The 1,153,433-nt window shown below is 37.4% G+C and overlaps 7 protein-coding genes and 2 long non-coding RNA genes across 23 annotated transcripts; 2 read left to right on the forward strand and 7 right to left on the reverse strand.

Annotated features, from left to right (window-relative positions):
* Positions 1-224: 224 nt before the first annotated feature.
* LOC124170771 (kinesin-II 95 kDa subunit-like) lies at positions 225-49,085 on the forward strand. 2 transcript variants are annotated; one of them, XM_046549718.1, is made up of 15 exons: positions 225-510; positions 751-854; positions 5,403-5,504; positions 7,696-7,820; positions 8,058-8,193; positions 12,236-12,382; positions 21,334-21,484; positions 26,183-26,315; positions 34,828-35,018; positions 36,045-36,326; positions 36,554-36,751; positions 37,772-37,995; positions 38,402-38,630; positions 39,493-39,689; positions 47,725-49,085. In XM_046549718.1, the coding sequence occupies exons 1-15, from the start codon at positions 484-486 to the stop codon at positions 47,891-47,893; spliced, it is 2,415 nt and encodes an 804-aa protein (XP_046405674.1). In that variant the 5' UTR covers positions 225-483; the 3' UTR covers positions 47,894-49,085. The 2 variants fall into 2 exon arrangements, with proteins under 2 accessions (XP_046405674.1, XP_046405675.1); XM_046549719.1 differs by lacking the exon at positions 47,725-49,085 and adding an exon at positions 47,005-47,258.
* Positions 49,086-69,463: 20,378 nt separating this feature from the next.
* Positions 69,464-802,597, forward strand: LOC124170977 (ELAV-like protein 1). 14 transcript variants are annotated; one of them, XM_046550072.1, is made up of 12 exons: positions 69,464-69,562; positions 152,243-152,397; positions 247,929-248,080; positions 531,403-531,552; positions 700,537-700,804; positions 749,701-749,804; positions 782,650-782,803; positions 785,508-785,546; positions 789,795-790,050; positions 790,625-790,663; positions 791,533-791,574; positions 792,138-802,597. In XM_046550072.1, the coding sequence occupies exons 4-12, from the start codon at positions 531,436-531,438 to the stop codon at positions 792,460-792,462; spliced, it is 1,344 nt and encodes a 447-aa protein (XP_046406028.1). In that variant the 5' UTR covers positions 69,464-69,562; positions 152,243-152,397; positions 247,929-248,080; positions 531,403-531,435; the 3' UTR covers positions 792,463-802,597. The 14 variants fall into 14 exon arrangements, with proteins under 14 accessions (XP_046406028.1, XP_046406026.1, XP_046406029.1 ...); XM_046550080.1 differs by lacking the exons at positions 69,464-69,562; positions 152,243-152,397; positions 247,929-248,080; positions 531,403-531,552 and adding exons at positions 685,775-685,912; positions 686,116-686,200; positions 729,097-729,159; XM_046550078.1 differs by lacking the exons at positions 69,464-69,562; positions 152,243-152,397; positions 247,929-248,080; positions 531,403-531,552 and adding exons at positions 697,451-697,717; positions 699,364-699,496; positions 729,097-729,159.
* On the reverse strand, positions 94,501-391,945 carry LOC124171152 (cytosolic carboxypeptidase 6). Its single transcript, XM_046550289.1, has 12 exons — positions 391,936-391,945; positions 391,657-391,776; positions 380,665-380,789; positions 291,422-291,516; positions 230,611-230,827; positions 215,427-215,556; positions 186,548-186,662; positions 168,770-168,881; positions 149,519-149,610; positions 147,745-147,855; positions 103,198-103,310; positions 94,501-96,312 (listed from the first exon to the last, which is right to left on the reverse strand). The coding sequence occupies exons 1-12, from the start codon at positions 391,943-391,945 to the stop codon at positions 95,687-95,689; spliced, it is 1,866 nt and encodes a 621-aa protein (XP_046406245.1). The 3' UTR covers positions 94,501-95,686.
* A 200,283-nt stretch (positions 802,598-1,002,880) lies between the features above and the next one.
* LOC124171370 lies at positions 1,002,881-1,005,793 on the reverse strand. The gene is made up of 3 exons (XR_006867695.1): positions 1,005,597-1,005,793; positions 1,005,418-1,005,516; positions 1,002,881-1,003,476 (listed from the first exon to the last, which is right to left on the reverse strand). It is a non-coding gene; the product is annotated as an uncharacterized LOC124171370 (long non-coding RNA).
* A 14,716-nt stretch (positions 1,005,794-1,020,509) lies between these two features.
* LOC124170905 (testis-expressed protein 264 homolog) lies at positions 1,020,510-1,025,755 on the reverse strand. Its single transcript, XM_046549951.1, has 4 exons — positions 1,025,211-1,025,755; positions 1,024,873-1,025,094; positions 1,023,071-1,023,267; positions 1,020,510-1,021,655 (listed from the first exon to the last, which is right to left on the reverse strand). Exons 1-4 carry the CDS (start codon positions 1,025,481-1,025,483, stop codon positions 1,021,589-1,021,591), a joined length of 759 nt encoding a protein of 252 aa, XP_046405907.1. The 5' UTR covers positions 1,025,484-1,025,755; the 3' UTR covers positions 1,020,510-1,021,588.
* A 1,067-nt stretch (positions 1,025,756-1,026,822) lies between these two features.
* LOC124171408 lies at positions 1,026,823-1,030,516 on the reverse strand. Its single transcript, XR_006867705.1, has 3 exons — positions 1,030,450-1,030,516; positions 1,029,646-1,029,779; positions 1,026,823-1,026,882 (listed from the first exon to the last, which is right to left on the reverse strand). It is a non-coding gene; the product is annotated as an uncharacterized LOC124171408 (long non-coding RNA).
* A 14,187-nt stretch (positions 1,030,517-1,044,703) lies between these two features.
* LOC124171608 (extensin-like) lies at positions 1,044,704-1,049,010 on the reverse strand. The gene is made up of 2 exons (XM_046550816.1): positions 1,048,928-1,049,010; positions 1,044,704-1,045,455 (listed from the first exon to the last, which is right to left on the reverse strand). The coding sequence occupies exons 1-2, from the start codon at positions 1,048,937-1,048,939 to the stop codon at positions 1,044,787-1,044,789; spliced, it is 681 nt and encodes a 226-aa protein (XP_046406772.1). The 5' UTR covers positions 1,048,940-1,049,010; the 3' UTR covers positions 1,044,704-1,044,786.
* Positions 1,049,011-1,102,760: 53,750 nt separating this feature from the next.
* On the reverse strand, positions 1,102,761-1,117,333 carry LOC124170733 (ubiquitin-conjugating enzyme E2 J1-like). Its single transcript, XM_046549632.1, has 5 exons — positions 1,117,142-1,117,333; positions 1,116,829-1,117,034; positions 1,115,577-1,115,767; positions 1,114,122-1,114,230; positions 1,102,761-1,105,485 (listed from the first exon to the last, which is right to left on the reverse strand). Exons 1-5 carry the CDS (start codon positions 1,117,176-1,117,178, stop codon positions 1,105,219-1,105,221), a joined length of 810 nt encoding a protein of 269 aa, XP_046405588.1. The 5' UTR covers positions 1,117,179-1,117,333; the 3' UTR covers positions 1,102,761-1,105,218.
* Positions 1,117,334-1,125,707: 8,374 nt separating this feature from the next.
* On the reverse strand, positions 1,125,708-1,142,265 carry LOC124171832. Its single transcript, XM_046551184.1, has 3 exons — positions 1,139,952-1,142,265; positions 1,137,015-1,137,178; positions 1,125,708-1,125,997 (listed from the first exon to the last, which is right to left on the reverse strand). The coding sequence occupies exons 1-2, from the start codon at positions 1,141,980-1,141,982 to the stop codon at positions 1,137,038-1,137,040; spliced, it is 2,172 nt and encodes a 723-aa protein (XP_046407140.1). The 5' UTR covers positions 1,141,983-1,142,265; the 3' UTR covers positions 1,125,708-1,125,997; positions 1,137,015-1,137,037.
* Positions 1,142,266-1,153,433: the final 11,168 nt, after the last annotated feature.

The following is a 1,153,433-nucleotide window of genomic DNA, read 5'->3' on the forward strand; positions in this document are numbered from 1 at the left end:
AGTGCGTTAGCAGAATAAGAAAAAAATGCGAATGGGATTTGATTTTGGCGCGTCATAGGTGGTATCCTAGGAGATGTAAACACAAAATTAGTAAAACTATAGATAGTTGATTTGAATATGTCATTATTCTAATTTTTTTTTTAAATTATTGCCACATATATCCTTTCTTTAAATTGAAAAGAAACTAAACATCAATAAGTGATGCTCAGCTGTTATCAACAAAAAATTACAACAATATGCAAGGGCACGTTCCGTCCGTCAGGAACGTTTGTGGTCGTAGGTAAAGTGGACAATGCGTTTCCTCACCGTTATATTTTAATACCCATGACTTGGAATTAGTTAAATATTTACTTGTGTTCGTGTGTACTTGCGGTTGCATCGAGATCGCTTACATACTCATGTAATTGCTTAACAAAAGCGTGTTGCTCTGGTGTTGGCAGCTCACGAATTAGTTTTCATTCAACATAAGTATCGCGTAGCAGTATGAATCGCCCCAAGAAAAGGCCCTTGGTAAGTATTGATATGCTCTAAATTGAAATTTATTCATGGAATTTTTCTCGTACCTACTCATTTCGTTTGCTTTAACTATTCAGCTGATAGATTCTATAGAATTTCTATTAAATATGTGTTGCTGCCTGCCTATTTCAGAATTGTAAATAATATAAGCAACTTCAGGGTAATGCTAGTAGTCGTTGTGTACCTGTATTTTGCCTTGGGTGCCCTTTTATGTGATGTTGTTTTCCTTCCTAGATACAGCGGCAGGGGTCTAAGGAAGGAGAAAATAACGTAACTATAACGGTTGTCGTTAGATGCAGGCCCATGAGTGAAGATGAGATTAAGGAAGGTAGTACAGCGTAAGTAACCACTTGATTCCATTCAAGAAAGGAAAATTTTCTTTGCTTTTACATATTTCGAGTGAGATAGGCACCGCATCTCATTTAGAGTTAATGGTTTTCTTCTGGAAGCTTTGTGGTCAGTATGATCCATAAATAATCATGTTCATGTTTTTGTGCGGCACACATACCCGTCGTCATTTTCCATGATAACTTATCTGTTGTATTAAAATTAAAATTATTGTATTAGATATCATGTTTGTTGTAGTTATTTACCTAATATTGCCCTCAGTGTGTGATATGTTGACAATGTGTGATTATGTCGTTGTATTACATTTGAAATTAATATAATTATGAGGTAAGATACCATTAAGAGCCGCGGTAATATACGTTTTTCTCTAGTGTATTTTCTTTCTCTAACTTCTCTTGGATTTTTATTTTTATAAAGAATGGAGTTATTACTCACTATATAGCTCTTTCAAGTGAGTGGAATGCTGTACTGTGGGCTGCTTGTTTTTTGTAGCTATTCTATCATAATTTCTGTTCCGTTTTCACTAATGTCAATATCCATATATTAAAGAAAAGTGCACAATTAGTCAATTCTGTGTATACATTATTGTGTTGTTTAAAATGATGTAAAAATTGATGTATGGTGATTCAATGCCTTTTATGAACTCTAAAAATGAGGTTTTGCACCAACGTACTCCTAGCATAATGAAACTTGGTACATTACATCCTTTCGCCCTAGTATGAAAAAGCCCGAATATTTTTGAGCTAGATTATATGATTCCAGTTCCAGTTACAGCCTCTAAAAATTCATGAGCTTCTTAATTTTTATGAGTCTTCGTTCACACTTCTTAAGCTGCACTTTTGGCTCCAAAAATTCTTTCGTACTTGTTTGTGCATTGCTTCCTTTGAATATTTTCAACACGGGAAATAATTGAGGAAGAATGTTTGAGTCAAACAGTGCTCCTTTGGAAGCATGAACTAAGATTTGAATATGTTGAGAAGCCTCCTAAATGTACCAAATTTTGTCGAAGTTCAAACTTGTGGGTGTCGTGGTGCAGTTTACTTGCTATGGATACTTGTTGTGGTTGACTTGTATACCTGGGTCTTATCATAGTAGAATGTCATTTAAGTTTGTCTTTAGCATTTGTCAAAGGGACTAGAATTTCTAAAGTTTATATACAGGCATTTTTATTGAGATGACATCAAACAAAATTTAATGGAAATTCAAAAATCAGGCGAGGATATTTATGGAAAGAATTCTTTGCTTTTGTGCGGTGCAAAATTGTAGTGTAGATAATTTACAATTTGAGAAGTACTGTCAGGAGATTTTATGTGTTGGTTTGTAATGTTGATGCTAGAATGAATGGCTTAGTAGGTTGCAAGGTATGATTTTACACATGTTGACTTATAAACTTTTACTATTGCCTTTATGCTCTTAAGTATCAATAAGATACAAGCAGCTGCATTTGCAACATCTTGAGAGACAGCTCTTGATAATTATGTGTTATGATTTCATACGATTAGCTTAAAATTATCCATAATCTATAAAGTATTTCCAATGATATTCTCCCTCATTCATCTCTGAATGTCACATTATCTTCAAAACCTGACAATAAGGGTCTCAAGGTGAACCAGAAGTTTCTAGTTAGTTAATTAGACTCTTGAGAAGTACCTAATTTGGTGTGCCATGTGGAATTCCAAAGTATGGTTTGGTGTAATAATGCATATTTAAGAATAAAAAAGGGGGCAAATAGTTTCCTATTATTTTGAATCTAGAGAGAAACTGCTGTGAATAGCCCCAGATGTAAATGCAGGCAACTCTTTAAGTGGCTGATTTGTTTAGGGGTGTAAAAAGTTAGTGGCTAGAACATCTTATGTCTTTGCCCCATTTATTGAGAACTCCAATTGTTAATGCTTTTTTACGTTGAGTGTTTTTTTCACAATAGAAATTAGTAGAATTTTTCGAATTTTTATATTTTTTTAATGCCAATGCCCTGGAAATGTTTGTGTGTTTCTGGATCTGCTCACTATAAGGCTACTGAATCTGATTTAAGATAATTGCTCTGTGGGGGTATTTTTTGTTTTCATATATGTATGCCTTATTTGGCCAAAGCACTACATACTAAACTGCATCCATCAGTATTCAATTGATTGCATATTATGTGGGACTATCAATAAAAAATGCAAATATGGGCATGCAAATACAGTAAAACCTCTTTACATCGTAATGGAGGGGACCAAAATTTGGGCAATTTGATATATGGAGGTTCACTATTTAGAGGTTTCAGTGATTTTTCACCATTTTCTCATATCCTTCGGAAATGAAAGGCACTACTCTTTTAAACCATTATATTTATGTGTTTAAGCAAACATGCATGCATTAGTGAACATATATTTATTACATATTAATAACAGAAAGTGAGTGCTATCATGTAATTTTTACCATGATTTGAGGGGAAATGATGTGATCTCTCTTAAATCAACAGCCACTTAAAAAGATTTGAATAGTTAGATACCTTTTTTCTTATTTACTGTTAGGTATGCTCTCATATGGAACAAAATGGTGGTAGCTAATGATAAATGTGAAAATTACAGCTCATTAAAGGTGTATAAGAAAAAAAAAGTGTGAAACATTTATCGCTGAAAATGAAAATGTCATTCCATGTACATAATTGCGGCTGCATTTATGATCTCTAGTTGTCTCGGTACAATTTGCAGAGGTAGTTAGGCCATCTTGGGGGTGTCTCCTTGGTATGATAAGTGGAGGTTTTATGAGATAAAGAGGTTCCCTACATAAAGGTTTGCCTATAAATATACATGTAAATCTGATGACTGTAGAGGTGGTATGAAGTGTGGAGGTTGATGATGTAAAGAGGTTCACTGCGTAGAGGTTTTACTGTATAATTTGTGGGTAGAGGAAGACTTAGGCAGAAAAAAATATGGTTTTCAAAAGCCATCATATTAGATTAAACCATTGCCTCTACACATTTTTGTTGCTATCACTATTTTTCTAAGTAACATAGCTAATGGAAATGTCCCTACCTAAATCTATACCTTTTAAACAAAACAAACTCTCTTTCTTTTTCTCCCATCCCATATGTCTTTGATGACATTGGTATTTAGTAATGCACACTTTTTAATGTATCAATGGTTTGTGAAGGGGTTTGGGTGTTTATGTACATTGCCTAACTTCACTTCAATAAAGTACACAAAGGTAAATGTGACCGTATTTGTTTGGTTGTCAAGCAATACAGATATGTCTCTCAGATGTCAGATATGGGTAAATGGCTTTGCTATTTGTACTTAGTTCCTCTACCTTATGAAATATCCCATCATTTTTTTACTTACGTATGCTGCATCATACTGCTTAGTTTGTACTCATGTATGAAATTTTTAAAATTCTGATCTTGAGTACTGTGACGAACGGGTTTGCGTCCGTTATAAAATAGAGCAAGAAACACCTCAGAGCGGGGGCGACGTAAAAAACGAGTAATTTTGAGGATGCGAAACGTACGGGATAATTGGAAGGGGAGGTTGAGGGTGAAAGACCACACGTATTCCTGGGTTGCGAACACAAGAAATGCATTTATTGACAAAGATCGCAATAATTAAATTTAACATACAAAAATATGGGGAGTAGCACTTGAAAAAATGTTAGTAGGGCCGGATTGTCAAGGATCAAATACAAAATACAAAGAAACCAAAAATCAACTTGATAACATAAAAGTAAACTTGAAATGAACTGCATTTAAATCTTTTCGCAAGGTTTAAAAAGTCCTCTGCTGCACTTTTGAGATTGAAGATTCACTAATCGTTCCAGCGCTTTCTTGCAATGGGAAAAGAGGGGGGTAGGAGGGAGAAACGTTCTCGACGCTGCTTCGACCCGGGACAGTGGTGGGGACACGGTTGATTACTGCACCTTATTCGGGAACACGAGGTGATGACGTGGCCGAGTAGACTTCTCATGCGCTCGTGATGGTTCCTCGTTGCATTTTCCAAGCCGACGACTGGGGAGTTGCCAAGGTGCTTTCTCTCTATCTCCAGTAGCCTGTGGCTCCAATGCTCCACCGTCTATCTCCGATGTTGAGTGGTTCAATGAATGCTCGACCGACTCCTCTCCACCGTCTCTCTCCGGTGTTGAGTGGTTCAATGCCTGGCTGTCTCTCTCCGATGTTGAGTGTCCCATCACTGACTGTCTCGTGAGAGGGGAAGGGAGGGGAGGGCAGTGGTTCCACTAGCGCGCTCTATCGGGTCGTGATTCACCTTGTTTGCGCGGTATTTAAAAAAAAATGCTATTCACACGCACACATGAAACACTTACATTCATACCAAATACACTCAAATAGTAACAAAAAGGAAAGGGTAGGAATTGTGACATGTGCTACTCTTAAATGATAATTAGCGCTGCCGTTACAGTACATAAAGATGCATAAATTATGATACTCCTTACTCCTCTGCCTGATACTACTACTTGTTCATCGTGTTCCTGTATTATGTGAAATGCCTCTCTGTGGTTTTTACTGGCTTTATCTAATGTTTATCACATTTTTTCCATTTTAGGGTTGTGGAGCTAGTTCCTAAAAGGGGAGTTATCTACATAGAAAATCCCAGAACAGAAAGTGGCAAAATGCAATTTACCTTTGATGCTGTGTATGATGAAAAGCAAGTATCAATAATTTGGAGAAATCTTTTTAATTTATCTGGTTGTAAATATGATAAGAAATTGGAATAACTCCTGGTATTTTACCATTGTTTGAAGTTTTAATAAGTCGGGAAATGAGGGAAAATGAGAGTGTTTGCCAGTGCCATTGTAACTATGTATCTCTACTTGAGCTTATTCTGTACTTGAATTAAAAAAAGTCCTCTGGAACTCTTTCTTCTTTGCTCTCAAGGTCTATTGTATGCTAAGTTTCTTTAAGAGGGGAAATGAACTTTAAGGATTGTGAATGTACGGAGGAGGTAGTTGGTGAAAGTATGAGTAGTGGATGGGGTTGATTAGTGACTGATAAGAGTTTTGTTGTTAAATTTTGTGGAATACAGCTGAAAGTGAGGGTAAGAGAGATCCTTAACCTTTTCCCTGCTATACACGTATATATACGTGTGGACGTTTCGTGACCCGGGAGACGACGGCCGTACATGTACGTGTGACATTTTCCTAGCCAGGAAAAGGAAAGCTGTATATATACGTTTTCTAGCCCTCCCCCTTTTAGGATGGTCGTGGGTTTACGTCGTCTTTGTCTGGGGACCCAACCTTGCAGGGTTTAGGATTTACCCTCGGAATCCGGGAGCAGGTACCTCACCCCTCCTCTTTTATAACCCCTCTTAGCGGTAAGGGACAGCGGTCATACAATGGTTTTCAAGTCAGGTGTCGAAATAAATATTTGTTCATTTCTCAAGAAAAATAAACTAAGAATTGACTGATTTGTCTTTTGAGCAGCGTTTACAATTTTTAAACGAAATTCTACGATAAATATTAACTTATATCTCGAGTTAAGTATAAAAATCAGCATGGAAATTGTTGCTGCATTAAATGTGTTAATAATGGCCTAAGAACTTCGATTAAAATTTGACAATGCTCAGAAAAAAATGAGGAATTCAATTCAAAGTCTGCAATTTACGTGCTGGCAACGATTATCCATTTGCTAAATACATATAAGCAATACATAAGTTGACCGCGAACCAATGCCGCAGGTATGGTCGTAAACCCGGAAAGGAGGGAGCACAACTACTCTCGGAGTCCGAGATAATGCGAAGTCCCAGCGTGGAGGGGTTGAAAAAGGTTCAGCGAGACCCTTCTTAACGAATGCCCTCCAAAAATGCTCTGTATCACGAGAAAGAAGAGTCTCTTGGGGCTCAGTACAGCAGTTGTGCTAAGACGAAAACCCCGCCGTCTCGAAAGGGTTAATAATTCATGCCCTTGGGAACTCCAGCCTCTCATACCCTTGTAACTTGTACTGTGAAGAGAATCTTTTTCCTATTTTGTGTTTAGTTCCCAAATACTTTTTCCTCTCCTCCTCCAGCAGGTGGTGATATGGTATTGTCTCCATCTCACACATTACTGTCAAGCTCCTGGACTAGCCATACTACCTTGAAATATGTAATCTCCTTGTGTGCTACAGCCATCATTTTTGTGTACTTCCAGCAAAATCCTCACTATTGTGTTGAAGATATAGGGATCTGCTGGTTTCCCTATCTCTGGTTTATTCTCCATGTTCCACACACAGCGACATGCCAATGCTGTAGATTATAATCAGTGACCCTATTCATCGGTACCTGCTCTTCATTTCATAACCTATTCCCAGACTTAACTGTACATTGAGCTACAAGAATTCCTTAACACTCCTACTTCATGTGCTCAAGATCTTTACCTCAAATATTCTTTTGATTTTGAACAAAATTTCCCTGCCTGATATTTTTCAAAGACTAATGTTATGACTGCAAACTTCTGTACTCTTACGAAGTGTGTGTAATATGATGTAAACCTGTGACCGGATATGGGCTTATCCTCATCTACCATCCATTTATAGGTTTATAGAGATAAAATGCCATTATTAATGCAGCATTTTTAGTTGTTGAAGAAGGTATTTGAATACAGATATGCTTGGAAAGATATTTTTAATGTTTAAAAATATAAACGGAGCAGGAGCATTTATAAGTCAGGCATTTATAAGTCAGTCCATTACTTAGGAAATCTCTCCCAGTTTTGCATGTTTGCATCATTGTGTTGATTCTAATTTTATTTCTGCTCTAATTTAATAATGGTGTTAACTCTGTAGAGTGAGAATGTTGAACATTAGAATTGCCACTGTTATTATCATCCAAGGAATCATGTGTGAATTATGTGATTTCTCAGTTCAAAGCAGGAAGCCATCTATGATGAGACATGCCGACCTGTGACCGATGCGGTCCTTAGCGGGTTTAATGGGACCATTTTTGCATATGGCCAAACTGGCACAGGAAAGACATACACAATGGAAGGCAAGTTTTAAAATGCCAAGGTATTATGTCAATTAATTTCCTTTTCCTTTCTGAATTAGAGCAGGAAAGCATGTAGTCATACTTAAGTGGAAGTGTCACTTTCATGTTCTAGGTATTATTGAAGTTGATAAAATTTTGTGTATCATTACCATTCTTCTAGCATTATCACTATTGTGCTCATTCTTAATTATTTTTGTGTGCCTAAATCCTAATTATTATCATTTCATATTTGTTCAGGCTTACGGAAGAGTAATGAAAAGCGAGGTGTTATCCCAAACACCTTTGAACATTTATTCAATGATATTGCTCGCTCATCTAATCAGCAGTTCTTGATTAGTGCTTCATATATTGAAATCTATCAGGAAAATATGAGGTTAGTGGAATCTTAAAGTTGATTTTTTATTCACCCATGAATATGCCAACTGTTACGTTCTTCTAACTTATTAATTTATTATAATTCATTATATTTTATTAATAAGGTCACTTGTCTATTTTTAAAGTCGGGTACACGAAGTGGTATTGATGGTAGTGTAATTTTTCCTTTGCCTCTTTTGCAGTACTAGTGGTGTATTGAAAAGTAAGGGGTATAATGTTAGTCTTATTCTCCTCTATTAATGAAAATTTTCTTACAGGCTTAATTTTTAATAATACAGCAGACTCCCGATTATCCGGCTGCGGGTTATCGGTGTTGCAGAGTATCCATGCACGAGTTCACATTACTTTGACTTTCTCCATGATCTTTATAAAAAAATAAAATCGGACGAAAAAGCACCAGGATTTTAATGCAAGGCTACACTGGGGATATTATTTCCGTTAGAATCTTCTTTGTAAAATGGAATTATTTTATATACTTCCTGATTAGGATTTTTTCAAGTTTACCTGGACGTCTGCTCTGGAATTGCAGACATCGATCAACGGCTGTAAAGAAACTCTTGATTAATTTTAGAAGATTCTTCAATGATAATCTAGTCGTAAAGTAAGAGAAATGTTATCTACGATCTCTCATTGAATATTTTATATCACAAATTCAGAAGTAATTCCGTGGCCTCACATGTGGTTGATCCAGAGGGAACGGCCTTAGGGAACCGGAGAATTCGTCACATTCGGGTATGTTTACACCGTGAGTAGTCAAGGTCAAACTGGAGGGGAAGGGAATAGTAGAAGTGAGGGAAGTGGAAGTAGAGATAACAATAGTCATAAAATTTGCCATGAGTCCTGGTTTCTTATAGCTGCTGCTGAACAATGGCGTGGTCGTGCACCCTTTACCTTCGCAGGAGTTGCCTGCTCCTTTTTTCAAGCATCAAGGTGCACGATCATGCTCAGAGATAACGGATCAGCAGTTGCATCTCGGGCAACTTGTGCGAGACGGGACTATGCGGCATGTTGCCTGATGTCTATAGTTTCTGACGTCGTGGAGTGATGTGGAAGCATTCGTGCTACCCACTTTTCTGAACCTGCGATTTTGCAGCCGCAGATGCATGGTCTTCTGAAACTAGGTATTACATGGAGCAGTAGAAGTACGAGTACAATCACGTTATTGCCGCTAAAAAGATGGGGGTCGGGAAAAAGAAGCTCATTATGATTCAGGAAAGCAATCTAAAATAACGGACAATGTGCGTGAATAATAATAAACGAGCGTGCTGCGCCCGCTCCCGGTGGGCTACCCCCGCTCTTTTCAATGCAGGTCCACAGAGGGATAGGCGCGTTTCTAATTTTAAAATGTAGAAAAAAAGGCAGGGTCTTATGTACAAATTAAATTGGAATGTTCATGTGCAAATTGAGGTCAGAGGACCTCTTTGAACACAAAATTGGAAGTAATTACACTATCCTCTGTTAAACGCACATGATGACTCATACTTACGTATCAACAGGAGACTTGAATGTGGAATCAGCCGCATTTTGATAAAAGTTATTTTAAGAATGCGAGATATTGTTGCAAATGAACAAATGTATCAGTTTGTGCGCCGTTAACGTCAGGAATATTTACCGGTTTTTGTTTTTTTTTTAAATTATTTAAAACCTAATTTTAGGAAACAATAGCAATATTTAAGAAGTAAGATATGCTGTTGCATGTTCTCTGATAAATTCTGTGCATTTTGGTACCTCATTTGTAGAGTTTGGTTGCGTATAAGTTGAGAAAAAGGTATCTATACAGTAGAAATAATATAGAAGATTGTTTGATTTATGTAAATTTTGAAAATGACAAGAAATTAAAGGGAATGTTTGGGTTATTCATGTTTTCCGATTATTCGTGCCTCCTCTCCTCATCATTAGCCTAGATAATCGGGAGTATGCTGTATTCTTAAAATGTTTTGTAAACATGGTAGTTAATATTTATAGTAGACATTAAAAAAATAATACATACGAGCTTTCATTGTGCCATCATTATCTTGCAAAATATCTCTTATTTCTTTCGGATTGGTGCTTTCTGTTACTTGATGGCATCTACAATTGAAGACATCATGTCATTAGCATAGCTAAAAGAATGATAGGGTAGTTTCCTTCATTAAAGAAAATGAAAGGCATTGATTGCGATTCGTTACCCACCATTAGTGTATTCATAATATGCAAATTGTTTGGTTTTAGAAATTCCAGTTTAGATGAGTGTCAATGGTCAATTTTAACCTCATTTGAAAAAGGCCAGATTGGCACCCATGTGATGCCACTCCACGTGTCGTCACAAGGGCTAGATGCTATAGGAGTAGATAGGAGATTTACATGGTCTGAGATTACCAATGCATGCATGAGGCACAGAGCTCAGGGAAGCATCTCTTAATAATCACCTATTAAAATTGACTTTGGTTGGAAAGTTTCCTTTGTTTGATAGGGGTATAATAATCCTTATTTAAGCCAAGTGCTATCTGCTAGCAGGGTACTATACGCTACCACCTTGCTCGGCAGCAAGCCTGCATCATAGCGGCGTTCATAGCCTTGCACCCAGGTGGCCTCAGACAGCAGCAGCCAGACATCTCATGGGCTTTTCCCAGCATTCATACTTAGCCGACTCGATTTTGCATGCTTGAAAATTTTCACTTTTCATTTAATCGCGAAAAATAGATATGGTCATTTAAAAATCTAAAAGCGTGAAATTCGTACTCCAGGAGTAGTAATCTTTCAATGTAGGCAATAAAAAAGAAGTAGGAAACCATCCTATTATTGACAGCTCACTCTCTAATAGCTGTTTGGTAAGACTTTCAACTATAGCACTCATCTCTTTACTGTGGAAGGGTGGTAAAATTGTTGCTCTAATTCCATGAAGGTAGCCTGGGGGCTCTCACGTTGTTTTATTCAAAATTATATATTATATTATTTCCGATTATTCGTGCCACTTCTCCCCATCATTAACCCCAATAATCAGTAATGAACTTGTACATTTAAATAATTTCTGTGAATATTGTGTTATATGTTTAGAATGTTGATACTTTTTCTTGATGAGGCATTAAAATTAAATTACATTCAGAACACTTTTTTCCATAAAATCAGTTTCTCTCTTTGATCGATTTCTACGTCCAGGTTCATACGTAGCCAAATCATATTTACATATTGATTTGGCTAATGAGGGAAGCTGAGGAATTATGGAAAAGTGTATCAGTTCTGATGTATGCTAATAAATCAGAGAGTGCTGTATCTTTCTTCCAGGGTTGATTGATTTAAATCACTTTGATTTAAATCATGATTTAAATCACTTGATTTTTATTTAAAAAAATCAGGTGATTTAAATCATAATGTGATCTATACGTTTGATTTTAAAGAGTCAAGAAAAGGAAGCTGTAAGTGTATAATTTTGATTTTTATTTCTTAATTAATACAATGAATCGACAGTTATCAGCACAATGGTGGCTCTTAAATAGAAATGATACTGTAGGAATGCATGTAACATGAAAATAAAAAAAAATGGCTTTGGTTGGAATACTAGTGTATCCGTTGAAAAAAAATTGTTTTCTGATTTAACTTCTAAGCGTAGGCACCATACAAAGTTGCAATTATAGAATTGTTCTAAACTTCATATGCTTTAGAACCGCATAATATAGCACATTTGATACTTCCAATGGCAATTTTATATTATGCCGGTGTAATTTTTAATTTGATACCATTGGCATTTCAATAGTTCTCTCCCCTGATTGACTAAATGTTGTATTAAGTTTAGAGTATGTTGCCTCTTATTGTTTCTGCAAACGATCATTCTCCAATATGCTGCCCAAATAGTTAGTATTGCAAATAACTGAATTTTTGATGAATGGAGAATCATAAAAATCTCATTTAAATCAATAAAATCCGATTTAAATCAATAAAAGCCGATTTAAATAAAAAAAATCAACAAAAATGATTTTTTTGAAAAAAATCATGATTTTTATCAACCCTGACTTTCTTCCTATTTTTGTATGTTGGGGTTATAAGTGTTTCATTTTTTTCAGGGATCTTCTTGCTTCGAAAAAGGAGAAGCTGGTTATCAGGGAAACTGTGAATGGCGTTCGTCTCACAGGAATGACTACTTGTGTGTGCAAAGGGATAAGTGATATTGAAAAGTATTATAAAGCAGGGAAAAAGAACCGAACAACATCGTAAGTTAATATTTTTTAATTATATCGTGCTGGGGAAAACTTTTTGAGGCTAAAATCCACCTACACTTCCTGCCATTTTTAAAAGAAATAAATATCAAGATGTGTAGAATTTTTATCATGTACAGGTATATCCCACAAAACATGATACATACAGTGTGGAAGAGTTACATGTTGAGTGAATTCATGTTAAACTAATATTTAAAAGTCATTAGGATGCATGTTTTCGACTGCCTAATACAAATGAATCGTAATAAAATCTAGACCATGAGAAGATCTTTTGAAAATTTAAATGGCATTGGATGAAAAACTAGCTAAGTAGTACTATATCTATATTATATACAACCCGATGTGTGACAGATACCTCACGTACCACTCACTCACTCACTGATTCACGTATACAAATTCCCGACCACTTCCGGACGTGCTGGGAAGACGAAATTTTTGCAGGTCGTGGAGAAAAAATATTCATCGGGGGGAAAAGTCCGAAAACTCGAAAAAGTCGAACGGTTTTCGAGATATATCGATCCGAATTATCATTGGAGCCTTATGGGACTAAAACTTTTTCCGTTCCTTGCCTACTTTCGAATGTAACGGGAACGTGAAATTTCACTGACGGAAACTAGATTTTTCGGTTGATTTTTTGATGTGAAACATTTTGCCATATTTTGTTTGTAAGTATTTTTTATATTTTTTTAAAATTTCCAATGCTTTTCTTATGGGCCTATCTTTGGATTTTTTAAAAAAAAACTTTAAATCGTTGTAGGAATAAGTCCTTAACGTATGAGATACTAGATTTTTTGGTTGATTTTTTGGTGTGGTTTTCTTGGCAATATTTTGATTTAAAGTATTTCTTTTTACTTTTTAAAATTTCCAATGCTTTTCTTATGGGCTCACTTTGGGAATTTTTTTGACCAATTTGCAATAATCGTAGGACCAATTCAATTTAATGCATGATACTAGATTTTTTTCTTAATTTTTTGGCTATCTTTATGTATCTATAAGACGAACGAATTTGGAGTAATTAACGATTATGTATTTCCATTGAAATTGCGACTCCTACAACGTTTGGTAACTTACAACACATCCGCCGTGAAGTTTGCATTCCCTCAACACACGATTTCAAATTTTTCGGAATTTTTTTTTGTCTCTTCCCGACGACGTACGGCAACCAAATTAACGTGATGGACGTCTCTCTCGTGCCCCTACGGGCCGCTACCCGATGAACGTAGAATATTTAATTTTAACGGGTGACACCGTCGAAAAACCATGCTTGCACTACAGCTAGAGAGCCGAGCGAGCACTTCTTATAATAAGATTGTCATTGGGTCATTTCACAAAATTCCACATGGTTACTTTTCCTCCATCTTACCTTGGGTCAATGATTTTGACCAAATTTGCCAAACGGTCCTAATTTGATTATAAAATGAAAACTCCAGTCTTTATGTAATATATATGTACTCAATTTACGAGGTAGTTCAATGTTATAAAACTGAACGTTAATGAAAGTATCTTCCCATTAGACATCACATATCTATGTATAAAGAAGATAGAAAAGTATGCAGTGGCTCATTTTTAAGGTATTGATGTAAAAAAGGTAATTGTAAATTTAGTGAAATTTTAACTTTTAATTCAAGCTCTAAATTACAAATATTTTTCCTTTGACCTGGTATTCTGTCCTAGTTTTTGTGGATGCAAAATTCGACTCTTATCCTCACAGGGCCTTGAAAAACAGGTTTAGTGTCTCCCAATCAGATAACAAATCACTGCCAAAGAAGTGGAATGCAATTCCTTGGGATGCTATTATGGATTTCTGTCTAATGTAAAAATAATTATCCATCAAACGCCATTTCAAGTACATGTATTCATGAGAGCAATTCATGTTATGCCGAAAACAACTGCTTTCGCTGGCACAGTGATTGGTTGTGACATGGATCACAAAGGCCAAAAATAGTCTATTGGGTGGAATCTTTCTTTCGAATAAATATATTTTTCATATAATTGAGGCAGTGTGTCAAGCGTGAACAACATTGCGTTAATTGTCAGCGGTGCACCCACCTGATCCTTGGCTTCATCCCACCTCTTGTTTTCACCAGGTAGCTCGCTCTACCCCCACCCTTATTGTCATGTGCTAGCGGACAACTGGAGGCACTCTGCAATATTCACGCATTTCTAGCCGGGATTCTTTTCTTCATCTTCAATTATTTTCAGTCCATCTTTTAAAGTTCTCACTTGCTTCTGCGGAAGGGCCATGGTCCGAGGAAGAATAAAATTAAAACTAATAAAAATGAATCCTGACTTTATTAAACCCACATGTAAAACACTCGCTAGTTTAAAGCTGACCCACTCTGGAAAGTATGGAACCACTCTTAGAAGGTGAAGTTCGGAACTGATGCTATTGCGTATGGCCTACGCAGAGCATATGTAGGCAGGGTGAAGCATGACCACATGACTGTGCCATGAAATGTTTTGTCCTAAAGAGAAGGCCACAAACCCACTCATTTCTAAGTAGTGTAGCGCCAGATGAGGAGATGAATTTGGATTGCTAGTAGGGAGAAACAAAATATCCTGAGAAGATATCCCGTCATCAGTAACTCTGACAAGTGAGACTTACAGTATAATGCGTAAATTGATAACTGATTATAACCTGGTATCCTGTGTTTGGAAAAAAATGCCGCATCAACTGCCGAGAAGCTCAGCAGTGAGGATATCGAGTTTTGCCAGAAATCACCATCGTATATTTCTAACTATTATTTCCTTGCTTAAAATGCTTAAACAACGTAAATTGTAACCAGATGCCCTGTTTTCGAAAAAAAATCCCGCATCAACTGCTGAGAAGCTCAGCTGTGAGGATATACAGGTTCATTAGAAATCACCATCATGTTATTCCAACTATTTCCTTGCTAAAAATGCTTAAATAGCGGTAGAAATATGTTGTGTTTGGTCTCATTCTGTTTTTGAATTACGTGCATGTTGCTAATACATATTTCAATCTAATAGAAGTATAATGGCAATTGCTGAAATTCATAGTTAGACACCTATTGGGCTAATAAGTGATTCATGCAGCAGTTGACCTCCAGAAACTGGGAACTTTGAAGCAGGTAGGCTTAAAAAGTTCAGTGGGTGAGAGTGGGAGAGGTGTAAAACACATTTCTATTGTTCTCGTGTAACTTGTTATTTTCTTTTGAAACTAAGGTCTTCGTAATACAATTCCTGTGGAAGCTGGGACTTTTTGTTTCACTTTGGAGAAGAGGAAAGCGTCAGAGGGTGGGAGGCAAGTGCTGAATGGGGGGATAATGGATCTTTGGAAATGCGCTAATGTGACTATGCCACGCCACTGAGCTTCTCACGATTGTAGTTCCATCTCCCGGGGAAGATTCAAACTATGCAGTGGCGGATACATATCGGGGCACAGGGGCTGCGCGTCCCCCTTATGGGTCCACCCGCGTTGCCTAACATTGCAGAACCACAATTGTAACAATTTTATATCATAAGATCTGATTGCCTTGCATATGAAAATCAGTTCAAGTAATACTTTCTTAAAATTTGCATGTGACTTAATTATTTGTCATTTTGATATAAGTAGGGATGGTCAGATTGGATACTTGGATCCAAACATCGGTGGATATTGCCCTTCATTGGGTACCGAAATTTTAAATTATAGCTTCAGTGAATGCAATTCCATAAGAGTGGAAAGAGTTCCGATTCTCTCTTCAAATGCGCCGTCACTCTGTGTTGCTTGTCCTACTCATGAATCATTTTGTTTAAAAGATCTTGCAGGGGTTGTGTAGCAGAATTTCAGGAAAGTAAAAAAGGCAAAATACGCCTGTCACATAGTGTGACTCTTCCCTAGAGATTGAACCAACATCGGGGGTATCTCAGCATCGTCGTATAATAACCATGTCATAAGTACCGTATTTCTCCAAGATCAAGTCCCCCCCCCCCATAATTTTTTGACTTCAGTGTCTGGAAAAATATAAAAAATGTGTTTGAATATAGTCCCCCCTTTACTTTCCCCACGGGCATTTTTGGAAAAAAAGGGGGGGACTTTATTCAGATAAATACAGTAACTATATCACAGATTTCAGAAAACCACATGCACAGCGTGAATCTTCCCAAGAGATTGAACAGCAATCAGGGAAATCTCAACGCCGTAAGATAATGACCACAGCATATATTTCCCAAAACCACCCTCGCACTCCATCAGCCCACACCTCTGATGTTTTTTTTTGCTTCCAAGATCAAACAGGCCATAAATCATTGTTTTTGAAGGGAAATATTGAGTTATGCAAGAATAATATATGCGAGTTTCATTCCTACCCCATCTCGGCAACTGACGTCTTTTGGCATACCGGCTTCAATTCTCTATTTCTGAAGGACAAATGCTAGGTGAGTGACTTTCTGGGCCGGAAGATATCTCAATAGCCTCGGCAATTGGATGTCATGCACGAGATTTAAAAAAGAATGAGACCAAACGCAATGCATTTCTGACAATATTTTAGTTTTTAAGTTCTAATTGATTGCCACTAAGTTTTCTAGTTACAACTAGACTATACTTATATTCAACATTGTCCAAACAGCAAAATTTTCAAAGAAGCAAGCGTAGCATTGGTCCCCTCAAACAAGTGGAGACAGACTGTCGCCTGGCTTCGCTTTGAAGGCAACAACGTTACAAAATTGCTCCCGCTCCCCGACTCCCGCATTAATGGTCTTGTTGATTGGAAGAGGGAGGGATTGCACTCCTTCCCCTTCACCTCTCCTTTTCGCGCCTCTCGTCAATTATCTCGCAGATAATGCAGTTGTAATTTAATTAAATGATAAATTAATAGATAATTTCATCATTTGGAAACATTTTTATCGAGATAAGGATAGCTCAATGTATGCCATGTGCGTGCACTGTGGCGTGAAACTATAGCGAGGAAGTGCAAAATCCACCTCACCACAATTGAAGCATTTGCGGGTCAGCGTGCGATGAGAAAGAGGCATAATTCAGGGGTAACATGCAAGAGGAAAATTTCAATTATTTCAAATATCTCGAAAGCTTATAAAAATTATTTTTAATCAGTTGAAATATTAAAATGTGTATGAAAATCTAAATAGCATTCCTTTGATCACATGTACCCAGAAAAAACTTGAATAATTACTTTGTTTTATAATGGGCAGTAAAAATGCATTTGTATCCGAAAATATATGAAGATCTGACTCTTGAAATCAAATATCTGATCCATATCCAGATGCGAAAAAATTCCTGGATCAGTCCATCCATTGTAGTAATATTTACTAGGGATGAGTCGATTCCAAATGTCGATTCTCGATTCCACCGATTCTCGGGAACGGAATCGGAATCGAGAATCGATCGCCTAAAGTCGATTCCGATTCCATCGATTCCAGGAAGATAAATGTTTTGAGCATAGACTATAAGTTTGGGGCATAAAGGCTGCCACACACCTAAGCGGCCGCGATGTCAGCCTTCCCGCGCGGAGGATACGCCCGGCACGCGGGTGCTGCGACGAACATGCCTAAGAGGCCTCGGAAACATGAAAATGTCGGCAAGAGTGGCATTATGAATCACATTCGGAGAATTCATCTGGACCACCAATTTTAAAGTATAATAGATCGAAATGTATTTTTTTAAATTTTGAATGGTATTGGAAGTCTGATGATAATAAAAACGTGCAGAGAGCGAGTTCTCCTGTGAAAAAAGTTTCTTATAAATACGCGCTGAGACCGGGTTTTTTATATATGTAACTTTTTTTAGACTAACACGCGTCTGCGTCAATAATAAAAAATTTAGACACATTCGCGTTTGTATAGCCCAGTTTCATCAATGCAACCCTTGAGAAAGTTGATACTTGCTTCGCATAAGCCGCCGCGGCCTCCGGGCGGACTCGACAGGTTGCCTTCGGCCGCCACCGCGCACCCGCCAGGCTGCTCTGGTATGTATGGACGCAATGAACGCTACATTATTGTTTAGCCACCGCGGCTATTGTTATTTTTAGGGATGGTCGGATAGGATACCTCGGACCCAAATATCTGCGGATATTGCCCTTCATCGGATACATCGGATCCAAAGTCGCGGAAGACATCGGATCTGGATCCGAAATTTTAAATAATAGCTTCAGTGAATGCAATCAGGGTGGATAGAGTTCCGATTCCCTCTTCGAATGCGCCGTCGCATGCGATTCTTGTCCTACTCATGAACCGTTTTGTTTGAAAGCTCTCGCAGAGGTTACGAGTAGAATTTCAGCCGTGGCCAGGATTTTCAGCCAGAAAATTAAAAAGGCAAAATACGACTGGCACATAGTGTGACTCTTCCCAAGAGATTGAACAATCATCGGGGGAATCTCAGCGCCGTAGGATAATAACGTAATAACCACGTCAAAAGTAACTACGTCGCGGATTTCTGAAAACCACCTTTGGCCGTCCATCAGCCCGTGCCTCTATTGTTGTTATTTCGTGTCCGAAATCAAACGGATCATAAATCATTGTCTTCTAAGGAAAATATCAAATCACACGAAAACAATTGAAGCGTGTTTCATCCCTACCTCGTCGCACCAACTGACCTTTTTTGGCCTACCTGCTTCAATTCTCCGTTTCTAGACGAAAAATGCTAGGAGAGTGACTTCTGGGCCCGAAGATATCTTGATAGCTTCGACAATAAGATGACATGCACGAGATTTAAAAAAGAATCAGACCAAATGAGACGCATTCCTGACGATATTTCTGTTTATTTTTCAGCTCTAATTGAATGCCGCTCAGTTTTCTTTCTACAATTCTACAATTAGACTTTACTGATATGCAACATTGTACAAACAGCACAATTTTCAAAGAAACATGCGCAACATTAACCCCTCAAACAATTAGAGACGGATTGGAAACGCCAACTACATATATCATATAGTGCGCCCGGCTTCGCTTTGAAGGCAACGACGTCACTGAAGCAAAATCTGACTCCGAACCGAAGCGTGTGTGTGCACTGTGGCGTAAATTATCGCGAAGATGTGCGAAATCCACCTCACCATACTGAAGCATTTTCGGGTGAAACACTTAAGTCCGTATGCGATGAGAAAGTAAAATTCGGGGGAAACGTGCGTGAGGAAAAATTTGAATTCAGTCGATGGCAGGGGTAGCCGGGAATTTTGTTAAGGGGGGGTCCAAAACCAGGGGGGAAAATTTTTAAACAACAGGGTACAAAGGAGAGGGTTTCAAACTAATTTTAACACCCTTCATAAAAGAAAAAAAAATCATTTTGCAAAGATACATTTTTCTTTCATTTTTCATTTTTGTAAATACATGATTTTAAAATATTTTGTTTCCTTTTATGAAGGAAAGCAATTGTGTTTTTATATTTTAGGGGGTCCTCTTGCTACGCCACTGGTCAGTGGTTCCTCCTAAGATTTTTCCTATATTCATTTCCAAACCCAAGCGTAACAGAGTAGGCCCTGAGTATGTAAAGATGTTTTTAAAAAACAACTTGAAAGCCCATAAAATTATTTTTAATTTATAAAAATATTAAAATGTGTATGAAAATCTAAAAATCATTCCATTGATTGTATGTATCCAGAATTAACTTGAATAATGACTTTGTTTAATGACAGGAATTTGAAAATGCCTTTGGATTCAAAAATATCCGATTCGAAAGATCTGGCTCCAAAAATCCTGGATCCGTCCATCCCTAGTTATTTTATTCCATTCAATTCTTAAATTTTAATGATAGCAATGCTACAGATAAATTAAAATCCCACCTGTTAGAAGGAATAAGAATCGATGGAATCGGAAATCGAGAATCGGGAATCGATTTGAAGGAATCGGAATTGGAATCGGAATCGAAAAAAAGTGGAATCGACTCATCCCTAATATTTACTTTAGTAAAACGTTTAAAATTGTATCCAAATGCATCATTTCCAGATTAAAAAATAAATTCTTGCTGCATAACTATTTCCCTTTTTAAGTTTTTTAACGAGTTTTCCAAAAAATAATTAGGTCTTAATGGGATTGCGCTGCAGTACTGACGAAGAGTGATGGAATATCGTTTTTTGCAGGAAGGTATCACAAGATTTTCAGGATACTTAGAATATTTTAATTTTAAATATTTAAACAATGAAGGGTTACTTTTCAATTACAAATTTTTGCCAAAATGTCAGTCACCAATCATTTTCTCTAAAAAACAGGGAGCATGGAATGTGTTAATGCACGATTGTGATGCAGTGTTACATTCTGCAGGATAACTGCTCTCCACGATGTCTTGGTTGAGGTTTATAAATTTCTGAGCAAGGTCTCGGAATGCATCTTCTTTGTTAATCAAGGGCTTCATATAGGAAGATATCAACCCTCAATTGTGTCATGCCACATTATATTGAGGAAATGAAAGTAATGTGCTTGTTTTTATATGCTTGTGTGCAATTTAATCGCATAAACTATACGCTTGACTCTGAAGCTATTTCACAGTGGGATTATAAGTACTGGAGGTTGAAGAGACTAGACATTTTGACAGTGTTTTTTTTGATAATTCCTTTAAGAAAAATTCATACGAACTTTGTTATTACAAACCTCCGGTTTTTCGGTCCCGTGAACTTCATGATAACAAGAGTCATCTGTATTTGGTTTAAAAAAACATTGGTATTGCTCTAAGTTGACCATAGATTCATGTTAAGATGGGGTCAAGTCCATTGGCCGGGGTAATGGGTGGGCACCTGCTTGAGTTGGGTCCCAAATCGGAGGGACGAGAATACCAGGGCAACTCCTCTCCAAAAAAAGAGCTCAGTATATAGTTTTAAAATATTCTTATGCCACTCGTAGCATGGAAAACATTTTCCTCTCTTAGGTGCAGGCAGGAAAGGGTTAATACTTACAATTAGACTTCTGTGGACAGTGTGTCAATTCAAGACTGGCATTGCAAAATGTTTATCTCTGAAGTATTATTTGTTTTCTTACCTCAATCCTTTTCATTACAGAGCCACTAGGATGAATGATCACAGCTCCAGATCGCATGCAATATTCATGATCACTGTGGAATGTAGTGACTCCTGTGGGAGGATTAAGGTTGGCCGGCTGAATCTGGTGGACTTAGCTGGGAGTGAGAGACAGTCAAAATCTGGAACTACGGTGAGAAAGATTCAATGTCTTGTCATATCTATGCATTAAAATATTTTATAATGTGATTTTCATTTTGAGACTACGTCACATGTCATATTTAAATTTCTCTTCTGTTTGTACTTTTGGGCCCCAAACAAGGGCCCATTAATGTGAGAAGAATTATTTATTCCTGCATTCATATTCTGCCAAGTATCATTTTGCAGCATTGATCACAATAATGCCAGACGCAGACCTGATATATTAGTGTAGTAGTGTTGATGACAATAATAACCACCATAAATTCGTAGGTAAATTGTCTTGCTATTTGCTTACCATGTTAAACAATTTAATAGAGCAAGCAATAAATCTTCCCTTTTCCATTTATTTTGACAGTTTGTTTATTATCTTTCCTCTTATAAGTTAATTCAAATCTCAAGGATATGAGGGTATTTGAACAGTTAGGAGAAGAAGATTACCGAACGGTATCCCATTGATAAAAAAACAGCTAGCCAAGCAGCTCCGCTGCTTTCATGCTTTCGCACGTCAGAACAACAAGGATGATGTTGTTGTTAGATGGAATGACTATTTGGTGGTGACTGTCAAGTCATCTTGCCATGGTGTACACCCGCTCACAAAGGTTATGAGATTCGCTCATGTTACCTCAAAAATGGTGCAAGGCAGGCAGCCAGCAGTGTTCTCCAATTACAATACATATACAGTAAACTCTTGATTTTACGAAGTCAGTGGGACCGGAAAATTGGCACTTCGTAAAATCGAGTTTCGTAAATTCAAACCTTTTTCATAAGTCACGAAAAAAATGTTCGCTTTTGTTTCTTCCGCCGTTTTTTGTCTTTAGTGGTCTTATTTAAATGTTTTCGGTGGTTATTCTCGGTATAATTCATAGAAAAGGCTTTTTGCTATCGATTTATGATGTGAAAAATCGTTAAATAATTATACCACCATAAAATTTCCATTTCTTGTTCATACTTCAACATCAACGATCGCTAAAGAAATTCCCGACCAGTTTAGAAAATGTAATCAAGTAATGAATTGCAATGTTTATTATAAGAATTTACAGTAATAAATTTGTGGTTAGGAGCCAATAGCTACTATTAAGTATGCAAAAGATAGATATTTGTTTCTGACACCCACGGAATTTTAGCGGCAGCCGGCCTAACCGCCATTTATGTCGCCCTCTATCGCTCAGTGACGAGAAAAAAAGAAAAACAAGGGTCTTAGCCCGTTTCCAAAATAACCTTCGTAAGTTAATATTTCGAGTTACTTCGTATTTTCAGCAGAATGTGCTCTATTTTCACTGAGATTCAATTACGATCATAAACAACGTAGGATGTGATTATCTTCTGGCGAATATTTGAGGTAAATTCTGTTTGAGTTCTCCGTCCGACTACTGTGTTCCATCATCTTCGCAGACGTTGCCATAAAAGACTTAATTCTTCATCAGGACTGTATTCTTCATACCGGGTGTGAGGTGACCTGTTCATATAGTATGTTTCTCTCCTTTTATGCCGACAGGAGCAAGGTTCCAACCGGAAAACGACAGGAGAAACATCTTATAGTATCGGAGAAATATAAATAGAAACGTTACTATCCACATTGATTGTTTTCCTACAAGAGACGTTTTATCATTTCTCAACGTGGTTAAGTATTGGTTCGCTAGCGTGAATTCCCAAAAAATGACACGCAAAAACCTGTACCGTCACCTCATTTAGTTTTCGTGTTCCTTTCTCCGCCGTATTGAAAGTTAGGCAAAGGATCATTGACATAGAGAAAAGATTTTCTTAGTTTTAGCACTAAAAAATAGTCGCGCCATAATCGTAAATAAATATAGTGTGGAAAGACCAAAGAAATTAATTTCAATTGAAAAGTCAGCTGAGAAGAAGGGAGACAATTATAAGCGCGGCACCATTTTCCCGATAGTGGAAGATACTTCTTCCGCCTCTCTCCGGTTGATAACTTCCCCCCGTTGCAGGTAAAGATGAACCATGCCCTTCTCCACAATCGGGGAACGTTCCCAGTGGGTGGGGTGAATAAGAGTGGGATGGGGATTGCCTGAGGGAAGAAGTGTGGTCATCACAAGGACTGGTGAAGGGGGCAGGACAAAGAAGGGTGGGGAAATGGCCTTCAGCTCTGCCTCAGTCTACTTTTGGGGGCCGTATGTATTTTTTTGCGACGCACACAAGCTCAGTCACCTTAGGGAGAGAGTGAATGGGAAATGCTGGGGAAGGAGGGGTTTGGGATGCGTAAGGTGTAAGGTGGGTGTCAGCAAGATCAGTCAAAGGCGGCAGGAGGGAAGGGACAAAGGCTTTTGAAAGACAGAACCCCAGCATGGGAGAACGGGGAAGCGCGTGAGAAGAAAGTTCATGGTTAGACTTGGAAGTGCGTCTTCATTACGAGAAGCCTGAAATATAAATTGGCGGTAAATAGAGCCCAATACTTAAGATATTTAAGTTGTTCATTCACAAAGGCCAATATATACACGAAAAGATATTATGGCGCGGATTGCATTAATCAACGTCCATTTCGGGATGTTATTATTTTCTGTTCCCATTTATAAAAGTAGCAAATAGATTTGAAAGAATGATAATCATGAATAAAAATATCTAAATCGATATCCAAACGCACATGAGCAAAATAGATGAATGTATACATACCGATCCATCGCAAGTAATACCGCTCAAGCTTCTTCCGGTACAGGACTTTAAAATCTTGGATAATGCCTTGGTCCAAGGGCTGGGACTTGCTAGTCAAGTTCGGGGGTAAAAAGAGGACTCGAACATTAGCCAATTTTAGATCTTCCACGTATTTATGAACGGTGGCATTATCCATTATTAAAACAATTTTGCTGTTCTCTCCAGCAATTTTTCTCTGTAGACGTATAACCGTTTGCTGGAAAATTTCTCGGGTCATCCAGCTGTTTTTATTTGCATGGTAAAAAACGGGGAGGGCTTCCAATTTTACATGTTTTAAGCACCGTGGCCTTTCAAATTTCCCAATGACATCGGGCTTATTTTGTCCGTGCCCGTTTGGTTGACGCACAGCCCCACAGTAACACGCACTTTACTCTTTTCCCCCCCATGGCACCTTTGCCCTTTGAAACCCAGGGTTGCGTCAGGTAATGCATTAAAAAATAGCCCAGTTTCAGGGGCCAGCGAGGGTGAGCTCGTCGAGGAAAGGGTCCCGGATTAGGGACCCTTCGAAGTGCTTCGGCGAAAAGTAGTCAAGTAGTCTTCGTTGTACGTTCACAGCAGTGCAAAGGGTTAATTAGGGGTGTACGAAATACTCCGCGCGACCTTCCTGGCATGTTAAACTACGAATTATTGTCGATGCTATGTTTACGAGCAGGCACGTAAATAGTGGTATAATGTCAGCCGCGATATTTTAACTGTACTCCTACTCCCCCTAAATTCCCACAGTGAGGTTTTTGGCGACCCATTTCTCTCCAAAGTTGCATTATCATTTACGATTTCGCACTTTTGATGGACCACAGTTGGAAGCGCTGATTTTTTAGCTACTTACGCCGGCATAACTAGTTTTGTTGACAAATTTTTCGCCGTAGTTCGTATAAACGAATGCCATTTGTTCCTAGGGACCGAGCCGAGGTTCGTAAATTCAAAAAATTTCGTATAATCGAAACTTCGTATAATCGAATAGCGCCATGTATTTAGCATAGGCTTTTCACCGGGACCGCAATATCACTTCGTATAATCGAAAACTTCGTAAAATCCTGCTTCGTAAAATCAAGAGTTTACTGTATGTGTACATGGGTGTAACTGATATCATGGATCAAAATATCAACAGGTACCGGAATGTTATCAGAGGAAAAAAATGGTGATGTTCTACATGAAGCTATCTCCTTGATGCTGTTTTTGTAAATGCCTGCATCTATATGGAAAATTCTGGCTCAAATATACAGCGGTAAGCCTTATGGCAAGAGATTGCACAAGTGTTTTTGTTACGAAGATGTACTTATCCCAAACCTGGTGGTCGTGTTATACATTCGCTATCAAGTGCAACCAATCATAGAGTGTCTGATGACATATGGTGTTATGGCAGGGATCACCAATTTGTCCCGTGTGATAGATGCTGATGTGCTTACGAAGAACGCTATTCCCATGCACGCTCAAAATGTGTTCAGTGCGACGTAGCTCTTTGCCTTCAATGAAATTCTGAGTATCATACTTGGCAATTGAAAACCCAATTTATAGTATTCAAAGACATTACCAGCAATAAGGGGCTAATTTTGGTAATAAATTCATTGGTAGTGTGTGCTTTCAAAACTGAGTTTTATACTGTTAAGTTCCTTGGTCAGCTAAAAAAAATGTTGAAACCGAAAAAAGAATGTATAATGATTTGAACTTACTTCAAATTGACAAATAAAAGAAGTACTATGGTTAAATGCAAAAAAATGTCATATTACACAATAGAAATGAGAATTATGAAGGTACAAGCGATTTTTTTCCTGCAGAATGCAGAGCGGTGGCCAGAATGGCACACCCCCTAAAGCAAGAACAAATCTACAGGATTTTAAAACTAAGTGTTTATCTGAATGCTTGGGCAGTAATTCAGCAGTTTTTAATGGATAAATAAATAAATAAATAAATAAATAAAATAAATTCTGCCGTGAAAGGGTTTATCTTCTCTATGTGAATGGAATGGTGCTACTTTTTGTGTAATCTTTTATTCAATAAATGATTTTTTTAATTTCAGGGAGACAGACTTAAAGAAGCAGCAAAAATTAACCTTTCGCTCTCTGCTTTGGGGAATGTCATATCTGCCCTCTCACATGGAAAGAGCCAGCATGTGCCATACAGAGATTCGAAACTCACTCGACTCTTACAAGGTATACTGTCATAAAATCCTAGTTTTTAGGTTTTATATTCTGTAAATAACTGTGGGCTTGTGATAGACATCTTGTCTTGCTGGTTATTGTTTGTAAAGATAAATGCCTTTTTCTGGATTTTATAAATTTGAGTGTTCTTTAGATGAAAGCAAAACAAAAATAATAGTGGGGATGTGCGAGTACCTTCTTAAAAATTCAAGTCGAGTAGGTGGTACTCGATTCATAATGCTACTTGAGTTTTTCAAGTGGCATTATGAATGCCGAGTCCAGGCAAGTAGTTTCTGTTATGGAGCTGTTGAGGCCAGTAAGATCGGAAATCTGCTGACAGGAAACTCTATCATGAAACTCAGGAAATAACATCATTTTTAAAGGTGATATGTTGTTCTAATGCAGTGGCCTGGGAGTTTCAGCTTGTCGTTTACATAGTAGTCAACTACTATAGTCGTCGACATGGGCGCCTAATACCTTTTTGTCAGCTATGGTGGCCTATTGTCTTCCGACCCGGCAGCATATTCGGAGTAATCGAAGTGGACTGCAGCATCATTCATACTTACTGATACGATAATTTTGGACCCTACTCTACATTCTTTATTCAAGTGCGGAGAGAATATGTAACAATTGTTAGGATTTCTGAAAGAAAGAAAAATATACTGTGCGACCTTGATAAAACGAGACCCCATGGTGCTCTAATAAACACTCACTATAGCAAAATGTCATTTTACTGGAGGTGGAGCAAATAATAGCCAATAAACCTATTGTCTACGCTTGTATAGGAACAGGATTGGTGTGGCAATGGAGACATTTTTATTAGGGATGGGTCGAATAGTAGATTTCTCGAATTCGAATATCGAATTCGAATATTAAATCATAGCTCGAATATTCGAATACCTCGAATTTCGAATACCTCGAATACTAAACGATGAATGTGAAAATGTTTGACTAGGTCGCCTATGCAGCAGGAAACCCAAGATTTTGGCGAGTAATTGTGATTGCCTTTAAAGGATTCAAACAGGAATTTAGCTGATTAATGGAATATTTTAATTTTATGTAAACAATAGGGTAGTTTCCTTCATTAAAGAAAACGAAAGGTATTGATTGTGATTCGTTACCCACCATTAGTGTATTCATAATATACAAATTATTTTGTTCTAGAAATACCGGTTTAGACTAATGGCAATGTTCAATTTTACCTCATTTGAAAAAGGCCAGATTGGCGCCTATGCGATGCCATTCCACGTGACATCACAGGGACCTAGTTTCTACACGAGAGGATCGGAGGTTTACATCGTCTGAGGTTACCAATGCATGCATGAGGCACAGAGCTCAGGGAAACATGTCTTAATAATCACACAGTCTGTTTGATAAGGTATTAATAATCCTTATTTAAGCCAAGCGCTACCAGCTAGCATGGTACTCGGCTACCTGCTAGCATCCTGCGTCGTAATAGCGCTCAGAGCCTCGCCCCAAGGTCACCTCACTTGCGGCAGCGGGAACCAGAACGACGTCACGCGGAGTTTTTCCCGGCATTCATACTTACCCGTCGCGTTTTCGCGCGCTTGATAATTTTCACTTTTAATTCAATCGCGAAAAATAGATATCGTATTATAAAACTCTAAAAGCGTTAAATACGTACTTCAGGAGTATTAATATTTCGATTTAGGCAATAAAAAAACCCACCCTATTTGAGCATTACGCCTCCGTCGTATTTCTTCTTCTTCCCGGTATTTATTTTCCTGCGCAAAATGCTTAAATAAAGTCAGAAATATGTCGTGTTTGGTCTTATTCTTTTTTAAATTACGCGCACATTACTAATATTTCATTGCAATAAAGGTGTAATAACAATTGCCTAAAGTCATTGTTAGACACCTTTCGGGCTAGTAGATGACTCATGCAGCAGTTGACCTCCAGAAAGGGGGGAATTCGAAGCAGGTAGGTAGAAAAAGGTCAGTGGGTGAGAAAAGGGGGTGGGCGCGAGACACGTTTTTATTTTTCTCGCGTAACTTGATATTTTTTGAAGATAAGGTCTTTGTAATACAATCCCTGCACGAGCTGGGATCTTTTGTTTGATTTCGGAGAAGAGGAAATCGTCAAGAGTGGGTGAGGCGAATGCTGAATGGAGGGGGATAGCAGATCGTGGGAAATGCGCCAATGTCACTATCCCACGACACTGAGTTCCTCCCTATGGTAGTTTCATCTCCTGGGGAAGATTCAAAATAAGTGCCTGTCATTATTAGCCACAAAGGACACACGGCAAACACCTCCTCTCATTTTATCAAAAGATGGATGCGGGAAAATGGTCAGTGGGGAGAAAGAGGGAATTGTGAAACACGATTCTATTATTTTCCGGTAACTTGATATTTTTTTCAAAGCTGAGGTCTTCGTAATACGATCCCTGCACGAGCCGGGACCTTTTTTTTGTTTTCGGGGAAGAGGAAATCGTCGGAGGGGGTGGGGCGAACGCTGAATGGATGGGGATAGCGCATCGTGGGAAATGCGCCAATGTTGCTATCCCACGGAACTGAGGTTCTCCTGATAGGGGACACCTGGGATTTTCGGATTTTTTTCATCCGATCAATTTCGGTTCCCCACGTCGAACTCTTTTCACCGCTCGAACCCGCGAATTTGATGTATTTCGTCAGCTTGCCTAAAACGGCGCTGCATGCACTAGACGACTAGAGTTCTCATTTTTCCGAGTCAACTACCAACGACGTGCGAGCGTCAGTGTATGACGCGAAATTCAAAGTATTCGAGGTATTCGAGACGGTACCTTTGGCATAACTATTCGAGATCTCGAATATCGAATACTTTCTATTATTCGAGGTATTCGAGTATTCGCGGATACTATTCGCACATCTCTAATTTTTATCCAATAAACTTGAGCATAAATCCAGACAAAAGGCGATGTTTTTTTTGCATCACTAAATTCCCTTGCTGTAATAACAAACTAGCAATGCAATATAAGTGCCGTACTGAATAAAAATCATGCAAAGCACTGCTTTGCCAATCATTATCCCAATGCACAACCGAGGAAGCCGCTTTTTTATGTACTTACAAGGGGAGACCACGAAACTTGCTCCGTCTTTTTCAATGCCGTATTTTTTATGGCCTTCGGAATTGTGAACACATCCCCAAACTAGTAGTGGTGCCGTTGAATGGGCTTTAGTTTGGCTGTAATTAATTAATTTTCATGCGGTACTTTTCACAAGCCGCGTATAGTTCCATGATATCGCACTACTCTACAGGCGGGTTGGGTGGGGTAGTGGTTAGCGTTTACGGCTACCACCCGGGGGACCAGAGTTCGAGGCTTCGTAAGGGCTGTATATTTTGCTGTCTTCATTGTGATTATACGGCATCAACTTTTTCATTAGTTTTAATTGCGACAAGCATAGACATGAAACTATTTTTTTATCATCATAATGGCGTTTAGGTATTTAAGCAGTGTCATTTCAAGCACGGAGATACGACGACTACATTAGCAAGGGTTGGTGTGCGCCAAAATGTTAATTTTTCATTGTTTGTACTAATCAACTTCCACATTAAAAATGAAAACCACTCTTGTGAGAGCACATGCCATTAAAGGCTCGCGGCGATCAACAACATGCGTACAGACATAATTAATAAGAACACAAAACGATTATAAAATGCCATATTTCCCGAACACTTGTAATTCACTTTACTCCAAAGAGAGTTTACTTACACAGTACCTATGTGCTAAAAGAACAATACTATAATTTCCATTAACAAATAGGATGAAATAAAAGTTGATGATTATGGACCGGGCGTGGTGGCGTATAAAATACAGTGCAACCTCGATATAACGACACCCCACGGTGTACTAATAAACACTCGTTATAGCGAATTGTCGCTTTACCGGAGGTGGAGCAAATAATAGCCAATATACCTGTTGCGAACAGATATACAGGAACAGGAGTGGTGCGGCGACAGAGAAACATCTATCCGATAAACGTAAGCATAAATCCAGACGAAAGGCGATGTTTTTTTGCATCACTAAATTTCCTTACTCAAACAACGACTAACTATTCGAACAATTTATAAGCGCCGCACTGAATAAAAATCATGCAAAGCATTGTTTCGTCAATCATTATATTTATCGAAAGACAGTTTACCACATAAATTTGAGACTGAGCACTCCATTAACTTCATTTCTAACAGATCGCTAGCAATTACAGAGGTTAAGGAGTCTTGATGAAAGTCTTCCGGCGGTGAAACCCTCGCTATGGCGAGAGCCAACACCGAAAGGGTCTCGTTAAAACGAATTTTTTAACACGCTTATTATAGGGTCAATTGACGGTGCATCGGCTATCTCTCGTTATAGCGGGGGTGTCGCTATAGCCCGTACTCGCTTTAACGAGGTTCCACTGTACGTCAATCTTCGAAAACCAAGGATTTCAACGTCGTACGTACATTCTGGGCTAGAATGGTGTCGTGTATTCCTACAATGTACTTTGACTGTCTATGTTGCGAGTTGTCAAAGTTCGAGGTATTGTAGCTAATTTTTATAGATCAGCAAGAGGAACCCGTCACACGTGGCATATAAATTACGCCGCGCGACCGGCCGTGTACCACCTGTGTACCTTCATACCTATAAATTTACAAGATTTTACTAATTTATACAAATGAAGATTAATTTTTTAAAAAATCGCGTGTTATCATATATGCAAATAACATCGGCAAAGTACGCCATTCGCCCGGTTGTGTAGAAATAACAGTCGCGCCCGCTAGAGGGTTAAAAGCAACAATTACACCAAATGTGTCTTGTGCTCGCCGCTTCCCAAAATCTTCCGTAGCCCATCCAATATAATAACAAGATGCCCACCAGCAAATGTCATTTCTTTGAAAAAAAGCCACTGTTTTAGCCTCCCGTTAACCTTTCGGTACGCTTTTGAGCAGAGTAGAAAGTGGAGCCTTAACTTATCCGCGTTGAAAATGACACTGCTTAAATACCTAAACGCCGTTATGATGATAAAAAAATAATCTCATGTCTTTGCTTGTCGCAATTAAAACTAATGAAAAAGTTGACGCCGTATGATCACAATGAAGACAACAAAATATACAGCCCTTAAGAAGCCTCGAACTCTGGTCCCCCGGGTGGTAGCCGTAAACGCTAACCACTACCCCACCCGACCCGCCTGTTGAGTGGTGTGATATCATGGAACTATACTCGGCTTGTGAAAAGTACCGCATGAAAATCAATTAATTACAGCCAAACTAAGGCCCATTCAACGGAACCACTACTAGTGCGGGGATGTGTTCACCATTCCGAAGGCCATAAAAAATACGGCATTGAAAAAGGCGGAGCAAGTTTCGTGGTCTCCCCTTGTTAGTGCTTTTATGTGATCATTCTATTATTTTGGTTTTTTCCAGTGAAAATTCAAACATACTGATAAAACTGTATCGAGGTAGTTTAATACCTCAAATGCTTCCATTGATGTATGTTTATTGTTCCTGTACATTTCGCGGAAGTTATGCGAAATAACATATTGCATTTGTTTCTGCAGACGAAAACACCGAAAGGTGGTTGAACGATCCTGCCTCGGAAGACTTTTTCTATCATCCGATGAGATATCTTCATAATCTGCTCTAAAAAATCTGCTTAGCATGCATAGTGATGTCATAAACATTTCTGTTGTTTCAAAAAAAAGCCCTATTTTGAGTGTTATGCCTGCTACGTCATTGAAATAATATGCTGAGGTTATCCACGGCCCTGCAATTAAAATGATTCGCATTAAAATTGGTAACAGAGGAAAAGAAATTAACTTGATATTATTTCACGAGAAATATAATGCAGATATTATGCTGATATACTATAAGTAAAACAAAAGCAAGCTGCAAGAAACTGATTAAAATAACATGCATGGGTAATGTATGCAGCAAAAAAATGTAAAAGCATATGCATCTGATATAGTAAGGTCAATATAAACATACCACAATGAATTTATTGATTTAATATTTTCAATAATGACTGCGAAATATGAAAAAGAATGCAGAATTTTTTAAATTAAATAAACTAAAAGTACAGCATCAGATTTTCGAAATTTAGGTTCTGAGCCTTAAACTATCATAATTGTCTTTCAGGGAAGAAAGGGTTAAAAAACCAACTCCTTTAATTTTTGATAATTTTACGCATAGAAAATACCCAAAGCTGAGTTTATTATGAGCTTACCCCTTATACCACTCATGATATAGCTTTTGGTTTCATCTTATAGAATCCAGTTAAATAATTTCCAAAGAATATATTAGGCTCACCGAAGTTTCTCAAGGTAATCTCCTTGTCCTTAAAAATACATAGGTAGAGTAATGGATAAAAGAAGAAAACCCACACATCCCTAATATTTCATAATGTGTGCCAATTTTTTTATCTGAATTTACTGTTAATAATGATTGTTCTCTCAGGTAAAATTTGTAATACAGTGGAACCCCGATCTATCGTTCCCACATTGATCATTTTCCGTTCCTGGTCCCAAATAAAGTTCCATAGAGACAATGTAATTTTTTCCCGCATCCATCGTTCCCCGAAGTATCGTTTTCCTGCATTGATCGTTTGAAGATCGCAGTCCCGTCGTATAATTTTCCCGCATCCATCGTTTGACGAAAATGAGACGAAGTGTTTTCAACGTGTTATTTTTAGCTAATAACGACAGACACATAGTTTGAATCTTCCCCAGGAGATTGAAATACGATAGGGAGAAGCTGAGTGCCGTGGGATAGTTACATTAGCGCATTTCCCAAGATCCACTATCCCCCTCCATTCAGCACTCACCCCCCCCTCTTAAGCTTACCTATTCTCCGAAATAAAAAAAAAAAACAGTCCCAGCTCGCACTGTGATCGCATTACGAAGACCTTAACTTCGAAAGAAAATATCAAGTTACACGAGAACAATAGAAACGTGTTTCACGCCTCTCCGATTCTTGCCCCCTGAATTTTTTCGGCCTATCTCCTTCATAGTTCCCAGTTTCTGGAGATCAACTGCTGCATGAATCACCTATTAGCCCAAAAGGTGTCTAACAATGAATTTCCGCAATTGGCATTATACTTTTATTAGATTTAAATATTAGTAATGTGCACGTAATTCAAAAAAGAATGATACCAAACACGACGTATTTCTAATGCTATTTAAGCATTTTAAGCAAGGAAATAGTTGGAATAATACGATGGTGGTTTCTAATGAATCTGTATATCCTCACAGCTGAGCTTCTCGGCAGTTGATGCGGGATTTTTTTTCTAAAACAGGGCATCTGGTTACAATTTACGTGTTATGCTACAAGTCTCACTTGTCTGAGTTGCTAACGAAGCGATGTCTTCTCAGGATATTTTGTTTCTCCCTACTAGCAATCTGAATTCATCTGCTCATCTAGAGCTGCGCTACTTACTGTTAGAAATGAGTGGGTAAGTTGCCTTCTCTATAGGATAAAAAATTTCATTGCGCAGTCATATGGTCATGCTTCACCCTCTGCAATAAGTTCTGCTTATGCCGTATGCGATAGCATTATTGCCGAACTTCACCTCGTATGAGTGGTTCCGTACTTTCCAGGGTGGATTGACTTAAAACCAGCGAGTGATTTCCGTGTGAGCTCAATAGTCCGGTTTCATTTTTATTAGTTTTATTTTTATTCGTCTTCGGACCAAGGCCCTTCCGAAGAAACAAGTGAGAACTTTAAAAGATGGACTGAAAATAATTGAAGATGAAGGAAAGATTCTGGGCTAGAAGCGCGTGAAACGCCTCGGTATGTCCGCTAGCACATGACGGCAGGGGTGGGGGTAGAGCGAGATCCCTGGTGAAAACAAGAAGTGGGATGAAGCCGAGGAACAGGTGGGCATGCCACTAACGATTAACGCAACATTGTTAACGCTTTACACATTGCCTCAATGATATTAAAAATTTAATTGCTAGAAAGGAACATTTCAAATAATAAACTATTTTTGGCTTTTTTGATCCATCTCACAACCAATCACTGCATCAGTGAAAGCGGTCGTTTAGGAATAATACGCACAGTTCTCTCGTAAATACGTGTACTTGAAATGGCATTTGATGGATAAGAAGTTTTACATCAGACAGAAATGCATAATAGCAGTGAAAATTCCGAGTGGAGTGCAAACATTTTTTAGCAAGGCCTTTAGGATATTTGAAAGAGATATAAGTCGAATCATCAATATGACCTAAGTGTTTCGATAAAGTAATAATATTCCTGTAATCAGCTAAAATCTTGTTTGAATCCGTCAATGAATAACATAATTCGCAAAACTCCAGCGTTTCCTGGGGCATAGGCAACCTGGCCAAACATTCCCGCATCGATCATTTTCCCGCATTCATCGTTTTTTCCATCCATCCCCCTGAAAAACGATAGATCGAGGTTCCACTGTACTTAATAATGCAGAAAGAGTGGTATATATTTGGTATACTATTGAAATGAGTGAAAGTATTAAAGTTGAATTGGGCCTTTAGCTAATTATCAGCTATAATAATTCACTTCTTGTTTTTATTTTTTTAAGATTCTCTTGGAGGTAATTCCGTTACTGTTATGATTGCCAACATTGGCCCAGCCAGCAGCAATCATGAGGAAACACTTACTACCCTTAGATATGCAAACAGGGCGAAAAACATTAAAAATGTGCCTCAAGTCAATGAGGATCCTAAAGATGCCATGCTGAGGGAATTTCAGGCTGAGATAACCCGGCTGAGGGTAAGTTTCTGTCGCATTAACTTTGCATGTATTCCATTCAGAGAATAACTCTAATGTGAAATTCATGGGACCAGAAGATAGACAAGTCATTATTGTGGAATATGCAGTTGTGAGGCCAAATATTTTCACAAAATTTTTGGTATCATAGCTTGTAAATTGAACTTCAAATTTGCAAGTGATGAATTCCAATGGTTCCTAAAGCATTAATTTTGAATCCATTTTGTATATTGGGTTATCAACTTTTTTAATATCTCATGAAGTAGAGCTGTAAGAATCATTTGCAGGTACCGTATTTATCTGAATATAGTGCCCCTTTTTTCCAAAAATGCCTGTGGTGAAAGTAGAGGCCGGATTATATTTCTTGTCATTTTTTAAAAAAGTATTTTCCGAAGCTGAAGCCTCAGAATTAGGGGGAGACTGTATTCAGAGAAATACGGTAATTCACTGCAATCAGACATCAGCTACAAAATTCATTTTAAATGCCGTCAAATTGATTTGTTCGCACTTGCATGATCTGATTCCTGGTTGAATTATTGGGCATCAGAGGGGGTCAGGAGGGGAAAAGAAAGTGTGATCATGTTCAACTTAATTATAGTCATCACAATTCTGGATGTCTGCTCAAGATTAATAAATTATTCTGCAATCATCCTGTTATTTTTACTTTCCAATGGGAACTTAATGTCTCGTAGACTGCAAAAATTGGCATCAATACTACTTTCAAAGCCTTCAAGAGTTCCCTGTGTTCATAGCAACAGGACTACCAAGATTTAATCCAATTGGCCACATCTGATTTCTTAATTTAAAGGTGCTTGATTCGTTCCCTGATCTTATGGGCACCTGTGTTTATCCCAGTATTTAACTCTGCTGTTGTAGCCTGCAAATTTGCCTTTTCAACTAATGTGCCACCCCTTCTGTGCTACAAACTTAATTGTGCTGGTAGCTTTGTTGCCATAGTTGATGGAATTATTTTGTGCACGTTAATATTTATTACTTGAATTTTGTTCATGTGCTTCCTTTCTCTTTCAGTCCTTGTTAATTCAGAGGCAGGAAGAAGTTGCTAGGCGACAAACTCTTTCAACCAGTCAGCCAATCCCCCAACTGCCTCAACCATCTACCTCCTCTGCAACAAAGAAAAAATCTAAAAAGAAGACGTTAATGGGTGACAAGGTTATAAGTGAGCCTGCTTCAATGACTGAGAGTACTGAAAGTACCGAGGACAAAATGATGAATGAATTTCTGGTTTCTGAACTAGAAATGTTGGAGCAAGAGAGACAGAAAGTAGCCAATGATTCGCAGCTTATTTCTGCGGTAAGTTTATTTTCCATTTTTTCAATATTATTGATTAATTCACTATTAGTTAGCTCTCCGTGAATGGTGGGCCTACATAAAATGTAGAAAGTGATACACAGTCCGTGGCACTGCAGATAAATGCATACTTTAATTTTATTGGTTCGTTAGGAACTTCATGTATTATTATTTTTGAATCTATTTGTGCATCGATGAGGTAGAGTTACTTGAATATTTTTTATTTATAGGAAAAGCAAAGGCTCTTGGCTGAATTGGAGGAAAAGTCAAAGCAGCTCAAACAGGAACAAGCATTGAGAGAGAATCTATTGACCAAGATTAATAGTCTTGAAAGTCAATTGCTTCGGGGTGGGAAAAATATCATTGATCACACCAATGAGCAAGAGCGTGCCCTGGAGCTTCAGAGGCAAGAAATTGCTGAACAAAAGGTAAGAAATGGAAGACTAGTTTTTACAGCTAGATCTATAATTTTTTATCTAGTTGTTGGGGTGAACACTTTTTAATTGAACTTGTTTGTATGTGGTACAGTCCCAGGCAGATAAATCTTACCACCCGAGAGTCAAAAATTTTCAAAGTCTAGAAGCCAAATTTGCATTGCCACTGAGACCCCCCCACCCCACCTGCTGTCACAAAGTTTACTGTAGCTGTCCTTACGTATGCAAAAAGCATTATTGTGCGTATACCTTGGCAGGATATGTTGGAATACAAAAGCCCCTTTAGTGAAACTATTAGATGCGTCTCTCTACGCTATATCTCGATTTCAGTATGAACATCAATATGGAAATTGTTGCTGCATTAAATGTGTTAATATTGACGGTAGAGCTTCGTTCAAAATTTGACAATTCTCGGAATCAATGAGGAATTTAATTCAAAGCTTGCAATTCATGTTCAAGCAGCAATTATCCATATAGCTAATTTATATAAACAAAGCGTGATTGACCGCGAACCAATGCCGCTGGTAGGGTTATAAACCCTGATAGGAGGGAGCCCAACTACCCTCGGAATCCGAGATAATGCAGAGTCACCACCAGGAAGGGTCGAAAAAGGTTGGAGCTGAGAGTGCGTGATTATCAGTAAGACCCATCTTAATGAATGTCCTGAAAAATGCTGCATGCAGAGGGGACGGAAGAGTTTATTGGGGCTCAGTACAGCAGTCATGCTAAGGCGAGAACTCCACCGTCTTGAAAGGGTTAATTGAGCCAAGAGATACAATTTTCTGTAATGATTGCAAGAAAAAATAATTTTACTTGCATTGCTATTGCAGTATGAACTCAGTAGATGTGTTAATGTTTTCCCTGTATTTTAGCTGTAAATTAGGGTTTACCCTAAACACATTACCATGCATATAACGTATGCTCCATGCACTGAACAGTAGATATGACTCACATAGATATATGTATAGTAGTCAGTCATCACTTTTTTATATGTTGTCATGGTGTTCTTTGCAGAGGAGAGAAGTTGAAATGCTCCAGAAACTGGAGGAGCAGGAAGAATCTACATTGGATCTGAAAGAGACTTTCTCATCGTTACAACAAGAGAATGAATCTAAGACAAAAAAATTAAGGAAAATGTTTTCTAAATTAGAATCAATTCAACAGGAAATCAGGGATGTTTACGATGAAGCCAGTGAAGACCGAAGGGAAATGGAGGCTAATCAAAAGAACATGCTGAAGTAAGTGTACATCTTATATCCAGTATCATTTTTATTGCATATCTTAAAAATTTTAATACCATTATTCTGCCCTGTAATTCTTCAAATTTGCTATCCATTCAATCACTGCTTTCTCACATTTAATGCTATGTAATGCCTGTAGAATTTCTCACACTAATAAATGGTGTCATTTTTCTTCCTCCTCCTGTACCGCCTTTGGTTGAAAAGGGAGAATAGAATATTTGCATGAAGTTATGGATAGGTATCTTTATGGATATGATTAGATCTTTTTATTACAAAATTTGTAAATTGAGCATCTCCAACTTTATTTTTGGAGTTGACTAAGCTGATATAGATATTGACCGTCAGTAAATTGTGTTGTCACATATTCTAGGCAGCTTTTAAGCATATTAATTTCTACTTGCAGGGAACTGAAACTGTTATATGTGATTATTGATAACTTCATACCGACAGAAGAAAAGAACAAATTATTATCTCGAACGCGGTATAATAACGAAGATGATTCATGGTACATAATACCATTGGAGAAGATGCCAGTCAATCTTCCACGTCTGAAATCCACAACAGCAGACCGAAGGCCCACTTCAGATTATGCTAGAGCACTGGCCAAAACAACTGATGATCCACGATATAAGGTATGCTTTTAGTGTACTTATGTTAGAATTACACCAGATTAAGGCGTAAACTACATCTAAAATTTGTTGATGCTAGCATGGTAATCTATGCAGAATTTATCCTCAAATGGAAATGAAATGTCTTGAGAAGACATCGCCTGGAGGTGAAATTAAAGCATACCCATCCCCAGATTCGCATACCTTATATATGTATTCCATGAAAAGCAAGTGCTAATTGAAACAGCTATTCGAGTCACCAAATTCCATTAAGTGTAATGTTATTGGTCTTAATTAGTCCATGAGGCATCACTTTTAGAAGTTTCATACTGATTAATTTGGGTAATTTGTTTTTGAAAATACATTCTGGGAACATTTTAAGTGCATTAATTACAAATTTGCACTTTAATGAGCCACCTTTCCGGTTACTAAGAGGAATTACATGCTGTTCAGGTAAGCTGTGGATGTAACATCTCTAACCTCTATGATGAAAAGAGGAAGGTGATGAGTTATTTGAATTTCATATGTAGGAATTGCTCAAGAGAATTGCATGATCTAAGGGAAGAAATCTGATTCTCTTGCCAACCAACAGTGTGTGGGTACCAACTTCATCAGGAAAATTTTTCCCCAATTGTACAGTAGGATGCATAGAAAGGAAAGAAATCACAGGTTGAGAGGTTGGGAGGTAATTGTGGAATTTTTCTGAGGGTAATTTTTCTAGTTGATCTATCTCATCCAAAGTGTTACAATTATTAACATATTAAATTGTTAACTTCATGTGCACCAATTTAGTAACCATGTCGTACTTCACATGCTTAATTCTGGTTTTTCAGAGATAGAAGAATTCCTTCAAAGATTTATTATACATAAATTCTTATGTTTGCAGGCCGAAAATGTGATAAGCCTTTCAATTGAAATGCCGCTGAGGACCACTCAGGATTACGAAATTGACGAGCAGGCTCAAGCTATTCGTGCGGTTTTGCAAGAAGCCTTGGAGCATGAAGAGACTGTCCTCGAGATAAATTGTAATTCTGTACATTTGTCAAGGAGGAAATTTCTTGGTATGCTGAGAGCACGAGCAAGGTAAATTTTGCCTACCTCTCTGGAGTGTAGTGGTTTATGTCTTTAAAGCTAACCTCTTTGAATTGAGTCCTTTTTGTAACTCTTATTGGTTACTTTCGGCCGTATTTATAGATTTCCATTAAAACATGCTAGTAGGGCGACTAACTTAGTCGGCTATTAAGACCTTTTTGTCGTCTACTAAGATATGGTATTCATGGTTTCTATTGAGTGAGCTTCTAAGAGCTACTAACTTACTGCTGCTAGCTCGGCAGCTGATACTCGGTAGCGATTTGTGTTCTACTGGTTAGGCTACTCTTGGCAACACTGGATCTGACTCCTCTGCAGCACGGGAAATTTGTAAAACTATCGAACCAAAGAAATTGATGCATCAAAATGCATCGAAATTTTTTACTTGGTAATGGATAAATTGATGTTAATCCATTGAAGATATATTTATTGATTATTGTACACTAACAATTATGTTACACCATTGAAAAAGGAAAGATTTATGTATACTACCGAAGCATTTGTATGTTTGAGATGCAGTAATTCTTGTACAAACGGCAGTGTATTCATTGATGATATGTATTTCATATTTTATGCTCTTCGGATATTTATTTTCATGGGTGCATTGGTGCATGCGTGATGAGTATAAAAAACGTAATTAGCAACGTCAGTGTTATATACATTTATACTCGAAAAGCAGAAATACACCACAATGTTGGAGTGTAAACGAAAAGTTATAAAAATTTTACAATGCAGAAAAGAATCTTAAAGAAAATAACGTTAAGGTAAATGTGTGAATGATACACATTTATTGAGTTACAAATACCTACAAGCGAGAAATTAGTAACATATGTTTGCTGCTCCTAAAATGTTATAAGTAATGAAATAACAACAATCTGCCTCGCCACATTAAAATTTTTCAAATATTGACAATGTAGAAGTGGAGAAACATAGGGCATATAGTTAATAAAAGGTGGTTAATATAAAAAAATAACAAAATAATAGTCAAGCTAACTTGTTGTACTTCTTTATTGCTGATCGTAACACAAATAGCCCTACAACTCACACTACATTTCACTGCACATTTTACGAGCTGTCTTTATGATACTTAATAATCAGTACATTGCAAATCAACTGATTTAATGAAATAATGGATCATTCTAATTTTTAAAAACTATAATGTAACACTAATAAAGCATTATAATCAGTTTTCCAATCACTCTGCACACACTAAAAGCATTTGCGCTCCTTGAAGGTTGGAAAGGATTCTTCACATCTCACTTCCCACTCATCACTTACGATTAAGAATCACTTCATGTTATTTAACATTACCATTATGTAGACAAAGAAATGAAGAAGCTGAAACAAATTGCTAAACCAGTTATTGTAACATCAACAAACTTCCAATCTCACTATTACTCATACTGTAACAAAAAAAAACAACAGCGCAACGAAATGTGTGAAATGTAAACACTGGTGATAGTTCACGATGAAGTGTCCAGAATAAGTAATAAAATCAAACAGAACTTGTAAGCGTACAAACAAATGAAAATTAATGCTCGTTTGCTGTATTCCTAAAGAATAACAACTTCAAATATGAAACATATTCCCTTCGCAACAATTAGATACGGCAGACTCCCGATTATCCAGCTGCGGTTTATGCGGGTTGCGGATTATCCGTGCATGATTTTCACTCTCGTTCAATTTTTTCCGCAATCTTTATAAAGAAATCGGACCCAAAATCATCGGAGTTACGGCATCAATGCTAGGATACACCAGGCTTATTATATCCGTTAGAATCCTCTTCGTAAAATGGAAGCGATCACGCGCTAGCTGCATTCATGGGAGCACCCTGTTCCTGTTTTCCAAGCCTCGCAGTGCGCGACCACGCTCCTTGATCACGGATACACGTCGTGCAGAAGTTGCAACCCGGGCAACTTGTGCGAGATGTGACTACGTGGCATGGTGCCTGACAGTGTAGTTTCCGACGTCGAGCAGTGGTTTTGAAGCATTCGTGCAAACCACTTTTCTGTATCCATGATCACCCAGCCGCAGATGCGTGGTTTACGTAACCAGTTCTTATATGGAGCCATAATAATACAAGTAAAACCTTGTTATCGCTGCTAAAAAGATCATGGTCTGGTAAAGAAAGCTCTCGATGACTCCGGGAAGCATTCTAAAATAACATTATAAGTGCATACACAATAACACATTTTTTGTTTTACATAAATTATGAACATTACAAGACATTTAATTGAAAGTTTGAATTATCCGTGTTTTTCGATTATTCGTGCCCTCTCTCCCCATCATTAGCCCGCATAATCGGGAGTGTTCTCTACCTTTGATGGAAATGTATACCGTTGATTAAACCACTACGGAAGAAATAAATATTTATGCCAAAGCTCATACACTAACAATCACTTCAGTTGCTGCTTCACTCTTTACTTCATCGTCCATATGCAATCAATTCACTTAGGGGTACACTAAAAGCACAAATTGTGTTCACTTACTTTAGAGGTACAAGTTCACTGCACGTTGTAGTTTTCTTACAGCTAAAGTAAATTCAATTCCTGTCAGCAATCACACTACATACATTGCCTGCCTTACTTTAAGAATGGATTTTCGTGTTCCATTGTGGCACAAATGCGTAAAAAATCCATAACAGTATGCAAATAAAACCGGAGTTCGATCATCCACAACGGTCCGCCATATTTAGTAGCTCCCTTAGACAAGGCAGGTGGGCGACTAAGAGCCGGCTACTAAGGTAGTAGCATACTAAGTTTTGTAGCCCTTACTAATGATTTATGAATACCATTGTGCTAGTATGCTACTACTTAGAATGCTACTACTTAGAATGCTACTTAGGCATTACTATCTTACTAAGGAAACTATGAATACGGCCGTTTGAGTTTATGGTGTATGTAATTTATTTCCAATGCAATTTGTAATGGTTAATTTAAAATTTTAAACTTGTATTGTTCCATTTGTGCGTTGGTAATGCCCAAGTTTTTAAAAGCATATGGTGTGGGAAAACTAATTTTAATGAAATTAATTATGCTAGGTTATTATTGTGCACAGTATTCTTTAAATTATGAACTAATACTTTCATCTTGTGTTATTTTGAATATTTTTGGATCATTTATCGCATAATATACTAGCATAATGAGTCATAGCCTGCTAATTAGGGTTGATGACTAAGGAGTGCTATTGTTATTATTAATGTGTTCTGTAGGGATGTGCGAGTGGTACTTAGTAATCTGGTATTGGGTTGTAGCTATTTGCAAGTATTGAGCCCAGTATGGTAGTTTCTGGACCAGGCAATACTTATAGCGATACATGCACCACTATATTCTCATTTATCCAATCCCCTAGTGAATTTTCTTTTCTGAACACTTTGCGTGATTTAAAAAGGAAAAGATGATGAGAAACCTTTATGGCAGTGGTGTAACTATGGGGGGGGGGTGAGGGGGTAGATCCCCCCCAAAGCCTCTGAGTAATAAAAAAGTTATTTAAAACTATTGTCTAGTTTTGAACTTTAATAAATGCATCTGCATAAAGTTAAATTTTTAGTGCCAAAATGTTGTAAAATTTATATCCAGGTATGTCATTTTTCAAAAATTTTCCAGAAAAAGTTGCTTGGTGGGTGTGGGGGTCCACCTGAGGCCATCCCATCCCCCAAAGCATATTTCTTGTTACGTCACTGCTTTATGGCAATTATGTCAGAATTAGTGAAAGATGAATAAAAATTAATGTTTCTTAAACAGTTCCATAACCACAACTGAAATGAATTAACCTCAAGTAACATGCCAAAAATTTAATTAGTATACATTACATACAGGTGGTCCCTGACTTTTGCAGACAATGCATTCCTGAAAACGTGAACGAAAGTCGAATGTACGAAAGTCAAACTATTGAGTTCCATATTAATTAGGAGGTACATTCCAAAAGAGCGAAATATGCATACTAAAGCCTTATTTTTTACACGATTTTATTTTGTACTAACTAATGTTTAATAATATGTTAATAAAGTTCCTCACATCATATAATTTCTTTTGAAAATACGCAGCAAATGTAAATGAAAAACAAGATCCCGATGTACCCCACTGGCCTTGGTGGCGGCAGGGCACAGTCCTCGCCTGCCACACTAAAGGTGGTGGGTTCGAATCCCGCCTGGATGGTTAATCCCTAACCAAGGCATGGTTGTTTGTGATTGTCCTATGTTAATCGTTGAAAACCCTCCGATATAAAGGCCAAATAGTGCTGTTTTCGGGGTGATGGAAATAAATAAATAAAAAAGAACTCTGTTGGGTACTACTGAGTGAAACTTCCTCTTGGCATTTAAGTGGACATTCCACTTATTATGTCCACTATAGATAAAAAGACATATCAAGTAGCATAACAAAATGTAATTGTTGAACCCTCACTCTGGATACCTTTTAATTTTTACATCAAAATTCCTCGGTGGGTGATATTCGTGATCGCGTATATTTCGCATATTATTCAAAAAAGACAAAAGACTAATGGAATTCTGATGACATTTCATGCAATATCATTGCTGAGGTTGTACATGAATTGAAGAACACTCAAACGGAAAAACACAATTAGAAAGAAGAACTTAACAAGTTTTATTGAAAGCTGTTTGATGATGTCTAGTCAAATTTTTTTAGAAATCTCTCCAATGAAGGCTGAACTGCAGCTTTTTTCTTGAAAAGCGAATCTTGAAAACGAAGACAAAAGGAAGGTTACGGAACCTTAGCATTTGTCACATAGTCAGGACCCTCCGGCGCCCCCCTGCCGCCCCCTTGGCACTTTTCGCCCCCATAGACTACAGCAACGCCCCCCAGGGGGCGGTAGCGCCCACTTTGGGAACCACTGACCTAGATTAAAGTCAACAACCAACAATTCCATTGATTGTGTACGTTCGTAATGTTCGCATATACTGCCATTTGAAACAGTTGAATGTTGGGATGCACAGTAAAAATTGCGTGAATTAAAAAAAATTACAAATCAACAGATCGAAAGTCTGAATTAAGCATGTAAAAGTCAAATAAAAGGTGTCAATTTGTATTGTATGAATGTACGAAAGTGCAAATTGTACGAAAGTCAAATACATATACATTCGAAAGTCGAGGACCACCTGTATATCCAAACTGCTAGGAAGAGCCCTGAGCAAAGGCATTTGCACAATTGTGATTAAGATTGTGTGTATCTATGTAAATGAATCATATCAGATTTGATACTTTCAAATTTTCATACAGAAAAACCAATTGTTCCACATGTTCAGGTAGCAGGTTTTGATGTCTCCATGTTACCGTATTACTGCCTGCAGAAAATTGTCTTTTGCTACGCGCTTGTGTGGCTAGAAAATCTCTTTCATGCCAAAATTGTAAGATTTAGGATCCTTGGGACTTTTAATTAAGAATAACATATCAATATTTTTATGGATCTTAAATGATTGTGGAATTAAAGTGGACTAGGGTGAACAAACAATAGAACTCAGCTTTAGTTTTGTATACCAAAGTAAACCATTCTTTATTTCTCACTTAATTTAATCAACCTAGGCAACTCTTTGTTTTGTAAATTCAAGGAGGTAGCAAAATGTCATCAAAGGAATAAACAACAATTAACATTGGATATATGGAGTACTGAAATAGGCTAAAAGATACCTCCACTTGTGCTGTCAAACATGGGAAAAATCGGCTTTGCCCTATAAAACCTAAGAGTTACATATTTTTTTCATAGAAATCTTAACAATTTTTACGTATACTCATGACATTTGAGTAGAGAAAGTAGGTAGGATAGGGTATAAAAGTATCACTTAAAAAAGAATGAGCATTGCAAATTCCTATCTGATTTCTCTGAAGACGCAGCAAGGTAATAAGAGGGTTGGCTGCCACGTAATAAGAGGGTTGGCTGCCACCGCTGAAGAAAAGGTATTCAACACACACCTCATGTGTTATATTAGTTGACTGCTACGTATGAAGCAAACTGAAACTCCCTGATCAAGGCAATAGAATGATTTATCAACTTTCCAAACAACATGCGCATATGAGTTTGATGATAGCGCTTCCAGTTGGCATATCTAAACCTACTCGCCTTGGCACTTTTCGCCCCCATAGACTACAGCAATGCCGCCCAGGGGGCAGTAGCGCCCACTTTGGGAACCACTGACCTAGATTATAGTCATATACGCCTCTCCTACTCTGTATCTGAAACTGCTTGACTCAACTTGACATTCGTTATGGTACTCGAAGCACTTGAGATGAGCAGCAACTACTCAATTCCACTTAAATTTTCGGGTACTCGCACATCCCTACTCACACAGTCGCACATCCCTACTCACACACTCGCACATCCCTTTATCAATGATACCTATTAAATTCCACCTCTTTCTATTGTGTCAGTATTGGTCATGAAGGAAATTTCAATTAGTGAAAGGTGTCTGTAAGTTGGAGATACCTGTAGAACACTTAAAATGATGAGGATGGAATTCCTATCGTTCATTTATGAGTTATATGTAAACAGCTATCAATATGTAGGCATGGATTTACATTGAAGGTACATACTTGCCTTACTGTGATGCAGTGGTGAAAATGTTGAGATTATTGGCACAGGTTATGCAACTCAGTCATCTGTCTGATTTTTAGTTTGAGTTCACAAGAAATAATGAGCAATTTGTGGGATGCAAATTTCATTGTGAAAAAATGTTTGCTGAAGCACTGTCACCATTACTTTATTTTTGTTAAGTTTTGTTTAAAAATTACACCTCGGAAGCGGAAAATTCACCCAATTTGCAGTAAATTCGTAAATATCTTTTTCACATATCTATTCAAGTAAAATCTAGTACTTATTACACTATTAAATATTTTTATTTCTGCCATTTAAGGCCTATTATGTACACAGTTTGTTCAAAGCTCTTGTGGTTTTGCTTGCATTTAACTTAAGAAATTCATGCTAAACATGAATCTGCTTTCAATCAATGCTTGGAGCATTATGATGATTTTTTTGTGTAAGCGTAACAATATTTCTGGAGTGAAAATGAAGCAAAAGAAATTCACTCTCAATTAAAAGATGCGTCATTCTCTAAGCCACCAGTGGTTTTGTGGGAAGACCCATTGCCCATGCAGGAGTTATTTAGATTGCATTAACTTAGATTGTGAGAATTTTGAAGGAATTGCTTTGAGGTTAATAAAGAGTGTGTTAAGGATGATCTTTGTAAAATTGGGCCTAACATGTTTTATGTTATTTTGGGGAAAAATGTTTTTCTTATAAATGGTTGCCTTTTGCATGGTTTGTTATTTTTTTCTAAATGTGCTGTTTTTATTTGCAGATCTGCTAATGCTCCACCTCTTAGAGGCCCCACTCCACCTGCGATACCTCCTGTTTACCCAGTTTCACGTGGATTAGTTCCAAAGTAGTGGAAATGGGGGTTACACTCTGCCTTATGTACTGAATAACATCTGTAGAATTTATTAACATTTTCCCATGTTTCCTATTTGTGAAAATTTAACATGTAACTTGACTCGGCAGATACTATTACTGTTGTTATAGTTTGATTTTACATTACATAATATTTTTAGTTAACTTATGAAAAACCATTACTTCATGGGAGTATTTTGTTATTTGTGTTAAATGGAAAACTGTGTTAAGGATTTACATAATTTTATTTTGAAATTATTCAGTATAATTCTTCAGTAGAAATTCTTCAGTTGTAGGTTCTTAAATTTTTCCAGAATTTTATTCATTAGACTTAAATGAGTATTTAAAATAACTCATATTTATTTATTTATGGTGTCTTTTAATTTACCTTTTCAGTAAAAATTCTTTTGGTATTGAATTTTATCACTATAGTCATTGCCTGTTCATTATATTAGTTCGGTTTGAAAATTATTTTGCCAGCTTGGGGTATGATGCATGGTTGTGATTTTATGCGAAGCAGCTAGGTTATGATGGTTGGAGGGTCTCTGTGTCAAAGTTGCAGATCGCCTTGTCATGTGTGACCCAACGCTGTGTAACTACTTGATCTCACCAATCTCTGTATGAATTCCAGTCCCGGTGTTTTGTTGGTGCTGGAGAGACTTAGGCAACTGGAGCCACTGAGAAGATACATAAGCATCACACTTGACAAAAGATTAAAGTATTTGCTCACAGGAATTACCCTTACGTTACCTCTAGTTTTTGCAATCTTCCCTGTGAATTTATCTGTGAGATATTTTTGATCCACTTCAGTGATTGAATCAAGTTGAAGAATACCAAGACATTCATGCCCATGTGCAGAAATTTTTTCTTTCCATGCATGGGCATTTGTTTGCCTTTTGAAAAATATTCCTTTTGTAACAGAGATCTAACATTTCATAAGCATATAAACTTTTTATGCCAAGGTCACAAAAATTTTCCGCCGTTTCAAGTCAAAATGTTCAGTTTTGCAAGTGATGAGTGTGAATCCTAGTCTTGTTGCTGTTTGCTGAAAGCAAAAGAATTATTTGCCTAGAATTAATTATTCCCCAGTATTCTAGAAAGTTATTTGAATTTGTGTTTATGAATTGCGTGTTCTTTCTTTCATTAACGCACATCAAAGTTGATGCAGCTTCTATGTTTTTCCTCTTGTCAAAGATTTTATCTTTGAAGGTGACATCCATTCACCACAAGTATAGAGGACTAATTCGTTAAGTTTGTTAGGGTGAATTTCTGTAAAAATTCCTCTATTGTAAAGCATGCAGTGCTGCAAATTTTTTTATCCATTGCACCCTGTCCATTTGAGTGCAATCACATAAAAATATGTGATTTTAGTGTTTAGAATTGGGTGTCAATGATTGACTTCATGCATAAAAATTTGTTTAGTGAAATCATTCCAAGTGAATATTCCATTAAAATTTGCTATTTCAGAAAATTTGATGCCCGGCAATCAAGTTTTGCTACTAGCTACTTTAAAATATTCAGCTCTTGTGTTAACCTCATTTTGATAGCTTGTGTATACAATGTCCATAGCAGCTTCCTACTTCGGCCATTTATTAAAATTTTGCATTGTAAGTTTGAATGAGCTCAAACGAATCGCCACAGCAGCATTATCTTATGAACACTTGTATATTTTCTGGAATAGCAAAAATTATTTTGTGATATGTATGTTGCTAGTCTGTTTTACTGGAATATCTTTTGGTCTATAATGTTAGACATTCCTAATTTTTGCTAGATCTGCTACATTTATGCCAAAGAAATGAGATGTTAAAATTATGAGCACAGCAAATATCTGAAGTGCCTGTTAAAATATCACTAAACTGAAGGCTGTGCTGTCAAAAAAGACTGTTTGGTTCTCCATTTGTTAATGTGTTTGTTCAACGGTATTTATTTATGTTTTTGTGTTCAATTTGTCATGATCTATGCAAGTTTTCAAATTAAAATTTCTTGAGCTTAGTATGTGTTGTCATATTTTTTCATTTTTTCCCTAAATTCATAGATTTGAGCACATGATGAATACACACATTTTAATGCTCCATGTGTATACCATTGCATAAATTCCCTTTTCCCTGCAATTGAGCTGTAAAATTGGTGTTTTGGATCTTTTTCAAAATTATATATTCAAATTTCAGGATGAGAATTGACAAACACAGTTATGATGCTAGTGCTGGTGTGCTACACAGTGAAAATTGTGCAAATGTTCACCCACATATGATGGCAACTTCCCCAAAGAACCTCTTTTCTCTGGAACTGAATGTTCCTCTCATAAAAAAAATGTTATTTCATCTCTTTTCATGGGCTACCTCCCTAGCCCTTGGTTGGTTGATGATTGCCTGAGAAAATTGAAAAACTGGTTTCAATGATATTTTTACCTCCAACTTAAATTGGCATTTCATCATCCTATCTTCAAACATATTCACTTAAGCCAATTAGTTGCTGAACTTAATTATTCTTACCGAGTAGTGCAGAAATTATTGTGAGCATTGGTCTCTTCTGATAAACCATGTTATAAAGAGTATTAAGTGAGTGTGCACACACAGAAAATAAACATCTATTAGATATCTACAGATAGATAAATAGTTATCTAATAGACATCTATCATAGATATCGATTAGATATATTATTGTCAAAACAGCAGCATGTCTAATAGATATATACGGTAGATGTCTATTAGATAACTACTTATCTATATGTTTTATGTTTATCTTATCTATACATATCTTTAAAAAAATTTTCTCATGCATATGCTTGCTGCAATTGACGTTAATGAAAAACTTGTTGCTGTATGATAAAAATGAAAGCTACAACATATACTGCCGGGACAGAGTATCCATCCCGTGCCAACCCGTGTGAGAGCCTGACGTGCCTATCACTAGACCAACGGATCCTGTTGGGGAGATGGCGCTAATTTGGGGTTATATAGCACTTTTTAAAAATACCGCTCGGAGATTAATTAATTACAGCCAAACTAAGGCCCATTCAATGGAACCACTATCAGTTCAGAGATGTGTTTGCCATTCCGAATGCCATAAAAAATACGGCATAGAAAAAGGCGGAGCAAGGTACGTGGTCTCCCCTTGCCAGTTAAGGGAGGAACAATCTTATGTAATTATAATAATTATGGTTATTTGTCCTAATCACCTTAATTCTAATAGGGGGAATGGCAGCTAGGGGGAACGGATGATTGCTGACGTCATGCAGTTGGTATCGTTCGATGGGTGGCAGCATTTTTTGAGTCCGCCATCGCTCGAGTAAGGAACCAAAAAAACTGTCCCTTGATCAAATGTTAATTCGCTTCCATAGCTCATGAATTGCGATTTAAAAGACACTTTCGGAGATGCATCCAAAACCGCCCCTTGTCAACTGCACATCTAATAGATGTCTTAAAGACATCTATTAGATATACATCTATTCATAGGTGAAAATATACAATATACAGACGAAGTCGCCAGGCAGTGGCGTAGCCATGGGGCATGAGGGTCCGGACGCCCCTCCCAAAATATAAAAACACAATTATTGTCCTTCATAAAAGAAAACAAAATATTGAGAAATCAGGAATTTACAAAATGTTTCTTAAACAAATTAAGTTTTTTCGATTAAGAAAAGTGTTGAAATTAGTTTAAAACCCATAACTTGGTGCCCGGCTTTTCAAAAATTTCCCCCCCTGGTTTTGGAGCCCCCCCCCCCCCCCGAACGAAATTCCTGTCTTCGCCACTGTCGCCAGGCATCGTTCGACGCGTCGCAAAATTTTTCAAGTCCGCCATCGCTCGAGTAAGGAACCAAAAAATTTGTCCCTTAATCAAATGTTAAATCGCTTCCATGGCTCATGAATCGCGTCTTAAAAGACACTTTCGGAGATGCATCCAAAACCGCCCCTCGTCACCTGTGCACCTGTGCATCAGAGAGAGATATATCTAATAGATGTCTAATAGGCATCTATTAGATATACATCTATTCATAGATGAAAATAGACAATATATAGATATCTAAAGATATATATTTTCCGTGTGGGCTATGTACTATATATCTGTGGATGAACCCTGCGGGAAGGACCGATTCACAAATATTACCAAAGAGGATCCTTAAGTCAGCCTCTAAATGTGTTGTCACCCACCTCGCATTGATGTGGGTTTACAAAAATTGCCACCGACGTCGCTCACGGACAAAGTGATCCCTAGTTTCACGGAGAAATAAAGCATGATCAGTATTGTTACCCAAAGTTTATTTACATGATGATGTGATTGATCAAATTCATAACTTTTCAGCTCCATTCCATGTAATTGCAAACATTTTACTGCGAAATATTGGAAAAATGCAGTCATGACCGTGCCGCGGACATTTGAAATCATTCTCCTATGAGACGGAATCGGGCCTCCGCCATGCAGTCCCTATGGTCCGATTTATATAACCAGCCTTGGGGGAAGGGGGCTAGAAATGTTTTTTCTTATGCGGGGAATACCTGCGGTACATCAGCTAAGACCACTAGCCCTGGGGTACAGTGGCGCAGCGAGGGGGGGGGGGGGTTTGGGGGATAAAACCCCCCCCCCCCAGAGCTCATAGAAATTTTTAAGTTTAATCCGTTTTACTTAATTGGATTAGTATTACTTATAGAATTATTCTATAGTTAAACTTATAGAAATTTAGATTAGTATATACTTCCATAGTGTTAGGATCAATCAAATATCCCTCTTAAAGCCTTAAAACTCGCCATTTTGAACCATTAATCATAAAATTTTCTGAAGGAGGGCCCCCGCAACGCCCGCTTACCCTGGAAGGTATGCAATACTCCACACCCTTAAGTGTTATTTGCGCCTAAAATCCCCCCCTCGGCGTAATTCTTAGCTGCGCCCCTGCTGGGGTATGTATCCATCGATATCCCAGTTTCCGAAATCAGTTTGTTTCATAATTTCTGCCAGTAAAAGACGATGACTTCTTTATCTTAAAACATTGTACAAAGGAAAAATATTGCACTTTTAGAGATGCGTGTTTCCCGACGCGTAAGAGATGAAATGAAAATAGTGCAGGAAACTCTCATACCTCCCTCCAAATCTCTGGTCAGGTACCAGCATCGAGTTGACAGCAATCTGACGATTATTTTTTCCTAAAGGGAAGCAAGCACTCCTCGACGTAACTCTCCCGAGTGGAAAATTTATGGATGTATGGACATAATGTTATGGTCAAATATAAGTCCATGCTTAGAAATTTGATAAAGTTTTATGGTTTTAATTCCACTTCTCGTCAACTATGCCTACATAAGGTACCGAAAGAGCTTAATTCCCATTGAGTCTCTAAATAACGAAAGTAGTCTTCCACCATCAATACAATTTGAAATTTCTTAATTAATTTCTAAGGGAAAATGTAATGTAAATCCTCAAATGCATCACTTTCACTCTGATGTTTTTAAGTAGCTAGTCACTATCGCGTGTTTTTACATTGATATGTAGTTGGTATGTTAACATAACTATTAATGGATGGAGTTATGCTAGTGAGTATTTAAATCATGCTATAGTTGCTTTGCAATCAAGGATGTTGTAAATGAATGCATTTGAAAATATCAGCCCTTTTTCTTACATGAAATATAGATTTCTTAGAGGCCTCTCAAATACTTACCATTGCGGTGCAAACTGAATGCCGCATCCGAAGACCACCGATGTGAGAAACGCCGAAAATCGCCAGAAGAAATACTTCATGGGCCGTGAGTTTGAATTTTCGCATAGGCCATTTGCTTATGAGAGTTATTTCATTTTTAGGCAATACCTGGTGTTGACGTGGAGCCAATAAATGAAAAGGCCAATTTAATTAATATTTTTTGCACATTTGACGAAAAAATGGGCAACTCTGCACATTGGCGCAGCGAGGGGGGGGGGGGGGGTTTGGGCGATAAACCCCCCCCCAGAGCTCATCGAAATTTATAAGTTAAATCTATTTTACTTAATTGGATTAATATTGCTTATAGAATAGTGTGAGGATTAGTAAAAGATCCCTCAGAAGGCCGTAAAAATCACCATTTTGAACCGTTTATCTTAATTTTTCCGGCGGAGGGCCTCCTCCCGCTTACCCTGGCGGGTATGCAATACCCCAAGCCCTCCAGTATTAGTTGCGCCTAAAATCCCCCCAACCTTAATTCCTAGCTGCGCCCCTGACTCTGCAAGTGAAAATATCACCGTCTTGTTTACCGCCAGCTTCAAACGACTAGAAGATTTGCGACAAGATTTACGAGTCAACATTCGCGGTTTTTTAGTACGTTCCTTTTATTACTGCTGCATGCTATTCCCTCAGCATCAAGAGCGTTACTTCTATTGGCTTAAGGGTTGTGAGGAGGTGCATGGCGTGCGTGTGAAGTAATCATAAATATTCGTGTTTTCACTCCAGAAGTATCGGGATATTTTCCAAGGCAATCATTAGCCCTGTTTGAGTGCTGCACTGAATGAGAATGAAGGCTGTAGTCTTTACGCTGGATAGTTCGTTAAACAGAGAATATAGGTCCATGGTCATGATCACGATGCTTCAAACGTTAGTTTCGCTCCACCCGTTCCGTCTCCATCAACAATACCCAATTATCTCTCGCGTATGGCCTCAATTGTTCCATTTCCTGGGCAACCAACGAACCTCGTCATTTTATCGTCCCTTACACGACTACCGTAATTAAGCACCCCATCTACTACGTATCATGCTCTTCTTAATGCTGGCAATGCATGGAAATTTTACATTTAGCACTGGTAGGAGTGTATGAAGGAATAATAACTTTAATGCTTCGTTCAAAGGTGCATGATATGTATGGAAACGTAGAATTTAAGCGCGATAATGTCATCCTTTCTTATATTTACTCCCAGATTTTTTCATAGAAATTAATTCTGGAAATTTTCCAGATTGCGGTATGCTGGTCTTTCCCAAAAATGTCTTATTGGAACTTGATGGGTAACGGTCCGTAGTCGACGTCGCTGATCAGTTTATTTACCACGTTATACTTTAAATGCGTTATAAATGCTGCCTTCGCTAAGGTGTCACGTTGTGACTCACTGCATATTTTTTATTTCCATGGCCTGTACTTCAGTATTGATTTCATTCTTGTTACTTCGGATCGGGGCGGTCTGGCCCGGTAGGCTGGTTGGCGATCGCCGCGGGCCCCGCAAAGCTTTTTTGAACCAAAGTTTTTTTTGCAATTACAAAATTCTACGTTATCATTTTTTACTTTACACTGTATGCATACTTAGTCTAAAAATATTATATAAAAAATTAATGAAATAAAGGTGTCAGAAGGTAAAAGAGAACCTGATGCTTTCTTGAAAGGGATATTCGAAGTTTTTTTTTCGATTTTTTTTAGATTTTAGCCCAGTTACCAGGAACAGATTCACTAAATAATAGTAACATACTAAATTATTAAATTTTATAAGATGTGAAATTCTCGCTATTTTTTTCTTGCGAAAATGCTATTTTTTCTTGCGAAATTGCTATTTTTTGTTAAATTTTATCTGGTTTCTAAGAGCCAGAATAGCGTCAAAATCCATTTCCGGGCATTCAATTTCCTAAAAATTTCCGGAAGGGAATCCTCGAATAAGGCGGGCTTAATCATGAGCCCTAGCCGAGGGCTCCCAATCACCCGAGACCGCCCCTGCTTCGCACTCTCGATTTCGGCTATAGCTTTATAGTCTTGAAGATTGGAGTGAAATTATTTATAAATCCACTTTAGGAATATTAAATAATTGAATCGAATCAAATGCGTAGATAAAATCACAGAATAATTCAACAATTGCCGAAAATGAATGATGGGTTTTTTCAATAGCGGACAGCTTTTTATGTAGCACCGCGCAACATGATATTGTTGACTCATAATGAGTGGCATGGTGATGGAATGCTTACTACGTCGTCAGGGATCATATACAGCGGTGACAGGGCGACGTGAGTTGACCCACTGGGACTCTAAGCAGAGTCGCCCAAACGAAATAAGCATGCCGCATGTACACCTCCATGCAAATTGCGAGAACTTACGCGAACATGCTGGCGTGAAGTTGGGCTACAACCAGGGGACTGCATAGATGAGGCCCAATTCCATCCCACAGAAGGTTGATTTCTGTTGCCAGTTCGGTCTTATTTTAATCGGCTTTCAAAAATATCCGTGGCGCGGTGATGAGTGCAATGCGATATATATTTTAAAAATATTTTGCAGTATGATGTTTGTAATTGCGAGTAACAGTGGCGCAGCGAGGGGGGGGGGGGTTGTGGGGGATAAAACCCCCCCAGAGCACAGGGAAATTTTTAAGTTTAATCCATTTTACTTATTTGGATCAGTAGGTATTACTCAAAGAATAGTGCTAGGATTTATCAAATATCCCTCGGAAAGCCGTAAAACTCGCCATTTTGAACCATTATTCTTAAAATTTTTCTGAAGGCGGGCACCCGCAACTCCTGCTTACCCTGGTGGGTATGCAATACCCCCACACCCATTAGTATTATTTGCGCCTAAACCCCCCCTTAGACTTAATTCCTAGCTGCGCCCCTGGCGAGGAATATCATTGAAGAGTTATGAATTTCATAGAGTACATCATCTTGTATAAATATTTCGGTTCAAACCCCTAATTACACCTATTTCTCTGTGAAACTCGGATCAATTTGCTCGTCAGCGACGCGAGTGGCGACCTTGGAAATCCATAGAAATGCGTGGTGAGCGGCAAAACATTATGAGGCTTGAAGTTCCTCCTTTGCAATATACATGGGCTACAAGCTACCGAACAAATCATTGGCAGCCATTTTTCCTGCAGGCGGAATTTAGGAATATTCCCGTTAAAAAGGGTTGAAATAAATATATGTATGATATAGCGAGTTTGGTACTCTGGAATTCGATCTAAAATGCAATCTTGATTAATGCATCTAGATTAATAGATCTTTATCAGGAATCACAGTTTTCATTTTTATAGTTTATCTCCTTTTTCAACAATTTAGGAATACTTAAATTTTATTCAGGATCTGCTCTGTCGATGATTTTATCCGTCGTTGTCCTTATTTTTGCGGATCATTTGTAAATGTTAATTGATATTGTCTTATATTTTTATGAGGAAAATCTGTATCTTAGTTCGTATTGCATACGTTTTTTGATTACTTGCTGCAAACCGATTGCGATTGCAATTTGTAACGAACGAGGCCGGCATTGATACAAGTATAGCTCCAGATATTGAAGAAGTTATTTTATGTCGTGGCTGATGTACTGCTATAATGAGTTAAGGCTACTCGTCATTATTTACGCCCATTTTTTTGAGATACGCATCTTTTTACAAAGTTACTGCTTTAATTTGGTGTCCCATGGCATAATAGGGTGGTTTCCTATTATATTTTTAATTGCCTAAATCGAAAGATTATTACTCCTGGAGTACGTATTTCACGCTTTTAGATTTTTTAATGACGATATCTATTTTTCGCGATTAAATGAAAAGTGAAAAATTTCAAGCGCGCGAAAACGCGACGGCTAAGTATGAATGCTGGGAAAACTCCTTGTGACGTCATTCGGGTTCCCGCTGTCGCCGTGTGAGGTGACCTTGGGGCGAGGCTTTGAGCGCTGATACGATGCAGACTGCTAGCAGGTAGCAGAGTACCCTGCTAGCAGGTAGCGCTTGGCTTTAATAAGGATTATTAAAGCCAAGCGCTATTATTTGGCTAGCAAACGAAGAAAATTTTCCCACATTTGGCAGTTTTTTTTTGCAGTTTTTTTTTTGGCAGCAAAATTTTCCATGTACATCAAGATGTATTAATATTTTTAAACCTATATTTGACAATATAACGAAGTTATAAATCTTTATTAGGTGAATGAGTACTTAAAATATTGAAAAAATAAAAAGGTGGACATTTTTTAGCCCTCCCTTGGTCCTCTAAGGGTTAATAGGTGATTATTAAGACATGTTTCCCTGAGCTCTGTGCCTCACGCATGTATTGGTAATCTCAGACATTGTAAAACTCCTATCTACTCGTATAGAAACTAGGTCCTTGTGACGTCACGTGGAGTGCAATCGCGTGGGCGCCAATCTGGACTTTTTCAAATGCGGTTAAAATTGACCATTGCCATTCGTTTAAACTAGGATTTCTAAAACCAAATAATTGTATATTATGAATACACTAATGGTGGGTAACGAATCGCAATAAATGCCTTTCGTTTTCTTTGATGAAGTAAACAGCACTATTTCCGTTTTTTACTCAGATGAAGACATCGTTGTGAAATAATTATATGCATTCTCATTGACACCTAGTTACATCTAGTTTGTCTTGACCTAATTCATTTTACTGAGTTATGTTATGTTCCCTCAGTTTATGGATGTATACCTACCTCGTAGGGTACGTTGCCGGAAATTTGCTTCAGTGGGGCTAATGTGGCATGGGGTTTGCCTACGCTGGTAATTCTCATTTCGCACGCAACGGAAAGCCATACATGCCATTAAATAAGCTGTAAATTTCGTTTAATTCATGTTGAAATTAATAGTCATAGCTGTTTTTTCACCGAAATGGGCGTGCTTATAACGAAAGGCATGAGATTTGAAAATTTTGTGATAATCTTCCTCGGGAAAATTTTCTGAAGACGGAGTTAATCCAGTGGTAACTTGGCTAACCGCATTCACACGCCAGTGAGATGTGTGTTGAATTTTTTACGCCCATACTATACACACCCACAGGCCAGGCAGTCAGTCTAATCATGCATCCGACTCTTTTATTTGCCACAAGGATGATAACCTGGCCAATTGCAGATCTCGCCCGCCCGGGACGCCGCATCACTAGACGCGTCGGATTACCGCAAGACCGGGAATTGTTCTGCAATCATGGGCGTACCCAGCGAGGGCTTGGAGGGCATGGGCGTACCCAGCTGCCCCCCCCCCAAAAAGCAAAAATCACGAATTTCTTTAAGGAAAATAATATTTTTTCAAGCAAATAATTTTAAAAACTAATAAAGATCTGTTACAGTTTCCTTAAAATGTTGGTTTCATTCACCTTTTCCATGCCTAAATCTTACCTATAACTTGAACAACCATGTCATGCCCCCCCCTTAGTTTTGATCCTGGGTAGGCTCATGTCTGCAATGAAAATAGGGTAGTTTCCTTCATCAAAGAAAATAATCGAAATAATAAACGAAAGGGCTCAAAGCCTCGCCCCAAGGTCACCTCACACGGCGACAGCGGGAACCAGAATGACGTCACACGGGGTTTTCCCAGCATTCATACTTAACCGTCGCGTTTTCGCGCGCTTGAAAATTTTCACTTTTCATTTAATCGCGAAAAAAAAGTATCGTCATTTGAAAATCTAAACGCGTGAAATACGTACTCCAGAAGTAATAATCTTTCGATTTAGGCAATAAAAAATAATAGGAAAACACCCCATTAATGTGAGAAACTAGCAGTACCCACCTGCGTGCTCTGCACCCAGGATGACCTTGATGAGCTACCGCTCGTTACCTTGTTGCTTACCATGGTCCAATCATGAGAATCATGGGCCTGTTGCGAGTAATGGTCTCAGGGGATTTGGGGGTCAAGGAATTGATTGTGGCATCCCAGTGCCTGGCTCTCCTGTGCTGTTTTGCAAAGGAGAACCACTGCAATGGGGAGGTAGGAATTAATTGCGGATTGCCGCAGTTTGTCTCCCGTTTTGTGGGTAGGCTGTATTTGGCCCGTTTTTGAACGTTTTATGTATGCGTAGTGTCGAGTTATAGCGCTGGGACCAAGCCTTAAATGTGCATACAGAGGTTCTGCATCGGACGCAAACCATGCGATCGTCGTTATTATTCTTAAAAATTTTCTGGAGGAGGGCCCCCGCAACTCCTGCTTACCCTGGTGGTTATGCAATACCCACACACCCGTAATTCTTAGTTGCGCCTAAACCCCCCACCCCCTAGCCTTAATTCTTAGCGGCGCCCCTGGTCAGAAATGACTTGAATGTGTGGTGCTGAGGACGCGCAGTTGCCCTATCCGCGCAGCACCCGCCTGTCGCTTATATGGTGTTTTTGCCAAGCGATCAGAGGTTAAAAAAACCGCCCCGTAATTTCCGAAGCATGGATCGTGTCATGCGAGCAAAAAATTAACGACGCGCACCTACGGGCGAGAATTTTTTGTTTGCATTCAATGCCACCAGAATACTTCGTCTCAAGGCACGAAATACCTTCCTGTTGCAGTGATGTGGTCAAGGGGACTGCATAGAGGAGGCCCAATTTCATCCCACAGAAGGCTAATTTCTGTTGCCGCTTCGGTCGCATTTTAATCTGTTTTCAAAAATGTCCGCAGCGCGATAATGTGTGCAATGTTATCCACTTTTTTCCAATATTTTTCACTGTCATGTTTTTAATTGCGATGAATAGCATTAAAGAGTTGTGAGTATGATAAATTACATCATCATGTATATTTATTTCGGTTAAAACCGCTGATTATACCCTATTTCCCCATGAAACTCGGATCAATTTGCCGTCAGCGACGCGAGTGGCGACTTCTGTAAACCCATTTAAATGCGCGGTGGTTGGCAACATTTGCAGAGGCCGACTTGAGGATCCTCTTTTGTAATATTCGTGGGTGTGGTGAACGTCCGTCGCCCATGCGTCGCTCTATCTTCCGTCGGCGGACTGCATTCATTTTTTTTCATTCAGTGCCATCGAACCACTTCGACTCCAATCCACGAATTCACTTCCTCTCTGCCGCTCTCGACACTCTCCATCGCGGGTGCGAGGTAGAAGGCAACGAAGTTTACCTTCCACTCAGGCATACTCACACGCTATACTACCTCCGGCTAAAATCAAAGGTGAACCCCCAAGCACCTGACGAGAAGGTGTGTTCAGTGGCGCAGCGAGGAGGGGTTCTGGGGCATGAAACCCCCCTCAGAGCAGTGGCGCCGACTCCATGGGGCCTAAGGGGGCCAGAGCTCCCTCAAAAATTCGTTATGGGTGTGAGGAAAAAATGTGTCAGGCTTGTAGATTTTCCCCGGAGTGTTCAGATATCGAGTTTCGAGGTATCAGGGTTCTAATGCTGATCATATGAATCTTCTAATATGCTTAAAAAACTTAAAACTCATACTTATAAAATTCCCCGGGGCAAGATCCCCGGCTTGGGCCCCCCCAATATTTTTTGCAAGTCGGCGTCCCTGCCTCAGAGCTCAGAGAAAATCTGTATACCGATGTATTTAGAAATCTTAAATATATACAGATATAATCCTTTTGGTGCTACTAGGGAGAGCTCAGAGAAATTTTTAAGTTTAATCCATTTTACTTAATTGGATTGATATTACTAATAGAATAGTGTAAGGATTAATAAAATATCCCTCAGAAAGTCGTAAAACTCATCGTTTTGAACCGTATATCTTAAAATTGCGCAATTTACCGCATATCCTGGTGGGTATTCAATACCCCCACACACCCCGGTATTAGTTGCACCTAAACCCCCCTAGCCTTAATTCCTAGCTCCGACCCTGCTCCACACATATGCTTTCATATACTGTTTGCTTGTCCGTGGTCCGATCTTCTTTGAGCACAGCAGTTGTCTTTTACTTTGCTTTCTTAGCTGGGGCTTTTCTTCGCTTGATGTCCATAGCACTCTTTCCGTCCCACGTGATGATACTTTCTAGAAAGGTGAATAAATCCACTTGTTCTAGTTTCTTGCATCTCAATATGACGACTACATTCAGCTTTTTCTCCGCAAACTATTACTTTCGTCTTTGCTTTTTATATGTTCATACTGCACTCCTGGAGAAATTAGTAAATTCCGTTTGGTGACACTTGAAAATCATCCCAATTTCCATCAACGAAGGCGATATCGTTTGCGAAGCGGTGCATGTTTCTTTCTTCCCCATTGATCTTAATTCCTTCCCATCAGTTTCTTACGCTTCTCTGAGTCCCTCTTCAATGTATATGTTGAACCGTGCTGGTGAGATGGTAGTGTTTCAATGGCCGGCCTCAATTCCTAGCTGCGCCCCTGGGTGTGTTCAAATACTCGAAGGCTGACCGTCTTGGACTCGGAAAGAGTGAGCGCACGGTTGACTGAACACAACTGCAGACTTGGTTGACTCTAGTGGCATTCGATTCGAATGCAGGTGGGCGAGCGTGGAGTCGTTGCTCGCGGGGCTCTTACGCAATAAGGCAGTTGACGGTTAGTGGTAGTTTTCTGGGGCCAAGAAATGGTCAGGTATACTGGACGGAAGGGCGAACCTTTTTCGAACCCTTTCTCGGGGTCTCAGAGATAATCCGGGTGCTCAGGAGGCGGGCGTCACAGTATGATGCCCCGTTCACACTACGTCCTTTTTACGCCGGTTAGCCCCGACCATGGTTACAAAACGAGGTGTGAACGCAAGTTCCCGTTAACCGTGGTTGGGATTCTGACCACCGTTTTCCGACCATGGTTGGCGGTAGTTCATGCGTGTGTGAACGCAAGTTGGTTAAAAGCTGGTTAGAAAAAGAAGAAGGCGAAGCAGCAACGAAGTGGGATAGGAGGAAAGAAAACAGAAAATAAAGTTTCGAAGAGGAGACGGCCGTTATTGTTGAATTATATTCGTCAGAATTAATTCAAAGGAAAGTGCTATTGATTCATTCCGTAATGTGTTGTATAGTATGAGATTTTAAACCTGATTTAAGTTATGCGATATACTTTATAGTTCGTAGTGGATTAGCTATTAGCTCGTATTGTATTGTTACGGACAGATTGAATAATCTATATTAATATTTTGCTAGAATTAAGTAAAATGTGCGAAACTACCATAATAGAAATCCGAAGGTCACATTGATTTTAATGTTTTGGTAAGAGTTCTTTGTTCCAGTTTGAAAAAGATCACTTATGTTCATCCTTGAACAAAAGTTCTTCCCATATCAACATAAAGTATCAGGCTAACGGCTAGTCAGATGTAACGATAGAAAATAAATTTAGAAACGTCGGGTGATACCACATATCGCAAAAATTACCACGTTCTCTCTCTTATTTCATAAGTTAAAGTTCAACAATCGTCACATTTCTGCAAGTTATTCGTCCACATTTGAAGAAGAGGTAATAGAGTTTTAATTTACGGTATAGCATCAGATTGGATCATGTCCTTTGTCAAAGTCAGAAAACAATAATAGCTAAGAATGTAATGCAGCGAAAAGTGTATCTCCATCCCAAATCACAAGTGTCTCAAATTGAGGCTCAATCTCAAGATTAGGTCCTCGATTTTCTTCGCCTACATCAATGATTTGTCGACACATCCGAATCAAGGGCAAGTAGTAGTATATGTTGTTGATATCAACCTAATTATCAGTAATATTCGCTTTCATTCGTATTAAATAGAGCAGTAGAAGAATGCAAGCCACACTATGGATGAAATGATTAGCTGGACGAACACATTTGAATTACCTTCTACGTAGCAAGGAACAATGATTGTCGACGCTGGAATGCAATTTTTAATTCATAAGCCGCTCATAATATGCACATATGTTTAAATTCATCATCAATATCATTGCAATTAACACAAGAACTTTTCCCTGCACATTCTATATTTCCTTCCAACAGGTTATTCGCTCTTGTCAATTCATTTTTCACTTGGAATTACTCTACCACTCATCAGATGTCGCCAGGGTCTAACCATGGTTGAGTGTGAACGCGCGTTGGTTCTGACGTCATCTTACGCTGGTTAAGAAAGATGGTAATGTGAACGGGGCATGAGGTAACCGCTGCCGATATGACCTGTCGTAGTACATTTTTTACTTTACTAATGTCAATACTTGGAGGTAAAGAAATACACCCATCATACTCATTGTCGTTGGGAGATTAAATGCGTCTTTTGATCGAGGTTCTACGATGAGAAATAAGGATTTTACGAAAAGGCATCAAATTTACGCCCATTGCCTCCGCTGAATTGGCAACGCCGAAATTTTGTGAGTGGAGGGGGAACGCGAAAAGCTCCTTTTTCTCCCCCCACTCCAACTTTAAGCTTGTCCACGTGTATGAGTGTATCCCGAATTCTTGCGACTAAGTTTCGCAAAGGTGTTTGGCAGGGTGTGAGCTTTCGCTGACCCTCACTACTTCATTTATTCTTCTATATCTACATAGCTCCATGCGAGCCAAGGGTGCCTGGCAGGGGGTGACAAATCACCAAGATCACCACAACCGCATGGAAAAATAAAAGCATGTAATCGCCATCTAAATAATACCCTTAGAGCCACTTCTAGGGTGTTTGGCAGGGGGTGACAAATCACCAACATGCAGCATGCAACAGGACCGCCACATGCACACCGCACGGTCATAGAAATATTACGCATACTAGCAAAATATGAGTGCTTATTCATTAAAAAAACTTGCTAATGGTTAGTAATTCCTAGAGCAAATACATGCAAGGTTAGAACTATGAAGAAAAAAACGCAATGAGTGACCCTAGCGAGCGACGCCATTAATCCTATCAATTGAGACAACCTTTGATCAATTGAGATATCCTCAATAGTTACGAGGGAAGAATGGCATTTTAAATCTCTCTGTTTTGCAATCTATTTCTTTTATTTTATTCTATGATTGCGTCTACTATAGTACGATGGTAAACGAATGATATGATTCACGTCGTTTTACAAAATATCTTCTTCGAATTTCCTAAGTAAGTTAAGCCTATACTTCGATCTACGCTCCTGTAAAGATTCCCATCCTAACTCGTGTAACATACTGGGAACGCTGCACTTTTTGTCGTAACAACTCATCACAAATATGGCTGCCTTGCGCTGTACTCGATTGATTTCAGCTATTATTCCTACTTCGTAAGGGTCCCGTACGCTAGCATCATAATCTAAGTGAGGCCTCACTACATCTGCTCAGAGCTGAACATTCAACCACTTTTGGTAATAACAATCATAATTTCACGGATGACATTAGCATTCGAAAGGATCCAATAAGCCTGAAAAAATACTTTTAAAAATCTTAAATAGTGAATAACCTCTTTTCCTTTGCTGTGGAGGAAACTCTATGCCAATGATAATTCATGTCATATTTCAACATTTATGTAATGATGAAAACGATGGGAAAATCGCATCACATTTTCTAATTCTCTATACATTATTTTAATGCACACATTGAACTATTTTACACATTTTGTACCGCGACTCGAATACCGAACGATTCTGATCTGATTATGTACTGTAATAACTTAATTGTGCATTGCCTTTTTTCTTTGGGTTTATTCAATTTTTTTATAAAATAAGTAGTTCCGACGGGTCGATTGCATGCTGTAGCGCGTGGAGTAATTTACGGTATGGCCTTAAAGTTTGTATTCATCTAATAAGATTCCAATTTTGAGCGTTCAGCCGTATACTTCGTCTCCATTCACAATACAAATGTGAATATTTGTAAAGATAAATGTGATGATAAGCCTTACTGCCCCGTCATTCTTCCCAAGTACCTTCATTTTACAGCATGTCTTGCAGTTATTCTGTCGTTCACATCCCATTCACCCAATTAAAAAACGTAGCGCTCGAAATAAATTGACTGATGTAATGCGATGTTCAGCGTATCCACTTAAATTTCATTTTGTACTTAGGACTTCATAGGGTAGTCATTGCATTTTGTTGAATCTTAAATAAATACTCCGTTCAAAAATACTATAATTAGGGACCTTTGTTTATTAAATTGAGCGTAAAAACAAGTTATTATCTTCGGAAGGTCGCAGCCGTCCTACACGCGGTTCAGCTAACCCTCCGCGGTTGCAGTGAGTCCTTCAGTACTTGTTCGTTCTACATCATAGAAAGTTTCATTATGCTTTTACAAGTACGTGTTTGGGTAACAAATTCATATGTTTTCCTTGAATAAATCTGATATTACTTGAAAACCGCCGTCTAATACTACTTTTTGGACGCGGTTACTCAAAACTCACTTTACACGGCCGAGTCAGCGAGGTGTGTAGCGAGTAGAATCTTCGAGCATTGCAGGCCTTTTTTAGGTTAGTGAGTAGGGCAGAGTGTAGGGTAGATATGGGTATAGTAAATCTTGGGGTAAAAGGTTCCGTCCAAACGGCAATAAAGCGTTCAAAACGTCAAAATAGCCCTAGTGAAAATAGTGATAGAGCATCACAAAAATCAAATATAGCATGCAATGAGAAACTTAAATTATCAGGAAAGTCCACAAAACCGTGTATAAAAGAAGCTTTATCGATCGTAGTTGTAAATTGCCGTAGTATTAAGAACAAAGTTGCTGATATCCACCATTTAATTCTAAATACAGAAGCTGATGTAATCATAGGAACTGAAAGTTGGCTATCGGATGAAATACACGACCGAGAGATCTTCCCGAAATCATATTACATATACAGAAAGGACCGTAAAACAAGAACAGGAGGAGGAGTATTCATTGCCGTGAAGGATGAGATCAAAATCAGAGCCGAGGAGAATTTTGGAGATAGTGAATTTGAAAGTGTTTGGTGCTCAATCGAATGCTCAGCTAAGAGATACTTTATATGCGCATATTATAGACCACCAGATTCAAGCATAGATTCAGTTTTAGAGTTAGATAACCAGATAAGACGTTTTACTTCTCAGAAAAATTGTAGTAGTGTCATAATTGGCGGCGATTTTAATGTTCCATCAATCGATTGGGAAAAATACTGTTTTAAAAATGGAGGGTAAGACAAGGACCTCTGCGAAACTTTGCTTTACTCATTCTATTCCAATTCCTTGACTGAGCTAGTAGATACACCAACCAGGGGTAACAACATACTAGACCTCTTAGCTACGAATATTCCAGAGTGCGTTATCAGAACTGAGGCTGTGGCTGGTATAAGTGACCACAAGGCAGTGCATGGAAAGTTTCGTATCGTCTCCGATAGAAAACCTGTGTCAAAAAGAAGGGTCTATTTATACCATAAAGCGAATTTTGAAGGGTTAAAGCAGTACTTGACGAACTCATTCACTGTTTTCAAAGACGCCACTCTCAATCTTGGGGTAAACGAAGCATGGAAGAATTTCATTAGTATTATGCAGAAAGCCGTGGATAAAACGATTCCCAGTAAGTTAAAACGTTTTCATACTGAACCGAGATGGTACAATGCTGAAGTCCGTAAAGCTCTTAAGCGACAGAGAGCAATTCACGCTAAAATGAAAAAGATACATGCGGGACTTACCTGTGAGAAAATACAAGAAATGCGTGAAGATTATAAAAAATTGAAAAAAGAGACGAAAAAACACTTAGGGAGGCGTTGAGTGAATTCAAAAAAAAAATATTGGGCATATATTTAGATGGCAACTCTAAGGCTTTCTGGTCATATGTGAGGGAGGTACAGGGAAATAGCGCTACAGTCTCTTCACTCATTAATGAACGTGGCGATAGAGTGACGAACAATCGAGATAAAGCTAATCTCTTAAATAACTTTTTCCATAGTGTCTTCTCTAATTTCACGACCAATATATCAACACCTCTACCTCGACTCTACCAAGAGCAGATGCCGTCTATCTGTATTTCAAGCAGTGGTTTAGAAAAACAACTCAGCTCTATTGATCCAAAGAAATCGACAGGCACTGATCTCATTCCAGCTCGAGTGTATAAGGAATCAGCGTCAGAGACAGCGCCTTACTTGAAGATAGTGTTCGAAAAATCCCTAGCAGAACACACAGTCCCTAAAGATTGGAAAACAGCGAACGTCACGCCTATATTTAAAGGTGGGGATAGGGAAAAGCCTAGTAACTACCGTCCAATTTCACTTACTTCCATTTCTTGCATAATATTGGAACATATTATTTTCAGTTCGATAATGGCTACCTTGATAGCCAAAATCTGTTAGCAAAAGAGCAGCACGGGTTTAGAAAAGGGAGGTCTTGTGAAACTTAACTTGCTCTCTTCGTTCACGATATCTTATCCGCGGGTGACAGATATGTTCAAGTCGACGCCATATTTTTAGACTTCAGAAAAGCATTCGATAAGGTTCCGCATTTAAAGCTGATTCAAAAGTTGGTAGCATACGGCATAGATACACACGTTATTGGTTGGATCAAAAATTTCCTAAAGGATCGCGAACAGAGAGTTGTTTTGGATGGAGTTAGCTCGGATACAATTCAAGTTACCTCAGGTGTACCCCAAGGAAGTGTTATCGGCCCTCTTTTGTTCCTTCTTTACATTAATGATGTAACCACCGTGGTCACGAGCAAAATCCGCCTCTTCGCAGATGATGTAGTGCTATACCGTGAAATTTACGACCTTAGCGATAGATTAGCATTACAAAAGCACCTCGTTGCCGTAAATGACTGGTGCAGTCCTTGGGAGTTAGAATTGAATCTTGAAAAGAGTATGGTGATGAATTTTTGGGAAAAGAATATATCTTCAAGAAGGAGCTACACCGCTAACGGGATTCCACTACCAAATACCGAATTCGTTAAATACTTGGGGGTCACCATTACCCGGAATCTTTCGTGGGGTAAGCACATACGTGAAGTATGCGGGAAAGCTAACCGTAAACTTGGATTTGTAAAAAGAATTCTCGGTAAATGCCCAAAAAAGGTGAAAGAAATAAGCTACCTGACTCTAGTGAGACCTCACTTGGAATATGCTGCTAGCGTGTGGGACCCTTACGAGGTAGGACTAATAGGTGAAATTAATCGAGTACAGCGCAGGGCGGCCAGATTTGTGATGAGCTGTTACGACAAAAAGTGCAGCGTTTCAAGTATGTTCAACGAGTTAAATTGGGATTCTTTACAGGAGCGTAGATCGAAGTATAGGCTTAACTTACTTAGGAAACTCGAAGATAATATTTTCTCAGACGACGTGAAGCATATACTTGTTATATATTCTATTTATTTGGATAAAAGTATGTCAACGTTCTAAAAAAACCAGCGTACAATTCCCCCTTTGCATGGTGCCTACTTCTCCACACATATTCCACTAAATGTGTCTCAAAGGACTCCACGCATGTTTTACTGATTCTTCTCCACACATCCCTCTTTATTGTACACCACAAATTTTCTGCGCTGGCGTATGCTGCTAGAGTATGGAACCCTTATGAAGTAGGAATAATAGCTGAAATCAATCGAGTACAGCGCAAGGCAGCCATATTTGTGATGAGTTGTTACGACAAAAAGTGCAGCGTTCCCAGTATGTTACACGAGTTAGGATGGGAATCTTTACAGGAGCGTAGATCGAAGTATAGGCTTAACTTACTTAGGAAATTCGAAGAAGATATTTTGTAAAACGACGTGAATCATATCATTCGTTTACCATCGTACTATAGTAGACGCAATCATAGAATAAAATAAAAGAAATAGATTGCAAAACAGAGAGATTTAAAATGCCATTCTTCCCTCGTAACTATTGAGGATATCTCAATTGATCAAAGGTTGTCTCAATTGATAGGATTAATGGCGTCGCTCGCTAGGGTCACTCATTGCGTGTTTTTCTTCATAGTTCTAACCTTGCATGTATTTGCTCTAGGAATTACTAACCATTAGCAAGTTTTTTTAATGAATAAGCACTCATATTTTGCTAGTATGCGTAATATTTCTATGACCGTGCGGTGTGCATGTGGCGGTCCTGTTGCATGCTGCATGTTGGTGATTTGTCACCCCCTGCCAAACACCCTAGAGGTGGCTCTAAGGGTATTATTTAGATGGCGATTACATGCTTTTATTTTTCCATGCGGTTGTGGTGATCTTGGTGATTTGTCACCCCCTGCCAGGCACCCTTGGCTCGCATGGAGCTATGTAGATATAGAAGAATAAATGAAGTAGTGAGGGTCAGCGAAAGCTCACACCCTGCCAAACACCTTTGCGAAACTTAGTCGCAAGAATTCGGGATACACTCATACACGTGGACAAGCTTAAAGTTGGAGTGGGGGGAGAAAAAGGAGCTTTTCGCGTTCCCCCTCCACTCACAAAATTTCGGCGTTGCCAATTCAGCGGAGGCAATGGGCGTAAATTTGATGCCTTTTCGTAAAATCCTTATTTCTCATCGTAGAACCTCGATCAAAAGACGCATTTAATCTCCCAACGACAATGAGTATGATGGGTGTATTTCTTTACCTCCAAGTATTGACATTAGTAAAGTAAAAAATGTACTACGACAGGTCATATCGGCAGCGGTTACCTCATACTGTGACGCCCGCCTCCTGAGCACCCGGATTATCTCTGAGACCCCGAGAAAGGGTTCGAAAAAGGTTCGCCCTTCCGTCCAGTATACCTGACCATTTCTTGGCCCCAGAAAACTACCACTAACCCAGTTGACTCTTGCTGAGGTATGACCGTTCGTTTTGAAAACAAGATCGTCAAGCTGAATACAATGAGACCATCGTCGAGGCAGATATACCGCTTCGGGTAGCAGTGTGAGCGATTGGTCATTATAAGCGAGTCGGTTGGATGGAAACGTTGTGCTTCACAATTTGGTGGTGGGCTGCGTATTGATGGTGATCGCAAGCGAATTTGCTGGGCGTCTCGTGGCCGCTAGAGCTTCTCAGGACATCACGGCCTTCCTACTTCGTTACTACGTCATGATCCGGCAGTGGTGAGCGCTTAATATTTAGTCTTCCCATTTATTGGCACAGGCCTTCTAACCACCCCCCAATCAAATATTTTTTCCCTTCTGGTCACCTTCACTCAAAATGGCGGAGAATTACGGGAGTATTCGAGAACTTGACTCGATCTTGAAAATTGTTGAAACATATTGGATGAAGCGCTGTCATCATAACCATATTTTTATTAACTTTTGTTTACAGATTACATCTCCGAAGTTGCCAACCATGTTATCGCAATCTTGATGATGGCTTACATGGTTGTGTGCTTGCTTGAAGTGGTTCCATTGCAACATGTGGGGATTGCATTTTCTCAGGAGTGACCTTTCTTTTAAAAAATAGCGAATAGAATATTTTTTGGGACTGTTTTTAAAAAATCCTCTTTGTCCCAATCCCTTTAAAATATGCTAACATTATTCCTAAAGTGTAAAAATATGTTTTCTGGCTATTGCGTATTATTAAAGATGCTAGCTTTGTGTTACACATTTTAAAACAAAGAACACTGTGGAAACAATCACCATCATAAATAGTCAGTAGCCTTGGGGTAGGGCTTTCATGAATTGATGAAATTTTTTCAAATGAATGGATTCAAGATTTGACTGAATATTTTAATTGAAGATAGGACGCATATCTATTCTTTCAGTTTTCCAGAAGTTAAGAGCTAGCTTAGCCGGGGGGTAGAGGTCTTGTAACGAACCCCCAATACAAATTTTTTTCCCTTGAGGTAACCTTCTCTCACAATGACGGAGAATTAGGGCCATATTCCAGAACTTGGCTCAGCCTTGACTCCTCACTCAACCTCAGTGGTCCAGATCTGAGACTCATGTTGAGTTTGAATTGAAGTTAATATAATAGAAATTGACTTCAACTTAACTCACTTGAGCTAGAGTAATTGTGGTAAAATTTACTGAATAATGCATCTACCTTCTTTATCATCACTGGTCAACGATCTTAAGATTAGTTTTACGCAGCTCTCTACCCAAATATCCTATCAGCTAATCTTTTCACACCTACGTATTTCTTCTCTTTCACATCCTTTATATGTCCCCTATATTTTGCACGACGTCATCCTTTACCGTTCGTTCCATCTACTTGTCTCTCGACGATTGCCTTCATCAGGCCATCATGTCTCAAGACGTGACCTATAAGGTTGTTCCTATATATTGTATAAATTGTTTATTTACTTCCATGTTTGAGTTTCCCGCTTTAAGCAGGTCACTCTTTTGGTAGAATGCTCTCTTCGTTTGGGCTATTCTGCTGATAATTTCTTTCTTGCTTCTCCCATTGCTAGTTATCCTGCTTTCTAAATTACAAACTTCGTCCACATCTTCCAGTTTTTGTTTCCCGATTTTAATGTTAGTCTTAACTTCTTTTGTTCAGCAAAGTTTTTCTCCTTGGGTTAACGTGTGCTTAAGATGACTGATTACTCGGGGAAACGCATTTATGAGAATTAATGGTTTCGGGCGTGACTGGGTGAAATTGCTTCATGTTAAATGAAAAAATTTGTAAATTTCACGAATGATTTTAGTTATTTTTATAACGTGGCTGATGTGTTGCTATGAGTAAAGCCTACTCGTCATTATTTACGCCCATTTTGTTGAGAAACGCATCTTTTTACGACGTTACTTCTTTTATTTGGAGTCTCATAGCATAATTCCGTAAACATTTTGGCATGGTCTCCGCATTGGCATAATTTCCGCAAAAATTTTGCTCCTGACGAAGTCTTATAACGACGAAACCGGTGAGAGACGTAACTACCGTAAATAAGTAACGTTGTAAAAAGATGCGTGTCTCAACAAAACGGGCATAAATAATGACGAGTAGACTTTACTCATAGCAACACATCAGCTACGTTATAAAATAACTAAAATCATTCGTGAAATTTACAAATATTTTCATTTAACATGAAGCAATTTCACCAAGTCACGCCTGAAACCATCAATTCAGGTAAATGATAAATTTTACCTTAAAAAAATTATCACATATTATTATTTTTGCGTTTGATATAAGGGAGATGTCACAGGTACTAACAACTCGTACACGGTGATAGCAATAAAGAGAATTGGTGACTTCCACAGTTTCTTTGATACAGAACGATCGGAACAGGAACGCACTTGAAAATGACTTGACCCGCGAAACCGGTCGTTCTATATGAAATAAACTGTGGAAGTGTCAAAGTCTCTTAATTGCTATTATGGATCCCTCCCACTACATCATAGCTTTCAATTTCAGCTAAACGTGCAAGGTACTGCTACGGGCGTGCAGACAGCGTTACCCAGATATTTAGCGCATTAGACTGGGAGCTGCTGGAGACCCGGAGGGTGCGCGCTAGGTTTAGATTGCTTGAACAATTGAGAATAGATATCTTTAAGAGCGACACAAAGAAAATAATATTAGATCCTCACTATATTTTCAGGTCGGACAGAAGCGATAAAATAAGAGAGATATTCAGTCGAACGGATAGATATGGGAATTCGTTTTTCCCCCGTACCATAAAGGACTTAAATAAATGCGAATCGTAATTTCGCATTTACTTTTTACGCGTAAACGGCTGGAGTCCTAACACCCCCTGCCACCCGCCTTTTAGGCGGCTTACGGGTTTGTATGTAGATGTAAGTGTATATGACGGTGGTTCATAATCACTCCTAATCTGGTTAACTTTAGAGGACGAATACCACCCTGTGGACTGGTATTTTATGTTGACGGATTACTTGATTAAATCAGAGATTTTTTACTTCAAAGTGACTCAATGTGAGATATTATGCAACATGCATACATGCAACTTTACAAAAAATGAAGTGTAAAAGGATAGGTGCCCCTTGGCTGAGTCTGTATGTATGGCATGCATCGTGGGCAGTAGGGTGGGCCGAAAAATGACTTTTTTTCGGGATCAAATTTGCTTTCTGCGAGAAAGTTACGAACCTGTATCAGGGTTTCAGGAAGGAATTTTTTTCAAAATCGGATAATATGAACCACAGCCGCCTGAGTCATCATCATCATTGCTAGTTAACAACCCTAATATTGGTTTGAAGAAGCTCTCCACTCAATTCTCATATCAGCTAATCTTTACACACCTACGTATTTCATCTCTTTCACATCCTTCTTTACCTGTTCCATGTATTTTTTTCGAGGTCATCCTTTTCCGTTCTTGCTACCCACCTGTCCCTCGACATTTGTCTTCATCAGGCCATCATCTCTCAAGATGTGGCCTATAAGGTTGTTAAGTATTCTTATTAAGGTTTTCATGAGGCTTCTCTTCTCTGCTACTCTTCTTAGGATTTCCTCATTACTAACTCGGCCGATCCATTTGATCGTCATCATTTTTCTGTTTCACCACATTTCGAAGGCCTTTAGAATCCCTAAAGTTTAAAATTTTTCTAAAATTAAGGCTGATTTTGAAGACAAGAATAGATTGAGAAGAAATTAATACAACTAAACTATTTCCTTAAAAATGATGATTATTATAACTTTAAGCATTATATATAAGTAGTTAAAAGTTTTTGTAAGGAATTCTATGATTTTGCGACGGGTAAGAGTGGACAACAACTTTCGAGTGTAGGCAACCTGCATCCCAACCAAATTGCCTGGGTGCGTGAGGTATCGCTTCACATTTTGACTTCTAGAAGCCGAGCTGGCGGGGAATAACCTAATTTACCAAACATATTCCCTTTTTAATGCCTCGATAATCCTTCAGAGAGAAATAATACTCATAATGATGCCTAAACAACAGTCAATTTGGAAATAATTGTAGGTATATTTTGGCGTAGAAATTGATATTTAAATTTTTATATGCGGAAAAATGTGTTCAGATGTTTCTGGGATTGAAATTCGGCCCACTCTAGTGGGCAGTCGTCGCAAAGGAAGCAATTCCGATGTGTTCGTGTCCCCCCTGGCTAATTGGTTGTGCCTCGTTACTGAGCGCTTTTGCGCGTCGTTTCATTTAGTGATGTGTGCTGACCTCTATGGGTCAGCCATTTTCATTCTTTCCGAGACTTTGCCTTGTTCCGAAATGGTCTCAGAAAGACTCGTTGGTACACGCACGCTTATATCACTCCTGAGGTTTATAGCTCATTTAGCCTAGAGCACAGAAGTCCATAAAAAACCGCTTTACCAAGTGAGGAAATCGTATGCGAAAAAGTGACGCTGTCGACTCCAGAGAAATTCAAACGTTATGCTAATCATGCTATCTCTTGTTTGCGCCCACTTTATGCCACCTGAGATAATTCTAAACGACTCTCTCGCAATTCACGAGGCAATTAACTTTGAAATATCTCACACTACCTCTTTAGGTTTAACAAGGAGATCTCAATTTAATGCTAGACCTTGTTTCCTCGTATGAATGACTGATCCCTTGGTTAAATTTAAGGATAGTATGCACTTGATTCATACTTGTTATCATCAATGATTAAATCAATTATACTTGTTATTATCTTTTAATATTATTGGTCTGAAATGGATAGAGATTAATATATAGGTAGACATTTTCCTTTGAATTAATGAGATTTTCGCAGAAGCAGTTTTAGGAAAAGTTCAAAACAGTGATGAAGTCAATAGATATCGTCCAACTCTCTTCAGTATTTCAAGCAGCGAAAGAAGCAGTGCAACTAATGCATGATTATGTGAAATATTGAATTATCCTTTATTTAATTTTCAGGATATGTGATAAAATAATCCATTAGTTTGTTTATATAGTTTTATTTGACTAAGTTTCACCCACATTGGTAAAAGTTAGGGAAGAGGAACAATTAAAAAGAAAAGTTTGGAAGATATCGTGATATCAGTCCATCCACAGGGGTGGGTGAATGACATAAATTTCCACCTATAAAAAAAATTACGGGAGAAAAAAAAAGCATACTATATAAAGAGATGGGGGGAATCGCTGCCCTTTGGGGTATGATCCATTAGACTTTGAAAGGGATGGGCAACACTGCATTAAATATAGGTCGATTTTTCAAATCCATTAACGTAGGTTATTCAAAGTTAATGGTGGGTAATAATCTGTTTTACTCTTTTTGGCCATTTATTCACTCTGTAATATTTATTCCGCTTTCTGAATTATTCCATGTCGTGATATTTTGATTCACCATTTTCCTTTCCTTCACCGTTTACCGTTCTCTTTTCTAGCACGTTCCCTACAATTTTTGCACGAATATTACAAATAAGGATCCTCAAGTCGGCCTCTAATTTTAATTCCAACACACCGCGCATTTAAATGGGTTTACAAAAGTAGCCACTCGTGTCACTGACGGACAACGTGATCCGAGTTTCACGGGGAATTAAGGTATAATGAGGGGTGTTTAACGAAATTGATATACATGATGATTGTGATCTATCAAATTCATATTTCTCTCATGCTATTCCTCACATTTGCAAACACCATGCTGCAAAATATTCGAAAAAAAGTGGATCGCATTGCAGTTATCATAGCGGCGCGGACATTTTAGAAAACCGATTAAAATACAACCGAAGTGGCAACGTAAATCAGCCTTCTATGGGAATGGAATTGGGCCTCCTCTATGCAGTATCATTGAGTTTTTGCCTCAGGGTGTGGCCATTTCGTATTTACTCATCCCCAGCGTGTCTGATGCAATTTTCTCGTCCTCATTTCTCCTTTTGATCTTCTGTGCCACCCTCGAAAACCGGATTTTGATTCTGGAATGCCTCCATTCTATTCTCATCCGTCCTCATATTGGTTAATTCTGATCTGTAAGGCATATATCTCCACCCCAATGTAATTTTTGGTAATCATATTTATGACTTCGAACCAAATGTCATTTTTAGTAATCACATTTATTACGGGGAATAGATGTTGCTGATTTTCCCCTCAAGAGCTTTTTTGGATTGAGTTATTCTGTTCTTCCTCCCATCAAATTCCTCTAATTTAATGAAGTTGTGGTGTAATGTTAATATTTAATATTCATCTTGATAAAAGGCTTTGCTTTTCTTCTTCCCCTCATACTAGCCATTTGAGTGCTATCGCTTTTACGTAAGTCTCAAATTTCTCTTTAAAGGGGTCAGCATCCATTGTTACATTTATGAGGTTAAGGATTTGTAAATGTTGGGTAGCAGTTAATTTTTATTGAATCAATAAAATTGAAACTACTGTAAAATGTTAAAAGTTATAATATCTACTTACAGTCAACATTCGCACATATTTCTACGACATTATTATCATAGATGTCACTTGAACGAAGCTCTGCGATCAAAAAGGAATCCACCAGTAGCACTGTAAAATTTCGACTGCCACTCTGTAGGTTTACCAAATCCGCAATTTGGAAAATTCGTTTGAGTGATAAATATGTAGGGCAGGATCATGGCAGATATTACACATCAGCCTTGAATTAACAGTGATGTATGAACTTAAACACTTTTCGTCTTGGTTTATTTGACCACCATTTCATCTTCCTTTTCCCACACTACCATAGTACAATCACAATCAATGCTCTGGATCTGGATTCTCCGTTCCGTTTCGATTTAATAATAAATTGGTAAAATATATGCATTCATTACCCATAGTAGATGAGCTTCAAACAAAGGTATTGTGTGATTTTATTCCTAATGGTGAAAAGTGAAGGTGATGTTAGAGAGAGAAATTGAGCTGGTAGATTTTGAATATGTACATGAAATTTTGTCTAACATATGACTCCAAGGTACAGAAGTTTTCCTTGAAAATGTGGATCTTAAAATAAAATACTTACCTCATTTCCGAATAGAATATTTAAAATATAATATTTACCTCACTGTTTTAAGAATTTACGAATGTCCAAAAAATTGACCAGTGGATACCTCATTTTCCTTTTGGAAAATTTGTTTAAAGCGCTTCAAGCTGCATCCGTTACAAATACAGCGGGATAATTCGAAAAATCATCCAGGTAAATGAGCTCAGTGTCAAAGGAGAAAATTATTAAATAGAAGTGCTGTAAAGCTTGTATTTTAAGACAAGAGAGGAAAGGTTTTGCACACGTTGGACAGGTGGGTATCTATTCAAGAGGATAACTACGCTTCGATAATGAGAAAGACGAATGGAATAGATGGGAGAAAATTCAAGATTTTTGAATGAAATGACGAAGATTCAAAATCCTGGGGAGAAATATGTAACTGGGAGCTAAGTAGTGAAAATGCTTTAGTTAGAAAGAAATGATCAGTAAGGAGGTGATGGAGAAAGGGTGAACAGGGTGCTTTGTACAATTTTTCCTTATGATGAGTTAATATCTGACGAGGAGAAGAATTGAGGGAGAGAATGGAAAGGACAGTGACATGCAGAATATTTTTACCTCCTATTGTGGACAATTAGTGGTGGACTAATAGCGTTTTGTCGAGAAAAGTTGTAAATAGTAGAAATACTCTTGTAGTTGGTGAAGGGGCTTATTGCCAGAGGTATTAGATTCATTAATGAGGAAGGATGGAGATCATATCGAGGAATCGGAAAAAGAACATGGGGAATATTGGTATGCAAAATATTTCGGAGTGCTAGAATGCGGATGCATGAGGACAATTTGCCAGTGAGAATGGGTAAAAAGGAAATGGTAGTTCATGTAGATAGTGATTTATTTAAACCCGTCGTATTTCTCGATCACGAATGTCCAATTGACTGAAATAGCCTGTCAATTTTGTAACGACGAGTCGCACGCTGACATATCACTGTTCGACTTCAATTGGCATCTTTCCGATTTCCACGGAGGCAGATGTCTGTCTGAGTTGTTGTCAATCCCTAGATTGGCTGCAGCTTGACATGCGCTTCTCATTTCCAACTTCCTTTACAATGATATGCCCCACATGGACAGAATGCTACTATTAATTCATCATTCTCTGAAATTGTTACATCCCTCACCACCCTAGTGGATGTTACCTTCATTGAAAAAGTTTGTTTAGTGGTTCACTATTTCTTCCTTAAGTTTTAGCATTCGATCCGTACACCATTACAGTGCAAATAAAAACAAATAATATCAAATAGAATAATCAAATATCACATAAGTCTCTGAAAAATGAAGGAACAATATCGTTTTTCAACGGCTAAAAAAGATTTAATTCGGACGTAGGTTTTAGATAGAGAAGTGTGAGTGATAAAGATTCAGGAGGGTTACTTTGGTACAAATGGAAAATGGAGGATATAAAAACCATTGCTTGAAGGGGTGCATGAATTTTCCTAAAATATTCATCAGTATTTAATTTCTTAAAGGAGATTAAAACGATCAGCCGTCAAGGTAAACCAGAAAAAATGGGGGCATGGGACAAATTTGTTTTTATCGCACCCCTATTACTCTTTTAAATGCGCTTAAGAGTACCCTTTGTAGACCTCTGGAAGTGGAAGCCCATGGCACACTCTTCCCTTGGGCGGCCCTGCTAATTATAGGGTCTTCGATAATTGAGTTTGCTTCTGTCGTCCATGTATCGAAAGTAAATGAAGCCCAATATAGATTCCTTACAGTGTTCATTAAAAATTTGAAGCACACTAGTATGGAATGTGATTGGAAGTAAATGCGAATAAATAATGCGACAAATCCACAGAGAAGAAAATAATTCACTTTGACCGGGATTCGAACCCTAATCCTCCAATTATCCGATCGAGTGCTTTAGCCAATTAAGCTACCGAGGCATCAGATGTAGAACATACCGAGGTGTCATTCCCGTTTGTGGATATTTGTGGACACTACAGGACAAAGTGGTATGGACTGCTGAGCATATGATGCCAGAAGTAGTCTAATTCGTGCGCACAGAGAGCAATGCTCGGACTTAGAACACATAGAGGTGTTCCCTCTCGACTAATTTAAGTATACCGGGAATATTCACGTGATTACTATAGGGGAGTCACCCGCAATACACAAATTGTGCGAAATATCCACAGAGAAAAAAAATTATTCGCCTTGACCGCGATTAGAACCCGGATACCCCGATTTCCGGTCGAGTGCTTTAGCCATTTTAACGAACGAGGCGTCATTCCTCTCTCTCTCTGGGTTCGAATTCCGGTCGAGGCGAATGATTTTTTCTCTGTGGATTTTTCACACAATTTGTGCATTGCGGGTGATTCTCGTAAAGTTATCACCGCGGCTAATCCCGGTATACTTGAAACTAAGCAAATAAATGCATTTCATAGCGCTCACAATCGGTAGAAAAAAAGACATTGACGGTGATTCTTTTCAATCTCAGAAATTGCAGTTTTCTGGTAATTTACATGGATAAATGATTCACTCTAGAGAAATTCGGAATGGAATATATCTATCCAGGAATTCAATAGATTCAGTATGTCAGATTTCATTCCTTATTTTTTCTCTTCTAATCTCAGCTGGGGCAGGTAGATATGGGATGTTACTTACCTTGGTTAATACATACTAGCCTTTGCAAGCATCCAGTTATCCTCTAATACTTATCTAGGTCATGCAGTCATTCGAGCGAAGTTCTATGATGTTTAAAATAATCTTATACAATACGAAAAAAGCAAATCGTGATTCATAGGGCTGATTTTAAGATGTGCATACTCTTTAAGTGTAAATCGTTATGGGTCTGCATGAGTGATATATTCGTGATGGCTCCATTTAACTCGAGAGGTTTCCATCTATGTGCAGAACGTTCAAATATGTTCTACATATTATGCATGTGAAATTGAAACAGTTCCAGTTCGTTATTCATCATATAAAAAACCCAATAAGACATACTCCAAATTCCTCGCGTATTGTAACACTAACTTAACCATTTAATAGAATAATGACATACATATAAAATGTATCTATGTTATTTAAGGGTAAAATAACATAGAAACACTTTAAATGTATAGAATTCTGAAATAAAACTGATGATTTTGAGTGCAATATGCATTAGTATGGGATGAAGGCGAGGAAACGATAGGGGTGGTATAGTTTCGTGAAAATGTGGGAACACCTATGGAGTTGCCCGTGTAGCATCACTTTCTCCCTCGAAGAAAAATGATGCTTGCGGGAAAAAGCTTACTCGTCAAGACAGCGGCGCACGGGAGCATCTGGTCGGAGAGGAATAGTGAAAGGGAAGATATCAAAGCTGCTTACTTCGCATGCAGCGAGGCGGGAATATATATCGCTCCAACTTTCCAACAGCCTGCTGCTTTCCCTGAGAGTGCAGAGGTCGTCGGCCAAGTCACTGCGAACGAGACATGGCATTCGGATTGAATATTTTCACGACGTACCCGTTTGGATACATCCGCATACAATATTCGTATATTTTCGTTTTATTGCTCGGCTATCTGGCAAGATCGCCCTACAATAGGGTGGTTTCCTATTATTTTTTATTGACTAAATCGAAAGATTATTATTACTCCTGGAGAACGTATTTCATGCTTTTAGATATTTAAATGACGATATCTATTTTTCGCGATTAAATGAAAAGTGAAAATTTTCAAGCGCGCGAAAACGCGACGGCTAAGTATGAATGCTGGGAGAAGCCCGTGTGACGTCATTCTGGTTCCAGCTGTCGGCGTGTGAGATGACCTTGTGGCGAGGCTTTGAGCGCTGATACGATGCAGTCTGCTAGCAGGTAGCAGAGTGCCCTGCTAGCAGGTAGCACTTGGCTTTAATAAGGATTATTAATACCCTATCAAACGAAGGAAACTTTCCGACCTTAGGCAGTTTTATTAGGTGATTATTAAGACATGTTTCCCTGAGCTGTGTGCCTCATGCATATACATTGGTAATCTCAGACGATGTAAAACTCCTATCTACTCGTATAGAAACTAGGTCCTTGTGACGTCACGTGGAGTGGCATCGCGTGGGCGCCAATCTGGACTTTTTCAAATGCGGTTAAAATTGACCATTGTCATTCGTCTGAACTGGGATTTCTAAAACCAAATAATAAGTATATTATGAATACACTAATGGTGGGTAACGAATCGCAATCAATGCCTTTCGTTTTCTTTGATGAAGGCAACTACCCTATTGTGGTATATCTATACGTGGGTATCGGTAACGTAGTTGGGAGATTACTCAGGGCAGTGGCGTAGCTAGGGGGGAGGTCTGGGGGGTCCGCCCCCTCCCGAAAGATAGAAACACAATTACTTTCCTTCATAAAAGAAAACAAATTATTAAAAAATCATGAATTAACAAATTATTTCCTTGACCAATTAAGTTTTTTCGTTTGTGAAAAGTGTTAAAATTAGTTTAAAACCCTCTACTTAGTACCTTGTTCTTAAAAAATTTCCTCCCCTGGTTTTGGACCCCCCCAATGAAATTCCTAGCTACCCCACTGACTCAGGGTATGCAGGACTTGTATGAAGAAATGTTTAGCATGCTTATGCCTATGCATGCAGTAAAAAGGAGTCTATTTGAAATACTCACTTTAGCACTTATCGATAAATATGAGTGCTCTTCAGTCTTATCGTGACAAGGGCGCGGTAGACCAGTGAGTTGAAAGTTGGAATACTCGCTGAAGCATCCCAGAATCTAATCCTGGGAGAAGCTTTTGGGCAAGGGCATTCAACCCGCGCTCCGCGGGCCACATGCGGCCCGCTGGTTAATTTATTGCGGCCCCTAAAGGCTAATTTCTCTAGGCTAAAGAAAATATTGTATCGTATCTACTAAAATAAAACCAAATAACGGCACACTCGTCAAAAACAAAAAATGTCAAAAATCGCATTGATTGTTTGAAGTGAAGAAAAAATAAAGATTATTGCACAATGAAATCAAATGCTTTGTTTCTTTTATTGATGTGGTGGTAGAGTGACGTGGAGCATTGTGGACCTCCGGACGATCCGAAATCGATTTTTGGCCCTTGCATCAAAAAAGGTCGAAGACCCCTGTCTAAAGGCAGCCCCCTGTCAAAATTCACAAAGTGCGAGGTGGCTTAGGAAAAGAAGCTGCCCCCCTGAAATCAATACTATCTCCATGCATTTTTGGCATGTTATAAAGTGAATTGAAGTTCTAAGTCTTCCTATTTTTTCCCCAGACTGGAAAGAAATAGAAACATAAGTATTGTATTAAAATTAAAGCGCACTCATTGTCAATACATGACAGAAATGGCTTCATTGCAGGTCGGAAATAAGTCTTTCGAACGAACTTTTTCGGTAGTGTCGAGAATGAGGAGTGTTTCAGATATTTTACATGACGACGTTTTTCTTACACGCATAGCATTTAATCATTCGTTTTCTGCATTCGCGTGGTGTGACACCAAATTAAAGTTCATCGGCAGTTGAAGGAGACATGTACTAATAGAGTTATCCTAGTTTACTGTCTCCAACAATACAATACACTCTCATTGCACCAGTGGCGTAGCCAGGAATTTTGTTCGGGGGGTGTCCAAAACCAGGGGGGAAAATTTTTGAAAAAGAGAGTACTAAGTAGAGGGTTTGAAACTAATTTTTACACTTTTCACAATCGAAAAAATTTCATTTTTCAAAGAATTCTTTAGTAAATTCACGATTTTTCAATATTTGGTTTCCTTTTGTGTTGCAAAGTAATTTGCTTTTATATTTCGGGTGGGTTGGGTGTGGGTCCGGACCCCCGGACCCCCCTCGCTACGCCACTGCACCGAAAATTCACCAACCGTGCTCCTCTTCGTTCAGCGATTTTCTAGTTGTCAAAACAAACATTCAAAGAAGCCTTCGCCGCATCCATAGAATCATGGCGTCAATGTTGTGAAAAATGTGTGCGTGTTTAGCGAAATTCCGACGAGAAGTAACACCTGTTTCATAGTTTTCGGGTGGAATGTTACTTTGAAAAAGAAAAAAATCGGAGGTTTTAGACCTTGAATATACCTCGTATAACTCATTCATGGAAACTTTTAGTTTATCACTAACTAATAGTTTTATTTGCCTGGTAGAATGTTCTTCTCCTTAGCAATTTCCTAGTTTCTGGTGTGACCGCATCTCACTGCTTCGTCTTTGTCCGGTAAGCGAGCGCGTGCCTGATTAAGGCTAGCATGAGTACTGCATGCATCCTTGGTGTGGAAACACCCCTTGCCACACACCCTGGTGGTGGCTTGTACGGTACCTCGTCAAGGCCGGATCCAGGATTTTTTCTAGGGGGCACAAAGACTTGACGCGCAAACGGTCTTTATTCATCTCAGTTACCCCCGAAAACAGCACATTTAGGCCTTTACATCGGGAGTTTAAACAATCAACAACAGACGATCACACACACCCATATCCTGGAAGGGGCAACCTATCCAGGCGGGACTCGAACCCGCGACCTTCGGTATGGTATGCGAGGACTTATCCCCGCCGCCACCGAGGCCGACGGTCTTCTCGTATTTGGGATTAAAACTACATACAATAATTACTGTACGAAATATTCTCTTCATTTTAATATGAAACTTATTAATATGGAATTAAATGATTGACGCTTTGTAATACACAAAAGAAAACAAACGTAATGGCAACCGTATTAAAAATCTTGTCTATTTTTTAAGCGTCTGGGGTGGCATGTGCCCCTGTCCCCCCCTAAATCCACCCATGTACCTCGTAGATGTTGATGTTGATGAATGTGTGATTTTCACGCTCCTGTTACTTAATATGAGATTAGCTCTACCCTCACCTATCCATACCAACTTTCGGGTTGAATCATCGAATCTTCGTAAAAATCAATAGAATCCACGCGTCTAAAGCCTTCATCATGCAATCACTTCTCTTATTTGGCTAAGGGATTTGTTCAAGGAAAGCTCATGGGGTACGGCGGCGAAAATGATAGTATGATATAGCATAATATGGATCAGGTAGCTATTTTTACCGATCATATTTCCACCATTTTTGCTGCTGCCTGATTATTTTTACATCGAAACTTACATTAAATATGTATGTGAAATTACAAAGTTTACTTTACTTATCACTATGTTAAGTAGATTTCATAAAGTCACGCCTGAAAAAAACTAATTATTTTATACTCTCCTTCCATGAGAAGACGAACGTGGCATTACTCTTTGCAATATTTGCGTTATTTGGGTTATAACTACCAAAATCCCAAGTGCTTAGACAAAAAGGTGCGTCATCAATAATGAAAAAGAGAAACTTAATGGGCGAATAAAAGGACAGGTAAGAGTAGAGCTCACCCTAGGCTACAGTTAAGCCGTCCAGAGTGGCCCCATGACAGAAGATGGGGGCTGGGAATTCTGGTGACTTCACGTGTTTCTCTGCCAATTGTTGTCTCCGGTTTACAGCCCACATTATCGCTCTCCTATTCAAAGTTGTCACTTGCGAGTGAATCGCCAAGGTAACTGGGAAATATTCTTTCTTTCGTCATCACTTCAAAGGATTTACCGAACCCTTTCTTAGTTGAGCCTTTTGCCATCATTGACCGTAGATGCTTACATTTCTGACCTGGTAACCTTGGCCTTACCCTTCATTAAAGCCCTAAACGTGTCTTAGGAAATCTATCGACTCGACTGTAAGCCGGAGGCAAGGGGATTGCATAGACGAGGCCCAATTCCATCCCATTGAAGGCTGGTTTTTATTACCTTTTCGGTTGCATTTTCATCGGTTTTCAATCGATTCAAACTGATTGTGGACGAGTTGACTTTGTGAAAGCCCATGGATAGTGATAATTGAAGCAGCAGCTGTATTTTTCCACAGTTTTTTATTCTTCCTCGACCGGTTTCAATGCTTCGCATCATTCTTAGCATCATGCGCATCAGATATCTCTTGATAATGATGTGTAAGCATCGAAACCGGCCGAGGAAGAATAAAAAGTGTAGAAAAATAATACTGCTGTTTCAATTACCCCTATTCAATCGATTTATTTTCCCAAAAAGTGTCATTCACGATGGCCCAATTTCGATCTTCTAAGTAGTCATCTGCATTGAGAGATGTTCGTTCATTCACCGAAAATTTGTACTATCGAATTGAGTCGTTCCGTTTTTGGAGCATTTGCCTATTTTTCATGCTGTCGGACCTGCAGCTTTGAATTTATTTTTCCCCACACTTAGAGAGGGGTAGTAAGTCATTGTCGTCAATTGCCATGAGAAAGGGGACTGCATAGAAAAGGCCCAATTCCATCCCATTCCAGCTGCAACGGATACAGAAAAAACTCGAGCCAAAATATACTTTGAGCTACCTATACTTTTATCGTAATAAAAAATAATCAAGTTATATGTAAAGTTTAAGATTTACCGCCGATTATACGCATGTACAAGACAATGATATCTTATGATATAAAAAAGTTACAACTGTGGTTCTGCAATGTTTGGCAATGCGGGCAGCCCTGGGCCCCCCATATGTATCCGCCACTGGATTGAAGGCTGATTCCTCTTGCCACTTCGTCCGCATTTTAATCGGTTTAAAAAAATGTCCACGGCGCGGTGATGAGTGCAATGTGATCTACTTTTTTCCAATATTTTGCGGTATAATGTTTGCAGTTGCGAGGAATAGCATTGAAACGTTATAAATTTGATAGATCACGCCATTAAATCATTAAATTTCGGTGAACATCAATAATTATGCCTTATTTCTCCGTGAAACTCGGATCACTTTATCCGTCAGCGACGCGAGTGGCGACTTCTGAAACCCATGTAAATGCGTGTTGGTTGACAACACATTTAGATGCTGACTCGAGGATCCACTTTCGTAATATTCGTTACCAGAGATGTGTGAATAATACCCATTCAAAGGAGGGGGCATTTTATTTTTCTGGGACACCTCGAGCTTCGAATATTTTTGATAGAAGATGCCAAAAGACTTCATCCAGATTTGAACCATTTTTGGGATCATACGGTCAGAATCGTAACGCTATAATCCACACCATATTAGAAAATAGATGAATTCTTCTCAGGCTTTTAACCGGTTTAGGCTGTGGCTGTTGTAAGGTGACGTTTCGTTGGGAGACTTTCCCAATATCATCAGTACTGAAGACGTTCGGGAAGTCTCCAAACGAAACGTCGACCTTCGTAGAAATCAATAGAATCATATGCGTATAAAGCTCATATCACGCAATCACTTTTCTTATCTGGCTAAGGGATTTCTATAGGAAGACTTATCGGATTGAGAAAAACTGAGATTCTTCACGTTGGAAAAAGACTGGGGGATGCAAATACCTGAAAAGTTCCATGAGCAAGTAAACCTCGAAAGGTGATTTTTCAGCGATTCTTGCAGCTCGTGGAAAAGCGATTAGTCTGGTTATTCTTTTCCATTTTCATGAAACTCTAGACCAACAGCGGATGGATATGCTGCTGCATGCCATTTCTTTTGGCTCTATTGATCAGGGGCGCTGTGCTTCCGCCAAGCCAATTATTCAAATGAGCCTTGGGAGTTATGGTGAAAAATTTCTATTACCCTGTAGGAAATAAAAGCACGGTTAATGCGAGTACACTCACTAAAAGCACGTTTTGAGCTCATTACTTCTGGGGACTATTAAAATGAATCCTGAAGTTTAAAAACAAGTGTTTCGTCCGTCAGATGAGTCGTAAAACAGCAGGTCCCGAGGCAAGAGGCGGAGGGCACGTTTACGACCTTGTTTTTCTCCTCTGCATTTCCTCCACGTGCACAAACCATCTCCACTAAAACTAACGGAGCAAGGCCTACGGAGAAAAAAGATCTCACCTTCCGGTTAATGAAGCAATGATTATGTGAGCGGATAAGCGTTATTGAACGAAAGTGCATTGAAAGGAGTGCCGGAATGAGTTGAACATAAAAAACCAAATGGTTGTTTTATGTTCAGGAGCTCATAAAAAGTCTTGAATATTGAAGATTACCTGTAGAGAATTATGCTCAGCATCCGAGTTACATTAATATAGCATAGTAATTGGAGGAGAGAGTAAGATCCTATGTGCCATGAGGGAAGGGTAGGAAAAGAAGATTAGATAAATACCCGGCGTCTGCATTAGCCTGCTCTTAACGAAAGGGTACTTCGGCTTAACGTCCCATCCGACGAACGGAGTAGTGTGCATGAAGTGTCCTTTACAAAGTACTCAAGTAGGGATCGGGTAGCCCGCAAAAATTAGTCACCATCGGATGTGAACCAGGATCCTCAGCGTGGGAAGCCGGTACTCGGGCCAACAGCAGACGGATGGCGTAATATTACGCACGTAGCTTGCAAAGTGATAACACTGATATTTTCATTCTCGATTAAGATAGAGTTTTAAAATTTGAGAGACCCAATATTTTCCGTTTTTCGATATCTTGAAAGCTTCTAGAGCTATTCGAGGAAAAGAACCCAGAACCTATAGCAGATAAGTTGATGGCGTCACGCAATCCTACAGAGTGGGTCACCGCTTCTCAGCTACTCCTCTCCTACTCACCTCTACCTCGCAGGTTTAGTTGTTCTTTACACTCTTGTGAGCGATTGTTGCCCACAATGAGTTGTTTCACCTGAACGAGTTACTGAATCTCAACTAATGACGTCACCAACTCAGGAAAATGGGCGTCAACTTTGGATTTTTTATTTTCAATTTAAAGTCTGTATACCGTAGGGTGGCGCATTGGCCCGCCAGCTACCGGTGTCTGGCCGGTAGCTGGCGGGCCCTGGCTACGGTATACAGGCTATGTGTGACTGGTCATTGAGGAACATTGATTGTTCGTCGTAACGTATCTTTTCCTTCCATCGATCGGATTCTTTTAGTGACTTGCTTTTTCTGGTCTGATTGAACGACCGGATTGTACAAAGAAGTACGACAACGTGGGAGAAATACATCTGTATGCTTCAAATATATTCACCGTATAAAATTTCCGATAGCGTCTTTAGCTTCGCCCTCCACACAAATTAATTCTTTCAGCGTAATTAAACGTCGGTCAAATTAAATCAGCCAATTTTGACGAATCGAAATTGGTTGCTTGATTAATGGTATCTGGAAGAGGCGACCTACAAAGCTAATAGCGCAATAGGAAAGTGTAGAGACGGAAGCTTCGATAGAAACTCAACGTTGGAACTAACCTCCTCGAAACCCTTTATAACCCAGAGCTGCTTCTGAAAGAAATTAAACTTTAAGACTTCTCATTTAAAAAATGTTCAATTTTTCTCCTCAATCGTAATTATTTTGACTGCTACATATTTCGCCGTTAAACTTAACAGCACAAAAGAACACGTTGTTTAAATATTTTCTGAATAGAGCTGAAAACGTATTTATTTTTTATATTAATGAGAAGCAAAATTGTGTTATAATGGATTAACGAAAGGTGATAGGGAGACCACAGCTTTAAGTCCCATCCAACCGACGAAGTGCTGTATTTGAAGTTCCCGCCATAAAGTATTCAACGAAGGATCAGGCAGAATCTAAAGTATCTAACCCGGGCTCACGGGTAGGAAGTTAACAATTTTCATGTTTCGTGCACATGCGAGTGACTTCGGTAGGTACATAGGTAGCCATTTTATTTTAAACAAGTCGATTCTTCATTTTAGAATATACTTTGTGGTATTCTACTGTATTTTTTATTATTTGTCTAACGCGTTACATCGCCTTCAGCATCCCTAGGAATTTTTAATCTATTGTTTGCATCAACAGTAAGTAATTGTTTTAGTTGAGTTTATAGGAGTTTAACATAAAATATTAATGAGTAAAAAAATTCAGTCGTAGCAGAACCCTATGAACCCTTGTAGTGTGGACCCGGTCTGGAAACCATGCAATATGCTCCGCCAAAGTACTGCCGCAAAGAGTGCAAGGTAGATTCTAAAATGAATGTTGCGTACTTCTACGAAGTGAAGGCAGAGGCTGTTAGCTATAAGTTGATCCTTGTTCATTAATACGAAAGAATACAGTGGGGGGAATCCTACCCACTGCCATATAATCTTCGTGCTTTGGGTGCGCGCCCAAGATTCAGTACGTGTTTGCAGTGTTTAAGAGACTCTTTAGCTCCGAGAAATTTGTCCCCCTAGGGAGATCAAGATCACGTGACCCCGCTGGAGCCACGAATTAAAGGAAGCTCGCTAGTCAGCGCTCGTACTTCCATCCCTTGTTGCAAGCAATCACCTGATGGAAGAGCTTGAGTGCAACTCCCGACTCAGCGATATAGTCTTAATGCGTCCATTTGATTTTGAGGCCCGCATCAAGTAATGACTCGGGCTTGTTTACTGCTAGCTTTTTAGAGATTGGGTATACTTTTATATCCCATGCATTTATGGATCATTTGGTTTTCCTTGCGCAATGCCATAGCTTTTCTTTCGTGCAATTTTATTTTGAGGTACAAAATTGATAAAAACCGAACTGTAAGTCGCAAATGAAATGCCTCATAAGGAATTAGATGTAATGCTCTAGCATCTACCGCAAATGCTTCAGAGACTTAATTACAGTTTATTTCCTGCACGAAATAATCGCGGCATTAAAATTGAAAACGATTCCTTCTGGAGCTTATAAATATCACCAATGCTTGTAAATATCAGCACTTTCCGACGAGATGTTTAAACCTAGAGTACAGACTGTCTTACTAACGCCCTCTTCTAAGGTATCAACAAGGATATTTATCATCTCTCGAACCCTGAGATTCCTCTGGTCACTTTCATGTGTCCTTCCTCCTTTACTCTTTTGAATTTTTTCTTAAAATTCCCTGATATCCTCTCCTCAACAACAATTCCGTACATTTCACCCTCCTGCAGCTATCTTAGACGTTTACACTCTCTTTCCTGATCTGTTTCCCATATTTTTTCCACTCCACGTCTAAAAAAAGAACGCCCTGTGAATTGAAATAGTTTTCTACCTAACCTAACTAAAGTCTCCTCGTTCTGGTTCATAGACAATGAACTTTACAAAAATACTAACATCTCGAATCTCCCCGATAGGACTACGTAATAATTTACTTTCTTCAAAGGAACAAGAAGTCCTTTTTTACTCATCGATAATTAATTTTATATAATTCCATATAAAAATATTACTATCTCGTTTTAATGATTAATAACATCTTGGAGTATAGGTCTGGGAAAGAAAGGCAAAAAATGTTTGCCGAGATTTCGATATATTTCTTTCAGCTTCATAAGGGCAATGAATCGTAATGGTTACAATAAATGAATATATGAAGGCATGACCGATATTTTGCAATAATAAAATAAAAAAATAAAAAATAATTCGATTGCACTAAAATGAAAAAGAAGGGACCAGAATTTTGACGTACCTTATTTTCAATTTGTTTACCGATTGTAACTAAGCTATTAAAATATCATAGTTATCATCAATTTAGATTTATCAAGTAAATTAATTGGAAAAAAGTGAAAATAAGGTATGCCAACAATCTTGACCCTCTTTTTCATTTATTTTCAGTTGATTTACATTTATATTTTATTATTGTAAAAAAACATTGTAAAAATCGTTTTTGCCTTCATGTATTAATTCAATGTAACCAATATGTTTCTTTGCCTTGCTGAAGATGTAAGAATTAAACATTTTTGCATTTCATTCCCAGACCTATACTCCATGACGTTATTAATTATTTTATAACTGAGATTTATTTTGTTTTTAATCGCAATTCCTAATCTCCTTGGAAACCACCACCAGAAAATTTTTAATCGTTTTCGATAGTCTTGGTGCCTTAAAATTTTATCGCAAGCCCCTCATCTAAAAAAAGTCCTCGTGTTCAGTTTCTCTCAACTGCCCCATCTCCATCCAGATCGCACCATACACTCATAATATCTTCCTCCTGCTGTTATCGCGCGAGTTGTTAAATTTCCCTCATCCTTATTTCCAGCTCTTTTCTCATAAACTCCTCGCCATCTCCCATCGGAATGTGTCTTGCCACACCTGCGCTACCAAAATATGTACCATCTTACAGTCCTCGAAGTGTTCACCTACAAAATTGTAGCCGATTACGAGCCATTTAGTTCCTTTATCTCCGGACATGTAACTATTTTTATTCCAAGAACCTAAAAATCAGAATTGACCACTGAATTCTTAACCGGAATGGATCAATCCTGCGACTGAACGCGGGTATGGCTTGTGATGAGTGGGAACAGCAATTTAGAGATAGATTGTAGAACAGACAGGTACAGAATGTCATTTTTTCCACGATCAATTAGAGATTATAACGGCAGCGATAGAACTCATAAATAGATTGCATGACTTGCAGTGTAGCCAGCTAACCTATGTAAAACTTAATGCATGTTTCTTAATTTTATTATCATTTATAACAGCATATAGTAGTATAATTTATTAGTATACGTGACGTTTTTGGACGGTGTGGTGTGCATGCGGGAATCCAATGAATGCTGGTGATTGATTACCCCCTGCAAACACCCTAGAGGTGGCTCGCAGGGTATTACGTAGATGTAGATGAAATGGAGCCAATGGGAGTAAACGCAACCTTTGGCGACTTAAATATGTGGAAATCAATATCGTATCGAATAAAAGAAAAGTCGTATTTTTTGCACTAAAAATGTTCCTCTACCGATCTCAACGCCTTTGATGCACGCTCAAGAGGACTCGCCCTTCTCTCGAGACTATCGCAGATGCGTTTAAACGATTTGATTTCATTCAGAAGTGTGGAAAAAAATCATGCTGGCGTTTTATTTAATAATTTGCGTGAATTCTGTTCCAACTATGGGCTCTAAAGTTGTGTTTGTCCAAAAAGAACCGAACCCTTCGTTCTGATACGCAGCGAAACCTTTTTCCAGAACCCATTGTATCATTTCTAGTCCGTATGCTAGCATATATGGGATCATTCGGTTATACTGCTACTAGTAGCTGGAATGTACTTGTAAGTAAATGCGGCTGATGGCGGGATATTGACTTTCTAGGACAATGTCACAGGTAAAAGGCATCAAAGACTTACCCTCATGTCCTGGAAACTGTCTTGGGGAACACACTGATTCAGAGCAATGACAGGCTATTTCAGAACTGCCGTGTGTCTCAGTCATCAAAATTTTCTCTTCCTTCAGTTGGTGATCTATTCACCGTATAATTATATTTTTTTTTAATCCGAACAATCAACATTGCAAGTATTTTTTATATTTAAAATAGAAATGGATGAACAGGGAATCCATTTTAGGCATTTCCCGCATTGGGATACCTCAAAATGATTTACAATATGAATTAAAATTAACTGTGGCAGTGAAACGAACTAGAAATAAATACACGAAAGAGAAATTATTATAGTTAATTCTAAACTTATTGTGCCAACAAAAATACGATTAATGTTAATTGTAATGTGAACAAAAAATCAATCTGGATTTTCTACATTGAATATTTTTCAAACTCTTATCATAAAAGGTATTTATGTATTATAACCTCTTATACTATCCAACAATGTAGGGAATACCTTTGGCCAAACAGATAAATGAGCATTTGAACAGGGTCAAATTCAGCCCGGACAAAATATTCATGTTTGTATATCTTTAGTTGCATTAATTGGTTTTTGCTCCTTCTTAAGGGTTATTTCCAATTCTAAGATAGAAAAATTTCAATACTTTGTAATCGTAAATATAGCGTAAAGGTAGAAACTGTATATCAACAAATATGGAGACGCCAACCTCCTATTTATTGAAATTATCTACGGAAAGAGACAATGCAAGAGGAAGACTAAACTCAACAGAAGTAAACAAACGAGCATATCAATGATAATTATATTTGCACTTCCCTTTTTAATTTCAAAATTAATTTTTTCATAAACCGAAATTCCAAAAAAATATTCCTCCTTTATTTACCATTCATCACCAGCTCCCTGCAGTTAACCGATTTAATATTGTAGGGTTGCTTTTTTCGACTTAATTACATCCAAGTTCTCCCTCTTTGAATAAATTGATGGTCGGTTGACGATTCGTATAAAAACTGAAGTATAAACATGTTGTGCGGCCTTGATGAAGTTCTTGATCACTTTGTTGCTGGACGAAAACTAGTGTTTCTTTGATCTCGACCAATCAACATATCAATGGGTAATATACAGAGCAAGTTAGTAAGTATAAATGTGTAGGAAGCGTGCTGACTGACAACTGGAGGAGTAAAACAGAGATGAAGACAAGAATAGCTATGGGAAAGGTAGCATTTAATGAGGGGAGAGAGGTATTCTGTAGCAGCGTGAACTTAGGGCTGAGGAATAGAATGGTAAAATAATATGTGTGGAGTGTTGTGTTATATGGATGTGAAACATGGAAATTGGGATGAAGAGATCTGGAAAGGATAAATGCTTCTGAGATATGGGTGTAAAAAAGGTTGGAGAGAGTGAAGTGGGTGGATAAAGCGAGGAATGAGGAGGTGCTGGATAAAGAGATGGGGAGGAAAGAACATTACTGAGAACTGTAGTAAAGAGAAAAGGGATTGGATGGGGCATTTTTTAGAGGGAAGGGGATTTCGAATGCTACAGTTGAGGTAACAGTGGAAGGAGAAAAGAGGAGAGGAAGAAAAAGGCTGAAGACGACAGGCGCAGTGAGGTTAGAAAGAAGGTACAGGGAAACTAAACTTCGTTAGAACACCTTACAAATACGCTTCACGCTAGGCGAAAATGTTGTGGGGGCCCCATTAGCTTGGGGCCAATGGCGATCGCCTACCAGCCTACCTGGCCAGAGAGCCCCGGGTGCAAATTCCTTTCTCATTTCAAGTAAGGTCTATAATAAAGAATATGAGATATCGTTCAAGGCTTCCTCAGATTAATGAGAGGGTTGATGGTCAGGAATGAAGAATGTGTGTGGCAATGATAATCGAAGAGTAAAGTGAAAGATAGGATGAAGGTTATTTGATGATAATCGAAGAGAAAAGTGGTAGAAAAAGGATAAAATGATATTTAGCATTTAATCCTACATATCTTACATAGCTCATTCAGGGCATAGGGCTTCAGTCCAGCTATCTAAACCGTCAGCGGTAAGCAGTCAACAGGAGGTATGCCAAATACTGGGTTAAGAATTGGGAAGAAAAGAACATTACTGAGAACTGTAGTAAAGAGAAAAGGGATTGGATAGGGCATTTTTGAGAGGGGAGGGGATTTGAATCCAACAGTCGAGGGAACCGTAGAAGGAGAAAAGAGAAGAGGAAGAAAAAGGCTCAAGATGATAGACGCGGTGAGGTTAGTGAGAAGGAACAGGGAAACTAAAGGGGAGGCCTTGGACAGAGTGAGGTGGAGACGACTATTGTGTTTGGGACCTTCCGGTGGGTAGAGAACCAGTTGATGATGAAGATCTCGACCCTTATAAATGACTTCATATTACAGACTTTAGCCTCCCTTGGAAAGTAGTTCGGCCCAATGAAGTTCCAGTAAATTGTAAACAAGTCCTGGACAAGAGTTGATTTGAAGTTTTCAAGCTATCAATCGTTCGGGATTGAGGAAGGCTAAATAGAAGGATTTAAACATTTCCATATCCTTACCATCTCCTTCCTCACTCTTATTTCCAGCATCCCCTCAATCTTATTTACATTGATATTTAATCTTTCCATTATTTGCTCTCATTTTCAAGAAGGCGACCTTGGTTCTAGGTAGAATATTTGTGGCACAGGCCCGAAGAATTTAGAATTCGATAAGGGTATGTGGGATGAGTTTCGGATGAGAAAGTAAAAGAAAGGTGCTGATCCACACTAGTCCTACCACACCTTGAATATACAGTGAGCATATGGTATCTAGTGCAGAAGGACTTAGTCCTGAAATGAATAAAAGACAATGGAAAGCTGCGCGATTTGTCAAAAACTGCTGCGGACGTGCAGAGAGCTTTACCCAGATGTTAAGCGAATTAGGAAGGGAACCGCTAGAGACTCGGAGGCTGCGCGCTAGTCTTAGATTGCTTGAACAATTGAGAATAGATATCTTTCAGGGCAACACGGGGAATATTGTCTTAGAACCCCGCTATATTTCCAGGTCCGACAAAAGCGATAAAGTAAGAGATATATTTTTCCGAATGGATGAATATAGGAATTCGTTTTTCGCCCAGACTATGAAGGACTTAAATGAATGGTAGTCGTAATTTTATCTTTAATATTTAATTTTCATAAGTAAACGGCTGGTGTCCTAGCACTCCCTTCCACACGCCTTTTTAGACGGCTTTCGGGGTAGAATGTAGATGTAGGTACATCTGGCGCACAACAATGACACTGATATGAGTACCATTTTTACCTTAGCAATGGGGAAAATTAGAAAACAAAATCATTATAATAATATTTATTATACAATATTACATTGTAAATTAGGCCACATATCCCACAGCCATCACGAAAAATGATTATAATGTATTCTCAGCTTATGTCATATCATACTCCTCAGAACATCCTGCAAATTTTAAATTAGACAGTTGTTTCTAAATATGCAACTTGCTAGCCATTTACTCAAGTTTTGTCTAGTCGAAACACACAAATTCATACAAACGAAATATTGGAATTCTACCAGAAACACAATTTTGGTATTTTAAGGTCTCTTATTGAATACAAATGAACAGCTGCAGGCAACTCATCTTTTTTTAATGATCAATTCTTTCCGGGTATTCATTGTTACGAGACTGTGGTAAGGTGAATTATTCAGTCTTTTAACACGGGGAAGATATCTATATTGTCAGAAAAATTATGCGAGAAGATGTAATATAAGAGGCTATTAACATGATAAGGTAATTATAACGGAATATTTCGTTTTTAATTACATTAACATATGAAAGGGCATAGGATATAATACACTTTTTTAAACGATAGACGAATAGAGTTCGCATGCAAGTGAATGGAGTATGGAAACAGCAAGAATATGGTAAAAATAAACAGGGAAATACTTTATTACGATTTTAAAGCAAGCATATTGTAGGAATATCAGACGACACTAGGTAAGATAGCTTATTTTATTAACAAATGCAAACTTTTTCGTGCAGCAATGTCCGTTTTACATTCAATATAAAAAAAGTGTTGTCTTTAAGTGAATTATGAAGTGGACGGTACAGGAACAAATGAGTGCCCATTTATTGATGAAGCCTGTTGAGATAAGGCTTTGTAAGATCAAAATTTAGCCATTCGCACGATTTGTTTGGCCAGTCGAGTCACTACCGCCTCACTGGTGAAATCTTCTCGAGTCTTCCACCGGGGGAGTTACTTATAGGCCGAAGTTTCGATGACTGCCCCTGCCATCGCCCTCAGGGCATGATAATTCGATAATTGATGTTAGAGGCGGCCATCGAAAAGCCAAATCTGAATTGCTTGTTGGCCAATGTTACGATGGATGCCTCAGCAATCATCTTTAGGGCATGGCTATCCGACGATGGCAGAAGCAGCCATCGAAACGTCGGCCTACAAGCAACTCACCCGGCGGAAAACCCGAGAAGATATAACCACATCATTCGCCGTGAAAGAATAAAGCCATTCTACCGCTTCTCTTTTTCGCTCTTGAAATGCCCGAGGGCCGCAACCCCGCGGGCCGCCCCACCTTTCTCGCGGCCCCGGGCGGCCGCCACCTCCAACCCGCCCCGGGCCAGTTGGTTGAAGTCGATGATGGAGAGCGACGGTGGCGGAGCGGGTCTGGGCGCGGGGGCGGGCCGCACCGCCTCCGGGCACACCACGCCGCCCCCACCAACCTTGCGCCCCGCCAGCCTTCTCACACCCCCGAGACCGTTGAGCGCGGGTGCGGCCACCTGCCGCACCGGCACCGCCAACTGCCGCTCCCGGGACGACCTCGGCGGAGGCGGCGGGAGCCGCAGCACGAGCTGCCCCACGCCGCGTGCCGTGGTCCGCGGCGAGCTGTCACCCGACGCCGCGCCGTCGCCGCTCGCCGCCTCGTCGCTGCTCCCGGACGAACTGCCGCGCTGCGAGCGGGTGAGCTGCCGCAGGCTGAGCACGGCGTGGGTGCGGGACGGGGCGCTGCGGCCCGGCCGATGGCGCGGCCGCGGGCGACGGTCCGCCGACAAAGATGCGGGCAGGCTAGTGGGCACAACGCCCACGAACTTGTAGTAGTCTAGGTAGGTTCGCGCCACGTTGCGGCCCAGCCGATAATCTGCATAGGCTAAGGAGTCCTCGGAACTGTCACAGTAAAAACTTGGTAGGACTGGCTCAGAAATTTTTTATAATCTACAGTTTGTTTTTGATTTTAAGCCACCATTAGGCACAAGAATAGGGAGGTTTCCTATAATTTTTTAATTGCCTAAATCGAAAGATTATTACTCCTGGAGTACGCATTTCACGCTTTAAGATTTTTAAATGCCGATATCTATTTTTCACGATTAAACGGAAAGTTAACATTTTCAAGCACGCGAAAACGCGACGACTAAGTATGAATGCTGGGAAAACCCCGTGTGACGTCATTCTGGTTTCCGCCCCCACCGTGTGAGGTGACCTTGGAGCGAGGATATTGTACGCCCCTGCGGTGCTGGCTGCTAGCAGGTAGCAGAGTACCCTGCTAGCAGGTAGCGATTAGCTTAAATATGGATTATTAATACCTTATCAAACGAAGGAAACTTTCCGACCATAGCTAGTTTTAATAAGTGATTATTAAGAGATGTTTCCCTGAGCTCTGTGCCTCATGCATGCATTGGTAATCTCAGACGATGTAAAAATCCTATCTACTCTTATAGAAACTAGGTCCCTATGACGTCACGTGGAGTGGCATCGCATGGGCGCCAATCTGGCCTTTTTCAAATATAGTTAAAATTGACCATTGCCATTCGTCTAAACTGGGAATTCTAAAACCAAATAATTTGTATATTATGAATACACTAATGATGGGTAATGAATCGCAATCAATGCCTTTCTTTTTCTTTGATGAAGGAAACTACCCTATTGCCCATAACTCAATCACAATTTCCTTCCAATACATCTCACTAAATAAAATGAACCGGTGGACTGTCCTCTGAACTGCAACAGTTTAATCTAAATAGGACTAGTTTAGATATTTATTGTAATCTACAGAATATTTAAGATTTTAAGCCATCTCCAGGCACAAGCACTGTCTATAATTCAATCATGATTGCCTTCCACCACAACTCTCTAATAAAATTAACTAATGGATTGTCATCGGTGGCAATCTGGAGCTTAAATTATGAATTAAGGATTACCGGATGGTATTTTGCTATAATATGGTAGGTCTGGAATTTAAAAGACCTTTAAATATTAATTTAAATTAATTTCTGAAATATAAAAAAAAAAAATTCTCTATCATTGGCGTAAGGTCGGGGCTTAGGCATAGATGTTGAGGAAGGAACAACCGCTCCACCATCGATTTTCCAAAAGTCCGTCAATTGCAATATTTTCAACGCCGGGCATTGTTTCGCAGTGACCGAGATTATAAAACTATATAGTATTTCCTCGGTCGAGCTGTCATTCTTTGTGGATGCTTTGGAATGCATAGATCCTGGTTCATTTCTGGATAATGTCGACTTATTATTTTTGATTTATATACCAACATCCGCTAACTTAAAATTTATAAAATATGCATCTATATAATAGGCTGGGAGCCACCTCCACCAAAGGGAGTTTGGCAGGGGGTGATCAATCACCAATATGCAGCATGCATGACAATTCCCACATAGACACCACACGGGCATAAAAATATTATGCATAATAACAAAACGATGCGTGTTCATCCATGCAAATGCAAAAGTTACCAATGGTTAGTAATTCCGACTGTAAATCTATGAAATGCTTAAAAAATGAAAAAAATAAACATGAAATGTGTCGTCCAAGGCAGTGACGCCATTAATCTTATTGATGGAGACATCGTTATTATCCCTGAAAGTACTAGGAAAGAGTAACATTTTCAAATCTCTGTTTTGCGGTCTATTTCCCTGTCATGATCATGTATACTAATGTACGACGGAAAATGAAGGATATTTTTCATTTTGTCTTAGAAAAAACTCTTCTCCGAATTTACTTAATAAATTTAGCCTACGACTTGCTCTAAGCTCCTGCAAAGATTTACAACCTAACTCGCCTAACATATTGCAAAAGCTGCAAATCCATCGCAAAGGACGCATAAGCAAAACAATCACCTCACACCCATGGAATCTGTCTTTGTGAGCATTTCCCGGCACCAATATACCTATCCTACAGGTACAACTACTATGAAGAAGGATATGGTACTTTCTCGGCGAATTTTGTTGATGAAGTCTTCACGGGAAATCAGCCGAGTCAGGATTGACATTGGTGCCAACGTTTCAATGGACTTCTGTGCCATCGTCTTCAGTCTTCAGAGGACGATGGCTGATTTCCCGTGAAGACTTCATCTACAACTACTATGAAGTTTGATAACTACCAAATTGAAGGAATGCAGAACCGTTCATAAATGAAGCGGTGTGTAAATAGTGTTCGCTCATGGTGTATATTTTATTGTCTTATGCGTTATATTTTTGGTGATTGTTATAACTCTCCTGAAAACTATTGCTGTCAGTTTCTGGCATCTCTAGGGCCAGCGTGAAAAGGCCGTATGGACAGAGAGCAGGAATGTGTTAGGGTGCAAAAAGAGGCGGTCTGAGGTGAATGGGGGCCCTTGGCTGGAGCTCATGATGGGGCCCTCCCCCGGAAAAGTTTAGGAAAGTTCATGCCCGGAAATGGATTTTGACGCTATTCTGTTACTTTAAAACTAGATGAAAGTTAATAAATATAGCAATTTTGTTCGAAAATGAGTATAACGTGGGAATTTACCAGCTGATAAAATTTAATAATACGGTTCAAAATAAGCTTTGCGAATAGCCCTTAAAGAAATCAGGTTCTTTTTATTCTTCTGATTCCTTTATCTATTTATGTTTATTGGGCCTTTTTACACTTAGTATGTTGTAAATAAAGCAACCAAATGGCAACTTAGAATTTTTATAGCTGTAAGAATAAACTTTGGCTCAAATAATCTGATTCTTTCTTTATAACACCTATCAAATACGCTTCACGCTACACGCAAACGTTGCTGGGGCCCATTAGCTTGGGGCCAATGGCAATCGCCTACCAGCCTACCTGGCCAGAGAGCCCCGGGTGCAAATTCCTTTCTCATTTCAAGTAACGTCTATATTGTTGTCTATAATAAAGAATATGAGATATCGTTCAAGGCTTCCTCAGATTAATGAGAGGGTTGATGGTCAGGAATGAAGAATGTGTGTGGCAATGATAATCGAAAAGTAAAGTGAAAGATAGGATGAAGGTTATTTGATGATAATCGAAGAGAAAAGTGCTATAAAAAGGATAAAATGATATTTAGAATTTAATCTTGCATATCTTGCATAGCTCATTTAATATTCAGGGCATAGCGCTTCAGTCCAGCTATCTAAACCGTCAACGTTAAGCAATCGACAGGGGGTATGCCAAATACTTAACTACGATAAAAAAAATCATCATTCCTCATCCCAAAAACAAAAGAGCAGGGAAACATGAAGATTTTTGGACCATAAACCTGACAACGCATTCGTAGGCATTTCGAATCCTGGAGAATCAAGGGCACAAGAGTAGCAATATTGACCTTTAGTTGCTCAGAGAGAGGAAAATGAAGAAGAGCAAACCCACTTTCTGAGAATATATAGACTTGGAAGATGATTTCGCCTGCGTGGATAGGAGTTGAGGAATTGGAATGCTTTCATTCTGAAAAATGAAATGCTCTATAAATACCGAAAAATTATAAATATTCACTAAGATAGACTTGTATTGGCGTGATTATCTGATGACATACCTTCCATGCTAGCCAAAAAAGAGATGAATTTGTTGAATACTAATAAGTATGGATAGTGAAATGGCCGGATATTAGCTAAAAATAAATAGAAAGAAAACTAAGGTGTAAGCATACAGCCTAAGAGTTTAGGCCAAGGCCAACGTTAAACTAGGGCAACTCTAGCTTGATGATGTGGAAGAGATCTGCTGCGGAGGTAGCCGAGTTAATAGTGGTGGACAAGGTAAGAAAGAAATTCTCGGTAGAATGTTAGAGGCGAAGAGGAAATTCTACACTAAGAAGAATCCACCTATAGCTGAGAACAAAAGCACGGAAGCAAGGAAAAAAATCATCAAATGCCGCATCTGGATAATGTCTCTTTATGGCACGGAGGCATGTACATTGTCATCTGCAGAGAATTCAAGAGTGGAAGCGTTCGAAAGGAGGTGTTCAAAGGGAATGATGTGAATTAAATGGATCTATCGATTGGGTACTGTGGGATTCCCTAGAAAGAATGATTGGTTTTATTGATTCTTAGGGAAACTTATGAGAGCTAAAATATAATTGCCGATAACATTTTCCTCAAAGTACCATAATTATAAAATAGGTCTAACACACACAAGAGTAATTGCATGCAAAGGTCCAAACAAAAATCAAATAAATGAACACAAAGATTCCTACATTTCAAAACAACATGGACCATTGTACGGTAGGATTTATTAAAGTAGGCCCCAAATAAGTTATATAGGACAAGTTATTAAGTATTTTAAGAGAATAAATACATCAGTGTGAGAAGGATAACTAGGAGGAGAGCTGCCAATCAATCCTTGGATCTTTTAGTCATAATGATGATGGTCTCTTTGATGAATTGACTCCTTCGTCCTTATCAACTTTCTATTGCATTCAGAAGTCATTACTGAAGAAGTCATTCTTGAACACTAGGGGAATCAATGGTATAATTTTTTGCAGCATGAGTCAGGTTTTTCGTTAAGGGTTTTTGTTTTGAAATAAATAGTGAAGGATAACAGAAGTCATTCGCATTGCAAAACTCTCGAAAAATATTCCATGCAATATTTCTTAACTATGGATCTTCGCGTTCAATAACTTTTAGTCTCCAATCCAAAATGTCTTTTTCCATTTCAATGAACGAGGGACAAATTCGAACACTAATGCTTAATCATGTATAAAGGGGTCCTTTCAAAAGCAAACGGGTGGAAAAAGGTGCGCAACCATCTCGCCATTGTAGGTGGAAATTAACACCAGTCACTGCCCTCAAACTGTCCCAATAGAAAGCTGAATAAAAATAGGTGGATTAAACATGTGCCGAGTTTCGCTACTTCTTAAAAAACTGAAATAAGCTTTATTTAAAACTAGCAGGCCACCTCGAGCTGCTCAGGAAGTACCCAGAGAAGTGAGAAACTTGGAACTCAGATTTCATCATATATGGTTTTTATGTTCTCTCTTTGAGCGTATCAAGAGGTGTGACGAATTTTATTTTCTAGTACAAGCATGCTATTTGGCGTGTTTATTTGCCTCACTGCTTGATTGAAGGCTTTTTTTAATGTCAATTTGAATATTTTTATTGCAATTATGTGGAAATCCATGGTTTTATATATTCCTGCGAAACCGAATTGCGTCATTAGTCTCAAATACTATTGCGCAGCGTAGCAATTTTTCCTTTCTAATTTTCAGATAATTATGCGATTTGCCCTTACGATGCAAATTACACAGAAGTGGAACTTCAATAGCTGTAAATGCTCTCCAAGTTACAAGTTTCCTACTTCTCTGGGTACTATATGAGCAACTCCGGGTGGCATGCTAGTTTTAAATAATGCTTATTCCAGTTTTTTTAAGAAGCAGCGAAACTTGGCACATGTTAACTCATATCCGCTCACCGTAGCCATTTTGCTACATCCTACCATTCTGGCCCTTGAAGAAATCTTCCACACTCTCTTTATGCATATAATGTGTACCTTCTCAACTCATTATTTAGTTTTGCAACAAAGGTGTCTTCCAGTTCAGATCAATAAGAATATTAGGTTATTAAGGTAAAGGGCGAAATGGATCACTGGGGAGAGAAAATATTGCTTTTATGCAGTGGAAAATACACATAATACTTCGTAGGTTATTCTTTCATCTTAAAAAGCTTAAAATCTGAGTAAGCTAGAGTGGTTTGAATAAAACGTAGTTGCACTTCTCCAAAATTATTTTTAAATCTGGAAAACTTTAAAATAATTGTGGAAAAGTCCAACTACGCCTTCATTTTAATATGTCGAACTTCCACAATATCACGCCTGAATTTGTTGAACTTAATTTATCTGTCATTTAGAGGTAGCGACAGTGTTTCGGCGAGTTATAACACCACCAGGGTCAGTGCATGTCCACACGTACATTATATTAATGAAAGGGTATGGAGGGGAGGATGAGGGAGTGTGATACCAGTCGTTGACAGCTAATGTAAAGTAATACGACTCGATGGTGTTAGAAAGTTAGATGTAACATGAATGTTTTGTATAAAACTTGAATATCTGTAGAAAATCAAATTTTGTCAACCTTTATTCGGCAACGTGACATAGAGAAATAGACGATATTTTAACTGTTCAAAAGATACGACAACAAATTCATTATATCTCGCCTGAATCGTTTGAATTTCAAATAGAGTGAAGAGGTTCTTCAGTTCAGTCTAAGCGGTGAATAAGGCGAGAAGGGTCAGAAGGGTTCAGAGAACATGTTCAGACGGAAACGTATGGGTCACCTTTGTAAACTTATGTCCTCTAGTGAATATTAATATCAATGCATTTTTGACCTTACTATTCTCGTCCTTTCGACCTTACGAACTTACTTTTCTTACTTCGTAAAAGTACACAGTCACAAAATATATGCTTAATTGACGATAGTAAAGACTGTATATTCATCCTTTTCCCACAGTTTTCACTGATAAGATAATTTTTTATGTTCCAAATGAAAGAAACGAGCCCTAGATTAAACGGTTTAAATAAAAATGTTATTTTAATGAATTTGAATCTTATAATAAATTCTATATTATTGGAATTGACAAATTTCATACCATTTTAGCTTTTTTCTCTTCGAGCAGTGCAATTCCTAATTTAATCTGTGAATAATATTGTAATGACTGCAGAAAGATTGAAAAATATTCGATTTTTAGAGGAAAGGTAGGCCGCTGGAAATCTAAATTAAAATATTAACATGGGTTTAATTCACGTGCAAGGTGGATTTTCATGGTAGTGTAAAGGATACAGCTCTCTTCAGTGTAGTGCATGACTCCTGGCGAGTTAGGCCGCTGATAACCGTAAAAAGACACCTCCAATGTGTAGCAATTGACCGAGTCCTTCAAGTTGTCACAGAAATACCTGAAAAGGCAGAAGAAAAAAATTGTTACCAAAATGGTGAAATAATTATGGCATTTTACTCTGAAAATAACGGGTTTATTAAAAAATTAATTTTTCACCTGCATCCTTAAATTTTTCGACGAAAACCTTTTCGAAATAAAAAGTAAAATATAGACCACAGGAAATCAATGAACATAACTCCACGTCGCTAAAAATGCAACCGTGAAGAAGCTTTTTTGGTATAACTATGAAGGTGGGAAAGACCACAGGAAAATGAGCCGGTTTCTCAATTAATGTAAGATACCCAAATAGCAGGCCAATGAAATTAAACTTACTGACCATGAAATTAACATATTAAGCGTTCAAAAAAGGAGTTATTGAAGGTCTCAAAGCGTAAGAGCATACCGAATTAATCAATGCAAATAAAATGTCATTATGGTCCCATGTGAGATATCTCGAGGTAAAATTATCAAAAATTAAATTTTTACTTTGCAAAAATTGGACAATTAGACTAGAGTACTTAGATGATCAAATTATACGTTAAGCTGTCACTTTAAATGGCAACGACAAATATTCTATAACTGATTTGGAAATTCAATTCGTTAATAAATTCATGAAAGACATCATCTTTAAGCTGAAATACTGTATTGCATTATATGTATTAAGTCCCTATGACTACAGGAATTACTTTATTCCCGGTGCGTTCCTTGGTTAGCTTTTATTACAGTTTTTACTATTATTACATTATCTTTCTCACATTACTTCTTCCTTCTATTATTTACCTTGTTTCTACGTGATGGAAAGGAGATGAAGAATTGATCGTCATTTTAAATTTTGTTTTCATTTTTCTCGGGTGCTTCTTTATTTGAGCCATAGAAAACTTAGAATGGCAGTTAATCGCGTGAGTCTTAGTTTTCAAAAGAACCGAATTTCACGAGCGAGGCAGAAAAATCTCATTACAATTTAATGATCAGTGTCAAAGGGTTTCCCGAAGGCTTAATTTACGTGACTTCTCTCTGACAATCACTAAAGTCGACGATTTGCACTAATTAACCCATTATTACCCAATTTTGCTTCCAAGTAACATCAAAAATATTTTCAAATTAACATTCCCAGCTCTATTTAGGAAAGATTTAAACTACGTTTCTTTTGTGCTATGAAGTTTGATGGTGAAGTATGTACTTACCGCAATAATTATGACTGAGTAGAAAATTTTCACATTATTAAAATGAGAAATATTGAAATTGAATTTCTCCCAGAAGCAACTCTGAGTTAGAAAGGGTTGAAGCGCGGTATGAGAATAGTCATTGCTGATCCGTTAATTTCAGGTAGACAAACCATTTGGGATAGGTACTGTCCATTTTGATCAATCTTTCCACAAGTTGGATTCTATAAGATATTTTTGGAGACATTTTTTTAACATATTATATGAAATTGGTTGCTTGTAAACTCTACCTATTTTGTCAATTTAATAATTTCAAAAGGAAAATAGCACTAGTTGACAATTTTAGGAGGAAAATTTCCGAGCTATAAGGGGACGCTATGTAAGTGTGGCCATCAGTTTGTGCCGCTGAATTATGGGCCTTTAAAGTACTTCGATTGCGCCGTAATTCGATACGCTCGGAGGCAGAGACTTGAGCAGTAATTGTTTTTTAGTCTGGCCTCGCGTCCTCTAGAAAATCGATATGAACGCCAAGACCATAAGGTTACGGCTGGCTTTTAGATTTTCTAGCTTCCTCTGGTCTACTGAATGAAATTTATTTCTGAGCTTTTGAAATAGAATTGTTGCTCACGTATAATCCCGATAAATGAGCACCAGTCGAGGAAAATAAATGCTCTTCGGAAAGATTCGTGACATTATTCTATAGAGATACTGCAGCAGTATATTTTCCTCTATTATTTAGTCCTTTATCATAAAAGGGGAAGCTTTTATGTACGTATCATTCTCTAAAGATATTTAAATGAAATGTAAATCGGAGTATAGGCCTTGAAGAAGTTTAAATTCAAAAGTTTTCAAACATTTTGGTGTATAACCTATGCACCTTTATCAAGGCTATGAATGAATATGGGCACATAAATTTGATACGTAAAGGGTATAAAAGGTTATAACAATGTTTTTTAAAATAATAATATTAAAAAATACTTTCATGCAATAATAAAATATATTTTCGCCTTCTAAAATAGCAAAATTTTAGATGCTGAAAAGAATTTAACTAAAAGACCATTTAATGATATTATTCATATTTCCAAAAATAAAAAAATAGCGGTAACAAAGGATCACACATCTGCAATTCACGAAACATTTGTAATTGTTACTTTGAACTGTACTGGCTTACTTACCATGAATTAACAAATCCAATTCATTGCAAAAATGCATGTCAAAATTCTAGTCTCTTCTTTTTAATTTATTTACAGCTGAATTACTGTTTCTTTTTTCCCTTAATAATTTTAAAAACATGTAGTTATAACATTTATGCTATATAGTTACGACATTTATGCCAAAATGAAGGCGTATAAATATACCAAAGATTTGGAAAAAATTGCATTTAAAATTCTCCACGACCTATACTCCGAGACACTGAATCATCAATAAACATGGAAGTCAAGAGAAAGGAAAAAAATCAATTACTGACATGTTATCCGAGGCTATCAAGTCGAAATGTAAGAATAAAGCTGAATCTGCTAAAACGTTGGTACTTCAGAATGATTGAAGTCTTCGCACTGAAATGTGATTTAGGACTATGAAGCTCCTTGTAAGATAACTGGAAGTTAAAATTACGTTTTTTAAATTGTGTGCGTGTTAGTTAACTCTCCTGGGGAGCGGGAAAGGAAAAGCCATCAGAAGTCTGAAGATAAGAGAAGGCGTCTACGCAAATTTATGGTAAACACTCAATTTTTACGAGGCTGCTGCTTCTGAAGCTGCTTTATACCAGCGTGAGGAAGCCCGTAATCAAGTAAAAAAATCGAGTGTGTGGTGCTAAAGTTTTGTCGACTTGAATGTGGCAATATACCTAATCCGGAAATTATTCATGCGAAGATAAGAAGGATTTTTAAAATACGTACTTAGGGCTTTATTTTACAACTTTAACACGTGATAATCAAACGAATACAAAATTTGATCGAAAAGAAACGATTGCGATATTTGATATGCTTTACTTAACTGAATTAAAACATGTATCGACCATAAGCTTATACTATGCCCGGCTAAACTGGAGAAAAACTTTCCATTCATTGAGATTTCCCAATGAAAGGTCCTTTTAGTCCTAATGCGATACATTAGGCAAGATATGATTTTATTGAGGTGAAAGCTATTTAAATTGACGCCCAGCATCCTAATCGCTCTAGAAGTATTAGTTCTCTTGCAGAAATCCGTGGGTATTCTTTCCCAAAGAAGGTTCTTTAAGAAAGAAATTCATCATTCAAGATGATCCATCCTTTTCCAAATAGAATGCATCAATAGCTTACCAATTGTTTTCAGCAAAATTAAGGCAGACTCTAATTTTACTCCAATCGCACTTCATTTTTCCGCTTCAGCTAACATTGATGGTGTCAGCGGTGGGGACGCCACAAAAGGAGAAAAATTCCTGTACGTATCATTCTCTAAAAAAATATAATTGAAATGTTGATCCAGTGTCTTGGAGTATAGGTCTTGAATAATTTTATATTAAACATTTTTTCCAGCTTTCCGGTATATAACGCACCTTCATCAAGGCTCTAAATGAACATGAGTGCATAATTTAGATTCGTAAAGGGCATAAAAGGTTATAACAATGTATTTTATGATTATGAAATAAAAAACTACTTTCATAGAGTAATAAAATGTAATATATGAATAAATACTCCCTGTCAAAATACGTTATCGACCAGACAGGTACGTTACTTTCCATTGTACTCAGTGGCACCAAATAAGGATCTAGATATATTTACCCCATATTTTCTTAGTATGTATGCCGGATATTCGATGCAAGAGAGTTGTAGGTCAACATGAAATGTAAAACTCAAGGCACACCGATGCTATTAGCAAAAAAGACATAAAAAGGAAGCTATGAAGCTAGGCTGATTTGTAAATTAATATTTTATAGTCTTGCCCAATTTTTGTATGCACGTACTTATGCCAACTTGCTAAAATAAGTAAAAAATGATTCCAAGGTAAAAGAGAAAATCATTTTTAGTCAAAGCTTTTCAGGTAAACCCCGTGATCATATACATATCATGCATCTTACGCTGAAAATGCCTAAAACTAGCTCAGCGATATTCTTCAAATCTTTCTCATGGGCCCGATTCCTAATCTTGAGGAAAATATTTTCTACAGGCAGACAATGACAAGTGCGCGTATGCATTTTGCCTTGTCCTACATTCAAAGTTACGAGGACAGCATATTGAAAGAAGCTCTGCGATACTAGTAATTTGACCAAAAAGGGAAAAAAATTCAATTCCATATTATCACTATTTAATTCTTGGGGAAATATATATGTATACACACATATTCTCATTCCTTTCTATTTCCCATCATTTTCCGGCAGTGTTTTTATGAGCGCAAGAATAGGTAGGATATTTCAAAACGATAAGAATGGGCACCTTTAAGTATATTTTGAGCTAAAATAGAGCCAGGATTAAAGCAATAAAGGTGAAAGACACGAAGGATGAAGATAGCGATGATATTTTTTACCCATTTTGCCGAAGAGACCCTTGAAACGGAAAGGTGTATCGGGCAAATTATCCACTCTTTGGGTCGAAATAGGGACGATTAAGGCTCCTTAGATTACCATGGTGAGGGGAGAAGTTAATAATTAGTGGAGAAAAATTTCTAAATAGGCTTCCGCGGAGATTATGATGATATCAGGTGATTTTTCCGGGTATTCTTCCGCGTTTATCCATTTTGTAGGACAATATTTCGCCAACGTTCCAGTTGGCTTCATCAGGTCCACTGAAGTAAAATTCTATAGAAGAAAACTTCAGTGGACCTGAGGAAACCAACTGGAACGTTGGCGAAATTTGTCCTACAAAATGGATAAACGCGGAAGAATACCCGGAAAAATCACCAGATATCAGTGGAGAAAAATGCCTTATGTTGTACTTCAACTTTTGATGGCCTAATTAGGTTATGCATGACCGCAATGAAGACGCTTAAGAGCAATATAAAGGACAAGAAAGTCTTCAAAAGATGTATAGACTTGATGCATGGCTAAATGATTGAATAATTTTTGGATGGGCACATAACAAGATGCGGCATAAAAATACACGTTTACCTAACATTTGGCGATTTATGGCGATTTATGTGCTTTTTGAAATTATATGATACTATATGTTATCATTGATCGAAATGACATTATCGTTATATACATAACTGCAATGAAGACACTAAAGAGCAATTAAAAAGACAAGAAAGCCTTCAGAAGATATGGAGATTGATATGTATGAGTAAATGATTAAATATTTTTTGGATGGGTACATAACAAAATTCGATATAAAAAATACACATTAGGCATCTTACCTAACATGATAAATGACGATTTATGTGGTTCTTGAAATAATATGGTTCGATATGTTATTATTCATCGAAATGACTGGGGCAAGTCGCGGTCTCTGTTTGAATAAATGTATTTATTCCGGTAAGTGTGTAAGTTGAATCTTTTCTAGTAATTATCTATCTCGAGTTGTGGTCCGTTTTTTTTCGAGTTTTTGCTTGAGGATCTCTGTGTTCTCATTCACTGTTTATTATAACAATGCTATGAGTGGCGTTTACAAACAACCGATTTGGTATCTAAGATTTTAATACGAAACCCGTAGTTTGTGACCAAATGTGATACGCAATCTTGTCACGTTGCTCTTTCAATACCAATCAAATGAAATATTTAGCTCAGAAACCGTTACCTTGGCGCATATAGATGGCATTATTAAGAAGCAAAGTCATTGTTTCACATGATTGCATTTACGGTAGAGTACTTGAATCACACGAGAATTGGAGCCGAATGTATTAGGATTTCAAATACCATTCGTAGTTTATTACGCTACCCTAGGTCATACTCACAAAGATACAGTAGTAAAAACGAAAAAAGTTTGAGTTTATCCTTGATGTATCTGGAATGAACAGCTAACCTTGTCATCACCGTCATACAATTTGCCCATAAATATCGGTAGAATACTTGTTTTTTGGCAACATAAAATTGAATTTATCAATAAAATGGTCAATGTTAACTTTTGAGTTGGCAAATTAAAAAAAATGGATTGTTATTATGAATTGCTAAATATCGTGGGATGAGTAGGCGTTTAACACTAGAATGCCGGGAAATTTGTATCCCCCCAGAATTCCGGGAGGGTGTCATTTCTACACCATGTTCTTATAGCCGAATTACGTTGCAGATTATTTTTTCATTGTCACTAGTGTTAATGTGCCAGCATTATTACAATATTTGTTTTTGTTTCTTTAATATTTAAGAAAAATAAGTTTTTAAAGACATTACTTTTGAATTAAAAACCATGATGCAAAAATGTCCTCTCATGGTAGTCCGACTCAATCGTTGTCCGACTAAATATCTTCATCGGACCGTTTCTCCGACACACCCTTAGGAATATCGTTTATTATTGCAATAATTTTTTCCGGCGTAACACGTCTATGCAGTGCCATTATTAACACCGAACTGTCGTCGTAAGTCGTGCCGCACGTTTCGACAGGCCACGACACGCAAGCGAGCTAATCCGCCAAACTCCGCGCCAAACAGCGACCCAGGCAGCCGAACACAGAGGCTCGGCAGAGGCTGAGTGCATTGTCGCGCGCATCACTGCACTATAGTTTTTTACGGCAGATAACTGTCACCACGGTAAAAATCGCCTAGTTTCAATTATTAAGTTGAGGTTAACCCTAATACACACAACATATTTTTCTGACGTAATAGGACAAGGTGAGTCTTTTGGACTCTTTTTAACTTATACTTTTAATTATAACTATTTAGCAATGAAAATATTAATTTTCATCACTTTGTATTTATTGTACGCTAAAGAATCATTTGACGTAAAATGCATTATTTTTTGTTAAATAAAAGTTTTAAATTACTTTTCACATACAGTCAAACAGCGATTCCAGTAGGCTCTTTTGACCAATTCTTTCGGTTTTCACAAAATAAAATGACAAAATATTTATCGTCACATGTACACTGTGATTATTTGACAATAAATTGACAATTCAATATGTAAGCTTAGAAGAAAGTAAGAAACATCGTAAGTCCCACGGACACACCTTGCCCGGATTTGTAGGAATTCAGAGAAAATTATTTTTCGACGTTACTTTAATTTTGAAAGAAGTTAGAATTACTCTAATTTATAGGAAATATACTATTAGAAGAAGTCAAAAATTTACGCAACGCTGACATTTCAATAACATAATAAAAGTCTAAAAATTTTAATGCGATGAGTCCGTGGGACTCACCATGTCTGTATTTGGGTTGAGTGAGTGATTTAGTGCCATAAGTAATCCATCCCCTTTCAGACTTTCAATTGCCTATATTCAGTGAGTCCCCTTATTACCTCGGTGATTTCGTCGAATGCGTTATGGTTCTTAAAAATAACTTTTTGCTCCTTGTCTCCAAGACTCTCGCATTCTATTGCATTCCCTCTAGGTTTGTTTACTATTTTGATTCTCAAACGTTTTCTCAAGGAGTCTCCATAAAAGGAGGCCCAAGAGTATGGGGTAAGTGTTATATCTGTTGCCGTTTCGCAAGCATTTTATTAGGCGGCGCCACTAGGCATCTGCATCTCGTTCACTCTGACTTTCGCCGTTAACTGTAGTGAAAGTGTTATTTTTTAGTTGACAGTCGTTTCGCATGCATTGAATATGTGGTTTCTATGACTTATTGGCTCATTTACATGTTACTTCCGTATATTTCATGGTGAAAAGTGGAAATTGATGACTGGTAGAGCCGAGAGTGCTGATTTTGAAATCTGATTTTAATGCACGTTGAGCGACAACAATTCTAGCGGCGGAATCAAAACTCTCTAATGTAATGTTCGTGCTTTTCTTAGTCTTCCGTCTGTATGAAGTTGGCTGTCACATCTTTTCTGAAACAAAAAATGGGTGTAGCTAACAGAGCAAACAAACGAGAATGAATGGACGGAACCGATACTACATTCGCTGCGGATATTTTTCGGAAGCGAATCCCAATGTTGCGTTCGTATCGTGAGGTGATCAAAGGGTATGAAAATACTTGAGGCAAAATGAACAACTGCACATAAGACTATGATTAAAATGACGAAATCGGACATCACGTTATGGGTCTCATTGACTGACTATAACGATTGCGTTTATTATCATTTAGCTTACATCAATTTGAAATTTTATCTCCATCAAATTGAACTCTTTCAAAAAAAGAGAAGTATTTGATTTGTCACGAAATCTATTTATATTTATTTCATCAGCCATCTGTATCCATTTCCCATAATAATTTGGGAAATTCGTAATTTGCTGGCCTCGACGGGGTAAAGTTCTCGCCTTCCAAACCGAAGGTCGTGGGTTTGAGTCTAGCCTAGGTAGGATGTCCCTGTCCAAAGTGCGAATGTTTGTAATTGTCCCTAGTTATCAGTCACCTACCCAATCGATGTAACGACCTAATTTCGTTGTTTTCTGGGCGATGAGAATGAATAAAAAGGTAAATAATAAAAACTAGCAGGCCACCCGGCATTTCTCGGAAGAATAATACCCTGAGATGTGAAAAGCTTGTAACTTGGAGTTCATGGTCACATGGCAAGATTTTTTGGCAATGATGTAGGCAGGAGGATTGATAGCTAAATGTAGAATCCTATTAGTTACGGTTCCCTTTGAGTGTGTCAATAAGTTTGCCAATATGGCAGGATGTCCTACCGTAGAAGTTGTATGACGTCACGTAACAAACAGTAAAAATGACGCAAAATACGCGTGGGACACAACCAAGAGTAGCACTACGGGCTTTAGTTGCATGGAATACATCTACATACAACCTTTGATTGTAATCCGTGTAGCCGTATGAAAAAGCGTAGCGGACAAACAAACCGATATCCTATTTCATACATAAATAGATGAATAAAATTGAAGCTGGGTTTTTGATGTCGGAATTGTATTTTTGTTAATGCGCAGCCACATAGAGCGCTCTTGTGGTTAAGTATTTACTCTGCAGGTTGTACTGCTCGCGCTGACTCCCATCGCACTCCCCTCGAAAATGAAATAAATGTCGGTCATGATCCGAGGAGACAAAGGGGAATAGAATGTGGAGTCATGGTGCGCAAGCAATCGTTATGCGGTCCCCTCAGACGGCTCGGGGACGCTTTCCTTACGGGTCAATAGATCCCCTTTCGCTGGGGGGGAATATCGGGTGCGGGGGTCGGGGGGTGACGTGGGAGTCTGGGGGCGGAATTCCCCTTCTTCCTCCGACGGGGGAGGCACGGCTCTTCCTCCTAGCGCACGTGGCGTCGCAAGCTCGGCAAGGCCTCGATGGGAGCCCCCAAGAGGACAGCATCCGCACCATAATAATAATAAAGCATATTTACTCCATCACTGTGAGGACCAGTTCTAGACATTTTTCTAGCGAACAATATTACACACCCTTCAAAACTAACCTGAAAGGTAATAGGGATTTTCCTTGGATAAATTTTAAAATAAATTCAAATAATTTAGGAATAAAGGTAGAGACTTTAATATCAGCGTCAACCACTTATGTACACATATTCATTGAATTATGAATTATTTATAGATATTGATACAGATTGAGCGCTTAGGCGCCCCTTTTTCTTGGCACCCTACGCGGCCGCGTACTTAGATTAGCACTGTACCCGGCCCTGATCACTTTTTACATTATTTAACCCTTTCTGACCCAGAGCTGCTTCTGGGAAAAATCAAATTTTAAGATTTTTCATTTTGACAATTTTACCCCAATTATAATTATCGTGGAAGCTAAATATTTCGTCATTAAAATGTGCACTACTAAATAATGTGTATTTTAGATATTTCCTAAATAGAGGTGAAAGTTTAAACATGTTTGATGTTGTTTAGAAGTAACAACGGGTTACAAAGGGTTAAGTACAAATCACGCGGAGATTTAGGGAGCCTCAAAGGTACATACATTTGTAATAAAATTTGAGATACAATCTAGTACAAAAATCAGCTTATATTAATAGACAGTTTCCATTGATTTAGCTGCTTTGGATTTTTTCTTCTATTTCATTTAAAGTTTTAATACTCTTGTACATCATTAACCCATTCCAACCCAGAGCTGCTCCTGGGAGAAATTTAATTTCAAGACTTCTCATTTTAAAAATGTTAAAATTTGCTACTCATTCGTAATTATTGTGGCAGCTTCATATTTCAGCATTTAACTTCTCACCACAAAATAACACGCAGTTTAAATATTTCCTGAATAGGGCTGAAAATTTATACATTTTTGATGCTCATTAGAAGACACATTGGGTTATAATTGGGTTAATTTATGCAAATCGTCGGCTTCAATGATTGTCAGAGAGGAGCCACTTAAATTAAGCCCTTGTCAACCCTTCGACACTGATCATAAAAATTTAATGAAATTTTTCTGTCTCAGTTGTGAAATTTGGTTCTTTTGAAAATTTAGACTAACGCGATTAACGACCATTCTAAGTTTTCTAGGGCTTCAATAATGAGGCACCATTGGGGCATAAAGGGTTTAGTATTTTAGGTCCTTAGTAAATCGGCCAGATCATAGCCTCGCCTACGCAAGTCGCGCCTACCTCTCCATCGCCCCTTTTAGTTTCTTATTGTGGAAAATTTGTCAGAAAATGCCATCCCCTAGTTTCCCCATCGCGTCACGACGGTGCTAAGTCCAAATTCATGCTCGCCGATTCTAAAGCGCGGCGCTCGCTCGGATGTAGTCATCGAGTGCTCTGCTCCAGGGGATGTGCTGCGGCTGGGTCGCTCAGAAATTCGCTCATTAGGTTTCTTTTGCGAGGAGGAGGGGCGAGAGAGAGAGAAAGAGAGTCGACATGTTAGAGATAAAGCCAGTGAATACCAAAGGATATTCGTATCTGGTAATAAAAGGAATTCCATTCGTATAATTAAGAATCGCATCATCATCTTTGGGTAAAAATATCTTTGCTTTTGTAAGGGTTACGAAATTCTGCGTGAATTTTTCGTGCCCAAGGTCGTTTTACATGCCAAACGTCAATGCTCCATCTGACGTATGTACTAACGTACTACTAATGTACGTGTGCAGTTAAAATTGCGTCATGCTGCGAATTGCGAAACCATACATTCTCGCATGTGTTATAGCAATTGGGAATTGCAAGAACGCACGCGAGAATGTATGGTTGCGAGATGGGGAAATAGCCCTTGCACTAATTCCGCGATCGCAATTTCAGAAATGTTTTCAGGGCTAATATGAGCAATGGCATGCCCCGTGTAAAGTGGCCTGCATATACTGTGATGTTGGATAATAAAACGTGCTTTATTTCATTTATGCTTTCGATGGTGTGGTATTTGGAGGAGGCGATTGGCAGCCGAGGTCATTTTCGCTATTAGGGAAAGGCATGGAAGGAAGGGTGTAGAGAATTCCGGCGTCGGCTTTATCCTGCTCATAACGAAAGGCGCGGAGGGGACAGCGGCTTAACGTCCCATCCGACGGATGGACTGTTGCGCTTGAAAAATCCTCCACATAACATCAAGCATAACATCATAACATAAAGCAGGGATCGGGCAGTCAGACGGGGTGGGGAGCTAACCCTACCCATCGCACCAACCCGATCTATTTCGTTTTGATCATTTGGTAAAAAGATGTTCTTAAAAAAACTCTATTTTTAGTGAGCGGCAATAACTGTTGTAGCGAAATATTCCATTGCCGGGAGCAGAAAATTTTTATCGGGTATGATAGTATCGATGATTCTACTTGTTTATGCTATTTCACCTGCTTATTTACTTCTGGTATGCATGAAGTGAGGCATGGACAATGACCGCAGAGGAGAAAGCAAGGATAGAGGCCTTCGAAATGTTGTGCTACAGAAGAATGTTGAAGATCAAATGGATCGACCGAGTTAGTAACGAGGAAGTCCTAAGAAGAGTAGGAGAGAAGAGAAGCCTCATGAAAGCCTTAACAAGAAGACGGAACAACCTTACTGACCACATCTTGAGACATGATGGCCTGATGATGACAATCGTCGAGCGACAAGTGGAAGGCAAGAACGGAAAAGGAAGACCTCGAGCAAAATATATGGAGCAAGTAAAGAAGGATGTGAAAGAGAAGAAATACGTAGGTGTGAAAAGATTAGCTGATAGGAGAAGTAAGTGGAGAGCTGCGTCAAACCAATCCTAGGATTGTTGACCAGTGATAATGATGCATGTAATAGGCTCAGTAACAAATGAGATCATTTGTGGGGCGTGGTAGTGGTCCTCTTGCAATGAATTTTCGAACACAGCCCATGAATAGCGTCCATAATAGCTTTCTTGAATATTTAATGCCAAATGAAACAGGATTTTGCACACAATAGGCTCTTAGATATATATGAAGTCGAATGCTAGAGATAATTAGTAGGAATTTTATAACTAACCCTGTTAATATGAATAGCATTCTTGAAGAATGGAGATGGACAGCAAAAATTATGCTTAAGTACAGAATAACTCGAAAATATATTATTCCTGACATTAAATGTTAATAATTTGGTTTGAATAGTGATAATAAGGTACGCTTTGCGTTCTTTTTCATGTTTTAGTTGGAGCCCAATAGAAAGAGTCGCTTTGGAAATACAATTTTCAACAAACCGTGCTTCCAACTTTTCGTAAACATAGTTTTGCAAATACTATTTTCTCTTTTATCATCATTCGAGTTAAAGAATGTAATGGAAATTCATTGTGATACAGGGTAGATAATGAACATTTGTGCACATCAACTTTATTCCCATTGAAGTCATTTGGTGCAATATATCAATTGCTACGATTTACGAAGTTTGTGCGCTAACATTAGCTTCACAATGTTGGCAAACCTCTTTCTTTTTTTCTCCTGTAAAATTCACATTTAGTGACTTACTACCTTTCCCATGTCAACGTTTCAACTATATTATTTTTTACCAATACGAAATATATATATTCTCTGTGTAGTCTACATTTTTCATCGCTGTAATAACAATTTCCTAAAGAAAATGCGCATGAATGAGGAGTTCAAATCGCAAATTCTTTAAAGTAAACGTTAAAAAGCCCTCATGAATGATGATACATTTTTTCAAGGGGCAGCTTCCTTAGCCATAGTTATCCGAAATTTGTGTTTGTCTGTTACTGCAAGCTGGTCTGGTTCTCTGTAACACGCGGTCATTTGGAAGCGCATGTAGTAGCCTGTACAGTATTTCTGCTTTGCTCGACCTATCTCCAAATTACGTTGAAGTTGAGGTGCGGAATAAGCTCGAGGCCATCTCGTCTCGTCTCGAGTGGCGTCTAGCAAGCGATATGCGCCTGGAGACGAGACCACTCGACGATGAGAAGAGGCAACGCCATTACCAAAGCTCTCAGAAATCCCAGGGAATTTCATAAAATAGGCATGCTTTCAAGCATTCTTATTTTTTGAAGTTTTAAGCATTGTTCATGACACTCCCAGCCTAATGCGTGCCATGATTTCTCTTAGGATCTCAATTTTCAATGATACCTTGGGTAGGCTGAATAAAATGGAGACGGTAGTATCGTTACAACTTATAACTTCTAGGAACACTTTGCTGAAGTTTTGCTTCACATTTTTAGTTCCATAATTATTGTATCCCTCTACTAAATATCGTTTATTTATCGGCACATTTAGTTCTTCAGTCCCCAGACCATCATATAATTGTCCATGACACTCCCAGCTTAATGCGTACCATAATTTTTCTTAAATTTTCAAGATATAAGATTGAAATGAAATGGAGATGGTAATGCCGTTACAGCTTATACTTTTAAGAAACACTTAGCTAAAGTTTTCACTTGTAGTTTCATAGCTGTTGCATTCCTTTTCTAAATATCGTTTATCTATCGCAGCATTTCATTGTTCAGCCCTCAGACCATTCAATGATAACAAGATGGCTGAATGCGTCGCCCAATGGTCTGAGAAGCCACTTTCGCGGCCAAAAATCTATTCTATCACATTGAGCTCAACCGATTCAGGCGTGATATAGTGGAAGCTCGACGCATCGAAATGAAAGTTAGCGGACTTTTCCACAATCATTTAATTCGTAGGGTAGACTGGGCATGGTTGCGTGCACTGCGGAGCGACAGCCAAAAAACTCACCGAATGGCTTCAGTATTGACCTGTCTTGACCTTTATGCCGATAAAAGAGAATTTTTTAATGCATTGTGGCTAGAATGTGACACAGAGTGAAGCATTACGTCCACTCACATTCAAAACAAAAGAAGAGAGATGCTGACTTCTGGAAGTGTTCTGATCCATGACAACGCCCGTCATCTCTGTGCTGATGCAGCCCAACTGCTCTTTGAGCAATTTCAATGGAACATTTTCGATCACCCGCCGTGCAATGTCAATCTAGTGCCGGGAACTTCAAGTTTTAGACTGAAATGAATGCGGCTAGATGGCAAGCGTTTTCAAACGGCCGACGAGCTTCAGGACAAGGGCATAATTCATTGGAAGTAATTGACGGTAATGTTCCATGAAGAAGGTACCGTAAACACGAGCTACTTAAGCCCAGATTTTGAAACCTTTAAGGTTATTTTCAAAAATAGGCAAAAAATATTGTTTTCTTTTACACAATAGTTCTATTTATTTAAATTATTTTGCATACACCAATGTATAGAGTCCAATAAAATAAAATAAACTTATTTTTATTGATTTCGGGGGTTCAATTTTCATAACCACATCTTCAAAATAAAAGGACAAGACATCCTTGTTTTTGGGCCACATCCAAGCTTAGATCGTGGGCTCCATGCAGTCGACTATGCTTCTATAGCAAGGATGATTCTTGAATATTCTTTCTCGTTCTATTTTGCCAGAACAAAATGGCCTATTTCTAGGTCATATTTCGTTACAGCCTCCGGTGATGATGATGATTTGGCTTTATAGAGAACACATAGACACATGTCCTATATGCTCCTCATCACTATTTTATAGGCTTATGTAGTGATTTGGCAAGTGGCTTGTAATCTGATTTTCGTCTAAAGGCACAACTTCAGCTTTCTTTAAGCCTGCCTATAGGTTGCTTAGTATGTTTGGACCAATTTCTTCTAAAATAATTCGCAACATCGCACAATAAATTTTGCATAACTTGCAAGATTATTTCTGTTATGTGCCTTCACGTTAACAATATATTTGAGGTCAAAGTTGAACAAATTTAGCGAAAAACGAGCACCCTCGATTTTTATGAATTTTGCCAAATTTATCGTCGTGCAGTAGTTTCATGAATGGATTTGAATTAACACTTCTTTTTCTTTCATTAGGAGGGTTTTCAAAGCTATTTTTTCATAATGAACCATAGATATATGACAAAATAGCGTAGCCTGTTTTCAGCCCATTTAAATAAATATAGAGAAAAAGTAGATACTGCCGCCGACTTCCGCCAAGTGACTTATACCACGTCATTCTATAAAGGTTTTTAATTGTGAAACTAAAGTAAAATCTTGCACCAACATGCAACCCCGAATTTCATATCGTTTTTTCGAGCGTGCGGTCGACTCCGGTTCTGGCCGCTGGCGGCGGAGGGTACGGCGATGCAGCAAGCGTGTGGATGCTATATGGCATATTCACTTTTATATCTGGAAAGTAGATATAATGTTGATGAAAAATAATCACTAGAAAGTAAAATTAAAAAATATTGCTACGAATTACTCTTATTATGCAATCGCTGGGCACTGCAAAAGGTACCGTAAACGCGGGCTACTTGAGCCCAAATTTCGAAAAATTTAACACTATTTTCAAAAATGGGCACAACATATTGTTTTCTTTAGCATGCTCATTTTATATTTTTGAAGTATCGTTAATTATGAATACTTAAGCTTACAAAATGCATTATTTGTGACATAGTAAATGCTTTTTTTAAATTTTATTTGCGCTCAAGTTAACCTTAAGATTAGGTTACTTGACCCCAGACCATAATTCCCATAGAAAAACCATTTGAAGACTTTTTGGGTTCAAATAGAGCAACAGTTATAAAAACAAATAATTTATTTTCATTCCTTAAGCTTCGAAACGTAAATTTAAAGATAAATTATTATTAGTAACATGATTTAAAATATTAATTTCAAAAATCCACTTGAAATATTAGTTATAGCAATACTGTAAAGACATTGTACAAACAAAAGTAGATTAGTGCATGGCAATGTTTAGAATCCAGTAAAAGAGAATAAACTTCTTTTTATTGATTTTGGGGATTCAATTTTCATGACCACATCTTCAAATTTGTACGACAAGACACCTTGTTTTAGGACATCTTCCAAGCTTAGATCGTGGGCTCCATGATGTCGACTCTCACGCATTCTGCTCCCATAGCAAGGATGATTCTAGGATATTCTTTCTCGTTCTATATTTGACCAGAGCTAAATTGCCTATTGCTAGGTCATCTTTCCTTTCAGATTCCGGTGTTGATGATGATTTGGCTCTGAAAGAACACATAGGCACGTGTCCTTTTTGCTCCTCATGGCTATTTTAGAGGCTGATTTCGCTGTCGCCTCCTGATCTTAAACTGAATACGTCATCTTCTTCTGTTGCAGAATCTTCCAATGTTTTTGTTTCTTAGTGGAATGTTGGTCCTGGTTTTTTATGGCGCCTTCACTTTAGGACCTTTTTCCTGATGGGTGCTGTTTTCCACAGAGGCAGTGGTAGAGAAGAAGTCAGGCACTCTTACACTTGGTCAGGCACTCTCTAGGTGACACTTGGAGTTCTTTTCTTCTAAGTAGTGTGAAGTGTAACAAACTCTCTACTCTTGCAGTCATTGAAGAAATGCATTCTCAATCATAGACAAGTCTGCATTTGATTTGGATTTTTATTGATATGGCAAATGGCTTGTAATCTGATTTTCGTCTATAGGTACTACTCCAGCTTTCTTTAAGCCTGCCTATAGGTTGCTTTCTATGTTTGCACCAATTTCTGCTAAAACAGTGCGCAACAGACAGCGTTTGGAACTGATTCTTTGGAAGCACTGGTCCTTTTACCAGCATCTCATTCTTTCCATCGGTCAGGAACACCCTTCCACTTCATTTTGAGTGGCGAAAAATACACCACATCCAGTAGTTGAGTGAGGTAGGATGACTTATGGGGGAGACAAACAAAGTATGCATCACAAAAATGAATAAAATTGATACTGAGGTGTGAAGTAAGATTGTATCCTGTTACCACCTTCTTCCCTTCCTGTTTCTTTGGTAATTGGTGGCACAGTCCTTAAACATTTAAAGAGCGACTAAATTGTTGTGGGGAACTTGAGCCCATACTCTGTATACACTGAAGAGCAAGAAAGGTAGCAGTGGGTTAGCATGGGCTCGAGTAGCCCGAATTTTTCTAAAATGTGTACTAGTTGTACTTAACAACATACTGTACAGTTAATGAACTATTTAGGACATAAAAAGGTCTCCATTTGCTTTGACAATAAACCTAGTATCCTAAACCTAGCAGATATAAATACACCACATCAAGTGTTTGTGTGAGGTGGGATGAAGTAGGAGGAAGATTCACAAAGGTGCATAACAGAGATTAATAACATTGATGTAAAATTGTCTCCAATTGCCACCTTCTTGTTTCTTAAGAGTTAGTAGCAGGTAATTCGTGACCCAGTCATTAAACATTAAAACTATGACATAATCGTTGTGGGGAACTTGAGCCCAATCTCTTTATGCACTGAATAGCAAGAAAAGTGGCAGTATGTTACTTGAGCCCAAGGGGTCAAGTAGCCCGAGATTTTTGAAAATGTGTACTAGTTGTACTTAACAACGTACTGTACAGCGAATGAGTTATTTAGAATATGAAAAGGCCTCAATTTGCTTTGAAAACAAATCAAGTATGAAATATATGCACTTGTCTCCAGTTTTAGGCTATTCCTGATGTCAACACAGACGAACGTTTGCCGAGTGAAGTAAACAACAAACACGTGTGTAAGTAATATAACCAGTACTTCTCATGGTGCTGACTTCCCAAATCTCCTAGACTCGATGCATTGTCTACCTACTGCCTAAGCCTACCAGAAAAGCAATGAATTACGTTGCTATACTGATGTTGAGAGCATGCAGAGAACCAAACTTCATTTTTCAGTTTTTGGGCTCAAGTTAGACCACAGGGCTCAAGTAACCCGCGTTTACGGCATGTTAAAGCTCGTCCACATGCCCGACCAATTCCTCAATCACTGAGGCGTTTATGTCGGACACTACATAGGACACCACAAGTGTGCTCAACATTTAGCAATGAAATAATTTTTAATCAATCACTTCGTCTTCTGATCATGATCCATCGGAGGTTGAAAAAACGGCCCTTATACTTAAAACGAAGCGCGGACATTTATTTTGGACTATCTCCTTGCAGACTTCATATTTAGATAAATTCCTTTAAAGCATTGCTAGATATTTTTACTGAACTACTCAACTTATTGTTAATGAAGACTGATGCACAAACTATAGAGTATATGTGAAGACTGACATAATCATTTTAAATATAATACTGCCTTATTAGTTGTAAACGATTGAAGTGTTTCCAGATTATATTTTTTGTTATTAAGTTGGAATATTTTCAGAAAGAAGATTATGTTGTATAATGTTAAATATTTCTTCCGATTAAAATGATATCAGACCATTTTAGAGTATTTAGGAAACCTGTTACTATCGACCCGAAGTACTGTCACAACCGCCCTTGGGGTGTGGTCGGTTGTGACACGTATAGTTTTTTTTATAACTTGCTCCTATGAGCTAAAAATTCTGTCCATGGATAAAAATTCAATATTTAAACGTGTCGCAATGTACAAATTACAATAAGAAACTCTCCTGCTTCAGCTTGGTACCCTACTTACAGAACTAAGGGCATTTAAGTTAAAATTGTCACAACCGCACCCAGTCTTCCCTACGACATGTCGCGACACGTTTCGACTCACAGAGCTAACATCTGGTACACGACGTCTTATACCAGCTCATGGGAACTTCATAGAGGAGGCCCAATCCCATTTTATAAAAGGTTTATTTCTGTTGCTACTTCGGTCGCATTTTAGTCGATTTTGTAAAAGTGTGCGCGGCACGGGGATGAGTCCAAGACGATCCACTTTTTTTTTTTCAATATTATGCATTGTAATGTTTACAATTATATTTTGCATTGAGATTTCGTGAATTTGATAGGTTAGATTATCATGTATATAAATTTAGGTTAAAGTCCTTAATGAGACCTCATTTTCCCGGTGAATCTCGGATCACTTTGTCCGTCAGCGACGCGACTGGTGAATTCTGAAACCCATTTACATGCGCGATGGTTGACAACACATTTAGAGCCAGACTTGAGGATCCCCTTTTGTTAATCATGTACCAGATGATTGTTCTGTGAACCGAAACGCGTCGTAAGCATTAAATAATTCTGGGAAAGTGCAATTACCTTTCATTTCAATCGATAGAATTGTTTAGTTTAGGTCTTACTAGTTCTCACCATAAAGGAAAAAGTTTGACTCAATGTGAACGTGATGAATTTGTGCCGTTTTTTGACTACTTCTCCAGTAATATAGACGGACATTAAGGGCAATAGCGCAACCTCTCGAAAATGTTTTATTTCCACGCTCGAGAACAGGATTATAAATTTGAGTCATATTGCTAATATACATTTCATTTGTTTATCGATTTAGCTATTTTAGAGAGTGTTAAATAATTATAATTACTTCAAGTGTCTCTAAGTCTACGTATTTTTACCCGTCTGTATCAATGGAGAAGTAACCAATAAACGGAGCAAATTCTTTACATTTACATTGAATTGATAATTTTTCTTGAAGCTAAGAACAAGTAAGGCCTATTTAAACAATGTGACAAATCGATATTTGGCCACAAAAGCGGAAACTCAGACTACTGTGGGTCGTGGTTATGAGGAATAAGTCGATGAGTAGAAGCATTTTTCAACCACGAATTAAATTCCATCATTGATAGAACTATTGATATTGAATGAAGGAGAAGGCAAATTTTAGAGGCAGTCTTGGTCTCATATTATTTTTACAAGGCTAAACTCTAAATTTCGGGCCTTTCTCGATCATGGCCTTAAGTAGGTCTCAGAACATAAATAAATTTTCAAAATGAACGTTTGGAAAGACTTTCACTTTGAAAGGTTGCGAAGTGATTTTGGCCTTGTGAATGATGTGATTGCATTTCTCGGAGTATAAATTATATGTACTCAATGTGTAATATTAATGAACTTGCTTACTTCCTTCATAACGCTTCTTGATACGTTAGTGACTTTATAGTATTTTTGGGAATTTTGCGAAACTTTCCAATCGAGAAAAAAAAGGAGATTTGTCGAGCGCTGAAACATGTCTAAATATTTGATAGGAGCCCATGTACCTAAAACCCTAATTAAATATTTCAGTTCGAAAATTAATTTCATTATTAGACTTAGGCGATTATCTATAAATGTTAAAGCGTCTGACTCAATCCTCTCTTAAAATTGACCGACGAATCTATTTCAACCCCATTTTACTACGATGCAAACGTTAGAGGCCTTGGAGCTGACATCTTCCATGTATTCCATGATCAACATCACCCAACTGATTCTAAATTGAGAGAGAAAAATCTTTTCAAATCCTAAAGATACTTCTAAAGGGAATTCTTTTCAGGAAGTCTTATTTGCTCTGGAGTCATCCATCAAATTTCACCCAAGTGCATTAGAAGAGCTGTTTACGGTGACACGGTGATGAAATCCAATATCAGTTTGCTGTCGCACATTCGGCGTGAAAAAGAAGCCTTCAACCTCTTTATCTCTTGCCATTATCGAAATGGAGACGGAAATCCTCGACTGAAATGCTGGTGATCGCGTGGAGCTATCATCTTAACCACTATGCTACGCTGGATGGCAGGCAAACTAGTAATCAAGAATAGCTACGTTGACGAATACAGGCACTCAGAGCATAAACTGTAAGGGGGAACTTAAGAGTTTTCCTTCTTCTCTTAGGAGAGGAGAACGAAAAAGAAGATCCTATGGAGGAAAGAACGTTGAAGTAGAATTATTTGCTGAGCAGGAGTCTTTAATAGAGGAGATCTAGCACTCGAATCATCCGCCCCAAGGAATTCCTGAAATCTACTCAATTTTTTCGCAGGAGTTGAAGGGATAAAAAATATTTTCCTCATGGTGATTTATTTTGTCCTACCATGGTTACGTTACCGCGTAACATTTTCAAGGTGAGATGTACAGGTAAATTGGGCAGTATTGTATATATTGCGTTAAAAATAGAGTATTGAAGAAGATATTCAATAACGCATTCAATGCCGAAGTTTTTATTCGTTCACCTCCTACGGTAAAGGGTTTCCACCAAGTTACGCCTGCTTCTATTTACTATATTTATTGCGCCAGCAAAGCTGCTAGAGAAAGTCTCTTCAGGATATTGACAATTAATTTCCATATTGAGTCATTGAACATCTTCTTCCATACTCAATTTTTAACGAAATATACTGTTGAGTATATAAGATGCCGCGTAATATAATACTGCTCAATTTACCTGTATTTCTCATCCTGAAAATATTACATGTTAACTAAACCATGGTTGGACAAAATAAATCATTATGTGGAAAAAGCAAAGTTTTAATTCTTTCAATTCCTACGATAAAGGATTTCAACCAAGTTACGCCCGAAATTATTAATTATATTTTATCCTATTTTACATATCGCAAGCCTTTCATATGTGGGTATTTAAAAAAAGTATACGTCAACCCTTGCCCAATTGCTAACTTATATATGACTTTTTACCGTTGAAAAAGTATATGAATCAATATTAGCGAATTTTACGCCGAGTAGAAAAATGTAAACATATTAAATACGATTGAACGAGCAGAATAGTTTTTTTAGTTAATTTTGTGTTTTAAGATACGTAAAATACAAAAAAAGCAGTGAAAATCGGGGAAAGTAGGCATACATGCACTCGGAATAATCATTAAATCCAACAGAAATCGAAAAAGAATTAAGCATTTGGCAAAATAAAGTAACTTCTCCCTTTGAGCGCACATGTATTCACGTGCACTCCTGCTCATTTGTTACTCGCTGTTCTTCATTTACTAGGCATAGGGTAGAGTGGGGCAAGAGTCCGCATGGGAAAAGATTCCTTTTCCGAAATATTTATCTGAAAGCCTGGATGATGCCACTTGTAGTAAATCATTTTCGTTAACGTGACCGAATGTAGCACAGGGGTGTTTTCAGGGGAAGACAACGAACGGCAGAACGTGAATTTTTCTTATTTTTCGTTTCTGCGCGGCGTTAATCTAATTTGTATGACTGCGTAATTTTAATTTGTGCTTTGGGCGTTTATTTAACTGCAATATTTGTTTATTGCTCCTTAATATGCATTCTTGTCCTCAGAAATTCATGCAGTTAGCAGGTTCGCAGATCAACATGTAGTTGTGTTATGGCGTATTAGGCGTAGGAGGTACAGTTGGGGCAAGTGTCCTGGGGCAAGTGTCCGCATGAGGACTCTTGCCTCACGGGCGCTGACTCCTGCCCCACTTTATAGCATTGCTTTTTCTATGACCTCATAATGTCTACCATAAACATCACATGTACCTTGTTGATAACCGTTCTAAGTGTTTTATTCGTGGATATCATACTGTCTGTTGACGTCCAAACTACTCCCGTGCGGGCATGAGTGTACACTCCCCCTGGCCTAATTGGCCCGAGAAAGAGTTTGGAAAATTTGCAGTCGGAGAACCTCCAGAAACTCTTTTGCTAACGACTGATTCGGGATTAATCAATTCAAACATTTATATTGACTGGTTGAAACATTTAAGGAAAAATGCAAAACTCCCTGCTGATTATCCGGTCTTGCTCATTTTAGGCAACCATACCTCCCATGTTTACCTTTCTTGCAATAGAATATTGTAAGAATAACTTCATCCAAATAATGTCCTTACCTTCACATAGCTCCCATAAAGCTCGGCCAGAAGATTAAACTTTTTTGGCCCTTTGAGAAGTTTTAACATGTCTGTGAGTGATAATTGAACGACGTTTAACCGTGGAAGAGGAATCACTCGGTTCCAAGTGGCAATGCAATTTAGGAGGGCCTATGAGAAAGCAGCTATAATCGGGAATGCGAAAAAGGGATTATGGACTTGCGGTATTTCACTTGGTTCATCCGTGTTTAGTGACGTTGATTTCCTACCTTCAATGACCCAGACACGTTGGATCCGAAACAAGGTGGAGATGGAATGGAAATAAATAGGGAACTCCGGGAGAGAAAATGAACAAAGAAGGCGGAGAAACTTTTGTACCGTTAAATATTCCTCCCAATACTCCTTTCCCACATTCATGTCCATTTAATCCTCTTCAACCTTCCACCTCTGAGAATACTTTGCCTTGCAGACATCTTGAGGCACGTGTCTCTCTTGAGAACATTAGTCTTAATCCAAAAGCATTGCTAGCACAAAAGCGGCGTAAAAACTCAAAGTGAGGCTAAAAATCTTAGGAGTTCGCCCTACACTCAGAAACTGAACGTGAATATATCTAAAAACAAGGTAAAGGGTTTCAGCACTGAGTGGCATTCTTTTGACGGAAATCGGGATTCACTTCATCAAAAAAACTGATTGTCTGTGGAGGTTGTGGAAAATTGTACTCAGATCCACCGATTGTTAATTAGATAGTGTGTTTTGAATGTAAAAATGTGGAGGAAAGAACCTTGCACCACATATTCTGGAAAGAAAAGGTTTACATGGGAAAACTGTGAGTAGGACTCTTGCCCCATAATGGGAGGACTCTTGACCCACGTGAGGGGCAAGTTTCCTATTTGTTTTTCCCTTGCATTTCGATGAATAACGGCAGCATTTAATATTTTTTAGCAGCATTGGAAAACATGTAGATATAGTTGAGCATGTAACAGTGAACAAATTGCGTAAAAATAAAAATGATTGCTTATACCTAAAAGCATTATTTTTATGATTGTTTGTTAGATGCGTACTCTTGCCCCTCATTCCCCTACCTAAATAAATGAAATTTAGTATAAACATAATATTTTTCATGTTGCCCAGAGTATGGTTTGATTAATAATGAAGGAAAATATCTGAATCTTTTTCGCCGTTCTTAATCCTTTCAGTAACACATTTTTTCTCCATTTTTTGTAGACATTGTTTTTTTTGCAATTTAACCTCGTTTAACCTGGTAAACCCTTTTGCCAAAGGCTTTGGTAAAGGTCATATGACCGAAAGGGTTAAACCAGTGCATTCACGCGATATGATATGGTATTTAGAGGAAGTGATCAATAACTGAGGTCATTTTAATCTCGAGGGAAGGGTATGGAATGTATGGTGGAGAGATGCCCGGCGTCGGCAATCGCCTGCTCTAAACAAAGGGAACCAAGGGGACGTAGTTTCCAAGTAGGCTTCCGCGGAGATTATGACGGTAGAGACACGATGAGGTAGACATTCGATGCGTAAGGGGACAGAGGCTTAACGTTCCATCCGACGGACGGTGTGCTGCATTTGAAATGTCCTCCACACAATATTCCTGCAACGATCGGGAAATCTCTGAAAATTCTCTGCCACCGCCGGGATTTAAACCGGAGCCCTGAGGGTGGGAGGCCAATACTCTAGCCACCATACCAACCCGATACACGTGTTAACCCCGACGCCAGGTTTTATCCACCCGTTACTACCTGATAACCCTTGGTCGGGTGAAGATAAGTGGGGAAAAGGCTTTTAATTTGTATCCATGGTAAAAACTATAAAAGGTAATTTCCACACTTAAATAAAAAACTCAACTACAAACCATGGTTTCGACATTCTATGTCATTATAAGGTCTTGAAAATTTTAGTTTGGGTGAAAGAGTTTTAACATGAATACATCGCAATTCCACCAAATGAATCCTGAAACGATATTCTACGACCTTTTTTAGTACTTCAAACTTAGTTATGACCTAAAGAGTTAACGCATGGCTGCAATGTAGGTGCTAAAGAGCAATGTAAAATTGCAAGAACGCGTTCAGAAGAACTGGGGATAGAGGTGCAAGGATAAATGATTGAATAATATTAGGATGCGTAATTATCAAGTTTCGGCAAAAAATACACTTTGGGGATCTTACTTAACATGATAAATGACAATTTATGTGCTCCTTGAAATAATATGATTGAAATAATAATCGATTGAAGCAACAATATGATGTCTGATTCCTCGATCTGGTAATTGATTTAAACAATGTTGAATTTTCAGTCGAAATAAGTGTAGCCTGGGGTCAAAGTAATTTCAATTCCAAGTCACAAACTCATCCGCAATGTGTGATCTGGGAAAGAAATTTCAAAGTTGCGCGATTTCTCATGTATTTAATGGAGCGCAACTCTGGGGATTCTTCTCAAAATGGCCAGATGTGCAATTTTATGGCTTTCCTAGGGAGGGAAGTACCAGCGCGCCATTGTTTATCGTTCAAAGCTCGGAAGAGTGAGATAGAAGGCAGTACGAAGCGAATGTCAGAGCGAAAAAAAATCGCAGCTTTTGAGATCTCGACAAATGGTTGACATTCGCGTCAATTGTACTACTACATTAAAGCCAGTATATTTATGTTCTGTGATTAAAGTTAGTTATTCCTATTAAGAAAATAATAATGTATAAGGAGGACGAAACAAGTCTATAGTTTTATGTTTCTATTAGAAAAATATCGCAAGTAATACTTGAGCTAAATATTATCACCTAGATAAAGAAATTAAAATATTGAAGCCAGACATTCAAGCGAAATCACAATTTATGCATAATTTTTTTATCGTTATGTGACATAGTGAAAGTATCGAAGAATGAACATGGCCGTCTCTTCTCATTGTTCAGTGATTCAGTTTGATGGTAAAGTGAGGGTAGAGGTAAATAATGCTCCTTCGGTGTAAGCATTTCACATACTTAAATAGTGGAGGAGGGAAATCCCTTCGCTGATGTTTTTGGGATGTATGGAAGTTTCATCCGAGGTTCGAACCCGGTACTCTAGCATCATCCCTATCCATTGGGTCATCTTAAACCCATATAATAGCTTAACCCTCTCAATCTGGTATTTTTACACCTTTTTGGTGAACATTATTTTTGCTGCTTAACATCAATGACGGTCTCATGAATACTAATAGTAAAAGGTTTGGTTATTTTTCACATAATAAATTTTGTGATCTGTTTCCGTTTTTATGGACGGGCACGCATATTGGAAGGTTAAAGTACCCCAAAGTTCATGTCCATTTTAATGGACTTTAAGAATGAAAGCGTGGAAAAATAATCGTTTTATATCGACAACCGGAATTCATAGTCATTGCCTTCAACACAGTAAATACAATGGGGAACTTGCATGAATTTTTTTTATTTCATAGGCGGACAGAAAATTATTTTCTGAATACAACAGAGAAAACCGCATGTAAATCTGAGTTTTCCTTCGCGAGATATTTAATGATAAATATAACGAATTTTAAAGCGCGGGAAAAACTCCCTCACCCCCCAAGCCACTGCCGACGAAGCCTCGATGACGTCAAAGGTGCCTAAATATCACGCGAAGCTATTGTTGTGATTGTTTGTAATAGTTGCCAGCAGTTGTGAGAGCTTCGTTTGTTAGACGTGTTGATTATTTTATATTTAAAGATAAATATCCGACGATAGAGGCTTGGAAGCCCTCGTATTTTGCATTATTTATAATATTAATATCTGAGTAAGGGCATAAAATATAAAACTGGAGCAGTTAAACCAAAAATTTGATAATACCTAAATAACATCGTTGTAGGAGTCTGAGCCACGGCCATTGGAAGGGGGATACGTTAATTGTAAGTTGATGTTATCGACGGCATATCATTCATTTAAGTATGTAATTAGAACGATTTTGATGTTTACTAATGTCCGCTTAGCTTTTATATACAATAACTTCATCCGTTTATTCGTAGGTACCGGAGAATTCGTCGTTTAGGACTGTCTGTGCTTGTATTATGGGGTGAATTCCAGTTAATGCAACTTTTGCTCGCTGATTGGAGACATCTAGGAACATTTTTGTGCCAAAATAGTGTTATTTTCAACTTGACATCTCCCGTTAAGCTACTGCTAATAATCACAGTGCCAGTGGTTGTAATGCACAAAGTTTGACAAGGTTGAAAAATATCGGCCAAGAGTTATCAGTGTTCCATCGTGAGTGATTTGTAAAAAGTGCTATTACGCTATCGATAAATGTCTAACAGTAGTGTAAAAATTGTCAGTGGCGTGCTAATCTCCGTTGTTCACCGTAGATATGACATTTCACGATCACGCTATTGAAATAAAAACTGTGTGTGAAGTTTGTTATTCCATTATTTCAACGAATGGTAGTGAGAAATGTCACCTGTGTCACTTGTGTGGGCCAATTTAAGGGTTTAAATCAGTGAATAAATAGTTGTATTCATCATAACGAGTTCTGTTATTGTAAGTTGTACGTGATTAATATAAGAATGTGATAGTGACATCCAGTTTTTGATAAGAGTATTTGCCTATTTCCCACTATATTTTTATGGTATATGCTAGTATATTGTTTATGGATTTACCTATATTAATGAAATAGGTTGTAGCTTGTGTGTGTGTTGGCAGCGGAACCGATTCGCGATCTCACATGTGGATTGTGTGCAGACTGTTTTGCTGTGAATTCGTACCGTAAGACGGATAGGACTACCTCCTCCGTTAATCCGGCGTTGCCAAATTCAACAGCACAGCTTACTCTAATGTCAACAGCACAGCTTACGATCGTTATCCTCCAGTATTACAAGTTTCTTTTACAACTCGATTTGCCGCCAACGTATAGCAACAATTTGTCTTAACAAATTCCATGAGGGTCGTGGCATCAATTTTTGGTGTCCTAAAAAAAGGCTGGTGTCCTAACACCCCATGCCACACGCCGTTTAGGCGGCTTGCGGGGTATTATGTAGACGTAGATGAATTTCAAGTGTACTATTCGAACGAGTGGCAACGTTATCCATTTTTCTGATAACCAAAACACACGAAGTGAAACGCTTGTACTTCATCATCCCGATGCCGCATTATTAATATCCCAAGTAATAATCTAGGCACAATATCAATAGGAAAACTTGCCCAAGAATAACAGAACAAAATAAAGTGACGATGAGCGGCTAAATACTCCCTCAAAACAAATGTTACACCATCCGCTCAGCGTATTTCCCTACTCCCTACGGTTGTTTAGGCACCTATGACGTCACGCCTGGCCTCGGCAACGCTCGGGTGTCTTCGCGCAGTGGTCGGCTCAGAGAAATTTTTCTCGATTTTAAATGCAATTTTTTTATTTCTTTTGATGTTGAATGGAGAAACTGAAGGTATTTTTGCGAGCTAATGTATTCATTTGACTTATTCAAAATAGTTTTTAGAGCAATCTACGACCCATGCAAGTTCCTCATTCAATAAGGCTTAAGAATTAAAATTTTAATTTACGACGTAAAATAACTGAATTGAGGACATATAAAAAGCAATGTAATAAAGATATTGGATCGCGAAGAATGACAATGATTATGTGTCAATATGTTCAAATACCGAGAATTTTCCAACAGCAAGAGAGTAATTGCCATCATTGTGATAACCGCAACAGCTTCCTCATTATAGGGACATGCTTCAGTTCCATGCTTCAGTGCTCACCATATTCCCCAAGGAAAAATTGCTCTCCATTCTTAACCTTGGCAACTTTAGAAGTCTGCTGGAAACTGACCGCTTCGCTTCCTTTTAGAGGCCCTAAGGGAGAAAGGCTCTCCGTTTATCTTCCAATTCCATCGCTCCTAGTCCCTGTAGAGCTGAGTTGAGCTTAGTAATGGTGTTCTCTGTGTACTCAATTTAAATTTCGTAAAACATAAAAAAGGGAGACCACGAGTCATTAAAAGTAGCTACGAATGCTTGCTGAATACAAGTTTACTAATTAGAATTACTAAATATTCCCTCATGGAATTTTGTAGATACTTCACTATGCTTTAAAAATATCTTTTTCATACATTTGAGTAGATTGTTTTCTTTAATGCGATGATACTAATGTTTTTTGGGGGAAATTTCACATTTAATTCCTTTGTGGCTTCGTGCAACAAATTTATGGGAGCCGTTGAATTGCGTCACGGGAACAGGGAGAATATACACCCTTAATTCCAATCGAATTGGCGTAATTTTTCGGTGGTGGAAAGTAGCGTGATTAAGGACTTTATAGTCATAGTTAAAAGTATAAATATCCATCTATAGTGGTGGGAAACACAAATAAAATGTTCAATGAATGGTTAAAATCAAAAACAAAATAATTCAGCGTCAGAGAAACCCAAATTTGCTTTTTTTCCAAAATGGTACAATAAAGCCATGCAACACATACACATAAGCACACTGAATATTGCGCTAATAAATCTTCCTCTTTGGCAAAGGACATTAATTGATTAGGGGACTTGTCCATATTCCAATACTTCTCATTTGTCGCATGGCTACATCGATGGAATCTTTCGATTACTTAAGCATCATGTTATGGAATATAGGTTTTTTCAAAACCAATGATAATCCGCAATCGAGAATTGTTTTACGATTTTCATCACTCAGTGCGGCAACTTGTCGATAAAATTGGTGGTTATTTTGAAAATTCTTTTTATGCATTTATACTTGTTTCGAGTATACTAAAAGTTTGATTGTCGAACGAGACGTTGTGTACTAGCAGAAATTGGGGTGGCGGAAAATCGTCGATTTCAATCCATTTCGCTTTGAGCAGTATTATAATATTATAAGCACTGGTAGAATGAAGTGGCAATAGACATAGGGGTAGCATGCCTCACTGAAATTCTCTTTCTCTGCAATCTGATTTATCTACAGCTTTATATTTAAAATCAAATGGTATCCTTTGATAACTGTGACAAGAAATCAGCAATCGACTGGTGGAAGGGAAGATCCTTACATCTTTAGGTGGTCATTGTACTAAAGGGAACTTAAAGGGGCGTTTTAGCCGAATAAATCTTGTTATTTCAAAGATGCCAGTATTTTCGAAACTAAGTGCAGATTTATGAAAAATATGGAAATGCAATGGGCAAGGATAAAGGCAAAAAAGAGTACATTAGAAGTTTTCATGCTTGCAATAATATATACGAGTCATTTTAATTGTTGATTACTCTAGTATTTGATTCTTCAATAAAATTTTCAATAAGAAAATTATACTTAGATCATAATCAAACTTTTGTATTTACTACAGGACGTTATAAAAGAAATAGCTATTTGAAGTTTTTTTTATCCGTGTTAGGAAGGAAATATCATGCAATAAAGAAGATCTCACGAAAATTAACAAGAACGATTAGATCATTCGGAATTTAAAGAAAATGTTTGAGATCTACGGAAAGCATAACTTGAAGTAGGTCATCGGCTATGAAAGTTGAGGCTTGATTTAATGAACATCTTGGGAATCAGATATTTGCGATAGTTTCAGGAAAGGCATTTCACTGATGATAAATCCAGAATGATAGGAATTTCCTTTGTGGCGAGGAGCCTTTCAATGTTCTGGAAAATGCCCTCATGGAGAAATCGAATATGAAGGGAGCTAATTTCAGAGAAATAATGCGAGGAGGCGAAGAAAATGTATTCCAGTCCAAAATTGTGAAAATTATTGATACCAGCAAAGATTATTTTACAAGAAATGTGAAAGACTGGAAAGAAAAGAGTCTTACTGGAAAAGAAATTTCTATGGCGCAGTCTCCCGTGGATAAGGAGGTCAGTGGTAAAATGATACCAAAAAGGACCGCAGATAGTGCGTATGAATCAAGCGATGAAAGGTGTAAGACGCCTAAGAAGGGAAAAAACCTGCTTGCAGGAAAGCATTTGGCCATAGTGAGGCCAAATATAGACAGTTATAGCAAAGGGCTATCTTGTATAAAAATGGGGATTAAAGGCTTCCGGTTCAATACATAGAGGTTATTATCCTCTTGTTGCGTGCAATGTTTCGGTTGGAAGGAAGGTGTAAAGGAAGACTTTCTCAGTTTCTAATTTATTATTCCATACTATCTGAAAAAGTCTTATTTCATGCTTGCAATAATGTATTTGCTTGCATGCTTGCACTAATGTATGCTTGCAAATCAGGGAGAGGAAGGAAAAGAATAGGACCTTTAGATACACAGAAAGGGAGTAGGTCGTATTGTGAATTGAAGAGGAAAGTGCATACTGGAAGGGGAGGCTCACGGAATTCTTCTCAAGCTCTCCATGGAAACCTACCTTAATCGGCAGAATACTTTAATAATAATACTATCGGAAGTGCTGAGAATTGAAAATTAAAAATATATTTACGCACTTGTTGTGATATATCTTCAACAGAAAGGAGAAAATAGGGTTTGTGAAAACAATTTGATAAAATTTAGTAAAATCAAACTTCATCAGCACACTTGAAATATTTATTTTCGATGCATGTATTTTAATGTGTACACTAGTTTTGTGTATTACCTTGTACCCAAACCATGCAATTCATGTCCATGCTTCCTCAACTCGTTCGAGGAGATTAATGTGTTGGACATAAGCTAAGCGTGAAAACCTCCACCACCCCAATGTAACCAAAATTACGTGTGTTGCCCAAGGAACTCTGTCATTTGTACCTAATAATGGCATTACCGCTTTAAATAAGGGGTAATGATGATTAAATGACATCTATGGACTCAGCAAATTTATATATTTTTTCTCCCTCGAACAGGCTTCTAGTAGTAACCCTAAATTCAGTAAGTATTCAAAACAAGTATTTATAGTTAAAGTCGATTTTTACTCCACGTTTTGCATTTACACGATGCTCCTCACCTAATTGGCATCATTGGGCAAGGGTTATCGCTTTTTTTGTTCAAAATGTCACTCTCTGACGGAATTAAGCGTGTAAATGACCCGTATTTTTTTAACAATAAAAAACTACAATAAGCTTATGATGGTACCCTCAGGCCTTGAAACCTGTACTTGAAATGTAAATGGTGTAGAAGAATACGACGTAGGTTATTTTATCTATCCTGCGTCCACGAATGAGGCACCTGAATCTTTAGCTTGCCCTGAAAATATAGGTATGGAAGTTATAGTCATTGGCAACATTTTTATAGCGTCTGCTCAATTAGACGATAACAGAAACAAAAATGTCTAAGTTTCAAGATAAGATGTGAATTGAAAATGCAGATGGAGGCTTCCGCGCGGTGGTGCAGTAGGCGTAGCTATGCTTCCGGGTTGTCCTCCGCGTCGACTCATCTTCGTTACGACAGTTTCGCCGGCGTTGCAGTAGACATTCTCAGCTTTGAAGAGGCCCGAAGCCTGAAAATGCCTGCTACAACGCAGGCAGAACTATGATCACGAAGATGAATCGACGCGGAGGACAACCCGGACGCCTAGCTATGAATTAGAAATATAATTATACAGAATTAGATGAAGGTGTCATGAATCCCTAGGGCGAGTGATGAAGAATTCCTGAGGCAGTTAGAAAAAGGAGGAGTCTCCTGTAAATCTTAAGCAAAGGATGGAATAATTGAATTAGTCTTGTTATGAGACATGGTGGCCTAATAGAGAAATACCTCTAGATAAGTGGACAGAGAGAACGGCAAAAGAAGGCCTTGAATGAGATGATGATGATGATAATAATAATAATAATAAATATATTTATTCCACTGCCCAAATATTACTCCGAGATACATAGATAATCAGTGAAATTAGGCACCCCAGGAGATACAATCTTTTGTGGGGGTTGCCATTCAATGAAAAAAGACATCGCTCGTCAGCACATTTTACAAAATAGTTTTAAACAAAAGCAGCTCATCCATGATTCACCATAGCTACATGTGCCTTTATACAATGAATAAAATGAATAAAAATATGTGAACAAAAATACATTGCGAAATGCAATCACAATGCAACAATAAGAAATTGTTATTACACAAAAGTTGTAATCCTATCACACTTGTAGAAAATTAAAAGAGTAAACGCAATTGACAAAAGCCGTGGACACTTATTAACGAAAATAAGTAAATGTCTCAAATAGAAATTCAACATCCACAGATCCATGGATTGAAGAGCTACGTGAAACTAATCTTGCGATTTTTGACACTCAAGTGAATGAAAATTGATTATCAAAAGCGGAGTTTCTTACCGTCTGCTGCTGCGGATGAGGCTAGAGGCTCGCGGAGGGAATGAAGCCGATGCTTGGGCGATCGCTGCGCCTCTATCGGCCGATGCGCATACGATGGCCGGGGGCGGCCGAGATTGGCTTCGGAGCTAAGTGGCTGTACCAGGTGGAGACGGTATGGAATCCCAATGCCATTGAAAAGACATGGAATTAAGGGGAATAATGGGAGGGGAAGGGGGGAGGAACGACCGTTGAAAGAACTTTCGATCGAACTGCTTTCTCATCGGGAGCCAAGTTACCCCCCGCCCGGGATATCCACCAAGATGGAGGATGACGTGTCAAAAGATACCCATCGAGGATTAACTGGCAGTGACGCTAGAAATCAAGGGTAGCGTAATTTATACGATTGGTATCCTCACGTAAGGTATCAGCAGAAGGTGATGATGGTATTGAAAAATAAATGCTAATACTCTGAACTAGATGAAATGTTTCAATATTCGAAGTTTCATTGTCGAATTGAAGAGGCTATGCACTAATGAAGGATGAATAACTACAACTAGTCCAGATTGGTTTTGCTTAACTTATAATCAACACCCATCTGGACTAGGTATATGAATTGGATGGATGAGGCAGATACTTTGTGGAGGTCCATTATGAGATATGAAGTGAAACACTTTGCTCTTTCCACATGAAAATTTATTAAACTACAGTCGACATGTTACGCTGCTCTGCAGCATCATCAAGACTAAACCAAGAAATTAACCATATCGATATAAATACAAAAATGCAGTGAGTTTGCGAGTGTGCATTTTTGTTTTTATATTGGTATGGTTAATTTCTTGGTTTAGTGTTCATAATGCTGCAGTGCAGCAAAATATGTCGACTGTAGTTTAATTAATTTTCATGTGGAAAGTGCAAAGTGTTTCACTTCATATCTCACTAATGAAGGATGTTATGAAAATAATAAAAACGCTGCAGATTGTATAAAACTGATTTGTTGTTGATAGGAACGTCAATTTTTGAAACGAGCTCAATTTCAATTATCTGTAGCCAATAAAATGATGAAAGTATGATTCTACTGGCCTAAGAAAATGGAACTATATCGTAAGCAATTCAGTGAACGAAAGTTAACTCACATAATGTCCTTTCCGGTATCACGTTTACGCTACTCATGCAAATCAATGTATTCATATTTTGTCAAAATAGTTTAGGCGAAGATTAGTATGTCCGATTGAAATCGTCAAATGTAGAGTATTTGTAATATACATGAGAGTCAAGTTCGTAATTACATGAGGATTGTTTAAGAGGTGATTCGAATCGATTTTGATGCTGCTGTTTGGAGCACCTGAGGCGGATGCGTGCTATGAGAGCCAAAGATCAATGCGATAGGGATGGTAGTGTTTACGTTTCGGGGCTCAAAATTCACGAGATGACCTTTCTGCAACGCCTCGGGCAATGCGGAAGAGCTGGTCGCGAAACTGTGCAAATATAACTCTACAGAGCAGATTGTCTGGTCACGGGAAAAAAACCAATGGCGATATTTTTACACAATTTGTGCCTTACACTCATCGTAAGAAGAGTGTTCATGTGTTTTGCGTCCCGTTATTATTTTGTACATCAATTATGTCCAAAAGCAATGATTAGATGCGTTTTTTAATTCAAGAGGAAAAGTTCTGGGCAAACGGCATGCCTAACCAATTTATGAGAATCTTAATGATAAAATACAGTGTTTTCCACAGAGTGCTCTTCCTTAATAAAATATATATGGCTTTTCTACAGCCAAAATATTTTTAGCTTAGTGGTAGTTCATGACAAAAAAATAAAAATCTACATTTCAGTTGATGAAAAATAATTCATTGTACTTCCTCAGGAAATGCGCTGGATTCGATAAAAAGTTCGTTTTGAAGTTTCTTTTTCAAATTCCCTAATTATAACAGTTTGAAAATTTTCAAATTAGATGGATTAAAGAATTGTGTTTCCAAGAGCGGTGGCAGCATGGGTGCAGAAACTGTTCGGGGATTACAAAATATTTTTTTGCGAAATAAACAGTTTCTATCCATTAAATTTGCCGTGCAAAAGTATTATTTCCTTGGCCGACACCAAGTTGAATGTATCAATAGAGATCCGAGAAAATCTATTAACTCCTTCGAGTGAATTTGTGCTTTAATAAAATCTTATGACTGAAGGTCTGATAGTAAAACTCTCCTGGCAATATTAAACATTCTCACGAATGTCGTAATTGTAGAATTAACCACTGACTTTTAATGTAGGATGGCAGTATGGTTAATATTAATATTTACCGCTTAGTTTTAAATATCGTTTTCTGAAAACTCTTTCGATCTCGTTAAAAATCTAAACCTTCCCTCAAGTTTGATGTAAAGAGGAGGTGGAGGAATGTGAGAAAACCATATTATTTTGGTCATTTATTTCGAAAGATACATTCTTCGTGATAGCGGTAGTAATTATTTCTTAAGTATATTATGCTTCATTCAGTTTTATGTTTTAATGAACGGTAATGTAGCAAATAATATCCTCATATTTGGCTATGAAGGTATTGAGGCATTTCATATATATTTTTTAAACTTACGATTGATGAATTTTCAAACGTAAACCTGGGTTATTTTTATGATAGCAATTTTTTTAATCCCAACATACATATTGCTCTCACGATGCAATGAATTTGATACTTTTGTGGCCGTTATTCATAAAAGTTTGGACTCTTTAAGGCTCCATATTCTGAGCGCAGCTGAGTTTCACAATTCGACCTTATTATAATAGAACACAAAGGAATCTCTCGAATTTCTTCTTCAGATAATTTTCGAGATATCTTTGCATATGTCCATTGGTGAAGTTAAATGAAACCCAAATTAAAAAAAGTAACTTTTTGTGACCTTTTTAGCGCTCGAATACTTTTCGAAGAATTTGGCCTTTCCAAGACTTTTTAATGGAACTGGCAGAACTTTGAGAAGTAATTTTTTTAATTTTTAATTTTCTGCTATTCTTCTTGAATTATCATTAGAAGGTTTCCAAATTCGATAAAATCTTTAACTGAGTCATATAAGGCACTCTTTGTGCTGGATTTTTCAAAATAGTCGTTTATATGGCGAAAAAGACAAATTATAATGGAGTCAATGTATATTTTGTCTTGAAGAAATTTTTTTTCCTCAGGCGTTGCTTAAATTATGGAATAGCACCTGATATTTTTTTAAGGGCATAAAATTGATTTAGGCTTGCTTATTGGTTCACGTTTCCAAATAATTTATGTTTCAATGATTACATCAAAATTCATGAATGAATGAATACAAAAAAATTGAGTTATAAAAATAAATTACCAATTAAGAGCCAGATAACTTCTTTCAGTAAAAAAGTAGACTAATGAGATATAACAATAATTTAATTATATGGGAATATAATTAATAAGCCGCTCCTTTCTGTACATACTTTTAATGTTAGGATGAAGTTAAGTTTGTCTTACATGCGACTTAATAACCACACTATCGTTTGATACACGAATGGGAAATCTATTATAGCTGCAAAAAGTATTCAGAGAATGTGTCTTATATTTCAACTTCAGAGAAGGTTCTTCTTATTTCAATTATATGATTGGACAATTCATAACAAAAGTACTGTTTTTTATTCGAACACCATCTCTTTCACGTTGATAACATCACAAATTTTTCGTTGCAAATATAATAACTGCACACAATAGATGCTACCAGTCTCTTCGTAAAATTATGGATAAAAATAGTCAGTGATATTTAATCCTGCTAATGCAATACATTTTGAATGTAAGATGTAACAAATCACAAGCATGCAATGAGAACAATTTTGTGCCTCATCTCTTCACATTTTTCAATCATAGTGTGTTTATGTCTCAATAACACACGCCCGAGTATATTAAAAATCTGGTGTGTGGGAGACGGAGTGTTGCGCTTGAAACGTCCTCCACACATCTTTCAAGCATGGATCGGAAAATTCTCTGCCACCTTCTGGATTTGAACCCGAGCCCACGGGGTGGGAAGCCAACAGAATAGCCACCACACTAACCGAACCCCCATAAGAGCTACACAGAGAACATCTTAGAGCCCCACTGTAATTCCAGCTCCGACAGAAGCGGTACGACATATTTTGCCAAACGGATATGGGAATTCGTTTTTTCCACGAGCCATAAAAACTTTAATAAATGCTAGTCGTTATTTGGCTCTAGCATTTGCTTTTTATATGTAAACGGCTGGCGTCTTAACACCCCCTTCCGCACGCCTTTTTAAGCGGCCTGCGAGGTAGCATTCAGGTGTAAATGTAACCTACTTATGGTGAATCCAAAGAATACCAAACAGTTATTGTCTTCCCGGTTTTCTGACTGTTACAAGTAGTGGGCTAATGGCTCTGAAATGACTTTGGTGCCATTAACAAGTTTCTCCTCAAGATTTTGACGAAAAACGTATTTTGCATAAAGCTTTTTTTCGAGCCTATTTCAAAAGTTATCAGAATAATAAAAAAACCAGTGTGTTTAGCATGAAGAGAACCATTAGGAAACAATTTTTTAAATATTTCTATCATGACAGAGTCAGTCAAAATCTTTCCGTAAAAATTGGGAAAAATTTGTCAATACTAACCTTTTAACGTCATAAATCTTAGGAAGGAAACGGGACTCACTAATAACATTTTAATTTTGAGTTGAATAAAAAAAAAACTACTTGCAGTTTAAGGCTAGTACTGAGAATACATTCCTTTTTTTAGCTTGTCAAACAATGCCGAAAGTCTTTTAACGTCGATTTTGGCAGGTCAATATTTAAAAATTATGAATGAAAACAAGTGAAAATTTTACGGAATGTTTTTTATACACAAAAAAATATCTCACAAAAAATTATGACTGAGAGACTACTGCATTTAGAGTAGTGGAGCAGTGAATTTCAGTAAAAACACAACCATTCTACACGCTCTTGCAGTGCATACAAGGACTCGTGAAGTGCAAGTAGGCACTCAAGGGCTTGATTAAATAATTACATAAACAATGAGTGCTATCCAAAGCATTAAAATTACATTTAAAATTGTACTTTTTTATTTTACGCCTGCCTTACATTTGCTGCCTTATTTTGAACCACAGCTTACTCTAGCAAGTACGTTGTGGTTACAACAGATGGCGGTTGCGATGCAGACCGTGCAAATTATTTCTATTTTTAAATTAATTTGTATCGTAAATCAAAGATAAATATAAATTTAAAAAAATATAATTTAGAACGTAATTTAATGTTTTGGATAAACTTATTGTGATTCGATATGGAGTGATTTTTTGAAAAACAATTATGATTTATAACGCTGTCATATACATGCTTACATCTAAGCATTGCTAATTTCCTCATTATGTGTTAAATTGGGTAGCATGGTAGCCTATTGGGTAGAACGCTTGGTTGCTGATCGTGAGGTCCCGGGTTTTTATCCCGGGTGAAGTGACAAACTCCCAAATAAAAATCCTCAGAATGCGATATGGCCCAGGGAAAGGAACTGGCGCTTCTACCTTAAATATCCCACTACGCTAGATGTACCACTGCCCCTAACGCCCTCAAAATGAAAATTTTGAAGTATCTGCCAAGTTGAAATCGCCAAAAGGTTTACGTGAAATTGAATGAAGGGCAACTGAATTAAAATCAAGGCATCATAAAAATTCCTGAACTATGCATTATACAAAAACATAACCAAAGAACAATAAAATTTTACATTGATATAATTTTTCTGAAGTAGCATATGCAGCAATTTGAATTAATTATTGAAATATATGTTAATGATTTTTATGAATAAAAAGGATCAAATTTATCAATCTTGGCCTGTGGTTTGTTGTTCTGTAAATGTCAGGGAAAGGTCTGATAAAATATCAGTAATTCAGCACCTGTGATCTAGTCCGGCGTGAGCTCAACCATCACCTATCCAAACCAACCCTCGCGTTGAATCACTGAGTGAGTGAGTAATACATGCGTTTTGCACTTACCGATTAGTTTGTACATTTAGGACTAGTTCACTGAGAAATCTAAAAAAACTAATTACCATTTTTTAATATTTAAAGCATGTTCTCTGAGAATTTTAACTAATTAACCATGTCGAGATATTGCCATGTCATCTCTAGAATTCTACATGATTGTCACTGAAATGCTAAATACAAAGAAATTCTTTTCCCAGTTTATGCCTATTAGCTATGGTTCTTCATTATAAAAGTTTCAACAGCATGTCCTTGGAAAAAATTTGGAATAAAAAACCTGAAAACGTTAGAAAAAAATCAGTTGATGATATAATTAACATTCTTGCCAGAGAAATAGGTAAATCAAATTAAACCTGGTGTAATTACTTTTACAGAGACATTACATTCTCGTTGGAGGGAGTGGCGGGAGAAAAAATGTAATTAAGGGCGATGTAAATAACCTGACACGTATTTCTTAGTTACATTCTCATAAAAATATCTCATAAAAGAGAGCGTATGAATTACAAAGTCATAGTGTTCTATAGTCTAGGTTAAGTTAGGATGTATAAAATTTGATGATTTTTGCTCATTTAGGAAAAAAATCCATTTTCTAAGATTGCTATTTTTCTAGTGAGAATTTTGCATGCAAAATACTTATTCCGTGATATTTTTTCGCCTTTCTACAAAAAAGTGACTACTCGGGCGTTATCCAGGAAAACATTAGTCCAATTCAGAAAGTGCAGCGTAAAGGGTTGAAAGATTTTTCTCTCGTTTTTTAGTGGTCGTCCGCTGTTTATGACAGTGATGAAAGAGATTGTTGATGCGGAGTTTTAAGGTGCGTTCTCATAAAAATATCTTATAAACGAGTATTTAAATTTCAAAGTTAAATAATTCTATAGTCTAGCGTCCGGTACGGTGAATAAAAATTTGATGATTTTTGCTCATTTAGGAGAAAAACGCCGTTTTATAACATAGCTATTTTCCTAGTGAGAATTTTGCATACAAAAATACTGTATTTATGGAATTAAGGATCCTGTTAATAGCCTGAATCACATTTCTTAGCTGCTTTCTCATAAAATTTATCTAAATTTTATTTGATTACATTTTGATTTTATAATACTTTCCTATTATTTCATTCTGATTGTAATCCGTAACCATTTCTTATTCACATACTTTTTATCCATTGTTTAAGAAGACTAGTTTATGTTATGAATCATAGATGAGCTTCTTTTGCTTAAAAATATTTTGTAAAATGTACTTCCGAGCATTGTCTATTTTCATGGAATGGCAATCTCTACAAATGATTGCTATTTCTGGGGTGCCTAATTTCACTGATGTATACGGGTGTAATTTTTTTGCATTGAAATAAATGTCTTTATTTTAATTCCCTTTCATTTTTACGCCTTGCTAGAAAAAAAGAGAGAGACTACTCGGGTGTTATCCTGGGAAAAATTAGTCCGATACTGAAAGTGCAGCGTTGAAAGTTTTTTCCCTCGTTTTTTAGCGGTCGTCCGCTGTTTATGACAATGATGAAAGAGATTGTTGTCGCGGGGCACCATCCTCTTTAACGCTAAACCGCGTCTCTCCGACCCATCGACTTATCATAGTGGGGAGGCGAGCGTTTTCAACGCCCACTCGGGCCTCGAGTCCCAAAAGGCCTCGGCCTCGGCAATTCGCAGCCCATCGACCCAACCGCCAGCGACAAAGCCCATCCCAGCGGCGTAATCCAGCGTTTTTCCTCTGGCCGTTTGAAGCGACAGCGGTAAAGAACAGCGGGCTGGAGTGATGCGCAAAAGGTGCTTCACGGCTGCGTGTGTCGCTCGCAGTCGGCTCGAATCTTTCAAAAGGCTGCCCGCAACGGATATTTCCAGGTACCCCGGGGCGCATTGAGGATAAATGCTCACTGAGGGCCGTCAGCGGTAATGGTAACAGAGGAGCGGTGAGATATAAAGGAAATAGTTGGGACGGACAAGGCTGTGTCGCGGACTGGAAGCATCCTACTGAAGTGTAGAAGTAATCCTAGAAGGGTCCGTTCTATCCACTGGGGGGGCCTCAGTACAGGCTTACGTTAGAGGAAATTCAGATCCCTACTGCCTCTATTATTTTAGTGCACGTGCGGAGCTTAGACCACTTTTTGTATGCCACGTGCAAAAGGATGCGTGTCGTTTATTGCAAAAAGCACAAAGGAGTGGCGTACAAATCCTGTGCTTGGCTTTCAAAACTAGTGCAGGAAAACTTCATGCTCAGGTACAGATAAAGTTTTCCTCCATACGGAATTGAGTTTTCCTGGACAATGGTTGTTGATGACAAAAGTTGTACTGACCGAGCGAAAATTATCGGGAATGTTTACGTGGAATAGTACACAGGTTCGTAAAAAAATAATTTATGATCCCAGTAGTTGACGAATATAGTTGGTAACTATAGCGGTGATTGTAGAGCTATTCACAGGCAAGGTCACACCTATGAGTTGTTGGCACGCGTTTACTTTCTTTCACATGACCACCTCGCGCTAGGAGGATTATTGATTGGGGTTATCCGATGACTTCGCTCTAGCATTGAACCCAGAAGCCTCCGATAAGTATTCCAACTTCATGCTCCTTATACGATAGCCAATAAGTATTGACAATAAAAAATATCTGACTCCCAATAATTGGTAGGGAAATATGACAGCTAAGTTCTAGTCATAATAGATTGAATCGAAACTGGCTCCGTATTAGCAATGAAAAACACTTCGTTACTTCCACATTTTATTCAAAAATTGACTCCTGGTTTCGGCTGTCAGGCCATTATCATATACATAGAAAAAATTTATATTGATATTTTTTATGTAGGTATTTTTAACCCGTAATAGATTTCTATAAAATGGAGCGCGCATAGAAATATAAGGGAAAAATATGCGGCACATTTACCGGCGATAGAAAATCTTTGTGGCGGAGGTCCGGAGAATGGCTGTGTATGGATGATTGCCAGGGGAGTAGTTGCCAAGCAAGGCCCGAAAGGGAAGATAAATGGTCGCCTTGGGGACGGACATACATTGCCCTGAGCAGAACCTCGAACGTGCGCCTGCGTTAGCCTCGTGATCGGACACACCTCGAGAATTACGTGGAACTCGCGTGATTGCTCAAGTTTATTGGAAGAAGGACTATAGCCAATTATCAAACGAGAGGTCTCCAGGGACACCGATACCGAAAGGAGCATTTTACTTCTCTCTTAAGTCGCATTTACCCTACGTAACAAAACACTAAGAAGATGTCTCTATCTTTCGGGTTTTCGCCCCGTTGTTTGTCTTAGGGTGACAACAGTTTCACCTTCATTCCGCCAGGCGTCTTCAGGTCGAAGTTGTTGAAGAACGCCGCGGAGGACTACGAGATAACATCGTAAAAAAAAAAGTTCTTGTATAACAATGTTAAGGAAATTTTTCAATGAATGCAATTTTTCTATATCAAGTTGTTATAAGTACAACATATTTTAAAGTATATACTCTGGCAAACCGAAAAAGTTATATATTAAATTTCTTAAATACAATCAAAAATGTGTTACATAGGCAACAGTGCTACATGTTTCCATCCAGTGTTGGTAGAGATCAAAAGAAGGTATATGATTTTGTATAAATCTAGTTTGGGCATACGAAAATGTTATATAAAATTTTTATTTAACTTTTTTTACTAAACATTCTTTTATTAAAATGTCCCAAAGGGTCAATACGGCTTTATGTTTTCGAAACCTTAGTTTTGGCTATCTAAGGTATCTACTAGGCGAGAAATCCTAGATTTTATCATTGCTCGTGGGTACAGGATCTTATAACGCTCGTTAGAAAGTACTTAGAACACAGAATCTAAAATTGAAGAAATGATAATGGCTGCGTTTCCTCCTTAAAAACCCCTCCTTAGATAATTCGTCTTTCCTACTGAATCTCTTTTATAAATTGGTGACTGGAGATTTTATTCATCATTCTTCTTTAGTGTACTTGCCAGGTATGTGGCTATGAATAATTAGGATCTGTTAGCTTTTTACGAAGTATACTCTTTGTGTCTCAACCTCTCCCATCTTTGTACCATTTTCATTAATTTGAGGGTTCTTGGCATCAATGGGAAAAGGAAACCGGGGAAACTGATTTTAAATGTGGATTAATTAAAAGCTTTTTTTAACAATTATAATTTCAATGTTCTACGGAAAAGACTCGATATCTCTGTTATAATACAAAGACTCAAAAGAAAATTGGCGATCGTAACAGGTAAAAACTTTATTTGAATACCGTCCTTGGATTTTAGAAATATTACTTTTTAATATTATTATTATTGAAAATACTATTCCCAAGCAGCAGACGATACCCTTTGGACATTTAAGTCAGATTGATGTATCCAAAATATGTTGTTATTTCATGATGATATTTTTACAGCGTTACATATTTGTAACATCCTCGTTGTGGCGGGTACAGATGAGGGCGCGCCCCCCCTTGTGGGTCCGCCCGCACTGCCAATCATTGCAGAACCACAATTGTAACTTTTTTATATCATAATAGGGCATTGTCTTGTATTTTTACATAGTCACTTTAATTGAAAACTTCTTAAACTTAGAATTTGACTTGATTATATTTTATTAGGATAAAAGTAAAGGTAACTCAGGGTATCTTTTGCGCCCCCCTTGAGTTTTTCTTTATCCGCTACTGCATCCTCGACAAGCTGTAAATATAGCGTTGAATAGATATTCATCTTGTTATATCCATGATATTAAGAAATTATTTTTCGAAGCAGTATCCATAGGTAGCATATGCTCTGTATAGAATGCTGTATAATAGCACAAATGTTTTGTTTGTATGTCTTAGGATTACCAAAAATCATATTATGTTCACCCATAATCTACTCATTAGATGTTGTGAAGATATATAAGAGATGTTGTAATATGGACATGTCCACTGTTAGACATCTCCACAACGTTATTTGGCGGATATTTGACAGATATTTATACAATTTTTATTGGATTAATATGCACATTACACGGATGTCATATGTTAACGCCGGCAATGTTGTCTGAATGGTATTGGGATATTTATTGCTACTCGACTCTGTTTTAATGTAAAGACTAAAAAATTCGCCATCGAGGCAGGTAACAACTTTATTGTAATGATCTCATTGCAATTTAGAAATATTACCTCTTAAAATTTTATTGAAAATACCATAACGTCAAGGAACTATGTACATTTCAAAGTTAGTCCCTTTTTTCTATTATATACGTTGAGTACTATTTACATCATCTTTTGTCTAAGTCTACCCAAAAGGCATTAGGAGCTGGAGTTGTGATGGTACCGTAAGTATGAAATTTTCATAGACCTCCAACATCCTTCTTACATACCTTCTTGTCGTCCCAGCTTTGATGGTATCTCTGTTGTACATGGTATTTGCCGGATTGTAGTCTTCAGCGTTATGGGCAAGTATCTTGGGAAACACGATGTGTCGTTCATACCTGTTGGAATACATATCTTGTTTCATTTGTAGTGTGGATGGCGTTGAATACATCAGATACTCTACAAGAGATAAGCCAAATTCCATTGCATAAAAATTATCGTAGCATCATTATTTATTACTAGCGGACGAACTATGATTGCCACAATGAGTATTAGAAAATTGGGAACTCTGAAGCCGAAATTCGGTATTATCTATCGGTTGGAGTTCAATTAAATTATTGCTATTCGTGAAATATCAAGAATATTTTTAACGACACAATTAAGTCTTTAATGTATCGCAACCGTCCTACCTAACTCATTCTTGGCTTCTTTTGTACGTATTTTGAATCAGCGATGGTTTCATTTATCACTCATACTCTGATTAACAATTTTAGAGACGATTAATGCATTTTTCGCGTTTAATTAGTCATTAAAATGCTGTAATTGAGATCTTGAGCCTATCATGCTATTTAAACAGATTTTAGAGTATCAATGTCAACTATTCGCTGAAAGTAAGACGTATTTCAGCAAATTTATTGCTCATGCAAGCAGTAATTCAATCTTTCTCTCAAAATTGAAGCCTCGAGGGCTCATAATCAACAGTTTAGGAAAAGTTTCTGGCACTAAATAAAAAATGGTTTATTTGTCGTCTCTCGTAAACGCTGAACCAATGCTCCAAATCAATACGATACATAAAGTAAGGTTTGAAAAAAAAAGTTCAGCAATATATCTTGCAGCATATTGAGCGACTTTTCTATCCTGGGAAGGCATATAATTTGGCTTTGTATTGCTGATTTGTAGCCTGTTCATGAGATGCTATTTACAATTTTCCCTTGTTATTCATCTTAAAAGAATGACGAAACGATGAAGGAGAAAAATCAACCAAAAATCGAATTCAAATATTGCAAATTGACGAACGAAGAAGTTATAATTTTATTAGTGTAATGCTTATCCTTCAGTTCGATAATTTGCTCTGATATGCATTTAAGTTAGTTCCTGATATCAGTGACAGTGACATGATATGACTTCTGCTGGTCAACCATCAACCATGTATGGAAAGAGATGGGCCAAAAACAGTTTTAAGAATTTGTTTTTTCCGCACGCCATCAAAGGCCTGAAACTCGATCAAAGGAATGCTAGACCAAATCCCTTCTTTCCTCTTCTATGGTCTTTCCCGTTTCCCTCAGTAATCGCCTTATCGAAATCTTTTTGCTTCTCAGATACGCCAGACTGGTTTGACAGGACAATAAAGACTGCTCCTAAGTCGCCATAGGATTTATTTTTGTCATATAGTGTGTGCTTTTGAGGAATTTGGGAAACAGTATTTCGAGATAATTAGTCTGAGATGAGATATATATTTGAATCGCTGACTGCAGGAAGGCAAAATATCCAAGTTGGAAGGTTTTTATTATCTTATTTCAGTTGTTAATAATAAGATAAATTTACTCATGCCATTGAGTAAAAGTATTATTCTTCGTTCCCGATTATTCTGTCTTCCAGATGTTAATATCCTTTCCAATCTCTGCACATATAGATTCAGAAATTCTATGAGCGATATAACCATATCCTTAAGTTCATAGAAGAATGAAAATGCATTAATTTAGGTGCATGGAGCAAAGGCATGAGCATTAATGTCATTGCAAACTTCCAGAGAAAATATCAATTAAAATATTATTTAGGTACCTGTAAACGTCATCATAAGTATTCCCGTATATGAAGACTCCTTGAAGGTTTGAATGTGCATGAATATCGAGAATGAAGTCCAGTTCGACGTCCTGAAAAAGGAATATTTGTATATTAATTTACCATCAATTCTTATCCCAATAATATCATTCCAATTTATTGGCGAAAATTGTTTCAATCTCAAAGCTATGTGTTACTTAGTTGCGTTTTGACCGACTAATTTATAATTTCCCATGTAATTCATCCTGTCTTTTGGTATTACCTTTGAGTCCAAATTGGTTATTATTAAATTTTTGCCAAAAAAAAACTCAGGCGTAGACATAAAAAAGGAATTGAAATAAACACAGGAGTGATGAGGAAATGAGATATTTATTTGAATCCCTGACTGCAGAATGTCATCATTGGCAAGTTGGACGGTGATTATTTTTTTCTTTAACACTAGAATGCCGAAGGGTGTCATTTTGACACCCTACGCGAATATTTTTTTTTCAAAGCTGACCTTTAATGATTGTTGTAGAATAAAATATTTCGTGACTTTTAATCATTTTTAAGGCTCAATAAGACGACAGTGTTAAGGATACCCCCTCTCTTTTTCCCGTCCTAAAAAATCAAATTTACCTTGAATGTTGGAGGGTGTCACTTTGACAACCAGTATATTTTATCATTTCTTCGTTCGGTTTAGGTGCTTCGTGGGATGCAGTTTGATTATTAATAGCCAAATTAGTGTTTTAGAATAGTATATTACCTTCATGATTGTTTAAGTTTTACATAATTTCAATAAATATCAGCTGTTTATAATTTTTTCGAAAATTTATTATCTCGTGAGATAATTATATTCCGCTCTATTTGCGAATGATTTTCCTTGAAGCCAGACAAATTTTACCGCGGCGACACTTATTGTTTTACGCACTACACACTTTTATATGCACAACACACGACATAGAAAATGCATTATGTTTTTGAAAATATTAAGGAACCAAAAACAAATATTACAATGAATATGACGCTTTAACACTAGCGGCTAAGAAAAAAATAATCTGCAACATAACACGGCTTTAAAAACATGGGTGTCATAATGACAGCCATGTTTTTAAATTTCTGAAAGTATGAGAAGAAAAGTCTTGGTAACGATTTATCCATCATGTTCACGCGGTCTGGTTGATATAAAAACCTTTGATACTTGAAGAATGGGGTAAGGATGTCAAGTATTTCAGCATTGAAATTAAGAATTAATAACCTTTCCGCAGTTAAACGCTCACCCGAAGCCGAGAGCCCTTAAAGTCCTTTCCTCGTCAAAGCGAGTCCATGAACTGAATTCATTTAATTGAATTATTTCTCTTTAACTACGGCTCAGTTTGTTATAAAACTTTTTGATAATTCAAAATTCGATGAATTAAAAACGTTAATATCGTTGCAGGTCCATTTCATAACGTGCATGAATAGTGGTATTTGGATAGTAAAAAAGCCTCCTGAGATTAAGAAGTAAACTTGTGTACCTGCGATATTTTTAAACTTTTAGTTAGGCACTCGAAGTCATTAAAATACAATGAAGAAGGTATGCACGACCAGAAAGCGATTCAACTGAAAAATAAATTTCTTTTAAAGACATTATACTGTCATAATTTCAGAATTAATACAGTTTTTGATAAAATAATCTAGAGCAAGTAACAAAAAAACGGCAAAAACAACATGGAATATATTTGTAACACAATAAGTGTAGTGAAAGAAGGAAAATAATAGAATATTGATGAACCCTCAGGCCAACTCAAGATAACTGAAGAGATAAGTATCTAAATTATTAAAAGTGATTGATTGATGTAGTTTCTCAGTAATGGCAGCAAATAAAAAATGAATGTAGAACTGTTGGAGGTAAATTAAAGCGCAAATTTTCCGGCAGTGTACCTCTTACAAGGGTATTTTAAACAAAGGTTTCCATGGATATTGTTTTGTGATTGAAGGCTTTCCAGTGTATCAGTCAAGGCTATGTTTTTCATGCTTACAAAAGTTGGGCTTCTCCGTGTTAGGGATTGGAGTTCATTTTCCCAGAGTGAGCAGTGAAGTTGCTTCATGGAAAGCCGAATGTCTGCCACAATAGCGGAAGAGTGAAAGTTCCATACATTCATTTAATGACTACCATCTTCCGCCACAAATGAGAGAAATGTTTTCTATATGAGATGTTTTTGGATACGTTTCAGTTTGATTAGTATCTCAACGATTTCATTAAAAAATAAAATGAAATCTGTTGTAAAAACCTATGCCATTTCTTCATTGTGAGATGTAGCTTCAAATGAATGGATTTCAAATGGAAAATATTTTTCATTGCCACAATAATCCAGCGAGACGAGCTCTAGCGCGTCTTCACTTCTTTCAAAACGAATGTATTTATTACACAGCTTTTGAAGTATTAGGTGCGATTCTCATTGGTCATCATCATCGATTGGTTTTCTGCTTGCTAGGTCCTAAATACCAAAGTCGTTACACTTCACATTGATTTATTCACTTTTAAACATTTTATGATATCCACAATAATTGAAACTCACTGCTAATTTCGACTTTTTTTTCGAGGAAACGTGGACTGAATCCACTACGGCTAGATTTAATTTATGATCTAACACTCGAGCTCCTGTTGAGTTCATGTATGTATTAATCCGTCATCTAATTTTATTTATTTAACGGATCTTGAATCTTTTCACTTGCTTAATTTTATGAATTTTCCATTTACAGGTGCCTCAGAAATACCGAATGACTGCAATTTTTGGTGCTTAAGAAGTCCGGAGTGAACAAATGTAGCAGTCTCTTATCTTACCAGGCCTAAACCCAATGCAGATACGGCAATCCAAAATATGACCTATTAATGTACCAGAATTTGTGACTGTCAGGTAAGTAACTTCCTGTCATTTCAGAAAACGTGAGTGAAGTACAATATTGCCAAACTAACTACGTCTAATGTAATAAACTCTCCGTCTAATAATGTAGGGGAGGGTGTTGCACCTAGGGCACAGTGTACCTAGGAACACCAGGAACTATCAGCAAGTGCTTCGACCTAAGGACTTTAAAGTAACCTATTACGTGAAAGATGCGCTAGACAGTAGCATAGGTCAATTTGAGTTCATTTGGGTTATGTTTACAAAGCAGGCATTTATATAGTTACACTATTATAAGTTTTTTTTTATATTTTGAAAATTTTGACGCTGAAAAGTAAATATTTTTAGTTGCATATCAAAGTGTTTTACCAAAAATCTATAACACCAGCAGTGGTTATCGCAGCACAGGTGAAATTGACTTATAATGAGTAGTATTAGCTACTTATTTGGAATTTTAGATGTAATATTAGCCTGAAAAATCAGCCAGAATTCAAAATGACTACCTCTTTTACCAAGGGAAACAACCACATGACGTACCTAGGAACATGTTTTCATGGGGGATATCTGTTAAATATACAATAAAATACATTATCAATGCATTTAAGACTCCTGAAATTATCCCTCTGGATCGTGGTGTATTCAAAGACGACGAATTTATGCCACCATATGTTTGCAATCGGCCCCTTCAACGGAAGATATCTGCTCTTGTTCTTGAAAGGAGTTATATTTTAAAGTTGAGTTTTAACCAACCACATTTATTTTCTTTATGCAGGATTTTAATTTAATTACAAATTTAATAAACATGATACAAATTGATTTCATTTTCACGAGTTTCGTTGCTGTTTCCTCCAATCTAAATTGTGTTCCGTGGTGCTATAGGTATTTTTCTGAGGAACATGAACGTGATGTAAATATAATGGAACAATTGCTAACACTTTTAGAAGTTCTAATTAGATCCATTAATAGTAAAGGTACAAGTATAAAACTGAAAACTTATGTGAAGCAATCCTTATGGATTGAATTGCTACTATTACACTGAATCTTCGGTAAATATATTGTTATTTATATGAAAAAGTTGAAAAAGTGTTCTATGACACAACACTCTCCCCTACCCTCGTACGAGAGCAGGAATTAATCCCTAAACTTACCGATTGAATAATTGAAACTTCAAAGGGAAGCCGAAGGCTGCAAATTGCGATTCTGACCAAATAAATTTCAGAGAATGCGTTCGAACGCCGTAGGCAACCAATCCGTGCATTAATTAATTATTTATCGATTTGTGATGGCAATGTAAATATTATAAATTTTGGAGATAATTAAAAATTGTCTAATATTAGCTGGCAAAGTGAGTAGATGGCAACTTATCACACAATGACATACACCTCAGTGGATACAGTAATGATTAAAACCATCTGTCACACCACCACAAAATTTTTTATTGCCGTACAGCACTTTTACAACTGATATTTATCTAAATGTTTATTGGCTAGTGATGATTTATTTATATTGGAAATGAGGAATTGGCTTTTATACCTTTGAACTATAACCTCAAATATTTGTATCACCCTTTTTGCGACGATGTTCGTAAATTTAATCATTATTTTTGCATGGCATGTCAAATAATCAACCTTGCTTGCTGCAATGATTATTTTCTCGATAAAATTAAACTGAATAGGTGGTTAGGATTGTAACCGACTACTAATACCAAGTGCCAAAATTTTGAATCATACTAATATTTGATAAGAACATGCATTGCAGAACAACAATTATAGAATGGAGAGGTAATAAGGCAGGGGCGCATCGACTATTAAAATTCATTTGTTATTGCTGGTACCTAATGTTACAGTATCAAAACATTTGGAGTAATATTGACCCATTTTCACCCATCACTCCTTTTTGTTGTCAAACTCCATGTGTTGTTTGGGCTTGGGCTGCTCCCTAACGGCTGCGGACTGTGCACGTGTTAAAACATGGATTTTATTTTGTTTGATACTAACGGCCGTAGTTGATTTCTTTGACGGACACGCTGAAATGTTTGATGTAATTTTAAGGTAGATATCTCGAGGTAACTGGATGATCATCTTTTTTTATAATCCCACAAACACATAATTTTGGCGAAAAACAGGATCCACCATTTTGTATCGTCCTGACAATAAATATCGCAGAGAGTGAAGAAGTTAGGTTGTATGCAATGGAAAATAAATATGAGACATTGTAGCTTTAAACAATCAATCTGCTTTAAAAGATTCAATTTCCAGGATCCGTTGAGCAAGATATTCCCCGTGGCCAACTGCGAGCTTGCATTTGCAGTTCCTCTGCAGCTCCTCTGCAGTTGGTGTTAAATAACCTTTAAATATTTTGTTGATCTTTGGTTGGAGTTTTATTTTTAGGAAGTAATAGGGTAGTTTCCTTCATCAAAGAAAACGAAAGGCATTGATTGCGATTCGTTACCCACCATTAGTGTATTCATAATATACAAATTATTTGGTTTTACAAATCACAGTTTTAACGAATCGCAATGGTCTATATTATCCTCATTTGAAAAAGACCAGATTGGCGCCCATGCGATGCCACTCCACGTGACGTCATAGGGACCTAGTTTCTATACGAGTAGATAGGATTATTACATCGTCTGAGATTACCAATGCATGCATGAGGCACAGAGGTCAGGGAAACGTCTCTTAATAATCACCTATTAAATCTGGCTAAGTTCGGAAAGTTTACCGCGTTTGATAAGGTATTAATTACCCTTATTTAAGCCAAGCACTACCTGCTAGCAGGGTACTCTGCTACCTGATAGCATCCTGCGTCGTATCAGCGCTCAGAGCCTCGCCCCAAGTTCACCTCACTTGCATCATCGGGAACCAGAACGACGTCACACGGGTTTTTCCTAGCATTCACACTTAGCCGTCGCGTTTTCGCGCGTTTGAAAATTTTCACTTTTCATTTAATCGAGAAAAATAGATATCGTCATTTAAAAATCTAAAAGCGTGAAATACGTACTCCAGGAGTAATAATCTTTCTATTTAGGCAATAAAAAAATAATGGGAAACCACCCTATTGGTTGGCTGACGAATTTCAATGACCATGAAGGGCTCCATTTCAAAACTGTAGGGAATTATAGGAATAGGATAAGAAATTACGTTGAATTGCTTCATTTTACCGGATCTTGCAGGGAGTGGCTAATCGACTCATCTTTCATTCATGAATATCGATTGATGTTCATTTTTGGGTAAAAATCGGTAGATGACGAATCCGTATAAACGAGATAGAGACTGATTGATAGGCTTATGAATCAGTTTCGGTACTGATCATCAAACGAGTGTTTACACTTATCTCGTAGCATCTGAATGAATGGGTGAAACGCATCCAAAGCCTGGAGGTTGAAAGCAGCAGGGGTGTTATTTCCCAATTCAAAGCTTCCTCTCCCTTAATTTGGTAATAAACGGGGTAGCACGGTTTATGTAGAGTGCATCATTTGCCACGCTTGAGAGAACGTTACACTAATTTGGGCAAATATATGCGTCTCCCTTTAAACTTCCCATGACTGATGTGTCGCTGTGGACGCTATTCATCAGTGGATTTATTTCAGCGTAAGTACTCAGATTCATGGTGCCATTTATAGTACAATCACTAGATCCCATTGGTTAGTGTACTTTCTCGACCATCAGGTCTATGTTAGCTGTATTGAAAGCATTATGGGTATTCTTCGGGCCATATTTCAGGATAATCCGAAGATCAAAGTGTGATGGGGTGGAAATTATCCATATTCATATAAATACTTGGAATTATCCGCGATCATAAAATTTATTGCGAATTAGGTTTCGATATTACCACATCATTGTAGTAACATTTCAAATTAGATCGTAATACATTTTGAAACAGTGGAAAATTGGAAGAATTTGTTACAACATATTTCAGAACCTGACTTATTATAGAGTCCTCACTCTACTTCGGTAGTTCAAATCTCAGACTCGAGTTTAGTTTCAGGTAATACTTCATATTTAAGAAACTGTGCAGGACTTCGCTTTTCACAGCGAATGGTGGCCGTAAATTCTTCTCAGATTTCATCCGGGTAATCTCCTCAATCTTCATCGTTGCGGACGTTTTGATGAAATCCTTTTCCGTCATCATCAGGGCGATGATCTCAAGGGTTACTGGGATGGATTAACCTAGGAGGGAATCGATATTGGGCTATCCGAGAAAACTTCTGTAGAGACGAGGGGTTCAGCTCAAGTATGGCATGGAACCCGATCTTGGAAATGGCGGGGAAACGAACTCAGTCTCGGCCAATCAGCATTGGCCCAGCATGACCACCAAGGATACATGACGCTGGTATCCAAGATTGGTATAATCGGCCCTGATGACGATGGAGAAGCATTTCATCGAAACGTCGACAGCAATAGACATTGAGGAGATTACCCGGAAATAATCCCAAAAATATTGGCTTTTATAATCCAACTTCAAGTCATTTAAGATTAACTGCAGGAAATTAAAAAAATAAAGCATTTACATAAACCTTTTCTATTATAGTTTCCTACTTTTAAAAAAACTAGCAGTACTTGTGTACAACATTACATTCGTACAAGTTGTTTTACGAGAGGTACCCCGTTTTAAAAACATGAAGCGTTGTTGGCGGACAATTTGGTACTTTGCCACTCAATTTATGTTGGGATTCGAATGAGGCTTCGTAATACCAACATGGGAATTGAGATAAGTTTGAGTTGCGGTGAAGAATTGAAAAACGTTCTGGATTACGGCCCTATAAGGGGGCGTCCATTATTTACGCGAGGTGATTTAGGCAATTTTTGGATTCTACCTCTCACCTTAGGGAGATACCGTGAGATTTGGCTCGACCCCCTCCCCCTCCCTCTAATCGCACGTGAGATTGATCAAAATGCGTATTTAAAGTGTAGTAATTACAATAAAAAGTTATGGTACTTTTTCACACAATTTATTCAATACGACCGGTTTCGTCGCAGAGGCGACATCATCAGGTACAGAAATCGTTATATTAACGCCTGCCTACAATACATGATGATGCTCTGTACCTGATGATGTCGCCTCTGCGACGAAACCGGTCGTATTGAATACATCATGTGAAAAAGTACCATAACTTTTTATTGTTCAGAATGGATTTTCACAAAGTAAAGCGAGAAACAATCGAGTTTATTGTAGTAAATACGTTTATCTATGCTTCATTGCGTTATATGTATAAAAAACTATTTTTATTTTTTATTTAAGATTAGTTTAAGAATACAAAGATCGTATTCTACAATCACATTTAACACTGTTTCTGGCGTGAAAAAATTTCGTGACCCCCAGGACCCCTCTCTCCCCCATGAGAGATTTGGTGAGGATCGGCTGGAACTCTCTCCCCCCAAAAAACGCCACACGCAATTAACGAATAACCTCGGAACCAGAATTTTAGTTTTTCTTTCTGTGGTTTGGCACTTTTTAGGTAACATCAAGGCGTGGCGACAGAAGAGCTTCAGATTCCAGGTAGTCCCACGGAATGTATTGCCTTACCCTTTTAGTCAAATGTATTGAATATACACCATTTTGGATGAGTAAAATGAAACGTCTTGAAGAAATATCAACCCTTTTTAATCCAGAGTTGCTTCTGGGAGAACTTAAATTTCAAGACTTCTCATTTTAAAAATTTTAAAATTTTCTACTCTATCTTAATTATATGGCAACGACATATTTAACCATTAAACTTTACACCACAAAATAGCATGTAGTTTAAATCTTTCCTGAATAGAGCTAGAAATGTGTTCATTATTGATGTTACTTAAAACCAAAATTGGATTTTAATGGGCTAATAATGATAAAATATTATGATGAGGAGGGATAGCTATGTGTGGGAATTAAAAGACTTAAATATTGTATCTAGTAAATACTGTTGGAACTAATTTAGTGGTGCATCGTACTAATCTACGTCGGCCTGCAACTCTGGTTCGATATGCGCTTGCAGCAATGGGCGATAAGCTAGAGTATAAGAGCTCACAGAAGGGCAACGTAATGTCAGGCGGTTATAGCATTGCTGTTATGTTGACAAGTAATCTTCCATCAAGCATAGACAGAGATAACAGCACAGATTAGAAGGGATAATTATGTGAGCGGGAGACTAAAGCCTGTAATACCAAGAGTGAGTGAAACTACGTTGCGTTTCAGCACTGAAATTTTTGTAATGGTATTTCAATTGCGTGTAGGTGCTAATGACAATAAGGCATTCTATTTGAATAAATAAACAAGAGATTTAGATTTTTTGAATTTGCACCGTTTTTTTATTTTTTATTGTTGATATGAAGCAATATTATTGCTGGCTTCAGATATTTTTCATGTGTTTTATTCTCTTCTGTTTATTCAGCCTTTATCACTGCATTGCAAGTGGTCGATGTTCTTTGGTGGCTCTGGTGACTACATTCCTCTTGAAAGAGTCCACAAAATGAGTACAGCTCAGAGGCTCAGAGTAAACGCACAAGGGAAAAAATTGGCTCATATCTTTGAGATAAATCTTTCTATCCACCATTCATGCTATACTTCTGGATGGAGATGGGAAAAGGTACCATTATACCCTATACTTCAATGCCTTACCAAGATAAAGAGCTCTGTCTTTGTCTCGGAAGAGATTGCATTAAATAAATAAATAAATTTATTGTTCTAGGAGTCCCCTTTAGAACGTAGTAATAAATTAAAATGTGTGAGTTGACAACAGACATAGGGGTAACAAAGGAATCATTCAACGATATAAAAAAACTGAATTTCTTCTTCTGAAGTTAAAGGAGCATAATCTGTATCCATAAATAAGGAAATAATTGATTGAAGTTGACAATAGACATAGAGTTAATAAAAGAATCATACAGCAACATAAAAAAACTGAATTTATTTTTCTTACACTACATGAAGATTAACGTAACTTAACTGGATTAACGCATTTGAATATAAAAAAGGGCTGAAATATCTGGGACTGAATATAAATTATTCATTGGTTTTGTGATTTTTATGCAAAAATAATGGGATAAAATTCAAGTATGGAATCTAGTCTTATGAGAAAGAAACTAATTCAGTGAGGGTATTGAGTAAAATGAATGGTAGTAAAGCCATGATGGAGAGCTTTAAAACTCTCGATTCATCGAAAATCGCGTTGTCCAAATGAGTTTGTGAAATATCAAATGCACTGTGTTTTCCTTATTTAAAACGCTGTTTTAAAATAAGAATCAGTAGATTTGTCCTTTGATAATTCCCGTCACTCCTCTCGTTGTTTCTAAATAGCGTTAAAACATCTCCTTCCTCTGAGATTCGGACCTCTAATTATTTATCAGGAGTTAACATCAAATGTGAGGCAAAAGAAATAGGTCTAAAACTAATGCTAAATAAAGTTTGAAAATGACAGTAAATTCAGAATTCAATCAAATGATAGTATTATTATCATTACTTGGCCAAAATTATTTTTCCTATTCTCTATATTTAAAAAATTCTAGCAAACCTTCTAGAGAAATAATGTCCCTGCCAATTAATTATCTTGGTAAAACATCTTTAAATCACTGAGTGATGGGGTGGCTCTTGATAAATTGATGGCTGATCCCAATATGGTCTCGGTTTGAGCGGTCATACATCACTTACGCATGGCAGGACAGATAATTTGCTCATTTGAATTTTGCAGAATATTGCTTATTTGCGAAAATCGGGATATGGAATCACGTGAATTGTAATTTCGGCAGTCTCAGGGCAGCACATACAGTGAAATCTAGGATTTTGCACAATGTAATTTTGATGTATAAAGCTGAATTATTAGAAAGAAAAGTATTATTATAAAGATTCACTGAGATGGCATTATTTTAACTTTTATTACCACTCAAAAATGTATGCCTTTTAAGCAATATGTTAAAAATGGTTACAGCAGATATTACTTAAATTAACACCATTATCATGTAATTAGCTGGAGACAGTTCATAAAGCAAAAAGCGTTGAGGTTGGCTTCGAAGGTAGTCTTTCTGCTGCCATAGGAAGTGTTTCAGCCGTGAAAAAGTTAAATTTAATTTATAAACTCCCTCATTTATTTTACAATTATCCTTGGTACACGCACCTACACATGTGTTTAGGTTCCCGAATACCTTTAATTTTCATGTACATATGTCTTTGGAGGTTGTCGTCAGTCGGTTGGTCAGCCCAATCGCTGGCGTTCTCATATCTCTCTATCTCGTGAATCTGTTGGGAAAGGCCCCACTCAGCTATGAGGTCGAGTTCAGGTGGAGGTGGGTGGCTAATAATCTGAGCAAGGCTGGCCACTGGCCAGTCGGTCCGTGCTTCGGTGCTGCACAGCGAAGAGTAGGACATAAAGTGGAAGCTTCGTAAAGTCTGTGGGCATTAGGAAGCATGATTCTTCGTCCTCAGGGCGGTGCTATATTCGTGTAGCTTTCTAAAGAATGGGATGTTGGCTGTACCTACGAGGTGTCGCAGAGGGTAGGATATTAGGCTCTTAAGTTAGCACAGATGGCGGGAAAACGGCTAGGCCAGTTGGTCGGCTGGTCGGCCAAAAAAATATGCTGAGCTAGAATCAGGGTTCAGTGTCCCACTTTTGAGGTGAGAATTGAATAATTTTTGGTAATTGATGAGGAAGAAATACCCTGTGATTTAAAAACGCCGAAATGCCAGAAAATGAACGGTATTTTCTTATTGCAGCATATGAAAAAAGATTGCCAAATCCATCGAATACTAATGCTGAGGTATAGATGATGAATGTAAATCGGCCACCTGATAAAATTTACTCGATCAAGCCATTGTCTAATTTATGGAAAAGTTGGAATCGATAAATTCATGGTTCTCACAATTATCATTAATCAGTTTTCCCCCCTGGATTGCGTTGGCTGAAGTTCTATTTCCCAAAACTAAAAGGAGTTTTTTAGAAATAATTATATAAAAGTATTACCGATATCTATACATCACCAGCAGGGAATACCTGAGAATAAACTATTGTAATTCATATCTATCTAATACTCTAAACCCCGCGTGAAAAGTTCATGGCAAGGCCTGAATTCTCCAGTACGCTCTCAACTTTATATATATATATATGTTGGAGGCTTTGCGAGTATTTTTGTGAGACCCAAAGTTGTGCAAAACCGGGTACCGAATTGTATATAAGAAAAAGGATTTAACCTCAGCCAGTTCCTGGGCCCTACTTAAAGCTAAAATATTAGGAGGTACCCTCAATCCAAGGCATGGCTTGAGTATCACAGGTCATCAAGCGGAGGATTCACACAACTTCCCACTCTTCTCCCATCGGATGATCTCCTCTCATCTTCGTATTTATCTTTTTATGTACGATATTTTTTATGCCACATGCCGCATGCAAGGGTTTCCCAAGTATCTTTCGTGGACAGTTGTATTTTTTAGGGCAATGCGTCGAGAAATATGCCCAATTTGTGTTTCCCTCCTTTATTCGAAGTTTTCTCTTCATTTTGCATAATTTCTTCATCAGCACCTTTCCATTGTTTTCACAACCTATGCAGGTCATATTCAATATTGTTCTGGTACATCTTCTTTCTTGACTTGCTATCTTTATATTTCTGTCATATATTTTGTTATATTATCACTAATACCGTGCAAAATCGAGGCATTTGTAACATAACTCGAAATTTCTTCAAAGCATTGTTTCTAAATTTGGTGAAAAACTAGGGTTGCCGCGAGACGAGACGAGACCATTGGGTAGAATTCGAGACAAGACTCGAGACGAGACCATTTTTTGACGGGACGAGACGATATCACTTCCACGAGACTCTCGAAAGTCCCGAAATACATATTTGTATTGGTATTTTTTATAGCTTCATCTCTAAAACTATGTCCTTCTGTTGAGATGAAGTAAATATTACGTTTGTATTAAGTGATACATTTTAAATTTAATTCAGAAACAACTTCTACATAAATTATCTACCTATAAACAAGAATTTTTGCTAAAAAGTCAATTTCTGAATGCAAGAGCGTGGCATCTGCAGCCAAGTAAGGGAGTGTTAACCCCTCAACGCGGTCATACTTACCCAGTACGTTTCCTGATCTTCTTTCTCTAAAAAAATTAGATATTGTTGATATTGTATTTTTCGTCAGATATTGTACTTTAAATGAAAAGGAATCACTCTATTTTTGACGGTATGTTTTTTTCATTCCAATAAAATATTCATAGTGAATTTATGTCTTCTCGGTCTTTTATCGATGAAATTCTGTTTTAAACCGGAGATTTAATGAATTTTACATAAAAAAGTAACGCCTTTCTTCAACTGTATTATCTTGAAAACTGCTTTCTACTCTGCTTGTGAGACGTCAAGAAGGTTCAGCTCCTTTAGCATGAGATACGATATCTTCCTTATTAGCTCTCTGTCTTCCCTCTAATTTTTCCTTGTGTTTCCTCACCTAGAGCTCCAAGTGTGTTTGATTCGCCTCGTTAGTCCTAAGCGTTCCAAGCGAAGGGGCCATGTACTTCGCTCTGCATTTCTTTATTTCTTCTTTCGTGGACAGTAATCAACGAATATAAGAGTCCCTCTAAACAGTCAGCGTATACTAGGGCCCCTTCGAGATATTCTCTTGATAGAACTTCGAAACCATGCGTTTCAGTCCACTCTATCTATTCATTCTGTGTGATGTTCTTTCAGGCAGTGTGTTGTAATTCTCGTTGGGTGTACCTCCTGTGTGTGCTTATTTTATAATTAGGGATCCGTGCTATGGCTTCAACGAATAGAAAAAGATTACAAATTCCACTTGACGAAATATTGAAGAATAACTAGCAAGTGATTGTAACGAGAACGAGTGAACGAGAGTGTAAGTTCGGAATGATAGAGAAAATTTTATCGACGAACACTCTAAAATTGAAGCAATACGGCAGAAAAACTGCGCTACCAAGGACGCTGTATTTGAATGGACAATTTTTATAGATTATGCAAGACTACTGAAAAGAAAATACAAGACTGACTGTGTTGAGAGGTTGAGGTTGAACCGAAAGGATGTCCCAAAGTATGTGAAAAAGATGAATCTGCAGAGCGACGAAATATGTGGAAAACATTCTGGGCCTGTTTTCGTTCTCAAATAGAGGGAAAAAATCGTGTTCATGACCTCCTCATTCCACAATGACGAAATGGGAATAGCATTGACAGACAAAATAAGAGACTAGGAAGTCTGTCTGTGTGTTAGATCATAATAAATTCATGGATGAGGTATAGCCCAAGGACCTTTGATTGAATTCGTTCCTAATGGAAAGAAAACGCCATAAAAAGTGGTCTAAGAAGTTATTTAGGAGACAATTGAATGCCGCAGTCCTAAATTTATATGTTGTTCACAGGGGAAATGCATAAAAAGTTGGCCCTTGTATCATTTCGCGTACCGCTGGTCAAGCGAATATTTTTGAAATATGCAGCTCCATACGGAAAATTTGTGCAAGGCCGTCACTCCATTGACAATTAAGAACCAATACTCACGGAAAGACATTTCCTGGAGAATTCCTGCCGCTGGGAAGAAATAAAAGCTCCAGAGTAGGAGTGCAGTTTGTGCCAAGCATGAAGTTGGATTATGCTTGCATTGAATAATCTTAGGTTTTCCCGGCATATTATGCGCAGAAAAGTTTTTCGGGTTTTCTACCGGTTAAGGATCTCCATATCTCCCAACGTTTCGTACAACGTCGTAATGTTCATCCTCAGGGGATCTTCTGAATGGCTCATTGCTTTTAAACAAGTCACACCAAGCAGAATTTCTAAGGTCAAATTATTTGAATATCCCCATATTGACGTTTGAATCATCAGATCGTAAGTACCTACATCATATGATTCGGTAATGATAAAACGAAGTCAAGGAAATGGGTGAAGTCATGAATTTTCATCTGGGCTAAACGGGTAAGCCTATCAAAAATATCCCATCGGTTATGAAATTTTTAATCGTATATGGCTAAACTATATCATATAATTTAATTAAACATAAAATAATTAAATTAAATAAACTATATAATGTAATTATTTTAAATTAATGCATGGCATGCTGAAGATCTTGCTGGTTGATGGAAACAAAATTTAAAAATTTGAAAAACTGAAAATTGATCCATTGTGTTCCGAAAACGAGATACGTAAAAAAATAAATATTTATCCAAATTGTTTGAAAAATTATCATGTTGTAACAAATTATTTTACGCCAGTTTATAGAAAGTTAGCATGCCGAGTCATTTAAATGTCATCCGGCCGATGGAATGGGATTTAGTTAATGTTTGTCTCTCTAGAGAGGTTAAACGCTGACTATGTTTCCTTGTTTCTTGCGATAATAACCTTTGAAAATTTATCCAGCAGAAATTGGACTATTTTATAAAGTAGCAGTTTTCATTACTTATTAATACGACAAAAATATTTTGAATTATACTTGCGTATGTGTAAAGTATCAGCAAGCAGCATTTGCAATCCTGCTTATACTTTGCACGCTATGAGAAAATGATGACGCTATTTCGAATTTCGCGGAGCACATCACCTCGGTAGAAAGACGAATGATAATTGAAATAACTATTACCTCTTCCTGCATGATATATCTTTTGAGGTTAGTAAGGGTATTTAGTATCATCTCGCTAAATTGTGTTGTGGATGTTACAATATCAAATTATTTAAAATTCTTTTATTTGCCCTTATTTTGCTAAACAAAAATCTATTTAATCAAAAAGTCTATTACTGGTCCCTCTCACTGGCATTTAATCATCAGCCACTCATTCAAACTCCATTCATCACATTTTCTCCAGAATCAAATGCTAGCGGCAGGTAACCTTATTTAAGAAGAATGCAGTCAAGTATTAGGGGCCAGAAACCCCTCGGAAAATCTATTTGCAGACTAGTGAAAAATTCCCGAGAGGAAAAATCATTCACCCTAGCCGGTATTCCAATCCGGATGCCTCAATTTGCGTCCTATTTCTTTAGCTTAAATGGCTAAAGTCAAATAATAAACTTATGTGAATTAAACTTTTTAAATCTGAAAATTATTTCAACTACGTTATTAAAGCGAAAATTATCTCTAATACCAATTACATTATCTTTGCGATTATCTTCTTAAACCTTCTGCGGATTTCTCTGCAGTAAATTTGTGTCTACATTCCATTCTTAGACATTTTTTGTTTCATATTACTAGTTTATTCATTGCGTATAAATAAAATCAATGATTTTAACATAAGTTTGATTTTATTGGTGTCCAGATAAATATATGTTTACAATTTATATTAATGGCTTTCCTATTTCAAGCGTACCGATTCAGCGATTAAGCACGCAAAGGAAACGGTAATAAATTTATTTCGGGGAAAACGAGGTGAGACTCGAGACGATAACCGAGATCAGAAAACGAGACTGAGACGAGACTGGTTGAAGTATCGTCTCGTCTCGCGGCAACACTACAAAAACGACCAGCCTCGATTTTTTCTGAAATGTGCCAACTTTATCCTCGTTCAGTGGTTTTACGGATTGCTTTATCAACAAAAATGTTATATCATGTTAATGTAAACTTAGTTTTCTTAGATTTGGAGGGTTTGCAAAGATATTATGTCATTATTTATCTTAGATACATAACAAAATGGCGGAGCCTATTTTTAGCCAATTCTTTACATAAACCTAGAGAAAAATTGAAAAAGTAGATACTTAGGTCGAGTTCCATCAAGTGACTTATACCACATTACTCTACAAAGCTTCTACACTGTGAATCTAAAGTAAAATCTTGCTCCAACTTGCAACCTCGAATTTTGCATCGTTTTTTCGAGCGTGCCGGTTCTGGCCGCTGGGGGCGGAGGGTACGGCGATGCAGAAAGCGTGTGGCCACAATCATTTTTCTATCTGGATAATCGATACAAGTGTGATTGAAGATAGTCACCAGAAAGTAAAAATTATAAATATTACTAAGAATTACGCGACGTTACATTACACTTACAATGTAAGCGTAATATAGCGTCGCGGGGCACTTTAATAGGTATATTGAGAGGCTTCTTTCTTTGAGCGCATTCCATATGCTGCTACTGAGAGTGGAGCGAAATCGTGCCTTTAACGTAGGGAAACGTTCTCTTTTGCAGAAAAAAGAACTCTGTATAGGCGAGAACCATCCATATTCCATGGCCTCCACTTCCCAGCATATTTAAAGGTATTCCGACAAGGGTCGTTTCATAGCAGTGTTTAAGTGTAGGGTCTTTCAACATTGTTTTTGGTATGCTCACCTGCTAGTTGTAGAGGTTTCAGAAGGTATATTACTTACATCGGATAGTGCCTGTTTGCATGGAATAGTAATTAATTTTTATTTTATGAATTAGGCTCATTTTAAATCATCGTTTTAAATCTCCTAAGTATATATCACAGTCATTATTATAAATTCACAGTGCTTCTAACAAAAGCTGGACTGGACTGATAAGTCTCTTTATAATCTACCCCAGTTACCTACTTGTTTAAATCCTTGAGCAACAAGCCTAGCCTTTGATTGGTATTACGTGCAGCACAGTCCAAGATCCAAATAGCCACATCCTCCTCAATTACCTTCTTCATACACAGGGAAATGAGGTCTTTCTTCACCACAGATATACCTCTGCTTTTCTCCTCCCTTTCCTTTGGAAAATACCTAGCATTACGGTCATTCTGCTAGCCACAAGGAAAACACCTGTCAACTCAAGCTTCACCCTCTTTTCTCATTTCCTGCTTTTTTATCCCATGATCTTCGCTTTTACACCCTTTTTTTTAGAGCTACCGCTGTTCCAAGGCTCTCATAACATTTTCTTCTGCACCGTTAATACGTCGTGCGAGCCTTAATATTTCATTTTTTTATTCCTCTTCCATTTGGTACTTCACTTGCTTAACTGTGGATATGGTTAGGTTTTCTCTCCGGGCTATTAATGTTTTTACCGTTATTTCATAGTCTTTCGCTAATCCTCTAAAGCCTTTTTTAATTAATGGGCCAATAACCGATTCGGCATGGTATGAAAGGCCACAATGCTCCACGTCACTTTACCACCACATGAATAAAATAAAGAAACTATATAATTTTATAGTGCAATAATCTTTATTGGTTAAAAATGCAATCAATCAATGTGGTTTTTGAAGTTGTTTATTTTTTACGTGTGCGTCGATACATGGATATATTATATTGTGTGACGCGATATAACATTTTCTTTGACCTCTAGGAGCGGCGCGGCGCGGGCGGGTGGAACACCCTTGCTCTGAGACAAAATGTTGCCAATTTTAGATCTTTGAGACCCAATTCTTTTTTCGTAATAATCATCGGATCATGTCCATCATACCTAATCAATCATCTGGAATGGACAGACCTAGTACTTCCATGAAGCTTACGATCTTTCTAAACTTCACCGTTGCTTCGTATTCAGTGTTTTGGCCTTTCAGGATGGTTCTAAGCCTCCCCCGCTACTTCATATTCGAGAATTCTTGCTCACCGGGAAAAAACAGGCAGTACATCATTCAAACTACTGATGCACCGAATTAAAGTTTCTGCTTGTCCTTAGAGAAAGACTAATGAAAATAGATTTATCATGGTTTAAACACTCTACATATGAGCATTCATCGAAACTTTCTTTGTTATCTTGAATTTTAGGTAAAGAAGGCAAAGGTAATTTTTCGATAGCCCATTCGCCTTTACCAATTTGTATCACATTATTTTTATGTTTTCTAATGTTCACAATTGGTAATCCCGTAATTTTCGCCATAAGTCTATCCTTCGCTTGCACTACATGATCTTTACGCACATTTATGGATTGCAGCGTTTCAACCAGAAGATCGGTTTGCATAACTTAGGGTTGAGCTTAGAATAGACTAAGCTGCTGTCTGAATATAACATAATTAAGGTAGGAGGCAGTCTTTCTTTTCCTTACCCTCTGTTTCAGTGATAGCAAATCCTACGAAATGAGACCTGATTAATTTTTATGCTGAAATATTTGCATAGCTTTACGGACTCGATCATTAATGTGTCAGCTTCATCAGGATATAGACCAATTTTGTGCTAATGATTTTGGGTGAAAGAATTTTCTGGAATTGAGTCACCCCGTGTCACATACTCTGATTGGAGTTGTACAGATATCTGTCTAAGTCATTAGGAAGAATTTATGTTTGACAAGAAAGAAATTGCTCTGAGATACATTTCCAAACGTTTACTGCTCTTGATCTCTTTTAGCCGATATTTTTCTGCTTCTCAAAGCTACTTTTCAAAGTGATTCACTTTCAGAGATCAGACCTATATTGGATCCCACCCTTTAACAGCGTCTGAAATGGAGAAATATGACCAGGAGAAAAGGAAAAATACTACCCTATCTTGGGTAGAGTCAAACTGGCTCGTTTTATGCGTATTTATTGCTGCTGGGGATGAATAGATTAAGGTGGATTTTCAAGATACGTACGGAATCGTTGTCCAGTGCCATAATTTGCGAATGAATTGCATTGAGTGTTGGATGAGCCCACTGAGATATCTGGTTCCAGGTTCGGTTGAGGTCGAATCCCATAAGACTGGACCTGAAAACGAGAAAATAGAACATGGGCATAAATGTAATACTAGATAATATTTAAAGTCCCAAGCAGCAATTAATGGCTCTTTCTTTCTCTCTCTGCAACACCCACACAACATTGTCAGCATTAAAAAATGACATCCGTGCAATATCCATTTTGATCCAGTTAACGTTGCGTGGATACATGTCAAATATCCAAGGAACCCGCCAAACAACGCTGCAGCGATGACCAGCACTAGACTTGGAAGTCCATATTACAACACATCTTAGATATCTTCACAGCATCTAATGAGTAGATAATGGTTGCACTTATTATGGTTTTTAGTAATCCCTTCCCATATGAATAAAAAATTGGTGCCACTCAACTCTCTACAGAATATATGCTACCTATGGATAATGTTTGGAACAACAGTTTTTTTTAATATCATTAGGCTAAAGTGATCAGAGTTCTCATAGAATTTAGTGTGATGAGCAATTGATTGCTTATAAATTTTTCATCCAGCCACGAACAAGCTTTTGTATCTGCACCTCATTAGTTCTTTGCCCTAGTTATTTCTAATTGAAACTTCCCTTTCGTGTTGTTTTACTGAACCCAAAATTTTTTCCACTTGCTTTCTCGCCTAAGGGCAATCATTAAAGTTTCATAACTCCTTCTGCGTTATGAAATTGCCCAAACATCCTGATCTATTTCTTTCAAGCATAGCCTCATATACAGGGTGGCTGGTATATAATTAGGTATTGAAAAAGACGAGTTATTCACATATGAACAGCTTTTTCTCATTGAAGTTTATATCTTGCATGCATTATTATGTAAGAATCTTGATGAATACTTTAAAATTCAATATACGGGCCCATGCATCGGCCAATCGTCTTAAGCGGCCAGGTATGTAGTCCACGATCTTTTGGAAGAAGTTGTGTCGGATATTTTTGATAACTCAATGAATCCTTGCTCCCAATTGTTCCAGTGTGCGTGGTTTTTTCCGGTACACCTTTTCCTTTGCCCAGATCCATAAAAAAGTCTCATGGTGTCAGGTCTGGACTTCTTGCTGGCCACTCATCAGGTTTGCGTCTCCCAAGTCAGCGTCCTGGAAACTTCTCATCCAACCGCGCAATTTGCAAAATGAGGTGGTGGCCTTGCATAAAAGTAATAGGCTGAATTGAAGCGCTGAAATCTAAGCCATATTTAATATCCTATATGTAAATGCTTTTTAAATTATGAGTACTTCAATATTAAAAATTCTGTTAGATTAGCAACTAGATATTTTATAATATAATTTTAGCATAAGTCAAATTATTTTTCTTATTAGTTTAGTATATCCGAGGAAATATAGCCGTGTATGGAAATATCTAGATAGAACTGCAGTTTGCATCTGGTAACCCGGGCTTAAAAAATGTAAAAAATTAATTAATAAGCTTCCTTCACATAACCCAGGTCACAGTTCACGGTGTCATTCTTCTTAAGTGCTACTATTTGGCATCTGGCTTATTTGGGGGTTTCTTAATGATAAATTAACCCGATTAACCGTATCGCTATAAATTCAAATACGGGTACAAATACTTAAATATCGACGCAACATTTCAAAAACGAGAAAAATATCGTTCAGTTAAAGAGGTATTAATTCGTAGACGTTAACTCCTCTTTGGCATTCCTCACCATTTCCATCTCCAGTGGTAGCATTCAAGCTCTATATTCTTACCGATTGTTCAATTTCCTGAGGTTGATAGTAGTATATTCCACTTTTTTCTGCACCCAATGTCAATTCTTAACCATTTTATGAACAACTATGCTCTCCAATAGATTTTTTGAGCTTCTTTCCGCGGAATATTCTATTGTAAAAAGGATTCCAGGACCGCTAAAAGCTACGAGGGCTCGTATCATAAGGGCGTTATATTTATATCAGAACACTCTCATTCAATTCCAGGATAAAAGAAAATTAATATCGTCTTAGAAATTATTTTTTTTATTTTACGTGAAGTGCATTCTACTGGATCTACAAATTTTGATACAGAATTTACACCAAAACGTCTTATTTTAATTAATAATTCATTGGCTAGTTCCCAAAATGAAAATTATTCAAATAGAAATCAGTTTGATATTGGTTCTATTTTCTCTCACATACTTAAACAACGTGTGCTGAGTGACTGATTTTCACAGCCTTCAATACACATCATCACATACAATCAAAGGTACTATCATAAAACTTCGCGGATAAATTTCTCCTATCATGCATAGCCGCGTACTAGCAAAAATTTTTATGAAGGAATAATTTTTTGAGGAAATGTCACCCCATTATGCTAAATTTCTACTCCCATAAATTTAAAAACCTGTGAAGAATTTGTTCCAAGAAACGCTTGCCTAAGATATAGGTTAGAAATTTGTAGAAAAAAAGATGGTATGGTATTTGCGAGTAATATTTCGAAGTCTGATGCGTGAACGGCGGTGAAATATACATTAATTTCCATGAGAAAATCTCTCCTGGACCAGGAATGGAACCACGGACCATTGGCTTCCCGGGCCACTGCGCATATCACTTATTATTGCCATGGGAATTCAGGAACCTGGATCGCGTAGTGGTCTGAGCAGAGGCCCAGAAAATCGTACGTCCATGGCACGAATATTAAAAACGTCGTCCTCTGAATGTGATATCAGCCAACGCGCACTTAAATAGGTTTACAAAAGTCGCCACTCGCGTCACTAACGGGCAAGTTGATACGAGGTTTCTGGGGAAATAAGGTATAATTAGCAGTTTTAACCAAAATTTATGTACCTATATGATGACGTAATCTACCAAATCCATAAAAGCCCAATGCTTTTCCTCGCAATTACCAACATGGTGCTGCAAATGTTGGAAAAAAGTGGATCGTATTGCACTCATCACCGCTCTGCGGGCATATTTGAAAACGAATTAAAATGCGACTGAAGTGGCCAAGTGACCACATGGAGGAGGACCAATTCCATCCCTCAGAAGGTTGATTTCTGTTTCCACATCGGTCGCATTTTAATCGAATTTCAAAATTGTCCGCAGCGCGATTATTAGTGCAGTGCGATCCACTTTTTCCCAATATTTTGCAGTACATATAGTGTTTGTGATTGCGAGGAATAGAATTCAAAAGCAATGAATTTGATAGAACACATCACGATGAATGCATATGTCGTTCAAAAGTCCTAATTATACCTAATATCCCCGTGAAACTCGGATCAATTTGTCCGTCAGCGACGCGAGTGGCGAATTCTGTAAACCCATTTAAATGCGCGGTGAATGACAACAAATTTAGAGACAAACTTGACGATCCTCTATTGCAACATTTGTACTTCTACCCAACGTTTTTGGCAAGTCCCATTGAAATTTGACTGGCCAAAAGCACAGTGAATAGAAATTCCGGATAGGCATTGAGCAACACTTGGAAACCTGTGCTGCTCAAAACAACAAAAATGACTAGGCAAAATCATCGCCAACACGCCAGCCAATCAGAGCGCGCCACAGATGATAGCCAATCCGCAGTCACCTGACCACGAGAGTAACTGTATAGAAGCAGGGAAAAATCTCACTCGACACTCACAGCCCTGAGGACGATGACCGAGTCGGACATCGAAACGTCGGCAGTTATGCAGTTCCTTATCCGGTAGCAATCCCGAAAACATGTTACGGACCCCTGGTCCTTAGTTCGATTTCTGGTCCCGGAAATTTTTTTCTCATGGCAATTCATGTATACATTATTTTTCAATTTTATCCTTCGTTTTCTTCTCATTTTATACTTTCAAATGAAAATTTGGCCATTTTTCTTCCATTTCAATGTCTATTTTCCTTCCACATTAAAATTAGAATCAATCGTAAAAATTAGACGTGAACATGCATTTAAATGATACTGGGTATGATGATGAGGTATGGTACTGGGAGCACGCGACCGATAGCTTAGGTCATTTACGCCATGAGAGAGGGTAGGAAAGGAAGGGTAGAGAGAAATTCGGCGTCTGCATTAGCCTGCTCTCAATGAAAGGCGCCTGGGGGATCACGGCTTGACATCCCATCCGGCGGACGGAGTGTTGCGCTTAAAATGTCCTCCACATAGCATTCAAGCAGGGATCTGATAGTCTCTGAAAATTCTCTGCCACTGCCGGGATTTGAACCCGAGCCCACGGGTGGGAAGCAAACACTCTAGCCACTACACCTACCCGATCCCCGCCACTATTAAAATACGATTTTTAACAAAAAATGCCATATTTAGGTCTTCGATAGCCATTGAAATTCAACGGGCACCTTTCGCTTGATTCATGTAAAAATGAATTCACTAAGCTGGCATCATAGTTTTTATTATTGTTTACTTAATATATCTTTGACACACCGCACTGTGGGCTGAAATCGAAGAAAACTGGAAAGATTATAAAATAACGTTTAACGAAGTAGGAAGCTCAAACTTATGAAAAATATTCCGAAATAGTAGTCAATTTATTAACGGGATGCCAATGGCCATGTAAATGGGCAATTTTCGTGATACAGACGTGCAAACATGACATAGCTATTGAGATTTTAATCCCATTTTCATTTAAAATAGTTGTTCGTTGGATTATAAGATGTGGATTCCACTGCACGATAGTTGTCTCCGGTTGCTTGTACATCAGGCGCGAATCGTTCTGAAGAGGACCATGCTGCCTTACTCGTTTCTAAATAAAAGTTTCCATGAAATTGAGTTTTTCAGTTTTCCTGAAAAATATTGCAGAGTAAGTACCTGTTGACGCTTTTGGAATATTTAAATTGGATCAAAAATGGTATCATCTGTTGACATGATACTTAGCTTTTAGTTTAACTTAGTATCAGAAATTTTCATATGAGTGTGGGTGCGTTTTGTCTTTACTTAGCGGAAACTAACTCTACCCATGTTTTGGAATTAAATATGTGTATACTAAAAATATGCGTGTTGAATAACACGAAACGCTTGTTTTGATGAAGTGAGGTTGGGACATACTTTAGTAAAATTATGAATCCTCTTCCGATGCCAAAAGTTACGCTAATTTTTTCTAATGCGTGGCAGTGGCTGGGATCATTGAATTTTTGCCATCTAAGAAGTCGTTTTTTATAAAAATCTTCAATGATGTGAGCCTTATTTTTAGTTTTTTTATGATCAGTAATTGTATTTATTTATAGGTCCTAAATTTATGTAATGTGCAGTAAATTTTACCAAATCAACGGAAAAATCATGCATTTTGTGTTTTTCTGTGCAAATTCCTCTGAAACTCCTCACAGTCTCCACTTTTAACGCGGCATACTCTACATATTTAAACAGAGAACTATTATGAAATATAGAAAGACCTTGAAGAAGATTATTTTGTATTTTATGTACCTTAATGGTAGTTTTTCACGCTTAGTGTTGTAAAATGGGCCCGCGCTAAGGTACGGCCTCTTTCGGAGTAATGAGCGGAAAAATTCCATTGATATAATTTTTCTTTCGATTTTTCCAAGTTTACGCCCGTTTCTCTTTCTCCACATGATTATCTGTTTTTTAGAATCGTAACGAATGCATGAAATGAATAAAAAGGCAGATAAAAACTGAAACATTGACTATTCCTCTAGTAGCGATCTCAACCACCAAATCTTCTTATGTATCGCTGTTTTTCACCTCAACAGTGTAAATTTAATCGGGAATGGTTAAAATTCTCGGTGAGTGGGTAGTGTTTGTACAAAAAGTATTGTTCTGTGCATTAATTGCGTATGGAATTGACTTATTTACCTACCTTGTTAAAGAACACAGCGAGTGCGCCTCTAATGAAAATCCTTATTCTGAATTACTGTATATATTTCCTTATCTCTATGTTAATAATTTGGGTGGTAAATATTCAATTTTGGTTTTTAATTTCGATGGATGGGTATAAAGATAAGTTACATCTGCATAAGCCTAAAATATCATAATTGTCATTAGAATCCAAGAAACCAAACAATTGTTGCTCAAGTCAGTAGTAACGAACGTGAAATTTATACTGAAAGCAGTTTTGCATATATATTTTGGTTTGAAATTCTCCTAAAATGCTTTTTACGGCTGTAGCATCAGATATACCCATCTTGGAAAGGAAAATCTCTTTTTTAGGCAAAAAAACCATCGATCTCTGATTATTCAGGCCATACACATGGTGCACTATCCACATTTTATCATCGCCCTGTATTTATCCTAGCAATTTAAATTATTGTTATTACTTATACGATATAAATGTGAAAAATTCTCCTGGAATTTCTTCTAATCTATGTCTGGAATTTTAAAGAAATTCGCATCAGAGGAAAAATGCTTATAACTAATGGATTCTGGTTTACATTTTCACATCAGAGCCGTTGCAGATTTACCCATCTTGGAAAGGGAATTTTTTTCGAGCAAAAATAACAGCGATCATTCTCCATTCTCCAGCGATCATAACAGGCCATACTCATGCTGATTTTTTCATGTTTAATCATAGGTATGTATTCATCCTAGAAATCTTACATATTATTATTACTTGTACGATGTGAATGCAAAGCTTTATACTAGAATTTTTTCAATTATATGTACATACATATGCTGTCCTCGGCGATCTTTCTCAGACATTTTAAGAAATTTCAAATCATAGGACTTTTATGGGATTGGCATAAGATATAGGACCATATTAGAATTGGAAATATCTTACCAAGCAAAATTACAGGCGATTTTATTTGAGTGAATAACTTAAACTTTGTTTTTCCACAGAATTATTTATTAAATCACGATCTTGGTTTCGACGCTTGACGTTATCTTTGGGTGACGGCACCGTTTTGTCAGTTAACGTAACCAGAAGATCACGTTAACCAACGAATAAAAAATTTTAAGTCATTCATTCGAAGTATTCTGCAAATTCCGCAAAATATCGCCGAATACCACCAGATTTACCAGCGATCTATGTTTATTCAGGCCATGCACATGCTGCACTATCAATGTTTAATCATCGCTATGTATTTATCGTAGAAACGTTTAATAATATTATTACTTATGCGATATAAAAGGAAAGCATTCTATAAATCCTTCAAATACAAGTATATATGCTGATCTCGGTATTATCCCTTAGGCATTTGAAAGAATTTTCACATCAGAGGGCACATGCTAACATCTATAGGATTCTCGGCCATATTTTCGAGCAATATACCATTAATAATGTAACGCCGTCTATAGCTGTGCGGATTTTCCATTATTTCACATGGATGGAAATAAATTTGCGAGGGCAGCGAGATTAATCCGGTTGGGGCACGACTTTCGCCCACCCTCCCAGCCCACGGCGATTCAACCTCGGTTCAAAGGACTAATGCCCGCCAACAGCAAACGTTGCAGCCACATAATTACAGGCCGTGGCCATAAAGCCACCTGGATGTGTGCGGTTGGGCATTGTTCCGGCGATAGGTTGGTTCTGCTCGCTAATTTGCTCCGAAACGACCCAAAATTGGGTTATCCAAAGGCAGGGGGGACGACTCCAATGCATCCAAAGCACTATTTTTCGCCCTCCACCTAATCCTCCACTCTGGCCCTCCCAAGTATCCACAATTTCCTGATGATCTCATTAACTTGCTGGAATTCGATGCAAATGGGTGTGGGTATTTTAATGTGAAAGAATTTGCTTAATTTGAGACAAAATTAGAGCAGAGTGAACTAACGTTTGTTCACCCTGGTTGGTGGCGAAAATGTTCGGTTCGCCGTGGGGTCTTTTAGCTTTGTAAAGTCGTGCATTGGAAGAATTGAGAGTTTAATGTGAAGTTAAAAGGATCACTGACTTATCCTTCGAATGAAAATTAAAGGAATAATGTTGTGGCAGATGTAGCTATGAAAAAATACATGAACGACTTTTTTTTAGCTAGTATTCTCTCTGTTTTAACAGGATTGTGAGTTTGAATGAGTGAAGCTAATTACGGAATTAACCACCTCGCTCTTCGAGGACTTTTTGGGGGCGTTTGAAGGCCTCATCCGGTAGTTTTTGACACCCTTAATTTGTACTGTGGACCCTTCGGTCAGTAGCGATAAGCTCTACCCACTAGAATACCACGCATCCCTCCTTTTCAACTAACGATGATCTGATTGTTCCTCAAATGTGGTTTACAGAAACAAAACGTTTCCTAACAGAGTTATTTTTCAATAAGTTAATAAAATAGTATTCATTATAAAAAAAAAAAAACGTGCTTGGGAATCTTCGCCTTCAAGAATCTCATATTTATTTTATTTCCGATAGCTCTTACTTCCTATGTGCTTATTTTGAATGTTACATTCTCATCTGAGGCAGGAATGGAACTATCCTTTGTTAGACGACCAACATAAAGGCTATATAGCCAAGGATAAATTTAATCTACTTTTCTCTAAATTTTATCTAACTCAAAAAGCTATTTTAACTAACTTTTAATTAAAAAACTTTAATTCATTTTTACCTAAATTTTATTGAACGTACTTACGGAGAAAATTGCTTGGGATAGTGCTTGGCACGCCAAATTTCACGCTAATTCTATGTGGTAATGGCACTATCTTCATAGCCGGAGGTACGCATACTTGTGATTAGGATTGGCCTCTAATACTTGGTTATTCGAGAGACAGCAGTGTTGAAGTATGGCTTTAAATTCGGGAATGAATCTCTTCTCAAGAGGAATGAGTGCACCGCGCTGAGAAGCAGAAACCCATAACATAGGTTTATGAGGCGTAATTTATGAAAGACGTAAACTGTTTTATCACCCGAGCGAATTTTGACGCATGACTCGGTCCTTATGAGGTCCATATCATTCGTTTAACGCAAACAAAGTTTCTAATGGGGTGAATAATTTTTATCCTGCAAGAGTAATTCAAGTTAGAGATTATTTGAATTATTTAAGTACTGAAGTACATTTATTCATTATACGATTCATTCCATTGTGGTTTGCCAAGCAAAAATTCTGTGGTCCATTACATGTATTAAATTCTACAATTCAAGTCTGGTTTGCGGGAAAATTGAATCACGTAATAGCATTTTGACATAAGCATTCGATAGTAATTAAATAACACTAAATTATGGCAAATAATAGATACAATTTTTATGAAATTCAATTCATAATTTTAATAAAATTGGTTATTAAATTATATTTTATATAATTTTCCGATAAAATGAACTCTTTAAAATAAAAAAAAAATATTTTTAGCTGTAGTCTTTCAAATTTCATCATCCATCGCCCCCTGCTATTGATGAGATAGTTTTGTAATAATTGAGTGGTAAAGACATGTCTGCCCATCGAAATGCTGAAATTACTTTCGGTGGAATTATCGCATGTATAAGTTCAATGAATACGTTTTAAACGATACCAGTGATCCAGGTTCCTATCAATTATGTCGGATTCTATCTGGCCGTAGCCACATCCATCGCTCTGAAAGCATGCCACAAATTTATTTGTCAATAAGCGGAATGAAGTATACTAATCCCTATTTACGTCCCTCGCTTAATTTTCGAAATTTGTTTAATCAAGTCCGCAATTAAGAACAAATGAATTCACACTTACAATACTAATTCAGCTCACGTTGTAGATATGAGCATTTCACGATGACTTCTGGGAAAGTCATCTGTATCAATTGAAATCTAGTGAATGCACATTTAATTGTGAAAATATTGCAAGTTTTTCCCTATAGCCTTCACGAAATTGTTTCTTTGTTGGTATATTTTTATCGTGTGTCAAGTAATGGCATTATTTTTATATGCACCCTTGGTCGTGATTACGAATGCTGTGAATGGTTTTTAAATGATTAGTAGCACACATTCCCCGGAATATGCGTACTCATTAGGATCAAGCTAAGTATGTTATGGTAGTTAGATGGCAAAGAACTCATATTATTTATGTTATCCAGTTGAGGATGAAAATATTTAAATATTGAACACAGACAAAATATTTTTCCAATATCAAATCAACCTTTGAGTTGGATCACTTAATTCATATGACACCAACGTTGAATTGACGCATGCAAAAATACAAAATTATCAGTATAACATTGACGCGTAGCTGTTAGTTCATTTTCCTTGGCTCCAAAGATAGTGTGCGTGCATTAAAAAAAAAGAGGGTAGTGTTTTCATATTTAATCATTTCATTCATGACCACGCAAATTTAGTTGAGACATTTTCTTCACAACCAAGAGGCTGCATCTGGTGTTTTCTCGTAATGTCAGCAGCCACAGGCTTCAGATAGAGATTCCGTGCTGATAGAATATTTTATCAAATGCTGCCACATCGTGTTATGATTCTGCTCGATACATACAGAAGAACGTGGTTAAATGCTATAGTTTGGCGTTTTGACTTGTCAATGGAAGTCTCAACTACTAAAAGCGAGAGAGGAGGAAATCGATATTCAATATGCAAATGAATTTGGATTTGGTAGAATCAAATGGTGAGTAAGTCAGTTTTGGAATTCGATTTTAAAGTACCTTTTCTATCTTATTTTTTTAATCGGTAAAATGTTACTTGATGAAATTAGTGAAATAATATAGGCGTATTTGGTAGACAAATCATGCAATTTGATCCCGTTACGCTTAAGGAGGATTCATAAAATATTCATATGATAACGGCAATCGAATGAGATTTGAACTGGGTATACTTGGTCGTCCTCATTTTCGAACCTTAAAAATATCGTCTCTTTCCCTAAATCACGTGGAACAATAAAAGTAAAGTAATTTGAATTTCTACATATATCAGTTTTTATACAAAACTTAGACGTTACATCTAACTTTATAACATCATAGAGTCGTATAAGTTTATAATCCTGCCAACGGCTGCTATTATACTCCCTTATTACTCCCCGCCATACTTTTTCATGTATTGAACGTAGATGCCGACATAGACTGGCCCTGGTAGAGTTCTAACTCGCCAAAACCTTGTTGCTTACTCTAAATGGCTGAAATCCCGTCAGCGCCCAAAGATTTTTTAAAATCACACACATTTCACTTTTATAAAATATGATACATATGAGCTCAACACAATGAACGCAATTCAAACTGAGTGAATAATAGAGAAAACCTTATACAAAGCATGTGCCCAGAAATGTACGCTAAAATTCACCTATTCAATTCAATGCATTGCAGGAGAATTGGCTCGGCACTGCACTGGGTGCCATATGGCACCCCTGGGCGTTGACGGGTTTAGTTCAACCGATTCAGGGGTGACGAAGTGGAAGCTCGACATATTGAAATGAAAGGTTGTTGAACATTTCCACTACTATTTAATGCGTACAAAGCGATTCACTCCTTGCACTTGTGTCTTGTACCAGATGATGGCCGATACTCGTCGCACGCCTGAAATAATTGTGGAAAAATGCAACTACCTTTCAATTCAACTACCGGACAGAAATACTGTGATATTCTTCTTTATTATATGATGTGCAATGAATGTGTGCGAGGTTATTACATGTTTTGAAGAATTTATTTGACCACTGGCATTTTTAGCTAAGTCAAAACGTTTCGCAAATGTATTTTTTAAACCTCACGACGATATCTCCTTCCGCACATCTTGGGCCAGAAAGAAATCAGTAGCGGAGTGCATTGCTGTTGATGGGCCATCTTCCCTACCTTTTTGCTGCTCGCCGTTCAAGCCTCCTGAATTTTTTCGTGTCTCTTCCATCTTTGATGAGACGGCCGGCGCCCTTCCTCCGCGATTTCCTCGCCTCCCCTCCCCTTCCCTCCGAATCGGGCCATCGCGGCTTTTGTCCTGCGAAACATCTCGATCTCTATGCGGTAATTCAGAAATAAAACGACTCCTTCTGCGGAGAAAAGTTTCCTCTTTCATTAAGGGGACGGCTTCAAAAGATGAGTGGAGTCAATTTGCAGAGAAAAACGTCGACGAGGAGAGCTTCATAAATGTGTGAATTTATATTGTCAGCGAAAACTTTTTCGCTCTCGCAAAAAATATATTAAGCGGTACTGCGTCTGAGAAAGAACTGGAAGTATAACTTCCGCCATAGGTATAATATATAACCGAAGCTACTCTTTTTGTGCACATAGTTTGAAATTGAAGCAGTGGAGTGTCCGCTTTGGAAAAATGGAACAAGAAATGACCGAAGAAGTATAATTTTTCAAAACCGAAGGACTATTTGCGGAAATATTCCATATGGATTGAAAAGAATAATTATGAAAATGTAGGATTTTAGCCTGGAATGCGCGAAAATTGATGTACAGTTTCCACGTATTTCGTTTACGCTCACAATAACAATTGAATTTTGAATTATACGGCTTGAACGTTTATTTTTATTTTTTATTTTATTTTAAAGAAAGAGAACCACATACAGCATACAGTTGTATACAGCATAAAGTTTAGTTTCTCTCAATCAAAAATCGAAGGAGGAGAATACTGAAGAATCGTTCGAAAATTAGTTTATAATTTGCGAGAGAGAGAAATAGTGATTGCGAATTTTATATTCTGTTAGCAATTTTAAATCGCAATTATTTCCTTATTGTGCCTTATCAATAAATGGAAAATAATAATATATGCAGTTTAGCATTCTTGGGATGACATATATCATTCGGCATATATCGACTAGTTGCGTGGGGTAATATGCTATGGCATTAAATGAAACTATATATCATACATTTATTTTGATATAACGTTATTGATTCTCGATTGAGTGAATAACTTTTAACTCAATCATTAAAATTAAATTTGCAAATTTAACCGTTTCAATCATAGAAGAGGAGTCCCACGTAAAAGCTTATAAAGGGAGTGTAGTAAAGAGAGTAATGGAACACTTCGCTGGGGTAAAAAATTCCCAATTTATTAGGTAAAAGCTACCCTTGTTGCCGCTATTCATCGTAGATCCTAGCTGGACTTGAAAATAAAACCAACATATAATATCTATCTCAATGTGTGACGAATTGACCGTATCCGCAAGTATTAGCAGGCGGTTAGAAATTGACGTACGCTCGTTGACGGCCGGATGCACGGCTCGTCCAAGTACGTGACAGTTAAGCTCTTAAATTTAGCTCATAAAGCCATTGTGAGTGGCTATTTGAGAGCGCCAAGTGAATTTCCCATGGATACTTCTTCAAAGAAGCATAGGTCGTCAGCATTGTACTGTAATTAGGGTAAAAATTCAAAGAAAATTCTCGCCACAAGTTTAACATAAATAATTATTATTTTAAATAACAGCTGAATAGCATAGATATTTTAGCTTTCCTTCTTTTCGGCAATTACGCCAAGAAAATCGGGAATATAACCAGTTTTCTGATGAGAAAATAAAAATTTAGTATTTTATTGCGCGGTAAGTAACAGAATTCAATATAACGTGAAAGCATTATAAAATAATTTTAAAAATATCCTTAGCCAAAGGAGTATGTGGCAATGAAATTTTTATGCGTATTTGTGCTAGAGCTAAGAGGCACTGGGGGGAGGGGTACTCAGCATAGCACGGAAGCTTCGAAGGGTATTAAAAACATTTGATGCATGAGGCACATACTAAGGTATCAAAGGTGAAAAATAGGAGAAAAAAATATAATACATAAAATATGTGACGCGTACTGAATACTGGGTTCGTTAAGAGTATTAACGATACAAAAGAGTATTGAGTATAAATAGTATTAAATACTATAAAGATATGAAGGGTACAAAGTATATTTAGTTAATTACGTCAGCATTGTAGGGCTGCGTTCATGTATCTTGTTGCCATTTCATTCATCGCTGCGGAAACCTGCGATCGTATATTCAGTTGAATAAAATTTTGTACCTTTGTGGCCAGGATATTTCGGAGCATTTTATAATGCAACAGAACGTTTTTAAATATACTAAGTGCAAAGTTTTATATTTATTTATTGCTATACCACGGAAATAGCAAATATTGGCCTTTTAAATCGAGGGGTTTCGACAAAAAGTTTGCAATTACACTTGCACGATATGGAATCTCTGGTGGACCTCGAACTCGCGATTAATTTAGATGACGAACTTATTTAGATGTCATAACCACAAAAGAATTTCAGCTCATATGATATATAAATCGCAGGATTGAAGAATAATTTAAGGGCCGGGGATAAGATTAGAATATTTAATTTACTTTTAATACGATCTACAACGATATGACTAGAAATATTGCGTAAATCCAAGAATAGCACCTAGGGTCAATGGAAAACTCAATTTTATCTCTAACCCTGGATAACAAAGGATTTAGTGAAATTAGATTTGAAATTCCTCTCTCCTATATTCTTTTGCATAATCGGAAGACACAGTGCTGGCGAACGTATTCTATGGATTTTCCTTCAGTGAGAGTAGGATAGAATAACTTAAGAGAAACTTGGAATCTCTGCCTGGAATATTGCCCCATTTTGCATGTGCTTTGAACACAGTCCTCCACTCATTCAATCGAGATTATTTTTTGTGGAGTGTACAAATATTACAAAAAAGTATCCTCAAGTCTTCCTCTAAATGTGTTGTCAGCCACCGCGCATTTAAATGGGTTCACAAAAGTCGCCACTTCCAGTCGCTAATGGACAAATTGATCCGAGTTTCACGAGGAAATAAGGAATAGTTAAAGGCGATAGCCGAAATTAATATTGATGATTATGTGTTCTATCAATTTCATAACCTTTCCTGACATTCCTCGCAATTAAAAACATTATAATGCAATTTATTGGAAATGAGTGGATCGCGTTGCACTCATTACCGCGGCGCGGACATTTGTGAAAACCGATTAAAATGTGACAGAAGTGGTAACAGAAGCCTTCTATGAGATGGAGTTGGGCCTGTGCAGTCCCCTTAAAAATAAAAATGCTTTTTACCCTCCCACTTCTGACCAGGGATAACCAAGGATATTGCAGAAATAGAATCGAAATTCCTCTCTCCTATAAACTTTTCATCATCGGAAATTTTGGTGCTGGCGACTATCCCTAAGGAATTTTCCTTCAGTGAGAGTGAAAGAGGATAATAAAAAACGCGGAATCAGAGTCAGAGATCAACGATCAACGCCCATTATATTGCCCCATTTTGCATGTGCTTAGAATAAAGTCCTCCACTTATTGAATAGGGACTCTTATGCGTTGATGGATTCCCTTGAAAAATATCAGCCATTATCGAAGATTAGGAGTCCCATCTTTTTGGAATAAGTAGCATACTAGAGCGCGCCTGCCATTTTGTCGTGAAGATTGCATGTTAACCTTTAACTGGGGGGTATGCTACGATTAACAGCCGCGAAGCCTATTGGAATGTCTTCCGATTTGGTCCCTTTGCGGCTTACACTGCATATTTAGAGAAAAAATTGCATAGGGTAAGTGCAGCAATACTGAGGATGACTGATGCATCTTCAAATGCCGAAACGTTAAAAAGTGTACAAAAAAGCGTAAAAATAGTTATTGATCCGTGGAGTACTTAAATAGCCTACTAAAGTATCGTAATGAAAGCGAGTTAGATATTCCAACACTAATTTTGGCTTACATTCATATTTTTAAGTTACCAGTTAGTGTGACTTCCTTGCTAACATCGTTTTGATAGCGATTTCCAATGAAGTTGTGCGCCGCTTTTTCAAAACTTGTGTTACGCTATCAAATACAGTTTTTAATAACACGTAAAAAGCTTTTAAAATTCGATATTTTTAAGGTTGTCATAACAAAATCTCGATTTTTGGGCCTCATAGCAAATTTATCTCACTGCCTTTCAATCATTATGTATACATATCTCAAAACAAAAAAATTAATACGATCATCATTTGTCAACAATGTGAAAAAATAGTTATTGAGCCGTGGAGTACTTAAATAGCCCACTAAAGTATCGTAATGAAAGCGAGTTAGAAATTCCAACACTAGCTAGACGCTTCCGTCCGTATTACTTTCTTCATCTACCACCGATGAAAATTTTAATCTATTTTATCTTTTATCCGCAGGTACCCAGAGAAGTGGGAAACTTGGATTTCATGATTATATAGGATTTTTGTTTTCTGTTTTAGCGTGTCAAAAGGAGTTCCTATAAGGCAGGACGTCCTACCGCAGAAGTTGTATCATGTGACGTGACAAACGGTAATGGAAAACGACCAAAAGAAAGCGTCGGACGCAACCAAAAGTAGTACTACGAGGATTGGGAGCATGAGATGCACTTATGTGCTAACTTTGGTCACAATCCGTGCGGCTGTATGGAAACGCATAACGGACAGACAAAAAGACATCCTTTTTTACATGTATATAGATATCCTTCGTCAGATATTCCTAGTATATTATCCGAATCCTCCCTCTTCCGTTAGACTGGTTCACTTATCTTTCGATGATCTTCTTCATCAGGCCATCATGTACCATGTCGTTGCCGATTACATCGTTCCGTCTTCTTTTCACAAGACAATTTTTCTCATACTTTTCTTCCTTACTCCCTCGGTCGATCCATTAGGTCTCCATCCTTCTTTTTTAGTACCACAGCTCGGATGTATCCAACCTTCCAATACCATATGGATTTGAATCTGAATCCTTCAGATTGAAAGCCAACGCTCCAGTCTCTCCATCAATCCGATCCCTTCCCCAGTGAACACTGCACCCCCTGCCTCTCGCCTCAGCGCTGGATGGGCGTGTCCCCGTCGCCACCACTGCTGGCGGCAGCTGAGCCCCCTCCCGCCGCCTCCAGCCGGATAGCGACACATGCCGCTCCCCACCCTCAGACCCCCTCCCCCAGCACATGGCTGGCTCATCCGCAAACATGAGCGCATTTGAATGAGGAGTACGTCGCCCAGACTCGCTCCCGCTCCAGGATTTACGCCAAAGGGGGAGGGGAGAGAGAGAGAGAGAGGATCTTTCTCCCGAGTTTTCAGGAAAAGGGGATTTGGAGGAGAGAAGGCGGGGAGGTCGTAAAGGAGGCAACGGATGTGTAAGATGGGCAGGTTGCGGGAGAAAAAGGAGGTAGAATCGTACGCAAGGCTCGAGAGAGAGTGTGTCTCTTCAGGAATGCCTACATCTCGTCGAGGAGGAAATAGGTGGGTTCGCGTCTGCTTCCATGGGAGCGTGGCTTTGGTCAAATCTCAATCTCTGCGTCCACAATGGGCTCAGACGGCGCGAGTGGGATACACTTAAAGGCTGGGGGGAAGCGAAGGGGCTTGAATCTGTTGAATATCGCCCACTCGCCGTTATGATGGTCATACGTCAGTGGCCAGACCCCTCACATGACCACCGCTCTGCACTCAACGATGAAGGTCTCATGGTCAAAATATATCGGCACTGTGTGCCACAACTTCTGAGGACAGCCGTATTCACTTTGAGCATTCATATTTGAGGCTCAAAAGGTATTTTAAAATTTTTATTCTAATAAGTCGACAATATATAATGCTAAACAATTTTAGGTAAAACTGGCGTACGGATTAAAGCTTATTAGCACAGCGTAGGACATTAATTCATGGCTAATTATTATACATATTCAGCATCACCATTTTTTATGTACATTTAAAATCACACAAGAAAAAATATGTTAGTGAAAACATTCTTAAATACTTTAGAGTTTCTTGTGAAAAGGACCACATTAACAAATATACCATTGGAAAAGCAAGCAAGTAAGTGAGCACCCATTGTTGTACCCATTTCCGATTTTTATTTCTCTGCACATTGAGAGCAAGATTAAATCGTAACCAATTAAAGTCACACGTAATCTAGTTTATAGACAAATACAAAGGCACTGAACTTGTATTCTAGTTCATAGGCAAAATTGATCCGTTTTGCTGACGAATATCGCCGTATTAGTATTCTTACCTGTAATTTCCTAGAAATACGCCATCTGGATTCATCATTGGAACTATTTTGAACACCACATATTGTCGAAGTGCTAAAGCGATTGGATGATTGCTCACTAAGAAGTCAATGAGACCTATGAGAGTAAAAAAATACACAATGTCAATATATTTTACCATTAAAATAATTAATAAAGTTATGGCTATACGATTCCATGGGAATATACATGAATTTTGCTAAATATGAATCCGAGTCTAGTGTGAGTATCGAAAATTATGTGTATTTAATGTAGCAGTGATGAAGTGTTGCTAAGTCGGTTGAGATCATAGCTTTTTAAAATGGTTTTATAGCTGCTGTGATCAAATTCTTATGAATCAATGCCTAACTTTCGAGCATGTTTGCAAGCGTATCAGTGAAATATTTCATTGTAGTCCAACATATCGACTAATCAGCATGCATTCATCTGGTCGTCGAATTATCAGAAATAAAGCATAAAGCATCTCATTTCGATATTCTTCTTATAGCATAGAATGAAAGATAACTTTTTTTCCACTCTCGGAAGTTGCAAGAGAGCTCACAAGCAGTTGTAGTTCTCTTCATGCAATGCCTCATTTACTTATTTTGCAGATCCTATTTTTTACTCTGGCATTGAATTTTTTTTTAAATTTTCGTATGAAACTCGTTTCGTTTCAGTGAAATTGCATACCATGTCATTTACTCGGAATTCAGTAAGGGGAGACTTGCCCAATACCGGACACTACTCAGGGCCGGAGATTGTGTGTTTCAGAAAAAAATAAGCTAAATAGCAGGGTCACGCACCCTGGCCCTGAGCGTGCTATGCCACCCAACGTCATCACGCAGTAGACAGCCATTTTCTACCAGTCTTGTAGTAACAGTGAGTGAGGTAGGTGTTTTTGTCCCGTTGACTGCTACCCGACCTAATTTTTAAGCTTCAAAATTTTGAAAGCTGGTCAGAAGATTTTTTTAACTTATAGTTTGTGTCAATACTACTTAAATATAAACGCAATGAAGTAATTGGTATTTAATTATAAACATTAGTCTGAAAAGGTAATGTTAAATCATCTCCACACCACGATTCCCAGTACCGGACAGTCTTGAATTGGCCACTACCGGACACTACCACTATAATGCGTTAGTTCATGAAACCTTATATTCTTCTTTCCAAGCACATCGCATACGATGACGAAGGAGAATAAAAGGGTACTTGGGCAGAGGGCTCTATGAAAATGGCAGTAAAGCAAGTGCTGGAAAATAAAATGACTTTTAGACAAGCTTCACTCCATTTCTCTGTCTCAAAGAGTACGCTGGCAGACAGAATCAAGCAGCTTAGAGGAGGTGGGAACGTGGATATGAAGCCACATAAGGGTCACTTTATGAAGGCATTCTCTGAAGAGCTAAAAACCAAATTAGCCGAGCATTTAATCTAGACAAGAAGATGATGCCATGAACAAGGGAGAGTTTCTAAGATTAGCATTTGAGTTAGCGGAACACCTGAACATTCCACACCAATTAAATGAAGAAAAGAAGACTGCAGGAGATGAGTTTTATTATGAATTTTTAAGCCGCCATCCCCAACTTTCGTTGCGAAAACCACATTCAACCAGTATTTAACGAGCTCTCAGTTTAAGCAAATCACAAGAAGACCTCTTTTTCAACAAGCATGAAGAAATGGTAACAAAATTTAACTTTATTTACTTACTAATTAAGAAATTTATATACTTCTGTTAAATGATTATTTTCATCATGTTAGCCAATGTAATCAACGTGTTCTTTAAGTTTCCGGTACTGGGCAAGCGTTTCTGGGCCACTATTAAAAATAAACCTTTTTATTTGTTTATTTTATATATTTAACCACTTAATTTTGCAAAGTTGATTTTTTCTCTAAACAATATACATTTTAACTTTCATGTCATTTTTGTTTCCTACACGAATCACAAAAAATGTCATTTTAAAAATACCTAAGGTGTCCATTACTGGGCAAGTCTCCCCTACAACTCTTTTGCCACATGATATGTACTTGCGTTTGACTCTAAAAAGTAATTAACTACTTTGACATTTATTACACGGAGGACCAAATATGTTTACATGGCCATCGGTAGTTGATGCAACAAAGATGCACGGCGCATTTTGCAATCTGTATCGACCATTACTATAATTTTTTAATGAATCACAATTGACTGTTTCCACATTTCACAAAGTAAGGTTAATCTAACCACATTTTTGTGAGATGGCGAAATGAGTCACATTGGAGACCGATACTGCTTGTAACTCCTCAGACATCGTCTACTTAAAATATTTAAAAATAATTTGAATTCAGAGGAATTATTCATTCCATTTGGAAACTGAATAATCCTACCGAATTTAAACGTGTAGGGTCCAATTTCTTGTGCCAAAGTGTAAAAGAAATTGATCTCTCTCGTTTCTGAAACTTACTCATCACGTAGACTGCTAAAACAGTACTAGCAGCAATTCACGTAATACGACATCTACTGCATCTGCTTGACTACTTATATGATCGCGAAATCTTTTGAATGATTCGCATTATGATTTGAAGACGCTGAGGAACATTGTGATAGTAAATTGCTGACACATGGTTGCAGCAGTAATGAAAACTGAGTGAAAAAAAGATTTTAAAAATTATAATTAGTTATCAATTATTAATTTAATATTTATTGACTAATAGTATTGATAAATAACTAAATTAACTGGTAATAATTAATTAAATAATTATTCCCCTTCATTCGCCGTCGTGGGATAATTTAACCGTGTGTCAAATCATATTTTATAATCTGTCGAATGAATGGGAACGATTGAGTGTGATGTATGAGTATATTTTCCTCAGAATGTATTGAAGGTATATTAAAAAAATCAAGCTGGATGAGCAACCGTAAAGAAGAACTCAGAGAAGATCATTTAATAAATTGCTGGTGTATTAACTGGCCCCGTCGTCTTCTTCGGCTATAGTTATACAATTTTTTTATAACAAACATCTATATTTGCTTGGTCTAAGAAATTATTTCCTTCACTATTCGATGGGGAACATGTGATAAATGCATCAAATCATTTGAAGGAATGCAGTGGGTGTAGTTTGAGTACCGCTATAGATATCGGATATTTAGGCGAAATGATTTGCTCGTACCTGTTAGTGATAAAAAACTAAAGATCTTAATTTTTTGTGGAAATTAGAATTCCTTGAATCCTCCGCTGAAAACTTTTCCCGAGTTTGAAACCTAGCGCAGCGACTCAGAGGCAGCTAGAGGAGATAAAAATTGCACGAGGCACATTTCGGGAAAGTATTCCCACGGGATGTTTTATTATTTATCGAAACAGAGGGCGGGAGAAACTTAGCAAACCCTCAAGGTAGCACCTACACATGCACCAATTAGGCAATGTCAGTAAGGTTAAATAAGTAAATAAAAAATAGATTAATTTATTGTTCTAGGAGTCTGAAATTCTTTAAAACATATTATTAAATTACAAGGTGAGTATTGACAATGGAAATAGGGCTAACAAAGGAATCGTACAACAATATGAAAAGAAAAAAGCGAATTTATTCTTCTAACACAGAATGAACATTAATGTATCCATAAAAAATCAAATCAATGAATTCAGTTGCAAATAGACTTAGGAGAAACAAAGTATTCATACAAAAATAAAAAGTAATAACTTTCTTTTTCTGACATTAAATGAACATAAAGCATATCAATAAACAAATAAATCAATCAAATTCAGTAACAATTAACTAAGTCAGCATTTATAGGTCACTGGAAAGTAAGTTCTCGATGGTCTGCCTTTTAAATATTTCAGTGGAAACACTGTCTTTTGCGTGTTTAGGCAAATTGTTCCATAGTTTTAGGCAACAGCTGTAAAAGGTTGGAATAGCTTTCTGCGCCATGACATTAAGTAGACATAAAGTATCCAAATTATTCTTTATTTACGCTAATGACGTCCTTCCTCGTGCATTCTAATAGTGTTACAGGGAGCCCTCATGAATAATTTCCTTTTTGTGCCGCAAATAGCAATTCCCCTTCCTTCACTATCGTGGGATAATTTAACCGTGTGCCTAACAATATTTTAAAATCCGTCGAATGAATGGGAATTATTGGTTGTAAGCGTATCTGTTTCGTTCTGGTCTACTTTATTGTTAATTTTCGAGTGCAAACATAAACCTATATTTCCATGTAAAAGATAGTAACATTAAGGTGTCAGGTGTCGTCCCCATTTTATTTAGTAGCTAATTAGTAGTTGTCTGCTTTGAACTCAGTACATTAATATATCGATTGCAGAAATTTTCAAGCCCCGGGAAAATGAACTCGGACGAAATCAGGGATATTTAAATAAATACATTTACTTAAGTGGCACATTATATCTTTGAAAGAGTATCGTTTGTGGATAAAAATCATAAATTAAGCTTGAAATAAATGACATAGGCACGAAAGAGAGAATTTCCAACTTAAGTAGGACCACGATAGAAGGATGCAAATAACAGAGAATGCATTAACTTTAATCACAGTGAACTGGAAACATGATTAATATACATGGTAATTACTAGTGTAATAATCTGTAAAAGAATTGATATTCTGCATCCCCTCGGGAAACACGCTAGCGTTACAATAAAAAACCAATGTATAGAAAAATCAATTTTTTATCTAAGTATAAAATGCAGATTTAATCAATAGCGTGAAAATTGGTTGGAAAAAAATATTGGTCGTACAAATTATGTGCAAATATTTGAAAAATAAGTAAAAATATATGTGAGGAGTAAATGCATGTAAACAGTTCAGAATAGGTGCCTCACAATAGGGATTAAAGTGTCATTTCTGCTCTCTAATATCCTGAGAAAAAAAGAGATTGCAGTATTTAAAGCAGAATTAACTGCTATTTTGTCTCACCCAATTTTATCCATCTATGAATGCCTGTATTAATGTGAATTAGGGTGAATAACTTAAAATAGCACGAGAGAAATTATTTTAGGATGCCATTTTGGTGTATTCACATAATGAGTCATTTCAAAAGCATTCATTAATTAACTCCCGCAATAAACGGAGGCTTCCCTATAATTCCTTTAGGACTCGCGGGAAAATTATCACTGCGGTTACTGGAATGTAATGTAGTGCTTAAATATGGCTTGGTTATATTGTTCTGGACTGACGTTGTTCATATATCCATTAGATATTTTCATCCAAATACGTGTTTATGGTTTATAAAAATTGTATAGTTTTCAGAAAACGATATTGAATTTTTTATTCCAATATTTCATATCCCTGCCACATTTTGCACACCTTAAGGTAAAATATCATCATTAAATAGACAAAATTTTAATGGGAAACAATTTCTTTCAATTAAATGACCATGCAAATCAGAATACAAAATATCATTCGTACTTTCGGATTTTGACAAGAGGTAACCAAACAGATATAATAGAAATGAGATATGACCAAATCTGGTCCCTCATTTTTTTCCAATACATATTACTGATGTAAGGTTCTTGATTGCCTCTCAGTGACAACAGAATAATTAACCTCAGGCCAATCTGAAAATTTTCATTTACTCTCAAGTCGCTGGCGAGAAATGTGTGACTCATGTGCCTTTTAATTGCAGTCCCGGGTGACTGTAACGGCGCGAGGTCTACGGAGCGAAAAATACCTTGCTCGAGAAAGGTAATAACCTCACAGATGTTACATTACCTTACACCAACATTAACTGCTCGCAAAAGTCCGTGCCCCGCCCACCGCCTCTCCGATTTCTCTCAGCCTTCAATCTTGTCGGCCTATCCATCTCTTGCGCCGCACCCATTAGAAGCTGTTTCATTCCGAGATATTTTCTCTTCCCCGGCAAAAAGGCTGTGAAATGGTAATTAGATCCAATCCCTCAAGCGTCAACTCTGTCGTCGTTTTTTCGATACATTTCCCATGTTGGCACTTTTAAATTTCCTCGAAAATCTCTGCTTCCTCTCAGATAATTTCTCTTTTTTCATCCAGACATATTCTTCTCATATATTTTTATCTAGAATTTAAGACAAATTAGCCTTTTTCAACATAGACTTAACAAATGTAGTACCATATGAACACATTCAGTGCAGCTCTCTTGAATTCAAGAACACATTTCAAGATATTTCTTGACTCAAACCCGCGACCTCTTGTTTGCCAAGGGAGGACTTTATCCCGCCTTCTGTTAATACGGGTAGCATATGAAATGGTAGTAAATATTGGACGAACAATAGGCTCATTGTGAATCCACATAATTGGATTTGTAGAATTCTAAATTGGAATATACCCCGGCATGATGTCCAACTAGGGAACATGAATGAATTTCTAAAATGAATTTACTAAAGTAGCCTTTATTTCAAGACACCATGCATATTGAGGAAAAAATACTTGAGTTCAATGGAAAATATGAATGCGATATCATGGTATATGTATCATTTAATCAATTAATGAAGATTATGATAGAAGTTGTTGGCAGGGAAAGTCATCACAAATCTTTTTCTCTGGCTTTTCCAATTTACTTTAGTTTGCTATTTTGCAGAGCGTTGTTTTTTCAATTTACGCGTTTGCAGAGCGAAAGGAAGTGTGATAAACAAAGATTATATACTCGGTGATAAAGGAAGAGCGCCTTCTTCCATCCCGACATATCATTTTCAATATTTTCAGCTAAAATTTTAGACAAGCCTTTAGTTAGCCTTTAGCCTCTTTCGCCATATTTTAGCCTTTTTCACCATAGAATTAACAAAAGTAGTACCAATTTAACATATTCAGTGCTGCTGTCTTGAATTCAAGAAAACATTTCCAGATATTTCTTGGCCAACAATCTGTCTCAGTATTCGCTGATAGATCTGGTAATTGTAGTTGCTGTTCAAATATACCTTCAGCAGGAAGAATAGAAGGTTATAATTTCAATTCGGCAAACATTTACTTATCTCGATGTCCTGACATACCCTCCTCAATATTTCCAGCTAAAATTGAAGGCAAGGTAGCCTTTTTCACCATAAAATAAACAAATATCGTACCATATTAACACATTTGGTGCTGCTGTCTCGAATTCAAGGAAAAATGTCCAGAAGTTTCTTAGCCAACGATCTGTCAAAGTATTCGCTGATGTGCTTGCTATCCAAATATGTCTTCCGCAGAAAGAGTGGAAAGTTTTAATTTACATGAGGCAAACTTGTACTGATCTCACCTATTTCCTCCTGATCTCATCTATTCACTGTTCCTATAATAACAAAAATTTTGCCATGTAGATTAGATTGCTTTTATGCACATTTCAGCGTTGAGTGTGTTAAGTTCTATTGCAAGCGGAAGCCGAGTCTCTGCGACATGCTTCTATTGACGGCTCAATAAATTGTGATGGCAAATAGCCTGCGTTGGCAATAAATAAATAAACCCAAGAAGCATTCCAAATTGGTTTATTTATTTATTCCCATGTCATCGAAAGTAGTGCATTGGACTTTTACATCGGAGTTTTTAAACAATTAAACGTTCAAACGAGCACGAATAACCATGTCCTGGATAGGGGCAACCTATCCAGGTGGGAATGGAACCCGCAAACTCGTGTTTGCCAGGGGAGGACTATATATCGCCGTTTGTGAATACGGGTAGCAAATTAAAATGTAAGAAATACTGGACGAACAATAGGCTTCTTGTTAATCAAGGTTTCAATAGATTGCTGGAATTCTAAATTGGAATCTATCCCGGCATGATATCCAAGTAGGTATCAGGATTTCTAAAATAATTTTAGGTGTAGTTTTGAGTGATTAAAAAATTCTTTCAACTTGCCCTTTCATATGGGTGTGAAACAATCAATACTCTTTATCCAACAAGAGAAATTTGTACCTGAGAAAGCAATTTTTATTCTGATGAGTATTGCTATAGAAAAAATACTAATTTTCCTAAAATGGGTGGCTGTTTATAGTTGATCACGTAAATCTCATTATTTCATAGTCCATTGGCAGCCTCTCACTAATTATATCCCAGTAATTATGAATCTAGAATCAATTTTTGCCACCATTCATTTCTCTTACATTTTCATTGATCTTCTTCATTTGTGCACCCACCAATAGTAAAATGGTGGCACACTTTGTTGTTGGTGTTGTATTTTATAGCTTGAAGTAAAGATATGTTGTACGAAAGATATATGAAAATAGTGTCGAAGATACGGAAGGCAATATCATATCGGGCTCAGGATAAATGGCCCGAATGGGAGAAAAACGTAGAACTTCGGAAGTAAATTTAGTTAAGAAAAGCAGTTCATTTTAGCGAAGCGAAATAATGCTTTCCTAGCCTCATTTCATAGATTTTTTAATACTCCCATTGTACATATTTGGTGCATCAAACTGCGTCCGACATGATGTCCTACGAATAGAAAGTAATACGTCGCGAAGGAGGCCAACATGGGGGTGCTAAGAGGGTATTTAAGGTTTAGAGTTGAGCGCTATATGATTGGAGTCCTCCCTCTTTATTGCCCTTCGGTAAGGATCCGATGCTAAGCCCTCTTCATTAAAGTGGAATTAGTTTCCCCAAATGTAAGCCTCTTTGAAAAAGGTCTTATATGGTATCTCTTGAATTTTAGTGAATACTTATTAGCAACCCGTCATTCACGTCATGAGATTTCATTTGGCATCAATAAACTGGGAAAATTCGTGAATTCTATGTAATAGAAACATATGAAAAGCTCTGTTCAAACTTTATAGTAGCAAATGGAACCATATTTTCAGACATGAGCATAAGTACTCTCAGAGAAATATCATTCTTTGCGCTACATGAATTGTAAGAATGTATTATCATCATGAAGGCACACGTCATAACCTAGGAATAATGTTCGATTTGTAAAATAATCGCCTCCATTTGAATCTTGTGACAAAATGAATACTCTGTTTAGATTTTTTTGGAAAAATTTGTGATAATTGGCTGGTTAAGGCCTAAGAATAACATATACACGGCAACTTCAGCAATCGAGTGCACAATTAGATATTTCATATGGAGTAAGTAGAACTATCTACTAATAGGGAATTAATGCTGTTAAATACTTTGCTTGAACTGCTGAAAATGAAAAAGTCTTTCAACGTCATTCCTAATATTATTATTCACAAATGTTATGTATAATTAACTATAAGCTTTCATGTTGGAAATTTTAGTGGGAAAGGGATATCTATGGCTTTCCCATTTGAGCTAAATTTAACAATTTCTGATAGGCTTTTTCAGTTTACTACTCGAATTACAATTCAAGTCACTAATCAAATTTAATTCACTATGCATTGGAAACAATTGGTGATGATTAAAACTTGAAGGTGGTCCCTGAAACTGACCAGGATTTACAAAATAGATTAGATTATTTATTTTTAAGGGCAATAGGGACAATGACGTAGGTTCGACTCTTTCAGATAGCCTTTTATGGTTAATATGTTGAATTTTAATTCAGGTCAGCTATCAAATTTAATTAATTAGGCATTGGAAAATATTCATGTTAACTAAAACTTAAAAAAGTATCACTAAAACTTCCCAAAACTTTTAAAATATAAGTGGATAATTTATTTATAAGGGCAATAAAGCTAGTCGTTTTTTAAAAAACGGGTGTACCGCAACTGATGCCCAAGGGTGTTGAGTGTATGCGTGAGAATCTTCATTTCCAGCCCCCTAATCGCTCCAAGGTGCCAACTTTGAAATTGAGTGGCATTCGCATATGTGCCAGCAAAACGGTACACTGGGAAGAACCGCATATGCATTCGGCCCACAGTATCTCACATCGCCCGCCCTCCTCGGCGATCAACACTGCCCTCGCCCGCGGTTGCATAATTCATGGCTCCCGTGAGAGGCGAGCGGTTGAGGCGAATTTAGGGCGGGCCAAAAGGGTCGAGGCAAGTCGAGTTGAAGGGCCGACGAAGGGACGAGAGTGAAGGTCTTTCGCTCTCCTGCCGAAATTGTGGCCATGAATTACTTAGCCCATCGCGGCCAGTGATGGCATAGGATTTAACCTCACGGGCTAGGATGCCTTTTGAATCTCTCTTCAACCCTTTTACATTGCCACCGTTGAAGCGCACTTTAGGCGTTATGTCAACCCTCCCTGTTGGTTTCTAGCAAAAGTACCCGAGTCATTGAGGTTCCGTGGTTTATCCGAATTTCTACCATTCGAGCTCAATCCAAAGAAAGCTTACTTTTGGATTTAGATATTTTATAAGTGACTTCGAAGAAAATAATACCATTTTCTTTCCTCAGGAAATAAGTCTTTTTAGTGAAATTGAAGCATACCTGCATATCCTCTGTAGTTAAAATGTACAATACCTATTTTATGCGTCTATTACTTTTGTATTTTTTGAATTAAATGATTGTGTAGTGTTGCTAAATGACATAGCCGTCGAAGTACCCTAATTATAAATTCTACTACGGTTTTGAAGGTTATCATAAGATGCAACTGTGCATAGCTTTTTTTTTGTCTTCACACTTGAATTTGATGCAAGTTTGGTTATTTATGTTGGTTATTGGTTGGTTATTTATTTTGGTTAATCATATTGTACTTTTGTTATATCTAATCGCAAACGATATCAATTTCCAAATATTTATGTAGATTCATTTATTTTTGTATAATAATTGTCCAATAAGAAGAAGAATAGAGGCTCCAGAAGAAGTATGTCCTTACATATTGGGTGGGGGTGTAAATATCTCCATGGCTGTGAAAATATATCACTTTAATACTTTCCTCGTAACTTACTCTAGTCACGATGAACGAAAATGTGCATCCACATTGTGGCAGGATGTTTAAGTTTTGTCAACGATCATAGTCCATACAATCATCTCTAATAAAAATGCAAGAATGAAAGTGCTTGCATTCAGCTGTGTTGAATTTGTACCTATCCAAGAGTCGCTATCCTTTTCTGTTCTCATTATTTACCATTTGAAACGTTAAATTTCATTTGTAACGAGAAATTATAAATCATTAAAAATATAAATATTCTTTTGAGAATGCTGAAATTTCCAAAACTATTTCTCCATTAATCTATTAACAATTAGTCGGCTCATGTAAAACTTTGAAATATAAATTTGATTTTTTTTAGGATACAAGTGAGTCAAGTAATTCATGCGTTTCTAATTTGTATCTTAACGACTTAAATACTGTAATTTGTGACTTCCGCCATTGAATTTTTGCATTAACGTGAAAGAATTTGAAGTTAATATTTAATTTTATGACTTGGAGTACTGCGTGTATACATATATGTATAATCTCACAGCGTGGATATGAGCCAAATGTTCTATTGAAAAATGATTCTGTATTTGAATAATTGCCTTAAAGTATGCCAACGACGTTTGCCCTACGCTGGATGTTCCTAGTTGTACTATCAATAAACGTATACTTACACTATTCCATTTCAATTTAACTTTGTATCCCATAAACGCTTCGAGTAGTTGATTATTAAAACCACAAGGAATTTTATTGTTTCCTTTTTATTGGTCTGGTTGGAAATAATGTTGTGATAAATTGTTTGAAACTGGGCTCATGCAGAAAGATTGCCTCGAAAGGCACAATTCCTTTAAAAAATTACGGTTCTATAAGCTAGTACTTGTATCTATAAATAGTTTTTTTCGATATCTTTTTATATTCGATATCTTCTTGCAATCACCGGTAATGCCAAATATCTACATTGGTAGTCCAAGTCATATAATACTAAGAAATACATAAATACTAAGAATATCATTATTATATTATAATAATGATATTCTTAGTGTAGGAGAACTTAATGAACCAATTTGGCGCAGAACGATGAATTACCGTTTATAACCGTCCAAGAATAGCCATCTTCACTTATATTAGAGATAGCCTAGATTAGATTCTTCGCTAGTTTAATAATGCCAGGTATTAGTGACTCTAATATTAAAATGAGACTTTTTATTCTCATGAGAGATAAATACCTCTTTTAAATGCGGGGAAACCAATAGAATGGAGCAGGAATATATTTTAGTATCATTTCCTTCCAAGAGTTGATCGTTTATTGGAATTGGGTTGCTTGGTTGAGGTTTTGAAGTTCAGGAAATGCATATTCATGTAAAAGAGTAAAACTATAAAGAAAGATGTATGATCATCGTGTTGTGGATGAAAGACTGTTTATCAATAAAAAATTCTCGACCACAGTTTCAGTGACATTTCACACGGCCTGGTTTATTTTCCCAAATAGTCTATGAGTGTTAATGATTCATCGAATCTAACTTTTATCAAAAAGAAGGGTAATACATACTATCAATACAAGTCAATTCGTTTTACTACAATAGCCCTATTTCGATATTCTAAGTAGCTAGCTGCATTAAGAGATGTTCCTCCATTCAGCGAAAATTTTTACTATAGAAATGAGTCGTTCCGTCTTTGGAGCAGTTGGCTATTTTTCTTAGTGTCGGGCCTGTAACTTTGAGCTTCTTTTTCCTCCCACTTAGAGAGGCGTGGTAAGTCATTCGCGTCGATTGCCGTGAGCAAGGGTAATGTATCGACGAGGTACAATTCCATGCCATAGAAGGCTGATTTCTTACGCCATTGTGGTCGCATCTTAACCGGTTTTCAAAAATGTCCGCGGCGCGGTATTGAGTGCAATGCGATCCTTTTTTCTCTAATATTTTGCAGTATGGTCTTTGCAAATGCAAGAGATTGCAGTGAAGATTTGTGAATTTGAAGAATCACATCATCACGAATGTTCATTACGTTTGACTCCCCTAATTGTACCTTATTTTCCCGTGAAACTCGGATCAATTTATCCGTCAGCGTCACGAGTGGCAACTTCTGTAAACCCATTTAAATGCACGGTGGGTGGCAGCACATTCAGAGGCCGACTTGAGGATCCTCTTTAGTAATATTTGTGGCCATGACTGATACGGTATCCTTGAGTATAATTAAAGACTGGTTTAATATTTTGCCCGCTTCGGTATTGTTGGTGTTGCTTTCCGAGTCAAAGGTCGCTGGTTCGAATTTGACATGGGTGTTTTGCCCTAATTCGGGGTGTGGTTGCTCTTTAACGTTTATTGTTAGTTTTTTCTAGACTTCAATTTTATAGGCCAATATAGCACTTTTGTCGTTTGAATAGAAAAAAGTAAATTATGGAACTCTTTGAAGTGTCATTTCTCATTTATAGCGTATTTCCATTCACTGTCTTTCAAGAATACCCAGTACCCAGTAAAGTAAATGAATTCAGTCTGCTATACCACTTTTCATGGGTTAATTTCAAGTTACCCATAAATGCTGATTATGTAATTTATTTATCAGTCTATTGATATGATTAATGTTAATTGTTGTGGTAGAAGAAGCATTTAAGTTCTTTTTCATATTTTTGGGTGACAACGTTGTTACGTCATTACTGAGTTTTGTTATTGTGACTTAGTTACTGACTTTTGTTACAGTTTTACTGACTGAGTTAATTGATTAACATGTTTATTGATATGTTTAATGTTACTTTTTGTATTAGAAGAAGCAAATTAGTAGTTTTTAACGATGAATTCGCTAAATGTATGTCTTTTGTTAACTATTCTTATGAAAATTTCCCTTTTTGGTTTCCTAATTGTCTGATTGACTTATTTCCGTATCAATTGCCTTGCACGTCATTGTCAATCGATGCTGTGTTTCGAAGGAGGACACTCCTAGAAAAATATATGCAATTATTATTATAATTATTATTGTTATAATAATATCATTACGAATATATTTATTGAACTGGCGAAATCTTCTAGAGTTTTCCACCGGGTTAGCTGCTAGTAGGCCAAAGTTTGGATTGCTACTCAGCCGCCGTTCTCAGGGCATGCTTTGCAATTCTCTGACGTCGACGGCCGAGGTAGCTTTCGAAAAGCCGGCCTAAAACAAACTCACCCGGTGGAAAACCCGAGAGCATTTCTTTAGTTCAATAAAAATTTTCGTAGTAGTATAATAATAGTAGTAATAATGATATTAATAAAATCATTTATTGTTCTAGGAGTAAACTCATTTGTGACATAGTATTGATTCACAGTTCAAAAATGTCGGGAAAGAAAAAAAAAATAATATTTTTATTGAAATTTACTTCCTTTGATGCAGTGGTCAACTGCGTGTCTTACGAATCACTAAGCCTTATTTTTCCCTTCGCTACGCGCCCGGTGTTGCAGCTGCTGATCTCGATGCACTCCCTCCTCGCATCCGTCAATTTCACTCCAAAAGCGGACCTTTGAGTGGTTTGTGGCCGTATTTGCATGCCGCAGGCGGAGGATATTAATGCATCGCGGTAACTGAGTGATGCCGGGACTCCAAGTGATCTATTTTCGCCGCCTCGTGTTTTCCCTTCGCCAGGCCACGGGCAGGAGAGCATGGCCCGTGTTGACACATGCTGGAGCCGAAGAGCCACGTGAAATGGGATGTATCGCTACATGGCTTAACTCATAGGCGATGAAAGCCGGCACAAATCCGACTCCATTAGGTCTCTTTTGAATACGCATGGTGTCATAATATATACGTTAAAGGTTCATTTTTATTCAGAATTATTTATCATTTAAAAATTGTTCCAAAAAATAAGTGTGCTTACTCATATAAAAGTTTACACCATGTATATCATTGTAATATATAATTATTTTTCTTAGGAATATTTGCATGGTATTCGTTTTCCCTCACACGGTTTCGATGTTAAAGGGTAAGCTAGAGCTTCTCTATTCATGTGTTGTCCAAATAATGGTGCACGTTTGGAAGTATTAAAATTATTATTATTACTATTTTTACTGTTGTTATAATAATAATAATGATAATAATAATTATTATTACAGTATCGTTTGTTTTTCTTAAATTTTCTTCAGTTTTCACTGAGTCGTTTTAGTGTAAAGAGAACGGGCTCTCACCAAGGTAACTAATTACTTTTCCATTGCGCTGAGAAATTTTCTTATGATATGGCAGTTAAGATTATTACAGCCTGTAGCAATTCGATGAATGTATTTGGATGGAGATTGAGTATTTTGAAGCTATTTTGTTAATATTTTGGGATGATACCGGTAGCAGAGATGACAATTGGAGCCATAAAAACCTGTTCCATATTCCATATACTTTTCATTTCTATTTTAAACTCTTGGTACTTATTTATTTTCCGGCTATTGTCTTTTCGATGTTATGCGATAGTGGTACAGCAATATACTATGTAACAAGTTCTATATTTATTGTCAATCAACATTATATCTGGTCTATTATTAACTATAGTTTTATCTGTTTGCATCGGAAAATCGTAGTAAATTTTAAATGCGCTGTTTTCAAGCACTGTTTCGGGGTGGCATTCATAGTATGGGGTCTTGGTATCTATTAACTTGTGCTGGTAGGCCATTTTTTGGTGGATCATTTTTGAAACTTGATTATGTCTACTTAAATATTCTGTATTAGCTAACATCTTACAGCCAGATATAATGTGTTGGATTGTTTCAGGCACTTGAAAACATCTTCTACATTTGTCATCTGTGTTGATTTTATCACCCAAGATATACTTTGCATAATTTTTACTGCGGAAAACCTGGTCTTATATTATAAACATGAATCCTTTGGTTTCTCCATAAAGTTCCTCCATTGACAACTATTTGTTTGATCAGATTTTACCAAAATTTGGTTGATTGAGGACATTGATGTGTCGTCCATGTTATTCCTTCTGGGCCCATATTTCTGCCTTTCTATTTAATAGAACGGTTCTTGTGTAGGTTGTTCCATAGGTCGTGCCATTTTTGTTTATAAGTTTAATGGTGTTAAGTTATTGTGGGAATATAATATTTATTTATGCAGAATCGAACTGTTTGATCTGTTGCAAAATAAATGTTTTAGTCCATGAATTTGATTTTTGAGGAGCTGCAATATATCAATTATCCCCCTACCTCTCATATATCGGGGTAGCGATAGTCTCTCTATTGAAGCCTCTGCGGGTTGTAAATTAAATTTTGTGCATGATGTACGTGTTGATCTTTCCATGCCCGCTATTTCGGTTTTCGTCCAGTTAATCTCTCCGAATCAAAACAGGTACCGAAAAAGTGTTGATGGCTTTGATTACATTTCGTACATTCAATTCTGTTTTAAGGATGGATCTTAGTCTTTTATTGAATTCAGTCGTTAATTCCTTCTTGATCTGTTTATGCTGTTTTGATTTTGCTTGCAGGTTTCCAAGGTATTTGTAGTTCTCATTTGCTTCCACAGATATTATTGACTCATCGTCCGTCATTTTGAAGTTTCCATGCCTGATTTCTCCTTTTTCTATGTGAAGCAATCTACATCTATGCAATCAGAATCGCATGTTTATATCAGTGAAGAACCTACTTGTGACATCCAGAAGGTACTTGAGCTGTATTTCATTCGAGGAATAGATTTTAGTATCGTCCACGGGTAGAAGGTGAGACAAAGTAAAGCTGTTATTTGCTCTATTTTTTATTTTACATCCATATTTAGTGCTATTGAGGGCATTTGGTAATGCGTGTAATGCAAGGCAAAACCAGAGCTGACTCAAGGAGTCTCCTTGGAATAGGCCCCGTTTTATGTCAATGGCTGGTGTTGAAAGACTTTACCCGATATATTGACCATTAGTGCTGTTTTCCATTTTGCTATTGTTGCTCATAAAAATTAATGATGGTGCCGTGGATTTTGTAAGTAGTCAGAACTTTTCACAACCAATTATTTGCGACACTGTCAAACGCCTTACGGTTGTCTATATAAGCAACATAAATATTTGTGTTATTTTTAAAAAGCACCTTCAATAAAAGTAGCTTCCGACTAGTTTCCCAATTATTAAGGCTACGATATAAAATTAACTACCGAAATACAATAGCCAAACTCATATTATGTATTAAGGTGAAGGAGACTTATTCGTTCGTGAAAGGTTATTCGGTATTTCCACAGGGTCAGGTTCTCCATCACGGCCGACGTTTCGACGAACGATTCGTTGATCGTCAACGGGGCATGACGTATAGATTACTGACGACATAGAAGGATATGTATGATGCCATGATGACGATGAATGACCACTTCATAGAAACGTCGGTCTTGATGGAGAACCTGACCCGGTGGAAATCTCGGATAACATTCCACGATACAATACGCCGGTAAAGCCTACTATCATCCGAGACTTACTCGGATTCAAATGTATATTATTTCAATACCTGTTTTAATTGTTTAATTGTATTCAGTCTATCTTCTCATCAAAATGTTTAAAATTGGTACTTTCTAGCCCTTCCGACCCAGATAGTGACTCTCTTGAGAAGCAACGCTTCCTTATCTTCTTTCCTGTCTCCTCATGGTCGGTATCTTATGCCTCAATTCCCTGCAGTGCCTCGTATAATAGCATGCTGCTATGGATTCTGCGCAGCCTCGTCTCTGCTTTGTTATCGTCAGAGCTCCGTTGTAAGCTGGTCCGCTTTCATAGATAATATGAAATTGCTTTTTTTTGCGCACGGTAAATACTTCTATTTTTATCTTTACGGATTATGGCCCGCTCAATGTGACCATCTAGCGCAATCTGCCCAGTAGCTCAGCGCTGAAGGCTATGCTTTTCGTTGATCATTTTTTAATTCCCGTACAGTAAGGAAAATCGTTTCTCTTATCTCCCCAGCTCCTCATGTAAAAACTGAACTCGGCATTTTCGCCGCATAACTGATCCACTCAATACGGCCCGCTGCGCATTTTTAATGGCACCACTACTCTTCAACTCTATCGTATGCCTCAATCTATTCTCTTATTTAATCTAAGCTCGGACCCGAATCGCTGCTTGTAGAGCTTAGCACGAGGAAATTACGTAGTTATTCGAGTTACTTATTATCAACGGATCCGAATGCCTCCGGTATTAATGGCAAAGGCCACTTCAAAAGCGCTTGGCAGGCCGTATTAGTGAGAGAGGAGATTACCGCTATTCAGAAAATAAAATCCCGGAGCAGCGCCGATAAACAGGGGTCTGTCCCCTCAGACCACCCTCACCTGTCACACAAGACCTGCCCCCACCGCCCCCGCCGCCCCCTTTTCGGCGCGTTCCCGCCTCCCCACACCCCGCGACAGTGGCGCCCGTCGGCGGTGGACGCTTCAAATGCTGAGCAGGGAAAAGGCCGTAGTGGAGTGGAGATCTCCTTAGTTTATGCCCGGAAGACCTGGGAGGTGACGCTCACGTCTGGGTTGATACTCGTCCGAAAATGCAGGGGCGGGTCAGAGGGCAGGGATTGAGAATACAGGTGGACCGGCACATCTACCTACTACCTCGCAAGCCGCCTAAAAAGGCGTGCGGCAGGGGGTGTTAGCACACCAGCCGTAGGCATATACAAAGGAAATGCATGAAAAGAATGGGATTGGCGTGGTGGCGATAGTGTTGGCTTTCCACCCCATGAACTCGGGTTTGAATCCCGGTGGTAGCAGACAATTTTCAAAGATTGCCCTACCCCTGCTTGGATGCTGTGCGGAGAATATTTCAAGACCAACTCTCCGTCCGTCGGGTGGGACTTAAAGACGTGGGCCATTAGGCGCCTTCGTTAAGAACAGGCTAATGCCGACGCCGGGTTTCTCTCCACCCTTCCTTCCATACCTTACCTCTTGGCGCAAATCACCATAGCTGTCGGCTGCCTCCTCCAAATACAGTACCAATCAATATGAATCAACAAAATTACCACTAGCATTTATTGAAGTACTTTACGGTTCGGGGGAAACACGAATTCCCGTATCTATCCGTTCGGCAAAATATCACTCTTAATTAATTGCTTCTGTTGGACCAGGAAATTTAGTGGGGCTTTAAGATGATGTTCTCCCTGTCGCTCTTAAAGATATCTATACTCTATAATTATTCAAGCAATATTGGTAGTGCCGCACTGGGATTCGATGTGCTCTCTTCTCGACAAGGTGCCTTGTTCACCGCGGATTACCTATGAAATGAATCGTCGAAAGGAGATGCGTGAATGAATCGGTCACGAATATTGAAATCATGAAGAGATGCAGGAGTGGTAAACGGCATCAGCATAAGCATTGGTCAACAATCCTAAGATATGTTTGACGCAGCACTTCACTCAATTCTACCATCAGCTTATCTTTTGGCTCCTACGTATTTATTCTTTTTCACATCTTTCTTCACCTGTTCCATATATTTTGTTCGAAACTTCTCCGCTCTTGCCATCCACTTACACCGTGATGGTTGTCTTCATTAAGCCATCATGTCTTAAGATGTGGCCTAAATGGTTGTTACGTCTTCTGAGTAAGGTTTTCATGAGGCTTCTCTTCTCTCCTACTCTCTTTAGGACTTCCTAAATACTAAATCGGTCGATCTATTTTGTCCTCATTATTCTTCTGTAACACCACTTTCGAAGGCCTCTAACCTTGCTTTCTACGCTGCTGTCATTGTCCATGCCCCACCTCCGTATAGAAGCATATTCCAAACGTAGGTTCTTATAAATTATTTCCTTGCTTTCGGTCGGTAAGCTAAAGTTCGGAGGAGTTGAAAGAATAAAAACTTTGCTTTTTTCACTTGATGTTCATTTTTTCCGACCACGGTTTCGTGTCAGTGTAATATTTTACGCTGAAACGAAAAATACGGCTTTGGTTTCGTTAAAACGAAAAATACGACGTCGCAAAAATAAACCACCATGTGGAAAAAGCAAAGTTTTATTTTTTCAACTCCTACGATAAAGGATTTTCACCAAATCACGCCATCTACCATCGCTTGTATGAAAATTTTTAATTGATATATTCTAAAATAATCAAATATAAAAATTTAAAATTCCATACCAAATTAAAAACTAACTTTGATAGTTAACTTTATGATAAATGGAAGAATCCATCCTAAGTACATTGTCCTCGCCTGTTGACGAGAAAAAATTCCAATGCTTTTGTTACAGATTTGGACGTGTAAATTAGTAGCGACATAAAACGATGTTATATTAACTAATTCTTTTAATTTATCTTCAATTAAATATACAAACCATCGAGCATATAAGGTATTAATTTTATTTGGCTCGATGCTTATTTTGGCTGTTCATGAATGTGCACTTACGGATGTTGTTACTCCCCATAAATTGATAATTTAGTTGAGGTTTAATTTGATTGCACACTTGAAGAGACTGCGCATTCCGCTATAACTCATCGCCATGTTCACTATTTCTCCAGCTTATTACGAGATGAGAGTATTTTTCAGCGAAATCTGAACTAAGCTTAACAATTGTTGTTCAAAAAATCACAAAGATGAGGAAACCACTTTGCTGCCCAAACTACCTCTAAAAATAATTATTAAAGGGTAAAATGAAAAATTTCTTCCAAAATAAATAAACCGATGTTTTTAACAGTTTTATGGATTATGATCACCCTTTTTTGAATAAATACACTATCTGTAAACTTAACACGTCTATTGTCTTCGTGAATCACGTTTAAAAAGCTGAAATCGATGTGCGACAAAGGTTTACCTTGCTCGTAAAAATTAATGTAGGCTCGGAAGTTATTTTAATACGAATTTATATTTATTAATTGAGGCCAAATACCATATCCTTTTGTGTAAAATCCCGCCCTATTTTACTTAAAATGAAAATAAATCTGGGCTTATTGAACTTATCCAAGAAAAAATTGAAAGATTTTTCCTTGATAGGAAGTAAGGTAACTAAGAGAATGGGTTACGCTTGAAAAAGTGTAAATGACTTGTTGAGGATACTTGCCTCCTCTCTTTTGAACGAACTCCGTATTGGTTCATTACTTATGCCCTGTAAGCCATAATTTAGTCCTTTACTAACAATAAAGTGTGACTTTTATGGAGGGGCGCTAAAAAAATCAAAAAAGTCTCGAATTTGATTTCATACTTCTTAACATGTCATCTAGAATTTCCATAATGCAGCTGCTCACAAAAGGTAACAGTCGGATGTTATAAAGATTTTTAAGCCTCAGTGCCTCTTTTGAAAACCTTGAGTAGGAGCACCAATATTACATAAAAGGATTCTCAAGTCGTCCTCTAAATGTGTTTTCACTCACCGCGCATTTAAATGGGTTTACAAAAGTCGCCACTCTCGTTGCTAATGAACGATAATATCCGAGTTTCATGAGGCAATAAGGTATAATTATAGGAGTCAAGCGAAATGTAAATTAGTGGTGATGGGATTTACCAAATTAATAACTTTTCAATGCTATTCATTGCAATTACTAACATTAAACTGCAAAGTATTGGAAAAAAAGTGGATCGCATTGCACTCTTCAGCGCGCCGCGGTTATTTTTGATAATCGATGTAAAGGCGACCGCAGTGGCAACATAAATCAGCCTTCTATTCGAGACTCAAATCACCGATGGCGGCGCTGAAGGCGCTGGCGTAATTTGCCAATATGGCCGACACATTGAGGATATTGTTGTGATGATAATATAGGTGCAATAGGATGAATCGTGAAGCCTCTGCGAATATTAAAGTAGAAAATATCAAGGAAGATTTTTCGAAGTTTTGAGGAGGTATTTCGATTTCTAGGAGCAACCACAAATCGCATTAAGTATTCAGGAATTGATAAATACAGCCAAAATGGCATATAATTGCTCGCAGCGATTACTGAAAGACTTTTGTAATGATCATAATTGCGTGACACCGATAAAAAGCACTATTCTTATTAGGGTACAAAATAAAACTCTAATATGTTGGCTACCTTAAACACCATAAACCTTCAAACCACTGTTAAAGTAAATTATGAATTTTTGCAATGAATGGCAACTGAAATGCATTATACATTACATATTATGAATGCATTTAACATTTTAATTACGACGTTTTGATTGCCTACTACCACAAATATAATTAGAAAAATCAGTAAATACCCAACAGTCGCAATGATTTGTCAACGTGATTTCCTTGGGTAACTGCTTGGTATCCTCAGAGCTCTACTTCCGAATTCGGCCGATAGCTGGCGTATTGCTTGTCCGGATTCTCGATTAGGGTGGAATTGGGCCTCCTTAATGCAGTCCCAATGGGTAGACGGCTGGACAGTTTGATCGGCCACGAAATGAGACGCGAGGATCTAATGAAAATTATCGGAGAATGACAGGTGCAAGGGAAGAACGGCTGATGAACACCACGGATGAGATAATAATATAATTATTTTCTTGGATAATATCCTCTAAAAGATATGAAGTCTAAATTTACATAATTGGACTCCGTAATATAAAAATATAGGGTAATGGTAATAACAGAATGTGAAAAAATGCCTCATAGAATAATTTAAGCAGTAAAATAGTTGGTAAAATATAAAACTAAAGTCACCAAGACGAAACTAAATTAAAAAACCTTCATCGCCTGTTCTACATTGCTAGTACAAATCGCATAGTAAGTTACATTCATTATACAATATCGGGATAAGATTAATTTTCTATCCAATTATCTATATACCCGTAACCCCCTATTATGTGAAGCAAGAGTGCAATATACTTATCAAAACGATATAAAGTAATCTTAAGGATATGTAAAGTTGATTTTTAGCCTGGCATACACAACAGTAATGCTGCTCCATTAATGACTGCACATAGCATAAACATCATCAATCGATGTATCCAGGTGCATTTAAAGGAAATATACAATTCATACACCAAATTCATAATTATTGAGAGAATATTTGCGGAAATGTAACTTGGTGAAATTTATTTACATTAACGCAATAAGCGGATAATACACAAATCCCAAAATTTCGAAATAATTTTAAGAATACTTAACGCAAATGTTCAACTTAATGCAAAAAAGTAACTGTTCAATTATAATGTAAACAATGTGAATACTCAGAAGGCTGAATACATGAACTGATATTAAAATGGTACATGCGAAAAAAATATAATCCAGGACCTCGTTCACACGTGGCAGCCGGAACATTTTTTCGTATTAAAAGATAACATTTTCCGTTTTTAAATGATGTATATTAGTAGAGCTGAAAATTTCGTCATGAATGCTATTCCATATCCTAAGCCCTGAGTTTATAGTTGACGAGTGATAAATAATAGAACTGCAATGAGTGCTTTATATCTTCTGCTGGCTCTTTCTGCTGTGTTGGAATCCTAACAAAGATTTCATTCGATAATCAGGGGTTTTCGATGACTAAATATTGGATAAAAAAATGTTTACATGTATGACGTGTATATAGACATTTGTATCGAAAATTAATCTTATCCCGGAATTGTATAATGTATGTAACTTTTTATGCGATTCCTACCAGTAACATAGAACAGGCGATGAAGGACCTTAATCAGAGGAATTATGTAGGTGTTAAAAGAGTTGCCGATAGAACTGAGTGGAGAGCTGCGTAGAACCAATCTTAGGATAAGTGACTGCAGACCTCCAGATATTATGATGAGCCTTATTGGAGCCAATAATAATAAATAATAAATACATTCATTCATTGTTATGGGAGTCTGACCTCCTTTAGAATATTGTATTAAATTACAAGGTGTGCGTTAACAATGGACACAGAGGTAACAAAGAAATCATACAACAATATGAAAAAAACTGAATGTCTTCTTCTAGCACTAAATGAACATTAATGTATCCATGAATAAATAAATAATTTAACTTGGTTGACAGTAAACATAGGGGTGACGAAAGAATCATAGAGAAATATGAAAAAAAAACTAAATTCCTTCTTCTGACACGAAATGAACACAGAAAATATCATTAAAAAAGTCAATAAATCAACTCCATTGACAATAAAAGAGGCTGCTAACAATTGAGTGACAGAGTATTAGGAATAGGGTCTTTAATATGAATTGGGAGTTGTTTTAAATGCAATATGAAAGTATTTTCGCAGATAAATTCATCGAGTCTTAGATTTTTTCGCAGAAGTGTATATAATTGACTGATAGGCATTTAAATATACTTTTGAAGATGGATATTAATTTCATCGTCAAAACTACAGAAATTCTCACTCTTTTTTACGGTTGACTATGACTTTGGCCCTAATAAGATGCTTTATGCTCATAGTAAAATGAGGAATTTATGTTTTTTCTCTAATATGTCGTTTTTCTGTAAAAGACATTATTTTCTCCTAAAAGTAGGGATTTTGAGGAACATTGGTGCATCTTTCCTGAAGCCCATCATATGAGGAGTCGATTGAAATAGTTTTAAGTATTCTCTGAAAAGAGTCACAAGTGAAATAACTGAGCGAGATCCTGGCGAAAAGCATGATTGTTAACGACGGCCAATACGCGTCCGCCTGCAAATGAGGAACTTCAACAAATAACAGCATAAAACCCTTGCGACATCTACAACAGACAAATGATATGATTTCTCTAACCAAAGTAGCTTCTACACATATGAGGCAGCCATTGCCGAGGACTAAGTGTACTCCTAATGAGAAGGGTATATGTGTGTAGTAAAAAGTGCAATCAAGGCAATAAGAATTCATCCGCTACTCAAAAGTCACAAACATTGTTGACACTTATCATCACTGGCCATCAATCCTAAGATTAATTCTACGCAGCTCTCCACTCAAGTTTTCTATCCGTTAATCTTTTCACACCTACTTACCTTTCATTTTTACTTATTTATTCTCTTTTACACATTTCTTTATTCTTCGCATCTATTATAAATTTGATTCCTTTTCCATTCTTTTCATCTACTGGTCCCTCGACGATTGTCCTCATCAAGCCAACATGTCTCAAGATATGGCCTCAAGTTTGTTCCATCTTCTTCTAAAAAAAATTGAGTCTTATCAAAGAAGGCATGTGCGAGGATAGATGGGGACCAAATTTGCGTCGCCTTTCAAGATAGATGGAGACGAGAAATTATATAAGCAGGGTGAAACTTGGTCGTACGTTGTTTTGAGTTCGCCGATGTTATTGAAGGAGAAGGAAGGGTTATTGAAATTTAATGAAAATGTATAGCAATCAAAAATGTAGGCGTGCAAAAGAAGGATTCTCTAAATCGATTCCAATATGGATAACATAGGTTCCAGTATGAGTTCGTAATTTTAGGGGCAATTTTTACTTTGTAATTAATTGGCGTTTCAAGAGCAATTGTAAGCTAACAAAGTGGCCTCCTCATCCTTGTGCTTTACTTAAATATGTTAGAGGTGAGCAGTACGGGCTTAGCCGAAAAAATTCTGTCATGCCAGTAAAGGCTGGAGAAATAATGTAAATTATGATGCGTTGCGGGTTGAATTGCATAGTCACTTTTAAGCTACAAAGAAGCTGCATTTATGTTTACTTGGTACCACTGGCTAACTTTTGTGATAGGTGGAACTTAGAGTTCCGAAAATAAATTTCCTGCTTGACGGTCCCGACTATTAAGTACTCATGTTTTTCCTTAGTAAACTGCCATATTTAAAGACATCCAAGACTTCCAGCGTCAACTGCGTGTGGATCTGTGACATGAGGCTCGTTTTATTCTCTAGATAATAGTCCATGCATGAAAGAATTTACCAATCATTTATTTTCTTTGATTAAAATTGCCACGAATTTGTGAAAGAAAGAACAATTTTGTCAGAAAGGCCAATGTGGTGGATAATTACAGGCTAAAGTTTTTTGTTTAGTAATTAAACGTCAAAATTGAATTTGGCAACATTGGAGACTTGCTAAAGTAGTCGTTGTATAAAGACACCATTTATATTGCGGAAAACCAAACTTAAATTGAGGACCCTAGAAGCCAAGGGGGATAATTACAATTATTTTGGGAGAAAATTGCGGATTACATGCAAATCACTGAATCCATATATTTATGCTTACCAGTGATTCACTTGTACCCCTTTGCCACAACAGTATTGTGCACCTCTTCAACCATTTTCTTTACTCGTCTCCAAAAATAAAAAAATGCACTCATCCCCCTTGACTTGTAGGGTCCACAGTTTGATTAAAAATTATGAATGTGAAATTATGATCAATGTATAATTTAATTAATTAAATCCTATTATGAAGGAAGGAAAATAATGAACTGTTGAAAGGAACAGTCATCACAGAGATTTTTCTCCGGCTGTTCCAATTTTCTTTAGTTTCTTCCTTGGTGGAGGGTTGGCGAAAGGAAGTGTGATAAAGGAAGAGCGTCTCATAGATCTCTGTCATTCGAGCTAGCTGAAGAGTTGATCTTGGGGAGGCGGGCGACAAGATCTCAGGAGGCGAGTGGGCGACTTCCTGCCACCAGACCTCCCAATCCCCTTGGCCTCCCCTATCCGGCGTGTTTGCTTTGCTCTTCGCCACAGCTTTCCGCAGGTATCCCTTTGCAAATATTAAAAGCCTGAAAGGCATTCATTGTGAAATTAAAATAAACTACGCAGCCTTCAGAGAATTTTTTAGAACAATACAAAATAAATGCTGCGGAAACTACGAATCAAAAACATTTAAGGTAAATGTTTCAGCTTTCATAATATTTCCGTTTTCAACTCGAATACATTTCGTATGGCAGTCAAAGTCCGACAGACTTATACTTACGACTTTACATTTTCCCTAAATATTAGCATATTAAGTAGCAACTCAGTTGAATGAGTTGGCAGTGCATTTTATAACAATGTTTATGCTGGCGACTTCTTTCGGTTTTTCACATCCACGTTTATTTTTACATTCTTATCACGATTATATTTTATGTTTTTCATTCGGAAAATTTCATTCTTTTTTTCATATTTTTTTGAGGTCGTTCATAAAATTCCACTTTTGCTGTTGCATGAGCTCGGATTATTTGAATGAAAATAAAATTTTAATCATCCCAATAATTTACATAAATTTGTTTTCGCGGAAAAGATATCGAAATTCTGGACTTTATTTTTTTAAAGCAGTGAAGGTGCCTGACGATGTCTCACAGCGACGTAACTGGTCGAGATTAAATTTATCTAAGTGAAAATTACAAGGCTTTTTCGAATCAAAATCAAGCAAATTCACAATGCTACGCCTCAAACGATCCAGTTTATTACTGTAAAGGTATGCTAAGTGATTAACGCAGGAATATATATATATATGAGCTTTGTGGAAGATTTTGACTATTGCTGCAGTCACCCTCTTCAGAGATGATGTATATCTATAGAGTGGTCGCAATAAATTGGCTGTCAGTGACTCATTGCCTATTTTTTAAATTATCCATCTTGGTAAATTGGAGAAGTAAACCAATATTTAGGAATCATGTGCGAGAATAAATCCTTAAATTGCTCGTTGCACGTGCTGAATGGAAATCCTCCTCGCTTAACCCTTATAGTGCCAGCGGGCCGATATATTGACCAGTTTTATGTACATTCGCGCCTTTCATTTTTTTGCGCTTCTTGTAGCTTGTGTAACTGATTTTTTTACGGCAATTTCACCGAGGCTCATGGTACTAGATGTTACTAGATGGTTTTTGTTCGTAATTGGTATTTGGAAGAGGCGACCGATAGCTGAGGTAATTTGCACCATGAGGAAAGACTACCTATTGGAGGAAGGGTGGAGAGAATCCCAGCGTCGGCATTAGCCTGCTCTTGACGAAAGGCTTCAAGGGGATTTACGGATTTACGTCCCGTCCGACGAACGACGTGTTGCGCTTGAAATGTCCTCAACACAAGCAGGGATCCCAGAAAACTCTCTGCCGCTGCCGGGATTTAAACTCGACCCCGCCAGGTGGAAAGCCAACACTCTAGCCACCACACCAACCTGATCCCCGATTGCTTTCAATATCTGCTATTTGCTATTTTCATTTACTTACCCATAAGTTTGAATGGAACTTAAAAAAATATTTGCTTCATATAATGCATGTTAAGCTTTATATAATTTTTTAAGTGCATACCTACTAATTCATCCAAAATGCCCTCAAAGTCTTCAGTATACCAGGCAGCATAAGCTGGCACTAAAGAGCGTTAAGCCTTCCCCGCTTTCGTCCGCTCCAGCCCAGCCACGGGAGTACCATTGGCGAAGTCCGCGCGGGCAATATACGGAAGGCCCAATCGATTTAAGCGGGCGGTAGGCGATAGATGCATGTAATGTACAGAGCCCGAGGGGGAAGGGACGATTCAAAAACCATATTCATGCTCGCTCCAGTGTCGCAGTTTCACTGGTCCACTTGCTCCTCTTGCTCTGCCAGGAACATCGTCTATCCCATAAAGTACGAACCTCGCCCCAGCAGCGCTCGTATCCTACGCCACGTTTTCATGAGTTACCACTGCCCGACATGAAATCTATCTCCTCTGTCTGGTACTCTGCCTTTCCCTGATCCCCAGAGCAAGGCAGCAAATGCAGTTAAATCAAATGGTGTACAGAGGACTTACATGGTAGAAAAAAGCTGGCCAAGCTATAGTGAATAATTTTTTTGAGTCTGCACACCTAAGAACACAGTGGGATTTTTTATGTGTTAATTTAGGTAATATTGCAGTACAGCAAATTCCGTGGAAAAAAATAAATTAATTTTTTTATCGGTCTCTAAATTCTGGTTTCCGCATAAAAAAATCTGGATTGGCGTAAAGACAAAAAATTATGATTTTTTAGGTGTTTTTTTACATGCTTGTTGGGACTAAAAAGGTTTTTAATCCACTTTTTCTCATTGCTGTGTTTAAAAGTGTCCGGAATTATGCAAAAAAATGCATTCAGCATTGCATATTTATATTCCAACTTTGGTAGGAGATCTTCACAACTTCAATTCTTAAATTCAAGAATCCATGGATATCGTTTCATTATGAATATTTTTGTTATGTATATCGCTTACTCATTTATTTGATCAGATCGAAAGGTTGTTTATGAATGATAATGAAGTCTCTGCAGAAATTTAAAATATCACTAATGGAAAATAATCTCATGTGTAAGATGTTTTAAGTGGTTATTGTGAAAAGTATACAGCAATACAGTACAGTATCCATCCAAACTAAAACGAAAATGTGCAAATCATTACATTTGTATGGATAGAATATATATCATTCTAGGCGCAAGATAGCAAGAAAAAGTAAAAATAGATAATTCCACCAACATTTAGGAAGTGAGACTAAGAGGCAACAAGGCTTAAGAAGAAGTATGAAAGTCCCTTACCTTGGCAGACGTAGGACGTTGGCGACTCTCCAGGATGAATACGACTTAGGATAAACACAACTCGTCTTTTCTTCCCAATCTTCATATTTTGCGGGTGAGTTATTGTCAATAAATCTAGGCGGCGTTGTTGCTGAAAATAGACAAAATCGTTACCCCGAAAACCATAATTTTTGATGCTTGAAATAACACTTAAATAAATATATACCATGTAAAGTGCGCCATTTCTTTTAATTAGGTAGGTTTTTGCTATTTATGCTACTTATGGCGGCAGTTCATTGTTTTGGCGTATTCAGCATAAAAATAATAGAAATTTACTTTAAACGGAAAAAATAAAAGTTTTTCATTCCAATAATGAGTAAAATTCGATAAATTTATTATTGAAACCAGCTTACGCCATTGAATTTCACCAAGTAGTGTCTGCAAGTGAGACATTTTCCTCAGGAACACAAGATTTTCTGATACTTCCCAGCCAAGTGTATTGTGCTATTCAAGAATACTACGGTAGTGAAGTTTAAACATACACTTACAATATCTTTTAAATCAAAGAAATACAATTTATGGTTTTATAGAGACAAAGAAGTTGTTTGATAGCAATATATATCGTAATATTGTTACGAGCATTCACGCTACCTCTCTCCGCTTCAATACAAGAAGTCTTTTCCTTTTCCTCCCTCTGTTCAATTATTTATTCTGTCATGGCTTTGCTGTCTACCTAACGCTCTCCATCCAGTCTTAGCTTTAGGGTTTTTCACGTCACCTCCTACATCCTTTCTTTCCGCCACAGTCGCGTTTCCCACGAGATGTTCTTGCTTCAGTCAGACTTATTTGTTCATTCCTTGGCGCCTTTCTCTATCCGTCAGCACTCACCCTTTAAGGAAGCCACTGGGGAATTTTCATTTTATTTTCTTCAAGTCAGCATTCTTGCCCAATGCCAAACTATGTTCCTATCGAACTATTTTATTACAAAATAATTGTCCATTATCAATTGTGTTTTTGGTATATCAAGCTTCTAGATCTTCCAGACATTTTCTTATGACTGTTTTTATCACCGCATTACTAACTTTACATTTTAAACATATGCCCTGAAAATTTTTAATACCCATCACTTTAGTTTCTTGGTATAATTTACTAAATACCTCAGCCAAGATTAGGTCACAAATAAACACCCATTTGCATTTGTTATCTACCTTCAAGAATTAAATATTAGACTCCTATTTTTCATAATCGTCAAAATTATAGTGCGGTATCTTGAACATCACCAATTTTTCTAAAATTGACTTTGCAGCCAAATTTCCTCGGAAATGTCCGGAAAAATTGCATCAGTGACTTTTGCCGCTTCAATACCCTCTTCTAACTACTGTACTCAATCCATGTCGGTGATTTAAAAAAAATTATTTATTTTAACATAATTACGCCTAAAACCATACATTTTTAGTGTCTCATTTTCATTGGATTCTTTTGGCACGTGTTGCGAGGTATTTTATTTAATATTTGGAGAATGAAGCACTACTAATTTCCTCCTATTTAATTAATTGAACCTATCAATTACAACGTCCTTGCTTCATTAATAAGGGTGCTTTGAAATGTCTGAAATGCTTTTAAGGATCGAGCATTTATGAAAATGCTCGAGGGGATGGAGGCACGGTAAAAAGTGGAGTCCCAACTGCTGAATCACCAGAAGATCGAAGTTTGCTTTTTAATATCTCATGTTCGAATGATCGAAGCAAAAAAGACAAAAATTACCTGATATTAATGTGAGAAAAAATTATGTTTTGAATTAAATTGCCATAAGAAATTTTCAAGAAAAATTGCGGGTAAATTCTTGAGAATGATTAGGAAGTACTTTTGCAAATTAATAAATTTAGAATAATTTTTCTCATGGAAATTAATAACTCTCTAAGAATGGTGATTGATGTTTATCAAATAAGCAGATTGAGGATAAAATTCACCGCTGAATACATTCGGGTTAGATGATCACCAGAGCTATGAATTTTCCCATAATCTACCAGCTCTTACGATTTCTGCGCCTGTAGCTACGCAATGTAATACAGCAGAATGTAACTTATGTAGCCTACGTTTCAGGATAATCAAACGACTCAGCGCTGATGGTAACAATAGTGATGATACCAGCTCTAGCGATTCCTGCGCCTGTACTAACGCAACATATGATAACTGTAGGCAACCCGGGTTATCTACGCTTAAGGATAACAAAACAACTCCGAACGGATGGTAGCAACGATGATGACACCAGATCTTTCGATTTCTGCCCCCATAGACACGCAACATAACATAACTCTAGGTACGCATGTATTCTATGTTTCATTATAACGAAAGGAAAAACTGTAGGTATGAATAATGACAAGACTCGCAACGGATAGTAGCACGGCCTTTCCTGGAGTGTTTGACGACTTTTTTTTATCCGTCCTCCGTGGAAACCTTGAAACGATATATAGAACCTTAGAGTACTTGCACGTAGAGTGATGATCGATGCCAACATATTCAGCAACGCAGATTGCAGGGACGCTTAGTGCTAGCATAAGATAGACTCTAGGCTGTGTGCCGCCATTTGCATATGGCCAGCTTAGTGAAACCTTTCATCTTCTGCGCCCACGTTATTCCTTTAACTGATCTCAATAGAATGATAGCCAATTGATAGATAAGACATGATTTTCAAGTTTAACTTATTTTGCAAGTCCGATAAAAACAGTAAAAGTAGCTTTTAATTATATTTCCTCGAGAGGCTTTCAGGTTAGATGTTTAAGATTTCAGATCTTAAGCATCTAACCTGAATTTAAAAAATAAATGTATTAACTGAATGGCTAGGAATATTATCTGTGCTTTTTTCTTCAGCCCTCTCTTTGAATCGTCGGCAAGAGAGATTTCGTCTCCATATCAAAAAAAGGGAATAGTTTTTCTTACTTGAAACCACTTTTTTCATGCCCATGATATAAGTATTATTACATGGTTATTCTTTATTTTCTACCAGCTAACCATTAACACTTATTTCTCCATACCGGTACAGATCTGAAGATAACTAAGCAAGCATTGAAAATAGTACTTCTAATAAAGCTAATTTAGGTCGAAATCTTGGAGAGCATTTTATTACGTCTTATAATAATCATCAGCATCATTTATCACAGCATTTGGTTCAAGACTCAGACTGGCCTCCATGGCAATAGAGATAAGTTTACCTTACAGTCTGTTTTCACTCTTTTACAATATTTTTAAAGTCGATCTTGCTGAGTGAAATGACTCAGTGCAGTTCTTGCGGAAAAGCCATTCAATTCTTATGACTTCATAAAGAACATAAAAAAGAAATATAAACAAATAAAATATTTTAGGAAGTATGGTTTAACCTTTCACCATGCCAAGAACAATAATGTGATAGTAGAAGTTGATAAAAGTATTAATAGTAGGTTTAACTCATATTTAGAGACATTAGAAAATACATATAAGTAGTGGAAATTATGATAATATTTTGGGAGTTTGCTTAAGATAAAATATCTATCTCTGTTAAATGCATACCTAAGGTCATGGTATTATGTATGCGTGAAATGAATTCTTCGAGAGAAATAGTAATTATGCGTGGAGAATATTTTGTGTCAGTATACGAAAATTAAAATTAAGTATATGTAACAGAATAAGTCTCAGATGAAGTTTTTCACTATACAAGCAATATATTATTGAAGTGTATTGGTATGGATTGCGCATTAAATAATTTCAAAAGTATAAATACAAAAAAGTCTTTTTTCCCGGGTTCTATTCCTGCATATATTGTGCAAATATTAATGCTTCAATACACCAATGCCATTTCTTTAACTTTTCCTAAAATATGGTATTTTTCCAAATAAATGGGACCAGGATGAAAATAAATGAGACCAATTTTAATTGAGGATGATTGTAATGGAGGCGCATACAGTTACCGTCCCTTGAGAATTATATATGTTTTTCAATTACATTTGATTGAATAATATGCAAAAATGTTAAATTACAAATAAAAAGGCACATGGCTGAATGTCGCATGGACAAATGACTGACGGATCTATTGCCATAAATTTAGCAACTATCTCTGGATATGATCAATCACTTGTGCACAGTGACTATCAAGATGCCATTTATCTTTAATTCAAGTGACTTCCAAGATGCTATTTATCTTTAATTCAAAAAGTATTTCATACAGTAAATCATAACGAAAAAAAAATCAGAATGCTAGGATTACAGGTTCACTTTTAAGCTTATAATGTTCTCTCTTATGAGAAATTAAGTAACATATTAAACAGAAATTTAAGATCAAGAGAATACATTGAATTATCAGGAGTACCTCAAGGCTCACTTTATGGTCCCCTTTTATTTCTGGTATTTATTAATGATCTGCCGCAGTACCTTCATTATACTAATGATGTTAAGTGATTAATGAAGTTAAAGGCTAATGTTCACTAGTGATGTTGAGATATGTAGTAGAGCTGACGATTTGATTGACAGCTCAGATGTACAGAATGATTTAAATAATTCGGTGGTATTAATTATTTTGTCAAAGAGAAACCTTTGTATTTTCATATTGATAAAAGCTCAGTGATTACCTATGAAAGGAAAAAGAATGTGTTAATAAAAAAGTACTCGATGTATGAACAGGGTACTAGATATAATGAATAATTAAATCTGCATATAAATTAATCGGTGTTTTATGGCGTATTTCTAAGTACTGCAAGACTACTAAAACATTTTGTCAATGGCAAGGAGCAAATAAAATCTCTTTTCTCTGTCTGGAAACCCATTTACAAAACAAATATATTGATGTGAATGAGAGATCAAGGTGTTTAATATGCATGTACCTACGAAGTACCCAAAGCAATCAATTTTAATTTTTTGCAGTTTTTGTCCTCTACAGATTTTTCAGGTTTCAAAGTTTCAGGTTTAGGCGAATTTTTAAACGTTTTAATAATGTTGATATTTATTTAAAGCGAGCTATTTGTTTTAATGAATCTATCTCGCATCGTTAAAGTCACGAACGGCACATAAGAAGGTTAGTCAAGTGGGGAATTCGGTTAGGAAAACGGATTGATGGTGATTAGCGTGCGTGCTCTTTACGGTAGATGGACGTAGAACTAGGGTTTTATTTTTTACCTTACACGCAATGCATAAAGATTGGAATGCTGTTTGAATGGCACCTAAGTAGGGATGGGCTTTTCCTGAATGATCTCAGGTGCCGCCGTGATTCGAATCCATGATATCGATGCTAGAGAACCGGTATTCCGTCCTCCATAGTCTTGGGCTGGTTACAGTATACCTCCTCCCCCGTCTTCATGCGTTTCATTGTAACCACCCATAATCGGCTTATCTGAGATTTCACTTTAATTTCGTTACTGAATCCCACATTTTTACGCAATAAATTAAGGCAATAACTTTACAGAGGAGATTCACTTATACCAAAAAGTAAAATTACAGCCTAATTAATGTCAATTTTTCAATAGTTACACGATTTTTCAAAAAGTTTTTTTTTTTAATGTAAAACTATATTGTCAGCAATAAAAATTTAGATTTTCATAGAAATATTCTTTGCTCGAAAAAATATAAAAGGTCACCCATGTGCTAATTTTTCGGTTAACAAAGGCTTTAATTTTATGATGCCCTTTTTTTCGGTTTGTTGAAAATTGGTAATTATATCGTATTATGCCTTCATATTTGTGAAATATGATAAAATACGCCTGATATTTAGATTAATTATTAATCTTTTGTGTTGAAAAGTATTGAATCAGCGTCAATGGGCATATGCAGATCCAAGAGATAGGAAGAAAATAAAGAAGACAGAGACTTTGTTAGCTAATGGTAATGATAATGGAGTGTTAAATGGTGAAGAATATTTCGAAAAAGTACTACTTCACTGAGCAACTGATGCAATCTATGAATGTGAATATATTCCCCTGTTTGGACGAAGAATATATACTGTTGTCCATAAAACAAAGGTATCCTTAATCCAAGTAATACCATATTCGTTGATACGCTTTGGCATCGCCGGGTTTAATTCTCTTTCTATCTGATGTATGAGTTGCGAACTATAAGTTTAATTTTCATAACTTTCCCTGCGTGCCATTGGCAATACTTTGACTGAACCGTCTTGAAGAGATATTGTGGAATCCCTGAAAATACTTTCATAGGGCTCGTATAACTGCTTTGGCTAGCAGGGTAGTGGGAACGTATTTTCGGACAAAATCGCCGTTGAATTGTGCCACGCAAAGTTCGAAAAAATTCTGGGAGAGTTCTGTGAAGGAAGTATCATGGCTATTGAGAAGGTGGGAGAGTCATTCATGTCTTATATGCCTTACGGTTAAAAATTGGTATTTATATCGTATTAAGGGAAAGAAATGTGTGCACTCATATTTAAACATTTCATTCATTGCAATTAAAATAATATCTATATTTTTTGTGTTTTTTTAATATTCGTCTTCGGTGTAGATGCGTTAAATTATCATTAAAAATAACGTGTATACTTTTTATAATTTATGTCATTGAAAACGAAAACTAGGAAAATAAAATACTATTCTTATTTTTTGAGTCGATTGAATCTATTATGCACATGTTTTCGAAAAAAAACATTCCCTCAAAATCGACGTGGTAACGTAACAGACAATATTTATTATCAAAAATTAGAGTTCCGGGGTTGCATCCCGTTCGTTGGATTTTTCAAATCATTTACTCGCTCAATTGCGTCAGGGTAACCGCTTGTATGGGCTTATCTGAAATTTGGCCGCAACTACGCAACCAATTATAAATTTTTACGCAGTTTATGGAAGCAATAGTTTTACAGAGAAGATCCATTAATGCCAAAAAATGAAATTTGCGTTATGCGTAAATGCGTAACCAAAAATGCGTAATTTATGTTGTTAATTGCTTTCATGAGGAAATAAAGTAAATTAATTGCTTTGGTTTTCATATTGTTTCCCTGTGAGATTTCTTCAGCGTCAAATTGTAAAAGTTTGAAATGGGAGTTCAGGGGCTCCTTAACGTTGAGTTGTGAACGTATGGAATTTTGATTAGGGAATTGATGGAATGAATTCCGTTCATTAAATTTTCCTGATTTTAATTCTTTGCTGTTTATATTTTTAAGCATATTTTGGTGTTTACATTTTTTCTCATTGGCACCTCCTTAACGCCGAGTTGTAAACGTTCTGAATCAGCTTTATGAAGGGATTAACGACAAAGGGGCATGGGATGGGATTATCACGAGGGTCAAGCGTTCCAGATGAGACTTGGGTGGCCCGGAATCGGCGATGATGCGGGTCGCAGGAAACGGGGTGATGGAATAGGGAATGAGTTGAGGGGCGGAGATATCACGTCCCGGGGCCCTGTGCCTTATTGAAAGTGGTGTTTCCTGTCGCCGGGGCCGCTCCGTGGCGCTTGCGACGGAGGAATTGGCTTGAGGAGGCGTGAAGAGAATTATCAGGGAATCGAGAACGCAAAAATCCTTGGGTTGACTCCCAGAGCACGTCCGTTGCTGTGAGTGCTTTGGACTCCATCGTTTGGTGAGCGTGGGAGGACTGGGGGATGTTGGGTAGGGGGGCGTGGTCCGTAGCCCGGGGGCGGGCGGAGGCACTGGACTCAAGCGCGGGCTTAACAGCACACAGCTTCCATGGTGAGTCGCGTCCTCATTAAGAGATTGGCGTGGCCGTGTGCCAGACGGAAACGCTGGGAAATATTCCCCAGTACTCCCGCGACAAAATTAGTATTTTATTGCGATTTGCATCTAGAAATAGTGCACGTTATTCATGGGTCTAGGATGGACTGCACAGCCTCTTTGATGGTCGGGTAAAGCGAGGTGGATTCTTTCCCGTTTCGCTGCGTTTGCTGAAAATTGAAAATAATATTCCCCCTTTCAGAAAACACTGTAACGATACCAGTTATTTTGCTCGTAAATTTGATCTTCTCCGACTAATGTTAACTATAGAGTGGCACTCCTTCACATTGGCAAATGGTAATTGTGAAAAATTACTTTGCTATAAATTTTTGCGGTATCCACTGCTTGTAGATGAGAAATATTTTCATGTGTGTAACAGTTAAGGTGAAATCATTTGTGGCAGTGAATCGTGATTAAATAACTCAGTGATACTCAGCTAAGGTCTTTGCTAATGAAAGATTCTTTACCCTATAGTGGTGCACCAGCGTTACACTTACTACTTCTTTGAGATGTTGTTCTCCTATACAAATGCTATTTTATATCACTTTATACCTTTCTCTGGCCAAAGTCTCAGCTAAAATATGTGGTATCAACCGGTTATACCCATAATGATAAAGTGGTAAATATAGATGTTATTCTGTATCAAGAAAAAGCACAGATCTCTAGTTAACGTTTTTAAGACAGCTTTAAAAAAATTAAATCGTTTTACGATACATTTTTATCACACACTTTGCCAAAAATATATCTTATGATTTTAAGCTGTCAAAATGCACGAGGAGCAAAGGGTCTCAAAATGCTAGCTTATGGGTGGACGTTCGTAAGGGTTACGAATGACCAAAGACAACCGGTAAAAGAAATCAGCCTTTTAGGGAATTGATCCGTGAATTACCACTTTCTTGAAGGATTTTAACAACTCGGAATTTTTCGTTACTACTAGCGAATGCAACTGATATCAATATTACGCCAATAATGAAAGTTACCTTAAAACTATTGCCCTATTGTGCATCCTATTGCATCCGATTCCTTGGCCATAGCAGAACTTAATGTCAGTGTTTGAATATGTAAACAAATTAAATGGGAAACATACTGCCGTCAAGCATGAATTATACCAGCGGTAGTACCATTTCATTTGAATTAGTTTCCCAAAAGAAGTATTGATATAATGAGCTACAGTAATAATAGTTTTAAAAGTAAGAAAATAGAAGAGTTTAATGGATAAATAACATAAAAAAGAGGCAATAATAGAGTTTTAATATATAAAAGAATTGTTATTAAAATTTATGTTGTATTGTTTTATACTTATTTTTAAATACAACTGAATGATTAAAAAATTGTATTACTACAGCAACAGTAAAAGTAATTTGGTTTAATTCCATGTAAATTACTTCAAGGAGATCTAGGTGTCTAAGTAATTGAATTATTGGACTTATCCAAAGATACTATTCAAGAAAATATGAATCGTACTATGATGCGCTATAAATATATTTTGACACCATACACGCCAATTTAAAATCTGGTTTAGGTAGCTTAATTAATAAATGCATAGTAGGAAGAGCCGAGCCGTACTTTGCAAGAGGTTGTCCCGATTAAGTTGTAAGGAAGAAATTGTATCGCGGTACTTCTTAAATAACTCTGAATCACTCAAAGAGGCAAACCAAAGGTTGTTTAGGATAGTTGAGGATAAAGCTCACCCCAGACTAAGCCATAGGCTCATGTGAAATCAGTTCTCTTAAATATCTCAAAAGCTAAGTAAACAATTCAGTAATCAATATAACTTTACCGATTATTCAGCTCGATTTATCCAATAAATCACCGTTAACCCCCTGAGTAGACGAATTTGCTGTGATTTCCAAGTCTGATCGCGGATGTATCCTTTTTAACGCGGTAGTCGTGAAAATTAGAGACATCCCTTTGGAAGACATGTCAGATCAACCTTCTACATGAATCAAGGATCAAATTTGCCGTGAAAAAATCGTTTGGCTTAGCCGTGTTTTACCACCATCATTAAGGATACAATTCTTCTATGATGGCATTCACAATGGCTATGAAACTGCAGATCTAAGGTGACCCACTGACGAAATAATAATACTGTCTCGTCGACGGTTGGAAATTGTGTGATTCTTTTAATGCGGGTACTTAACCTTAAGGCAACTGCTTTTAAGATGCACCCCGAAATAACGACTGTTGTCTCGGTATCTCCATTAAACGTCATACAGTATTATTATTTCATCAGTGGGTCACCCAATTATGTTTTTGCATACGCATTGTGAATGCCAGGATAAAAAATGGTAGCTTTGATAATGGTTGTGTAACACGGCTAAGCCAAATGTTCAGCACGGCTCACAAAATTGTTACAAAAAGTGTCATTTTTATCCTATAAAGCAAGGGTGAAACATTATAGAATAATGACACACAATCTATCATTTTCACTCCAATATTGATGCCCTGTTAATATATTTTGACGCTGTTAGCGGCCACACGGGTGTTTGCCGAACTTTTAAGGGATGTATGTCTTTTGAATTTAAATATTTACATAAAAAGCAGCATGGGTGTCTCTGAGCAATGGCCCAGAATATATCGATGCTAAATAAAGAAGACAGAATTTTTAATATTATGCTAATGAGTTATAACTTGCTGTTTCAATGGTAACATTTTTGGCCTTCGATTGTAATTGAGAATAATTACTCCTTTCTGCATAAGAATTCGAAAAAAATCGTGTCTTTAAAAATATGAAAATTTTAATGCGCATAAACAATAATTGCTATCAATTTAGTTTATGAACGCCATGAATACAGTTGGTATGGAATGCCTCTTGTACATAAAATCAATGATGTTTTAATTAATTATTAGGTTAATAATTAACTAAATTATAAACATGCAAAATTAAATTTAGTGGAAAATGATAATCTATATCCACATATTGTACCGTGGAACACTAAATTCGCTTCTTTAATACTTTATTTATGTCTAAAATTACGTATTATTTGACTTCTGAGAAATCTTGTCTTAAAAAAAGATAAAACTTTTTGTATTGCATTTCCCTAGGCATTTCCAGTGTGTGACAATTAACTCGTCTTATATAGTAACTCGGTAATATGATAATACTTAAATAATCCAAAAGTTCTTCGTATTCATTGAGATACCTCACTGGGAAGCTGTCCAGAAAATATACCCTATGGCCTTGAGTAGATCACCTTGGTCGAGTTGGCCAGAGCTCGCATTAAATTTTCTCCATCATATTACAGACGTTCCGCATAGTTAATCCCTCTCTGACCTTGTTCGTCTCAATTGTGGTGGTAAATACATATTTGTCTTGGAGGAACTTCGCAGCCTAAAATTTTATCTTTGGATTCATTCACGTCGTAAAAAAAAACCAATAAAGCCACAGACCCTGTGCAAGGTGTGGTGGAATGCTGAGTGGAGAAGCCGCTCATTAAATTTCCCGATGCTCTTGTATTCTGGGCTTGTGAACGCGGGTGGAAGAGCAATATACTGGGCTTGAGCAAAATTAATCTGCAGAATGGAGGGAGTATTAGTTGGTTGGAGTCGTTGCGTGAGGTGTAGAGGAGGCAGAGTCTGCGACGGAGCTGAAGTGTGTTGCACGTGAAATTGGGGCGCGGTGGGGCGAATGATGACGCGTTATTGTACCGGCTTCTCCGTGATAAGTGAGCACCGAAGAGTGGTGGAAAGGGAAGCTCAAACTCATTGACCACCGGAGTTACTGAGTGTCATGAGTTCCCTTTTATTAGTTTGGCTCCCTGCCACAAATATGACCGGAAAAACTCCTTCGTCGCAGCTGCCAACAACTCAATACAAAAGTTCTTCGAAACTATTGTGTATCTCTTGAGTTACGATTCTTTCCCTTAGGGAGAGTTATATCTGACCGTTCATTTCCCTTCCCTCAGATCTCTGAGAGCCAGCCATGTACCAGACGTTCTTATTTTACTCCAGATAGTCCCCATGCTGTTTGCCTCATGTCTGTCATTTAATCCTTTTCTAATACTGTTTTTTTAGAAAAACTCTTAGTGAAGCAAGTCTCTAAACTAATATTAAATGTTTATTCATTATGCCTCGGTAAATATGCTCTAAAAGTTCCAATTGCTAAAAATCGAGCCATAGTTTATAACCCGTAGATCTGCTGTTAAGTTACGAACAGGTAATTTACTTTCCTTTGTAAGTAAACGTGCCTCAAGATTTATGGAGTTGGTGCTAGAAGAAGCAGCAGATGCTTGTGGAGTCCCTTTTTGTAAAAGATTAAAAAATAAACTTTTTAACATTCAACATAGTATTTATCAAAAACTACCGGTTTCGATCTTTTCTGGTATAATCAAGACGCAACAAAACAGTTCTATTATCTGTTGATAATGCCCTTGAAATATCGGAACCGGAATAGTTTTTAATAAATAATGTGTGCAATATAACAAATCTTAATTTTGAATTTATCATGTCACCATTCCACAAAGTAAATTCGCGGAGTATTTATTTAATCCTACTGTCTAATCTTTAAGTATCTCTCGAAATTGATTGGGAAAGAACTTGGCGAATAATTTCAACAACTTCAATGCTGTTTCGAAGAAAATATCCAATTATGTTTTACCCCGTTACAATCAATTCAAAAAAGACTGTTTTTCCCTCGTGTTTGACCTACATACTTTTGCCAGTCAAAGATAAAGCCCAGAAGGAACTGGTATAAGGCAAGTGCCAAGCCTCTTACCTCCCAAAATCCTCTTATAGACACGCTTAAATATTTGTTTGAAGGATTTTTAGCTCCTTCTTCAAACTTGTACAAAAAATGAATTGATTTGGAAAAGGGCATGAAAAAGCCACAGGATATATTAGTTTTTTTTTAGTGGACGACTTTGAATCAGTGGGAAAAAATGTATTTTCCGGGTATAAACTTGAATTTATTTCGCACCAATAAACCTACTATACCTACTACCTCTCCAATCCTTAAAAACTTGCTGAAGGAGCTTGTTATTTCTGGCTTTATACCTTTTTCGCCTTTTCCACGGAACTGAATTCTTGAAATTATCCCGGGGACTTCGTTAGTTTACGGCCTTTTCCATCATTTCTATTTTCTCACAATAGCAATGACCCCTTCACCGTATCCATCACCTTGTACTGCTCTTGTACTTTCCACCAATGGTAAGAGATTTGTTGAATACATCTTAGAATGATTCTCGGTAGACACCCTATTCATAATATATAGATATGTGCGCTGAATTAAGCCAATAATAAATTCGAAAAATTGTGAACCCGGTATCATGCGCAGGAAGATGCAAACTTTGCAATAAAATAAATATAATGTAAGAATACTAATTTGTTCAACATTTTTCACCCACTGAAAAAATGTATCGTTTTTGGTGCATGCCAAGATGCTAGGTGTATTCCAAGATGCTGTAGGTTTAGCCGTATTTGTTATCACGTAATTTATTACAACTAAAATTATTTAAATCATAAAATTGATCATGCATATGATCATAGTTTTTATCTGAACGTCGTGCCGTATAAATTTTCAATTAATTCAGGTTCACACAGCTCATTCACTCGCTACCAGAAAGTGCTGATACAAGTGGTGATGTAGTTTTGATTATAAATCCTCAAGCTCAGAAAACTGGAATATTTACTCCTGTGCCAGGATTTCTGTTATAGAGAAGCAATAATTCCAGAAGGGTTGTAAATATATTTAAGAGCTCGCGGGCGAGAACACGCGTCCCGAAAAGCTATCCCTAATTCAGTGCCACCAAACAAATATTTTGGCACTTCCTAATAAGTGACTCATTATATGAGTACTGTTTAATTTTTTAAGTATATTTTTGGCAATTTATTGACGGTTAAATTTCATAGTTCTGAAAAATTGTACGGAAGTCCCCGGTGAAAAATTATTGAAGTATAAAGGTACTGATGCTAAACAATAAAATAACTTTGTATTCATAGCTATCCTTTTCTCCATGGAAGGTGAAATAAAAAGTCGAATAATTTTTCTTGCAATAATCATCTTTTTCAGTCATCCACCTTATATATTTATTGCTCAAGATCATTGAGCAAACAATTTCAAAATATTGGCTCACCTCAAGACATATGATGAAACTACGATTCGTTCGGAATAAAGTAAAACACGGTTTATGGTATCATATGAATTCCGATTTTATGCATGAATATCTACAGCAGAATTCGGTGAAAAATAAATCGGACGAATAAAATGACCTGAGTGGAGTGGATTGGAAATCTGGCTGTATTTGGGGCGGATTTCTCTTGCTGACTGATCGAGATACTCCCACAATGTGTGTTCCAGCCCGCGTATAATACCACGCATCGATATTTCATCAAGTTCAGCCGCTGGAAATGGAATGCCGCTCGGATTCGGCGGCTGGGACGATGGGCGTGAGGAAGCGAGATGGAGCCACCGAGCGTGCCCTGGGTGCCGAGCAGGCAGAGCGAATGGGGCAGTGGCGTCGATCAAATGTTCCCGGAAAAAATGGCGCCAAAAAGATGGATGGCGCGGGCGGATAGGAAGAAGACTCGCGCGCTGGAGGCCATCCGCAATGCTGGCAGGCAATCTGAGCGATAGTGTGGTCGATATGGATATGGTTTGTCATTGGTTTGATGTGAATTTTTGGCTCACTCAATCACTCACTCACAGCAGGGGCAGTATAGGGTGATTGAGGGCCCTCGGCTGGGGCTCATAATAAGGCCCCTCATACCGGGGGATCCATGGGACCACCTATGGAAAATTTGAGGGAATTGTATGCCAGGAAATGGATTTTTACGCAATTCTGGGTCTTAAAAACTAAATAAAAATAGCAACGTGGTAAGAAAAATTAGTATGAAAAGTGAGGATTACACAAATTATAAAACTTAATAATAAAATACGGTTCTTTTAACTATTTAGCGATTTTGCATGTTGATACGGCACTGAAATCTAAAAAAACCTCTAAAATAAACTTTCCGAATAACCCTTTAAAAAAAGCATCAGGTTCGATTTTATCTTCTGATAAATTTATTTTATTTTTCTAGCTCTCTTTGTGCAGTTAGTATGTTGTAAGCAAAGCGTGAAATGCAAAACGTAGAATTTTAGAATTGCAAAAAACTATTGTTCGATTAATTTGAGTCTTTTTATTATGCCTTTCACACACACTTTACGATAGACGAGAGCCCTTGTGAGACCTTGAGATTGTGGGGGGGCCTCTAAGCTCGGGGCCCTCCACGGTCGCCGAACATTCGACCTGTCCAGACCGTCCCTGCTTCGTAGAGCAGAATCTAACGTAGCTGATACGCACAATGTGAAATGTAAGGGAGAGTGGGTTTGAATGCAAATATTACTTCAAAATGCTGTTTCATATAGCGAGAAATTCTATGAAATGTGCGATAAATATGAAAGAATTTTATTCAACCTCAGTGCTAAGTGGATTTGTAGTCTTATGTTTGTAGGAATTGTCTTATGGAATTGTTTTGAAAATCTCGATTCATTTTTCAGCAAAAGAAAGATTAGGATTTTATAGGTATGCATACCACAGACTGGCCAATGATTTCCCTCTTGAAGTACGACATCTGCCTCCTCTCCAACTGCTCTAGATGGGCCTGGCATCGGGAGTAAGAGTACGGGTAGCTGAAGGCGAACTGATATACGTCTTCCTCCCTATCAAATCCAAATGCGAAGGATAGGACGTAGTGGTTCTGGTGCTCGGGTGACCGGTAGTAATATACGTGCTTGTTGGGTATCCGTTGCCTGGAAAGAAAGCAAAAATATTACAGATATGACAATTATTTAGTATGTTTTAAGTTTGTACATGAGTTCAGTGCATAATTAGGTTGAAATTTATACTCTAATAAGCTATATGGTTATGAAAGTTTATAATCATTTACTCATAAGATATGTATGTATGTAAGATGGTGCATGGTTACAGAAGCATTGGAATACTTGTAGTAGACGCGTACTGAACTTTTTCATCGTCATTTTGAGAGTCAAGATAATATTGCATAAAATTCCTGGTACTCAAATAAATGAAAATGGCAACTTTCTGTGACGCTGTAATCGTTATGGCTAGAAACCATTATTTGCCTTTTTAACTAACGGCTAATTTAATTAACATGGCCTTGGCTGTTAAAACACATTAAAATGGTGAATTACTAAAACAGTAGTAGAAATAGACTAGTAGTAAAGTTTTTAAAATTCCTTGAGTTGTTTAAATAGTGTATGCTTTAATAATTAAGCATTTATTCGTACAGCTAATGTATAAACTCTTTTAACTCGAGAAGTGGGCTGTTAAATAATGGAGTTTTTATTGGAATTAAATTAGAGGAACAATATTGGAGTTAAATAATGGATAAATGTTACATCCACCTCCTCTTTTCATCCATTCCTTCCAATATTCTCTTTTGTGTACTCAAAGAGATGAGTTTAAGCCGCTAACCCGATTAAATGGGAAGCGGCGACATAAAGGTTTGCTGGAAGGCGTTTGAGGGGCTCATTGAAAGGATGAGTTTGGGGTAGGTTTCAGTTTTAGAGGCATATTCAAGAAAAATGTTATTTTACGTTCTATCGCCGCAGATCGTATTTTTTGGGGCAGGTTGAGTTACTTTGCCCATAATGCTGGCCACATGAGTGCGGTTAAGTGAACGCTTTGCTTCCTTGAGCTATCTTTTCATATGCTTGGGGTAGGCTAATTTTTCCGTGTCAGTGCGTTAAATTGAAGTACTTCTAGGAAAGGTTTTGTCATCTAGTCAGTTCTCTTATTTTGTATCAAATATCAAAGAAACTTTTAATTAAGATCTGATTATATATGTATATATTCCAGTGTCAATTAAACAGAAAATAAAAAAAATGCGTAAAGGTGAGTGGCGGCTCTTGAGCGTAATGCATATTGAGATAAATCCCAGGAACAATTACGGACATGGCAAAGTATGTTTAAATGAGAAAAATCGATGGAGTATGTGCCCTAATTGCGGATCATATTGGAATTTTCTCCTCCAAATATTCCAGTACTTTTTGAAAGATCATATGCGATCTAGACTTATGCGTCATGTTCATTTATTAAAACTCTAAATCATGAGAAATATGTGCCAGAGTATCTTTTGGTCTGAAATGTAAACTACGATTGAACGAATGCTCTCTTCAACTTCTTCATTAAATTCATTTTAATGTTTTGGGGAAGAGAGGATGACCAGGGTGATGATACTTTCTTGAGGACTCATCGGAAACACCAGAATAATATGAGACGTCGTAAAAATCTCGCATTAACAAATATGTCAAATTAAGGTTTCTCATAGTAAAAATATCTTCATATTTGACAAGCAAAGGCTTATTTTCATATCACGTAAGTAATTCCTTTATAATAGCAAAAATTGTCATTAAAATATGCGTTCAGAATATGATTTCACTTCGTTATCTACCAATTTTTGTTTCCCTTATTGAACGCATTTTATTTCAATTTCATTTAACTCCTAAGAACTCAAAACTCTCTCATGAAATTAATTATTTCACCAATTCTACTTAAGAATTAAATAAAACACCTTTTTGAAGTTCCGTGAGGGATAAAATATTGTATATTACCATAATATTTATATCACCTTATTTATATGTGGGAGTTAGATCCTAGTATATTATTAGTCATATCAGTCGCCTTCTGAATACTCCTGCGACTATGATATTGTACTCCATACCCTAAATATTTACTGTGAGAACGAATATATTGTGTGGCGTAGGTTCGAAGAGAAAATTAAACAGGGCAAATTAAGTTTTTTTGCCTTTTTTCATCCATGTCTTTTTTCACTTCATTTTCCTTGTGATTCGTGTAAGTATCAACGTTGCTAATGTAACGCCAAAATTTTCAAAGGTTTCTCATTATTATTTTCAAAATCAGAGTTGGCTTTGTCCATATTTTTTCAAAATCATTTTGGCTTTGCTTTGAATTCTCTTTATAATGCATAAAATATCGTTTCTTTGCCTGCTATCCATCGTTCCTTTTATCCTACCTCACGCATAAGCTTAAATATTTTGAAATTTTCTGACGATTATATGTGCGATTAATATATTTGCTGTGAAGTATTTCAAATTTCTTCCTTTACTTGCTTATCATGTGGATATTTAATGGCTTTGAACAGAGCCTGGAGTATGCATAATCTCTGCCCTAAGTATGTGACATCCGCCTCTGGCAGGGCCTGAGGCGAGTTTTACCTGCACCTATCTTCACCCTTCGGATTGACACACAGTGAGAGTAAGTCTAAACAGTACTTAACAATTTTCATTTCCTCCCTTTCAACTAAAAGAATTTTTCTTTCTTATGAAGAGATTGACCAAGTAAGTAACGAGGAAGTAGAATCAATCGGAGTGGGAGAGAGGAGAAGCATTGTGAAAACCTTGAGTAGCCTATCTTTATACACCATATCTTAAGACATAATGGACCGAGGAAGACAGTCGTGGAGGGTCAAGTGGATGGAGAGAACGGAGTAGGAACACCTCGAATGAAATATCTTGAACAGTTGAAGAAGAATGTGAAAGAGAAGAAATACGCAGATGTTAAAAAATTAGCTGATATGAGAATTGAGTAGAGAGCTGCGTCACACCAGTCTTAGGATTGTTGACTAGTGATGATGAAGACGAGATTGAAACAATTTTTCCAGGACAATAAATTTTCACTCTACAATTCAATTCTTCACTCAATTCGCTCCTATGCCAGTCCGTGTTAGGGTATTTAAGTGACAATCTCTCTTGCAGGTCCAAAAAAATCTTGATGAAACCCGTACGATAAGTGAGATGCTTAAGAAAATTGAGATGATTAAGAAAATTGAGATGCTTAAAAAGGAGGCATATAGAGTTCAATTTTAATTGGTCGAATTAAATTTACGGACAAGTTATTAATAGTTTGGCAATTTCAAATTCGTAATCTCATAGATTAAATTCAAATATTGTTTCGGAATTGTGGCATACGAAGTTTCCTTTGTTAATTTATTATTTATTGTATAATTTCATCGCAAGGTCAATGAAATGAAACAAGAGTTCTTTGTATAAAACTAAAGCCGATAAATAATCTAGTAGCCACCCGCTACAAACTCTGTGATAGGAAGTATTTACTCAACTAATGTCCTATCTGCATCGTTCTCCCTTAGAATAAGGGAAAGTACAATTTTTTCGTATGCTCAGCCACCGAGGTATTACTTCTGAATGGGAAATATATTTTCCACGCGTGCTAGTTTCACCTATTTCATCACAGAATGCTATTGCGTTTCAAAAGACGCCTTTATATTGGAGATGCGGTAGGGAAAGTCAAATTCCCTGCGTGGGAATTATATTCAACTATAGTTTAATTGATTTATGTTGTCTACTTAAGACAGAGTAGGAAGATATAGCTCAAGTGGATTAAATTCAATAGGTAAGAACTCAAAAGGGAGTCGGGCGAAGTAAGGAATTTAATGCCATCTACAGAAATAGCACTCTGTTCATAATTTTCTGTATTAAATGCGTAAATATTTACCGGTGGAGCTAATTTTTGTTTGATTAGTTTTACATTTTATTCTTCATCCTTTGGCAGCCGTTTACTCCATGTATTTGAATACCATTCTCAGACGAAAATTGCTGATTACAAAAAATGAATACATGAGCACCGATTGAATATCTGTAAATATTCCCTATTGTGATTGCGGTATCATTGGTAATAATGATATAAGCATTTTTGCAAATATTCTTTTACTCGGCACTTAAACTAATTAAATAAATGGCTCCCTTCACAAAAACGCATGTGACCAGAAAAAGATGATGAATCAACCTTCCAGGAATTTCTTTTCTCTTTTACCATGCAAATCGAGTTACTACGCTGTAATCCTTATGGAAGTTTAATGAATTTATTAAGGAAGGGCAAACTCCGTTTGGCGATGCAAAGTAGGAAGACGACTGTCATGAGAAAAATTAGTTTAATAATATAGAGCCGGGAATTCTGGATGCAATTCAGACCGAGGGTCCATTTCTACATCACCATCTACATACCACCCTGCAAGCTGCCCAAAAACGTGTGTGGCAGGTGTGCGTGCGTTAGGACACCAGCCGTTTACATATAAAAAGTAAAATGCTCAAACAAAATTACATTAGCATTTATTGGAGTCCTTAATGGTACGAGTGAGAAACGAATTCCCGTTCGGCAAATTATCTCTTAATTTATCGCTTCTGTCCGCCCTGGAAAATCGTGGGGGTCTAAGTTGATATCCTCCTTGTCGCTCTTAAAGATATATATTCTCAATAGATCAAGCAATCTAATGCTAACGCGCAGCCTCCGAGTCCACAGCCGCTTCCACACTAATTTTCTTTACATCTGGGTAACGCTGTCTGTGCGCCCGTAGCAATTTTTGACGAATCGCACAGCTTTCCTTTGTATTTCATTTAGTTCACGGATTAAGCCTTTTTGATACCATCATTAGCATCAGGATCCCCTTTCCGCCACGCGCATCGGGGGAGCAGTGACCGCAGATGCCTCCCACGGGGAGATGGCAAGTGCATCGCAGCCAGCCATCGATTACGGTCCGAAGTCGCGAGGAGCAACAGCCGCCGCCGCCGGGCCCGCGGATCGTGGGACAGGCCTCCGAGTCAAAGACGCTCCCGTGCCACGGATCCCTGCAGGCGGAGGCGTCGCCGACGATGGTCGATATCCGAGGGAGGCAACAGGGCTCTCTGCGGGGAGTGGGAGGTGCAGTCCTCGCTCTGCTCCCCACGCCGCGCCATTCATGATGCTCGCTCCGGCCGCGAGTGCGGAGTTGCCCTGGCGGAAGCTTATGGCATTCGTATGCGCAGAATGAATCGAATTTGTAAAATGAGAGCTCACAATGATAATCAGAGAAAATTATTGCATTAAAGTGATCACATAAACCAACTTGTCGATAACCGTGTTACCTGTCATTAGTGCGAAGCAGCCCTCGCGGAAGCTTATGGAACTCATATGCGCAGAATGATTCGTATTTGTTACTGAGTGTTCATAATGATAACAGCGAGAAGTATTGCATTAAGGTGTTCATATTTAATATCTTGTCGATATCCGTGCTTTTCGTCTATAGTGCGAAGCAATCCTCACGGAAGCTTATGGCACTGGCATGCGCAAAATGATGAGATTTCATAATGATAACCAGTGAGGATATACCATTAAAGTGATCATATTTAACATCTCGTCGATAACTGTGTTATCCATTCATAGTGCGGAGCAGCTCTCGCGGAAAATTATTGCACTGATTTTTGCGGAATGCTTCGCATTTGTACTTGAGTGATCAGAAAGATGACCAGTGTGAAGTATTGCGTGGTGCGGTACTTGAAAAATATCTGAGTAAGGTTTCAAGGTGCATTTAAGTGATTATAGTTAATATCTCGTCGATACCCCGGGGATGCAACAGGGATCTCTGCGGGGAGTGGGTAGCCCCTGCTCTGCTCCCCATGCCGCGCCTTTCGTGATGATCGCTCCAGCTGCGACCATGAAGCAGCCCTCGCGGAAGCTTATGGCACTCGCATGCGCAGAATGATTTAGCAGCGTTTGTAATTGAAATTATTCGCGTTCAAAATTATAACCAGTGTGAAATATTGCGTGGTGCCTCCCAAGATGCTCTGAACGTTTATAAGAAAGGCTTCAGCCTGCGTTACAGAGATGATATTATACATCTCCTGCGGAACCTGATCACCGAAGCTTTCGGCCCTTGAATACGGATAAGTCATAAAGTTGATTATTGAGTCTTCAAAACAATACATTATCTCAGCCATTGTAGAAATATACTTTCATTCGCGCTAAAAATAATGCATTGACTCCATGCTTCATTTGCATAGCTTATCTACGGAGGTAGGCTAGCGATGCAAATTTCATTACACATTATTTTCGGTCTTTTTTCCCAGCACAAAGCAGCCTTTAATAGCCTGCGCTTCAATGGCGATGCTAAATAATATATAACTTAAAATTTAGGATTAAATTTTGAAAATAAATTATTTACTACCTTAATAACGTTTTTCATACCGAATACAAAGTTGGTTAAACGATAAATGCGTTCAAATTCAAAGCATAAAAAATGAAATTCCCTCTTTCTTCTTCCATCTAAATCGTAAGTGATAACCAACATCTTTGTAAGTCATTTTTAATGTGAAATTCGACCGCTAATAATGCGGCTCTCTGACCATATAACAGGATTAGTAGAGTGAGAACGCGTGTGGTTAAGAACTGCCAGATCCTGATAAGTCGTTATGATGGTCTTGTTAGTTTTTACTCACGTGTTAGAACAACTCGGATGAGAATCTCTGTCAGATCGTACCATGAAAACTAAGCAAAACCTGTTGTGTCAATACATTATCAGTTTATATTGTAGCTTCATAGGAAGATTGTCTTCATCATTAGTTATCAAAGTTTACCTTTGAATGTGGAAGTAAACTTTGTTAATATGCGTAATTTTTTAATGACCGTATGGTGTGTATATGGGAATCCTCTTGCATGCTGGTAATCGATCACCCCCTGTCTAACAATCTAGAGGTGGCTCGCCAAAAGTAAAAAAAAAACGTATAAATCATCGTTGAAATGTCAAGAGTAGTACGGTTATAGGTGTTTCCCTAATTATGTCCTTATTTCCTCAAGGGCAGCAAAAATGGTGAATTTAGTGAGACAGTTATGTAGATCTTTCCATTCTTGTCTTTTCCTTCGCCTGGTTGGACGTTACAATTGCGAAACATGATGTATTCAGCTCAAAACAGTTATTACATTTTAAGTTTACTGACCCATGAATGAACCTGCACAATAAAATAACCTGTACACTGCAAATATTGCCCCTCCTCAATAGGGAAACGAGCTGAACGTTTGAAATTCTTCATTTACTCACTCGAATTTATCACCAACGTTCGCTTGCAACTCATTTCGCTTTGTTAGTGTGCCCATTTAATTGATATTCTAGGGTGCTTCTAATCTAGTTTCAAGTGATATTTGATTCGCTCATCTTTTCATTTACTAATATTTTACTGCATATCGTCCTTTGCGCTTTGGTTTTTCGTAATTTTTTTTCAGTCATAAGCATGTTTGTTTCGAAGTTCTACCTGGTGTAAACGTTTGCCCAATTTTTAATAAAAACCCAAACGAATTTGATGAAACTAAACTCCCGACAAAGAAGGATGTTCTACTTTGCCAAGAATTTCCGTGGCAAATTGTAATTGAGTCGCGGAATAACAAGGAGCTGCCCTTGTCTTCCATTGCCCGATAAGTTTCTGTCATAGTATGTGTAATTTGGAAAAAGCGTCTATTTCAGCAGATTCGCAAACCAGAGTAATTCAACTCATTTCACGCTGCCATGATGAATGGTTTAGGACAAAGTAAATCCTGAAGAGGAAACCGGGGGTTCAGAAAACACAGAATTACCTCCTGAAGTCTTTTACTAACGACTTAAATTAAGTCTTTTATGAAGACTTTTATTTGTTACAGCCTTCTACAAATGTGCCAACTTTACCAAATGTCTGCCCCAAGGAAAAACAGGTTCCAGTTCTAGAGCATCAGTTACTTAAGGATCGAAGAGGTACGAGATTTGGCAGAATTGGATCTATTTACTTGCCTGTATCAAAAAAGTTGCGAGAAAGAACTGAACGTAATCACATAAAGAAGAGACTTAAACTTGACACATCTGACTCAAGTTTATACATTGTCGTTTCAAATAACAGTCAACGCTTCGGCGGTAGTTAAGTTGATGCGGAAAATCATGAGGAATGTTGCGCTAAGGATTTGAATTCACCAAACCAAGAGGAATCCAGCGAAAATTATGAGAAATGTTGGAAAAATCTATGTAATAGGCTATATGCATTTTGCATTCCATCAGGTTGCCGTTTCAAGGTCCCTTCACACACATTGACGGCGCTTGTTCAAGTCCGTACCCATACACTGGTGACATAGGTTCAAAACTCCCAGAATATGAAAAGCTCAGTGGTATGATTTCATCCCATAAATTATGACTTACCAAACATGATGAAATCTCTAACATTAATAAGGACCTGAATTACTTGTCAAGATATCCCACCCCATTGCGTCTAGAGCATGTCCAGAAGAGCTCATTTCTATGATACCTGAAATAGTAAATGAAGCCCGTTCGTTGACCACATCTCACAGAATACTTAGGTTATATATTTCGACTGAGAAACTTACTAAGAAACTCGTCAAAATAGTGACATTCATGCTAAGTTTATGTAGTGTTGCAATGCAGGATCAGGGCTCATTTTTCCATCGTCTTTGGCGCTTGTCACATCTTTGAGACCATTCTCAGATGTAGATACTTGCAAAGGAAATACCAAGCTGTAGTCTATCCATCCATCCAAAGAAATGCGTTTTTCAAACTCAGAAAATATTCTTCTTGCAAGGATGACTGATCGTCGGCTTACTGTCTATAGGGAGGTACCAAATGAAATTATTAGTGCTAGAGAAGACTAAGCTCATAATTTACATCATTGTATTAGATAGAAAATAGTTCCCCATACGAATTTTTGGGTCTGGGTTGCTTGGTTAGCTACGCTACCTGGGCGAGGGAAGAGCCGCACATATGCTTGATCATACTAAAATATACTCCTTTTCTGACCGCAGGGGGTAAATTTGACCCGTAAGGGACATATAATCGTCATACTGAACCCCAAATGCTAGTATCCATCCTTGGTGATTTCTTCTCACCCGAAAATGAAGTCAGTATTGTCGGCTATGGCATAAAAGAGCTTTCTCCCGCTTTAATGACTACCCTTAATATTTTTAGCCATGATTTATGCGGTATTGACTGAAAATATCTCTTTTTGGCGTCATTTATTGCATGCATAGCGTAATATAAGACTACGTTCTGCGAGTTGTATAACCAACAAAAGCGCTTTCGGGGACGCGACAAAACGCAATTTTCTAGATAATTTACAGCAATATAGCTCACGAATTTGTTTTAAAATATCAATTAGAGTTCAAAATTATACTTCATCGCAGAAAAGAGTGCTCGTTTAAAACAAATTTAAATTATTTACATTTCTTACACTGTTCGTTAAAAATTTCGAAACAGAAGATATTAACCAATTTGAAAAAAATCATATTTGTAATACCCATCCGAGTACACAACTTTTTCCGAGCATTAAGATTCGCTCCTAAATAAAGTGGTAAAACGAGGCACTCTAGGGTCCTAACCAGTGGGCCCGGATTTAAGTCTTGCCTGTGGCGGAGCTCTTTCAGCGACAGGCCGATCCCAGCTTGAGTGGAGGGCGTTTGAGATGTAGCACTCCATTTGTCGGATGTACGGCACCTCAGGCAGAATACTAGTTCTTCAAGTAGTGATGTTATTGCATTTTTGGACTATTTATGCCATGTTATGTGGGATTCCTTTGGCAGACTTTTATTTTATGAGAGCCCGACTCTAAGAACTCTAGTGCATTGATATTTCAAAGAATTCAAAATATCAATATGCACAACTATGTTGCATCACATGCCTCAATACTCACAGAGCAAAGGACGAAGGGGGTAGGGTTGGAAATGAAAGTTTGTCCATGGATCTCAGAATGAAGCCAATAGCGTAGCAGAAAGAAAAAGGAGACATTTCTGACGTAGCGAAACCCTCAAGCGGCATATGAGCAGGAAGTTCGCACTAATCCTCTCTTTCACCATTGCAGTTATAAAATAGAGGTGTAGCTCGATGGTTTGCTACTATATGTTAAAAATTATTCACGGCGCATTCATTTTTCAACACGAATATTGATATTATTAAGGTAGAGCTCACTTGAAAATGCCATTAGGGCGTGCAATTCACACATTCGAGTATGGGATTTCGCTCCTATCCTGGGTCCACAGGGTACTGCGAAGAGTTTTGCTAGGGGTTTCTTAAGGATTCGCCTAGGATTTTACTCTTCAACTCTTCAGATATAAGCCAGTGTATTATCCGCGTGGTAGCTGAAGCCACCACCTTCCTCCTCTATCTTATGCTGCCTGAATGTCAATAAATCAATTGAAAATATTTTAAAAATGAAATAAAATCATGATGCCGATAAATCCTAGTTTGAAATGAGACGTTATTGATGCAAGCCCATCGCTCGCTTGGATAACCGACGAAATTCTACTCTATTTTTGATCGATATGGTAAATAATTCGTTCCGGGCCACCCGATGTTGCTCTTGACCTTCGGTCTGTAGAAATTAGACTCTCACTGTCCAAAAAATTCTATATTTCTAAACTATTAGGTTTCATGGGAGCTACCATGCACATTACAATAATTTTTCTATGCTCAAAGTAATTCGAAGTGCGAGAAGTCTGCCGAGTAATGCTTGGCTGTTGACGCTTATTAATTGGTTTCCCATCGGCCTGCATGCAGGGACATTCTGTTTGGATTCCAAGGCATGGAGAATGATATTTTCGTTGAGAAATATACAAATTTTAGAAGAGTTTGGAAAGAAAGAGTTAAGTTTTATCTTTCACGGTAGTTGGTAAATGTTTTTGAAAATATTCACGATTCGTACTAATCCTTAGTAATAAAAAATGTTCCACCTTATACGGCAAAAATTCAGTAATATCGAAATATTCTTGTACTCTGTACGACTGTTGTGCCGCTGAGCAGGCCAACAGTTATATCTGAAATCTAATCCAACTACAAAATCTATATAATAATCAGTCATGCTCTCTACGTTGGCTCTTTCCGCCTATTCGAAACCTCTCCTTCATTTTAAATATTTTATTTTGATGATTGAAACATGGATATAATTATAAGAAAATTCAAAGGTAGCCCAAAGAGTCCTTTGTCCAAGAAATTTATTGGGATCAAGGTGAAAACTTGAAGATCGTTACAAAAAGAACTCATGAAGTCTTAGGAATTAAGGTAACCACACATTAGAAAAAAACATTAATTACTAAAACGTGGTTATGATTTGTAAAAGCAGTGCAATTTTTCTGATTAGTTTATTAAGTTCATCTTAGGAGCCCTGGCAGAGTAAATAAAATGAAGATCAGTGAAGTTGGCCTGTTACCTCTAAAAAAGAAAATTCGTTGGAGAAGTGGGTCTGATGATTGCTCTTGGAATAAAAACCCGCTGAAGGGTTTGACTGTAAAGTTATTGGGCGAAAATGCCGGCACAATTTATAAGAAAACGCATGGCGAGTGTGGGTTGAATATGGGGGCAGGGATACGTAGACCGCCAAGTAGTGAGGGAGGCGTAAAATTGGATGGAGACGGTAATGACGCCAGAGGATTTTCCTGTTGCGGCGAAGTAGAAAGATGCAATTTGGGTTTGACGGGGAGACGTTGAGTGTGAAGATGAGATGAGTTGAATGTTGCATGAAAACAGCATGCATCTAGAGTCTGCGTAAGTAAGTAGCAGTGATCTTTCTTAATTTTACCCAAGGGGACTCAAAATGCTCGCGGTACGGTGATGACTGCAATGTGGTCCAATGTTTTCCAATATTTTGTGGTATAATGTTTTTAACTTCGTGGCACAGCATTAAAAAGTTATGAATTTAACGCGTTGCAACGCGAGTGGCGACTTTGGTAAATCCATTTAAATGCGCGCTAGGTGACAACACATTTAGAGGCCGACTTGAGGATCCTTTTTTATAATATTCGTCATTTTACTCTTTAATCGATTACCTATTGTTTATTCTGTAAAGCCGTCAACGACTTTGGGCTACAATAGGGTGGTTTCCTATTATTTTTTATTGCCTAAATCGAAAGATTATTACTCCTGGAGTACGTATTTCACGCTTTTAGATTTTTAAATGACGATATCTATTTTTCGCGATTAAATGAAAAGTGAAAATTTTCAAGCGCGCGAAAACGCGACGCGCAAGTATGAATGCCGGGAAACTCTCCCTGCGACGTATTTCTGGTTCCCGCTGCCGCCCTGTGAAGTGACCTTGAGGCGAAGCTGAGCGCTAATACGATGCAGGCTGCTAGCGGGTAGCTGAGTGCCCTGCTGACTGGTAGCGCTAGGCTTAAATAAGGTTTATTAATACCTTATCAAACGAGGAAAACTTTTCGACCTTAGCCAGTTTTAATAGGTGATTATTAAGACATGTTTCCCTGAGCTCTGTGCCTCATGCATGCATTGGTAACCTCAGACGATGCCAAACTCCTATCTACTCGTATAGAAACTAGGTCCCTGTGACGTCACGTGGAGTGGCATCGCATGGGCGCCAATATGGCCTTTTTCAAATGAGGATAAAATTGACCCTTGCCATTCGTCTAAACCGGTATTTCTAAAACCAAATAATTTGTATATTATGAATACACTAATGGTGGGTAACGAATCGCAATCAATGCCTTCCGTTTTCTTTGATGAAGGAAACTACCCTTTTGTGTACTTGAGAACGGATTTAATGCTGAAAATGGTTGTGTATACCACAGGTCTGGCCGTTTTGCGCAAGTCTATCCATAAATGAGAAAGCCGGTATTTACAATTTCCAAATAGTGAAGCCGGGCGTCATAATATATACTCTTGAATATACTTTCAAGTGTATTCACTTATTTACCCAGTTCAACGTACATGAATAAATAAAGAAAAATACATGTTTCCGCATTTAATCAATGGATTTATAAACTCTTCTTGCTATGTGTCACTTTACTAGATGCAATAGACTCACTCTTAGTATGCTATTGCATCAAAGTGTCCCGAAAAATGCCACGCGTAGAAGTGTTTATGGTAATTATGAAAAGTAGAGTTAACATATCGTATTAATGTTATCCATCCAATGCTCATAGACTACTGACACCTTTTTTTACTCTTTCCAGCTACTGAACAGAAAATACATTTTTGCCGCAGGATATTTTCAACATCCTGCCCCAAAGTCTACCATTACCAGATGTTAGTGCTTTTCTCGTGATTGTAATGAAGCTTCAGTTATGACCTGCGCAGTGGAAAAAACGCCTTAAGTAATGAACTAATTCGTGATCGCAAGCACTGAACCTTTTGGTTGCTAGTCGCTCATAACTATGGAAGGATATCCGTCTCGAATTTTCGAATATTCCTTGAATATCATATGCATATATTCTGTAGGATGCGAGGAATGAATTGATGTGATAGAAATGTCAGAGGTTAAACTTTGAAGTTGAGATCTCCTTTTTATATAAAGCGTATAACCTTTCAATTTCTTGGAATGTGTGTTTAGTGGCATGAGAACCGAAAAACAGTAGAACGGATATTTAATAAATGTCAATTTATTATAACGTCAAGATCGAGATTCCAAAAATTGGTCGTCTGAATTTTTAATGCGATCCTCGATTCCATGGTCATCATCCAAAGAAATAGAGTTCACAAGGCAATCGCCGTTTCGATACTTTCCCTTTAGACAGATCATTTTGGATACATTCCTATTGATTTATTGCTTCTTATATCTGCTTCTCTGTGGACTCCACCCATCATTGTAATTATTTGGACTATTTTATTTGATTTCAATTAAGTACTTAAGCGTTTGAATCGGCTTTTTCATACAATGATTGTAAGCGCTATTTGATTGGATTAACTTAACTACTCGGACCTTCTCTCTCCATTTCAGTTTCCATCGTTTATTTTTAAGGATATTTAAATACAATTGAATAAAAATAAAATTTCAAAACTATTAATTTTTAGTACAGTTCACCAGATCATGATATAGTATTTCGGAAAATTCTTTCTATTTTCTTAATCTTTAAAACTTTTTACCAAATATTTTCTTGGTTCTTCAATCTGGAAGAGCAAAAGACTACATTAAGCTTATAAAATTATCTGATTAACTTTGTTTGCCAGTTACATAATGATCTGCTGGCCACGCTATGTGACCCTAAAGGGTCAAATTAATCTTTGCCATTATGAAAACCCATAAGCATAGATAGCTTCTTTTTACATCACTTTTCCGAAGCATTCAATCAAAGACGTTACAAGGCACGATATAAACTCTAAGGAAACATTTTTAGTGAACATCAGATATAAGGAAAAAGAATCTTCCCCTCCATGGACTTTGAGATCAGGTTTCCTCCGACATATTTCCTTTTGCGATTCATTTTCAGCGTGATCGACCGTTTTTTGGCAACGAAAGCCGCTTTCAATTAAAATCAAAATTTGATTTTAGCATTTAATAAAATTTTTATATGGCCGCGGGCGTGAGGACAGAAGCTTTCTCCCAAGTCACCTCGTATCTCACGTTCCCTGAAAATTTCTAGTTATCCCACCCTTGCGTATAACCCTTGAGTTTGTAGCAGTTCTCAGCCAAGTGCTTCAGACGGCTTCATCACTCCTCCTATTCGCTCGCAGCAGTTTTTAACGAAAGGCTTCGCTCTTCTTTGTGCTTTTTTGGTTCCTCTCATAAAACTTTCTCCAAAATGATCACTGTGTACTCAAGATGAGAGCTTATTCAGCTGGAGTAGCTTTTCCCACTCGCTTATGACCCGGAGGGCCTTCCTATTATTCGCTTGGAGGACTGAAGGTTCTTTAATGAGACCTCGTCGAATACCCTGAACGTATCTTCCCAAGAAAGGGCCACAACTAGGATACCACTTATGTATTTATGATTAAGTTCCAATGTTAACGATGAACTGCTTTTGCTATTAGTGTCACTTTGAAAACTCTGAATATGAATGCATGGGCAAATTTAGTCAGCATGACGTTGTAAATTTCTTTGGCTCATAGATGTAGTTTGATAATTATGTATGCATTGAATGGCATGCTTCCTCATCAGTTCTGAATGTATCATGGCATTTTAAGATTCATAAAAGAATATGAAGTTTAAATTCCGTTTTCCGTAAGTCTGTATAGAGATTATGAGCGAGATAGTATTTCTCTTTTCGTATTCTATTCTTTTTAATTAATTGGGGAGTGAAAGTTCACTTGAAAAGTAAACTAAATACTTGCTTCTTGCTCTAAATATTTATTTTAATTCCTAACACGAAACTTCTCTTTTCTCCCAGGTCTGACAAATTTTCGTTTTTAATCCTTCCTACACTATTTCGCCCAAATGCCTCTCCAAACTCACATTTAGAAGCTGCATATATACGTTGGTACTGTTTCCTCAAAGGACAAGTTTAGGAGCAGTTAGATGTTATGTTGCTTCTTAAACCCTTGAGTGGGATTGGTGGGCTAGAGGGTTTCCTTAATCCTTGAATCCAAGAAATATTTTGTCTTCTCCAGAATTTCACAATCTAGGAATCCTTCTAATGTCCCTTCGCTTACGAGTCCTTGAAACTATATGATGAAGAGTCTCACTTCGTTAATTTCAAAATCCCAGCATGACCTCATTCGGCGCAATAGATAAACGGTAAGAGCATTAAAGCAAGCCCCATTGAGAGGGATTATTATGTTAAGGTCAAATTAAGAAAGTATTACCCCTTCCCACGTAAGTAGATTAGCGAAGTGATTGGGGCGTGCTTGTGTTTCCTACTCGCTTAATCGGCGGCGCATATTCTGAGAAATTTGATTATGATGCCTACAGCGCTAAACTTCATGCGTAAATTAATTTACATAATGCGAGTTTAAATCCCCTGAGAGACATGGTCGAATGAAATACATTTTGTTCCAATTTTTCATGCCAATTTTTACGATTTCTTTTTTTTTCGTTCAAAATATTTAGCAAAAGAAGGAGGGAATACCCAATGTATTAAATATAAATAACTGTTGCTATTCTCTCATTTAGTTACTTGTAATGCTAAGATAAAAAGAGACAGTGGTTAAGGAATCCACTTAAGAAGCTTAATTTAATCATGCCCTCGAGTTTCCATAAGAAATGAAAGTAAATCGGAATATTTTAAAACCCCTACCTCTTCAAAGTCTTATAAAAATATTTTTGCCTAATTCTAATAATATTTCCTGCAGAAATTTATGAATGTCCATTGCTTTGCTTATACAACCCGTCTGTAGAACCTGGTTTATTGCACAATTATTGAGAGGCTACAAAAAATATTTATTTTCTCGTATTGGTTTTAATATGGCTGGATTTAGGCTTGAGGGTGATGAGGAATTAAAAATTCCACCTAGTTAAGGTCATCAGTAAGTCACGTGATTGTAGGAATGAATATGATTTCAACGTGATATTTTATGACATTTTCGTGACTCTAATGCAGATGAAAAATTTCTTTTCAAATCCCCTCTGCTCTAAGCTTATCCTCTACTTTACATGTTGTATGTGAACAGCGAGAAACTGTCAAAATATACTGGGATGAGAGATTTGGAATTATCAATCCCTAATAAAATATAATTTGTAAAGAGCATGTTTTTTTTACCATTATTTTTATGAGACGTGATTCAAGATTGTCATTAGATAAAAATGGCTATGGAGTGTCCTAAACGATTCCGTTTTATTTGTTTCATGATGAGAGGATCATTATACTCACTCGTGATTTTTTCCATTGAAGTATAAAAGTATTTATACTATTTTACTGCACAACATTGGATATCTCGACTTGGCAGGTAATTATATTTTAAACCTATGAATAAAATTCATTGCACAATATTATGTTATGACGTATTCATAATTGGAGAGCACGTACTTTTACTAAAATTCTGTTATTGGTTATTCAGGTTCTGCCAGTACACTGTGATGCGTACTCGCAGTGCCTAAGAAAGGAAGGACACTGGAAATAATTTTCCAAAAACCTATACCTGCCATGATCAACTGAACTGTCCTAAATATTAATTTACTTATAAGTAAAAATGTATTGCAATGAAACACACTTAAAAATCAATGATATAAACTGAAATGGGGAACGAAGTAGACATTTCACGGTTTTGACGTAGCCTTTGAAAAGTCATTTTTTAAGAAGTACATTTTATTTTGATAAAATTTTTCATTATTTTAATGTAATATGTATTGAAAATTTTAAATATTAACTTCTTTCTCAAAAAATTGAATACTTCTTTTCTTATGTTATATCAAGGACAGAGTCTTCACCACACCAGTTCCTGCCGTCAACGAACTGAAGCCCAGGATACAAGCTGCTCTGGGTACTGTGACAGATCTGGCGGGAACTGAAAAACTGCCTTGACATTCTCCGAGCTACCAAGGGGGTACACGTTGACGTTTACTAACGTAAGTTGTCTTTAAAAAAAAGTAGTTACACACACCTATGGAAAAGAATCAAATTTAAAATAGCATGTCAAAATGTTTTTCTGTAACAAATTTTTATAATCAGGGAAACTCTGTACCCTGTACTTTAAACATTTAAGCTTGAAAATCCAGAAAATCGCTCACTCATCGGTAAATTACAAGTGTATATGGCGTCCTCAAGTAGTTGTGCCGAAAATTTGGGGATCGTGTTGGTGTTATGGCTAAAGTGGCTTCACACCGGGACCGGGTTCAAATCCTGGCGGCGGTGGAGATTTTTCTGATACTGCCCGATCCCTGGTCAGGATTCGTTTGGCACCTTTCGACAAGAATATGAGATGAGCGATGAAGAGAAGTGCGACGCTGGATTCCTCTCCATCATTCCTCCAGCCGGCCTCGGTGGCGGTGGGGTAAAGTCCTCGCCTGCCAAACCGTAGGTCGTGGGTTCGAATCCCGCCTGGGTAGGTGATCCCTATCCAGGGCATTGATGTTAGTGTTGTACTTTGTTAATATTGGAAACCCTCGTTGTAAAAGGCCGTTATGTGCTGTTTACGGGGGATGTGATAAATAAATGTGATAAATAAATTAAAATTGTCTACCCTTTCCTATGGCGCAAGTGGCCTTAGCTACCGGTCGCCTCCTCCAAATACCATACGATACCGTAGAATAAAGCAACGGGATTAGGTAAGACACTGTGTGGAATCCAATGCTTTCCGACGTTAAGCTCTTGAATATTTGCAGCTAAACAACAGGTATAGGGATACAAAGGGTATGTGGAAGGGAAGGAACATTGTCCCTCGATAAGTAGGAATTTCTGTTCATGCAGCGAAACTGAATTCGTGAAAGATATCATTCTTCGACCACTCCATGACCATTACAATATTGACTATGTTGCAAACGGTGGTAATGGAGGAACAAGATACATTTTATCTTGAAATATTTCGTATGTAGTAGTCATTCAATAATAATTGTCTGCTCCAATTCAGAAGACTGGAGACTTTCCTCTCGAGAGGAAAGGGCAAAGGGAAAAATTGATAACATAGAAAAGTTATTTATTAAAATTTGACTGGTCCGCGGTCGTCTCCAACGTAACTATTAATAATGACTGATGAGGAGTTGTTATCTGGGTCGATGGAGTGTATACTGAATAAAAGATACAGTGTCGGGTGTGATACGGTGGAAATCTTTGATATTCAGCTTATTAAAAACACTTGTCTGTTTCCACTCTTTTATTGTCAACGAACATGGTTTCGGAAACTTGTGCCTTGATAATGGCACAAGTTGCCGAAACCATGGTCGGTGAAAATAAAAGAGTGTGGAAACAGACAAGTGTTTTTAATAAGCTGAGTATATATTGGTGTGGATTTTGCCAAGTTTAATCTTATGAGCCGGATTATAAAAAATGCTAAAATAAAGCTCTTAGAAAAAAAAACCAAATTATATCATCGGGAAGTGAACTGAGAGCACTGAATGGTATAGGTTTTGATACGCTATAGGTTTTGACTGGATGAGTGTGGCTATAACGTCTCCTTCTTATGGAAGCAGACTGTTAATTTTACCGAGTAACCAATATGTTCATTATGTGTGCAATTACTTGCATTCACATCAACTGAAATGACATTAGCTTTCGTTCTTCTTCTTGGAATTTGTATTGATGAAAACCATTAGATTTAGTTTTTTTCATCTAATCGTTGACATTATGTTGAAGTTTCACAATAAATTGCTACTCAAAGCTAGGATTGTTACACATTCGAGAGTCAACACTGTAAGTTAGACAGGAGCACTAGTCATAATGAATTTGTCAAGTAGTGGCGACTATGACCAACTTTAGACTATCCTTTAGCTTGAGGTCTATCCTATATTAAAGTTCATTTCCGGTTAATGCTGAGTCGGTTGCTACAGCCTTTACAAAAATTTCGCTAGAACTACTGCTGGCGTTTTCAGGTCGAAGATGATTTGAGGTACTTTAAAGTCCAAGTGGTAGGCAAAGTCATTACTTTTATTTAGCCAATGTCAACATTAGATCTTAAACATATAGAGATTAAACAACTGCTGGATGCAATTTTACACATTGAGTGCATTAATAACCCGAATGGGAATAATAAGCTCTAAGTAAGAAAATAATAATAAAATAGCAAGGCGGAATAATAATAATTTGGCTTTATTGGGCGAGATTGGGACTAGAAAGTTCCATATTCCATCTAACCCTCGTCATTTACTAAACATTTTCGGAGGAATACATTTTCACGTTACTCTTAAAATTAGATGAAGTCAAATTATTACAGTAGAGATGTATAAGTATGATGTAAAAATAATGAAAACATTGGAAAGTGTACAAATTTGCATTTAACAAGGCTAGAAACATGTAAAGAAACGTTGGAAAAAAACCTAAGGACATTTACTTTCGTCCTTAATGGAAAAATAACCATATAAGCAGGAAAACGCCACACAGGAAGGTGGGAATGAAAAACCTGCGAAAGCCTACTGAGAAAGAGCTAATGTGAACTTGTAATAAGAAGAAGGCGTAGAATGATTATTAGAACTGAAGACGGTAGTGTCAGCGAAACCTTTGTCGTCGCCACAGCAACCGACGCGGTAGTACGAGAGGCACTCCAGAACTAATGCACACATTTATAGACACCACAGTTGTTAATCTAGGCAGTTCCTATTAATAGGGTACATAGAAACATCCTTCACGCTTCCATTCAACTTTATTTAAACGCAATACCGATCATACCGTGGTAGCAGCAGGACAGTAAGATGGCGGATCTCTTGAGTTTCGTCAAAAGCATCGCGCTGCAATTGAGTTTCTTTGTTGTGAGAATGAGACGGTTGGAAACATTCATGAAATGTTGAAGTCGGTGCATAGATATGATGATGTCGATCGTAGTACAGTTAGTCAGTGGACACCACAAGCATTTGTTGAGAACGGGCCCGCCAATATTGAAGATCGTGGACGCAGCGGTAGTCTCCATACTGCACAAACACCTCTGTTCAGCGCGCCGAGTCAGAGATTTACCGGACAGGAATGCACGCCATAGTTCCTAAGTGTCGTAAGGCTATTGAAAAGGATGGAGATTATGTTGTAAAGAAACATGGGCGGTAAATCTCGTCCTCCTTTCACCCGGGTCTTCGTTTCCCAACGGCAAATCGAAGCGAAGAGAACATTTTCTTCCCGATTATTATCGTTCTTTTCGCACCGCCTATCGCTTCAATTCGGGTATCATCGTTCTCTTGGCGAAATAATGTGACGAAAGCAATGACGAATTACCCATAAGTCAATGGGCACAAGATAATTTCAGCGATCAACTCACTTCCTCCGCAGTCCGAAACAATTGAAGAGCACGAAGCACGTTGGTAAGTTCAAATCATATTTCTAAAATATATTAAGCCATGTTTTGTTTATTACGTGAGACTATCAAATTGCTACATTAAGTATTGTTGCACAATATTGCTAATGCAATAGTCGTTTTCCGCAGTTGAACATTAAACTGTTCTCCTTGTTTTTACATCTTTTTTCGTAGATGTAACAAGTAGTCCAAAAGTCACTCTGGTGAAGCCTTAGGGGTTAATACTTTCAATTTTAGCCTAACCTATATGGCAAAAATAAGAGAGTTATCTGTTTCTTATGTTTTCTTACAAGGACAAGGGGACTGCATAGATGGGAGTCCCATCCCATAGGAGATTAATTTTTTGTGGCCTTTTCGGTCGCTTTTTAATCCGTTTAAAAAAAGCTCACATTGCGGGGATGGGTGCAGAACTTTTTTTTAAATACAAGTATTTTGCAGTTCAGCATTTGCGATGGCAAGGGATAGAAAATATGAAATTTTATGGCTTCGATAAATGGCATTATCAGGAATATAAATTTTAGATTGCAAACTTAATAACCAGCAGGCCACCCAGCGTTCCACGGGACGGGTAGTATTCAGAGAAGTGGGAAACTTGGAACTTGTAATTCATTGTCACATGGTAGGATTTTATAGGTTAAGGAACAAAACAGGCATAATGATGGTATGTATATAAATGTAACAGTAGAAAATTGAATATAGTTTCCCATAGCACTTCGTACGGGATCATCTCATACCCCGAGCCACAACATTGATCATTATGTGTGTCCGTATGTGCGTTGACCTAAACCTTCGTGTGAACACATACCTCAGCAAAAAAGTTTGCACCAAGAGGATTTATAGTTAGGAATAGAATCGTTGGGAATTGCTTTTCCAGTGGGCATGTCCAGAGGTGTGCCTACCCGGCAGGGTGTCCAACCACAGAAGTTGTGTGACGTGACGTAACAATCGGTAATGAGAAAACGACGCGAAGGACGTGTCGGACACAACCAGATGTACCACTACGGGCTTTGATAGCATAAGATGCAACTACAAACTAACTTTGGTTGTAATCCGTGTCGCCGTATGGAAACGCAGAGTGGACAGACAAACAGACATCCTCTTTTATTTATATAGTTTTTTCCGTGAAATTCGGATCTCTTTTTTTCTTCAGCTACGCGAGTGACGACTTTTTTATTCTCATTTAAATGCGCAGTGGGTGGACAAGCATCCATCCGAAGGGCAACTTGGGAATCCACTACTGCAGTATTCATGGATGGAGACATAGCGAACTTCCTGTTCATCAGCTGTCTCTTACTGAATGTTGATTGAAGAGAAGATTTTAACCGCTGATAGAAATGGATTATGCAGGGTAATGAAGTGGAGTATATTTCAGGGTATTAGTTAAGGAATAACTTGTTGTAGGAGGAACTATTAGGTAAAATGACATAAAAAAGAAATTATAAATGAGCATAAAGACGAATTTTTTATATAAAAGATTTATGATGCCTTTATGGATACTCCAATTTAATTAAAATTTTTCTGCCATCAGCTTACATGAAAGAGAAAAAAGTGTTAATTAAAAATATATGCGCCCACTAGTCCCAGCGTTTAATGCCGCTCTTTTGTTTTAATTGAACGGCTCAAGCATGCCATCAGCAAGAAGACCGTGTTTTTGAAAAAAATTATGAGAAGTTGGATGAATTCATTGTTTTAACTTGCCGAGTCGATGGAGAAACTTCCTAGGCCTCCAATTCTGTTCAAAGCTAATTATCAGAAAACTCTTTTTTGGTTGCAGATTAAACTTCATGCCCTTGTTTAGCTACTCTTTTATCCCTGAGCAGCTCATAGTCCCGGACACTCGTGACTCTGCCGCCCAAGCTTTTATCCCGCTGACTAATCGACGACCTGAGCCTAAACTAAAAGCATGGCCCTTATCTGAGGTTGAAAATGAGTCTGTACACTCAAATAATCAAGCATTCCACATAAGCAGGCAGAATTTTGGTATTGAAAAACCTTCGCTTTTGAATATAAGCATTTTCATTTGCAACCATTTTTGAATGCATGCATATCATTTGCATCAACCACAATAGGGTGGTTTCCTATTATTTTTTTATTGCCTAAATCGAAAGATTATTGCTCCCTGGAGTACGTATTTCATGCTTTTAGATTTTTAAATGACGATATCTAATTTTCGCGATTAAATGAAAAGTGAAAAATTTCAAGCACGCGAAAAGAAGGACGGTTAAGTATGAATGCGATCCACTAGTTTTCACGGTAGATGACAACGTCGTCAGCAAATGAACACATTTTTACCGCTAATTTGGGAGCAAAGGTCATTAATATTACATCTTCATACTACCCCGCAAGCCGCCCAAAAAGGTCGTGGGCAGGGGGTGTTAGGATATTAGCCGTTTTTTACATAAAAAAGAAATGCGATATTGCGATTAGAATTTTAAAAAAGTCCTTTATGGTTAGGGGGAAAAATGAGTTCCCATATATATATATGTTCGGCTTAATATCTCTTTTAATTTATCTCAATTTATCTATGTGTAGGTACTTCATCTGTTGTCTTTATGGTAATAACATGCACAGCATAGTTTTCAGTTTTGTAGATGAAGGAGATGATTGCGACAAAGTAGGGTTTGGCTACCACCGCGCTCGGCTCCTACCACCAAAATTCGCCCACCTGGGCGTTCCATCCCTTTGGACATGCGTTGGTCAAATGCCGCTTAGCAGATCGATACGGCTGCCCCATCCCACGGCCGCTAAAATGAGTCGGCCGTGTCCCGGTCCATCCACTTCTTCTTCTGCCGCATTCAGGCCGCGTCCCTAGCAGTGCCGCACCCACACGCACCACCCTCCCTGCACCCCGCCCACATCCGGCGGCCGCTTTGTGAGGGCCGCTGTTTGCCCAGAAGTCCACCTCGTCCCGCACGTCCTGAGACGCAGCAAATATTGAGCGACGCCTGAGGGTAGGACCGGTTGATTGAACTGGGACGACTCAGGCCTTTCTTTCTTTTGGGACAATTTTGCCTCAAGGCTGCATGCAAGCCCTTTGCTCGAATCACGATCACCGATGGCTCCCTGAGCGCGAAGGCGTAGAAATCTCTGTACGGAAGTCCGGTCCCTCCGTGCACTAATTTGGTCTGGAATCGGAGAGCGGAGACCCTTGATTGAAAGTTAGGAAATGCTCAATCGCGATCTTTCTTATTTTCACAACCGGAGCGTCAACAAAGTTCCAATAATGCACTAATGCACCATGTGGTAACTCATCATTTTCAACTGTCAGAACTATTTTCCTGACTGATTTTGTTCACACAGTCAGTGGCGCAGCGAGGTTTGGGGGTTAAAAACCCCCCCCAGAGCTCAGATAAATTTTTAAGTTTAATCCATTTTACTTATTTGTATCAGTATTACTTATAGCATAGTGTAAGCATTAATCAAATATCCATCAGAAGGCAGTAAAACTCGCCATTTTGAACCATTATTCTTAAAAAAAATTTCTAAAGGAGGGCACTCGCAACTCCTGCTAACCCTGGCGGGTATACAATACCCCCACATCCCCAAGTATTATTTGTGCCTAAACCCCCCCCCCCCCCCCTAGCCTTAATTCTTCGCTGCGCCCTTGCACACAGTATATCATTCCAATGCTTTTTGAGTGGCACTCGAGAAACAGTGAGGTATGTGTAAGGCATGGAAAATTATCTATAACTGAGAATCATACATTGCGTCAATGGAGGGTGTAACTTAAAGATCATTCTTGAACTGCCAGCACCAATAAATGATGACTGCCGCTTATAGCTCAATGCAACACATAACATAAGAGTGGAGAAAAGACATAAGTACCGAGAATATCATTAGGGGCGATTTTATCATAAATACCTTTCCATAATATGCCTCTTAGTTTATGCTGTAATTGTGTAGCAAGGTAATAAAGAATTTTTTAAACTTTGACTCGGCGTGTCCAAGTAGGATTCAGCAGAATGTGTAGAAATAGAAACACGTGTTATGATAAAATAAGTGGGCTACACGATACCAATTTTATCATTCGATATGTAAAACATGACATCTCTCCACTTTTAATTTGAAAAGTTGACTTGATTCCAAGGTGTAACGAATTAGTTAAGGTCCTTCACTTCCGTTATTGCAAATGCGTATCGTGAACGTTCTCACCATTTTTCTTTGCTCATTTCCTCGATGTCTTGCATAGCAGTAGTAATATCCCGCATGTTTTTCTTTGCTCTAACCTGAAACGAGCTATTTATTTATAGCTTTTGCTCTTTACATTTGCACAATTTTTTGGGATATGAATTCAAGTCTAATCAAATCAAATCTAATAAGCCACCATAATATGCAATCAATCTTTCTCCAATGTAAAGACAGGCTTATTATAGAGTGGAATAAAATTTCTGGAACGGATCAGAATAAAATAATAACTCGTTGCATCACTACGACTTTATTTTATTTTTTGTAGGAGTTTTACCCTTTTTGTTATCTTCTGGCCTTATATTTAGTTATTGAGAAAAATACTCTTAGTAATAGATAACGACCTCAGGCGGCAATTACTCTCAGTGACTCTAAGTCATGCCATAGCCAGAAATCTCTCTTATGAGTGGATTGTGTTATGTGCTGCCGTGAATTTTTCAAGTTAATATTTAACTACCTTAATCTTCACAAACATTTTATTACACCACGATGGATACTAGAGTCTAATTCACATCTGTTTCTTTTCAAAACAACCTGCACAAAATGTATCAATAATTATTAAAATAAAACATTCTATTAAAAAATAGTAGCAAGACTCAGAAAATAGAAAAAAACAGCCAGAAACATTTAATTAATAAAAAACCGAATAACCTCTGGTACAGCGTTACAGAGGACGTAAGAATTATGTAGCACGTAAGAATTGTCTACGTTTGTCGCCAGGTGAGCATTTCAGCTAGCATTAAGTATCGGATTCGGAATCAGTCTCATAGTGGCTATTATTTCATACTCCTGCTTAGAGCATTCGCATTAGCATGTAATGGACTTCCGGTGTTCCATAAAACTCTGATGGTGTAGTGTAAGTTGCCACCTCATTAATCTGAGATTTGATAATGCTGCAGTTTTTAGTCATACTAAAGGGGGATGATCCGCCTGAATACGGAAACTCCTCTAACAATCCAAGTGGCAGTATAATTTTCTTATCCCGTTTACCAGGGGTCTCCAAGCTATGGCCCGTGGTTCAAATCCGGCCGGCCAAACCAACCTCTGTGTGTTTTCTTACAATTGATTCTTCTAATCAAAATTCATCAATGAAATTTTGAAGTCAAAACGATAGTATCATTCGTCACACTAAATTGGCTGCATAAAACTAAAGGATGGAATCCATTTAGCTTACTCTGATCTTTTCCAACAAGATATTTGTTAATAGTTTCATGTTTTTCTATGATTTTTGAGGAAATTAAATTACTGGCACTGATTTAATTTTTTTATTTTATATTCCTTCGGCCCGGATAAATTTGGGAAATATGTAACTTGGCCCTTACATAGAAAAGTTTTGTGACCCCTTACCAACACCAACGCTAAAAATTCCATTGCCTTGGTCCCATATCAGTTCTGAATGTCGTTAAACTTTAAGGAATATGGGTTTGAACGGCAAGGAATAACACTGGGAGCTTCTCTCCAGTTTTATCATGTGTTAAGGTTAAAGTCCCACGCCATTCTCTGATGCATCTGTCTGCGTAAGGAATTAATGTTCATAATCAGAGGCTTTAAGACTATTTGATCCTTTTAATGAAGGCCCTTTCATTTTCTCAAATATCTCACTTCCTTTGTCAGTCCACAAGATATTATCCTTCCACATTCAGCCATTTGTGGGATTTGCGATGGGTATGGCAAAATCTGAGAACATTATGTAATTCCTGTATTAAATTTAGAGTCCTATATACGCTTGCACTCATGTTTTGGTAGTCGGATTATTATAATCCTTAAAGTCAATAATCTTCATTTCGTCGAGTATTAATTTCCCTCTACCATTTCATGTCCAAGGTAACTAATTAAACCTAGTGCGACCTTGCACTTCACTTGTTTCAATGTCAATTCTGCTGCTTAAATCTTAGGGAAAATCAAACGCAAGCGATGCAAATGATAGGGATTCGATAAGAAGGCAACGTTGCGCAGTGGCCCGTAATCGAGAAAAGCTGGCCAAATTAATAACGCTATTACTATTAAGTATATATTTCATGCAAAGATTAATTTCCATAGTTTTTGATCCACTCATTCTGAACGTTTAACTATTTTTTATGCATTTTCAATGCTTTTACTGTTATTTCACAATAAAAAAAATTAATTAAAGAAAGCTAATGGAATTTGAGATTATTTCCACGATAATAAATACAAATGATGCATCTTATAAAACTGAATTAGATATTTAACAGAATGCATAGTTTGAATGTTATTGTTTACTTTTGGACAATCTTTGAATCATTAATTGTGAATGAACCAAGGGAACATTTTCAAATTCCTCATATATTTGATTGCATTCAATACGAAGTAAATGGTACTTGGAAGTTTATATTATAAGTCTCTGATGAATATTATTGTATAGCAGTAATTATTTTAAAAATATAATAACTAATTCTAATAAAGTAGACGCAGTCAATTTTATAGTTCCTTGAAACGGGCCAATGGATTTCGAAGAACTTTTGAACTGGGTGCTTTCTTTCACCATTTTCAATGAAGATACTCATACAAGCATTGAAATATCGTAAACAATAATTCATAAATCCTATGAACTCAAGTTAAACGGAAAATACTTGCAATGCTTCTTGTTCCACTTGCAATAAGCTCTTTTCACGGGGGGGGGGGGGGGGGGGGGGGGGTCAAATTACCGGGCACATAATTTGGTACGATAATTTCAATGAGATTATCCATTCACTTTGGTGTATTTAAAAGTGAAAGAAATAAACCAAAAATTTTCCTTATCTTTCACAGTCGTTGCTAAGAAATAATTCTAATATACAAATAATCATTATCTGATAAACTCTCGCCTTTATTGCCTCCTTGGACAAGTGGCCAAAAGGAAGGGCAGCTTCTTTATTGATGGCTGATCCACGTATCATTTTTCCTTCAATGCAGTCCTCAAATAGTATTTTTGATCAACCAGTTTCATCGCTCTGTGTTTAACCACCAAAATTACCGTTTTTATTCACACATTGAAGTAAGGAATATGGATATCACTCTAAACATATGACAAATCCAGCATCATATACTAACTGCTTGCATTGGGACAACATTTAAACACTTTTCCACAAAGCTTCACAGAACGTCACACACCAGTAAAGGGGTATTGAACTACGCTACGCCAAAAATCTATGGCCTCCCTTCTCCAATCCTGCACTCTTCTTCTTAAAACGTCGAGAATACTCGACTTCTTCCATGCTTTAAGTAACTCACTGTCACGTCTTTCTTGGGGCCAACTCTGAGTACAACTGAAGTTAAGCGCAAAGTTTACGGACAAGCTATGTCTAAATGTTATTTAGGTATTCCACAAGGTGAGATTCGTAATACTTTTATTTTCATTTTTCCAAGAAAACTCGCATGTGTGGGGTTAAAAGGCTTACTCCGTTCATCCTCGGTGGCCAAAGTGCAATTTATTACTAGTGTACAGATAGCTGTGATTTTGTTTTCCCGGTGGGATCAATAAATCAGATCAATAAAATTTAGCCTTTTCGGCAGCCGTTTGCCCTGTTGGTTGAGGGGGCAACTACGGAGGTGACAGAGGATCAATGTGCCGCGTGAGGACGAAAACTAATCGGTCTAATTATAGGAAAGTGTGGAGATTTTAAGGGAATTTTTTGTTCTTAATGCATTAAAGTTTTTGTAGATTACTATATACCTAATTCCGTACCTTCGTTCCGCAATTATTACTATCCGATGGAGTTCTTAGAAGACTATTTTTAGAAGATCATCGGCACACGTAGATACTAAGTAACGTCTACTGGAAACCATTTATAGACACAAAAATGTGCTACTTATGAGAAGAGGTGTTATATATATATATTTGTTATAGAAAATAAAATACGCAAAAAATATATAATAATACCCATAAATATTGGATTTCCTCCAGCCCTACCACGCGCCAGCCCGGTCGCCGCCTGCGTCATTGCATTGCATTGCATCATTGTATTTAAATCAATGCTGAGGTCAGGATAGCAAATAGTGGCAAATATTTTCTCCACAAATGCGTTGCAAATAATATATTCCCTTTGTATTCATGCGAAAGACACCGCGACAGAAAGTGATGCTCTAAACGATATTGTTCATATTACATGAAGTTTTGGGTAAAAAATGCTAAAAGTTTAAAAATATATATAAAATAGTAAATATGGTAAAACTCGAATGAAATATATTTTTTACTATGTGCTAATGTAAGTATTTATAGTTAAAATGTTTTTGGCTAAATATGTTGTGTTAAATTAGTCCTCTACAGAGATGAACATCTTCGAAATTATTCAGTTTCACGCAACTACTGTTTTTCCGCTGAATGCTCAATGTTTGACAGCTCCCTGTAGCCGCTCTGATCGACAACAATTTCAAATAAATCGCGCAATTTGTAGACAATACCCTATAAAATCAAAATTAAAAATTAAAAAATTCTTTGCGAAAACGGGAAACAATGACTTTTGGCCAGCTTTTTGTCGATTTGATACCACTGCGCGTCGTCCAAATATTCTAGCGTGAATTTATTTTACCCTCTCAGGAGTAACTCACTCAATAAGCTGAAAGAATAAGTCGTATTCTAAAGTTCCAGAGGTATCCGTAGAGGACGAAAGGTTAAAAATAGATATAGGTAAAAGCTACATACGTATCTCTAGGTATTTCTGGTTATTTCAATGTTGGGAATTTCGACGTTGGGAAGGGGATAGTACTCATTCATTACGTTTTTTAAGGCGTCGATAATCTACGCAGAGAAGTGGATCTCATCCCGGTGATTCTACAAAAATCATGGGCGTAGCATTATAGGTCTCCTTTTCCACGATACGAAACGTAATCATTTTCCGGACCTCTTCCTAAAGAAATTTGATTTTACGAGGGCACGTGCGATTAGGTCTTTGTCTCACTAGCTCATTGCCCTCTCATTATGTATCAAGAAATACAGCATGAGTTACCGTTAGCTTGGTGGAGCAAATGACGGAAAAATCTTGCACCAAGCCATGGAGCTTTCCCAATTGTTGGCAGTAAATTCTTCTCGGGATTTCATCCGGGCTTCTCGATCTCCATCGCAGCCGACGTTTCAATAGAATTCTTTTTTAATTGTCATCAGAGCCAATGATGCCAGTCTTGGGTACCACCTTGTATATCTTCGGTGATCATGTTGGGTCTAAATCTCGAGAAGAATTTACTGCCACTATTCGCCGACAAAAAGTGAAGTCCTGCATATCCCTATTGTTCTTCCGTTAGATGTTATGTTATCTTTTTTTCCTTAACCCTTTTCCTGCCAGCCCATTTCGGGTGGGATGTGCAAAGACTGCCAAGGCTATTTTCCGGAATTTGCAAAATTTCAGATTTTAAAATTTTTTAGCTACTTAATTTTATTTAATGCGTCTAGATTTTTCCCAATTACTAAGATATGTTTATATATTATAACCTTTCATAGATTATGGGGGTTTACCTAAATTACAGCCGTTGAACGGCTATAAGGCATTGGCAGTTTTCGCTCAACCAGCGAGGGCCGATATATCGGCCCGATGGCAGTAGAATTTTTCACCCTCTGAGCCGATGTCGTGTACTTTCATTTGCCTCCTCTGGTTTTTATTTAATTTTATCTTCGACATTATTAACCTGTTTCTGCCGTTGGCAATATAATTTCAGCAGACTAATATGGAACTCTTGCTTCCGATTTACTTTCTCCGGTAATTTTGTGATATAATTTGTAAAAAAATCCACTATCCTATGCTGACTACCAGTGTAAAGCTAATTTATTGGCCTTAGGCGGCGACAGTATCAAAATTCGGTCTCCTGGTTAAAAAATTAGCTGTACAGCATGCTTGTCATACTACTTCTTCCTTTTCTCTCCCGTAACCTCTTTGTGATCCAAAAGCATCTTCATGCTCTTATGGATACAATTTATAATCCTTAATAAGTGTTCCTCCGCTGGTGATCGAGTCTCACACTTTTCACCTTTCATGTAATGGAGCCGAAGGGGCCCGTAAATTCCTTCCATCCACTATCTCAGCTGGAGATATCACTAAACTTTCGCTCACCGATATCCTGATGGTGAAAAGTATCGCTAGGATCGCCTTTTCCGATTGTGTCTTTTCAATGCAGCTATTACACTATAGTCTTGCTCGTGGTACGATCCATCCTTTTAACCGGGTTTGATTGTGGGTGGTACTCACAACTATGACCTATTTGTATCCAAACTCTCTGCAAGAATTCGTTTGTTGACGTAAGACGTTGACTTTAAAAGTAAGAACCGTTATCGCATAGGATCTCTTAAGGATATCCAATACGACTTAACAAGTATAAAAAGCGCCAACGATTTTTGATGATGACTCACTTTATATAGGTTCGACCTGCGGGTGTTGACTAGGAATAAAAATGCCGTAAAAATGTATCAATGTCCATTTTCAGACAGTGGATACGGACCAAATATATCCTCATTTGCTCTATAAAACGCTTTTGGTAGTAGGTACCGGTACTATTCTCAGCAGACTGATCTTCATATCTTAACCATTCAAAGCTCTTTGACATGGATTACAGGTTATTGTAGTGTTATCTACATTTTTTAACATCCAGGCCAGCAGAAATATCGTGACAATTGCTCTTTGGTCTTTGAGAAACCCAAGTAGGAAACCTTTTCCTCGTGGCAAGTTGCCAGCAATTCCTGTCTTTATTTTCTGGGCTCCACAATCAATTCCTTTTGCTTTTTATTAGATCGTTCTTGCTGATCAATGACACTGCATTCCTTTCCTCGTACTCTCTCTCTTCTCCTCCACCCAAAGTCTGCAGATCAGTTCTCTCATTTAGCTGTTGCATTTCCTGATCCCGTCTCATGTCTATACGAGACTATCTGCTTCTGCACTAATCAATATTATTATTTCAGGCTCTTCAGTATCCTTTCATTCAATATTTTCATCCTCCTTTCCCAGTTTCTCACTCCGTGGTAATACCCTCTGCCTGTCCAGTCTCTTGGTGCGTGGGTTTTCGAGGTACGAAGGTAATGAAGGCTGCATTTTTCCGGGTTTCACCGCGTCGTCGTTGTGATGGAGAAATATGAGTTGTGTAGTAAAAATAATCATGGTATGCCCATTCACTCTTTGACATAGGTGATGCAATTTTACAATAAATATCCTCATTTCCTATCCTCCTTCCTCCTCAACTCTGTCACGTTTCTCAACTCGGCAGATAACGGGGTATGAAGAAAAACACTTTGCACTTTCCACATAAAAATTTATTAAACTACAGTCGACATGTTTCGCTGCACTGCAGCAATATCAAGACTAAACCAAGAAATTAACCATGCCAATATATATACAAAAATGCACATCCATTGTACATCGTTTCTGCATCATCTATTGTACATCGTTTCTGCCATTTGTGGGAAAGGTGTTATTACTAATGACCACGTTTTTCCCTTCCATTTTCCGACCCTTGACCTCCCTCAGCTAGTGGGAAAAAAAACCCTCCGAGCACCTGAAAATAGTCACCATCCCCCCTCCCCTACCTCACCCCAGACCAACGGTTAGTTTTAAATTTCCCAACCCTCCTTTCACCCCACCGTCCACTCCCAATTTCTCAAATGTTTGCGAGTGTGTATTTTTTGTATATATGTTGGAATGGTTAATTTCTTTGTTTAGTCTTGGTAATGCTGCAGTGCAGCGAAACATGTCGACTATAGTTTAATAAATTTTTATGTGGAAAGTGCAAAATGTTTTTCTTCATCTGCCGAGTTGAGAAACTTGACAGAGTTGAGGAGGAAGGAGGATAGGAAATGAGGATATTTATTGTAAAATTGCATCACCTATGTCAAAGAGTGAATGGGCATACCATGATTATTTTTTCTACACAACTCATATTTCTCCATCACAACGACGACGCGGTGAAACCCGGAAAAATGCAGCCTTCATTACCTTCGCACCTCAAAAACCCACGCACCAAGAGACTGGACAGGCAGAGGGTATTACCACGGAGTGAGAAACTGGGAGAGGAGGATGAAAATATTGAATGAAAGGATACTGAAGAGCCTGAAATAATAATATTGATTAGTGCAGAAGCAGATAGTCTCGTATAGACATGAGACAAATGAGAGAGTGCAAAGTGTTTTACTTCATATCTCATAATGGATCTCCACAAAGTATCTACCTCATCCATCCAATTCATCGGCAGATAACTCCAAGCTCATCATTTCTTTTCTTTGCATTTTAATCCGCTCCGTTTTCTTCTTTTTTTCTATGTTTTTTGAACAATTGGGTCTATTTGATTTATGGATGCATGAGTCATGCAAAAAGAAACATTTAGTAACGTCGTATCCTCGTATTGCCTCAAATCGTATCAAAATTATTTGAAAGCGTTCAAGATTAAATCGCTCTAATCAAAGATATTATTATAAATAGGTGTTGAAGACGTGAATTAATAAAGAAAATTGAATAAGTAAGTATAAATTGAATGTAAGCAACGAGACCAGTAATTTCGCGTTCTAGTCTTCACTATGGCTAGGTGCAAAAAGTATTCTTAATGACATGCAATTAAAACGGGATCAAGGAATTTTTAACGACTTTTTGTGTCAATAACCTCAGGAAAACATGGCTAATATATACGATGAGTTAAATTCAATACTTATATCTGTTTCCATGATAAAAAGAAGAACACAATGGTAATTCCCACACTTTTAATGTCACAACTCAGCAACCGACCATGGTTTCAACACGTAAGTGTCATTTTCTTCTTTTTATCGTGGATATAAAGAACTTCCACAAAATCGACCCCGATACGATTTTATACGTTATATCTGTTTATTATTTTCATTTTCCTGCAGAATCTACCAAAAAGCGACAGCGGCTTTGAGGTACAGAGCAGTTAAAAACGGAAATGCAAATCTAAATGAAGGTACCTTTCAGGCATTCTCTAGCGAGACCAGTTATGCGTCTCATTTAGGCTTACTTAAGCATAGAAATGCTGCATACACTTCTCTCCGCAGATGATCAGTCAAAATGTCTGCGTAGTTGAGATCTCTTATCCCTCTGTGCACATTTGTATAGCTAAGACTGACGGAACTTTGCTAATTGAGTATTATGCACACAGGCCCCTTGGGGAACTAGTTATCGATGAAAAATAATGGCTAAACTTAGGTAGGGTGATTTAAACGTCTCATAAATCAACGAGAAAGGCCAAGGAGATTTATTTTGCGATGAAAAAAACCGTCATTTTGCCTTCTACCTTCTGTATCAGGCCCCGTGGTAATGAGTTACCACTCAGGGATTTTATGCACTTCATGTATACGTATCTGATCGTATATGCACTTCTGATCGTATTTCTCACCAATTCCGCTTTGCATTTCCAACACCAATTGTATAAATTGAAAAGGCACCAGCCCCTGGGACACCAATTTTCAGTGTCAAGTCGGTGCCAAAGCAGAAAATAACAATAACATTTATTCTGTATATAATTCTGCATATTCTTGCAGTTTGATTAACAGCAAATATCCATTGATTTTTTTCCTTAATGGCCCACATTCTAAATTCTCGCTGAAACGATTTCTAGATTTTCTTTTATTCTGCAAATGTGCAATAAGGATGCATGTAAACTACGAATGTAAAATATTACGAATTGATATATCGGAGGATAAATTCGTAAAAATAACCGCGCTTGAACAATTTACCCTGTATGAAACCGATCATTTTGAAATTGATAAATGAGTTTAACGCCAGGACACTCGGCTATATGGAGCTCAATTTCACTGCATTTTATGTTGGTTGGAATGTTGTGCTTGAACAGCTACAATTTTCATGGAATTTATATTTTATTTGTTAGGTAAAATAGTTTTATTGCTGCTTGATAGTCATGGTGGTGCGAGTCAAGTTCCGAGAACGATATAATGGGATCTGAAAATTTGTTTTTTGAAGTGGAATTCAATTTTCTATTCTGCTGTTATGACAAACACGGTATATTTTTATTTACTGTTGGTTTCGAGTGTTTAAAAAGTTGAAATACCGACTTTGGTGTAATTGAAAAAAAAATAATTTAATTTTCAATTGAACGCCTTGACAATGTTACAAAGGCGTTGAAGCTATTTGAAGTGCACTGAACGTTTGTAAAATACGAAGCATTAGATTTATTCAATATGATGTGGATTGCCACAAAGTAAACTTTTTGGCGATTCAATTTTGACCATCAGAGTTTTAACGATGCATGTAAACTAAGAATGTAAAATATCACGAATTGATATGTCGGAGGACAAATTCGAAAAAATAACAGCGCTTGAACAATTTACTCTATATGAAACCGATCATTTTGAAGTTTTATTATTATTATACATTGCTGCAAGTAGGCTATTGCCTGGTGGCAGCATTAGATGTACATGAATAACAATTGTGCACATACCAAGTTTCTATCTATCTATTACAAAGTTTAGAAACAGAATAGATATCCATGGTATGCGAACTTATCTTCTCTTCCTCGTTTACTGTGCACAGCGATTCCCTCCAAATTCGTTGAATTCACTGTCAGCCTCGCATTATTTCTTATAGTTGCGAAATATGGGGCCTCATATTTTTCCTCAACTTAGAAGTTAAAGTCATTATGGAGGAAATAAAATCGCAAGCCAGTTTGCATAAAAACGGCTAGCAGGAAATATCGGCTATCCCGAAGTATATAGTTTCCACTTCCATGATTTTCCGTGAATATTTATTAGTTTGGCCCAAATAGATGAACATAAAGCAACGGTTAGAACAAAGATATTTTGTAGTCCGTGATAGAGATATCCCCACAGTAATTCCAGAAACCCGGAACGCCATTCCCCAGGGTACCTTTCAAACTATGGACAAGGAAGTTTTCTCAATCCAGGCGGGATGCAAAGCTTTATTTATCCGTAATATCAGTCATATATATCGGAATAATCTATTATATTAATCAAGCATCATATGCCTCGCATAAATAATATACTGCCACCAAAGATGAAAAAGTGACTTTTAAAATCGTCGGTCATTGGCAATAGTTACAACGCTGGAATTAAAGGAAAAAGTAACGGAAACGGGGATAAGTACAATTCCACAACTGCCCGAAACATATTAGTGAGTTTTAACCTTGATATTGCTGGAGGAACTGCCATCTCAATTAAACAGGTGGGAATGGATGTTACTCTGATTGCTGGTAACTCATTCATTTCTATATTTATTTATATTTATTATATTTAATTGAGTTTTATGCACGCAAGTCCTCGGAGATCGAGTAATCGATGAAGGATAATGGCCAAACTTAGGTAGGGTAATTAATGTGTCTCATAGATCAATGAGGAAGGCCAAGGTGATTTTATACTTATATTCCTTTAAAAAAAATATATGTACTTGTTTCCAAGAATCCCGAATATAAAGCGTCAGCAAAACGAAGGGTTTGAGCGGGAGTAATGTATTCCCTTACGTGCGCTGTTCGCTCCATGGGAATTATTCGAGAAGGTTACTTGCACATACCGTATACTGATGCCCATTCTATGTGTTAAAATGAATTTATAATATTGTCAACTCGACTATAGATTCTCTTGAATTACATTTCTTTGTTAATGTCCGTGTCCCAAGCCGTTGCACTCGTTCCCAATCTTTTCTCCACTTACCTAACCCCAAATTTTCTCTTATTGAACGTTCCCTGTACTACTGACTCTCCTCACGTCTTAACGCCCTATCTGATAATGCCGATCATTTCCTGCCCTCATCTGACTATTTCATCAGCATTCCTGTCTGATGTAAAACAGAACTAAGCTCGAACTTCTTCCTTTTTCATATTTGAGCTGAATAAAAAAAATCATTTAATGTAATCTTTTCTTTTATGTTCTTGTTGTTGTTTATATTTTAAACTTCTTCCTTATATCCATTGTTATCATGTTACTAATTCACCTTAAATTGGGGGAAATGCAGTATTTGAACAACTTAAATAAATAAATAAATGTGCACGTCCACGACAGCAATATTAGCGGCCCTGTCAAAAATTGTGTGACCCGAGGGCGTTCTTCACAATGCCGTGAAATAAGAAGCGGGCAGGCCAAACCCACTTTTGCATGCTTCTTCGAAACCACTTCCGGAACTACCTCCCCACACTCCCCCCCCCCCCCACCCATCCCCGCTGGCGACTCTCCCGAAAATCCATTTCCTCGGAATTGTCCCAGGGTCGGCGGAGAGGGAATTTTACGGCGGAATTCTCCTCGCCCGCCACCCACGGGGGGCTGGAGGGCTTCTTTGCAGGTGCCTGAGGTGTTGCCAAATATGAATGCCCCTCTCAGCGGAAGAGTAAACTCTTGTCGTCAACAAGTTCTCCCAGAGTGCGCGATCCAGAAAGGACGCTCGCTTCAAGAAAGGCTTGCGGATTTTTAAGCGAATTTTAGGCCCTTAATTTCTAGCAAAATAATACAAAGAGCTGTAGTAATTTTCCACACTTTTTTACAGTGTGTGAAATTACTAAAGCTGTTTGAATTAATAATTGATACGATAATGATAGAAATAATTTTTATTCCACTTATTCATGTATTAAAAAGTACATGTATAAAATAAATGAAAAGGTAAAGTGGAATATAGGTACCCTGTAGGTAAACCTGAATTGGGGTTACCATCATCTCTCAAAGCTGCGGATAGTGCTGATTTATGAACATTAAAAAAATGCAATAGCACAAAGACAATTTTGGTATTAAAATATGTGTAATGTATAAGAGCGGAACAAAGAAAAGAAAATTCAAGAATTATAAATTATAACGATCCAAAAACAAAATAAATTATGAATTTAAAGAAGAATAGAGAAAAATGTACTCGAAATTTAAATCTTTTTATTCTTACTATTATCGATGATTTTCCACAAAGTGAACTCGACAACCAATCAGATGATTTTAGACGTTATGTACCAGAGCACTGCATGAAACAAATGACATTGTACATTGTCATTCGCATGGGTGCAAATTTTAATACTACAGGGAAGAAGTTAGCGGTGAAAATGTATTTGCTTTAGCCGGAATTCAATCCCGGATTATTTGATTGACGGCCAGGCGTATCAGTCAGTTACACCATCAAGCCGTCTTATCGGAGAGAAATTCAGTATGGTGTTTACTTCAGGATGTATTTGCAAGGTGCTCATATTACAGATCCGCTCTGTGGCACATGCAACGATGGTAGTGCTTACCACGAATATTACAAAAGAGGGTCCGCAAGTTGACCTCTAAATGTGTTGTCACCCACCGCGCATTAAAAAAAAATAATTTAACATTTAGAAAGGTCACCACTCGCGTCACTGATGGACAAAGTTCCACGGGGAAATGAGGTATTATTAGGGGTTTCAAGCAAAATTTATAAACATAACGATGTGATTTATCAAATTCATTGCTTTTAAATTCTCTAACTCGTAAGTAAAAATGTTATAAGGTAAAATATTGGATAAAAGTGGATCGCATTGCACTTATCACCGCGCCGGGGAAATTTTTGAAAATCGATTAAAATGCAACCGAAGTTTCAAGAGAAATCAGTCTTCTATAGGATGGAGTTGGGCCCCCTATACGCATTGCACTTGGTTCTTACTTAGCCCCTATCAGAAAAGAAACCCTTTTTTCTTGCTAACCGGCGACGACGAATTTTAAAGCACTGCTTGAAACATGTGACTTTGCATGCAGTCGCGCCCACTAGTGCATATTTTTACACACCAAAGATGTATTGCACCACGGGAAAATATTTGGCTTAACCGAAATTTGAACCCAGATTTCCCGAATGGCGAGCTTCATCCTTGTTGCATATAAATTTGCGCCCGTTCCCGTGACCGTGTGCAAAGTCATTTGTTTCATTCTGTGTTTTGAAATCCGTTCTCACCAAATACAACGACAAAGTAGGGTTTCTTTCTTCGAGCGTGGCATAGTAAGCGCGACCTCCGTCGGATGTGTCAGTGAGTGGACCTGTGACGTCAACACCTTGTTCGTTAAAACCCATGCCAAAGTTCGAATTGAGAAGATAGCTTGGCGTTGTAAATGGCTACCATGCCTATTGGAGATGCCTACCTCAATTGGAGAATTGCGTTCGAGTCCCGGCGAAGCAAAATAATTCTTCATGGCAAACTTCATGGTTTTAGTAAAGTCAGCACTCGTGTCACTGATAGACAAATTGATTGATCACATTCATTGATTTCAAATTCTGTTACTCTCAATAAAAAACGTTATAAGGTTAAATATTGGATTGAGGTGGACCGCATTGCACTCATCACCGCGCCGGGGACATGGTATTTGGAGGAGGCGACCGATAGCATAGGTCATTTGTGCCATGAGGCTAGGGTAGATAAAGAAGGATAAGGAGAAACCCGGCGTCGGCGTTAGTCTGCTCTTAACGAAAGACGCCAAGAGGACCACGGCTTAATGTCCCATCCGACGGACGAAGTGTTACGCTTGAAATGTCCTCCGCACAGCATTCAAGCAGGGATCGGACAGTCTCTGAAAATTGTGTGCTACAGCAGGGCTTTAAACTCGAGCCCATGGGGTGGGAAGCTAACACTCTACGCAACACACCAACCCGATCCCCTCGAAATTCATCCTTGGCGTATATAAGTAACTAGCAGGCCACTCACCGTTGCTCGGGAAGGATAGTACCCGGATAATGGAGGAAACGATTTCAGTATACCGTGTACGGGTCAGCCTATACCCCTGACAGCTTAATTTATATGACTTGACGTAACAAACTGTAATGAGAGAACTATGCAAAGAGCGCGTCGGAGGCAACCAGAAGTAGCACTATGGGGTTTGGAAGTATGGGATGCTTCTATGTACTAACTATGGCTGTAATCTATGCAGCCATATGGAAACGAACAGATAGTTTAGATAGTGCTACTTCTGGTTAAGAAAGTATTGAGGTTATACCATACAAAAAGATTAAAATAGACAAATTACAAAATTTATGATGAGAAAGTATAGGTACAGGTGGATGTATTACAGTGAGAATGACATAAGAAAATAAAAGAAAAGAAGTTATTCAATTTCAAGGGATTTTTATCTTCGCTTGAAAAAATCTTTACTTGAAAACAGACGAAGAGACAGTATCTTTCGCATCCTTTGGAACACTATTCCATAATCATGCTCCGACAACAAGAATATTTTTCATATATGGAGGTTATGTGATAAGGGGTGATGAGGAAATCAGGAGCCATCCTAGTCTATAATGTTGAGCACATTATTTCTGGGAGAAAAAAAATTCTTCAGATAACTATGCAGTTCATTTTTAAAAAGAGAGTAGAGGTATATACCAAGGAAGTATTTCCTCTTTTTTTTGGCTACAACCATACAATACGGGAGAGATAGGGGGATATATATAGTCCCAGTCAGGCCGCATTTTTACCCTCTGATTTCTGGCTTTTTCCATCTACCACAGCACCGTTGTCCTCGTCCTTTTTCTATTACATGTTCCTATCCCTTTCTTTCCTTACCTGTGAATTAATTGGTATGTTTGCGATTAAGGCGTCGTGTGAATGAATGAAGTAGTATATATATATACTACTTCATTAATTCTACTTTCTACATACTTCATACATTCTACTACATTATACACTACTTTCATTCACTATATATATATATTGATGGATATATAGATGTTCAGCTTACTCAATACTTAATCAATATGCAACCCACCACACATATTCGCATCTCTCTCCTCCCCTGCTGTAAATGGCCTGCTGAAGGCATTCCTACCTCTCTCTCTCTGGGGGAGAAGTTGCACTCGGTAAGTGCCCAGAGACAAACGTCGGATGGGGCCGCAGCTTAGACTCGAGTGGCATCCGTAAGCCAACGTCTGGGCGTCATTACTTATTCGCCAGTTTTTCTCCTATTTTCTCACATTTGTCATCCGTCAGTTTCCGAGTGCTTCCTTCCTTCCCCGGTCGCAGCGATCAATCCTTGGGGTGCGCGTATAACGCGGTCAAGACTTCATCCGAAATGCTCTGTCGAAATTCTCCTACCCACGGGAATTCAGCTACTCACGTTTTTGGTCGCTTTTTTGTGCCAAACGTTAAGGCTTATTTGAGAAGGGATCGAAAAATATTTTTTAGACGCTGTAATAGAGTAGAGGGCTTGCTGTGTGAGGGAAAAATTCTGGTTAATATAATGGAACAATTTAAGGAGAGATCAAGGAAGTTTTAGTTCCCGTGTATTGTATGTCTACTACTATTCCATGCATTCGTACTACTCAAAGTCGGTTAAAATTTAATGCCTCAAATCCTATTTTTCCCTTTCCCTTGACATGTTCAAATTATTATTAAATTCAGCATGTAAAACTCTAAGCAAGAGTAGTACGCCCACAATTTTTCTACATTTATATTTCTTCGATAATTACGTAGACATAATAGTGATCCTTGATTTCACAGACAGTCTGGAGAGCATTGCTATATGTTGCAGCGGGGGTATACCTGTGATTTTAATTTGTAGGTTTAACAATACAACTATATTGTATACAAATACTTCATGTGTAAATGCTTCAGTTTATTTGTGGATGAAATCTGTCTTTGGTACATGAGATATGCCTAAAAGTGGTCACAGCATTTTAAACTTCATTCATCGTAAAAGTAATTCACTAAGTTTCGCATCTCTTGCCACTTAAGTTCCCGCATAAGTAAGTCATTGTTGAATTGATATATTTAAGGGCAAATCTATAAGATCCAATAAAAACTTAGTAAGCCAGTACATTTGGAATTGATTTCAAAATACGGCGTAGATACATGCGTAGTATTATGTGATTTTCTTTACCCTCTATGAGTTTGGTTCGCATATAAGTGGCCCTTTAAGAAAAACTATTCCTCTAAAATATCTTTAAGGTGTAACCATATAAACTGAAGGTTCGAGAGAAATTCCCTGTTACCCTTGGTTCTCGAAAGATAAATTCCAAGAGATGTAATTAAAATGGAATGAAACATTTCCTCTACTTTATATTACTCAAGAATAGAGTTATTTTCGGGAGCCATATTGGCGATGAGGAAGGAACAGCTATTGCCATTACTTTTCCATCTTAAATAACATGTCGCGCATTGTATAAGAAGTCTAGGCTTAGAAAACGAATAGTGGAGAAGTTTATCAAGCTAACTGTGAATTTCACGAGGGAATATACTAATTTACTCATTCCTTTCTTGAAAACTCTGCACGCAAAGCCGTATGAGATCGCTTTATCACTGCTGGCATTTAAAATGTGGCGACGGCTGTCACTAAGTGTCGACTCTCTACGCGACTATCAATATTCCAGAATTCTCAGGTGTTTCCACAGAGTGGGAATCGTCTCGCCTCCATTTCCCAAGCGGCTGCTCTTGAGTCAGATGATTTACTGACGATGAAAAATTTACCGTTCGCCATTTTCATCCGCAGCATGCACCTTGGCAGCACTTCCTCATCCTCTCTATTTTCTCCCTTCATTTTTATCAAGCTTTAATGCGTATAGCCACCCCATGAATGATCCACAGATGCAGTAAACGTATTGTCTCCTCCCATGAATTGATGCAAATATTTTCATCATGCATGTTGGATACATATTATGTCATTACTGTCAAAAACCCGCGATTTTCAATGGTTACATCGAGAAAGCCATTGATGAAACCAAAGAAAAGTCCTAAGAACTAAATAGCCATTGGCAAGAAATTAACATTTTAAGATTATCCGAGGACATAGCCGTCATGACACAGACAGAGAAGGGTTTGAAAATATTTTGGTTTATATGGGTTGGGTAACGGGTAATTGCTGAATGGCTTATTTATGGTGTTGAGTCTATTTATTTCGGGTCGAAACTTCATTTCCATTCATAAAGCACAGGTAAGTAATTCCATGCATTACAATAAGGACCCAACTGTGAAGAAGAAAGAATCAAGAAACGAGTTAGACAAGGATGCGCGTTGTGAAGTGTAATTTTCAACGATTACTTTGAAAAATCCATTCATGAAACCAAAGGAAAGGCTTCGGGTGTCAATATCCATGGAGAAAAAACAAGCATGCTAAGATTTATCGATGACATAGCCGTCATAGCAGTGACAGAGAAGGATTTGAAGAATGTTCTGGTTAATATGGGTTGGGTTATGAGTTTATATCACCTGGAAGTAAACTGAAAGAAAAGTAAGATATTTGTAAGCAGCAGAAGAAAAGAAGTCAAGACTAACATTCAAATAAGGAAGTAAAAACCAGTAGAGGTGGATATATTCTGTTTTTTAAGGAAGCAGGATATCTAGCAACGGGAGAAGTAAGAAATATTATCAACAAAACACCCCAAGCAAAGAGAGCTTTACACCAAAAGAGAGACCTACTTACAGCGGGGAACAAGCATGGAATTAAAGCAAAAAAGGTTTAGGAACCTACATTTGGAGTATGCTTCTATTCGGGAGTGAAGCATTAGCAATTACAGTAGCGGAGAAATAAAGGTTAGAGGCCTTCAAAATGTGGTGTTACAGAAGAATGATGATGATCAAGTCTATCGATCGAGTTGGTAATGAGTAAATCCTGAGAAGAGTAGGAGAGAAGAGGAGCCTCATGAAAACCGTAATCAGAAGACAGAACAACTTTATAGGCCACATTTAAAAACGCGATGGCCTGGTGAAGACAATCGTCGAGAGACATATACAGGTCAAAAAGTAAATGGGAGACCTCGAATGAATTATGTGGAGCAGGTAAAGAAGGATGCGAAAGAGAAAATTACTTAAGTTAAGCAAGAATAGCTGATAGGAGAATTGAGTGGAGATCTGCGTGAAACCATCATAGGATTGTTGACCAGCAATGAGAAGCGTAAATTTGTTTACCAAGAGTTACTAATGTTATTAGATAGTTTTTTTTACGTTTCCGCCTTGAGTGAAAATCCTACTACAACTCTTATATTCGCTGATTAATTATTTCGAACTCTAAATTAGTAGAAGATTTTTTAGAACGTTGAGCAGTAAAAGTCATTGTTTTCTAAGTATCACTCAATTAGCCTTCGTAGTAAACATGAATATCTTTTTGATGATATAGATCGAAATCGAAATTAACCAAAATCAACTCACCTTTCATGATATGTGTCACGATGTAGTGGATGTTATTAACATTTCTTAAGTGAAAGAATTGATTTCATGCACTGGATACTTTGAAATGTTTACAGTGAACTTAAAAAAATAACTTCATCAAATTTGAGATTCCGCCGATTTCTTCTCAAGTACAAGAATTTTTTAGGGCTATTAATAATTAAATATGGGTTAATGGTTGACTTATTTGTAAACTTCAGTTCGAGCGTAAAGCAGTGAAGTAAAGTTTGTCGAAAAGCACCACACACCCAACGATGAAAAGCATTGTTAAATTCAAGGGGACTACATAGAGGTAACTCAATCCCATCACATAAAAGGCTGATTTCTGGTAACACTTCAGTCGCATTTTAATCGGTTTTCAAAAAATGTCCGCGGCGCGGTGATGAGTGCAGTGCGATCTACTTCTTTCCAATATTTTGCATTATTATGTTTGTAATTGCGAGGAAGAGCATTGAATTTGATGAATCTCATCATCATGAATATGAATTTTGGTTGAAACCCCTAATTATACCTTATTTTCCCTTGAAACTCGGATCACTTTGTCCGTCAGCGACGCGAGTGGCGACTTTTGTAAACCCATTTAAATGCGCGGTGGGTGACAACATATTTAGAGGTGGATTTGAGGATCCTCTTTTGTAGTATTGTGATTCAGATAACGATTTAATAGTCCATTTCGAGAAGTGCTCTATTGTAAGCTTGCTCACCTGCACATTATGTCATCGCTAAACTTATCCAATGACCTTCGTAAGGATTGAATTTGCAAATCGACGACGCTTCAACGAAATGATTCGTTACCCAAAATTTCCTCTGTAGCTGTTCTGAAGGAGACCATCCGTCAAATGCGTTCCTTTTCTCGTATATTAGCCATGGATTTTGGAAGTGAATACGCAATGTCACTCTCCCATGACTCATAGCGGTCCAGGAAGCCACATTGTTTACTATACGTAGTGACTCGCCTTGCATGTGGGATATAAGCCTGTGAAAGATTACGCGCAGAATCTGGTGGTGATGAATTTATAAAGGGTAATGAAATCTGTTCGTGGGAAAGTAAGTTCATGGCAGGCAGAATGTTTAAATTAGAAATGGAATAACCAGTTCAGGTAGATTCATGTATATTACAAAAGGGGATACTTAAGTCGGCCTTTAAATGTGTTGTCATTCTCCGAGCACTTAAATGGGTTTGTGAAAGTCACGGTTGCGTCACTGACGAATGATTGGATTTTCATGGTGAATTTAGGTATAACAACGGGGTGTTAACCGAAATTTATATACTTGATGACGTGACATATCCCATTAATAACTCCTCAATGCTATTCCTTGAAATGACAAACATTATTCTGCAAAATATTGGAAAAAAGTGCATCACATTGTATCACTGAAATTCTTGAAATTCGATTAAAATGTGACCTAAGTGGTAACAGATATCAACCATTCATCGGATGGAATGGGGCCTCCTTAATGTAGTCCCCTTGATTGGACTTCACAATTCGTCGTGAAGTATAGAGCAGACACATGGCCAACCCTGCCCCTCCGCTTCATTCCTATGTTTATAGTCCAAGGGGAATGAATAGAGGAAGCACACATCCATCCCATATAAGACTGATTTCTGCTGCCACTCAGGTCGCATGTTAATCGGTTTTCAAATATGTCCGCGGCAGGATGATGAGTGCAACGCGATCCACTTTTTCCCATTATTTTGCAGTAACAAGTTTTTTAACTGCAAGGAATATCATTAATAAGCTATGAATTTGATTAAACATATTATCATGTATGTAAATTTATGTTGAAATCCCTAATTTCAACCTTATTTCCCAGTGAAATTCGGACCAATTTGAGTGGCGCCTTCTGAAACCCCATTTAAATTCGCGATTGGTGACAACACATTAGTACAACTTGAGGATCCTCTTTCGTAATATTGGTGGTAACCTCGTCGGCCATCTTCGGTGAACGGCTGATAACATTTTCAGTGGGTAATGTTAATTCATGTCTATCTACAAATGTTAGAGTTATCGGAGCATCGGATGGGCGGGGGTTCAAATGCTAGGGGTTGCTGAGATTTTTCAGAGGTTTTCCAAATTCCGTTTGAGTGTTCTGTGGAGGGCACTTAAAGTGCAACACTACGTCTTGCGGATTGGTTGCTAAGTCGTGGTCCCTTGGGCGCATTTCCTTACGAGAAAGCTAATTCCGACGGTGCATTTCTCTCCGGCGTATCTTTACCACTCTACTCTTATTTCACAGATACATTAGCTGCATATTCCCACTTCCAATACCATACTCTAGCGTATGTTCAATACTCTACTTTAGTTGGCCTCGTTACTTTTCCGCCCGCAGTATTTTGTTATTGCCCGCTTTTTCTTTTCTTGCTTTGTCTGTCTGTTTAATTGAATTTACGTTGATATTGATTTTAACCCACTTTCCACCGTCGGATTGGCTTGAAAATGTGCACACCTGCTTGCTTCTGATGGCAATACAATACTCAATAATCAGACGTTTGAAACTTTTTTTTGGAGACTTTAATGGTGCTTCAATCAGGGGTTAGGGGCTCGGGCCCGCCGGGGTATCTGTATGCCTAACTGATATCTGTTATACCAGTGATATGAAATAAATGCATCCTAGTATGAAGACACGTAAAAAGTTCAAAAAAGAATTTTACCTCTACTTCATTTATATACGTTTTTCCCTCGTTTCAACCGGAATGCGTTTTATAGTTGTTAATATGTATTTGTGGCCGAAGCATTTGGCATGGAAACAGTCTGAGCTCGAAGTTGTTGGCGTATTGTGTAAAGCGTCAAGCTTTCAATTTAATGATCTGCACACGGATATTACAAAAGAGGATCCTCAAGTCGGCCGTCTAATATGTTGTCATTCACGGTGCATTTAAATGGGTTTTCAAAAGTGGCCACTCGCATCGCTGAGTGACAGCTGAGTGACAAAGTGATCCGCGTTTTACGGGGAAATAAGGTATAAGAAACCAACATTTATATGCATGATTTACATACGTGATCTAACAAATATAACTTTTGAATTTTATTCCTCCCAATTCCAAGAATTATAGTGCAAAATATTGAACAAAAGTTGATCACATCGTGCTCATTACAGCGCCGCGGACATTTTTGAAAACTGATTAAAATGCGACCAATGTGGTTACTGAAATCAGCCATCTATGTGATGGAATTGGGCCTCCTCTATGCAGTTTCCTTGGGTCTGCTGGTCTTATCATATCGACGGCAAATAGATTCTGCGGATATTACGTGAACGGGTTTTAAGATATTTAAATGTTTAAATAGCAGAGCAGAAAATTTATAAGAAGATATATGACCATTTAAATCGTAAGCGATTATTTAATGGCTATAATTCTGCCTCACACATTCGTTTAGACAGTTGACAGAGCTAGTGTATTTCACTATTTTGGCTTTCGTTGAACACTCCAATTCTTTGCCCTTAGCCATAGGATGCTCGTGCGTTGTGTTACCACCTATGCTTCCTTTCTTCCCCTTCTCACGGGAAAATCACTTAAGGTTCGTCAGTGCTGAGCAAAATCATAAAACCGAACCACCTAAATCCTGGAAGATTGCAGGCTTGAATGGTAAATTTATTGGTCGTCCGTGTGTAATCAGTTCAACGATTCATTTCGTTCATTGGATAAACGCGTTCTTTGTCACTGGGTGACAAACGTTTTCCTAGACATTATCCCAGGCTGATAAGGGAGTTAATCGAAATCACAAGAACGAAAACAAAATCAGCAGTAAAGATGGATACTATTTTATTAATGCTCGGATGAGAGTTTTTCAGAAAGCGGCCAATCTCAGCACAGCAGCGAGAGAATCCGGCGAATCACAACGCAGCAGCGCGGAACGAGGACTATATAAACGCAGCGAAAATAACGATATCGGCACTTCGACCTGAAAACGCTTGGTGGAATCCTGTCGAGGCTATTGCCACCCTGTGACAATCAACGCGGCAAAAACCCGAAAGATTGAGAGATTCTTAGTGAAAAATCCTAAGATTGGTTCCACGCCGCTCTTAATTCTTCTCTCCTGTCCACTAGTCTTTACATAGCGACGTATTTCATCTCCTTTACATCCTTTAATACCTGTCGTATGTAACTCATTTGGGGCCGTCCCTTACCCCTCTTCCCTTCCATCTGTACTTCTACGGTTGTTTTCATTATGTGTCTTAATGTGGCCAGCAAAGTTGTCCCGGGAAGTGTTCTCGGAATCGGAGCTGGGCTAGGAACTGCATTACTGCTGATGCTTCGATGACCGGTTCGGCCATCGAAACGTCGGCAGTAATGCAGTTCCTGACCCGAAGGCAATCCCAAGAACTCTTCACGACGTCTATTCGCCGGAAAAGCAGTAAATCCTGACTACGCCACTTGCTTATACTCTTGGTGTTGCACTTTCCATGGCACGAGTTACATGCATTTCAGCAGTTTTTTTTAATTTCTCGACACTGTTTCAACGGTTTGGAAACGGTTGAGTTTTTTCAATATGTGTTAACATAAAGGCGGAATCGTCACAATTTTTCGAGATAATGAATTGAGATAGCGCAATCCTTGCTCTGAATTCTGAATCAACGTTAACTTTAGCTCTTTCTTTCGTTACCTAAATTGTCCCTACTTCTCCTTGAGATTTTAGGAAGAATTTTTTTCTTCTCTTACTCCTCTTAGGGCTTCTTCATTACTTACTCGATCGATCCATCTTATATCCGCCGTTCTTTGGTAGCGGCTCATGTCAAATGCTTCCTCTCTTGTCTTCACTGCTGCAGTCAACGTCCGTTAAAATCACATTTCCCCATGTCTCACAGGACAAAGTTAGGTACGCATCTAAAATATAAACTTTCCACTGAGCAAAATGCAAAATACGGGATTACAGTGAGCTACATGAAATTAGCAAGCCTCTTCGAAAATCGCCGGATTTATGCGTAAATTCCGTTTAAGCGTTTTACTGTGAGTAAGTGATAGTGATCGTACCTTTCAACACTGCACAGATATGGTACATCTCATCAGAGTCATGAGAGTTCCAGGAGAAGAGGAGCCAGTAAACGGTTCCAGCATTTGAAATACTTTCCTACTCTAGTATAAATTATTATGGCTCTGGTTCATCATGGGTGAGTGTTCAAATGATAAAAATAATCACTAAAAATATGAAATTGTCATTTCTCTTGCTAGAATTGACAGAAGTTAATAACTTTATCTTGCAGCTACTGCAAACGCAGATGAGTTATTTATGTATTCCACTGCTTATATTTCGATTGTTTTACGACGTATAAGTGTAAGCACTGATGGGTAAATATGATTTTGTATGACGCAGTAGGGTATAGTGTGAATCTTATTCATTCATCAAGACCATTGGCATTCACGTAATTAGCCGTCTTAGATAGTTTCACACGAGTGTAAGTAAAAGGAAGATATTTTTCACCTTTCTATTAAATTCCATTTATTCCATTCATCAAAGTATCGCCCCTGATAAATAATATCACGAAAATATATCTTGTGAAAGCCGATAAAACATTCCCGCCCGATGAAATGTCGCGATATATCATCCAAACATAAGCGATGAAATTATATTTATTGGAGGCTATTTTTTAGTATTATATCACGATATTTCGTCGTTATATTTTCACCAGAACTCAATTATAATCGTCCGGATATTAGTTATCACAATCGCCAATCATCAATAAGCGAAAATAATTGTATTTCAAAAGAGCAAGTTTTATGTCACCCAAGTCTGCTACCGAGGACCGTCTGTCCCAACCCTTAGAGAAATGGCGGGCTGTGAAAACGTGAGGCGCCTGCTTATACCAGCGACGTAGCCACAGGGGGGTATCCGGGCTATAACACCGCTTGAGCTTTTAAAAGATGCACCAAAAACGAGTAAGATAACCTCAATGAATGAAAAATACTATTCTTTAATAAATGCTTGTGCAAAGTTACTGTTTGCGAGTCCTAAAAATTACGTTTTCAGCATCAAATATCCCTGGACACCCTTTTAGCCTGGGGTGTTTCCGTTACACCCTGGAAGGGCCACGAAATCTCTGGCAAACTTCCCCCATTTCAAAATCCTGATTACGCCACTTGCTTATACTCTTGGTGTTGCACTTTCCATGGCACGAGTTAAGTGCATTTCTGCAGTTTTTTTTTAAACTTCTCGAAACTGTTTCAACGGTTTGGAAACAGTTGAGTATTTTCAATATGTGTAATCAAAAAGTCGGATTCATCACAATTTTCCGAGATAATTATTTGAGGTAGCGCAATCCTTGCTCTGAATTCTGAATCATTACTACCTTTATTTCTTCATTTTGTTCCTTGAATCGTTAAAAAATCCGCCTATTTTTAGTTTGCACTGGCGTAGCACGGGTTTTTCATTCCTTCGTATTGAACTGATGTTGATTGTCTCTTTTCCGCTTTCTACTGCACGCTTGAGTGAAAAAATACTATCGAGTTCCTTTTATTTTAATCCTTTATTGTTTCATCAGTATTTATTGATAAAATTTCTCACAATATTAGTGATCTTAGATGGCAATTAAATGCCATCTTTCAAAGAACCGACGCATGGATTTTTTGGGCAGTTATTGCACCTGGGTAGATTTTCATTTACTATATCCTGTCCCGAGCATCAGGAGATATCCATCTAAATATGGTTGATATCCAAAACACGTTGTTAGTACACGATAAAAATTTGACAACGCTATTAGGTATCCTATTTGTAACATCCATAAGGAGAAGAAGAAAAATATGTTACATAGATATCCATGTTCTACTATCCATGATATTAAAAAAATATTATTCCAAAGTAGTATAGAGTATCCATAGGTAGCATATGTTATGTATAGAATTCAAGAGCACACATGTTTAGTCTATGTGTCTGGGGATGACCAAAAATCGTTCATTATAAGCTCTCTCATTATGTACTCATTAGGTATTTTGAAGATATCTAAGAGGTGTTGTAATATGGAACTCGATGCCCACTGTTGGACATCACTGAAACGCTGTTTGGCGGATCCTTTTGATATTTGACAGGTATCCATACAACGTTAATTGGATGAATATTGAACAGATGTCATATTTTAATGCGCAAAATGTTGTCTGGATGGTGTTGGTATATTTGTTTCTACTATCAGTACGGCTTACTGACCATCATCAGCAGAGTGGTATGAGTGGAGAATTAAGTGTATTGGTTTTAGTAGTCGGGCAAAGTCACCTTTTGAAGAGAAATATTGGGAAATGTTTTGAAAGTAAATACCTGGCGTCTTCCAAAGCTCTAATGTTTGCTTCTAAGAAAAGCCACATTTTCTGGTGTTTTTCGATATTGTCACTACTTTTTAAGATGGAATATATTATGTATGCGTAGCTTTTGACCGCGCTTTTTAGAAGTCAGTTCAACGATAGGTCACATAAGCAAGCAGTAAATTCATAAGTAGTAAGGAAACGACATAGAGTGTTATTGGATTGTCATAATTAGTAGGTGAAGTTAACGTTCAGATGTAGGTGGAAGCACAGAGCGGACGGACGTAGCCTTTTCAGGGACAAAGATTGAAATTTTACCTTCTAAGATATGTTATAGGCTATATTCAAAGGAGGAGATGGCCACGATAGACTCATCCGCGAGTCTATAGGCTTTATGTAATTCCCTTTCATGCATAACCGTGATTATTGAGTGACATTACGGGCCGGTGTTTGGATTCTTACCTCCTATGACTCAGAGATTGGATATACGAGGGTGATTTGATAAGTCCGTTACTTTTTGAAGAAAAAATATTTTCTCTGTATAAAAGTGTTTTATTTCTCTATATGGTCTTCTTTTAGCTAGATTTATTTCATCCAATGCTTTTTCCATTTTTTTATTCCATCTAAATAAAAGTTTTTTTCTAAATAATCATTTTTATCAACATAGGCGTTCGTTTTGGTGATAATCTCTTGTTTCGACCCGAATATTTTTCTGTTCAGCTTTTTCTTCAGATTTGGGAATAGAATATAGTCATAGGGTGCTCAATCTGAAGAATATGATAGGTAGGGTAGCATTTCTTAACCTTAGTTACGAATTTTTGCCTTGTTGACTATATATGTATGCACCCTTGCATTGCCTTTTAGGAACAGAATTTTCTTCTTCTTCGAATACAGTCATTTTTCCTTCAAATCTATATCGAATCTGTCTATAACCTCCAAATAGGTGCTCAAATCAAAGGTGGTAGCCACGGAGCTGAGATTAACACATTCTTTCTCCAAAAACAAGGCTGACGGAGCGGGCATTGACGTAAAAGTCTTTCATTAAGAATTAGGGGAATTGAAAATAGAAATATAGTGACTAAGTCCTAAAAATTAGTATCAGGTAATACATCCTCTTCAATGGTTATACCACGAAAATGAACAAAACGCCGCTGTGCAGAGCTGGCTACGCCTCAGAGTAACTGCAGACTAGGGCTATTTTCTGCTTCTGCGGATGTGATAAAGATTGAAATAGCCATTGAACCGAGGCCAAATCGAGGTTGCGTGATGAATGTGATTGGCTGACTCTGACGATAAAGTTTATTGACAGATTTTTTATATCAACTAAATATTTTATTTGTCTTGAATTTAATGCTCATATAAAATGATCTCAAATTAAATTTTTCCATGTTGATAGCAACCTATTTTAATCTCAACCGCAGCCACCTGTATGCGTTTACTCTGAGGACTACACCTGTAAACCATCTATAAACGCTGCGTTGCCAATACCTAACTTTCCACCTTATTAAATTGTATTCATTGCTAAGGTTATCTTAATTCCTTAGTGATGAATAAACATAATCAAAATATCCTTTTATGTCTGGTATTTTATCTTAAAAAGACCTAAAAACCTGTATGTACCCCTAAAGTAACTTTAGTTGTGGATACTGCATCATCAACAGCCTTCGTTTAAAAACATTTTCATGCTAAGGTGGTAGGGTAAAGTTATTCTATGATTAGGTATCAATTTTTCTTTCACTGAAAATTTTATGAATATTATTTTTAAATACCACTTCAGCTATTATTACAATGATGACCAAAATGGTGCATTGCCTGAGGCACAATGTGAAAGAGCTTGTATACGCTCAAAGGATTCCAAATTATTCTATTGACTTTCCAGATTTCGCTTCGCTACAAATATAGCTGTTTGAATTATCCAAATACTATATACGGTAAAAAGAATTGCATTATCATCATTGAAACCATGGAGTCTAATTCACTGAGATTTTTAGGTGACTTTGAATTTATCTTTCACTCTGTTCTGCCTAAGGTAACTAACCTATGCCGGATGTTTATGGAACTGGATTGTAATGGTTATATGTGCAAGGTATTTCATTGCTAAGTATATCGCTTGCGTTCACAAATACTCCAAAAACAGTAAACCTCATACAAACAAAGTGGTGAGTCGTGGACAATACGTGCTAGGATTGATTGGAGGAAAATCCCGTAGTTGAACCTTTTACGCGTTGTCGCATTGTAATGCCTCGACTTAATATCAAAAATTGTGTAGTTAGAAATCTTCATATCATTCAAAAACTTTTCGTGGGTAAATTTTTGGATGACGCAGTTCTTCAATTAGCTGATGAATTCAGACGCCAACGGGGTTTGCATTACTTTTTCCGCAACTGTAAACTGGGCACTTCCTCAGGAACGGCTCAAGGTAAAACCCGGGAAAACTACTGCTGTGTCGTCCCCTACCGGGGGTTTTCATTTGGAATGCCCAGCAGTTAAACGGGGATCCTCCCTTGAGCATTAAAAAAACTTTAAAATAGTGACTTTTAAGTTTATTCAAAGGTTTCTATACCGTCATCGTTTTTTGCATACTTTACAGTTTATGGCTTCTGTTATAAAGAGTCAAGGATGTATTTTTTGGAGTGAAATCAAGGTTTTAATCCATTTAGTTTAACATAGACTTATTTTTCGTTTGTTGTATACAAAATATGAAATTTATAAAATCGAAAACATTTTTTGCTGTTGGGGCATTTTGTCACCTCCCTCGCTACGTCGCCCTGGGCAGTCACCCGGATTGCCTGCCTCTTAAGCCGGCCCCGGCTTAAAATCATTGTATAATAAACCATTTACCTTTTAAAGGTGGCTTTGAGTTGGAAAAACGTGTCAATAGTTAAGTTAATCCGAATTTAAGCATAGGATGTGAGAAAGGAGCGTAAGTGCTAGCTTTTGAATACATTTTGAGTTTTCTGTTCTAATGGTCTATCATGGAAAGGTTTAGGCTGATAAGGACACAGAAAGTTTTAATATTTGCAATTGTTGATCGTAACTCCGTGGTGTTGGCAACAGCTTATTCCAGCCATCACCGATTCATCTATTTTTTTCCGAAACATATCTGAACGACCTATGTTAAACAGGCTCTCTGACGGAGACTTTAATTGTTACACAAGCTATGGTGCACGTGTTCCCTGCTTCCACAACTTTCACCGATGGTTCTTTGAAGTACTCAATCCCTCGTGAAGTTTTTTAATGGTACTTATAGCCCTTTTACTAAATTTTTGTCCTTTTTTCGATAAATGCGATTGTATCGTATGGAATAAAATAAAATAAAATTTACAGCGAATAAATACCCCAGTGAAATTTTATTTAAAATAAATTAGTCCAACATGGCTGTCTTTTACATAAAGTTACATTTCCTTGAATAATATTGGCTGAACAAAGTTTAATGCACTCAGCCTATGATATTTTTTGGCCGAAGTGAAATTTTCTAGCCATGTCTATGCCAGAAAAACCATCTGAAAGGATAACATATGATATCTTGAAGTTGTATCACTCTTAGTCTCCTTTTTGTCTTTATGGCAAAAAAACCTTCATTTTTAGAGGTGTACTTGCCTTACGTCAATTCATTGCGAGCGAGAGATGTCTGAGGAAGTTTCCATTTTAATCACCTATTCTAAAAGCTAGTATCAACTAAAGTATTCATCCGTCATCATAGTTAATCTTAATACTCTCTCATATGCCGAAATACCTTTCGGGTCGACGCATCATCAACTTTTAATTTTGCTAAATGACTTACACACTTCATCATTGCTTAGAAAGAGTAGAATAGTAGTGAAGAAGTGAAGCATCTTGAAAACCTTAACTATAAGGCGGAACAACCTTGTGGACAAAATATCCTGGGTCATTATGGCCTGATGAATACAATCGTCGATCGACACGTAGATGTCATGAACGGTAAAGGAAGTCCTCGAATAAAATATGTGGAACAGGTAAAGCGGAATGTGAAATAGAGAAATACTTAAATGTGAAAACATCAACTGACAGGAGAAGTAAGTGGAGAGCTGCGTAAAACCAAGCCTAGGATTTTGACTAGCGGCGGTGATCATTGCATAGTGTTTAAAATATTTCGATTAAGGAACTTGTGGCTTGAAAGGTGCCTCCAATCTCTTGTAATATAGTTATAGAAAATGAAAGTCATTAGTCTATCACAGATAAATGACAACCTTATAAGCTAAGGGGGATAAGTGCACTTTTTTAATATAGTTTGTGGGGTAAAAAATATTGTTATAACAAAGATATGTATGTAAATGAGTGAATCTATATGTATTTGTTTATCAGTGATTAACTTATATCCATTTGCCTCAACAGCATTGTGTACCCAACAAACCATTTTCTGGTCTAATGTCCTCAAATGAATTATTTTTTCCCGCAAGCCTGTTCCATATTAGGTGGAATAGAATTTAATTTTGATAAAACACACGGTGACTCACGAAGAGAGTGGTTTTGAATTTCAAAATACATCTTTGGTGTTCTTTTCTTTCTACTCGAATTTTCCCCACCCTATCTATCCATTTATGTTTGAAATTTATTTCGGGGTCACAGAGCTCGCCAGTTGGCATGCAGTTTTCTCACCTGTGGAATTACATTCCCAAAGTCCCTCCATCGGCCGCAATTCTTATCTTTGCCTTTTTAAATTCTTGAGCGCTCAGCATGCCTCAAATACGTGGAGAAAAAAATGCAAGGCGTTGACGCTAATTCAGCCGTCATTTAAAATTCGTTTTCATCACATGCATTCTCTGCTATTTCTGCTACTTCTTTTTACATCTCGATTGGCTTATATGAAGTTCTGTATTTTTTTATTTCCCTTGGGCAATGAATTCAAAGCGTTGAAGCTAATTTCGCCGGCATTTAAAATTCCTTTTCATCAAATGTATTGTCTGCTATAATATAGTTCTTTTTACATATTGTGGGCTTTTTACATCATATTTTTACATGTTGTGGGCAATAAAAACTAAAGCTGCTATTGAAATTGATAAACAGCCTGATACACTTCAATTTTTATTTAACTTTCTGCATAAAATAAGTTTTTGAATCTCTGTTTCGTAATTGTCAACCGATTGGTGATGATTCATTTTTGAGTATCATTGTATTCTGCTATATAACAGGGAAGTTCACAGGAAAGATCTAAACCAATATGCAATCTAATGGAATGAGCATGAAATATCAAGTGTAAATCTTATATTTATTCTTGTAATATCTTTAATATATGCTAATGGATATAGTAATTTTAACTAAACGACCTTAAAAGAAATGCTTCTTGCTGCTTGCACTGTGACTCAATGATAAACGCCGCCTTCTCCAAATTTTATGTTGCGGTGGCGTGCTCGAAATGGAGCCTTGAAAAAGATGGAAGCAACTTAATAACCTGCATGTACATTTACTCTAGTCCGAATTGTTTTACCTTTCCTGATATTTCCTTATGAAATCTTTCCTCTCCGTAGCGTATTTAAATAAGAATACATATATCAAGAGTTAGACCACCTAGAATGTTAACGTTAGGAACTCAGCAATAATAGTCCTGCCGGGAAAATTAGGTCAATTGGCCGTTAAAAGTCAGGCAATCAGTTAAAATCTTAAATTCATGTTGAACTCGTTGGAGTGGGGGCATGAGAATTTCTGTCCATCACCTCGAATGCCCGAGGACCTTCACCCACAGTATTCATATGACCTTTTCTGGTTCTTTTGTTTCCACTGCACACTTCCAGTCCCATTATTCGTTACTAGGTTAATAGGTTACATACTACTTTCTTATGACGATAGTGGAGGATTAACACCAATACATGAATTCAATGATCAAAGGTAAAACTGTATTTGCATTTATTAGTGCTACCTCGAAAAACTTACATTTTTAAGGTGTCAACTCTTTTCCCAATGGCTTATTTCGACACAGGTCCAAAAACACTTGGCTATGAAATGATAAGTTTTTCTATCAAGCTCCTACACTATGAATCTAAAGTAAAATCCTGCTGCAACTTGCAACCCCGACTTTTACATCGTTTTTTCGAGCGTGCTGTCGACTTCGGTTCTGGCCGGCGGCGGTGAAGAGTACGGCGACGCGGCATTCGTGTGGATGCGATATAGTCACAATCACTTTTCTACCTGGATGATAGATATAATAACGATAAGGCGTGAAAACCAAAGCGTGAAATTTATGATTATGGCTACGACTGATTATTATTATGTAATCGCGGAGCAAAATATGAGGTATAATGAAAGACTTGTTTCTTTGAGTGGATTTCATAAACTTTTACGAAGAATGGACTTAGTGCTCAAATTGAGAGCCTAACCCGAAAAAATCATGGCAGCAGTTCACTGTTCTTGCATCAAATCGTTGATTTGAGCAGTGATATGCTTCTGCTTATGCTTCTGAGAATGAATGCCCGCGTCACCGCATCCCTCCTCGGTTCCATGATTGAGAAGATCGCTGGTTAGCTTATCAATAGTATTAAGTCTGCTTATTGACCGAAACTTCATTTCCATTAATACAGCATGGGTTATTAATTCCACACATAAAAATAAGTACCTTACTGTGAAGAAGAAAGAATAAAAAAAGGAATGGAATAAAACAGTGCTTTGTCAGCCGTAATTTTCCACGTTAACATTGAGAAAGCCATTCATGAAACCAAAGGAAAGGCCTCGGGTGTGAATCCATGGAGAAAAAATTAGCATGCTAAGATTTGTCGATGACTAAGCCGTCATAGAAGAGACAGAGAAGGATTTAAAAAATGTTCTAGTAAATATGGGGATAGTAACGGATACATATCAGCTGGAAAAAGTGTAAACGAAATCAAAGTATTAGTATACTTACATCAGAAGAGAAGAAGGCAGCACTGATATTAAAATAGGGAAGCAAAAGGTGGAAGAGGTGGACGAATTCGATTATTTGGTCAGCAGAAAAACTAGTGATGGGAGAAGGAAGAAAAAAATTAACCGCAGAATAGCCAAGGGGAAGAGAGCATACCACCAAAAAAGGTATGCTTATAGTGGGAAAGTTAAATATAGACGTAAAGAAACATTGCATCAGAACTTACACTTTGAATATGCTTCTCTTAAGAAGGGAGATATGGACAATGACTGCAGAGGAGAAATCAAGGATAGAGGCCTTAGAATTGTTGTGCTACGGAAGAATGATGCGGATCCAATGAATCGACCAAGTTAGTAATGAGGAAGTTCAAAGCAGAGTAGGTAAGAAAGAAAGCCGTATGAAAACCTTAATAAGAAGACGGAACAACCTTATTGGCCATATTTTGAGACATGATGGTCCGATGCAGATAATTGTCGAGGGACAAGTGGATGGCAAGAACGGAAATTGAGGACCTTCAATGAAAGATATGGAACAGTTAAAGAAGTCTACGAAAGAGAAGAAATACGTAGTCAAAATATGAGCTGATAGAAGTATTGAGTAGAGAGCTACGTCGGACCAAGCTTAGGATTGTTGATCAGTGGTGATGATAATAGCACAGGCACATGAAGAAGTACTAGGCCCTTATTAGAGAGTACTTTTAAGTCTTTACTTTTCATTATCCATAAAAATATCCAAATTTCGAGATTAAGTTTAATAATGTGGGCCTCAGAATTTGGTAACTGCGCAGCAACTTATGTTTGAAATGATCTTGTATTCATTGTTTGTTGTCAGAAATATATATGATGTAATGAACATTAAGAACCACATATTAAGATAAACAAATGCATACACACCATGTTTTATCTCATGATATTAGCTTGATCACAAAAGCTACTCATTTACAGAAATATGAGGTGTCGCCACATTGACAACAGCAATTCCTCCGAAATGAATGTGGTTTTCTTTACAGTTAGAGGAGAACACGGGATTTCGCATCCGCTCGGCTGCATATTCTTTATTTTAATTTTGGAGTATTTGCAGCTGTCGTTAAACGGAGCCATAAACCAGTGGGTCATGCTCAAAATCCTCTGGAAAAGCGTCCAACCGGAGTTTATTTAATACGCTCAACCAATATTTGGAATTTCGATCTAGTAGATATAAACTCCATAACTCATTTAAAAGTTTGATATGCTGCAGCTCTGTATTTCGTCGTCTGCCTTTTATGATTCTAGCTATAATCCAACGTGCAACCCTTATTCCTGATATCAGCCAAGTTTATAAGGTTTGAGCACGCCAGAGGCATGCCCTTTTTATAGCTTATTGCATTTCTCCATAATTCTCCCTATAATGACTCATACACGTTGTCAACCCCTTGCAGAGCCCAATATGCGTTTTTCCTTTCCGCATATTATTCCCATTTCCGCAAAGGATAGTTATGAGTGGCTACATGTTACTACTCAATTTTTGCATTCATACTTTTTAATTTCACATACATTCTTCCTAACCTCGCATTTTACAGAAAAACGGAATCCAAGCAAAATTGATCCTTTGTTGTGATTTTTCGAACACACAAAACATCTTACCTTAAATATTTTCATCCTTTTCCTCTTCCTCTTTTTCTTTGATTGACTATTTAATATCCGATAGCTAGAGATTTTGCAGAGAACGTTTATGACCACTAACGAAACTAATGCATTTCCAGAAACCTGGCTGCTAAATTTTTGAATTATTGCTTGCCCTGATTGGTTTAAGAGGTAGTCAATACAAAATGTGTTATTGTTATGCATAGAAGAACGCTTCACCCTTTACTTTGCCATGAACTTGATTTTTGAAATATTTAGTTTTGTATGGCGAATTCACATCAAAATCTAACAGAAAAGTGAAGCCATTTCTGTATTATGAAAATTAAAAGATGAGCAAGTTTAAATAAATCGTATCCAATGATATTTTCTTGACTGCAAAACTTATATATGAAGAAAATTGACTTTTCTGACTTGATTTGTTCACAAATATCTTCCTTAAACGTTTTTGTTATCTTTGAAAACTTGTTAGTGACTTGGAATGCTCAGTGCCTTTTCTACGCACCAACACCGACCTTACTGTGGTGTATTAAAGTTAAAGATGTAACACGAAATAATTCACTTAGAAATGTTTCTCAAAAAAAACTTTTTACTGGGTTTCAACTTCTATATAGCCATAATCAAGAAGAGTCATTACCTAAGCCTTGATAATGACTATACAGTAGTTGAATCCAAAGGTCAGAACAATAAAAGTGTTTGTGGAACATTACTAAGTGATTTATTTCGCATTAAAGATATGCGGTTCCAACAATTGAAGCATGAGCACTTGGTATAAATAAAGAAAAAGAGTTCAGCTTAGTTTGCAAATAATCAATGAAGTGTAGGGTATCAACAAGTAGTGATCAATTTGAAGTTATTTTTTCTTCGAAACGGGACCAAATTAATTTAAAGTAAAAAAAGAGGAGTAAAAAATGACAGGATACAGAAAATTTTAGAATAGCAGGATGGACTTTTGTAGCAACACAAGTTACATACTCTCTGAATTCTAACTAAAATATATGAGCACGTATATAAAATTCATTCAGAGATAAAGGATTTTAGGAGACGTGCATAAATATTGTGACTTACCACTTGGGCCTGCTTGTTGACTTCACAATTGGTGTCATTCCTTCCCTGTAGAGATTTCTATTTTTGCTAAAGTTCACTATGTTGAATATCACCCTCTGCAAGAAAAAGGATCATGATTTAATTTTATTGGATGCATAAAACTACACCGGGGAACAATTTATAACACATTTTCTGTTTACCTCGAGTTTTAAGCTGCATCATGCTAAAATAGGCATACTGATTTCAAAACTATAGTTAGTTTTCTTCTACCACGTCAGGCTTATTCACTAATCATAGTGTGATTGTGATCACTCTTCTGCTAGAATGAGAGTCGACAACAGGAGGCTTTACTGCTCTCCAATTGGCTGACATAAGCCTTATCAGACTCGCACCGTGTGGCTGACGCAGTATGGGACCAGCGACAGAGGTATCAGAGTCTAGTAATGCAGGAAATATGATAGTGAGATATGCTTCTGGGGGGAGCTTTGGTGTTGTGCGGGTTGCACAGACGGATATTTTTGTCAATTCACCCGTATCGGTAAGCCATACCTTTTTCTAGATTATCTACAAATTTCCTTAATGAACAGTATATAAGGTAAGAATGTCCTTTTTTATTCCTTCATTTGCATATTTTTATGACGTATGAGACAAAGAGAGGGAATATCCAGTGGCTTAAAAATTGGCCTAATAGACAAAAACTGAAGTAATTTTTTTATTAGGTGACCAAAAGTTAGTGAAAAACAAGTCACGGATCTAAGGCAAAGAAATGGCTATTTCCAGTGTTATGCGCAGATAGCAAATTTCAGTAATGAATTCAAATTTTATTTGCAATAATAATTAGTGTGGTCCTTACATTCAAATGCTGTTACTGTGACTGTGTGTGTATGGCTGCGTTTACACAGCATTAATGAATAACTGAAATGTAATGGAATTGAATTTAGGGGAAAAACATGGTATTTGAGGATGAGGGAAGTTAATTTTAGGGTTTCCCCCCAAATACCAACCTTATGACGTGGCTATGCAAGCAACTTGAATTGCAAAAGTTCTCCTACTAGATGCAATCACGAAACAAGTCCAAACTCCATAATCTGGAGCACCTCGAAAAACTCTTTAAGATAATGAAGACTAATTTTAATGGAAATGAGAGAGGCGGTGAGACTCGTGGTGAGAAAGAATATCCAAAGTTCCAAGAAGCTCAAAGAATTTTAATGGAATGCACTTACGTCGCTAGCAATTGAGAACTGCCAAGATAGGCCAAGGTGTTGAAAGTCAAAAAAGTAACTAAACTTTCGTAGAATTACTAAAAAATAGCCTTGAACTTAAAGGTACATAAATACTTTGGCCAATAGTATATAAATGGAATTCCTTAAAAAAATTGGGTAATTTTTAATTACGATGCATTTACATAGTCTGTTTAATCTTGAGTTGAGTCATACAATCTTCAATCTTAAGGATAGATTTGTGTAAAATTATATGTCGTGTTTACAAATGTGACTTAAAATCATTCTCTTCGTATCTCTACAATTTTTAGCTCCAATTTAACAGCACTTATGGTTAAAAACTGATTTGTCGACATTTGAGGATAAGTTTAAATTTGAATATACTTTTCATTAGCCATTGCCTGCGCAGCTGTTAAATTATAAAGTACATACGTAATTTAAAGTCTGCGCCTCTTCTCGATTCCAAATGTGTATTGTATAGTGTGTAAAATTTAAGTAATAAGTTGATGATTAACTCTATTTTTCAATAATACTCATATCATTATTAAAAACTAGCATTTGTGCTTGCAATGTTATTCATGAAATGCCTGTCAATACGTCTTAATTCTCTTGGGAATGAATATCGATTTTAATTTGAATCATTGGCTCACCTCTATTACGGGTTTTTGAGAGAGAAGTTATCGATTGTGGTAATATATTATTTGAAGCTAAAGCTATTTATTTATTGCCACGTAAATTTAATCAGTAGGGTGTAATTCACATTTTAAATTTTTACGCAAAAATTACGTTTACTTGTATTAGATGAAAATTGGCGGAGAAAAGTGATCCTTTCGAAAATTAGGGAGATGTTTGGCATACCAAAATGCCTTTACCACGCATACTTTAATCTTTTCTCTGTTAAGGCCTTAGATGAATATAATCTTTCATCAGAAAAAATTTATTGGACACATTTTAGTTAGAAGATTATAATGGTTTCCTCTACTTTTTATATTGATTGAAAGGTGTTCACCCTAGCCCTCTCATAATATTTGAAAGGTGACAAATTGAGGATATATTTAAGAATTTCATTGTTTTAGGTAACCAATACGGACCATTTTCTCCCAAAAACCCGTAAAAAAGATGAGCCAAAGATTCAAAATAAAAAAGATTTTGATTCTCAATTTAATTAAGGCGTATTGCCAGGAATTCTACAAATGGCTTTGCAAACACACTTGTTAGCTTTAAAACATGGTTATTATTGTAAAATAGAGTTTATCACCAGCTCACTCCTTGAATTTTTAAACATTATTCAACACTCATTTGTAATCGAGAAAAGGAAAATATCGAATTCAGAATATATTTAAGAATCGCATTGCTTTAGGTAACCAATCTGGACATGCACTTTGCAAAATCCACATTATGATGTTCCTTTAATCATTCCTCATCCCACGATTGAGAAAACAAATGAAAGCTTTGCTGCGGAAAATAATAGCCTCGGTCAAATGCGGACCCTTTTCCGAGCCTGCAGCGACCCCGCCTCCGCGCCTTTATCCTCTGCCGTCCTTCCCGTGATCCCCTGCGCGCCCGTCTCTTCCCGCCCACGCCATTGTCGCAGCGGGCCTCGTGCATCCCAGCTCTCTCATTACCCGTGGAAGACCAGAGTTCTTCGCAAGACAAAAGAGATTCAGGGATCGGTCGCCAAATGCTCTTTTTCTTCCTCTCACGAGAGTTTTTCGCTGCTCAAAGAGTTGGTATTTTCAAAAAAGTTAAAGTATGTGAGCCCTAATTCTGTTCGTATTTTCTCTTCATATTCATTCTCCACCAACAATATTTAATCAAATAAATGGGCAACTTTCAAATTCAATACTGCCATACTTCACGATTCAATGGATTATTGTGCATTTTTATATTGTATAGAAAATTATAGGCTCATTATTATGGAGAACTATTTAAAATAGAGCACAAAGTTCAATGTAATAATACACATTCATTGGATAAACGTAACAATCCTTTGTTGAAAACGTATCTCTACAATAATATGAATGTTAAAAGATTCCTGAGTTAGTTGTATCTCATACCTTTAAATGTATTACAAAGGCTCTTTGTAATATAAAATATTTGGCCGAAATTGAAAGAAAAGTGATAAGATGGCTAATTAGTGAAACTATGACCTTGCATCTTCATTAATTGCCTTGAATTGTACAAATTATATTAAGCTCTCCCATTTTCGTTTCAAAGTTCCAAAATCTTTTTGTCATGTAGTTGTTGTTTTTTTGCTTATAAAATTGAACTTGAAATGTAATATATTTGTATGCTTTCGACGTGCGACTAAGTAGGACAAATGGAACCATCTGATAAGCCTTATCACTAAGAGGGTCAAAGTTGTATATGTAAGTAAAGGCAATTATTGTTATTTTTAATAATTCATACCACTTTTCTCCCTGTAAACGGTTGCGTAGATCATGTGTATGCTTAGATTTACGAAGAAGTCACAGAATGCAAGCCAAAATTCTGTTGGTAGTTTCTCTTCACATTCATTCTTAGCCAAGAATATGAAATCAAATGAGTGGGCAGCTTTCATATTCGATAATGCCTTCCTTTAGAATTTTATGGAATATTTAAGGATACTACGCTCGGTTATTCATTCTCTCGATGCAAATGTTTTTGCTGTAGTGTGCGTTCACACGACGTTTTCGGTATGCGCACGTACGGACTCAAATACCGATCAATGTCGTGGAGCAGGGTATAAGCTAATCCCGTGGGCGTTATACAGAAACACTTTAATGTTTAGCGCGCCTTACAATCCTGCAATGTGACCGTGAATTCCAAATTACAAGTTTGCCGCTTCTCTCGGTACTTTTCTTTCCCGAATCAGCACCCACACTCTCCGAGTTCATAAAAAGCTTACGGTGCAGTCAATACTGCTTTTGGAGAAAAAAGGCTTTATAGATCTTATTTTATTTTTATTATACTTTTACTGAAAAACTAGACCTGTGCATTTTTTCAAGATGAAATAGACTCAATAATGGAATAAAGGGACAGGATTTTGAAGGCAGCAGAATTACGTTACACCCAAAGCTACGAAATGTTTTACTTAGTAAAAATCATGAGCAAATCGCAGGAATAATGATTTGATGTTTTTTGCATTAAGCCAATATTTGAGGCGAGAGACAATTTACCCTCCCTGTCATGTGCATCGCTGAATAGTTAAAAATGCTAGATTTTTTACACATAGCCGGAAATTTGCAATTCCGTCACTTTTATTTATCATTATCACAATTTCTTTGCACCTCCTAATGAAGCCCGAACACAAAAATTGGAATTTGAAATGGTTTTTTTGGAAAACTTTGATATGTTTCATTAAGTTTAGCACTTTACCAATTACTATTCAAGTGGTCGAATTAATGACTCGTCGAAGGCCCAGGAGGTAACATTTTAAATTCATATAAAGAAGTGATCGGTGCTGCATTTTGCGCCATTGTTATTTTTTAATGTCATGATTGGAGTCATAAAACAAAAATCTCCGTCCAGACGTAAAATGGCTCTAACCATACTCTTTCTTAGTTATCGGACATGTTTTCATATAAATCGCAATGTGGACTTTGTAGAGAAACAAATATTTTTCAGTATAATTTTTTAAAGACAGTTTTTCTGCTTTTAATTCAGGGACATTAGCCCCAGGGAATCAGCTCAAAGTTGGAGGAGGAAGATTGCTAACTAGTTTACTGGAGAAAGTATGAGGTCACAACATATTTTATTCCTCCGAAATGAACACACGTTTAAGATTTCCCTGATTAAAGACGCAAGAGCAAGAAATGTTATCTTTGAAACCGATTGAACTGAGAGCAAAACATGAGCAAGAATTTTCTGAGTGATTGCTGTTCCGGTACCCCTCTATTCCTTAGGAAATTTTCTTAAATTGTGATTGGCACTACTTTTTATAAAAATCACCCAGCAAGACGCAAAGTGCGTTCGAAGAAGGTACTGAAAAAGACTCCATTAAGGCGTTAGGAGAAGATTGAACCTCTCTCCCTCAGTCTTCGGTGACTGCTTTTGTGACCTCTCTAAGATCTTATGGCTGATTGAGGAGATACCATGGAGTTCGCCTTTGACGGAGGAAAAAAGTCACCCAGGCTGTGAAGCCCTTTGGCGTTTCGGATCACCCAGGCCGCGCTGATCTTGATGCGAGGGTGGGGATGTGGCAGCCACGAGGAAGGTAACGGCCGCACGTGCTCAGCATTCTAACTCGCCTCACCACCGCCTGTGGAGCTGCGTGAGAGAAGGCCTCAGTGGGCGGCGCAAGTCCCTTTCCCTTCCTTAAAGTTGCCCTCGTGGAGATACTTGGGTGAGATCCTAGACAGAAATACGATCCTATGTTCGTCCCCGCAATTTTCACTCGCAAACTCGCTATATTGATTAAAACTCAACGACAAGGGATGAATTGTCGGAACCGTGAGGGTTGGAATGGGCAAGGGAAGTTCGTATTTCAGGTCTGCCATGTATTACTGTTAATTTTATATTTTCTAAGGTGACATTGTGAGGCATCCTGGGGATTTCGGCCTTTATTGCTACCTTCTCATCGTGTTAGAAAGGTTAATTTTCTCGTTTGAGTGGCCTTCTTTCACCGATGATGTAATGCTCTCTGGAATGCCATGTGCCCATGCTTAAAGTCACAGTATCGACAGTAAAAATTGAGAAATAAAAAGAAGTTTAATTAAAGTAATTTATATGTGACTATGTTTTTACATTTTCTCATTTCACGCACCATTCCACGAATTATTATGTTTATATCTCAATGGTGGCAAGTAATTGCACCTACTATCGCGGTAATTCAATTGGTTAGGAATTAAGTAATTTTTACATTGTGACTCATTCTTCCATTATACGATACACTATGCATCGAGCTGTTGAACTGCAATCAAGGTTGGAATTTTTTTAAATTGCATGAGAATTATTAATCCTTGGCATTTTAACTAAGAAATTTGGCACAGTAATCAGTTAACAGGAAATTAGGACACATACTTTAAGGTATCATTCACATCGAGTAATTTGTTTATTTCCTTCACTATACCTTAAATTCGTACAACTATTAAATTTCGATCTCTCAAGCGATTTTTAGTGTATTGAGGTCACTGTAACCGTCGATGTTTTATGCCAAAATGTCATATGATGTAAGTACTTCTGTTGAAATTGCAGGGTAGATTATGGCATACTTGTCTCATGTTTATCGGGTTGTAGTTCAGGAATTGGAAATTCAGGAGCTGCCGTCGTGGAATGAAGTATCAGAAGAATTCATGATAATTTAATAGTATATGTAATCATCTTCCTATGATCTTCAAACGTTCAAGCAGAATATCTAATTTTTCATGCTTTATTTTCTAAAAATTTAACCAAGCACCAAACTCCACGCCATTAATATTTACATTGCACCTGGTATGACATTGGCTGAATAAATTTGTTGTCTTGCAGTGCATGGTAAGAAACATTATATTAACGCAACAAATACTATCTTATTGCTAATTAATGATTTTTCCTCATTGTTTTTCTAACCATCACTGGACTTCCAAAAAAATTTCGCATAGCCAAAAGAAAAAAATAAATGCAAATTTTTCCAAATGTAAATGTTCACCCATTATTCTCTCACTTCGCTTAAAACTTGGGGCACGGTTTTACCGGTTCCAAAATGGATAAATTTAAGTTGCATTCATTATGAGGAAGAATGGCTTTAATGGGCTTTCATGTATACTGTTATGGGTAATGGAGAATGCGGACGTGCCGTGCAATATCAGGGTTGCCATTTAATTTGTCGAGGACTCGTATTGCTGATGGATCATGAATAAGAAAATGCTTCCTGTCGGCAAAGGTAGGCCTTAATACTCTGTTTGCCTTCGACCAATGTTATTAAAAATTTAGCAAACACATAAAATCCATTTATCTGATGCGTCAGTAGCAAAAGGGCACTAAATATTTGCCTCACCTTTGACCTCACTGAATCGATAATAACAGGACGAGGAAAACACGTAAATGCCAAAGGTGGATATTCATTCATTATCCTAACGCATCAATTATCTTCAACCATCAATCATTTTATTGGATGCTCTATTAATACCATTAAATATCTCTTTTCCAGTTCATCTGTTTGTGATGAAAGAAAATTAAATTGCATAAAATGAATGCAAAATATTTTTTTTCTTATACTTCGAAAAGAGCTGCAGTAGGGACATCTTTTTGTTGTGTCCACTATTTTTCTATTTTACTGCCTTTTCAAAATTTGGCAAATCAATTCAAGTTCGTCAATAGCATTCATTAAATAACTCTTGGGTTTTTTAATATTATATTCAATGAGAAGTGAACCATTTTATTTATTTTTCCATCTTCAATTTAGTTACAGCTGGTGTTTAAGTTGGTCTTTTGAAGTGAACTAAGTTACGGTTATGAATTTAAATTGAACTAGATGTAATGTGAGACCAATTTTTCAACCGGATCACCCAGCGATTACCTGAAACACCTGCTACTTTCATGGCATGTGATATACGTAACTTTTTTGACTGAGGTAACACCAAGAGATAATGCGGTGATTTTTTTTAGCACGCGGGTTTTTTATTGCCTTTTCCGCGGAAAGAAAATAGCGTCTGGCTGGAAAATTGATGTGGTGGAAAAACAGATCAAAATTCACCTACGTACTCGATATCAACCTATCGTTACTTTTATTCAAACATTATAGAGAAGTAAAGTAGAGTAGTATATAGCAAACATTATTATAAAGTCTAGTTTTAGTGCCGTTGTTCTTTTTTAAGTCTTTGACATTACCTTCTCCCTGAAATTATCTAATGAAATAAAGTTAACTGAAACGTGATTCTTTTCATGTTTGATACGTGAATGTTTTTAATTATGCTGCAGCACAAATATTTGTTGAATTCACAATAAATCAATAAAATTTAGGACAAGAGTGAATTAGTTCGTATGCCTTTTTTATGCCTCCGTTAAATGAATGTGCATGAATTCAGTCAGACGGCAATATAAATTCAAGAGAATTATCTACTGACACCACATAACATTCATTAGACAAGTGTGAATCACCTAATCATAGACGCAGATTTCTATGATTATTTATGGGCAATTTATCTAAGTCATTCAGACGTCAATATTTTATTGACGTTTTTGTAGTTCATTTCAGCTAATATGCCATCTCCGAAATTTTATGTTATATGCAGCAATGTGTTTAATCTTGAAAAGTCTATAAATGGTCAATTTTTTTCTCTTCAGGGGATCCCTTTCTTGATTTTTACATTTTTTCACAAATATATTTAAAGATCAAGTTTCTTGGGAGCCCATTATCCTCAAATCGGTACAAGGTCCTGAGGCGGTCACTTTGAGGGGGCTAGTTATCGAACGTGACTCACTAGTTTGTTAAAACCGAGGATATTTGAATTGTGTCTCGGGGCAAATCCTAAAAGGGGGCGTTTTGCATTGATAATAGCCAACGAAATGGACAAGAGCTTAAAAATCTGACAGCCATCGAAACCAAGAGGACTGCTTTGAGGAGACCCAATTCCATACTTTAGAAGGTTGATTTCTGTTTCCACTCAGTCGCATTTTTTTCAGCCTTCATAAATGTTCGCGGCGCGGTTATGAGTGCAAAGTGATCTACTTATTTTCTAATATTTTGTAGTATAATGATTTTAATGGCGAATAATAGCATTGTAAAGTTATTAATTTGATAAAACACATAATCACGAATATAAATGTTGATTGACACCCCAAATTATGACTTATTTTCCCGTGAAACTCGGATCAATTTGTCCGTCAGCGACGCGAGTGGCGACTTCTGTAAACCCATTTAAATGCGCGTTGAGCGATAACATATTATAGGCTGACTTGAGGATCCTCTATTGTAATATTCGTGATCGAACCAATCGGCTGCGAGCCTAAAACTTCCGCCGAGAAACAAGCTAGCTTATAGCTTGCGATCAACATACTCACGAATATTGCAAAAGTGGATTCTCAAGTCGGCCCCCAAATGTGTTTTCACTCACCACGCATTTAAGGATGTTTACAAAAGTCGCCACTCGCGATGCTGACGAAGAAAGTTATCCGAGTTTTACGGGGAAATTAGGTATAGCTAGTGGTGTTCGTCGAAATTTTTAAGCATGATTATTTGATCTATGCATTTCATAACTTTCTAATGCTAGTTCTCATAAGTACAAGTATTTACTGCAAAATATTGGAAAATAGAGGATCGCATTGCACTCATTACCGCGCCGCGGACATTTTTGAAAGACTATTAAAATGGCGACCGAAGTGGCAAAAGATATCCGCCTTCTATGGGATGGGATTGGGCCTCCTATATGTAGTCCCCTTGAACATACTGATCCGCGGAATAAAGCAAAAATAAGAAAGTGAATGTTTCTGTCACCCTTTTTCCATCCATTAGAAGAATGTGCCTGAAGTTAAGATAAGAGGGGTGAATTGTATTGCTCAAAATGTTTTACAATTCATCAGGTTGTAATGTCTGCCTCATTGCTTAACTCTTTGAATCTCTTGTTATCCAGAAATAAAAACGCACACGGAGTCACTCGTTGTGTTTGTATACATTTTGTTACCAATATTAGCAAAACACAGAAATTATTTTTGATTTGCATATTTCGGGATAGCTAGCAATACAACTAAGTGGTTTGAATTATCAAATTCAATGTGATTAATTATAAAATACACGTCGTTATATTCCACACAGTATTTATTTAAGAAACCTTAGTTTAAGTTATACCTTGATAATGACCCGAAAACAAAAAAAATCGGTTGACTTTTCAATAAATAGTCTGTGGAATATAAGAAATTTATTTTGGATATGACATGAATCAGGACCCAATCATGACATGAATTATCCTCGCAACTAAGGCGTTTCCTCTTTGTGAATCTTCCTTCTTCATATAGCGGCGCATGGTCGACGGTGCCCCGGACAATGCTTTATAAATTGTGAATTTCTTGGGATGGCTCAGTCCAACCAGACGAAATGATCGTCCGATACCCTGTCCACGAATATATTGGATAAGAGGATTCGCAGGTCAGCCACCAGAATTATTATCGCTCCGTGCGCAAAACATTCAGATTTTGAAATCGCCGCTCGCGGCGCTACCAGTAATCGATTTCCACTTTTCACGAGGATATACACGGCAGTAATACGTAACTGAGCCAGTAAATCATATAAAACGCAAACTTGGATAAATTTTGACCCAGAACTCAACGCCCTGAGGACGATTGCAGAGTTAGTCATTGAAACGTCGCATTTAAGACATATTTTTATTTTAAAAATACCTCTTCCGCTAAGGTTTTTGACGAAAGCCGCACTGAACCAGATACCGCTGCCTATCGGCGCCGCCGAATAAAATGCGAAATGGCAACAGATATAACACTTAACCATCATTTTCTTTGGCCTCCTTTAATGGAGTCTCCTGGACCCTGCTCATGTCCGCAGGCGTAAAGAAAGCTTGGGAGGTGACAAACGTTTGATCCGCCGTTTGCTCAGTACATTTGCTGTAGCCGGGCATGAACGAGCAACCACCGATATTGACTTTCCTTCGTTTCCCTCAAGCCCAACCCACACAAGCCCCCTTCAATCCACTCCGTTAAGTCTGCCACCCCTTGTCCAAAGTTCCTCGTCGGATGTAGGCGTTGGCCAGTTTCCCCTCCTGCCCGAGGAATCACTTATTCATAGTCATTGTCGTCTCCGGTCTCCGAATCGGAAGCCGAGTTCTCGCCGGCGTTCGGGCCAAGATAGTACCGAAATTTGTGGACGGACCAGGCGGAAGCGTCGCTACTTCTTAATTATATCCCCTTCCTCCAATGCCGTCCCATCCCAATCGCTGTCTCCTTGAGCCACGATAAGGGAAGGCCATGCATTCTGATTGCTTCTACTATTACGGTGTCCTCGGCAAGGTGAACCCAAGTGATTACGGTGTTTGCCGAGTTGGAGACAAGGCTGGAAAGTGCTCGTCCGAGAAGAGGATTGAGAATGGCTTGACAAAAGGACAAGGGGTCGAGTGACATGTTGCGCCTGGCTCACGAAGAAGCTAAAGTAGCGGTGGGTCGATGATGAGCGAAAACTTCTTGCGCTGAAATACCATCCTCCTCTGTGAGGTTGCGTCCATATCAATCCTGTGTGGCGCGCCGAACATGCCAGAAAAGCGTCTTGGAATTCCGTAAACCGTGATCTTTTCGATAGGTTTCTGCTTACATCAGATCCTTTTATTTCTTATTGAGCGGGAGTTACCCTCAAAGTAAAAAAAAGGTGTCGAAAAATCTTCGGATGTAAGATAATAATATTTTGGAATATGATAAGTCTTCATCTTCTGACTCAGAATAGAAATTAAAGCGGTACGCCTATGGTTTTGAGTAATTAGCAGTAAAAATATTTGTTAATGGTATGTTTATATTAGTACACTTCAATGACCAAATTTTGAATTTTAAAGACCTAATGCCACTATATAATCATCAATAACCTTATTCCCAAATATTTCATAGCCTTAATATTGTTAAAAATAGAAGAAATTGTATCTTTCCTCAGACGCTCCTCTAGCAAACTTTAGAATTTCCACTGGCAAATATGAATTACTTTTACCAATTTTATTTCTTGTTGGCTATCCTTAGCAATATTGTTGACTGTATCATACTAAATTAGCTTCCTTCCATCTTTACAATACACTACTTACAAAGAAATTTCATTTATTTATCAATACTTAAGACTACAGCGATTTATGTCCAACTTTTTTTCCATTTCAGCCCACTGTGCGGCGAAAGTAAACGCACATCTCATGTTTTTACTCTCCTTTGAAACACTAGAAACACTCTTTATGCATAAAATGTGGCACGGTGGGGTGGGAGATCTTAATATTAGTCAAATGAAACATTCCAATATTTCCACATGATTTTTTACATCGCGACGCATTCCTTAGCTACATCAAAGCACTTGATAACGTTATTGGTGGGTGTCATGTTGCGCCGGGCTTACGAAGAAACTAAAGTAGAGGTGGGTCTATGATGAGCGAAAACTTCTTGCACCAAAGTAGCATTCACCTCTGTATGTTTACCATGTCAAAACTGTGTGGTTGGAGTAAATGCACATTTCATGTTTCCTTTCACCTTTGAAGTACTGGAAATACTTAAAAAAATAATATGTGACAATGTGTGCTGGAAGATCTTAGAATTAGTTGAATGAAACTTTGCAATATTTCCACAGAATTTTTTCGAATACGACTGTATACAGAAGTTATTCGAATAATGATAGTGTTTCCAGGCGCTTGATAATGTTGTTGCTGCAACGAAACGTGTCGTGTTCGAATAAAGTTTCTAGAAATGTTGCAATCTCTCATTTTGCTGATATTTTGAAATGCTCATTGAAAAAATATTACAGTTTTTAAGTTTTTAACTCCTGATGTCAGAAATTGGAGAAAAATGCGTTTGAGTGGCGATTTGGTGAAATTGGAGAAAGTTTCTAAGTTTACTTCGAATTTATCATTTTGGATCCAGCATCCTCATTTATAATTTTGAAAATAATAAGGTTGTAGGATGATTTTCAATATAAGGGAGGACTTAATTGGTAATAGTCCCTAATTACTAACTTAAGTGCCTTTTTAAATAGGGTTTCTTATCATAAATCAAGTTCATTATGGTGAAATGCACTTTTAATTAAGGCTACGCTGCAAACGTTGAGCAGTAAAAGCAGGCCTGTTAAGAATGGAATATTTTACCATTTGGTAATTAAAAAAAATGAGAATGAATACATCTACTGTATGATCCCATTTATCTAGAAATGAGAGGTAAAGAGGAGAAATAGTGGCCGTTTGGTTTTTCTTGTGCCCTCCTGGCCACCATCTTGGGCCTTATTTTACCCCCTTACGATCATCCAATTGGGTTAGACGACATCTTCCAAACGTGTTCAGAGGCTCTCTCCCCAAGGAAGGTTTTTTGCCACCTTATCGACTCAGGAGACTTTGGAGTTTCTTTTGAAAGGTTCCACAGACGCTCCAATATTTTCTGAGACAACTCACAAACTCCCTCTTCAGTACCCTTACTTTCATGCATTTCAGGCTCCTCGGGCGTATCATGCCATTATTTCAACAGTAATGTCTTGTACACGCAAAGATCTTTTTTACTCCCGCTAGTTTTCATCGGGAAGAGGAAAATTCAACGCCATTGGGGACAAAAAACATCTAAAAGACCCATGTTTTCATAACTAAGTTGCCCGACCTAACACCTTATGGGACACAGAAGAACTCATAACTACATTAATTCCACGCGCTTTCCTCCCTCTCCTTTAGGAACTATATTGCATCCTTTCACAGCTCTGGATCGATACGTACCTTTACGGGTTTGAGATAAGAGCAAAGCATTTAGATGTGAGTAGGAATGCCATAACACCAAGGGCTCTCCTAATCTTTGTGGACCTCCCACGCCCCGTCATCTTGTCGTGAAACACTTTCCGAGTTCCCCATTGTCCGCCAAGAGATGGTCCTCCTCCCCCAATACACACTATTATCCATCAGGGAAACAGGCTGCGCGGAGGGGAGTAGTCGAAAAACCTGGCCAACAATTGAGTTTTCCGTAATGGCGGTGGACCTTTTCCTCACAATGGTGGTTGAACCTTTTTCCCTTTGACTGGGTATGTTTTTATACAGGGACGGGCGTTGGCTTTGTGAAAGTCTTTTTATATTACTTTAAAAGCAGAAAGTTGGTATTTCATTGCAAAAGTGACCCATATTGGAAGGCTTTGTATACCCCTATTCATAGTGAGCGGATAACAGAAAGGAAAAATAATATATGTACCAGATATGAATACCTTTACCTTACCAGATACCTTTTTTCCTAAACCTTGAAAACACTAGATAGATTTTTAACTATTGCTGGACTTTCTCTGAAAAAAGTAGAGTAAATATTTTTCCATGCATACTTTAAATGAGAATTTAATGATTATTTATTGTTGTTAGCTGCTGGAATGTAGTCCATATATTAATATTCTGATCAACCATGAAGTATCATTGCATATTTTTAGAATATTTTATAAATAGTCATCGACTTAACCCATCTTATTGATGAGCAGACAAATTCGGAAGAAAAATTCTTCATGGTGTGGCTTTCACTTAATTTAATTTAATATTCCCCATTTATATATTCGCGTTTTCTCATTAAAACGTTCAAGGAATAGAAGTAATGTAACCTTGTGGAAATAGCCAAGTTATTATTCCCTCTATTCCTAAGATAAAGGATTTCCAAAAAGTTACGACTGCTACTGTTAATTATATTAAGTGCACCAGCAACGCAACAAGGGGGAGTCTCTACAGGAAATTGACAATTAAGTTCCGTATTGATTACCATGTGGAAATAGCAAAAAGTTATTATTCCTTCTTTTCCAACGATAAAGGATTTCCACAAAGTTACGCCCGCTATTGTTAATTATAAAACGTTCAAATTAAAAACCTTTGCTTACTTAATAACGTTTGAGGAACGTGATTCTCTCCAATGGTACACACGAATACCCATTGATAAAAAATACGAAATTAAAAATTCTTTATTTTTAAGCATTCATTTCGGAATAAGCCATTTAGCTTGCTGACAGGGAAAGAGGAAGTAGCGTAATTGAAAATGGCCTACAATATCTAACTCTTCAACGGAAACACCACAGCTGGATACTTAAATTTTATAAACAATATTTCAACCTTTTCGAAAGTGATACTTAGGCCTATTTTAGACAGGATTTTTTTTTTGTCATTTAAAAAAGTTTTTTTGGTGCAAATAGTGTGAATTTTCTACTTGATTCATTTTAATTCTTTTGAGATTGCGGTAATGGTGTGAAAAACCTAATTTAGATGAGCAAAAACTAAATTTTATAAATTTAAATAGCGGTTATGAAATTCTTCCCTTCTTGAACCTGTTGTGTCGCTTTCTTTTGGGCAAGAAAGGCGAGAGTGGTATAATATTTTTACGGGGAATGCAAGATGACCTTTGGGCTCAACTCAGCCGCATTCCACCCCGCCCACAGGGTCGACCCTTCGCCCCACCTCTCAAATCTGCGTGACCCATTCCCCCCGACCTCCTCATAGCAATCCCATCGCCTTTTTATCGCGCCACTCCCCCTCTCATGACCCACTCACGCATATCTGGCCGATCTTCCGCAAACAGTGGTGTGCCGCACAGCGTCAACCCTCGGGGGCCCCCTCTTCCGGGAGCCGTGCAAGTTATAGCGGTTCACGTTGGCGGGAGAATGGCCGAGGAGGGTGCTTTCCACGAGGGCGGGTGAGATAAGGGCCGATGGAGTCGAAATGGGCCGAGTAAAATGCCCCGCGCGGAGGAAAGGCGTCCCCTGTTTACTCAGGGTCGCTGAATAAGGGCACGCTCGCCCCGTCAACTTTATACGCACTCCCAAACATCTCGGCCAGAACTTGTTTTCGCCGGCCGTGAAATTTAACGAAGCAGCCCGTCCACGCGTTTTGAACTCGACGATTTGGTTACTTCGAATATAACCTTGGACACCTAATTCACTTTGCCATGGACTGGTTCTGAGATGCTAGAAAATTTCATCAGCAGATTGTGGTCCATTTCATGGCAGTTGCTTGGGGACTTATATGCCTACATTTTCATCCTAGGAAAGTAATTGATAATCATTAATTTATGCTGTCATTACCAGTAATTTAGATCCAGCGCTGAGATGAATCTAATTCATGAATAACCCATATTAAGTTTTATCCAGAAAAAACACCTTATTTTCTTCAGGTGTTTACGTTGTTATTCATTCTAACATTATGGACTTTTAACAAAGTAGAGCTCAATTGAATAGATATTATCGCATGTAACATTTATAATTTACACGAGAAGTTGAATATTTCCGAATGTAAGGGAAAATTTGTCTTTCGGGAAGGATACTTTTCTTAAACTCAAGTTAATTGTTTGTTCGCCGAAGAGTTCGGAAAAGAAATACAATTTGCAGTACTTCCGATTGATGTGGCCACGTGAATAACAGTTTAAACAAAGGTTAAGAAATATTCCGAAATTTCATCAGGAATGATTAGCAATGTCCCTTAATGGAATTCTTAGATTTTTTCCTGGAAAAATAACACGAAAGAGCACTTCTCTTACGCCATTAGCAGTGCCAAATTAAATGCCGTTGACAAAATACCGTTCATTAGAAAAACGGTGCACTAATGAAACACTGTGCCGCCCATGTGGTCCACACGCCTAGTGAAGGGTTAAGAAAATCCTTAATACAATAAGACGTTTCTTTATCAAATAAAAATACTGGGTCAAGGATATTTGTGGTACATAACATTCTCTGGGATAACACGTGTAGATAGAGCCTCATTCTTTGGTAACCAATTTGGCAGTAATTAGAGGTTCGTAAAAGTGTTCCTTTCTCATACAGTGTTCCTTTATCTACATCCCTCGATGAGCTATACTCAAGTTAAACACTGTTATTCTTTGTTCCTTTATTTCATAAATTTCTGGATATCAACTAAGCTTATTGCTAAAAGTGATGTAATATTGATAAAAACATCCGCCGAAAATCATTGGTTAAAACAGAATTGTTCATTTGTTTTAATGGTTTTAATAACACTCAATTTCATACCAAAAATGTGGAGTTCTAGGTGAGAAAACTAATCACAAAGTCATCTTGTGTCTATTTTTTCTTCAATTCACTAATTCAAACTCTTTCTGCACATCAATCATATAGTATTCAATCATAGATTTTATATCTGTTCACATATCATGTCAGCCATGTCAACACCGTCTATAAAATGATTTTACTCACACATGACTGTCGGACAACAGATTTCAATACATTTATTTTCGAATGCACTCCTCCTTTTGTATTTACATTCCGGGTCAAACGTCACATCTTTAGAGATGAAATTCATAATCTATTCTATCAAACCATGGAGCTAAGGTAACATTATTTTCAATTCTCTAGTCTGAGCTTCTTCTCCCAGATGACTAGAGGATAGGCTCTGATGACAGAGGACATTAACAAATTCTATGACTGTGCATTGCGGCCACGCGTAGAGAACTATTTCCTTAAGAGCAATTAATTGTTGAAGGAAAAAAAAACTAAATATCCTAATATACTTCGACATTTTGATACTCCGAAAACTCACCAAGGAGAGCCATTAAAATGACACCCAAAAACTCCAATCCTACATCTTCACAGGTACCCTTCATCATCGCTCAGGAAATGACAGTAATCTGATGTGCTACTATCACTGAGTTCATCCATTATGTCAGCAATTTCTGCCTCCTTTTCTGGACGTCTGCACTTCCGTATAACGTTGACTGACTAATCGTCATGAATATGCCAACAGAAAGACCATGTTGTGAAACAGGATTTCCTACATGTACCAGACTCACCCATCGTTCCTTGGTGACCCGTTGTTGCTTTGAAGCAACATAAATTTCGGATCAGATTAAATGATAGTTGACGCCGTTTCATTCGCTTGTATCTTTCATAATAATTATATGCGAGCTTTTATTTTAATTATGTATTTAATAAAATATGATTAAACGATAGTCCATGAAAAAAATCCTCCTAACTAACAGGATGTTTTTAATTTATATTCAAGAAAATTTTTAATCATTCTGCATACCTCATTTCGTTCCCCCCCATCAAAGTGAGATTTGCACCACGCATCATCTTGTGTGGTAAATATCATCTCCAAAGCTACAGCTTTTTAAGTAAAATTAACGTCGCCTAAATAACATTAATTTCTAATGAATTTCAGGTGCTTGAAATAGATGCTGCTTATAAGCGTCGTTGGGAGATAAAAGGTTAATTCGGTAAAAATAAAAGTTAAAGGGGAATAAGTAATGCTGGAAAATTATAACAAATGTTGCAAATCATGGGACATTGACACTCACAGTGACACCAGTGATGATTGCTAAAAGATTGAAATCGGTAGGTGACAAAATGTCTCTCCTTGAAAATTTCAATCAGGTTTTATAACGGAATTATAGTCAAATATGCCACAGTCGGTTTACTTGAAATGTCCTTGAGTCCAGGGTTTACCTTTTTTGACCTAATGATAGCAATATTTATTGTAACCTAACACGGCTAGCAGTAAAATAACTAGGGAATTTATAACGGAAATGTTTTTACATAGTTGGTCAGCATTGTTATCCCATATTTTTACCGAAGAAAGTATTTAAAAGTTTGTGGTTGGATATTTATGCATACTTTAAAAAATGTACATTTTTCAGCGTGGCAACTCTTGAGCTTATTATCATTCCCGGGCTTGATAATACGATATAGCGACTAAATGGGACTTCTTACCTCCTTGCGAGGGCGTGAAATTGCTTTTGAAATGATTTTTATGGTAGCGCTCATGAAAAAATGTGTTCATTTGATCAGAGGAAGCTAGTTAGTGTTTAAGCTTTATGTAATTGCAGTGCCTAAGCAATGCTATTAATATTTAACCGAATTTTTATTTCTGGAAAAATTAATGCTTTCACTGTGCGACGAAAAATATACTAAGGAAATCAAAACACGGCGTTATATTTACTGCTGTGACTTGGTAGTACTTACAGAATGATAGTGCTTAAAAAAATTCATTATTCTATGTCTCTCTTATGGTTGAATGGTGAAATACTGATGGATCGCTGATTTATTATTCATTGACTTAAAAATTGGTTACGTTGTGTAATGATTATAAAACTTTCATCACAAAAGGTGGTGAGATTGAGTTTTTAAGGATTCCGTCCCATTTTAATGTGTAAATACGATTTAAATAGTTTTCATTTCATCATTACATTTGCATTCTCAACCAGGATAAATAAAATACAATTTGTATTCTGGCAAATGTGGCATATTGTTTTTTATTTGACGCTTTAGTCCTTTAAAATATTACCTAATTATCTGCTGTAGCAATAAAAAACTTATCTTCTAAATTAATACAAGTTTTTATTTTGGCTGAAATGCAACCGAGAAAATCGGAAAATTTCGTCAGCTTCTACGCTTTCAGGAAATGAAAAATAGAGACATACATGAGGGCATTGTTTTGGTGAGTAGGCATTTAATTTCTTTGAAACATGTCATTAAGTCCTCATCCAACGGGACAGTTTCTGAGGACCATGAGATTAACTTGAGGTAAGTGATTTTCCGGATACCAAACCTTTCCAGAGGAACCACGGGAGGCTTAAGAGCCAGGGTCCGGTCCCCCTTTCAGCTAAATTTGACAACCCCTGCGGAACTCTTGATTGCTGGCGATCTCGATGACTAAAGAGCCCTTTTAAAAGCTTGTTTGGTTTTCAAGGAGAGAACTCTCACAATTAAGTGTAAAGACCTCATTAATATCATTAAAATTATTATTTATGCCGTTGAAAGAAAGAAAATGTACGATACGTCTGAAAAGTAAAAAGGAAAGTCACAACTGGTCCGTGAGGTTTATACGTGAAGGAGGTTGCCAGCATGCAGTATGCAAGAAGTATTTGATGCTTTATAAGATGAGTCTTCGGAAGATGAAATAATTTTGTATTTCCGGAAATGATAGGTTGATGAGAAAGTGAGTGGAATAATAATTACTTTGGCTCAGTATCCTCGAATTTCTGTTGCTTGCGGGAACTTATCAATTGCAGCAACAAATGCGTCCGATTGTCGAGGACAGTATGAGGAATGAAATATTTAAATAAATAAAAGATCGTGGTACTTTTCGAAAGAAACACAATAATTTTGTGGAAAAGTGCTACGATATTTTATTTTATTAAATATGTCTAACTTCCCCCAATTGAAGCCTGAATCTGTTGAACTTATTCGGAAATGAAATTATTTTATGGAAAACACAATGAAGACGGAATGGATGAAATCTAGTGTAAGACCCTAACGTTAATGTTTTTACTTTGTTTTTAGGCTTAAGGTTTGTACCGTTTGATAGAAGCAGGGTCAATTTTTCTTTGAGTATACATGAGCATCGGTTTGAGATCATTTAAATTTGCTCACAGAAATTTCTCAGAAAAAGCTTTGTGCGGGAGAATTTCTAGGCGAAATTTTCTGTACAAAAAAATGAGGAAACACCCTGAAAATGAAAAGCTAAATAGGTACTATGTATCGTACACGCAAAGATTAGAATATGATATTAAAAAGCGCAAAGAAAAGTATTACAGGGACCTATTTGATTGTAATGTCAATAATACCGCTGCTCAATGGCGCATTTTAGATTCACTCACGGGAGGAAAGCAAGGAAATGAGAATTGTGTAAAAATTAGAACTAGTAATGGTATCGTTGTCACTAAGTGCCAGGACATTGTAAACGAATTTAGTTCACATTATGGTAAAGTAATTCAAGCATTGACCCAGAACATTTATTTTGAAAGTAATACGAATAAATACAAAGAAATATTCCCAACCTCCAATTCAATTGACTCACTGTTTTTTGTTCCTACTGATGCGAAAGAAATAAGCAGCATTATTAAGGAATTAAAGTCTAAAAAATCTAAAGGTGTTGATAATATTTCTACACAAGTTATAAAAGAAGTAAATGCAAATATTTCGGAGGTCCTTGCCCATATTGCTAATCTAAGTATGTATACTGGAATATATCCTAAACAATTAAAAACTGCAATAGTGATACCAATTTTTAAAAAAGGTGATAAAATGAACGTAAATAATTACAGACCAATATCCCTATTATCTGTATTTGCTAAAATAATAGAAAAAGTTGTTAAAGTCAGACTTCTTAAATTTCTAAATCAGCATAGTTTTTTCAATAAAAACCAATTTGAATTTATGAGTGGTAAGAGTACAGAGGATGCATTATTAAAATTCTGTTCAGAGCTGAACGACGGACTGAATAAGAACTGTAGAGTTGCTGGCTTATTTGTAGACATTACCAAAGCCTTCGACTCCATTAATCATAACATACTAATGAATCGATTATGGGAAGCGGGTATACGTGGAACCGCATATGATTGGTTTCAAAGTTATCTTTGTGATCGAGATCAATGTGTGCGTCTCAAAAATTGCTACAGTGAAAAGATTTGACTCACCTGTGGTGTGCCACAGGGTTCTGTGTTAGGACCCATACTGTTTTTAATATATGTAAACAATTTATGTGCTGGCAGGTTTAAAGGTCAATTAACGTCATTCGCAGATGACACTGCACTAAGTTACTCTGTTAATAGTGTTGATGATCTATATGAACACATACAAAGTGATCTATTAACACTCAATATGTGGTTTTCGGCTAATTATATGTTGTTAAGTGAAAAAACGAAATATATTATGTTTAGCATGAGTAAATCTACCTCAAACAAAAGTAAACTATACTATCAATGTGCAAATTGTATAAAAGATAATGTTACTTCCTGTGATAAATGTATTTTGATCGAACAGGCTAGTCACATAAAATATTTAGGTATATATTTTGACCAAAATTGTAAATGGAAGTCTCACATAAATAAATTAAAATCAGAAATGATTTCTATTGTAAGAAAATTCTACTTCCTCAGATACATATGCCCTGAATCAGTGTTAAAAATGGTATATTATGCTCTCGTTAATTCAAGATTGCAATACGGAATAGCCTGCTGGGGTGGAGCATATTTTATCAACATTAAACCATTGATAGTGGCGCAAAAAAGGGTTATCAGGGTTATAACACGATCGTATAGGAAAAGCCACTCATTTCCTCTATTCAAAAAATTAGATGTCCTCCCACTAAGGCATTTATTCATTTATAAAGTCCTTAGAATATTCTATAACCGTAGTGGTGAAAAGGCTCGACCACAAAACTATGACATTAGAGCTTGGAGAAACTTCCATATACCTAGGCCGACGACCGAAATTTATCGACAGTCATACAATTACTTAGGGCCTAAATTGTTTAGCATGTTGCCGAGTAATGTAGCAAACTCGGAAAAAAGATGGGGATTTGCATCCGCAGTAAAAAAATGGCTTATGAGGTGTGAGGAAGTAGAGTTTCTACTAAGAAAGGTGGGTTAAAAAGTTTACAATAAAAGGTATATTGTATATTCTATGTATGTAATTATGCGTTTATATAAGAAAAATAAGAAAAATAGTTATCCTTGTCCAAATATTTGAAATACGTTTTGTAATAATGAATGCAATCGGCAATAGAACAAATAACTGAATACAAAGAAATTTTACTTCTCATGTGTCCTAGCACCAGACCTATGTAAAAAGTTTAAGATGGTAGCCCCAAAACTACTCAAAGGGGTACCTATATATTCCAAAATTATTTAAGCATGTTCTAAAATGTAATATTTGATTGTAAATGGAATAAATTATATATTATTATTATTATTATTATTAAATAGTAGTATAAGACGAAATTGAGGCGAAAATAAAAAAAATCAAATTCTGGTTTCCTAGTGGGCAGTATATTTCAATCCGCAACGTTAACCTGGATCCGCCCAATGTAACAAAAATGTCACACCCTGTATCGCTCCACTGTAATGGCTCTTGCATCGCTCGGGCACGGTATATCGTTAAGTTTTATACCTTATTAGAAAGAGAAAGCTAATTGCTTCAATTCAAGGTAAGAATTGTCAAGTGAGAGTGAAGACCTATCCTTTAAGTACCCCTGGTACTCATGCGCCTTCCCTAGACACTAAAAATGGACGTTCGCTTTGCGTAAGTACTTAATTTTTTCATTAACTATATGCGCTACAGCAACAATTTTTGGTATATACCAACATAATGACGCAACATTATTAATAATACATTAACATGTTTGGTATTGCTTACCATTTTTGTAATATTCTCTGATAAATGTCACATTGGGTGGATCCCTATACAAATCTTCAAAGTTTCGAATTTTATGCTCTAGTAAGAATTTATTGCATTTCAACGTTTTTTCCTTCTCATTATCGCCAAAAGATTTATAATTTATCAATTAATGGATAGTTTGCGTTAATTAACTTCTATTGCGGTTATTACTTTTGAATTAAAATTTTTAATATTACTGATATCGACAGCACAGAGATATTTCACTGTGAAGCTTCCGGAAAACGAAGACTTTGACGAAGTATAATCAATATAATCAATATACCTTGAGCCACCAAAAGCAATAATTGTCACTGATGAGTACATTGCAGATGACCAGGCTGGAAGACTTGTGGAAAATTGAACGGGAAGACAACTTCGGGCAAGAGTGGAGCTTGTTTTGCAGCTTGATAATGATAATACTAATGAATTTCAAGGGAAGTCTGGAAGAATTTCGGTACCAGTTACACATAAGGAAAAGGATTCGAAGTCAGCGATGCTTACATTACTTCTTCAACAGAAAAAAGTATTAATAGAAGCAGCCAATTGGCGACGGGAAGTTCTTTTTGTAAGGTATAGGTTATTCCTGAATTGGGGGAAAAATCATGTGTACACATTTTTGAAATGGTTTTTTTCGGATGACATTTTTTTCTCACAGCAGAATAAAATAGTTATACTACGTTTATTGTTTTTTCATCTCCTAGTATCAGTATAGAGGAGATGAAAATTTTCATTGGAAGTTTACTGTTATGGGGTTGTTACAAGGTTCCATCCAAGCGATGCTCCTGGGAAGATTCTGGGGATGTTTACAACTCAATGCCTGCCGTAGCCAAGCAAAGGAATAGATTCCTTGTGATAAGTAAATAACTTCACTGTGCAGACAATACGATGCCTGGCATGAAAGACAAAAAAATGTGGGAGCCCGTAGATCACTAAATTGAAAAAACGTTTCAGGGAGATTTTTTCCCATTGAGAAAACTCCCTTTTGGCAGGGGTATGATAACGTATTTTGGTATCCATCCTTGCATGCAATTCAATCGGCGGAAGACAATCAGTTTTGGTGGTGGTGGTGAAATATTTTTCCTTGGCTTTTGGATGTAGCTGTTTACAATCTGAAGCTGTTCACAAGCGAAATCTGGTCCTTACATGTCACAATTAGAGATCAGGCGTGTAATAGTGCAAACATAACTGACCATGCATGGATGCGAAGCCAAGTGTAGCCGCCGCACTACTTCATTTTCAACAGAGGCAGACAGTGAGATATGTTATGATGCTAATGATCAATTAGTCCCTGTTTTACTAAATGAAAGATGGCGTCGCCATGCTGGAGAATATTTTGCTTCCGTCAACTGCACTGCATGCGATGCATGTAGTATGGACAAATGTTGCTTTACTACTTACCACACAAAATGGTATGTACACGCTGGCATTGAACTCTAAATCAATCTATAGTTTATTTGAAACAAATTGATTCAAATTTCATTCAATTTTATACTGTATTACACTCTTATGTGTTGTAGGAATATTTTTCAAATATGTATATTTTTTCTATATGTTTTTCAGAATTGGGAAATGCATTTTCAACTGTTATACTTATTATCTATGTAAAAATATTATCTTAATGTACCTTCAAAAAATCCAATGATTGTGTCAATTCGAGGTTCTGTAATTTCATAACACCCCTGACGAAAACTTTACATAAATTTAAAATATTTTTTCTTGATGTGCATTTGACAAGTTTATAATATAAACATTATAAATTTAAATATTCCACATTTGTGAGATAACATTGAAAAATCCAGAAAATTTGTAAATCTTAAAACATCACACTTTACGTTGAAAAATTTATGAATCGCGGGCAATGGAACACTGAAAATTATTGCTAAATTTTTAAACAATTTACTTTAAATTTAAACAAAATCTTGAAAATAGTGAACGTAAATAATAATATGTTTTTTCTAGTGTTTTTATCATTTACATGAACTGTGCAGCTCAAATGCGAAAAATATTTGCTGTTTCTGGGGAAATATTACCTTGCACCAAAAGACAACAGATCCGCCGAATGTGACATTTATGTCACAGTCTGTATCTCGGAAACTACACAACCGATCAATGTAATATTTTCAGAATGTAGTAAATATGAGACCCTTAGAATTACCCTAGAATATCAATTGTTAATCTCAAAAAAAAATATTTTGGGCGGATCCAGGTTAAAATGCATTCGGGAGACATTTATTTATTTTATTTATTTATTTTTATCTTCATCGCTCCGAAAACAGCTCATTGGAGGCCTTTTACATCGGGAGAAATAACGTTTGACAGTGACTATTACACACAACCATGCCCTGGATAGGGACAAGTTACCCAGGCTGGACTCGAACCCGCGACCTTCGGTCCGGCAGGCGAGGACTTTTCACCGCCACCACCGATATTTTGATCATCATTAAAACCATACCTACCTCCATACAAACCTTTTACCCGGCCTCAAAACTACCTCACAAGGGTCGATTAAGTTGAAAGATGGAAGAGGAGACGTAAAAGGAAGGGATTTATTTCCCAAAAACGAGATATCAAAGTTACTACTGTCCGTCTGCCAGCAGCAGTACAATTTTACGCCGGCTTATTCCACTCCTTTAATGCGAAGAACCTTCGAACCTCGTTTATTCACGTTAAAGTCACCCAAACCCTAGCACAAATTAAGAGGAGCTCTGGCGGAGAAAAATACTTCATTGGCCTTGAATGTGGTCCTGATCGGTGGCAGCCAGGCTATTGAGGGTGTAATGGGAAGCCTTTTGAGGCTGGGAAAATGTGGTGTAGTCATAGGGATGAGCTTATCTATTGGAACCCACGATGGCAAGGAATTTTATTTACGGCCACACGCTCTCGTTGAGACCCGAAGGCTTGCCGTGTTTATTTTCTTTATGGCGTGTGGGCGCAACCGCTCTCGTGAGAGAACAGATATCGGAGGCGTTCCTCAAGGAAGGCTTTTGCAGCAGGTCCAGTGGGCTTTGACTGGAGTCGTAAAAGTCTAGGTTTTAGCGATGAGTGGATTTTTTCAATTCGCACCGATATGCTTTGGTTGAAAATAAAACCGAATGGTCAAACTATAGCATTAACTTGAAAAAATGCCTTTTTGTTATGAAATGGATGGATTCCAAAACCTAACCAGACTAACCTTTAATTTTCACTTCCGAGAGAGATGTGGGGTGGACGTATAGCGAGGAATTTTCGTTAGGGATGAAAATTGAAACAAGAGACGATCGGAATATATATCCTCTTTCGGGTGAGATATTGAATACGTGGTACAATTTATATGTTTCATCATGGATTAGTAATTTAGTACTTTTAATTTATTTTATTGCCTAGCAACGGAATTGTCGTTGCTGGTGTAATTCCCATACAATTGCGTATCAATCTGCTATTAATTTGGTGTTCTACCTTAGGAGTTTATTTTTGTAGCGGCTAAGTTTTAACTTCGGAACTAGTTTGTCCGGCGGTTTGCGATAAAAAAGATAAATTTCACTTTTTCTGCCAACTTTAAAAGAAAAATCCTACCCATATGTAAATGAGATGTTACTTATTTGATATGAGAAAGAAATGTATGAGGTCTCTTTTAATTCCTTTATGTCAATCAATGATTGAGTTGGGCGTTGCAGTGCTACTACCTTTTGTGGCTATATCGCGTCAGAGCATTTTAAAAATGCTTGTTATTCTAGTACACTAGATATGGCTGATAGTGATCGTTGACTCAGAATATTAAAACAGATGGACTTCCCAATACGGCCATTTTTATCTCCATTATAACTTCATTTGGAATACCTTTTTTCATAAAATTAATCGTGTCAAACTACAATTGCTTACATCACCATTAAAAAATTACTGCACGAACATAATTGAATTTAATGTTTTTATGCTGCGAGACATTCATGCTCATTGTGCATTACTCAACCACTGGTGAAATACAGAATTGATGGGATAAAGTTCAGCACTTGGTGGTAGAAATTATAAAAAATGAATTTGGGATTCTTTGCTGGTGGTTTCTATTTTGGTTGTCGTCTAAGGTGTTTGTATAATTAGAATCACGTATTAGCTGCCTATGGTTAATAGAACCCAATTTGGAATAAAACATTCGAATATGATACTCGCTTACGTGTCTTTCGTTACTGCATATCCATGCAAATGTAACCATCCCATATTTTGAGGTGTAGATACCGTTGAATCTTTCATTTATTCATAATTTTGTAATAATTTCTCTATTTGTATATGCAGTGAAACCCCAAAAAAATCTTTCACACACATTGAAATCTATCAAGCTTCAGTAATATCGCCAAGGTTTATCCTCTAACATTCATTTGCCGACCTGACGACTCCTAAATTTAGCATTCATATCGTCTCCAAAATAATATTGCCCTATTACTGTGAGCATTATTTTGCATAATATTTCCTGCAGTTGTGAACTATATACGTCCTGTTCATTTCCACTCCGATCATTGGCATGGATATCAAATTCAAAACCATCCCGAGCGTATATTGATTGAAAAATATCATCGATGACGCCTCAATAATAATTCCATTCAAGTGAATTCCATCGGAGCGGGAGAGGATTCTTGGAAATGCTGAATGATCCCAGTACTCTGGCCACAAATTCCCCCTTCGTTATGACTCCAAGCGTCTTTCATCCTTCCCGGCCTTCATTTCTTCATCCCCATCGTCCGATGCCCCTTCTTCTCATCTGCCAAGACTTCCCGGCCACGCCCCACGCGGCCCCTTCCCCGCATTCCTTGCCCCTCACCGCCCCCAACCCACCACCACCCCACCCGCCCCCACCGACCCCAGGCGGAGGCGTGGGCGGGCGACCAATTTCCAAATTCCGATCCGATTCCTATTCTGTCTTCTTTTTCCTCCGGCCCCTTCCAAATCGTCCCTCCGTGCCACGTCGGACGGAAAATGAGAGTATTCAAAATCGTCCCTTTCGTATCCTTGTGCTGGGCGTCAAGGCTCTCCTGATGACCTCCTCCCCGCTTGGAGAGCGAGCCGCGCCGGGGGTTGACGAAACGATGATCCTGGGACGTCCCGAAGACTCCGCCGGGAGGATCGAGGACACTGTGCCACAGCCCTTTCTCCAACCATCCCTCGGCTGTTGTATTCCCAATCCCATTCGGGGATCCGTGTTGAATGTAGTAGTGACGGTCGAGGTGTCCGCGCAACAGCCATCCAACTCCGAGTCGCTTGTATCGCCCAAAAATTCTGACTTCCTGATACGCAATGAAACTTGGGATGCCCACTTGGGACTTTAACCCTTTCAGTAAGAATTTTTTAAAGTACTGTTGGTATAAATAATATCTTTTTATTTGAATTGACTTTAATTTGGCCCTATGAAGACCTATGCTAAAAAGTTTCGCTATTCTTTAGAGTAACTTTTATGGCCAACGTTCGTTACTACGGGCACATGAGGGAGTAAGATTCCCCTACAGACCATATCCATGTTTAACGACATTGTGAGTTAATACGAGGATAATGACGGGGATTAATAATTTTTGATCAATGCACATATGGATTCATGCACCATTCCTGTAGATGATTCTCAGCAGTAATATGCGTGCAAATAAATATATTCACCCACCCCACATTCATATTGTTTTTCGCCATGCAGCACGTTGCTGAAGATTGAGCATTTGAAATTCCACGGTGAAATAATTAATAACTAGGGACGTTAAATAAAATTTATGTCCATGATGATAAAATAAATAAAATTCATAATATTTCGATGTAACTATATTCAAAACTTGTGGAATAAAAGGATTGCTTCGCATATAACCTGTTTAAAGTTTTTCATAAAGTTTTTCACCTTCGCTGTAAACTCAGACTCTGCATTGCTGCATTTATGAAAAGTTTTTGTTTTATACGTGGATGCCGACACTAAAAATTCGATGGCGGAGGCTTGCGGGTGGATTTATAGCGACGTTCGGTCTCCATGCCGATTGTCGCCTTGAGTAATACGAGGGGAGTTAAATAAGTAATGCAACAATTTTTTTTATGAAAGGGGTTATTTTATTTAGATTTCCAATAAAACATATTATTTCCCAATATTTTAGCTACTCAATGCTATTTTTCAATGTAATCTACATTCAATGCTACGGCTTTACGCCACCTTAAAGCGATGGCCTGTATGCCTGCATGCAGTGATGGAAAGTGAAACAAAACGAAAGTTAAAACCAGTAAAATTTCAATAGTTTCGTTCCCGGGAGCGAAATGTGGAAACGAAACGAAAGGGGTTAAAACCCGTGGAGCTAAACTCAGGGTCCAAACGAAACCGGAGTTAAAACTATTTCGGGTCGAAACTAGATATAAACTTGGCGGCGAAACAAAGCACATATAATGTTTCGTACCGAAGAGACCGCGTGCTTCACCTTCGAACAGTTTAGTTTCGACCCACAAACCGAGTACGAAGTATGGTTGAATGAAGTAGTGGTTTGGCCTACCGCAATTAGATGCATTCGGCACTCATATTTTCATCATTAACAGGAGAACGGTATATGCAAACTGGACATTCGATTTTAAAGCTCAATGCTTTAACATCTCCACACGTATGTCAAAATTAATCGGTCAAAACTATTCCCTCTTATCCTCCACTCAACTTCTGGGATCGAAACACGAGCTATAACTATGAGCAGCGGAGTTTCGATTGATTTAGTTTCGTTCCCAGGAGTAAAGTTTCGTCCCGGGTCGAAACTAATCTCTATGGTGATTTTAATTTCGTGCGGTAACGAAACTGAACTCAGTCCTCGTATTTTCGTTTCGCTCCGGGTCGAAAAGAAACATTTTCGTTTCATTTCACTTGTCATCCCTGCCTTTATGTACCATTCCACTGATCTATGTTGGAGCGAACGTCGTGCCGCATTAATAAGTAACTTCTTCATCATCTCCTTAGAGAGGGTGATGAAAAATGCGTTGTCCAACGACCCACCGTAATTTTTCTCCTGCTAAACGACCCTAAGCATGCTTCAAGGGCCTATGAATGTCTGAGATACCCTGTTTTGTCGCCAAAAGAATTCATTCACTGCCCGTTGTTAGTAACGCACCTCCGTTACAAACGCCATTTTTAACAGCTCCGTATAGCTCGGTCACCCATTACAAGTCAATGCAACTATACAAGATGAAGCGGTAATGTTTGAAAATGTTCCACGAGTAATACCGAGCTTTTTCCTTCAAAATTGGATGTTTTGTTTTGCATAACTTATTGAACTGACCTAGTATTTGGATATTAGATTTTGATATATTTTATCGTGCCAAATTAAAAATTTTGGTTTAAAATAATAATGGTAAAATTAATCTCCACTGCTTGGACTAGTTGACCACATGCAATTCTATTGCGGTAAAGTACTTAAGTACTATTCCATGAATTGATCTTTAAGTGCCTGCAAAAAAATTCTACTCCGTTTCAGAGATAAAAAAATGTTAATTTCCTCATTTCTCAACGTCTTCCTTTATAAAATGCCTAGTCAGTCTAACAAATCTACTATAGATTTTCATTCAGCATAGCTTTCAAAGCATTCCAAAAGTAGAAAACCTCGGTTTCATTGAAAGAATGTATTTTTCTGAAAAATGTAGATTCTTGAGTATTGTAATCAATTTAGCTTATCCTACAGCTAGGTAACCAATTCATGAAAGTATGAAAGGCATTAATTGATCTTGATTGAGATTATCAGACTCTACTGGTTCTATACATAGGTATCTGATATCGAATGAAACTACGCAACCTTACAGGATGCTGGAAAGAGAATTCGGATAAAGCTTCGTACAGGCTATAGAAGAATTCGTCTAAATATAAAAAATGTGGCACTGAGCTTTTGATACTGAAGAAATGTGAACGCAGGATTTCCCGTTCTCGTTGTTATGTTATTAGGTTTCTCATTTCGGTGAAACGGGCTCAAGTTTTTTCGTATTTGGGCGAATAGGATCCAGCGTTGTCGGATCCGATTGATTGAATTGGATTCCCGGTTTCCAAGAGTTTACGCCTTGTGCCAATATGTTCCGTTCACGAGACATTCAGAAGGCCGCCCAACGAATGGCAGGCAGTTCATTTTCCCCGTCGACAGAAACGACTACGAAGAAGGAACATGGTGGAAAAGGAAGAACAGACGACTGACTTCGATTAATGCTACACTCATCCACGTGTGACGTATATCTGTGAAAGCTAAAACCAAGGATAAAGATGAAGTACTAAAACGTCAAGCGGAGTATCCGAGAAAACCATAGAATCTTTGATTGGATCATCATTTCTGAGCTGCAGACGATTACCCATGACATTCTACTCGTGACGAATATTAATATAGGAAAAAGAACACTTTCCATGATGTATTTGATTCTTAGATGCTAAATAGCATAACTATACGGTGCCTAAATAAGTATTTGTAACTTCAGCCTTTTGCAGATTCTTCGAACTCATTCTCCTTTGACACTTAAAGGTGACCGTGTCAATCACCTACATGCAACTAAGAATATCCATTAGAAGGATGAAAACTTTTCTTTGTAAGATATAAATATGAAGACTCAGCTGGATTATGATGTAGCGATTTGAAAACTAATGGTTTTTGAATATGTGGTTTTGTTTTATACCATCCATTTAGTTAATTGGGATAAGAGAATTCAAGTATTGTAGAAGTAATCCTTAAAACAGTTTTTGAAAAATAATTACCATCTACAGCTGGGAGTTAGAATAAGCTTGTCTCTAAGCTTGTACATTGTGATGGGATTGGGAAATATTTTTGTGAACTCACTTTTAATTTTCGTATGTAAGCATTGCTGGGGATAAAATACTTGTGTCAGTCCTTCTCTACCTAGAGAACGGGCATCTTTGGATTATTTGGAATCAATCCGCAGTAAGGTCATGACAGGAAAGATTTTCGGGGGGATTACTATAGGATGAATACATTTTGGGGGATTCCTTTAAAAGTGGTATGCATAAGTAAGCATCTTATATAGCATATCTTCCCAATATTTCAGGGGCGCATGCTGTATTATTTATTATTTAAACGTTTTCATGTTTGACGGTATTTGAATAAAACTGGGTTAAGCTATTTGTAGGAATATGCTACATTGTACCAGTAAACACTCCTGTGCAAAATATTGTTGCCCATGTAAGTTGAAAAATTATAGAGATCTTTAAAATTATTCTAGTCAAACTTCTTTGGCCTCAGTTGTGAGAATTCACTCCTGGATTGAAACATTTTGAAGAATTTGTTTTGCTTGAGCTCATTAAACCATTATAACAAAATGTTACTAAGTGATATCAATAATGTCTAAATTTTCAGATATATTCAGAAAAGATTGAAAGTGCGTGTTTTTTGTGCTATAAAGTTTAATGACGAAACATGTAGCTACCACAATAGTTATTATTGAGTAGAATATTTTCCCATTATTGGAAATGAGGAGTCTTGTAATTTAATTTTCCCCAAAAATACCTCTGGGTTAGAAAGAGTTAATGATCTTCTGTACAATAGGAGGTCAGATTTTTCTGTAAATGTAGCATAATTATTTAAATATGACGCAAAATATTAAGTGGAGGTAGTCGCTTAATCTTATGATGGCTGACAGTACACTCGGGAATGAAGCTGCTGTTATAATATAGAAACAGTACTCTTGGATTACTATATATTTTCATAGTAAGCGAGAGAAAGGAAACGTAGGAATCAAAACTGGCAGAAGCACATGTTATGCAAAAGTTCAAGGTTAAGTATTGTTGAAATCCATTATGGGAGTATTTGAAGAGTTTTGAATGTATTAAAATGAAAATTAAATTGTATTCATGATGAAAATGATTAATAGAGCTGAGATATCAACGGTCCAACATTTACCTACAAATAAGGATGAAAATATAATAAGAAATACTTTTGGGGTCAATAGTACTTTTATTTAGCCATTAATCCGAAATTTTTCAGCATGGTAATTTAGTTATTTGTAGCTTCCATGAATTACTAAACTGCTATATTCTGAATTTTTTGTTTCGGCTGCTTGCAGCATAATTTAAATTTCGATTGAAATGGTATACAAGGTATTCTCTGCTTTTCATAATATCATCTGATTTGCTTAGAAGATTCTGAGGAACACGTTTTCATAAATTGCAATTTTTTTTCACTCTTCATTTTCCAGCGGGCTGATTTCGCCCATTACTCACGCACATTCATCTAATCAATATAAAATGTGGACGGTTTGTCGCTTTTATAGTATGAGGGCATATGTACTGTAGTTTTGTTTAATAATTGCTTTTCCTACATTCGATAGTGTAAAGACTCTCGGTAGGAACCTCAGTTTTTATGCCCGCTTAAAAATTACAAGTTTTAAAAAAAGCACCGTGACTTTCCGAGCCAGAATTTATGTATGGTATTACAGAAAGGTATTTTTCTATCGTTCCGTATATGCATGGTTAATACTGCAACTACAGTGATAAATGAGTTATCATTTTAAACGTTGAATCACCGGCTTGAAAAATAAAATCTTAATCTCAAATTTCACTATTCACCCATTAATTTGACTTAAAAGTTTAGTTACGAATTTAACGGGTTTTACACCTTTTTCATGGTCTAGAGCAACAATTATGTGTGGAGTTAATATTCCTTGAGCGAGTTATCGACATCGAAAAATCTAAACTTTTAAGTCAAATTAATGGATGAATAGTTGATTAATTTGACTTAAAAGTTTAGATTTTTCAATGTCGATAACTCGCTCAAGGAATATTAACTTCACACATAATTGTTGCTCTAGACTATGCAAAAGGTGTAAAACCCGTTAAATTCGTAACAAAACCAAGTGAAATTAAATTAAGCAAGAAAAAAAATTAAAAATAAAATGTAAGAAGCATCAAGAATGTTTAACTCGTTTCTAAAAGACACATTGTGTGTAAGGAACTTAAAAGATTACAAGTATCACAAATAAATAAAAATATGATGCTGAAAGTATTTATGAATCATTGTGAACGGGATTTTCTCAACAGAAAATGAAAATAGTACGAAATGTACGTAGCGATTGTGCATGGGTTAAAGGTATAAGTTGTGATGCATCAATGTGAGAGTTTATCATGGAATTCGTTTTAAGAATTGGAGAATATAATGAATATCTATATATGTAAAAAGGGGCCTTTGCAATGACTATTAATAAAGCACAGCGTCATACTCCTCAGAATGCCGGATTTCACCTGCCAGAATATTATTTTTGCATGTAAATTTGTGCGTATTAGTTTTCATATCAATGTTTGTGTTAACGAAACCCAAAATCATAAAGTTACAGACGACTAAAAAGTAACTTCTAATATTGTCTTCAAGGAAGTTTTGGGAATTGCGTAATATTCAGTAACAAACATCATGATTGTTCCTACTGGTATCAAAAACTCTTGCCCGTATTGTATTCATATGTTTTATATACTTTTGAAATAAAACACGTATAAAGAAAGTACTTTAGGATACACCTTCTACTCTATTTAAAACCCAATAGCACCCTTTTCTTAACATACCTATTCCTTGATAGTTGGAAATTGCAAAATTTTCGCACGGGTTAAATTATAACTTATAGGATCTCGTTAATTATGTCATCATGTTCCGGCGATCATGCTATTAATTTGGAGAAATGCTAATCTAGTATAAATTTTTTTGTTTAAATTTATCAGCAATCACACTTTTATTATATCTCCTGAAGCACCGTATTTGAGCTGGCAGAGTAATGTAATATTTTCGTTTATTAATCTCGGTGACTTTCACTATATGCACCATCTCTGGAAGACCTATAGGCCTCTTATACAAAGTGTTATGCAACTACGTTTCACGGCAGACCGTGTGGATTCTAGTGAAGAGATTGCTTGCCGTATGTGGGAGTACGTACGTGTTGAAGTCCCGGCAAGCTTGAGCGAATTTCCGCGAACTACCTTCTAGGTAACCACAGTTGGTACAAAGCAGCAAAGCAGCCTCCTCCCCTGCCACCCTATTGTATGAGTTTAGCGCGCTGCCAGGCTCACTCACAGCAAAGCTCCGTCTTGCGCCAGCATTACTTTCCTGCAGCTGTTTCATTGCCGCAGACGAGGGTTCCCTCCCAGCTTCTTCTTCTGATCTTAGCTGGGATATAATCCCCAGGAAAAAGATTTTTCTCCAGATATGTCCCTGAACTACGCCCTACCGTTCATTTATTTCCAATATCACATTTATTCAGCTCAAGACAAATACGTTTGGGAAAGTATAGTCATTCTATAATGAGAAAAAATTATGATGCTGGTAATTTACAATCCTAAAAATCAAAATCTTTATTCTGGCAACTTTTTGAATGGTAGAACTTTTTTATTTTGCATAGAAATTTTGGCGTAATAATTATTTATAATGCATGTTATTTAAGCCAATTCCATAATTTTTTGTCACGTAAAAGTCGTAATTTATTTCGTCATGTGCCAAATAGTTATTATTATTTCACCCAAGGATTGAGTAATTATTTCCTGTCAAAATTGTTGTAGCTTTGTCTCAAATCCCGAAACCCTATAGAATTTCTGTTATCATTAAAAGTCACAATCACTTGTCACGGATAAAGCGGTTATGTGAGACTGTGGCCTTGAGAACTTGGATCGCGCATGGATATGGAGTGCAGGTAGCAGGATTACTTGTGAATCAATGCAGTTTTGGTGATCAATGAAGCGTCATTACAGTCGTCATTGGGTTATCAAGTACTGAAATCTCAATTTCTTGACCTTCAACAATTTTGTCAACATTTAGTAGCAATGCTTGATTATTAAACGCAAGAACATTGACCTTTTGGGAGCGCCATAAAAGAAAAATATTTACACTGAAAGAGAAAAATAAGATTTCCGCAAGTTTTTAAAAACACTTTTCCATATGATAAAGTAGATAATAATTATGTTAAACGATGATTGACTGGAAGACAAAATTGTGATATTTACAAATAAGGAAAAGGTGGAGCTATTTATTGCGTGCACAATAAAAAATATTCGACGCATTTGCAATTGAAATGGAATGGTTTCTTTTTATGGAGATATGCACTCAAAATGCTCTCCGGTTGAACCACCCTATCTGCTACAAATTCACCAATATTCAGCAGCAATGCTTGATTAGTTACCGTTAGAACATTGAACATTGGGAGCGCATCGGATAGATTTCATGATTATCACACGACAAATGATCACAAGAGAAAATTGTGTCAAGCAGGAATAAGGAAAAACCAGAGTAATTGATAGCCAATATGATCTTGCGCCGTCTCCATCGTAATTTTCCTCATTATCATCGCACCACCTAATCAATACTACCATTCTTATTTGTTATTTGATAATGCTGCTAAATATTGTTTTGTTCATTACTTTTTCCTTTTCTGCCTTTCTGTTTCTTAAATGTTTAACTTGTAATGGCGAGTCCTTTTTAATTGGCCTTTTAGTGTCATTTTACTGGATTAAAGAAATAAATAAATCAATAAAGATAAATAATACTCTATATATTTGCGATTGAAAAAGAATGTTTTTCTTGCCTGAAAGTATCCACGCAAAAATACTCCTTGGTTGAAAAATTCTTTCCGCTATAAAAGATTTCGTCTAAGGTAGTCTAAATTTATAGTTAAATAATTCTAAATAAATAAATAAAGGTGAATAATATTCGATTAATTTGCGAGTGAAATATATTTTTTTATTGCCGGAAGGTATCCACCAATAATACTCATTAGTTGAATAACCCTATCCGCTACTATAGATGTGGTCCGTGCTGACGATTAACGTTTCTGACATAAAAACCGTCCTCGTAAAATTGGTGCCCGGGATTTACGCGGCTAAACCGCGCACATTTACTCGTTCCCCCGCAGCGGGGATACCCCAATAATTCGCTACCCCTTTCCCTTAGTCTCTCTCTCTCGCACGGACGCCCCTTCCTCCTCGCTCCGTGAAAAATCAATGGGGAACGATAGTTGAGCCGAGGTTGGTGCCGGGGACGGACGCCGTCTGAGATATCACGCTCGCCCGTTGCTCGGTGGCCTCTGAGGTTGTTGAGTAAATAATAATTGGACTTTATTTGTCGAGATTGGACTGCAAAGTCCCATCTTCCATCTAACCTTCGTCTTACATTGAATATTTGCAGAGGAATAGATTTTCAACGTACTATTAACATTAAATGCAGTCAAATTATAATAATAGAGACGCATACGTATATTTCCATAAAATATTATATAAATGTGATCAAACTAACCAAAAATACAAACTGAACTAGTTACATTTACCGATGTGTAAAAAGATAAGAATGAACGTGGAAAACACCTAAGGGTATCGGCTTTCGTCCTTATTAAAAGGAATAGGAGTATAAAATATCGATTTGATTAAATAGCGCTTATGTAATATGGTTTTTGATTAAAAATAAACGAGACACCGAAATTGAGAAAATAACGGAGTACCGGTAATCCGTGTTAACCACAACTAGCCTGCTAACAGTAGAAAAATCAATTTTGTTGTTGTAGGAGAAGCGTGTTTGAATTAAAAGGGACTCTAATATTTAAGGCGTTATAGCAAATATTTAATGTTTTGCTTATATTTAATCTTACCTCTCTCCTTTTTTGATACAATTCATTAAACAATTCAATTACGCAACATTTGAAAGCATAATGCAGATATAACAGCAGCAGGTAGTTAATACAACTGGAAAAAGGAAAGAGATACGAAAGGCTCATGCAATAATAATGATAATAAATTGACTTTACTGTACGAGATTGGGACGAGAAAGGTATTCCATCTAATTCCTCGCCATACATTAAATTTATGCAGTTAATTTATTTATTGCCAAGTTGCTCTTGAAATTACAGGCAGTCAACTGTGTCGAAAGAGACGTAGTAGTACGCTTTTCAATCCAGAAACAAAATTATAAGTTTATAAAGTTACCATTTAACAAGTGTAAAAAGATGTAAATAAACGTAGGAAAAACCCAAGGATATTCAATTTCGTCTTTATTGGAGTAAAACCACACAGAAGGGAGGCAGTAAAACACCCACAGAAGAAGAGAAACGTGAAACACCGGCGATTAACCTGAAAGAGCTACTGTAGACATGGGTGTCGATGAATGCAAGAAATTACGAAGTTACTTGATGTTGTTGGAATCAATGGATCATAATTCCAAATGTCTATAATTTAAGAGCTATTTATAGCCTGATCTTAAAATTATTAACTAACTAGGAGGTGAACTGGTGGACGCTAGGGAGTCTAAAAATGAGACGGCCGCCTGAGGGTGCAGAGGAAATAACCGCTTCCTCGGCATGGCAGTGTGACATTCAGAAGTAGACACTGCAGAACAGTCATAATTAGAGGCGTCTGCAGAATGCATGGCTTTTTGTTGAAAATAAAACTAATTGTCCTGTCTCCTGCATACATTATCGGCACGCTAGGGATGATAGTAAAAATTTCACAAATATTTTTTACTTAAAGCAAAACTTTATGATATTATTTCACAATATTGGCAGTGGAATATTTATCAAAATAATGTAGCAAAAATTTGAAGTATGTACCTGAAGATCGAGTGTATATTTGTTGAATGTGGACAAATGAAATTCCTCCTTTATTCTGCATATTTTATCGGCCGTGGAATGCTAGGAATGCTTGTAAATATTTCATAGAAGTATTTTATTTAGAATCCAGGTCTATGATATTAATAAATTTTATCATCAATGTTATAGTTCATAAGAATAAATATCCTTTTTAAGCACAATTTATGTTTCTGATGCTATAACGCAGTAAAGCTAGGGTGAAATAGTTTTGCATGCTTATGAATCCAAAGTAACTTCAGGAAGAAATATTTGCCGTAATTTGTTTATTTTTCAATTTAAAGGTCAGTGGTTTCTTCCCACTGATGGTTTTAGAGTATGTTTTGCCGCAAAGTTTCATCTGTATTTTGTTATGCTATGTAGCTTTGTGAAAAAACTATTACGTTTATGAAATTTGACAACTTCACTTATCATTATGTATTATCATGATAATTACAGCTGGTTGGTACATTTGGAAGTGTCCTGGGGGTATGGCGAGACTACATTATGGTAAGACTGAATAGAATGTAGAAGCACTGAAGGGGAATATAAGGAGAGAACAGCAGGCACTATTGAGAAAAAGTATTTGAGACATTGAAGGTATCAAGACTGAAAAGGAAGGTGGGATAAAATTAAAAATAGTTAAAAGGGCTAATGAAAGCGGCCGAGAAGCCAATTGGCTACGTTGACAGTAGAAGGATAAAGAAGCTGTGGATAACGGAGGAGATTATGAAAAATGAAGGAGAGAAGGAAAAGGAAGAACGTAGACACGGTGCACGGAAAAGAGATTTATATGCAAATAAATAATCGATTACGAAGTGAAGAGGACATAGGGGTTTGGTCGAAAAGAAAGTGTGAGGAAGTGGAAAAGTTTCAGAACGGAGGAGAGGTAGGCTCGTAGTACGCCACGGTAAAGTCGCTATCGGGTGGCGAAAGATGGCAGTTTATGAAAAAAATTAAGGGCAATGATGGAAGGAAGCTAATGAAGCGAGGGGGTGAGAAGAGATTCAGAGTAGATGGGAGGGATACGAGGAGTATATGTATGGCAATAAGAAAAGACCGGAAGCAGAAGAAAACAGAAAAGAAAGACAGAAGAATGAGCATTTAGAAGCAGATGGTGAAGTTGGGGAGAATAGTCCTGAGCCGGGGATAATATTTGCGTTTGGGAATCGAGGTAGCCCTTGGTGCTATGAAAAACACATAAAATCATTAATTAAAAAATGCATAAAATATTTTGGAAGTTGTCTTTAAGTATCTTTGTTGTATAGTTGTTTGTTACTCGTAGAAAATGAAATTACATTTTACAGTCCATAAATATAAGCATTATCTGGAAATAAACAGCAACAAATTCCTCGTGGCAACTTATCTGGAAGTCAATGAAAATTACTTTGCATTACTATATCTCAAGTAGTTTACTTAACTTTACTTACAGCCAATTGACAAAGTAATAATTTTTTCCAAATTGTTTATCCTTGCCCTAGTTCAAACTCTTTTTTAAATATATTTTTACCTAAACAGACCTACTGCTGAAATGTCGCTGTTCAAAATGGTGCCTACTCTATGCAGCTCTGTAGTTTTTCTGTTCTTTTTCAATGAATATAGTATGAAATGTATTGATACTGATAAAGTTTTTTATTTCTCCTGTTACGGCATATTTTAACAACTTTTAAATGGAATCTGATACCGGAAAATTTTATTGCATGTCCCCTATACTAATTCTGATTTAAAAGGCATTAATCAAATTGATCAAGGCTAAATGTTTACACTCCACAATTCATGTTTTGGGTTATCATAAAAACTTGGGTATGTAATTTTGATTCATAACTCTTAAAATGAGGCCAAATATCCATATTTAGCTATTTAATGGAATCAAAAGCTGGTAAAGTCAAATTTATCTTGAGTAGATATAATTTCTTTTAACGTTTTTCCCTAATCGATTTTGAAGGGCTATTACTTTGATGTAACAGTTTTTAACCCATTATAATCCAATGTTGATTCTAAGTAGCAACTAAAATGTATGCATTCTCAACTCTATTCAAGAAGGATTTAAACTATGTGTTCTTTTGTACTGTAAAGTTTAATGGCAAAATATGTAGCTGCCACAAGAATTATGAGCGAATAGAAATTTTTCACAGTTTTAAGATGAGAAGTCTTCAGATTAAATTTCTTCAATAAGCAGCTGTGGGTTAGAAAGGGTAAAAACCTTCAAGCCATTTGTTCTTTAGCGAATTAGACGATTCAGCGTATTTATAATGATCAGGATTCCCATTGTGTGATAATTTACATTCAACCATTAACTGGTAAGGATGTCAATGTTATTCGCTCAAAATCGTCCTCCTGTATTCCAAGTCCACATTTCACCCAATGCAATTCCCTAGTCTTCTCTGAGCCATCGTTCCTGGAATTGAGTGATAGATCAATTTGGCTTAACCATGTTAAACGATGCCGAGTGCTGGACGCTATTAGCTTTCTCTTTTGTGTGACTGGAAAAAGTGCTTGAATTTTATCTTTGAATCACACAGACGTGAATTGCAAATATAGCATGCCTTAGAATCAGTTTATTCCACAAAACTTATGCTAAACATTCATTTGGAAAATTTAGCGTAAATCCGCTGTTTTTACTTGCTTAAACTCCATTTTAAGGTAAAATTATTGTTATAAGATAAATAAAAACCAGCTTAGAATTCTATGTATGTGAACATTCCTGATATTTAGAATATTCTTACTGATTTCATCGGAGAAAAAAGGTTTCAAAGCTTCTAAAACGTTTTTAAAGGTAATTAAAATCGTTTGTTCCTTCAGATAGCATAACTTAGGATAGCTGGAAATCCACATAATTCAGATAGTGAAATATCAAAAACAGGAAATATTCTTGATTCCTATGTATGTATCCTCAATCACTAATTTTCACAATTGGATTGTTTTGAGCCAACAATTAGTCAAATTATCTATGCTGAAATGTCAGCTTGATTTTTGAGAATGTCGCAGAATAGTAAAACGGAAGGCATTATTACTGAATAATGAAAATTGAAAGATTGGGAAGGAATTTAACTCTACTACGAAGACGGAAGAAAACTTAGTTTAAATATATATATTCCTAGGTAAAATGATTAATAAATCCTAAATACCGCACATATTTTTTCTCTTAAAATGAGTTGAACATATTATTTTATCAAATTTTGGGTGTTGCATTGGAGTACTTAATTTCTAAATCAACTAATTTATTTGATTTTGACACTATTTCAGCTAAACGGTGTTGCTTTCTGGCGAATCCCACTAGAATATTTTGCACATACTAATTTGACCTTATTCCTGTGTACTAGGATTTGAGTGGCAATGCATTCATTATATAGCCTCAAGTATTGCCTTATAGCACGAATAGTGCGGTGAGTATATACAATGAGTTTTATCAACTCCACAGCCAATATATTGGCTTACAGTATTTTACTGTGAACCGAGCCATCAAAATCAATCTCCGTTGTCTATATTGAATCCCAAATTATTTTTTTGCTTCTTACGTGTAGCTGAACTTTAGCATGATGGATTTGGAATAATATTGTTTGTAGTTACCCTATTCCTTTTATAAAAATGTCCAGATAAAGACAAAGCAGTGACGTTTCGTTCCTTCAACAAAAGGCTTTCTTTACCGCAATGGCCAATAAGAGATGGAAATGATGAAATTTCTGCTGAGTGAAAACAATCTCGAGTCAAACATTAGTCATAACGTTCAAATTCTTTCCTCATGATTGTGATGTCATTCAGGGGCGTAGCTAGGAATTAAGGCTAGGGAGAGTTTTAGGCGCAACTAATACTTACGGGTGTGGAGGTATTGCATACCCACCAGGGTAAGCAGGAGTTGCGGGGGGCCTCCTCCCGAAATTTTTTAAGAATAATGGTTCAAAATGGCTAGTTTTACGGCTTTCTGAGGGATATTTGATATATCATAACACTATTCTATAAGTAATACTTATCCAAATAAGTAAAATGGATTAAACTTAAAAATACTCTGAGTTCTGGGGGGGGGTTTATCCCCCAAAAACCCCCCTCGCTGCGCCACTGATGTCATTCCTGTTATAGCATGTGTTGTAGGAGTATATAATGTGTCATTCCAGTCTTTCAGTATGAATTAATTGGGAAACTATGTAGACCGTCTGTTTGAGTAAACTATTGCTAATTAATAAAAGAAAATAATTTTTCGGCGCCGAAATACGTCATGAGATTGCATTTGAAAGTCAGTTTCATTTTCATCAGTTCCTTGCACGATAATTAACTCCGGAGCAAACCGCTCTTTAGTCATGTCGGGGATCATATCTTGTCACATGTAGCTGACGAGACTGCCACGACCAGTGCAAAGGAGTAGGGGGGGGTGGGTGGTGCGGGCTCCCTCCCCATTCATCCTTCCCCGATCTCTTCTCTTATTGGCTCCTTTCCCCTACACTGACTCTTTTATCGCTAAGTCTTCCTATTCCAATCTCCCTCAATTTCTTATTCTCATTTCGATCTGTCCCATTCTTTACCATCCCCCGTCCCAAACCATTCTTTCTCCGCACACCCTCCTTCCCGTTCCTTTTTACGTCGCTTCCTCCGAATTGCGGCCATCATTTCAGGGGGGTGGGAAGGCACCGGGGCGAAACACAACCCCACCCATTCCACCCCCGACCCTATTCCTCCTACTCCCACACACTTGTGCCACCGGGGGTCTGTGTGTGGGGGGGGGGGGGGGTGTCGTTTGACTCGCCCTGTAGACGGTGTGAGTTCTGCTCTGCGCCCAACCCATCGATTTTGCCACGAGGCGAGGGCAGAAATTTCCTCTTTCCGAGAGTCTCTCGCCTGTGTTCGCAGCCGCCGCTGTCGCTGATGCTGCTCCGTTGAGTGGTGGAGTCGCCTCGTGTTGCCGTGTTCTCTGTGCCGTTTGCTATGATTCTACGCGAGACACTCCGGGAAAGGGGAGGTAGAGGTAGTTTGAGCTGAATGTCACTTGTCGCGGAACGGGAGAATCTAAAGGAATTGCATCGGGCAGGTCCAATTCCATCCCATAGAAGGCTGATTTCTGTTGCCACTTCTGTTGCATTTAAATCGGTTTTCAAAAATGTCCTCGGCCCAGTGATGAGTGCAAAAAGATCCACTTATTTTCCAATGTTTTGCAATATAACATTTGTAAAAGAGAGGAATAGCATTGAAAAGTTGTGAATTTAATAAATCATATGTATGTTAAGGTGATTAAAACCCTAAGTTATACCTTATTTCTCCGCCTAACTCGGTTCATTTTGCCCGTCAGTGACGCGAGTGGAAACTATTGTAAGTCCATTTAAATGCGTGGTTGGTGAATAACACATTTAGTAGCCGACTTGACGATCTTTTTTGTAGTATTCGTTGGGACTGCATAGAGGAGGCTCAATTCCACCCCACAAAAGGTTTACTTCTGTAATTAAAGGAATAAAACTAAGCTTATGAAGTTGATGGATGATGATGTTCATACATTACGGTTAACAGCCTTAATTTTACCTTATTTCCCCCTTCAACCTCGGACCGCTTTGTCTGTCAGCGACGCGAGTGGAGACTTTTGAAACCCATTTAAATGCACCGTGGTTGATAACGCCTCTAGAAGCCAACTAGAGGATCGTCTTATGTAACATTCGTGGGAGAAACAACCCATTTGGAATCCTCGTTTCACTCCATGTAAATGCTGATTTAAATGGGAGAAAGTTTTGATTGGTAGGAATATAGAGAATATATAAAATAGCTTGGCACGGTGATGAGTGCAATGCGATCCATTTTTATCCAACATTTATGCAGTGTGATGATTGTCATTGCGAGGAATATTTTGATTGATCACATCATCATTTCTACAAATTTCGGATTATACCCCTTATTATAATTTATTTTCCCGTGAAACTAGGATAAATTTGACCATCAGCGACACTTGTGGCGACTATTGTGAACCCATTAAATGCGCGGGGGTGACAACACATTTACTGGCAGACTTGAGGATCTTCGATATTATAGTTCAAGTCTAAACCTTATTTACGCATAATATTACTCCGAAAAATTAACCATTACGCATTATTTTCTAAATTTGGGTATTCTTCCCAATCGTGCGAGGCACCCTTTCATTCTCTCCATTAATTTTTAAGTAATCGCCAAGTATCTCTAAAGGGTAAACTTTCTGGTTAGATAATTAGCATTCGATCACATTCTGATAACACATTTTGTAATGAGAATTGATAACCGTTTCAGCCACCAATAAAAGGATAAATAGAAACTCATAGCTGTTTTTAGGAAGGATGTGGAAGTTGTACCTATAGTAATGGCTATTTTCCCAGAGAAATTCATAGGTTTCCTTAGCCGCCATTTTTTGTAATAAAGCAGCGTATATTACGCAGTGTATCACAACATTATCTTACAGGCTTTTTCTGATCTCTCATTTCCCTTTATTTCTATCCCAAGTTAAATCTTTACGACCGACTATCAAATCCCTCAAGTCTGTTTGAAATTACCATGACTGCCAGGGGAGATTTTGTAAGCAGAGCTGACTCTGATATTTCCTGGTCCCTTGATCCTCGGATCTTTTACTGCGAGGAATACTCCTTTCGTAGTTCGAATTTGCATCTATCGGAAGAAAAAGAAGGTTTTGGATGATGCTACTGAGAGTGAGATGGCTATGTAACTTCATATTGAAACTCATGGGCAAACGGTAATTCTGATTTGGCTGTTGGTCTTAGTAATTTGATTATTTGAAGATGCACTGTGAACATATGAACGTATGATACTAGGTTTACCTTACAAATTCATAAGAAAACATACCTTTTATCTATTAACCCATTCAACAGCAATTCAGCAGAAACAATTCAGCATTTACACTCCTATAGAAATCGACATTTTAGATGGAAATGGGTCGGAGAGGATGCATCGAGCTGGTCTGAAAATTATAGCAACCAATGAATCTCCATGTGAGCAATTCTTCACGAATAAAGAAGTTAGCTTAGATATATTTTGATCAAACAGCTTTAAAAATATCTTTATGAGATCCAGTGCGCTGGTGGGGCAATGAAAACTAGTAAATGAAAACAATTTATTTCCCTAATAAAAGAAAAGAAAATATTGAAAAAGCATGAAGTTACTGCAGATTTCTTTGACAAATGAAGTTTTTTTTTCGATTATGAAAAGTGTTAATATAAGTTTAAAAGCCTCTTCTTAGTACCCTGTTAAAAAACAAATTTACCTTAGTTCTGAATCCCCCCGAACGAATTTCTTGGCTACCCCACTGCTTTGAGCCATAAGGGTACTCATGAACCATATGCGCTTTTGGTGTATCTAGCAGAAGCATGTACTTGTTTTTCATGTGTTCTAATTTATTTATCGTTTCAACCCGAAGGTTATGGTTTGGTGAGGATAGAGCTCACCTAGGACTAGTTAACAGGATGTGAACTTCATACATTCAGGGTAGGGAGACCAGTTCTTTCTCCTGAGCCACCTCGCATTTCGAGGATTTTGTTTTTGGGAGTCCGAAGGATTAACCGGGGATTTGAAGCCGATACCTTTTGATCAGTTGCCAAGTGCTCTACCCGCTAGGATACCACGCTCCCTTTATGTTCTATTAAGAATGAGAAAAATGCTTCATCTGAGAATGTCTTAGTAGCCATGAGAAAAACTTCGTGATTTCCACAATTTATTTTTTTTAAATACTACCGCCTTTTGGCTGTCACGTCACTGTCAAGTAAATAAATTAAAATTATAAAAATATATGATACAGAAAATGCATAAAATTTAATTGTTAAAATATAAATAAAAGTTATTAATGTACTTGATAATGGCGTGACAGCGGAAACTGGTAGTAAAGTTTTAGGGAAATTATTGAAGTAACCAAGTGCTTTTCATTGGTAACTAGTTGACCCGGCGAACGTCGCGTCGTATCGCCTAATTCTTAATGAACAATTAAGTTGCACTATTTATAAATCAAAGGAGGCGTATTTATTTTAATAATTTTTCACTTATTATAATAAATTAAGAAAGATATTCAGTGAAACTACAAAAAATATGCATTTTAATGGCTTTGTAGAAACATATTTTCTTTATTCAATCTAAATAGGGTAGACCGGGTCACGCATACGCGGATTTATTTCAATGGACTTTATTATTTTTTGTCTTAATTTAGGAAATTTTAGACGTTGTAGTTTTATAAAGCAGTTAATAATGTCAATCTTTATGTATTCATTTATTGGCCTATTTGCTTCGGGCAAGTTTACGCAACGCTAGCGCGATGCTTGACTGCCGCTCAATATCTCGAGAAAATAGCCCCTAGAAGCAGAACTAATATGTGGCGCGCTATATATAACTCGGTTCGGAAAAGTGCACTGCATAAACCTGACCCAGTGCCCGATGCGTAAACGTGCCGCGGTCTACAATACATATTCGGCTTTATTTACTTGAGTCAAGTACCTTCTAATATACAATATTTTTTTTCTGGCGTAAGAACGAATAAAGCGGATGGTTTACCAAATATGAGCATGCAACATATATGAGAAAAATATGGTGTTTCTAGAGTCAGAGTACAAACACTCACCTTGTGATTTGATAATCGTCATCGCGAATGCAACACGACTTGAAAATTGAATTCGTTTTAACTCAAGGGGCATATCGGTTGGGATCATGGGATTCCTCGGAATGAGAGCTATATTATCTCTGAATTTTCCATAGAATATAGTCACGTGAATCTCATCGATTATCTGTTTTTCAAATCACCAAACGCGTTCCATTGCATAGTTTTTGTTGGTTTACGTTTCGAAGCATCGTGAAAACCCAACCTACCTTCAGCTGTAAAATGTGCTTTGATAAGCCACGCGCAACTTTAAAAATTCAAATGGCTAGTTGTTGACTTCGTCTTTGGTTGTTACAAAATCAATAGATTTGAATTAATGAAGAGTACTATTTGATCCTGATTCACCAGGTTTCAGTCATCCACTTCTTCTTTCGTATCAGCCAAAATTACTCGCTCAATCAATCACTTGTGCTTTATGTGGTAATAAATGATGTTCGTGAACACTTTGTTGACAAGCTCATCTTTCGATGATACGAAATAGCAAAACTTCCGAGGAAATAAAACCAATCCGCTCAATTCGTCGAAAGTCACACGGCCATTCCTGTTGGTCAACAATTGCTTGAATATTTGTTTGCTCACACGGTAGAGATGTGTTTGTTCACATTTCAATTCGAGCTGGGCTTAGCTTGAATTTAATATTGTTTTAATATTTTAAATGTGTTATAACTATTGAAAATTTCCAATATTGCTAAGAAGCTAAGTAATTAAATTTGTTTTAACAAAAAAAATCGTCTAGTTTTGACCAACTTGATATCTTTTGCAGTTTTACTAGCTCCTAAAAAATAACAAAAAGATCAAGATCAGTGTTTTCGTTAACTTTTACATTTTTTAAAATGTTTATTCTGTTATCCGGGGCTTAGACAAATAAAAAAAAGTACCATTAAAATCGGTACCGATGTTCTCGAGTTATAAATGGTGTAACTAACACGATTTTCGACTTTATTTTATATGTATAGATATGGAGACCTTCCACTACGTACATGCTTCAAGTTTCGATTTGATTGAAAATATCCTGGTACAAGATGTGAATCCGTTATTTTTAGCGGAAAATCATGGACTTGTTGATGGAAGAGTTTATTTCACTCGAGTAATCATATTTGGCAATGACTCAAGTACCTGCAAAGAGGCCTCTCACTCCAAAGGATAGGGGTCTGGTCCACGGGACTAAATCTCCCCCCCTGCCGGTCGTCTGAGGGTCCATTTGAACTGAACGCTATGTCCCGGGAGAGTCACGAGCAAAGAGTGGGAGGGAATGGTAAGAGGTCAAGAGGGGAAGGGTGCAAATAGGACAGCCCTAGGAAGAGCGAAGCTAGCCTCGTTGTTGGGAGCGCAAGCAAACTGAACGCTGGGAACTTAGGCCCGTATTCTTAGTCGACCCTGTAGGGCCAACCGACCCTAGATACGTCATCAACCCCTACATAAACCGATCTCGCCCTACATACGCCACATCAAGCCTTACATATGGCCATTTTTGGAACTAAACGGTCCCTACTTGATGTAGGGTACCCGAACCAGCCCTACACCCTACAAAACATGGAGGCCAAATATCGTCTGCTGATCACTTCAATTGAAGAACCTACGTTACAATAGATATTAAGGCATACGAGCTAAAACAAACCATTGTAAAATGTACACTAATATAGCACGAAAGTTAATAATACTACCACATTATTCACATCAAGTAAAATAAATAATAAAATTGACTGAACTAATAATAACAATATAGCGGTATCAATGCACCTTGTTTCTACGAATATACAGTAATATTTTTCACGTTTGGCACTTGGTATTCTTTTGGGAAACCAATACTTCATTTACCATAGCAAACCCTATAACCATATAACCATAACCGTACAACCATATAACCGTATAACCATAGAAAACGTATTTTCATGCCACTATTTGCCATATAATAAGCTTAACTACGGAAGTTGATAGCAAATGACGAACCTTGATGATGCAACGTAAGTTCTCACGTCAATGATCACATTTGCCCCGTACTTATCACTATCTGGTACATACTGCTTTTGAAGTAATTTAAAGACAATAAGGTTCTACTTTTGGCTCGATATGAGAGTATTTGTAGCGATAATTAATGTACCGACACCGATTGTTTGTTTACCTTGAGCCGTTGCCCTAACAATACGCCCGAAAATTATCGGACGTCTTTTCATAGTTTCATAGTTCGGTCCCATTACGCCACCAAGGTGGAAAATTTGCGCTGCGCCATCATCTACGTCATCTCAGTGAACTTGACGACGGAATCACCTCCCCACCACTTACGTAGGGTCGACTGAGAAACGCATGTAGGGGCCTTTCGTTATGTAGTGACGGATATGTAGGGTCGACTAAGAAAACGGCCCTTAGAGTCATAAGGAAACCTACGTGTCAGATGCGCTTTTAGTACGTCTAAGAGAAGCATATATTCGTTTTTTTCTTATGTTATAAATTGACTTAGTGTTTCAACCCGAAGGTTAGTTTTGGTAAGATGAGGGCAGGACTTATTTTTTCACCCAGAGCTTATTGTTTGAGCCATTTAGCATTATCATATTTTACCAATAAATAATATTTTGATCTATGCTTTCTCGTAAAATGAGATATCCATCATTCAAACAATATATTCTAAATTATTTTCGAATCATTTTATGCCACTTTTGCTATGAGATAGGGAGTTGGCACAAGAGAATAGCAAATAGGCCTGGAGTTTATGGAAATATAAATTTTATTCATTTTTGGTGATAACACGAGAAAAATTTCAAAGTTATATTTTCCAAAACTTTGATAGGTGGTTCTTCGTTAGGAGTGCTTCTTAACTTTAGATTAATACCGTAAGAAACATGATGGTTATCCCAATAAACGTGTCTTAACTGGAAGATGCTTCTCAGAGATTCCTAAGTAGTTGTTAAAGTACTCGTGCGTTCGTCTCGGGACAAATTATTCCATTATTCTACTGCTGCATGAGCTATCATAAGATACGTTCCAAATGGTTTCATAAGGTCTGATGTTGCTCGAAATATGCATCAGGGGAACATGGACATCAACAGAGGAAATGGCTCATGACAATCCTGGAAGAAATGACAAGAGTCCACATTGTCGGTGAAAACATTTAAGTGCATTTATTCCATGCATAGTATACTAGCTCATGGTTTAAAATCGTACCGAATACTAAGATATTGTGTGAGCTACTCATTCAACGATGCTTACGTGCCTCATTTTTGTGACGCTTCTTCGTGTATCATTTCATTTAAGTCCTCGTGGTGCAGTAGGGGTAGTTTTAGTAGTAGCACAATACAAGTGAAGATTTTCTCTTCTATTTTTCCTGATTTCATTCAAATTTTTATGCCTGAAAAAGAAGTTATTCGTAAACAATAGAGATAATACCTCAGACCAATATTTATCTTTGTAATGGGCGGTGAATCATTTTGACGACTGGTAATTTTTTCTACGCCAATGTTAAGTGTGAAAATAGTACAGGATAAAGAAAAGTGATATAAACCCTCAATAAATAGCTGTAATTGGGTATGGTAGAATATGAATTTGCTCATTTCTGAAAGAGTTTGAAGCATGATAATTTGCGGAGCAACGGAGTCGGCCTACTTCGCGAGCAGATCCGACTGAATGTTCTGCTGAGAGCGTGGGCTAGTCCGGTTTTCATTCCTTCCTCATCTGCTGACTTCCATACGATGGATAAAAGCATAAATCGCTACGAACATTCATATGCGCTGCCTTGAAAAGGAAAATTTGGAAAATATCACCGGTTTTCATACCGAGGCGTTGAAACAAACGATTCACCCTTATTATACTTATTATTTCTACTGGCCGTAAAGCTCTATTCGGTATTTTCACCAATGTATGGCTAAAAATCTTTAAGCGTTTATTTTTCAGTTTATGTAGATTGAATAAAGTTATAGAAGTAAAAATATCTGCCTCTCAAAAAAACAAAAAAAAACAAAAAGGTATGCTTTTAGTGCTATGCTAGGTTATATGAGCAATCAATTTTTCTGACTAAATTTAATTGAATAGGGAAATAGCGGCATATGAGGAGAAATAGCTCGTGAATGTGCTTTTTGTCCAATTAAATGATTGCAACGAAAGTAAAAGTAGTATTTTTTGAATCCAGTCACTTAGAAAAGTCTTAAGTTCAAGTTGAGTTCTCAGCTTCTCCCATGAGAAAACAAAATGCTTTTGAAGTGCACAAATGACCTTTCCATCGGACGGTAAAATCATTTGTGGAACCCAGTATTCCATCAGTGTATTACTTTCCGTGTCTGTTATGAAAAAAAATCCCAACGAGTTAGCAATTTTCCTTATAATCCAAATTTAGTGCAACAATTAGAGTAATATCTCAATTAATGCTCTACTCTATTGATTTAATACTATATCATGACGTTAAATCTTGATTTTCAACAAAAAGTATCTATAATTGGAGGGAAAACACTACTTAACTCCCAAATATATAACGGCTCCTCTGTATACATTTTGGATCTCTCTTCTGTATCTGCGTCAGTTCATTACCCATATCCTTCATCGTGCGGTGTCATTTTTACTATTCTTTACCCTCTGACCTAGGATAATCCTTCAAAGTTGTTAGAATAGCAATGCCTGATGCCTGGTTTCGCTGATGGTAGGACCCGCCCGCCTTTGTGACGGTGCGGGATTCCTCGTCCCTTTCCCTCCTTCCCTATCCCGCCCGGGAGTGTATCCTTCTTCAAGGTGCTAGACGTACGAGCAGAAATTATTATCCTCATATCTTTGCATTACGACTGGCTCTTCTATGCTCCTGTGCGCTTTGTTTTTTTTTTACCATGAATCAGTTTCAGTCTTTATCTCAATCCATACCTCTAGTTCTAAATTGTTACTGGGGACCCTCTTCTCTGCAGCGAAAGGTGGAGAAGACAACTTTAAAATCACCCCTTGATGAAATATCATCATTTGTAGACGTTGCACCTGTCAAGCACCCTCATCTAACGATTTGATCGTTGGATTATTCTTCCTCATAGGATAATCCTCCAAATTTGTTGGAATAGCAATGGCTGATGCCTGGTTTCGCTGATGGTAGGACCCGCCCGCCTTTGTGACGGTGCGGGATTCCTCGTCCCTTTCCCTCCTTCCCTATCCCGCCCGAGGAGGCGTCTTCGGGCTCCTATCGCGGCGGCGCCTCCTTCCTTTCTCCTTCCTGTCCTCCCCCTTCTGGGTGCGGAGGTGAAAAGATCGCACTTACAGACCCTGTCCCCGGGAGTGTATCCTCGCCAGCCCGGCCTACGAGTCTAGACTGTCAATCACCCTTGCCGAATGACTCACCTAATGCCAATATTTAGTAACAACCTTTTTGCCTTAAATTTAAAAGGAGAACAAATGGGAATGTCTCGATGAGCATAACGTAAAAAAATTGTAAAGGATGGGAAACATTTTTACACATCACGGAATTTAAATCTTGCCTGTTAAGTCATTTGTCACATACTTTATCGCTGCAAATGTGCCTGTTGCTGTAGTCCGGAATTAGGAGAGTAAAATGCTGTGACACAAAGCAAGCGGAAATAACGAACTGACGAATTCTAATGACGCAATGTAAATATATCGACACAACTTTATAGTAACCTACATATATTCATGCAATTCTTGGATTCGTTCGTGATTTTAGTAATCGGTAACAGTATTTCATATAAGTGATGAAATAACTGAACTGTTATTAATTTCCTTGTAGCAATGAATAATGGTGTTAATTTCGGTCATAATTAATTTAATCAATAAATTATTACAATGAGGATGTAATGAAATTAGAAGTGACGTTAATATTGCTATAGATTGTTATCATAGCTGTGAAACAATCATTATAGGCAAGGTTCGTTAATATATAAAAAAAAAAATGGAATTTATTTCATGGATTTTTTTTTCATGCATTTTTCAATCTACATTTTGGGCAGTTAGTCATCCTGGATACAAACAAATGAAAATCGTATGAATACGCCGATTATTTTTGTATCCTTATCACTTGAAAGAAACCTTAGATTGAGAATATCAGTTTTACTGACTTTAAAGATGGAATAAATCATAATTGTTATGGATCTTTCTTTAGCAGTTACCATGTCAATCACGTCAATTGATGGAATGATCTTTTCAACAACATTTAAATGAGTTTTTCCGTCGATAGACATAATCTGTTTGTCTCTGTCCAATCCTTGGCATAGATAGTACCATATTAAGCTGACAGATGGCAGTTATTTATTAAATTATCAAGATGTGAGTGGTTGTTTTGTTATGAATTTTTGAAAATTAGCAAAAACGTACGGCATGCAGCTAATGACCAACGGTTTTTCGGCCGGTATTGTAAGTTTAAAAAAAATGAAAGCAGCAGCTCCAATTTCAGAAGGCATCAAGTTTACTTGAAACTAAAGCGGCATTTTACTACCATAACTCTATCAAAATTGCCCTATTTGCGCTATATTCCTAACATGGCGTAAAATTTTGGGTTTTGTTTACTATTCTACGGGGTGACTGCCTTTCTTTGCCCTAAAAGCATTTTGATTACACCGTAAGGGCATTCAAACTCATTGGCTATATTTTAATTCCACGCGTAAGAAATTTGAGGAAAATACAATGAATATGGAAGCACTATTAAAATTATTTGAGACAACTGGGGGTTGAAAATTACCCTACGAGTGATTTTGGAATTAAAATATCCTCTTATGAATCCAATCACATTACCTTAAGGGCTGGTTAATAAACTTTTTTTTAGTTCTCTCCATTTTAAATGTATAAAATATTTCTTATCTAAGGACCATAATTCTGTTGCCACTGCTAATATAGATGCTACTGTTGGATAGAATATTTTTTTACATGGAAAGATAAAGAGTCTGTTCAGTGTAACTTAGTGCAGTTGTTCATTCGTAGAAAAGTTGCCGTAAGCAAAGTATGTATTGAACGAGAGATTTATTGCTGAAAAAATCTCTTTACATTTGACAAATTCAAAGAGTTTTATGCTTCAAAAATAGGTGAGACTCTACAGTCTGACAGTGGCAGAAAATGGGATGGGACTCAATAATTACAGGAGAAGGAGACTCAATGCATTCAGATTCTCAGTGTGCAATGTTCATTAAAACTTCAATTACATCCCAACTGCGCCAGTATTACGCGATACGCGACCCAATTCTACGATGGTAATCCATAGTAATTAAGGCAAGGCTTTTACATTTAGCATTAGTCTCTCACTTTGTGATACGCAGCGATACAGAGTCATTTTTCTTCCCAATTATTTGGTTCTATCATTTGCCTTGGAAATAAAAACTTGTTCATCCTCGCATTGTGCTAAAATTTTGTTCATATACGTGTTAAAAAATGAAGAATGGAGTTGCCCTGAAGCATAGCCAGTAAAATTTTAGTCTGAAGTGATGATTCATTTTATAATGTAATTTTTTAACTAACTTATAAAAAGCTGAAAAGCTAAAAAGGACCCTTGAACATAGGCAGGAGTGTGACTTTAATGTTGTTTTTTTGCAAGTATTATTTTTATATCTATGAATATAAAACCAAGCCAACATCACAAGTAAAAATGATTCTTACTCTTGCATGAAATCTATATTTTGTGAGAAAGAAATATTTTTCTTTAATAGTGTTCATTTTTTGCAATTATAAATTATCCATTTATTTTTGGTAAAATAAATAAAATGGGAAGTTGTGGATACGACTTGAGACAAGAAACAAACAAAGGGGTTACTTGAAGAAAATTGCACACTACAATGACCTATGTAAGAATGTAATGGAAAATTAATAGAAAAAAATCGCTGCCATAATTGCCATTTTTCAGGATTCATTTGCCATTGGCGCGTGCTCCAGCTAATAAAAATCAAAGTCATATAGATTAAAATTTTACCGTAAGAATAATATAATAAGTAGATTTTTTAGCTAAAACATATTTAAAAGACATGTTAAAAATACATCTGCCCTCCAGCAGCAATGTTAATATATATCGTAAAGAGTTATCCATATATCTTTGTGGCGTCTGGAGTCGTACCTAGGCCTTGAGGCTACGAGGAGGCTAGAAGAGGGTTTAGCTGGTTGAACTGCAGAACCTATGAGACATTAGCTGAAGTAATTATAGGAACAATAATTCATATCTGTGCTCATGTTTTAACAGCCGTTAGATGACGCTATGAACACTATAGGCTGCCGAAATCCACGAAAAGACGCAAAGATGTGTGTATAAATTTAAAAAAAGCGTTGAAACAAATTAATATTTCCACGTTCTGAATATATCTGCCATATATTTTGAGCTGATTACCATAATGCTTTTATATGCGTTTGATTTATCATCTAGGGCAATAATAATCGCAAAAGGCATAATAATTCTAATATGTGACAATGTGATGAGAATTTTTGTTTCAACACCCCGCTTATTTATGTGTTATTAAGATGGAATTTTGATGGATTGATGCAGTATGAAGTACTCTCAAGGTTTTAGCTAAATAAATAGTTCATTATTACAGCGGAACTAGATAAGCGTTGCTTGTAAAATATTCAAGAAAAGTATTGAGGATAATGGCTCCAAAAGGGTATCATTTCTGACTGTGCCTTAAAATAACGTGGGAAATTATACTACTTCTGCTGCATATGCTTTAGAAGAAACTTATTTTCTAATGAAATATGCATCAAAACAGCATTCCGGTCTCTCATACTTTCCCGCGAGAAGTCTAAGTGGGAAGTGATTACGAAGACTTCCTGAAAGATTTTTAAAATCTGGTTGTAAGCGCTTTTAAACTCGCACATAAGAAGAAACTTGCTCTGCTCTTTCGTAAGTAAATCGACTGTTATATATACAGAATAATTTATATTCGTGCTCGATTAACGTGTGAAGTTATAGAAAACCTGAGCACATTATAAATAATTCAGCAAAACATTTCTTCGATTTTTTCACCGTAGCATTTCTATGTAACAAACATATAGCTGTAAGAACAAGTGAAACCAGATTCAGTATTATTCCAAATGAGGGGAAGAAGTTATCTATTGATGGCGGTTTCTCTTAAAAATTTGAGCTAACTCTAATGATAAACTCCAAAAAATGAAGAACAATTAACTTTACAAAATTCACTAACTCTTGGTTAACTATGTGGTATTCCATTATTTCCTGGATATAGACAGTTACTTATACCACTTATTTTATAAGAGCGCGACCCGGGTTTCAATGAGTAATCATCATCATCAGGCGCTAATTATTTAATTTAATTTAATAAGTTTAATTAGCGCCTGATGATGATGATTGAAACCCGGGTCGCGCTCTTATAAAATAAGTGGTATAAGTAACTGTCTATATCCAGGAAATTAACTTTACCTAAAAGTAACAGAACAATTTTCACCTACTATTTTTAAGTTATTATATATATGTATTTTATGTATATATAATTTTATTAACATATTTTTTGGTTTTATTCTATAAGGATTGTTAAAGAATGGTACTTTCACCGAATGTCAGAATGCGTCATTGGTATAAAAAGAGGGGTAGGCTGTTTTCCTTTGCATTAAAATGAGCCTTTGAAAAATGGAATAAGTTTCATCCAAGCTCAATTTCAATGTAAACGACCATCTGGGATATACTTTCCCTACTCAGGAGCCCGGACTCCAAACTTTCCTTCTCTCAAACTCATCCCGCATAATCATGTCCGTCGCTAAACTCATCGCTTGGGTACGACTTCAGTGATGTTACGAGAAAAGTTATCTAATTGGTCTATGAGGCAGCCCAAAGCTGTCATATCAAACGCAGTGAAAGCAGTTTTTTTACCACGCGGGGTAAAATTAACATTAGTGCAAAAAGTAGCAAGGTCATCGACTTTAATTAGGTGGAGTGAAAATTTGGTGAAAGCACTGGAACTGTGGATTTCAATATTGCATACTTACTTACTTACTTACTCCCAGGGCCATACATATCTAAGTAGATATTTGGCCGCACCAACAATCCTCTTCCATCTATCTCTATTTCCTGCGTCCTCCTCGGTCGCTCCTAATCGCTCCAGGTCTACCTTCACTTGGTCCCACCACCTTCGCCTTGGTCTTCCTCTTGGCCTTCTTCCTTCAGGATTCCTCATTATAACTTGTTTTAAATGATTAGTGTCCTCTCTTCTCAAAATGTGCCCAGCCCATCTAATTCTTCTACATTTAAACTCGCACACTACATCTGGATCCTTGTATAGCTCTCTTAATTCTCTATTGTGTTTTCTCCTCCACTCTCCTCCTTCAGAGATTGGTCCATATATTTTCCTAAGGATCTTATTTTCAAAAACAATTAATTTTCTTTCTTCCTTTTTATCCAGTTTCCAAGTTTCACTTCCATATAACAGTACGGGTCTTATGATTGTTTTATATATTCTGATTTTAGTAGTGTGTGATAGTAATTTTGAGGACATGAGTTTGTTGCAGGCGTAGAAGCATCTGTTAGCCAGATTTAGCCTGTTTTGTATTTCTATTGCTTCTTTGTTTTCTCTTGAAATAAAAACGCCTAAATACTTAAAGGAGTCCCCTTTTTCAAATTTGTGGTTGTCTATGTAGAGAGGATTTTGATTTCTGTTCATTTCATTTCTTGTAAAGTGTATATATTTAGTTTTTCCATCATTTACTTTTAGTCCTAGATTAACTGTTTCTTCCATGAAAAGTTTTGTAAGCCGGCGTATGTCGTCTAAATTTTCTGCTAAAATTACCACATCGTCTGCAAAAGCAAGTATATTTATTCTGGAGCCAATTGTTACGCCTTCGTTCATTTTTGCTACTTTTTGAAGAGCTTCTTCTATTGCTAAGTTGAATAGGATTGGGGATAGTCCATCACCCTGTCTTACGCCTGCCTTTATCCTGAAAGGTTCCGACACCCGTGCATTTATACGTACTGAGCATGTGGAGTCTGTCATACTTGTTTTAGCGAGGTTTATTAGCTTTTTTGGAATTCCGAACTTGTCCAACTTTTCCCACAGTCTCTCTCTATTAATACTGTCATATGCTTTTTGGAAATCGATAAATATTGCAAAAAAATCTTTATTAAACTCCCAGTACTTCGATATAATTTCTTTGAGAATAAATATTTGATTTGTTGTGGACCTGCCTTTTACAAACCCTGCCTGGTGATCTAGAATTATTTCACATGTATATTCTTCAATACGATTTAATATTATCTTAGATAGGACTTTATAAGGAATGCTAAGGAGTGAGATTCCTCTAAAATTACTGCACTCTACTTTCTCTCCTTTCTTGTGTATGGGGACAACTATTGCTTCCCTCCAGTCTTTTGGCATTTCTTCTCTTTCCCATATTATTTTCATTAATTCACATAGCTTATCTATGACTATATCTCCTCCCGTCTTCAATAGCTCTGCAGATATTTCATCCTTACCAGGAGCTCTATGGTTTTTTAGGGCTTTAACTGCTGCTTTGACTTCTTCTCTAGTTGGTATTTCTACTTTGGGTTGTACATGATAGTAGATATCTTCGTTATCGTAGTCAGGTGTGATGTCCACTCCTTCTTCATTTAATAGTTCATAGAAATATTCTCTCCATCTTTCTACAACTTTCTGCGTCTCCGTTACCATAATTCCCTCTTTGTTCTTCACACCGTATGACTTCGGGGTGAATCCTTTTTTAAAGAATCTTACTTTTTTATAAAACTCTCTAGCATTATTTGCTGTCCGCTCTTGTTCTGCTTTTTCAATCAAACTGTTTATGTATATTCGTTTTTTCTTTCTTAATATCTTGTTTGTTTCTCGATTTATCTCATTGTATCGTATTTTATCCTCTAAGGAATTGCTGTTCATCCAGGTTCTCTTCTTCTCCCTCCGTTCTGTTACCTTCAGCTCACATTCTTCATCAAACCAGGGTTTTTTGTTGTTTTTTTTATTTTTCCCACACACTTCTCTTGCTGTTTCCAGAATATTTTCCTTAAAATCGTTCCATTTTTTATCCACATCTTCTTCTTCTTCCATTGGCAGTTCTTGTAGAGCTTGAAACCTATTTTCCACTTTCATCTCGAATTCCTTTGCTACCCGTATATCTTTTAGTTTTCCTGTATCTATATTTGCATTACACTTTTCTTCTTTCCTTTTCTGAATCGCTATTCTTTGGGCTATTTTGACTAGAACTAGTACGTGGTCCGTCCCGCATTCTGCTCCCCTAACACTTCTTATATCTGTTATGCTACTTTTGTGGCATTGATCAACTAGGACATGATCAATCTGGTTTCTTGTAGCCCCGTTTGGAGATGTCCATGTGTATTTATGTATATCTTTTCTTGGGAACATTGTGCTGGAAATTTTGAAGCTGTTTGCTAGGGCGAAGCTTGCGAGACGAGTCCCGTTGTCATTTGAGTCCTGGTGAAGACTCTCCTTCCCTATGGCTGGTTGAAAAATGTCTTCTCTACCCACTTTAGCATTAGCATCTCCTAAAACAATTTTCATATCATAACTTGGTAACTTATCCACTTGTTCTTCTAGAAGTTCATAAAAACTATCTTTTTCTTCATCTTCTGCGTCTTCTGTGGGAGCATAAAAGCTGACTAGAGATATGTTTTTAAACTTTCCCCTTAGCCTAATACTGCACATTCTATCGTCTTTGGCTTCAAAATGTATCACAGATTCAGCAATTCTATTATTTACAGCAAAACCTACCCCCCCATAGTATCTATTATCTTTCCGGCCACTATAATAGGTAATATATTTTTTTGTGCTAATCGTTCCTGCTAAAGGCCACCTTGTTTCTTGTAGGGCTACAACATCCATGTTGTATCTTTCTAACTCCTGTCCTAGAATGTCACTAGCTCCTGGAGTTGCCAAGCTTCTTATGTTCCATGTACCAAATCGTAATATTTTTGGGCATTTCCGAGTCGTTATCCTTTTATTCCGTCCAGTTTCCGAGGCTTTTTGTTGGTGATACGTAACATTTGTGTTTTACAGGGCGGGTTGTTGGCCCAGCGCCCAACCCCCAACCTGGAGGACCAGGGGTTTGCTTTCGGAGTCACCTCCTCCTAGGTTAGCCTTTCACCACAGCTCTGAGATCCTAACCTGACCTCGGTTTTATATCAGAGTTTCCTTCTCCTAGCCTTTGAGTACCCAAACCCTATCGTACAAGGCTGTACGGGCAGTGCTTATTTAATGGCGGCACTTCCTCGCCATGACACAGCACTGTCATCGGGCTCTTGTGGAACTTAATTGAGTGTGATTCCGCCACAAATCACCCTCCCACGCCCTCTAGATGCTGCCGCCTCGGTCCGGGGCTGCTTGTTCGGGTTACCTCTTATTCACAGCTGTCCACCATATCTGATGGAGTGTTCGCTATCCGCCACCTGCGACCCGCCCAATACCTGAGGCTCGGTTCCCATAACAGGGTGGGTTCAATATTGCATGTTGGAAATATTAGATGAAAGAATAAGTGTGGACGGATTTTAGTCAAGGTGTTTGAGTCCGATCTTTCAAATCTGTTATAGGTTTTTAAATTTCCTTGCTTGCTCCCTTGTTGACTTTTTAACTTCAGTTATTTCCCACAAGGGCCAGTTTTCAACCGTCTTCCAATGAAAAAGTATATGGCTTAGCGATTAGCGAATACAGTTGGATTCAAACTTGGATACCCCGATGGTCGGTAACACGTACCAGTTATTTGCACCGCTAAGCACGAATATTGCATACGAGGATCGCCAAGTTGGCCCCTAAATGTGTTGTCACCCACCGCGCATTTCAATGTCTTTACATAAGTCGCCACTCGTGTCGCTAACGGATGAATTCGAGTTTAACGGGTAAAATAAGGTAAAATTTGGATTATTGACATAAATTTATACACATGATGATGTGATCTATCAATGTTATAACTTTTTAATGCTATTCTTCACAATCACAAACATTATTCTGCAAGATATAGGAAAAAAGTGGATCGCATTGCACTCATCACCATTCTGTGGATATTTTTGAAAACCGATTAAAATGCAACCGAAGTGGTAACAGAAATCAGCCTTCTATGGGGTGGAATTTGGCCTTTTCTGTGATGTCCCCTTGCCATTAATCCGTCTTCCGAAAGCGAACTACGGGATGAATGTTAAGGAACAAGGTTTTGACGCCACAAGTCCACTCCATAGCAAATGCAACGGGGATTGGGCTTATTGAGCCGTTTCAAGCGGTGCTCCATTGCAATAGTCGGGTGGACTACAATCATTCATTTCCAAACAGTCCCATTCATTCTTGATTTGTGTTGCCATGATGGGCGCATTTGAATTAGTTTTGAAGAATGTCCGCTTCACGGCGATAAGTACAGGTCGATCCATTAATTATAAAAATTTACTTAAAGTATTTAAAATTGTAAGAAATAGTATTGAAAAGTTCGGAAATTTGGAAAATCGCATAATCTTGTGTGAATAGTTGGGTCCACTATTCTTGCTAAAGGCAATTGATTCATAAATTTCGGTTTTTTGTCCACGTCAGCGACGCGTGTGGTGGCTTTTTGAAACCAATTCTAATGCTTATTGGGTGACGACACGTTGGGAAGACGACTCGAGAATTCTCTATTGTAATATTAGTGGCCTAACTTTCCAGTGGTAAGATCAGTTCGTACAATGATACAACAGTTTTAAACGTAAACATTTTTGTACATGCTTGCCGAATTTTTTCAAAAAACACGCCACCAAGTGATCGCGTATTTCGACCTTATTATGAGCTCCATCTGCCTATCAAAAAAATGTCTCTCTCGAGATGTGGCTAAGCAATTCAAAACAAATAAATTCTTCACTATTTTAGAAAGTATTATTAAAGTAATACGAATTTTTCTAGGTACTTTCTCCGATGCTTCATGTTTATTGATGGGAAGAAAAATATTGATTAGTGACGTTATCACACTATAATCTATGTTTTGTACTTTATTCCATGAGCAGTTATGATATTAGGCTCAGAATTGGATAGCACAGCTGTAGCGAAGGAATTGCGAAGTATCCTTCAATTTCATAAAGATTAAAATTTTTGAATAGCGACCCATGTGTCGCTTTTCACTGAATATTCTCCGTAAGAAGAAAAACCCGGGGTCTGCTATGAAGTGGATACAAACACAACCGATGGCCGACTAGAGAGTCCTCTATTGTAATATTTCTGATAATGATAAAACTTTTTCTCCTGTGATGAATTGATTCAAGGCTAGTAAGGCTAGTTATGAATTGGAGGCGTGCCTTTTTCCAAATAGTCCCGTCACTTCAGAATCTGCATGCATTTTTTAAGGTAAATGTTAAGTATGAACTACATTGCTATAAAAATAATTTTTCAAAAGCGCCTTGTCTTGATTATCCGAACCCGTGGGTGGATCCACGGCAAGTATTATAAGGAAGGAGAATTTAGTAAATTTGATCCAAATTCAAGATGAGCCAATCGTGTTAAATGCTGGCCGAATTTAATGTCTTCGGGAGTGGGTACGAATCTTGAATAAAAATTTTCGTCAACTACCCCAATTAATGCTTACAACCCCATGAAATCCAGATTGATGTGCACGTAGCGACGTAAGTGGCGACTTTTGTAAACCCATTTAAATGCGCGGTGGGACACAAGATGTCTGGAGACTTAAGAATCCTCTATTATAATATTCCTAATAATAATGACAACTATTTTTATCCACTGACGCATTGTTCCAAGGCTAAAATGCATATAAATGATAACCAATGGAAGCGTACCATTTTTTTCAGGCAGTCCCGCTTCCCTTTTTGAGGCAAATGCTGACTATGGACTCCATTATTAGAAAAATAAGTTTTCAAACGCGCCTCGTCTTGAATATCCAACCCCTTGGGTGGATCCGCGGTGAGTATTATAAGGGAGGAGAATGCAGTAAATTTGGTCCAAATTCACGATGAGCCAATCCTGTCAAATGCTGGCTCAATCTAAGGTCTTCGGGAGTGGTTGGTTGAAAGGAGCCCCTGGCTTGGACGGAGAGCCGAGATGGATTCCATTGTGGAGGCGGTCTATTCAAAGGGATGGCGCAGATAATGGAAAGTGAGTGATAGCGAGATGGCGGACAAAAGCTGCGAGACCACGCCGCGAAAACCGTTGACCTTCTTCCAACCATAGCTGTATTTCCCTCTTAGGGGCGCCTCCCTTCAAAGATATTTTTTTTCGATTTCCCGAGCTTTAATTATGCGGAAAACAATAAGACATAAAGGAAGTCACGGTGCCAAAAGCAGTTAGGCACTCCTTCTATGTGGGACAGAATTCAAACCCTTCCATCAAAAACAAGCGAATAGCACTCCATCCACATATATTTTTTAGATTTCCTCATTCCTGCCATATCTTGAATACAACGTAGCTTTGCTCAGTTGGAAAACAGGTCATGCTGCGATATCGATTCAATGTGGTTTCATTATTTATCAAAGTCCCGAGGATTAATTTTGCGCTACTCGTGGTGTGTTTGCATGGCGTATTGCCTAGTTATGCTCAATATCAATTAAGTATGGGTTAACACCATTTAGAGCTGGTGAATTTCGTATTGAGAAATATTATGATGAAATAAAATTTAAGTCAACACCTTTGCCATGAACAAAGTAATGGTTGAAATAATAAAATAATTCTCAAAATTGCGTGTATTGACGATAAAATTGCATTATAAGGAAAAAGTATTTGAATAACATTTTAAAAAATCAAAGGCTGTAATGATGGTACCATTTGATCCCATTCACATCTTTTCAAAACGATACTTATATCGATATAATAGAATCCTGTTACAATAGAGAAGGATACGTAGGATAAAATTCCAAAGTTATAGCTTTATGCTAACGTCAATGTCACAGTGAGGTTGAATACCTATGGCCATCAGCATGGGTCGATATTCTCCGCCAAAACTCCTCGACATAATCCGGATGAACGGAGTTCTTTTTGGCGTAATATAGTCTAAGATATTTTCAAATCTCATTTGACCGAAGTACTGCTCATGATACTTGGGGGCCCTAGTTCATTTCCAGGTGAAAGAGTATTTTTCATGGAAAAGTTTTTCATTTTGATAAACCGCAAATAAAACAAAATTGATCGGAGCCGCTGGCTGGCTGTCTGACATGAAATTTTTGAGAGTATTTCCAAAATTTTAAGCTATCAGCTGAATTATACTAGTTCACCGTTGTCTCCTAAACTTAATGAGATAGTTTAGTTTGAATGTGCGCTGCATCATCAATGAGTGGTACAATTGGCACCTTTTCTCAGCAAGAAGTTAAGTCCGGTATTCGGTGTCTCTGCATTATGCCATTTATCATGGTGCCGTTATCTTTAGATAACGCTCGCCCTCTTCCAATACCTTAAAAAGGCTATAAAACCGTGGCGACGTGTTAAAACCCTCGCCTACTAACATAAGCAATAGGTCTCGGGTTCGAGTCCTTCCTGGGTAGGTTTCCTTATCCAGGGCATGGTTGTTCGCGTACGTAAAATTGTTAAATGTTTTTAATACCCCGTTTAAAATGGCCAATATGAGCTGTATTCGGTGGTTCTAGAATAAAATCAATGAAAAATAATAAAATCTATCAGGTTTTCTGAAGTGTCATTATTTTTAGCTCAGCAAATTCATCTTTAAAAATGTAATATGCTTCACCAAGAGTCACCCAGTGCTTTAACTTGAAGGTTTACCTGGATATGTAAGGATAGATCTCACTTCAGGTTAAACGACAGTAGTATCTACCCGAATAACAAGGGAATGTAACTCCAATACCCCAGTTATTCGGTCTTCTCTTTTTTATTCTTTTCCTTTTAGATTCATCGTCTGATATTAAAATGCGTCCATGAATTCGATTTAGAAAACTTTTCTATTTCATTCGTGGTAAATTCTTCATTGGTCGCGTTATTTTTATTATATTTTTATGAAAAAGTGGTTGGGGTATTCAGGTTACCCCTTTTGGGATAATTTGCCTTTGTGTCACCACGTAGCTTTCAGATGCATTTCTGTGTGCCTTTTGCAGTAGGGTTCTATGAGTAGACTGATTAGACTAATTAATAAAAGTCCATGAATGCCTTTATTCGCATTGAACTATGCCACGGACAGCTGTCGACTTCATTATGATTCCTATTTCAATACAACGTACTTTGCCGTCCATGTGGTGGAATATTTTCGGCGAATGATGAATTTAATAGGTGCTCTGACTTCTGCCCCTTTTAGGAAAGAGAAAATAAACGATAAATGCTGTGAATTAGCAGTAGATATCAGGATTGTCATGGATATTCGAAGTTAAGCCGATTATTTTACGAGTAACGACTTGCAACTGGCAGCCCAGCCTTCATTGTTCACAGCGCTACCATGGTCTGAAATGCATATTGTCTCTAAGCTAATGAGATAAGCTTTCTTGTAATGGATTATATATTTTCCTAATGTATCGATTTGTGAAAATTTTACATTTAATACCTCCGAAGCAGTCTTCAAAGGACGCGGAAGTCTTTTTTCCAGTTGAATATAAACATTTCTACCTGGTGATACTTCCTCTAAACACTTTGAATAAAAAGGTAGCGAATTTTGAGGCCATACTCACACTGTCATTCCATGTAAGGAATATCTCGTAAAATTGTGTGCTTAAACTGGCTAGTTGAGCTGTGCTCTCGGTAGGGCAGTGATCGGACTGGACAGTAATGGCATATAATATATTGCCATTTATCCTTTTCTGACGTATATAACCGCAAATGTTTGTGTTGAAATATTAATTCCAAGTTTACCACAAATATTTTGAGAAATGTTTACTTTAATAAGCATTTTTATCAATTTTCATCGTGAAAAAATAATGCCTAGAACATAATATGTTATATTGCATGGTTCTGATTTTAAGATTTTGGTGTAAGAAGTAATCAGTGCAAAGGCATCAATATAAGTAATCAAGGTAATCAAATGCAAACATTTGAATTCATTTACTTTTATGTTATAATTGATGCCAATGAATGTAAGAGAATAACTCTGATATCACTAGGAAACAAACCTGACTTCACTCTTTGCAGATAGATGGTATCCACTAACATCCGTGTTCCCTCGTGTAAAATCTAAATAATTTCATATATGTAGTTTTTTATGTGTTTATATGCTTTAAAAATGTCTTATTTCATCTAAAATGTTTTTCGATGTTTTACGTAAATTGTGTAAAAGTAATATTCATATGAAATGGATATAGCCTACCCCTTACAAGATTTGGACAGAATATTAATGCAGAAAATACAAGTGATTTTCCAGAGGAAGAGGACTAAAGGAAACTGGCTTAGCTAACTGGCTAAGGGATTCTTGTTGCAGATGATAGGACTGGAGGAGATTCAGAGATTCGAGAGGAAATTAGCATGCAATAGCTCTCCAGATGAGGAAGTTTGTGAAAGGAGTCAAGGAATGGTCAGTTTCATGGGAAAAAGTGGCATAGTTTGGAATCAAAATCGTCCATCACATGGTATCACAATTACCATGCCAATCACGTCAATTGACGGAATGATCTTTTCAACGATATTTAAATGAGTTATTCCGTCACTAGACATAATCTATTTGTCTCTGTTCATTCCTTGGCATTGATAGTTCCACCTTAAGCTGATAGATGGCAGTTTTTTCAATTATCAAGAGTTAAGTGGTTATTTTGTTATGGGTTTAAAAAGATGGATAAATTTGAGAAATTTTGAATTTAATAAGAATTTTATTAATTTTCATCGTGGCAAACTTATGCCTAAAACATAATATGTTATTTTGCAAATTTCAATATATGCAATGAGGACGGACGGATTTGGATGGAAGGTATCACAAAATTTTCCACTTCAAACTTGAGCTTATTAAGGCGAGGAAAAAAGTTTCTACAATTTTAGCTGCATTGAAATTGTTCATGGCTCCTGAAATTCTTGATAAAATTTGTAAATTCACTAACCGGAAGGAAACCTTGGAAAGTATAATAGCTACTTCATTCATTGTAGACAGTGAGTTATAATTGTTTTGCACTCTTTAAAACCTGGAAAATTTTTACTTTCATGATACAACTGAAATGTTTGATGATATATTTATATGCAAGCTTACTGTATATTTCTCGTCGAGAGTTTAAAAATTAAAAATCTGTCAACGAAAGATTTAATGAATTGCTTATTCATGCACTATATGATATATAAAAAAATGAGTTTATATTATTACTTAGTGACTCTAATTATAAGATCAACAAAATATTTCATTGTGCGCTACGATTATTTGATAATTTACTGTTTTTATAGATTTAGTTTAAAAAATTCATTGAAACAGTTTGAAAATATGCAACAATTGCTCATGCTCACAAATTTCAAAGCCACCTTATTTTGATTTCATTATTTTGTACGCACATAGCGCTTACAGTAGCCAGTACGTGTCTATAGTGCTGCGACGAGCTTTTGCCTTGTTAAAATGCATACCTTTTTCCGTTTTGACCGGAACTCCATGCAGAGAGGCATTTTTTCTCCGGATAATGAAGTCGTTCTCATTCTTTGCCAGCCTCAACACAACAGAGAGGAAGCCTAATGCATCAAAAACACATTATCTTTTTCATTCCTCTTGCTTCCCGGCAAATATTTCCCATTCCAATTTCGTGGCTGGTGAAATAACAGTCCTCACCACACAGGCGCTCGGCAGGTTGCGAGGTAAAATGTAAATGAAGGCGTGGGAGGTCTGGATTATTGCTCCTTTATGCGTCATTTGATTAAGGGCACCATCCCATTTCGAGGCGCTTGAGTAGGGGCTCAACTCTAACGCCCGCTGGAGGATTTGCAGCATCCCGAAAAGTAACCGTATATATCTCCTCGCCACCCGTGGAGCCAGTAGTACGCTGGGCGTGTGTCGCGCGGTGTTAGGACACCCGAAATAGGGCAGGAAGACAATTGGGGAATTGAATTGTTTTAGGGGTGAAGGAATTCTCAGGACTGTTTTGATGTTCTTTCTTGCTCTTAATGTTTTTACTCGAAGTGGGAGCATGAGAATAAAGGTCGTTTTCTACGAGGAATACCATCGCGTAGGTTAGCACCGTATTCATTTCTCAATCGCAATAAGTTACTAAATGTGAGTTTTACTGGATACGAAAGAGAGGTTTGCGAACATTGTGAAACTAATATCAGTGTACAAACTTCGTCAATCGTAGCCATTAATATTTTGTACCAAATGACTTTCTACCTTGTCAATGCCATTGGCATGAGGATATACTACCTTATTCATGAAAAAACGAGATTTCGAATTTTTCTGACTTACTACCTTTCCCATGGCACGCTTCAATTATTGCGCAGACGAATGCGTTATCGCTTTACACGGTATTCACAATCAAGCATTTATTCATGAAATTTCATCCTCTGCTGAGTTCGCGAGCAGCAACTTACTTGCTAGAACAAAGAACAAACGAATTTCAGTCCACATCATTGTTGATATGTTGGTCTGTTTCGTGTAAACAGCTGTTCCTGCGACGTTATGAATTCGAGTAATACCATGAAAGTAACACATATCGTTACTCAGCTTCTTCTGATTGTTACTACTGCGACATGTATCGGAAATAATTGTTGGATTTGTGAGAATGCGAGCTCAAAATTAGAGCAGGGGATATTTTGCCGTCTCGCATCCACGCATGTATTCTAGCGATTCACCGCTTTACGCGACGCAATTTTGAATGCACCTTCGTACATAGTCAGATTCCGCAATGGTGTTCCCCATGTAAAACGGCCTGAAAACAAGGTCGATGTATCTAACTACGGTAATACTGCTGTAATTGATGGTTTCCGGGTGTGCCCCGCGTATTTTTTCGTTTTTTTTTCCGACGTTTCGTGGCCGTTGCTGTTCACATATTTTTATAGAGAATGAGGATATCCTTTATGTGGAGGGTATTTATATGCAAGGAAGTTTACAGGGGAGAGGTTGAGGATCTGTCATTTTATTTTGCATAATCTCTTCCAACCTGAAAGTGCATTTTCCGAAGAAAATTTCGTTTGCTTCCAACCATCTATTCGTGGATCCTGACCATGAAAATGTACAAGAAGCTGTACAGGAATCCATTCAGAAAAACGTTCAGAACCTTGCAAATTCTAATGTTCCGTGTAATCAGGCCTTAAGATAGTCTTCCTCGTTCAATAATTTTTGAGCATCGAATGAGAGCGATGCATGAAACAAGTGATGCAGTCACGCGAATGGTTGCAAAATTATGTAAAACAATGGTCAGATCTGCCATGAAAAAATGTTTATAACCAAAACTGAGGCTTGTTCTGTGAAGATGACTGGCTGGTTTAGAATTCCGGTTAAGCCAAATATTATTCCATGCATACCCTTGGTATGTATAACTGTAATAATAGAGTATTGAAATTCAATAAAAAAAGTTTTATGTTCCGACGTATGGCAAGCTCTAGGCTTAGTTAATAATTGCCCTCGGACTTATTCATCGGCATGCGTCATGAAAATATGGGTATGGCAAAATACGCAAAAGCTAAGTGGATTAAAAAGGCTGTTCTTAATGCAGGAATTGCATGAATCGGCATAAAAATGCACCATTGCTTGCTTAATTTTATCCTTTTACTTTTTTTGCCAAATCAATAATAAGATAGATGTGTATAAAAGTTTTTGCCTAAATTTTAACGTAGAGAGTTGATTCTATATTTTTGTGCAAAAAGGTGTCAAGTTTATCAGTAAATCACGGGAAAGGTTATGATAGGTTATTGCACTCATCGCATCCGAATGTTTCGAAAATAATGTAAATTGCTTCATGAAAATATTTTTTTCGTGAAAACCACGCAAAATTCAGAATTTTCGCGTCCTTCATGCGGTTACAATGCCGATGATTCATGAAAAATACTTGATTATGCGGTGGTTGCAGTTTTAGGAGGATTTTTAATAAAAATCTAAAAAATTTGAAACCATTGAGAAAAATTTGAATATGCACTAAATCCTATAGATATAATTCACGACATTTACCCTAATTTCACGTATTCACATCTGAGGGTATCATCCATGAGAGCAGTATTAAAAAAATATATCTCGTCGATGATAAAGTGTTCCTTTCCAACTGCCATTTCAATTTCAGCACAAATTACCAGAGAATACAACTTATTTTGCCCCTTTACGGCATCATCAGTTATATAGCGATTGTGATGCCACCATTATGGTACTAATAACACAGGTCAACAGTGGTTTTGGTGCCGGAGGTTTTAAAGCTGATTCCAAGTATAATTGGGGTGCTGAATCCAAATATGATATTAGTTTTTTCCTATCAGCTCTAGTTTTCAAGATACATATGTGTTGTTACTTAGGTAAAAAAATGTTCAATATGATGATATTACATAAATGACAAAATCTACAAAATATAAAGACTTGATTTATTTATAGGAATGTTAAATCACCTACAATTACAATAGTTTTACAATATCATTGAATACAAATAGTAACATTTTTACTGATATAAAACAATTTAAAGAAAAAAAAGACGTAAAAACGTCACTCAAGACTACGGAAGCTCCTTTTGCGCGATTTTCTTGCGTGCACTTTGTTAAAACAGTCTCGTTTTAAGCACCAGCAGTAATCTGCCATCATATGTTTATCCCATCTTCTTTGGTAGCGATCTTACATTGTTTTGATTTCCTGGTGAAATCATTCGCCTTGTTTCTCACTTGTGTCGCCTAAATTTTCAGGAAAACAGTCTAAGTGACTATGTATAGTGAACTTTTATGCTAATATTACATCCAAGTGGTTTAAAGTTAGTGAGCATATTGTTTACCCGCTCAATATAATTTATCTCGCTTGTGATTTCCAAGAAAAAATTTTATTACCCAAACAAATGAAAGCCAACTGTTTTTTTCAATCTCATTCAATTGCTTGACAAAAGCAGGATCCTTTGTAAGTTGTCTGATTTGTGGCCCATCAAAACTACCAGCTTGAAGTTTTTCTATACTTATCTGCGGCATTTTTATTCTTATGTAGCCGAAGCATGGTCCATCCTTGTCAAGAACCTTTATAAATTGCTTCATTAAGCCTAGTTTAACATGAAGGGGCGGTAAGGTGATTTTCTTCCGATCAACTAAAGACTCAGCATTAATGTTTTTACTCAATGATTAAGTTTTCTATCTTTGACCACTCCTTCTTAACCCAGTGGTTTGTCTGTCTCTGATAGCACAGAGGCACCAGAAACAAGGATATTTTGTGTTGCTAAATTGCTGCCCAAGAAGAAAGTTCACCATTTTTAAATCTACAAAAATTACCTAGTGATGTCCCTAGTATTTTATCTTCTGTAAGGCCAATACTATTATATCATATTCTTCTTTCATTTCAGTTGAATGAGCGATTGGTATTGAGCCAAACTTGTTAACATTGTGAAGAACACATTTTAAACTACGCTTGGAGCTATCAATGAACAAACGCCAATCACTAGCTTCATATTGCGGTAGTCCCATTCCTTTCAGAAGACCTCTAACGTCTAAACAAAACGTAAGATTGTCTTCTTGAGTAAATAGGGGTAGCAAATCCTTTTCAACTGTGGGATAAAAATTAATTTTTGTACCTTGTTCCATTAAATTCTTTTCATGCATCCTTGAAGCTAGTAGATCAGATGCTTCCTTCGGTACGCTCAATTCTCTAACAAGGTCGCTTAGTTCATCTTGATTAAATAGTTCAGGATTTGTTGATACTGCCTCGTAGTCACTGTCACTATCGTCAACAGAATCAGGAATGTGTTCGCATGGCTCATATTTATCCTCACATACATCTCGTAATGTCTGAAATATTAGGATCGGGATTTCTTCTGAATGGGGTACCGGGTGTCCAGCTGAAGGCAAATCTGTATATTTCCATTTGTGGCGATTGTTTCGATTAAATCCCGAAACATTTACCATGCAAAAATAACAGTCCTCAATATGGTTTGTAGGTTCTCTCCAAACCATTGTCACACCAAACTTAAAACTTTTCCTTTTTCCTGTAGTTCAATACCGCTGATGTTCTGTGCATGTTTTACACACAACATGCGGTGCCTACTTTTTACCTTGGTCACCAAGCTGAACACCAAAATATCCTAGGTATGCACGTTTCACAAAGCCTGTAATGTTTTTCCTATTTTCTTTTAAAGTATATTCACCACAAATGTAACAAAACACATCACAATGATTTGCACAGCTTCTTCGAATTGAGCTCATTTTTAGAGGCTGCTTTACAAAAACTTTGAAAATTTGACCATTTGTTTTCGGAAATCCCCTTGCTGCTTACTTACTCCCGCCTCTCCATTTTCAAAGACACACTCTCTCTTTACCCTATCCCCCCTTTTTTACTCTTCTCCACTTATCTGTGATTCTTCCCACGTGTCGTTATTCTACAGTAATGACTAGGGCCCTTTTCCACCGTGGGTTTCCCACTTCCCTTAGTTGTATCTTTTCCCTCTGTCTCCGCTCTGTACGCCTGTCTACCCCTTCTTCAAACACGCCAAATCCTCCCCAACCCCTCTCTCAAAGGTATAAAGGTGATTTTCAAAGTAAATACGGCAGAGTGGTTATGAATTAGTTTATTTATAGATTGATTTAAATTTTAAAAATATTTTCTGAAATGTATCAAATATTTGAAAGAGTCTAATCATAAAATGCGCCGTATCTAAAAAAGTAGAGCTGTTACATAAAAACGGATATCATATTTGGATTCAGCACCACCAATATTGTTAATATCAGCTCAAAAACTCCCGGCACCAAAAAAAAAGTTTTTTTTTGTTGGCCTGTGTAATGCATGGTAAGGGTAATAATGCATCCAACAATTTCACACAGGTATTTAACCCGAAGGCTGGTGCAGATAGTTAATACTTAAATTCTTCCTAGAATAAGTAACGGAAGTATTATCTCGCACATCCAGGGTAATGGAGCGAGCTACTTTCCTCGGGTCGGGTCCATTCGAGGATTTCTGTGTGAGGGTGTCCGAAGTCTTCGCCCGGAGCTGGAACTGGGGACTCTTCGATCACTCGTCACGCTCTATCCATTAAACCATTACATTTCCCCTATGATTACATAGAAAACAACTATTTGTGTTCCATCATCATCATCATCACTGGTCAACAACCTTAAGATTGGTTTGACGTAGGTATCCACTCAATGATCGCATCAGCTAATCTTTTCATACCTACTTATTTCTCCCCTTTCACACCCTTCTTTACCTGTTCCATTTATTTTGTTCGAGGTCTTCCTTTCCCGTTCTTGCTACCCAATCTACGGAATTGAGACATGGGCAATGACAACAGCGGAGGAATCAGGGATAAAGGCCTTCGAAATGCGGCGCTACAGAAGAATGATGAGGATCAAATGAATCGTCCGAGTTAGTAATGAGGAAGTCCTGAAAAGAGTAGGAGAGAAAGGTAGCCTTACGAAAACCATAATGAGAAGACGGAAACACCTTATAGGCTACATTTTAAGACATGGTGGCCAGATAAAGACAATTGTCAAGGAATAAGTAGATGGTAAGAACGGAAAAGAAAAACCTTGAATGAAATATATGGAAACGGTACAGAAGGATGTGAAAGAGAAAAATTTTGTAGGTGTGAAAATATTAGCTGATAAGAGGATTGATTGCAGAGCTGCGTCAAACCAATCTTAGGATTGTTGACCAGTGATGATGAATACGTATATTACTAAACTAGCATGCTACCTGGCATAGCTCGGGAAGGATAGTAGCCAGAGAAGTGGGAAACTTGAAACTTGAATTTCATGATCATGTGGGATTTTTTTCCTCTTTAAATGTATAAAGATGTGCGCCTATCTATCAGGATGTCCAAACGCAGAGGTTGTATGACGTGACGCATGAAACGGTAGTGAGAAAACGACGGAAAGGACGCGTCAGAGACGCAATCAAAAGTAGTATTACAGGGTTTGGAAGTATGAAATGCACCTATGAACAAAATTTGGTAGCAATCTGTTCAGTCGTATGGAATTGCATAGCGCCCAGATAAAGGGACATCCTCTTTTACATGTTTAGATAGATAGAAGGCCGGGCACGGTAAGGAGAAGATTGAATACATCTACCAGAGGTTGGAAATTAGGCACACATTTTCTACAAAGACCCGGTACTTACATTCACGGAACCTACCTAAATTGTTCCATGCATTAAGCCACTACATATCTCCTATTATTTCATTGAAAACGACTTTTTCTATCTGTATCACGATTATTTCTTTTCTCTCTGATAAGTTCCATAATCCCTTCAACTACTAAACGAAGCTTATTTGAACGATTGGCATTTAGATTCGGAAATACTGAGTGCTTAGGAATAGTTTTCTCTGAGGCTTCAACCAATACGTATATTAGTAAATGGCCTGCACGATAAGAAGGAGATTGAGAACATCTACTAGAGATTGGAAATCAGGCACACACTTGCAACCGCCCTTTTTCCACGAAGATTGGGTATTTTTATGCGCGGAAAACCCCTCAATTGTTCCATTCCAAGCCATGAAATTTCCCGGATGATTATCATAGACAGTAAATATCTGCATCTATATCACGATTATTTATTTTCTCTATTAAAAGATCTTTTTTCCTCTCCAAATGCTTAAAAAACCATACTTGAACCACTGAAGTTTATGAATCCACAGCATTCAAGGATTATTATTTCTGCCTGATATGTATATTACTCAATGGCCTGGCACGTTAAAGCGGAGATTGAGACCTTCCACTCAAGGTTGGAAATCAGGCACACATTTGACGCACCATGTTCCTACCAAGATCCGGTGTTTATGTTCCTGGAACCCACCTCAATTGTTCTCGTCCCTTTTCCTCTCCAGTTTCCCCGAACAGTGAAGCACATAGTGTGGCGTAGCAGTAAGGAACAACTAAGTAAGCTTGGATCTCTGCCCTTGGAGGATGTGCTCAACTCCTCTCCCACGGGCGCTCGGAATGGTGGCATCGGTTAAAAAGGAGAAGTGGATGGGGTGGAGTGGTGTGGGACCTCCGATGGACGGGCGGCGGTAGGCGTGGAGCAGAGGAAAAAGGAGGCGGCAAAGTTAGATTGAAACGCGTCGCCCGCCGACTGCGAAGCGTGGGGGAGGCTGACGAGGATCCCCGAGGGAAATTAATATTCGGACCGCGAAGCTGACGGGATTCCATGCGAAATCCTGGGCACGCCCCGACAGAGACCTCGCTCCCTATGTCCCCTCAACCACCACAGCCCTCTTTCCTCATTCCGTGCGAAACCATTCTTCAACGCTCTCTCCATTTACAACTTCCCAGCGTCCCATCCAAAGCCCTTATCCAACCAGCCATCTGAAAACCCCTTGATTCCCTCCGATCGCTTGGTTTGCCGTGGATGGATTCCGTTCCGTGCACTTCTTCTTCCAAAGATGACTCTCCGTGATAACCGTTGGAGTTCTCTTGAATTTGAAAGAAAACACCAAGAAATGTCCCCAGACGTATAGATATCTATTCGAGTTTCCATAGTTCTCTCGGCACTGAAGTGTTCAGTGGTTATATAGGTTATATCCGCTATTATTATGGCCTTCCTTTACGATGACGAGTATGACCGACCCAATGGCTACCACAATGGTCTACTATAGCCAGCTATTATGATAGCTTTGCCTCGTGAATTCGTAATTATGAAGGCTTAGGTGTTAGACACCAAATGGATCGAATCGTTTAAAAAATAAGGGTGATATTACATTAGTCCTGGTATTCTTGATGTATGGTAAATAAATCATTTTTGTAATGTTCCACAAAATTATGTAATTCCAACCCTGGATTTCAACTACTAGATCGTCATTATCAAGGACTAAAGGACAAGCTGAAACCCAAGGTTGGCATAATGAAGTTTTGTGGAACACTAAAAAGTTAGTTATTTCGCGCTATATATATGTGGTTCCACCAAGTTAAGCTTGATGACATGATATACACTGGTATCCTTGACTTTGAGCTACATAGGACATATTATAAAGGATGTAAAAGAGAAGTACGTCGAAGTAAAAGAGAAGTACGTCGTAGAAATACGTCGCTATGAAAAGGCTAGTGGATACGAGAGCGGAATGGACAGCTGCGACAAACCAATTACTGGATGTCTAGTTGTTAACTAATGATGATGATCCTTGACTTATGAATATGAAATTATGTTTTAATTTTCAATAGTTTAGTGTAACAGATCTATATAGACGTCAATCGACATAGTATTTATTTTTGAAAATAAATTTTTTGAAGCATTTCTCTAAAAAGATTAAAATGAATTAACCCCCAATCAAGAGAAAAAAACGCTGTGGTATAACATAACCAAGGAAATATCACCTGATCACGTAATTTTTCCCTAACTTTACAATCCACAAAAACACGAAAAGGCCGTTGAATAAAATAGGGAAAATATCATAGCATATGTAGAATCAAAAATTATATTCAACTGGGCAGAATTGTCTTCAGATGTGATCTTTATCATCCTTAGCAAAATATAGGTAGCCTTTAATGTTCTGCATCAACAGGATAAAGCGAATAAATACACTTTTCTTGGGTAAAGAAGAAAGAATAGGTAAGAAATATTTGAAAGGCAATAGATTTCGTAAAAATGTTATTTACGAGCAACTACATGTTAGGTAATTCTTCATTCCAATTATTTTGAGTCAAAAACATGATTACACATAATGGTGTTTCTTCTTTTACCATTTCCATCGTACTAACCCATTAATGGCCAAGGCTATCATTCGGAGGAAAATTTTAAATTTACCATCATTCTAAGTCGTTGTAGGCAATAGAAAAGAAATTTTGAAAAATTTGAGGCCCTAAAAATTTATCTATACCAGAACGTTAATGGTGCGTTTTCGCACCTTTGGCGGAATGTGGATACTTCGGTTAACAAACGCTGAAAAACTAAAATATTTTTCTTTTCCAATGTATTTTATAACCACATAGGCATAAATTAGTATTTAAAACCATTAAATAACCATTCGTACAATGAGAAAACCCTTTATTTATGAAAATTGTGGAAAATATTTGGACAATACGGCACATTAAATTTCGCACAAAAATATACAATGTGCGTACTACATTACCTGCACCTTTTTCTTGGTACATTTTTCTCGATAATATGACCTGCATTATCTTTCTTAATGTCTGCTGGTAAAGGATTTCAGGGTTTGTATTTTTTCGGATTTGATGGTTCTTCTGTATTTTTTCTTCGTGATTGTCATTACTACATCAGTCACAGTTGATTGTCTTTAGCGCGACATGTGATCTGAAATCAATTTGAGACGTTTTGTGCCCAGTATCCTTCCTATAGATTTTCCATTAATAAGTCAAAACACTAACCAGTAAATTTGTAAACAATGGGAACTAACACTTTTTCCCTTTGATTATGATTCTATAATTTGCGTTTGTATTATCGTGAAGATCTACTCCACCTATGGGCTTATTGAAATCCCCAATGACGAGAGGCAGGGAAATTGTTACCTATTTTCTCTCTAAACAGCTATACTATTCGCGCTTTCTAAATATTAAATTGGCAATGTGTTTCTGGCCACTATCACAACAGAGTTTTCATTCCATTTGGCCAAGGACAATTCAGATACCTCGTCAAAGGCATAATCAATTGAGCCTCAGGTTTTTTCTAAGAGCCTTAGAGTATTCAAGTGGACCCTTGCCAGTTCTATTTTCCCGAATGGTTCCAATTGCAAATGATTGCCTTTAATTCAGTGTTTGGAACAAGAAACAGGAAGAAAAGAAGTTGTCAAAAATACCATATGCTGAATAATATCGGGAATTATTTTGAAGAAATTTGAAGTAACTATAACTCCAAATTCTATCTTCTCTCCATCAAGTCTTGATTGATGTAGCCCCTCCATATAGAAATAATTGGATGAGGTAACCATCTGAAGAGCAAAGGCACCATAATTTAAACCCAAATCGAACAAGTTTATTATTTATAAACGATTTAGCTGAGAGGCGTCCAAATTTACGGAGTCATTTCCTCATCCATAGAGAGGTCATGAGAAAACGAGAAAGAATTCCAAACTGCATAAACTTAGCACTAAACATAGCTTTGCAAATTTGTCCGTTTTGTCGAGAAAAAAGGTGAATATTTTCCGTTTGCTCGTATACCTTTTTCTACTCATAGTTTGACGAACTAATTCAACCCATTTTCCCTCATATTTAGACAGTATTTGTTTTCTGCTGCGGGAGCACGATACCGAGAGAGAATAAAAATCTCAAGAAACTTTTTTAGTATACAATACTAATTTAAACTCATGCCTACGATTATCAGTAGCATACTTTTTAAAAATATACTATTTCCTCCAAAACCTCATCATCAAGAAACAGGAGAAAAATGCTTCACGTTTTATTCTAACGTCAAATTCCTTTCTTTTTGATATTGGACGACACGAAAACTTAGCATAAATACCTTTTTTCCATTTTGGAAAATTAGTCCCTTTTATAAGAGGATTGGATAAATTTTTGCTGTAGGTACAATGATGGCTTTCCTTCTTCTTCTTGCGCACACAGCCGGTGCTCCACTACGGCATCGCCTCGCTGTGTTTCAAATGTTCCCGCGATGTCATTGCTAATCGGCTTCGCAGTTCAAATGTTATCATCGATGTCCTCTTTATCAACCAAGTTGTTAACGTCTGGTGGTACATATACATCAGCCGTCGCTTCGTCCACAGAATTCAGGGTTTCCGCTAAAGTGGTCAAGATTTCCTGGGTGGACATACACCTTTTATAATAAAATTATTATTTATAACATACACCTTTTTTAATAAAATTATTATAAAAGGTGTATGATTAAAATAATTGTGCGAAATAAAAAAGATATTTTTTTCACTCTTGATGTGCCTGAAACGTTGATCGTGAAGCTGTAGGATCACCCATTTACACTCGTCATACCTTAAGAATGATTATAGACATATATACATAACTTCTTGAAGCCATCTTCTTGAGTAAGAAGGTGAATTCCACTGATGTCTACACAGCAGCGATTCTAAATGGTCGTCGTTGATAGAGAAACTGTATATTACACACAGTTAAAAACCGATTGGTCTCACGGCAGGAATCGACTTGCTCATTTGTTCACAATGTATCTAATGACTAAATGAAACCACATTTATGAAGACGCCAGCTTTGAGGCCAATACGATAAGAAAATGTATTTGATGGTATTTAAAAAGCAATGGTGCTTAACTTAATTCACCGAATAATTTTAGGGAGACGTACACTGTTAGGGACCTAGGTTTGCTATATTTGTCCCTCGGCACGGTGCCTCAGGCCTAATCTGCCACACCTTCAAACGCCTAAGGTGCAAAAACGCACCATTAAATACAAATGTTAAAATTTTGCATCTCTAAATACATAATTTGATTTTAAAAATGTGAGTAATTAAGCATTCAAAGTACATTTGTAATATTAATATTAGGATTCATAAATATTCTTCGTGCACTCGTAAAAAATATTCAGTTTATAGCCCTCGATGAGCAAGAAATTTAGCAAACAGGAAAAATTATACTTAAGTAACCACATGAAAATTTTAAAAGGAAATGGATTGAAAAATAAATTTTATCTAATGAATAATTTGCTATGGAAAAACTATTAAATAACGGGGTAGATATTTTTTCACGGAATAATTAAAAAAATGCGCGTTTTTGCATCTTTGTCCATAAATGGGGTAATATGAGATAAGTTTCGATGGTGGAAGAATAGTCTTCTTACAGACTTGTAAATAATGTATTTCCTTACTGATAGTTTCTTAAGGGATGTTTGGTTTTACTTTATAATTTATCTGATATCTTTAATGATCATACTGCTTGGACCAATATGTTTTTGGTCTAAGATCAAAACCTTTGTGGATCAAAACCAAATATTTTTAAGAATAAGAAAGAAATATTACAGTTACATGAATGGTGCAGATTTTTACAAGTTTACCTCACAAAGTTATGCTGTGAAACAATTCATGTACATAAAAATGTTTCAATATCATCATATTCAAATAACCACTTCTTAACGTATTTTGGGAATAACATATTTTTTTCCTTTTTATATTCATTCGGTAGTAGGTTAAGTATTTTTTGAACTAAATAAAGTAAATACCTCTGGAGTAGAGTTAGACGAAGCTTTGGGGGTAAAATATCTGAAGGCATGCGTAGCCTCCACTTATACTGCCTAGGCATTTCAACGTATTTCTCCTAGGACAGATAAAAGAAACTGAGAAATTTGGTGCCAACGCGAATGCACATCTATTTGCTTCCATGTGATATAATCATCGTTAACCTTATTGGACTCATTCCCTTCTCGCATCCTAAGGCTGCATGAACACACGAGCCGTCTGGGTAGAGGAGCGCAAGTACTCATAAAGAACAGAAGATGCGAAAAGTAAATAGAACTCATAATAGACTCCGCTTCGAGACACAGTCTGCAAGCGGGTGGAGCTGTGCAGCAAATTGCCGCCTAGGACGAGCAGAAGGTTGGCGGTCGGGGTCATTGGAGCGTTGCGGTGCACGGGCCAGCTGTCGCCAGGGGCGGAACACATTGTGCGGCGTCTAGCTACGATGGCTGCTCGCAGTCGGGATCGCCTATCTTCCCGCCGTTGTGCTAGCCTGGTCACCACTTCTTTCCTGCCCCCACTAATACATTTTACTTGACGTTCAGTACGTTCCAGTGGTGTGCTGCCGGGAAGGGTTTTTCAGAAAAGCGCTAGAAAAGCGGCGGTATAAAGGAGCTAGACTAACGAATTGCGAAGTGCTCTAGTTTCCATTGCTTGTTTTAATCCGTGAAGATATTTCTGTTTGGAATCGATTCGAGACACGTGAAAGGATGAATATAATAGCCATTTTTGGCTCAGATGTTAATTCTTTTAAGCTTTGTTTTTGAAAGCCATATGCAATTGCATTTTTTCCATTCAATATCAAGTCTCCTTTTGGAAAAAATATTAATGGCGATATATGTAGCTGCACAGTAATCATGACTGAGTAGAAAAGTTTCACATTATTGAAATGAGAATTCTTGAAATTTAATTTCTTTCAGAAGCAGCTCTGGGTAAGAAAGGGTTAAGACTGTATTGCAAGAATAAAATATGATGCAAAAATACAAAAGCAGTAAATCCCTTATTTGTGGGAGCATTACTTTTTGGAGTATAATTTGTGTTGATAATGCCTAATATGAAAATGTTAGCCTATCAATAATGACTAATTCATAATAAAGGATCATGAATACATATTATGATTGTTACATTGTACTTAGAGATGTATGTTAGTTCCCCAGAAAAAGTGTGGTTAAATCATAATAAAATGAGATTTACCAACTTTCCTTTTAATAACTTGAAAGTGAGCGTTGTATGTGCATGCCCATGAGAATAATAGATTTAATGAATAGATTTAAAAAATTATCTTTGAAAGTGTCATTGCTATCTTTGGTTGTAAAAGAAATTTCAAATTTATCGGTGTCGTAGCGAATGATTGCAAGTTAGGCTAGGTTATAGGAACTTATAATATACAATTTACTTGCTGGCCTAAGCTTGGTGACTGAATGGAGAGAGTTTTAACGTGTGTCAGTGACAAGATAAACAAGAACTGAATAGCAAATTTCACCAAAATTTATGTGAAAATAGTAAGGCGTGGAGAATTTGATTCGTAAAATGAATGACTATGTTCATCATATTCGATTTGATTAGGTAAAAATTGTATTAGTTGATTCATATATGTCAGCAAAGGTTATAATTATTTAAATCTTTGAAGGCTCTCTGATTCATATCCAGATTTCCCTCCATTGCAGAAGGCATAAAGAGGAGATGAGGCTGATGACTACAGACCCAATTCTATCAAGTGTGGTATATTTTTTTTGGTGGCATCTTGAGTCCCTCTATGAGAAACGTAATACTTAGAACCTGTTGAAAAGACATTCACCGCTAAGAAAGTCCGCAATTTTTTCAACTGCCCTCATTTAATTCTTTGCATCCTCCGAAATTGTAATAAATTATATTTATAGCAACATGTAAATTTTGCATCATTCGTATTACGAATGTGCAAATCAAAATAGGTATATTTTTGGTAAATATCATTAGCAAATTCAATAGGTAGCGCTAATATTAAAAAAATAATCTTTATATACAACTTGGGTACAATGTGCGAAGAAACCAATTAAATCCAATAATATTCAGCTTTATATTAATATGTAAAACATTTTCCTTGAAACGTACGGCGCCAATCAGGTACATTTTACGATTAATTCCTCTCATAAAAAGTAAGAGAACAACGTATCTTAAAAGAGACTGCACCACTAGCGAGTAGTGTTTGCAATTCTCCTCATCAATATGTTAGCTAGGGAAATTGATTGAACTCAAGTGCGCTTCCTTGGGCTTGATTCTCGGGAAGAACCAACTGAAAGGACTTGCACCCCCATTTTCAGGGTGCCAGAATGTCTTACAAAATCTCGACTGGTTCAATTGAAAGATTTCTCCGAGTGCTATTCAGAGCACATGAATATCGAATGCTTTTCTCGCCATTGCACTTGCTAACGTCTTTCCTTTGAAGGGGATTCCGACGAGGAAATGTGGTTCTGGAATTTCAGTTGATGGGAATGGAATTCCACTTTGCAGAAAATATCTTTGAACTTGAAAACAAACGATCACTAGATGGTAAGTAGTCTTTCAGTTGGAGGCGCTACGCTTCGTATTGAAGGCAATACAGATCATTAGCATTTTTTCTGTGGGTTCAGTTTGTATTCAATGATTTACCAACAGATTTTCCCAAACGTCTCACAATATATGGTTTCATGAATATTAAAATTTCATTCCTAACGGTAATATGGGTAGTAGTTGATTATATATAGTAAAGCTTTAGAAATGAACATAATTATGCGGTGTTTGAGATAAATTGTAAGGTAAACTTTTTGTGAACATGAGGCAGCTATAGTGAAGTTTGAACAAAAGTTTCTTAGAGGAGCAAATCAGTGTACCTGAGCCTCTCAATATTTTCTTCTATATTGTATAATATGTGGCACGGTGTGATGGAAATTAATCGTATAATTTAAATAAGTCATTGCAATCTTTCTACTAAATTTACTTGAGAATATTGCAATAACAACGGAACGTGTCGTGCTTAAATAAACTCAGTGGTAAGACTGCAATGTTTCTTCAAATAATTTTTTTCTATGCTTTAAAAAGAAATCAGCTAATACCCTAACCCTTTCCCTTGGGGTTACATCTTCATCACAGTGGAAAGGTGTGCGCGTTCCTATGGCCACTAGAGATGCAATGGTTGGAATTCTCAATTAATCCTGAGAGTCCAGCCATGCCAGATAGGACAAAGGGTAGGAGCTAGACGAAATGTAGCCAATGCAATGGTGTCACATAAAAAAAAACAGTGAATGGAAGTGAAAAATTCTCTTCCCTGAAAATTAAATGGGCCTCGGAAACTCATCAAAAGGGACCCATCCCCAGAGTCTTGCTCACAGCAGAGAGGTCGACAAGGTCCTCGAGATCGTCAACATGCGAAACCCTTTCAGACTTAATATTGGTAGCTGAATCCAAGAACGAATGAAAGAATAACGAGCTTATAGAGAAGAAAAAAACAGCAATTAACGCAGATAAATAGAATGTTGGGACAACGACAAGGGTGGTTAAGCTAGGGAAATATTTAAAAGGAAAAAGAGAAAGGGAGAAGCGATATCATACGATCTTGCGAACTGAGATCGAATGACAGCGGGGATTATTGGAGTCATAAATACAGTAGTGTGATATCATGGAAAGTCAATAAGGGGTAGCTTTGTTGTCAATTGGGAAGCTTGGCAAGAGAGTGGTAAGCATACATTTATTTATTTTATTTATTTCACCACCAAACAAGGCGCAAAGGCTTTTTAATGGCTGTTCCCAATAAATAACAGCTTTATAATAAAAAAATTAATAAAAAACAAGAAAAAACAAAATCGAAATTAGTTAAGCGACAGGATTATGGTGGAAGAAATTGAGACGCGAATCGCGAACCTTGTGATGGTTGCAGTTTACATGCCTATTTGCAATTGTAAGGAGAAATAAGTAGATAAGATTTTGGAACAGGTCAAATAAATTATCAGGGTAATCTCGGGCAATATTGCACGCGGCAGAAGTGGTACTTAAGGTTTTAAAAATAAGGAAGGAGTCAAGGTAAAACGAGTTTTTGGGCGAAGATTACTCTATTACAGGAAAAGAAAGTCAATTCGAGATAAAATTGCTGTAAATGAGGTCCCTAGTCAACATTAACTGAAAATGTTACGAGGTCTTTATGCCTGCTTCGTCGATTTTGAGAAAGCATTTGATAGAGTGGAATAGGTAAAGGCAATGGCTGATCTCAAGAAAATAGGTGTAGATTGGAGGGATAGGCTACTCATTCGTAATCATAATAAGAGCCAGACTGCGCAAGTGGGGGTAACGGTCGGAGAGTCTGGGTGAGCAAGCATTGGCCAAGGATTGAAGCAAAGCTGCCAACTTCAGCCATAACTTTTTAACCTGTTCGCTGAGGAGAAGGCAAGATAGTCGTGGTATGAGTTGGAAGATGGAGTTAAAGTAGAGGGAATGATGTTTCAATCAGTGACGTTAGCGGGTGATCAGGCTACTCAGGCTGGTTGATAAGCTACTCAGTAAGATGGTGGCAGGCTTTAATGGATGCGTTAGACAGGCGATTCGAGGAATACAGAGACATAAGGAACACAGTTATGCGGTTCTGTAAAGGATCACGAGATTAGAGCCCGAGACTCAAGATGTGTGTGGGCAGAAACTTGAGCAGGTGGAGAAATTCATCTATTCTGGCCGTAGGGGAGGCCTGACCAAGACAAATATGTTACGGGAAAGTGTAGAGAAAACTGTACAGATATGTGATACACAGAACCTTCTTTGTTAATTATCAGTACTTTGCTTCACAGAATTCGTTCTCAGCTATTAAAAAAATAAGAACATAAATAATAACTTCTTCTAAAATAAAAACGCATCAATTATCCGTTTTGCCTGAAGTACTCGTTGAAAAGGACAAGGGCGCCTTAAGGGCGAAAAGGGTAACTTGAAAAAAAATAGCCTTGAAGTCATTTCAGAAGTAGCTGCCTACTCCGGCATCTGATGTGCAATTCTCGTGCGCCCATTCGTGGCTCTGGTTGCACTATATCTAGTCTTCCATAATTGGCTCACTATATCTTTTAGTACACATTAAGCAAAATTAATCTGATTTTGCTTTTTTATTATAGAATTCTCTGACTTCCTGCTTATGCTGAGTCCTACTAATCCAGAATATTTTATCTTTTTGTTCTTAAAATTTTCATATTTCATAACCAGCGCACTCGTCATGGTAACGGACGTTAATATTTTTCATATATGCCTCATGCCCCTACGGTTCGTTTTGGGGGTGGCTGTAGCTGGTTTGGAATTACAGTGTTGTGGTTGTCGGCACGGAATTTGAAGGGTTTAGACGTAAAAAATGCATGCCATCGAACAAATAGAACGCTTAATTGATCACTAAACAGCTGGCGAAAAAATTCTAGAACCTTTGCCATTATTATTCCAGCGGGAAATGACAGGGGTTAGTGGAACCTTTCTGCACTGCTCATTGCTCCGACTTATCTTTTGCTATTGATAGGTAAAACTTTTGGTGGTGGTTGTGACCCCTCTTCACACGTGTTTGTCCATGTTATATGTATTTGTAAAATCAAAGTTGTGTGTCTCCTTCATAACGAATACCTATCCGTTTTTCCCACATCTTTATAAAACTTTCAATTTATTTAGCGGCTAGTAGAAGGCTACGGTTACAAATTAAACTTAAAGAAACGTGTCATTTAGCTTTAAGAACGTATTGTGAATGACTTGAAAATTTATGCAAAAAACATATGCACGAATCTCTGCATAAATCGTAAGAAAACAGCATAAATCGTTCTTATTCTCTTTAAGGACAAATGCGTACATGTATATTTTTTCACTGTTATGCCATCGCCCGGCCGATCAGCTGCCCGGTCTACGCATATCGTGACGCCATCTACTAGCGCTTTGTAGAAAAACAGGTTGTTCTTCTCGCCCGCTCTATGCTTCTTGACAGGGCCTCCCCTACGTTAGAGGAAAATGGAAGCAGCAGGAAGAGAATGGCGCAAGCAAAGAAAGCGTTCATGAATAGGAAAGAGATGATGGGAGGATCACTATGTAAAAATTTTAAGGAAATGGATGCTGAAGTTCGGAGTCTCTTCTGAGTAGAGCGCTTTACGTTACATAAATACGGACACTTCGGAAGGAGGACGAGAAATGACTGGAGGCATTCGAGTTGTTGATGTGAAGAAGAATGGAAAGTAGAAGTGGACATAGTGGAGGAGGAACGGCGAAGTGCTGGATATGGTGGGTGAGGAGAGGTGATCATCTAGATGAGATGCGGAGGAGACATAAAGTTTAGTTGGAGAAAGTACTGAGCAGAAAGGGGAAGCTGATAACAGAATTGGAGGGAAAAATATTGGGTGATTAAGGAAATGGAAGGAAGAGAATGAGGTTTAGAGATAATAAATATGGCAAACCTTATTGAAGAGGGAAGTCTATGAAGAGAGAGGATACTGTCAGGATATTTCGTAAATACTCCATGTAAATCTTAATAGGTGGAATACTTAGATAATAAATGCTACTATAGAGGAGACTTACTTTTTTCTCGATGCTGCTTGTTATCAGTTGTAATAAATCAAAGATAAAGGGTCAAATTCGAACTCTTATAAAAAAATATTTTGTATAACCGATATTTTCCTTGCATAAAATCAAGGCGGCAAAGGTTTTTGCAGTTGGTCGGTTTACTTAAGGGTAAAAGAGTTAGAGAGTTTTTGCGCTCATACAGAGCACAAAAACTGGAGTGTTAGACGGTGTATTAAAAATTTTATTTTAAATCAGCTTCTAGCACTCCACTAACACATTTAATATTTTTATTGGAACCAGATGTTATGTAGGTTAATATTTGTTTCTCTAAAGGGATAACGTAAATACGTTGTCTTTAAGGAGGTAAAAACTATATTTTACACATTTCAAAGTAGTTCGCCGGCAGCATGATGAAAAGTACTCTTACTTTATAATTTTCTTTGCTTCCAGAAGACTGAAATGTACACGTCACTATCAATCTATTTTGGCTGGCAGAATGAGGTGGAAATTACCCTATAAATGGTTATTTAATGTACGTGACCATAAATGTGCTATAAACAGATTCACTCATGCACTTGAGAACAATTATCCGATTATTACCATATTTGATGCCTTAGTCCTTATCATGTGGAATATCAAATGCACTTATCCATTTTTCGTATGCAAGGAAGAGCAGTTTCAATATTCATAGGAGGAGAATATTTAACCTATTTCATAAAAAAAACAGTAACGATCAACGAAGTCGATAGGCATTTAGTTCGCACAACGCTGATTCCACTCTACGCTGATTGATTAACCGTTGGGCCGTATCAATTTATGCAATTAATCTGTGCCGCGTATTGAGAGGGAATGGTGTAATACCCGATTAACCAACCCTTGATTAATGTGTGGATATTGGCTGGGAGTAAGCCGAATGACGAGCAAATATTATGGTCCTTTACTCAATCAGCGCCTATATTTGTATACTTCCAATTTTCATCGGAATTATTTCACAATTAAAATTATAACCTTATCTTATTTCTAATAATTTCAAATTATTAAGCCCTAAATTGCTTTTTTGTGTTTTTCGGCACCGCAATTTTTGTGCCTCTAGATTTTATTTACATACGTTTGCCATGAAATGGTATTTATTTATTTTTTTTAATTCTTGGCTGCAAAATGAATAAGCAAGGTAATTACAAATTCATGATAATGAACGGTCAAATGTTTTACAAAAATACAGCAACATAACTAAGGGATACGTTCAGGACTTCAGTGTGCTTAAAATTTATCTCTTCATCCGGAAATTATAGAAAAACCGTCATCGCTATGATTATCCGCATAGAGGTAAGGAGCAAAAATTTCTCCTCTTCGAAATGCTGTTTCTCTAGTTTTCCAGAATCCTTTCCGAATGTCTTCAGCAGTCTACAATTACCACTGAATATTTAAATTGGTTACTTAATGCTTTTTTTAATTTTGATAACGCCCTCAGTATTATCATTAGGGATATTTAATATGCTAACACAGCACTCTGTCATAACGTCCATTAAAATGGACATGACCATTAAGGAAATTTAACCTTCCAATATGGGTGCCCGTCCATAATCATAGACGTAGACCAACAAATTATTTACGCGGAAAATATCCAAGCCTTTTAGCATAAGTGTTCATGAGACCGGCATTAAAGTTAAATCACAGTTAATAACATCCACCAAAAAGGCAAAACATTTTATGACCCTAAGAGCTAGGCTACTTGTTTTGGCAGCAATGAACTGTTGTTCAAAATGTTGCAGATGTATTTCCTCATAACAAAGAAAAATATATTTTCATGTGAGTGGATATAGCAACGGATTACCTGCTATGCACATAATTATAACAAAACATCTAACGCATTACTGCCTTGCTGCATTCATAGAATTATTTTAACTAAATTTTCCTTTTTGCATTAGTATTTTCGTGTTATTATTCTGCACTTAGCTTATTATTTGTGTCTTTCATAGTTTTGTGCATTCTTCAATGAACTATTTAAGATAATTTCAGAGTAAAACATAATTCAGGTGTCATTCTACTATTTAGGGGATGTGCATGGAACATAAAGTATCAATCTTCTTTTTTCTTCAGTTTTTCTAAAAATATTTTTTAAGCAATGGGCCACTAATTTTAAAAGCTAAAATATCGTCATGTGTTATGTAATATTATAAAATTGTCTTTGATAACTATCGTGTGAAAAGGATATTACTATCTCAAATTCACCAATCATTACTTTAGAGTTTAGTTTAATCACACATTTACTTAACTTTGCATTGGTCCGGTGTGCTTTTGCTACACTGTTGGAATGGTGGTGTGCATGGACACCCAAAGAGACTTGGTGACTTAACAGTCAGTGCTTGACCTCTCAGAGCTTGGACCTTTGCTTCGGTTAGCTCTACAGATACTGCCAAATAATAGTAATCAATTTGTTTTGCAAAATCTTGTCAAAAATCAGAACAACATCGATAGCGTTATTAGAATCACCCGAAGTTTATTAATTTTCACAGCTCAAGCATAAAATCTTCGAAATATATGCCATGGTTCAACTCATATCTAAGTACACACAAAAAATCAATATAAGAAACACTTTTCACTCTTTCGGTCTTCATACAATAAACTTATAGCATAGCTACAATTTTCCTAATTACAATGCGATATATACATTCAAAACATACCTGATCAGTTCTTATGTTGTCCACAATGAAATTGAACCACAAGCGGAATCTTGGATTGCATGTGTCCGGCCGTACAAATAGGTCATATTCGTATTCAGAAATGAGATCCACGCGGCCAAGGTTTCCTGCAAAAATAAATGTGTCATCAGAATACAAATTATATTTTAAATATCAAATTTTGTACTCACTCATTATTCAAAATTATTACTTTTCAATAAACGGAAATGAGACAATTCAGGTGAAATTACGTTCATGATTTGCGCTCCTCTTCAAAATTATTAAAAATTATTTTCAGAAGTTGTTAAGTACGCTGTTAGCCTAATAATTGAAATATACCTTAGTAGACTGAATTTAACAGTCATCCCTCGGAACATTTGAGGCTATTTTTCAATATTCGTTTTACCATCTTGAGAAATATACCTTTCATAGACTTGTTTTAAAGTTAATGATTTTCATCTTTAAAATATCCTTTTTTCTCTCTGAGGTTCATCTTACCCATCGTTTTATTAATTTTTTTAAAATTAACTTGAATGGGAACGGAAATAAGGCATACTCTGCTACCATCATGGTCATGCAATACACATGTAGTCATTATAAGAGAGTAAAATTGCCTTATTTTCAGCACAATCGACGCATTTATGGATGCTTGGTTGCTGAAGTAGATCTTCTCATGCCTCTTCTCAATGTTTCACTTTGGGAAACACTGCTTCATTCTTGTAATACACGGATGCTGTTTTGACCTCGGCGGCTGCTTACACGTGTAACTACCCGTATTTTCTGGATAGGCCTGTTTCAACGATGCAAACGGATGATGACTTGCAGCATTAGGGAAGTTCACTTCCTCTCTCATCATTTCTAGCGTAATTTGACCAATCAATTGAAGGTGCTATCTTGGTAAGGGGCCTTTAAAATTTTCGGATGATAGCGGTCAATACTTCCCTGGCAACAGACGAGGTGAAGTACCTGGGAGTAACGATAATCTCGAACCTCTCGTGGGGAACACTTATCAGGAATATTTACGGCATAGCTCTGAAGAAATTAGGATTCGTCAAGCGTATGGTGGGAAGATTTTCGGATGAGAAAGTAAAAGAAAGGTGCTATATCGCACTTGTCCGACCGTTCCACGTAGATTCCAGACCTTGGGTCAGCCCATAGCTGAAGTTAGCACTCTGTTGTCATATATTTCTCTGATGCTAAAGCAGATTAAAAATATGAGTTACTTTGTGAGATCCACCTCATTGCGGTTCCTTCTTACCCGTGCACGTATTCTTAAAAAGCTTCTCAAGTGATCGTTTCCCCATTAAATTGGTTCGATTCATCTAAAAACTTCATCAACATAATCATCGACAAGGTGGAGGCTGCGTAAGCTCTGTAGCACCCCCTTAGTACCAATGTTCCCTTCAGGCCCTGGGCATTTTCCCAGGGCTCGAAGAACATATGCCGATGGAATCGTATGACGCAGATGGTGGCTAGATTCAGACTACATCAAGTTGAAGTATTCAGGCGCTTCTCCGTGAAACGCATTATATTATTAAACGTATTATTATTAGGTGTATTAAACATTACTAAAACAGTTCTTACAATTCCTCGAAACTCTTCTTATGATTTATTGATTTTGACGGCTAAAAAAGGTTTGTTGAGCTTCTCATTAGCATTTATTAGTCACGGAAGTAGAAAAAAGCACAACAATTCCACATGAAATTTAATTGTTTACAAATTTTGATGCATGCCAAAGTGCCAATTACCTTACTCAGTGGCGTAATATGGATCGTGCATTATATTTACTTCATGGAAACTTAAATGAAAAGGAGGCATACATCATAATGAATGCTACTGACAACTTTGACGTCCTGATTCGTAAACCGTGAAAATTTTGGGAGGGCTATTAATACCGCAGTAAATATTACAATCGTGTTTTGTGGATGCAGAATAACTAATAAGTAATTTATAAGCATCGTAAAGCTGGTTAAAATGCTTGATGGGTTGTGCACTTAGGGTTATTTGAAATGAAGTAAGGACATGGCGTGGTAGTTATTCGTGCTGTGGATACACTCAGTAAAAGTAAAAAAATTCTGTGAGTAAAAAGAATATACCGAAACATACTATAATTCTTCTCTCGCTGATAAATGCTTTACTCTATTGATAAATGAATTCTTTAATGTTTATTTATTTTTATGCTATAAATTCTAGTGGATATTTGCCAGGTTTAAAAAAATGAAGAGGGAGAAATATGAGGATGAGAAGATGAAAAACACTCTACACGGTGCTTCTCTATAGATCAAGTTTTTCAATTTTGACCTTTCAAGAGATACTTCGTTCAGTTTTTAATACGAGGAACCCCATGCAGAGAAAAACGAATTTCTGCTGAATATATGATTTTTTGTTGATTAGAGCTCTTCACTTTTTTCCTTTTACCAATGATAATTCGCATCATTCTGAATATATGATGGATATCCTTTCAATTATTTCGCAAACATACAACTAATGGAATTATTTAGTCCTGAATATAACTCCACTCATTACCGATATTGTTGGTTGAATGCTACTATGATGAGAACTCACCTATTCAATATAAAACCCTGCTAAAATGCTTCTTACCAACTAAAATTTTACTAAAGCTGCATATATTTGACCTTCCCGGGAAGGAGACGAGAAAATATTAGGAATTAGCTCCCCGAATCTATCATTGCATTTTATTAAATGCTCATGATAGTGGAGAAACATGGATTAATTTTACAATTTCTTTGCTGAATGATTTTTTTATTTCAAAAGCAATCGATCAAACAGTAGTTGGCTTCTTCTGAAGCATTGCGTTAACACTTTTGTGATTACCCAATTATTTTTACTAGCAAATGAATATCCACATACTTCATGGTGAGTGAAAGACCAAGTACCGTTCCACAAACTTTAATTTGCTGTCGACTAGTTTCAACGGCTATGGCGTCTTTTTCAAGACAAACAGTTTGTGAACATCAACATGAAATAGCGAGATATTTCTTGAATAAACTCATTAGCTTGATAAAAAAGTCTGATAAGATTAAGTATGGATTAGCCCGCCTTTGAGTAAAAATTCCTACATGTTATGGTTTCCTTGTCAGTTTTCATCATGATGTTTATTTTAATAAGGATACACATATTTTCATGAAATGGATCCTAAGGCAAATTATTTCTGTAAAATTTAAAATTGTTCTCCAACTTATGAGTTTCTGCTTTCCAGCCATTCACAGAAGGGTTAAATGAAGTATGCATGGCGGAAAAATAATTGTTTGCAATGAAAAGTATCATTTATTGGTTGCGCATTAATATTTTTACTTTTTTCTGAGAATAGAAGTTTCTATAACTATTGAAAATGGAAGATTTTAAAAATGATCATTTAATGATCTACATTTTGACCAATTTTAAACAGATTAGTACAATCAGAATGACTTTTATGGCTAATACAGGGCCGCCTAAGAGAAATTTTCAATCGCTTTTTTGCTTTAATCCAGCGGATGGCAGGCATGAAATATCGTATGGCTACCAAATTTTGCGCAATATATGCAATTTAAAAATGACAGCCCATGAGCAATTTTATTTCTATTTACAAAAAGCCAAATTTTTTTACAGCAATGTAAATATTTCAATACCTGGTTTTCAATGTTATGTTTTGGTTATCTGGTTAAAATTAATCCAAGGGTTTTCATGTACCTTACATTACCAATATGCATTAATTAATAAAGACATTTAAAATGTAAACGGCTTCCTATTTAGCAGTGTAGACTTCATTGAGCTAGCATAGAACCATTGATCTGGTGGAAATTCTGCATGCATTGGTCTTAAAAGCCATCCAAAATCATGGCCTCTCTATCAGCAATTGACATAGTGGACATTTTAATGCCGAAAGTGCGCACAAAGTTTGGGAGAGCCAGAAAACTCGTTATGAATGCGAAAATCGAAACAGAATTTGTGTGAAGCAGATGATGAGAAAACTAGGTTTATGACCGCTTGGGATTCGAAGCCCCAGAGATTGGCATTCTTTATTGGGAAATTCAGGTCACACGAGTTTCATGGCTACCCAGGGATAATTTTGATCCCGAACTCAATAACGAGAGATAGCAGATGGGAAAATGTATGGGAAGGATACTTTGAAAACCGATTAGGATTAACATTCCATCGTACTGATTATCTATTCTTGCAGCCAACGCACCAATTTCATACACTCAGGTTAAACGAATTGAATTTCCGTGATTATATTGATCAATTCTTTTTTAAAAGTTCGTGAAATTCGATCTTTGTTTTTCATTATTTTTCACCACTTATGAATATGACATAACCAGTATGCATTAATAAATAAAGTAATATAAAATACAAACAACTTCCTACTTAGCAGTGTAGACTTTATTGAACGAGAATTGAACCATTGATCTGGTTAAAATGTTACATGCATTGAACTAAAAAGCTATCCAAAATCATGGCATATCTATCAGCACAATAACTAGAAGGAGTAGAAATTTATTTAATCCTCAATTATTTTCAAAATTTTCGCTTCAAAATCGGAATTAAGTAATTCTTTACTTACAATTTAGGGGATGCAAAGGAGGCCAGCCTTTTCCTGATACTTGGTTGCAAGGAGACTGAATAGAGGACCAATATCACCCAATAGTAGTTCTGTTCCCGCTTCGGTCGCATTTAATCGGTTTTCAAAAATGTCCGCGGCGCGGTGTATTTGCAATACGATCCACTTTTTTCCAATATCTTGCATTATAATTCATGTAATTGCGATAAAAAGCATTTAGAATTTATGAATTTTAAAGATCACATCATATCGCGTATACATTTTGGTTGTCAACCCTAATTTCACCTTTTTTCCCAGTGAAACTCGACTTTGTCCGTTAGTGACGCCTGTGGTGACTTTTGTAAGCCCATTTAAATGCGCGGTGGGTGAAAACACTTTTAGAAGCCGACTTGAAAATCCTCTTTTGTAATATTCGAGGTTGGATGCATTACGATGAAGAATTTTTATAACATATTAAGTACGTATAGTGGTAGAAAATCTATATCTCTGTGTGCAATTGAAAATGAGATATGGTCACTCCGTGTAAGCTTAGGTTTCATTATTTTACTTGAAAAACCTCACAAGTTTGATGCATTGAAATATAAAAATTCCGACATAAAGTGGGACATAAAGAAGCTCCATGGTGAATTCAGGGGCTAGCGTGGCCATCCGTTTGTATAAAATATTTATCACCTCTGTTTTACTTTGTTAGCCTTTTGCTACCAGAAAAAGTAGGATTCGTCCTTTTCATTATCATTCGTTCTCATCCTCTAAGTCACTCGCGTATTCCCAGACTTTCACATGCTAGTCGTTTGTTTTTCTACCGCATTTCTTCTCTGTTGAACACATTCCCTCCACACATTAATCCTTTTGCACTTCCATTGAAATCCTCTGTAAGCCTCTCCCTATCTTATCTGTCATCGAACTAGGTTATTCCTACATATTCATCTTGTTTTTCTTTGTAAATTTAATATTTTATCTGCTAGTTATGTTGCTTGTCTGTCCTCCATTTTACATTTTTTTACCTGGCTACTGTAAAATGACAACACTGCTGCATGTGGTACCATGTCTCCAAAAATATTACCCAAAGTAGTTTTAGTTGAATTTTCGCTACGACTGCTACTCAAGGCATAAGCCACCAGACAATGGATGCGCTGATGGCAAAATCGTCACTCAAGTCATCCCGAACACCAAGGGTTTGCACGCTCACATGGTTCCGCTGCGCAAATTAATCCACGGGGCCGTAATAGGCCGTCATCAGTGGACTCAACCTTGATGAAGCCAGTCCCAAGAAGTTCGGTGCCTGCACTAGCGCACCTTCGCCATGGCGAGGGTGGTGGTGATATGGGAAGGTGTTTTGGAGTGCGCTTAGGTCCTATTCATGTGCTCCGCCTCCAAAGCCAATCTTCCACCGCCTCCGGCCCCCCAGTGGGGCCTCCATTCGCATTCACCGGTCGATCGACTCGTTCAACCGCCACCCCTGCTACCTCCGCTGCTCCCCCACCAAATAGTCTCCCCTGCTCCTAATTCACCCGGCCGGGCAAATCTAAAGAGAACACCCCTGCTTGCTCTCGGTTAGCAACCAGGCCTTTCACTTCAAAACTCTGTACAATCCACATTAAAAAGACGAATCACAACCGCTTGACCCAAACTATTTTACTCTTTCTTGTGGCGGATTACTTATAGAAAATCTAAACTCGTCATCATCATCAACAGTACTAAGGTACTGTTGACCAGTGATGATGATGTACACTAGTGCAACAATACAATAGTATTTTGACGCAGCTCTGAACTCAATTCTCTTATCAGCTAATCTTTTCACACCTACGGAATTTTTCTCTTCCACATCCTTTCTTACCTGTTTCATATATATTGTTTGAGGTCTTCTTTTTCGGTTCTTGCCATCCACTTGTCCCTCGACGATTGCCTTCATCAGGCCATCAAGTCTCGAAATGTGGCCTATAAGTTTGCTCCGTCTTCTTATTAAGTTTTTAATGTGGCTTCTATTCCCTCGTACTCTTTTAAGGACCTCCTCTTTCAAAATAATACAAAAACCTCAAATGCTCTTCCATAGTGTAGACAGATATCATGAGGAGGGGCACATGTTGTCTTTGCATGTCTTTTAAATAATTTTAGAATGGAACCGAATCACATTTCTCTGGTCATATGAGCTGCCAGCTATCCCATTTACTCTGAAATATGTTTAACACTTATTAATTGGTAGTGTATTGGTTTTTTAATGAAAAAGACTTGATTTAAAGCACTAAATGAAAAGGTGAAAGAGCTGGGACACTTAATGACTTCGTATGGAATCAAAAAATTGTTCGAGCTTTTTTTATAGAATGATTGCCCTCGCTAACGAAACTGATACTGAATGAATATTTTGCTTTGATAAATAATTAATCTATCAATGCTTGGTAGAATTAGCTGCCTTTTTTAATTAGTCATTCATTCAATTGCTGTTTATTTCATCCTTCAGTTTCTCTCTTGCTCATGATGAATATAAGTACCTGTTTGGATTGGATTTGTTATTTGGAAGAACTCCTCCGCTCAAGTTTTTTGAATTGTATTTGGTAAAAATCTCGAGGAATTAGTTTTTCATAGTTAAAACAATTTTGGAATATTATCTCTATTTGAATGTCTCAATTAACCTCGTGGTTTTCCTCATGGTTTTCCAGAAGTTCCATGATGCCTGATAAAATTTGCAATTAGTTTTGCAGACATTTGTTATGAAAACTAAAGATGATTAATATCTTTAATAGTTAAAAATTTCACATTCAAAGTAGAATGTTTTCATAGTACTATTGTAGTCCAAGCTGATGAATGATACGTACTATTTGAATTTTTGAACTTTGAATGGAATCAAATTTTCCCCATTTTATTTGGCTCCATGTAACGCGTACGCATATATTCCCATTATAGGTTGAATATCTGCACTGTTACTGCTTAAGGTCACAATTATTGGAGTAAAGATGAAATATATTCCAAATTGGATCACTTGTGAAAGTAGCGTCCATTCCTGATGTTTCCTTAGGAGAATATGCTTTTTAAACTCCAAAAATGAAAGAATATGATTATTAAAATTATGCCTTTATCTTGTCGATGACAGCTACTTTCTGGCGAAAAGCTGGAATGCAGAACGAGTGGAGAATCTTATTTCACTTCACAAGGCGTGTTTTACCCATGCTTGATAAAAAATAAGGGAAACGCCATTTTCATGGAAGGGTTTGGCCTGTCCATTTCATATTTATGAAGGTGTAGGCACAATCCATAAAAAAGGCCTGACATATATAGCGCTGACATTCACATATTTTTAGCGATAATATTATGCCAAACAGTTTTTAAAAGACCACAAAAAGGGAATGAGGAATGACCAATTTTTATCGCTGAATATCATTAACTTACGAGAGGTTTGTCCATAAATAATGAGAATTTTACTTTAAAAAATATATTCATCCATATCCATTTATGCTCTTCCCCAATATTTATTATGCTCTTGTCCCGGCGCTTCTTTCAATATTCCAAATACTTTCCTACTCGATCATTGGGATAGCCGATAGCTCCGTCAACAATTTTTTTTTAACGTCATACGACCTCGTAAAGCGACAGTCTTTTATGGTTCCCTTTATTTTAGGAAATAGGAAAAACTCATTCAGGTTTTAGAAATGACCACATAATATTTGAAATGGACTCTTGTTTGAAATTTCAATTAACTTGGTAACAATTTGTGAATAAAAGCTTGTTGACCTTTCATTGAACTCAAGAAATATCTAATTTCTTTTATGTGTGAAAAATCTGTGCTTGAGCTCTACATGTGTTTCATTTGAATGATTTCGTTTTATTGAAGCCGATGATTTGGATCTGACTACAATCTTGCGCCTGCAAGTTAAAGCTTCTCATTGTATCTGCAATAATCGGTCGTTTTTCATTCCCGTTTTGCGTTTTGTAAAAACCTTTTGCGGTAATGTTATCACTTATGATATGGGTACGTAAGCGCTTTACGAAGACCTTTTTTATGGATTTTGCCGTTCAGCAGGGAACAAGAGTGTAAAATTTTTTCAACCAAGGATGCTGCTCAAGTATCGGTTCAATGTCTCAAGATACACACCACCGTGCATGCCACTTGCAGTATTCCAGCTGCGAAATCAATCTGGAGTTCACCTAAGTGAGGCAAAAGAGGCAATAATCATGGAAATTTCCACGCATCTGCGATTGATCTTAACATGGTAATCATAAATGCACCCTTGAGATGGTACCTCGCCCTTGACCCGCAAGCGCAGCTCATGTGGAGGCCAAGGGAATGATGCTCCGTGGAAACCACGAGCCTGACCTATGACCCCTGCCTCGGTTTTGCAGTTGGCGATGTGGCACTCGATTGAGCGGTGAGCTGCCCCGGGAAGGTGTCGCGAGGTCAGTCGACCCACGCCGGCGTAGGTGGCACCTCAGAGGTCACAGTATGAACGCCGGGAGAGTATTTTTCAATAGAGCCCCATGTTTAATCCTGAAACTGGGTACACACTCAGAGGAAATGCAAACAAGATGGTAGAGCAGTAACCCAGCTTCAGTCTCATTGAACATCTAACTTAAAAATTACGACAAAAACTTTAAATAATTGGTAATTTAATTCATTCAAGTAGATTTTTTTCAAATCCCTGTGCTTCTACAATTCAAATGGACATCCATAAGATGATAACTATCCGAAATAATTAAATTCAAAAGCATTCGTGAAATTTTAAACTAATGAAGGATTAACTTGAAATACTGAATTGCAACGAATAATAATCTATAAGATATAAGATTTATTTTTTTAAGATCACGAGATCTCATATACTTATTTATCTGCTGATTACGTCTAGAAATTTAGTCAAAAGGCAAAGTTTAATTAATTACTGTAATTTTATTTTCATACCTGATCTTAACTAGAATCATTTTCTTCATTTAGATGTCAAGAGTAGATGAAACGATATTGTATTAGCAGTTCAGTTTTATTTCGTGGAGCAGCGTACCGATCGCCAGTTTCTCACTGCCTTGGCTGACTGTGAGATTTGCCTTTGCATGAATTTGGAAGTATATTTTGTTTGCATGGGTAACATCTTTATGTCCGTGTGGTGTGCATGTGGGAATTCTATTGTATCCTGCATGCTGGTGATTGATCACCCCATGCCAAACACCCTATCATTTGGTTGTAGATGTAGACACTCATTAATATTTGGCGATGGCTATGATGAAAATCTTGATCGAACTAGACCCTAAAAATATTAACAAAAGAAACTTTTTTTTGGGAAATGAAGGGAATGGTATGTCGTTAGGTCTCCAGTCAAACTACAATAAGGAAGAGGTCAGTAGACATGCATGTCTTGTTTGAAATGAAGAGTTTCATTGCACACCGCGGAAATCTCCGTTCTCATATGCCTTGTTTGTCACAACCTCTCAGTTACAAGTGTTGCCCTTTTCTCCAGTATCTTTAGTAGGTATTACTTACTACCGCCATATTTTACTATATTAAGTTATTCGGTAATTCATCTAACGGATAAAAAATGCTTGTAGAAGTTGCACTTGCATTTCCGAAGAAAATACATTTAGTTAGTTAAATAAACTTTCATAGCCGTGAAAACCTTAGCTTTAGTTTAATGATAAAACAATCTGAATCCATGCCAAAGCAAAAAACTAACAAAGTAGGAGACCGATAAAGCAATGGTACTTGGAGAAAAGTCAGAAAGCTTATTCAAGAAACTTATTCTTGAATATTTTTCCTCTGCGTTACCGATGGTACTATTAATTCATAAGTTACGGTCACTTCGATCCTATCGCGTAAAACGCATATAAAGATTTTTTTGGCAAACCCTGAAGAAGTAAGAATTCGTCAAGTGTATTGTGGGAAACTTTTCGGATGAGAAAGGTGTTATTTTGCACTTATTTGCACACACCTTGCATATGCGGCGAGCATATGGGATCCGGTGAAAAAAGATTTAATCCGTGAACTGAATAAAATGCAAATGAAAAGCTGCGCGATTTGTCAAGTACACCTGCGGGTTTACAAAGAGCGTTACACAGATACTAAGAAAAATAGGTAAAAAGCCCATTTAGGCGCTAAGGCTGCGCGCTAGGCATAGATTTCTAGCGCAATCGAGTAAAGATATCTTTAATAGCGACACGGATAACATAATCTAAGAGCCACACTGTATTTCCAGGTCCGACGGAAGCGATAAATTAAAAGACATGTTTTGCCAAAAGGATGCATATGTGAATTCGTTTTCCCCCCGTGCAATAAAGGATTTTAATGAATTCTAGTCGTAATTTTGTTTGAGCATTTGATTTTTATATTAAACGGCTGGAGTAATAACACCCTCTGCCACACGCCTTTTAAGGCGGCTTTAGGGATAGAATGTAGACATAGATGAAGAGTTTTATCCCAAAAAAGCGAGCATTCTGCTTAACTTCTTGTGACGGCATCTCACCTGTTTCGAAGGAGGCATCGAAGCAGAGGTGTCCGCGCTTCGCCTTGCCGCTGTGTCCCGGTGGGCGCATCACGACCCTTGTCACATTCCCCTGGCCACCTTCATTCTCGCTGTCACTGTCTGCAAAAAGAAAACGGAAAGCGCTCTCATGAATCCGAACGAGTCATTTCTCGAAAATAACTTGATGTAGCACGAGGGACTCTCGTGAGGTTGTCGGGAAAGCATGGAGACCCAATTGGCTCTGACAAGAGGAAAATTATTAATTTAACGACAAATTGCAAGTGGCCATTGGGCAAGCAATAAGCACCTAAAATGTAGAGTACACAAAAGTTAAACCCAATCGAGTGATTTCTCGAAAAAGTCATGATGAATCATGAAGATTCTTGAAGGGCCTTCATGATAACGGAAGCATTGAGACCCAATTTGCTCTATCGGGAGGAAAATTATTTATTTTTTCATTGTCACATTGCAAACGGACCAACGGCCAGGTGGCAAGTAATTAGTAACTAAAATCAATAGTGATCAAAATGTGAATCCGACCGAGTGATTTCTACAAAATGACTCGATGTAGCGCGTGGGCAAAATCGATACTATTACTGCAGCCATTTGTGCTATTAGAATATAATTATTAATTATAAAACACACTTCAAGGCTACATACTAATTTAATTTTATAGCAACCCGAGTTTAGGCATGTCAGTGTCATTTTCTTGCATGAAAATCTGTCAAAATCCTGGTTATTTGGCATTAAGATATTATAGCAGTTTAAATTGGTGCTTCATTATGAAGATCAACATTTCACAAAGTATTGCCTAAGACGATTTTTAAACACAATTTTCAGCAATTTAATCAATGAACGCAATTTTTATTTACCATAGTTTCTATTTGACCCGTGGAAATACAAGCGCAACAGCAAAAATTATATCGTCGACCGTATATAGATCGACTAGAGGGAAATTTGTGGCGCGGGTGTGATAATTTGAGACTCTCGTCCAATATTTTATAATTTCTGAATTTGCCCAAGATTAATGACTGTGAAATTCTGTATTTGCAAACAGATTAAAAACTGCGTAATAAATGATATTACATGACTTTTGACTTTGTGGAATTCTACTGAAAATGTGATATGTCAATCAAACCCATCGGCAATGAACTCTTCCGCTCTTTCATGTTGTATTTATTTGCTAAAGCACATCCATGCCTCACTTAGCGCAATTTCGATATCGCGTAGCTTAGCCTAATCAAATAGCCTTAACACACTCGTGATAAAACGTGAACTTGCGTTAAGTGCACAAGAAATTACTCTCATTTTACGCACATTAATAGTATTTCTTGGCTAAAATCCTCTTCTTTGTTAATATTTTCGTCGAAATCCATTGCTGCGTGATGCGCAAAAACATTACCTGCTCCTCATACCTTACGGATAGGCAACCTACTAAATTATCTCGCCTCCTTAACTGAATGACATTAATTAATTCAAATCATTAATTAAGTTTGGAGTTATTGGAAATACAGCTTTTTTTAAATGAAATACGGTTTTAGATGCCATTTTTGACGCCTTAGGTTATTGGGCGAACCGACTTCTACGTAAAAGGTCTATCCTTCCAACCGTCCTACCTTCAAGGTCATCGGAAGCCGCGGAAAGAAATGGAGCGGTGGGGCGGTGGCCGAGTTGCGTGTGAACAGCATCAACACAATAAAGACGTAAAAGGGTCCGAGGGGTCGAGTCTCAAACACATTGGATTCGTTCCATCCTATCAGTCCTAGGCCTAACCTTAGCCTAATCAAATAACCTTAACACACTCTTGATGAAACGTGGACTTGCGCTAACTACACACAAAATTACTCTCATTTTACGCGTATAAATAGTATTGCTTGGCTCGATCCTAATTTTTTTTATACGGGAATTTATTCTCAGGAATATAGTGCGACAGTTGTTCAGTTGTAGAAGGTGATTGTGATGGAGCCATGCGGAGTAAAAACTATGTGACAAATGGCAAAATACAAGAATGCGGATGGAAAAATAACGAGGTTTTCAAGAGAAAGCACAATCTTAGAAGAAAAGTTCAAAGTGATCAGTTATATGAAAATATCGTCAAAGCAATATTGCGGGTAAGTTTAAGCTCATGACGTCGACACTCCGCACTACTATTATGAATAAAGGCGAAGTTAAAACGTCTGTGACATCAGAAAAGCGCTCAACACGTACGCGAAGTTCGTTGCTGGAGAGAAACAGAAATACTTCTGATTACCCGGATTTATCATATAGGGTCAAATCATAGGCAGTTATTTGTGCAAAAGCTGTGGCTTCATTTGAATCTATAAAAGTAGGTGAAGGTGGTAATAGCTCCGATACATTTAGTAGAAGCTCCGGTTGGTAACAGAATTTTAAACGACGAGCTGGTGTTTTAGTGCAGCGATATCAGATAAATCTGCAAGTGCTGAGAGCATAGTCGCCGCATATTTTCTGATCAAATCATAGCTGTGATTGAGAGTGGTTCCTTTCCCCCCAGACTAGTTTTTAATGTTAACGAAAGGGATTGTGTTGGAAGATAATGCAATTTCGGTCATTCATTTTCAAGGTAAGAAAATCCTGGATCAAGTTTCTAGGCACGTAAAGACCGTTTCACGATGCTGGTTGTTGCTAATGCCTCGGGGGATTTCAAATTAAAGTCAGTTATTATTTATCCTTCACGAACTCCGCGAGCAATGAAATGATATTCAAAGTAGCATTTGCCTGTCATTAGGAGAGCAAGGGCCTGGGAGACACAACAATTGCTTTAAACTGGTTTGACAATTCGTCAACTGCATGCAAAAATGCATTATGAACACTACATTTTTTCCTACATGTTTCCTCACCCGCACAAATGGAGGGAATTTCAAAAGCACGAACGATTTTTTAACGAGAAAACGTCTTTAAATATGCCTACTATCTTTAAAGATATTTTAAAAATAAATGCTATAGGTTTTCTAAGGTTATTAATAGGAATATGTATATTTTACTTTTAGGAAATTTGATACACAGCAACTATGCCGCCGGGAACACATCCCTATCTTCTCCATGTTGAAATACTCTCAGATAATGCCCACTCAATTAGCGCAAAGACCCCAAGTAACGCATCCCTTGCACTAAGCGAGGCATGGGTGTATATATAGATGAAAACATTTTTCAATCAATATCAACTTATTTCTTTTTGTCCTTTTGAACTTTAAGTTGAATGAAGAATGGGCTCTGATTTTACAACAAAGTTTCAATTTCTTTCTATTCAAAAGGTCGCAGTTGTATTTTTATGTTTTGCCATATTTCCTGAAGTAGTTAATGCAGTGATCTTATGCTATTGTTATGAAGTGCAAAAACACTCACACGAAACAATATCGACTGTTTCACGAAATCCGCTTGCAAATTATTGCGCATTTTTGAATGCCTCAGACATTTCTTTCTGTCCCCAGTTTATTTGTAATTTACATATAAGCGACAGTCTTTTTAACAAATTTAAAAAACAGTACACCCATATCAAACCATTGAGAAAGTTGTTTTTTGTTCCAAATCCGAGGAATCTATGCATGGAGTATTTGTCAACCAAAATAAACCAAAGAAATTTTCACAAATAGGGAGCGAAAATTCTGCTTGTACTTTCAAAAAACTTTTATGTTGCTCAAAACAAATCGAAACTCTTCGTAAGCTCCATGCACAAGGAGACTGGAGCCCTACAAATCTTATTTTTCTAATCATTTAATATTTATACTTGAGTCAAATTTTATTCCCCTTGTGTGCTTGAGTAATATCCTGCATTGAATTTTATTATTTTATATGGAGACTTAAATAAAAGCGGCATTAATAATGTTTATTGGAGTGGTGTTATCATTAGAAGTTAGATTGCTAGGTATTACTATTTGTTCTTCATTAACATCGATTTCCTCATTTATGCTCATTATAATGTACCCTTGATGGGCGTTTTATCCCGTTGGTAAACTACGCTAAAACTAAGGCAAATCTCTTGGTTATCTACGCAAATATAAAGAGCAGAGAGCTGTAGAGTGAACAAATATGAGAGTACTTCTATGATATTAACCAGAGATTGCCTCGCCCAACTCAAAATAACCCAGCACGTTTCAAAATATTTGGAAAGCTGGTTGCCTAGGAAATTAATAGTCACCATCGGAACGAGTATGGACAAGCGTAATCAAAGTCATGCAATAACATTTTTACCCAAATAGTTTACAAATTATATGTTTACTTAATTAAAAATATTTGGAAATAATTGAAAGTAGAGAGCAGTGTAGTGACATATTTTTTAATATTAACGGGGAGAAGACATAATTTTTACTGAAAAAATAATATAAGTTTTGAATTGCAAAAACGTAATCGAGTGCTGGAGCGCTTCGAGTCTTTCAATACTGCAGTGCACGGGGGCGTTTGGATGCACAGGAATTCAGACCTCTCGAGAAGAAAAAGCAAACAGGATGCAGAAACATAGGTATTTACCGATTTCACTATAAACTGTGATTGAAAATGGCTCACTTTCTGTGATATTCCAATGAATAACTTGACTTTTGTTATAGAATTAAGCAAGTTGAAATTGCAAACTTTAGATACTGACAGAATAATGTATTAAAAATATCATACATTGACATAATTTTCCGAAAGTTCTCTCAAACCATATATCATATTACTTTGCCTTTCCAGGCCAATACGTACACTGATACGAAACACAGGTCATTTATTCTTAAAGATTTTTTTGTAAGGACACAAGATAGCAAAAAAGTTTCGTTATTTTAAAAATTTAGGTCCGATAGTAGAACGAAATTTTTTTCGGAGCATTCTACAGCCTTGCTGAAGCCATTTTTCAGTAAATAAATATTGCAACGCACTTAAAATTCCTTTAGCTAACTTCAAAGGACTAGCTTTTGGTTTGTCTAGGGCTATCCATCATAATCTAACTGTAATATTGCTATTTATGAGGAGATTCACACCTCATAAAATTACTTTTCAAGTAAAGTCTTTTAGGAGCATTTTCAAGTGAGACTTCTACTTTTTTTTAAAGACTTCTACGTAAGGCATGGTCTTAGCATAACTATTATCCTAGTAATGGCTTAATATGCGTAATTCGTTATTGTGGATACATTTTTGATATTTTTTACCCATTAAAACGATTCATAAGTAGGCTGGCTTAGCGAGACTTATTTCCTAATGTTATCCTATAAAGGTTTTAACAATAAAATTTGTTGAATATTTTGATCTGTAAGTAAAGAAAGTGTTGATTTTCTCCCGTGTGTCATAAAGGTTTTGCTTACTTCTGCAATAGTTCAGAGATGGCTGAAGAACAGTTTTTTTTTTAAATAATCGAAAGAATACTTCTAAGGGCAATCTCTCTGCGTCCATTTATATGTTATTCAGGATACGTAGATTATGGGCTTAAATTGCAGCATCGGGTTGCATATTTTTAAGACGTGAGTGCATGGCCATTTTATTCATGGGTGGAACCCAGAAGAGAAACCCTACCTTAAATGATGAAAAGTGCAAATAATAATTGAGTGGGGAATAGACTTTAGCAACATGCATTTCCAATATTGAAATATAGGCAGTGTATGTTGTTTAACTCTATTCCTTAATCTAAACCCTTGTGATTTGAAAAAAGGGAAAGATAACTGCATTGAAGATCTAATTAATCACACACCGCTTCAACTCGAGGGTTGTTGGATGAACCTATGAGTAAGATGGCTGCAAGTGAATTTCTCATATTCTGAGTACCTAAGAATGCAGTTTAGGATTTATACTCGGGCTCCTCAATTGACGTATTGCGTGCCTTATTCCCACATTTACTGCCAAATTCAGGTACTAAGCACATGGAAATGAGAGTGTGACAGAGCTTGGCTTCTGATCGAAGGGTCCCAGGTACATATATAGCTATACATATATCTAGCCATATACATACCTAGAAAAGTATACGGATGCCCCGTATAAAAATCCCCAAAGTGCGAGGTGATCCAGGGAAAGGAACTGCCCTCCCTGCCCTGAATATTTTTATTTCACCCACCCGTGCCTTAGTCCTGGGTGAGCTCTACCATATACCCTAATTAACCTTCAGGGTCAATCACTAAGTGTGCGAGTGTACTTGGAAGGTGAATGCACCAAAGGATGAAGTTCGCCATGAAAAAATTTTGACTTTTGACTCATCTCGGTTAAGCCATGAAAAAATATTTGACTTTTGACTCATCCCGGTTAAGTCAAATATTTTTTCATGGCAAACTTCATCCGTTGGTGTATTTAGCTTTGCACCCGTGCGCGTGACTGCGTACTTAGTCACTTGTTCCTGCAGTTATTTGAAATTCGTCGTCGTAGACCAGCGACAAAATAAGGGTTTTTCACCCCGACAGTGGCTTAGTAAGCACAACCCTTCGCCACATATGCCACAATGTGGACTTGTGACGTCAACATCTTGTTCGGTAAAACCCATCCCGAAGTTCGCTCTGAGAAAATGGCTTGGTGGTGGAACTGGTTAACACGCCTGACCGGCAATCGGGAGATCCGGGTTCGTGTACCGGCTAAGTCAAATATATTTTCATGGCGAACTTCATCCTCTGGTGTATTTAACTTTGCACCCATGCGCGTGACTGCGTATTAAGTCACTTGTTCCTGCAGTGCTTGGAAGGTGAACTTTGTTTCCAATTTTATCCCACTAATATTTCACAGTTTCTTTTAACAGCCTGTTCTCGTCATTGGAATGGGAATAAATCGATAGGAAAAGTAAAATCAGTTTCGCAATGGCAATTGCGGCACCTGTAAATCTCTTGGAAACATTCTGATAACCTGTGGATCGAAGGACTGTCGAAGATGTTCCCGGCGTAGTGTTTATATCGTATACATGTACTATCTCAATGTTTTGCGTTGAGGTGATAACCTTATTGTTTACCTACCTTGCCTGCATTTTAACCATTGTGATTGAAAAAAAGAGATAACTGTTTTGAAGGCTTGAATAATAAAACACCACTTCAACTCTTTGAATGTGGCAGGAACATTGCAAAAGAGGATTCTAAAGACTGTTTCCAAACGTGTTGTTGCCTACCGCGCAATGTACTGTGAACAATAGGCCAACGTAATTTCTTCCAATACAAGAACTATGCTCTGAATAATAAATATTGAGTAAAGACGCGTAGTAAATTCCCTTCTATCCCATTTTTGTCCCAAAACCAATTGCAATAAACATATGACAACCAATATTTGACGTAACGGCCACGAATATTACAAGGGCCACCAATATTACAGGAGCATTGTCATCCACCGCGCATTTAAACGGGTTTACAAAAGTCGCCACTCGTATCACTGACGGAAAAATTGATCCGATTCTCACGGGGAAATAAGGTATATAGGGGTATAGGGGTATTAAGTAAAATGTATAACACATGGCGATGTGATGTAACACATCCATTCCTTTTCAATGCTGTTCCTTGCAATTAAAAACGTTATAACGTAAAATATAGGAGCAAAGTGGATCGCATGGCACTCATCACCGCGTCACGGACATTTCATATAAACCATTAGAAAGCGACCAAAGTGGTAACAAAAATGAGACTTTCATGGGATGGAATTGGGCCTCCTTTATACAGACTCCTTGGGTTGTAGGTTGACACTTTGACTCAGTCGGCGGCGGGTGAATATCACACCCTCTGGGTAGAGACACTTTTCGCTGGATCTTTTCGTAACCCGAGGCTTTTTCGAGGTTGTCTAATGCAATGTGGTCACAATCAGATCTGAACCGAAAACCCTCCCATCAGCAGCCAAACACTGTATCTATGATGCCACCGAGTTCATTGCAATAATAGGAATGAGTTTGCTAACCGTGCCCATTCAAGGGTAATCAAACCGATTTTTAAAACAAACTCATTAAACGTATTTACATTTTCAGGCAACTTATACACGGGAATGTTCACCTTCCGTGCATAAAATCAGAAAAGCCATGGAGTATATACAATTGTAGGTGGCAGAAGGAACGAGTCCTCACAAACGGAAGGTCCTCCAGTTGTTCTTGTTGTTTCAGGAATATACTTATCGTCTGAGAATAATAGGCATGAGTTTGCTTTTCAATATATATCCAAGGTATAGTTCATATTAACCTAGATCATTAAGTATTCATCATCATAATCAGTCAATAATCCTAAGTTTGGTTTGACGCAGCTCTACATTCCTGTCTCCTATTTGCAAGCCATTTCATAGCGACGTAATGCCTCTTTAATACACCCTTTATTATCTGTCCTCCGCAACTCATTCATACCTTCCACCTGTCCTGCCACGATTTATTTCGTCAAGCCATCATGTCTCATAATGTGTCCAACCAAGTTATCCCGTAATTTGCTTAAGGGTATTATAAAACTCCTCTTTTCTCTCGCCATTCAAAGCACTTCCTCGCTACTTAAGTTTATTGCATTGTTACTTTAGTTTATATAATTCTTCATATAATTAAGTACTATTAAGTATTACTCCAAGATATGCAGTTACCCAGGATCCATCGCGACCATCACCAGGTAAAGCATTCAAAGTCATGAGTTGTCCAGAGCATCCGGCAGCTGGGCAAACTCACAACCAATTGGAGCGGTTGGTTCAAAGTTTCTGTAGTTTAAAAAATGTGCGATTTCGACCCAAGCATCATTGGTAATTTTCGTTCCTGTTGGTTAGGGCGGATCGCAAAAATCGATTTTTTTCAAATCCATCTGGCCCAACGAAAAAAAGTTGTGGGACCGATCAAAAATAAGGCCTGAAAAATTTGAGACCTCTAGGTGAACCCCTGACCCTCGCTCAAATGCAATTTAGGGGGGGAGGGTCCAAATTCGAAAAATATAATATTTTATGGTCATTCCCTATAGATTTTGCCGAGTTACTGCTCTTCTAGGACAAAAATTTCGTGCATTTTGACGTATCTACCACCGTTTAGTCACAAAATGCCTAATTTGAGTCCGCGCCCGCGAAGAAAATATTCCAACGCTCACGCAGCGTCGCGGATACCTGAGCCGCAGGCCGATCCCTTCCCCTCCACGCTCGCTCCTCCCCCTCCCACGCCTCTAACACAGCAAAATTCATCCCGCGCATGCTGCTAGGAGGCCGTTTATCTTTGATCATATAATCAGAATATGGTAGAAGGTAAAAAACGATGCGTAGTGAGACGACTTGTCCCTTATTTGGCGCCTCGTCGGCGTTAAAGAAATAGATGTTACCAACTTTTAGAGAAGTGATGAAATAATTTTAGACCTGCGCACGCAGGAAAGGAGACTACGGTCTTGAAAACGCCTCTCGAGTGGCTATGAAGGTGTGCGAACTATGGTAACGCGCTTCTCTTCCATTATGAATGTGACTAAATGGATTTAGCGGTACCACAGGAAGTACTAAAACTTACGGGAAATCTAATACTACTAATAGGCCAAAAGTGGGGTTTTATTGAAGGATAAGACTCAAACAATTTTAAAGGAACATTTTAAATTATGCGATATTTTTGCGTGTAAGTGCATGGAGGAATGACCATAAAATATTATATTTTTCGAATTTGGACCCTCCCCCCCTAAATTGCATTTGAGCGAGGGTTCACGTACAGGTCTCAAATTTTTCAGGCCTTATTTTTGACCGGTCCCACAAATTTTTTTCATTGGGCCAGAAGGATTTGAAAAAATCGATTTTTGCGATCCGCCCTACTGCTGGTATCAGCTATCCGATATAAAAAAATTGTGACTCAATTTTTCTCCGCCCTATACTCATCATCTAAAAATAATGAGAATGAGTTTGCTTTTCCGCATCGAATAATATTACAAAGGCAACTATGAACTTGGCACCAGCGAGGTTCTTCATCATCCTCAATCCATGCCCAAGTTTAGGTCATAGTGAATGTGTGTTATAATTCGATGCGGAAAACAACAAATTATTCTTGCCCTTTAAATATGTGGAAGACATTTCAACTTGATTGATAAACGCGTTGATTATAAGGAGGTTAAGTGCCACTGTAGTGAAAAGTTATCCATTTCCTCGAAAGAGGTGAAAATAAGTGCTCTAGGAGAGGAAAGAGTAAATAAACGAGTAAAATTTGCGAATTCTCTGTGATAGTGGAGGTATGATCTTCCTGGTAAATTAAGGAGCTATGGGTAAAATTCAATATCTGCTGAATACGATTCGTAATATTCATAAAAAACGTTTTCTCATCATTTCTCAATAAAATTTTAAATGCTAAATGCTTGGGAATTCCTCATCGTTTCTCCGAATGATACCATGTGCGATAGAAGATGTGAGCATGGCATGAACTAAATTCCCTTTGGATTGATTCTTGAGGAAAAACGGCTGACAGAAATATGCATCTCTACTTTGAAGATAGGAACGGCGCATTATCAAGGAATCTCAAATAATTTACTTCAGCGAAGCAGTTGCAAAGAGATTCAGTGCGTCTGTAACTAAGCATCACTCTCTACACGGTCCAAATGTTTGGGATCAAACGCTTGCAGATGCCATATACTAATTAAATTAGCTGTACCGGCTGGGCTCATGTATCGCAGAAATTCTTGCAATCAAGCAGAAAACAATACCTGGTGAAATTAAAACCCAAAGTAGAACCCACTACATACTGGAAGGTAATGCGTATCCAGTCAGTGTACAGAGGAATTCTGATTGAGAGTTATTTGGAATGCCGGTGATTAGTTTCTAATTGCAATGCATTTGAGTAAGGTCGCCAATCATGTTGTTATCTTTGCAAGTTTCACATGCATTAACCATAATATTGAGTTTTGGCTCCGCAGTATCATAAATAGAAGCAGCAACACAAAGAAAAAGTTGCTATCACTTTCAAAAATCTTCATGCAGCATCATATTATTTGCTGTGACTATTATACCAGACTAAATGACGTAATTATTAAATACTGTGGAAGCCTGATATAAATTGCCTAAATTTATGAAACTCATATAAAATGTAAATGCTAAGAATGCAATGTCCACATTAATTTACACAGCATAAAACATCGTTTGTGAAGTCGAAGAATATTTGGCTAGCGGAATAGGTGATTTAGCTCTCTAAAGTAAGTGCATGCGACTAATTAGTCAGGAAACAAATCGCGATCCACTATGCTGAAATTACTCACCATTTGTACTTCTCCATTATTAAATTATTCCGACTTTTTAGCTGGAATAATTTCATATAAGGACTCCTGGTAATATTAAGTGTAAAACACAAGAAACTATGTTCGAATCACAATTCAGTTAAAGCAGTTAATTTCATCAAGCGATAATTAAGTATAAAAATGGTGTCCCAAGCATTTGATTGAATTGAATTTTATTGAAAGTGATATAATTTCACTCTACCAATATTTTTCCACGACGTAATTATTGATTACGAAAGCATAATTAATATATTCTATTATTAATGGTTCTTAATTCATTTAGTTCAATCGATTCTCAGTGATTAAATCGCGGCCTAAAAATCAAAGTAGGTATCGCAACTTTCTTAACTAGTTTATTTATGATCATTTATAGACTCGGCAGAAATTAAATCATTCGATATTTTATCGCTCATCAGCTTTTAATATTTAGCTGGGTAAAGGCTTCATAAAACATTTTAAGTGATACACACCTACTTTCTGTGGCCCATTTTTCATGACACTTTCCTCGCTTTCAACTGAATGTTAGACAGTGATACATGGTTTATGCCTTATTTTTTATACCTTAGGTAAATGTCATTTACGTTTTGCTTCGTGTATCATATCATTTGTATGCATGATATTGCGAGTTTATCTTTTTCAAGAAAGGAATGAGATCTCTTTCATTCATAAAACCTTCATACTCTACCGAGAAAACATTTTCAGAAGTTACGTTAGCTCCCTCGGTTGTGAGTAAGAATGGGAGAATGGTGGGGAGTCGTTTCAGAAAATGTCAGTTCCTAGAAACGGGTTCACGACGGACAAGTTCTGGCTCTGCTCCTGCAGAAGGAAGTCGTGAAGGACCGACGAAAATTCTTCGCTCAGCCATCTCACTGAGATTGCGACTTGGCTCCGAGGTCTCACTGCGGGTTTCGTACGATATTGCCAGAACAGGGAGCCGGGCCGCATGAAGCCTCTTCTGAGGCTACCATTCCGTGGGATTGAGTCGGGTCTCATGCCGATTTCAGACTCCCTCAATGGACTCGTGCATTGCAATGCGTGCCCCTGGAGTTTGGAGCATGTCATGCCTCCTGTGCATCTCTTCGGTTGGCCCAACGACGCTTCCATTGCCGCACTCTCACATAATGAGTTCCAGCTCATGAAATCTACGTCGACAGGAAGGCCCCGCTGGATGGCTTCATCGTCACATTTCCTCAGCCACAAGGTGCGCTTGCTCGCACGGGAAGAGAGACGATATATATTTGAAATTTAATCCCAGTAAATGCGCTTGCAGAGAACCTGTTGGTGCAAAAATACCTTGAGCATAGCTGTCCTCCTTGCCACGTCTAGATTTTTGTGTGACTCTAGTCCGGCAGAGATGGTAAAAAATAGCATATTTCCTCTTTAGCTGCCCGTGCATTTAAAATTTCTTCTTTTTCTCTTGCTTGTGAATGCTAATAACTTTTTAAAGTGCAATAAAATAAAATATTGCATTTATGAATATGATCGTATGAAGCTCATCGTGATTTTTATTAGCAATTTCATCCCAGGAAATGTGCTTGCAGAGAAGCTTTAGGTGCAGAAATGTCTTTTATATAGCTGTTTTTTTTGCCTCGTCAACTTTATAGATTATAGTGTTACTCTAAACTGGCAGAAAAGGTAAAAATAGTGAATAGGAACATCTTGGATTATAGGTCTGGAAATGAAATGCAGAAATGTTTGCCGACGTTTCGATACATTCCTTATATCTCCATCTTTATTGGATAATTCTGAAGTTTTAGATTATGAAAAAAAAGATTTTTAAAAGAAATAATTCATATCTCTATGGATAAAAATAACTGCATTGAAAGATCCTAATGAGCATTCTCAGTAAAATGTATTTTTATATTACAAATCCAATATGATGGTGACTACTATTATTTTACTAGCTTAGTAACAATCGGTAAACAAATTCAAGTAATGCATGTCAAAATTATTTTCTCTTCTTTTTCAATTATGTGCAATTGAAATCTTTTTATTTTTTTATTTTATTATTGTAAAAAACATTCTAAAAATCTTTAATGCCTTTATGTATTGATTTACTGCAACCATTATGATTGATAGCGCTGATGAAGATACAAAAAATATACTTATCGAGAAATATTAGTTTTGGCAAATTTTTGCATTTCATTCCTGTACCTATATTCCAAGATTCTAATTATTATTCTTTAATTGAGGTCATAAAAAGAAATCTATTTAAGAAAAACAGTATCTTTAGCTGCACTTGGTCATGATATATATAATCATGAAAATGATCGCTTACAGTTCGTCGTGGTTATTTGCTTTACATGAGCTTGACAAGGAGTAAAGCAAACGTATTACAGGAATCACTACTTTTTACTTATTTCATTATTATTTATTGCTACCTTTTCCCGATTCGTAGATACTTTTCAAAGAATACTCTTCCATCAGAGATTTATATACAGTTCATGATTTATCAAAAAAATTTGCGATTTCATTTCTTTACATGAAATAAACAATATTTGTGCTGGCCAATTCAGGTTTAAATTGAGTAGCACCACTGCAAATAAGCTACCGTATTTTCACCTTAGCAGGAGTAGCATTGTACTACGATTCTTAAGGCAATTGAATTCTCAACGCAAACATGTGACGGAGAGAGTTATTTAATTTTAATATATCTTCGGAAAATCAGGTACTTTAAGCATCTGCTCCTTTCGATGATGAATTTCTATGGCGTCAGAATTCAGTTTCTTGCCATCCTCTTCAATTTGGCACGACTGTCCCTCAAATATTGAAAAAACCAGAGAACTGTTTTGGCGTCCTCCGCAGTGCTAAATGAACAATAAGCTGTAACTTTTCTGTGATGAATTAATGTTTCCTCTGCGGTTTGTAGCTTGTCAGAGGATGTGGGAGTCTGGTTATGGGGGCCGCTAACCCACGGCCCACTCTCTCATTGGCGGAGAGTGGCAGTGCGGTCGGCCGCCATGTTGTGCCCCATTCGCCGCCTCCCACTCGACGCCACTCGCGAATGATGCACGCCGTTTTTTAACGATGCAACACCGAGCAACGTCACGAACTCCTCGAGCAAGAGCTTCAAATGTTTCCGAGTTCCCAGCCCGGCTGCTCTCCAAACCTTTTCCACCCCTTCGAGCGCCATCCATTCAAGGGGCCATTAATATTAACCTCGGTTTTGAATGAGCGCGTATTCCGACTCTGAAGCAAAAAGGCATTCGCCGCACTCCGAATTTAGGGGTGGCTCTCTGGCCCAACGGTTCGCCTCTCTTGCTTTGTGCACGTTCCTGCCCAAACTAAGTGACGGAATTTTACTGCAAAAGGTCCTCGAGCTTGATTGAAACATTCACCATGCCTTCCCTATCTGATTCCTGGTTTCTCAGAACCAGTTTTTGTCAATATTTAAGCCGTCGTCAGTCGATGGACAGCCAAATAATCCTACATTTCGATTAGTTTTTGTGATTATGATTGATATGGCGTAATGAGAATGTTTATTACTCTATTATTTACTGATTGAGGGAGTATAGAGTAGAAGATCAAATAAATGAGAGAAAAACTGATTCCACAGCGTAATATCAGCATTATCTTCGTGGATGGAAACCATTCATTTTTCGCGTATATATATTCTAACCCTCTTTGAACTCTTTCGATCATTCTGCTTCCCTTCTGGTTTGGCCAGTGGTTCCTGTACCAATGGACTGTCAGTTTGAGCCTCAGTCACTTCGTATGTTAACCTCCTTCGATTGTTTTCCTTGTTGCTATCGTTCAACTCCCTCTCCACATCGGAGAAGTTGCGTTCTTCGCAAGAACTTTCTTCAGGAGAGGAAACAAGATGCAAAGATTTGACCTCCGCCTCCTGCAAAGGTAAACAGTCACCATTCTCATTAGATGCTTCAGCAACAGAGTCCAGAAGAATAGACAACAGCACTTTCTTGGTGATCCCTTTACCGGATTGACGAAGTTTTCTCTTTTTTGCAATTTTCTGCACCTCACAGAAGGTTAAAGAATAAATTATACTGAATCTGACCTCAGCTTTTTCCAGTACCAATGAGGATTTCTTAATCAAATATTTCCGATTATACTTCAAGCCATATATTATACGTTAATCAGTTTCCGTTATCTCCAGTCGTTACCACTTCAAAACCTATATTGTTAGTATAAAAGTGTAGTTACATTTACCAGTCATTTTTCTAATTTTAATATGCGTAAATGAAACCTTTATATTTGTTACGCAAGAAATATAGCTCTAAGGAATTTGCATGCACAATAGGTTAAATATAGGTTGTTTTTAAATGGAATTCATAATTATATTTTTATTTAACATTGAGAACAACTTTAATCCATCGGGAAGAATAAATTTTAATAAATAGTTAGGGAAGAATAAATGTAATAACTTTAAGCTATAAAGAAACCCGGAAATGCCATAAGAAATATCATATCTTACATCCAGGCTTTGTAAATGAGCATATGTTCTCATGTCTGCAGTTTACCATGAGTAAGTTTCCTTTGACCGAGAATTTTTCGTTAAAAATCGTTCCCATAGGATTTGCATGCAATGTTGAATCTTTTTTTTTATACCGGATTGTAGGCTTGAAGTGGCAAAAACATCAGCAGAGAGTAAGTGTATTCGAAAAATAGGAAAGGAAGTCTTAATTAACGACCAATGAGAGAGAAGAGTGCTTTATGGATAGTAACCACGCGATTAACTGGCGGAAAACGGGCAAAGAGAGTGCAAAATTTCTGACGCAGATGAGTGGAAGGAACTTTGATGATAATGGACTCTTGTGTTCTTGGATAAAGAGAAAGGGCAATGGAAATAATCAATATTATCAACTTATTACTATACAATAGTAGTTCCTATTTATAGACGTTTCTGTGCTAGTTTTTCTTGCTCCTTCGTCGGGTTACAGTTAGTACCATTGCTCTTTTATGCAGCGTCCACGCTTTGTGTTCGTTGTCACATAGAAAAAGTAAATTAGAATGAGGTAAATTTTAACAGATCCACTCATTAGATCCATTTCATCGTCATAAGTTTTCAGTAGCTTATTCAATTTTTACACCCTTCGTATTCTCCATACATTTTAATTGTTTTACTCTTCGTTATAATCAACCTTGTATCGATCTTGTATCGCAAAACTTGTTGCATGGATATGGATGCGCACTAACGGAGTGAGATCGTGTATCCATCTCCTCCACCCACTGAGCCACGACTCTGAAATCTTCAATTCGCGTGTTAATGTTTTCATGCCATCACTTCCGATATCTCGGGTAGATATTGATCCTCTTTTTTGGAGGCTATTTTGCAGTTACCCGGGGAGTATGTGTCACATGCAATGAGGGTAGCCCATGAAGGGAGATCCTATTGTCGCAACTATAAGTGGCGTTGATTGACACTCTTAAGTTTCTCGGGAAACTGGTGCTCTCCTGTGTGGTGCAAATGGAGCCTTTAACTCATTGAATCAAAACCTTTGCTGTTTTATGTGCATAAGCATGAAAAGTATCAAAGACATTCCTTATTTTCCTATATGAACTGACTGATAGTGTTTGCAATAGAATATTCTTGGGCTACAGCTCGATGCTTCGCTGACTTGGGAATCTTATAATAATAATCTGACCAACAAGTTAAGTGCCAAATGTTTTTAATACGTTACATAAGATCCACTGTATCTCAATTAACTTAATTAATTAATTAATAAGACTTGCTGATGGCATTGTACTATAGGCAGATTTACTTCCACTTAACATACGGCATTTTATTCTGGGTTTCCTCACCCCATGCATCCAGAATCTTTAAAATGCAAAAAAGAGCTGTTAGACTAATAGCGAATTTCTCATCATCTTGCCCCTTGGAAACCAATTTTTAAAAAGCTGGGCCTTCTATCTTTTCCTTGTGTTTATGTTTTACAAGTGTTGTTGTATAGTCACAATAATATTAACCAATTTAATAAAAACAGTGTTGTACACAATCACTTAACTAGAAGCTCCAACGACCTATATGTACCATATGTACGGACTACAACTGCATTTTTTGGTCCTAACACAATGGGTCTTAAACTGTACAATGCGTTACCCGATGAATTGAAATGTATTAATAATTTTTTTTATATTTAAGTCCAAAATCAAGGAATCCATAAAATGTACTGCAAAGGTGCTGATCTCATTAATGACCGAACTTAATATTGTTTTAGCGTATTTTCATTCTTATAATTTGTTAATAAAACTGTAACATGTCTGACCTGTCCTATATCATGTACTTGATCGTTGGACCAATCAAATATTATTATTGCTATTATTAATATTATTATTATTATCACTATCATTATTATTATTAATACATACAGATCACATATTTGTATTTTTACGGATCTTGTCTTCCATAGGGTAGTGCTTGGCTTTACAGTACCCTTTCAGATAGTAAACAGGGTGTATCAAAAAGTATAGCACAACTATAAAAATCTATAACTGTGCGGAGAAGAAAAGGAGAGCAAATCACGATCAGCCGTCGATTTTAGGAACCTCTAAAGTTCTAATGCTCTTGTTCTAAATTTTTATAGTTTCATTTAGTTGCTCATTTGTTCGCTTGAGGCGCCGTTGGCGTCAGTCTATGATAACGTACTTCATCACTGGCCTCCAAGAGGCCCTGGTCTCATCCCCTGTGATTTTTTTCTTATGGAGTTATGTTAAGGGTATCTATGGCTAAGTTCTAACAACACGAATCTCAAAAATAGCAACTTTTCAGGAGAGCAAAAAAAAGCGATAACTTTTTATTACTTGTTCACCAAAAGTTCATAAAATTGAAAAAGAAATATTTATATACAAACAAAGAGTTGTTTTTTGCTTGTATTTTATTTTTCATGTTATTGCACTCTGTTAAAGATGCCTGTCTCAAACCGGCAGAAATTGAAATACGTGTTGTTAGAACTTAGCCATCGATATGGTGTTTTTACCACCTCTATCTTTAAGTAGTGATGGTCTGGAATAAGAAATAACAGCCAATATCCAAGCGGTTTCGCTCGATGTGCTATTGAGAGTGTGGAAGAAGTTTGAGTATCAGGTTAATATCGCTCGAGTGTCTGGATGGGATCATATTGAACATTTGTGAACTTGTTTTCAAGTGAAAATATTTCTTAAAATACTCTTAATAATGATTAACAACACGAGTTTCTATTGTATATCTTTGATAGAGTACAGAGTTTTGAATTTTCGGTATTTTTTAATTACTCAGCACTTTAAACCTTATTTAATCTTACACAAAGCCTAGAGCCAAGGAAGTAAATGTGTGCTACATAACCGCTGAGTTTAGTTTCAGGTGTATACAGTCGCATTTTAAGTCACCAGTAAATGAACACCGAAATGACAGATATTTCTTGTAGCAAGGTGAATAATTGCTAATGAGGCTCCCAGACACTAAATCAATTGAGATAAAATCCAAAGGAGTTGATAAACAATTCATTGTCTCTAAACGCCTTATTAGATGTTCTTGCTGCAGATCAACCAGAGAAAAAACTTAAGAACATTAAAATAATTTGATATCAAGCAATATAAAAGTAAACCGTTTACATCAGTATAAGCAAAACAGCTCAGTCAAGCTAAACGAAATTTCCTGCTTAATACCATTCCTTGAAACCAAGGGTTGTTATAACAGCATATTTAGAAGTCAATGTGTAAGCCAATGTGTATTCTCTATTCGCAGGAGTAAGTAAGAAGGTTTGTTATTTCAGTGAAATGGGAGATAACAACGGGAAATACGCACCCAAGAAATATAGCATAAAGGATCGTAATCATTATGCTGAAATAAATATTAATATGCTATCATATTGTCTTAGTGAAATTTCATAGCATGTTTTGTTTGAGTTATGTATCAGTGATAGTAATTACTTACATAATCCATTCGATGAGTGTAAGTTTTCTGGAAATAACTGTCAAAATTTGGGGTCATACTGGATATTTTTTATTTTCCCTGTCAAAGATATCAAATTCCCTAAATTAAAGCAAAGAAAAAATTATTCAACCGGCAACAGTCTCTGAGGGAGTTTTGGGATCAAATTTTGAGGGAAAAGGGCAATATAAGTAGTGTTTTCTTTATATTTTTCTTTTAAATGCGTTTAGACAAATTCAGAATACATCGTTCATATTATTGATCAATTCATCATATCATCCAATCTGATCAGATCAACTTCCGGAAATTTTCTTTCAAGTCCCGAAAAAACGTGGATATGGCGTTTCGGCACGCAATAAAATAGCTGCAAGTGTTTTATGACAAATTGATCAAAAGTCACGAACATGGTATGTATGTTAAATATAGCACATTATTAAATTACTTATTTGATACATAAGAATTGTCTGATAATGCTACAAATAATGATAATAATAATACAAAAGAGTTGTCTGTTTACCAAAATTTGAGAGTAAGTTTTGATCTAATTTGATATTATACAGGAAAACTGATATCGGTTTTCAACACTTAATAGCAGATGATGAGGTGTTGTCAATTGCCAATATGCTTCCGCTCCAGGCTTGAAATATTCTGGATGATTCTCTTGAGTTAATCTTTTCATGGACAATCAAAGGCTTGCGGTTAGGGATAATTTAGGGTTAACTTACTTTTAAAGCGTTCGATAACATGTGCTCAGGAATAATTGAATACATCTAGAACTGCTGTTATAATTTCGCCGATGGCATTGTAGTTTAAAAAAATGTGATTGGAAAGAACGCGAAGGATCTTACAGAGAGATCGAGAGTTTGAAAAAGTTGTATATTTAGTAAATATTACATTGCAAATTCAAAAGCATAATTCCACTCGTAGAATAACTCTCAGTAATCCCCAGAGTAATTTCTTGCAAATGCAAAGGCTTTGAATCTTGCATATTTAAAAACCGGTGAGTTCTCATTCAGATTTTCAAAAATCACATTTTTTATTGAAATTAAATATGTACATTAAAGAATAGCAATTCATTTATAGATATCATTTTGCATTTAGAGGGAAAAAGTAAGGGAAGGAGTTTATTCCAGCTGAAGTCGTAAATTATGCTTAACAACTTAAATTTTGAAACGAACTAAGGCATAATTTAATTTGCGTATTTTTAGAAATTACCTTATTCTTTGATTTAGGGCGAAAACATCGCATTTATCAAGTAACTAATGAGGTCAAGTTTAGAGGATAAAATTAATTTGTAAATAACTGAAGAAGGAACAGTGACTTACCACGTATATGCATACAATCATTTTTCTCATCGTTGAGCATTAAAAGTAAAGGAATAAAGAGTAATTTTTTGCATAAAAAACCTTTCCCATTAGTTTGAGGTAACTGTAATGCCATTCTCAGGTAACTGAGTGGTTCTGTTATGACGGATTAAATTTATTTGTTAATACTCGGAAAAGTGCTACGGTGGCGTATATCGCAAATATACTACCATGAACTATGTACGTCACGGTTATTCATAGAGAAAAGCTGTTTTTTTTTAAATGACTACGTTTTTTAATTCTGATTTACTATTTTTGATAGATGACGGCACAAATGATTCATATAGAAAACTCAAGAAAAAGAACATTTTGCACCGAAAGCCAAAAGTTTAAACAAAACAGCTTATATACCTACATTATCGTGATAGCTTGCTACCGTTTCAGGCTATTTTCATAGCTTTTCTCAGTTTAAATTTTAAATTTTATGTTCCAAAGTGCAATGATATTACGCATTCGTTAGAAATTTATGTGTGCGTCACTAATCTGAAAATCCAATATTAGGCTTTACAGAAATTGATTACATGCTGAAAAATCCGGGGTTTTCAGTGAAGTGACTTGTCCTTCGTTTTATCCAAATATATCAGCACACGAAGAATGTGTTTCAGATGTTAATATTCTTCCATTGTTACATTTATTATTTCACAAGTAAACTTCTGAGACTGAATGAAAATCATTAATCGACGGAAATTAGTAAGGCTGTTATTAGTAAATTAATCGCATTCACGTTGTGAACCTCAGATAAAGGTCATTTTTAGCAATGCCTAAACATGAAGAGTAGTAGAAAACATTTTTTACCAGTTTAATTTGGTTTGTGATAATATGCCGTCTTCAAATGCGTACAAGTTTTTACGACATTAACCCCATGAGAGCGACAATGAAACTGATATCGCGGTTATAATTTTGTAATGAAAGTCTGGTATCCAAAGAGCATTGAGCTAGTTAAGAGGTAGTATAAAGTCTCAGTTAGATTTCACCGCTGACTCTTTTAACGGCACATTTTGATTTGAAACGGCTTTTCCCAAGAGATATCTTGGATCACGCTGATGTGCCTGCGAAGTATACCGTTACCTCATTTCAGCACCTCTGCTCTTCGCTTAATCTGCAGGATCGTCATCTGGTCCCCCTGGTCCTCATTTGCTTTTTCCTTCCCGCAATAAAGCATTCCTGGACCTAAGCCATCCTCAACCACGCCGCATTTCCTTTCTATGCCCAATCGTTATGGGCAATTTTGTTCGCTAATTAGGCACACAATTTTTTTTAACATGCATTGGATCTATTTAAATTCCAACTGCGCATATTAATCCAATGAGAGAATCAGTATTTTGCATGATAAAGGATTTAAGAAGGCTCATAAAAAACCATTAACCTGGCTGAGAACCCGAGAAGTATTCATCAATAGTATTTTGCATGGTTTGTATGCAAGATATTCTTTTCGGACAGGTGAAGAAAGCAGTGCTTTCTCATTAAAATTCTATATCTTGCCACTTCCTACCTGACACTTTATTAACTGCGGTCGTGTGAAAGAGTTGAGTATCTTAACACTTATGTTAATCACTTTGTATTGATATGTATCAAGAAGGCATTAATTGCCTGCAAGCGTGTAGCGGAAGGATCACATGTCCAACAAAGAATGGGATATTACTGCATAATAGTAGGAAATATTTATTCCTGGAAACTCAATAGTGAATGGCTTGTATTTGAGATTCCAATCCCGTCATATTTGATTTGAATACCAGCAATATGAGCATCCTACTTAATAACATTCCTAGTTACTCATAGGATAAGATCTGAAAAATTCAATGCTGGTGCTCTCGTTTCCTAGTGTAATACAAGGGGGGTTTCAGTAGATCAAAGCGAAAGTCCAGTATTTTCCCATTCTCCAATTATCCTTCCTTCAATATAATCCATTTGCCAAGCATAGAGCAACTATTTGACTCTTGTGAGATTAGCCACCTTATCCGCTAAGGAAAAGATTGACACATGCCTGTGTTTAGGGAAAAATGTCATGCGGAAAACGAGGAGCCAATTTATTCAGCCGGTGGGTGACACGAGGCACTTCTGATTCTATCAATGATATTATCCCATAAATGATATGGAGAATGGAAAAGGCTATCTTTGGGCTCTTTGTTGCATGAAAATATTGAATTAATCGAATTTGGTCGTAAATCATGTCTTCTGCGTGATTTCAGGGACGCACGCGTTTTGTATCTTAAACGCTGAATCGATGGTTTTTAATCATTTCCAAGCCCTTAACAATTTAATATAAAATCCTTTGAGTCCATATTCGAGAAATAAAAACATCAAAGGTTAAGGCAAAGATTATGTAGACGTATAGATCTGTATTGAATGAATAGTTTTGAGAATTTACTTTCTGAATTAGTGAAAGTTAAGGTAATAAATCCATAACCTCGTTATTGAATGGACACATGTGCTTTTATTTTAATGTAGAAGAGACATCAAAGTGTAGCAACTACAAAGCCGAATTTTTTCCGAGCAATGATTTTCATGTGGTAGCTTTAAAAATTAATTCGCTGGATCTACTCATTTTTGCACTATTTGAAATGGATGGCTGTCGACTCATGACCAGAGAATGGTAATGGCCTCTTGCTGATTGAAAACCTGTTGAATACCATTACTTCTCTTGTGCAATATTTCGCGTATACTAAAGCTTTTATAATATTTCCTTAAATTACCCTGTCTTGATACTGATAGGTTTTTTTCTGTTACAAGTTAAACCCAACGGTTTTATTAAAAGCTAATCATAATTTCTTTCTGAATAAATTTTTTCAGTGAATGGCTATGTGATGAATTCCTTGTCCAAATCTTCCGATCAACGCATATCTATTCTGTGTTATTAATTAAGTCGATTTTTCCTGTGTTGTGTATAGCAATAAAAAATTTGCCAGTGCTTTTTTGCATGAATCAATTAAAAACACTACTTATTTACTAAATTATGAACATATCATTGAATCGGATGTCCACCTATCATCTCAAGATAGAAATTTTGGGCACTAACGAAATTGGTTCAAAAATAGTATGCTTCAGTTTCATTCGCGTTGTCACCCTGTTATTTCATATCAGATTATACTCCCGGTTTTCACGAAATTTCAGGATATAAGAAGTTTGAGCATCGTTCAAATTGCTAACATTTTGAAAAGTGTTTGCCTGTTCGTCTTCAAGTTGAGTTCAAAGCATTCAATCTAGCGTTTGGCCTTATAAGAAATAGAAAAGGGTATTTCAGCCCACAAAGGGAAGTAAAATTATACGCACATAGCATCTTGGATCTCGCCTGCAGTCATTGACGCAAGTGGTGACTTTTGTAAACCCATTAAAATTCTCAGTGGTGCTAACACAATTAGAGGCCATCAGTAGGATCCTCTTTTATGCTATTCGTGGCACATCCACTGAGGCAGTTGACAGAATAGCTAAACTTAATGTCCGATATTGCATTTTCCACCCTGTCTATTCTTTCTTCCCACCTCCTCAAGGGAATTCCCTAAGGTTTGTCAGAGCTGGGCGGATATGGAACTACCAGGATCCTTGGTGATTACCATTCACAGTCGTCCATTTCCTGTACTTACTTACGTGTGTAATCAGAGCAGCAAACCATATGGTTAATTGAGTAGAATTGGCACCGTGGATAGGAGGTAATTCGGTGCAAGATTTTGCTCGAATGAGAGAATGTTAATCAAAGATGCAGGAGACACCTTAACTGGTTTTAGAGTAAAATCTAATATTCCATGGCATAGATTAAATCCAAGGTGGAGAAAATAGTGTTATTCTGATAAAGATGCCAAAGATAACAAAGAAATAGAAGATGTTCAGCTCCGTGGAGGACAAAATTTACACAGCATATTTCGCCAAAAACATTTTTATCTCTAAACATAAACAATAGCACATAGTTTAAAATATATTTCATTCGAGTTTTGCCATGTTTTACATTTAAAAATATTTTAAAACTTTTAGCGTTTTTTACTCGAATTTTCAAATAAAATGTACAATATCGTTTAGAGCGTCACTTTCCGTCGCGGTGTTTTTGGCGAGAAAACAAAGGGAATAATATATGTAACGTAGTGCTAAAGAATTTTTTTTCTAGCATTTGCTATCCTGACCTTAGCATTGCAGTAACTTCAATGATGCAATGAACTGGCGCGGATGGAGGCCGGGCTGGCGCGTGGTCGAACCTGATGAAATCCAATATTAATGAGTATTATTCCATGTTTTAGTATATTTTATTCTCCATACCAAATATATACCTCATAAATAAATGTCTCTTCTGTTACTTTAGTAGTAAGTTTTTGTGTCTATAAATGGTTTCCAGTAGTCGTTACTTATTATTTACGTGTACTAATGCTCTCCTAAAAATAGTCTCCTGAGAGCTCCAGCGGAAGAAAATAATTGCGTCACGTAAGTAACCAGCTAAGTTTATAGTAATCTACAAACCCTTGAATGCATTTACAACAAAGAAAGTACATCAAAAGGCTACTCCACCCTGTCCTATCGTTAGACAGATTATTTTTCGTCTTCACGCAGCACATTGGTACTTTGTCCTGCGGCCTCCTCAACCGCATGCTGGACAAACAACTGCCGAAAGGGCTTTTTATTGTGCCCACAGGGAAAACACAAGGACAGCTTTCTGCACACTATAAATTGAGCTTTGGTGACCGGGGATGAACGGAGTAAGCCTTTTCACCCTTCTTGGAAAATGAAGATAAAAGCGTTACTAACCTCATCATGTCGAAAACCCAAAATACATATATTTATTTAGACATCGGTTGTCCTAAAATTTCGCGCGGAACTTCAGTTTTATTCAGAGTGTGCCCAAAGAAAGACGTAAAAGTGAGCTACTAGCATAGTATAGATCGAGTATTCTCGACGTTTTTAGAAGAAGACAGCAGGATTGAAGAAGAAAGACCATAGAGTTTTGGCGTAGTGACGACCCTTTTATACTTTTGTGATTATTTTTGGTGGAATTATGGCATTCGATTTAGTTATCGTTGTTTTTTTTAGCTTAAAACCACTCGGCTAAGTGTTCAGTTGATATGAGGAATTTCATGCGTATTCAGAAAACGTTCTTGGAGGTGGAAAAGGATCCATGTCACATTGGACTGGTTAAGAAACAAGTTAAAGTTAGATGTGGACGTTAATGCAAAAATTATCTTAAAAAGCCTTCTGGACAAGTGTTTAAATGTCTACCCAGTACATGTGGCTGGTATACGATGTAATATGCAAATAAAAATGTACTATGCATACATATAAGCTACTTTTGAATGTTAAACAGAGTTAGCCGAAATTAGCCGATCAAAAACCTATTTCAGGAGTGCATTGAAAGGACAAAAAGAAGGAAAAATGATACATGGATCAGCCATAGCCATAAAAGCTCTTCCTTCAGATCATTCTCCGAGGAAGGAATGAACTTGAGAGTTCGCTAGATAATGGTTTTGAATGTTTGTAAATTTATTTCCAAACAATAATTGTGAAAGATGAGGAATATTGTTGATTTATTTTAGTGACGGTAAAATAAACCCAAATGAATGAAAAAACTTATTAAAATTGTTGTGCTAAATGATGTGCCTGGTAATTTGATCCCACCGGGTAAAAAGATTATTGCAATGGAGCATTACATTTGGCGTTCAATTTGAAATCACAGGAGTTATGAAATATTGTAAACGACACTTAAATGCTAGCATTAATGCCTTCATTGAAAATTGTGAAAGACCGGACCCAGTTTAAAAGTGCTCCCAAATCCATTGTCCCGTTTCAAGGAGCTATAAAATTGACTGCGTCTACTTGATTAGAATTAGTAATTATATTTTTTAGCAATTAATGATGTAAAAAAAAACTGGTTATAGACTAATAATATGAACTTCCAAATACGGTTAACTTAGCATTAAATAAATATTATAAAAATAAATATTTTTTTTCTTGAAGTATATGCGTAATGATTAAGGCGTTATTAATTTTGACCAGCTCTCTTCAATTGATCGGGATTTCGATCGAGACGTCTGTGCGGCGCATTGCTTGGCTGGCAGCAGCTACGCACAAACGCAACAATGAATTGCAGCTGAACGAATTTTCATCACTGCATAAAGAATACTTAGTAGGCTAAGTAGCTACTCTTTCCGACGCAACATACCAATGTTTTGCTTACGTGTGTCTCCTTCACATATTCTGTCAAATCTTACTTAAAACTGATTTTACGACATGATAGTCAAACGTGAGCAGTGCTAGGGGGTGGTGAAATGCACTCTATGATATTTGGTGAAATTGACACCAATATTCGAAAAAAGGAGCTAAATTATGGTATTAACCCATGGATTCTAAAGAATGTTAACAAGTTAAAAATTCCCAATATTTTGACGATTTAGCAATGAAACATACTCAAATAAGTAAAATCACCCATTCCTATATTTTTATTGCTTTTAGTTTGCCGTTTGTGAAAAGTTGCGTATACGCAAAATCGGGAGTTCCCCGGATCAAATGAGGTGATATGTCTTTTTTCGGAACTTTTTAGTTTTGCAAATAGTTTTTATGATAACCCAAATATATAATTTACACAAAATATTGATTGAGCTTTGTTTTATTCATGGAATTTGGAAGAGCAATCAGCATGTAAATGAATATTGCACTTTTGGCACAGTACAATCCTCTGGCTAGTAAAACCTCGGCATACTCGTCGTGCATTTTTCCCTCACGAACAATACTGTGGCCTTGTCTTTCTTCACTGCATTTCGTAAGCTATTTATTCCATTATGTCCTATATGATGGCAATTTTTAGAGACTATAAGGGTAGTTGTAGTAGTAGGGCAACTTGCGATTCTGTTTTCTCTCACAGTACGCGGGATTTTTTTTTGTTAGAAATGGGAAATATCCCATTTCTGACATAAGACTCAGTTGAGAATAACTTGAAATTTTTTAGAAATAAATTGTGTAATTACTTGGACTTTCAGTAAATTTTGCCAGGTCAACTTCTACCTTTTCCCCTAAACTCAAAGAGGTATCACATTTTTCGGATGATCCCCCTTAAGCAGAAAATTCTTCCTGAGGAAAATGCTATACACCACAACTTAAAACCAAATCTTACTGGTTTTCCTGTTATAAACATTTTAACGTAACGGCGGCCAAAATATAGCACCATCAACTTATGAATAAATAATTTTTGAGACAAATGCGTCAAACCATAGAAATATTCGGTTTAGCTAGTCAAAGTATGGATGTATCTTCAGACAGATCGGAAACATCTGAACGGAATAAAAACCACGCTACTGCAATATTTTCTGAGAATTTCACGCACTCTGATTACTGACGATAGTGAACAGCTTAGACTGCAAATGTGGGTTCAGGACATTTGGAGGGAGCAATTGTTCAACAGACAACATTAGATATAATAAAGGCAGATAAAACAGAACATCGCCCCTTATTATACCTTAATACACAGTGTTCGAGTTTTTTTTAGCCATTACCAGAGTCAATATAACAAGAATATTTTTCTTGGAATCCTTGTGCATTCATCGTCACTCATAGTTCTCAAAACATTTCTCTCCAAATGACCAGTTGGAGCCTCACCATCCCATTACCGTCCGCAGCCAGTGTGCATGGATTTCTCATAAAATACTATGATAATGTGATCCCTCCTATTTCTGCATTCTTATTTCTCACTCACGGAGACCCATCGGTGGCGGGTTATCCCCACCCTGCAAAACTATGTTATTTCCCTCCCACTCCCGTCCCTTTTGAATCCTAGTAAACAACACCACGTAACAACGACTCTACGATCTTTTTCCTTAACCTTACATACTCTCTTGCTTTTAGCATACCAGTCAACTGTTATAAACAGATCGTTCTCAGCTTAGGATGCCGGTATATCTTGGAATTGCAGAAGTTTACAGAAATCAGTGTATTTTCTGAACAACTTTAAGGCAAAGTCTTTATATATATGTTTTATGTTTAAATCACAATAAATTCCCACTATGGCATTTGTAACCGCTGATTTAATCTTGCTCGATGCGTGGAGCTGAATATATCTAATATAATCGCAACGGTGCAACCTCACTCGCTGCCAAAAATCCTTGTACAGACACTCCATCACTTATATAGATGTAAATGTAGGAATAAAATATGGCATAATTGCCTGAAATTAAATTTTAGCCATAAAAATGTAACATATTTTTGAACAGCTTTTTATTGTTCAGTTTCAAAAGAAATACTCTTAACGACTACCGCCGCGGCACACCGTTTCTCTGGTTTAATAGAGTCCTCCTTTGCGTGAGCGCAACACTGCATTTATCCTTAAATAATTTGAAAACCACTTCGTCATGTTCGCCAGCTTTGTTGCATTGTCTTAGAATACAAATGCTTCATTGCATGTGTAGATAGATATAATTATCAGGTGCCTCAGACTTTGCATACCACGTAAACTTAGAAGATAACCTAAAATAATAACTTACCATTTAATGATAAGGTCATTGTAAAAGCAAAAGTTATTAAATGTATTCAATAGAAAAATTCGTAACATTTTAAAAATCATTGAACTCCCTATGTTAAAAATATGAACTACTTATTAACAACAAATACGGAGAAAAAAAATGCAAAAATTGCGCTGCGTTTACGCGACGTTGGGATGAAATGGGTTGAATACAAAAAAGATCAATTTACCGCTCTCGACCATTGTAGGTAAAAGCGGACATTTCTCTTTAAATGAATTTTTACTCCTAAAATATCTTCATTTTCACTTTTTTGGATCAAAAATATTAGAAGTAAAAAAATCTTAACGTTATGGATGGGAAAATTACGAAACGGTGCGCGAAAGAAAAAAGCGACCGGTCGATTGACCGCCCTTGTTTATTCAAGTGTTAATCGGTTAAAATGTCCTCGGCGCGGGGATTAGTGTAACGCGATCAAGTTTTTTCCTATATTTAGCAGATAAATGTTGGTAATTGCGATGAATAGCATTGAATTTTCAAGAATTTGAAAGTTCACATCACCATTTGTATACAACCGCTTATTTTGCCTTATTTTCCCGTGAAACTTGCATCAAATTGTCCGTCAGCGACGCAAGTGGCGGCTCTGTAAACCTGATTAAATATACGGTGGTTGACAGCACATTTAGAGGCCGACTTAAGGATCCTCTTTTGTAACATTCGTGGAATGTAGTTAGGGGAGAAAAAGAACTGAGAAAATTAGGCGGGGATGGTACATTGGAAGAAGAACGAGGGATCGGTAGCTTAAGAAAATTCGGAGTCGCGCTATTTAATCTTTTAAGGCAAGCACGGTTACGAAGAAGTCAAGCGTGCCGTCCAAGAAATTACGCCTCCCTGGCCGCTCGAGGTCTTCCCCTCGCCTCGTGCTCCGTAATTCTTTCCTTTGCGTGGGGGAAGATGAACGCAGTGGCGAGCCCAAAATAACTGATTATTCGGAGCATCTCATTCAGATTTTTCTCGGCAGGACCCTTCTTCAGTCCCACGTATTTTTTTCAGTCCTTCCCCCGTGGCAACTCCCGGCATCCAATTACCCTCCTTACCCATAAGTTTCCCACTCAAAAACTTATGAGCCCATGCCAAATCCAATTACGCTTTGATTTTATTACGTTAATTAATTAAGGTGGTGGGATCATGCATGGAAATGGGATCAAAATAAACTCAAAGTTAAGAAAATTGTGAAACTCGGAAAAGAGTTGGTATTTGCTCGAGGTATTGCCTAAAAAAAGCGATCCTTGAAATTTCATGAAAATAGTTGCGAAGTTGTTGACTGAATTATTGGTCCTATAGCGTTTTACAAGAAATAAAAATATTTAAAGCTAAATACATGTATGCCAGCGGAACATCTCTCCCCAAAAGAAAATCTGATCGGAAAGATACCAAACTTGGGGTAGTTTCCTTAAGTTTTTTCCAGTAAGCATAAGTTTACAAAAGTCAATTATAAGAGCGTGTGAGAAATTCAATTTTTCTATGAATAATTTAGTGAATAAAAAAATATTTTAAGCAAACAGCCACATTTATTAGATATTTTTTTCTCATTCAAACTAAAACTTTTTTAAACATCGATGTACATTCTGATAACCTATGCCTTCCATGCCACTACTTTCTTTTTTTGATATCACGCTGAACAAATCATCAAATTACAGAATGAAGAACAGGAATGATAGACGAGGAATTACAGACGCGCATTCAGTAGTAGTTTATTTTCATTCAAAATAAGTGCCCAATGTAATGGAAAACTATGGTATTAAAGTGTTTTAAAATTTAAAAAGAAACCGAAGATGCCAAGGAACATTTTAAATCCGTGTTGCTCCATTTAATCTGACAAGAAATTAATGTTATGTTTGATTTTTTGTCTGAGAAGCTTTTCCCCATGGCTAGATGACATATTACCTAATTTATCTCACCTTTTTTTAGGCAGATGAATTAATTTCTGCTTCTGTCCCACTGCTAGGGCTCCCTTTCTGTTGAAATTTACTATGAGATGGAACTTTAACTACTAGACACACAAATATTCATTTCAATGAATATTTCCTGATCCTCAGCACATGCTTTTCCATTTTTATATGTGAAAATAAAACAGGTAATAGCGGCATATTTTCAATATGCATCTATTCTGGTGATGGCTAGGGATTTAAGATAAAAATATCTGGCAGTTGAAAACGTTTATACCTAGTTGAATAAATGGTTAACGTGGATACATTTGATAAAGGGCTGTAGTGGATATGTTAAAATGATGAGAGCTCTTTTAAGAAATAGATAGATACTTCAGTATTCTGCTTTACTGTCGATAGGATAAGAATTTTAATTCCCAATGCATTATAAGGAAATTTTGCTTGCTTGGATGTGTTCTACACTTTGAAATGTTTGTAATAATTTTCCTCGGAAATTTTTCATAGATCTTAAGATTGTTTCCATTAGAAATATGACCTTCCTATGCAAGATAAACAGTGTTTATTTATGATGCTAAATAGTGTATGTATTCTCTCGAGAACACCTTAAATATGAGTCTTGCAAATCAAAAAATAGCATTTCACAAGGGTGACTGATTGGAATATTTGTTTAATTGATGCATTGTGTAGACCATTAAAAAAAAGACAGTATGCATGCATACTAACTAACTAACCAACATGGCTCACATAACTCATATATGAAGGTGAATTTTAGTACATCGATTAAAAAAAATATTTTTATTGTATCCTACAATTTTAGTTTGCTTGACATCCGTATTATATAAACATTTGCTTTAATGTGCACTGAGAGGGCATACCGCATTATTTTTCTGTTCCTATACGTGTATCTGGTGAGTAATCATTTGGGAGACATTTTAAGTAAAATAACAGAATAATTGATCGATATCGATAAGATAGCATACATAATATTTTCTAAATACTTTGATGATCGCCAAATTTGATAACGATTTTTATATTCGAAGGCAGTCTTTCCCAATAGACGCCGGAGATAATTCTAACTTATCTTTTAAAATAAAATTATTGAATCCTTAATTCAATCACATTTATTTTACCATTATTACTCCAACCCAAACTTGTACTTGAGTACTTGAAAATAACCTCTATGGATCGAAATATGTCGTACAAAGAAAATAAATCATTGGAAGTCAACGAAGTCGTCTTTTTATTTGTGAATATAAACTTCCACATAGTTGAGCCTGATGCCATTGAACCTACTCCGACCCTTTTGTGATGAATAATACTAAACAAGATTTTGGTGGCCTCATTTAACATTAGTTTATATTTTTATTCTCTGGATATATCTCTCTTTTTATCACTATCATTGATATAGAAGACATAATCTCAATCTAACTAAACCAATAAGTACCCAGAAATGGTTTACCTTCCATTGCGAAAAAATGTAAATTCACACTTAAATTCCTGCAGCTATAGATAGTATCATTCTTTCAGTTTACGTCGATCAATTCCTCTCTATGATCTGCTCGTCTGGAGCTAAAATTACCTTTTTTGTTTGTTCGCCTGGGTAAAAATCTTATTGGAAACTCGAACAGGTGAACTTCTGACCTTCTGACTCGTGGGAAGCCTATGGACACCAAGGAAATAATTTTATGGAATAACATCCTCAATGTTCAGTCGTTATTTCCCTCTCATTGAAAGATAAATGATTTTTTGCAATTTATACAAGTAGCCGGTGCTTGTGAAAGTAGCAGAAATCATTGGAATGTAATAAACTAAGAAATACGGAATATTCATAGCCTTTCAGTCTAGTCCAGTCATAGTTATTGCCTACTGTCCATTCGATAGCAAAACCATGTACCATGGTCTCTCTCAGTAGAATTTGAATACCTGCCGAATAACTGAAAAGTTACTTTGCATAGGTTTGAACGGTTAAGAGTCTAAATTTCAAATAATTTGCTCTGTGTAACTATGCACACATATTAGATATTATGACCACAATGATTAAAGGGAAAAAGTTTTTAATGCCGTTATCTTCGAAAATAAACTCTTTGGCTGATCAATGTAATATCTAATAATTATTTTGACACAATAGTGGATCTGTGGGGGTAAAGGGTGCTAAAGGGAATATTGGATCCCGCATGATTAAATTGGAGCCCCTCTCATTCTATCGAAACATGCACAAGACAAAATCGAAATTTTCGGAGGTTATTACTTTGAACAAAATTATTATGTTATATTTTATGCAAAAATTATCTACATCAACGAATTAAAATACAAATTATTTTTAAATTTAGGGGCCATTTAACACGCTTTTGGCATGTTCCGATCGGAAGAGATACTTGTAAAACGTGACGCATAACCACGAATTCACGCTATAGCGTAGCGGCAGCCTTAGTATTAATTTGGCTGTACACGTCGGCATCATGAAAACTCTCGACAGAGAAAATCATAATAACAAAGACAGTTAGCCAGAAGTGTCGTCTGAAGAGTACGTGTTTTCTGGCGCCATCAGAAAAAGTGAATTTTTGTTGGCCTTGCAGCCTATGGCCCTGGTTTACCTATAAGTCTGATTCAACCGCTGCAAATCCCAAAGAATATATCGTCCGATTTACCTAACGTGACTGGTACTTTCTAGAACTTCAAACATCTTCGGCACGAAGTCAAACTTGGGTTCAACTGTCTGTACAATAACAGCATTCAAGCTGCACATGATCTGGGGTTTGAACTATCAACTCCGGGAATATGCATGCGTCGAAGAAACAGGAGCATCGCACCCGTAGAAAATCCTTAAAAAAATATTTTAGGAGATCAGTCTTCCAGCCCATTTTGGATCATTTTATTTCAGAGAAAGGTAGATGCGCAATTTATCAGAGATTTCCGTGGAGCCCTTCTTCTTGAAGGCCTCATTCCCTCTAACCTATCAAACCTCACAGACAGATGCTGCTAAAAATACCAAACCTATACTGAAGAGATTGAAAGCACCACCTTCGTGGTGGTAGAAATTCTGATGCGGTGAAACAAATAGACCAGCGTATGCAATCCGTCTGAAACAGTTTTTGGTACGGTAAAAGACTTGGACATTTCTTTCCCAATGATCCGCATTCTCCTTCAAGTTTTGGGAACAATCATGTTACAATTGCAACAGTGGTTAGGACGCTTTTTCGTTGCGAACGTTTCTTTACGGTAGGTGAGGGGGTGTAGAGGCGGGCCCAGTCTATGAAAGTACTATAAAACCGCCTTTCGACCACTGCCTGACTGGTTCATACAATTGTTTGGGGTGAACGGGACGAGATCCAAAACAAGAGTCATGGAATCGATGCCATATAAAAGCTAAAGCCTTAGTAATGAAAAATATAAGTGTTAAACATTAGTAAAAAATGTCAAAATAATAATTTTTCTCATAAACTTCCATGAGAAAAATTTCCATTGAGCTAAACGGAGCCATGGTCCTTTCGCTTTTCAAGCCACCCCACAAACCATGCTGTCCAGGTTCACCTTGCAATTGTAGCTAGGGTTATGGTACTTGATGATGTTTGGCTCATGGTACTTAGATGGGAAATCAGTACCCTGAGTAGCGCAGTAACACTGAAAGCTTAAGGTCTGTGATTCTATTCCCAGTCCAGGGGAAATTTCACTCATGGCAATTTATGTGAATTCTATCACAGTTCATGCGGCGGGATCGAAATATAGCAATATATTTTCCGTCTATTTTTATGTTGCCAATTGTCTATGTGACTCTACTTTTTGGGTTAATTCTGGGGTAAAAGAATCGATTTTTAAAAATATCGTTTCTTGAATCTAAACCACGTGATACGTCGAGGAACCAAATTCCAGACGGATCGGAGTACATATAATATTTTGTCAAATGGTGCCATTTTGCCATTTCTATGTTCTGTGAATTACTATCTCAAAAACGGAGGAAGATTCGATTTTGCGTCATAAGATTCAACAAAAATTGTAAGAACTGATACAGTAACCAGGAAAGTCCGTCAAGCGAGTCAAAGGGCATTAAATAAAATAAATGTGTGACATTTGGGTCTCCCCTGTCTCGTCAGCAGGACGTTGAGGTGAGTGAAGAGTAGTCTCGCTGACATCATTTTTTTCATTTTCTGTAACAAGGGAGATTTGAAAATTACTTCTATCTCGCTCGTATACCAGAGAGCAGTCTTCATTATATTCATACGTAATAAGCAAGGCAGTGAGAATCCAAAGACCATGTAAATATTTAATCCGTCCCTGGAGGTTTTTCTGTATTCCCTGATTTGGGATCAAACTAGAATCACATCACAGATATAGCTAAATAATGGCATTGTTTTAAAAACCAATTATTGCATGTCTAAGATACACGTTCAATTTATGGTCTCAATACCACGGGAAAGGCTCATTTCCATTATATCATCGCCTGACTCGCGCAATGAACGATTGATGGATTCTTTTGACACTCCAACGGCTCTACGAGATTGGTCATTTTTATTCAGAAATGCAGGATAACCTCACTTAAGGTTTTGCTAGAATGGAATATTTTTAAGTAAAAATTGTGTCATTTCCCACTCAGTTTTCATTATTTTTTACTTATTGCCATGACACCGAAAATAGCTCACATTGGTTTTTCCATCGGGGGTTTTTCAACAATTTTACGGGTACACGTGTACAAACAACCATTCCCCGTGGATGGGCAACCTACCTAGGCTACTCATGTTTTGCAGGCGAGGACTTTACCCCACCGCCTCCGAGGCATATGACATCGCAATAATTTACTGTCATCGCACTTATTGCAAATAGAGATTGTGACTGGCGATTCACATGTGGATGTATTATATCAGGTTGATGGAATCTTTGTTCATTTGTTTCTTGGCGAGTGAAAGAACCTCCCTGAGGCATGTATTCCAGCGTGGAGTCAACTAAGACAGCATTTCAATCGGAGCTGTTTGCTGGCATCAGCGCGTCCCCGGGGGCTCAGAGAAGTTGGAGTGGGGTTACGCTACGGTGCCGCGAGTCGGAAATACGATTTGGACGAGGCACGTCATCTGAGTAAACCACTCTTTTAAATTGAGTGGTAATCTGTTTTCCTCCAAGAGCTGAGATGGGAAAAAAACACACACACCAAAGGATTAAGGCATAGAATTGAATGCGTTTGCATATCTTACACATTCCTCGCCGCAAGCTGTTGCAAAGTAATCCTAGACTTCGATAGAGCGACTTTGATCTCATTCCAACGTCAACAAAAAGGTATTAAATGGTTTCGAGTGGAATACAGACGCTTGGCGTTCTCTCGCGTAAGCATTGCCAGGCGACTAGGCTTTTATCATTAAGTTCATCCAAAGCCTTTGCCAAACACCCAGCGTGTTTGTACCTCACACGCAATATCTTGTAGCTTGGGTGAGGAATATAACGCTGCAGAATATGCGATCCAGAAATTAAAAATTTCTGAATTCTAATGCACATTTTGTTGTTAAAAAGTATTTATGCATTGTTTTACGATAAATAATAACCATCTAAGAACACGGAAAAGATACCATTTCTGTAAGACAGTGGTAATGGTCACGGATTTTTGTTTCATCAACATCCGAACAAAATTACCATTCTATCTAGATTAAATGAGACTCAAGGGTGGGCTATCCTCTCTGGATCTGCCACTGGATTATAGAATACCAAATGCGTTTAAATTAGGCCCTAAGTTTAGAGCTAACTTGTATTTCAATTTGTTAAAATAAACAAATATTTCGGAAAATGTAGAAAAAATACTTTTGTAAAAAGTGATAGCCTCCAAAAATTTCGATTTTATTTAGCTTTTGTTGTGTGATTCAACCCAATGGAGGTAGGGCTATAGCCCTCTAAGCCCCCCCTAATATCCGCCACTCCTTACGGGTGACGAAGCAGTGGTGCACTAAGTAGGGTAGGCTGCCACCCCCCGTAATTTCTGGAATAACTGAAAAATGGTAATATTAAAGGTGGCACCCCAAAGAAAGTTTTACTTCACCAGCTTAACAAATAATATTTCATAATGATTGATGAATATTAAAAAAAACCCTTAGCTACAAATATCATTCCACAGATGTATTTTCGTCTAGAGGTAATGCATGCCAAGATGGTGCCTCGCAAAATATCTCACTCCCCTCCCCCCACACGATGTGATAAAGCTATGGGCTACAAACGTTGCGAAAAAACATGTCATCGGAAATTTTGCTCCAGAACACCTTGTGAGGTCGCGTTTCGATTAGTTTTATTTCTAACGCTTAATTCATTAAAACATAGGCTATCATGTTATAATTTTTATAGTTCTACTAACTAACGCTATGCTCAAACTCTGTCAACGTTGACATTTACCTGGATTTTGAAAATTATTCATTAGTATTTTATCTAATGCGAGGCTTTATATTTGAGACATTTTGAATGCTCTTTACGCTCATTTAGATTCTAGATTTAAGCGAGTTTATTCTTGATTGCAGACTCAAAAATTACAGAATATGACCGGTTCGTGGTGATATTGAGTCGTTGTAATGGGATAGAATTTCATTAAGAGGTCGTGTATAGTGTCCGAAAGACCAATTCATACACAACATTGTGAGCAATATGAGGACTATGCGAGCTCAGACATTTCAATTCAAAATTTCCGTCCTCAGTGTAAAGCCAGGTTATTGGTGATCGAATCTCTTCTTTCCTAGCTTAAAAATAACGCATTTTACGTTTATCTACCCCAATGAGGCATTTTCAGGAATAAAGTAAGCCCTTCATAAGTGGTCTAATTCTTTTATCATAACAGAGTAACTCGGGGCAATTTCCAACGGCACAACACATAATGTCAGGACCTTGCGGCCGAGCTTTTCAGCCGCTGTCCTGATGAAATTATTCCACCCCTTCAGTGGCGATGAATGTCCATGAGTGAAGTACGGAGGGGAAGGGCCACATAAAATTTTTTAAATGCGTTTCTAAAACTCTATGTAAAGTTCCACATTTTATTTTGCGCTTCATTGCGTATCGGGTCAAATCGGCTAGCCGTATCTTTTTTTGGTGCAATCCAGATAGAGCAGGTTCACTGTTGGAAACACAAATATGAAAAAAAGAGGATCTTTAAGTCGTCATCTAAATGTGTTGTCACCCACCACCCATTTAAATGGGTTTTATAAAAGTCGCCACTCACGTCGACAACGAACAAATTGATCCGAGTTTAACGGGGAAATAAGACAGAGGAGTTAAACAAAATTTACATTCATGATAATGTGATTTATCAATTTCATAACTCTTCAATTGAATTCCTTGCATTCGCCATTACCATTCTGCAAATTATATCGAAAAAGGTGGATCCCATTTCACTCATAATTGCACCGTGGAGAATATTGAAAACCGATTAAATAGCGACCGAAGTGGCAACAAAAATGGCCCTTCTATGGGATGGAATAAGGCCTCCTCTATCCATTCCTCTTGGTAGAAACAATATTACTCGGTGAATTTGTTTGAAACATAATTTCAAGGATCCGTCACTACTGTTCCACAAAATAGCGGCCTATATTACCACAGAATTTCATGTGGTTTTGGGTCATATCCGGTGGTCGGAATTTCGGACGACCAACAGTACTTGGATTGTCGGCATTTCGGAACTTCGCACAGTGCCACAGGTTCCATAGATCACCTCTTTAAAATTTCTTGGCCTTGTTTAGCATCGTCACCGTTTCTCGTTCCTTCGATAGAATGGATATCATAAGAATGCATGAAGTAAGTGATGAAAATATGATGGCTGCAAACTTGACGAGAATGTTTCTTTTCAGCTACCTCCATTTAAAAGATTGCATCGTGTCTTTTCTTCAAGCGAATTAGTTCTTTAAAACATTTTCTGCAATCTTAAAAATTTCTAAATATGTAAAAAGGTTCCAATTCGATATTTAACTATAGTTGAAATTCCAAAACTTTTTCAAGGTATTTTAAGGGTAGAATTTCTTTATCGAGATAGTGGCAAGTGAACGATGGCAATAAATGTTTCCATATACCATGAAAATAAGGAAAATATTATAGTTTCTTAACACTTTACGTGAGGAGAAAAGAAAAAAAGCGATCGGTCGACCGAAAAGGATACACCACATAAGCTTACATTTTATAGTAATAATCAATAGAAAAAAAAACATTAAAAACATTGTGTATTAATGGGTGGTGTGAGCTTTCAACCACCAGTCTATACAACCATGAATTTCTGAGGCAATTTTGGCGACTTTTGGACCCCTCCTCCCTCTGTGAGGTATTGTGAGATTTGGCGCGACAGCCTTCCCCCTACCTCTGTTCTCATGTAAGGTTGATCAGAATGCGTATTTTAAGTGAAAAATAGGTTATTTTATGCTACATTGCACTGGATTTATTAAAACAAACAATTTCTTTTATTATTTTCATATTAGACGAGCGATTTTTTTTTGTTTACATTCAATGCCACTGGACTGCTTCCACTCGAACCACGAATTCCCTTCCCTTCCTGCCTCTGTGATGAGGTGAAAACTCCGTCGTATAAGCGTCGTTCTATCTTCGGTCGGCGGACTTTTATTTTCATATGCAATGCGAGCGGACTGCTTTGACTGCAATCCACAAATTCACTACCAGCCGCTCTTGACACTCGCCATCGCGGGTACGAGGCAGAGGATCACGAAGTTTAGGTTCGACGAGGGCAGACTGACTCTCTACAAACTTAATGAATAGAGATTAGTTAAGAATGGTTCTTAAGATTACTAATTGTAAGACTGAAATATTACATTTTTTCCAATGGGAAAAAAATTACGTGATACTAGCCAAGACTATCCCCCTTTCCCCAACGCGAGATAGGGTGTGAATCGGCTTGAATCCCCCATCAAATCCCTAATCGCCTCACGTAACTAATGGATGCCCCCTTATCGTTGAATTGATGGACGGTGTTGCCTCGGCGAAGTGTTTCATGGTCTTGATTTGCCTCGGCGGTGGAAACATCTCCAGCGCCTCCTCTGAGGCGAAAGGGGGAGGCATGAAGATGAAGTCTCGGGTGCAGGGATACGGCTCGGGGTGGGTGCGGAGGTGAGTCCGAATGTGACGCCGTCACGCCCGTGTGGCGACTCCGACGCGTTCCGTGCGCGTTGGCATGGCGCTCGAGATGACTTTAGCACCTCGGCAGGTGGCGGGAATAACTCGTGTCGCGGACACCCCATCCCACCCCTGTGTTTATAGCGGACGCGGGTGACGTGGCCCGTTGGCCATTTCCCCCGGCTTCTTGGGCGACGCGGCACTCAAGCGCCATCTCCTCGTCGCCGCCCACGCATCAGGCGCGGTCACGGCCGCACCATGCAGACACAACCGCTCTCAGAGTTAGAAAAAAAGCGCTCATCCAATATACTTTAGGTCTATCTCACTGATAATTAGACTAGGTGGGACTTGTATCGGTAACTAGCCATTGGTGGATCATAATAATAACAATAGGAATATGTAACTATTGTCTATCTATATATATAAAAGAGGATGTCTGTTTGTCTGTACCGTATGCGTTTCCATACGGCTGCATGGATTGCAGCCAAATTTAGCACATAGGTGCATCCAATGCTCCCAAACCCCATAGTGCTAATTTCGGTTGTGTCCGACACGTCCATTACGTCGTTTTCTCATAACCATTTGTTACGTCACCTCGTACAATTTCTGTGGTCTACACACGTACAGACAGGCATAGCGATGAATGTTGTGGAGCGGGACATAAGGTGGTGCTGTTCGCGTATTACGAAAATCGTTTTCTCCATTGTTTGCTGTTCAGCGTGCCTAAAAATCTTCTTGCTATGTGACCTTGAATTCCAAGTTCCAAGTTTACCAATTCTCTGGTTACTATCGTTCCCGAGCAACGCTGGGTGGCCTGCTAGTACAAAATAAATGCATAACTCCATAGCTGTTTACATTATTTGAGAACAAACATTTGTGAGCTTTAGGCAGCCTCAAATGTACGTACAATCACCTGTATCGAGACTGGCATTGTAACGTAAGACGATTAATTTTCATAACCTTTTTTATTTACTTCAATTCTCTCCACAATACTCCACAAAAACCCTCCTTTTTCACATCTCTCTCAACAATCCCCTCTCCCAAACAAACCCTTCACAACCAAAATAACAACTTCAAAAAAATCAGACGTTACAGCATCCGTATATAAATATGTGTCATTGTTGGTGTTGTTATACAAAAGTTGAAATTTCCCAACATATATGTGTACACAAAAAAGGACGAGAACATTCATGCCAGTTTGTGAACAAAGGCAAAATGCACATTTTATTACAATACGTCAAGCTATGTTATAGAAACACGTAACATGGTTAGTTAAAGTTTGAAATATAAAATGATTTACAAATATAATAGACAACTTCAATTTTATTTATGGATAGTATTCATTCATTTAGCAGCTTTAGAGTTTTTATTTTGTTTTCTGAAAGTTTTAAGTACCCTGTTATACCATTTAATAGTTTAAGCCCTATGCAAACAAAGGAGGTCTAAAATAATATTAGGGTCGTTGTGGTTGGAGGGGATGGAAGATATACCATTTACCGCGACGCCTTGGTGGCATCCAATACCTGTTATCGAAAATGCGCCTGCTTGCTCAAGTGGCTTTTAGTCTTCCTCCATCTAAATATTCTTCGTGCACGTTTAAAGATTGTTCTTGAGCTGGAAGAATTAAAAGCAGATTGCTCAATGATTTCTATCTTTCCGATGTATCCAGGATTTCCTGAGGAGCTACCCTCCCCGCCCCTGTACCTCCGCATCTGGCCCCATTACCCTGAAAGCGTGAAATACACATGGCTGTGTCCTCGCTGATGGTTAATTTTATCCTCTTCTGTGCAAAGCAAACGGTATGAGCTAGGGAGTTAGTAGTGTATTAACTCGACAATTTTTAGCGATGCGTGGAACATACCAGCCAACAGGAATTCAACTGGTTTTTTCAACAGGAGAAACCAGTTACAATCCGTAAACGTCATGTTGCTCATAGGTTGGTATGTTCTAATAATACGCATTTCTTCGTATTTGAAGCATTTGGAATAGTATTCAAAAGTTTTAAACCATCGGGAATAAAATATTCGAGTCTTTAAATACGTTTTTTTATTTCTCCACCACGTGCTCCACCGGTACGCTGTCATCATTACGTAGTTTTACAAATTTGAAGCGTAATACTAATGATTGAAAACAATGAATGATCGAAATATATATTTGAATGAGAAACTGGACCATAGATACGTTCATTATTACACTAATTTCCTTAAACTCAGGGTTAGGCCAGGGAAGGGAGAAGCTCAGGCGTCACCTTTCCATACCAACCTCTGGGCTGAATCATGGAATGTGAGAAGTTAATACAGGTGTCATAGTGGGGATTTTGACTCCCATTGTGAGATCCAGCGTACCTTCATAAATTTCAGGCCAAGTCATGCAAGGAAATCAAAGAGATAGCGGATCACTGTTCGTAATAATCTTTCCCTACTTCCCTTCCTTACTGTATCTTCCCTTCCTTACTGTATCGATATCAGAGTTGTTTCGTAATGTGAGAAATAGTTTCAATGAATGACGGATATTCTGACGAAAGCACCCGCAATTATGAGGAAAATAAAAAAATGCATACCTTATTGAATGCTAAAGAGGCAATGCATGAAAGAGAAGGAAATAATGAGTAAAACAAAGAAAAAACGCGGAAAAAGCTGTTTATCATTCAATGAAGAATTATTAAAAATTTAGTGACATTCAAAATTGAGTTAAAATATGCCTTTCTTTTATGTTTTAAAACCACAGATGATTTTGATAATAATTTTTTTTTCATATGTTATAAACAATTCGTGTATTATATGAAAAATCAAAATACAATTCTCCTGACTAAATACATAGATAAATGACATGAGGCATCACTGTTATAATGCAAATAATATCAACCCCTTGCGAACACTTACAGCTAAGGAAGAATGATAATGATATGCGGAATGATAATAATTTGTATTCAAGAACCACTCATGGCTATCTGCTGCAGTGAAATGAACTTTAACTGCATTAAAACCTTTGAGAAAACGAAATGGCCGACCCAATATTTCTTATTCCACTCACTAGTAAAGTAAAGTTTAATTCCTATCCATCTTAAAAACTTCATTCCTAACATTCCGAGATGGAAGAACTTTTAGGTTTCTTTTCCGCTGTGCCACTGGCAGCTGAACTCATTGGCATAATTTAAAGTAAGCAGAATGATAGCTAAGTGTGAGATACATGATGTCGGTGTCAGTCGCTGGATATCTCGTTGAAGGGATTGGACGCCACTTCGGAGTACTTTTCACGAGAAAACACAAAGGAGATAGGGATTCTGTTCGAGTACTCGAACGGGACCGGAATATCAAATGGGTACTTTGTATGTAAATTACTCACTCAAGGAAACACCTACCACATACCTTAGTTCCATTCCGCTAATGAGAGAAACAACTGCCTTGATTCTACAGCCTTAAGTTTTAACCTCTTCTCTCTCTTGACTCGGCGTAAGTTGGGGATAGAACCATATCTGAACTGAAAAGAATTTTTTTCTTGGAATTGCTTGCGAATAGGGCTCTTGAAGCGCTGAAAAAGGGATGAACTAGCTCAGGTATGAATACGATTGATAGCTGTTGGGCTAATTTTGCGGGCAGACATTGGTGACTTTAAATTTCTGAGGTTGTTAAGGCGTTCAGGAGGCTATGTTAGTTAATATTATAAAGTAGCACCTTTTGGTGTGTCATGGTCTGATTTTATTCAAATTCACCACTATTTTTTGTTTTATATGCCGGATAAAAGTACTGTAACTGTTCATAGATTGAATTTGTGGAAAAAAACTGCCAGGGAAAAGCAATCTGTACGAAGTATTTTGGGCAAACATAATGGTTTATTTAAAAAACTATGAATAGGTGCACTTTCAGATCATAATTAAAGATTAGAGGAACTCACATGCCATATTCTGGGATGCAGGCATTCTAGAAGATAATGCTGAACTCTCTTTGAAATTCAAACTTTCAGATTTTAGAATAACATCTATGGCTATGTTTTCAACTAAGTTATAGTAAATACTCGTTTTCAAGCAACATATGTCATAAAAAAAATTTCGTATTACTTCTCTGTAGCATATACGTTAGAGCGGATCGAAAAAATCGATTTTTTTCATATCTATGGCAGCACCTGTGGAAGTTTGTATAGGAATCCCATAATTGATAACAGGTTATCAAGTAATAATACATCAAGCTTTGTTATAAATGCGTCGGCCCTTATTTCCATCGTTGTCAAATGCAACATATATTTTCATCGCTGAATAACAGCATTAGTTCAGCTACTAAGAAACGCGCTCGCTCCTCATACCAAAGCAATTACGATATTTGGTCATATATATCTTTGCCGAACCACGCCACAGCACATCAAAGGTGAGAAGGAAGCATGCCATTCATTACCTGCCTTCTAGATGGAGACCACTGCCACAACCTCGGGGGTCTCTACCCCCTCGAATGAAAAATTTGTTAAAATAATATTTGCCTTTATTTGCATATACAAACTTGGTTCTTCTAACCCATATGGCATATCAGAAGGTTCCAGTTATTCAGTACAACATGTGGCACATTGATAGCATAGCATTTATATTACAGGTTTCAACTTCAACGTTATAACAAAACGATGATAATTTAATATATTTTGTACATTTCAGATTAAAATAAAGAAATAACAAGTTTACAATATCACTTATTAACCAATCTTTCACGTTTCTCTTAATGTCGGCCAAAGATTTGAGATTACACAAAGCCTTTGGCATACAATTAAAGGTATGAGGTACAACATACTTCAGCAACCTTTTACCGTACATGTTATTGTAAAGATAAGTTTTCAGCAAAGGACTGTTGCGTTTGTCCATAGAATGTGTATTATTACATTTAGTTTTGTGCTCATTTTTGAAATAGTTCTCTATAATAATGAGCCAAATATTTATATAGGGATGTTTTAGAAAAGCTAGCAGTTTTGATGAACTGGTCACTCTTATCGCTCAACAAAGTGAATTTACACGAAACAAATGGGAGCATCTTTCCAAACTCCTCCCGGAGAGATTAGCGTGAATTTGGCGAATAATTTAATGGTGAGTTATCATGCGGTTCCGAGTTTTAGGGACTATTGGTCCTCTGATCCTGACATGCAAGTGCCGTATATTGCCAATAAATTACAATATAATGTCTCAAAGGAGTTTTAAGATCATCAGGAACGCTTTGCGTTTTGAAAATAATAAAGAAATACTTGTCGGGCTGGAGTGTTGCAGAAGGGTTGTACCGCGCAGGATAGCTGGGCTCAGCGGCGTCCAGTCAGATTAGCATATGTAAATTTTCACAAGGGCAGTGTGTAGTAAATCTATCTGCACCAAGAGATTACACATGGTACACAAACGTAAAGGCAGTTTCCCTTCTGTCAGAGAACGTGATGCCGAGAGCTGGTTATAATACTGCATGAAAGCGTCAGCCGAAATAATGGAAACAATACCTCTTATTTGGGACACAGCAAGCAACATTTAACTTCCAGCCTGCCATTCTCAGAATGGTCACAAATCAATAGTTAAAACCCATCTCCACGTGGGGTAGGTATTGCATTCAACCTCAGTTACCGTTTCCGTGATGCTACTATTGGTTGCCATTCAATCACGAGTCAATTTACGTGAGAGAATACCAATTCTCGCTCCCTCATGGTCCATAGGGACATATCTGTCCCATGGCATAAAAACACTAATTTTGTGAAAATATAAAGTACAACTGCGAAGTGTTTGCACTAACTCCATAGGCTAGCTACAAATAAAGCATAAACCGAAAGCTCCGTTATAATTGATCTTATCATTGATTTGTGATAAAATATCAAATTCTGGCTTCGTAAACAGCATTTCAGGTGAAAGTTCTTAACAATGTGGAAACAAAAATATCAAAAGGATATCACAAAAATAATTTAAAAGTAGAAGCCAATAGCCTATTATTCAATAAAACCAATTCTTACAGTCATAGACCCTCTCATTTAATTTTGAGAAATTTTCAAAAATAACGAGAAATGGTGTTATTGGAAATACGATGGAGGTTAAGAGTTTTAGGTTAGTTTTATTTAGCCGGCCAGAGATGAAGAAATGACCGCTAGGAAAATGATAGCTGTGACCACAGGGACTGCATGAAGTAGGTACAATGCCATCCCGTAGAAGGCTGGTTACTGTTCCCTATTTGGTCGCATTTTTATCGGTTTTCAAAAACGTCCACAGTGCACCGACGAATGCAATGCGATCATTTTTTCCAATATTTTGCAGTACAGTGTTGGTAACTGCGAGGAATAGCATAAAGTTCTTATGCCATTGATAGATTACATCATCATGCATTTAAATTACGGTTAAAACCGCTAATTATAGTTTATTTCCAGGTGAAACTCTGATCCATTTGTCCGTCAGCGACGCGAGTGGTGACTTTTGTAAAACCATTTAAATGCGCGGTGGGTGAAAGCGCATCTAGAGGCCTACTCGAGGATCCTCTTTTGCATTATTCGTGGTTGTGACTCAATGAGTTTCGCTTTTCTTTATGCTTCCTATTTCAGCCGCGTTAGGTCGGGGAGAGTCTGTCCGTCAGTCAGAGTTAGACGTAGCCAGGCCGTCACATTGGTGGAGCGGTCCTTCCTCTGAAAGCGTCTGAAGGACATCGAAGCTGACTCGAGTCCAGGACAAGGGAGGCGTGTATAGGTGAGTAGTGCAGACGCTATTTTGCGCCTTGGCCACCGTAAAAATAAACTACGCACAAAATAAAAAATGAGCTCTTTTTTTATTGATCAATGATCAAGTTTGTAGATGCAGTATTATATGGAATTCTCTTTCATGTCAGATACTCGTCGTCGTCATTCGTTGTAAGTTCATTTCACGTAATGGGAATTGCGTTGTTTTGTGTTCCATTTATCGCAGTAAAATGCATTTCTCTGCAAATGGAACTTTTAAATAAATTATTTATTTCGAAGGTCTCGTTTCCTTAGCCAAAATCCTTTGAGGTTTATCTGAAAAATCCGCATTAGAAAAACTGAACACGTAATTAAATAATTATTGTTGATTGAGTTTCGTTATGCGCGAACCACTTGTTTTATAACATTTGAAAGTACTGACTTAATTCCACGGACATATAATGACCTATATCTACGACTTATAATTATAGTAATATAACTTTATTCCACCTACGCACATTTAGAGTATGCCCTTTACAAAAGCAGTGGAATGTAAAGGCATCACAATTAACCTATTCTAGGGCTACTTTTAGACGTTCCATCAGAATATGATACAAATTTTATTTAATTAAATTCAGTGAATATTTTAATTTTTTTATCGTTCGTGCATTCGGTTATAAGAATTCTGTTATAATACATGTATATAAAACTAACTTGCTTTCAGAAGCACGCAACAATCACACACACAATACCCAGAATCGGGAATATTTTACCTCTAAACATATCAACTCGATGATGCAGTTAATTCCTTGATAAATGATTGTATAATGTCTGATAGTCATTATCAGTGCTTATGACAGGTTTCATTGAAAATCCGATAAATTATATTAGTTTTATTTTGATTACCTATGCCTAAGTTTAAGCTACTCTTCACGACGGGCATACTTTTTCTAAGTATTACATCGCGGGTTATTCTCAACGCCATTTAAGACCGCTGAAGAAACTTCGTTCTTAACCTATGCTGCCATAAAATTAATTTTGTCTCCATTTTTACTTTGAATCCTCAATTTGGCTTGCTGCAAGTAATTGAGGAATTATTCAGTGACGTAGTTATTACACTAAAAATTTGGCATTTAACTATAAGTACTGTTGCACTCATTGTTCGAATTTCAGTTTGCACTGACAAAACAAATTCATATTATTTATAATTACGCTAAACTCTTAATCACACTGTTTTCAAATCATAATGTCGCTTTGAACTGTCAGGAATCAAATGTTTTGGTAAACATTTACGCCTTTCAATCTACATGAAACGCTGTTTATATAAAAATACGACATCCTAACATCAGTTTAGTTTCGATCCACACACCGAGTACGAAGTATGGTTGAATGAAGTAGTGGCTCCGACTAATGGCATTAGTTGCATGGAGCACTCATATTTTTAGCATTAACGGGAGAACGGTGAACGCAAACTGGGCATTCGATTTCTAAGCTCAATGTTTTAACCTCTACATTCTGTCATGCAATGGGTCGATACTATTCAACTTCTAGGATCGAAACTTAACTAAGAGTAGCGGAGTTTAGATTAATTTCGTTTCATTTCCGGGTGTTATGTTTCGTCCGGGGTCGAAACTAAACTTTTAGGTGGTTTTTATTTCACACGGAACGATACCAAAACTAGTCCTCTTATTTTAATTTCCCTCCGGGTCAAAACGAAACATTTTCTTTTCGCTTGAATTGATAACAAGGGTGTCGTTTGAGTGATAAATGTTCTTTGGTAACTCTTCAAAATGCGCGCTGCAATTGAAAAAACCGCCTATTGTGAAGTGAATACTGTAACTCGATTGTTAAAATAATATTCGGAAGTATCAATTCATTGGGAACTTTGTGCTGTTTAAGGCCCAAAAATCATGGGTGAAGGAGTTGTTCTGGAATTTAAATTTACTCACTTTTGTGTTTTAAGAGGGAAGAAAAATTATGGTATCCATAACAAAGAGCGCATTCTACTTATTACCGTGTTCTACGAGGTGGTCAGTTTTAGATGTAATCTTTCATTCACCATCACCGACATGTTGGAGCTGTTTTATTTGAGAATGGATTCATGCGTGACGTTTCGCCAGAATACTCAATTCTTATGTCGTCGTAAGTCTTAAAGGATATTAGTGAAGATAGCTGCACACATAAATTAATGAATCAGAGAAAATATGCTCACTCATTCATGTTTCTCAAAACAGTCATTCTTAAGTCAAATACCGTAGTCACCTTTAAGAATCATCGTGAAAAAATGAACAAAATGGAACACTTATCTATCCATAATGTTGAAAAAGTATCCAGTGTACAATTTATATATTTCTCATGTGAGTGGTCACTTGAAATTGCATACTTTCTGAAAATTATGTATTTAAGTCCATTGAATTCCAAGCGAGTATCACGTTTTCGCCTCGCAGATGAAATTTTTTATTGCTTTCAGCAACGACTAGGAGCAAAAAATGAGGTGCACATTGTTTTTGTAACACAACATTTTAAAATGTAGTAAAAATGGTACTATCTAGCGCTAACATAATCAACGCTGTGAATGAAGTTCCGTAGCTTTAATCACACGATTTTTCTTGAAAAGTCATGAACTAACTGTTCAATTTTTTTAATTACTTGTTTGGCTGCCCTGAAGAGACCAGGTATATTTAATCGGAAAATTTTAATAACACTGGAAATGAAATACGTAAAATTTCACGGATAAACTACAAAAATATAAATTTTGCCTCATTGACTAATTTGTGAGACCGAATCGGAGACAAACCAATGGGAGACTAAAAACTAATTGAAACGTAATAGCATGTAAGAAAATGGGATCGATCTAGACGTACGGAAACAGCCTTTTCGTCCATTTTATGGAGATTTTTGAAACAAGGGTACTTATCTTCATCCGTGAAAATTCAGCTGGTCAGTCTCATCCATCCTATCAAAAGGGCCAATTAGTTACAACTAAGCTCGTAGAACATGCCATGCACGGATACGCTCGGAAACAATTATCTAACCTCTATGATGTAGCCCAGAGCACATGGCCCTCAGGCTATCGCGTGAAGATCGATAGTATCCCTTCCAATTTATCACCAATTTGTCAACTCTGAGCCTATGTCGTGGATAGGCTTATCGATTGGCTTTGGGAGGCAGCTCGGGTAAACGCTCTGTAGAATTGATTCAATCACTTTGGAAGATAATCCATCGCGTTTCAGTTTGGATGCACGTTGCTTTTGAAGCTAACGGATTGATAATAAGTAAAACATAGGTTTTTAAATTTAGATCCATCGTACCACACTGAAGTGACACTTAGACTTTGTTTTTATTACATGATATTATGTATCGGTTTTCAAACGCAATGAATTGGCAAGCATTAAACAAGGAAATTTTGACTACAAAAAGCAAAATGGCCCTAATACTTGCCTTAAAAAAGCTCAATGACTGTAATTTTTAGAAATTTTGCTACTTTGGAGTTATAGAATGTAAAATTTCAAAAAATATCATTTTTGCAAGTTATCGTAAATTTCTCTATACATATCCATTAGTGAAAATTTATGAAACTCATATATGAATCTATGAAAATGTATGATATACATGCTAATTGGGAAGAAAAGCTAATTGAGGTAGAACAATCACGCCTTCATCGCTATGCTCTCACACGCATTTTATGGAGGATGTTTCATGGAGTAAAAAGCTATCAACCTTTACCTTAATTAGAATTCACACTTTCCTAGCAGCCTGAGAGCTCAGGGGATCCCAATTACATACTAAAAAGGTGAATCCATTTCAAATTGAGGTTGGTGAATCTCCCTTATATATCATTTACTCAGTCGAATCCACTCATAGCAAAGATGCTGGACTTAAATGAACATAACTAATAATATTCTACTAATAATTTACTGAACAGAAATAATGAAAAATCCAAAAACACCATGCACATAATTAAGTTTTTGGAGGTGAATTTCGCCTTATCCTGTTTTCGTGTGTCATCTAAAAGGAGAATGCTTCCCTTATCGACGAAAATAATATTTATGTGAAAAAAACGCTCCCACGTTCTCGGGCGCGTAATTCCAAATCCGTATTATTGGAAGAGGCGCCCGTTGCATTTCCCGCAGCAGTTTTTTTTTATGGATTCGCAGCGTCTTCTCTCTCAATTACTGCTACGCCAGATGCCTCGGGGAATATCTAGATGACATGCTGCGTTCTTCAATGGCGTCATCCGAGGAATCCAAATTGAAAATATGTGACTGCAATTGATCCCTGCGTTCTAATGCCGGAATTTGTATTTCTCCTGCATTAAACTTTGATATTCTTCCTCTGAGCCTTGCAGGGATTAACTCAGCAATTCCATCATACCCAGCGCATATTCATCGATAAGGCAATGTGCTGAAGTTTCAATTCTGGGATAATCTTGCATCAATTTTTAGGGTGCCTCGTAAGGATTTTTAGTATCCTGGTTTGAATGTAGTTTTATCCTGAAACTGGAACCAAATTGTTATCGTTCTTGCCATCTTAAATAAAACTGTGAAATATATATTCTTGAGTTTATATTCAATTATTCATTGGCGAGTATTCACACATGCAATATGTTTTTAAAACTGTAGATTTCATCAACTAAGAATTTAAGAAAAGCAGAAACCACTTATCATGAATTAATAATTTTGAATTTAAGCAAATAAATTACATTTGAAGGCTTCATAAGGAGTACTGTATAAGTCTGAGGGATGAATTAGGGATAAAGGAACGTAAAAGTAGTGTTTTGAAAAATTAGATCATTTCATATAAGCCCTTAATTTATAATCTTTCTGTCTCCATAATTAAACATTTGATGCCTTTCACCTGATAAATGATATTTATGTAGTCTGCCTAGGCTTTAGGCCTTCTGAGAAATCGCCCTTTTGTGTCTTCGATCTTGATTTCAATATGCAGAACGGACAGTGGATTACCATAGTGCTCTGTTATATTGATTTTTCTAACGCTTTTTGGGAAGGATTACAATACAAAATGTCGAATAATATTTAATACTGGTCAGTTTTATCTTTCAAATCAGATGGGAAACAGACAAAGTTTACTTGGCTGCATTCTTAGGACGTCGCTCGTTTCCTTACTTAAAGCTTGCTTCGACAGCCAAGATAATGAGTCATCGCAGTGGCAATGGAAACGACATTGTGAAAAATGTGAACGCCTGCAGAGAGATTACGTAAAGAAGTTAAACTAGTTTCAAAGTTTTCAGGGTAGTAGCCGGTTAGAAAAAAATCGAAGGCCTTGGAATTTCAATGCATCTCGTCTTCAAGGCCAGCCTTGGTGGCAGCAAGGTAACTTATTGAAGACCTGATTGCAAGAATGACCAACATTTACGGAAACTAGGTTTCCATAAACACGCGAAGCCCCTCCTTCTCTTTACCAGAAGGTAGTTATTTTCAACAATAAACTACTGATAAGTTCAGTAGACTTCGTTGGAAACTTAGGTAATGTTCTCTGAGTTTAAGATCCATTTATCCTTATTTTTCTATAAACTTCACCTCTGATTGTTATCCTGCTCTTGCACTTGGCTTCAGGTATTCCAAAACTCATAACTTCTTCATCTCACTTGATTGTGGAGCTCTTTGTTTTTTGAACTTAGGGTTGTGGCCGCCCTCTGTAATATTTTTGACCACCGTGGATGTTGAACACCCTTGGGCGATACAAATTTTATATTCATTGAATCCAGTGTTGACATCTCTTCCAGTCTGTCTTATTGATACTTGTTAACTTTATTCAACAAAGCAGCGTATTGATCGCCGGTTCATAGATAGATTAACTTTGCCCCGAAGTATTGGCAGTGCAACAGCTGATAGTCTAATTTATTTGTCTCCTCAATAGTTCAAGGGTTGCATATAATGCTTGGATTAACATACAGAAAAATCCAGAGTAAAAAAATCCCAAAAAACAAAATTTGCCCTCGTGTGCGGTGATTCCGAAAGAGCCTCCGTATAGGGGGCGTGTATTGAAGCCACAAAATTTATACAATTAAAGCGATATCGGCTTTACAAGAGTTACGCAACGTTGAGATGATAACGTGTGAGTAGCTCCTTCGAAAGTTTAAAGCAATTTCTTGTAGTAACGTATTCTAATACTAATCTAGCAAATGTAAGCAAGAGCGTTTATGGTGCTTCCTCCGTGATCTAAACCTAAGACTAACATTGAAACCCCTTACGAAAAGCGACGGCAATAATATTCAATATAGAAAAAGTTAGCAATCCGAAGACTATTAAGATTTTATTTCATTCCTGATAACTCTCTCATTTGGTAATTATGACTATTTGGGCATAAAACAGAAATCACGTAATGGAATACTACGGACGGAGTTATTATCTTGAATCTTACACCTGCACTGACGCAATTCTCTGACTAGAGTGTTCGAGATCAGTATGTTTAGTAAACCCGCAGAAAGAATGAGGCATTTTTTCTTAATATCAAGAGCTGCCTGCCTGCGTAACTTACCACCTTAACGTAATGTTGAATTACAGCACTCGGTCCAAGCCTAAAATATGAATGCAGAAGTTCTGTGTGCGGGCTGTAAGCAGCTTGCAAAGCAAGCAACCGGGAAGGACAGTTATTCTTTGCCCATTAAAAAAAGCACCTCTGTCGGCTGAAAGCTGCAATCAAAACGATGACGGCTTTCAGTCGACTTACTTACTTTTTCGCAAGCCTTAATGACGTGTGACGAGAGATGTTACGATTTAAGCCGTCAATCTGAAAGAGAATACCAGCAGGCGATCTTATAAATATAGCCTTACTGTATTTACGTTTTTCGCGAAAAAGCAAATATTTCGGTTAAGGATCTCTTATATAACATTATCAGTTGCACAGGAAATATAATTTGATTTCACTTAATACCCTCCTATGTTTGAAGAAAGTAATGCTACCAGTGCGCACCTGCATGCTCTGCTCCTACGTTGACCTCGCTGGGCTACCGGTCGTTACCTTGTTGCTTCCCATAGCCCAATCATGAGAATCACGGTGGCATTGCGAGAAATGGCCACATGGGTTGTAAGGGGGACGCGGTATTAATAGTGAATTGCCACTTTTTGTCTCCCGTTTTGTGGGCAGGCTGTCTTTGCTTCATTTTTGAACATTTTTTTGCCCCCGCACCTTACCGTAATGTCAAATTACAGCACTCGGTCCAAGCCTAAAATATGAATGCAGAAGTTCTGTGTCGAACGCAAACTACTCGATATATTTTCGAAAGCATGCATTGCGCCATGTGAGCACAAATATACTCATCTCACGACGCGCACATGTGGATGAGAATTTTTTGTTTGAATTCAACGCCACCGGACCATTTCGACTCCACCAACGGATCACCTACCTGCCGCTGTGATGTGGTGAACGTCCGTCGCTCAAATGTCGCTCCATCTTCCGCCGGCGGACTGCATTTTATTTTCGAATTCAATGCGAGGGGACCACTTCGACTCCAGTCCACGAATTCACTTCCCGCCGCTCTCGACACTCTCCATCGCGGCTACGTGGCAGGGGCCACGAAGTTAACTTTCAACTGACAGGCAGACTGACTCGCTAAAAACTTAATACATATGGATGTTCCCATTCGTTCCAAGATTCTTTCTCTAGCTATTGTAGCGTCTAGTCTTCAGTGTTTCCTAGCCAAATCCATAAAAACACGTATGCCCCTGTCTGTTTGCTCGTAATTTTCGACAAATCATGCAATTTTATTTTGATTTGATAAAATATCCGGATTTGATTTGTATTCGCTATTTTTCCAAATACCCGACTCATTTTCGCGTTACGTTTTCAACAGTACGAAATACTAATTGTTTATATTTTTGACATTTCACAAATAGTGTATATTGTATATCCTATGTATTGTAAATGTTTGTCTACCATTTTTTCATATGTTTGCATTGACACTATCAAGGGGTTAGGTGGAAGAGGGGACTTCATAGTCTCAACCTCGCCCGAATAAAGGCATTTTATTATGATTAAATACTTTTCTCACTTATTCGTCCGAGGACCTTGCAATGCTGCGTTTGATGAATCTGATTATTTCCAAGCTATAGAATATATTTTCTACTCGTATTCCCCTAGGGTACTGCGTAGAGAAGGCCACATTCCATTCCATAGAATAAATATTTCTGTTGCTACTTCGGTCGCATTTTAATCGGTTTTCAAAAATGCCCTTGGGGCAGTGACAGAAGCAACGCGGTCCACTTTTTTTCGATATATGCAGTATAGTATTTGTAATTGCGATGAATAGCAAATAAAAGTCATGAATTTGATAGATCAAAATCATTATGCATACGAATTTTGGTCAAAATCCCTAATTTTACCTAATTTACCCGTGAAACTCGGATCAATTCGTCTGTCAGCGACACGAATGGCGTCTTTTGTAAACCCCTTTAAATGCGCGGTAGGTGTAAACACATTTAGGGTCCGACTTGAGGATCCTTATTTGTAATATTAGTGGTATTCCCAATGATTCAAGAAGACTCCACAAAAATATAAATGTGAGCGTAACTTCAGTCTTTTACTGGAAAAAAATAATTAAGTTCATATTCTTACTTGTTTTCCCTCCTATTCAATGTACCTTTTTATTTAACTATTCATATCATTATCTCGTTTTCGTTTTCCTCTATCATAGTTCTCTTATCATTTACCTAGCCTCTTTCCACTTCTTCCTATTTCCATTAGGTTCACATCGACCCTGCATACAGCATCATTTCTCTTGATGATAGTAAAGTCTCGCAAATTCATAATTGTTGGAGCATTAAAGAATTCTATGGGAAAGGACCCATGAAAATTGATGATTTATCTTGCATTGGGCCCCTGAAGGAAATATACGATGGTCTTGAATTGTGGCTGAATGGATTACAACGCCAATCTTAATTTTTGCTCATGTAATTGAGAACCCTGTATTTAGCTCGGAGTGAAAAATATGTCCCATCATGACATTCATGCTTGCACTTGGGGAAAGCTCCAAAATATGCTTTTCTATTCTCTACGAGGAGGCTTTATAAGACTATGATATGATATCTATGATAGAGTGAATGGATGACAAGTATTGATGAAAACGTTGAGCACATTAATTAAGGTATAGTTGTGGAACACTGGTACTTCAAAGCCAATACTAGTCGTTAATGATAGATTGCGATATATGTAACGTCTCTGCTTGTGGGAAGGTATATAATGTGTGTAAAATAAATTTTGCACCCTAAATCATTGAGCAATTGGAGCCATGAACTTTTACTTGGCAGTGTAAGTATATAGTAGAAATTACCTTTGTCATAAAAAGTCGCACTTTTGAAGTGCAGACGATAAAATTTTTTCTAATGTAAGCGTAAAAGAAATAATAAACTTCGGTTGGATTATCCATTTTTCGAGTGTTTGGTTTTTTGGCATAGGTTACAGTTAAAGAGAGAATCTATTGTTATCATGATTGTTCTGTACAATGTTGGAATTACATTTTTTAACTTTTCCTCGACGTAACTCCAAAGCGTAGTTGTTCGTTGCACTGTTATGACACAAAATAACGTGATGTTGGAGGGCTTAAGGCAAGTGTTACAGCCACTAAGCCTCTCACGATCAAATACAACCCCTCTGAGCTTCCAGGGAAGGGACATTCACATCACAGTGGCTCCTGATTGCTCCGGCAAAATAGCGTTCGCAGTCATTCCCATCTTTCTCCGGAGCAACTATCGCTAATCCTGAATTTCCCAGCTTTTCATCTCATCCCCAGTAGCTTCTCTGCGCTGCAGTTATGGAAACATGGGAATTAGCCGGCAAAACTCACCTTATCTACTGGATTACTTCTCTACGTACGCGAAGAACGTAAAATACGAGAAAAAGAACACCTTCATAGGCTTTTTAGAATTTCATTCCGCAGTGAAAACAGCACCTCATCTCCTGATGGAAAAAGAGGGCTTAAATTTTACCCTCGAGGAACACTTCTGGTACACTGCAGCCAATTACAAAATCGCGTTATAGTCGTGATGAAATGTGCCAAGGCTCTGATGGTGCAATCTAGCAAGTTACACCACACAGTATCATTCTCCGACTATATTTATGCCCACAGCGTTGAAAATGCCTAACATTACTACTCTGGAAAAAAGTCGGACAATGAAAAATAATGTGCACTATTCTTTCCTTGGCTTAAGCTATAAAAAATATCATAAACACGGCTTATAAAATGTATATCATGGAAATTTTCATGCTTCATCCTCTCATTTGCAGGGAAAACATCTATGCCATTGGCATGTATATACTGTGATATACTTTACTCCAAGAGGCAAAAGGTAGAACGCGTTAAGTAATATCATTAATTTTAAGTAATGTGATATTGATTAAAACGGACAAACCTCTCATATGCCTTCAAATTTCGTTCTCCATAGCAAATGATTAAATTTTCTTGAGTAAACGTTGAGGAAGCATTAAAACTTTATCAGTTTGCCACATTATCAAAATATGTAAAACATTTCAGTTTTGATGATATATTCTTTTGAATACATTCCGAAGTAGAACCAATCACACCATGTCTTCCTCTATCCTATTGTACGAAGATAGGGCCAGGTTGAGGGACAGTTTGAGGAAGTTTGGTATATTTCTGAATCTTTATAAGCCGAATTCACTGTAAATTAATTTAGAAATGATAGTAGTATCGATAGCATCAAGAATAGAGTGGTTTACCCTAATTTTTTTACTGCCTAAATCGAAAGATTATTACTCCTGGAGTACGTATTTCAAGCTTTTAGATTTTTAAGTGACGATATCTATTTTTCATGATTAAATGAAAAGTGAATATTTCAAGAAGCGCGCGAAAACGCGACGACTAAGTATGAATGACGGGAATTCTCCGTGTGACGTCATTCTGGTTCCCGCTGCCGCAGGTGAGGTGACTTTGGGGGGAGGCTTTGAGCGCTGATACGACGCAGGATGCTAGCAGGTAGCCGAGTACCCTGCTAGCTGGTAGCGCATGGCTTAACCCTTAACCAGTGACGTGCAATTCTTGTTACACTACCAGTCTGGGAGACCGCAATAAATCAAAAATTCATAGAATATTGCTACGCCATTTTTATTGTTTTGTTTAATTTTTCTTTGAATGATTAACTATTTTAAAACTTATATTAAAATTTTTACACTCCCAATACGAACCAATTTGTCATAATACATTGTGATTTGAAGCAGGATCAAAAACCTGATGCCAAAAACACTTGAGTTATACTTATTTTATTTATGTATCAATATTTCGCCAGATGCAAAAGAGGCCTTAAATGTTACAGTTGGAAGGCAAAGTAGTGAGTAGCTATGAAATTTATCCCGCTTATTCCTTTTCTTGATGCATTCTTAGTGAGTGACGTGCGGTCTCACAGACCGCTAATCGAGTTCAATTGCAAATTTACAGAAATTCTTAAAAGGAACGTTAAATTTTAAGAGTGGGATGTCTTTGTTATGCAAAAATATGAAGCTAACGAGAATTATAGATATTTTGAAATCTTAACTTTGAAAATATTCATAATTTTAGAAACGCAGCGGTCTCTCAGACCGCACGTCACCGGTTAAGGGTTAAATAAGTATTGATACCTGATCAAACGAGGAAAACCTTTCGACCTTAGCCATTTTTTTAGGTGATTATTGAGACATGTTTCCCTGAGCTCTGTGCCTCATGAATGCATTGGTAATCTCAGACGATGTAAAACTCCTATCTACTCGTATAGAAACTAGGTCCCTGTGGCGTCACGTCGAGTGGCATCGCATGGGCGCCAATCTGGTCTTTTTTCAAATCAGAATAAAATTGACCCTTGCCATTTGTCTAAACCGGTATTTCTAAAACCAAATAATTTGTATATTATGAATACACTAATGGTGGGTAACGAATCGCAATCAATGCCTTTCGTTTTCTTTGATGAAGGAAACTACCCTATTAAGAAAATACAATGTAGAAAATTTTCATGATTGCATACACATGCAAATTAGTAAAATCCAGCTATGATAATTAGAAAATAATAGTAATAATGATCCATGATAAGTAAAAATAATTAATTTTTTATTGAAAATAGTAATATTTAATATAATTATTTATAAATGAGTTGATTGCACCTGCGCTCCTTATTTAAACAGGCAGTAAAGCAGTCTGGGACGCAGCTACTTCGTGAAGTCCTTCGAAGACCCCATTTGTATACAGAATCTAAAGAAAGAAAGTATTTTTGTAGCTTTGGAATTTTAAAGGGAAATAAATTTGTTCACATAACTTGAGACATGTCAGTGTTAGAGATAGCTTAATGCATCTCAGGGTGTTACCCTAAAGTCATCTAAAATAAACTTGCTTTCAAGATGCTGTCCCTGTTTTTATAATGTTAGGTGTGTATCACCTCAATAAAAGGTGAGTTAGTTTACAACAAATATGTACATCCGTTTTAAGCTTCTGTGGCCACTATGGATAATGTTGAAAGATTAAACCATATTGCTCCTTCTACGAATGAATGAAACTTAAATGTTGTTGTTTGAACAAAATTAATGCCTGAATTCTAGGCAACGTTTCCAAATTTTTCTTGTCCAACCACCTCCCTCAGTATTCACTGCCAGATCTGTTGATTTTTTACAATGAGTGTCACCGATAAATTATAAAAGCAGATCTTATTCCTTTTACATTTTTACCCCTTTATGAGTAATATCTGGCTCATCAGAAGGTTCTCTGCCTTTACTGCCTAAATATGTCTTCAGCAGGAATAGTGGAAAGTTTTAATTGCCATATGGCATATTATTAATGATGTTAACCATAACCTCTTTTGATATTCTTGCTGATCTCATTTATTTACCGCTACTATCATCCAAAATATGTTGCCTTCTCTAGTGAATTACTTTTACACATATTTTCGGGATCAAATATGTTCACACTAGTAGCTCCGTCTTTCCTCACTCTTAACCCTTAGGTGCACGCTAAGCAGGTATTTTGCAGCATTTTTCAAAAATTCGAAATAGCGCGTTTATTGCGCATGGATCACTGGTGGTACATTTTGGTATTCCATTTCTGTACTTTTCCCTCCACCAAGAACATATGTTTGCGTCAATGTGACGACCAACTATTGCGTTAGAATCTTACAAAGTGAGAACGACGACAGCTTTGGGTGATTTGCCGTTAGATGGCGTTCACACGATTTAAGGAAATTCTTATAATCTGTCGCTACCGTGGAAACTTGGAAGCATAATTCTTTTTTCAATAATACGTCAATATGTTGTTTCGTATTTATTATACTTTTTGTAAGCAAATGCAGTATTATTTTGTTGTTATTATTATTTATATAATTTGTGCAACCTCAAACCACATGTCGTAATTTAAAAATGTCATCTTCATACTCAAATATGAATTACATTGGTGTAAAAATGCGTAATTTACACTTTACTAGTGACCGAAAAATAAGTTATGCACGTTTTTTATAATGTATTATGCATAGGAGTTTGAAGGCGAAGAGTCGGCACTTGGCACTTTCTACCTACGGGAAAAGAACATAATGCAGCAAAGGCATCATAAAAAGATTTAGGAATCGTAACCTCCTTATGGGCGTTAATTGTATTATGATTTTATCGAATTGTGAACAAATTGAGTCGGTGGTGACTAATGTAGAGTATATGATGTTCCAAGGTCAGAAAGTAATTATTACCCTAATGAGTTCTAACGAGTGCTTCAAAAGCTTGATAATGAAGATGAGAGGGAAGGGCAGGTCAACCACGATATGGAGAATATTTTTTTGTTTTCTCACATGAAAGCGAAAGGGAGGAAGAATTATTTTGAAGATGCATTACATTCCAGTGATAGTTAGCAGTCTTATGATAATAATGTTGTTAGCCACCCACATAATTTCAACGTTTATCTAGTTCTACGGAAACGGTTAAACGTTTTGGCTGAACTTTTAGATACAATTTGCTAACACCAAAACAAAAGCTGAAGACATTGTTCGTGTTTCGCCAAGGTCAACATCATTTCCTAAGAATGCCGCAACTGAACTCGAATTGTTGCCGAAAACGATTTCATTGAACGTGATTGAAAAAATTGTCGAGAATACCAAATTGCATATCGAAGGAAAACTGGCATCTCATGTGTACTCGAGAATCAGATATTGCATCACTACTTCCCGTGCAGAAATAGTATCTTTATTTGGAATTAACGCTCTCTCTGTAAATAAAAGTTGCTCGACAGATGCTAGAGAAGAGCTTGTAAAACAGATGGAACAGGCCTAATGATTTTCAGAACAGCGATCGGGAAAGCAACGGGAATACAGGAATTCGAATGGGAAAATAACAGCAAAACATTACTATTCAAGCCTTCATTTAGCCATGTATTTGCTATAAAATGGTCTAACTGTCTTAGGTACCGTGAAAAAAACCTTAAATCCGCAGAGAGTTTCTACCCTGCAAAATTCGATAGGCTGGAACTTTATTTCTTGGTTTCCAGGATACATGCACTCTTGTGTCGTACTTCTCTAAACCAAACAAATGTGAAATTCTGCTTACTATATTGCACTGCTATGTGGACATCGATCTAGAAACTGCGAAACCTTAAATGATCCTGAACTACAACTCAACCAAGGGAGGTGTCGATTCCGTGGACCCGAGGTGTGTAAATTACTCCCCTTTAATACGAACACGAAGGTGGACTCTCACAATTTCTCCGGTTTTTTATATGGCTACTCTTAGCGACCACATGATTTTTTTAGCTAATAATATTGAAAAAATCCATCGAAGAACAAGAATGGAGTTCATGGAAGCTCTCGCGTTAAGCTTTGTAGATGAACATCTGAAGTCCAGGGTAAAAAGGTAATCTTCCAGTAGACACAGAGGCTTTACTAGCAGTGAGACTTGGGAAAATTCGTGAAGTATCTGCTTCTACGTGTGAACCTCAATTAAGGGCGGGTGATTGTTTTAAACGTGGAAAATATAAAATTTATAAAACGGCATATATACGAATGTTTTCGATTTATATGCAATAATCATTCCACCTGCGTCAAAAAATGTCACGAATGTCATTACAGAGACAGTGATGGTCAATAAGGTTGAAAAAATTAATTTTATTTATCAAGTTTGTTATTTTTATAATTTTAATTATTGCATTGACGATTTGGCATATCCATTTCCTTTTTTTGTGTTTTTTGACTTGATAGTGTCTGGATTGTCGTCTGCAATTCCTTTAGAAAAATTAGTCTAAGTATTTATCAAGAAATTTGCATATAATTATGCCATACTTTTGTTTTATAAATGAATGTAAAAAATACTAAAACTGCTTTTATTTATTAAAAGTTACCCAAATACGTTAAAACACCCTAAAATTTGAATGTATATTTGGGAAAATCAAAAATGTAAAAGTGCGGCAAAAAAAGCCGCTAGCGTGCACTGGCGCTATACTTGCAGGTGCGTGCATCTAAGGGTTAAAAGCGCAGGTGGTGGTCTTTTTTACCGGTAGGTGTTTTCTGTTGATGTGGGTTGCACGTAAATAATCCGCATCGTTAATGTATTTTAAAGTACGATTATTTTATTTTAAAATAAAATTTGAAATATTTTCGAATAATAAAAAAATTAAATTATTTAATTATCCAACTGGAACACGAACTTTGATAGGTAAACTCTGAGGTAGTTCATGCAATAATACTGTAATTAAAATTCATAGCATAAAAATCATATAGAAGAATGCAGAAATTCAGTTGCGAATGCAATCTGATCACGTAATTGCTATTCATAATACCTGAAGAAATTTGATTTTTAAGCACAGAACTATTAGGAAGAGCATTAATAATACCGATGTAAATGATCGCTCTGGCGCTTCTAGGTATGTAATAGCATATATTTTATTGGTTGGAAGGAAATTACTTTGCTTTTCTACAAAACACACACTTTATTGCCGACTAGTTTCGGTTACGCTGTACCATTTTCAAGTCTTGAAAGTCTTCAAGTCTTGAAAATGGTACAGTGTAACCGAAACTAGTCGGCAATAAAGTGTGTGTTTTGTAGAAAAGCAAAGTAATTTCCTTCCAACCATATAATGGAATTCTACAAAGTAAAGGCCTCAACAATTCAGTGCATATATTTTATTATTTATAAAGCTGAAAATATACATTTCTGACGTAGGATCGGAGGACAAAAATTCATCTATAGCCACAAAATATCAATAATTTGAAACCATCGTGAAGGATTAGTAGACCATTCAAAAATCAAATAGGTTTAAAATAATTATAATGATAAAAGATGCCTTTTGTTCGGGCGAGATTTTTTACTAAAAAGCCTCCTCTTTCACACAAACCCTCGTTAGCGTTTAAACCTTCATATACATTAAACATAGCGTTTAAACCTTCACATGTATATATTTTCTCGATGAGGTATTTAGCTTAGGGAGAAGAGATTGAGGGGGTAGGGTTGAGGGGAAAAGGGTGCGCTGAGGCAATTAACATTTACAACAGAAAAATATAAAATTTTCAATAGAATTATATAGAATTTCAGTACACACTATTAGAGAAATTTAAAACAAAATATACAAGTATATGTGGAAAGTTTATGTAAAAAATGTTTCCATTTGTGGAGAAATAATCATGAGGATAAGGGAGCAATATGACCACTCCGGCGCTTTAAGTGTTAAATCGCGATGTGCTTTCCCACCGACGGCACGGCCACTGTCCGCGTGTTGCGAGAGCCAGCGGAGCGGTCTTCCCGGGACAGAGCTGCAACTTGCCACTCGGCGGCGTGACATTAATTAGCGCTTCACATGGCGCCGACCGAAGCCACTCTGGATCCCACGGGGGGCAGGGCGGGGGCTGCCTACGCACAGCCCCCGCCCCCGCCGAGAGCGCCGAAGAGGGGAAGGACGGAACTAAAAATACAGCCGGGGAAGAAATGCGTCCGAGATGATGATGCGAGCATCTGCTGTCCCTCGCCCACATGCTCGACTGTTTTCCCACCACTCCGATCACATATCTGCCCAACTGATACCACATGTCTGACCGCTACCTGGCCACACCTCCGACCCCTTAAACGGCTCTGTCACCGCTGCACACCTCTCATATTATGGGGGTTGTTTTGCATTTCAGAGTAAAAATGACCAGAGTCGGTGAGTTATTGGACCTTGAAAGGAATCATTCAGGGAGTTCATTAAATCTCGAGGCTACAACTATGGCACTACTAAAATCAGCCGTTTTGGCGCATCCCGGTCAGACAACTGTGCTATTCTGTATTTTGGAATGAGAATGGCCAGATTCGGAGAGATATTGGACCTTAAAGGACTCGTTCAGGGAGTTCAGTAATTGCTCGGGGCTACAAATATGGCACAGTTGAAATCAGCCGTTTTGGCGCACCCGGGCCAGACCACTGTGTTATTCTGTATTTCGGAATATGAATGAGCAGATTCGGAGAGACATTGGACCTTGAAAGGAATCGTTCTGGGAGTTCATTAAATGCTCAAGGCTACAACTATGGAACTGTTAAAATCTGCCGTTCTGGCGCACCCCTCTCAGACCACTGTCGTTCTTTTGTATTTCGGAATGAGAATGACCTGAGGCCGTATTCTGTAACTCCAAACCGATCGGTGCGGCACCGATTCGTTGGGTGCGACGTCACACCGACTCCCGGCAAGAAGTGGTACGATTCTGTACGAACCCGATCGGTGCGGTGTTTTATTTTGTTTTCACCTCATCACCGAGTAAATAATGAGGTTTGCTGCAATGTTATCTTTTTCTGCCCCTTCGAATACGCCTCTATAATTCACTGTGTCATCATCTATATTGATTACCTTGACAGAAATATAAGATAATGGTTAATAAACATGAGGGTTGCTAACATATAATGACTTTCTCTCATTTATGTTACCACTTTCACTCGCTTGTGATAGGCTTCATTTCTCTCTATCATCATTTATTTGCTCCTTTGACATAAAAAAGGTATTTTTGATTAAATATGAGTTTTTCCGCAATGTTATCACTGTATCTCACTCTGAATAGGCAACTATTATTTCACTCAATCATCATTTGGCGTTTCTCTCGGCATAGAAATCAGATATTTTTATTCAAGTATGAAGTTTGCCACAGCGGTATCAGTTTCTTTCATTTGTAACAGGCAACTATATTTCATTTTATCGTCAGCCATTGATTCCCTTGACGATAAAAGAAGATATTTGTGAATAAGTATGAGGTTTGCCGCAATACTATCATTTTCTCTCACTTGGAATGCGCAACTTAAACATATGTATTTCACCCAATCACAATTTCTTTACTTCCTCGTCATTACACTTCTTTTAATTACACCCAGCTCCATATTTTTATAACAATTTCCTAACTTGTTCCTCTAATATGACATTTACATTTGCTTTTGAATCCTACGTTCACGTTCCATGGTATGTTATTTTCGTCTGCTACGGTGCCAATGGCATAACCTTCCGTTGATAACATTTAGACGGAACTTACTTAATGACAACTATATTACCAAATCATGAATAAATAGCAATGTACGGAACTAATATTTAAAAAAAGAAACTACGATCTCAAGGATAGTTTCAATAATTCATTCCAGCAACAACAATCTCCATCACATACAAACTATATTGTGATGTTGTAATATTGTTTCCTTCGATTCTGTAGGTACAGCATTACTACCACACATTATATAGGCATTGTTAACAACTTATCCAATATCGATTATCTTAATCTAGCAATAAGTCGTAATTTCCGCAAATAAAAAGATTGAGAATGACGATAACAAATTGTGCCAATGAGTCTTCACTTGTTTTTACCCTTCTTTCATTGGTGGAGACACGTTAGATGACTTCTAACTTCGGATACATGGTCCTTATATATTAGGGCCATGTTTGGATATATTCGGATTTTCCCTGTTTGAGAAGGAGGGGGAACCGTACCGACTGGTTTGATACCGACGACCATACTGAATCGCTGAATTAGCCGTCATCGGTATGGAAACCGTCGTCGGTACGGAATGATGTGCTGTCGGTGGGCTGGGAAGGGAAACCGACCGGTGCGGTACCGACGAAATACAGAATACGTCCCCAGATTTTGAGACCTGATTTTGAGATTCTTTTGGACCTTCACATGAATCAGTCAATGAGGTCATGAAATACCTGAGGCTACAACTATGACACTTCAGACATGAGCCGTTCCGGCGCACCCCGCAAAGATAACTGGGGTTATTCTGTATTTCGGAATGAAAATTACCAGATTCGGAGAGCTGTTGGACCTAATAACTCATTGAGGCGGTAATTCCGTATAGAAGCCAATATTTTCGGAATCAGTTATGTGCAACAGCTTATATGCCTTCACGTACGTTGCTCAGTAGCCAGCACTCTACTCTTTTTGTTAAGTATGCCATAGTTTTTTATGGGAAAGGAGGATGGGGGAGGGATGTAGAGGTGAAAGGTGGTGGTAGAATGGGCAGGGGGTGCAGAATTAGAAGAAAATAAGGAAGGATGGACAGTTATCAGGGCGCTAGGTTTGTGAAAATTTAAATAAAGTTTAAATTTACCATAAACAATGAAAAATATTTTTAAAAATAAAAGAAGGTTTCTTATGCTGTTCGTTCTTATCAAAAAATCCATAGAATTTCACTGCAGAGCAATATTTTTATCCTCATGATATAACCTGAAATAAATGCTATTGGGCCCGTTGGACTCACCTTGTCCAGATAAGGATTACATCCGGGAAGCTAAACTCAGGATCGAAACGAAATCGGAGTCAAAACTACTTAGGGTCGAAACTAAACTAAAACTCTGGGAAGAAACGAAACGCAGACTATGTTTCGCACCGAGGGACCTCGTGATTCACCTTCAGTTTAGTTTCGATCCACACACCGAGTGAGAAGTATTGGTTCGGCCTACTGGCATTAGAGGCTTAGGGAACTTATATTTTTACTACTAACAGGAGAACTGTGAACATCAACTGGCCGTTTGATTTCTAAGCTCAATGTTTTTACCTCTCCAGGGGCGCCGACTTATAAAAAATATTGGGGGCCCATATCTGAGGTCTTGCCCCGGGAAGAGGTTAAATTCAAAGTGTGTCGCAGCACAGAAACACTACCATGATTCACACCACTTGATTCAGTTAACCTGCTTAACCTTATAATTATTTGTTTCAACACACATTGTTGAATTTATTTTAAAAGGTAACTATCGTCAAACATGGGAAATAAAAATAACAAATATATTTATGTGATTTCACAAAGCATAATATAACTTAATTATTTTCTTGAATTATTGAGGGGGCTCCGCCCCCCCAAATGAATCTTTGAGGGGGCTCGGGCCCCCTCAGGCCCCATGGAGTCGGCGCCACTGTACCTCTCTAAACGTATTTCAAACGAAATGGGTCGTAACTATTCCCTCTACCCCTCCACTCAACTTTTGGGGTCGAAATTTAGCTATGAGCAGAGGAGTTACGATTCATTTAGTTTCGTTTCCGGGAGTCATTTTCGTTTTGTTTCACTTGCCATCCCTGGTTTAAACATTTAGCATCGTCAAAATACGACTGAATACTGTGTTACGCATTATGAGTTGGAAAAGTGCCCCATGCATCTAGAAGCGCTGGGGCGAACCTCTACTTCATTCAACCATACTTTGTACTCGAGGTGTGGGTCGAAACTAAACTATTCTAAGGTGTAGCACGCAGTAACTCCGGTGAGGAAAATAATTCGTATTCCGTTTCGTCCCAGAGGTCGTTAAGTTAAGTGTGTACCCGGAGTAGTATTGAATCCGATTTCGTTTCGGCCCTGAGTTAAGCTCCCCGGACTAAATTCTGTTCTGTTTCTTCATTTCGCTCCTGGGAACGAAACTAGTGAAATTTTACTGGTCTTGACTTTCGTTTAATTTCCATTGCCATCCCTGGTTTTCCTTTACAACTTCGTCCACACGCTCTCCCCAATTGTGCCTCAGGCTTTTGCAGCCCACATTTTAGCCCCCGCACACATTACAACCCCTCATGAACCCTACTAGTGTTCGTTCCATATGGATCACACCTAACCTGAGCACATCTTAATCCATCATTTTTATTACCAATAGTGACCAAACCAATTGGTTTGATACTCTCAACTCCATCCTCTGTCATCTTGTTTGCATTTATAAACAATAATCCGCTAAATACAAGAATATTTACACAATTCGGAGCATTATTCTCTTGTAAATATTTAAAATTTAGTCAGTTTCGGTGGCGTTGGGTAAAGTCCTCGACTGCCAAACGGATGGTTGCAATTTTGAATCCAGTCTGAGTAGGCTGGGTTTATGAGGGTATGGATGTGTATGCACGTTTAGTTGTAAAATGTGAAGAAAACTCCGAGAAAACGCCAAACAACGCTGTTTTCCGTGGAATGGGAATAAATAAAATAAATAAGAACGTATAAGAGCTTATATGGGGCTGAGAACACTCCGCGTATGTTTCAAGTATTCATTTAAAAATTCTTTATAGAGATTTCGAAGTAAAATATTTTCTCTATTTCATCTATATTTGTCATATCTATGTATTTCATCGCTTTCCCATCCTGCTTCATCATTTTATCCGAGGTTTTTCATTTCCGTTTTTGCCACCCACTTTTTTCTCGACCATTATCATCATTATATCTCAAGATATGGCCAACGAATATTACAAAAGAGGGTCCTCAAGTCGGCGCGTAAATGTGTCGTCACTCACCGCGCATTTAAATCTGTTTACAAAAGTCGCCACTCGTGTCGCTGATAGGAAAATTAATCCGAGTTTCACGGAAAAATAAGGTATACTCAGGGGTATTTAACAAAATTTAAACACCTGATGGTAATATCTGTGAAATTTATTATTTATTCCTTGCAATTTCAAGCATAATACTGCAAAGCCTTGGAAATAAGTGAATCGCATTGCACCCATCACCGCGCCGCGGACATTTTTGAAAACTGATTAAAATGCGAAGTGGCAACAGATATCAGCCTTATATGGGATGGAATTGGGCCTCCTGTTCGGTCCCCTTGATACGGACAATGAAATTTTTGACCTTCTTGTTAAGGTTTTCATTAGGCTTCTCTTCTCTCCTCTATGTTGTATTTTCTCTTTGCTCACTCGGTCGATCTATTTGATATGTATCATTCTTCCGTTGCACCACATTTCTATTCACTCCTGTTTTCCCTGCTACTTTCATCGGCCATGTCTCGATGCCCAAGAGTATAAATTCTAGATATGAGGTCTGATGAATACTAACCAAAAAATGCGGAATCTCTATTGGATCAGGGTGATACTTGCTCATTCCCATTCATTCATACATTGAGCCATTCACTTCAGGTGGCGAGGAAATGTTCTAATAGCAAATCCTGGTCTCATCAATTTATAGAAAAAGTTCTTTTTAGCAAGTGGACTCGAAGTGTAGTTCAGTATTTGTAGGAGGTGACCGACAGCTGAGGTAATTTTCGTCATGAGGGAAGGGTAAGGAAGGAATGCTGGAGATAAACCCGAGGTAGGCGTTAACGAAATGCGCTAAGTGGAGCGCAGCTAAACGTCCTATTCGACAGACGAGGTTCTGTTCTGGAAGTTTCCTCCACCGAACATTCAAGCAGGAATCAGGCAGTCTCTGAAAATTCTTTGCCATCACCGGAATTTGAACCCGGGCCCACAATAGACTCGAAAAATAAGAAATTGATTTGATGAGATAAAAGAGTTACTTCGGGGTATTGAAGATAATTACCGTTTTCTGTGGATGCTAATACTTTTGTAAGCTATAAGTACGAAGTCACGAAGTTCATAGCAGCACTGGGTACGGAGCGGAAGTTTTCGGAGCGCTTGTTTCCCGCGCTCTCCATTGAAGCTACGGATTAGAGTCCCTTCTTCAGTTCTGCGTTGCGTCGACGATAAGAGAGCTTCCGCGCCGCCGGCAAATTGTGCTCTTTTTGGCTCTGCGCTGCAAAAAAATGTAATGTGTGAAGCGTCGGTTCCTAAAAATCGACCCGGGAGATTAACAACTTGTAATTTCTAGGTAATCGCACAATATGCATGTTTTTTGTGCATTTTCGCGTAACAATATTTACCAAAATGTTTTCTTAACTATTAGTTGCATTGGAAGTAAATGTGGCAGCATATTGAGTCGTTAATCATGTGTAATGTATTTGCTCTTTCCAATCCCTTATTAGAGCCTTTAAGTTTTATTTACTAACCCGGAATGTACGAAAAATAACAAATTACATGTACTAAGTGAACAAGAGTAATATGAAAAGTTATCGTGAACATTTATTTATTATAAACATTGTTCAAACAGTTTGGCCTTGGTATGATATCTAAATAACTTCAACTGAGCAGATGATGAGGTCAAATTCATATATTATGTATTGGTATTTAACCACAGACAACACCAATCAGCTCCACCGCTGTATTTAGGTTACGATACTGACGAAGGGCATCTATTATGCTAATGTTCCCTCCTTCGTGACTGTAATCTACTGCAAGGCTATTCTATGTCTTATTTCTACTAAAATATCAAAGTATCGAAGCTTATATCTTCACAATAATAGTAAATTATGAAATAAATAGCATTCTTTACTGTCCTTTGAGCCATTCCTGCATACTTGCATACCTAAGCTTCCCGTACACAAATTCCATTCGAAATTCCCTGCGTATTGCTGCCTCCACGCAGATAAAATCCATCACAAACAGATTTTTCTGCAACGACGCAGCGAGATGGCAACTTGAAGTCATTAATTCTCCAGTACGAGATCTGATTGGCTCGCAAGCCGCGGTGTCAACGTAACGTCGAACTGTGTAAGCGCCCTCATTCTTGATCGACACGGGATTTTCAAAGCGCCCTTTTCTCATAGGGCTTAGCCGTATCATTTAATTACAAGTACAAATCTTTTGGATAAAGTTAACGTATCGAAAAAAGGGATATGTCAGAAATAGTAATATATTACTATGAATCTTTCCTTTTGGTGGTGGTTTTTATGCGTCTGTTATTTTTGCTTGTTGTGGTTACGGTTGTTGCCCAATCCTTGTGTAGACTGCTGTAGACTGAGATAGACTAAGAATGATTGTATTATATTGAAAGATTTAATAAGTGGAAAATATGAAAGACGAAAAAATGAGAGTAAAATTTAATAGAAGTTTTTTCATGCATTCAAAACAATTTTGAAAATGTCTTTTTTACATATATTCTAACATTTAAATTATTAATTTAATGCTTTTCTGAGCATGTACCGAGATATGCGCATTAATGTATGTGATGAAACATTTTATGTATCGTCGACAACACACCGCAGCAGTATAATAAATGTATTATTATCTAGGGACTCAGCGCAGGCAGTCACAACACCTAAAACTACAAAAAAAACTTATAGAACTAGCAAAAACCTACAGTCCCTGCGATATCCTCTGTTCCCATGCCTCACCTTCGAAAGATGCCTGAAAACCCTCGATAGTACCGGAGGCATCCCGAGAACTCGTCGTGATGGCATTCAATGTTTCATTACTGTAGGACTCCCTCCAGTTCGCAGCACTAGTTTTTGGCACAGAATTGGCGGCGTAGTGATTATTTTGAGTTCGCGTCAAAAATCCATCGCCAACATTCCTGGTCAAGGGGACTGCATAGAGGAGGCCTAATTCCATCCCATACGAGGCTGATTTCCGTTGCCTTGTCGGTCGCATTTTAAGCGGTTATCAAAAATATCCGTAGTGCGGTGACGGGTGCAATGCGATCCACTTTTTTCCAATCATTTGCAGTATAGTGTTTGTAATTGCGGGAAATTGCATTTTAAATCATGAAATTCATAGGTTACATACTCTTGTGCATACATTTTTGGTTGACAACCTTAATTATAGTTTATTTCCCGGTGGACCTCGGATCACTTAGTCTGTTAGCGACGCGAGTGGTGACTTTTGCAAAACAACTATGTGAGCGGTGCGTTACAAATGTAGAGGCCGTCTTGTGGATCCTCTTTTGTCATATTCGGGGTCCTGGTGTTGGTATTCACAGAATAGGATCTAGAGCATGGATTTCTTGTTCTTAAAATAAGCGGTAAGGAAAGTCAGTGAGAACCCGGTGTCGGGAATAGCTTGCTGTAAATATGTGGCACCAAAGGGACCACCGATGATATTGTACCCGTCATAGAAAGTACTGAATATGGATATATTTAGCTTACTTCCCGTAGTTTTTGGAGAAATTGTGAAGATGGTGATTTTAAGTAGGAATTCCAATGTATGTTCATGTTTCACTAGTTTTACTGGGAAATTTTAAAATACTTCATGAATATCTTAAAGCCACTTTTTACGAATATGAGGCCTTAGATGTATTATCGCTGTAATGTACTGCATACCCACAAGGCAAGAACTGAACCATTTCTTCCCCTTAAGAAACGGCATTAATTCACCCAGTGACTGGATATAACAGTGAAGTAATGATGATCTTCATCCTTACTCTACTTGCTATTTTGATTCAGCATTTCTCGCACTAATGCCCTGTTGTGGCAGTACAGGGTGCGGCAACATAACTTCATTTTTTTAAATGGGCACCATTCAGTCGGTTGTTGTAACGGAGTGCTTGAGTTCTCGTCCAATAGGCGTTACTTTAAAGTTTTGTTTCGGCAAAATTCAATCGCCATCATATGTCGCGTCGTTCCGTTGGCTCACATTTCAAGAGAATTGATGGCTGTTTTGAAGGGACCCTGAGCGCTTCATCTCAACTAGGGGCGATTTGAAGTGGCCGCCCCTCTTTCCTGATTTGGCGCCTTGTGATTTTTCTATGGAGTTTTTGATATTTCGTGCTTATGTGCACAGTCCAAGGACCCTGCAAGCCTTGAACATTCGGGATGAATTTGCCAGCGTATCCTCTGATATGCTAGTAAAATTCATGACAAACACCAGAAAACGGTTTACTAAGTGTCTGGAGAATTGGGAACGTCACCTACATGGCTTGGTCTTCAAAATTGTATGAAACAGAACTTTAGATACGTGCCTACATTATGAAAAACAAGTAAATAAAATCTGATCGATACAATGGGATTTAATAAGTTTTGAAAAAATGAAATTCTGTTGCTGCACCCTGTATAATGAGTGATTAGGAACATGGCTACAGAGGATTCATCCGTCGGCCACTGATTGTATTGGCATTAACCGCGCCTTTAAAACACTGTAAGCGTCTAAGTTTAAGTATCATTCACATAGCAGAGATTTGGACGTTAGCAATGTCATTGATCTTCCTAGAAACTTTTTTACAGATACTGACCTCGCATCCTAAGACTATCTTCGCATTATTTTCCCTTTGATTTGTATGGAATGACTCCCACCTTCTATTTCTTTGAAACATTGTATACTAGGAGGCTACCCGGCGTTGTTCAAGAAGGATAGTAGGTAGGAACTGGAGAAGTAGGGAACTTGTTACTTGAAATTCATGGTCACATGGTTGGAATTTTAGGTAAAGGAAAAAAGCAGAAATGATGATGGTGTGCATATGTAACAGCAAATAATGGGGGAAAAACGATTTTCGTACAATATGGGATTAGCTTATTCCCTGCTCCACAAAATTGATCATTATGTGCATCCGTACTGGTGCACATCAAAAATGTCGTATGAACGCAAACCCCAGAAAAAAGGTTTACACCAAGAATAAGAATGAGGAACAAAGGTGTTTGACCTCAGAGGAGCCACCTCTGAGGTCAAACACCTCAGAGGTGGCTCGCAGATTATTATGTGGTTGTAGATGTAGATTAACAGTTATGTGTAGAATCCTTTTGAAATATGTTTTCCTTTTGAGTGCATCAAGACCTATGTTTACCGTGTACTGTGCCGGAAGGATATCTAACCACAGACGTTGTATGCATGACGTGACGTAACCAACGTCAATGAGGAAACGACGCAAAGAACGCGTTGAACACAACCAGAAGAAGCACTACAGGGTTTGGGAACAAGGGATGCACCTACATACTTACTTTGGTTGTAATCCGTGAAGTCGTATGGAAATGTATAGCAGACAGGAAAACAGGCATCCTATTTTGTACTTACAACAAGATTACGATGCATGAGATAGTCGGGGCTCGCAGATGAGTTTCAGGCTACATAGTGTGTCCACGGGGTTTTGGATAATCGGTCGACCTCTATATCCTCTTCAGACCTTAAGGTGTTCTTACCGCAGAAAATTTGCGTTCTCCTCATTTTTCTTCAGAAACTGTTCCGAAAAATATTCATCAGGATTTAAAAAAATATTAAATATTTTAGCGAAAATCATTTAGAAATAATTTACGCATCACCTGTAATACGTATAAATAATTCAACACTAACATTAAAAGGGTTGTATGCATAAATAAGTTATTTACATATATGCATCGTATTGATGTTGCATAAGGCCACGTTATTGAAATGAAGTAAAATAGTATCAATTAAGAGTATTCACCTTTCTAAATGCCACTCACTGTAGAGTAACACCAAAACTGGAGTCTTTCGTCATCATTCACGCTTGATATTCAAGGGAGAGATCGAAAAGAGCTGAGTATTTTCAAGCGAAGAGTGTATAGATGCGATACTAGCGGCGATTAGCACTTTGATACACAATTCGATCGGGAAATGATAATTAAACAGATGTATCATATATGATACACTGGGACTAAAGAGGATACAGAGGCTACCTATGAGATAAACAAGTTGATAATCACTTGAATGGAAAAGAAAAAGTCAGAACTCGTCGCATTCATGGACTCAGTGGAGATGTTTGACGTGGATTGGAACACAATGCTTGGAATCCTGAAAGAAATTTAAGTTTTTCTCAATGGCAGGAGAATCATACACACTTTCTACAAAAACTGAGTAGCGGCGATAAAATTGGGACCCAAAAGTGATGAAGCAAGGATTAGAACTGGAGTGTGACAAGTCATGACTAAAATTAAAATTAAGAATTAAATCTCGTAGAGCAGGATGAATTATCCTATATGGGAAGCTGGATAACTAATGATGGTATGTGTAAGAAAGAATTTATAGCCCAGGCAAAGAGAGCATGCCGCCGAAAGAAAAATATACTTACAGCGGAAAATGTAAATATAGAAGTAAGGAAAATTTATCAGACCTCACATTTGAAGTATGCTTCTCTACGGAAGTGAGGCATGGGCATGACAACAGCGGAAAAAATCAAGGGCAGAGGCTTTCGATACGTGGTAGTGCGGAAGATTGAGGAGGATCAAATTGATCGACCGAGATACAAATGAGGAAGCACTAATAAGGGCAAGAGAAACCTCATGAAAGCCTTGATAAGAAGACGGAAAAACCTTATAGGCTATATCTTGAGAAATGATGGCCTGAAAAAGACAATTGTGGAGGGACAATTATATGGCAAGGACGGAAAAGGAAGTCCTCAAGAAAATAAAGAGAAAAAAAATACGAGGTGTGAAAAGTATAGCTAATTAGATTATTGAGTGGAAATGTGCGTCAAATCAATCTTAGGGTTGTTGACTAGCAATGATTATGATGGAGATGTCCAACACAGAAGTTTAAAAACCGGCTCTGTGAGACCAGACTTGGCGTGTAAGACAATTCAAAGAAGATTTTTCTTAGTTAACACGTCATCTTATGCGCCGGAAAAATACGGTATATGAGGCAATGACTTAAGGCTTCATTTTAGAAGCCATCTAAATATGAAGTTGTATACGTTCGACACTGGTCGAGGGGAATAAAATTCTGATGGAAGATTTCAATGTCTTTAATTAATTGAGGTACCACTCCACATCTCCTTGCAACGCACATTTATCACGCCTCTAAATTTTCTGTCTCACAGTCAGTCTAAGAAATGGATGAGGAAAGAAATATATTTTTGATGATTTAATCTATGGAATTCATAACTTTAAAGTGGGTTTCCCTGCAACAAAAATACTATATATACAGATATAAAAGAGGATACCTGTTTGTACGGCTTCATAGATTGCAACCAAGTTAGAACATAGGTGCATTTCGCGCTCGCGAGCCCCGCTGCGCTACCACTGGTTGCATCCGATGTATCTGCGCCGTTTTCTCAATGTCGTAAACTACATGTGCGCTCAGCGCCACCTAGCGACCATTCCCTACCCTCTGCTTACTCTCCCGCCTTCCGATAACATCCCCATCCACTCTGCCATGTTGGTACAGCTTTGTGCGCGCTGTGTGCGAGGTGAAGGCCGATTTGGGGATTTCAAGTTCCAATGCTGTCTTTTGTCGCAGCTTCACCTTTCACAGGCAAATGACCCACGAATAAGTAGGCTTTTAAACCGTGAATGGCAACTAATCGTGTTTCTTCTTACGTTACTTCATATTTTTCTCACTGAGAGGCCAATGTGACTATGAATTTTAAGTTATAAGCTTCCCCTTCTCTTGATACACTCCTTTCCGAGCAATGCCAGGCGGCCGCCTAGTCTAAAATAATGAGAACAAATGGTTCGCTCTGCAATCATCGCTGTGTTGCGGATATTTTTGAAAACTGATCAAAATACACTGAAAGTGGCAAAAAAATGAAGCCTCAACGAGACTCACTGGGGCCTCCCATATGTTGTCTTCTTGCCAAGTGGCCTGCGCCTTCCTTTCTTCCATGAATTCTACAAAAGGTGAAAAATTTGTCCGCTAGCGACGCGAGTGGCGACTTCTATAAACCCATTTAAAAGCGCGGGTGGTCGACAACACATTGATTAGCTGACTTGAGGATCCTCTGTTGTAATATTATTGACTAGTACAAAGGCTAAATTGAAGAAGTGGGTCTAGTCTTTACTTTTGAACGTTATCGAGTGAAATGGAATTTGTTGATGCGCTTATTTATCGCCTCGGGACCGAAGGGTGGTGACGTGAATATTACGATAAAGGTTCCTTAAGTCGGCCTCTAAATGTGTTGTCAACCACCCGCGCATTTAAATGGGTTTACAAAAGTTGCCAATTGATCGGACGCTGAATGACAAAGTGATCCGATTGTTACAGGGAAATATGGTATAATTAGGTACATTAATTGAAATTTATGAGCATTATGCAGTGATCTATGAATTTCATTATTTTTCAATGGCATTCCTCACATTACAAAATATTGGAAAAAAGTGTATCACATTGCTGTCATCACCACACCGCGGACATTTCTGAGAACCGATTCAAATGCGACCGATACGGTAACAGAAATAAGCTTTCTATTGGATGAAATTGGGCCTACTCTACGCAGACCCCGTGGGTGGCCATGTGCAGAATTTGACTGCTAGCCAAAGAATTCCAGCGCCATGGGAAGGTACCTAGGGATATGCAATGAATGGAGATCTATCTCACATTCATTGATACGTTCCCATGTTCTCATCCTCGGATTCATTAAATCCTCGTAAAGGACCGCGTATTGACCGTGACGCTTGGGCGCAATCAATAGAGCTTGACCTTCACTCGTATCCATGAGAGGCGCAAAGAGGAGTTTTTGAATGCAAAATCGATTTGGGGTCCATTGCAATAATTCCTCGTTTATTCTCCGCTTTAGCGTTACAATTTGCGTTTTCCCCAAGAGTTGTATCACAAAATAACGACCAACTGTGATAGTGGTCGAGCATTGGGCAAATGCCTTTTTTTCGATGGATATGGCGCTGTCACCCATGGGGTAATCACACGCGTCTCCATTATCCGCCCACCACTGCAGTGCCGAAGAGCAAAAAAATCGCCACACCTGGCTCCAGCAGACGGCTTACGCATCAGTTCACCGCGCCAATTTGTTCGGCTTTCATCCTCGCGCGTATTTTCGAATCCAAAATGGAGCAGGGAAGCGTATTCACTCTCCGAGACAAATCGCTTCACTCTCACTCTGAGAATTGGCAGGAACAACAGAGCTTACACGCAAGGGTGTGGGGAAGCTGCTGGCCGCAAAGAGAGTAACGGACACAAAGAAAATGCGTAGCTAATATCTCTCGTAGCGAAGAGTTACTCTGTCATCAGTGAGCATTTAATTTTCTATCGTAATACGTTATATCATAGTATCGTAATGAAAGAGTTATTTAGATGCATAAAACTCTTTAGGTCAATTTTAAGTATCATCATTCTGTGAATAATTACTAAAAATTTATTGTTACAATCGCTCAATAATCCTAATATGGACATAAATAGTTATTGAGTTTCCATCAGGATTGCATCCTCCATCTACATCCTTTCCAACGTTTAGATGAATGACTTATTCATCTTTATCGGGGCCGTCGATGACGACGAATAAGTCATTCATCGAAACGTTGACAAAGGTGGAGATGAAGAATCTAACCGGGGTGGCAACCGTAGAAATGTTTACGTCAGCCATTCATCGGCAGAAAGTTAAATCTTTCAATCCTAACATAGACCTCAAACAGCTATCCATGTAATCCTCCTATTAGTCTATATAATTCCGTGTAGTTAATTATTCTTGTTTGATATCCTTATCATATTATCAATACATCTCATCAATAATAGGCCATTATTTCAGTTCACTAGCACTACCTACTATTTTAGTGCCCTCAAGACTAGTCTGACTATGATGCCGGCGATTATATTGTCACCTCTTCTTGGATTATATCAAGCATTCTCTCTCTACATATCACGGTAGGGATAATTATGTTTCAATCAGATCAAGGTTTACCTAGAATTTATCTATGGCTGTATCCAACGAATTACTTTTACACTCATACGATAAACTATCTTATCGGTACCGCATTGATTTATAGTGTACTTCACATTTTTTCATTGATAACATTTCCCGCACACAAACCTCTTTCATTCGCTGAGACTGTCGGCAGGCAAAGGCACTGTTGGCTAAAGGCGCGTGATTCTCCTCAGAGCTGCTCTTCGCCTATCCTGTTGAAATTCGGGAGACTTTTTCCGGTCTCAAAATACGTCTTTTCCCCCCAAAAAAATATAAACTTCCTCCCCCCTCTTCGTCCTCTCACCCACCCCTCGGAGGCAGCTCTGGAAAGAGTCCTCCTCGGCTACCGCAGTACTGCCCCCGCTCCCCCCTCCGCCTCCCCCTTAACGTCGGGACTGATTAGCCATGTGGACTTGTCAAGACCACAGGCGTCACCAGCTGCCTTCGCACACCCACTCCCGGCTGGAGTTGTAATTGACGCGGTCCCTGTCTCGGATAAATTATTCACCAAAAATTACCGCACAGTACCGCGTTGTGGAGGATTAACTACGCATACTTTTCACACGCGCGGAGTCATGGGTGTGGAATGTGAGAGGTTGGACATGTATTACCGTTTTAAGGGGCGTCAAATTCCCTCCAACGGTTTAAAAGTCCACCCTTCTGATTATCCTGAGGGAACGGTTTTGTATCTCTCCTACCCCCTGACGGAAGTCACAGTGTCCAGAGAAGACTAGAGAGGGTAGCTTCTCTCTTGAGAGCTTGAAATAAACACCTGTCCGATATTTTTATGCAGCATCTCATTTTTATATAAACTGCTGACTGAGTCGAATAATACTGGCAGAGTTAGTGCATTTATTTGCTTATTGCTAAATCTAATGCTCATTTAGTGTTAAAAGTAAAATGCAGTTCATTTTTTATATAGTTGAATGATTCTTCTGTCACTTCTATTTGTCTTTTAAACGCACACCTTTAGTATTTTTTCTATTCTATAAAGGTTTTCAGACTCCTAGAACAATACATGAATTTAATATTATTGTTACTTGTCTTGGTTGAAGCTGCATTGTTAGTCTTTAGATCGAATAATCTTACGTGTATCTGTGATAATCCGTTGTTTGTTGACACCCTCATTTAAATAGTAGAACTTAATTGTGAATGATTACGGAACTATGAAGCAAAAAATATCAATTCACACAACTGATCTTATAGCTTTGTCCTCTTTTAATTGCAGGAAAATGTCCTTTCGTATTTTATCACTGTAACTACACTCCGCAAAGCGCTGAGAAGGAAGAATAATTGGTCAACAAATTTATGAGGTTCCTATCGGTGTTTATAGATGGCAGGATTCTGAATTTCAATGATTTTGCTCGTGTTTATGCGTAATAAGATTCCAATATTTTCGTCAGTTATATTTAAAAATGAAATAACTATTGGAAACAGTCCATCTTCGTAAGTAGAATTAAACATCCTTTACCATGTCAGACCGTATCGGGTTTCTTGAGTTTGGCCTATGGTCTGATAATATTTTTTTCTGCGAAAGATATCCGCCAGGAAAAGGACAAATTTAGGATTGTATTGTATTGTATTTTCTACGAACACCATGTGAGTGTAGCAGTAATTATTATTAAAGCATGATAATGCTCTTGCTGCATAGATAATCATGTAAAATGCAATCAAGTCTTTCTTTTTATTCTGAAGTCTTCGTCAGAAATGCATTTAGATATTGCCTGAAATAAATTTATTTTGATATTTACAATTTTTAATTCGACTGTGGAAAAATTCCTAAAGTAACTGTAGTCATGCTTTACAAATTTTGCCGTTCCGTTGTCAGAGTTTTAAGTTAAAGTAAATTTGAGAAAAGGAAATTACGATTGGGATTCCTAGTTCAAATGAGACAGATACTGATTTAATTATGGTATTGCGAATATGATTTCAGTAAATTTCGCAAATTTTCTCTTCTTGTTCAGGGAAAGAGAGTAAAATATCACTGTAATTAAAAAAATTAGCCCCTCATTTCTGTGGCAGAGATTAATTACTGCTTGTGTACGGAAGAAGTTGCTTCTGGGAGTGTGTTCCTCAGCCATGGAATATATCCTCTTTGGCCATCTTACAGGTATACACAAGCTAAGTATGGTAGTGTTTCCTCATATTGCACGGTTAGAGAGAAAAAACTGGGAGATCCCGGGGAAGGGCATCGTTTTATTGTGCGAAGTACTATAGGACAAACAAAATCACAAGAGCTCTTGCAAAATTTGCAGTGCTGAATAAATACATTTACTAACGGCGTGTAATGTAGGTCAAATATTTCCTGAACTTTTTTTGTGAAACGTACTTTTTAGTTTCATCGACTAAAAATACAGGTACTATAATTTTTATATATTCAATAAACAATATAAATAAGCTACCCTACAGGTAAATATTATGATACGAATATTATATTTTAATAAATAATTCTGTTTGGGATTCAAAAGCATTTTGAATTTAGGAGGAATAATGGAAAAAAAATCAGGAAGGAATATGAAAAACTGGGAAACAATAGTTGAATGAAAATATTTCAACTCTATTTTTTGTATTAAAATTATTTAATATATGTGATATTAAATGCACTAGAGAAACCAAGCAAACGAAATCAACTTCATTGATATGAATGCAAATATTTGCTCTCATAAAATGGCTTTATAGTTGTTTGTTTCTTTAAAATGCAGCACTCAGTACCATAACCTAGGAGTCATTAAGTTAGAGCAGAAAAAGAAAAGATAATTAATTGGATGATAACAATAATAAAATATGCTCAATTACGGACACGAAAAACGCTGGGTATATTTTCGAGTGACTCACAATTTCTTAAAAAAACTAGATTTCCGGCAATAATAAGGTAAACACGACAGAATTTACCTGGAGCCTTCATTTTATGTGGGTTTGTAAGTCAAATTAATATACACATATATGTATTTAAAAATATTAAATCATAATATTCAAGTTAATCGCGGAGGAAAAAATTTGTATGGATTATAGAAGCCAATAGTTCTTTGGATAAACGCACCACTCGTCTAAATAAGTGCGTATCAATCATAAAAATGGGAGCGCAAAGTATTGATAGAATTGAAATTTGAAAGAAAAACCAACAGTATTGCTAAATGATTCAAAGTTTGAATAAAATATTCAAAAAGTAGTAGGAATAGATAAAGGTAAAGAGGATGTTTAACTTCCTGAATAAATGCAATAAATAATTATGACATGTTGGATTATTGGCTACCACTGCTTTTAATTTGAAGCCATTGTAATTTTCTTATTAATGTAAATTGGAATAATGCATAGGTGCAGAAAAATATCAACTTGCTTTGAAAATAATGAAACATCAGTTTAAAATATCAATAATTTATTTTATCCCGATTTGCCTAACGTTCGATTAGAGGAAACGAGGTAAAATTGTTTCAAACTTAAGGAATGATGGTGACAGAATTGATGTTGATTAACGTGTTGCAACTGCCACGCATACGTTTTCCGGGTTGAAAGACGCTGAAGTCATTAGATACGAAATTTATTTTTTAAAGCCACATTTTTTGTCGGTATGAAATAAGGCCTTATTATGAAGCGTCAATATTTTTCACGCCCATGCTAAACTAAAAATAAACGCCCATGCCTTTGCCCTTCTCCCAGCCAATAATTATTAGTGATAAGTGGGGTTGAAGAGTAAGAAAAACACCAGCACCAGTCAAGCGGGTTTTAAAAATGTTACGCCCACCAGAAGCGAAACAAGCATACATTTTTCTATTTTTTTCCATTGTTATAATTTTCATCTATTTTGGAGCACACATTTCAAGCTTATGAGGGAGCGACCCACTTCGATGAAATAACAACGTATTGGGGAGCTTTTATTAACTGAATATTCGAAAACGGATATTTAATCAATTAATTCCAGTTTTTGCTTCATTAATGAAGCATTTTCTCCTTTGCACCTCATTAAACAATCTTTTTTGACGAAATAAAAGTTGAGCTGGGGAAATAGAGTTGAAAATAATCATGCATACTTTTATTCTGCTTCAAACTTCTTTTAGATCCACGCAAGCATGAAAAAGTGCAGTCGAATGAGCCATATGAAACTAATTTAAAGCTCTATATCAACGAATTTCCGCAGCTAAATCAGTATAAATAGAGCAGCGGAAGTATAGAATTTCCATTCTATTGCTAAAGTAACAATCTCTTTTCAGTAAGCATGTGCCACTTAGAATGAACTAATAATTCTGATCGTGAGCAAATCTAGGCGTGGCTTGTGGCTGTATCCCGTACATCACTGAAAAGTTCCGTATGTCGTGAAGAAAACTTTAGAACCTGAGGTTGGTCAAGACGCAATGGGTAGTACAATAGCTTTAATTTCAGAGAGAAATTATTTTATTTTGTAATCCTGGTCATATTTATTTTGCCTTTATGGAAACTTCTAAACGTGATAAATTTTACTGTTACATGGCAGCAACAGTTAGCGCTAAGCAATCGAACTTCGATATAATATTTGTAAGGGTTTTTCACCCCGACAGTGGCTTAGTAAGCACGACCCTAGTCACATGTGCCACAGTGTGGACTTGTGACGTCAACATCTTGTTTGGTAAAACCCATCCCGAAGTACGCTCTGAGAAAATGGCTTGGTGGTTTAATTGGCTAACACACCTGACCGTCAATCGGGAGATCCGGGTTCGAATCCCGGCTAATTCAAATATTTTTCATGGCGAACTTCATCCGTTGGTGTATCTTGTATTTATATTATAGACCAGTGAAGCACGGGCACCCAAAATTAAATCGCCAAAGTACGAGGTGGCCCAGGGAAAGGAAAGTCCCCCCCCCTAACTTGAATGTGAACAATGCACCCGCCCTTGGATTATTTCGGGGTGAGCCCTAACCTTACCTATCTATATCAGTGAATGGGTTGGATCATTGAGTGAGTTAGTGGTATCAACTCCTTATACTGGAAAAATATTAATCTGATCCTCGTGAATAAGTCGATGCATGACTTTGTGCTCAAATTAATTATTTTATTTGTATTACAAAGCTCAGCATGCTACAAGTGACTTTGCACATAGTCACGCGCACTGCTGATGGAAACTACCCTATTGTATCTTTATATACAATAGGGTAGTTTCCATCATCAAGGAAAACGAAAGGCATTGATTGCGATTCGTTGCCCACCATTAGCGCGTTCATAATATACAAATTATTTGGTTTTAGAAATCCCTGTTTAGACGAACGGCAATGGTCAATTTTAACCGCATTTGAAAAGGCCAGATTGGCGCCCATGCGATGCCACTCCACGTGACGTCACAGGGACCAAGGTGTCATACGAGTAGTCAGGAGTTTTACATCGTCTGAGATTACCAATGCATGCACGAGGCACAGAGCTCAGGGAAACATTTCTTAATAAACACCTATTAAAATTGCCTAAGGTCGGAAAGTTTCTTTCGTTTGATAGGGTTATAATAATCCTTATTTAAGCCACGCGCTACCTGCTAGCGGGTTACTCTGCTACCTGCTAGCAGCCTGCATCACAGCGGCGCTCACATCCTCGCCCCAAGGTCACCTCCCACGGCTACAGCGGGAACTAGAATGGACGTCACACGGGGTTTTCCCAGCATTCATACTTAGCCGTCACGTTTTCGCGCGCATGAAAATTTTCACTTTTCACTTAATCGCGAAAAATAGATATCGTCATTTAAAAATATTAAAGTCTGAAATGCTACTCCAGGAGTAATAATTAATCTTCCGATTTAGCCAATAAAAAATAATAGGAAACCACCCTATTCGCACTGTGAAGATGGCTTGATGGTGTAATTGGCTTCAACGGCCGACCGGTAATCGGGAGAACCGAGTTTCCATTCCCGGGCAAGCCTCCATATTTTTTCTCGATGAACTCCATCCTTGGTGTATTTACCAGAATTAATTTGAGAACAATTTCTTTTAGCATCTTACCTTTGACTTACGCATGCTATAACGGAACATGATACCTATCTGTGTCTTACTCATAAACTGAAGTATAAATGATTTTATAAGAACGCATTTATACTTTTTTCCCGACATGAAAAAAGTATGAATACCGGTGGAAAATACAATTTTAATTTCTTCTTGTATCAAATACTTACATTACCATGAAATATTTTGAAAGTATGTGACTTGAATGTCAGTGGGTGCTCGTCCTCAAAATACTTGCTTGGAAAGTTCATCATTCTTATACGAAGCTGCTATATTTTTAGTAGTCTTTTTAAACATTCATTTTGAATATAGTCATCTTAATTTTGAATGATAGCCAAGGTAATGTCAAGGTTATAGCAATATGTATAGGTATATAATGTAGTGCTATGAATAGCTCTTTTCTTGCTGTTAAATAACCAGGGATTATCCACGACGACACTATGTTTGAGCTACTAGAGTTGTTAAATGGATTGGTTTATGGTTTTTATTGCAAATGTTTTCAATATTGCACATAGTTGAGGGAAAACATGAAACAGAATTAAAAAACTACCTTAGTATGATTTGTCTTAGGAAATGATAAGATTTTGGTGCGCGTTTGGGGCAAAGAAAAATTATTTTTTACTCAAAAATGAATAAGGGAATACGTTAAGCATCGATATGAATGCAAAGTATATTTAATTATTATGAATTATGCAATTTTATACTTGATAAATGCAATATTGCATTATGTTGAGACCTATCAAGAGAAACATATGAGAAAATACCGAGTGAACAAAAGTTTAGGAGACCTTCGAAGGCAGTTTACTGCGTTAGAATATAAAGGGAAAAGAAATTGAGCAAGCTTTGTCTAAGAAAGGCAATAAAAGTGTCTTGTGTGGTGTAAATACGTAATAAGAGGAGAACAATAAGGAAAACATGTTGCCGTCTCCCTCAATAAGGAGAGAAACCCTACCTAAATTTTTAATTTATGGAAAATGTTCATGAACATTTCTTATTTATATATTTGCTTGGTTTTTGTGGCAACGCAAAGCGTACAGTTAATTTGTTTGATGTGTAAATTTGCAACGAGCTCAATGATATTCTATATGAACACCACAAATTTATTTTATATATTATCGTGCATTGAGGCCACAGCATTTCTCTTGTTACTGAATTCTTCTCGTGTTTATTTATATATTATAATAATCCATTAAATAAATTTTCAATACCTAAGAATGAATAATGAAGTATTAATTTTTCATGACCTCGTTTAACATAAGAATGCATGAAAACATTTTGAGACCCTGATTTGAAACTCAAATAATTAACTTACTTGGTTAATTTATAACTTTCTGCTATAGGCACGTAGTTCATTTCCCGTTTAATACATTCAGTTTGGATAACTTCAGAGAAAACTCCTCGGCTATAAAAAAGCTTTAATTTCGTTTCCATTGCCCTGTTCTCAGTTTTTTGTGGTAGTCTAAAGATTTACGGCATGACCAAGACCGGGAAAGGAGAAAGGGAGAGGGCGTTGAAATATATTCCCTGCCTTCAAGCGATGCGATCGGGAAGCAGCCAACGTGGCGGAGCAGGTTTTCGGGCATTGTGTGGACGAGTCAAGCGTTGCCTTTCTTATGCTTCGAGAATGGTGTCGAATGCCAAAGAGGCATATCTTCCCGAGGGATTCTTTCAAAACAAATTAACCTGTCGCCGGCCGTGGGCCAACCTTCGCATTGCCTTGCATAGTAAAATGCCATCCGAATCGGGTGGTAGTGTTGATGTAAGGCCGGCGAATCATTGTGCCTTTAAAAGTTTTGCATTGAGGGTCCAAAAACTGAAGATTTACCGCCACCATTTGAAAAGCTTCGCTCTCTGTGTCGGACATGTGAAAATTGTTGCGCTGGAATTCTAAAGAGATTTATTGCCGTATTTTGACTTTTTTCCGTGGCTAATGTGGTGAGAGGGACTTGATAGTGCGAAAAGTCGTGGAATATTTGAAAGCTTGTTGTTATAAAAACTTAAGAGACCATTAAGAGTTTTTCTTCCCTGTTGTATGGCTGATGTACAGAGCTTAATTGCTTAATCTGACTAAGTCAGAGGGAATAGTTTTTGATGCTCAGTGCTGAGGTCATTTGCTACTCTAAATAGTATTCACCCATTCAATCCCCATCCTTAGAATGAAAATTCGAAGTAATTAGAATATCAGCGTTCATTTTTTTACGATTCCGAATATTTTTCACAATATGCTTAAATAATTAATTCCTTTTATTAATTTTCACTTGGGTATTTTTACAACAGATGAAATACTGATAGTATATATTACTATTCGACTGGATCAACATATAAATACTAATCCGTATGATCTTAGGTTTTCCCGGCGTATCAGTTGCAGAAAAGTTTCTCGGGTTTTCCACCGGTTGATGTCGTCCATGTCTCCCGACGTTTCGATCCCGAATGAAGATCCCCTGAGGATGATCAGCAAGTCGCGGATCGAAACGTCGGGAGACATGGACGACATCAACCGGTGGAAAACCCGAGAAACTTTTCTGCAAAATACTAATCCGCTTGCCACTTCAATAGGCGTGGGACGAAACAGCCCGTCACAAGGTGACACAAGCCCTCAACAAATCTAAAAGGGAATAGTCTAGCGAAGTTCCTCCTTGCCTTAATTGAAGTCCTTAATTATTTGAGGTAAAAATGTGTTTCCCATAAAACAAGTATACCGGGAATAGCCACGGTGATAACTTTACGGAGTCACCCGCAATGCACTACTTGTGCGAAAAATCCACTGTAAAAAATGATTTGTGGTATTTTTCATACCTATCCGTTCTTCCAAATGTCTCTCTCGATTTATCATTTCTATCGGACCTGGAAATACAGCCGGGTTCTTGTATGATATTGTCCGTGTCGCTCTAAATGATATTTATTGGTGGGATCTGGTCAGTGTGGCGGCTAGAGCATTGGCTTTCCACCCCGTGGGCTCGGGTTTAAATTCCGGCAGTGGCAGCGAATTTTCAAAGACTGCCGGATCCTTGCTTGAATGTATTATGGAGGACATTTCAAGCGTAGCACTCCGTTCGTCAGATGGGACGTTAAGCCCGTGGTCCCCTTGGCGACTTTCGTTAAGAGCAGGCTAAGCTGACGTTGGGTTTCTCACCAACTTTCATATCTTTTCCACATGGCACAAACGACTTCAGCTGTCAGTATCCTCCTTCAAATATCATACCATACATGAGTGCTTCCCTAAAACCGAAAATCTGGGTGGAATAAATTGGAATTCTTCACTCAACCTGACGAACTAGAATCAAGTACGGACCAATGAAAAATCTCCGGCCCCCTGATCTGACCGATGAGAAGACGCCTGCCTCCCATGATATTTATAGAAAACGGTCGATACCGCCATTCTGCACGTATGCGACCTGAAGAGGATAGATGAATTGCTGACAAAACTGTGATCTACACAGATGGACACATGCGGTGGAAATCCCGAAAAGTTCTCCAATGAATCGTTTGGTATGGATTTAAAACCAAATTTAGAGCGATGGTACACTGTTCACCTAGGCTTCATAACCCTCAATCGAACCACAAGTTTTTCGTTCGAATGAGAGATCTATTGCGATAAATTCCGCTCACCTTCCCATATTTTATCGTCGGAAGTGACCCTGGTTTTCCCAATATTTGTTGATGATTATAGCATCAAAGTGCGACAATGATGTTAAGCTTTCCCAGCGCCTGGGATATTTTTGCGTTGATTTTTATCACGCGCAGCGTAAAATGCTCCTTGCTTAAAACGAGGTCTTTAATAATGAATGAATGAATATTTATTATGCTCTAGGAAAAACCTATGAACGGAAATAAAAGAATAATTATTTCATTTTCTTCGCTAAAAAATTTCATTTTGAAAAAATATAACAATATAAATATGATGAAAAAATTAATACTCGGCTTTGAAGAAACCTTAGTAATGCATTACAAGTAAATGATGTTTGGATAGCAGCATAATAAAATGTTAAACATCAATAACTCAAAGATATGAGTTTTCACCCAAATCATAATGAACACGTATATGCACAGAAAGTATTGGCAGCAACAAAAAATAAAAATGATAAACGAACTTCAATTCTGGTATTCAAATAAGAGTACAATCTTTCTTAAAATGAGTGAGGTGATTGAGATGTTTTCATATCTAGTGGTAGGGAATTCCAGAGTATATATATATATATGTATGTATGCGGTAAATGTTGAGAAGATTTGAAACATATATTGGTGCGAACTTGAGGAATTTGAAGGTCAGAACTGTAAGGGGTGGACATCTCAGTGGGGGATCACAAAAATTCTCTCGCATCTCTAGCGGAGGATGAATAGTTTATGGGTAGTCTTTCCTACTCACCAGCTACCTTTTTGGACCATAGTTAATCCATAATCACTCATAAACTAGAAATATTTCTAAAATTATTTTGTGGAACACCGCCAATAATCAATATACTTGTATAAAATCACTCTTTCCATCATCTTTTAAATGCTTATTTACTAATAGTATTTTGAAAATTTCTTGATATAAAACATGTATAAAAATAGGCAAAAAATTCTTTTAAATTAACTTTATGTATATATTCTCAGTCCTCTAAAAATAGTGAGCGCAATGGTTTTCAACCCTTTCTAACGCAGAGCTGCTTCTGGGGGAAATCAAATCTCAAGATTTTCCATTTTGATTACTTGAAAATTTTGCTCACAATCATAATTATCGTGACCGCTAAATATTTCAACATCAAAATTTACACCTCAAAATTATGCGCATTTAAGATATTTCCTCAATAGAGCAAATATTTATAAATTTCTGATGCTTCTTAAAAGCAACATTGGATTGTAATGGGTTTGTTTGGGTTAAAACATCCATTATTTATCCTTTGCATCATAATAAAAATTGAGTGCTATGTTATTTCTTAACCACTAATAATAATTTACACACATTACAATATAATTTTAGTTTATGATATATTTAAGCGCATTACATTGTCAATGTGTTTTTGAGGTTAAAAAAGTAAAAATTGTTACTGAATAAAACGTAATAATGGCTATTTTAGCCAACTGTTAGGTGTTTCCGAAATGAAACATTTTAAATATATGGGTTCTAGCGGAAAAAGAGGTAATGGCATAAACCTTCTCGCTGTGATCCAGAATGTGTGCAGCAGTTGAGTTATTCCATTGAAATCGTTTCATTCTTCATATCCTCTTGCTCTGCCACTCTACCGGAAATTTTATTTCAGCATACGAATCACAGGAACTGCGAATACTGGTATTGTGTTAATATCTCCCGACCTCCCATCCCAACTGCGTGTGTATTCATAAATTCATTCTTGAATTTTTTAAATTGAAGCTTCATGAGAGTTTTTTGGTTGAAAAAGCTACTAAAAATCCCTGCGGTAATTATATCTATTGTCAAATTTTTCTCTTTTAATTTTCATTATTCTGAGCACCGTTTTTACTTCAATTCTATTATACCTCAAGGACTGCTTGTTTTATTCACGCAATAAGTAACTCATTTCCAGGGTGTAAACTTCAATTACATTATAATTAACAGTATGCCGTAAGTTTCAAGTGACTCTCTAATTTAGTATCAATGAAAGTGAACAAAACATTACTATAAGCAAAACTTACTTGTATTATCAGTTACATTTTTGCTTACCTCACCAGAGCTTGGGTACAAAATGATACTTTTTACTTTAAATAAATTCTGAGGCGAATAATGCCAATTCTATGACCAGGATCTCTCATTGATGACTCATTTGACTCTGGAAATGGCAATTACATTTTCATGCGAGCAATATCTTACGCACCGCATTCAACTTTTTTTTTACCAACCTCTTTGGCAAAGGTTTATTCTCACATGTACCTTGTGTAATACTCGCTCGTATATCTGACGATATTTTCGCTAATATCATCAGCGTCAGGGTGCAAAATGGTAATCCCCATATTTCATGTCGGAGGGCAAAAAATGCCAAGTCACCTTGCTTAACGCCAAATGGCTGGAGTGGCGCACACAAGTTATGTAATAGCGAGAGGCGGCGCTGCGATACGATTTTTCCCGGCAGCTCCGAAACTCTCTCGGAGGCGGAACTTTCGGGACATAATTCATGCGCGCCCACGTGTTTTCATCGAAATTCCACCGTTTCCTCCTCTGTATAAGAACGCCCCCACTCAAAAATAGTCGCGTGGATGGGGGAGTGGGTGAGATAGGGGTAAGGGGCTAGAGGGGAGGGTGGGGCACAGCACCCAGTATATGCCAGGCAGCCAATGTGCACGTTAAGGTTCGTGGGAGAAACGGCGGGGGCGACTGGCGAAGGGAAGAATTGGTTCACGGAACTCCGAAAACAGCGATATCCTCTTATTGATCCCGGGCAAAGTGCTTGCCCCTTGCCCATTGTACTTACACCCTCACGGACAAGTCAAAGTGCAGGTTTCTTGGAGAATTTAACTCTATTTCTCTTCCCATAGCAACCAAACATAACTTGCTCATATTGTCTGGGAGCTGAATCCGACGTGGTTTTCTTTGACTTCATGGTTGATCGCACATTGGTTCGTTTCTGTTTTTTTGACAAAGTTGTCATTACTCGCACGGCTGAAAATTGAAGCAGAATCTCTTCACAGTAGTTAGATGAAAATGCAATGGCTTTTGATATTTAATATGCCAAAGCTACCGCGGAAAATTTTTGTTGCCAGCAGATTACTTCATTGACCAGCTTCTCAGGCTCATGTAAATGTATACGATTGGTCATATCATTTCTTTGGGTGGTATTTTATATATTATTAAATTAACAGATTCAAGCTAAGTGCTTACTAGTTTGTTGTCTTTGCACTTGAAGTAGACGCTATTTCTTTAACAACTGTATATATTGCAACGGAATCGCTAATTGTGCTATTCCAAAATATTATAGGAAATTAGATTACAGGAAGGTAAGTATGTGAATAAATTGTGAAATTCAACAGTGAAAAATATCTACAACTTCATATTTTTCTTCATACATAATTGCAAAGGTTATACCCAATGCAAAAACTAAATAGTTTATGATGCGGAATTAAAAAGGTATCTAGCCCATTTTTCGTCCCCGGTGCTTTCCCAACCTGCATTCGAGCATGTCACAGTGCAATTCTTTAGGTGAGAATTCTTGAAGAAGAATAGCTTTTTTATGTATCCGTCATCCCAGTCGCCGTGATAGGTAAATAATGGCTGATATAAAACATTTCACCTCCGACTGCGAGCAACATGATCCTGTCTATTGGAGTTTTAGTTGCGCACATGAAAATTTTACACCTATAAAACCGGTAAATTTTTCCACCGATTATTTTAAAACTTGTATATTATAATATATGCGTAAATCGGGAGCTGTATGATCTCATATACTTCATATGTATTGTTGAGGAGTAGAAAACCAGGCAAGAACAACGCATGTAGGAAGGAAAGCGTGATGTAAACAAAGGTGATCTCTGGGGCTGTGTAGGTGACGAGGCTCCCCTCAATGGGATCCGACGGCTGACTGGCGCTGGGCCAACCCGCCAACCACACCACTGAGACCGTAGAGTGGGGAATTTTAGAAACAAAAACACAGTCTCCTGTATGGGACTAATAGCTGTAACTCAACGTAAGTAGCTCACTTCCAACGCGATAGTGATTTGCAATCAATTGATGGCAATGAATCGTCTTAATGAAATGACAAACAGTTTAGTTTTATGGATATAAACGGTATGTGTAGAATTATGAAGCTATTTGAAATGATAAAAAATGCCCCCTTTTTAGAGACAAAATAATCACGCAGCAAACCTTGAGTCTTAAGCTATATATACATATAAAGCAATTTCATTCATAATATAAGTTACAAGGATTTTAGTAAGAATTTATGTAAAATAAACTGTATATATGTTACACAATGTTGGAATTTAGATGTAATTTTAAGGCATTGAAATTTGATCATTTAATTCATTGTGTTGATACTGTGAGGAAAAATCGTGCCCGTTTACTTCGACTCATAATAGTAATTTAATGACATATTTGGCTGGTTTATGGGAAAGATAAGTCATAACGAAAACAATATTCTTTCTGCGGCCATTTTTTATAACTTCTAAAAAATCTTCAATTTGTCACCCAATTTGGATGAATTAATGACGTAATTAAATTATTAGCGTGTTTATGACAGCGAACCGCGAGAGACGGATGCGAGAAGTCAAGAAGATGCGAGGATGCGGCTCGGCAAGAGTAAGTGACGTCATGAACTTTTCAGCGAAATGGGTAAATCGCTCGTCGCAAATAGTTTGGGAAGCAGGCAAAAAATCTAATCCCAGAAAAAATGTGTTTTTTTTTATTATTCATACCATCGAAAACGTCAACGATAAAGAAATGCTGAAATAGTGAAATAGAAATGTAATTGCGAGAGGTGGGTGCGTTTTTGGCTTTCAGAGCGTTTGTAAAACTTAACTATGTATTGGTTTTTTAAACTAAACTATATCGACATAGTTTAAACAAAGAAAATAAAATTTAATAATTAACCCATCTATTACATAAGGTTCATTTAAGAGTAATTTATGTCAAAGTCAAATGCGTTACGTGTAATATTGCTTGCGTAAAAATAAAACCCATTTCACCAAACGAAGTCACGAACAAGCCCTTTGCAGTTGAAGTATTAATATTTCCTAAAACAGGGAGTTTAATAGGCTTAAGTATCTTAGCTTTTATAGCCTACTTATTGTCTACAGCTACGCCTATGAGACATCATGCCTAAGCTTCGTCATATCGTCTAGTCGTTAAGTATCGTCATAGCTTATTTTATGTTAATGCATGTAGTAATATTATAATATAATGAATGATAAATATGAACGATATTTAATTGTTTTATTTGTATATTTATGATGCATTAATAATTTTTTGCTAAGTCATGATTTTTTCTCAGTGCGCCAAGATAGAGTTTTAATGATAAATTTTTAATAGCTTAAAATTACACCTAAATGCCATAAATTTCATTATGAAACATGCAGGTATTCTGTTTTATGTAAGTTCTTACTAAAATACTTTTCGCTTACTTTATGAATGTAATTGCTTTGCATAGAAATTTTATGGTACACATTTTATGGTATAATTATTATTTTTTCAGAAATTCATAAATATACACTGTAAGAAGGATAAGTTTACTCACGAAAACGGTTCAGGGCTGAGTATCTGCTGCATCAATATTGCCATATTTGCCAAATTCAAATTGGATTGTGAAATTTTATTCCAATTTTCATATTTCAATTGTCAAGTAGGAAATTCCAACGCTTTTATACATTTAATACATTCAGTTCATGTAATTTACATGCAGTATTATATGGGATATAATTAGCTGAGTCAAAATTAACTCATTTCAAAGTACTGAATCTATTTTGGTCGCTTGATTACAGATAAATAATAATTATTTTATGTGCTCGAGAACGGATCAGTTTTCGATCCCGTTTTTTACTTTTTTAAAGGAATTTTTGATTGAAATAAGCCCACAAAATTTATAAAAGAAAACGCAATGGTGTTTTAGTAGTGAAGAAATTACCTATGGTGTGTTGGAGTGAATAATAAAATGCCTTGCTTATTTCGTAAAGCAGTTGCTACTACTCTTTGGGACGTTTCTCGTGTTTTAAGTTTACTCTCTCTCAGATATCGGCGTGAATAGGATTTCCTTCCGTGCCTAGAATGTTGAATGAAAATGTACGTGCTGAAAAATATATACAGCATCGTCTGAGTTGGTGAACAAGACCTCTATTCCCGTGATAATCGATTTTGACTCTGGTAGAGTCAGAAGAATTTTCTTGGAACTCTTTGTAACTCAATGGGCTTTATCGGAGAGCACTTCAAGTATGGTTATTAGAAAGAACAGACATACCATCAGTGTCAAGATTGAGAAGAATTTAAAGTAATTCCGAGCTTCTATCTTTTTTTGCAACAGTATATGTACTTCCATTCAAAATATCGTACTATTGTTGCTGTCATAGCTTGCGTAGTTAGAATCTAGAATAAAAAGAAGTATTCCTTCCTAATTTTCTATTTTAATTGCGATAGTTTAATTTAGTAAAGATATATGTAGGAAGCTATTATCAATTTTTTGGAGGATTCTCTAGCCTTTCTTTTGACATAAAATACTTCCGTGTAGATGGAATCGTACGGCGTTTTATTGAACCAACGAAACAAAAAAAAACGCATTTAATCGCGTTATGAATGTATAAAATATAAAAATAAATTTTCTTTAATCCAAATAAAAACTCAAGATACGCATTCGAGATGCATAGAAATCCCAAAAAAAAAAAAACTACTTACGATACACGCGTAAATTATTAGTACTAAAAATTTACAAATGCAAGCACATTAAAGTTTTGGGAACGTCGCGTGGAATTATTTGGCTTCACTAATTTTTTTTAGAAAGTTCAACTGATTGCGGTGCATGATCGAGAGCGTGTTTTTCAATTTTACCGGCCTTTCATAAGTTTTTCACTCGGGTTGGATTGCGTCATCATTGGCCGAAGGAGACGCTGCTGAGATCCAACATTTTGGTCTAGATAGAAGTCGAAAAATCGAATATTGATCGAAACTCAAGCTTGAAGATCAAGGATCGATGTCCATTTCCTCTATCTTTGGCAATTAAAAGTTGATATCCGATTTTAAAGGAAATAAATTTTTCCAACAATATTTCCAAACAATGTCTGCATAAATTATTAATATTTTTTGTAGGTAAAAGTTTCTCATAGAGGAAACCCATATCTATTTTTAGTCGTGGAGACTGGATTCTCTTTCGTCTATTTCAAAAGGGTGGTGTAATCAGGTGCTTTTTGAGCGCTCCAATAAATTTTCGTTGCCATTTATATTCAAGGAGGCTTTCTCAATGCTTCTAGCTTGATCTTTTCGTGGCTGAGTTGACTCCATTGAGCTGCCTCGCTTAATTTCATCGTTCTGTGAGAGACATTTGATGAAGTGGGCGTACTTAGAAGCTTCATGTTCATCGTAATTGCGCTTTCTTTAATGAACCGTGCACATCATCCATGTAGAGCGTTTCTGAAACAGAACGAATGCCATTAATTCGTTGATTGGTAATACCTTGGGATTCGTAGGAATTCAAATACGTTTATGCCGAGTATTCTAATCGGCAGAGTTTTCCATGTGGTCAACCCTCAATAAATACAAATACATGGTCTACTAATATATTACCACAGAATAGGCTGTATTTGATGTTAATTATTCCGCCAAACACTAAATATCCTCGGTAACGAAAAAAATATTATGATTAAAAACTTTTTTTTTTTAAGTTTTTAATCATAATGACGAGCACCCGCGAAATTTTTAACGAAGAAAAAAATATTTTTGATTACAAATGTATCAATTGAGAAAACTAAGGGCACAAAATATTATAACAAAAGAAATGAGTGTTTTTCGGTAAGCGCTGCTATTTGTCTATTTCACCGTTGAGTGTGTGAATTTAAAATCGTCTCTCATTACATGCGAGCACGAGTGTCACCTGGGTAGATTAACTCTATCGATGGGCCGGTTAGAAAGAATAGAATAGAAAATTAAAATTATTATTCCGGGAAAAGCGTGTCCCTTAGGAACTTACACCATTATAAATATATTATTCTAAAATATTGCGTAAAATATGAAGGCTAACATAAAGCATCAAAGTCATAGAATTCGACTTCTAGACGAAATTCAGACATAGACTTCTGTGAAAAAAATTTAGAAAAAAAAATTTATCCGCATGACATGGTGTGGATACACATGAAAAAGATCTGATTTTGTTAACTGTACCACAATATTCAGTTAATTTACAATACTCATTTCACATGTAGCAATATTTCATTGTTTTTCTTTTTGAATTGATTTGCATTTTTTAATTTACTTTACAACATCTGACAATTCATTCCATACTTCACAAGAGATGACAGGCATAGACAGGTGTTCGATAGTGTGGTATGTAAATTTCTTCCATGTGGCATGTTATACGCTAATTTATTCTAGTGGTATATTTTACATTTCGGTGATCATATGTGGGAAGTTCTCCCGTTATTAACTTGTGTAAGATTGTTTCCTTATATGTGTGAGAGCCTTTTTTGTTTTTTAACCATATTAGTTTTTTAAATTATGGTTTTATTTTCCGCCATGTACTTAAAATTCTCAGTAACGAAAAAAATGGTTTTTGATTTCAAATATATGAGTTGAGGAAACTAAGGCCACACAATTTTAGGACAGAAGAATTGTGTGTTTTTCGGTAAGGGTAGGTAAACTCTATTGATGAGCATGGGTTTTTTTTAATCATAAATTGTAAATTAATAAAGTCTACAAACTAGAGGCCAAATCTTGAAGTCAAAGGAGATTGAAATATTAATAACCATAATACTTACCGCGTTAACAAAGTACACTAGGGCAGTATACATATCCATGATCTTTCCTAATTGGCACGTAAAAATAGCAATCATTGGTAATGAGTGCCTTACCTTTTTTTTAAATTCATAAATTTTAAATAAAACCAATTTTTTTATTTGTGAATGATTTTGATACCAGGATTTACCAAGATTTTGATACCAGGTGCATGTAGTAAAGCAAAAAAATCAAGATAACAGGATACTGTGTGCTTTCTTTAGGTAGTTGGAATTAAATAAATAAATTTATTCACCTCAGTTTCTGTGGTAGGGATGAAGCGAGCGAGTCAAATTTGTTATCGTGGATACATGTATAGCTGATTTTAGTCCATGTTTACTCAAACTCTTGACATTAAAAGATATGTATAGAACTTTAATGTGTTGTCGGGAAAATTCGAAAAAACTAAAGAATTTGAAAATATTTGGCGACACCAAGGCTCTTCGCTATTACGCAAGCTAATCACCTTAACATTCAGAAAACTGTCTATAGTCGCTAACTTGGAGTGCAGATATGAAATGCATTTAGTATAGTTCTTGAAAACCCCGTCATGTTGCTGTAAGGTGTCCATAATTAGCATCTTGCACGGTTTATAGGTTGGGGCGCTGACGATGCAAATATGCATAACGATGGGAGCTATAAAAATGTATTTTCGAAAATATACGCTATTTCATTGCACGTTTTGCTAATATTTAAGTATCTTTTTTATCACCGTTGTCGTAAGTATAGAAATTAATGAAAATAAAAACCCCGTAGGCCACCATCAGCTGCTAAAATTGCCGTTTTGCTCACAGCTACAGTAAAAAATGGAAAGGATAACAAGTGGCCACATTAGATAAATTATGGGTTATACATGCAGAAAATCTGTGGAGAAGATGGCTCTAATCCACCAAATCAAGCTTTTTATGGAACCAAAAGTAAAAAATGGCTCAGGATATTTGCCTAGGAAGAGATTCATTTGATAAATGTTACATAAATTGAGAGCATAGATAAATAAATGGAGGAACCCAAAAATGCCTGGGGTGAATGAAGGTTGGCAATGAGACAATGCAGAATAATGAAATGTCCATGCTTTACCGATTAGCCATCGCTATCCATAACAAATATCTCCATTTGCCACTAAAATACCGCAAAATTGCGCTCCTTGGTTATTAATTTAATTTAATTCCAAGAAATCATTCCGGTATCCATTGTGTAAATCCTTCATATTTACACGAGGGTTTAAACAATACGTCGCAGTTTCCTCAAAAGTTTGGGAAGTTTTTAATTGATCCTAGTTTAGTCATCTTAGATTTCAGAATTACAATCACTATAAAAATAAGATGTATGACTTATGTTCTTCAATGCTAGTCTCAAATTATAAAATTCAGATTTTCCATCACGGCCCCATGAAATAAATAATAAATCCATCTATCGTCGATAATTTCAAGTCCATGCCTTTAGAGATGACTGCATCGATAGGGATGAATTAAGCTTACTGTAGGTGATAATATTGCCTGAAATGAGTTTCCGGGTGGCATCGATTCACTCACAGAAATTAAGTGATAATGGTTTCCTAAAACTGGATATTTCAGTATTTCTATAAAACTGTTACGTAAACTTCAATATCGCATTTGATCGTTGGAGGCTTATTGTTTATGTAGAAAATTTATTATTCATTTATTACCGCACCACCGAAAACAGCACTGTTTGGCTTTTCCGTCGGGATTTTTTTATAAAATTTAACAATTTAAAGTTGAGAAATGGACTCATAATGGCGCATGTATTCTAGAATGATGTTGAAAGTAACTAATAACTAAGAGTAACTTCATGGAAATACTTTATCGTAGAATTTTACAGAATAAAGGCTTTGCTTTTTCCACGTGGTGAATTATTTTGTCCGACAAAGGCTTCGTTACCTTGATACGACGTTACCTCGCTACCTGGTAGAATTTGGGAAGTTTTTAATTGTTCCTATTTTAGTCATCTTAGATTTCAGCATTACAATCACTATAAAAATAACATGTATGACTTATGTTCTTCAATATTAGTCTCAAATTATAAAAATATAAAATAATAATAATAATGTCACACGGTAACGAAACCATGATCGGATAAAAATCACCAAGTACAAAAAGCAAAGTTTTTGTGCCTTCAACTCACGTAATGTTGAAAATGCTTTAATATATGATAACATGAGCGCAAAAGGATATTTGGGGTTTTATTCTATGGCCATTGCAAATAACGGGAACTTGGGAGGACACATTTCATATACTAAGAGGTGTGACTTCTCTTGAAAGAGCAGCGAAAATGCTAGTTCAGGAGGTTCCACCGGCTCTTCATCATATCATTTTCCTTCAACGCAGCTGACACTTAAAAGAGGCAGCCTTTCTCAATGGTCTGGCCCTACGATGAACAAGTACACGTCCTTTGAAACGCCGGCAGCAGTGCGTGGGGTGACCGTGTGGTTTGCACGAGTAGCTTTCACTTCAAAGCAGACTCTTTCTTCTAGCGGTAGCAGCGCGGCCCACGGACGCTAATTTTATATCTCCGTGGCCACAGGAGGGCACGCAATTGCGTTGGCTAATTATTTCTTTCACAACCGAGCACACGCCTCTTTCATGCCGTTGGAATTCTCACCTTGGTGAAGCCAAATGACCTGGGGCTCGACTTCAGCGCTGCGACAGCTGCCGCGGCAATGCGCGAGGATCCGGCAAGCATTGGAAGGCTTATGTTGAGAGTAGGAGATGGAGAAGTTTCCTCAGGGAAATAAGTAAACAATATAAATACCATTTGCAAGTAATTTTACGAAAATTTTCCACTCATTCTCAATAAGATATTTTTCCTACGTATTGTAAAACATCAATAATACCAATCGATTTTAATCGTAAATCCCGAATAATTAAAAAGACTATACACTTGAAATATACATGTGCGAAATTTCACAGATTTATTCCCGGATCCCTCTATTTCCGGCTAAAAGCTTTAGCCAGTTAAGATGCCAAAAAGTCAATCCTTACTGTGGAAATTTGTGGACTTATCCGGAAAAATTGGTTGAAACAAAAAGCCTTTTTGATACACTGGAAATGAATAAATGTATTGAGAACCGAAAAAAATAGGTTAGATAGGTAGTTTAATGAGTAGCAAAGGTAAATAGAACATTTATGTAAATAATTGATTTGTGTAGTTGTCAACCCTTTCGCGCCAAAGTCAGTCAAGGGTAAATCCTTTCCCACGCATGACCGTATCGCATTAACGATGGTGCGAATTTAGGACGCCGTGATTATTAGACTTTTAGCGAAATGAGATTTCGAACTACATACTTCGAATATCGGATTCTAAATCCAAAATACAGTCGCACCACGATGTTTTTGGAATTATTGAATCTGTAAGCCTCACGCCTAATAATCATGCCAAAGCGAATCATCTCAAAAAAAATTTGGTGCTCATATATAATCGGAAAAAGGGCTAATCAAAACTGGATTCATATTGTTGTCCATAGTCTATAAGATGAAGTTGTCCTATTGATAGTTATTATTCGCTGAAACCTAGGCCAGCTGACGCTGTCAAATTAAGTAGGCGCCAAAGTTTTTTTTCCGCTAAGTATTGAGAATATTTGGGTGATATAGCACAAAATAAACGTATTTCCTTTATTTCGTTACCCTCATTTAACATAATATCATGGGAGGATTCCATAAATATATATGAGTTATGTTAAAACCTATTTTGAAAATTATAAAAACCTCATGTATGTTAAAGTATATTCCTCGTTTTTGCAGGTTTGGCACCATTTCCATTTGATAGTGGCCCTAAAATACCAAAACCCGGGTCCTGCTTTTATATATATTTCCTATTAAGTTCTTTTTCTCTTTGCCTCAACAGCCAACTGCAAAGTATTTCATTCTGATAACCTCCTTTTGTGTACATATTGATTTCTTAACCACTATTGCTATTTTTGACATTGTTCTCTACTTTTATTTTTAAAATACACATACTTAATTATTTATTTGCTTCCTTGTAACCCAATGAACAGGCATCAGTGTGGTTTTTGGTGTTAAATAAAAAAAGTATAAAAAAATAAGTGGATGTAAGTTGTAGGAGGTATTATCTTGTGTTCTTCCGGGCCAGATTGGCCGGTATGGCCTTTTACAATTCTTATTTTTCACTCATTAGTCATCGAATTTATTTCTCCAGCTACGCGCATTACTCTTCATTCTATACACGAACCCGGTATCTTTCCTCTGTCATCCTCAATAATCCGTTTTGCCGATCCAATGGCTACTGGGACCGAATAACGAAGGAGGCGATCGAGATCGGAACGGAGAGGAAAAACTTAACCGTGAGTCAGGTTACGCTTTAGAGCGGCAGTTAGAGCGACATCAACTGAAGTCAAGTGATGTACTCGGTCTCCGTATTATTAACGCGAAAGAGTCACTAAAACAATTATTCAAAAAAACATAATTAAGGCGGAAGTGTGCCTATAATTTTGCACCTTCACCAAATTCTGCGTATAAAATCGCGTTAGCGGTAGTATTTGTTTTTAGGGTGCCTCGACAACTAAGGTCATTTGCACCAGTATAAAATCGTTACAGGCTTGATTTTGTGGAATACCCATGATAAAAACACAAATAGTAATTTCCACACTATTTAATTTAACACTCAACGACCGACCATGGTTTCAACACTTTGTGTCATTTTCAAGGTGTCACTGCAGATCACCAATTAACATTTCTTTACAAAAAATTGGCGAAGACGAAGAAAGAATATTTGGGTTTTACACCGGGTAATTAGCTCCATAGCTTCCAACGTTTGGAAGAACAGCTTGCTCTTCATCCTCAAGGGATCTCCAAAATCATCATTCAGATGATCCCTTGAGGATGTAGAACGTCGGAAGACATGGAGCAAATAGGGTAGTTTTCTTTATCAAATAAAACGAAAGGCATTGATTGCGATTCATTATTCACCATTAATCTATTCATAATATGCTCATTATTAGGTTTGAAAATCCCAGTTTAGACGAATATCAATGGTCAAAATTAACCCTATTTGAAAAAGGCCTGATTGGTGCCCATGCGATGCCACTCAACGTGATGTCACAGGGACCTAGTTTTTATACGAGTAGATAGGAGTATTACATCGTCTGAGATTACCAATGCATGCATGGGGCACAGAGCTCAGGGACACATCTCTTAATAATCACTTATTAAAACTGACTTCCAGCTGTCCTTCAACGATTACTTTTTATTATTCCACCTTGTATAATGATGTGTCCAATTAAATTGTCCCCTTTTCAATCCATAGCTTTCAGATGTCTTTTCTCGTGCTCTTCTTAGTACTTGCTCACACGATCCCTTTTTCGATCGTTCGATCATTTTTCTATAACACCATATTTCGGAATCTCCCAAAATCAATATATCTGCAGCTGTCATCGTCTATACCTTTCTATCATAAAGAAGCATAAAACTGGTTATGATGCAGTAAATATTTCTTTAGATTATTAAATTATCAATTTATGACTGACAATGTCACTACGAGGCATTGTTCATCTCATCGTTGGCTTTGAGGAATAACAGTATGTTTTGAAATTTTTCACTGACATTTGCACGGTGATATGGAAATAACTCAAAATTTCCTACGATGTACTCTATATTGTACAGTAGTACTATACATAAATGCGGTATTGTATGGATTATGCATACAATAGTAGGCTAAAAACCACTTTTAACTCTTTTATAGCACTACTCCTAGTATATCCTCCGAGATTGTGTGCCTTATCGTGTTATTCTCTAATCAACTAGCATTTTAAATATATTTTTAATTTATTTGAAAAAAAAAACGATCTTCAAAGAGCCTCTATAGACTCACGTCGTGGATGGAGAGGCCCATATTTTGTTCAGCAACAGCTCCAAAGGGTGGAGGTGACTACTCGATTTGAATTGCGGGGCGGAAATCTCCTTGGAGTCGTGCTCGGAAGCGAGTGTGGAGCGAGAGGTGTCTGGCAGGGGTTGGGGCGGGGACGGGGGGGGGGGAGGCTGAGGGGAGGAGGAGGCCAGCGCCCCCGCTCTGCCCCCGCGCCGACGCATCACATCATACCCTCATGCCCCCCTTTCCCCACCGGCCCTTGTCACACCGCGTTCCAGAATATTCGCGGATGTCGAGGGAGGGAGGGTGCGGGGGTGCGGCACGTGGTGGGGGTCCTTCCTTCCCGCCCGCATCGCTCCCTTTTCCGCAAGAACCTCTGGAATCCCTTGCTCACACCCCCATGGCATCCCCGCTTCCCTCCGCGTCCCATTCAACTGCGCTCTGCATGAGGCTTGCCTGCGAAAGAGACGCTCACTAGGTGATGCTGATGACAGAGAAGCCGAGCCCCCATCTCGGAGTACAGCCTTCTTCCATTGCTAATAAAAGAGCTTCCTGAACTTAGACTTGGTGTTGCGACCCAAAAAGCTGTGTTTTTAGGGACATGGGCAAGATGGATGTTAAGTTAACTAATTCCTAATAAGTACTCTCGTTTCCAAAAGTATGTAGACACCCACGAGCCTCACCTAACTGACGCGGGGGCGACCGAGCTAGCGAGACTCACGTCCACGCACAGGTTGGGCCGTCGGAGTGTTTTCTTGCGAACTCCGTCGCAAGGATTTCATCTTTTCAGATTCATACTTCAACTCACCGTGAACATGGAAAGTCTATGTGGCTCCGTGGCTAAGTAGGATTACTTCACGCGCATTTGTTGCACTGAAGTTATGGGGGAGATTCTGAGCAAAATGTAAAGCTTTTTTCCATTTTATTATGTTAAGAGAATTCCATAAAGCCACGCCTGAGACAATAAATCAAATTAAAAATACCTAGGGGTATACTTATTAAAATTAATTGACATTTCTTACGTTTTGCCCCTCTCCCTAAAAATACAATTATTTACCTTGCTTACACCATGTATAACTTCATAAAGCTCTTTTACTAGGGGTGTACCTATAAAAAATTAGTTTACCTTACCTTTATCTTGCCACTCCCTCTAAAAATACAACTATTTACGTCGCTAACACCAAGTCTAACTTCTGGGAGCCTCTTCACTATGCAATATCGTTTCCAAAAGTATGTAGACACCCACAAGCCCCGCTTAAGTGATGTGGTAGGGTCGATAAAAACTTGGAAGGTTGGCACACAAGATAGCCTGCATCTCGAACCAGTACGCCAGCAATAGATGACGAGGACGGACGCGGGGGCGACCGAGCTAGCGAGACAGAAGTCAAACTAAAGGCTCAAGTGCCCTAGCAGATAGAATGCACTGAGGAAACTTACGTCCACGCACAGTTTGGGCCGTCGGAGTGTTTTTTTGGAAGCTCCGTCGCGAGGATTTCCTCTCTTAAGATTCATATTTGGACTCACCGTGAACACAAAGAGTCTATTTGGCTCTGTAGCTGAATAAGATTACTTCACGCGCATTTGTTGCACTGAAGTTATGAGGGAGATTCGAATCGGAGCAGTGTAATTTTTTTTCATTTTGTGAAAGATTAATTGATAAAATTGGCCTATTAGACACAGTGGACTCAAGAAAAAATTATCACCGAATTTTTTATCGACTAATTTTTAAAAATTATTGACTCAATCTGCTTTAACACATTTATTTCCAAGCAGGTTTATTCAAAGAGTGGAAATAAGCAGGGGAAGTGGCAGAGGTTGCTCTTTCTCCTTACGGCTATCAAATCTCCGTTGATAAAAATCTCTAGGCACTCATAATATGGACAATACTAAATAAAGAGCCAGATACACTCGTTGTTGAAATCAGAACGAGAGTCCTAGATCATGAGAAATGTTTGAAACTCAATCTATAACACTGATCATCCAAAAAATAATTTTTTCCGTTCTAGTCATGTTTTTGGGTGATCCTCTGGTATTTTTTGGGGTTGATTCGGAATCTGGGCCCAGATTTTTTCTATCATGTTAAGTTTTTTTTAGGACAATCGGATTAAAGGGAATTTCATTAAATAAATTTTGAACTAAAATAATGTGAAAAATGGGTACCTACTCTGAATTTTCTCGCATATGTAGATTCTGACGAATTCTTTCCTTTTCCTTCCCTTTTCAGTGTCCAGCAGTAATATAATAGAATGTTACTGAACTTTTCTTGGTGCCGTTTGTACATTTGTAAAATATTCTGGTGGAAACACTTATCGTGTTGATCACTAACGGCGCCAAGGTTTGTAGGAAAAAAGTCCAGGTGTGTGCCGATGAAGTGATTTTTTTAATATGTGGAACAGCCCATTTTCTGTGCAATTTAATTATATTAACTTTTAGTTAACTTATACAGCACATACAGTTCATATAAAATTATCGGAGCATTTTAAATATAATTCTCTAATAATTTTTTTCCACATTGTCTGGTGAAAGATATGTAAATATATACGCGAATGTTAATATCGTCGTTTGCGTCACGGTTACCATCCGTACTCACATTCACCCGTGTCAGCTTCGAAGGGTTTTTAGTCATTTTTCTATGTTTACAAGTGAAATAGTAGTTACTTCCCTAGTTTTACTTTATTCGGACCACAAGTAGTGCCCGCAATTTGGCTTATTTTAATGCAGTAATTTTAAACATGAGAAGAAGTATTTTAATATTTTACCTGGTAAAGAAATACCCGTAAGGAATTTTTTAATGAAAGAATACAATTATTGCATTTTATTTTTCAGATGAGCATTCGGATTGCCATGAATTTCTTTAAATACAAATATAATTTTTTCACTGATAGAAATAGCGAGATATTCATGGGTATTGAGTAAAATGACAGGCTTTTTGACCCCAATGTGTCGTTGGAAGTGTTGTCCTTTTCATTCTGGAGAATACTCCTACCTTAGTATCGTTAGTGTTTTTTGTCAATGGAAAAACATTGTTTACTTGCCCTTCTGGAATGAAAAAAAGGGAGTGTATTTGATTATTATTAAAGATACCCTGTTAATGCTGTATTGTATGGAAGATTTTACGAATCAATCCGCCTGCGCGCCTCCCAGCTTGAACTTACCACTTTGATTAACAGTAACGCCCATTTGCATTAGGCCCTTTCATTCTATCCATATCATTACTTTCATCCTTCCCCTCCCCCCTTACCTCAAACCCTTCAGTATCGATAGCACTTCTTTATTTCTTTTTCTCTCCGTCGATCTCACCTTTTCCGTTCTTTTTTCATAGTCTTTAGTCATATCTCGGATATCTTCATTCTTTTCTTGTCCCTCTTTCGTCGTCGTCTAAGTTTCCACACTGTCAAACGCTACATCCGAAGCCGTATGTTTGGTAGTTAATAAATATCCTTTGTATTAATTGTTGAAAACTTGTCACCAGTACCCGACTCGGTATATTAATCGGATGGAAATTATGCATGTGTATTTTTATATTTGAATATGATCAGTGTTTGTTCACCCGTAAGACTGACTCAGGTATTCATTAGGAGAAAATTCTATTATTGCTATGAAACCACTTACGGATAATTATGTGGAGGGCATTAACATTCATGATATCACCAGGCGCCAATTACGACTGATTCTAGCGGAAAATAAGAAACGAAAAAGAGGAAAGATTTAGTTTGACCTCTCAATGGAAGGGGGAAAGATAAAAGATAAAGAACTAAATGTGCATCAAAATGGTAAGAGCTGGGCAAACAAGTCATGTAATTAATGATTACGATGGTTTCTTAATTATTGAGAACATATTTATGATAACTATTAAGACATTCGAACTTTCGATGGACATGAAGAAATGATTTAATTAATTACAGATACCTGGAATATTTTAAGCAGCATTTAAATATTTGCTTAGGAAAATGTAAGTGACGACTGGAATACATATAATACCGAAGAAAGCATAATAATTTAGCACACATTAATATTTTCGATATCTCGTGTGATGAGACTCGTAGAAAACTGTAGGACAATACATATTCCAAGAAAATGCGTAGGAAAATGAATGCGTCTACCAGAGCGTCTAAAATACTTAAACATAGAGCAATATGCATTGGTGATGTTTGTTAATAATGTGTTAAAGGCATAATCTAGAAGGGTCATTTTGTAAGCAGCTTTTAGAATACTTTTTCAGACGGAAATTCCAAATTTTTCGTGTCTCCCACTATATGTGCGTTGCGACGCAGATACGTCTTGGTATTTTTTTAGTACTAACTAGAGTTCTTAGACGTTCTCTGGCTACCATCAGGGTGAAACATAATTGGGAACTTACACTTCGCCCTGTGTTCTTGCATCGGGAGACGGGGAAGTCGCAAAGTATTTAGGAATACGAAAGAATGCCTCGGTAAGACTTTCGCGGACGCGACGGTGAGAAGTTCAGTTGGCCCTTTCAAGGCTCAGAAGGCATAGGCAATACCCGAAGTTCGAACTCAGCGGAATACGTAGTTGCTCGTGACCATCTGGGGACCAACTTTTGAAAGTGGCTGTACATAAATACATAGGTGATACTAGACTTTGAGAAGCGCGTGTATAAAAACCCGTGACATTTTTGCCACATCAGGATCCATCTCTGCTTGCACTTGCATATTGAGAAACTCAAGCAGAAAGGTATTTTATTTGTTATTCACTCCCTGAAACCCACAACGGGTTGAAACAGAATATGTTGGATAATGCAAATATTTTAGCCTATCATAGAGACATGAGGATAGTAAAATTTATTTTTATATTTTTTCATCCCTCAATATCATCAGTTTGGTCACCTAATCTCCGTGTCTTTTTTCACAGCTCCTTTTTCAGGACCTTCTACGAAGTGGGCCCTTTGTATGATATCATTCTCTCTCAATATGCTTCCCATCTTGGGCCTTTGTCGTCCTGTTCCAAATGCCTATGGCATAATTCATTATAATATTATTTGTCATCCTCTGCATGAAATGTAAGAACTGCATTCTTCCTCACTGATTTGTTTCTCAACCCCACATTCCTACTGATTCTGTCTTATGGTCTTTTTTCTGAACACTAATATTTCCTTTAACATTACCGTCTTCGCCATTTTGTACTTAATATTCTATGTCACTTGGAAGTTACCTCCTCCTTAAGCCAAAAAAGTCGTACCATTTCCTTACTTTCCATCCACAGCTTACCTAGATGTTGCATACCACTTTGCATTTCCGCAAAAAAAAGTGCGTATTGCTTTGTTTCAGCTATTGAGAGGAGAATGATAGATTTTTGAACGTGTGGAGCCAATTGTTACTCCTATCTCAATTCGTACAGTTCCATCAACTGCGCGGGTCATTTGACAAATCCAGCATGCATTGCATTGTTTCCTGAGGTGAATAGCCAATTTTTGAAGGCGTGTATGCCTCAAGTTGTTTGCAGAAGTTTAGTAACCGTTGGGAGAATGTGTGTAATTGTCTTATAATGTCGTCAATGTGTCTAGTGAACCCTTGCATAAAGGCGAAGTTCACTGCATTTAAAAACCTCGCGATACGACTTGATGCCATGTGTTGCGAGGCGAGCAGGAATTTCTGAGGATGTGGTCAAATGTAATTGACTCTGGAAATTAGAGAAGTTTGCTCGTTACCACTCAATTTTCTGTGTCTTGAATTCATCCAAGTTACAGTAGTTCCAAGTGCAAACATGGTAGCTATAGTTCACTCTCAAAAGGCACCGAGCTCTGGGGTATAACCATTTCATAAAAAAATATTTTTGATTTTGGTAGAATTTTAATGCAAAAATGCATCATAGCTTTTACTTTGACACAAGTTAATACAAAATTTTGCATGATAATTTTAGAATTACGTCCAGAAAAATGGCATATGTCAGTATATTTTTACAAACTTCTCATTTACACGTCGAGAAATTTGAGCTTTATATATCACCCGTTAAGATGAAAATATTTCATTTCACTACGGCACGTAAATGGGCTCTAACGAATTTATTAGGTATCATTAATCTACCGTTGTTCAATTTAAATGTGTCCTTAATATTAGGGTAAATGCCTACATTATAATCATCTATACTTCATTAAGGGAAGGCTAAGAGGATAATGAACCAAACTGTTAACTTATTTATTTTTTAATCATATAAGTGTTCAACGCTGTTTATTTTGTTTTATTCATGACATCGGTATATTTTTCAGTTGATTTCGCAAACTGAAAATGCGTTATAATTGGTAATGAAATTGATGGAAGTTGAGCCACCATAAATGCCGAGTTAAACCGTAATAATTGGAGATATTCCATATTATCACAAGGCAGTGCCCAAAAAAACCATGGCATTTGAGGTGTAATGCATTGATTGTATGAGTCATAAACAATATGGTCGGCTACATGCTGGAATAAATCACCGAAAAGGTCTAGATTTCCTAACTACTCAATGTATCGTCCTCATTTGTGTCCTCACCGCGTTATCTTCAGTGAGAAGGCCTCCCCAGCTTCCAAAATAATTTGCCCAGTGGAAGCTTCATCAGCCTCGAATGATAGATTTGCCTCGCGTCGTCATAAGTGGGCTCGGAGAAGCCTCCCTCCTTGTCTGCGGAGTTAGAGGAGCTACAGCACAACTCCCATGGCCCTAATTACTCTCGGCAACGAGCTCACTTCACGGCACTAAGCCTTAAATTGTCTTATGAGTCTAAGAAACAGTTTGCCAGGTTATCTAAACAAGTAAAGGGCCCCCACGTCACGGAATTCTCTCGTCGGTGGTAATACTTTTGAAGAATCTCGGTCCAAAATTAATCGCTCATTTACAGCCCTCGGAAGAGAGGTGACAATCAAAAGAAGAAAACTATCGCCCAAAATTTATCTGGCAGAGACGTATCTCAACATTGGCATGAATTATATCGAAACCTTTTCTAATCGAAGTATGTTTGAATTACAGGTTTATAAGCGTCAGACTTATTGAGAGGTGCGCTATTATATGCCGTGCCATAAAATTTTGATTATCCATTAAAAAGACATATTACCGCTACTCTCGCGCTAAAATTTCATATCTTTAAAAAAATAATATTTACATTTGTGCATCATTCTCATTTTTGTGTTTTTACGGTAGTGCGTAAATGGAAATTAAGGACACATAATATCCAATGCTTGCTCAATAATTGCTCTCCAAATTCTTCTCCATGCAACTGTTGTAACGATCAATTTTGTAGAATGACATTATTCTTACTGCCTTATGTTATCCAGGTAACTCTACTCCTCGTAGAATCGAAGTAATCTTTTGTGTAAGTCAAGTTAAGTTACACAGGTAGAGCTTATTGGCACAGACGTTTTCATGTTGCTATCACTCGAGTTTGAGGTTGCATAATTTTTTTATAGCTGTGATTTTCTTCTGTGACTGACAATGTGACCCTATGTAGAATCAAAACTTCTATATAAATCGGTGTCGCATTAGACAAGCAATTCAGTAATTACCGATAAAGAGTCAACACCTCGCTGAACATGTAGAAGGGATAATTATCCCTCCATTAGTTGCGTCACATATCGGAACGCTATTTGTCGCACGGCGTCACACAGGAAACATTTAGCAATGTTTAAGAAAAATGCATGCAAGTAGAATGTTTTAAATGAAAAATTGTACCACAGAATATTTTATTTTATCTATAGCTAACAAATTCATGCATTAAAATTTTGGGGATATTTTTCTTATTAAAACACTAAATACTACTTATTTTGATGCATGCATCATTTTTTATTGCATCGAAATTATATCAAGATGTTTTATATTACCAATTACTTTAAAAGATTTCAAACTTCAAGAAAATTAAATTTTTACAATTATAACACTAGTATTTAGTCATTTTATGATTTTCCTCCCATTTACTTAACACCTCTTTCGGGCTTCGGAACTTTCTTTTGTTCCACTTTCTTCAATCTCTTTTCGGAAACGTATGCACGTATCCTTACACAATTCATTCTCTTCAGTGTTATAATTAATTATTACACTGACTTTTAATGTTCATTCTTTCGAATCAATTGGTAAAAAAGAGATTTCAGATATCTTTTTAATGTCTTCCGCCACTAATTCTTTTTAACGATTTTTTTAATGAAATATATTCTTTCCCGAAGTTCCTTGGAAATACAATTATTCTCTGGATAAATTATCTGAGCATTTATTGCTCCTACATTGAGCATTATGTAGAATACCACCATTGGGCAGCAATTAATGTTTTTCGAAATAGAGTATGTCGCGCATAACTTATCCACTACGTCCACTCCGGATTACATGGCAACAATTTCAGGTTTTTTGGCTGTACCTTTTGTTTCATCAATATATAATAGTGATGTATTGGTGATAATGATTGCTTTAAATATCAGTTTTTTTTAAATTGTGAAGTTTTTCAAAAACTTTGCAACGAATATCGCGAAAGTGCTACAATACAGGGTGTCCCATTTATCTTGACCAACCGAAACAACTTTTTGTCCTGATGAAAATTCAAAAATGTGTCAAGCAATTGTTCATTATCCGTCAGGGGGACATAAATCAGCATGATTGCCTTCCTTGTAGCTTTGTTAATGACAAAGATATGATCAGCGGTATGTATTTTTTAAATAGCACTGTATATTTTTTGTTCGGCAATTCATTTCCTCTCATAAAGACGTATTCAAAAATGTAGCACAGTGAACTATTTACATAAACACAGTGTTATGAAAAATGACTGACTCTCTAGCGCTTAGTGCAGGTACGCGGGTTTTGGAACCACTCCACTTGCTGACGTTGACAGTGAACAAATGAAAACATAGTAAAATGCATAAGAAACTCTTATGTTTTCATAACGTTGTGTTTATGTTAATGGTGCACTGTGCTACATTTTTGAATAAGTCCTTAGAAGAGGAAATGAATTGCCGAATAAAAAATATAGGTTGCTCTTTAGAAAAGACATACCACTATTCATATATTTGTGAATAACAATGCTACAAGGAAGGCAATCATGCTGATTAATGTCCCCCTGACGGCTAATGAACATTTGCTTGACACATTTTTGAATTTGCATCTGGACAAAAAGTTATTTCGGGTGGTCAAGATAAATGGGACACCCTGTATAACGTATTGTAGCTAAAGTTGTTGCGTGGCGTCTCCCAGACTCCAAAAGTAACAAAATATGAATATTTTTTCCAGAAATGAGACAAAACATAAAATCACATTGTTGACTAATTAAGAAGACTGGCATAAAATAATGAGATACTATGAAGGTGAGTTACTAGGAACGTGGCGTCTGGTAGACGCTGTGTGAGCAGCTAAGGGTTAAATTAGTTCTTTCACGACTGCTCTCTTGGCATTAATTACTAATGTCAGAGCTCTGCATCGTTGTTTACACGATTCCTTTAACTGTCACCTTCCGCAATTAATTTTTAAATATTCGTTTCTTTAATTTGATGCAGCAAATCAGTGATTTGAAAAAAACATGTATCATTGAAATACATTGCACAGTCAAAAACAATTTTTTATTATATGGCTGTTTATCATAAAACGCGCACCATTAAAAAAAACTAGCAGTTTACGCACACACACAAACAAAGTAGGTGCTTTCTAGAAGGCGCTACATAATCGAATATGTTTCATTTGAGATTTTAAATAATCATATCCATCTTCATGAATGTGACCAGTTGTTAACATGGAGTAGAAGAGGTCATATGACTAGTTGAATCAATCGACGAACTAACGCTGAAAAAGTGTCAGCTTTTCTTTCATTATTCTGTAAAGTCAGGACAATTGCAAATTAAACTCGTCACTATGGCGTCAGTGAGGAAATTTAGAAAGCATTAATCCGAGCTTCGTAGGTAAAAAAGCAAGATAAAGTCCTTTGAAGCACAATGATAGTTGCCTATCAATTCTCGGTTGAAGCTGAGGTAAGTTTGAGGGAATCAATGGCTTAAAACCCCTCTAACTTTGCTTGACTTAGCAGCCCTCTCACAGAAGCGACCGAATACTAAGATTGTTTCCAAAAATATTACAAAAAAGATCCTTTGGGCTTTAAGGTGTTTTCGCCCACCGCTCATATAAATAGGTTTAAAAAAGTAACCATTCTCGTCTCTGACGGATAAATTGATCCGAGTTTCACCAGAAAATAATGTAAAGTTAAGGGTTTCAACCGAAAATTAATATGCAAGAGTATGTGATCTAAGAAATTCATGCCTTTTCAAAGTAACCCCTCGCAATTAAAAAGATTTTACTGCAGAATATTGGAAAAAATTGGATCACATTGCACGTATCACCGTGCCGCTACATTTTTGAAATCCGATTGAAATGCAACCGAAGATGCAACGGAAATCAGCCTCTTATGGAATGGAATTAGGCCCAACCTGTGTATTCCCCTTGACCAGGAATGTTGACGATGCATTTTTGACGTGAACTCAAAGCGATGACTACGCCGCCTATTCTGTGGTAAAAATGAGTGCTGCGAGCTGGAGGCAGTTCTCCAGTGACTGAAACGATGAATGCTATCGTGGCGATTTCTCAGGATGCCTCCGGTACTATTGAGGGTTGTAAGGTGTCACTCGAAGGTGAGGCATGGGGTCAGAAGAGATCGCAGGAAATGCAGAATCTTGGTGGTTTTTGGAGGTTTTTTCGGAGTTTTCGGAGTGATGACTGTCTCCGCTGAGGGCGGCGCCTCCTTCCTTTTTCCTACATTGTCCTCCCCCTTCTGTGGTGGAGGGGTGAGAAGCTAGCGCTTGCAGACCCCGGCCCAGAACTATAACCCCGCAAGCCCACCCTATAGTCTCGTTTTCACTGCCTCTGCTGAGTTCCTAGATCGCGCTGTTATTCTGGTTCGCCGTGTCGTAACGAAATATAAATGTACATAGCCCTTTCCACCCTGAACATTTCTTTTTTGCTCTGCGAAATACTGATGTTAACATGATCGTACTACCATCTGTAGGTCACTGAGCGAAGGAAAATGAAGAGAGAAGCGTGGATCGGAACTTTACTTTCACGAATTTGACACGGTCATTGCAGTCCAGTTTGACGCACAGAAGTAATCTGAATTGATCAGGGGAAATTTTTAAACGAACCCGCACGATTGTGTGGGGTCGGGTGGAAAGGGATAAAATACTATAATGCACACATCTCCGTGTATATTCAGCAAAGCATTAAAATAATAACTTTAATTCAAGAATTCATTAAAATATATATTAATGCATATAAAAATTACTGCAAAATTTGACTCCCATTTTTTCGTGTTTCATATTTCCAAGCATTAAATCTTTGCTTATATTATCATTATTTTTATTCTATCTCAGTCTACAACAGCCAACACTGGCATTTGGCTTCTTTTCGTCAGTAACCTTGGTCATTTCGCAGTGCCTTCGTCGTAACAGACGATGAACACTATTGCAGTCTCCACCCGCAAGCTGTTTGCACTTCCTCCTTCGCTCTTTTCCAGTCGTATCTTTCCGGGAACTCCAGCTTCACAGGCAGCTGTATCGGCCGCCTCATTCCTCACCTGGCGGCAGACTTCTCTGGTCTACACTGAGACATTTACGACATCCGGACGAGATCCCATATGGCGCTCGTGAATTACTTGAACTGCCTTCTTTTGTAAAAAACGAAATCGGCGATTTGTGAATGAGGAAGCACTAATGACGCAATGGTTCGTTGATGACTCAGTGGATAGCAAGACATCTAAAGCCCATGCTAAAGGATTGCGTTATTTTCTAGAAGACTTCAGTTTTGAATATCTTCCTTCAGTTTTTTTCAGAAATGAATGCCTTCTCTTCCGGTATTTCACGAGAAAAACTTATTTGATATATTGAGATCTTCAAAAAATCTCTTAGTCATTTCTTATTCTTGAATAATCGTCCCAATTCCCAAGGAATACAAGGAAATTTAGGGAAGCACATGATAAAGCATGATCTTCTTTTTTAAGTTTTCTCTTTCGTACATAAAACGAAAATTTTCAAGACCCGAGGAAAAGAAACATATCGTTTATTGATGGAGCTTATCTCATAGCCTTTCTCGCCAGCTCTTCAATGCACGTCCTTTCCATATTCACTATTTAAAGATTCCTCTAGTAATTCAAGGGCATAAAAAAATTCTAGCTCTCACCAACTTCGTAGCGTATGAATATTGAAGCATATAGATGAAGGCGCTTCACGCTCAACTCTCCTTCTGTCGAATGGGACGTTATCCCCTAGGTGGCTTTTCATAAAGGCAAGCTAATTCCGACGCTGGGTTTCTCTCCACCCTTCCATACAGCGGCGCCGACTCCATGGGGCCTGAGGGTGCCCGAGCCTCCTCAATAATTCTTTATGGGTGTGAGGAAAAAATGTGTCAAGCTTGTCGATTTTCCCCAGTGTCCAGATATCGAGATTCGAGTAATCAGGGTTCTAATGTTGATCATATGACTCTTCTAAAATGCTCAAAAAACTTAAAACTCACCACGTATAAAATTTCCTGGGGCAGGTTCCCCGGTTTGGGCCCCCCCAATATTTTTTGTAAGTCGGCACCCCTACTTCCATACCCACCCTTCCAGTGCAAGTGACCTTAGCTCTCGGTCGCTTTCTTCAAATACCATAGCAGCTGCAACGAATGATTTGAACGTATTTTTCCCCGGGTGGTATATGCAATACTTATTTTTTTGTTTTTGATTTTCCGGAAACGTTTTAACTCTTCTGTTATACTTTTAAAGAAGAGAACGTATCCGTATTGAGTGTAGAATAGCGCTGCACAAATAGCACTGACAAATATGCTCACGCGACCGCTGGCCGAGGCACGGATTCTTTTTCGTGAAATTGGCATGACCAGGTGCTTGGGGGAGGGAATGAAAATCTCTCGTATTCGGAATAATGATTCAGCGCGTGACAGAGTCTATGTCGGTCCGTGCGTGACCCGAATGGGTATTTTGACCGCGCGATCCTTCCGGCCTTGCCGCAGTTGCGTCGGCAGTGAGCGGGGACTGGGCCGGAACGATCCCCGCTGCCAGGCAATCTGGCGGCGATACAGGGGCCGACTCCTAACTGCATTATGCGCAACCCAAAACACGTGAGCCATGCGAATACGTCTTCTGAATGCTTAGCATATAACCATGCTATGCGCTCATTGATTCAATAGAGAGTTTTTTTAGGGTAGGTGAGAATGAAGCTGAGTCCGTATATATTTGAATTTCTCCAATTCATAGCATGGGTCCTGCTTATATTTCAGTGCCGCCAGGCACTTCCAGCATTTATCCGATTACTAATGATCCATTCATCACCTGCCAAGCGTTCTACACACCAACTTACAACGCTCCTCCAGCCATATTATTTGCAGCACAATTTATTTTTCAACTGCCTTTTCTGGTTAAAATAATATAATGATAACTTTGCCCATTCCACACATTTATTCAGTACAAGCTCAACTGGTTTATAAAATCTCGTGTCATAATCAAAAGGATTTTCCCGGATTGGTCGAGCTTGAACCGTTCAAAGATTTGTGGAGATCTTAACATCATTTAGCACCCATGTAAAAATGATGAACCAGTATGAGGAGGGAGGGTTCATTAAAAGATACAAAATATGCTTATCCTATTGATAAGAAATAATTATACAGAGCAATAACATGCTAAAGAGTGATAGTCTTTCCTAAGAAGATAAAATGCATCGATTACTACTTCTACTAAAAGGTTGACGGCTAGTTTTCAAAACCTCCAAATAAATGCTGATGAGCATGATATCGAGGTAGTATTTTGAGGAATGTGATTCTAAAGAGATAACTTTTTGCGGTTTATACCAAGAAAAAGAGCTTAAAAGGTTTCAGCTGAGTCCGTATATATTTGAATTTCTCCAATTCAGAGAATGGGTCCAGCTTATTTTTTAGTGCCGCCAGGCACTTCCAGCATTTATCCCAAAATTGCAAGAAATTTGCAATTTCTTGAAAATTTTGCGATAAATGCTGAAAATTGCAAAATTTGCAAGAAATATATCACAAAACTGCTCCTTAAATCTAATGTTGATAACGCTACCAGCGAAAAAAACCCTCGAATAATAGGCGAGCACGGAGTGGCTGTCCACAGTACGCACGTGAATTGGACATAAGGTTAGGGTGTGAATGCGTTGCGCAGTAGGCTGATATCGAAAAAAATCTGGCCAAATATTATATTTTCACTTTGAATTTAGAATAGAACGATTTTATTTTCTAATTACAGGGTAATTAGTGAACACATTACTGAAAATTTTTATTTCTAGGTAATTTTTTTAGTGAAGGAGACCTCTGTTAAGTTAATATAAAATAATCTTCAGAACTATTTGCCAATTTTTTATAAAATTGACTGAAGTATTTTGCTGCTGTTGCGTCATGTTTTAAAATGCTATAATATAAACCTCGGGACACGAAGCCAACGCGTTGAAGCAGTGGCAGGATTTTTCAATAGGTTGATCCTTACTTAAGGTTTGTGTCGGGAGTACTTTCAGTACAGCACTCCGTCCTTTGTGTAGGAAGTTACATCATGCTCCCCTGGGATTTTGATTAAGAGTAGTCCTACGTTTCCCTTGGACTTCGCTCTCTCTTTCTGTTCCTTCCATTTGAGCGCAAATGACCTTTGGTCCCGGTCACTTCCTTTGAAAAAATCATACAAAATGTTAGCACATTAAATCCCAAGCATGTTAATAACTTAAAAAATTCCAAATTTTTTGATGAATTAGCAATTAAACAGACTCAAATAAGGTAAATTATCGATTTCTATATTTTTATTGCTTTTAGTTTGCCACTGGTGAAACATTGCATGTACGCAAAATTGGGAGTTCCCCGGATCAAATGAGCCGTTATGTCTTTTTTCGGAACTCTTATTTTTGCAAATAATTCTTTTTTATTATAACCCAAATATATAATTTACCCCAATTGTAGATTAAAATTTGTATTTTGCATGAAATTTAGAAGGGCTATCAGTATCTAAATGAATATTGCTCTTTTGGCTCACACTAATCGTCCCGCTGCTACAAACTCAGCATCTTTGCCGTGCATTTTTTCGTCAACAATATTGTGGCAAACCTTGTTTTTCCCAACTGCATTTTGCAAATTATTTATTCCGTTATGTCCTATATTTTGAAAGTTTTAGTGACTATAAGGATAGTTCCTGAAATGGAAACTTGAAGCTTTTACCTCGTGGAAGGGCCCCAAATTATCAATAACAAACACTTTGTCATTTCCACAAAGTATTTATAAAAATTTCTATTATTTGACCGGTTTTGACTGTTGCGCCAATATCAAGTACAAAAAATGTAAAAAAAACGGTCAAATAATAGAATTTAAAAAATGTATTGCGAAAGTAACAAAGTGTCTGTTATTGATAATGGATAGTTGCTCCTCCACTTTTTTTCTTTTTTCTTGAGGAAAAATAACGCTATTTTTGAACGAAAATATGTCTGACTGATAGTGATCCAATTTCAACCTCAAATTTACACATGGGTCCAATGTATTGAAAATTTTTCATACAGTTATATATGAATTATCATGCCAAATAAAAGAATAATGCATTCCTTTAGTCTATCATATAATCAAAAGAACCTTACATCCTTTGGACAGTTCCTTTAGCGTGCGAAGAGGGCAACTTGCGATTCTGTTTTTTCTCACGTTACGAGTGATTCTTTAATTAATCCAGCATTTATCCCAAAATTGCAAGAAATTTGCAATTTCTTGAAAATTTTGCGATAAATGCTGAAAATTGCAAAATTTGCAAGAAATATATCACAAAACTGCTCCTTAAATCTAATGTTGATAACGCTACCAGCGAAAAAAACCCTCGAATAATAGGCGAGCACGGAGTGGCTGTCCACAGTACGCACGTGAATTGGACATAAGGTTAGGGTGTGAATGCGTTGCGCAGTAGGCTGATATCGAAAAAAATCTGGCCAAATATTATATTTTCACTTTGAATTTAGAATAGAACGATTTTATTTTCTAATTACAGGGTAATTAGTGAACACATTACTGAAAATTTTTATTTCTAGGTAATTTTTTTAGTGAAGGAGACCTCTGTTAAGTTAATATAAAATAATCTTCAGAACTATTTGCCAATTTTTTATAAAATTGACTGAAGTATTTTGCTGCTGTTGCGTCATGTTTTAAAATGCTATAATATAAACCTCGGGACACGAAGCCAACGCGTTGAAGCAGTGGCAGGATTTTTCAATAGGTTGATCCTTACTTAAGGTTTGTGTCGGGAGTACTTTCAGTACAGCACTCCGTCCTTTGTGTAGGAAGTTACATCATGCTCCCCTGGGATTTTGATTAAGAGTAGTCCTACGTTTCCCTTGGACTTCGCTCTCTCTTTCTGTTCCTTCCATTTGAGCGCAAATGACCTTTGGTCCCGGTCACTTCCTTTGAAAAAATCATACAAAATGTTAGCACATTAAATCCCAAGCATGTTAATAACTTAAAAAATTCCAAATTTTTTGATGAATTAGCAATTAAACAGACTCAAATAAGGTAAATTATCGATTTCTATATTTTTATTGCTTTTAGTTTGCCACTGGTGAAACATTGCATGTACGCAAAATTGGGAGTTCCCCGGATCAAATGAGCCGTTATGTCTTTTTTCGGAACTCTTATTTTTGCAAATAATTCTTTTTTATTATAACCCAAATATATAATTTACCCCAATTGTAGATTAAAATTTGTATTTTGCATGAAATTTAGAAGGGCTATCAGTATCTAAATGAATATTGCTCTTTTGGCTCACACTAATCGTCCCGCTGCTACAAACTCAGCATCTTTGCCGTGCATTTTTTCGTCAACAATATTGTGGCAAACCTTGTTTTTCCCAACTGCATTTTGCAAATTATTTATTCCGTTATGTCCTATATTTTGAAAGTTTTAGTGACTATAAGGATAGTTCCTGAAATGGAAACTTGAAGCTTTTACCTCGTGGAAGGGCCCCAAATTATCAATAACAAACACTTTGTCATTTCCACAAAGTATTTATAAAAATTTCTATTATTTGACCGGTTTTGACTGTTGCGCCAATATCAAGTACAAAAAATGTAAAAAAAACGGTCAAATAATAGAATTTAAAAAATGTATTGCGAAAGTAACAAAGTGTCTGTTATTGATAATGGATAGTTGCTCCTCCACTTTTTTTCTTTTTTCTTGAGGAAAAATAACGCTATTTTTGAACGAAAATATGTCTGACTGATAGTGATCCAATTTCAACCTCAAATTTACACATGGGTCCAATGTATTGAAAATTTTTCATACAGTTATATATGAATTATCATGCCAAATAAAAGAATAATGCATTCCTTTAGTCTATCATATAATCAAAAGAACCTTACATCCTTTGGACAGTTCCTTTAGCGTGCGAAGAGGGCAACTTGCGATTCTGTTTTTTCTCACGTTACGAGTGATTCTTTAATCATAATAGGAAAAATCCCATTTAAGACCAAATAATCAGTAGAAAATAACTAGAAAATTTTTTTCAAAATACAATAAGCGATTTTTTGGAACTGCTATAACTTTTGGAGGGCCAACTCTACACTTTCCCCTAAAATCAAAGAGGTATCATTTTTTTTCAGATGCTCCTTCATGAGCAGAAAATTCTTCCTTAGGAAGATACTTTGCACCACAACTTCAAAACAAATCTTACTGGTTTTCCTCTCATAAACTTTTTGACGGAATGGCGGCCAAAATATGTTAAGATGGGGACTCAGATTCGGTGATCATACCACCAATTTTTGGACACTGCTCTCAAGTAACTTTGATGTGGAAATGGTTTCATAACTGAATTGAATTTGAAACTAGAGAAGGCACATCTTCTATTGTTCAAAACTTACTTTGTAGAGCTAGATCATGGTTAAATATACATAATATATGACATAACTGCTAACATTCCATTTTTTTACCCATTCTGTAGTACCATTTTAAAAGTATATTTTAAATAGTTGTGATGAAAATTTCTATCCTTGCCTTACTCATTAACTTCGGCTGAACAATTTTTAATTTCCATTATTACGTTCTATGTGGGGCAATTCAGTTCCTCAAGAGTTCAGGGAGAATTTTTTTTACCGTTGTTGGCAATGCTTTCCTCGTCCTTTTGTCTATTTCATCACTAAATACAGTTAAAATTTCTTAACAAGCACTATTTTTATGATTTTATTTTTAAATGAATTATAAATTATAATAACTTTCACTGAGTCATTAGAAATTTAAAATAAATATTATTTTCCATCAGCATATTATTTCCCACTATTTTCAAGCTTTTTTGTTTTCATTTCTTCAAAGTACCTATACTTCATGAGGTTTCGATTTATGTATCAATATAAATGTAGCAATGCCAATGTTGAACTTCAAAGAGAAACTGTCAAAATGCTAGTGGTGTATCTCCAAGGGGATCTAAAACGAGCTCTGCTCTTGGAGAGGCAACGACTAAAAATATGCCAATTATGCTTTATGAGCTTGAGTGTGATTAGCATATTCATAGAGCGGCAGTTGGCTCCGCTCAGTGAGGGAAGAGATTTCATGGCGATAAGCGGGTCAGCTTAGGGGTTTGGACACAGAGGAGAGCCTAAGGCTGCACGTTGCGTAAAACCACCTGCGAGCACATGAAAGCCTCTTGAAGCGCCGCTCCACTCACCTCGGAAAGCTTTGTAGGATTTTCATCTCGGCCAGAATTTCAACAGAGCTTGAGTTTCTACTTCCGATTTTAGTACATTAGCCTTGATCCACTGTCACTGTAAAAGCAAACTGTACACTGCTAATTAGCATTTGCAGTCCATCCCCTCTAATCATGCAATTAGCTTGAAATAAATAGTTTCCTTCTTCCATTGGGACAGCTTTTCAATCCTTGCCTGTTCATTAAATTTTGTTTCAAAAATGGAAAAGGGGTTTCATAAGTTTTTTTTACTCGCGGCTGAGTTTTAAGCCACCGAGTGCGTCCACTGGGTTGCGGATGGTGGGTCAACCTCTAGATATAGAGGTTGGCTGCAATATAAGCGACTCTACTAGTCGAATATCGAGTATTTTTAAAACAGTCATGTATTTTTTACTGCATTATTATTTTCTTTTATTGGCATACATTTTTGTTATTTGATGGTGGCTCAATTCTGGTCCTATGACCTTGGAGGCCACCTTATGCTCCTGCTCTTTTTTATCTTGCATTCAGCTGTAAAATCAAAATGTAGGAGCGAATAAATTATTATTTATTATTTAAAAATATAAAAAAGCAGTCGTTGACAAAAAGCAGCGGCATTACGAGGTGGTATGGGTTTATCTCTAGGTAAGATAGGCAATTTGAATGATACATTAAACCGGTGAAGATGCCGTACTTGGCGAGGGGAGGCCGCCATAAAGTATGCCTCACTTCACCCGAGGAAGAGGGCAGCAGCTCTTCTTCATATGAGTGACGGTGGAGACCACGGTGGTCAGTACAGCGACACTCATTTCAATTCAGGCATGGTAACAATAATTTTACCGGCTGCTGTACTGCGATGTGGAAGACAAAGGGAAAACACCACATTACTGTCCTGACGACTCGCAACTACTCCAACTTTAAATTATCTTACATATGGAATTCTTTCAGGTAAAAAATTCCGCAGGTAAACTAGTCTCTTATTCGTATCTCCGGCCGGAGACTACCCAGGAGGGTACATCGGTCAATTGTGATGAAGTTATGAGCCTAGGTACATGGAACTTGAAATCAATTAGGAGTTGCGGTGAGCTAGAAAATCTTCAGGTGGAAATTGAAAGATTGAATATCGACGTTCTAGGAAACAGCGAAATGTAGTGGCTTCAGGTGGGAGACTTTTGGAGTGGAAGCTATAGGATTATGCACTCAGGATATCTAAACGGTAATGCTGGGGTTGGGGTAATGCTCAGAAAGAGCGCCGGAATGCGTGTGAAAAACTTCCTACACTACAATGAGAGGACAGTTACGGTAAAGTTAGAGACTAAGCCGGTAGATGCCGTAGTGGTACAGATCTACATGCCTACGACAGACTGAGAGCATGAAGAAGTAGAAGAATCCTACGATGATCTTAGGGAAGAAAATTAAACCCGTAAGGGATGAAGAAAACTTTATTATTTTGGGTGATTGGAACGCTGTAGTCGGCGAAGGTCAGGATGGAAGAAAAACCGGAAAATATGGATTAGGAAATCGAAATGAAAGAGGAAAAAGGCTCTTAAAATTCTGCACGGAACACAAATTAGTGGTTGCCAACACGGTATTTAAAAATCACATGCGAGGAAGATATACATAGTAATCGCCAGGAGACAAAAGAAGATTTCAAATATACTATATTTCAGTGGAGCAGAGGTTTAGGAACCTGATAATGGACTGTAAAAGCTACCCGGGGGTAGATATTGACAGTGATCATAATCTAGTGATGATGAAATGCCATCTCAAATTCAACAAATTGAAGAAATCAGGGGAGAATGCATGGCAAGTAGAGAAAAAAGGAGCCAAAAAATCAAAAGACCCTTCAAGAAATAGTGGAGAGCATGATAGGGTTACATCAGACTGAAAAATTAGTGGAGAATAGCTGGGCAAATATCAAAAGTAATCTTCGGTAGTCCGCTAGAGAAGTTCTAGGGAGAATAAAATGTGTAAAGAAAAATACATGGATCACGGATGAAGTCCTAGACCTCATTTAAAAACAGAGAAAGTATGAGAATGCGAATACTGAGGAAAGAAAGGCTCTCTACAAGAGAATACACAACGAGATTTGCCGCAAAGCCTGGAAAGCCAGAGAAGCGTGGATGAGGAACATACGCGAGGACTTCCAGAATAACCTCGTACTAGGGAAAGTGGACGCGGCCTATAGAATAGTAAGGAATTATTTCAGGGAACGTAGCACAAGATTTAATATCATAAGGGACAATAATGGAAATATTCTTATTTAAAACGAAAACAAAGCCAAGAGATGGAAGGAATACCTGGAGGAATTGTACATCGGAAGCTAACTCAGATAAAAAATATCTAAGAGAAAAGTGAAGTTGAAAAGGATGACATTGGAGCAAGCATCTTAAGATCGGAATTTGTCGCTGCAATAAGAGACCTGCAAAAAAATAAGGCCCCAGGAATAGATGACATTCAATCAAAAATGCAGGAGAAAACGTCTTAACTCAACTGTATAAAACTGCGATATGTACTCAACAGGAGATTTACGTAGTGACTTCGAGAAGAACATCATCATTCCTATACCCAAAAAGAAGAGAGTAGAGAAGTGCGAAAACTTTAGTACAATAAGCCGGACGACACATGCGTCGATGATTCTGACAAGAATTATTTACCGGTGAATAGAAGGAGGAGCAGACGAATTTCTGGAAGAGGACCAATTCGTATTTAGGAAAAGACAAGACAACCATTTTGAGACGCAGTTTTGGCACTTAGGCTGCTCATAGAGAAGAAAGTAGAGAAAAAAAACCCGCCTTTCATAGCATTTTGTCGATTTATATAAGGAATTTGATAACGTGGAATGGAATTCAACACCAAGAATTCGGAAAGAAATTGGAGTGCTCTACAATGATCGTAGAATTTTTATAGTTTGTATAAAAACCAAGTAGCTGTGATAAAATGTTGACCTAACAGTGCAGAAGGAAAAATAAGAAAAGGGATGAGACGAGGGTGTGCACTTTCCCCCTTAATTTTTAATGTTCACATAGAGAAAGCAATCAACGAAATCAAGGAGAAAGCTTCAGGTGTCAATATCCACGAAGAAAAAATTGGAATGCTGTGATTTGCTAACGAAATATCTCTCATAGCCGAGAGAGAGAATAATGTGAAGAAGACTTTGACAATTATGGAAACAACAATGGCCAGATATCAGCTAAAAATCTACAAAAAAATCGTAAGGTTTTAGTTTGCAGCAAAAGAGAGGAGGCAAAGGCAAACATTAACCCAGGGAAGCATAAGCTTGAAGAGGTGAAAGAGTTTTCATACCTGAGTTGCCGAATTACCAAAGATGGACGAAGCAAGAAAGAAATACACAGTAGAATAGCGCTGGCAAAGAGGGCTTTCTACAAAAAGAAGAATCTTTTTACAGCTCAGAATACAAGCATAGAAATAAGGAAACAATTCATCAGATGCTACACATGGAGTATGTTTCTCTGGAAGCGAGGCTTGGACGTTGACAGAAGCAGAGAGGTCAAGAGTGGAAGCATTGGAAATATGGCGCTACCAAAGAATGATGGAGAAAAAATGGATTGACCGTGTAAGTAACGAGGAAGCGCTGAGAAGAGTGGGAGAAAAGCTAACCTTAAGTAGAAGACGGGACAACTTAGTTGGCCATATTTTGAGGCATGATGGCCTGATGAAGACTATCGTAGAAGGACAGGTGGAAGGGAAGAAGGGCAAGGGACGGCCCCGAATGAGTTACATAGGACAAGGATATAAAATATGTAAAAGAGAAGAAATACGTCGCTATGAAAGGTTAACGGATAGGAGAGGGGAATGGAGACCAATCTTAGGATTGTTGACTAATAATGATGATGTGTTTTTAATTAATATATTACCTTAAGGCAAACGCTAAGAATAGCTACCAAATTGAATTACATAGCTCGAAGTCTTTCAATTTTTTAAAAGTCCAATCTAAACGATAAAATATTTGGAATTTTAATAAGAAATATAAGCAAAATAGGGAATTTTAAGTTTTAATACTGGAAACAAGGGAGAATTAAATAGTAAAAGAAAAATGCCACGCATAAGCGCTACTATTCGGATATTTTTTCTGGGAACGGTAAAGAGGCGATGGGTTAAGCAGCCACTTGAATATGATATTCTTGCAGGTGAATAGGATATCTTGGGCAAAGGGATGGAAGGAATAAGGCTGTGTGGAGTAAACATAGCTAATGGTGCGTTTTAGGATGTAGGATCAAATACAAGGGCATTACATTCTTCGGAAGGGTCAACTCATAAGGCTTGATAGAAATTTCCGGTTAAGGATTGAACGGCGATTAATAATTATTATGCCAGCTTCTGAAATCATTCTTGACAAACCTTTTTCCTCTCAATATTGGTTCTTTTATCATATGACAGTGTTGATATCCTTTCTTTTCATGCGAGGTATATTCAAGGTCTAAAGCTTCCGATTTTTTCCCCAGACTGGAAAGAAATAGAAACATATGTATTCTTTTGAAATGAAAGTGTACTCTCTGTTAAATATGTGACAGAGATGGCTTCATGTATGGCAGATAGAACTATTTCGGTAACGTTGAGAATGAGAACTGCGCTAGATACTTGAAATGATGACGTTTTCCTAGCACGAACACCGTCCAATTATTCTTTTTTTGCATTTTCGTGGAGCGACACTTAAGGAAATTCATCAATAGTTGAAAGAAACATGTGGTGATGCAGTAATCCTCGTGATTTTTATTGTTGAACCTTAAGCAACCCATTACTTGGTCGATTTATTTTCGTATCGGCAGCTGTGCATGTGTAGAAATAGTAGCTGTAAATCCACTTAAGGATCGCAGAGTTCGAAGGAATTCTGGGTGAATTAACCAATACTTTTCAACCAAAATAAAGTGATGGCAATGAAAATAACCTTAAGTATTCAGGAATGCCAACATTCCCTTTCTGAGAAACCACAGGTGGCAGAGCAAGTTGAACTAGCCTCCATACACTTGAATGCAAATTTCGGCCATCGCAGCATCTTTTACTGGGTGAGGTGCCAGCAATCGATACAGATGACCTACTCACTGACGACTGTGACCATATGACGGAGAGGAGGCGCTATTGCAATTATCTTCCTTCTCATCGAGTCGTGTACATGAAATAGCGTGTTTTACGAAACCCGCACTTTGCTCTCATTGTGTTGACTGAGCACAATTATTCACTACGAAAAAATTATGTGTAACTAATTTTGTTGTTTTTTATTGAATAAAGCACCATATTTCTAAGTGAAAAGCGGGATGTGACTGAATGCAAATTAAAGCATGATCGAAATTTTTTGATGGGAGTATAAAATGGTGACTTCTTAAGAACAGGACACAGTATGGTAAATATCAAGTATATATTAACACTAGGAGGACGGGAGTTTCGCGCTACCTAGAAGGACAGCTAGGGGTCATTTGACCCCTAAAATGTATTTTGGAATAAAACGCCTAATTTTCAACCAATATTCAGTTAAATCGTATTAATTATTGAATCAGTTCATTAAAAACACTATTTAACATTATTAAATATTATTTTCATCGTCAAAAGTTAATAATAATTATTTTAAAGAATCATGAATTAAACCGTATGTACTAGTCGATTGCAAATCAAATAATGAAAATTCATACACTCAAAACAAAACTTGTGTTACATGTTTTGAAAAAAGGGGGACTGGGTTTACAAAATTTGAAATAAAATTTTAAAAACTTAATCACTTTGTTGTAAATCTCAGACAGACAGTAATTTTTCAGCGCTGTTTCCACAAAATATTTTTTTGCGCTGAATGCGTTTATTGGACGATTTATTCATCTACATCTAAATCTACACACTAACTCACAAGCCGCTTAAAAGCATGTGGCAGGGGGTGTTAGGACACCAGCCATTTGCACATGAAAAGGAATTTGGAAAATGGAAAGGAAATTGGTGCAATGATTCAATTTGATGGTATTTGGCACCTTTTTCTTTTTGGTGCCCGTGCAGATATGACTGTTGGATTTGGAGACGTGTAAATAAATTGATACATGCTATCCATCATATCTACTCCCGCTTTGTTTTTATTATGAAATAGGATGGTCTCTGGTATTCTTTTATTCGTTTCGGAAATAGTGTCGTCTGAGATCATGCTGCTGAGTGAAAGTATATTATTGTTTTAGTTTGCCTGATTCTACGAAAGAGTATGGCCTAAGGTACTTTTGAACACTCGCGTTGAATGGATTACATGGCTATTTTAGGGGTCATGGATATTTGTGCGTCACGCCTGTTTTTTTTCAGATCGTCCATGCAAGAGAAGTTTTCCATTTTTTATGATTTCTGCCAGCAGGATGGATGGAAAATAATTGTTACAAGTTACATTTATTCCTGAATTCTTGTATGTTACGGTCACTTTAGTAACAATTTATTTCCCCAACGCTTGATTTGATGGCCAATCATCATCTTTGCCACAATATGGAAATTCATTTAGGCTGTATTTTCATTTCACAGCTGTCAAAACCCAGTACTCGATTCCAAATTTGTCTGGTTTATTTGGAATTTACCTCATAAAAGGACAGCTGCATTTTGTTGGATAGAGCTGTGCATTTGCTATCACGCCAAAGTCGCCATCGCATTCACTATCTTGGACTTCATCGCATCCATCATACGCAGATGTTGATGGATTGGTCAGAATGTCTTGGAACTGATGCTTACTATTCACTTCCAGACTGATCTTCAATATTCCCTACAGCTATTTGATTCGCGACGATTCTCTTCTCTTGATATATTTCTCGACTTCTTACTTTCTTCCTCAACTCGCTACTGATATGCATGCGACAAAATCTACAAACGAAAGCGCATTATGGTAGAATCTTCTCTAGTTGCATTGGAAGTATAGAGAGCTGGAGAGCATTAGAAATTCATACAAAAGGACAAAATTTTCAGAAGTAACGCTAATTGCCGTTCGAAAGGCAGGGACTCAACCGCCAACCGTATCCTGATTCGTATCTTCCAGGAACTTGCAGTAATGCTTCTTCTTCGACCTACGTGCGGATTCCAAGGGTAGGATTTACGGTATAATTTTACAGTCCACCCAATTCCTCCGCTCTCTCAAAAAGAGACAGGATTTTTCCCCAGGACGCAGCGTGCAGTCAACCCGCCCCAAACCCCGACGGAGTCAGGCGGCAGTAATGCTGGACACACGGCAAAGGGGCTAGGTCAAGTGACGGTGCCGTCAGGCCAGAAAAATGAAAGTTATTCGTAAACCTGATAAGTCGATATTGAAAATAATGTCTCTAAGAGCTCTGAATCTTGGACGACGGAAAACAATGCTTGGGATACGTGACGATTTTCCGGTGTGGGTAATACAATAATCATTGAACAATAAATAAAACAAAATTAAAATATCATAATTACATGAATTTACGCAAATCAAGGATTGAAAAGGTTTTATTTCCCTTTGCTGCCCAAAAAATATCGGAAGATTGTGCACAACAAGTCGCTATGCTTAGGTTTTCGAATACAGATAGGAACCCTTGGGACGAAACTGGCATTGAACCGGGTACTTCCAGATTCAAAATGAAGCAAATCATCTACCAAACTAGCCTCTTGCTGATAATATGATATACATGGCACTAAAGTGCCCACGGGCATGAAAATAGCGCGAAAACCAGTTGTGGGTCAAATGACCCCTTGCCGTCCTTCTAGGTATAACACGTCATAAAAATTTAAAACAAAACATTATTGTTGAATTTTCACTAATTTATCAAAATATAGACCAAAATGACCAAAGTCAAAAAGTTTCAAAATTAAAAAAATATTTTAATAAGAGAAAAATAAATTTGAATTCTGAAAATGGGTCAAATGACCCCTGCCGTCCTTCTAGTGTTAAAGTACAAGTATATAGACTTCATTGGTTTCCCATTATGACTCTTAAATGCATGAAAACTGTTTTTCGTTGAGTGATAGCAATATTGCAAATATCCGCGACAGGCGATAGGTGGTTGAAGATTTCATCGAGCAGTGTCAATTATAAACCAACACTTGAAAAATGTATTCTTGTCATCATATATAGGATAATTTTTATTTTATTTGAGCGCTATACCATTTTCAATCATGTATTCAGGGCTCTTATTCAGTCCTTTGACTCTTGCAGCATTTGTCTTCAGAAAGAATCCCAGTGAAATCCAAATAATCTGATGCTTTTCCTTGTCGTTTCAAAGGAGTCCTTTCTGACAAATTTTTGTCAACGCCATGGGCTTGCTAGTCCCCTTTTGTACAGTGATAGAGTTTTCTCAAGTTTCCTAGTCTTCTGTTTGCCTATCACGTATCTTGCCACCTTCCTTTGTACTCCTTCAAACTTTATTATAGCTACTATCTGGTAAGGGTCCAACATCGAGGTAGCACACTCGACAATAGGTTTCACAATGGCTGTGTGAGCCGTTCTTTTGTGTGCCTGTTGCTTTGAGATTTCTCGTGACCTAGTGGCGCCACGAATATATTTACCGACAAAGAAGTTAAAGCGCAATACCCATTTCATTCTAATGTATTGATCTACGCACCTCAATTTCCTCTGGTGAAGGCTGCCAACCTTGATTTCTCCTATGCTGTCATCGTCCATGCCTCACCACAATAAATATCTTCTAAATGTTGTAAAAAAGTGAATAAAGTCCTAATAAATGGCTTCTAGTATTCCACTCTTATATTTTCAGTAGCAAGTGAAATCTTCTTTTGGAGGAAAACCCTCTTAGTTCCGGCCATTCTAATGACTATTTTCATCTTACTTCGTTCATCTTTGTTCCCTGTACCTCCTTAAGTTTATGGTTTCCTAGTTTGATTGATCTTCAACTTTTCTCTTCTACTGAAGACAAATACTTTTATAATAAAGGAAGGGAAAAAACTTTTGTTATTTTCCACTCTTCCATTAAACTTTCTCCAACCTAGGTTTTAGCGGATAACCGTCATTATCAAGGTTTCGAAGCTAAATACCGAAATAAAAGTTTTTCTGTTCAGAAGCTAAAGTTCACAGGATGGGAGCAATGAGAATGATGAAAATACACTGTATATGACACATAAACTTGCTAACCAAATACCAATTAATCCTCGTACAGCAAATTCCAGAACATTGTAAAAGTCACCGAAAAAACCGAGTCATAGAAGGGAATGTGAGACAAACGAAGAAGCAAAGAAGGCTCAGCAATGATTCATTTGAGGAAGACAAAAGTAAAAAACATGGACATTCATCATCATCATCACTGGTCAACAATCCTAGGATTGGTTTGGCGCAGTTCTTCACTCAGTTCTCCTATCAGCTAATCTCTTCACACCTACGTATTTCTTCTCTTTCACGTCCTTCTTTACTTGTTCCATATATTTTGTCCTAGGTCTTTCTTTTCCGTTCTTGCCTTCCACCTTTCCCTCGACGATTGTCTTCAGTAGGCCATCACCTCTTAAGATGCGGCCTATAAGGTTGTTTCGTCTTCTTGATAACGTTTTCATGAGGCTTCTTTTCTCTCCTACTCTTCTTAGGACTTCCTCGTTACTAACTCGGTCGATCCATTTGATCTTCATCATTCTTCTGTAGCACCGCTTTTCGAAGGCCTCTATCCTTACTCTCCGCTGCGGTCATTGTCCATGCCTCACTTCCGTATGGGAGCACACTCCAAATGTAGGTTCTTATAAATTGTTTCTTTACTTCCATATTTAATTTTCCCGCTGTGAGCAGGTCTTTCTCTTGGTGGAATGCTCACTTTACTTAGGCTATTCTGCTGATAATTTCTTTCTTGCTTCTCCCGTCACTAGTTATCTTGCTTCCCAAATAACCGAGTTCATTCAACTCCATCAGTTTTGCTTCCCTAATTTAATGCTAGTCTTGACTTCTTCTCTTCTACTCCATGCTAATATCTGGCTGCATAGGAATAGCCTGCTAAATTTTTCTACATGGATATTCACTTCCAATGCCTTTTCTTTGACTTCATTAATGTCTTTATCAAAGTAAACTGTGAAAATTACGTTTGACAATGCACAGCCTTGTCTCACTCCTTTCCTAATTCTTGTTTCTTCACACCTAGGCCTTGATTTGATCACCGCTGCTTGGCTTTTGCATCAACTATTGATGATTCTTCTGTCATGGTAAAGAACCCCAATTTATTTTAGGATTCCAAGCATTGTGCTCCAATCCACGTTGTCAAATGCCTTCTTTAAGTCCACGGGCGCAACGAACGTTGGCCTGTTCTTTTCCATTCTCTTCTCTATGAGCAATATTGCTTCCCTGGTGCCTTTGTTTTTCTGAATCCAAATTGGTCCTCATTCAAATGCTCTTCTGCTCTTCGTTCTATTCTTCTATAGATGATCCTTGCCAGTATCTTCGACGCATAAGTAGTTAGGCTTATGGTCTTAAAATCTTCGCAGTTCTCCGCTCTTTTCTTCTTCTGCTGCTGCCTGCTTCCTTTGTACAAATCTTCCAGATATTTCTTCCATCACTTCCCTTTGTCTTCGTTTTCAATCATTAGTTATCAGTTTTTGTCCCAAAGGGTATTATATCTTTCCTTGAAGTGGTTCCTCACTAGGCTGCCTCTATTTTTCCATATTTTAGATTGTTTTGTACGTCTTCACAAATACTTTTCATCCACGTTTCTCTAGCCTTCCGCGCTTTACGACATATTTCGTTCCTTATTTTCATGTAACAATTCTGTCCTTCCTCTGTTTTCGCAGCCTTGTATTTTCTCCTTTCTTCAATGAGATCTAATACTTCCTGCGTGATCCATGGTTTTTTCATAACGACTCTTCTTTTACCATGAATTTCCTCAGCTGCTGCCTGCAGACCACTTCTAATGGTTTTCCAACTCTCTTCCACTGGCCTATAGGTCGTATCCTATCCTTTTCTCTTTACAACAGCATCTTTAAAAGCCAGTTGATGCTGAACCTCCTTCAATTTTTCAACCTGCCATATGTTTTTCACGGCTTTCTTCAATTTTTAAAATTAAAGGTGGCATTTCATCATAACTAAGTTATGGTCACTATCAATATCTGCTCCTGGATAACTTTTGCAGTCCTTCTCTTGGTTCCTGAATTTTTGTTTCACTAAAATGTATTCCATTTTGAATCTTCTAAGGTCACCTGGCATCTTCCACGTGTATTTTCTTCGCCGGGGATTTTTGAATAAAGTGTTGGCAACCACTAGCCTGTGCTCAATGCAGACTACAAGTAGCCTTTCTCCTCTTTCATAGCGGTTATTTAACCCATATTTCCCAGTTATTATTCCGTCTTGATAAAGTCACCTAAAATAATAAGACTTTCTTCCACTCTTTTCTACTTGATAACTTCCGCTATATCTTGGTAGATATCTTCTACTTCTTCATCTTCATACTCTGACGTAGGCATGTACACCTTCACCATTACTATCCTTACATTAAACTGCAGGTAGCATTTAACACGCATCACGGCGCTCTTTTTAAGCATTATACCTACTCCAGCATTATCATTTAGCGATCCTATGTGTATCATTCTCTGGCTTCCACTGCAAAAGTCTCCTTACTGGGGCCACTTCATTTCGCTGATGCCTAATACGTCGAGGTTCATTCTTCGCATTTGGAGTAACTGCGACTCCTCGGGATGATAGTGTGGTGGTTTCCCCTTGCCTTTCACATCGCAGTACTACCACCGTTAAAGTAAATGTTACCACGCCCTCAGTGAAATGTGTGTCGCTGTACCGACCAGTATGGTCTACACCATCGCACATATGAAGAAGAGCTGCTGCCCTCTCCCCCGGGTGATGAGAGGCATAATTGTTAGCGGCCCCCAGTCGCTAAGTCACGGTATCTTCACAGGTTTTGGTATCATTTAAATGGTCTACCTTACCCAAGGGTAGCCTAATAGCCTCAAAATACCGCCGCTTTTTGTCCATGATTGCTTATTCGACGAGAGAACTCGCTTTTCTCGCAGCTAATCTCTTCATCTAAAGGTCGACCCACCATCCGCAACCCGGTGAACGAACTCGGTGGCTTTAAGCTCACAATCAGCCGCGAGACGGACATTCAACATTGGACTTTACACTAGGGGAATTAACACTTTCAAACATTTCATGGAAATAATATTTCAGCCCATTACTTCAAAATAAAATGCAACGTACACGGCTTTTTATCGTCTCTTTCTATGTAATGTTTCATAAAGTTGAATGTGCATGCCCTTTTTCCATATCATACAATGTTTTTCAACATGAGTTTCGAAATTCCGGTCCATCTGCTCTATCTACCTTGTTTCAAAATCTCCGCAAAATTGGGCATACCTACACTTCAACTCTCCGAAATTTATCATACTTTTCTTTGGTATTGTATACTTTTTTACCCGTAGTTCACGACATAGGCGGATTGAGGGATAGGCACGGCTGCCCCTCCCCCCAGACGCCTAAAATATAGGCAGTATTTTTTTATACTGTTATGATTAAGTTCGTTTTGTTTTGTGTATTAGGGTGCCTCAATCATTTAATCTCATTTTAATAGGTATCATATCAAAATAAATGGAACATTCCGTATAGTAATTCTTGCTTCCAATCTCAAATATGAGAAGACCGTTTGCCAGTCAGGGCCTTGTCCCCCCCCCCCCTAGAAGAAATCCTGGATCGGCCCTTGGGGCATGTGGTACAAGGATAATACGTAAATTCATCCATATGTAACATCCGATATCATGTATCCGTATGTAATTGTAGGTTGCCTTCCTCGTGAAAGTAATTTCACATCAATTAGGTAGCTCAGGTAGATGCGGTGATAAGGAGCAGATTCAATGTGATGCCTAATTTTTTCGTTTCGTTTCCGGTAGAGACGCAATCACATTTTCGTCGTACAAATTATTTATATTCATTCTCACTGATATAGAACTCAATATTAAAGTAACTTGGTGATATTGGAATGTTCAGGAGTTGATGAATCGTTGAATAATAAGCGGAAAATTTATGGGATCAGAGGTAAAAAGAGGATGCGGAAATTAATAAAACTGCAAGCATGCATTTTATAGAAATTGACAAGTCACGCATGGGCGTTTACAGCGAGGGGGGGGGTAGGAGGGGGTAGTCCCCCCCAGAAGCAAAAGTAAATTTATGTCAAAACGAAATTTTTTAACAAAATTTCTTTGAGCCCAAGAAAAGTAAAATTAGTATAAAACATGTTATCAAAATTAATATATATTTATTCCTAGAAATTGAAGAAAATAATAGGAAACCAGTATAGTGAGGTTGTTAATTTCTTGAAATTATGGTTTCATAAACTTTTCTGTGTTAAAAATTGATTGACCACCGCTTGCCACTCTCTAGTTTAGATCCTGGCTACGCCGTTGAAGTCATTCCTATTTCGAACAATGGTTACATTCTAATCTAAAGATTAAATTATTTTACTACCTTTTTTCATTGTGACCTTCGATCCCAAAAACCTTTCTGGCTGGCCAACCTTAAGCCTCGGATAAATCAATGCCCCATCCCAACGCTTTTGCTTTTTGTCAATGACTGCTTAATCGGCGATTAAACTCGCTTATATTGCAAGTAGCGTGTATATACGGTGTGGAAAAAAACTATGCCACGAAATATTAACCCTGTATATCTAACGGCAGAAGCGCTAGGCTCAATGTTTCTGTAGTTTAAAAATGGTAAGTTTTCGACCCATACATGATCAGCCTTTTTACCGCTAGACTGGAAAGTTGCAAGTGTTACACCGATATTTAAAAAGGGAAACAGACATGACCCAGGCAACTACCGTCCACTTTCATTAACAACGATTATAGGCAAGATACTTGAGCATATCGTCGTAAGAAATTTCTTGACTTTCTTGGACAGAAGTAGCTTACTCCATGACTGTTAGCACGGATTAGAAAAAGTAGATAATGCGAAACACAGCTCGCTCTCTTCCTTCACGATGTTCTAAAATCTGGTGAATTGAAAAGACAAGTTGACGCATTATTTCTAGATTTTAAGAAAGCTTTCGACACGGAACCTCACAACAAACTATACAAATTATAGTCATGCGGATTGAACGAAACAATGGTAAACTATATACGCGACTTTCTCAGTGATCTTAAACAAAAAGTAGTTCTTCACGGAATTAGCTCTGATATAGTAAAAGTTACATCAGTTGTCCCAGCAGGAAGCGTAATCGGCCTTTTTTTCATTATATACATTATCTCTGCTCCGCATTAGCAGTAAAATACGTTTACTTGCTGACGACCATGTCATCTATCGTGAAATAAGTGATCACTCTGACTATGAAATGCCATCATCGGACTTAAACAACGCACATTAATGGAACCAAGAGTGGAGACTCGAACTTAATCCGAGCAGATGCATGTCGGTACATTTCTTGCTGAATTTGTCCAACTATAACCATGATTATACTGTAGATGGTGTTAACAAAAAGGCAACACGAATTGAAGTACCTAGGAGTTACGATAACCTCGAACCTCTCGTGGGGAACACATATAAGGAATATTTACGGCAGAGCCCTAAAAAAATTAGGATTTGTGAAGCGCATTGTGGAAAGATTTTCGGATGAGAAAGTAAAAGAAATGTGGTCCACATTTCGCACTTGCCCGACCGCACCTTGAATATGCAGCGAGCGTATAGGATCCGGTGCAGAAAGACTTAATCCGTGAACTGAATAAAATACAAAGGAAGGCTGCGCGTTTCGTCAAAAATTCCACGGGCGCACAGATAGCGTTACCCAGATGTTGAGCGAATTGGGCTGGGAGCCGCTATAGACTCGGAGGCTGGGCGCTAGGCTTAGATTGCTTGAACAATTGAGAATCGATATCATTCAGAGCGACAAGCAGAACATAATATTAGAGCCACACTATACTTCCAGGTCCGATAGAGGTGATCAATTAGGAGAGATTTTCTGCGGAACGGATAGATATGGGAATTCCTTTTTCCCCCGAAACATATAGAATTTAAATAAACGCAAGTCGTTGTAATATTTGTGACTATCATTCCGTATTACCAACTGTAATTCCATAAAAAGCCATGCGTGGCGTCGCAATCAATGTTAGCGGCCGTGCGTTCTGATAGGCTGAAAGACGCTGCCAGCTATGGTTTCAGCCAAGGGGACTGCATTGCAGGGTGGTACGAAAAAATTAAGTTACAAATTAGTAATAAAATGAAAATTAAATGCATATTTTTTAACGCTTTAACGAAAAAATATTTCAAATACTATAGATTATTATTAATATATTTATATTCATGATTTATGACAGTTAGTTCCGATCGCGCAATACCATTACAAATGTATATAGTTTGCAATTTATCCGATTTTTCAAGTTGTGTAACATTTTTTAAGTTACTATTTTAGTCTAAAATACGACGTATTTGATTTTGCAGGTCTTCTATAGTTTATATATCATTTAGTAATATCTAAACAACATAGAACACACCGCGGGGAGGTGGCTGCACTTCGAGTTCCACCCACACCCTTCCCTCCATCCAACCAATGAGGGTTAGTGCTATTTAAAATATTTAAATTGTTATCGTTTTAAATTTTAGTTTTGGAACGCTACTTTGTACAGATTTCGTGGTGAAGTCTGGCATAATGGACCTTGATTTCAGTATAGCCCTAATAAATCCATCTCTGGATCGATGACCACAAACCTTAAGGGATGACTTCGGTACCAATTTCACACACCGCTCCACTGCTTGAGTGTGACATGGGAAGTTTTTTATTTTATCACATCTCGTTTATCACCTGATTTAATGAAAAAGGCTATTTATTTATTTGTAATTCTCCGAAGAAGAGTCGGAGTAGATAGTTTGACTACATTTCAGTCAATCAATTCCACATAGCAAGTTTCTTCAAAGTTGATGGTAGGAGTATTAAGGTTTCTGATAGTTTTGTCTCTTGGTTTAGTCTCTCTGGCTTTTAATGCTCTTCATAGTCCTAGCTCTCCAATTTGCCTTTTTTATCAAAAACCATCGCCACCAATACGTTCTCTTGGTGAGCAAAGTAAGAGTTCTGTTCAATAACAGAGAATACTACTTTCTTCAATACTTCAGTCAAGTATCGAGATATTCCTATTACGCTGTACACAGAACTGGCCCCGTTGTTGTATACTTACAACATTTTATTTCAAAACAAACGGGCATGTAAGAGTAAAAATAAAATTCACTTTGTCTATTAAAGCATCTGATATGTTTTCGGCACGCACGTAAAGTCGGAGAGCTGGATTTGCAAAGGCTAGCCGTCTGTCATGAGAAATAGGTCGAGGATCATGGTTTGCAAAGTCATTTGGAAAGTCACCACTTGTGATTGCTTGCCTTATGTCAATTTAGTATCTTTGGTCCTTGCTAAAAATTTATCTATCAACTTGTGAAATTCCACATTCGATTGTTTGGAAATGCATTATTGGAAGCTTTCCACAACATTTCAGATTATGTCCGATTGGCCCACTAAAAAATTTGGGTCCACTTGTTTCACCATCAAAATCAGAAAAAGACGGCGGAAAGGTAATTCAATAAAATGAAATAAACATACTGCCCACTGCAGAGGACGTCCAATATGATCTACGAGCTCTCTATTGGGCCATTTTTCCATCCAATTTTGGTGTTCGTGTCATCTCAGCAAACTACATCAAACAACTCTAATGATACCACTTGATCAGAGAGATAAGATGATATGGAGGCAGCAATGTCTTTGACAGACCCGGAGCTTGAAGAAAAATTACTTACACATACAGAACCTTGTTCTTATATTAGAGAATGGTGTTCCTCTTTAACTGTCCGACGGCACTCCTTCGATTCAATCATTTCCATCACTAGGGTGTCGTCTATCCTTCCGTCAATCTATAACCAGTTAGTTCACCTAAATCAAGATGATTTCGAAGTAAACTGATAAGAGTAATTCTCTTTGCCCTTTAAAATTTATATCGGTCAATGACCTTCATAGTCATTAAATCGCCCTTTGATAGTTTAACTTTGCGTTGCTGTACTTAAAGCCTCAGCATCTTCACTTTAGGTTTCAACTGGGTTAACTTGCTGCCGTTTGAAAGTGCAATTTTTTCCTTTCAATTTTAGTAGTCAGTTTTCTTGTCCTTTCTGATCTACTGGGCCAACTTCACAAATATTAACTCAAGTAATTACCCTACTCTGAAAAATTGGCTGAATTGTAAATTTTATGCATTTGTAATGATCTTGAGCGATCGGAAATAAATGTTTTAAACCATGCATATGAATTTATTAATAATAATCTATACTATTTGTAATAATTGTTGCTATAGCGTTAAATAATACACTTTTAATTTTCTTTTGTTTTACTACGAAAAAAAAATATTTTCATTATCGTCATTTTTCAAAGTGCTTTGCGGGGTCGGAAGATGACGTCCAATTCTGGCAATTCCTTTTTTTTGTTTTTTTTTTGTACCAACGTAGCTCAACTTTTCCGCGCTATAGCGACCCGAAATGTTACACCTCCATACTGCATAGAGGGGGCTTTATTCCATCCCTTAGAAGGTTGATTTCTGTTGCCACTTCGGTCGCATTTTAATCGATTTTCAAATAAGTCCGCGGCGCGGTGATGAGTGAAATGCTATTCACTTTTTTCCAATGTTTTCCAGTATTATGTTTGTTATTACGTGGTATAGCATTGAAAAGTAATCAAGTTGATAGATTACATCATCATGTACAAAAGTTTCAGTTAACACCCTTAATTATATATTATTTTCCCGTGAAACTCGGATGTCTTTGCCTGCCAGAGACGCGAGTGGCGACTGTTGTAAACTCATTTAAATACGCGGTGGGTGACAATAAATTTGGATGCCGGATTGACGATCCTGCCTTTCAATATTCGTGGTTTCAGCGTAGGAAAATAAGATGTCCAGAGTAATGGGTTAGAGGATGGCATTTTCATCCCTTGAGCTATCGTTGAGAATGATCGCATGAAACTTTCAGTTTTTGATCATTATAGGTGCAATAACTGGAAATTTAACACGAAAGGGACGCAAAAAATCGTGTGATTCAGTCATAATAAAAAATATAGAACACCATAAAATACACCACTTACTGAAAAACTAGCATTTATTTCATCGGTCTATAATGCACGCATTATTATTTATCCTCCTAAAATCTCTAATCGAAAGCTATTTATCCCCTATATGAGTTCATCAAATTTGTGTACTAGTCCTCATTAAGCCACATTAGCCTTGAAATAGCCTATAAGCACTTCACTTTATTTTCCATGATCAAGCAAATAGCCTTACCAATTTTTGTAACAATCGATATGGTGAAAATTTATCTTTTGAAATGATTTAACAATTTTAAGTAACTTTGTTGCAATGATTTGGGCCTTCGATCTTTAATGGCATTTTTTGCGATTATTTGGCTTGTGCTTTTAACTTTTTTCTTGTCCCATTTGATCACTGCTTTTTTTAACATCTGTTGTGGTACAACAGCACGCTAAACATCCAGGGAAGGCTATGCTACTTAGATAAGATCTTCAGTACTTCATATTTCAAATACATCTCCCGCCTCATCAAGTTCTCAAAATACTTTAAATACCCTATTAAGATGAGAAATACTATAGATCTATCAGTCTTACATAAAATCAGAGGATCATATTTACATGCTCGGGTATTTAGTTTGGCTAATTGAATGCATGCTTAATAAAATAAAAAAGACAATTAACTTAGGATACACATTAAAATAATTTTTCAACCACAAAATTTCTCCTCTTTTCACAGAGTTTCTTTTTAAGCAACCGGTTTCGCAGGAATTTATAGTTTCTACAGAGCACACAATGTCAGTGAAAATTCTTGACTGCTATTTTCTGACTCTAATTCTTTCTAGTAAAACCCATTTTCCTTCTACGATTTTCCTTCTGCCATTTAATTTACTGTCTCGTAATTGGGCTATACCGTTGTCAGAGGAACAAAGCACCGGAGTCGGGAATGTATGCTCTCCAATTTTTTACAGGGAGAGACGGAGCCCCGTGGGAACCCGTTGGCCATGGCACAGAGGATCCAAGCCATTCCTGTGGGAGTGTTACAGATGCTTCCCGGATGCTTCCTCCATTCAACTTGTGAATCTCAGTGCAGTGCCTTACACTTCGCGCAAAATGAAATGGTAACGTTTATGTCCCCATAGAGTTGCTCCAACCTCCCTAATTCTTTTCACCGCTCTACTTTTGACACCTTTATGGACCTTAAACAACTCACCTCCATGTATTCAGCGCACTTTTCAAATTTATGAAAGCTTTCTGGCTTATTCACAGAAAATTGCAACGCCAGCTACTTGTATGTTGCGTATTGCTTGCCATTTATACCTGCTTTTGTACAATTTGCACGTTGGCAATATTTGAGTCACTGATGTGTAAGAATATGAAATATTATCTGTAAAAAATTTAATTATTAATAATACAATGTAATTTATGAAATCCGCGATTATTATTGGCTAAAATCATTTCCTTTCTGCTGGTCATTTAAGGTTTCGTGCACATTAATGTAGGAAATTCAATTCATCAGGGACATGAGATCTAAGTTGGTCATGATTGTACTATCCTGATACCTATCGACGTTTTCAATATATTGGAGGAGGTGAAAAATTACATATGGTTTATTTTAAACCAATTGAATTCAAATGTATTTTTGGCGCATCTGAGATACTCTTCACAGCCTGCTGTAAAATAATCGAAGAAAATATATTAGCAAGTTCTAAGAGGCAGATTGCAACACTTGCATTACCGCGAGTGAACTCATTCGTGGTCGTTTTTCATCTTACAGCTCAAGATATAAATATTGATTAGTTATCCATATCATTAATAACCACAGGGTTATGTACGACCCTCACACCTTCCACAGTGCTATCGTAGTTTATGCAGGACCTAAGACACATCATTTTCCACCGCTAGAAGAGCGTGCCATCGAAATGAAATCATACTTATGTAAAAAATCAATACTTGAGTTCTTTTGAAGCATCGAAGCCATAACCAAGCATCCGGGTAGCCAAGCTAATAATATGGCAAATAATTTTTTCTCCATGTTTTGTGCATTGAGCATTACCGCCTTCATTCATAACTTGTCTTATCCTTCTCATTCTTTTCTTTTGCCCATATAAATATCAGATACTTTATCATTACAGTTACACATTATCAACTTCGACAATAAAACTCCAGATCTCTGGGGTACCATTGGTAGAAAATATGGCTTAACATAATGAGGGATAAAGGCTTCTTTCTGATGAGGTTCAATGATTCAATTCACTTTGAATGAGATTCGATGGATTCGGTTTGATTAAATCATTCAGTGAACCGAATATGGAATGATTGTTGAAAGAGTATTACCTTCAATCATGATGCGTAGTTCATGCGTTCAATCATGTTGTATTAACAGTGACTCTTTGAAAGGCTCATCTTCTTTGGGTTTAGGTGGAAAAGACAATAATCAGACGTTGTAGCCATTCTGAGTTTAAATTCCGGAAAGGAGCATTGATTCTAGTTATTTGGGGTTGCAAAATTGAGCTAGTTTCCCGAGGGCTAAAACTGAAGAACTATCCATGAAACTTATCAAGCTAACTTTTGACAAGACTATGCTTATTGTTACCGAAAGTACAAAAAATGATAAACTAAAACGCATTCCTCATTAATTATTAACAAGACACACAATTTAGCGGTGGAGAGTCTTTTCTTTGTCACTTTCATTGTCATTTAAATTTGTCAGTTTTGTCCGATCTTTTTGTCAGTTTTTTCTGCCAGGTCTTCTTGTCAAGTGATGCTTAGAATATTTTTTTATTTCTAGTCCCGCCTTCGTTTCGACGTTGCAAAAGACGGACCTTAATGGCGCGAGCTCTGCAGATTCGGAGGATACTAGTCAGAAATATTTAATTCAAACTGAAATATATTTAGGTTTGGTTGATTACGACTTCATAAGGACTGGTGAGCAATTTTATATTTTCAAGCGCACAGTTAAAAGAATGCCTTATATGCTACTGAAGGAATAATACGAGCATAATGTGACATATTTTTGGGGGTAAAATAATATAGTTGTGCATAGAATGGCGTATTTGTATTCAGAAAATGCCTTTTCAATACTACTTATTCACTAACATAATACGATAATTATTAAAATTTATGAATAATTTATATTAATATAATATTAAATATTTGCTATGGGGTTTAAAAATCCCCATGCATCTACTTTCGTGGCAGTGAAACATGACGTATATATTTAAGAGTATATGCGTAATGTCGCATTTTACCTGCTTTCTGTAGTTGCTACAGTTCTACTAAAAATTATCTTGGTCCAGCATGTTTCTTGCGAAATACGCTAGGAAAAATAAACATTTTAAATGAAGATTTTTCGTGTACACCATTGAAATTATTTCATAGTGCCCTTTACCAAAATTTAGATGAACACATTGACAAAGACGTTTGAAAAAATAAAATGATAATTATATATTTTGTATTAATTAACCCAATCGATGCTGACACTCCAATTTGTGATCGAATAAGAGGCCTTTTTTCAAGCTTCCGACTTTGAGATGGAATATTTTCCTTCAAGTGGCTTTATGGATAGAAAATATGCAAGAGAATATCTAACTAAAAGGTTTTATCTAATAGTTGAAAATATTTTAGTATAATAAATAATGATTATTTTTAAATAAACATTTATCAAATCCGATTGTATCAATCTTGAAACATTGTTTCGAATTCTATTAGACAGCTAACTTGTATGATCTTAGGCTTTTCCGGCTTATCAGTCACAGAAAAGGTTTCGGGTTTTCCGCCGGTTGATGTCGTCCATGTCTCCCGACGTTTCGATCAGCAAGTCGCTGATCGAAACGTCGGGAGACATGTACGAAATGAACCGGTGGAAAACCTGAGAAACTTTTCTGCACACAGCTAACTTGTTTTATTATATCTTCTAAATTTGAAATAAATGCGGAATAAGATTGCTGAACCGTAAGGTTTTTCTCATGCATGATGCAATGTCGCCTCTTGGTAAAATACTCTCGTACAGAGTTGATAAATGATCAAGATCCAAAGTTGATAACAATCAATATCGCTGAGTGGCGATGTTTGGAGGCAGTCCTTGTGCCCCGAAATGATCGCTGCCGAAGGAGCGACGGGAGTGGAAAAGCGGCAAAGAAGGATCGATGCTGGTGCCAGGCACGCCTTCTCCGCCAGCTATTCACGCGCCTGCCCCCATTGGAATCTAATCTCCGTTAATTGAAATTCGCGCCCTGACGAGGTGCGCGATGGAACGGGGGCGCGCGCGGCAGACGGAACGGCGGCCCGCGCGCCAAGTGGTGCTTTGCATGTGTCGGAATGGGGCGAGAATGCACACTGGTCCGCCCCCCGCGGGCCGCGCTCTTAATTGGCGCGGCGGTGATAAACATTTGAACGCGAAGTGGCGCACTGCGCCTCAATAATAGTTGATAGTCTACCAAGGGATGTTAAAAGACGGCGGAAAGTGTTTGAAGATTCCCTTCTCGAGGTAAAGACTTCCGTGTTTCATTCAAAGGGAGATTGGGGCTTACAAATGTGCTTTAGGGTTGTTATTCTACTCTTGTGTGCTTGTGATGGCTATAGTGCCACTTAAAACTTCTAGTATTACGCTCTTGGATGCATTTACACTGTTTTATGGCTGTGGAGAGTTTATGCTATGATACATGCTATTGTTGAAGGTACAGAATGCGTAGCAAACTTTGTCTAAATATATTAGCGTTTACTCTCCTGTTGCTTGCTAAGTTAAATTGTTTGATGCATACGAGGGGTATTTTATATTTTACCAAATCACGCACAATATTTCGTTACAAAACATTCTAGGGTTATTCATAAAGCATTTGCATTAGATAAGTATAGTTATTTATTTAAATAAATTACACGTGGGTATTCTTAGTTATCTTTTCATATTATAAAATGAACTTTCGCAAGTCTTCTTTTCTTCGGATGAACATGATTGATAAAAATTTTTAATTCCATAGTCAACATTTGATATCTCCTCAATGTGGCTAAATATCGTGCTCGCTACCATTATACCCTAAAACCGGGAGTCTACGGTAACGCAGTTTTAGCATTATAGCATAGTTCCAGCATAGAAAAATTAAATACGCACCGGTCCTTTTGTGATAGGTACTATGTAGGTTAATTTTATTTATTATGGCCTACAATGGTCCAAAGCCAATTCAGTTACTCTACCATGTACAAATTTACTCCCGCATCTTACTTGAACGCGTGAGTGAGAGGTTACGTGATTCCATTATCCCCTTGTCCACTTCTTTAGCCGTTCCCTGTTGAGCTAGAAATATAGAACTAGTTTCCTGAATTCTAATTTTATTTTCAATTAGTAAATTGATTACAATGTTTCAATATTACGACAGGAGTAGACGCATACTCGTACCTGAGGTTCATCAGCAAATGAAAGCAACAAGTAAAAATATATTAGACGTGTTTAGTAGCAAGAAATTGATCAAATATTTGTAAATTTATGATTATGCTAAATTGTCATTAGCAGCGATGCCTAAGGCGGTGTCGAGTTTATTTTTTAAAAATTATTCCTTTAAAAATAGCCAAAGAGTCTGTTTGGGGCAAATGTCACACATTTTTTCAACAAACTTCTGTCTTCTATTTCCACATGTTTTTACTTGATATCAATCACCGTTCGGTCCAATTCGCAGGCACGACTTCTTGAAATTTTCTGAATCTCTTCTCATCTGGTAGCTGCATAAGTGTACATTCCCAATGTAACTACGTTCTGATATTGAAATTTTATTTTTTTGCACAGTTTTATTCATGGAATATTATCTATAATATATAATGTATGCTTTGTATTTTAAAGCAAATTTATATTTTTCATATTGTTCAGTCAGTTATGATTGAATTTTCACACTAATGAATGCCGCCAAAATATTAATTTAAGTTCAGTTCAGTTCATTCGTAATATTCTCACATGCCTTCGACAAATTCTTAAATTTGAAATGTTTCGTTTAAAATTATTCATTTTTGCAAGAAGGTTGTATTTTTAAAAAAAATATCATTTCGTTCCCGTTTGAATGATTTGTTGTAGGAGACATGTTACGCTTATTTTCACTTTCTTATCGGAGCATACCTGAGATTTTCTTAATTTTATTTTAATACCTTGTAAGAGGGAACATTTCATACAATATTGGGTTTACTGGGGTGAACTACTTTTTGATTTCGCATATTCGTATCCTGCGTACTAATCTAACCGCGTATTTTGCTAACCTATCCATGTGTGTTTTCTAAATAATGACCTTTAACGGATAGATAGTAATTTTGTTATCGAGACAGCCTATTTTTCTCCATTTTTTGTACATTCCATTCCAATATACATCGTTTAATGCTACTCTGAACCTGTAAGGAATTTTTTTAATCCGTAATTCTTTCCCCTCAGATATTGAGACCAGTGAATATTTTATTGTGCTCTTCTTAACTCTCAGAAATTGATACCAGTGAATATTTTATTGCGCCCCCAATTTTCCAAAGGATAATAACGTCTTTCTTTCACATGTCCTTAACTGGTATGAGGACTAAAAACTACTAAAACGATTACCTAAAATTGAAATAAATTACCCTAAAATAGAAGAAAATTAAAGAGAAGATAATTATGCATGTTTTTCGTTAACTTTCATACATTTTTCGAAATACAAGTTGTTAGTAGCATTTCCCTTCCAATAATTTTAATTCAGTGCTAATTCTAAGATCTCTTACCGTTATTTATTTTAAACAGTAATACATTTTTTCAGTATGCAGCCTAAACGAATAAAATGAACTCATCCTACTTAATTTTAGCAGTTAGTAATTTCCGGCCGGTCTGGAAGAATCTTTAGCTGCAGCAAAAGGCATATCTTCATTTACATTACCTATTTGCTTTATCTTCTTTGTAATGGAATTAATTATCAAGTTACTATGCGGTTTTGTAATATGCAATTTAATTAGTGCACTACTGAATTCAACTCCAATTGCGCACCCCATTCAAAAACAGTTTGTGGCTAGTGAAGATGTCTTGTTCCCGGCTTTCTTTTAATTTACTGCTGTTTTACCTCTAAATTTGCAACAAATATTAAGGGAAATTAAAGATGTACCTAGCTCTACTCCCAGCACAATTATTCTTTAGAAAAAATGTAGATGTGGTGGTGGCTTACCTCACGTTTTTCAGAATCATTGTCTTCCTTACTTTTTATTTCTGCAACTAAAAAAATCAATGTCACCACGCAGAGCTTTAAAAGTTTCATTTTGGTTCATTGCTCGCTTTGTTTCCTAAAGAAAGTATGTTGGAGATACTGTTTCTTTCCGTTATGTTTTCTTTCGAATGCTAATATATGTTATTTTGTATTCAATGGAAAAAAAGAGGAGCATATACGCAATTTTCATGAAATCAGGTGGTTAAAGAGCGATAGTAACGACTGAAAGTCAATTTGAAGGGCATTTTATTAGTATTGCGTTTAGTATTGTTAAGTAGCTGATACTTGCTTATTTGTCTCGTTTACTTGTTATCTCAATATTTTCAAATGAATAATCAGCCATAAATGTAAACCTTATTTGCCTTCTTTAATTTGAGCATATTAAATCCTTATAGTCTGAAATTGCAAATTGAACTGGTTCAATGCTACACCTTTATGTGTTGAACGCATTGAATACCCTTTTCTCGGCGTGGAACGAGTTGGCATTTTCCTCGAAAATGCGATTTGAGGGCCAGTTAAATCCTTTTAGGGGTTGTAACCAGTTTGTACATGATTTCCTATGCCTCCTTAAATAATGTGCGGCGGAGACATTATGTAAAGCACTTTGTCCAGCGGAGAAAAAGTTTACTCAGTGATCCCTTTTGCCCCTTATGAATCTGCAACGTCGGCGCTGGGTTTAACCTAACATCTTCTTCCCTCACCCGCATACATTACGCTTTCTGTCACTTTCGTACATTGAATAGTCGAGTAGTAATCAATCCGTGCACGGCTGATACAAATTGACTTAATTTACGGATTTTTCCCCAAATGTATAGATTAAATCAATTTGTAATAAATTAATGTACTACGCAATTATTAATTTATTTAAAAGATTCATGAATCACGAAAACGATAACAAAATAGCTGGATGGCTGGTTCTGAATACAAACTAATTTGGAAGGAATCCTTTCAAATTCTAGTAGTAACCAATATGGAGTTACGATATTTTAAATATCACATTCTATGCCGATAACAGGGCTGATGTATGAGAGTGAATTGGATTTAGTATTGGTGCATGAGATATTGCACTAGTCGTAACTCTATGGTTTAATCCATTTCATAATAGCCCCTTTTTGTACAGGGATATTAATACGTTCCCAAACTAAAATTATGCGCACCGGTTGGAGAAGAAAATTAATATTTAAGTCTCGGATTATATCTCCAATACATTTAGTTCGTTGCATTAAACGGTAATAATGACTTTGTTTGGATAGGTCACAAATTTCATTAAGTAATAACGTTGAGGCAGTAAAACACCGTACATAAACGACATTTAGGAACTGCTGGAGTAAAATAAACTGCTTTTAACAGAATGGTATAAAGGCATCCAGGCATAAATGATTCGAAATTATCTGAAAATGGAATGCATCATTTGCGAATTTCTTTGGCCATTTGGAGTGCCTCGTTGATGAGTACAAAATAAAAATACTGAATACTTAAAAACCTGTTATAAATGAGAATTATTAATCTTCATTTATGAAATAATAAATAATTCTAAATTAGTGAAAAAGCTTTTATGCGCAGTTTATCTCATCTGTACCTTTTTAAGAATGGCCATGGAGTTTGAAGAGCTGAAGATTTATTAGTAATATTTTCAATATATTTATGTTTTATGCGAATTATATTTTTCATCGTAGAAACATTTTTCGATAGGTTATTGGGTATGACATGGTTCGTATTAACTATGAAAACATTGAATTCCATTCTTGAAATGAGGCAATACAACTTTTTCCTCATCGAGCAGCACTCTAGCAGAAATTTTATTCAGTTTTGGGAAAATCGTGCATTGTTTGCAATAAGTTAAAATTGATATCTCAAAAGTTAAGTATCCCCGTGAAGGATGATAATTCATATTATTTCATTTACCTTTCAATGTCACCAAGCTATGCATAGTCATCATGCTATGATACATTAATTTTCCTGTGTGAGCGATATTTTCTGCGAATATAAATATAATTTGTTACTCCTCCATTTTCTTAAGGCCGCTATACACGATGAATGATCATGCGAATGACCAAGCTGAATGATCATGCAAATGAAATCATTATCCGTGTATAACGGAAAAATTCGCGAATCAACCGTCATGCGCGTGAAAATTAGAACATGTTGAAAATTAGAACACCCCTCCGCATGATCCTGTGAATGCTCACGTAATTATTCAGCATGATTATTTGCATATACCGTGTATAGCGGCCTTTAGTCTTTGCAGAAAGTGGCATGCATCCACGTTTTGAGACGGAAAGAAAATACCGGAGTTCCTGAACGACGAAATGATTATAAGTAAAAGGAAAAGCATACAGGGTAAAAGGCTTTGACCCTGGCATGACTGAAGTTAAGTAATCAGTAATGAGTACTAAATTTTCATGTTGTCAATTACAAACTCTTTCTTACTTCCAAAAAGTAGTAATAAAAATTTCTATGACCGGTTTCGGCTATTGCACCATTATAAAGACAAAGATAAAGGAATACAAGGCATGCTGGAAGAACAAGGATGACACGTCAGCTTTCGCCCGGTACCTATTGGAAATGGGGCACCAAAGCACTTTCGATCAGGATATACTTCATTTTACCTGTACAGAAGGAGGATAGATGCCTTGGAAATTCGGAAGAAAGCAACAAATGGAAACTTTGTTAACGACCTAACCTTTACCAATTCATCCCCCTTATTACTTATCACCCTCTCAAATCCCCTACCCCCATAAACCGAATGACAATGTTTCCCCTCTTCCCTTCCAGGAATTTTCCAATCCCAGCTCGGAACCAACCCCACACCTTTAACAAACACAGTATATATAAATCTGTCCGCTCCATATTTTTATATTTTCTGTATTTGATAATGATTTAATAGCCATAGAATTTTTTATAAATATTCTGTGGAAGTAAGAAAGTGTCTGTTATTGATAATATGGAGCCCTTCAACCCGGCCTAATCTTAGACTAGATTATTCCAAGTTTTAGTTCGAGGTTTAGTACTAGTGGGGTTTCTGTTGTTTTTAGGAAGAACTTGTCCCCATGTATCAGCTTGAAAGTAATGCAAGAAACATATTATAATAGTTAATGAGGGTAAAATAATGATTCTATTTTGTTAAGATAAATATAGAGAGCAGGTGATTACGGATGACTAGGACAAAAATTGTGAAATTTTTGAAATTTCAAAAACCGAACAATAAAAGACATGTGGAGTGGATAAAAAAATCCCTGAGGATGAAAAATCTTGATGAGATTAACATTAGAACGGCCGGGGTAAGCCGCATAACTATAATGGCCGCCAGCGGTCAATCGGCGAAAATTTCATCTGCTATAATATTTGAAAATTGTTTATGCTTTGTTGCATTTGAAATTAATTTCATTCTTCCAATCAACTGAGCACCAAAATATTTTCACCGAATTTGTTCAAAATATATACCGTAAACACGGGCTACTTGAGCCCAAAATTTAAAACCTTCAGCATTATTTTCAAAAATGGGCACAACATACGGTTTTCTTTGGCATACTCATTCTTTATGTTTAAAGTATAGTTAATAATGAATACTCTAACATACAAGATGCATTGTTTGTGACATAGTAAATACTTTTACTTTTTAAATTTTATTTGGGCTCAAGTTAACCTTAAGATTGGGTTACTTGACCACAGACTATAATTCCCATAGAAACAACCATTTGAAGGCAGTTTGGATTCAAATAGACCAACGATTATTAAATAAATAATTTATAATCATCCTGTAAGCTTCGAAACGTATGTTTAAGGATAAATTTTTATTAAAAAACATGATTTAAAAAACATTATTTTCAAAAATGCTTTTGAAATATTAGTTTGAGCAGCATTGTAAATATATTGTGCAAGCAAAAGTAGATTTCCACTTAGCAATGTTTAGAATCCAGTAAAAGGAAATAAACTTCTTTTTATTGATTCTGGGGGTTCAATTTTCACGTCCACATCTTCAAATTTGTACTACAAGACACCTTGTTTTTGGGCAACTTCCTGGCTTAGCTCGTGGGCTCCAAGCAGTCAACTCTCACTCCTTCTGCTGTTATAGCAAGAATGCTTCTTAGATATTCTTTCTCGTTCCATATTTTACAAGAAATAAATTGCCTATTTCTAGGTCATCTTTCGTTTCAGATGCCGGTGTTGATGATGATTTGGCTTTGAGAGAACACATAGGCACGTTTCCCTTATGCTCCTCATCGCTATTTTAGAGGCTGATTTCGCTATCGCCTCCTGATCTTAAACTGACAGCTTCTTGCTTCAAACGTCTTCTTCTGATGCAGAGTCTTCCAATGTTTTCGTTTCTTTGTCGAATGATGATCTTGGTTTTTTCATTGTGCCTTCACTTTAGGACCTTTTTCCTGATGGTGCTGTTTTCCACAAAGGCAGTGGTAGAGTAGAAGTAAGGCACTCTTACACTTCATCCAGGTGGCACTTGGAGTTCTTATCTTCTAAGTTGTGTGAGTTGTAACGAACTCACCTCTCTTCCCTTGCAGTCATTGAAGAAATGCATTCTCAATCATGGAAAAGTCTGCATTTGACTTGGATTTTTATTGATATGACAAATGCCTTTTAATCTGATTTTTGTCTGCAAACACTAATCCTGCTTTCCTCAAGCCTGCCTTTAGGTTACTTTCGATGTTTGCATCAATTCTTCTAGAACAGTGCGCAACAGCGTTTGAAACTGATGCTTTGGAAGCACCGATTCTTTTTCTGATTCTAAGGTGTAAAGTAAGATTGTGTCCAATTGCCACCTTCTTCCCTTCTTGTATCTTAAAAATAATAAGCAGGTAATAGGTGGCTCATTTTTCAGTTTTGGGCTCAAGTTACCCCACAGGGCTCAAATAGCCCGTGTTTACGGTAGTTTATATTGGAGGATCTAGGGGAGTATCACCAGTTCTGGTGAACCAGTTGACCACCGAGTGGACTAAATTACTGGGATGGGTGACTGCAGCGTCTATGACGAGACAGTGACCGGAATGCAAGTTGTTAAGCGTCGCCGAAAGGGTATTCCCCGGGCGCTCACGGGCAGCCCTTCAGGCAACGCGGCGCGAGGGAGAAGCGGGGGTGTGGCGGCCCCTGGCTTGGATGGCAGCAGCTACGAACAAACGCAACAATAAATTTCAGCGAAATGAATGATAATCACTGCCCATAGAATGCTTTGTGGGCTTAGTAGCGACTCTTCACGACCTTTATACCTTGATTTTTTCTTATGTGCCTCTCCTTCACAAAAACTGTAAAATCGCACCTAGAGCCTGTTTGAAAGACACGAGAGTCAAACTTGAGTGCTATTCGTGTGTAATTCCGTGCATGCTATGAAATTTGACGAAATTTTCACCAAGGAGAGCTAAATTACGGTATAAAATTCGAAAACGGTAAATTGACCGCTCGCGGTCATTCTATGATAAAGCGGACCTTTCTCTAGGCAAGAAGTTTTCCCCCCAAAAAAACTTAATTTGTATGTCATTTGTTCGAAAATATTAAAAGTAAAAATATCTCAGCGGTAGTGATCGGAAAATAGTGAAATGGTACGCGAAAGAGAAACCCGAACGGTCAATTGACCGCCCCCGGTCATTCTAGTGTTAAGTAGTGTGCCATTAGCTCAATGAACTTAGGGAAGGATAAGGTATTGGAAGTAAAATAATAATAAAAAATTCATTGCTCCAATAAGTCTCAAATTCACGCCTATAATAACAAAAAATAAAAGAATTTAAATATGATTAATTTAATTTAAGGAATCCCATTGGTCCTGGAACCCTAATAGATTCCGAAAGTCAGATTGCCTGAGATTCCATCAAACAGGACTTACAGTTTCGCTTCGTGTAGTGATTTCTCAAAGCGAACAAAATTTACAACCCCAACCTTGATTAGCCAATTAACAGCTTAAATTCAAGATAAAGTGCTTTTCCCTCATCTCTTGGTATAAAAATGCTCCCCTTTAAATTAATATATTTTCAAATTAATAACATTTTCCCCATAATGTAACGAGGAGTTCATGTTATTTAGCGTTGACAATATTTATGACAAATTTGGTAAACTTTGAGTCCTCAGTATTATTCAAGTACGACGCGTTTCAGCTATTCATCGTTATCATCAGGTTTTCTACCTCCACGCGTCGTACTAGAATAATACTGTGGACATTCACAAAGTTTTTTCACTTTCATTTATACCTGCAATATGTTCCACAACATCTCGCCAAACACCGTTGAATACATCGTTGAGTCCTCGTTGACGTTGAGACTCAACTCTCTGAGTTCAATCAGGAAAAAATTATGAGCTATTTAGCAATGATCCCCAGATTTTCAATACTCGCTGTAGAGTAACTCAGGACTGTCCTGTTTTTAAGCCTGGAAAAACTGATTGGTGCTTTAATTTTTATTTCAATTGTAAATGTCCATTTGAACACATCAAGTGGAATTACCATAGTTTTTTTTGTATTCTCATTATGCAATAATGCTCTAAATGATTTCACGCTATGCATGATCGATGAAATTTTTTCAAAGTTTATAGGGAAATATATCAGATATGAGAAGAAGGATGTGAAAGGGAAGAAAAGTAGTTGTGAAAATATTAGATGATAGGAGAAAAGAGTGGAGAGCTGCAATGAAGCAATGTTAGGTTCTTTGGCCAGTGATGGTGATGATTACTCTATACCATCTTCCTCACCATGGAGTGTTCCATGTTATACATTAGCGCTGGAGATTTTTATTGTAAAGAACACCTGGGCTTTGCTATTCCGAAATTCAACAAATGGCAAATAATTACGCACTGCAAAGTCCAATATATTTCGTCTCATTAATATGAGTTTACTTTATATCTTCTTTGGTGTTCAAATTATGGTCTTCAGAAGATATTAGCTTATATTTTAATGAAACTAATAACTTATTTTACTGAAGGCCTCATTCTTCCATCGTTACCCACAAAATGGATTCATTAATTTAAATTATTTGATGACTTATCTTAATACTTTTGTTCGGTTTACGGAGATAAATAAAAATATCTTGCTTACTGCTTATATTCTCCTTCACTACTCAGGTATTTGACAAACAATAATCTATATACATCAATAAAAGAGAATGTCCGATTGTCTGTCTCCATATGGCAGAACGGATTGCGACCTTAGTTTGTAAATAGATGTATATCATGTACCCCGTAGCTCTGAACCCCGCAGTGATGATTTCAATAGCATCCGACGCGTCATTTACGTTGTTTTTCTCATTACCGTTTAATACGTTACGTCACGCTACTTCTGCGGTTGGACATCCTGCCGGATAGGCACACCTTTTTACATGCTCACGAGAAAACATAAAAATCATATATAATCATGAAATCAAAGTTCCAAGTTTCCCACTTCTCAGGTATTATCCATGCCGAGCAACGTCTGATGGCCTGCTAGTTATATTTAAATGTAATCATGATAATGACGAAGTAACATAATGTTTCACTGCCTAAAAACGAAAACAACCCCTATATTGGTCAGAGAGTAAATATCTAATGTATTGAAACTGTGATTCGTAGTTAGGCTATCAGAAAGATCTCCTTCAACGGTTATATTATTATAAAGGTGCATCCATTCTCATCGGTAAGGCTAATTCATGCAGTTACGACATCCATTTTTATGAAATCTTACGACTAAATATAAAAATAAACCTTCACTCCGAAAATAGAACTCTATTTATTTAGTCCAGTTAATTCGACGATAGGGACAAATATATTTAGTATCAATAATTAAAATTTAGTAAAAACCTATGTAGATGAAAAACGTAGTCTAAGAATAAGCAAATAACTGATTATTTTCTTAATGAATAGTAAAAGATGTTCAGTCATTGAAATCAAATTTTTACTTCTTCATTGATTTCCTTATCTGTTATTATTGTTGCTTTGCATTGGAAATTTACTTTCACAAGCGGAAAACTGGCGTGAGCCTCCCTTGCATTTATTGAAATCAATAAGAACATAATTGCGAGTAAACCTATGAACCTTTACGCGTTTTACGCAGACCTTCGGGTAAAAATTGGAAAACCTCATCTAAAAATTTTGAAAATTATGAAATAGCTCAACAGTCGTAAAGCAATGGCTAAATATTTTATAGGCGACGGTAGCAATATGGTTTAGCATCCCTTTTTAACTTTGAGTTATGACACAAAAATACATCGAAAGAGTAACCAGTTCGGCCATTTATGAATCCTCGGTCAATATAATCTAATTAATGAAACAGGAAAATCATTAAAAATGAAAAAAACGGATAAAAAAAACCGCTGATCGATTTTGATTACACTGTCGCATTGGTCACCGTCGATATGACAAAGTCTCATTTATATTTTAATTTATAAATAGAGAACTTGTTCATGCGAATTGTAAGCTAAAACTTTTTTTGTTGAGCAATATTCCGAATTCATTTATATATATTATACTTCTGGTGAGTTATCAGAGTTCTTTCTATGGCATTAATAAAGACCAGTTAGCTGAATTGGATCCACATAATACCTGGTAATCGAGGGTCTTACTTTGATATGTACGGTTTAAATAAAGCGATGAAAAATCATCCGTCATTGTGCCATTGCCTGCTGTCGCTAGGTTTTCTAAAATATGCGTTTCCGGATACGTCATAGGAATGAAAGATGGAGCAAGAGGTGAATTTACTAGGTCAAATGATTCTTTTCCTGGAAGCCATTTTTATGGATTCGAGAGTCGAGACCGAGCAAATATTTTTTACCTGTTATCTGCATTTTGAAGAGTCCGAGGTGGACTCGGCGCAAGAAGGAGGCGTCGTGTTGAAACGGGTAAGCTGAATTTGATTTCTTGAAGTCATGCAATATCCGTTCACAGAAGAGGCGAGGAAAAATAAGCGCGATGTTGGACAGTATTTCCTCTCCGACGAGTTTCCTCCAGGGCTTAATGTGATTTGACTTCTACCTCCTATCATATATCTCTTGTTACCTTCCGTAATGTCACCGTTTATTGCAAACTTTAAGCTTACTTTTCAGTATTAACCCTCTGATAGACGCAACTAATCTATGAGATGATGTAACAGACAGCAGAAGTCTGAGAATATTTTTTCTAACGGAGGTATATCTTTGTAAATGGTGTCACTAAGATGAGTATCAAAGAAGCACCCTGATAATGTTTTCAAGAAGTTACAAATTTATATAAATGTTGTGTGTACCAATTTTGGTATACATGGAATGATATATGGAATTTTTGTCTAAAAACAAAATTATACACTAGTATAAATGGAAAGTTTAGTTTTATATGTTATCTCCTAAGCCTACAAAAAAATTGCTAACTCTGGCAGATGAATTGCGTCCGAACGTGGTAGGATTTTTATTGCATCTATCAGACGGTTAATAAAAGTGTTTTTCATACGAGGGCGTCCATTAATTACTGGAGGTTATTTTGACGATATTTGGACTCTCCCTCTCCCTAGGTGAGATTTGGCTCGACCCCCATATTTCAAAATGCGTATTTTTAGTGTAAATACGTTAAAGTATGATTCATTGCGATACATTTATTAAAAAAACAATTTATTTAAATGTTTTTGTTTATTATTAGTTAAGACTAGTATTTAAAACTACTAAGATCGTAGTCCAGAATCACATTTTACACTGTTTCTTGGTGGAAACAATTACGTGATTCTTGCCAGGACCCCTCCTTTCCACTACCTTATATTAGGAGAGAATCAGCTTGAACATCTGCTCCCCCCCTAAACGCCTCACGTGATTAATTTCCCCACAAGCACTTAAATTGGGATGAAAAATAGTGTTATTTTCAGTGCAAAGATATGCTTAAATATTTACTAAGTTAAATGATAAATGTAGATGAAGTGAATTATTTACTAGGTTTGTATGCATCGAGGAATTCCATTCACCCAAGTGATATAGATAAATTACATTTGAGAGAAAATAGTGCATTACTTTGTGAAACTAGAAGTTTGATAATTGACTAGTTGGTTCGCTACTTATAGACACACGAGATCGAAATTTTCAATGACCCAATGAGATCAATTTCGAAAACTCGCGTCATCTGCGTCCCTAGTGCTTTCTTCCTTGGCCGTCATGATGAAAATACATGTATTCGAAGACTTCTCAACATAAGCATTTAATTCTAGAGTGATCGCATGCATATGACCAAGGTGGGATGGTGCAGATACAATTGCTGGATTTCTTGTGAAGAGTGACATGGGGATTCAAGGATGCTATCGTACATCACCAGTTGCTCGCAGCTGTGGTGGCTTTGGGAGCCCATTTGGATCCACCTACCTCCAACTGTACGAGGGGTTAGAAGAAAGATAAGCACTTGAATTATATGACAACTTTTGAACACGAGAGACACTCAGGATGGTATCGGAGGTCACGCTCACGACTGATCCAAAGGCCCACGAGGGCTCTGCCAGCTCACCTTGTTGCGTGAATCTTGAGTACACGTTGCTCTGTTCCAGAGGGTCAACCGGTTGCAGGTCCATGGTGAAGCACTGGCCTACTCAGAGGCCGGCCGGCAAATCCCCTGGAGGCGGCCGAGGTGGCCCTGCCCCTCCATCGCGCCTCTCGCCCCTCAGGCCGCAGGCGCGCCGCCCCAAACACCTCTCCACCTCCAGACACCTCTCCGCCCCACCGACACGTCCGCAGGGGGCACTTGGCCCGAAATCCGTTGGCGTCACAAGGCGCCCGAAGTACCCGTCTATGGCCGGAGGGCCGCTTTTCATCTCTCGGCCGGGACGTCACGCTGAAAGGGCCGCACGCGATGAGGTGATGCGCGATCGATCCGTGACGCATCTCGCAAGTGGCTACCTCGCGGACCACGGCCCTTGCTCTCTTTGTACTTTTCCCACAAACATTACAAAAGTGGGTGCTCTTGTCGGCCTCTAAATGCGTTGCCACCTACCGTACATTTAAATGGGTTTACAAAAGTTGACACTCGTGTCGCTGCCGGGCATAGCGATCCGAGTTTCAAGGGAAAATAAGGTATAATTAGGAGTTTTAGCCGGAATGTTTGCACATTAAGGCGCACCCTATCAAATTCATAACTTTTAAATGCTATTCCTATCAGTAATTATCATTATACTGCAAAATTTTGGAAAAAGGGATCGTACCGCACCCATTGCCGATTGCGTTGCTGATATTATTTAAAACCGGTTTAATCGCGACCGATGATATAGCAGACGAAATCAGCTCTTTATGGGATGGAATTGAGCCTCCCCTATGCAGGTATGGGATGAAATTGATCCTCCCTCTTGGTATTGGCTGTTATGGTTGGGCCGAGAAATTGACTTTTTTCATGATTAAATTTTCCCAATGCGGGAAATTTGCCAACTTATATCACGGTCTCAGATCCGAAACTCGTTGAATGATATATTCATCATAACTTATTGGTAAAAGGAGTTGTAGTTTTTTATTCTCCACTGCCGTTTTTCTTAATATTCAGCCTGAATTTTTGCAAAACGTTTAACTTTAGGGATTGGGGGTAGCGGTTAATATCCTATTTTGAAAAAAATTGAATCTGAGACCCGCATAGAAATCGATAACTTTTCAGCAATAACAATGCATGTTGCATCCTGAAAAAAATAATTTTTCGGCCTACCTTATTGCCTATTGCTTTTCCTAATGCTCAACAATACTCTATGCTATTGTCGTAGCTTGAGAAACTTTTGGACTTCGCATTGACCCCTAGGACGATCCGTTTGTACTGTTTGTATTTACGATGAGGGCGACCTATGTCTGTGGACGATTGGCTTGCGTCCCTCCCTATCTCAAATGCCCCCTGGCGGACTCGTATTTTGCGTTCAGTTCTGCTCTGAACCGAACGACGAAGGGCTAAATGTAAACAATGACGCTCAAGGTGAATGTATACTTACCAAATGCTTCAGTTAACATTTGTAATCCACAACTTTAGTATCGTTACAGTAGACATTTTTAATGTGAAATACTTGTAAATTGGTCCTTATAATTGTCTTCCTTCTTCAGAATTTACATTCATGCAAGTAACATTCCCATTCAAACTACACTATATAAGAAGAAATTTGATGTCATATAGAGTGTTTTCCACGATGCTTGATCACTGCGGTAGTTCATTTCTCGCGTAGGCGGTAAACCATATGCATACCTATATTGTAAACCAACCTCTTTTTCAGCGCAGTGACTTAAAAATATCGCGATTATTATCAGTGTTCTTTCACCGCTCACCGATAACAAAATTTTAACTAAGGCAAGCATGAAATAATATAATATAAATGTTCGTAGTTTCTTGAAAAATTGGAACACTTAAGTCGATCATAATACTGAAAGGCTAACAATTCTAGTTATTTTCATTTTATGTTTAATTTTGTATTTATGATTGATGAGTGTTTATAAATCCATGCCGAGAATGTTATTGTTGCTGATTTAACATAATCGATCTCCACTTCGGATATTGATTTCAAATAATTCTAGTCAGGATTCATTAGCAATACTTTATTTTAAAATCATTAAGTTTCGGCGTATGGTAAAATTTAAATGCAAAAATATAAATGCCAATTTTTTTCTAAGTAGAATATCACTGAGAGTGATGTGTAGTTAAGAACAAATGTGCCGAGAAAATGGAAAAAATATGAAGCCATGAGTAAAGTGATGCCAACTTGGTCTTCCGTTGTAATAGGGGAGAGATATTTGAGGACAATTATTTATCACGGTTGTCGGGTAGACGTTTGGCATCACTTATCTTTTTCATATTTTATCCAAAATACGTGGAACCATGATAGTTTAAAAGCATTGCACCGTTGCGCACTTCGACAAGGCAAATAAAATGCGTGCGTGTGCAGGGGCTGGTTGCGATGTAGCATCTCGTGTATATTTCGTTCGTGACGCGGGAGCAATATTTCGAGTGGCGGCTTCCTGTCGTTGAAGTAATTCGTGCTCAACGTGTTCCCGCAAACTCGGGCCATCTCACGGGACCCGTTTTCATGGCGCGCGGTGATAGAAATTCCACGGCTGTCAAGGGGTTATATTGTTTTCAAGTCAGAACGTAAAAAAAAATACGTTCCACCCGCCAAACATTCAAATTGACGGATCACGCAAGTCCTCGTTCCACCACGCTGGTAAATATGTACACGTATATATACACACAAACAAACACATACATAAGAAGTGCTTCGATCGACACTCGTTGGCCGTACCGCGTTCCGCAGCCCTTGTTGGAAAAGTATAAATGGATCCCGTCAACGGTGGTTAGACACCTAGGAGCGAAAGGAGGCAATAAAAATCCAAGGCGCGCTTGTTTATTGGTTTCAGCCGACCTCAAAAGCCCCTCCCATCCTACCCGTCCCTTTTAATGGAAGAAGCGTGGTGAAGATTAGGGTGCTTCTCACACATTATTATCCTCCTTACCTTATTGTCCTTAATGGGGCCGTAAAGGTCCAAGAGACAAGAGACGACCGGCCGTCGTGCTCTCTTTTTTTCGCTCAAGCCACTTGGCGGCTTTTGCTCAGTGCGGGGCTAACATGCTGCCGCCTTCACTTGTTGGCCTGCGTTCCATGGCTTGTTGCAGATTGGAGTAACGGAGTGCTACTTTACGGTATTGGAGCTACAATATTATTCCTCTACTCTCACATTCAGGGTGTGGAATAATTTTATTATAATCACGAAACTATATCAGATGCCAGTAGGAACCAAAATTACCAAATATTATTGTCGAAAACGCCCCCATTATGAACTGCAGGAGCTTTGAGCAAGCATTCGGATTCATCATTTGTCCAAAGAAAAAGGGCAAACTCGCCGCCAATCGAAGTGCTTCGCTCAAAGTTAATGTAATTTAAAAATGGTGCGTTTTCGTCCCCAACATTATCATAACTTTTGAATCCTACTTGCATCAGTTACCCATGGTACAAATTTCATCACATCATTTTTCTTCAGCCCGCCTGCATTAAAAATTAGTAATGAAAATGTACCAAAATATGCATAGAATTTCAGCGATTGCTTATGGCATTGGTTAGCAGACGTTTTTTGTACTGTCAGAGCCTATATACCTTTATTGTGCAGGAAGATCGCCTCAGAAGGAAGGCTACCTCCAAAGGGCTAATGTTTACAATTGCCAATGTCAGCTTCAAAATTTGTGTTTCGTATTCGATAAATTAGGGTGCTCCCAGCCATAATTCTTATTGAGGTATGGCTTTTAACTCTTGAATTGAGCCTTTCATCTTCGTTATCTACCAGGTAAGCTTAAATTAACACACAATAACTCAAATTAAAAAATGGACAACACCTGAATAGCTCCACTCCATACATTGGTGCACACTAAAATTTCGGGTGCATCATTCTTAATCCTCTGTAGTTAAAAAACTGGCTATCAAAGTATTTTTTAAATACTATTTCTCTGAGGAAATGCTTAGCTAATCAATTACTCCCATTATATTCAACTTCTTTTTTCTCTGCATTAGTGCTCTCATGAAGTACGGGTTTGAAGTTTCTCTGTATCTTCCCCTTACAATTATTGTTTTATTCCAATAGATAAGATTAGATATGTATCCCCACCTATTCAAACCAACCCCAGAGTTAAAGTATTTTGTGCGTGTTAGTGAAGAGCAGGTTGCATCAAGAAAGGACTGTATTAATTAATGGTTGGGTCAAGTAAGATTTTTAATTGCTTCGGAAGCATTTCCAGAGAAATATTGCCATGGGCTTAAGGAAGGTAATGACATTTCTGGAAGATCTATCGAGTTTCTATCCAGGCACGATTATAACCGGTTACTAACGTTTTGCAGACCGAATATGCCATCGTCCTTTGGATAGTTTCTACCCTTATGGCTACGGAAGAGGTAGTTGAAATAATTCACAAGGACTCATTTTCGAGAATGTGAAACACCTGCATAGCTCCACTTCATGTATTGGTTCAAACAAAAACAATGAGGTACATGCATCTTAATCCTCCGTAATTTAAAAAATTAGCCGTATAAACATTTAGCTTGGCCCTTTGAATCAAGAGTGAACTTTTTTTTGTAATTTTTCCCCCTGGAAAACCCAAAGAAATCTACCTGCAGTCAGCATTAATGGAAAACCTAAAATATTTCATATTATCAGGCCACCCAGCGTTGCTCGGGAAGGATGGTACCCAGAGAAGTGGAAATATTGGAATTCGGGGTCGTATAGGATTTTTATGTTTTCTCTTCAGGCGAGTTAATAGGCATGCCTAACCGGCAGGATGTTCAACCGCAGAAATTGTGTGATGTGACGTGAACAATAATGAGAAAACGACGCAAAGGCCGCAACGGAAAGTAGAACTGCGGGGTTTGTTAGCATGAGATGCACCTATTTAATATTTTTGGTCGCAATCCATGCAGCGGCATGGAAACGCATAGGCATATATAGGAAAGACGTATACACATTCATGTAGGTATAATGAGGTTTTTGACGGCGAAAAAACTAAATCCAACTCTAGCCCCACCATTCCAAACCCATGCCTGGTTAGAATCATTGTGCAACTAGAGAGAAGATTAGGTTGTGAAGGGAGGCGTGGGCTGTCGTGGGAATCACTGACTGAGGCGCCGCCCAAGCGCTTTGGTCACGCACCGCTCATTTATAGACGCCGTGCCCCTCGATGCGTGGCACCAGGGCCGACCGCACTCCCGCCCCCACCACCACTAGTGGCCTCTTTACGCCCCGAATACTTCTCGCCCCTCCCATTGGCTATCGGTGCATCCACGTCTAGTGACATTTTGCGGACACCAAGCTAAATTGCTCCTCTGAGTAAATACGGATTTTTTACTCCCACACTTGCAGCCCAGATTTAAATACGGAAAGTTGCGGGATCACGTGGTCCCTTTTGGGATACATTGGCTCATTCCAAATATATCATTTGATGCATACTGTTCATTTTTTTCGGAAATCTTATTAAGATTAAATCTAATACCAGTGATGTAGGAGAAACATCGTGTTTTTATTATCATCATAGTCTAAAAGTGCCGGTTTTTAAACTCCCCTAATGGACTACAGAATCTACGGTCACAGAATATGGTGCGCGAAGCTGCACCATATTCTGTGACCGTAGATCTCCGCTGTATGTACTGACCGTATGAAGGAGGGAATGATATTGTTATGCATGAATTACCATGAGAAAACATTCCCCTGGACCAGGAATGGAACCACGAACCTCTGGCTTTCAGGGCTACTGCGCAGACCACTACGCTATCCAGGTTCTTTATTCTTTAAGGCAATTATACCGATGCTCATGGTACTAGATGATGGGCCCTCACAGTACATCAGGGATGGCAACAGGAGGGAGAAACCACTTCCAAGAAGCCACAACCGGTTGAGAGCCTCACACCTGAATGAATATTTCACCGCCATGAACGCGGTAGGATTTATATTACGCATGCCACTTTGCGCGGCTTAAGCGCAGGTTTGAGGCTCTCAACCGGTTGGGGCTTTTTGGAAGTCCTATCTGCCTCGCGTTGCCATCCTTGATGGACCACGAGGGCCTATCATCTAGTACCATGGGCCTCCGTGCAACTGCCATGGGAATTAAGGAACTTGGATAGCGTAGTGGTCTGTGCAGTGGCCCGGAAATACAAAGGTCCGTGGTTCGATTCCCGGTCCAAGGGAATTTTTTCTCATGGAAATTCATGTCTGTTTCACCGCCGTTCTAGCGGCAGGATTAGAAATATTACATGATATTGCTAGTTAAGTTAAAATAATTAAGTGGTCCTACACTGAGAATAGCCAAAAGTTTATATTTAAAGTGGAAAAATTGTGGGTTGTCATCTACGCCCAATCATCTCCATCATCATCATTGCTTGTCAAAATTCACGATTTCTTTGATGTACATCTCCCCTCAATTTTCCTATCAGCTTATCTGTTCACACCATAATATTTCTTCTCTTTTACCTGTTTATCTGTTCCATGTACATCGTTCGAGGTTCTCCTTTTCCGTTCTTGGCTTACACCTGTCACTCGACGATTGTCTTCATCAGGCCATCATGTCTCAAGATTTGGCCTATAAGGTCGTTAATGGGTTTATTCATAGAATCTTTTTATAAGTATTTAGTTTGTTCACGTCCTAAAATAAATATTCATTCCCCCTCTCAACGTTTGTTTACTGCGCATCCACTCTGAGTGCACTTGTCAAAAAGAATAACTCCACTCATGAATGAATATATCGTGCTGTAAGTAATTGACAATTTTACGGACAACACGAAAGTATTGAGGTTCTTGAAAATCTTTGGAAGAATATGACAGAACTCAATACCCTCATATCCAAGGGGACTGCGTAGAGGAGGTCTACTTCCATCCCATAGAAGGCTGATTTCTGTTGCCACTTCGGTTGCATGCCAATTGGTTTTTAATAATGTTCGCGTCGCGGTGTGGAGTGCATTTTGCACCAATATTTTTTCCAACATTTTGCAGTATCATTTTTTTAGCTGCGAGGAATAGCATTGAACAGTTATTAATTTGATACATAACACCATAATGTGTACATGTCTTTGTTAACGCCCTTAATTTTTACTTATTTCCCCGTGAAAATCGGATCTTTTAGTCATTTAGCGACGCGAGTGGCGACTTTTTAAAACACATTTAAATGCGCGGTGGGTGACAACACAGTAGAGGCCGACTTGAGGATCCTCTTTTGTTATATTCGTGGCTATGTCATTGGATACGATGTTTTGATGAGATTCATCGTTTAACGACAAGTGGAAGGGAAGAACGTCGAAGATGGGCTTTTTTTACCTAGAGGAAGGTTGTAAACAGAAGAGTGATGGAAGTGTTCACAGATGAGTTGATCAAAAAGCTGTGCGGAAAGCTACGTCAAACCAATCTTTGGATATTTATTCGCGGTGATGATGATAATGATCGAGAATATTACAAATGAAGATCCTTTAATCGGTCTCTAAATGCGTTGTGAACCTAAAGGATAATTGTATTAAGTGTATTAAGTATAATTGGCTATTTAAACTGAAATATATATACATGATGATTTGGTTTATAAAATTCATAACTCTGCAATGCTATTCCTTGGAATCAAAAACATCATACTTTAAAATATTGGAAAGAAGTGGATTGCATTGCACTCATCACTGCGCCGTGGCCATTTTTAAAAACCGATTAAAATACACCGAAACGACAACAGAAATCAGCCTTCTATAGGATGGAACTGTGTCTAATGGGTGCATCCAATAAATGTTTACATTACCATAGCTCAGTAACTATGGATTTGCAACCCAATGATAATGGTCAAAAATGATGTGGCGGCCTGCGGAGTAGCACTTGAAATGAAAATGGCATCATATTATCGTAATGCGGAACTAAGCTATTTTTCGTGTATTTTCACCACACTTAAAACATATGGATAGTTCCATTAAGCCGCATCTATTTTCAACGAACAAAGAGTTCCCATTATATTTTGAACAAAATATTTTATTTTATGTATATATTTTCATAATAATGCATTTATCAATTTATTACGATACAATCAAAATTTGTAAAAGTTATGGAATGAAAAAATTCCCTATCAAAAGAGAAACTTTTAAGAGCTAGGGTGAAGACCCTAGTCAGACTTTATATCCTGATTTTGTGCATTTTATTACCAGCAGATAACTAAGCACGCCCAAAAATGTGGCAGTCAATAGTAAAATATCAGATTTCACTTTAAAACGTTGCATGTACTGCTAAACACCACTGATTTTGTTCGTATTTATCAACCTCATTGATATATTTGATTATCCGACTGGTAATACAAAGTATCTCTATTCAAACTCGTTCTTCTCAATGAAAAATATTCGCCTCATTCTTAGTACGGCACTTCAATGAGAAAATTTATGGACATCATTCTATATCCCTTTCCAACCAGAGCTGCTTCTGGAAGTAATTAGAGTTAAACACCCGTCATTTGAAAAAGGTGATTATTTTCTACTCATAGTTATTGTGGGAGCTACATATTTCGTCATTACATTTTAGAGCACAAAAGAACACCTAATATTAGTTCAATTTTTTCATGAATAGAGTTGAAGGTGCATGCATTTTTTATGTCATTTAGAAGAAAAATTGGGTTACGATGGGTTAAAGTTTTCTCCCATTCACCTCCTGAAGTATTGCAAATTCCTCCTGAAGCACCGTTTACCTCTTTTTGAAAGGCTGATCTTCCCATTCCCGGAAGGTTCTCAGTAACGGCGTAAGTTCCCAATTCGAGGCCTTTTCAATGCGGGGCAGATGCTTAAGTGATGTATTCCGCGTTATCACAAACTGTATAGATAGCCAGGAGCGTGGTCGCCAATTGATGCCACATCGCCCACGGGACTGACCATATCACAGCTCTCGACGTTGGCAGCGTTTCGGAAAGGCACGCTCTCTATCTGTCGCCTGCTCACCACGATCTGAAATCCAAGAGCTCGGATTACCGTCGCCTCTTGTTTTGATTTGGCGCCGCATCATGTCTTTGGGGGCGCGTGGCGCAGTGTGAACGCCACGCAAATCGGATGCATGAAATTGTGGATCAAGGCTTGCGCCATTTGCATATTGATCACCTGGAAACGTGATTGACGGCGCTTCCTCCACCCGGATATCATTTGCTTCAGCTAGTTTTTAATGGGAGTGCTCTGACGATTAAAAAAGGCTGTCGTTAAATGCCTGGAATGTAGGAGCTATATCTAATGGACAGCCATCACTAGTTATTTCAGGCGATGAAATCCCCGGGTCTTGTATTAATTTTTGTTGAAGCTTGGCGGCTTGAAGAATTAAAATAAAAATGAAAGCGATAATAATATAATTTTTTGTTCACAGATTGTTGAGTTCGATTTAAACAGTTTTTATAATTATTTTCCAGGCCAGCAATAATTTAAATATTTTAATATTTAAATAAATTGAAATCGATAAACAAATGAAAATATGCAACAAATGTAGGATGATTAAGATTATGATTATGAATTTACTGGGATTAAGATGTTATTATTAAGATTAAGATGATACATAAGGTAGGATAACTGTTGATGAATTGGGCACTCTTTAGCAAATGTTGATAAATGAAGGTTATTTATTTTAGAATTCAAACAATTTTAAAGATTTAGGAAAAATGGTCATTCGCTTCCAATCCTTTATTTATCCTTTATCAGGATCTCGTTCATCATTTTCATACGATGTTCTCTTTGGTTATTATTTTGCGTCAAATGGTAGTCATGAATTATTGGGAAGGCGTATACTGTTAAAAATTATGCGTCCCATCTATTCATGCATGCATGAGTTTAATTAATTTTCTTCTCAACCCAAGTGTCACATTTTTTGGATTTAAACATTCCTTCGTTTTCATGTTGGTTGTACAAAGTTTTGCTCCAAAATTTCTAGACTTATATTTTCAAGCTGTTCGTTCTCACTCGATGATATAACATGACAAAAGTTTTTCATAAGCGCATTTTCATTTATGTATTTAGTTTAAATAAACTTAAGGGTCACCCTTTAAAATTGCTACCATCAAGATTAACTTATAGTTATTAAAACAAATGCATTTGGAATATTTCCTGCATGAATTTAATATAAGGAATTCTATTTTATTTACTCTGAACTTTCCATTTTTATTTGTGCTACATTTTTCCAATTCTAGCCATGAAATTCCTAAGAAGAAAGAAAAAATTATATGAACTCTATATTTTTCCGTCTAAAAATTGCAATAGATTAAGAAAGATCTAATGTGGTATCTAATTGAAATTTTGCCGAACGGATAGGTGTGGGAATTCGTTTTTCCCTCGAACCATGACTGACATTATTAAATGCTAGTCGTAATTTTGTTTGAGCATTTGATTTTTAATAGTATTCCAATAGGGTGGTTTCCTATTACTTTTTATTGCCTAAATCGAAAGATTATTACTCCTGGAGTACGTATTTCACGCTTTTAGATTTTTAAATGACGATATCTATTTTTCGCGATTAAATGAAAAGTGAAAAATTTCAACCGCGCGAACACGCGACGCGTAAGTATGAAAGCCGGGAAATTTCCCCGTGTGACGTATTTCTGGTTCCCGCTGCCACCCTGTGAGGTAACCTTGAGGTGAGGCTTAGCGCTGATACGACGCAGGCTGCTAGCGGGTAGCTGAGTACCCTGCTGGCTGGTAGCGCTTGGCTTAAATAAGGATTATTAATACCTTATCAAACGAAGAAAACTTTCCGACCTTAGCCAGTTTTAATAAGTGATTATTAAGACATGTTTCCCTGAACTCTGCGCCTCATGCATGCATTGGTAACCTCAGACGATGTATAACTCCTATCTTCTCGTATAGAAACTAGGTCCCTGTGACGTCACGTGGAGTAGCATCGCATGGGCGCAAATCTGGCCCTTTTCAAATGAGGATAAAAATGGACCATTGCCATTCGTCTAAACCGGTATTTCTAAAACGAAATAATTTGTATATTATGAATACAGTAATGGTGGGTAACGAATCGCAATCAGTGCCTTTCATTTTCTTTGATGAAGGAAACTACCCTATTCCAACACTCCCTGGTATTCCAACACTCCCTGCCGCACGCTTTTTAGGCGGCTTGCGGGGTAGTACGTATATTTAGAATTAGAGAATTATAATGCAATGATTTAAATTGGTTGTCAACCGCTGAACCGTTAATGTTTGAAAAAATAATTTATCTATTAACCCTTAATCTGCTCCCATCGTCTATTAGCGATCGCCTTAGCAGACTGCTCTCATCGTCAATTGGCGATTTTCATATATTAGTATATTTTGAAATTATTTTTCGCACAATTGTAATACGTGTCCTAAAGTCCATCATTTGAAGTAAAATCAGAAGAAAATTAGTCAATAAAATATTTTTGAAATATTTTTTCCTTATGTAAAAAGTTATAATTTATAAAATTATGCAAAAAAATTATTTTCATTTTTTGCACCTGTGGGGAGCTCTTTTTCAGCTTATTTGCGCAGTTAAAGGGTTAACAAAGGATTAAGCTGAGTACGATTTACTCATTACATTTTTGTATAGATTGGATCATTTTGCAGTTTTAGAAAACTCACGTGGGATTGCTTAGCTTTTATATTTAGGTTCGGGTGAAATTCCGCGGGCGCGTCTACGCTGAGCGCGTTATCTCCGCCGGAGTGTGAGAGCTCGCCTAGCGTGGCTTATCTGGAAAGATAGAGGCAAGGTGGGAGGGGGACTTATCCAGGATTTCCGAAAAGCTTCTCCCAAAAACGAGACGGGAGCAATAAAGCATTCAGACCTGATACTGCGACTCGGATAAAAAAGAGGATTAAAAAAGGGGACGCCTGGGTAAATTCCGGTGAGTCGTATTTAGAATTCTAGTCGTGCAATCCTTAAGAGGAAATTTTTTTTTCGCAGAACGGTATCAGAATTTTAAAGCAAAATATAAAAAACTTCCTTTGGGAGCGCTGGGTGCCACGTGCAAGGTTTGCCAAAAAATTTCCGTTCGGTACAGCTAACGTATTTGATGTGGTACCTAATTGAAAATTTCCTTCGCTACCTTATACCGATACTATTTCATCACCTAGTTATCTTAAAATAATTAGATTTTATCTTACAGAAAAATTTAACTTTTGAAACTCAATCAGGGCCAACATATGTGCTCACAGTTATTATTCTTCTTTTGAAGGTATTGTAATGCTAATACCTTTATTTCGGTTCGTGTTCGCATAAAACGATAGTTGGGGCTCTGGCACTTTGAAGTCAAAGCAGCTGGAAATGCAACTACGAATATTTTCATTTGTTAAAGTATTGGGTGTAACGGAATGTGGCAGTATTTTCCGTTTTCAAAGCGTTGGAACCTCATAACTAACAAACTACGTAATATCAAAGAGAATTATTATGCAACGAAGTATTCTGCTATTAATTTTCATCTTCAAACTTATAAAAATTGCAACTCCCTTTAGAGTATTTAAATACCTCTCATATTTTTCCCCATATATTTATTAGTTTCCCCAACTTTTAAAATACAATATTACTGGTATAAATTGGAGGTAAATTACGCAAACGGAGAACTTGCGCAATCAAAACGTAGGTTTTATTGTTTACAAAGGTCATATAATTTAAAATACCTTGTACATTTTCTTACAAATGTGATTGAATTTCGTTAAGGTTGCCTAATATAAATCAAAGAAAAGGGAGTTTTGTTTATTTTTTGGGATAAATATTTATTTCCTTTTGCAAGCACTCCATTTACCTATGTTTCAGTCAGACTCTTACATAATTCGCTAATTTTATTTCAATTAATAAAGAATAATTTAGTTAAGTAGAATAAGCCGCTGTTACCGTTTCATTTATTACCTACATTACCTTACTACATTCGATATTTTTAAAAAACCACCTTTCACAGTGAAGTGAAATAGGTTTCAGCTATGGAGCTCGAGAATAACATGCGCTTCCTCAAATCGAGAGAAGTGTCAGTCCGTATAAGTAAAGCATGAAATATTTGATACGCGCGTAATAGACCACTAGCTTGAAATACCAGTTGCGTAAGCTATTAAAAAGCTTTGTGGAGGTTGCACTGGGTAATTATTCTGGGTAGTAGTCTATTTCTTGGTGAAATTACTGTATTCATGGGAGTAAAAGACTACTAAATGTTTCGACCAGTCGTTCCAAACACCTGAATTCAGACAGTCTCATTATTTGCCTCTACATAAGAGCTCGTTCTCAAAACTCAATTTGTTCATTCAGTAATACATTGCTATCAACAATAATCGATGTATTTTATGATCAGTATAATTTTTCAGAGTCTCTTATAAAGATGAATATTCATTGCAGTGATATTAGTTAATAAGGCTGGTCATACATTTGGAAAACTGTGATTTGTTTGTAGTTTTCCTCTTAATCAAGGAAAAATTCAGATCTTTGCAGACAATATTTAAATCTCTTAGAATATTTACATTTCACATTGTCTCATTCATGGACCCAAAAATTTTGGCAGTTATATATTTCGTAACTATTTACCCGTTTTTCGTGTGTGTTTACATTTCTCTCGGTTTACACTATTCATGTCTAACATAGAGAGGCATATTGATATATAGCAGATTATCCTGATTGTGTGAGAGTATTACAGACATTTTACGTGCGTGACCATTGGATTGCGTGAATTATCGCATCTAGCATCTATAGCAGAACGAGGAAAATGTTTTAACACGTCACTTTTTGGGAAGGAAGTTCTGAAAATTATCATTATTATCCACTGAAAATGCTCTGCATTAGAAATTGAGGTAATCTGATTTGGAAAACGACGGTTCCCAAATCTCGTAGCCGATCAATGTTGAACCATTTGCCGAAAGGGCTCTCTCGTTCCTTATGATTCAACGGATAGGTAAATGCCTTTTTAGGTGCTGTGAATACTTCCGGTGTATTTTTATTAAGATTTGATCTAATTAAATATTTTTCTCCGTTACGGGTTGCTTATTTTTTTATGCTCTCTCTAAAAACTTGTAATGATAAGTTATCGTGTACTGTTCATATCCAACCTTAACCTCATTTTTCCTCAAACATCCTCCGTTTCTTTGAGTATTTTTATTCTAAGTACTAAGTTTTAACATAAATTCATGGTACTAATAATCGATTTTGCGCAAAGATTTTCTCCCGTGAAAAGCGGAAATTCTTTAAAAGTAGGTATATCGCGTAAGCGTGACAAATTTCATGAAACATAGGCACTGTCAATACATCGAAGAGCTTGCTAAATATATATCTCATAAGTGAAAATTAGGTCGAATATTGAATATTCATGGACTCATTCTTTTGGAAACTAACCTTTTAAATTTCATGCGACTGCCTCTAGTTTTTATAGAACTAGGGCTGGGTGACAATACGCATGTAAACTTACAGTCTAACGGCCAGCTGCCTATTTTTCTCCCAAACTTCTCAGAATTTCGAAACCTAAATGAATATATGATCTTTTTCCGAGTAAGCGCATTATGTTGCATGAAATTTTGCACCCAGGCGGCTTGGTCCAAATTCCGGAGGCTCTTCATTGGAAACCGAACCACAGTGCCACTCACCAGACCTGCCCCGGCCGAAAGAATGAAAATTCTCTCGAATTGGGCGACCATGTTGTGCTCACGCTTGGCTAATCCGTGGATACTCTACTCGATTCATAACAGGCCACTAGCAGCCGAGCACGGCGTCCGTTTCGTATGAATCTAATTGGCAACCGATTGCTGCTCACTTGACACGCCGCCTCGCTACTGAGACTAATGGTTCTGGGTATCGCCGCTACGGTTGAGTGTGCTTTGCGGCCGAAGGCACGGAGACCGCAGCATCCTCCGAAGCGGACTGATAGAAAGGGATGCTGGGCTTCAGTCACCCTCGGAGCTGGAACTAGGAGTTACAAAGGGAGCAAAGATCACCTTGCCACCCCACCTCACCTAATCCTTCCTAGCTTTTTCCCTCCTTTACCCCATACCACTGCAGTATATTTCATCCATAAAATGAGAAATCAATGGTTTGCGGGGTTAATTTTTGGAATCTTGACATGATAGATTTAAAAAATTAAAATTTGTTGTATTTCAAAAGGGTTGAATGAAATACTATTCAGACCGACTGGTTTCGATCTTTCCCGGTCATTATCAAGAGGGGAAATTTTGCAGATCAATATCAATATTTAATTCTCTCCGCACATTTATTTTTCATAATGCCTCATTGGTAGACCATGAAAATTTGGCAGTTACATATTTCGTGATTCTTTATCCGTTTTTCTTGTGTGTACACTTTCACGCTATTCGTCTTTACCATAGCACGGCATATAGATATATGGCAGAATATACAATGTAAAACTTTGTTGTATTCCACAGAGATTTGTTAAAAGACTCACCAGACCGACTGGTTTAAACCTTTCCAGGTGTTATAAAGATGTTTCCTGATAATTACCTGGAAAGGTTGAGATCGGTTGGTCTGTCGAGTCTTTCAATAAATCAATGTGGAAATCAAAAAGTTTAATCATTCAATCTATCATCCGCAAGCTATATTCTGATATTTCGTACTTGAAATTACACACCATATGCTCGATAATTAGAAGTTTTATTCATATTAGTATTTAATTATTTATAATATAGTAACTATAATAAGTATTGTTGAATAATTTAACTTTAAAAATTAAGCGGCTTAAAAAAGTCATAAATTAAAGAATTATTCAAGTTTTGTCGTCCCCTGATACCTGCTGCTTGAGGCACATGCCCACCTGCCCCGCCCTAGTTCCGGACCTGGTAAGATTTTTGTTCTACTAGGAGGAATCGAACGTTGAAGAGTCCTTGTTTCAGCTAATCAGATCTAAGCTTTCAAAGGGTTGAGCGAATCGCTCATTCCCTGCCAAAAACGGCCATAATCGCGTCAGAGGTTATTATGGCCATTCATTTTAAGTATCCTCATCGTTAACGGAATCTGTAGATGGAATGTATTCATGTAAAAATAAGACCAAAGGAGTATATTGATGTAGGGGAGAGTTAACCCGGCAGTGGTCGCGTGGGGTGTCCCAGACACCCCAGCCTTATAAAAGCGCGATTTTTTCTTGCCGTTTTGACTGCTTTGATCTGTACCTTCCTCTAGCTGAGTTTTTAAGCTTTCTGAAGACACCTGTGAAATATGATTATAATATCACCACAAGTTTTTAAACAAAATTACTTTCGTCAAAGCTCTGCAGAGTGGGGTGCGTTAGACACCCCACGCGACCTTTCTCGTTACGATTTTCCTCATAAGTTTTTTTGTCACCTAAATGTTTTCAGCCATTTGAATTTCATTTGATTATTACTATTTCTGAAACTCACAATGAAAGTTGTCTTTCTATGTTTACATGAATAAATATTTACGCATGGGTAGATTTTAGTGGCTATATTCGCATAAACAAATTCAATGTTAGTTACATCCAGTTTCTCAATTTCTATTTATATGTAGTTAGTATAGTATGTCGGTAAGGATGGGGTAACTAAATGGAATACGCAGGCACCAAGACCAAATGTCAGAACATCAAGAAGTAACATTGTTACTCAGAGGAGTGGGATTATTGGCAACAAAAATGGGTTCAGAACACCAATAGACTGTTTTCGTGCAATGTTTGATGAACGAATGATAGAGCGTATTGTAAGTTGCACCAATATTCAGATACAAAAAGTAGCTAAAATTTATTCTCGTGAAAGAGATGCTAGCAAAACAGACATGGAAGAAATTGAATGCCTGATTGGCATTTTACTTTTCGCCGGGGCAAATAAATCTGGGAGACAGAATTTATTGGATTTGTGGGATCGCAGTGGACTAGGGGTGGAACTATGCTATTCTTCAATGAGCCATCACAGATTTCTCTTTCTCCTTCGGTGTCTTCGTTTTGACGACCTCAATACTAGAATGGAGAGAATAAAGGCAGACAAATTAGCACCAATTAGGGATATATTTCAGATATTTGTTGCTAATATACAACAGCATTACAGAATTGGACTATTTGCCACAGTTGATGAGCAATTGGTTCCTTTTCGGGGAAGGTGTTCATTTAGACAATATTTACCCTCCAAGCCCGCAAAATACTGCATCAAAATTTTTGCCCTGGTAGATTCGAGTGTATTCTACACTTTGAACTTAGAGATTTACGCAGGACGGCAACCAGAGGGTCCGTTTTTTGTCGATAACAGTCCGAAAGAGGTGGTAAAGCGAATGGTTTCTCCTATAATCGGAAGTGGGAGAAACATCACAGTAGATAATTGGTTCACTAGTATTCCGTTAGCAGAGGAAATGAGAAGCAATAATTTGACGCTTGTGGGAACAGTGCGCAAGAATAAAAGGGAATTACCACCGGATATAGTGAATGTAAGAGAGAGAGAAGAAAATAGCAGCTTATTCTGCTTTAGGAAGAATATAGCTTTGGTTTCGTACGTCCCAAAAAAATCAAAAAATGTCATTTTATTATCAACAATGCACAGCAGAATTTCTATCGACGAAGCCACGGGAAATAAAAGGAAGCCGGAAATATTGACCTTTTACAATTCAACTAAAGGAGGGGTAGACACAGTAGATGAAATGTGCAGCACCTATTGTACCAACAGAAACACCAGGAGATGGCCAATGACTGTTTTCTTTCATTTGCTAAACACTGCTGGCATCAATGCATTCATTATGTTTAGGGATACCAATCCTAATTCAAAATTGCGGAGGAGAAGTTTTCTTCGTGAGAGAGCTCGATCCTTAACTTTACCATACATAAAAAGGAGATCAAAAATAAGCACGATTCCCAGAGGGCTGAGAAGAAAAGTAGAGAAATATGCGCAAAACGAGTCTGATTGTGAGGAAAAGAAAGAGGAGGAAGTGAAGAAAAAAGTTGGAAGATGCGTTCTTTGCCCTAGAAGTAAAGATATAAAAACAAAAATTTGTTGTGAATTATGTAAGAAATTAATGTGTGGTAAGCATTTGTTGAAAATTTGCAGTGACTGCTTAAAGTAAATAAATAGTGAACATGAATAATTTCCAACTATGTATCTTTCAATTCAATAAAACTTTTCAGTAGCATGAAATTTGACTGTTGTTGAAGATTGTAGAATAATTTAGTTAACCCTTCCAATGTTGCATGGCAATTCTGAAAGGAGTAATTTAATAGCTAAAAGCAATCGTATACTCATTGTAAATTTTTGGCCTCTAGAATACATGTAGGGAAATCGATTAATTATTGGTAAGTAGTGTTTACCCATGGCAAATAGAAGTCAATGATAAATTTTTGTTAATAAAAGAATAATGCCATTTATAATGAAAAACAGTGATAGATTTTATAAAATCACATGCCATTTCTGCTAATCTCAATATATTTCGATTGTATTCCTAGGCCAACGACGAAAAACTAAATTTTGGTTATTTCATGGAGGAATTCGAACAGCCAACTTCGGGTGTTCAGAATTATTGACATAAAAAAATTAAAAGTTAAGTTATTGATTTTAAATACTGATTATATCAATTATCATATACGCAAAATAAATGTTAACTTATGAAAAATATGCATTTTTACGAAAAAAATAGACAAAAATCATTTGGGGTGTCAGGGACACCCCACGCGACCACTCACGTTGGGAAAATGGGCGCGACTACCGCCGGGTTAATGAGAACCATGGATTTTGAAAATATCCCACGAAAATGAGGAACGAGAAGGAATATTTGAAGGAGGAAAACCGCGAGAGAGAGAGAGAATTTTGACGTGAGAAAGACATTATAAGAAAATCTCTAACGGCGTTGAGAAAAGATTATTTTAGACTTAAAAAGGGGCTTGGGGATATAGCATTTCAAAACTTTCACCAGTGGGTTGGGTACGAAAAGATTCAAGAGGCGTTCAAGATTTGAGTGACGGTGAGGTTGAAGAAAGTTTGACTATTAAGTCAAGTAGCATTCAGCCCGAAAAGGCATGTAGGAGTGCCCTTGAAGTGGTGAGTATAGGAAGAATACTGATTGAGGAAACAAGGCGGCGGCAAAAGGGGAAAGCATGTAGTAGGGATAACAACTTGAAGATTAGTTTGAACGGGAGGAAGTTCTGAGAGATGGCGTGTAAATATATAGTTTTAAAGGCACGCAGGGATGTCGTAAGCATTTATAGTCAATTTCGGGACTTTATGCAAGGATCGTATGCAAGGCAATGGAAATGTGGAAGTTGACATGAAGTAATAAATGCTTCACCTAAGTCAAAGTATAGCTTTCAACATTAAAAAAAGCTTAGTTATTCAATAAAAAGGGCTATAAAGGACTCAATTAAAATAATTTTAGCTAGGAATTGGGATCTCGGATGCAGTGGAAAAACATTTCCTTCGACTTCACGTGAAATATTATAGGCAAAAGTTGTAAGAAATGGAAAGGATACTCTTTTTTATCTTTTGGTCTGGAAGATTTCTATGTATTTAGTCGTCTCATCCCTAAATTCGTTATTTCAGAAAAATTCTGAAATAAAGAGCTAGGATACGGGGTTCAAATCACAGACTGTAAAGGCTTAGCCTGTGTCTACTAACATACATTTTGAATTCCTGGTATATTTGGGTGGTCCTTATTTTTCGATTTTGCGAATTTCTTCGGGGACACCCCCTCATTTTATGCCAACTGTTGTGAAAACATAAAATTTAACAGGATATGTTTTTACACCAGTTGGCGAGAAAGAAGGAGGTATCCCGAAAGAAATTTAAAAAATCGAAATATGAGGACCACCCTACTGGTACGTAAATCAGTACGAGCTGATGTCTAATTGTAATTACGCTTGAGCGAACGAAGTAATAAACCAAATAACCACCAAACTTGTGTGAATGCATGTACAGAAAATTGAGGCTTTTCAAATTTGGTTCATGCTATTTTACATTCTCCTTTCTGGTCCTCCAAAATCATTCGTGAATTTAGACATTAATTTGTATGAGTTAATGTAGTACCATGTAACCAGGTTATTACAATGCATTTTAATTAAAACAATTGATTTTAACTTATGATTTTCTTTTCCAATATTATGATGCACGGGTTAATAATAAACTACTAAACTGCCACGAGAGAATAACAAACTGCTAAATTAAAATACATTAAGTCGATGGAAAACTCTCGCTATCTCTACTTTTAGAAGAGTATTCATTATCAATGGATTCATGAAGGTGAGTTACACCAGTAACTCATGTATTTTTCAAGGTGTGATATACGATTTGCCATAGGTTTCAAAATGACGCGGAAGGTAAGCTGACAAATGAGGTGATGAGGAGGAGGACACTAAGCATTTAGACATAAACTCTAGGTAGCCACTTGGATTAGAGGAATCCTGGTGTGTACTTACATCGTAGGTGATCCGACTTCGCTTGAGAATTGATACGGCTGGAGACGGTTAAACAGAAAATAAAGTACGAAAACCCTCATGTTTCTCTCGTATTTGGGCATAGAGCCTCGTTTGACGCACATTAGACACAATAATAGACATGAACGTAGGCCTGACTGCCGTAATACTATGAAGAGGGATCATGATCATAAACTACATATTGTAATCTCCAGATATATTGGAATGACGCGCTATGACGTGACATACAGTCCTACTTCCACATGAATGAGATCATAGGTGAGAGATGAGAGCATAGAGTGATTAGTGTAATGAAACTCCACTGATAGACGTGGCATAGATCGCAGTTAAATAATAATGACAATAATTAATTTGTTGCCCTAGGATAATATCCTCTGGAACATATAAAGTATACATTTACATTTTACTACGTAATATGGAAATTTAGAGTAATTTAAATAATTAATTTAGAAAAAATGCCTTGTAGAATAATTAAAATTACAAAAGGGTAGGTAGGTAGGCTATAAAACCAAAGTGATCAAAACGAAACAAAACTTGTCATGACGTTCTTTGAATGAATTATCTTAGGGATGTGTAAAGTAAATTTTTATTGTAGCCAACACAACACCAAAGGAGAATGTAGATAACATAAACGTCATCGATTGGTATATCCGGGGACATATAACGAACTTACACAATTCATACACCAAGTAATAAGAAGCCCACAGCTTAGAGTATAGTATATTTATGTATTGAGCATAGAATATAGAGTAGAAGTAGAGAAGTAGAGTATATTTATGGTAATTTATCATGGTGAAATTTATTTGCTTGCACAAAATAATCGGGTAATTCGCTAATCTGAACATTTCGAATTCAAAGTTTAAGGACAGAAAGATCAAGTTTAATAATAATACCTGCCGATTTCGAAGATCGGTGTAATTTATTATCACAAAAAGATCGCAGAAAGCTGTTATAACTTCACTTAATTAAGACCAATGCTTAAACTTTCTTTGCTGTAATTCTGTACAGATTTTAGCTAATGAACGTTTCCCCACAATGTAAACCTCGGAGTTCTTAGCTGGAAGGCTCAAATTTTGCGGCTAAGCGCAGAAAAAAATATTTGTCGAGGATTTCACGTTTAATAAGCGTTCGCTTCGGGGATTTTGCGAAAAAAATGGACCTAGTCTGTTGACTATTCATCAGCAACGACAAACATCCTTTGATCATTGCTTTCATATTATTTTGATAGCTTTGTATATAACTATGTATTTATATACAGAGAAAAAGATGATTGAATTTAGACTCGCCAAGTAAACATTATTTAAGGGCTGTATAAGGATTAAAACTCAATTAGTTTGCAGGTTGGACCAGGAAGATCGTATTATGAATTTGAGGAAAACATTCTACCTCTTCAAAGGCGATGAAAGCCTGGAAAATTAGGATCAGAGGGAATCGGCTTAACGAACTGAAACTTTTTGTAAGTGAAAATGATGTTGAAGGAACTTTAGTGGGGATTCTACGAATCTCGGATTCAGCAAGAGAGTTTATAACTTCGGAGAGGAGCTGTAGATGATGGTTTATTTCTAATCCCAGAAATATTTTTAGACGTCGTTATAGATTGGAGAGAATGAACTACGTCACTGACATCTACATCCCGTTTGCGGTAAAATTTATGGTTTCTAGGAGAATTGAACGCTTTCAAAGAGCATTCTGACCATGGTTTCCCTGAATCCTCCTCTCGATCCTAAATATATTGACAGTGTAGGTGGAGGATCCAAAACGAACCTCCAGGAGTAAGAATGAAGACCTTTGCCCTTATTTCACCGGAGGAGCAACACAATTAATAACGTCATAATGTGAGTTACATCATAAACCACGCAAAATTTGCAAACATAAGCGATTATTTCCATCTCGCCATTGGCCTACCAAAGCGCTTATTTTAATAATAAAAAATTATAACATTTAATATGAATTCATTACTAACACAAGGAGCTTACGATATCCATCGGATATCTAGATAGGGTTGATATACTAAAAACGCGTTGTTATCACACGATGCTTATTTTGACAGCCTTACATAGATATGCTATAGTTAACATCCAGGACGAGTTGTAAAAATAACGTTACATAGATATCCAAGTTTTAATATCCGTGACATTAAAAAATTGTAGTTCCAAAAAGTATCCATGCGTAGTATATGTTTTATATCGAATTGAAGAGCAAAAATGTTTTGTTTGAATGTCTGGGGATTACCAAAAACCATATTAAGTACACCCATTATACACTCATTAGATGTTTTGAAGACATCTAAGGTATTGTAAAATGAACCTCCATGTCCACCTGCAACGTTGTTTGGCGGGTCCTTCGGATATTTGTCGGATATCCATACGCGTTAATAGGATAAATAAAGATATTGAACGGATATTATTGTTTAACGCTGAAAATGTTTTCTGGATGTTGTTGGGATATAGATAGCTGCTTGGGAAGTTATTGATCATTCGATCGTATGATTTTCCCGACCATAAGAACTTGCTGCCTGCCGCTGAGTTAGTGAAGAATGTATGCTTTGACTGAAGCGCTTAGAGATGTTAGTATGGTTATCGAGACAGTTTTAGAGGGTCACGTACTCCACTGAGGTCGCTGTATTTCTTCTCGTGATCAAATTGAGCGAACTTTTGTATGAAGATTTTAACAGCTTCTTTTATCAATGTTGGTGGTTGCTTTCGGGAAATGCTGCGTGGGTAACGTTAATCTCTCGACGTTTCACTCCTCCTACAGGGAGCGTTTTCAAGAGGATTTCAAATTGAGCGAAATGGAGAGCAACGCGGAATTGTTAAACACAATGAAAAATTCTAAATTTATTCTTGTAGACCGATATAAAATTCGTCATCTTCCTTTCCGGCCAATCTTTTTGGTATCATTTCCTTCAGACGTTTCTTCTCTTCGTCAATCACTCAATAATTCTTCCGACCTTTCCTTAGACCCCCGACTCTGTTCCACCTGGTTTTCCCATAGGTGCTACAAGCAAAATTTCATTTTCCCCTTTGATAATAAGAATGAATTAAAGAATAGATTATAAACTTTTTTCGTCTGTCATTCTTCCAATTCTAACCTATCCTTGTCCCATCTGGTCTTCTCAAAATCTCTCATCTCTGTACTCTTTCCGCAATTTCTTTGCCAAAATAGGAATAAATAGATTACCGCATTTTTGTAACATCTAATGCCATTCTCTTCTACCTTTCCATCCCGAATTTCACCACCCATAGACTCACAGCTCATTCAAAACTTTTTTATAATATTCTCAATTCCATCATCGACTGCCCTGAATTGCTCTTTTTTATCAATTTTGACGTTACACCCCGCCCCACCCGTTCTCACCCCCCTAATCCACTTGCCCATTCACAGACTTTCACATGGCAAACGTTCGTTTTTCCACCACATTGCTTCTCTGTTGAACTCAATCCCTCTACACATTGATCACTTTGTACTTCCACTGAAATCCTTTATAAGCCTTTTCCTATCTTAACTGTCACCGAATTACCTTGTTCCGATCGATTCTTGTTGTCTTTTTTTGTTAATTCAATTACTGTTACTGCTTGTTATATTGCTTATTTGTTTTCTAATTTACGTATTGTTACCTGGCCACTATAAAATGGTAACACTGCTGCATATGGTTCTCTATCTTTAACCCATATCCACCCACCGTAGTTGTAAGGATGCATCTTACCATGCTGAGCATATAAGGCTTTTGAAGAAAGTCCGCATCCTTTTCACTGCCGAGTTTTCACAAATATTTTGTTCAATCTAGCGATAGCTTAAAAGCGGTACTTATTGTGAATTCCACTTAAAACACCCTTAACCCTAAGATGTACGCTAGGCGGGGATTTTGCCATTTTTTGAAAATTCGAAATAGTGCGTTTACTGTGTATGGATTATTGGTGGCACACTTTGTTATTCTATTTCTGTACTTTTCTCTCTACCAAGAACAAATTTTTGCGTCAATGTGACGACCAACTATTGCGTTAGAATCTTACAAAGTAAGAACAACGTAATTTCGGGTAATTTGCCTCTAGATGGCGTTCAAACGATTCTAAGGAACTTCTGACAATCTGTCGCTTCCGTGGAAACTTGGAAGCATAATTCTTTTTCCAATAATATGTTAATATTCTGTCTCGGATTTACTATATCTTTTGTAAGCATTTGCATTATTATTATTAGTATAGTTTATTTCAACCTCAAACCACATGTCGTAATAAAAAATTTCAACTTCATGCTCAAATATGCAATACATTGGTGTAAAAATGTGTCATTTATTCTTTACTAGTGACCGAAAAATAAGTTATATATGTTTATTATAATGCATTATGCATTTGAGTTTGAAGGCGAAGAGTCGGCACTTGGTGTATCTACATGCGGGAAAAGATCATACTGTTGCAAATGCATTAAAACAAGATTCAGGAATCGTAACCTCCTTATGGACGTAAATGGTGTTATAATTTTATTGAATTGTGAAAAAATGAGTAGTTGGTGACTAATGAAGAGTATATGATATTACAAGGTCAGAACGCATTTATCACCCTGATGAGCTCTAACGAGTGCTTCAAAAGCTTGATAATGACGATGGGTGGGAAGGGCTGGTCAACCACGATATGGAGAATATATTTTTTTTTCTCACATGAAGGTGAAGGGGATACAGAATGGTTTTGGAAACGCATTGCATTCCAGCGATAGTTAGCACTCTGATGATAGTAATATTGTTATCCGCCCACATAATTTCAACATTTATCTAGATCAACGGAAACGGCTATACGTTTTGGCTGAACTCTTAGATACAATTTGCTGACAACATAACAAAAGCTAAAGACATTGTTCGTGTTTCACCAGGGCCAACATCATTTCCCAAGAATGCCGTACCGGAATTGTTGCCGAAAATGATTTCACTGAACGCGATTGAAAAAAAATGTCGAGAATACCAACTTGTATATTGAAGGAAAACTGACATCTCATGTGTACTCGAGAATCAGGTTTTCAGGATACTTGCACTCTTGTTTCGTACTGCACTTAAGGAAACAAATGTGAAAATCTGCTTTCTACGTTGCACTGCAAAGAGGACATCGATCTAGAAACTGCGAAACTTAAAATGATCCTGAACTACAACTCAACCAAGGGAGGTGTTGATTCTGTGGACCAGAAGTGTGTAAATTACTCACCTTCAAGATGAACACGAAGGTGGCCTCTATCACAATTTTTCCGTTTTTTTTTATATGGCTACCCTTAGCGACCACGTGATTTTTGTAGCAAATAATATTTAAACAAATCCATCGAAGACCAACAATGAAGTTCATGGAAGCTCTCAAGTTTTGTCTTGTAGATGAAAATCTGAAGTCCAGGGTGAAAAAAGGTACAGCAGACACTAAGGCTTTTCTAGCAATGAGACTTGGGAACATCCTTGAAGTATCTGCTTCTACGTATGAACCTCAATGTAGGACAGGTCATTGTTTTACCCGTGGAAAATATAAAAATTATAAGACGGCATATATACGAACGTTTTCGATTAATATGCAATAATGAATCCACCTGCGTCAAAAAATGTCACGGATGTCATTGCAGAGAGAGCAATGGTCAATAAGGATAAAAAAATTGAAAAAATAATTTTATTTATCAAGTTTATTATTTTTATAATTTTAATGATTGCATTAACAATTTGGCATATCCATTTCCTTTTTGTGTGTGTTTTTGATTTGATAGTGTCTATATTATCGTCTGCAATTCCTTTAGAAAAATTAGTCTGAGTATTTATCAAGAAATTTGCATATAATTATGCGATATATTTGTTTATTAACGAATGGGAAAAATATTTAAAGTGCTTCTATACATTAGAAGTTACCAAAATACGTCAAAACACCCTCAAACTTTTATGTATATTTGGAAAATCAAAAATGTAAAAGTGCGACAAAAAAGCCTCAAGCGTGCACTGCCGCTATAATTGCAGGTACGTGCAACTAAGGGTTAAACTCTCTCTTCAGTCTATTGTCAAGAGCATTGCCTCATGGGGGCGTTGCACATTCATGCATTGGAGAGCCATCAACTAGAAAAGAAACGAAAAGTGAAAACTTCCTCAAATCTGCACAATGGACACCGTTGAAAGGCTTTATTCCTCTAAGCTGTGCGTGTAACATTCCTTATCCCCCAGGATAAACTCTGCTCATTTACCATCTGTCACATAACTTATGTCGCTCGTTCCACCTGCGCAGGCCAGCTGCTATGCTGATATTGCGATGGCACGCAATTGTGTTGGATCGGATAACGTAGGATTTTATTTTCAGTTCGCCATGGTTTTAAAACTAATTAATTGGTTAAAATTCAAAACTAACACGATATAAATATGTATCTGTACGCTAGCCCACACTGACTCAACTAACATCATTGGTGATAAAGAGGTGTTACATTATCTTTGGAATTATAATTTAAGTTTTTGCATAATTTTTGGAGTGTAAATCGATCCTTGAAAACTTATTATTGATTATCCACTTTTTCATTCGTTTATGTTTTAGTTTCAATTAATTTATGCGTTCAAATTTTTATCAAGTTGGATTTTTAAATTGTTTTCCTTATACTTTTAATGCTTCCTTACTCATAAAGAAAAATATAGATTTAGCTTGATTGTCAAAAATACATTTACCACTTCTTCATTTGAAATTTTGAGAGCTAGGCCAAATAATGGATGCTCTTGTGCATGATGGGAAAATAAATTCTTACTCTATGGCAAAACTAATGACCCATTAGGGTATGATTTATTCATAAATACCAATGCGTTCAAATATTGGGGTGACCTTAAAATCTTAATACCTATAAAAATGCGTACTATTTTATAGAAGCTGATTTTGAATATTATTCAGGTCGCCACGGAAGTGCTCTCTTCTCGGGGAAGTGTTTCATCTTCATCTACATCTACATAATACCCTAAGACCTTAAGAAGAGGTAGCTCTAGGATGTTTAGCAGGGGGTGTTCAATCCCCAGTATGCATCATGCAAGTGAATTCCCATATGGACACAACATGAACATAAAAATGTTTCGCATGCTAACAAGTTTTTCTCACGCATTCATGCAAAGGCTAAACTTGCCAACTATGCATTTTGAGAATCTTCCAATAAAGCTAAGACAAACGAAACATGATGTTAGAAATATTAAGAAAATTCAGAAACATGCATCAAGGAATACAAAAGTTAGTAGGCAAAACTACAAGTCAACTTACCTATTTGTAAGTTCTAACGTTGTAATATATAATCCCTTATTGTTCGTGGGAAAAGTGGCATTTAAATCTATATTTTCTGCGGCCTGCCTATCTTAATTTATTCATATGATTTCTGCAATTAATTCTTGTAGACCGGTATATAAAATCCGTCATCTTCCTGCCGGGCTCATCATTTTGATATCATCGCCTCCAGACTTCCGTTTCTCCACTGCCTCAATCACTCCATCTTTCATCCCAACCATTTCTTGGACCTTCGATTCCGCTCCTTCTACTTCTGATCTACCGATCTACTCTGTGCGTGGTTGAGACCGAAATAACACGAGGCGTGAGCGTAAAAAATCCAGAAATTAAGAGTGTCGTCGTAGAAAAGACATAAAGGCTGGCACATCCGACTGATTCAACCGTATAATCCTGCTCGTTAGCTTCGGGGGCGAACGGTTCCTCGCCGTAGCATCGGTCGTGACTCCTTTCCCAGTTGCTGCAGATGCTCCTCCGGCCGGACATAATAGCTTCGCCGATCGCGTGGCTCTTGTGCCTCATCCATTGGCCCACTTCCCTTGCCGACCAGACCCTCACAGAGGATGTCTACCCCTTGACTGCCCCTATAGGACCCCTGCCGCCCCTTTCCGGTTGCCACCCCTGGCTTCCCATCCCGCCCTCTTCAGAGCCCCTATACTCCCTCGTCAAACTTCCACTGCAGGCCTTTTGATTGCCGTAGCCCTTTTTGCCGACGCATAACGTTCAGCTCGCTCCCACGAACACGTTTCGTTTGAGATTTAACTTTTCACGCACTAGCGCTTCTCTCACTGCTTTTTCAAGTGGGAAAGTGGAAGTATTACCAACAGGAAGTGCGCGAGAATAAGGCGCAATGCATCGCTCTGCGCACGCATATAGGCCACCCGGCGTTGCTCGGGAAGGATAATAAACATAAAGGAGCAGTGGAAACCTTGGACCTCGGAATTCATGATAGCATAGCAGGATATTTAGGGAAAACAGGTATGGTGATGGTATGCATATGTAACAACAAATAATGGAAAAAAAGGTTTACGTTTACCACACACGGGATCAGAATTTACCCCGCTCCACAACATTGGTCATTATGTGTGCCCGTCGGTGCATAGACCAAAAATGGCGAGTGAACGCATACCCCAGCAAAAAGGTTTGAACCTCGACTCTTAGTAGTTAAGTGTAAAATAATTTGAGCTGTTATTTTGCTTTGCGTGTTTCATGAGGTGTGCCTACTTGGCAAGATGTCCAATCGCAGAAGTTGTATGACGTGTCGTAACAAACGATAATTGGAAAGCTACGTAAAGGACGCGTCGGACGCAACCAGGAGTAACACTGCGGACTTTGAGAGCGCTGCGTGGCTGCGCAGTATCCTAAGTCCAAGGCCAACATTGCAAACAGCTACTTCAGCATTGTTATGGGAAGTGGAATTGGCTAGCAGCGGAAATACTGAAAATTATAGATTTTATTAAAAAAAGAGAGATTTTATTACCCGTATTCGTATTCAGTTCCATGAATACGAGTTTCCAATCAAAGCAGTCGGCTTGAAAATGTATTTATGTTGCAGCGAGCAAATATGACTGCTATGAAAAAATTAAATACAGCAGAACAGAGAGATTGAAGAAGTCATTCTTTCCCAGGTCTAGGGTGGGATAGAAACAGATGTGCCATTAATGTAAATAATCACCGCACTATAAATGTTAGATCGACCAAATGCATGTATTTTTCTTTTTTTTCCCCTCTTCTGGTTCGGGTTTATGGGTGCTTGTTTTCCTTTTCGGCATTTAACTAGTTTTCTGCAGCTCTGCATACTCACTCGTATTTGTAGTTATTTTTATTCATTTTTATTTTTACACGGTTCTAGTGAACTTGCATGGTAAAATATTTGATACGCGAGAACTTACACCTCCTGCTGGCATGTGCTATGACCTATTTTTTTTCGAAGACTGCGAGTACTGCATGCTGCATGTTCGTGTATACTCAATTTCAACGCCTATTAAATATGTGCGTTAGGCTTATTTTCAACATAAATAAGGATGATCATATGTCCCTGTATTTCATCCATCTCGAAGGAAAAGGCCAAAAGGAAATGAATGCTTGTTATATGCGTAAAAAGACTTATTTTGGAGGTAAACGTTTGATCCGCTTCGTTGAACTAATACTATCCGCATTAGAACGGGGGAAAATTGGGGCAGGATTTTATTTTTCGAAAAAGTAGTGCTGACATTATAATTTATGAGTATATTCATTTCTTCCATTCTTTTACCCCCTTCTTTACTTTTTTTCCAACTTAAAGTGAAATTTGGAAGTAACAGGGTTCTTCTTATTCATATTGAGTACCAAAAAATCAAGGTTAGCGAAATAGATGCATCGATAATTTCCTTCCATACATGTGTTTTTAAAATTTTCTTTAACGCATACCGGTGTTCATGTTTTTCCGTATCCACGAGGGTTTTAAGCACAAAAATCTTAATAATGAGTACGCTTACCATCCAGGGACGGATTAAACCTTGCATAGCGGCATAAGCAGAAACTGGCTGCATTATTTATATGCTCTAGATGCCCTTTACTGCAACCAAGGGCCATTCTAGCAAGTTTGATGGTCAGCGGAAGCTACGCAATTTTCGCTTGTGCGCCCTTTATCATGAAGGACGGCGAGGTGTTCAGTATTTTCGGAGAAACATCATCAAACAATTTTTCGAAACGTGGAATCGTCGGTATTATCCTAGGGACATCATTTATACACAGTTTACGTTATTCAATACGCTTATTCTGTGACTTAACGCTTCGTTTATCATTCGGCGTCCGAAGTGTCGGCGGCACATTAGAATTCGCGTGACTAGGTCATCCGTCGCGTCTTTTAACGCTTAAGGTGACCTGGGTAATAGCCCATATATGCTCGTGCAGTAATCTAGCTCTGCCCTTTCAGTATATCTAGCAACGTATTTCAGCCCATTAAGTTCAGAGACGGTTGTAAGAATATTCTTATGGTATATGTGATTTGGATATAAAATATGGCTATGAATGAAAATTGCTGGACAACGCATAAATATGGTCGTATCGAGGCGTTATGGAGTCAGTACTTTATTCAAGCACATCTATTTATGTTAGCGATTTCGTAATGCCAAACTACGCTTTATTGTGTGATTTCCCCTAAAGTACTGCAGTCGCGTCTGGTGATATTGTATCTGAATATATTTGAAAGGGATTTATTTTATGGAAAGGAGCGTTTGTTTCTAGCCCTGAAATTATAATTTACATAATTAATTTTAAATAAAATAATGATTAAACATTAAAGAGGGATTGGTGTGCTTATGAGTTAATCCGATAATACTGGGCGATCTTTGTGCATTTGTGAAATAGGTATTACTTAGTATGTATCAGTGAAAATGAGTCACTGTGTTTATTTAATAATAAAGATAAATTCTTTAAAGCATTTTTGTTTACTCGTATCTTGAAAATTTTCAAATTGAGTACTAAAATAAGCACATCAATAGCTTTAGTTTAATGCGAAAACAGTTTCCAGGCTGAGTCTTGCAGCTTGGCTTGCGTCTTGGGCAATTTACACTGCTTTGCGAGTTGTTGTCCATTGTTTAGTAGTTGAAATAGCTATGTAGCGCTACTTAACGGGAAACTTAAGTGCTTTTGTTTCCTTTCTATGTTATGGAAAGGGTGTACCTAGTTTCAGCTTTAGCCTAAGTTAACTTTATTTAATTTTTTCTTAACTTCGCTGAAGAAAGCCGTGCCCAAAACTCATTAGCAAGTCAGCTTGACGGTAAAATGCGGCTGCTGATATTCACATTTTGTGATGTGACTAACTGCTACCAATTAAAACTCATCGTAGAGATATCTGGATGAAGATTATGCAAAGTCGCTCCGCCGGGTTGGTGAGCATCTGTTACAGTAAAATTTATAGCGCGAAAGGGTTATTGGAGAAACTTGAATAGAATTTCCTCCACTTTCAAAGAGATTACGTTATGAGCTGAGTCAAAATTCATCGGCTTCGGACATCAGCGTATTCCATTATCCATCAAAGAAATTTGGGATTCTTAACGGTTGAAATTAATTCAACGTGGCATCTGGAGCAATGAGTACACGCCAATTTAAAACTAAGAACAACATTCACGCCTATCCCTTTGCAAAAGTCGATTTGTTGCACAATCCATTCGAATTCACAATAAACCGTAACTAATAACCAGATTTATTTTTAATGCAAGTGGTGTTACATGTTTGTCATTAATTTGCAACATATTACAGAGGAAGAATCATTTCCGTTGAAAATTTATGCGGGAGGCAAGAAAAATGATATGAAAATCTTTTTAAACAATGGTTTACGTTGAAAGTGTATTTGTGTAAGTATTTAGCTCCAACTGACATATTGTACCATAGTAGGATCTACTCAGGTGAAGTTCTTTCATCGTTATGGGGTGAAATGAGTAGACTTTTGTTAAAAATAAATTACTTTCTCATTACGCTCATAAGGTGCTTCTGCGTTTTAATGTGAATGTGGGAGGTTGGTATTTGCGTAATAAGTCTAGAGGCAGTAATTTTTCTTCTTTTTTTCCTTCCTCACACGCATTGTGTCCTTTTCTTGCTAAATCCTTTAGTTCCTCATTATGAACCTAACTTATCTGCACGATGGAAATCATTCGACTGCTTTAAGCGAATACCCGGGTGATAATATTTTTTAAATTACTTCAGACTTTAAAAAAAATATCAGACCGACTTGATTGAAAGGAACGGAAATTATTCATTTTTAGGGATTATTTTTATCACGACAGATCTCCAATAAAAGTTACCGAAGGAATTCCTATTTGGGAATTTTGTCGATATGGAAACCCTTTGAAATTATACATGATAGGAATCTGTTACAAGCATAGATCCACGAATCTCCGCGTAGTTGGGTCCTTTTGGTCGGGTCGGGAACTAGTCCCTCAAACCCCGGCTCAACCTTATCTTCGCCACTCATCCCACTTTCCCCTCCCACTCAACCTCCTCCCTCCTCCCCCCACACCCGTACCACCCGGCCTCTACTTCCTTTCGCCGCCGCTGGAGAGCGCTAATGTCTCGTCCTGCTTCCTCCATGCGTCCAAATCCCACCCACCAGCCCTTTCGTGGACCGTGAATAATGAAGGCAGGCTTTTTAAATTTTGCAAATCTCCCAGAATTTTTTCTTGCCCCTGCCTTTCCTACGGATGCAATCCTCCTAAAACCAACCCTTCTCCAACTTCATCCCTTCCGAAACTTTGCCCCCGAGCTGGGTCATCCATTATTTTCGCCAACATTTCGATGACTCGAATATCGCATTGAATCAAATCCGCACGTGAACACCGCTCTGAAATCACCGCATAGGTGAGTGGCAGCAAGAAATTCTTCCGCTGAATACGTTGCTTGGTGATAAACCAGAATCTTTGACACTTTGCTGAGATAAATCGGTGGATCTGCGATGTTTGGTTTTCGTTCCAAGAGGACCTCTTTATGAATTTAGATTCAATATATGAGAATGGTTTCCACTGGTTAACAATGGTTAACACTGCAGTGGTTGCATCCTCATATATAAGTAACTAAAATTATCGCGCTGGATAGCATTAAAATACAGTTTTTTTACGGTCTTAAAAGTATCATATAATAGAATAGAAAATATGCCACTTAAAGGTATTAAGTTTTTTTATTGCATAATCGTTATTCATGATTCCAATTGTATTTATTCTGTCTCAAAAAAAGAAAGAAATGATTTAAATAAGTCTAATAATATCCACACACATTTAAACGAATTATTTACATAATTTATGACCATTCAAAATTTTTTATCGCTTTTTAAAAAATATCCTTGAGTGTGCAACAATGCATACATACACAGAGTAAAAGGAGAAAAAAATGTTCATATTGCATGGATATTGCCTGAACGCCACTACAGTGGACACGCGGAATACCTGGGTAACTCGCGTTACTATAGTATGAAGGATAAACGAGTACCTTTATATGCATCAAAGCTTTTACTAGCTCAGGTGAAATAAGTGAGATATTTGTCTCGAAGATCCTGTTGTAATGAACACCTTATCTGGAATCATGTTTCCAAATATTGTTGTACTGTAAGCTATGGATTCCACGGCATTTCGCGCTATTGCAGGAGTTCTATACGAATATATAATATTTAAAACAAGTAAAGCTATCCTAAGAGTAACATCGCCTGAAAGACGGTGGGAATTGAAGCGAAGTGTTTTTCAGTTAAAAACCAATATTGGCTTGCGCTTTAACTTTAATTTTTCTTCGGAATATCGCAATAATGGCATTTGCCTTTTCATTGCTTAAAGTGCTCTTGTCGCATTTTTATTGACTTTTCTAGTTATTCCTATTTCACATAAGATTTTTCCCGTTTATTTATAGAATATTCTAGTGAGGAAAATTCATTTATGTTGATTATTTTAGGTTTCCCATATAATTCCAATTTTTCTGATGTCACATGTACTGCATAAAGCGCTGTACGCTTTGTGGTAGCTCGTATGTATTCGGAATAACGAATTGAATAGATAATTGAATACTGGCAACAAAACCGTCATTTATCAAACTCTCATCATTAGGCTAGCTTATATAATATTGATGTGATGTTACTGCAAGATGCATCATATGTTCTTATTTGTGTTGAACAAATTTAGCGCCCCTATTTAAGCCCTATTTTATCTTCATCTATATCTACGTACTACTCTACAAGCCGCCTAAAAGGCGTGTGGCAGGACGAGTTATTACACTAGCCGTTCACATATGAAAAGCAAATACTCAAACAATATTAGCACTACCATTTATTCAAGTTCTATTTGGGTCGGAGGAAAAACGAATTCTCATATCTATCCGTTCGGCAAAATATCTCTCATAATGTATCGCTTCAGTCGAACGTGGGAATATAGTGGGGCTCTAAGATGATGTTCTCCGTGTCGCTCCTAAAGATAGCGATTCTAAATTGTTCAAGCAATCTAAGCCTCCGAGTCTCTAGCGGTTCCCAGCCTAATTTGCTTAACATCTGAGTAACGCTGCCTGTACGCCCGTTGCAGTTTTTGACGATTCGCGCAGCTTTCCTTTGTATTTTATTCAGTTCGCGAAATAAGTCTTTCTTCACCGCATCCCATACGCTCGCTGCATATTCAAGGTGCGGTCGTACGAGAGCGAAATGTGGACCTCCTTTCTTTTACTTCCTCATCAGCTTGACGAATCCTAATTTCTTCAGGGCTGCGCCGCAAATATTCCTTACATGTAATTCCTTAGAGCCACGACTAATATTCGTCTGATGCATTTCCTGAAACATATCATTCATTCCATAATTAAGTCTCATTTAGGAGGCTAGGTTTGCAACCGTGTATTTAAAAAAAAAATTCTTTCCTTATGATTGGTTTCCGGGTTGATTCCACGTCGACTCATTTTTGGTGGATGCGGAGTAAGCTAATCTTCTAGCAGTAAAAAATCGTTGTCTTCATTGACAAAATCCATCTGGGTTAGAGAAAAGTAAAATTGCACAGAATTTTGATAATGAAATCATTTTTTTTTTGTTTTGATGCTTTTCCAATCTATTGTAGCCTTCGATTGCATTGTTTTTTTACTCACTATAGGTGGCTTGTAGAGCAGTATGTAGATGTAGATGAAGATATGATAGGGCCTAAATGAATCGACGCGAAATTGACCTGGAAACCTATCCTCGATTTAATCACCGCGGAAGCCTCCTAAATAAATTCTTCCTCTTTTGTAAATAAAAAAAGTATTTCTTTCATTGATGAAATCCATCGGGGTAAGAGAAAAGTAAAATTGTATAGAAAGTGGATAAGTCAATCAAAAAATTTTTTTGATATTTTTCTCATCTTTTGTAGCCAACAAAAGCGCCATTTTTATGTAACTAACGTGATCTGACGTCAATTTCAGCATTCTTTTCCTAATAGGTCAGTGAGTAATGCGGTGACGTTTCTACATTACTTTTTATCGCGATTATTATGCTCTAAGTATCATATTGACGGTTATTTTGTCAAAACGAACAATATTTTCCGGTAACATTGAATATTTTTCCTATGCTTAGAGAAGTACCGGTATGGGAAACTGTGCATAAAAACATATTTGCAATTGATTTTCCAGAAATAATGGCTCGTTAAGTTTATATTATGTGTTAGTTGGAAAATTACATACTGCTAGAGGACTATCTTAGAAAATTTCAGGTAAATGTCGTGTGCTTCGTTTCTCTCACTAACCATCTTAAATTGGCGGTAAAACTCCTGATGATACATATGGTGGACCCATACTGACTATAAATTATTTGGTAATATGAATTTTATCTCCACAAATCGTCAACTAATTCGCTCCTATATTCTTGAAAAACATAAAAACGGTTTAATTTTTATGTAGCTAAGTGTAATCGAGTATTTATATTTCATCAATATTATTTTAATTATTATTATTAATTTATACAAATAAAGCTAAATCTTCATTGTATCATCTTTCAACAGGATCGTTGATGCTAAATGGTGCATTGATGATAGAACCCTTCTTTTGAAATTTTTGTTATTCAGGACTTGGTGGCATACTGCAAGAGGCCTTTGAAAATTGCCATGCCCGCTAAACTGGGGGAGATTTTCTGTATTCTATTACTTTGCTTTACCGAAGCATTTTATTCCTCCCAAATTCAGTTGGTTAGGCTAGAGATATAAATGCATTTAAAGCCCGTCTTAATATCTAAGATAGTAGAAACGTAACAAAGGAGACTATTCTGATTTCAATCTCAGGCAGATACATGAAGCAATATGTATTCTTTCCATCAACCATAATCTGGATTCCGTGGTCAGATGAGCCATATGGGCATTGAAATTTCTGTCTGACATTTTTGGATCTCTTTCTCATTTGTAACCCAGATTATATCGTGCTTAATGAGCAGAGGCACCGAATTTTCGCCAATGGCAATTTTAAATACAGTTTTTTCAATACTATTCGTATCCATAATTGTTAGAAAAGGTAAAAACTATATCTGCATTGGATTCATAACATTACCATGTTATCTAAATCACAATCATTTTAATAAAATCTATTAACAGAACTCAGAGATTTCGTAATTCGGCACCTTCATAAATTTGGTGATAAAGGCTTCACATCGACACGGAATTAGTTTCTCATTCTTCTAGGTAATTACGTACAGTATTATCTACAATATCTTATTGTTACTATCCAACGCTATTATTGCATGCGAATAAAATTTCTTTTCGTTAATCGAGATGGTCGAAGGGGGTCGTTAGGACATTGCTTGGTAAAATATGGTCTGCGACTGCTTGAAAAAAAAAACGGGTGCCACTTTCAACAAGGCAGATAAAACCTAGTGCGATATATCTTAGCTACTGAGTTAGCACTTCAGAGGACACATGTAAAATGTTGGTTTAAATATTAATCCTGAAATTTCTTTAAGACTGGTCAATAATATCAGTTTAAGGTCGTAATCATGCTAAAAAGCTAAAAATAGATTTCTTTCTGATTTACTGCATAGGTTGAAGTAATAGGTAATGCAGAATGGTCCTATTAAAATGTATAGAGACTATTTCATATTTCGTAAAGCTTTTGCCCGAATGCGCTGAACAGAGGTGATGAAATGTATGGGAATGGTGAAAGAAAGAAAAGTATGGCGAAGCGAGTTAATGGCAGCCTGAAGTGTCTCAGCGAATAATTGGAATTCCGACCAATGGATGGCAGTTTAACTCAACGTACACCAGATATATAGCTGACCCTTCTCCGACGTTCCTCTTTGAACTCTATCTTGAATGGAACAGCGACCTCTTCATAACCATCAGGTCCATGGGTCAGGGGTTATCTGATTGGCTCTGGCGCATTCTGCTTCTCCCGCCATTTTTGTTGTTTATAAAGGTAGTCACAATCGAAATCCAAGCATTGCTGATGTGGAACCCGGAGTCTCAGCCCATATCATTGGGATTTATTTGAATCTGAATGACTTCCTTTGTAAGGCAGTCCCAGTATCCATGTGCACGGCAGAGCAGTTTTTCCTCCTTCCATTTCATAGCATGTTCCTCATTGAAGCTGTGCTTCACTACTGCAAACTTTTCCGGTTGTGCCAGCCGGAAATGCCTCCGATGTTCTTTTAGCCGAATTTCGATTGCCCAGCTAGTCTCTCCGAAGTTTCTTCCCGCACTCACGTGGAATTTCATTAACACCTGGAATCATCAATTTGAAGGGATCCTTCACCTTCACTAAAATTAACCGGTACCAATTACTCGGTGGATAACCTGAGAATCCTTTCTGTACTTGATGCGCCGGGAGAATATAAGAACTAAACTTCATCCTGGCCCCTACACGTTCCTTCTCTTTGGTCAGCCACATAGCCAGAGGTGCGGGTATCATCTGGGATTTGAGGGTATCATCCATCCGCCTCCCCCAATTTTTTTGCCTTGTGGTGGCCAACCCCGCGATATATCTGCTGAGGAGACCACAAGGCCAAGGGTAACTCATATTGTTAACTTGTTGTTGGGCCACTATAAATTGGCAATATTGCTGTATGTGGACTTTTGAAATAAATAAATAACACCCAGGGTTGGAGGAACCTCCAGTTCTTTACCCTGTGCTACCTCTAACTTCCAGGGATTTTGTTTTTGGGTGATCGAAGGCCCCACCAAAATTTGAACCCAGGAGGCTCGGATGAAATAGCCCAACACGCCTCCCAATGAACAAGCACGCTCTCCTACCCAAACAGAAATAAATATCCCAACAAAATCCAGGCAACATTTTCGGCGTTAACATATAATATCCTAGCAATATCCATATTTATCCAATTAACGAATTAACGAAGTGGACCAGCTGGTTTAGATTAAAACATCTCTAAGATATCTTCATAACATGCAATGAGTAGATATTGGGTGTTCATATGGTGGTTTCTAGTTATCCCCAGACAAACAGACAAATCGTCTGTGCTCTTCATTTCTATACAGAACATATGCTACCAATACATGCTGTTTGGAACAACAATTCTTTTATATTTCGGATATTATAATTCGGATATCTATGTAACGTTACTTTTGCAACTCGTCGTGGATACTAAAATTAGGATATCTATGTTAAGTTGTCAAAATATCCATCGGGTAATAACAACGTGTTTTGGGTATATCAACCTTATTTGGATATCCAATGGATATCGTCTGCTTCTTAGGCAGTTTCTCCGACCAAATGTGGACTTTTTTACTTGTAGTGGAGCAGATGCATAAGAGACACTACGTCGTCGTTCCTCATCTGACTGTATCTTGAAGGGGACAGCAATCCCTCCACAACGCATTACGGTGAAAATTTCTCCTCTGGTTTCATGTTTGCTACCTCAGCACTGTCCTTGTTCTGGTTTGACCGCATCTAGCTGTCCTATGTGCTTGGCTCGTGTCCATTAGGCGAGCGTGTCTCTGATTAAGGCTAGGGTGAGTGTTGTATACCTGGTGTGGAATCGTCCCGTGCCACACACCCTGGTGGTATGTTGTACGGTAACTCGTAGATGCAGTCCTCGTTAAAGACGGCTCAATACGTCAGTATTGAATGTTTGGGAAGGCAACGATGGTAGCAATTCGTGTTTGTGTGGACCATCTCTCAATGAAATCCACATATAGGGAGCAATCGCCATTTCGTCTAACGAAGGTATTGATTTTAAAATGTTTAAAAAAAATCGGAAGTTTTATGGTAGCATGTATTTGAAAATCGTTTGGATTAAATGTGTTAGTATGTGTTGCGGTAGTTAAAAGTGTTGAAATTAAGCTCTGCATACTTGGCAGAATCGACACTGATACTTTATTTATGTCCATGGTTCCAACTAAAGTATGTCATTATATATGTGAAGCCACAGAACTTAAGCATATAGGCATCTATGTACAATAATGCAAAGAAATTTGAATATTTCACCTAAGTTTCAAAAGTCTGTAAATTTGACTACTGACGTCGCCGCTCTTATGACTTTCCTACCCAATCTCGATAAACCAGTTTGATTTGTTATCCTTCTAGAAAAGTATGACTATTCCTTTTTACAATCTCCCCAATGTAATGGTTTGCGATAAAATTTTTAGCCGCTTGATAAGATTCCCAAAGTTTCGTGCAATCGCTGGTGAAAAACCATCCCGGAGAATGCTAGTAAGTATTCATTAAACTTTGGCCCTGAGTGGAATACTTATGTCTTTCGCGATTATTATTTTACGCTTGAAGCAATTGATGAATTCCCGCTTTTTCTTGCTATAAAATATTCTCTTGATCCGGTTCAAGAGGCCATCATTAATTTGCTACACATATGAAAAGGGGGCTTTTGCGCATCTAATTATGTAATTTTAGTTCATTATCAAGAGAACTAATTATATATAGTATCCGTTGCGATTTTAATGAGTGTTTTACATCAAAATGGGTAAAAAACATGACCATTATAAAGTTTAATATTATCCTCAAGTAGACAGTGCCCATCAACGAGCGCGTTTAATGATAATACAGCCGAATCCACCCAGTGAAATAAAATATAATATAAATTATTTCATTATTCTTTTGTAATTCATTCATATTTAATCAATTTATGTAAAATTTTCTAATTTTCAAAAATGTTGAGGGATCATCCCTTTTTTCCTCTAGTAGGGATAGCCAATAAGGGAGGCGCGCTGCCTCTGCACGCATTCACTGTGCAAATGCATAGACGGAATAATTGTGGATCGATAGCGCTTTCACGCGGATACCCGCGGCGGAATTAAATTCATTTGAGCGGACAACGCCATTCAAGCCTCTTTAACCGATAATTTCCACATTTTATACGGAAAATGGAGAGAATTACTTTTATTAGTCTTCTCCTTTTACCCATTACAGCATGGCAGGTTCACAATTTTAATAAAACTATAATCATCCCTTTTCTACATATGCAGACTGAAACGAATTCCTAGATGCTTTTGAAGCAGTTGAAATTGAATATTGCATTCAGATTGATGATACGATTTATCTATCCTTTGGCAAAAGTCTATACTTATCACCAATACCAGAAAAAAATTAGGTCTCATCAAAATATTTAACCACCATCAGTGATTAGAATGTATCTTAATGTTATTAATTCCATATTTATAGCAAAAAAATGTTTTTAAAATCGTCCTATATCTTATTTTACTTTTCATTATAGATTATACCTCACACTTTAATTGGAAATTGGTCATCCTAGAATAATATAGGCTTCCATTTAATTGCTGAATTTAGAAAAATGTAGCGAAATTAAATACGTATACCTTTATATGGTGTAGTTTCAAGTTTTCCAAGATCAGCTCGTAGAAATTATCAGCGAGTACTGCTACCTAGAAGAAGCTTTGCAATTACGACCGAGGCGTACATGTTAGGGGTTAATGATAAGGCCACCGCCTCTATCCTCTCCCATTAGCTATACTGACAACGCAGTGTTGGAGTCGCGACAGCTAAAAAGCAACTCGGATCTCAATGAGGGACACGTGCTGCTTTTTAAGTGATTCCGAAAGTTTTGAGAGCGTAACGAGAATGCTAGCAACGCTGAGTTTTGGGATAGTTAGTGCGAAGTTCTTGGCCAGCAGACTATCGGGACTGTTTTTGTCGTATGAAGTTTTTCGTGACTCACATTTTTTATGCTATAAATTAATGAGCTTGTTACTATAGTGAAGCAATAAATTTTGGTTAATTTAAGGCGCTCAAGCTTTGCTCGAGTTTTCCATGCAGAAAGCAATGGGTTATACACTCCTTTCTGGCGGCTGTGTTTCTAAAATAACCATTTATGAATACTTATAAATAAGAGCATTTAATATTGATACTTATAGCGAGATATTTATAATGATAAATGTCTAGCAAATTATTTAAAGCAGATGTTTTTCAAGAAAAAAATACTTATGTTTAATGGATCGTTTTAAAGGATAATTTAAAAATAAGAAGTGAAAGATTGCCGCTCACTACCAAGATTTGCAATGCAATACATTCTACATGGAAAAGTAAAAATCCCATGCACGTTCAAAGCTTGCAGGAACTATGATGTGTTTTAAACTCATTTGCGTTATTTGTACTTCTTCATTTCCTGTGGCAAGAGTTTCCAACATCTCAATTAGTCAGTGGATTAATGAAGTTTTAACACAAATGCTTGGAAAGAATTCTGTAAAAGTTGTCTTCGTTAAAAGTATTAATTTTAGAAGATAATATTTTTTAAACTCCAATATTACATCCAGCATGCACAAAAACCCCTGAAACTACTTATTATATTTTGTGGTATTTATATTAATACCAACGAGGCTATCGAACTTCATCATGGTATTGAAATTGGCACGCAGAGAGAGAAAATACAACCTTTGTTGCAAAAAAGAACGGAAAGTATTTTTCACAGCATCCTTTCGATAAAATTGCCTCAATGGTGTGAAATGCGTTCAAACACATAGAGGGTACAAATATTCTGGGAACTGGTGGTGTCGAAGCACTCACTGGCTTCCCGCTGTTCGTTGAATGGTCTCAGCGACCCGATCCACAGAGCCAGAGGAGGATGTCTGGATAAAGGGGGGCTGGTCTCTCTGGTCCTTGAGTAGGTTTTCTATTTATGCGCCCCCCTCCGATATACTCCAGACAAGGAGCGAATTTGCATATAAACGCCTTCTGGTGTTTGACGTACTTCCAGCTGAGAATGCATGGGAATGACAAAAACGAGGGACACTGAAACGGGTCATGATTCAATGCAAATTAAACACTCTGAATAAAATTTCGAAAAATGATATTATTTTTTAGGTTTTAAACGTAGACTAGGCAGTTATAAACCTTTACCTAGGCTACTGCAAGCTCATGTATAGTGCGAATATTTTGTCAGAGGAAAATTCCTTTGCCGGCAATTGTTTGAAATCTAATCTTTTTTTTTAATTTCAATAGAAATTTCGCGCTTCATATCCTTTACCTATATCCATTATTGATTTCATTTAAACTGGGGTAGGTGAGCTTCATAAATACCTCTATTGTGAGTGATTGATTAGAGCAATCTGTTGCCGAAATACCAAAAGGCCTTTTCAGAACAGAGAATTATTTAGCTTTTAAAAATCCTTTTCTTGAGCAGGGACGAATGCTTGAGATGAAAAATGGGGCAGGGAGTGAGCTGTGGGAATGTTACAAGTCATTTCAGTGCTTGCCAAAATAATTTTATTATATTTGGTAATATTTTCGGCCTTTTTATGAGAGGGTCTAAAGTAGGTGTTTTCTCAAACTCACAGAATAAGTTTTTCCGTTTAAGAAGTCCTGGAAACTTCTTATTTTGCTCATTTTTTCTTAAAGCTCAAAATAAAAAAAGCATTAAGAGTATCATGAAAATCGGTAGGAATTTTCGTCAGATAACTTTTATGTACAAGAAAACCTCGAAATTCAGTCTGGTGGAATTTGCGATGAAAAAAAATTCTCTTGAATGGGAAATATTTTACTCTTAATAATTTTCACCAAAGAAGTATTTCATGCAAATTGCGCATTAAAAAACTTGAGCTAGTAGCTTGTGTTACTTTTTAAGATCGAATACATGAATTTAAAAATCAATAGAATTTGGAGTGCCTCCCAGCAGTTATTTCAAGTGAAATTCATTTACGAGAAGAACTGAACGAGAAACGACGTATACAGTATGGCCAATTTTTTTACATTCCCATTTTTTATCATTTTTATTCGAAGAGGATACGAAGCTTGGCAGCAATGTGCATTTATGGCCGTATAAAATCTGCTCTTAATCCGTATCCCCTTGCATGATAACTATTGGAATTCAAATAGCCCTCAAACAAAGTGGCTCTCTGGCTATTATTCCCTTTAGTATGCCGAGGAATGAGGCACGAATATGCCCATTCTGCGAAGCAAAATGAGACCATGATGCCCTGAAAGTGTTACGTGTAGCTGCTCCTGCTCTTCAACAATTTTACCATGATGACATAAATCTTTGCGGGAATATGTTTGATGGCCAAGTTTCACTCGCATCGCTGGATATCATTACGATGAGGACAATTTAAGTCAGCGCAGTGCGATAGTCGGCGAATTAATAGCGGGTCTGTGTCATTACTACTGAGCCTGATGATGACTAACTATAAGACAGCCATGTACCCTCCTCTATCGGTTAAAATATCAGGATACCGAAACATGATGAGTCTTTTGTTTTGCCATTTTTATTGATAGCCCATTGCAAAAAGTTATTTCATGGCATTGACGTTGATGTCTCAGTCATTTGACCTATTTTCTGCAGATGATGGGTATGTTATTGTTGTGAATTATTCATATCGCTGAAACATAATACTTAAATTAAGGTGATGTATTTCACTATTTCTTGTGTTTACAATTCAGAAGTAAACGACTGGCATTATTCATTTGCCAGTTTGTGCATTAATACTGGAATTTAAAAACCTTACTCATTTAAATACTTTAATAGTTTTCATTTTAATGCCTAGGTATTGAATCCCTAATATGTCATTTTAAGATAAAAGATGAGTATCTAAAGAGGAACCATGGAAAAACCCCTTTTCGTTTTTACCCCTCAATCACAGCACAAAAAACGTCTTTCACTATTGCTGAAAGTTATTTATCCAACTTTGCTGTTTGCTAGCCATCGCATCGATTTGATAGCAAGTTGTCTCAAGAAAAGGATACAAGTACAATAGACTTCCTCAGACGAGCCATCTGCAGATGAGCCGTAATGCCTGTTTAAGCGTCACCTAGTTCATTTAACTCAATCCAGTCATTTGCCACTGGTTTTGCATTTCAAGCAATTACTATAATAAATATTGCGAGTTAGTTACTCCTCTTCCTTTATTAAGTAGTTCTACTATTTTCTCAATAGAGAGCAGTATTCACAATCTTTAGAAATTAGGTTAAAATTTTTCAAAATAATTCGAGCATAAATTTCATGCATGTTGGCTTTACGTTTAGCATTTATGTTAGGCTGACCAATTATTCTAAATACATTGCATTCTAGTTATTTCAGTATAACCAGTTTTTGAAGGCCTGATACGCTCTTTGCCAAGGTCGGATCCAGGATTTTTCTGAGGGGGCACAAGGGTCTGACAGGCAAACGATTTTCTCATTTTGGGATTAAAAAATACATGAAACATATACTGCACGAAACATACTCCTTATTTGGACATAAAAGCAATTAATTTGTACGTATTAATAACTATTATATTTAAATATATGTAATTTATTGTTATTTTTATTTAAAATCTCGTTTATTTTAAAACTCATTTTAAACTTTTTTTATCTCGTTCTCGTTCCTGGGGGGGGGGAGGAGAACGTGCCCCCGTTCTACTTATGCTCTTTCCCATTGTGAAATGATGCAGGTTAAATGTTATTATCGATTCCCATTATCGTTTACGTTATTATCAATTCCCATTTATCGTTTACTTTAGCATCGGTCGCATGCCACTGCTTTCTACTTCTCGACAACCGAATGCTTTTCAGCATTGGCCTCGGAGGCAGCACAGCCTCTTAGAACATGTCGGAACTTGATACGCCGAGTGTCAAGACACCGGAGGAAATTTTTCATCCGATTGATTCGCCGAGCGAGAGCGTAAGATCTTTCTTCAATGATTAAAGTAGTGTTCGAGGCCTTTAACCGCTCCTGAGAGTGCAACGGTCTCGGAGAGGATGAGCTCACGCCGCGTGGGAGATTTGTCCTTCCGTCACCCCAATAATATATATTCGATCGCGGCGCGTCGCTCGGGGCGAAGATGTGACTGGTGTGAGTTCGCACCTAGGGGAGGGGAAGGGGTGGTCTGTCTGAACAGGGGGGAACGTACCCCTACTTTACCGTAGCGACACCGTTGACAGTGGCGACACTTCGACTTTGTCCTGGCGACAGAAGTCCAAGTTACTCGAATCCCTCGGCTAAATTACTCATTGGTGGGCCTAGGTCAGGGCTAGCAAGAAGACTTCGTCTTATGAGCAGAAGTCAACTTAGGACCAGGGACGGAGTTAGAGCAGAGCAGAGGGGGCACCTGCCCCATGCGGCAGATTTCAGGGGGAGAATTAATTTGAAGAGTTTTTTTTTAATAATTTTCATTTTCCATTGAAATTATTTAGCAATAATTATGAAGTTATGAAAAACTAAGCAATAATATCAATAAAAGTTCTTAATAGCAAACATTCGGTGTGTAATTTCCGCTACAGCATCTCAAAAAATAGCTTACGGATGTATTACATTTTATAGTGGGAAAAGAGGGGTAGAGGAAGCTAGGGGGGATCAGGGGAGGGGGGGGTGGAAAGTTTTCCCCCTAACAAAACTCCTAGTTCCGGCCCTGCTTAGGACGGTAGTAGGCCTACTCACTGGTAATTTGCATGTGATGAGACAATTTTTGCATCTACTGGGGGTCACTGTCTCGGGCAGATGCAGATGGTTTTAGTAAGAGAAGGTAACGGCTTCCAATCTACAATACGAGTGCCCCGCTGTTATGTGGACTCATTACCAACGATAGGGCTAACCATTTTGGAGCCCAAAGAAATAAGAGATATACCTATGGTCTACCTGATATCCTTCAGCCAGGATATTGGGCTCTATGCTAATCGATCAATGGTGGAGAGCAAAATAGACCACTTAGGTCTAACAACGGGAGACGACTCCTCCTTTTTCAATGCCGAATTTTTTATGGCATTCGGAATGGTGAACGCATATCGGAACGTTTAGTGACTGCATTGAATAAGCCTTAGTTTGTCTGCAATTTATTTATTTATAAGGGGTACTTTTAGCATCATATAATTCCAAAATAGGTCATCCTTAATCATGTAGGTCATTTGGTGTAGTGGTCACTGTGGTTGACTCTCTCCGTGGGGACCAGCGTTCGCGGATCTCCGATGCTGAAATATATATTTTTTGTCTACATTTTTATCATTCGGCGGCAAGGTAATATTTAATGTTAATTGCAGCAGGAATAATCAGGGGAGAACTTTTTTATCATCATAATGGCGTTCAAGTATTTAGGCAGTTACATTTCGAACTTGGAGATATGAAGAACACAAGAAGAATGTAATTCCTCATGGTGACAGTGCCCCACCGTTTTTATCAAACTAATAAAATCTAGTCAAAGTAATTTGTAACGGTCATTCGGTTGATTAATCAGTCTCGAAAGAAGTGCTCCAATTGGAATACCTTGAAGCAATGTTCCTCTCACGACACTATGAATTTCTAGGGGTGCTTTTATGCGGCTAAGTTTATGAGGTGAAATTTGATACACATTTTCCGGTATAATTAAGTTTCTTACTTAGAAACACATACGTAGATGGAGTGTTTTAAGTTGTTTCTCTGAAAATACAATTTGCGGTGTTACGGTTGCCAATTTTTTCTTCGATTAGAGCGTATATCTTAGCTCAAAACAACCCACATTTAAAATATTGTGTCTGTTATCCCCATCAAATAATGTGAGCCAATCTCTCAGGAAATCAACCGTAAAATTTAATATAATTATATTAATTTGTAGAGATTTTTAAATGAATATGTAGAGAAATGAATAAGCCTCCAAAAATATTGGCTAAAGATATATTTGCATTAAGCCTGGATTATGCGAGCTTAAGAATAAAATGCTAGAAATAAAAGATAAATAAAATTTCTCAAAAATGTGACGGGTGTGTTGCACGTAGGAGAGGGGGAATGGACTGTCTGAAGTGGGAAGCCCCAACCCTACTTTGCCGTATTGACATCCTCCGTAACGAGCCGCGCACAGGGCCTTGGGAAATGGAAATAAATAATAATAATAATAAAGGTATTTATTTCACTGTCTAAAAATACACCTAGATTAATAAATAATAAGTGAAATTAGGCACCCCAGGAGATACAATCTTTTGTTGGGGCTGCCTTCCGATAAAAATAAAACAATTCTCAACCACAAATTTTACAAAACTGATTTAAACTAAAGTAGTTTATCAATGATTCATCATAGTAACACGCATCCTTATAAAATGAATAAAAAGAGGAAGTTATTATTGCATCAGACAATTACAATTTTAATCAAATTGTATCTATTTAAAGAAAAATGAAAGAGTGTATGCAATTAAAATAATTCGAGGCACCCTAGTTGAGGAAAATTAAGTGATTATCTCAAATTTATTGTCTTATAACTGATATAGCTCTTAGTCACTTTTTTATCAGTCGGTGGGGTTTAAGGTTTGAACCAAGAGTACCACAAAAGAGGACCCTCAAGATTGCTTTTGTATGTGTTTTAACCCACCGCACATTTCAAATCATAATTCGCATAGCTGACAGACAAAGTGATCCCAGTTTCACCGGGAAATAACGTATAATTTCGGGTGTAACCGAAATTTACATTCATGGCGATTTTATTTATCAAATTTGTGACGCTTAAATGCTATTTATCTCAATGAATAACTTTAAACTGCAAAATACTGGATAAAAGTGAATCGCATTGCACTCATCTCGTGCCATGGATATTTTTAGAAACCCATTAAAATGCGACCGAAGTGGCACCAGCCTTCTATGGGATAGAATTGGACCTCCCCTATGCATTTCCCATGGTTTCAACTTTTTGATCGCGGCCCAGCCATGCCCGGTCCCGTAGGGCCGTCGCCCCCGGGAGGCGGTGGGGAACAAGTCCAGGTGTCGGGGGCGGAGAGAGGTGCCTTACCACCGCGTGCGCACTTGATTGAGTGGCTGGGTGGCGGGAATTTCCGTAAGGCCATTGGCATTGTGCTATATCGAGGGCGGTGCGCGGTGACGTCATTTCGACGAGCCATTAAAATCGTCTCGATCGATGGTGACAATTTCGGATAAGCGATGCACCAGAGCCAACAAATATTTCGGCCGCAGAGTTCAATTTTTAATCCGTGTATCCATGTGCGTATTTCTCAATGGAAGCGAGACTTGGACGTTGACCGCATCAGAGAAGTCAAGAGTTGAAGCATTAGAAATATGTTGCTGCCGATGAATGATGAAGATAAACTGGATCGATCGTATAAGTAATGAGGATGTGCTAAGAAGAGCGGAAGAATAGAGAAATCTCTTAAAAACCTTCGAGAAAACTTAGTGAGCCACATTTTGTTGCATGATGGTGATAAAAAAATCGCAGAATGACAGGCGGGAGGGGAAAAGGATAAGGGACAGCCCCAAATCAGGAATATAGGATAGGTTATAAACAAACATCCAGAACACATCCAAAAAGACAAGTAAAACGAATCTATGGTGACATTTCTGTTTCAAAATTGGCATTTCTATTAGTTAAAATATGGTCTTAGTACTTTTACTGAGTACAGGAAAAATCAATGCATTGGATATAAGCAACTGTGATTGGATGAAAAGTTTTGGGTGGAATACAACCTAACAAAATTATTTTTTGGTGCAAAAGTTACTGTGTCTGAGTGTCTGAGTTTACGAAGAAATTGCTAAAAAAAGTACATTGAATTTATTAAAGGTAACACATCAAAATAGACATAAGTAAAACGAAGCTGTGATGAAATTTCTGTTTCAAAATTAGCATTTTAATAGTAAAAATATGGTCTTGGTACATGTACAGAGTACAGGAAAAATCAGTGCATTGAATATAAGCAACTGTGATTGGATGAAAAGTTTTGGGTGGAATTCAACCTGCCAAAATTATTTTTTGGTGCAAAAGTTGCTGGGTCTGAGGTGAAAGTTATTTAAAACTGCAAATGTCCTTTTCATCAGTCATCCTTTTACTCCATAAATTTTATTTAGTTGAGATTGTATATAGTAAATACATATTTTTAATTAAGATATATGGTGGCGTTAACAAGACGTTGGGAAAGTATCTTTTCTTTTTGGTTTTAGGCAGCCCTTTCAGGAAAGTAATCCAATGAAATATTCATCTTATCCGCCCACCCGGCGATGCTCGGGAAGGATATTACCCAGATTTTTATGTTTTCTCTTTGAGAATGCCAAGAGGTGTACCTACCCGGCAGGGTGCCCAGCCGTAAAAATTGAATGACGTGACTTAACGAACGGTAATGAGCAAACGACATGGAGGACGCATTGAAAGCAACCCAAAGTTGGTTTATGGGAATTGGGAGCATAAAATGCACCATTGCACTAACTTTCGGTCGCAATCCGTGCAGCTCTATGGAAACGCATAGCGGACAGACTAACGGATATGCTCTTTTAAATATATATATGATGGCTGCAATACTGGATTAATACGGCAAGAATTTCTCCCGTAACTCTTCCGTTGCGTAGGATTGCCTTGGCTGAGGTCGCGGCTGCAAAATACCTTCTTCCTCTCCGCCGACTTCCTGTGCGAGCAGAATGCTGAGCCAAGACTTTCATTTCCTGCCCTTCCGTCTTTCAGCCCCTGTCTCCGCTTCCCAATTTCCTGCGACATGCGCCTCTGATCCGAAGCTTGTGGCTGAAAATCATGAAGTAGTTGAGTAGGTGTCACTGAATTACAAAATTGGTCAGTGGGAAATGAACGCATGAAAGAAATACCCCATTTAAACGTCTTTAAGTGCGACTCATTCTGCTCAAACCTTTAGTGACACCACTGGCGGACAGTCATGTAAGTCCCTACCTTCGGCTTCGCACCGAAGGTGTTAAATACATTAGAGATGTGAATAGCAAATGAGTCGTCTAACTCCCTCATTTCCTATCCCCCTACACTGACACTTAACTACTATACTAATACCACGCTTTCTTATTCCAGTTATTTCTTCATTTCAAGGAAAACTATTAGGTTGAATCTTTTTCAAATAGCAATTCTAATTTGCAAAGAAAGCCGTAAACGGTTCCGAAACGGATCCTGTACGGTTCCGGATAAGTAATTATAAACGCAATGGCCATAAAACAGTATGACTCCTACAATACGTACCTCTAAACGCAACGAGGGGAAATGCCTTCAGCCTGATTCGAAACCGTGCCTTTTCGATTGTAAAATATTAATTCATACATATTTCAACGTGAAGTCATTGGATATAGTATATTTTATTAATTTTTCGGTTTCTTTTCGGATTCGTTGATTTGGGCTTAAACGGTAGTCATTCACTAAATACGAGTTTAATTTGCGGTATTAAAAATAATCATCAATCATCTACTCAATTATATTAACATAAACCGATCTAGAGCTCGAAAAATGGCCTTGAAAAGGGCCTCTAAAAATTTAGCAAAATTAAATAAAAATTTAGGGTCCAGCATACTTTTTATCTAGCACTGATTACAATGGAATGTTTATAATTATGTTTGTACTCGTAGTCGTAGTAATTTGCCATGAATATTAGGGCAGTTACTTCATCATATGGATAGCGTAATTTACATAAGATAATCAGTATTAAAGCAAAAAGTTTAGCTTTGGGAATGCTATTTGATAGAGATTTATTCTTAACCCTAGAAGTGCACACTTCTTTTTTCAATCATAAAGTGCACACCGGGGTCCAGCGGACCCCATAACTTTTAAATTTTTTAATTTCAACCCCCTGATATTTTTTTACTATTAATATAGTAAATATCAATAATAGAAGTGTTTCTTACACAAATATGTAAATATAAGTTATTTAAACATAATAAAATGAAAGTAAAACAGTATTTTTCATTCTAAAGACATAAAAATTCTTTAAGATAGTCAGCAATCCTACTTTTATTTACTCTTATGAACGTTTTAGATGTACAGACAAATAGTTTTAACAGCTTAAGTATTACATTGTGTAGTTCATGTAAAAAAATGTTTCATATTTTTTCTTTCCATAAAACGTATTAATTTTAGCAATTGAAAACAACAAAATTTTCTTGTGTATTTTTTAAAATTTTTTTTTCAAAAATTTCATTAGGACTTCCTATTGCTCCAAAATGTACATTACTATTATTTATTTTACACGTATAATATAAATTTTTAGAAAAAAATGATTTGTCGTTAATTTCTCACTCCAGTACAGGTAGTACACAGATAACTTCGGTGATCGTCACACATCGGAGCGCGGCACGATGAGCATATAATTCTTGTTTTTCTGTCTCTATTCCTTGGGCATTAGCTACATCGCATTTTGCTTTGAAGGATTTCAGATTTGTCAATTGCTGATATTTCAATTTTTAACATTTCCGCAATGGTATTCCTGATTGAAGAAGGCAGGTTTTTTTTCAAAATCCGTTGATGCAAATGAGGTGTGATGAGTGACAAAGCCAGTTTTTCAAAAATGTTATCCGGTTTATTTTTTCATTACTATCAATATGAGAGTATAGAACCATTGCGTTCATACCAGCTTGGTCTAGCATGCCATAGAAAATCTGCATTGGCCATCGAAGGGTTTTTCTGGCTGTTGTACATTCATGACACAGTTGATCAAATGTGTCTGTTCCTCCTTTAGTGGCATTATACATGCAAATAATCTCGGGCTTCCATTGTCTTCATTTATAGCTCCATCCAAATGAAAAGATGACAACAAAAGCACTATTTTATTTCTTTTCGGTGTGAAAGACACCAGGGTCATGTCAGGGTCAAAGGCAAATCGTGAAGACCGAACAATAGTACTTCTTGTAAAATCCACTGGAATTTGACGCTTGTTTTTACGAATGGTGCCCACCATCGTTATTGAATAATCTTGTAGCATCTTCTTTACAAGCTCAACAGAAGCGAACCAATTGTCGCACGTAATATTTCCATTCGTGTCATGAATTGGTATTGACAATGTCCGTACATAATATGTCGGAACAGTTTCATCTGGATTGGTAACTACTTTTCCTATGTAAGGACAGGCATTTATCATGTAAAACGTTTTTGTATCATTCATCATTACAATTTTTATGCCATACTTATCTGGCTTCCCTTTCATATATATCCGAAAGGGGCAACAGCCACGAAAACCGGGAAGTTGTTCATCTACAGTACAATACTCATGAGGAGTGTCATATTTCTTGCAATTATCTACAAACCCTTCCCAAATTTCACGAAATGTCGCAAATTTATCGATCGTTCTGCGCAGCATTCTCGTGTCTTTATCATCAAAACGCAAGGTTGACAGCAAAAACAGGAATCGGTGAAGAAACATGGTGCATTGATACAACGTAGATCCAAACTCAGTTGACCACAGTTCATACAAATTTGTGTTGCACGTCTTCTGCACCCCAGAAAAACATAGAAGTTCAAAAAAAGCCTCAATTTCCTCAACATCTACATCACCGTGGTACGATTGAGGAATTGTGACATTTTGACGCTGCCGTTGTATTTCCTCATTTGTGTGCGTCATTATTTTATTTCGTAAAGCGCTATCCAACAGTAATTTCCAAGCTTGCCGGGGAGTTTTGACGTCGCGCACTGCTCCTTTTGGTCCAGGCAGATCCTAAACCAAATTTCGCTCTCTCTTTCGATCTCCAAATGATTTCAAACGTCAATGTTTGATGAATAGTTTACTATTATGATTAATATATGTTCAAAACTATTGTTCTACAATCCATTCCATTGAAGTTTGTTCGTACGTCTTTCACTCCGAAATTCCTAAATTATTTGCATAAGAGGAAACCAAGATATTTCACAAAAAAAGTTGATGTCCTCAAATATCCCAAAGTGATAAAAAATGATAAATGGCATTTTAATTACTTTAAACGTATAAATACGTTTATAACAAATGTATTTGCAACAAAAAAGGCAATAAACAAATGTGTTAATTTTTTTTCGCAATTTCAAAAAAATTTCATGAAGTGCACACTGGGGTCCAATGGACCCCAGACCATTTTCAATATTAAATTATAAAGCAATAAGCGCGTTGAAAAAATCACCACACACTAGAAACTTTTACTAAGATGTAAAAGGAAATTTACATTGGTATGAGCTTTCAATATTTTGTGCATTACAAAAGTTACAGCAAAGAAAAAAACTGCTGGGGTCCAACGGACCCAAGTGTGCCCTTCTAGGGTTAAAAATGAAGCGCATGATTTATTATAGATCCAAATAATGAAAATTAATAATTTTATGCAATAATGTTCTCAAAAATATCAGCATAATAATTTTAAAGCAATTTAGGGCTGAAATTAAGAAAGAAAGATAAATAACACTGCCTATTTTAAAAAAATACACAGAAATATTAGTCTGAAAATATGATCACCCAGGCAACATTGTTATGCCCAAATAATATTGTGGTGATAGATCAAGTTGTTTCTTTCATCTTTCTAAACAAGGGCCATGTCCTTAAAGGCCAAAGGTCACACGACGGTATATGGATTCAGAGATGTGTTATTACAGGAGGCCAAGAAAATAAGCTGGCATAAGAGGATGGTACACAACTGAGGGCTCCATAGATGCGGGTTAGAGATACATTCGGGTCTGTTAATGCAATAAAGCAACTCAGAAGTATTTACTGGAGGAGGTGACTCAAGAGTGCACTTGCAGTAATAAGCCGATGGAGTTGATGAGAAAATGCTAGTCTCTAGATATGCCTCCTTTTCCCACGCTTTTAGCTTACGGTATTCCGTATCTTATAAAACATTTTCATGGCAGCTTTACCCCATCCTATAATAAATTAATTGAATCAATACTTCACTCCAAATTTACTGACAAATGATTTATTGTTACCAGCTTATGGAAAAATTAATGGGCTAATACGTTATTTGTCTATGTTAAAGCTCATAATAACACCTAAATTCGGTGTTAAATTTCAGAGGGTCTGGTGATTGTTTCTTTTCCACATGGAAAAAAATTAGGAACTCTTGAGGTGGATATACACCTCGAAATGTTCATCTATGGAAATACTGAATTAGTTCTCCAATCAAGACTTATAGTCGAATAAGTAATTTATGCTTTCGTTTAGAAAAATCAAGGAGCTAGAATATCATTTTTCTACACTTAGTTCATAATTGTATTGTATTGTATCATATTTGTAGTGCATTGAAAGTAAAACTTGACTTATTTATAAAGAAATTTCATTGAATTTATCAAGTATCGGCTATTTAAGATGTGGAAATCTGTATCTTCGCATCTAAGGGACGAGAAGATTCAAACTTGGCCTGTTTGAGATGAGGGCACATCATTTAGTAAGCTGATAATACCGTTGTTTAGTACTTTATCGTTTTCATATCCATTGTAATCCGATCCTCCCGCCTGGTAATAATTTTCTTAATTTATTCATAATTGTTTTCAAATACAGGGAACATTTTTCAGTATCTTTCCTTCATCATCGTCTTCCTATTTTATCTTTTTTTCTTATTAATTGTTCAATCAAACTACTTCGTAAATATTTTATCCTGCTAAATAACTTGAAATATATAAATCGTTATCTCAGCGAGACAAATTGCTTCTATTCCAGATAAGTGTATTTACCTTTACTGCATAAATTAATAAAATAGAAATGAGATATGAACATTGATCTTCCAATTCAGCGTGTTCATCCTTTTTTCTTGGCTTTTCAGCTTTTTGTGCATTCCTCCCCATTTAGGTTGTCTTTCAATATTTCCGAAATATTTTCCACGGAAATAATATAATACTTAAAATGTGTATCACATTGGGCCTACTAGGATTTTTCTTAAAAATTTACCAAAGTGTTTTATAATGCCTCACTCTTTCTAATGCTTAAGTTTATTTTTTATTCATTCCACATTTTCCTTCTTGAGCCATCGTTCGTTTTTATGGCCATTTCATTCAGTTATTTTTTTACTCATGCAATTAATTCTTGCATTTCATGCTTTCTACTGGATTCGTTCTCTACTGAAAATTCCATGGCTTTCAATTTCCTATAATTATCTTTCTGGTTCTCATATTTGCGACTCCAAATATTCCTTTGATAATATTAATATACCTTTTGAATCCATTGCAACCCCTTGACTCTTTTTGATGACCGAAAATGGGTAAAACTTATTAAATCGTCTTTGTTTCAAGCCCATCATCGATACTTTGATTGGACCTTCCACAGTTAAAAACTTATCTGGAGCTTTATTGGTATCAGCATTGATATCCATTCAGAATCTGCCAGAGTGCCACCACCTCAGATGTTTGCTTCATTTAAAACACGTTTTCAACAGTTTTAACACAAGTCACATCTGCAAAGGGAAATATATGCTTGCAGTGAGCGGGAAGGATTTTTGGGAGGTTTCGCTGAATTTCCATCTGATAACAATAACATTATTAATTTCCCATCATCAAAATTTAGTAAATATCGAAAATTTTGCTAAACCTATAGTTCCTGGGTTTTGTGTAGTGCCATGGAGATCTTGGAAAACACGGATCTTAAATGCATTTGAATGGCGCTTCATCTGGTTGCCAAGGAACCAAGCCCTTTATTTTTCCTAGGAGAATGCCTTTATGAAACACCATTCTGCCCAAAAGAGTTAACACTAGTATTGATACAAACAGCTAGCTACATACTAAAATACGCTCCTATTTCAAAATTTTCATCAAAATCCAGTTTTTTATCCTAGTCAAATAGATGAAAAATTTCCAAGTTAAAATCAGATGAGTGGTCACAAATATAAAAATGTTTTGAAAAGACATATTTTTCGTCACCGTTTAAAAATTATTTTTTTTCATCGATTCTTAAATAAAATTTTATCCCAGTCTGGCCAATGGCCAAGTTGCTTGGAGAATGTCTCGTCAATGAGGTAGTGCCGACGATGAACTCACCTTTCCCTTGAGTGAGAGTCCCCCCTGCCCCTTAAAAACCTTGTCCGACGACCCTGACTAGACCTCTGTCACACAAATGAGTAACCAACCTATACCCCCCGCATTTCTACTCCTAATTTTTACCTTGCCTACATCTCCCAGCAATATATATATACCAGGTTAGCTTCTCTTAATTCAGACAGCTCTTGATAATGATATGTAAACATTAAAACTGGTTTAGGAAATCAAGAAGTGTGGAAAATGACTACAGTTGTTTGTATTATTAGTATCGATAAATTTTCACGTAGTGAACTCATCAACAATCAATCTGAGTATTGATGTTTTCTGGAAATGATTCTCCCCTTTGAAGTCCGACCCGGTTGCGAGCATCGTCGCCCGAGGTTCGGCGCCGGCAGCCGCCAAGATCAACCTCCGACTTCCGAAGATAAGAGACGGAACTATAGAGCACACACTGTTACCAACTGCTGCAGTTATTGCAGTAATTGAAACGGAAATATTTATTCACATTTAACATATTTAATTTATCAATTGTTTTTATGGCAGTAGCATGTAATTATTTTAGTATCTAGCATAAAGTTTCGAATGTTTTTGTACTTGAATTATTCACACTCCAAACATTTTCCATTAATAACTTTATTTGAACTGGTAAATAAATGAAACCCCATCTCAACCCAAAACTTCAATCAGCAGGGTTTTAAATACGGATTTAAACCTTCCCACTTATTAGGTACCTATTTGACGCTTATTAACGACCTTCAACACGATGCTCTGTGTTTTATGTCCGTTTAAAACCCATATACCTCTACATTTTCCTGCTATTTCTCTTACTAATTTCTATTCTTGTGACCAATAGATGGTATTTTTCCACATCTTTATGAGGTCACGTTCTTGTATGTTATTTTGTTTGTCCGTCCGGACGAAATATTTGAAATCAAATTGTTCCCCATACCTAGTTAGCAATCAACTTTAACTTTTCATCACAAGTCAGAACCAGATGACAGCATAATTTTACTTTATTTGTTATAAGAGACAGTGTGTAAAAAGTTTCTAAAATAGAGATTGGAAGTGATCATTTAGCTGCTCCGAATATTTCAATAGTTTCTTCTTATTTATTTCTTCTTTACTTTAATAGATGCTCTATCGCTCAATGGATAGAATGACTAAGGATCAGAAGACTTCAGGTTCAAATTCTTGTCATACAGTGACTTCCAAGTGGTCACTTTGTGCAAGTTGTTTAAAAGTTGACTTCGCGTATCTTCCATCGCTTAAGGTCTATCTTCCATCGCTTTGATATTTCGTTCGGGGGCGGGGTCCAAAATCAGGGGGAATATTTTTGAAAGACAGGGTAATGAGTAGAGGGTTTTAAACTAATTTTAACACTTTTCACAATCGAAAAAACTTCATTCGTCGAAGGAATCTTTTTTTTATGAATGAAAGTAATTGTATTTCATATTTTGGGGGGGACGGAACCCCTGGACCTACCACTTTGCTATGCCACTGGCTTCCAACCTTTGCACTCTTTGAACTGTTGGTGACACACCTTGACTAAATATTAACAATACGAGTCGTAAATCCTAAACCAACACATAATGTAAATGCCGAGAAGCTAAATATATTTACGTAATTTAGGCAAAGTTGGCGTTGTGGTTATAGTTTTGCGATGTTTGTACCATGCGAACTTAAGACAATTTTTTGCAAATATCTTATATAACCAAAGAATGAGATATATTTCAAATGCATTGAAAACGATGTGAAAGTTGATGTTATGCGCCTAGAAAATGTTTCAGAGGGAAATATTCTTCTCACGTTTTCCCCTAATAAAGCTGGGAATAGCCCGGTTGCAAAACGGTTTTCTTTGTCGTTTTGCAGTTCTGAGGGTGTAAGCGTCGCATCTACCTCCACCAGGGAGCGCTATAGGCACTGAATGTCCGGCCCTGAGTTAATTACGATGTGCTTGGGAGTCGTGGCTGGATAGGACATGGAAAAGGTTCTATACGTGGCATGACCCGGTTCAGGGCATTACGGAGATTCCCGGCTGTAGTGTTACATTCCATAGCGCATCTTCCCTCCCATTCGCCTGAGGAATCGCGGCGTAACTCGTCGTTAGAGGTGGGCGGAAGTGATTCTCACGAGTTTTGCAGAGTACTATCCTTGAATGGCGAAAACAACTCTGCTTCCTGATTTTCAACCTGGACACGTAGAATTGCGTCGTAATTTATACCTATTTAGCCCATGTGCTGAGGCATGTAGGGGTCACATGATGCAGGTAAAGTGAAAGCAATGCAGTAGCAAGCCGTGGGACAGAGTCCACAGTTGTACTGATAAAAGTTTTATCTATATATTACAGCTAAGTCCGTAAATTATGGCTGGATATTCAGTAAAAAATTCCTAAATGGAGGAAATGAGTTTTAAAGAAGCTAAGAAAATTTATAAGTTGTTTTACTACTTAGGATCATGCATGATTATAAGTATAATAGAGTCATAAATATTACAAAAAGATGTAGATTTACATTATACATCGATGTCACAGAATACGACTTAATATATGACAAAATAGAACAAAAAATACCTATGCATGTATTATTATCAGCAAGACAAACGTATGGACTCATAAATACATCTGATTTTATTGAATTTAGCATAATAATCAGTTAACATACAATATTCAATTTACATGCAGCAATATTTCATAGTATTTCTTTTTTAATTGACTTGCATTTTTTAGATTGTTTTAAATCGCATGACAATGGATTCCATATTTCGCAAGAGGTGACATAGAAAGACCAAGCGTAAATAGATGTTCGATAGTGTGGTATGTAAAGTCCTTCCATGGTAAGGCTTTATTTAGTGTACTCCTAAGTTAGTAACACTATCAGAAAAATCTATTTCGATACCTTTAACAATTATCTTTGGTAGGGCATCGAGTATAATTCTATTAATACAAATATTACTACCAATGACGATACTTTTGTTCTTGCTGGGATTTAGTAGCAGGCAGTTTTCCTGTGACCACTTGCATATGTTTCTAATATCATAATTCACCTTATTAATGGCTTCAGTCACATCAGAGCGGTAACAGTCAATGTAGAGGGCGTGAACATCAAGTATTTTCGTTACGTTTTCGTTGAAAATCTCAACTTTGTAATTAACACAATGAGAGTTAAAAAAGTCAGTCCAAATCATCATGACGAAGACTTCTTGGAGCTTACTGTGATCAATATGACAGAGACCACGTGAAGTCAGCTATATTGGTATGTAAAAATTCAACATAAACTGATACTTTATGTATATCAAATCGTGTTCTGAAAGAAATGATACAGGATACTGGCCATATTCTACAACTTTATCAATATCATCCACAATAAACAGATAGATAAAAGTACTAGTGTTTCCTAAATTATTTGTAGGTTTATATTGAACCAGCAAAAGGTTACAGGGAAAAATTAACTCATTCATGTAAGCACTATCGTATGATTTTTTTAGCATTTCACAGTAGAAGTCACCACACAATATAACATTTCTGTATATAGCCTAAAAGGTCAGCAAAGAGGTCTTGAACCCCTCAATCAGGTAACCAGATTTCGGTGGCGAACCACCCCAAGTAGCACTTTTCCAAATTCGCTCACTAGTTCAGCAAACATGTATTCAGGTTTGAATGGAACACTTTCGGGGGCACTTAAGATTGGATACGTGAGAGAGTCCAGGACATACACAAAGACACCACCACCCACACTTCCAACACGGACATTACGAATCAATGCATACCCCTCCAATTCAACTGCAATTGAAGGCATTTTAGTATTCAACCATATCTCCGAGACGGCAATTAAATGGTATTGCTTGCTTGAAAAATGCCTCTAAATTCATCAATATGATAACGCAGTGACTGAGCATTCACGTGGCACACTTTCAACAATTCACTTTGGTCACCGCTCATTTTGAGAATATCGAGATATCCTCAGGGCAAGTAATTGTTAGGCATTCCTCCCCCTCGCCTTTGCGAACATAAATTCCGCCATTTCTTATCCATAGGAATTTAAATGTACCTGCTTTCTTTGACTCCCTTGCTTGTGCATATAGTCTTCTATAGAATGGGGTGAGAGACTCATTAACATAAATAGGGTGACCATGTTCGCTAGATAACTTCCCTTGTTTTAAAGTTCCGCTTTAATCTTCTACCGTTCACCAGCTCTTTTGCGACACATTTTCTAACAAAGCGTACAATTATTGTGGGAGGCTGCGAGCTGCCATTACGTGATATAATAGCATAAACATAATTGATATCTAAATTGTTCAATGTGAGGCCAAGTGCCACCCCAATTTGAAAAACTAGGGCTGTAAGTGATTCACGGTTTTTTCGAGGAGCGCCATGGATCTCCACCACGTTCCTTTCTTTCCACGCTTTTTTAAAGGACTTAATAAACGCTAGTGCCAACTTCGTTAGAGCACTTCATTTTTTTTGTTTAGATTTAAACGGCTGGTGTCCTTACCACCCCTGCCACACGCCTTTCGGGCGGCTTGCGGGGTATTAGGTAGATGTAGATATAGATGTTTCTTAGTGAGTCCTGCTCAAGCTAGTGTAGGTAGGATGCGAGCTGACTCATCCGCGAGTAAGCATGGACAACATGACATGTTAAATTATCGATACGCTCATTTATAGTTTGAATGGCAGCATGTAGTTCAGTTACTGCCTTGGTATTTTCCTCAATCGACTCCTTGCACCACAACAGAGTTTTATTTACCTCGCCTAGTTCGTCCTGGATAGCCTTCACCCTTGCCAACAGCTCCCTCAGCAGATACTACTTAGGTCCTCTGGTTTGTAGGAAGCTGCCCTCACAGGGGTGTCATCCGCTCGGGAAGTTCTCGCATCAGCAGTACAGGAAATTCAGTACCAGGATCTTTGTTGCTCTTCAGGAGCATTTAACTCCACCTCCGTAACTTTGGCACAGGTTAGGTGATACACCTCTAGAAATTTACCGCATGAAATAAGTTTCGACTGCCGTTTGATGGCAAGGTCACATTCCGCACAGGTGTTCGGCATAACGGTACGAGAGCGTCTTACAGATACGTCCTCTGGCATGGTATTTGGAAGAGGCGACCGACAGCTGAGGTCATTTGCGCCATGAGGGGAGGGTGGAGAGAAACCTGGTGTCGGCGTTAGCCTGTTCTTAACGAAAGGCGCCAAGGGGACCACTGCTTAACGTCCCATCCGACGGGCGGGGTGTTGTCCTTGAAATGTCCTCCACACAGCAATCGAGCAGGGATCGGGCAGTTTCTGAAAATTCTCTGCCACCGCCGGGATTTGAACCCAGGCCCGCCGGGTGGGAAACCAACACTCTAGCCTCCACACTAACCCGATCCCCAAATACATACTCTCACGACGCGTGCTGACTCTGAACTGAAGAAGGGGTGAATGCATGGATGCATGGTAAAAATACAATTTTTAACTTTGCGAATGTATTGTATGGTATAAGGTGCGGCTGGTAAATACTCATCCATTGACCAATTCAGATATTAGAATGGTGGTCTTGAGCGTGGGAACAATTAGTAATTTCACCATCGCATTTCCTATTGCACTTCCTCGATGCGCGGAGTTTTCCGTCATCTCTAAGGAACTTATATTTTAAGCGCTGTACTCCACTATACTGGAATTCAAGTACTGAATGCTTGACAATAGATTTCGTTGCTTTCAAGAATGGGTAAAATAAACGTTTCTATTGCCTGAAAGCTGCCCTCAACTCCATCGTATGCACAAACAAATTCAGTGTCCTCAAACACTCACCTAGATCACGAAAAACCTCTCCAAGTTTTCCGTTCCGGACGAACTGGGTATTTCATAGGATTTGTGGAATATGTGAATAATGCTAAAATTTAAAATATCTTGAGGATATTTGGCCGATCGCAAAATTATCTTATGAAAGCAAATGCTTAAAATACTATAGTGTTTCCGCGTGGTGAAGTAGGGGTTCGATACCAAGGAATCGCTTTCCTATGCAGAGTTTTACGCCGAATAATGGTAATGATCATCGAGTGTTCCAACAATGTTTAAAAAATTTAATTTTTTAATTGCCTCTTCTATTAACTCATGTGTGAATACAGGAGCATCAAAAACATTTCGTTTTAAAAAGGCTCAAATAACATTGATAAAGCTTCAATTTTTATTCTTTAGGCTTATATGAAAATATTAAGCCCAATCTCACTCCTTCGTAACATTGAAAAAATTTCTCAATGACGCAAATAATTTTATACATCGGCCGCTTTCAAATGTATTATTTTTATATTTACTTCCATAAAGGAAACTTTTATGAAGGTTCACCTGAAGAGCATAGTATAATTTTAGCAGGTGATAATTATGGGAAAGTAACGATATGTATTTTTCCTCTCAACAAATGGTTTTTAAATCAATACGTATGCGCCTCTTTCCGATTGATTTGGAGCATAAAGCGTATGATAATGGGTCCTTTATTACGGTAATGAGAGCCCTTTTTAATGAATTTCAGTGGCTCAGTAAAAAGCCCGAGTTTATCTGGCTATGCACGGTGGATTTAATGATGATAATTGCTATTGTTATCCGCTAATAAAAGCAAAATTACTGTGCTTAATAGTCAAACGCCCTTTACTCACTGCAAAATATTGCTCATCACATATTTCATTAAGTTTTTTGAGCCATTTTGCGAGCATTTAATGCATTCATGAAATATAAAATTTGAGTTTTCTATTAAACTCGTTTCAAAAATATAAATACTAATGGGAAAAAGTTCTTTAAAAAACTATAAGTAATGCAAAAATGCAATTGAAATAACAAAATGGGCTCCATTTTCGTATCACCCTTCCACGAAACGAAGTGAGATTAAAGTAAGCAGAGAGGCATAAAGAAAGTTTTTTTACGGTTGTTTTAGTTGGCTTTTGAGACGAAACTAAATTTTTTCACAGTTATACCTTTTAATTTGTAAATTTTTTAAACGTAAATTAAGGTTATGCTCTTCCTTCATTATTGATTCTTGGTGTGTATAAGAGTCATTTATAAAGCAATAAGGTGAAATTTTGGTTCTGGTGGCGTAATATTTACTTTCAAAATATCTTCTCAGATTTAGCACCTTTTAAAATTTTGAAGTCCATTCGTAGCAGAGACGAAGATTGAGAAACAAAATGTATTCACAGCGAAATTTTCTGAAAGCGATCAGAATTGCCAACCCAAGGGAAATATTTCACTTTTACCCATTCAGTTAACGATCAATAGAAGATCCTTTGCTGTATAATTAACTAAAAATTAATGTTTGAACTCCTCTTTGTAGGAATCGGAGATGGGGTTTTGCTACTTCCGGCATCGATTCGCTCTTCCCCTCACAGAGGTAGATACCAAATGCCACAGAAATTTAATTATTAAGAGCTATTCATTAGTAAGATTAACAATTTTTTATTTTCTCTGAACTACTTGGAGCCACCAAGAAGCCACTACTTCTTTTATCGTCTCTGTTACCAATAAATTATTATTATTTCATTTTTATTTTACTATCTGTATTTTATGCCATTTTTAGTCCAATTCTATCTCATTTAAATAATGTGCCCATATCTTATAATTTCTGTGGAATCGTCGATTAAAAAGTGTTGAAAACTGTACCTACTTTAATGTCGAGCGTATTTGTCACCTGTAACGAATATTCAGGCCAAATTCTACTATTCATATAATTATGGCGAGCCTTAATTATTTAATGGGATCGTCAAATTTCTCGGTAATAATTTTAATTCCCAATTCTAGAGCCAGTTTACATCCGCTTATGAGATTCAGTTATCCTAATGATGTTAATTACTTTATTGCTCATTCATGTTAACCCTTTATAACTCAGAGCTGCTTCTGGGAGAAATTAATTTTCAAGACTTTTCATTGTAAAAGTGTGAAATTTTTCTACTTAATCATAATTATTGTGGCAGATACATACTTCGCCATTAAACTTAACGGCACAAAAGAACAAGTAGTTTAAATCTTTTTTGAATAAAGTAGAAAATGTATACATGTTAGATGTTACTCAGAAGCAAAATTGGGTTATAATGGGTTAATCTAATTTAATAATTTTCATCCCTCTGGACTGCACTAATCGTAACGTAAAATTTAGAAGTAACCAACTAAACCGTCCTATCATAAATCATGTCAATTTTGTTAGTTTGAAATCAATTCCTCGCAAGATAAAGGGGTGATGAACACGATTCCATCGATACCAATAAAATATGCATGACGCTTGCACCAGTTGCTCTACATTCTGTAATATTTTCATCACGTAGAAGATTATTAATTTTTTTAGATTTAGATCCTTTTTTAATTTTTTCCAAGGTCATTGGGCACAAGACACAACATTGCGCTGGCAGAAGATGTTGTTCCGTCCAATGTTACTATTGTATCGACGATAAAAGAATTTATCCTATTGTCAGGATGCTATTGTACTGTTACGAATATTCGATAAATAACTAACGAATATTCGACAATTTCGATTTTGTTTATTTCTTCAATTTAAATGTAAAATTTACGCTTACAAGTTTACATTTTAGTATTTGCATACTTGTTTACCTATTGCATCAGCTCATCTTTCAGCACTCCGATTTCATATATATGCAGTGAAAATTTTATGCATATATATTATTATTATTATTATTGTTTTATTAATGATGCATAGTATATGACACGTGGACTTCGCAAAATACACCGATTTTTTGCAAACGGAAAGAGTTGTGTCAAAATAGAAAAATATTCACTACATTTATAAAAATATTTTTTACTACCTAGTTTATTAATAATGAAAAACACTTTGTTACTTCCACAAAATTCACATTTTCTATTTTATTACCGGTTTCGGCTATTACACCATTTTCAAATACATGTGTATGTAATAGTTATAATGGTGAATTTTGTGGGAGTAACAAAGTGTTTTTCATTATTGACATGGAGCCCTTCCACCACGTTAGTGCTTCAATTTTTGATTTAATACTTAGTTTATGCCTTGATTCTCAGCGTTTGTATACTAACTAATTTTAAATGTGTAAAATTTTTTACTCTCTCTTCGTCACTCTCCCATTTTTTTATTGTCATTTGTTTGAGATTCGTTGAAAAACAATTCATTGCGTAAATGAATGTGAAAAATCCATCAGGTTATCATTATGGCTTCAAAGGTAAATTTTAACCACATCATATATTACAGCTAATGAATAAATTATGAATGAGAAATAAATTAAACTTACCTCGTGCAGTTTATAGATTTCATCAGCTATTCTCAATCAACTGAATTGTAATTAAATGGAAAAACGTTTTTATTTTTTAAACATTTTTAACTACTGGTGAGCTTCGTGCATTTACTTACTTTCGAGTTTAGAGGTATTTTTAGTAATCTCGGAGACTCCCCCTCCTTACAGTACGACCTTCTTCAATTCACTTTAAGGCCTAGATTGATAGGGAATAGGCCTTACAATGAATTGAAGAGGGCCGTAGGGAGGGGGAGTCAAAGAAATTACTCATTTAGTACTCCAAGGAAACCTACTGTAATCGGTAGAATACTATAATAATTATAATAATAATACTAAAAATTCGCGCGCTAATAATTATGCAAAGTACATCCTCGGTGATAAAAGCATAACAGATGGCAAATGTAGAAGATGTTTTCAAGTGCCTGAAACAATCGAACACATTATATCTGGCTGTAAGATGTTAGCTAATAAAGAATATTTCAGTAGACATTATCAAGTTGCAAAAATTATCCACCAAAAACTGGCCTACCAACACAAGTTAATAGATAGCAAGACACCGCAGTATGAATACCACCCCGAAACAGTGGTTAAAAACAGCGCATTTAAAATTTACTACGAATTGCCTATCCAAACAGATAAAAACTATAGTTAATAATAAACCAGATATTATGTTGATTGACAAGAAATATAGAACCTGCTACATAGTTGATATTGCTGTGCCACTGTTGCATAACATCGATAAGACAATAGCCGGAAAAATAAATAAGCACCAAGAATTGGCAATAGAAATAAAAAGAATATGGAATATGGAACAGGTTTATATAGCTCCAATTGTCATCTCAGCTACCGGTATCATCCCAAAACATATACAAAATAGTTTCAAAATACTCAACCTCCATCCAAGTACATGCATCAAATTTCAAAAGGCTGTAATAATTTCAATCTGTCATATCACGAAAAAACTTCTCAGCGCTATTCAACAGTGAAGAGTTACCTTGGTGAGAACCCGTGATCTTTACACTAAAGCAACTCAGTGAAAACTGAAGAAAATTAAAGGATGATGATAATAATAATAATAACAATAAAATTAATAACAGCATACTCCCAGTGCGAAAAGGGATCTCACGAGTTTGTGCTACATTGTCTGCCACTAAGGCGATCAGAACAGCTTAGCTGGCCTATCGGTCTCGAGTGATTCATAGGCAAATGATTTTTTCTTCCTTGAACTCTCATCACTTAGTCGATCCTGTATGTTTAAATTTTAACTTTAAAAGCACCATTCTATAACTTCTCATAAATTAGTAGTTGTAATACTTTTCGAACGTATGAATTACTTTTATGGATAGAAAGCCCGACTTTTCTTTTAACCATAATTTGTATGGGTATGGTATTTGGAGGAGGCGTCAGACAGCTAAGGTCGTTTGCGTCATATGGAAGTTCAGGGAAGGAAGGGTGGAAACCCATCATTGGCATTAGCCTGCTCTGAAAGAAAGGCACTGAGGAGACGTCCCATCCGAAGGACAAAGAGTTGCGCTTGCTTTGTTCTCCACGCAATACTCGAGCAGGGATGGGATAACCTCTCAGAATGCTCTGGCACTGGATTTGAACCCGAGCCCACGGAATATCATTAAATCCTTTATAAATTGAGACTGATATTTTTAATGGGCTTTAGCTTCGCATCCATGTATCAGAAATTCGCGTTGGATACTTGACTGATAGTATTCGTTACTTAATGGAGCTGTAATTATGAACGGTAAGTGCTTACCACTTTACATTTTGTTCCATAGCATTCCCAAAAATTGGCGGGTCTAGACGGTACTTATTGCTCTACCTTCGCAGTATGGTATTTGGAGGAAGCGAGCGACTACTTAGATCATTTGCGCCATGTGGGAAGGATAGGTAAGAAAGGGTGGAGAGGAACCCGGCGTTGGCATTAGCCTGCTGTTTGTAAAAGGCGCCAAGGGGACTTCTGCTTAACGTCCCATGCGACGGACGGAGTGTTCCGCATAGCATTCAAGCAACGATCGGTCAGTCTCTGAAAATTCCCTGCCACCGCCGGGATTTGAACCCGAGCCAACACACTAGCCACAAAACCAACCCGAACCCAGTATACCATCAACTTGGATACTTAACTTATATTTTTCATTACTTTATGTAATAGTAATTATGGTCGATAAGTGATTACTATTTCTTCATTTTGTTTCGATGCGTTCTTAAGAAAAATTGGTGGGCCTCAGAGGGACTCATCGCGCCAACTGCTCCATTCTGTGCCTTCGCCGCGCTTTGTAAAGACATAAAATGGCCATCGTCCGCAGCCTTTAAAGCCTACGTTCAGCCACGCCCTCTGCGAAGCATTCGCGACACTTTAAATGACACCACGCAGACTGCCAAATTCATAGATTGGATATTTAAATTGGACATGGATTGGACTTTTTTTTCCTTTAATTCCTCGTTTCAAGGGAACGGTCTTTATAAAACCTTTATGGCTGCCTCAGAAAATGGAAAGTAGAGTTCTTGGCGCCATCCGAATGGCTAGAGTATCGGGAGCAGGGCCAAATATTTTTCTTCCCATTGCTGCGCTAAGTGCTGTTCCACGTCGCTCATTGCGTGTCACGCTTGGCTTGATTTAGTGGCCATTTCTGAAAGCTAATGTTTAGGCTAATTGCGCTGTTGTATATTTTCATGCAATAGCTGGCCACGGTCGTCACCTTCACATTGAATAACGACAAGAATTGTGCTTAAATTTTTCTTTGTCCGTTTAAATTCCGAATCTTCGATATTATAAGTTTGAAGAAAGCTGTGAAGTTTTAGTTCAGCTTATAAATACTCTAGTAAGATTCAAAGTTGATAAAGCATTTTTTACATTCCAAACTTTCACCGAGATCTCGCTAAGAATTGCAATGTGATGCAATTGATTACTCAGAAAATTAACAAACTAAGATTCGAAAACCTGTACTTATATTTTGAATTTACAACAACGTCCGTTTATGTAAATTTTACAGAATGTTGTATCACATTGAAATTTTTTAAACTTATATTGCAAAAAATTGTTGGGATTTACTCAAGGAACGTAACCTTACTGGCGCAGGAAATTCAATTCAAACTCATTTTGTAATTGAAGATAGATAGTATTCAGGTCACAGCAAAAAAAAATCTGCACGCTCATTTCCAGTGTGTTGAGTTCATTTGCGAGTATTCTGGAGCATAACGCGCGTTCTTTCCTTAATGCCTTGATACCTCATCTCGGCTTCCACATTTTCCCCCTCACTCCAACTTGAGGCCACGGATCTGATATTTTCTTTTCCACGAAACTCTTCTCAAGGTTGTACCGGGAACACTGAATTACTAAAGTAGGCTTGCCCTTCTCTCAAAGTTTCGGAAATGTAGAACTTGAGGTGAGATTGTGAAACATGAAGCTCTTTCTTTTTTACACACCGCTTCGTTCTCAACCTCAATATGAAGTTTTTTGAGGCCAGGCTTATCGAGGGAATAATTTTATTTGCCCAATTTGATGAATAATTGACTATTAAAAAGAAATATTAACCGAATTACTGCTGGCTCTCTTCAGGCACGGTAAGGTGAAATTTTCAACGTCAGTAACTAAATTATTTTATGAAAGATGTCTATTTATACCTTTTTATCAAACATAGATAATGAAAATAAAATATTAAAATTTCATGGACTCCATTCCAATTTTTTTTTCAAGTATTCACTTAAATTTTTCAATTTCTGTGATTTTATATAATATAATTTATATAATATAATGCACATATTTGGAGTGGTTTTTGTTTTTTGATGATTTTAGCTCATTTTAAGCATTTAAATTGAGTAGATATAATGTGTGCACCTAAAAAAGTGCATACTGTTTCAAACGCCTTCCATATTAATCTCATGATAGCCGTTCATACTTTCAGACGGAATTGTACTAATTAAGCATATGCCACTCCATTGCCTTTAACCAAAGAAAATTACGGGAAAGGATGGTTTTTAATGGCGAAAACTCACAGTACAAATGGTAACAAGAACGAATCTTCAGTCGACATAGTAATATGCTTTCTATACTATGCACTTCATGACAGAAAAAATCTGCAGGAATCCGTTTCAAATATGTAGGAATGCTGCTTAATTTCAATTCGTGTTATTTTTTAATGAACCATTAGTAAAAAAACATGATGTTGACTCCTTTCTCCTGTACACGGGTTACTTAAAGCAAAAATCAACACAATATAATATTTAAATTGAAGGTGCAATATCTGCAATGGGGAGTTTTTTCAACTGTCGAGAAAAATAATGAGGACATGATAAGTATGCCTGAGTTCATCTTTCAGATGCCACATGCATACTCGTTGAAAATTTATAGCACAATATTGGTATTGAAAAAATATAAAATTATTGAATTTAAATTGATATTTTAAAACAATACGAGCATTCCTACCTTCTTCCATAGCTCATATACCGGCCTCTCAGCAAAGATACTACTATGACTTCACGGCTGTCCCTCTTCGAATGGATCTTGGCTTCCAAATTTTGTCTTCCCCTCACAGGTTCGTGTTGATTTTGTCTTTCCTGTCTGAAATGAAGATAATAGAGTTAGTCGATTTCATCCTCATGACCTCATTCACATCATTATATTCTTGAAGTATAGGTCAGGGAATGAAATGCAAAATGTTTGCCGACGTTACGATTTTTCAGTAAGCAATAAGAAAACACTATGTGCGCTTCCAAAGCATAATGTAGACAATTGCCATACTTTTGATTGCCATAATTTCATAACACTGAAAATTTAAACAGTGAAAATAATTTTTAAAAAGTTATTGGAAGAAATTTTTCATATATCTAAAATTAAAGTTACTGCAATAAAAGATCAGACAATCAATTTTAGAAAAAAAATTATTTTTATGTAATAAATCCAAATTGATTGTAACCATTGCTAGATTAGTTACAATCAATAAATAAAGTGCAAATAACGTATAACAAGATTCTTATCCTTTCATTTTGACTTATGTACAATAGCATTATTTTTATATTTTTCAATTGATTACTGTAAAATTATCATTGCAAAAATCATTCATTCCTTCATGCATTAATTCATAATAACGATTATTCATAGCCCTGATGAAGATGAGAGAAAATATCGAAACATCAGCAAACAATTTGCATTTCTTTTCCCTGACCTTTAACCTAAGACTATATCGATTACTATATTAGAATTAGTTTTCATAGATGAAATAGTCTAAATGTAAGATAATCAACGCAGTATAGCATCCTTCTTTGTTTAAAAGCTGATCAACAAATAATAGGAAAGATCCTATTTTCAATATATTCCAAAATTGAGGGAGCGACTGCGATTTTTAACCTACACACTCCAGTCTTCATCATTAGACTTTTTTCAGTATTTTCTCTTGGAAATTTTGCTACTCAGAACGGCGGATTTGAAAAGAAAAGACTTTTTAGGTTCCAATTGTTTTAATTGGCCAGCATGTCATGACCTCTAGGTGCTAAGAAGATGATAAGACGATGCAGATAAATTCAAGGGCTTAGATTAAATCACTGTAACGTAAGTTCATAAAAAAGCAGATCTGTTTAAACCACTTAATATTTTGAAAATCTAGTACTAAGTTAAGTTTAGCATGTGGTGTGGAACATTTCTTTTTCCTAATCGGAATGAAAAAACTAAAAATGAAGCATGCTTTTTAAGTACTCATATAAAAAGTTTCCATAAATATAATTACTATCACTACGCTGATGAGTCTTTGAGGAATATCTCGCTCCTATGTATAAGGAAAAGCAATGACTGGTCAAAAAATCTACAAATACTGTCCGCTGATGATATAGATGAGCAAAATATCGCATGGGGCCATCCAAGAAAGGAGCTTATTTAGAGAAAAAATAATTTGATAGAACTTGAAGAAATTAACGTTTTAAGTGGAACATTTTGTTGTTATGTTCAAAGTATTTTCGTAAATGGCAAATCGTAAAGGTAAAGTTTTGGACGTCCCGTCATTTGATAGTCTAAATTAAGACTACCACTACCTTTTACAAGAGGTACGGAATGAGCTGGGGACGCGTAGTTAAAAGCATTGCATGAATACTGCATTACCATTAGGAACATAGAGTAATGAAAAACTCTAATTGCTTCCACTGAGTATGTAGGTGGATGTTTCACCTCGTTAAAGTAATTATCGTTGCCACTCAAGTGTCGTTGGTAACGTTGGAATGGAAGGCTAAGGTGTATGCTGGCGCTACTCCAAAGGCCACCCTAGTATTTCATCCATCCGTTGTGAAGGCAATAATGCAAGCAGCCGCGCATGGAAAATAGAAAGTTTTTCGTTGAGTATGCTGAACCTCTGAACTTGCTAGTGGAAAAATGTTGCCCCAGTGAGGCATAAAACCAATAAGAGTGCATTTTTTACATTAGTGTGGATATATAGACCGTCTATTGGTTCATTAAAATCACCGAAGATAATCTTACGAAAAATCTTTTCAAGAATTATTCGGTATTCTTGTCCAGTATAGTACTCAAATTTCCACTCTAAAGAATGTCACCTCGGTAGCTTCATTGGCTGAAGAAGTCGACCGGAAATCGGGAGTCCATTGTTCGAATCCCAGCAAAGATGTATACCTACTTTTTTCCTGTGGATTATTCGCTCAATTTGTGAATCGCGGTTGACTCCATGAAGTTATCGCCGTACCTAGTTCCGGGATAATTAAATTATTTTTTCAAGAATTAAAGAGCGATGTTTGTTTCCGTCTTGGAGTGAATAGTAATCGCAGAGATGTTTCATGTACTGAACCATTAAGGTGGTGCATGCAATATCTAAAACCGAAAGATGATTTATATATACATCTACATCATCTACATCTACACAATACCCCGCAAGCCACCTAAAAAGGCATGTGGCAGGGGGTGTTAGGACACCAGTAGTTTACAGCTAAAGAAAATGGAGTACTCTAACGAAGTTGGGACTAGCGTTTATTTAAGTTCATTATGGTTCGGGGGAAAAATGAATTCCCATATCTATCCGTTCGGCAAAACATCTCTCTTAATTGATCGCTTCTATTGGACCTGGAAATATAGTGTGCTCTAACATTATGTTCTCTGTGTCGCTCTTAAAGATATCCATTCTCAATTGTTCAAGCAATCTAAGCCTAGCGCGCAGCCTCCGAGTCTCCAACGGCTCCCAGCCTAATTCGCTTAACATCTGGGTAACACTGTCTGTACGCCCGTAGCAGTTTTTGACGAAACTCGCAGCCTTCCTTTGTATTTTATTCAGTTCGCGGATTAAGTCTTTCTGCACCGGATCCCATACGCTCGCTGCATATTCAAGGCGCGGTCGGACGAGAGCGAAATAGCACCTTTCTTTTACTTTCTCATCCAAAAATCTTCCCACAATACGCTTGACGAATCCTAATTTCTTCTGGGCTATGCCACAAATATCCTTTATATGTGTTCCCCACGTGAGGTTCGAGGTTATCGTAACTCCCAGGTACTTCACTTCGTCTGTTGCCTTTATGCTATTACCATCCACTGCATAAACATGGTTAGAGTTGGACAAATTCCGCAAGAAATGTACCATCATGCATTTCCTCAGAGTAAGTTCAAGTCCCCACTCTCGGCTCCACAAATGAACGTTGTTTAAGTCAGAATAATAGAATTTCACAGTCAGAGTGATCACTAATTTCGCGATAGATGACAGCGTCTTCAGCAAATAAACGTATTTTACTGCTAATGCGGGAGCAGAGATCATTAATGTACATAAAGAACAACAGGGGGGCAATTACGATTTCTTGTGGAACGCCTAATGTAACTTTTACAACATCAGAGCTAATTCCGTCAGGAACTACTTTTTGTTTACGATCACTGAGAAAGTCGCGTATCCAGTTTACAACTGTTTCGACTATATCGCAACCCGGGCTGTAATTTCTCCTTAGAGTATATTTATTTAAATTGCAGCACTTAGTAATTTTGTCGAAATCCGCAGCTTTTCTGTTTATTATATTCAATGAAGTAATATTTCAAGGTTTATGCTAGGCTAGAATTTAACGGATTATCCTCTATTTCTTTCTTACGAAATATTTGTGCATTTCTGTATTCTCTCTTAGAATACCAAAAGCCTTAGACTTCATTTTACTTCAATTAAGCTAAAGGAAGAAGATTTGATATTATCTTAGCTATGTTTAAATATTAATTGAAAAAAAAATGGAGAACGAAGATATCCGCAGTTTTAATTTATGGGAATCTAATCAGAATGCTGAATAGAAGTGAGATAAAAAGCATTACGTTTGAATAATACAATATGGACTACCAGCACAATGGTTGACTGAGATTTTTATAAAGGAAGTACCAATAAATGTGGAGCTGTAACCAGCTTAGCCTAAAGGTAAGAGATATAGCTTTGTTGGTCCAAAAGCGGCAGATGAATCAAGATTTTCATAGAGAAAAGCTCAAAAAAAATTACTGACAAGAAAACATTTTTTGATTTAAACTAGTTATGCTATTTTGCTTTATTCAAAATTTTAGCTCTAATGTTTTTAACCAAAATAAATTTCAAAAGCCAAGGAATCCGTTAAGTCAGTTGTTATTTTCATTTTTAAATGAGCTTTTGGTAAAAAAATAGCTAAAAATGAGTATAAAAATAATTTGATTTACATCTATATCTACGTAATATCTTGTAAGCAGTCTCGATAAGCGCGGTTTTACGCGGTTCTATCCGTGACGCCGAACATAGATTTTTTAATTTTCTTCATGTAATTCACCGAATTTTTTTTATTAAATTTTTATGCCGGTATTCCCAGCGGTTCCGTATTCTTAGCGGATACTTTGTATCGATTTTAGTTGTTTTGTTATCACATTGCGTTAACTATAATTTTTTTATCGTTTTCTCAGGGAATAGAATATCTGCATTGCACGCAGTGTCGTCTGTTTTATGAGCACTTTGGAAATTGGAGGTAAACGTGTTCGCTTTGTCAAAGTTTTCGGTTACAATGTTACCATCTTCATCAAGTACTGAATCTACAGCTGAAGATTTTTTTGACACTCTCTCGCATATGGAAAAAACGATTATGTATTTTATTCATACAATTCGAGTATTTTTTTTCTCCAATTTTTGTAGTGCAGCAGGCATTGATTTAATCTTTTTTGTGCGTTGAGATGCATTACTATCTTTTGCTTCAAGTTCCTTATTATTTTCACCAAACGTAACGGATATTTTGTAGAAAGTAATACAATTTTTTCTGTATCAAAAGTCCCTCCTTAAGTAATTATAGACATTGACAAGTGTCAAGCATCAATCCGTGGAAAAAGACGGTACTCGAACCATCCGGTTATTCTGCTTTGAGCTGGCTTCACAAAATGCTTGGCAGTTGCATAAAATTAACGATGTGAAGCCAATGAATCTTCTTGAATTTCGTCGCCGTGTGGCCTATCACTATAAAGAGACATATTGTCATACTGCTGAGCCTGGTAAGAAAGGGAGACCATCTATGAAGCGTAACTTTGACTCACGTCATGACGGCATGAATCATTATAATGTAGAGCAGGGAAAGCAAACTCACTGAGTCCAACGTGACAAAAATACCACTTTTCAATGTTAAAATTGCAATGTATCCTTGCATGTAAAGTGTTCTATCATTCTAAGTAGTGACTTAATAAAAGTCTTAATCAAATTTTTTGCATGTCTTCAATGAGTACGTCATAGTAGTGGATTTGCCTAGTGTTCCATTTTTGGAACACCACGTAATTAATAACTGGCAAGAGATACATTGTTATTTCTTTCAGATATTGTTTTAATACGTATTTTTATCTACAATATGTAAAAATCAGTGTAAAATTCGCATTTTTCAAACCTTCGGCATAAATGGGTTAAAATGTCACGTACGAGTTTAAAAAATTCTTCGGCAAAGAAGCTCAAAAGGTTATTAAGGATAAATTAAAAAAAAACTTCCCGCAGCAGTTCTTTATTACCAAAGTCCCGAAATATATGCATTTATGAAGGAAAAGTAAACGCAGTAGCATACTCTTCGCATATCAGGAGTTGAGTATTAATATTATTAGGAGTATTCAAATTTTCTAAGTGTTTCAGCAGAATTACCCGTCTCTTCTCCTCGGAAAATATATCCTTAACTTATTTTTTTCTGGTAATCGAAGCCAACAGGCACCACGATATATTCTCTATCTCCGAAGCACTTTTCCTTTGTCCCCGCCTTATCCAACCCCAGTGGAGTTAGTATTCCCTTTCCACTCTCCCACGGCTCACTCTCCTCCGTTGACTACCTTTTTTCTTGGAGATATCCCGATACGTTGTCCTTCCATCTCTTCTTGGGTCCTTTCCACACTTCTTCCCTTTCATCTTCAGCGGATCCACTCTCCTTTGCACTTATCCTTTCTTTTTGGTCGCGTCCAAACCGCCTCAATCTGCCTCGCAAGATCTTCTTTCCAAGTGGGCCCGCCATGACCCTCCGCTGATGAAGTCGTTCCTCACTCCAACCCAAGTGATAGACCCTCAAATTCGACACAGTATCCTCTACTTAGAGGCTACGTACCGCGAAATTTTTTCTTATTTTTCTTCCCACCGATCCTATGAAAATGAGATGCTCACTTCCAGTTCGAGGCTTTAACTTGCCTTATTTATTTCTCGGGAAGTAAGAATTGATTTCATTAATTGAGCATGAATTTGATTTTCATTGCAATGTTTGGTGAGTATTGCTTGACCTGAATGATTGCAGTGGCCAGTTTGCACCTTGTCTTATTTAAAAAGTCTGATTTGTCTTGTCTTATTTATTGGGAAATAATTCTAATTAAATTTCTTAAAAACATGAATGTGATTTTTGTTCAAATTTTTGTGAAAAATACATCAGGTAAATATCAAATGATGGAAAGGAAATTAAAAATGCTGAAAACTTAATGTAACCGCTCATACCGGGGCAAGTTAATACAGCTCAGAATGATTTTATGGGAAAGGCAAATTATTACTGAGCAAATTTAGCGATAAAAGAGTTGAATCTGAAAGACTTAAGGCAGATCAGTAGCGATATGCATAATAAAATGCGTGAAGATAGGAGACTCACAAAACGACAGCTATCATTTGAATAGACAGTCACTTAGTCAAAGAAAGAGAAGGTGGAGAAAGAAGAGTTTGTTATTGATACTACTGAAGCATTTTTAAATGCTGGAATTAGTGTAGAGAAATTTGATAATCGCAAAATTTGGAAATGGCTCTCAAAGTACATACATGAAGGGTAGTGGGGATTTGCCATGTGCCGATTGTATTCGCCAATAATACAACCCCATTACAGGAAAAAAGAAGAAGGAAGAGCTTAACACTAGGAATACCGAACTTGACACCCCCCCTAGAACTACCGAATGGAGTCATTTTGACTCCTACCTTATTATTGTTTATTTTTGCTGTTTATGTCTGTTTTTATTGATAGATTGCATTAGTTTATCATTTTTGTTAATAATTGCAATATTTCAGACGTCGTTTTAACAAAAAAATATATTTTTTTAAAATGCGAAATTTGACAGTGTTGCTTTGAAATTCTTTTTTCTTACATGTTATGTTGTTTTAATAGAGTTATAATGGAGGAATTGGATAAAACAGCAAACGTAGACTTTTCAACACATTTTATGATATTGAATGATCAAAAATATTACTTAGGCTACATGGAAGTTCGGAAGACAATTAAATAAAGCAAAAAAATTGCTGTTAATACGCCACGCATTTGTCTAAGGTGCTTTAGAGTTCAAGCATTGTCGTTCATTTTCATTGCCCACACAAAGACTTTTGGCAGGTCTTGCAATTCCCAACTGATAGATTATTTTTGCACTTTGGTTTTGCCTGGAAATAATTTTTTCGCAGAAACCCGTCAGAAGAATCTGCGGCATTGGACACGCAACGATTTTATCTACATCTAACATGAGGATCAGCCAACTCTGTAACGAGCTTTTTCTAAAACGTCTTGCGCGAAATGTTTTAGGTAGTCTCAGTGTACACTATCCATGAACACCTGCTAAGTTGGGAGTATTTTCCAACGAGTAGATAGGCTATCACTGAGTAGACGTTCTTGTGGTATATTTGTGATTTCATCTCTTTTGGTTCTTCTATTCTCTTTTATTTACCTTTCCCATAATGCTAGTACCCTGGATTTTTTTGCTGTTCAGCGAGTTTGACTGAGGTAAAGTAATTATATACAGTAACATTTCGCCTATTTTTCAGAAATGGTTGCATTGGTTTCAGTACTGCTAAACGGCAATCTGCATGAAGTGAATTACCTTTTCCAACATAAGGGAAGGCATTTGCAAGATATTTGCTCTCCTTGTCAACAGGTAGCCAATATTCATGGCCGTATTTGTCCGGATTAGAAGGAATGTACAGAGTGAAATATACCTAATTACACTGGGAAAAAGTCGTTCATCAACTCTAATGTACGGACCAGGTTTGTAACAAGCAATGTAATTCTCTATGAATCTATCGTACACTATTGAAAAGAGGGCAAACTTGACAGTTTTGAGCCGCTGGAATCAATTAGATTTCTTATCAACTCTTAGACATTGCAAAATGTTAACAAACCTAGTCGTTCGTTGTAGAAAATGGTATTCCCCAGTCGTTTGACCAAATACTCTCAATAGAGTAATCATTTGTACCTGGTATTCCTCGGGCATAAAATATGGCTATAAATGCAACTAGCTCCACATCGGAAAGTGTAAAATCTTCGTAATTTTGCCTGCGTGGTTCCACAATTGTACATCGCTTTATGTGAGTCAGTATAAACGAATCAATAAATAATCGTATATAATACCTTTTTTTGTAAATACCTATGAAAAGGAAAGTAAATGTGAATTACTGCTTATATTTCGCACGCGTTTTGTCTGAATCTTCAGACTCACTAGAAACGTTTTGAGGAATAAAATCCTCGACTTCGTCACAGCCGAAATGACCTTTTGTTTCGCGTTCCGATTCACCTTCCGGTATAGAATGCAACATAGATGGGACTTCTTCACGCTTTCGCCTACTTCTTCTAGCCATATTCCCAGTCAGGAAGAATGAAATCCTTGCTTCATAGGAGTTTTGCAGTCCACTCGAGAGTTCACTGGATTCACTAATGCAAAGGACAGCGCACGGTTTTCCTGTGCGGCACCCGGCAGCCAGCGCTGTCAGAGCCAAACGTGCTAGAACAGTAACTTTATTTCATTCTACTGATTTATTTTCCTGGTTCATCAGTATATCAATTTTTCTGGGGAATCGGTATATCAGAGGTACTGTTTCATATTTGAAAATCAACTTCCACGCAGTCAAGGCTGAAATAAAAGTGCTGCAGCGCAATGCACAGTATTAGCGGGCGGCGGCAAAGGTGGGCTGCGAGAAGGAAGGGGTAACGGAGGAGGGACAGATACAACGGATTCTTAACACATGGATTTAAAAATGCTATGAATTGCATATTCACCACTTTATCGCAAGGTAAAAGATTATCAGGACATTCACATAGTTTGTAGATCCAAACACAGACCCGTAAAATAAGAAATGCTTTCAAAGTCTCGCAAATATGAGCCAAAAGGAAAATAATTGTATATTTAAGCCTTTGATTGATTTATATTAATTATAATTGACATAAGAAAAGATAAAAACTTGTATAAATATTACTATTTGGTGAAAAGACAAGCAAAATACATTAGGGAGTCAAAATGACTCCCTTTGGTAGTTAAAGGTAAATTTTGAAAAACGTGCACTATTTTATTTTCTAGAATTATTTTAATCGCACAGCCTTATTTTGTGTCGAAAATGAATAAAAGTCACGGAATTTCAGGCCGGAATTCGGAAAATTTTTGACAGGGCAGAGAAATAAAAATGGCGAGGAGTCAAAATGACTCCATCGGTAGTTCTAGTGTTAAATATTGCGTTATTGGTCTAAATTAATACATTAAAATTGAAAACAAATTCCAGTGCCATTTGGTCAAATTTTACTCGAGTCTTCCTCACAAAGACAATCAAGTGAAGTAGGAATAGAAGGATCAACAACTTTGCTATTTCCACATAGTAATTTATTGACACCGACCATGGTTTCGTTACAGAGTAACATTATCATGGTGACTATTAATTATAATCGAGTGAAGTGTTCACGGTTCACCTTTCCTTGCTCACTCTATAATATTAATGCTTGAACCATTTCCATCATGGTTTTATTAGACATTTTGTGCAATCGAAATTGTATTACATTTTTTTTGTAAAATGCTTAAATAAAGTATAAGCAATCATTAAACATGTACCAAAAATTAATAAAATACTTAGAAATGTGCAAATACTGTAACGTTATAACAACATCGCCAAGGTTTTCTATAACACCGAAATCGCATCGTTTTAAAACGAATTTTAGCAAAAAATAAGACCACTTTCACGGACATCTAGTTATTGATTGTAAATTAAAGATGTTCCCTATATTCGACTTTCAAGTCATAAATGTTCTTAGAATATTTTTGGCTAAATCAATTTTTGTTCATCTAGCAAATAGCACTTTGAACACAGCACTCAACATGCATTTTTCATTCGAATATTCATTCATCACATTGTGTCATTGAAAATATAGAATTTGACTTAATATTCTTCTTTAAAATGCTAATTTTTACTGTTATCTTTGGAGATCTTATTATTTCTTCTCCTCTTCCAAAAAACCCTTGTCCTTCCTTCATGATGTTTACAATGCTGTAGCAAATTCTTAGGAAATAATTTGGCAAACATATCTAATTACTCTTTTGTGCCATCAACTTAAGAGTTTACATCACTTAAAATCATTACAACTCTGCCAACAAACCTTACTCGTTCCCTTCGGTTTATTTTTTAGACTGAAGCTCAAATGTTTTCATTTCACATCACAACTTGTTCCGATCATTCCTAACAAAATGGTTGCGAGTTAAAACTGACGTAATTCGCGTAATATGTAATCTCTCAAGGTTAACTACTAAAATCCCTCCACACTAGATAATGTCACTCTTGAAGCAATCATTTTCAAGTTATCAACAGGGAGAAGGGTGAAATGATTTATGGCCTTCATGTTGGTTCTCTAATATCCCTAGAGTACATAAGTGCGTTTACTATTTATTTTTAAATGCCTGTCCCGGGAAATTAGGAATAAATGATTGAATGTAATCGTTTAAATGTAGGCCAAACTATTTCAGAAATCTGTGATGAGCCTATTTCCATGGCTTTCAAAACGTAGAATTGTGAAAAATTCTCCATTAACTGAATAAGTACAGAATAAATCGGTCGATTTAACGCCATTTTTGCAGATATTACGAAATCAAATAATTTTCTAAACACTAAGGTGAGTATTTTTGCTGTAAAAGTATTTATAAATTTACTCGTTTTAGTATATCGCTGTGGATAAAATTTTATTTCGTTTCCACTTGTTTATTGGGGCTACACATCGCTCGTAAAGTCTCATCCAATCATCACTACCGTAATTCACTCCCGAGTCAAATGACTTCCTCGCCGGCGTCCCTTTAACATCACACTATCCAGCCGTGCCACCTGTCCTCTGTCCAGCGTCCATGAGACCAAGTTAACGTCTTGGCGTGCTGCCAGCGCTTACAAGCGCGATAGTGAGCCCTATGTCGCATGGAGGTTAGGGTTTGCTTGCTCGCTGAATCTGCGGTTGCAGCAAGTCTGCAAGTGTCAGCTAACTAGACCCTTCGGTGATGTTCAGTTGAGACCAAATTTGTTTAAGTCTTCTCTATAGTATGAAGGCCAAACAGTTTTCTGTAAAAGATACGCTCTTATTATGACCAAATCACATTAGCTCACTTTATAATAGAGTATGCATGGAAAAAAGTAACGAGAGAGGTCTTTTTTCATTTTAGAGTTTGATTTTTAATCACAACCAATCCACGTTTTACTTCGTTGAGATGTTAAATTTCATAGTGAAATATTCGTTTGAAGTAACTTAATTTTTGTTTGAATACCAAAGATAATTTATCGAATCAATTGACAGCCAAATCCCAGCAATGGGTAGCTCTCATAAAAGTAAAATAGTAATTTTTTACATGCATTGGTAGGTAAGCTAAAGTTATTATCTTTTGAAAAATATGACTTCATAATTCTCAATATTCATGCTGTTACAGAGCTTCCAAGTTCGCAAAAATTAAAAAAAATTCGTTCGCACTACAAGAACGCCCTGTGACGCCAGAATGCGAGTAAGCATATTTGCTCTACGGCAATAGCAAAAAGTAACGGCGATATTGATACATGACTTGAAGGGGATATAAAAACTGTTATGAATACTTTTAAAGATTTTTTTCGGTGTACCTACATATGGCGCAATGGCTGACTTTGACAACGTAAAGGCGCATTCTGGGAAAATTCCGAAGGTAAATTTAGTCATGGTCGCTGATTTTTTCTGCGGCTTCGAAGATTTCATGGGCGTGAAATTAAGGTGCCGCAAAATTGAAAAGCAACATAAATTAAATCAACCATCTTGTTCGCAAGTTATCTATTGCGGGGTTTGTAAATAATTTTACTACATTAATTTACTCATTACTTTTAATGTGTACTAGCTACAATATTGGAATATGTGAAGTTAACGTTTTAGAGAAATACAACGGAATATATTTAACACCAATTTACTTAGCGTTCCATAGACCTTAGGTCTGGAGTAAAGACACGCGGATATTTAGAAGTTGGAGTCGTTCAAGTGATAAGAAGTTTGAGCGTTCGCAGTGTTATGGCTAAGGTGGTAGCAGATCATGAAGTGAGAACAAAATTTGATACAGGGGAAATCACCGTGGATGAGGATGAAAAAGAAACATGCTATTTTTCTAGACTGTGCTTCATCTTCCAGTAAGCATAAATTCTTTAAACCTGTCAACTATGGAACATAAATCTGTCGCTTGACTGATGATGAAATTTGCATGTGCTAATGCTATGAAAAAATAAACTGGAATGAGAAAGAAGTACTGAGCGAGACACATGTTTTTTTTCTAAAATTAAGACACTAGGTTAACATATTGTTTACTGGACTCTGACGTCACGCTCAGCAAGCATGGCGATTTTTTTGGAGTGGCAGTTTGGAGTGCAAAATTACTTCACAATTCTCAAAGTGGAATTTTACGAATAATACGCAGGTAATAGAAGAACTGCTTTCACTGTAATTTTTAGTGTGGAGGGTATTGTTTATCGCATAATATGTCATAGTTAAAATGTCCTCATACTCATAGTATATACGATTTCTAAGCTTATGCATGGCGTAGGTATTGAACATTGAATTATTTCAAATGCACCGACGCCTCTTTCTGTGAGTCAGAAGATAAAACATGTTTGTGGATGCTCCTTTTGTTTGAGTGACATAGCCAGGCTTTGAAAGAATGGCCGATGTCTGTAACACTGATCCACGCCACATGATAAATGGCAACGCTTCCAAGCCCACCAAGTCGTCTCTTTAACGAAATTTGTTTTCTATTCTAGTTTTCACTGTATTTTTTTCGAAATATGCACAAGAATATTTTTTTACTCTTCTCATTTTATTGCACATAATTTTTAACTCCTTACGATTATTTTTAATGAGGTTATGAATAGCCATTTTGTCGAATCACTTTTAATTTTATGCCTATGCGAGATGGTTAAGAGGTAGTAGACAAACACGAAAAAAATTGTTAATAATAGCATTATAAATCTTAACATAGCCCATAGACACACTGTGGAAAGCGCTAAGTGACGTCTCAAAACATCTAAGGAATATTTAACATATATAACGAATATTTGTGGAGCCCTGATGAATTACGGATTCGTGAAGCGTACTGCTGGAAAAATGTTTAATGAGAAAGTTAAAGAAATGTGGTCCATTTTGCACTCGTCCGACCGCCCTTTGAATATGTAATAAGCATATTAGATCCAATGTAGAAAGAGTTATTCCGCGAACTTAAAAAAAATACAAAATGAAAGCTGTGCGATTCGTAAAAAATCGCTACGGGCGTACATACAGCGTTACCCAGATGTTAAGCAAAATAACCCGGGAGCCGCTAGAGCAGGGGTTCCCAAACTGGGGGGCGCGCCTCCCTGGGGGGGCGTAGAGAAATTCTAGGGGGGGCGTGACACCCAAATGAAATAAATAAAAAAATTGCAAAAATAATTTCCTCAGATCTTTGAAATAAAGTCTTTCTAAGTTTTCATAATTGTTTTTGTAAAGTTTCAATAAAGTTGTAAACTTTATCAAAGAAGGTTACAGGTAATTATATTCGTTTTTCATGTAATACTTGTTTTAATATTCATCACACGTACAATTATTGAATCTTTCCATTCAGCGTTACCGCATTCAACAGTGAACAAAAAATTCTACCTACTCACCGTATCAAGTAGGCACATACTTGTACGAGTACAAGTACTTGTACAAGTAGGAGTTGGTATGTACGGCACCGTGGAAATAGGGTATTGCAAAATGGAAAGCTGATATGTGTAGCGGGGGGGGGCGTGGTACAAAAAAGTTTGGGAACCCCTGCGCTAGAGGCTCGGAGGCAGCGCGCTAGGCATAGCTTCCTTGAACAATTGAGAATAGATATCTTTAAGTGTGACAGAAAGAACATCATCTTAGGACCGCACTATGTATCAAGGTCCGACAGAAGCGATAAAATAAGACAGATATTTTGCCCAACGGATAGAAATGGGAATTCGTTTTTTCCCGAACCATAAAGGATTTAACTAAATGCGTAACTAGTCGCAATCTTGTTTGGGTATTTGCCTTTTATACGTAGACGGATGGTGTCCTAGCATCCCCCGGCACACGACCTTTTAGTCATATGGCGAAGTAGTATAAAGATGTCTCTATTGTCCTATCATACAGATTTGATGTATAACCTTTACATGCAGATAATGGTTTGATGAAGGGTGAATTTCTTGAAAGTCAGAAAGTTTGGGGGTCGGGTTGGTGTGGTGGCTGGAGTGTTGGCTTCCCGCCCGACGGGCTCGGGTTCAAATCGCAGCGGCGTCAGAGAATTTTCAGAGATTGCCCGATCCCTGCTTGAATGTTGCGTGGAGGAATTTTCAAGCTCAACACTCCGTCCGTCGGATGGGACGTTAAGATATGGTCACCTTGGCGCATTTCGTTAAAAGAAGGCTAATGCCAACGCCGGGTTTTTCTCCACCCTTCCTTACCTACCCCTTCCCTCATGGCACAAATGACCTAAGTTGTCGGTCGCTTCCTCCAATACCATTCCATTCCACCAGAAAGTGGCCATTACTACGCATCTCGTGCATGCGTGTACGTTAATTGATTAACTTGGTATCCAGCTGAATCTCTCCCAAATTCCATCGCAAGGAGGCTATCAAGAGGTGTGCTGACGTAGCAAGGCTCTCCAATTCCATCCTACGCAACGATGTGGCCACAAAGCGACGCGGAAAAATGTGATGAGTCAGGCAAGGGATTGGAGTGGCTTGGCACGGGAAAATTCGTTCCCAAAAGGGACAGGCCAGTACTAAACAGCCTCGTTCTGAGTGGTGGGCAAAGATAGATAAAACGTAAAAGAAGGCGTTAACCCTTCGTAGCCCATCGTTATTTCTGGGGAAAATAACTTGAATGGCATGGCATGGCATCACTTGAAGGCATTCAAAAAATATGTAAGTTTTAACTTATTTTTGGCCAAAGTTGCGAAAACGCAATATAACAAAGAAATACAAAAAAATTGTTTCCAATGAATTTCATTCATAGATAATTTTATTTTTTCGATTAATGTAGGTTTACACTGCTTTGAGTGAGATTATAAATATGTTTTATAAGTACTTAGATATTTCAATAAATATTCAAAATATGTTAATCATCGTGTAACTTCATACATAAGATAAATATGTCTTCATAAGAGTAAATATTCCTTTTATCAAGTGTTCATTCATCCAAATATATCATTTAATTCACCGTTACATCAACATTTCATATAATATATACTACAACGTATGTTTCGTCTGGAAGTGAACATTGAGATTTAAATTGATTCTTTATCATTACAGATTGGATTAGAACAAATTATGACTATTTATGAAATACATGAGGTGCAATGGAACACAAAAATTTGTACATTCATATTTATTTTGAAAATGAGATTGGAGACGTTAATATAGTTGCTGACATTGACGGAACCTTTGAAATACAGGACGAGACATCAGGTGTAGTGAATAATGGCTAATGCTCTTTCGGAACGCCCAAGAAAAGGTAATAGTGCTTTTCATAAAACTCATTTTCAAAAAGCAGAGTTTCCTCCAGATTGGAGGGAGGGCTTAAATTTTGCATCAACGTTTTCTCCTAATTCATAGAGTCGCATCATCTCAATCGCATTAATTTTGGCAACATAAAATGACAAGAAGTTCACATCTGTCTTAAATATACCTGAAAATTCACACGTATTTTAAATGAGGAATTTTCAAATCTGATGTTGCCGTGGACTGGGTTACAATGGTTAACTTCATTCATCATACCTCATGTAAAACACGCCCGTAAATCTACAGGAATAGGGCTTGCAATACGTAGAATAATGAGGTTTAGTTAAAATGGTTTAAAAACCTTATTTCAATTTTGCTGCCTTCATTTTGTTGGCCAGACTCCAAGGCTTATATTAATAATTTTAACAGCCAACTCAATTAAACAAGAAAAAATAAAATGTCAGCAATAAAATTCTGAACTTTCTCGGTAAAAGGTAATTTGCATTTTGGTCTCCCGAAAGTTATTATACTTCTTTTTATCCGGATGCACCTTGTTTCATCATAAGGCTGAACTTCAATGTTTTCACTTTTGGCCACTGTTAAGAAACCCGAATCTTTCTTGAGTAATCCATCCCTTCGGATCTAGTCTCCTCTGAAATGGTTCTCTCATTATGTGCCCTTTCTCGGCTTTAAAACTTGTCTAAATACAATTTTCCCTGAGTGAGCGGAGTAACTGTGACTCCACGGGATGATGATATAGTGGTTTTCCCATGCCTTCCACATCGCATTCCCGTTAAATTAAATATCAACACACCCGTAGTCCAATGGTATCGCTGTACCGACCAATATGGTCTCCACCTTCGCACATATGAAGAAGAGGTGCTACCCTCTCCTCCGGGTGGTTAGAGGCATAATTGTTGGCGGCCCCCTGTCTCCAAGTCACGGCATCTTTACAGGTTTTGGCATCATTTTAATGGTATACCTTACCCAAGGATAGACCAATACCCCCACAGAACACTGACACTTTTTGTCCACGACTGCTTTTTCGACGAGAGAACCCGCTTATCTCGCAGCTTACCTCTCTATTTAGAGGTTGACCCGACATCCGCAACCCGGTGGACGCACTCGGTGGCTTTAAGCTCAGCCCCAAGACAAATATCCCTATCCTTTCCTAATCCCAAACATTACTCTCTAATTTTCTTGGGTCATATGATTTATGTTATCAAATATTCATTTATTGGTCCATTAAACAAACTATATTCTTGATAACTAGTTTATAAAATAATTACTCCAGTAAGTAAATGAATTCAGTATTTTTACGGAAAAAAGGTTTTATGTATGGTTCCATTAACATTAATCATGTCTCTCACGCGCACAAACTTAATTGTCGTGTTTCTATCAAATAAATGGCGATTGAGTGGGACGTGCCTTCGCCAACATCTGCGGACCCCATCATTACGTTCAGAAGAGTCGAAAGAGGCCCAATCAATGTGACTTATCAGAAACAGCAGATAAAAGCACTACGCACAACATCTCCCCAGCAAATATCGACGCTGAGGAATGAGGAAGATAATAAACCGTAGTCACCTAGTACGGAGTTTTTTAACAAAAGCATACATTTGTTGTTCTATAATCAAGTATTTTTACAACAAAAAAACTTGATATTATACCAACGTAGCACAGATGTCATGCATTGCTCGATGTTTTGAAAAAGATATTTCTTAAGGCTGTTAGGGCGTAATACGTTTAGCAGTATTGAACACCAACCTTGTTCAAAGGTAATATCTCTTCGGTTTTCAGTGTACACAGAAATTGGGATCTAAATCTCAAAAATGCCTCTATTCGTCTTTTCAAAGGACATTTAAGTACGATTTTGTGACATCAAAGACGCCAATGCTGAAAGCTAGTAATATTTTCCAGGAAAAGTTTAATTAGACGTGAGATGCGCATTAGGAACCAGCTCTCCAGAATTATGATATTCCTTTCATTGGTAGCAATTTACTATTTGCCTTTGTTTGATATTTGAATGCTGAATATCTTTAAATGGAAGTTTTAGGCTGTAATTTCATGCACAGCAGTGCAGAATAAATGGAGTCTATCTCAAATTAATTCAAATTTGGAAGCAATGATTTAAATTCTTTGGCACGAGAGTTGCAGCTCTATTCGACAAAAGGTATTTACTTGGTTATATTTATTACCTATAGAGCCTGGTAAATAATATGTGAAGGATTTGAGTTTTACAACTTGGTTATTTAGTTCGGCGTTCATAGTTCAGTGTCAAGTTTGTGAAGCATATTCCAAATATGTGATATACTTTCGACAGAGGCAATGCTTTACACATCTAAGTTTGAATTTTTATTTAACTTTCACGATTTTCTTTTCTATGCTACTCTACATCGCTACAATCTCTCACTGAAGTAATTATCATTCGTATTTAGTTTTTTCAATTTTTTTGAGTTTTGAAATTCTTTCTTCAAATATTTATTACATCATCGATACCATTCGGAGATTATCTTCTTGGTTTTTTTCGGTTGACAGCACATATCAAAACTACTTCCTTCTCGCTAGGGAACAATTAACTGTTTTACAGTCAAATTGTTCTCTTTGCAGAGCCAAAATTGTCTTAAAAAAACGTAGTTGATGTAATTTAAGCATGAAATACAGCTTGTTGAACTCGTGAAATTCTCGTTGGAAATTGATGTAAAATAACTGAGTTGTTTATTTTTATTATTTACATTAACGCTCATGTTTTTGGGTGGAAACCAGGTTTTTACTCATGTTTCAAACCCCCCATAAATTTTGCGGCAGTCAATTTGTATAAAATATTGCATCAAATATTCCATTTGCAGCGCTCGATGACTAAATACATTTTCAACGCCATATAGATTAATAATAATTGCAAGTATTCGTTTTTTGTATGGTTGCTTAAAATATGCTTTTATTCCGCCGTTAAATAAATAAAAAAAATTTAATTTTATAATAAAGACCACAATAGTGAAATAAAAATTTATGGAGAAAACATATGAGCCGCCATCATTAGATTAGCTTCCAGATCTGACCCTGGTGCATGGCGTACGATAAATCAGACGGTTATTTTTCGGAGAAGATAACATAAAAAATGGTGCAGAAAATCTAAAGAAATTAGCAAATAAAAAGAAAAATCTTTAGAAAAAAAATGTGATATAAAGAGTCAAGATATTGAGCAAAATGCTTCAATATAAATTAATTACTTACCTCGTGTGCGTGACTGAAAATAATTTTACTGCCGTGTGTCATATAAATACTTTATAACAAGACAATTTTACAGAGGAAACTAAAATGTTTGCTCTGCTGTGAAGACAGACGTCCATTTGAACGTGATATAGTATCAAATAAAGCGCATGTGATCTGCAGTCAAGAAAAAAATAAATCGCGTGCGTCCAATGCATCGAAAGGTATGCACTAATGGGTTAAATAGATACCTACGTACACATCTATGAATGGCTACAGAGCTACAAGCATTGAAATGAATGAAACTGCACTAGAGTTCATGAAAAATGAAATACCGGCACATAATAAAGTGGGAACTTTTATTTGTTCATTTATAACATTCTTATGGAGGTCAGCGTGATTTATTTTTCTAGCATGCGTATTTCAGAGCTGATAAACCGCTCGGCATCCCAGCGAAGGTGTTTTAATTTGTGTTCCTCGGATTCAATTACTCAACAATCTGGTGAATGCAGTCATGTAACCGCAATATAGCGAAGGGTGTTTAGCCACAGTTTTCACCCAACAAGAATGATCTTGTCAATCAATACATGGTCGAGTTCAGCGTAGGACGTAGTAAAGCTATGGGAGCCATGTGCACAATAATTGCGTGGAACAGAAATTATTGAGCTTCTTAATAGTTTCCTTACATAGCAGGATAATGGGTACAATATAGCGGCGTGTGAAATATATTGATAACTTAATTACGTCTTGGTCGTTATCATGTGAGCTACCGTAAGTATTCTTTTTTAACAAGCAATAGAAGGGAAATTGAATTCACTGAAATAGTATGGCTGAGGGACCTTGATATTTTAGCCCTAAAAATTTCTTTTTTCGCCTCATTTCTCATCCATTTTCCTTCAATAAATGAAGTATCGAGAAGCCAAGACATTTTTCCAATTTTCAGTAAACGTTCTTCAAAGTTCAGAGCTAATCAAAAGTCAGTTTATTTTGTAAAATGTGAATAAAGCTGTTTTGTAACAACAAACTAAGAGGTTAAGCACACATGGTACAGGATCAGAAGAAAGAGGCAAATAGAGGTAAGTGCATCACTTACTCCCATTAGCCTCCAACTCAGCAGATACCTGTATTTGCTACCAAAGGAATTATTGGAAATATTTCATGCTGCAAAAGTTGGCCCTTATATCTCAGCACCTGCCAAAGATTTACTTATATTTCTTTGCCACAAAATTTTCTTTTACTTTAAATATCTATTTCTGCAACTCAATCCGTATATGTAAAGTTCTCACTTACCTTCCTTGGCTTCTCGAATCAGGTTGCGTTTGTAGAAGATTTTTTCACAATTTGCTGTTCAGAATTTGATTAAAGATGGTAACTGGAGAGTTACCAGGGATAAAAGAAGTTATACCAACAAAATTCTAGGACCTATCTCCTCATTTCTCCTGTTGGCTATTGTTTCCAAACTTGCATACTTGACTTCAAATCCCTCGCCACGTGTTTAATGAATTTCATCCAAATTCTCCCTTTACGGTTCCTACCATCTATGCTGCGAGTGAGGAGGGTGGCGAGAGATTGCTGCAAGATGCAGAAAAGTTCACATCCATTAAAAAAAGTGAGTTGCCTCTCAGTCATTCATTTATCATGTATTGCTAATGTGTCAGCATATTCATGGTTTTGTGATGCAATAGGGTATTTTCCTTCATCAAAGAATTATCCTTCGATTGTTCTTTTCATTAGTAAAGCGTGATTTGGCCTATTGGTTGATTTTTCTTCTACTTAAAGTTTTTGGGAGAATTTTCTTTGATCCAAGACTTTTAGACCTCCCATACTTCCCTCGGTCGATCCATTTAATTTTCATCAGTGATCCGAGGCAATCATTTTCGAATGCTGCCTGGGTCCATGCCTAATGCCTTGTCTACACTACAGACTTAACTTAAGTGACTTCACTTAAATATAATCTTAAATGTGGTGCGGTAGCTACACTTGAGCTTTAAGTCGACTTCAGCACCGTGATTGTCTATATCGGGAAACAGTTATGTTGACAGATGAAGGTCTAGGAGAGCAATTAGTGATTCTTTGATCCAAAGCGACTGTTATTTGAAATAAACTTCCAAACTCCGTGAATTAACCATTTTGGATTTATAAGGTTAAAAGGAAAGACCGATTTCAGTTCCTAAGGGAACGCTAAATGGCGAGAGGTGATGGAGCCAGAGGAATTTAGAATTACTAAGCGTGACTTCGTGGAATGACATATTCATAACGTAAACAAAAAACTTGTTGCTAGTCAAATTCCACCGCTTTATTAAAACCATTGATGTTAAATTTCAACCATTAATTCCTCCCACGTTCAATGAAATCGCCACATCTTATCTCCTTCGGCATCCCTAGGACTAAAATTAAAGCTATGCAATAGTTTCAATAATAGTGTGTGGGAAGTTACTGAGTGCATTCGTTTACGTTATTTTCGATTATGACACCATGGAAAATAAACTGTTTTACCGGATCCCCTGCCGTCGTCTCATTGTCAGTCTTAAAATTCCTTAAAAGGTTTCTAAGTTTTATAAATCGAGTTTCACCGTGAGCAACAGGCATAGCAATTAGTTTTCACGGAAATAAAACCAACAATAAGATGAGAAACACCACGAAATAAATTCGTCGAATTAATAACCCCAACACTAGAAATTAACTAACGAAATAGAACGCTCAATAACCACATCATAGAATACAGCACAACTTAGAACATAATCAACGGGATGATTCAGAAGTGAGATGGGTATTATGTGCCATTTACAACACTTGAAGAGCTTCAACCGTGCGGAAACAGTTGCCAACGCAATTTAAGTTGGGTTCTAAGATGACTTAAGTGGAGGTGTACTTAAATGAAGCTGGTGACACCTACACTACCAACTTAAGTACAGAGCCAACTTAAGTAGTCACTTAAGTTACTAGTGTAGACCCGGCATAAGTGTGAAAAAGACCAATGCCACAGATATGAGTTTTTTTATTCTTCGATTTTATTTCAGTTTGTACGATGTTTAAAATATTTTAATTCGGAAAAGGAGCGAGATAGGAAAATTCCAAAGGATGGAAAAATAGAAGTTTGCGATTTTAACCCTTTATAACCCAGAGCTGATTATGGAAGAAATCAAATTTGAAGATTTTTCATTTTGAAAACTTGAAAATTTAACAATCAATAATAATTATCGTGGCAGCTAAATGTTTTGTCATTAAAATTTACTCTACAAAATAATGCGTAGTTTAGATACTTCCTAATTAGAGCTGAATGTTTAAACATTTTTGATTTTGCTTAGAAGCAACATTGAGTTATAATGGGTTAATTTGAGTTTGGTGTTCGTAAGGACAATACTTGGGAAGCATTGGAGAGACGCGGAGAGAAATTTTGGATTCTCACCACGATTTTACTTAGTGAGTCCTTCATGACAAGTTGACTGAAACATTTCCCGTGTTTCTGAAGTTAGTTTATTCAACCAAGACTGATTTCGGTTCATAAAGTCTGTGACAGCTCTTCTGAAGCGTACCTGCCGCAAAACCACGTCAAAAATTATTTTTCGATCGTAACTTTCCCATAGTTTCGCATTTTCCGTATCGAGGTTGATAAAAATATGCCGCGTGACATTTTATTCGTACCAACTGCGGTAACTTTGACTTATATTCTGTTTTGGGGTAATGTATTACATTTACGAGCTCCTTTTTACGTACAATGCAAAACGTGTTAAAAATGCAGCTTCGTAAATATTGAAAGAAATAAAATATATCGAAAAGAAAAAAATGAAAATGTTATAAGGCGATTACAGTCATAAATATGACAAATGTACATAATTTTCCCGTAGAGAAAACTAATACACGTGGAGAAAAGTTAACCGCAGCCTTGAAATCACTTCATTTATCACCGTGTTATTTACTCATGGCTTTTTATCTCATTATTCTTCCTCATATTTTTATCTCTTTTATTTCATTTTTTCATCCCCTATTTTCAGCTAGATACCTAAAGAGATTACCTTTAGACTAGCCTTGGGCTTAAATATTTGAAGAGTTCGCTCCTGCGAGTGATATCGGCTTTACATTCTATTTCGGACTTGATGTGTGCGCTGACCGCAGCCGAATGAAAATTTTCCATCCTTTCCTTTATATAAAGATGCTCTACTAAAGTGAATTAAAATAATTGGTTTCATCATTAATTTCATGATAATCACATCGTAGAATTTCATTTTGCTGCAAGGTGATGTTTTACGAGGACAGAAAATCTTGCTTTACCCTATAGCCGACAATTGGAGGGCGGTAATAAATTTTTTGTTACTGATTATATGCAGTAACTGGATGCCTGATAAAAAATAATGCCAATGAAATACCGTGCTCTAATCTAATACTGAGGTTGAAAAAAATAATGAGAGAAAAGACTTAAGAGGAGTTAGTCATTCTGGTACCAAAATCGTACGTCCCGCACTTCCATTCTTAAGTCACATAAGCTATAAAAGCAATAACAATACAATGTAATAGTTAATAAAAGGAGGTCATTAGATAGTATATATTGGAAAAAATAAAACGTGTATATATTGTAAATTAAAGGCGAGTTTCGAAAATTTCAAAGAATCACCTCAAAGGCTACAAATTTGATAGCTTTGGAGCCACATTCGAGCATGAAAAATTGTCTCTAATCTAAAACTATCAAAGAAATTTATTCATAATTTTTACAGCAGTAACATTTTTATTTTGAACGAAATTGACATTGTTTCTTGGCCTAATTCTTGGGTACGGGGAGGTTTCTCTAGAATCATCAATAGTCTGCAAATAGACTAGCTATTATTAAATATTTCCGTATTTTTACCTACATGTATCCATAATCTACCTCTGTGATTTTTACTCATTGTATTGTTTTTATGGTTCAGGAATAATGTCTATAGTTCTGGTGTTCCCCAATGGACAGCCTCCTCCTGCCATGCAGTAGGGGCGTTCAAATGTGAAAAGCGTGTATTCTATCCCATCAATTGGGATCCCCTCACTCTCATTCTGGTCCAGACATCCATTCTGCTTGATGCTTTGTTTCCACCTGCAAAGGCCTTCCCCACGCAAAATATTCCCCAACCCACACGGCAGGAGAGTGAGGGGATGAAAATGGAAGGGTCTCTCGCGGAGGATCACCTAACCGGAGGTATCACGATATATTTGCATTTAGAATCTGAACGCTGAAATTATCGCTGATTACCCATGCAGGCGTTAAGTGCTCCATTTAATCATCATTCGCCTGCAAATAGACCAGGTACTCTTATACATTTCCGTATTTTAACCTACCAAGTGTTTTCCGGAAGCTACTGGAAAATCACTCATGACATACTGTCCCTCAAGGTCATACATGATTCCAGTAAAATTGTGACTGCGAAAATATGTGCTATGCTGCACTCATTATGATAATATGAAAGCTTATAGAGAATTTATGCGGAAAAAGTCTAAAAACGATGCATGTAGTATTTACACATTCTATGTTTAATAATTTAAAATAATAATAATAATGTTAAAAATAGGAATAGGTCCTTGGCTAATAACAGGGCGAGTTCTAAGCTTTGTCAACCTCCCCTTACATTATTATAAACGACTATTATTATATATTATAAACGACTGGTAACGATGACGCTTCAATTTGAAGGGAAAAAATATACATTATGGAAATCGGAATTCATAGGGAATCTTTGTAATCCTTTGTTTTAGCTCATAAGAAGATATTGTAAAAGATAATAGGAAGTGGACGCCGAGTATAGATGAGTAAAATAAAATGTGCATCTACCGTAATTTCAAGGTGAGTTCCGAAAATTCCCAAGAATTACTCTTAACTGTGTCGAATTTATTGCCATGACTTCTTACTTCATGATTTTCAATCTTTTTTATGTGTCATAAATTTCTATTAAGTGCATATCTATGAAAATATGTGTTCCAGTCCTGATAGTTATTGGGTACTGGGAGATTTTTCCGGAAAAAATTGTCGTGATATTCTCGATATTTCAGTTGAAAATTGAAAATTTTATCTATTTCGACTCCCGAATAAAGAGGATGGGAAAGTGTCCAAAACAGGCTGTATGTATGCCTTTATTGCCTGGGTGAATCTTCTACTCGCCTTTTCCTTCGGAGATAAGTGGTCGAAAATTAAAAAAAATATCTCCCAAGAAAACTGTGGCGATAAAATGCTCACAGATTCCCAGCTTGACTGTAGCCGTGTGGCGGTTATTATTGTGATGTTCTGGCATTGTATTTTGCCACAATATTCCAGTGAAAATGTTAGTTTAGTCATCATTTGGGAAGTGTGGCCGACCATTTCACAGATGTATCGGGAATTCTCACAAATTGGGAAATCCTTCACAATCGGTATTTCAGAGAAAACTAGCAGAATAAAATCCTCTATAATTTGCATTTCCTGGAAGCAATATTCAAAGCTGTCAGAAATATGCATTCCGAGAAAATGTTAGTAACGTGGTAATATCAAGGTCGGAAGTATAGCACAACTTTGATGATTAAATTTATTATGGTCATTTACCCTTAAACTTAATCACACCCACAAACATCCATTTGGATGGATCTCTCTAGCAATCGCTGAAAAACAACCGTTGGAGGTAAACTTTTTCACTGTTTGTCCCCTGCATTGGAATTCTCATCGATATTTTTAGCCCTGAGAATGTCCCTTTTTCTCTCACTGAAGATCGTACGCGGTTAATCAGAGACCGAAGAGAGCAAAGAGCATTTGTGACGCAACTTTCAACTCTTGATGGAATGAGAAATGTAAATATTTAGGAGACTGCGTTCATGATGTAAAAAGTGACGGAAAGAATGACCTCTATTCATAGACTAGAATATAATGCTGTCAAGATAAAATTTCCTGAGAAGACATCACTGAAGCTTACCTTCAGATGGATGGAAGATTGGTGGCGTACTTTAAGCTTAAGTTTATGGGACACTTTCCCGTTGTTTTTATTCTGAAATTGGTGGGGAAGTATGCCTCCAAAGCATCTCCGCATTGGTCGACATAAATAAAAACTTTAATTTTCAATACGAATAATGATGAAGTTCCGTTTGATTCACCATTGGAAGGCACTCTCCGAGCGTCGTAGTTTAGCCGCAGTATGTCATAGCTAGGGGAAGGCGCAAAAAGAATAGCTTTGAGAATATACATATAGTAATAACGGTCATGAATCTGTCTAGAATTCAATACCAACTAAAGGTGTTAATGAGCATCACAGTAAAGTCGTAACTTTTAACAACCTGTATTTTAAATCTTCTGTTGCTTTATGGCGGAATTTTTTTCATTTAACGGTTAACGAGATTATCGCGACAAATGTTTCAACTGGATTTTTCTGGAAATGGATTTTCGGAATAGTCTAGAATATCGAGCCAACAAGATAAATTTTCTTGAAAACATATGAATGAATGAATTTATTGCTCCAAACTTAAATGTACACTATTTTCAACCACACAAAATAAAAAGCAGCTTTGGGTAGCTTCAATGGTAAAAAACCACATGGAAGTTACCATCCTTAAAAATTAAATTAAGGTTAAGCCAGAAAACAAAAGACAGTATATATAATTTTCTGAAACATAATCCTTATGAATCCTATAAGTGACAAACAAACAATTTGAAAACAAATCCAGGGAAAAATACGTGAGCATCAAGATATTTTTTAAATACATGCTCGTTATTAGGCTTACAATATACAAGAACAAAGTACAACTTGTGGACAAATTAAAATAAATTTATTTTTTCTCCTTTCACAAAAAATATAAAAAAATATATAATAATATGTATGTATTCACAAACACATCAAAAAGAACATTTATATTATCATGGGATAGTAAAAAATCATTAGCCTTTTTGCAAAAATTATTTATAATCTTTAACTCTTTAATCGAACAAGATAATGTATTAATTAAAAATCTTAGGCCCCAAATAAAGAAACGATCTTTTAAAAATAGATAGATTAGGCTTAGGAACTAGAAAGTTAACATTCCTTCGTAAATTATAACGATGCTCAGTTCCAGAAATTGCTGGAAAACTACCACTTCGCAAAAAAATAAATTTAAAGTTTTAGAAACAAACATGTACCTTAATGGCAATAACTTAAAACTAACAAGTCATATAAAATAAATGAAATATAATATAAACAGATAGTATAATTGTTCTTTTTTGATGTGTTTGTGAATGCATACATATTATTATATATTATTATTTATATTTTTTGTGAAAGAAGGAAAAAGTAAGAAGGCTCAAAACGTTTTTTATATGCAATTATTCTAATTAACTTTTTTTGAAGTACCACTGCAGGGTTCAATGTCATTTTGTGGGCCCCATCCCAGCATATCAAACCGTAACTTAACTTAGTGCCAACCAAAGTGTTGTGCAATATTACTTGAAAATAGTAAGGGCACGTATGTCGAATAAAATAAAGCTTTAATACATAATATCGTAAGACTCTTACTAAATCATTTATATGATGATACCATTTCAAGTATTTATCAAATGTTACTCCTAAATATTTTATGCTGCTGACCTGCTCAATTATTAGACAACTACAGTTCTGCTTTAGGCAGTCTACATTATGGTAATATAATTTAAGATTAATTGCATAGCAGTTGTTTGGTAAAAAAAACATAAGTTTGGTTCTTTCACTTAGTTCAAGCCCATTGTAATCAAACCATTTATGCATGAAGTAAAAGTCCTTTTGAACGTCATTTTCAATGCTTATTTGGTCTTAACCACTGTAACTTAAGGCGACATCGTCAGCAAAACTGTTAAAAGACCTTAAAATTTATCATTGCACAAATCATTTACATACATTAGGAATAATGTTGGTTTCTAGTACAGAACCCTGAGGTACACTATTTTAAGTAAACTATACTGTGTGTCCACTATTTTTAATTCACTACACTTTAGACCCACCCTAACACACTGAGTACGTTCAGACAAATAGGATTTAAACCAATTTGATGTAACACCACGGGTACCAGCATCATGCATCTTTAGTAATAAAAAGCCATGGTAAAAAGCATGTCAAAGGCCCTCTTTATATCAATAAATAATCCTCCAGTACGTCTATTGGCATTTATTTCGTTATATATATAGATTAGTCGTATATTTTGTCAAGGGATCTTCAGTTCCCATATTGCGTCTAAACCCGTATTGATTCAATCTGAAATAGTTTCCCGAATTAAGAAAGGTAAGCAGCCGGTGCTTAACAAGCTTTTCCATAGCTTTTGACAAGGTTGAAAGTATTGAGATAGGCAAATGTTTTGGATTTTTGCTCGATCACCTTTTTTAAAAGGAGGTATCGTAACTGCCTTTTTAAAATATGTTTGGAAATTCACCTGAGGTGAAACTTAAGTTATATGCATGAGTAAGTACAGGAGCTATATCATGAATAATCACTTTTCAAACATTGCTATTTATTCCAAAAATGTCACAAGATGAACTAGAACGAAGAGAATTGACCAAATTAATTATTTCCATTGAGACAATAGGATCGAAATAGAACGAGTCACACCGACTTTTGGAAAAACATGGATTTTTCATTGGAATACTTTTTCGTGCCCGTTGCCTGATTCTAGGTGATTCAAAAGCACTAACAAAATATTATTAAATTCCTTGGCCAATGTCATGTCGTCCGTTATTGCATTATTATCCATAAGAAGTGGCAATAATTTTTTGCCAGATGCCTCTTCACCAGACTGCTCTTTAAATAATTTCCATTGTTTTCTAGAATTATAACGAAATTTTGGAACAGATTCATGTAATAATTCGCTGAAGTTTGTCGCAAGTTCTTTCGCAAATTATCTGTTCTCTTAATGTAATCATTTCGTAAGCTAATGTTATTTGGATGACGCCTATTTTGTTAGTTAAATATTTTTATGGCAATCTGTGCTAACAGGCTATTAGTCATCCAGGGATTTAATTTTTTAGTCTTTAGTCTTTAGCAGTGCTGCAAGAAAATCTTTAAAATTCTAAACAAGTAGTAAGCTTCTCAATAATCAATTCGAAAGCTTTGAAAGCGTTATTTTTATTAAACACCGCAGTGCAATTAACTCCAGCTACACAATGTTTTAGATAATTATAATAATATCACTGAGGCTAAGACTCCATCGAAATGTCGGCAAGGATTGAGATGGAACCCGGATGGAAGCCCAATAACTGTTGACATCAACTCTTCATGAATTTAACTCAGTAACTGTAATGTCACATAAGTCAGTGGGACTTGGGTTCGAATCTGGGGTCAGGTGTGGGATTTCTCTGCCCGTGATTGTGGAGTGCGCGTGTTGGCCAAAGGGCATTCGGCCAAAGCACTTGCGTCGTCGGCCCCTTCAAACCACCGAGCCTCTGTGAGAATCGATCTAGCAGCAGCGTTGGCGGGGGGGAGGGTGAGGTTTGTATGTTTCCTCCACCCCCCGCCAGTCGGCGCGCGGGTGGTTGGAAAGGGCGTTCGCAGCAGTCGTCTCAAAGGGAAAAAGCTTTCAGGGAATGGCCGACGGAGAACTCTTTTGTACTCCTTGCTCACAATCCCGAATGCGGACAAAACTCTCTCGCGGATGGTCTCATTTCGGACTCGCGAGCCGAAAAAGATGCTCTCACCCAGATGGCAGTTTATTTTCGGTGCGGTTTTAGTGAAGTGATACCGAGTAATATGCCCTTAATTACCACCACCCAACCCCCCTTCCCATCGCCTCACAGAATGTCCCGTAACGTCCCTCAGTAATTTTCCATGTGAGCGATTATTCATCCGAATGCGCTAAAATATTTCCACTCGACTAGAAGAGGATTTTATTCGTGCGGCAAAAAATAATATTTCCCGCATGGAATTCGAGATGCAAAAAATATATATGGGATACGACATACTACTACGGTGTAAAGCATTCATACTAGAAAATGCTTTGACAAACGTTTACAGTGCGGGCGCGTGTATAATGGCTTTGTCCCTAGGCATCAACGCTTGCGCCGCACGATAGGCGTATATTTTAACCCAATTTTCTCGACGGATTCATCATGAATATTAATGCTGTGAAGCAAAGGGAGTCATACTTTTCAAATACGTTACCTCTGCGATATATGGCGGGAAAAGAATTATCTCTGGTACATCAAATTTATTTTATTTTCATTTATTTTATTATACCGGATAAAGTTTCTCTTTTCAACATTAATAGTCATGAGAGAGGTCCATCTCTTCATGCAAATCATGTTCGGCTTTCCAGAATTGGCAAAGGTCGTACGAAATCAAATCACTTTGCATTTAAAATTTCACCGCTGTGGAAAAAGACCCAGTCACCTTGTACAATCAATTCATTGTCATGCGCTACACTCACGTCGTACACATAATAGGTGGATTAAAGCTTAAGAGAAAAGAATTAGGCTTGATACTTTTGGGAAACCTAATTTTGTGCATTGTCAGGATAGCAAGTGCTGAAAAAAGGTGTTTCATTGTCCAATCGACACGTTGATGTTCTGGCAATAGCTGTGATACTACTACTATTTCTTGCTTTTTGTAGAATGCTTTTGTTATAATTTGCATGCTTTTTGTATAATGGGAACAATACAGGCATGAGAGATATCCATTAGCTCAGCTTACGAGACATCTTTTGATAAATATTCAATAATAGTAAAACTTTTTTGGATTTATCAGAATGGCCTTCCTCGGATCTTCCTCCGGTGCAAATGAGGATATTGAGTTCTAGTTTTAAACACTCATTTATGTTTTTAGATTCTTGCGTTATAAGTAGAACCTCTCTTACTGGAAGATCACTTGTTAATATTTTAATTCTCAATGAGCTGATAGGCTATTTGACCCAAAAATTGTCTTTTTCTCACGAAAATAAGTACTTTTACAGATGAGATACCTCATATTACACAGTTTTCGCTAACTACTGCTACTATCATCATTTCCTTTCCATGTTTGATGAATAAACAAGCATCATCATCACTGGTCAAGAAACCTACGATTGGTTTGATGCAGCTCACCACTCAATTCTCCTATCAGTTAATCTTTTCGACCCTACGTATTTTTTTCTATTTCACATCTTTCTTTACCTGTTCCATTTATTTTGTTCTAGGCCTTCCTTTTCCATTATTGCTAGCCAAGTGTCCCTCAACAATTATCTTCATCAGGCTTGAGACCATATTGTCTCAAGTTGCAACTTGCTCCTGATCTTCTTAGGACTTCCTCATTACTAACTCGGTCGATCCATTTGATCCTCAACATTCTTCTGTAGTACTACATTTGGAAGGCCACTATCCTTGCTTTCTCTGCTGCTTTTATTATTCGCTCTCTCGGTGGTCGCTCTTTTAGTGGTATGGTCTCTTTGGTTGTGTTATTCTGCTGATAATTTCTTTCTTCCATATTCTGTAGCTAGCTATCCTGCATCCCAAATAACAGAATTCCTCCGCCTCTACCAGTTTTTGTATCCCTATTTTAATGTTAGCCTTGACATATTTTCTTCTGCATACTAATTTCTTGGTTTTCTTTGCGTTTATTTCAACACCGTATATTCGAGCTTATCCTTTCCGCCGATTAATATCTATAAAATTCCGCTTCGCCAGTGGTGTGTAGAAGTGTCCTTGTAAATAATCATCGGGATGGGAATATTATATTTTGTGAGTTTATTCATGGAGCATCAAGGAAGTCCAGAAACAATCACGGCACCTTTTATTTCGATGTAGTACCTACATTGAGGTTGGGTTCCGTTTGTGGTATGGTAACGTTTAACGCATCCTTGCTGACCATTGCTTTGTCTTGGCAGGAAAATGACTAGGAACGAATAATTCGTCGTATCGCGGGAAACATTTTTATTGCATCCTGGCGAAAATTATAAGAATAATTAAGTCTTTTTCATTTCAGGGCCCGTACAAAAACTCAAAATCAGCACTTTCTGTGAATCTGGTGCATTAGCGGGCTTCTTATTGAGAAATATAAGTTTGAGTGCTACTAATAGCAGCATTTCTATAGTCTTAGCAAGTCGTGGTTGCCGTGCCTCTTTGACAGCATTTTTTACTGTGCTGCATGAATATCCAATGATGGCGTACGAGGAAATAACTAAAGTAATATTACTTCATTTAATCAAAAATAATACTTTCTTCACCCAACTTTGTCGTAATTTACCAGCAATATTACACCATTATGAAATTTACGCCAAGCATATTTAGATTCAAAACACCAACATAATAAATTTGCAGTATTTTAAGTGTAAATTTGTGCATTTAACGTTTGGCCTTTACCTGAATATTTTCACGGCTTATTACGCCTAAATTCCTTTCGTGAGCCGTTAAAGTCTTCAAAACCATAGTTTGTGCTGTTGAGAGTCATTGTTTTGATGCATAAATATTCAAACAAAATCTCAAATAGGTTCAATGAAATCTATAGCTGCTTCTTTATTCTCATCTCACCGGAGTAACTAGACACATATAAATGCCTTCAGAATCGTATTTTTGTGCTGTTTGAGTCAGCGCTTTGATGCATAAATATTCCAACAAAAGTTTAAATAGGTTAAATGAATTCTATAGACGCTTCTTTTTTCTCATCCCACTGCAGTAACTACACACCATGCCTCTCAGTCAATGTCTCTCTCCCAAGCTCAGTATATTTCCTTCTTCCCTTCATCTCATTCAGAGGGCTTATTCTTTTCTTCCCCAATTCCCGATTGCCCAGCATCCATCTCTCCTTCCACAGCAGACCCCCATCCCCCACCCCCTATCCCATACCCCCCTCCCGCCCCAAGAACTCTTTCATTTGTTCTCCTTTCGCTCCATCACACCATATCCATCCTCCTCCGCTCCAGCTTGTGCATTCTCCCCTCGTCCTTTCTCCTGATCTGCCAAGGCCAATGCATCGTATCACGCAGTTCTTCTAGCTGTTGTTGTCACCAACCCTGTTTCTTTTCGCTTACACATTGTAAAGACCCTCACCATTTCATTACATCTTTTAGTCCAGCGCCATCTTGAAGAAAAAACCTCGCCTAAGCTAATTTATTGTGAATATAATGGAAACACTTATTGCACTATCCACTGCTTTAATAATAATAATAATTATTATTTTAAAAATAAATTAGTCAAAAAGCTGTTTTACAACAAACCTGCCAGATCGTGAGAGGATTCCTGGGTCGGGCATGATCGGACAGTGTAGGATAGGGTGAATTCTCTTCCCTAACATCCGAGCCTAATCCTAAATTGACCTTGGGGTAGGTGAATATTTCCAGCTGGTTTTAATCAGCGGAGAAAGTGCATAAACTCAAATACTAATAATAATTTTTTTATTGTAACATAGCAAATGCAAACTAACTGAACAATTACATAAAACGTAAGTTAAATTAATTTTCTTACATTTCTTTCAGTAATAAATAGATCATCCTGGTCCTGCTAAGCCATTTAAGACTTGTCAGCAGGTGCCGCATTGAAATAATGTAGTGCACAGAAAATTTCAAATAATGAGATATATATAAGGGATTTTACATAGTAATAATAATTAATATAATGCTGATAACAACAATAGTTTTAAATAACGTGACAAAAAAAATAACAATAAGAAGAAAAACTAATTACATTAACAGCATTGATGATCCAACATTCCAATAATAATAATAACAATAATAATAATAATAACAACGTGTTTCGTCGCTCAGTGTCAACATCAGGCCAAATAAATTTATCCAGGTATTAAAACATTGAGTTGATACTTCTATTTGTCCTGATGATGGCGCAAAGCGTTGAAACGCGTTATTTTTATTATTAAGCCAGTGGATAGTACAATAATTCTTTAATTTTATTCAGCTTGCTGTTCCACCATGCCTCGCCAAACACAGTTGAACTAACCTATTGTGCATACCTTCCTCCAAATTACTGCTTTAACGGCTACTATTTACCACATTTTCACAAATGCTCCCTGTATAGTTCGTATAATGGCTTCATGCTCTCCTTTAATTTAAATTAATATCGACCAGTAAGTTGAATATTTGCAATTCTAGTTGAACGCATACAAAATTTGTTTTAGCATCTTATCCTTGACAGTAAAAATCCATCAGTGAATTGAAATTGAATTCTAATTTTTGTGTTAGTTATCATGAAGCTCACAGGATAGTGTGACCAAAATGAACGCCGTAAGGTGTTATTTTATTCCTAGTAAAAGCAATATTTCCTCAATATTTCGAATGAGAATTCTGAGAAATGAATTTTGAGAAATGAATGCTCAATGTATTGACTCAGTAAAACGACACGAATGGCATAATAAATTGCTTCCGATTTTCCAATCCTGTGGGAAATTTTTCACGGAACAATTCATTCTTTTGAACGCACCCAACTATTCAGAAAAATCCGTGCGAATGTAAGAGTATATAAGTTTAAGGTTGTTGACAGTTTCATTTGATTTCAATATTTCATCTGAACAATAATGCTGAGCTATGGGCGCGCGCTAATATCATCATCACCAATTAATGCATTATAACCCAATTTTGCTTCTAAGTAACATAAAAATATTTACATTTTCAGCTCTATCCACGAAAGATTTAAACTACGTGATTTTTTGTGCTGTAAAGTATAAATGTCTAATATTTATCTACCATAATAATAATGACTGAGTCGAATACTTTCACATTTTAAAAATCAGAAATCTTAAAATCAAGTTTCTAGCAGGAGCAGCTCTGGGTTAGAAAGGGTTAAAAGATTTCGTTAGCACTGCCTTGTGTAATTGGCAATGCTGTTACACCGAGGGATGAAAGGATGGCTTTTATTCATAAAATTTTCCTGATAACATGCATAATACTTTAGTGAAAATTGGACCCACCGGCAAAAAAATGTATCTTTTCAGAATAGTTTAATTGCTGTATCAAAGAAGGCTATGTATTATGACGGCTATATATTCCAATATCTGTCAGATGCATATTAAAAAAGGTTTTGCAGCAAAAAAAATGCCATAAACAATGCTGATGTAATACGACCATGCAAAATTTATAATATCACCAAATTTGGACAAGTCATTTTGAAAAGGTGGAGATGGTGCGAGCAAAAATGAAGTTGATATTGAATTTTTATGTAAATTAAATTATTTTTCCGCATGATCTGCGTCTCATTTTGTGTAGAAGAGCGTTGCAAAAATAATGTTATCTTTTAAAAGTCTGAACGGTGATACCGTGAACGTTGATATGGTGCCACGCTGCTTGGGCTTATTGAAAGCTAACCGAAACCATTTTTAATAATCTTTGACATCATGCTACGACAGGGTTTTTCCTCTAAGAAGTCTACGTTCTTGGGAATTTTATTTTATCCGAAGTTCTGGGGACAATATTCAATGGCATTCGTATTTAATTACAGCAAATTTATTTATATTTTTTATTTCGCGTACAATCTTCTCTACTTTGTTGCCATTGGAGACAATATTTCCGGAATGTGTCTTGAATGTATTAAAATGGCCTTTAGTTCTTGTAAAATTATTTCAATGAACTTGATGCATGCTACCTTGAATTTTTTCATGCACACTTTTTATTATTAATATTTTCTGGCTTCATCAGAATTAGTCGTTCTTTCAACTCCTATTTCCCAAAAAAAGACCTCCTGGCAAAAAATGCGTGAAATTTATAGTGCCTTGATGATATCAGCTTTGCCAAATATGAGCGATATTAAGCGTTCTATCTTTTCATAAACATAATTGTACCATATTTAGTCAAATAAAATGGGTTATTTAATAAAGTTGGTGGTTGCCGACAATACTCGGTGGAATTTGCTGAACATTTTGGATGAATAAAATTAAAACAAATTTACACACAAAATGTTTATTAAAACACGACCATGCTTTCGACGGCTAACATCATCTTCGGGTGCATCATCTCAGCATCATCAACTTAAGATGTTGCACCAATGTATGTATCCTTATTTTCAATTATTATTTTCTTTAATTTACCACATGAACCTAGTGAAGACTGTATCTCTCGTTTAAGTGTTGAGGTTGGGGTTCAATTCTTGGTATCATTTCAGAACACTAGGGCATAAACGTTTCAATTCAATACTGAAATTATATTTACCAAAAGAGGACTAAATCAGACTCTTGAATAAGTCAGTATATTTGCTTTGCTTGACGGTGGTATAGTATCTATGGTCAAGTACCTTGAAAAATGCGGTAGCATATATTTCCAATAAAAGCCGCAACTGCTGCTGTAGTTCCCCGTATGGATTTGTTTACTACGGCCATTTTGCGCTTCTTACCCACCACTCTTAGAGGAGGAAAGTAAAATCAGACCAATGGGATTGCCGGGAAGCCTTGAGGCTCTTGCCAAGCACAAAAATATGCGGTTTTGTTAATCGAGCCGGAGCCGGTGCTATCATTGTGGCGAACACGATGCCGTTATCAAAGTTTTCTGGTAAGCAAGGGAATTTTTTGCTTCAACTTCTTTAATTCTTTAATGGACTCTTCCTCAAATGAATCCACGAGGTAAAACTTATTGTTTGTTTAATGTTCACCCTTGGTAAGAGGTAATAAGATTTTTTTATTTACCGATGAAGTATTTTTATAATCTACATTATCTCAGGAAATTTTTAAATATTTCTAATTATTTATTTTATTTTGTATTACAAGTTTATTGGTTTTAGCAAATCACTATGCATAAACAATGCAGAGTATAATCTGGAAGAAGATATAAATTACTCATATGGAAGACAAGGCTCTCTACCAACTAAGTTCTTGCTTGCTCACATCCTGCCTGGCATAAGTGGCAAAGAAGGCTAGTCTTGTTTGATGTTGTGAAGTAACCGCTGTAATGCCTCGATAATACTCTGCATGCAAAGACAAATGTGTTGGATTGCTGTGAATCTATTTCTACCATACACTTGTGAGGATCTTGATTAATTAAAAATAAATTAGTTTCTTTCAGATGGTAGTAAACGAATTATTATAAAAAATAAAGACATCTAAAATAATCTAACAGTTATGTCTCAACATGGTAAATATAGTGGAAATAATAAAATAGATAAATAGCGGTATGAGTTTGCTGATCCAGGGATTCTAGATTGAAAACGGAGCTAATATATTTTAATTACAGATGAAATGGCTATATTTTCTCCACCACTGACGGAATTGTTTTCAAAAATATGAAGCATGAAGTATGGGCCAACAAAAAAATCCACTTTTTTCCTCGCATGTGCTTAAAAAAGGCTCAGAAATCTGTTGGATGAGAAGAGAGTCGCAAGTTCAATGCAAATCACCCGGGCTGGAGACTGAAACAAAAAAATATATCTGGATTCCCATGCAATGCCATGCCATCCACAGGTCAGACAAAAGCAGTAAAGTTTGAGGGATAGGCCATGGGAGGGGCCTGAGAGGAAAATATTTTTTCATGCATAGCCGGGCCTTTTGCCAGCCGAGACAAGTTGAGCGCCAAACCGAGAGGCTAAGATGTCTGAAGGACTCCACCCGACTCCATTTTCTGTTTATCATGGGGCAGACGATGAAATCTCCCCATTCATTTGGATTAAAAAAATATTGGACTGGCCTCAAATAATAAAATGTAGAAAATATGTTACTTTCTTGCCTGAATATTTTTTTAGGCGTCAGATTATCCGTCAAGAGAGATCAAAAGATATTAATTTTCAAAGATCTGTGCTTCAAAATCTCTGCCTTTAACATACCGTTAGAGTTGTGCGGATGGCCTCGGACCTAGAATCTGAGCTCATAGCAAGGTGGAAAAAGGACCTCATAGTCATGGATCAGAATGAGATTGCACAAGGAACCATTCCAGTCATTTTGACACTCGTTAGTCGGTAACACCCTTTCTTGTGGTCAATGCCTCTTATTATTACCAAGGTAACTGAATAAAGTAAGTTAATCAATCACATGGATGTACATATGGACTGAACTTTTCTCTCCGAACATTTTTATTAGCTAATTTCAACTGATTTAAGCGTTATCAGTGGAGCAGCGAGGGGGGGGGTTTGGGGGTTAAACCCCCCCCCCCCAGAGCTCAGAGAAATTTTTAAGTTTTATCAAATTTTACTTAATTAGATTGATATTACTAATAGAATAGTGTAAGTATTAATAAAATATCCCCCAGAAAGCCGTAAAACTCACCATTTTGAACCGTTTATCTAAAAATTCCGCTCTTTCATTCATTAATCTCGCACCTACCGCTTATCCTGGTGGGTATTCCATATCCCCACACACCCCGGTATTAGTTGCACCTAAACCCCCCCCCCCAGCCCTAATTCCTAGCTGCTCCCCTGGGCGTTATATAATGGAAGTTCGACGCATTGAAATTAAATTAAGTGCCACTTTTCCACAATGATTTCATTCCTACGACGCATTTCGGCTCATAGAGCCATAATTTGATACAAAACAATGGTTAAGATACTGTCTTGTACCAGATCACGGCCCTGTGAACCGGAACGCATCGTAGGAATTAAAGTATTGTGGAAAAGTGCCACTAACTTTCATTTCAATTTTTAATAGCAACGAAAAGGAGAATCACATAAAAATGTAATGACTCTCTGCCTGTATTGACAAATAATAACCATGCTCTTTTCATTTCTTAGTCTTATTCGCAAGCAGTGGACAAAGGAATCCATTTTCCTTGTACTCTCTCATTCATGGATTTGGCGAGCAGGTTAGGCTGGCTTTCAAGGTTACTGCCTGCTCTTACTCTGTGATGACCTCTTATTTCGAATGCTGGGCCCTTTCCCAACACCCTCTACTGATTTGAGTAGTCCACATTCAACTGCCTTTCCCCTCGGCAAGAAGCAGCGCAGATAAGAGCTCAGAGGGAGATTTTTCAAGGAACATGCTTTTCGGCTTATAGTTACATCTCTTCGCCTGAGAGTTTCAAGTTTATTTTCATAGCACTGGAACTCATTCAACGCATTACCGAAATAAATTGCTTCGGAATTTATGTCATACAATGGCAGTAGTACCATTTTTGCAAAATATTGCTCCATCCCGAATTGTACAATCTGATTAATACTCCGTGAAAATATTTTGCAAATATAGCTTAGCCTCATAATCAGTCGCCGAATTAACACAAGAGGTAGGAGAATTTATGTCATACAATGGCAGTAGTACAATTTTTGCAAAATATTGCTCCATCCCGAATTGTACAATCTGATTAATACTCCGTGAAAATATTTTGCAAATATAGCTTAGCCTCATAATCAGTCGCCGAATTAACACAAGAGGTAGGAGAATTTATGTCATACAATGGCAGTAGTACAATTTTTGCAAAATATTGCTCCATCCCGAATTGTACAATCTGATTAATACTCCGTGAAAATATTTTGCAAATATAGCTTAGCCTCATAATCAGTCGCCGAATTAACACAAGAGGTAGGAGAATTTATGTCATACAATGGCAGTAGTACAATTTTTGCAAAATATTGCTCCATCCCGAATTGTACAATCTGATTAATACTCCGTGAAAATATTTTGCAAATATAGCTTAGCCTCATAATCAGTCGCCGAATTAACACAAGAGGTAGGAGAATTTATGTCATACAATGGCAGTAGTACAATTTTTGCAAAATATTGCTCCATCCCGAATTGTACAATCTGATTAATACTCCGTGAAAATATTTTGCAAATATAGCTTAGCCTCATAATCAGTCGCCGAATTAACACAAGAGGTAGGAGAATTTATGTCATACAATGGCAGTAGTACAATTTTTGCAAAATATTGCTCCATCCCGAATTGTACAATCTGATTAATACTCCGTGAAAATATTTTGCAAATATAGCTTAGCCTCATAATCAGTCGCCGAATTAACACAAGAGGTAGGAGAATTTATGTCATACAATGGCAGTAGTACAATTTTTGCAAAATATTGCTCCATCCCGAATTGTACAATCTGATTAATACTCCGTGAAAATATTTTGCAAATATAGCTTAGCCTCATAATCAGTCGCCGAATTAACACAAGAGGTAGATCACAATAATAAAATAAGTTTTTCACAAAGAATTTCACATCCAGAAGGAATATAAAAAAAAGTATGTTGGTCGCACAGTTTATTATGGAATATACATTATCTGCCTTTTCGCATTCATTTTTACCATTATGAAAGATCCCAGTAGGATTATATCCAATTGGATAAGCATACAACTTTATCAATATCACACAAATATGTAGCTCTACGTAATTAAAGAAGTATTAATAAATTATTTACAACTATCAAGTCACGTATTGAATAGTTTTCGCCCAATGCATATTTTATAGATAAATTTTAACGATATTTTTATTTTCCCACACAGTCGTTATCCAGTGTAATAAAACGGTAAGAATTCCTTAAAAATAAATCCATGCACAAATATTTGATTCGCAGTTATTTCCTTACTTTTTACTGTGCATACTTCCAGTAGCTTCCACTTTTTATTTTTCTGAAGATTAATCTAGTTACATTATAGGTCTTCCAGTGCAAATTTAAGCCATCTTTTCACAGCCAAGTCGGCACGAACATCAGCCAAATTTCCTTCTCATACAGAATTTTATCAAGCATGCTGATTTTTTATACATTACATCGTTTATAATAATGACTAATTCTCTCACTGCCTATTACATTCGAAAACATTGAATTATTTTTGATAATTTATCGCTGGCGATTATCGAATATGTCCTACACAATGTTTTCATATGGCGATAGTTTCGAAGCGTGAAGCATGAGTACAATTCTATGATCTATTTTACTTTTGTTTTTAAGGATTTAATTCAAGGCATTTTCCCCCATAAATCAGTAAATTAATGGTTATTGCTCCCCCTACCATGGATATGAAGAATCAAGTCTCTCTTCAATATTGTCTCTCTGTTTATTATATTGGTGTTCTCCGGTAATTACTGAATTCATTATTATATGCAAATTGTGTAAAAATGTTATCTTTATTTTACTAAGCATGATGTGCTTTATCATCTTCAATTACAATGTATGGAGAACGAGCTTTTGTTAGACACGTATATTGCACCTGTCGAAATAATAAGATGGCGGAACGCCCCACTCAATCATAAGTATATGGAAGAAAAGAACAATTTATCATTAATTCCATTGAGAATAAATACTGCGTGATCAAAAATAAGGCAGGACCTGTAAATTTTGCTTGTTTTTTCTTTGAAGTCTCGAATTGGAATTTCTTTATGTTCAATATTTTCTCAATGTTAATAAAAAATCATTTTCGGTGCAAAATGATGGACTTCTAATGAAATCCATAACATTTTTTATCTCACTCATGCAATGTGTTTTGCTGATGGTTATTTGAACATTATCTTTGCAGATAATACAAACCATCCACGATCAATCAATTTTAATTTCCATTTCGGTGTATAATATTCTCCAGGTGTCTTAGCCGCCGAGAAAAAAACCTGGTGATATATTCCCAAATGGAGTTTTTTAGTTCTGCTTTTAGGAATCATGTTTTTGCTTAATTGATATAAGTTCAACAAAAAGTACACTTCAGAATAGGTTATCAGTGTAGTATAAGCATTAATTTCAATGATGACAGTGCTGTTTCAGAGGAAAACTCTCTAAGAGGACAAATATCATTTATCAATCAGTAATTTTCCAACCGGCTAATCATCAGGCAAAATTCCAATTATAATCGCATGCACTTATTTCATCGGTGCTAATTGTAAACTTTTTCTCGGCTGCAATTTAATCCATAATTTCGCGATTAATATCAGCCAGTTACAAAATTATAATATACAACATATATACATGTCAATGGCTAAACAATCGAGGAATTATGTAACCGTTTGGGCAAAACATGAGATGAAAACTGAGTAGCGGTAGGCACATGTGGCAGAGAAGAGCGTCCGATAAATATATGTTAACGATTAGGAAAGAGATGATGTGAGGAGAATAATTTTAGTATTGCATATAAAATCCTAGTGTAGTCTGATGTGGGGCACACCTAAATGCGCTAATCGAGATGGAAAACTAGGCTTCGTGAAAACTAGGCTTGTCTCAAGACAATTGAGATGAATACAAGTAAACGAATAAGATAAAATTATTGGAGAGGAGCAAGGACGAGGAAGCTAAGTTTTGCGGGTGAGATGAGGGTATAGGGGTAAGTAAAGAGAACGTCAAGAGAAGATATTCTGGAGGATAAGGAGGCCGAGATTTCAGTGTGCAAGGTGTGCCAAGGGAATGTTGAAGGCTAAGATACAGGGAAGGGTGTCAGGTGAGCAGGGGAGTGGATGGAATGACAAGTGATGGGCCTCACAATAAACTGAAGAAAGGGAGTGCTGCGGTATGAAGGTTGGCGGTGGTGATTAGTAAAAACGGTGTGATCGCTTTCATATAAATATGCATTTGCAGGTAGATTAAAAGCAATAATAATATAATATTTAAGTCAGATTGGTCGTCGACGCTTTCACTTTATGGAAATTCATCGATAGTAATAACACAAACAGCTGTAGTAATTTTCTACACTTTCTAATTTGGTCAACCGGTTTCAATGTTTTCACATCATTATTAAAATCTGCCCAATCAAGAGCCCAATATTTTAATTAATACGCAGTTTTTCAAGTGGTGCTGAGATTACAATCCAAGTTCTTGTGTCTCTTTGAGATTTAATTCTATATGAAACTCTTTAAATTAACACTTGTTTCTGCATGTTTATCAAATTTGCAGCACGATTTATGCTTGTACGTTAGAATATCTATTCAATTCATGATCGGTCCATTGTTTATCATTGTACGGGAGAGCAACTGGACAGAAAGAACAAACTGTATTAGTATTCTTAGGGTGTTTATCATTTAATCAATCTTTTGATGACGTGCAAGCAATGTATTCAACTGTAAAAGTATAGGTCTTTAACCTGTAATCTCTTGGCTGGAACGTCTTGTAATTTCCTGGTTGACGCTTTCCTTCGAGGTGCACCTTTTACTACTGGAACGTCTTTTTGCTGTATCGAATGAAAGTTCCTGTCTCGTGTTATGACGATCTGACGACTATCGTTATATATCAACTGTATCCCACCCTTGATGAAGCTCATATAGAGACGTTGGCTTCATTATCACCGAACAAAGCCCAAATAAACTCTTTTAGCACATAAATCGTCAATATTACTGATTTTTGATACAAAAATAAATATGAAGTTCGGTGTTCTCATTGTCGTTTAATGTTGATAACGAATCATATTGACTTTTTCGCGATGGCTCATGAGCCGTTCATATCGATATTGACATTAATGGAATCATCCTTCGTGTATAATACCTAATTTGATATAGGATGTAAAAAAATACGGAGTTTTTTCAATAACTGGAATTCATGAATTTATTCAGATATGTCTGTTTGCTTGGGAAATGATTATTCTATCGTAAGTCGATTCAATGGTTGAACGATTTTACTTCTAATATTGAGGTTTTTTATTTTGAGGTATTTATGGAGCGTAAAGGCGGTATTTATGGTTAATATTCTGCCTTGTCTCATTATTCTGGAAGAAAGAAGTGATAGTTTCGTTAGGATGAAAGACTTATAATCGTCGAAGCAAAAATATTTTCATCTTGAAGCACCACTCCGGCGACTTCGAATGGGGCAATCTCAATCGGAAGGTACAGGGCTTTCCATGCTCATGACACAGGGACTCGAAGCGACCCGGACAGTGATTTCCAGCCTGCAAGGGCGCCCCGCCAGCGGAACCTGTGCCCACGCCGGGCGCACAAACGGTCTCGTTATTCACGCAACTCGGCTCCAATTGATACTCCCAGGGCGGAATCTGATGCCATATTTTTCCGATGCCTTAGCTAACGTGGGGCACTGGGGCTGGAAACATACGAAGGGAAAAATGGATCCAGCTCCCGCGGGTCTAGCGAGAAATGCTTTTTTCGTTCAGTTTCTCTCCCTCAGAGGATCGTTTCAGAGCAAAGAAAATAAACCAAGAAACTACAGAAGAAAAATAAACGTCCGACTAGCATCAGCTGAAAGGTCAAATGTGAGCTAAGTAAAACTGTTAAAAATTAGCTCTTGTTAAAAAATAGGATTTATAAAACAGAAGTCATGCTTATATTATTTATAACTATTAAGTGTGGAATTTCATAAAAGTATCACAGAAGAAGCTGATAACGTTTGAAAACAAAGTTTTACAAAGAATATTTGGTCCGATGAATGAATGATATGGATGGAGATACATAAAAAAACAACGAGTTGAAACTCTTATGTAGCTAACCAAATTTAGTGGGAATCACCAGAAGCATGAGATTGAGATGGCTGAGCCACTTCCATAGAAGAAGCGAAGAAACAATGATGATCCAAATACTTGAAGGGAAACCAGAAAGTAAAAAACCGGTAGAAAGACCAACAGTGCGCTGAGGCGACGAAGTTAAAAAGGATGTGAGGAAGATGGGAGGCCATCTGGATATGGCAGGCGACCGTATAATGTGGGAGCTGTTGAGGCTGAGGCTTTTTTGATGCTGAAGACCTTCTAGGTTTCCATTTGCCACAGGAGTAAGAGTAAGTAGTCTCCCTCAGTCACGTTTATCGGGGGAAATGGTTGTACGCCGTAATAATCCTTCGAATGAGCCGCCTCCTTTATTTATAAAATAATTAATATTATATTTAAAGCAATTATTATGGGATGATTTTACACTTAATGTTCCAATTGGGAATTAAATATGATCGATTTTACTTCATATGGACCAATTCCGTACCACTTGCGATCGAAGCGGTTTTAAGTAAATGGTTACGTACATTTTGTTCGTTCCTGGTAAAATAATCGTATCAATTTATAATACCAAGTGTAAAAGTTTTAAATCAAAACTATTTAATCAATTTTTAATTTAGATACACTGTAAATCACTAAGTAAAAACATCCTACGGAATTAAATGGGTATACATTTTCATTCATATGGAAGAGCTAATGTAATTACCAGCTATAACTCCTCTTCCCACCTTTCACTTATCCAATTTATCGGAGTCTATAAAGTTGTTTTCCCTTCCACAGTAATTTTTGTTGTTTTACCAATATAATTGAGCCGGCTAAATCCAGCCGAGAAAATCTATTAATTACATTTAATCATGCTTAACTCGGAAAATTTCACTGCTCGTTAGAACTTTTATCGCATCTCACGAACGCTTTTATGGAACTGAGGTTAATCAATCATCTTCCTCTCATACTCGTGGGATAAATTTATACTCCTATTCATTGGAAAATCTGATTGACAGTTCAATATGAAAGGAAATGAAATGAATCGATTGCATTAAGTATCTTTTTTTCATTTATACTTCAAAGCTCCATTTTTCCTTTCAAACTCTACCCTATATTATATACATTGCTTTTTTTCAATTGCAGTGGTTAGCTTGCCATTCATTTCACGTTTTAGTTCAATACCAATATCAATTGCATATAATATCCATTAACGTTCCACGGGGCTTGGGAGAAGGTTGATTCTTCAGTTTTCTGGGTTGTCCACCTGTGGCAGACAAGTCAGCGAAAGTGTAGGCAAAAACTAAATTAAAGATGCGTAAGTCCTTTAAAAAAACGTCCATAAATTGTTACATATTTTTCATCAATTTGTAATAATGTTACTGTTTTTGATTTATTCGAGAAAGCAAGTGAAAGCTTCACCGTTTATGTTATATCGTTATCTCTGGCTTCTGTTATTGATCTTTTGTATTCATAAACCTTAGGCTGCGTCAACAGAAACGACTTGGTGCAGACAAACTAATACCGAACTTCAGCGATTCTTAATCGCACAATGTTGACCACAAAGTAACAGTTATTTACAACCGCCAATCAATAATCTTCCCTCTTTGGGTTTAACTAATCGGGTTCGGGTTTAACTAATCGGGTTCGGGTTTAACTAATCGGGTTCGGGTTTAATTCAAGTCAAAGACTATAGTACGCATAGAATGGATAAATATAGGTAATATTCGAATTAGCTATTTCCTTTCTAATTTATAACACAGTCAGTTATTTTCTTAATCTCGTCAGTAATATATCTTTAATATGTAGGCTACATCTTAACTTACCCTCCAATATTTCAAATTAATTCTGTTATGACGATATTCAGATCTATACGCTATAAAAATCAAGCCATCACATTTGTTTACCTCAGTGAATGAGAACTTAATTTTAGAATCATTTGTGAGCTCTCTCGCCAATCCCTTATCTAACACTATAATGCAGGAAAAGCAAGTAGACAATATATTTTACAGAAATGTGTAAAAATTATTCATTATTTGGAATTTTAGGTACACTATTTTCTAAATAAATTAGTGCTAAAATAGTTCTTGGAGTGTAGGTCAATTTATTTTATGCAAAAACGTTAAAGCCAACGTTTCTGTTTATTTTAAACTATCATCAGGGCTATGAAAGAAAACATAAGAACAATATAAAATACAAAGATAAGAAAGATATACAATATTTTTACATAAATTAATGTTACGATAGCGTTTTTTTACAATACTATATATAATCTAAAAAACATATATATAATTGACCTACACTCCAAGAACTATTTTGACATGAACTAAACGAGGTCAGGATAAGGGAAAAAAAATAAATAAATTAGTACTTTGAGCCATTACAAAAATGTAATTTGCCTGTATTCACTTGACGATGAAGTATTGTGGTGTAATTGTGATCTTGTAATGCAAATAAATAAGTATAGGCATGGTTCTGTAATATGAATTAACGGCCATTAACCTCTGCGACATATCGTAGAGGTGAATTATTCATTTTACGCCTTCTCGCTACCTAAGAGTATCATACACCAGCAATGCACGCATTGTTACTCAGAGACACCTAAGCGAAAAGTAGTATTTATGATCATCCATCGCTCCTATGAAGAAAAATCTAGTTTTTTGAAACATTGGATTACTATCAGCTTTCCCTTTCTCATCCTTCATATAACCTAATCCTAACATAAATACTAAACAAATACATAAAAACTAAAAATATAACATATTCCTAACCAAGTGAAATTTCCATATTAATTTCATTCCAGATCTACCAATGAATTTAAGATAGAAATATGCATTCACTCAACCTTTTCAATTAAAGATGAACTTCATACTGCATAATTTATCGTGGAGCAAGTAGTTATTTGCCCTTGTATTTTTGGCCCTTTAAGTGTTTTGCATTGCAATGAGCGTTGAATTTGCCTGTGGAATTAATGATGATTGTGATGAGTGATGGCGATGAGGAGCGTACGGAAGAGCAAGATAGGCTGCCAAGATGGTACTTAGGGGAGCCTATAAATCATTGCGGCCATTACCACCGACGACGAATCCTGGAGGTGAAGTGTTCATTTTACCCATCCCATCCACCTCAGCATTTCATATATCATCAATTGTACGCATTCCTACTCAGAGACCTCTAAGCTTTCACGAGAGTTAACACTTCTCTCTGTGTTCGCTGGATGAACTTGACCAATACGTCAAGATATATTTTTAGACGCATACAGCATACTATGCAGTATACTATCCTCTTCAGTTGGACACCTTTTTCCTTTTAAAATGACTTTTATGCTATTTTGTTTTCTACACATTTCACAGAAATAACTGCGAAATATTTTCACTGTCGTTTATTTTATAAGATCCCGCTTCTTTTTTCCCGCACCACACTTAGAGCTAGAAAAGATTACTCCCATCCAGCAAAAAAAATATGATGCTCTTCTCAATAATATAAAATTCAAATTCTCAAACTGTCAAAGCAATTTCAGAGTGCCCAGCGTCACTTGTTGGAGGTTATCCATGATATAGACATAAACATGGAGATGATGACTGTGTAGAAAGATGTAGATACTAAAATCACAGAAGTTCCACACGTACATATTTTCATGCGCAACTCGGGCTTCACCACGGCGTAGTATCAATATTATATCTAACGTGGAATTTTAGTAATTTTATTTCCATGACGTGGGGTGAAACGAATAGATACACTTTTATCTTTTGAAGTCTTTGTAGAATTGAAGAGCCAAAGTGGAAAACTAGCTTTCTTAAGGCCGCTATACACGGTGAATGATCATGCGAATGATCATGCTGAATGGTCACGTGATCATTCACAGGATCACGCGAATATAATAGAACATGAAGTTGATGCGTAGTTTTCCGCGGCGTTGTCTAGATGATGTCTCCATGTTCCTGGGTTTCACCGCGTGGATTTTCTTTGTGACGACAGCTTCGACCTGAAGACGCCGGTTGGAATACCGGCGAAAATGTCGTCACAAAGAAAATTCACGCGGTGAAACCCAGGAACATGGAGACATCATAATAGAACATGTTCTAATTTTCACTGAATGATCATGCGCATGGAGGTTCATTCGCGAATTGTTCCGTTATACACGGTGAATGATCATGCGAATGAAATCTTTCGCCGTGTATAGCGGCCTTTATGATAAGAAATGAATGCGTGTTTTGTCTTAGGCTTCTATGGATCTAAGCCCTCATTCTTCTTGATAATTCATGGCCTCATGCTTATATGTGACATTACTATGAAAGAAAATATTACCACTAGTTTCTGTGTGTTGTTATTTTAAATCAGTTGGAATGCATTCTCATGCCTCAACATGTTTCCTATCATTTTCCGGCATAATTTCGAGTGTACCTTGACGAAATAATTATGAAAAATATAATGATACCTTTTTACTTTGGTAATGCAACGAAAATAAGCTTCTTAAGACTAGTTGAAAAATTGAAAGATTGAAAACATGATCTAAGTCGATAACTTTAATCAATGTTTTATGCTCCGATTCAAACTCCGATATTAATGGGTGTGTTATCTCAAGATAAGAAAGTGTAATACTATATACGAAGAATAAAATTTTCACGTAAGTGAATGAGGACCAAATCCATGATTCTTATCACTTGAAAAACATTAGCATGTGGCACTTAAAGTATCAGAGCTCATTCATCTCCTTGGAGCAATGGATCTTTTTTTAAGGTGCGGAGAGATAATTCTACTAATTAGAAACTATTATTTGGCTGCTATGATCAAATCAGCTGCCGCAAATTGGCGTAATCCATCGTAAAATGGCTACCTAAATCATATTGCCGCAATTCATGCATTACGATCACTATTGAATGGATGTGCCTTAATGAGAGACATGTGCGAGCAATGAAACAGATTTCCATTTCGTGGAAGTAGGAAATTCATCCGAGATTTGTGTCTGACATAAGACTTTGAAGCACGGATATTGTTAAGCCGAGCTGGTGGGCAAAAAGTGACGCGAATGCCTGCCGCCTTGTCGCAAATCCCACGCGTCCAATGCGCGAATCGATGGAGCTATCTACCGAAGCGTGAAATGAGCACATAACTTCGATCAGACGTAAATGCAGCGGTTTTTGAGAACAAAGCCTAGGATTATTCAATTATAACTATTATAGTTTATTCTCCGATATAATTATCTGTCTGAAACCTCCTCCTAGATAGGATGCAAACTATACTCTTTCGCTACCTATCGCGATGTTGACCCATTACTTGCTAACTTAACAATTCTTTGCGATGCAAATAGCAAAATATCGTAGAGCTGGGAAAAGGTGACATTGTCTTCCTGCTCAACATCAACGACCACCAGTATAGTAAATGATTACTTACACTTTTCAGTATCATAGATATTTGCCACAAATGTTGCAATATTATTTTTAATATAAGAAAGAATTTAAAACAATAACACAAGTTATTATCAAACTTTAAAAACAGAATATAGACCACCCCTTGGCCAGAAGTTCCTATTTTAAATCTTACAGACAAAAGACAACAAGTTGAAAATAAAAAATGTGGTGCATATTCCCATGACAACTGGTACTGAAATATTATAAATTCACCATCACGTGTTTAAGATTTTTGTTGTAACATTGTAATGAATATTTAAAGAGAAATAATTTGATTCGAGATGCTAAAATAGATTCACACCAAGGTTTTGGTTTTGTGAACAGAGTTCCAAATCTGTAAAATTTGAAGGTGGGACCTTGAGCCAAGGCAGTGTGGCTTATTTTCTACATTTTTGTCCGGATAAAAATTTGAGCTTTTCACCCATCACATATATGTTGCTTCAAAGTAGCATAAAATTTGTATGCATTTTCAGCTCTATTCAGGGAAGATTTAAGTTACGTGTTCTTTTGTGCTGTAAATTTTCATGGCGAAATATGCAGCTGCCACAGTAATTATGAATTAGTAGAAAATCTTCACATGCTTAAAATGATAATTCTTGAAATTTAATTTTTCCCAGAATCAGCTCCGTGTTAAACAGGTTTTAACATGAGCTAAAAAGCTCAAGGTTCCTAACGTATCGGCAACAAAGTTTTGGGGAAAATAATCCTCAAAAATTATCTAGAATGATTAAATCGCCTCCTTAATTTCGATTCGAACATTAAATATAGGCCCATTTTTGTTTACAAAATTTGTAATACATGCCATGACTTGGTGACTAGAGGCACCCAACAATTATGCCTCTCATCACCCGGGGGAAAGGGCAGCAGCTGTTCTTCATAATAAAGAAGGTGGAGACCATTTTGTTCAGTACAGCGACGCACAATTTACTGCGGGCGAGGTAACATTTACTCCAACTGCAGTAGGATTACAATAAATTATATTAATCAGGCAATTAGCAATCTTCCTCGTCCTGAGGGAAAGACAGGGGTGTGATGGGGGTGACGTGGGATTTACTATCGAGTAAGTATATACTTTATGGATTTACTTTCAATCTTGGCCGCATTTCCAGAGGTCACATCTCGCTTTTTTCAATCCGTAACTCGGAGACCCTCTTTTCCCGCCTTCTTTGCTTTACCTTCCGGTAGCGGTCCGTAGATGAGAGGCGTCATCTTTGGACCGCTACCGGCTTGTCGTCAGGCTGCCATGGAAGAAAATTCTTGCAAGGTGAATTTAGACCCTGACCCTTATCTTTTATCAGAGGATGTCATTTATTGTAAAAAAAAAGTAACAGGTATAAGTTGGAAAACCATTGAAACGGTTACTACATGGGAGTTGTTAAGGAGATAATCCTTGCAAGGTGAATGTAGACCCTGATTTCCTTATCTTTTATCAGATGAGATACCTGTTACTCCCATTTATTGTAAAATTAGAGTAAAAGGTATTAGTTGAAAAGCTATCGAAATGGGTAGTACATGAGATTGGTTTATGTGAAAACCGTTTCAAGGCGAATGTTGACTCTCATTAGCTTTAACTTCTATCAGAGTATGTCATTTATTGTAAAATAAGAGTAACAGGTGTCAGTTGGAAAACAATTTAAACGGTTAAAACATTAGTTAGGTTTACATTAAGTTATCGTAATGATGATACCTTCACTGCCTCACTAGTTTTAGCGTCACTCTACCAGCATATATCACATAGGTAGATTTTCCGCTACAGAGTCTTATATAGTTGATCTTTGGTGAACACTGTAACATTTGAAACAATTAACCACCTTTTATATAATATATAACCGTCTTTAATTGGCTGTTTTGAGTCTTATCGATTTTTAGATTCTCATTCATTTTTCATTGTTTTGGGAGGAAACTTTTCAACAGTGTCAAAATATCATTCGTGAATTTGCATGTAATTGTACTGTCAATCCTCCTGGTGTTATGTCATTATACTCGGGCTTTATTACTATCTGTTAAGCGGCTGATATATTTATTTACCTTTTTGGACATAGGTGATTTTGCAAGCATGAGGGAAGATATTCAGAATAAGTACTTTATATTTAGAATAGTATTGGCTCTAGCGTAGTAACAGGATCTAGAGTAGCCCTTTTTAGTAAAAGGCGTCAAAGCTCGCATCTTCAGGTATGCCCTCTGGTAAGCATAAGGTATATTGCAAGGTGAATTTAGACCCTGTCCCATTTCCCACTGTCCCTCTCATTGGGATTTTTCTTCCTCATAGATTCCCGGGATGGTGGTAGAGAAATTGCGTACGCATGGTTTCGCTAGGTAGGGCCTCTTTTGCTTCTATAGCACTGGAGTGTTTTAACCCTATTCCCCGCCCTTCCATCCCTTTTCCTTTCCCTGGAGGCGTCGGCGGGCTCCGATCGCGACGGCGCCTCTATCCTTTTTCCTTCCTCTCCACCTCCCCTCGGAGGGGCTGGAGAGGAAGGAAAAAGGATAGAGGCTCCGCTCAAATCGAACAGCAAAGGGCTAATTATTGGAGTAGAAAATCACAAAAAAACTGTAATAATAGTACAGAAATGTATACCTTACGATGAAGCAAACCTCCGTATAGTGATGAAAGAAATAGTCGTATTTTGTCTTCAATAATCCCACAGTTTCTCTCACTTCTCCACACTAATCATGCCAGAATTTCTCATACGTACCAGATAAGCATGGAAACCAGTGCTCAAGATTATTAAGACGTAACGAAAGAAAAACAAGGACAAAATCGACGACGGCCAATCAGAAACAACCCTACGCACGGCCGAAAGATACGTACATTCGGGCATATCTTGACCCTGCACTCAACGCCCTGAGACGATGGCAGATTAGCCATTGAAACAATGGCTCTGATAGAGCGGCTCACCTGGCGGGAATCTCGTGAAGCAGTCATGCACATCGTGGGCCAGGAAAACACATTATGTGGAAGATCTTATATTCCACATAATCCATCATGGTTCTTGTAATGTGCTCAGTTATGAATAGCAATTGTGCAATTAAAAATCCAAAAATAATACTTTAACAAAATCCTTGAGCTATTACTTTAGCCCCATTTTGGTAATTCGTAGATCCACAGTAGAAAAGCTACCTCGTTCTTGTTTTATTATCTGTAATGTAAACCCTCCATCAATCGCGTGACATTTTGGAATGCTATTTGTCTCGCGTCGTCTTACAGACACCATTTTGCGATGTTTAAACAAAATGCAGGAAAGTAGAAATATCAACTTTAACTACAAAAAAAATGATTCATTAAATATTTATTTTGATGAATGAACAGCAAATGTATTTATAATAATGAAGGAAATATTTGTATTAATAAAAGAATTAATATTACTTATTTGAACGTTTCTCAGTTTTTCTTGGATCGACATAATATCGATATATTTAATTTGGACAGTTAGTCCAAAGAGATTCCGAATACTTCAAGCAAATGAAATTTTTACAATTGAAACGTTTCTATTTTTTCATCTTCTTCTCTTTTTGCCCACAGATATAATTTGCCTCTTCCGGGCTGTGTAATTTTCTTTTGCTCCACTTTCCTCAGTGTCCTTTCGGAAAAATTTTACGTACCCTTCCAAAATTCATTTTCTTTAGTTTCATTTATATTTATTACACTGAGTACTTATGTTTTTCTGCAACTCTTCTTCTAAGAAAGTGATTTGAGGTATCTTTTAATGAGATCCATCACTTATTCCTTTGCCAGAGTTTTAATTAAATATCTTCTTTTACGAAATTTCTGGGAATTATAATTATTCTCCAGATAAATTATCAGGGCATTTATTGCTCCTAAATGTAGCATTATATGTAATACTACCATTGGCCAACGATTAGTGTTTCCAGAAACAAAGTATATCGCTTATAACTTATCCACAATATCCACTCTAGATTTCGTAGCATTGTAGAACATGTAACAATTTCAGGTATTTTGGCTGTAACTTCGCTTCATCAATATCAGAATCATGACTTGATTTAAGGACATTTTTTCTTGCTTTGGGTATGCATAACATTTAATTGAACTCATGCTGAAAACCAATACGGAATTTAAATTATTGCCCACCTTATTTGGCTGTGGATACGGTAGCTGCCTTTTCTTTTTTACTAATTGTGCTTACATACTTTTTAGAATATCTGTAGCTATATCACAACTACTAAATCTATTGCCTGTGGTGGCGTTGCGCCCACAGCCTCGATTTAGTAGAATTAACCATTTTACTACATCATAAGAGCTGTTGCGTACCTCAAATGGGCCATTTGGCTATTTTCTAGCATATATCTCTAATTTTGATGCGCTCGGTCAATAAATATCTCTTCCATATCTTCCCGATTTCGTGGGCATGTAAGGGCGAATATTGTACCTTTCTCTAAATTTTACCAGCATTTCATAATTAGTTACGCAATAATTCAAATAATAGTATTCTTGACAGTTTTGGACAAATAATTCAAAAGCTTCCCCAAATCGAGTAAATTCATCTACAGCCTTCCTTTTATTCCTTTTTTATTTATCATCAAACGTAATTGCTCCCAGAGGAAATGAAAGCAGTTGTGTTTTCTTTTCCTTGCGAAAAATTTCTACCGCGGTGCCATCATTGTTCCACAAATCGTATTGGGTTTGCTATTTCTTAGAAAACCTGTCTCATAAAGCAGTTGGAGTGCAATCCCTTTCCCTACAATAGACGAATTTATTAGCGGTAATGAGATTGCTTGTATTTTCCACTGTGGGAGCTAATATATTACTATTACAAACACAATTCTTCCAATTCTCGGAGATAGTTTTTGAAGCTCTTGCTTTTCCTTCCACTCCTGGATTTTCGGTCAATATATGGTGAGAATGACTTTCTACACTTCTAACCGAACCCTAGAACTCTCACTTAGTGATTTGATCTTTCCATAGAACGATGTTTTTACCGGCAACTTCTTCTTCTTGGTCACTTTCTTCGTCAATGGCTCGATCCACATCATTGTTCGATGGTTGTTCCTCAATAATGTCTTCTTCACTATCATTCCTGTTCACAGCTTCCGATACCTATGAACCAGTTGATACTAGCGACATTACCTTCCAAAAAATGTCTATCGCGGAGCCTAGAATCGTATTTTTATCCGTCGATTTTTAGTTCCGAATTTCCTTCGAGAAAGAGGACTTCTATCCATTTTCAAAATGCTTTTCCTAGTTGTGTAGCTGTAGTGTGTAAAACTTTATTCATGTTGTAGCGGTAACTAAGGTATATAAGTTCACTGCTACTATTTTAAAATTTAATCCAGATGAATATTACTCTAATGGAACGTATTTTGTATTTTAAGTGGCTTTTTATATTTTCTCTAAGTGTTGGGAACTGTTTAATTGACTGACTATTTTTACATTTTTTTAGTATATTTGAAATCAACTATTTCTCTATCTGAATATTTTCTTTCTGAATACTGAAAATGTTCTCTAAAGTACAAATATCAGAAAATGGAATGTCCTCATACGAGATAAATAAAATATGAAGTACATTTTGCCAGCAGGGAAAATCAAGAAGCTTAATTCATCTACATCTACATCTACATAATACCCCGCAAGCCGCCTAAAAGGCGTGTGGCAGGGGGTGTTAGGACACCAGCCGTTTACGGCTAAAAAAATTAAATGCTCAAACGAAGTTGGGACTACCGTTTATTAAAGTCCTTTATGGTTCGGGGAAAAAACGAATTCGCATATCTATCCGTTCGGCAAAACATCTCTCTTAATTTATCACTTCTATCGGACCTGGAAATATAATGTGGCTCCAATATTATGTTCTCTGTATCGCTCTTGAAGATATCCATTCTCAATTGTTCAAGCAATCTAAGCCTAGCGCGCAGCCTCCGAGTCTCCAACGGCTCCCAGCCTAATTCATACATATTCCTTAACATATGGGTAACACTGTCTGTACGCCCGTAGCAGTTTTTGACGAAACGCGCAGCCTTTCTTTGAATTTTATTCAGTTCGCGGATTAAGTCTTTCTGCACCGGATCCCATATGCTCGCTGCATATTCAAGGTGTGGTCGGACGAGAGCGAAATAGCACCTTTCTTTAACTTTCTCATCCGAAAATCTTCCCACAATACGCTTGACGAATCCTAATTTCTTCAGGGCTATGCCGCAAATATTCTTTATATGTATTCCCCACGTGAGGTTCGAGGTTATCGTAACTCCCAGGTACTTCACTTCGTCTGTTGCCTTTATGTTAATGCCATCCACTGCATAAACATGGTTAGAGTTGGACGAATTCCGCAAGAAATGTAACGCCATGCATTTGCTCAGATTAAGCTCGAGTCCCCACTCTTGGCTCCACAAATGAACGTTGTTTAAGTCAGATGATAGAATTTCATAGTCAGAGTGATCACTAATTTCGCGATAGATGACATCGTCGTCAGCAAATAAACGTATGTTACTGCTAATGCGGGGGCAGAGATCATTAATGTATATAATGAACAACAGGGGGCCGATTACGCTTCCCTGTGGAACACCTGATGTAACGTTTACAACATCGGAGCTAATTCCGTCAAGAACAACTTTTTGTTTACGATCTCTGAGAAAGTCGCGTATCCAGTTTAAAACTGTATCGTTTAATCCGCATGACTGTAATTTGCATAAAAGTTTGTTGTGAGATACAGTGTCGAAAGCTTTCTTAAAATCTAGAAATAGTGCGTCAACTTGTCTTTTCGATTCACCAGATTTTATAACGTCGTGAAGAAAGAGCGCGAGCTGTGTTTCGCATGATCTACCCTTTCGGAATCCGTGCTGACAGTCATGGAGGAAGTTACGTCTGTCCAAGAAAGTCATGATATTGCTAACGACGATATGCTCAAGTATCTTGCCTATAATAGATGTTAATGAAATCGGACGGTAGTTGCCTGGGTCATGTCTGTTTCCCTTTTTTTCCCCTTTTTTAATTATGTACAATCAAAGATATGTGCCTGAACGTATATGGAAGGGAGAGTAAATATGAGATCATCATCACTGGTCAACAATCCTAGGATTGGTTTGACGCAGCTCTCCACTCTGTTCTCTTATCAGCTAATCTTTTCACTCCTACGTATTTCTTCTCTTTCACATCTCTCTTTACTTGTTCCATATATTTTGTTCGAGGTCTTCCTTTTCCATTCTTGCCTTCCACCTGTCCTTCGACGATTGTCTTCATCAGGCCATCATGTCTCAAGATGTGGCCTATAAGGTTGTTCCGTCTTCTTATTAAGGTTTTCATGAGGCTTCTCTTCTCTCCTACCCTTCTTAGGACTTCCTCGTTACTAACTCGGTCGATCCATTTGATTTTCATCATTCTTCTGTAGCACCACATTTCAAAGGCCTCTATCCTTGCTTTCTCCGCTGCGGTCATTGTCCATGCCTCACTTCCGTATAGGACCATACTCCAGATGTAGGTTCTTATAAATTGTTTCTTTACATCCATATTTAAGTTTCCCGCTGTAAGCAGGTCTCTCTTTTGGTGGAATGCTCTCTTCGCCTGGGCTATTCTGCTGATAATTTCTTTCTTGCTTCTCCCGTCACTAGTTATCTTGCTTCCCAAATAACAGAATTCATCCACTTCTATCAGTTTTTGCCTCCCTATTTTAATGTTGGTCTTGACTTCTTCTCTTCTGCTGCATACTAAGATCTTGGTTTTCTTCGTGCTTATTTTCAGTTGATATCTACTCATTACCCTAACCATATTAACCAGAATATTTTTCAAATCCTTCTCTGTTTCTACTATAACGGCTATGTCATCGGCAAATCTTAGCATGCTAATTTTTTCTCCATGGATATTCACTCCCAATGCCTTTTCTTTGATTTCCTTAATGGCTTTTTCAATGTAAACGTTGAAAATTACGGGTGACAATGTACAGCCTTGTCGCACTCCTTTCTTAATTCTTGCTTCTTCACAGCTGGGCCCTGATTTTATCACGGCTATTTGGTTTTTGTATAAACTGTGGATGATTCTTCTGTCATTATAAAGAACCCCAATTTCCTTTAGGATTCCAAGCATTGTGCTCCAATCCACGTTATCAAATGCTTTCTCTAAGTCCACAAACGCAACGAATGTTGGCTTTTCTTTTCCATTCTCTTTTCAATGAGCAGTCTTAGGGCCAATATTACTTCCCTTGTGCCTTTGTTTTTTCTGAATCCAAAATGGTCCTCATCCAAGTACTCTTCTGCTTTTCGTTCTATTCTTCTATAGATGATCCTTGTCAGTATCTTTGATGCATGTGTAGTAAGGCTTATGGTCCTAAAATCTTCGCACTTCTCCGCTCGTTTCTTCTTAGGAATAGGGATTATAATGTTCCTCTCGAAATCCTTTGGTATCTCACCTGTCGTATACATTTCTCTAATGATTTTGTTAAGCTGGTTCAACGTCTTCTCTCCTGAATTTTTGATTAGTTCTGCAGGAATGTCATCAATGCCAGACGCTTTATTTATCCTGAGGTCTCTTACAGCCGCATCAAATTCCGATCTTAAAATTGGGGCTCCCATGTCATCGGCATCCACTTCCCTCTCGTTTTCGATAGCATTCGTTCTGAGGTGACTTCCTTTGTACAAATCTTCCAGATATTCCTTCCATCTCTTCCCTTTTTCTTCGTTTTCAATCAATAGTTCTCCGTTTTTGTCCCTAAGGGTATTACATCTTACGCCCCTTTCCTTAAAGTGGTTCCTCACTATCCTATAGGCGGCCTCTACTTTTCCATGTTTAAGATTGTTTTGCACGTCTTCGCAAATGCTTTTCATCCACGTTTCTCTAGCCTTCCGCGCTTTACGACATATTTCGTTCCTTATCCTCTTGTAACGATTCTGTCCTTCCTCTGTTTTCGCAGCCTTGTATTTTCTTCTTTCTTCAATGAGATCTAATACTTCCTGCGTGATCCATGGTTTTTTCATAACGACTCTTCTTTTACCAAGAACTTCCTCAGCTGCCGCCTGCAGACCACTTCTAATGGTTTTCCAACTCTCTTCCATTGGTTTGTTGGTCGGATCCTCCCCTATTTTATTTTCTACAGCCTCTTTAAAAGCCAGTTGATGCTGAACCTCCCTCAATTTTTCAACCTGCCATATGTTTTTCACGGCTTTCTTCAACTTTTTAAATTTAAGGTGGCATTTCATCATAACTAGGTTATGGTCACTATCGATATCTGCCCCTGGATAGCTTTTGCAGTCCTTCACCTGGTTCCTGAATCTTTGTTTCACTAGAATGTAGTCGATTTGGAATCTTCTACGGTCTCCTGGCATATTCCAAGTGTATCTTCTTCGCAGGGGATTTTTGAATAAAGTGTTGGCAACCACTAGCCTGTGCTCCGTGCAGAATTCAAGTAGCCTTTCTCCTCTTTCATTTCGGTTACCCAACCCATATTTCCCAGTTATTATTCCGTCTTGACCTTCGCCGACGACAGCGTTCCAGTCCCCTAAAATAATAAGATTTTCTTCCCCTCTTACCTGCTTGATAACTTCCGCTATATTTTGGTAGACATCTTCTACTTCTTCGTCTTCATAATCTGACGTAGGCATGTAAACCTGTGCCACTACAGTAGCTACGGGTTTAGTATCTATCTTCGCCATTACTATCCTTTCATTAAACTGCAGGTAGCTTTTAACACGCATCCCGGCGCTCTTTCTAAGCATTATGCCTACTCCAGCATTACCATTTAGCAATCCCGTGTGTATCATTCTGTAGCTTCCACTCCAAAAGTCTCCTTCCTGGGGCCACTTCATTTCGCTGATGCCTAATACATCGAGGTTCATTCTTCGCATCTCCACCTTCAAGTTCTCTAGCTTACCGCAGGTACGAAGTGATCTGACGTTCCATGTTCCTATCCGTAACATTCTATCTCGTTTGACCGATGTACCCTCTCGAGTAGTCCCCGCCCGGAGATCCGAATGGGGGACTAGTTTACCTCCGGAATATTTTACCCGAGAGAATTCCATCATGTCATTATATAAATTGAGTGGAGTAGCTGTGACTCCTCGGGATGATAATGTGGTGGTTTCCCCTTGCCTTCCACATCGCAGTACTACAGCCGTTAAAGTAAATGTTACCACGCCCGTAGTGGAATGTGTGTCGCTGTACCGACCAGTATGGTCTCCACCTTCGCAAATGTGAAGAAGAGCTGCTGCCCTCTCCCCCGGGTGATGAGAGGCATAATTATTGGCGGCCCCCAGTCACCAAGTCACGGTATCTTCACAGGTTTTGGTATCTTTTAAATGGCCTACCTTACCCAAGGGTAGCCCAATACCCCCTCAGAATACCGCCGCTTTTTGTCCACGACTGCTTATTCGACGAGAGAACTCGCTTATCTCGCAGCTAACCTCTATATCTAAAGGTTGACCCACCATCCGCAACCCGGTGGACGCACTCGGTGGCTTTAAGCTCAGCCGCGAGATGATCTTCTTAATCTTGGCTGATTGCCTTGAAGCAGAGGAAAGATTTTAAAAGCTAAGAAGAGACTGCAATTATAACGTTTATAAAATAAGTTTGCAGTTGATAAGAGCTATCAGGTACGTAAAATTCAAACTATTGATAATAATAAGTATTCAAATTGACTACGATTATCTATAGACTATATTCATAATAATTATTTCGTCAAATATAGTCTTTTGTCTCTGATTGGACAGCTAACGATCAAAGGCTCTTGACGAAAATTAAAATTTGGTTTAAAGTCTTAAAATAAACTCTTCTAAACTACTTTTTTTAAATCTGATTTTCACTAGCATGCTACCTATTGATTAGGCATGGAGCTGAGAATTCATGTATTTCTTCATGATTTATTCTGTATTTTCGTCTTATTCAGTAGATTTCATAGATTCGTAGATTTCATACGTTTTTCTTCCGATCACTCTATCTTGAGAATCTCCATTAGCCTGTGAAAGCATTTTTCATTGTTTTACATCATAACTTACATTTGCTTTGATCCTTTCATTCACTTTCATTATACTTTCCCTTCGATACTTATTTCGGACTTGGAAGTTGAAGAATTCATGCTCTATTTCAGACGTATTCCCATTTTTAAGTATTCCGGTTAACCACTTTATCTTCCTTTTTCATTCTAAACAACCCTTCATCTTTTTCTGATCTTTCAATTTCTATTATTATTTCTAATTAACAAAATTATTAAGAATCTTCTCAAGTTACTCCTTCTATGCATTCTTCATATTTTCTTTCTAATAATAATTTATATCTGCTGCGATGCAACATTCTTGAAACAAAACTTTAATCAAATCCATTTCTCAGGTCCACGATATTGCCAGTTGTTTCTAGTAATCTTTATACCTTTTAAAACTCTTCCTCTATCGCACCTTTTTGCATATATTCACGGAACTAGTCAGGATTATAGGCCGCGACACTTCTCAAATACTGTCATAATTCCACTACAAGAGTTACTCCATCTATCGATAACACTGAACGCATTTTATAGAGCATGCTGATTTCAAAACGGTAGTTATTTTTATTTTGCTGCGTCACGTTTCTTCACTTTTTCTTGAGTAATTGTGACCAATCTCTGCTAGATTGAGCGTCGATCACAGGAGGCCACATTGCTCTTCAATTGGCTGGCATTAAATTATTCGACTGACGCAGAGTGACTGACGCCGTAGAAGTCCAACGACAGATGCATAGTAGCCTAGTTATGCAGGAGTTACTATAGTGCGGCCCATGTACGTTTCCCGAACTTTGTTTCGTGAGGGAGCTTTGGTGTTGCGCGGGTCGCCTACATTGATAAAATTCTTTTCCATTAATGCCCATCTGTACCCTTAAATAAATTTATTAATTCGGTATGGACAGTATATAAGGTAAGATTTCCCTTTCAATTCCTTCATTTTCCAACATTGTATGAAGTCTGAGATTTCAGAAATTACTGCATTAGAGGGTAACCTGTAGTTTAAAAAGTTGACGTGGTGGACAAACACTGAGGTAATTTTCTTATTCAGGCGTCAGATGTTAATCAGAAACAAGTCACAGACCTAATAAAACAAAGTGTCAGTTCCCCAGTGTAATTAGTGATGGCATAATATTAAAGTTCTCTCAAACATCATCATATCCAACGCTAAAGTTCATTTGTAGTATCAGCATTCACCATCATACTATGTGCTACACTTATAATTCCGTCAGTATTGCAATATTATCTTTATATTTCGCTGCTTAAAGATTTTATTATACCTCGCATTTGTTTTTGAGCTTTTTTTGATTTTTCGTCCATAAAATGTTTCGATTTCATCTCGTGTTCATTCACCAATTTTCATTCTTAACTGCCTCTCACCCATTCCGACATCTTTTTCTTCTTTCTGATCTATGAGGCTGTAGAGTTTTCCCTAGATCAATTGAACGGGAGATGTACATTATGGTATTGTATGGTATTTGGCAAAGTGTCATAATCCTTCACTAGAACAAGATTCAATGAGATAAAAAGGGCCGATGTCCGTAAAAATTCTGGGTATTGTTATTGATTTTCAACTGATTATTTATATTCTAGTAAAATTAGAATAAATAAGATTGATGGAGTGGAAGCTTTCCAAATCGAGAGAAACACGTGCAGTTTTACACAGTTATAGACTTTTTTCCCGACCTAGGCTTTTATTTTAGTACACCATCTTCAAGGCACAAAATAGTGGTATTCAATTGTGTTCAAACTATTTTGTACCTTACAGATAATGTAGCATCGACACATAGGGAGGGAATAAAAGTCTGTAATTTTGGAAGATTGCTAATATTCAAGAATTCGAATTGGGAGTCATTAGAATTTAAATATCAAGTAAATTTTTCTTCTATGGATTATTGCGGGTTATAATTTTATATACAATGCTGTTCAATAGAGCATACCATTGATAGTTTCTGTATTCTTGTTGAAAAGATACGTGAGTTCTTTTGGTGAGGCTGCGTTTATTAAAAAACTAGGCAAAAATAACAGTATTACCGGGAGGAGCATTCGTTGACAAATAGGAACTGGCGATACGAGGGAATATTGGGTCATATTGGGCTCGTATTCCAACCGCCGACAACTGTGGGTATGGGTTAGCTAAAAGTGAAAATTACTGCTGAGCCACACAAGAGATAAGAGGCAGAATGAGTAATTCGCAGGCGCAAATCGCGTCGCTCCGACTGTATCTGCTCAATAACGCCCATACTTATACGTCAGCTCCTTAAATATGATGGCTCTAATGAGAAAATGGGACAATGGAGGTACTTAATGGGTAATACAGAAGCGGAAGGAACATACGGTTAAAACACAGCCTGGGAACGAAATAAAATGCATTTGGCTAATGTTACAGACTCACACGGAAAATGACCATGTTTTCCGAAGCACCGCCTAATGAGTGCCAGAACATTAAGGAGATGCATTTTCTCGCGTTAGACCAGTCTGATTCCGTGACATATTACTAGTTTAAAACTGATGGATAATTTTTAAATTTTCAGCATTCATTAAGAATACAGTTCACAGCATTTCATTCCTAGGTAATTTCTTTTATTTGAGATACCGTTAACCCTTTCTAACCCGGAGCTGCATCTGGGAGAAATTAATTTCAAGATTTCTTATTTTACATATGTGATTTTTCTACTCTATTATAATTACTGTGGCAGCTGCATTCTTCGCCATTAAACTTTACAGCACAAAAGAACACGTAGTTTAAATATTTCCTGAATATAGCTGAAAATATGTATATTCTTTATGTAACTGAAAAGCAAAATTTGGTTACAATGGCTTAAATGTCGAATAGAGTCTCCTGTATAAACCGTATTATTTAAAGTGATGACATCGATCGTAGAAATTTTAAAAAAATAATTATTTACCCTAAGGACGATACCCGAGTCCAGAACTGACATTTCAGCCATAGAGAATCTCAACCGATTGAGATCCCAAGATGAATTGCTCCAACATCTTCTCTGGAAAAGCTTACGATGTCATTTAAACAAATTATAATTCACGAAAAAAAAAGATTTAGTGCGGCCAGTCGAGCGGTAAGATGCTATTGAGATTTTTCAACTTCATAAAGCCTCACTGTTCATTACAAATCCATTTAAAAATAGAGACATATAGAGAATATCAGTTCAGAAAAATAGAGAAAATTCAGTACTATATAGTTAGCAAGTATAAAGAGATACCGGGTGAAACCGTTTATATACCATTTTGAGGAATATTTTCATGTTACTGACAAAATAAGAATATCAAGTAACTTTATTTTTAAAAAAAGATAAAGAATTATAGGATCGTCTCTAAAATCAATCATTATTTTTAAAAATTTCAAGTTTGCTATCAACTTCAAGAGGTTTGAGATACCAGTGCTCTAACCAAGAATAAGCAAGAAAAAGACTGTCCAGTTATTTGAGCTATGACAGGTTTCGAATGCTTCCATGAAATTTGTGCAATAGAAGTGTTTGTGCAAAGATTTGTGCAACTTGCGAAATGACGTGTACAGCTTCCCCTAAGCTGATTGTGTTCTTTACTTATTGCAAAGGTATTGCCTCTATTCTTTCAACCGAAAATGTCTCTATCTTTCCTTTCCGTTCTCCGCCAGCTCAACAACTCATCGACCATATTTGACGTGATCCAAATCAAAATGGGAACACGAGATAAAAATCAATAACCGTTTCCCAAAAATAATTTCATGTCAATTTTTTGCCGTGGATCCTCAATTGAACTACTTCCATGCGTAAGACAACCGCCACATTGAGAGACATTTGTTATGTTACTCATGTGTTTCATATAATTTCTCTATTATTCAGGGAAAAAATTATACTTGAAGTCCCCGAATACTATCCGGTTAAAATGAGGCACTAACATATGAATATTCGAAATAATTATATTTCTCTGAATATATGTAAAACATTTTTTTACTGTACACTCCTTTTACTGTCTAAGATTATCTGCAATACTTTTAGAAGAGAACGTCATTATTAAATTAACGTTATATCATAAAATGATGTGATCAGCAGATAATAGTTCAGTTTTGAATCAGTCCTTGCGAAGTTTTTTTTTTATAAGTAATAGATTTTCTCATGGTTTTCGGGTTTCCACCGAGTCGTTTCATGACTGATGAAGACAGTTTCGCCGGCGATACCGCCAGCAATCCCCAAAAATTGTCGCTTTCAGTCATTAAAAAGAATAATCTAATATTGACTCGTTATGTTGCTCCATTATATTTAGCCAAATACAAGAGAACTTATGTTTTCTAATTTGGCTACGATTTATTACGGTTTCTTGTACGTTCTTGGCTTAGTAAAAAGTTTATTTAATAATTATGGAATAATTGAATGCAATAAAAAAATAAAAAAATTAATAAGAAGAAAATTATTCGAATGTAAAGAGTTGCAATTTGTTAGAATCACTGAACTTGTATTTGGATTTCAATAAACTTAATAATTTTTAATGGAAAGATATTTCAGCTGCTAAGAGGGCTCTAAAATTGTCACTGTTTTAAGCAACAACGGAGTAGGAACCTTAACGGCTAAAGAAATGAGCATGAACCAATAATAACGATGCCCAAGGAAGTATATTAGTTTAAAATTGTGCCGTATGGAATGCATTATATGCATATGTTGCAACTGTATGAATGGACTTGTGTTAGCAGGCAACTCTTACCTGTGCGAGATGGAAGGATAATGCGATATTAGCCAAAGAAAAATGGTTGCGTTTTCAATTTGATTAGGATTCAAATACTTCTTGCACCAGTAAGACTGCCTACGATTAAAAATTTACTGAGCTCCAACGATGCATCACGTGCATGAAGGACATTATTAAATTAAACGGAGTTGAAACTATAAATGGATGAATACTTATATTTTCATTTCTTATTTTTCACCAATGCACAACTGACGTTAAAAATTGCATACCTATCTGTTATAAAATTTAAGCTAAAATTTTATGAATACTTACTTTTTCTGTAATAGCATAAGTTTCTCGTATTTCTTTTCAAATTTTTGTTCTTGTTATTATAGTTCCTTTTTTGGTGTAGTATTTTTTTATTTTTTAAGCTAAGAATACAAAGGTTTTTGGTGTTTCTATCAAATCTGGCAGGTTACATCGTCCCGTTTTTTACATAAGATTTCATGCATTTCTAATTTTTTCTGATGTTATTAATTGAAAAAAACATTATACATAGGCATTTCAAAAAATGAAAAACTTATAATTTTGTAATTAATGCACCTGCAGACGTTACTACACTATTTTTGTTTTTATGGATTTTTTCCTGAACAATAAATATTTTTCTATCTAAAAAAACACCGCCAATTTGTTTCTATAAATACTTTTAAAGGTTTTGTGACCATTTTGTATGTATTTTGTGTCCCTTTGGAAGCTAGGAGATTCTTTCTAATTGTATGCACCCAAACGCATTTTACGGCTCGTTCCGTTTTACAAGTTTTCGCGGTCGCATGCGTTTAATTGCGGGTGGGCCTATAAAATCTTCCCAGGGTCGTTACGCTCCCCCGCACCGTTTCATCCTCGTACGCTACTTTTGAGACTTACAATGTAACTCCTTGCTTCCCGATCGATAACTTCTCCATGTGGCCAATTTCAGATTTTTCGCCGTAATCCACCCTCCGCAGCAATAAACTCATCCTCTGCACTTTCATGCCTGGCATTTATCTCAGTGGGAACTTTATATTCAAAGCGTCAACTTAGTATTATTCCTGTTACCAATGTATGTTGCCCTCCGTCTTACTTTGCCGCTGACATAGACGATTCCGTGTAATTATTAAATGAAAACTTTCGCACTTACGGTTTTTGATTCAAATGTTATCAATCATTGGAAACTCATAAAATTCATAGTATGCATTACTATAATTGAGGTCTTACAAATGCATCAATTGCATTCTGTTCATAAAATTTTGCATAAAAATAGTATTCGCAACAGACTTCCTTGTTATCCTCTGGAAGAAACTTCCTGCGTTATCCTTAGGGTTCCTTAATAGGCGAGGTCCAGCTTATAAATTGATTCAAATCATTTTCAATGACTGCTTGATGTAGTAAGCTATGAAGTTAGTCCTTCATGACAGTTATTTTCGAAACCTACGAAGTAGAATATTCAGAATCAACTATGCGAGTCACGACAAATTATTTCCATAGTTTGGCGAGTATTAGTAATTATAACCATCGGAAAGTTAACTAACTCCAACTAATAGCAAAATTTCTCATGCAACGAGTAGTATTAGTCAAATAGAGTGACAGGAAATTTCCTTTTTTTAGTGCTTTCAAGGATATCTAATGCGCTAATTTTCACCGACGAATGGTTAGTATAGGAAGCTTTTTAACCTTCTGTGTGGAATATAAAAGGTGTAAAAGCTAAGGGTGAATTGAAAATTCCAATAACGGAGTAAATGTAGCAAAAAATTTGAATTAGAGAAGTGCACTTTGAAAGAAAAAACTGAATGTGCAAATAAAAGTTTTAAGTGTAATGTGCAGGTATTCAGAAATGCAATGAAAAAAGCAACGGGAGGCTTATCTTGACATTATCATACAATCTTCGGCAGCCACAAACTCAAAGAAATATTACCTCATAAGCATGCCATTAAAAAAAACGCCGTTGGCATGTGCAGCTAATGAAAAGATTCTTTCCACCGTGCTGTCGTCCATTTATCGCTCATAACTAGGGATACATTTTTAGAGATCCCTATCCATTTTTAATCACGAATTCAGGAAATTATAGTAAATCCGAATTTGATAGATCCAGGGCGGAAAAAATACACGGCAGTGAAAAAAAATTCTGAAAGTTTGTTAGTTTGATGCAGCAGGTTTTGTCCCTGCGCGGCAGGAGGCTGCCGCGCGTATATCGATTTGCAGCCCGGTAGCCCAGCTCAGGAGCGCAGTGCAAGTCACAGGAAAAAAAAGTAATGCCAAGCGTGTGAGCAAATATTATCGCCCGCTATCATTGTAAACACAAACCTTAGTGAAGTCTGCCATCGACAAAAGACACTGATACTGGAGACACCTAGTGGTATTTGAGATGAATTCCGGCTACAACTTCTAAGCCATTTCCCATCGATTTTTCAACATCCATCGGAATAAAGCACACGATTTCCGTTTTGCAACGTTGTGTATCACTTGAGCACCATGCATTATGTAATAGCCAAACGCACTAGTGCTTAAGATTTCATGGGCGAGTTATGTGTCGTCACGATGCGAATGAAAGCTTCAGCCGGAGCCAGCGACGGCATCGATTGGTTTTAACGAGGCGCGGAGTACAGCGGCCCGCCGCCAGCCAGCGCTTCGTCCGCCGAAAGAAACAGCTGCGTCAACTTGACAGCTCGCACACGGGCAAAGAAAAGAAATAAATACTGGCCAATCTTTCGGCCCAGCGATTGTATTTAATAATGAAATGGATGGATGAGTGAAAACATTTCTTTGAAATGAGTTCTGGGCAGAATTATCTGCTTCAATGCTACGCGAAGCAATAAATCTGTGATAAGGCTCCCGGATCTCCCCTCGTCCCTTACGTATAACGCGATCATTTAGTTCCAGCACTGTCTGACTGCAAGTTGTGTTCCGTTAGTAGGAGTTCGTCGCAGATTTGGTTGCTGTTTCCCTTCCGTTTTGATCGTTTTAGATCTGGTTAGAGTCGTTTTCTAACTGGTCCAACATCAACTCATTTTCTTCAAATTGGTAGGTTGTCTTCCAAATTAACAGTTTCCTGTATCTTTTTATATTATTTAAGCCATTCCCGCACGTTGCATTTATAGAGAATCGGTAGCGAATCCACTTGCACGTTGTGTTTACATTTTATACAATACTTCATTATGCTAATGACAAAAATATACATGGAATCTTTCCAATGGAACTAAGTATCTTTTTATTTACCTGCAAAGTTAATGAACATAGGAGTAAAGCGCGCATTATAAAAGTGGAAGGATATCATCAATCTGGTGTAAACAACTATATTGTTGATTAATGGTGAGTCCTAAAAAATAGTTTTACCCGTAATAATTTATGATTTCTCCTTTGTTTAAACAAGTTTAAAAAGTTTACAAAGTTTTCACAACGTGTCACAATTATTTGGCTTTTCAAATAGTACATTTTAGTTTGAATTTATTTTTTAATTGCATGCTTTATTTTATTTACATTCATTGTTATTCTCTACTCACTTTCAAACTCCTGTATTGCACTCACCATCGCGCTTAGCCGTCAAAGGCAGTGCATTGTCTTTGATTCCCGCCGTCGCTGCCGCGTAGGCTGCTTGTCACGTAGATAACTTGTTAGTTGTATTGCTCTGGCAGCCAGAATTAGACGAGCAGCAGTGCACGAGGCATGTGAGAAGTAAGGCTTTTCGCCCACGTCGACTTCATATCGATTGCTCTCCTTTTCATCCCAACATGGCGTCTTTTGCGTCAAATATCGGCACTGCAGGGGGAAAACAAAAGGTTCGTACAAGGAGGGACGGCGTGCCCCGTGTTTGTTCCAAACTTTGCAGCTTCACGTTCGTGCCCGATTCCAAAAAGCGCGGCTAATAGCGAGGCCACATGGTGCGGCGGTAACTTGCGCCCTTCGTCCGCCTCGCGGGTGCGTAATTCCGCTCCCCACCTCGCGGGTGCGTAGCAACGGCCTCGGGAACATTGAGTCCACGGCAACGCCGGCTTCTGCGTACAATCAGCGCGTAAACATGTGTCAAAAACTTACCACTTCGACTCGAAAGGTGTTTTCTCAAGCAGCAGACGATATCCATCCGGTATCTAAATAAGGCTGATGTATCCAAAAACACGTTGGTATTATAATTAGGAAAACTTCCCACCACATTTGAAACGTAATATATACTACTCAATTTTCTTGTACTCCTCACATTGAAAATGTTACGCGGTAACGTTACTATGGCCGGACAAAATAAATCACCAAGTGAAAAATGCATAGTTTTGAATCCTTCAACTCCTACATTGTTATTACACATTGGATATTCTGATAACGTTATATAGATATCATATTTGTAAACCAAAACGAGTTGTAAAAATAACGATACTTAGATATCCAAGTTTTAGTATCCGTGATATCATACCATATTTATTCCGAAAAGTATCCCTTGGTAGCATATGTTCTGCATAGAATTGAAAAGCGCAAATGTTTTGTTTGCATGTCTGAGGATTACCCAAAACCATAATTAGCACCCATTATCTACTCATTAGATGTTTGAAGATATCTAAGAGATGTGGTAATATGGACCTCCATGTCCACTGATGTGCATCGTTGCAAGGTTTTATGGCAGGTCCTTCGGATATGTGACACATATCCGTACAACATTAATTGGATTGACATGGATATTGTACGGATGTCACAGATTAAGGGCCACAATGTTGTCTGGATGTAGTTGGGATATTCATTGCTACTTGGGTTAGGATTGGCGAGAGTTAAGCATACTGTTTGTTGAAGATAGAATTGGTGCCTTCATGACGGATAAAAAAGAAAAAAAGATTACCTCTGGTTTCTAGCTGGGTTGGAATACCTATTGAATCCGTAATTTTCGAGATTCAACACGTTTCTCTTGATCAAGCAATTATAATAAAAATATTAATTTTATTTCTTGATTTCACTATTCACGTCTTAGTCCAAGATAACATTAGGTTGTTCAAAAGTACACTATGTATTAAGTAAAGATTTTTTATCGTTTTCTGATCATTTCCAGCTAATTATATTCATTATTTCCAAGAGGTAAGGAATACAAAGTACAACTAGGGAATGACACGATTGATTGTCACTGAGATGAAATCCCGATTATGTTTTCACATGCTATTTGTTAAAATTCCTAAAGCATTCCATCTAAATTTCATGTGAATACCAACCACCTTATGATTTTTTCCGGGTTGCTAACACCTCAATAACGCATATCCTCTTATTGCTTCACCCTGAACTCTAGTTTGCAAAGGCAAGGGTAAAGCCAACCTCAGGATGGAACACAGGCGCGATAAGTTCACACATTCATGGAAAGGGGAGCTCATTCCTTTCCGAAGGCCGATCAAAATTATTTTGGAGCTCGCAAAGACTCCACCAAGATCGAAAACCGAAACACCTTGATCAGTATCAATATCTTTTTAGTATTTCAGTGGTGGTAACATCTTTGCGCGTTCTTTAAGTCCTGTTTTGGTGCGAATCCGAAATGTTAAATGCCGCGAGTTAATCTTGGTCGCGCGCGCTTTTGGAAACCCCGCCTCGTGCTAACCATTGTTTCCAGCGCGCGTCCATGTATTTTCACCGCCTTCCTCAGCTCTGGCGTGAACTTAAAAAAATATGACACCTGGTTGTTCAACGAGAATTGGCAACCGCGCTCGGGCCCGTGAAAGGTTTGGACCGGTGTCTGGACACACACGTGTGCGTAAGGGCTGGAAGTGCTGTATGTCGCCCGGCCGCCCTCCACAATGGCCCAAGCAGGACCCAGAAGGGGGGCTCACGGCACGGCTCCCCCCCATACCTACCACCAGCACAGCTGTTCTTCCTTCCCGGCCCGTAATAATTCCAATCAAAATCGTTATTTCTCCGGATTCTGTGACGCGGGTATAACGAAAGGGTCGAGTCAACTGCTGGCTCGCAATGTCACCAGCCGTGAAGGGCCCAAGGCGTTAAATTCTCTTATCTTGTATCATCGCTAGCTCTCCTTTTAAAAGGGAGAGTCACTGCTGCGTGATGCGTGTGCGGTACACGCTCTGGTGAGGTTGAAGTTAACGGCTGATTTTTGTCTTCACCTGCCTTCCAGCTGATCCGCGTTGAGCCCCGTGATGACATAAAATGGCCCTCAAATGCATCGGGCCCTCTTATAAATACTGCCAATTCGCACATGATTTATTTGCGTTGCCATGGTTACAGCGAGTTGGGTTATCATGAGTTAACGATGGCGGATACTTTTAGGAGATAAAGAAGAAACCTTTTTACGTCACGCAGTAATCTCATTAAGCCAGAACTTGATCTTGAGGTTAGCTCATTATTGGCTCTTTTCGGACGTATTAACCCATTACTTCCCGGGGATATCATATAGGATTATTAAAAACAGAGCAGATTTCGTAATTATCTGTCAGTATATATAACCTCTGTATATATACCTTTATGCTGTTTGTATATATAACCTTCATGCTATCCCTATTTGGAATATTTCTCTGATATCCGCATAAGATTTTTAAAAATTTTGCTTTAAGTCAATTGATATACAAGCTTTCGCCAGAAATCTGTCCATTTTTAAGTGATCTCATATGAGATTACCGGGAGGTGGTGTTTAAAAAATATTAATATATATAATCCATGTACCACTTTGTTCATGAAAATTAAAATTTGACTTATATCTGGAATAATTCTCTGATACGTATTCTTGTGCCATTTATTCAACGAAGTCTATTAAAAATTGTTCATTATGTTTCTATCAATTAGCTACGCGTCAAAATTATATTCCGATACAAAAAGATTCGAGACACAATATGAACTTATCTAAAGAAAGGCTCAGAGCTAGTTAAGAAAATCAACCTAAAAGAAAGCCATGGTACTCAGTAGGCTTGTACCCCACGGGTAAGAAAAGGATTTCGAATCGGGTTTTCATGCTGCGGTTTCATGTTTAAAATTGTGATAAAATTCCATTCTCACAGTATTTATTATGACCAAGTTTAAATTATTTTGTCTTCTTGGTTTTCCAATATTTCCGGTAAATTTAGCGAAATAATTTAGTGGATGATCATTATTATTCCTTTTATCCTTTGAATATTTGATATTAATACAGGAAAATTGAACTCCGCCAAAAATCCGTTGAACCTTTTACCAGAGACCAAAACTTAATGCGAGGTAAGACATAGGTTTCATTTGCGAAATAAAACAGTACATATTTACTAGTTTAGTTAATGAAATCCGATAATTCCGAAAGTTCCGATATTTTTAATGGCTTTTTCAAGTATGAATCAAAATTTGTTTGAATATCATAAACTTTTATATTTGTTAATAGCGTACATATTTGATATTAATAGCTATTCATGATTAGGTCATATATTTTAAGTTCACTATTAAGTTTCGAAACGCTATTAAAGTAACCAACTAAATAATGGAACACTGTCATCAATTTAAACATAAAACTAAGTTTTACGTGCGACATCCAGTTAAAATTCAATCGTGGAGTCTTTCATTTTCATAGGATTCTGTAAGGTATAGATAAAACTAGAATTAGGTGGAACTTTTTGCATAAGGATAAATTGCAATTCCTTCAATTATAACTCATTTAATTTCCAAGCAAGCAGTAATATTGCAAGTGTATTTTACCTAGCAAGTAATAATTATGCGTTCTCTTTGATCCTCACTCGATACAGCTCACAAATTTGTAATTTGTTTGGATGGTGATATGGTAATAATCTGAAGTATAAGTGGTCCCGTAGAAAAGCCTGTTCTTGAAAGTGAAGTAAAATTTACGAATACAGATACATCCCTGAAATTTGTGACTAAATTCCGCATAATTCTCCTTTTGTTTACTCATTATATTTTATTAGGTCCGATCACACCTTGATTGCTATGTAATATTGTATACTTTATTGATAACTTTACATCGAAAAACATCGTAGAGTGAGTAAATTTTTAATGGAGCAATATTTTTGTCAGCTAGGCAAAGGGAATATTGATAAACTCCACTTTTATTCACTTTCGATACAATACAAATTTCAATCCAACAGTGACATCATCTTGTAATTGTACGAAAAAATATGCAATACTTTATTACACGCGTGCAATAAATAGTCGCATTTATTTTTTTGCTCCCCTTTAGGAAACATTCATTTTATTACCTTGATTGAAATTTTTAGGCCAGAGTTGCTAATTTTCACCATATGAAGTACTGGTACTTCACGTTAGCACTTAGGCAGCGCGGAAAACGTTATTTTCTATGTAAAAGAATAACATTATAAAAAATACATTCCAAAATTCAATGTTGATATTTAGAAATGAAGCAAGTATGAATCAGAAATGAAGACGCTGGGGAAAATTTTACCATTCTTTTATTGACCGGCAAGTACCAGCAATATTGTATAGTGAAATGTAGTTTACTCCACTTTATGTGTAAAACTTCCTGTTTGAAACGTAATTCCATTTCTGTAAAAAAATAATTCCATAAATTAAATTCACTGATAAATTGGGAGGGGTTGTTCAAAGTCTTGTCATTGACGACTGCATGAATATAGTGAAAGACTGAAGATTGAGACATAGACAAACCTTATGTTGAAAGTGAACCAAAAATCTCAAATTCGAACGCATCTCAGAAGATTCTGGCAAAATTCAATCTTTTTAATCATTCCTATTTTGTATTTTTCATTAGGCCCCGATTATTCTTTGATTTTTTTAAAAAGTTTATTGAATGCTTTCATCAGTAATTTTACGATGAAAACAAAGAAGACTTCATTTATGAAACCAGTTCGTTCATTTTACATTAGCTACATAGGTATCCCATGTCTAAAATATTTATTAGCGAAATTGAAATGTATAAATAGGGCATTTTTTGACATAAGGTAACGAATAGTATGAATATTAAAGCGTTAATTCAGAATGAATCCATTCTCGTAATAAATGTCTTCCTGAAAATTATGTTACAACAGACAAAAGGAGATCAAGACAAATCAACTGTATTAAATTTGAACTATTATTTAAAAATTACTTAACTATAGCGTTAGTTATTGTTTTTTTTTTCTTAGAAAACACAAAGTTTTCCCTTATCTTAACACGTTTTAGGTCACTTTCTTGTCTGTTTTGTATTTCCTTCCGGTAAAATTCTTGCAACTCAACTTTTACCCACTTCCAGATTAGGTATCAACGTAAAATTTTCTGTAAAGATCAAAACTAGGTGGTAATGCGATATTACGCTATTCCTTGTTCTTCAGAGGCAGCATGGGCCACCATTATTGATAATTAACCGTTGTATGAATCGCTCAGCGGCAACATATATTTTTGCGATTTGCGATAATGCAACTCTGCTTCCGGCATATACGGCGATGAGCGATTGTAAATAATTAAGTTTAGTAATCATTTTGATGCATTGAAATTTAATCTAAAAACCACGTTTTTGTTCAAACAAAAAAGAAGAAGACATTATAATAAAGTGAAACATTTAGTTAACCCTTCCTGACCCAGAGCTGCTTCTGGGAGAAATTAAATTTCAAGACTTCTCATCTTAAAAATGTGAAAATTTTCTACTCAATCATAAAAATTGTGGCAGCCACATTTTTCTACATGAAGCTTTACAGCACAAAAGGACACGTTACTTAAATCATTCTGAATTGAGCTGAAAACGTGTACATTTTTGATGTTATTTAGAAGTAACCTTGGGTTATGATGGCTTAAAAGCCCGTATCACAACAAATATTGTTATAACAAATTGATGTAAACGAATTATAAATACTACTTTAATTGTTTTTTCATGTACGCACTTAAGCTTTTTTAGTAGAGATTATCAAGGTAGCACAAAATGAGCTACACTATATGTAAAGCATAGTGTATTATTATTTTGGATGGTAGCCTCAAACAGGTTATCCTTCGCGGCTACCTAAAATTACTCTATTTTGCTATTGCTATTGTTACCTCTAAAATCTAAAACATATTGCGGTGAGTTTATATTATTCCAGTATTAAATGTAAGGAGAATACGCACCACGTTTTTGGTTATGAACATTTAGTCTTTTATCTGCAAAATTTAAAAGAGCGACTTTGGAGGTATTAATTTATTAAGGTATATAACTTGGATTATTGCTTTAAATTTATTTTAATAACTAAAAAAGATCCTGCGCCTTATATGGAAAATCTCTTTGATACTGGAATTTGAAAGTAATTACTTCCCACACTGATGGTAGTTGATGCTGAATAGCAAGCCAATGTCACCTTTTCCCAATGCTCCGATATTTTGCTTTTTGCATTACAGAGAATAGTTACATTTTATGGAGGTCTAGTGAAATTTATTTTATCATTGTATACATTTAGGATTAAATGTATTCAGAAACGCTCTCTTAGGAGACGGAACAGGTCTTGCAATAGAGACTGACCTGATCTCACAGGTATGTTCACAATGTGTAGTCCACAGTATGGGTTGGTGAAATTGTAATGCGTGTTTCAAATTGAAAGTATAAAGTAAGGTTTTTGGAGCTACTTGATGGCGAAATCGAAAAATATAATTTCATATCGAAAATTACTATTAGGGTCCCCTAATGAGCGTACTTCCTTAGTACCACATTCATGTAATGTAGGTTTTCATAAAATAATTCATAGCAACATTCCTGATATAAGTGAATGAAACTTATTTAACTATAATGTGGGATTGAAAGAAACAAATGCATTTTTTTCGATTATAAACTATTACTCCCTACTTGGGTTACTATGTTACTACATCATCTTCAAGGTACAAAACAATTGGCTTCAATACCAACACAATTCAAGGTACAAATAGTTTACTTTAATACCTACTATTTCCAACCATAACAATTATTTAGTGTCTTGAAGATGATGTAGTAAAATTGAAATACAGGTCGGGAGTTAAGGTTTATAATCGTGCAAAAATGGATGTTTTTCTTTCAATATGGAAATATTCCACTCCATCACGCTTAGTTCTACTGATTTTATTCATTACGTGGGAGTTCTTCGAGGAGGATATATCTTTCCATTTGGCTGTGTCCTCACAATGGTCCGTCCAGGGCCTCTAAAGGCCCGGGCGCGTGTTAGTCACTCGTTCGGCCGGACACAGGCCTGCGACGCCGGCCGCCCTCTTGCGTGACTCAGGGCGAAGCGATACGGAACGAAGATAAATACACACAGCGGCGAGGCTTGAAGCAATAGCATGCGAGATACGAGCCCTTATCATTTGCCTTTTCACACTGGCAGCAAGCAGGAGAAATGTAATCAATCCGTCGTGAAAATATTCGTGTCCGACGACATCGCGATTGCATTTATTCTTAGTCGATAAGATTGGTTAGCGTTAATGGAAGGATACAATTGAATCATCTTGTTTAGTATCAGTCTCAATGAGTGCTGCTCACAGCGAACTACCCACTAAGAAGTCATTTTCAGTTCAGTCAAAGTTTACTTCTATGACCGGATATGAGTTTAATTAATAACGTGATGAAATATAAACTACATATTCTAATTTTCATACTTCAATATAAAACTCCAGTACTGACCATGGTTATATTGTATGTTACCTTCAAGGAAAGAAAACCTTGTCAATTACATAGAATGCCGAAACCATAGTCAGAAGTGGAGTTCTATACTGAATTGTGGAAATAACTACTTGTAGTTTATATTTTATTATAGATATATTTCATTTCCACGAAGTCAAGTCTGAAACTGATTCATACCTAATGAGGTGAATTGATCATGACTTAGCATTATGTTATACGTCTACTACTTTAATTTTGGCGTTCCACCGTCAATTTTTGAAGATCTAATTTTAAAATTGGTACTTACAAGTGCCAATTGGTACTTGTTAGTTGCTGAAAGGCCGTTGTCATTGAATAGATCTCAGTTTTTTCGGCGAATGGGTTGTAGGAAGAAATCCGGTGGAAACCCGAGTACTATTCCTGCAGATCGTTGATACTGTTGTGTCCATCACCAGATCATGAGGTATCATATGACCAATTACACTTAAATTACAATATTATGAATTTGACGAAAGATTTTTTGGAATATGTTGACGAGTCTATTTTTCGAATGCTGCACTCAGTGAATGAAAACATAATTCTCACTAGACCAAAACCATTCGTCATTACGCAGAGCGTCCTATTACACCAAAACCACGATAGAATTTTGAACTCAATTCAGAATTAATTCTACAGGAGAAAAGTTTTTTTATAAATTAATGGGCATTGAATCGGTACCCCCGTTTTCAAGCCAATGAAGTTGCTTAGGGAACAAAATATTTCCGGATAATCGAGACAGGAAAATAAGCGTACGAAGGTAGCTTAGTGCTGATAATCAGCCGAAGGCTTCCCTTGTCGTGAGAAAATTTTATGACTGACTTTTCTGCCACAAAGGGACATTAGCAAGGTCTGCATATCCCAGAAGTAGCAGAAAACTATTCGGTTAGATTTATATTTAATTCCTTTCTTAAGACAATGAATTAATGCTGAAGCGGCCAAATACTAGTCACTTAAGAATGTCTGGCGTTCTTGAACTTACATCGCCTCGCTTCAGTATTTTCTTACGTTATATTCCACATTACCATCTATTTGGCTATAGTGTACACCTTGAGCTGCTTCCTAAGTTTTTGAAGCGTTAGTCATTAGAAACACCAATAATTTCAATGTTCTGTAGAACATACGCATGATAATACATCTCAAATAAAACAATCATTGAAAACATTTAGATTCTCATTTATATGTGCTCAATTTTCAATTCAAAGCATGCCAAATGGAATATCAACATTTTTGCATCCATCTAGGGATTTTATAGTAAACTATTTCAAAATGAAATATCCATTAATTTGTCATTTGCAATTCGCTACTTATTTTTGTTTCAATGACCGACTCTTTGTTATGAAAATTTCAGAATTTTGCATTGCCCAATTCAGTACAGGAAAACAATTCACTTGCTGACAAAACACAGTCCAAATCATTCTGTTTTATTGAATTCAAATTTCCAAATAATACATATTTCCATGATTTCGCTCAAATGTACCGTAAGACAACCGAAATAATCTGTAATTCAACTTGTTACCGCACTGGTATTTTTAACTACTATTGGCATGCTGAGGCGCTAGTCTATGGTATTACTAATGAATTCATAATTTTAGCATGTGACTATGTTATGGAGTATTGTCTTTATTGTAGTTTTCTATTTTGCATGTATATTTCTCCTTACGTATAGCTAATGATTCTTAATTCAGTTATTTTGGTAAATTCACCAATTTGAAATTCACAGATATGCATGTTCCATTGCTTAAGCATGCCGTTTTATGGTCAATTTACTGTTACAGAATTGCTAATACTTTTGATATAAATAATCATAAAAATAATACAAACTGTCTTAGTTAACTTCTATGTGAATGTATAGAAGAGGCACAGAATTTACATTTATAATGATGTAATTAATAGTCTTCCTTTATAATACTCTATAAAAACATAGGCCTCATTAGGAATGAAGTCACATTGTAAGTTGCACCCTGTTTCAATTGAAAATAAATAATGGCATCGATTGATCCAGGAATAATTTTAAAATTTGATAAAGTTTTGCGATATTAAAAAAAATAGCAACCAAAGGCTGATATCACGAAAAACAGGGAAAAACCTGCGCATTTGGGGTGTGATATTATTAATTGACTATCGCGTTTGATTGTAATGCACGGTGCATTTTAATGAAATAGTGTTGGCTGGTAACTTAGTGAGAAATGTTAACAAAAATTTAAAACTTAAGTTTTCGAAGCTTTACCGGAAATAATTTGTTCTCGTTGCCAAGTACACCATAATAACTCCACTGAAAATAGAAAGTTTCTCGTAAGCTTTTATGCGAGAACTGTCTGGGAGAATTTTTAACAAATCCAGCAAAACAGAAAGGGAACACCGCTGCTGATATTTCCGGAGATGATGCGCGTACGGGTTGTATCTACTTCCGCCGATGTGGCTACTACTGGCGTATTTCTTCCTTGAAATGATCCCAAATCACGGAGAAAGTGAGGAAAACAATATGCTGGCCACGCAACTCGGATACGCAACGTTCCAGGAAGTATTTTTACTAGCCATTTCAGGTCCCCTTTCATAAAATGCACCCAAACGGTTCACGGGAGACAACGGAGAAGTGTTACTACGTCCGCCGCCAGGGTGTGGGATGAGGACTGAATGGAGTAAAATGTTCACGGCCAGAGAGGGAAGGGGGTGGCACGGTGCTATCGTCCTGCGCCGAACGACTCTGTCCGCGGAAGCAGCCGAACGGAGCCGAGCGGGGGGCATAGGGGGGAAGAGGGGGACCTGCGAGGCTGCGGGAGACGAAAAGCAGTGGGCCCTAAGGTTTTGGGAAAGGGGTTCTCGGAGGCTGCAAAAAGGGTTGGGGGAGTGCTTTGGGGGCGGATGCGTGCGTGGTATGGGGGCGGGACCGGGGGTGGGGGGCCGAGGCAGCCAGCGCGTCGGCACGAGCCGCGGGCCCCTTTCGCTCTCGAGGGCGGGGGCCGGGGGTGGGAGGGGCGAGGCGGGGAGGGCGTGGAGGGCGAGGGTGTAGGGCCGCCGCGCGAGCCTGCCGGGTTTAGTTGCAGCCGGGCGCCCGTTGTGTCGGTGTGGAAGATCCACCTTTTTTCACGAGGCAGGAGAACGCCAAGGCCCAGTATTACGAGCAGTGCCGTTTAACCGCCACCTCCCGCCTTCTGTGTCGCCCCCGAAGGGTCTGTTCTTAAACGTCACCGTCCAGCACCCGGTGAAGGCGCGGCTGCCACTCCACTTCAGGGTCGTCGGCGCAAGCGGTCAGTCCTATCTGACGGGCAGAGCCGCATTGGCGAGGACTGTGTTAGGTACGAATCCATTCCGGGGGGTCCTTCCCCTGTGTTCCGCCGGACGGGGCACGTGCGATACCCTCCCTCGCCCGCCGCGAACGCGTCCGTCTCGAGTTGAGAGAAATTTGAGCGGCCCGCGTGTGGCTGGAGTCACGCTGGGGAGGGGGAAGGGAGCTTCTAGGCTTAGTCAGCGTTGCGCCAAAACCTCTGCTTTCTTTGTGCCCTCTTACTGGAAGCTTTGGGTTTATCTTCTTTTTTTAACTCTCCATTGAAGGGTGAAATTTGTGTTAGGTCAGTTGCCATTTAGAGCTCATGTGTGTAATCTCCATGTGCCTCATGCTAGTGACGTGACTTTTGTTTGTGTTGTATTAGTCTCATCACAACCCTCCGATGAAAGGGATTGTCTTTAGTTTTGATTGAGAACGATGAGATGTGCACGAATGGGTTCGGCGGGTTTGATTCTCTATTTCTTCACAATTTTCATTCATAAAGTGCCAATTCTTTCATCGCTTCCGCGTTAGTTTGTGCTTTGCCGGTTGTCGCATCTATATGTTTTATGTGCCGTAATTTTTCTGAATTTTGTCCGCTAAAGTGTGTGTCATTTCTTTTTGAGTGAACTATTTTGTATCTTGTGAAAAAATATATATTTGGGTGAATCATTTTGATTACTATTTTTAATGAGCTAATTTTCTTACGGCTTGGATATCGATAAAAAATGTCATCCTAATCGCGCCAAAATTGAGCATTTTGTTCTGAATGTTTATATTAGCTTATAGTTACAAAATATGTTCTGAACTTGCAAAAGATGCTGGCCGAATCGGTAGCAGTAATGTTATAAAGCACTGCAGCTGGTTTCCGGCCAGTATCTCAGAAGTTGAATACTATTTCTTAACTTTTCCTAAATTTATCTTCAGATATTAGTTTTCTATATTGATATTTTACTTACGATGCACCCAATAATGTTCTCCACTGTTTTATTTACAAGTTAATTTTTACTGTCCTCAGTTTGCGCCCGAACAAAGCTGAGACGGACAGCACCTTCAAGGATTCAAATGTGACAATACTTGGAATTTTTTAGGCATAAATTCCCTGCCGCGTATTCTTTTTTTCCCTGGAGACTGTTCTCTCCGATAAGGATTTAACCGATCGGAAGGGCTTTAATCGTTCCGCGACGTTTCTGATTGGAGGCTTGATGCTTCACGATTCAAATTTTGAACAAGGCGAGGAGCGAGTCGACAGATGTAGGGAGCGCGCGGTGTGTGGACTGCCTTGAGGCGAGGGAGGGTGGCGAACGCAGGGGGGTGGGGGGCTCGGTGCGGAGGGGTAGCGTAGTGGAGGGGGTGGAGAACGACACCGCCAGCTGCCAGCTCCCTTACCCTCAGTTCCCTCACTTCATCGAGTCCCCTCCCCTCAAAACTACTCCCTCCTCCACTACACTCCCCTCCCAAGTGCGCCCCCGCCCCTCCAAGCGCGTAGCACCTTCCCCTCCACCCGGCGTAAAACCCGCCCCTCCCCTCTGACGAGGGACTCGCGACGCTCTCCCCTCCGCAGCGCTAGACCCTCCCCTACGCCGCCTCCCCCCCCCCATTCCCCCTCCCCGCCTTGTCGCGCACGGGCTCTAACCTCTCTCTCTCCTTCCTCGTGGTCTCCTCACTCCGGTCCAGGCTGACTGACGGTAGGGGAGTGCGAAGTCATTTGGCGTTGAGGGAGGCGTCCGACCAAGGCGGCTGCTTTTTGGCTGTGGCTCACGCAAGGAAGGGCTCTTATTGTGGTCGTGATTGCGCAATGCCGGAAAAGGTACGTGCTCCTTTCGATATCGGTCTACAAACACGCGCAAGGTGTTCGCGGACGGCGGAGATGTAACTCATTAAGTCCTGCCGAGGCCTCCACCCCAAGCCGTTTGCTGCCCTTGCTGCCAGTTGGCGATGACAATTTTTTTCCCCTCCGTAGCCAATGTGCGTTAATGCGTCCGTTCATATTGCATCGTGGCAAATGCCTTTCATGTGGGGATTTTTTTATGGATTCGATATTTTTCGTGCTTACTGCTCGTGTTTTTGAGGATATCTGTATTGTGAGGGTTACTTGTTATCGATTGGTGTGCGTGGGGGAAGGGAGGGGGTACAGTGGGGTGGGGTAGGAGAGCCCTAAGGCAGGACAGTGCGGCGGCGTCCATAGCCTTTCGAGTCGCCGTCTATTGTTCTGACAGTTGCGTTTTTGCCTCTTGGCTTTCCTTCATTCAAGCAGGCAGCTGTGATAAGGCGCCTTACTTGGTGGGATATATCTAATAGCGTACGCTGAGAACTCAATCGAGACATAGTCTTGTTCCAGCGACCAATGCATGCACATTTCTGTCATAATTCTTCAGTAATCTTTCTGGTTAACACTTGATTTTTTTCTGGGATATATTCTTTATAGCATCGTCTTGCTCATTAAAAAGTCAGTCGAAATCACTTCGAAATGCTTGATGCGGTAATAATTACTGTGTTTTCTTACGTATTGCTATCATTTTTGTATATATAATCGCACTTATGATTCACGTAGCCCTGGAGAGTTATCTAACAATAATTATAAAAACAATCATGATATTTAATTTTTATTCTAATGCACATAGTGTTAATATATTAAATTTTTGAAGATATACTGTGCGGTGTGAGTGTGTGTTAAGGCTTTTCAAATAATTTCTCTAAATCGGCAAAATTTGAAATAGAATCTTTAGTAAATATTTATGGCTCTTGCTTACATCTTATTGTATCATTAGGAAAAGCTGTCCAATAATTGCATAAATTTCCCGAACAAATCTTCGCCTTGTGACACTTGTTTTATTGTTCTATTTTCAGGTTTGGGATAGAGTAGTCATGATGCAAAACGGCATGGATACGGTGCCGCAGCAGAATGGCACCTTGCACAACAACTCATCCACATCGTCATCCTCAAATTCACACAATTCCTCGTCACAAACAAATACGGGTGCTCAGCAAGAAGAAAGCAAGACGAATCTGATAGTCAATTATCTTCCTCAGACGATGACGCAAGAGGAAATTAGATCACTCTTCTCTTCTATCGGGGAGGTTGAGAGTTGTAAGCTCATCAGAGATAAAGTTACAGGTAAGCATTTTCTTATAGTTTGATCTGCATGCGTAAGGCTCGTAATATTATTTTATGGATGCGTGAATGCCTGTTTGTTAGGTGCAATTGCGAGTAAAGCATTTGTGTAGCAGTCATGTTCTCGCGCTTGTCAATCGAGCAGCGATTCGGTTTTGAAGTCGTTTAAATCTTTCGTGTTTTTCAAATGGAATGAATTTCAAAGAATTTGCCATCAAGTAGGTCTAAAGCTTTCTCAAATGCTTTTTAAGGGTTATATTAGGCATAAGCATGTTAAGCAGCTTTGCTACATTTTTTCTCATATCAAAATGGTATTGATCTGTGTCATATGAAGTGTGACATATTTTCAAAATTTTGCCTTCACTTGGCCATGAAAGCCAAATTTTGCTATCGCTCCCCTTGCTGTTTTCCCGTCTGGATCTAGTTTATGTGGTGTTTGCTATTTGTCTCGATGTAACGCCTTGAGTACAGATATATCGACGTCTTTCCTATGTTTGGTGAGCAAATACAGCAACGAAATCAACTTAAATCTTTAGCAGGATTATCTGGAAACGATCTCATGTCAAAATAATAGTAGGCATTTTTCATTTGCCGTCCCAAAGAAAATATCTCGAGGGAGACCTACATGTTATGTCGGAAAGGCCTGCAAGTAACTTAGAAACTTCTCGATCGTTCTGCCTGCCCCGAAAGGGAGTTCCAAATCCATTTAAATGGATAAGGGGAACAGAGCTTAGATATTTCTTATAAAATTAACCATTTTATACCTTATTGGGCTAATATTTGGGAAAGAATCATCGATGGAATACCGAAATACGACGCCATAATCATTATTTCTTGCGATCACGTGGCTGGTGAGAATTTTTCTTGTAGCATCGATCTACACGTCACTCGCGAAATCCTTCCCTTATCTAACTAGCATCTATTAATCGCGAAATCAGGAAAAGGCAGGGTAAATGTGACACAAATGTTGCATTTCAGTGCAGAATATGCGAGGGGACCTTATTTTCATTACTTCCCCCGAGTCGACCGTCGCCGTCTCGCCGAATGCTCGTAAAAAGCTCTCCGGGAAGTGGATCGATATAGTTAATGTCTCGTGGTGAATGTGGCTCCGACGGGAATTCTCCCTTGGGGTTTTACGATGAATTTATCCCCGCCATGGAGACATCATTTTGCTCAATGTTGCAGTTTTACCCAGCACGCAAAACTAGTGTTGACTGCTTAACAATCTCTTTCCCTCGGTTTTGCTCCATGCGCCAAATCCATGGAGAAGATGCAGTATATAATGGTACTGCAGGTTTTGTGAAAAAATTATTTGTATTCGCTTGTACACGATATTAGAAATAACTTCTCTTCATTCTACTTTTGAAAGCAATTTCAGTACCTCTTTACGTATTCCTCTCGCCTTATTTTTATTTTGTAAAGGACAATTCCTTGAATCGTATACGGAACAGTTGTATACGTTGCTTTCTTTTCACTATGGGTGCCGCGCTTGAATTGAGCTACCATTACAAGCTTTACAGTCTTTAGAAAATCTTACCCGCGCGGAATCCCGGGAAAAGTTTAGGCATTCTGTTTGCCGGGAAAGTGTAAAATCTTAAATAACTTTACGGTTAGTACATGAAAAGCTGCGAAAATGGAAGAAGTTTTTACCCTTTTTGTTTCGTATAAAGAGACTAAACCTTGGGGTATTCCCGATGAAAAAATGATTATTTAGTTGTTTTGAGCATTAACCGGGAGGAAAGAAAACGTGGAGGCCTTGGGCGTTGCTCAAAATAATTATTGTATCGACAGACCGCTTTGGAAACAAAAGGCTCGCGTTTTTCCATCCAGGCTTTGATTTTATATTGCCGCGCCATCGGGTATGGTCTCTGATTGTAGAGTGCCCTCCGTCGCTTTGCCTACTCGAGGGAATGGCGCGAAACAGGCGAAGTAATCTCGCTCCCGCCTATTCCTCAACTCCAATACCTCCCCCCGCCCCTCTTCCGCCTCTACCCCTCAGTCCCTCCTCCCTCTGATCACCTTCCCGCCAACTTCGTTGTCACGCATATCTCGGCGCTGGTCAGCCCGAATAAAATCGCCTCCCGCCACTCAATGCCGACGGGCCAGTCCTTTGCTACCAGCCTTGTCTCTTGTCCACGACTTTTTTAAATCTAGTCTCTCGCCTTTTTGCAATTTCTTAACTTAACCTGACACATTTCGCCTTCTGCTTCTCCTTCAAACGGGTTGAAAATAAGTCCACAGTCGTTTGTCTCACTTCACTCGCAATTTTAGCCGGTTTAGCTGGTATCACGAAATTTCTATAGTAAATTCAATGCCTAGTTAGTCGCAAGACGGTGAGTTTCTATTCCTATAGTTGAACTATACTGGGCACCCGTCGATTTTTTAGGGATAAAAACTGGGATGTGACCGTTCACCCATATTCCTATGGAAGAATTCGACGAAGAGGGCGGAAAATGATTACGAAAATAAATTACCTGGAAATATATTTTCGGACAAATTTCTTATCCACATCCCGGCGTTATTGAGAGCTGCTGGGAGATCTAACAATAAGATTTGCTAAGCCTATGTGCTCTGCTTGCATTATCTGTTTTTCCATTGGGTATTCGTAAGGCTGCGTGCTTCGGTCACCACTTTTCTTCGCGAACAGCTATTCCTGTTCTGCTATAAAAGTTCTGACTATGACTCTTTCACGTCGTCTCTTCTAATAAGATTATTTCGGTCCATTGGTTTCTAGTTGTTTTTTTGCAGTCATATCTCAAATACTTAGATTTCTTGGACTGAATATGCATTCCTACGTACGATGCGAAAATGTTATTCATTTTAGCTTTACTGTAACTAAAGTCTAATCAGGTTTATATAGCAATGGTAGTAATCATATTGCTTTAAACCTTGCCGTGATTTTTGCGTACCTGGATTATTGTACATCGTTTCTTATTAGCACTTTGTCCTTCGGTCTCTTCATTTCACGTACCCATCTTTGATTATTTTACTGACAACAGACTGAATTTAATGTAGCCAAATAAGGTTTTGGCAGAGGAACTCACAGAAAGAAACCGCAAAGCAAAAATGCGTGCCCTTACAATTTCTCCTATGCTCTTTTCTTTGCATAAACTATATCGCATGAATTACAAGCTCGTAATTTCAATTTTTCGTACGCTTCATTTTCATACACATAATTCTAATTTGTACGGTAGGACTGGCATTTCAGTTATTAATCTTTGTGTAAGAACCCAGTGAATAAAGGACGGAAAACAGATTATGAAAAATTATTACCTGGAATTATACTTCTGGTACTTTTTTAGCATCCATCGACAAGTATTTTTCCCGGATGAAGAATGCTCGCATTCTTTCCCGGCGTATCGTATCGTGGAAGGTTACTCGGGAGTTCCACCGGGCCAGGTTCTCCATCCTGGCCGAAGTTTCGATGCACGAGTTGTCTATCATCATCATGCCCTAATGATGATGGACGACCAATTTATCGAAACGTTGGCCATGATGGTGTACCTGAAACGGTGGAAATCCCGGTAAACCTTCCACCTTTGTCCCCGGATGTTTCGCGGACGTTTATATCAGGTGCCGAGGTATCGCCTATATCGGTTAGAACAAGTCTGATAAAGTCGGATGTTTATCACATATGATATAAGGCACGATGTGGTGGAAGTGCTGAATGTTGGCTAAATTAGACGTTGCAAAACATTTCCACTGGATTTCGGAAATAAACCAACGCCTCATTTAAGTAATAAATATGTTTGCACGCTTTTTCATTGAAAGGATTGAGGAACAAAAGCACTTAATACTCCGCATAAAAGGTGTTAAATGCATGTTTTATATAGAATCGCTATGTTTTTGTGGATGCTTAGGTGGAAGTCCAACGAATGGGTTTTTCGGGAGTATGGTGCGCACTCTCGTAAAAATCCTCCGAATAATGCAAAACTGACTCCTGTTCGGCACAATTTTGTCCCCCGTCGCGTTACTTTTATGCCCACTCCGCCGCCGTAAATCCCAATTAGGCTGCGTCCCCCGCAAATCCGTCCTCAGCTGCCTTCGTGCTCCGCGCCGCGTTTTTTGCTTGTTTTCCCGCGGACCGTGCCCCCCCACCTCGAGGCCTTGTCATCCCGTCACTTCCTCAGCCAGCACATGTATCGGAGCGTTTCCTCTCATTTATTATGGCCATATTTTTGGGCACTAGAAATTATTTCCGTCTAACGCCTTCCCGTCCCCCGTGTTGTTAATTCCTTTTCCTCCTAAGATAATTTAAAAACTTTTCCCGATGCATCACAGTGTTTTCCAGCATGCGCCGTGAAATTCATTTTCTCACTGCTGATATCGCTTTGTTATTTTACTTTGAGTCGGGTTCCTCTTTGTGAACCATTATGAAGACTGTAACCTTTCGGGATCTTTCTTATTATAATTTTTATGCAAACTCCTTAGGGTACGATTTTAAGCTCGTTGGATGCCATGGCAGCAGACCTGATTTATATTTAAATAACATTATTTGTACCTAGATGGTATGAGGAATTTCTAACCCTAAAAAAGTAAAATGTAGGATATGTGTTTGGTAAAAGCATAAAACAGATACGTAGGGATAGAAATTTACGGCAGTGTATATTTTTATACCGACTTTTTCCTTCCTTATTAGATTTATAATTTTACGTTGAGTTTGGGTCAGTCGCTTATGCTCATCTCGTCACTTTATTCCAATGAAGAGGAATACTTCGTACTCGTCGACTAAATTTCGTTTTCTGTCCTTCCCGTTCTTTCTTCTTTACGATATTCTTTTCGTCGGGTGATGTTTTCGACTAGTTCCAGGTCAAGAGAGAGGGTTTTAACCAGTCCTGTTTCCTCTACAAGCTCGTTTGGCCCACGCCACTACCGAAAATTGAGAACATATGGGTCTGGACGGCAAAAATATGCATAAGAAATGTTTTCATTGCCAACCTATTTCAAATTTTGCTAAAACTCTGGAGGACTCTATTCCTAATTATCGATAACACACATTTCACTACGTTTTAATGGTCAGAACCGTATATTATTCCAACAGCGTAATTGGATTCGATTCTCTGAGGGTAGCACCTGATCGATGGAAAAAAGGAGTTAAATTTAAAAAATTTGTAAAATCTCGTATATATCATAAAAGTGTTCAATGTTTGCTGTGCAATCAAGTACCAGAATAAGGAAATTAAAATGTGGCGACCAACCAGATACGTATAAAGCGGAATTGATAAAACCATTTTGTGACCATAGTCTGCCTCATGTTGTGCCATCTTCTATGGGTGTACTTTCTCAGCTTATTATTTCAAAGATCATTTTATGCTACGCGCCATGTACTTGTCTCCTCTCTATGCCAATCATTATTCATATTCTCTTACTCATACTCATCCTCAGAGGCTTTCATTTTCCGACTGAGAAATTTATATTTATTTCTCTTTTGTGTTTCGATGAAATGTGAACGGAGTATGAATAATGCGTATGATGTCACTCTTCCTTACTATTTCCAATTAACTAGCCTGGTTCATTCTTTATTTAAAATTAAAAAATTAAAAATTCTCCTTGCGGCTGCTGTTATTTCTGCTATCTTCTTTTTGAAATGCGTTATCATTTCAGGAATATGTATGCATGACTAAATAGGTCTTATATTTTGCAAGGATTTGAACTTATTTAAAATATCCTTGTTACAAAAATATTATCTCTTTTTCTTAGCACCAAATTATTTCCAATTTTGGTAGGCAGAATGCTACTTAAATTGTTAAAACAAAACAGATAAATAGAAATATGACATTTAAAATTATTAGGATTGAATTTAAGACTAATTGAAAGAAAATGAATCCATGGCACTCAGTATAAAACTTGAAAATGCTGAAAATTTGATGGAATTGCAATGGTGAATCGTTTACTAAACTAATTGTTAGCTAATTCCTTTCTCCAAGAAATTTGTGTGTGACAAAAAGCGTGTAAGAATTCTAAGAGCAATGTTTTCAGAAATATTCCCAATTAAGTTTTTCTATCGCCGTTTTAAGTATGGCTCCCGTAGATTTTTCGTATCATCATCATAAGTGAAAAATCGTATAAATCGAATAAATAGAGCGTTTTGGACGTTTCCTTATCCTTTTAACGAGAGCTAAGTGCTTCCTGTCTGCCAATGCCGTGATTTTTGTTCGCTTGCCATTCCATCTCCTTTTCCCGAGCAATATACTATCGATTATTCTTGTTTTTATCCGCAAGAAGCGGAGGAATAATGATAGCTTTCGCCCTACCATTAATTATCACCGGTTTATCCCAGGGTGATTAATGACTGAGCGCTGCCTGGAGTTGCTTGGCTGAGATTATTGCGGGACGTACTCAGACGGAAGAGAGATTGCGTTTGAGATCCTGCCCGAAAATGCAGAACAGAGCATTCGAGGAAGGCTTTGTGACGGGATTACATCGATTCTCATTACTGTCTCTCACATTTATATCTTACGGGGAAAGCGGAATCGTAGAATATATTTCCATTTCAATCGTGCTAAAGGTTAACCTTTTTTCAAATAATTCGAGTTTAGATAGCTTTCCGTTAAACTTCCTACTATCCACTTCTTAACCCTTTCTAACCCAAAGATACTTCTTGGAGAAATGAAATTTCAAGCCCTCTCATTCTAAAAACATGATATTTTTCTTCTCGATCATAATTTTTATGACAGCAACCTATTTAGCCATTAAACTATGTGTCACAAAATAACACGTAGTTTAAATCTTTCCGGAATAGATATGAAAATATATGCATTTTTGGTGTTGCTTAGTAGCAAAAGTGGGTTATTATGGGTTAATCGCTTCCCTTTTACATTCACGTGGCGCATTTCTAAACAGCTTAATGGCTTGCGTGAACCTGAGTTGCATCCTGGAAACGTAAGCAAATTAGCAATAAATACAGAGGAGTCGTATATTCATTTGTCTCATTGATAGGAGTAGGTGATCGTAATGCTGTGACAACAAAGAATAATTTGATAGAAATTAAAAAAATGATGTATATGGATACAAAGGATTGAATTCTCGAAAGTTGTCGGATTAAGCCCCACGTGAATGACTTTTTCTCCCATCAAGGAATTTTTTTTAGTTCTGTCGATCCGGTTCAACGTAAAACCTGATGACATACGAGGACGTTATGTGTTCCGGCGTCATACTGGAGAAAAAATCACCAGGTGGAATAGACAGTATATATTACTTTAAATATTAATTCCCTTCCTGTCATTGGCAGTGGGCGTTCGGTCTAATGCGCAGTCGAAGCAGGACCTATCGGATGTGTCTATCTCCATACGAGCAGGACTAGCCGGACGTACATTTGCCACTCAGTTGGTCTTTTTCTAACCTATTGCTTATTTAAAACTTATACAGTCATCTTCAGGTTTTCAGGCTGTGTATAGCAGCCCCTTTTTAAAACTAGCCTGTTTCACGGTCATGAGAAAGAGCCCTCTGTATTCTTTATTGCGACTTTCGACGGCCATGGTAGAAAAAAATAAAAATAAACGTTTTCGGGTCTAAACAATTTCTGAAGATCATGCACCTCTAAAGAATCTACCAGAAGGTGTCGCCAAACGTCGTGATATAACCCAAATTACGCGGTAAGACCCGAAAAAGTTTATTTTTAGGCCCCTGTTTTTTTAACGATGGAAATTCTGTATTTAGGATACGTCTATATGGTGGCAGATGTACTCTACATATCCTGAATATTTCAAGACGATGGCACACCTTTAATGATGGAAATACGTCTGGAAGGAAATCGGTAAACAGCCTGAAGAGTGATGGGTCCTCTTCTTACGATTTATATGCATAGTGCGTGGACGGACGAGGTTCATCGTGATGGCCCTTCACTCTGGACTCGAATCGAACCCTTTGTATCCACGTCGGTCGCCCCTGCTCCGCCCCCACTCCGCCCTCGATCCCCTGAAGAAGGCCCATTATTTAGCCGCCAGTATTTTCTCTCGCGGCCGCTTTGCCATTGTCTCCTGGCCCTCCACCGCGCTTCCATTGAGGCGGAAAGCCCCGCCCCCACTCCCTCCCCGCGCCTCTTCATCCGCCCCCATCTCCCCGCCCCCGGATGTCCAGGAGTTTTCTGGGTGCAGCATAAGCCGCAGGATGGCAGGGTACGCGTATTATTTTACGCCTGGCGGCGGATGTGGGGTGGGTGGGTTGTTATCTCGGTCGGGTTTCCTGACCTAGGCCTCTTAAGCCATTCTCGTTGAACGGAAATAAAGATTAGTTTCTCTTCCCTGGGAAACGATATTTGGTGGTTTCGTGCGGGTAGGGGTTTCACATGGTGTGGGACAGGCTTGTCTGCAAGTAATGTAGCGGACGCAGGTTGCACTTTGCTCTGCAGAACATGTTGAAAGCCCCGGTGAGGTCCTGACCTTCTTGTACCTTTGACTGGTGGATTTTAAAGCATTACAGGTTTTCTGGCAACCTGTCTCTGATTGTGAGGTGTAGGCATAATTGCATTCTATTCTCCTAAACATGTAAATCAATTTTCTCTTCTTCCGTCCGGTGTCACTAAGTTTCTTATCTTAAATCTTAGTTCTAAAACTGTCATTAATTAAACTGAGAAAAATGTACTGTGTTAAAATTAAAATTAAGTATCACATTATCGTTTTAAAATTAACTGATTTCGTGATGTGTACATTATATAGTTTTCTCTCAAGTCCCCCTATTTTGTATATTAAAATATAAGTTGAAACCTTGGCAACACACGCCTTGAACAAGCTGAGAAAATGGCGCTCATAAATTATTTGTGATCACCTAACCCATCATCTATAACTGTTTGATAGCGGCAAATAAAAGTTTCATGCTATCATTCTCGGCTTACTCAAATGTTAGATAAGATTTTTCGACTTAAAAAATAATGGAAATAATCGTCATGTCATTCCATCGCGATGTGAGTGAAATTCATAAACTTCTATTGTCATTTGATACTTACATATCATTGTCGGTTAGTGGCAAGAGAGAAAGTGTATACTTGCAATTCTGGCATGGCCCGTTTTAAAATATAGAAATAGTTAAAAGGGTATTTTAATTACAGAAAAAGTTAATTTTTTATGTATCTAGTTTCATGTACCTACACGTAGTCGAAATACTTATTAATAAATATTTCCCACGTTTAAAAACTTCATTTGGGTCATATTTGAAAACAAAAAATTGATATCTCTAAATTCTAGAATGTTTTGTCTTATCAGCCTCTTTTCTTATATATGATTTTTAACCCAGTAAATTCCTTAGACACCACCTTCTTACATACCATATTCTTTTTTTAAATTTTCTTCGCATCTTTCTAGCCGGTGTCTACGTTATACCGGGGCTATGAAAAATAGTGCAAATATGTTTAATGAATTCTATTTCATAGTGGTTTTATAATCTGTTTTCAATGAATTTTGCGGGAATGAATTATTTTTTCTAGCCATACTTTGAATCAAAAATGTCATTCATTTCTCTATTTTATATTAAATTATTATGTATAAAGTATTTATATAAATGAATATTTATAAACAAGTCACTCATGCGCTCACTTATGGCTCACGCGCGTATTTTATTTTCCCTTCGTGTTGATGCATGAGAAATCCGTGTGGATCCTAGATTGCTATCCCCATAGGAAAAATTATTCGGGATATTTTTCGTTCGTTCCATAATTTTCATGCCGAATGTTTGCAAATAATGGGTGAGTTATTTTCGGCGAAATGTCATTGGGTTGCCTTATCACTGGAATTCCTTGGTTCAGGATTGTATTTGATTTTCCTCGTTTCTGGAATAGTTTGGAGGGATCAGTGGCTGATCGCTCTTCCTCGCTGGAGCAAAATAATGTCTGGGGATATTTTCACCTCTCCAAATTTGTCGCACCCGGCCGGGATCTAATCCAATCGTGTTACAGCCGGTGAGCGGATAATCATTCTCCTCCTTCCTCAGGAGTGCGCTCGAAGCGCGACGAGTCTCTGGAATATATCGATCGGCTCAGATACCGTCGAGGTCGTCGAGATAGTGGGCTCCTCTTCCTCTCGGTCGTTGTGTTGAGGGCGCTGACTTTCTCTCCGCCTCTCAGTGGCCACGAATTCTCCAATCGGAAGCCGGAAAAGAATCGCCGATTGCTTGTTTTGCATGTCTCGTGTTTTTAGCGCATTTTCTCTAGTATTAGAAATGAGGAGCTATTGTGTTCGGTTTGTCGGTCTACATACATATATCTGCCCTCATTTTCACGTCAATTTACAGAACACAATGCAATATAACATGATTTCGATGGTGGTTCTGGGTTTTGTATGGAATGCCATTTCCATAAACATATGAAGATATCCATGTCTCGAATCCACGACCTTAGTCTGAGGCTTTTTTTTATTAGACATGATTTTTTTTGCGATTTTCATGAATTTTTCGAAATAACGTCAAAAATTTGAATTTCGGCTAATTTTAGCATTGTATATATTATACGTAACAAAATAATCACAGGTCGATACACTAATCGGGGTAGGAAACGATCTATTCAACAGAAAATGCTCTGTATGTCACTGATCTATTTTTTCCAATTTCTTTCTTACTCGTGAGCCACAAAATGAGTTCAATAAAGAAATCAATGGCAGTTTTGATTCAAAATCTGGCTAGAAAAATTATTCATTTCCTCAAATTTCATTGAAATTAAATCATAAATATTGCCTGGAATATATAATTGATTTCACGTATTTGCGCTATTATTCGTAGCAGCGGCAAAATTGATAGATAGCATTAGCGTGGATTAGGTCAAAATAAAATTAGAGGTACTTATGAAAGGCCGAGAAATTTATTGAAATCAATCTCATTCTATTTTACGCATGTTAAGCGTTGGATATAGTATATAATAAAGTAATGTAATATACCGTTACCATGTTTAAATTATATCCGTATCAACGTTGCAAATATGAATCCATTATTTGGAGTGTAAGCTAAGAATTTCTTCGAGAAAAAACATTGCGACAGAAACATATATGCCAGCAAGAGTCAAAGGATATGAGGAATATATCATTTTAACATTTGTTGCGTTTTCGTTATCCCAATAATTTTTAGCCTCTGAGAATAAGTATTGATCCCAAGCTATTAATCGTAAAGGCCATTTTACACGGGGCAAGTAATTGCGCAGGATAGCACTGAAATTTGTTGAAATTACAAGAATGCGAGCTCTAAATTAGAGCAAGGGCTATTTTTTCACCTCGCATCCATGCATTTTCGCATGCGTTCTGGCACTTCACCGCTTACTTAATACGACGCGATTTTGACTGCGCCTTCGTGCATACGTTAGATTGAATAATGACATTCCTACATCTGTTGAAACTGTTTTTCTATTTATTCATGTTGAATATACATGAATTCCCCTAGCTTTTCCCAACTGTCACATGACAAGGTAATGAATTATTTTTATTAGCCTTTATCTTCTGGCTTCGGTATGAATTATTAGTGTAGCAAGCAAATAAATTAGTAGAAACTCCTAACGTCTCGGTCCTTTATCCTGATGAACTTTTCACGATTTATTTTGCGTCAATTATCACATATCTCCGTATAAATCCTGATATATGTCGTTATTATTCTTTGCGTTTACCAGATATCCAAAGAGTGCTTAAGTTTTCTAGGTTTCTTTACACGCGAATGCGAATTTTCAAGATATTTTGGATAGTCATATTTTAATTAAATTTGGGTTATCATTGTGATCCAAATTTAATAAAATGATTTGGATTATTATTATGACACGCCATATCTATTTAATCACCCAAAGTAAAACACAAATGACAGGGAAGCAAGTAACTGCAACTGTAGGTAAAATGGATTTCATATTTATTTTTATATTCTATTTCTAATTCTGGTTTTCTTTGATAACATCTCTATACGAACTATTTGACTGTACAGGTACTTGTAAATTTGATCAGAACGCTGTCTTGGGCGAAATGGTTTGATGAAGTTGTGTTGGTAGGAATAATAAAATTAAATAATTTGGCTCGGAAGAAAGATGGAACGGATTGAGAAAAATCTGCTGTTTGGGAGAGGATACTTTACATAAATGACTGCGGAGCTTGGAGTGCAAGAAACACGAGGAATTCAGGTATAAAAATCTAATTTTACGATCATATATCAGTGTTTCACAATAACAGCAAACAACCTGGTCATTAGATTAGCGTGGTTACATAGAGAGTTTCGTTTCCTAAAGATTAAGAGCTTTATTATCGATCTTAGAGTTCTGGCAATTCAGATAGTGCAGGCATTTCCCTGCCATACTTCCCATGCAACAATATGTTAAGTTCAATTGACTAAAGGTATTAAGAGTTGTTTTGGTATGGGCCTGTAAGGTAGTTTGAAAACATAAAAAGGAAAATAACGAAAATAAATTTGCAAAAATTTAATATATTTTATCTAACTAGGGCATCACAAAACTACGTTCGAAATTTCGTAACAGGCAATAAAAATTCTGATTTTTATGAGATGTATTTATTTCGACGAAGCTGTAATTTTGAAGATCATTATAACTTTGAGAACTAACAATACAAACTTTTACCTTCAACTTTTCATGGCAATATTGTTTTATGCAATTGTCGGCGTATTTTATGTTGAAACATAATGAGTTTATATCAGTTTTCCATGTCTCCAATTAGTTGACCGTTTCATTTAAGTTAATTAACGTATACATGTGATACATTGTTAAATTTTCTCCATCAGTAGATCTAAATATAACTCTGAAATCTATTCCACGATGTGAACTCATATTATTTCCATTCCCTTGTGGGAGCCATATTTCTGCTCGCGCCATCCATGCTGTAAATCCTTTCTCACTTCTGGCCTGCGTTGGTCCGTTCTTTGCTTGTCTTTCCCTGAAAGCGCCCAAAAAAGCGCTCTTCACTGTAAACATTAATCGATGGAAATACCTCGCCCGTGATTGGGCCACAGCATTCTGAGACTCTCGTTCTCAGTTTTTAGCATCGCAGCGGAGGGATATTCCCTCTGGAATAGTCCTACAGGAGTGCCTTCTCCCGATTTCATGAATCCATATGCTGTCTAAGATTAGAACATGTTGTAAAAATTATCGTATCTTCTCACTCGAGATTGAAATGGGAAATTTTATCTTGGATTTCGAAAGGTAAATTATCACCCACGGCATAGAAGCCATGTTGCAAAGTTTTGTTTGCCAAGAACACATACCGAGCAAGAAAGCATACCGAGTTCCGTGTAGCTGACCACGACCACGATTTTCCTCTCAGTAGTCCGGAGGATGTTATAAAATTTTCGAAAGTGTCATAATAAATCTCGAGTATATCTAATTTGAATATACTTTTCCGTAATCAATACTTTTTTAGAAAGTAATTATTTCTATTTTATTAAATAAACTTTATTGGAGTAATTTTCATGACATCATTCCATAGTAAACTATTCTTAGATTCGAAAACAGAGTCATCTCTCAAAAATGGAATACGATACTAGTACACATACAGCATTTTTTACCATTAATTTCTTCACGACATGCTCAGTGGCAGGATAGGGAATCCCTTGTAGACGTCGGCATATATTAGTTATTAATATTGCTGAAGTGAAGTTAACTTAAAGGCATAATGCGCATTTTTCTCTTGGGTACTCCTTCTTTTGGCTACATTCATTTTTGTTAGGAAATGGCATACTCCGTGGCCTCACTAAAACTTATGAAACGGTTTGGTCCTTTAAAATTAGAAAATTTTTCTCCTTTTCGTAAGTGACGCATCCATGACTAGGCTAATAAGTTATTTTGAAAATAAATTTGGAATACTTCCTCAGTGTTATGAATGTTCTCATTACCCGATTGTGTCTCCTAGTGGAGGATTAACGGCTCCCTGTGAAATTCTACGCATCTCGTAGTGTCGTTCTCAAGAAAATATATCTAACTAGTGTTTTAGAACTGCGTAGTGGTTTGTTTGCGTAGCAGCTCACCCTTCTTATAGGAATACTTCGGCTTCCTTTATCGGCAGCCAGTCAAGACAGGAAGTGGTGCACTTCAACGCACAACACGAGTCTCTGTATTTCTTCGAGCGAGACAAGTACGGCGAGGTTTGTTTATATCGAAGGGCCACCAACGCCGTTCTATATTTGAAACTGAAGACATTCGGTTTTCCGATTCTATTTGTACTACTGTGTAAACGGTTAGCTTTTGCCCCACAATCCAAAAAAGAGGCGTGCTCAGTGAAATAAGTAAGACGTAAGAATATATTTGATTCTTAAAATCATTAAAAATTTAAGTTTTCCATTTCACTATATTTATGCAGTGAAATTGGTTTTGCAATCGTCTAACGCATTATTTAATGGAAAATATAATTTAGGAACGGTTAGAGTGGCAGCTGGAGACTGTGGAACTTACACTTGCCGATCTTGATACTCCAAAAACTCTGCAATTCTTAATCGATGTGCATTATCGTTACGTGTATTATTTAACACAAAGTATATAAATTTAATAAAAAATAAAGTAATAGTTTGGTATTATTGTGTTTCAATGTTTTTGAGGGTACTTTCTTAATTGGGAAAATACTGTTTATCATGCCGAATGCTTTATAGTTATGATGACGTCTTCGTGCCACAAAGAAATGTAACATCTGCTTTGACCCACTGGGAAGCATAAAAACTGTCGGGAACTTTCTCATTAAAATTTTTTGCAAAACTGTTAGGGTACAATCTTATAAATTTAAAGTACCATCGACTCAATGGCTGCAAATCTGACTATCACATTTCCTGGATTTATGTTAAAATAACTTTATAGATAGATAGTATGAAGAATTTCTAACCGTAAAAATTATAAAGAGGGAAATGTGCTAGGTAGAAGCATAAAGCAAACGCTGATGAACTCTTCTCGCGAAACCCTGATGACGAAGGTAGAGAAGGCCGTCGAAACGTTGGCAGCAATGTCCATCCTGACCCGGCTGATTTCCCGATAAGACTTCATCAGCAAGATTCGCCGGGAAAGCACCAAATCCTTCATAAAGCAAGTGCATAGGGAATATTATGTTCGGTGATATATATTTTTATACCGCCTTTTTACTTCCCTTATTCATTCCATTTTGGGTTCATTAAAGAAATTTTACCTCCCCGTCGGATGCAGATCGGAGTATTCATCATAATGTAACCTCACATTCACTGATGTCGTACATTACATTTTGAGTTTCTTGCGCCGATAATAGGTATGCACGGTCGGTGACACACTGTTGTAAAGGCATGATAACCTCTCCCGTAGTTCACTCCAGAAATATCCCATTCCCACTTCGATATGGTGAGCTTTTTCTCTCAAATATGATCCAATTATAGCGCCAGTCATAAAGAAATGTGGCGCCACGAAATCTTTGAAATCTTTGGAAGATGTTTCAAAAGGATAAACACGGATGTTCGTGTCTTTGTGGAACGTGGTGAAACCTCAATAGTAGGCATCGGAGTTCTTCTCGAAATACCGCGGTTTGTTTTATCCCATCGTATCAACATTCTTCTTTGATAAACCTTCGACATTTCGTATTTTGAGCACTAAGAAAGGTTATTTATTTTTTTTACTTTTACAAGTTACTTTATTTGAAACTTTAAAATATTTAAAATATAAATATTATTTCATATATTTATTAATTAAAATCCGATGGCAATTGTTATGCATTTAATCCCCACCATTAATGTATACTTTCATTGCACCCCTACAAGCATTTCTTTGACTCACACGAGCACTAATTTCGATATCTGTTTATCACTAATTAAAAGTATGCACCTTTAACGGAAAATTATGAAAAAAAAGAGAAGTTTATCTTTTTTAAAGCTGGATTTTTAATGCGATGAGATACGAGAGAAAATGCATTTTAGTCACTGAGCTATCGATTAAGACTTCCAATTAGCTTTTGCCATCCCGTATCGACCTTACGTTTAGCATTGTTAAGATTACAAGGCACGGTCCACATGCATTATTTACGGTACTCGGGATTTCCTGGTATGCTATTTTACTATATAGCGTATATGACTACGTTATATTATCTTGTTCGTTTTGGTACTGGGCATTATTATTAAGACCAGGGGTCTTCAAACTCCGGCTCGCAGGCCACATCCGGCCTGACGAATAATTTCATCCGGCTCATCAAACAAATCCCTGTGTGCTAGCCGATCTAATAACGAACCTGCTATTAATGGAATTTTGATATCAAAACGGCAGTATCATTCGTCACATTAATTTGGTGTGCTGGAATCTATTTCGTTTACCCCGCTTTTGCCCAGCAAGGTTTTTTTTCATTCTTCTAAGTTTATATTATCATTTTTGAGGAAGTTAAATTACTGGCTCTGATTTGTCTGTATTTTTTATTCCTTCGGCCCCCATAATCGTGGAAAATATATAATATGGCCATTACATTGAAAAGTTGGGAGAGCCCTGACATAGACTCTTGGTAGTCACTGAGGTCCCTCCGCTGTCTACGGCTTGACTGGACGATTTATTTCCTTAGAAACTTCTTTGTCACGGAGTGAGTCGTCTTCGCGGCCCCATAAATTCCATTATGAATGTCTTTTGAATAGTATGTTGGCATTTATACTACCGTGTTGACATTTATATAGCTGTTTTGTCTAATATTCCGCAGCCTTGAGAAAGACCTACTTTTATTGGTATAAATTCAGTAAATCCTTGTGGACATGATTGCTAGTGGTAACTTAGTAATGAAAATGCACCATAAAAAATATTTTTGTAGCTTTCTTTCACCTTAAATGTATTTTATTTATGGTTTTATGTAACTATTTGCTTAGTTATAATATTTTATTGTAATTGCATGGATATAAATATATCAATGTAAATGCAGTATTTTGTACTTTAAATGGTGTTGTCTCCTATGTTCGTATGGTAAATGGATCAATGCTTGGCATCATTGTAGCAATGACAAAATTTTTCTGCCTGATAAACCACTGCTGTATGAAATCAGCTAGGCTGCAAACGATGCAGTTATATCTTTCCCTTGCGAAGTGAAAATGAATACAAGTGTACCAGCGATGATTGAACTCAAAGTCTTATGAAGACACTAGCTGAAATATGGCAGAGGATTTGTCAATCAGAAAACTTATTAGGTTGGTCGTTAATAGACTTTTTATGATATTCGGTATGCATTGCTTTTTTTCTGCTTCTCCTTTAAGGATGTTGGTTGAGTGACAGCGTCCGAGGAATGAAATTAGTACCATTCTAAGTTTTTGCATGATGCTTTCAGGATTACGGTTGCTGTTAAGTCGTTGACGGTATCACAGCGTCTCCCAGGGTGTCTACCATGGACCAATTCGTAAGCACGCTGTCGAGTGATCATCCAGGATTCGTTAAGCGCTGTTTCCGTTGTCGACAACATTTCGAGCAATCCTCCAACAAATGGAGGGAGCAAAAATGTCGCTAAACCGAACATGCGATTATGCAACGTAGATCAAACTTTTGGATAGACTTCCTTGCATGCCAAATCGAGCTGGTAACGATCCTCTACGCTCAATAGATACAGCGTCGTAGAGTCCTTGAATATGAATCAAACAGACATGTACGTGGCGCATTTGCGTATCATCCTGAAAAGTAAGTATTGAAGCGAATATCGTGTTTCGTCGTAACTGAGCTGCGGTTATTATTCGAGCAAATAATGGTCAGAATTCAAAGGGTGACAACTTCTTTAAAGTGTTAACCCTCTCTAACCCAGAGCTGCTTCTGAGAGAAATTAAATTTCAAAACTTCTTCTTTTTAAAAAGTGAAAATTATCTACTCAATCATAATTATTGCGGCAGCTACTTCTTCATTGAGCTTTACAGCACGAAAGAACACGTAGTTTAAATCTCCCCTAAATGGAGCTGAAAATGTATAGATTGTTGATGTTTCTTCGAAGCAACATTGGGTTGTAATGGGTTAACGGTGTCGCTAAGCGCGGAAAGGTTGCCGAAAAGGAATTTCCCATCCGAGCCTTCTCTCCATGCAGTTTGATCATATCGGGACCCTGAATGAATGGAGTTTGGTCTGGAGTTCCATGTTATAGACCAGGCCTCGGGAACTGCGCCGGAGAATCAAGGGGCCCTGGCTACGTTCCCCGCACCCATGCCCGCCCACACCCCCTCTGCACCCGGTCACAGAGTTGCCCGCTCTCTTTCCCCATTCCACCTCGGAATTCTCTAAATAGTAAGCTGGGTGTGGAGAGAATGGCTCGGTTGGGAGTTTCTTGTTTACAGAGATCGTGGAAGCATTCATGGTGAAGATGCTGGAAACATCCTTGCGGCAAACATGTTGGTTTGAAATCAATAGTTTGCGAGATAACTTTTTTGGAATCGGGAAAAACGAACATGATAGATTAAAAAGTTAACTTTGTTTTATTCCACACAATATTTAATAACCTTTTCAGTATTACATATTTTTCTCCCCGTTGGTATAAATTATATTTTTGCTATTTTAATTAATATTTGGTTTTATGAACACTTTTACCAAACCTTTCCGCTATCTTCTATACAGTAACGTTTGTGGTCTATTTTCCTTATTATAGAAAAATTTACTTATGGGGAAGTAAGAATCCCCTAAACGTCATGTCCATTTTTGTGGACATTATGACCGAAAGGTTTAAAAGACTCAACCGTTTTCATTTCATTGTCAAGAGTGGAAACGTTATAATGAAACTCTTGCTAATGAACTGAAAAGGTTGAAATGGTTGAGTCTTTTAATAAATATTTTGCTAAATAAAACGTTTTCTGTTTAACCTATCATCTTTTCGGTCGTATTAGATTTCGGCGAAGTGCGGTCCATCGGTCGAAATGAAACATTTGATAATGTCCTGAAATGGTTGAAACCGGTCGAGTCTTCTACTGAATATTTTGTGGAGTACAGCAAAGTTTACTTCTTTATCTATGAGATTTTCGGCCGCGTTCGAATACGGCGGAATGCAGCCCATCGGTCGAAATAGGCGACGCGCGACGAAAGTGAACTTGAAAGTGTTCAGACGCGAAGTTCAAAGGTCATTGCTCGTCTCACTTTTCACGAATTAATCTGGCATGGAAAGTTATCCCCTATATAGAGGAGGAAATGAAAGCCGTAAAAGATCGTGGGAGGAAAGTTGCCATGGTTACTGCGTGAGCGGTCGATATTCTCGCAGCGCTCTGCTTTATGAAGCAGAATTAGTGGGTCATAACATTGGACCTTGGCGAATTTCCGAGAACTGTTGGGATACCTTCGGAAAAGTTAGTTCATTTCTTTCCTTTTTGATGTTCTCTTTAAATGCATATCACTCTTTCAATGCTTCGATTAAGCATCAATGTCGCAAAATGAGGGTGTGGACGTTGAATTTATATAAGTAATCTCTCAATAGTTTTCATAAATATGAGGTATGGAGCCTTAATTTCAGTCAATGTGATACGTTAATACCTCGTTTGATTGTAGTATTGTTGATAAGTTTCACGGATTGTGCTGAAAGCAAGTTCAAATGTCTGCTGAGTTATTGAACTGTTATTTATTGCTGAGTTATTTATTTCATTTAGTGTTCAGGCTTCCCTTGGTGGAACCACATATTTAATGTGCAAATTAAATCACTTAGTAATGTTCCAAAAACATTTGTAGTATCGACCCTGGGTTTTGACTAGGATGTAGTCATTATCACCCTGATAATGACTATATTCTGTACCCAGGGTCGGAACAATAAAAGTTTTTTTGGAATATAACTAAGTGATTTATTTTGAATTATTTTCATTTATTATTTTTGCAAGCACTATTGTAGTAGGATTTTCAAGAGTATGTTCAGCGTACATTTATAAACTCTGGACTCGAAGGAGTTCAAGCAAGGGTAAGAGGGTAGAAGGTTAATGAGTTGTGTGGATTATGAAGGTGGTATGTACCAGAAGCTGGCGTTCACCAATGGTGGTGCCAGTTTTATGAATGCGTCTTAAGTATCCATTAAAAGCACAGGAGCAGACGTAAAGGCTAGTTATTGCCACTCTCCTCTGTTCGGAGTGAAAGGATATCGTAATGCGAACGACTAGTTCTCATATTTCAGGTAACATTTTGGGCCTATTAGAGGCACTGGGAACTTGTCGCACAAAGTGGCATATATCTAAATTTACCTGGTTTCCTTCGACAATCTTCTCAAAAGCGTTTTTTATCATTAGCATCTCCGCAGCGCCGAAGGAAATAAGATAACATGAGGAAATAAAAGGCTAATTGTGAGACGTGGCTAGCTTTGCTTGGGATAATTGTAAGCTGTGCTTTTTAAGGTATATACATACTTAGTGGATTCAAAGTCGATGTTTTCATACGGCTATTGAAATTTATGGGAAGGAATAATCTTTTTGATGCTTTTTTCTTATTCGTTGGGAATAAAACCCTGGGAAATCAGGAAAAGTTGAAATCTTTCAAATTAGTATCATCGACTAGTCACTAAGGGTTGTATTAAGAGCTTTCAATAACCTCTACGAAAGAATTTTACGAAGAAAATCATTAAGCACTTCCAATGCGAGCAAATAATTACAAAATGAAGGCAGTTGATTGAAATATTTGTCCTACCAGGAAGTACATTTACGGCCGACTTCATGAGTAATCATCATGCTAGTTGCAGGGGTTAGCACTTTTCCGAGATTTTTCATGCTGTGGAGTCGAGTAGGTTTCGGTCGAATTCGTATGTTTTTAGTTTAAGATATTCAATATTACATCCAAGAAACTTCCCTCGGAGCGAGCTTTACTTATTCATTTTACTTAATTCGTGAATAAGCTCTCAATGCGTGATATTTCAGTGTCTCTCATTAAGGCCCTGTTAACTTGACAAGACTTTTTGCTTGGAATTGCTTCTCAGTAAATCAGTGTACCAACCGTAGCATTATAATGTGATGAACGTATACCTCGTGAACGTGCAAATCCTTGTGTTGACCATGATATCTAATAAAACCGGACGTATATGAAGTCCTTGGTAAGACAAACGTTTCTATCAATTATCTTTAATTTTCTTAATATTTGATCTTGATTTTGAAGTGATAGAAGATTTTTAATCTTGAGAAATTTCTCATTCTGGTACAGGTCCACTGTTGAGGGTAGTGGAGCTAAATATTAAATGAGCAATGCTGAATATTCAGAATAATTCGATACACTGCTGAGTTATGTTCTGATCGTGGAAATAAACTTGTTTTATTCGGAATTCGATGCGAGAATTCAGAGAACTGGTAGCAGTATTCAAGACGTGCGAGGTATAAAGTTTATTGAGGGGCTCGAACATAACCCAGGGTGCCATCACAGCGATAACATCAAAAGAGAAAAGAAATTTTTGAGTACGTTGAAGATTGCGAAAGATAACTTCAGAGAGAGCGAAGTCCTCGGCAAGCAAGCATCTTTTCCCAGTTCTTGCTCACGGATAGCAGGGCGCGTAAAAATAGTTTAATTCCACGCTCACTTGGCGAGTGCTCCGCGTTGCTTTTCGTCTGTTTTCCCCTAGTTTCGCCACCATCTCTTCAAACACAAATTCTCTCTACTGCTTTCCTCGCTTGAATCCGTCTAGGATTCAACATTCTTGAGTTTGAATAGTGTATAGATTTTAGCAGACTTACATCGACTTTTATTTCGAAACATTGACATCGAAAATTTATCCTTGCGTACCGATAAATGAACATAAATTAGTATACAATAATAGGTTCTCAGTATTAGTAGATATTTTATTATTTCAAAAATACGAAATTAGCTTTTTGATAACATTTTCTCAGAAAATTTTGCGTAAGTACCCAAGGTTAATATTACCACGTTTTATTTTCTTATTTTTCAAATAAAAGTTCAAAAATGGCATTGTAATTGATTTTTTGTCATAGCACGGACCTAATCGAATTAATGTTTTTACCAGTCAAACGGAATTACTTGTTGACATAGACGCTTATTTCAAGTATTAATGGGCACTGCTTATTATGTTATGTCTGTTAGGTTTAAATACAGCATTTTCAATTAATGTGTAAGACGCCGTGTAATCTGCATGAGATGCCTCGAAAATGATTTGTTTGAAGTTATAACTTTGCTTTTCAGTGCTCATTACAAGGTGAACTTGATTATTAATTCCGACATCACCAAATGTAAACCGTTTTCAAAAATCAATTACAAGATTTTGCACCATCTATATAGCTGCTCCCATTCCCGAAAGTGCTTATTATACATGATTTAATGTGCATAGTGTGTACAAATCAAGTCGTTAGACGCTCTAAAATACTTTCTAGGAACTTCACCCGCCTAAGGCTTAAGGAATTAGGATCATAATCCACAGAAGCCTAATGAGTGTGTATGGCGTGCGGAATTAAATATCCGGTGATCGAGGAGTTAAATCCATACTGCAATTGTCAGCCACAATAGTGCGAGTGATTGGCATCCTTGGATCGTTTCAGAATATTCTTGGCATTTTTGGCGTTGTTGGTTGGCGAGAAAACATGGTCATATATGTTTCTCAGAATAATTTAAGCTATTTTTCTGGGAGTGAACACTTTTCTACCGTTTTCGAAACCCTAAAATGTCTTTTCTAGGTCATAAGTACTTGTAAAATTCACCCAGTAATTTTAAAACATCAGTGGTGAGCATTTCATGATCACTTGAGCCTCTGCATCTATGACTAAATTTTGAAATTTTAGTTTTGATAATTGTTATAAATTGTGCCTTCAGCTTCTCATTCTTTTTGAATATCACAGGGCTTGAGGAAAACTTTCTGTGGAAACATCATCAAAATATTTCTGCCGAGGATTCACTTCCTTTACCAAGTTTATTCTTATCCTTGTGCTTCAGTCAGAGACTGTCGTTTTCCTTCTCCAACTCCTCCTCCTTGTTCTTTTTTACGGCGTGTTAATCTCTAGCGCGTCCAATACATCTGTTTCTTTTTTGTTTTCATTTCTTCTTCATTTTCTTTCATACTTAAAATCAAGTTTAATTTTAACCTCTATGTTGCTGATGGCGATGCATTTTTTACTCATTAATCAACCACTATCCCGTATAGAATTTTATGCACTTGATTGAAGAACGGATACGCTATCTTTGGGCGCCAATTACATTTGTTGCATTATATTAAATAACTTCGTTTTTTCTCGTATCTTCTCAACATTTCTTTTACTCTAACCAATAAAACTATCGGATGTCATATGCTATCTGATACTTTTTGGCTCTTCTAACCATCTACTCTGTCAAGTGACCTTTTATAGCACCCAAACACCTTATAGTTTATTAGCTGAGTGTCTCTCGATGTATAGGGTAACTTTTTATATTAATAACTTCATCTTTTTTTCTTCGTAATGAAGGAAGTTTAATCATGAAAATACAACATTTGTCCTTAAGGTGACTCTTAAATAATTACTTTCACTGAAATATATAAATAAATTACTCATTGTAATCTTAGGGAACCTAGCATAGTTTGTGATAGTGAAAAGCTAAAGCATTTCTGATGGTAAACAAGGAGTTAAACACTCCAAGTGCTATTGATTCAGTCTCCATTCACCCCTACCATGTTTTAGAGTTCAAGTCAGCAGCTTTTATTATCATCAATATGTGATTTTATAATCTAAGCATAACAATTTAAAGTGAGCAATAAGGGATTACTGTCAAAGAGATGTTTCCCTTCGTTAATAGATTATAATCAGAAATAAAAATAATGTTTCAAAACTGTTACCTAACTCATTGAAAAGCAGTTGTGTCAAGACATCCATAACAGAAATATTCTTCACTTTTAACTCAATCGAGCTGAAATTTTGGGCCTTTCATGCAATTTTAAGGTAGTTGTTAGCCTTCTGAAGATACTTGATATTGCTTCCGTTTTTCATCTTACGTGCAGTAGCGATTTTAGAGATTTGCATAGAATTTGTTTACAGTTCTGTAGATGGGGTCAATACTTTGTGTAAAGCGATGAAACTCCTCACTTTCCTAACTTTTGGCACTACTTCAAGCATCCAAAGTGGACTGAAATTTTTAAGTTTGTTTTCATTTCCAACTTTGATGTTGATTATTCATAATTGAATGATAGGTACTCATACAATAGATCTTATTCCACGATTATTACACTCTCTTCCATCGTTATGTTTAGTTAAAACATGAATGAGATCGTGGATCGTCCTAGAACCATATGGTAATCTATCCACTTGGGATCTGCGTGGAAAGTTGCCCGTTCCTTTTTTTGCGACTTTGATGTCCATTCTTCGTATGATAAAGCAAATTGGAACTAACTCACGGCCTTTGAATCCGCTCCGGTTTCTTCTCTCCATGGGGAAATCCCCGTGTATAATTCCAACCTCAGTCAGTCCGCCCGTCAAGCTTTCCAGTGGCTTATGAGTTAGCGACGCAGAGGGCCAGTTGTTTGAACGGAGCCGTTAAGCGTTTCTTTAGCCGAGGTTCAGTCAAAGCCCGTGATGTACGTCCGTAGTTAGGTAGTCATCAGACGACGGCTCGAAGTCATTATTGGACGCGTGATCCCGAGGCTTGCGTGCCAACTACGATAGGGAAAGTGGGCGGGGAATTGTCGGTGGCCTGCGGGGGATTTGCGTGCCGCCGCCGGGGGGTTTCCCACCCTCCTCTCCGGCATGAGTCACGCGTCCACGCGATCTACCCGCCCCGCCTACCGTCTTCAACTTCCGCGCCGAGCCCGCCGCCGCTGTGCGACGGGCCCCTACAGTCGCTAGCGGTGGGCCGAAGACGTTAAGACACAATAATTACAATGGAGGATCCTCAAGTCATCCTCTAAATGTGTTGTCACCCACCACGCATTAAAATGGGTTTACTAAAGTCGCTGACGGGCAAAATGATCCATGTTTCACAGGAAAATAAGGTATTATAAGGGGTGTTAACCGAAACTTATATGCGTGATTATGTGCGAAAATTCCACAGAGAAAAAATCATTCGCCTTGACCGGGATTCGAACCCGGATCCCTCGATTTCCGAGGCGTCATTCCCCCTGTGGAAATCGAGGGATCCGGGTTCGAATCCCGGTCAAGGCGAATGATTTTTTTTCTCTGTGGAATTTTCGCACAATTGTGCATTGCGGGTGACTCCTGTAAAGTTATCACCGTGGCTAGTCCCGGTATACTTAAATGCGTGATTATGTGATCATGACGCGATTCAGAACTTTTCAATACTATTCCTTGTAATTACAAACATTGTAATGCAAAGTATTGGAAAAAAGTGGGACTTGATGATCCTTTTTTGCAATATTCGTGTTCCTGCCCATCTTTCGGGAAACGAAGGATACTACTTTTCCGCTTTCAAATATTCCATTCTTTTCGATATACTTTTCATTTACGCCTTAAGTTTAAACGACACAGAAGTGGTGTGATGTTGTTACATAAAATTTTTTACTGCGCGTTTAAATTAGCGAGGGCGCTTACTACTTATCCATAATTGTCGATCGTTCTTACTGTGTTCAGAGGTGAAATGCTTCATTTTATCTAATGAAATGAATCAACATTCACCACCTAAAAATATTCGCTCGCTTTTAGCAGTCATTGCATAAACGTAGGATTCCGGCGTATTTGTAAACATTCGACTACTAAAACATTCAATTTCGACGTATACACCAGCCTTTACTTGTGTAAAACTTTGAATCATTCAGTGTTTCAACCAGATGACTACTTTGAATAGGTTAAGAGTAGAACTAACCCTAGAACGAGTGACAGGCATGTGATTTTCTTGAATTCAGGGTATTGGGTCCTGTTCTTTTCTCTGGGCTGCAATCCGCTTCGAGTATTTTTGAGCGGAAGAAGACGTACTTAGACGACTTGAGCATCAGACGGGATTCACACTCGGGACCCATCGGTCAAAAGCCTAGCGCTACACCCGCAACAATACCCGAAAATGACTGGATCATGTAATATCACCATCACATGCGTGTAATTATCCGATAATAGCGCATGGCTTCTGACCGGATAGTCTGGGCTTCAATTCAAACATCCTTCAGCGAAAATAATCATAGAAGTGCGTGGTGACCCCGAGAAAGTAACTGGTCCCTCTTATCTGAATGGGTTGAAATTCATGCGCAAGTCTTTTATGCTGGAATGAGCAATGTCTTCAGCTATTCCAAACAATATTAGGGGTTGGATCAGTTTTTAATTGATTAAGTAGGCTCTTGCCTTCCTTTTCCCGAAACTGAAACGTGAACATTTCCCTCGGCATTTTTTTAAGGTAAAATTTTGTATTTAACGTGCAGGTGAAAGTTGGCAAGGGTCTACTTTTATGTATTCTTTAATGCTGTAGCGTGAGTTATAAACTATCAATACGTCCGAAAAAGTAATATTTTTGAGCGAAAGATGAACTAAATCGAAACTGAAAGCTTGAACGTTGTGAAAGGGTTCCATATTAGTAATGATTGGGACGTCACGAATTTTTATCATTGTTAATACGAAGTATAAAAGTTTTTTACGGCAAAAAACTGGGGAGCGAGGAAGCCTAGTTGGTAAACCATTTGGCTGCAGATCGAGTGGTCCCGCGTTCAAATCTTGGGTGGAGACTTAGGACCACAACCCCCAGACGGAAATCCTCGAACTAAGGTGGTTCAGCAAAATAAACTGTGAATGTGTTAAGTGCACACGCCTATGGCCTACCTAGGGATGAGCTCTACCCTAATCTAACGAAGCCGATCGTCAGGTTAAATCACTGAGTGAGAGGAATTCCGAAAATTTAAAATGTCGGCCATATCTGGTCGGCCATGTCGGTCATATCTGGTAAAAGTGACCGTTTTATAGGGGCGACAGCTTCATAGAGAGATTTGTCGGTAATTCTTGCCAGGATCGCAGGATACTTAACCTTGAGAAATTACGGGCGCAAGTTAGTATAAAACGTATAAAATCTTCTCCGGCACGCTTGCAGTCATCGTAAACTCTTAGCAATACCCGTGAATTTTTACAAGGAAAACAATTTTATTGAATGCAGTATGATGTAGGACACGCTAGCTAAAAAAGATGAAAACTCTATAGCATTTATAAAAGACAACGAGGTCAGTCGACGGGTATAAGGCTTATAGTTACGGCGATAAGGTCCTCGGAGAATTCAGCTGCCAAATAGTGTAATTTGCGAAATCATTATCCCAGCGAATATATAAAATATCTTATGCTAATTAATGAGCATTCCGGAGTTTTTTATGCGGTATATAAAATCTGTCATACAGGCGAGTTTCATAGGTCTTTTGCAAGATTATACATAGTGAGACTGAATATTTAAGAATGTAACTTAACTCAAGGGTTAATGTGTTCTAAGCTCTTTATTTTTTATAAAGATGCATATATTAGTAATAAAATCACATTTATATCTAATCATATTCCCAGTCAGCATGATCATAATTCGAACAGAAGGAAATGGAATTGCTTACAGGGGAAATAATAATATTCTCTGAATTGCGCATTTGTCACGGTCAGCTCCGATCCTAACAGAACGATAGCTTGTTATTTTTTCTCGCAAAGAAATCCTGCAGATTCGAAAGATTCGATTTCTCAGAGTTCGCTAGCCTCCTCTTGAATCTTTTTCTTATTACGTGACTGCAAAGGACACCCATGAAAAAAATATCGGATATGTATCCAAGAAAGAGGGCGACGTTGAGGCCATCTACTGGAGAGCATGGTGAATTTGAGGGCTAATAATTATATTATTGAGACAAAATTGTTGGATTAGCAGTTCTTGTAGTTACAAATCTAATGTGAGTAATGTTAACTCCATAAATGGCGTTGCATCTTCATGTGTGATCCAGTTTTGATTTCCATAGAAAGAGAAAAATAACTGTTGGTAAATCAGCAAGTGTTTGGCGTTATTTATTAAAGTTTCTTTTATTTTTTCTTAATCCTTATTCCAGATGCCTTCATTCTATCTCCGACTTTGTAATCAGGTCAATAAATATCACAAATGTTTCATAAAAAAGACCAGTATATGCGCTATCATACATTTACTCGCTCGTTATATCAGTACTTTCGACTTATTTTTATTATTAAGGCCTCTGTTTCTTAATGGATAATGTCTCGAGGTCGCGATCATCAATAGGTGGTGGCAGGTGCTGGCAGAAATTTGCATTCATAGCATAAAGCTCTCGAATCGAACTTTTTGCGCTTGTTAAAATTGACCCCCTCTACATTGCGTTCCCACTTAAATATCAATTCTTTGTTGCACATTTGCCTCAATATAAACCATTTTGAGTCCATCACGAAAACGCAAATGGCACCGGTATTTGGCTGGCATTAACCGGGAAGTTATTGAAAGCGAGGGACGTGTGAGTGATGGTGAAAATATTAATTCTTGATGTTATGTTTTTGCAGAGAATATAAAATTCTCCAGCACTCCGGTTTCGTTGGTAGTCTCTATAACCAAGATCGTTTCTGTCTCTTTGCAGAGTTCGCGGGTATAAATCCCACCGATGGCTTGGGAGTTTGTGCAGTGGAAGATCACTTTTTAAGTATTTATCGTTACATATTTGTCCAAATTAACCCTAAACTTACATGAAATGAGCGTAATGCACGAATAACCAGTTAGGAAGAAGGGCGTTCTTTGGTTTTTGCTTGTTGTCAATAAAAAATTAACCAATTTTCTATGTTCGTTTTCCATGCTGTTTTTTTTTCTTTTTTGGGTGGCCGATCTATATTTTTTTCTGTGCACGGTTTGAACTGAGGAATGAAATTAATTTTTCCATAATTTTTCAAGTAATTATCAGGATGGGCTTCACAGGTTCAGGTTTTAGAGACAGGAAACTGCAGCATCAAGCTAACCCTTATTTTATAGATGATATAAGCCCTTGGAATGATGGAGAGGTTTTGTTCAGTTTTTTTTTTATCTGCGTAACAAAATCAACGTTGAAATATTTTTTGACGAATAGAGTGCTAACGCACTGGAAACGTATTCGGGACTTTCAAGTTGTATTTTTCTGAAGTATATTTGTTAAATGATAATTTGTTCAATCAGCAAATAGTCGGAAATTTATTTGGCGATTTTTCTATAAAGACGTAACTCGAACTGTATTCAAGGAATGGACATTTATGCAATTCATCAATTATATGGAACGTTTATTTTGGCATCAACGTGCACTTCTGTAGATAAAAACTTGTCCAGCCGCATTTTTTTTACAACGCGCTGGAATTCAGGGCAATATTTCGTGAACATTATCCGTAGATCAAATTACCGCCGAATCTCATTTTTTTCAAATAATAATCACATTTTTGCGCTTCATACTCGTCACAAAAATAATCTTTGCATCAAGGAAACTGAAGAAGCGGGAGGTAGGAAGTAGTTAATTGACCTGCAACATTCTTTTCTGATCACATGTATGTTAATATATTCTTCTCTAGTTTTTTCACAGAGGAATATCAAGTTTTTCCATTTAAGCGTGGCTCTGTTTCCTATGGTAAGAAATCTTCATGCAATAGGGAAAACTGAATGTACAAATGATGAATTTGGCATGGCATATTAATAGTTTTAAGTATCGTCTCAACATGGAATTAATTATGCTCTAACAGTATCTTTGATTCCATAGAGGAACTAAATGCAACATTTTGCTACTACTTTTTTAAATTTTCCTTGGGAAAGTGTTTTCATGAAGGTCTATTGGATATCATTTTTATTCACGTTGACAATTTTTATTCACATGCTCACAATTCATCCTATTCCGAGCTTAACAATAATTAGTTTTCTCGAGTGTACTCTTAGAAATTTTTTTCAAAGCCTGATTGTCACTCGGGTATTCAATTATTGTCCATTTTACTTGCAAAACAATTTCTCTACAAATTCTGATCAAACACCAAAATATATTTAGATGATCACGTTTTCCTTCATTCTGTGGTACCTAATGCCTTTCATTCGAATTATTATCCTGCAAGACCTAAATTTAATACAAAGTTTTTCACCGGGATAGATTTAGTATAAACAACTAATCACATTTCACCGTAGCATATGCCCATTAATTAAGCGATTGATATTTCGTGAACAATATCAACTGAAGCTATGTTCTTAAAGAAACGGAATTATTTCGAATACATCTTCCGTATTTGGTATGCAGACGTTTTACAGAGCAATTATTTTGGCATTGGCGTACTCGTGGAGAGAGATAATTTGGGGGCTCACAACCAAATTTTAACGAAAGCAGCGTAATATATATATTTGTTTTATTATCCTGCAAATAACCTAAGTAAAAATTCGACTGTAATAGCATTTTATCACGATATCTTTGCTGGTGACCAATCGGCTAGGTACACACTATCAGCTTAAGAAGTATTAGTCGAAACATTTGGCAAAGTTAATACAGAGTTATCACTAATTAGGGCGCAAATTTTCTTTTGCTCCGGCCGCTGTTGTGTTAAAAGTATGGCTGTTCGTAAAATAACTCTAAATATACTCCATTGCGATGTAAATTTTCCTGTAAGCTAAATACCCCATTTAAAGTTAATAGGATCAGTTAATATTTTACTATTAGACAGAGTCATCGTAATTCCACTTAAAATTATGCTCAGTCAGGTAATATCGGTCGAATAATCAAAGAATTGAGAATAGAGGAAAGAAGGATTTCGTTAACAAATCAACCGAACGTGCTTTGTAAAGTCCTAATTTATCAAGGTTATTAATATGATAATGTTGAACGAGATTTCAAAAATGCTTATCGTAAAATATGTTTGTTTAGGCTGCTTTTGTTCACCATTTGCTTGATGATGATAAGCAGAATTTTGAGACTGAAGCTGAGTAAAATCTATGAAAAAATAATTGACTTTTACTCACCTCATCCTGAACAAGATAGATTCACTCGCCTTTATTCTGAGTTAGAATTTCGGTACATAGCGGCTAAAGGTTCTTGACTATTTATTGCTTTGATGCACTAGTTTCCTTCATCTAAGGTAATCATTTCAAACTTTTGATCTATTGATGGTACTTACGGCTAAATTAACCATCGGGAGCAAATTAAAACTGTAAACAAGTTTTTGTACATATTGACTTACTCCATCATTCCTTACACAAGGATTTAGAGAGAATAATCAAAGATTACCTTTGCGATAGCTGTCGTAATATCGTCAGGATAATATAGCGAGCAGGAAGTAAAGCATAATGCGTTAAAAAGTCTCATTTCAAGCGAGCTTGCTGGGGGTAATTCTTTCACTGCTTTGACGCATTTTCCTCCCGAGTCAAAGTTCCCATCTATTCTGATTCTCGATCCACGGCCAGAGTTAACCTTTCGAGGCGTTGATAATAACTCGCCGCGCCGTTTGTGTCCGTTTTGACGGCGAGCATTTCAGGTGACGGGGGCAGTTTTATTCGGTCCAATGGGAGGCGTGGGGAGGGGGGTGGGGCAGAAGGTGACGGGCGAGAAAAGCCACACGCGGGGAAGCATTCCGTATTCCTGGAAAGTGTGTGCGTGGGTTTGTCAGGGTGACGGCTGGCGAGGGAGCGGCAGCGCTCAACCGCGTGGCGCGGCGCTATTTGGAGTTGGCGATGTCGCAATCGGGAAAAGCTGGGATGCGGGTTGGGGGTGGTGTGGATACCCCCGCGATCCCTCCCCTTGTGGAATTTGCGGAAGCAAGCGGAGGGACAGCAGCGGCAGTGTGGAATTTTGGAAAAGACGGCGCGACCAGTTTTATTTCACGACGAGTTATTCATTTGAAAGCCTTGCGTTTCAGATGAAAGCGCGAGCAGTTGAACTAAGGCTCTTTCATTAAGTCACGATGTTTACAGGGAACATATTATCAATTTCCGTCTGCATCTGTCTATATCCCTAGCTTAAAAATGTATCACGTGATACGATAATGAGTGGAAATTTTCATATTTGAGCCGGGAAAAAGTTGAATTTTGGAAGGCACTGCGCGACCAGTTGTATTCCGGCTCTTTCATGACGAATTATTATTTTAAAAGATGAGCTAGCGTCATGAGGTTTTAGGGCACATAGAATGTATTTCCGTCGACGTTTCTCTGTATCTCAAACACAAAAATTTATCGTTTGACACAATGCTGAGTGGAAGTTTTCATATTAGAGTCAGGAAAACTTTGCATTTCAGAAGAATGTATTCAGGCTCTTTCACGAAGAATTATTCATTTAAAAGTTGAGCTATAGTCATGAATTTTTCAGGTTACATATATCAATTCTCATTAGAATTTGCCTATATCTCTAGCGAAAAATGTATCAGCTGAAACAATACTGAGCGAAAATTTTCAAATAAAAAAGTCAACACTGTGTTTCCTGCGAATTTTAGGATGGTAGAGCAAATGAGCAATTCATTGCAAAAAGAGGCCGATGTAATTTCAAGAGATATAAAAATCCCAAGCGACTGGACTTGTTTCATTGTGCGTTTGTATTTTAAAACTTTTGATATCAACGTCAATGTTTTTGGCATGGATTGAGACCTCTTCGAACCGTTACTTATGTCTCAGATAATTCAATGTTGCCTTAGTTATTCCTCAGTTGTGTAACTTGTGCATTACAGCTACGGATAAATGCCATCAAGTAACTATTCCATTTTCTCTAAACCATCACCATGATTCTCTAGGTTTAAGCGGTTATACTTTACAAATATAGACTCAAAAGGTCACATTTTCCGCGACGAATTTAATTTTTTATGACTCACGCCAACTACAAATTTTCATGGTACGTATTTTCTAGTTTTTCAAAGTAGAAAATTTAGCGTAATTGTTTTATCGGATTTAAATTTTCTCCACTTGAAATGAAGTTAAATGTTAAAGTGTGATGCTGAAGATGGTGACTTAACTTTTTAATTCCTTTAAAAAAATTAAACTACTCAAAAAAGAAGTCGCCCGGTGGATCGGGAATAATTCGTCGTTTTAAGTACCTTCTCGTACAGGATGGCACCGTTAAAAATTACAGGGATCGGACGGAAATGTACTCGTGATAATATATGTATATTTGATTTGTTTATATGTTTCAAATCGTAGCGTAGCAAATCAAAATTTTCTATTGTTACTTTTTAGTCCCACACATCTGCTATTAATTACGAAATATTTGGCTGTTTTTTAGTATATCTCGGATACCAGGAGGCTATTTAAGATATGTATCTTGTGAAATAGTCATCCGGATTGGGAAGGGTGGTTAGCCGTTCTGTATAGGATGGCTATAGCAAGAGTGGTGCATATTCTGAGCATTAAATTTTTGTGTTGACTGAAAGCAGAGGGGAATGCTTCAGTGTAGGGACGGGTACAAGGCTCAACTCTTGCTTCAAACTTGGGTTTCCGATATCATAGACTCATCAGCTGATGAATAGGAGGAGTTGAAATTTCCCATTCAGTAATTAATAAGTCCCTCTAGCTTTCACAAAACTTTCAGTTACACTCATATGTTTATTTTCGGTAAGCTATTTACTTCCCTGATACCAACCTCATGAGATGGAGAATATTGTGTGTGATGGATAGGGAAAAGATGATTGAGAATGCTCTCAGAAAATAAAGTATTGCAATTTCGGTGAAATATTTAATGATAGCTGTATATACTATTGATAATTTCATAGTATTCAATTACATACAAAGAAATTGCTCTTTTTCGAGCATCATCCCTCTAAAATATGTAAATAACTATATCGCGAAATTAAGGATACCGAAGGATCTTATTTTAAAGGTGAAAGCCTTTAACTGGAGAACTTCATATAGGAATGAAATCAAGGATATTGCATGCATAATAATTGAAAAATAATAATAGATGAATTTTTTCGGAGCGAGGTTGAGACTAATTAGTCCCCTCTTCCACCTAACCCTTGTTAGCATCATTACAAACATATTTAAAAACTGTATATAAAAGTTTACAATAAAAAATATACAGCGTACACTATTAGTGAAATTTCAAACAAGATAAAAAATATATGAGGAAATTTTTTGCAAAAAAAGATTTCAGTTTGAGGGAAAAAGCATGAATATAAAAGAGTAGTATCCGTCAGCGAAAAAGCCCACTGAAGGAAAACGCCCACACAAACAGGGAGTGTGAAAAACCTGCGAAAAACTACTGAGTGAAAACTAATGCCATGTTGCATGCACAATACAACATAGTTAATGAGATACATAGTGTACACAAATATTACTCATGCAATTAAGACATTTTATAGAGGAGCTAGGTGATCAGAAGAAGGCAATACTGAGAGGTTCATCAATCCTACCATTTAGTTGCCAATTATCACGAGAGCTATTTAGCCGTTGCCGTGTATGGAATATTATTTTAGGCAATTCTTCGTTAAACTTTCGCGGGTACTCGCCATGTTGAATGAAAAAAAAACTTTTGGGCTATGTCGCCGCGTCAAATTTTGGGTGGCCCCAACGTTTCCCGACCGATGCTGATTTCTTTCTCAAGGGACTGGTCACTCAAGTGTAAGGGTACGGCCCACCCGCCACCTCGAAAAGTGTCGCGGGTCGCACGCCTCGTATTGCGTGTGGGTTCTTGCCCTTGGTGTCGGGAAGCGAATAATCACACACGAGTATTTTAAGTGTTTGACCCAAAGTTTGTTTCAATTCAAAAAACCCGATATCAAAATTAATTCAAGCAAAAAGCATGAAGTGTTAATGAATTTGTGCGTCCAGAATAGCCAAAAGTTAAGATATTACCAAGTCTCGGAAAGGAGAGGAGCTGCTGGTGATGGCACGGGTGGATAGCGAGGCGCTTAGGTCGCACGGGCTCTACGGTCCGCGCTTCGACTCCAACTGGCGGCTACATTGCTGCCTGACCGCTGACGAGTGACCCGTGACAGTATTAGTTACTGAGTGAGTTTCTGAGTGCGTCCTGAGTGCGTCCTGAGTCCCAATGGCATCTCAACCGTGCCATTATATAGGGAAGTGGAACCAGGATGTTTTCGTCCATGAGGAAGGGGAAGAGGAAGGTTAGGCGTTCTAGAAAGTTAAAAGGTGCAAATCCCGAGGCATAGTTTGTCATAGCTGGTTATTCTGAGATGTCACACAACAACATATTTATACATATTTTGGAAATGGAAATCTTCCATTTCCGGATCACTACACAAGTACGCGTAAGCCGAACACGCAGCGCTGGGCCTGGGCCACACAATCGGCCTTAAGGAAGCAAAAAATGTTGCCAAAGTAAAAGTTTTAAACAGACTCGTCAGCGAAGGCATAGAAATGTCTAAAGAGGAGGTGAACGATTTCAACGGGGACACCGGCCTTAAAATTAGCCGTACTTGGCAACCCGTGATCAGCAAAAGCAATCAACAACCTACTCCTCCAACCTCGCCCTCTCTTTCCCCCACCACCTGATACGGATACCTATATACATAAATTTTAATTCCCACCTCTTCAGAATTCCTTGAGAAAGCGACCAGCATCGGTCGGGAAACGTTGGGGCCACCCAAAAATTGACGCGGCGACATAGCCCAAAAGTTTTTCTATTCAGCAGAATTTTATGCGTTTGTTTGTATCTTTTTGATGGTAGAGTTTGATGAAACATTTAAAACTCTTTATTCAAACCTAAATAAGATTTTAGCAAACGGCTGTGCAAATGTTGGTGTAGCTGAAAAATGTCCTCTTTATGCAATTATGCCAGCTCAGGTGATAATTTAAAACAGTATCCCTTACTGTTACTCGCTCCATCCTGTTTAAGACTCGGGAATCGCATAATACTATTTTTTTATAATTTCTTTACTACATTACTAAGGATCACCTTTACTAAGGGACACCAGTAGCCATCGTTTTCAAAACAAAAGTAACATTCTCAGAAAACCCAATTTTTTTCCCTTTTACCTTGATTGTGGTCTTTTTACTGGAATCAGTCACTAATAATTTTTTCTTGATATTAAAAGTCATCAATTTTTTTAGATGAAAAAAATGTTAAATTTGTTTTTCTGCAGAATGTCATCAAAACACGACCATGTTTTGACGGTCAACGTCATCAAGTGGTCCATCTTTCCAGAAGATGAACCGTTCAACCGTCGCAACCATTTTTAATAAAAATTCTGTGGGAAAGACAACAAAGTTTAAATTTCATTCATCCAATACATTCAGCAAATTCCGCAAAGTATCGTAAGGAACCATAGAGAATCGTTACTTATTTTTATTGTTAAGAAAGGGTGAGAGAAATTTATGTATTTCTAACACACAAAGTGAGAAAATTAATTGCTATCATAATCCGATGTACGTCATGTTATGGTTCCTATATTTCAAGTCTATATCTGAGTTTTTCTTTAAGTAAAGAAGCCTCCTTTGTGCCACTTGAGCGTTATTCCCGGTTGATATTTACGTTCGTAGAGACGGGAGTGATGCCATGATTTGCATTCCCCCTTGCTAGTGGAAGGGAGGCCAGCCATCAAATTCCAGCTGGGGCATAAACTTTTGACGACAACATTACTTTTCCTCCCCTGCAATCGGGAGGGACGCATTTCCATTTCGTATTCTCTTTGCGTGGTCTTCTCTTTCCCAAACGTTACCCTTTCCTGAGATCCGCAGGCTCGCCTGCTGATGCGCGTATTTTTTTCCGTCACTCATAGTCTGTAATTGCCTCCCCCGCCAAGAAAGAGAATTCTTGGCAGCATTGCAACTCTTTTTTGCTTCAATGTTTACTCTCCCATTTTCGGATTGAGTCACTTATTTAATACTCGTTAAGGAGCTTGTTGAGTTGCGAGTCTGTCACTGCCGGAATTTTCGGTACTTACCTTTACAGGGACGGGCATTAGTGTAATGAAAGCACGCAAAGGGAATACGGTAGTGGATTCTATTATTAGGTGATAGCCTTGAGAGCCCTTTAAGTCTCTTTGTCAACTCATCCCCTTTTCGTGATTCTATGTCAACGTACAGCGCTTCTACGTTTGCACTCGCCAAAATTTTCCGTGGGATTTGGATTCTGCAAATGAGGGGGGAAAGTGAATACTTAACCATATTTTTTAGCCATTTCAGTATAAGTAAAAAACAAACTTTCCTTACAAATTAAATTATTTAGCTGACCAAGACTTCAAATCCTTGTGTCATCTCCACCAGGTTATGTAGATGTTACCGAATTCTACAAGAATTAGCCTGATGCACTTATTTTTATCTATTTTTTTATTCACCCTGCGGTCTTTCTGTCATTAATTTCCGATCTATTTTTTGAATTTTTCAACTGAGACATATCCTTCAAACTCACGCGTAATAAAAAAAAGAGTGCAGGAGATATTCTGTTTCCATATTCGTTTGAAAAACTAAATTACCCGGACCAAAGAGAATAATCTAAATTTTCTACACCCACGTTTTCTCTAAAGATCTGCTTTCTATAAATAAATCCGATATTTACGGATAAATCTAGCAGCCTGCGTCGAGTTTTTGGATTATATTACTTTTTGTCTGAAGGTGAGTGTTTCTCTTACCATAGGAATCATTTGAACAAAACAAATTTTTTGATTAAAATATCCCTTTGATTTCATTTATATTTGAATACTTTCATACATATTGATGATTTTATAAGTGAAACATTTAATGTAGAGTAATGGAATGGAATTCAAATCGCAACCAAAGTGCGTTAATTGTGGAAAAGTGCTACGACCTTTCATTTACTTAAATATGTCTAACTTCCACCAATTGAAGCCTGAATCTGTTGAACTTACCCTATATATCCTTTCAATCTTATCTCTTCCACCTTGTTATGTACTTCACTGCTGTAGACAACACGAGAAAGGTCTTTTTGTCACAATGTCAGTTTTTAAATCGAATGTGGAAAAGCTATGCAATAAACTCTCAGTTGAATCCACGTAGGATGTGGGTGTAGCATAAAGTTCAAGACCCCATTTTACTTTCGCTACTGGACAGAGTAGCGACTTTCTGTTGGGATGCCAGGAGGTAAAGTTACTGCGTAGTTTTCGGCAAAATTCTTGCCAGGGAAGTTAGTTAAAGCGAAATCCCTTTCTTTTGCGCTAGTCACTGATTGTATACAGCTTTCTTTATTCACCATAATCCAGTATGTTTATCGATAGTTTTTACAGAATTTCGGTTAAGGACTAATTTTGTCCTATTTCTTCTTTTACTTATGATACTATTAGTCTGCAGATCCATTGCTAATAACTGCAACCGTTTAAAAAAGTATTTCAATCTCAGCTCCTCTCTCTTTGATTTTTAAGTCTGCTAAATATTATTTTAAGGAGGGAGATGATGTTTTGGGTTGATTAGAGTAATCAGTCTTGGGGGATTTCCAGGCGCCAGGAGATGAAGGGAGCGAATTCTGTCCAAGCAATGGATACCCGGATTAACTTCACATAGCAGGAATTGTTTGTGCTTGGCACACAAAGGATACATTCTGCCGTATGGAATTGCGAGCTGTAGAATCTTTTATGGTAGATTAATACTGCCACTAGGATTTAAAATAGCAAGGAGCATGCATAGAACGTGCATTTCCTTTTTGTACAGAATATATATCCAATTTAATTTGCACAAGCAAGTAAAATAAATGTTACCGATTTATTTCACCCAAGTGAATGGCTGACCGCAACGTAAACATTACTTGATGCCTAACTGTTATAGCTAGAAGGCCCATTCTAATTTTAAAAATATTTCTTTCCATGCGAAAGTATGTTCAACTAGAACAATAATCCTTGGATGACATTCTCTTCTCATAATTCTACATGCTCAATCTCATGAAACCTATTCAAAATAATACATTTATGAACTTACGAAACGGAATTGGGTAAATAAGGAGTTTATGTTACCGATGCATAAACCTCATTTTCATCATAAATGGATTTGATGAAGCCCATCGGACGTATATCCATAATAATATTACGGATAGCTTTCCAGAAATTGTATCCATATGTTCGTTAGCAGACCTTTTTACGGTAGCGGTTACTTTAAAGGATGATTGCGCTATTACTGTTTTCATACCTTTAGCGAAAGAAATAACAATGGGAAAAACTTACGCCAAATTTCTGCGCCCAATACTTCTTCCTATTTCTAGCTCACAACGCACAATACAGATTTTATCATTTTGAAGCAGTTAGAGTTTAATTAGGTATCGAATATATATCCAATTTTATTTCGGTACAAATGTTTACCTTTCAATGGTGGATACTATAACATATGCACAAAGAATATTACAATTCGGATTAAGCACATGGCAATAAACTTTTTTTTATTTTAAGACTGTATAAGCTCTAATTTAAAAAGTAATTGAACGATAAAAAGATAAATACCGCCTTTAAAAATCTAAAATATCCTCAATACGCCAAATGGAATAGCGCCAGGTGGCTATAAGTTTTCAACGACTGTGCTTACGAAAAATTTGACACTATAGAAAATGAGACGAGAAACATCATTGTGGCTATTTCTGCATATATCCTATACTCGCTTAAATTGCAGTAATTTAACTAGTGATGAAGACTGTGCACGCAATTCTATTTGGCGAATTAAGGATATTTTCGGTTTTTAAAGGCGGTATTTATCTTTTTATCGTTCAATTAATTTTTAAATTAGAGCTTATACAATCTTAAAATAAAAAAAAGTTTATTGCCATGTGCTTAATCCGAATTGTAATTTTCTTTGTGCACATGTTATAGTATCCACCATTGAAAGGTAAACATTTGTACCGAAATAAAATTGGATATATATTCGATACCTAATTAAACTCTAACTGCTTCAAAATGATAAAATCTGTATTGTGCGTTGTGAGCTAGAAATAGGAAGAAGTATTGGGCGCAGAAATTTGGCGTAAGTTTTTCCCATTGTTATTTCTTTCGCTAAAGGTATGAAAACAGTAATAGCGCAATCATCCTTTAAAGTAACCGCTACCGTAAAAAGGTCTGCTAACGAACATATGGATACAATTTCTGGAAAGCTATCCGTAATATTATTATGGATATACGTCCGATGGGCTTCATCAAATCCATTTATGATGAAAATGAGGTTTATGCATCGGTAACATAAACTCCTTATTTACCCAATTCCGTTTCGTAAGTTCATAAATGTATTATTTTGAATAGGTTTCATGAGATTGAGCATGTAGAATTATGAGAAGAGAATGTCATCCAAGGATTATTGTTCTAGTTGAACATACTTTCGCATGGAAAGAAATATTTTTAAAATTAGAATGGGCCTTCTAGCTATAACAGTTAGGCATCAAGTAATGTTTACGTTGCGGTCAGCCATTCACTTGGGTGAAATAAATCGGTAACATTTATTTTACTTGCTTGTGCAAATTAAATTCAATGTCTTCATGTTCAGAGTTGGTGATGAAAACGTAACGAATTTTTGCCATGGTTCTCTACTGCCATGAAAGAAACAAATGGAGTACGTGTATTATTCGCTGGCACGAAATAGGATTCATTTCTGATTCTAGTTTTGACTCGATGGGAAGCCGCGGAAGGGGTGATTCAAATGCTGTAAATGAATAGTTAAGAGGACACATCACTTCCTACCGGTTGTATTTAGTTTTATTACCATTCGTTTAAAACGTAGCCTATCTTCTTCAAATAGAGTTTTGCAGAGTTGACCTTGTCACTGTTATACATAAAATTTACACTGGAAAAAATACTTTGGAAAACATTGTAAACTAGGCGTTTAGGGAAATGATGGCTAGAGTTTACTTAATGTACGCTAAAATTTTCAAGATTATGGCATTAGTTTTAAACAAATAGTTTATGAAAAAAGACCACTTGAGTGAAAATGATGCATCCTTTTTTTTTATTTGCCCAGAAAGTGCAGTATTCATGTGTAGGAAAGCGGCAGTGAGCAATTTGAGTCTCGAATTAAGTCGTATATAAAGAAAATTGAAAATCGGCGTCAGCGCAGACGAGTATTAAACACAAAGTATGCGAGTTGAAATCAAACTTTTCGATGTTAAGCGCGTGTTTAAACGGGTGCTAAGCATAAGTTAAGCCTCGTTTCGTGTTATGTAATTTTCTATGCTTGTATTACAATGGGCACCTAAGTTACAATCTCTTTTTATTTATTGACGAATTTGTACGTCAGACTTAGGAGAATTTGATTAGACCAAAAATGTTGAAGATATTTATTCTTTTTTATGCTAATTAAAGCCTCGAAATCGATCAAAAAATTAGTGTACGCTGCAAAATTTACGACTTGAAATATTTTTAGCTTCGTCTTCATTTCAATCAAAAATCACAATAAGTTTATCTCCAAATTTTTCATTTTATTCCCTGTCTGATTTACATTTTACCCTGGGACAAATCATTTGAAAAGTAACTTAATGGCTTTTGCTTTGTTTCAATTGTCATCCCTGTCCATGACGTTGATTATTATCTTATTGGAGAGTACAGTGAATTGGCTGTGGAGGTCAGCGTCGTCCCGGAGTCTGGTGGGGGCAGCATGTGCTCACAGGGGTCTGATGTGGGGAGCACCCTTATCTTCTCCCTCGCTAGTGCACCCGTTAACGTATCAGATCGCGAGTATGACGTCTCCTACATCCGTAGTTAGGCATAGCCAAACGCGCTTGTCCAGATGCGCCATTTATGCGTCAATATCTGAGCAATGGGATCTAATTGAGAATGGTTTTATAAGCAACTCCGCGGAAAATGAATACACTTGGTATACGTAGATGTGACCTTAATTTTCAGCCTTCCTATTATTTAAATGTTCACATTTAATATTCTTTGGATTTATAATACTTCTAATTCTAGCTTTATAGGAATGGGTACCTAAGCTACAATTTCTTTGCATTTATTGACGAATTTATGCGTTAGAATTAGGATAGTTTGATTAGAATAAAAATGTTAACACCTTAATTTTTTACGCAAATTAAAGCCTCAAAATCGATCGAATAATAATTAAATACGGTTTTTATTTATTTGAGGCCAGTGGATTATTTGTAAAGGAAAAGAGCGTGAATATTTCGGGTCGTTCGATGGACGCATGGCATTCATTTTTATTATGGTGATACTGCAGGAGCTGACAGTTATACCAGCTTGGACTCAAAGGGTTGGGGTTTTCCGATATTTCTTTTCATTTTCATCGTGATATGCAGTCATACTAATGTCTCCCTCTACTTTCTTCGAGTGATAAATCATTTTATACCACGGGAAATTATTTCTCTTGTCGTGATTTCTAGTTATTTATTGGATCTAAATTACAACTTGTGGAGACGGTTTTTAGTAATTATTCTTCATTCAGCAGGAAAAAACACTATTTTGCTTATTGCAGCTAAAGCGATTGATTTCACTGAGAGTGCCTGCCTTAATTTTAGTAATGCCTGGAGGGAATGTGCGAGACTTAAATTTGATTCTTACTAGGTGTACATCGTATTTTTGGGCGAAGTTAGAGTGAGGGCGTAGCATTTTTTTAGGTATTCATAGTCTCTGTCGCAAATTTACTACTTTTTACGAAGAAAATTTCCATTTTAATTCAAAATATAAGAATTCCATTTTAACTTCCAACTTACCGGAGAATATTTTCGTATTTTTTTCCTCAAGTTGGGAATAGATGCAATGTAAACTTTATTCAATTCTATATGTAGTAAAAGGAAATGAATGTGCTAACTCATTGAAAGCATACGGAAGTAAATGCAATTGTTAAAATATCTTAACTTCAACGTCATCGCCTAGGCCTTGAATTATTTAGAACTATTCAATGCAAAATAACAATCATATCAATCCTTTCCAATTCTAATTAATCCTCGATATCTTCTCAAAAAAGTGAAACATCCGAGGTGTTCACCAGTTCTTTTATTGGCTTTATATGCTGGCATAAAAATATACATAAATATATGAACATGTGTATTCGTTTCTTATTGATCAGCTCCTCCTTGGTATTCATCACTTTTGCGTCTTAAAGGCGATTGGTCGTCATTGATGAGTAGGTATGAGAACGATTATAGAGTTAGGGATTTAAATCAGGATCAGTAGGTCTACTAGATGTCGTCCGAGAAGAGAGTGCTGGTTCTGAAATATTTACTATCTAGGGAAAATACAGTATCATTCTGATGAAGTTTTATAGGGAAAGCAGCCGGATCAGGGTGGTCATTGCTGCCAACGGTTCGACGGCCTTCTCTGCAATCGTCATCAGGGCGAAATGCCGTGGCTTCGCCGTGATGATGATGGCAGAGAAGGCCGTCGAAACGTTGGCAGCAATATCCATCCTGACCCGGCTAATTTCCCGAGAAGACATCATCAGCAATATTCACCGGGAAAGCACCTAATCCTTCATCAAACAATATCATATTCTAAGGATTTGGTCAAATGGTTTTATTCTTGCTGATACGATATAATACGAATTTGTGGTCTGAGGCACCTGCCAAAGTGCGACGCTAATCAAGTCACGATTATGTTGGCATATCCCTGGCATAAATATAATAAGTTTACTTATAATATCTAAGTATTCAACATGGTGTTGGCAACTTACCTGCAATAACCTTCCACACTACTTGAAAAAATTTGGGCTGTCCATGATGCAATTTCTTTTCTCTTGGAAATGATAGTAACATTCGATCCCTCAACCTTGTTGAAACTATTTGACCCCAAACTTTATTAGGTTTCTTTGAGTAAATTTTAAGAAATACCTCGGAAACTCTTTCTTGGGAAGAATAATTGTAAGGTTTTGCAATTTTATATGACCGGAAGTTACCACTCAAAAAACCGACAACTCCGATTTTTACGTCTTCTATTGGACTGGATGGTGAAAAACTCGGACCCTTTTCCATCAAAATTGTAACACTAGCAAAGGCTCTTTTCCTAACTGCGGAGAACTTAAATATATTTGGGAAAAATTTTAATTTTTGCAACACGATTGGTTGTAAGGTATATGTTTACTTGCGTACTTCTCTTTCGATGAAAAAAATAAGCGTTTTTCAGTTTTTCGGCAGTTTTATATGCCGCCTTAAATACCGTTGCTTCCTTCATATTATTTATTTTATCTACGATTTCTCTACCTTCAGTCTCATCAATAGCAGATTATCTGTAAAAAAATTTAAATAATTATGTGAGATAAAATATTTGTCAAAGGTGTTGGAAGAGATTGATTTGCGGCCATGCATAGCGATTAATTCCTACAAAGGAATGAGAGATTACAAGACTGTGTTTTGGCTAAATATATAACGTACGGCATTTGGAGATATCCGATGGATAACGTAAATATTGCGGCAATACAGATAAGCCGAGTCCTTTGCCAACATTGAGCCATGACTCATCATATGGCTGAGTCGCATCACTCACTTTCTACCGTTTGTATTTTGTTTTATTATTACTTCTTTTAAACATAGACTGACTTTTTGAATTAGAGTTATGGATAGTTGATCTTTTTGCTGCTATGCATAAAATTTACGCTGGAAAAACTCGAGACACGGGCAAATGATGACTAAAGTCAACTATATGCACGCTAAAATTTTCAAGATCATAGCATTAGTTTTAAACGAGTAAAAGGTATAGACAAATGACGGGTCGAGCGGATATGATGCGTCCTTATTCCTCCTGATCATCCAACGAGTAATAGGTAGTGGCAAAAGACGATGAACCCAAACTAATACACGTAGGAGATTTCTCAAGAAACACCCGTGAAAAGCCACTTGCGTCAGAACCCTCGCCGTAGGGAAAAGCGCTGCTATATCCGGGCCTGGTGCACATCGTCGAAGGGAGCAGTGCACTCCGGGGGTCGTGCAAGCGAATTTTATTTCGCCGAATAAGGTCGAATGGCGGGGGAGTGGTGTCCCAGAGCAGCCGGCCGGCCTCTGCACTCGCTGCTCATGTCCACGTGCTCGGCTACCCCATCCCCTCTTGCCCTCCCCTCCGCTCCTTCCCCTCCCGGCGACGGCTCCCTTCCCTCCGCTTCCCCTCCCGCCCTCCCCTCTTTTCCATCGACCCACTCGGCTATTTGGTTTCGCGACGGCAAGGTCGAAGGCGGGGTTTCGTAGTAATCAGAGCTGGTTATTCGTGGGGAGTTCCGCCGTTGGCTTTTTCGATGGTATTTTGGGTTTGATTTCGCTTCGGGACCTCTCAGTCGGTCGGAAGGGATGCATTTGTGTACCGCCGGATCGTGTTCCCTCTGGAAGGAGGAATTGTTTTCGGGAAGGAGGGATGCCCCATTAGGAACAAATCAGTTCACTGTTTGATTAGGTTTCATTGCCTCTTTAGGTTTGCCTCTAGCCTAAAATCGAAAGTTGTGAACTAATGGCGTCAAAACATCTGGGAGAAAACTTTCTCTTTCCAGCGATGCGGTTTTTTCAAATTTGCCGTGACATTATTTCACCGTTCCATTTACTGCTGGAAATATTTATGCACGAATGCATTCCATTTTTATCGTGAAGCATACATTTATGTCACTGTTTTAAGAAATTTATCGAAAAGTAAAAGGATTGTATTAAACGACATTGGGGAATGAAAATTTTACTGTTGGCATAAGGAGTTAGCGTCTGATGGGTAAGGTTCAATGAACTCCACAGTATTCTTGCACTGTGTGCTTTGCCGTAAATTGAAAATCAACTATTAAAAATACCTTTCATAGTATGGAGGTGTAGTATGTGATGGACTGTATAGAGAACCAGGAAAAGTCGATGGATACCTATTTAAAGAAGTACAAAATATTTTACATATCAATTCAGGGGAAATTATGGTAAGCTCGATAGTTGCATCTCCCGCGGAAGATTTATGGTTTAGTGTTTTTTGGTGACTACGCAATAATGCACTCAGATTTTATGTTGTGAATATTCCCAAATTTTTAACCGATGACACCATGTCGGCAGATGAATAATATTACCTATGATAAAGATTCTGTTTCTCGCGATCTTGAATCATTGTTTTCTGTAAAGGTTTGTTTTAGCTGTGAAAAGTAATAAATGTCTGTACTTAACCAGAATTTGGCCTCTGTTCGGAATAATGGGATTTTTAATTATGTTCCTTGTTATAAATGCAATTCTAAATATGTTTCGCGGCAATTTCAGTAATTGTATTTAAATTCAAGAGTGTATATACGCCCCTATCCCCATCATGCCACTGGTTACCTATGGTTCATGGTTTACCTTTCGCTGAAAAAAGTGCCCAAATTCTCAACTAACTCCCTAAACTCGTAAATCACACATCGAGGACTAATTGATACGAAAATAATTTTTAAAATTTCATATTAATTGCATTTGGATAGATGGTAGAACTCATTCCAGTCTAAGAGACAGGAATGTGATTGGCAAACACTCACGGAATCCATTTTATCCCCGAAATTTTCTACGCTACCAAATATTTTTCGCGAGAGTATAAGTTCATTGAATAAAAAAAACTTCATTAGGCGGCCACCATACTAGAAAGCGCGATATAAATTCAACGGACGGATTTTTAGTCAAGGGGATTTAATATATTCCATCTTTGAGGACATTGCAAGCCCCTCGTCTGGAAGTGAGGAAGAATAAGAGAGAGAATCACATCTAGGTATTTAAAACCGGGGTGACCATACACAGGGTATTTTCTGCACGGTACCTGTGAGCTAAAGACACTCCTTGAACTTCATTTTATTCTAAAAAATATTGAAATATTCTGGTTTCTTCGTATGACGATTTTTTGGATTCGTTCTTTGTATGCTCCACACGTGTCTCGTCTAGCATCATATGTAGAAGGGGAGATATATGTTCAGAGATTTGAATTCTTCACCCGGGTTAGAACTCGGGACACTTTGCGCTATAGCCATGTGCTCTACTCAACGCCTGAACTTCATTATTATTATTATTACTTAAGGAACGAAGTGACTGCGGAAAATCCATCGGTGTATCTTAACGGTGCCAGTAATGATATAAACCGCTGTAGTAATTCTCCAAAAAATTTAATTTGCTCAACCGGTTTCAATGTTTACACATTACTATCATGAGCTCTCTCGGTAATAAATTGTAAAAATTGAAACCGGTTGTGCAAATTAACCCTTGGGCTGCGGGAGTTCACGATTTTAGCTGCCAGCCAGTGCAGGATGCATCACCTGCCACGAGGGCTGCTCTAGTAGAGTTAAGCCCCTTAAAGATCCTTATGATGAGAGAAAGTGCCCAAGTGTATGATATCCAGGTAGCAATAAATATTTTGGATAGATGCCGCAGTTAGCGTGCAAAACGGATAAAACTTTCCCGCACTCTGAGGGTTAAGTATTTTGGAAAACTACTACCGGTGCTTGTATCAGTACTATCGATGAATTTCCACAAATTGAACTCCGTAACAATCAATCCGGTTAGCGGTGTCGCCCGCAAGTGTACATCTCGTTCAAGGCAAACGATTTTTCCTCTGCAGCATTTTTATCGCGCTCTCCATTATTCCTGCCACATCATGAAGCGAAACGTGCGCTCAATCCAAAGGAAACACTGTACTTTTTGAAATGGACGGATAAAGACGAAATTCGTTTTTCCCTGGGCGCCACAAATGCCCGGTCTGGCGGGCGAGGGAGCAGATGTCAAACCGCTTTGAGACGGGTCTCGCCCCAAAGGACCGCCCCCGCTAGCTCTTAATCCAATCGCCACGACACATCAGTCCCCTCTCTCATTTCTCCGAAGGCAACGGTCTATTTCCAGCGACCAGTTCTCCGCCTGTCACTTTCCGCACCGTCAATGCTCCTCGCCGGAATATGTTCTCTAAAAATCTCTGCCATCATTAAAAAATTCGAGGAAAGATTCTTAAGAGGTGTTTTCAAAATAGATATGCTGGCGCAGCCCGGAGCTGTTATTCTAGCCGGTTTTCGGTTTTCCTTGATATTGGATTATGAGTGTGCGTTTAAGGTAAAATTTTCCGTAGTTTTTCAGAAAGATATTGCTGAAAAATTCTGTTTCAGTGTTTTTCAGTATTATAGAGGGAAAACTTACAACGGAATGGAATTCTGAACGCAGCAGAAGCTTTTTCTGTTGCAAATTGTTGTCATGAAGTTGTTCTGTGTGGAGAATAATTTTATGTTGGTATAGAGAAGGTTTTCCTTGATAATTCTAGATTGACAATTAGGAATAGTAATGGTAAATTGCCGTCTCTTAATTTTTCTTCAGGACTTCCACAATTGTCTGAGAACCAAGCAGTGGTGAGCCATAAGTTTTCATTAAATGCCATGAACTCTTGATACCGTTTGCCATCAATGGTTGATTGACTTATTTTAAAATGCTGGAAGAGCAATTTAGTGTGGCAGTTATGATTTAGAAGATTATGTAGTAAAATTATTGTAGTCCTTTTAACACGCTCCTGAGCTCCGGCAGTCTTGCTTTACCGAGATGGAGAGCTTTATAGGCCTCAGTACGCATCTGAGCAATGGTAAAAATATGGCTCTAAATGGAGTTATTCGCCCTTGATTTTACTACTGTATATTATTACTACTCATGTACTGAACATTAACCTCTCCTAGATTATTTTTTGCATAAAAAATTGTCTTTCAGTTCCCTCAGTCATTCAGTATGGCAAGAGAAAAGTCCAATTCTATTTACGAGGTTTAGAATTATGGATTGCCAACTAAAGGCTCTGTTATTAAGTGCGTATTCCGCAATTCAGGCGACATTTTTTTGAGATTTATTATTCTATTTCCAACGATGAAAAATTATTGGTACCTATGCTTCTGGGAACATTCATATGCTAATATCGTCCGGAATGTCATATATCATATGCATTGGTATCGAGTATTTTTCTCGAATTCTTGCAAAATGCAATGGATTCGTCAGTATCTCGGTGATATATGTGAATCTACATGGATGAGGCTCGACTAGTCAGTTTTCATCGAGTGTTTATATAACATTTGCATTGACTTTGTATTTTGAAGTATTTCTTGCGATTAATGGATTACCAAAGCTTCCTCTCATCAATTTGTAATGACAAATCACATGCACGTTTGCTGCTCTGCGCCCATAAGACCATGATGCATGCGTTGATGACATTGTTTCTTTCAGCTTGCTTCCTTTAAAAAGGAAAGTCGTCTCTGTGGTTGTGTGATTCTGGATTGCTGTAGTGCATGAAAATAATTGCGGCATCCGATCATTTACTGAAGTTCTCTGGCCTGTTTTCTCACATCTGCTCAGAGACTTCATTGCCATTATCTATCGAAATTAATGGTTGTTAACTTTGTTGTCGCAAAAAATAGATTCATAAATCGTAGAGTTATTACACAACTCGCATGGTTGTTGTCTTTCCAGGACAAAGTCTGGGGTACGGCTTTGTGAATTACCACAGACCAGAGGATGCGGAGAAAGCCATAAATACACTCAATGGACTCCGATTACAAAACAAAACGATCAAGGTAAGGACTCATTGGGTGTCAGCGGAATCTAGCCGACTTGCTATGCAATTTTCTTCACAGCGTCATTCCATACAATCACCTCAATGTTCGAGAATTCTCATTACCTGAGGGTTTGTTGAGTGAATGGATGTTTTATTAGAGTAAGAATTGCATTATCTAGTACATCTATGTTAGATACATACCATTCCAGTTCTTCAATATCGTAATGCGAGAGCAGGAGACTTTCGTGTGTCTCAGTATTTTCATTACTTTTTTTTCATGTACCCAGGTTGTGTTTATGTGTTGATTTGGTCTTTTTTCCTTTTATTTATTTTTTATTGTCAAGGAAGTGTTTACTCTACCTCTTTAGGGATGCATTTTATTAGCATGCTGTGTATTTTCATCTCCCCATCTTTCATTTCAAAACACTGAGTAAATGACGTACGGGAGCGCAGAAGGAGAGAAAAATTTGCACCCACCGTTTATGGAGGCATAAATGTGAAAGTGAGAGCTTTTTCCGATAAATGGAAGTGTATTTCATACCGGCATTTGGAAGATGACAGAAAATTTACGTCAGAAAAATGGTAATGGTGAGTCCGAATGATATTGGAAAAGGAATAAACGTGAAAATGGGATGTATATCTCGGCCATATTCTGCGCTAAAAGAGAGTACCTAATGGAATGAGAGTGGGTGGAGAAATGGAAGATTCTAATTCTTACAGCGTGGAATGTATGAGGATGGAGTTGAGCCCTCAGCACCAATTTTGGAGTGATTAATTTGACGTGGAGCCTCTTACTAAACATACTTTGTTGCTAACGGAGTGTAACTTTGAAAGTCGGTTCTAATCCTCTTCGTCTAAGCCATCTTGAAATATTGCTTGTGAACGTGTTGGCGAGACTTGAATTCTATTTTGAAGATACTCTTGGTTGTGCTGTGTATTTGTCGTTTTATGGTTTCGTGTTGAGTTTACCAGCCCGGAAATTTTTATTTTTTAGTCTCTTAGTGTTTTTTAAAGTCATTACTATAACTATATGTTACAATTACGTATGCATACGGGGGAAATTATCTATTTTATTTATGATGCGGGCATTTTCACGGCAATGCCCACTCTTTTTCACGTTTGATATAAATTCGTGTACCGTAATTTTATTAAGTGATTTTTGGTGCATACTACTTATTTGTAGATTACTCTTAATCACCCATGGATGGCATCAATGTTTTTTCCCTTTAAATTGTCTATTTTTTAATCTCTCTCATTTTATCCTTTCGAATTTTTAACTTTCCCTTTCGAGTATTCATCTTACGGAATCGGTATCATTTAATCAATTAACTGGTTTAAAAATAAAAACATGTTTTAAGGGTGCATAAGTGTGTGGCTGTTTGTGGAAAGTGCTTTCACAGAATTAATTGGCCGGGCAGGGGAAAATAAAGAGGAATATTGTGAGATTTTGAAATAAAGATAGCTCGTGTGGCATTTTTCCTCTGACATTAATAAACTACAAGTTATTTCTAAAAATGGAAAAGAAATAGGTCTTTCGAATTCCATGTGACGTTGCTTTGCAATATTTTACTAAATGTTTAAAATAATTATCCAATATCCTTCCCAAAGTCATCCTCTTTCAAATCATGTTGCCCACTAAGACCAAAAGACTTTGAGGCTTACGTATTGAATTTGGTAAGTGTGCAATTGGACACCTAACCGTTTTGGAAGTGTATATAGACACGGGATATATGTCACTCTCTCACAAGTGACCCAATATTCCCCATTCAATGGCGCGTTCTATTTTAATGATTGCGCAGCAGTCTGCGTACGAGGCACTAAAATATTCCATCATACATATTTCTACTTCCATTGAAAGAAAGTAATTATAGGTTCGAATTTACTTGTCTTTTCACTTTGGAGCTCTTTTCTCGGCTTACCTACCAAACAAGTTCATTTTAACAAATGAATTTAAACGTGTGAAGGCCAGAGGTAGTCGAGAGATCCTTGGAAACATCTTTAAGAGGTGAAGAGCATGGGATTAGAAGCCCATATGCAATGTTCACTGCCAACAAAGATTCAGGCTTGTATTCGTGATGTCGATAAGCCAGTTCGGTAACCCTTTGAATCAACCCTCGTGTTTGCTACGCAAATATACGGGAGATAGGCAGTTGCACTTAACCAGCCGCGGATCTGATGCATATCTTCATCAACTTGCCTTGTGAGCCACCTCTAGGGTGCGTGGCAGGGAGTAACCGTACAGCAAGCAACACGCGCACTTCTTGGATTGAATACAATTGTGTGTCGAGAATATCTCGTTCAAATCCTTGCAGGTTATAAGAGCTTGCGGCAATGATGAATTGCTCCATGTTGTACGAGACTATAGTGTTATTGCATAGTGAGGTGAAATTTTCTAGCGGCTACTAATTAATATAAGTCTATTCATGCAAGGCTAGGATTAAACGAAGGGTCTACCGCGAAGAATCAGTTTAAACAAAACGAAAAAATAATTGAAAAATGCTGTACAAATGCAGAAGCTAAGCATTCAAATGGAAAAGAAAGACATGTAATCTATGTGCATAGTGAGTGCCGGGGTTAATTTCATGAGCGATTCATCGTAACTGGTCGTTGGCTGAGAATTTTCAAAGACTGCCCGATCCCTGCTTGAATTTTGTGTGGAGGACATTTCAAGCGCAATAATCTGTCCGTCGGATGGGACGCTGAGCTGAGGTTCCCTGTCGTTAAGAGCAGGCTAATGCCGACGCCGGGTTTCTGTCCACTCTTCCTTCCCCACCCTTCCCTCATGGTGCAAATGACCTCATCTGTCGGTCTTCTCTTCCAAATACTATATCCATACCTGGTACCTGTGTGTGCCAGTGCAAACGCGAATTTTCTGCGGAAAATACTTTCAGGTCCGGAGAGGTTAGACGGTATCACGCGATGAGCGGGCCCGCCATTGTGGGGCTGGTCGCACGGCCTCTTTGATGGGCGGCGTGTGGGGCCCAAGGGGAGGGGAGGGTAGGCTGGGGCCCCACGGCGGCTGGCGATGTTTCGATCGGCTCGGGGCCTCGATCAATAACGGTCTGCGCGTGGGGCGGTCGGCGGGCGTGCGCGCGCGACGCCCAGACACAGTGGCGGGCGAGGGGTTGTCGGCCGAAAGCTCGGGAAGACCATGCGTCGCCCACGCCTCCCCGTGCTCGCCACGTTGAGTCGAGAGTCTCTGTGTTCGGGAGAAGAAATTCTCTCCGTTATCTCTTCCTTCCTCCAATACAATAAAACCTAACGCGTCCTTTTTTCACCGTAGTAAGCATCCTCTTATAACAAATATCACCAAATCCATTTTTATCAATGAATTGAAGTAACCAATTAAAAGTTCCACAAAACTTTATCAATATCATTTAAAACAGCGTAATCCATCGTAAGATTTGAATTTTTCCTATTTCTTGAAGTTAAAATTATGCCTCTATTATTTTTTTACAGAAATATTTTAAATCAAAGCTCCGGTTTTGATAACTAGCAATCATTATCGTTCCCAGAAGTATTTGACAAATTGTGAAATAGATTTTAGTTTTTAGTGAAGCGACATAAGTGGCATATTATGGCTGATAGAGTCTTGGACACTCCTGAATCGTTTTTGAAATTCATTTATATCATTGAAATAAAATGGCCAATTAGCCCCTCCGCAAAACTTTGGTAGTATCGTTAAAAACAGTTTAATACATCGAGAGATGGAATTTTTCCTATTTCTTGACGTTATAATTATGCCTTCATTATTTTTTTTGCAAAATTATGTAAATATAAAACCCGAGTATTGATGAGCACGCATCATTATAGCCACCGGACATTAGAAAAAGACTATTCCCATCTTAATATATAGAGTGAATATGCCATTAGATAATCAGTTGAACTATATATGTTCAAAATAAAATGGTAGTTCCAAATCGGTTTAAAATTTAACGATATTATTTGTTTCGTTGATCATGGTGATCGGTTTCGATCGTCCAGTTAACAATTTCCTCTGTCATTTAAATTTGGATTTCGTGGCTTCATTAATTAAAAAACTGTATTTCACAATTTCTTGAAGAAGTAACAACAAGTTATTGGCGGTGTTTCTTTTGTGTAAGACGATACTTAGCTGAAAAAGGCACGCGTTAGGTTTTATTATATTGGGTGAAGAAGCGCATTAGAGATTTATTTTTCGCCATGACATGTGTCCGTATTTCGTCTCCCTGAATAGTTTAGGGTTAATGATGACTGCGTCGCCCAACTGTAATTACCAATCTATTGACGGTGAATAGCATCGCTGAGCATATTTTCTGGGGTTTCGTAAAACATCGTGCGAGTCAGAGACCCACGTCAGCTTACGATTTCGATCCCCAAAAGCCCTCGAGCTCCTACCCCCTCCAAACCCCCTAATGCGAGTGCAGCGTTGCCGTCCGATTTTGCACCTATCCACCTCGGGCGATTATACCCTCTCTCCGAGCCCCGCGTAAATTTGGCAACAATGGGCTCCATTTCACTCGATTACACTGGAGCGTAAAGCTATGGAATCGGGGTCCCTGCTCTCCGTGCGCCGTTGCCTTTATCCGGCTCTCCTCTTTATCTCCGGCCATGCCCCTCCCCACCTAATATCCATCAATTTATCACGGCCTTCACTTGCACCCCTCCTCTCATATTCCCCCGGCAACGGCCTCGCCGCCTCCCGCCAACGACTTCGCTCTCTTCCGCTCCTGCTTATCGAATTTCCCCACCCGAGAGCCACATCTCGAAACACATCCGATCTTCTCTCTTCTTCAATACTCAGGTCACGGAAATATACGAGGTTGGGCTCATTATTAGAAACCCCCTCCCATCTCCTCTCGCCTCGCCGGCATTTTATTCGAGACTTGCTGATATTGGAAATCATATTCGGGATCAGGATTCTTTAGCGCATTCACTGCTCGAAATTAGGACTTGCAGGGTAAAGAAACATCCCGAGAAATCGGAATACGATATTTTTTTATCCATCCACCGCGTTGCTAGTGTCACTAAAAATTTGCTGGTGCATCGGTATTGACTTATTATGTTTCTTACTAATATGTCGAAGCTTCGTCTTTAATTTTTGCTTTGATTTTTTGCATGTTGCTCGATGGTTAAATTCACAACTATGGCGCTAAATACTTCTCTATTTCCATTATTTATATAAAATGTTGCAATAAATTTGAACCTGAATACCTGGAGCAATAGTTGAAATGAGTGACAAGTAATCAATAATAATTGTATATCATTGTTTGAATGCTTATTATGAATGCGTAGCGTACATTCTCTTCCGTTCAAACCGTTGTAGCTCCTAGTGGGTAGTAGGCTTTTGGGAATTCGTTTAAAATTAGTATTTCAATATTTTGAAGGAGCCACCACTTTCCTACCTTCGGGCAATAGATCTAAAGGGGATTTGTTCAATTTATTTGAAAAAATTCCATTAAGCATTTTCCCCTTCTGTTAAAAAATCCATTTTACCGATAAACAATCAACGTAATCATAACGTAACAAGCACAATCATAACGTAAATAAAATTATCAATAATTCTTTTGAAGTTTGGTATACTTAGTTTTTCCTCTAAATATATGAAGCACCCTCACTGGGTAAATAGCTCCGATTTTACCAAGTAATCGTTTTCTGCAAGCATACTGAATTAAAATCCTCAATTGATAAATTCAAGCCAAACGCATCGATGTTTTCATACATACCATAGATCTTAGCTTTCTTACAATACGTATTCAGAGGTGAAAAGCTTGAAAAACACGTTTCTGGCTTAGGGCATTCCAATTTGGTGTGTAGGGATTTTTCCCAGTAGCTCTCTTTCCTTGTCACGAGACGGATAGGGATGTGCATTCACGTATTTCATTTCAGCCCGGTCCTGGGGATGCCGTAGGGGATGTTAGGATTCCCTAATGAGAAAGGGAAGTCAGAGGGGAAGAGAGAAGGTGCAACTGAATTTTAGCGGATCATCCACCTTCGTGAGTTTCCTGGTTTGCTTATCGTTCTTCAAAAGAGGAGATATTTTCCACCGACGCGAAACTGTAGCTCTCTTAATCAAGAATTGATTCCGTACGGAGATAGAAAAAATCATTTGTTACTTAATATTTTTGGACTCAGGGGAAGCATAGAATTTGACTATGTTCGATGCACCGATGACGAATGACCCTCAAATCAATTTTATGCATATTTTTATATCTTTGTTTCATTATCTTTGTTATCTTTGTTTCATTTTCTGAAGTTCTCTTGTAGTTTGTTTTAGTTGCTTTTTTGTTATTTAGTGTTTTGGTTGAGTTGGCACCTTGGATGAAGACATAAAAACAGAGAATTGTTGAATCAGCAGCCAAATTGAGGAAGAAGGAATAAAGAAAAGATAGTGTGTAAAGTGATATGGTAGTTATTATATTCGCTTTGATACATTATACTTGTTGTGTTTTATTGGTAAGATTTGGGAGCGTGTTATGTTAGTGGGTAGAGCTTTTGGTTACCTAACCAGGGTTGCATGGGAAGACCTTCTGACTCATAGAAAAATAATCCTTGCCTTGTGAGGATGCCTAGGGAAAGGTATAAGATTGAAATATGATGAATCGAATTTAATAGTCAGGCGAAGTGTGAGACAGCGGAATCGATGGGGTCGGAAAATTTCACGTTGCATGCAGCGGCAATAGGTAAGCTTTGGAATTTTACGCGAGAGAGACGAATCTTAGCTTTGCATTCCATTTTCTAAGATTTGAGACGCAAAAGATTGCTAAACTGGGTTTAAGAGCATTTTTTGTCGTATCGTGCACATTTATGGACACAGTCTGGTATGGGACCGTCATTCAGTGCAACTCGAAGGTTGATTTGGAAAGGTGAGGGTAAATTTCACTCCATACGGGGCTATAATCCGCCTTTATTGTGCCCGTGCGATTATGAAAGAGTTCGTAAGAAAGCGACTTTTGAATGTCCGCGAAATATCTTTTTAGATAGTTCTACAGCTATTGTACACGACTAAAGGGATGAATGAAGCAGGGATGAATATTGAATTCTCATTTTCTCGCTAATTTTCTCCTTATTAAGGACTATAAGTGGAATTTTATTTTCAAATGACCCATACTGAATAATTATTTTCCCTTCTCTTTACAGGTAAATATAAATCGTAACGTTTTCATGGGAATTTCATTTAACCTATAAAGCATCTTGATACAATATTGATACGATGTACTTTTTTCATTTAAGAGGAGCTAATACTATTCTCATAATTCCCTAATATTAGTTACTTCTAGGGGCAATTATTACGTTGATATCTATTGATAAACGATCGCAGAGTACTTGTCATGAAATAGAGGCTAAAGGTCAGATTAAATGGAAGCGGGTTGGAGCATTTTGGGCTAGAGCCATTGGCGACTATTTCAAAGGAGTGGAAGCTAGGGAGGAAGCCTTTTTCTGGTATTTTTCGTGTTAACCAGTTGCTACAAATAAAGCTGGAGTCCTCTGTGCAATTGTTAATCCTTTCACCTTTGTCTTTCTCCAAAGGGTCGTTCGCTTTGGTGGGAATGAATTACTGCGGTGAAACACGTTAGGCTCTGCAGTTGGGCGCGGTGATTTATTATAGGTGTCTCTGAAAGGACTGCGCGAATAATGAAATAACCTTATGCGTTGACACTTGTGTTTCAATTTAGACGCTAATTGAATGACTCAGTTGATGGAGAGCTAAGCAATCAACAAAGAGCAACTGCTTACGAGCAGAATTTCCCATAGATTTTCCTTGAACATTCATCATCCTGAGTCAACAATCCTAAGATTGGTTTGACGCAACTCTCCATTCCTCTCTTCTATCGGATATCCTCACCTTTTCATATCTTCCTGTCCACCAATCCGTCTGAGATTATTTTCATCAGGACATAATACCTCATAATATGGCCAATTAAATTGTTCCATCTTCCCTTAACGTTTTTACTCGAACATTAAGAATCAATACAGAGATCTGTTGATAGATCTCTTGTAAAACTATTGATTGATTGGTCCGGTTAGAAAAGTTGGGTGGTGTTTATTTTTCTGCTTTGAAATGAAAAGCAGTTTAATTTACTTTAGCAATGAGTATTTTTGTTCTTTCCAATATCCCTACATTATGTTAGAGGCGTGAGTTATGGGAATAAGTTCACAATTCATGCTACTAAAACCTTTGTTTTAAGTAATTTATACTTACTTTCTATTTTTAGAATTATTACATTATTTATGTGATTTAAGCTTTTGTTGCCAAGTAATCTAAACTTACTTTCTCTAGGATAACTAGTGTAGCATTTATGTTGTTTAAATCGTTGTTTTCAAGTAATTTTAACCCACTTTCTCATGAATAATTAGTTCATCTGACATCTTGTATCATTTATATGACATCTTCTCCCAACTATTTATTTAGAGTACTGTTGATTCGCATGAAACGTAGCTCATTAATTTTTCACCCAAAGCGTATCCTACGGGCATTTATCTCTCGGAATGAATGATACAGCATGCGAGATTGTAATTAGTGTGGAGGCTTGGAATGGGGTTTCGGTCGCTCAATACCCCCGCTAATTGAGGCATTGGCCCCGGGAGGGCGGGCCTTGTAATCGGGGTCGCCATTAAGACGGTCCACCGTAGAGCGCGTCCTTGGCGCGTCGAATTGGCAATGACTAGGAAGGAGCGCGACTCCCACTTACACTCTCGCATTCGATGAAGCCATTGATGTATCACACCAAGCATATATGCATCAATGAGCCCCGGGCGCCAATTAAGCTAGTTTTCTCCGCAGTGAGGGTTGTGAGGAGGCGTAAATTTCTCTTTCATTTCATGAACCCGTGGAGACAAAATAATTCTTCATAATTTGCTTAATACGTTTGCCATAATGTTCTGAAAGAGCTGCTCAATATTTTATCTAGCGTATTAATTGCTATTATTAATTCAGTGTCACTATGTGTTTCAGTGATAGTTTATATATTTCGTGGTAATATATAGAAAACTGCGCTGTGCTTTGCAAATTTCACAAAAGAGCCTTTTTCAAATCGTAAGTTATACTAGGATGCATCGCATACTGCCTCTGGGGTTAAATTCAGCAAAAGATTTAGAGCTGTATAAAGTGCTTTTATTGTCATTATTATTATTTACATATCATATTAATTTTCAAGTGTGTAGAAGCAAATTAATTTTGTGCGGCGAGCAGAACGTTTCTCTCAGCGGTTGTCAATAGAAATAATGCAAGCAACTCTGACCCAGGTCGTAAATAATTATGCATTTTCCTGGAAACTGAGAGCATCTGCTGTTAATGAAAATTATGTGGAATGATGTTTTTATGAAATACTCAATGTTGCTAGAGCTGGTCTCTTGTGCTACGAAATACATCCGTAAATTTCTTAAATCTCATTTTAGTGATAAATGTCGAAATAAAAGTCAAAAGGGTTATTTCTTTTTCGATTTTTCCCTAACAAACTTTCCCTTTTGCCACAAAAAATTAACTTTTTAAAAATCCAAGACCCACCATATAATCAATTCCTTTACATGGGAAACTCAGAGGGATTATATAAGGATTAAATTAAGTTTGGATGACTTTTTACCGCAATTAAAATAGTTATTTTGACGACAAGAAATAATAATGAGAGTTATTTAAATATTTTTATCGGATCTTGCACTGTAAGGCTTCAGTAATCACCTCCAGGTAATGAAATCATATTCTGCGTTAATCTCACTAAACTACCGCCACCTCATATTTTACCAATGCTCTTATTTTAAACCTCTCAACTTCGGCTCGTTGCTGCGATGCTAGTTTCATTTTGACTGCGTTTTAATTCGATGCCTGTCACACATTATTTATGCTTTCCGTTTCATCTTATCTATTTCCGTCTTTGTTGTCGTGGATCCACGCCAGTTGCCATATTTTATGATGAGCCTTTATTCCCTCAGAATGCGGAATGAAGTTATTGACCTTATTTTCATGGCTTAGAAATAGTAAATATGAAATAAATAAATGACAATTAAATGGAGAGACAGAGGTGGTTGTTTATTTTGGATTCTCGCGTAAAATGTTGTCGTTTCAACTCCAGTCGAAGTATTAGAAGTATTTTTTTTCATTATGTGTGAAGAAAATCATCCGGGAAAGTGAACACAATTCACCCATGTTTTCTTTAGGCTTATTTTGGATGCTATAGATGCAGTATGAGAAAAATAAAGATGTCAGAAAACTCTTCAAACATCCTGGAATATATTTCATTGCAGATCCTCCTTATTGGCTTATGTTTTCCCTTGTGACTTCTTTTGGAATTCACCAAATTATTTTTAATTTCTGAACATGAAGATGAATGCTTGTCGTAGCTAGGGCACTAGGAGGTGCTAACCTTGGTAAATTTTTGAGATACAAAATGGCAAACGAAAATGTCCTGAACTTTGGTCCCTTAATTTTAAATATTAAATCAAGAAGGTTCAGTATCAAAATAAAGTCAAAAATTGAATTTTACAACTGTTAAAATGTATCTTTCTGAAATGGGAATATTTTTTTCCGCTAATAAATGGAAATAAATGGCCTCTAAATTTTTTATACTCACTAACTAGTTGTTATTATTCTTATACCAGATACCTAAGTCTTTCCAATGGTGCGCCGTTGGGAAGTTTAGAGCTTGTAGCTACCTACCTAATGATTTTCTAAGAATGGAATACTTTACTTGATGGACAGGTATAGGATTGGCTATGCTACTTCTGTCTCGTGGGATTGGCGGATGAATGTTCTTGGCTCCGAAACACGGGCTGGTAAAATCATTACTTCTCGGAAAAAGAATACCTCATTTATATCCAGCCAACATTAATCTGACGAACTTTTGAATCTTTCCGTTGGCAAGATATTGTCCTGTAATTAGATGGCATGTTTTTAGTTGTGGGCGGTTTTGGACAACGATGAGAAAATAGATTTCGGGCAGTGGTCTTGAGTCAAGCACGCGGTGCATGCAACCGACGTTGGCCCATTCGTCACGGCCTGGGAGGCCCTTGAGTCGAGGCCCCTGTAGTGCGCGCGAAGGCCAGGCCCGGGTCGTAGGAGCGCGGGGGGACTGCCCGTGAGTCGCGCCATCTGACCCCTCGCGTGACTTCTTTGCTTCAGAGACGGGCGGTCAGATAAGGAGGATTGCGCCTGGAAACCGGGCTTACTCCACGGCAGCTGTGTAGCAAGAGGTGCCGATGTGTCAGGCTAGAAATCGAGAGCGGTGATAATTCTAATGCCCGCTATGAATCGCTCATAGCGTGGAATAGTAAAAATAAATGCTGCCAGTGGATTGGACAATTTCTTGGAAACATATTTTTGCTATAGACGCGCACTACATTTCTTTGAATACCATATCGCAATGCTATTTGGTAGAACATCAATGAATATATGTATGAAAAGGTGCGAATAGCATCAGTAAAGGGATCGGAAAAAAGTTGTACTGAAGCGTTGGGAGAGAAAATATCTGCCATTGAAATTTAATCGAGATAGCTATTTGAAAACTTCAATTTTAAATATTCACGAATAATTAATAAATTCTAAACCCCGTTCACATCACGTTCGTACCGACCATGGTAGCCCATTTTAATGTCGTGTAAACACATTCCTGAGTTACCATCGCAACTCAGGGCCGCCATCAGAATAGCATATCATCAGTAAAATATATGAGAGGCACCATGCCTATTAGTAGATAATAGTATTAATATATTTTAAGTCATTTAATACATTGCCGGGAGAATATTCAAAATATTTAACTGTGTACCTTATACTCTCTTATTCAACAAGCCTCTCTTTTGAGGACGCTGTGGTAGGTCCTTTTTCTCAATAGGGTTATGTTTCATGTTTATTGTAACATTAAATAAATGCACTTGAACTTAGGTATCCTCATTAGCATATTAAGCATTTCTTACGTTTTCAGGGCTGGAAAACATCCCAGCATATCTCATGTATTTGTTTCGAATAAATTTGTACTGAATTTGGATCAATTATCTGTTAAGAACAGGAAAATAACGCTGTCAGGATTCCATTTCATGCTTTCTTTGCATTTCCATTGATTTTTAGCACTTAGTGCTTGCGTTTGACAGGGCGCAATCTGATTAACGGTCGTTAGCATTTCATGACAATTGTGTTAAGCAATCAGTGGTGAAAAGGTTTGTGCGTTCGGCACATTTGTTTCTAATAAATTCAATAATACTCATAAAATAGTAAGGAGGATTTTATTTACAATTGAGAGTTAATATTGCAAATGTTTATTTGCGTCCAAATAGGTATTTTCTTAATTATTTCCAGTTTTTTGTTTCATTATTTCAAAGAAAACATATTTATAATGATTATCAAAACCTAGCGTCTTCATTCATCCAAATCAGGAAAGTTTCTTGAGGCATTAAATTACCACGTTTATTTCTTGAATTGAACATGCTGAAATAGATATTAATTTTACGAGCTGTTAATACGCTTCTATTCACAAAAAAAAACAAATGGTGTATTAAAATACTTCAATGAAATAGTTTCTTATGACTATAAATACAAAATTATTTTTAAAATATTTTGGAAATATTTATCGTTTTGTAATTGTTTCGTACCATTGCTTTCTACAATCACATTGAAAAATAGGTTGCTTGTGTACAATCTTCTGCTTCGCATTGGTGTCTGAGGAATTATCGGTCGTAGGTATTGTCTTCAGGCTCTCAACTCGGAGCCGCATGGTCAGCGTGCCATTCGAGGGGAGAAAGGCATTCAATTGCGAATTCTCTTTGCCCAATGATTTACATTCCGAGGACGCGAGTGACTTGGGAACGACTTGGAAAGAGGGGACGATATATGGGTCACCTACAGTGGTGTGTTAGACCTTCAACTTCATTCATCCTTTCCTCCTATGTATCTATTTAATTTCTAGAGAGGAGATGAATTGGGATGGAGTACTGAGATGACTAGGTGATGTTTGGAATTGCTGTTCTGTTTGTGTGGTATGGTACACAGGAACTGTATAGATGAGGCCCAATTCCATCCCATAGATGGTTGATTTCTGTTGGAACTTGCGGTTGCATTTTAATCAGTTTTCAAATATGTCCGCGGCAAGGTGATGATGGCAGTGAGATACACTTTTATCCAATATTTTGCAGAATAAAGTTTGTAATTGCGAGGAATAGCATTGAAATGTAATGAACTTGATAGATCACATCATCGTGTGTATAAATTTCGATTAATATGCTTTAATTATACCTTATTTCCCCGTGAAACACTGATCAATTTGTCCGTCAGCGCTACAAGTGGAGACTTTCAGTGCGCGGTGGGTCACAACACTTAAAGAGGCCAACTTGAGGGTCCTCTGTTGTAATATTCGTGGTATGTTGTTCAGAGGAGGCGATCGACAGCTAAGGTTTCGAGGGTTGGATAAGGAAAGACGGTTGGAAAGCAACCATGTGTCAGCGTTAGTCTGCTATTAAAGACATTCGTGCCACACGAATTCTCTGCTACCGCCGGTATTTGAACCCGGTCCCAAGAAGTGTGAAACTAACAGTCTAGCTACTAAACAACGGAACACCCTCCTGATACAACAGCAGGCCTATAAAGGCTGCTGTCGGGGCAGTTTTTAGATGAATTAAAAATAGAATATCGCATACGAGAGAACTCTTTACAACAAATGAAGGAAGGCTTTCTTTTAACCTATGCTGATTTGCATAGCTAGTGCAAAGTTCCAGCCATCACTCTAGTCACCGCACATACCCAATCCTCCGCGATCAGTACGTCATACCTGTATAGATTAAAACGCGTCCTCGTGTGTTGGAAACGTTTTTCCATGAGAATAATTTTGTTTATTTATTGTTAGATTAATTAATGGTGAAGCTGGATGCATGAATGTATGACAAAATAGAATTTTTTCCATGAAGCAACTTTTCCATGTGAAGTTGAAAGATGAGCTAGATGATTTGTGCCCAAAAAGTTTTCCTCCTTATTTGAATATATTTGTCACACTCTAAGTCATCTCAATTACCATTTTGTAGCTAAGTATTGCTATCATTTTTGCTTTCAATTTTTTCATTCTTTCATTTTAACTATGCATTTTTTGGTACAGTACTTTATGCGGTTTTCGCATGAAGAGAAAAGACAAGCTCTTGAGCCTCTACAATACGTACTTGATGACCCGTTCTTTTTTATGAGGTAATATCATTTAACAGCTTGCGACATCATCATGAAAACTTCAGAGTATATTGAGTAAACCATTATCAACATTTGCATCTACGTTTTACACGAGAATTTAGCTCAATATTCTCCATACTGAATGGTTTTGAGACATAAGATACAAGTAATTATTGGTAAGGGTCCTACTCAAATATATCCCCTACCTTTTTCTCCTCCCCTGTAAACTCTCCCATTTCATTACTTAAGGCCGCTATACACGGCGAATGATTTCATTCGCATGATCATTCACCATGTATGACGGAACAAATAGCGAATGAACCTTCAAGCTCATGATCATTCAGTGAAAATTAGAACATGTTCTATTTTGCTCGCTTGATCCAGTGAATGATCACGTGATCATTCAGCATGATCATTCGCATAATCATTCACCGTGTATGGCAGCCTTTAGGAATTTCAATGAATCTTCCAAGCAGCTCCCTTAATGTGGCCTTAGGACTTTCACCTGACGTTGTACCACCAGAATATAGTCGTGCCTGGCGTGAGCAATGCATTTCCTCGTGTATCCGGCCCCCGCACTCGGTCGGAAGGCAACGCCATCTGGCCACGGGGTGAGAGCATTTTTCATTAGGGGGCCCATCCCCTTCGTCGCCCCTTTCCCGTGTCGCCTGGGCTGTGTGTATCTCGCTGGCTATCGCTCCGGGCCCACTAAACTCGTCGGCTGACTCACCGTGCACGCTGCTGCTGTGCGCTCGGCCGTAGGTGAGGGGCTGCTGGGAAGACTCGCTGTGGGGGTTCTCGATGGGTCTGGTTTGGGTATGGTTTGGTGGTGGATTCGTTGCAATGGCCGTCTCTGCCGTTTGGAAGTCCCTTTTGGGTAGGATCTAGGTCACTTTACGCCAGTTATGCAACTCCGGCTTGGGTCCAACTCGGCTGATTTGGAACCGAAGAATAAGCGGCGTGGGGCGTTTTTTTATGATGTTAATTTCCGAGTGTTGTGACATGGTCTGAGCGTTGGCTGAAGTACGCAGTATAAGATGTGCCTTTTTTCTGATCATAAGAATGTCTCGCGGAAAATTCTACGTCAACATAATACCCTGCGAGCCACCTCTAGGGTGTTTGGCAGGGAGTGATTAATGTCCTCCATGTAGCATGCAAGAGGGCTCACACATGCCAACAAATTATATTTCAACATTCATGCAAAGGCAAAATTTGGCAACTATTCACTAAGGTAATCTGCCATTAAAGCTGGAAAAAACAATAATAGCTGTTATAAATACTAAGAAAAATCACAAATATGCATTAAAGAATGCATAAGTTAGTAGGCTAAACTACAAGTCAGCTAACATATTTGTAAATTCTAACGCTGCCGTTATAGTCTCTTACTGATCGTGAAACAAAGAACATTCTGAATTCATCTGATTGATTGAAAATTTACTGATTGGCTAACATTTCCGAGCTGTAAAATAATTTTAGCAAACTTGAACGTAATTATTGGGTTCAGAATCTTAAGGAAGGCTTCTTGAATTGAAACTGGTAGACAGGCTTCACGATAGCCGTCGTTTGAGAAGTTAATTATATCTACCCGCGATAAAACGAGTGTAGTCGGGAACTCCATTTTTTCGTGTACGTATTTGAGAATTCAAAAATCATAAGCTATGATTCAAATATATCTCAGTGTTACTTGTAGTACGTAGTTGTGATGCTGTAAAGAAGTTGCCAATCAACATGGTGACTGGATTGTTACGCAAAATTTATGTTAAACATTGGTAGTCAAGTTGCTGTTTTGATAGATATTGATGGTTCAGAATCATCGTTGTTTGCACGTGATGTCAACAAATTCCATTCAACGTAGAAAATGTCATGAATTTTATAAATATACTGATTATGTGGTCATAAAAGTAGTATTTCATAACAATCAGAGGTACATTTCAGTAAATCAAGCCATTAAATCGTAAAAATAATCGGGCTTTGGATTCGGAAAGGTAAATTTGTTATTAGTGTTACTATTCTTTGCATTTGTTATTCTAACTGTGGGATGCACTCCTTACAGTTTTACTGGTGAAGTTAACTACTGTTAAAATAAGTCAACCGAGGTATGGTAAAGTGTATAGCCTCGTACCGAGTTTTTTTTAAAGGAGCCAAAGGAAAGCTACCAAAGGTTAGTTTTTCTATAAAGGCTTTAGCTTCTTCTTCATTTGCCTATGAAAAATAGCCAAACTGTTTGTCTCATATTGATATGACATCCAAATCTTATAAGGAAAGTTTCTGTTTTACAGCATTCCAAAATTTTCAAGTATTTGACCTCCCCTGGTGGCATTTTTTAAGTAAGCATTCGTGCATTGAATTCAGTGGAAGAGTTTTAGATTTCCTGTGTTTTTTTTCAGAGTTCTGAAATAGTCAAAAGCGCTGTCATGTTTAGTTTTTGGTGCTAATTTTTTGTACCCCTTTCTGAGAACTTTGTGGTGTTAATAAAGTGGATGAAAATGCAACTGAAACGTTGGTTTGCTGTTGAGGATCTTTTTTTTACTGAGAAGCATTCAGCCTGCCTTTGGCGACTGCAGCGCCGCGTGCACGAAACTAGGATTTAGTGTGGTTCCCCTGATTTTAGGGGGGCAGGGAGAGGGGTGTTGAATCGAGGGGAATGGAAGGGATCTATCAACCCTAAGGGCTCGCGGCTGTCTCGTCCTTGAAAGCGGCGAACGCGGATGTAAACAGGGGGCGAGGAATTTTGAAAGTAGTTAAAAGTGGCGAAGCAGTCATCGCCAGAAGATAGGAAACTTTAAAATCTACATTCAATGCATTTCTCCTGTAAATCTCGATACAAGGGGTACTTTTACAATACCTGTATTCCTTTTCTATTATTTAAAGAACCACTTAGCATTTCAAGAGTGTGAGCAACTCCATGTATTTTGGGATCATATCTTTGCTGCGGTGAAAATCATCTTTAGTGTTTAGTAAACGCGTATTAAGTTCGGAGCTTGATTATAGCGTAAAAAAGTAGAAATATTTTCCTGATTAGTTTACTACGGTTATTGTCTGGAGTAAAACTTCTTGAATGCCCTAAAAAAATAAGGTAAAATATTATTAAAAAGGAGGTTCGCATTCTTATAATGCGTCTTTTCTCATGTTAATTAACGTAATTTAGTGATTTTTTGTCAGGATATATGACTGAGAATAATCACACATCAGTTTGATAGGCGCCTTATATTTGCTATACTCGCTTAGGATTAAAAGAAGGTTTTTTGATGATTGCCTGTTCATAATTTCTTTTTATCATTCGTTATCAATAATTTCTGACGGTTTTAAATGGCTTATTTCTGCTGTTGATAAAAATTTAGCATAAAAGCTTATTTTAATGTACCAGTATTTTTATCCTCACTTTACGAACTTATTTTGATGCTATATTTAATTACCTGCTCTCCAGGGGGCTTTAATCAAATTTTCTCGATCATGAGGTTCACTACTATGTATGGCCAAGATTGATTATTCCTTTTCATTTATTTATATTGTGCCGTATTTCTATGTAATTATTAAGTTTATTTCCGGTAACAGTTCGAACCTTTTGCGGCTTGACCACAAAACCTAGTAATTTTATAGTGCATGCATTGAAATAGTCGCATTGTTGTTATGAGGGTGCTTTGTTAATTGTCAGCTACATTTCCACCATTTTAATTTTAATTCTGAGTTAATTAATCTCGATAGATATGATGGAAATTGCCCTTTTGTGGTATACAGCTCTTCATAACTTTTGTTAAGAGGGTAATTACGAATCTTGTGGCTAAGGATTTATAATTAAATGAAAATTCAATCCTATGGGAATAGAGTTCGTTTCTTAATATCTTGTCACTGTGGACGTGGATCCAACCGCATGGCCACAAATATTACAAAATAGTATCCTCAAGTCGGCCTCTAAATGTGTTGTTACATTAAAAATGGATTTTACAACAGTCGCCACTCGCGTCGCTGACGGACAAAGTGATCCGAGTTTCACGGGGAAATAAGATATAATTAAGGGTGTTAATCGAAGTTTATGTACATAATCATGTTGTTCATCAAACTCGTGACTTTTCAATGCTATTCCTCGCAATTAAAAAAACATTACCAAGAAAATATAGAAAAAAAGTGGATCGCATTGCACTCATCTCCGCGCCGCGGAAATTTTTGAAAGCAAATTTAAATTAGAAACAGAAATAAGCCTTCTATGTGATGGCATTGGGCCTCATCTAAGCAGTACTTGCGCATGGCGGTGGCCGTTTTTGCAGTGGAGCAGGAGAAGGCGACCGAGCGCGCATGCGAAGGATTTTCGGGAGATCTGTGATGTCTCGCGGTGACTTTTGCGAATCGCATGTTTTCGACCGGCGCGCGTGGCGAATGTGGAATCCGCTGCTGCGCTTGAAAAGAAACAATGGTTGGGACTATTTGAGTCGCCTGCGGAGCGGACAATGGGAGCGTTTGAGCGAGGCTTCAAGGGAGTTGGTTAATGCGAGAGATCAAATGCTTTTGTTGGGTATTATTCGAGATCTTTTTTGAATAAATATTGTGGTATTGGGGCTTCAGGAAAGAGGATGCTCCATATTGATGAGAATACAAGCTGAAAGCAACCTTAAATCTGAATCCTCCTCCTTTCCCTTTCCCATTGAAATGGAAAATCGCCTGATTTCTTTTGATGCCAAGCAAAATGATTATTTTAAAAGAAGTTCTACGATGCATATAAATATGTTGATACCTCTTTCTCAGATGCTAGCCAATGATGGAATTTTTTTAGCCTTTAACTAATTTGGAATTTACCAATGAATCAGAATATGAAATCGCTCTATTACTTTAGGATGACGCTATAGGGTTGGAAAAAATCGACGTCCATAGTGACACGTTATTTTGAAAAAAAACTTTATTCCCATTGGAATAAATTTTTTATGTAATTATAAAAGCTTAGCCACGGGCATGGTAATACTACTTTAGGATGAAACATCTTCTTGCGCTAGAAGTATATATGGTCAAAACTTACTAATCGCAACTTTCAACCAGATACTCTTTTTTACTGATGATATGTATTTAGTATAGAAGAAAATGATCATCTGAATATTGTTTGTTTATTTACTATGTGGTATTTTGCTAATCCTTTAGGCTTCACTCATTGATGAAAAGTTCTGTAAAAGACAACTATGAAAACACGCTTTAGCATTTTTACCGTGAACTGCATTTTTGGCACTCATCCTTCACCTTGCGCGCAACAATCAGTTTACATGTTTGCATTTAATTCGTTCTGTTACACAAATAATGCGAAATATATTTATAATTACGAGGAAATGCAATTGAGTGGAATTTTTGTTTTGGAGGCGTACTACCCTCAATCAGCAGCATTCATATGTGAAAAATCATCTCTACCATATAGTGTACTTTCTACGAAGGTGATGAAATGTTTTATAACATTATAATTTTAAATATTAGTACATTTTGTTTGGTGAGAGTTTAATTACGCTCTATTTTTGAGAGATATGAGTATTTCCGTCTATACATTTCGTATTTTCTGATTTTCGTCGCGTTTTTCCTCGCGTCAAAACCGTCCTTTCAACTGGTAATCAATGTGGCAAAGGATTGCGCAAGAGTAACGTTCTGGGAATTCTCCCGCACGGTGACCGCGAATTGTGGGCAAAAGGGGTTTTAGAAAAGTGGATTAATGGTCGGGAAATTTCTCTGCGTGTTTGCGAGCGTATAGGTGGTTTTTTTAAAAGGGCCGATCCAGCGATGAGCGGCCCGAGTGCCAATTACTTGGGAACCGCGGGGATGTGTTCCCCGAAATGAGATTTGGAGGGGGCCGTCGCCATGAGGCGAGAGGGGGGGGGGAGTATTGAGGTGGTCGCCTAGAGACGGTGATGCAATTACCGTCCCGACCATGTTCCAGGCTGAATGTGCCGTTGCAAAATGCGAATGGGGTTATCCATTCTGTAAATAACCGTCAAAGATATTTTTAACCTCAATCACTCCCTTTGACCCTAACCATTGCTTCGTTATTACTTTTTATTTCAGATTGATCTTCCTCCATTCGATTTCCGATCACCATTTATTGTTGTCGAGCGTGTGATTGTGGTAATTTCAGTATAATAAGATTCATAGCTTCTTTAATTGATCCTCACCGCTCTAAAATAAGATTCCCGGGAGTTCGAAGTTATCGCCTGGAATCCAAGTGTTTTTTAAGCTCTAATACACTATGTGTAATGTGTCATTTGGTGTTTATCTTCGTCATGTTTTTCCACGAAATTATACCGAGCTAACTTGAATTTTGACTTTTAGTTTATTTTTGAGCTTAAATTTGGGAATATGTTAATACTACTCGTATAACGCTATATGTAGAAGGGGAATATATTTTATAATACCTACTTTGGACCACTAATACGTTAAACTGACTGCTCTATCATTGTTTCTGCCCGCTTATATATCAACTCCTCCTGTCCGTCAACCTCAAAAAAATAATTGTTGATAAGTTAGGTGTACCAATTAATTGAAGTTTTGTGATCATGGAAAAATGATGGAATAATGTTTGGAGGCTCAAAATTCTATTCGCACATGGCCGCGATACTACCATACTTTCCTGAGTATTGGCGCTAGTGTGGAGTTTCAATCGTACATGAGATGGAGATTCACTCGGGCAGTAGCTATAAAAAGTATAGCAGTAGCGATACGTAAGCATCACCACTAAGCCGGAGTTGGATGACTAGTATCTATGCACCGTGTATAGGATATGTCACTCCTAACCCATAATGTATCCTTCATCTATGGCGACGATACCGGGGAGAGGCTCTTAAAATGTGTAGGTAACGGGTGACCTTCAATCCATCAGACCTTTCAGTTTTTGACAAACGGCCAAGCAGATCACTTAAGCTGAGTGCTCCTCAATCAGCGCATCGACTGCTCATTCCTTCAAATGGAAACAAACCGACAGGACCGACAAAAAGTTATTCTTCCCATTAATTGTAATCTATCTCTCTCCTAGCAATAACAAGCTCGTTTGAAATACAATGTGAGAGGACGCGATAGAGAAAAATGGCCGATGTCAATTTACTCTTCAAGATAAGTTATTTCTCAAATACTTCGTTTTTTTTCTAAATCAAAACTGATCCATTCATCTCACGCAAGCTGTTTTGGCTGTTATTAATTTACTGCATACTGGCGCAATTGAAGTCTTTGTTCTTATAAGGATCGTGCGGAACACAGAATAAGTGAATGCATTATCATTATTATCATTATCATTATTATTATATTTTGTTCTTTAATTTTCTTCAGTTTTCACTATTATTATCATTATTATTACATTTATAAAGTTCATTGAAATCGTATAGCGTAGTGAGGTAAAGCCGTCAATAAGAAACGGCAATTAAAAGAATCGAGAGATTTCTGGTCTTTAATTATGTAACCTTTTTGATGCAGCTTTTATTTGATTTATAATTTCGCGAAATTGACTAATTTCTGGCCAAGTTATCACGTGCTTATATCGGTTTATGAAGGTGTAAATCTCAATAATCGCTCTAATGAAATCTCATGGATATATCTTCAGCTTCATGAGAATAGTAAAATGGTTCATGGACTGTTTGATAACCTATCTTTGGTTAAAGTCTTATCATATTAGTTTCGGATAATGGAGTGGAGAAAAAAGGGAAATCCATTGAAGTCTTGCAGGAGTCATAACTGCGACATAAACCAGGCATGTTTATAGGTTAGCCATAACGAATCTCCGACTGGTACGTATACTCGTAATGCGTCTTGAAATGTGAATATACTCTCGCTTTTTGACCTTATTTGGCTTGCGTCTCGTATTTCGAATAAAATTGCCCATTAACTATCTGTAGCCTCGTTTCAGTTTAATGTTTTTATGCATTTTTTTCGCATAATTTTTGTCACTTGCACCGCGATAGAAAATGAATGCCAATATAGGTAGCGAGGAGTAGTAATTGCAGCATAGTCCATTAATTCTGCATTTTAATAGGTTAATCATCATAAATGCGTATTATTTTTTCCAAGTGCATCTTGATTCATTATATTTACATTGTTTTCCCTCCGGTCTGCATTTTGGCTTTTACTGCTTTCGGAGTTAAAAAAGCTCTGTGGTTTGATCCTTGAAAATATCATGTCAATTTTAGATGTTTGGCACAGATTACTACATAATTTGTCAAAGATACCGGTATTAAATACCGGAGTAGTATTTGAATCGCAATGGGTCGTTTCTAGATCTACGTGAGCGCTATAGGGAAAACGCAATAGGAAGCCTACAAAAAAATGAAGAGACTTAGGTGTCTTTGCTACAATGAATGAAACGCAATAGCTGCATATGTTCAAAGAAAAGCAGAGAGCGTACTCAATGGAGGACCGTAGTTCTTTATTCAGCCAAAATAAATCATGCAATTGCTTGTATTCTTTACAGTTATTAATTGTTTCTTTGACTCTCAATATTTCACCACCTTTCATGTGCTTATTTATATGTTAATCCCGTATTAAATTCACATCTGTTGAAACCTCTCCAACGAGTACTTTTGGGTGAAAATATTTTATCGTTTCTTCTCCAAGCTGACGCCCATTTGTAAAGCCGCATGGATTCATTGGATGGAACTGTTATAAATAAAGAAAATTCATTGACCACACTCTTGTATGCATTTGTTTCATAGCAAGTCAATACGAAAAAAAAATACAATTAATAATAGGGATAAAAATTGCATTTTTTTCATAGGAATGCAAAAAATGCTTATTAGTGCGAAATGAGAAACGAAAATTTTCTTGGAAAAGATTTGCGAGCTCAATTGCAAATATAATACATAGCCTTCCTAAATTTAACTCCGCGTACATCTGTATTGTAATTTGAAATGTGCACTTCAAATTGACATGTGTCGGGAGGGGCCCTTATTCTGCGTATTTTCCAAATGTGGCTCTCACGGATAAAGTGGTGCTTTGCTACATTGTATGGCAAGACTTTTCCCAAGGGACGGGGTTGGGAAGGAGGAGACGTGAGGGAAGAAAAGATATCGATCCAGTGTTGCAATTTTATCGCCAAGTTTACGACTCGTGCGTCCCCCACTAATTCCCGTCCACTAGGGGGTAAAATGGAGTAGTAATGCACAATGTTGCAAAAATCAATAAATATTGCTAGCCTGAGGAAGGTATAGAGGAGTCCTAGTTCTATCCAATAGAAGGCAGATTTCTGTTATCACTAAGGTTGAATTTTAATCTGTTTTCAAAAGTGTCCACGGCGTGGAGATGACTACAACGGGATCACCTTTTTTCCAATATTTTGCAGCATTATGTTTCTATTTTGAGAAATGATATTAAAAAGTTGTAAATTAAATAGATAAAATCGTATTGAATGTAAATTTTGGTTGAAGCACCTTATTATACCTTATTTTCCCGTGAAACTCGGACCGATTTCTTCGTCAGCGATTTTTGAAAACCCATATAAATACGCGGTGGTTGAAAACACATTCAAAGGCGGACTTGAGGATCCTTTTCTGTAATATATGCGCGTTTGAGAAACACAATAGAGAGTGCATATGTCCTAATAAGTATTTATGTGCTGGGACCACGTTCCTGTATGAAATCGTTTGAGGCTTGACGTGGTGAAAATGCGATATACTCATGATCAGTGGCGTGGCCATAGAGAGATGAGGGGATAGATCCTCCCGAAAGCCTCAGAGAAATGAAAAAAGTGTTTAAAACCATTGTTCTGTTTTCACCTTTATTAACTACAGCTACTTAAAGTTAGATGTTAAGTGCCGAAACGGTGTAAAATTTATTTCGAGGCATGTCATTTTTCAAAAAACTTTTCCGTGCCTCCCAGCGCCTGGAAGGGTTGCCCCCTCGGATCCCCCATCCCTCTAAAGCATATTCCTATTTACGAGACTGCTCATGATAAAATGTAGACAGCACTGGTTATTTCCACATTTAATAAAAGGACCTTAAAAATGACATAGTGTCGAAGCCATGGTCGGAAGTGAAGGTATATATTTAATTATGAAAATTGCCCTTGTTTATATACTTACGTTCCTGTCGTTAAATATTGCTTAAAAGGAAAAATGTAAATCTTCTTTCCAAATGATAGATTTTCATCAAAGGTTGGGGACATTTTTTAAAATGTGTAGTTTGCCGTGAGTTAATTTTAGTAGCAGTGGTATTTTTGTACTTAAGGAGCAGTACTGGTGTCGGAAAATAAGTCCTGTTAATGAGCTATTCGAGTAAGCATTTTTAGCTTGACTCTTAGAATAATTCAGTGCGATTTCCCTGTCAAACAAAGAAGGTTCAAATAATATGTATGTTCACATATATTCCTTATTTTCCCTAAGTCGAGGACGTAATCGTTAATTTGTTTGCATAATGATAAATAAATAAATATTTTTATGGAGAAAATGTTGTCAGTAGAATCTGAAATGCATGAGAAGGTTGGTGTTTTAACTATTCAGCGGGGCTTTATAAAATTAAAAAACAATTTGAAACCCTGAAATTAGAAATTGCACGATGAAACTAGTATTTCCGGTTCTCTTTGGCGTCACTTGGATTACGAAAAGTTTCTAAAACTTACTGGCTTTTTATAACTCTTATGCTCAAGTTTTCTTTTTTGCTTCGGCACAATGGGTGAAACTGTTAACTTTTACGGAACAATTTGCTCACAATAACGAAACAATGCGGTATAAGACCTAATTGATCAACTTTTTACAGTCTCTCTAAGGAAATCTACTTCCCAGGAATTGATTCTTAATTAGAAATAAGGTGCTACAGCTATTTTTTGAGCGTATTTATATTATTCCGTACGTAATCCCATAGGTGAAACATTTCGGGAAAATATGAATGACTGCCATTCGAGCAGCTGCGTTTTCTGGAAGTGCTGTTTATTTCAATGCTTTTAGGTGACATTGGCAATGAAATTTATTACGTTCAAATTCTAGTAATTTCTCTAAAACACTTGTACAACCACAACGAAATACGCCATCTAGATACCACCGAAGCATGCTGTTGAATTTTTCACCGGATGTTTTTCTAATCGAATGCTAATATATAAATGTATTTCAAACAATTGTCTCTTAGAAATCCTATCACGTCAGCCTTCGAAAATTTTGCATGAAATTTTCTCCATGGAAATATTGATATCACGAAGTTATTCTACTACTTAGTCGACACCTCTTTTGAAGTAAAGAAATCATGAAGTACCAATAAATGATTTTCTAGTTCACTCGCTAGCAAGTGTAGTAGTGAGTTGTGTTAGTATTCATCATTGAATGAAATACAGCCTAAATAATTTTACATTAGCGTCAAAAAAATAAAATGGTACTCGATGAACCACGAAAACTCCCGCGGGCTCGTAGTACTGTCGAATTTTGATTGTATCTTATTCTCTAGTGCACATATTCATTTCAAAATCAATAGCTTAGGACATATAATTTTACGAGTATCTGACTGTAGAACATAATAACGGGCGTAACTATTAAGATTTACATTTCAAGTGTCAGGATTGGTGAGGGAACATATGATAGAATTATGGTGGGAGATATGCATGCTATGGTAGTGGACATTCTAGTATCATGGCCATAGAGCAGCTGCGTGGGCTGCTGGGTAGGCCGTCACACGAGTTTGGCGAGGGGCCAGCGGCCGGGGAGAAGGATGAAGCCCCTCACCTGAGCCTCCCCTCCCCTCCTCTCGTCAGCTGCAATGCAGATGATACCCTGGCGAGAGGGTAGGGGGGAACGAGTTACGGTGGGGGCAGGGCGAGGGGTGGTTGGAGAGCATCCGGCTGCTCCCCCCTCCTCGTCAGGGGCTTCGGCGGACCCTTGGATCTCAGTGTGTTCCATGGCTGGTTTAATCGGATGCGTTGCCATTGGTTGTTACCAAGGTCCCTGAATTGTTTTCAATCGTAACCGGCTTTATACGGTGAATAGGAGTTCTTCCTGACATTTAAAATGTTGTAGTTCATATTTTTGCCCATTTTTATACTCAACAATCAGATACTCGTAAAATATATGACACAGGCTATTGATTTTGTAAACGATATGTGTAACAGAAATTTATTATCTACTTTTTCATACGAGAAGTTAATGTTGATTCTTATCCGTATTTTATTTGCTTATTTCGACTGCATGATCACGAAAACATTTCAAGGGACACATCGGTCGTGGTCCTTTTTCGTGACGCATCACTTATTTGCAACATACGATATTGCTTTGATATATTCGGGGCATATAAAATAGATCCATTTCTTCTTATACCAATATATTTTGCTTGATATTTTCTAGAAGGTAAACTTTTTATCTGTTCCATGGCTGGTTTAATCGGATTCGTCGCCAGCGGTTTTTACCGAGGTCCCTGAATTTTTGCGTGTCTTCTCCGGCTTTAAACGGTGGATAAGAGTTATTTAGTGTCTTTTATTTCCTTATTTTGGCAACATGAGAACGAGCACTTTTCATAGGACAATCGGTCCAGGTCTATTTTCGTGACGCATTACTTAATTTTAACGTATGATATTCCCTTGATATTTTTGGTGTGTGTGAAGTAGATACTTGCGTACATTTCCCGTAATCTTATAAATTAACAATTTTATCATAGTATTTTCTCAAAGATAAACTCTTTGTGCTTGATATATATAGCTAAATTTTGAAAAGTATATGGTCATTATTGAACGTCATTTTTATGGTTTGAGTTTTAATCGTGCAATGATAAATGGAAACAATCGTATCATCGGGATCGATGTGTCCTTACAACCTAAGATTTTATGGTCAATCCAGAAGAGGACTTGTACCCATATCGTGGCCCTTGCCGTGTGTATAATGAGAACAATTTTGCTATTTAAAAATATATATATGTATATAAAAAAAAAATATATATGTATATTCATGCACACTGGCTTTCATCATTAGACTTGAACTCCGCATTTGTAATGTATCCCAAAATTCTGGATAGCGGATGTGGTCCGATAAGCAGGAAACTACCCACAGCTGCTGAATAGGAAATTGCAGTCAAATAAGTGCATTAAACAGCACATAAAAAGTTTTCACGCATACCACTGAGAGCCAAAAGGTCGTCGCTCAATGAAAATTAACACTTTGGGTGCTATGGGCGTAATATAACGCCGCGTGAAATCCTACGATTTTTTTCTACGGGCGTAATATTATAACATCCAACTTTTTTAAAAATCGTAGTTTGTAATATTTTAGCGTTGTGGAAAATCTCCATATTAAACCTTTAAATAAACAAATAAAAAACGAAATTCATTCTCTATAATGATACCAAACACTCAATCCTCTCATCAGAGGGTGTTTGTTAAGAAATAACACAAAATAATTGAAAATGGCCAGTACTGTGGTAAAAATCTACAGTACTAAGGTCAGCACGGTAGGTGTTAACGCTTAACTGTTTGAGAGGCGAGTTAACTTCTGACGTATAATGAGGGCAGGCACCCTGACAGGGGGCTTACTCCGTGGCCGTTACGGCATGGTAATGACCGCCGGTCGGGAGTGTCGCTGTTCGCTATTGCAGGTGTGGGGGTGGTCGTTGGTCGCCTCTTCTTTCCACGGATCCCTAGCGTGGGCTGCTTGCAGGGCAGTGAACCCCCGAATCGATCGCATATGGCTTGTCACGAAGAGAAAACGTGAATCACTCCCCAATGGTTCGGCTGCCGACTCAATAGGATTTGCTCCCAGACTCGTCTCGTTTCGTCATTCGTGACGTGTGTGTATGTCACTATTTGTAAGCGGTATTTTCCTTGAATATTCACCCATTATAACCAAATTTTGCTTCAAAGTAGCATCAAAAATGGATTCATTTTCAGCTCAAGTCAGGAAATATTTAAACTACGTGATCTTTTTTCCTGCAAAGTTAAATGGCGAAATATGTAGCTGCCAGAATAATTATAATGGAGTAGACATTTTTCACATTTTGTGAATGAGAGGTATTGAAATTTAATTTTTCTCAGAAGCATCTGTGGGTTAGAAAGGATTAAAGGTTGATATCATGAATTTTCTCATTGAAGTGAAATATTAAGACTGAGACGAATATTTTTCATGTAAAAGAATGAGTGTAACGTGTCTTGGTGTTAAAATACTTGCTTACTTTTCGTGTAACGGGATAAATTATCAAAATATGGAAATACTATGTATTAGAGATCGGATAATGAAATATATCAATAAGGTTGATAAACACGAACGAAATTAGTGGCGTTTAGCAGTACATGATACGTTTTAACGCGAAATCCAACAATCTTTACTATTATATTGACTGCCGAATCTTTTGGGGCTACATTTTTGGGCCACTTAAAACCATCTCTTATGACAGACAATTTTTTAATTCCATAACTGAAACTATTTTTGATTGGATTTAAAAAAATTAATAAATGCATTATTGTGAAAATATTTCCCTACAATTAGACATTAAGTTTAAAATGGAATGAGTACTCAACCTTCGTTGAATAAAGATGCGCCGAAATGGAGCTATCCATATGTTTTAAGTTTGGTGCAAATACACGAAAGACAGTTGCGTAGTGCGACAATAAGATGCCATTCTCATTTTAAGTGCTACTCCGCATGCCACCGCATCAAGGTGGGTGTTACTAAAAATACCAAAAGTTTACCTGTAAATGAGAGAATATTAACCATGCACCAAAATTGTCACACAATGATGATTTAATTGGTAATACATTCGATTAACTTCATTGATCATTGGTGGCTTTCTAATGGGCGTGTCATGTAGTCAGTGTTGCGTATTTACTTCCATATGGGAACAATTGGGAGAAATTCCATGGGTTTATTGTTTTTATTGCATTTAAATTACATTATTTCATAAGGGATTATTTGTCGATTATTTTTTTATCCCGATTTTGACTAAGTTATTTACGTCATTAATTTCCTTTAAAAATTACATGCTTTTTGCCCATTGTACGGATATCGACGTGTAAAATAAGTAAGGATCCCTTAGTTCCGTGTCTCTCCGCCTTTCTATGTCTCTCATCTCTAGTACCGTATTGATTATATGAAGCTTCGTTCCCCCTTGATGCGGTTTTTATCGATCTGGCGCTGTTGCAAATGAAAGAAACTCATGACGTCTCCTAAAGACACTACAATGTTAAGAATGATACAATGTTGGGAAGAAGAGCAAAACAGAAGACTATAAAAGTTTTATGGATGCCCATAAAGAATTTTACGAACTTCTTTGATGATGGTATATTTCCATGAAGCTTCTCCCTTATTCAGATGAATTTTTTTCTCAAGTTTGATCCAATGGAAATGGGCTCTTACTCGACGATTTTCCTTGCCGTGTGGGAAAAGTTATTACCTTAGTTTGCATGTTTTTGTTGATTGTTATTTTCCGCATTTACGTGTCACTGGTTTTCAACGTATGCTCTTCCCTTTTCAAATTATCTACATTTTATTGATAAAAAATTATAGATACGTATGAATGCGTTAACTTTCTCTTCATGATTTTAATAAATAAGTGTTGCTAAAAACCTTCTTTGCCTCTATTTTTTGTTAGATACTGTGCATCTTTTTGTTTCTTTTTCTATAATTTTTATCATTTTCAATTTGACCGATTTGAAAACTTAATGCAGTAATGGTGCAATCAAATTGCATTTAATTGTCTCTAATGCGTACACAGATTGGCATTATTTATTTATTTTATGATATTTTATTTAAATTATTGCCCATTTTTAAATGACCCCCTAAAATTAATATTTGTCTTAATTTCTACTTTCTTTTGAATGTGTATGTCTTTTGGGTTTACCCGAGGTATTATGTTCGAATTATCCTCGAATGAGGCGTTAATTATGACATTTATTGTCTCAATCTGTAGCGTAGAAAGCTTATCACGTGAGGTTGCAAGGAATATATCTGCGCTTGTAACTTCTACTGATATCTGTGGTGTAGGTGAATTAATTGGTTCTTTATTTTTTAATTAAACCTGTTGTTTATATTGCACATCTGCGATTTGGCATAAGCTCCATTTCATTACGACCAATATGGTCTTCATTAAAAAATATCACGTGCTTAGTTTGGTAAATTATATATTTAATGTAATAGCTTCTGTTACTGCTTCACTTAATTGTAATTTTTTGGACGGTTGCCATTAGTTTTATTTATACTAAGAAATCAACATAATATTTACATAATTTAAAATACCTTCGCATGTCTAGCTAGCTCCCTGTACATGAGCCTGGATATAATATTTCTTACCCTTCCATTTTCTACAGTTGTTACGGTGTAAAACCATCATACTCTGAAACTATAGCGTGGTTATTTCGTCTTTAAAACCATTCAAACTAAATTTAGTGATGTAAATGTAAATCTCAAGAATTTCTCTTAAAGGGTAAATTTTATCCCTGGTGAATTAAAAATATCTGCTAAGCAGTAGATGCTGCTAGATGCAGACAGATGTTACCTAATTATGTTACAACTTATTTTTATCCTTTTAATAAATGACGATGAGAGGTTAGGTTATAGAGAGGTAGCTACAAGTATTATCATAAAAAAATTCCGGTATCCACTCAGCCGCTTGAACCATGAAGTGGAGACAGGTCTATCTTGCAAAAGGGTTCAACACTCGAATAATTGGATTTCAGGAAATGAGCTTTCTGTGGCTCCCCGGGCAAATGAACATATCTGTCGTTCCTTGCCCTTTCCTTCTTTTCCGTCTGGTCTTTGACTTACGTGACTGTGGCTCCGTATTTTGAGCTACTGTAAGAAAAATTCTACCGTTTGATGGTCGATGAATATCTTTCTCAAAATAATAATTCCATTTACGTCAGTCACATAATGTGTGCTACGTTAACACATTAGAAAAATTTCCTACGATTTTGTGTTGCATCATGACGTGGGAGTGTTTTTAAAGAATTATTTATACGCCAATGCTAACTAAAAGAGGAAAAGGCAAATTACTCTATTCACTTGCGGACTCGTGATAATATATTAAATACTCCGGACAGAGTGGCTGTGGTCATAAAAATTTCATTGCAATGTCTGACGCAGGACATATATCTCCTCGAAGAGAATTTTTTTATTAGAACGTTTACGGAAGGCAAGTAATTCATCCCTCCTTACTGTGAGGAATATGACTTTTTCCTGGCGTGGAGGTTATAAATCGTAATCATTCACCATACATACATATGGATGGCTCTCTTTCTTAGAAAATGCAATAATTAAACGATGTGCGCATCTCATTAACGTAGTTTCTTCCACTGCTCATTTTATTTGCCCCCATCGCGTATTGCGAGTAATTTATCGCGGTACATATTTCTGCGTAAGTTAATTTAATATACATACCTGGGTAAGTGAAAAATTCTATTTGATTGCCATTGTTACTCCCTTGTGTAGGTTTTGTCGGTATATTTGCAGTAATTTACTAAGGAACGATATTTTTAACTGCCTTATAAATGCTTATTTGAAATAATGGCCCTTAGTTCATCACAATATCTCATTTTCTCCTGTGCCCGATTTTATCCACGGAGAATCTTCTGATAGTATTTCATAATATGATACAGAGTCAACTTCAATTTACATTCATAAAATAAGAGTTTAGGTCATAAAGTGCGGTGACTTACTAATTCAACAATAATTTGGATATTTTCTAGAATAATTTCAGATTATATTTTCAATATTTGAGAATTTGGGGATATTTGGGGACATTTGGCGTAAAGGACCTTACAAATTCAATATTTTGGTAAATTTTTTCATCAAAAGTATTTTATGTAATGACAAGCCATGTGTGGAGTTTATTGTGGTAAATGAGCATAGTTGAGTTTTGGTGCCTTCTGACTGTTGGCAGTAACATTTTGTCTGCTTCAGCACTTTGGATAAATTATTGCGTATGTTTTAGATTAGTAAATGATAATCACGCATGTTTGCGGCTTATTATATTGATAACAAGATGAGTTATAGATGACGCGATACGGGACCAAAACGGAGTATAGATAACTCAAAAGCCTCCACCTAAAATAGCATTATGCCTTATCCAGAAAAGTTTAGTAATTTGGTGATATTTATACAAATATTCTAGGGTGGTTATATTTTTCTTATTTACATGCCCATTTTATTCATTACTAAGGCGGCATTATCTATCAAACAATATTATGTAATCTATAAAAAATTGTCCATTTACTTGAATCTCGCCGTCTTGATTTAAAGATAGATATTTTAGAACTCAACATATAATATGTATTTTAAGAAGAACGCGATAATTCTTCTGCAGTGCACTACTATTATAGTCCACGACATGTAATGCCAAGCATATAGTCATCCGTTGAGTTGTCTTAAGTGGAATTGAAGTGACAACCTTTCGCTCATAGATCCAGGGGCGGATCCAGGATTTTTTTCTGGGAGGGGCACAAGCAAGGCCGTATCCAGGATTTTGTTCTGGGTGGGGCACAACGATACCTCGTAATACAAAACGAACGCAATGATTATGGGACCGTATTAAAAATCATGCATATTTTTGAGGGTCTGGGGGGGGCACGTGCCCCCCCCCTGGATCCGCCTATGCATAGATCCTATGTATGTGTTGCTCTTCGTTTAGTGTCTTCGTGCCGTGCTGTAGGTTTTGACCGCAGGGTATGAACATATATGTACATAGAATCATTGACATTCTCTCTGTTCATTGTCTTTATACACTGGTCTCTATTGGTCTGGTATCTTCATAAATAACCTATGTATATATGATGAATGCCATTCTCTCCGATGGACAGGTTTTTTTCCCCTGGAGTTGACAATTTGTTTTTTTTTCTCCTCCTTCGCAGGTGTCCTACGCTCGCCCTAGCAGCGAAGCGATAAAGGGCGCCAATTTGTACGTGAGCGGACTTCCGAAGAATCTCACTCAGCAAGACTTGGAGAACCTCTTCAGTCCGTATGGACGCATCATCACTTCACGAATACTGTGCGACAATATCACAGGTAGGTGGCCCCGGGGGATGAAGCCTCGCCTTACCCCCTTCCCTCGCTCCCTTGCACTGCCCACACTTCCCCCCCTCCGCCGCCGTCTCACTCTAGCCGCGTTGCCATGGACACGCTCTGTTGTTGTTGTTGCCGTCGCCACTCTCACGTGAGCGAATCAAGTCTGCCTCCGCCAAGCCCATGTCTGGTCAGCTGCTCTTGAGTTCCGCGTCCAAGTTTGGCGTACGCTCGAACCCCGATAGCCGTAGCGTATTGGCGCCTGCCTTGGAGACATTCTTCAACGCAGGCCAGCAAGAGCGCTGGCAAAGTTCTGTTTCCATCGCAGTCGTTAGGCGCTCACAATCAGTGCCACGAGAATGTTTCGCCTCCATCGAGCCGATTGCTCGTCATGCCAAGAATTGTATCACGCATTGGTAGAAGGATTGCTGTGTAATGAATACTAATGCTTTGTGTCGCATTTCGTAATGGTTATCGGGGCGATTTGTCCCGAGTTACGCAGGGTGCAGCACCGAAATTTTGGTGTTCCGTTCTACATCTTGATATTATTTTACCATGGACTAGCTACGAGGCATAAAACCGAGCGCGTAAACAGGGACCACCACCATACTTTTGGTATTTTGTTCCGCACCTTAACATTGTTAACTGCGTTCTCTCCTTCCAAGCTCTGAGACAACGGACAGCGCGTATGAACCTGCGTCTCGAAGGCTTGGTTGTCATAATTTGTGCACAATTTAGTTACTTCCATAAGGTAATCCTGATAGAAGTTGCCGATTTGATTGATTTCTTGAGTACCCTTAAGCTTGTTTCTCATCAGAGAGCCAAAGTTGGCTATCCACCTAATGATTAATTAGCAATAGTTGCAGCTTTTTTCCAACTTTGGCCATTAGGAATATTTTTACACCTTTTTTGTTAGAACCTTTCTAGAGACACTATTTTAACTTTTATTTTCATCCCAAACTTATATTTTAGAAATGTTTAAATTATTATTGTCTGGGCCGATTTGAAATTTTTATTATTATTTCAGCTATACATGATCTTGAACTCAAATTAAAATATACTTAGAAATGGTAGCAACAGTTGTCCATAATGCTGTAGATTTTAGTTTCATGAAAATGTGAGCCAGCACGTTTTAGTGAAGAATGTAGACTGTGTTGCTGCATATCGCGCTTGATAAGGCTTTCTCTGGTTTTAAATTACTCTAGAGGTTCTACCTTGTTACTAATCATTTTGCTGATTGCATTATCTTTGTTTTACAATGATTTCTGATAATTTTATATTCATATTGGTTAAGTCAGAGCAAGCTAGATATTTTTTATGCATTTTTGAATTACTTGTTTCTCATTCCCTAGAATGTGCTCCACAGCACTAAGCTTTCTTTGGGGCAGGGAGTTATTTTTTATATGTAGTGCTGTATAAATTGAAATTCGCAGTGTTTGCTAGTATAAATTTTAGATAATTGTTATTTGCTACCGTTATTAACTTTATTTTTCGAACAAAATATACCAATGCTGGTAACCTATCCGTACGTTGTTCACAAATTCCTGGGTTTCAATCGAAAATCACAAAATTGCTACACTCTCTCAATTTTTATTAAAATTATAATGAATGAAGCAAGGAAGTCCATTTGTTTCCTTCACATAACTGCTGATTTTTTCAAGTTACTATCACGTTATGTTTTTAGTATGCCGTAGACCATTTGTTGAAAAGGTCAAAACATTCCATGTCTTTTGCTTAATTGAGTCATGAGTGATGTCGGGAGAATACTAAATGGTAAATATTTGATTATTTACTCAGTAATTTGCTTTTGTATTCCCTCATTTACACGGTAAGTTACGTAGGACTAGGACGTCGAATTCTCAAGAGTGGATGGCAGTATCATTCAAACTGTTCATCGTTTGCCTGAGAACAGCTGCCGTCATGTTTTTGGGCGTTGGAGGACGATATAAATGCATCAGCTGAACCGTAATATTTGATCTGATCAGCTTTTACGTAAATACACGTTTTCATGACTTAAATGTGAAACCAAACAGAAAAGGCCGTGTTTATATTTTTTCGGAGCTTATAATTGCTATATATTTCGCGAATAATTTTTTATCAGTTCATTAAAAAAAACTATCCTTTCCTGTTTCATATCACTAAAATTTATTTTTCTATTTGTATTCATCCCAGGCAGATTTTTCCTTGAACTTAACATAATATTATCTCTTTTGAATACCTCTATCGGCTGGAGGGGGTAATCCTGGTCATTGACGACTGGCATTAACTTTTTTTAGAAAATGTATTTTAATTTATTGAATTTGGTCCACGAGAACAGTTCCCATAAAATTTGATGAACGTAAAATGCAATATTATTTTTAATTAATGAAAAAAGTGCTTATAGGGGGGAGAGCTCTTATGTTCATTTTATACAAACACATTTCCACTCTATGCCTAGCAGTTAAACCCAACAAGTTCTTTTCATGATTCAAGCCTGATATTTATGAGTGAAATATGTGATCATGAGAATGATAATAATTATCCGTCTATGCATATATTGAAATGCTAAAATCGTCTGTGAGATAGACGCTTGATTTTATATTTTCAATGTAATGCGTCACTGATGTAAACGTGTTCAAGTTAATTTGTTTTAAAATATATAAGCTTAAAAATCCTGCGGAGTTTTTTGTAGGATATGTTGTGTACTTTGCGTTTTCTCTTCCCATAGTCCGCCATTTTGTCAGTGGAGCTGCAGACAGTGTACCCTGTACGTGAGTGAATCTGTTTGTTTTTACAATTGGGCTCTGCCTTACTCTAGAATAGTGGTCTTCAACTCACTGGCTATTACACCAAATAATGCGGATAATATTTTATGTCTCCTTGTATGAATTTTAGTGAGATTAAAATAATGCTCTCCAAAGTTTTAATCAATCATTGGAGACCACTGCTCTATGAACTAACACATGTAAATATAGGCTGTCTTACCACTCAGAGCTTTAAATACGGACTCTAGTGCACGCATTTCAAAGTTTTGTTTTAGAGTCTATAGTTAGATGTAGTACTTATAAAAATATTGAATGTAATCCAACAACAGACTAAAAATAACCCAGGCATTTTCGTGCTAATAAAAATATTCACATTGACTAACCATTTCTGATCTGGCTCATACCTGTATGGTGTCCGTAAAAACTTCGCCCTCATTTTTCCTTTGAGTCGGATTCAATTCAGTGATATTTAGGCATTTACTTGGAAAATTATCTGATTTGCGAACATTAACTAATCTCGGTGCTCGGGAATGTGTAAAAAAAAAAAAAGGCAGCGTGTAAGCATCTAATGAAGCAAGTTATTCATAGGTACAGAAAATGAGAAACCGATATAATTCAGCCTTGTTTTTCATTTTTGTAATATAAAGGTATTTTCAATTATCTATTTCCTTTGTTTTTTCTGTTGGAGTGGTTACATTTAACACATCCTTAGAATTTGGGATGGTGCAACTTGAAGACCTACAGTTTATCACATATGGTAGAACATACATCTGTTTTTAAGGTGACAGCTTTTAATCCGCTTCATTGACTATGTGTTCGTCTAATAGATCTAAACTCATTTGAATCCTTTTTAGTTTCTTTCCAGTCACACTTATTTATGGTTATTAAGTGATGAAGAAAACTACTATTATTATTTTGTCATTTTGAATTTTAATTCGGCCATTTTTTTATGTTTCTATGCTTTCTCGTTTACCTGCGCATACTTACTAATGTAACGCAATTCCATATAAGCTGATAAAATAAAATCTCGTAGTTATAGTGAGTCGGAATCTGCAGTAAATTAATAGTTTCGTTGCAAAGTAGCCTACCAAATCGAGGCTAAATATCATATTTCAGTAATTTCAAGCCATTATCAATTTTGATGTATATTTGGGAGAATGTATTGCGCGGCTCTTCTAATTTCGCTATTTTATAAGTGACGTTAATAGAATTATGAAGTCGAATGCCAGTGGATCCTTCCTAATTATTACTAACTTTTCACCCTAATGAGCTTCGGCTGAATGTTTTGTCAATTTGCAACAGTATTTATGATTGTTTAAAGCTAAGAAATCTTGAACACAATATGTTGTAGCTTGTGCTGTGGTTTACCTAATTTGTTCTAATTTGCATGCAATTATACTTTGAGCATTTCCATGGATATTGAGTTTGAAATAAGGGTATTTTTAATGGCAACTACGCTTTATTTAAACCTAACTTTCGTTTTATGATATTTTAAATGAATATTTTGACAGTATTTAAGATCCAAATTTACCTTTGGAAAGTTACCTCGTGAGATACAAAAGAACACTCAGTGACGACCTGGTCTGTAAGGTCAATATGTATTTTAGTTTATGAATTGTGTCGGCCTTGTAGTATTTTATTTACTTCTGAAGTAACTTAAGTTCATCATTCATTGAATTTTCAATGAGTTTTATTTTTTATTTATCGTTTGTTTATATGATTTTATGTAGGAATTTACAAAATGCATGGCGATAATAGCTAATTATTGAATAATCTAACATTTTTTAAAAGCTTTTATGGTGTTAGAAGAGCAAATTTTCAGCTTCCAATCATAATGAAGGCCCCTATCAGTGTCTTTGTTAATGCATAAAAATGCGCAATATTTTAAGAAAAAATATTGCTTGTGCACGCTGTAATTCATAATCTAATGAGTAATAAAATTCCCCATCGTCTAGGCTTTTGTGTAGGCTAACAAATTTTATTAGTTGCCGTCATAATGCAAAGTAATGAGAAAATCCATGGAAAGGCACCTCTACATGAAGAAATTCTTGTGTGGGTGTTTGCACTTAGTGTCGTAATTTGTAGCTGGGATAAATCTGCTTCGTAGTAAAACTTTTGTAGCTATGCTTAAGAATGCCTTAAATTACTAACATGAGCTTAAAAATTGCACTATGGTTCCTTGCTCTTTGCCGGAAAAATGCCGTACTAATGTTGTTTTGGACCCCTGCATTGTATTAGCGTGGAATAAGTTTATATCTATCGTTTTTGTCTAAATATTATTATTATGGTAATATTGGTTGGACATTTAACAAAATCAATTATGCCTCAGCTTCTAATTTAATTATTGTTCTTTGCACTGCAGAATGGCTGATATTTATTTTTGCATACTTCACTATATTTAAATAGTATAATTAAGTTTATCGTATAATTCGGGAATTGAATAACTAAAACATATCTGTTTAGCATTGAGGAAAGGAGCAGGACTGCGTCTGGTGATTTTAGATAGTTGAAATTAAGTTTGACTTAGTATAGCTTAGTCTTCTATTAAATAGTTCGGTCAGCATCAAATATAAAATGCTACTATGTCAACCGTGTCATCGTGTTGTCTTCAAATTTAGGTTTTATAGATAATGTCTTAAGCAGTCGTGGAAGGTATTACTGTTACTGAAATTTGGAATTATTATTTTTGAACCTATTTCGAAATTGGTAAATATTAGGAGCAGTTTCTTAAATTTGCAGAAGAAATGTCACCGTAATGTTTTTCAGATTTAAAATATCTTCTTCATAACTGGACCATAAATTTTAAAATGAGCCAACGACCGACTTCTGCAACTTTCATTCTTATTTGTTCGAATGTAGGGTATTGAAGTATCGTTTAACGAATACTATATCCGTGCTTAATTGATATTTGAGGTTTTCAAAAACAGTGAAGCCATTAATTTTGCCTAATCTCTAAACTCACTTTGTTGAATTTACATTTGACTTTAAGGGTGAATATCGTACGCCGCATATTCATAACTTGTTCAAGTGTATTTTTTTAGTATCCTAAAATTTGGTAGTTATAATATTTATATCCTCCCGACTCATTATAATAATTTAATAAATAGAAATTTACACATTTCTGTTACATTTTTATTAGAAAATGAAATACATACTGTAATTCAATACCATACTTCTTGACTCTTAAAGATGGAAAGGAGTAAAACTTTTTATAGCACACTTGCAGGTTGTCCAGTTTACATAAAATACATGAAAAGCAAGAATAAGAGAGGGACAGCATACTTAAGTATTCCTTTATGATAATAATCTCTGATTTTTTCCCATTTTGCATTCTCCGATATTATTTTCCTATGATACTTGCAGCTCCCACCCAATATTGTGAAAATTTTCTCATCAGAGATGGCATCTTGTATGTACTTGAAAGTAAAACAGTTACGCATATCATTTGTGGATGATAATTTAAGCGGTAAAGCAGGTTACTGCAAGTATCTGAAGGAAAATCTAATCAAACGCAGTTGTACTGCCTCCAATAATGAATATTTTTAAACTCGTTTCCGAAACGCTTTTATTAATTCTTTCGTCTATTTGAGCGATTAAAAAATTATATCCATTTCAATTGAGCGTCGTTTAAGATTCGGGAATGATATTTTTTAACTGTATGTTGTGTGTGCAAGGAGTAGATTTATGGATCCAGATGCCCCTAATTTCGTGATGGACGTATCCTTAGAGCGGCACTGTCGCAGGTCCTGCTTCGCGGTCCCTAGAACCATAGAACGCCGCGCAAGGCACTTGCCAGCATCCAAGATATTTCCCAACGCAGACTTGAATCCCCGCAATAAAATTAACTTCGCGGATTAAAGTTGATGCAAGTGCGTGCACGGATTCGCAAGTGACAAATCGGGTTAGTTATTGCTGTGACCGCGTGCGAGGGCGGCGGCGCGGCTCTCGCCCACGTGGCGGGTGGCGAAAAAAATGGCGGAGGTTGGCGGCAGAGGCGGCGGGTACAGACGGCGTCGGGGGTTTTGTGTGTGTGTGTGTGGTGCGGGGGCGTTGGGCGGGGGGCGGTGGGCGGGGTCGCGGAGGGTCGGAGTGCCCCCAGCCGCGCAAGATGCCTCGGACGGGCACGGGATGCGGCAGCGCGGGGCGAGGACCCCGGCCGCTCCCGCCGGCCCCCGACCGGGTATCCCGTGGCCGCGGGCGGCGCTCTCCCTCCGCCCCCCCGTTGTGTAATCCTTGCCGTTCATTTGCAGGTCTGTCCAAAGGTGTCGGCTTCATACGATTCGATCAACGGATTGAGGCTGAGCGGGCCATACAAGAGCTCAATGGCACTATTCCCAAGGGCTCAACCGAGCCGATAACCGTGAAATTCGCAAACAATCCGAGCAACAACAACAAGGCAATCCCTCCGCTGGCGGCCTACTTGACGCCGCAGGCAAGGCGATTTGGGGGACCGATACACCATCCGACGGGGCGCTTCAGGTACATTCCACTGTCACCACTATCCAGGTACTTGACTTTCCCAGTTGAATATGATTTGTAATCGTTTAATATCATTAGCTTATCACGATGATTTTCCTTTAAACTTTTTCGTTTTTGATGCATCACCACATTTGGTTCAGTTTATTTTTTTTTATGATATGTTCAGTTGGATTTGTATTTCGTTGGTAGTTCACATGACTGGTGTGCTTCATCTCATTCAATTGCCCCGTTTTCGTGGAAAGGTATGAATAATGCACAGGGGGTACTTTTCTTGTCATTGGCAGGCAACATGTTTGACGAAGTCAATAGCAGTTTTATAGTATAGTAATATGTATAAACATGCCCCTTAACACACACCTTTTTAGGACAGTCTGTGTAACATTTATTTGTATATCCTTTTAAAATAACTGTGGGAAAGTTGAGAAACTATAAATACTAAAACTATAAAAATAATTAGATAGCGACTGAAAATAACATCGTAGAATCCCAAGTGACATGGGAAGCAGTTTTATCGGACAGTTATAAAAAGCTCTGTAGAGTAGTTATCTCAAAATATCACCTTATTGTATTTGCTATATTGGCCTGCCTTTCCACCAAGCAGCCCTTACGGACTGCCGCTGTGGCCAGACGCGAGAGACTGGTAAGTAACTGTTATACGCCTCAAAACGCACCGTGGGAAGTTTAGAGCTTAACGATGGTGTTTCCGTTGTGGCTGCATGTTGTAGACTGTGGGTCTTGAAGCCTACCTTTCATTTTTGGAAGGCTAATGAGGCTTAACAATACTTTCCCCTATTTCTTTTCAGTGATAACGATCATGGAGGTAATTTCAAGGTCATTTGTTTTCTTTTTCACTATTTGCTTCAATAGACTTTCAAAACCTTATCCCTACTGTTTGCCTGCTGCCCATATCATAGCATGGTGTCAGTCTGCTTTTGTTACATGTAAGCTTTGATAACTAGATCTTTGTCTCATAGAATCCTGCTAGGACTTCATCTGTTCTTACGTTTACATCTTTTATTCATTTCAAACTGGGGAAATTAAAAAAAATGTTTAACACTGGTGTACAGTTCTCCTATTTTATATGTGTAATAATTTTACTATAGTAAACATGTTAAAATTTTCTTTTGAAGATCATCTTGTCTAAAATTTCATAAATTTTTCTGATTAAGTTTAGGATAGTAAAAATAATTTGTTTCACTCTGATTTAAAGTATAACATGAAAATCCATAATTGTACCTCATAACATTCATTATTATAAGCATATATGTGGCTGCCAAATTTGCAGTTTTTTTGATTTTTTTTGTTTTATGCAGTATAAATAAATTGACTTTTACGCATTTATAGTTGTATCTTTCAAATAAACCCAAATTCATAGTTATTTTCTGGCTTTTCATGTTCTGGGATCAATTCATGTGAATTCTTGTTTAATTTAACGTGTACCTTCTCAGCTTCACATTTGATCAACTTGCAGTTTAATTTTCTTATGTTTGTTTCTGTACTTTGTTTTAGCACTGGCAAGACCATGCTAGCCATAAACAAAGGCTTACAGAGGTCAGTATTACAGAATTTTTACAATCATTCTTATTTTTATTTGTTGTTTTTGTTTAGTCATAAGAGACCAAAGCATGTTACGATTTTGTTTTTCTCCTTTGTTTTACATGTAGAGCACTAGCTACTTTTTTTATTAGTGGCAGATTTACGTTTTATGATTACGATACACATACATCAACACACACTGTGCTTCATTTCTTGTTCCGCCTCTGAAATACATCATCATTACTTCATGATTCTAGAGAGCACTTCTTAAGGGTTCGTAGGCCAGTGGTTCATTTTGGCCCATGAGCTGTGTATGACTCAGTTCTCCAAATGAGTAAAACCTCAATTAATAGGCAGCATGTGTCTGAAGTATATGAATACATGTATATATATTTTGTATAGGTAAATTAAGTATATAAATTATATTTATAGATATAATTAATTAAGAAATCTATCAAAGATGTGATATTTCTTGTTAAAACATGCTTTCCATATCACTTGTAAATTTGATGCTAAAATGACATCAAAACAGTGGTTGGGAATGTGATTCCCTTCATGTAGGTGGTTTTGCATTCCAGGTATTCCCCACTGGCCGGAGAGCTTCTTGCAAACTCGATGCTGCCAGGAAATGCCATGAATGGGTCAGGATGGTGTATCTTCGTGTACAACCTTGCTCCCGAGACTGAAGAGAATGTCTTGTGGCAGCTGTTTGGCCCCTTTGGTGCAGTGCAGAGTGTGAAAGTCATTCGGGACCTGCAAACCAACAAGTGCAAAGGCTTTGGCTTTGTCACAATGACAAATTATGATGAAGCTGTAGTCGCTATTCAGTCCTTGAATGGCTACACACTGGGCAATCGCGTATTGCAAGTTTCATTCAAAACAAACAAGAGCAAAACCACGTAAGATTAATTGGGAAGAAACTGTGTTAACCGCCATATTGGCTGGTGCATTTCTGTGACCATGCTGCTAGTCAGACTGGAGGGAGTTCTGAAGGGTGGGTTTGTCTCAACCTCATTACCTGTACTTACAGCGTGAAATTTCTTGGATGCATGTAATGCACTCCAAGTATCAAAGTCCATTTAACGTTAATATCAATTCCTAAATTTCCGGTTTGTAAGTACAGAAAAAGATGCTCATTCACCTTGAATGTTACTCAGAGACAAATGCAACCTTCAGAGAAGGTTTATCTTTTCAAATGTATTGTGGTATTCGTACCTATTTAATTTATGTACTTAAAACATACAGCCAAATTATTGACCTAGTCAAGGCTAGTGCAAGTCATGTGTTTCCTGGAGAAACCCGGGGCATTTTTCAATACCAGTCCTTATATTCTGGTATTATTTCTGAAGATCTTAATTTTTCTTTTGTTGTTTCTATTGCTAGTCATGGGATATTGCTAGTCTATGTTGACGTAGCTGTGGCGCTTAGTCCATCACAGACCAAAGAGTTGTGCTGGGAAGACGTTGAAATTAAATTAGTTTGTAAATTATTACAAAAATATTTATCTTGCAGCTGACACCGCTACATCAACTTATATAATTTGCACAGTATGGTGGATATATATTTAAAGTTTAATGAATTTTTTGTTCACTCTTACTTTAGTTATTTAAAGTATTTCAATATTTTTCTTTATGTAGGATAGGTCTAATCACTTAACATTGTATGTTATTAACAATCATTATATTATTTTATTACAGCCATAAGTTATGGCCATGATGTAGTTTTGTAAACACAGCTTTACAAATATTGTCATTTTCTTTCATTTACTTGCATGATTATTTTATGTTCTGGATCAGTAAAACTGTTTTATTTTGGCAACATATGTGGAGGCATTAAAGGCTGATTTTTTCAGTATTCTTGACACATTTTTTTCTTTTGCAATTTTTTTGTTATGTTAAAACCCAATTTTCCACAACCAACTAACACTATTTCATCTACATCGGATTTGATATTGAGGCTATCAGTAGCCTCCCTCAATATCATTTATTAGTGTCTGTAGTATTTTATTCTTCTTATTATTTTGTTTTTTGTGACTCTTAATTCTTTTTTCGCATCTCAGGCATTATTACTTTTCATTTGAGTTTTATTTGTTTTTAAATTGGGGAACCACATGGACTTGCACAAAACAATAAATAATAATAATAATAAATAATAATAATAATAATATAAATATGAAAAGAAATCAGGTAACCTATCAATATGCTGCCCAACTTGATATGTCAACTTCCATGAAAGAAATTTATTTTTGTAAGAACACTTATCAAATTTAACCAATGCATTCCTAGTGGGCAAAAAAGGTTTTAAAGACAGTCTAATGGAAAAAAAAGTTTGAAGAAATTTGGATACATCACGAATGAGAGTTTATATCTCTTCGTATTCTCAAAGTATGTAGTTTCAGGTAGTGATCCCTTTTGATTAGAAGTTTCTGTGGAGGCTTGTCTGAAAGACAGAGAGAGGGAGATTTATGCTCTTCCACTCTTTTCAATTTTCTGCGGTGCAAATACACGTTGGCAGATGTCATATAGTTGGTAGTGTGTGTAACCAGGACTCATGCAATATGTCAGGATTTTTGAATACAAAATTTTGATGGACTTTATCTTTCATGGTCACAATTGTAAAGATTAAAAAGAAAAATGTATATATTATACTTTGCCTGAGATTAGGAAAGAGATAGAGAAACCTTTTTGATAAAAACTTTATCATGCTGTTGAGGATAAGAGTTACCTACAAAAGAGTAGATTATAAATGAAGTTCAGTAACCTCCATGCACTTTTTCAGTGTTAATGCCCCTTCATGAATCAACGAAGAAAGATGTACATTTAGTGTTACTTGTGAACATTCCTTGATAAATTTCTCACAATTTGGCCCTTTATATAGTTAAATCCAAGATAAATGCTTATGATGTGAGATCTATTATAGTTGCAGCGAACTATGTTGGATTTCAGAAGAAGTCGAGAGTCATTTATAATGTGGTGACTGGATTATGCAGCCTATGTAGCATTTTTGCCCCCTGTAGAGACTGCAAAACCACCTTAGAATAAAGAAGTGGAATATTTTGTATGATACTCGAAACAATGGTGCATACATCTATAAATTCTATAGAATCTGTACAGAAATCAATTTCAAAGAGGACAAATGAAATACTAAACCTCTGTGTTGGCACATGGATGTGATGATATGATGCTAACACATAGTGATTCTTATAAATAGGGCCAAAGTATATTTTGGGTTGTGGATACTAGTTTTGAAAACTGCTTCTGCATTTATCAATATTGTGATTGATGCCTGTTCTACTTTTACACTATAAAATAACTTTTGAAGCTTTATAGAACTCACTCACCTACTTAACGGATGCAATTTCGCCAAAATGGTATTGAATATGTGTGAAAAATAATGATTTGACTTTGGTCATTTTTCTCGTTCACAATTTAAATTTTGCTTTATTATATATTTAAATACTCTTTCTTAAGTATTATTATCCTTTAATCCTTGGGCAAGACCAGTCAATTGCAGTCCCAGCAAGTAATGGATGACTGAGTGACATAGATTGAGTCTTTGCCTGATCACTGCTCGTGATCAGCCAAGGACTCTTAGAATTATAAGCACAAATACTGCTGGTTGTCAATTTGTCCGGACATGGAAGACTGTGGAGTAACTGGAGCCATGAAGAGAGAAGGCTTTGTACAGTTGACTTTAAAAGGCCTAATTAAAAGAAGCAGCGAGTTACGGTTGTTGTGAGAATTAGATACGGCTGCATTTGAAGGATCTTGCTGATTTCCTAGTACTTGTATTCATCTTTGTGTGGTGTAGTTCTAGGTTGTAAACATTTCATTTAATGAGGGCCAGACTCCTTTGACGCCTCATTTTTCCAGCACTGGGCTGACACATTCAAGACTATGCCCTGTGCAGGACTGAAGTTTTTGTGACTAAGCATTCCATGAACTTTTATAGAGAAAGGGGGTTTCTGTAATGCAGTACCTCAAAACTGTAATTGATGCAATAACTAATGAAGTTCTTAAGGTGTAGTTTTAGTTGGAGTAAAGAAATCTATCAACATAGGCACTGATTATTGGTCTGGTAATATGCAATAGTTGTAACGCCAAATACTATCCCCAGAGACTATAAATAGAATGGTTTTATGTATTGAGCAACTTGGGTTGTATTACCAGACCAAATATGCACCAGTATCCTATATTTTATTCCCATCTCACTGAAGTAACAAAATGTGTAAATTTTATGAAACTCATTTTAGTATTTTGTGAAATATTTGTTACTTCACTTGTGAGTGGCCATTCTGGTTACATATTCCCCCTCCCATTATTACCCCAAAGCTATTAGTTGTAGCCCTTCTCTCCTTGCATAGTACCATGGGCTGACAGGCAATGCTTGAGCACAAGGAAATTTGAAACAAAAAGTGAGTTTGGTCTGCTAAGTAATTTATCTATGATAAACTTTACTGTTCTACAGTAGGAGCTATCCTGTGTCTTTATTGCTTATGTCTAGTGTCACATTGCATTTAGGTGTATGTATTTGATGGGTTGTATTTATACAATGAAATTATTCACTACTTAAATGATTTTTCATCTAGTTGTAGGTTATATGGGTAGTTCAGGAAAACGTTCTGAGTGTCAGGTGCCATATTTCTAGTTTGAGTCTCTTAGCAAGTTAAGGAGAAGTATCCATACTATAGGACTTTTTCTTAGTTGTCTTTGTGTTCACTGTAAGTTGTGTCACGATGGGTTGGACTTTGGTTATAGCTTCATTTCCAGAGGATAAAGCTTTGAAGAGGCACAAGGGGCTTTGGTTTTACATGTTATCTGTAATTTTTAACGATTGCTAACTAGAATGGCCAAATTCTACCCTATTTCATTTGAAATTATCTTGTTACGTGTAATGAACTAGTCAATTTAGTTTCTGTTTTAGAGTACTTTTGTGCATTGCTTTGTTTCAAGTACGAGCTATGCCGCAGCCATTTCATCCCAAGGATATATTGTCAGCAGCGATAAGAATGTGGTATTGAAAAAAAAGTGTAAAGGCAAGTTTCCATGATAGATTGGGTAGTCTGTTGCGAATCTCTTTTTGTCTAATGCAAAAGATTTTTTCCCCAATCTACCAAGTCTTGATGATGCAGACTGTTGTTGTCGTTTCCCTGACATAGTTTGGTTGTATTGCAATATTTGTACTTTTCCATGTTGAGAACTCAATACAATAAATTATTGGAAAATTGTCCTTATCAGTCAGCAGTTTTCTGATTTGTTTAAAATTTAATTTCTGGAAATTGCAAAATTCCATCCTTGGTTATTCCTGCGGTATAGCATTTAACATTTTCTCACTAGTCCTTTGAACAACCCTACCCCTCTAGAGTTTGTGTTCCGTTTTGTTCATTTTGGCCTTGAAATTAATAAAATTGGGCTACAATTAGTTTAGTGAAAGCAATCAAATTTTCAAAATTAATCCGTATATATATTAGGCCATGCGGCTAGCTAATTTAGGAGACGTTTATGCAACCATACAATGTAATTTTTTACATTTAAGTATTTTTGGAAATTTAAATGTCATTTGTGCAATCAATTACCAATTGTGAAACACTTTTACAACTGACCGCACAATATTTAGTTTGTCCAAGTCAAGCAACCCATGAAGTTGATTAAATTTTTCGATGTTTTATATCTGTCAAAAATAGTGCTCTAAATTAATATTTAAATAATCCAAATGTTGTTCGATTAAAAAAATGGATGCATGTTTGTATTTTATCATATACATGTAAATTTCATCACTGGCCTCACCAAAGTGAAACGAGCAAGCCACCACGTGTGACGCTGGCTAGAGAAGCCCTACACAAGGAATGACATCAGTCGTACAACGGGGAGAATTAACAGTCCCAGCAAAAGTGTTAGTGCCAATGTGAATAATCATAGTGTTAGTCGTGTGAGACGAGACGGCACGCTCGACTGGAGACGTATGTTAAAACTTAAATCCTCAGCCTCCACCGTGCGAATGGGTGTCAGAAAGAGAGAGCTGAAAGTGGAATGACCATTAAAAGGAGAAACAAAAAAATATGATCTTAAAAAAAGACAAATCTCCAAGAAAAAATCATGAAAAGATTGATACAGTTTGTGTCTGGCCACTTTTATACGAATCATTCCCCATCCCTATGTTAACTTGAGCATTCTTAGGATGGTAATATATTCCATGTTAGCTCTAAGCGTGCATTGCATCGTGCCATTTAGGAAAGCTATATTTTGTGCGGCTGAATTATTGGATTGATTCCGTATTTTTTATTATTCTTTTGAGCAATCGACTGGTCCGCGCACATGAGAGCCTCATATACCTATTCGCTTCCCGGAGAAGGGAGAGCCCGACCGCCACGGCAAGGCCCGGCGGCGATAAGCCACATTCGGAAACTTCGATGGCAAGGCCACACCTCGCCGAGGCCGACACTGGGCCCGGGGTCTATGGACGACCGGGCAGTGACCCCGCAGTCTCCCCGATGTCTCGAAGTGTGAATATCTTCCGGCGAGCTTTGAGAAAAAAATATACCGAAAAAAAACTAGAAGAAAAAGAAATTATGATCACGTCTAATTGTGTGACATCTTTCGACCTTGCCTTGTAATCAATTAAAGAAGAAGCTGGACACAAAATTGTAGAGGAAACAAAGCCATGTGCGCTCTGATGAATTCATTAAAACGGTGAGCAGTTTGGAAACGGAGAAATAACCCGAAGATTCGATTTGGCCCGGATGAACCTTTTTGTAAAATTTGGCGAGACGTTGGTGAAGAGCATTGGTGGAAATATTTCCCGTGGGGCAAGTCACGGAGGCTCAAATTGGTCGCCGTGATGAAACAGATATGAAGTTTAAGTTATGAAAGGGGCATTTCCATTAAAATCTCAGTTGATATATTCTTAACTACTCATTGGGGGTTTGAAATCGGCCAAACTTACGCTAATTAGGTTAACCAACAGGAAATAAAGTCTATGTGTGTGGTAACACGATTCCACAAAATGGGAGAAAGGTGATGGTAGTTCAGTTTTTACTCAGATTTTTCTCTTTCAAGCACTTTTTCTATTCTTTCAAATCCTACTAGTCATGTACTGTTTACTTTCAAATCCTTCGTCATGAGTATTAACGTGTGGCAGGGAAGCTAACATTCCTTTGGTGCTACGAAACGGAAAGTTTGCAAAAAAATATATGCTCAAGGATTATATAAATGTTCATGCTCACTGTTGCACTTTGATGAAACTAAAAGCATGGTTGGGATTGATAGTGCAATATTTATTGCTGTTGGAAAGTCTATACTGATAGATGTGTTGTGCGTTAAGTTCATTGAGATGGTTAAAACCAGAAATGCTCAAGCTGGTTGAATAATAAAATTGTGTAACGAATATAAAACATTACGAGGTTGTGAGGAGCATGTGACCTGGTAATCGTCCACTATGAAGCTCAGTTATTTAATGCGTGAAATGCACTTGTTCTTACTCGAAGGTGAAGAGGCCACTTCAATTGGCGTGCACCCTAAAGGTAGTACCGGACGGAGCGGAGTCATCAAAAGGAACGCAACGAGAGGCTATGTATGGATTCCAAAAGTTGTGCTTTTCCATAGGTGGTGTCAAATAAAGGAGGACAAAAAGAAGAAAAAATGTTGGAATGGCACCAACCGCTAGACTTTGAAGATGTCATCTTTAATGTTCCTGTGAAAATGCTTCATCTATTTTTCGATGTCTTGTACGCTTTGTCTATCAAGTGGCTGTTGGATAGTGTGAGCCCTGATTCAAAGTCAAAGCGGTCATTTGTATATCCTTGAGATTTATAGACCATATTGTTAATAGTGGTGATGCATTTGAAGAACATTTTTTAAGAAAGTAGTGTCGGAATTATATAACTCGGTAAAAATACTCAAGTAGGACAAATGTAAAGAATTTTCGGAACAGATTAGAAGCCACGAGTGTGAAGATTTGGACGCATCGTGTGTGACTAAGAAGTATACCAATTTTTTCAGCAGACGCACTCCCAAAATCCTTGGAAAGATATTTTTATACGAATTTGGTCTGATATAGTCTCTTCGATAGTCTACAAGTAGATTTATCCGATGGACTAAAGTGAAACTATCTTGTGTACTGGTTTATAAATTTGTACGAGGTTGTGAATCATCATCGCTCTCTCCAAAGTTCCAAAAGTATACAGGGGAGTTATTCGGTCGATTTCTGACAAATAATATTTTTGAAAGGGGAAAAGTGAATCAACTTCTGTTGATTGGGTTTTAAATAATACCTTTATTGAATATAAGAAGCGGGAAATAGCATTAAAGAGTATTCTAGCAACAGGCCACCCAGCAGAGGAAATGTAGAGTTTACAAGTTATTTCGAAAAGAGATGATTTTTCATTATTGATTTATCGCATTTTTACACAGCAGTAACAATTTGAGGTGTAAATAAAGTTTTACATCATTATTCGCACAACTGATGGAAAAAGAACAGGAGTTAAAGAAAATGTACCTAATGTAATTTCGAGCCAGGATTTAGAGAGAGAGAGAGAGTTATATTGGTGTGATAAAGGGAATGTGAATTTGTGCATATCCATGAATTTTGTACTGATAATTCCATCAAGGAAATGTTAATAATCTTTGCAGAATGGCCATCCAAAATCGTGTATAATTGAGAGGTGATCTATGAATGATGTATATTAACTCCTCAGAGAAAGAATGATTAGAATTGTTTTGTGAGTGGATCTAAGATTTATAGATGTTGCGGCCTGGCCATAGAACATAAGCCAATATTTCATCTATGGAAAACCAGTTTAAGAATTTATACGGCTATTCTCGATAAAGCTGTTCTTCTGTGATGTCACGCACTGGAGTTGTTCGCAGCCGGAGCATTGAGTCCTAGTGTCGGCAGCGGTGACGTCGGTTGAAAGTGAATGGCGACAGCTGGGAACATCCGAGGCGGGGGATACGAGGAAGTGAATTAGGTTTCGTCCGCTACGCACATAGTTGCGTGGTAACCAACCCAATGCCAAGATTTAGTGATGCACTCCGTTGAAAACGAAGCTGCGGCGTGAAAGGGGAGGTTCCTAGTGTCTCCATCGAGAAAGGCAACTGCTCCGACACCTTAAAGCCTTGTTGTTAAAGCGCCCATAAAATGATATTAATTGGAGAAATAGCGTGAATAGTAATGTATATACTGCCTCGAGCGGTTCACTTTTCGAAGCTCAAGTCTTTTTGAGCAATTACTTTTGATCATGTCTACGAGTGTGCTTAAAGCATACCATGTGCTACAAAACTTTCGGTGACTACAACGATATCAGGCCTACACTAATATCGAGTGTTGCCATGGGTGCCATAGTTGCCATAAGGGGTGCTACTTCGTATGTACTCGAAAAGAATACGTAACGCTTATAACTGATCTCATACTTCGCATCTTGGTATTTTGTGAGTGAAGTGAAATGGAGGGAGAACAGCCCCATAATCGAGATTGGATTATTCATCTCTTTCATATATTTAAAACAACATTTCCTCCAACTTGTTGATTGTCTAAGTTAATACATTCCTCAACCAAATCCACTAGTCAAGAAGTATTTGTGAATAATTCTATGGAATTATTTTACTATTATTGCATTCCATTAAAATAATTAGGATGCGGAAATACCAAAGCCACGAGGGTTACTTTATCTCTTTAGCACTCGTATCGCCTAATGTTGTTAACGATGTTTTCTTTCTGTGAATGTATAGAATTGAGTCTAATGTGCGTACCGACCGCGTGTAGTTTTGGTGTCCCTACTCAATTTTCTCGGCCTAAATATCGTTCTGTGTTCGCTAAAAGAAGCTTACGTAATTTAAATGAAGTCGATGTGAAAGCGTGTTTGGGATGGCGTATTGTCACCGTTAATTTAAAAAAAATTTCCAACTATCTTTAAGAATGTCACATTTATGCAAATTTGGTGTAGGATTTTTAAGTTTGACTGTGCAAAGTAAGTTACTCAAAAACCTCTTTCAACAATTTATATCGACAATTCTTAGTTGGAATACAATCTCGCATCTAGAACTGCTTTTGAATCTAATTGTGACGCTTGGGGGTTATCAGGTAGTGCTATACTTATTATAACACCATTTTGGATGACATAATTGGCTATAAAAGTAGTACTTTACGTATATGATAACAACAGCTTAATATAAATTGTCCCCAATCGTATTGTTAATTTATGTCAAGTATCCACTTCAATATTTTTGCTATCCCAAAATGTGCATATAACCATGGGTGTGGTTCAATAGCTATGTTGAATCAGGAGGGAAAAATCATGTTACCATTTGATATCAAATTATACCTGAAAATATACGTACATGTTGGACTGTTGCGCATTACAACCAATATGTCTAAAATGTGTACATTCTTACTATCTTTATCCTATTCTATATTTTTCCATATTTGCATAATTGGTTACTTGTTGTAAATACTTGTAAGCAAGGATTAATGACTATACGTATTAATATTTTAATAAATATGTGTTTGAATATTTACTTAAGTCTCTGGTTTCTCCTACTGTTAGACGTGAGATTAGGTTTTCCACTTATTCATGTCTTCTCAAATAAAACTGTATTTCATCCCATTTTTGTTGCCTTAAGAAATTTATTCCTTAGTTTTCATTTTAACCTTAATTTACTTTAAGTTTCTTACAGAATATTGTCACCACAGTGTGGCTTAAAATTTTAAGGCTCTATTATTTATTATTTGTCTCTTTATAGGTAATTTTGAGCCTACTTCTTCTTTAAACAGTGAAAACATTATCTTTTACATATATGGTGTTTTGTATGAAATTTATGTGATACAATATTAATTTTATATTTCTATCTTGATTTAATTCCTTATATAAAGTGTTTAGTTGATTTACAATTTAAATTCAAAGGGATTGATACAACCTCATATGAAATTTATGTGCTTACCCAAAATGATTATTAGCCACCCATCATACGTTTATTCATCAAATGTATCGTTGCTTGAGTTGGTTTACAATGTAATGAACATTAAATATCAGTAGTACTTGTTACATGTTACTTTAATTTACACTCAAATCTTCAACGCATTGCCATCTCCAGTCCTGTCTTTTTTTGGAGAGAACTCCAACGGTGCATAAATAAAAGAATGCATTCATTTGATTGCATTCACATTTCAATATGAATTTATTTCCATGAACAACATGCGGTAATGCTATTTATTTTCCGCCAACACAGGTGTAGCTATGTGGGTTCATATTTTTATGAAGTTGCCGTAATTGGAAAATTTTACATTTTTTATGATAAAAACGTTCCACAATGCATTCCAAAGTAAAATACGGTAATTGCATTATGAACCTTGGTATGGCAATTAATTGCCCTCTCAGTATTTTCACGACGTTATTATTTCTCATTGAGCTAATGCTCATGAGGAACAATAATTTCAATTTAGAAGGGACTAAATTCTGCTATACCTCTTCCTAGGTTCAATGGAGAATATATTGTGTCTGAATGTTTATCATGGCGCTTCGAAATAACAGTCATTAATCTATTTTTGTGAACATTATAAGGATATAAGTTCCTTATAAGGACTTAATTTCATGTTATTTAAATAGCTTTATGTATTCTGGTTTCTCGTTTTCCGTCCTGATATGCGGAGGCATGCTGTTTTAATGCATATGTGTTCGAATCAGATGAATGGGTAACTTTGACTGCTAATTTGGAGAAAATTATGTCGATTTCTGTCCAATTTTCTATTCATAATTCAAGCAGATGATCTGAATTACACTAGATCTGTCTTTCGATAGGTCATCACCTGAGCCGATAATGCTTATAATTAAATTTTAGGTTACTATACCTCCTTTATGTGCGTTTACTATTCCTAGGTGAATACAAATTGGACAAAGATATTTTGAATTTTGTGGTGTGAGTAGACAGGACCGGTATGAAGAGGCATCTTGGAGGTGAGTTTCAAGGATAATAAATAGTTCCCAATTATCTTTTCTAATGACTAAAATTATTCAATTATTTTTTACCACAAATGGGCAACCAATTCCTATCCCTACCCATAACTGCTTTGAAACCTTGGTGTATCACGGTAATTAAGACAATTGGTACGTGTTACTGTAGTCTTCAAGCGTCAGTTATGGTTGTAATCGAAGTAACGGTCGGTTTACCTACCTGGTCAACAGATATAGCGAATTTTTAGCAAAAAAAGGACACGCTATATTCGTAAATTCTTCTCCATTTTTAAAACATATTATTATGCTTTTCTCCTTTCGTACGGTTTTGTTTAGAATTTTCTTTTAGGCTTATGGAAAAATAACTTGCGTGCTATGCGAGTATATCTTCAACAGATGGAATTTTGGTTGGGCTAAAATAGATGTGATACTTTAAAATGAGGGTAGATGTGGCTAGGCGTAAATGAAATGAGGGTTTTGAGGTTGACAATCCTTAATAGTTGATGTTATAGTTTTAAATTAATCTCACCGTCGAGTAAAATAAACTGACCTTTTGGGGTCATCTACGACGAATTTTTGCGGAGAAACTCATCAACTCCAAACAAAAAATATTCTTTTAACATGGGAAACTATTTCCCAATTTTCTTTCTTTTATCTCTATAGCTTGCTAAATAAGTGCGTCAAGTAACATTTAACAGTTTGCCAATGATATCACTGGAGTAGGCTTGATACTTCAGTTTAAGCGTTAAATAATTCTATAACAATCTTTAGTGTCAGTTGCAAGTAACAGTGTTGGCAGCGTTACTCTAGTGTTTATCCGTTGTTGTCATGGGAGGAATGGTGCCTGAATGAAAGACTTTTTTTGCCTTGATTAAAATTAGCAGATTTGAGAATTGCATGAATCAGGCAATGATGCAGAGGACTGTATAACCATATTTTACTGACTTTTGGGGTTGATTGCCTCACATTCTAACCATTCTACTTTGATTATGAAAGTAAGTTACCTCTTCGATTTTTATGCATGGTATAAGGTTAGTTGAATATTTACATCTAAATAATAAGCTAAGGAATGAGATTCAACACCAAAGTACAGCGAGTTGGTCCATTGTGCTCATATTTCATACTTCATTTTCACGAAGAAATTTCAAAGCTAACTACATTGAAATTCTATTGCAGAGAGTGGATTTAAATAAAAATGGTGAATAAGCTCGTTTGAAGGCAAGAAATATCCAACATGATGCTATAAACTTGAAAGGAGATTATCTTATGCTTCCGTGAGCACCAAGAATGTAAGAGTTTTTGTTTCCTCATGGCAGGTGTGTGTAGAAGATGCATGGTTGTGTTTGAATCTACGCATTTGAACGGGTTGTATATTTTATATAAAATTTCATTGACAAAGGCCCTTCAGGGAATATTAAATTTAATGTATGTCACGTTCAAAGGATCTGAATTACAATTATGCTAAGTGGTTTTGCTTTTACACCGTTGTTGGTCACGAGCCAGTTTGATGTCATCCTTTCTTAAATTCAATTTCAATGCAACAAAGCGTGTTGTTGATGCTTTAATGTTGGTACCTGTTGGCCGTTACGTGCATTTTCTCCAAACGTAGAGCAAGTGGTAATAAGGCAAGTTAATTCAGAAGAAAGTGAGTTAGTTTTTTTAAACTTAAGCTCATGTAACTGTAAAAAAAAAACTTTTAATCTATTTATGGTGTTGATTGTTAGACATTCGCTTCAATTTTCTTTTACTTGGTTTTGCTTTACGAATTACGCCAATTTTAGTTTGAGACGAAATTTCTTGAACTTTCGTGAAGTAGAAAAATACCTAAAATAGAAGGAGAAACCTTTTTGAAATGACCAAGGAGAGTCTTGTCTCCCTCTTGCTAGCCCTAAGCTGCTTTCACAGCATTTTATCCGGATTTATTATTCTAGGTTCGTCAAATTCAAGGCATGTCCTTCCGCGACTATTGAAATCTGTGACGTGATCAATGTGTACTCTGGCTTGAAACTCCTGCACCTGGGAATCAAAGAATATTCCCTGATACAGGAAAGTTATTAAAATATCACAAGAAATTACTAATGCCTATGATATATTTATTTATTTGTACCCATACCACCGAAAACTGTTCATGTTAGCCTTTGCATCTGTGTATTTTCAACAATTTAATGATTACACCTGCACGAACAACTATCCTCTAGATTGGGGCAACCTCCCCAGTCGGGACTTGCACCCACGACCTCTTGTTTGGCAGGCTAGGACTTCACCCCGTCGCCACCGATGCTGGCAATAATTATAATATAAATACAGCTGGACACTGCTATACACTATACTGGAATAGGCAATATCAATCTTTTGGAAACTAGGAGAACTATTGAAGGCATACGTTCTACGGGCTATCCTATTTAAATTATTTTTTGAATAACAAATACATAATAGCTTTCACTGAGAGTCTATTTAACACTAGAGCTGCTGGACTTGGCTGTGTCCTCAAGACCACGGATGGATAAATATTTGCAAACTAGAAATCATATTTTATTTGCGAGGATGGAATTTTACATTGTCTTAGAGAATTGTTCATTCTTTATTATTAATTGCATTTTTCCTTTCAAACGTTGAAGAAATTATTCTTTATTCATATAAGCTGCGTGTGTATCCTTTTTTGTATATTCTGATCAATTTCTTATGACAGAGCAGCTGGATTGGCCGATTAATCTTAATGGAGACAAATAAAGATAAAATCGATAAAATTTTAAGCTTGTTCCATTTTTTTGTTGGAGCAGTACTAGCCGACAATAGCAGCGTTTTCAGACAAATCAAAAATAAGTTATGGCGAGATGAGGGGTAAGAGACAATGAAAAACTTAAAAATACTAACCATTCATTTCTTTTGCTTATGTTTATGGTTTTCACTTTATTTGACGCATACACACGCATTCATTAAAAAGATAACCTATTCCTTCTTTGTGATTACATGAGGTAAATAGTATTGGCTGTTGAAGAAATGGTGATCTCTTTTGGATCCCTTCCCAAGCAGAATTCAATATCGTAACAACATCCGGACAACATTATCGGAGTTAACATATAACATCCGTGCAATATCCATGTTAATTCAATAAACGTTTTATGGATATCTGTCAAGTACCGGCCAAGCAACGTCTCAGGGGTGTGGACAACAACGGACATTGAGGTCTATATTATAACATCTCTTAGATATATTCACAAAATCTAATTGGTAGATAATGGGTTAGGATCGGTAGAACACTAATTGCTTACGCTTGGTTTCGCTAATAGTAGGACCCCCTTCGCTTCTATAGCGTTGGGGTGTTTTTTCCCCGTCCCTCCCTTCCGCTCCTATCCTTTCCCAGAGGCGTCGGCGGGCTCCCATCGCGGCGGCGCCTCTATCCTTTTTCCTTCCTCTCCAGCCCCTCCCCGGGTGATCGGGCGTATAAGCCACTGGCTTGGTTCCCGGCCCCGGTGCGTTGTATCCTTCGAAGGGTTCACCTAGAACCCTCAAAGTCTCTGGTAGATAATGGGTGTGCTTATTATGGTATTTGATAATACCCAGACATACAGGCAAAACATTTGTGCTCCTCAATTCTAATCAAATATACGGTACCTATGGATACTGTTTGAAGCAATATTTTTTTTATATCACGGATATTACAAATTGGATATCTATGTAACACTATTTTAACTCCAACTCCTATATCTATGTAACGCTAACTCCTCGTGGATGTAACAAATAGGATATCTATGTTACATTAAAATATCCATCCTGTAATTGCAACATGTTTTGGATATATCTTCCATATTTAGATATTCGATGGATATCATGTGCTGCTGGGGTTGTATTATCCTTCATGAATGAACCCGCTCGAATGTAGTTGTAATGGTGCTAAAACAGAGTGGATTGTTGTAGTAAACAATATTGAACGGTATTTCCCTCCTAATTTCAATCACAAAAATTTTGATTATGGTCACTTGCATCACTCCCGGCATTCCCAAATTTGCATTATACTTTGGCAGGTACACATTTTACCATCACTAACTTCCCCTGGAGGGCTATTTTTTACAGATAAATCCTCGATATAAGACAATATTATATAGCGTAAGCGCTACCAATGCCCCATTGAATTTTCAGTTATTTAAACTATCAAACTTAATCATGAACCTAAATTTAAATGGTGTAAAGTGCAATAAATTTACAATTGCAATTAGCAATAAATTTACAGCCTGATTTGCCTAAAATCTGCAAAAAAGCCAAGATTTCTCAGTATTATCATGAGAAATTAGCAATAATAGAGAATAATTTTAAGAAACTCATTGCTCAACCGTCGTGATTTTTCCTGAAATAGAGTATTTTTAAAATAAAGGAAAAGTTCTGAATTCCCATTAGCCCCAAAAAATATTGAAGATGAGTATTATGGTTCAACTAACTTTGAATTTTTACAAGGGACAAAAGTAAGCTTTCCGTGGTTATATTGTTAAGTTAATATGATAATTTAAACTTTGAAAAGCTATGGAACATAGAACATTGAGTATAATATACAAAATGGTGACTTTCATTACCATGTGCTTACTAAAATTCCTTTGCTAAAAATGTGAGGACCTACACTTCACATCAGAAATTCATTACCCGGCCAACGGGATATTAGAGTAAGGACAGCATTTAGATTGATTTTTACTCCACCAAAGTCTAGTTTAGAAATCACATAAACCTAGCAAAGTAATTTTCGAGATATAGAGTCTGCTGTTACACAGTACTCCGCACAAATACCAAGTTCTTGCGGGTGGGACAGATGAAGCAGCTGAAGGTGAGATATTATTGAATTCATATTTTTAGGAATGCAAATATTGGCGAAGGCATTAGTGAAAGAAATGGTGATCTCTTTTGGAACCCTTCTCAAGCAGCATTCAGTATCCCAATAACATCCAGACAACAATGTCGGAGTTAACATATAACATCCGTGCAATATCCATGTTAATCCAATAAACGTTTTATGGATATCTGTCAAGTACCGGCCAAACAACGTCTCAGGAATGTGGACAACAGCGGACAGCAATGTTTATTTTCGGGGTGGCAGCAATCCTACCTTGGTTTTTAGGGGCAATGGAACACCCCCCAATAAGTGGTCTTAGAAAATTTGTTTAAATTAGCCTCTGAAAAACAACATTTTAAAGTAATATCTTAGACTAAAATTTATTCAAAATTTTGATGTTTTTTTCACTATACTTCAATCAAAAGATTCCATACTTTTTTGGACAAACAATCAATTAAGTTTGGGGAATACATGATGGGTGGAGGTACTTTCAATTGTTTTTAAAACGTAACAAAACATTTTTTTATAGAAATTAGCAACGGAAGTGAGTAGGTATTTAGTTTATTAATTCATATTATCTAAGTGTATCTGTAGAAAGTTCGTTAAATTTTCGTATTGCGCAATTCATTTCCTCGATCATTAATAAAGGATTTGCGGTAATAACGGGGTATTATCTCATAAAGACTTGTTTAATCGACCAAAACATAGTGAATGTCTCACTTTTCGTAGTTTTAATTTGTTTTTAAACAATGTGGACGAACTTTTCAGTGCCAGCTGTTTCTAAATAGCTAACTGCCACCCCCAAAACTCTGCCTATGGGTGGAGGTACTTTCAATTGTTTTTAAAACGTAACAAAACATTTTTTTATAGAAATTAGCAACGGAAGTGAGTAGGTATTTAGTTTATTAATTCATATTATCTAAGTGTATCTGTAGAAAGTTCGTTAAATTTTCGTATTGCGCAATTCATTTCCTCGATCATTAATAAAGGATTTGCGGTAATAACGGGGTATTATCTCATAAAGACTTGTTTAATCGACCAAAACATAGTGAATGTCTCACTTTTCGTAGTTTTAATTTGTTTTTAAACAATGTGGACGAACTTTTCAGTGCCAGCTGTTTCTAAATAGCTATGGAATTCGCAGTTGGTTACGTATAAACTACTTACTTCATCACTTTAATTAATATATCTTCAGCAATGATAAGCTCACTCAGATAACTAACAAATTTGTAAGGAGATCGATGGGAAAAAATAAACTGTTGGGGAAAAAGTAATAAATATGGATCGGGAAAGACAAAAATAGGGTAATAAATCTAATTTCACAATCCTTGTATGCAATGAAATTTCAAGCAATACCCTTTCTCACGATAATAAATTTCTCGAGGCTCGATATGTGCCTTTACTTGTTCTGTATTATTTCTCTTTTTGATATTTATTAGTGCTCTTTCATATTTTTTGTCCATTTTGACTTGTATCTTAACCGTCTAAAGTTGTATTAGAGACAGTAGGTGACTCCTGCTTATGTTGGTGACCTAAACAGAACAACATGGACGCAAATAGGCATGCATTCCTTGTCATTGCTCTTATCCTAAAGAGCCGTGCCTTTCCATAGAGGAAGAGGGCTCATCTTTCTCTTATAGAAGACTTTATCAACATATAGAGGTAAATTCCCTTTTGTGTTCAAATATTCCCTATAATCGATACGATTTTCATATCACCTCGATGAAAAACGAATTTTCCTGGATAAGACCTTGGTTAGCTTTCCAACTTATAAACGTTTAATGTCGTAATGGCTACTACTCGTAAACAGGCGATTTCTACTCTCTTGATAAGATAATTCACAAAATAGGCGCTGGTATTGACTGAGGATTCATCATTGAATGTGATTTTTAATCAACATTCTGAGCAGTATTCGTCGTAGGTTAGCTGTATTTCACGAGATAAATATAACTTTTTGGACAATGTTCAAAGTTTTCAGTTGCAATGAATCTTATTCTAAATCATAATTCGTGAAAATAACGAAAATCAAATAAACATCTAAGAAAAGCTCATTTTGACCCATTTCCGCCCTATGTAGCCATGTGGCTGTATCCTATCATTTTGTGCATATGAGGCTCTTGAAGAAAATCTGCACTCCTTTTCGCTGTTGAATTATCACAAATATGTTATTATCAACAACAGACACATTGTTACTTCCGCAATAAATTTAAAAAAATTCTATTGTTTGACCGGTGTCGGCTGTTACACCATGATCAAGTACAAAAAGATTTAAACTATTATTATAAATGATAAAATTGAAGTTATTATTATAAGATATATATGTTATTGACGCATGAAATAGCTTAATCCCCTCATTAGTTTATTTTTCAAGCCCGTACACTTGTAGGAATAGAGCAACATTAGAGTCTGACCTCGTTACCACCCTCTGCAGCCATATGGCCACAGCTTAGTCCAAAGAAACAGTCGGTGCATCACGAAAATATTTCATTGGATTTCAAAAGACAACCATAATACCTAAATATTCACAATCGGAAGCAGAAAGTTTTCTTGATGGAAACGGGTTAAGGGTAATTATGCACGGACCCACATTTATTCATTTATTTAATCGATGATTCAGTTAAAGAAATTCTATTCTCACCGAATTTCACACCACAATGAAAACTGGATGGATTTACTGTAATTCAGCAATGTTGTAGTCAAATAGTCCTCCACCCGCGGCCTTCTACAACCCGCATGCGGCCCGTTGGCTAATTTCTTGCGGTCCCTAGAGGTTTAAGAAAATATTGTATCGCGAGCCAAATACACTCGTCAAAAAGAAACAATTCCAAAAATCACATTGATTGACTAAAATTTTAAGCAATAAAGATTATTTCACTTTAAAATTATATGTTTTTTGTTTTATTTGTGTGGTGGTAAAATGACGTGGAACATCGAGGCCCTCTGGACGATATTAAATCGATATTTTGCCATTGATTTAAAAATGGTTGAATTATGAATATTTGAAAGGGATCTTTTTGGCCTACGATCTTTCATTTAATGTGAACCTTTTCTCCTTAATGCATTTGCTTCCTACGTACCTAGAATCTTCATTAAATTTGAACCAGCTATGAACTCACTCCAACTTAATTGAAGACTAAATTTGTATACTTCCCATTATAAAGAGCTGTTTTATTCTTAGCATTAGTTTTTTGAGATAACTCTCCCCATGTTTGTCAGAAAAATTTATTGGACCCATAAAACACCAGAATCCATCCACGTTTTCCGTTGCTTCTTGACTGAATTAAAACTTGGCCGCACAATTCTCTTTAATTATATGCTTATTTCCTTGGCATATTGCATTAACAGTCACTTTCTGTTGCTGCATTTTGTAATGCAGTAAATATTTTCATTTAACCCTCCGTCAGTTGTGTCACATTTTGGAGCGCAATTTGTTGTTGCGCGGCGTCTCACAGACGCATTTTAGTAATGGTTAAAGAAAATACATGCCATTAAAAATAACTGATTTAACTTTAAAAGATTGTTCAATGTTCATATAATATTTGATGTCATGCATGGGCATCAAATATATGCATAGTAACGATGGAGATTTTAATACTAATAAAATATATAATACACGTTCTTTACAACATAATAGTTTCATTCATGTGATTTATTAATTACAATTATAAATGTGTAGTATAAAGTCGCGTACCCCTAATTTTATGCTTTTAATAATTGTTAATAATGTTTGTATAAATTATTAAATGCATTTAAAAATTTTGCAATGGATATCGCGAAGGAATTAACATATGATGTATTGTACCTCAAGTTGTCGCGTGGCGTCTCCCAGACGCCATAAGCAACAAAATATTCGTATTAAATCCAGAAATGCGACAAAAAATTAAATCATATCGGTGACTAATTCAGAGGTATAAAATAATAAGATACAAGGAAGGACAGTTTCCTAACTTTAAAGACGCAATGTGGGTAAATAAAAGAAAATGGCTTGGTGTCTGGTAGACGCCAACGGAGCCAACGGAGGAGTTAAAAATCATTTTTGCTAGGTCAGTTCTGGATGTGAATGCATAAATATTCTTCATTCATTCTGCTCTTCGAGAAGACTCAAAATGAAGTTATATTTCCCTAGAAAATATATTCAAATATACATACATAAATTTATAATTTTTTATTTTGGTTATCCCCGACGTTAAATGTCTAACTTGATCCTTAGCCATCGGAAAGTATCGACTTTTTCCCAATTATCAAATTTTCTATTAATGACTTTTTTAATTATGAATTTCATTTATTAAAACACTACCTAATATTGCTGCGAGGACTCAGATTTTGTCTTTTTTCCATTCAGAGCGTTCAAATATCCAGCATCTGAGTCTGACTCCATATGCAACTGAAAACACTTTTTTCTCTTTTATTTTCACATAATTTTAAAAAGGAAAAGATTGAATGAAATTTCATTTTATTACAATGGAACGCAATGAGGCTCTTTGATCGCAGTTTATCCACTCAGTGAACTCGAGCAGTGTATGGTCTCTCTCTTTGCTCATTGCTCTGGAAAGGTTAAAGGTTGTGCGGAAAGCACTTCTACAGCTGCGCTAGGAGCCTGCTCTTTGTTTTTCGGCATTGATGAGGTAAGGAGGGAGCTGGTACATGGGTTTGGTTTCAAGAGATTGTTTCGGCGATGTTCCAAAGCATCATGGGTGTCGTAAGCATTGAGGTACGAAAGCGGCTTAAACTACATCAGGCTGAGTGCGACACTCCGTCGCGGCGGAGTCCCCGTCTCCGATGCGTCGGCCACCTGTACTACGCTTTCAATGAAAAGAACTCAATCCTCGTAACGACTCGCTTTGTCACTGAAATCCTTCAATAAAAATATTGCCACATCAGTAAAATGTTACTGCGCATGAGAGGCTAAATTTTCCCTGGAATTAATACTGCTTCATGTGCATCGAAAGAGGATATTATTCCCATCGCAAACTGTTGATTACTTGCGAGTATTTAACGCACTCAGGAATGAAATTCTATTCAAGGATATACTGATTTTCGTGCGGTATAACCGGAAAACAGGGAATTCTTTGAATAAAAAAGAAAAAAGTGGATCATGATAGATAAAATTAGAATAATATGGAAAACAATATCGAAATTGGTAATAGAGGAGTGTGTATATAAAAAATTAAGCTATTTTATCTAAAAGTGAGCATAGATATTTCGTTTAACTCTCGTATAGCGCACTTTATTCCCTCGGTCAATTAATAAAGGATTTGCGGTAGTTAAGGGATTTTTGCTCATAAAAACTTGTTACATCGACAAACATATAGTGATTGTCTTTCAATTTATAGCTTCAATTTGTTTTTCAGCAATTGGGACGAAATTTTCAGTGCCAGCTGTTTCCAAATAGCTATACCATTTGTAGTTGCATACGTATAAACTAATTCATCACTCAAATTTAGATATCATTCATATCGCCAGCAATGATTAGCTCACTGAAAAAAGTAGCAGATACGTAGGAGATCAATCGGAAAACAGAATATGTCGGGGAAAAAAGAAGAAACATGATCTGGAAAGACAAAAATAGGGTAAAACATCAAATTTCAAAATCCTTGCATGCAATGAAATTTCAGAAAATACTCATTCACACGATAATCGATTTTCTTGACCCTCAAGCATTTAAGTGCTGTATATTCTGTCTCTTTTTACTACTGCCAGTCTTCTTTCACAATTTTTGTCCATTTTGACTGCTGTCTTAACCTGCTCGAGTTGTATTAGGACTCACAGTTAGATGACTCTCCTGAAATTTTGTCTCCAATTAACAGTGCTTAAGTCACGATACAAAATAAACAATAAATCATATATATTAATGGGATATTAAATTCCTACCACTAAATTTTGAAAATTTTCGAGTATTTAACACTCTCATACATTAAATGCTATTCATGGAATTTTTTAACACGTTTACGGTAAAAAGAGGTTTCAAACATCAGATTTTTATTGTAAAGCTTTTATACTAACAGAGCCACTTGAGGTGTATATATTAATTGAAATATTTAGCTTCATACCCAGCCTGATGACTTAACCTATTTAGTGATTTGTAGGCTATTACTGTTATGGATAGATTCCTTAGATAATTCCTGATCCAATGTTTCTAATGTCATTTTCTCGATCATAGATGAATATTTCATCTATATCTACATAATACCCCGCAAGCCGCCTAAAAGGCGTGTGGCAGGAGGTGTTAGGACACCAGCCGTTTACAGCTATAAAAAATAAAGGGCTCTAACGAGGTTGGGACCAGCATTTATTAAAGTCCTTTATGGTTCGGGGGAAAAACGAATTCGCATATCTATCCGTTCGGCAAAACATCTCTCTTAATTTATCGCTTCTATCGGGCCTGGAAATACAGTGTGGCTCTAATATGATGTTCTCTGTGTCGCTCTTAAAGATATCCATTCTTAATTGTTCAAGCAATCTAAGCCTAGCGCGCAGCCTCCGAGTCTCCAACGGCTCCCAGCCTAATTCGCTTAACATCTGGGTAACACTGTTTGTACGCCCGTAGCAGTTTTTGACGAAACGTGCAGCCTTCCTTTGAATTTTATTCAGTTCGCGGATTAAGTATTTCTGCACCGGATCCCATACACTCGCTGCATATTCAAGGTGCGGTCGGACGAGAGCGAAATAGCACCTTTCTTTTACTTTATCATCCAAAAATCTTCCCACAATACGCTTGACGAATCCTAATTTCTTCAGGGCTATGCCGCAAATATTCTTTATATGTGTTCCCCACGTGAGGTTCGAGGTTATCGTAACTCCCAGGTACTTCACTTCGTCTGTTGCCTTTATGCTAATACCATCCACTGCATAAACATGGTTAGAGTTGGACGAATTCCGCAAGAAATGTACCGCCATGCATTTGCTCTGATTAAGTTCGAGTCCCCACTCTCGGCTCCACAAGTGAACGTTGTTTAAGTCAGATGATAGAATTTCATAGTCAGAGTGATCACTAATTTCGCGATAGATGACAGCGTCGTCAGCAAATAAACGTATTTTACTGCTAATGCGGGAGCAAAGATCATTAATGGACATAATGAACAAAGGGGGCCGATTACGCTTCCTTGTGGAACACCTGATGTAACTTTTACTACATCGGAGCTAATTCCGTCAAGAACAACTTTTTGTTTACGATCTCTGAGAAAGTCGCGCATCCAGTTTACAACTGTCTCGTTTAATCCGCATGACTGTAATTTGTATTAAAGTTTGTTGTGAGGTACAGTGTTGAAAGCTTTCTTAAAATCTAAAAATAGTGCGTCAACTTGTCTTTTCGATTCACCAGATTTTATAACTTCGTGAAGAAAGAGCGCGAGCTGTGTTTCGTATGATCTACCTTTTCGGAATCCGTGCTGACAGTCATGGAGGAAGTTACGTCTGTCCAAGAAAGTTATGGGTGTAACGCTTGCAATTTTCCAGTCTGGCGGTAACTTCCCTTCGGAGAGTGACTTCTTGAATATGATCTCTAAGTAAGGTGCGATCTGTAGAGCTAACTCCTTGAGGACACGCGCGGGTATTCCCTCCGAACCCGGAGATTTACTATTCTTAATCGATTGTAGTGGTTTAGTTATCCCATCACGTTGTATTGATATTTCTTCCATCGATTTCTCAGTATATGGAATGTCTAAATTGAACTGATTATCGTCAGTAGTGTATACACTTTCGAAGTGGGAATTTAAAGTGTTAGTTTGTCAATATTGTCGGTGACAAGTTTATCATCTTTATCAAATAACGAATCTACGGTTGAATGTTTTCCATGAAGCTATCTCGCGTTTGACCAAAAGGATTTCGGATTTTCTTCGAGTAATTCACCGAGTAATTTATACTTAAACTTTCGCATTGCGGTTCGCATTGATTTCTTGGTTATTGAGCGTTGTGCAGCGTAACTTTCTTTAGCTTCAAGTTCCTTCGATTTATTACGTGACGTGATGGATTTTCTGTACAAGTTGTATGCTTTTCTCTGTTTCCTAAGTTCCCTTCTGACATCGTTATTGTACCAGCGAGGTTCTTTGAGTTTTTGCGGAATATGTTCGTTGATTCCTTGGCGCAGAATTTCTAGGAAGTGTTTCCATGTTACATCTGTGCTTTGGTCCTTTGATGTAACTACGAATTTTTTGTAGTAGTCATTAAGCATCTCGCCAAATTTAGTGAAGTTGCATCTATCAAATAAGTAAATTTTGCGTTTTGGTTTTACGGCTGACACTACATCAATTTTTAACGTTGCAAAGATTACTCTGTGATCGCTTATACCGTCAATAATGTCGAGTTGTTTTATCAACTTAGGATGGCTTACTGCTAAAAGGTCTAATATCTTATTTCCTCTCGTAGGTTTGTCAACTACTTGGGCGAGAGAGGGATTTGCAAGTATGTTGAGTAATACCTCGCTGATTTCTCTATTCCTTGAATTCGATTTTACAGTGTAAGTATTATTTATATAGTGTTTATGGACGGAAGATTAAAATCTCCCCCGATTACTAATACACTATTACTGTCTCTCTGAGTAAATGCGGATATTTGATTTTCTAGAAGGTGTATAATATCGACTTCGGAGTTCGGCGGTCTATAAAAAGAGCAAACATGAATACTCCTTTTGTTTCGTTGCTTAATTGTACACCATACGCTTTCTATTCCGTTGTCAATTATTTCGTGGGCGGCGCTGTGCAAATGTGATTTAACTGCTATAAAAACTCCGCCACCTGTTCTATTGCGTCGATCGCACCTGTAAATTTTATATTCCGGAGGAAAAACTTCGCTGTCGCTTATATTTTCCAAGCTGAATTTGCCATCACAAAATATGATGTAGTAGACGTAAAAGGAGAGTTATATTCTTCAGTCTTATTAGTAAATGCAATTTAGTAGATAGTATTTGAAATAGTTAGGGTGTTATAATTTATAAAAGTCATGGGAGATTTTCTGAATACACAAAACGACGAAGAGGGAAATCACACGAATAATATGGGGAAAATAAGGGAGTTCATTGCAAGATATTGACAGAAATGAATATATTAAAAAACCTATTTATGAGTAAAAATCGGAGGAGATGAATCGTTGGTACGAAAAGACCGATCACTCTAAAGTTATTTATTTTCGAGGTTTACTGTCAGTGTTGTCTTGGGGGCCCTCTTCGTGGATCTCTCCGTTTCCCGGGTTTTCGCCGCGTTTTGTACAGTTTTTCCAGGAACAAAACGCGGCGAAAACTCGGGAAATGGAGAGATCCTGGCAGGAAGACTGCGTGACAACACTGGAGGCACTCTGTTTCAAGGGTGCAGCAAGGAATGAAGGCTAGGGGGGGTTTTAGGCACAACTAACACTGGGGAGTTAGGGGCCATGGAATACCCGCCAGGGGAAGCTGGAAGTGCAGGGCTCTCCCCCAGAAAAAAATTAAGATAATTGGTTCAAAATGGTGAGTTTTACGGCCTTCTGAGGGATTTTTTTATAATATTTACATTATTCTATAAGTAATATTAATCGAATTAAGTGAAATGAATTAAACTTAAAAATGTCTCTGAGCTCTGGGGGGGGGGGGGTTTATCCCCCAAAATCCCCCATTGCTGCGCCAGTGCTCTGTTTACTGTAAATATAAAAATTTAGAACAAAAATATGTAATACCTTATTTAAAGCTTATATCGGTGGATATACTTGGTATTATATGTTCAGGAAATCTAGTGACCTCTTTCTTAAATAACACGTGGATGCATCTCGCAGTTCAGTTCACGCCTTCAACATTGGTAAAACTATTATCATCTACCCATCTAACCCTACACCCACCTACTCACTCTACCCACTCTAATAGTGAAGATATTTTTTAAAAACTTCTGTTTAGAAATTCTTTACCATTTAAGTCAAGGCGGTGAGCTCAATAATGTAATGAGATTAGTGCATTTAGTGTTACTTCTTTGTTTCCTTATAAAATCACCATAAGTAGCAACTAGATAATTGAGTTACTTCTCAAATGATGGATGTCTCTATTGGAAAGGCAACCCATAACTTAGGGTTGTATTCTTTTATTGAGTGAATCCACATGCCTTTTATTTTGGAGGAGTTTCTGAGGAGTAAAAAAGGGATGGAACATGCAATGGCTTTTAAATGTTGCTGTAATCGTCGGAGGGAATCCAGGGTAAGAACATGAAATTCCGAACAAATAATTTTAGGCATAAATCAGGAGGAATTTAAACCAAGAAATCTTAAATTACAAAACAAGTTTATTTTGTATCGTTTTATCAGATCAGTCCATCCTGACTTCAATACAAATTATCATTGCTTCTTTGTGTTTTCTGTCACTTTTTAAGTTTTGCGCAGTACCTATTATGAAAACATGTATTCCCTACAGCGAACGTTAATTTGTAATAAAAATACACCTCTTTGCGCCCGACATGACGCTTTCGTCACACATGTAGCATAAGAATAAATGGCTTATTTCTCGTGGCTCCTAATTGATGTGCACTTGTGCACTACATTGATCGTCATCGCTTCAATTTTGGATGGTAACTGATGGTATTCTACTCTACTGTAGATTTACTCTTCCTTTTTGAGCCCAGGAATATAAGGCAGCTTATGTTTTCGTAATCTTACATTTTTTATTAGAATCACTACAGATTTATCTTGAGCTGTCATTTTTTCAATGTTTTTCTACTTAAAATTGTCATAATTACCAGTACGTCATTACTATATTTTTCCCGAAGAACACAAGCGCACTAGTGTGAGAAACATGGAAAATGGAATTCATGGTCATAAGGCGGGATTTTTAGGTAAAGGAACAAAGAAGGAATGATAGTGGTGCATATATGTTAAAGCAGACAGTTGAAAAAACGATTTCCGTACACCGCGAACCGGATCAGCTTATTTGTACATTGCTCCACGATATCGTTACGTACGTGCGTAGACCAAAATCGTCGTGTGAACGCATTCCGCAGCAAAATGATTTGCACCAATAGGATTAATAGTTAAGTATAGAACCCCTTAAGTTATGTCTTTCAGTTTGACCGTGTCAATAGGTCTGTCTACCCGGCAGAATGTCCAAATAGGATATCAAAAGTTGTGTGACGTTACATAAAAACTGTAATAAAAAACGACATTAAGGACGAGTCAGATACAACCGAAAGTAGCAGTACGGGGTTTGGGAGCATGATATGCACATATATTCACACTCTGGTTGCAATCCGTGCAGCCGTATGGAAATGCATAGTGGACAGGAAAACAGACATTCTTTTATGTATATACAGATTACAAGAAGTGTTGGGATTGCAGCTTAAGTTTCCTACAATGCGGCCTTCACATCATATCCGTGCTCCGGTGGATGCATTTTCGTGTAATTTTAGAGTTTCTGGGTTTTCAAAATATTAGTGATTATGATGCGTAAAATTACAAGTGTTTTTTTCAATACTTATATAGATATTCCCATCCATCACTCTCAGTTCTTCTGATTTATCGTACGCCGATCATGAGCTAAGGAAATATGCAGTGCTGCACCCAGAAGTCAGTAGTTTAGCGTGAATAATTGACCACATTAAGGAAGTAATGAGCATTGAAAGCATTTTTGGTTATGTTACTCTTCACATTGAAAAGATATGTATTTGAAACATTAAAGAACGAGACCATCTGAGAATCGCATCGCACGATTTTTCCTCATATTTCCTTTCCCATTGCAAGCAATGCAGTTCAAGAGCCATCATATTCACCAATGCCGCAACAACCTTATGAAAATATTTCAGATTTTGAAGGATTATCTCTTTAATAAACTCTAAATTTCAAGAAATTGGAATTAATGTGTATTTCATTCAACGTATGTATCTTACAAATGGTACTGAAGAAATAAGCTTTGCCTACATGACAGACCGCTAATTGGAGTAAATTAATCTTAAGTTGTACACCAAACAGTTTTTTTACCATGCTTCGAATACGTTCTAACGAAAAACTAAATTCATATTGATCGTTTGCACCTCTCAAATAGGAATTGACCTCTTACATGTTCTTCAAGTAATTTGCGTCACTACTTGAATTTCAAAAGGGCATAAAAAAGGGCTTTTCATTAATACTTTCTATCCAAATCCATTAACGCGATGTTTTCATCACTTCGTTACCCGCACATCAATTCTGAAGCCTCAAATAAATAAAGTTGAATGGATTTAATAACTCCGCATGCATTCTGTAGTATGATTTTCGTGGAGTGCAAACATTTGCAGCTAACAGCCATAAATTGGGTAAATAATCAACATGACCGTCTCTGTTATTGAGTCCCATTTCAGAGAAATATCAGCTTGATTCCGGACTGGAATTCATGGGTTTAATTCCCAAAGGCTCTTGTTCAAGGATTCAATCAATGGGCTTTCGATTTTAATTAAACAAGAGTGCCCTTCACTGAGCTTCACGGATAACGTTTCGCACTTCCTGTTGGCCACGCAGTGCTAACTGTCACTGTAATTAAAACCTCATGAATAAAAGGCATTTTGGTGATAATTAAGTTTTGGCTACAATATATTTTTCCAAATTTTTTAGCAAGTGGTTAAAAACCTATGAATATTTTCCTAAATTAAGAATTCGTGCACAAAAAGTCAACCATTTTTGGAATAAACTACGATTTAGCGCGTTCTGTTATGAGAAGTATTAAAATAAAATTCAAATTCCTATTTAATAACATTTTCAAGTTAAATTTTAAGTTTCCTCTATACATCTGACTCTGCTGCTTTTATCTTCAATGAAGAAGGCTTGGCTTAATGTTAATTCATTCTCTTTATTGACGATAAATAATATTTATAGCCCTTTTTTAACTTCGGCCTCTAATTAACCCATTATAACACAATGTTGCTTCTAAGAAACATCAAAAACGTATATTTTTTACGCTGTATTCAGGAAAGATTTAAACTACGTTTTCTTTTGTGCTGTAAAGATAAATAACGAAATATGCAGCTGCCACAAAAGTTATAATTGAGTAGAAAATGTTTACATTTTTATACTGATAAGGCTTGACATTTAATTTCTCCCAGAAGCAGCTCTGGGTTAGAAAGGGTTAATACGAATGTTAATTATGGTGTTGATAGATCTCATTCCTGTGTGGACGAATAATCCAAGGTAATAGGTTATAGACACTTATTCAAAACTGATTGGGAATCATATCAATTACTTATTAGAAAAAAAATTAGCAATGATAGGGTAGACAGGGTACGGTTGTGCCAGGGTATGGTCGTGACAGTCGTCGTATTAGCAAAATTATTGGGAATAGCGGAGTATGCAAGGGGCTAGAGAAGCAGCTTGCACGTCTGAATCCATGTCATAGTTTTGTGTCAGCCGCCGCACGCCGTAAATACTAGCAGAGGCCCATATTGGTTTTCAATTGCCAAAATTAAGTATTCCTGTCCAATTTCTTTTGATGATTGCTGTTAGATGAATAAATATAGCATATTGAGTATTTTCCTCGATACATTATTGACATTATTGGCTCAATAGCAGCTATTAATTTGTTTGTACATTATTTTATATCAACGTAGCGTTTGTTTTTTTGCGAAAGAGATCTATGGGTACGGTTGTGACATTTTTCCTGTGTACGGTTGTGACTTAAGTAAAAGTGGTATTTTTATTTGGATGCCCAGTATATGCGTGAGAAAGACTAAAAGAGGACAGTGCGTCATATTGAAATCCGAATACGGTTACAAAGAAGTCGAACGCGGGACTTCTTTACGGAGAGCTTCGAAAATGCACGGAATTAATCGCATGTCTTTGCTAAGAAATGTCCGTAAACGCAAAAGCCTTGGCGCGGGAGAAAATTAAAGCATTGTCAGTATGTCGCTTAAAACAAAGTGTTTTCGGCAGAACAAGAGCTGCAGCAATCAAAATACTTAACAAGGAGGGTGGAAATTTATTTTGGGCTCTTGTCTCTGTACTCTCGTCTTTGATTTTATAACTTGACAGAGTTCCTTAAAATCATAACTAGAAATCTTAACTCAATTTATAAACCAATTGTTACTGAAGACTGATATATTAATTATATGTCACTCACACGGACTGGCATAATAATTTTAAACGAGCGTGCTGCGCCCGCTCGCAGCGGGCTTCCCCCGCACTTTTCAATGCAGGTCCACAGAGGGAAAGGCGCATTTCTAATTTTAAAATGTAGAAAAAAAGGCAGGTTCTTATGTACAAGTTTAATTGGAATGTTCATGTACAAATTGAGGTCATAGGACCTCTTTAAATACAATATTGGAAGTAATTACACTATCCTCTGTTAAACGCACATGATGATTCATACTTACGTATCAACAGGAGACTTGAATGTGGAATAAGCCGAATTTTGATAAAATTTATTTAAAGAATGCGAAATATTGTTGCAAATGAACAAATTAATCAGTTTGTGTGCCGTTAACGTCAGGAATATTTACCGTTTTTTTTATTATTTAAAAACCAATTTTAGGAAACAATAGCAATATTTAGGAAGTAAGATATGTCGTTGCATGTTCTCTAATAAAGTCTGTGCATTTTGGTACCTCATTTGTAGAGTTTGGTTGCGTGTAAGTTGAGAAAAAGGTATCTATACAGTAGAAATAATATTGAAGATGCTGCACTACCTTATTAGTTGAAAATGATTGAAGTGTTCCCCGATTTTTCTCTTTTGTTATTCAGTTGTAATGTTCACAGCAAGAAGATTATGCTGTATCATGTTAAATATTTCTTGCAATTCAAGTGATTTCAGGCAATTTTAAAGTATTTTGTAAACCTGTCACTGCAGACCCGAAGTAGGGCTACAACCACCCTTGGGGTGTGGTCGTTTGTGAAATTTATCTTTTTTCTAATAATTTGTTCATATGAGCTAACCATTGCGTTCAGGGTACAATAACTACATTCTTATATTACATGATACAAATTTAATATTTATGAGTAAAATAATGTACAAATTACTTCAAGAAACACACTTTTTTCAGCTGAGTAGCCTAATTACAAAGCCAAGGGGGATCACAACCGTTCCCAGTCTCCCCTACCGACAGGGAAACTAGAAGAAAAACTTTTCACATGCGAAATAAGTTCGGCGTTTTTAAATTAAAAGTTACAGTGCTTTAGCATGATATACTGATTTAACTAATTTTCCTATGCAAACAAAGTTGTCTCATACTTATTTCTGAGCGCCTAACTATACCATGATGAGAGCTTCCTATGCAACATATTTCCAATCACTTTGATTTGGGTCGTCAAAACTGTATATAACGATGGGTGAATATTAGGTATACCGCATGAATTAACCGTAATGTTGGCAATATAAACCTTAACCAATTGACTGAGTTAATATGTTCTTAGTGCACCTAATCCATGAGCTTCCATGGTCAATACTTTTGAAGTCTTACTTTCCCTAGGGGTACTTTTATGAAGCAGTTTATAGCAGCTAAAAGTACAACGTGGTATAATATAATCCCTTTTTTCCGAACGTATGAAGCAGCGGTATGAGTTCACTCAATTATCACTGCATTTTATGATAAAAAATAGCCTTTGAGCCATAAGAAGTTAGAGGGACTAAATGAAACCGTTGGAATTATTATGATTCAATTATTTTTCATGATTTTTCCTTTAGAAAGTGGAAAGTACCTTATCGCTGTAGAAATAATTGCGCCTTCAAATGACCTCTAGAACTGTTCTCGTGGAATTCTAAATTACTCCCTACACAGTCGTCCAAGACAGATAGGTGTTAAGGTAGTCCATGTGATAGTGTCACGTAAAATCACAGTTGAAGTTGGACGCGGAAAACCCAGCAACTAAGGGGAAGAGTGGTCACGAAAGAAAATCATTCAATACCATTAAACGAGCCTCAAAAATTCATCGAACGTGACCTGTCCCACAAGGGTGGACGTCGTTCAAGGCTATTAGGTCGGCAATAACTTTTGCCTTGCGAAATCCTTGGGGAGACTTACCAGCAGCATCCTTGAAAGAAGAAAAGAAGACCATGCAGATTCAAAAGATAAAGGCAGCGGTGAATATAGGGGCATGGAATGATAGGACAATTATGAGGGTGGTTAAGCCGAGAAATACCAAAATAAATGGAAGAGCTCTTCTTCCTCGGTCTCCTTCGAATGCGAGATAAAGGTTATATTATTTTCTCATGAAAACTCCTTGTCTTGACTTAAATTTGAGGAAGCAGTATTGTGGGATGATGAATTTTGTTTATTGCTCACCGAAGTTCTCTCTTCGCATTCAGAATCAACTACAACAGAATACAACTATATCCCAAAACATGATCAAGCCCAAGCAGACTCCATATAGCTAAATTTGTCATTCGGTAGGTTTTCGTCGTCTGACAGGTCGTTCTCCAACCAATTCGCGATAGTGTCATCATTTAGAGCCATTGTTCACTTAAACAATCAAAAGTAAATAATTTCAGAAAAATCACATAACCAACTAGCATGGGTCTCTCAGAGCCGAGGTAGTAGTTTTTTTAACCGGTGACAAACGCGTGTACGTCCGACCCCTGCGAGCAATTTCACGACACTGAGGGATGAAAGGAAAAGGTACAAAAACGAAAAAGTCAATACAATGCTGGGGCGCCGAAATATTTAGGATTATTTAATTGTCAAGGCCTGTGAGACCCATGCTAGGTGGTAAAGGGTTAAACATCATTATGTGTTCTGGGGCACATGATAGGAAGCAGAGGATGTATCACGTAGGTTTCACTGTGATAAGAGGGAGCTTTATAAATAGAGGGAAATAGCATCCCTAGAGCGGATGCCTATTCATACCACAATTATGCGATAATGTGGTGGAACGTGAGATTTAAAATAAATAAGAATAGGGAAAAGAGTAGAAAAATTAGCATCAAAATTATTATCATATGATTTTTAATGAATTTCAAAATCCACATGTCATAATAGCTGGTGCCATAAAATTCTTTGTAGTGAAACGAAAGACATGCTTTGTAAATAGAAACAAATGTATAAACTGGGTTAAATGATGAATGGACTGATTCATTCTCGAAAACGCACTTACAATTGTGTTTTGTACTGTGATTTTTAACCGATAAAAATTCATCTATGCGACCACGAAAGAACTAGTTTTCAATGAACGAGAGATGAATGACTTAGAGAGCATCACTTTGTAGCTTCAACTGTGCCGGGATTTTTCTTCGTGTGTAAAGAGGAGTTGGATCGTTTTTACGCACCACCGGATTTCTGCCCATTAACGTGCGACGGCATCCGGGGGTCGTAACATTCACCGGAATAAGATGTCGTTCAAGTCCACTCCGCCGTGCGCACTTTCCCTGGAGGCTGTCAATGCCCCACCGCGTGGAGGGCGGGGGTCGACTGTGTTTAGGGAGCCCGCCGCCCGAGGCGCCACCTCCTTTCGCCGCGTGGCCGGCGTGCGTAGCCCGAGGCGGCATGGCGGCCGCGCGCATCGGCCCTCGTCATTCATACGCCTATCCAGCCCTTCACGATCGATTCCTTGAAGGGGATGTCGCGCGCACAGCGAACCCACGCGCTGCGGCCGCCCCGGGCGACGTCTCGTCACAAGCCGCAAGGCGGATATATCCGGATGCGATGCTTCCGACTCGCATCACGTGGAAAGGAGAATGCTACAGAGTACCCATTTCTTACACCCAGGCAGGAGAAATCATGAGATGTTTATATCTTCTTTAGGATTAGGTTGCACTTCCCTCGAAATGGGAAGAATCAAGCTCGCAGCTAATCTATCCGCTAACAATTTTCATTGAGCGAAGACCCCTGTTCCCAAATTCCTTCCCAAAGTATATAGAATTTAATCAAGTAGAGGGTTAAAAGTACAGGACTATTTACGTTGTTTTTAGGGCTGCAGACTTTCGATCTTAAAGCCTTTGGAGGAGATTCAGAATTGCCGCCAGCTTTCCTCTGTAAAACCTATTCCGCAACAAATTCTTGTACTTTTCACAGCCTTATTAAGGTACTTCACTCGAAACAGAATAAATTAGAAAAAATTTCCAAATTTTCGTCTCTAAGGGTTAACTCCAACTTAGCTATATAAATAATATTTGATACCCATTACAGTTGGAGCGAAATTAGCTAATGTCTTCGCTGCCTACAGTTAGTACCCGTTATTAACAATCGGAATAAACACCCAGGCATCGCCAGTGGCTCTCTCTTCCCCGTCCTTCCGAACATATCCTTTTTCTAGGAAATTTGTTGTGCTCATCATGTTGAGACCCCGCAGTTGTTTTTTCCCAGAAAAAACCAGGGGGGCCCTCCAGAAAATACAAGTTAAGAAGTCGAGGAGGCTATACACGTCGGCTCTGATGTATAACCTCGCGGGGTAGAAAAGCTTCCGATTCAAGAACTCTAGCAGAAGTATGGTAGCTATCTTAGCGGAGAGACGGCTTCGGAATCTTGAGAATTATATAACTTTTGGGTGTTAATTTCGGTAAATTTTTCGCTCTATATATTGCCTTGTTCCTTCACAAAGGCTCTTAAAAGCACTATTAAAATCATAGATGACATCAGAATAAAAGTCGAAGGCATTACATCCCGATATTTCCGGATTTAAAATGATACTATAGTGTCAATGCTATTTAAATTAAAATTTTTGTATTTTACTACTTCAAATTTATTTAAAATTATTAAATGCAAATCCCCTAAAATTTCAACCTTAATCACGCTGGAAATTAGCTCATTCTAGGTACCTGACTTACAGTGAATTGGTTATTCCTTCCCAAATTGAGAATGATTATAAGCGAATGATAATAAAAAGTATTAAAGGAAGTGGCATTTCGGCTTGGACTGAATGCAAGAAATGGCGAGTAACGGTTGTGATGAGGGTTGCGTATATACTAGGATTTAAGACACTGCATTAGTAGAAATCAGGGATCCATCTCCCACGCCTCCAATTAAAGAATACAAGATATGATCATGATATGGGCACATAAATCAAAATAAGACATTTGTTGCCAAATTTGTTGGCTTTTTTCAAGGTGAGGCTCACGATTATGAATAAATCTGTATTAATGTCATGTTGTTTGGCCACTGCCACAAATCATGAGGACCAGATAAAAATTTATATAAATTTCATGAAGTAAATTTGTTCCATCAATGTTGGTTAACGGCAAGCCTACTATTTAGGGAAGCAAAGTTTGCAAAGAAAGAGGCCAAATTTAAAGTTTCTGCTAGAAAGTACCAATTTCTTTCTTACATGATTTAGTTTTTGAATTTCCGTCAATGATCATAATCCTCCTTTCTCATCCTAAAACCTACATTCTTCTTCAATCTTGCCTGTGAGTTTCTTTTCTGTCTGCTCAAAATTCTTGATCAACGCTTTCTTTTCAACAGCATACAGTAATTTTATTTTTAAGCCTCATTTTTCCTTTTCTTAATCAGATACTTTCCTGCATGGTCATTTGTACATATCCACGTTTTAATTTATTTTCTCCATCACCATTTTCATTTTACTGCAACACCCACATCTCAAACGCATTCCCCATTCTCCCATGAAGTCCATGTATTTTCACCGTATCGCTATATTTTTATTCCGGCCAGTATTTCCGTTGCACTAGAAATACTTGTGGGCACCAGCTTTTTCAAATCTATTCACTGCGACGTCTAAATTGAAAGAAAGGTATATAAATAGATGTGGAACTGACTAATATGAGTGCCAATTTCTATCAGTATCCCCCAATAAAAAGTATATTGCGATTATATAGAAGCACGCACTATCAAATCTCTTCTTTTAAATCTCACATGATATTTCAATGCTCCTTTTCTATAAATTTTACGTCCATGAAAAGCAATACATGAAACAAGTTCCCGGACCTCTCAAAAAATCAAATAAACAAAATTCTGACTCTCACCATATTTGGAGAGAGTCACATTTTGCTACTGGAAAATTAATAAATGAGCACAGCTCATCGAAATGTACATTTAATGTTCCCACATTTGAAGCTTCAAGCAAGAAGAAGGGTGTGACTAACTTGCATTATTTTCTGTGGATCTCAGTTATTATATATTATTTAAACAAATTACGTTTAGTGTAGATTAATTCACCATCCATCTGTCCAAAATATATAAGTAACATTTAAGTTTCAAACTGATAAATGTGTGAAACAAAGGAAATAAATTAGGACACACGCAAAAAAATGTATAATCATTCTTTTCGTAACACCGATTACATCACTTGCTTGGTGGAATCCCTGTTGGTAAGTAAATATCAATTCTTAGTCGAAATATCACTTCTGATGTCAGAATATTCGTAAATACCAGTAGCCCATTTCGTGAACATCAATCTACTTCACCCATCACCATCCATCTGAAAACAGTGAAATGCTGACAACTACGTCCAATAAAGTTTTTGTTAAAATAATAATGTATGAAGTTGTTAAAAGTGTGTCAAAATTCATGTGCGTGCATTTTTTATTATTCTCGTCTTTAATACGCCCAGCCAGATGTGTTGACTACGGATAATTCAGTGGGGAAAAACCAAAATACCGCAGCGTAGCCCAGAATTGCTTTTCCCAGGAGCGCAACTCAAGGCCCAATACACCTCAATATGAGCAGTCAAAATTTGTACTGTTAAAAATATTTTAAGTATCGACTCTTTTTGCAATGCTTCCTATATTCCTGTATGCGTATACTTCACTTGCTTATTCCCCCAACTCCCCGACCGTACATGTAACCGCAACGAAATCCCTCTTGATTGTCACAAGGGGGAAACACGTAATTAAGAAAGAGAAAAAGGTGCTCTGTTCGAAAAATGATGGAAATACATGTTAAATTGAATCGTAAAGGTCCATTCGTAGCGACTTTAATAATGGCCACAATACATTCAATATAAATGGTGATGAAAATTTTGCGATTCGTTCTCTGGGCGGTGGTTGGCTTCATGATCCAAATTTACCGGTGCTGTTTTGAGGGAAAGAAGCGCATTTTTACTCAATACGCAGTGAAGTAAATTCAAAAAATATTATTGCCATGATGAGCACGTAAATGTGCAGTCTCCTATTTTGAATACACTAATGAAATCGCTTTTCTCCCTTCTTTTTGCTGTGACACGTTTTTACACGGGCTTAATGACCAGTCACAAAATATCGTCTGTTAGTGTTGCAGTGGCTTGAAAAATATACAATTCTCTTTACGCATTTAATGGAGAATATCTCGGTCATAATACTTTTAGTCTCTTTCTCAGAAAATTTATAATAATAGTAAAGCAGTCATAAATGTGACCAGTTATTTGTCATTCACTATTCAGTTTATGTTCAAATATCCTGTCCATCAGACATTTGCAAATTAACCCTTGCGAAACTGACCAAAATACAAACTTGAATGATGAAGTATTTGCGAGGAAGAGCATTCTCCAGTTTTTTTCATTTAACGAAAAAAAAAACACGAAAATATCGATTATCCCTTTATGCCCGGTTCTCTGGAACTCGCGTCGTAATCGCTGAATCTTTGTTTGCGCTTCCCTTTCCAAGTCTGACCGAGAATCTGCTTGCTCTCAATCTAGTATTTCATCGATAATTCGGAGTGAAACCTAATCCGTGTGTGAAATCAAACAGATTGTACAATAGCCTGCGTATTTGTTGCATTTTTTTCTTCTATCCTCATGGTGTTAATGCTTAAAAATAACGTTCTGCCGACTATGTATTCTTTCTTTACATCTAGAGAATTATTTAAGAGATTCTCCATATTTTGCAGGACCTCCACATTCACTACAACCCTTTCTGCATAAACAGTTTAAGAAAATTGAAATTTTATCAGCCTTTTAATATATTATTTTATAACTGTGACTAATTTATTTTTTTATATTCAACCGATTGGCTTTATTTATTGCCCTGCTTATATAGTCTATCTCCAAGTTACTGGAAGATTAATATTTGCGAAAAGCTAATGGTAATTTGCATTAACTTTTTCCACAATTTGAAGCTTCTCGATCAGGGTATGCCTAAATTACATTCATTTCCATGTAGCTGAGATATTATATATTCTATACACCAAATTAAGTTTAATTTAGATTAAAGTATCATATTAATTCATATGGTGAATAATGAAAAGGATTTTGGTAATACGCAATAAATATGGGATCATGCCATCAAGACTACCAATTAAATCACTTATTTCCTTGATTCTCTGTATTTAAGCAGATAAATCAAGTCTAACTCGAAATATCTCTACTGAAGTTGGGCAAAAAATACCAGTAGCCGATGCCATGAACATCAGTTTACTTCATCCATCACCAACCATTTGAAAATGATGTACTGTTGACAACTGAGCCAAATAAAGTTTTTGTTGAAAGTATGGTGTTTAAATTTGCATTAATTCCTTCCTGCCTTAAATGCAATTGTTATAAAAAAAAAGCATTTCACCCAAAAAAAGAGAATGTTTTCCTTTACCAAACTCAAGCAAAATTCGGAGGAAAGCTCTGACGAGATCTTATAGCATTAGCTGGTTGTTCATATGACTCACTCAATATGCCCTATCGAATAAGTAGCATCAATAAAAAATGGAAATCAAGCAATTCTAGATGAATTATTTTTCCGCTCTATTTCTCCCCTGTTTAGGAACTTATATTTAACATTATATCAATAATTAGTTTTTCATAGTGAAGCAAATATCGCCACAAATTGTCAGCTAGTCGAGGGAAGAAAAATTTGGGTGGGTAGCGAATATTAGTGCCTAAATATATACAAATAACAGTCGGCAACAATTTATTTTTAACTTTGTGTCTGCACGAAGGAAAAAATCAATTAGTAATATCTGGCTCTTTCTTTCTGATGATTTTCGTAACAGATTAGATAGGCTGAAACATGATTATTTAGATCAATGAATTTTACTCTGAAAGGGATAATTCTGCATAAAGTTTTTCTTGCGGTCTTTATTATTATTCTTGATGGATATTTGTTCAGAAAAAGTAAATTTCAATGTGTGTGTAAAATATTTTCAATTACTAAGGGAGTATGATCACATGACGGATGTTCACATTTATTGCATAAAATACCTCTGAAAATGGCTATAAAAAATGTAAAAAAAATCCTACCGAGAAATAAAGATAAGATGTGGTTTGAATATCCTTGCATTTTCCTACATTTCCACTCTCCATGCAAATCGCAAATGATATGGGTATACTGAACATGGGACTGAAAATAAATTACGAAAAGGTCTAATGAGAACATTGACAAATACATGTACTTAACTGAAGCATAAAGTTAAGGATGGTTTGATTGGGTAAGTACACCCAATTTTGAGGAAGTAGATACATTCAAATATCACGGAGTAACATTTTTGGGGAAAATGAGTAATGTATTCCATGTAGAATTACTTTGACTTAAGAAGTATGTATGCTTGCAAACAAATATTGAGTTAAAAAATGATATCACAAAGAGAAAAAATGTCATAAAATGAATGCCAGTGGTGCCGTGAATAAATAGCGTTGAGGACCGTGGGGTGAAGTGAGTGGAAGAAAAATGTAACTATAACATGATATTCATCCCGTTATGAATTGAATTATTGGTGGTTATGAATTTTAGATTGGAGGCATTCGAGATGTGGGTATGGAGAAGAATGGAGAGGGTGAAATGGACGGAGAGGAAAAGGAACGGTGAAGTGCTGGGTATGGTTGGCGAGGAGAGGCAGCTTTTAGATGAGGTACGGAGGAGACAGAATGTATGGATAGAGCGAATCCTTAGCGGGGAGGGGATGTTGAAAATGGTGTTAGAGGGTAGAATGTTAGGTAAACGAGGGAGGGGAAGGAAAACAATAGGATTTTTAGATAGATTGAAAGGGAGTAGGCCGTACAGTGAATTGAAAAAGGTAGCGCCGGAAGGAAGGGGAGGCTCCCAGATCACTTCTTTAGTACTCCATGGAAACCTACCTTAATCGGTAGAATACTGTAATAATGAATTTTATTGCATGCGATAGCTAAGGGGATTGCATAGAGGAGGCCTAATTCCATACCATAGAAAGGTGGTTTCTTTTGCCACTTTTATCGCATCTTAATCGGTTTTCAAGAATGTCCGCGGCGTGGTGATGAGTACAAAGTAAAGCAAAGGCTTTTTTTTATATTTTGCAGTAAAATGTTTTTAATTGCGGGGAATAGCATTGGGCTTCTATTCATTTTATAGATACAATTATCATGGATGTAAATTTTTGTTAAACCGCTAATTATAGCCTTAGTGAAGCTCGGATCACTTTGTCCGTCAGCGACGCGAGTGCTGAGTTTTGTAAACCCATTTCAAGGTGCGGTGCATGCCAACACATTTAGAAGCGGACCTGGGGATCCTGTTTTGTAATATTCGTGACAATGACATTCAGTATGTGACATCGCATGGCTTTTGAAGGAAGCGATAGACAGATGAGGCCGTTTGTTCCATGAGGAAAGCGTAAGGAAGGAAGGATGAAGAGGAACTTTGTCGAGAGCATAAACTTGTTCTTATGAATGGCGCCATGGGCACCATGGCTTTAGGTCCCATCCGATGGACGGAATTGCATGCTTCAAGTGCCCATCACTAAGCACCTTAGCAGGGATTAGGCAACCTCTGATATATCTCTGCCATATCCGGCATTACCCGGTGGCGTCTATTGTCCTGTGCTCAAGCCACCTATTAAACCCATTTCCCCGTCAGAATGGTCACCATGGAAAAGAACTGGGTTGGAGAGTTTAAGGCCGTTCTTAATTAAATACGTTTACAAACTTTCCAATGAATTGAGAGTTAAAAATTATTTGATGAAATCCAAACTCAAAGTCATTTTATATATTCATGGAGTATTCAATGATTTTATGACTGAATATGTGTTTGATTAAGGTCATAGTAGAAGTTCAGTTTCCTTTGTGAAAGTCTCAACACGATTTCACTTTTCCCGATAATTCAGTCATCCCGGCAATTCGTACTTCCGGGGTATACGCAGCAATAAATTAGCGCTATGAATGATGACATTCTCAACCGGAAACTTTTCAATAATATTCAATAAATCAATGATTGAGCCAATTATACTCACGTACCATTCATTAATACTTAATTTTTGTAACAAACGGAAGAGGTACAAAAAACTTATTTTAGTGTTGTGTAGACTATTAACATGTTTTTTACTCTCTTAATAGTTTCTATTGATTAAAGTATTGAGTGCTTCAATTACCTGGAGTTAATTCAATAGCTAAACATTTCTGGCATACATCTTTACAAATGATGCATACCTATTACGGAGGATTCCGCGGTGATTAAATTGATGATTAGTTTTCCGAAAATTCATGTTCCAGAACTGCATAAAGGCGAATTTTTTTCTTTTTCGGTTGCCTTAAGATGTTCATCTTTTCTGCATTTGAGGGATGTAGACGTTTTTCCGAAGCAAGATTGACCACAGGTACCCAATACTTCATACACTCCTTCATAAATATCAGATGAGTGCAGATCTTTTTCACTCCGGAGGAGGTCAGATGTCTTCTCTTTTTAATCTCGTCATAGCGTCGCGTTTAGCGAGAATTTTTGCGACCCTCTTCAAAGTTCCTGCAACGCAGAGCAAGAGAGTATGTGCCTTACCGTTTTGCTGGTCTTCCCTCGCAGTCTCGAAGGCCACATCTCGTTTTTCTTCTACCTTCCGCGCGACTTTCCGAATCAGTTCCCAATCAAAGCCATTCCCTTGGAGTGTGTTAGAAGGTGAAGTTTTTCTCTAGCGAGTGAATCGACATCCGAGATGGCATATGCCCTATAATATAGGGGTTTGATAGCTAATGCTTTTTGCCTACGGTAATGATGTGATTTGGCATTCAGCTAGCGAGCAGTGTGCGTTTTCCTACGATAGCCTGAATGTCCTTATGTGCCATTAGACTTCTTCTTGACGAGAGCGTCCAACAAGGGAAGTTTCTTATATTCTTCCATTTCCATTGTGAACTGAATGGAACTATTTTGGCTGTTAAAGTGTTCAAGAAAAATTTCAGTTCATCAGTCCCGTGAAGCCATATGGCGAAGGTGTCGTCGACAGATCTCACAGAGAGTTTCGGCTGCGTAGGGAAAGAATTCAGGGCTTTTCGTTCAAATTCTTCCATGTTAAGATCCGCGACGACAAGTGAAAAAGGAGAACCCATGGATTACCATGGGTTCTCCTTTGGGACCACGTTTGTCATATAATTTCCCACCCCAAGATAAATACCAATTACGAAGGCAAAACTCCACTATTTTCGGAATATATTTTGGAAGGCCTTTTTCTGCCAGAGTTTTAATTATCCCTCAAATCATCATCATCGTCCATCTAGATTCCTCAAATGCATAAAAGATGAACATCGTAAGGTAACCGAAAAGAAAGCATTTCGCCTTTACACGGTTGTAGAACATGCATGGTCGGAACCTGGGTACGTCATACTATTCCAAGAATCAAAAATGTTTGCCAGAGAAAATAAATATTTACCTCGGCTAATTAGGGAAGTGATAGAAATAGCGAATCATGAAGAGAACTTTAATAGGGAGGACGGCTATCCTTTGGATTCGTCATTCAAACGGCTCTTCCAAGAATGGAATTCAAACCGAGCAAAACAGAGCGTGCCTGACTAGCTTTATGCACAAAGAATTGTAGCTCCGCCGATCATTTGGACCCAAAGACGGGAACTGAAACGCTTTCGAAACTGCCGTCCACCAAAAAATGAGTCGACATAGAACTAACCCGGAAACCACTCACTGATGCATACCTATGTTACTGAAATTATTCATTAGAATGGAATAAAGGTTTCTCGTCTTAATTTGTGTTCATTGCCTTTCTGATTTGCCATGTACAAATGCAAGTAGTGCTTTAATACTTCCGTCAATACTGGAAAACAGAGAGCAACATATTGTGGCATCTTCGTCAGATCATTTTGTGTGATGCAATGTGTAACAGCTAATGTGAAATTTTTTATGCATTTATCCTCCGGCAAAGAAAGCTCTAAAAATTGCCACAGTTAACTGGACCAAGTCATTGAGGATATTTGATTATCTCTTAACACACGAAGTTGAAATCTTTTTTTAATTATTTTTCGCCAGAAAACTTGCATAAATTTAATTCTATCAGCTTTAATGAGTAAATGAGCAGCAAGGAAAAATATGCAATTGCTTTATTCGTTTTATCATAAGGAAACTTATTTGGAACTTACTTATTGCTGTTCAATGCACTCCAAAAATTTTTCCTCGGCCTTTTCATTAATTCCTCCTCGTCTGGAAGTTCCTCAATTCCAAGGCAGGAGAGCATTTTCATTAGCTCTTTCTCGTAGCTCTAGCATATATGGAGGAATTTGGAACAGTTTAAAGGGGGTAAACATTTTTTAAAATTATGTGCTGCAATGCTGCATGGAAATTGTAAATGTGTGAGACTGCTATCTAGAACACTATTTATTGATGTGGGTTTTCGTCTCACATAATGGGAATATTTCCATCATTACCGCAGCAATGGCAAACTTGTAAACGGTATTCTGCTATTAGAATTTTTTTAATATAGTTTCGCTCTGAAATCCCTGGAGAAACTACAAAAGGAGGTCAATAACTTTTACGAAACCGATGCATAAATTACAAGAAAACCGATGTTTACACCAAAGAATTGAAAATGCTATGCATTCTCATATATTTCTTGGGAATGGTATCTATTTATTCCAATCAGTGTAATAAAGATAGGAAGGATATGCTAATATTAGACCTTCCTACGATACACATGAAAAAATAATTTTATATTCATAGGAAAAATAATAATGCATTACAATATGTCTTGAAAAATGGTGAAACCTAGGCAAACACCAAATGAGCCGATACATTAAGGAACCGTCATCAACATCTGCATACTACACCGCAAGCCGCCAAAAAAGGCGTTTGGCCATCCGTTTAAATATAAAAAGCAAATGCTCTGAATAAATTACGACTAGCATCCTATAGCCATAAAGGACTTTGCATAGTATGCGTAGCAAAGTCCTTCATGGCTCGGAAAAATGAATTTCCATAACTTTTCATCCAGAAAAACATCTCTCGTAGTTTATTGCATCTATCGCACCTGGAAAAAATCTTACGTTGATATGTAGCATATTAATTTGTGCCAGTACAGCCTATAAGTAATAATTGTGTGACATTGGGTACATTTGTGTTTCACCTTCCGCACTGAATGGCATTGGCCCGAAAATTCGCAAAATTAAGTCTTTCCTTCATATTTTTGTCATGTGCCCTGCTGCTTCTGCCTCCACGACGCGTTCAATACTGAACTTCTCCTTCATGCATAGAAACTACAGCTGATAGAAAATTTACGACTCTAGAATTTAAGTTTGACAGTAATGCTAACAGTTATTATGACGTGCCATTGCATTGCTCGTTCCTGATATGGTATGGTATTTGGTGGAGGCCACCGACAGCTGAGGTCATTTTCGCCCCGAGGAAAGGGTATGGAAGGAAGGATGGAGAGAAAACCGGCGTCGGAATTAGACTGATCTTAACGAGGAACGCCAAGGGGACCACGGCTTAACGTCCCATCCGACGGACAGAGTGTTGCATTTGAAGTGCCCCCAGAAGGCACTAAAGCAAGGATCGGACGGTCTCTGAAAATTCTCTCCCACCTCCAGGATTTGAACCCGAGCCCAAGGGATGGAGAGCCAACACTCCAGTAACCACACCAACCCGATCCCCTAGCAGTTGAAATAGCTATGGGTATTATAAGCTATAAAATCCATTGGAGATTCTCTAAACATAGAAAACGACGAAATGGGAAAATATACGGCTAGCATGGAGAAAATTGAGGGATTTCAATGCAAAGTTAACCTCAATAAAATGAATGGATATCTACAAAACCCTATTTATGAGTTAAATAACGGAGAAGATAAATAGTTAAGACTCATCAGTTTATTTTTTTATTTTCCAGGTTTACTGTCAGTAATTACTAGGAGGCACTCTGTTTACTATAAACTATAAAAAATTGAAACAAAAATATGTAAAATTTTAATTAAAGCTTGCATTAAAAATTAAAATTGTGTTAGAAGCTCTTTAGCATATAAACGTTAAGGCTGTCTGCTCAACTAATGCATGTATATTAAGCATGTAAAAGGTAAGGCTGTCTGCTCTAGTAATGTATTGATATTGTTTTGATTGTTAGTTCTTTGTTTCCTTATAGAATCGCCATAAGTAGCCGAAAAAATAAATGAATATCTATCTACAAAAAAATCTTTTTATGAGTAAAATTTTAAATATATAAAACGGCGAAACGGGAAAATTTACGGCTAACAAGGAGAATAATGAGGGAGTTCATTGCAAAGTTAACCTCAATTAAATTAATTGATGTCTACAAACCCTATTCATGAGTAAAAAACGGAAAAGATAAATAGTTAAGTACGAAAATTCGTAGGGGATGAATCAAGCCACCACACCAGCTCTTCTCTTCCTCCTTAAAATTGGGGAAACATGAAGGTGATTTCAGAAAAGTGAGAACTAAGGTCTGAATCCGCCAAAAGTATTTCCCTCGCTCTAATTTTAGCCCTGCATTCGTGGCACAAGACGAAGAGAGATGGTCCAGCGAGGAATGCGATCGGCAAGGGAAGCGTATCAACGGCGGGAGTGATGGCGTCACACGCGTCGACAGAAACGTGGTGACGCGGCTGGCTCCTTTGAGTGGCTCTCCCCTAAGAATAACCTCTCCAAGTGATCTCATACAGCCGCTTTTTATGCTACAAACACTCATCGCACTCCAATTCCCAGTTTTGGATTTCATGAAAATGTGTTAGAGCCCATATCCACTTCACCTCTTCTTTAAATCCATACATGCCACCAGCTTTTGGCGCTCTACGGCATGAAAAAACTGTGATACCACCACATCCAGAAGAAATGCAAAAGTCCAGGCATTTTGTACACGTCATTGTGTATGGAAATGTGCATTCAAAAATTTGTTCCACTTCCCAAAGTAAGCTACAAATACTCATTGCATGCAATCCCCAGCCTTTTGATTTCATGAAAATGTATGAGAGCTTTTATCCACTTCCATGTATGAGTTCGTTTTTAACTGTTTTCTGGTGGTGGTAAGCCATTAATATGTATTCTTTTTTGATTCTTAAAAATCGGAGAGAGTAAAAAAGCAAGCTCTACGAAAAGCTAATGCATTGCTGTTAAAACACGCAGTCAGTATACGGCTTTTTGTGTACTGAGTATTGGGATTTTATAAGGACATGATGGCTTAAGTTTAGAAGTTAAGGTTACTTCTCACTGTTATTCAATTATTACCAATTGTAGTATTCTACAGAACCACCACCGAATTTAATTTGCGGGAAATAATATGGTCCAACATTAACAAATTTAATTAGTTGTTATTTTTTATGAAGGTAATGGAGAAAAATGTTGATAATAGAGTTTTCACGCAGTTTTCATCAGCATCCATTAATACTGGCCCCTCATTGAACCTGGCCATGCAATTAAAGGCTTGGCATGTTTTCTATATATATCACGCATTATCATTCCATTTTCCATCAACATATGCCTGAAAATAATTGGTGAAAATGAAATTTCTGGGTATGTGTTCGTTTTTAACTTTGTTTTTTTGTGAGAGTAAGGTATTAAATGTATTTTTCTTTGATGCTGTAAAATCAGAGGGATTCAAAAACAAGCTTTGCGAAAATCTAATCCATCACAGTTAATTTATAGCTGGATTAAGATAAATGAATAATTTACCCTTTATAACCCAATGCTGTTTCTAGGTAACATCAAAAATATTTATATTTTCAGTTCTATTTAGGAAATATTTAAACTACGTATTCTTTCGTGCTCTTAAGTTTAATGGCGAAACATGTAGCTGCCACTATAATTATGATTGAGAAGAAAATTTTCACATTTTTAAAATGAGAAAAGCTGAAATTTTATTTCTCCAAAAAGCAACTCTGAGTTATAAAGGGTTACGAGCCTCTGTACATCCCAACTACTCTCTCTACCTCGAACTCCAGTACATCCAAAATACCTTTATGTTAGAAAATATATATTTCCAAAGGCCAAAGAAATGGAGGTAACAAATATGGTTGTTTAGTAAGAATTGCTATGTTGCGCGTTACTTTTGATGGACAACGGTGAATTGTGCAAAGGTGAAATGAAAAAGAGTGAGCTTTTAATAACGGATAATACTTGTTAAAAAAAATTACGTCTTTTTTAATTAATTAACTTTTCTTAAAATTTTCAGCATAAACGAATGTGAACAATGTTTAAAGAAAAAGCAGAAACATTGAAATCCACAGAGCGGGTAAACATCAAATCAAGTTTGATTATCCTCGAATATTCTTGTTCTATTTCGATTTGTATTAATTAGAACGTTTTGAAGTATTTCAGATAGGTTTAAATTGAACTTTACTTTATCACAAATGGAAATTGGATTAAAAATAGACTAGGCAGAGGTGGCAGTGCTGAACATTCTAGTAATATCGCGATTTCCTTCGCGATAAGCATACTTATTGGGTACTTCAGGTTTCTTTCACCTGAGATGATTTTTAAAATGGTGCAAAGAATGCCATTTTTAAGCTTTTAGCAAATATATTTTTCTATGCAAATATATCTCCTTCAGTAGAAAAAATGCACTTTGCCTGATAATATACTTCATAGAATTTCTGTTCATCTTTTTCTTCCCATATACCTACCTTTAATATCATTCTCCCTATACTGCTCTTTATATTCATTAGTAATTGCTCGATAATGGCAAACTTAGAAAAATAGTCTATTTCCACCTTTAATTACACTCTTGTGCGGATAATTGTTGAAAATAAGCATGAGGTATTTTTTCTTATTTGTATTTCATTTAGACCCATCATTTTTCACACATTTTACCACCAATTAATTAACTGCAATGGATTTAATTTTCGTGGAGCATCTTTTTTAATCCTTCTGATTTTACAGCATCAAAAAAAGATATATTTAATAGCTTACCCACACCAAAAAACAAAGTTAAAAACGTACTCATACCCAGAAATTTCATTTTCACCAATTATATTTCAGGCACATGTTGACGGAAAATGGAATGATAATGCGTGATAAAAATTGAAAACATGCCAAGCCTTGAAATACATGGTCAGGTTAAAACAAAGTGCCAGTCTGAGTCGATGCTAATGAAGACTGAAAACAATTGGGTGAAAACTCAATTATCAACATTTTTCTCTTTTATTCCCATCAAAAATTCAACAACTGATTAAATTTTGATGTTGAACTTCTTGCCTGCAAATAAATTGAATTCAGTAGCGATTGTGTAGAATAATATCATTGATAATTGAGTACGTGTTATAAAAGCTACATTTTCCTTGATTTACTATTTAAATGAGAATAATCATTGGCAATTTCTTCACTTCAAGAACATTTCAGATGTGGTGCGTTTCGGATTTGATAGATTGACACATAGGATTGGAAAAGTTTTTTCGAGATTGGAAAACTTCTAACTTCTTTGCTGCCCTTCATATGCAACCCATCGAGATCATGATATGAATTTCCCCCAAGGTTTTTTTGCTGGATCATTAAAGAAGCCATCTTCGTTTCTTGCCAGTGCCTAACGGAAATCTCGGGCCAGCTAGAGTGAGCAGGTCGAACCTTTCTCAGTTATATTTTGTTAATTTGAATGCTTGCAAATTCTGTACGCACACTTTAAAGAAAATAGTTTTAAGTATCGAGATGTCTCCTGCTACCTATCTACACTAGCAAAAACACACCGTTAAACACATCATCGTACTTATAAGTGATTATTGCAAAACAAGTAATAATAGAATTGTCGAATCATCATAGTAGGATCAATATTTTACAAGTTGTGACATTATTATTCATTTTATTATAGATGTGATAATTATCATCTGATTTTCTTGTAATACGCCACACAACATCACACGAGGTTTTGACTTTGTTTTTCTTCGTACTGTAATCTGTCCACATTTTAAACCTGAACTACTCACGTGACTATAATTACACGACTACTCACACCAAGACAATTTAATCATGTTTATTATTCATTATTGCTAGTTTTAACGCCTATTTTTCTTAAAATTTGTTCATGTTAATTAGAAAATTAATAGATATTGTTGACTGTAACTAATCGTAATTAGCGTCTTTGTTAAGATGTGGAATGGATTTAAAAAATTCCCCCAACTACTTTTTTGAGTAATTTCCACTTCGATTTGTTTCATATTATTCCGTTACCGCGGGGTAAATTTTACTGAATCATGTAGGAAATTAGGACTGAGCGTGAAAAAACGGATAAACATATTTATTTTTAACGGACAACAGTCATGTACGTGAAGGTAGGAAAATATCCCAAATTATATTGCGTTCGAGTTGACCTTTAGATTGTTGTATTTGGCTATGAGTGAAAATATCCTGAAATAAGTAAGTGAAGTTATCACTTGCCAAAACCAGGGATGGCAAGTTGAACGAAACGAAAATATGATGAGATTCTTTCCCGGCGTATTAATTGAGTGAAGTCCTCTCGGGATTTCCACCGGTTGATTTGATTTATAGGCACCAACGTTTCAATGAACGCCTCGTTCATCGTCCTCAGGGTGAATAATAAATTTTTACTGATTAAAGAATGTTTATAAGTAACTATAAACAAATTGCAACAATTAAGTTACCCCTGATCGGCCGGAAAAATCTGAATTTTCGAAGATTAAAAAGACGAAGATTCTTCTAGGCGACATCTCCAGTGCACCGTTAAAAGGCGACCAAAAGGAAAACTTACGACGCCGCTCGAGACGTTGACATTTCTCGTTTCAATTTGTTTATAGTTACTTATAAACATTCTTTAATCAGTAAAAATTTATTATTCACCCTGAGGACGATGAACGAGGTGTTCATTGAAACGTTGGTGCCTATAAATCAAATCAACCGGTGGAAATCCCGAGAGGACTTCACTCGAAACGAAAATGTTTCGTTTCGACCCGGAGTGAAACGAAAATACGAGGCCTGGGTTTAATTTCGTTCCCACACGAAATTAAAATCACCAACGAGTTTAGTTTCGACCTGGGACGAAACTCTACTCCTGGGAACGAAACTAAATTAATCTAAACTCCGCTGCTCATAGTTAATTTTCGATCCCAGAAGTTGAGTGGAGGGGGGGAAAGAGGGAATAGTTTCGACGTTAGACATGCGTGATGAGAGGTTAAAACATCGATCTTAAAAATCGAATGGCCAGTATGCGTTCACAGTTCTCCTGTTAGTGCTAAAGATATGAGTGCCCCATGCATCTAATGGTGGTAGGCCAAACCTATACTTCATTCAACCATACTTCGCACTCGGTGTGTGGGTCGAAACGAAATTGTTTGAAGTTGAAGCACATGGTCCCTCCGGTGCGAAACATTATCTGTATTTTGTTTCGTCCCAGAGTTTTAGTTTAGTTTCGATCCGAAGTAGTTTTTACTCCGATTTCGTTTCGACCCTGAGTTTACCTCCCCGGATAAAAGATACAGTGTCCGGCGTGATACTGTGGAAATATTTGATATTCAGCTTATTATAACCACTTGTCTGTTTCCACACACTTTTATTTACACCGACTATGGTTTCGGCAACTTGTGCCACCATGGTACCTTGATAATGGCACTAGTTGCCGAAACCATGGTCGATGTAAATAAAAGTGTGTGGAAACAGACAAGTGGTACCTTGATAATGGCACTAGTTGCCGAAACCATGGTCGATGTAAATAAAAGTGTGTGGAAACAGACAAGTGGTACCTTGATAATGGCAATAGTTGCCGAAACCATGGTCGATGTAAATAAAAGTGTGTGGAAACAGACAAGTGGTACCTTGATAATGGCACTAGTTGCCGAAACCATGGTCGATGTAAATAAAAGTGTGTGGAAACAGACAAGTGGTACCTTGATAATGGCACTAGTTGCCGAAACCATGGTCGATGTAAATAAAAGTGTGTGGAAACAGACAAGTGGTTATAATAAGCTAATAACCTTCCCGGGTTTAATTCCTTTCCGTTTCGTTTCTGCTTTTCGCTCCCGGGAACGAAACTATTGAAATTTTACTGCTTTTTGACTTTCATTTCGTTTCACTCGCCATCCCTGGCCAAAGAAAGCGGCCAGGAGCTTGTTTTCGGGTGGGCATCGATGAGGTTGGTAGCGAGAGAGGCGTAAATGTTGGAAGGGAAAAGAAAGATTTCAGCGCAGAATCGACATCCGCAGCCATTGTGCTCGCGGTTGCTGAGATGACTGGTGCGAGGGACTGAAAACGTGGTCACGTCGCCCACACTCTTGGCAGATGAAAAGATTTCATTGCACCACATTGGTACGATTACGAATTGTTCCGTGATTGTGAAGTAGTACCTTATTCATGACAGAGAGTGATACTGTATGTATGTACCAGGGCCGATTCTAGATATTTTTCTAGTGTTAGCGAACAACATACCGCGGTCCCCCCGCAAAAATAACCTGAGAGGTAGTAGGGATTCTCTTCGGATACATCTTAAAATAAATAAAAATGCTTTAGGAATAAGGGTCGTAGCTTAAATACCAGCGTGAGCTCAAAACGTGTTGGCTCTTGCGAATTGAATGCGACATTTTTAGAGCTTAAAAAACACACATATTGGCCTGAGGGCGCGTATTTTGCTTGCCGCTTAAACCGGCTCTGTATGTACCTTTTCTGCGGAAAATCGTAGGATTATTTTTTTTTATCTATAGGAAAATCTTCCCTTTCCGTAGAAAAATTAAATTATTGTTTCACTAGTAGTGGTCCACGTGGGAAGTACGGCGTTGGGAATTCCCTATCCTCCTTCTTCAATCATTATCCTTCCGCTGGAGGCGTCGTCGGGCTCTCATCGCGGCGGCGCCTCCAATCCTTTTCCCTTCCTCTGTCTTTCCCCTCCCGAGGAATGCTGGTGAAAAGTCTTGGACTTACCCGACTTAAAAGATCCGACCCCCCGCGTAACCCCGCGTACGCGCCCAGGGAACTCGTTTCCGCTGTACCTACTGTACGCATTTCACTTAGGATATAACACGAAAGGCAATCAAGGGCAAGTCCTATGGGTCGAAGGACTGATCTGCTTGTTTTGCAGGAATTTTTCAAGTCTTTACGATCCCCACCGAATCAATGACATGTTTTACATCACTTCTATAGTTATTGCGTTCGGCTATTTTCATGGTGAAATGTTGATTTTGATTTTAAACTTTGGTAAAAATTTAACGAGAAAAATTGAAATAATTTTTTTTCAACCGAAATGCGTGGCACGCATTACATAAGTGCGGGAAAGTGCAACCTTTTATTTCATTATGGGTAAATAATGCTAAATATTTATACATCATTCCCATGTACGACGTTTTGGGACTAGTACAGTGGGTAAAGTTAAAATCCAAGCCTGTGGCCTGAAATCTGCAACAATTGTTTCTATTAAAATACACAAGGGTAATATAAACTCTTGCCCTGATTGAAAATTTTTATCACAGAATAACCGTTTGACGTATTATATTTAATTAAAATAGCTATATCAAGAGCAGAGTCTTCACCACACCAGTTACTGACGTCGATGAACTGAAGCCTAGGATATAAGCTGCTGTGGGTACTGTGACACAACACATGCTATAAAGCACCTGGTGGGAACTGGAATATCGCTTCGACATTCCCCGAGCTACACGTTGAAGTTAACTAACGTAAGTGGTCTTAAAAAAACTAGAAACACTGACCTCTGAGATATTAGAAAATTTAAATTAGAAGAACAAATGGTTTTGCTGTAATAAGTTTTTATAATTAAGGCAAGACTCAATGCTTACACTGTACTTGTGAAACTAATATGCTTCAGCCTGGACAGGATATTTAGGGCAGACCTTTTCTAGGCATGAGGCTACAAAATGAATTGAAGCACGACCCACAAAAGGGCTTCTAGATCCATTCGCACATAAACGAAAGCAAATCAACGGGTGTGTGGACAATAATTTCCCGCCGAGATTGAGCGGGCCCAACGCTGGAAGGGACCCCATTCTGAAGGCCTCCATGGGATCCCGTCCGCCGCCACGGCCGCATCCGGTCGTCTTCCTTGAGTTCCGCACTCTCAGCCACGCTGAGTCAGCCGTTTCACTTTAATCATGAGTACATCGCTTCACGGTCCTCATGATAAGTGATTAATTGCGAGCGTGGAATCAGGGGTTGGAGGGTGCGGAGGGGAGCAGGACGAGAGTATCGGTGTTCCCGCGCTCCGTAACGGATATTGCTTTTTCGATCCTTCCCACCCACGCCCAACGCTGGCTCCCCCTTCTCGCAAAAATCCAACGCTTTCGGGAGACCCCCCCCCCCCCTTCTACTATATTGCAAAAATGCCATTGTATCGTATTGGCCATTTTTCATTACTCGCCCATCCGATTCCTTCTCTGGCTTCTATTTTTTTTATATCCCTTCGTGTGGCTCGTTCTTTGTTCTGGCCTTGCTGCCGAACACAAATTCGCACACACCATTCGTCCCTTCCCTTATCCCTCGCCTTTTATTCGCCCCTTCGCTCGCTCCCTCCATTCCCTCGGACCCGTGCTCCAGTTTGATTCTTTTTCGCTCCAAATTACGCTTCTCATCTCTTGTTTCACATCTATGTCTTCCTTTCTGTCCCGACCCCATATCATATCGAAATAAATACTTGCAATTTTTCACGATTACATCATTTATTACGGCCTTGGTTTCGATGTTACTACACCATATGATAACATGATGATGTAGTAAAATTGTAACCAAGGTCGTAAAACATTTTATAATCATATCACATCGAAATAAATACTTGCAATTTTTCACGATTACATCATTTATTACGGCCTAGGTTTCGATGTTACTACACCATATGATAACATGATGATGTAGTAAAATTGTAAACTAGGTCGTAAAACATTTTATAATCATATCACATCGAAATAAGTACTTGCAATTTTTCACGATTACAAAATTTATTACGGCCTAGGTTTCGATGTTACTACACCATATGATAACATGATGATGTAGTAAAATTGTAAACTAGGTCGTAAAAAATTTTATAATCATATCACATCGAAATAAGTACTTGCAATTTTTCACGATTACATCATTTATTACGGCCTAGGTTTCGATGTTACTACACCATATGATAACATGATGATGTAGTAAAATTGTAACCTAGGTCGTAAAAAATTTTATAATCATATCACATCGAAATAAGTACTTGCAATTTTTCACGATGACAAAATTTATTACGGCATATGTTTCGATGTTACTACATGAAATTATCACGTGATTATGTAGTAAAATCGTAACGTAGGTCGCAATAAATTTCATATCGAAATAAATCCTTGCGATCTTCTACGATCATAAAATTTATTACTACCTAGGTTTCGATGACAAGTACACATGATGATAAATTAACACCAATATTCTTGTATTTTCAATGCCACTGTATCATATTATGATGTATTTAGGTAGAAACATCGGTCATCGTAACATTTTATAATCGTGGAAACTTGCAAGTATTTATTTCAGCATGGACAAAATTCCACTCCAATACTCTTGGATCTTCGTATTTAACTTGCCTTTTCAATATCATCAACAGATTGAAACATAACCATTCATTAATTTGTTCATAATGAGAATAAAAACAAGATGAAACGAATAACCAAAAAGTTAAATTTGTTGTTGTTTGCGTTAAAATTTTTATCTTAAATGTGGTTATCAACAGATGGTGGAAATTTTTATGGTACTCAGAAGGCGCTTAAAATTTTATTATATGCTACACTCAAAGAAAAACCAATGTAGTAGTCTTTCAAGAGATTATTAAAACATGATATTAGCCTTTTTTACGTTAAACATATCTTTTTACCTTTATAGGTGTCCCAATTTAGTTGATCAGGTTACCTCAAGGCAACCTTTGCATTTGATGCGGCGTTTGAGAATGAAATATTGTGCGTGGCACCTCGGTTTACCACGCCTGTTTTCTTTTAGCTTTTTTGGTTTGCCCCGTGATGCTGTCCACTTTTTTCCCCTCATTACATCCTTCGTGTCAATTTTAGCCCTAAGTAACTCTTATGCCAATTTTTCTTCCAATTCGAGATCGAGTTAGTTCCCACCTCTCACTTTTTCTCCCCCTAGGAATTGCCTAGCGCCGCAGAGCTGCCCATCTTTCTCAATTCCCTTTCACCGCTCTTGGCCGTTTTTCAACCTCTTTCACCCCTCCACAACCCACGTACCCGTTCCTCGCTTCTCTCCGCTTTTCGTTCCAATTTTCTATCCCTTCACTGACCAATTTCTACTCGCGGCTTCTGGGCTCTGCGACTCGCTCCAATCTCGTTGTATCTTCTTTATCTCCACTTTACGCCAATCTACTCCCTAGATCGCCATTTCCCAGCCTTTTTTCCTCCCGTACCGCTCTATAAGTATATAACTAATATTGTACCCCCAAAAATGTAACGCGTGCATTTGATTACATAATTACACTACGAGTAGGAGGCACTTTCAGTTATAAATGGTTATATAAATAGAAACTTTGTTTTAAATACCCCATATAATATGTGTACATATTTCCTGGTTAAGAGATGCATATTCCCTGGCGTCCGCCATTTCCGATTATTTTTGGCGTACCCTCGACTGGTTCGTCGCGTATTCCCGAGGGGTGAGCGTACCACCGGTTTGAAACTGCTGCTCTAGGTTTCCAACGATTTGATCTTTGGATTTTTCTCTTTCATAGAAAAATCTTCCAAAATCGTTGGTATAACAAATAATGGTTTCGATAATAGTGGGCCCTGTCGTCTTTCATGGCGGCGTGGGTATTTCCCTATCCTATCCTTCCATCCCTATCCCTACCCTGGATGCGTCGACGGGATCCTATCGCGGAGGCGCCACCATCCTTTTTCCTTCCCATTCCACTCTCCTCCCCGGGTACTCCCCGCCCCGGCTACGGGCGTATCAGTTGAAGTACTGGGTCCAGGCCCCAGTGCGTTGTAACCTACTAAGGACCCCCCTTGGGTTATCATTCTCTGCTGCTCAAGGAAATTGAACTCCGATCCTATTTACCACACAAAACTATTCTCCTATGTCCCTTTTCCTATTCTTAAATCTTCTTTCCCTCGATCTAGGCTAGAGTATTTCCATAAACTCGATTGTTTCAGGCTTAACTTTGTGAAAATCCATTGTAAACAATGAAAAGGTTTGGTATTTTTTCCCACACTATATTTAAGACGACCGGTTTCGTCGCAGAGGCGACATCTCCTGGTACAGAAATCGTTATTTTTAATAGTTATTTTGTTGTTCATTTGGTTGCTATTGCGCGTTGGTAGGGGAGGGTTGCCTTGGGGTTGGAGGGTTACTCAACTTCAGGGCAATTTCCAAGAGGGAGGAATGGTTGACAAAAATATTCTCATTTGCTAAAATTCCACTCCTGATGTGCTTTCTTATCTCCAACTCCTTCAAGCAGTCACTCGATTCCAGACACCGTCAGTAACGTACCTTTAAAACGGCCTCAACCCTTTTTCGTTATTATTTATCCCACTTTGTATCGCTAAACTGTACTTCGAGGACCTCCTTGAACTTCGTCATTCATTTAAGCATTAAAAACTTATTTGTTATGTGCTCCATACAGGGAATATTTAAGCTACGTATTATTTTACGATGTATAGTTTAATAGTGAAATATGTAATTACCACAATAATTATGATTTAGTACAAAATTTTCACTTTTTTGAAATGAGAAGTCCTGAAATTTAATTTCTCCCAGAAGGAGCACTGGGTTAGAAAGGGCTGAGTTGATTAGGTTATTTTCCTCATGCCAGGTCTAGTCTAGCAGTTTTCGTATGCTTCCTGTCGTCATGGTACCGCTTTTTATAACGTTGTGTATGATATGTTTTTTTTTACTCTGTTTCATCGAAATCTTCTGCTGTAATGTCTTCTTAGTCTAACGCTCACAACGAGTAAGTGAGTTCACTTCATGATTCTATACTCATATTTATTCTATGTTTATATTTACTCTATGATAAATAAACCTTTCCCGGGTTTCCACGCGAGTAATAATCCTAAGTGAGTCGACGTTTCGAGTTCCGTGTCATTACCCATTCCCAAGGAAACCGAAATGTCGGCCCTCTTATAATTTCTTACGCACGCGGACACCCGAAAACGTATAATTATTCCTTTCGTCAGGAAATGGTTAAATTAATAGTTTAAAATAGTTAAATAGTTAATAGTTAAATCATTCATTACTCTACGATGTTAGTACAGTAAATTGTTTTTCTTATTAGGGGAAATTATCCCAAGTGAAATATATATTTCTAATGCTAATCTTTGCAATAATTAATATATAATAAGTCGTCTTTATTGGGAAAGATTGGGACTAAAAAGTCCTATGTTTCCATCTAACCTCTCGTCATATATTACATTTTTGCAGTTTAATACATTGTCAAGTTGCTCTTGAAATTACATGCAGTCAACTATGGCAAAAGAGACGTATAAGAACGCTTTTCAGTCAACCAACTAAATTATAAGTAAACAAAGTTACCGTATATCTACAACGATCTCAGCCCGATGTTTACCCTCCTGCTTTGCTTCACGCAATTCTTATTCACCTCTTGCCAAAGCTCCAACTCGACCCTGTTCGCTCATTCTCTCTCAGCCCTCCCGAGATTCCGGGGAATGGCGAGGGTTGGAGGATGAGGCTACGGACTCGTATATTTCCCTCATCGTACTTTTACGCCTTCCATCTCCGCCCCTCCCATCTTCCTTCTTTCTCGCCTTGCCCCCGCGCAGCTCTTTCTCCGCCCCCATTTCCCTCCACCCCCGTCACGTCCCGCCCCCACCCTCGGGGACCCCTGGTGGCTGCTGCTGCTGCCGTCGGGGGAAACGGCCTTTAATTAAAATCTGCGCCCGGGGCGCCAGGGGGGACGAGTGCGGGCGAGGGCCGTTGTGACGTGGCGGCGAAGTGAATAGCTTTAGTGGGCGAGTGTTGCGGCGGACGCTTAAGAAACAGTGGGGCCTAGCTTTCAAACCTCCCGGCCCCTCAGGTAACGAGTCCAAATAGGGCTTAATCATAGGAGCACTTGCATCTGCCGCCAATCCGTTGGGGATGGCAGGCGAAAAGGAATTCGGCACGCAAAAACGGAGTGAGTAGCCAATGAATCTCACTCGATTAATCAAGTTTATTATTCCATGGCTCGGTAATTATTGGAATACCACAAAGCTTAATAATATAAGTTGTGAAAGTACTGCGTGAAATGAGCGACTTTGTGTGCAGTCACGCGCACGGTTGCAAATTTATGGACACAAAGGATGAAGTTTGCCGTGAAAAGTATTTGGATTAGCCGGGAAACGAATCCAGGTTTCCCGACTGCCGGTCAGGCGTGTTACACCCCCAAGCTATCTTCTCAGAGCGAGCTTCGGTATGGCTAAGGCAAATATTTGTTCGCGGAGATCTTCATTCTTAGTGTTTATAAATATAGGTTGTTGATTATCCGGCAGGTTTTAAAGATCATTTTCAAATGAACTGACGTTATTTTAACAATTGGATGTGATTATTCTTATTAGGTCCTCATTCAGTATTTTATGACTATTCTGCATTATTTCCTTAAAATTTTCAGAGACACTTATTATTTTCCACGCTATACCGCTCTCTTATTCTCGCGATACCGCTAAACCAAGTTCAACACGAGCAGCCAATTAACAATAGCATAATTTTTGTTCGCATATGTTTGTGGTGCATGGATTTTTTGTGGTCCTGAGATTTTTATAACTTTGCTGTAACGTTTTTGATATCTAATAGATAACACTAAAAACCATTTGGTGTGTCTTTCATTTGAAGGGTAACACTTCCAATTCGATCACCAATGTATCCCATGTGACCTAAGGGTGATATATTTCGGCTTCCTTTGGTTTAACGTGTAAGTATTTTCATAAGTTCTTTCAAAATAAATGTGGGTGAGGGCGTAAGAATGGTTTACGTTGAAAATATTTTTTCAACTTTTCAATAAAGAGATGTGGCCTAACTATTATGAGCACAGCTGTTTTTTTTTCCTTTCGGAGCTTAATAAACAAATAAAATTTAAAAATGATGGAATAAAGATGACAGCAACTCCATTTTTTTGGACCAGTGTCCATAAGAAAATATATATAGGCTACAATTCGAAAAATGTCTCAAATTTACACAGAGATAAAGCCATTAATTATCCATGTATACTCACCATAATAGTATATCCAAATCGGTAGGTAGTACACTATAAGATATGTAAAAATAAAAAATAATTAACAATTTAGTCAAAACTCTAACGGGAAAATAATTTTAATAAGTAAAAACATCTACTATTACCATCCTCAAACCAAGAAAGCCACATCTCATACATGTAATACAGCTTTCTTATCCCTAAAAGACATCAATTACGAGGTATAAAGTGAAGTACCCTTTTGTTAAAATTTCTTTTGAGACGTCCTAGAGAGTATGCTGCTGTTTGGCAACTAGCAACACAGTTTGTTAAAATGTAAGTGGTACATAATAGAAGATGTACTGGTCTAATGATTGGTATGTGATTTTTTACTCTCCACTTTGGTGAGGGCGCGTCCATAAACGCCAACGAAAACCCTTACGTATCCCTTGACTCCTTTTTTCATGGCTGTGCCATAAAACCTCCAGATACAAGCCCTCGTGGTGGCTTACACGGTATTATTTGAAGTTAGATGATGGAACAGGGGGGCATGGGTAATGGTTACCCGAGTGGAGGCAAAGTTTGAGGCAGGTGGCATTCGGGTTGATGGGCGGACCAAAAAGACGTTAATGTCATTTCTCTGAGTGGTGCCGCAACATTCAGCAGGGATCTCGTCTCGTTCCCGGTTCAATTAGGCTCTCAACTCAGCATCTATGCTAAAAATCAATTCCTGTTCAGCATAAAAGAGCACTGTACTGATAAAACACGGAACCGGAGATTGATCGCAAAAACTGCGTTAAATATCTATCCATCATGGAGACAACATGGACGCAAAGTCGCTGACAGCAGAGACCTACCGCAGCCCAAATGAATGATTAATTCAGTATCGAAGTATTTTCGCTTGTCTAATTAATCCACTTTATGGCTTCATGTCGTACTTAGGGAATGCTATTAATTAAGCTTTTCTTCGTAGAGTTTGCTTCACCGGACTGGAGAATATTTCCATTGCTAGTAAATACTAGGTCATCCCGCTAAGTATGTCTTTTGCCGGTTTTTTATTCAAAGAAAAATTTTGATGAGTAATTTTGAAAAGGTAATTGCCCATAAAAAAAGGTCAAAAGATGTTTTTAGATAATTTATTAATTTGAAATCATATACTCATCCGCAGGAGATACTAAGCTTGGAATTTTGGATTAAATAAATGTTTTCATCTGAAAACATTAAAATCAAATCAGCTTCAAAGTAAGTTTACAGCATCAAAGTATGCCTTTTTAGTTGCCAAAATTTAGGTATTCGCGAAACAAAACTATTTGTCCGACTCCAAGTGATCAAAAATATAACCTTTGGAGATGTGACCGCGTGAATGTTTGGCTTTTTCTAATGAATTTACCTGTCGGGAGCACATATCCATCGACAGATACCCCTCAAGATGAGCTATCACGTATTAGTAGCATCGGAACTCTTTTATTGATCAATTTTCCATGGAATGGGAAACGGAAAAACCAAAGAGAATGGCTTTGTCATCCGCGTCGATTCTTCAGCAAGCGTCTTCAGGTTTATAGTTAAAGCTTAAAGGTACGTGCCGCAACGCCGGCGAAACTGTCGCGCGAAAATGAATCGGTATGGTACGATATTTGGAGGAGGCGACCGACAGCTGAGGTCATTTGCGCCATGAGGTAAGGGTATGGAAGAAAGGGTGGAGAGAAACTCGGAGTCGGCATCAGCCTACTCTTAACGAAAGGCGCCAAGGGGATCACGGCCTAACGTCCCATTCGACGGACAGTTTTGCGCTTGAAATGCCCACCACACAACATTCAAGCAGGGTTCGGGCAGTCTCTGAAAAATCTCTGCCACTGCCGGGATTTGAACCCGAGCCCACGGGGTGGAAAGTCAACACTCTAGCCACCACACCAACCTGATCCCCGCGAAAATGAATCGACGTAGAGGATAACGTGAAAGCCAAGCTGCTCCTACTGGCTCACTCTACGGAGGCTTCCATCAAGTATGGAAAGCAGGGAAGTTCAACAGGATAGGGGAAATTTTTTCTCAAGCATTTGCGACACCTATTCTTGTAGTTGTTGCTAAATATAATATTTGTAGCCATAAAAATGCATAACTCAGCCATGAATTTCCAATTTACGCTATATTGCCTTTCCTTATGATAACTAAATGTCAATTTCTAATGATTTTTATTTTCGGTCGAAGTGTTATTAGAAAAACAAATGAAGGTGACATCCGCATCCTCTCAAGTGAACTGTGTTGTTGTTTCGGAGTTCTGTAGTGAAATCGAAGAATGTCGGCATTTGCCAGCGTGTATCGCATCGTAATAGATCTTCAAAATTTGGAGTTTAGTAAGAAATACGTTACTGTTGCGCAGTTAAGGACTGCCCTTCCAAGGGCTATAAGTTTTTCTGTTTTCCTCGACAAGTAGCCAGGTAAGTCTCGTTCATTTTCATTGCACCTGCTGTCATGTGTTGTGAAATACTTCTCAAGAACGTAGTTGTTGGATGTTTAAATTTGGGTAACTTAATCCAACTCTTTAGAAGAACAGTGACATTTCAGTTTATTTCCTCTCAATTGATAAAGACATATCTTTCCCGTGGAGCAAGTATAGGACTGTTAAGAATGATCAATCCAAATGTAGTTCATCTGCTTGAAGCGATTATTATTAAATTCCAAGGATCTCGAAAAAGGAATGCATAATTTTTAGTATGCTTAGTTAACTTCCATCCTTCGCTCGTCACATTGTTTTTATGCTTCTACGTGCTTGCTCCAAACATCCAAATTCGGTGGTTTGAAGTTACTATGTATTAGAATTACTGTTTAAATCTATTTAAGTGAAATCATTTTTAATTAATGCCTTTATTTTTCACTTATCTACACCAAATTGTTTTGTTAGTGAAGTTAACTTTATGAATTTTTGTGTTGGTGTCATGTGAATCTTTCTATAATTTTAACCTGGTATTGAAATACTCTTAGTAACACTCTAAGATAATTTTCGTCTAAGAAATTACTGAGCTGTATTTCTAGTTCCTTAAAAAGTTTTGAATGATCGCATCATCCATGCTGCCATTCAGAGGCGTAACTAGGACTACGCTTTGGGGGGAGGGGATAGCCTGGGGTGGCGATTCCCCACCTTCGTTGGGGAAATTTTTTGAAAAATAGCATGCCAGGAAATACATTTCACATAATTTTCGCACTAAAAAATTGACCATATGCAGACGCAGTTATTAAATGTCAAAACTAGACAATTTTTTTAGCTTCTCTGAGGTTTTGGGGGGGATCTATCCCCCTTCCCCCCCTATAGTTACGCGTCTGTTTCCATTTTTGTCTTACAGAACTGATTTTTGTGGATATCGTCTAAAAATTGTTTAACAGTGCAATACTCATTTATGGCCAATTCACTCAGCTAATTTTGATTGAAAGTCCTTGCATTTCTCATAACTTTCTTGTGTTTTTCATAGGGAGGTGTAATTTTCCTTTAATTTCTGAAACATTACAAGTGATGTACTCTAATTGTGTTTCTTTCTGTTCTTTCTTTATCCAGGAGTTGATGAATCATTCTTCAGAACTTCATCATGAAAAAAATATGTAGCACAGAACTATTCGGCTAAGTTTGTTATTCTCATGAATAATGTACTTATTGACAATGAATATTATTTTTGTCTTTTTATCTTCGATTTTAATTTATGTGCAATAACCTACTGCCCTGAGGCCTTGATTGCTCTTTCCTCCAAATAAAAATGATATGTAACTACCCATTCGCTCCTGAGAATCGGTTATTTTGTGCGTACGAGTTTGCGGGCATTTTGAGTTGAAGCAAATAGACTTGAAATAATGGAATGGGAAGGGAGGTCGTATTTTAGTGATTTGAATTTGGCGGCAGATCCGATGCTGCTGCCATCTGAACTTATAGTAGTAAAACTCTTTAGTGTCAAAGAAGTTTTGCGTGGAGTTGGACATCTATGATGGAAAGCTTGGTTACTTGAAGTTGGAGACTAACAACCTGGGCCATTTGCACCACTACGGATGCGCCTCATAAACTATATTTGAATAAAATACCAGTTCATGATGAGCGAATTTAGGACTCCGTTTACGCAATTAACTCAGCCACATATTAATGAATATCAATGAACTAAATTTTCACTGATGAGCAAGTTTAGCGTCCCCAGTTCGTTTTTGCTCTAAACTGAAAATCACTTATCGCGAAAAAAAAACAAATTATGCCTTTATTGGTGTGCAACAGAACCTGTTCCCATTATTTAGTAAAATTCTGAGACGCATTCACAATTTCAAACATAGATTGATGAACGCATATAGAAAAAACAATATCCATCTTATAAAAATTAAGCTACCTATTCTTAAAACCTATGTATTCTGTGAGCTTATATGTTATTATTTGATCGGAAGTGAACGATGTCGTGTCTTCAGCCAAAGGCTATGTCCAACATAAATTTATTTTACAAGCTAAAGACGTCAATTATCGAGGTCATTGTGAAACTTAAATAAAATATATACCAGTCGATTGCACCTTATCACCTCTCCATTAAAGATGGTGCTGCCAGCATCGGCCATTAGATCAGCGAATTTATGAGGCTCAAATAGGCATATGGTTACAAAAATACCTCTAAGTTAAAGTAGATTCAAATGTTTATTCATTTTTGGCTACTTAAAACCCCAGAATTTAGCTAAATGCATTGAAAGGTTCCAGGTTTTCGTCCCTCAAAATTCCCAATCAATTGTATTTAATGCTATTTACTCAACTAGATTCCAAGCTTTGACGATTTAAAAGTGAAAATTTTATTCCTATATGAGTGCACTATATTTAGCCGTCTCCATAGCACATTAATGGTCTGTTTCAGCAGCAATGATGGTAATATATGATCGAAAGTATTTTTTCCAACGTAACTGAAACCACAAGGGGATCCAAATCGGCTGACGACCGCAGGCACGTTTAAAGCAAGGGCTGCTTTTGTTTTTTAACCTCGTAATGCCTACGGGCACGCTATCTTCGTGCCGAGTCCCCGTGGCGAACGCTAATGAGGGAGGACCAAGGGCTTTGGATAAGGAGCTTCGTAGGGACCGGACGCCTTAATGACCTGGGAAATGGCCCTGGAAACAAGCATGAGCCGATTATGCTCCTATTCCAATGGCTTGTTACATCGGGAAATACCTTTGAATCAATATTTGCTGAGATTTGTCAATCCCAAAAGCAAATCTTTTCCCGTCCAACATGCAAAAAGCAAATAATTAGCGGAGTATTATAGGCGTCAATTGAGACAAAAAAGATTTTCAATAAATGTCAACGTCCTTGTCCATTAAATGCCATCCTTTAGATGGATCTCAAGGAAAGTAAAGGGAATACGATTTATTTCTAATTCCTTTGAGTTTGTCAAGGCGAAATACCGTTTTAAGAAGGAATGAAATGCAATTTTTAATTAACAATTCCCAATCATTATTGGGCCTATAAATATGTGTACAACAATTTATTATTTTATCGCAGTTACATGAAATGTGATTTACACCCTATATGTTTTAAAATGAATGATTGATTGTAATGAATGGAATCATTTTCCCGTATTTAGTTCCTTTTGTACGGAAATGATAATGTGTTTCACATTTTTTCAAATGATATAATTCTCCATTAATTGTGAAACATATTTATTTGGCATTCATGCTATAGAATTACAGAACGAATGTTTCTTAACCTCATAGTATAATGATAAACCCTGAGGGATATTAAACTCCTAATATGAAAACTGTGATGTAAAGCTACATGTACTGCGAATTTTGCCAATGATTTCATCGTGACGAATGTAATTCAAACGAGATCGGGTTGGGTTGGCCAGAGTGCTTACTTACCATCCACATAGTCCGGGTTCAAACCCCGGCAGTGGCAGAGATTTTTCAGAAGCCATCCGATCCCTACTTTTTTGCTCTGTGGAGGGAACTTCAACTGAAGCACTCCGTCCGTCAGATGGGACGTTAAGCCGTATACCCCTTGGCGCCTTTCGTTAAGAGCAGTCTAATACCAACGCCGGGTTTCTCTCCACCCTTCCCTCATAGGGAAAATGACCTTAGCTATCTATCACCTCCTCCAAATGCCATACCATACGTAATTCAAGCAAGGTTTAAAAGTTGGAATATGTTGAGAATTCTACTTAAATTTTTCCTTGTGCCATAGTTTTTTCTATACACAATGCAAAAAAATTATTTCAATAAAAATACATGAAAATACAAGTACTGATTACAACTTGCATGTTTCACTTTAAATTTTATCAGAGCATTTACCTAAGAGATTTTTTTAGATTTTTTATTGCTAGTCAGTATTTTTAAATTGGCATGTTCTTTGTGAGTTTGAAAATTGGTGCAAAGTTTTTCAGAGAATTTATTAATTTAAAAACACCTTTCAAATGGAAATTGAAAAATAAGCAATTCGTTATTAACTTATATAATACTACAGAGGTGCGAATGGTAGATCAACTCCCCCTCGAGCTGAAAATGCTGGGTGAAATAACTAGGATTACTGATAACGTTAATCACGCATTTAGCACTTTAATCCAAATAGAGCCCCGCTATGGTCCAAGGACCGATAGAAGCGATAAATTAAGAAAGGTGTGTTTACGAAGGGATGTATATGGGAATTTGTTTTTCCCCGAACAATAAAGGACGTTTATAAATGCTAGTCATAATTATGTTGGATCATTTGCTTTTTATATGCAAGCGGCTGGTGTTCTAACACCCCCTGCCACACGCTTTTTCGGCGGCTTGCGGGGAATACGTAGACGTGGATGTAAAAACTTAGTTTCGATAAGCGAGGGTAGAACTGACCCCAGGTTAAGCCGAAGGTGTGTAAATTTCTCTCTTTCAGAGTAGATGGGTCACTTCCCTTTCGTCATCTTACATCCCGTGAAATTTTGGGGGTCTGCATAGGTATCACTCGGTATTTGAGCCTAGTTCTCATGGAAACTACCAAGAAGACTGCATACAAGAGGCCCAATTCTACCCCATGAAATGTTGATTAATGTTGCCAGTTAGGTCACATTTTAATCGGTTTTCAAAAATGTCCGCGGCGCGGCATTGAGGGCAATGTGATCCACATTTTTCCAAATATTATGCAATAAAATGTTTATAATTGCAAGGAACAGCATTGAAAAGCTATATATTTGATAGATCACATCATCATGTATATGAATGTTTTTGAAACCCTTAATTATACCTTATTTCCACATGAAACTTGGATCAATTTGTCCGTCAGCGACGCGAGTGGCGAATTTTGTAAACCCAATTAATTACGCGGTGAGTGACAACACATTTAAAGGCCGACGTCAGGATCCTCTTCTCTAATATTCGTGGAGACTACTTTGAGGAGGACCAGGCCCGTCTCGTTGAATCTTTATTTATGCTACTATTTCGGGCACTTTTTGGATCGGGGTGGATTGGTGTCTAGAGTGTTAGCTTCCCACTCCGTGGGTTCGGGTTCAAATCCCGGTTGGTGGCAGAGAATTTTCAGAGACTGCCCGATCCATGCTTAAATGTTGTGTGGAGGACTTTTCAAGCGCAACACTCCGTCCACCGCATGGGACGTTAAGCAATAGTCCCCTTGGCGTCTTCAGTTAAGAGGAGGCTCTTGCCAACGCCGGGTTTCTCTCCACCCTTCCATCCATACTCTTCCCTCATGGCGCAAATGACCTCAGCTGTCGGCCACCTCATAACGCAGCTCGGCGATAGGCTCAGGGTTATCCATTGATTTTCAAGATTAGAATAGTATTTACACTCCCGAAGAATATATTTAAATACAAAAGTAGTGATTTAGAAGGATGGGACCAAGTGATAATAAATGTCGGTTATATGATCTAATTATAGCTAGTATACCAGTGAAATGCGGATCACTCTGCTGTCAACAACCTCAGTGGCGACTTTATTATCCCATTAAAACGCACGGATAGTGGAAGAGCATTTTTTGTCCGGGTTAAGATAGGTATCTGGGTTATTCATTGAGTTAATATTGCTACATTAGGCCCCACTATTGTCCACTCCCGCGACTGCATTGATTACTGCCTGTTGCTTTTTATTCTATGCCGACTGGTAGTTTATTGCTAAGAACTAAGTTCGTAGATAGTTGACATGATAAAGTAGTCTATACACGAATTAGTCCGCGAGAGATACGCTACGCGGCGAATTTAATTGTTTATTGCTGTAAATTAATCTCATGTCAAATATCTACTGGCTTAATTCTAAGCAATAAACGATTAAATTCGCCGCGTAGCGTATCTCTTGCGGGCGACTGGGATACATATATTGAAAAGTATCCTTTTGAATGCAGCGCCGCTATTTTCGGCCACCGCCGCGAATCTATAGAGTCGCGGAAGTTGAGAATCCTGGGTACAATAATTATCAATGTATTATTCATGCCTGGGCATTACGACCAGAGGTTCTCCAAATGGAACTGAATACAGGAGGCCATCCCATAAAAGGCTGATTTCGGTTGTCACTTCGGTCGTATTTTAATTTGTTTTCAAATATGTCCACGAGGCGCTGATGAGCGCGATGTAATCCACTTTTTGTCCAATATTTTGCACTGTAGTGTTTGCAATTGCGAGGAATAGTATGAGAACGTTATGATTTGATAGATCACAATGATCACGCGTATCAATTTCGGTTGACATCCCTAATTATAACTTTTTTATACTTTGTCCGTCAGCGACGCGAGCGGTGACTTTTGTAAACGCATTTAAATGCGCGGTGGGCGACTTGAGGGTCCTCTTTTGTTATATTCGTGGGCTCTACTTACTCACTTTAGCCCAACGCTACTTCGAATAGGTCGTAATTGAACAGGTTTTCAATAAGAAAGAGATTCGATAGTAGAATTAGCGAGCAGCGTGTGCCCAATTTGACACAGAATGAATATTTCCTTCCCTTCCTTCCCTTGTCTGGCTGTCCCTCACGTGAGGCCTGACGCCCAAGAAAATATTGCGTGCGTTATTTTACTTCCCTTCAGTTCCCTCATAGACCTCAAATGTAAGTTGATTGAGGATTACGTTATGGAAGATAAGGAGTGATATGCCTTGCACTGGGTGGCAGATTTTAATCTATCTTTAGATCGTTTATTCGGAGCCCAAGAACCGAACCATACGACTCCAGAAGCCACAGCACTCCATTTTTGAAAACCGATTAAAATGCGACCGACGTGGCACCATAAATCATCCTTATATGGGATGGTTTAAGGCCTTCTCTTTGCAGTCTTACTGGCCAGTGTACGGGTATTAGAATGTGCCATCCAAGGTTCCTGTATAGTTTTCTGTTCCATACCGTGCCGACTTTCTCCCTCCCCTGGCAGCAGAACACATTGAAATTTGATGAGACGACCTCACCTTCTTACTACGTAACCTTCCCCCCAAAGCTGTCCATAGAAGGCGTCCGGGTGGTCTTCTTGGCTAAGAAGTCTCATTTCACCACTGATTTTCCCCGCCTTCTCTCCACTAACGACGCACAAAGGCAGATGTAATACGCCAGTTCTCAGAGCAAAACGGTAAATCCTTACAGAAGGTGCGGCGTAGAGGCTAAGACATCTCCGAACGCCGACAAAGGGAGGATTATCGTTTCAATTACTTGATATATTTACTGAATAGATTTATGAAGCCGACTTATGTGTCAGCAGCTAAATATTGCTACCAAGTCCATTAATAATTTGGATTATTAAACTTAGCTGCTGAGATCCAGATCGGTGTCATGGAATTACTTCGGAAATCGGCAGTTTTTGGCGATGATTCTTGTCGCTTTTTCCGCATGTTATCGCCTAATACTAAGAAATCTAGCCAAGGAGGGAATTTGAGAGTTTGAGAAAGGAGGAGTGCAATTCACCCACTGGCGGGAGTTGGCCTGGTGACACAAATGAAAAACTATCACTAAGGACCCCGGAGTAAAGGAGACTGAATCCTCAGTTGTGCGTCTTAACCTGGCAGTTCAGCAATTCACGGGAGGAGTCACCAGTAGTCGCTGCTAACGAACTTCAGCAGTCATCACTCAAATTCCGGTAAGTACTATTCGTACCCCTGCCCACATCACCAAAAGCTTAGCTCCAAGAAATTGGTGCCCCAAGCAATATGACAAAAAGTGTTCCTAGTGTATAAAACATCTAAGCCATTCTTCTCGTTATTTTAATCCTATTTCATGATCGTATAGGCATCCCCGTAGGACCTGTTCCATCAGAAAATTAATAGGTGCTTTAAAAAATACATTATGTAATTACTTCATTTTGAATCAGCATTCAGCCTCATTTCATCGTTTTGTGAGCAGCTCTTACTTGCGTTTGTCAAATAGTTTTGTTGAAAGAAGAATTTACTGTTTCGTTTTTTTATCCGCGACCAATTAGGGTTTCGATAGTCCCCTTGTGAGCGTCCAATTCCGCCCTTATACCTCAACACGCTCACCTTAACGCTAGATAGCGCTGAAAAAATTATATTTCGTCTTGATAAATCACGAATCACAAGATCATTTATTCCGTCCCTCAGAATGATAGCTCAAGCAATTGGTTTTCAGGGACCTAAAGAGTGATCGTTCGACCCATCATTTTCTGAATCGCCAGGTCATTCCCACCGTCCCTTTTTCCATGGCCTATCCCGTCTATTTCCGCGATTATGTAAATGTCATTCAGCAAAAAGCCAAGCGTGGCGCTACAATCACTGCTAAAGATGGTTCGTTCTGATTGGCTGAAGGATGGAGCCAGCGATGGTTACATGGAAGGAAAAAGAGATTTGCCGAGTGATAAAAAAGGGAGAGGATTTTCATCTCTTGAGCCATCGTGAAAAATGATCGCACGAAACGGTCATTTTTCCGCCATCATTGGAGCGATCGCTGGATCTTTCCCTGGCAAGGGATTGAAAAAATGATCGTGTGTATCAGGCTTTAGTAGTCGCTAGTGATATCAATCATTTCTTTCACATTTCTTTCACTTCCTTTCAAAAACAATATATCATTATTTCTGTCCATTGTAGAAAAAATTTTCGAAAGTAATATCTAGTGATGGAGGTTTAATTTAAGCGACAGTTAGGCCTAAAATCCATCTTCCAACTTTTTAGAGTTTCCGCAGACGAAAAAAGACGGTCCAGTGATAGGAAAACACTGGTTTTTACCGTCGTAACATCTTAGGTACGGAATGTTGACCGGCGAAAAAAACGTGGGCGAAGCGAGGAAGCTAAGGAGGGATCGTTTGGTCGCCTTTCAACCTTGAAACGACGTGTACTCCGTGTGAGAGGATATTGGTGGAGAGGAGTGAGGCAAGCTTGGGGTTTTATCGGGTGTTAGGTGTTTCGCCTGGGTGTCGATAAGGGAAGAAAGGGCGCGAGGAGATGAGGAGATTTCAGCGAACGCAATCCGGACTAAGTGCCTCGCTGGAGAAGTGTGTGAGCCAGAGCGTGTGATGCGGAAAGATTCGTAGCTTTCGCTCCTTACAAAAGTCCTTCGGCTGCTCTCCGATTTGAGTCGGGCAATTTCTACCGAGGCTTTTCCCAGTAATTCGTCTAGCCTCTTGACTACCACGTCACCTTTTCTAGCGCAATATATATTTCAGTCGATAATTCAATTGCGCTCCAATTTAAATCGGGCGATTTCTACTGAGGCCTTCCCCAGTAATTCGTCCAGCCTCTTGATTATCACATCCCACAATTAGCACATAGTTGACGTGCCTAGTGTACTTTATAAGTGTTTGCAAAGGCTCATTAACCCCTGCGTAAGATTCACTTGAAGGTCGATTAAGGAATCTTGGGATCTTTTCTTTTCTCCATATTCCAAAACCAGACTTCTGCATGCCTGTAAAAACTATTCATCCCCCGTGAAAGAGTTACTGCGGTGTCTACCCGTTATAATTATAATTCTGACCTTCAAATTCCTCAAGCCCGCAACAATATATTTATGCATACAATATATATACATACAATGTGTTACAATATAGTGGTTACTCTTGCGGGTCAAAGCAAAGGGAGAATTCTGTGTATAAACCCCCGCCAAAATCATGGTAAATCTAAGTAGCGCAAACGGTAGATCCCCCGGCCGGCAACCGGGAGGTTCTGGGTTCGAGTCCCAGTCAGGCCGAATTTTTACACTCTGATTTTCCGGGATTTTCCATCTACCACAGCACCGTTGTCCTTGTTGTTGTTGTCAAAAGCGAGTCACTATCACTAAAACATAAATACTAAATAAGAAAAACACACGGGAAAAATAACAATAAAACTCGGAGCTTTAGAAACGGTAGCCTCTTTCTCAACCTGAACAGTAAATGGGGAGAAGGGAAGGACTGCGTTGGATAAGGGAAAGGGAGGAGTAGGAGGAGGTTTATGGAGGGGACTAGCATGAGATGATCAACCGAGGGACGCTAATGGCTTGCGGATGCCAAATGCACGCCAATTCGAGGGTATGGAGATTGAGGGTGGAGTCAGTGGGCGGAAGTAGGCAATAACTGATACTTTGAAGCATTAATTGAAGAGGGAGTGGTGAGACAAAGAATGTGTGGGTGTTCATAGAAATGCGTGGGGGGATGACGGACAACAAGATGCGCAGTGATTATTTATTCTGAGGACAAGGGGGTGGTGCATTGGCCTACATAGAAAGCGGGGCAGAAGTTTCAATGAGGGAGGTAAATGATGTTGGTGGACGTAGGGTGGAGGAGGGAAATATCGGGAGGCTTTTATGTTTCGGGAGGAAAGAGGCTTGGGGGAGAGAGAATATCCTACAGGTTTTACATCTGGGACGGTTGCGCAGTGAGGTTGGGGTGATAGTGTCTAACTGCAATTTTTGAAGAGGGCGGGTGGCTTTGACGATGGTGCTTAGAATTGGTGGTCTCTTGTAGGTGATCCGTGGATTAGAAGGGTAAATCTGGGAGGTGAATTTATGGTTAGATAGAATGCGGTATAAGTACGTCAGGATATTCTGTAGGGCATGACCACCTGAAAAGAACGTAGTGAGCAGAGATTGGGAGCAATTTTTATCAGCGCTGGATTTATTAGAAATGTACGTTTTTTTCTTCTTCAATTAATTAAAAGTTTTTCGGGGTACCCACGGCGAAGAAGAGAGGTGTGTTGTTTGGAGAAGAACTTCTGAAGGTCTTCGGGATTATTGCAAATCTTATTTCCACGGGTGGAAAGAGAATGAGGGATGGAAAGCTTGGTGTGTGATGGATGGCAACTATTGTAGTGGAGGTGTTGCTGCTTGTAAGTAGCTTTGATGTGATCCGATTTCTTGAATTTGTTATTGCTATAAAGGTGTATTTCTACATCCAAGAAAGTTATATTAATGTTGGAGATAGAAGAAGGGAAAGAACCAGAGGCAGAAGAGTAGATTGAAGAGACAAAGGTGTTAAGAGAGTTGATGTCATGAGACCAGAGAAGAAAAATTTCGCCTATGTATCTAAGCCAAAGAAGAGGTTTAAGAGGGTAATTTATTAGGAAGTTTTTTTCGAACAGGCCGAGGAAAAGATTGGCATAAGATAGCATAAGAAGTTGGAGAAAGATGAAGAAGAAAGTCAGTGCTGGGGTTTAGAGGTGTGGGTCATAGGGAAAGACAGTGGCGGAGAGCAGCGAGTCCCTCAAAATGAGGGATTGAGGTATACAGTGAGATTACATCAATCGTTGCCATGACGATAGGCTGATTGGGAGGGTTGTAGACTGAACGAAGGTTTGGAGATAGAAATCAACGAATGCAGGGATGCGCTCCGTAGGAGATTTTTGGGAGGAACCTATGGGGTGGCCCGGGTTATTTGCTTAATTTTATTTTTTGAAGTATTTGTAAGATGGCGAAGTGGTGTGAGGCGATGAAAGAAGGGAAATGTCCGACTGGCTTAGGCCCTCGGAGGGACATTTTGTTTTTAGTAGGGCGTTCAATTTTCTTTGGACATCAGAGTTAGGGCCTGACGAGAGAGGGGAAGGGAGTAGGAGTCTCCTAATAGTCTGTTGCGATCCGCGGTGTAGTAGCAAATGTCAAGCACAACGACCGTGGAACCTTTATCGGCCGAGGTAACCGCTATATTCGTTTTTTTTCGGAGTTTCCTGGTGGCAGCCAACTCCAAGGGGATGAGGTTAGGTGGTGGGTTAAGAGAGCGTAGGAAAGAATCACTCGAGACCCTGGAAAGGAGATATTTGATGAAAGTTTCAGCGGGTAGTGGGGTGGAAGAAGTTTATGCCCCGTTCACACTACCATCATTCTCAACCAGCGTAAAGATGACGTCAGAACCAGCGTGCGTTCACACATACCATGTTTAGACGCTGGCAACATCTGATGAATGTAAAGTAATTTCAAGTGAAAAATGAGTTGACGAGATCGAATAACCTGTTAGAAGGAAATAGAATGTGTGCAGGAAAAAGTTCTTGTTTAAATTGCAATGATTTTCAACGTATATGCATATTATGAGCTGCTTATGAATTAAATAATTGCATTCCAGCGTCGTCGAGCATTGTTCCTTGCTACGTAGAAGTTAATTCAGATGTGTTTGTCCAACTAATCATTTCATCGATAGCGTGGTTTGCATCTTTCTACTGCTCTACTAAATCCGAATTAAAGTGGCTAAGTACTGGTAATAATTTGGTTGGTATCAACAACATATACTACCACTTGCCACTGATTCGGATGTGTTGACAAATCATCGATGTAGGTGAAGAAAAGAAGACCTAATCTTGAGCCTTAAGCCTCAATTGAGGCACACTTATGGTGATTAGGGATTGAGATACACTTGTCGCTGCATTGAAGTCTTAGCAATTATTGTTTTCTGATTTTGACAAAGGACATGATCCAATCTGATGCTATACCATAAATTAAAACTATTTTACTTCAATTCAATGGTGGACGAAAATCTTGCAGAAATGTGACTTTAATACTGTTGAAATTAAACTTATGAAATGAGAGAGAGAACGCGGTAATATTTTGTGATATTAGTTTCTAACTTCAGTTTCTATAGTTATATCTAACGAGCCGTTAGCCTGATATTTTATTTTGGTATTGGAGGAACTTTCGTTCAAGGATGAACATAGTGATCTTTTTTTAAACTGGGACAAAGAACTCTTACCAAAACATTAAAATCATTGTGACCATCGGATTTTTCTTTAGGTAATTTTGCACATTCTACATTTTCTTGCAAAATATTTATAGAGATTATTCAATATGTCCGGAATGATACAATACAAGTTAATGGCTAATTCCCTACGAACTATAGTATATCGCATAACTTACATCATGTTTAAAATCTCATAATATGCAACAAATTACGGAATGAATGTATAGCACTTTCCTTTGAATTAATGCTGACGAATATAGTTCAATAAACCTAGAATCCCTGAAATAGTTTCTTAAGGCCGTTTTACACGGGGCACGGAATTGCGCAGGTTAGAACTGCATTAATTTCTAAAATGGCGTGGAATTGCGCGAATGCATGAACGAAATTAGAACAGGGGCTATTTTGCCGTCTCGCATCCACGCATTCTCGCATGTGTTCTAGCAATTTACCGCTTTACACGACGCAATTTTGACTGCGCCTTCGTACACACGTCAGATTGTAAGTACGGGCAAGTACGTGCCCCGTGTAAAACCGCCATTACGCTAATGTTAATGCCGTTGGAGAAAACAGGACGAGCCTCTTTCTCAAATTCTTCTCTGAGTGCATGACGCCCCACTCTTCCCCACCACTCACCCATGATCACTTCCCTGCACCCACTTCCAGTAACTGCCTCTCTGAAGTCCGAACCGACCCGCTTGGAGTTCTTAAATATTTACGCAAAATTCCCCTTCAACGTTCACCAGGCCCTGATGGCCTGAGTCCGATATTTGTTCACAATTGTGCTGAATCACTCTCCATTCCTTAAACTTTACTTTTAAACCACTGCTTTTCCCTTGGAATATTTCTACCACAATGGAAATCTGCTAATATTATCCCTAGTTTTTAAAGTATACCGGGACTAGCCGCGGTGATAACTTTTACGGGAGTCACCCGCAATGCAAATGATTTTTTCTCTGTGGATCTTTCGCAATATTATCCCTATTTATAAATCCGGGCCAAAAAAGTTGCATCAATTAAAGACCCATCTTCTTACTCCCAGTTCTCTCTTCTGTTTGTGAAAGAATAATCCTAAATTAACTCTATTACTTCATATCCCCTCATCTCTCTGATAAACAACATGGCTCTCTTCCGGGCCGCTCATGCACGACCACCTTATCTGTTTTTCAGCATAATGCCACAAACTCCATTATTCATAAATCACAGTTAGACACCATTTTCCTGGATTTTTCCAAAGCTTTTGACTCTATCAATCATAGCTTCCTCCTCCACAAACTAGGTGAACGATTTAATATTTCTGGTAATTTCAAGTCTCCTGTCTAGCTTCCTCAGCAACCGCACTCAAAGGGTTATTCTTTCTAGTTTATCTTATTTGGTCATTACCTTTTAACTTATATATTGATGATCTTGCCTCCCTGCTACCTTCTTCCCAAGCTCAAACTTTCCTTTACGCTGATGATTGTAAACTGTTCAAGGAGATTCAAAAACCTTCCGATTGACATGACCTACAAGATGCTTTGCGTCAGACATCGAATTGATGTAATGTCTGGAAACTTAAATTACACGCTAATTAATAATGTGTGATGTCTATTTCCCTGAAGAAGATCACACATCAATGTGGTTACACTATTTTTAATCACTCTCTGAAACGTGTGTCAACATTTAAGAACCTAGGCATTATCGCTGACGATGAATTAAATTGTTCTCCGCACATACAATCCATCCAAGTCTAAAGCAATGTCCATCTTAGGCCTCCTGTACCGTTTCACTGAAATTAAGGGGCCCCAAACACTTCGAACTTTTTTCCTCTATCATTCTTCCAATTCTTACGTACTCTTGTCCCATCTGGTCTATCTCTTCCCAAACCAACCTCTCATCTCTGGACTGTGTCAGCAATTTCTTTGCCAAAATAGTAAAAAAATAGATTACCCCATTTACGCAACATGTCCAATAATGCTATTCCCCCCTCCCTCTTCATCCCTAATCTCACGAACCGTAGGCTCATAGCTGATTTAAAACTTATTTATAAGATTCTAAATTTAACATCGACTGCCCTGAATTGCTCTCTTTTATCAATTTTAAAGTTACACCCCGCCCTGCCCGTTCTCATACCCTAATCCACATGCATATTCCTAGACTTTCACTTGCTAAATGTTCGTTCTTCTACCGCATTACTTCTATGTTGAACTCACTCCCTCCACACATCAACCCCTTTGCACTTCCATTGAAATCCTTCATAAGCCTTTCCCTATCCTAACTGTCACCGAAGAAGGTTTTACCTGCAGATTCTTGTAGGTCCTTTTGTTTTTATAAATTTAATTATTGTTTTCTACTTGTTATATTGTTTCTTCGTCCTCTAATTTATGTATTGTTACCTGGCCACTATAACATTGCAACTGTATGCTGTATGTGGTTCTTTTTCTTTAAAACAAATAAAAAAATATGAACGGCTGTCTCCTCTTCGAATGCTTTACTTTGTTTTCTTTCCTCCTCTCCCACCATGGTGCTGCTTCGCCTTATTATTTTTCTAATCAGTTTTTAACCAACTTGCGTTCACACACGCACAAATTATTGCCAACCCTGGTCGGAAAACGGTGGTCAGAATCCCAACTACGGTTAAGGGTAACTTGCGTTCACACCTCGTTTTGTAACCGTGGTCGTGCTTAACCGGCGTAAAAAAAAGCTTAGTGTGAACTTTGTGTTTTAGGGGCATTAGATTGGTGGGAGGAAGGAGAGCAGCATTTTAGGAGAACGTTGTGAATAGCCTCTTCAGCCTGATGCCTTGTGTGGGAATTCCAAAACACCTTCCACTTCAGGTTTCGGCAAAAGTGAAGGATGTCCGTGAGGAGAGTGGTAGGGTTGATCCTCGGCGTCGCAGAGTGGGCTGAAATCGAAAAAAGCCGGACAAAACCACAAAAACAATTTTTTTAGTGCGGAAATTGACATTTTGCACAGTTTTTTCTATACATTAGTGCATTTTTGACGCAAACCGTATTCATTGGTAAATAATTGAAACAAATTATTTGACCTCTAAACAAATTTCGCAAAAATTGCCCTCGTTGAATATTTTTCGAAATTCAGCATGTTAAAACTAATGCCACACCCTTTGTAGTAATTCAATAGAGACAAAAATTAACAATATTCTTATGCGCTTTAATATTGTGAATTCTTGGTAACTTTCACGACTCAGTTGTATTATTTGTGGCCAATGCGGTACAAAATGGCGGACCTTGTTTTTCGTCGAAATTTTGTGTTCATTTAGGATTATAAAAAATAAGATCACCGAGTTACCTCGAGATATTTACACCACATATACAACACAACCTATACAGTATGATACCAAAATGAGAATTGCGACCACCTGCGACGCCGAAATTAAGACCGATTTTTTTAACGTACGGCACAGTTCGGAGCTTGCTGCTGGCCACGGGGAATACCGTGCTCGACGGACGTTGGAAACTGAATCTTTTAGCACGTGAATTGTGTATAAGATATAATTTATTTAGTTCCACATTTATTTTACGTTTCATATAACCTAGTTTCTTCGCTGTCTTTCGATATTTATCGTCGATACGATACAAACTACAGGAGGATGTTTTTCGTCGAAACTGTGTTATTTGCTGTGTTAATTCCAGCTTCTCCATGGAAATTTTACATATTTCCAGGTTAATCTTACGTGAGTACTGCGATAGATACGATTTTAAAACACCCAAAATAACTTAAATGATTTTAAATCATATTATATTCATGTATATACAAGGAAAATAAATACGTTAGTTAACACATTGAATACGTTAGTTAGCATTGAATTTATTTAAAGCAAGCCTGACGAGCTGCTTCAACCTCATAAATAGATGTCAACGCCACCTGGTATTCTATTCTTCGTGTTTTTGAATCTTACTTGAGTACATAGTTAGATATTTTTATACATTCAGATAGAGTACATATGGATAGTTAGATATTTCGGTTCTGTTTTCTCGTCTGACATTCCACGTTTCGTTGCGGCTGAAAATATTCTTCAAAGCTATTCCACTTAAAATTACAACAAACACATTTTAACCAGAAAATGGGTGTTGAACTGGAAAAAATATCTGTGAAATGAATTTGATATAATAGTTTCTACAATTCCGGGTTGGATCAAAAATTCATGCATAATTCCTGACTTTCCCGATCGCTGGACACCTTTACATTCACATCTATTCAAGATTCATTTCGGATTTGATATTCACTCGATTCCTTATAAACGATTTAAAGAACCGAATCATTGCTCCGAATCAAATCCCATACCGAATTTGCGAATCTTCCACCTCAACGGCCGTAGACGAAGGGTTGGAGAGCGAGTGAGGGTGAATCATTGCGCTCTCTCGTGCTCTTCGACTATGCGCTCTTCAGAGCAGAACCTGGAGCGGATTGGAATCGCACTACGTGACGTCACTTCCGAAATGTGACGATCGGAAAGTGCTGGTAAGAGCGCAAGAGTGCGTATACGGTGGATTGGAACACGGCCCAAGTCTGGTTCGACGCCTATGAGGGGAGGGGGGCTAGAGCGGGTGGTGAGAGACGCAGGGAGATGGAGAGGCCCTCTCGGAAATGCGAAATGCAAAGGGAAGAGAGTTTGGGCAGCAATTTCTCGCGTTTCTTCTCAAGAGAAAGGTGCGCATAACTGAAATTGTGCTAACTTCCTTGAGAAGGTGAGGAGCAAAAAGAGAAATTAATTTTATGAGGGCGAGCAGGGAGTTATAACATTGGATAACCAGCCTCTTATATTGTGTGAGGGTGAATTGGCACAGTGAAAGCGAGTGTTGAAAAGATACAATGTGGAAGGAGGGATGTAAAATAGGTGGAATGCCAGAGAGAGAGAAAATTTTACTTGAAGATCAATAGGAAAGGTGCTAGTGACATTCACGATGAGAGAAAAATTGTGAGGCAGGTATACTGGGCTAATTTGAAACCCTGGTCATTAGGGTCAATTGGCATGGGGGCGTATCGATGATGCATGTGTTTTTATGACCGGAATCACTTTTGTATATGTTTAGTTTGTTTTCTGTTTTTGAGTTCATTTGTTGTTTGTTTTATTTGTCCGTGAGCATGTTTGTTTTTGTTTCGATTTATTTGCTGATTTGATGCTATGGTGATAAAAAAAGTCATTGTTAGGCAGAGAGCCATCTTGAAGTGAATGTACAATAAGATTGAGATTAAAAAATCAGTGTCAAGTGATATTTACCTTGAGTTTAATGGCTGTGATACGTTAAATTGGCGACCGTGACATCGAGAAGGCCGGGTTTAGCGCTCGTGGGGTGCTATGAGCCGCGGCGAAGGAGGGGATGGAGGGGAAAGAGAACATTATATGTTTTTTCTTTTATTTTGCTCTCGTAGGTTTTTTCTTAGAGCGTAATAAATATTCATTCATGCATTTGTCCCTTTTCTAGTGCCTCATATAATTCAGTCGATGGTTGTTCTCCGATTTGAATCAGGTAATTTCTGCTGATGATTTTCCCAGTGATTTGTCTAGCCTCTTGATTACCACATCCCTTTTTTTAGCGCAACAAATAGGTCAGTCGATAAATTCATTTTTTGGATGGCATAATTGATTTTACTGAATATACTTACACGCAACGATTTCCACGGAGACTAAACATATTATCTGAGGAGAGTTGCTTCACTACCTTAATGTCACACCGAAATTTGAATTTAGTAGTTACTGAGTTCACTATCTTGGTAGCAATCGAAGACGAGCGTTGTGTAGCATGTTGGATGCAAGCAGGAAGTATCAGCATTTACTATTCTCTTTTCATTCTATTATTCGTCAAAAAATACTTATAATACTGAAATATCTTTCTGTTGATAATTTATTGCTTGCGAATAATCAAGGCACCGCTCCAATTACTGGGTTGCCACAAAGTTTCCCGACCGATTCTTTCTCAAGGGATTCTGAAGAGGTGGGAATTTAACTTATTATACATATACAAGTATCCGTCTCAGGTGGTGAGGGAACGGGAGCGGGAGGTTGGAGGAGTAGGATGCTGATTGTTTTTGCTGATTGCGGGTTGCCAAGTACGGCTAATTTTAAGGCCGCTGTCCCTGTTTAAATTGTTCTTCTCCTCTTTAGATATTACTATGGCTTCTCTGATGATTTTTTCAACAGACGTCTGGAGCAGCGATGGGTTCCCCTCTCTCCCCAGCAATTGCAAATGTATTTATGGAACACATAGAAGAAACAGCAATTCAGAACGCCGCCCACAAGCCTAAGATTTGGGTCAGATATGTCGACGGCACTTTTATAATTTGGACGCACGGCATGGAAAGGCTTTAAAACATTTTATACCTATTTATACGGGACATCATAAAGTGTACAATGAATACCTGTGAATTTATCAACGACAACAAAAAGTTTACAATGGAGGTGGAGGAAGACGGAAAACTTCCATTCTTGGACGTTCTCTTGGAAAAGAAGAAGGATAGAACATTGGGGCATGCAGTATATCGAAAACCGACAGCAACTAATCGGTACCTGCACGCTTTATCTCACCATTACCCAGCCCAAAGAAATGGAGTGGTCAACACCTTGATTCACCGCTACTACATGATAAGTGAACACAACAACTTTGCCGAAGAGAGGCGGAAGCTAAAGTCCATTCAACGGGAAAATGGATTCGACGACAGAGTCGTCTCTCTAACATTTAATTAAGTCATCAAAAAGAACGAGATTTTAAAAAACACCTCTGAAACCGCGAACTCCTCTACAAGTGACCTCAGCGACCAGAAGAAAGCCTTCCTGCCATACATAAAGGGGACGACTGACGTAATAGGAAATATCCGACGAAAATTCCAGATAAGGACAATCTTCTCTCTTCGGGGGCAGATAAAGCATCTCTTAAAAACCGTCAAGGATAGAACTCCACTTCAAGTCGAAGGGATCTAAAGAATTACTTGCCAGACCTGTGGGAAGAATTACATCGGTGAAACTGGCAGACCTATCAAAACACGCCTAGAAGAGCACGAGAGAGCAATTCGACTGGGGCAATCAGCGAAGTCCGCGGTAGCCGAACAGCGTCACACAATCGACCTTAAGGAAGCAAAAATTGTTGCCAAGGTAAAAGGTTTTAAACAGAGACTCGTCAGAGAAGCCCAAGAAATATCTAAAGAGGAGAAGAACAATTTCATCAGGGACACCGGCCTTAAAATTAGCCGTACTTGGCAACCCGTAATCAGCAAAAATAATCAACAACCTACTCCTCAAACCTACCGCTCCCCTCCCCCCACCACCTGAGACGGGTACCTATGTATGTATAGTAAATTAAATTCCCACCTCTTCAGAATCTCTTGAGAAAGCGACCAGCATCGGTCGGGAAACGTTGGGGCCACCCAGTAATTGACGCGGCGTCAATGATAAGCCCAAAAGTTTTTATTGAACATGACGAGTACCCGCGAAAATGTAAACGAAGAATTATGAATATCTGTAGTAAACTCACCTAAACATTCCACAATTTTAAAATTATCCACTTTTTACCAGAGACTCGTCACCCCTTTAGCAACCCCATTTACGTATAATTCAGCTATGCCTCAAACAAACTCATAAAAATTCAACAATTTCAACAAAAATTTTATAATTTCAGGAAGCTTTTCTGTTATATCTGGCATAATAATCGGTTAAGTAATGTAAATATGGACGAAAATAATATCTACATTCATTTCGTATGGCATTGTTTTATTTTTAACTTAATTCCCTTATTCCTGGTGAAATCGGGCAAAAATACGCCCCCGACATTTTTTCGCGCTAAAATGTAAATGAAATTGTTATGCTAGCAGAGGGGGGTTTATTAAAGAGGAGGCTTGCCGAGAGGGTAGGATTATTGGTCGTTTATTCGAGAGGTTATGCAAACAAACAGTAAAAAAAAAAAAATTCAAAAGCTTGGAAGTTAATTGCCCGAGCGAGAGTTTATACTTAGCCATAGGTGTATTTAAATGAAAACAAAATGTCGAGGGGCGTGCATGCATATTTGGAGATGACAACTGAAGTATGTTTCACTAACCCGGAGAACTAAGCGTTCATTGGCTAAAAATGGTTGACGAGCTCTCAGAAGAATTAGCCATAAAAAGAACATTTTCTTATGCAATGCTAAAATTTTCTCTGATTTAGCCATTGCGGAAGAAAACTTTATATTTAACCACCTGAATTAAATAACCAAAAATGGCTTAATATGGAAGGAGAGCTATGAGGAGCTATTTCCGTTCCACCTATTTCTCTAGTAACACAAACAATAAAATTGCATTTTTTTATGAAAAGTCAAGGCTTCAATGTGATACATTGGTTGAATAGGTTTTCATAGATAAGCGTTACTTTAAAAAAATTTGGCGTTTTTATACTTATGAAGTAATAGTTTGCATTACCGTAGCCCTTAATGAGTATATTTCCTCAGTTCAAGAACCTTTCAGCCTCAGCAAATATTGCGTTAGAGTTGGTTCCCTGTTTACAAATCACCATTGCTATGAATTTGTGTATGCTACAAAATTGGAAGCACTTCAGTAACTTCCCACGTAACCACAAGCTGGTTGATTTTATTGCATAGAGGGGAAAATAATTTTTTACGCCAGAATTGGAAATTCTCAGAAAGTGCTTAATAATAAAGGTGAATTTTCTCACTATACTCATTTCTGTAAACACTGAATGTTCGAGCTGCTTTTCAATGCCTTACAGGTGTTTGTAGTGCATGGCCATGCTAATAGAAAGTTCAAAATATATTTTGTATCCACTTTGCTTTAAAAAATTAGGTGGAATTAAAAGTCAGAAAAATATTTTATAGGTAGTGGACTACATTCACCATTTCGATTTATCAAAGAATCATGCTTTTCATAGCGGGTTTCACCGCATTGGAGGTAAAAATAATTTACCAGGCCCTGTAATGATTCATCAAACTTTTGATACTCGGGCCTCGCTAGTACGGTCGCAGCGCGTTCCAATAACGTCGAGAAAGTTCTCCATCCATCATTTCCCTTTCATTTTCCTTTTACTGCCGTTTTTTCATTTGCGTGTCCCACTTCTTCTTGGTTAATTCGAAAAAAAGTGATTAACTCAAGCCCAGCGGCGTGTGGAGATTTCCCGCGAGGGTGTGTATAGGAATTTACCATAACCTGCCAGAATTCATTCAACTTTTAAATCCCTTGAGAAAAGTTTCATACTTTTCTGGGCATAATTTCACAGTGAAGTATTAGCTTTGCGGGAATCATACATTGTACCTGTAAAAATGAAGATTAAAATTCGTTACTGCATCCTGAAATACCTCAAAACGATGAGCGTTTAGTTTCCGAGAAGGAAATGTTGCCGTAAAGTCATTAATGGGTTTATATTTTATCTTAAAATTGTGGGATTATAATTTCAATATTTAGCCCATGTGGAGAAAAGCTCGTATTTTCCAAATGTTCACATAATTATTTTATGACTAAACTCTTTTTATCTAGATGCACTGAAAATTTCAGCAAGAACTTTTCGCATTTTTTATGAAAAAGTTAAGCCAGGGCAAATCATGTTATGCGTTATTCTCGTTTGTTTTGTGTTTCATATTTCAGAACATTATGTGGACCATGGTGGTATGTACAATGGTGAAAAAACAGCACAAAGATCCTTGGCGTCTGATTACGGCCATATAGAACCACTTGTAGAAATCGTCCTTCCAAAAATTTCCCCCTTAAGATGGTTATACCGCCAGGAAAATGAAAACTGCACTCACTTCAGGCACAAATACATGGGTTGCGTAAAGCCTTCCCTAACCCAAAATAAGAAAATAAATGATACATTATGCATCGTAGTCCAAAATAGTGAAGTGATTCGTGCGCAAGGCTATAGCATGCAGTGATGCTGCATCCTTTGTACTATTATTGTATATTTTTAAATAGAAAATAAAATGTAGTGTCCATATTGAAAATGAGCAAACCTTAAACAACCTTATAATGATCTTGGCTTCACCTCATGTCTTCCATATTTCCCAGCACTTACTGATTTTTAACTAACCATTAAAACCTTACTTTTCCAATTTCATGTATCTTGAACTAAAAATCAGCAATTTTCAGTATAAACCGTAGTGAAACGAGGTCAGATCTTTAAAACCTAGAGAAAATCGAGGAATTTTCCTTCAACGTGACGCAAAACAGCCGGGTTTGGAGAAAATTAGGGGTTGAGGTGAAACTATTGGTAAGAGCTTGCAATTTCAGCTTGTAAAGATACAGGTGGTTGGAGTGAATGGTGTACTTTCCCTTCAGGTGAAACTACAATTCCTGATATGTCAAAGCATGAATATTACAAAAGAGGATTTTCAAGTCGTCCTCTAGATGTATTGTCACCCACCACGCATTTAAATAGGTTTACAAAAGTCGCCACTCGCGTCGCTGACAAAAAATTTGATTCGATTTTTACGGAGAAATAAAGTATAATTAGGGATGTCAATCGAAACTCATATTAACGACAATGTGATCTATCAAATTTTATTACTTTTCAATGCTATTCCTTTGAATTCCAAACATTAACTGAAAAATATCGGATAAAAGTGGATCGCATTTCACTCATCACCGCGCCGCGAACATTATTGAAAACCGATTAAAATGCAACCGAAGTGGCAACAGAAGAGGCTTCATTTTGGATGGAATTTTTCCTCCTTTATGCAGTCCCCAAGTGTCACAGCATAAAATTAGTGAGTCACCTCCGCAGAACTTCCGCTGAGCATTAAGAAGAATACAATGGCTTACAAGAAAGTATCAAATATCAAACGGTACAAATATGAAGAATTGCACTAAGATGTGATCCGAAGACGTTTGGGTTTAAATTCAGGAACTGTTCAAAACGCACCATGGACACGATTTTAAGCTTTGGCAACTTCAACACCACCTATATCGGCTGCGTTCACAGGTATTCAAATTACAGTAAGCCTCCTGCCGTGTGAGGCGTGGGCGAAAAGTTGGTTCAAATGATTGGAGGCGAAATTTTGCATTGCATTAAGAAAGAGAGAGACTGTGTTCTTATGGTTTCCATGGCCGACTGTTAGTTGTGCCTTCCATTTTCCGAATTTGTGATCTAATTTCAAGTTTTAGATAGAGTAAACAAGCCATTTGGTGTAAGCACACACATCGAATTCTGAACTTATGTGGTTCTTACATTTTATATGCTAATATCTAATGTGTGCATTTGAAAGTTGCACCGCACAAGTATTGGGTAGGTAATTTACTCGAGTATTTTTAAATGCATGCAGCTAAGTTGAAACTTGCTCGGTAGTAAGTTATTTTAATATCATCCTTTCAAAGTTTCCAATGTGATCAAAAGTATCGGTGCTAGCAGATTGTTCCACCAAGTGGAAGCAGCGATGGCTCCCAGAGTGTCTGGCAAACTCGATGATTGCAGCCCGACTCCTACTATTCTTACTCAAGCATATGCGCTGAAAAAACAGAGATCGTAGAACGGCAGCGAGGGAACATCACGCCTCTAGTGGCAGAGTGCGTTTAATGTGCTCCAGAGATCGGATCTGAGTGTTACTTCCCTCTCTCTGCCACAGCTGTAGCCGTTTGGAGCGTATTACGCTCTCAAAGACCATCATCGCCTCCAAAGAGGGGAATTTATGGCTAGCAAGATGCAAAATATGATCTATCCCTTCCGTGGCGACCGCTAAAAGCAAAATGCAGTGGAGTTCGATGGAAAACAAAGGCGATATTTCTGAAACCTAATGCATTTTGCATATGTTCACTTTTTTCGGTCTATTTCTTTTAGTTTTTTGCATCTTGTGGGGAAAAAAATATTCTCACGAGCTATCTATAAGGTTTTCTGTAATTTGTTAAGTAAATATTTACAAAATTCATTCACCTGAAAGAGTATGTGTTTTCCAAAATTTAAATTTTTGTTTCCTGCCATTTTTTATCTTATTCCTCTACTGGTATATAAAATCATAAACTGAGTTTCTCAGAAATTTAAGTCCTTCTAATAGTATTTCAATTGATCATGGCATGAAACTTAATGTGGATTTGATTTGAAAAATTAAGTCACTCTGAATGGTACGTATTTTCAGCTGCTGAAGCAGTTTAAGCTCCGTGAAAAGTCTTCCGAGTACCTTGTGGCACATGTGCAAATGCTGGTAAACTCTAGTAGGTCTTTTTCATGAATCACGTTTCTTATAAATATTATTTACCCGGATCCCATTGACTTCTGCACATTTAAGGTGTGTTATTAACAATAGTTCGCAATGAAAGGAATAAGTATGATAGAACACGTAGTTAGTACATAGGCTGGATAAACTGCGAACAAGAAGTGAAATATAAAATGACCGAAGTATGGAGATATACATTACGTCGAAGACGAAATAACTAGGAAAGAGACGGTGTTGTTCCTTTTCATGAGATTTCAGGGTTTATAGCGGCCAAGTTAACTAGGCTCTAACAGAATCCAGAATAATGAAAAATATTAAGTATCATATTAACCGACTCGTTTACTTTTCGGAAGCTATAAATTTGTACTGTGAGCCTAGTTGTCATAAACAGGGAATACCCTTTATGCATTTCTTGTTACAGTGTAATCCGCAAAAAAATATTAATTCACTTTGGGAAAATAATAATTTCAGGAATGATACGACTGAAATACTCTGAATAGTTCTTATTTTTAAATCAACCAGCGTTTCATTTAAAAATTTGTGTGGAAGCCTTTTCATTCCATTTCAAGATAATTATTTACATGAAGCACTCATTATTTTAATCCCATGGCTTACGTTCTTTTGATGTATTTGCTGCAGAGGTACCTGAAATAGACTTATATGCGCGATTTTTCCCAGTGCATGCGATGCAACGCAAGAGCAATTTTGAATTGGACACAAAAATATTTTCAATTAATATTTACTTCCATCTAAAAGTATACTTTGAGAGTAATTAGTATTTTGCTTCTGAAATACAAAATTATTGTGATAAAATAAAAATTCTCATCAAGCTATTGAACAAAAATAGAATTTTCATCATCTTATTTTAAGAATTTAACCCTGTTATACTAAATTCCACACTTCTAACAAGGTGAAAATAGTGCGTTATAACTGTTTTTCTAGAGTAATTTACTAAGTACCGAAAGAGGAAGATATATTGTGTATTTGAGTCAGAGATTTTTTTATCAAAACGAATTTGTAGCGGCATTCAAAATAATTTGGTGTAGTTCAGAAATTAGCACAATTTAACTAAAATATCATTTTTGCCTAAATTAAAATTTTTTATGCTAGTCAAATGTCGCAATTTTGCCTAGAAGGGCGCCTAAAATTTATATCTATCATTTTTGGATCCATTTTCATGTGGATCTCATCATGCGTGAGTATCATTGCCCTCAACATTGTTCTATCCTATTTAATTTCGTAATCTAGGTGAACGTAAGTGAAACTAATAAATTTGTAATTCGTTGGTGGCTAATGAAGTGTGAATTGTCAAAATACTCACCGTTGATTTCTCACAAATAGATGTAAAACTATTCTCTTTTTCGTACTTAAAATTGCTTAAGCTTTAATATCATTGGGGACACTTTTCTTCTGTTCTTTGCTTGATATGATGAGGTATATATAAATAAGATGAATGAGATTTGAGACAACCCTCTTATTTAAACCCTGGTCATTTATGTCAAAATTCTAAAGTTTAGAGCAACTTTAAACCTGCATACGGACCCTTTAGTTTTATAGAATCATATATTTGTCGTGTTCCTAAACCAAAAACTAAAAATCACTAGAGTTTTCAAGTCTTTCTTCTGCTTCAGCATGAATTAGCTTCGCTCAGTTCTTCAGAGCAATTTGCATTAAGACTATCAAACAAAGGTTACTGAGCAAAAGTTAAAGCTTATATGTTTATACGAAGAAGAAAAACTGGTGATTGCAAAATAGTGTAAACACTATGGTACTTTATTTTCCGTTTAAGAAAATTGTGAACAATACAGGGATACTACGTTGCAAATTATGCGTAAAATGCGCTTCTAACATAATCTACGCACATAAAATAAGGAGCGATTTTTTTCAGAAATGGAAATTGTGGACGATGCAGGTTTAATAAGTTGTACTTTATGCATAAAATGCGCCTCCAACATGTTCTACGCTTATAAATTAAGGACCGATTTTTTCCGTTGAAGAAAATTGAATACAAATATACAAAGTTGCGCTTCGTGCGCGCACGGTACGGAGATAATAAGCTGCATTCTATGCGTAAAATGCTCCTCCACTATATTCTACGTGCATAAAGTAAGGAGCGATTCGTAGTTTACGCGGAGAAGACAACTGAAACGTGTTCCCTTTATTTCTGGACCTCCAAGAGTGGCGGATAACCCTGTGGGCAGCTGGGAGCGGCGGATAATGGTGTAGGCGCGCCCCCGAGATTATGGAGGGGGCGGAAAGATGAGGAGAAAGAGGAGAGGCGTCGGGAGAGTCCGCTTGTGTATCGACAATGAGTGTGCACTTGTGAGTGGGGTGAGGGGTGAGGGGGTGGGGGGCGCCAGGCGTGGGAGGGGAGGGGGAAGTTGGGGGGCGGTTCGATAATTTGGCGAGTGGATGTCTCTGGGAGAATCAACGGTTGCCAGCACTGTGTGCAACCCACCCCCGCCGCCTCCCCTGCCCCCGCTGGGGCCTAAGCGGGGGCGGCACATCCCCTTCCCCCCCTACCCCATTCGGGGGCCGTTGTCCCAGCGTCGCACGCCCTCCACCATGCGGGATCACTTGCATTCCGGGAAGAGGTGCTGTGCTTTTGCGATCACTTGTCTCCCGGCCATAAGTACTTTATGGCCCGGCGAGCATTACACCTCCCGCCGTGGAAATTGGATAACTTCCGCTCGGAACCGTAATACGACCGAGATCGTTCTCAATGCTTGATTAACCCTGCACGGTGGTTTGCAGTATCCGACGACGCTTATGCGTAACTTTTGTGCGTGAATCTTTTATGAGTCTCATTTCAGCGGAGAAAATGCAGTTTTTTTTACTTCCGAACAAAGTTATGTAATTTTTAATGCGAAAGAACACAATGCATCATCTATTCTAAACGAGACTTCATTCAGGTATCGAATATTGATATGAGCCTGTATGATAATGTTTGCTATACTAGTGTTCCGGAAGCGCCACTGAGAATTATTGCCAGTATATGTTATGCATATGTTTTGCTATTTTCAAGTATAGTTAATTATAAAGATTAAAGTCTTATCAGAAATCATGTGATTTACTGGTACTTAGTGATTTACTCTAATAAAATAGCAATCGAAAAGATAAAGTAATGATATTCGTGCTGAAAGGTTATAGTTTGAAAAATGAATTTCTCTGATTTGAGAATATCAAGTTAGTACATACATTTTTCAGAAATGCTATTATTTATTTTTCGCTCAAAGGTTCTCATTCACTTCCCATTATGTGGTGAATATTTGATAACTATTTTATGTAGCCCTTGGAATATAGTCTCGATTAAATACTTTTCATCGGATGGACGGATAAATTATACCCTTAACATAAAATACTCTCGAATTAACTTCACGCGAATACGTCATTAAAATATTCCAGCTGATTTTTTACGTCGCACTCAATCTTTTCTTGTTTCCTTTTCCTGTAGCTTTCGACACTCTATTGTCTATTGAAGTTAATTCCGTCTTTTTTCCTCCATGACTATGCTCCATCAGTTAACTCTTCTTGACTGCCGCAAATAAATCATTTTTGAGTACTCAGGAGAATTTTTACCTGGTTTCAAAATTTGTTTTGCTTTTAACCCATTATAACTCAATGTTGTTTCTAAGTAACATAAAACATGTATAAATTTTCAGCTCTCTTTGGGAAGGGTTTAAACTGCTTCTAACTTTTTTTTGTAAGTTTAATGGCGAAATATGTATCTGCCTTGATAATTATGATTTAGTAGATTTTTTTTACAGTTTTAAAATGAGGAGTCTTGAAATTTAATTTCTCCCATAAGAATCTCCGTGTTAGAAAGGGTTTTAATGCTTTGTAACGATAGCTCCTCACTATGTATCTCCTTCCTCCTTTCAGGCTTTCTTCATTCCGGAATAATATTTTTCAAAGGATAGTTAGATCCTTAACATCCATTTTATTAAACTTAATAGGGGCATAACAACAGTTGCGGTGATATAATCATCGTTTTGGGAAAAATGGTGGTTTTTTCACGTTTCAAAAACTTTAATTCTAATGCTGTAGAAATGGGGCATTGAACTCTAAGCTTTGGTTCCTTTTTTATTATATTTTGATGTGAAAGAAATTTTCCGGAAGGAAAACTCAAGAGTAAATACTCAAAAAGCCTTACGGAAAAATACAGTTTTCGCTTGGTTTGGCCGATAGCAAGTCATATTTTATGGTGATATCCTTATTATAAGTACTAGGATAATGTGATCATTTCTTTCAATTTTTCCCTTAACATGTAATTTATCCATAAAAGTTATGCTATCCATAAAGTTATATATGGTAGTGTGCTTATCCATAAAAGTTATTCATTTAATCCTTTACTCTCTCGGGTTTAATATGGTGCGGATATGCAGTTTAATGTAGAGTATCAGGTAAAATACATGTCATTTGTTTGTTCGGAAGAAGAGATCATGGGTTGGCGTAAACGGCGCTGTTAGAGTCAGTGAAGTCCAGGACAAAAGATTATTGGTGTCAGTCTAGATAACTGTGGTCAGGTGTCGAAATGCAATTACCATGGGTGCATGTTGTCCATGAAACTATGCGCGAGACAATGTAGACTCGTCTTCTCTCGCTCATTATGTTCTCCTCCCCTCCTCATTCCACCTCGTTGTCCCACTGTGACGTGCGAGGGCCCTTCCTCCGCAAAATATCAAGTTTCACCTTCATTCAAGATATGTCACCCCTCCCCGCTACGTTTTCGGAATGGGCTCGTTCGCCAATTCTTTTAAAATTGTATATTGTGATTATTATTATAGTATTCTACCGATTAAGGTAGGTTTCCATGGAGTACTTAAGAAGTGATCTGGGAGCCTCCCTTTCCTTCCAGCACCGCCTTCTTTAATTCACTGTAAGGCCTACTCTCTTTCAATCTATCTAAAAATCCTATTCTTTTCCTTCCCCTCCCTCGTTTCCCTAACATTCTACCCTCTAACACCTCTTTCAAGATCCCCTCCCCGCTAAGCACTAACTCCATCCATACCTTCTGTATCCTCCGTATCTCATGTAAAAGCTGCCTCTCCTCGCCAACCATATCCAGCACTTCGTCGATAGAGTTTTAAAAATAGAGTGGCCAGAACGTTTTCGTTTACTGATCCGTCGCCTCCTTCTCGAGCTGTTTGGTAGGAAATATCGATGATAAGATGATGACGTCATGAACTCAGACCAAGCGGGTCACCGTATCTCCCATATTGCTCGACCTCACGCTTCCATCTCTCGTGGTTCATCGTTGCTTACACTGTGGTGAGCGATTCTTCCCTCAATGAGCGGTTCCCATTGTAAGAGTTGACGAGACGAAACCATGTATGACGTCACAGACTCGTGATAAATGTTTGGCAATGTTCGCGTTTTTTCCTAAATGAGGAAGCATTTTTTTCTTGGTAGCTCATTCTTTCCTCCAAATTTTCAAATTCTTTTAATAAATTATGATTCCGAGTCAAACGACCAATTCCTTTTTTTTCAGCCTATTGGCTGTTCATTCAGGGTGTTCGAGGCTGGCGAATCACATAACGACTAACTTTTCCAAAGAGAGTCGAAAAAACATTTTCCGCTAAGTCCAGATCTAACATTTTCATTCGCCTGAATACGTGGAAATCACTCGCCTTTTGCGTAGTCTATGGGGAACTCTGCCCTAACTTATTCAAAAAAAATTTGATTTAAGCATTGAGTGGGTAAACGCATTTTCGTAATAGCCATGATATGTAAGCATTCCTATAATTTTTTGGAGGCAGCTTTTCATTCAACCCTCCGAATTGTTAATCATTTGGTCTTTTTGTATGAAGTCTTTCAGTTTTGATCTTATCTCCTACATGACTCAGTCGATATATTTCCTTGTTATTATTCCCATCAAATTGTAATTTAACCGTTCTATATATCTGCAAATTATGTCTGATTTTGTTTTTGACAAAGTAACACCGTCTCCTTCCTCTTTATGATGTTCAAAAGAATTCTTTCTTCTTATTATTATTCTGCTTCCATTTTACGCACTCAAATTTAACTTCAACATTACTCTGTAGCATCACATTTCCCGTGTATCCACACTTTTCTTGCATAGGGAGTTTTTTAATGAAAAAATAGAATTGAAGTTTACGGTAATAACTGGTGCAATTGACATTTGCAAATCAAGAATGGAGGTACATGAGGTAGTGAAACTTGCTTATTTAACTGCCATAGTACTACTCTCATTGGGAGACTTAGTGATCTTATGCTCATGCGATAAGCCTTAAAGAATGCGCACGGATTAGCATTGTCCTTCGTTTGAAAATCGGAATTTATTGGAGGATAAGGACATTTCAATTGATTTGCCTTTCAAGCCAGAGTGAGAGAGCCAGGTATGCATGATGCACGCAGTGAGAGAATTGGCTTCAATGATTGATCAGCTGTATACGCGTCAAACGTGCCCTGTGTTATGAAAGAACCATCAAAACATCCATTCATTAATGCAAGCAGAATAAGTTATAAGCCAATGATCCTGTTTGAAAGTTTTATTTACAAAGGGATCTAAAAATGAATAAGCCACTAAAAATAGATGGCTCCTAATTCCGCATCCCGTGGGATGTTGGAATTGTGAAAAAAGGTTTGCAACATTAATGTCACTTTAACTTCACCATGCCTTTATCTGCTCTCATCCATTGATATGGGAAATGTAACGTATTTCTCAGCTTTACTAAAAAAAAACTTCGGATCCTACCACATGATCAGGTTGACCTGACGTTTCGCGACCCCAGCTGGCCGCTTATTCAGAGGAAATGGTATTTCATACGGTGTGGCTGGCATGTACTTATGTTATCTTCAGGTAGGTGGGTTGGGTGTTGTAGAGAGAGGATCACGCAGTAAAAGCCAATATAATTCTTTCTTTGTTGCTATAAACCACGAAATTCTGCTCGAATAATGTTTTAAAATAAATTTCACATACTTTTCTTAAGATCGTATCCCATGAAAATCATTCAGATCGTTGCATTAAAATATAGATACATATAGATAATCTTTCAATTCTATATTGGCTTCTATTTCCCTAAATTTTTAGTTCAAATAAATTTAAAATATCATAGCCATTGAAGCACTGTAGGTTATCTTTAAACCGATGAAACTCCAATTACGCCTCCAACAGTGGTAACACTAGGATAGAGACTTTAACGTTTATCTACCTATACCTATTTCTAATCCAACGAGCATAAACTGGATGATGTTCGCGGGATCCCGTAAAGTATTCATCTACAGTGAAAACATGGATTCCTATGCCTAATGACATAAATAATGACTGTAACTAAATTTATCTAAAATTAAAATGCATTCATATTTATTTGAAAAGTAATTAATATTTAATGTAAAACTAATTAATTTTAAGAATAGGTGTGACTTGTAAATTGGTTGTTGTATTTAGTGTTATATTATTTACTGCAGAGAGTCATTGTGTTCATAATTTATATTCTAATGTTAAAGGTACTAGAACGACGAATTTACTATTATTATTAATATAAATTCGGAACATGGGATAGTAATAAGTTGTCTAAGAAAAGAGTAGGAAATCTGTATTTAACTATACTTCTGAAGATCTAGTTAACATAATGCTTTCGAACTGTATTTTTCCAATACTGATTCAAATGGAAATGAAAGCCCTTGAACGCCAACGCCATCGGTATTATAACTGGGAACTTGACCTTATCCCCCAAAGCAATTTAGTCTTTTTGAATGATAGTATGACGATTTTTAAATGGATTCATTCATTTTTTTGTAGTACAGTAATGTGCAGTAGTCCATTTATTGAGTTGTTGTGTGAATTTTAAGTAATCGCAATGCCGTAGTTGTAGCCTAGGTCTAATTAGCCACCGAGTTTTTAAAGTATTCAATTCAAGTATTCATAAAGTATCCAACGGAATTTACGATGGATTATTTTCATTATAAAATAATCTTATAATAATCTCATTATAAAATAGCGTTGGCACATTAATGGTTGTCCAGGTAAAATACAATAATGCTATAATATAACTATATATTAATAAAATACAAAGGAAGGCTCGTCAAAAACTGCTTCGGGCGTACAGACAGCGTAACCCAGATGTTAAGCGAATTAGGCTGGGAGCCGCTGGAGACTCGGAGGCTGCAATTGGCTTAGATGACTGGAACAATTGAAAGAGATGTCTTTAAGAGTGATAAGCAGAACATAATATTAGATCCCCTCTATATTTCCAGGTCCGACAGAAGCGATCAATTAAAAGAGACATATATACAAACGGATAGGTATAAGAGGTGTGTTAAACTGTTCATTTTGATTAACCGTTCACTTTAAACCTGTTCAGTAAAAAGAACAGTTCAAAATATCTGTTCATAGCAAACAGTCAGGGTCATTCAGGTAGAAAATACTGTTTATCGGACCTATAGAGTAAATGAAAGCTTAGTGTGGTATTATATGGTTTGTGCAGCTTTTCATAGTATTTTCAAGCAAATTCTGTCCCGGGCCTTTACTTGGTTATCCATGTGCAGGACAATATCTGCTGTTCACTTTTAGAATAAACCAGGATTAATATTTATCAACCCAGCGTCTGATGTTATTCGCGTATTTAACACCAGAAAAGTTTTAAAATGCTGTTCCTATGAGCAATGTAGACTTTCATACACAGCTAACTGTTCTTTTTGATATTTTTACGATAAACGTCATTTGTGAATCTCTCTCTTAGACTCCTCGGTAAGATATCGATTGTTTTCTCTTCATCACAGACTGTGTCAGGTATCTATCCACTCTAATGATGCAATTAACTCAAGGTGGTGAGAAATGCTAAATTAGTACTTTTGGTAGAATGTAAAAAATAGTAAAATATGTTACACCCTTGGAAATCTATAACATATTTTAATATTAAACATGAATAGCAAAGAAAGAGATAACGCTTTCAGGTGTATTTACGTGAAATTAAACTAAGTGGTCACAATAAAATACATAAAATGTCGCGACTTGAAAAACCTAATTTCATCAAATAAAATCGCCTTAGGTAACGTATTGTTTTCATTCCTTCGAAAATGATGGTAATATGCCTCCGTAGACTTTCTCAGGAAGAGTACCAAATCCTTCGCCTTCCATGTCTAATTACTCTACAAACAAGTAATTTGAGGAAATTTGAAGGCAATTTTTTTTCCCCAAAATCATCAGTTCATGCCTCTTAAAGCAACGCAGGGGAAAATACAGACTAACCCAGTCAACAGTTAATTCCATTACGAATAATTTAATAGCAAAATATGTAGTGGATATAACATAGTTAAACAATTCATCGTTAAGTTTTCCATTTGCTGAAATAGATTTTTGCATTGATATAACAAATCAAAATGAAGTTTAAATTAACTTTGAACCATAGCACAATCTACAGATAACCCACCCGTAAATTGACCGCGAACCTGAACCATCGCACCCTGTTCATCGAACGCAAATGTTCAAATGAACACGAAATCAAAATGAACGCGAGATCCCAAATGAACAGCCAGAGGGAACGATTGGCGCACTTCGGTGGCCTTGGATGGTCTGCATTTTACCCGCCATCTTTGTAGCCGCCACGCACTCGATGGAGTAAGCTGCAGTTAAAAAGACCTCTTGGTGAGTATATCTGATGGGCCGAATACGCCGCACGTGAGCAGTGCAGTCATGAACAGTGAACTGGGAGTTTGAGAGAACTGCTCATTTTATAACCGGTTCATTAAAGTGAACAGTTCGTTTAGGCATATGGTTCCTTTTGACCCATCTCTAATAGGTATAGGAATTCGTTTTTCCTCCGAAAAATGAAGGATTTTAATAAATATTCATCATACTTTCGTCAGAGAATTTCCTTTTTATGTGTTAACGGCTGGTGTCCTAACACCCTTTGCCACACGCCTTTTTGGGCGGCTTGAGGGGTAGTATGTAGATGTAGATTTTTCGCTGGAAAACACGCCCTCCCTGGTTTCTATGGCCATGGAGTAAGTTCGTACCTTCCTTCCCACTGCCATTCCTTTTTCTCCCCCTTGAGTGCTCGATGGATAGAATCCCAAGAAGATAGGTGCCACTGCTCAAAGGGTTCCCGGAAAGGATATAGTATAAAGCAAAGTCAACAAGGTCGTCCGTTTGCATTGATATTCTAAGGGAGCTTTTTTTCTGCTATTAGTAATGCATGGAAAAATGAAGCATATAAAAGTGTGTTTCATCATTAGTGTTCTTCAACAGCACGGTAAAAATATATTCTCTGTAAACGGTATTGATCACGCTTTTTGAGTTGAATAAATTTTTTGGATTTCCCCTTGAAATATAATCCTCTTGCCTTCAATTGTAACAGATACGCTTAATTTGAATTTAAAATAAAATAATATTGATTTCTGATAAATTTCACTTCCAAATTTTTGTTTTTACCTTTTTAGAAGAAGTAGATTTAATATCACACCAGTCATCAATTCAAGCCATCCTACACCTGAAATAATTTTTTCCCGTTTATTGAGTATCATTCCACTTCAATCACTCAAGCACAGAAGTGAACCAAACACTTATGCAGTTATTTTTATATTTACCTTCCTATAGAGGTGGAAAACACGTATTTAAATGGCACTTCTGGAAACATTGCAAACAGAGTTTCACATTTTATAAATTTATTTCTATTTAATCCCTTAACAGCGGTACCTAAAAATAGTGAAGAGATTTAAAAATATGCAACCCTCTTGGGCAGAAGGTTATGGGATATTTCGCAGAATTTATGGCAAGCAAGAAATACCTGTTCCCTCACGCTTCGCTCCATATTCTTATAATCCCTAGTTTAGATAATAATTCGTGCTATCTCATCGCCTTCGAAACCAGAGAGAAAGAATGCGTTTCCTATTGCTCAGTAAATTTCCCGTTTTCCCATTCAGTTATATGACTATAAAATACGTTTTATGGCGGGGATTCTGATCTTTTACCAAATGACTGTGCTCTGGCGAGTAAAATTCAAGAACAGGACATCGTTTTTTCCAGCACTTATGCTATAAATGTGAGCCGCATCGTAAAAACGATTTAACTAACACTAATTTGCTTTTAATGGTCCAATTCGTGATATATAAAATGAAAATTACCTTTTTCATTAGAACTTGCACGATTTTAATGCGGTGGAAGCAATAAAAATTATCCCAGGTGACCGTAGCATATAATGAATTCTGGAAATGGTTGAATAAAAGATTTTTAAGCGAAATACTAAATAACACTGCAATTCTACGCAATTTTTCGTTGAAATGTCCAAGTTTTAAACCTCTATTTTCCATTACTTATCAGTGAAGGTGAAATTTGAGAAATTTCTTGGGCGGTACCTGTGTCAATTGTACTCAACTTTCTCAAACAAAAATCGAAATACTCATTACCTTTAGCCTAAGAAAACTACTTCCACACAAAATTCTTAGTGATTGCAATTCATTCTTCTTTATTGTTGCATCTTATTTTTTCATTTTCTATCTCCATTTCTTTGCATTATGGAATGCATTCACCAGTACTTATATTTTGAGTCGTAATCTATCTTATAGTTTCATATTGGCCTTTTTCCGAGTTCTTTTTTTCAGTCCCCGTAGACCCCATTAATGTGGCCTTGCTTAAGGCTCGTAACCCTGGCTTGCTTGCTGGCAATTCCTATTCACTCACTCAGCAGCTACCCTCATCTATCTAAATGTTGATTTAGGACTTGGCATTGGAACCATACGAAATGAAACCTTTTTTCTTTCTACTATTGTCTTCAAACCAAGGACGTAGTAACTAAGGTATGAAAGAGTCATCGGAAATGGATTAATAAAGGTTCGTAAGATAGCACGAACTTGCCAAGTGAAGCATTTCGAGGTATTTAAGCTCCGGTACACCCGATGTTACGAAATGCTCGAACTTGCAGCCGTCGGAAAACTAGAGGCGTTTGCTCCTTAAGTTAGGTGCTTGTAGATTAGGAATTTGAGAGGATTTGTTCGAGAAGACTCAAGAAAAGTCCTCCCAGCCTGCAGCGAAATAAATCAGGTCTGCTCGTCTCACAGAAATAAGGGATCTGTTTGACTTTTTGCAGGGATCTAGATGGCATTCAATATTTATAATATGGAAATACATACACAATACAAATAATTTGGGAATGCAATACGCTCATAATGTACACAACGCTCACAAAGCCAGTTTAATTGCGATTTGGTAAAAAAGTTATTACTTAATGGGGACAAGAACATAACCAGAATACAAACTTTTGGATATTTATTCAACACAATGCACTACCAATGCCGTTATACCCAGTGGAAATCATATAATAAATTCGAAGTATTCATTTCCCGAAGAAAAACCATGCATTATTTTTGGCTATTGCGACAGTTTACCCTACCATTATGCACATACTTGAACGCTCTGAACGTATTTTTCGTAATGTTGAGAATTTGATCAAATTTTCAGAAGCAAATGCAAAATACAGTCTCCTCGTTGAACGCATTCCCGCGCCCGTGCATCATTGCGTAGGTATCACTGTGCATTCTCCTTCCTGGTTAATTCTGGCCCGAAAAAGGTATATCCGTAGATTATTGGGTATTCTAAAATAAAATAATTGTGTAGTGAATGCTGGGAAATAACCGTAAACACTCATAAGCGACGAAATGTTTTTCCACAGTATTCTGGAATCTTCAACTTTTTGTGACAACTGATTTACGGCAATTATTTTCACAACTTATAGCTGTTAGATTTTTAAATATGCAACAACTACAATAATGGGTGACAAAGATTGTTATAAAGGATTTTTAACAAACCACTGGACTGTCTCTTGAGGCATAAAGCCGGCGCAATTCAATTTTCTCCATTTGTTACGTTCGACACTCGGTCGTTGATTAAAATTTCGACTAAAGTTCCCCGGCAAAATCAATACAATGATCGCCTCCAGGCAAGGGGACAAGCTCGACGCCACTTTGAACTGCACCTGACCCTTGACCTCTGAGATTTCTATGGAGATGAGTGGAGGGATGAGTTTGTGCTTCCAAAAACACGCCCGTATCAGCCGTTTTCCGTCATCCTGATATAACCTGGGAATTTTTATTTGAAAAGATCATCCTTTCCGTCGTATGAAATTCCTTGAAAAGAGAAGTCTTTACCCCTAATTCTGCTCGGCCGTAATAAAGACTCAGTAAAATATTGCGTACGACATCAAGAGAAGAAAAAAAAATAGTGTGTTTCAAAAAGAATGTACGTATTTCGAATGCATATGTTTATTAAACTTGAAGGCATACGAATATGAAGCTTAATGAAGCTTAACACAAATATTTACGAACCACTACAGCTTACATGGTAGATGTTCAATATGTCCTTCAACAGCGACAGGAACAATATCACATCGATACTCTAATTCCTCCCATATTAGGGCTAGCATATCCATCGTCTCTGATGTTATGGCAGAATGGATCCGGTTCTTCACCTCTTCTAGATTCTGCGGAGGTGGTAGTGCATACACGTTGTTTTTAACGAGAGACAACAGTAAGAAGTCACAGGGTGTCAAATCCCGTGACCGTTGAGCCCAGCTGAGACATGCTAAGTCTCCAGCTCTTACACGACCAATCCAACGTGTTGGTAGAGTTTCATTAAGATATTCACGCAATTGCCGACGCCAGTGAGAGGTTGCCCCGTCTTGTTGAAAAATAAACTTGTCTTCGTGCAGCCTCGGAGGCAACCGAAGCGCAGCGATCGATAGTTTAGAAAAAATAATAATATGTAACGCGTATATTTTTTAAATATCCTGCAGTTAAGAGCGGCACTCAGGCTTTTTGGTAATAGCTCAGGTTGTAAGTTGAGATGATTTCATTACCTTTGCCCCATGATATTGACAAGATTTATTCCTCATTGTTATAAAAAACCAAATTTTTTCATTGTTTTCTCGGTGAAATATTTATTTATTTCTTTGATAAGTAAGCATTGCAAAAAATTTCATTATTTGGAATTTCTGAGGAAGGTGGAAGGTTCCGCCAAAAATTTAGTCTTGTAAGTTTTTTTCTTTATTGTGTCTTTTACTGTGCGTACCCAACCTGGGATATTTTCGCGATATACACCTTATCAAGGAACCTGACAAATATAAATTAATTAAATGTTTTTCATGTATTAGTGGGCATGAATTTCATACTTTAGTAACTCCCAAAAATCATAACTACTCTGGTAACACTCGCGATATATATCGATCCAAAATGGCTATACAAGATCTCGAGGTACGCGCTACGAAAATATTGCAGAAACCAATTGAAAGTAACTCCGTATGGCGAAGTATAAAATGAAACCAGCTGCATGTAAACAGCTGTACATGCAGCTGGGCACAATACAATTCAGTGAATTCGGTATCCCAAATTCAAGGGAAAATATCATTGGATCTTAATTTTTTGTTAATAGTGACTATCATAATTAAATACAATGTTAATTAATAATTTTTATTATGATTTTCACGGCAACAGTTATAAAAATGCAAAATTATGGTCGTGAGAAGTTAAAATCGGGAAGAAAATAGGTATGGATACCCGGGTAACCGGGTTTGGCCCTAAAAGTTACTTTTTAAACAGCTGCCACATTTTTTATTTCATTTTCATTGAGTAGCTGTGCCTTGAAGTTTATTTTCATAGCAAAAATTCTTAATTACTAGAATCCTAGAACCAAAGGTGAAATACTTGGACATTATAAATTTCTCCGTTTTCTGCAATTTTTTCCCTTTTACTTGGGTATGCACACAAGAGGTAACATGGAAGGCAGGACCCTTTCACTGCATGAAAAGTCTATAGAACAATTTTTATAACTAAAGCAGTGGATAATTTAAGTGAAAAATGTGTCTTTCACAGGGGCACTGAAGCATGACTGGTAAATATGGCAGACAAGTGAGGGAATGCTATATGTATTTTTTTTCCGAATTCAGGTTCTGAAAATTCAAAGAATCCATCAAGCAAAGAAAATTCTATCTCATGATCTTAAGAGTTAGACTAAGTATTACAATATTGCTAAACATAATAAATTTAAAAAACATAATAATTTTAACATTGTAGGGTAAATGGAATAGTGCAGATAACGAGTTTAGTTTTATGATGAATGACTTGTGAAAAAATTAAAAAAGAAAAGCTCTGAATTGAATGCAGGGGGTAAATAGGAAAAGCAAACCAACTATAGTAATATCAATCGGTAAGTTAGCATGTACATATTGTGAAGAGCTGTATCAAGTTAACCCAAGAGTCAATGGCCGTTGGGGATCATTATGATTAGTTGCGACCGCATTTATTTCGTACTGCATGCATCTTTTTGTGTCTGTATGAGACTATAGCTACCATAAATGATGAATTTAGGTAATGCATTTTGATCTGTGAACGCTATACGTGATTTTTAGATAGAATAAATATTTTAATAATCTTCCGAAGCCGATGCGTTACATATGGTATGGAAAGATGGACGCTAACATCTTTGTTTCAAAGTTTCAATAAAACAACTTCCGAATGAGGCGTGAAATGATGCAATAGTTTTCATGTCCCACCAAACTTTCAACGCCACCCCTAATTATTTTGAAAGTGAGTGGTTGAGACACCGATTATCTTGCTTTTTTCCCATTCTTTCACCTTCTTAGCAAAGAAAACCAATTTCTTTTCCGGAGAGATATCGTGGAACAACATATTGGATGGTAAACAAGGATATCGTACTGCACACTAATTGTAGCTAGCAACACGTGTTGAGATTGCTTTGCAATCATCAGGTATTTTACCTAAAAGAACACAACCGCAGCGTGCTCAATGGAAAATATTTCTCGACAAAGAAGGTTAAAAATATATGGAAGGGTACAATACGAGTACCTGATGGTTGCTGCCGAAACACATGTTTGTGAGCTGTTAAATAAAATTGGTGGGCAAAAGGATATGCACAGCTTTGCTTCCGGGTTCTCCTCCGCGTACTATACTATACATTGTACAAACCAAAAACCCCTCCACGGTCCTCTTCCGAGACATAGGACTTCCCCCAAGCTTTTTTTGCATGAGGACTACTTATTTTCTCTTTTAGCATGTAAAACATTATAGCATGTTTAATAAGATATTTCATCCTTCGAAACCTAAAAAAAATCAAATATTATGGTACCAAATGTCAAATAACCTACATAGAAAACTTCAGTTGAACCACTTTACGCAAGTCTCCATCAACAAAACGGCAGATATATCTTTGTTTATCATTCTTAGCGAAGGTTATCTCTCTGGAAAGATGCAAACGTGAGTGAACATGATTTCTACAACCCCACTGAATGAGGAGGTACCACCCACTCACGCACGCAAGCCCTTCTTTTTAGAATCGCCGCTTTAAATGATCGTGCACTTTGACATGGGCTGCCCGACGAGAATCCATGCGACCCCGGGTCCCTGTCAGCGGGGCCCTATCGATCTGGCGCGGCACCGGAAATAGCTTAATTGCGGAGCCGAGCGCCGAAGAGGCACGAATCTCACAAAGCTAACCTCTAAAGGTTAGGTCGTCCTTAGATTCAAATGCGGCCCGTTGAATAGGCCGAGGAGGTGGGGGAGGGACTCGCGTGGTGGAGGGATTGGGAGGGTCGGTGGCGGGTGGGAGGGTGGTACGGGGTCCACGACCTGAGGAAGTGCCCAACGGGAGCGCGAGTGGTGGGGGGAGGGTAAGGACATGACAGGATACGTCGCGGCCAAGAGGTCATGCTCTATCCCGGAAAAATGCCTTAGGCCTCATTAAATCCACCTTTTATCCTGCCTTCACTGGCTTCTGCTTGCGGAGGTGGCAAGGAAAATTTAATCAGGTAACTAGCAGGCCACCCGGCGTTGCTCCGGAAGGATAGTAGCCAGAGAACTGGGAATTCATGGTCGCATGCAAGGGGACTGCTACAGGCGCGGTGATGAATGCAATGCGATCCACTTTTATCCAATATATTTTAGTATAATGCTTTTCATTGCGAGGAATAGCATTGAAAAGTAATGAATTTGATAGATCACATCATAATTTGTTTGAATTTTGGTTCACACCCCTAAGTATACCTTATTTACCCGTGAAACTCAGATCAATTTGTCCGTCAGTGACACGAGTGGAGACTTCGGTTGATCCATTTAAATACGCGGTAGGTGGGTTTTAGAGGCCGACTTGAGGATTCTATTTTGTAATTTTCGTGGTCACATGAAATGATTTCTAGGTAAAGGGGCAAAGCAGGTATTATGTGCAAGAGTGCAGGTGTGTGTAAGAGCAAGCAATGGTAAAAGGGATTTCCGTATACTGCGCACGGGATCAGCAAATACCCTGCTCCGCAACATAGGTCATTATGTGTGTCCGTACCTACGTAGACCAAAAACGAGGTGTGAACGCACACCCCAACAAAAAGGATTGCACCAAGAGAATAAATAGTTATGTGCAGAATCCTTAGAGTTATAAGTTTCGAGAGTTAGCCTGTTCGGCAGGATGTCCAACCACAGAAGTTGTATGAGGTGACGTAACAAATAATAATAATAAACGTCTTTATTGGGCAAGATTGGGAATAGAAAGTCCCATCTTCCATCTAACCCCTCGTCAAACATGAAATATATGCAGTTAAATACATTGTCAAGTTGCTCATGAAATTAAATGCAGATAAATTACAAAAAAATAAATAAATAGAAGTTCCATTTTCAATCAAAAATTATAAGTAAACAAGTTAAGTTATCATTGACCAAGTGTAAAAAGATGCTAGTGAACGTGGGAAAAACCTAAGGATATTGACTGTCGTCTTTATTGGAAAAAACCCACTGCAGGAAAACGCCCACACAAGAAGGGGGGCGTGAAAAACCTGCGAAACCCTACTGAGAGATCTAATGTAAACCTGAGTATCTACTAATACAGTGAATTACATGGAAAATGTCACCCAGTACCTGTAAATAAAAAGAAAGTTAGATGAAGCTGGAGGAGATAAGTGATGAATCTTTCCTACTGTTCCCATGATATTATATGTCTCATTGTTGTTCGCGAAGAAGTTTTACGTGTAGTGCAACAAACGGTGATGAGAAAATGACGCAATGGATGTGTCGGACCAAATAAAAAGTATCACTACGGGGTTTGGGAGCATGAGATGCGTCTTTATACTCACTTTGGTTCATACCGTATGGAAGCACATAGCGGGCAGACAAGCAGGCATCCTCATTTTATGTATAATACACATTGTATATAGATAAAATCCGAAGACAAGATCCATATTGAACTAAATTCTTGCAATTTTCCACAAGTGTAGAATTTATTACGATCTAGATTTCAATGTTACTACATCATCTTCAAGATCAAGACGAATATGATGAGGTAACATTTACCTAATTGGTAATAAATTTTATGATCGTGGAAAATTGCAGGTATTTATTCCAACATCTGTCAGCTAAGTCCATTTATCGTCTAAATGGTTCGAATGTTTTATATTATTAACCTCGTTAGGCGAGAAAAAAATTCCATTCAATACGCTCGGTTATTGTTGACAATATGTGAATTGTATTTTTTGCAAATCGTGTAGGAATAAACGTTTACCTAACACAATTTTAGTTTTTCCGAGCTAATTTGGTATATTTCGGAGTTTTTCTTATGAACAGAGGTGCTTATGCTTTTTTGTAATCCTGTTTACCGCGTGGAATGAACTTTTATTGCTAAAAGTTTTGTTGCTCCTACTAGGATCGTCGTCAGGTGGCTGAATCAGATTTATTCGTTTTTATCTGGACCGTTGGAATACCGGCCAATTTTTTTCTTTCTTGGATTCCAAGACTAAATTTAAAGCAACAGAGCATAAAAATAGAATATGAAAAATGAAACATAAAATATGCGAAGTGCTGATTGCCTCACCCATATTTTGGGAAAGTTACATTTACCATGAACAGCTCTGGTGATAGCCATCTTCCCAATGAAAATTTTCAGGCCGTTTTTAAATCTCTACTGCCTCTCAAACTAGCCGTGGATAATATGCAGATGTTCTCAGATGTTCTCGCAATGACTTTGTCCTCATCCAGGGGGATAATTTGCTCTGGTCCTGATATGAAATGATCGGCGATAGCTGAAGTCTGCCATTGTCGTGCCTTTAGCAATATTTAATGCTCCTTCAGCCTAGTGTCAATATTCTGTTTGGTCTGTCCAATGTAACTAGATCCACACAAGCACGGAATCTCGCGTACCCCTTACGTTTGAAACGGAGGAGTAGCATATGTAAAATAAATATCAAAAATCTTTCTCTGTTGTCGGAGCACGATTATGGAACAGTGTTCCAAAGGATGAAAATTATCTCTTGTCTGTTTTTAAGCAAAGATTTATTCGTTATCTAGAAACCCGTGAAAGTGTATAACCTCTTTTGTTTTTCCCTGGGTTTTATATTTTCATATTATTTTCATTCTAATTTATCCGCCCATCCCTATATTTTCCCATTATTTATCTTTTTAATTTGTGCATTATGAGCTCTATAGTATAGTTTAACCCCAACGTTCTAAATGGACCATTTCCAAGAAAAATAAACACTATTAATATACGTTGCGTATGGAAGGCAGCCTTTGATTTTCATCACTGTGCCAAACCTGGTCTCCGTGTTACCTTTTCTCAAGATTCGGTCAATTCAGCCCGTTGTTCCGGATATACATGACGGACTGCAAATGTGCATGGCTTCATATTATCCTTGGGCGCCTTGACTTCTCTTAAAGCTCACCTTATGAATGAAGTGTCATAACCTTTGTTTTGCCCTACATGAGTAGACCCGCACGAGGACGAAATCTCGTATTCTCTCTTCTTTCGTTTCATTCAGTTTTCTGACGAATTTCCCAGCAGGAAGAACGTAGTGTTGAGCAATCTAATTTCATTCCACGTAGCAGAAAACCCAAAAATGGATGTTCCTAGAGCATCTAATCGCTGCCAAAATTTAAAAACAAATAAATAATTAAAAACGTTTTTTTGTAGTTCCTAGAGAAACATTTGTGTTATCAGATTTATTAGTATGTATACCGACTTTTACCATATGAAGCAACCCATGCGAATGATAATTCAGTTATTTTCGGTTTTCATCTTCAGTTTGACATGTGCAGACTAACGAGAAGATATTCATTTACATAGCTCTAACATTTTACGTTTCATTACCATATGGTAATGATAAATCTGTTAATATTTATGACATTAAAGAGGGAATAGCAAAAATGAATCGGGCCTCTTCAGAAAATTACCACTCGCAAAATTGAATCCGAAATCTATTCTCAAAATATGGCTGTAGTATATTTATATTTGTTGTAAGTTTCGGTGTTTTGATATGTCAAGAAACAATTTAATAAATTTGCACATTTATTTGGCTGTTTTTTATTTACAAAATTATAATCAGTTATATTTTGGTTTGTTTTTTTGAACCTTTCCAATGTATTTTTGACAAGGTAACTGAATTACTTGTCACGAGAGTTAAGGTTTTTTAATTATTTTACATTTTTGTTACTTTATCTTTTTTCAGACTTGCTTCCGACATATTATTTGTTAATTTTTTCAAAAACTTTTCTTCAAAAATATTGCCTTCCTCTAACCTTTAGCAATTTTAATTTGTCTAAAATTTCCCTCAAGTCCTCCCTCCAATAGAAGAGTGTAGCCCATAAATTTCCTTTAAAGATGCTGCTCATGCTTCTTACTCGTGCTGAAAGACTTTTTGATCAAGGTATCCTTTCATTCATATAAAATTCTGCCCACGTAATTTCTTATAGATGTTTCAGTATAATTTGCATTTTCCTGGTGATATAAGCGCGCATTTTGAGGAGTGGAGATTGATCATGGAGTAATTACGCCGAGGTGTAGAACTTTTCAAGGGCTTTAAAATTAAACTTGAAAACTTGCTTAAATAATTAATCAGATTTTGAGGAAGCTTATGCTTGCTTAAAATCCATCTTACCAGTGAAGCACAAACAGTTTTCTCTACTTATTATCGGTATTTTAACAATAATGGGAAACTTACGTAGAGTACGATAGTTGGAGGAGGCGACCTACAGCAGAGGTTATTTGCGCCATTAGGAAAGGATAATGAATGTTTGAGAGAAAATCGGTTGCTTCTCATAACGATAGGTAGGTTCCTAGGAGAACAAGACTTAAGGTTCAACCCGACGGACAGTGTGCTGTAACTTAAGTTCCTAGAACATAGAACCAGCAGAGATCGGGAAGACTATTCTGCAACCACCGGATATTGAATCCGGGTCCATGGAGCGAAAACTAATACGCTGCACCTACCCGATCCCCGAGAAACTCACGACAAATAAATTTTTCACGAATTTTTGCATTCAGTTAACCGTTCTATTTTTGCAATTAACATCAATCCTGAGCTCGTTTTGTCTCTAAAATTCAAATAAAATAGTCAATCTCACTGCCAAACTCATCCAAGTACGAAATTTATTAGTAATAGCAACATAATTTCAAGGGTTGTCACGAATTTAATGCACTAAGAGATGCTAGCTACCTTGGTTATCATTTTGCGAATAGGGTTGGTCGATGCATAAATATTTTCATACGAAGTCTTAATTAGAAAATTCCACTCTTCTGGAGTTTCCTTGAATCATTTCACTTCCAAGACCTATCCAAATGCATTATCCAAGAAAAAAGTGAAAATAAAAGGCAAAGCAACGATTAATCAAGTAAAAATAAATACTGGTTAATCACGGTCAAAGGGGTTTTAGTTTTTTTATTTTTGATTCGCCAATTGAATGCGGCTAAGAAAAAGCATCTCACTGTCATATTTAAAAATGCCATATAAAAAAAGCATCTCACAGTCATAAAAAATTCACTCATATTGGCTAAAATCACACTTGATGCATGGTTGTGACCAAATAGGAGGAGTTATCAATACTTTCCACTGGCAATATTTCAGATTTCCTGATTATTTTATTTTTTAATCTCTTGATTGATTATTTCTGTCAAAGATCGGGATTTTCTGAACGAGATAATGAGCCAAAACCACAATGACATCGGCAACTCATGAGTAAATTTAATATGGCTAAAAATATTTTTCACTCATATTTGCTGGAATTGCACTTGATGCATGGTTGTGACCAAATGGGAAGAATTATCTAGATTAATTGACGTTGACAATATTTGAGTTTTCCAGACTATTTCATTTTTTTAATCTCTTTAATGATTTTATCATGCATGATATTATCTATTATATATCCGGACTTCCTGACCGTGTTAAGCCAAAAATACAAAGACGTCATCAGCTCATCAACGACGCGACCACTTTTTCATTTTTTTATTCTAAAGTTATGAGAAAATGGCTGAACGAGGAAAACGTTTTGTCGCTATTTTCCTTCCCCTTCTACCCGCTGAATTCATTCAATAAATTGCGAACTGGAGTCAAAGTGTGCAGCCCCATTTTGAAATGAATTCCATTCCGAAAATTTTTGATTTTGCTGTATTTTAAATGAAATACCATCCATTTGAAGCGCATAGCTTTTTTACATCTCAACGCTGCCGTTTCCCACTCAAACTTTTTATTTACATTTCCATCGCTTAATGCTGGTTGAGTTTACAGTCCGAGCAGGCAGCCGAAACTCATATTTGTTATTTGAAAAGAAATCCTGGCATGAAAGTACGGGAAAAAAAGTTTTCCAAAGCGCGTTGCGTCTGAAAATAAATAAAAATGTATCTAAAAGTACTTAAACTACTTTTATGTGATGAGAAAAATTAGAATTAGAAAAATTAGCTACAATTAATATTTTTCTACCTAGGCTTATAAAATGTGAATACCATATTTTTGCTTGCTCGGGTCATTTACCATTTGAATTTCATTGGAGAAATATTTCGGTTATTATTACATTATATTAAATTATAATTTATTAAATCATATTTAATTAAATAATATCATATTATATACGTATGATTTAGGCATTCCCTGTATTGCTTCATTCAGAATACAGGCGGTCTCTATACTAGCAATGCTTTCATTACTGCTGTAGGGAGAGGTCCAAGTATTTAGTCTTCTTTCGTGTGGATATATGATATACAGTTCTAAAGATTCACTTTTCAATAAGTGATAGCTTACGAAAAATTACAAAAGAGTAATTACAGGATGAATATTGACAGGTTCTCCGTGCAATTAATGTATTTTTAGAGTAATTATATTGCCGTGAAGTAAGTGGTTTGAGCGCTATCCCATCATCCGTCAAAATACCTATAATATTACCTTACTATTGTGTGAAACCTTGAATGAACTTTCAAGTACATCTCACGAGTTCGAGGTATTTCGTGTAGCATTAAGGGATACATAAACTAATATTAGTGTTATGGTGTTCTAAAACTGATTGATCTACGATTATTTCTGTAAGAAAGGTAGGAAATTCTTCAGGATAGGAATAAAAAAACTGCTTAATTCATTTCAAAGGAAAATGATTTTGGTGAGTGGTATCCGCATCTTAAACTCTTGAAAAAGGCCGTAATAGTGTCATGAAAATCTGCCTGAGACCCATCAACCACGTGGGAGTAAAGTGGCACTTACGTTACAAAAGACTTCTTTCACCGACGTGGTGTTTAGAGCATGCCTGCATCATAATGACCGCTTACCGTTTTGAAGTATATTTTTGGCAAGTGCCTATTAACATCAAGAATTTTGAGAAGGGCCCATAGATCTTAATCTCCGAGCAAATATATGACACTACTTCCCCTTCGACATCGTTGGTGATGATCTCTTACTATGTAATGATGATGCACTTGATCAACGCGTGCACGCGTATCCCTAAAATCATGGTTATTCGATGGTCAAGTAATTCCCAGCAGATGCGGCGGGGTAAATTTCTCGTCTAATAATCCTGTGGTCGCAGGTAGGATTTCCACCTGAGTGGGTTTCTTACCACTATGGAAATGGGTGTGTGCACATTTCTGTTGGTCTGGTCTTTGGAAAACTTATGCAAAGGTTACTTGCTCTAGGATTTCTAGTGCAAAATCGGATCAGGGACGGGAAAGTTGGATAATATTACAGTAGTTGTATTGAGAAGATTCAAAATTTCGCTCTATACTGTAGGTTGCTACGTATATACAAATACGTAGATGTATTTGCTTATCAACACTGTCTCGTCCATGATAAACGTCCAATTTATAAATGCAATAAATGAAATAAGCTAAATGAAAGTGAAAAATAAACTCCATGCTATTAAATTCCTCTGAAAAAATGCAGTATTTCACAAATAAAACCGATTTTACAAGAAAAAATTTTATTCTCAGCATCAAATTGAGTAAAGTTGACTTATAAATGCTCGCATATCGTGCTTATTGGAGTCCCGTATCAAAAATATGAGGAAAATTAAAGGCTTTAATTAAACTTCCTGTTTTTACTATAACAATGTTCTCTTCACGTAATTTCAGAGTGTCACAAAAATTTACAACTTTATCGAAGTTCAATCCAGATTATTCTGGAGTGCTTAAACATGTGTATGTACCACGTTGACGTTCCTTTTGTACGTATTGGCTTTTGGTATCCTCCTCCGGTAAAATTATGGATAATTTTGGTTTACATGTATGGTTACAAAGTTATGGTTTTTTTTACAAAATCATGGTTAAAAAATGTACCACCTGAAGCAACTAGATGATATGGCTTTCAGCTTTATTTTTCTTTGTCAGCTTCTATGCATTGGAGTGCGAGGAATTACTTACCTTCTCACCGTGATTTTTTATGAAAACGTTCGATACATCTTAACTAATTGAGCTTTTTCAATTTGAAGCCCATATACTTAGCTTAATTTGCTAATATAGAACCCATTTTTTGTATGAATTATTTTTATGCGCTATGAAAATTTATGTTTCCCAATCTCAAAACGATTAAAATTAAATTTATATTCATGTACTAAAACTTTTTTATTAAAAAATGTTTTGCCGGTGGGCTCGAAGTACAAAGGATCCAAAAGTAAATTATTTGGGTCTAAAAACACTACCCGGGGGAAAACGTTGAATTAAATAACTTTAGGACCGAAATTTCGTTTTTTTTTTACGTTTGAGGTGTTTATAAGATATGGACCCCCGCAACCCGTTCCATCCCCAGAACGCTGTCTTTCACCACAGCGCGGCCCGTATACGGCCGCAGGGCAAGTTTGTCGCGTATTTTCGAAGGCGTCATTACACCTAGACGGGCATGTTCATGGATTTACTCAACCTCCATCGTAAAGCCAGACACGTAGGTAACGAATATCCACGTGGATGGAAAATAATGAAAGAAATTTCTTGTCGTAAGGAATAATGTAAACCAGCGCGGAATTTTTTGGGATATTTTTGGGCACTGTTCCGCAATGCCTCCATTACGGAGATAGCAATTTCATTCCTATACTTGAAGTTTCCAAACTTGTGTTGTGCTAAGTCTAGTCTATTTTTACTTGTAATGCAAAAATTGACGAAGTCGTCTTTTAGGCTTAATTTTATTTCTTATATTTTATTGGAATTAATATACAATCTATATCACAATCAGTAAAATATTCCTGCAAATCAAATTTAAGTGACAAAACTGCGCAGTAATTCCATTGTTAGCATAACTATTGACGGGAGAAGCAAGAAAGAAATTATCAGCAGAATAGCTCAGGCGAAGAGAGCATTCCACCAAAAGAAAGACCTGCTTACAGCGGGAAACTTAAATATGGAAGTAAAGAAACAATTTATAATAACCTACATCTGGAGTATGCTCCTATACGGAAGTGAGGCATGGACAATGACCGCAGCGGAGAAAGCAAGGATAGAGGCCTTTGAAATGTGGTGCTACAGAAGAATGATGAAAATCAAATGGATCGACCGAGTTAGTACCGAGGAAGTCCTAAGAAGGGTAGGAGAGAAGAGAAGCCTCATGAAAACCTTAATAAGAAGACGGAACAACCTTATAGGCCACATCTTGAGACATGATGGCCTGATGAAGACAATCGTCGAAGGACAGGTGGAAGGCAAGAATGGAAAAGGAAGACCTCGAACAAAATATATGGAACAAGTAAAGAGAGATGTGAAAGAGAAGAAATACGTAGGAGTGAAAAGATTAGCTGATAGGAGAACTGAGTGGAGAGCTGCGTCAAACCAATCCTAGGATTGTTGACCAGTGATGATGATGATGATGAGCCGTGATAAACAGGCAGTTTATAGATAAATAATGCAATCGTGTATTCATTGACGACACTTACAGTGAAAGAGAATGAGAATAAGTGCGCTATTTTCTTTGTTCACCACTTCCAACAGATGCATCCTCCTTACGTTCTTCAAAAAATATTTGATTTAAATTACAGAATTTAATGTTTGGCAATATTAAAAGGTAAAACTTTCCATTAGAGGTATTAATGGTAGATTTGTCTCACATAATGTAAGTGCCCTTTATTTCCGGCCGCGTTACTATAAATCTTCTTATCTTTAGCTGTTTTACGCGCTCGTCATTCTTTTACCCCATTGTATTACCAAGTTTCTCATAATTTTATTGGTGGATTTCCATTGAGATTCTAAGGGTAATTAAATAAGTACGGAATGCGTTTAATTATGAAAACTCCCTCATCATTTGCGGCTAAATACATTAATGATACTACTGATGATGTCATGTGGCCCAGAAAAATTTAGACTGTTTATAGATTCGCCGAAGACAAGCTCTAAAGTGGTCCTGTTGGCCAATGGGAATGAGTTACCTTGAGTACCGGTGGTATACTGTGTTGATATGAGGGAGACGTACGGAAATATCAGCCGAATCCTTGAGAAAATCAACTATCATGATTATTATTGGAAAGTTTGCGCAGACCTGAAAGTTGTCGCTCTACTAACGCCACTGCAATCAGGCTTCACAAAATACTGCTGCTTCCTTTGGGAATGGGGAAGCCGAGCCCGAGAAAATCATTACATTATATGAAATTGGCTTCATCAAGAAGACTCCTGGTTATAAAAATTCCGATCAAGATCCTGAGGCTCTCAAGACCCTCCTCTCCTATTCAATCTGAATAAAATATTTACACACCACCATAGCACATCAAACTCGGACTGGTGAGAGCTTAAGACAAGACAAGTGATGTATTTCAATTTCAAAAATTCAATTCCCTTGACTTAGTGAGGGTATATTCAAGGAAGGAGTATTCGTGGGCCCCCTGATTAGAAAACTTTTCCAAGATTAGACGTTTATGAAGCACTTGAATGATGATAAAAACCTGGAGAAAAACTAGCTTGGCCTGGTTTCCGGAACGTGTGCGAGAATTGTTTGGGTGACTACAAAAAATTGGATGATTTTTTCGCTCGTGTCGAGGAATTGCTGTCAGCGTACAAGACCCTAGGGTATAATTTGTCGCTAAAAGTGCAGTTCTTTCATTCACCCATGGACTTCTCCCCAGAAAGTTGAGGAGCAGTTTCAGATGAAAATGGGCAACGGTTGCATCAAAACATTAGCAAGGAGAGAAGATTTTCAGGGAGGTGGAATGCGGGCATGTTGGCTGAGTACTGCTGGTTTTCGGCACGATAAACTCCTATCTCAGGGTATAAATGGAAACCAAATGCCAATTGAAAGTACTTATCATATTCATCGTTCTTTGCATATGATTTAAGCCTTTACTTATGCGCGCGAGTTATTGAGAGCGCCAGCGTGATAGCGTATCTTCTGAACTGTTGCTACATATTTTAATTATTGTTGCAATGCATTGTTCCTAGATATTCTTATTATTGCTGCTATGTTTTTAATACATATATCCATCATTCTGGTATACTTTGGGGAAGTAAAGATGGAATAGAAGCTGCAATATGAGGAAAATAAATGAACATTATTGGGAAAAAAGGAAAAATTGATAATTTTTAAACAGCTTGTTTACAATTTACGTAAACTTATGCCCCCAAATCTACCTACTTATCTAAAATTTTCATGTTTAAGATATTTTCATCTCTCGTAACACTTAAAAGAAATTTAAATGAGAAAGTGATCCTTGTCGTCCCTCCAAATTATCGAAAAGTGATTTAAAAAATTGGCGGGCGGTATCCCCCGAAAATGATGGGTGATGGGAAAAAAACGGATGTCATATTCGGACTCAGGAGGTCATTTTACATAAAAATCAGAAGGAATGATATCGAATCTCGGGAAAAATATTTTTTTGCTGCCTAGTGTAATGAACTGTCAGATAGTAAGTGGGAAATAAACTCAAACATCTTGTCAGAGAGTAAGTAGATAGTAATTCATACATCTTGCATGCATTAATATCATTGGCTGGAAACACTCGTTTGCTTTATAAGGGATGACATCATGAAATGTTATCAGGTAGCGAAAGGGGTAGCAGGAATAAGTAGTTAGGTATAGTAAAGTGCCTTTCCTCTGCAAATATTTGTAGCTATAGTTTAGGCCACTTTACCTTCTCCATTCATCACCACACCAACTTCTTGAGAGACTCCAGTCTTTTCTCATCCTCCTTCCTTAGTATTTATGTTTCCGCGCCGTGAACCTCTTCCCTAAACTTTTCTTAAAACTCTCACGAAACGATTCTCTCATAAGCTCCTTCCTATTCATGAACGCCTCCTTTGCCAACACAATTCTCTTCATGATAACTAATTTTGGCTGCTACACATTCGATCGTTATCCGGTCAAGAAATTAAAATAACCTTGCAACTTTAAAAAAAAATCCATACCAAGGCTAATTTGAATGGTGTTAACAAATGACTCTTCATTTCTATGTGCAAGCATGTACAAGGCAGTGGTCAATTTAGAGGTATACAATATCCTTGTACCGGTGTAATTATACTGTATCTGAGACTGGAATTAAAATATGGAATTTTACCGAAAGTTCACAACTATAAGCGTGCAATAAAATCATTTTTGCTAAATATTTACGCGGCTTACAGGAACAGAGGTTGAGGAGAACCTTACAGCAAAGGTTTCAGTTAGACTCCAATGTGCTAATCCATTTTTCTCAATGAAATTGCCCGATCACGGAGGAATATCATTGCAATAAATTTTTACCAGATGTTTGCAGGCTGGAAAAAAATGTATGCAAGGCTCATGTAGAACTATAAATAAGTTAAATTATATCTTTCTTCGATTACTGTATCACTGTGAAAATTTTGATAATTTCTCAGGAAAACTTAATTTTCCGTCTTGCCTTGTCTCAAAAACAGTGTAAATGTACAAAGTTTTAGCCATTTGTTTCCGATACTAAAGGGATCATTTCATTTTTCACGAAAAAATAGCTTATTCCTCCGTATGCTTTCTATTTTTTTTTACATACAATGACATTTTTGAAATCAATCAATGAGAATTCGTCATGTGGGTAAAAAAGTGAAATTGGCCCCTCTGGCTTTATTCCATCAAGCCAAATACACTTCATTGACTAGTGACACTTATTTTCATCTAATGATTTTGTAATTTTCGGCGTAAAACATTCCACATGTGCTTCAAGCATGAAACAATTGAATGTGCTCCACACTTACATTTGGAATAAAAACTAGTCATACAACTGGTATAGATTTTTGTCTTCATTTTACTACCGTGCTGTAAAATCCAAACAAATAATTTGCAAGTGCTCTAGGTATTATTTTATTGCTCTCAAGGTATGTATATGATTTTTGGCGGGCAGTTGTAATATATTGCTAAAGAGGAAAGGGGCGGTTCTTATTCATAATATTAATGTTATTCTCGTAATATGCAGCTGTGTTATATATTAAAGTAACCTTTAGACAAGCCTTATGGCTTAAAAGTACCAAGTTTGTATAAATGAAATAAATGCATTCAGTCATTTAAAAATATTATTAGCATACGTCATTTCCCTCCTCTTGACTGTTCTTCCGTAGGATATTGCCCTATTGATATTGGATCTTATATGTCGTTCCTTTCACGTAGGGGAGGAAGGCTATCTTTTTTGGCTAATGATGTCTTCTCTGTCTTTGTATAAGTTCCTGCCGTTGTTGGTAATCTTTTAAATGTTGCGGGATATAGCTCCGTTGTCGTAACCATTAAGACGTAGAATGGGCTTCAGCTTCATAGTTTCTGAAGATAGATTCTTCGGGTCACTCAGCCGGATCGAACATTCAATTAGTGAGGTTATCACAGCGTTCAGTTGAGCAGGGTGGTGATGAGAATCGGCATGGTGATACCGATTTGTAGACGTTTTCTGTACCGGTTTTCTGTACACGGTGAGGCATCGGCTTCCGTTGTCATTTTTCTCCACCAAGACGTCGAGGAATGGAAGTTTTCCTTATTCTTCTATTTCCATAGAGAATTCAATATGGCTATTAAGGGTATTTAAATATTTAAAAAATTCTTCTAACTTCTGTCGACCATGCGTCCAAACGATGAAAGTGTCGTCTGTCCTTTAGCCAAATTTTGGGCTTATGCTCTGCATTTTTGAGTGCTACTGTTTCCAAGTGCTCCATATAAATATTCGCCACAGCTGAAGAGATGGGAGATCCCATCGCCGCCCCTGAAACTTGTTCATAAAACTTGTTTCTCCATCGGAAAAATGTGCTGTGCAGGCAAGTTGATGTCAGAGAAGCGAGAAGCTCTTGTCAAACTTTTCATCTATTAGTTTGACCGGCTCTTCTCCAGGCATTTTCGTGAGGAGTGGGGTGGCGTCAAAGCTGACGAGGATGTCCTCCCGGTTTACCCGTATGTCCTTTATGATTTGTGGGAAATGTTGCGAGTTCTTAACGCACGATTGGGCTTCCTCTAGTTTTGGTTGCAGTATTTTTGCTAAGTATTTGGCCAGCTTGTACGATGGGGCGTCTATGGCGCTAGCGATATGTCTGAGCGGTATATCTTCTTTATGTATTTTGGGCAAACTATAAATAATAGGAGTTTTTGACTCTTCTGTTATTGGCTTCATTCTGACTTCTGGATCCTCTATATGCTTCTTGATGGCTTCTGTGGTAAATCTCTTGAAGCGGGACCTTGGGTCGCGTTCTTATTTCTGGTATGGGTCCTGTGACCTCTTCCATCTTCTTAATGTAGTCCTCTATGTTTAATATTACGGTCGCATTCCCCTAATCCGCTGGTTGGATGATCAACTCTTCGTTCTTTCGAAGGTTTTTAAGAGCCATTCTCTCTCTCTCTCTTGGTAACGTTGGCTCTCTGATGTCGGGAATTGGCGTTCCTCAAGATTCGGCATGTGTCCTTTAGTACAATCTCTGCCTCGTCTGGAGGTAGATGGCCAATGGCGCTCTCAACTGCGCAAATGATGTCTTCAACTGGAATTCTCGTGAGTGACAAGGAAAAATTTAGTTATTTCTTTAAGATTGACTCAGAATATGCTTCTAATGAAAATTTTATCAGATTAGCGATAGAATTTGTATCATCTAAAGGCTTGTCAGGAGTCCGTGTTGCTTTGAGTGCCATGATTTTCTTCGGGTGTTTCTTCATCCGGACGTCAGTGACGGCTTCCATGTGTCCCGTAGTCGTCAGTTCGAGACGGTAGAAATTATCTTTCTTCATAGAGTTCGCGAGGAATAAATGGATCTCAAACAGTTTCTTTCAACGTGGCCTACCTTGCGACGAGTTTCTTGGATAGCAGCTTGAAGTAGTCGCGTGCTTTCTCGGTGAATAATCCTCGATGTTCGGCGGGAACGGAGATGATGATGGTTACTCCAGCACTCCAGCACCATTCCCTTGAAGAAGTGACCAGCAGTCGGTCACGATGCGTCGGGGCAATTTCCGATACATTACGCGGCATACACCCTTATGTCTCTCTTGAGTTACTAAATACCTTAGATACTTAAAGCCATTTTAGGGGCTGCAGCTTTAGAACTAGCGGTTAGCTTAATCTTTTTTCTGAATCTTCAGTCTTCCAGCAATGTTGTTTTTGTTTTACAAGCCTTTAATTTCGGGTGCAAATATGTTCTCTGATATCTCTTTCATGTAATGCAGGAGCGTAGATTCCTTTGCTTAGCGTAGGCATGCAGTTTTTAAATTTGTATAAGATTTTAATATAGGCAATATCAATTGATTCCTTGTTTCAGTTTTATTTATTGGCATGTAATTATTGATCTTTCGTGAAGCGGTTTAGTCAACCTTAATACATGTACTCTTCATACTGTGTATTCTTTATGAACATAATTCACTGTGTCCGGCGATATCTGGTGGAAATGTTTTATATCCATGAGAATAAACTAAAATGGTAACCGTCCTCACAATTTTATTTACTCAAGTACCGACCTTGATAATGACACTACGTGTCGAAACCGGGTAAGTACTTTAGTAAATAAAATTGTGTGGAAGGTTACCATTTTAGTTTATTCTCATGGATATTCCTTATGAATTTATGAAGAAGGCAAAGTGCATATAAAAATTTTAAAATATATTTTTTACCTACCTTGGCCTGCTTTTTTGTAGCAAAAAGGGATATTTCTAATTTAGTGAAAAACAATCCCAAGGATTTTATAATGCTTGTCCAGCAGACCTCTAGCAGCGATGCAGAGGCGGTAGCCAGAAGGAGGGACACCGCGGTCCGGACCCCCCTTCCCCCACCTTCCCGAAATATAAAAACACAAGTACTTCTCTTTATAAAAGAAAACAAAATATTGAAAAATCATGAATTTGCAAAATAATTCTTTGAAAAATGAAGTTTTTATATACTATGAGCAGTCTTAAAATTAGTTTAAAACCCCTACTTGGTACACAGTTTTTCAAAAAATTTCCCCCCCTGGTTTTGGACCTCCCGAATAAAATTGCCGGCTACCCCACTGCGGCGACGAGTTCAATAATGAAAAAGACACATTTTCCACCGCCAGAAAAATTCCTTCCAGCTGGTACACGCGCTCCCGTCCTCGGCATTGTGGGACAGGGACTTAATCCAGCCGCCATCGAGGTAGGCAGGCCCAAGTTTTCCGTGAGAACCAGCCTTAATCCCTGTATCACCCCCAGAGATAATAAAGCGGGGAAAAGGGGACGCAAGTTTGTGTGTGTGTGAGCGGCTCCTGACGGAAATTAGAGGAGGCAGAGTAAGTGGATGGAGCAGCTAATAGGGGGAGATGGGACGCTGAAAGCCGCGATAGAGAGGGTGACGTAGGAGTGAGGGAGGACGTTTAGTTGACTGTTTGGGGAGAAGGTTGTCAGCCAAGGTCATTCGAGCCATTAGATCCAGGTGGGGGAGCTACTTGGATAATTGGGCAAGGGAGGAGAGAAACTCGGCGACGTAGTTAGCCTCCGTTTAGCGGAAGGTCTTGTGGAGACCACGGTTTAATCATCCATCCGACAGACGCAGTTCTGCGCTTGATGAGCTCCAGTGGAGCAGGGGCTTGGTAGATTGCCGGAAGAGACGGAACACGCGTGTGGAGATGAAGGAAAAAACCGCATTACGACGGTGGACGTATTTTGTCTGGAATTATAAAAGGGTCGCTTTTTCATCAGTCTACGCAGCTCAATTTAAGGAATAGTACAAATAGCCATATATCATAAAAAAGAAGCTCCTTTGATGTGTCCATTAGATGGATGGATTGATACTATAGCATACTCATTTTTTTAATATATTCGATCTATTTAGAAGCAACGATTAAATCTTTGCTCACACCTTGCCTAATCTATCGTATTTCAACTGAGCTTTATTCGGAGAACTTAAATCAAATAAGTCTGCCTCTTTAATTGATATATTACCAAACCAACGGTCACCATGTTTTTATTCCTACTTATGCCTAATTATTAATTTGAAATTTATAAATATTTGTACTGTTGCGACCTGGATTCTGGCGGTCATTGTCATTAACGAGGTTGATGTTACCAGCATCAACAACAAAATGTAAGCTAATACATATTCTTAAGCAATTTCTCAGATGTAACCAACCACCCAATTTTCGGAAATTGTAGGTATGTTACTCAATCTTACCTCTCCTTTGTAATTAGAGCACATAACGGCAATATATGTCGAATTTTCACGGAAAAAGGTGACATTTTAAAGACTAACTTTCAGTAAAAATTCTGGTCGGGAGGGATTAATCGTGACCAACTGATATAATCAAACGCACAATTTCAACTTAATACTAATATTTAGGGAACAGCAGTTTCTTGAGGCTTTTCACTTGTCTTGAAAACTAATTAATGTCTTAGCCAACACGTTTAATATAACCAGCCTAGTTTTTTCTTCCAATATCTTTCTTTTTATGACATACAAAAAAATAATTCTCTAATTCTCGACACCAAAAAGCAATTGGGGTTAAAGGAGTCATGTTGCTGAAAATTCAAGCCATTATCCAAAAGTGAAGAATTTTTTATATCTTCTGTCACACCGGCATTCAATATTGTGATCAATGCGATAAAACCATTTGCACCTTGTTTAGTTTTAAAATGAAACATTCGTAACAGAAGGAGGTGCAATACGGGATCGTGTTGGGACGGGAAAGGTGTTTTAAAATATATCTTACATTTATGACCATTTATTACTTTAGCTGCATATTTATGATGATTCGCACCAGGCAATATGGGGATTCATTTCATGTCTTCTTACAAGAAGCCGCATGGAAAGTGATCCCTCAGTATATAAACATCAAGTTAGTTATTGTAATTATAAGGATTTTGTTTCTCCAATCAGGTCCAATGACATGACAGTATCACTCAAACATGGTTTAGTAATTCAGGGTGGTAAAAAATTACGTGCCATTTATACCGAAACCCATTTTTTAAATAAAATTTATGGTTTCCTTCTTCCTATCAACAAGAACCGATAACAATTATGCATAAACTGCTGGAAGTAGTCTTTTTATTAGTAAGCATTAAGAATCTACCGATGGACAGACGTAGAAGAATTATTTTAATGCTTGTGTCCTCAAAGCAATGGTATCTCGTGCCGATAAAATTGTCAAACAGAGTTATCGTTGGAACTTATGGCGATAGTCTTAATCAAATTAGGAAGCGATAAATGAGAAATAAATTGTAAAGAACCAGATTAATTTTAATAAACACGCTATCCGAAATTTTATGGCACTCTTTTCAGGAAATTTATAAAATAACGGCATAACTTATGCATAAAGAAAAGGATTATAAAGAACCAGAATAATTTCAATAAATAAGTCAACCGAAATTTTATGGCACATGTTCTGGAAAATTATAAAATGACGGAAATATATATGCATAGCTTTCAAATTACAGTAATAAGGGATGCATTTTTTTCAAGTCCTCCATAAGAAGAATGTTTGATATCACCAGCAATGTAACAGAGGACCCAATTTTCTTCGTGGAAGCCGTAGAACAAGAGAACTAAATGTCTGCAAAGGGCTTCATCAATTCTCCATACCTCTGAAAGGATCGAGTGCTTCAATTTTTTTATGCTCGTAGCACAAAAATTGAACCCACTAACCAAAAAAATAATAGAAAAATCCTCCTTTTAACACCATAAACTTTATTAGATTATGCGCAAAAAAAAACAGACCGACTAGTCTGGTCACATTTGTGCGTTGAATTTTATTGGCAAAAAACAAAGACAACGACTGAAGATTAATACGCAATATTTTAAGTAAGAGGATGATATGAAAAAAATTTCAATGAAGGTCATGTTTGTATTTTAATCATTCCATTTTCCCGGCCTATGTTTCAGCATATATAATGTTGTAGTGAAGATGGCAAAGTTTATGCTAACACTTGAGTTCAGTTAACGAAAATCTGCAGAGATAAAGTATACACTCTCTTTTCGGCTTTTCTACCGCAACATACCTCTTCGATATATTGGCAAGTGCAAAAAGCTTATATTTTTTGTAAATTCACCAATTTTTCATAATTCATTCTTCACTTAAAATTCGGGTAAGCAACTTTTTTAATATCTGTGCATCGTTTATAACATGACATTTTTTATACAATACTTAAGTTGGCCTCAATAAATAATTATATTTACATAACCGTCTTTTTTTGAGACGGTTACACGAAATTTTCCATTTTTGTGCACCCTGTCTGCGGTAGTAGATTTTCTAAGCCAATAGAAAAGCCTCAACTGTCAAAAGCATTCTGCCACGATCTCCTAGTGCATCCCGATGCACTACGACGTTTTCAAACGTCTATCTCGCGGCCCTCAGTGCATATAATATGGGAATATTTTTTTCTTGCAACCCTCAAAACTTTTGATATATTGAGAAGAAAAATTTCGTCTGCAGGACTCAATTCTTGGTGTAAAGTTAATGATATAGTATCGACTTAGTCAAAACGAGAATCTCAGTCAAAACGAAAATCAGTAAAATTAAGAATAATTACGAAATTAGCTTTCATTATGACATTTTTAGGCAATATATACGCCGTAGGCTCCCGCTGCTGGAATGCAAGTTGGATGTTTATCATAAAGAGTCGGTGGGAATCATTCCGTTACCATCTTCCACACAATTGTTCGTGTGCCTTTACTGTATCACACATGGTGAATGCAGCTTGAAAAATTTTATTTTCTCATTCTCATATTGCAACTAGTTTGTGTTTTCCCTCATATAATGCAATAGACCCAGGATTTGATGTCTACGATTCCGTTATGATGGCAATAATTGAAGCTTTGACATGGGAAAGGTAGTAAGTGACCAAACCAGTCACCAAAAGAATTTTAAAGGAGCCGAAGAGAAGAGATTTGCCAACATTGTGAAGCCAGTATTAGTGTACAAACATCGTCACTCGTAGCAACTGATATATTGTACCAATTGGCTTTATACCTTGTCCATGCTATTGGCATCTGCCTGTACTACCTTCTCCATGATTAAACGAAATTTCGATTTTTACGGACTTACTACCTTTCCCATATCAACGCTCCAATAATTCAAAACCCGAAGCGGGTAAATAAAATTAGACATGATTACGATGGCACCTATCTTTTGTAAGTGTTTCTCACACGCCGAATTTCCATTTAGCGTGCAAGTTCTAAGCATACAACAGTCATAAGCATATTTTCCACAGTCGGAATTATTCCGAGATCATCTTCCACACAGATGTTCGTGCGTCTATGCTGCGCCGCACACGGTGGATGTAGCCTGAACATTTTTCGTATTCGTACATTGCATGAAATGAGTGTTTCTCTTTATTTTCATGCAGTACGTCCAGTGCTTAGAGCCTATAATTACGTAATGATGGCAAAAATTATTCAAAACCCAAGAAGGGTAAATAACATTAGTCATTATAACGATGGCACCTATCTCTTGACTTTGTTCGATTTAATTTCTGAACATCCACCGTGCACAATAGTTATTTAATTTCTGTGTTTCACAAAATTGCCCGCATATACCGACCCTCCATCTGTATTACTGTTCATGAACTGGTATACTTCCAAGCTAAATACTGTACTTAGCCGGAATTATTCCAGTACCACCTTCCACACCGGTTTTCGTGCACTTTTGTTGCATCGCACACAGTGGATAAAGCATGAAAAGTATTTTTTCATTCGTACATTGCATGTAATTCGTGTTACCCTTTATTCAAAACAGCAGACCCAGTGCTTGATGCCTATGATTCCGTAATGATGGCAAAAATTACTCAAAACACAAGTTGGGTAGATAAAATTAGGCAAGATTACGATGGCATCTATCTCTTGACTGTGTTTCATGAAATTCCGCACATCTACATCTACATAATAGCCCGCAAGCCGCCTAAAAGGCGTGTGGGAGGGGGTGTTAGGACACCAGCCGTTTACAGCTAAAAAATAAAGTGCTCTAACGAAGTTGGGACTAGCGTTTATTTAAGTCCTTTATGGTTCGGGGGAAAAACGAATCCCCATATATATCCGTTCGGCTAAGCATCTCTCTTAATTTAACATCCGCCGTGCGGAATAGTTTTTTTTAATTCTGTTTTTCACAATATTTCCGCAAATGCCGACCCCCCTTCTGGAATGCAATTCCCAAGCGAAATACTGTCCACGGTTGGAATTATTCCGATACTGGCTTCCAAACTGGTGCGGCCCGCAGCGCCACCACGTTCCACAGCGCCGAGCGCACGGCACATAGGCCGCGGCGGGGATTCACTATCGATCTGCGGGTCGGTGTAAAATACGTCACCCCTCCAAAACCCCCCACATTTTCCCCATCCCCCTCTCACGAGAGAAAGAGCAAAGGTTCAGGAGTGCAGGCGCTTTGCTGGACCAGTCTAGAGGTGCTTGATCGGTGGCTCTCGCACGTGGTCGGGCTCACAAAAGAACATTTCTCCCCGCCACAGTGGCCGTTGAGGGTGCAACGAGCGAGGCTGCAAAGCACTATGGCAGCCGCCCCACGAGTGGCCATCTCATCAGCGCCCATCAACTCGGTCCATTGGTTTGTTCTAGCTGCCCACTTCATTCCCTCTTCAGCTAACCAAGTGAGCACCAGAGTCTGAAGAGTGAATTTAGTACGCCATATATTTGATGAATAAATGGACGCATTAGTAGCTTCGCTAGTTAAAAATCAAAAGAATTGTAAGAGGCCACTAAGAAATTTGGAAATAATTCTGCTCTTCTTTTTTACGACTAAGAGACGTATAAAATGCATGAGGTGGAGTCGAAAGCTAAAAGACCTCGTCAAGAGCTCGGCCCGTTTCCCTAACTTGTGTTTGCTCCTGGTTTGATCTAGCTGCCCGCTTCATTCCATCTTCAGCTGACCAACTTGGCACCATGGCATGAGCAGTGAATTCGGTACGCCATATGCTTGATAAACAAATGGACGCAATAATATCTTAACTAACAGTAAATCAAAAGAATTGCAATAGGCTACTAAGAATACAGGCCAGTCTTCTAATAGACGCATAAATTCGATAAGTTGAGCGGAACGCTAAAAAACCTCGGCCCAGTGGTTAACTCTATCTGCCCACTTCATTCCCTCTTCAGCTAAGCAACTTTGCACCATTGCCAGAAGAGTTAAGATAAAATATGGACACAATAATAGATTAACTATCTGAAGCATTAAAAGAATTGTAACAGGCTACTAAGAAAATTTGAGTTAATAATTTAATAATAACAAAGATATTTATTTCAATGCCCAAAAAGGTTACTCCTAGATACATAGATAATCTCCGAAATTTGGCACCCCAGAAGATACAATGTTGTATATGAGTTGCCATTCAATGAAAAAAAGGCAATGCTCGCCAGTGCATTTTACGAAATAGTGTTAAACAATAGCACCTAATATATGATTCATCATGGTAACATGTGTCCTTATATAATGAATGAAATGAATAAAAAGTATGTGAGAAAAAAAACACGACATAAAAGAGCATAAGCAATTAACATAGTCAGGGGAGCCCTTGTTAAGGAAAATCAAATAATTGTTTCAAATAGAAATTCAACATTCTGCCAGTCTTCTTTTTTACGACTAAGAGACGCATAAAAATCTGATGAGATAACTAAAAACCCTTGGGCATCAACTTGGGCCATTGGTTTGGCTCTAGTCTCCATCTCCCAAGTCCGCGACGAAATAGTTTTGAAAGTGGACAGAGATATCCTCATCATCATCATTAGTCAACAATCCTAAGATTGGTTTGACGCAGCTCTCCATTTCTCTCTCCTATCCGCTAATCTCTTCATAGCTACATATTTATTCTCTTTTACATCCGTTATAACATGTCCTATATAACTCATTCGGGACCGTCCCTTGCCCTTTTTCCCTTCCACTTGTCCTTCAACGATTGTCTTCATCAGACCATCGTGCCTCAAAATGTGGCCAACTAAGTTGTCCCTTCTTCTGCTTAATGTTTTTAGAAGGCTTCTCTTTTCTTCCACTCTCCTTAGCACTTCCTGGTTACTCACACGGTCAATCCATTTTATCTTCATCATTCTTCGGTAGCACCACATTTCGAATGCTTCCACTCTTGACTTCTCTGCTGCTGTCAACGTCCAAGCCTCGCTTCCATAGAGAAACATACTCCATATGTAGCATCTGATGAATTGTTTCCTTACTTCTATGCTGGTATTTTCAGCTGTAAGAAGATTCTTCTTTTTGTAAGAAGATTCTTCTTTGATGAGAATATCTCTAAAGATATCCTCATCCTGTTTATATCATTGATTTATCCGTCCTCACGGGTGAGCTCCACCCTCACCTATCCAATTCAGCCTATGGGTAAATCATTGTGTGAGTTTTTCCATTTGCTGCTATCTTACTACAAGCCTTGAAGTAATCGTGAGAGGAGAATAGTTCGAGGAGAAAGAAAATGATCATAAGTAATTCAAGTGATCATTTCTCTTCATTTATCCTCCTGCTGGAGGGTTTTCTCTCGTACCTCCCATATTTATTCTGGAATATATTTTCCACAAACATGAGCATCTGTAGAGTGCGTATGGTACTTCAATGTCATCAATGGATGGACGGTCGGAAATAATAATTATGGGGTACCAAATTCCGGAGGAGCTGAGAACTGATGATAGTCGAAACGGGAAGATCCTAGGACGATAAATTTACATAAATATTTGTTTAAATTACAAAGAATATCTCTAGAAAAGAAAAATATGTTTGATAAAAAATACTCCAGCAATGGTATCTTAGCTGGCTGAAAAATCAAAACAATTACAACAGGCAACTGAGAAAACTTGAGATAATTCTTTTTATACAACTTAGAGACGCATAAAATTCGAGAAGTGGAACCAAAAGTTAAGAAACCTAGGCGTTTTAGCGGAGCATGAAAAACTTGCTCAAAAATTGGAATGGAGTTCATGGAATTATACAAAAGAGAATTCATCGAAAAATATTAGATATATGTAACTGGTTTGCACTGTCTACATTGAATGAATATATGGGCTAGTACTCTGTCAAGTGGAATTGAGTTATTGGTAAATTATTATTTTATAACCCCAAGTTACAGAGAAAATCTCTTTGCTGATTGAAACGGAATATGAAAATAGAGAACGATACAGGCTTGAGATCAAACTGGAAGCACGAGTTGCTATCAAACGATCTTATGAACAAGCTTTCTCGATTACCAAAGGAACGGAATATCTTTTTGATTGTGTTATCGTGTTAAACAAACTCTTGTCTCATTTCGTCGAGCTACATTACTTTTCTTAAATCAATTTTATCAGGCATTTTGATAAATCTTATTCATTTATCGGCACGTTAAAAAGTGAAGTAAAAATTAACTATTAAGTTTCTTTTGTGCGACAGAAGGAAATATGTAGAGAAACGCGGATTTCAGGTCAGCCTACTTTTAAAATTAGGGACGTCTGCTTCCTATAATAAACGGTGACAAATGTGTATAAACCTCCATGTCGCTATCAAGTATGGCATCTCATTATTTATTTATTTATGTAACCTCTTATAACCAAAGTCCCGATTTTTCTCATTTTTGCTCGGAATAAAAAATTCAATAAATATTATCACGCACCTCGATTTTCTTTAGCAAAAAATCTATTTCCTAAGTCACCACAGTTTGGCTAATTTCCTTCGTCGAAGTAGCGAGCCGTAAGTGTAAAAAATTTTAATTTCTTAAACTTTTGTTTTTTCTCCAATTTATACTCTAATATGAAGTGGAAAATTTATAAATTGGCAGCTTAAGTACCTATCAAATAATTAGAGCGTTGATAACCTAGCTGCTATTGGTGGCAATCCTAACTTACCATGTATGTTGACCTATACTGAGTGCACTATATCCTACGCACATGTTACTGTTAAACGAAACTCCTTGAAATCACAAATATTAACACCTATCTAGATTAAATATGCAACAAATGGTATTGTTTATAGGTACAAAATTCACGCATACTTTCACTTGCATATTTTTGTATAACTTTTTATTTATAATTATTTATTTAGACAATTAGGTCCCGTGTGAAACTTACAAATAGTTTTGGCGAGACAGTGACAATCTATCAAATGACTAAAATGAGCTCAGGTTCTTCCCAATTCATCATACCACCATATAACAGAACATAATGTTTACGTACGCCAATACTTGCTTATTCATTTACGGGTTTGTAGCATTAGAACCCCACTGCAGCTCAAAGATTGGATCCATATCTCATGATGTTTATTTCCTCATGGAGCAGATGCACAATTTCCACAAAGTTATGGACAAACACGACGGAAGCTGTTCAATTGATGTATCACGTGAGATTAGGGCCATCAGTCTACTTGGAAGGTGCTCTTTATCATGAGACCACGTTCCACTTTTCTCCCTAATGATGCACATTTTCGGATAAGACTACTGTTCAATCATTTTTCTGCTAATACAAATTCACATTCTAAACAGGTACCTGCACGCCTTCGTTGTATAGTATAATATCTTAATCAACGTTAATTAATATTTACTTATTTAGATTTGACGAAATATTTACGGAAGGCTTTTGAGGAAATAGATTCGCTCAATATTTAAGCAATAGAAATTATTTTTTTTATATTTCCTTTCCAAATCTTTTGCGTGTAAATCTTATCGTTAAATTGGCTTTTGGATACCAATTAACTACCAAAAGCGGTAAAAAAATTTAATATTGTATTTTCTGGGCGTATCTATGCTAAAAAATGATCTCATCAGAAAAGAGGCCGCAGTAAATAAATAAAAGTATAAGTTTATAAATCGTAGCAACATTACTGACTGTCTCATTCCCTCAGCTACACATATCCGGAGGAACATATTTACTCTTCCAAATATATTCACCCTTACGAAGCATTTATGTGAAAAGAAATATTTTGGATTGTATTTACTTAGTACAAATATAATTTTACTTTCCCTAAAAAACGGAAACTACCGTTAATAAAGACATTTCTTTGTGCCTTACACGGTGACTTTACAACAATATTTTTTAAGACTTATTGTTTGGGTTGGTTCTATGTGCATGCTGTTCACTTATTCTTTTCATCGCGTAAAAATATGCTCAATAAACTGTTAGGGATATGATTACGAGATGTTCAAAATCGATTTCCAACGTGATTTATGAAAATAAAGCCAACTTTTTTTCTGAAAACATTTTGCTGTTGTTTTTACCTCGTTGAAGTTAAGTTTCACTTCAAAAATATTATATAAACTGTTCCTAATACCACCATGAAGATTTCCTAATTTATTTCCAGGCTTATGTTCAAAACAATTATTTAATAAATTTTACAAAATCAATAATTGGTCGTTTTATCCCATTCGGTAATTTTTATCGCATAAAAAAATATCACTTAAAATTCCACGGTAAATTCTCTAAAATATGTTCTCAGAATCGTTTATAGAATTTTCACTGATGTAATTATGTGGGAAAAAGATTTTTTGTTTTTTGTACCCTGATAAATTTTATCTTTACTATACTAATCAAATGCCAACTACTGGTGAAGGATTCTTTTAAATTATCAGGGCACATCTTGTTACTTCACTTTGAGCCAACCTGCGGGTGTAATGACTGAATGAATGAATATGCAGTTTAATAGCAGTCTTGAGGCACAATTGTTGCAAGAAACATTGCGGTGTTGTGCTCGCCTAGTTGAAGTACTCTGACTTAGAAGAATTACTTGAATTTAAGTTGCTTGAATAAAGAAAGTTAATGGTGATACAAACATGGAACTTGAGTGAAAATTTCCCCTAGTAATTTGGTGGTGAACAATCAGGAAGGTATACTAAGAGAGTATAATTACGGAAAATAATATTTGGGCTTTTTTATCCTACTTTCATTAATTCTCAATCCCGTAATTAAGCATACTTATATCTGAGGTTTTCTTCACTCTTTCTTTTTAACACTGCTTTAAATGTACAATATTTCATCTTTACCTCATGACCGGTGGTGAAATTCACGTAAGTAAGCATCAGGAATAAATCTCTGGACCGGAAATTAAACACGGACCACAGTAGAAGCTGCTGCGGTATCGAGGTTTCTTGCTTCTCATGGTATATTACTGAGGCTCGTATAGCTAGATATTAGGACACTTGCCAATGTCTAATTTGGGAGAGAATGGGAGGGAGGCGATAGTTAACGAACGATAATACACTCAACATTGTTTGCAAAAAAGAGGAAATATTTTAAACGGCAAGATAGAGCAGGCGTCGAAGCAAAAGTGAAAATCAAAGTATAACCAAAATCTGCATTACAGAATGAATGTTGGTTACGTAACATAAAAGAAGGAATGAATGCAGTAATTACGTACAACTCAGAGAATTTTGATATATCCTCCTCACAGAATGCCTTTAAGTGCATATTTCCATAAGTATAAATAGAAAATTTCTACTTCCATTATAGGTACTGTGAAGAGTTAATAGCTGTCAAAAATTTATCTATCCACAATTTTTCGTTGATTTAAGTGCCCATTGAATTTCAATAGGTATTTCTCGCTAGTAATGCTTAACATAGTAAATACAGTATTAACCCTTCTACCTGAACATAACCAAGATATAGGAAACAAATTGGGAACCATCTCCTGAAATACTATACTTTTAATTAGCTTTGTCAGAGTGAAAAATAACCGTACAAAACCAAAAATCTAATAATTTATTATTTTTTAGTTTTGTTCACTCTATAGGCAATTAAAGGTGCATTCAAATAAACTCATTAATGATGGAAACAAGCAAGCTTATTCCGTGGATTTTGATTTTTTCGTGAATTGCATTGAAAATATATATTATTTTTGAAAGCTTCACAACAAGGTTTTACCCATACCGCTTCATTAATTAAAAGGCTTACTATTTCGGTGTAAATATTACGTAGTCTTCTTTTGAGAATATTATAATGTTCACGGGTTCAATGGTTAATATATGTAATAATTGTTGAATAATAAGAAATATTACAACCAGGGCTCCATTATTGGCATGTTATTAATTCAGACATCCGAAGAAGAGAGGTAGATCACACAATACAATGTCAACATGACTGAATTTTCGCATCCAATTTTACGAGTACATTGTGCCAACATCAAAAAAACAATCTGTTGTTTTTTCCTAACACTCATCCCAACTGCAAAAGAAAACAATTTTCTACATGTAAATGATCTAATTTGCCTCCCTTTGGCTCGACTGAAGTATCTTCTTTAGGAAAAGTCTTGATTGATTAGTTTTCCTGGAAAGAGCACTGTCACCGCAACGTACGTTGCGTTTAATGAAATACACGGGCAGAAAAATCACTTTCCTCCAAGCTGAAGCGCCCGCTCAGAGCGGAAAGGGCCAAAATTATATTGATGAAGCGTTGCGTTGAAAGGGAATCGTTGAAGAGAAAACGTTGCACGAGACGGGAGCAATGGCCCGGAGCTGAGGCCAGGGGCCCCAGAGTAAGCGACGTGGCTGCTGCCCCGGCGGAACTCAGGTCGATCACCGGAGTTTTCCGATTTTCTGAAAATTACTGCCGCCCACTACCTCGCTACCCCTGGTATAGCGGCAACTCTTTTCCCCCCAAGAGTAGGAAGGGAGGTAAATGTAACAGGGGTAACGGCTTCTGTCGCTCCTTTCCGTCGCAATGTTCGCGGTACGGATGCAGAGTCAAAACTTAAATCACATCGATTTTGATGATGGGGTACAACATGTGATTTCACGTCAGGAAAATGGCCGATTTTTTTTACCTGCAGCAGCATTAATGAATTCATGAATGCGAAGTACGAAAAGAGATGTTGACGAACGCCCACTGGATATTAAGCTTGCACACCCACGGATATTCGTCACGTAATTTATTTCTAAAAACATAGTCTCCAGGGATTAGTTTCTGCGTAAACAGTTTCTGCATTTTTAGAATAGTCCGTTGTACGAAAAAATTTCTTCCCTGTTGCATTGGTTCTCCAATATATTTATGTATTTTGCAATTGTACATGCAGTTTGAAATAATGCTAATTCCAATCAAAATAGCTCTCAATATAATTTAATGGACAAATTATTGCATTTTATTGACTAACGTAATAGCACAGAGTTAAATTCACTCCTAATTTTGATAATAGATGAAGACAGAGAAGCTAAATTTATAGTCCTTTTTTCATTATTTCTGGTGTCCAATGTACTCTAATTTAACGATACATCTTTTACGAAGATTTACTTATCGCAAGGGTAGGTCAATTGAGAGGTTTGATAGATGCAGCGCAAGAAATTGGCTTAAATGAATCGTACGCATCATATTTGCGGAATTATGCATGCATCCCTTCTCGCCACATGTAAGTTAGATTTTTCCTGTCTAATTCTATCTTTAAGTTTCTCAATTTCAAAGGTTCTCTCTGCAGAAATGTAATCATCATTTTCCTTTATCCTCTTTGATAGAATATGCTATTTTATTTAGTCAAGGGTGGTGCATTATGAAGAGTGTACAGAATTAATCTGACATTATGGCAACCAGTATTATTTCTTTCTTTTTACATCAGACAATTCTTATTCTTACTTAAGCACTCAAGTTCTAAATACTGCACAACTTTTGCTTGGTCTATGTATATAGAATTCCAATTTTTTATACTTTAGAGCGATTAGCTTACTCATGATTCTAAGAAAATACAATTTTTATTCATGATTGATTTTTGATTAGTTTTTAAGCTCACGGATGTGATTTGCTAGGTAAAAATGATCGTAAGAACAAATATCCTTGGCTTTATTTGTAGTATTAAAATCTTGAAAATACCGGGATTCTAATCAGTATTAATTATTATATCGGGATTTTTTTGGACTGTTAGACAATTTCTGCTTCCAGTTCTACCGAAGTAGCTGCAAGTAAGATAGTATGAAGGCTTTTCGGTGAAACTCGGGAGCGAGTTTATGTTTGTGACGTCGATGTAAAATTGCCACTGTGTCATTTAAACATAATAAAATTAATGGGAATTAGGAAGTCATTCTTTTCCTTTCATATCCGAAGTATGAAGAACTGCAAATTCCAAAAAATCTGGACCGGAATCCATATAAAACAATTACAGCTTACCCTCCATGGGCCGTAACATATTTCCAGTGTTTCACAAACTTTAAACGAAATGTTTCGGCATTATATAACGGCATTTCATCATCGAAATATTTTGTGCATCAAAATATTCACCCTGAGGTAAATTTGTTGTTTCATTGTGTAGTTTTTTATTTTTAGGGAAAAGTTCCTAATTGATTGCGAGAGAGGAGAATAAATCAAAAATCGAGAAAATAATGGCTAAGGCCGTAGAAATATTTTACTCAGTTCGGAATTCAATGCAATTCAAGCGTTGCGTTAATAGCTGGAGTGAAACGCTGACGTCGAGGAATGTGATTTATGGTGAGAGGGCACTGAAGCTGAAATCCCGATAGCACCCGCCCCTTCGTCATATTCTGCTCAAGCTTCACTTTCACTGCATCACTGACGACAGTGTCACGACCATAACGCTGCAGAAGAGTGTGTATGGTCAAAGTTAATAATTTATGCATTCTTATCAATTTATTTGGAAACATTTGTCATCTTCAAATTAAAATTAAATATAAACATTAAAACTACAGCCTAAATTTTGAAAATATATGAGCCCTTCAGTTGCAGACATCAGTCTTTTACTTAAAATAACAGTGAAAACATTTAGTCAGCAGTATTAGATAAGGCACGATAAACTAGTTTTAAAACAATGAAATTAAAGAAGTATAAATGTATTTTTAGTGTATATTATGCTAAATGCTTATGCTATATATGTATATAATTCTCTCACAATCAGGCGTAAGGAGTAACCGGTGCATAATGCATAACCCAAGGATAGAAATTTCTAGGTCTAGACTTTGTAGATGTATGGAATATGGTTATCGCATAAAGTTAACGAAAGTCGAAAATTTAATTGTGTTGTATCAGTACTTATGCCTGTTTTAAAGTAGACTTCTTATAATAGGAATATTGGTGTGAATTTATTTTAAAACGTAGTATTCGTCTCTTTGCCGCAACACATACCGTGAAAGTAAACACCGTAATAATCACCGTGAAGGCAAACACTTCATCTATCGATTGAGAACCAGTACACACTCGATGTTTTTTAACACGTTTATCCTAATGTAATTTAAAAATTGGAGTTTCCGCGTGATTCTGGTCATAAAAATATCTTTGGGTTATGTAAGACGTGCTGCGAACGTGATCATACTCTGCACCCATACCAATAACTGAAACGCTGACGAAAAGAAGACGACGGCACGTTGGTCAGTCGGCGTGGGTATGCTAATGAAGTAAGAATAAAGTGTGATTGCTCCGACATGTGAATTCCTCCTTTTCCTGTGTGACTTCCCTATGATTCTTCGGACGACGAGGACGTGAGAGCCAAAGCGACTTAAAGGATGAAATATTTTGGGTGTTTTACATGATGCTAAAAGGTTTTATGGATTTTTCCGCATCGAAGTTTGGCAGTTTACAATTATTTCCTTGGTAAACCGTACAGCATGTTGAGAACCCTATGTTCAGACCTAAAACCAACACGGAAATAAAAAATTGTTATGCTTTTGACATTCATCGTCAGTAAACTTCATGTTTTAAATATTTCTGTATAAGCTTCTACCAAGTGACACCACTTAACTCAAACCAACTGGTTGAAATCTAAACTCACCTGCTGTCTTTTGAGACAGCCTATGGGACTGTATATAGGTGGAAGTGAAGATGAATCCTTCCCTTGAATTCCTTCCCTTTAGTTCTCTGAAGAGGACCACATTTTCGTCGAAATACACGTATCTGACGCTCACCCTCGTTGTTTTGTTTTGTTTTGTGTTGTGTTGTTTTAACTATTGACCACGCTCTCATTGAGAATTTTCCCGAGAAATGTGTGCCCTACTATGTGTGTGTAAAAGGTTTTTGCGCTTGTGGGTGTGATTGTGGCAATAACTTGACGTCCTTAGCAGGGTCCCATAATGAGGTCGAAGGACCATAAGTTTTAACTCAGGCTACCTTGGCGAGGTCACAACAACTTCGCAAATAATAAAATCGAGGTGTCGTGTGTAGTCTTTGATGGTCCCTGGCGTGGAAGTAACATTCCCGTAAACCACCACAGAGGTGTGTTTGTGGTAATAACCGAACATCCTTAGCGGGGTCCCATCAGCCCTACGAAGGATCCAAGATTACAACACTAGGTTAGTTTGCCGAGGTCCAGCCTTACAAAAGTTCTCCGTAGGTTTGTGTGTATTGGCTGTGGTATTCCCTAGCGAAGAATTAATATTCCCGTCAACTTTCGCAGGAGGTTTTTCTGATTTGACGAGTGGTGCCAAAATTTTACGGCCATTGGAGGCCTTCTCTTCGCCTGTTAATCTATACCGGCCGTAGAGCTCAATAACCTTTATTTTATGTATCCCCCTGTTCAACGTTACTAGGCTCATGATGTACTTCTTCACTGATTCAGAGCTGTTGGAGGTGGTATTAGCATTCATATGATTTGAGACCCAATTCTAATGATTCCAATGGCCCTCCGTCGTAGGATAATATGGAATAAAATATTATGTTTTATGTTTGTATTTTTAACAAATTTTCATTACTTGAAAATTCATCATCACTTCCAACCCAATACGAAACTTAATTATTAAGTATTACTAATTCGCATTATTTCTGTACCCACGCAATTGCAAAGAGAGACAGAAAATAACCTTAAAACGTAGTTTAAGGATACTAGGGGTGATTGTTCCTTTAAAACGTTAGAGTACTTTCCATGAAAAAATATCATAAATCTGATCCATTCGCTGCTTTTAATCCGCTATTTTTTCCGTACTCTTAGATTTTTCCCCAAACCTTTTTCCATTTATTCTAGTATGTCATTGGAACAAGGCAGAAAAATAAAATAGTTCAAGTTTCATCCAGCAGACCAATATTTTTTCAGGATAGGAGAGGTTTTAAACGATTAAATTTCTCTTGAAATTTCACATTTTCTTTCAACCCACTCCTTCATTAATAAAGCTTACCTGATTTAGCATTCAATCGATCCCTTCCATTAATCTCCTGATGTCATATTCTAGCATAACGGTACTTAGAGCATTTCGAGCTAAGTTCACAAAGGCACTTTTCTTCATATAGCTTCTTTACCTGGAAGCTAATTTAAAACTAGTTATCGGGTAGATACATACATTTTATCCGAAAATTAATTCAGTCGTTCTATATTACCTATAGTATTCATTAAACTCTGTATGCTTGGAAGTCAAACTGACGATTTTGAACTTGCGAAAAGCATTAGTACTTAGATGCTACACCACGGGAACTCTACATTTGGAGCGGTGAAGAGAAGCTTAATTTGATGAAAGATAATGGTGGCAACATTTTGCAATTGATACGTGTGGTTAATGGTGGAGTCAATCACTGTGTCGATATTGTACAAGTTAGATTTTCAGTTCACAACTGCATTAGATACTCACCAATAACCCGTATTCATTAAAATTTCGAGGAATAATGTTGTGAAGGCTATTATTTAAACTATTCTTAACTGCTTTTATTCAGTCATACTTTCTTAAATGAATAATTTAAAAAAATTATGAAATTTAGTAATTAGATTTGTGTTCAAACCAATTAATATGCAATTGCTTTTCAAGCGTTTTCCCTATTCTCATTTTTTCCGATAATCTAATATAATTTTTTCCTGATGATAAATATAATATATCCATAAATAAATTATTATAAAGCCATAAATAAATATTTTTAACTACCCATAGAAACAGATTGTTCCATTTTTTATTTTTTTTGCCGTTGATGTAACATGCTTTCATCAAAAGTATTGGGAGACCTTTAATAAATATGTGCCACTGCTGTGGAAAAACAATTTCTTTGAATAGTTGGCATGAGATATTTTTTTCCCTTTTCACACCATCATCCCCTTGTAATGAAATTAATTAAGAGGATAACATTAAAATTAACCAGAGTCAGATATAGTGAAAATTTTGGGCCTCCATTCTTTTATGCATACCATTCAAGCTTATAAAATGAAAGAAAAGCAATAAATTGTAGCCCTCAAGGCACTCAAAATTCCCAGTAACTGAAATTTTACTCTTACAGCGCCTGATATTAATTTCATCTCTGAAGTGTTTAGGTTTCCCGGATATATTTATTTTCTCAAAAATTCCGATTTTATCATTCTATTATTATGGAAATAAACCACTATAAATTCTTTTTTGGCACGTAATTTTGAAACAGTAGCTAAATAGCTATGTTATAAGCATTAAATTATGTTTATTGCTGTAATAAATCACGGGACGATGTGCATCCATCACACTACATGTATATACTTACTGAGGTCAAATTAAAAGATGATGAAATATTATGCTTTTGAAAATTTTCAATACCTTTTTACGCAATGAGATCTTATATTTTTGTACTCCTTTCGGAATGGCAGTTTAAAAGATAAAAAATTGAAATACCATGAAATACTTTATCATAACTTTATGAATTTTATTAAAATTTGCATGATTTCTTCTTTAGCACCTGAACCTTCGCAAAAACACCACAATTATGAGAAGGATTTCTTTATATATCGCCTATCCTTTTGCAAGTACGCCTAAATTCCTATTCAGTTAATAAACATATGAGAGATTAGCATATTCCTGGCTCATGGCGAATGTAATTTAATGCAATCACGTACAGAATAAATGCATATTTTCATAGCACCTTAAATTAGGCTTTCAAAATGCTAATCAATCAGTTCGGTAGAAAAGAATAAGTTTATGAGTAAAAAATCATCGGTAACTCGAATAATAATTACCTTGTAGATACCCTTTTTATTTGAGCTTAGCATTTTGGTAAAATAGGTTTATTATTCTAAAAGGATTTTGATGGTAGAAATGCAAATATTTGCCATTATTTCTCGTAATGAGTGGAAATTTGTCTCTCATTCCGGTTAGTGAAATCTTTAGAGAGGATTGGAGAAATACTTTATTTCTAACAAAAATTCCATTGGAACTTTTCATCAACCCACATTCAAGGCAAGTTATCAAAACATGAAAAGGATATTAAGGGACCATATCAGATTAAGGCAGCGCTGTAAGCGTATCTCCTCTTACGGTCGCCTTCAGAGTCAATCCAAAAACAGGAAATGGAAGTCACGGAAAAGAGACTAATAAAAATAATGACGATAATAGTAAAAATAATTTCATTTTTTTCATGAGCACCAATCTCATGAAAAAATAACTCTACATCACTTTTCATAATTTTAGAATTGATACATCCATAAGAGGAAAGAAAAAATACCAACTATAACAAATGCACCCTGTGCGCACCGCCGGTAGTATAGAAACAATTCGATATAACAATAATGTCAAAAAAGAAATAAATCACACTGATAAAACAGAAACCATTCCGCATTATATGTCGTGCCCCATTCATTGAGTCTACATTTGAGCTCTGAAAAAAATGTAAAAGGTTTTAGTGTGTACCTGAGTAAGGCATTAAAATGCTCTCACCTTTTTTACTCTCGATTACAATTGAATACTCGGAATTATTGGAGAAAATGAATGCACTATGGCTTTTTTCATAATGATCTCGTCCACTCAGATCCGAAATCGCAATTTACTTTTTTCTAAAATGGAAAATTGTGACGGGGAGATAAGTCAAGATGAAAAAGCACTTTCCATCCAGCTAAAATTTCATGATTGAAATACGCCTGGACAAGCCAGGGTGAAAACTTTACGGAGTCACCCGCAATGCAGGAATTATGCGAAAATTTCACAGAGAAAAAATCATTCTCCTGTCCGGGTTTTAAACCCGGATCTCCTGATTCCCGTTTAAGTTCTTTAAGTTGTTTAGCTGACTAAAGTACTCGACTGGAAATCGGGAGATAAGAGTTCGAATCCCGGTCAAAGCGAATGATTTTTTCCCCGTGAAATTTTCGTAATATTCTTTCGTGAGCTAAAGGAAACGCGGAAGTTGCCGCCCATGATTTAATGATGAATATCTATTACCTTGGTACAGTTGCCACTGTAATTCAGAAATGTGGAAAGCGTAGTGATTTGCAGAGTTTCCTGGAAAGTCTCAGGTGTGTGGTTCGATTCCCGGGCCAGAGGAATTTTTTTCTCGGGGTAATTCATGTACAAGTCATTAGAGTTCTGGTCCATTGTTTTTCGCAGGGCACAGAGAACTTTTACTTGTGGGGGATCGGGTTGGTAAGGTGACCAGAGTGTTCACTTCGGCCCCCATGGGCTCGGGTTCAAATCCAGGCGGTGGCAGAGAATTTTGAGAGACAGCCCCGTCGCTGCATGAATGCTGTGTAGAGAAAACTTCAAGCGCAACACTCCGTCCGTAGCAGGGGACATCAAGTGGTCTCTTTGGTGTCTTTCGTTCAGAGCAGGCCAATGCCGTCGCCGGGTTTCTCTCCACCCTTCCTTCCATATCCTTTCCTCATGACATGAATCACCTCAGCTGTCGGTCACCTCCTCCAAATACCATTCCATTCCATGTGAAAAGGAACCTATCATAGGAGAGTAAGCAAAAGTGATCCACGCGATACTCATAGGCTAGGAGTTGATCCTTTATCCCTGGACCTTGTTAATGATATGCTGTAACGAAAGAATGGTCGGTCATAATAAATTACCATGTGGAAAAAGTCAAGTTTTTATTCCTTCCACTCCTATGATAAAGGGTTTCCACCAAGTTACGCCCGCTACCATTAATTACTCATAGGCTAGGCCGAGGGATCAATGTGCTGTTACAAGATGCTGTGATCCACTCGGTCTGAGCTCGTGTCTTCATCAACTTCCCTGTGCAAAGGTTTAGCTGTACTGAGAAAAGCCGCATTAAACACGCCTCCTGCATAACGCGCGTTTCGAAATTTCCTGCCCACCTTGACTGCGTTGCCAAGTACCGGAATAGAATGTAGTACCACCACTGCTAATATCACTGTACTTTCAAAATGGTTAGCAGCAGTCGCTTTTGGGGTCACTTGGCGGAAATTTTGAACTACAAACGAAAATTACAATAACATCAGCACTTTCGAAGTCTGGTGAATGCGTCAACTATAGCAAGTTAGAATAAATCACAGACTAAATGGAATTAAGGGTAAATGTGACCGTAATTCCAACGAAATTATGTTATATACTTGGTAAATATTCTGAGGTTTCGTACTGAATAGCTGACAGCGTACAGAAAACGAAGATTGAGACACATTTTGTTTTTCAGTCTGTATCCAAATCAGCAGCAAAAAAAGTCATTGAAAGCACCCATTGAGCTTTGTGGCACAAAGATACATTCAAATTTTATAATGTTTTTCAATTGAAACTAGAGGTAAGTTTTGAGGACTTATCTATTGCATGAATTGTGTTAGCATTAAGCCAGATTTATTAAAGCTCATGTGCGCACACATATCTTAGGAATGATATTTTTAGTGCGTACTTCTTAAAATCTTACCTGAAAAGCGGCTGGCCTCTGCAAGCAAAAGATTCCACCGCACCTTCTCAAACATTTACTGTAAACAAAGTCATCATAATGCAAATACGATATAAATCTTGCAAAAAACTCCCCAAGCGATTTTATTGAGTGGTCCTTTTGTAAGTTCAAAATAAAATAGTTAAATTCATTCATTATTTGATTCTTATCTATATTTCCAATTTTATTTTAGTTTCGTACTCGCCTAGTTGAAGTTCACCGACTTAGAAGAATTACTTGAATTTTAAATAGCTTGAATAAAGAAATTTAATAGTGATACAAGCGTGACGATTAAGTGAAAAATTCCCTTAGTAATTTGGTGGTGAACCAAGAATTTACGCGGTTATATAAGAGAGTATTATTACGGGAAATAATTTTTGATTTTTTATCCTACATCCGTTAATTCTCAATGGACTAAATTTAATGACTGAATGAATTAATATCCAATTTATTAGCTCTCTTGAGGCACATTTGTTGCGCAAAACATTGCAGCGTTGTGCTCGCCTTGTTAAGGTTCTCTTACTCAGAAGAATTACTTGAATTTAAGTTGCTTGAATAAAGAAAGTTAATGGTGATACAAGCATGGAACTTGAGTGAAAATTTCCCTTAATAATTTGGTGGTGAACAATCAACAAGGTTTACTAAGGTAGTATAATAAACGGAAAATAATATTTGGGTTTTTTATCCTACTTCCATTATTTCTCAATTCCCTTAAGAAAGCATGATAACCTACGTGTATTTCTTCTCTATTTATTTTAAAAACGGCTTTAAATATACAATCTTTCATCTCTACCGCGTGACTTGCGGTGAAATTCACATAGTTAACCATCGCGAAGAAATTCTCTGGATCGGGACCAGAGCAGAAGCTACTGTGGTATCCAGATTCTTTGTTCCTCATCACAATTCATCGAGGCTCATAGAGCTAGATAATAGGCACTTGCCAATATCTAATTCGGGAGCGTATGTGAGCGATGCGATAGTGGATGAACGAGAATGCACTCGACATTATGTGTGATTTTACACTTTCCTGGAGAACAGAATATTTAAACATTTTCGAGTTTAAGGTCGGGTAAATTATTCCAAGAGCACCTACGTTTCGGGTTCCGACTCGTCACCCATTCTTAAGGCTACTGAATGAATATTTGAAGTGACCTTTGAAGTTAAGAATCAGGTGGGGTGGGATTGTTCGAGTCCCGATTGTTGTCGCCGGGGACCGTGGATTTATAAAGGATAAATTAAGGGATAAATGCACTCAACATTGTTTGTAAAAAGAGTAAACATTTGAATCGGCAATGAAGGAAAAGTTGAAAATCAAAGGATTACCCAAATCTGCATCGCAGAATGTATGTTGATTACGCAAGATAAAAAAGGGAGAAACGAAACAATTACGTAGGACTCAGACAATTTTAATATATCCGCCTCAAAGAATGCCTTTATGTCAGGGATGTGCGAGTACTCGAAAATTCGAGTCGAGTTGAGTTGTTGGTACTCGACTCGAGCGTTTCGAGTACCATTACGAATGTCGAGTCGAGTAGTTACGGTTAAAGAGGTTTCGAGGCTAGTAGGTCCAGCAATCTGCCAACAGGAAGCGCTATCATGAAACTCATGTAATAATACAGTTTTTAAAGCCGATAAGTCATATTATGCCTTGGCCTGGTAGTTTTAGCTTGCTGTATACTCTATAGTTGTCGACGTGGGCGCCGAATGCCTTTACGTCAGACGTGGTGGCCGATCGTCTTCCGACGCGCACACTGGTCCGAAATCGGAAAAAGCTGGAATGAAGTCCAAAATGGGGATGGAGACTTGAAACTTAGCGTAAATACTCATAAATTATTACAAGATATAGATTTATATGCCATTTTACATAAATACGACCCTTAAGCGGCCCAAGCATGGCCAACCTTTCAAATCCACGCGTGATCTCGTTTTTCCTCAAAAGTCTTTGAATTTATCCAGGTGGTGCTGCGTTGGTATGATTTTTATGGAATAAAAACGCAATATTTCTTTGACGTGGTGCTTTTCCTATACTTTCAATGACTTCTGAAGGTTTGGCTTGCATCTATCTGGTTTTACAACGCAAAATGGCCGACCCGTTTTTCACGTGAAATTTGGCGTAAATTAGACATTTTTGAACCACAGTATAAAGTAGAAATTAATAATGATTATTTAGTATAAATCTTGGAAAAACGTTTGCGACGAAGTAAATGAGAGTAATTATTCAATCGAGCGTCAAGACTGAGCTACACGCCGCAGGACCGAGAAGTTCTGTAACCGAGGTCGATTTTTCAAGTTTTTTTTAACTTTATTCTTGAAAAAATTGTAATTTAAAGCATGGAATATCGTCTTCATGGACCTAAAACACTAAACTAAGGATGTTAAAAAGGATTACGTATAGATCGCTTTGACCATTTAACGCATTGCTCGAGTGAAAATAATGAGGATAGGATATTTTTCGGAACCATCCCACGCATACGAAATACGGCACGGTTATTGAGTTAGGGTGAAGAGATTAAGTCAAGAAGAGAGAGAAAAATGAACTGTTTCCGCGAAAGGCAACAACCGATAACCTTTTTCCCTTTCCACCTTTGCCGAGGAGAGTCGCGCGGAAAGGGGAGTTTTCACATCACAAGGCATCTTTCAGCCTCTTTTATTACTGCGTCCGTCCAATGTCCGTCCATTTGTTGCATTTAGTTTCTTTCTTGAACCTTAAAAAAACAAGCGTTTTTAAGGTTCATTAAACGACGTGAGAAGTATAGAATTTATTTGGGCTCCACAAAACTAAACATAAATTCTAAAGTTCTTTCGCTTTGTCCACTTGAATTCAATGAGGGTACAAGATCCATAAAATCGTTAATATAATATGTAATAAAAATTCCAAATGTTCCGAAATATTGAAATTTTGGTAGGAAAGTCCTTGCTCAGTCACAAAAGTGTGTAGCAAAAGGCAATTTTTTCTGCAGGCAGTAATACTGTAACACGGAGACGTCAAAACCTGCTGGCTGAGCATGTGGAATAATTGGTTTTACTCCTTGAGAATTTGAAAGGGCCAAATATTACATGATTCATATACGTAGTATGTAATCTTTATTATAGCTGTAATAATGACTATACTAAGGGCTCTCAGTTGTAGTTTGGATACATATATGACTTAAATAGTCGACATATTACTTGGGGTTAATTAATTTCAAGTGTGCCTATGGAACTATTGAAGAGACATTAATTTTCATTCATCTCCTACTTCTGACATAAACCATCAACGATCCTCATTATATTTTCCTTCTTACATTAGGCCAGACATTCATCATAGAAAATTGGAGTAGAATATATTGTAGTATGCATTGCTGTATTGCCTGGTTTAGAAAGTATCATACTCGACTCAAATCGACAATCGCGAGTTATTTTCAACTCGACTCGATACTCGACTCGAGATCAAAAAGTGCTACTCTCACATCCCTACTTAAAGTGCATATTTCCAAAACACTAGAAAATTTCTTTTTCTATTATGCCTACCGTGAACAGTTAATAGCTGTTAAAAATTTATCTATACCAATTTTTTCCCTGAGATTTACTACCCATTGAATTTCAATTGTTATTTTCCGCTAGTAATTCTTGCTGTGAATGAGAATTTTGCTGTTTCCGTCAAACCACTGTAGAAGCTGTAAAAAACCTCTTATTAAAGTTATTATTCAGCCATTGAGGTTTGATTTTGCGTCGCAATGCTCTTTCGTGTCTCTTAAAATTCATTGAAGAGCAAAGCAATTCCGTTCTCTTTTTTTTTAGTCCTCCTTCCGTGCCTGCCTACTAATGCACCTCATTAGGAAAAAAATATACGTCGGGTATAAGGGATGAAAAGTCCTCTCTCCTTTCATTGGTCGTACGCATCAACTTCCACTTGATTCGGAAATCCCCCACCAAAAGCGCTGCTCCGCAATGCGTTTCCCCGAAGATTCTAGCAATATTCTGGAGTGCGTGAGAATACATGCAACGGCCGCATGGAGGCACCACCGGAAGACTGCCCCTATACTTTTATATTTTAGCGAACGCATTCTTTGATATGATTGATGAAAATGGGCGCGAAATTTGTAATGGCAGAAAAAATTTTTAATCACTTCGGCGGTCGGACAACGAGATGTTTTCACCAGCACCGATAGTAGAGAAGAATTTACAATAATTTTCGAATATAAATATTTCTTATCATATTATCATATGCTTGTTTATGTGTATGATAACTTACAAGATGATAGTTAGACATTGGTCCCGGATTCTGGCGCCTGATTTTCGACAGGCTGACTGGCAACGGTTTTCTTTCCTTTCAAGCCCTATATCCTCCTCTTTTCGAGGACCTTTGGAATATTTTTCTTTGTTGGTCCTAAATAAAAATATCTCCTCTTTTATTTAAGTATTATGACTTTTTAATTGATTCTTTACGATTTCATCTTCATTACCTGCCTCATCTTCAAGTAGCTCGACAACCTCAATTCTGTTAGGAGTTATTTCGATGTTTATATTTATTTTATGAAGATTAAAATAAATGAATCCATAAGAAATGGAACAAGAAGTCATTCTATAACCAATAAAAGCCACTAGATATAAGGGTTGCTTGAATCTGCGATTTTCGCAACTCTAATTTCATTTATGCACTTATTACCCCATAGAAGTGACCACCGCAAATGGCTAAGCAAACCGTAGTTCCAGCAAAGTTGTTACAAAGAATTCATGAACCTTCTCTCATATTTCAATGACGCTGTCTAGTATCTTAGCGCGGTATTGTTTGACACAATATAGTGCGACGACACAGAAAGCTATTCCAAGCATTTCACGTCATGGAGTTGTATTATTGCCGAAAGGCCCCTCTCAAGGTTTAAACTATCTCAAGATATTATAATTAGATTTCTATTGCATGGTTTAAAGTAAAACTCAACGCTTACCACTAAGTTAAAGCAACATATAGCTGATTACTTAAATCAAATGTATATAGTGGAGGTTTCTCGTAAAGTAAACTGATGTAGCTAAGTAATGTAACACTAAAAAATTTCCGTAATAGGTTGATGAAAATGATTTCTTTGAAGATTAAATATTTTTTATTTCACATGAAAAATTAAATTTCGTAACCTCCACAAGGTCGAGTGAAGTTAAATCAAGCCAATTAAGATAATAACTTAAAGGTTAATGTTTTTCCGGTGTAATATTCTGGCACTTTAACGAATCTGTGCGTGAATTCATTGAGGATCGCTGGTGGATAGCTCGTGGTTCCGGCAAAACATGTGATATGTTTGACTAAATTTCGGCATTAGGATTTACCTAATCGAAGGAATAATCTCTGAATTGTTAACACTCCATATTAAGAAAAACATCACCTCCGGTCCGATAGAAAAGCCATCATTATCAGTGGCAAAGGCTAAAAAGATGGTAAGAAGGTCAGATAGCGGAAAACAGCATCTACTCATATAAAAAAGGATGTCTGTCCCCTATGCATCGATATGGCTGCAAGGACTGCAACCAGAGTTAGCACGTAGGCGCATCTCATTCTCTCAAACGCCGTGGTGCTACTTCTGGTTTTGTCCGACACGTCCTTTGCGTCATTTTCTCATAACCGTTTTTTATGTTAGGTCATACAACTACTGCGATTGGACATCCTGCCGGGTAGACATACCTATTGACACGATCAAAGAGAAAACGCAAAAATTCCAAATGATCCTGAAGTCCAGCTTCCAAGTTTGCCACATCTCTGGGTACTATCCTTGTCGAGCAAAGCAGGGTGGTCTACTAGTAGCAAATATTTTTTTTCCTTTATGTTAACTTCAAAGTCAGTCATTAGCTCTCACTAATCACTAGTAATTAAAGCCTCTTCCAAGATGCAACTGCTGTGGATTTTCTGCATGAGCAGCCTATTTGGTAGATATGACTCAGTACAAAGTGGATGTTTCGTAATTACAATTGAATTCGACTGATGATGAGTAGCAAATGGTAGACATGAACCTGTTCATCTTGATATCTTCATCTGTCTGTTAAAACAAATTCTTGATTTATATTAATAATGAAAGGAATGAGACTAAGAGGAAATCTAAAATCCAATGGAGGAAAATCGTTTCTATTTGCCCTACTCTCCATTTGAAACCACCTATTTAGTTCAGTTCAAAGCGAAACTATGAGCAAGAAAAAAGTAATGAAATTTTCATGCCTACCACATTTTGAGACTCATTTTGCAGGCCAAAGTTACCCTTTTTTCTAATCACTGACATCCTTACGAGTTATAGAATATACCTGTTCTTCTAATATCTAATGCATTATTTCCCGCATGCTATATGACAGCAACTCCGTTAACCCTTTCAAACTCCGAGCCAGGGGCGCGGCTAGGAATTAAGGCTGGGGGGGTTTAGGTGCAACTAATACCGGGGTGTATGGGGGGTATGGTATACCCACCAGGATAAGCGGTAGGTGCGACATTAATAAATTACGGAATTTTAAGATAAATGGTTGAAAATGGTGAGTTTTACGGCTTTATGAGGGATATTTTATTAGTCCTTACGCTATTATATCCTTAATATGAATTCAATGAAGTAAAATGGATTAAACTCAAAAATTTCTCTGAGCTCTGGGGGGGGGGGGGGTTTATTCCCCAAAACCCTCCCCTCGCTGCGCCACTACTTCGAGCTACTTCTGGGCGAAATTTAATTTCAACGCTTCTCATTTGAAAAAGTGTGAAAATTTCCTACTCAATCATAATTATATTGGCTGTTGCATATTTCACTATTAAACTTTGCAGCACAAAGGAACGGGTAGATTAAATCTTTCCTGAATAGATCTGAAAATGAATGGTTTATGTAACTTTGTAGCAATATTGGGTTATAATGGTTAAATAGTTCAGCAGTACTGACTGCCAGATGAAGAATATTTTCTAGTAAATCGGGCCATGTGTGGGAATAAAAAATTCTTAACCCTTCACCACCTAGCATATATTTTGTCACCCAACCACCTACCATGGGTCTGCCAGACCTCAGAGTAGAATAATTCTATTTTATAAAATGTGAGCAGTAAGGATTTGTAATTAATTAATAGTCGGTTTTGTAGCATATTTAACTATCCATTAAAAATAAAGAAAAATTTTTTGTTTAATCTCTGACAAGGGTAAATAACTCTTATTTTAAGCCTACATACGCACATTTTTGAAAAATGAGATTCAAAAAAATGATCGTGTAGTTTAGAAATTTCGTTGTAACCTTTTTAAAATGTTCAATGAACAATGAAGTTAGAAAAAAATTTAAATTTTAAATAAAATTAAAAAATCAACAAAATTGCGAACTCTCAACTTAAGAGTTTTTCACGGCAATGAAAACACAGCTTTTTGAGATTTCGAGGAATATTGGTATTCGAAACACATATTATATTTTGCGGCTCTTACTGCACAACTGAACAATTTTTGTGGACCACCAACTTTTCGTCTGTATTACTGTTTCTTGGGCCTCCTGATAGAGTGGTCGGGTCTCTATGGAGGATGGGTAGTATAACGATCCGTGCATCACGCTGAAATTTCACATTGCTTACACGACGTTCCATGTGCGATCACGTCAACTTTTCAGCCCTGTTTCTTCAAAAACTGGAGCTTAATTTCAATCTCTTGTCCTTCAATATTATGTCATAAAGTCCTTCATCGTGAATACTGTGAGTCTGATTACCTTCGAAAGCGCATCTTACTGAAATAACTCTTCTTCCTCGGTCTCCTTCTAATGCGAGTTAAAGGTTATTTTATCTTCTCATGAAAAATTTGTCTTGACTTAAATGTGAGGTACAATATTGTGGGATGTTGAATTCAGTTTATTGCTCACCGAAGTTCTCTTTGAATTCAGAATCAGCCGCACAACTCTCTCCCGAAACATGATCTAACCCAATATCAGACTCCATATAGCTAAATTTGTCGTTCGGTAGGTTTTTGTCGTCTGACAGATCGTTCTCCAACCAATTCGCGATAGAATCATCATTTAGAGCTATTGTTCACTAAAAAAATGAAAAGTATATAATTTTTAAAAAATCACATAACCAACTAGCATAGGTCTCTTAGGCCCAACGTGGTAGTTTTTTTGCTAACCGGTGACAAACGCGTGTATGTCCGACCCCTGCGAGCGATTTCACGTCACTGAGGGATGAAAGGAAAAGGAACAAGCACGAACAAGTCAATACAATACTGGGGCGCCGAAATATTTACGATTGTTTAATGGTCAAGGTCTGTGAGACCCATGCTAGGTGGTTAAGGGTTATTCGTAGAGTTGATTCTTATTTTTATAGAGAGGAAGATTGTGTATAAAATATTATTCTGCGCTACAGACTATGAAAGAAGTCATAACATTCTTGCTCAGAAATGAATTCTAGACAATAGGGGTATGCTATGCAAATTTAAGGGCAAATCTTTGTTGATAAAAAATCAGGAGTAACAGACTTCAAAGATAAATAAATGGATCTCTGAAGGTCCACCGGTGCATTAAATAACTTAATCAAGAAAATGATAGAAATTAACGAAAGGAATACTACGAAAGATAACGATAGAAGAACTATGTAGCCAAATTATATGTGATAATTTGATAGACAATTTAAGAAATACATACATGAAATAGTACTGAAGAAAAATATCGGAAGATAAGTTTCAGTAGAAGTCATAAAAAGAGTTTTTCTACAATTAGGCATCAAATTCTTTAATGTTAATTCCAAAAATCTAAAGTTTCCCAAACTCTGTTTCTAGAAAACTTTTTTTATCTACCAGAAACTGAATATGTTATTTGAAGATAAAACTTGCATATACGTTTTTAAATCGGATGCTGACGAAAGAATATAAGAGAAGATACAGTGAAAAACAATTATAAACACGAGATCCAGGTGCTGTCTCAATTCCGCCCACTGATGCTTTACAAAAGTATAAGTATCCGTGTTACAGAGAAGAGAGATGACCCATCAGGAAGAAATGTTGATACCCCAGGTAAAATGGAATAGGATGCAAATAAATAATTAACGGGAGAGAGAATAAGAGGGTGTATCAACCAAATTTGTATTTTATAGTCTTACAATGATAATATATCTCAATGAATCCCAGAAAGCAAGTGCATAGATATTGGGCCCAATAATTTGATAACGAATGAAAAATTGTTGCTCTCTAACGTAGTCTGGTTTCGCTATGTTAGCTACCTTGGGGGAGGCACGCACTGTAGTGTGTAGAAAGTGAATGGGATATCGTGCACGATTACAGCCTTGGCACACATTTGCATTTTTTGAGCATTTGTATTCTCCCTCCTTTCAAATGAGAGAACGTGACAAAATCGTCGGCAAGGATTAGGGAGAAAGCGTAAACGTGGCCGGGAGAGCTGCAAATGAAACGTATGAAGCAGTAAACGGGTGGGGCCTAGTTCAATGGGTTGGGACCAGCTCGCCCATCGGGGGTCGAGCCGTTGGCCGCATTAAAAATGTGCGAGGTGGTCCCGTGCTTGGGAGAGGAGATTAAAGGCAGGAAAAAGAAGGGTGGCTCGGAGGCGTGGAATTAGAGCGAACGGCGAACGTAGCGCTGAAAAGAGATGTAAATTGCGGCGTGGGTAGGCTCTTTCCCTCCTTTGGGAAAATGGCGGAGGCGTGGGCGACGGGCCTGCCATCTACTCGGCGAACTCTCTTACTCCCCCCAACTTGCCATTCCCAGCACGAAGTTCTCCTCCCCCCTTCCTCCGCATCGCCGAACACAACGGCGATGTTCGGAATTTATTTCCGGCGGTGAAAGGCACTCGGGCCGCAAAGACATGGTGCGCGTAGCGCCTTGTCGAAAAGTTCTGAGTTTGAATACGCAGGGTAAAGAGAGGGGAATGACTGTCGGTGCGAAATTTCTAAAAAAAAGGGGGGAAAAAAGATTTCCTGCCGCATAAAATATCCCTCTGGGTTTTGTTGCAACTCTCGCAATTCAAAAAGTTTCTTTTTCCCTCTTCTCTCTCTCTCACCAAAGAAGAAAGGCTTCGTAAAAAAACGATGCACAAATACTTGTGGAGCCTTTAATATTTAAAAAAAACCTACCCTTGCAAATTGATTATGTTTCACAGTAAATTTTAAAAAGCAATTACAATTCAATGTGAGGCTGAATGCGTATGAAGTTCGTTTTTATTAAAGAAATTTTATATCTAGAAGGAGCTCGCTCAGTGTTCGTGGGTTTTATTTTTAGCGTTGGCTAAATTGGTGAAATTTAGAATATCACAGACGGTTATATCAATTGTGTCTGAGAAAGTTGCTGAAAAGATCATTTTCATCCAACATTTGATGAAATTACTTTTTCTCCATGTTTATTTTTTAAATAGAGGAATCCCCTCCTTTTCACCGAGTATTTAAATTCTTTCATCTCCTTTGCAAGTCCGTTACCCACTTCGAATTTATAGCCCCCTAATTCTCCGATTAATGACTCCTCCGTTAGAATTTAAGGGCCGATAATGATAAGCCTCTGGGGATATTTATATTTCGCCCCATTTCCTATAATAGTACTGAGAAATTGGTTCTCTGCTTATTTTTCATATCCACATAAAGACCCCCAAACAGAACACCATTCACGACGATTGTAATGGATGGAAATGTAAGTTTTTTGAAACAGTGATTATTTAATTATTTATATAATTTAGGCGTATACCTTTGGAAGTATTTACATACAGCAATATTTGAATATAAATACCAAAATAATGTTAGCCTCACACAAAATAAAAAGAATTCCATGCGTAAAAAATAATAGGTACTAATCTTACCAATAAGTAAACTCCTTTTATAGCTTTCGGCTCACTGAGCCATAATCTGGTACAGGTCTTGTAACAGATTATGGCTCAGTGAGCCGAAACGCGTTGTACGCAGTAAAAAAATTGTGGAAAAGTGCTACGATCTTTTATTTATTTAAATGTGTCTAACTTCCACCAATTGAAGCCTGAATCTGTTGAATTTATTAGAAAAATGCATATAAATCTATAGAAATAATCATTAGAATACGTGGTTCATTTATTTGCAACTTCTATGATAGAATTGCAGAATATTTTCCGCCTCGTCCTCATTTTTATTTCTGGAGGAAAAACTCTACTCATTCTACAGGGAATAAGAAAAATATTTCAAAAACTCTTCTTTCTTACTTCATTGAATTGAAGTTTTCAGCTCGTCCAGGAGTAATACGTAAATTGCTAATAGCACCATTATTATATAAAATACATCCTTTCACGCGATTCATGTACTAATAAAAAAGCTATAATACAACTTATCTGTCTACAGCGTTCGATATATCTTGGCTGTTTTTCTTTTGGTAACTGTGAGCTAAGGACCTTTCTGTCTCTGAGGAATTTAAGTTACAGGGCAACCAGGTGTTGACTCGAGTGTGCTCTTATCTAAAGGCGCCAAGTGGCTTTACGACTTATCAGTTGAAAGAAGTGGTATACTTAAAAACTCATCACACTCATCCCAATAGAGTTCCGAACTTCTTCAGAAATGAGGTCCTGTGAGATTTAACTGCGGAACCTTGGCATAGATAGCGACTCATTGTCACTGCGTCCTACTATCTGGATTCCCTGAAAATATTTTTTCTTCTTAATTTTGTTGCAACTAAAAATATCATCTTAAGTCAACCATTTGGTCGGGGGGTATCTTTAGTTGGTTTTTCCGGAATTAAAATATGAAACTGCTATGAAAGAAAAACTATGCATACTAATACATAATACTATAAAAATTACTCAAACTATTAACTTCGCCAAAAGCATAAAAAGAGGAAAATAATGCCCTAAAGGCCTGGTTACACGGTGCATTAACCCGTACGGGTTAATGTACGAATGGGTGTCTGTTTGCATGTCTGAATTCATGGACGTTTGCGTGAACGAGGAGCATGAATGAGCGGTTACACGGTACATGCGTTCGCATAAGTTTTTACACATTTTCTCGTAACGCGAGGCGTTTAGTTTTTGTTTATCCCCTTTACAGTGCGCAAAATTTAAATATGTAAACAGTATCATTAGGTAGGAAGCAGACGATACGTACCAGAAAATAATTCCCCTTTCGTTGTTTCCTGTAGGACCAGGAAATTTCACATACTGGTAATATATTTGCGCTGCCGTGTAAACAGTGGTTTTCATTGTAGTTGCCGAAGTTGTTTCATTTCATGCCAGTAATATTTATTTATATTTAATATTTATCGTTATCGCTCGCTTAATGCTATATCTCAATAGTACTCTATTTATTTCAAACCGTTATCAAACTTAATACTTAGGCTGAAAATTTGTAGACGCATCTTGTTTTTAAGCCGTGCTTACTAGACATTTTTCTGTCATCTGTTTCACTGAGTGTAGATGATGTATGAGAGTAGATATTTTTAATACTTTGATCTACTTTTTCCCGGGACGGTTATAAAGTTAAGAAGATATTTGCTGTTGATGGAAAAGATGTTGGTTTAGAGGTCGTGTCGATTTATGAACTTGCGTAATGTGAGTCGTATTTTTGTGGTGGGCCAGCGCATTCCCACCTCGGACGTATAAAAGGTAGAATTGTCGTTAGTTCGTATGATATAAATTATGTTTAAATGTGTTCTATAAGTCGTATGATAGCCGTTGTATTTCACAAATGTCGTGTTGAAAACTCTGTTACAACCTCATCGATTGTTTTGTTCCGGCATAATACAACCAATAAGATACCATAGGCATAAACATGGTATGTCCGTCATGCAGGGATATCTATACGAATACAGGGATAATCTATACAAATATTAGTGTAGATGCAAATGGTGAGTTTGTGGTAGGATTCAAGCACTTACGATACAGTACAAATGAACAAATACGCTTAAAGAGTTACTGAATAGCCAAGACGGCCGTGGAATAGCCCTGCAGATGACAACTAAATGTGTCGTTTCCACCAGGTGGCTCTGTTATGAGTTCAACTTGTGCGAATGCATGAACGAAATTAGAACAGGTTCTATTTTCCGTTCACGCGTTCATGCATTTGTACATTTTGGGGTGGTTACACGGTGAATTTTTCCGTTCATTCTCGCGTTCATACATTTAGACATTAACCCGTACGGGTTAATGCACCGTGTAACCAGGCCTTTAGAATTAATTTTTATTTAACCTCTTCGTGAACATCATTAGAATTTCCGGGAAAGATTAAAAAGAAACCTTTGCCAGACTTCGCTCTATTTCCCCTTTCCCAAATATTTTATTGTGTTTGGCAGTTTTTTCTGAGTGTCTGTTTTTGGGTTTTCTTTCTGTGAAATAAGTCTTTTTTAAATAGAGAGCTAATTTCCTTTCACAATAATTCACTAATATAAGCCTTTTAAATGCGTTTTTATCGCGCTTTCTTTCTCCTTGATCTGAGCGATTCCCATCGCACTGCGTTCCGTTACACTGGCTAATCTTACAAAATTCACTGTCACGAATCTGGCGGCTAAAATCTGAACCTTAAGCTATTGCAATATGTCTGTCCTGAATAAATATCTCAAATTGACTAATCGTATTATAAGATTTGGTTGAGGATTTTTCTCATAGACTGGTGGTTTCCTAGGATTTTTGTCAAAAAATGAGATACTTAAAAATTATTAGCAATTGTACTTCCAACCAGTGGTCCACATTGCAATTCCATACCCGTAAATATCTAAACCGAATTGTTTCCAGTATAACTCTCCCTAGAACAGAGTAGTCGTTCAATGTGACATTTCCACCTGTTTTCAACTTAATCATGTTTGTTTTATTTGCATTGATGATCGTCTCCATGATGATGATCTCCAAACTTTTTCGGTAATTTTTCAATATTTTACCATCATCTACCTTTTCAAAAAATGATGCATTAATCATCATTAATAATTCTGATAGAAATGATCGCATATCTACTGATGTCGTTTCAGGAGATTGTTATGAGTGTAGGACCTAACTCACTTCCTTGAAATATACCATCTTAGAATATATCTATTAACGGGTCTCTTATCAACTCCTAATTACTCTACCTTTGCAATTGTGATGTTATGATTTACTCTGCCAAAATCTTTTGAGAAATCTTTCCGGCACCCCATCCATTTTCTTTCCTCTGCCTGGTCCTGATATTGCCCAAGGTCTTGATAAAGACATGCCACTGGTTTATCAAAGGAGTAGACACTGCTAAAGCCATGCTGCCCTTCCCAAAGCCAGGACCCTTATTTATACCTATTTGGATACTATGTTCAAATGGGCAGTCTTAACCCACCCGCTGTATTCCCAAGATATTGTGCCGCCCGATTAGTACTTGTTCATTTCGATGGCACATGGTCTGGCTGATTGGCAGTTGCGCTCATATGAAGACATTAAAAAATGGCTTGCTTCGTGGATAGCCTCAAAGGATGAACTCTTTTGCTGTTTCGGCATTCGAGCTCTGGAAAAATGAGGGGGAAAATTTGTAGCTAGCAATGGCCGATAGTTCAAATGATATATTTATGACCATTTTTCTTTATCAGATTGCCTTTTTATTGCATAAACAGCGATAACACCTAATAATAAAATATACTTCCACATTCCTTCGAAAGTATTTATAATTCGCACCATCCCTGCTCCTTCAGAGATTTTCTTGAAAATTTATCCTTTATTCTTTCACAGTTCACTTTTTACTCGCAACTCCATGTTTACGTTCGTGCGGTTTACCCTTTTCTCATCTCCTTACTCTTGAGTTTTCTAATTTCTACATTATAACATGCCGGATTGTGGTTTACTTTCAAATTTTTTGAAGAAACGTAACATTTGGTTCCTTTGATTAGTAAACTTTTGAAATTTTCCCTCGCCTCATTCACAAAACTACTCATTCCGGAAAATTTTCGGTGAGATAATCACTAAATCCGACCAAATTCATGCTATAATATTAATTCCGTGTCTTCCTGCTCTTCCTTGTCGTTTGTACGAAGGGCATATAAGGAAACGGAATTATCGTCACTGCAGCCTTCAAAAATATCTTAAGGAGTTAAACATATTAATTGTTCTCACTAATAATACATCCGAAGTATTTTCCCGTGAGTGGTGGCTTTGATTATCAGGGAAATACCTCCAAACCTCATCATATCGTCTACTCCTTGCTGTGTCTTGCCTCTTGTTGTAGTCTGGGCCACGTACGTAGTCAGCATGAGGAAGGTTCAGGTCCCTAACAATATGATTGGTTTTCCTACGCAATAACAGAATGGTCTACATGCTCCATATAGTTCCATCAATTGGTCCACAATTCCTACGCTAATTTTTAGGAGTCTACAGACTACGGTTAAATCAATATCCAAGACTTCCCGGAAAACGACCATGAGGCCATTTCCTAATGATTTTCACGAAGTATTCTTTATCGTTAAAATAATCTGCTCTATGTATCAAACAATCATAAAGCTTTTACTTTCTATTATAACGCTACATATATATCCAACGACCTATATTGCGAAAACGTGCTGTAAAATAATGGGTAATGCTCGAATCACATGTAAACAATATCATCCCAGCGTACCCTCGAGGTACGGCAACCCATACAACGACCAACACAACTCCATACCTCCCGCAAGTGATTTGCAATGAGATTACGTAATACCAAGGGCTCTCGCATCACCAAGTTTCTACTATTACTTTTATTGCGAAGGTGTTTAATAGTTTTACTATTTTTTCAGATTTAAGAGACGGAAAATAATATATGAGTTACCATTTGATAAACAGAAACATTTTCAAAATGCCAAGGTATAGTTAGATCTCCTTATCGAAATACAAGGCACATATGAAATTGTTTATTGCTATTTTGAGTTTTAAAAGAAATTTTGCGCTTTTTTCTCAGTGAATTAAATAATTTCAGTTGCCGCGTAGAAAACAATTACTATCAATTTTATTATGGTATGCCTCCGGTTATACTCGAATACTAAAGTTTATTCATAAGTATAGGAATAAATGATTCAAAATTTAATTTTTTCCTAATAATTACAATTGATAGCGTTTCCTGTAACATTAATCTCTTCGGTAATACTATGCTTCTTTCTTAGGGTGACATTGAGACTTTCTTCAATTTAATCCCTTATTTCCACACAAACGTGAAATTGAAAATTCAATAACAACGCACCTAAAAGGAAAGCTAACATAAACGCTTACTTACTTGAGCATTTAAAGGTAGAAAATAGCTTGTATACGAAATATAGGTAAAAAGTAAATCAAAGGCAATATTTATAGGGATATAGTCATCATGAGAGAAGTTTATGGCAACTGCTTTCTTATCGCGGCGGAATTCTCCAATTTTTAACGCTAAAAAAAAGAAAAGGGAGTATTTGATTTACCATTCACACTATTTTTATCAATGTATGGTGTATGGAGGATATTACTTGACCAGCCTAGGGAAGAATCTACAAGTTTGAAAGCCATTACCAACGTCAGATTTTTTTATTAATTTCTACTGTAGCTACAATTTACTATTAACACAAGTTCCCAAGCAAAAGCAGGAAGGCTAACAACATTTTTTTCAAATGACCGATATTACTTAAGTTTTTTTTTATTTTGTCCATTCTGTCCACTCCTCCCGTGAAATGGCTGAAGAATGTGGCCGGGGAATGAGTTTCTTTAATCGTTTCCGCTGAAATCCATAGGTTGTAATACATTGAGTTTTTTTTCAGAAAAGATATATTGTTGCCATTTCACGAAGTTAAATCATATTTAATTCAGTATCAGAACGAGAGTCATAACTTCTTCCCCTAGTATTTCCTTTCAGTTTTAACCCAGCTATGAAGAAAGACTTAATCCTTGAGCTGAATAAAATACAAAGGAAAGCTGTGCGATTCGTCAAAAAATTCTACAGGCGTACAAGCATTGTTACCAAAATGTTAAACAAATTAAGCTGGGAGCCGCTGGAGACTCGGAGGCTGCGCGCTTAGCTTAGATTGCTTGAACAATTGAGAAAAGATATTTTTATAAGTGACTCGGAGAACATCATCTTAGAGCCCTACTGTATTTCCAGATGTGATAAATTATGGGAGATATTTTGGTGAACGGATAGATATGGGACTTTGTTTTTCCCCCGAACCAAAAAGGAATTTTTAAAATTCTAGTAGTAATTTTGCTCGAGCATTTGCTTGTCATATATAAACGTAGAAGTCTAACTATAATATATAAACGAAGAAGTAGAACTAAGTCGAAGTTGTTTTTGCTTATTGGTCGCACCACTAGTAGGCCACCCTAAGAATGGTATATATAGAGGACCATTTCTATTTTCCGGCATTCAGACCTGATGATTCTGAAGATGAGCCCAACATAGACTACGATACATTGCAGCTAACCCGAAAAACCATGGAGAAAACTGAATTTCAGCGCTGCGAAAGTCTCAAGCAGAAAAACAGTCCATCTTTAATAGTCCTTTCGACGATACTGCGTCAAGAAATCTGCATTCAAGGATGCGAAGTTCTAGTGTATCATTATCCAAATTTGATTTTAGAAAGTTAAAACTTAGCGTGCCAATCGCGTCAATTGACGGAATGCCCTTTTCATCAATATTCAAATGAGTTTTTCCATCAATAGATGTAATCTGTGTGTCTATGTTCATTCCTTGGTATATTTAGTTCCGTTTGAGGCCGATAAGAGCATAATCATGCAGAAACATATTATTTTCAATCATCATGAGTTGAGTGGTTATTTTGATACGGATTTTTGAAAAGTAGCAAAAACGGCCGGCATACAGGGATTTTGGACCAACATGCTAATTGTGAACTTCATCCTCACTATCAGATTCCATTTACACCTGGAGTGCGTTTTCTGTTATTTAAATTGCTTTTCGTATTTTTCTCATGGGCCAAGAGTTTTGTGATTGTATCTTCAAGAATAACCATATCATTGACTCAAAAATTCTATATGGCAGTAGCCTCAATTGTGACTCAGTCGTTCAAGCTTTTTTCTCATGCATGGGAATGCTGTGATGAAGGTGAGGTTAAAGTAACTATCAACAATTTTTAATCTTCTCAATTTAAGACTGTCCTTGGGAATGGTAATAATTATCGATCAAAGTTGCTTTGCAAATTCTGCCGTGGTAAACAGAGAAACATGTCGGTCACCCCTTTATTTGGTAAATATTTATGAAATACGGGAAATTTTCAAAAGCGAATATGCGGGGTCAAATACCATTCGATCAAGCTGATTTTTTTCCTTTGATTTGCTCTACAATGAAACTACATTAAAAAATTCATCCTCACAATTAACTTTCAAAATAAAATGTATATTAGACAACTCTACCCTGTGGTACCCCCTCCATGTCAGATTTTATTTAATTTAGTTTCCTTATTAAAATCCCGCTTCACCGAACTTGGAGTGATTTTGTCTTTTAAGTGGTTTCTGTGCTACACTGATGAACAATCGGATGGGAGCAGATGACCGGTATCTTACGTTATGCTTCCTTGAAAGTGAATTTGCGAAACATGGTAATATCGTGGTTAATCGTAAAAGTTGAGTTCGGGAAAGTGCTAATATTTGTTTTGAAAATCTGGGTTCCGTTAGTAAAGATGCACGATATTAAAACCGACGAGTGAGAGAATAATAACCATGCCTAGATTTATAACTGAAAAATAAATAGAATTCAATTATAAAAAAGTTAAAACACAACCAGAGTTATTCAGTTAATCTTGGATAAAATAGAGTTTTGCTGAGATAAACAAAAATGCCAATTTTTCATATTTTCATAGGGCCCGAACGCTTCGTTAGAAATAAAAAACCTTAAGGACGAAATTTATTAGGTAATTTTTGCCGTTAAGTTTCCAGCTAAAAACAATGTGAAAAATAGTCATATATTCCGATTTTTAAACAAAAAAGCTAAATATGAATAAATTTTGCCATCATATGCCATTTTGTATCATGAAAGTCTGTTTTAAAAAACCTAAACTTTGAATGCAGCGTCCCTACAAGCATTCACTGGGAAATACATTGAGACTTCCGATACTTTCCATGCAAAGTCACATTTTAACTGAACGACATACTGTACAAGTAACATTATTGAAATTCCTAGGTATGCCACAACAACATTCTGTACCTTTAATACATCTGGTCTGTAACCCACTTACAGGTACTGTAACCAATTTTGCATACCATGTGTTAATTACATCTGTAAGAAAACCATGCAACCACCGCACATAAATAAGTTTTCTGTGGGCATTAAAATATGTGGATGAAGAATCAACCTTTGTTCTTGAATCCAAAGATAGAGAGTTCAATTTTAATACAGGTGTAGACCCTATATTTATCAGAAGCATCTTTGGGTAACATCATCAATCATTCTAGTAACGGGATAACTACTCGTTTCAACGGCTACGGAGAAATCGAAGCTGTGAAGGTTGACCTTTCACATATCTAGCAATGTGGTATAATTCATAAGTTAGGAATTCAAGGTGATATACAAAGAAACGCTGGATCGGATACATCGGTAAGGTTGAAGACATTTTGTGAGGAAATAATGTTTTGCGGCAATGAGTCGCAAAATATTTCTAGCCGACCACGGTGACGGCGGGTTGCTTGTCTTCGCTTCGAAAGTCTTCGCTTGCTTATCATGGGATTACGGGTTCGAATTCGGCCTAGGTGGGTATTTTATCACCCAATTCACAGATAAATGCCGATTTATGTTTTTATGGACCCTGGAAAACACGGATAACTACAACAGTTGTCAAAAATGCAATACTTATAATCCATAATATCCCACAATAATTATGATAAAGAAGAAGATTTTCACTTTTTTTTAGATGAGAAGTCTTGAAACGTTTTCTCCTAGAAGGAGCTCTGGGTTAGAAAGGGTTAAGCGCCTATTTTTATATTTTATTACCTATTTAGGCTGCTTATTTCTCCATTTTCGTGCCTAAATGTCTTAAGGTTAGTCATTACTAATGAGTGTATTAGTTTAACAGCCGAAGCAATGTATATTTTCTCGAAAAATCCATCCTGATCCCTTTCTTCTTCTCGTGCGCTGTTGTGACGCCTGCCTGTTTCCTTCTGCCAGGAGGTGGGGTGTAAACTGTGATTTCCCTTCCTTATTTTTATGATCACTTTCTCTAAGGTGCTCGGACTAAGAAGCTTCTTTTTGCCCATCCAGTATAGCAAGCAAAGGGACTGCATATGGGAGGCCCAAATCCATTCCATACAATGCTGATTTCTGTTTCAACTTCGGTCGCGTTTTCAACGGTCTGCAAAAATGTCCGCGGCGCGGTGATGAGTGCAATGTGATCCACTTTTTTCCAATGTTTTGCATTATTATGTTTGGACTTATGAGGAATATTATTGGAAAGTTATGAATTCGATATATCACATCATCATGTTTATAATTTCGGTTAACACCCCTAATTATACCTTATTTCCCCATGAAACTCCGATCACTATGTCCGTCAGCGACGCGAGTGGCGCCTTCTGTAAACCTATTTAAATGCGCGATGGGTAGCAACACATGAAGAGGCCGACTTGTGGGTCCTCTTTTGTTATATCCGTAATAGCAAGCTTCGCAGTCTATAGACTGTATCCATATAATCTGTATATTCCACTTTGGTCCAATATTCCCACAGTGTCTTTCCCTTTGCGGTGTTTCAGATTTAAGTTATTACGGAAGGCTCGCTTGTTCCCAAGGTGCTTAAGCAAATTAAGGAAGGACTTTCAAGGATGTCAGCCAAATGTAATTAATTTTCCGCCATCGCCGAGCTTCCTCTTGTCTCAAGGAATGCATTTGTTCAACGGCTGCTCCATTTTGCTTTTTGGCAATAATTTTATCAATTTTTAGTTACCTAGAGGCGAGTGAAAGATTACCTGTGGCTATTTCCTCTATTTCTTTGCGGTATTCGTCCTTCGTGAGAGGAATGTTGACAGCTCTGTGAATCGTGCTGTAGAAGGCTGCTAACTTTTTGTAAAGTGAATTTTTTTAAGTGGTGTAGATGGCATGATCAATTAATGTTGGTTTGCGGTAAATACTAAAAGTGTTCAACTCCTCGGATAGAAATTGTCAAATTGAAAAAAAATAATTATCCATGGTCTAGGAGTTGAAAGTATCGGCCGCCAATGTCATTTATATTTATAAAAGATTTATTTGCAGAGCCGTCCAGAAACATTTGCTCTAGGAAAATTCCATCTCTGTAAATTTCGGAGACAATACACTTTTTAATAGGCTCACTCAAGTTAAGAACGCTGATAGCCATCCTTAAAGCCCTCGTCAGAGCTTCTTATACCTACAAGGGAAGGATTGAGGTAAAGGAACTATTGCCATTGAAAAATCAGGATAGCCTTAATTATTTCGCTCTTTCCTTTATTTTTCTCTTTTTCGATGTTCATTTTGCATCTTTTTTTAATCATTGAGAGAGCTAAGTGAAAATAGCTCACGCTTGTTTAATGCCAAACGGGAAAAATGGGAAAAAATGTTTCTTAGTCTTCTTTAATATATATAATTGACGCGTCACTTAATTTGGCATAATCTCGAATCTCAAGGATACATTGTTCTTTTTTTTAAATATGAATTACAAACCATGTTGGAGGGTCAAATGTTTAAGGATACAAAATTTTATGAGCGTTATAAAAGGACTTTGATAACTTGGGTTATTCGATTTGCTGTGACTTATCTATGAAACTATCTCCATCATACAGTGAAAGTGGCAAATAGGTGGTGGTAAGGTAAGTGCTATGTTCTAGTCAAAGGATTTAAGCTAATGCCTTAATCTTCGGTTTTTTACTTTAAAATATCATCAATGAAATATCCAATTAGAAATGGTCAAATTGATTGTTATTTAGGCTAACCCACGTGAAGAACGCTGGTAACCATTTTAGAGGCCTCTCCGGAGCCTCACACACAAGGGAAGGCTTGCGGTAAATGAGCTTAGGCTTATGAGTAACAAATGGTATCGTTAAATTCCGCCGCAGAGTTTTAATTTCTAAAATGAATTCTATTTTATCGTAAATCATGCCAAAATACCCGATTATATGTATGTTCTCGCTTAGATGACGAAGAAGAGTACTGTGCAGTTCAGCCCACCATTCCATCCAAACGTCGAAATCGACTTAGTTCTGGAATACCAGGAAAATTACGGGTCACAAATATAATTTGATATAAATATATAGATACTGAGATGGCCAATGGAACCCTTTATTTAGTCTTTTAGGTAGCCTCAGGAAAGCATCTGTAAAAGGCAATGGCTCGTTTACTATGAAATATCTTAAGGAAAAGGAAGATAATATGCCTTGCAATTCTGAAGAAGGAAAGCAGGAAAGTGTTCACTAGCATTCATTATTTTTCACATGATTATTAGGTTTTTTCCTTAAAACTAAGTCGTACTCTTGAATGGAAACGTTAATTTACGCGATAATATCAGACGCTGTTACAAGGCCTTATCTCACTGAGACAATCTGATCCCTTATTTGTAAATTTCTGTTTCCATCTATCTCTATTCACATCCAATTGCTGACAATTACTCATGATATTCGTAGAGATAAAATCTAAATAATAATTATATGAATGAATGCAGTAAAAACAGTACTGTGCATTCAAAAAACTCTCCATCAGAATTTTAATGAGAGGATAAAGAAGATCATATTATTTACCCATAAAAGCGTTTCTCGTGTAAATAATGTTTACTTTTCTATTTATACGCTAAAACACCGCATTCTGGATTGGTTTGGGGCATATATGACGGTGGTGTGGTTGATTTAATGGGTCAGTGCTCATTACATAATTCAGCGATGAGAGGTTAAAAATTTAGAGCCTGATTCTTATCTTCTATTATGTCACAATATATAGATCAGTGTCTTAAAATATAATTTATAAGGATGACTTTAAACCGCAGGAGGAACTGAGGTAATGACTTAGCTTCCCCTAAAAATACTCGCATGCTGTAAGTTTTCCCACTTAAAAAGTTTTCCTTCTCAAAGTTTCACCTCCGTCTCTGGAGATTTTTATTTCATAAGATTTCATATAGCAAGAGATGAGCTACAAGAAGTTTTATTCTAATTACAAGGTCCATGAAGGTGACCTATTTATCATGTACATTATTCATTCAAAACATTTCTTCGTCATACAAATCTTTTCATGCATCTTTGCAAAGTTTGCAAAGGAATTAAGGAATAAGATCTGAACTCGTTAGAGCATTGATGATACGTTACAGTAATTATCTTCGATCATAATTATTACGCTTTCCACACGTGTGAGTAAAGAAGTAATTTTTTATAAAATAATGATCATACTATGAAGCCATCCCTTTTCATAAGGTCTGCTGATGTGAGCACCAAATTATAGAGGTTCACCTCCCTTTTAAAGCTACTTTTGTTTGCTTTAATAGTAAACTTATAACGAAACGATGATTTTTACCGAGTTCCTCACAAATTTTTTAATTATCAATGGTTTCCATTGTCCATTTTTATGTCCTACTTGCAAGGATCGGTAGGTGTCAACGCTTTTCGCTTCGAATTCCCTTCAGAACTGTACGTGTTGCTGTATGCCTTGGTCAAGTGGTTACGGTGTCCGACCCTTATGCTGCAGGTCTTAGATCGAGTCTTGTCGGCAATACTTTTTTCCATTATTTCATTCCGCTTTTTCTTTTGCAAAAGCCTTGATTTTAACAAATAATTTCGTGATTTTCACAGAGATTTTAACTTTCTGTGCGAGGTTTTTTTTTGTTTGTTCATGTGGCACGTAATGTCTGGCTCACCCCCTTTGGATTTTAAACGGTTCTTTTATCCAACAATTCGAAAACTAGGCTTGAATTATGAATCAAAAATACTTCATTTAAACTTAAAAGGAATCTAAGTACATGTGTATCTTAAATATGCGTCATGTTGCGACAAGGAAATAAAATAATGCAAGCGAAACCACCGTGTGAAAAAATGGGACAAAATTTCCTCACACAGAAATAAAAATTTTCAGTGAAGAACGTGAAAATACTCGTGAATAGCAGACTTGAAATTTAGTGGAGGGATTACAGCTACATGGGATTGTTGGGTAATTCAAGTACTCCAGCTACACTTGGTCAAAAGTTAGTTTAGGGAAAGTTGCATAGGTGGAAATATGGTAAACAGTATACAATAAAGCGCAAAACAAACGCTCTTGAAGAGTCCTTTAAACTTACGATCTCGTCACCTACCACACATTAACTAATAATTTTAATTTGAGCCAATGAAAATAATCTTCAAATTACTGTGGACATGCACTAAGTTTGCTCTTCATTTATAATTGTATCATTATGTTCCACAACATCTCGCCGAACACCGTTGAAAATAATCTTGAAATATTCTTGATAATTATTTGTGGCTTATTATTAGGTGGCTATAATTCAATTCCTTAGGCAAATACTTACGTATATGAAATTAAATATAAGCGAACTAAATGTGAATGCGAGAGATCCTGGCTCAATGCCGGAGTATGGCGACCATCAATTCTTTGGCAAATAGTCGTTGAGATCCGGTTCTGACCAGTAAGTGGTCATTACCGAGTTAATTTCACTAAGTCATAAAAGTTACCTTCTATAAATAGGGATGTCTTGACGGGCTGTTATATCAATGCACTCCCTAAATTTTACGTGATAAGTAATAAAATTTTGAGCTTAAATCCGTGTCGTGGTATTTGCCAAGGGAACTGCACGAAGGAGGCCGAATTTTATTATCATGGAAGGCTGATTTCTGTTGCCACTTCGGTCACATTTTAATTGGTTTTTAAAATGGTCCCCATCGCGGTGATGAATTCAATGCGATCCACTTTTTTCCAATATTTTTCCATATAATGTTTGTCAGTGCGAGGAATATCATTGAAAAGTAATGTATTTGATAGATCACATCATCATGTATATCATAAATTCCGGTTAATACCCCTTATTATACCTTATTTCCCCGTGAAACTTGGGTCAATTTTTCCGTCAAATACAGGAGTGGCGACACATGAGACTGACCTGAGAATCCTCAATAATATTGTATTGAGGATTCTCAGGTCAATATTATATTAATAATGAATATCCTGTAATATTCGTGGTATGAACAGTGGCGGAAAAAAAAATTAGTGTAAAACTCAGCTGGCCGCATTCAGACGCCAATAAAAAACCACTTGAAGACGTTCGCCTTCAAAAATTCCATCTACTTAATGGAATTCTCCACTCACATATGTACTCATACTACTCTGAACGTACTCATACTACCGGGAATATTCAAACTACATTCCCACTGAACCAAGCAAATTCAATTACATGCGTCGCAGTAATAAAGCACGTTTGAAACTCGCTGCACAACATTATTGCACTTCACTAGATGCTTTCTGCATGTATTCACTTTAATTGGGCTACTTTTTAACTGACGGTTGTAAAAAGTCCCAGATACGATATGCGTACGCCCACATCTCACGAATAATGGAGTTTATTCTCGCCCGCATGTCTGATCTACAAAAATTGAAAAATGGATAATTTCAGAGTAGGTGACACTGGGTTCGAGGCCTCCTCAACATATATCGTGTGTAGTCGCTTGTAGGAAAAACATAATGTGAGGCTGATTTGCCTAAAGCTTCTCCCATCTTTCCGTCTAAGGGGATAATATCATTACAAAAATGGATTAATAATATTAACGTACTAGCTAGTTATGTACTTATATTTGGATTAATTGTTAACTGATGGTTGTGAATTTTTAAATAATTTAATGCCATTCCGTTGCACTGGATTTGCACCAGTGCTTCAATTTTTACAAAAATTCAATGTTTACTTTTTATAAAATCATTCACAAATAAATTACAATATTATATTTTTACAATATTTTCTTAGTAACATAGTCGAGAGTAAGCAAAAAGTAGCTTTATTTCCTTCACTTGTACAAAATGATTTGAAAGAAATTACCGAAAATTCATTTAATAGCATTTAAAATCACCTAAAGGCATGAAGTAGAAGTACAAAAAACAGAAATACGAATGCCACAAATCAATGAGTACAATTTATTCTGATGAGAGTGTTAATAAAATGAGAATGAGAATGTTTTTAAAATTCCTTAAATGGTACAATTACATATTATGACTATAAAAAGAGCAATAGAATGGAAAAAATATGACAGCATCATATCATAAATTTAATTTAATGTGTTCATATATTCATATATAAACCGCAAAAGCACTAACTTTTTAGCCAGGGATAAGTCATATTCCCATATCATCAAATAACATATACAATTTGCAATTCATGCGGGAAAATATTCCATACACCCCAAATTAGGGAGCGGTTAACGATTTCAAACGAAAGCATTTTGTGCAAATTGATGACATATCCCTGTTACACCCTGAGGAAACAGTTTGGATTTGAGAGAGGCATGCACTACTCCACTTTCTACATTACGTTCAAATTTGATAAAATTAAAATTATACTAATCAAGCACTACTACTAATACCATTCACTCATTCATAAAATCACATTCATTCATACAGCCTTACCTACCTTAAAGCTTCAATACATACGCTTGAATTTATATAAGGCCATAATACGAACTCGTGGCCAATATATACGAAGACCTGCCTAAAGCCGATGTCCCACGGTCAAATTTGCATCAAAATATTTGCATCAAAATTTGATGCAACTGACGCGCACCTTGTCCCACGGTCAAAATTTAATCCAACTGGCTTTTGGTCCTATCGTTTGTACAAAACTCCGTTTTGTCCAAATGGATAGGACAGGCTCTAAATTTTCATCCAATTGGTTGAAACCAACCAATCACAGGGCCCTTGACAAAAAAGCATCGCCAAGCGCTGACACACAGCCCACATAGGCTGAACTTATTTATCGTCTGCATGAGCATTTTAATTTATAAATATATATTATGGACACAAAAATAAACTTTGTAGTATTCCACACAGTATGCATTAAAAACCCAACCGGTTTCCACCTTTTCAGGTCATCATCATTATCGTAAACCTCTAGATAAAGACCTGAAAAGATCGAAGCCGGTTGAGTTTTTTCATTAGTACTGTATGGAATACTAAAAGGTTTAGTTTTGAATTTATAATGTCACCATACCGCGAAGTGAATTCTCAAAACATTATTTCAAATATATGTATACGTTCGTGATCGTCTATTTCATCGCCTGGTGTTGTTCTAAAAGTAAAAATGAGCAAACATTGGTCTCGATTGGTCTCATAGGCGATGGAAACTCTCAACTAGGAAATCCGTAATATGTAATGAGTTCATGTTTAATAACAAGGAAGCGATTTTTAGAATCGCAATACAAGGAGGGATGTTCTGGAAAGAATGAAAGACTTACTTAGGGTATCGAGGCCGAATTCTACAGGTTAGCTTTGTGGAGGGCATGCAATCCGAGCGAGTGAGCAGCTGGAGAAATTACTAATATGAAATGACGATTATACCTGTGAAACACTACAGCTGCCCATTTCTATCACTATGATTATAGGATAAGGACCTTATTTTAGCAAATGCAAGATTAGGAGAGAAAAATGTGATTTAAATGTACGTTTACAGCACTATTCATAACATCTTCTCAACCACAATGTCCATCATTTATTAATAACATCTTCGTCGCGGGAATAAACTGCCTCACGTTTGTATCCTGGCGTTTTATTCTGCCCTCAACCTTGCTGATATGGGACATGAAAATATCCTCACTTATCGTCAATTATTATCGATAATATACGGGAACATCGGTGACCAACTCCTTCAACATGTTTAGCACGCTTATTCCAATGCTTTCATACCCCCTTTCCGGTCAAGGCCAAGTTCAGCATTCCTTCTGTTTTCTTTTTTTCGCCTCTGTAATGTTCAAGAGGCTTGTTCAGACAATTTCGCCTGCTAAAAAAGACAGAATCCTTCACTTCCACAAGCTTCCAAATTTGTTTACATAAATATCGTCTTTCGTTTGTTTTTTGGTCCAAATGAGATGCATCGTGGAGCACATAAAGGTATCTGGAGGGGGCATAAGCGCTCTGAGGTGAAGCCAGGCATAACCAGGCATAACGGTACTTTTGCGCATTTAGCCATCATGCTCTTCCCCGCTTCGTCGATTTGCCGTAAGCTTACATGTTAAGTAAATATTGTTTTTTTCTGAAACCAGTGGCTACAGAGGTCATATAAAGGTACGTAAATATTTATTAGTGTGTTTATTTTCATGGATATTATTATCTACATCCGGAAACATTCCGTTAGGCAGATATATGCTATTAAACTTTGCATTCGCAGATGGTTTACTGCTCGGCTTACGGGTGCAATAATCGCACGGAAAGGAAGAAAACAGGCCTTACTTTCCACCGGTGAGTAAAATATAGAATAAAATAGTAAAAAAAAATGCAATATAGCGTGAGATGTTCGCTACACCTGATACATATTGAATTTGTTACCTACAACGTGCTCGTGTTTGTGGTGCCTTTTAATGTGAATAGTTGATAATGTTATTAGTCAACGGTAGTAATTAAGTATTTTATTTGTATTTTAAGTGTCATGTTAACTAATTTGTTGCGAGTATAATATTTTAAGTGTCATGTTAACTATTTTGTTGCGAGTATAATAGTAACGATGGGAAATAATGCGACTGAAACACGTGTCACACACACCTTTTAGATGGCTTGTAAGGTATTATGCGGAGTTATGTGGTGTTCTGTAATTTTTCAGTTAAAATATTGAAGAAGACATGGCAGTTATGAGGCGATTAGGTAGAATACACTTCATTGTTACAAAGAATATGCGGGCAGTTAACAATGTCAATTTTCTCATAAGTCCAGCTTCTGCCCTTTGTAATTACCTTAAGGCATCACAGGACACTGTTAATTACGTTATTTGATTGTTATTCTCAGCATATGTTAAACTTTACGGGGCAGGAAGTGGTAATTATTGCTAGTACCTTAATTTAAATACATTATCTATAGTAATATTTTTTTGGAATTGGTGTATTTATAAAAATAATGGTTATTGTACAGGAAATTTCTTTCCACCTATACATATTCACTTTCGCAGCCATTCTACTTTTTTCAGGATATCCTTGGAAGTTTGCTGGTCCTTTTATTAAGCCATTTCCGAAAACCTTTCACCATTTACTTTCCTGTGATGAATCATGAAGAGTGGCAGTTGCTCACTGGAAAAATTATGAATTGCAATCGCCTTAGCTGTTTGCATTTCGGTTTTGGATTTTTGGCCTCACCCATGCATTGTGTATGTTTACATTTGCTGTTGATCTGCCAAAGTTGAATCTTGTACTTGAACAATGTGAAAATTTTTTGTGTCGTGAATTAATATTTTTGTAATTTGCCCATTAAATGAATTTTTATGCTTGATTTTGTTTTTCTTTGAAAATCATAATATTTCGACCTTTTCGTCAAGTTAAATTTAGAGGCACGCACTCAGACGAGTTCACTCGCGTGCAAAGGGGCATTACTTGATGTAGTATGGATATTTTACAGGGGCTTGGGTAGTAAAAATAAAATAATTTGTATCGAAAACGTAGTGATTTCGCAATCTTTCGTCCGTTAATCTTACTTGAGCATGGTCAACTGCGGACGTACGCACTCGTAGTGCATTAACTTGCATTACGAGAGGTACCACCGTTCTTTTTCGGGGGCTTTGACAGTGAAAATGGAATTATATGAAACAAAGTCGTGAGTTATTTCTGCGTAATGTCGTAAAACTTATTTTAACTTCGGGTTTGGTCAATATTTCTATCGTACAGGAGCAGTTCATGACGAGTTCAATGGTGATTACTATGTTCGTAGAAGTAACGACGGTGCATAGCAACATATTCAATCGATCTTTAATTTCCGGATTAAGATTCATTAAGTTGAAATTAATGCAATTTTCGAATTGCCAGCCATTGTTTAGCTAGTAATATTGAGTCAATTATGCTTGACTAAACACCTCATTATCCGTTGATTATTGTCTTCCTGCAGGTCACAACGGCTCTGATCCAGCATAAATGTATTCTTTGGGCATGTATTACTATTTATTTTCATCGTACCTTTCGCGAAAAATGCCTAAAGGTTAATTTAGGTTAAAGGTTAATTATTTAATGAGTTAAAAGCAAAAATTTGTCGTTGCCCCGTAAGACTCTGTGTTGTAGCAGGGCACGGCATCATGGCTAAATGCGCAATTTGGCCACGCCCCCCTGGCTTCACTTCCCGCTATTGGAAAGGATAGGGCGCGCCCCCTCCAGTAACCTCAATGGTGGAGCACCCCCGTCCCGTTGTATACAAATTTTTGCATCAAAATTTTTGGATCAAACATTTTTGTGCAAATTCGACCGTGGGACACCGGCTTAATGTAAGTTTTTTCTAACCACCAGTAATGCGCAATATAAACTCCCTACTCTCCTGCCCCAAATTTAAACTGAAGCTGGAAAAATATATACATATACAAACAGACCCTGTACAATATTGTCAACAAAAACTTAAAAAATCTTCTTCAGTCTTGATGTCTTCTATCTTCTGTCTTCTATTGTCCACAAAAAATTCGCCATTACTTTTCCTTCTTTTATCTTCTTAGGCTTCAGTCTTCTGAGCTATTACTTCTCTTTAGATGTCCATTTCATGGACTCCCATATATCCGTCTCCAAAAGCAAGCGCTGGTGTAGTCTACAGGCTTGACCTATGATAAAATAGTAAAACTTTTTGTCACGATCAACAACGAAGAGGTCACAAAAAGAAATAACTGTCACCTCAGGACAAACCATTTCGAGGAAGACGTTCAGAATATACTCCTTTTTTTAATGCATAGATATTTTAAAATTCAAAATTGTATGAGTGGAGAATTCCAAATTATTGAAAGCCGATCTAATCGGCAATATTTCATTGTATTTTGATTTTTCTATAATTATCGTTTGAAAGATATCATTGGGCATTATTGATAATATTGCCGGAAAACGTAACAGTGAGCTGATTCCCTTAATTAATGTTTTTATGACTCACTTGGACTTCATAGGTATAACAGAAAACCTTTAGCAAATATAGTCTTCTGCATTTATTTACTAATTTATTAATTAATTATTTACTATTATAAGGAATTGGAAAACCATAGTGAACGCAGAAACCATACAATGATATTATTAAAAAAGAAAACATAAAGTACAAATATGGTATCCATATTGAGGATGTAACACCTAGCCAATAGGATGTATTTTTATAATTTCTAGTAGAATATAATTTGATATTTTAGTCTCCCGATATGAAAGAAATAAAGTTAACTCTCAAGGTCACTCAGAGTCAGAGGTAAAAATACCACTCCAGAATCAAAAAAATCGTAAAAGTAAAAAATATATACTGATTTACCAACACCGTTGGCATAATAAATATTTAATGTAAAGCATGTCACACAATGAAAAACGTTTCATTGAAAATGAAACAAAAACTACCGGTCAATAAATATGAATTTTCATCAATGAATGCGACATTGTTGTTGTGACTTCTTTGAAATTATGTTACATATACTCATTAAAGTCATGGAAAAAAATTAAGAAAAGCAGAAAATATGTAAGGAAACTAATATATTCTCACAGATAGGGTCTCTGAATTTCTAATGACGTGAGTGCACGTAATTGCTGAATAACCAAAATCTAGACCGACATAGAAATCTCAGCCTCCAAAATGAAATTGGAAATTTAAGCAACGCAGTAAAAAGAAGTGATAGATTTGCTTCAATCCTCAAAAATTTTCTCTCTACATCAGAATTAAATTTAATGGAAATAAAGTTTCAAATACATGAAAGCAAACGCTATCATCGTCGTCAACCCATCAGTGCGTTAAGATTCAGAATGAGATGTAAGTTTTTGCAGCATTAAAAATTTTTCTGGGATGTTAATATACGGTTATAGTAAGATCAAATTTTCTCGCGTTGGGAAAGTGAAAACATTTATTTTCTCACACAATCATTACTTTCATCAAGGAGGTTTTTGAATGCGAAAAGTAATCCGAATTATAGAATCTGATTCACTAATAATGGTCCTGAACTGAAGTCACAACTTCGTCGGCCCATTTTTACTTGAAGAAAATAAAGGTAATTGAAAGAGGGATGAAATCTTACCGTCTGCTTGCGGCAACGAGTTATTCTTTCCATCCCTCTGTATGCAGTTTCACCGAGGCCTCGGTAGTCAACACACTCAATACGACCCAACGACTCTGCAATTGAAAAAACCAACTAACATTCATAATGAGACAAAGCAAGGTCCAAAGGTCCAGGGTCATGCAGGTTATATTGCCAAAGCAGTCAAATAATGTTCTCCCAAATTATGGCGCATGGACGTCACAGAGTGAATAGGCTAAAACTTCAAAAAGAGTGAAAATACAATTTCCCAAATTGCAGAGGCAAGTGAAGCGATATGGAATTAATTCTTAAAACATATAATTAAGATTATTATTAAAATAATTTTAATTAAATTCAACTATGTATATCTTAAGTAGGAAAATCAAAAGAATTATTAAATTCGATAACCTGTCACGGAATAAAAAAGAGTTTAATAATTCTGATTGGTATTGAAAAAATCATGATGGAATATAAAATTTGTAAAGACTAAGCACATAAATAAAAATTAATAATAATTAAAATTAATTCGGATTCCTTTATCATTTGAAAATATTTTGCGGAGAGACTAAAGGTAAATGATATTTTGACGTGAGCATTAATAAAAAAACATGTGTCATGAAAGCGTGAAGCGCGATTATGAGTCATCCAAACAAATGTTAACACAAACAATGAAAATATGTTTCTCCAATCTTCAATTTTTAAAAGTTATGGAGCATTACTCCATAACTTTTCAAAATTGAAAGTCAATAGGTCAAATAAATATTCATTTACTAAGTACCTCGTATAATTCGTCAACCAAGTAGTCAATGACTTAATTGCAGAGGATATTAAGTTCATTTGTGGCATAGGGCATCATGAGCAAATTAGAAGTTAAGCGTGAGCATAATTGAGTTCCGTTAAAGAATGCAAAATTGAATATAATCATGTAACAGTACACATTCATTTGAAAATTATTTGGGAAGAATAAGCTAAATATGATTTAATGCAGTGAGATCATACCGCTCCTTATCTGCTGCAAACGATATAGGGCGAAAAGAAGCCGACTCTGTAAGGTGCTCTCTTCTTTCCAGTCTTCATTATCCTTATCGTCATGTCTAGCGATGACTTGTGCCTAAGTAGAGCGGGTTAGTGCATACAGAAATATGTAGCCTTACCGAAGGTTTGCATACACTCCAAAGCAGCATACAAGAACGTGACAAGACTCTACACATAGAAGAGAAGGTTGAAGACGCCAGGTTTCGCAGGAGATGGAAGATGCTGTCCTTCAAGGAGCACCATCAGAAGACCGAGGCGACATTTGCAGTTTGGCTTTGGGCCCTTCTGGTCATTAAATATTAATTTGTGTAAGGCTAGGCGTTTTCCCGTGCGTTAATTATAGGTTTTTATGCGTGGTTTTGAATTTTGTCATAGGAAATCATAAATTTCTTGCCAACCCTCGTTTTCGTTCCTGCATGATATAATGGAATACAAAATTCAAAACCACGCATAAAAACCTATAATTAACGCACGGGAAAACGCCTAGCCTTACACAAATTAATATTTAATGACCAGAAGGGCCCAAAGCCAAACTGCAAATGTCGCCTCGGTCTTCTGATGGTGCTCCTTGAAGGACAGCATCTTCCATCTCCTGCGAAACCTGGCGTCTTCAACCTTCTCTTCTATGTGTAGAGTCTTCACTATTCCTTCTTTTAGTTCCATCGATGGATGGAATCTGTGAAGAGGTAAGATTAGTGCATGCACAAACAAATAAATAAAAAAACCACTACCGTGCAAGCCCTAATGCAAGTCGTGAGTGACGACGCAACGGAACAATACCTCGAAGCACACGCAAATGTAAATAATCCCACGCAGGAAAATATCATGCGAAATCACACGATAGAGAAAAAAACACACGCAATCGCATTGTTACTGTTCTTCGATCTCCATATGATGTTTTCATTCATCTTGGCTGGAAGGGAAAGGAGTACAAACATGTTACAATTAAGTACAAAAAAATACACCATGCCCACTCATTCCCGAAGCACACACTTATTATCTTCACTCTTCATACTTCGAGGCCCTAGCGATGTCTTCAGTCTTCGGGGCTTCAACATTATCTTCATCCTTCATTTTTAATCTTCGCTCGAGCAATAAATTGTACTAGTAAAAAATCTACTCAAATAGATTTTAAAATATTCATTAATACAAAAACGAAAATACCAAGATGAATTTCCAGCGTAAGAATGCATTCTTTGTCTCATAGGGACCGGTCTCATTCGCTCTTAATACCTTTAAAGTGCACTTTATGGTACCTTAATTTCAGCGCTGTTTAGAAACCTTTTTAAACAAGCCCTTTCGACCCATGGCCTTTAGTGTACTTTTTTTTACCTACTTAGAGAGTGCACTTTGTCATGCCAGAGTGCTTTCGCCTTCTACAAGGAGTCTCTCATAACACCACTCATATGCTTTCCTTCCACATGCTTTCCTTTTTCCTCTCTCTACTGAATGTAGTTACCATATAGAATAACCAGTTCAATTGAACTTGAGATATTCAAGGCCGTATTGGGCTGATCAGAAATTTTGGTGGTGATGAAAATGACTGCTGACAACTATTTGGCTGATGCAACTTTTGACAATTCCACTCTGGAAAAAAATGAGCCCCTAGGGCTCAATTACTGTATCTCCATAACTTTTCTCACAGAGATTTTGGGCAAAATGGAGTGGACAAGGTATTTTCGTAGCATTACAGTACCTGAACAGGAACTTAACACGAAGAGAAGTTAAACCTAATTTAACCCGGCGTTACTCGCGCGAGATTCCCGATCGAGGTTACTCGCGTGGGGTGCTCCTGACACCCCATTGAAATTTTTTTAAAGAAATAGGTTAGACAATATTGTTTTTGAAATAATTACTAGGATTTATGTATTTTCAAGGATAGCGTCATTGAATCTACGATGGGTTGTTGCATAAAAGAGTAAACAATTCAATTATGGTAATTATCAGTGCCCAAAGGTAATATAATAGAGATGAACGAATGGAATTAGATTTTGAGGTGGAGAAATCTGATAGAAGGGAAAAATTTAATTTGAGTTTGTCTTTTAATCATACTTATGACAGTGCTTATTATGATTTAAATCAATTTTTACTTGCAGTTTTAATATTGAGGGAGAGCGTCATTCTCACGGCAGAGGTGACTTACATTTTCCCAGGAAAATGATGCTTGATTATAATGTTAACATGTCTGAAACAATGACCACTGTGACCCCGTGTTCCATCTGAGAAATTTTTGTGTACACTTTCGATACGTACCTGAGATTATACTTGGGGGGTGTTCTTCCCCCCAAAATTTATACCTGAATTCTCATATGTCTCTCACGAAAATTACTTCCTCAGAATCTTCAATATGCACTGTGAATAATGTTATCATGGCATAAGAACGGTAGTCCGTTTTCGCCGCGTTCTCACACATCTTTCCGTAACTTATCAAAGATTCGTAGTCTAGGTTTCTAATAAACATAAACAGATATTGATATTTTAACACTTCATTTTCCTTGTCAGTGATCCTTAGGATTTTCCTTACAATCTTTGCGAATGTAAATCATATGGCTCGCGCGCATCCAATTATTGCACGAGCAACTGAAAATTTTGTTTTTATGTCTTTATTCCGCGGACATACAAATCATTTACCACTTATTCCTTTTCTTTGCTTCGTAGCACTTTCATGTGTTGATAAATCAGTGAAATAAGCCGTCTTTCTTTTCAGTTCATTTGGGATCATTTTCATCTCCGATCTTCTTCTCCTTATAAACTTTATCTTTATTTACTTTATCAACTCCCTTGCAATTTCTTGCAGGAAATTTGATCTACATATCATGCTTCCTGGATATACGTTATTGTATATAAAAAATGAGTTAATGTCTACCACGTTTATCAGGTGGAAAAAAATCACCATTGGCCATCTATTTGAGTTTCTTGAAACACTATATGTTACGCACATCTCATCCTCTGTGTCAACACCACCCTTATTGGCGTTATAAAAAGATATCAACTCTGGTTCCTTCTTGTCATCAGTTGAACTGTCTATGCTCATACTGCTATGCATCGCTGACAGCAAAATTATGTTTTTACCTTTTTTGGAAACATAAGATAAGATAGTCATGCTCTTTCTAAATCCAAAAAGACTACTATTCACCTTCCTCTGTTTTGTACAAACCATCTGTTGTGGCATTCCCTTTTGTTTTTTTAAGAGTTCCCACCAGTGTCAATTTACTTTGTAACATATATTCTTCCAAGGGAACACTTGTAAAGCAATTGTCAACAGTGACGTTTCTCCATGTCCCTGAAATTGGTTCTACTAAGCGCCTTATCACCTCTTTAGGAGTGTTGTCTACTTTGTAGGGTCCTTCGGGTTGACTCCCTGCATACACCTCCAAATTTTAAGTATAGAATACATTAGAGTCAACCAATGCAAATATTTCAATGCCATATCCTGCAGGTTTATTTCGGAGATATTGCCTGAATGAACATCTTCCCCTAAAGCCGACAAACTGCTCGTCTACCGTAGTGTACTCTGACATGACATAGTTCTCCTGAAACTTTCAGACCAGCATTTCAAAAAGTTGACTAATCGGAGCTAATTTGTCCATAGTTTTTCTTTGTGCCGTACTGTTGATATCATCAAATATGAGACACAGCAAAAAAGCACGGAATCTATGATAATTCATGGACGCGTAAAATATTTCAACACCCAAACCATCTCGATCCCATAAATCCTTCATATTTTATCGCCCAGATCTATTTGTTCCCGAAAAGAGCAGAAGACCTATGAAACATTCAATTTCTCCCTCATCAGTTGGCCTGGCATCCCTCGCATGCGAATAATTCACGCCTACTTTTTGAATTTGATGATTTGTACACGCGGAAATTGTATATATCTCTTGCCCGTCAAAAAACAATCGAAAGCAATCTATAGAGCTCTTGACATTTTCTTTTCTACCTTTGAATACAGGCTTTTCGGAAATGATATTCCTTTTCGGTGATCTTACATGGGGCGCGGTTCTTTTTTGCTCCATGTAGTTGTTTTGTCTTTCCCCAGTAGAAGTTTTTTATTTTCAATGGGTAGTTCATCTTCGGAAATATCAGCCTCCTCCTCAGTTTCTGTTTCTTGATCTGAAGATTCAACAAAATCAGAAGAAACATCCTCCGTGTCACTCAATTCTTTACCGGATGATTCGTGCAAAAGTCATTCAATTTTTTACCAATTTTTTATGTTAGTTCACCAGCAAAAGTACATTAGGTATGTATAATAATAAAAAAACACAGTTCCATTTCGCCGACAAAAATTTGATTAGTAAGAAATAAGCATAAAAAGATATTTCTTCTAAAATGATGTTGTAAAATAGTAACAAAAAATTAAGTTTCTGAAATATATTTTAGAAGTAGGTAAATCTATAAAAAATCAAACTTTCAATAACAGGTACGTAATTTTCACTGGGTGACCTATCACACTAGGTATGAAATTATGGATGGTATGTGGCGATGAAAAAATAATATTTTCGGAAAAGTTGTGGATAGTCAAATCGAGAAGAAAATCTGAAATATGACATAAGATATTATGACCACTAAACCATGAATATATTTAATATTTCATCAGTACTGTTCAAATAAGGTATGCGTCCAAGAGAAACCTACCTCACAGGAAGCACATGCCAAGGAGTATGCGGCACGGAGTCAGTTGGGGTGTTCAGGACACCCCGCGCGAGTAACGCCGGGAGGAAACATAGAGCGAATGATTTGAAAGGCGTTCTCTAGCATATAATAGTAAAATACTAGAATTCATGTTACATTCTAACACAAATTTCACAGTAACAATGTGGCAAGCAACATAAATGAGGCTTGGTGTAAGCATCGATCGTAAAAAATTGAGTAACACGAGCATTATTCTGTTTTGAGGCTACTATTCAAGTTACTTACTAAGTATGGTTGACAAAGTTAGTGTCAAAAGAAAGAAAACAAATCATATTCCAGCTACTGAAAAGGAGAGGTTTGTGAAATTAAGACTAACATATCGATGCAATGAAACATAGGGTGGGGTGTTCAGAACACCCCGCGCGAGTAACGCCGGGTTAATTCCATCCAAGGTGACATAAGTGAAATGCAAAGGAGGGGAACTAGGAAAAGCAACTGCAAAGGAAGATGTAAGCTCTGTTCGCTGTAACGGCAGAGGAATCACATAAAATGTCACAAGACTTAAATTTTTTTTTTACTATTAAAAAATAAAATGACAGATAATTTGTGCCAGTTTATAATATTTTAATGCCATGACCAAACATAGTTCAGAATGAGCTCACCAATCAAAGCCAGATTGAAGCAGAAACCAAAGAGAGCACGTTGAAGCTGAGATCGAGCAAACCTATTTGCTAATCCATAAATACAACAGAAGCCTGTTATAATGGGTATGGCCAATGGCGAGAGTAGTGCTGGTAGCAAGTGATTTTTTGTGCTGGTAAGCCTATGTAGAAAATCAAAGCAATAGCATCCACCAAGAGTGACTGCTCATGCTTGCACTGGAACTAGGACTAGCTCATTACAACACGGATGTCATCTGGGATGTATACCCATCAGGATATCCTATGCTAAATAAGTTCAGATCTCCCCTCATTTACCATTTACCTAGAACTGCATTCCTCTCAGCCTTCAATTCAAATTTATGAATGGTGTCCGAATCCTGGGAATTATTTTTTTGATATTCATTCTGAAATTGAAAAAACAGAAATTTGTATTAAAATTGGAGTTAAATTCTCCGAATAACATAAAAAATAGAAGTCCTGTGAGGCCATCGTCTTCATTCTCTTTTCTTCTATGGACGAGCCTTTATTTTTCTCCTCACATCCAGGTAAGGCTGGCACCTAGGGAGAAAGTAAATACTGAAATAAAATTTGGGGCTTAGATGTCTTAAATATGGGTCACTCAACCTCAATTAAAAACGTTTTTCCCCTAGAGCGTCACATTTTGATTTTAAAAAACTCTGTGTAGATCTGCATCCCCCTCAAATTAAATTTCTTGAGATCGTTTTAGGAAAATATAAAGTTTTAATACCCATCTTAATTTTTTCGCATTTTCGCCAAAAAAACGTGTCTTGACTAATATAAATCCAATAATTTCATGATTTCACCATCAGTTCGTCGTAGAGCCATTATTTATTGCTTATTTGAAGCTATGATTTTTTCATGAGACACGACATGTAAAAACTTCGTTCCGTAGATATAATTGTCATATTTAAATGTCTAAAAAATTGTTCATTCACTTTTCTGAATCTCAGGATTGGCCCAAAACTTTTATTTTAAAATTTCGCAACCATCTTAGAATTACAAATATTAAATTTAGTGTCAACTCCTGAATGAATTTTTAGAAAATATTTTTAACCTTTACTTTTTCTCCCTCACGGCTTTCCGGTTTCTCTATTGTAAATACCGCCCATAGGCATATAATACCAGTCTATGGACGTAATGACTAATTCTGAGCTACAGCTTTAATTATAAACTATCAACCATATAGAAATCTTTATTAAAATCCGAGACACGACGGGACAAGCGTTTGTGGATATATAACCCGTATATTAAGGTCTATATTTAAAAATCGTATTGATGGATGCTAAAAAGGCCATTATTTACGAAGGCAGACATCATAAAAAATTAATTGATTCACAGATTTGTTGAATGCCTTTTTTTACGACGGCCTATTTTTTAGGGAGCTTGCTGAAGGACTATGGAATGGGCCAGAAAAATAAAATTCTCTCTCTGAGGAGCTGTTTGTTGGGTGGAGCTTGCTAGACGGCGAGCTGCCATGGCAGCTTTCGCCGCTTTGTGTTTTTCACACCCGCGGTAGCTGGCCGTGTGATCGCTTGCGCATGATGCGCATTTTGCTGGAAGTTCTGAATCTTTTTTGCAATCAATGGATGCGTGATCTCCGGCACATTTGACACACTTGGGAGGGAGTCCGCAGTGGTTCTTTGTATGTCCTATTGCTTGGCATCTATGGCATTGTACGGGGATGGCAAATTGAATGATTACTTTATTTAATTATCTTTAACTCTACTTGATTTTATTAGTGATAGATTTACATAAATGCACAAATTGTATCAGAAATAATTTTAACTATTATAATAACAATAGCTAATGCATTTTAAAATAAGAAATACCAAATAAGTTCATTGCAAACAAACATCTAGGGAAATATCACATCGTAGTATTTTGTTTCAAAAAAAATAGGAAGACAGCAAAATTTAAATAAATTACTCAAAACAATGATAATATTGACCAAATTTAAGTTTAATAATGTCAGTATTTCAAAAGTTGAGGATGCTTTTTAAATTTTACAGGCTTATTAAATATTAGATTTAAAAGTTGCTTTGTTCCAACATGTACCCTTCGATCCAGAACGTTAATTTTGGAAGAATTAGAACGGAAATACATTTGCAGCCAAAAAGAAGAGCTATTATTTTTTGATCGGGTAAATAAATCCTGATATTGCAGCCGGGAACGTAATTTAATTCTTTGCCTTCGTAAAATTTCCTTCCCTCCCCACAATAAAAATCACACAAAAATCGTTTTCACAGAAATCTTCGAAATTGGTACTGGAAGCAAACGAGGAGGTCCTGTGAATTATTTATTTGTATTTCACGGGGTTGCTCAAATGCTGGTCAAATTGGAATTTTGCAATGGCCGACGTAACCTTTTTAAGAATGGCTATATTTCAAAGGTTAGCGATTTGCAAGAGAGGGTAACTCGGCGGTAAATGCTGCATTAAAACTCGGCGGAACATGTTGAATAAAAACCTGGCCTCGGTGTTTACGGGCTAGTTTAAGACTGGCGCCACGGGGTCATACCTGTAATTTTAGTAGGGTAAATCGGGGAGAGACGCCACATACGGGATAGACTGCGCACCCCCCTTAGTATCGGCGTTTCCTGACATATTGCGGGCAGATGCGCAATGCAGAGGCACAATAGATGCCAGGGAATAAGTGAGTAGGCACGCCCCGTTTGTTTGTTATTGGTTTTACGGATTTCAAAGCGCAAACACTGAGAATAGTGTGGTACTATCCCTTCAAAAGTTTTCCACGCCTTGCACTAAATTCGTATCGAACGATGCACTACCGCTTTATTACGATTGTTTGAGGTTTGCAGCAACAATTTGTTCTGATCGGGATGTTTTCAGTCTAGTTACGCCATATTGGCCTTAAAGGCCATAGAGCCACGAGGTGCGGCGTCTCAACCGTAGAGAAAGGGAAACACCGCACTTCGGTACACATTCCGCATTTTTTTCTCAAGCGATGTATACCCCGCACAGAATGAATTATGATTTCAAATGATTTATAGCGTTTTTAGCAACGCTATAACTGTTTTAGTGTTTACACCAAAACTAAACATTTTTGTGTTGTGTAGTATTTAATTATTTGTACGCATATTGTTAACATTACTATGCTAAGTTTGTAGGCAACAGCAATTTTTGACTTTTGCAAGGTATAACTTACATTTATTGCCTTAATTTATTTTCCAGCTTGTATTTTGGAATCCAAAAAACTGCCAAATTAAGTCTGTTATCTCAACTTCTTTGTTCCAACTTGTATGTCTCAATAAAAATTGGATAAATATAACCCATGTTAGTTAAATTTATTGGTTTTTACCTGAGCCTGTTTATAATATAACGACATAAACATAGCTCTAGATTTACAACCTGCATTTCAGTTGCATTAAAATCGTGGACAAATATTATTAATTAGAAAAATATGTCAAAAGTATTTCCATATTTTATTTCCCTCAAAGCTTCGGTAGTCAGACCAATTTTCTCATTTGATAGAGTTACAGAAATAAGTTATAGCCGGTTTTAATGACATGCGGCGTATCACCCTTACAGGAGCGGCGTGTCACCTGCAACATACGGGATAGATGCCGCGAGATAATGTTTTACAAATATAATTCTTAAAGCTAAGAGAAGATAAGTATACGTTTTTGTGCGTACGTCAGAAACGAGACTAGTCACCATATTTACTACCTAGTTTAATCGAGAAAGCAAAGTAGGACAAAAAGTTATTTTACAAAATGTGCGGTATATCTCCCTGATTTATCCTATTGCGAATATGTTGATTGGTTTCCATTTATGTTTGATTTTAAACTTTTCTATAATGAACATCATGCTGATGTCAAAAACTGTTACGGGCGTACAGACAGCGTTACCCAGAAGTTTCGCGAATTAGGCTGGGAGCCGCTGGAGACTCGGAGGCTGCTAAATTTAGATTGCTTGAACAATTGAAAATGGATATCTTTAGTAGCGACTCAGAGAATATAATATTAGAGCCTTACTATATTTCCAGGTCCGATGGAAGCGATAAATTAAGAGAGATGTTTTGCCGAACGGATAGATATTGGAAATCGTTTTTCCCCCGAACCATAGAGGACTTTAATAAACGCTAGTCCCAACTTCGTTAGAGCACTTCTTTTTATCTGGAAACGGCTGATGTCCTTACACCCCCTGCCACACGCCTTTTAGGCGGCTTGCGGGGTATTATGTAGATGTAGATGATGATTCGCTTCAACGGGCAGGTGATGGAGGGATGATGGCAGGATCACCACCACAAACCTCATGCTAAGGATTTATAACAGAGAGCTACTTGGTGGTAAAGCGTGGAAAAGGTACCTCGAGTAGGTGTTGATGTAGTGTTTGAAGACTGGTTTCTTGTGTCACATATTTCCTTTCATCACTAACCACACCATATTCGGGGTAACTTTATAAATAACAAAAATGTTTGCGATTAATTTCTCTCATTTAGTTGTTTCTCGTAAATGAAGTACAGCGATTAATAAATCAACACGTAATTTAATAATCTCAAGCCTATAATATAATTCTGTTTCAATTTTGCATTCCCTAAGAATTCTTTCACCGGCCGACTCACAGATGTATCCAATTCGGTGAAATGCAACTGTCGATAACCTACAGTCACATAATTATAATATATACCCCAGTAATAAGTAATACATACCTCGAAAACACCCCCATAACTTTTATTTAATTCGAGGTTAAATTGATGATAGAGGAATCAAAATATTTCCGGAATATATCGGTGGATTGTGACCCAAAAAAATGCATTTTAACTGATAACACTAACGTCCACTAATTGTAAGATAAAAATATGGCCAATAAAGTTCTCTCTGTAAGTTTTTCGCTTACACTAAGAAAACTTGTATTGGCATTGTTTCCGGGCGAATTTTATCAAAATTGCATTCCCACACCTTCAGGCAACCGTCTTCATAGCGATATTGTTTAATTTCGCTATGACCAGTAGAGCATGAATGGATTATACCGTCATTTTATCGAATCAAAAGCAAACATCTTATGATAAAGCGTTCACATCCGAATCGGTCGGCCCAGGATCTCATTCAAACTCCGAGGTGGCTTGGGATCCAAAATGCTATGCTAGGCCTTCGATAATGCACGCGAGTTGCTTCCCCCTTTAAACATTTCATCATTGAAGCAGCGGCTTCCAGAATGAACCTCAACTACTGACGACACATTGTCATGTGCTTTCACTTGAGGGCAAGGGGAATGCATAAAGGAGGTCCAATTACATCCAATAGAAGACTGGTTTCTTTTTCCACTTCGGTCGCATTTTAATCGGCTTTCAAAAATGTCCGCGTCGCGGTGATGAGTGTAATGCCATCCACTTTTTTCCTATACTTTCCGTATGGTCTTTGCAAATGCGAGGAATAGCATTTAAAAGTTACGAATTTGATAAATCACATCATCGTGAATATAAATTTCGGTTGACACCCCTAATAATGTCTTTTTCCACGTGATACTCGGATTAATTTTTCCGTCACTGACGTGAGTAGCGAATTCTGTAAGCTCATTTCAATGCTCGAGGGTTGCCAACACATTTAGAAGCCAACTTGAGGATCCTTTCTTGCAATGGTCGTATTCTAGATATTGAGATTAGAAGCGATGAGCCACTTTATTTCTCGAGTAAGCAGTTGTGGAAAAAAGCGACGCGTCACGCGAAGGTATTCCGAAGTTGTATGGGTCCACCCCTTGGTAAGATAGGCCATCTTAATAATACCTTATGCCCGTCAAGGTACTGTGACTTGGCGACGGGAGGCCGCCAAAAATTATGCCTCATATCACGCTGGGGAGAGGGCAGCAACTCTTTTTCGTATGAGTGAAGGTGGAGACCATAACGGTCGGTACGGCGGTACTCATTTCACTACGGGCGTGGTACCATTCACTTTAGCGACTGTGGTACTGGGATGTGGAAGGCAAGGGAAACCACCACATTATTATGCCAAGGAGTCGCAGAAACTCCAACCATTAAATAATCAGACATGATGGAATTCTCTCAGGTAATACATTCTGAAGTCAAGCCATTTCTCCATTCGGATATCCGGGCGGGGACTACCCGAGAGGGTACATAGATCAACTCTGATAAAGTTATGATGATAGGAATACGGAGCATGGAATTAGGACCTACGATAAAATAGAAAACATTTAGAGGAAAAGCAAAGATTGAATTTCGACGTGTTAGGAATCAGCGAAATGAAGTGGCCTCAGGAGAGAGACTTCTTGAATGGAAGGTAGGGTTATACACACAGAATCTCTAAAAGGTAATGCTGGGATTAGGATAATGCTCAGAAAGAGCAACTGATGCTTATAAAAAGCTGCCTACAATACAATGAAATTATAGTAATGGTAAAGTTAGAGACTAAACCGGTAGATACCGAAGAGGTACAGGTTTACATGCCCACGGCAGACTACGAGGATGACAAAGTTGAGGACGTGTACGAAGATAATGCAAAAATAATCAAACTGGTAAAAGGTTAAGAAATAATATTGTTTTAGGTGATTGGGACGCTTTCGTCAGTTAAGGCCTGTATAGAAGAAAAACCGGAAAATATCGATAAGGAATGCGGAATGTAAGAGGAAAAAGGCTTCTGGGATTATGCATTTAAAAATCACATGCTATGAAGATATATTTGGAAAATATCAGGAGACAAAAAAGATTTCAACTAGACTATATTTTAGTGAAACAGAGGTTACGAATCAAATGTAGGAATGAAGAAGCTAGCTATTTGACGACGCGCCAGTCAAAATTCAACCGTCTCAGTCACTGCCCAACCTCACCCCCTAACAAGTCTTACCCCTTCTTGTCTAACCGTCACGAAACTTAAAGTCGTTTGATGCAACTTACTTCTTAACGTTAGACAGCTGAAAAACAAACCTACCGCCCTCGACAGAATCAACTTCTACCGCAGTGGTTTCGAAGTAGGTGCAAGAAGATAGTTGATGATAGGAAGGAGGCATAATCTCTTAGGATGGACATATACGTGAGTGCGAAAATTTAATACAAGTGGAATAAGAATTGATCTACTTATTACGAAAAGACCATGGCTATTTCCTGGTAATGTTAATGATATTTTATGGGTTCTAATAGTTGGGTGGATAGGACCTAAAAAGTAAAAGAATATTTAAAATTTCGGTATTTCATATGCCATCTTTAAAATATCAGTGAAATGAATGGACACAAAAATCACTAGCTAGCTGCTTTCCTTAGCTCGGAGGTCATTCCATTTCAAATAGCCCTATATGAGTAAAATTTGTTGCTCGACATTTTTAATTATTCTGATTTTTTTATCATTGGTTCCCTACAAGTAGACAATCACAAAATACCATTTGAAAAAAATTTACAAGCCATACATTTTTTGGTAGCCATTTTTAAATGGGCGGATGGGCAGATTTCGATTAAAAACGTGGTTTGCATAATGTTTAATATCGAAACTATATTAAAAGATATCAGAATAATTTAAAAACAATGTGTTTATCATGAAAAGAACTTTTGGAAACCATTTTTAAAAATTTTCCATCATAAAAGATAGTCAAAATCTTTCCGCAAAAACTCGGGAAATTTTTCTCAATATTAACTTTTTAACGCCATAATTTTTTATGAAGGAAACGAGACTCACTAATGTTATTTTTAAGTTGAATACTTAAAAAAAATACTTGCAGTTTAAGTTTTAGCACTGCGAATGCACTCGTTTTTTTCTAGAGCTTGTCAAACAATGACGAAAGCCTTTTAACATCGATTTTCGCAGGTCATTATCTAAAAAGGGACTGAATTAAAACAAGTGAAAATTTTCCAGAATTTTCTCATACACATAAATATCTCAAACACATAAATATCTCACACAAAAATTATGACTGAGACTCTACTACATTTATAGTAGTGGAGCAGTGGATTTCAATAAAAATGTAACCACTTTACACGCTCCTGCAGTGCAAACCAGGGCTTGTGCAGTGCAAGTTAGCATACAGGGGGGCTTCATTAAATTATTACTTAAGCAATAAGTTTTGTTTAAACCATTAGAATTGCATTTAAAATTACATTTAAATGGTAACCATTTAGTACTGCAGCTTACTCCCGCAATTGCGTTGTGATGATACTAAAAAATATATCTATTTTTGAATAAGCATTGACAAATTTTTCCCGAGTTTTTACGGAAAGATTTTTTGCAAGTAAAATAAAGAAAAAGATTTCCAAAAGTTCTTTTCATGATGAATACACTGGTTTTTAATTATTCTCATATCTTTTAAAATAGCATCGAAATTAAACTTTAGGCAAACCAGGTTTTTCATTAAAATTTGCCCAGCCGCCTTTTTATAAAGGGCTGGCAAAAAAATTATGGCTTGTAAATTTTTTTCAAATGGTGTTTTGTGATTGTCTACTTGTAGGGAACCAATGATGAAAAAATCAGGATATATAAAAATGTCGAGCAACAAATTTTATTCATATTGGGTGGTTTGAAATGGAATGACCCTGACGGTGTTAGAATGAGAGGCTGATGAATAAATTCCGGTCATAGGATCCAGTAATGGACTTTTTGATCAAATGGATTTTTGGTTAGAAAAATGAAGACAAATGGCAAAATTAAAGTCAAAGGAAGCCAATTGTAGTTATCCATTTTTATTGTAACATCCTCAACACAATTTAGCGACTTTATGCTATGCGACCCTCACTAACCTCGAAAGATATATCATGCAGGAAGAGGTACATAGTTATTTCAATTGTCATTCGTCTTTCTACCGAGGTGATGTGTTCTGCGAAATTCGAAATAGCGGCATCGTTTTCTTATAGCGTGCAAAGTATAAGCAGGATTGCAAATGCCGCTGGATGATACTTTACACATATGCAAGTATAATCCTAGATATTTTTGTCGTATAAGTAAGTACTAAAAGTTACCACTTTAGAAAATAGTCCAATTTTTTCTGGATACATTTTCTAAGGTTATTATCGCAGGAAACAAGGAAACATAGTCCGCGTTTAACCTCTCAAGAGCGGCAAGCTTTTAACTAAATCCCATGCCAGCCGCCGGATAACATTTAAATGGCTCCGCCTTTTCGGTATGCTATCTTTCTGTAAACTTGCGTAAAATAATATGTTATCATATGATAATTTTTCAAACTATTTGAATAAATATTAATTGTTTTGAGTATCTCGTTCTCTGAACACAAGGGATAAATTTTCAATTTTTCAATTTTTAAATTGTGTTTCCATTTACCAGCGAGATCTTCAACATTAATTTTAAATAATAACTTGATATAGTTTAGTGATATACGGTTAAAAATTTCATTACCGATTGGAAATTTTTGATAGGATTACCGTTTCACCTTTATGATAATTCATGACGTCACCCATTTCTTTGACATCTTTCTATTAGAACCTAATCATTTCATAAAGGTACTTTCGTTCTTCTTAGAAAATTTGTCACAGCGTTTTCTTTCCATTACGAATGATAGGATTACCGTTTCACCTTTATGATAATTCATGACGTCACCCATTTCTTTGACATCTTTCTATTAGAACCTAATCATTTCATAAAGGTACTTTCGTTCTTCTTAGAAAATTTGTCACAGCGTTTTCTTTCCATTACGAATGAATTCAGTAACAGGTCCTTGTGATCCACCACACACATGAATTTATTGTAATATCATATACATACAGACTTCCTAGTCTCTTTTTTGCCCTTCAATACTACTCCCATTTCGTCATTGTGGAATGCGGATATCATGAATACGATTTATTCCCTCTATTTGAGAACAAAAACAGGCCCAGAATGTATTCTACAGATTTAGTCCCTCTGCAGTTTCTATCTCCTCCACGTATTTTGGGACATCCTCTCGGTTCAACCTCAACGTCTCAGCACAGCCAGTCTTGTATTTCCCTTTCAGTAGTCTTGCAAGAGCAGGAGAAGTATAAAAATTGTCCACTCAAACAGGGGCGCAGCTAGGGATTAAGGCTGGGGAGGTTTAGGTGCAAGTAATACCAGGTGGTTGGGGTATGGTATACCCACCAGGATAAGCGATAGGTGCGAGATTAATAAATTGAGGAATTTTAAGATAAATGGTCCAAAATGGTGAGTTTTACGGCTTTCTGAGGGATATGTTATTAATCCTTCCACTATTCTATTAGTGATATCAATCCAAATAAGTAAAATGATTTAACTTAACCCTTTAACAGCGGAGTTTTTTTCGGAGTTTTATTTTGTTTTTCGGTTAAAAACTGCTTATTTACTGCCCAAGCATTCAGATAAACACATAGTTTTAAGATTCGTTCTTGCTAGAGGGGGTGTGCCCATATGGGCACGCTAGCCGCTCCGGCCACCGGTCTGCATTCTGCAGAAGAATCGCTCGAACCACCTTAGTTCTCATTTTTATTGCGTGATATGCCATATATTTTTGCATTTACCTATTATACTTCTTTTATTTGGCAATTATAAGTAATTTCAAATCATTGTACTTTATTTTTTCGGTGTAAACATTTTTTTTGGCTATCCGAAGAACTTTACAGTAAAAAACTCAGTTTTGAAAACAGTTATAGAATGAAAAAAAACACCTTATCAATGAGTTAATTAACAAAATTAGTCCTATATTGCTTTGTCCTAGAGTCTTTGAATACTATAAATTGGGTTTTCAATTGCCGAGTATGATAGTTAGAATTTCATTGAAGGCAAGGCCTAGGCACTTAGCACATTCTGAGCGCGCGCGGGAGGAATATTCTACATAAGAACATCGGCGTCTATCAAACGGGACAAATTGGTTATCACTGCCATCATACCTTATGTCATCAGACTTTCTATGATTGGTTGCACTTGATAGGGAATATTAAATACGACCACCAGGTCTGAGAAAGGTACATCTTCGTTACAAAGACACTTGTGCAATCTCTCGCCTAAAGGCTTACTGCGGTATATTTGAACCAGAATTTTCCATACAGATCCAGGCATTTACAATGACAGCATCAAGGAGATAGCTTCATGTGGACCATCACCATTTTTTTCTCTGATAACATTCCTGTACCTGTTGATATTTTGATCCGTGAGATCAGTTGCGCCCATCTAAATATTGTAGCTAGATACCACTGCAGGCTGCCAAACTTGTACCATTTTTGAGGTAACACGTGGGAATCTCGTGACCTTTGTGAGTGGGTGTACACATAGGCAAGGTGACTTGACAGTCACTACCGAATAACCATTCTATCTAACAACAATATTCCCTTTTTTATCCCGTGCGAAAGCATGGGAACAGCGGGGTTGCTTAGCTAGCTGTTTTTTCGATCGATGGGATACCTTTGGTATCCTTTTTCTCAGAGCTGTTCCGGTACCCTCATATCCTTGAGATTTTAACTGACTTATAAGAGGAAAGCTAGTAAACAAACTGTCAAAATAAATAGAAAAGGTAAGATTTATCGCTTGCTCCACTAAATTGTCCGATATGATAAGCAAATACGAAGAGCATTTACCTACGAATTTATGGTAGTTATTTTTTTCTTCAACACTCAGTCCCTGCTATATGCTGAAGTCCAACAAGTAATTTTGAGGAGTATTCAAGCACCATATTTTAAAGCCGAAACTTATAGGTCTATCCCGTATGAACTTTTTGCAGCCATGATTGCCAAAATATTTTATCATGGATTCATCGTATTTTAGCTCGGGGGTTGGCACATAGTTTTCTGAACAAACGTAATGGACAAACAAACGTACCAGGAATGTTATCAGAGAAAACGTACAAACGTACCATATTTATGAATGGCCTAAGTGTGCACATTTTGCCGCTGTTATCGTAATGATTATTATCTGCACAGTGGAAAACCCTCATTATATTTTACAACCTTGCGAATGGCATTATTTACCAGAGCGTTACGGACGTCATCGCCACTCTCCCAAAAATTCTCTTCCTGCATACAGCAACAACCACTCAGAATATAATTGAATATAACAGAGAAAAATTAATTTCTTCCGTCATGAACATTTCGGAAATCTCGATTAGGAATTTACCGGGAAATGCAGCGATATTCAGTTCGAGGAATATATTCTTAGCGATTGACACGTCATCTCGTGCCTATGCGTACGTCTCGGTCATTTTGCTGTCTCCTCCATCCTTTTCAGGACCAAAACTGACGGATCTTGTAATGGTTGCTTGTTAACTTTCGCCTTGATTGTCTCCTTGCGACTTACAACCAGGGATTGGACTCAGTTGGAAAATTTGGCCACGAGTTCAATGTGGTCGATGTGATCAAGGTTCAATCTACTTTTTATTGTTTCAAAGTTTTATACACGATACAAAGCGCTTCACCATGAGCTTCATCATTGTATTTATGAAACATCCTTTCCCCTTCTACGATGCCCTTGATTTTTGGGTTTGTATACCAGTGGTAGAAAGTAGGCCTATCATTCTTCATACTAGATAGTTGAGCAAAGTATAACACAAGCACCATGAATAAAAGTGATGAATAGTATAAAATGTATGTTTTGTACTAAAAATTAATGGAAATATTGCAAAACAAATACAGCAAAAAATATTGAAATCGTTAAAATCGAGTGACATGAGGAAAAAAAGAAAGATTGACAAAAACGTAGCGTTTTACATCGAAATTATATGATAACAGACCCAATAACGACATTTGTAGTGAAGGACACCCGGCAAAAAGACACCCCCGGCTACCGGCTAGCGTGCCCATATGGGATCACCCAAAAATAAATTCAAATTCCTTGTCTCATACGAAAGATATCACAAATCTGGCAAAAGAAACCGAAGTTGACAACATTCATTATGAGGATAATATCAAATACTTAGCCGGGTATCAAAAATAAAAAGGAAAAAAATCGCATTTACCGAAGACACTTCGCCATTTTTTCTCTTTTGCCTCCTCGAACAGAGTGAGTAAGAATGTCTATAATGCCACAGTCAACTGCTGATATAAATGCTGGCCGTAAGCACACGAACCGAATAAAGTGATACATTGTTATCATTTTTGGCGAAGACAGCATGCTCTATAATGTTTGGGTCGGAATTTATGCGAAATTCTTTAGACTACTGCAGCTGTGCCCATATGGGCACGATAGCCGTTCAAGGGTTAAACTTTTCTCGAGCTCTGGGGGGGGGGGGTTTATCCCCCAAACCCCCCCCCCTTCGCTGCGCCACTGCATTCAAATACAGCGTCCTTGATAGTGCAGTGTTTCAGCCGTAGAGAGATTTTAGATTGCTCGTTGACATAATTTTCTCCATCATTTGCCGAACTTTAGTCTGAATCACTTGCTGGTAATTCCTCAATATTTCGTCAATTGGAATTTGTAATCTTTTCTACTTGTTGAATCCATAGTACGGATCCCTAATTACAAAAATCACCACGCACAGGAAGTACACCCGACGAGAATTACAACACACAGTCTGAAAGAGCATGAACGGATGGAGTGGACTGAAACGCATGGTTTCGAAACTATATCAAAAGAATATCTCGAAGGGGCCCTAGTATACGCTGACTATTTAGATGGAATCTTGTCTTTGTTGATTACTGTCCACGAAAGAAGAAATAAAGAAATGCATAGCGAAGCACATGGCCCCTTCGCTTACAATTAGTACGCTTACGACTAACGAAGCGAATCAAACACACTTGGGGCTCGAGGTGATGATACGCGCCTCTTCATGTATCATATGGTTTTTGCAGTTTCTCATAGCAATTTCAAGCAAATTCTGTCCCGGGCCTTTACCTGGTTATCCGAATGCAAGACAATATCTGCAGTCCCCTTGTGTGGGGGGAGGGTCACGGGGCCTTCCTTCCTCTGAAATCGTGCTTGGGGCTCTGGGAGAGGGTTAAATCAATCAATTTGCAGAACCCGATCAAGTCAGATAGATCCCCAGTGGACAAGGGACGCGTAAGCAGTACGCGAAGGTCGACTTTGGAGAATATCGGAGACGGATGCACCGAGTATGTGGACCGACTTTTGAAAGTGACTATACATTCTTCTAAAGCTCTTTCTATTGCGGAGCTAGTCTGTTATTTCAGTTTACAATTTTTAATCTATCAAGGTTCAAATAATATCACTAAACACGAATGAAGAAAAATTATCCAAATTATTGACACGATACGAGTGAGAAACAACTACTACTCAGTATTACTGACATGACTTTAACGAGGTACTGCCCAAAGCTGTTCAGTCTTTACAACCACTATAGGTTAGTGGAGAACAGGGTCATGTACTTCATTCTTATTGCAGCCAATGTGAGCTTAATAAGGGCCTTATTTAGAAATTTTTAGGGTCAGCTATTATATCTTCCTTTCTTGTTGGTTTTTGAGGCAATAAATCAAAATTTAAAGTATTTTTACACAATTTCGTGTCGCAATATTACAAATAAAGGCAAAATCTTGATATTTTCCGTTTTTTTACTTTGAATCCAAAAATGTTTAAAGTATAACATTCAAAATCAAAAATGAAGTGCGTAGAAAAATTGGTGAATTTTTTCCATTTCTTTCGAGGAACCATTCGGGCTCCAGCGCCAGCCAACTTAGCGACAAAATAACCTTCACGAAACGCATTAACGCATAGCGAAAGGCATTGATTGCGATTCGTTACCCACCATTAGTGTATTCATAATAATCAAATTATTTAGTTTTAAAAATCCCAGTTTAGACGAATTTTAATGGTTAATTTTAACCGCATTTGAAAAAGGCCAGATTGGCGCCCATGCGATGCCACTCCACGTGACGTCACAGGGACAGATTCTATATGAGTAGATAGGAGTTTTACATCGTCTGACATTACCAATGCATGCATGAGGCACAGAGCTCAGGGAAACATGTCTCAATAATCACCTATTGAAACAGCCTATGGTCGGAAAGTTTTCTACATTTATTGGGTATTAATAATCCTTATTTAAGCCAAGCGCTACCTGCTAGCAGGGTACTCTACGCTACCGCCATGATCGGCAGCAAGCAGCCTGCATCGTAGCGGCGTTCATAGCCTCGCACCCAGGTGGCCTCACACAGCAGCAGCCAGACGTCACACGGGCTTTTCCCAAAATTTATACTTAGCCGGCGCGTGCTTGCGTGCTTGAAAATGTTCACTTTTCATTTAATCGCGAAAAAAAGATATCGTCATTTTAAAACCTAAAAGCGTGAAATATGTACTCCAGGAGTAATAATCTTTCGATTTATGCAATAAAAAAATAATAGGAAACCACCCTATAAAGTTTTTTTCAGATCAACTTCCGAGTGAATTACTTTCCGCGAAGGATGCCTTTTAGATCCATTCGCTATGCTTTTCCTATCAGAATATAATGCAATGTCAAAAATTACAGACCAGTTATTACTGGCCGTTAGTTTTTTTTCTCCCTCAAATTATCAAAATATTCCTTTGCCTTACTATGTTATGGCATTTTTTTCCTTGTTCTCTAGACCACCCGGCGCGCAGGCCGCGGCGCGGTGCACAGTGGTCCGCATCGCGAAAAAGTTGGACAAAAATTAGGTTTTTGTCAGATTACTTTGAAAATAGCACCCTACACGTCTTTTGGCCGGTTAATTACACGTCTGCGGTTGTTTTTACGGCAAAACTATTATTTTAGAAAATATTGTGAAATTATAATTTATTAACTCGTTAAGAATAACGCTGATCGTATAGACAATCCTTGATTATGATTAACTAAAAAAATAAAATTGAATTCACTACAGAGAGTGAGTTAATGACCTTTAAAATTACTAAATAACCAAAAAAAGGCTAAAAGTAAGGTTGTTGGGTGCACTGACTTACGTTGAAAAGATGCGATCTTCAGGGTTTTTGGTATACTGCTATTTGGGCAAAAACATAATATTTAAATAAGATTTAAAATATTATTGGAGTGAAATTTGACTCCTATATATTCATGAAAGCACGTTCAATGTCTTATATTCTTTAAAATTTATGTATCTCGATATCAGATTATTCTGAATCCCTCCCCTCCTCCTCCTCTTTGAAGTCGCTCTCTGAGTCCAGGGACTCTTACGGTGATTATTTAATTCAGTCCCTAATGTTAGGATCCGATATTAGGATCAGTCTCAAGAAAACATCCTCATTCGGGTTAAATCAAAATATTTTTCCAGCGTGATGCTCGTGTTATTTTCTTACATCTTTAATTCACGATTCCTAGGCCTCCTCCGACAGTTTTCAAATTGGAAGAATAGCCGACTCGATCATACCTGCACCATAAATTAATACTTAATGTATTAAGATAGTCATTGTAGCTTCTTTAACAAGAGATGCTCCTGCACCAAGTCCTCCCTCACTTATGACGCAAGTGTCTCTGCAAAAGCCAACTTCTGGCAAAAGATAACTCTGCAGGCAGTGGAAACGAAACCCTTGGGTCGGGTTCGCGGGATACACTCCTGGGGCAGGGACTATAAGCGATTAGCTTTTCTCCTCTGCCACCAGAAGGGGAAGGACGGAAGGAACAAGGAAAGGAGGCGCCGCACAGTGGTCCCAAATCGAAAAAAGCTGGCCAAAATTAATAACGTCGTAATTTTACCTAAAATTGCAACAGAAGTGGATGTCCCTTACTGATTTTGTTCGCCTGAATCTGATTTTGGCATTATTCTTACGATATCTCTTCATTTTAACATTTTTTAAGCTGTTATTATTTAAACAATTTTTAGAAAATCTCGATATAGATGTCATTGCGATTGGCGATAACTTGGTGTTCATGGAGAGCTTAAAATAGTATCATTTTAAGGCAAAATATGTAGAAATTGTTTTTAAAACCCACTATTGAATTTACGACATGAAATTGGTGAGATTCGAACCCGCGACCATCAGCATAGTCGGTGAGATACCAAAATCGGAAAAAAATACTCACACTCTCTCATTTTTGGCTTGCATGTATTTGATAAGTCACATTAAATGAAATGAAATGACTGATATTACGAAGATTGAGGAAAATAATGTTCTAATTGCAATATAATCGCTTTCATGTATCACAAAAAACGAATTTTAAAAAAATAGTCGTCCGATGTCACCCCATCGGACTCATTGTCGCTCTGCATATCACTTAAAATTTGCAAACTTTCACCTCACCTGATAGGCTGACTTCGTTTTTTGTAACTCCTGATATAATTAAAATGTATGATTCAGTTATTTAAAGGAGCCTTCGAAAGATATCTTCATATTTTAAATTATTGAGGATTTTCTTGTACGTTGCACTCGGAATTTCCTCATGCCTATGTTCCTGGCCTCCAATGCTTCCTCCGTTAAAACTTCAATTGTAAGAAAGGATGCTTTGAAAATTGCTGTTCCATGTATCAGCACTTTATGTACCATGAGCAGCATATGATACCAACCATAATCGATGTACAGCTCAGCTATTTCAATGCAATACTGGCTGAAGGCTTCATTATTTATCTCATAGCCGCAGGATAGAGATTTTAATATCACTGTAAGTCTATGGACAAGTCTTTCATCGATACCTGTCGTGAAAATTGCAAATCACATTAATAATTACATTTCATACACATAAATCATTTGTTCGTAGATTTTTCAAAATTATGGAAACGGGTCCAATATTTCTTACTTATTGATTATAATTTTATATTTACACGTAATTTCTTGTCTGAAATGAAATCCTGAATTAAAACTCCACTTTAAAAATATGATGATTGAGATTGATGAGTGATTACTTTTATACACTGCATATATATGCCGACTGTGCATACACGGTAATCATTTGCACTCACTAGATGCGAGAGGGAGATATTGATGTACTTCTGGAGGGAATTTCATTTCCTTCTGCGACCAGCTTTTGAACATCTCTTTGAAATGCTCATCTGTCCTCGACCTTTGATTCCTCTTTCTTAGGTATTTCGTGAAAACATTCTTCACGCAAAACGCGTCAGAATATTTTTTGCATGCTTGATTTCATTTAGTCGTAATCTTTTTTTAAAATATTCCACGACATATTCCTTCTTCTTCGCTTATGAATAGCCTTTTCTCTCTGTATTTTTATTGTACACCGCAAGGTACGAAAAAATTTGCGGCACCCATAATTCAAATTTAACAGGTGTATTTACGGCTGAAACGATGAATGTGATTTCTAAATGTTGTCTATTTTTAACCAACAATAAACCGGAAATTATGATTTGACATTAAATAAAAGATATAAAAGCTTATATAGACTTGCCTCTGAGTTTCTGGCGCATCCTGAAATATGAATGCCAAACATTGGCAAACCAAGTGCTTTAATTATCTGGACAGGAGAAGTTTCTCGAGTTAGCCGTGTTAACACAGTTCGGAGCACCGCACTTGTTCACTAAGAAAATCATTAAATAAAACTGAGTGGGAAACATTCACCACATCCATGCAATGGCTCTGGTGAGGGAGGCCGTCATCCTCATTCCATTATTATTAAAAAATGCACTTGCAAGATGCACGCTCCATTTGTGGGTTTAGACGAATTTTTCCCTCCGAATTCAATCCTATCTACGTCTATGGCATTAGGGAGCATTTATTTCTCTTATCGCCAATACCTTATTTCGGAATAACGTGCTGACAACGCTGCACGGCATGTAAGGGATCTCTTCTCTATAAAAATATGAGGAAAGGTTTGCAAAGAAAAGCATCTTGTGGTTACTGTAAGGTTCTCGCATAGTGACTTAAGTAGTCACTTTTGATCACTCATAATGTTTCTCATTAAGAGCATGAAAACCGGGCCTCATTGGTTTCATGAATATTTGAAGGTGAGTGCACAAACAAGAAGTGTGCATACGATAGGCGTGAAGCACTTGATGTATGTAATCGTACAGGATGTAGAATTATGCTAAGTATACACCATGCAAGTTTGACCACCGATACAGGAATATTTGAGCAATAATGCCACTGTCTCCCGCCGGCCAGCCGCCCTCAGCGGAGCGGTGCACCGCTCAACTTAAAACCCTCTAGATGTCGGATAGGCAAGTATAGGCAAGATTTTTTTTCTCCATCTTTTTGTATATCACTTTCAATGCTGACCATGTAAAACTCAAAATCGACCCCCGGTGCGGCTGTCGTTTTTTAATGCAAAACGCATGCATGGGTGCCAAAAGAGCTGGGAAAAATTATGAAAAAATTTTCTTGGCCCTAATTTGTTAGCTATGAATTTTTTTATTTATGACGTGATATCACGTCACCCGCACAGCGGGATATAAACGTGATGCGGGTTGCATACTGTCAGCTTTTTCCCCGCGCCACCGTTTTCTTCTAATTTTTTTTCTGCGCTATGTATCCAAAAAAATACGAGGAAAATGAATTTGTAATGTTCTACTGGTATCGCCATTGGTATTTTGCCACTGTCATAGGGAAATTTTTAGCTTAGATGGATGCAATGCAAGTTATAAGTACAAGGAGTCGCCGTGAGCAGCTGTTTGATTGTGATGGTAATTCTGCGCAAGATATTTCGGCGTATTCCTTGTACTAGTAATCGTAAGTATCGGGGTAGGGTTCTATAATATTGAATAATTTCTACATATTCTTCTGAAGTCACTATTCTCGTCACAAATACCTTTACTCGTATCATGTTTTCAGCTCCAATTCCTTTGTTCCCATACGACCATCATCAGCTCAGCAAGCAAGTAAGCATCAGATATTTAACAAAAATGGTTTTCACATACCATTATGTATTCCCTTCACTGCATGTGCTTGAGATGGGTGGCAGCTTACGAGATTATTTTCCGACGGTGTATTAGGGTGTCTCTTGTCGTGCACCACTCCTGCCAGCTGTTCTAATGTTGGAGGGGGTACGGAGATGAAGCGATGGGTGATAGTAAGATTTATTCGGTCCACTTGTAAGAACGAGGAATAACTTTTTTGGAAGTGCCATCGGCACATCAAAAAGATGGGGAAAGTATGGGGAAAGATTTTGCTGGTACGTGCCCTTTTTGGGTCATTGGGTTATAGACTCCGTTGCCGAAATAAAAATGGATGTGGAAACAGACATAATCAACCCATAACTTCCTCATTACTCTCTTATGAACTCAAGCCAATAACATATTTTTGCAATATGATGTTACCGAGTTAGAAATTAATCCATAAAAACTGGAACTATTGGCATTTGCTAGCAAACATCTTACAAGTAATCTTCATTTAGGCCACGTATCGCGGTTCTTACTACGAATACTCTGCGAAAATCTGAAAATGATTAAATTTTTACCGCAATAATATTTTTTCATTTGGTGCATAATAATATCCATTCGAGTAAACCATTCAATAATACGTATTCCTAGGAATAGATTTGCAGCATCTATGCCCATTATTACTTACCCGATTACCGAAAGCAACGATGGCGTTTTCTTTCTAATTACACGAGGGAAAGACTAATTCCATCGTGCTTGGAAATCTCTAGTTACTTCTTATTTATGTAAGAGCCCTAGTCTATTGAAAAAAGGAATCACATGATATGAACAAAATATTGTATTTACCCAAAACAAATTCAATACAATCGAAAAGATGAGCATTTTCAAATTATATATTATTATATACAACTACGTACAGTCAAGTATGTTTTACCAATGTAGGAAATACCTCTCTCACAAATTTTATAACAATGTATTTAACCTATAATACTATTGCAATGATCCATTAGTCGGATATATTGGTTATAGGAATACCTACCTTGTGAAATATTAGGCCAATGAAGGTAAAACTCCTCATAGGTCAATTGTTTCCAATTCCTAACCTATTCTTTCGGAGATTATAAGAAAGTATGTCTGAATACGAAAGAGGGTGTCTGGGAAAAGGAGACGCAAAAAAAACTTGGATCGTTGGAAGGGTGTGAAGTGGTGAGAGCTGGGTTTTCTATGAAAGTGATATTTTGAGGGGTCACTGAACTACGGGTCCACCGCAAAGGACGTTCGGATGGAGAAGGACTGACGGTATTGTTAGAGGGTTCAGGGAAAGAATAGGACAAAGGGGATGGGCCAGTGATTGACATAAAGGGATCTGGCGTAGAAGGAGGCAACGGAGTACCTGACTGTGAGGGTTCAACCTCCTCCCCACCCTCCTCCTCTCTAATTTCTAGCTCGGAGTCTTCAGAGAATGCCTGATCCCGCTCTCTTCCAGGAGCCCCCGCTATTCCTTCTTCGTGTACATTATGCTAGAGAAGGCAGAGAGCTAAGAAGGAAATGTTTGTGTCCTTGCGGAGGTTTCCTCCCTCGACGTCGATGGCTGCAAGTCCTGAAGGAAGGTCGAAGACTGCTGATCATCGGCAAAAGCTGATAAATAGAGAATTTCACCTCTTTCAAGCAGCATCGACTACCGGCCAGCATGAAAAATTTTCCGTTTTACTCCTCGCTTCCGTACCATCTGCAATAAATACATTGCATTTTTTTTTTTAAATTCCGATAAATAACATGATCAAAATAAACACACTCGGTGTAATAGGCCAAAGCTGAAATGCTACAAACAGCTTTACTAATGTAAAACTATGTTTAGGAACTAAATATTCACAATGGCGAGACAAAGAATTGAGAGCACCCATAAGCCATTGATTTCACAGTTATCGAGAAAATAAAAGCATTTTTATAAAGCAACTCCTTAGCACTTCTTCGCCAATCCATGGGATAATGTTCAAACAGTTATTTGCAATTATAACAAGAATGTTTATAGGTGCATAATATGCATGTATCAACAATAAATATTTAAAATAGCTTACACTTTTTCCGTAAATAACTTCCTTCACTCTCGTAAGATTGCCGCTTGTCGATCCCTTCCCTGCTTAGGAGTTCCACTGACAAACAAAGGAAGGGTGCAAAAGTTAGAGATATGTTACGTTGCACAAATAAATTGTAATGGCATTTTTAAATTTACATTTAAGTTTAACTAATCACAGTACTTCATGTATTAATTGAATAAAACTTATTAACATCAGACAATAAAGGTTCGAAAAATACTAGGCTCGCAAGAAGAAAAAAAGGAAGGATGGAAAAAATATCTATATTCTCGCTAAACATTATTAAAACAGAAAAAAAATTAATAAACACACATAATTAAGTTCCAGATAGTTCCAGATTTTTAAAATAAAACTCAAATAAAATTTGTCATTCTCACGCATTAATAGAAAGAAATAAAAATAATAGCATAAAATACAGGGGGGAAAATGAATGGAAATTGGCTTACCTTAAGATAAAAGAAAAAATTTCTCCCTATCCTCCCAGGAAAGGTTGCTTGAAACGGCGTTCACAAATGCGCTGCTAGATCCCTGCTGAGCAACTTAGGGGGGCAAAATGTCATAATAGCACTGAACCGAGCTCTTACGGAGGGCCGGAACCCTCGGGGTACGCATGACGTTATATCACGTCATCAGCACCAGGGGATAGCGCACCATGACGTGATATCACGTCATGCCGCACTCAAGGTGATATACTCTTCCTAAGGATTCAGCATAGGAATCTTCGAGGGGCACAAAACTATATCGACACATTTGACTAAAAATAGGCTCAAAAATAGCTAACATTATAAATAATTAAATATTGTTATAATAAATTCTGAAACGAACAGAAAATACTATAATATTGTAAAAAAATATGCATTATTACCGTATTAAAATTTACAAATGAATCCCTTGAAATTAAAATAGTGATTTATTAAGTTGAATTGCCCTAAAATCGACTATTTCTACGCCTCGAGCGTTTTAGGCTGAATATGCCCATGTTTGACGGGTTACACAGGTCAACATAATAATCACACAGACCTATCAGGTACGAAATATTATAGGCCATATCCTGTAGAATCCGAATACCTAATTCAAAAATTCCTCGTGAAAAGTCGAAAAAATGACTTTTGGCCAGCTTTTTTCGATTTGGGACCACTGTGCGCCGCCGCGATAGGAGCCCGACGACGCCTCCAGGGAAAGGACGGGGAAGGAAGGGAAGGGACGAGGATTCCCGCACCGTCACAAGGCGGGCGGGCCCTACTATAAGCGAAACCAAGCAAACGCAATTAATATACTAACGACCTTGGAGGATTATTCTATGAGGAAGAATAATCAAACGATCAAATCGTTAGATATAACTCTGCAGGCAGTGGCGCCGACTCAATGGGGCCTGAGGGGGCCCGAGCTCCCACAAAAATCCGTTACAGATGTGACGAAAAAATATGTCAGGCTTGCCGATTTTCCCTGGAGTGTCCAGATACCGAGATTCGAGTGATCAGGGTTCTAATGTTGATCATGTGACTCTTCTAAAATGCTTAAAAAACTTAAAATTCACTACTTATAAAATTTACCGGGGCAAGGTCCCCGGTTTGGGCCCCCCAATATTTTTTGTAAGTCGGCACCCCTGTCTGCAGGGGAATTTTTTTTAAGGTAGTTTCTTTCCCTTAGCAATTTAGTTTTTCGTCTTATGAGCAAGTAGTGATATCGGTGAATTCTCTACTTAGCCTACCCTTACTTTGATCGGAGTCAGCCGTTAAAAAAGGTTGTTATCATTATTGTAACAAAAGCCAAGGGGACCCTATATTACCATTAGAATACAAGGAAAGTACAAACCTTGGGTGTTTGGAAGGTAGCAAAAGACAACATCAGCGAAATCTTCAATTTGATCCCGTCAAGTTTCATTCTTCTCTTAAAAAAAAGGAATTTTATCGCGAACAATTAAGCAATTGCCATCTTCTCTCATCAGAATTAAAAAATTTCATTTTCACAAAATTAACAAGTTTTGCCTCCTCCATCTCCCATTAATGGAAAACAACTCTTGCAATTTATTCGAATTCCTTTTTCGTGCATCCACGTTTTTCTTTTATATCTCTTGCATTTTCTTCCTGCAGTTCTCTCCGCAAGAATGTCAACGACATTATTGGTAGTCAACATTTTTAAAAAAACTGGTTCGCAAAAGGCTACACTTGAGTCTAAACGCTGGAAAATTTATATTTTAATTGGAAGGAACAACTTGAACAATTTATTGTGCCAACTCATCTTAAACCAATTTTAAAAAACGGAGAGTAGAAATTAAAATACATGAAGCCCAATATACCGGTTCATTACTCCTTAGTTTTGCTGTTGTCAGAAACTAAGGAATTACTGAATCACAAGATTTATAGCTATGAAAACAAGGAACTTCCTTGCGAGATCACTACAAATCACGAAAACTATAGCCAATGAAGGATTTGTCAATTAGTGCTGGGCATCGATATAAAACGAGTAACTGAAGTGAACAAAAAATTTTAGACTGAAGTTCGGAAGGTTAAAAAAGAGGAGTAATCGTTACCCATGGGAATCTGGGTCTTCCTCAAGACCTAAAAACGGGGTATGGTTGGACCGCATAATTAGAAATGTGATATGCTTGAATTTTGTGAGAAAATGCATTCTAGCAGCGGACCTGCAATCAAACCCTTCCAAGTGGAAGCAGATGGAGAGTAAAAACCGCGCAGCACGTTCAGTTTCACTTGCAGTCGAACCTACTCAAGGATAGCAATAAAGTGAAGTTGGGTGGTGCACCACTGCACCATGTGAGATAGCAAAACTTACCGACTGAGGAACCCTCTCTACTTCCCCTTGGGTCCAGCGCGTGTTCAGATAACGGGTCTCCTGGACTTAATCGGATTGGAAGAAAGGAAAGGCAGTGGTGAGTTTTCCTTATAGCAGTGCCAGCAGCCTGTCCTCAAAATATTTACATCTGTGCAATAAACTTCTCCCTTATTCCACGGTCAAATAAAAAGTGGGCAAAATTACCATTTTTTGGTCATCTATTGTAAAAAATTGGAAAAATATTCCCTAAAGATGATTTTAAGTTGTGTTTTTATAATCATATCACCTACAGTAAATTGTTGTTTGATTCTAAAGATCCCAATAAAAGAGCGATGTTTATTTCCTGAGTTGTAACACAAAGGATTGTAATTGTTGTTATGCTGGTGAAACTGGGAAGAAATGTATTTAAGAATTGATGAACATAAAAAATCATTTTTACATTATGACAACAAATCTATATTTGCAAAACATTTACATTATTTACTTGTGAACATTCATCTGATTTTTAACCATGAAATTTTGTATGTATTTGACAAAGGTATACATCTGGATTTTGTAAAAAAAATTAGTAAATAGAAGTGTATTCCAAGTCTTTTAAAGAAGGTCTGGATAATGAAGTGGTGCCGACGATGAACTCACCTCTCCTTAAGGTGAGAGGCCTTCCTTCCCTTAAAAATTCTTGTCCGATGGCCCTGACTAGACCTCTGTCATACAAATGAGTAACCAACTTAAATCCCCCAATTCCTACTTCTAAATTTTATCCCACCTACACCTCCCAGCAATATGTATACCAGGCCAGCTGCTCTTCATTCTGAGAGCTCTTGCAAGATGATGATGCATCATGATAATGATGTGCAAACATTGAAACCAGATGAGCAGGTTAAAAAGTGTAGAAAATTATTACATATAACTGTTTGCATCATTCTATTGAGGAATTTCCACAAAGTAAACATATCAACAATTAATCTGATAGCCTCTCTGCCTTCATGGTTTTCTGCTTTGATTCATTAACAAAGTCCTTGTACATCTTTTTTCCTGGCTTTTAGACTGTGTTCTCACACTTCTTTCTCCCATCTATTTATTTTCTTCGTCATTTTGTCTGTGATCTACACTTTGCTCATCTATCTACTCTACTTATCAAATTAACTTCTCTTCTAATTCGGCTATTCCCTTTTTAATCCTCTCCTATCCCTGTAATCTGCATATCCTGTGTCAACCAGATGCATATCATTATCTGCTAATATCTGGTGTTTCCCTCTACGAGTCCTCTGCAGAGAATCTAAGCTCTGTTTCGTCCCTTTTTGGTTTTCTTTTCATCTTATGAACCTTGCGATATACCCCATTAGCACCAGTGGCATAACTATGGAGGGGAGGTTATAGAGATAGATCCCCCCAAAGCCTCAGAGAATTTTATGGTATGCTAATGTTCTCCCTGTTGTGATGATTTCCCACAGAATTGCAAATGAAGCTCAAATTTTAAGTGCCAAAATGATGTAAAATGTATTTCCAGCCACGTAATTTTTCAAAACTTTTCCCATTGCCTTGGGGGGGAGGTCACCCCCATAGACCCCCTACCCTCCCTAAAGCATATTCCTAGTAATGCCACTGATTAGCACAATATTGTTTTGTGAATGTCTCCAATGCCGGAAGCAACATGAGTTTTTTTTTCTAATATTCCTCAACTATTGTTTATCCATCAAGCAATTTATTTTGTATCTTCCTCAGGCGTTGGTCTAGCTGGAGGAAGCCAATGGTGCCACCCCAAGCCTCATTCCAGAGGCCAATTGGCAGAAAAACTGCGTGGTACCCTCCAGTCTGCAGCAAGCCAACGGCCATCCCAGTTATATCGTCCTGGTCTACAAACAGTCCATTGCACTTATCAAAGCTGTCGTAAAGGGCAATTACAGGCATGAAATATGCCGTTCCTTCACAAGACTTCAGGTCAACGAGGCATGGAACAATGCCGCATTCACAGCCCTTTTCACTAAAGAGATGGCTGAAACCAGCAGGTGGCTTCTCAATGAGCATACGGCGATATCATTCTTTATCCAAGGTATAAAGCACAAATATTATGAAAGAGGATCCTCAAGTCGCCTCTGAATGTGTTGTAACTCACCATGCATTTAATTGTGTTGATGAAAGTTAAAACATGTGAAGTTAAAACTGATGAAGTGTTCCGAGTTTCACGGGGAATTAAGGTATAATTAGGGGTATTAACCAAAATTTAAGCACATGATGATGTGATCTATCAAATTCATAACTTTTCAATGCTGTTCCTTGCAATTACAAACATTATACTGCAAAATATTGGAACAAAGTGGAACACTCATCACCGTGCGGCCGACATTTTTGAAAACCAATTACTAAAATGCAACTGAAGTGGCAACAGAAATCAGCCTTCTGTGGGATGGCATTGGGCCTCTTATGTGCAGTCTCCTTGGTATAAAGGTCCACTTTGACACACTCTTCATCGAAGAGCTGTTGGAGGAAACTGGCACTTCAGTCACCAACAGCCGCACCCTCCTGACAAGAAACTGTGAGAAAGACCTCCACCATCTGATTTCATCCACCATCAAGATTTTGTTGGCTCCCCTGAGGCTGGTTGACAATCCCCTGCTACAGTGACTTCAAGTCCACGAGGACAAAAATTGCAGTCAATCCCTGCATGGATAGAAAATCATCATGAAAGCGAACTGCTTGCAGAAGAGGATGTAATGCTTGTAATCACTCACGCTTTCCATTTAACTCTCCAAATTAATGTGGTGAAAGGTATGTTTTATGCTGGAGTTCACATCTGATAAATGATAAACAAAAGGAGGAGGAATAATGATGCTTGAATTTCATTTCCATCGTACATTGCTGCTAATATCCGTGTCCCCCAGGCCTTGAATGTCACTTCCTGGCAGTCCGAAAACAAAGTGCTCTGTAAACCAGCTCAAGCAACTGAAGCACCACAAAACAAACACCCTGAATTGTCTAAACATAAACATTGACCACATTGTGAGCTGGGAGATCTTCTGAGAACTTTTATGTGCCATCTATGGGTTTTGCTACCAAATGCAGATTTGTCTCCAAAGTCACCGTCTGTGAGGACTGTAGCTGTGAATTCGAAGGGTGACTACAACGTTCGCAGCTGCCTGGAGAAGAATCCTGAGCACTGACTTGATGATTCGCTATCAAGTCCCAGCGAGTAGGCGATATTTATATCTTCACTAGAAATGGGTGAGTCACCAAAAGTCTCATTAATTTTAAATTAGTATGTCTTATTTTGAGGTAATATTCTTGTTTTCTACTCTACATTAACGGAAATTATGCCAGACTTAACATTTATTATAGCTCTTTTCTGCCAAAATATTCCATAAGTTGAGAAACAGAAAGTAGTGTGTAAGTACCATGAGGAAAAAGTATCCCAATAATATTTGTGACACCACTGTTGCTGAGCAGAAAAATGGGTTACCTCTACAGTGGGTTGTTATTCTTTGGCCAACAAGGAAATTTCAGATGAGGGAAATCATCTGAATTTATTCATTGTTCAAATATGCTACAGATTAGTGGGTGTCCCTCTTCCTGAGCATCTGGTGATGGCCCAATTCATTCCAACTCCATTGAATTGAGGTGCATTAAATTATCATGTGCACATTTGAAGCGTTTACTCATATTCTTCTTCACAAGTCTTAACAAAACAGCGACATTGAATGGATTTACTTCTCGTAATACCACATGGAAGACAAAAATAAGTTTTATTCTGAATGAAAAGACAGTCCCCAAGCAGATTCGATGGGTTGTGTTATGGCTTGATGGGATGGTTATCATAATAGCATCCTCCCTTCATAAGATATTACTGTAGATTGGTAAAAATTGTAAAATATTGTGAATATTCCAAAAATACCTTAATGTACCCCTATGGACGGCCTTGCTACCATCTCATTCCATGCAATGGGACCCACTGGTGGGTCATACCAGACTTCCTCCCTGTAATATTTTCTGCGTCTTCATTTTGTGAAATGAGATCTTTGAGGCATAACCTTTGGTGTGTCTACACTATGAATGGTAACACATGTGATTCAACCGGAAGTAAGTGTTACCCACCAATGGGATGTGCCACCCAGGGAGAAACTCTTTTAAAACAAGCAAGGAGAGTGACCCAACAGTGCACACTGTACCAGACAAGGTAGCACTATGTAAAATGGCCAACTATCCATAACTTACCCAGCACTTATGATTAGAAAGAAATGCTAGGTGTGCACATCAAAATCTTCACACATCTCTGCTCTCTTATTTTTGGGCATATGTATGATGGCTTTCTTCTCAATGTCACTAGGTAAATCTTTTGAGCGCATATCGCAGATAGTTTTATACAATGTATTTATTACCTTTTCTCCTGTATTTTTATAACCTCTACTGGAATATCATCTATTCCTGGGGCCTTATTGTTTTGCAGGTCTCTTATTGCTACATCAACTTATGATCTTAATATGCTAGATCCCATGCCATCCTTTTCTACTTCACTTTCCTCTTCGATAATTTTTGTGCTGAGATGGCTTCTGTTGAATAACTCCTTCAGGTATTCTATCGCCTTTGTCATCATTCTCAATTAAAATGTTTCCGTACTTGTCCCTTATGGTATTATATCTTGTACTCCTTGAAATGGTTCCTGACTATATTATCGGCCGCTCCCGCTTTCTCTTGTACCAATTTTGTACATCCTCGCATCTGTTCATCATCCATGCTTCTCTAGTTCTTTTTGAGTTTTGGGTGCAAGACGTGCCAGCACAGCAATCATTCAGTCTGGCATATTTAAATAATGTCCATATATAATTTATACTACATATACTAAATCATGTATTTTCGAATCATATAAAAATTACAAATAAATTACGTGCAGTGTTTCTATCAGTTAAAATTTTTCTTTAGTGATAAAATGTAGGATTAGATAAGCACAAACATATTCAGTAATTAACAACAAAATATGCATTCTACATATATGCCAAAGCCATTTTATATATCTCTATTAATCTTTACAACTTATTGCAGAAGATGAATGCGGTATACTTTGCAGTTTTCCTAGGTTGAGTTACAATTGTTCATGTACAACTTTAAAGTTCATGAAGTAGACAAAACAACTAATTTTATGGTGGGCAGAGTCATTTATTGCATTTGCATGACAACATTATTGACTTGATATATTGAATTGATAAAACGAAATATAAATCAGAATTTAAAAAAATTATCTATAAATGACGCATTTTTCATTATTTTAGCATGCACTTTAGTCCAGATATAAATTAGCAAATCACAGCAACACATAATTTTGACAACAGTAAGGCTAAAGTTAGGGCTGCATGCCTGGTGTGGAATCACTCCATGCTATACACCCTGATGGTGGCTGGCAGTGTAGGTACCTCATCAATATCGATGAATACCAGCAATAGTTTAGCTCTAGGATATCTTGACTGGGAGAACTTGACGTAGGCTTCTCATGTATTGCCAATGAATTTCAATATTTGTAAATACTGACTATGTACATGATTTTTTGGCATTTTATAATCATACATTAATCACTTGGTATCTCTCGTTGACCACTCTCTTAGCTCACTCCAGCTTCCTGTTTAATACTAAAGTTAATTTCCTAACAACCACCCTACACAACCCTGAATCCATCACTCCAGAAGTTCCCTCCATTCCACTCACATCACACAGCCCCTGGATACCTATTCTCCCTTTTCCTCTTGATATTTTCTACACCTTACATCCTCATCATTGACCTCACATTTGATGCTCCATTGCTTACCTGCTCTACGCCCACCCCTCCCGCACAAAGTGTTCCATGCAATACCAAGGCTTCCACTCATTGGACTTCCCTCCCCAACACTGTAAATAGCCCTGTACCCATTACTTCAGTAGACCCCATTAAACTTCCACCTTTAATATAATATTGCTTCTTGATTTTAAGTACTAATCCACATACAAATATACCTATGCCTATGCACATTCTCTGTATAGTTTGTACCAAATTTTACGCTTCTCAACATCTTAATGACTGGCATAACATTTTAAAGAATACATACACATATTCATACTGAAACATATTTTTCATCAATTTCATTGCTTTAACTTGTCTGTGATTTTCTGTCTGATAAAAAAAACTATCGAGTACAAGTAAACGTTAGGATTTTCCTCTTTACTATGAGCTTTGTTTCAGCTTCCCCATTTAAATTAGAAAATCGAGTTAAAATATTTAAATCTTGAAGAAATTACAGCACACTCCCAATTATCCTGGCTAACGGTGGGGAGAGACGGCGTGAATAATCAGAAAACATGGATAACCCAAAATTTTTCTTCATTGTCTTATAATGTTCATAATTTACTTAGAAAACAATAAATTATTATTTATCTGTTATTTTAGAGTGCTTCCCAGATTCATTGAGAGCTTTCGTCTCCAGTTTGTGATCTTTTTAGTGGCAATAACATACAGTGAAACCTCTATTTTACACTTTTGAATGGACCACTTACATAAAGTACAAAATTGAGGAAATTGTAAAATAGAGTATCAATGTTTTAAGGCGGTAGTGTGCAAAATCAGGGAAAATGTAAAATGGGGGAATGTAAATCGAGGTTTCACTGTAGTTGCACTCGTGCTATGAATGCTCCATGTTAGGCCTGCTTTCGAAAACCACATATCCATGGCTGTGTGATCACTGATACAGAAAAGTAGTTTGCACGAATGCTTCAAAACCACTGCTCGACGTCAGAAACAACACTGTCAGGCACCACGCCACGTAGTCGCGTCTCGCACAAGTTGCCCGGGTTGCAACTGCTGTGGGATGTGTATCTGTGATCACAAAGCATGGTCATGCACCGCTAGGCTTGGAAATGGTGCTTCCATGAATGCAGCTAGTTCACGATCCCTTCCGTTTACAAAGGGGATTCTAACGGAAATAATAAGCCCGTGAGTCATACCATTAATGCAGTAATCCTGATGATTTTGCGATCGATTTTATTTTTTTACCAAGATCGCGGAAAATTTTGAGCGAGAGTGAAAATCAAGCACGGATAATCCAAAACACGGATATACCCCTGCCGGATAATCAGGAGTCTGCCGTATCTGAAAATGATTATTTAAGTAACTAAATGCATCACCACTTATTACTTATTGCCAGCATTGGTTTCATTTCCCTAAAAAAACACTCGCTTCTGATATTAGGATCCAAAAAATTTCGGTCATGGACCAACTATACCATTTTTGAGTTAATTTCTAACACATTTACATTTTACAGGTTGCAAAAAAAACTCTTGCACATGCAGCATTTTGCTCTGGGCTGGCCCTGGTAGGAGCCTACTTTATTGAAAAATATATGAAGCATCTTAAAAGCGCTGGAATAATGTTAATACGGCATAGGATAAAAATGAAACTACATTTAATTAACTAGCAATATGTATCTAATTCAAAAACTACATGTTCTCATTTCTTTCATTAACATCAGTATCAGCCATAAATTACGTATGTACATACTGATAAGACTAGGCCATTTCAGTAGCCTTCCATTCATGAATTATAGAAGTTATAGAGGTTGAGTAAAATAAAATAAATGCAATAGAGCTTGATGGGTCTATTTGATTCAAAAGATAAAGATATCATGGTTTAATGATGATTTCTTAACAATAGATGATAACCACTCAAACATTTCATGCATAGGATTCATATTTCATTTCACATTAGTAAAACTAATATCAATAACAAAGAACCTCAAGTTCATGAAAGAAAATTAAGAATAAAAATAATGGCATGAAAATTCTTCTTTCGCAGGAATATAACATACTCATGATAGATTGAAGGCTCTTAAAACTTTAAAAGATATGATGGTACAACACAGATCATATTTCACCACAAAAAAATGGCATTGAAATAACAGAATCTTGGAGCCATTACTTCCTATAGGGAAAAAGATGAACGGGTTTAATGCTTGAGAGACATCAATTCATCCTAATCCTTGGTCAAGCTGATGTGACTAAGTCCATCCCTTCACTGCTGTCCTTGGCTGTTAAGATCTTCACAATTAGGTAATATTTGTGCAAATTCATCAGCTTTTATGCAGCAGGAATGTCTTCCATTCGACTCATTTTCACAAACACATTTGCAGATACCAAAGGCTGAAATACTTCGTCTCTTGAAGAGGAACTCCAACTCCATCTACAGGACAGAGATTTTTGTATCAAAGTCACAGCATATGAATAATAAAAATAGCAGAAGAATTTTTATCTTTATTTTAGTACTAAAGGGAATTTATTGAATAGATACAACCAACAACATGTTCAACAAGAAACTGTAACTAGAAAAAGTGAGTTCTTAACACGTTGCGTACCGGGCTATTTAAATTCCGAGGAATGCCGATTTGGAAATGTGTGCCTATTAGGGCGTAATTCCTTTGGTTTAAACATGGTTAAAAAGCTAATGTTTAGAATAAAACTTTACCCAATAAAACGTTATGATGCATCGATTCATTATAAATAACAAACAACAACTGACAACGTACTAACGAATACGTATTATACGCTTTAAAATTGTTTAGGTTGACGTGCCTAAATGACAAGAATCTTCGTCATCCGTCCGGAACGTTCCAGAAAAAAATGACGAGATTTCTCGCCATCACCCAACGTGTTAAGGATTTGGTGCTCTTACAATGGAAATGGCGCTATAAGTTGATAATGTGTAATATTGTTAATATTATGGAATGAAAGGAGTAGGATACTCTTTTTGAGTTAGCAAAGCAATTAATTTATACAAAAAATATTGACCTAAGTGAAAAATATATATATCATTTCAAAATGTATATCTAATTGCATTAGGAGGGAAATACCTCTCAAAAATTAACGAAAGATAAAAAATTATGAAGTTGGGATTGCATTCGATTTTCTTATGCAACCAAGTGAGGGAGAGGGGACAACTACTAAGAGGAGAGAGCTACTGGCTACATGGCTGGATCTGCTGTAACACATGGTTGACAAGGTACCCAAGCAGGCACATAAATTTGAGGACCTACTTCACCTCCTCCTTTGGTCTTCAGGTGGGGGAGAGGGCAAGATGAATAAACACAACACTGTCCAGTTCACACATTTTAATAGCCATCATAACGTAAATTAGTGACCTAAGGAATTTATGAGCCTACACTACTTGTCTGGAGGGAAAGTAGGTAGGTTGAGAAAAATAAAATGGTTACCAGCTAAATATAAATCATTTAAACCGGGAACATAGATTAAGTTGGCCTCCACTAAAGGCTGGTATACAGAAAAAAATTAAAATTCAAGTAACCTTTGGGAGCACTAAGTGTGCAATTTCAGAATGCATAGGCAAATGGCATCATTCATAGAAAAAAATAAATGGATATATCCAAATAAAGATTGTTAGTAAATTCATTTTTTGTAATTTACAGAACACTAAAAAACTTAACATGTTACTCCAAACAGTGATCCATATAACTGGAAAACGATTGAAAGGTACAGAAAATGTATTCTTCCTCTAGGAAGAACCTACCATTACCTTTGGTCAAAATGGCAAAATACCAGCTTCCCTTGTTTTCTTTTCCTTTAGCACCATAATTTGCTTTAGTTTGCGTCACTATAACTTACGCTGTTAACACGACATCAGTATATAAATTCCACTTAGTAAATAAAACTTAAACATTACGTCCAGATTGTGCCTGTATGTATAAATACATGCGAAACACTGTAGTGACACTTTCAACATGCAAAGAGGCATGTAATGCTTTATAACCTCCATTTCCAGCTAAATGTGGAGAACTGACGTAAGTATTTTTATCTAAAGTCCGTACACGATACACTAGGAATTCCAAATTACGATGGCTAGAAGGGTACGTGCATCGTCGCATGTGCTTCATATTTGTGTCATAGAAAAAGCATGCTTTTTCGCGCATGTAAACTTTGCTAAACACAAGTCCACAGTAAATATGGCCCACAGTAGTCGTGGACCCCTTCAAAATGTAGTATATAACAAATATCACAGGCAATTAAAAATAGCCATCCCTAAATTGCATCTCCAGAATTAATTTAAACTGATGGCAACGATTTTGTTTTACATATGTGCATCATAACGATAAGAAATGACTTAAAATACCTTTACTGAGGAGCAGCAGGAGACGTTAAGTCTAGGCCTATGCATTCTCTCGCAACTCTGACACCAACAGCAAAGAGTGCAACGCTTTTCACTAATGACCTGTAAGAAATCATAATCATAAACAGCAGATAATACTTCAGCACCAAAGATGATAATGCACACATGAATTTATCACGCACCACACAAAAGGGTTATGATATACGACATCAACTACGGCGGACACTCTGCCTCGTTGCTTTCGAGGATCCATCATTTATCTTTAATGAAGTAATGAGGGACCGGTAAAGGAAAATATAACAGTAACTTCTTGATCACCCACGTTGCGTTCAGTAAGATTTCCCCCACCAAGAAAATATCGATAGCTATTGAGTCGAAAGAGACAATCGATAGTGTACCCAACGACATATCGATTTCAGAGCCGTGACCAAGGGGAATGCACAGGGGAGGCCGAACTCCATCCCTGAAGGGCAGATTTCTGTTGCCATTTCGGTCGCATTTAAATCTGTTTTCAAAACTTTCCGCGACGCGGTAATGAGTGCAATACGATCCACTTTTTTCGAATATTTTGCAGTAAAATTTTTGCAATAGGGAACTTGCATATATTTCAGATATAATCAATAGCCCCAAAATTATATAAAAATATATGTTTGCATACCTCGGTGAAAGTTTTTTTATTATTTTATGACGTGGTTTGCGATATTTAATGCATCAAAGTTCACGAGAATTTTCAAATTCAAGTGAGAAGCGAAAACGCCCGATGATTGGCTGGTAGAAAAGTGACGTCATAGTTCAGTACGAGGCACGGCGGCACGGCCATAGTATAGGTTGCATACTTGAATACATGCGACTGCGTGGTTGTGATTCATTTATTGAAGTGCAGACGTATCGGAGTTGTTCATTGTGACTTCAGGGCTATTATTTGATCTATTTCTCCTCCATTGAAAGCGATAGATTGCGTAAAGATGAAGGCATATGGTTATTCTTAGGCTGATCCTAGCAAGCTTCCTGTTACTGATTCCATCATGATAACAGGGTATTTTAGTGAAACTGTAGACTTCGTCGGCTCGGAAAGTCGATGCCGGGAAATGGAAAGGTAGCTGATGAGCATCTGTAATGTTTTATAGTTCATAACAAAGTGAGACTTGCGTATAATATTGGCGAAAGCGTATACTCATGTGAGATGTGTATTCTTTTGGCAGTCCGGTAGAGAGTGAATGGTGAACATATTTCCACCTCGAAGCTGTCGATGATACTTTCAACTAAAAAATACCTTGCCTGGAGGGCGACAGGAAGCTCTGAGGAAGCCAGACTATCAATGTTTCAATTTAGTAGCGATAATATAGACGAACTTCCAACACAATCTACCATCGCTTGTGACTCAAAAACCCCGAAGCCACTTCCTATTCTGCAGAAAGAATCGGTCAATCGCACTTCGATCAATATAATAAACACAACGTCTTCAGGTGTTAAGAAGTTACTTTTGTAATGAAAGCCTTCCTAAAGTAGCATTAAAATGTGAATATTTTCCAAACAGAGTCTTTAATACATTTTGGGAGCTTTTCTCACGATATATCTGAAACCTAATCTAAAGGCGAGCTCATCGTCATTGCGATCGGTTGTCACTTAAAAATTCCGTATCGGAAATCCTAGAGGGATGACCTTCGACGATGACCGTGATCACCTCCTCTCCCACTATCACTGGAACCCGTGGTGAAAATATCATCCCAATCCAATTTCTATTTGGTTTTAACTGGGGAAAGAGCAACATAGAACTGCACATTCTTTGGGCAACTTTAGGTTTGACTTTCCCTCAAACACCCCATTTCCCCTGTGGTGCACATCAGGATCCTATCTTTATACGATGGCCTGACAACCTTTAAATGGATCCTTGGTTTATCCTGACAAAACCAACTAAATGGAAATTGCTGATCCACACGTCTTCCTCTATCTCCACAGTTTCCAAATTAAGGGCCGCGGAACATTTCTCTTGTGACTCAACTTTTTCTGAAAAGCAAGCAACGGCGTAGAATAAAATCAAAGAATGCTGCGATTAATTTTTTTTGACCACCTCTGGATTCCATTCTTTTTCCATCTACAACTTCCTTTATCTTTCGGGATAAACTATGGGACAAGATATGTTTAAATATTTTCATTAATTTATAACAAAATATAAGTTCTAAAAATACCCAAATGTCATTTTATTAATCCGCACTAATGAGTGTAAATTAATGTGGAAGATGAATGCTGTAGACGTAGTAGTTTTCCCTAGGTTGAGTTGCAAAGTTCATGAAGTTGACAAAACGGCTAATTTTTCGGTGCGCAGAGTCATTTATTGCACTGGCCGTGTCTACATTTTTGAAATTTTTTGTAATAAAATAAATCAGAATTTAGGATAAAATTTCCTTTAAAATGACGAATAGTTCATTATTATAGCATGCAGTGAAGCCAGGATATAAATTTGCAAAGTACAGCGGCACATCATTTTGACGCCGAGAGTAGAAGAAAACGCTGTCTTCTTGGCTGGCACTCAAATGCATGAGGATCAACGTTGCTCTATATTTTCATATTTCCTCCCTTGATTTTAAACATCATGGAATTTTCTATGTCCTTCCGTAACTGAAATTGAACAAGTGCCTTAATAATCATTAAGGCAGTTTAATTTGAGTCCATCGTAACGATCGTAACCATCGAGAAACACCTATCTCGATTTTTGTTCGGAAGTTGAGTTTTTATTCTACGGCGGCCGTATTATCGAAAAATCTCAGTTTCAAGTTATTCAGTCAATTAAATATGGAAATATTATTTATATTAAAGTTATCTTCGCTCACATAGCACACGGGTTTATCATTCCGTTTATTATACTCTTATTTTTCCGCAACGCTCATCCCGACAGAGGCTTCGAGGCTTTTCTTCTAATTTCCTTCGTGGGAATGCAGACGAAAATTTTTTCTGGGGTGTTATTGCACAGAGTAACAATGCACCACTTGTAATTTTTCCTTATTTCACCCGTGTTCTCCTTTAAACGCAACGTGGCTCTTCCAAACCTGCAGTTGCTGGGCTTGGATCTTGGACTCGTACTGAACTATGACGTCACAGCCAAAGATTAGTGGGGGCGGTATTTTTTAGCCCGCGAAACTCGGGCGACTTTTGGGAGTCATTTTCTAGGGTATAAACTGAATTTTAAGCGGAAAAAAGTATATTGCGGTACTAAGTATTTACTGTAGTATATCAGCATACTGTTTATAAAAAGTATGCAATTTCCCTATTGCAAGGAGTGGCATAAGCGAGTAATGAATTTGATAGATGGCATCATCATGTGTGTAAATTTCGGTTAAAACCCTAAACTATACCTAATTTCCCCGTGAAATTCGGATCAACTTGTCCGTCAGAGACACGAGTGGCAGCTTATGAGAACTCATTTAAATGCGCGATGGATGACAAAATACATAGAGGTCAACCTGAGGATCCTCCTTTGTAATATTCGTGGCTGTGACGTCAAATGTTTATTGTAATTGCTTTTCGGACAAAGTTGGGATAGAAGGGTCTTTACTCAATATTTATTATTCAGAGCATCTTGATTATTATTCAGATCATCTTATTATTCAGTTCTTGTTTTTGAAGAAATTACCATGGTGCGTTGTACACACTGTTTGTATGTTTAGACTGTGCTATTTGGCAAGACAGATTACAATTTCGTCTCGGAACAAGTACTGAGTAGACTTCGTGTCATGTAAATTCCCTAAGTGCCCCATATTTTCTTTAAAGGCACAGTAATAGTGCATGCAACCCCTCTTTTGATTTACAATTCATCTTGGGCCAATACGGGCAATCATTCGCCAGTGGCCTTACACAAGGTGCGTATAATAGGCATTATACGCACCTTGGGACTTACATATGTCAATATCTTCTGCTCCGGTCGTGAATGTTTTCTATTCGGAAAGTTGACGCCAGGCTCGTAGAAAAAATCACGTGAGTTTCGAGCACCCTGTCGCAACTTTCTGTAATGATTAAATTGTTTAAAGATACCGTAAGATATATTGTTTATACTTCTATAAAAGTCATAAATTAATTCCTACCTTAATTAGAAACTGCTGTAACATGAATTTGTTAGGGAAAAAAAGAAGGCGATCTTCATGAAAAATGCTGTCGTGACGTCATCCCAATCCACGAAGCAGGGAAATATGAAATCCGGAAATTACCAACGCTCTAGCTCTAAAATCATTTTTACGAAATTTAAGAAAAAAACAAAATGCTTTCTTTTTCTATGAGCCTGATTTTTTTACGACCGGAGCAGACAATATCGGCATACGTAAGGCCACGGCCCGCATTGCCTCAAGATGTCTTCTTAATGAAAATAGGGGTTGAATGCCATGATACGTATCATATATCACAGTACTGTACCTTTAAAAATATTCAACCAATAGTCACTCTTAACAATCGTTTATTCAGTCTCAATGATTTAGCCTGTAGCACGGTTAGAATACACCCACATAGCGCCAGGGTCGCAGCTAGGAATTAAGGCTGGGGGGGTTTCAGGCGCAACTAATACTGGGGTGCATACCCGCCAGGGTTAGCGGGAGGTGCGGAGGCCTTCCGCCGGAAAAAAATTTAAAATAAATGGTTCAAAATGGTGATTTTTATGGCCTTCTGAGGGATATTTTATGAATTCTCACACTATTCTATAAGTTGAATTAATCCAATTAAGTAAAATGGATTTAACTTAAAAATTTCTGTGAGCTCTGGGAGGGTTTTATCCCCCAAAACCCCCCCTCGCTGCGCCACTGCATAGCACAAAATATCTTCTAAATATCTAGAAAATATCTTTAATGTCTTGGATATATAAAATATCTGCTAGATGTCTAGAAAATATCTTCAATGTCTTGGATATTTTAAATATCTACTAGAAGTCTAGAAAAAACTTCCAATGTCGTGGATATTATAAAAACCTGCTAGATGTCTAGCAGATGTCTTTTTGAACAGAAACTCTTTTTGTATATGTCAAGTGAGATCAAAATTAATAGGTAACTATGAACTGTCTCAGCTTAGTAACCATCAATAAACAAATCCAATTCAATGGAATAAAAGGTATGTCAAAATTCTAGTCTCTGCTTTTTATAGTTAATTTACAATTAATTTTTTTCTATCGTAATAAATATTACCATAACCTTTTACGTATCACAGTTATGTACTCATTCATACATATAAATTTCATTCATTCATAGCCCTGATGACGGTTTTTAAATACGTTGGCAAAAACTTGCATTAAAATTTCTTCAAGACCTATACTGCAAGACACTGAAATAACACTGTTCATTGATAGTGGTGCAGACTCCGTTGAGAAATCTAAAAGAAAATTGTAAGCTGCTTAGGTAACTTTGAATTTGGAATCAGAGGAGGAAGCCCCCATGAGAAAGAAGTGAATGCAAGAGAGGTTCCAATATGCAGGAAGAATCCCCAGAAGGCACCCTATGCCATCACCACCTTCTCCACCAGTAGGCTTTCAGTTGATAATAAACTCTTGTTATACCGAAAAATATTATATTTTAGTGATTTGTCCTGAATTTTCCCAATGGATCCAATTTGAATATAAATGTCTAGAAAATATCTTCTCCAAGATATCTTGTAGATACAAGAAAAGCAAGACATTCAGATATCTACAAAATATCCAGAAGATATCACAAGATATTTTCTAGACATTAGCTGAAGACATTCTAGATATTTTGTAGACATATAAAAGATATTTTGCGCTATGTGGGCATGATGGTAGAGCTCAACCGTCTTAGCACAGGCATGGGAAATTCTCATGGCAGTTCCTTTCCATGGTGAAACTTGAGGATTTTTTATTAAGGGCGTACCCAAAGGTTTCACTCGATACTTAACCCAGAACCCATTGGTGAGCAGCAAATTACTTTATCGACTGGCGTACCACCCTCTGCTTTATTCTTATTCTACCGTGTCAACAAGTTAAATTTATAGAGGTGGCATTAAATTATTTTGGGAGTCATATAGATCTAGGCTACCTCCTAAAATATATAGCTTAGATAAGGTGTCAGCTACCCTAGAGGTAGCTGAAACCTTATCTAAGCTATATATTTTTTAATTCTGCTTATTTCAATAATCTTTATGCTAAAATTTCTGATCCCTTAGTTTAAAATGATTTAATGAAATACAGTGAAACCTCGATATAACGACACCCCACGGTGCACTAATAAACACTCGTTATAGCGAATTGTCGCTTTACCGGAGGTGGAGCAAATAATAGCCAATATACCTGTTGCGAACAGATATACAGGAACAGGAGTGGTGCGGCGACAGATAAACATCTATCCGATAAACGTAAGCATAAATCCAGACGAAAGGCGATGTTTTTTTGCATCACTAAATTTCCTTACTCAAATAACGACTAACTATTCAAACAATTTATAAGCGCCGCACTGAATAAAAATCATGCAAAGCATTGTTTCGTCATCATTATATTTATCGAACGACAGTTTACTACATAAATTTGATACTGAGCACTCCATTAACTTCATTTCTAACAGATCGCTAGCAATTACAGAGGTTAAGGAGTCTTGATGAAAGTCTTCCGGCGGTGAAACCCTCGCTATGGCGAGAGCCAACACCGAAAGGGTCTCGTAAAAACGAATTTTTTAACACGCTTATTATAGGATCAATTTACGGTGCATTGGCTATCTCTCGTAATAGCGGGTGTGTCGCTATATCCCGTACTCGCTTTAACGAGGTTCCACTGTAATGATTTGGATATATAGAAAGCTCAAGGCTATCTAATCAACTAGGTCGTATAGGTATCTTCAAGTCAAATGTCCAAGGGGATTAGCACATTTGTCTACATTGCACTGAGACATGTTTTGAATAGTGTGTGGTAGTAGAGTCACCAAATCCCTTAGTTAATTTTCCTACACTTTGATTTCGAGTATCTCCGATTCAATTCTCTGCTCGCTAGAAGAGTAAATATGCCTGGTGATAGGTGAGCATACAATGGATGTACATTATCTACCCAGTCTTTCAGTGGCGTTTCCTCTTATCACTTTCCTCAACAAGACAACAACCTCTGTGAGAAGTGAGGATATCTGGGGAAACGTCACCCTGGAAAAATGCTCAAAAATTTACTTCACGAGCAGTTTAGCTGAAAGGTCGTGGGAGAAATTCAGCTGCTACACATGCAGAACCCACTTCACCAGCATTCTCAGGGAAAATGAGAGTCAATTGTAAATTTTTATTTGCCAAATCTGAAGGATGGTGAATGCGAATGTGTACAATCTTCCGTCTTCCAAAAAGTACTAAACAAATCAAATAAAAGGAAAAAGTTAAGTGAGTGTTCTTCAAATATAATATAGCATGGAGAATGCTTTTCACATGTTAAAGTTACTTACTTAAAGTACAGATGTTTATAAGTTATTATTGCGAAAGCAGTTCAGCAAAATGACAGAATTTTTTCACTGAGATAAAATTTACATCCAAACAATATGTCACTAATTTAATTACATATTTACTACTAATTTGTGCCTGATAAATACCCCTCAGTTCCCACATAGCACGAAATATCTAGTGTCTTTTGCTGATACCTAGTAATAACTTGAAGACATTTTGTACATATTTGAATGTCCGCTTTTCCTACATCTACAAGATATCTTGAAAAGATGTTTTCTAGATATTTAAATTGGATCCACATGGAAAATTCAGGATAAATGACTCGATTATACTGTTTTGGTATAGCAAGAGTTTATTTTTCATCTTACAGCCTGCTGGCGGAGCAGGTGACATTTGGGTGTCTTCTGGGGATTTTTCCTGAATAATGGAACCTCTCTGACTTTTGCTTCTTTCTCAAAAGGGTTTCCTCCTCCGATTCCAATTTTAAGTTTCAAGAGCAGCATATCATTTCCTTTTAGCTTTCTCAAAGGAGTCTGCATATTAATGAATGTTTATTCAGTGCCTTGCTGTATAGATCTTGGAGTATTTTAAATGTAAATTTTTGCCAACATACTTATATACACCTTCAGGGATTAAAATGAATAAGAGTGCATAATTTTCATAAATGAAAGGATATGACAGTGTCATTTTGCAATAATACAATAAAAATGAATTTTTTTGTAAATTAATTACATAGAAGAGACTAAAATTTTGACGGAACTTTTTTTGCAATGAATGGGATTTGTTTATCCATAGCAACTAAGCTGATACAGTTTATAGTTACCTACCTATCAATTTTGTTTAGTTAAATAATTATAAAGTTTGCTTGAATTGTCGATGTCTCCGATTTTTCGGTATTACAAGTTTATTTTCAACTGACAGCCTACTGGTGTAGCAGGAGGTGATGGCATAGGGTGCCTTCTGGGGATTCTTCCTGAATATTGGAACCTCTCTCGCATTCACTTCTTTCTCATGGGGGCTTCCTCCTCTGATTCCAAATTCAAAGTTACCAAAGCAGCTTACAATTTTCTTTTAGATTTCTCAACGGAGTCTGCACCACTATCAATGAACAGTATTATTACAGTGTCTTGCAGTATAGGTCTTGAAGAAATTTTAATGCAAGTTTTTGCCAACGTATTTAAAAACCGTCATCAGGGCTATGAATGAATGATATTTATATGTATGAATGAGTACATAACTGTGATACGTAAAATTTTATGGCAATATTTGTTATGATATTTAAAAAATTAGGTGCAAATTTTAATGAATAGCAGAAACTACAATTTTGACATACCTTTTACTCCATTGAATTGGATTTTTTAATTGACTAAGCTGAGGCAGTTCATATAGTTACCTACCAATTTTGATTAATTAAACAATAATAAATTTTGCTTAAATTGCCGATATCTGTTCCTTCATCACAAATATTTTGAAATACATATGCAACATTTCTATAAATAATAGTTTTGTTAAATTACTTTCAGTATCTTAAGTTCTGGTATTTTCGAAGGCTAAGCAGTAGCCATACTTTCATAGAATAGACATATTCTAGACATCTAGTAGATATTTAAAAAAAGAAGCTAACATAACTTTAAGTAACTTTTTTAAACATTTTCTGGGAGAGTTGCCCTTGCTTTTTTAGTGCACTGCGTAAAATGACTTTATCTATCCATCCACCAAAAAGCATTTACAGCTTTTCAAGATTTGGGTGCTTTTTGGATAATTTCTCTGGACATATACAAAAAGAGTCTCCGCTCAAAAGTCATATGCTACACATCTAGAAAATTTTTAAAATATCCAGGACATTGAAAACATTTTCTAGATATCTAGTAGATATTTAAAATATCCAAGATGTTGAGAAGATATTTTGTGCTATGTGGGTTTTGAGGCATAAACCACCTTCCATTCCCTTGCCAAGTTGTCATCACGGAATGCGTGGTTTTCTTGAGGTGTTTTGAGAATCCGAATGATCTAGGTAGGCCTGGGAAAACTGAGTTATGAATGCTTTTGAAGAGTAGGGATCTCAACATGCTTGGCAACTTGGTTGAGCAGTGGGCACACACAGCATAACACATTACTAAACACTGATAGGCTGTGATCCAAATAGCACTAAATGGCATGACCGCACCAAGCTCAGGGGTCATAGAGGTCAAACCCCTCAGAAACTTTTTGAAGATAATACTAGGAGTACTCATCTAAATGAACCCCGTATATGTGCTCCCCATAGATAAGAAAGTCACTTGAAATTATTCATAGCTATGGCATAACTACATAAATGTGCTTATTCTATCCATAACTCAGGAGAAAAAATTGCTATGTACTCTGAAATCATTTATTACAAATGTTTTCAGTGAATACAATACATTAACAATCTTTGAGCAAAGTTCTCATACAAAATTTTCTTCGAGCACTGTTGATGCTTTAAACAGAATAAAAGGATCATTGAAATAAGCAAACACCTTTTATTACAAACAAGAAACATTTTCAGAAAGGTTAAGCAAACTAAATACTCATTTCTACACAGAAAAAAAGAAAGTAGATGGGAGTACTTCTTGCCAACCTTAGATACAACTAGAAAAATGACTATGCCTCAACATGACTGGAGGCATTTGAAAGGCACCACAAAAAATAGATCACTTTTAGGGTTGCAGAAAAATTGCACTACAATGCAAGCTCAGCATTATTGTTGACTCGGTCAAAAAAAGTCAACTTTGAGATCCACGCTAACTACCACACAACAGCTGTGAAAGCGAACACAATATAATGATTTAAAATTCAAATAGATCACCTACCATTCAATGAACAAACATTACAAATGACACAGGGAATCATTAAATGCACATCTACAATCTCCAGGGCAAAAATATGTGCTCATTTATGGGCAATGTTTCTAATTAACATTAGAGATTGCGCCTATCACAATAAACAGGATAAATATGAAACCTTCACATGACTAATGTACAAGTACATACATTCTAGTAACATTTTTCTTATAAAAGACAACAAAACGTGATATATTTTTCTCAACTTCAAGAACAATTTATTACATGCATTCACTGTGGCTAAAAGTTTGATGCCAATATACTGTAGGAAGTTATATAGTAACAAGCAAAATGATGTCACAAGCATCCCCTGCAGTGAATGAGTTAATAATGCCAGAATACCATTTGGCATCCTTATATTTTCTACATCAAGAATAGAATTAATAACAATATCACTTAATAGAGCATTGAAAATATAAATACAAAATTCAATTGTGAGCTAAAAATAATACCAAAAATAAATTCAGAAACTGAATCATCAAAATATGCATCAAACTGCCTGACAACTATTAGCTAGTGATCTTAACATGTAGGCAAAACTTAATGTAAATATTTACAAGCATTAGGAAAGCTGCAGATATTGAGGGTACTGACCTATAATGTGGCCCACTAGTTTGATACATAAGCTTACACCTTCCATAAATATTAGTCACAAAGTATTTGCACTAAAACTTTTAAAAACTTAACTGGAAGTAGTTTTTCAGTCTTCATGTTAAATAAGATAACACTTATCAGTGGATCAAATACATTTATGGTTAAATGTGAGCTGAAGTCAATGATGATTACCAACCATATCAACTGGAGGATATGGTTTGTTCTAGTGATTTACAATTTTTCTGACACACAGCCTTAATCTTAAAGATGACATTTTGCAGGCTATCAACTTGAGGAATTTAGTTTAAGTACCATAAAAATCTTACAAGATGCTGCCTTATAATTCCTAAATATGAACTTATGCTATAGAAGACCCATACGTGATCAGAAACCAAATCTCTTCAAGAGTTACAGAAAACTTAAATAAAACTGCATGAAGCTCCTTTCCCAAAAAGCCTAGGAAGTAATTCCTTCATTACAAAAACACTTAGCAAGGAGTGCCTCCGCTATTAAGACAGCTCCCATACTTGAACCATGCACATGTACAGAAACCCAAGAAAATGTCATGCAGCTTAAACAAATGGATTTAACAATACATTCATAAATAGGCTGGAAAATGTATGAGGAATGAAAGTTGACCAAAATGAGGTATAATATTTCAGATAATAGGTAACAATCAAATTTATGATTACTTTCTCCTATTCTCAGTGCATGGGTTAAATTCATCAATAAAATCATACATAACATCAAGCTACTTCAAATCAAGTAGCTTAACAACACAATCCTCCATAACAGCATACACAAATACATAAATCACTCTAGATCATGGTCAGCTCAGTTGGATTTTTGTTGGGTTCATGGTATCTGCATATTTAAAAAAAAGAACTACATACAGATTACTGTTATATCAAGACCAAATGCACCAAAGATCCCAATAATTGCTCCAGGGGACATTCAAGTAATACCTACGCACTCCTTTGGGAGGGTTGGGGGTAACGAGTTTGCCTTCTTTTGGGGCTTGGGCGGAGGGGAGGGGTCAAAATGGCCCAAAATGTGCTTCCATTTGACTTCCACGTCCCGTAATGTATAGAGTTTGCCAATGAGAAATCTTGATAATAGAGATAGATAAATGAATTAAGAAAAAAAGAAGTTTTCCATTGGGTTCTGGGAAAATTATTTCCATCATGATTAGGTACTTTTTGGTTCCATTTCCCATTCTAGTTCTAACCTCAAGACTCACATTGGTACCTTGCTATGCCTTTTTCAATTCCATATTTTTTATGGCATTCGGAATGTTGCATGCTTCTTGTAATGGGAAGTGATTTCATTGAATGGGCTGCACTTCAGCTGTAATTAATTATTTTTCATGCAGTACATATAACTTGCTTCAAATTATCTAAAAATAGTGCCCCAGTATCATTTAGGCATGGTGGTGTAGTGGTTAGCATGAAACTTCTACGTTAACTTCCAGCGTGGGGACCAGAGTTCACCGCTCCATTACGTCGATATATTTGGCCATCTTCAAGCCTATGCATGAGAAGAAAATTTTTTCATCGTAATAGATTTTAGGCATTTAAGCAGTCTTATTCCCAACACATTATTATTATGAGGACAACATTGGAATGGGGTTGGTATGGGCAAAAACTTCCAATTTTTTTTAAAAGCTCATACAGATCAACTTCCATATCACAATGAAAACTAATTTTTGCAAGAGCACTTAACATTAAATCTAGAGGTGAGCAACAGCATCTGAAAACTCTGGTCTACATGCTGGAAGTTAAGGTAGTTAACCTTTTCCCTACTAAAGACGAAAATATGCATCTGGATGTTTCTTGACCTGGGAGATGAAAGCCGAAAATTTTCGTCAGAGATTTTCCTCCGCAGGTGAACAAATGCTGAATATGTGTAGGCCTAAGTTTCCTAGCTCTCCCCTTTTTATGATGGTGCAGGTGTGCAATGTCTTAGTTTTGAGACCCAACACAGGGGGGCTAAGGCTTTACCCTCGAAATCCGGGAGCAGGTACCCGGACCCCTCGTCTTTCATTACCCCTCTTAGCCATAAGGAACTGGGGTCAAACAATTGTTTATCCAGTCATTCTGCGAAATAAATATTTGTTCCTTTCTCAAAAAGTGTAAACTAAGAATTGCATAACTTGTCTTTAGAGCAGCGTTTACTATTTTTAAACAAAATTCTACGATAAATGTCAACTTATATCTTGATTTCAGTATAAACATCAACATAGAAATTGTTGCTGCATTAAATGCATTAATATTGATGGTAGAAATTCATTCAAAATTTGACAATTCTCAGAATAAAACGAGGAATTCAAAGTCTGCAATTTACGTTCAAGCAACAATTACCCATATAGCTAATTCATATAAGCAAAGCATGATTGACCGCGAACCAATGCCGCTGGTAGGGATGTAAACCCCAAAAGGAGGGAGCCCAACTACCCTCGGAGTCCAAGATAATGCGGAGTCCGCGCTAGGACGGGTCGAAAAGGGTTAGTGCTGAGAGTGTGCGACTATCCACGACACCCTTCTTCACGAATGTCCTGCAAAAATGCTCCGTACAGAGAGGACGGAAGAGTCTCTTGGGGCTCAGTACAGCAGTCATGCTAAGGCGAGAACTCCATCATCTCGAAAGGGTTAATGATGCTAGCCACTACACCACCACACCTAAATGATAAAGGGGCACTACTTTTTGATAATGTAAGGCATGTTAAATGTACCACATGAAAAATAATTAACTACAGTAAATATTATATTAAAACAATGGCCCATTCAATGAAACCACAACCCATTCCGAGAAGCATTCAGCATTCCAAATGCCATAAAAAATACGGCATTGGAAAAGGCATAGCAAGGTACATTGTCTCCCCATGTCAGTGAAACTGAGACCTGAAAAAATAAACCAACCACTCCCTCCTTAAAATGCATTGGGTAAATGTATAATCCATGTTTGATTATAGCCAGCTTCCTATCTTACTAATGACAGGCATATGGCCCAAAAACCAGCTTCAATAAGTCTAATTTAATGCATTCAAAATGGCCTAACACCAACGTCCTAATTTAATGTTAACATCCTGGGAATATGCCTTCACTACTGATTAAAAATTTATTTAGAAAACATTTTGTGATGCTTTAATTTAAAAACCATTAAATGGCATAGTAAGAATACTGTTTTGTATATTATTATAAAACCTGACTTGCAAGGGGAGTGTCCAAAAACTGCGTCTCAGAATTCAATCGAACTTTGCAGTCCATCAGGCACTGTTCTCAAATCACCCCCATATGAGGTCATATAACCAATAGTTTACACAAAAATGGTATTGAATATTTACAGGTCAAATGTATTAGCTTCAGAATGGCCATAGGATTCATCATGTATCAACCAGGAAGCTATATACGAGCTGTAATTCATCCGTGTACAAGACATCTGTAAAAATGAGATCACGATAAGCATCTTGCTGGTGTAATTTGATTTTACTTCTTCCAGCATGAGAATTATCAATTCTTATGGGTAAAGCATTTGGCTTTCCAGCTATGTTTTTTTATCCTACTCCACAGAGTGCAAAAATTTCAACTTGTAAAGCAATTTGATTAAAAAAAAACTATAGGCTTGAATAGGGTGGTTTCCTATTATTTTTTTATTGCTTTAATCGAAAGATTATTACTCCTGGAGTACGTATTTCACGCTTTTAGATTTTTAAATGACAACATCTATTTTTCGCGATTAAATGAAAAGTGAAAATTTTCAAGCGCGCGAAAACGCAACGCTTAAGTATGAATGCCGGGAAATATCTCCGTACGTCGTATTTCTGGTTCCCCCTCCCGCCCGGTGAGGTGACCTTGAGGCGAGGCTTAGCGCTGATACGTCACAGGATGCTAGCGGATAGCTGAGTACCTTGCTGAATGGTAGCGCTTGGCTTAAAAAAGGTTTATTAATACCTTATCAAACGAAGAAAACTTTCCGAACTTAGCCAGTTTTAATAGGTGATTATTAAGACACGTTTCCCTGAGCTCTGTGCCTCATGCATGCATTGGTAACCTCAGACGATGTATAACTCCTATCCTCTCGTGTAGAAACTAGGTCCCTGTGACGTCATGCGGAGTGGAATCGCATGGGTGCCAATCTGGCCTTTTTCAAATGAGGATAAAATTTGACCCTTGCCATTCGTCTAAACCGGTATTTCTAAAACCAAATAATTTGTGTATTATGAATACACTAATGGTGGGTAACGAATCGCAATCAATGCCTTTCGTTTTCTTTGATGAAGGAAACTACCCTATTGTACGAATATGACCAGAATATCATATTCCAACATAAAAGGAAACCAAGTACATACATGTGTATCATGACAAAGTGTCATGTTGTGACATGGATACAACACAAATCAAAGGAGGCTTCCACATGAAAAAATGGCAAAATATCAGATGCTGTAAGACCATTAAAAAAATTACTGTATATAAAAACAAAATTAACAGTGAAAATCATGGAAATAATAGTGAACTTCATGCTTTCGTAAATGAAAAAAGGAGTAATGAAGAAAAAAATAGTGCATGTGAGGCTCTATTTTGGTACCTCTGCTTACCAATCAGACACCATACCCAATTGACGACCACATGATACATCCTACAGCCATTCTGAAGCAAATGAATTTGAACTGTAAATGTTTAGAATCATTTTTTGTTTAAACTATTGGTTGTATAACCCCATAAGGGATTGATTTGAGAACAGTGCCCAGTGGACTATGAACACCACAAAGTTTGATCAAATTCTGAGCCCCAGTGCTCTGACACTCCTCTTGTAAGGATAAAAATGAAGATATCAAACCTCTGATTCCTAACTGAAAAATGAAGAAAAAAGGACTCTGGTCATATAAAGCTTAAATTCTAATGAGCTAAAACTGAGAAACATCAAATTAAAAATTGTTACCCTTGTAAAATGGAATAAAAATAACTGACAATAAAAAAAAACATAACGGATAACTATCCCTTTGTCCCATGTAAAACGTTCATAACAGATTTGTGACTCAGACCCCACTACGGAATAAATTGTACAAATGGATATCCAATGGTCATAGGTCTGGACATAGTTCGACCATTGCTTCCTTCATAGCATTATGAAAGACAGCCACAAGGGTTATCAAGTTTTATCAACCATCTGTCATCCAAGAAATTAAAAATATAAACAAAATTATTTAGCTTAGGAAGTTCAAGTTTCATAAATTTGATAGGAACACAGCTTTCTCAATACCAATGGTGGAGAAGGCACAAAGTCTCTAACAGGCCTTTGATAGAGAAAGATCGTCATCTGCAGTTTCAATCACTTATCCCATTAACAGCTTTTCTTGGTATCATGGCTGATGCTTTCAAATGCCCATTTCCACTGAAATATGAAATACCATTAGTCTCATTTCAAAAATTTGCATTCTAGAATGGATGCATGATCATGAAAATCGCTTCTTACACACAGAATTTATTAACTGTAAATGAATCTGCACATTTTTTGCAAAAGTGCTGCAGCATTTTGCGCTGAACCTCAAAAATATCCTTTCTTTACTCTAGGCAACAAGCCAAAAAATAATCACAGCCTCAAAAAGGAAGCACATACATTACACGCATAAGATGACTGGTAATGATGGAGTGAGAGATGCAGGTATTAAGCAAACAGACATAGATATATAAAAACGAGAAGGTTAAGAATTATGTAAAAACACATCTGATCAGAGTGAGGCAAAAGAAAATTGATACTGATAAGTTCACAAAAAAAGGTGAAAGCATTTTTGGAGGGTTAACTTGAGTGGGGTTCAACTTAACATTGGACCTTTTAAAAATTTTGGGGGAAATTTGAACCTGTTGCACCACCACAGGCTATGATACGATTTTGTTGGCCGGGGGCAAGAATTAAAGAGGCTAAGGAATCGTTACAATGCAATTTTTTACCAAGTGGTCAGTAACCACGAACCCTGGATTCAGTCAAAATGGGTTGTACGTACGCAGTGAAGGATTTTTCAGTTGTTCACATCCAGGGAATGAACGAAGCATGGAAAAATTGTCCGAAGAAGTGTGCAGTTGCTAATGGAGCTTACTTGTGCTCTGATAATACAAAAAATCAATTCAATCATTCAACTATGATGAGGCTTATTAAAGATGCTCTTTTGAATGTTCTATCGTCCAACATGACCTAGGGTTTGATTGTCACTGTACATCTACATCTGTTAATTTTACATGTTTCTTGAACAGGGAAAATTATCCTCTGAGGCCACTATTTGACAGCCAATGAGTCCATATGAGGTCCTTGTAGGGCCTCAAGGCTGATTTTTATATGTCTTATGGTGTGAACGAGATATGTCAGGTACCTCAATGCAACTTTTTTTTAAATATTTCAGTATTTTTCTACTGATTATGACATGTACAGATACCATTCAACTTTTATAAGTTAGCACAAATTATGGGAAGGTTTGCACCCACACAGCCACAGTTATATGACCCAGTGACAGGTTAAGGTTTACTTTGGGGGGTTCACTGCTTTCCACAGCACCTTGGTGATAATGTCACTGGTTTGTGTCTACAAGTAGCTTTTATATATTCATAATTTTTTCAAACTCTTACTTGGTGAAATAAAAACTGTTATTGGAGAGCTACCTTAAAGACTTATCGCCCAAATTTTCCAGACATTATGGGTGTCACCATCACATAAAATTGTGTTATCGTAAAATCAAGATCCCTACCTAAATCTCTATAATATGAGCATGTAGTCTAGAGGATTGATGTTGGCCAAAATTTAGATCATATACTTACCAGCCATTAGGATGAGAGGGCATAACTCCAGGACTTTTTGTCAGGACTGGCTCTAAATACCCATTTTCATATGGGCCACTATACAAGTCTTCAGCTTCAGGAATATAAAACTCATTTTGTCTTGATAAAGGAACAACAAAATATATTTCCGAAGGACCATAAATTTCAATTACTGGGTGAGCACAAAGATTTTTTGCCTGAAAGTAAATTTAAAAAAAGAGTAAATTATGCACCAAAATAAAGGTAAAATAATCATTACTTAAAATATCATGATAAATAGATACATCCCTTGCATTCTAAAAACCAGACAACAACTCGGTAACATCAACCTATTTTAGTCAAAGATCCTAAAATTACTTTAAGTCAAGGGGAAAATAGCGATGCATAATGATAACTAGGAAAAAATTTAGTCATTTACACCTGGACAAATAAATTGGTCACTGTGTATTAGACGAGCACAACATCAGACATTGTTTGCCCTGGACATGTTCCTTGTCATGTCCACCCTACACTCAGTCAATGCAATTGTTGGTACGGAGGCATGATCCTATGGAGTAACTCACATAATTACCAATCCTACTGGTAGTTTGTCTCACCTGCTTGTCATTCTGTACTAAGATTCTCATAGGTATTTCACAACAGCCATTGGACGACAAAGAAAACAGAAATATACCCTATCGATGAATGCAAAATTCCCTTTAAAAGGTAATTTTTTTAGAAAAAAATAATGAACTAAATAATACAGATGCCCTTAGGTATTATGTTAAACAGTTATTTTCAGAACTTGAACCATTACACCATCAAAAGGCAAAAGCTGAATAATTTGAAGCAATGGGAAAATCCAGATGGACACTCACATATTAAGTAATAAAAGCATAAGACAAGCCCAGAATGATATATGAATAAAATCTGAACATCTCGTAACCATATCCCAACGAGAGCCCAAGCAAAATAATAATTCTGCATCCATACTTTGACAAGAAAGCACCACAAAGAATCGTAACTGATAATCTGGCCATTGTTGCCATAACAATAATTTTAGTCTCCTTCAAGCTAAGGAAAAGGTTGTATCATAATGTGGCTATCGAACGTAGTAGCCTAGTAGGTAGAGCAGTGCGCTACTGGTGGAGGAGTCCTACGTGAAGCCTTCTGACACCGCCAGAGCAAATATCTTTTAAGGGACAGGAAATGGCCTCCTTACCCCGAATTTGTGAAATGGCCAGAAAAAATAGTGCTAGCCCTTAATTATTCATTGCTCTGCATTACTGAAGGGATATGATTGTCGCAAATTTAGATGAACCAATTGATGCAGTGATAATTATCGTTCAAAATTACAAACTCACAACGATTTAAGGAGCACAGAAACAAATGCAACATGACCAATAAAGCGAGAAACATAACAGGAGGGTATGGGAAGAGTAGGGTGAACTTATATTCAGAAAGATGCTAGTAGACTTAACTTCATGATTAAAACAAACATTTAGTACAATTCCAGACACACTTATCCCACCCGATTGATTTGTATTTTAGTGAACCATTGCCACAATCACCGTTAAAAGTAAGAATTAAATAAGGTAACGAGGTCATATTTTAAGATACCATAACTCCAAAAAAATGGAGGCTAACTTCAGATTCCTCATATTGTGTGGCCATTGCAGTAAATAGCATTTGGATATTAACAAGATTTTCAATTTCGAAAAGCAAGAAGATCACCGAGTATTGGATTCAGCTGAATTTAATGACGGTGAAAGAGAGGAAACAATGGCTGTTGTAGAAGATAGATATCAGTGATCTATACTTACTGCAATATACGCTGCTATCCTGGGATATATTCTTGACGCAGCAAATAATAATGAAAGCGAGTTCCGGAATGGAAAGGAACCCGTAACCGCGTAGTGAATCTCAGGAAATATGAAATATCGATATCCATAGGAGTACAAGTATGATTTCATTTTTTCATCAGGTGGGATACCATCCTGGTTCAACACAGAGCCAATAGCAAAGCACAGTGGAGACAGAGATTCCTTGACGGCGAAAATAAGATCACACAAATTTCATTTAGCCGCCTTGGGTGACATTAATCAGGAAATCATAACTAACAGTTTCAGCATAACACATTATTGACAGTGACACTACATACCTTCTTGTTGCCATAAAATATCCCAATACGTGGAAAATTGGGTAAAACGCAACGAGTTTCCAAGAACAATCGACTTGCTGCTGAATATGAGCCACGAGAAAATCTATATGCAATTGTCAACTTGCCGAAAGGAGTTTTAGACGTATTTATACGAACTTCAGTCATTAAACCATAATGAAAACAAAACAAAACAGCTGCGATGCATATGCAAATCACGATTATCAAACAAATATGAATATCATATGAGTTTAATATTTTTAAGTTCAGCATCATGTACCGGCAAATTTACAAACACAACTATAACTCATTTGTTTTTGAACAACGGAACAACGAATTTGAAATGGGTCCTGCTGCGATGAACGAACGCAACGGCTCGTTGTGGAGGAATCGTTCGCAGAATTTCGTTTTTTATAATAGCTGCTGTAACTTTGTTGTCTTGACGACGTCGAGCAAAGAATGCAGTATTAATAAACATGATTAAATAAATATAATCAAGATTTGTACAAATACGTTCGCTCCTTCCAGCGAAACTCAAAATCCGCGGTATCGTCTGCTGAGCCATGAACCACGACTCAAATGTCCCAAGAGGGAACTTGTGGAACAATTGGTGAATATAGTTAGGAAAAAGGTGTTTAGATGACTCTGCGCTCTAGGAATGGGCAGAGTCCTCTGGATGGCAGTTCTCTACACTACTCCCTCATAGGGTCGAGTCGTTCCATACACTTCCACTATGGGAATTGAGACGTCCGCCATTTTAGTTCTTCCGTCTCAATAGAGTCTTATGGGGGAAAGTGATATAATGCCAGTTTTTTCATAAATACGCGATTCCTGTCGCATTTTCGGTAATTATAAATTATAATATATTCAATCTTGATGTACTGGGAACACTTTACTATCAATTTGTAAATTTTAAATCGTGAAAAATAACAAATATTCGCGCTTCAGTTAAGTTTTGATTCTTTTCACAGGACGTTTTTCTAGATATGAAACTCTCATATTTATGTCTGAAACAGGGTAAATTATTTCCAAAACTACTATTACTGCTCTCAGGGCTACTATATAGCGATTTTTTCTCGTCAAAGGAATAATTTCAGATTTTGAAAAGTCCAATATCAGCTGAGAGAGAATTGTTATCTTCTGATCGGAAGAGATGTCGCATATAATATCCGAGTAAACTTCCATGAAAACAGCGCTATGGATATTATACGAGGAATTTGAGGACAAGTCTGGTCAATTTTTAGTGCCGACAAATCGGAAATATTATCCTACCCCAAAATTAGACAAGAAAAACTACAGAAGTCACAAGCTGACATGCAATTTTTGTACTTTTCACGAGAGTTGCAGATCATAAAATATATCGTCAAAGGAGGTATATAAAGGAAAAAATCACATTTTTCCAAAGTATATAATGTACACACACCAGAAATGTTACATTTTAAGATTTCCAGAATGATTTAACAATTTCATTGAAACTAAGATTATTTACATAATGCAAAATAAACAAAATAAATAAATCTGAAGTGCACATGATGTAACATTTCTATTAAAATGGATTCAAATTAGTAGGAGAGAATGATGTACAGGTGATGACAGCTGCCACACATCTTGCATTATTCTCAATTTTGCTATGTTCCTTTACCACCCATGACATTGACTACTCGAGTATATGAACCTGTAATTAAAAATATAAATAAAATTTCGTTAATTACACCAAAAGCATTAATTCACAAGTAATTTTAATGAACAGCATCTCAGTGATACATCAAATTCTCACAATCAACAGTCATGATAAAGTTCTATAATGTGTAGATGTTTATTAAACATGCAATCACTTGTTTCTATATCATATTTCATGGTTTGAGCAATAGGAAATTAATAAATTAAATTTCAATTGGCAGACAACTTTCGGGAAATTAATTCTATTACCAAGATGGCAATCTTCCTGTCAGCATACAAAATTATAAAAAGGAATAATATGACATTAACATTCCACAACACTGTTACTCAGTGGCATATCTACGGGGGGAGGAAGGGAAAGATCCCTCCCCAAAGCCTCAGAGAAATAAAAAAATTATTTATAATTATTTTATATATTGAACTGCATCAACTAAAAGTTAAATCTTCAGTGCCAAAATGATTTCAAATGTATTTCCAGGAATGTTATTCTTCAAAAATTTTCTTGGACTGATTCGTTGTCTGATTGGGGGGGGGGGGTGCCACCCCAGGCCATCCTATCCTTCCCAAAGCATATTCCTAGTTACGCCATTGCCATTACTCCTTGACACAAATATTTCAACATTTATCAGATCATCTAAAAATATTATCAAATTGAAGACATACAGTCATATTAAACTACTCCATTGCCTAATCTCGACCATCGTATGCTCTCCCCCTTTAAAAAATATTTACATTTTAAAACATTCCAAACAGCGGAATAGGTTCATAGATTTCACATTTAATAGGTATTCTCAAACGTATCCCATATTTTAACCCCAGAATACTGTTTAGCAAAGAATTCATGTCAATGGTGAAGGTACCCCCCAATTAATGACCCTCATTATAACGATGAACACCATTTACCTATCTCCATTAACACCGTCATGGAATATATATTCCTTTAAGTACAACATATAATGTAGTAATTTGCCAAAAGGATTAAGCAATCCACACTTCTGGAAAGAAACTAACTTAAAAAGAGGAATCTTTGAATTGCAGTGCATTTATGCACAAAAAAACTAAACTTACCCATCAAAAGAGGTATTCTCAATTATGAAGAAGAGACTTGGCACTACAAAAAGCTTTGAAAGCAACTGAAGCTATACCAAGAAGGGCAAGTATCGAAGGAAAAATAAATATATTGGCCTATGCTGCTGATGTAGCCTTAAAAGCCTATAGCAAAAGTAACCTCAAATCAGTAGCCCAAGTAGAATAGTAATAAAAGTAGGATTACAGGTAATTGAAGATAAAACTAAATATATGAAAATTGGAAGAGTGGCAGAGCCTAACATTTCTCTGCTGTTATTTGGTAGTCACCATTAACTGCCAAAATGAAATAGATGAAGAGATACAAATGGGGATAAATTAAGCTAATAGATGCTACAGGAGCCTATCAAAATTATCATAGATTCAACTTCTCAATATACCAACTCCAGGTATATATCAACTCAAGATAGATAAAAATTAGAATGTATACTATCATAATACAGCAAGTGCTCTTAAATGAGGCTGAGGTAAAGACCCTAACAAAGCAGCCTTAGAAGAAGTAAATAACTGTTGGAAATTAAATATCGAGAAGGATATATGGTCCAACGTTTGACGAAGGGGTTTGGAGAATACTGAAAAACATAGAGCAGGAAACTTCATAAAACAAGATATTGTCACTGTGATCAGAAGTAGGAGAATTGCATGGCTTGGTCATGTAAGAAGAAGTGAGGAGTGTGGAGAGGTCAACCAGAGGGAAGACACCCACAAGAAAGACCAAGACTAAGATGCAATGACCCAGTGTTTGAGGGCATGGGATGAGTTGGGGAAAAGGTTGACATTATGGAGGACAGAGGAGTCTGAAGAGACAACTTGTTGGTGAGGCCAAATATCGACTTGGATTTGAGTATGGGATCATATTACTTGCAATATTTAATTTGATTAAACATGTTTTTGGCTTGAATTCCCCCCTCTCTAAGAACGACTGTTGCACTTATTTGTAATTTGATTTCAGCATTAATCTCATGAACATAATAACATTTCATACATACTAATTTACTCTGCAAAAATAAGGGGGTACTTCGTAACTGGAACTTTAAAACTTGACTGAAGGATAAAAAGCAGTGGCTTCATAGTATGTGGTTTACAATATCATTGATTAAAAAATTCAACCATGTTGCAATGACCTTTTGCAAAATTATTTTAACCATATGCTGAAGTAGAAAATTGAAAGTAAGAATTACAACTCTACAGCATGCTTAAAACACTCTGTTGTACTTCAACCATGCAGTATAGTAGGCCCTTATAATGTATTCTACTGAAGACAAAATGATTCTTTGGTGTTCTATACAACAAATACGAGAACTAAACAAGAAACCCAAAAATTATATTTAAATATGAATTATCTTCTGCATGTTTATCGATGAAGCCATAATATCTTTGGAAAAGAATGATGCCAATCTTAAAATGATAAAAATTCAGCCAATCAGTGATGTATAAAAAAAGTAAAGCTTATACTACAATTAAAGTTAAGTTCGAACTCAAAGAGAACCAATGTGTCTAATATTTATATGCCACTTTCATTATGAGGTGTTTGGCTTTTACTTTGCAGTGCACCATTTTCCTGTAGGAACTCTAATGAATTACCTTCAACAAATATATTCAAAGCTACAGACACTAACCTCAACCCTTAAGAAACAAATAAATAGCAATGTGGTACCCTATTCATACATACTGGTGAGAAAGGGTAGTTGAACGTTCAATGTCAGGGTATTTCGTGTAAAATGTAGAACTTGCCCAATCAGTAATTTTAGCATCGTGCACTAGTTCTTCCTATGTTGCTCCCTCGCCAAATGACACCCTTGGAACCTGCTTGAACAGCAGCAGCAACATGCAAGTGATAATGCAAATCAAATTTATTAATTTATTCCAATGGTAAACATTACTAATCACTAGAATATAGAATCAACGCAAAAGGAAATGGCAGAAAGTCCCCCTACGGCTTAGGATAAACACCATAAATGGATTTAGGAGTACAATATCCTAGGTTTATCGCAACATATCACTAAGAAATGCATTTAAAGAAGTTTTTACTGCAACAGAAATCATGATATCTCCAAGATATCATTAAAACCGTATTATTTTCACACAATACCACATCAGGTCTTCAATAAGTTATATCTACACATTAACAATAAGCTTCCACTCCACTCTTAATAATCACTATTTATATAAGATTTATAAAAGCACAATTAAACGCACAGGCTTAATAAAAGTAAATATAAAAGTAAAACAATAAGTTCTAGAGAAATGTACATGAATAATATACACACTGACAATAGCGCATTGAAATTGAAATGGTGTACGAAGAAATAATCAAAAACTCCTAGTTATCCATAGCCATATTTTTTTAATAACTCTCAATAATTAGGCATGAATGGTACCGTCCTCTTTGATAATCACTGAAGCCATTTCAGAAAAACCTAATTAATTATATATTTCCATATTTTACAATTAGTTACTAAGCTCGAATTCGTACCACAAGTAAATATTCGGCCAAAGATGTTGAAACTTCAAGTACACAGGAGCAGACAGCAGTATAAGCACTGGGCCACGACAAAAGTTCGGTGTTGATGTATTTTTCCGTTTTAACCAGCCCTAGGAATGTAATCCTCTTCAAACAAAACTGGAATTAAAAATTCTGAATGAGTCAAAGAAAAGATTAGTCGCAAAAGCGACTCGTCGAGATTTTAATTGCATCCTAAAATTAAGCATTCACACTACTTCGAAATATAATAGTCATTCTTCTCATGAACAACACACAAATAAAGCAATGAAAAGCGGAGTTTCGTCCACTAATATGTATCCGGATATGCAGATTCTAAAACGTAATTGTCTTTATTGTTGTAAATGACCGTAAGGTTACTTCATACCGGCATTGACAAAAACAAATATTTTTATTGAATAAAAAACTAGCAGCACTAATAGTTATTGTTACACTTTCTGGTACGTAGTAAAGAACTAAGTCAATCATCTCTGCAATCCAGACTAAATATTATATTTTAGTCACCTATTTTCACATATTCCATTGATGAATAGAAAACATACAAGCACAAAAACACTCGTCAAGAACCTCGCCGGATTATCTGAACCGGAATACATATTTTTTTAAATTACTACTTATACACAGTTCAAACCTAATAATTGGAATATGTGGATCAGCACTATTAAAAATTTAAGGTAATAGTATTAAAGGAACCATTATGTGTAGAAAAACTTACCTCACGTAGGCGGGAAGACGTTGTTTGGTGTCACTTGTCCCTTCGGCATATTTGAAGCCATTTCGCTCTTCTCTCAATATTTTGTGGGAAAATAAAATTTTTAAACACGTCCTTGGTACTAATGGAGCAATTAGGAGCCGAACTACAACCTATTGTGCCGTATTTCTACTACAAATAACGGAAAATCTTGCCGAGCAACTGCCAGCCACATTCACTTTCATAACGTAAACAACGAGTGCAGAGAACAAAGATGGTAGGATGCGACGACTCAACTTTGTAGTGTATTATCAACAATCCAGAGGACTCTGGGAATGGGGTCGCCACTCGGCAAGTATAGAAATCAAATCTAATTAAGCGGGGTGCTACAAAAAAGTATTTTGGCCTGTCAAAATGCGTTTGTGCCAAAATTATTATGTGCCTGTCACGATAAGGTACCAAGTAAGGAATCTATTATATGAAAATTTTTGTGACATTTTATAATTTTTAGAATAAAATACCGCTCTACTCCATTAAGAGTACAAATGGTGAAATAAGTACCAACTACTTCCTCGATGGGAAACGGTGCGGGTATGGGAATTTACTTACTATTAGCAGTGCTTTCCTGTTTTTCTCAAAATTGAGCAATCCTATTTTATTATTTATTTCGGTTTTTCTCACCTGTTACAATATGCAGTTCCCGTGACAAAGGTTTGATTGGAAGACAATATTCAAATTTACATCTCTACATTGAGCTAGATATATAGTCATAGCCATTGACTTAGCTGATGAATGTAGGAGCGTTCTTCGTTGAAATTAAATGGGCTTACAAATTTATTCAGAAGGATTTAAAGGGGACGTGGTTTATCTCAAATCATGTCTCAAAAGATAGCCTCATTTTCGTTCACCTGCGATTTGTTGGCGTTTTTGAGGATGTGGTGATCATCCCAATTGGGGCTCCAAATAGACAGCGACCATGACCTATTTAGACAGTTAACACTCCATGCATGGACATGAATGGCTTCACATCCAGAGCAGACCTAGGTCTCCGAGGACCCAGGCAATTACCATCGAATACGCGGAAGCAATATCCAGGGTAGGAATGGATAAATATTGGAGAAGGATAATTATTTTCTCCATATTTGTGTAAATGTGGTAAGGCCACATCTTTTCATGATCCGCATGTAGCTGGCCGTATATGTGCTCTCGGACTTTTAGACGGATATCTATAATATTTGTGATTTCGCTTAAAATAAATATCCCAAAACTTTCCAAATGTTGTTCATCATATTTGCTGGAGACGCTTTTCTGACGTTATGGGCAGCATTTTTCGGCCTATTGTATTGGGGAACAACCAATTTGCTGTCTTAGATCTGAGACATATTTTTTACTAACTTTTGGCCTCGGGGTAAAAAATAACATCAGAATTCATCTGTCGCGTCTACTTTTTAAGCTACGTGATACCCTCTTTTTGTCTCATATGTATTACAAAATTTGCATGTGTAGGAATGTAAAGGGAAATCCTAATTCACATTACTGCCCATACAGAATGATATAATTTATACAAGGGTTACATACAATTACTGCAAGTTAAAATTGCGATCAATAAAATAGTGACTTTTTTTACCAAACTATAAATATAAATACTAAGGTAAAACTTTTCTTCTCTAAATTTTTCTGGAGTGCTTAACCCGTGGATATTCATCTGTGACAATCTATTTGAGAGGGACTCAAATCTTATACCAAATCATTGGACTCATGCTGGTCAAATCCCTCACGAACGGAATCATCTTCAATGTCAATACATTCGTTATTGGGGTAACTTCGATCTTCACTAGATTCGTATTCTTGCATTTGCATGGAGATGAAATAAGATACTTGGATACTGGCACTGGGATCTCAGCTAGATGAAGAACTGGGGGTATAAATGATGATAAACCAGGATAGTCTATTTAAAATTTGATTTTCTTTTTCAGTACACACTTTTATTGCTTTTAAAAGGCAGCAACACGAGTGACCTTTGGTTTCGTTTTTCCAACGTACCATTGAGGACTTAATAAATGCTAGTCGTAATTTCGTTTGAGCCTTTTTTTTAATATGTACCTAAACGGCTGGTGTCCTAACACGCCCTGCCACACGCTTTTTAGGCGGCTTGTGGGATAGTTTGTAGATGTAGACACCTTTTCTCTTCCTACAACCTTTTGTGTTCTATATTATACTATCTATATATTATACTATCTATATATTATAATATATAGATAGTATAGAATATTCTACTATCAGCGCAGTAGTGGGTTCAGGACGTTGTTTTTGGGGAGGGTTTATTACTTATCGCGGCGCCTGCGGTAACGGGGTCGACAATTAAGACCGATATGTGGAGGGGTTATAGTGGGCTAGCTGACTTAGGATATCACCCTGACGTCAACCACTCCGTAAACTTTGTGAAGCCAGGGGAAAAGCTAGCTCACACCCAGACTGTAGAAAATTTGTGGTCGACCTTGCAGAGGGATATGCGGAGAAGAATTGAGAGAACATTTATGGAGTTCATCGGGACAAATTTAGTGGAATATGTGAGGAGAAGTAGGCACCATTCATAGGGGGAATTCTACGCTGATGTTTTGAGAGCGCTGAAATAATTTTACCCAAATAAATACAATATTGGCAAGGTTTTTGGCTGCTCGAGCACTCGATCTCGAACTGGGTTGCGCATTATCTTTTTCTCCTGAACCCTTGTTGTGTTCTCATGAACAAGTTTGGTGAATCTGTGTTTCATTGGTGAGCTGTCAACAAAGTGTTCGAGGACTTTGCATTAGATGGACATTAAAGATATCGATCTGTAATTAGATGGTTGTCCCTTGTCTCCTCATTTGAATATTGGCGTTACATTAGCATTTTTCCGGTCATCAGCTACTTCGTACTGCTTGATGGATTTACTAAATATTCACAGCAAGGCAATTTCTGAGGCTTGTTCCTTCTACACGCGAGAAGGAATTTCGTTTGGACCAGGTTATTTATTTGGACTGAGCGATACATTTTCTATTAATGTCAAGAGGAGGCATCTTTCGTATGCAGAGATTGCCAAATGTCTCGGATGAGTTCTCAGAAGGCTGAGCTAACACGCTATTTAAGTAGGAATTTAATAATTTGGACTTATCGGAACTGTTCGTTGACACATCTCCATTATCGTTTCTTAGCGAACATACGATAGTTTTATCTTGAACGTCCCTAACATAGGACCAAATGGCTTTTGGTTTATCCCGTAACTGCTCTACAAGTGTTTTTCTTTTAAAATTCGTCAATGCATTCCTGAACGCTTCCTTCGTGGTGGATTTAGACAACCTATATTTTTTATTGACTTGCGTTCATTAGCGGATAACTTAGTGCTGACTTTTTTCATTTTAGCATGGAATGCTCTCTGTCGCCTCAATGATTTTCTCACTTCCGCGACATACCATCTCGGTTCGCTACCTTCTTCTTTATTTTAATAGGGACATACCTTATTATTTTTGAAGTTACCAGCGAAAGAAAAACTTACCAAGTACCTTATATATTCAACTTACCGTAAAACCCTTACACCATAAAAGCTTATATGGTCTAAGGTAAAACCCATTCATGCCCCTCACTACTCCTCGCGTCCAAACCTTTCCGAGGTCAGTGCGCTAGGAAAAACAAGTTTAGCATGGCTTCAAGGAGATAATGCACATAAGAGACGAGGATACAACTTCCCTAAAATACTTCAGAAAGGTGGTACAGGTTTTCAACCCTTACCTGCCTTCGAACCTTTGTACACGGCTTTGATGTTCGGACTCATTAACCCCCCTTTGAGCCACTCACCTCGCTTCCCTTAGCGCCCAGCGTGTGGCCATCCTTTCTTTTATTCCCATCTACTGTTTAAAGTATACCGGGACTAGCCGCGGTGATAACTTTTACGGGAGTCACCCGCAATGCACAATCGTGCGAAAGATCCACAGAGAAAAAAATCATTCGCCTTGACCGGGATTCGAACCCGGATCCCCCGATTTCCGGCCGAGTGCTTTAGCCAGTTAAGCTACCGAGGCGAAATTCTTCCCTGTGAATATTTTCGGACACTAACCTCGACCGGAAATCGGGGGATCCGGGTTCGAATCCCGGTCAAGGCGAATGATTTTTTCTCTGTGGATCTTTCGCACGATTGTGCATTGCGGGTGACTCCCGTAAAAGTTATCACCGCGGCTAGTCCCGGTATACTTTAAACAGTAGATGGGAATAAAAGAAAGGATCCGGGTTCGAATCCCGGTCAAGGCGAATGATTTTTTTCTCTGTGGATCTTTCGCACCCATCTACTGTGTTTACATGTTTTTACATTTCTTTGCCGTTTACTAAGAAGACCTTCAATTTTGGAATTTCCGTTTATCTACATTATTATCCCTTACCCTAAGCTCATTCCTTAACCATTGTCGCTGTCGAAAATAAGTTTCTCCAAGTCATTTACTATTCCAATTCAGTGGAAAATTTAATGAGAGCAAGGTGCATCCCGTAAAGTAGTGTCCTCATACTGCAAAATTAAAGAACGAAAAGTTCCACGGAGGAAAATCGTGAAAGAGAGGGACCAAAGAACCTGAGAGAACGCGATTGAGGTATTATCGCCAATATTAACCCCTTAACTGGGGAGAGCGACGCGGACTCCGCTCCCCATGTGGGGAGCGCGACTATAGTCGCGCGTGCCGTCGCGTCGCAATGTTACGCGGAGAAGGCGTGAATATTCATTCTTTATGCATCATTGCATGTTTATTGCTTTGTCAGAGGTTCTATACCAATATATTATAAGTATATTGCCATTTTTGTGCAATAGCTTTACTATAAATTTTTTTCGAAAACAGCATCTTCGAAAATCGGTGGATTTGCTCCCCACCAGGTGAAAGATAAGGATATTTCTGCCCCCAACCAAGGGGTTAAAAGAAGTTTTTGGAAAGTGTGAACGTGACTTGGTTATTGACACCAAAAAAGTTGTGTTCAATACGGTATTTGTGCAGGTGTGAGTGAGATTACAGCACAAAACGTAACGAAAGGAAGAAGAGAAGATTCCGATGGTGAGGTGTCGTCGCCGAAAAAAAAGTCGCTGACGATCGCGCATTATGCTTGACGAGTTCTCCCAAGGAGTTATTCGGCAATACGTGCATTTATTTAACCACAAAAAGAATTTCTGACAATTATCATAGCACTGGACGGGTTAAAGTCGGATATAGAGGATTCTCCAGGTGTAATTCCAGAGGTGACCTGAAAAGACTGGGGTTCTCATTCCTAAAATTAAAAAAATAAGCCCGTGCTATCGGAAAATACGCGAGTGGTAAATCAATGATTTTATTTCCTACGAACCAAGAAAATATTGTGAGCGTCATGCTGGATGGTGTGTTATTGCGAAGAAACTTGGTGCCGCGTTAATCATATTATTAACATTAAAGGGCTAATATTGGATTGAGGACCGAGTGATGGAGGAATTCATGGAATCCATTATCCATTTGGTAACTTGGGCGACGAAAGCAGCAGCACTTGTAGTAGCAGCGATGAGGGGGTAAAAATTGTACTTCATTTCTTTTCATGGCCCATTAGGTCAAGACAAGATCAAAATTGCTTACTAGTATTCTATACATGTGTATATTAATTTCTATATTCCCATGTCATGGTCCAATATCTGCGGTGTTAGGAAGCAGCAATGATTTATTTAGTGCTGCATTATAATTGCTTGTTTGAATTGAAGACTGATAGATAAAGTTTGCTGTATTATCGTTGTAAGGTAGAGGAATAACGTTTCATGAATTTGTTGATAAGAGTTGGATTATCGTTACTGCTTGAAACACACTTTTATTGGCAATGTAATGTAGAAGCAAATACTTAAAATGCTCAAGAAATGGGTAGAGTCGATTGCATTTCCTTATTCCGCGGTCGGAGCAGACTCAACAGACTTGCACGCCTTCCCCGGCACAGCAGCCTTACTTCCCGGGAACTGGCAGTGGCCCGGCGCCGCCCCGTTTGGCAACATGGCATTAATAGAATTTATTAACATTTAAAAATATCAATATTTATATAGATGATAGAAAAATTACAAATAAATCAAAAAGTGTTTCTATCAATCTTATTTTTTCTTTCGGGGTAAACTGTAGATAATAGATAATATTTAAACATTTTCACTAGTTAACAAGAAAAATGCGTTCTAAAACGTGAAAAAGCAAGTTTATTTATCCTAAATATGTTTGCATGTTATTGTGGAAGATGAATGCTATACACCAATTAGTTTTCCCTCTACTGAGTTACAAAGTTCATGAAGTTGACAAAACGGCTAATTGTATGGTGCGCGGAGTGGACTCGCGTGTCTACATATGTGAATTTTTCATAATATAAAAAGGAATTAGAGTTAAGAATGTAATTATCTATAAAATAACGTATTATTCATTATTTTAGCATGCATTGAAGCCCTGTTATAAATTTGCAAAGTACAGCGGCACATCATTTCGAAGCCGCCTCGCCTCGCCAACATTTCTGTTGTTATTGTACTACACTAGTCTTAGCCTTTTTGGCTGTCTCCAGTGGGGTTCTAATATTTTCGTTTCAGGTAAGTTTTGCCATGTTTGCTTATAGTTTTGAAGTTGGAAAACTATTTAGGGAGAAGGGATATGGTTAGGGAGGAATGCGGAATTAGGGGATTTCGACGCCTGCAGTAGCCGACCTGGCTAGACCGCCCCTGGCTGTGGGTAAGAAAGGGTTAAGAGAGGAGCGAAGTAACAGCATAAAGTAAGCTCCTACGGACTTCCAGGGCTGAAGTTGACAACAACCGTTATGTTTCGCGGGTACTGTACCCACTATTCTATAGCCACTGCAGATCTCGCGTAGCGGAAGCAAGTACAAAGTATTGAAGGCAGGGGCGGTCTGGCCAGGTCGGCTGGTCGGCAATCGCCGAGGGCCCCGAGCACAATGTGTGAGCCTCTTACCTCTAGAAGCTCTAGAACCTCTAGAATTTGACAGAGAGAGTCACTGGAGCATGTGAACATGGCGGGCGACCGTGGGTGAGGAGGAGGGAGAGGGGAGGGGGAGGGGAGGGGGACGGCCTCAGCCGTCTGTTGCGCCGCGTCGCGCGAGCCGCATCGCTTAGCGCCACTCTTGGCGCCAGGCTGCGCGGGCCGCAAAGCCTAAATGGTGAAAGACACGCAAGAACGGACGAAATTTTTGTCCTACTGTTCATAACTTAACCTGATTATCCTTATATTGATAGTTTTCGCGAAATCGTACGACAAATTAAGGGTGTTGGTATTTAGGCGCCTCTCGCTAACTAATTATTTAAAAAATTTCGAAAATTATTTTTTCGCCTATGCTTGTATACCCGAGGGTCATCGAAATCCGGTTGACGATTTTGAAATTAAAAAAAATTTTTTTTGGGACAGCCTACCCACACTACGCTTCCGTCTATTTTGGGGCTCATATGAAAGGTGCGTGAAAAGAAGACTCAAATTACTCGAACCACATTTTTTTGCAATAATAAGATTTTAAGTATTCATTTGTTACTTTATTTACAGCTAGCTCTGTGTAAAAAAAAATTAAATAACATAATAAATAAAATGATGATGTGGGAAGATAACAGAGAACCTGATGCTTTTTTGAAAGAGTTATTCGAAAACGTTACTAAAAAATCTTTCGTAACATTTATTTATGTAAAAATATGGTATATCATTGTATTTTATATTGTTCTCATGTTTTCATTATAAGCCTGATGATAGTTTTAAATAAACTGAAACGTTGGCTAACAACTTTTTTGCATCATATAAATTGACCTATACTCCAAGAATCATTATACCACTAATATTTTCCAGGGGAGGACCCCCGGTAAAGAGGGCCATCACATGCCCCAGCCGATGGCCCCAAATCACTCCAGACCACTCCTCCTTAAGGGGACTCATCACTCCCTCTCGACCGGTCATCTTGTCCTTTTTTCACGACGAATTTCTCTTCCAAAACTTAAAATATGGTCTTGAAATTCTCAGGAGGATGTATAGAGCCCTTTGTCACTTCCATATAAAAATTTCTCACCCGAGAAAATACTGAGGAAGAATTTTCAAAGCTGGAACAAAATCAAGCGTATGTTTAAGCCACGAATATTAAAATAGAGGATCCTCAAGTCGACCTCACAATGCGTTCACAACCACCGCGCATTTAAATGGGTTTGCAGAAGTCGCTACTCGCGTCGCTGACGGAAAAATGATACCAAAGTCCTCTGTATGGTAATTCTCTACGACTACACTACCCCCTCATAGGGTTCTGTAGTGTATTATCGACAATCCAGAGTACTTTAAATTCATCCGAGTTTCACGGGGTAATAAGGCATGATTAGGGGTGTCAACCATAATTTACATTCATGATGATGTGATTTATCAAAGCCATAACTCTCTTATGGAATTCCTTGCATTTGCAAAGACCATACCTACTGAAAAATATTGTAAAAATTGGATCGCATTGCACTCATCCCCGCGCCTCGGACATTGTTGAAAGCCGACTAAAATGTGACCGAAGTGGCGACAGAAATCAGCCTTCTGCGAGATGGAACTGGGCCTTCTAAATGCAGTCTACTTGGTTTAAGTGTATGATTGCGAAATTTTTAAGAGTCATTCGTCGCGAAAAAAAGACTGATAAATTGGGAGTTCTGCGTTGGCTCACTACCTAGGCAAAAATCGTTGCTTCAAATCATCGCGATTTCCCATTTCCTTACTCGACCTGGGTTATGGTTTGCTCAAAGCTTTCCGTGTATTATCAAGTACCTAGGAATTAATTTTTCAGGCATTACAAGACATTAATAATTTTAGCGTTGAATTTGAGGAAAAATAGGCTTTAAGCCATCGTTGTTTCCCATTTATACGACATGTATTCAAGCAGTAATGACACCAAAACTTAAGATACTACTTGATGTTTTCAAAATTTGGTCCATTATCGTCGAATGTGTACAGCATGTGTTATTTCATTTATAAAGAAAAAGGCTACATTGTTTTTAAGGCGGGGGTCGTTTTGGTATGGTAGTTGGAGTCCTGGTTTCCCACCCAATTGGCCTGGATTCAAATCCCGGCGGTGACAGAGATTTTACAGAAACTGCCCGATCACTGCTTGGATAATTTGAGGGGTTAACATCATGAGAAGCACTCTGTCCGTCAGATAGGACGTAAAACTGTGGTCCCCTAGGCGCCCTCTGATAAGAGCTGGCTAATTCCGACGCCAGGTTTCTCTCCACCCATACCTTCACCTCCTTCCCTCATAGCGAAAATGATCCCAATTGATGGTCACCGCCTCCTAATGTCATACCATATTTTAAGTGCTTACGGATATTTCGAAAATATACAATGGTTTTTGCCCGGCTTTTTCAACAAAATTCAAAATAAGCGTTATTAAGGTCTGATTACACGATGCATAAACAGGCACGAGTTAATGTCTAAATCTATGAACACATGAATGAACACGAAAATGAACCATATAACCACCCAACTTGTGTAAACGCATGAACAGAAAATAGAACCTGCTCTAATTCGCAGGGGTGCAGCTAGGAATTAAGGCTAGGGGGGGTTTTAGCGCAACTAGACCTGAGGTGTGTGGTATACCAGCCAGGATAAGCGGAGCATAAGGTGCGGAGCCCCTCCCCCATAAATTTTTTAAGATAAATGGTTCAAAATGGTGAGTTCTCTGGCTTTTTGTGGGATATTTTATTAATCCTTACACTCTACTATAAGTATATTAATCAAATTAAGTAAAATGGATTAAACTAAAAAATTTCTTTCAGCTCTGGGGAGGGGGATTTATCCCCCAAAACCCCCCTCGCTGCGCCACTGCTAATTAGGTTCATGCATTCCTATATGTTCCGTTCCAGTCTACCAAAATCGTTCACGCATTCACTTATTAGCTCGTGTGTGCTTATGTACCGTTTAACCAGGATTTTTTGTACTATTTTACACTTATTTTGCGAAGATTTTTCACCAAAAAAATAAAAGACCAATCGCTGCCATTTCTATCATTATGGAGCGTTGCATTTTACGCCAACAAATGTGCCTTCTTAAGGCGGATCTTGGCTGAGGTATGCGATAACGGGTAGGTGCACGCACGAGAGCCGAGAGTCGGTGTTTGCAGGCGAGTCCGCAGCCTTGAAGCCGCCGCCACGCCCAGGCCATACTTTCCAAATGCCTCCCGTAACCAGATGGAACTCGGGCGAAAAATCAACAATCTCCCGGCGCGAAGGTTGCACTCACGTGGGCCGCAGGGGGTCGGGTAGGAACGACGCGTTGTCGCGACGCCCAGCGGTTCCGGAATGCAACAGCTCACGGCTTTCCCATTCACTCTCTAATGCCATCACGCCCGCCGTTTGAAGGCTAGCCGTCCACTTGCCTCGTTTCCGTAATTCCTTCGCGCGTCTTTGCTGACTCACTGGGAAGGTCTCACACGACGATTATTGTTTAAAAGAATTCGTTCGTTTGCAAGCATGATTCTACTAAGGCCGAAATACGAGTAACGTAAAATTTCCGTTCCCAAGTTTTTTTCGCAATGGTGTCCTTTTCTTCAGAAAATTGAGCCTTCTTTTCGCCTTACTGCGGTGGTCACCATAAGCAATAGCAATAATAATGATGCATCAAATTTGAATGGCATGTTGTTATAAATTGGCCATATTAATTTTGTTTAGAAAATTTTTATTTTCATTCAAAATCGTTGGTAAGTTCTAAGTGGAGGCCTAAATATTTTCACAAATGATTCTAACTTGGTTGACAGGTTCGCAAAATTATCACGACTAATAAATTTTAATATTTTGTTAACAATTATCTGCAATTTTTTCTAACTAGCCGAATTAACATTGATGAAATGCTATCGAAATGTAAGTTCCCCTGAGCCAGGGATTCAGTTGCCGACCTCTGATTTTATTTCCGGTCCAGCTGAAAATTTCTTCGCTCTTGCTTTAAAGAGTTCTGAATTGCAGACGGTTATTGCTTATCTTTGGCTCCTTTTTGTTTTGCGATACGACGAGCATCTATCTATGATTCAGTTTTGTGAATGAATGTAGCCGTGATAAAGATTGCATTGAAATGAGAATCATTGTGTGGTAGATATATTACATTTCATGGATCTTATTAAGTGACATATCAAGAACTTTTGCGTATTTTAATATCCATTACTTGGGCAATTTGGTTGAATTTTGGATAGATCTGAGACGTAAAAGGGTAAATATATTGAGTAGAAATGTTCCGAACTTATCGCCTTCATTAAAAAACCCTATAAATTGACACTTCCTTGCCAATTCTGTTGAAAAAACTCGCGTTTTCTTCTTTTTATAAAGCCTATTCATTAATAGATCAATTATTTTTCCATGAAAAAATCAATTCCATCCTTGGCTGTACCTGCCGCTGTCCTTGGGCAAAATGAGGCGCGAGATCTACGGAAATTCCTGTCACTTTCAGCATATTAAAGAGTAAACGGTAATTCCATGAAACTTGCTGCATTGATCTCCTAGTTTATAATTTGCAACAGATTTCCGCTAATGGCTCTGAAGCGGTTGCAAAACTGCGTTTAGGTATCGCCAAGTGCGTAGCAAACCTGTTGGGCGTGTCGCGCTACGAACGGTAAAAAAAGGCAAGTCAAGTCTTTCCACTCTAATCGATAAATGGAAATGAGATTGACATGTCAAGCCATAAATAAAATTCCTTGCAACTGCGGCTTGTCATTGCCTTCCTCTCTAATGTGAATATTTCCAAGGCTTGCTTAATGCCTCGGGAAATGTTTATTTGAAAACTTTTGATCACTTTCTGCTCTCGAGATGTAAAAGTTGAAAGACTTTAGACAGCTTGAACTTTGTCACCTTCGGAGTACAGGTGATAAGTTAAGATATTTTGGAAAATTTTTAGATTATTTTGAAAGTAAAATATATCAACTATTTGATAAAAATGACAATTGTGGATGTATAACTTTGGGTTTTTAGTTTCACCGTCGTATTGGTGCTCATTGAGACACATTTTTGTGGCGATTTAAGTTTTTCTCCGTGGTAAAAATTATACAGGTAAAAATAAATACTTTAAATTAATTACACTTTTGAAACATAAAAGAAAAATAAATTCATAGAGGAAAATATAAGTGGCATATTAAGGAGAGCATAAAATAACTCATGGACCAAACAAAGGAATGGCCACCGCGTTGAAGCCGGAAATGCAAAAGAGACTTTTCAACGAGGTGCAGCCCATCTATTAATGAGGGATTACTGTGCAGAAGCCTTGTAGAGAAGAACATTGGAAGCATGGTTAGTCGTCTTTACATCAGTAAGAGCGATTTTATTGATATTAATCTTGGAGAGCATTAGCTCAGACCAGTGTCCATTTACCAAAAATAATCTACATTGGAAATTCTTTTGACAAAATTCATACTTAGACTTTAAATTTAATTTGGAATCAACCATGAATCGCAATTATAAATAATTGCTATAAACAATAACAGCATTGTTCCAAGGAATCGGAATTACCTTATCCCCATCTGGTTAAGAGCTCCAATAGCTTGATTATCTAGTTTTTTTTTCTGGCTAGGTATATATTGAAAAACTTTTAGAAGAAAACTATAAAAATAAATTGCAAATACTTTACTGCCAATGGATATTACTAGCATTATGTTACGCATGTTTTGGTACATTTTATCGCTTCACTTCAAAATTAAATAACCACTCACCGAAAATTATACACTGCACTTACCTTTGAGTACATGCTCCAATGTTTGCATCCTTTATGCAGATTTTTTCTGAAATATATTTGCATATAAATTTAGAATATTGGGGTCTAGGCAACACAAGAGGAAAATCGAAATTGCAACAATTAAATAGGGTATGCTGAAATTCTCCTGTGTCCATTTCTGGGATTGCCTTTAGCTCCATTCACTTGTCTAATGTTAGCATATTTAGGCCCGCATTCATTGCCTTTTTATGTCTTTTCTTGATCTAAATAACAAAGTAAGCATACTAAATGACTTAAAATATGATTAGTTCGCGAGAATCTATGGATTTAATTTGGTGAATATCTAGCTCCCGGTAAGATCCGGCAAGCCCTTTCTAGGGCGTTTCTAAGTTACATTAAGCTTTTGCTCATATGACAGTAACGCAAGTATAATGCAGCAGGGTTAGCTCTCACTATGATGCAACATTCATTCAGTAGTTATTCTCGCTGAGCATCATGCTTAATAGACAACATTCAAGTATATACTCACGCACCGACCGTTGAGTATCATTGACACCTTAATTTTGGAGTAATTAAGTAATAAATCAACGAGTGACTACACTTTATGACGAAAGACTTTGAAAATTTAGAATCGCGGTGAATTATGTTGAGGTCGGAAATAAATCAATTTACATAACTGACACATATCGACCATTTAGGATTATTGACACCTTAATGTTGGTGTAATTGAGTAAGAAATCAAAGAAGTAATTACATTTTATGACGAAATACTTAAAATGTTTAGAATCGCGGTGAATTCTGTAGAGGTCGGCAATAAATCAATTGACACAAATGGCTTTTCACTCTTTTATTGCAAAAAATTAATTAATATATGTCATGACTTACAAGCAAAATTTAGAGACATTATTTAAGTACCTAGCTCTTGTTGAAGGTGTAGCTGTAGCCGTCCGGAGTTCGGTTCAGATTCAGTTTACCGGGAGGGAAGAAGCGGTGGGGGGAAGGTGTGGTGTATTGTTGAGGAGGAGGGTTGTATTGCTGAGGGGGTGGGTTGTACTGTTGTGGGGGTGGGTTGTATTGCTGGGGAGGTGGGTTGTATTGCTGGGGAGGTGGGTTGTATTGGTTTACGGGAGGCCGGTACGGAGCAGGGGTTGGCCTGTACTGCTGCGGGGGAGGGTTGTATTGCTGTGGAGGCGGGTTGTACTGCTGTGGCGGCGCGTTGTACTGGTTGGCGTCGGGGGAGTTGTACTGCGGCAGCGGCGTGTAGCCGGGCGTGGGTGCAACGGGTGCGGGAGCCTGAGGGATGTGGTCGCCCGTGGCCACGAAGCCGTTCTTGCCCGCCGTGTACTGAACGGTCCGGCGTTGGCCGTCTGGACCAACGTAGCTGTACTGTCCGCGCCGGTTGCCGTCACCGTCCGACTCCTCCTTGAACTCGACGCCGTCCTCCTGCACGTATGCGGCGCCAAAAGTGCCGTCGCCGCTGAGGTAGCGCGCCTCGCTCAAGATGGCCGCTTCGCGTGGGTTCTGGGCCCCGCCACGGTATTGTGCGAGCGATGACGTCACCGCCACCAGGGCTGTTACCAGTATCTGAAAAAGAAGCGGTGATTTAGTCCAAAGTTAACCTTCCAGTGCCACGAAAAGACTATCTTTTTCGGAAAATTTTCAATAATAGGGTTTCCAACCCTGTCACGTTACTGGAAGCTCTTACATTCGTATGGTAATTGGTGGCGACTGACAGCTGAGGTCATTTGCGCCATGAGAGAAGGTATGGAAGGAAGGGTGGAGAGAAACCTGGCGTCGGCATTAGCGCTGCACTTGAAATGTCCTACACCCACCATTCAAGCAGGGATCGGGCAGTCTCTGTAAATTCTCGGCCACTGCCGGGATTTGAACCCGAGTCCACGGGGTGGGAAGCCAAAACTCTCAACAAACCAAGAGAAGCCACGACGCCAACCCTATCCATCTTCTGTTGCCCCACCTTAAGGATTCAGATACCCTTTGTTTTCCTTGAATTATTTGTTTCGAATGTGGCTATCGAAGCGATCTCATGCAAGGTATTCACTTAACCCTCTTCAAACAAAAATCCAACAGACCCAAGCCTCATATTTCCAATTGCAAAAATTGTCATTGGTTTACCATTGCTGTGATCACGCTCTTACTTAATCACCATGGGCGAAACGGGATATTCTCGAACTACTATAGTTCCGAAAACTACTATTTTCGGATATTGCAAGGATACCTCGCATTCATATTGCATTCACGTTTTTTTTATAAAAGGTGTAATTAGAAACGCCTCTCCTGGGTAACGAGTACACTATTTCCTGTGGATGGTGATGAATATGGTTTATCAACGTGTAAGTTATCTGAAATTTTTGTGATGTCTTGAAGAGTCGATTTGGGGGATTGGGTTGCTGTGGTGGCTAGAGTGGTGGATTCTCACACGACGGGCTTGGTTTCAAATCCCAGCAGTGGTAGAGAATTTTCAGAGGCTGCCCGACCCCTGCTTGAGTGTAATGTGGAGGACATTTCCAGCGCAACACTCCGTCCGCCGGATGGGATGTTTAGCCGTGGTCCCCCAGGCGCCTTTCGTTAAGAGCAGGCTATTGCCGACGCCGGGTTTCCCTTCACCCTTCCTTACACACCCTTCCCTCATGGCGCAAATGACCTCAGCTGTCGGTCGCCTCCTCCAAATACCATACCACCAAGAGTCGACTTGGGAAAATTCGATAAAACTTACGAGCTTGCATCGATGATGACAAAAGTTGACGAAATGACATGAATATAATTGCCCACCATTTCTCTACTAGCACATAAATATGTGACAATTGTGTCATTAATGTAGTGGGATTTCTATTTCCTTATCCGAGCCTATATGTTTTCGGGAATATACGCACTCCTTGAAATATTTATTGCGATCATTTCAACGCATTAAATGGTATCTATGCAAAACTTTGTGGCAAATGCCATAGCTTATTGACCATGTTGTACCTTTCCTAGAAGTTATTAGCGATCCATTTTGATTGCTTTAGGATCAATTTGTTTCTCTGTTTCAGGAAAGAGACAACTTAGCTGGTAGAAGGCAAGTAATAAATTAGTATTTTCTAAAGAACAACTTAACTTGGGGCATGCAAACCATGGGAATCTAATTGACGTAAAAGGATGATTCGTGAAATAAACTTGCTTGGCTTCAAAATCGAACTAATCTGCATTTTTGAACCATCTAGTTACATTTTTCCGGATTTATTCGTGAAGTACCCAAAGGAATAATATATTATCAAGCATTTAAATGACTTAAGAATAACGACTGTGAACAGTCATTAAATATGTACTTGATAGTCCACCCGATGGCTCTGGAGAACATCGTTGTTTTAATCTCAAATAAAAATGAAATGGATGGAAAGACCTCAAAAATTGATGCTTCTTGAATTAGAGCAACATTTAAAGTTATAAATGGCAATTTTAACCACTTTGTCGGAAGAATTTTTGGCGAAAAATTATATACTGCTTGTGAAAAGTCTCTCAAATATTTATCGCTCGACGAGTGCTTCAATCACTGACTGCATGATCGCTGTCACTTTTAATACTCATTGAATTCATGTAAAGAAAGCAGTGGGGTAAGGTAAGCTTTCGACGGAGTAGTTCGGCCAGATGAAAACGTGAGAACTAGCACAAGAATGCAGAACTGTCCATTGTGGAAACCATTTGCGGAAGTTACAAGCTTAACGGGAAAGATCAGCCACTGATATGGGTTAAAAAAGATAGTCTTTAAAGCCATTAACAAAGTTTTGGAGGCAAAAATGGCTATTTAAAAAACTTTTCTCGAAGACTCATAATTTGTATCACACCCTCAGACTTTCAGTGGAACCTTGGCGAGATCACTGAGACAATTAGTATAAAAAATAGGAAAGAAATATGAATGAGATTGAGGTGGGCTAACTTGTGGACTGGCGTGGTTGGATTTTTGGTTGATGAGTTAATTTTTAGTGAATCATCTGATAAGTTAACTTGTTGATAGACAATAATTCATTTTTTTTCTTTGCACTAAAGGAAATTCCACTTTCCATTTATTAGTTCCTTGGCATCGACTTGATTATAAGTAAATAATTCAACCAAAAACTAGCTTGTAAATTTATTCCGCCGGAAATAGTCACACTATATATGCTCTCAGCGCGAATAAAATTGGCCATCGACTACTCCATCTTAATATCGAGACTTCATATTGAGACCTAATCATAAAAGAATCTGATTTAATGTCAAGGCGTTGTCACTTGCTTTGATATTAAACGATTAAAAGCGTAGGTTTAATTTAAATTCAGCTATCGGTAATTAAAAAGAGTCAGTCTTAAGCAATTCTCAAATTTATAATTAGCCGTCAAAAATAAAATTGATATCGAACATTAACACAAAATAAATTGGTTACCACACAATCCTACAACCAGTTTTAAGCGAGCAATTTTTCTTAGAGATAAATGTATACGGATAAAATTACTAGTAATATTATTAAAAAATATCAGAAATCGACTCGTTGTGTCATCATGTAAGTCTCACAACGTGTCGAAATCATAGTCAATTTTGAAAAAGAAATAACGGCCAAATTTTGAAGTGTTTTTCGTTATAAAATTAAGTACTTCGACCTTCATTACTTGGCTTTCGCTGCTCTACGGAAGAGTAATCCAGGGAAAGCAAAAACGCTACGATTCCAATCACAAAGGCACATAAAATCGCGAGGGAATGGTTAGAGAATCCTGAAGATTTATCCTTGCAAGTGTGGAACTAAAGCACTACACCATGAGGCTGAAGAATAATTTCCGACAACATTTTTTCATTATTAATAAATAAAAGCACAACTACCCGCTTCATCACACACATCATCATCAGACAAACATATACCAGACGATGATGCGACAAATTTCGAAACCTGGGCAAAAATGAATTAATTTGAAAGTAAACTTAATTCCTCGACCTCAGAGTGGTTGTTTTTCCCAACGCGAGGCAGGCGAACACTGAGGGGGCGACCGTAGGGTGGTCGTGAATGGCAGGGCTTTGCCGGAGTACTCACTGTGGCGTGCATGGCGAGTCGGAGGGTCCGGCGAGAAGCGAGAGGAGACTGACGCTTGGGGATCGAAGGGCGGCCTCCTTTATATGGGGCGGCCGTGGTCACCTTGGGCGCGGCAGAGAGGAGAGCGGGCGGTGGTGGCCTATGGGCGAGGCCGAAGGGGAGGGCCGCTTCCGCCCCGCGCTACCCTTTTGTCTCGATCCTTATTGTTTTACAATATTCGTTTAGATATGTGCCCCTTTATTCACTATATATTTACAATATATATTCACAATATATTTTCAAGTCCGACAGAAGTGATGGATAAAGAGAGATATTTTACCGAACGGATAGATATGAGAATCTTAGCCCTCGCGTATTGCCGATCAGCCGACTTGGATAGACCGCCTTGACCTTGTTTAGACATTTGCTTTGACCTAGCAATGCACCTACTATGTCCCTGTTTAAAGTATAAATTATTCGATTAATTAGGCACAGATTGTTAAAATAATAGAGTTAACACAAGTGGAATAAGTTTACTCAAAGAGCTTAGTCCTGCTACAACAATACGTGAGAAAAAGTAAATACATTTCATGATACAAGTTGTCATGTAAACATAACAACAACAAAAAACTGGAGAAAAGATAGAATATTGAAAGTTGTTAGATTACAAATTCAACACAGATAAGCACTAATATTAAGATGCTCCCATGAGGAGCTCACCTAATGCTACTGGCGTCTCTCGCTTCATGAATCTACGCATGAAATTGCAATTACCGATGCTAAATTTTCAATCATTATGCATTAAATTGAGCTCTATACTTTTGAAAATACCTCCCTCGTCCAGCAGTTTTTCTAGAAAAGTTAATAAAGTTTAGCATCCAAAGGTTATCATTACAGTAGTCCATTGCCTTCCTTTCGAGCAAAAGCCAGTTATCATCATATAAACCTTGAATCGTGTAAAGAGTAGATGTGCTGCTACAGCAAACAATTGATCCAGGCATCATAATGTTTCCATGAGGACTAGCCCAGGAACGCTAGCGTCACTGACATAGTCCTGCTACGCATACACATCCCAAAACAACAAGCTGAAAACCACTTCTAGAATGGACTGCTAAGGTGCGACTTCAGTTTTGGCTCAGGCTGATATTAGGACTGACTGCAGCGATGATGAAGTGTGTAAAGGGACATATCCCTTTATGAATACAGCCAAAGGCCATATAATTTGACCATTTTTATGTTAGGCGCGTTTATTAGGTAAAATATTTCTCCCAGCATCACAACTTTTTATAAGAACTATGAAGATCTTACTGCGCCAATACTTAGACCTAGCAGCGCACTTATCGTACTATCGCACAACGCGAAAGATTTACCTGGAAAACAGTCATGAATGGGCTCCTTAGGTGAAAATATAGTATGGTATGTTATAAGAAGGAGGCTACCGACAGCTAAGGTAATTTGCGCCATGAGGTAAGGTAGAAAAGGAATGGTGAAGGGAAATCCAGCGTCGATTTTAGGCAGATCTTAACGAAAAGCGCCGAGGGGACCGAGGCTTAATATCCCATCGGGCGGACGGAGTGTTGTGCTTGAAGTGCCCTCACAAAGATCAGAAATGGGGCGGGTATTCCGTTAATAATCTCCGCCACCGTCGGGAAATGAACATTGGGCCCAAGGGTACTGCATAGAGGAGGCCCAATTCCATCCCACACAAGCCTGATTTCTGATGCCACTTCGGTCACATTTCAGTCGGCTTTCAAAAATGTCCGCGGCGCGGTGATGCATGCAATGCGATTCAATTTGTTTTACAATGTTTTGCAGCATGGTCTTTGCAAATTCAAAGAATGTCGTTGAATAGTTATGAATTTTTATAAATCACATCATCATGGATGTTATTTTCGGTTGACACCCTTCATTAATTATGCCTTATTTCCTCGTGAAACTCGGATCACTTTTTCTGTCAGCAACGCAAGTGACGATTTATGTGAACCCATTTAAATGCGCGATGGGTGACAACACATTAAGAGGCCGACTTGAGGATCCTCTTTTGTAATATTCGTGACCATCGACATTATCTCTGGTCAAAAATCTTGTTTGACGCATTGCTATACTCAATTCTCCTTTCAGTTAATCTATCCACGGCTACTTACTTCTTCTCTTTCACATCCTCCTCAACCCTTTATAACCCAGAGCTGATTTTGGGAGAAATCAAATTTCAAGATTTTTCATTTTGAAAACTTGAAAAATTTTACACTCTATCATAATTATCGTGGCAGCTAACTATTCAATCGTTAAAATTTACACTAAAAAATAATCGGTGGTTTAGATAATTCCTGAATAGAGCTGAAAGTTTAAACATTTTTGATGTTGCTTAGAGGCAACATTGGGTTATAAAGGGTTAACTTGTTCCATATCTTCTTGCCCCTCGACGATAGTCTTCATCAGGCCATCATGTCTCAGGATATGGCCTGTAAAATTGCTCCGTCTTCTTATTGAGGTTTTCATGAGGCTTTTCTCTCTTACTCTTCTTTGGAAGTCCCCAGTACTAAATCGGTCCATCCATTCGATCCTCATCAATTCGCGGTGGGTAACAACACATTTAGAGGCTGACTTGAGGATTGTGTTCCGTAATATTCGTGATAGGTCCCGTGGGGCGTGAAGTCACCACTAGCCACCACACCAACCCAATCCCCTCAATTGAAAACATATAAACAATTTGTCTTCATTAGTTCACGTTGATGCTGGAAGCAACTGCTCCGATGACGAAGAGGGACGAAGCAGCTCACGTTCAATATCGGAGGTCAAGCCGTGGGCGAGAGGAAAAAGTCTCGCCAGGGCTGCGTCCAGCGGATGACGGGCGGGTGTCGTTCCTGAGACATTCCATTGACACGGGTGGGCGCATTTCCTTGGTCATCATCATTATTCGCGATCAAGCACAAGGGCATATCCAGGATCAAAAATAGGGGGGAAGGCGCAAGCCATGATCCGTAAAGTTATAGCATTTTATCTCGGAAAAGGTGAATGAAACTACATTCTTCAACATAAAACGCTTTTAAAGTTTTAATGGAAGAAAAACATATACCTAATTTTGATGCGAAAAAAATTCGGTTCGAAGGAAAGGGATTAAGATTAGATGCGGCCAAATTGTGGGAAATAGTGGGAAATAGTGGAAAAGAAACCGAAGAAATTTGACTTATTAAACTAAAATGAGTTTTTTAGTCACTCCCCCATCTTCGATCTGGTACCCTAACTGATATATTTAATCCCACTTCCTTCCCCAAAAGCTTTTTTACCGTGTGACAAGACGCAAGTCAGGAGTTTTTTTGATTGTCTGCATGATGTAACCTTCTCAACTTTGTTTCTGTGCCTCCTCCTAAACTATCCCCCATTTTTCCCCTTCCTCTTTCCTCCCCCACCATATTCTTCCTTCTGATCTTTCCCCCTGCTACTTTGAAAGATTATCATCTATTTAAAACGAAATTTTTGTTAGTACCTGATGGCGATTGTGTAACAACTGAATCACGTGTAGTAATCTGTTAAAATAAAATTGTGGGCAATACGATTTCATTTTTGATCATTAGATATTTCCACGACATCTCTCCGCAAAAAGTTAACTTCAATGTTTCGATTATTGCCTGCTGATGATGACGCCTCGTTTTGCTCCCGGGTTTACATTCCCATGGGAGGGTGTTGCGTCTATTCCGTTTGCCAAGAAAGGTGACACCACAAAATTTCCGTGCTCATTTTCATTACCCATAAATTTAGAGATCATATCAAACTTTTTGTCATTTCTTTAAAGACATTTCCAAAAATGGGTGTGTCATTGTTACGTGCTACACATAAATTGTGACCGTGGCAATGGTGGTAAAGAAAGGAAAAAAGTGGACGGAAACTTGCTTTCAAGGCTCCGCTGTCGATTTTTCGTGATCACACTATCCCCAAAAAATGCTTTCCATTCAAAAATGTTATTTTTGACATTGGAATATTCAAGCCATGACTCACTTAAGGCTATGCAATACGAAGTATCTGTATTCGTAAGCCGTAGCAGAAAATTTGGCCGGAGAAAGATCATAGAGTTTCTTTCCATTGGTATAATTTCAATTATCCGTCAGTATTTTGCAGCCGATTGATAATTGAAGCGCTGACATGGGAAAGATATTAAGTCACAAAAAATCAAAATTTCGATTTTTCAAGGAGGAGGTACCTAGTACATGCATAATGCACATGCCAATGGCATGAACAAGGTAGAAAGCCAATTGGTACAATACATCAGTTGCTATAAGTGACAAAGTTTGTGCACTAATATAAGCTTCGCAATGTTGGCGAACCTCTTCCTTTCTTCTCTTGTAAAATTTACATTTACTGACTTACCTCCTTTCACATCTCAACGCTTCAATTTTAGAGCACTTACTCATTTACCAAACTGGATATTTGAAAAAATACATTAAATCTTTTAAATGCCGATTAAATAGTTTTTTCAGAATAAAATACTGTTTATGAAACTGGAAACACGTACTTTACACTTTCACCAGCGTTGACCTCTTCTAAAAAGTACGTATTGAAAGTTAAAGTCTAAGTACCTTTTAGGTGCTGCATTCAATATTGATTAATGTGGATTTAATGCAATTGAATTCAATAATTATTTAGCAAGGTGCGTTGAAATCCGAATATTTCTTGTTTGAACTCTTAAACAAGCGGTAAGAAAAGGAGGGGCTACCTCATCAAAGAATAAGTGTAAATTATCTGTTTAAAATGCTGACTTTCCCTATCATGTCAATGTATTTTTAACCCTTCCTGGACAAGAATTTTTCACCAATGGAAAATTTTTTTTACTCCCAAATTTCAACTAAGGGAGTTAGTTCATAGAAAGCACATTCACCAATTTTTTAATTTTTTCTCAAAATTGACTAAAATTTAGGCATGTGCCTAATTCGGTACATTGGGCATTCGTGTCACAGGTATGCTCCACCAGAGGTTAGGCAGCCCACCACAAAATCGTTTGATAAAAAGGAAATAAATGCTTATTAACTGCCTATTTATAATATTCAGTCTTACTAGCAAAACATTCGCACATCCCTGCTCAAATTTTACCTTCCATATTATATCTCAATGCGCAATGTGGAAATCATTAATAACTCAATTACAGTCAAACATCAGCTGGCAGCATAAAAAGAATATATGCTAGGAGAAATAATTTATTTTTTCCAAACAGCATTTAACAATGTATCCATAATAACGCTTCTGATATTAGATTGTTTGGTGAAATAAATTTGGATTAGTTATATATCGTAATCAAAAACTTATGATAAAATGGATGCAATCTGTGCTGTCATTATTTCAGCAAAACATAAAAATGAATGGGGGAGCATTTAGAGAGTTGCCATGGATGTTTCGTATAAATAACAGTAAACCGAGTTATTTTTCATTCAATTTAATGAAATAGCTGGAATTCTTATTCAAACACATGTGTACATTGAATTTCGCACACTTTTGGAAAACTTTCTGAAGCACTCTTAGAGTCATCAGGTAACTTTGATTCCAAATCTTCATTGCTCGAGCTTTCACCAGCATGAGTACCATTGGTATTCTCTGGAGGCACAATCACACTTTGAACAACATCCCTCCTCCTTTCCCATAAAAAGAGTTACGGGATTCATTTTTTGAAATGCCAGCAGAGTAAAAAAAACATCTAATAATGCCATGTTTAAATGTTAGAACTTAGCCATATAGCTACAACTTACTCTCAATTACATAACTACGACGACATTATGAAGTATATTTATGAAATATTAGACATCAGGTTTCGATCGCGATTTATTGTCTTAAATTGCTATCATTCCGTAGGAGCCCAATGGGACGAATTCGTCACACTCATATCTTCCTTCAATTTAAAATAATCTGAAATTTTAACACGTCACGATTACATATAACATTTTAGTAAACTAAGAGGAATACAGATAAAATTTTAGATACCTACATATAAAATTACCTAGGGAAGCCAAAATATAAGAGAAAAACACAGCAAATAGACGATCTTCAACGCGGTTTGCTTTGAATTTTTCCTATCAAAGTTGGAGTTCTACCTTTCCTCGCTTGGTGTCAAAACTTATTACTCTCGGCAGACAAGAACGCGTCGAAAACATTAAAATGTGCAATAGACTTACTTGACTACTGAGGCAAAATGATTCTGAAGGTATGTGCCGAATTCGGCACACCTGACGTTAAAGGTTTTAGATATCATAGCGGATTTCCGACAGAGTATTCACTTAACATTTATGTATCAGCTTCAATTACGCAGTACCAGCACTTGTAATTTTGCTCAAATATGTTTTGACGTTAATCTACGAAGAAGAACATTAGTTTTGCTCCTTAAGGTGACTTTTTCGCGTAAATAGTCGTTTTTGTGCGCATTCTTCACCAAATGATACTCACTATCAATGCGTTGGAGGTATAAATTAACACGCAACTCATTCACCACGGGGATTGACACACGAACGACGAGTGTACAGGACTATTAAATGCTTCACTTGAGATCTCAAGAGAGTCAGCTAGAATGGTCCTACAATGCGTGTGGAGCTGTTGTCAAGGTCTTATCTCCGATCACTTCCGATTCTATAACGATTCCAATTTTTTCTTTAGTGGGTGTTGCAATCCCGTTAGATTTTTCCGCTCAATGTCAAGTTGAGAAGCCAAGACAGTCTTGCTGCACGTGCTATCTTTATTTCTTGCTAAAATTACTCCAACCGCTCTTTCATTAGCATGATCGAGGGCATTGTTGCCAACGGAATAGTAATAAATATCTGCTAAATAGAATGATGCTGAAAAAGTTATAAGATATCATTTATGACGGCTTGAAATAATTGAAGTCTTGAGACCTCGCGCGGTTTCACCTCAACGGTTGGGTCCATAAGTCAGTGGACTTTTTCACCCTACTTCCTGAAAAGGGGGTGGGTTGTGGAAAGGTTTAAGGGAAAAAAGGTCTCGCCTTGACGGGCACGACGATCTCATTGGGCTGGGATAGATTCGGATGGGTCGGTAATATAACGCTAGTAACACATTAACAGTTAGTTAACATTCTTTAGTTTAACGAGAAGTTAAAGTTAACTTTAGTATTAACTAGAAGTAATGAAGTCACGAAAGAGTAAAGAGTAAGTTAGCACTAGAAGTTACTCTTTCGTGAGAAATGGAACCAATTTCCTATGAATAAGAAAGTAGGCCTAGTGTTACCTGATGATTTTTATCTGAGAATTGGTTTCTCTGTATGGAGGGCATCTAATGTTGCTGCATTTCTTCCGTGAGACGGTTTATTAAGTCACGACCCTATGGTGTCTTCTCTTTAGAGTAGGTTAACACCGACACGGTGGCGACTTTCTCTGCACTCTGTACATACGTAATAATGGCAAGATTGACCTTAGCTGTCCATTCTCTCCTCCAAATACTATACCAAAATCTGTAAAATAGCTAAGTGCTAAGACAATGCCGGATTCAATTCCTTTCCTTCGCCTTTTTACGATGTTTGCTCACAATATACACTTGCCATCAATACGAGTGCTTAAGACCAAAGTGCACAAATTACTACTTAATAATTATAGCAAATCCCTGTATAACGAACCATACTGGTATGATAACTTACTAATTTGATGAGGAAAAGAGTAAATTTTTGTATTTTTCATGCATTTTCTTCTATTATTAAGTTTTAATGCTAACATTATTAAAAGAAAATAGAGATGGCACTTTTCCACAGGTTTATTTAAAGTACGACGCGTTTCCACCGATAGGTCATTATCAAGTACAATTGTTTTAATAACTAATTAACATATATTAACATTGTTTAAATAAATAATAATATCGTTTTCAATATGTTTCATATGTGCGGACATTTTGGACAGCTAAATACCCAGGTATCCACATTCGAACTAAAGATGTGTATATGTATTTATAAAGGATAATATTTTCCCTTGTTTTATTTACTTTTTTCTTTTTATTTACACTTATTGATGTTATTTGATATTGATATTGATATTGATGATATTTTATACCTCTATTATTTCATTTCCCTGTGTTCATCATCATCACCGGTCAACAATCATAAGATTGGTACGACGCGGTTCTCCACTCAATTCTTTTATTAGGTAATCTTTTCACACCAACGAATTCATTATCTTTCACATTCTTCTTTATCTGTCCCAAATATATCATTCGAGGTCCTCCTTTTCCGTTCTTGGCATTTACTTATCCCTCGACGATTTTCTTCACGAGGGCATCATATCTGAAGATATAGTCTAAAAGATTTTCCCGTCTTCTTATTTAAGTTTTCACGAGGCTCCTCTTCTCTCCTGCTCTTCTTAGGACTTCGTTACAAAATCGGTCGATCAATTTAATCGTGATCATTCTTCTGTAACACCACAGTTCGAAGGCCTCTATCCTTGCTTTCTTCGCTGCTGCCATGGTCCATGCCTCACTTCCTTATAGAACCACACTCCAAATGTAGGTTCTTATTAATTGTTTCATTACTTTGATGCTTAAGTTTCCCGCTTTAAGCAGATACTGTTATATTATCATATGTATTATTATTATTACAGAAAGGTATTTTTCGGTCATTCCGTATATGCTTAAGAGATACTGCATCTACAGTGATAAATGAAGTATCATTTCAAACGTTGAATCGCTGGCCTCTGACGAAAAATACAATCTCAACATCCAATTTCTCTATTTACCCATTAATTTGACTCAAAAGTTTCGATTGCTCCAAGTCAATTACTCGCTCGAGGTGTGTAGACTCCGCACATATTTATTCTTATATACCTACAAAAAAGGTTTAAAAACCCGTTAAATCCATAGCTAAACCATAGGAACGTTGCATAAGCAGGCAAAAATATTAAAAATAAAATCTAAGACGAATAAATGAAAATGTCGTGTTGAAAGTATTCAAGAATTATCATCAACGGGAATGGACAAAAAGAATGAAAATAGTAAGAAATTCACATAGTGATTGTGCATGGGTAATGGTAAAAATTGTAATGGATACGAGTGAGAGTATATTTATCATGAAATTCTTTTAAGAATTAAGAGTATATTATGAATTTATATGTACAGTATGAGAGTAAAGTCGTGCAAAATTTTTGCATGGGTAACCTATAGCCAAAAAGGCCCAAGATAACAAATGAACTGAATTGGATCTGATCGTAGCACGTGAGATCGGGCAGCCAGACGCGGAAAACCTTTGCCTCTCTTTCCCGAGTCTCAGCGCGGAGCTAAGTGAAAGCGAAGGTGCGACACGAGGCGAAGGCTTGGCAAGACAAGGTCAACGCGCTTGGAATCCCGACATAGCTTCTGTCACTTTTACCAAGTGAGAGAGCAGAAGCAATTTGTTCAGTCCTGGGAGATCATAACGCTGAATGGCGTCGTCTCTAGCTGTCGCCCTTCATCCACAGCACCAAAACCTCAGTTTGACCTCGTGATCGCATTTGTTAATGAGACTATTGGGAGTAGAGAGGGGTCCTACCATTGAGATGGAAGTGGTGAGGACGTTTGCATCATTACGGAGTCCATGTTGGCAGGGGTGGAAGAACTGTTGAAATGTAGAGCGAACTTGAGGATCATCTGAATTCATGGAGTTTCGCGTGAGGAAATAATTAAACTATGAATGTATGCTCTGAGCACCTGAGCACCTGGCCGGCAACCAGGAGGTTCTGGGTTCGAGTCCCAGTCAGGTAGCATTTTTACCCTCTGATTTCTTGCATTTTTCCATCTACCACAGCACCGTTGTCCTCGTTCTTTTCCATTGTATGTTCCTATCCCTTTCATTCCTTACCTCTGAATTTATTTGTGGTGCCGTGTGAATGAATGAAGTAGTATATATGTATATAAAAGAGGATGTCTGTTTGTGTATCCGCTAGTGTGCGCTTCCACACGGATGTACGGGTTGCAACCAAAGTTAGTGCATAGGTGCATACCCGGCCACCGTTGCTCGGGATGGATAGCATCCAGAGAAGTGGGAAAGTTTGAACTTGGAACTCATGGTCAGATGGCAGGATTTTTAGACACGCTGAACAGCAAACAAAGGAAAAAAAACGATTTCCGTATACCTCGCACGGGATCGGCTAATACCCCGCTCCGCAGCATTGATCGCTATGTGTGTCCGTATGTGTGTAGACCAAAAACGTCTTGTGAACTCATACCCCACAAAAAAGGTTTGCACCAAGAGGATTAATAGTTACGTATAGAATCCTTTGAGTTGGACGCTCCTTGGAGTTGAGTTGACGCGTAGAATGCATCCGAAAGTAGCACTACAGGGTTCGGGATCATGAGATGAAAATCATGAAAATGACTGTGAAAATAATGGCAATAATTGCAGGCGTCTGTAAAAGAAAAAAGTAGCAAGAAATATTTAAAAAAAGTACCGTAGACGAGATTCGTTCTTAGAATCGTAGCGCAAGAATAGAACGCCGCGGCGCGCCGTTCCACTGAACCACGACAATAATTTTTCACACGGAGTTCTGAAGGGTTTTCAAAGCCAAATACATTGACACCTACGGATCCTTGCGCCACTAGTGACTAAAGTTGGAGTGCGAATTAATGCGTGGAGACCGGTTTCAAAATAAGGCGGTTACTGCTCCCTAGTGGAACCTCCTATAGTAATATAAACTCTATGCCTGCTCTAGTAAAATGAAAAGTGAAAGTTTCATCGCAAAAACAGGACTTATGTTGGTAAGTTAAAAAGCCAGCTGAAATTCTTTGAAAATGTACAAATAAATTTTGAGCTGAATTTTACTAATGTAACAGGAAAATTAATAAGCCAAAACTTTTATGCGTTGCATAAGCCAATGATTCCACGGAAGAGATAGATTCCGACAGAAGCGATAAATTAAGAGAGATGTTTTGCCGAACGGATAGATATAGGAATACGTTTTCCCCGTACCATAGGACGAGATAAGAACCATGAAGGACCCCGAATCATAAAGGATTCCAATAAATGCTAGCCGTAATTTCCTTAGAGCACTTCCTTTTCATATGTGAACGACTGGTGTCCTAACACCCCTGCCACACGCCTTTTAGGCGGCTTGTGGGATATTATGTACAGTGTACATGTAGATAAAGAGAGTTATGGCTTTAGCTTACATATTTTTCAGAATTTTGAAGCTGTATCTGGTAAAAATCATACTCACCTCGTTCAATAGCTGAATAATTATCCATTGAAAATTTTCATCGGAGTGAAATTATAATAAATTACTCAACTTTGATAATACTTTTTATGCATTAAATATTTTTGGTAGTAATAACTTAAGGTTTAGTTAGGGTAGATGCAATAAAAAACTGTAATATTTATTAGAAATAACTCTCAATCCTGCATGAATTGATTGCATTTTTTAGGTGATTATAGGGTGAGTAATCTCAAAATGCATAAGGAAATGAATGAGGAAAGGAAGTGAATCAGTGCAAAACTCCGGAATGCTATTGGAAAGAATTCATTAGAACGGTTATGTACCCAAGGAAGTTCATATAATGATTTACAGTCGGCACTCAAGGGCTGCAACTCATATGTGGTGGAAAGGCAAGGGAATTCAATGTTATGGCCTCCAAGGCGGCACTGGCACAAATATCTGGGACTCAATTATTTGCGAGAAAATGGGAGAGGCTGAACGAGAGATTATTGATAAAATCGGAAGAACTAAGTGTGATGGAGTGGAATTTTTCCATATTGAAAGAAAACACATGCAATTGTAATCGTTGAAGTAATGCTACTAGTTTGGTGATGAATTAATATACTCACCGCAAGCATAAACGGGGTCAAGCATAAACAGGGTTGTAACCATTTCAGTGAAAAATATCAAAATTTTTATTCATAAGGCAAAGTTTTTGTCACAGGAAGATAAAACCATGACAGAATCATTCGTGAGACGTCGGCAATACTTAATGATGGTTTACGCGTGAAACCCTAAAAGTAAATATATATAAGAGGTCTACAGTTGACTGCGTACGAGTAATAGAAGCTTCGCCGTAGTAATCAGGAGCTGTGGCCAACATTTAAATCGGAAGATAAAAAGTGGCGTGGAAAATGGAGAAATTTATCAAATTAAATAATTACAAATAGATTATATAAGCCAGAGACTCCTTCTTTGTTAGCATCAGTTCCATTCGCAATAAAATTTTAATCGAAACACAAAATATGCAACTATTAAGTACTCCCTCTCATTTTAGTCGTAAAATTGAGTTAACTCAGTCGGACCAGTGGATAGACTATTCATCACATATAAGTCTGAGATGAGAAGATGCAAAAAAAGCAACGGTGCTGACCCTTGAGAAGGTGAGTGTGCCCACGCTCTTCATGGACAAGGCTGACGGAACCGACATTATCGTTAACCTCTCCCAACGCTTTCTTCATCAAGTTAGGTTGGGGCGGATGGAGATGAAAAGCTGCTGACAAAATATTCAACCCATTAATTATTGCCATATGGTGCGTTCTCATTTATGCGTATGCCATATTTACTAAAAAAAATACCGCTGCGGAGTGTTAGCTACACCTTGGAGATAAAAATAAAATGAGGTATTTCGGCTTCTGTGGTCGTGACCAAGATTCTAATGGAAGAATACGAGATTATGTTTTGTCTCTCATTGACTTGCTCCATTGATAGCGTATAGTTCCATATTTTGTATTTCGATTAAAATTTTCGAATGGAACTGATGCTAACAAAGGAGTCTCTGGCTTAAATAATCTATTTGTAATTATTAAATTTGATAACTTTTTCCATTTTCCATGCTACTATTTATCTCCCGATTTAAATGTTGGCCTCAGCTTCTGATTACTACAACGAAGCTTCTATTACTCGTACGCAGCCAACTTTAGGCCTCTCATATTTATTTACTTTTAGGATTTCACGCGTAAACCATCATTTCAATTTGAGTTACAATTATTTCAATTCATAGAATTGTTGCAATCGTTTAGGTAATATAAATAATTTGGCGATGAATTAATATAATATTTCCCATATTGCCTTTGTTTCTGGTGATGGATTCTAGAAGACAAATAAGTGTAGATACCTGTGTATTGAACAGCCTTTCGTTACAACTTTTCTCATCCAAAGACGGGTTTGAAAAGTTAAATTTTGATTTCAGATACATTTTTATGGCATTGTTCACCTAAATAAATTTTTACATTATCACCTCATAAACCATTAAAACAATCGATTGATGATAAAAAATTACGTATTAACTCGAGCGCCATATGAAATCAATACAATTCAAGTAATTAAATAAGGTTCAATAAATGTACCAAAATAATCCATAAAGTACATATTTTTCATAAAAAAATTCAACATCTTAATTGATTAATACATTATATGTGGAATTTTTCATAAGAATGTCATCAGCTGAATAAAAATGCCATCAGATTAGTTTCGGAAAACAAAATTCACTGAGGGGCCTAGTTGATCTGAAGGTTTAATCATTGTATGTTTTATAGCTTCCACTATGCTCAGCCGAATTTTTCGTTTGGTAGAGGAAAGAAGAAAGTAAAGGAGGTGTACATGCACAACGCGCATGGAGCTAATGATTAGAGGCACTAATGCTGGCTAAACGATACAAATAAAGCAGTAACATTTTTCTGCTCTGTCAGCTGTCCAAATGGTTATTTTAAGTAGAAGTTGAAGAGCTGAGTTTCAGCTGAATTTCAACTAATAAACAAAGTTTGAAATACTCGTTAACCTATTATAACCCAATGTTGCCTCTAAGTAATATTAAAAATGTATACATTTTAAGCTCCATTCAGGAAAGATTTAAATTACTTCTTCCTTTCTGCTGTAAAGTTTAACGGTGAAATTTGTAGCTGCCATACTAATTATGATATTATAATATTAGAAAATTTTAACATACTTAAAATGAGAAGTCTTCAAAAAGAAAAAGAGAAATCGGGAAGGAGAGGGATGGACAGGAAAAAGGAGCTTTTGGACTAGGAATACGGAACGACAGGGGAGAGAAGCAGCAGAATTTTGCAAGAGAAACAAATTATTCATCATAAAAACGTGGTTCAAACATCATAGAGGGTGAAAGTACGCATGGAAAAGTCTATGGTATGTCGGGAGATATCAGATAGACTACATTATGGTAAGACAGAGGTCTAGGAATGGTGTAAAAAACTCGGGCAGCTTCCATGCAGCGGATGCGGATTCAGACCACAACCTAGTGCTCATGAAATTCAACGTAAGATTCAAAAGACTTATGAAAGTTAGGAAGACGACAAAATGGAATGTTGAAGCGCTGAAGGGGACTATGAGGGGAGAATATCAGGAAATAGTGGACATTAATGTATGGGAGATTGGAAAAACACAGACTGTAGAGGAAGGGTGGGATAATACCAAAACGGCTATGGTCAAAGCGGCGGAGAAGTCAATTGGCCACGTTGATAGCAGAAGGATAAAGAAGCCTTTGGTTACGGTGGTAATGGCAAGTGCAATGGAATAGAGAAGGAAATGGAAGAACGTGGACACAGAACAGGGAAAAATAATATATATGGACCTAATTAATCGATTACGACGTGATACTAGGAGGGCAAGGGAGGCTTGGTGAAAAAGGCAGTGTGAGGAAATGGAAAAGTTCCAGAAGGAAGGAGAAGCAGGCGCGTTGTACGGCAAAGTTAAGTCATTATCGGGAGGCAAAAGAGGACAAACTATGTCTAAAATTAAGGCTAAAGATGAGTGGATGCTAACCAAGCGAGAAGAGGTACAGAGTAGATGGAAGGAATACGTAGAAGATCTGTACGACGGAAGAAACAGGCCGGAGAGATTGACTTTAGAGGAAGAAAGTGAAATGGAGGAGGACGATCTTGGGTCGGGGATCTTAGATTTGGAAATCGAGAGAGCACTTCGTGATATGAAGGCTAGGAAAGCAGTGGGTGTGGAAAATATTCCGACCTCCTAAAGAATCTGGGGAAGGATAGTAAGAAAAGGTTTTTCGATCTAGTACGCAAGATCTATGAGGAGGGATGTTGGCCGGAGGATTTCGTGAAGACGGTTTTAATTCCGCTACCGAAAATGAAGAAAGCTGTGGAATGCAAAGGTTATAGGAGTATTAGTCTAATATCGCACGCGGCGAAAGTGTTACTGAGGATATTGAACAGACTAATGGAGGCGAGGGCTGACGAGTATTTGGGCGAAGATCAGTTTGGTTTTAGGAAAGGGAAGTCAACTCGTGATGCAATAGCAATAATGAGGTCCCTCGTGGAGGAACCTAGAATATGACCAGGACGAGTATGTCTGTTTCATGGATTTTGAAAAACATTTAATAGGGTGAACGGGGTAAAGTTAATGGATATTCTCAAGAGAATAGGTGTAGATTGGAGGGATAGGCGACTGAGTCGTAATCTGTACAGGGCCGAGACTGCGCGAGTGAGGGTAGCGGACGGAGAATCTGGATGGGCAAGTATTGGCCAGGGAGACAGACAAGGTTGTCCTTTATTGCCGTTGCTTTTTAACATATACACTGAGGAGATGGTAAGAGAAGCGTGGGACGAGTTGGAAGCTGGAATAAAAGTGGGAGGAATGGTGTTTAAATCGGTAAGGTTCGCGGATGATCAGGCGCTCATTAGCCAGTCAGCGAGGGGACTGCAGGCTCTAGTGGATGCGTTAGATGAGCAGGGAGAGGAGTATGGGATGAGGATTTATCATGAGAATACCAAGATAATGCGGTTATGTAAAGCATCGCGAGCGAGGAAAGTGAGACTCAAGATAAAAGAAGGTGGTGAGAAGCGTGAGCAGATGGAGCAATTCAACTATTTTGGCAGCACATTAGAGAAAAACGGATACAGTAGTAAGGATATCAGGAAGCGAATTGCATTAGCAAAGGGCGTTCATGAATAGGAAGGAGGTTCTGAGAGGATCATTATGTAAAAGTTTAAAGGAAAGGGTGGGGAAGTGTTTGATCTGGAGTTTAGCTCTCTACGGTGCGGAAACTTGGACTCTACGGAAGGAGGACGAGAGAAGGTTGAAGACATTCGAGATGTGGGTATGGAGAAGAATGGAGAAGGTGGAATGGACGGAGAGGAAAAGAAACGACGAAGTCCTGGATATGGTGGGTGAGGGGAGGCAACTTTTAGATGAGATACGGAGGAGACAGAAGGCATGGATGGAGGGAATACTTAGCGGGGAGGGGATGTTGAAAACGATGTTGGAGAGCAGAATGTTTGATAACGAGGGAGGGAAAGGAAGAGAATAGGATTTTAAGATAAATTGTAAGGGAGTAGGCTTACAGTGTATTGAAGAAGGCAGTGCTGGAAGGAAATGGAGGCTCCTAGATTAATTCCTCAGTACTCCATGGAAACCTACCTTAATCGGTAGAATAATATAATAAATAAATATATTACATTTGTATCGTGTCAGTCTGCCTGCGTCGAAGGTAAACTTCGTGGCCCCCTGACTCACGCCCGCGATAGTGAGCGTCGAGAGTGGAATGGGATGAATTCACGGATTGGAGTTGAAGTGGTCCGTTCGCATTGAATGCGAAAATAAAATGCAGTCCGCCGACGGAAGATAAGCGACGCTTGGGCGACGGACGTTTACCACATCAAAGCGGCAGGAAGGTAATGCGTGGCTGGAGTCGAAGTCACCCCTGGCATTGAATGCAAACGAAAAGTTCTCGCACGTTGGCGCTTCTTGAGACTGGTAAATTTGTGCTTACGTAACACGATGCATGCTTTCGAAAATACATCGCTTAGTTCGCGTTCGACGCAGAATTTATGAACGCACAGTGTAGACCTGGTCCCAGCGCCGTGGTTCGACTTGGCGTAAAGTCGCGAGCAAAAACGGACCAAAAACAGCCTGCCCACAAAACAGGAGAAAAACGGTGGCAAGTGCAAAACTCTAGCGAAGGAGAGCCAGGCACTGGCATGCCATAATTCCATGTGCCACAAACCTCCTATGACCATTTTTCGCAATTAGCCCATGGTTCTCACGATTGAGCCATGATACTCATGATTGGACGATGACAAGCAACAAGGTAACAACTGGTATCTCAGCAATGTCAACATGGGTGCTGAGCACGCAGGTGGGCACTACTAGTATATTTTTTAGTTTATTTGTCTATCAAGTTTGAATTGTAAATTAGTGCGTTGATGGTTCCTCACATGTTATTTAGTACTATAATTTTCACGCGGGATCATATTTTAACACTCTGCCACATATTATTATTATTTTCAGGCGGTTATTGATGTCCACTCATATCCTCTTCTATTATGAGACTTCTGCTGAGAAGGAGATACGCTCACGTTAGTACTCATCGCACTCACTTCGAGTTTCATCGAGCCACAGACGAAACCCAATATAATCCAGCCGCATGTTCTGTCGACACTCCTGGAAAACGCAGGCCGGCTCTGAGGGCTCACAAGTAGGCATTCCACAGCACGCCATCACTTTGGGAGTTGCCGGCTTCCGTCGTGTTCGGTGAGTAGAAAATATTTTCTACCATCTATTCGACACGGCAGGCGTTACAGCAGTCTGATCTGGCCGCATTCATAGATTTTTCATTAGAAACACCTGTGGCGTAACTATGGGAGGGATGAGGGGATAGATCCTCCCCAAAGCCTCAGAGAAATAAAAAATTAAAGATATTGTCTAGTTATGACATATAATAACTGCATCTTCTTAGAGTTAACTCATTAGTGCCAATATTATGTAAAAAGTCATGTAATTTTTCAAAAATTTGCCGTTTAACCCTTCGCCCGTCGCCACCCCTCACCATCCCATCCCCCCAAACATATTCCTAGTTACGCCACTGAGACACACTACCGTGACAAACTAATTGCAGGAAGGAAGTGAGCGGCGCTTAGCTGCTCATTCTGAAAAGCTATTCTAAGGCTTCTTAATTAGTATATCATTACGGATATTCGCAGGAACATCATTTTGCTACATTTTAGCTGAACTTTGGAGAATTTCAGAGGAGATGGATATTTAGCTGAGGCAAATATAGAAAGGCGCCAGGAATTGCAGTGAGGACATGTTGAAAACAGTGTTAGAGGGTAGAATGTTGGGTAAACGAGGGAGACGATGGAAGAGAACAGGATTTTTAGATAGAACTGAAAGGGAATAGGCCTTATTTTGAATTGAAGAGGGGGAAGTCCATGAGGGGAGGAGATACTGCCGGAATACTTCGTGAAGCTCCATGCAAACCTATTTTAATCGGTAGAATACTTAAATAATTATCAATTTACATAGTTATATATTGTTGAAATAATGCTGTTAAAGACACAAATATTCTCAATGTCATGATAAATCAGGATGAAATTTGTATTTTACGCATAATTGTAATTGTAAGTGTATATTTTTTAATTTCACTGGTCAAACCGGCGAAATTACTAATAAAAATAAAAAACAGGAAGGCGAAGCAAAGATATAGCACTCAAGCACTGAAAATGGGATACAGCACTATTTTGGAGATGACGAAATAGCTTAAAACACATGAAAATATTTGACCTTGACTGGTGATAGAACATCAAATTTTTCGTTTACTTGGAAGATGTTCTGCCCACCGAGAAATAGAGGATATACGATGTACCTATCAGTAAACAAAAATTTGAAAGTTTCCATGCTTTATTCAATCAGCAATAAAAAAAAACGTAATTGCCTTGCATGCACTTGAACCTATATCATCAATAAAATCCAGAATAAAATGACACCCAATTATACTCGATATTTTGCAAGGCACGGGAGTGTTTGACTCTTTGAATCACTCCAGAGGAAAAAAGGATGTAAAGCTGTCTTTCAGTTCACGATTTAAAAGACCAAGATTGAGAGTGTAAGCATTTATATAAGGGTTACAACCATCACGACTCCAAACACACTGAATGTAAAGTGAGAAAAATCAAAGAAAAAATAATAACACAATAAGCGATGTTACAAAAAGCCCGTGCATTTAATATTAGATGGATGGTGGAGGCACTTTTCTCCCATGCACATTGTTTAGACCTATATTTCACGACTAATTTTATATTATTAAATCATTTGTCAATTTTTACTCTTACACTTTTATTCATATATAATAGTAGAGAAAAATAATACCATTTTTTAGGAAAATATTATATTATATTACAAATAAATAAATTCATGTATTATCTAGAGGAATGGCAATGGGTTATTTTTACCTATAAATTCTGAAAGTTTTGCAATCATGAATAATCTTTATTTTCTACATCTGAGAACCCTAAATAATTAAAATAGAAAAATAAATGCGTCGGTGTAAATTTCAATCAGCATTTGAGGCCTTTTTATTTCGCCTAAATCCAATTTTTGATAGAGGAGCCTCGTCTACTTTACGGGTGGTATACATCGCAAAAAATTATAAATTTGGATTTAAAATATCAATTCTTGCTCGAGTCAAAAAATACATACTATCCTGCAAGAAACCTGTAGAGGTGTTTGGCAGGGGGTGAAGCATCACCAAAATGCATCAGAGGATTTAAATTCACTTCCACGAACACGCAGTAAGCAACATTTACGCTACAAAAAAATCGTGGGCGAACAGCGCTAAGTTTCGCAAGATCTACCTTTCTTGAATCCGTGTTGAGTTCTCATTAGGAATTTTTGCGTGTCAAGGTGTTTCATTTCTGAGCTTACAAATACGTGTTCAAGGACTTTAAATAAAATAGATGGCGGTCTCTAATTAGATGGCTGTTCCTTGTCTCCACTTTTGAATTAGGCGATATATTAGCAATTTTCCATTCATTAGGTATTTCATGTTGCTTGATGGATTGTCGGAACATTAGCTGCAGGTAGAAAGCAGTTCCTGAGGACAGTTCTCTGAGCACGCAAGAAAGGTATTTTTTGGACCATGTGACTTATTTGGAGAGAGCGATTTCTATAAATTTTTTATTCTCTATCATTAGAAGGTATCTTTCGTATTAAGTAAAATCAACTATCACGCATGAATTTTTAGAAGAATATGTGAACACGCCGTGGAAGTAGGAATTTAATAAATTGACATTATCGGAACTATTTGCTAACACCTCTCCAATATCGTTTCTTGGCGGAGAAACGGTTGATCTTTTACCTTGAAATTCCCTTGAAAGACCAAATACTTTTGGATTATTGCTGTAACTGTTCCACGAGTGTTTTGCAAAAATATTTGTGAATGCATTCCTGAGCACTTCCTCCATCGTAGCGGCTTGTATTATTATATAGCTTGTATTTTATTATTATTTACTCGCAATCGCTAGCGTATAAATCAGTAAGGATTATGTTTATATTTGTTTGGCATACTCTCTGTAGATTTAGATATTTTCTGACTTTAGCGTCATACTATCTTGGTTCGCCACCTTCTTTTTTATCTTACTTGATCAATTTTGATACCTGAATTAACGTGCGAAAGAAAAGCTTTTCGAGTACCCTCTAAAATTAACTTCATTACTGTTTCTTAAATCGCGGGGAAAGAATTTTCAGATGACTCTAAAACCCATAAAAATCAGCCCCTATCAGACCCTATAAAAACGAAATTTTTTTTCATTTTGTTTAATTTATTTAGTGATGCTTAAAGATAACTAAGCAGTGACTACCCGTTATTACCGATTCCCTCGACGATGCTCACATTAATTACCTGATGTGGTATATTTATTGCTTAAAAATCAAGAACATTTTCTCCTCTGTTAAGTACGGCTGACCTTACCTACTCTTACTACCGTTCTGAGCTGTTAGGAACCATTTACGCGCTTCTGTCTCTACCTTTCCACAGACTTACACGTGATTGCATTCCATATACATGCCGAATTTGTTTCCTCATTTGATAAGTATAGTTTTTTGATAAGCAGGCGAAGTTGTGATCATAGAAACAAGAATTTATTCGGTTTTTGCGTACCTTGCTTCGTTTAGCCTTCGGCTCGCGGTCTGGCGCCTAGATTAGCGCCATTAGATGCGGCTCGCGCGACGCTGCGCGCCGGTGGCTTACAACATCCCCTCCTTCCCTCTCCCTTCTGACGAGTCCCCCCTCCACGTTCACCATGACGGCTCCGTGGTGCCTTTTTATTCCTCTAAGATTGAATGTTAAACTAGTTTATTTGACCGAAATCCCTCGGAGATCCCGAACACACTCAACCTGATAAATGAATTAGTGGAATGAAATTTGTTTCATTTTTATCCAGGTTGCTGGTTGTTTGTTGACATGAAATTCCTATCTGGACGCCCAGCCTAATGAGGTTCAGTCAGGACTGACATAGCGTTCAAGCAGGCAACAGAAGAATAAGCTGATCTTCAAAATAACACAAAAGCTTGCCTAATTTTTCCATTGCCACATGAAACAGCATTTCACACAATGAACTATAACTGCCTTTAACTTTATTCACAATATTTATCGGACATTTACAACCTGGCCCTCAAGGCTCATATAAAGGTGGTGGACATTGTACCATCCTTGGACCTTGGTGCTTCGGGACTTTATTCCCGGTACCAGCAGCTTGGCTGCTTTTACTATATACAAGATACATTGAGCAGATATTTTCTAAGCATTCATATTCAAATTGGACTCACTGGGAAAATTCAGGATTAATGTCTCGGTTATTATACGTTTTGGTATAAAAAGAGTTTATTTTTCAATTGACGACCTGCCGGCCAGGCATGAGATGAGGTTAGGGTATCTTCTGGGGATTCTTCCGGAATATTGGTATCCTTCTGGCTTTCGCTTCTTTATAAATGGGGCTTCCTTCTCCGATTCCAAATTTGAAGTTTCTAAGGCAGCATGCAATTTTCTTTTAGCTATCTCGAAGGAGTCTGCAGTATTACCGATGCATTGCTTGTTTGATTGTCTGCATTGATTGTCTTGCAGTATAGGTCTTGAAAATGTTTTGATGGAGATCTTTGCCAACGTATTTATACTACTTCATCAGGGCTATGAATAATCATGAGTACATCATTTAGATGCATAAGAGGCATAAAAGGTTAAAACAATGATTTTACATTAATAAAATAAAAAATAGTTTTAATAAATTAAAAAGAAGAGACTGGAACTTTGCAACGACTCGGATACAGTTCATAGTTAATATTTTTATCAATTAAATAATGATAAATTTTGCTTAAGCTGTCCATGTCTGCTCATTTCTGAAAATATTCTTGTTTTTTTAAGTACGTATTAATAACCTTTTAATAAAATTTTGTTCAATTACTTCAGTATCAAAATTCCAGTATTTTTTCCGGTAAAAACAATGGTCATAATTTCATAAAATATATATTTTCTATAAATCTAGTAGATATTAAAAAACGAGTTTTCGTTACTTTAAATCGTTTATATAAACATTTTCCAGAAATACGTTTTTAGTGCACGTATGTATTTTGACTTCATCCATCCATCCACCAAGAAGCATCGCAGTTCAATTTTTTCTAGATTCGGGTGTTATTTTTGATAGTTGCGCTGAACATATTCAATAAGAGTAGTCGCTCAAAAAAGAAAAATTATAGACATGCAGTAGATATTTAAAATATCCAAGACATTGAAGCCAAATTTTATTCATTTGGTTTTGCCAAGTAATTGAAGTTCAGCGAGTAATAATTGAACAGGAGATTTAATAATATAATTTGACCACCTAAAATATTTTTTCATCAAATCTTTCGCTGCTGATAATGATTAAAGAGTGATATACGGGTGTATGCCGTGTGATATACCGTATTTTCCCCGACGCGCAGTGGGCTAGAATCGACAAAAGCTGGTCAAAACATCAAAATCGATTATTTGAGGTAGGAAATTGAAACTTCGCTTAAACATTCTCAAATAAATTGTATATAACTTGCTCAATTTATTCTTACCTGTGCCCGCACGTTAACATATGCATGAGGTTAAAGTTGAACAAATTTATCGAAAAACGACCACTTTCGATTTTTTTTTTAAATTACCAACTTTATCCTCGAGCAGTAGTTTTACGGATTACTTTATTAACAAAAGAGTTATACCATGTTAGTAAACACTTTTTTCTCTTTCATTTGGAGGGTTTTCAAAGATTTTATGTAATTATTGAACTTAAATATATAAAAAAATGAAGGGGCCTCTTTTCAGCCAGTTTTTTACATAAACATAGAGAAAAAGTAGATACTTCCGCCGAGTTCCGCCAAGTGACTTATACCACGTCGTTTTTTAAATCTTCTACATTGTGAATCTAAGGTAAAATCCTGCTCCAACTTATAACCCCGAATTTCTTATCGTTTTTTAGAGCATGCCTTCGACTCCGGCTCTGGCCGCCGGCGGCGGAGAGTATTATGTTATATAGAATAGTTATGAGCTCGCCCCAATTTTTCTCGAATAGAACATCTCTTAGTTGATCATAAGAATTCCCAACAAGTGAAGAACCCATCCGACGGAACAATTTGGTTTTGGAAGCTCTTTTGTTCACTGTGCTTTCACACCAATAACAGTAGAAACTACGATCATTCTTCATGACGCGGCGGACAACGGTGACGAAAGTCTAAGTGCCTTACGCAGCCTTGCCGAAAGTGGCTACTTAAAATTATTTTTGCATCGAAAATCTTCAATACGCAAATCACAGAAGGAAATTCTTTTCGGAGAAACGTTAAAATCCGCGAGTACAGCCGTTATTGCATCGACATAAAGAAATGCCGCGTAAAAGCAATAGGTACTGATGCATGTGGGAAACGACAAAAGAATATAAGGACAAGGATACAACGGCTGATAGAAGATAACATTATGACAAAAACATACTTACATTTTGGAAAGAAGAAATTATTAGAAGAATCTTACTGAAATTTAAGTTTAGGCATAGATAAAACGAATTTAAAATGTGCAACATTAAGTCACCCGTCGTCGATTTGGCAAAACATTTCAGTTATAAATTTGCACCGCACATGGCACTTCTTGGAGATCTACTACATTTAGAAACACAAAAAAGGCAAATGTTTTCCAGACGTTTCGGTGGGGTGACCCACCATTCTCAATGAGTGAGACAGGACTGCTGATGTCTTCGGTGGAGGTGAGGGGGGTAGGTGGAGGATTGGAGGGGTAGGCGGAGTTGAGGCTTTGAAAGCTTTAGCATTTTCAACAATAGAAGAAATTCTATCTTTCCTCATATTTTCCCATAGCAAAAAAAAAATTTCTACTTGCCTCTGACAACTATTCATCCAGCATAAATTTTCCCTATTTTACATTTTCATTTGACTTCTAAACAATATTGTGGGCTGCATCATCCTAAATAAGTTTCATTGCGTCTTTATAATACAAAAATCGCAAAAAATTCATTAATTTTTCAATACTTAAGACAAAAATTATTTTTGGCCAGCTTTTTTCGATTTTAGCCCATTGTACGCCGAGCTTCCCTCCACTATTTCTTCTAAACCCGTCCCTCATAGTGCAAATGACCTTAGCTTTCGAGCCTCCTGTAATTACCATATGATAATGGAACTTGGATAGCATTGTGGTCTGCGCTGTGGCCCGGAAAGTCGAAGAACCGTGGTAAGATCTCCTGTCCAAGGGAATTTTTTCATAATAAATCATAGAAATCGAGTGAATACCTTAAATAAGAAGCTTGATGGTACCATAAACCTGCAGAATACCTGTAAATAAAAGTGGCTCGCAATATAAAATCCCATATCATCGCTGCCATGGCTAAACAGTATCCTGCAGATTATGCAATCTTTCTATTGATATGAAAGCTTGGTTGCTTACTGTCAGTGCGTAAAATTTAGTTAGAATTGTTTTATCTAAAAAAACTACCTCATTGGTGAATAAATATGAAAAAAATGAACAAATAAATATTCATACGTTTCCATATGACATGAATCCAACAGTAGCCCGATAAAAATATTTTTATACAGCATTGCTTGAAAGTTTTTATGATCGTAGTCGATCAATGATGATAGCATCACTTTGGTTTTTAAAACCCCTCGATTGCATGGAAATGCAAACTTATTAAAATCCTTTAATTTTTGGAATTATCAATTAAAAAGCCTCTCCCAGGGCTACCACCTTATCGTGGTGGAGAGGTTTGAGTGCCCCAATGACCCGGAGAGCTATGCTGGCGGGAGCGTATGTTCCTGGTAGGGCCACCCAAGCCAGACAGGTCGAAGGGTAGGGGACTGACTAAGTGTAGCCCACTGGTCCTCCAGGTTGGGGGTTGTGCGACAGGCCGGTAACCTGCCCATGTAAAACCTTCTTTAACTCATAAGCTTCACAGAGAGCCTCGGAATAGGTTAGGATTCAACAGACGACGACTAGGCAAAAGTAAGGACATGAATACGGGTATAACGGATATATTAAACATAGCCACATGGAATGTACAAGGCTTAGGCAATCACGAGTTAGAACTTAACAACACCCTTAAAGAATACAAAGTGAATATGGCGGTCATCACTGAAACAAAGAAGAAACTCAAAGGGACAAAAGACTTGGAAGATTACGTAATGATATACAGTGGAGTTGATCAGAATAAAAGAGCACGTTGTGGAGTGAGTGTTTTAATAGACAAAAAATGGAAAAATAATATCAGGGAATACACTTTCATAAACGAAAGAATAATAACGGTGCGACTCAAATTTGATAGGGGTTATTTAACAATACTTGGAACATATGCACCTGAAGATGGGAAAAAGGAAGAAACGGAGATTTTCTATGAGCAACTGCAAAAAGAAATAGGGAAGTTAAATAACAGGGACTACGTAATAATAGCTGGTGATCTTAACGCTAGAATTGGGAAAGAGCCAATTCCACAATTGATTGGAGTACATGGAGAAGACCATCTGAACCAAAATGGAAGTAAATTAAGAGAATTTATAACTTTCAACGAATTAAAAGTAACGAACACATTTTTCAAGAAAAAAGATATCAATAAATTCACCTGGTCAGCCAGGGGTCACCGATCCCTAATTGATTACATAATTGTTAACCGAAAATTAGCCTCGAGGATAACTGATACACATGTATATAGAGGAGCAAATATATGCACCGATCATTTCCTTGTTAAGGCAAAAATACAACTATGGGCAAGGTGGAAGAAGCATAATACGGAAAAGAAACAATGTCAAGTAAAGAAAATCTTCAAAACATACCTTTTGAAAGAGAGTAGTATTCGAAAACTGTACCAACACAGGATTACACAACTGCTCGAACAGATAAAACCAGAACATGACATCAATAAGGAATGGGAAAATCTTAAGAAAGCTATTTTACAAATAGCTAATGAAGTTTTGGGCACCAGAAATAAAAAGAAACGGAAAAGAGGTTTAAAAATCTGGAGCGAAGAAATAGCACAGGCCATTGAAAATAAAAACAAAGCATACAGAGAATACCTACAGAGAAAAATAGAGGAAACGAAAGAAAAATATCACAGGGTCAGAAACCGCACGAAAGCAATAATAAGGAATGCACATATGATATCATGGGATAGATTTATAAGTGGAGTAGAGGATGATATTCATGGTAGGCAAGAAATAGCATATAAACTGATGAAACAACTCAACAAATCAGAGAAAGATACTGCCCAACTAAATGTTATACCGAAGGAAGAATGGATAGAACACTATAGGAGATTATGGTATGATCCAACATTAGATGATACGATCAACAATCCAGAGGAAACAATAGGAGTAGACCCTATTGATTTGAAAGAACTAGAATGTGCTCTGAATAAGACAAAAAATAGGAAAGCTGCTGGCATAGATGGAATTGAATCAGAGCTGATAAAATATGGAGGTACATCCCTACAAATAAGAATCCTCCATCTATACAACATGTGTTGGAAAAAGCTTGAAATTCCAAAGGATTGGAATGTGGCGAAGGTTGTTTCATTGTTTAAAAAAGGAAAAAGAAATAATCCAGAGAATTACAGAGGTATAAGCCTACTAAATACTGCATACAAAATTTACAGTAGAATAATAAATACTAGACTACAAGCTATCTCTGATGCCATTTTATTAGAAGAACAGGCGGGATTTAGGAAGGGAAGATCTTGCATCGACGATGTTTTTACTTTAAAACAAATAATTCAAAAACGAAGAGAGTTCAATCTGGAAACACATCTGGCATTCACAGATTTTGAAAAAGCATTCGATCGTGTAAATAGAGAAATGTTATGGTCAGTTATGCAGAAAAGAGGGTTTCCTAGACATCTGATAAAAGCTTCCCAGAGTCTATACAGAGACACCAGAATTGTAATTGACACAGGGAAACTGATCACCCAAGAAATTATCATTAACCGAGGAGTTCGACAGGGTTGCAGCCTATCCCCAACCTTGTTTAATCTATACATAGATGACGTTCTAAGAATGTGGAAAGAGAATAATGTATCACCAGGCATAGAAATAGGACCATCTCAATACTTAAATACGATGCTGTTTGCTGACGATCAGGTTATAATACAAGATAAAGAGGACAAACTCCAGATGGCAGTGCACAGACTACACGAGTTGAGCAAGCTATACAACCTGAGAATTTCAAAAAACAAAACAAAGACTATGGCATTTTTAGGAAGCAACCCGATAAGATCAAAAATTGTTATTGAGGATCAAGTCCTGGAGCAAGTGTCGCACTTCCAGTACTTAGGATGCGACATAACATATGACGAGGAAAAAGATATTATAAATAAGGTTAACACTTTCCAGAGAATATGTGGCACTATCAGAAGAACTCTAAAGAACAAAACAAGAAAAGAAACACAAATAAAATTTTACAAAGTGATGGCAGTCCCTACTGTACTCTACGGATCAGAATGTTGGGTAACAAAAAAGAAGGAATTAAGGCAGATAGAATCGTCTGAAATGAAATTTTTAAGATCAGTTAAAGGTTGCACAATATTGGATAAAATAAGAAACACTCAAATAAGAGATGAACTGGGTGTCCAAGCAGTCACTGACAAATTAAAAGAATACAAACATAGATGGAAAGAACATTTACTTCGAATGCCAAATGAAAGAATTCCAAAGCAAGCAATGGAATATCAACCATTTGGCAAGAGAAGTATAGGAAGAGCAAGGAAATTATGGTGATGTGGAGCCGGAACAGGCTTAGTAGCCTAATCCTGGAAGGAAGAAGAAGAAGATCAATTAAAAATTAAAGAATTATTACAAATCGAGAACATGGCCATCTATGAGTTTTAGTTCCACCATGTTAGTCCATAATGGATTGTTAATCTTTATTTTAAATATAAAATCACTTCATAATATCTTGGTATTTATGACATTGAGGGAATATTACTTGGGTAAAAATGTATAACTATCTAGTGATATCATGCTTAAAAATGGTACATATGTGATGTGTCCAGTTTTTTAAATGCCATGCCTCACAGGCAAGATCGCATAAGTCATACACGTCTGCATGCCTAAAAAATTTTCAATTCAACATTTAAACTGATTCCATTAATCCCAATATTTTCAACAGCCAATATGGATTAAATCCGTCTTCAACCTGCTTGCATTCAGAAAGTTAGCTCATGCCACTTTGTTAGGGCTTTTTGATTCAACAAAATTTATAATATTCCAAAAATAAATCCATTTTTACCAGCTATTATTCTTTATGTACATTCAGAATTATTCCTCTCTCTTTTGCCTCCATGCTTGAGCAATAGCACCGCTACGGTACTCAGCCAGCTTCTCTGGTAAGACAACAAGTGCAACTTTCAACTCTGGGCAACACAAATATTTTACCTATTTCGATTACAGTAGTCATTAAACAAGCCAAGAAGGTCGCATCCATCTATGATTCGCAGTTTTGCGTTCTTTACTAATAAAACAAATATTTTCTTTGAATAAACCCAAAAATAATAGTCCACTCCCTTCTATTTCATTCAAGCTTTGGACCAACATCGCCAAGGTTAAAAGTATGTTTTTTTGGCTTTTATTAATATTTTTATATTGGTTCAATTTTATGTATATGTATATTAATTTCCAAAAAATTAAATTAGTATTTTTTTAGTTTGAAATATCCTGAAATCTGGATCCGAACAGTGTACCGCATCACACTCTAAGCAAATGTATTGTGAACCTTGTCCTATTGCACGCTTACAGTGGCACAGCAGGTGCTCTGAGTTGGCCCTCCTCTATAGGCAATAGAAGAGAACCTGTTCGCCACAGGAGCAAACCAAGATTCTATGCAGGCCGTGAGCTCATCAGTCTAGCATTGTCAGCCAGCCATGCCTGTTCATTGTAACATTATCTTTAGTGATAAAACCCACCCTAATTATGTACTTTTACCTGATTTTGCCCTCTCCTTCATTAGAAAAAAAGGCTCTTACTTCTGACTTCACTTACATTGCAGACCACTTGTAGTGGAGCCCACTTGTAATGAACCTGCTTATAATAAAGTCCTACTTTTAACAAAGCCGAAGGCCTATTTGTCTTGTAAAAAATCCCACTTTTAACGAAGGTATAACGAAAGGATTCATCCTGTTTATAATAAAGTTGGTCTCGTGACAAGATATATTTTATATTTTCAACCATTTCTTACCAGCTATAAAGCATTATGGAGATGTCATATTTGTTTTAACCCTTAGAGTGCGGGAACGTTTTAAAACGTTTTGCAAGCTGGCTGCAGCATTTACTCAAAATGTTTATTGCTACCAAAATATCATACACTTGGGCCCTTTCCCAGACCATAAGGATTGCAAAAGGGCTTAACTCTACCAGAGCAGCCCTCTTGGCAGGGTATGCCTCACACAGAGGGGTCTCTTCTGCACTGGCTGGCAGCTAAACTCGTCAACTCTTGCAGCCTAAGGATTAAGACATTGAGAGCTCTAATGGGGTCTTATTATTTTTGCCCACAAATTCTCTAGGAGAAATCTACCATTAGCAGCAGAAATCCTCTTCTCAGACTAAAAGAACACTTCTACCAATGTTATGGCCTGGGAAAACCTAATAATCTATTAAACCTAAAAACCTAATAACTAACCTCTGTAATACCCCGGGCAACTCCCACCCCCTCTTGCGAATCGCCCCTCCCCAACTCCAAGCCTTCCTTTGTTTACCAGTCTCAGGCAGTTTTCTCCTGCATGTTTTGTTGCATTACGCTAGTGTGCAATCATACAGACAGTCTAGTGATATTGGTCACTATGGAGGGTGATTCATGAGGAAGAAAGTATCAAGTTTAAATACAAATTTAGAAATTTTCTTGGAGCTTGATGATGCAATAAATAAGACCAATTTTTCAACAAAAGTAAGAGAGTTCACTCAGTAATGGGTCAGGTAGGTTAAAAAATTTGGAGAAAAATGAAAAATATGGTGAGCTTAAACTCATGGAGCTCATTGAAAAAAATCTCCCCTCCAAAAATGTGGATGTTGACTATTCTGTGTTTAAGTGGCCTACAGTAAAAAAGAACTGTATGAACATTGGAAAACTCTTCTCAGGCTGTAAAAACACATTAACTTTCACTTCTCCCATGCGCTGAGAAAACTCACCCAAAGTATGCTGGGCTCCTACTCTCTTTAAATCAAAGAAGTTATAAACACTCATGGTCGCTTCATCCATGCTGATAAGCTAAATTAGATACAGATGAGTGAAAAAGAAGTGCATACTAAAGTGGTGCAGCAAGGGGGGGGGTTTTGGGGTTTAAACCCCCCCCCCCAGAGCTCACAGAAATTTTTGGTTTGATCCATTTTACTTATTTGTATTGGCATTACTAATGTAATAGTGTAAAATTGATTAGAATATCCCTCAGGAGGCCGTAAAACTCACCATTTTGAACCGTTTATCTTAAAATTCCGCAATTTATTAATCTCGCACCTACCGCTCATCCTGGTGTTTATTCCATACCCCCATACACCCTGGTATTAGTTGCACCTAAACCCCCCCAGCCTTGATTCCTAACTGCACCCCTGCTAAGTGCTGTATTCAAGTTCTCAGGGTGGATAGTCAACCACATATTAATCCATTTTTTCTTTATTATTCTTCAGTAGCAACACATTTCAAATTCATCCACTCTTGGGTTATCTGCTGCTGTCAACGTTCAAGGCTCAATTCCATGGAGAAACATGCTCCGAATGTGGAATCTGAATTTTCTTTGCTGTAAGAAGATTCCTCTTTTTGCAGAGTCTTCTTTGCTTGCAATATTCTACTGATTATATCTTTCTTTCTTCATCCATCTTTGATAATGTGACTTCCCAGGTAAGAAAACTTTTTCATCTCCTCAAGCTTATTCTTTCCTAGCTAAATTTTTGCCCTCTCTTCCTCTCTTTTGCTGCATACTAATATCTTAGTCTTCTTTTTGTTGATTTTCAGCTGATGTTTGGCCATTGTCCTTTCCATATTTGCCAAAGTCTTCTTCAAATCATTCTCTCACACGTTATGACTGCTATGTCATAAAAAAATCGTAGTATACTTATTTTTTCTCCATGGATATTGACACCCAAAGCCTTCTCCTTGATTTGATTGATGGCTTTCTCGATGAAGACATAAAAAAATGCTGGGGACCATACACATACTTGTCTCACTCCTTCTCCTTCTGCACACTGGGGTCCACATTTTATCAAAGCTACTTGTTTTTTATACAAACCGTGGACAATTCTGTTCATTTTAAAGCACCCCAAATTCAAACTTTCTTTCAGAATTCTAAGAATTGTATTCCTTTCCACGTTATCCAATGCCTTTTCCAAATCGACAAATGCTATGAAAGTCGGTGTATTTTTCTCCTTACTCTTCTCTATGAGCACTTAATAAAGAGCCAAAATCGCTTCTCTTGTGACATTCCTATTCCTAAATCCAAAGTGGTCCACATCCAAGAATTCTTCTGCTCTTCATTCTATTCTTCTTCTGATGATTCTTGTCAGTAACCTCGACTCTTGTGTCGTCAGGCTTCTAGTCCTAAAATCTTTGCACTTACTGCTGTCTTCTTTATGGGTATAGGAATGATGATGTTCTTCTTAAAATCACAAGGTAAATCTGCTGTTGAGTACATTACACAGATAGTTTTATTCAGTTAAGACCTTTTCCCCTGCATTTTTGATTAGCTCTTCTGGAATATCATTTATTCCTGAGGCCTTATTCTTTTGCAGGTCTCTTATTGCAGCGTCAAATTCTGATCTTAAGATGCTGGCTCCCATATCATTTTCTTTTCTGCTTCACTTTCCTCTTCAATAATTTTTAGGTGAGTTTGCTTACATTGTATAACTCTCCTTAGGGTGCGATTCATAGACGACACTGAAATTGCTCACTTTACAAAGCCTCTCTTTACGGTAAAGTGAGACTTTAGCTAAAGTTCGTTTCAGAGTCGTCCCAAGGATCTCACTTTATAAAGTGGCACTTTAGCTCCTAAAGTCTCGATCATGCATTGAAATTTTTGAGTGTTGGCAATGAACGCTGCGAAAAAGTGAAGAAAAAGATGACACACGATATTAAATGCGTACTTGTTTACATGTTTCTGGCGATTGGGTTTTCATGTTGTATTTTGCTAAGATTTATTAAGCTGTATTTTCTCGTTTTCTCATATTATGTGCAAATGTAAATGAATACTGCGTCATTGAAAGCTTTTCCCCACTAGCTTTTTTGTACGTTAATTACTGAGTTGGCTGAATAAAAGCTCACTTCGTGCATTGGTAATGCCCTTCGATGTTCCCAGCGAAGTAAATATTCAAATGCTGATATTTTCACGTCATTTTATGATCATTTTCTATGATTAACTGCATACGGTTATTTGGACTACATGTTAGTCGAAGTTTGATGGTGTACGTTCATTGAAGGTGGGTGAAATTCTCTCGCGTTAACTTGAAACTACCAATTAATTTGAATTTACCGATCAGTGGTTGTCTCAGTTGGACGCATATTTTGAATGAGGTATGGGTGTTTGTTGAATTCTTTTGTGCTTACCAATATTTTAATTCTTGGAATGTTGACCTAAGGGGTTATATATTCTAGAGAAATGGACGAGAATGTACAGTCAAGAATATCTATATCATCAAAACCAATGAATGAATGGCCACGCAATGAAACATGTTGAATGTGAGAATGGACTTATATCAATAAATATGTCTTTGTCCACTTTAAAAGATGCCTCTACATAAGTGAATACCTAACCCGAGTATCCATTCACGAATTTTGCAGTAAAAAATGTCAGTGAAGTCTGTGATGCTGTGTAAATTACATTTCATAACAATCCTACATCCTCGAGAAAACATTGCTTTGCTGCTGATAATATGGCTATGAAGGAAAGTACGTTTTACTTTTTATTGCTGCCTTTCATGACGAGATCTTATATCATCATTGTAAACATGCAAATGTATAGTCGAAAAACGAAACAGAAACTCGACTCTAGTTTCAAAATCACATAAACATGTTAAGCGTGATATGGAGGCATACGGAAAGAGTACATTAAGCAAATGTTGAATGAAAACGCTTAAAATGCAATGCTAGGTGTCGAAACTAGTATTTGGCTGGCCAAACGATATGAAAATCAAGTCTTTGTTTACGAAGGCTATTGACGCCAATGTAAACAGAATTTTGCTATCATATTCAAGTATCTTTAAGGAAAATTCTAGAATATGAACGTATAAATAACCTAAGAACTTAACAATTAACTTGTATATAAAATCAACATAAATTATGCCAACCTGTTCAACCACTAACTGTGTTGTAATTATCACACGACCGATAGAGTTAAACTTCAAAATATAAGAATTGGGTCATCTCCATCAATACCGACTTGATATATATTCAGGGAAAAGACATATATTACTTGTCTGGTTATTTCTTGAAACGCGCCAGTTTGCTGCTGTGTTCTCACCAAAAAATTAGTTCATATTCATTTCCGTAACCCAAATATCTTAATATTTCAACTTCAATAACAGCCGGTGCAGCCATATTTATTCATCCGTAAAGGACACTTTAGCCCTAAAGTGAGCTCCGGTTGGGCACTTTACGGTAAAGTGACGATTCGGCCATTTTTCCTCTAGAGTGGCGTTTATGAAACGGAAAAAGCAGACTTTAGCCCGGCTAAAGTATACTTTAGCCTAAAGTGCCGTCTATGAATCGCACCCTTAGATATTCTCTCCATCTCTCAGCTTTGTCTTTGTTTTCAATCAAAATATTTCCATACTTGTCCCTTATGGTATTACATCTTGTACTCCGTTCCTTGAAATAGTTCCTCTCTATTTCAGAGCCTGCTTCTACTTTCCCTTGTGCATTCTTACGTTTTCTCCATTATTCAATGAGGTCTAGGACTTCATCTCTGATCCATGACTTTTTCTATACAAATTTACTTTTCCCTGCATTCTCTAGCAGCCTCCTGAAGCCCAGTTTTGATATTTTTCAGCAATTCTCCGCTGATTTCTCATCTAATCTAATCTTGCTTTCCATTACTTCTTGAAAGGCCTGTTGCTTTTTATGCTCCTTTAGTTTCTCTAATTGTGATTCATTCTTCTCTGATTTCTTTAATAATTAAAGAAATCAGAGAAGAATGTAAGTTTAATTTAATAATTAAAGTTTAATTTAAGATGGCATTTCATCATCACTATATTATGATCACTATCAATACCCAGTGGCGGATACAGATGGGGGGCGCAGGGGGCGCGCGCCCCTCCCTTGCGGGTCCGGCCGTATTGCCAAAACATTGCAGAACCACAATTGTGACTTTTTTATATCATAAGATGGCATTGTCTTAATTATGTGTATACCGTATATCTCCGAATATAGTCCCCCCTTTTTTTCCAAAAATGGCCGTGGAATAGTAAGGGGGGGGGGACTATAATCGAGTGTAATCCAATTTAGCATACTAAAGGTGACCATAAAGTAATAAATAACGGCATAATGGCTAATGTTCTCGTAGTCTTTCTATTTGAGTATATTTATGAGGATTATAATCGGAGATATTAGTAAATACTGCCACGTTTTACCGGAAATTAAGACAATTTTTACCACAAATGTTGTACAGATACGATTATTCCGATTCAAATAGCATATCGAATATGCGTTTTCACGGAATCCATCGGGTAGCCGCTAATTTTTCTTGGAAAAGTATTGTTAGAATAATTCAATCGACACTGATCACTTAATGACGCAAAACAGTAAATAATTAAAATGAAAACTAAACACACACTATCATTACATTAATCGAACACTAGAATTGAATCAATAGTATATGTACCCGTCGCTCATTTAATAACTACACGATTTAAATAATTGCGAAAAATAAACAGATAAAGTGAACCTTTCGTGACGATTTAGCATTTCATTGCGTCCGTAGCTACTATACGTCCGTGCGGTTCGTGTTTACAACCACTGCCGCTTTCACAGAACAAGAATGCGCAATAGGTGATGCATTTGTTTCTGAAAAGGCGCAATAATCGACTACTTTAAACCAGAAGCGCCGGCACTACTGCATTTGATCGAAATACAGCGACTCAGCATCGAAAGTGTAATCAATTTATTGAGGAATATCTTCAATTCGTCAGGGTAAATAGGATCGATAAATTACGTCGCATAACGTTTCGCAATTATTTCCGCGATATTTTCTTTATTAAAAATAATTTTACGTTCAACAGTGAGGTGATGGATCAAGTAGAAAGATGAGGATCAATCCTGCCGCAGATTAGAGGCCTTCAAAGACGGAGTTTCGATGCCAATTTAAAAATAGCCGTTGCAGAATACGCCGTAAATCATAGTATTTACAGCGCTAGCAAAGCGCTAATACATCGCGGAAGTCATTTCGGGGGTCTCGACGCGGCAGATTCAAAGAATTAGAGGAAAATATCGTCGAATTTGTGCGCAAATGCAGAGCAGAAGCTCTTTGTGTAACTTATGCAATGATTTGCGACGAGGCATTGAAAATTGATATAATTTTTTTTCAGTTTTAATGTTTGTTGGAAAAAGTTTATTTCTTAATTTTATTACTTTGATATTTGTAAGTCCTGTAGTTTAATTGTTTTGCTTAGCAGGCATTTGATAGCAATATTTTTATAATATTTATAATTTATTTAACACAATTTTATTTAGATTTCCTAAATTCTTCAGGTCACTTGGATTTGTGATGAGTTGATGGGTGTGTTACACTGGATCTAAGGAAGTTTCAGGGCCAAATGCAATACTGTTTATGGGCTTTAAGTTAAAGCTTATATTTTGACATTGTCTGTAGTCATTTGGAAATCAAAAATATTAATAATTTGTGAAGGTTTAAAAAATACAATAGCCTTGGATACTTAAAAAAATTTCTCATTTCTTCATTACATCTGGTTAAGGAACTATAAATTACTGATACATGCAATGGATCACAACATGTTTTAGGTATAGTTATTTTGTTGTGATGGAAAATATGTGAACAGATTTGTTCTTAATCTTCACAGAAAATAATAGTTTTTATCGAATCTAGAATCTTAACTTGCTAACCACAGAAAAATTGCCTTCCTTTACATTTTAAAATTTTTCCCAAAACTGAGGTCTCAAAATTGGGGGGGGGGGACTATATTCGGGGGGGGACTATATTCGGAGATATACGGTAATTACTTTAATTAAAATTTTATTTTACTCTACCTGTGATATGATTATTTTTTATCATGATAAAAGTAAAGGCAACTCAACCCTAGTAGCACAAGAAATGTTGAGCATATGCTCAGATTATGTCAGGGAAATATGTTTTGCACACAACATTAGCATATGCTGAAAATATGTTCAGCAGATGTTTAAAACCACATGTTTTCAACATATGCTCGAAATATTTCCAGCATATGTTCAGACGATGTGTTGAGCATATTTTCATAGAAATATGCTGCACATGTGTTCAACAAAATATGTTGAGCATATATACGTAGACATATGCTCCACATGTGTTCAACGAAATATGTTGAGCATATATACGTAGACATATGCTCCACATGTGTTCAACGAAATATGTTGATCATATTTTCAAGAAAATATCTATGCGTTCTGAGAAATATTTCGTCGACAAATCAGCGATCAGGATTCGAATACTGCATGCTAGTTTTATAATTAATGTAAAGGAATATATCTAATTCTAGTTTATTCTAATTCAAGTATATCAATTCATAATTTTAACCAAGGCCCTGATTTTAACACTTTAAAAATAATTGAAGAGCGAGACGCATGCGTTGACGTTGTTGTGTGTGTTCATGTTGCTATGATTTCTGATGATTTCATTGCTCAAATCGCACGTTGTTTACGTTACTTTATACAAGAGGAGAGAGCCCAGTTACCTCGGAATCATCTAGAAGCATGAAATGTAAGTACATTGGTAGATATATATATGAAATTACTATTTTACAATTAGTACTAACTGTTCTTGTGTGATATCGTAAAAGTTCTCAATCGCTGTTTATGAACTGAATTGTGGTCGTAAATGCCGTATTAAGTTATTCCTGCCCAATGTAAATACTTGGATCGAATATGATGCATGTAACCGAGTGAGTGCGAAAATGTTCGATCAAAATCAATCATAGCCACAATGAAATGTGAAGGAAGTAATAAATTCTTGGTCAAGGATTAGAGCCTGTTCTAATTTCGTTTGTGAATCTATTCATAAACTCTTTTTTTGTTCATGCTAATATCGTAACAAGGCCATAAAATTATGATAACAGCACCATTTCATGAATGCTAAACTAATCGCTGGATGATGAATTAGCCCTCTCTTTCATGGTATCATTTTGAGGCATAATTAACTAATTTGTAACCAAGTATCATTAACGAACTTATTTTGTGAATAACTGTCGCAGCGAAGTGCTAACAGTAAATATGAGTAGTCTCGACTAGGAATCATGTTAACACAGTTGCACTCTGATATGAGGGAACGAAACAAAGAATTGGCATGGGTAACCCATGGGGATGGCTCAAAAGGAGTGCATGATACGTACTATCGTTAGTTTTTCCATCAGATTACTAAAAATTTACTTTAGCACTTAGGCGATTCACTCAGAAGTAAGGGGACAAAAATAATCGAGTTTATTTGCAGTATCTACAGTATTCCTGTGGTTCGTGCCTCAAATACTAGCCAAATCTGGCATATATATTGCTTGGGTTCCATGATTTCAAGACATACACCATATGCGCATTGGTATTTATAATTTCATGGACAATTAGAGACCAAAGTCACATAATGTGTATCTTAAGCGATTTTTTATGGAATATAAGGCTCCACATTATAGTGGAATTAAAGAACCGTTTGTTCTGTTAAACATGATACTCTCAGGTTCATCATAATTTTCTTGCTTTCCATATTTCATTACATATTTTAAGCAATGCAAAATCTGTTAATGAGAAATGTCTGTTTAGTCATGCAAAAAAATGACATTTTTATTTTTTGAAGAACTTCACCCTCTTGCATGGAAATGAATCGGTGTCTTAAAATGTTCATGACCTCACTAATCTATTAGTATTATCTTCATCTAGCTCTCAATAATTGTATTATGTTGATGGACTTACATGGAAATGTATTGTAGGATTATTGATATTTAAGACCAATGTATATATACACTAGCTGACATGAATAACTTTTACATTACATATTGTGTGAACTTATGATGCAATACTTCCCTTACTGCACTACTTCCTCTCCTTAGTCTGTCTCATGCAAATTTTAAATTTTGCAACTTAATGTTAATTTACCATTCATGAAAGATGTCAATATTCACCATTTTCAGGTTAAAGAAGTAATAATTTTTTGCTGTTTAGTGCTTGTTTAGTGGATAAATATTGATTTCTGTTTATTTTAATCTACAGATGCTCTCCACTCTTGTCTTACGTTTAGCAGTGCTGATAAATGTGCCTTTCTTGAGTTAACGTGGCTACGATGGTCGTGCTGCCTGAAGAAGACTGAGAGAAATCAAGGAAAAGAATAGGATTGAAATATTTGTTGATAATGTTAAATGCTTATGTTTTTTATTAGAATAAATCTACTTCATTATCAAATTGCAGAACTATGTCATACTTGATTCTCCTATTATATCCTATGTAATCCATTATCTACCAATTGATTACATATTCCGTAGGAGCTCCATCAAAGGATAAAGTGGCAGTAGACTTTAATAATTACAAATAATTTGGGCTAAAGCATCATAGTGGCTCATGATACCACCTATGTATCAATATTCTTATTAATGTTACTAAACATGCCTTAGCCCTTTTCCTTGTTCGTTCAATCTTTCGTACGTTGTAATCTAGCAGTGTGGAGTGTAATGCTTTCAGATGCACATGTGCAGTGGAGCTGGTGAGAGCTGTACGATGACAGGGCTAAAGAGGATGTTGAAGGGTTAGACAACATGATAATCAGTACCATCAATGCTTTATTCTGTCGAATGCTTATCATTTATAAATTTTAAATTAACATTGGCGATTTCAAATCCTTGACCAAATTTAGTTGTATTAATGATTAAACATTTTCAATTTAAAGTGCTAATCTGATAACTTGAGTGAATGCAATGTGTAGGTCTGACATCATGCCCTAAGTCCACAGTGAAAGGCAGGAGTGGTAAAAAGGAGAGAATTTGTGCATCTATAGGTATTGCAAGGTTGTAAGGGAATACTTTTCATAAGGGGGATAAATGGATGCAACCTCACCCTAGTGAAAATCTCCATAGGATTTCTTTTTCCTTTAGTAATTTGACAATGGGAAATGATTGTTCCTATAGGAAAATTTTAGGTTCCTAAGGGAAAATAAAATTTTCCTGTAGGAACATAAAAATTTCCTATAGAAACAAATGTTTCCCATTGTCAAATTACTATTGGAAAAAAATCCTGTAGATATTTTCACTAGGGTATGCTGAGCATATTTTGGGAGAATGATGGGCATATTTTAAAAACATATGTTGGGCATAATTGGAAACCATGCTGAGCATATGTTAAAAACATATGTTGAGCATAAGTGGGTAATATGCTGAGCATATGTTAAAAACATATGTTGAGCATGTGTGGAAAACATTCTGAGCATATGTTGAAAACTTGTGTTGAACATATGTTGAGCATATGCCTTGCCGGACATTTACATATGCTCAGCATGTGCTCAAATTGTGTTGAACACATCTTACATATGTGTTGAAAATGCCCTGAGCATACTCTGAACACAAATTGTGCTACTAGGGAATATATCTTTTGCGCCCCCCCCCTTGAGTGTTTTCTGTATCCGCCACTGTCAATACCTGCCCCGGGTAGTTTTTGCAGTCCTTTATCTAGTTCCTAAGCCTCTGCTTCACTAAAATATAATTTAGTTGAAACCTTCTTTTGCCTTCTAGCATTTTCCATATACATCTTTGCATTTTTGAACAGTGTTTTATCAACCATTAATTTGTGCTCTGTGCAGAATTGCAGAACCCTTTCTCTCTCCTCTTTCATTCCGATTTCCTAATAAATATTTCCTGGTTATTCTTCCATTCAGACCTTTGCTGACAACAACGTTCCGAGCACCTGAAACAGTAATGTTTTTTTCACCCCTTACCTGTTTCGTTATTTCCACGCTATCTTCGAAGGCGTCTTCAACTTCTTCATCCTTGTAGTATGTCTTGGGCATATAAACCTGTACCACTACGGAATCAACCAGCTTAATCTCTAACTTTACAGTAACTATTCTTTCATAGTCTAATGACTACACGACATGCAGGTTCTGAGTGAGTGCGTGAGTGCCGTAGCGTCCCGATGCATTTATAGGTGCCAAGATATGACAAATGAAATACATAATATAATAACATGCGTATTCTAGCAGACAATACATTACATCCCTCCCCAGCATATATGTGGTCAGTACTCCCCCCCCCCCAACCCCATAATACATTTTCATCACATCCCCAGCAGATTACACATTAAAACATATTTACCGTCACAGTTTGCTAATCACATCACAAGTCCAATATTGTCCTACTTTTAAGCATTCTCTGAGGGTATCTTCTGCTGACTTCTACCCATGGTGGTTCCACTTCTGGAGCTTGCTCTCGGTGAGCTAAAGGTTCCCAGTACCTAGGTGCCTCATCCTCCTCACATTCAGCAACCTGTGGCATTAACTCCTCATACATGCAGTTCCCTTAGGTTCAAATGCTTTATCAGGTCCAGCCAACCCATCTTGTTTGCCCATGTCCTTTCCTTTACACTGGTTGCCCCTTTGCCTTAGTTGATCAATGTGCCTGTGGATGACAACGCCTTCATCAGTTAAAACTGTATACAGTCTAGACCCCAGCACTTCCTTCACCACCCCTGACATCCACACCATTTTCCCCTGAGGGTACATTTTAGTCATCACTCTTTACCTTTCACTTAAAACTCTCAAATGTGAGTCACTATGAGCATGGATCTGGGCATTCTGTTTTTTATTCACCTGCTGCCCTATATTGGGTTTAGTCATTGCCAACCGGGAGCGAAGAGCCCTTCCAAACATTAACACACTAGGAGGCTCTCCGGTGGTCATGTGCGGTGTTATTCTATAATTAAATAAAAAACGTGGCAAGGCAACATGCAAGGGTGTTCCGTCACTGATTAAAGTTTTCACTTTGTTTTAAAACACTCTGACCATGTTCTCTGCAGCACCATTAAAGCTGGATGATATGGGGGGAAAAGATGTGTTGAATTCCATTTTCCTTGCAGAATTCCCTGAACATGGATGAAGTGAAGGCAGAACCATTGTCAGAAACAATTTTCTCTGGCAGATCAAATGTGGCAAAAATATCTCTTAGGTGCATAATGACCTCATCTGATGAACTATTATGTATTTCCTTCACTTCTGGCCATTTGGTTGCACTGTCAATTACTATTATAAACATTTTTTTGCAAAAAGGGACCAGCCAAGCCAATGTGTAGTCTTTCCCACGGCCTGTCTGGCCATTTCTAACACTTCAATGGAGCCATGCATGGCGATGGCTTGTTTGTGAGGCATGATTCACATGCATGGGCTAATTCCTCTATATCTCTATCTAGATTCGGCCACCAGATATAGGACCTTGCAAGGGACTTCATTTTTACTATGCCCATGTGACCCACATGCAGCTCCTTGAGTAAACCCCCTGTAACTTCTTAGGAATTACAACTCTATTTCCCCACTTTAAACACCCTTGTTCAACTGTCAGCTCTGTTTGCCTTTGAAAAAATGGTTTTAGCTCATCAATCACTTTGCTTGGCCACCCTAACATGCAAAAATCAATTACTTTTCCCAAAATTTTATCAGTTCTAGAGTGTCTGGCAATTTCTTTTGCGGTTACAGGAAGAAACTACTTTTCTCCCAAGTCCAGGTATGAAATTTCCTTTATTATATCCCCTTCCTGATTTAAAGGAAGTCTAGACAACCAATCTGCCACTTTATTCTTTTCTGCCTTCACATACTCCAGCTTGTATTCGTACCCTTGAAGAATCACAGCCCAACGTTGCAAGCGACTCGCTGCCATTTGGGGTAGACCCTTATTTTCCCCGAAGATGTGGAGTAGTGGCTTATGGTCAGTCCTCAGAACAAAGTGCCTCCCATAGAGGTACTGGCTGAATATTTTGACCCCAAATACAATCGCTAAAGCCTCTCGATCTATTTGAGAATAATCTCTGCATTTCATCAGGGTTTCCATCTTCAGGGCTGCCATCGAAACTGTTGTCCACAAACACGCTGACGCGGAAGGAAACCCGGAAGAAATACAGAGATCAAACCATCGCCGCGGAAACCTAGGTTCTAATATTTGAGAATAATTTCCCTCAGCTTTTGTTAATGAGCGGGAAGCAAAGGCAATAGGTCTCGACAATCCATTTGGATACTCAAGTAACAACACACCACCGAACCCATATGGAGATGCATCACACTCTAATATGACAGGCATCGATGGATCATAGTGGGCCAGTACTTGCCCTGACGTAATTGCTGACCTAACCAATCTAAAGGTTTCCTCACATATTACCATTCCAATACCATTTCACATCCTTTTTTAGTAAATCATGCAACGGAGCAAGCATTGTTGCTAGGCGTGGAATAAATTTGGAATAATATTCCACCATACCCAAAAAGGCTCGGAGCTGGGATGCATCTTGTGGTGGGGGTGACTTCACAATAGCATTAATTTTTCCTGCAGTCGCATGCAAACCCTGCTTGTCTATTTTATGGCCCAAGAATTCCACTAATGCACATAATAAATTGCCCTTTTTTTGATTAACCTTAAACCCAAATTTTTGTAACCTTTCTAAGACTGCCTGTAAATTCTTAACATGCTCCCCCTCATTTATCCCTGTTACCACAATATCATCTTGGAAACATGCGACCCCTGTCAATCCTTGTAACACTTGGTCCATCGTTCTCTGAAAAATTGCTGGAGCTGAGGAGACTCAAAATGGCAAATGAGCATACCTGAAAAGCCCTCTGTGTGTGTTCATTGTGCAAAGTCTCTGTGCTTCTTTTGTTAAAACCGTTCGCTGGAATGCCTGTGACAAATCAATTGTGGAAAACATTTGGCCCCCTTGCAGCTTTGAGAAGAGGTCTTCCACTCGAGGGAGTGGATATCTTTCAACCAATAATTGAGGGTTTACATTTACTTTGAAATCTCCACGGATACGAATATTGCCATCCCCCTTCACAATTGGAACATTGGGTGTTGCCCAGTAAAGGGGTAAGGTTAGGGTTGCGATATTAACCTCGCCTCAATCAACACACTAAAGTATTTTCGACCACGTTTATTGCGATGGTAAGCGATACACTTGTTTAATGTCTCTCACGCGAGATAGTCCATCTCCATTGCCCTCTCGTAAGCGTCTCCCTTCGCGGCGCCTTGCTGGCGCTATCTTCCGCGTACCCTGGCGGCAGCGGCAGGGACCTCAGGGTCCCAGGGCAATGACCTCAACCAGGTGCTGACCTTGGTGACGGCGCTCGTAATGAAGGGCTCCACCACATCACCCCCCTGGCAGTGAGTAACCCTAGCATGGAGAAGAAAAAAAAGGAAAAAGAAAGAGCAGAAAATTTGTAAATATGTGGAGGAGAAAAAAAATTGGAGAAGGTTAGAGGTGGTAGTCCAGCAGATGCTGCGGGAAACGGACACGCCTCTTAGGGCGGCCACTGGGCAGCGTATATTCTGCCCCTGGAGCTGCGGGTGCAGGAGTTGGCCCATCAGCTGGAGGGATGCTGGTAGATGGCAACACCTGGGTTGAAGGCTGCCTCCTGGTGGTCGGAATGAGGATTTCACTCCTCTCCTCAGGGATGATTGGCTCCTCGGAGGTGATGTACGCAGGTTTCAAACGGTCAATGGCAATGTTCGCATCACGGTTTGGCAAACGCACTTTGTAAGTTTTACCATCCCGCTGTAGGACCTTGTATGGACCGTTGTAAGGGGCCTGAAGGGCACCGTGACTTGCGTCATGACGCACAAAAACGTGAGATGCTGTTGGCAGGTCCTTATAGATGAAGGCATGCCGTGTGCCATGGCGTGCTGCTGGTCGAGGGCTTAGGCCTCGAAAGTGCTCCCGGAGCTGGGAGGTGAAATAGGTGGCGTTGGGGGTGGGGCCACTGGTTGGGGAGAGGAACTCGCCTGGAAGTCTTAGTGGTTCGCCGTATACGAGCTCCGCTGGGGTGGCTTGAATATCCTCCTTCAGCGCAGATCGGAAACCCAAGAGGATTGCCGGCAGTACATCCACCCACTGCTGCGTTTGGTGGCAGCGGATGGCAGATTTCAATTGGCGGTGGAAGCGCTCCACCATACCGTTTGCTGCTGGATGATAAGCGGATGTCCTCAAGTGGACTGCACCGGCTATATTGGACAGCTGGCGGAAAAGGGCACTCTCAAATTGCCTGCCTTGGTCCGTGGTAATTCTCTGAGGCATGCCGAAGCGGGACAACCAATCCCGAAGGAAGGCACGTGCCACAGTTTCGGCGGAGATGTCCTCGACAGGAATGGCCTCAGGCCACCGTCTAAAACGGTCTACACAGGTGAGGCAGTAGCGGTAACCACGGCAGATGGGGAGGGGACCAACAAGATCTATGTGTATATGTTCAAATCTCCTTCCTGGCAGAGAGAAATTAGAAAGAGGTGAGGAGACGTGCCGTGTGATTTTAGATCGCTGGCAGGGGATGCAGGAACGAGCCCACTGGCGGCAATCTTTTTTGATTGATGGCCACACAAAACGAGTTGTCATTAATTTGGTGGTGGCTCTCACTCCAGGGTGTGAAAGGTTGTGTATCGAGTCGAATGCTTGGCGACGGAAAGCTGGTGTGACATATGGTCTAATGTTTGAGGTAGATGTATCACACATTATTTGTACACTGCACCCGGGGATTGGCACTTTCTTGAGAATTAAAGTTGTTTCAGATTTGATAAGGGAGGCCAGTTCCTCGTCAGTCTCCTGGGAACGGCCTAGTGCCTCAAAATCAATACCACAAGCCACTTCCTCAATTCGGGACAAGGCGTCCGCAACGACATTGTCGGCCCCCGCTACATGACGGATATCCGTAGAAAATTGGCCTATCAAGTCAAGGTAGCGGAATTGCCGGGGTGAGCACTTGTCGAACTTTTGTTTAAAGGCATATGTTAATGGTTTGTGGTCCGTGAAAATCGTGAAAGTTCGCCCTTCGAGCATATGTCGGAAGTAGCGAACTCCACGGTAAATGGCCAATAATTCCCTATCGTATGGGCTATACTTCTTTTCTGCAGCATTGAGTTTTTTAGAGAAGAAACCCAAGGGTTTCCAGCCGGTGTCGGTTTGCTGCTGGAGAACTGCCCCCAGGGTAAAATCCGAGGCGTCGGTGAAAAGGCCTAGGGGGAGGGAGGGAACTGGGTGGGCGAGGAGGGCAAAGTTGGAGAGGGCGTCTTTGCACTTTTGAAATGAGAGGCGCAATTCAGGCGTCCATGTGATCTCGTCATTTCCTCGCACTCCACCACGTAATAAATCATTGAGTGGCGCCTGTAATGACGCCGCGTTGGGTAGGAAACGTCTATAAAAGTTGACCATACCCAAAAACTGACGTAACTGTTTGATAGTCACCGGCTCAGGAAATTCTTGAATGGCACTGACCTTGTCTTTTAATGGCTTTGTACCGTCAACACTTACGCTATAACCTAAAAATGTCACTTGTGACACACCAAAAACACACTTGGAGGGATTGATAACGACACCGTAATCACTAAGCCTAAGGAAAAGTTCGCTTAGGTGGCGCTCGTGCTCGTCCTCGTCTTTAGAGGCGATCAAAATGTCGTCCAGATAGGCGTAAGTGAAATCTAGGCCTCTGAGCACCTCGTCAATAAACCTTTGGAATGTTTGCGCCGCATTGCGGAGTCCATATGACATAAAAGGAAATTCAAAAAGTCCAAAGGGTGTGGTGATGGCGGTTTTGGGAATATCTTCCTTGTGCACAGGAATCTGGTTATATGCCCTTACTAAATCTATAGTTGAAAAAATTCGGGCTCCACTAAGGGAAGAGGAAAAGTCTTCTATGTGAGGAACGGGGTAACAATCGGGTATAGTGCGGGCGTTCAAAGCGCGGTAGTCACCGCAGGGGCGCCACTCGTTACCTTTTTTCGGGACGAGGTGGAGGGCTGACGACCAGCTGCTGTCTGAACGGCGGGCGGTACCCATTCGCACCATCAACTCGAATTCCCTCTTGGCTGCTTCGAGCTTATCCGAGGCCAGGCGTCGGGGTTTACTGCATACGGGCTGGCCGGGAGTGGTGCGTATGAAGTGCACGGTTGAATGTTTTGTCTTCCCGGGGGTTCCTGCCGGGCGAGTAATCTCCGGGAAACGGGACAAAAGGGTGTGGAAACGGGACTCACCAACAACCGCTTTTATTTGGTCCCCGGAGTGGACGCCGATACTACCGATGGCATGCAGTGAGGTGGTGCCATCGATAAGTTTGGCGTTTCTCACGTCCACCAAAAGTCCAAAATGAGTTAAAAAGTCGACGCCAATGATTGGCTTCGATACGTCGGCGACCACAAAACGCCAAGTGAAGTCACGACGAAGGTTAAAATTCAAATTTAAAGTTTCCCAGCCGTAAGTGTGAATAATTGAGTCGTTCGCGGCGAACAATTGATAATCTGTCCGCGTCCGTGGTCCTTTTACATATGAGCGCGGATACACTGATAGGTCCGCTCCGGTGTCCACCAGGAATTGCACCTTAGTGCACACGTCGGTCATGAAAAGGCGGCTGGAAGTAGGGCAAGGGTCGGCAGCCGCATTTACAACCTGCCCGGGATGTTTTCCGGAGTGTAGGAACAGGGGGGAATGCACTTGTGAGCGTCCTTGCCGAAGCGCCAGTGGTACCAGCAGACATTCGGGTCGCGAGGGCCTGGTGACGTAGGGCGTGAGGCACTTTTTCGGGAGCGGGAACGGGATCTGTGACGGCGATAATGAGGGTGCCCCGAGACGGAGAGTGCGCCTACCTGCCGGGTGAGCTCGTCCATCCTGGCGATGAGGCAGGCCATTATCTGCGAACAGCCCGCGGCACAGGTTTGGGAGGTGGGGGCAACTTCACTTACACTGAGGGAAGGGGGAGGCGTAAGGACCCAAGGGCGTTGAGGTCTGGGGCATCGTGAGCCGCTAAAATAGCGTGCAAATGGCTCGGTAGACGTGAAAGCCACAGCGATCTTAGGAAATCGTCCGTGACGGAGTTACCCGCTAAATCCCGCAAATGTCTCAAAAACTGGGATGGTTTTCTATCCCCCATCTCCTCATGCTCCAAGAGGAGTTTTAATTTATGCTCCTGCGATGCGGAGAGTCTTTTAATTAATTCACTTTTTAAAGTATTGTACTTATCAGAGGTCGGAGGGCACGATATAATGTCTTTTACCTCCTGCGCGTAGCGGTGATCTAGCTGCGAAACCACGAACCAAAATTTGGTTTCGTCCTCCTTGACGCCAGCAAGATAAAATTGTCCTTCTAGCTGGGAAAACCAAAGAGAAGGCTCCTCCGGCCAAAATGGTGGTGCTCGAACGGCGATGCGGTCCGCGCCGGGTTGCGATGCTGGTGGATCGGGCATCTTCACAAACACAATATAATAAACACAAAATAAGGAAAACTATTTACACACGCACATAGCACAGGATCACAATAAAAATATTAACTTAGAGACTTGATGGCCAAGGATTCGCGCGATGTCGGCGGCATGGCTAACGGAACTCGGCGTGGTCGCGCACATGGTTCGAAAAAAGTTTTTTTTTTTGAGAAAATAATTCGCGCCGGGGGTCACCACTAAAGGGGTAAGGTTAGGGTTGCGATATTAACCTCGCCTCAATCAACACACTAAAGTATTTTCGACCACGTTTATTGCGATGGTAAGCGATACACTTGTTTAATGTCTCTCACGCGAGATAGTCCATCTCCATTGCCCTCTCGTAAGCGTCTCCCTTCGCGGCGCCTTGCTGGCGCTATCTTCCGCGTACCCTGGCGGCAGCGGCAGGGACCTCAGGGTCCCAGGGCAATGACCTCAACCAGGTGCTGACCTTGGTGACGGCGCTCGTAATGAAGGGCTCCACCACACCCAGTCACTGAAATCAACTGGATACAGTATCCCTAATTACAGAAGACGATCCAACTCTCTATCAACCTTATCCCGCGAGGCAAATTAAGCTAATGCTCTGGGGGAGCAAAATACAGGCTTAGTCCCTGGCTTGAGGTGGAGTTTGGCTTCACTACCCTTGAATGACCCTAAAGTGCCATCCCATAACTCCCTGAAATGATCCCATATACCCCGAATGTTTATCCCACGTTTCCATATTAACACGTTGGGTACGGATGGCGAGAATTCTTGTAATTTTTTTCCCGAACGTTCCGGAACAGATAACGAAGATTCTCGTCATTTAGGCGCGTCAACCTAAACAATTTTAAAGCGTACAATACATATTCATTAGTACATTTTCAGTTGTCGTTATTCATAATGAATTGATGCATCATAATGTTTGATTGGGTAAAGTTATATTCTAAACATTAGCTTATCCCGGTATGCAACGTATTAATCTTGTGCACTGGTGAGGGAAATTTCAAAGCCCGGAACCAGTCCCTCCCAAGAAGTGGAGGTCCCCCATTGGTCACAACAAACAAACTTAGCCTGGCAGTGTGCCCCTTATATGTTGCGGAAACATCTATAGTTCTCAAAGGTTGAATCAGGGTGTTCGAGTAAGACCGCAATCTTACTGATGTGGCCTTCAATTTGAGGTATGAATAGTTTGCTCTATAATATTCCTCTGAGATGGCCAATTTAGCCGATCCAGTATCAATTTCCATTTTTACCACCCGAGCATTGAACACTACTCTAGCAAACCACAGCCCCCCATTTACTTCCTCCGTCGAGGATATCACGTTGTATAGTGGCAAATCCCAATCTTCCTTAATTACATAATTTTTAATTACATTATCGTTGCCTCTTGGTTCTCTCGTATCTCCCTGACAACGGCCCTCAATAACATCCCTGACACAAGGAAGGTCATAAGCCGGCATTTTCCCCTCATTAGAATCCAACGCATCACGAAATTTTACATTACCTTCTTTGCACTTTGCCTTTAAGTGCCCTACTTTCCTACAGATGTCGCATCTGAATGCGCGAAATCTGCACGCAGCTCTCCGGTGCCCTGTGTTGCCGCAACAATAACACCTTTCCCCTTGGCTGGGTCCCCGCGACGGCGTTGAACTTGTCCGCATCCTCCTCGCTTGTCTCGTCATTTCCTGACCCTTCTTTTTTTTTTTTTATTTATTATATCCCGGTCAAGGCGAATGATTTTTTCTCTGTGGAATTTTCGCACCTGACCCTTTACCCGGTGGACGTCAGCCTCCTCTCCGTCCTACTGGAAAGCGTTGTCGATGGCCGCATCTCGCTACACAAAATGGACGCCCTGCCCACTGTGCTCGCCGACACGTTCTCCGTCGCCTTCTCTCTGGCATAAGCCAATTCAATGGCCTTCTCGGAGGCCAGGATCACATCCTCTAAGTAAAGTGCACGCACAATCGCCTTATTGGAAAGACCCAGGACAAATTGGTCGTGGAGGGCCTCATCTAAAAAACTGCCGAACTTACACAATAGCGGGAGGACTCCCTGAGGCCCGCCGCAAACTGATGCACATTTTCGCCAGCTAATTGGACTCACTGGTTAAATCGGTGCCTCTCAGCAATCACTGACCCGTCTGGGTTGAAATACTTTGTGAGTTTTTCCCATTATTTCCACATAGTTTACCTACACTCACAGTTTTTTCGGGGTGCAAAAATTTCTCACCACACTATGCATCCTTACCTATGGAGGACAGCAGGATGGCACGCTTTTTACTGAGTTGTGCTTCCTCACTTCCCAAGTCCAACTCAACGAAGTATTCTTCAAGTCTTTCCTCATAAGACTGCCAATCATCGACCCCCAGAACAAACTTCTCCATAAACTGCGGCATCCTCGTCACCATGTAATGACTACAGGACATGCAGGTTCCAGCGTGAGTGCCATAGCGTCCGGACGCGTTTATTGGCGCCAAGGTAAAACAAATGATATACATGCATAATAATAACATGCGTATTCTAACAGACAATACATTACACATTGTACTGTAGGAAGCTTTTCACAAGCATTCAAGCACTCTTTCTGAGCATTATCCCAAACCCATCATTACCATATAGAGATCCTGTGTGTAAAATCCTATAGCTTCTTCCACTCCAAAAGTCTCCCTCCTGAGGCCACTTCATTTTGCTGATTCCTAGCACATCCATATTCAATCTTTGCATTTCCACCTTACGGTTTCCTAGCATACCAAATGTCCTAAGTGATCTCACATCACATGCTCCTATCCTCATAACTTCATCGCAGTTGACCGATGTACCCTCTTGGGTAGTCCCTACCTGGAGATCCGAATGGGGGACTAGATTACCTCTGGAATTCTTTACCTGAGAGAATTCCATCATGTCAGATTATTTAAAATTGGAGAAGCTGCAACTGCTCGAGATAATTAAGTGGGGATTTCCCTTGCCTTTCTCATCGCAGTACAACAGCCGTTAAAGCAAATGTTACCACACCTGCAGTGGAATAAGTGTTGCTGTACTGACCACCATGGTTTCCACCTTCAGTCATATGAAGAAAAGCTGCTGCCCTCCCCCGGGTGATGTCAGGCATAATTGTTGTGGGCCTCTCATCGCCAAGTCATGGCATCTTCACAGACTTAATGCAACATTTACATTGCCTATCTTACCAGTGGCGCAGAGAGGGGGGGTTTTAGGGGATATAAACCACCCCCCCCCCCCCCCGGAGCCCAGAGAAATTTTTGAGTTTAATCCATTTTACTTAATTGGATTAATATTACTAATAAAATAGTGCAAAGATTAATAAAATTTCCCTCAGAAAGCTGTAAAACTCACCATTTTAAACCATATTTTAAAATTCCGCAGTTTGTAAATCCCGCACGTATCCTGGTGGGTGTTCCATATCTCCACACACCCCAGTATTAGTTGCACCTAAACCCCCCAGCCATAATTCCTAGCTTCACTCCTGTATCTTACTAAGGGATAGACCCACACCACCTCAGAACAGGGATGCCAACTCACAAAAAATATTGGGGGGGGCCCAAACCGGGGATCTTTCCCCGGAAAATTTTATAAGTTTTTTAAGCATTTTAGAAGTCATATGATCAACATTAGAACCCTGATAACTCCAATCTCGATATCTGGACACTCCAGGGAAAATCGACAAGCCTGACATTTTTTCCTCACACCCATATCGAACTTTTGAGGGGGCTCGGGACCCCTCATGCCCCATGGAGTTGGTGCCACTGCCTCGGAATGCCAGTACCCTTTATCCAAAACTTATTATTCGAAAAGTTAGCTCGCTTATATTGCAGCTAGCCTCTATATCTAGAAGTTAACCCACCATCCGCAACCTAGTGGATGCATTTGGTGACTTAAAGCTCATCAATCATATCATGAATAACACAATTTCCCACTGTTTTGAGACCTTTTCGATGAACTTGAGCAGAGGAGCTTCATGTGTTCCTGTCAGGAGAGATTAGCAAGGATAGGTAACTAATTAATTACTTGTGAAGACCTTCAAGATGTATAGTAGATGCTCTCATGATTTTGGGGTTTCCACTGGGTTGTTACTTGTCTGATGATGTCAGTTTTGCCGGCGATCTCTACGCAATCTTCAGGTCAGAATTGGAGATTGATGGAAAAATGGGCCGGTACATAAATATAAGCGGAAATGGAGGAGCTGAAATGCAACCTCCACAATCACCTTCACAACTTCTGCATACATATATAGAGCCCATTTTTCACAGACCTCCCATCTGACCTGAACATGCCAGCAAAAATGTAGAAATCAGACATGAAACAAAGAAACCTGAAATCACAAGAGCAACTAATTGGTAATATTATTTTATTATATCAATATAAGATTGAATCATCCTGTGGATTAATAAGAATGCAATATCCCCACTAGCAGTTTGCTCCATCAATGTGGATGGTAGCTCTCGGATTTCCATTGTGGAAAAGAGAATCTCGTTCACCTAGATTTCTATAATCTTTTGCATGACTTTGAGCAAGGCAGTCTGGGTACTAAAGCCTGCCAGATGCCTGACTGACAAGGATCAAATGGTTTATCTTGCAATTTGAGGGATTCAACATCTTGAGTACGAACTATTCTCTCTTCGTTTTTGATAAGCCACAGAAAATTGAGATTGATCAAAAATCAGCGGGATTTTTGGGTGTACTAACCTTGGGTAGAGGTGAAATGAGGCTCTTTTTCCTCCCAGCTGAAAAAGGAGAATAAGAGAAACAAATGGTTTAATAATTTGAGAATATGTGGCAATAGAACATTTGTGGCCTTGTGAACGAATATCATAGAAATTTGGTCATACCCTGGGGAGCTAGATTTGGTAAGCTTCAGGTGCTTCTAAGAAACATTCAGGGATGATGTATTAGAAAAAGAAATTTTTAGCATGAGAAAGAAAAATAATGGGAATTTAAGGCAGATATTGGCTTGATGCTTCCACTGATGAGCAAGGTATTGATAAATTCCTCCTCCACTGTCATGAAAGGGTAAATAATTTATAAAACTCTATGGAGGGCTATGAGTACAGATTGAAAAACTTTCGACTTGCCCTGATATCGACCCAAAATTATAAATGGCTCAAGAGGTCAGACCTTGAAGATAATCGAATGTGTCATGGCCTACTTTCACCTAGACAGTATCTTCATGAAAATGACCTAGACCAGGGGTCTCCAAAATACGGCCCGCACACTCGTTTCAAGTTGCACGTGATTCTCCCTGGTTTAACTCTATGAGACGCCGCTAGGAGCATTGCAGTGCTGTACTGCATGTCAAAGTCACCTTCAACTGTTCGTAAATAAGAAATACGCCACCGGATACTTCAGTAGACGTTGGTATCGAATACTTCAGTCATCAGCAAATTTGCTATCCGGCCCGCGGGATGATTTGGAACTTGGAATGTGGCCCTCGTGGCCTGGTAAATTGGAGACCCCTGACCTAGACCTAATGACCATCCTTATAGTGTTAATGTTGAGATGCATACTAACCCTGTAAGATGGATGCATGCTGAGGAAGGCCCACTCGAACACATCTACCTACTTCATCCTGAATCACACCAACATTTCCCAGCCTTCTTGAGGGATAATTGCTTACAAATGATCATTTGATACTGTGACATTCACTGATGGTTCATACAAAAAATAAAACAGGAATGGCATTCTCTCCACTTTTATCACAACTCTAAAACCAATGAGAGCCCTAAGATTGCAAAGAGCAATTGCAATGCTGCATTGAGCATACAATGGAATGGAAGATATAAATACTGAGCAGGGAGTAAAAATGGAGAAAAGGGTGGCAAAAATGGTACTGCAATCTAGAAAATGACAACTTGAACCACCACATTCATAGTCCTAGTTATAATTTCCACTGCGGTTATCCCTAAGAAGGACAAAAAAGTGACAGAGTGAGGCTTAATACACCACTACAGCACACCACAGAAGTCATCAATAACATGGGTGCAATTAAAAAACGCATAATTAAAATTTCCTATACATACGACACAATTCTAAAATTCAATTTTCTAAGTACTGGCCAAGAAACACTTTTATTTAAACCCAAAAACATACATTAACAGAAAAGGATTGCCCTTTTGATGCCCATAATTATTACAGCACTGTAGTATCAATAAGGAATGTCAGGACCTGTAACAAATTATCTCATCTAAAAGCACAAATCATAGGAAAAGTCTCATTCATCGTTACCATTTTTCCAAAATATACTCTGGTCCACCATGATTACTGGCAGAGCCTTTTCTGCTACCACAAAATAGTCCCTGTTTTATTAACATTTTTGCAGTAATGTGTCCATAAGATTTGAAAGGTGGGGAGTCGGTAAAACAGGATAAGTAGGTACTGGGTATTTCTTGCAATAGAAATCAAGCCCTAATCATCACAATACAATTGTGAAGTACAATGTTAGTGATACAAATGAGATGTAAATACAAGGAATAACATTAACTCAAGTTCCAGGACTGTGTACCAAACTAACCCCTTGAAGAATTTAAGGACCCAAATTTTCAAAATAGGGAAATTTATTCTCACATATAAATACCATGCACATCTTTGACATACATATACTAATCAAACATCTAAAATGTAATTCATGGTTGAAATGAAGAAAGAGCATAGGTCACCTATAAATTGGGGATTGTGATTTCAAATGGTGGAGTATTATTTTCATTGACTTACAGGGTTGTAGCCATGATTTTTCTTGGGGGCTGCAGTTTCTATAGGAGAATGGATACATTTGGAGGGAGGCAATCACTTGGAGTAGGTACTTTAAATATCATATTTCCTTAATATTTTGGGGAAGGGAAAATCAATTAGATCTCTAAACCCTATCATAAGCAAAATGTGCATGGTAGCTCATACTTGCTTTGCTGATTAGTTTTCGTTTCCATATAGCAATAATTTTTCGAAAACCAATATCTGTACTGAGTTTCATGAGGTTCATATTTTCATAAATATCAGATTAGAATAAATGGAAATTTGAGGATGATATAACAATTTCATTTTTTAAGCATGTGAGCCCTTTCTGGACTTAATTCTCATTTGCAATGAGATGAACAGAGTATACAGAGAACAAGACAATTCATCACACACCTAGGATACACAACCGATGACAATGCATACCTGCTATTCAAGGCCAACAGGTTGATGCCAGGCATGCAAATTGCCTATTATCCCAAGGCCAATTAACTTTCTCTTGGAAGAGAGGGAAAAAATCCTGCGAATGTATTTGAGTGGCCGTAGCAATAAGCAACAAAATTTATTTCCAGCACAACAGCAATAACTGAAAGACATCTCTATGAGGGGAACTTTTACCAGAGATCAATACTGGTCACAAAATATTAATTATTGACAAATGAAATCAAAGCATAACCAAGGTTTCAAAATATTTTGTATCACAAAATCTAATATGATGACAAAAAATTTAAATGCATGTATTGTATCAAGGACACATACACATATATATTTCTCCCAAAACAAACCAATAGCTATAAAATTAGCAATATGAAAGTATCCTCCTGATTTCACATTTGAATGCATTAAAAAAAAACATGACAATATCGTGAGAGCTAGTAGATGCTTAACATTCACAGATTAAACTTTGGCATTACCACTGAAGGGCACATAGGGAAATTATCATCAAGCGACCCACTTCATTCAATTAAACTTTCTTTATATAACCTCTCATAACAAGAACTAATGAATGCACATCATAAAATAAAAGACTGTACAAAGTGAGTGGCACCATATTTCTTATAAGTTTTTAATAAATATTTTTCACGAGCCAATTGGAAAATTTTGTAAAACATGAGGAAGACAGCTATGATTGCAGCAAATAAATAGTAGCAACACAGAATAATTCATCTGAATATTCCTGGGTAGGCCAAGATCAAAACTTGTCTGAGACTCGTGATAAAGTACTGCAAGTCACTAAGAAATTTTTTTACTTTAGAAATTTGCATGCAATAAGTGATATGGTGACCTTGACCTAATTTTTAGAATATCAGAGGACTCATTTTAACCCAGATGTAATACGACATTCATCTCATTCATAAGTAATAAGAAGGTTCAAATCCATACCAGTTGAGTGCTTTCCATCAACTAGCTGAACTCCAGCCACCTACATCACTCGGTAACATCCCATTAATTTACATTTCATCCAATTTTAGCCTCATTCTTCCATACACAAATGGGTTGGACTAGTGGAGTGCATACTTTTGAGTACACACAGTGTGCCACAGAGGAGAAAAATTCGATCAAGGAAGGCAGTAGAGTTAAACATCACATTTGGAACACACAAAAAACAGGAGAAACACCTGTATTGTATAAATACCATATTTTGCATCTAAAAAAATACCAATTACTATCACAAGTAACTATGCATTTACTCTTACTAAACTTTCCTATGTTTTACATAAAATAGATGATTCCCAAACAGCAATAAAATAAATTTACAAAATACATGGGGGTAACAATCACAACAAAAATATTCTCCGAAACACAAGAAGTGCAATCAATGCAATAATTATACTCAGAGGTGCATAACTCTTCAAAATTTCTGAACTAGGAGGCCTGGATGTCATCACATGGGATATGACCGATGGTCCCGTTTCATCACTCCTTCCATCAACACTGGGAATCACTTCCTGCTGCTGCTCATTGAACTGAGCCTCATTATTATCCTTGCAGGGAAGAAAACAGCCATCTTGTATCTCCTGTAATGGTGGTATGTTACCATTTTCCTGAAAAATAAGAAAAGAGAATTTGTCAGTGCATGGCAATACCTAGCAAGAAACTATCACAGATGATAGGTATGCATAACATAGATACAAGGGTCATTCAGTAAGTCCTGGTAATTTCCAAGAGAATGCACCTGTGATATCAAAAATGACTTGTCACCAGAAAGCAGCACTAATAACCGTCATCTGTTGGTTAAAATTTAGAGTTTCCATGACATAGTTTCAATGTTGTTGTATATTGTTGTGAACAACTTTCATCTGATTATAAAATGGATAGAATTGAGTTTCAAGTGGTGATTAAATACTTGTATTTAAAAGAGAGAATGCCAGAAGAAGATAAAAATGAATTAGAATGAGCTCTCTGCATATCAGTTCCTGTGTTTGCAACAGCTTACTACTGGGTAAATGAGTTTAACCTTGGCCTCACATTCACAAAAGACGAAAATCGTTTTAGACGCCCTGTGAAGTGTCTACCCTTGAAATAAATGGCAAAACACACTATACGCTTCCACATCATCCATGAATTGAAGTGAGCAAAATAGTTGAGGCAACAGACATATCACAAGGCACAGCTACTTTAATTTAGCATGAAAGCTTGGGTGTGAAAAAATCTCGGCAATATAGGTACCACATTTGCTTACAGTGTAGAACAAACCTAATTGTGTGTAGACTAAGAGGCTATGCTGAAGTTGTGTGCTGAAGTGCTTTGCTATTGCAATCCTAAAGATCCAGCATTGATACATAACTATTGATGAAATATGGATACATCACTACACCAGGGTTCCCACTCCAACTACATTATAAAATTCACGGTTTTTTCCAGGTTTTCACGGTCTGAATGCCATCAAATTCACGGTTTTTAGATAAGGCATTTTAGGCAGAAATATTGATCACGTAACAATCATCGGCCGCATGTTAACTAAAAATGTAACAAACGCGACAGATGCCTTGAATGCAAATGCAGCAATGACAGTGCTATCTCTCATGACGTCACCTATCGTTAGCAAAATTCATGTCCGGCTTAAAGGATGTGAGTGGGAAAATGGAGAGAGCAGGGTGGCAGGGAAGTGAAGAAGAGCCTGATTTTTTGCCAGGATTAACGTCTTCCAATCGCAGGCTTAAGGTCAATGTGCTGTCATGGCACACACGGACCAATTAATAGCTGCGCTTTCGAATACACGTGTGCAGATAAATGCGTGGACATTGCCTGCACGTGACTCGACCTTGAAACATGATTGACATATCGTTTTTTTTCTTTTAACCCATCTATTGTTGTTCTACAATCAAGTTTGAGAGATTTTTTAAGGTTTTATGACGAAATTCACGGCTATTTCCAGGTTTTTTCACGGTAGAAGAAATTCACGGCTTATTCACGGTTTTAAGGTTTTCACGGTTGAGTGGGAACCCTGCTACACTCTAAAGAAAAAAAGAACCGTCAAACAGTGGATTTTGAGGGGGAACAGGCTCTGAAGAATGTGAAGATGGTAAAATCGGCCAGCATGTTTATAGCCCCTGTCTTTTGAGATGAACACAGAATAATTTAAATCAATTACTTGGAAAAGGAAAAAATAATAACAGGAGAGTGTAATGCATAGTTATTGGGCTAGTTGAGTAAAAAATCAAGGAAAAACTTTCTCATTTGTTAGGCAAAAGATCCTCTTTCATCAAGACATGCATAGCTGCAATAGCAAAACATATGGAATGAAATTATTATAACATTCACCATATTTAACAGATTTGACCTTTAGTGAGCTTTTCATATCTTCCAACTTGAAGTAATGGCTTAGGGGAGGAAGGTTAAGGTTTAACAAGGAAGGTTATCCTCCAAAAAAATCCCTATTTTGAGGAGATTCTGAAATCCTACTTTTCCGACAGCTTAAAAAGATTAGAAAATTGCTCAGGAAAATGAATAAAGCTGAAAGGAGATTACGGTGTGAAATAAATAAAACTGCCCAAAATTATTTGTCATTCCACATTTTTCTAAAAAATTATTGAACACCCTCAGATGAGAGACATGTTTCCATTTTGTCTCTTTGTATCACATGAAGTTAATGAATAGAGTGAAATACCAAGTTTTCTTCCAATCAAATCCTTAACTTTTGATTTTCATTTTCGATGAAAAGGGGTATTCCGCCAAAATGAAATGAATATTTTTATGCCTGAAGGAAAATGGAATATTATTTGTGTATTTGCCACTCTCGATTCCAGCATTAGCAAACTCTTTATTTTTCCTGATATCCTTTGCATGAAGTTTTTGCACAATCTTTGTTATTTTAATCACCCAATACTTTTCCCTAGGAACATTGGGAATTCTTTAATTTTATCCAAAATTTAAATTTTTGAGATAAAGGCACTCTCTTCCTTATCATTTAAATGCTTTCAATGATTTTGTTCCATCATATTAATACAGTAATTGAAAGAACAAAAAAAATTTCATGCACTTGGAAAAACTGAGAGCTAAAAACCCACACGCCTTATAAAACAAACATCTACTTCAGGTTACCAATATTGTTTTAAGAAAATGGAAAAAACTCTGTGGGTAATTCCTTAGAGAAAATTGCAAATTAGAGTTCAAAGTTTACTCCATAAGTTCAAAACATAGATTCACTCAAACCCAAGTACATGGAACCGGGAGTTATGACAAAAAAATTTCGATGGATACATATGCCTTGCATACAAAACAGGCAACAGTCATTGCATGAAGACCAATAAAAATTCATTACAGGGAACTACAAATGGAAAGGTATTTCTTCCTCTTAATGTATATGTATCAAGTAAACTCCAAATTTTCCTTTCCACCGTGAATAATTTATAGCAAACACAGTACATATTTTAAAATCATTAAAAAAATAATATTTAGCAAATTCAATGGGAATTTTAAAACAGCACTGGTTCTGAAGCCGGCAAATAATGCCTGGGAGCATCACAAGGTGCCTCTCCTGTACTGAACCAAAGTATACATTTTCCAGGAAACATAAACAAGGTTTAATAAACCTCAACAGATTTAAGCCCAAGAAAAATGCACTAGAACTATTTTAGCCTCTCACTGCAGATTTTTACATGGTTCATAATCCAAAAATACAAGTGTATTTTTCCTCAATCGCTTTAAGGGCATGATAAGTGCAGAAAAAATCATTAGGCGCTAATTTTCAGGCTGAGATATATACTCTGATTTTCAATTACATTTCTTCTCAATTATTAAAAATCAAGTAGTGAAGGAGTGGCTGAACATAATAATCAACATTTTCTGCCAACAGGATCAGGGTCCAATTAAATTCTACACAGAAACTATCTCAAAATTTTCTAGAGATAGTCAATGAATGATTTCTTGTGTGCCATTGTCAAGAACCTCAATATCATTCTACTGAGGAAGAAAGTAAAAAACTATGACTCAGTGTAGACTCAAGTACTGAAGTGTCTGTCAGATTACATTTTCGCTTTTGACTACAGTTCTCCATCAGTAGAGCACCTGAGCCTCATAATACCCATTATTTGACTCCTTCAAAAGCTAAAATACCAAAGACATTCATTTATTATCTATTAGGTAGTCAAAAAATGTCATCAGAGCATAGAAATGCACTCGATAGATTGATCAAGTATAAATGTAACCACTGACACAAAAATGAAGTTCATACTAGGGAAAAATTTGATGATATCTTCGAAAAAGCAGCTTTGAAGATAACCATGCTTAAAATGTGAATAAATGAAGCAATTCCATGGCAAATGAGACAGTTCATTCATTTAAAAACTAGCACATCCTTATCTATGTCACACTGAGCACAAGAAAGGCTAAGAGACTCATGTTCAGAGTTCTAAATATATTCTATGAATTGGTTTACATAAAAAATTACATTAATTTGAAATTATTCTGTTCAGATGTTAACTCAGCATTAAAGGGTACATAGAGTTGAGCACCCAGATACAGAGAGTGTGTAACAAGTAGGCATAGGTTGAGTGAGCACATATAAGTTTATGAAAATAAAATGACTTTAAGAAGTTAGAATTAAAAAAAGGTAATAATTGTCAAGTGTAATGTTTCAAGCCCCAATATTCCTAGGCTCTTGAGAAACCATCACTCAAACAAAATGAAACTCATAACACATTAAGCCCTACAGCTGGTTCTGTAAGAATCAAGTTATTTACAAGCCAGCTATAAAGAATAGTTCCAGAACCACTCATAGCTTCAGGTATCTCATTAGAATATATCACATACAGGGTAGAGAAAAATTGTGATTTTAACCCTGGATAGCTGACGTCAGTAGGAACCAAAATTAATGATGATGTTTAGGCTGAAAACACACAATTTTTAAACTACAAAAACTTTTAGTCAAAGCTCTCTGATTAGATGTGAGTTTGTGCCATTGCTGGATGCCTTGGTTACATCGCGACCTCCGGCAGGCTAAACACCCAAAGTCATGAGTTGCCTACAGTATCCAGCGACAGGGAAAACTTGCAGCCAACCAGTGCATTAGGCTAAAAGTTCAAAAAAGGAGTGTTGTCGACTGAAACATCATCAGCAATTTTGGTTCCTACCACCATCAGCTATCCAGGGTCAAAATTTTATGACACAGATTTTCTCTACCCCGTTTATCTATCACTTCAAACACACAGCTTGCATGTAATTAAGGGGTTCAAATGTCTTGCGTAGAGATTCATATTCTGTTCCAATGTCAATTCTTGGAGGTCAAGAGTACCTAATTACAAGGACCAATTAGTCAATATAACCAGAGAAGATCAAAAGTGATGTGTGTCACAAAGCAGTGTCTGGACAGCATTCCCATTTCTCTCCATTGCCAACATCAGATATAACCTTGACAAGAAGGCCTTTACTGAAAATTTATGCTAGAAAAAATGACTTAAGATGAAAGCATATTTAGCTACACAAACATGAGCATTTGATATGAAGTGATAGCACCTGCTTGAATCACATTAATTCCCTGATTTGCAAATACAAATATCAGTCTTATAAATTATTCCTCATAAGTTACAGACTTTATTGTCGGGGGAGAATTGAAAGGAAATCAGAATTTTATTCAAATAATAGCTCCCAATCGATAAAAGAATCATCTAGGAATCAACCTGCCCATCTTCCTTTCCATTAAAATAGGGGTCAGGTTGTTTCATACAACAAGGCATACTATTAATGAAGTTTATTCCTGGGGGCACCATTCAGAAAACTATCTTCAATTCCACATTACATCACTCAGGAACTTTCACACACATAATTCCCAAAGCACTGCATAATAAATATAACTTTATGCAGAGGCAAATGACCAGGTGCTAAGGCATCTAGGCAGAAATGATGATGTGACTTCTAACATTCCCAACTAACATACCCCAGTTCAAATCAAATGATTCCTTTTCAAAGCAAACTTCTGCCTTTGGGAGGCATACATCTGCAAATTTGTGCATTAATTCATTTGAAGTCATTTGTCTAATGTATTGCTCTGAAAATTTGAACATCATGCATGGGCAACAACGACGGGTGATTCCTCCTCCAACTGTGCCTTATCTCTTGTGAAACTAAGTGACTTGAGATACAGATAGTGTGTTTATAACAACCCTCACAGAAATTGAAAGATTTATGACTTGATGGTGTAACATACCTGACCTGCAAAACAGAGATTTGGGGTCAAAATCCATTCAAGCCAAATGGTTTTACACAAAAATTTCTGCCTTCAAAGTACACATACACATATGTACATGTTATTCTGCCATATATTATCTTTAAGTCATTGAAATTGGACCTAACTAAAAAATGGTGCCTTGACCACCTTAAATCATAAACTTGTAACAGCATTAGAAAAGAAATTTTAGAAATCGACAATGGAATGATTATAAAAAAAAGCCCCAGGCAATATATATCTCACAACTTTGAACATCATCGGATTCAGACTTGAGAGGTATCCTTTAAGGGTATCTAAATTAAAAAAAAAAGATGAAGCACTTTTCTACCATTTTATTAACATGCTTTACGTTTTGACTCACAGAGTCTTCATTGTATAGCACCTATGGATTAATATTAAGAGTCGAAACATGTTTGTGAGCTATGGAAAAGTGCGAAATGGTTTTTGATTAATCATTACGGAGAGCAAGGAGTGTGGCTCAATGCTCAATTAGGATAGTAGATGACAGCACACCAGCATATGCAGATCTCTATCATCATACGTTAACAATCCTCAGATTGGCTAATGCAGCTCTCCACTCAAATCTCCTTTCAGTTTATCATTTAATGTCTATGTTTTTACTAAACATACAAATCTTGACTTCTTATAATTCACTCTTACGAATTAAGTAATTTTTCCTCCAAGCCATTGATATCGACAGGTAAACAGCTGTTCAATAATGTTCAAGTACAGCTGTGCACCTCTGAGCAAACATTCAGACCATTGATTAAAAACAGACCATGATAGGATAAAATATAGAGCAAACTCAAGTTAACATGGGTACAACAATGATAGTTCCATCATGATCCATAAGGTCCTCTGTCATTCCAAATTTCATTTGACCAGACAGACAACAAAGCAATCACTGAAGCACTAATACGAGCTTGCTCACAACCTGGACCTTGCTTTGAACATAAAAATTATTTAACATTTAGCATGCCAAATTCAGTAGTCTACATACACAGATGCCAAGTTCAATGGCGTGAAATGGCTAAGACCACAGGGCATTTTTAAAAATTCATTTATTTATTTTCAACTTCTCTGTAAACAGCATGTTAAGGCCTTTACGATGTAGGATTAAGAAAGCACATCACAAACATCCATGCACTGGATAGGAACCACCTACCCAGGCAGGATTCGAACCCACGACCTTTGGTTTGGCAGGCGAGGACTTTACCCCACTGCCACCTAGGCCGGCCTGTATAAATTTCCATTACATAGGCACAGATGTTTAATTTCCCCTGGCATTGAAATTTATCATTTTCTGCTTTTAGGAATATTTTAGCACTTACAAATGCATTTTTGACTCATATATGTTCCATACTTGATAATTTATTTTTGATTCGCTCAAAACTCCATTGAGTTCTTCAAAATGAGCCTTAGAACTGAAAATTTGCCGAATTCATTGAAATCAGGTTTACATCATTACCATGCAGAAACAAGTTTCAACACAAGATCATAACGAAACATATTTAGACACCTACTTATAAATGCAGTGTAAAAATGTGCTACTGTACATTAAGATGAATTGATCGCAAAAATTTTAACAAATCCAATACTTCGAAATAAGCCAAAAATAGTACATATTTGAATACCAAATAACTTTTTAAACCTACAACTGAAAAAGCAAAATTTGCATGCATCACACATTAATTTAAGCTCAATAGTAATGTAATCCATCCACAGCCCACTAGTTTCTTTAAAAGAAGTTGATGGCATGGGCATTTAGACATTATCATCACAAAATTCAACAAAAATTTTTATTTCCTCACCAGTTAGTCTGTTATCACCAGATATACCTTCATTCATGTAAACAGTAAAATTATTCTGGGGCAAAATATTTGCTCAAACATCGAGACATTTTCAAGACTCACAAGAGGCTTGTCTTGGACCTTTACAATCATATGACTGAGTTGTACTGAGCAAACTGAAAAAACTAGCTCAATACCATGTCATGAATAGGCCCCATAGAAACCAGCCTCAGTATAACATGAGGTGGAATGCCTGACTTTTAACCCAATGCATATAAAATGGCAGCAAAAAGTTTACCTCAAAAATCAAAGGAATAAAGGAAATCCTGAGGTCATGAAGATCCAATTTATTGATGCCTTGTGTATTGCCAACCGCAGTGACTGTGGGGTTAAGTCCTCCCCTACTGCACCAAAGGTCGCAGGTTAGAACCCCCATAAGTGGTTAACCCTATCCAGGGTATGGATAATCATGCACATTCAATTGCTAACTTGTGATGAAGCCCTTATGTGAAGGCCAATGTAGTGCTGTTTTAGGTGGTATGGGAATAAATATATAAATGAAGACTAATCGATTATAAGATGATGTCACCATACCAGGATCGATATGACACCCACTTAGTCATTCAATCCGAAGGTTGGTTTGGATAGGTGATGATAAAGCTCACCTTAAAGTAAGCCACTGGTGGGTGAATGTCACACACCCAGGGTAGGGAAGCTAGTTCCTTTCCTTGGGCCACTTCGACCTTCAAGAATTTTTTTGTTTTCGGGTGCTTGAAGGATGCACCTAGGATTTGAACCCAGGACCCCTAGACTAGTAGCTGAGATAAGAGCTCTACCCACTGGTCTACCAAGCTCCCCTGATATGATACATCAATTTAAAAAATTAGGTATCTAGCCAACATTACTTCAATAGGGCAGCCAAGGGACATTTGAAGGCTCTCAACAAGTCTTTGAAAACCTCTCATTGATGGTATTGTCACTGGTAGTTAACATTATTTGTTATTCTATTCTCCCTTAGTTGCTTTAACTAAAAATAGCTTGAAAAATCTCAATTGAGATGAAAGAGACAATAACCACCTAAGATTTTCTCAGTTTTTTTAACTAGAGTACAAAGTCCATTTTCACCAATGAACACTAATATTCATTTAACATTAAAAAAAACTCTATTATGAGAAACAAGGCAACTTCATCAGGTTAGTTTTGAAGTCAACATTCAACTTACCGTACTTGTTCGAGTAACCACTTCATTACTTTGGCGTGTAGCAGCCCCAGTTTTCCTACCAACTAATTGGGACACATCACCACAGATAGGGCAGCGCCAGGAACGAGACCTAGAATTAAGAGAGCCAGAATTACGAACAGAACAACACACCCTGTAAATAATCAACATTCACCGAACATTGTACAAGTACTCATACAGTGAAAATTTTCCTCAGCGAAAACTTTAAGTAGACGTTATGAAGGGATATTGTTAAGATTAGAAAACATCTCATTACCACTATTTCTAAGATTATGGACATATCTCCTCTTTTAAGATTCAATACCAATAATAGCAATTAAAGGCTACTAATCAGATCAAAATTAAGCAAGAAAATCGTAATCTACTGATAAATGATGATAATTATTAACAAAATCAGATTTTAAACCAATTCCTCTTTTCCTATAAGAAACATAAATATTTGCCATTGCTTTATTGATAAACAAATTCTTTCATTCACAAATTTAAAAAATATAGAGCTATTCGGGAAGCTAATTAAGCAAGTATTCATAACTAAGCCTACATTTTAATAATGGCAGGGTAGAAGGAAAGATAAGACTCAATATAATAATACATTGCTGAAGAAATTTTTTGATCACTTCCACTGATTTTCCTATAATTTTAAAAGAATAATTGGTTGCTCAAGTAAATAACAGGTGAAAGTGAAAATAAAATGACATGCCACATCATGAATATGACTCATATTGACTTTCAAATCCTCTCTGCACTTTAAAAGAATGTGCGGCCATTGCATGTGTATATGATTTTCATTTCATAACATGTGTGAATAAAAGGTTACTTTCCAAAGGGAAAGGGGGTAAAGAGCTTCGAACCCTCAAATTGGTTTAGAGAGAAATCTCACGAAGAAACCCTTCAAAATGACCCCCACTCAAATCCACCACCCTTCCGTATACCCTCTTCCACTTCAACCCCTCACACCAAAATAATGTTCTGGCAAAGACCTTCTTGAATTGTATTGGTACACATACTGGGTGGGCTGAAGAGATTCTGATCCCCCTCCCCACACTAGGCATCAAAAACCAGACTCAATCTTTCATCCAGTAGTCACAGTCGTATAGTGACAGCAAAGCCTACATTATGGAGATTGCAGGAAATAAAATTTCTTGATGCACCACGGCTGATTTCATAGCAATCAAGGTTTCCAAGTTGCATGCAAGCTAGTCATGAACTAGAAAATGGTTGACTATGTCTTGAGTTAAGTTGAAATTGTCTTGAGTACCAGGAAACCATATAAAATTAAGTGACTATAAAGTTTTATGAAAGACGGCTCTATAGTCTTACAGCATTATTATTACAGCATTAGAATTATTCAATGCAAAAAGAAACACCCAAAGAAACAAGGTTTGAGGTCTTGTGAAACTTGCTGAAAGTCAAATGATGAAAACAATTAATACCCACTTTCTAGCTAGAGTCTTTCGTTCCTCAACAGTGTAGTCAAGAGCCCCAATCATTCCTTTCCCAGGACTGGGCATAAATGCAATCAAAGCAAGTAGGGCTGTGCGTATAGACCATGATGGCTGCCAGGTTTCTGGATGATGACCCGAGATGCTGAGACATATGCTTTTATTAGTCTCAAACCTCCCATTGGGCTGGAAAGAAAAGTAGTTGTAAGCTAATTTACATTAAATATAATATAGTACGCATTATCCTCCTTTTGACACTCAGAAACTGCATTTAAAAGGGCCAAAAGATCAGTTTCACCAAAATTGAACAACTATTATAACAAAATTACCTAGTATATTTTCTTACTGTCAACGATATGTTGGAGGAATGTGGTATCTGTACAGAATTTGGTGCATAATAAACAGAGGCCCCAATGTTCAATTTGAAAAATTTTATTATTATTTGGTAAATGTCCATTCTGGACATTTACCGTATATTTTCTTATTGTCAACGATATGTTGGAGGAATGTGGTATCTGTACAGAATTTGGTGCATAATAAACAGAGGCCCCAATGTTCAATTTGAAAAATTTTAGGCACCGAAACACATGCCAACACATTCAATACACACAATTGTCAAATATAAGCCCTCCCTCACCCAAAACTTCCGTTTTTTTAAACTTGTAATAAAAGTAGAGGGTGGATATGAGCACTTTGTTTAACAGGTTAGTGAACACCCGTAATATAAGTACAACACTTTTAAAGTGTGCCTACTTCGCAGAATTGGGGAGGTTTATTTGGTAATAAGCATACATATTTATTCTCAAAAACTACCGATAGTACATTCACTGAAAATTTAACTTTCAGATATATCCACTAAGTTTATTTACCAGGAGTGGGAATGCCTTGATGACCCACTGTATACAAGCATTGCGAGAACCATTAGTCACGGGTTTGAGTGACAATGTGCATAAAAAACACCCACATCTATTAACTCAAAATATAAGAAAATTGACAAAAAAGATAGGCCATTGAAATCACTAAATGACCGCTCTCTCTCCTATTAAGAGCAACTTAATATACTTCTCAACATGAACTAATGCAATTAATGCAAAACACACACAAGAGTGAAATGCGGGAAGCAACTGATAAAGCGGTGGTAATTTTGACAGCTATCTACCTAGGGGATGAAGCAATCTGGGAACACATCGTCCTAGCATCATCGAGCCCCGATTATAGCTATATAAAAAAAGAAATGAAGTGCATACGGTTAAGATAATTATGTTTGGTGGCTTCATAGGGTACTCCGTAGGAAGAACAATTCGTCCGTGGTAAATTCCTCCTTCGAATTCTGTTGATGGTGGACCATTGATTGTAAAATGCCATTCAAACAAATTATCCTCCAAAGGCTGGACAAAATATTCATCAGCAGGATCCTTCAGTTCAACAGCTTCTCTCATAAGTCGTTTAACCGCTGCATTAAAAACAATACTTTAAATTACATCTCTGACGAAGTAAACACCAAATCAAAACAAACGAAAATGGACGTCATCTTCCACATCATAAACACTGACGAAGTACCTGGGCTTCTAGGATTGTAAATTGCTTGCGTCTCCATTGCTTCAGAAATTCACTAACGTAATAGGTTAAATGGAATAAAATTTGGTCGACCACATCTATGCTATCATAACAATCATTGCTATTTGCTACCCTTTTCACTCCTGACTAGAATCCGAACTGCCATTTCCAAATTCGATTCCACTACAATCGACTGCCGATATTGAAATCGATACAGCGAGGCACTTTCGATCTAAATTCCCATCGAGTGCATTTAGTTTCGCAACTCAGCACATTGCATACGAGCGCTATTATCGATGAGCTGAAATATTCACCATTTTCGAATTGATGAAAACTACGGCCTTGCTGCTATCTTGAGCACGGAGCGTAAAGATATTGACTAATGGTTTATTTTAATTTAATTTTTAATTTTAATATTTATCGACGGACAATGCTGCCCTTTTACATGGAATACAGGGGCACAGAAAGATAATACATGAGGAAATGAAGGATACATAAGGAAGAATAAGCCTTACAGAAAAAAATCATTTATCAGTAAAAATATAAAAATATAGAAGTACATTGGCGGCATTTATATAGGTACATTTGCGGAAAAAAGTAAGCGGCCAGGTATTACTTAAAGACGTCCTTTTGAAGTTTTTTCCTCGTAATGTTCTCATACAACCGGGAATTTTCAAACCACAAACCCCTTGTATCGGAAAAAACATATCCGTCGCAGCATGACGTGTGAACGACCCAACTACGCATTCTCCGAAGTACGCTACGCCCAAGTCCCACCTAAAATGGAGTTCACCCTTGTTGGTATGTTGTGAACACGGTCGACATATTGGGTATTGAGATTGCTCAAGAGCACAACCATTCCGGTGGTGTACAGTAGTGTCATGGTGCCCGAACGCTGTTCCGGCACTGGTTAATATAAGTCATAATAGTAAAATAACACTTTTATCAATTTTGTTGCCTCTAAATTTCTAATACATATGTAATTTCATAACCAAAAAAATGCAATAAAATTTAAATTATAACTTGTAATAAAAGAACACTCAGAGTAATATTTCACTTCTAAAAAAATAAAGGAAAGTGCGTTCCGGCAGTGCTAAATTTCCCATGACGTCATGGTTGGTGTAGTGGGTAAACTATCGTGCAATCGACCAGAGGTTCTACGTATGAAATCTCAGTGATGATTTTATGCTGCACACACATTATGAACATTTTTCTGATCTTGAAAACTTCGTGAACCCCACCACTAGACCAAGAAGACATTGCATGATTACATAAATACTGTAGACAGGATTCTCCATGCCTATGGCTCCATTGACTCTCACCGGTCACAATAAATAGCGGCGTCCCAGTGGCTACGATACATGTTAACATACGTATTAGCCCGCAAGGGAAACGCTCAGCGGTAAATGTAATCGATTATTGCTAAAACTTAAGTTGTTAATAAATATTAAGCTCAATGACATAAATAATAGTAAAAAACGCAGTTAAACATTTACAAGTGAAATATGCTACCTTCAAAACGATGTGCAATTACTCGTTACTGGGATACCACTCTAAAGTTCCATGACCTATTCGCGTCCGTGGCAATGTATTTTAATGATTTTCTTCTACGTTTGTTTTACATAAAACTACTATTCACATCCATTTTCATGATTTTCACTGAAAAATTTTATTCTAATAAATTTTACGAGGAAATTTTCTTGTAGACTTGCAACGTCTTATTTTTACCCGTTTTTTTCACACAGAAGCTTCCTTTGAATTATTTTATCTTCGCGTCGCAACACGACGCATTTCTAAGATGCACATTCATTTGGTTTCCTTTTATGTTGCAATATGAGAATGTGGACACTAACAATGCAAGCCTATTTTTTGAATCATTGGAAAAGATCCGTTGAAATCTAGAGAGAGAAAAACATCACCTGCCACATGAGTACAAAATAATTTTTAGTAAGTACAGAAAAAAGTGAAAATTTCAGCGAAAGTCATGAAAATAATTGTGATAAGCAGGCTTCTGTAAAAGAAAAAGTAGAAAGAAATTGCGAAGAAAAAGCTCCGCAGACGGTACTCGATCTTAATACCTTGGTTGGGCATTGAACACCGTAGCCACTGGACCACGGCAATACATTCTCATTGAGTTCTTAAGGGGATTCAAAGACAAATACATTAACACCTACTGATCCTTGCGCCTTTAGTGACTAAAGTTGGAGTGCGAATTAATTCGCGGGGACCGGTTTCATAGTAACTAACGCTGCAACTGCTCCCTAGTGGAGCCTTCTATACATCCTCACATAGTAAATATAAACTCTATGCATTGTTATGTAATTCTTACGCGCTGATTTATTTTTTGAAATTCAACTCCTACCTTGCATTGGCATTTAGTCAGTTGACTGTAGAGTGAATTTTGACTACTTTTCCCGCGTCGTCCAGCCCCGCTTCAGTTCCCGTAACCAGTGACAACTTGCCCATAAGGACTCTCTGCATCAAAATCTTTAAATCATACTGCATTCAAGAAGCAACGCCAACAACGCAATCAAAGGTTACATCTGCAATAACAAAGCGCGCGCATTCTAGTAGTGTTTGTTGCCTAGTGGATGTCAGTGACACTCCCCTCCCTCCTCAGGTGTTACAAGTATCATTCCTGCCTAAATTATTGCAAATACTGTGTAGAATTTACAAAAAACGCATTATGATTGCAAAACGAACAATGGAAGTGTATTGTGGGCATATCCGCGCGAAAAATGTAGGCGCTAAAACGTAAAGTTATGTATTATCGTTTTTATTTGCAAAATATCGCAACAAATATATTTTTATTCCGCAAGATCATTGATCAGTACAATCGAGACTAAGCCGATACGTATGACCGAGAGTCTACTGCATTTAGTATTTATTAATCAAGCTTTATTAGGAAAACTAGGTAATTTTGTTGAAAAAAACGGAGCATATGGCATCACAAAATTTAATACCTAGATTGCACTACAAAATCACTAAAATGCGCAAAATATTTAAAAAAATTTGACCCCCCGGTGGAGTGCGCCCCTCCCAGCATTTGACTCACGAGCCACCACTACCCGTAACCGTTAGCCGCATGTATGTACGATGCATCACGGCCTGGGCCTTCTCCCACATTCAAGGGGCAACTCCTCGCACTTCCTCAGAGCTGAGCGAAGGCTGAGTATCGAGCCCCCTCCAAAAAATGGATTTTCAATCTCGAAATTACGGCGTCTCTGAAAAGCTTTCATCAGAAACATCGAGAAGATGATGGCGGGAGCAGAATTTCAGAATTGTGTTTTAATGTTCCGACAAAATGTATATTAATAATTACTAAAATTATGTATAAATATTCCATTATATATAAATATTTGTGCCATTGCCATTAAATAGTTACGTCATTTCGAAGCTTAAGATGTATTTTACCGTTGGCGTTGTCGGTCCTTACCTTCAGATTGCAATAATTTGTACCGCTCGACCAATTTTCTATAAATTTCGCGACAAAAATGCGGTGACAACACAATTACTTTTATTTGCATATCAATTTATCACATCAGCTTAGTAACCCATTTATATGCGCGGTGGGCGACAACACATTTAGAGGCCGACTTAAGGATCCTCTTTTGTAATATTCATGATAGTTTGTGTAAAATCTGTGAAACGCTTTTTCATAGCTCGGAGTAATTTTTGACGAAGCGCGCAGCATTGTATTTTACTTCGTTCATGGATTAAATCTTTCTTCTCTCGATTCCATTGGCTCGCAAAGAATAAAAGATGCGACCGAAGGGCAGCTAAATAACAAAGAAACTATCGATTTTTCGGCCTGTCAACAGCAGGTGGCTGTTAATAACGCATTTATACAAGGAACTCTAACGATTTAGCTTATTATAGTGGAAAAATAACGCGTTCACCAATAAAAATGATGGTAGTTCAGTTATCTAAGTTTTTTCCTTAACACACATTTTTCGCACATTCAGTGAAACTTCGACATAGATCTTACAATCAAAGAACAACAAATATCTTACTCGGCAGAGTTTTAACTATCAACATGAATAGAATTAGACTATTTTATTAATATATCACTCTTTTTACAGTATTAATTCTCTTCGCTTAGTTACTTGTCATTTTCACCTCATTCTTATTTGATGCATAGTGATTTAAAAAAAATCCTCTTTCATGATTTTGACTACCTGTGCCTAGCATTTGAGTCATTGGTAGGAATTTAGACCGCTCTCTTTGTTACACCGAAAGACAATTGTGACAATTAAACTTAAGTTTTATTAAAGATGATGTCGTGTGTTTTATAAAAATAATAACCTCGTTAATTACACTGAGGAACAATCAATGTGTTGTCCTTGATCTTAGACTGGTTTTTAACTACCTTTTAGCCTCTGGGTACGAAAATAATCTCAGTTTTTATATGTAAGGTAAATTTTTTAAGCTATAGGATAACCTCTTTTTGCATTATATGTCATACAAATTTTGTACTGGAAGGAATTTAAATGGAAATCTCACCTTTTATACTGACCATAGAGAATGATTACTTATGAATGGTTTCGTACCGATGAATGCATTTTTACATATTTAGTTTTAGTTTACCGATACGTGTGAATTGACAACAAAATATCAGTGTATGTTAACCGCTCAACTCTGAAGCTCCTCACGAGCGAATTTTGGGCTATGTGCCTGTGTCTAACTATAGTATCTCCTGCATTACTAGACAAATACTCACCTGCCGCTGGCCTCATACAGCGTCATTTACCCGGCAGCAGTCGGATAAGGTAAATGCCAGCTAATTGAAGAGCAATGATGCCTCTTGTGATCGACGCTCAATTTCGCAGAGATTGGTCACATTCATGCAAGATGTAGTGAGAAAACTTGATGAGGTAGAATAAAACTAATTACATTTTTGATATCAGCATGTCTATTTTACCCTAAAACAGCTCAGAAATTGAAATTGTGTTAAAGTCGTTCTCCAGTGTTATTTTCTGATTTAAAAATGCTAAGAATAAGTTAATTGAAAAACAATGGATTAGCAAGTGATTCAGTGAAAATTAATGAGTAGAGGTTTAAAAACAATTATTTGACTTAAAGATTCGCATAGGGAGATTAAGGTGAGATTCCTCGGTCAGGTCAAATGATTTTTTGCAGCAAACCCTTTTCTGAATTGATGTTGAGTTTGAAGAAACAATGAGGGCGATATTTCTGAATGACAATATTCTTAATTAGCAAACCAGAACCATTGTACGTTAAGAATTGTGAGATGAAGAGCTCCTACAGCTGTAACTTACTCTGACAATTGAAAAACTGTTACTTATTTTAACCTTTGGACTATCAAAATGACTTTAACTACGAGTGGTTGCAACTATGACTGGTTATCTGGTGAGAATTGTAGTCAGTATCAGCAGAATTATTACTTAACGGAGATTTTACAGTATTTAGCCCAAAGTACACGAAGATACAACCAATGCTACCTCCCCTGTTCATTTCCTCTTCATTATGAATTTGTTTAGACATAAATTTATTAATATATACAGAGGCATCATTTTAATAACCTGATGCGGTTAAAAAATTAAAAAAAGTGTGACTACTTCGGGCTCAACCCACCCGAAAGAAAACACTCCAAAGGACCAGCGTGTGCGTGAACGTGAGTTTCCTCAGTTTATTCCATTCGATAATCTTAATTTCGATTGGGCTTTTGCTCCTGGAGTTGAATTCCAGCTGCGGCTCCTCAGTCGCGTCCGCGTCCGTCCTCGTCGGCTCTTGGTGCCGTGAGGAGAATGGATGCAAGTCGCTTTACGTGCCAATCTCCCAAGTTTTTACTGACCTGGCCCCATCGAGTTAAGTGGAGCTCCTGAGTGTCTACATATTATTGAAAGCGATAGTACACATAGAGACTCACAAGCTAAAATTCTTGGGGAATAAGCTCAAGAAGAGCGGGTCAAGATGTATAGTGAGACAAGATAGGTGCGGATAGCGCTATTTCGGCCTTCAAGAGGCCCTTTTCAACGCGAAGTACTATTCTTCAAAACAACTCAAGGTTGAATTGATAGGCAAGTGTGATCATCGCTAGAATATATTGGGGATGGCAATCGAAACTAAACGAAAGTAAAAACCAGTAAAATTTCAATAGTTTCGTTCAGCCTACCGCCATTAGATGCATGGGCTCTCATATTTTGACCACGAACAGGAGAACGGTGAAAGCAGACTGGCCATTCGATCTTTTAGCTCAACGTTTTGACCTCTGTACACGCATGTCACTCGCAATGGGTGCAAACTATTACCTCTTTTCGCTGCCCAATCAACTTCTGGGATCGAAACTTAACTAAGAGAAGCGGAGTTTCGATTAATTTAGTTTCGTTCCCGGGAGTAGGTCGAAACTAAACTCCTTGGTGATTTAAATTTCGTGCGGGAACGAAACTAAACCCAGGCCTCGTATTTTCGTTTCCCTCCGGGCCGAAACGAAACATTTTCGTTTCTCTTCACTTGCCGTCTCTGGAATAAATAGGGAAAATGAATTTGGGGGAGTACGGGCGTAACATATTGGTGGGCTGCAAAGTTGGTGGGTGACCGGGGAAGGGAAGAGGGGGAAGGGAAATGGTTAGTGACCATTGAAGAAATGAGAAGTGGATCAGGGAGGGAGGTTTTGTGTAGTATGTGGAAAAATCCGTTGACGGTTGGAAATGAAATTTTGAAACAACTCTTTCAAGAGAGAGAAATGGCAGGAATTGGGGACAGGTTTCGAGTAATTGCAAAGTAATTTACCTTTTTCTATTAAAATGAAGAATCTCTCGAATGCATCTAAAGGCCGCTATACACGGTGAATGATCATGCTGAATGATCCCGTGATCATTCACAGGGTCATGCCAGCAAAATAGAACATGTTCTAATTTTCACTGAATAATCATGCGCACGAAGGTTTATTCGCGAATTGTTCTGTCATACACGGTGAATGATCATGCGAATGAAATCATACGCCGTGTATAACGGCCTTAACAGATTGTTTGGAGTACTTTTTAATAGTTTTAAGTTTTCTTCTTCCATATCTTCCATACAGTGGCGTAACTATGGTGGTGATGGGGGAAAAGACCCCCCCAAAGCCTCAGAAAAATAAAAAAATATTTGAAACTCATGTTTAGTTTCGACATATGATAACTGGGTCTGCTTAAAGTTAAATATAATTTATTAATGATGTAAAATGTATTTCCAGGCATGTCATTTTTCAAAAATTTCCCCGGACCACCCGTTACGTGGGGGTGTCGAACCCCCAGGCCTCCCCATCCCTCCAAAGCATATTCCTAGCTACGCCACTGTCGTGACCTGTGTCAGTCCTTGTCAGTCCTGCGTGAGTCTTCATCTTACAACTCCTATTCAAAGCCGTGGAGTTCTAATCCTTATATTCATGGTATATTAATTGACTTTTTAGTTTACTCGAGGCTTTACCTTATTTGACAAGTTTTGAAAATGGACTAATGTCTTTATGAACACATTGAAATTAATGTTTGGCTGTGATATCGATATCATACAGAAAGTACGATGATACGTATGCTGGTTCTTATGGCTGGTATTTAAAGTAATTCGTCTGAGTCATACTCATCACATTTCTCAAAAGCGTGATTTTTCATTTCATTAAGAACAACACACATACGTGATTGAAGTACGTGAAGAAGACAACCATAAAATATATTTAAAGGGTAAATTTCAAATATTATAGATATATCATTGCAATATACGCTAAATCCAATCGGTTTTTTTTTGGAAGAAGCACTCCTTTACATGCTGTGAATGTTGCTTTGCCATCGTGACCAATCAATTCGTTTACGATATTCGATTTCCTATCGATATAAAAAATACTAAACAAGACAAAAACAAAATTATTATTGATGAACACAATTATTCAGGTAGTTAAAAATTCCTTTGGAAATTGATATACAAGTTATTTTGCTGGTGAGCCTGGAGGGCATTATGCATACTTGGAAAGAGTTTTTAAAACTTATTTTCTGATCTTTTTTCCCAATAATGTGGTGAATTTTAGATCTATTTCGTTTCTAAATCTTACTTTGGTGAAAATGCACGAATTTAAGCGTCTTTAATCGGCTTCATTCTTTCAAATGAAGTTAATTATTGCGAAATGATAATCAGGTTGATTGATGTAGCTACTTTGTTTTAGTATATTTATAATTGGCTTACGCACTAATCATAGGTCCAATGCAGGCCATAACGTTTATATTAATTGTGCAGGTAACTCTTTGGATCAACGTTAACGCCTTATAATATAAGAGTTAGTAATATAATGCATGTCTGCGTAAGCACAAAGATTAAAAGCATCCTGCATAAAGATTTCCGTGATTTCATTGATTTTTTCCTTGAAGTCAGTCATCTTTATTTTGGTACAGTAATGAAACTGCGAAATCTTAAAAAAACAAATGATACCCTTGAATCAATTTTATAAAATGACACATCTGTGATAACTATGCTTTGAAAGTTTAATTTAAAAGTAATACATCATTTGAAACATACATTTTAGTTGAAATACTTTGGAGAAAAAAGTATACAAAATAATTTTTGAATGATTAGCACTTAGTAGTGGTTATAAAAAACGGTGTGTTTTTAAAGTACTAATAACATTTTGCAATATAAACACAATGAATAAAAATTAGAGAACATTATAACTACGACCAAGATCATAACTGATAAATAACGTAAAAATGGTTATTTACTGCATGAAATGTTAAAATAAAAGTAGTTTTTTGGCATAATGCCTTACTTTCTAAGGAATTAGTAGAGCCTAATATTCCAAAGAACACATTTCTTCCTCCAGAAATTCCATGATGCAACTGAAGACGCCAAAGGTGATTGTTACTGGCAGGCCTGTAGAAGAGAAATTCAGGTGTTAAAATATAAATAATACCGAGTTTATCATTGAAGTTTACCAAAAAATTTGGCATAAGGTCATCATTTGGAAGAAAAATGTTTTCATTGGCAGTGTTTATGAAAGATGTCCTTAGAGCCTTAGATTATATCTTTTGCGGTTCAAAAAGTTTCATGAATAAATATACTACAAAAATTTCAATTTAATATTTTGAACAAATATATTTTCGTACTGATGTGGGAAAATGTCAGATAAAGTAACATTTGTTGGCTATCAAAATATATCTCTACGGAGTTCGGTTGATTCAATAGGTTTCCTCCTTGAATTTACATGAATTACAACCATATATTTCGGCTGTGCTCATAATTTATGGTAAGATTTGAAAGAGGGTCACTCAATTCCATTTAAAAGTTACGCATGTGCTATACTTTACTGGCCAAGCTGGCCTTTATAACGACCGATTGAGTTGTTACAGAGGTTCGGTGACATTCTCGGCGACTGCCAGTTGTGATTGTTTTGTTTGTACTGAGTCGGACGACTCGGACATCGGAGTGGGAAAGTGGCACGTGATCGCAGTGGTCATGCAGCGCGGGAGAGAGAGAGAGAGAGTGAGCGAGTGTGTCGTCAAAATGAATGAATTATAAATTTAACCCTCCGGAACTCGCGCTGAGCCTGCTAGGCCCACATTTATTTTTATATTTTCTTAATAGTTCTTGACCAATTCTCAATAATGCGCTCAGATTTTCTCTACCTTTTCCTTACTCTTTTAGTTACGTTTTATATGCGCAGAATATCCCGATCAACCTCTCATAAGGTAGGAATATGATACTTTTGCTTCGTATGCACACGGTCTGAGCCCATCAGTTTCTACGCGAGTGCTCGCGTAACAGTTTTGATTCTCACTCTTGGTCTATTCTTTTTCTCTGATTGCCTGCATAGACACAATGTAAGCTGCTATAGATAACTTCTAACACAATACTCCTAGTAAAGGTTCTTTTTCTATCAAATCAGCTTGATATTTTGAAAGTCAAAACTATTTACATGGGAGTATGTCTGAGAAGCCATTGTTGCTCTTCCTGCTGTAATTACAAGTGCGCTATAGTTGACACAAAGTAAGCTACTTGTGATGATTTCACACAATATTATATGTTACGGCTCGTTATAAATAGGCCTCTCCTCGAAAGTGTATTCACTTCGCCACTCGGCGGCTATGAAATTCGGAGGACACGGTCATTCTGACTAGAGAGTACAGATTTCGGAGGTGCTCTCCTCGCTGAAGTTTCAACTGCGCCACTTTCCGCCACAAAACCGTCAGTATTCTGTTTTAGCATGCTGGCAGTGATTTTTTGCTTGCGAAAATTATAGAAAATACAAAGAATAGCAGCAATGAAGACAAAAATTGATAGGCTAGCTGCGATTTATGAGATATTTGAAAAATTTGATAGTCAATTGTAAAAGTTCTTACATTATTGGTGAATACACAACCATTTATGAGAAAATTTTGGATTTTCGAGGTCTTTACGCCTTCCAGCAATAAATCCCATGTATGCCCAACAAATATGGGGTAAAAAGTTTTGCTTTGATGGGTAGATGCTAGAATATTTTATGCTAAGGACTCAGAAGTGTATGCTGGTCAACAACCTGATGGATCGTTTTCGGTCAACAACAGCCCTTCTGATATCGTGAAGAGGTTATGCTCTCCATCAGCAGTACTGGTAGAAATATTTCGATTGACAGTTTGTTTGCCAGTTCTTGTTTAGTAAATGAACTCTTGAAATTCCGACTTGCCGTGGTTGGAACAATTCGCAAAAATAAGCGAGAATCGCCTCGTTGAAACAAAAAATCGATATGAAAAATCCAGTTTATTTGATTTCTGCAAGAACGGTATTTTTGCATCATACATTCAAAGAAGGATAAATTTGTGTTTATGATATCAACCATGAACTATACCAAAAAAATTATGAAAGTAGTGGAGATGAAAGAAAGCCGGAAATGATTTCTTTTTATGACATGACAAAATCGGGACTAGATACACTAGATCAGATATGCACGGCATACAATGTATCAAGAAATGCACGGCGTTGTCCTATGACAAGTATTTACGCTATGATAAATATTGATGTGGTAAATTCTTGCATTTTTTACCTCGGAAACAAAAACTTATGAGTAAAATCTCGGAGAGCGTTATTTAGGCAATTGTCTGCTGGGCTCGTAGATGAACACGCAAAAAGAGGGGGACCATAAAAACACTCCTCAAAGAGTTAGGGCTAATTATAAGACGAGCCTATGAAGACTAACAGAATAGATTAACCATAGACAACTAAAAAGGCAGAGAAACCAAAGTGCAATGGAATTTGAAAAAGGTGTGCACACTGTGAATACACGAAAAATATATTTACCGGGTATGTCTGCGAAAATTGTGGAAAGTGTATTTGTCTCGGGCATACACATTTCTTGCATGGTGCATGCTTGCAGAATAATGTTCATTGCTATTTTTGCCTTCTTACTATCCTAGTATTAATAGTGTGTAGTGGTTTTACGAGTCAATAAATCAATAACAAGTAATGTTTATCTATTTTATATCACACTCGATGTGATGTAATAATTGCATATTTTATCAGACGTTAATGGACTTGATTTTCATGAAATGGACCATTTCAGCATTATTAGTTTGATTTAAACAAACAAAAGAGGAAAAGTAATTGACTTTCATAGGGGATGTTCTCAAAAAGAAAATAGTGCCTGACAGGCTCAGCGCAAGTACTCACGTTCCAAAAAGGGGCGCGGGTCCTGCAGGGTTAAATTGATATTTGTTTTCCGGTTTAATACCGCGCCGACTCATTTATGGATGATGACAGTTACGGGCTTATTCCAGCTTCCGTCTTCGGGTCCAAATGATCTGCAGAGCCTCTGTTCTTTATATATATAGGTAGTCAGGCGCGTGTTGATCTACTCGGTTTGAATTTCATTGTTGGAAGAGCCGTTTGAATAATGAAGCTGGAGGATAGAAGTTAAATGCTTGCGGGGTTTTAATGTGATACTTAGATCCATGCGACATCCGAAATCGTGGAAAAATGTTCATAAGGGCGCAAAATCTAAAAATAGTGTAAGAAATGAAAACAGTATGAAGCCAAAGAGTTTTTGCTCCTCAAAAATGAAGTATTCCCGAAGATGTATTATCACCAGGAAAGAATTTCACATGGATGACGGTGAGTAAATAAAAGCTGCACCACTAAAATTTCCCTTTGCTAAAATTTTTGACCTTAGCTATGTTGCTGGTATTGTATATATCTCCTTCAAAAATTTTGGTTAAGATGACATCTTCAACTTTTAAAGGAATCAAAACTTCAATTACACTCAGCAAGCATGAAATGGTCTTATAACTTTCGGGAGTTGGTCACGAATCTTGTTGTTAACGGAAGAGGGAAAGGGAGGAAAGTGAAGTGATGAAAGAAGATTATAATTGAGAGAGGGATAAAAACAATATTATATTTACTACTTTTTAACTTCACATGTGTAAACTTTGAAAATTACTTGGAATGGACGGGTAGGCAACTCAGTGGTGACCTTTTAGGGAGATTTGTATCGAGATTCGGTTAAATTTCCGGCTGCAATAATGAAAAACAAAACAATGCAATATTAACATTTGAAACGTAATGATTCGGAATTGAAAATTTTCTGGACTAGGTAAGTCTAGCTTAGAAGAGATGGAATCATTAATTTTACGTTAAGTACTTCATGAATGTTATTCAAGTACTCATGAATTGTATGTACTTTTAGATTATGACCTCAACTTAGTAGTGGTTTGCTGTGCATTTATTCAAAGAGCATATTCCTCTTTAGATTTCTCATAGTTTGATAAGAAGAACGTTAAAGTTGGCTTGATTTTCAAGGAATCATTCATGGAGAAATGTTAAAAAACTCCATTTAAAAACTGCGCCATATCTAAATGTTGAACATGATTTTTTTTATTCGATGAGGGTCATCTTATGTCATATTGGTAATTTTCTGACAATTATATAATGCGGTTTCATGTTTTTATTTCATATTTGGATAAAAGAAGTAACACAATTTGAATTGTATGTGTTCCATGAGACAAACTCAATGGTGCTGCCAAAATAACTCATGGATGTTAACAATATTGCATATATGAGTGTTATTATATTCATTTAGCGTATTGATCAATGAAACGAACAAGGACCTGAAAAATCGGAATTATGGAAAAAAGTCGGGTTGAGGATATGAACACGAAATCTTCGGCGCACAATTCCTGCCATCTAACTACCTCGGCCACTATGCCATTCGGTTGAAGGACCGGACGCATGATATTACATACGGTAGGACTGAAAGTTTCGGAGCGTTTTTCTCGTGAATGGCTGGCCATCTAGTCTTATGTCTGGGGCATTGTAACACTATGGCATAGTGCTAGAAACACGCACCGTCCCTCTCCAAACTTCATTTCCCAACCCTGGCACTCCCCTTGTAAGTTTCATCACCTTCCTCCTAACTGTTGCGTAGCTGCATCCAAATTGAGCCTCCCTGGATAAGGTAACTGCTCTACCGACACAAATGATTATCCTAGATCAAATGGCGAATCCTGATGTCCACGAAATTGTGAGTGGCTCGAGGTCTGCCGCTCCTTCGCCTATCTATCACCGAATTGTCGCACAGTGGGCTGAAATCGAAAAAAGCTGGCCATAAATGATTTTTTTCACTTTTTAATTTTGAAAAACTATTATATTTTCAAATTATAGAATGATCAGTGACCACATCACTGAAATAATTTTATTTATAACTCATTTTTTTAAAGCAGGAGATGTCTGTCAATTTAATGAAAAATAATCTCAAAATTTTTTTCCCATTTTTTTAAACAATAGGGTAGTTTCCTATTATTTTTTATTGCCGAAATCGAAAGATTATTACTCCTGGAGTACGTACTTCACGCTTTTAGATTTTTAAATGGCGATATCTATTTTTTGCGATTAAACGAAAAGTGAGAATTTTCAAGCGCGCGAAAACGCGACGGCTAAGTAGGAATGATGGGTAAAGTCCGTGTGACGTATTTCTGTTTCCCGCTGCCGCACTGTGAGGTGACCTTGGGGCGAGGATGTGTGCGCTGCTGCGATGCAGGTTGCTAGCAGGTAGCAGAGTACCCTGCTAGCGGGTAGCGCTTGGCTTAAATAAGGATTATTATTACCCTATCAAACGAAGGAAACTTTCCGAACTTAGGTAATTTTAATGGGTGATTATTAAAAGATGTTTCCCTGAGCTCTGTGCCTCATGCATGCATTGGTAATCTCAGACGATGTAAAACTCCTATCTACTCGTATAGAAACTAGGTCCCTGTGACGTTCCGTGGAGTGGAATCGCATGGGCGCCAATCTGGCCTTTTTCAAATGAGGTTAAAATTGACCGTTGCTATTCGTCAAAACTGGTATTTCTAAAACCAAATAATTTTTATATTATGAATACACAAATGGTGGGTAACGAATCGCAATCAATGCCTTTCGTTTTCTTTGATAAAGGAAACTACCCTATTGACTCAAGTTTTTTGCTACTGCTGCGTTATATTTTAAAATGCCTAAATTTAAATCATTTCGCAATAAAAATAAACGTTTTTAGATACCGTTGTAGTGAAAATTTTTATTCTAACGATAATTTTTGTTACTTTTATTTAAAAAATTAAAATGTCCTATTTTCACGTATTTTTAACATAATGTAGAGAAAAACCTTATGTTTTTCACTTTGCTTCACGAAGTGTTTCGCACCACATTATAAAATAAAGTGTCGACTTTAGTTATTAATTGAAAAATCCTGCCCCAATTTGCCACCCCGCCTCTTCTATCAAGTTATGTGCGTAAATGTCCAACCGCCCGACGCGGTGGTTAGATGCGAACATTTGTTCAGGCTTAGCCGTAGTCGAGGATGATTCGCTAAAAGTGAGACAGAATTACAAATGTTCCCACTTACACAAATTGCTTACATTTAGCATGCCATATAAGTCATATTGTTACAATTTTTCCAAGGGCACATTACGATTTCCTTCATAAGACATATAATGGACACATAATAAAGAAATTCGTGACTTAATTGTTAATTGAAGTGAAAATTCGTTGTCGTCAAAACATAAATTGGCCCTTCAATATCTTCATGCTAAGTTAAACTTGGGGAAAGACGAGAAGACAAAGGAAATGTTGAAGAACGTCATGAATAAATACTTTTTCAATAGGGATATCCAGAAATGGGAAGAATGCAAGAGAACCAGTGTCAGGTTTTAAGAAAAATTTCGATGTTGGTTAGAGAGGGATATACTGCTCCCAACAAATATGCATAAATCTCTTCTTGAGACTCTTTGTTCAAGCATGGTCAAGGCACGACTAATGATGGGAACACTGCCCGACGTTCTTTTCTGATCCTAAGCTAACATCAGAAATTACCGGTATATTTACCATCAAAGCTCATATTATAAAGATCTTTATTTATTAATTCCAGAATTTGTTATGAATATTTAGAATTTTTCTGGAAGAAGAATTTGGTGAGGACTTTTTTTCCTTTTCAAATAGGCTTTAACGAGGAACTCATCTCAAGGCTTGCCTCGATTTTAAAAGCTCTTTCATCTGGACTTGAAATAGATTACGCCAATTTCAGCGAGTACTACTCAGAAACTGCATCCCTTTTTGTGGTACCACACGCCGCCCACGGTGCAAAAAGTGCTGTTTCATGGAGCATCGATTGCCAAGGCAGCAGTGCTTCCAATTGGCCAATTTTCTTAGGAAGCTTTGCAATCTCGCCACAAAGATATCAAAAGATTCGGAGCGCACCACACGCGAAAAATTTCGCGCTTAGCTGAAATGGGAGATCTTTTCCGAAGGCTCCTCCTTACTTCGGATCATCTAATATTAAATAGTTATGTATGTATAAATGCCAATAGAAATGTTTCAAAGGATATACGAAACTTACTTGTATTGGAGGAGCCAACTTCTGATGAGGACAGAGACGGCTGGGAATCCGAAGAAAAGTGGTAGTCAACTGGTAAATTTATCCCTTATGTTTTCTTATGTTTCATATATTTATGCTAATTTATTATGGTTCATAAATAATTTTATGTGGTACTATGGTTTATGGTATAAATTGTTTGCTAAGCGATTTCTTATGTGTGTTCTCTCAGACAAAATGTTGACATAAAGTTAATTGACTAAATCACTAATAATGTTTAAAAAGTAATTTTATATATTTAATATGATTTTTTAATTATTAAATTTAATTCTAAACTACATACTTTTTTATTCCTAACTATTAATTTCAATTAAATATTCCCTCTCTACTGAGCGGTCCAAATAGTCGATTTTTGGATTTTTTTCCGTCTCCGCGAATTTGTTTAAAAAAAATTCCCCGGATCAATTATTCGGAAAAATGTCATTGTATTCATGTTATATGGCATAAACAAGAATAGTAGGTAAAATTTCATTGAGATAATTACAAAAATATGGAATAATATGAAAGGATATATGGAGTAATAACATGAAATATGTGACTCTTTGTACCAGTCTATGAACTGTTCAATAACGCTGACGCCTGGTTTTTATCCACCCTGACCCTATTTTCAGAATCCCTTGCTTTTAAATTTGAAATGACATTCTTAAAAAGGATAAGAACACACTGGCCTTATTTTTAACTTTTATGTGGCTAATTGCAATTAAAAATTAGTATATGATCCTGTTGGAGTGAATGTAAAATGATTGGAAACCGAAAGAGAAATACAAAACAAGTTAACGAGTAAAAAATTGTAAGCAAAATTTCCACGTCGGTGACTCGAACTGGTAGTAATAACTTTCAGAGTTCACTCCTCTAGACAACCACAACTGCCTCCAAATATGGTTTTTATTTTACGTATAATAAAACTAACAAGGAAAACCGGGGACCGTACGGAATAAATGCAAACGAAATAATAAATAAATCGGACATAAATTGTAACACAATGATCAATGAAAACTTCTCAACTATCGGCGCGCGGAACTCGCCAACATGGCTGCTTGCGTGAGTCTAGTCTGTGCCGAAGAATTCATTATATCCGAAATTAGGAAAAAATATTCTTACGCATACAATTTAAGAGACTAAATATACCGGAACAGAAATCACAGTTATAAATACTGGAGGAAGATAGGAGTATGTGTTGGAATGGAAGGTAGTGAGAACTTTATGTTGAATAAAAACTTTTGGGGTATGTCACCGCGTCAATTCTTGGGCGGCCCCAACGTTTCCCGACCGATGCTGGTCCCTTTCTCAAGGGATTCTGAAGACTTTGCCGAAGAGAGGCGGAAGCTAGAGGCCATAGAGTTTATATTACTATAGTGTAGAGCATTTATGCTATGTATAGTATCTATGCCATTCTATGTGGAAATGAAATCGACGACAGAGTTATCTCTCGCACATTTAATAAAGTCATCAAAAAGAACGAAATCAAAAACAACACCGCAGAATCCGCGAACTCATCCATAAATGACTTCTGCGACCGGAAGAAAGCCTTCCTGCCGTACATTAAGAGGATGACAGACATAATAGGAAATGTCCTATGTAAATTCCAGATGAGGACAATATTCTCGCCTCACATACAGATAAAACATCACTTAAAAAAGTATAGAACTCCACTACAAGTGGAAGGGGTCTACCCAATAGGGTAGTTTCCTTCATTAAAGAAAACGAAAGGCATTGATTGAGATTCGTTACCCACCATTAGGGTTTTCATAATATACAAATTATTTAGTTTTAGAAATCCCAGTTTAAACGAATGGCGATGGTCAATTTTAACCTCATTTGAAAAAGGTCAGATTGGCGCCCATGCGATGCCACTCCACGGAACGTCACAGGGACCTAGTTTCTATACGAGTAGGTAGGAGTTTTACATTTTCTGAGATTGCCAATGCATGCATGAGGCACAGAGCTCAGGGAAACATCTCTTAATAATCACCCATTAAAATTACCTAAGTTTGGAAAGTTTCCTTCGTTTGATAGGGTAATAATAATCCTTATTTAAGCCAAGCGCTACCTGCTAGCAGGGTACTCGGCTACCAGCTAGCAGCCTGCGTCGTATCAGCGCTCAAAGCCTCGCCCCAAGGTCACCTCACACGGCGAAAACTGGAACCAAAAATACGTCACACGGACTTTTCCCAGCATTTCCACTTGGCCTCCGCGTTTTCGCGCGCTTGAAATTTTTGACTTTTCCTTTAATCGCGAAAAATAGATATCGTCATTCGAAAATCTAAGAACGTGAAATGCGTACTCTAAATAATCTTTCGATTTAGGCAATTAAAAATTATAGGAAACAACCCTATTCCCTGCCAGACCTGTGGGAATAACTACTTCGGCGAAACAGGCAGATCAGTCAAAACACGCCTGGAGGAGCACGAGAGAGCGATTCGACTGGGGCAGTCAACAAAGTCCCCGGAAGCCGAACACGTAGCGCTTGGCCACACAATGGACCTCAAGGAAGCCAATATCCTTGCCAAAGTTAAAGTTTTTAAACAGAGACTCGTCAGAGAAGTCATTGAAATATCTAAAGAAGAAAAGAACAATTTCAACAGGGACACCGGCATTAAAATTAGCCGTACTTGGCCACCCATGGTGAGAAAAAACAGTCAACAACCCACTCCTCCAACCACATGCTCCCCTCCCACACCACCTGACACAGATATCTATATATAAGAATTTAAATTCCCAACTCTTCAGAATCCCTTGAGAAAGCAATCAGCCTCGGTCGGGAAGCGCTGGGGCCACCCAAGAATTGACGCGGCGACATAGGCTAAAAGTTTTTATTCAACATGACAAGCACCCGCGAAAGTTTTGACGAAAAAGTAACAACTTCAAATTATGATGATTCTCAAAGGTTATGAATGTTGAAGATTGAGTAGTAATATCATCGCGTTTTGCAGCGTAAGATGAGTCGGACAGATGGAAGTCTCTACGGGATAAATATGTATCACACCGGGTACCCTCTGTAAATTGACGTGTGGATTAGAGTAATGGGCTCCCAGAGAAAATGGAAGAATTATACTTTTTTGGGTTAGATGATCCACAAAAGATTATTACAGTACCTCTACTGTGGAAGTATTCATGGTCGCCATATTTCATTTGTTTTATTGTCATTTCTCTGAAGCAGATAGATCACTGGAGCTTCCTACTCTTCGGTTCGCCAACGCATAGATTCGCTTTCATGAGAACAGTTCACGCGAACAATGACGGGTCTCGTTGCGCGCGTGCGCGCCAGGCGTATTCATGAAAACCTACCTTAAGGGAAACTATAGTGTATATACCGGAAGTTTGCGTACGAGCCCGTGAAGTACCTGAGCCGCGAGCAAAGGAGGGGAGGAAAGACCGACAAAAAAACCGTGTGGGACCGGCTCAGGTAGCTGGCAGGTCCATTCGCTCGCCCCTTTCCTCTCCCCCGACGAAGGCAACTAGCACCTATAATTATTAACCTTTTTTACTTTCTCATAACATCTCAATCTAAATATTGTATTTGTAAAGTACTAAAAAAAACTAAGAAGAATAATATAAAACACGAAGTGCTCCGATCATAATTATCGAAATGGTCGAAATATAAAACAAAACATACCTATAGTTTAACGGCTAAAAAATAACTTTCGACAATTTCGTTATTTATGATCGTAGAACTTCGTGTATCATTCTTCTTGGCTTTTTTTAGTAATTTACGAATATGTTATTTACATTGAGATAGTAAAGAAAGTAAAAAAGTTAATAATTCTATTAGAGGTGCTAGTTGCGTTTGTCGGGGGGAGGAAAGGGACGGGCGAACGGACCCGTCAGCTACCTGTGTCGGTCCTTTCCTTCCCTTCTTTGCTCGCAGCTCAGGTACTTCGCGGGCCCGTGCGCCAACTTACGGTATACGCACTATAAAATTTCTCGAGAAGCAGAAGTGGCACCGCAAATTGAGTCCTAAAACTTTTCAAAGTGACTGTACAACACAATGGAAAAGTATTGAACGAGGAATGTCTTTACCTTATGATGGAGGCGTCTTCAATTCATTTATTGATTGGTTCCTGAGCGCCTTGGATCTTTGCCCGTCTTTTGTCAGAAATTGCCTTTTTCAGGGTTGAGAAAATGGCTACGAGGACGCTAACAGTTAAAGCAAAAATTGCGGCGTAAATCACTTCCATCAAAACCTGTAAAAAGAACACAAAAGACATTTTAGATTTAATTAGTCTCTCAAATATGAAAGAAATATCATTAAATAGGATAAATTATTGAAAATATTTACCCTTTCTTTATAATTTTACAATTTTATCATGATAGAAATCAAATAAAAGCATGAAAAAACTGTCGAATATGAGAGAAAAATCATTAATACTATTTACACATTTTACATAAAAATGCCAATAAACGCAATCAGCATGAATTGAAATTCAAAATATGTTGCGTTCAAAATACACGCATGGAGTCAATGAAAAAGATTTGGTAAAAATAATTAAATATACCCTCGCAAAAATAATTTATATTTCACGAGTTTATAGTTTTTTATTGACGTTTCGTCCAAATTTCCTGTGGCCTTAGCGGTTTCTAACGTCACTTTGGAAATACCCTTCATTACTATACTTCCTTCCTCATTTCAATTATCAACAATAATTTTTTATTGATGCATATATTGGAGGTCACTTTCCTTTAAATTTTTTACCAGTAGCAAATTCAATGTCGTGTAACTCTCTCTCTAGAAGTGAATGCAAAATTGTCGACCAATGGATTTTCTTAGTAACACGTCTATTATGAAAATGTTTGTTAAGCAGACGTGCAAATTTTAATCCGCGTGTCTTACAGGAAAATAGCTGATGTAAGCACAGTTTTTTGCACTACCTTCTCTGTTACTAAAACTAGTGCTTAACGGAATTTATACGGAGCTGAGCTAATTACTCATAAATAAAAGTGATTATTCTGAAACTTAAGCAGACGACAATATGTGTATAATAAATAAGGTAAAACAGTGAAAAGGGAGGCGAAGACCCCACGCATAGTTAAGATTGTTTTTGCCACTACCTAGAATTTATACTTTTCCACGACGCGCACTAATCGTAATAAGACGGAAATCGCAATCGAAGATTACAAATTTTTAACGTCTATCAAATTCATGGAATCCTCTAGAATATTGCAAAATCCATGTACATTAGGCCGGCCCTTATTTTTCAGAATTGCGAAAAGTTATATTTTCCTAGTCTCAAAATGATCCAAATGAGGTTTATATTTACATGTTGAAATTTGGTTACTCTAAAATAACGGCAACCCGTGCCCCAAGGGCCCTAAGTACTGAGGACCCTCAATTAAGCTTTTTGAAGCAGAAAAAGTGCTATCCATATGTAAAACGTAAAAGGAAAGGCTTAAGGTCCGATTTTCTGTTTGTTTTGACCTATCTCTAAGCGTTTACGAGATATCGTCCGTCGTAATGCAATCCACCCCCCCAGGGCGCCACCCCGCACTGGGGCGCCGCTGAGGTACGGCCCGCACCACTTACTAGAGACTACCCCTACACCCCCTCCCCTCCCTCGACAGAGTCTTTGCTCCCACTGGCAAGATCTAGCCTCTGAAGAAATGTGCTTACCTTTTTCACATCCGATACTTTATATGTAAGTAGAAATTAGGGGAATTTTTGCTCAGTTCATGAGTTACATGATTACATTTAGCCGCTTGAGCATGCCATAATATATGCTCTCTAACTAGCACGGTATTGAATGCTGCTCTGGTCAACAAAATACCATTATCGTCGCAGTATGTTTCCCTGCCTGCTCATTCATGATAGCGATAAAGAATTTGTTAAATACCCTCATCGACGAAAACGGTTGGAATACGAATACACGAGTCCTTTAATGCAACTGTTTTTGTAATATATTATAACGACGGTAGGGCCAAAAAACTCCCATCTTCACGATTTTAATTTAAATGGAACGAAGTGGATCGGGCCGGTGTGGTAGCTGAAGTGTCGGCTTCCCACTCCGTGGGCTCGGGTTCAAATGCCGGCAGTGGCAGAGAATTTTCAGGGATAACCCCATTCCTGATTGAATGTTATACGGAGAACATTTCAAGGGCAACACTCCATCCGTCGGGTGGGACGTTAAGCCGTGGCCCCTTGGCGCCTTTCGTTAAGGCTAATGCCGACGCCGCGGCGTCGTGTATTGCGGGCTATGGGGCGCGACAACCGCTCGACATCATTTTGCTTTACCACGAAAAAATCGGAGGGGAGCTAGTTGGAGCAAGATTTTTCTTATCCGTATAATAATATAGACTTCAGTCTAACTCTTTGTATAAATATTTTAGGAGCGGCAAGCGGCGGTAACTACTTTTATCCTAGCGTCAGGTAAAAAATTAACGAAAAACAGTGATATTTTTAGCAATTCATAAAGTTCATTAATAACGATTGACTAAAACAAAAGTTCGCTCTTAATTAACTAAAAGGGTGGTACTACCAATAAATATCCTCAAAAATTTCGAGCTATAAACTGTATTCCATTGCATGTGGAACAAACGATGAACTTTTACGTATAAATCGCGCACTCACAATTTCATGGATTTTCATTGATTTTTGGCGAGCTATAAAGATTAAACAAAAATTTTTGAAAAAAAAATTGAATTCAGTTTTACATGCCTAGGACCTTATAAAATAATATAGCATTCCCGATTTGAAATAAAAAAGTAGATATTTTGATTTTTGGCCAGTTTTTTCGATTTCAGCCCACAGTGCGCCGGGTTCCTCTCCACCCTTCCTTCCATACCGTTCCCTGATGGCGCAAATGAATTCGGCTATCGGTTGCCTCCTCCGAATACCATGCGATGAAATGAATAAATAATATTTACTCTCATTTCATATACTTAAAACCATAAAAATACTATTAGCTGCTGGAAGAGCAACGGCGTGGATGGTCGCAATATTATGCTAAATGGTGGCCGACTTACCCCAAATTTTGGATTCTTCTCGGTAGTATGAACAGAAGCAGTCTTGTTTTTCATGGAACTATCGCCTTCTTTAAGTGGCTTCTTCAGTTTATCCTGGTCAGCTGCTGCTCTTCCCATCAGGACTTTCTCAATAATTCCGCTGTAGATTTTGGAGGCATTCGCGGATCCCGCATTTTTTTCAAGAGAGGGAAAATCAAAGCTGGGGTCGTCAATCCTAATTTTGCCCAAGGGAAGACTGAGGTTCTTAATTTTCAATTCAGTAATATTTATCATCGGCCAGATTGCAAAATAGTCAGGTTTTTCTTTCGTAGTAAAATTTTTCTTGTCTGCACGCTCACTTCCAATGAGACTTTTGCCGTACTCGTTGATGAATACCGACAAAGGATTCTTTGGTGTCATTTGGGTGCTGACCCTTTTAATTTCTTCGTTGCCGATATCGGTGACATAAATATTATCATCAGAAGCAACAGTAGCGCTGGATTCGCTCATTTTCTCCTTGCGGATTATCATGCTCTCAGGTTGACCATGGACTTCGGCAAATTTTGGCCAACTTCCCAAACCATTTTTCGCGGTGATATTTTTCTTATGATCATATTGGTTTCTTCTCAAGGTGCCACGGACATTATGGTCAGATTTAGGGCTTTTGGGTGCCTTCACATCAGTTTTTTTGTTTTCGCTGTCCGAAGAGTTGATTGCAGATGTTGTATCTTCAGCGGAAACCACACCAGTGCTGGGGTCTTCAACTTTGATCCCGCTCATTAGTTCAGTATTGTTCATCCACTGAGCTTCATTCCAAACAGATGCCGTTCCCCTCTCCAAATCATTTGATTTCTCTGTCGTATTTGTTTTTGTCTTGCGTTGCCCGTTGTTTCCCCTGAAAGTGCTGCTATTTTCTTTTAGGAATTCCACCAGAATCTTCTCCAATTTCTTCATCACGCCATCTCCGGTGGCATTCACGTCTGCAGTGCTCTTTCCAGGAGAGGACAAGGTTGAGTTTGAGTCTTCATCCTTCATCTTTCTCACGTGGTCACTCTTTTTCTCAAGCTTACCTTCGGTTTCGGCAAGTTTCGGCACACTTAAGGAATCGTCAGGATTTTCTGTCGCAGTGAAATTTTCAAGATGTTCACCGTTGAAACTGTCGCTCTCTCCATCAAATGATTCCGCCAAAGACTTCTCAAATATCTTCTGTACACCAACACTTTCATTTCCTTTCCTACCGAAAGTGAATGCATCCATGCTTTCTGCTCTTTCAAGGGAGTCTACCCGGGTGATGAAGTCCTTAGCTTTAATGTTGTTCATAAGGTGACTGTTATTCGTTTTTTTACCGCCAATCTTGATCAATGCCGGCCAAGTTACCGAATAGTCAGATTTTTCTGTTGCGGTGGAATTTTCGATGTCTGCCCAATCAGTCTCTCCGAAGGTGCCACCACTTTCATCACGGGACTCGGCAGTAGATGACGTATTGAATGTCTTTGAGACGCCAAAATTTTCAAATTCTTGTTTGTCTCCAGCGGAGGCATTCTTGACTTCGGTCCTGTCTTCAGCAGAATGTGCATTAGGGCTGGAGTCTTCAACCTCTGACCCATTCTTAAGTTGAGTGCTGTTCTTATGATGAGCTTCTTTTTTCTCGTAAAATATCGATCTAGTTACAAATTTACTATTTTTAACTGTAAAGGCTGAATTTTCAATAGTTGCCTCGTCGTTTCCTCCAAAATTGCCGCTTTCATCATCGAGTGATTCCACGTCAGACCTCTCAGATGTCTTCGTAAGGCCAATCTTTCCAATATTTTTGGTATCGGCAGTGGAAGCAGTCACGTCTTCAATTCCGTGTTTCAGGGGCGGCAAACGTGTGCTGAAATCTTCATCTTTCACCATCTTCATCAGAAAAATATTTTTCTTAAGTAGACCGTCGGTATTGGTTGCAGTGTCGAATTTGGCATACTTCTCGGCTGAATTTCCGTATCTCGATGCATTTACGTAGGGTAAAAATAGTGCGAGGGCAACTATTACTCTAACTAAATGTTTCAGCATGATAAATTAGGCTAATCCCTGAGAATCCTAATCACAAGCTTTGCGTTGCACAATTTCACCACAATTATGTTGCTGATGTTTGCACTTCACAAAGAATTGAAGGAAGTCCTTATGGGAAATATTATTCAAATTTAAAAACTTGATTCCAATTTGTCTATTTTCGTTGCACAATATGCTCTTCACTTGTGTCACTGGTGTATGAACTTCACTATGAGGCGTATGCTGCGCTTCTTGGTATAAAAAGTTTCGCCTAATTCACTCGCATGAACGTCAACGAAGAAGACACTCGATGATGTTCACTGGACGACTGATCAAGACGTACTGGATGACTCTCCTCTCGCGTCTTTCCATGAGTACCCATGTCCATGTCCCCCTCTCTCTGATCACCCCACCCCTCTTCCGCCCCCTTCATCCTCTTCCTCACCTCCAACTACCCCTTTTAAAATTGCACCCAGCTTGCTTTCGTAATGAGTGGTATTTTTCGTAAGAATTTTCCCTGACGTCGTTCCAATCCGTGAAACCCATTAATGTGAGACAAAAATGGAGCAATAAAATTGCAAAAGAAGGAGTTCATTTTTTTGCTTTTTTTTAAGTTTTATTAAGTTATCTAAAAAGAAAGCAATGAATTTTATTTTGGTTAATTAGTATTATTCAAGTGCTCATAATTAAAGTATTATTCAAGTTGCGAACGGACATGGTTAATTTTAATTAGGTGATTATTATATTTTCCTCGGTTCGTATCTTTCATATTCTCGGAACTTTTACGAGTTGGTTGCGGGCGTGAGGAGTTCTCGGCATCGCCACCGGGTCGGGAACTGCATTAATATATATTCACGGAACGGAATGATACCTGTGTAAGATTAACTGCTTAAAGTGTTATTAGACTGAGTTATGCATAACCTTTAGTGACACATTCGTTTCATACTCGTATGATGCTAAAATTATTTGTTCTCTTTTGAGATGTTGTAATGAGTTGCGTAGATTGCGCTTGGCAATAACTGCTCGGAGTTCCACATTAAGTTTTTTCTGAATCAAATTATCTTTATTTGTATGATTACCAAGAATCTAATGTTTGGATGGAAAAATAGGGGTTTTCAAAAACTAACGAGCAAGCTAGAACATGTAACACATATTCGCACGGCATTTTTTTTACCCCAGGTTGAATTAATATTTCCTTATCACGAGGAAAAAGAATTACTCGCTCCTTATGGCGATGTCGCTTGAGGAAAAATTAACTAACCGGATGTCATTTAACTACTAGCGATTTCGAATGGTCGATTGTCTTCTCGGCGTGAAGCGGTATGCGGCGTTTCTTATCGAGCAGCAAAATGTCTGGAAATGACTCTCTCAACGCATTTTATTATTGAAAATATTTCAAGTAAAGCTTGAGCCTAACGAGAACTCGCTCGCTTCCAACTTTCTTCTGAGCGAGGGCTTTCCTATCTGCAGATTCTTTTACTATTTTTTTCATTTCACTTCCGTGAGGCAACTTTGCTAATATCTTGTGGCGATGGCACGTCGCATAGTTATCCAAATTAGAAAACTAATGCGTAAAATACTGTTCTACCCTGCATCGTTTACGGAATTTATATTTTGTCGCTCTCATAAATAAAAGAGTTTATTCAGAAAATTAAGCAGACGATAATATGAGCATAATAAATAAGGTAAATCAGTGAAAAGGGAGGCGAAGATCCCACGCATAGTTAAGATTTTTTGCTACTATCTAGAATTTATACTTTTCCACGACGCGCACTAATCGGAGTAAGACGGAAATCAAAATCGAAAATTACGAATTTTTAACGTCTATCAAATTCATGGAATCCTTTACAATCCTCTATTGTATCATCCATATACTATGGTGGAAAAAAGTATCCCTACAGAGTTTGTGCCGCCACCATCGCCTCGCAGGAGAATGGATTCCCTTTCTAACGGTATATAATCCTTGGAATGAGACGAGGGAAATTCGAATACGGTCTTTTTTCAGCCACCAAGTTCGTACGGTGAATTTGCCTGCCTCGAACTCAGGCTCGAACGTGTTTCGTACTCCTAGTATGTTGGGGCATTCGATATCCTTAGGATTTGTGTCTTCCTTTTACCCGCTATCTCCCTCTAACCCTCCTTTCCGTTTCTTCTTCGCACATACTCTGGCACTCGTAATAAAATTCACTTTAAGCTCATCTCCACTTCCTCATTTTCTCGTCTCTGAAAATTTACGGGATAAATATTCGCAAGACGTAATATAGGCACCAATGGTTCGGAGCGATTTTGAGCATCAGGAATTACTCTAAATACACTGGTCAACAAAAAAACTTTTTTTCTGTCCTAGAGATGTTGTTGGGTAATACTAGAGGTGCTTTCCGTCCTGATTCCAAATCTGGGCTTAGATGTTTTCTATCACGTCTAGTTTATTTAGTACAACCGAATTAAATAAGGGTTCAAGGATATTTAAGCAAATAAACCGTGATTTAAAAAAAAATGTGAAAAATTAAGTACTTTCATAGGATTTTATCGTATATTTAGCATCTGATAAGTCCCTATTCATGGAATTGTGATGCGTGTCCATCGGTAATATCCTAACATATGTTTTTCCAGGCTAATTTCAGCAACGCCTGTTGCTGAAATTTCCTTGGTGCTATTTTTCCAAATGTAAAATATCTTGGTCGAAACGCTCACTGTGTTCATTTCTAACGGCGCTGAGGTTTGGTGGAAAAAGGCAAGGTGTGAGTCGAGAAAATTAATTTTTAAATTCATATTGCAGCCCATTTTTGGTACGATTTAATTTAACATGCCACCAGATCGTGATAACTTTCAGCCATGATATTTCCTAAAACATTTTCAGGTACATTTCTGAAGGCTTTCCACGCGCTTTTTTCCGTTGACCTCAATTTCTGTTGAAATTCCGAATCCTTCGGCACCTTCCTAATCTGTGGCCCCATACAAATTCCTTCTTTGATCTTTGCCTCACTTAATTGAAGGAATTTTTGATTCAAATAAGTAAAACCAGCACCATTTTGTCCATGGCTTTCAAAAAATTAAAAAAAAAGACCTTATTTAATATGCAGAGGTGGAAAAAGAATATTTTTTGGATCGACCAAAGGCTGACAAAGGACTTTTTGGATCCAGGAATTACTTCTTTACATTTCGGACAATTTTCTTTCAAGTAATAATTTTTTCTGTCTCTGATATCCCACTCGCAGATGAAGCAACAGCATTTCGTTTAGCCAAGCTGCAAGCCTAGTAAAATTGCAGTTACTTCTAAGTGGCCACAAATTTTCCATTTACATTTTTGGTAGTGAATTTTCTCTACAGGTAACTGCATATTCTCTTAAGATTCTTTCATTTCAGTTTCATTAGTTAACAGTATTAATGGGAGCTCATTGCCATTATGTAAGAGATTAGCCTTTTAAATAACCTAGGAGGAATAAAGAACAAACGCTAATCATGTGTGCTGAATTCAAAATTAAGAGTATCCATAACAGAGAGAGCATCATTTCAAAAAGCAAATTGTTTTCTGGAGGAAAAATGGTGAGATTGAGATATCAAAATTTTCGTATCTGGATCCAGCAATTTCCAACCCTTTAATCGTGGTCCTAATATTTAACCCTGCTTTTTTGATAAAATTTAAATCATGCACTATATCATTTAAATCCTCTTGCGTTAAAAAATGAGGTTCATCAGATGTACTCGGTCCAAAATTTGGGTCCTTCGAGTTTCCGAATCCTTGATTATCAAGTTCTTCATTACTTTCTGAATCTTTGCTAAGATTAACATACTCCATTAGTTCCGACACTTGTAAATTTCAGGAATAAGGGAACGGTAGTATCGCTGATTCAAAGTTGAATGGATATTTTACTGTGAGTTTTGACTTTGATGCAATTCCTTTCATTTTTTCAACAAAAATAACAGTCTGAAAACTGATTTACCAAATCATAGGGACGGCGAATTCCTTATGACGTTTTCTGTTACTTTAAACAGCAAGAAGCCCGACACTAGTGCCACACAAGACATGAGGAGTCCATTCTTTATCTTGGCCACCCAACAAGCAGTCAAAATAAAGCTTATAACACTGTCTGAAAAAGGGAGTAATTTTCCGCCTTTGAGCCTTAAAAGTAATTTCACCGTATACATAACAAAATTCATCAGGATGGTTCAAGCACTATCTTGGCCTGATTAAAGCTAAGCCACTTGTCAGCGATTACATTGTAATAAGCTGTAATTTCCTTCGAGCAACTAAATTCTCAAGCTATCTTCAGAGAAAACAAACGTCTTCACACACCGACAGCTGGTCACATGCTGTTGTGAAGTGGCAGCTGAGTCAGCATTGTTTGAACAAAACGACAGGATATTACAATTTTAAACATATTTTGACAGGATTTTTGGCTTGACGTTGTGGGACAACATGTTTTGGCAGGAGAGTTTTATTTTCACTTTTTCATGCTATCACGATACATAAATGAATTAAATTACTTCTTTCGTAAAAGCAAAAACATACATTAAGCTGTCCTAAAGAAACTAGATGCGATAGAAAGACTCTTAAGCACAGATTCGGAACATTGCGAAAAATACATTCAAGATCAATCAACAGCGTCTCTAGAACAAAATCTATGTTGACCAGTCATGCCTAAACAATTATCACTTTAAAAGGTTTTAGTGCGTCAATTGCGATTGAAAATTTCCTCAATGATATGCACATGATTTCTTCAAGTTTAATTGACGACACAATTTTTCGAGGTAAGTTTTCATAAATCGTAAAACAAATATAGTCTGAGGTTTCAGGCGAGATGGAGTGGAAACGTGACATAATGAAAATGAGAAAGCAGGGGCAATTTCCACAATTTTATTGTGGAAATATGCTCCTGCTTTTTCATTTTCATCGTAAAACAAAATTAACATTTTATTTTTTCCTAGACAGTGGCAAAAAAACCTTTAATTTTCTGAAATTTGATAAATCACTTTCCTATCAATTTATTTGAAAATAAATTTTATAAAATTAAAACAATGCATGACATTTTGGTGTAAGATTACTTTAGACAATATATAAAATATCTAAATTAATGTGGACAAAAAATAAAAGACAAAAAATATACTCCTATGAATTCGCACTTTACTTGGGACAATATCTCCCCTTTTATTAAATTCGAAATCTCAGCAGCACTTCGTTGTATTATATGTCAGCATCAACATCTCCGGTTGTAAACCTAGGGCCTAATCGGTCACTTCTCAGGTGGAGGACTTCTCCGATTTTTCAATGCCTCATTACCCTCCCTGTTGCGTTTCTCAGAGTAGTATTACTTAAATTCTTATTCATCCTTCGCTATGTTTCCCCTACTGTTAAGCCTGCCTTCAGCAAGCTAACTTATCTTCTCCCTTTCACCGGCTGACAAAGGCATCTTAAATCAAGATATGAATATATCCTTCTCGATCGAAAGAAAAACGCGTTCTGGCAGTGTGCACGGCAGTCCTTCCGAAAAAGCTAAAACTTCGTCAAAACGAACTGCATTCAGATACGTGGCCCATCAAATCTTCTCGTTGACTTCCTAGTTTACCTTAAGAGAAAGCTTGCTATGGCCCGAACCTTGTGATTTTTGTCGTTTCGTTGAGATAGGCGAAGGAAAATTCAGAGGAGCGTTCCCAATGTGCGCACATGATGCCGTTGAATTAGCCTCAATTCTACGCAGTTCATCGCGAGTCATGCTTTGGGTTGCAGAAGACTCAGTAATCGGTCTCGCATTTGGACGACGAAGATAGGAAATGGTTTGCCGTGTTTGAATTTCCCTCACTGACGAATGAATAACAAACCCACTGGAGAGGAAGCCTACTATCCCGCGGAGCGATAGTAGCGTCACAAATTTTGTTGGCATACTTTTTCCCCCATAGTGCATGGTGAATCTCATATCTCTTGGTAATTTAAGGGAGCGTACACTCGAGATGAATGAATGAATCATTCACTCATGAAACCGGTGTAGCAGAAAAAGAAAGTTTATGCATCGCAAACCTTACTATAGTTCATTACTTCATGTAATGCATATGCATAAATGCGCGAAAAACGTAATTCTAATTACGTTTGCTTGCATTTTATTATGTACCACGGGAGTATCGCGAGACATTTTTCAAGACACCAACAGTAACTCACTCTAAAGTTAGCAAACCAAATATTTCATATAGAAATTCAGACATTTATAATCACACAACTTGCCTTTTTCGATCCGATACTTATTTGCTAGTAGAAATTAGGGACATTTTTGCTCAGTTGACGAGAACATGCTGAATTATCTTCATTCTATTCATGGTTACCAATGCGAAATTAAAAATCCTGCTACGTGACGATGAATTCCAATTTTCCCATTTCTATGGGTATATCCTTCCCGAGCAACGCCGGGTGGTCTCCCAGTCCGTGATAAAAGCGACAAAGGTAATCACAAGCTGAGATTGCTTAACAGTTTAAGAATTTATCGAAGATTGGCTCAGAGAAACGAGCTACACCTCCCTCGTGAGACATCCAGCAGTGCGCCTTCAGCTAGCATTTCGAATCCGAACGAATTTGTGCGTTTGCACCGAAGGCCGCCCTTGCAATTCCAGTGAGTCTAGTGAATCACCCCAACCGGCCAGTTCACATTAGAAGTGAAATATTTGGCGCATTCGTTTGCGTTGCAAGTGTAGTCGGTCATTAATATGTTGCTCCAAGCCTAGACTGAACATTTTTGAGATTTGAAGAAAATTTTACAATTCACATCCATATAAATATTAAATGATTTATTCGTTTTTAGCACATTTTCTCATGCATGAGAAAAATGCGCAAATGAACTGGGTTAATCTGTAAATACATATATCTCTCCTCATTTTCGCGTCAATTTACAGAACACCATGCAATATAACATGATTTCAATGGAGGTTCTTGGTCCGGTATGGAACGCCATTTCCAAAAATATATGATATTAGTCTGAGGGTTAGTTTTATCAAACATTAAATTTTTTGCTATTTTCAAGGGTTTTGCGAAATAACTTTAGCAATTTTGATGGTGGTGTTAGGTAAAAGTTTGAAGAAGAAGTCTTACATAGTAATCGAAGTTTAATATACTAATCAAAGTAAAAAATAATGAATACAAGAGAAAATGCGCTGTTTGTCACTCAATGCAGTGAGTACTGATCTATTTTTTATTAGTGTGATATTTGTCTTTTTTATCTCATTTATTTTTTATAAAGGCATTTGGAATCCACCTGATGCGAGGATGATAATTAAGTTTCTGGGCGTAGAGCAAATATGAGCAAAGCACGTCAAAGATTGTTACGATCAATTTCACTAGGTACTACATTTATGAATGTATTGCTGCGGCTAAATACACTACACTGCGGCTACTGCGTGGCCATATTTTAAAGTACTCTTTTAAAAGAGCTGTACGCCGTACCCCTACGCTGTAACCGCACAGTGTACGGTGATATACTCTCATGTGACGTCAAAGGCTAACTTTCTGAGAAGAGCCTATCCCTTCTATCTGGGCATAGATAGGGTATGGTATTTGAAGGAAGCACCGGCTGAAGTTATTTGTGCCATAAAAGAAAGGTATAGAAGAAATGATGGGGTGAAAAGCGTGGGCGGCAATGCTGCTCTTAATAATAGACGCCAAGGGGATCACGGCTTAACGTCTCACCCGACGGAGGGGGTATTGAGCTTGATTTATACTCCACACACCACGCAGGGATCGGGCAGTCTCTGAAAATTATTTGCACCCGAGTCCACTGGTTGGAAAGCCAACACACTAGCCTAGTGGCGCAGCGAGGGGGGGGGGAGTTTTGGGGGATAAACCCCCCCCCACAGCTCAGAGAAATTTTTAAGTTTAATCCATTTTACTTAATTGGATTGATATTACCAATAGAATAGTGCAAAGGTTTATAAAATATCCCCCAGTAAGCCGTAAAACTAAGCATTTTGAACCATTTATCATAAAATCCGCAATTTATTTCTCTCGCACCTAGCGCTTATCCTGGTGGGTATTCTATACCCCCACACACTCCGGCATTAGGTTCACCTAAACTCCCCAGCCTTAATTCCTAGCTGCGCCATTGCGTTAGCCACCATATCCACCTGATTCCTTTAATTAAGTATTTGCTCGAAAGTATTAGTGCTGGGTACAAAGCGGAGGTTTTCGGAGCGAGGGAATCGGGTGGGTGTGGCGGATAGAGTGTTGGCTTCTCACCCCCCTGGGGCTCGGGTTCAAATCCCTGCGGTGGAAAATAATTTTCAGAGCCCGATCCTAACTTGAATGTTGTCTGGAGAACATTTCTAGCGCAATAATCTGTCCGACTGAGGGGACGTTACGCCGTGGTCCCATTTGGGCCTTTCGTTTAGGGCAGGGTAAAGCAGACGCCGGGTTCCTCCCCACCCTTCCTCCCATATCCTTCCTTCATGGTGCAAACGTCCGCAGCTTTTGGTCGGCTTCTCCAATTACCATATCAGTTTTCGGAGCGAGTATTTGCCGTGCTTTCAATAAGAGCTACTCATGATTGACGCAGGATTTGGGAAGCGTGCTTTTCTCATACCAGGTCAGCATTGACCCATATAATCCATTATCATTCACTTGTGAACAGAAATAAATAGGCTTAAAGATATGCCATTGCCGGAAAAAATTATTTACCATCGGTGATGGTTGCAATTTGGCATTAATGTTTCAAAGTCAAATTTCGTTATTTTTGTCATGAAGTCATGGTATATCTTGTAAATATGCCTTTTTAAAAACCAATTCTTCCGATTAAATGTGTATTTAAATTTTTATGAGAACATACGAAGATATGCTCATGCACAAAAATATTTTATGTCCATATACAGTTCGTTGAACCCTGCGAATCAATGCATAATCGCGTTCTTTGGACTTGCCCCAGGTAGGCATGCTTGATTCACAGCTTATCCCTCGAAAACTTACAGTTCCTACGATTAATTCCGTTCCAAGTGTCTCACCTCCGATTGGCACCCGACCTCCGACGGTCGGGCTTCCGCAGAGGGCGCTGTGACGGCATTCAATTATTCAATCTCCGAAGAACTGCCTCCGGTCCGCATTGCCATGCCAATAGACTTGGAACTTGCGATCTGTCAACGTGTCAACGTGCGATATTTCATCTGTCAACGTGAAAATTGCTAAGTATAGTTTTTAAATGGGGAGGAACGAAAAATCTGACGCCTTAGTAGTAAATGAGTGAAGAATTTTAGAAAATAAGCAAAATATCGGATAGAATGCATGGAAAATGAAGAAGTCCAACGGCTGAAGCATTAACCTATCTATCAACTTCTAACTGAGCAACTCAATTTTTATCAAAATATACCATTATATTACATATTGACAAATAATAAATATTTTCTCTTCCATCGATATTTTCATGAACAGGGAGAATATCATAGGCAGTGGAGTGAAAATAAGAGGATTTGCCTTTTTTTTTAAAAGATGTATGGCCATTTAATCATTCGATGCCAGTGGTAAATTCCCCTTGGTAAAGGTCCTTAAAAGCATAGTCTAAAATATTCAATATATTTTATTCAGTCTCGCAAAGTATCCACCAATCAACTTTACACATTCGAAACGACATTTAAGGTGAAAAACGTGTCAAGTTTTTTTCTAAATTCTTGCGTTACATTACAAAAAAGGAAGTTAAACTGTATATTCAGATACACGTTAGTAGAAATGCATTTTTTCCTATATGAACATAATTTTCTAATGGATGCAATTATAGAAAACAAAATGTTTGAACATAACAAGGAAATTATGGGTTATACAATGATGAATTGTTCAGGCGGCATTTTACGCAGGTTATTGATAAAATTGTGGCGGAAAAGAGGTCCAGTGAAGGATATTTAGAAACCACAGAGTTTGTCAGGGAGGAGATTCGGTTGAAAAGATGGCGGAATCGCGGAATGTGAAGCAGAGGGTTATTACGTAAGGGGCGAGGAAGAACATGAAAACGTAAAAGAGGGAGGATTTCGCCGCTCCAGAGAGAACCACTAAATATGCTTTGCGGAAACATTGGATGAGATGAGACACGGCGGTTTGTTACGCGGAAAATCCTGAGGGGGGAAAGCTGGAGTCATGAGCTTAATATCGGAGTCTGGGGATTCAATGGCGGGCTACAGTAAGAAAGAAGTAGGCAGGGCGGTTGAGCAAGTTTAGAGTAGTGTGTGGCAGGCAGACCAAACTGGTGATCAGAAGTACTGATCACCAGTTTGGTCTGCCTACCAGTTTGGTCTAATTTGGTCTAACCAGATTTGGATCCAACTTATCTGTAACCAATGAAGGCAGGAAATCAGATTCACTAAACGCGTATGGACCTAGTGAGTAAATACCGCGTCTATTATCCCTTTGCTGCATTCCCGACAGTTGCTTCCTTCTCAAACATTTCAGAGGGCCAAAGAATGTTTTATCTACTAGCTGAGCGTTGTCTGAGCTATGTAGGAAACTGGTGATCAGTATTTCAGTACGGTGAAAATACATCCGAAAAAAACTGTTCTTCGAGCGTCAGTAAGTCGATAGAGCATTTTTTATTTTGTTAGAGCAAATTTCAGTTTGCTGTGAAATATCACTCCTAGGTCTCAGTTGGATGTTGCAGGACGGATATATTTGTTCACAAGGGTTCATGGATGCTTTAAGGGATTGATTTTTAATGAAAACGTCATCAGCGCCGATTTTGGTGGGTTGACTCGCAGCAGGCAAGTAGAGCACCACTCGGAGACAAAACTGATGGCAGATTGAAGGCAATGAGAGTGGGAGGAGCGATTAACCTTTCTGAAAATTTTGCAATCGTCCACGTACAGTAGAATATTACAGCCAGTAGGGATTCGTCAAACAATAGGGGAAAGAGAGGAAAGAGTACGCATCTAACAAACAATCATAAAAATTATGCATTTCGGTTCAAACAGTAACTTTCATTTTTACAAAATTTATTCATTGTGGCATCTACTACATACCTATGTGGCATACCTATCTTCTATTTCAACAGAAAACTAACTAAAGAACTGCCGTTATTTATCAAAATATAAGAGAAAAAACAAATAGGAAACTTGCCCCTCACGTGGGGCAAGAGTCCTCCCTTCATGTGGCAAGAGTCCAAATCACATTTTTCACGTGTGAACTTTCGCTTTCCAGAATATGTGGTGGAAGGGTCTTTTATCCATGTTTTACATTCATAACACATTGTTCAATCGACAATGTAAGTACTGTTTTTTAAAACCTCAAAAAGCATAATCAGTATTTCTAGTGAAGTGAATTTTGCCGTTTGCCGTCCACAAACCGCCGATTAGTAGTGCAATCCCTATCTCTGCATTTAGATATCTTCACATTTAGTTTCAGGGTGTCGGATAAACTCGTAAGAATTCAGACCGCTTTGAGTTTTTACGCCGATTTTGCACTTGCAATGGTTTTGGATATGGACTAATGCTCTCAAGTAATATTTTTGCCTTCCGATATCTGCA

Source organism: Ischnura elegans, chromosome X, assembly GCF_921293095.1.
Source record: "Ischnura elegans chromosome X, ioIscEleg1.1, whole genome shotgun sequence".
Classification (NCBI taxonomy): Eukaryota; Metazoa; Arthropoda; class Insecta; order Odonata; family Coenagrionidae; genus Ischnura; species Ischnura elegans.

What these genes read in the sequence shown, in the direction of transcription:
- LOC124170771 (XM_046549718.1), top strand. Translation starts at nt 484, where the DNA reads ATGAATCGCCCCAAGAAAAGGCCCTTG. An exon ending in GATGCTGTGTATGATGAAAA is followed by an intron (nt 5,505 to 7,695) that starts GCAAGTATCAAT and finishes GTGATTTCTCAG; the next exon opens with TTCAAAGCAGGAAGCCATCT. An exon ending in ATGCTGAGAGCACGAGCAAG is followed by an intron (nt 39,690 to 47,724) that starts GTAAATTTTGCC and finishes TATGAATTCCAG; the next exon opens with TCCCGGTGTTTTGTTGGTGC.
- LOC124171152 (XM_046550289.1), bottom strand. An exon ending in CGATGCCTCCTTCGAAACAG is followed by an intron (nt 380,790 to 391,656) that starts GTGAGATGCCGT and finishes TTATTTTTGCAG; the next exon opens with GAAACCTTGGCCGCGTGGAT. An exon ending in GCACTACACTGAAGAGAGCT is followed by an intron (nt 96,313 to 103,197) that starts GTATCCTTTACA and finishes TAGCCTATGCAG; the next exon opens with ATTATCGGCTGGGCCGCAAC.
- LOC124170977 (XM_046550070.1), top strand. Translation starts at nt 531,436, where the DNA reads ATGGCACAGAGGATCCAAGCCATTCCTGTGGGAGTGTTACAGATGCTT. An exon ending in CATCAGAGATAAAGTTACAG is followed by an intron (nt 700,805 to 729,096) that starts GTAAGCATTTTC and finishes GTCTCTTTGCAG; the next exon opens with AGTTCGCGGGTATAAATCCC. An exon ending in AGTGGAAGATCACTTTTTAA is followed by an intron (nt 729,160 to 749,700) that starts GTATTTATCGTT and finishes TTGTCTTTCCAG; the next exon opens with GACAAAGTCTGGGGTACGGC.
- LOC124170905 (XM_046549951.1), bottom strand. Translation starts at nt 1,025,483, where the DNA reads ATGATGCTGAACTTAAAAATATTAAACTCATATGATATTCATATTTGT. An exon ending in TATTTTATGGCAACAAGAAG is followed by an intron (nt 1,025,095 to 1,025,210) that starts GTATGTAGTGTC and finishes TTCGCCGTCAAG; the next exon opens with GAATCTCTGTCTCCACTGTG. An exon ending in GGATAGCAGCGTATATTGCA is followed by an intron (nt 1,023,268 to 1,024,872) that starts GTAAGTATAGAT and finishes ATTTACTTTCAG; the next exon opens with GCAAAAAATCTTTGTGCTCA.
- LOC124170733 (XM_046549632.1), bottom strand. Translation starts at nt 1,117,178, where the DNA reads ATGGAGACGCAAGCAATTTACAATCCTAGAAGCCCAG. An exon ending in TTACAATCCTAGAAGCCCAG is followed by an intron (nt 1,117,035 to 1,117,141) that starts GTACTTCGTCAG and finishes TTTTTAATGCAG; the next exon opens with CGGTTAAACGACTTATGAGA. An exon ending in CAAACATAATTATCTTAACC is followed by an intron (nt 1,115,768 to 1,116,828) that starts GTATGCACTTCA and finishes TTTTCTTTCCAG; the next exon opens with CCCAATGGGAGGTTTGAGAC.
- LOC124171832 (XM_046551184.1), bottom strand. Translation starts at nt 1,141,982, where the DNA reads ATGCTGAAACATTTAGTTAGAGTAATAGTTGCCCTCGCACTATTTTTA. An exon ending in AGAAGAATCCAAAATTTGGG is followed by an intron (nt 1,137,179 to 1,139,951) that starts GTAAGTCGGCCA and finishes TTCTTTTTACAG; the next exon opens with GTTTTGATGGAAGTGATTTA.